Source organism: Mustela nivalis (genome assembly GCF_964662115.1).
Source record: "Mustela nivalis genome assembly, chromosome: 12".
Lineage (NCBI taxonomy): Eukaryota > Metazoa > Chordata > Mammalia > Carnivora > Mustelidae > Mustela > Mustela nivalis.
This window is the reverse complement of record NC_139031.1, coordinates 380,743-1,518,697: the sequence shown is the minus strand read 5'-3', so window position 1 is coordinate 1,518,697 and position 1,137,955 is coordinate 380,743. Positions and strand designations below refer to the sequence as shown.

At 55.7% G+C, this 1,137,955-nt stretch overlaps 5 protein-coding genes, 2 long non-coding RNA genes and 1 pseudogene across 22 annotated transcripts; 5 read left to right on the top strand and 3 right to left on the bottom strand.

Annotated features, from left to right (window-relative positions):
• The first annotated feature begins 8,238 nt into the window (after positions 1-8,238).
• On the top strand, positions 8,239-120,720 carry UBE3C (ubiquitin protein ligase E3C). 2 transcript variants are annotated; one of them, XM_082692926.1, is made up of 23 exons: positions 8,239-8,376; positions 31,695-31,748; positions 34,849-34,923; positions 35,455-35,601; positions 36,057-36,172; positions 36,277-36,434; positions 40,444-40,597; positions 41,008-41,228; positions 41,803-41,957; positions 45,063-45,250; positions 51,481-51,567; positions 56,571-56,728; positions 56,889-57,121; positions 66,157-66,261; positions 66,914-67,001; positions 68,045-68,142; positions 69,089-69,221; positions 75,836-76,083; positions 95,308-95,520; positions 103,221-103,409; positions 103,509-103,575; positions 111,273-111,403; positions 118,954-120,720. In XM_082692926.1, exons 1-23 carry the CDS (start codon positions 8,311-8,313, stop codon positions 119,122-119,124), a joined length of 3,255 nt encoding a protein of 1,084 aa, XP_082549052.1. In that variant the 5' UTR covers positions 8,239-8,310; the 3' UTR covers positions 119,125-120,720. The 2 variants fall into 2 exon arrangements, with proteins under 2 accessions (XP_082549052.1, XP_082549053.1); XM_082692927.1 differs by lacking the exon at positions 118,954-120,720 and adding an exon at positions 111,811-112,188.
• On the top strand, positions 70,586-71,139 carry LOC309845058 (bolA-like protein 3 pseudogene; annotated as a pseudogene). Its single transcript has one exon. The product of its transcript is annotated as a bolA-like protein 3 pseudogene (transcript).
• Positions 120,721-169,489: 48,769 nt separating the features above from the next.
• Positions 169,490-244,986, top strand: DNAJB6 (DnaJ heat shock protein family (Hsp40) member B6). Of its 7 annotated transcripts, none has more exons than XM_082692954.1 (10): positions 169,495-169,640; positions 193,317-193,408; positions 194,994-195,103; positions 197,712-197,768; positions 198,319-198,429; positions 207,147-207,278; positions 208,934-209,075; positions 209,561-209,631; positions 223,277-223,492; positions 244,952-244,986. In XM_082692954.1, exons 2-10 carry the CDS (start codon positions 193,344-193,346, stop codon positions 244,969-244,971), a joined length of 924 nt encoding a protein of 307 aa, XP_082549080.1. In that variant the 5' UTR covers positions 169,495-169,640; positions 193,317-193,343; the 3' UTR covers positions 244,972-244,986. The 7 variants fall into 7 exon arrangements, with proteins under 7 accessions (XP_082549082.1, XP_082549080.1, XP_082549079.1 ...); XM_082692953.1 differs by lacking the exon at positions 244,952-244,986 and adding an exon at positions 229,321-230,647 and having other exon boundaries at positions 207,150-207,278; XM_082692952.1 differs by lacking the exon at positions 244,952-244,986 and adding an exon at positions 229,321-230,647.
• A 36,016-nt stretch (positions 244,987-281,002) lies between these two features.
• Positions 281,003-965,969, bottom strand: PTPRN2 (protein tyrosine phosphatase receptor type N2). Of its 3 annotated transcripts, none has more exons than XM_082692928.1 (23): positions 965,741-965,969; positions 893,447-893,497; positions 786,508-786,621; positions 729,206-729,308; positions 714,463-714,625; positions 698,021-698,381; positions 679,890-680,096; positions 678,308-678,348; positions 675,100-675,479; positions 657,203-657,289; positions 641,474-641,553; positions 513,040-513,104; positions 378,598-378,810; positions 357,346-357,540; positions 334,718-334,865; positions 322,815-322,888; positions 316,972-317,049; positions 307,120-307,239; positions 306,034-306,200; positions 300,765-300,818; positions 298,912-298,976; positions 288,271-288,344; positions 281,003-282,489 (listed from the first exon to the last, which is right to left on the bottom strand). In XM_082692928.1, the coding sequence occupies exons 1-23, from the start codon at positions 965,832-965,834 to the stop codon at positions 282,418-282,420; spliced, it is 3,006 nt and encodes a 1,001-aa protein (XP_082549054.1). In that variant the 5' UTR covers positions 965,835-965,969; the 3' UTR covers positions 281,003-282,417. The 3 variants fall into 3 exon arrangements, with proteins under 3 accessions (XP_082549054.1, XP_082549055.1, XP_082549056.1); XM_082692929.1 differs by having other exon boundaries at positions 678,308-678,324; XM_082692930.1 differs by lacking the exon at positions 657,203-657,289.
• On the top strand, positions 288,306-292,926 carry LOC309845247. Its single transcript, XR_014301159.1, has 3 exons — positions 288,306-288,362; positions 289,096-292,340; positions 292,587-292,926. It is a non-coding gene; the product is annotated as an uncharacterized lncRNA (long non-coding RNA).
• A 14,244-nt stretch (positions 965,970-980,213) lies between the features above and the next one.
• NCAPG2 (non-SMC condensin II complex subunit G2) lies at positions 980,214-1,038,155 on the bottom strand. Of its 3 annotated transcripts, none has more exons than XM_082692905.1 (29): positions 1,038,037-1,038,155; positions 1,036,805-1,036,965; positions 1,036,510-1,036,629; positions 1,032,876-1,033,064; positions 1,032,405-1,032,519; positions 1,030,754-1,030,908; positions 1,028,428-1,028,562; positions 1,025,768-1,025,862; positions 1,024,462-1,024,531; positions 1,021,603-1,021,689; positions 1,020,982-1,021,077; positions 1,019,849-1,019,974; positions 1,013,288-1,013,467; positions 1,011,714-1,011,866; positions 1,007,343-1,007,565; positions 1,007,019-1,007,116; positions 1,002,312-1,002,485; positions 1,000,082-1,000,152; positions 998,918-999,071; positions 998,418-998,591; positions 996,709-996,825; positions 996,483-996,623; positions 995,951-996,050; positions 993,346-993,533; positions 991,717-991,857; positions 988,577-988,680; positions 987,646-987,746; positions 986,462-986,561; positions 980,214-980,598 (listed from the first exon to the last, which is right to left on the bottom strand). In XM_082692905.1, the coding sequence occupies exons 3-29, from the start codon at positions 1,036,585-1,036,587 to the stop codon at positions 980,547-980,549; spliced, it is 3,417 nt and encodes a 1,138-aa protein (XP_082549031.1). In that variant the 5' UTR covers positions 1,036,588-1,036,629; positions 1,036,805-1,036,965; positions 1,038,037-1,038,155; the 3' UTR covers positions 980,214-980,546. The 3 variants fall into 3 exon arrangements, with proteins under 3 accessions (XP_082549031.1, XP_082549033.1, XP_082549032.1); XM_082692907.1 differs by having other exon boundaries at positions 1,036,796-1,036,965; positions 1,038,037-1,038,142; XM_082692906.1 differs by having other exon boundaries at positions 1,036,888-1,036,965; positions 1,038,037-1,038,118.
• A 15,481-nt stretch (positions 1,038,156-1,053,636) lies between these two features.
• On the bottom strand, positions 1,053,637-1,131,687 carry ESYT2 (extended synaptotagmin 2). 4 transcript variants are annotated; one of them, XR_014301122.1, is made up of 23 exons: positions 1,131,249-1,131,660; positions 1,105,025-1,105,066; positions 1,104,033-1,104,167; positions 1,100,990-1,101,066; positions 1,097,069-1,097,141; positions 1,096,736-1,096,825; positions 1,088,613-1,088,668; positions 1,084,540-1,084,660; positions 1,081,436-1,081,612; positions 1,080,406-1,080,488; positions 1,078,934-1,078,982; positions 1,077,826-1,077,915; positions 1,077,270-1,077,365; positions 1,071,724-1,071,786; positions 1,068,479-1,068,553; positions 1,067,575-1,067,661; positions 1,063,172-1,063,321; positions 1,061,345-1,061,730; positions 1,060,151-1,060,249; positions 1,058,761-1,058,830; positions 1,057,075-1,057,180; positions 1,056,363-1,056,412; positions 1,053,637-1,056,267 (listed from the first exon to the last, which is right to left on the bottom strand). XR_014301122.1 is itself a non-coding variant. In XM_082692893.1 (23 exons), the coding sequence occupies exons 1-23, from the start codon at positions 1,131,558-1,131,560 to the stop codon at positions 1,056,222-1,056,224; spliced, it is 2,595 nt and encodes an 864-aa protein (XP_082549019.1). In that variant the 5' UTR covers positions 1,131,561-1,131,668; the 3' UTR covers positions 1,053,637-1,056,221. The 4 variants fall into 4 exon arrangements, 2 of the variants coding, with proteins under 2 accessions (XP_082549019.1, XP_082549020.1); XM_082692893.1 differs by having other exon boundaries at positions 1,058,761-1,058,892; positions 1,131,249-1,131,668; XR_014301121.1 differs by lacking the exon at positions 1,071,724-1,071,786 and having other exon boundaries at positions 1,131,249-1,131,668.
• An 847-nt stretch (positions 1,131,688-1,132,534) lies between these two features.
• LOC309845188 lies at positions 1,132,535-1,133,087 on the top strand. Its single transcript, XR_014301095.1, has 3 exons — positions 1,132,535-1,132,639; positions 1,132,688-1,132,779; positions 1,133,046-1,133,087. It is a non-coding gene; the product is annotated as an uncharacterized lncRNA (long non-coding RNA).
• Positions 1,133,088-1,137,955: the final 4,868 nt, after the last annotated feature.

Genomic DNA, 1,137,955 nt, shown 5'->3' with positions numbered 1-1,137,955 from the left:
CAGGAACGGCAGGGCCGGGATCCAGTCTGACTGCTTCTCCTGGTGGCAGACCCACAGTCCTGGCCAATGAACTCTCACAGATCCAGATTTGTATCAGAGCTGTATTGCTGCCTAACGGATTACCCCAATAGCCAATGGCTTAAAACAATAAACACCTCGTGTCTCAGTTTCCGTGGGTCAGAAATTTGGGAATGGCTTTGCCTGGGGGGGTCTGCCTCAAGGTCTCTTGGGAGCTTGCAGATAAGATGGCCCTGGGGCTACGGCCTCATCCGAAGGCTCAGCTGGAGCTGGAGGGGTTGCTTCCGAGGCATCGGCCTCTCCTGGGTGTGGGCTGGAGGCCTCCCTTCTCTGCCTTCACCATACCTTTTCTCTTCTGTGTCCTGGTGCTTTATGTCTGGGGCCTCCCTGACCCTAGGAGCCCTGCCCACCCAGGGTTCGCCCCTCCTTAGAGACAGTCAACACTGTCTACCTAGGAAAGCATCTTACAAATGCAAAGTAAGCCCTGTGGAGTCCGTGAGCCTGTCATCTGCTCTAGCAGGCCCTCACACTCTGGGCCACTGTCCGTGGGCCCTAACCACCCCAGAGCAAGGCCCGGACAGTTGGGAGCAGCTCCTCTGCCCCAGAGCCCACCTAAGTCACTCAAACCAACCAATCCTAAGCCTACTTACCCTACCTCACCCACTCCTTCTTGCAGAAACCAAAGTAAAAGCTCTTGTCCATCTCGCCACCACACCTCTTGACTTGCCTTCTCTCTTCCCATGGAGCCTGCATGGTGTGACCAGCCCCTTCTCTTGGGATCTAGCATATGGCCTTTCGCTGGGCAATTTTCTTGCCGTCTGTTGGCCTCACCACGCCTGACTGATAAAGCCTATAGACCAGACGCCCAGCTTGGTTCTCCCCATCCCTTGCAAATGCTCCCTGCGTGCTGTTACAGACACTGTGGAAGTCATAGCTGGAGGGTCACCCGCTTAGGTCTTGTTCGAATGACAACTGACTGCTGTGTGGCTGGCCTGGAGAGCTCTAGGCAAGACCTGGATTTTTCTGGATCTTCCTTTAGGCTCACTGCTGCTTAGAGCCTTGGCTCTTAAACGAACACCTTGTATCAGAAGAGATTTACTACTCTAACTATATCTGTATCTCAATTTAATGAAAATGTTAAGGATACTTTGATGGTCTTGCGCCAGTGTAATTTTAAATAAAATGTCTTCATTCTTTGGCAGCGTACGCTGCCCTGACGTTTAACTATTGGAAAGTGCTTAAGTGAAGTGCTCTTTACAATATTGTCTTTATAACATCGGCTTGTTTTACAGCATTTTTCCCCCAGAGTAAACATAAAATGTTTAGGGAAATATTTGAGGCAAACTTCGTCTATGTCACTAGACATTAAACGCTGGCTGACTGTAGATTATAAAGCAATGTATTTTGGGGGTAAAACACGGGGCTTTGGAGTGACACAGTAACTCTGGACGTGAACCCCAGCCACGCGCAAACCAGGTCTCAGACTTGTCATTAGAGAATCCAAGCCACGGTTTCTGCGTTTGTGAGACGTGGGTAATGGTATTTACCTGGTAAGGTTGCGGTGAGAAGCAGATACGTAAAAGAATCCATACGGCATATACTGTAATTCCTGTCAGAAAATGAATGCCCGAAACATAGTAGCTTTCATTTCTCCCTGCTGTGCTGATATGCTGTAGCGTTTAGTTATCTGCAGGTGACTTTGAACAGAAGCGTAAGTGTTTCTCGTTTGGAAGGTGACTACTTTGGCCAGGCCAGGGAGGAGGGGCTCTGCTGGCTGTCCCAGCGGCTCACGGCGGCCAAGGCCAAGTGGAGCCCTTGCCGTTTGGCCTCCTGCTTGTTGACACTCTTAATGGTCTAACCTTTTTAAGTAATTAAAATGACGGTGATGATAATGCATAAAAAGGGGATCAGTAAGACGTTCACAGTGTTTTACTGATGCTTGGTCTTTTGCTTTCGCTTATTGTTAAACTCAAAGTACTCCTGGCCAAGTGCCCTTGGAATGTCCATGTTCAGTACTAACAATGGTCCGCAGAGATGAAGTTTGTTCAGTATGTCCCTGTCAGCAAGACCTCCATCTCAGGAGCCGTCTGCGCCAAGGCCTGCACCTCAGCCAGGGTTGGTGGGGGAGACTTTTGCCCACTTGGCGGGTAAAGTTGAGGAAGTTATCTGACTCATCCAAAGTCACACAGCCAGGAGGGCATGGCTAGGACCCCCGAGTGCGCATGGCTAGACCCCTATGTGGGCGGGGCTTGGACCCAAGGCTGCTTCTGAACAATGCTTTGCCTCAAGAAAACATGTTATCCTAGAACCCAGCAATTGCATTACTAGACATTCACCCCAAAGATACACATGCAGTGATCTGAGGGGGCACCTGCACCCCAATATTTATAGCATTAATGTCCACAATAGCCAAACTATGGAAAGAGCCCAGATGTCCATCAGCAGACGAATGGATAAAGAAGATGTGGTTCATATGTACAATGGAATACTATGCAGCCATCAAAAAGGAAAAAGAAATATTGCCATCGGCAGCAACAAGGTTGGAAGGCGAGGGTATTATGCTGAGTGAAATAAGTCAATCTGAGATAGACAATTATTACATGATTTCACTCATGTGTGGAATTTAAGAAACAAAGGATAAGAGGGGAAGAGAGGAAAAAATGAAACAAGGAAAAAATCAAAGAGGAATACAAACCACAAGAGACTCTTAATCATAGGAAAACAGGGTTACTGGAGGGGAGGGGGCTGGGGCTATGGGGTGTCTGGGGGATGGGCATTAAGGAGGGCATGGGACAGAATGACCACTGTGTGTTATGTGCAACTGATGAGTCACTGACCTCTGCCTCCGCAACTAATAATACACTGTGTGTTAGTTAAGTGAATTTAAATTAAAAAAATAAAATTAAAATGTGCCCTCCATAGCAAAAAAAATAAAAGCTAAGCGATTTTCCTTTGAAAGTGGAAAGCGTGCATAGATAATTGCACACCTCGTTTAACCTGTCAGTGATAACAGGAAGAAGGTTTTGCTGAAGAATAGCGCGGCCGTCTATACAAGGCGCCTTGAAAGGATGAGGTCTGAAGCCATTCTGTACTGGACCCAGTTCCGTTTTTAGCAAAAATAAATAAATAATTCATAGTCCGTAATCTTAAAGAGCTTTCTGATAAAAAGAAAAAAAGGCAAATGCTGATCAGTGTGAAGCCTAGTTATGAGATCGGGAGCTTTCCTTCATGCCCCTCTGGACAGTTATGGGACCTCGCGTCCCACATCCCGGCTTCCTGTACACTGACGTCCTGGTCCCTGCGTTGAAGATCAGAGTCCTGTCCGATGACCAGGACCATGAGCTAGGCCGCTGGGGGAGCAACGTGATGCCCAAAGCACATGGCCCTGGCCCGCAGGCCTCGGAGCCCAGTGCTGACCCCAGGACCCTGAAGCATGGCACCCCCGAGGGCGGGCGCAGCTGAAGGCGTGCGAGAAAGCAGCTCCCACAGCTCTGCGCCCCCCTCGAGTGAGGCAGCAGAGCTAAAGGATGTTCATCTGGGGCCACACAAAGTTTTGACCTTATTGGGTGACTGCAGGTGCCCTGTGGGCTCCGACTGTCCCTGTCACGCAGCAGGTGAGAACATCAGGGAAGGTGTGGACTGTGGGTCTCAGCCAAGGCGAAACCTGGAGGGCTGGAGTAGGGGGCGGGGGGCCAGCTGCCAGAGCCAGGCCTCCACCCCAGCACAGGCACGGAACATGCCTGTAGGGGAGAGACTGTGCTTGTAGGCGTGCAGGGAAGGGTCCTGGGGATCCCACGGCGACCCGCATGGCACCTGCAGCTCCGAATCAGCTGGGTCCAATGGGGTAAGAGTGAGCTTCCCTAATCAACGGGCCACAGGCCTAAGCAATTCTGCTGCAAAGCACAGGGTGGGGGGCCGCAGGGGTGTAAACTCACCATGGCTCCCAAGCCGCTGTGACAGAGCTCACCCTCGGAGGGCATCAGAGCCATGGACACAGCTCGGAGGGAAGAGAAAGGCGCTTCAGAAATGCTGGTGAGGAGAGAAAGGTGACTCAAGTCAGGCCTGCTGCCGGGGCCTGCCCCGCCGAGAATTGTAATGTGTGCAAGACGCCGGGCCCTGGTGTCTCAAGGACCAGTTTCTGAAGCGGGAGAGCCGGCTCGGGTGAGACCCCAGATTCCCCTGCACGGGGCAGACACAGCGCACAGTCAATCCCTCAGCAGGAACCAAGAACACTTGGCATGATTTCCAGGCACCCAGCCCAGAGGAGTCCCGTGTTCGTGAACCTAGACTCTCATCTACCTGGGTCTGGAATGCCCTTGACCCCACTGTGGTCTTGGCATGCTCCCTGGACTTCCGTTCACCTCAACAGGCTTTCTGCTTCCACCTTCGATCTCTTCCCTGAGCCACGGGCCATTTAGAATGTGTTGTTCAAGCTCTGCCTTTGTTATCTCCCTAAATTTTCCGTCAAGGATTGGTCAAGGACTTCTAATTTCATTCCGCTGCAGGCAGAGAACATATTTGGAATGATTTCCACGGAGGGTTGTCGATGGTGAGCGTGAGCCCACTCTGGAGAATGTCCCACGCGGTCTGCTCTGGGTGGCGGGCACTCCTGGTCAGTTGTGGCCCTTGGATTCCATCATACAAAGTCCCTTAATTTTCGTTCTTTATGTCCCCTGGAATGTAATGGAAGAGCAGCGTGTGTCCAAGTTTAAGGCGTCTTATTGCCGCCATTTCATTAATGTATGGACTGTCCCCACCCCCCAGATCCGCACGTTGCTATGCCCACCCCCTGTGTGACGTGGTCAAGAGGAGGGGCCTTCCGGATGTGATCACATCACAAGAGCGGAGCCTTCAGGAGTAGGATTAGTGCCCTGATCCTGGGGCCCCTGCGCCTCTGCTGTGTGAGGACAGAGGGGGCGCCATCGGTGAACCAGGGAGCCCTTCTCACCAGACATCACATTTGCTGGTCTTGATCTTGGACTTCCAGCCCCAGAACCATGAGGAACCTTTCTGTCATTTGTAAGCTACATAGTCTGGGGTGTTCTGTTACAGCAGCCCAAACTCAGATCATGAAGTGTTTCTAAAAGAAACTTACCCTTGGGCGCCTGGGTGGCTCAGTGGGTTAAGCCGCTGCCTTCGGCTCAGGTCATGATCTCAGGGTCCTGGGATCGAGTCCCGCATCGGGCTCTCTGCTCAGCAGGGAGCCTGCTTCCCTCTCTCTCTCTCTGCCTGCCTCTCCATCTACTTGTGATTTCTCTCTGTCAAATAAATAAATAAAATCTTAAAAAAAAAAAAAAAAAGAAACTTACCCTTAAAATTATAGTACACACAGAAAGTATGTGTGATATATCTCCATTTAAAAGAATAAGCCAGGGACGCCTGGGTGGCTCAGTTGGTTGAGCGGCTGCCTTCGGCTCGGGTCATGATCCCAGCATCCTGGGATCGAGTCCCACATCGGGCTCCTTGCTCGGCAGGGAGCCTGCTTCTCCCTCTGCCTCTGCCTGCCACTCTGTCTGCCTGCTCGCTCTCTCTCTCTGACAAGTAAATAAATGAAATCTTAAAAAATAAAATAAAATAATTAAAAGAATAAACCAGGGGTTCTTGGGTGGCTGGGTTGATGAAGCGTCTGCCTTTGGCTCAGGTCGTGGTCTCGGGGTCCTGGGATCGAGCCCCACATTGGGCTCCCTGCTCAGCGGGGAGTCTGCTTCTCCCTCCCTCTCCCACTCCCCCTGCTTGTGCTCTCTCTGTCAAATAAATAAAACCTTCAAAAAAAAAAAAGAATTCTATTTTGAGATATAGATTCACAGGAAGTTGTGAAAACGGTGCAGAGATGTCCTGTATGCCCTTTATGTAATTCCCTTCATGTCGTATCTTATGTGATTCTAGTACAACACCCAAACCAAGTTGCGGACATGACGGGGGGCGGGGGGTGTTCATGGTTCTGTCTCATTTTATCACACGGAAGCACCACTGACCAAGCCCCAGAACCCTTCCACCACCACGAAGACCTCCCTCTTATGGCTCCCAGATGGTCCTACCTGCCCCACCTTCCCCTCCTTAGTCCCTCACAATGACTAACCCAGTCTCTCTATCTAGGCTTTTGTCATTTTGCCATAGAAATGGCATTATCCAGTCTGTCTGTGACCTGTTGGGAGTGACTTTTGCAGTTGGCAGCATCCTGAGGGTACGCGGGGCACTGCTGATTCCCACTTGTGGGGAGGATACACCACAGTGGGGTTGACCACTGACCTTCAAAGGACATTTTGGTTGTTTCCAGATTTGGCCGATAGAAAAAAACTGACATGAACAGTTGTGTGTTAATGTTATGTGCACATACATTTTTATTTGCCTGGCGTAATGTCCAGGAATGCAAGTTCTGGGCCATTGGTAAGTGTTCGGTCTCCTGTAGAAAAAGGAATGCCCAAACTCCTTTCCAGAATGGCTGTAACATTGCACATAGGGAAGGCTGAGTTTCTCCACCTCCTGGTTAGCATTTGGTGCGGTCACTATGTTGCATGTTAGTGGTTCTAATGGCTTTTATGTGATTTTAACCTACCTTTTCCCACTGCCTTTTAGAAATCATCGATTTCACGTGCAAATATTTGCGGGCCCACTGTACAGTACAGCAGGCCCCCAGGCGACCTGCAGCCTGGAGGAGGAAGCGGGACAGGACCCAGACGCGATCACACTCCACCCGCATTCGGCCCTGGGATCGGCGGCGCCCACGCTGGCGAATCTTTTGTCCCCGACTTATCCTTGCAATCCACTGCTGGGTTTTGCAGGGCGACAATGAAAACATCGTGTCTTCCGAAACAAAGAGGTACAGACTGACATTCGGAGATGATGTCTAGGGTTCGCTTCCCAATCCCGCGAGCGTGGTTAAGGGCCGGGCGTGAATGGCACAGGAGCGGGCGCGAGCGGTCACCTCCGAGGCTGGTCACGGGCGGCGGGAGCCCGTTATACCGCCTCATACCCGGTATTACCGGGCCTCAGCAGTACCTGGAAAGCATCTTTGAAAATCCTTCAGAAGCACCCGGTTTGGGTTTTCTCCCCTAGCCTGGGACAGAGCGCGAAGTCGTCGGTGCCGCGCCGCGGGCCCCTAACCCGGCACAGCGCGGGCGCGGGTGGAAGCTGAGGCCAGAGAACGCGGCGGCCACGCGGGGACGAGTCGAGAACAGAGCCGTGCACCCCGCGCGGTCCCGGCCCGCGGACGCACCCAGCGGACGCAGGCGGCGCAGCCCAGCCCCGAGGAGACCCGGGCCCGGCGCCGCCCGCCCGACGGGCCCCGAGACGCACGACGCCCCGATTCCGGACGACCCCCGCGGACCGCCGGCCGCAGAGCGGAGCGCAGGGCCCGGCGCGGGGGTCTCCGGCGCACGCGCGGCCGGCCGGGGGCGCAGTGCCGGGCCGGGGCGCTCCGCGGACCTGGGGCGCGGCCGGTCGGTCAGGGCAGAGTCCGCGCGCTGCGGCGAGCGCGGCCCGCGGGGTCTGGGCTCGGCCGCGAGTGCGGGACACCGTCCGAGTGCGGGGGGCGCGCTCGGGGTCCCACGACGTCCGCGCGGGTCGCGCACGGGGGCCCGGGACCCGACACAGCCGGCCGCCCCCCCGCACCGACCGCGGCCAGCCCGCGCCCCGGGACTACGCACGCGCGGGTCCAGCTCCGGCGCGCAGGTGCCGGCGCCCCCGCCCCGCCCTGCCGCAGAGCCGGGTCACCGCGGGGCCTTCCCACGCTCCGGCGCGTCGGCGACGGGCGCGCGCACGCTGGAGGGCTCCGGGGAGCGCCGCGGCGTCGGCGACGGGCGCGCGCACGCTGGAGGGCTCGGGGAGCGCCGCGGCGTCGATGGCGGGCGCGCGCACGCCGGCCGGGCTCCGGGGAGCGCCGCGGCGTCGATGGCGGGCGCGCGCAGGCTGCGGCCCGCGGGCGGCAGGGCCGGGGCGTCGGCGTCGGCGTCGGGCGCGCGCGCGCAGGCGGGGCCGCGCACGCCAGTCCCGGCCGGCGGCCATCTTTCCTCCCGGCGGCTGCTCCCGGTGCAAGTGCGGGGTCCGCGGCCCTGCCGGCGCCCTCGGCCTCGGCCGGAGCAGTGGGGAGGCGTGGATGAGGGGGGAGGTGCGGAGGAGCCGCCCCCGCTGTGTACCGCCTCCCCCCCCTCCCACTCAGGGCGGGCTGGGGCTCGGGGTCGCCCCCCGGCGCGGCCCGTCCCGCCCGCGGAGACCCCTCCCCCGGGAGCCCGCCCCGCCCGCCCCGCTGCTGTCAGGGTCGGGGGCTCCTCCCAGATGGGATAGGCCGTCAAGATGTTCAGCTTCGAAGGGGACTTCAAGACAAGGCCCAAGGTGTCCCTCGGAGGCGCCAGCAGGAAGGTGAGGGCGGCCTGTGCGCGGGCCCGCGGCTCCGGGGGCGGCCGGGCGGGGGCTGCCCTGCGGGCGGGGCTGCGGGCGGAGGGGCCCGCGGGCCGGGCCGCTGCCCTTCCTGCGGCCGCGGGGGTGCGCGCCGCGCCGGGGGCCGGGGCCGCGGTGGTCCCCGCAAGCGTTTGCGGACGGCGGGGCCGCGGTCGCTCCCCGGGCCGGGGCCGCGCGGCGGGCGATGTCCGCGGCCGCGCCGCGGGGCCGGACGCGCGTGGGAACCCGGCGCCTCCAGGCCACGCGCCCGGCGCTCCGGACACCGCGGGGTCCCCGGCCGCCTTCCTCCGGGGCTCGATGCTCCGTCCCTCGCGCCGCCGCGGTGCCCCGTGCGCTCGCCCCGACGGCGGCCTGGCTCGCGGCTGCTTCTCCGTCCGCCTGGGATTCGAGGCCAAAAGTAGAGGCGCCCCGCGGGTTCCGAAACGTGCGGCGGGCCTGGTCCGTGGGCGCTTACGGGTCTCTCCGGCGCGGGGCGCTCCTCTTCGCTCGCTGACCCGCGCGGGTCGTGGGGTGCACGACCGGGTGGGCGCGGAGTCCTCGGCCGATGCTCGGTCCCCGGAGCGGCGTCCTGTTGGCTTCGTGCTGGGCGCTGCGGTGCGCTCCTCGGTCCCGGCGGCGACCCCGGCACGGAGCGAGCAGATCCCTCCCCCCCCACGCCCCGGTCGTCGTCGGGCCTTGGGGTGCGCGCGAGCGGTTGGCTGCAGGCGGCCGGCCGGAGAGTGCGGCGGAGGTCGGTCGGGCCGCCCGAACCCTGCAGGTGCCCTCGGCGCTCGCCGCAGGTGCAGCGGACAGGTGAGGGCTCACGAGGGCTGCCCATGCGCGCTGCGGGCTGCTGGCCGGTCGCCGCCGCAGAGTCCTTGCCGCTCCTCGCCGCTTCGCCCCGAAACCCGAGCGCTCCGCATGCGCGGCTCGCGTGCTGTCGCCCCGACGGGCGACACCGCTCCGCGCAGCAGCTCTTACCTGTTGATCAGCACCGGGGGAGATGGCGCGGCTTGGCGTTCAGCCGTGCACAACAGTTTTCCTTTCCTTTTCTTTTTTGTGGTTGAAGTTTAGACTAAACAGCTGTATGTGTCTTAGGTCATGTCTCTAGAACAGCTTGAGGAGGTGACCTTGGTGCATATGACATTGGCGGGGGGGAAGGGGGCAGGGAAAAAGGGGTCTTCTTGCTTGGAGTCTAGCTGCGGCTCAGTCCCACCAAGAACCCGGGACCATGGCTGGCATCACAGAACCGTCCCTTCTTGAGCTAAGGGGGCTAGAATTTTGTAACACACCCCCCCTCCCGTATCAGTTGGTCTATGGCTGCAGGCCACCCCTGGGGTGACAGTGGGACTCTGGCACTGCTGGCCCTTGGCTGAGGGCAGTTATCCTGGGAAGGTAGCACTCAGGAGCCAACAGTACTTAACACACAGTGGCTAAGGATGGGTGCACTGGCCTGGAATTGGGGTGAGGAATCAACTGCGGGTTCAGCCGGGAGGATTTTTAGGAATGACTGCACCGTCGTGACCACCGCCCTCCCCCCCCCAATCAAGTAACACTCCCAGCATTCCATAGGCTCCCTCCTGCTCCCTTCTATTCAATATTCTTTCTCCCCGAGATAGTTGCTGTGTGATCTCTGTTACCGTAACTTAGTTCTGCCTGTTGAACTTCATGTGATGGTCACATACAGTTTGTTTCTGCGTTGGGGGTCCGCATTCTGTCCCAGAGGTGGAGTCCATTCTCCTCATTATGTCGCATTGTGTGATCTGTTTTTGTGGTGTCTTCTTGAGGGTACACACCCGCCCCTGTGCTGGGTCATACACACACTTCGCTCTAGTGTACGCACCTGCGGTGTCTGAGGGTATCGGTGGCCGCACTTCCTTTCAACATTTCTTTTCTTTTTTTTTTTTTTTTAAAGATTATATTTATTTATTTGACAGAGAGAAATCACAAGTAGGCAGAGAGGCAGGCAGAGAGAGAGAGAGGAGGAAGCAGGCTCCCTGCTGAGCAGAGAGCCCGATGCGGGACTCGATCCCAGGACCCTGAGATCATGACCTGAGCCGAAGGCAGCGGCTTAACCACTGAGCCACCCAGGCGCCCCTTTCAACATTTCTTATTGTTGGTCCTTAATTTAGGCAATTCTGGTGGGGATGTAGTTTCATCGTGTTACAGGTTTAATTTTGTTTCTGGGCAGAAGTGTTGGGCACCTACAAATGCATATTTTTAAAATTTTCTTAAGCTACAATGTGATTCTTTCTCCTTATTTAAAAGGTAAAAGGTTATAACGGTTTTCTTTCATGTATTGAATTGTTTGTAATATTCCCTTCTTTCTTGAGCTTGGTGGAACACTGAATAGTGCCACCTTTTGAATACATCTTTTCTTTTTCCAAATTAAATGACTCTTTTTCGTGTCTATTTGTAAAGGTTCTGTGTAGCATCTGAAACATAATAAGGAAAATTCCATGCCCTCATTATGGTCTTGTTGGACAGTTAAGATTTAAACAATTAGAAGTCAAATAACAGTAGAGAGTAGTTACTATGTTCTGGATTTCTTCTGGGGCTGGTCCAGGAAAGGGTAGAGTTGGTTGGGGCTTAGTCTTAAAAGATGCAGAGTTAGGGTTGGTGGGAAACAAGAAGGCATTCTAGGTGGTGGGAGGGTGTACCTGGAGTCCAGTACATACCGGGTTCCGCTGATTCCAAGTCACACAGTTTCCTTCTGTTAGTATTTCTGTTACCAGGGTACATCTTGGCGGCATGGCATAGTTCGTGGACGGTATTTTCATTTCCTTTCTTGTAGTGCAGAGAAGAATATCTTAGCCGCCATTCGATTGCAAGCATAGAAATCCACTGGAAATTGCTTAGTAGGGGAAGGTGTATGGGAAGAATTTGATGGTGTCTCAAAGAATGTGTGGACAGAAACACACCCAGATACCAAGTCGTCAGCACCAAGGTGGTTACTCTTGGTTTTTCTCCTTGGGCTACACTGCCTCCTTCATTCTTGGCTTTCTCCCTTGACCTTACACATGACCTCGGCAGTGTATGATTTCCTAGTTGAGGTGTCCAGCCGAGATTGTCGGATCACAATTCCCTTTCTCAGGAGAGGAAATCCGATCGGTCTGGGTCAGCTTCCCACCTGATGAGCTGAGTCTGAGATGGGGGTTGGAACCTTTGGTACTAAATGAACAGTCTAGTTGTGTGATTAGTAGGGAGTGGATTCTCCAAGAGGGGCAAGTGGTTGTTGAATGGAATGTTTAGGTTTCTGTGGACATGGGCAGAGATGTGTATGTAGCAGGCTGTTGATTGTACGTGTGTGAACTGAGGGACATCTGAGCTAGGTGTGCAGATGTGGTAGCTACTGTCAGATATGTGATTCAGGATAGAAGTCCGAGGGGAAGGCCTGGAGCCTGGGATGGGGTATGGCTTGTGGGGCATTATAACATCTAATAAGTGAGAAGAATACTTAGGAAAGAATCATATATGGTGTGGGGCTGGGGTGGGGAGGGGGAGGAGACCACAGTGCCAGGTGCTGCAGGAGTGCAGTGAGGAAACACTAACAAGTATGAAGCCCACATGACTTTAGGGGGATAATAGTCCAGGGTCATAGGACTTGTAAGTCAGTTTGCAGTACATCAGGGAGTGAATGGGAAGTCAGAAAGTGGGTAGATCTTTTTTGAAAAGGACTTGAAGAAGGTTACATTCAGGGGCTAATGAAGGTTTTCATTTTGAGGGGAGGGATGGGATAAAGTTGAGCAAGTTACAGGCTGGGGCAGGAGCAGGTAGAGGAGGGAGGAGTTGTGGAGCTCAGAGTGCTGGGGAAGGCCAATGGGAAGAATTAGGTGTGAGCAGAAGACAGAAAGTTTTTGAGATTTACAGGGAAGAAATGCATGTGCTTATAAAAAGTTAATCTTTTTTAGGATTTTATTAATTTATTTGGCAGAGAGAGAGCACGCGAGTGCATGGACACAAGCAGGGGGAGCAGCAGCCAGAGGGAGAAGCAGACACCGCACTGAGCAGAGAGCCCAATGGGGACCTCCACCCCAGGACCCTGGGATCATGACCTGAGCTGAAGGAAGATGCTTAACTGAGAGCCACCCAGGCGTCCCTGGAAAAGCTCATAGATAGGAGAAAGAAAATTAAAATTTCTTGCCCAACTTTGCGTAGACAGTAGAGGAAGAGTGGCAGTAGAAATAATATTTCTTTAATTTTTGTCCACTGCTTAAAAAAAAATAGGACTTTATTTTTTAGAGCTTTATAGAAGAAAGTCAGGCAGACGGTACAGAGTTCCCTTCGTGCCCTCTCCTCCACCTCGCGTTTCCCCAGTTATGAGCATCTTGGTTTAGTGTGGGCCATTTGTCATAATTGATAAACCAGTATTGATACATTAACGTTTACTCTTTGTGGTTGTATTTTCTGTGGTTTTTGGCAAATGTATAATGACATATTATCCACCCTCAGAGTATCATACAGAATAGCTAATTGCCCTAAAAATCCACCCTCCTTTACTTACTTATGCTCCCCCACACTCCCTGCATCCTGTGGTAGGAGTGTTTGGTTGTATAAGGAGATTAGAACTAGGGCGCCTGGTGGCTTGGTTGGTTCCGTGTCCAGCTCTTGGTTTCTGCTCAGGTCGAGATCTCAGCATCCTGTCGGGGAGCCTTCGCTCAGTGCGGAGTCTGCTTCTCTCCAGACCTCTCTCTCTGCCCCTCTGCCCATGTATGTGCCCTCTCTCTCCCAAATAAATAAATCTTTAAAAACAAAACAAAACCGCAGAACTGCCTTCCAGAGTGGCTGTCCTGTTTTCACCGCCGCCAGCAACGAATGAGAGTTCCTGTTGCTCCACAGCCCCTCCAGCATTTGGTGTCGTCAGTGCTCTGGATTTTGGTCCTTCGAATAGGTGTGTAGGAGTAGCTCGTTTTAATTTGCATTTCCTTGATGACACATGATGTAGAGTGTCTTTTCATAGGCTTATTTGTCATCTGTATGTGTCACCTTTTGCCCATTTTTAACTGGGTTATTTGGGGGTTTTTTAATTATTTTATAATTTTTTAAAATTAATTTTTTAAAAAATTATTTATTCATTCATTTGACAGAGAGCGATCACAAGCAGGCAGAGAAGCAGGCAGAGAGAGGGAAGCAGAGAGCCGGATGTGGGGCTTGATCCCAGGACCCTGAGATCATGACCCGAGCCAAAGGCAGAGGCTTAACCCACTGAGCCACCCAGGCGCCCCTTAAATTAGTTTTTTTAAAGTGGCCTCCATGCCCAGTGTGGAACCCAATGCAGGGCTTGAACTCACAACCCTGAGATCAAGACCTGAGCTCAGATCAAGTTGGATATTTAACCAACTGAGCCATAAGGCAGCTTTCCTTGTTTTTTGTTTTTAAGTTGGCACTTGGTATATGTGTTGTCATGCTACTCTGTGTATATTGCAGTGGAAAATAAAACTCTTGTGGCTCTGTCATTAAGTAAAGTAAACATTTTTCTGAGATCAGATTTATGTTAATTTATTGTCAGGACTGGTATTATTACATCACTGTTTCATTGAGCAGTACCACTTCCGTTCTCTTGAACATAACTGTTGGTAGCCTTCATATATGGGGCCAAAAAACTGTAGTTCCCCATAGCAGGTAAGGTTAGGAATTCTTGATCTGGTTCTTAGGGAGATCAGGCGGAAGAGAAGGGCTGAGACTTTTGTCTAGTTCCCCTTGTGCTTGTAATCAGGGCCTGGGGTGAAGCAGGCGAGGCAGCTAGGGCCCAGAATTTCTAGGAGGGACTCGCTCAGGTTGGACAACCGCAGGGCTCCGGGCGGCCTCACTTTCGAGGCTGGCCCCGCGGCAGCACTGCAGGCAGCTGCTTACATCTCCTCCCCCCAGGTACCTGGCTTGCCTCACCAGTCCCTGCCTGGCTGGGCAGACTTCAGCTGCTTTTAAAGCCTAGGGACCTCCTTGCCCACTGAGTCTCTTAGCTAAGGGAGCACATAGGAGGTGTCACAAGAGCACACGGGAGCCGCAGAAGAATTTCTTGCAGAAGCAGGAGTGAGTTCTCTCTGGGGACTTTACTTTTATTCTTGTAACTTAGCGAATGCAGACGGAGTTTGGAAGTTGGACATCTTATTCTTTGGCAGTGACCTTTTTTTATGCTACCGTAAGAGTAGCTGCTTCTACTCGTTCCTGCTCTCCTGCCTCAGCCTCTTCACGCTTTACTTACACTGTCAACAGGAAGGCAGGAGTGGGAGCTTATTCTGTTGGCTTGTCTCCGTATAGCCCCTTGCGTTCCGTGGTAAGCAGGTTAAAGACAGGCCTTATGGGGTAGATCTGCACAACCTACTTGGTGGGGGGTGGGTGGTACCGTTTAGCTTCAGAAATCTCAACAAGGTACATCCCCTCTAATCCAGTAATTCTAATGAATTTAGAAATTCATCCTAAGGATCTAATTTGACAGGTGCATAGGAAAGATGTTGGGAAAAAATGATGACTGTGGTGATATTCACCATATTAAAAACTTAAAACAATGTAAATATCTAACAATAGGAAATTCGTTAAGCAAATGGTCACGTAACAGCGTAATGGAACACTGTACAACCATTAACATGGTCGTGATGTTTGCTTATTAATATCTGTACTTTAATGTCCTATTTATTAAAATGATTCATTGTTTATGGAAATAGCAGATTACAAAACAGTGCTGCAGTGGGCATTTAAATGACAGTAACCTAAACAGTCGTGACATTGGGGTGTCTGGCTGGCTCGCTGAGGAGAGCATGTGACTTTGTGTTTGTTTGTTTAATGATTTCTGTTCTTCTGAGAGAGCGTGAGTGGGGTAGAGGCAGACTCCCCACTGAGCAAGGAGCCCGACGTGGGGCTCGATCCCAGGACCCCAGGATCATGACCTGAGCTGAAGGCAGACGCTTCACAGACTGAGCCCCCCAGGCGCCCAGTCACCACGTTGGGTGTAGAGATTACTAAAAATCTTTAAAAACAAAACAAGACGGTCATGACATCTACTTACCACTTTCTGAGTCTCCAGGAAACGAAGGATGTGTTCTCTATTCCAGGATGACAGTGTCTTGAACATTCCCTTCTCGTCACTCAGCTTTGTGGGGCAGGTGTCCGAGAGCAGCCGGGCGGTGCTGGTGGCTCAGGATCTCGCAGAGGCTCAGGAGCCTAAAGCTGCGGGACTCACAGCGGGCTCCCTTGTCCACGTACCTGGAAGTCAGTGCTGGGGCGTGGGGGGGCGGTCAGCTTCCCGCCGCCTGCACTCTCCTGAGGGCTGCTCGTGTCCTCATGACATGGCTTGTGAGGTGAGAGGGCGCAGAGAAGGCGGCGCGCCTGTACGGGGCAGTCCTGAAGGTCACGTTCACGTTGGTCCTGTTCTCTTTGCCCATCCAGTCCACACTCAAGGCGAGTGTGGGTCAAGCTGCACATCTTAACGGGAAGCAGCATCAAAGAATTTATGGGAATATTCTTTTTTTAAAAATGTATTTTATTTATTGTGAGAGAGAGAGAGTGCGTGCGTGTGCACAGCAGGGGGAGGCGCAGAGGGGGAGGGAGAATCCCAAGCAGACTCCCATTGAGTGCAGAGGCTGACACAGGACTGGATCTCACAACCCTGTGGTCATGACCTCAGCTGAAATCAAGAGTTGGAGCCTCAACTGCCTGAGCCCCCCACGTGCTCCCAAATGTGTGAAAATATTCTAAAGCCACCACAGGAGGGGTATCAGTTTTAGCTACGTTGTAAATGCTAATCCTAACATGACTTTTGTATGTTATTCTTCTGTCTTAACCTATTAAGATTTCAATGTTATGGCTGTCCTTTTGTCCTACTGCATCGAGTCAGTAGTTCTTAGCTGCGTAACTGTTACGGAAATAATGAAACAGTTGCAGAGCAAAAGGTGCCGACCAAATAACTTCTCAGTAGACATTTTGATGAAACTTAGTTGACTTGGAGACAACTTTGTAGCTCTGTGCCTTGGAAACTTACACAGATGTCATTTATTTGCAGCCATTTGAATTTACTTAGGTCAATCCGACCACCCTTGGGGAGAAGACGGGATATAGCAGGGCCGGGGGAGTGGATAATTTGGGGATGAGTGTCTTTGGGTTGGCACCGTGACAGCTGTAGGGCAGGCGGCAGACGTGTGGATGTGGAGGAGAGGTGCGTGAAGAAGGAGACTATCATGGTGCGTTTTTGGTCAGGGGGAGCATTTGGACTGTCCACTACGGGCATGAGAGGAGGACGCTTGTTTTCCTTTTCTTCTAGTCCTGTCTGTGTCCTGTTTCCAGAACCCCAGGCAAGTGGTATAAGGCTAGTGCCATAGGCTTCTGTGTGCCGGGCTGGCTTTCTTGCTACTGTTGATGTGTGAGTATCGTTGCCGTTGGTGAGACGGACCTGCGCGGAGAGGGGAGTCCAGCCGTGGGGGGCTGGCATCCCCTGAGCCCCGTTCTGCGCGGCTGGATCAGGGTAGGAGAAGAGAAGGCTGGGAGAGACCTTCGGGGGCAGGTCATAAAGGGTTCCGGGGGCCACACTCAGCACGTCCAGGCACCTTGGGGAGCCAGTGAAGGACTCTAAGCAGGGAAGTGAGGTTTTGGGAGACGTGAGTGTGGGGCAGCGCAGGTGGTTGGAAACCAAGGGAGAGGCAGCCAGAGTTTGCAGCAGAGTAGTGAGGGCCCAGAGCAAAGCGGTGGGCTCTGGGTGGAGGGGAGTTCAAGGGCCGTTGAGGAGGCAGAATTGAGGAGCTGTGCCGTGGGAGGGTCACCTTGGGTGTTTCTCTGGGATTACCAGAGTGGGTGGTGACTCCAGGAACCAAGACGATGTTCTTTTCCGGGGGCCTGTGCACCGTGAGGCTGTGCACGCACTGGTCGGGACCTCTGGGTAGAGCCCGGGGACCATCCGTACGTGACTGAAGCCGTGAGACGCACCGGGATCCTCGGGCTGGTGTCCCTCTGAGGAGACTTGTAGTCTCGGAACAGAACTCTGAGAGGGATGCCGGCATTTACAGAAAGAGCAGAAAAGGGGCATGCAGTCAGAAAGCCTGCATGGGGAGCACCTGGGTGGCTCAGTGGGTTAAGCCGCTGCCTTCAGCTCAGGTCATGATCTCAGGGTCCTGGGATCGAGCCCCACATCGGGCTCTCTGCTCAGCGGGGAGCCTGCTTCCCCCTCTCTCTCTCTTTGTCTGCCTCTCTGCCTACTTGTGATCTCTGTCTGTCAAATAAATTAAAAAAAAAAAAAAGAAAGAAAGAAAGAAAGCCTACACGGATGTCCCGGTGTGGGTGGCCACGCGTCGGACGGCACTCATCCCCGAGGGAATGAGCAGAGGCGGTGTGTGAGTTGGGCTCATGGGAGGACCCCATGCCTTTGTATGGGGCTTGATTCTGAGGCGTGTTTTTGTTTTTGTTTTTGTTTTTTTTGCTCTAGCCATTCCTCTCTATCTTGTATCTGACTCTGTGTTATCCCAAAGCTGAGTCAAGTCATTCAGTCTGTTTTCTAATATTAAAATTCTGGGGGCACCTGGGTGGCTCAGATGATTAAAGCCTCTGCCTTCGGTTCAGGTCATGGTCCCAGGGTCCTGGGATTGAGCCCTGCGCACGGCTCTCTGCTCTGCGGGGAGTCTGCTTCCCTTCCTCTCTCTCTGTCAGTCTCTCTGCCTACTTGTGATCTCTGTCTGTCAAATAAATAAATAAATAATATTTTTAAAAAATTAAAAAAATAAAATTAAAATTCTGTTCAGTTTTTAAAAATTACTATACATGCTCATTGCATGAACTTTGTATAAAGTATATGTTTATGCTTTTTTTGGATTTTATTTTAGGGTTTCTTTATTGTGAGTAACATTTTTAGAATCAACAATTGATCATTATTTTTTAGGACAAATTGAAGAAGTTGCATTGCTTGGTCACAGTATGCACTTTGTAAAGGTTTTAGATGCACTTTGTTTTCTAGAAGAAATTGTACTGATGTCTCTTCCGGGGCGGGGTGGTAAGTGCTGCCTGCACATCCTCGCCTTGCCGTCAGGCCCTGAGGACGGGTTTGTCTCCAGGGAGTCCCTTTTCTCCCTTTCCTGGCCGCAGTGACCTCGGCAGCGTCCTCTGTCTTTGTCCTCCCGCGGGGCGTTTGGCTTGTCCTGCCCTCTCATTTCTTCGTGGCTCCTGGAGGCATGGGCACTTCCTGCCACATCTTTCTGAGGGAGAGATTAGAGCCCAGCGGCCCTGGTCTGTCTTCTGCGTTGCTCGGCGGTGTCCTGTGGCCTCCGTGTCTTGCGTCTGCCTCCCGCTTTGCTCACAACCTCCTTCAACTGCAGGGGAAGTTGCGGAACGCGGCCTGCAGTCCCTGAGAAGGGGAGCCCTGAGAAAATCCTACTTCTTTTTGAACTAATTTTCCTTAGGATGAAGCTTTAATGCTCTAATGTTTTGAAGGAACTTGAGTAAACTCCAGTGCGTTGGCAAGCAGCACGATTCATATCACATCTGCACTACAAAATGTGAAATTGCTGAAAGTGCAGAGGAAACCGGAAGAAAGGTTTGTCTCCATAACCAGCTGCAATAGAGTTGCTCATCCTCTCTGGGCTCCTCTGTTTCACATCTTGTAATATGAAAGTCGTAATTCTTGGTAATGAGAAAGTCAGACTGAATTATTACTCCTCTTCCTCACTTTAATAATGTTTCCATTTCCAGACTCCAGGCTGGGGCCTTTGAAACAATATTCAGTTTTTTTTTAAAAAGTGTGAAAAGTGAAATCCATCTAAAGGGCTTACAATGACACCTTCCTCTCACAGAGATTCCGGATTTCCCCACGAGGACCAGTGTCTTCAGTGTCTGCTCAAAACTAGTCTAAACAAATAAACATGCCCCCTCACTTCTTCAGTAAAAGTGAGCGACATGCTGTTCTTCTCCTTGGCGTTGTGTCTTAGTGATGACTCTTTTGGTCTTTGTAGTCCTGTTTCCACAGGTGCACAACATTCCCCTACGCGGTCTGTGTCGTGGAACCTCTTTCCTGTTTCTCTGTGTGTCTGTCTACGTGTCTGCATGTGTATGTGTAGTTTATTTCCAGGGTTTTGCTATTAAAATGGTGCCATATTTATCATCCAGCTCTTATGTAAGAAAAGAACATCTTTCAGAATTTATTGTAATGGGATTAAGCAATTTCATTTTGCGTTGGATACTTTATTTTAAAGTGAGTTCTTTTCTGATTATAATGCTTATTGTAGAACATTTAAAATATACTGAAATGAAGAAAAACTACCTCTTTGGAACCCACCCTCCGTTTAAAAATAAAACACTGCTACTACATGGGTAAATTTTTTTCTAGTCTTTTTCTATATATGTTTCGAATTAGGAATCGTATTGCGCATTCGGTTTCATGGACATGATAGTCATCAGTTACTGTGGTTGATGCACCTTTAAATATTCGTTGCATGAAGTGCTCTTATATTTTCATGGAGGTTCTTAGGAAAAACCCACATCATAGATGGTGTATTATTCACAAATAATACTTTTGGTAACATTTAACATTTTAATTAACTCAAAAGGAAGTGTCTTACTTGATGAGTCTTTGTATTGTTTCAGACTGCTCCTGTTTTGTCAGTGCACCAGTGGGAAAATACTGACTCAACACAGGTGTGAAGCTGATTATTCTGTTTACACTGTTAAATGGAGTAAATTGCTAAAGGGAGATAACCCAATAACAAAACGAAGGAAACTGTTGTTTTTAGAAGTCAAGATATTAATAAGCATGCTAATGTTCGTTTTATAAATGTTAGCTTATTTGAGCATTTGGAGTATGGAAGTCATATCTTATAAACGCACTCTGACTTCAGTGGCTGTAATTTTTTTTTATTCTGATAATTAATGAAATCTGATTTAAACTATTTATGACTTACACTTTTAAAAGCTTCATTTTGTTACTACAAAATGTGTCTGCATTTGAGAAAAGCATTTTTTCCCATTTAAAAACATCTTTGTTAACGGTATTTTTGAAGTTTGGCCATATTTAATTTTCAGAGAAGATAAGATAAAGTGCCTCAAGCTCAAAGGCCAGATAGGAGCCTGGTGTCATTTGCTCCTGTTTACATATCGATGAGAAGATGCGGCTGTGGAGGTGAGATTAGCCCTGAAAGTAACGCCTACGTCTGCGTCTGCGGAGAACAGGCTTGGTTATTCTAAAAGCATCTGATGAGAGTGTTTATGAAACTGGCACATAACTGCCCTCAGAATTCCTAACATATCCAGGCCTGTGGAGTGTAGAACGTGAAATGTTTTCCATTGTACGTGTGATAAACTGGAACCAAAAACTTGTTAAGAATCAAAATCCGAATGTTCTTTGGTGGGTACTTCGTTGTTCTTTCCCCCCAGCACCTCATCTAGAACTTACTCTTGGCCACGTTTAGCGCCTTTAAAAACCTTCTCCCATAGCTTCATTTGCTTGTTATTCCAGAAGAGCGAAGCATTCCGCGGGCAGGGGCTGTAACTGGGGCGATCGAAAGTAACGATGCAAAATGATCGCGTCTCCCCCCCCCTTTCACCCCAGCCCTCCCTCTCTGTCCCTGATCCACACAGCCACACTGTGTCCCAGGTTCTGCCCTGTCCTCTCGGCTAGTCTGTGCCCGCGGAGTCGTCAGGGGCCCCTTCTGTCGCACGAGCACCCGGGGGAGCCCATTAGACAGACTGCGGCACTTACCCCCGAGAACGCGTCTGGAGACGGTTGCGGTTCGGTGCAGGTGGAGGCACCGCATTCTTTGAAAACGCTGGTGGTTGTCGGCATGATGAACATTTTGTAACCTAGCAGTCGTGTATTTTAATGGCCATTTGCTGTCTGTGTTTTGCAGTACAAATCCTTGCATATGTGCCTTTAATATGTATAGGTTAAATTTCTAGAAGTGCTAGGTCAAAGGCTATGCACATTTTGAATTGTAATAGATTCTAGATTGCTAAGGCAGCTTTCTCAGCGAATGGGAGTAGCTACTGTCCTCTGTAACTGGCAGCATGCTGAGTTTGCCAAACAGGGGTTAAAAAGCCTATTTCATTACACAAGCTGCATGCTTTCCTCAGATGAGTAAAAATGAAGTTCTTATGTTTAAAAGATTTTTATTTTCCTCTGCACTGGGTATAGCTTCTGCTAATTTTTCTATTTGATTGTAGATCTCTTTAAATTATTTTGGAGAGCTTTTACAAACAGCTGGTGTTGCAGTGTTACAAACAGCTGGTGTTGCAGTGTTACAAACAGCTGGTGTTGCAGTGTTACAAACAGTTGGTGTTGCAGTGTTACAAACAGCTGGTGTTGCAGTGTTACAAATATTTATTCCCATTTTGTCATCTTATTAGCCTGTGTTATATTGTTCTGTGTAGAAAATTCTAACTTTGATGTACTCAAATTTATTTTTATTTTTATTTTTTTAAGATTTTATTTATTTATTTGACAGAGATCACAAGTAGGCAGAGAGGCGGGGGGGTGGGGTGGGGGAAGCAGGCTCCCCGCCAAGCAGAGAGCCCGATGCAGGGCTTGATCCCAGGACCCTGAGACCATGACCTGAGCCAGAGGCAGAGGCTTTAACCCACTGAGCCACCCAGGTGCCCCTCAAATTTATTTTTAAATAACTGATGGCAAATAGTAACAAGACTTAAAGAGTGATATTTCTTTCTTAGGGAAAGTCGTAGTCCACGTGGGAGTGTTTAATTCTCCTATTGTCTTCACATATTTTTATGGTGCTTTGTACACACGTGCACGCACACACAGATCTTATGTCAGTCAGGGATCTCTTGGTGTGAAGACTAGAGCTACATTGTCATTTACTTAGGTCACACAGCTTTTCCTCTCATATTTGTTGAAGAGTACACTTCCTATTTACATTTGAAATGCCTCCTTTATCACACGCTGCATCTGTGTCCGTGTGAGTCTTCCCCGAGGCCATCAGGCGTTGACTTGTCTGTTCATGCTTCAGCCCGTTAGTATGGGCCACTGTTCGTCCTAAAGTGTGTGACGATTTAGGTGGCATGTGAAGGAGCATTTTAGAACTTAGCGGTGTTTGTTTCAGTGTCCAATAGAAACAGATGACTGGGGAGCCGAGCCTGTGATTTCTCTGAAATGCCAGCTCATGGCAAGGTTGGAGTTCGGAAGCTTCGTGGTAAACCCGGCTTGCCGGTGACACGTCCGCGTTCGGTGGCTGCAGTTTGGGAACGCGCGTCCGCGGCGGGGCTGTGTGTGCCGTCGGTGTTGTCAGCGCGCGTTTCTGTGTGCGGACTCTCCTTGAGCTCTGTTGCAGTTTGTTTCTTTTTCTAGCAGCATAATGAAATTTCACTTTTGGAAGTTGATGATTATGGACGACTAGTGTGAGCTACATGTAGGTACGGGTGTAGCAAATCAGGATCACGCCTGTGCCTTATCTTTTCCCGCCTGACTGCTGTGCCTGACGTGCATGCGTTAGAATGTCTTACAACAACTGAAGACGAGTCATTTTTAAAGCCTGAAGGTAAAGATTGTCTTAGAAATTAAGGCACTAAAGATAGTTATGATCTTCATCATGTCTTCATTTATAATAAGGGCCACATTAATAACCCGCTGGAACTAGCTATTTAGTCTTATAAACTTACAGCCTGCATAAGAAACACAAACAAATACGATAAAGATTTTTGAGGGACGCCCAGGTTGCTCATTCAGTTAAGTGTCTGCCTTCGGCTCAGGTCCTGGGATCGAGCCCCATGTTGGGCTCCCTGTTCAGTGGGAGCCTGCTTCCCCTTCCACTGCCCCTGCTTGTGCTCACGCGGGCTTTCTGTCAAATAAGTAAGATCTTAAGAAAGATTTTTGAACCATGGTTTTTCAGGAACTGGCTGAGAGAGACCCTATGCCCCATTATGAGCCAGACCTCGCCTGGAACCACCGTGCTCGGGCTTCATTGTGAAACCATAAGGCACCACCCCCAACCCGTTCAACTTTCGGGAATAAACAGGAACAATTTCTAAATAGCCCAGAAGTCAGTACAGAATGTGATGCTGAGTTAAAATGAAAAGTTAAGAACACTTCGTCTGGGATACTGTGCTTCATTGCAAAGGCTAGAGCTGCTAATTGACAAAATACACAAAAAGTTATGAGTCAGAGTGGTGATCAGTAACAAAACAAAGAACATAGTTGACGAGATTCCTTTGTCCAGTGAGTTAGCTGCGTGTCGGCTCGGGAGCGAGCCGGGCGGGTTGCTGGCCTGCCAGGGAGGACCGGGCAGATGTCGCCAGCCACTCTGCCGGACGCTCACTGACGTTCTGAAACCAGCACGGCCTTCGCGGTTTGCCAGCCACAAGTGAATAAACACGTCCACGAAGACTTTCTTGTCTAACTCCCAGACGAGAGGAAACCTTTTAAATTCTGTTGATGACTTCATGACACACTAACGCAGACTTCGGGTGTGATGTTGTGAGAAGAGCGGAGTTGGTACGGAACGCCACGTTGGTTGAGTAGGAGGTTTGATCCAGCGTGTTCCAGCCCTGGAAACTGGACCCTTTCCTATCCAGACGGCAGTCTTGTTCGGCTCTGGTGCTGAAGAGCAGTCCCCAGTCCCCAGTAGAATGGCGGTCCATTGGCCTGTGCCGTGTGACTCCTCTGCTTTGGGACAATCTGAGCAGTGACTCTAAGCACCTGCTTCCTCCCGAATTGAGAGCAGAAAGGTCTCAAGTCCCTGTCATCACGTCAAGAGGAACTCGGGTCTTTGTGGCATAAACCTTTTTTTTTACTGGAAGCCATGGGAAGTACACTTTGACTGTGGCGGAAAGAATTGAGAAGAACTCGAAAAAGTCTTCTGTGGGGCACCTGGGTGGCTCAGTCTTCAGCTCAGGTCATGATCCTGGGGTCCTGGGATCGAGCCCCGCATCAGGCTCTCTGCTCAGCGGGGAGCCTGCTTCTCTCTCTCTCTGCCTGCCTCTCTGCCTACTTGTGATCTCTGTCTGTCAAATAAGTAAATAAAATTTAAAGAAAAAAGAAAAAGTCTTCTGAATGCCATATGTACAAAGTTCAGAGTGATGGCCTCCAGGAGCCTGGCAAGTGGGTAGATGCGAGCCAGACCCCCTTTTAAAGAACCATCAGGAGAATAATACTAAATAAAAGCACATGTTCAGAAGATTGGGCCCTGGAGGCTTTCTCGAAAGTAAAGTCTGTTGAACCAGAGTCACACTGGGTGTTCTGGTTAGGAATTCATTTCTAGAACCCAGTTCTGTCAAATAGCCTTTGCCTGATGAATAATAAACATGTTAGTATTCTCTATGTCGTCCAATGTCAAAATTAAAAAATAAAATTATAGACTTAGCCTCCTCTGGTCTCCTCTGTCGTGATGACAAACCGTTCTTTTGCTTTGAGGGGCCTCGTTTCCGATAGGGCTTTTCATAAATAAATTTGTTAGGTTTTTCTTGTAACTCAGTGTTTATTTTTTAATTTAATTTAAAATGTAACAATGCAGTTTTGTTTTCATTGTGTTTCTTTTCAGGAGTACCTTGTACTTAGGAGAATAACGCTGTAGGGGTGTGTAACGTCCTTGTGCCTGATTGCTGGTCCCCGGCCTGGTGTGTGCAGGGCTCCCCACTGCCCCCACTGTCTTTCCCTGAGTAGCTGGTAAAGCTCTTGAGGTGGCACGTGGAGGTCGGGTGAATCCTGTTTGTTCTCGAGCTCTGCCCACTGGTCTCAGCGCGCGGCCGCGCCGTGGCCGCCGCGAGGTGTTCGGCGATTGCTCCCCTCTTTCTGTCCGCACTTACTAACAATTCTGGGAGGAGCGATTTTTCTCCTCTCTCGGGTATACATTTGGTCATTCGTGTAAGTATGGAGACCCAAGTGCACACTTTACCACATCCATTAACGTCCACTACTGTCGTGGCGTAACCTCACTCCGGTCGTAGGAGAATATCGGAAGAGCCCACATCAAGGAGCAGAGTCCAGGACACAGAGGACGAAGGTGGAGGAACTGTTACAGATCGGTGCGGAGTAGGAAGCACTAGTAACGAAATGCGGTGTGGGGTCCTGGAGGGGATCCTAGAGCCGGCGAAGGTTGTTCGTATAGAACTTGGCGCACTTCCGTACAGTCTGTCGCTCGTCGGGACGCCTCGTCCTTGTTGATCTCTTGCTCTTGCCGGTTGTGTTCTGGCTGTGGAGGGGGCAGTGGGGTCCGAGAGAGAGGCGATGAGGAAACTCACTGTATCCTTTCTCCAACTTTGTCTGAAATTCATTCAAAGTAAAAAGTTTTAAAACTCAGTTTAAAGAGCAATATTAAGCGAAGAACAGCCCAGGGGGTGTGGCTGTGGTGAACCCTGTGAAGGTGGCAGGGCTGCCTCTGAGACGTGGGTGTTGGCCGGGCAGGGGAGGGAGGACCCCAAGCCTGGGAGTCACCCTGCTTGCTCCTCCCTCTGTCCAGGTGCATCAAGATAGTGGTCCTCCGTCGTTCCCACCTTGACCTGCGGTCCTCAGTGCCTTGTTACTGCAGGACACGGACAGGGTGGGGTTGCTTTCCCTGCTTTGCAGTCACATTCAAAGATGTTCTAAGTGCTTTACAAATCTCATCGTGACCCTTCAATATGTTGCTGAGCCCAATTCCCAGTTCCTCCCGGGAAGAGTGGCTGCTGAGATGGACAGGCCAGCTCCCGCAACCGCCAGGCTGCTCTTCTTGACACGCTAAACCCAGCCCTGGAAAGAAGTCTGAGAAAGATCCTCGAGGCAAAATTCTGCCTGAGCCCGCAGAATAATCCGGAACGTAAGCCGAGCAGACACCAGTGGGGAACTGGCCTGTCCATCGCAGCAGTCACTCTTCGCGGGAGAATTGGGAATTGGGCTCAGCAACATATATAAGGGTCACGATGAGATTTGTAAGAGCACTTAGAACATTTTTGAATTATTTGTCGACTTCCTGAGGGAGTTTAGAACATTGGAATTATTGATTGGATTTAGATTTGTCTGGCCGGTATTCTGATTTTGGTGGCACTAACTGTCCGTGGGAAGATGTAGGTCTTTCTAATGTCTGCCTCAGTAGATAAGTGATTTTACATTCTTGCCTCTTACCATGACTTTTTTTTTCAACTTTAAAATCTTTCAAGCTTCAGATTTCCTGGTTGTACCTTTATCCTTTCTAAATTATATCCTTCAATCATACCATGATGCACAATGCTAAGTGTCAGGATTATAAAGACAGACATAGGCCGTGATTCTGAAGGAATTTATAGTTCATTAAAGGAGAAAAAACACAGTTCACTTACCTTTACTCTTCTTTCCTCTCTGCCGGTGCACTGAGGTCAAACATGTTTTTCTCTTTCAGCAGACACTGGGTTCTGTCTGTAAGCGATGGAGTCCTAGATGCAGTCCTAGATGGAGCCTTCGTTAGCACCTAAATGCAGACCTGCCGCGTTGACACTTGTGCGGTTTGAACTTGGCTTGTGGGGGGAGCAGGGGGAGCAGGGGGAGGGGGGCACAGGGTGACTTCCTGTGGGGGGTGCGCCCTGCAGGACTGCTCCTGCCGCCCAGCGCCTCCTCCCTGCAAGGAGGCCTCTCCCGCGCACCCCGTCACTCGCCGCGTTAACGCTTAGAGCTCCAGTTTTGTGTCGGTATTCTCGGGGCTGAGGCGGCATCGGGACACGGTGCGGGACAGGCCGTGGGGAGCAGACGGCCGTGTTCTGCAGGCTGTCTTTGACCTTGCTCCCTCAGAGCGCGTTGGTGGTTCTCCTGTCCGTCAGGCTGCCGTGGAACAGAAAACAGGGCAGTGTGATGGGTTTTGTATTAACGGGGCTGCCGGAAAGAACTGAGCGCTGAGAAGAGACGGTTCTTGGGGCGGATGCTCAGTGCTCTGCAGGAGCCCGTCCCGCGCCTGTCTGTCCCAAAGGCGGCCCTCCGGGAGAGGGCGTGCAGGGAGGCGCCCCCACCCCGTTCTTTTTATTACCTGTTAACTCCTTGGCCCCTTGGACGCTCAGCGGCCCCCACTTGTGAGGTGATCACCATCTCCCTTGGGCTCGGGGCTCCCCCTCTTCCCACCTGACCCCTGCGCGCTTCGTCTTGCGCCCTGCTCGCGCGCTCGCTCCCTCCCTCTGCTGGGAGATTCTCTCCCTCTGCTGGGAGATTCTCTCCCTCTGCTGGGAGATTCCCCACCTTGTCCTCCCGCGGAACTGGTCCTTCCAAGTTGCCTTTCACATGCCTTTTCTTCTGGGCCTTCTCCTGGCCGCTGAGGCAGAGTCTGTCTGCTCTCCCCACGCTTGCGCCCGGCGCGGCCTCTGTGCACAGGGCAGAGACCGCGTCTGTCTCCACGCTAGCGGCCAGGGCTGTGTCTGCTGCAAGGTGTGTCCCCAGCAAACAGGCTGCTGCTTTCTCCCACCAGACTGTGAACTCCCTGGGGGGAAATGCCTCACTTACTTTCAAAGTCTCTGGTGCCGGGGCCCCTGGGGGGCTCAGTTGTTCAGCGTCTGCCCTCGGCTCAGGTCATGATCCCAGGGTCTTGGGGTCAAGCTCCCCGTTGGGCTCCCTGCTCAGTGGGGAGCCTGCTGCTTTCTCCCACTCCTCCCTCTCTCTCTCTCTGTCAAAGAAATAAATAAAATCTTACAAAATAAAATCTCTAGTGCCTGGCATGTTACGTGATTCACTAGACACCTGTTGACTGGGTACGTGCCCTGGGTCTCATTTGAATGTCTTTTGAATGGATCGTTCTAGATGGTGAACACACGAGGAGGCTCTGGTTCTGCCCCGGGGTTCGGTTGCATGTTTAGGGGCTGCGTACTGACCGTTGCCATGGTGTGTGGACGGCGATCATGTGCTCTGCCACGCTTGTCTTTCTGTGCGGGGCTGGCTTTTCCTGGCGGCCTTGTGTCCTGATCTCTCTGATTGCTTAGTTTGCTTTCTGGTTCTCAACACCACCTGCTCCTCATGCTTTCTTGTCAGATTTTGAAGATCAACATTTTTTTCTATGGCCTCCCTCTCCCCTCCTTTCTGGTAATCTTCCAAATTACTCGTGTATAATGAAGGCAAGGACTTTTTTAACTTCTCAAAATGTGAAATAATGTTCTTTCTCAAAGTAGCTAGCATACTGCTTAGTGGGCTAAGCTCTAGGCCCTCTGAGTTCAGATCCTGGATCTGCTACCACTTTCAGACCTCACTTTCCGCATCTGTAAACGGGGAAGATCATCGTGCTTAACCTCATAGGTTCATTTCGAGGAATACGAGAATTACCCAAAGCCAAGGGCGTGGAATATTGCTTAGTGTGTGGACAGAAGCCTTCAGTCCCTGTTAGTGTTCTGCGTGTGGCACACACTCCTCTCCTGTCCTCCTGTGCAAGGGCACAGCGGACAGCTCAGTGTCGCTGCTACCTGGTGCTGCTGCTCCTAGAGTCGCCTGTGCGGTGTGCCTGAATTCACGTGGGAGATTGCTTGACCTCTCCCTGACCATCGTCTTTTGTCGGCAGACTATTAAAGGGGCAGGGGTACTCTTTGAAAGCTCTTATTAGCATTTTCAAAAATACAGTTTTATTACTGAAATCACGTATCGGGTTTGTGTGTGCACGTCCGCTGTTTTGGATCGGCTTGCTCTGCTTGAGTTTTTTGAAATGAGTTTGTCTTTGAAGTAGGAAGTGTTAGAGTACTTGAGCACAGGTCAGAGAAGTGACCTTTGCCTTCGTATGATGTCCTGTCCGGGGATTCCGACCTGCAGGTGATCAGAAGTTAATAGTCACCCCCACACCCAGCAGTGCCTCTTGTGCTGTCGTGGCTTCTCCCACACCGTGAGCTTCAAACGTAAGAGAGAATTTCTGAGCAGTTCCAGTGTTTGACTACAGTCCCATCCTGCTCTTCGATAGGGAGTACGTGTTTGGATTTTAAAAGGCCGCAGCACGGGTGCTATGCTGCAGGCGCCGAGCGGTGCTTCTCAGCTCTTAGGGCTCCTCCTCCCCTAGACGCTTACGACCGCAGCGTCCGACTTCAGGGAGGCGTTCGGTCGTTCCAGACGCGTGTCGACACCTGCGCGTGCCCGATGGGGAAGCGGGTGAAAGCAGCAGTGTGGTCGGGGAAGAGTGGGGCCCTTGAGCCTGTGCGGCCTGTCGTCCAGCGAGGACTAGGAGCTTCTCCGTGTGGGGAGGTCAGCGGAGGGGCTTTTGCCAGCATGGGCCATGTTTTTAAGGTAAAATGTTGGTTTGTTGAATTTTAGACTTTTCCCTTTAAATTCACTTAGCCAACATCTCGAGCATCATTCGTTCAGACGTAGAGGTCATGACTCATCGGTCACCCGTGCCCCTCACAGCGCGTGCCCTCCCTCACGCCGTCACCCCTTACCCATCCCCTCGCTCTGATTTCAGGCTTGCCCGTGTTTTTCCGTAGTTGTGACAGTGCACACTATTTTAAGGAATCTTAGCCTTTTAGCTAGAACCAAATAATGAACATATATCATGTCCGGACAAATGGAGATAGAAGGAAAACCATAGACACAAACGTATCAGTTCTATTCATAAGTCAGGATACTGGATAGAAATTTTTATCTAGAAGCTTTCTCTTATTCTATCATAACTTCGCACTTTTTACTTTAAATTTTCCATTTGCCCTCCTCCTTTTAATTAAAATTTAAAACAAAATATTTTTCTGAATTTGGTCATAGTAGATAAAATCTTTTTATTTGAAATTCAGAAAGTGGTGGAATTTTCTATAGTGGAAAATACCTGGAGGATTTTTCTTCCTTTCTCTTCTCTTCTCCCTTTTCTTTTCTTTTCTTTCTTTTTTGAAGTAAGCTCTGTGCCCAATGTGGGACTCAAACTCATGACCCCAAGATCAAGAGTCACATGCTGCATTGACTGAGCCAACTGGGTGCCCCGGATTTACTTCTTTGGCTTTAAATTTTGTCAGTGAGAAACTTTTCATTCTGCGCACTGTTGATTCACATATCAATGTATAATTTTGAATTGGCTTGATTACTTGCCTTCTGACACTATTTTGATACTTTTATTTGTTTTTGTTATGAGATCTGTTTATTCATTTTTCTAAAAAGATTTTATTTATTTATTTGACAGACAGAGATGGCAAGTAGGCAGAGAGGCAGGCAGAGAGAGAGGAGGAAGCAGGCTCCCTGCTGAGCAGAGAGCCCGATGCGGGGCTCGATCCCAGGACGCTGAGATCATGACCCGGGCTGAAGGCAGAGTCTTTAACCCACTGAGCCACCCAGGTGCCCCTGTTTATTCATTTTTATAATGATTCATATATAATGTCTTGGAGTTTTAATTTTATTTTGGATTACAGTTATAAAAATAAAATGCCCAGGGGAACCTGAGGGGCTCAGTTGTTAAGCGTCTGCCTTCAGCTCAGATCATGATCCCAGGGTCCTGGGGTCGAGCCCCTGCATCAGGCTCCTTGCTTATCAAGAAGCTACTTCTCCCTCTCCCACTTCCCCTGCTGGTGTTCCTCTCTCACTGTGTCTTTCTCTGTCAAATAAATAAAATCTTAAAAAAATATAAAATAAAATGCCCATACACTATAGACTGTAGCAGTTCTGGGGGAAGGAGGGTTATCTTTAAGTATTTTTATTTTATTTGAAATGTGTGTAAGTTTCCTGTTTATTACTTCGGTTCCTTCTAGGTACCAAGTAATTTTGTTCAAAATATAGTTTTATGATGAAAACAATTTTTTTTTAATAACTAGGTTTAGCTTTTGTTTATTTTTTAAAAGATTTTATTTATTTATATGACAGAGAACACAAGCAGGCAGAGTAGTGAGCAGAGGCAGAGGGAGAAGCAGGCTCCCCACTGAGCAAGGAGCCTGTATGCAGAACTCGACCCCAGGACCCTGGGATCATGACCTGAGTCGAAGGCAGTCGCTTAACCCACTGAGCCACCCAGGCTCCCTGAAAAGAGAATTTTTTAAAATTCAGTAACAATACTGAATTTTTTCATCAGATATTTTGTTAAGATAATGGTAGGTCATGTGCAGCTGTTAGAAATAATACAGAATGATCCTGTGTTCACAGTGCCTGATTTCACCCCCTGGGGGGGTTCTGTTTTATAAAACTGTACTATGATAATCACAACCAGGATATTGGCATGGATATAATACACTGATATTATTCAGATATTCCCAGTTTTACTCGAACTTGTCTGTGTAAAGAAATCAGATTTTGTTCTTAGAAGACTACTGAAATACTAACTTTAATTAGGTCTGTGATCTAATCGGGGGATGGCATTTAACTTCCTGTGCCTCAGACTTCTCATTGGGTCAGAAGGTTCGTGTGCTCTTTAGGGTCCTTTTTCAGTGAAGACATTCTTTAATCTTTGTTTGAGAGTATATTAGAATTTGAAACTAAAGCCTTTTTTTATCTTTTCTCTTTTTGTGTGTAGGAAGAAAAGGCTTCTCTTTTACATCGTACTCAGGAAGAAAGAAGAAAGAGAGAGGTAAAAACAGTTTTGTAATAGTCTCTTTAAATAAGCATTTTCCATAGCATTTAAATAAATCTGTCATAATGGGTATAGATAGATGTATGTTATATGTGACATGACATGCATATTTTTGTGTATATTAAACTTTGGAAGCATTTCTGGATTGTTTGGATTTATGATAAGTAATTTATTCTGGAACCAGTGTGGAAAGGACAGACTAAGTGGGCAGTTTCCAGAATAGAGGGAAAAGCAGGCTGTTATAAAGTTCTCTTGCTTATCATAGTGGTTTCTAGAAGATCTAAAAAGACTTAGTATATCATGTTCATGTTTTGCCAGGTAAAAGAAGAAAACTCACTGTTAAGGCCAATATCTTAATTATTTGTATAGAAGATAAATGGAGCTAGTGACATTTGTTGTTTTTTGTTTGTTTATTACATTCTTTATTTTACATTTCATCTCTCTGGTGACAGTTTCTTAACATTGCTTGTTTTGTTCATTTTAATCGGCAGTTATGGTATATTTTATGGCCTGCTTTTCCAGATTTCTGTTTTGTTTTCTGATCATTCATTTGTTCCTTTAGCAAATATTAATTGAGAGCTTATACATTCCAGGTGCTGTTCTGCTTGCTGGCTGTATGGATAGTGAATGAGATGGATAATGGTCTTGCTGGGTTCTGGAGCACGGATGCAAGTGCTGTGAGGGCAGTGGGACATGGTGATGGTGACCGGGAAGGGTGTTCAGGGAAGGAGACTCTGAGCTGGTTAGAGTTGAGCTGATAACTGAAGGATGAAAAAGAAGCTGGAGGAAGAGCATTCTTGGTTAAGGGAACAGCAAATACGAAGAGTTTTAGATGGGCTCTCTTAGCCTCGGCACTGCCTACTTTTTGGAACAGATTATTCTTTGCTGTGGGGGCTTACCCTGTACATTGAAGGGTGTTCAGCAGCATCTGTGGCCTCTGGTCCAGCCACTGGAGGCCACGGCGCTCCTGCTGTTCTCTCCAGTTGAGATAACCAAAATTACCTTCAGATGTTCCTTGGGTGGTGTAACTGCTGTCAGTTGAAAGTGACTGCTCAACAAGAAATGTTGGCTGATGTCTTTCATCTTTTCTAGGAAATTCTCAGCTGTCATCTCTTGAGTAGTGCTTCTGTTCCATTCTTCCTCTCCTCTTCTTCTTGGACTCAAATTATGTACATATTTGACCTTTGCATTGTTTCATATATCTCTCCTATGCTCTTCCATATATTTATTGTTTTGATTATTTCTCCTTCAGTTTGGATATTTCCTTCTGACCTAACTTCTAATTTACACATTATCTCTTTACCAGTGTCTAATTGTTACATATATTCTTTGAATTCTGAACTTCAGATTTTTTTTTTTTTTAGTTCTAGAATTGTCTTTGTTTTATTTCCCAGTTCTCTTGTCTTTTGATTCCATGAACATAATTATAGATTATTAAGATAATGTTTAAACTCCAGTTTTGGATCACCTCTGGGCTTGTTTCTGTTGTTTGTCCTTCTGGTTTTCAGTTCTTGTCTTTTGCCTGGTTATTTTGGTTGAATACTGTGAGTTTATATGGCAAAACAAAAAGCAAAAGCTCTCTTTTTGGAGAGTGTTACATTTTCTTTTGGCAGGCAACAGGAAGAAGGACAAATCACCTTTAATTAATACAGGGTTTAGCTGGTTTGCAGCCCTTCTTCAGTCCTTGTCAGGGTCAGTCTGTTTCCAGTACATTTACAATGGAGCCTTTAGGTCCCTGTTCCAACCAGAAGGCTGGGATGCTACCAAGACTTTCTCCTCAGTGAACAACTGAATGAATAAAAATAAATGTTTTGAAAACTCATGGGACCATATAGGTTTTTAATGAAATGCTCTTAGAATCATCGTAATGCAAAGGTTTCCAAACTAGGTTTAGGCTCAGGGGTTCGTTTGCTGTGATCACTTGAAGCTCAGAAAGTACACTTGTGAGCCCTGATCGGTGTTCTGCCATCCTAGGATTGTGTGTGTGCACGTGTGCATTTCAAGCCTGGCAGGTGACACTCCTGGAAGACAGGAAATGGTGTCGTGGGGCAGGATGAGTGCTGGCCTTAGTGTTGTACTTGGCTTTGAGTTCTGACTCTTGTACGTGTTCCAGCATCACTTTATTTTTGTGGAGATTTCAGCTTCTGCATTGTAAACCTGGCAGGAGCCGTCATCAAGGATGATTGTGCGGTGTCTCTCTTAGGGCCTGCACACAGTAGGCTTTCAAACCGTGGGAGCTGCTCTGGTTACAACAATGTGAAGAATAAATTATTTCTGCTAGGTCACTGAACATTTTAAGAGAGTTTTAACCAAAAGTGGAGTTTTCTGCTTTTAGATAAGAAAAGTGGCTTTTAAAATTGATGTTTGGGTTGTCGGTATTCTTTTTCTATTTCAAACTATAGCTGTCATTATAAGGCTTAGTGTGCTGGTGGGATTGTGAAATGGTGTAGCCACTTGGAAAACAGTCTGGCTGTTCCTCCCGTGTTATTCTGCTCCTGCACATATGCCCAAGAGAAATGAAAACTTGTGTCCACACAAAACTTTTACGTGAATGCCCACAACAGCATTGTTCGTAGTAGCCCAGAGTGGAAACAGCCCAAATGTCATCAGGTGGCAAATGGATAAACGAAATGTGAGCCACCCTTATGGTGAAATATCAATTGGCCGTGAAAAGTCGTGCAGTATTGATAAGTGATACAACATGTGTGAACCTTGAAAATACTGTGCCAGGTGAAAAAAGTCAGACACAAAAGGCCACATATTACAGGATTCCATTATGTCCAGAATAGGTATGTCCATAAAGACAGAAATTTGATTGATGGTTGCCCGGGGTCAGGGAGCTAGGTCAGGGGTTGAGGACTGAGTGCTAATCGGTCCAGGGTTTTGAGTGTGTGCTGAAAAGTATTCTAGAATCAGATTGTGGTGACACTTGAATTTTGAATATTTTAAAAATCGGTGAATGGTACGCTTGAAAGACTGAATTTTGTGGTCTGTAAATTCTATAGCTGTTTGGTTGGTTTTTTGTTTTTTTAAGTCTTTGCTAGCTAAATACCATTTCACTAAGACCCCATTATTCCTTCCTCCCTCTGTTACGCAGGAGGAAAGGCGAAGACTGAAGAACGCGGTGATCATACAGTCATTTATACGAGGCTGCAGAGACCGGAGGCAGCAAGTAAGTTTGCTTTTAAGCTGAGGAAGAGTTAGGCACACCAGAGCTCATTTTAGATAAGGCCTTGAGCTTTGGAAATGGACTCCACTTTGTGGGTATTTTAGTACACGTGTGTAATGAAAGTCAATGTGGATAATAGTGTTTTCCCCAATAATTAATTTTAGTAGTTTATATTTACGTAAAGATTTATAGAGTGGGGAGTTCTGAGGTGATTTTTTTTAAGTAACAATATAGAAACAGGGTGCGGCTAAAGATGGGAGTGTTGAAGGGCCTCTGGGGGCTGAAAGGTCCTCATTCCAGTCCCAGTTTTCTGGGTTTCAGGTCACCTTTTTGCAAGAACTGCACGACAATACACCCAGACGAGACCCCCCCGCCCATCCCTCCCCTGTCCCTCTCCACCCCTTCCCCCACCCCTCTCCACAGCCCTCTCTGCCCTGCAGCCCCCACCCCCGGGCACACTTGGGCCGCTACCCTAACCCTAACCGCTGCGGCTGCACACCTGGCCCACGAGCCCATGCTTTGCCTTGCCCCCAGCACGCCCTTCGGAGAAGCGCCTTCGATCGCTGCGCCAATGCCTCACAGCCGGGGGGCACTTTCTCCGTCGCCAGCGGGCCCAACCTTACCCTCCTGGTGAGGCAGCTGCTGTTTTTCTACAAGCAGAGCGAAGACTCAAAACGTCTGGTGAGTGCTGGCTCCACGTCACACAGCCTCGGTCGCGGGCTTCCCAGCATTCTGTTTCTAATGGGGTCGGACGGCCTCCAGTTTGTGTTTGCGAGGCTAGATCACCAGAGATAACCTTGTGCACCTTATGATTAATTATTGTATTTCTAGCGTATTTTTACTACGAATTGCTGATTTTTGCAAACGAGCTGTTTTATTTCAGATTTAGATGAGTTTTAAGTGTACTTTGTTTTAGTAATACATTTAGTGACTTAGCTTTATACTGATGTGCTGTGTTAACGCAGAAAATCTGGGTCGTGTGGTCTACACTACAAAATAAATCCTGATCGAGAAGATTCACGTTTTATCATGTCTCGATTCAGTGTCTGTTCAGCACTTGCAGAAGTTTGGAGTGTTCCTGTGCTGTAACGATGGGCTTCGCGCGGACTGAGGTGACTGTGTGTGTTGTGTTTCAGATATGGATGTATCAGAACTTGATCAAACACAGCTCTCTGTTTGTCCAGCAGTTGGACGGGTCCGAGAGACTCACGTGTCTGTTTCAGATAAAGAGGCTGATGAGCCTCGGCTGCAGGTAAACCCCGTCAAGGCATGCGGTGAGGGAGAGTTGCCCGTGGGGCTTTAGGACGACCTCTGCCATCCGGTGCGTGAACATCTCTGTTCTGTTCTGTTTCACAGGTTACTGCAAAGCTGTAGCGATGACAGTTTGAATGTCGCACTTCCGATGAGGATGCTTGAGGTGTTTTCGTCTGAGAATACGTACTTGCCTGTTTTGCAAGACGCTAGCTATGTGGCATCCGTCATTGAACAGATCTTGCACTACATGATTCAGAATGGTAGGTGGCGGCAGGGCCAGGGCAGGGCCAGCGGGGTGCCCTGTAGAGCTCGCGTGCCTGCTCCGAGCACCGGGAGTGACGGCGACAGGGCCCCACTGCCGAGGGGAGCGCCGACACTCGTCCTCCACCCTAACCTCTGGACGCGCGCTCCGCTCTCTAACACCTCCTGTGACGGAAAGTGAAGCCAGTGGATGCTGGCGTCCAGAAGCCTGTGGGGCCGCGCTGACGTGCGCCTGCGGCAGCCGATCCCCTGCAGCGGGGCCGGCATCTGCGTCCCCAGCTGGCAGGGGCAGTGGTGCCGCAGAACCGAGGGACAGGTCAGTGGCTTCGCCGGTCTCAGGAGGAAATTCCGGTCTTCACCTCAGTCCGGCAGAGGAGATGAAGACACCGGGTCTGAGATCTCTTTCTGACTGGGTCACGCTGTGACGCGTTGACGCTCTCCCGGTCATGGCTGCGTTGTGTTAAGCCATAATAACCGAGATCCGAAATTCCTCCGAGGACACGGTGGTGACTGAAAGAGAGAGGACTTCTGACACTTTCATGATGAATTAAGCAGTGTGAGACCAACTTAAAAATCTGACTCCCAGTGGTCTCACAGCTAGGAAGACAAACACTTCAGGGCTTGGACTTGAGAAGGACTAGCATTAAAAAATAGGTACGTTATCGGTCAGAAGACATGCTATAGGTGGTTCTGGAAGGTAGGAGTTACTGGTAAAACCGTAAATCAATGTCTTTTTGTTCCCCAGAGCTGATGGACTAATCTAGGCTAAACCTAGCTAATTCAGTCCTCAGTACTGAAACTGTAAAAATCAGATTCGCATACATCTCAATCTTGGCGTTCGGCTTCGGTTTAAAAAAAAAAAAAAAAAAGATCAAGTGGTGCCTGGGTGGCTCAGTTGTTAAGCATCTGCCTTCGGCTCAGGTCATGATGCCAGGGTCCTGGGTTCAAGTCCTGCATCGGGCTCCCTGCTCAATGGGGAGTCTGCTTCTCTGCCCTTCTGGCTGACATGTACATGTGTGTGCGTGTGCTCTCTTTCTCTCTCTCTCCCTCAAATAAATAAAATCTTAAAAGAAAAAGAAAGAAACCTCCTTAGTTTGTTAAAAAATTAGGGAGCCAACTGAAAGTAAATTGAAATTTGTGGGCTTTGATCTTTTAAAAAAAGTGATAGGGGATGCCTGGGTGGCTCAGTTGGTTAAGCAGCTGCCTTCGGCTCAGGTCATGATCCCAGCGTCCTGGGATCGAGTCCCACATCGGGCTCCTTGCTTGGCGGGGAGCCTGCTTCTCCCTCTGCCTCTGCCTGCCACTCTGTCTACCTGTGCTTGCTCTCGCTTCTCGCTCTATGACAAATAAATAAATAAAATCTTTTAGAAAAATAAAAAATAAAAATTTAAAAAGTGATGGTGATTGAAATCATCCCTTGTGTTGGCTGATGCCTGACTGCGTGTATTGATTCAGGCTGAGCAGTCCATGAGAGTTTTTACTTTTATTGTTTTTTAAAAGTTTAAAGAATATAACTAAGAAATGCATTATTTTGCAATGCATCTAGAAGTAGAAAGTGTGTCACAATCTTGCGGTGAAACTGCCGCTTCTGGCACCTTCCGTGGGGACATGTGATGCCATTGGGTGATCCCATAGCTCTGTGCAGTACTCAGGGCCCCTCGTGGCAAGTGTGGCCACTGTCCGTCGCATGCTCTGTTACTGTCGACGGTGCTCCCTGTGCTGTGCTTTCCGTCCCTGTGACTTAGTGACGTCACTGGGAGTTTGTTGCTCTGAATTCTGCTCACCGGTTTCTCCCGGCAGTAGGAGTCTGTGACATTTGGCACTGTTTCCTATTCACAGTGTGTGTTGTCCTACGGATGTGCATGCCTTAGCGAGTGCGGCTGGCCTTCAGACTCTAGTCATCCTGTCAAGGGATCTGTTTAGTACATAGATTGGTGTTGGCGTGTTAATGGTATAATATTTTTAAAAATCCTCGATGCACTCCCTATGCTGTCCTTTTTTTGTTTGTTTTGTTTTCTTGTTTTAATCTCCACGACTTAACTTATTTTGCGGCTGGAAGTTTGTGCCTCTTGATCCCGCTCGTCTGTCCCGCCCTCTTCCGTCTTCTCGGGCTCCCGGCCAAAGAGCTTTCAAGCTTCCCTGCTGGGTTTCGCTGGAGATGAGAATGCACGAGGTCAGGGTTGGAGTTACAGAGCGGGTCTGAGGACAGAGCACTGAGGAGTCAGTGTTTCGTGGTCAGGACTCCAGGGGAGATCGTGGTGTCTGTCTGCTTGGCTGGGGCCCCCAGCTGTGGGGCAGCCATCAGGTGGATTGGGGTAGAAGCCGGCCTTGTGGTGGTGGCAGGGTTCACCTGAAGCAGGACAAAGGGGACGGAAGTGTATTGCGTCCACTGCAGGGAACAGAGGCTGGGCTTTCTGCCTCCAGGCTGTGCGTGGGGCAGTGTGTAAAGGAGCAAAGTGAGGCGGTCTGGGACATACAGAATTTTCTCCCTTCTTGGTAACTGGGCCTGACTGTAAGCAGCCCACTGGTCCATTAAGGCCTGCAGATACCTCGAGGTGGGTCTCCTGATGGGCCTGACCATGTTCAGCCAGGGCTTTGTGCCCTGATCAACTTCCCCTTGCTCAAGCCTGTTGCCTAAAAGTGGCCTCTGCATAAATTTCTGTAGGACTGTTTTCACAAAGTGAAGCAAGTGAATTGTGTATTTCATGTGCGCTACCAGATGTGACGGTAGTGAGATATGTACCAACGACACCTGGAGATTCCTCTTACCCTTTGTAAAAGGAGGCGGATGTATTTAAAAGACTGTAGGATTTGGGTCACTGGTGAGGCCAGAGTTGATGCTTACTGCACACCTTGCAAGCCCATCAGACGCTTAGTGAGGTCAGAAAGGGTGTTGCTTCAGCTTGAATTCCCGGTGCCCATACTGTGGTCTCCAAAGCCATCATCTCCTCTAAAAGGAACTGAGGAACTCACCAGAGCAGGGCTGGCGAGTGGTGGGTCCTGGCTTCTGGTCCGCAGATGAGGACAGGCGTTCTGGCGGTGCTCTCCATGAGTGGGAGAGCTTGGGGCTGCCAAGCCCGCCCTGTTGCCCAAAGACAGGATGGTGTGAGAGTCCGTGAGGATTACCGCTATGGCGGATGCTTCCGTGTGCCCATATCCAGGAGCTCAGCGTGCTCAGGAAAACCACAGAGCCGGTTAAATTCTTCCATCACAATACCTGGGCCTTACTGGGATCCTGATTCAAGCAAACCAGTTAAATGAAATTTATTGCAAGCAGAGTTGGAGACTTAAACACTGACTAGATGCAAGGAATTATTAATTTATTTTAGCTGTCATATGGCATTTTTAAGAAAAATAAAGTCCTTTGATGACACACTGAAATAATTTTATTTTAGATTTGCTTCCCAGTGAATGGAGGAGTGGGTGATGGGCAGATGGAGTTTATATACCTTTTCAGACTACATACGTATTTAACTTTTTCTTAATAAAAATGTTGAAGGGAGAGGTGCTTGGGTGGCTCCGTGGGATAAGCCTCTGTCTTCGGCTCAGGTCATGATCTCAGGGTCCTGGGATCGAGCCCCATGTACACATTGGGCTCTCTGCTCAGCGGGAAGCCTGCTTCCTCCTCTGTCTCTCTCTCTGCCTGCCTCTCTGCCTGCTTGTGATCTGTCTGTCAAATAAATAAATAAAATCATAAAAAAACAACAACAAAAACAAGTGGAAGGGAGTCCCGGCTGGCCCAGTGGGTGGAGCGTACAACTCTCCACCTCGGCGTCATGAGTCCGAGTCCCGCACCGAGTGCAGAGATCACTTTAAAAAATTAATAAACTTTAAAAATAGGGGCCATTGTCTGTTTAACTAGTAACATTTAATGAAAAAGGAAAGTTGAAGAAGAATTAAATTTGGACCCATGCAGATTTATAAAAAGCATTTTAAAATTGACCCATTTTTTTTTCTCATTATGATTAAGGTGCCAAATTTTAAGTATGTGTTTTTCCTTTCTTTTAGGGTATTATAGATCTCTCTATTTGTTAATTAACAACAAGCTTCCATCAAGTATTGAATATTCTGATTTATCTCGAGTTCCTATAGCAAACATTTTGCTAGAGAATGTTCTGAAACCATTGCACTTTACTTACAACTCCTGTCCAGAAGGTGCAAGGTAAGAATGGAGTAATTGATTTTGTAAGTTCACAGGTTCTGTATCTAACAGTAACTTTTACACGGATGCTATTTTACATAAAGACTTCAAAGTCAGATTTTTACTGTATTAGTGTGACTCGGTTTAAAGAAAAAGTTGACTATTTCTGTTTGGCCTGTACGCTAATATAAATTTATGATTCTGATCATCTGGTTATTTTCTTGTCTTCTAGTAGCTGTTGAAAGATAGGAAAACATGGCAAAACTTTCCTCAATAGTAAAGGCACAAAATCAGTTAATTTCAAAGCAATTTAGTTGATATCGTATGCTTAGCTTCCATTAATTTTGAAAAGAGTATTTTTTGCATGTTAATTGTAATCAGTGATTTTGTAAACAATATGCTTCGATAAAAGCTTCCACTCTTCTTTTCAGACAGCAAGTGTTCAGCGCCTTCACTGAGGAGCTTTTGGCAGCACCTTTCACAGATCAGATTTTCCATTTCATCATTCCAGCCTTAGCGGACACACGCGCTGCTTTCCCGTACGAGCCCTTCCTGAATGCACTGTTGTTACTGGAGAGCAGGTGCTCCGAGACAAGCAGTGGGGCACCGTGGCTCTTCTTCTTTGTCTTAACGGTTGGCGAGCATTACCTGGGTATGAGATACAAGATGTGTTTTGCCTGAACACGCACGTGTGGTACTAGCAGGTGCAAGTCCGGAGACGGGACGCCAGGGGCCAGTGTGCTGTGTCAGGGTGGCCTCTGCAGGGGGAGCGTATTTGCTGAAGGTCTGTGTTCTAGCCGGTGTCCCTGGGGAAAGTTTCTAGGCACATAGTCCCAATTCAGGGGTGCCTGGCTGGCTCCTATCAGTGGAGCATGTGATTCTTGATCTCAGGTTGTGAGTTTGAGCCCCACCTTGGGTAGACATTACTTTAAGTAAGAAAAAAGGGGGCCTGATTCAGATATGTTACAAGGCCACACAGATTAGAAAATTTTTAAAGTTGAATGGGCGAACTGTGAGTGCAGGGTTGTTGTCCCCATTTATGCCAAACTTCCGATGTGTACGCATTCTAGAATTACAGCATCTTTCTCTGATGTGTTGACACATACATGTGTGCGTGGATTACAGTAATTTTGATAAGAAGTTGTGGTCAGAAATGTCTCTCTGAATATAAGAAAAGTGATACCCAAGTTTTCTAATCCGATATTACGACCGACTGTCTTACAAAGGGACCCTCTCCGAGGAAGGACTGCTGGTGTATTTGAGGGTGCTTCAGACCTTTCTGTCTCAGCTCCCAGTTTCACCTGCCAGCGCGAGCTGTCCGGACTCAGCCAGCGACTCGGAAGATGAGGTTGAAGAGGCAGACAAGCAGCCAAGCGCCCCGGTGAGCTCCTGAGGGCCGGGGCCAGCGAACGGATTACACTGCACCCCACTCCTCATCTGGGGGTCGGACTTTGTGTCCGTCCTTAGTTTCAACTATACAAGTAGCGCCTCAAAGGGTTCTTGTTATAAAGCATTCAGACCTCAGACGAGGTTGCTCCGTGGCCGCTCTGCTCTTCCCGCACGTGCCCCTCTTCGCAGCTGGGGGTTGGGCCTCTCTTCCACACCTTCTCCTACCCAAGTGTATGTGGGTCACGTGGTTATGTGGGTTTTCATGCACGGCAGGCCATGCTGTATAGTAATTTAACTGTTACTTGGGAAATTTTCCTCCAAGTGAAATTGTTGGGTTTAAAGGCTAATAACAAGTTCCTAGTTCTCAGGAAGGGCACTTACTGTGTAACAAGCATTGTTCTATTTTTAAGAATTTTTTTTATAGCAGCTTTATGGCAATACACTTTACCATAAAATTCGCCCTTTTAAAGTGGTGTCCAGCTGAGTGATCTCTCAGCATACTTGCCTCCCTGCAGCCTCCCCCATGCGGGGAGAGCGTTGTCTGCACAGAGACCCTTGGCAGTCAGCAGCCACACACACCCTCCCCTTCTCCCGGCCTCAAAGGGAGAAAAAGCTAAGTTCTTCCTTACCCGATCTTGTGGACACCAAGTAATGTCTCCTGTTACTTTTCAGCAGTTTTGTAGATGACAGGTGTTATGATGTATTTGAAAACGAATTTTGAGTTTATTGTCGTGTATAATCTCTGCACCCGTTGTCCCATTTCTCACCTAGCATGGTTTGCTATTTTCAAGGGATAAAAAGCTTTGCATTATACACACATAATTTCCGTGATATTATCTGCTGCTTTTTCTCTTAATTACACAATTGAAATGTCTTGAGGTTCAGATATCATGGGTTTAAAAATTTTTTTGTTAGGAAATTTCCCATTGATTAATACTAAGTCTAGTCCCAGGAGGACTATACTCTAGAGGGCTCAGGTTTTCCAGGGGAAGTAAATCTTTAGGATCTTGCAAAGTGAAAGGATGTGTTAGTACTACGCCCTGCAGTACAAATAGCTTTATTAGCAGAGATGGAAAAGGAACAATAAGAAAAACCAGATGAGGCCTTGCCCCTTACAGCCAAAGGGAGGGCTGATCACAAAAGGGCAAAACTGAGTGTTTTTGGTGGAAGCTGGAAGTCTTGCATCTTTCAGAGTTCAGAACTGCTCCCAAAATGGGAAAAAACACAACAAAGTGGGATTCTGTAGATGGAATGTAGATTAAAGTGTTTTTAGAAGACACTTCTGAAATACGGAATAGCTTTCTGGAGAAGCTGTGACATGAAAATGGTTGTACACAGTATGGTTGGTGTCCACGTGGAGATGAGGCGGCCCCCACTGGAGAGATGTTCGGGAGTCCCAGACAGGAGCCGAGTAGGAGACTCGGGAACAGAGGGAACACTCGCGGGCTTGTGGCTACACTTCTCTAACATAGGGAAGGGACACCTTATCTCTGTTTATCTTATCTTCTTCTTTCCCTTCCCCCGTGTTCACCTGTTTTGTTTCTTAAATCCCACATGGGAGTGAAGTCACATGCCATAAGACACTCAACTCTAGGAAACGAAACTGAGGGTTGCCGGAGGGGCGGGGGCGGGGGGGGGCGCTGGGGTGACGGGGGAGGAGCATGGAGGGGCCCGGGATAGCATGAGCGCTGGCTGTGCTGTAGGACTGAGGAGTCACAGACCTGTGCCCCTGAAACCAGTAACACCCTGTGTGTTAACTAAATTCAATTTAAATTAAAAATTTTTCTAAAGCCCATAAGACTATAGATGCATATGACATAAAACTTCTCTTTCGAAGTTTCTAAGTGTAAGGCTTTGGTGTGTGAGCCGTCTCCTGGGCTGGGCATCCCACAAAGCCGTTGAAGTTTTTTTGACAAACTGCAAAAAAAAAGAAGTGCAACTTAATTTTGTTACTTATAGTTGTAGGAAATTTTACTCCACTTTATTTTTCTCCCTTAATATACAAGGGATTTAAGGTCTGTGTTACTACAGGTATGTGACTTGATGCCTTTGCTTCTCTTTTTTTCTCTTCATTATTTCCCCACAATGTTTGTTACGTCTCCTTTCCTGTCCACATTTGGGTTCAGAACCAGTGACCCAGCTGTAGGCCAGGTACTCAACAGATTTGACTTGAAATCTTTATTTTTTGGTCAGATCTTTTTGTCCATTGCTTATATATTGCCTTTTCTTTCCTGTGATCATTATGTAGAATCTAATTTGATTGAATGAGATTTTTCCAGAGTCAGATTTCACTGTTTTTAAACACTTAGGTCTCTGTATAATTTAAGTATGACACTACAAAAGTAGTACCCGTGCATGTTACTTACGGATTCAAGTTTGGCAGGTAGAATTTATTACTTTCATCTAAAGCAGTGTTTTATTTTGTACATGATTGTCGATGACATAACTTCTATCCATGCAAGTTTCCAGACAGGGTCGTCAGTAGCACCCAGTGTTGTGCGTGTATTTTCATACTCACGAACACTTGAGTATGCGTGCACATATATGAGAAAAGCATGTGTCTTTGGTGAATTCCCCATATAGATGAATACACAGCAGCTTAGTTCAGGTTTTGCTCAGTGAATCAGATCCTTAGAGAAAGTAAGATATAAAATGTATCTTATTTGATTTTTTAAAAAATATTTAATATTCTATTTTTGCTTAACTGTCGTCTCCCAGATAGCTTCCAATGGAAATTCTGCTCGACGGTAATATATTCCCACACATGTATGCTTAGTACAGTGGTATCTAAAATATGAAATTAATTTTTCCTGAAATGTCAGTACTGAAATATTGTCCTCTCAGGAGGCAAAAACTGAGTATGTACAGTTCCTGTGTTGTTACGCTGGGTGAAATTGGTGCCTAGTACAGACGACTGTGGGTGGAACTTAGAAAGTTTCCTAGTACCTTAATGGCTGTGCCCGCTGTGATGTGGGCTACTTTTAGATCAGGCCTGTTTTGTGTTCTCGGGGGAGTGGAGTCAGATCCCCTGCGCAGCGTAGCGGGTCCTTGCCGCCCAACCGTTGTGAACTCAGAGCAGCTTGCCCGCTGTGTTTAGGAGGACGGCCGGCTGTCGGTGCCCTACATCACCGAGGAGTGTCTCAAGAAGCTGGACACGAAGCAGCAGACCAGCACCCTGTTGGCCCTGGTGTGGAGGGACTCCGCCAGCGAGGAGGCCTTCACCTTGATGGCGTCCATTGGCCACACGCTCATGGTGCAGCACAGGATGGCGGTGCCCAGAGTCAGGCAAGTGGTGCGGGGCCGCAAGAGCAGCGGTGTGCGCCCCGGCGGCGGCCTGGGCCTGGGCCTGGGCCGCTGCTTCCCCCCGGCGCGTGATGGAGGAGCTTCCCGCGGTGCCGCCGTGCGTGGAGAACGACCGCTGGTGTTTCTTTCCTAAACCAGCCGGTCCTGTTCGCCTCCACTGCCCTGGCCTGTCGTGTAGTAAATGAAACGAGCGCGTTTCCCTAGCGGGCCGAGAGCGGGCTGCGGTTGAGGCCTGGCCCCTCTCCGAGTGCGGGACCCAGCCTGCCTCCCGGAGCCCGCGTGTCCCCGGATGTGGCGCTCCCGCGGCGCGCCTGGCGTCGGGCCGCCCTGGGCAGCTGTGCAGCGGGCCCGTGAGGGGACAGGCCCAGGTCAGGATGAGGCCCGTGTGCTGACGTAAGTAAGTGGGATCGCAGCGTTGACCGGTTTTTCTGTCATTGGAGCGCTGGCTCCGTGGTGTCCAGAGAACGTGGCAGGTACCTCACAGCGCACGCTGCAGGGGTTATGGGGTTTGAGGGATAGCGCAGGGACGGACGGTTGCAGACGATCTGCTGAAAGCCTCCGTCTCCCCACACTGGGGCCCGCTCTGCATCCGACCGTTGAGGTCACCCCAAGAGCTCTCTGCTGTTTCTATAAAGTGCCTTCCTGTGGCGTGGAAAGAGCTGGTGTCTTGATTAGGAAAGCAGCCTGCCTGGACGGGCCACACGCGGAGGACACACCACCGGCCGAGCCTGCCTTGGACGCCACACGCAGCCCGCCGGCCAGCGCTGTCCCAGCACCCTGGTGTTTGCTGCCCCTGGAGGAAGTGAGGCGGCAGGGGACGCGCTCCCTCCGCGGGGACCTGGCTCTCTGTGGGCTGATTGCGGCAGGGCGGGACGTTAGATCTCGGGAGCAGAGCAGCTCGGCCAGGACCAGGCTTTGATGGCAGTGCGGAGTCCGCGCCGCAGGCTGTAACCCCTGCAGCTCAGCGCGTCGCTGCCTGGCCTGGGCTTCACCAGTGAGCGGCTTCCGAAGGGTGTTTAGTGGGGAAAGGAGCTTTATGTGGAGCCTTGGTTTTACGACTACTGCACCTGTTTCCTCTAAGAAACTACTCCAGGAATTTCATTTATGGTTTAAATACATCAGCTTTTAAGTACCTGAATGTTTCCCAGAGCTCGTGAAAGCAGGTAGACTTCCTTAACTACGCTCGATTTTCACTGCTTTCAGGTTTTTGGTGTTTTTTTTAAGGTGTTTAAAAGATGATTAATAAATTCAGGGCCGATGATGCCTTGTCAGCACCTCTGAGCCCATGCGAGTCCCTCTTTCGTGGTTGGGATCTGCAGTTTTGATTTCTTCTTTCTCTTCTGCTTCTGCTGCTGCTGCTTCTGCGGTGTCTTCAGATTTATGCATTTGCTCTAGCGGTGGGAGGGGCAGAGGGAGAGAATCTTACATGGGCTTTACACCGAGCACAGGGACCAACTCGACTGGGGACTCAGTCGCAGGACCCTGGGACCATGACCTGAGCCAAAATCTAGAGTCAGACGCTCAACGGACTGAGCCCCCCAGGTGCCCTGCAGTTTTCATTCCTGTCTAACATTCATTGTCAGGATGTATAAAGGAACAGGAAGACCCTTTGTACACTGATGTGGGAAGATTTCCAAGGTACATGTTTAACTGTAAAAAGGAAACTACGGTACAAAGTGGATAATAACTTACTTTTGTGTCAGAATGGTGAGAAAAGTGGGAATGTATGTTTGTATTTGCATAAAACATATTGGACACATACGCGGGAAAGTCCTAGAGCTGGTTATTTACATGTCTGTGCTGGGCAAGTCAAGAGTGGAGGAGAATGTGGACTTCTCACTGTACTTTTTTTAACGATTTTTATTTATTTATTAGAGCGAGAGCACACGTGCGCACATGAGTGAGGGTGCGGGCAGAGGGAGAATTTCACTCCCCGCGGAGCGGGGAGCCTGATGTGGGGCTCAGTCCTAGGACCCCAGGATCATGACCTGAGCTGAAGGCAGACGCTCAACTGACTGAGCCACCCAGGCGCCCTTTAGTGTGTGGTCTTTGATAGGTTTTGAGTTTCAGATTATGGGAATTACTTAAATTTCAGAAAAGTAATAAATGAATTGCCAGCTCCTTTTATGGGAGAAAATTCATAAATCTTGCCATTGACTTGGGACTCTGAATAAATATTTGGATATAAAATTTATTTTTTCCTTAAGAAAATATATTCACTATCTTTACTATGAATACTGTGGTTGCATTGTGAGAGGGAACACAAGAAGGCAGTATTCCAGTGTCCAGAGAACTAAACCCAGAGAGGTGGGCACTTATGTGGACACGCGAGGGCAGCCCGCGTGCGGTGCTGAGCATTGACCCTGGCTGACTTGGACTCTGCGCTGGCAGGCGAGGCGTCAGTGTGTCATCAGGCGGCTTTGTGCCGCTGGGAAGTGTGCCGCGGAGAGCTGAGGACTGTGCCCTTCTGTGTGCCCTCCCTTTGGCCACGCCTCATCCTGCCCTGGGTGGGGGGTGCGGCACCCCACAGGGCACCCCACAAGCCCAGCCCTCTGTGGCCTTCTGCACAGCTGCCCGTCCTCAAACCTCCCTCCCCTGCTACCTTTGCAGACACTGTTCTCACGGCTTTCCCTTTGCTGTTGCTTCTGTTCTCTGTGTGTCAGTGCTTCCTCAGCTCTGACTTCCTTTCCCTTTAGTTTCTTCATTTTTTTCCTACTCAGCGGGTTTTCTGGACGACAGGCTCCAGCCACTTTCTGGAGCTCCAGACCCCTGTGAGCAGTTTAATGGGCTGTACCGAGACCCCTACCCGCTCCGTGAGATTGAGTTCAGCACATTCCGACAAAACCTGGGGTTACACTAGGGGAGCCACTAGCAAAACGTGGCTACTTCACTTAAAATTAATTAAAGTGAAAATGTAAACCCAGTTCCTTGGCCACGTAGCTCGGCACTTTTCAAGTGCGTGGTGGCCACGAATGGCTGGCCAGTGCCCTGTTAGCTAGCACAGCACAGACCACTCCCAGCGCCACAGAAAGTCTGCTGGACGGACTGGCTGGGGAGCGCGGGCTTGCGATCGCTCCTTCCGTGGTGATGGTGCAGACACAGTCCGTCGCGGGGACGCGTGCGTGTACGTGCTCGCGCTCTGCTTTCCGGGCTGAACGGTCAGAAACGTGACCCGGCTGCTGTCCTCCTCACATACCTGCGAGTGCGTCCCCTTAGCTTTCAGGAGAAGACTCGGGTTCCTCAGTCACTGCCAGGCTGTGTCCCCCTCACTGATCAAGTGTCCGGTCACCTCTGCCCCCGCCACGCTCGCGCTGGCTCTCTGCCTCCCCTGTGCTCCAGGCCGGGCCCCGTGGCCTCTGCTAGACTCTGTCCAAAATGCTTCTTTCCTCCTTGAATTCTCTTTCCTGGCTCAGTCGTCTGTGAGATTCACACTGAGGTTATCCTGTCAGAGGCCTTCCTGAGTCACACACTGAGATGTCGCCTGTAATTCCAACTTCCCGTGACGTTTTCATTTTATGGCAGGCGCTTCCTGGGAGGGCTGGCTCAGGAGTGGGGCTCACAGCCCCTGGGCCGCTCGGACTTGTTCCTGGTCCTCAGCTCCTCTGTTGCACGCACTTCTAGAACCTCTGAAATGGAATTTTTTTTTTTTTTAAAGATTTTATTTATTTGACAGAGAGAAATCACAAGTAGGCAGAGAGGCAGGCAGAGAGAGGAGGAAGCAGGCTCCCTGCTGAGCGGAGAGCCTAATGCGGGACTCGATCCCAGGACCCTGAGATTATGACCTGAACAGAAGGCAGAGGCTTAACCACTGAGCCACCCAGGCGCCCCTGAAATGGAATTTTTGAAAGTAATGTTTTGGGCATCAGAAAGGTTGCTATTATCTTCCTGTGGTTTTCTTGAAAGTACATCCACTCACAGGGCCTCACAGGTCAGCTTTATTGCAACATGTGCTGCATTTCTCTACCAAAAACCGATAGAATGAGCCAGCTTAATTGTTTTATGTTATGAATCACGATTTAGACAGCTGTTTGTCTGGAAGCGCATGGCTGTTGTCCTGTGTTCTGAGCGCGGCCGCGTGCTTTCGTCAGCCCTGGTTCACGGTCCTGTCCGGGATAGCCTGAGGTAGCGTGAGTGTGCCCGTGACATTAGTGGGGAAGCACAGATCTGTGTCTTGTTGTATATTGCAGATTATACCACTCCTGTTTTTGTAAACAAGTTTTTATAGTTTCTTCTGAAAGTATTGAAGCTGGATCCCTACAGAGAGAAATTTACTTTTTGCCTATGATTTTATGCTAGCTTTTTTCATCAGTGATACTTTCAGTCCAATCAATACATTTAATTTGCTTTTGACTCATGTTAGAATTTTCTATAATAGAGACTAAATAAGATCTGTGAGCTTTTAAACATTTCAGTACATCATGATTTTATTATTAAATCTATTTTGAAGTCATATATAGATTCTAAACTAATTGATAATCATTATTGTTAGACACATCAAATTAGTAAGTGGTCTTGATTTGGTCAGACTTTGCAGTAGGTGAGTTTTGAAACTTCTGAGAATTTTGTAAACGTTTAGGAGTGACAGCGATGCGCAGGAGGCGCACGTAGACTTGGAAGCAGCACACGTGCGCCTGTACTCACCTGCGTCGGTGTCCTTTTTAACAGTAGCCGTCGGGACTGGCGAGGAAAGCGCCCACATGATGAACGCTGCTTTCCCCGTTCCAGGGACACTGTAGTACGAGGGAAAGTTCAGTTTTCAAGTCTGTTCATTTTTAATTTTATTTTTTTTAAAGATTTAATTTATTGGCGAGAGAGCGCGCATGAGAGGGGAGAGGTCAGAGGGAGGAGCAGGCTCCGCGCTGCGCAGGGAGCCCGACGCCGGACTCCGTCCCAGGACCCCGGGATCATGACCGGAGCTGCAGGCAGACGCTGAACCCACTGAGCCCCCTGGTGCCCCGACTCTGCTCGTGTTTAGATCAAAGATGTCAAGACAAAGAGCACTGTCTCTGGAACCTGGTTGTGGCTTTGACACCAGAACGCTGAGTGGACAGAGCTGTTTCTGGAGCTTCTCTGGGTTCTCAGTGGGTCTGTGAAGAGATATTGTTTGGCAAGTTGCCGCAAACTGAACTATGTCTTAAATTTTTTTTAATAATAAAGGATATTTATATCACAACCCAAGCCAAAAGTTGGGAGCTCAGCCGACTGTGCCACCCAGGCACCCCTAAACATCTACCCTTCATCCACAGAGATTTTTTTGTCTTTTTAATCGAATTCATACTATACAGGAGGGTTTTTAAAAACCTTTAGAATCTACTTTTAGGGCGCCTGGGTGGCTCAGTGGGTTAAGCCACTGCCTTCGGCTCAGGTCATGATCCCAGGGTCCTGGGATCGAGCCCCGCATCGGGCTCTTTGCTCAGCGGGGAGCCTGCTTCCTTCTCTCTCTCTGCCTGCCTCTCAGTGTACTTGTAATTTCTCTCTGTCAAATAAATAAATAAAATCTTTAAAAAAAAAAAAAGAATCTACTTTTAGATCTGAATTCTGTTTGAAATACTAGTTAAGCCTTAAAAAACATGTCTTTCGGACACATGGGTGGCTCAGTGGGTTAAGCTTCTGTCTTCTGCTCAGGTCATGATCCCAGGGTCCTGGGATCGAGCCCCGCATCGGGCTCTCTGCTTGGCGGGGAGCCTGCTTCCCCCTCTCCCACTCGCCCTGCTTGTGTTCCCTCTCTCACTGTGTTTCTGTCAAATAAATAAATCTTTAAACACACACACACACACGTTCTTATGTGTTTGTTTCAAGAATGGTTACTTAAAATTCCTATTTAAAAAGTTTTAAATGTAGGAAAATAATACTATTAGTACCCTAAAATGTTGCAACACATTAGTGTAATTACCCAGAGGATGAGCACACTCAGCCTGCGCTTTTCTGCAGCCCATCTCTTCCTCGTGGGGTGGAGCTCACGGCCACGGCTCAGGGCTGCCGAGCTCCGGAACAGCGCCTGCGGCCTGCGGCCTGCTCGTCTCGTGGGGCCAGAACGTTTCCCACGTGCCCCAGTGGGTAGCGTGGAGCCGGAAGTATGCTCTTTGTGGGCTTAATACAGACATTTTCTGAATCATACACGCTCTTCGGTTTATAGCTTGCTTGAATTTGGAAGAAATATGTTGAATGAATATCTACTTATTCTCACTTATTTTTCTCCATTCCCTTTCCAGGCTTCTCTACAGTTTAGCCTTTAATGCCAGGTTTCTGAGACACCTGTGGTTTCTCATCTCTTCCATGACAACACGGATGATCACAGGGTACGTGTCACGCGGACTTACAAACTGAGCTTATGTACATGGAAAGTGGCAACCTAAGTAAAAATATTTTAAGATGGTGTTTTAAAGTACTACTTATTGTATGTAAGAAAAATTCTAGATGGTCTCAATTTCATAAAAAGAAATTAAAGCCCATTTTTATACATGTTTATCCATATACATTAAAAATATGGCTTTATGTGACAGTAAATTTGTTTTTGTTTTTTTTAAAGATTTTATTTATTTATTTGACAGACAGAGATCACAGTAGACAGAGAGGCAGGCAGAGAGAGAGAGAGAGAGGGGGAAGCAGGCTTCCTGCGGAGCATGGAGCCTGATGCGGGGCTCAATCCCAGGACCCTGAGATCATGACCCGAGCCGAAGGCAGCGGCCCAAACCACTGAGCCACCCAGGCGCCCCGACAGTAAATTTGTTTTTAATGCTGTATTCTTTTTAAAACCATGTGACTTTCAAATGTTTTGATAGTGAAAACACAGAGTTGAAGCAAATTTAACCCATTACAGACATTAAAACATATTAAATGTTTTAGAATTTGGTTTTTAAAACTTTTTATTTATGTAATTTGACTTTTTTTTTTTAAAGATTTTATTTATTTGACAGAGAGATCACAAGCAGGCAAAGAGGCAGGCAGAGGGGGGGGGGGAAGCAGGCTCCCCGCTGAGCAGAGAGCCTGATGCGGGACTCGATCCCAGGACCCTGAGATCATGACCTGAGCCGAAGGCAGAGGCTTAACCCACTGAGCCCCCCAGGTGCCCTTGTAATTTGACTTTTCTTATATGAATCATTATGTAACTTGAAGTCTGGAATCTTTAATATACATATTTTAATTGAATGTGTACTAAACAGAGAATTTAATATTCAGACTTGCTTTGTGGTGAGCTGACCTAGCCTAGTGCCTCGCTGACTCTGTCCTCTGTCAGGGTCCAAGGGAACTCCTCTCTGCTGTAACAGGAAAAGACGAGCGTGATGCTCAGGTCACCAGAGACGGAACTGGCAAAGTGCCGCTGGCTGTGCCAGTAACTGCGGTGGCCTGCTGCCTGTCCCTGAAGGAAGGCACCTGGCACTGTTGGGGCAAGAGTTGGGAAGGGAGTGTCCTTCAGTCTCTCTCTGTCGCCCCCTCCCCTCTGCCTCTCCCCACTCCGTCCCTTCCTCCCTGTCTTTCCTGACAGGCAGTGGAAGACTTTCTGGGGTATGAGGGTGGGGTGTCCCACCTGTGAGCTCAGCTGGCTGGGTCTGCGGCATGTGGTGTCAGACGGGGGCGTCAGAAAGGACGCCTGCACCGGACGCTTTGTCTCAGGCTCGCTGCTGTGCAGTGGGAGCCGGGCTTCAGGTCACTGACCTACACAGGCTCGTAATAAAAGGGAATGTCGGTTTATGAATAGCATCGCTTTGAGACACGTGCCTGGTTTTCTTCATTTAATGTCCTTGCCTCCAAAGTGAGTGATGACGCCACAGCAGCTGCGGGCGCTTGTGAAGGGGAAACAAGAGGGAGAGGCAGCAGGGATTAGAAAGAGACCTGCAACGCCTTCATGTCCGGAACATTCTTTTACACCCTTTCGTTCTCAAATTAAAATGTAAAGGTTTTGTGTATGTTTTGTTAGTTTTTCTGGTGGTTTTCCGGCACTTATGACCATGCCAGTCTTGGCCTGTGACAGGTTTGTTTAGTGGAAAAGATCAGGGATCACTGGATAGGAAATGATCGCTGGCCTCGGAGTGTTTCCACTCCGCGGCTCGCCTGCTGACGGCCTGTTTGTGGATGGCGTTTGTCTCTTGGTGAGGAGCTGGAGTCGCAGTGGGTGAAGGACAAATGAGGTGTTATTGTTACAGTAAACCATCAGAATCACTTTATAAGTTTGTAAAGTCATGCAGAATTTTTAAAACTCATCATATCTTAAAAACCAATTTGAGAATTTGGGTTTCAGCTTACTTGTTTGATTAAAGTCCCTCAAGAAACTTACAATGGGATATATATTAGGATTGTATTACTACCATGGGAGTTTCTTGAGTTTACTCTTGGAATATGATTTAAAAATTGAAATGGGGGCGCCTGGGTGGCTCAGTTGGTTAAGCTGCTGCCTTCAGCGGGTCATGATTCCAGGGTCCTGAGATCGAGCCCCGCATCAGGCTCCCTGCTCAGCAGATAGCCTGCTTCTCTCTCTCCCCCTCTCCCTGATGCTCTGCTTACTTGTGCTCGCTCTCTAGCTCTAATAAACAAAAAAATATATTAAAAAAAAAGAAACAAGGACGCCTGGGTGGCTCAGTTGGTTAAGCAGCTGCCTTCGGCTCAGGTCATGATCCCAGCGTCCTGGGATCGAGTCCCACATCGGGCTCCTTGCTCCGCGGGGAGCCTGCTTCTCCCTCTGCCTCTGCCTGCCATTCTGTCTGCCTGTGCTCGCTCTCTCTCCTCTCTCTCTGATAAATAAATAAAATCTTTAAAAAAAAAAAAACAAAGAAAGAAACAAAAATTGAAATGCCTGATTTTTCTGAAATTGGCGTTGCGCTAATTTGGAGATCGTTTCCTAGCAAGAGTCCCCGTGGGACGTGTAAGTTCCAGCGAGCATAGTGGTCATCACAGGAGCGGGAGAGGATGGGGTTCCCTTGCTAACCTGGCGACGTGCTGGTGGCCTGAGCTGGAAGCCCGGCATCCTGACCTCCCAGACTCCGGGGCGACTGAGGCACAGCTGAGGGGCAGGAGCGTGTGGGCTCCTGGCTCGTCTTTGCCATTGGACCTCCCGCCACCAAAGCCCCGCCCGAGCCGGCTTGGGGCCTGCTTGGCTTGGGCTCTGTGCAGACTGTTCTGACTGTGAATTGCCCGTTTCTTGCCCCACCAACACGAGCAGTAAGTTGTGGTTACGGTGGTCACAGTAGACAGACTTCATTCTCGGCAAGAGCATGAGGCAGCGACTCGTGTAGAAGAGACTCCCGTGGGAAGGGCCGCGGTGGCCTTCGGGCGGGGGCGCTGTGTCTGGAGGCCGGGGGTTACCTGCGGTCTCAGGGCTGCTCCCTGCCAGCCGACTCCCCAGGCTCTCAATCCGTGGCTTTTCCATTATGGTAAATTATGGACTTTTTATTTGCTCAGAAGTCTTGGAGATTGACCTGTGTTCAGAGGAGTATTTGGGTCAGTGTTTACGGCGGAAAGTGTGGCCTGCAGGGAATCAAGAAACGTGTGCTTCCCTCGTGTCCCTGCTGGAGGAGACCACAGGCGCGCGTCCGCCCCTCCTTGCCGGTCACGTGTTCTGTCGTCTAAGAGAAAACGATTCCTTCCTTTTGTTTAGCTCATGGGACAAGCTCATGCTGAATGATCGTCCTCGTCGTAGGGACCCGAGTGCGAGAGCGCTGCACACGCCGACGCGTCTGGGCCCAGCTGCTGGGTGTGCTCGAGTGCCGGGGTGACCACTGGGGGCTGGCGTGTCACTCTTCTGTAACTTGACCTGCACCGTGTCCCCCCGAATAGCATTCGCTTGTCACGGTCCTCTGTTGTCTGTGTGGTTCTGTGAGGGAACCGAGAGGTGCCAACCATTTCTACTAGTATCAGGGGAACGTGACACTAAACTGGTTTTCCTCTGTCCGTCGGCAGTTCATCGTGTGAGGGCCCAGTTCAAGTTGGTGGGGAGTCACTCAGGAGGAGCAGGAGGGCTCCTGCCCGCTCCGGTCTGGTTGGTTCGATGGGAGCCCCCACACCTCTTTTATCCTAACATAAAGACCCTCTTTCTGTCAGCCTGGCTCTGGCCGTGAGGTAGGACAGTTGTGCCTTGTCCCTTTCTATGTGTCTTCCCTGCGTTTTTCTTTTGGACAGATTGCTTCCGTCAGCCAGTGCCCAGGGCCGGGCTGCACGTTGAGGGTCAGGACGCACAGGAAGTCGGTCAGACGACGGTTCTTCTCTGTGACAGCAGAGTTCAGGCTGCATGTCAGCCCCTGTCCTCATGGACCTGTTGGTGGCAGTGCTCTTCTTTGAAGGGCCCCGTGGAGCCCTAAAGCTCCGGGTGGCTCAGGCTAGTGCACCAAAGCCCCACAAGAGTGAAAGGACATTTGCCGGGCCTCACTTCTGCCTTGCTCTCTCGCGTAACTCTTGGCAGTCGTGGGCAACCACTTGGTAATTTGTGGATCCTTACTCCGTCGTATCGCATCTAATACAGGTCCGTGGTTGTGTAGAACTAGATCTCCGCAGTATGAAGATCAAACAGCGATCTTGCCCACGTTTGCTAGCGCGGGACTGATAGGACCTGCTGTAGGGGACCCTGGGGCTTTATAGATTGGAAAGAGCCGGTGAACCTCTGTCACTGAGTGTTCAACAGGACAAGGAACCACATTTCCCCAAGGGGGAGGGGGAACAAGTTCTGGGTGGAGAAGTAAGTTTAATAGCTCAGAGCTCCTGGCACCTGAGAGAGACGACAGGGCTCTCTGAAGATCGCCTTACTTTCGAGCTGCCCTAGGATGTGCCAGGACTCCTGGGAAAAGCAGGAGCGGTAACGAGCTGGTAGGTAAGTGGAGCTAACAGGAACAAAGCCCAGTACGCCGAGGGGATCTCTGTTCCTGAAGCATTTATCAGGGGTCCACACTCAGCAGTTTTTAACGGTTCTAAATGTTAGCCACTGGGTAGGTGTTTCGTGAGAGCAGCACGAGAGCAGATACTTTGTTGAATACGTGAAGCAGGGAGGAGGAGGGGTAGTTTGAACCCAGAAAGTAGTGGCGTTACTTGCTGTAACCGTCTGTCTGGGGGCCACTGGCACTCTCAGTAATTGCTTTTGTCTGGTGATCACAGTAGTGGGGGCAGGAGTTGAGAGTGGTGGCTTGGGGTCCTGCTCTCTAGTCTGAGCAGTTTATGAACCGACATTGTTAGAAGGACTTTACCTTCCCTTTAAGGAGTTCAGTTGCTAATAGGAATGTTATTTTCCCTGCTGATTTTTGCCTGGTGTCATGTCTTAATTCATTCGCAAATTGGAACTAACCTTAAAATCTTTTTTTGTTCTTGCTGCCTTCTCAAGGTCTATGGTGCCGCTGCTGCAGGTGATCTCCAGGGGCGCCCCCATGTCTTTGGACGACTCCAGTCGGATCATACCTCTCTTCTACCTGTTTAGCTCTCTGTTCAGTCACTCGCTAATTTCCATACATGACAACGAATTCTTTGGAGATCCCATAGAAGGTGAGAGTTCAGAAGAATCCGTTTTTTGCTGGCTTCATGGCCTGTCCGTTTTCATAGGTGATAGAAAAGTTTTAAGTCTCTTAAGTCTTTCATTGTATTAAGAAATGAGAAAGAAAGAAAAAAAGCCAAGTATGATAGAACATTGGATTATGTTTTCCAGTTGTAGGTCAAAGACAATCATCAATGATGCCTTTTACTCTGGAAGAGCTGATAATGTTGTCTCGCTGCCTTCGAGATGCCTGCCTAGGGATCATCAAGTTGGCTTATCCAGAAACAAAGCCGGAAGTTCGAGAAGAATATATTACTGCCTTTCAGAGTATCGGAGCTACAACCAGTTCTGAAATGCAGCAGTGCATACAGATGGAGCAGAAGCGATGGGTTCAGTTATTTAAGGTAAGCTGTCCGTGGGGTTTGTGTTTGTGTGTGTGCTTACCGAGGTCAAGTAATGTACAAATGTGTTCTGACGACTCATTTCATAAGAAGTACAGGTTTGTTTTCGGCATAATTTTTAATTTGCAAAACTTTTTAAAATGAAAAGTCATTTTCATTTTAGTTTTGCCTTCTTTGAAACCCTTGTTTTTACATTATCACGTGAGTCTTTTTAAAGTTGCTTTAAGTATGAGTAACAATGAATTATAAATAAAATTTTTTTTTAAGATTTTGTTTTTTTAAATTTATTTGACAGAGAGAGACACAGTGAGAGAGGGAACACAAGCTGGGGGAGTGGGAGAGGGAGAAGCAGGCCTCCTACGGAGTAGGGAGCCCAACGCGGAGTTCCATCCCAGGACCCAGGGATCGTGACCTGAGCTGAAGGCAGACGCTTAACGACTGAGCCACCCAGGCGCTCCATAAATAAAATTTTTAAATATTTTCATTTTTCACTAAACGATCTCTTACAGATTGTATTTCTTTAATCTTTTCAGAAATTGATTAACAAAGGTAGGGGATAAGGTCATTAATGTAATGCAAGTGGCATATAAATTATTTAAAAATATCTTCATTTTTAACCATGCAGAAAGAGGAGTTATGAGTGGCTGTGGCTGGTGCACTGGCGGGAAGTCACCACCGCTGAGAATGTAACGGTGGGGTAGAAAAAAAGAAAAGAAAAAGGGTGCTTGACTGGCCATGAAATTTCTGCAGCAAACACATCTAGTCAGCTAAAATCGCTCATTAAAGGAGTGGGAGCAGAAGAAGTGCATTTTCCAAATTGAATGCTGGATTTACAGTCCGTTTAATACCCGCGACCCCAGCACACTAATGTGCAGCTCGAGTCATCAGCTGTCCCCTCAGGTCCTTTATCACTGCTTTTGTCAAGCTATCTATTTAATTGAAAGAAGTTAATTGAATGAAAATGATCAACTAAGCTTGTATTAATATTGCTAATGGAACTTTCTTCTTGGCCATGTTTGGAGAAAGATGTCAAGCTAGACTTTAGGAAAGGCCCATTAATGCTTGCACTTAACCTGATGGGCTAATTAAGGACTGCTTATTCATCCGACGAGTGCACGGTAGTCTCTGTCCAGCCCGTTCTGCCTGATTTTACAACACATTTCACTTAGGAGCGTGAGCATTAGTAGCAGCGAGAGTAACTGATAATGTTTTGATTGCACTGAACACAGTCCTAATGCATCATTGAATTTATAATTTGTGCGGATTGATGTAATATATGTTTGCACAATTTATTTTAATTACCTAGCCCTATATTCCCAAGAAAACTTTAAAGGGCATGTGTTGAACCCTTAATATATCCATTCTTAAAGGTTGACAACTTTGCGACTTTTCTAAGTTAAAAATAAGCTACCTAACCTATTTCCAACTTAGAATTCTTAGGTACACTTGGCTGGATATGTGTATTATGGTAGCATATGTGTTTTTCTTCAAGTATTAAACTCTGGGATCTTTGTTAATAAGGCTTTCCATTGTGCAGGACATCAGGTTCTGGGCACAGGGTCAGATAGTCTAGTCGTCGTAGAGCGCCTATCGAGAATTTCATGACTTTCATATGACGGGCGTCTCTTTAGGACCGAGAAACCTCAGGATTGAATAATGCAGAATGGGGGCACCCGGGGGGCTCCGTGGGGTAGGCCTCTGCCTTCGGCTCGGGTCATGATCTCAGGGTCCTGGGATCGAGCCCCGCGTCGGGCTCTCTGCTCAGCGGGGAGCCTGCTTCCTCCTCTCTCTCTGCCTGCCTCTCTGATTCCTTGTGATCTCTGTCTGTCAAATAAATAAAAAAAAATAAAAATAATACTATAGAAGATACTTTCCCTGGGCCCTGCTTTGTTTTGCTTCAACATTAAAGCAAAAATTTTATAGTGAATTTTTTCTTATGCCTCAAAATGACTCATTACCACTTGATTAAGGATTAAAGGTTTTAGGAATTAAGGAGAAGTTCTACTTTTTTGGTAAGGAATTGATTTAGGTTTGAAATTGAGTTGTTACAAAGACTTTCTGAGTTCAGGACAGAGTTGTTTGAAGACAATTTTTTGAACAGAATTTCTGTTCTTTGAGGGGTAAAAAAAAAAGTTACACTACCTGCTGGTAAGCTGAGCCCTAAAAATAATGAAAACTCAAGGCATACTCTTTGCGTTGCAGAGAAGGGCTTAGCTGCTACTGGTTTTTCTTTTGAGAAAAAGTTATCTTTAATGGGAGATGAAAAGAATCCCCTCCGTGGCTCCTGTGTCCCCAGACACTATCGTAAGAGCGTTACGTAGACTGAGTCAGTGAACACAGTCACTCCAGGGCTGGGGCAGTTAAGGCCTTCCCTTGAACTCCGCTGCTCTGCACCCCGTTCCGAAAAGTACTAGAATAGAATGTTAGATTTTTTTGTGTGTTTTCGTGCCAAATTTGAATTGAAGAATTCAAGGTAGAATCAACCAGAGAAGGTAACAGCATTTTGCCAACGGTTTCCTGCCTTTTGCTGGTTTTGACAGAATTGCAGATAATGAGGCCTGACTCCTTCGACCACCAACATTTTCATTTCTTAGTCTTACGTTGGTCCTTTCAGACTAATTTCTGTGAGAGGCTCTGTTGGCTGGTCACAGAACACAGAATTTTAAGTGGTTAGAGTCATCTTTCTTTGTCGTTGTGAGAATTGAGGTCAGCTGCTGAGCCCTGCAGTGACACTGCTAAAACAGTTTACGCGTTTATCAAATTTATAAACTCCTCTTGACGTGCAGTTTATAGCTGTGGTTCCTTTAGCCCTGTGCGGAGGTAGGAAGTCCTGGTTGCCATGCCTTTGTGTGCAGCTCTGCACCAGCGGGTCACCCGCGAGGAGGAAGGTGTGTCGGGCATCAGGGACAAGGTGCCTCACGCCTTCCTCATCCACGCGCTTCTGTACGGAGGGAGAGAAGTGTGTGTTGTGATTGGTGTTCGCTTTCTCAGAGGCTGATTTCATGTTTCAGTTCCAGAAAGAATTTTTTTTTAAGTGAGAATTAAAACGACAGCCACGCCGTCACATAACCCTCGCATGCCTCCGATAGTTTTCCCTGTTTGGTGAAACCAGGCTCCTGTGTTCTCAGAGCGCCCTTTCCCACCTTTGGGGGTTTTGTTTTGTTTCTGACTACCAAATAGGATGGGTACTTTAAGAAATAATTTTGTAGTGCTTTAAACATCCTGGAGAATCCTGTTGTCTTTACAAATACAGCAGTGTTCAGGAGTAGTAACGGAGGCCTTCACAGAACTTGGTTCGCCTTCGCCCTGGGTCATCTGAAGGGAGGCGTCATGGCCTCTGTGGAAGGGACGCCGCTCTCACCAGTTCCTCGAACTCGCAGGCTTTACCCGAGAACGCGGACTCCGCCCCCCCCGGGGAATCGGGAGTGGCGGTTGGCCTGGCGCTTGCTCTCTCAGCATTTCTACGTGGTGAAAAAACCAAATGTTCAGCTAATCACGTTGAGATAAACGAGATCAGTACCGTGAGAGAACGGAGGACGGAGAAACGGCGCTGGGGTCACTCTAAGCTTTTACTCTAGGAGAACAGCCGTTCTGGCCTGCGAGACGGTGCTCCCGGAACTGGTCCTCACTGCTCTTTCTTGTACTTTGTCTCTACATAGTCTGTTATGAACTCAGGCTAGTGGAAAATTCTTACAAGACACACGTTTACCGCATTGTACTTCACCACACTCAAGTACCCACAGATCGTGTGCTGTCTGTATCCTGCACTTTGTATTGAACTTCTTGAAGAATTACCCAAAGGGCACTTGGGTGGCTCAGGTCTCTATCTCAGGGTCCTGGGATCGAGCCCCACATCGGACTCTCTGATCAGCAGGGAGCCTGCTTCCCCCCTCTCTGCCTGCCTCTCTACTTGTGATCTCTCTCTCTCTGTCCAATAAGTAAATAAATCCTAAAAAAAAAAAAATTACCCAAGATGTTTGATTTTACTTACCAGATTTTACATAGAAGATTTCAGATAAAAAGAGATTGTTCTTTTATATTAAATATAATTTAGTCTTGCAGTTGGCTTTCGCAATTTGGACTATATGTACTTTTTTTTGGGTTACAGTAATTTAACTGAATGTCAAGAATCTCCATTCAGAAATGTCAGACTTTACCCTCCGTGGCCTTCAGCCAGCTAATGTACATACAGTGCTCAGTATGTGTGTGGTGTAGCGTGGAGTCACCAGGATTTCGTGTGACAGTCGCAGCTGGTGCACCCTGAAACATACGTGGTCCTGTGAGACAGGGCCTGTTAATCTGCTGTCTTGCCCTGGGACAGCGGTCGAGGGTGACTTTTAGGAGCATCTCTGTGTTTCTAAGCAGTTACCGACTCGATCTTTTTAACATTGGGTTCAGGGAACCTGTTCACGTGTATCACCTATTCTTAATTCAAGTGTAGACAATAGAGTGTGTATAGCAATTTTGTGTGTTTCTGAATGTTTACTTAAATAATTTTTTGAGTTACTGAGCATGTGTATAATCCTTAAGGTTTGATCTGGCACGGGAGAACATGATGTGGGGGACAAGAGTTAAACCCCAAACAAATGGAACGTGCCCTCCTTACAGCTGTTGGGGTCTGCCGAAACTCGATTGAGCCGCACACCGAGTTAGCCCAGCGTTTGCTTATTGATGGCTCTATCTTGCCTCACGTCTGAACCCGCTGGTTCTCGAGTCCGACTGCTCACGTAGCGGGGGCTCCAGGGAGCAGTTCCGAACGGTGGACTGGCTTCCCCCAAGATGAACTGAACTGGCTCTTGGGGCCTTTGCTCGGGCCTTCACCAGCAGGAGAGCTCAGTGTGTGGCGCTAAAGAACCACGGACCTCAGGGCGCCAGGGGTCAGTTTGGGCCGATATGTATAATCTTGGGCCTCAGTTTGCGAAGTTGGGCTTACCCAGGACTTAGGTCCTGTTTAAATCTAAAATTTCTTCAGTTTTGGGCGCCTGGGTGGCTCAGTGGGTTAAGCCGCTGCCTTTCGGCTCAGGTCATGATCTCAGGGTCCTGGGATGGAGCCCTGCATTGGGCTCTCTGCTCCGCAGGGAGCCTGCTTCCTCCTCTCTCTCTCTGCCTGCCTCTCTGCCTACTTGTGATCTCTGTCTGTCAAATAAATAAACAAAATCTTAAAAAAAAAAAATTCTTCAGTTTTGGGACAGTCTTCTGTCGTGGGCATATCTGTGCCAGAAAATTGAATAAAATTGACTGGAGACAGATGCGTCAGATCTCAGCACTGGCTGTCTGTTGTCCCAGTTCAAATTCGTGACCCCAGTCTTCCTGACCTTCTACACTCGCCAGTCTGTTTCCATCATTTTAGTGCTTACCTCCGTACACTTTCCCCCTCGGTACTAAGTGTTTGGGTGGCAGTTGACTGTGTGATCCTGAAAGTGGGTGCGGGGAAAGGGGACATGGTCAAAGGTGTTTTGGCATCACAAATAGAGTCAAATTTTCATGGTTTCTTAAAATTTGTATTTTTCTTATGACTTAGAAGATAATTGGTTTATTTTTTTAGTTTTTAAAGATTTTATTTATTCAACAGAGAGAGCGCGCGCATGCGAGTGTACAAGCAGGGGGAGCAGCAGGCAGAGAGAGGGAGAAGCAGCCTCCCGCGGAGCAGGGACCCGGGGCGGGGCTCGATCCCAGGACCCTGCGATCTCGACCTGAGTGAGCCGAAGGCGGTCACTCAATGACTGAGCCCCCTGGGTGCCCGGAAGAGAACTAGTCTAAATGAAGGAGGAAAGTGCTTCTAGTTGAGTTTAAGACGTGGGATTCGACATTTCTGAAAAAGTTTGTTGGGAATTGATCCAGGGTTAGCAAGTAACAATGTGTCCTTCACTTAAATTTTAATTTCATATAAATAGCAAAGACTTTTTTTGTTAAAAATATGTCCTATGCGGTGTTTTGGATCTATTTACATTTTTTGAAAAAGCGGTATTTGGAGTATGTATATACTAAAAAATTATTTTGTATTTATTGAAAGTTAAAATTTAGTGAGGTACCCTTTATTTCCTCGGGTGACCCTGTCTGGGACTCATTTTCAAGGTTGGTTTGCTGTCAGGTGTAACTTGAGACTTGCTTTGTCGCAGTGACTCTGTGGACGCGGCGTCCTCGACACACTTCCTGAGGCCCATCACTCTGTGCCTCACACTTCTCCCTGTCCCTCTCTCTCTCTCCTTTTTAAAGAGGGTCACTGATACCAAGGCATTAGTAAGTAATACATGATCCTTCCTTTTTTATGCTTAGAATGTGAGAGTAAGAAAGGAGGTGCCCTATATTGAAACTTTTTAGTGTTAAATTTCACAGTAACCGGGCTCTCTGCTCAGCCGGGAGCCTGCTTCCTTCTCTCTCTCTCTCTGCTTGCCTCTCTGCCTGCTTGTGATCTCTCTCTGTCAAATAAATAAATTAAAAAAAATCTAATTTGTAAATTTCACAGTAACTTAAAAGCAGAAAGTAAGTTACAGCATTCATTCCTTCATCGGTAGTTTAATATTTGTGACCTGTGGAGAGTAAATGACCTCAGAACCAGAGGTTGAGAGATGACACCAAGAGACAGATGAAAGGTTTTATTCTGGAGTTAGGCAGCCCTGGCTCTGCCCCTTGGCAAGCCTTGGAGCAAGTCTCTTACCTTCGGCAAACCTGAGTGTCCTCTGCTGTGTGGTGGGGAAGGTCGTCCATGAGGGTGTCAACATCCAGGGGACAGTGTGCACAAGCTGTAAGTGAACAGGGGCTGCCAAGTCAATTCGCTTGTGTATTGGTCAGAAAACATGTCTTTTGCTAACAGTTGTGTATTATGTGTAAATTTCAGCCCAGTATCTGTTCAGTCTGAACATCTTTAAAGATGTTAATATAGGTGGTTACGAAAATGGAAAGATGGCTGAGATGTTCTTCACACAAGATGGTGGTGCTTCCGTCTCTGCTGTTGGAAGAGCGTGTGCTTACACGGTGTGCTCCGTGGGCTCCGACCTGGCCCCGTCCCAGACAGGACCGCATGTGCAGCGGAACTCACTGACACCCGCTCTGTTCTTTAGGGGAGCGAAACCGAGAGACTTTGGAGATTGAAGTGCATTAGGTCAGTGAGCACACTCTGTCATGACTGTGACGTTGACCAGACAGAGCCCCGTGCTCGGCTGGTACTCTGCCGCAGCTGCAGTTGGAGGCAGTCGTCGTGAGCCCGGAAGCCCCTGGCGAGCACAGCAGTCCGGAGTCTCGGGTGACCACCTGCAGTTCACTAACCTGAGCTCGCTTCTGCCGATTCAGAAAGGATATTACTGTAGTATCGGGACAGGCTAACCGGTGCCACAGGGTAGATGTCACCACTAACTTGGTGAGAAACAGCCCTCCATCCAGAAGCGGTACCCAGACCTTGAGACGTTCATACTGATGTCGTTCCATCTGCATTGGGCGTTACTGTTTCCTCTGTCCCCAGGCCTCTCGTCCAAGTGCGGGGTCCACATTCTAGTGGTCTGAGGTGTCAGCCAAGGGCCCTTTCTCACCCATTGTGTTGGACACGGAATTTTTGGTGTCCTGAATACCAGAGTTCGCGTGTCGTAAAAGAAGCATCTGTGTTTCTATCGTATAGGGATGCCGAATTGTGGAATTTTAATAGGAAATCTCTATTAACAATTGAAATTATGCAATCTTGTTTGTCTTGGAAATTTATCGTGTTATCCTTGTTTTAGTCCTTACCCAAGTTCTATTTTATCCTAATTCCGCACCTGGGTTATATTTCACTTGGCTAGAGGCGGTGTGCATAGAGGCCTGGCTGACTTTTTCAGAAAATATACTCATGGTCTTACTTCAGCTACATAGTAGTAGTTGTGTGATCAAATCCTGTTTGTAAAGGTTTAAGGCTTTGGATTTACAGTTTTACATGGTTTATCTTGGTTTATTACAACGAACATTTGTATTTAATATGAAATATCAGGTCTTTTTTTATTGTTTGTTTTTAAAGATTTTAATTATTGGGGCACCTGGGTGGCTCAGTGGGTTAAAGCCTGTGCCTTCCGCTCGGGCCATGATCCGGGGGTCCTGGGATCGAGTCCCACATCAGGCTCTCTGCTCCGCAGGAAGCCTGCTTCCCCCTCTCTCTGCTGCCTCTCTGCCTACTTGTGATCTCTGCCTGTTAAATAAATAAATAAATAAATAAATAAATAAATAAATAAATAAATAAAATCTTTAGATTAAAAAAAAAAAGATTTTAATTATTTTAAGAGACCAAGCAGGCAAGGAGAGAGGGAATTTCCAGCAGAGCCCACTGCGGGCTCGATCCCAGGACCCTGAGACTGTGACCTGAGCTGGAATCCAGAGTTGGAGACCCCATCATTGGGTCTTTTTTAAATACGCAGGGCCGTCAGTTCATCACCATTTCTAAATTGGCAATTGGTTTTTGATGCCAGGTCAATGCTCGAATGCCTCCTGGCCCTCCAGGAAGGTATCTGGGACTGTTTCCCTCCGGGGCCTCCTGCGGACCTGGGGAGGGGCCGGTGCTCCCTGCAGGGGCACAACGAGCGCCTGAGCCGTGGGGGTACGGGGGCGCTCCATGACAGGGTAGACTGGGTCTGTGTGCAAGTACCCTGGCCCCAGAGACTGACATGAGGGAGGTCCTGGAATTGTTTTCCGTGTTTTGACAGGTGTCAGAGATCCTTCCAGGACACTGCTTCCCCTCAGTGTTCTTGTAGTGTCCTTTCAGGAAAATGCGAAATGATCTTGCTGTAGGGCAGACTTCCACGAAATTGCTGCATACTTGGAGATTTCTTGCCTATTTATAGCTCAAACGAGCTAATACAAGTCCAAATTTGTGTTTGAAAACTCCATTACGACCTCCTTTGTAGTCTGCCTTTGACATATTCCCGGTAATTTTCCTCCCTTCATTAGCACTCACTCCCTGCTTTGTATCCAAAATTCATTCCTGCAGTCGCCAGACAGGGTACATCTCTGCGGCCTGACTGTCCTGCGCTGTCGGCCTGAGCTTGTTCATGTGACTTTGCCGTCTGCTTCCTCTGCAGGTGATCACCAATCTAGTGAAAATGCTGAAGTCCAGAGACACGAGGAGAAATTTCTGCCCTCCAAATCACTGGCTGTCGGAACAAGAAGACATTAAAGCAGATAAGGTTTACTGAAAGATCCTTCTAATATTTTTCTGAAAAAGCTTTTGTCTTTCTGGGGACAAGGATAAATTCTTTTAAATTGTTTCATTTATTACTTACTATGTAACTAAATAGTAACAGTAAACTTTTTTATTATTAATTCTTAGGTCATAGAATCTGTAGCAGTGTCATTGACTTAAAGATTTGTCCTGAGTTCACTGTTAGACCTAATTTTCTCCTTTAACCACAAATTATATTGGAGCCTAGTGGTTCTTTGTTGGGATTGCAAGGGGTTTTGCTTTTATTGGTGTTTTAATTGTCAGTGTGTATTTAATAGCCTTTAGAGGAGAAGGGGCATGTCCTTGACTTTCTAAAGGAACAGAAACAAATTTGAATATTACTTAGATCTAGACCTAAAGTAGATTCAGTAGTATAAATATTTTTAGAAATTTAACAAAGGTCATGAACTATTTGAATTTTCATTCTTACTTGTCAGAAAAGGGCATGATTTTATTCATTTCAGGGTCTTGGGGATGAGGGCAGAGAGTAGAGGGTCTAGAAGAAAGAAGACCGTGAAAACATTTAAGGAAAGAAAGCAGTGGTTTTACACCAGTTTCATACTGGGTGTGCACAAGTCTTTAGCGATGTGGCTAAAGCCAGGTTGCGGACCCCACAGGTCACCCAGCTCTACGTCCCGGCTTCCCGACACGTGTGGAGGTTCCGGCGGATGGGGAGAATCGGCCCCCTGCAGTCGAGCCTGGACGGTGAGTTCTCTGTGGTCTGGCAGGTTTCTCCTTAGCCCAGGGTCGTGGGCTCTCCTTTACATACTGGGAGATCCTCTCCTTTTGGTGTACTGTTCTGAGATTTCTTTTGAACTGTTTTTAGTGGGGGGAGGGACAGAGGGGGAGAGAGAGAATCTTAAGCAGGCTCCATGCGGAGCACAGAGCCCGACACGGGGCTCCCACAATCCTGTGTCATGACCTGAACCGAAACCAAGAGTCGGAGATGCCCCTGGTGTTCTATGATTTGGGGTAAATGTCTCCTTGATCCACCATCTGGAAAAGCCTGACTGCTCCGGAAATTATCTCCTGCACCTTTGGAGGTGACCCCTTTGCCCAACCAGAGCGTCTGGCAACCACTGACTTGCTTTTGTCCTGATAGCTTTGCCTTCTCCAGCATGGCTTTAAATGGAACCGTCTGGTGGGTAGCCTTGTGAGTCTGGAAAGGAAAAGTCCAGGCGTTCCTCTGAGACAGGCCGGCTTGACTCCAGACCACTGCAATAAAGTGAACGAATCAGACCAAGTTTTTGGTTTTCTAGAGCATGTAAAAAGTCAAGTATGCAGGGGCGCCTTGGTGGCTCAGTCCGTTAAGCCTCTGACTCTTGAGCTCAGCTTGGGTCTTGATCTCAGGTCATGGGTTCAGGCCCTACGTTGGGCTCTGTGCCGGGTGTGGAGCCTACTTTAAAAAAGAATGTTAAGTATGTAATAGCACTACGTCTAAGAAAACACCGTACATACCTTCATTCAGAACACTTTCAGCCAGGAGATGGTGGCTGTCATCTGAGTAGTCAGTGACCGGTAATTACTGATCACAGATCCCATAACAAATAGAAGTATGAAAAAGTGTGAAATACCGCGAGAGTTACTTGAGTGGGACACAGAGACCCGAAGTAAGCAAGTGCTCTCGGCACGCACCGGACACGGAGTCAGCGCGGGCCTTCCGTCCGTACAACTCCGTGTCGGCAGAGTGCGGCGAAGTGAGGTCACGTGTGTGCAGAGCTTGACAGAGGTGTCCCTGTGTGTTGCAGTGGGTTTGGAGTCCCTGCCTCTCTCTGTGTCGGAGGAGCGACAGCTGGCCATCCTGACTGAGCTGCCCTTCGTGGTTCCGTTCGAGGAGCGGGTCAAGGTGAGCACCGCGGTTCCTCCGTCGCTTCAGTGCGAACCAACACCAGCGAGGAAGGCTCGGTGTGGCCTAGTGGCTCGCTGGTCATGTCATCGCTGTTTTTCTCACGAGATTGCAGTCGCTGATGGTGACGTATAAGAGCGTGGTCTGACCAAATGCCTCTGCGTAGACTTGACAGCTGTAACTAGTTTAAAGGCCTGTCACACCGTTGTCTTCTTATAATGGGGGGAGAAGGTCCTTTTGTCTAGTAAATTTTGCATTGTTTTTGAAAATGCACTTTTTTTGATAAGATATGCTGTGTACTGTCTGCTGGGTCGCTTTTCACCAGCACAGCCTCACAGAAGAGAGGGGGCAGGAGTCGGGCGATTTCTGACCAGTGCACCTGTTTTGAGATTTAACATGTTTTGTTTGTTGTATTCATCAACTCTGCAAATTTCTAAAAACTAGTAGAGTACTCTTAAGTATTGGCTTCGGGAGGGTGATTTTAGTCCCGCCCGCTCCGTTTGTAGGATGAGCAGGAGTTTCTTTGAAGGCTGCTGGAGCGGCCGGTGGCAGCCCGGCACTGCGTGGCTCCTGCGCCCCCTCTGCTGGCGGTTAGGGACACGGCCGGACCCACAGTAGTCCACAGCTACACGGAGCTTGTCTCTCCTCTCCGCCCTGGGTTTTTCTGAAGGGTTTGCAGAAGAGAATAGTGAGTATATACTACAGCAGGGGAGTCTTAAATTTTGTTCTAAAAGGGAGGAAAAGAGCCATGTACAAATACGTAAATACTGCACCTTTCCTGAGAAGGCATAAAGTCTGTATTTGACATCTTGGCTTTTAAAATTTGCTTCAGAATTTATAGAGATAGAAAAGTTAAGATTTATTTAACAGGTTTTCCTCTTGTTGCTTATGTTTATAACAAAAAGTCTGTTGCTTACATAACCTGACAGCTTCCCCTGTTTCTCAGATCTTTCAAAGGTTGATTTATGCAGATAAGCAAGAAGTTCAAGGCGATGGTCCATTTCTGGATGGAATTAATGTCACAATAAGAAGAAATTATATTTATGAAGATGCTTATGACAAACTTTCCCCAGAAAATGGTACATATAATTCTGTCTGTGTATCTGTGTGTGGCAGGGGGAGGCGAGGGATCATTTTAGAAAAAGGGAATCCTTAGGGGCGCCTGGTAGCTCAGTCATTAAGCATTTGCCTTGGGCTCAGGTCATGACCCCAGGGTCCTGGGATCGAGCCCATATCGCGCTCCCTGCTCAGCGGGGAACCTGCTGCTCCGCTGGCTTGTTCTCTCTCTCTTGCTCTCTCCCTCTCTCTCTCTCTCTCCCTCTGGCAAATAAATGAGTAAAATCTTTTTTAGAAAGAAGAAAAGTCGGATGCCTGGGTGGCTCAGTTGGTTGGACGACTGCCTTCGGCTCAGGTCGTGATCCCGGAGTCCCGGGATCGAGTCCCACATCGGGCTCCCAGCTGCATGGGGAGTCTGCTTCTCCCTCTGACCTTCTCCTCGCTCATGCTCGCTCTCACTGTCTCTCTCTCTCAAGTAAATAAATAAAATCTTTTAAAAAAAAAAAGAAAGAAGAAAAGAGAAAGGTAATCATTAAAGCATTAGTGTCTGTCATCTTGTTCTGTAATGACTTTTTCAGTGAAGCGTGCTATGTCGGATTCCGTAAGTGTGTGTTATCAGATAACACTGGCAGTTATCACAACAGGAGCCTTTCAAATACTGATTTTTTTTTTTTAAAGCAAGAAACTTCACCCATGAATGTCTGTGTCTAAAATTCAGTTGACAACTTACATCTAAAACTGGTGATGGGCAGCCGTCGACATTCCGTACTCCATAGGGTAGCCTACTTCTGTGTTGTTTTTTTTGTTTTTTTGTTTTTTTTTTTAAAGATTTTATTTATTTATTTGTAAGAGAGAGAGAGAGAGTGAGCGAGCACAGGCAGACAGAGTGGAAGGCAGAGTCAGAGGAAGAAGCAGGCTCCCTGCGGAGCAAGTAGCCCGATGTGGGACTCGACCCCAGGACGCTGGGATCATGACCTGAGCCGAAGGCAGCTGCCCAACCAACTGAGCCACCCAGGCGTCCCCTACTTCTGTGTTGTAATCTCTGAGCCACACTTAACGGAGCAGAAGAAACCGCGCCGCAGGCAGACCCCTCTGCGACGGGCGCGTGCGTCGGTGGCAGGAGGCCGTCGCTCAGAGAGGGTGATGCGGGTCGCGTTTAGAGCTCAGCAACATGTTTGACCTCACATGAATATTGGACACCCAGTGTGAAACTTGTAGCATTATCATTTATATATGGATGCTTTTAGCTTCAGAATATGGTGTCCTTGATACTGGGTGAAGTTGGGGCTCCGTCAGTGCAGGGAAGGAACGGTAGATGCGTAGCGGCGTCTGGCGCAGCTGTAGGAGATGATGGGACAGTGTCAGAAGTGAAGGGACAGAGGGGACGTGGCGACCTCGGGCGCCGGACCGCGTCGGCCGGGCATGGCGGTGTGGAGCCCGGCCGTGGTGGCGCCGCTGCTCCGCGGGATACGCGGGCTTCCTCTTCACTGTGCCCGGCGGATGTTTGCCTCGCAAACTGAGGGGGAGCTCAGAGTGACCCAAATACTCCAAGAAAAGTTTCCTGGAGCTACAGCTATCAAAGTCACTGACATTTCAGGAGGCTATGGGGCGATGTATGAAATCCGGATCGAGTCAGAAGAATTGAAGGAGAAGAGAACTGTCCAGCAGCACCAGATGGTAAATCAGGCGCCGACAGAAGAGATCAAAGGGCCGCGCGGATTGCGGGTGTTTGCCTCGTCCCCAAACACTGACCGCGCCCGGGCCGCGCAGATGCTGCTGCTCAGTGCCTTGGATGAACTTGGCTGACCCCATCCTTTCCTAGGCATTTGCCAAAAAGTTATCTATTTTGTTCATAGACATTTCTGTTTTATAATCATAGAAGAATATGTTCTCTATTTAGAGTTTAATTAAAGGCAACAGACAACCGAGAAAAAAAAAAAAGAAGAAGTGAAGGGACAGTTGCTTGTTCTAGGGGAGCAGAACCTCATGTCCTTTTTTCCTTCAAGAGCAAATTGGGTTATGCTACGGGAATAACAGGGCGAGCCGCAGTCGCTGGCCCCGTCTGTTCCGGGCTAGTGTGCGAGGACTTGACGCTCATGTGCTGCGGGTATGTCGTGCAACCTGTGTGGCAGCCCCAAAGCTGGACCCCATCAGCCCAGTCCTGACCCCGGGCTGCAGGGCCCCCACTGCACCAGCGCGCTCTTGCCCAGCAGAGTACGTTTCTGAGTTTTCTGCGTAAACGAGGGGGGAATCTGGTGCTCTGACTTCAAGCCCAGCACACTTTTGAAAACAGACGGGGCCTCCGTCTGTGGGGATCCAGTTCCCTCAAATCAGCTATTGTCGCTGTGCATTGTGTCTTCCGCTGGCCAGGCTCTGCACGCTGCGGGACCGCGTCCTCGTCCCTTTTCCTCTCAGCCAGCTGCTGCGCAGTCGAGTGGGGGGACTCCGTCGACAGACAAGACGGTAAACGTGCCATTGGCTCCAGACTGTTGAGGGTGGAACAGGCGTGGTTGATGCCGGAGGGGTTCATAAAGCCGTGGGGCTTCCGAGAGGGGAGGCGGCCCTGCAGGCGAGGGGCAGTGCTGGCTGCACTGTTACCACACGCCGATCCTGCGCACGCTCGGAGCAGGCCACCCCCCAACGCACTGGAGCTGGGGTGAGCCCCCCAGCCAACAGGGGCAGGTGTGTGTTTCAGCGGCTTTAAATTAACTTGAACCCCATTTCACGTAGATGATGTTTAAAGACATTACTGTCTGATTATCTATAATAAGCCCCACATTTCCCAATGAATCCTGAAGCGTAAAGTGATTCAGAATTTGGTCACCCCCTAACTGCCCAGGTGCGCGCTCATAGCTGCACCGAGTTTAAGGCATTTGGAGAAATCTCCTAATCGTACGTTATGATGCTTTCCGTCTCAGCCCGTGTTCTCTAAGTCAGGCCTTAGGAACGTGACTTATTTAAATTATGTGTTAAAATTGGCATTTTGCTAGCTCTGGAGAGTAGTAAAGGTGAACATCGTCTCGGAATTACTTCTGGGAAACCGGGGTGAGGTGCCGAGCCCTGATCGTTTGCACAGAGGCAGTCGCTGCGACAGCCCTGCCTACCGTCTTGCCCTCGCAGCACGTCCAGCCTTTATGGGCTCTGACCGTCTCGTGTGTGTGTCTTCTCGGCACGGTCTTCTTCTGCTCTCTCTCTTGAGATTTTATTTTTGTAGTCTCCACACCCAGGGTAGGGCTTGAACTCGCTCCCCCAAGACCGAGCCAGCGGCTGCCCCTCAGGCCTGTTTTCTGCAGTGTGGGTGTCGGCCCCAAGCGCGATGGAGCCGGCTGCGGGTGCGGGAGCTCAGAGACGCGGAGCCGTTTCTCTTCTTAGTGGCACCTAGCAGGTGCCGGTGTGCAGCTCCCGGCCCCAGACTGCCGCGCTCCCGTCGCCCCCAGTGCCAGCCACGGAGAATGGTCATGGCGGCCCTCCGGACTACCTAGCTCTTGGAATCGTCGCCCATGAGCTTGGACGAGACTCTGCCAGAGCCGGCCCTGAGCCGTTCTCTGGTCACTTCCCGACAGCCTTGCCTGTCTGGGCTCTTGAGTGGGAGCTGGTTTCACTTTGTTACATCGTTTTCCTGAAGAAGAAACTATGATGGTGTCAAACCAAATAACATTTTACGTAGGGGGTTTTCCCTCCCCTTGAAACCTTCATGTATAAGTAGATACTAAATTGTGTTCGGAAACAAGTAGTGGCAAGATAATCTTGGGCGAGGTTTGCTTCTGAAAATATCACTGAGCCGTTACATGGCGCTCTTCTCAGAAGTGCGCTCCAGGGGACACAGAACCTCAGTTCCCGCCAAGTCACGGGGGGGCTTCTGTGACTGGCCGCTGCGTCTGCAAAGACGACACACTCCCAGCCCCTTACTGGTGCCACAGGGGGATGAGTGTGGAGAGCCTGGGCCGTGACTGCGTGTCACCCTGACAACATTTGTACACTGAGAGTTTTGACAGGATCGGCCGCTGCCTGCTGGCGGCTTGAGAAACATGACGAAGGACAACAAAGGCTTCGGTTCCTCCGGGAAACTGGGCGCTAAGAAGAACACGCGCAGCTGAGACGTCCCCGACTGCTTTTTCGAGTCGCACCTCCAGTCATCCACTTAGCTTTCTTTGGGCATCTTCCTGGGCCATGAGCTTGAACGTATGTTGTCGTCCTCCTCATCGGAATTCGTGCGGATAACGTGCTCAGGGCGTCTGGCCGGTCAAAAGCATGTTCTTCATGTAGCCATAGTTCAGTTTTAAACATAGAGGAGAATATGGTCTAGCATAAAAGCCTGTGCTTTGTAGGCAGTAAACCTGTCTTTAAATTATAGCCCTGTACAGCGTTAGCTGTGTCTTTACATACATAACTCGACCTTCCTTGTACTTGGTTTTCTCACTGCAGAATGAGGATAATTCTTTTTTTTTTTTCCCCTCAAGTTATTGTTTAAATTCTCATTTGTTAGCGAACAGTGCAGTGCTGGTGTCTGCAGTGGGCTTCAGGGCTTCGTCGCTTCTGGGCGACACCCAGTGCTCCTCCCAACAGAAGCCCTCCTTAATGCCTGCACCCTTTTAGCCCATCCGGGATGGGGATAATTCTTAACCCAGCAGGTTGTTGAAGGACTTGAAGTAATGTGTGTGAAATTCTAACGTCAGTTCTAGCTCGGGGTGAGTAGTGGGTGGTCGTTATTCCTTACAAAGGACAAAAGCAGGCCGTCGGCAGATGGCTCCGGTCGGCCTGCCTCCCCTACTCCCGAGCGAGGTGCCGGCGTGAGCGCCGAACTCGCCGGGCACGGCTTCTGCCAGCTCCTTAGAGCATGAAGTCTGTGCTGCCAGGCATGGTGGGGAGATACCCGTCCGGTAAATCGGCGTGGCCCGGTCTGAGCCACGTTCTAGAATAGTCACAGCTGGCTTCCGGGACTTCAGGAGTACTAACACTCGCCCACTGCCGTGTTCAGGCAGACCCGGGGCCAGCTGCTCTGCACCCCTGCCCCTCTGGCCCGCGGCCCCCGCCTCTGCCCCTCCCCGCCTACTGAGACGCAGAGCGCCCACGGGCCGGGAGGTGGGGGGACAGGGATGAGGACGCGAGGGTTACTTTCTGAAACCTGCAGCTTGACTAAGCCTGCTCAGTGCAGACCACCTGCTTTGGACTCTGGCAGAACACCTTCCCTTCCGTCGGCTTGTGTTTGGGGTCTGCGTCCTGAGGCTCTTGTGGCGCATTGTAGGCGAGTCCAGCAGTCCTGTCCTCTGGAGGGCCTGGCTGGACGTTCTCTTAGACACCAGCCGTGATTAAGCAGCTTCACAAATTTGTTTTGTTTTTCTTTGTGACACACTGTAACTGAACAGACTTACACGCTTCTCAGCCCAATGACACTATTCGGTGAAAATGTGGACTCAGGGCTCTGACTCCTGCTCCGTGCACCTCTTTCAGAGACTCTGTACTGTTAGCCTTTATTCGTTTGTCTTTTGACTTCCTCGGTAATAATTTCTGTTCCCCTAGTATTTTTCTTTTTCTTTTATTAACATAGGATGTATTATTTGTTTTAGGGGTACAGGTCTATGGTTCATCAGCCTTACACAACAGCCAGCACTCCCCACAACACACACCCTCCCCGGTGTCCATCACCCAGCCCCCCACCTCCCACCCCCTTCACTCCAGCAATGCTCAGTTTGTTTCCTGAGACTAAGAGTCTCCTCTGGTTTGTCTCCCTCTCTGGTTTCGTCTTGTTTCATTTTTCCCTCCCTTCCTATGATCCTCTGTCTTTTTTCTCAAATTCCTCTTATCAGAGAGATCATATAATTGTTTTTCTCTGATTGACTTACTTCGCTTAGCATGATAACCTCCAGTTCCATCCACATCATCGCAAATGGCAAGGTTTCGGGGTGGGGGGGTTGATGACTGCGTAGTATTCCATTGTGTATATATACCGCGTTGTCTTTATGTGTTCGTCTGTCGATGGGCATCTCGGCCCTTCCCGCAGTTTGGCCATAGTGGATGTTGCTGCTGTGAACACGGGGGTGCACGTGCCCCTCCGGATCCCTGCATCTGTGTCTCTGTCCCTCGTACTCTTATGTGCTTAATCCCCTCTGCCCTCCGCATATTGTAGACTATTTTAGATCGCGTCATAGCCTTTAGACTGTGAGGGATAACTTAATCCCGTCCTGGGCACTCGGTTTCTCCTCATCTGCATGCGTAATCCATGAACGTCTTCTCTCTCTCCCATTGTCGGCTTTGGGGACATACAGGTCCAGCGGGCCCATCATCTGTGTGTGTGTGTTTTAAGATTTTATTTATTTATTTGACAGACAGAGATCACTAGCAGGCAGAGAGGCAGGCAGAGAGTGGGGGGTAAGCAGGCTTCCTGTTGAACAGAGAGCCTGATGTGGGACTTGATCCCAGGGCCCTGAGAACATGACCTGAGCTGAAGGCAGAGGCTTAACCCACTGAGCCCCCCAGGTGCCCCATCATCTGTTTTATTTTGTGTTTGGAGTCCTGCACTAATACATCTTTAACATTGTTGCTCCTTTTCCCAAAACCCCCCACAGTACCAGCTTATTTTATTGCCTTCTTTTAAAATCCTTTCTCTCCCCACCCCGTTATCCGCTCGTTTTTACAGAACCTGATTTGAAAAAGCGGATCCGTGTGCACTTACTGAACGCCCATGGCCTGGACGAAGCCGGCATTGACGGTGGCGGTATTTTCAGAGAGTTTCTGAATGAACTGCTCAAGTCAGGCTTTAACCCCAACCAGGGCTTCTTCAAGACCACTAATGAAGGGCTCCTGTACCCCAGCCCGGCCGCTCGGATGCTCGTGGGAGACTCGTTTGCGAGACACTACTACTTCCTGGGCCGGATGCTTGGAAAGGTAAGGGAGCTTTGTGTGCAAACGGACCTTGGACCGCCGGATGCAGAAGCTTTTCCTTTCTGTGTGGTTGCTGTCTGCTTCGTTGAAGGTTTTTGCTCAGGATTGCCGACCTTATCCTGGTGAACCCTGAGCAGTGTTCTTTCACATAATAACTCAACGTTTCCTCGTTACACGTTGCACACACAGGAGTCACACGCATAAATCACTTGTATGGCACAGAAAACCTGGGGAACGTGTAACATAAAATCCTGTCTGTCGAAGTCTCTGGATATCTGTCTCTTGCCATCAGTGTGCCCCCTGGAAGTACTGTGAGTCTCCCCATCGCTCTTGTGGATAGCGTTCAAGGGGTCCTCTGAAGGCTCTGTGAGCTTGCGGAGTGCTGCACGCGAGGTAGAAGCGCCCCGGTGCCGCGCGCGGGCCGAGCGTTGTGTGTGCTGTTCGCAGACTCCGGGAGAATGGCCATTAAGGATGAGGTGACAGAAGTGCCCTGATAACCAGAATGCTGCACCCCTGCCGACCCACACACACAGTTCTCCCTCTCCTGTAAATGAGGGGAAACGATTTGTGAGCGGTGTAGCCTCGTGGAAGCGAGCCGTTTCCGGGTGAGACAGTGATAAACCCGGGCAGCCTGCTACAGGCCTTCGGGGGGACATACCACCACCACAGACCGGGCAGCTTAGGGGACACAGACATCTGCTTCTCCATGGTCAGGGTGCCCTGCGTCCCGTTTGCTGGGGCCCTTGTCCTGGTTCATCCCCAGGACAGCCTTCTCTCCGGGGTCGCTTTGATGAGGACACCAGCCTCGTTCCCGAGGGCTGCACCCTCCTGACCTAACCACCTCCCAAAGGTCCCACCTCCTAATGCTGCCCTGAGGTTAGGACAGTAGCTTGTGAACGTTGTGGGACGCAAACACCCCCCCCCCCCCGTAGCATTGCCTGTGGGTGCCTGGTAGGAGCTGCAGGCCTGGGTACCCCATCTAAATCAGGCCCAGCCGACTGCTTCGCTGGGCGTCACATGCAATCCAAAGACGGAATTTGTTTTTTTTATTTTCTTTTTCATTGATTACTGACCTTTCTAAGTGGGGTAGTGTTTATATGCAAGGTTGTATTTCCGGGATACTTTGTTTCATTTTGTTGCAGTCTTTGTACTTACATAGATGCCAGGTGGACCGCTGCTGACCCCAGCAGCACGCGGCTGACAGACATCCCGGTAAAATCAGTAATTGAGACTTGGGTCTGGACTGCTCTAAATGAGGTAGGCTATTTTCCTGGGATATGGAAAGTCGGTTCTCGATTTTTTTTTGAACGAATGATTCATGGCACTCACCGTAACTCTGGTGACAGGGAAAATGTGATATGTCTGGGGCAGCGGGCAAGGACCTCCGGGGTCAGACACTTGCGCATGAGCAGCCACTCTGGTGGCAGTGACACAGGTTTGCCCCAAACCCACTGTCTGACCCAGAAGCCCACTGTATATCCCGAGAACTGAGGCAAAGGCTGGGGAGAGCGCAGTGCTTGGGCCCCAAGGGCCCGCTGCTGGCCCACCTCACTGGAAGGACGCAGCCCCTTTCTGTCCTCCCCACCAGCCATGCTGGCTCCTTACGGGGCTTCGGCCAGCCGCCAGCTTGAGTTCAGAAGATGTCTTCCTTGTTTGTTTGCATTATGGGGGTCTGTCTCACAGCGTAGGATAAAGATGGAACCTATCTGGTCTGTAAAGGGTCACAACATATAATAAGATCATTATTACATAAAATGTACATTACCCAAGAATCATTGGTGTGTTGTTACAGATAGATAAATGTTTTCCATGGTATTTGGGGGAAGTTCGTTAGCATCTTTGGATAGTCTGGGAATGCATTTTGCTTCCCCTCTTGAAGAGTGGGATAGTGCCGCACACTCAGTATTTACTGTCCGCAGTGTCCGCGTTTTGAGGGACAGATTGGATTATGACACTAGAATTGACATCAGTGGGCTTCTGCAGATTGACAGGTATGACTAGAGGTGACGCGCTGGGACGGAGGGCGGCCAGCTGCAGCCTCTGGCCAACTCCACCCACCTCGTTTTCGTAGCTAGAAGGAGATCATTAGAATCCCAGTAGGCGTCATTTACAGCGCGCGCTTGCTCTCCTGCCATGGCAGCTGAACAAGCCCAAAGAAAGCATGTGCTCTTGGGCCGTTTCCAGGACGGTTTGCTGACCCTGCTGGAGGGCCAAGCCGACAGACAAATGACAAAGAGCCATGGTGGGATCTTTGGTCTCCATCCGGGGGGGTCATGGAAAATCATTGTTTGAGCAAATGACTGAGACTTACTACATGTGTAAGGGGACAGCATGGGGCAGATGGGTTTCAGAGGGGGAGACTCAGAATTAAGGGTCTGGGACTGTGCCTGGGTCCTCAGCAGTGCTGGCCTTGCTCATAGCAACGTGACGCTTTGAGGTCAGGGAGGGCTGAAAAGTGACCACGGGACCGGTCCGCAGGGCTTTATGTCCCTGGTGCTTTTTCTTAGCACCACTGTATTGAAATATGATCCACACTCCTGCAGTTGGCCTGCCGGGAGCGCGGGGTTCAGCGGCTGGCTCGGTCCATGGAGCGTGCAGCCCTTGATCTTGGGGCTGTGAGTTCGAGCCCACCGTGGGCGTAGCGATCACTTGAGTGGATGGCAAATGAATGATTTTCAGGTGTGCGATTCAGGAGTCTCCATGTGTTCAGAGTGGTGCAGCCATCACCGCTGTCAGACTCGGAGCATTCCTCTCCTGTGTCTGCTAACACTCGTCCTTTCCCTCCCCAGTCCGTAGGCCAACGATAACTACCCTTAGTCTCCGCCGTGTCCCGTTCTGGGCGTTACGTGAAATGGCACCTCACATACGTGGCCCATAGGGACTGGCTTCCTTCACCTGGAGTCGTGTTTCTAAGGATCGTTAGAGGCGTAGCCTGTGCGAACGCTTCGCTCCTGGTAGTGCCAAGTCTCGGTCCCTCCTGTGACAGCCACGTCCGATGTCCGCTCGTCAGCTCATGGGCAGGGGTTGTCCTTGGCGATGTTCGTGGCCACATGGTTTGATGAAATGAGCTTGCTGTGCGGTGAGGAAGAGGGAAGGTAGAAGAATAGTAAAGGGCGTCAGTGGCCTTTTCCGAAGGCTTCACTTTGGAGGGAAGGGGAGCCAGCACAGTGAGAACACGGTCCAGGAACGTGTGGGTGGGTTGGTTTTCAAAGCTGGGGCGGCTCGGTGCAGGTGAGCTGTCGGGGGGAGGAGAGGGGCGAGGAGCGGCCTAGCGGCCAGCCGGACACTGCGCGGGGCCGCGCTCCAGGAGAGCTGTCCACGGGGCACGGTGGGACCGGCCGGCGCTGGCTCGGGGAAACCCGTTCACTGCGCAGTTCTCCTCGGTTTGGACTGGAGCGGCCGCCTGGGGCTTGAGCAGCTCTGGAGCCGGGAGGGAGGGGTTGGCATCAGCGGTCCCGAGCAGGGAAGGTGGGCCCGGGGGCGGCGGTGTGTGTGGACCGCATGAGGAGGGAAGGTCAGAAGGTGAGCTCTAGCTGGCCCTGGAGCCCGGCTGAGGTCGTGGCCCTCGGCGCTTTGGCACCCACGGGACCGCGGGGAGTGGCCGTGTGGGTAGGAAGGTCAGAGAAGATGGTGTGTTGGAAGGGAAGAGCGTGTATCAAGGACAAGAGGTGAACAGTGACCACCTGCTAGGAGGTCGGGAGGGCGGGGCCGGAAGGACACAGTGGTGCCCCCTGCAGGGACATCCCGCCAGGGGGTAAATGGAGGACGTGCCGTGTGTGCCGACTCAGTGCCGACTCAGTACGTATGGATTGCGGTTAAGGAGTCTCTTGTTCTTCAGGAAATAAGAAATCAACGTTGCTACATTGTTTCCTATGAGAATTAATCAGAACTGTCCTCATTTGCAGCTGTAGAGTAAGTTCCTCGCAGATATGCAGCTGCGTTCCGTTCCCTGACCCTGGGAAACGGAACTGCCACTCTGCACCCTGGAGTCAGCCCATGTGAGAAGTGACTTAAAAACCAGTGCCTGGGGGCGCCTGGGTGGCTCAGTGGGTTAAAGCCTCTGCCTTCAGCTCGGGTCATAATCCCAGGGTCCTGGGATCGAGCCCCACATCGGGCTCTCTGCTCAGCGGGGAGCCTGCTTCCTCCTCTCTCTCTGCCTGCCTCTCTGCCTACTTGTGATCTCTGTCTGTCAAATAAATAAATAAAATCTTAAAAAAAAAAAAAAACATTGCCTGCAAAGCAGATTATGCTCTTGTGACTTTTTTAAAAAAATAAATGAATATACTGATAGATGCATCACAGCTTTTTTGAAATGATTCACATTCCATAAAATTCAGCCCTTCTTTTATTTTTTTAAAGATTTATTATTCATTTATTTGTCAGAGAGAGAGCGAGCACAGGCAGACAGAGAGGCAGGCAGAGGCAGAGGGAGAAGCAGGGTCCCCAACGATCAAGGAGCCCGACATGGGACTCGATCCCAGGATGCCAGGATCATGACCCTTAACCGACTGAGCCACCCAGGCATCCATCAGCCCTTTTTAAAATGTTATGTTCGTCAGCAGACGGTACATCATTAGATTTCGATGTAGAACTTGAGCCTTTTAGAGTGGGCCATTCCATGGTTTCTGACAGGTTCAGGGAGGTGTGCTGCCGTCGCCGCCGTGTACTTGGAGAACAGTGGCTGTGTTGTGAACAGGTGAGCTCTCGTGCACAAGCAGCCCCCCGCCAGGCTGCCCCCACCGGCCCTGGGCTCCCACTCATGTGCTGTCTATGCATCTGTCTGCTCTGGATGTTTCACAGAAGTGGGCTCCTGCAACACACGGCCGCTGGTGACTGGTTTCTTCACAGAATGTTTCCAAGGTTCCCGATGCCGTAGCCTGTGTCAGGACTTCTTCCTTCGAGCTGGCTGGTGCTCCGCTGTGTGGGTGGAAGACGTGTGGTTTACGCGCCCATCCGACAGGGGACATGCGGGTGCTCCCGCTTCGGCTGTTGGGAATCGTGCTGCTGTGAGCATTTGTGTCCCGGTCCTCCCTGACTTAGGACGGGGTGACATCCCGATAAAAACCCATCGTAAATTGAGGATATCAGATGTTGAGAATGCATGTCCCACACCTCCCCTCGCCAAGGTCACCGCAGAGCGTGGCCCACCTGAAGTGCGCCCAGAGCGCTCCCGCGAGCCCGCAGGTACGCAGTCAGGAAACACGAAGCCTGTGTGACAGTAGGGTGTCGAGTCGCTCCTGGACTGCACGGAACGCTGTCCTGAAAGGGACGGACGGGCGGGCGGTGGGGGCGCACCCAGTTCCCACCCTGCCGACCGTTGACCCTCGTGATCGCACGGCTGCTGGGAGCTGCGGCCACCGGCCGGCATCATCAGGGAGGGTCCGACTCGAAGCGCTAGCCCAGCAAGAGGTCCACGTCCTGAACTCACAGTGTCGCTTTCACATCATTTAAGGTTGAAAAGTCCCGAGAGAAACCATCATGAGCCGGGACCGTCTATGGAGTGTTTGTGTGCACAGATGTGTGCGTCTCTCTCAGGCGAGAGAACTCTGCGCCACGGACTGGGAGTGCTGAATCGGTGGTTCTGCCTGTCCGCAGCCCACTCTGGGCGTCAGCAGTGTGAGCGGGCTCCGGCTCCTCCACGCCATGGCGACACTTAACACTGTCTGCTTAATCTCTTTATTTTACTTACTTGACTTGTTTATTTTTGTGTTTTTATCAGAACCATCCTCGTGGGTGTGAAATCATATCTCATTGTGCTTTTGAGCTCCTGGAGGACTCGCGGTGCCGGGCATCTTTCTGTGGAGAAAGGTCCCCTTGAGTCGGTCCTCCGTGTCTTCAGCGGTGTGTCTTCTATTAAGTCCTTTATATGTCCACGTTTCGAGTCCCTTCTCATCCTCATGATGATTTGCAAGTATTTTCTCCCATTCTGTGGGGTGTCTCTTGCTTTCTTGACAGCGGCCTTTGAGCTCCAGAGTGTTTAATTTTAAGGACGTCTTAATGCATGTATTTTTCTTCTGTTGCCTGAGCTTCTGCAGACTTATCTAAGAAACCCTGGTTGCACGGTTCAACCCAGGGTCCTAAAATTACACCTGTGTGTATCATTCTGAGCCTGGTACTTTTATTTCTTATATTTAGGTCTTTAATCCATTTTGACTTAATTTTTTTATGGTATGATTTAGGATTTTATTTTTCAGTTTTAGGGCCCAGATAAGCTTCTCTCTTTCCAGTTACGTATCATTTTTCGTTAATTTTTGTAGATGGTGTGAGGTAGGGGTCCCACTTGGTGCTGCGTGTGTGGCTGTCCAGTCGTCCCAGCACCATTGGTTGGGGAAGACCAACCCAGTTCCCTTGTCAGGAGTCCGTTGACAATGAGTGTAAGGGTTTTTTCTGAACTTTCAGTTCTGTTTCAGTGATCTGTCCAGCCATGTGCCGGCATGGCACTGTGGTAATTACTGTACCTATGTCGTCAGTGCTGTGCCTGTGTTCATTAATGACAGATGGTAATGGAGCTCGGGATGGTGGAGGGGACCCAGGAGGTCCTCAGTGGAAAAGTCATACCCTTTCTTTTTATCTCCGAGGCCAGCGGTTAGCAGCCCAGTCACTGTTCATTTGTTCCGATTCCGAATGTTGCTACTTTAATAATACAGGTTCTCGGTGTTGTCAAGTTTAGAAATGGGCTCTGACTTAACCTCACCATTATGTACATATGTTTCTTTAGTCTCTCTTTATCATCAGAGACAAATTTCAGACATTGACCTGCTGTTAAATTCTTTAACATAACTGTCAAACAGACTATTTTCTACTTTAATTCATTCGAAGGTATAACCTGCCTCTCCCACCTGAAGCCGTGTGCTGGCTTTGGTATCCGTCTCTGTGAGATACCGTCTCTCTCTGGCAGTGGTCCCCGGGACCCAGCTTCAGCTCTCCCCGGACGATAATATTTTATAACCCATTTCATGAAAATCTTTGAAATGATATACTAGTTCTTTCTATTAAGGTGAGCCTGAGAATCTCCTAAATTAATAGTAATGAAATTAAATTTTAAAATAATAATGGTGAGCCTTTATTTTGCTAGACTAAACTGAGATACTCCCTAAATCTTTTAAGTATTTATTATTTATTTATTTAATTAATCTCTTACCCCCCCCCCCATGGGGCTGGAACTCTTGACCCCGAGATGAGTAGTGGCATGCTGCACTGACTGAGCTGGCCGGCTGCCCCCCAAGTACCCCCTGAATTTAGTGGTTCTCACAGTGTGGTTACGGACAATAGGGGAAGTGATTTTATTTGCATGAGTTAAATCTTACTAAAATTTGCTATTATTTTTTTTTTCCAAATGTACAAATTGTCCAATCTTGATTAACACAGAGACGAGATAATTAGATGGTCCTGGTTTGCTGAAGTTTTCTGCCCATTAGTTCTGTAAGTCTGGCGAGGATAAACTTTTTTTCCTGTTTATGGGCACGATGTTCCCAGGTGCAGACGCTGTGAGGAAGCGGTGTCCTTGCGGGGCCTGGAGCTCCAGAGCCGACAGCAGAGCACTCTTACTCCTCTCCTCTGCGTTATGCACCAGGCTCTAGGGAGAATTAGGGACCTACACCTTCCTCCCAGAAGTGAAGTTAGTGTAAATTGTATCTCAGTGATGCTCTTTAAAATAGTGAAGGTTAGGGGCGCCTGGGTGGCTCAGTGGGTTAGGCATCTGCCTTCAGCTTGGGTCATCTTCTCCGGGTCTTGGGATCGAGTCCGGCATCGGGCTCTCTGCTCAGCAGAGAGCCTGCTTCCACCTCTCTCTCTGCCTGCCTCTCTGCCTGCTTGTGATCTCTGTCAGTCAAATAAATAAATAAAATATTTTTTAAATAAATAATTAATTGATTAATAAAATGGTGACGGTTAGATAGAACCAGTAACGAAACTCTAGTTCTATGAGGATGGTAGACCATTTAGTTTTACGTATTTAAGATTTTACTTAGATAGTTTACTGTAAATTCCTAAGGGAATACTAGTTCCTAAAACATCTGATTATTATTTGATTACAAATGGTTAAACTTTGTACCAGCATGTTAAAAATTGTCCCTATCTAAGTGAGCCTAACGGTCTTTCCCTAATAGTGTGGTGTCTGCACGTTAAATCCTAGGGGAAGAAAATTGTGTATTGATTGATTATGATATTTATTGGGTCATAATGTATTTAAATTTTCTTTAATGCATATGTTAGTGATTGTTTACTGTGATGAAGTGCACAGAGGTCTGGAAGAGCAATCCTACATGGAAAGAATTACCTCATGTCACTGGTCACTTCTCAATTAGAAGTTCCATTAGCAGATGATTCCTGCTTCTGGTGTGGGTCGTGATTGCGTTTTATCGCCTGTAAATCAGGATTCAGACAGGGAATAAATAAACAGCTCAAGGATGTGGTAATGTCATCTTGAACTTTTTTTTTTACAGATAGAAGCACCTAGGTCCATTTAAGCCAATTAAGTTCAGGAATTTATTGAAGGAGCTCTTTTATCATATTTGAATTCTATTTGAAAATGGCTTTCCCCCCCTTGCTTCAGAATATTGATTTAATTGGAGCAGGATGCCTATAAATCAGATTATTTGATAATATCTTGGTCATGTATTTCCAATTTTTAATTAGAAGACCCTGAAACTTCCGTGTGGTTTATAATTTCGTGTTTCAGTAGCATACAGTGCACACGTAAAGTAGCAGAGAGTGTAACAGTGAACAGTTTATCCTGGCATTTTTGAGACCTGGGAAAATTTATTCTTGAATATCATTGGAGTCCTTTTGTAAAACGCTCATTGAATTTGCTGAGCCTTTAAAAGTGTAGATTGAAGTGAGTACTGGTGATTTAAGTTCCGCTGGTCTTAAATGGCAAAGCTTCTCTTTTATAATATCTTGTTTTGAACTCTCCGACTCATTAAGGGTCAGTGTAATTGAGCTTCTTCCTCTGATTGTCATCGGACTAAGTGCTCTTGTCTCTAAAGTTAATATATCTTTTCCCCTAGATTTTTTTAAACATAATATTCAGCAAATAGTTGATCATTCTGTGCTTAGCCCAAGCCTTCCAATCAATGTTGAGACTTTTTTTACTTTGATGTCAGCAAATTTCACAAACGAGTCTGGAGCTTTCCCTGCGTCTCCCCGTTCCCCACAGTGGATGGTTCATTATGAGTTTGCTCTCCTTGACCTTCAGCTTGTTTTGGAAGCAGAAAAATCAAAGACCATCATATCTTAAAAGTGGTCCCTTTGTTGGACTCCTGCCCCTTCTGAGGACCGGGCTGGCCCTCACGGCTGCTGACACCCACGGTCTCCAGTCTGCCCCTTCAGCAGCGAAGGGCTCCCCTCTCTGCACTCTCCCTCCCGTCCGCCAGGGCCGTGGCGTTCTGTCTACGTTCATTTTATTTCTTCAAAACTGAATGGGAAATAAAAACAAGTAAGTTAGATGTGTGGTAAAAATCACACATATGTTCCAGAATTCAGTTGATTCCACAACCTAAAATTATTGCTGTAGCTTTAGCCCCTCTGAGATACTTAGCAAAATTCTTTCTTCTCCTGAGTCAAGTATAGAGCCTGCTCACTGTTAAGCTGTCCCTTCTCATAAATTTGTTGCTGATTAAGTGCAGATCAGTATCATTATATTGAGGCCATTTTCCTTTCTCTAAGCCATGCTGAGTCGTCACCGTGAAAATTAGAAACACAGGGCCGCCTGAGGGGCTCAGTTGTTGGGCGTCTGCCTTCGGCTCGGGTCATGATCTCAGGGTCCTGGGATCAAGCCCCGCATGGGGCTCTCTGCTCGGCAGGGAGCCTGCTTCCTCCTCTCTCTCCGCCTGCCTCTCTGCCTGCTTGTGATCTCTGTCAAATAAATAAATAAATCTTAAAAAACAAACAAACAAACAAACAAAATTAGAAACCCGGGCTTGCTGGTCCTGCTTTAAAGTCTGCTGCTCATCTCTGGTCTTCATTTGTGCAGCAGGAACAGTAAAAAAACAAAAATAACGTAAAGCCCACGTCAGTCCGGCAGCGGCATCATTGTGGGGGGCACTGACGCAGGAGTGGCGGTAGGTTGAACCCGGGGTGGGCGGTGTTTGCCGGTGAGCTGGGTACAGGGGAGTCGAGGGCACAAGATGTGATCATGGCCGTGAACCTTTAAATCTGGGCTGTGGAGAGGAGGCTGGTCATGAGGACCTGAGGGCAGAAACAAGAAGGCGGCAAGACGAGGTGTGGTGTTGTGGTTAGCGGTGGGGGCCGCGTACACTGGGCAGGAAGGAGTCCGGGTGTGGGGTGTTTGAAACCAGATCGGGGAGGGACACTCAGGACAGGCCTGAAGACTGGGTGCCTGGGTGGGACGGAGGACAGCAGGGCAGAGAGACAGAAAGTCACAGGAGAGCGGATGGGAGGCGGCCACTGGGTCAAAGTCAGGGTCGGAGTGTGCAGGAGGCGGCCCTGAGTCAGGATCAAGGGCAGGGGCTGGCAGCCATGGGAGGGACGCAGGAGCCCAGCCGCTGAGAGTCAAAGCCAGGGACAGGGCGGCGGGCGTTGAGTCTACTTTTCTCCCTCGGCCTCTCCCCTGCGCACCTGCTCTCCCTCTCTCTGGTAAGTAAACAGATTTTTATTTATTTTTTAAGATTTTATTTATTTATTTGACAGAGAGAGAGTATAGGTGGGGGGAGTAGCAGCAGAGGGAGGAGAAGCAGGCTTCCCGCTGCTTCAATGTGGGGTTCAAGTCAGTCCCAGGACCCTGGGATCATGACCTGAGCCAAAGGCAGATGCCTAAACTACAAAGCCACCCAGGTGCCCAACAAGTCTTTTATTTTATTTTTTTATTTTTTTTTTTTTTTTAATTTTATTTATTTATTTGACAGAGAGAGAAATCACAAGTAGGCGGAGAGTCAGGCAGAGAGAGAGAGAGAAGCAGGCTCCCGCTGAGCAAAGAGCCCGATGCGGGGCTCGATGCCAGGACACTGAGATCATGACCTGAGCCGAAGGCAGCGGCTTAATCCACTGAGCCACCCAGGTGCCCCCCAACAAGTCTTTTAAAAAAAAAAAAAAAGAAGCCTAGCACAGCCCACCCTGCAAACAGTGCTAACTATTGCAGTATTATCGGGAATAATCCTTTTTCTTAGAAACGAAACCAGAAACACAAAAAGAAAAAAATAGGTTGGACTTCATCAGAAACTTTTTGCTCTAAAGAACACCATCCAGAAACTGAAAGTCTTCGCATCCGTGTCTGATACGAGACTTGGACTGGGGTAGAGAAGGGACTCCAGGATCCAGACAGTCTAAGTTTAGAGTTGGCCAAGGACCCGGATGGACATTTCTCCAGGGAAGGTAAGCGAGTGAGCAGCAAACACGTGAAAACGTGCTCACCATCATTAGTCATCAGGAAAACGCACACCTAAACCGCAGCGCAAGACCACCTCGTGCCCACGAGGTCGGAAGGAGGCACCCGGTGCTGGCCAGGACGCGGGGAAGCCGCGCGCTCGTCAGTGCGGCCCCTCGGGACACGGGCGGTCGGGCCAGGTCACACCGACCTGCCTTCCGGGCCAGGCCAGCCTGTGTTCAGGCGCAACGTACTCATGGCGGCTTTCTCTGTGAAAGCCACGCGGAGAAATGGGTCAAATGTCCGTCATCTGCCCGAACGGACTCGGTGCGTCCACACCACTGGCGACAGCGTGGCCGCGGGAAGGAGGGAGTCCTGACGGCCGCGGGGACACCGGTGCAGAACGGGCTCCGGGACGAGCGCGAATCACAGAGACCGCCGCCGGGGTCCGTCCGTCTGGAATGTCCAGAGAGGGAATCTGTGCGGTGAGAAAGTCGATCGTGATCGTCGCAGGCTGGGAAGGTGCGACAAAGGAGGCCCACGGCGACGGAAGTGTTTCTTCTGCGGGCGAGGGAAGTGTGCGGAAGTTGATTGTGCTGATGGTTGTGTAAGAGTGAGAGCCGTTGGGTTTTCACTCTAAAGGAGTGGGTTGTCCGGCGTGTGAGTCCTGTCTCAGGAGAGCTGAGTGCGATGCCGCGATTTTGCCCGAGCCGGAACGTGTCGGAGGGGTAGCGTGGGCTGGGCGTCTGCGGGTGGTTTCGGCCGGAGGAGCTGTAGCCGCGCTGTGTGTCCCCAGCCTGTAGAGGTTCTCAGCACCCGGCCACAGCGACGTTACTTATCCTGGAGGGACGTCCGTATCCTCGAATTTCAAGAGAGGGAGGGTGGCGGGTTTCCGTCTGTATTTTACTATCCTGTGCGGTAAAAAAATCTTCGAACCTGAGAAAAGTTTCCTTTTCGCTAGTGAAGATGTTCTGCCACGTGGGGTCCTTTAACGGAGCCTCCGTGGTTTCCTCAACTCCTGTTAACTCTTTCAGAGGCAGGGACGTAACGACTGTCCTACATCTCCCAGGTAGTCCCCTCTCGTGGTGGGTTACGTTGGCGAACCTTTTGGCTCCTGGTCTTCCAGAAATGCCTCTGTGGGCAGAGCGGGCGGAGCCAGGAAAGCGGTGAGACACACGCGGCAGGGAAGCCTCGGCGCTCGGCTCCGCCCGCGCACCCCGCGACGGGGCTCCGTCTCGGGCTGTCCGGCGAGGAAGACAGGATCTGAGAACTGGACCTTCACGCCCCACCCGCCAGGGTCCCCTGTGGGTTTCTGAAAGAGGACGGTTTCATAAACTAAAGCTGCCGAAGCATCAAGTGCACACCAGCGGTTGGCCTGAGCAAGAGAAGACCTGTCCTCGGGGAAGGCTTTTCTTCCGGCCTGAGTGGCTGGTGTGGCCCGAGGAGCCCCCGCTCAGCGCCCTGTGCTGCTGGTGTGACGGGAGGCACCGGAGGGCCGCTCTCAGAGAAGGGCTCTCGGGCCATGGGCAGGGCCCAGGCGCTCCGCTCAAGGCCACTTGGGAGCCTCTGCAGGGAAGCGGAGGGCCGTGCCAGCACCCTGCCTTGAACCTCAGGGTTTCCGTGATGCCTTTTCTCTGAACACCAGAGCCACTGGCCCCTGCTCCAACATTTGCTGAATCGTGAATGGGCAGAGTCACTGTTTCGGGGTTTTTGGTTCTGGGTTGGTTTTGTTTTGTTTTGTTTCTGTTTCTTTCTTTTTTTTTTTTTTTTTGTAAGATTTTATTTATTTACTTGACAGAGACCACAGGTAGGCAGAGAGGCAGGCAGAGAGAGAGGAAGGAACAGGTTCCCTCTGGAACAGATGAGCCCAATGCAGGGCTCGATCCCAGGATCCTGGGACCATGACCTGAGCTAAAGGTAGAGGCTTAACCCACTGAACCACCCAGGCGCCCCATGTTTTGTTTCTGTTTTTTAAGATTTCATTTATTTATCTATCTGTCTATTAGGGAGAGAGAGGGCAAGACAAGCCCAGGGAGGGGCTCCTGGGTGGCTCACTAGGTTAAGCCTCTGCCTTCGGCTCAAGTCATGATCTCAAGGTCCTGGATCGAGCCCCGAGTTGGGCTCTCTGCTTGGTGGGGAGTCTGCTTCTCCCCTCTCTCTGCCTGCTGCTCTACTTGTGATCTTTCTCTCTGAGTGAAATAAATAAATAAAATCTTTAAAAAAAAAGCAAGCCCGGGGAGCAGCAGGCGGAGGGAGAAGCAGCTCCCCCCTGAGCAAGGAGCCGATACAGCGCTCGTCGCAGGACCCTGGGATCGTGACCTGAGCCGAAAGCAGATGAATGCTTCCATGACCCACCCAGGTGTCCCAGAGTCCCTATTTCTAGAACTACTGTAGGATGTCCAAGAGTGTAAGGGAGTGTGGAGCTGGAGGGGCTGCCTCGCTGTCTTAGGTGGTGACAGCGTGCAGGAGAGACATGGGGATAACCGGCCCCGGCCCCATAGCGCAGAACTGAGCATTGGGCAGCACCGCCACTGTGCTGACGAGAGCTGTGAGCAGTGTGGGAAGACCTCTGGGGTAGGGTTGTGAAGACCCAGGGGTTTGAATGGAGCGTGACACACATCGTTCTGCACAACCTGAAGTGTCTCGGAAGAGAAGAAATGGGTTTCTGTAAACAAATTCACGGTTGTGGAATCCAAAGGTGGAAAGTAGTCCCTAGCCCATAGTTGTCACTTAATAGATGTCTCTCGAGTGACTGGGTTGCCGCATGTTGTATGTAGACTCGGGCCTTAGGGATGAGGGGTGTTTTCTGCCCTGTGGGGGTTTATGGTCCTGAAAACCACAGCAGTCCCACACGGAGACCGCGTTTCCTGCTCGGTGGTTCTTGTGGAAGAACAGCTGTTACGTAGCGCATCACTACCAGCCCACGACCTTCTGTACATTTCTTCTTTTATTTGTTTAAACTCCAAGGTTAGCATGATCTGAAATAATTAAAATTACCATCTTTTGCTCAGTTAGGGTGACTTTAACACAAGACAACTCATATAGTTTTTAGATTAAGTTATAAATGTTCGCTTTAGAACTACCTGAAGATTGATAGAGACGCATTTGAAAAGCATTATTTTTTTATTGATTCTTAATGTAGTAAATTACTGAAGTTCTTTGGCAGCAAACAGAAGTGGCCTCCCGCGCGGCTCCCACTCACTCTCCAGGCAGTGCCACGGCTTGCATTAACCGCATTGCGACTGCACTCACTTATATTAAAAGGCTTCTACTGTAATTAATCCTTTTTATTTCAAATCATTTTGGCACAATTTCTAGCTATAAACACTCATAAAAGACAGACAGTTGAAAAATACGTTACAGGTTTTTTCCATATACCTATTGCGATTCTTTCCGTGACAAGTCGTGATTGATGAGCTTCTGGAACAGCTGTGGTTCAGCCGGCTGAGAACCAAGGCCAGGGTGAAAAATGCTAAGTGGATTATTTTGCATAAAAAATAGGCAGTTTTGAAATTGTATAATTAACCTGTGTTTAGAAAATACCTTGATTTATGCTTACATTTGTATCTAAGTTGCATACATTATGGAAATTTAATTTATAATCCATTTAGCTGATGCAATCAGAGTTCTTAGTGCTATCATTTATTAGTGCTTGTATATTAAATGCTCTAAAGGTCTAAACCTGCCTTATGTAAAAAATTGCACCTAGGCATTTACATTTTATGAGTCACAGTGGGATTTCTGTTTAAAATTCAGGTAGCTCGGATCTATTTAACGGATTTCCCTGGTTTATTGTTACTGATGCGCAAGTGGCAAACAATGACCTCACGTATCGAGCGTCCCGTGATTTACGCTCCCGGTTTACTTTAACGTCCGCTGCCCGGATGACGCTTCTCTTCAACACCTGGAATCAATCATGACGGCTGGGACAGAACCTTCTTCTTGGCTTTGAGGCCATCGCTCATTTGGAAATAACGGGATTCCTAAGTGCTGCCGGCTATAGCGGTGGCTGTTCTTAACTCGAGCAAACTGCGGTTTCTCAAAACAACTCCTTCTTGGCGTTACCAGTGGACAAGTTAAGTGCTGGCCGCCGCCGTGTTGCCCATTCTCTCACTCACAAGTCCTGTTCTGCCGCATTTTCAGAACTAACTGGGTGCCCATCCGTCTTCAGATCAGAAATAGAAGCCCAGGGACGTAACAGTTCGGTTTCCCTGGCAGACAGAGAACATCTGAGTCCGAAGGGCCGGGGGGCACCATGAAGTACGTAGTTAACAGAGAGTGAACCCGGCATCCTTGGGGCGTTCACCTCGGGGAGAAGGGCTCATCCACACTGGGTGCCAGCAGCGTTCCGTGGCGAGAGCCAGTGCAAGACCATGTTTAAGGGCTCTTTTCTGGTTCCCTCCCGTCCTGAGAGTGGGAGGGACTTGAAAGTGTGGGTCTCACTCAAGGTGAACCTGAGCATTCCCGGGGGCATAGGAGGGTCCGGGAAGCCCCTGCGTGAGGGTCCATTTCTCGGCGTGTTAAGGCTCGGGGGTGTACAGCCTGGTGCCCCCACCGCCGGTTGCCCGTGCGGAAAGGGCACACAGGGACGTGACCTAGCTGAGTCCCCATCACCAGGGCAAGGCTCCCAGGCCCAACTCCAAGGGTGGCGCAGGGCTGGTGGCTCGGAGGGCTGGAGCCCCTGCCCCCAGGAGCTGCGTCTCCAGAGCCTCATGGCTCAGCTCTCGTGTGTGCGGACAGGGTCAGGCGAACCGCTGAATGACCACCCCAGGGATGACAGTTTGGCTTTGTGGCAGCGTGCTGGGGGCCGCGTTCCTGGCCTGGTGATACTTGGGTCTTTCAGCGGTGACTTAGAGAAGATCTTCGCATACGTCTGCGGCACAGCTCCCTGAGTACTTCCTGCAGCGGGGCCCCCGCTGTTCCCCAGATGAGAATGTGTGCCTCAGGCTCTGCCCCCAGCACCCCAGCTACCGCGCGGGGGCGGCGAGTCCGCGCACCCTGCCATTCTCCCATCTGCAGACCACACTTATTCCAGCAGAAAGGGCCGTGGGCTTGGAAATCCAGATTTCCCCTCGACTTCTGTAGAAGAGGGACTCTTGCTTTCTGCTTAGGAGACCTTCCAGATAGGCCAGATGGAGGGGAGACAGCTGGTGTGTGCTGAGCGCGGCCCCTGGCCTGGAGCTGGCTTCGGCACGTGGTAGCTTGGGTACATCAGAACATATTTGACGTGGGCGCCTGGGTGGCTCAGTGGGTTAAGCCGCTGCCTTCGGCTCGGGTCATGATCTCGGAGTCCTGGGATCGAGTCCCGCATCGGGCTCTCTGCTCAGTGGAGAGCCTGCTTCCCCCTCTCTCTCTCTCTGCCTGCCTCTCCATCTACTTGTGATCTCTCTCTGTCAAATAAATAAATAAAAATCTTTAAAAAAAAAACAAAAAAAAAAAGAACATATTTGACGAGACTCGTCAGGGCTTCCAAGTCCATCCTATGTAGAAGAAAATGATCAGAATGTTTCTGAAAACTTTACAACCCACTTCTGATCCCTTGCTGCATTTTTACAGCTTTAGGCCATAGGCGTATTTACCACGCAAGATGAATCTGCCATCATGTTGGAAGACCTGCATCCCTTGACCCCCAGCCCGTGGACAGAGAATCTGGAGATGAATGTAGTAATAATCACTGAATTTATCTAGCACCACCGGTCATCCGGGAAATGCAGATTGAAACCATAGTGAGACACCCCCTCATACAAACCAGGATAACTCAACGATTTTTTTTTTTTAAGATTTTTTCTTTATTGATCTGACAGAGATCACAAGCAGGCAGAGAGGCAGGCAGAGAGAGAGGAGGAAGCAGGCTCCCCGCAGAGCAGAGAGCCCGACATGGGGCTCGATCCCAGGACCCTGGGATCATGACCTGAGCCGAAGGCAGAGGCTTAACCCACTGAGCCACCCAGGTGCCCCGATATTTTTTTTTTTATTAAAGATTTTATTTGACACAGATAGAGATCACAAGTAGGTAGAGAGGCAGGCAGAGAGAGAGGAGGAGGCAGGCTCCCTGCTGAGCAGAGAACCCGATGCGGGGCTCCATGCCGGGACCCTGAGATCATGACCCGAGCCGAAGGCAGAGGCTTAACCCACTGAGCCCCCCAGGCGCCCCATAACTCAACTTTAAAAAGGCTGACAACACTGATCATCAGCAAGGGTCTGGACCAGCTGGAAGCTTCCTGCATTGCTGGTCATGGTGGGACATGGTTGTGCTTGGAAAACAGCGTGTCCTTTCCAGATGCAGCTGAACACACCACATGCCTGGCACTCCCCTGGGGTTAGCAGGTCTTCAGTCTCTCCTGAGAGAAGCAGAGCGCAGACCCACAGGAAGCCTCGCACTGATGGTCCAGCAGCTTTCTTTACCCTAGCCCCAGAGGGGACGCAACCCCCACGTCCATCAGCAGGCCCAGGGCTGGAGATGCCGCATGGCCTCATGTGGAAGAGTGAACAGCCTTACGTAGTGAGGAGGCAGACAGGGCTGTCTGATGCCCTTGGAGGGGGTTTTGGGGGTGGGGGGGGCCACAGAAGGGGGTTGACGTGAGGGACAGGAGGGAGCTCTCATGGGGAGTTGGGGGAGGGGAGGTGCTCTGTATCTTCACCCAAGTGGCCGCTGCACGGGCACAACCAGGTAGTTCGTCAGGCTGTACTCTTAGAGGTTGTACATTTTATTTAGTCTATGGTATGTGTGTGTGTATGCTTTAACATACACAAGTAAAAAGACAGTTATGCACGTGGCCCTTCAGCAGAACGGTGGGCAGTAACTCCGAGTGGAGAAGTCCTCCGTCAGGGCGTCTGGGTTTTTCCGCCACACGCTCACCCACCGTGGCCGCACAAGGGCCCCGGGAGCCCTGTGAGCCCAGGGCCGGGTCCCTTCGTCTCCAGGCGGGGCGGGGCGGGGCCAACTGCCGCCGTGGGCCGCGTCCGGCCTGCCCGGTTGTGTGGTCAGGGTGCTGAGAATGATTTTCCTCCTGGGGGCTGAAAAAGTCTGAAGAATAGTATTTCTTGACATTGAGAATTAGGCGCGGTCCAGCCCTGGCACAGCTGCCCTCACTCGTGCCCACACTGTCTTCCTTCGTTGCTACAAAGGCTGAGTGGAGGAGCAGCCACCGAGCCGGTCCAGCCTGTGGTCGTGGGTTGAATTGTGACGCCCAAAAAGATGGGGTTCCATCCTAATCCCCCATACCTGTGACCCTGATGTTATTTGCCAGTGAACCTTTCCTGTGAGTCACACCGGGTTAAGAGGGGCTCCCCAGAGCCAGCGACTGGTCTCTGTGAGAGAAGTGGGGAGATGCAGACGCGCACCCAGGGAAGACACAGCCTCTCGGAAAGGCCGAGTTTCGAGTGACTCAGCTAAAAGCCAGGGGCCATGGGGTACCGTCAGCAGCATCAGACAAGGAGGCCTGCCAAGGGGATGTGCCTGCTGCCACCCGGAGTTAGACTTCCAGCCCGCGGAGCTCCAAGGTGCTGAGCTGTCGTTCCCAGCCCCCGGCAAGGGGCTTCGCTGAGCAGCCCTCAGAGCCCCCGATGCCTGCGAAGCGTCTGCAGGAACACATGCCCCTCTGTGGCCGCATGGGCGATGTGGCTCTGGAGTGTCCACGGGCGTGCACGCTCTGCGAGGCACCCCGAAGTGCGCTCGGCGTCCACGTTAGCACGTGCGATGCCCTCACATACGCACCAGGTGGCCAGCCCAGCCTCGCGTGCAGAGGGTCTCCGCCAGTGTCCACGCCCGCCATCGCGGGCATGGTGAGGAGCGTGTCTGCGGTCCATCCGGGTTCCGCGCAATCTCGGGGTGGGTGGCTTCTCGGGCAGGCTGAGAGAGGAGCTCCTCCGACGCTGACCACGCTCCACGCTCTCGTTTGCAGGCGCTGTATGAAAACATGCTGGTGGAACTGCCCTTTGCCGGCTTCTTCCTGTCCAAACTGCTTGGCACCAGCGCAGATGTGGACATCCATCATCTGGCCTCGCTCGACCCCGAAGTGTACAAGAATCTGCTTTTCCTCAAGAGCTACGAAGGCGACGTAGAGGAGCTGGGGCTGAACTTCACCGTGGTCAACAACGACCTGGGGGAGGCGCAGGTGAGGGGCCTGTTGTGATGCCGCTGCTGTTCCCGCCGGGCGGCGGGTGTCCTCCCGTGTGGAAGTGCTCTGGAGCTGTCCAGTGCCCGGAGGGCTCAACATGGGGCGTGGGGGGCTGGAGGCGCCCGGGCCACGGCCCCAGTGCTCTGGGGTTCCCTTCCCGGGGCTGCTGCTCGTCGGGCTCTTGGCCCTGGGGATGGGGGTAGCCCCTTCTCGACAGGAGCCGCAAGGGTCCCTGTGCACCTCTGTTCCTGGCCCATTCTCAGTGGACCTCGGGTGCTCTGACGCCGACTGCTGGCCTGCGTGATCAATCTGGTTGGTCTTACTGTCTTTATCTTTTTTTTTTTTTTTTTTTAAAGATTTTGTCTACCTGTTTGACAGGGAGAGCCACAGCGAGAGAAGGAACACAAGCAGGGGGAGCGGGAGAGGGAGAAGCAGGCTCCCTGCTGAGCAGGGAGCCCAATGCGGGGCTCAGTCCCAGGACCCTGGAATCACGACCTGAGCCGAAGGCAGACACCCAACAACTGAGCCACCCATGTGCCCCCTTTTTAAAAAATACTTTATTTATTCATTTGAGAGGAAGAAACAACATGAGCACAGGGAGCAGCGGAGGGAGAGGGAGAAGCAGACTCCCGGCCGAGCAGGGAGCCCGACATGGGGCTCGATCCCAGAGCCCTGAGATCGTGACCAGAGCCCAAGGCAGACACTTAACTATTGGAGCCACTGAGGTGCCCATGTCTTTATTCTTCTTAAAAAAACAAAAAACAAACAAAAAAACCCCTACATGTTAGAGATTGAAACTGATTTTTCTAGATGACAGCACTGTCGGGGCCGGATTTGCATTCCACCAAATCACGCTTCTGAGGACGGCGGGTCGGCCCGCTCTGGGTGCGCCGCCCTCCTGAGCTCTGCAGCCAGGATGGTCTCTCCGCAGAGAAGCCGGTGCGCGGGAGCAGGCCCGTCCCACCCCGCGGCGGTGAGCACGACCTGCCGGCTCTGCGCACGCTCGGCTACCCCAGGTGCGGTGCGGACAGGAACCCTGCGGCAGGGCCCTTGGTGGCTGCTGTGTCCCCAGGAGCCCGTGCTCGCCCCTCTGGCAGCTGAGCGGCGCCCCGTCGCGTGGGGATCCGGTCTCTCCGTGGACGGACATTGGGGTCATTTCCACGTTTTAGCTGTTAGGCAGAGTGCGCTAGGGACGTTCTCATGCCACGTGCTCAGCGTGGAGGGATCACTGACACCCGGGGTCTCCTCACAGCGTGGGGAGATCGGGGCCGGGGGGGGAGGTAGAGATGGGCTAGACTGGCCACCAGGTGGGACTTGCTAAAATGAGCGGTCGGCGGGGGGGCATTCGGCGTACTTTTTGTGTACATTAGCGTACGTTCAGATGTTCCCATAATTTGCAAAACCTTTTTTTAAATTTTTTTATTTTCAGCATAACAGTATTCATTATTTTTTCACCACACGCAATGCTCCATGCAATCTGTGCCCTCTCTAATACCCACCACCTGGTTCCCCGACCACCACCCCCCCCCACGCCACTTCAGACCTCTCAGATTGTTTCTCAGAGTCCATAGTCTCTCATGGTTCACCTCCCCTTCCAATTTACCCCAACCCCCTTCTCTCTAACTCCCCCTGTCCTCCATGCTATTTGTTATGCTCCACAAATAAGTGAAACCATATGATAATTGACTCTCTCTGCTTGACTTATTTCACTCAGCATAATCTCTTCCAGTCCCGTCCATTTTGCTACAAAAGTTGTTTCTGATGGAGGCATCATACTCCACAGTGTATATGGACCACATCTTCCTTATCCATTCATCCGTTGAAGGGCATCTTGATTCTTTCCACGGTTTGGCGACCGTGGCCATTGCTGCTATGAACATTGGGGTACAGATGGCCCTTCTTTTCACTACATCTGTATCTTTGGGGTAAATACCCAGGAGTGCAATTGCAGGGTCATAGGGAAGCTCTATTTTTAATTTCTTGAGGAATCTCCACACTGTTCTCCAAAGTGGCTGCACCAACCTGCGTTCCCACCAACAGTGTAAGAGGGTTCCCCTTTCTCCACATCCTCTCCAACACATGTTGTTTCCTGTCTTGCTAATTTGGGCCATTCTAACTGGTGTAAGGTGGTATCTCAATGTGGTTTTAATTTGAATCTCCCTGATGGCTCATGATGATGAACATTTTTTCATGTGTCTGATAGCCGTTTGTATGTCTTCATTGGAGAAGTGTCTGTTCATATCTTCTGCACATTGTTTGATATGATTGTCTGTTTTGTGTGTGCTGAATCTGAGGAGTTCATTATAGATCCTGGATATCAACCTTTTGTCTGTACTGTCATTTGCAAATATCTTCTCCCAAAACCTTTTTTTTTTTTATTTAAGATTTTTATTTACTTATTTGACAGACAGAGATCACAAGTAGGCAGAGAGGCAGGCAGGGAAAGAAGGGGAAGCAGGCTCCCTGCTGAGCAGAGAGCCCGATTCTGGGCTCGATCCCAGGACCCTGAGATCATGACCTGAGCCGAAGGCAGTGGCTTAACCCACTGAGCCACCCAGGAGCCCTCCCAAAACCTTTTTTTTTTTTTTTTTTTTTTTTTAAAGATTTTATTTATTTATTTGACAGAGAGAAATCACAAGTAGGCAGAGAGGCAGGCAGAGAGAGAGAGGAGGAAGCAGGCTCCCTGCTGAGCAGAGAGCCCGATGTGGGACTCGATCCCAGGACCCTGAGATCATGACCTGAGCCGAAGGCAGCGGCTTAACCACTGAGCCACCCAGGCGCCCCCCAAAACCTTTTTTAACGTGTGCAACAAACCGGATTGTTGGAGGACCTTTGAAGTCATACTTGTTATGTCTCGTTTTACCAGATTTTAAAGTGGCCAATGTGCTTCTCTAATTTTTGGTTTTTAGACAAATAGATCTGTTTTGTAGGGAGAAGCAGCTTTTCTGCCATTCTTCTGTAGATGAGTAATCTCTGAATCAAGTAGTTCTGTTTTAACTACAGAACGCTTGTTACCATTGATCTTTGTAAATTTCTTTTGCTGGTTTTTAATTCAGGCTTTCAAAGGTCATCAGCTTTGCAACCTTAAAAGTAACTTCATATCAAAACTGTACTCAAGGGGCGCCTGGGTGGCTCAGTGGGTTAAAGCCTATGCCTTTAGCTTAGGTCGTGATCTCAGGGTCCTGGGATCGAGCCCTGCATCGGGCTCTGTGCTCGGTGGGGAGCCTGCTTCCTCCTCTCTCTCTGCCTGCCTCTCTGCCTGCTTGTGTTCTCTGTCTGTCAAATAAATAAAATCTTCTTAAAAAAAAAAAAGGAAAAAGAAGAAGCAGCTAAGCTTAGGGGCATGCAAGAGAAGGTGGACGGACGCCAGCAAGTCGCGTTCTCCTGCCGTCGTGGAGAACAGTGGTTAGAGGCCTTGGGCTTTAGAAAGAGCAGGGACAGACACGGAAGGAGAACCAGTGTTTGATTCCAAATCCTGGTTTGCAGGATTTCAGTTCCTCGGGGTACAGCAGTCTAAACACTGCATTTCAGAGCCGGCGGGACATGAGGAACCAGGAAACACCCGAGGGCCGCCCCCCTGGATGGGGCAGAGGAATGTGTGACTCTTGATCTGGGGGTGTGGGCTCGAGCCCCATGTTGGATCTAGAGATCACTTAAAAAAAATAGAATCCTTTAAAAAGAAAAGAAAAAAGACAACCCCTGAGCCTCCCTTCCCAGGAAGCTGAGATTCGATCCTGGGACTGCCAAACCGTCGCTTGGCCCCGCAGCAGGGACGTCTTCGGGAGCTGGGACGAGAAGCATAGTCAGGTTTACGCGTCCTTGTTCTAAACTCTGGGTGTTCTGGGTGTTCTGCCTGCCTTCGTGGCACTTGAGTTTTAGTCTGTTTCTTGGCCTTTAAACAGCTACTTATTTAGTGGGGTCCGGGGAGGCTCGGTCGGTGAAGCGTCCTACTGATTTCGGCTCAGGTCATGATCTCGGGGTCGTGAGATCGAGCCCCACGTCAGGGGCTCTGTGCTCGGCAGGGGGTCTGCTTGGGGCTCTCCCTCTTCTCCCTCTGCCCTCCCCCTCCCCCGCACCGTGCATGAGCTCACGCTGTCTCTCAAATAAGTAAAACCTTCAAAAACAACAACAAAAAGCCACCTATTTAAGAAATAGGTGTGGATTAGATCCTACGTGGAAATAAGGGAAATGACACCACCTTGGCGGCCTGCTCCCGTCTTACCGGACACCTGTGGGCATCCTGGAGCGCGGACCTTGGCGCCGGGAGAGGAGATGAGAACGGGGAGGACAGAGCCCCGTCCTGGTTACGGCTCACTGAGCTGCGTCTGTTCCCACGCCTGCCATCCGAGACAGCTGAAGTTCCGCTCTGCGCAATCAGACTTGTGTGTCGCGGCGTGAGGACACCATGACCACGCCGGGAGGGAGGCCGCCGGTCCCCGTCTCGGTCCGCCCGCTGGCGTGGTTCACCAATGAAGTAAAAGCGCCAGACGGTTCTATAGTGCCATGTCCACGGCCTCGGCTGGCGGGAGTGTTTCCCATTTTCCTTTGAGGATAGACGGTGACAGTGAGACGTCGCCCACCTAAGCGTCCATTAGAGCAGCTCGGGTAGCACTGGAACCGGTTAGAAGCAGAAGTGCGAAGTGACGATGTTTCAGTCGTTCGCAGAAGCTCCCGCTGAATAAAGAGATTGTGGGTGGCCGCGCACGGGGTTAATTGCACTGAAGGGTCCAGCAGGGAAACTGAGAAAGTCTCTGGAAAGCAGCTGATCTATGGGGGACACCTTCTGTATTTCTGCAACGGCAGATACAGAAACAGTCCTCTGTACGGGTTTAAGTGCATGAAATACCGTGACTTAGAGAGTTCTAACATGCAAATACCCCGTTATGTTGGTAGGTCACGTTAATTTTCCTTTCAGAAATACTAGGGTTTCTCCCCAACTTGCTTTCTTTGGGGAAATCAGTACAGCTGTTAGCCTGCCTAAAAACGCATGTGAAATTTTAGACCACGAGTTTGTGCACGTGTCTCTGCTAAGGAAAGGGCTCAGGGTTTAAGGTGGTCCCTCAGTGTCGCTGCGCCCAGAGCATGAACTTGAGGCACGAGACCTCGTTCAGGGCCTGGTTCTGCCGCCGTGCCGCGTGAGCCTGGGCTGGTCGCAGCAGCTCGTCTGCCCTTCCAGAGGGCGTGGACGGGGCCCCGAGGATGAAGCGGGCGCACTTGGGTGGGGAGCCTGTGGGGCGCCCGTGTGCCCCCCAGTGCTACCCAGCCGCACTCAGGAGGGGCGGGGAGCGCAGCGCAGGAGAGGAGCTGCTGGTTCATACTGAGAGATGTAAGTACACCTTCACCCTGGAACCCCAGGACCGGTCCAACACAGTGTGAGACTTGAGTCGCTGTTCCAGCGTCGCCGAGACAGGAGCGGAGATGCCGACACGCTGTCCCCTTGCCATCCCTGGAAACAGCCTTGCCATCTGATAAGGCAGGGGGTCTGGGGCTTTGGGGGTCCTTTACCTGACAGTTGTCTTTGAATCACTCACTATCCGCTCATTTGGTACGCGTTGTTGGTGCGCTTGGAGTAAGGGCTGGTAGTTGCAGGAAAGCAGCACTGCAGGCTCGGGGGGCCCAGGTAGTGCACGGACAGCAAGCATGGGATGCATCACGGTCTCCCCGGAGTGGGGAAGTGAGAGGAGGTGTGGATTCAGAGCCTTTACTGGGCCTCTGGCTCCAGCCCAGACCAGAAGCACCAGCGAGCAGGGGGAGCACCGGGGGAAGAAGCCCACGCGTCGAAGCCTTGTCGTGTCCGTGGCGCGAGGTAGCCAGGCAGCCGTGGGCGAAGATGATTTCAGGAAAGCTCCTCTGCGACGGGGCCTCCATGGGAAGTGGTGCGGAAACTGGCCAAGAGGCCGTTGCCCGGGGCAGGCCGTTGCCCGGGGCAGGCCGTTGCCCGGAGCCGGAGGTGCTGTCCTCGTTCAGGCGGAACCGCGAGGAGGACGTGCTGGCGGCTTCCGTGACCCACAGTCTGGGCGGCCCTCTGTGCTCACCCCGAGCTTCGCCGCCCACCGGAACGCCGTCTTCACTTGCTGTCTCTGTTCAGCACAGGCGGCCTCCTCCACGTGCGTCTGAGAAGCAGCAAACGGGAAAATGGTGCATTCTTGGGAGTTAGGCTGACACCTCTGCGATGGCTTTTCCGTCCCCTTTGGTTCACACGAGCTCACAAACCACAGACCCCGGGTAGACCAAGCAGAAATACCACCGTTTTATTAATGATGAAAGCCATTCCCGGGACGGGTGGGGGTTGCAGGTGTCCCTGTCACAGCGGCGGGGACAGCCAGCGTCCGGGTCCGGCCCTGGCTTCTGCGTGGGCTTCCTGCTGACACCCCGGCAGTGCCACCTCGGCACCCAGATCTGTGCCCCCGACACACTGCGTGAGCAAGGCCCAGTGAGGACGGACGGCCGTCCCGGGGGTGGGCCATCTGAGTGACAGCCCGTCATCGCTAATGGACTGCTGTCCTCTTGAGTCCTGTCTGCTGTACCTGAGGGGCCCTGGCCCCTCAGTCAGTGGAGCCTGCGACACTTCATCTTGGGTTGTCAGGTCGAGTCCCACGTTGGTGTAGAGATAAGTTAAACATAAAATCTTTAAAAATAGTAAAAATAATGAGGGGCCCAAGGGTGGCTCAGTCGTCAAGTGTCTGCCTTTGGCTCAGGTCATGATCTTGGGGTGCTGGGATCGAGCCCCGTATCAGGCTCCCTGCTTGGTGGGGAGTCTGCTTCTCCCTCCGCCTGCCTGTATCTGTCTCTTTCTCTGTAAATAAATAAATAAGAATCTTTTATAAAAAGAATGAAAGAATGAAGTACTTCATAGTGATAACTGTATGACAGAGACACAAAGAGAAGAATGTTCTGTTTGTACCACTATGACTTACGATTCCCCTACAACCTTCATTCCTTAGGTTGTATTTTCTCCAGAATGAATCCCTTTTGACATGAGTTCATTTTTCGGTTCGTATCTTGGCCCTTTGTGATTCATAATTTAACTTTTTTTTTTTTTTAAGATTTTACTTATTTATTTGACGGAGACACAGCGAGAGAGGGAACACAAGCAGGGGGAGCGGGAGAGGGGGAAGCAGGCTCCCTGCAGAGCAGAGAGCCTGATGCGGGGCTCGATCCCAGGACCTGGGACCTTGACCTGAGCTGAAGGCAGAGGCTTGACGATGGGGTCAGCCAGGCGCCCTATTTTAATTTTCAGTTATTCGTTTTAGAGAAGGAGAACGTGCACCTGTATGTTGGGGGTGGGGGCAGAGGGAGAGGGAGAGTCTCAGGCAGACCCCCCCCCGCTGAGCACAGAGCCTGATGTGGGGCTCAGGCTCACGACTCTGAGATCATGACCTGAGCCGAAATCAGGAGTTGGACACCCAACTGACTGAGCCACCCAGGCACCCGATTACCACAGAGTTGCCATCATCACCTGTTGCATTGGTGGCTGACGCTCCGAAAGGCAGACTAAGACGCCCGGCTGTGGAGGGTCCCATCAGCGGGGCGTCCTTGCGCCGACGCAGGCTGGCCTGTCACCAGCCGCACGGCCTTTTACTCCGCTGCCCGTGTGCAAAGCCGTGCTAGCGGGTTTCTCTGAAGGAAGTGTTTCTTGGTTTCGTTTTGCTCGAGTCCTACTTAGAATTTCCAGACCCTTGTTTTACTCTTTCTAGGTGGTTGAACTGAAATTTGGTGGCAAAGACATCCCTGTGACGAGTGCCAACAGGATTGCGTACATCCACCTCGTGGCCGACTACAGGCTGAACAGGCAGATCCGCCAGCACTGCCTGGCCTTCAGACAGGGTCTGGCCAACGTGGTGAACCTGGAGTGGCTGCGGATGTTCGACCAGCAGGAGATCCAGGTAGGCCGGCCGTGCCCCCCCGGACCTCCGCTGCCACGAAACTCGGAGGAGCCGCCTGGCAGGCTGCCTCACATTTTACGAATCGAACTTGTCTTTCAGGTACTGATTTCTGGTGCACAGGTCCCCATAAGTCTGGACGACCTCAAATCGTTTACAAACTATTCAGGTAAGTTGCCACTGCTGCTGGCTTATTCCTGAAAACGTCACAGATGGTATTTCCAAATGGACTCTCCATTTGCTTTCTGTTCGGTGATTCAGTCACACAGTCTGGAGCCCAGCACGAGGGCCCCGTGAACCCCCAGCCGGCCTGTTCTGCCTCCGCCTGCCCCCCAGCAAGTAGCTGCTCTTTGGTTCTGTATATCTTTACACACAACTGCAGGATCGCTTCTTCCTGTCCTCATTGTTGCGTATGATTCTGCATCTTGCGGTTTCTCTTCCCACCATGTTTTCTTAAGTCTCCACGAAGGCGTTGGATCGCTTCTAGTCTTCCGCTTTTTTTTTTTTTAAAGATTTTATTTATTTATTTGATAGAGATCACAGCTAGGCGCAGAGGCAGGCAGAGAGAGAGAGGGAAGCAGGCTCCCTGCTGAGCAGAGAGCCCGATGCGGGACTCGATCCCAGGACCCTGAGATCATGACCTGAGCCGAAGGCAGAGGCTTTAACCCACTGAGCCCTCCAGGCACCCCACCCCTGAAACATTTTAAGTAGCAGCACTCCTGGCTGGTTCCGTTGGAAGAACATGTGACTCCTGATCTTGGGTATGGGTTCAAGTCTTCCGCTTTTAAAACAGTGCTTGCTAACGCCCTGCCCAAAACCCAAAACAGAACAAAAAACACTAACAATTAAAAAGAATAAACAAAAAAATTGGACCTCCTTTTTATTAAGTTAAACTTAAAAGTTTCTGTCCTTCAGGAAAATGAAATTCAGAAAGAAGATACGTAAACGGCCAGTTAACGCATAGCAACATGCTTAGTGACATGAGTCGTCAGAGAGAGATTGTTCAGAGCCGGACCTGGCGTATCTTTTGGGCATTTGTAAGTTTTTTAAATTAACCACATATACACTTAGGAACATGAAGAGAGAAAAAAAAGTCCTTAAAACAATCACTGTAACTTTAGTGGAATTTCAGTCTATTCTAGTTTGTGGCAATACATAATTTATAGTATACATTGTCTTTGTAGCATCAAAAATAAAAATAAGCTCTTTCCAGCAGACAGCCTCTCCTCTGCTGTCCTGTCCGCCCTTAAGGGGTGTGGGGTGTTCAGTAAACTTCTGTCTCCTTAAAAATAAATAAATAAAAATATGTGTACATATATACACACACACACATATATGTATCTCTAAGCTGTTACTCTTCTTACAACTAGTTATTGAGATTAAATAGGTATATATGATTTATTTAACCTTCCACTGTAATAAATAGTTTTTTGTTTATTTATACGTGTACTTTTTTTTTCCTTTTTTTTAAATGAGAGAAGCCCAGAAGTTAAATTGCTTATAAAGGATGTGAAGACTTCAGGGGTAGGATCAGGACGGGTAGGGCTCGCGGAGAGTGCGGCAAGCAGGGTGAGCACCGAGGGGATGGCGAGCCTTCTGGAGCTTGGCCGAGGGTACCTTCAGCCCTTCATTCTTTTTTCTCATCTGTAGGAAACTCCAGATCTTAAACACATATGAAAATCTGTAGTTGTGAGCCGTGGATTCTTTTTTTCTTAATTCAACTTTAATTGTAAGTTCCAAGATCCGTTGTTCATGCCCACAGCCAGTGCTCCGTGCAGTACATGCCCTCCTTGGTACCTCGCACCCCGTGAGCCACTGATTCTTCATGTTATTGTGCACACAGACATTTTAAAGTCTTTTATTTTTTTATTATTTTCTCCCGAAGATTTTATTTATTTATTTGTTTGTTTGTTTGTTTATTTACCTGCAAGAGAGTGTGAGAGCACAAGTATGGAAGGAGCAGACAGAGGGGCCAAGCAGACTCTATGCTGAGTACAGAGCCGGATGTGGGGCTTGACGCAGGGCTCGATCCTAGGCCTCCGTGATCATGACCCAGGCTGAAACCAAGAGTCCGTCACTGAACTGACTGAGCCACCAGGCACCCCTGAAGCATTTTATCTTTTTTTTTTTTTAAGATTTTATTTATTTATTTGACAGAGATCACAAGTAGGCAGGCAGAGCAGAGAGAGGAGGAAGCCGGCTCCCTGCCAAGCAGAGAGCCCAACGTGGGGCTCAATCCTCGGACCCTTGGGATCATGACCCGAGCGGAAGGCAGAGGCTTTAACCCACTGAGCCCCCCAGGCGCCCCACCCCTGAAGCATTTTATGTAGCAGCACTCCTGGCTGGTTCCGTTGGAGGAACATGTGACTCCTGATCTCGGGTATGGGTTCAAGCCCCACCTTGGGAATAGAGATTACTTTTAAAAGACAAAGTATAGGGGCGCCTGGGTGGCTCAGTGGGTTAAGCCTCTGCCTTCGGCTCAGGTCATGATCCCAGGGTCCTGGGATCGAGCCCTGCATCGGGCTCTCTGCTCTGTGGGGAGCCTGCTTCCTCTCTCTCTGCCTGCCTCTCTGCCTACTTGTGATCTCTGTCTGTCAAATAAAATGAGTAAAATCTTTAATAAATAAATAAATAAATAAATAACAAAATATAATATTAAAAATGTTTTAGATATCTTAGAAAATGTAGACATATTCTTAAGTAAACGTGACGATACAGTGAGTGCGTGTGAAACCACGTCTCCGTGGCTGGGGTCTGGTAGGACCAAGCAGGAGTTGCACGGTCGCAGGTGTGAGGCCCTTCGCTGCTACGCAGTGTCCACTCCCTGTGCTTACCATCTGGGACACGCTGCATAATTCAATTTTCAAGGCCAGGAGAACTACAGTCATTCCAGTGCTGGGGCACCTGGTGGTGTCCCTCAGCGGAGCATGATGCTCCTGATTTCTCAGGGTCATGAGTTGAGCACCACACTGGGCGTGGAGCCTGCTTTAAAACAACTAATAATGAAGGGGCGCCTGGGTGGCTCAGAGGGGTAAGCCACTGCCTTCCGCTCAGGTCATGGTCTCAGAGTCCTAGGATTGAGCCCCACATCGGGCTCTCTGCTCGGCGGGGAGCCTGCTTCCCCCTCTCTCTGCCTGCCTCTCTGCCTACTTGCGATCTGTCAAATAAATAAATAAAATCTTTTTTAAAAAATTAAAAATCAGAAAAAAATATTAAAGTCACTTCATTTTCATAAAATCGTAATAATCATTTATAATTAACAAAATTACAAGTGACTTTTCTTCATTGTTCTTCTTTGTTTTCTAAATATTATGAAATGAGTATTTTTCCCAGAATAGTATTTAAGCCTTAAAAACATACCCTGTGTAGGAGTTCCAGCTGCAGCTGAGTGAGGAGAAGATTTCTCTCCTCAAAGGTCACTATTAGCCTGATACAAAAATAACACAAGAAACTCATAAATTAATATCCCTCAGGAACAAAGATCAAAAATCCTCAGTATATTAGCAGCCTGGATCCGGCAGCTAGGCAGCACCTACCCCACGAGTGCACAGTTCATGTCACATCTGAGAATGTGCGCACGGCGCGCGGCGCTGACCGTGGAGAGAACAGGCCCGCACGTCGTCTCCTCGAGGCGGAGGAGAAAGGAAAAAGCGAGTGCAGCTCTGGCGCATCTAAGCGTCTCCTACCCATTTGGGGTGAAAACCCTCTGGAAACTAGAACAGGAGGGAACTTTCTCGCCCTGAGAGCAGACACGCACAGCACGTCAGAGCTGCCGGCCCCCTGGGGAAGGTTAAATGCTGCCTGCCTATGTCAGAGGCACGTGACCGTGGTTTCTAGCTAGTGCAGTGAGGCAGGAGGCAGGAAAGGAAAGAAAAACGTCCAGGTTGGAAAAGAAAAGTGAAAGAAGGAAAACTGTGGGTGCCGGGGAGGCTCAGTTGGCCAGGTATCTCCGACTCCTGGTTCCGGCTCAGGTCATGGCCTCAGGGTCGTAAGTGCAAGCCCCACGGTGGGCTCCATGCCGGGTGTAGAGCCCACTTAGATTCTCTCTCCCGGGGCGCCTGGGTGGCTCAGTGGGTTAAAGCCTCTGCCTTCGGCTCGGGTCATGGTCCCTGGGTCCTGGGATCAAGCCCCGCATCGGGCTCTCTGCTCCGCCGGGAGCCTGCTTCCCCCTCTTCTCTGCCTGCCTCTCTGCCTACTTGTGATCTCTGTCTGTCAAATAAATAAAATTTAAAAAAAAAAAAAAAAAGACTCTCTCTCCCCCTCCTCTCCCCGTGCCCCTCCACCCCCAAAAAGGAAGTAAAACCGGCTTTCTTCATAGATAGCTTGACAGAAAAACAAAATGAGAACTAAAAAACCATTTCAGCACAAATCAGTACCACAAACCAATGTTGGTCTCACACACAATCTGAGAACAGAATTAAGCAGTTTCATTCAGGGTAACAGCAAAAAGAGTACAGTGTAGACACAGCAAAGTGAGTGTATGTGTGGGACCTGTTCGCTGTGGCGCACACGCCACCACGGAGAGGAAGAGGGGACAGCCCGGCGTCACGGGTCGGACATTCCGTATCGCCCGATGTTCATCGACAGATTCCGTGCAGCCCTACCAAAACCCCAGCAGGCCTGTCGGTGGAAACACACGGGCTGATTTTTAAGTTCATTTTGAAGCAGAAAGGACCCAAAATAGCTGAGACAGTTTTGTAGAAGAGCAAGTTCCGGGAGTTACGCTGGATTTAAAACTTCCTTTGGCCGCAGTGGTCAGGACATTGTGGACTTGGCACCAGGACTGGCACAGTGATCGATGCGCCATGATCGGCTTCAGAAGCGAATCCGCATGTTCACAGTCCGCTGACCATTCCCTTGACAGTACGGCAGTCCTGGGACAACAATAACATGGAAAACCGAGAGCTTCAGTTACCTCACACCACGTGCAGAAATGAGCTCAGCGGGCTGGGAGCCCCATAGGTAACAGCCAAAACTATAAAACCTCTAAAAGAAAATAAAGGAGAAAATCTGCATGGCCTTTGGATTGGACGGAGTTTTTAGTTGTACACCAAAAGCAAGAGCCAGAAAAAAGAAATTGAAAGAAAGTTGGACTTCCTCAAAATTAAAGCTTTTGTGCTTCAAAACATACTGTTAAGAAAATGAAAAGGCAAGCCACAGATTGGAAGAAACCATGTTCAGGTGATATGTATAATATATATAAAGAGCATTTACAACTTCGTAGGACAAGCAGTTGAATTTAAAACATGGCCCAAAAAAAGTTCCACCTAAGAACATACGTGTAAATGGCCAGTAAGCAAATTAGCACAGCAACAGCTGTTCAGCACGAAGTCAGATCGTGATGAGAGAATACTGTGTACCCACTGGAAAGACTGGAATCAGAAAGGTAGGCGAGCTCCAGGTGTTAGTACGTAGAGAAAGTGGAACCCTCCTGACTGCGTGTAAGATGATGACAGCTCTTTGCAAAAGTTGACCATGAGTTAAAAAGTGGCTGTACTCCTACCTCACACCATATACAAAAGTGAACTCCAGATGGGTAGGGCCTAAAAGCATAAAGCTCTTAGGAGAAAAGGGGTAAGTCTTTATGATCTTGGATTTGACTTTGGATTCCTAGGTATGATGCAAAAGCATAAGCAAAAAAAGAAATGGAACGTCATCAAAATTACAAACTTTGTACATCAAAAGACATGATCAAGAAAGTAAAAAGGCCGGGACACCTGGGTGGCTCAGTGGATTAAAGCCTCTGCCTTTGGCTCAGGTCATGATCCCAGGGTCCTGGGATCGAGCCCCACATCGGGCTCTCTGCTCAGCAAAGAGTCTGCTTCCCTTCTCTCTCTGCCTGCCTCTCTGCCTACTTGTGATCTCTGTCTGTCAAATAAATAAATAAATAAATCTTTAAAAAAAAAAAAGAAAGTAAAAAGGCCAACCTATAAAAGGGGGAGAATATTTGGAAATCATATATATGTGTTCAGGATATATTAAGAACTCTTACAACTCAACAAGAAGACAAGCCAAGTCATAAATGGGACAAGGAGGTGAATAGACATTTCTCCAAAGAAGATACCCAAATGTGACCAGTCGTGAGGGAGACGCACATGAGACAGCAGTGGAACAGGTCACCCGTCCATGAAGACGACTCACACAGGCACCACGTAGAGAGTAACAAGTGTGGTCAAGGATGTGGAGAAACTGAAACCCTTGCTGGCTGCTGGCCTGTAAAGTAGCCACTCTGGAAAGTGGGCTGGTGGCTACCCAGGAAACCAAACACAGACTTACCATCGGGCCCAGCAATTCTGCTCTCACGTGTGTACCCGAGGGCATTGGAAGCAGGGACTGAACACGTACTTGCACGCGGGTGTTCACACAGCATCATTCATAGGGGCCCAGAGGGGGACCTCCCGAACGGCCTCCTGCCGATGGACAGAGGAGCGGGTGTGGTCTGTGCGCGGCAGTGGGTGTCACTGAGTCTTCGAAAGAGCGAACTTCTGATATGTCTGGAAACGTCATGCCCAGAGACGTAAGCCAGGCACAAAACAGGACCTATGTGGTGTGACTCAACTTACATGAAAACCTCCCGCTCTTCACTCTTCCTCTGTCTCAAATAAAACCTTTTAAAAAAGAAACTTTAAATGGTGAAATGTATGATTTGAAGAAAGAACCCCATGCAGACTTCTCAGTCCTGTTTTCCCAGCTTTCCCGCAAGGTCACTCTGGCGGGGTCTGGACCTGGTGCCGGTGAAGGCGCCCCATCGCGGCCTGTTCCCCAACGTGCACCAGCCTCCCTGAGAGTGCATGTGCAGAGGCCCGCAGGCCTCGGTGGTCTGTCGGGAACATGGGATTCGTTTGAGAAAGGGGGGGTGTTCCAAGGGGGGTGCGGCTGTGGTTGCCGACGTCTGAGTCTGCTGACGCTGACATAAATAGACAAATATGCGTGCATTTATTGGTACATAAGCGTGTGCACGTATGTCCCCTTCTGTCATTACTTTTTACTGCTGTAAGTTTGAACTCGAATGTTTATGTAAAGGCAGAGAATACCTAAGGTCACTCTGTCCCCACTCTCAAGTCATCAGTTTACAGAAAGGGAATCAGTCCAGCCTTTCCTTTGCCAAGAAGCTGTCTTGGGCTGTTTGCACCACCCGCCCGCACTGGAAGCTCAGACCTTTAATGATCTCCGCTTTTCCAGTAAATAGGCTTTAAAATATTATCATATTCATTTTGGTGCCAATTAATGCACTTAAGATATTTTATCGATGTTATTTCTGTAGCCTATTAACAATGGGGGAACAATATATAGCAATTATTTCAGTTTTAGGAAGCACTTAACCAGATGAAGAGTAGTAAGCGGCCGCCACGCCGAGAGCAGGTGCCCTGCGCGCGGGCTCGCTGCTGGCCGGGCGGGGGGCGGTCAAGTGCGGCGAGACGCTTAGATCACGCGGGCAGAGTAACCGGGTGTGTCAGAAACAAGTTTTCGGACCGGTGGCTCTCGCGAACGTCCCTGGTTAGAGTCTGCCCCTCAGAGACTGGTTGTTAACACTCGGACCCCTGTGCAGCGTCGCCTGTGCCCGGGCTCACCGTCGCTCTGGCCTTAGGTTTGGGTCCTCAGAGCCGCGCCGTCCCTCCCCTGCTCGTGCATCGTCTCCCCGGAGCAGGAGGAGCAGAGCGGCCAGGCCACCCGGCTGGCCCGGTCACGCGGCCGGCGGGGGGGCGTGTTCAAACCTGCTTAGAAGCAAGCTGGCTGCGGAGTGGGTGTCGCCTCCGGCCCCGGCAGGTGGGGTGACGTCGCGCCGCAGGTGGCCGCTCTGCGTTTCCGGGGGAGCCCCACGCGATGGCCATGTTCGCGCTGACGCGTCTCTTCTCGTCCCCACAGGAGGCTACTCAGCCGACCACCCAGTCATCAGAGTCTTCTGGAGGGTTGTGGAAGGCTTCACGGACGAGGAGAAGCGCAAGCTGCTCAAGTTCGTCACGAGCTGCTCCCGCCCGCCTCTCCTGGGCTTCAAGGTAAGAGGCCCCCGCACCGCTCGGAGCAGGAAGGGCCGCGCGGGTGACCTGACGCGTCCGCCGCCTCGTCTTGGCGGCCCGCGGCGTGCGGCCCGGGCGGCGCCAGGTCTTTCTGTCCCTGGTGGTGCTAAGTGTCCGCGGGATCCTGATGCGCAGGTCACCACGCCTATTCCTGGCGCGGGTCCCGGGCTGTGGTCACGATGGCCTGGGACTGGGCTGGGGCCCCGGGGCCGGGCTCGCGGGACGTAAAGGACCGTCTCCTCTGTGTGCCTCCTCGCTGAGGAGAGCACAAGCTAAGAGCAGGGAGGTGGGGTGTTCGGGGAGAGGAGAGCGGAGCGGAAGAGCTGCGGAACCTCTGCACCCCCACCGCGCACAGAAGACCCACAGGTGCCTCTTGACGCTTCCAGAACTTAACTGCGAACAGCTCTTGACGGGGCAGCCGGTGAGCCTGTGCCTCGCCGCGGTATCCCCAGAGGAAGGCAGCCAGACGACAGGGAGCGGCCCTCGGAGCGGGAAGGTGCCCTTGTGGTACAGATGTGCGCTTATCGAAACATCTGTGTGCTCGTGGGCTCGTGGGGTTCAGACCGCCGTTGTGCAAGGGTCAGGGGTGTATTTTTCCCTGGTTGTTCCCTGTTACTTATTTTGTGTTACTTATCAGTTCCGATAATTGATGATTACCTCATTGGTTCAACTTCATATCTTTAGCAATTAAATTTAGTCAGGGGACAGTTAGTGGTTCCCTTATTCATTGTCAATTAAAATAAAGCAACGTTAATAGTTTAAAATACACAGCGGTGCGTATATATATGATAGGGAAGAGTATCCGTGCAGATAAGCATGGAGTTCTGCTCTGCTGGTTTAACTAACCGAGAGGCATGTACTCCGGAACCTTCGATCAATGAGTTATATGGTAGGAGTTATTCTTTAAATTGTTACTTTGAGGGGCGCCTGGATGGCTCAGTGGGTTAAGCCTCTGCCTTTGGTTCAAGTCATGATCCTCAAGTCCTGGGATCGAGCCCCGCATCGGGCTCTCTGCTCAGTGAGGAGTCAGCTTCTCCCTCTCTCTCTGCCTGCCTCTCTGCCTACATGTGCTCTCTGTCAAATGAATGAATAAAATCTTTAAAAAAAAAAATTTTTTTAGAAGTCTTAAAAAGAAGTTGACTGTCAGTCGCTCCGTGCGGCACCCAGTGGGACCGCCCGAGCCGGAGCCATGGAGGGAGAAACGGGAGGGGCATGCGTTCGGGCAGGGCCTGTGCGACTGACACTGCTGTCGTTTGGAAGCGGTGAGTCATTTTCAGCAAAACCAGAACTAAAGATCACTCCTCTGCCTTGCAAAGTACCAAGGTAGGAAGTAAGCGTGCCCAGCAAAGCTCACGGAAGCCACTTCGTCAGTCAGACACAGGAAGCGCTAAGAATCCTGCAGTAGATAGGGACATTAATGAGAGAGCCGGACCGTTGCAAGGGACGAGAATAAACTCACCTGTTAAGGGGAGAACTTCCAGACTGGGTTAAAAACCCTGCTGCAGGGGCGCCTGGGTGGCTCAGTGGGTTAAAGCCTCTGCTTTCGGCTCGGGTCATGATCCCAGGGTTCTGGGATCGAGCCCCGCATCGGGCTCTCTGCTCAGCAGGGAGCCTGCTTCCTCCTCTCTCTCTGCCTGCCTCTCTGCCTACTTGTGATCTCTGTCTGTCAAATAAATAAATCAATCTTTAAAAAAAAATAAAAACCCTGCTGCATACCAGCGGTACACGTCAGCAGGGACTCAGAACGTGAGCGGTGTTTCAGGCTCGCTGTGGAACCAGCCCTGGCTGGGCCAGCTGCGTGGTGCTGAGCACTGGCCCACGGGCCCACACTGGAAAACGGGCCTCTGTGACTCTGAGGAAAAGCAGGCAGCAGCCTGGAATAAACACGGCTCTACCGTTCGGTTCCTCATGACGTGTCATGCGGTCTGGGGATGTGGCCCTGGTGGGGTCTTGAGAGCAGGAAGAGCAGGGGCGGCGCGCCGACCCGTACCAAGGAAAGGGCCTTCTGGGGGCCAGATTTTATCATCTAGTCCTGTAAACAGTCATGAGACAGGCTAAGATTGCAGTAACGGTCGGGTAGTTTTATCAGCAACCTTTTATTATGAGCAACCAGGCTTCTAGAATCTTCCTGCTTCAAAAGGACACCAAACCTAGACCTAAGGAAAGTAAGGACCTCGTTCTGTGAAAGGGGTTTGGAAGGCTCACTTCCATCAGCACTGAGAGGAGGACCCAGAGATTTCTGCCCGCTCCTGAATGATTTCGTCAAGGGCTGGTAAGAATTAGGGGTGTTGCTGGAAGGGGAAGGTTCCAGAGATTTGGGAACTGGAGGAGAATGTGTTAAAAGGCCTGAGAGAGTGTTGCAAGTTTAAAGGAAAGGAGAAGTGAGGGGCTTTACATTCGGTTTTTAAATCCCACGTAGAGAGGCAGCTGGGGGGCTCAGTCATTCAGTGTCTGCCTTCGACTCAGGTCATGGTCCCAGGATCCTGGGATCGAGTCCCGCATCGGGCTCCTTGCTCTGCAGGGAGCCTGCTTCTCCCTCTGCCTCTGCCTGCCGCTTCCCCTGCTTGCACGCTCTCTCTCTCTCTCTGACAAAGAAATAAATAAAACTTTATAAAAAGAGAAGTCCTGGGGCGCCTGGGTGGCTCAGTGGGTTGGGCTGCTGCCTTCGGCTCAGGTCATGATCTCAGGGTCCTGGGATCGAGTCCCGCATCGGGCTCTCTGCTCAGCAGGGAGCCTGCTTCCTCCTCTCTCTCTGCCTGCCTCTCTGCCTACTTGTGATCTCTCTCTGTCAAATAAATAAATAAAATCTTTTAAAAAAAAAAAAAAAAGAGAAGTCCTGCGTGGAGTCCTAGTGAGCTCTGGTCCCTCTTAGTGACCCCACACGGTCACGACTGAGCTGTCATCGGACCATGAAAAATTCTTTGCGGAGCTATGAGACCGTCTTCCTAGTTTAGATTTTTCCCAAGGATCTAAAATATATTAAATGTAAAATTTAGTTTAGAGTTTTCAGATATCTTTGCATGTGTCCTAAGTCAGACTCCGGAGTGGAAGAAATCACCTTAATATTTGTGCTTTCCAGTTGGCTAGGCAGGCCGGGCACGAGTGTCCTTCAGTCCAAGTGCCGTAAGGAGCAAAGGCAAACCTGCATAATTTAAAGTTACAAAACTCAGTGCTGCATTACTGGAGAAGAATAGCGTCTGCTAAAGCTAATTAAAGTTTAATATGTTCAGTGAATGTGATTGTTACAGACAAAAAAATCATTAAAGTGCTGTAGAAAATTGTTAAGTTGCCATCGGGCCACGTAACAAATTGACGATTTTTCTCACTCTGAATTAATGCAAATTCCCGTTGTGCTCTGTTCAGTTCTGCGCAACACAGTGCCCTTGACTCAGATTTCAATGAAGAACTTCATTTTTTTTTACTTTTAAGACTCCAAGGAGGAAATTCAATTAGCATTATGAAAGAAACGCTGAAATGGGGCATTTAATTCAAAATGTGTCTCGGGCTCCCCCATGTAGCCGGTCACTCCCCTTCCCTTGCCCGCTGACTCTGCCTTCAGAGGTCCTTTTGCATTTCAAAACTGTGATGTTTTCATCTTAGATTATTCAAGCATGTGAGAAAATTAACTGCACTCCATGTAGTCAGAATGTGAAATAATAAATGTAATTAATGTGCTTTCTGTTTCTCTTTGGTTCCCGTTCTGACACTTTTATGAGACACTTAAAGTGGCATATAGACTATAATTTTTTAAAAGACAGTGGTTTTAACACATACTATGTGCCACATACACTGTTTAAATGAAGCTTTCGGTTTAGCTGAAACGTACCCGGGCTGGTGAGCCGCGTGTAAGTCTGCAGTCAGCGTCGTGTGGGCCGCGCAGTGAGGTCCGTGCTAAATTCAGCCTGCGAACCAGGCAAAACCCGCTGGAAGCCGCCTGGGCTGGCTGGGGCCGGGGTGCAGGTGCCTCCCAGGGCCCGCATCTGAGCAGGCGCCTCGCTCCGACTTCGTCCTCTCATTTCCATGATGGTGGCTCATAGGGAATTATTTTCTCTGCTCTTTGATCATAATTCTTGAATATAATTTAAGCCTATAATGTAGGCTTTTTTTCACTCAGTGTCACATCAGGATCATTTTTCTTCATATTAAAACATCTTTGAAATTTTTTTAAGATTTTATTTATTTGACACAGAGAGAGGTCCCAAGTAGGCAGAGAGGCAGGCAGAGAGAGGGGGAAGCAGATACTTGAAATATTTTTAATAAACTTCGTAATGTCCTCTCCTGCAAAGTTACCACAGTGGACTTCCTGTTTCTTATTAGTTGATTACAACTCTTCTTCCGTACGAGGCTAGGAACCTCGTTGTGCGTGAGTCATGATCTGTGTCTCGGATCTCTGCTGAGGACGCCGTCCTGGGAGGGAGGTCAGGGCTGTGCGTCCAGGCTTCCCGTGCCCGCGCCAGTCTGGCCTGGCGGGGAGTCAAGAGGGTGGCGGATTGCATGAGAAGGTGCCCGCCGCCGTCTGAGTGAGCTTTCGCTCTGGTGTTGGAAGCACGGGTGTCTGGTCACAGCTCTGAGGAGGAAGCCTGTGACAGGTGCACAGGGCACTGACCCCAAGGAGAAACCATCTATTCCAGGTACCAGCCAGGCGCCTATGGGGGGCCGTTTTGCTTTCCTGGGCGCCGTTTCCTGGTGCAGTGAGGTGTGCAGGCTCCGGCAGCGTGTCTGAAATCCCTCAGCACCGGGGCTAAAAGCACACTTGCTCGAGCGTTGGCAGAGTCAGGCTTTCGGGACGAAGGCCGTCGCCACGTCATTGGGCTCCTGTTGCAGGCGAGCCGGCAGACTGCACCGAGGCCGGGTGCAGCTAGTGTGCGCGGGAGAGGGTGCGGTTACTGTGGCCGCCGCAGAGCTCCGCGCACGGCCTGCCCAGTCGAGTTACCCACGGGCACGCGCGCCTGCACCGGGGTGAGGGGACGTAGCCTGTCCCCTCACCCCTTTTAATTTGTAAAATTAGGAAGTAACCTGACCGTCCGTGGGCCAGCGGGGCCGCGTCACATCCAGTAGGACGCCGCACAGCCGCAGAAAAGCAGGAGGGAAGAGCGCGTGGACAGCGACCGAGGTCTGCGACAGTGTCCGGAGCGCGCTGACGTCCTCCGACTTAGAGTGGGGCGGGGGGAGCCGTTCTCTCCCGGTGCACAGATCTCCGTGGGCCTGTGCGGAAGACCCCAGCGCAGCGCTCAGGGGCCGGTGGCCAGGCTGCGGAGACTTTGTCCGCCAGCGCCCCAGGACAAGTGAGCCACCTGTCTGCCGCCCCCTTCTCTTGCCCCTGGTCCCTGAGTTCACGGAGGGGCTGGGTCGCTCCTCTGTCTGTCCTGTGAACCTGGTCGCTAGAGGGTCTGCAGCCTCCAGACCTGAATTTCTCTCCTGGCGGTAACATCGCGCGGGTAACATTGTCTGCGCTGCAGCGTCGCTGCGGCGGGGGCCGGGCCGGGGCAGGAGTGGGGTGGGCCCGCAGGTGGCAGACGCCACTTGCCACCGCCCCCACATCCCTTCTGTCCTGCACCGGTAAAGCAGCCGTTTGCCGACTGCAGCGTCTCCTCACGTCCCAGCTGGCGTCGCCTGTGAAGAAAAGTTTATTTTTTTCTCACCAGTTCGTGGGTCACACCGAGGGCTCCGTGCAGAGATGGTCGAATAAGCCGTGATCTTTGTTCACTCGCCGGTTCCCAGGACCGGGGGTGAGCCAGCGCCCAGGGCAGCCCTCCGCTCGGCTCCTGGCCGCCAGCGTGCACCCGTGGCTTCAGCATGTCGCGTGCCTCGGCCACTGCAGGCGCCCCCTTCCCTCGGAGCGCCCACGTTCGGGGACTGCGGGGTGGCTTTGTGGGCTGGCACGTGGCCACGCTCGTCAGGTGGTTCTCCTGGCTCCGTGGGGAGCCCCGGGTCCTTCCCGTGAGAAGTGGGTCCACAGAAGCCGAAACCCGCGCATCCGGCTGTTTGTCGTCGCGCGTGGTCGTGATTTCCGGGCTTGGACGCCGCGGACAGCGCTCGCAAACGGGTGGGTTTTTCCCCCAAGAGAACATCACATCACAAGTTCAGACTGACATTTCCAATTCAGATTTAGACTTCCAAGGTTTTTATTTTTTATTTTACTTTTGGATTTTGTCTTACCGGTGGTAGTTGTGGTCTTCATCTGCTCCTTTGCTTCATCTCCTAGTGAGTTCTCAGGTCCCGTGGTCCGGGGCATCTGCGTAGATGGGCACCAGTTCTACGGAACACCACGTGGCTTCAGAACACCACCACGGGGGTGGGCGGGGGCGCCTGCTCACACTCGAGCCTTCTCACAAATAAATCAATAAAATCTTTTTTATATAACTTTATTTTTTTTTTTTTTAGATTTTATTGATTTATTTGACAGAGAGAGACCACAAGTAGGCAGAGAGTTGGGGGGAAGCAGGCTCCCCGCCGAGCAGAGAGCCCATCACCGGGCTCAATCCCAGGACCCTGAGATCATGACCTGAGCCAAAGGCAGAGGCTTCAACGCACTGAGCCGCCCAGGCGCCCCAATAACATCTTTTTTTTTTTTTTTTTTTTAATATTTTATTTATTTATTTGACAGACAGAGATCACAAGCAGGCAGACAGGTAGGCAGAGAGAGGGAGAGAAGAAGCAGGCTCCCTGCAGAGCAGAGAGCCCGATGTGGGACTCGATCCCAGGACCCTGAGATCATGACCTGAGCCGAAGGCAGCGGCTTAACCCACTGAGCCACCCAGGCGCCCCCCAATAACATCTTTTTTTAAAGATGTTTTTATTTATTTGATAGAGAGAGGGAGCACAGAGGGAGAAGCAGAGGGAGAAGCAGGCTCCCCACTGAGCAGGGAGCCCTCCGCGGGGCTCGACGCCAGGACTCTGGGATCATGACCTGAGCTGAAGGCAGACACTGAACTGACTGAGCCACCCAGGTGCCCATAAATAAAATCTATAAAAAAAAAAAAAAAAAGAAACAGAAAACCACTCAGAACAATACCTCGCTGTGAGATTAAGCCACCAGCGCGTAGCTTCCTGGGTTTCATGTTGCTTCAGTGCTTTCCTCCCCATTTGAATGAATTTGTTTTTTTGGTTTGGTTTTTGGTTTTTGTTTTTTCTGTTGGGACATCCATGTGGCTCAGAGTTTGGAGAAGACGTGCTCTGCCACGGCCCCTCCCCGCTGCTCCTTCCCCCGGCGGCTTCTGTCTGCTCTGACACAGGCCAGCAGCCGCCGGCGTTCAGGCCTTCTGGAGCGACCGCGGAGGCCCTGCTCGGTGGAGAGGTTCTGTTTCCCACGAGTGCCCTTTTGGCTCTTTCTCCTGCGCGAAGCGCGGTGCCCAGGGCCTGCCAGCCGCAGAGCACAGTCTTGAGCACCGCCAGAAACCAGATGTCTCTCGCGAAAATGCAACCACAGTGTTTTCCTGTTGGGAGCAGGCGGGTTTTGTGTGCTTTTAAAAAGTCCATCCAGGGGCCGCCCATTAAGGCCGCGTCCTGCACGCCTGCTGTCTTTTCAGGAGCTGTACCCCGCGTTCTGCATTCACAACGGAGGCTCCGACCTGGAGCGGCTGCCCACGGCCAGCACCTGCATGAACCTGCTCAAGCTGCCGGAGTTCCACGACGAGTCGCTGCTGCGCAGTAAGCTGCTGTACGCCATCGAGTGCGCTGCTGGCTTCGAGCTGAGCTGAGCGGGCGTGGTGCCACCCCCTGAGGAGCGACCAGGGCCCGCACCGCGGGCAGCACCCCCGGCCGCGAGGGCGCTGGGGCCGGACTCCTGCAGCTCTCCTGCCCCCCCCGTCCCTCCCTCCCCTCCCCCTCGTTCCAGATGGTCCGTGAAGTCATGGTCACTCACTCAGATGGACACTGCTTTTCCGACAACGTAGACTCACAAGCGTTACGTGCCATGTGGCTACTGCGGTGGCTGTGCCGAAAGGGGCGCCGTGTTAAGACTAGTGGCAACTCAGTGAAATTAACCAAAGAAGAAGCTTTGGCTTTGCTAGTGGACTTGAGCCCTTCCTGAGCTGGGGGCCCGGGGGGCGGCAGCGCGGGTGCTCGTCGGCAGAGATGCCCGGTCTGAGAGCTGGAGGCGCATCCTCTCGGGGCTCCTGCTTCTCGTGTGGCGGAATTGTTTACAGTCCTGATTGTTCAAACTGAAGGCATTTTCTCTCCTGCTGCCTTTTCCCAAAGTGGTTAGGTTTGGAAAATACACAGCAATGATAATATTTTATTTGTGCTTTTTAAGCCATTCCCCTGAACAGGACGAGCATGCTTGTTTCGGTTCACGCTGACCGCATCGTGCCGGTCCGGCGGTTCCTGTGTGGGGGTGTGTGCGGGCGCACGTCGTGCTCCCGCGTCCAGCTCCAAGCGCGGCTGCGGGCTTCCGGGAGAGGGGCGGGGCTCGCCTGTCCCGCAGCGCGTGTGGCCCGGGATCGGCGGCGGCTGGGGGAGAGCAGACACTGGCATCGATCTGAGTCACTTGAACCAAAGTGGCGGGCTGCGGCTTTGCACTGGGCACGGCCTGCTGTGGCGGGACCTCGAGGCCGCCCGCCCTCCGCACCCCGGGGCCGCGCCCGCCCCTCTCCCCGGTCCCTGGGCAGCGCGCCAGGCTTTTGCACCCTCTGCTTCTCGACGGTGCTGCTCCGGAGGAAGACCGGACAGCCCCCGTCGCGTGTCCGGGGGGAGGCGTGCTGGTGACTCTCTTCAAAAGGCACTTTATCAGGACCTACCTTGTTGCTGGGTGATGTCGGCCTCTGAGAGCGGGGAGCGTGTCTGAGCACCCACTGGGAGAGCCAGACTGACCCTCGCTGACGCCGGGGGCTTGAGGGCTCTCGCTCTGACCTCCCTCTGCCTCACCTAGCGTTTCCTGTCACTGGGGCTGTGGGCTGTCCTATGGAATTGACCAGAATTAGCAATATGCTTTTAAATGCGGGGAAACTGAATGACACTTTTAAGACAATGACCATATCAAAACAAAATGTATAATTTCATAATTTGAATAATAAATTAAGTGTTTAAATGCTATTTGTAGTCTTGATATACAGAAATAAAATAATTAGGGTTTGTCCTTGGTTTTATCTTTATTTTAGGTTGGTTTACGTTGGACGTTCTGGACCTTCTCTGCATAGTGGTTTGTGCATTTTGTTATCCGTATTCTGGAAGCGGACTATCTGGGACCGAAGGGAGCGGCGGTTACACTTACTTGGGTTTTCTCAGCTCTCCTGAGCCTATTTATTTATTTGTATGTTTCAGTGGTTGAATATTTGCATTAAATGTTTTTTCCCCAAGATTGTGTTGGAGTCCCCCGAGATCATTGTGGTTCGCTACTGGAACGATTGATTCCCCCGGGCGTGTATGTGACGTCAGGTAACGAGGTGGAAAGACACCCCGTGGCTATGCTGAGACCCCGCCAGGCTGGACAGGAAGCCCGCCACCCCTGCACAGACACGCTGCCCCCCGCCGCCCTGGGCTGCCCTTCTCGGGGCCGCTGCCGGCTGGAGCCCCCGCCCGGGAGGGACGCCGCCTCCCCACGTGCAGGAAGACTCCTCTGTGCTTTGTTTGCCTCGCCATGTAGCGTCCTACTCTGTGCTTGCTGCTGGCGGTTTCGTGTGCAAACCAGGGTGCTGAGGTAAAGCGGGGGTTAGTCCTGGTGCTTCTCACACCCGCCTGCAGGTAGATCCTGGCTGGCCGTCCTCGGTGCCGGTGACCGTTCCATCGGCGACTTGCGGGAACACCTCCGCACAGCCTGGCCGAGCTCCACGGAGCCCGCGGCAGCCACGCGTGCGGTCGCAGGCACTCGGTCGGCAGCGATGGGGAACGGAGCCAGGGCCTCGCGGACCCGCCGACGCTCACGGGATTTGGAGCACAGGAAGGGCTCTGGAAGCTTCCCCAACAGGAGTGGGGAGCTTGACAATTTCGTACTGAAGCTGCCTCACACTTTAAAGAGAGAGAAGCGGCCAAAGGCATACGGTGATGCAAGTAAAACAGAAGGAACCTAAAGAAGCCGACCGAAGCTGCTCCTTCGCTGATCTCTTGCAGCCGAGACAGAAACTCAGAAACTGAGAACAGTCTGCGCTTCGAAATTCGTCTGTCCTGGCCCAGGAGGCATTCCGAGTGAGTAGCGACCGGTCGGAACTGACAGCCATGTGTCACCTCGCGGGACGCGGCTTCCCGACACCACTGTGCCCAGGCGTCCCCGGGCGAAGGTCTGCGCCGGCGAGGTCTCTCTTCGCCGTCCGGAGGCGCCTCCTGGCGCTGTGCTGGCCACCGCAGTCGGCAGCCTCAGGGCGTCCTGCGGGAGGCTTTGGAGAGCTGAGAGGACCTGTGGGCTGCAGGGCTGTGGGCCATGCAAAGCTCCCTGCTTCCAGAAGATTCTGAGGGGAGTTCGTAGAGCCTGAGTGCTTGGTGCACCTGCTGGTGTGTGAGATGGGGACGGTTAGGTACTTGGGCTTCCCAGCCGCGTTGCGCAGGGACGTGCAGTAGAATCTCACCTTAGCCTGGTCTCACGTGGTTTGATGCCATGTCTACCAACTGCAGGCGTGGACGACGGCGTCCGAGCCAGGCCTTAGGAAGCGGGACGCTGCCCTGTCAGGCGCCGTCGCGGTGTCCTCTGCAGAGGCGGGCCGAGGACAGTCACCCATCGGTCTTCCCTCCCCTCCGCTCATGCTGTGGGGGGACGGCTCCCCGTTTGCCTCTGAGTGCCTCTCGGAAAGGAGCACCCCTCGCTTGTGTTTGGGACGACTCAGCGCGCTGCGTGAGTCAGGGTGTGGCTCCTCCGCGGTCAGCACCTAGTGAGCCGAAGCTCCGTTCACCTTACCTGGGAGCTCCCACCACTGGCCGCCTCGCTGGGCTCTGGGGTCAGCACAGGGGAGCAGACGCACCTGCAGAGGCTCGGGGCCACGTGTGTTTTCTCTCCCTCCAGAGTCAAAGCAGAGGGCAGCCTTCTGGTGACCTTGAGCTTGCCATGGAGGTGGGACCATGTGTGTGGTCGAGTGGGGACACGGGGTCTGAGCACCTCTTGGGGCTCTGGCGGGCCAACCGCTAGAGCTGTGGGCAAGAGCACACATTCTGATTCTGGGTGAGCCTGCGGCCTGCTGAGCTTTCCAGAAGCTTCTGCTTGGACACGGCGCTCTCTGGAGCAGCTGGGGTGAGGCGGTAGGTGGCTGCTGGACAGACCAGACCCGAGAGCGGAGAGCCAGCCGGAGGGTCCCGCCGCAGGGATTGCCCCGTGTTCGCCACGAACATTCATCTCCTGTCTGATGAGCTTCCTCCGGCTGCTATCACAGGCCTCCGTCGGGTGGCGGGAACGGCAGCCTCTGTCCTCTGTGCGGGAGGCCCAGAGACGTTGGATGCCAACCCGGCTCTCACTGGGGAGGATCCTGTTCTCTGCCTCTTCCCCTCCTGGTGGCTGCTGGCACGTCCGTGCCGTGGCCGTTCTCCTGCCCACGTCAAACCTCTGCCTGCACTGCTCAGGTGCCCGACGAGGAGCCGGAGTGACCCACCTCCAGATGCGTGATCCCACCTGCAAAGTCCTCTTTCCCACGGAAGGCTGCTTCCCAGGCTCTAGGGGTGAGGACGCGGACCTCTGCTGGGGGCCCACCGTGCGGCCCAGCACCTCTGTACTTCCCCTCCCAGCAGCAGAGCAGCGCGCTCGACGAGCCCTGTGACGGGGCAGTCGGGAACCGCGGAGCGCCGAGCAGGCCCGTCCTTCACGGTCAGGGAAATGCAGGCTCACCCCAGATCAGGGTCCCCGGCTTGAACGGGGTGGGCCGGGGGGGGCTGACCAGTCTGCATTTTTTCTTTTTTTTTTTTTTTTAAGATTTTATTTATTTATTTGACAGACAGAGATCACAAGTAAGTAGACAGAGAGGCAGGCAGAGAGAGAGAAAGGGAAGCAGGCTCCCCGCTGAGCAGAGAGCCCGATGCGGGACTCGATCCCAGGACCCTGAGATCATGACCTGAGCCGAAGGCAGCGGCTTAACCCACTGAGCCACCCAGGCGCCCCCAGTCTGCATTTTTTCAAGTGTCCCAGACAGTCCTTGGGTAGCTGTCAGGAAACAATGACGTCACTTCGGAGAGTCTTGAGTTGATAAGCGCTTCAGGGCAGGGCTGCAGAGTGTCCCCACGCCTCCGAGCTGTGTGGGATCCGTTTCCTCCGTTCTGGGCAGTACTGGGCCCTCTGCTGCGGAGCAAGGCTGGTTCCCTCCAGCGCAAGTGCCCCACACAGGGTTGCTGGGAGACGGGCCGGGCCGGGCTGGGAGACGGCCCTTGTGGCCCCTTGTGGCTCCCTCCCCCAACACACACGAGCAGGTATATCTGGGGGTCCCAGTCCAGACGCAGACAACAGTTCACACACTGTGTCCAGAGGACTCCCCTGTGCCTCCACTCCCCCCTCGACCCAGACTCCGTGAGCCCAAGACACCTGCCGAACCCCGCCTGGGCCCCAGGTCACCTGCCAGCCCTGCTCCTGCCACGGCCGGGCCGACCACTCCTCACCACGTTCTGCCGCCTCCCGTCCTGAGTCCTAGTCTTGGGTTTGCCTGGCTCTGCAGGTGCCTCTCCGAGGTTCCCCCGCTCCTGTCCTCGGTCACCTCCAGTCTGTTTTTACCTCAGTAGCCCAAGGAGACCAGGGGGCCTAAGCCGGTCCTCCTCCATCAGAGTCCGAGGCGAAGCCCTGGTGACCGTACCTGGAGCTAGTGACCTGTCTCTTGCTCTCTGGGCTCCACTGGCTGCTTTGGCTTCTGCCGCCGGCCTCAGGGCCTTTGCACTCGCTCCCTGTACCACAGACACTCAGGTGCCCTCACTTTCTTCAGGCACGTCTTTGCTCAGTGTCGTCTTTCCTAACCTCTTACTAAAAACTGCCGCCGCTCCCTGTGCCCCTCGTGGCCCGTCCTCACTTCCTTACAGCGTCCTCGGCCGCGCTAGTTCCGTCTGATGTGGGATGGCCTCCACGCCGCCGTCCTCCGTCCCTCCCCACTAGCGTAAGTGTCACGGGGGTAGGAGTTTGTGTCGACGGCACTGTTCCGACTCCCGGAATAACGCCTAGCGCACAGCCGGTGGCTCTAATCCTTGTGGAATGAAGTCGCTTTGTGAATCAAGAAAAGCTTTGCCAACCCAAGCAGGTTTCAAGTGAACGCGCCTCCGTGAACGTGCAGATGTGGACCCTCGGGCCCCAATGGGAGACCCTTTGCCAACAGCAGTGAGGGGTCGGTTCTCTTTATAGGCTGCCCTGCCCTTTTGGCCCCAGGACAGACCCTTCTGGGGTGCTGTGCCTTCCGTGGGGACTCCCCTGCCGAGTGCCCAGCGGGGGGCTTTCTTGCCCTCCTGGGCGCTGACGCCGTCGCCGCGGTGGGTCCGCAGGCCGCACGCGCACCCTCTGCTGGTGGCGGGTGCGGCTGTGCGCCCGGGGCCCCTCGGAGTCTGTCCGGGTTTCTCTCCGAGACAGCACCCGCCCGGCCACCGTCAGGAGCTAGTGACCTGTCAAGAAGCTTGAACCTCGTCGCAGAACCAGTGGGGCTGTCCTGCTGTGTCTTCTTCACGTGCTGGACCTAGAACGACAGGACGGAAAGCAAGGCTTTTGCGGAACGTCTTAGATCAAGTTTAAAGTCCCTTCACCTCCGCTGCTCAGAGCGCCACCCAGTTAGCAGAGGAGCCGCAGTCCCGGGCCTGGGTTTATGCCAAGATGGGGGCACAGTTGAGGAGCCTGGTGTGTGGGTGTTGAGAGGTGGAGAAAGCCTAAGTGTCCACCCGCTGATGGGTGAGAAAATCAGCTGGTTTTGACACGACCCCAAAAGCACAGGCGACAGAAGCTCATCGGTGCATCTTTGTTTCCTTTTGAGTAGACTTTTAGGGCAGTTTAGGTTCTCAGCCAAACTGCCCAGCGCACAGGAAGCATTAACGGTGTTAAGGGAAGCCGGTCCGGCCGCGACTGACTCCACGTGGGCTCTCGCCCCGACTCCCCCGCCTCCGTGTCTCCGCCCTCGCCAAGCTGCCCGTCCGCCTTGCCTCCGCCTGTCCTGCAGGAGACCAAGCGGCTCCGCGCACTGCCCTGTCCCACCGCGCTCAGGACTGGCACATGCGGCGGGGCCTGGGGGAGGCAACTGCGCAGCCAGGACGGAGTCCTCCCGGCGGGCGGAGGGTCCCGCGGCCGGCACCGGGGCTGGAGAACCCGCTCCACTCAGGCGCGCTGAACTGACCGCCGCCAGGGCCACGCTCGCCACACTGACCCTCCCTGTCCCCGCACGGGAATGGCCACTGCCCCGCAGGCCGTGCCCGCTGGGTCTCTCACGGAGCCGAGATCCTCCCCGGCCGGGTCTGCCCCTCGCCTGCGCACCCGCGCGCGGCTTTCTTGCGTGGCTTGTTAACTTCTTATCCTCGTCCTGTGTCTGTCCTGTCGCTCTGTCGTGTGTGACAGATGAGAAACCCAGTGAACTCTCAGGAAATGTCATTGAGTTTTGCTTTTTTTTTTTTTAAAGATTTTATTTATTTATTTGACAGAGATCACAAGTCGGCAGAGAGGCAGGCAGAGAGAGAGGAGGAAGCAGACTCCCTGCTGAGCAGAGAGCCCGATGCGGGACTCGATCCCAGGACCCTGGTGAAGGCAGCGGCTTCACCCACTGAGCCACCCAGGCGTCCTTATTTATGTATTTGACAGACAGAAACACAGTGAGAGAGGGAACATGGCAGGGGGAGTCGGAGAGGGTGAGGCAGGCTTCCTGCCAAGCAGAGAGCCTGATGAGGGAGGGGGCTTGATCTCAGGACCCTGGGATCAGGACCTGAGCTGAAGGCAGCCACTTGACGACTGAGCCCCCGCCCAGCGCCCCTGTCTTTGAGTTGAGTCGTGAAGCTGCTGTGATGTCGCTGTCCTGCTGAATGAAGCTGGTTGTGGAGACGCGACTCCCGTGTGCTCGTGGCAGGCCCCAGACAGGCTGAACCACGTCAGAGGAGGACGCCAGAGCCGCCCCGCGCCCCGCCTGGTGACCACCCCGCGACGGGACGCCAGCGGTCAGAGGCTCACCCGACACCCAGTCCACCGTGCCCTCAGTCCTGGGCTTCCGGGGCCAGAGCTGTGAGAAGTTACCGTGCGCGGTGTCCCCACGAGCCCGCGGTGTCTGCCGGGGCACGCAGCACACTGGCGCCCGCAGGCTCATCCGGTCTCCGCCGCCTTCCCTGCCTGCAGGAAGCCTCTTGCTGGCACCCTGACCTCTGACCTCTGGCTACCAACTGGACTGCCCCTGCCCTTACTCTGGTGCCCGGGACACCCTGGCTCAGGCAGGTCATGGAGCCCTCTGTCCTCCAGCTGTGTCCCCTGGCCACATGGCTGGGCTCCCCTGGAGGGCCGGCCCTAGCCCGCCTCTGTTCTGTGCCGGCGGCCACCACGTCCTGTCCACAGCCCGGTGTCTCACACGTGGGTCTTCGGTCCGGACCTCCCTTTGCGCCCCACCTTCTCTTGTGCATACTTGGTGGCCCACTTGGCTATTTCAGGGCTCTTCAAAGTCTGTCTTCCCCAACCCAAATGCAGACACCCCACCACACTCTCCCTGCCCTCCCTGGGCCCCCCCATGCCAGGCCCCTGCCCCACAGTGAGCACAGCTGGAACCCCACGTGCATGTCTGAGAAGGAAGGAAAACAGATGGGGTAGGATGGACACAAGAAAAAACTGGAGTAAACAGGATGAGGGGGCGCCTGGGGGCTCAGCGGGTTAAAGCCTCTGCCTTCGGCTCAGGTCATGATCCCAGGGTCCTGGGATCGAGCCCCACATCGGGCTCTCTGCTCCGCGGGGAGCCTGCTTCCTCCTCTCTCTCTGCCTGCCTCTCTGCCTACTTGTGATCTCTGTCTGTCAAATAAATACATAAAATCTTAAAAAAAAAAAAAAAAACAGGATGAGAAATTCATCTTTTACATTTTTGTGGATCAAAGACCTAAGCATCCTGTTTCATAACAAGAGGTCACCCCGGAGACGAGGCCTCAGGCCTTCGGGTCACTAATCTGTTACTTCCTGGAACACACTGTCTCCCAACCTGTGAGCATCTCAGCTTCCAGGATGCCGCGTTCAGGCTGGGCCCTCCTGGGCTCCTCCCTCGCCTTGGAGTCATGGCCACAACCTCTCCCACCTGGCCAGGGTCCCTGAGACGCCCCCAGGCTCCGGGAGTCACAGGGTGGACTCACAGCTCCCGGAGCCAGGCTGGCTACACCGGGAGGGCGCAGGTTAGACCAGTGGAGGGAAGGCATATGGGTTGGACCTGGGCAGAGAAGCACCAGCCTCCAGGTGCCCCTGGGCTGAACCCCTGTGGCGGGGACGCTCACCGGAGTCCGGGTGTCCAGGGTTTTTACAGGCTCGGTCACGAAGGCACATGGCACCCCCCTCGCTGAGCTCACGTGCTCACTCCGCAGCCCCCTGGGGACTGGTCCAGCGCAGCCCCGAGCCCCAGGCACAAGAGACGGGCACCACTGTACCCAACCGTATTAGCACACGTCATCCGGCCCGACCCAAGGTCCAGGCACGGCCGGCAGCTGCCAGATTCCTCCAGTCCCCAAGACCTTTGGAACATGTAGGCTGGGACCAGATGGGCCTCACGGGCACCCGTGGGCACCCGTACCGTCTATGTGGAGTGCGAGCCCTTTAGCTGCGTGGCCGGGACCCGGAGCCTCAGCCAGGGCAGTTGGGGCCTGGGCCGTGGTCTCCACAGCGTCTGCCCGTGTCCGTGCTGGCGTGGGCACTACCGGCCTGACCACGTCCAGGAGGCCCCCGTGACCTGCAGCACCTGACGCCCGTGAAGGAGACGCTCCGCAGCCTGGGCCTGTGGCCACTGTGCTCCCCCCCATCTTCCCACAGCCAGAACCGGCAGGGCCGCGGCAACTATTTGCCACCGACTGCACGCACAGTGACGGCGGCTAAGGGGGGCTCTGTGTGCGCGGGGGGTGTGGAAGGGCAGGGGCTGTGCCGGCCGGAGGACACCTGAGTCTCAACGAGCGGGGGTGGGAGGCACGCACCAGGCGGGCGGGAGCCACGGGCAGGTGGCGCGGAGGCACAGACCAGGCGCCCCGGGGAAGGACAGGGGGGCAGCTGGGCAGGAACAGCGACTCCACAGGAAGTTGGGGAGATGGCTCCTGTGTCCCTTGGAGCGGATCCTGAACGTCGGGGCCAGCAGCTTGCGACGCGCGAGGCAGTCATGAGTCATGCAGGCGTGTGAGGCCGGCCTGCAGGCTGCTCTCCAGACGTGAGCTCGTCCCCAGCGACGAGGGACCCGCCGTTGGTTAACTCTCTGCAGCAGAGCAGGGACTTGGGCTCACCCCCATCCGACCGTTGGGGACATGTGGGGGGGTGTTTGAGTGGGGACGGGGCACGTCCGAAGGCCCGTGTCGGGAGCCAGGAGAGACCGACGCGCTCCATGTCCTTGGTCTGGGGCTGCTCAGGGAGGACCTGGGCCAGGGTCAGGCGACACTGTGGCCGCAGAGTCGGGTCACGTCCACGGGTACCCCTGAGCCCACAGCACAGGGTCATGCCGTGGCCAGAGAGGCCGACAGCCACAGCCACCTGCGAAAGGGAAGGGGGCCGGGCCCTGCCAGGGACGGAGACACTCAGGGGCCGGGCAGAGCGCGGGCGGGTGGAGGGCCCACCCCGGGTGCTGGGGCCCGGCCCGCACCCACTGCGGACCAGAGGGGAGACGCCAGGTGACTTCACGCTCAGAAGGGGCAGAAGCCATCCCCGAGCCCAAGGAGGCATCTGTGTGAAGCCTGTGCTCCTGGGGCCCCGCAAGGGGACTCGGTTCTCGGCCCCCCAGGGACGTCTGGCCGTTCCCAGAGGGTGGCGGTTCTGTGCCGGAGCTGGGCTGGGAGGGAACCACGCCTGGGGCTCAGGGCCAGAGGGACGCGGGGCGTGCGGGGGAAGGAGACCGCGAAGGTGCGTCCGTGGTCCTGAAGGCGGGTCTAGCTGGCCCCGGACACGCAGCAGCGTTGTTCACGCAGGAGCTGGTGGGGAAGGGGCCTCAGGCCGCGTCCTATTCGGGGCCTCCCGACCCACCCAGCCGGAGACCCCGGCTTGGGCGGTTGTGCGTCGTTCCAGATGTGGCCGGCAGGGGGCGCTGGGGCCACACGCAAACACGCACACGGGCCGTGGACACACGCATTCACATACACGTGTGCGTCTGCACACGGCGCACACACGCGCATCAGAACTCCACCTGGTCCTGGCCAGAACCAGCACGGGCTCAAAGAGAGGGGAGGACCCTCCCCCAGGAGGTAGCGCCGGACGTCGGGTCAGAACTTCCAGGGCCAGGCTTTCCCCGAGACAGCACAGCCTGGGCCCAGCAGAGCCGACCCCCGTGGAGCACACGGGTTTTGCTTCCTTTGAAATCGTCTTCAGGGAGATGGGCTGGGTGTCCTCCCTGTCCCCCCGCATCCTGAGTGTGGCCTCACTGCCCTCCACCTGCCCTCCTGCTCTTGGGCCCAGGTGTCCCAGGGGGCCCCGCAGAGGCTGGGGGGCCGATGCCCGTCCTGGTGTGTCCAGCTCAGTCCGTGTGTGAGCGCAGGACACATGGGAGAGGGGGTCCTTGGCCCCTGGGCTGGACGATTCCTCTTCTGGTCCAGCCAGGAACTTTGACTTGTGACCCCGGCTGAGTGCAGCCTACGGGACAGGGTGGGGCTGGGCGACAAACTCACGGCAGGACCCCGCTCCAGTGGGGGTGCCAAGTGAACGACGCGACAACGGGCCCAGGAGTCCCCTTGCCCTTGTCCCCGACGCTCCTTCCCAGGCCTCTCTGGGGTCCTGGGCTTGGGGGGCGGCAGCCAGGGTGAGGCCGTCCATCCGCCACACCTTAGGCCCCACCTGGAGGCAGCCCTGCCCTCTCAGAGGAGGGGGACACGCCTCATGAACAGGGACCCGCATTCAGAAGAGAAATACCCCAGTTCATCGTGAGGGTTTGGTGACATGGCCCCATGAAACAGATCCCGTAGAAGGAAGGCTGTTCCCCTGACGGGCCCAGGAGATCAGTCCCCACAGGGACCTCCAGCCCCTCCCCAGCACAGCGGGGGACACCACGGGTTGAGGGAGTGGCGGCCGACCAGGCAGGGGCCCCTCCCACTGGGGACCCCCAGAGCCAGGAGAGGTTACAGACCGTCCCCTCTGTCAGCCCCAGGGAGGGCCATCTGCGCCGGGCTCTGCAGGAGACAGAAAGTGAGAAACTGTCCCGTGCGTGCAGGGTCTCAGCAGAGACTCTCATGTCTCCGGTTTTCTCTCCTATTCGTGGTCATTCGTGGAGACTGTCGTCACGCTGGTCAGAGCCGCTGTCTCCGCCTCCACGGGCCCACACCTGCTTTCTCTGGGGAGGGCACTGTGACAGCATCGGGCCTGCCGGGTGGTCCAGGATGACATCCCCGTCCCAACACCCTAACCGCACCGCCTCTGCAGACCTGGCTCTGACGCCGTGGGGGCTGCTGTCCCGCTCCACACCCCAGCGCAATCCCTACAGCGTCCCGATGGTGGTTTTGATTTTTTACTATTTTTTCAGGCTGTCACATGCTCTGGGCCTCAGTTTCCCTGATTATAAAATGACCACATACACCAACTTGCAGGGCCAGGGCCCCTCCCGAGGCAACAGGTGAGGGACTGGTGGTCTAGGCTCGGGAGCCACCCCGGCAGGGCCCGCACCCCCCAGCCCCCTGAGCCCCCTCGCTGTTTGGTTCGGCTGCTGTTTTGTGAAATCAGAGCCGCGGTGCGTCCTGTATAGAAGGACAAAGGCCGCCCGCGCCCCAATCCCAGCGCCGTCCGCGCGCAGCCGTCCGCGCTCCCGAGGCCGTGCAGACCCCCAGTTAGAAGGTCTTCGGGCTGGCACGTGGGGGCTGCGTGTGCCAGGCTCTTCCGCTGAACGCGGTGGTGCCTTCTCTGGGCTCCCGCCCGCCCGGCGTCCTGGTGCGACTTGGAAGCCTCGCTTCAAGCCATCTGTTGTCCAGGTGAAGCCCCGGGGACAGTGAACCCCTCAGCTCGTGATGTCCTCTCGGACTGTCAGGGACGCAGCAGAAGCTGGGTCCCGTGTCCAGGAGGGCAGGGTGGCCGTGGGAACCCGAGTGCTGTGTTCCCCAGGGGTGGGGATCTTTCAGGGCCAAAGACCACGGCCACGAGGACACAGAGCCACGTGCCCTATGTGTCCCCTGTGACCCGCGCGTGCACCCGGAGGGCGGCTCCCGATGCTCTGCCCCGGCCCAGCCCTGAGCTTCCTCCAGGAGCCGCCAGACGCTGCCTGCGGATCTGGGTGGCGAGCGGAGAAAGGGCGGGCCGGTCCCCGTCCAGGGTCAGGGAGCTTTCCAAAGCGAAGGGCGAGCTGATATCTGAAACCTGAGGCGCCCGCTGTGCCCAGGGGCTGGCGTGCCGGAGGCTGGAAGGGCAAGGAAGGGGCTGCCCCAACACGGGGCCCAGGACTTGGCCCTGAGAGCACTGGGGAGCCTCCAGAGGATTCCGAGGGCGGGCGGGGGTGGGGACCGGGTCTGCACTGCCGGCCCTGGGTCTGCTCAGCGCCGTGGGGGCGGGGGGTGGGGAGCCCCAAGACCCATGGACCGCGAGGGGCATGGCCGGGGGGTGCGGCTCAGCCCCGTGGGGGCCGTGTGGATGCGGGGCTCTGGGCCCTGTGGGGGGTGGCGGGTCCGCAGCTCTTGGCCACACTGGGAAACAGGCGGCACGCGCCAGCTGACGGAGGAGCAAGGCCCGGGTCACCCTGGAACTGGGTAGTGACCACACTCGGCAGAGCCACCAAGGTCAGCACAGGGGACAGATCCGCTCCAGCCCGCGGGCAGCTGGCCTAGTCCCCCCCATGCCGGCCAGGACGGCCACCAGGTGGTGCCTCCCCGCGCGGGTCAGGAAACTGGGAACCAAAACAGCTATTTGCGGCTTGCTGTGCCTGGGCTGGGGGCTGGAGGCAGGCGTCCCAGGCTCACCCCTGGCCAAGAACAGTGTGGCCCAGCCGGTTCTGGGGGGCGGTCTACTTCAGGCACAGACCCGACAGGCCTTCCAGAACCCACAGGTCCCACAGAGCCTCCCCTGCACCAGGCACTGGGCCTACGGTGCTATGACCTGCTGCATGCCGCCGCTTCTCTCACTGCCCGGAGGGTCACACGGGGTCCGACCATGTCCCTGGGCACTGCCGGGGGCCCTTCTGAGTGCCACAGCCGGGGAGGGCAAGTGCTCCTGGCGTCCAAGGGATGAAAACCAGGGGTGCTGAAGGCTGACCATGAAGCTGGGATCCCCACCACAGAAGAGCCAGCCCCCAGTGCCCTGGGCAGGAGGACACATGAATGGACGGAGGGGGTCTCACAGCAGCCCAGCTCTCCGCCTCCCTGCCCGACCGCAGCCCGGCCGGAGCTGGTCAGCCCGCCAGCCGGCAGGCTTCAGGTGTCGGCACCCAGCAGTGCGGTGAGCCCTCTGGGGAACGAAGATTAACCGTCGGGCACAGTAAGCCATCTGCTGTCTGTGCCGACTGTTGTGGGACGTGGAGAGGGGCAGGGAGGGCCCTTCGCGGTGCAGGTCGAGTGGGGAAGTGCACCCCCACTTTCCGGAAGTCTCTGTTGGGGAGTCAGGGCCTGGGGACCAGCCCCAGTGGGAGCTCGCGTCTCCCCCCACCCTGAGGAGCGGGACGCCCAGTTAGGTGGGACCTTCAGGCCGACGGCGAACTATGGCCATTACCCCAGGCACGCCCAGGCTGTCCACCCGAGTGTCCATGCACAGGCAGCCGAAGCAGGGGGATGCAGCAGAGACAGGGCCTCTGTCCATAGCAGATAAACAGGGCGGGCAGGGCCAGCAGGCAGGACAGCCGACCCCTCCTGGCCCCACAGGGTCACGTGGTGGCCTCCAGCTTGTCCCGGGGTCGTGCGGGAGGCCGGGAGACTGGCCCCGTGAGCAGCACCCGCTTCCGTCCGGCCCGGCCAGGCAGCGGGTGGCAGACATCAGGTGAGTCTTGCGAAGACAGCCTGGGGGTCAGAGGTGGAAGGCTGGCACAGGGTCAGCTCTGTCTGCCCCAGGTGGCCCGGGGCCGATCGTCTGGCGGGGCCCCGGGGGTAAGCCTGGAGCCTTCGCAGGCTCGAGATAAGAAGAAGGTGAGCAGGGGCGCCTGGGTGGCTCAGTGGGTTAAGCCGCTGCCTTCGGCTCAGGTCATGATCTCAGGGTCCTGGGATCGAGTCCCGCATCGGGCTCTCTGCTCAGCAGGGAGCCTGCTTCCCTCTCTCTCCCTCTCTGCCTGCCTCTCCATCTACTTGTGATTTCTTTCTGTAAAATAAATAAATAAAATCTAAAAAAAAAAAAAAAAAAGAAGAAGGTGAGCAGAGCACAGGCCTGAGTCACCCACAAACAATACTGGGGGCGCCTGCTGGGCAGGGTGGTGTCTCTTCCCCTGCGTGCACAGCCCCTGAGGAGGGAGGGGTCATCGTGAGGCCAGGCCCCAGCACAAACTCCACTGCCCCTGGGGTCCTCTCAAGCCCAGCACAGCCCCCAGGGCCTCCCCACCTGGGCGGGGCCCCCCTTCAGCAGGTGTAAGCGGGGCGCGGGGGGGGGTGGCTCGGGCCCCCATACCCAGGTTAGTGTGCGCGCCTTCCTGCCCGCGCTGTGTGCCTGGTACGTCCCGTGGTCAGGAGCACACCATCCGCAGGCCCTTCCAGCCTCCCCTGGTGACCCATCCCCCCCGCCCTGGGGGCTCAGTGTTGAGCCTCTGCCTTCCGCTCAGGTCACGATCCCAGGGTCCTGGGATGGAGCCCCGCATCGGGCTCTCTGCTCGGCGGGGAGCCTGCTTCCCCCTCCCACTCCCTCTGCTGTGTTTCCTCTCTCGCTGTGTCTTTCTCTGTCAAATAAATAAATAAAATCTCAAAAAAAGGCAAGAAACGAGAGAGACCTCTCCTCCCCTGGCCGTCTTTCAACTCACCACGCGGGGTTTGATGTCTTTCAAGCCACTTTTTTTTTCTTTTAAGATTTTTCTTTTTTTTTTTTTTAAGATTTTATTTATTCATCAGAGACAGAGACGGAGGGAGAGAGAGAGAGAGGCAGAGGGAGAAGCAGGCTTCCGGCAGAGCAGAGAGCCCGATGCGGGGCTCAATCCCCGGACTCTGAGATCATGACCTGAGCTGAAGGCAGAGGCTTCACCCCCTGACCATCCAGGCGCCCTAAGATTTTATCTCTAAGTCATCTCTAGTCCACATGGGGCTCGGAGACCGAGAGCCGTGCGCCGTACTGATGGGGCCAGTGACCCCTCCAGCTGCCTTTCTTCGAAGGCTCCATCTCCCCAGGCCCCTCCTTAGTGGAAGAACGGGCTCCTGGGACCCGCAGATCCCCAGGCGAGCGGGCAGAGGCTGCTGGAGGCAGTGGGAAGGGGTCTCCGGGGCGGGCCTTTCATCAGGGTGCACAGCCCAAGGGCACAGAGGGGGGCTGCGAGGGGGGGCTCGCTGTTGTGTGTCAGGGAGAGCCCGCCAGGCCTGGAACCGCCGACTGAGAGCCCAGTCCAGTACCACCCCGGGGGGGGGGGGGCGTGCTGAGCCACTTCGCTCCCAGGCCCAGAGCCCGAGCCCAGGGCGCCCACGCTTCCCTGCAGGCCTGGGCCCCCAGGTGCGGGAAGGCAGGGAGTCGAGTGGAGCGGGGGGTTCCCCGGGCTCAGCTCCGTGAGGCCGGCCCTCCTGGGGCTCCGGCTGCCGAACCAGCCCCCTGACACGTGGAAGCACACAGCCCCCTGTGTGTCGCACACAGTCACAGTCACTGACTGGGAGCTGGGCGGGCACAGTGGCCACAAACACCGCGCGTCCACGCGGACCTCGGGCAGCTGGGTGAGAGTCCCCCTTGGCCGGCCACCTCCGAGGGACGGCGCGGACATGAAGTCGGGGCCTTCACAGACAGGCCGGGCGCAGGCCGCAGGGCTGACCCCGGGCATGCGGCCGCCTGCCGGTGCTCCCAGCCCCTCTGCTGAGCCTCTGGGGGCCGGCCTTGCCGGCATGGGGGGCAACACGGGGGGCAGGGGCCGCCCGTGAGGGGACAGCCGGGGGAGCCCCGGGGAAGTGGCCCGGCAAGAGAAGGGTCCACACCGGTTTACTGTGGTTCCCGCTCAGACCCCCTGAGCGGCCCAGCACGATGTGAAGGAGCGCGTGCTCTGCGGGAGGGCGGGCTCGACCGCCGAGACCACAGAGGCCAGGACAGAAAAGCCCCCCTGAGGGTTACCTTCTAGAACGTCTGTGCCTGGACTGCCATCAGAGGCCCCTGTCCAGGGTGCAGCCCTCATTCTGGGGGACCTACGCTAGCGGGAAGGGACTGGCCATCCGGGGCTGGGCCGCAGCCTGAGGGTGGGGGTAGGGAGGGGCGGTGGGAGGGGCAGCTTGGGGCGCGAGATTCAAGCTCGTCAGCTCTGGTTCCCGGCGGTTTACACAGGTCCCTGTGCCTGTTTCCCGTTGGTCAATCTGTAAAAGGGCCTCGAGCGGCAGGCCTGTGTGAGAACTCACTGAGGGGACCCTGCGCACCGGCGCACGGCTGCGGCTCCCAGGCCGTGGCCCCGTTACGGGGATGGACCCAAGGTCCCCTGGCTCCCTGACCCTGCGGGGCTGGTGCTAGGTGGCCTGCGCAGTGGTCCAGAATTCATGTCCCCCCGGGCCCTGGTAGACTGCCGCCTCCTCAGCGGGCCACCTGCCCACCCCACTGTACCTGCTGCCCCCACCGCCCCCCCGTGCCCCCCCACGTGTCCTCCTGCAGGGCAAGGCCACGTCCACCCAAGCAACGTGCCAGCGCCTCACGCACGCCAGGCACAGCTGGGGTCCAGAGCAGCGAAGCAGGCAGAGGGGGCAGGAGCACCAGGCCCGGAGGACGCCGGTGGGCCCGCAAGCCCCCGACACGGCCTGGCTTCAGGATCTGGGAAGGAGAAGCCAGAATTCCAGCCGCTGCTCGGGGTCCTGAAATCACACGAGTCTGCCCTTTTCCGTCCCACCGTATTTCTCGTCTTCAGCTGACACTGATGGCCCGTGATGATGAGAGCGAGTCGTTTTTCTGTGACTCGGTCACATGGAAACACCTGGGGCTGTTCTGTATTGAAAAGACACCACAGGAAAGGCAAGGTTCATGGGGTTTCGGTCGGCTCCGACCGCGGTGGGGGGGGGGGGTGTTCTTTATCTTTCTTAAGATCCCGCCGCCGTGTCTCAGACGCGTGATTCATGATCTTGGAAATCCATCAAGTTCCGTTTCATGACGCCGCTGCGTTGCCGCGCCCAGGGGCAGGCGCTCCAGCCCGGCAGGCAGCTTTCAGACCACGGGCTGCTCCGTCCACACCCCGCACAGATCCCCCCGCGGGGCCGGGGGGTGTGTTGTCCGGGGAGGGGGGACGGGAGGGGGCCTCCAGGGTCTGAGTGGTGTCCTCCCCGGGGTGGGGGAAGCGGCGCGGGCGTCCCGGGCAGGCATCACTCACGGGGCAGCCGACGGCCCTGGGACACATTCCCCTCGTGAGGGCCGCTCCCAGGGCGGCTGCCCCATGCCTCTGTCTGTCCAGTTCCCAGAACCGTCCACACCACCCTGTACCGTCCACTTGACAGCAGGACTTCCCAGCCCGCCGTGACCGTGGTGACCAAGTTCTGATTCTTGCAAGAGAATTGTAGTCCTTCTTCCTGTTCTGCCAGTTTCTCCAGCGACTTTTCTCGGGATTCAGAGAAACATCTGTATTTCCCGAAAAACGCTGGGCGGGACCTGCAGGCTCCACCCCCCGCTGGCCGGGCCCACACTCGGCACTGCAGGCCTGGAGAATGGCCGCGTCTGTGTCAGGTGCCGCCCAGACGGACACCAGACGAGCGGTCGCCCGGGGCCCTCCTTCCCAGGACCTTAAATGTCCTGTCCTTGGGACTGACCTTTCTGGGCTTTTTGTTGCCACCTTAGCTCTTAGTTTGGGGATAGGGCTTTGGCTTCGGTTTTGAATCGCTAGCAGGGAACGCTCGCGGTGGTGTAGACGTCACACACACATCGTGGGGTGTCTGCAAGCACTTTAATCCACCGGGGCATCCGGTCCAGGCGGCTGGGGGGCCGCTGGCCTCGCCAGGAGCGGCCACGGTGCACCTGGGGTCCAGGAGGTACGGGCCGTCCCCAGCACAAGCAGCCAGCAACGGAAGTGCCACTCGGAGGGGACTCGGGTCTGAAGAAGCTGCCAGTTCACCAGGGGACGCCCCCGCCCGCCCTAGGGTCTCAGCTGTCTGGAGGCTGGTTCTGGTCAGGACAGGCAGGGCATCCCTGGCTGGGGGCCACACTGGGCCTGGCCAAGGCAGCAGGCGTGGGCAGGGCTGGCGGGGACAAGAAAGCTGTTCTCCGGAGACCTGGCTTCCCACAGACAGTGGGTGTTGCTCTCACCGAGACACGCTCAGACGCTCTGCTCGGTGAACTGCTTTAGGAACCGCCGGCCTCTGCACAGGCCAGGCCCACCACAGGCAGCCTGTCCTCTGTTCTCCTCCCTCTGGAGCCCTCGGGGCCCACGTGGTCTTTCTGGGTTCTGTTGAGGGCCAGTGGTCTGGGTCCACCAGCCATGGCAAAGTGTGAAGCACAGATTTGCCTGCTCTGTACCCTGGAGTCTACATCTTGTTCTAGAGCTTTGTGTGAAGCACAGATTTGCCTGCTCTGTACCCTGGAGTCTACATCTTGTTCTAGAGCTTTGTGTGAAGCACAGATTTGCCTGCTCTGTACCCTGGAGTCTACATCTTGTTCTAGAGCTTTCTTTAGGCGAGCCCCCACGCCCGTGCTCCTGCTCGCACCGCCGTCTCAGGAGAGGAATGTTGCCACCCCTCCCTGCACATATCTGCACCCCGGGGATGCAGAAGGACAAGGCTTCACCCGCAGGGACAAGCCCGCCGTGGGCTCACCAGGTAGTGTCCTGGTTCCTGACGCCAGCGAAGACGGGCTCAGAGGCGGACCCCACTTCCTCCAGCAGCGGCGGGGGCACGGCGCCCGGAGCGGTCTGCAGCCTCAGCCCCGCCTCCCCCAAGGACAGCACCTGCTCGGCGGGCCACAGCCCCGCAGCAGGACTCCGAGGCTGAGGGCCCAGAGCCATCACGGCTGGCGGTCGCTGCAGTGAGTGAGCCTCGGTCCCCAAGAAGAGGCCGTCGGGAACAAAGGCAGCGTCTCTGCTCGCAGGACCTGCAGCGGTTTCGGAGCCGGACAGGACCGCTGCCGACAGGAGGCCCCGGGGCCGTGGATTCCTGCTAGGCAGACGGCTGCAGGGGGCATTCCGGAGCAAGGTCTGGGGGTCGTTGGTGCTGGTCCGAGTCAGGACAGACCCCTCCCCTGGCGGGCACGGCCCCAAACAGAAGCAGAGGATGCTGTCCGCGGTCACGGGCCAGAAGGGGATGGACACAGGTCGCGAGGCTCGTGGTGCACCGGCCCCTGGGAAGAGCAGTCCCCAGGCCGGAGACCACAGGACAGAGCAGAGGCCTGTCCATCCCCCTCCTCCCCACCCCACCCAAGGCCTCATCACCTCCAGGTGTTTCTTGGGGAAATCTGGGACCGACGTGCCAGGCCCCAACCAGACCTGCTCCCTGGGAAGTACCAGCTCCTCCCCTGCCGCGGGCAAGCCCCTCTCTGAATGGGTCCCTGGCACAGCCTGCTTATTCATGCTAACCTGTGAATGACTAACAGCCCAGCAGCGGGCAGGGCAGAGGGAGGCCCTCCCGGGATGAGCGTTTTCTTCAGGGGCACTGGGCTGAGACTTCTCAGGAGATGGTACTGGGGGGGGGGGCAGCTTCCCCTCTGTCCTGGCCAGGACTGGAGTTGCAGAGGTGCTGCCTGTGAGGAGGGGGCTGGGAGCGCTTCCTCTGTGGGGGTGGGGAGGCCGGAGACTGGACTGAGTGAGTCAGGGCAGGAGGGCAAACAGGTTTGCCGGGCCGGCAGCAGGTAGGCGCGGGCGGGGCGGGCGAGCTGCACAGCAGAGCCGCCTCCCGGAAGGGCTTCTGCCCCCAGCTGCCGCCCTGCTGCGGGCTCCGTGCCTGACCCGGCGCCGTCTGCCATCTGCCGTGCTTGCCAAGGCTCCAGAGGGCCCTAGTGGACGGGCACATGTGCTCTGGGAAGGGCCCCGCTGGGCTGGGCTCAGCTGGTTCCCCTGGAAAGCCGGCAGCCTGGACGCTGGGTATGGGGGAGGGGTCAGGCATTGGGGGGGCAGGTCCGGTGTGGCAGCTGGGGGGTGACCCTCTGCCTGGGTGGGGCTCAGGCAAAGGTGCAGGTGGCAGGTTAGAGCCTCTCCCTTGGATCACCTGGGGGAGGGGCCGTGCTCTGACCTTGAGGAGCCTGAGGTTTCAGGGGGACAAAGGTGCAGGGGGAGCCGCGTCTCTGCCTGCGAGCACCCTGCCCCCGCCAGCAGCAGAGCAATGGACAGAGTCACTGGCTGTCCTATGATTACTCTGAGCCGTGTGCCTACGAGCCCAGGGGCATGTGGGAGGAAGGGCTCTGAGCCCGTGCTGAGGGGGCGGGGGGCGCTGAAGGAGCAGAGCTGTCCCGGCGGCGCGTGTCCTCCAGGCCGAGCAGAGAGAAGGACAAGGAGGAGTGAGAGCAGGTGCGCAGGACAAGGACGGGACTGTGACGCCCGCTCCAGGACGGACGGGTGAACCTGGAGGACTCGTCGCTGAGGGACGCCAGCCAGTCCCAAGGGGACAAATGTTGTGTGATCTCCACGAGGGCCCTGGAGTGGTCAGACTCACGGAGTAGAGGGGTCAGGACTAGTGTTTATGGGGACAGAGTTTCCGTTTGGAACAGGGAAATGTTCTGTGGACAGTGGTACGATACTCGTCCCCCCGAAATGTCACAGAGGTAGATTTCACATGTTGGGGTTTTTTTTAAGATTTTATTTATTTATTTGACAGACAGAGATCACAAGTAGGCAAAGAAGCAGGCAGAGAGAGGGGAGGAAGCAGACTCCCCGCTGAGCAGAGAGCCCGATGTGGGGCTCCATCCCAGGACTCTGGGATCATGACCTGAGCCGAAGGCAGAGGCTTAACCCACTGAGCCACCCAGGCGCCCCTAAATTTCACATGTTTACTACAATCCAAACGAACAGAAAAAGAAAAAAATTCCAGAATAAAGCTACAAGCGTCAGTGGGAGGAAGGCCCGTGTCCCAGATCGGGGTTTTTGGAGAGCTCCCTGGAAGTTGGCGCCCGGCTCCACTGTCCACTCTCCGCCACTCCAGGCCTTTTGTCCCGCACGCATGCCCGGGCGTCTGCTCCCGGAGGACAGTGGGCCTCGCTGTGCAGCAGGAGGCCCTCCCACGGGGGCAGGAGAGCCGGCCACCCCTGCCAGGAGGACTTCCAGGAGGCGGTGTGGCCCTCCCGGGCGGCAGCAGTGACTACACACTTGGCACGCCCCCCCGTGTGGCAGGAAAAATCACAGGGCCGTTCGCACTCTTGTGTCATGTGGGAGACGTTTCCGAACAGACAGCGACTGCCTTCAGGGTCCAGGACCCTCATCATGTTTGGGTGTTGACATGGGGCTGGTGTGACGGTCAGGACTGGCAGCGTCGTTTGTACAAGGTGCGAAAGGCAGTCGTAGCGCGCGTTGAAGTTAACGTGTCTGTGCGGTCACCGTGCGGACCCGCTGGGACAGCTGGACCAGCATTCACTCTGCGAGCTGAGTGCGCCTGTAGCGTGCGTGTGTGTACGTGTAGGCATGTGCGCACGTGTTTGAATGTCATGATCATGTGCGTAAACAGGTGTGTATGCACGTGTGCGGGCGCTGTCAGTGTGTGCGTGGTGTTCCGTGTATCTGTGTGCTTATGTGGGCATGTGTGTCTGTGTGCTTGTGTGAGCGTGCGTGTGTGTGTGGGGGGGGGTGTGTGCCGCTGTGTGCATGCGTGAGTGTTGTACGGTGCTGCTCATGTTCATTATTTGTGAATGTGTGTTTACGTATGTGCACCAGTGTGTGCATGTGTGTGCCAGTGTCTGTGTGAGCAAGTGTGCGTGTGTGCATGTATATGTGTGTCCGTGTGTGTGCTTGTGTGAGTGTGCGTGCTTGTGCATGCATGTAAGCCTGTTGCTGTTGGTACGTGTGCATGTAACCAGTCCCCAGACACGCTGGCCCGGAGGACAGCAGCCCACGGGAGTCACACTGGGGGTGGGACAGAGGCTCAGGGACTTGGAAGCCGTTTCCCTGAGCACTGGGGCCCAGTGCCCTGACTTCCCGCTGTCCCTGCAGAGGGGACGGACCACAGCCCCCAGGCGCTGAGCCCGCAGCAGGGCTGGGTGGGCTGCCTGGGTCCAGGAGACAGAGCCCCGACCTCAGAACCCAGCAGTGAGCCTGCCTGCTCAGCCCCTGGATCGGGAAGACGGCTGTGGCGGTCCACGGGCCGTTCCAGACCAAGTCCCAGGAAGCCCTGAGCTTATATGGGACTCTGGTCCCAGGGTGCCGGCGCCAGGAAGGTGAGTCCGTCCTCCGGGGAGCCCCGTGCTTTCCAGCAGCGGGGAGGGAAGGAAGGAGACCTGGCCCGGGGACTCGGCCTGCGGCCCGCCTGCCGCTGTGCTGGCCTCAGGGGCGCCCAGGCCACTGTGGGTGCCCGTCCCCCGCTGGAACCCATGGTTCTGAGTCAGCACCAGCTTGAGCCTTGGTGGGCGCGCTCTCACCGGGGCTGTGAGGGAGGGTGCGCTTCTGCAGCGGGACGGGCGCTGGACGGGTGCCTGCCCCGGCAGGGGTGGTCCTGAGGGTGTGAGTCCCGCTCCAGGAAGTATTTGGGGGCCTTCTGTTAGGGCTCACGTCTATGGAGCTCCAGGTGCAGACACGGAGAGGGCGCGGAGAGGAGTCTCAGACGGCAGCGGTAGGGTCCTTCCGGCCGGCAGCCTGGGCCAGACTCTCCCCCGATTGTGGCTGGTCCGCCCGCTCTCCCTCATCGTCCGCGCACCGCGTGCCCTTCGGCTGCAGTTGGCGGGGTGTCCGCGGTGCCGCTGTGCCAAGCACCCCGCAGACAGCACGCCAGGACAGACAGACGCCGAGCACACAGTTCCACAGGCGGTGCTTACTGGCGGTGTGGCAGGTGCCTGGCACATGGTGGGTGGTGTGTGCCGGGTGTGGCCCAGCCGCGGAGCTGATGGGAATTTGGACTGAACTCTGGGCGGTGGGAAGAGCGTGGAAGGGAGTGGAGGGTTGGGGGGGCGGGACACGGGGAGGGCCAAGCGCGTGCAGGGCTGGAAGACGGACCTGCGGAGGACAGCACATGCGTCCCCGGGGCCTGGGGTGGGGGGCTGCCCTGGTGGGCGAGCAGGGACACCTGCGGTCCTTGGGAACCTCCCTGCCAACAGGCAGCCGGGGCATCAGGAGCTGAGGAGCAGATGCCGAGCTGGGGGAGCCCCGCTTCTCCGAGCCAGCCGCCTCGGCACCATCGGGGTGACACCGGGAGCGGACGCCCGGCGTCAGCCCCACGGAGCCTTCGGAGGACAGCTGAGCCGCTCACGCCGCGGAAGAGGCAGCAGAAGCACGAGCCGCGAGCGGCTGATAGCCTGAGCACGCGGAAGGACCCTCACTCCCCTGATCCTCGAAGGCTCCCTCTGCTCCCCGTGGCGTCCCCCGCACCCCACACGGCCCGGCCCGCACAGGGCCCCCAATGGCAGCAGCTGCCCGCCGGGAGTGGTCTTCTCCCTACAGAAGGGGCCCCGGTGAAGCGGGCGGGGACGACTGGACCCCGGGTCGTGACCCACTCTGCGCCAACCCACGCTGTCCCTTGGGCCCTCGCCTGGCGTCTCCTTCCTGGCCCAGAGCGTCTGCGGTTCGCTCATGTCACCCACTGAGGTCGTGGCTGACTCCCGGGGAGCCACGGCTAACCTGGCTGAGGGCAGGGTGTCCCCGTCTTCCGTTGGCCAGCTCAGAGCTCCGCACGGATACCAGGCGCTAGGGAAGCCGGGACGCGACGCCCTGTGCTAGCCCGAGTCCCCACGGGCTGCGACCGGCGAGTCCCCGCCCAGAGAAGGGGCACCTCTCCCTGCCGGGGCGTCCCATTAGGTAAGAGGCTCACTGATGGTGTCCTCTGTGGGTCGCCCTGATCTTTTGCTGTGACCCTTGGCGGGGAAAGGGGGCTACCGGTCGGGAGTTCCCCACTGCGAGTGGCGTGGGTCGTCGGTTGCAGTCGCGCCCTCTGGCCCTGTCCCCGAACGCCCATCTCTGGCAGCCGGGCCGGGACGTAATTACCTGCAAGTCGGGGTGCAGTGAGCGGGCCCCCGTACTCTGACCATGACGGGTGGTGGCAAACCAGGGCTGACACGCACGGAGAACACGGGAGAGCCCGGAGGCCTCGGGTCCTGTCCGGCCCCAGCCTAAGGGACTGAGTTAGCCTGCGGGCAGGCAGCACAGGCAGTATCAGGGACGCAGAATGTGCGAGAGCGACCGCGGATGAAGTCGGCAGCGGGGGACGGTCGGGAGCGGCTGGGGAACGGGCTGGGGGCCTGGTGGCCCGTGGGGAGCTAAGGAGGCCGGAGGGTGACCGTGAGGAACGCTGACCAGGAAGGTCAGACCCCGGCTCCTTTTGCGACCACCGAACTGTGACCATGACAGGGTAGAGCCCGGGGGTCGTGTGAGTTCAGTAGGTTCCGCGGGGAATGTGAGAGGCTGTCACCTGTGTTTGCTGATAGGGCGCGTCTCAGCTCTCCGGGGCCACCCAGACAAAGCCCCTGCTGGGCACTGACAGGGGACAGCTGTCCTCACGGTCCAGAACCCCAGGGCCCCCGCTCAAGGTGTCCCTCCGGAGGCTGGTGGGGAGACCTGGTCTGAGCCTGTCACCGGTCTGTGGATGCCGCGTCCAGCCGGGGGCCTCCCATCACCTCCCTCAGCCCGTGTCTCCCCATCCAGATGCCCCCATTTACAAGGAAGCCCGGCATGTGGGATGAGACCCAGCCTGACCAGATGACCCTGGTGACTCCCCATCACTTGACCCCCTCTGTGGTCCCTGCCCAGACGCCCAAGGCCAAGACCACAACAGGGGACACAGTTCAGTCCCTACCGCAGGGTCTCAGTGGAAAAACTGGAGCTTTTGTCCTAGAAGAAATGTGGGGTGACCGTCAAGTCCTGGGAAGGGGAAGGAAGTGAGCTTCCCAGCCCCGACCCGACCTCCTCTGGGGAAGGGGTGGGGTCCGGTCCGTCTGGGGGGGTCTCCCTCAGGGGCCCCTCCACGCCCAGAGAAGAGAGCCGCTTGGCTCTGGAAACCAAACAGACTCCGCGGCAACCGTCCACAAACCCTCGCACGCATGTTTGTCGGGGCTGGGCTCACCCGGCCACGGCGGTCGCCAGACGCACGCAGGGCTGCTCTGACCGCAGGACGGCGCCCGGGCCAGACGGCGGCCCCGCGACCGCTGGAGTCTGACACGTTGTTGGGCTCAGGATTTCCTGGAGGCCTTACGCACCTTGTCCTCGTGCGTTCTAGAACAGATTCATGGTCCTTGAGCCATTCTGTACAAGGATGAAAGGTTTCCTGTCTTGGTTTGGTTTTTCCTTTATTTTAAAGAGGGAGTTGGGGAGGGGAGAGGGAGAGAAAGAGAGAACCTTTTTTTTTTTTTTTTTAAAGATCTTATTTATCTGAGAGAGAGAAAGAGATCACAAAATAGAGCACAAGGTGAGGGGCAGGGAGAGGGAGAAGCAGGCTCTTCGATGAGCAGGGGACCAGACACGGACCCGATCCCAGGACCCCGGGATCCTGACCTGAGCCGAAGGCAGAGGCTTTAACCCATTGAGTCACCCAGGCGCCTCAGGATACACTTTTTAAAAAGAGTCTCAGAGGGCGCCTGGGTGGCTCAGTGGTTAAGCCGCTGCCTTTAGCTCAGGTCATGATCTCAGGGTCCTGGGATCAAGTCCCGCATCGGGCTCTCTGCTCAGCAGGGAGCCTGATTCCCTCTCTCTCTCTCTGCCTGCCTCTCTGTCTACTGTTATCTCTCTCTGTCAAATAAATAAATAAAATCTTAAAAAAAAAAAAAAGAGTCTCAGAAGTGCCAGAATTCTGGGGCGCCTGGGTGGCTCAGTGGGTTAAGCCGCTGCCTTCGGCTCAGGTCATGATCTCAGGGTCCTGGGATCGAGTCCCACATCGGGCTCTCTGCTCAGCAGGAAGCCTGCTTCCCGCTCTCTCTGCCTGCCTCTCTGCCTACCTGTGATCTCTGACTGTCAGATAAATAAATAAATAAAATCATAAAAAAAAAAAGATGTGCACAGAATTCTGACATTTTCTTGGTAATGTTTTATAAAAATGCAAACCCCTTCAATTATGAAGCTTCTAGAAAATATTTGTTGGTCATATGGAATTTGGAGTGGCAAGCAAAGAATTTGGGAGGCAGAGGGTTTGGTGAGTAGGGAACTGATGCCAGTAAGGAGTGGTGTCTCTGTTCTCCCCTTGGTCCCTGAGAATTTGCTGGAAGAGTCCCTGGTAACTACCCAGATGGGGTGGGTGAGGGCCTGGCCGGGGGCAAGGCTGCCTTCACGCACACTAGTGGGAACGGCCGGCGGAGCACAGCTCTTCTTTTATTTGGTCGTCAGTTCCGGACGAGAAGGAATTCAGCTGCCCGGGGCCCCACCTCTCTGCGCCCAGGCCCTGCAGGGAGGCAAGAGCCCTCAGTTCCCTGGCTCTGCCCCTTCTCGTCTTTGAGGCTTCTGCCTGCCTTCTTCCAAATCCACTGGGGAGGGGACCGAAGACTGGGGGGCTGCTGCCTGGCGGGCAGGTGGCCCCTTGGTGGCCCTGACGTCAGAGGGCGGCTAGGTAGAGCCTTTAGAAGACCAGGGCAAGAACTCAGCCCCCAGGATCCCATACCTCTGGTCCCGGACTGACAGGCGTGCCAGCTGCAGCAAGACCAATGCCACTTCAGAGAGATCCGCGCGTGTGTCCCCAGGTTCTGCAGAATCTGGAAGCGCCTGGACCTCCTAGTATGACCATCAGTTCAAGGTTCTAAAGAGGCTGAGAATATGGACACTGGGAGGGAACCCCCTCACAGCCGTGGCTGGTCTGGGTCTCATTACCAACTCTCTCTGAAGATGTCGCCAGTCGCTGCCCTGAGCCACTCTCCATCAGGAACCGCGTGGTTCCTTAACTAAGTTGCTGGATGTAAGTTCCGTTAGGGAAGGAATCGTGATTTTAGAGGCTAGCACCTTCCTCCGTCTTTTCGGGATATGGTTTCAGGCTGGTATTCGTGCCTCTCAAAATCTGACCCTGGCCCATGAGTTCAAGTTGATCTGGCAGGGGAGGAAGGAGACTTTCCCTCCACCCTCTTAGGTTCAGTCCTGGGGGTGGGGACTGCAAATTATTATTATTTTTTTTAAAGATTTTTATTTATTTATTTGACAGAGAGAGGTCACAAGCAGGCAGAGAGGCAGGCAGAGAGAGAGGAGGAAGCAGGCTCCCCGCTGAGCAGAGAGCCCGATGCGGGACTCGATCCCAGGACCCTGAGATCATGACCTGAGCCCAAGGCAGCGGCTTAACCCACTGAGCCACCCAGGCGCCCAAGGGGGACTGCAAATTAAACTGACAAAAGAGATTCACAGGTAGGAAGAAAACGATTTTATTTCCGTGTGCGAAGAACACACAAGCCCAGCGGAGAGTGGGGAGTCACGGCGTGACGGCGAGCACGTGCGGCTTGTGTGCCACGTCACTGGGCGAAGCGAAAGGGACGAGGGCGCCCAGGGAGAACGGCTGCCTGGTTTTCAGGAGGGTCAACACGAGACAGCGGTTGTGGTCATGTTTGTCTGGTGGGTACGAGTCAACGCTTCCCTCTCCCTGCAGGGCCATAAAGCTCTGCTGGCAAAGGGTTTGGGATCGGTTTCATTCTCTACTCAGGGAGATCTGCCCGGAGGAGGAACTTCTTGTGACCTTATTTCTGAGAGGTCACCGCTTGGAGTCAGATAAGGAAAGCTCCAAGGAGGCCCTTTTCTACGTCGGTTGAATCTCAAATGTCTTCAGCTTCATCTCTGTTTCTACTAAAGCGGCAGATCGGATCGCTTCAACCTCCATCCCGGTAGCAAACAAACTCCTGGCCTGCGCTGCCTCCTGACTCACTTCCTGAGGGGCTGCCTTGGACCCCAGTCACCCACCCTCCCCCTTCAGAACGCTGAGAGCTCTGGTTCTCAAAGTGAGGTTCCCTGGACCAGCCTCCTTTGGGAAACCTGCCAGAAGTGTACCCTCAGGCTCCACCCGGACCCACTCTCTGGGAAACTCTGGGCGTTGGGGAGCTGGAAAGGCCTGTTTTTAGGACTCTCCAAGTGATTCTAATCCCCACTGAAGTTTGAGAACCACCAACAAAGTGGGACGCATGCCTGGCACTGGGCAGCGAAGAAAATACTCTCCATTTTCAGAAAGTCCCATCATCCCAAGGAGACAGACAGACAGAAGCTTCACCTGCCAGAAAGCAGCGGGAGGGCGTGGGAGGGAGCGGGCCGGCCCAGCACTGTCTGGTGGGAGTGCGAAGTGCGGGGAGGCAAAATGTGTCTGGTTTTCCCCCAACAACTCTATTTTATTTTATTTATTATTTTTTTAAAGATTTTATTTATTTATTTGACAGACAGAGATCAGAAGTAGGCAGAGAGGCAGGCAGAGAGAGAGGGGGAAGCAGACTCCCCGCTGAGCAGAGAGCCCAGACGCCCCAACAATTCTATTTGAGAAGTGCGCCCTTAGGAGACAGTAAAACATAATTTTTAAGAGGATATAATCATAAATAAGATACAACGTGAATATGTGTCAAGATTTTCCTTCACTCGGGGCGCCTGAGTGGCTCAGTGGGTTAAGCCTCTGCCTTTGGCTCAGGTCACGATCTCAGGGTCCTGGGATCGAGCCCCACATCGGGCTCTCTGCTCAGCGGGGAGTCTGCTTTTCCCTCTCTCTCTCTGCCTGCCTCTCTGCCTACTTGTGACCTCTGTCTGTCAAATAAATAAATAAATAATCTTAAAAAAAAAAAAAGATTTTCCTTCACTCGCTAGTTAAGCTGCTGCGGCTGCTTCAGAAGCGTCTGGCCTGGCGCACGCAGGAAGAAGGAATTCTGGAGTGACTCTGCTGGTGAAGGTTTAGCCACAGGACGACAGGCAGCAGAGTACCACTGGCCACGACTAATCTGCATTTCTGTGGACCGTCCACTGCCTCATCCGCTTTCCACAATTCCAGAGTCCCCGAGGGGCTCCAAGACAGCAGGAGGCCTGACGCCTACGATCCGGTGCTCAGCTCAGGACCTTCCTCGGTTCCAGCTGGGAGCTGTGACGTCACTGACCTCAAAAGACAGGTGCGGGGCGCCGGGGGCTCCGGCATCAAGCCTCTGCCTTCAGCACAGGTCAGGAGGCCTGGGTCCTGGGATTGAGCCCGGCATCCGGCTCCCTGCTCAGTGGGGCGCCTGCTTCCCCCTCTCTCTCTCTGCCTGCTTCTCTTCCAGCTTGTGATCGCTCTCTCTCTGTCAAATAAATAAATAAATCTTAAAAAAAAAAAAGATTTTATTTACATATTTACCTGACCGCGAGCGAGTGGGAGTAGTCAGACAGCAGGCAGTGGGGACAGGCCCGGGGGCTCTGAGGGTGACCGATTACACACTGCGGAGTTGGTGAGGTAAGGACACGGGGAGGTTTTCAAGATCTTTCCTCTGCTGGAGACGACCTCCAAGATGCCTGAGGCCTGGCTGTGGTCCGGCGGAGGTGCTTTCTGCTTAAGCACCGCCTCAGCCTGAAGAGAGTTGGAAGTTTCCTTCCGGAAGTCGGGTTATTGATAAGAACGCGTTTTTTCAGGCGTCGGGGCGGCTCAGTGGGTTAAGCCTCTGCCTTCAGCCCAAGTGATCCCAGCGTCCTGGGATGGAGCCCCACATCGGGCTCCCTGCTCATCGGGGAGCCTGCTACTCCCTCTCCCACTCCCCCTGCTTGTGCTCCCTCTCTCATACTCTGTCAGTTAAATAAATAAAGTCTTTAAAAAAAGAAAAAAAAAAAAGAATGCTGTTCTTGTAAGTCTCTTAGTCATTTGTGAATGGAAGACGACTCCTGTCGCGATCTCTGTGAGTTTACCCCTTGCTTTTCCCTCCCTTGGGTTTCGGGCAGCAAGGGGGCTCCGAGGAATGGCACACGGATCCCACATGGGGCGGGAGGGGGGTGCGGGGTGAGGGGGGTGCGGGTGTCCGCTCCTGCTTTGGCCTCAGCCTGCCTTCTGCCCCGTCATCAACGTCACAACAGCACCGTGTCCGGGGCTCAGGTCAGCCTCAGGGCCACGGCAGCCGTGGCTGGCTCAGCTGTCGTTGCTACTTCGGACTGAGAAACCCCCTTCCACAGGAACTATCAGGAACCGGTGAAAATCACGGATTTCTACTTACACAGCCTGCAAAGGACACAGCCCACCAGGGCCCACACAGCCGTCTCGCAGGTAGAGGGGAGACAGCGCGGGCTGGGGGTTCTGCTCACTCGGACTGGTTGGTGAGAATATTGGGGTTCAGAGGTGGATGATCAAGAAAGAATTCTTGAACTGTCTTCTGTGCTAACAGGGTGGTGTGAAGGGAAGGAGAGGAGCCTCCCAGGTGCTGGGAAGCAAGGTTTCGAGGACCTTAGGAGAGGGTCCCTTACCGCCCAGTAAAACCCCAGTTGGGAGCCCCTTCAGATGTGGCCAGTGGCCACGTGCCTGAGGATGGTTGCTGGTGTGTATCTTGGGAGCTAGAGAGAAAGTTTCCAAAGAGATATTACACGTTAAAGTGGACTTACAGGGCCCTAGGGCTTGGGCTGAGATTGTCTCCTGCCCTTGGGAAAGCGTCGAAATCCACGCCCCTGGGTTTCTCTGCAGGTCACTCCACCGGTCCGGGGACTTGCCCAAGGGCCGCCTGCAGGAAGGAAATCCAAATTTTCCCTTTTGCTTTTGATGAACTTTTGGAATGTTGGTGAGGTCCACAGCGGGAGGCCGAGAAAGACGTCTCTAGATGTCTTTGGTCCAAAAAGGTCGTTTTATCAAAGTCTGGGAAGGGGCCTCGGGGGCAGAAAGAGCTGCGCTGGGGGTGTGAGGAGGGGCCGGTCCTGTACTCAGGGTTTGAGGGCGGTGAGGACACAGGGAGGTGTCCCGAAAGGACTTTCATCTGCTAAAGAAGACCCTCAGGGTGCTGCGGTGCCTTTGTCCGACTGCGGTGGTCGCTCCCAGCCCCCGAGCGCTCCGGGTCCGACAGCCAGGCGCTCCCGGGGGATCTTATGCCCCAAGTGCTCGTCAATGGGCTGCAGGTCAAATGCACATTTGATTCGATCTGCATTTCCTTCTGCCTTTGTCCCGGGGCAGCCCGGGAGAGCGTGAGGAATGTCACACCGATCCCACCTGCGGGGGCGGGGCGGGGGTGGGCGGGGGCGGGTGTCGGCCGAGCCTGGTGCCTCTGGCCTCGGCTCCCTCGTCCCTTTCGTCCCCACCTCGTGGGTGAGGTTAAAACAAAACTCTGCAGGGGCAACCTGGCTCTTTCTCTAGTTGTGGGGCCGGAAAAAATCCAGACGCCTCAGGAACCAGAGCTTGACTCAGGCACCCGCCGCGCAAAAAGAAGAGCCGGGCAGGCGGGCGGGCTCTGGCGGTAGAGCGGGCGACCTTCGGACCCAGACTGGTGAGGTCACCTTGGGCAAGGGGCCGACTTAAAAAGAAAGGAAGAAAAACAAAGCCCCCAGGCGGGGCTTCCCCTCAAAGGCTACCTCGGCTCCTTGGCCTTCTCCTCTGGCCCTCAGCATCCTTGCGAACTCGGGTCGTGGTCCCGTGGTCCTGGGATCCAGCCCGCCGTCCGGCACCCTTCTCGGTGGGAAGCCTGCTTCACCGTCTCCCCCTCCCCCTCGTGTCCCATCTGTCGCTGTCTCTCTTCTCTGTCAAATGAATACATAAAATCTTAAAAAAAAAAAAAGCGTGACACCTGGGTGGCTCTTGGGTTAAGCCTCTACCTTCAGCTCAGGTCATGATCTCAGGGTCCTCTCTGCTCGGCGGGGAGCCTGCTTCTCCCTCTCCCTCTGCCTGCCGCTGTGCTCACTTGTGCTCTATCTGTCAGATAAATAAAATCTTTTTAAAAATACTTAAATATTAGTGTAAGGACCTATTTTAGAAACTGTCCCTGCTCCCCTTCCCCTAGGGGATTTACAGGTAACAAAGCCCAGATACAAAGGTGGGTCGGGCCAGGTGGAGACTTCGGTCGGTCGGGGGATGCGTACTGTCTCCCTGGTTACCAAGGAGTATGGGCCCCGCCCTTTGGGAGCCTTTTTGGCGCCAATCCCAATCAAGGTGTAACAGGCTGTCTACTAGGGTAAATTGTAACTCAACTGGTCACCTAGCATCACTGGAGTTTCCTGTGTGTGTTATAATCTCATTGGCCACCTATGCGTGGCCAGGCCCGACCGCATGGCCTTTGCCCTTAAAAGCTAGTCTGTGAAACAGAGAAGGGTCGCCCTCTCTTGTAGGAGGTGTGGCCCCGAGCGTTCGGTTAGATTTTTGATGCTTGGCGCGAAATAAAGCTTTGCTTGACCTTCGCTTTGTATCAGTCTCGCTCCTTTATTCACGGACCCATTATTGGGGCATAACAATTAGTGTATGAGGTTGAATCCAGTGAAATTTGATGGGTTTTGATGTGTAAAATGGCAAATATATTTGACCAATTCTTACCAACGTTTGACAGTTTTCACCTAATAAAATCACAATTTCGTCCAGTTTATTTTATTTTTTTTAAAGATTTTATTTATTTGTTAGAGATTCTGCCGAGAGAGGGAACACAAGCAGGGGGTGTGGTAGAGGGGAAGCAGGCTTCCCACTGAGCAGGGAGCCCAAGCTGGGGATGGATCCTAGAGATGAGGGAGCAGGAGACAAAGCAAGACGAAGCAAAAGCTGGCACCTTGCACCCCCTCTTTATCCGCTCCCCTCGGTAATATGTGTAGCATTCCTCAGGCACCTCCGACCCCATAAGAAACAAATAGTTAACTTGCTGAGATCACAATCCTGCAAGACCGGAATCTCCCAACTATCGTGATGTTAATGGCTTGCTAAAAGACAGCGTGGGTCTCCCGGCACCTCCTAGGCCCTCTTTAGCATACGAAAGCTCCGTTGAAGCCTCCCTTCCCCACACCTTCCCCCAACCGCAGGGTACATAACCCGCCATCCCTCACAGCCCTGGGCAGCCGCTCTTCCTGCCCACGGGTCCTGTCCCCGTGCTTTAATAAACCACCATTGTGCACCAAAGATGTCTCAAGAATTCTTTCTTGGTCATCGGCTCCGGACCTCAGCCCACCGAACCTCACCTAGGTTCTAGAACTTCATCACTAGGACCCTAGGATCATGACCTGAGCAGAAGGCAGATGCTTGACCACTGAGCCCCCCAGTCGTCCCAATTTTGTTCAGTTTATAAGTCCCTCCTGCGTGAGCATCTGAAATGCCAATTGAATATTACCCCCACCTTAAAAGACCACTGTGTCCCTGGAAATTGGGCTATTGATAAGGTAACTTCTTTGTTTGTAAATCTCAAGGACATTTGCAAACCAAGGGAGACTCCTACCTTGCAGGACTGTGATCTCTGCAAGTTAACTATTTATCGTTTTATGGCAGTCAGGGGTGCCTGAGCAATGCTACACATATGGAGGGGAGCGGGTGAAGGGGGGGGTGCAAGGCGCCAGCTTTTGCTTTGTCCTCAGCCAGCCTCCTGCTCCTTCACATCTTTCCCTGTATCAGACGGTGGGGCTGTGCTCTGTGGCCCTTCACGTCCTGGAGGAGGTCAGTCTGCAGGCCGTCAGGGAGGGAACAACAAACAGATTGCAGAGGAAAAACCAAGTTGTTTTTGTTGGGTTTTTTTTTTTTTTTTAAGATTTTATTTATTATTTGACAGGGAAAGACACAGCGAGAGGGAACACAGCAGGGGGAGTGGGAGAGGGGGAAGCAGGCTTCTGCTGAGCAGGAGCCCGATGCGGGACTCTGGCTGGGATCATGACCGGAGCTGAGGGCAGAGGCTTAACCACTGAGCCCCCCAGGCGCCCCAAAAACCAAATTTTTGGGTGAGTTGCTTCTGCCTCTGCCAGTGATACCCACAGGAAACTCAACCCGCGAGGGCCAGCGCGCCGCCTGTGGGGACTGCGTGGGAGGCTCCGGGCCCACGGTACATCAGTCCTCCCTGAAAAGACTGCAAGCGTCCGGACGAGGTCCCAGGGCTGCCGCCGCAGAACCCACTCCCCGGGCGGCTGGAGCGTCAGGAACAGGACCTCCCGGGCTTCTGGGGCTGGGAGTGCGGGTCCCGGCGACTGCAGGACTGTCCTCCCTCCGAGCCTCTGAGCAGAATCCTCCCTGCGCTCTCCGGACTCCGGTGCGGGCCGGCGATCCCGGGCCTTCCAGGACTGGGGGCTGCGTGCTCCTGCCTCTGCCAACTGTCACCTGGCCGTCACCGGGCCGTCTTCCTGAGTCTCTCTTCTTCAAGGGCCCCTGCCGTGGGCCTGCGTCACCGACTCCGGCCCGATGGCATCGTCATCGTAACCCGCTGCGTCTGCAGGGGCTTGTTCTCAAGGTGCTGAGCCGCTGAGGTTCCCTCGACTGCCCCCCGGGACCGTGCAGGAGCTCTTGGTGGCTGTGTCCCTGCTGCCGTCACCTCCCCTGAATCTGTACCAGGAAGCTGCTCTCCTGCTCCATGCGGCGCGGGTCACAGGCTACATGGACAACCTCGGCCAGGCGAGGCTGGCTCTCCCTGTGACCATGAACGTCACTGATGGTCCTGGGAACCACAGACAGCCCTGCTGTCCCTTTCTCCAACTGCCCCCTTCCTGTCCCCCGTCTCCCCTGCCCCACTGCGTCCCCCATGCCCCCATCCACGGCTGCCCCTGGCCCCAGGGCACCTCCGTGCCACCTAACCACAAGACAGTCTCCTGACCATGCACAGACTTGGCTGAGCTGAATCGGACAGAACAATTCCGAGTCGAACCCAACGCGTCTCTGGGGGCATCTGCTGATGCATACATGGCCCTTCAGACCTGACCTTCCATAAAGTGGAAAGATTTATTTTAAAGATTTTTAAAATTTATTTGACAGAGAGATCACAAGCAGGCAGAGAGGCAGGCAGAGAGAGAGGGAAAAGCAGGCTCCCTGCCGAGCAGAGAGCCCGATGTGGGGCTCGATCCCAGGACCCTGGGATCATGACCCGAGCCGAAGGCAGAGGCTTTAACCCACTGAGCCACCCAGGTGCCCTTAAAGATTTTTTTTTTAAGATTTTATTTATTTATTTGAGAGAGAGAGAATGAGAGAAAGAGCACCTGAGCAGGGGGAGGGGCAGAGGGAGCCCGATGCAGGACTCAATCCCGGGACTCCAACAAAACAACAACAAAAAAACCCCAAATTCATTTTATTTGTCTATTTCAAGGTGATCTCTAGGCCCAACGGGGAGCTCAAACACAGCCGCGAGTCGCAGGCCACGGACTGAGCGGCCGGGCTCCCTCTCCTTTCAACCATCCGCTTCCGCGGGTTCAGCTCCGCAGACGGGGAAGGACTAAGCTGCGGCGCCCCTGAGCCCAGTCGCGGTCGCTGAAGAGAACTGGCGTGCAGGGCGACGCCCCGTCAGAGACAGTCGGACGTCGACAGTGAGACCTGCAGGGTCTCCACTCACTGGGCCACATGCGAATGGAAGGCGGGTTTGTGACCTTGGCGCCCTTGTGGAGTTCCGGGTGAGGACAGACTGTGGTGCCGTGGTCCTGCCCTCTCTGGGCCGCGTGCCTGTCCTGGGCACCCGGCGAGGGCTCCTTTGCAGTCGTCTTGAGACCCCTCCCCACTCCGGGCTCCCTCCAGCCTGGGAGCTACTGCCGCCCCGGGCCTCTCTGCGCTCCTGGCCTTGCCTGCCCAGGTGCTGCCTTGTAAAGACAGTCCTGACCCTCGTCCTCTTGGCCGGAGCGTGGCGTCGTGGCCGCTGGGCTGCAGGCTTCATTATCCCTGGAACCTAGAACTGGAGGGTTTCATTCTATGACCCAAAGGGGGCGTGGTCGCTGGGGGACATGGGCAGTCCCAAACCCATCCACTCTGGAAACAGTTTTGACCCCATCCCTGGGGGCTGAGGTCTCCAGCCCAGTGCCCTGGGCTTCCTAGTGGCCCGAGAGACCCCCGGTCAGGACGCAGGAGCGGCCCACCTGCCGTGGGGTGCACGGGAGGAGGCGGTCGGGGTTCTGCCGGCTGTCGCTGTCCGGAGAGGCCAGCCCCAGCTTCTCACAAAGGCCGCGGCCCACGGCCTTCACGGCCTTGACTGCAGCCCAACTGCTGAATTATTTACATGTCATCCGACTGGCTTTTCTCCTCTAACTTTGCTGTCCTCACCCTGGAGCCCTGCTAACACCACGGAGGAGCACGGGGCAGCTGTCGGAGGCGGCCAGAGCCTCGGGCAAACGCGGCGGAGGAGAAGCAAGGCAAGGGACATGGGGTGTGTCTGGCGGTCGCCATGGGTGGCTGGGCCCAGTGAGCGCCCCCACGTGGGACCGCGTCCGTCCCCTGCCTGGTCGGGCCACTCCGCGCAGCCGCCCCTGACCTGTGCGGAGCGGCCGCTGCTCAGCCCCTCGGCAAAGCGACAATGAGAATATTAAGATTTCACATCTCACGAGGGAGCAGCTTAGTTGCCATGACTTCCTGGCGTTGAAACCATCTTTCCTCGGAAGGAAAATACCAGATGAAGAAAAACGAGTTTTCCCTGCGAGCGCGGGTGTCCTGAATCGCAGGTCCTGATTGTTCAACGCTGTCGGCGTTCCCCACGTCGCCACGTCTGGTGAACCATCCGTGACCTTCGCAGACAAAGCCTGTTTGGAGTCCGATGACGTTGTAGGTGACGGGGCAGACGGACGTGGGCCTTCCCTAGCTCCTTGCCATTTCCAGAAACAGCAGAGCCCATGCCGATGGCTCACGCTGGTGACTTTCGGCGGGTGACCGTGGAGTGCTGGAAGCCTGCAGTCCGGGACGCCAGCATCGCGTGGCGTGTGCTCACGTTGGCCTTCTCTCCGGCAGGCTCTCGGGGCCCGGTGGGCGAAGCCCGGGCAGAGGAGGCCCATCTCTACACATCCTTAAACAACAGAGAGTGACTCGTCTACCTGCTCCTTCCCCGGCCGCACTGGGTCTTGAGTCTGAAAAAATCTTCCAAGAGGGAGAGGAGCCCCGCGAGGTGGGGGGGGCAGGGCCACTTGCTGGGACACACTCCCTTGCTTCCAAGAGCAGGACATCGGAGGATGGAGACGCCATCTGGCCTGGGAGGACGCTATTGGGTCCTGCATGCCCCCGGGGGCTGCGCTGAGGGCCAGTATGGCTGGGGACCCTGCTGGCCCGGGGCCTGGCCCTACCCATCACCATGTTGCACAGGCCCATCCCCTTGGGGGCCCTGTAGGCCCCGTGCTGGCTGTCAGTGTCTCTCAGACTGTAAGGAGCCCCCTGCCCCTCTGGCACTCTCGGACCAAACGTGCTCTCACCACTCAGCGTGGCCTGCGTTCAAGACCGTCCAGGACGGTGTTCATCCACCTCTCTACCCGCTGAGTCTATAGACGTGCACACACCCTGTGTCAGGCTGTGGCCGCCCCGGGGCTCCCAGGGGCCTGAGTGGACTGAAGGAGCAGGAGGCTGGCTGAGGACAAAGCAAAAGCTGGCGCCTTGCACCCCCCCCCCTTCACCCGCTCCCCTCCATATGTGTAGCATTGCTCAGGCACCCCTGACTGCCATAAAACGATAAATAGTTAACTTGCAGAGATCACAGTCCTGCAAGGTAGGAGTCCCCCTTGGTTTGCAAATGTCCTTGAGATTTACAACAAAGAAGTTACCTTATTAATAGCCCAATTTCCAAAGACACAGAACTCAGTTCCTCAAGCCCTAACGTCACCCTCCCCTCCATAAAAAACCAAAGGAGATGGAGGTAGAAGGAAAAGTAAATAAAGTTAAATGTCTTCTAAACCTAAATCTCATTAACAAGGATGCTTGATAGCAGGAATGTAACATTCCACCAGGAGACTCTCTGTTGTCTTTACTTGATAGTAACCAGGCCTCCAATATCCTGATAGTGCTTTTTTCCGCATGCGTGGGCTAACCGGCCAGTTCTGCTTCTGTAAGATTGCTTTCGCGCGCGGGTCCCCTGACCCAATCCACTGACGCCAAGTACGCCTGTTCAAACTGTCAATCAATCAGCTCAGCCCCACCCGAAACTCGTTTGTATCTGTCTATAAAAATCCTGCACCGACCCAGCTCTGGACCTCTCGGTGTTATCGGCAACGAGCCGCGCAGAGGTCCAGGTTCGAACCTGCAATAAACGACCCTTGCTGCTTGGCTTTGACTCACATCTCTGGTGGTCTTTTAAGGTGGAGGTAATATTCACTTGGCATTTCAGGACGTGGGGTGTCTCCAGCCAGAGGAGCAGCAAGCCCTGAGCAAGGTTTGGGCGGGCGACGCGGAAGGAGGGTGAAATTCCATCAGTGTCCCATGAGGAAAGGCTCCATCCGCTGAGGAGGAGCCCAGGAGGGTTTATCTACCAGGGGCCGGAGGGGCAAGGCAGCTCCGGGAGCAGGCACAGGACCCACCGCCATAGGTCTAGCCTGAAGGGACAGCCTGGAGTGAACACCCTCCAGCGCGCCCCCGCCCTCCGCAGCAGGACCCAGGGGTTTCTCGGCCTCCTCCTTCTCTCCTTGAAACTTTGGAAACGTCTCCCTCAGAATTCTGAAAGCAAGACGTGTCCATTGCGGAAGATGTAGGAAACACCAAACAGAGCGGACAAGAAGGTAAAAGTCCCACGCCCTGCCCACAGAAGCAGGGGTGGTTAATAGCGTTGCAAATCCTTGACCCCTCCCTAAGCCCCTCTGTTTGAATATGCAGATTGTAGATGCAAAATTGGGTGGGCTGCCTTTTTTCCTCAATAGTCCTGCTAATGTGGACTTGAAATGCCCCTGCTGTCCCCTGTCCGTTCCTTTCCTTTTCTTTCCTTTTCTCTGAAGGTCATCTCCACACCCAGTGCGGGGCTTGAACCCATGACCCTGAGACTGAGAGTTGCGGCTCTGTGAACGGAGGCGGCCAGGCACCCCACGTGCTGTGCTGTCATTTCAGCAGGCCCCCTCACAGATGACGGGTCACGTGCAAGGACACACTTGTACCTTTGCAATCCGGAGTGTCTGCGGGTCACCACCTTCCCACCAAGGGGTCAGACTGGGCCCTCGGCGGCAGAAGTGCCTGATGGCGCCCAGTAGGCCCACCGCACGTCTACAAGCTGCCCTTCTAAACAATATCACCTGAATCTCACGGCGAGGGAGTACTCAGTCCAGTGCCCTGAGTGCGGGACATCCTACAAGCTTAAAGCAGTCCACACGGCAAGACGGCACATGTGGGGACGGCCGTGCTGCTCCCCTGGCCGACGTGTCTGCTGCTCACAGGGAACCGGTGTCTGTTTTCTCACGGTGATGGTGGTGAGGGGGCTTCCCTTCCTCTTGGGGGCCACGCGCAGAAGAATTCAGGGTCGAGCGTCATAGTAGCCACAACCTACTCTCAGACGGTCCCACCAACAACAAACGGGAAGCGAGGGGGAGCATTGGGAAAATGGGGGGCGGGAAGGACTTCTGGGGGTTCATTGGACTCGTTTTTCAACTTTCCTGCAAGTTTGACCAGTGAAGTGAGGAGTCGGGGTGGCGGGGAGCTTCCGTGTTGAAGGTTCGGTCTTCGAGGGCGGGGCCGCTGCCTCGGTTTGGTTGTTCGAACCTGGGCTGAAGCGGGAGCCCCGGGCGCCCGGTCTGCGGCTCTGTCCAGCGGGTCGGTGCCCGCCCAGGGCCGCGCGCACGGGAAACCTGTCCCGGGGCTCCAGGCTTCCCGCCGACCCAGGAGAGCCATTTAGCCGCTTCCTCTGGACTTCAGAACAGTCGGGGAAGGAAGGGAACGAACGGTTCACTGAAAACTGGAGGAGGCTCGCTCTGGTGGGGGCTCGCGCGGGAGGTCAAGTGTTGAGGCTTCGGAGAGGAACAAAGGCTCCAGGTCACATTCGTTCCAGAATCAGATGCTCTGTTATCCCGCTGTCCTTCTCAGGGTCAGAGGCCACGGAGACCGCTGCCCCCCGCCCCCCACCCGTGTAAGGGCTGCCACAGCCCTTGGGGGAGCAGAAGCAGCGCGAAGCGGCCGTCCCGCAGGCGAGAGTGATCTGACGGGGGAGTGCTCCCCTCCGGGGACGACTCCTCCGGGTCCTGATGCTGAGAATCCAGGAACTGCCTGCGGCTCCGCAGTGTCCCCCAAGCCGAGCGTCCTTGCTTGGATCTGGATCTGCCTGGTCGATGGCCCCATCGGGCTGCCAGTCCGGTGGACTCTGCCCCGGTGGGGCGGTCTGAGCGCAGAGCTGGCTCTTCAGTGTCCGCGGGACGGAGAGGAAGGAGCTGACGGGGGCTTTGGGGGCGGTCAGCTCCTCTACCAGAATCCGAAGCGAGCGTGCGTTGGTTGGCTACGGTTTCCTTCAGGAGGTGTCTCCACAGCAGGACAACAGAGGCCACGGCACGGGGCGAGATCAGGATTGCGTCCTACTTGGTAGTGGGTGCTGAGCGGGTGCTCCGTGCCACTAGCCCCCAGAATGAGTTTTCCCACCAACCCCAGAGACGGCTTTCGGAAAGCCCGGACCTGAGCAGCCCCCTCTCGTGTTCGCCGAGCCGAGCGCACGTCCCCTGCCGGAGGAGACGCCCGCGCCGCCCACCCCTGTCCTGCCTGGTTCTGGGGCTCACAGGTCCTGCCCGGCGCGGCGCGCACGGGGAAGAGGAAATGTGGGTTCCAGAAGGGAATGCAGGAGGGGCGGGAGTCTGCCGGCTGCGCCTGGGCCGTGGGACCGCCCACGTGGCCACGGTGACTTCTCCTCCAGAGCAGTCCTCAGCGCTTGAATCGGCTCTCGAGTATCCTGACAAATGTCGGTTCAGTCCTTGAATGCTTCCGTCGATGGGGGTCTCATTCCTCCATAGGCAGTCTTCCTCATATTTTGGGATTGGCTTTCCTCCTCTCCCAGTCCTGCCTGCCTCAGCACCCCCGCTGACCTGCTGGGGCCAGGCGGGGTCTCGCTGGCGGTTCACGGTGCCCGCTGCAGACTGGACACCGAAATCTATGGAGGGACAAAGGCTTGGGACTGACCATGGGCAAGCCTGAAAGATCACACAGCAGATTTTTTTTCTCAAAACATTTTTTCAAGATTTTATTTATTTATTTGACAGAGAGAGAGAAGCGAGAGCAAGCACAGGCAGACAGAATGGCAGCAGAGGCAGAGGGAGAAGCAGGCTCCCCGCCGAGCAAGGAGCCCGACATGGGCCTCGATCCCAGGACGCCGGGATCATGACCCGAGCCGAAGGCAGCCGCCCAACTGACTGAGCCACCCAGGCGTCCCGATTCTCTTCATTTTTGAGGCTGCGTCCTCGTCTGTCGCATGCGGGATCGCATTCGCTTGTCTGCCGTCTGCCCGCGGACGCTTGGGTTGCCTGCGGCCTCGGCTCCTGTGAATGGTGCTGTGTGAACACGGGTGCCCAGAGCTCCTTGGGCGCCTGCTTTCCCTTCTCTGGGTCTACACCCACAAGTGGAATTGCTGGGTCATCTGGTAATTCTATTTTTAATTTTTTGAGGAGTGAGAACACTTTTCCAGCAGCTACTCTCATTCCCCTTCCTACCCACAGGGCACGGGGTCCAATGGCCCCAGTTTTGCCAACACTCCCTTTCTGGCTTGGTTTTTGCTTTTTTGCTTTTAAGATTTTATTTATTTGACAGAGAGAGAGAGAGAGAGAGCGTACGCGCAGGAGCAGGCTTCCCGCCGAGCAGGGAGCCCGACGCAAGGCTCGATCTCAGGATCCTGAGATCATGACCTGAGCCGAAGGCAGAGGCCTAACGACTGAGCCACCCAGGTGCTCCTATAACAGTTGTTTGAACAAAATTTTTTAATTTTAATGAAGTCCAAAATACCGATGTTGTCTTTTATGACAAATGCTTTTAGTGTCCCGCACAATCTCTGCCGATGCAAGGCTCATGGGTTTTCATTGTATCTTCTAGTAGTTTTATGGTTTTGAATTCTCATTTGGGTCTCCGAGGTACTCGAGGCTCAGGAGCCCCAGGACGTGTCCATGGCCGTATTCGAGGCTGCTACCTGCTGAGCATGTCCCTGTGGTCACACGCCGTGCGCAGGTCAGCCGCTTGGCAAGGTGAGCCAAAGAGTCATTTTATGGATATTTCCGCCACTTAAATTCCTTGAACACACGGTTTGAGGATGTGACGGCCATGGCACTCGTCAGCCACACAGAGATCAGAGAAAAGCAGTCGGAATTCACAAGAACCTGCAGGGAAGGTCAGCCCTGTGCTCTTCTTTTGTTTCTGCTGGGTCGGTGCCTGCTTTCTTTCTCCATCCGTTTTTTGTTTTTGTTTTTTTTTTTTAATTTTTTTTTTTAAAGATTTAATTTATTCATTTGACAGACAGAGATCACAAGCAGGCAGAGAGGCAGGCAGAGAGAGAGGAGGAAGCAGGCTCCCCGCTGAGCAGAGAGCCCGATGTGGGGCTCGATCCCAGGACCCTGGGATCATGACCTGAGCCGAAGGCAGAGGCTTTAACCCACTGAGCCACCCAGGCGTCCCTCTCCGTCCGTTTTATGGAAATGTCGAATATACGGGACTGGTTCGTGACGCCATCGCTATGACCCATAGTTCGTGTTACCCTGTGTCTCATGACGAGCAGGTGTCTGAGCGGAGCAGAACGCCCAGAGGGGCCCCGCGTGGTCCGGAGCTCCGACAGTCCCAGGCGCAGGGGCGCCGCGGCTGGCCGCCGAGTTTGACCGTGGAGCCGCTCGCTGGGTTTGCCGGAGCTCGTCCTCTGCGCGTGTCACCTACAGCTTTTCGGTTCATTTGATGGGAAGAGTGTGACAGCCTCCGTGACGTGTCGTGAGCAAGTCAGAAGCTTCATAGCGCCCATCAGCTGAAGCCTGGCTGACCCCTTTCCCAGGGCAGACAGACGCGGCTCACTTCTTACCTGAATCAGGAAATGCCCACGAGCGTTGCGGGGGGGGGGGGGGTGTTGTCACAGGGGTTTAGAGGGCAGCCCTTTCCCTGGGCCTGTTGATTCTACATGTGGATACGTCCTCAGGGCAAGGGGTTCAAGCAGGAAGCACCGGGGGCCCCGTTCCCAGCTTCCCCCACATCTACTCTGCCGCCCAGGCTCGAGGCTCCCACCCTGTTCTGCCCCTGTGTACCCTCCCATGACCCGTGACTCTTTTGAAAAATACTAGAGCTATGCAATAGTGAACAACTCATATTTTGCACTTGGGTGCATCGATTATTAACACTTTGCCCCATTTTCTCTCTTTACGTATTCATACATGTGCCTCCCGTCCGAGGCTTCCAGTGAGTGGGCACACATGTGTTTTTGTAGGACGTGCATGGTCTGTGCTCTTTAAAGCAGACACTTTACAGAAGTCCCAGCACTTCCCCTCCAACACGTGGCACCCAAAGTCAAGGACGCTACCCTTCATTTCTCCAGAACTGTAGCCGGCACATCACCAGTCATGTCTAAGGAACGGCGGAGAAATGCACAGTAAAGGTACTGGGTTCTCCTTTTTAACCCTTTCAACAAAAAGACACATGGAGAACTGCAACAGGGCCCAAGTATGACCCCCCGTGGGCCCCGCCCCGGCCGCCCCACAGACTTTCCGAGCTCACTGGGGTCACACGGCACATTCTGTTCTGAGCTCGGCACTGTGTGCTGGAGCTCCAGTGGTCACATACAGATCTGTCGCGTTAATGTTTTATTTTTAAAATGGTTTTGGAAAAGTTTCAGTAGCTGATATATTCACTAGTTTAACCGTCTAGAATACCGCTCCGGAACAAGTCTCATTTTCATCCTGGGCCCTGTCCTTTCAGTGCCTCCCACCCCCCGCACCAGCATTTGGGGTTTGACCTCAGAGCCCCCTAAGCCACTGCAGTTGTGTTTCTTTTCGCATGGAAGGCAGCAGGGCACACGCCCTGGCCACACTTGGGCATTCAGCAGTTGGCAATAGGTCTTGGTGTTACAATAACGTGGTTTCTAGGAACGTATGTGTGGGAGGGTCTCAGGGACCCCCGGAGTGTGTGGCCGACTCTGTTTCAGGTGTCTGAGCGAGGATTAAGCTGCTATTTCTTTCTGGTTTTTTTGTTTGTTTGTTTGTTTTAAGACATTATTTATTTATTTGACAGACAGAGATCACAAGTAGGCAGAGAGGCAGGCAGAGAGAGAGGAGGAAGCAGGTTCCCCGCTGAGCAGAGAGCCCGATGCGGGGCTTGATCCCAGGACCCTGAGATCATGACCTGAGCCGAAGGCAGAGGCTTAACCCACTGAGCCACCCAGGCGCCCCCTTCTTTCTGTTTCTTATTTTTTTTTCAAAGATTTTATTTTATTTGAGAGAGAGACAGAGGGAGGAAGAGAGAGAGAGGACAAGCAGGGGAACAGGCAGAGAGAAGCAGACTCCTCACTGAGCAGGGAGCCCGAAGCAGGGCTCGATCCCAGGACCCTGAGATCACAACCTGAGCTGAAGGCAGACGCTTCACCACTGAGTCCCCCAGGTGCCTTCAAGCAGCTGTTTCCGACACAAACTGTGGACAACATGTTTTGAAGGCAGGAAATCTAAAACGTTAATCACTTGTATATGTCAGCTTCTTTGTGGGTGATGAAGTCTTGGGTGGCCTTTGAGTTTTTTTCTTTTTTTTAATATTGTATTTATTTGATGGAGAGAGAGAGACAGCGAGAGAGAGAACCCAAGCAGGGGACTGAGAGAGGGAGAAGCAGGCTCCCGCAGAGCAGGGAAACCCATGCGGGGCTCGATCCCAGGGCCCTGGGCCGACGGCAGACACTTCACCACCGAGCCTCGCCGGGCCGGGCCTCTGAGGTTTTTGACTGACGTGTGTCTCCTTGAGGCTTCCGAGGGGGTGTTTTTGTTAAATATGTGTGTGAAATAGCCCATTCTCATAGAATACCTCATGTTTTCGTGATTCCTTTTATCTGGGGATCTCCAAGAACTACTCCGACATCCCTGGAGAGGTGTGGGAGCGGCCCCTAGGTGCTGTACAGACGGACACCGAGGCTCGTGGCCTGGTTAAAGTCACGGCGTCAGTGATGCTGGCGCTTCACTGCGCATTCAGGGGATGCTGGGTACAAGGTTGAATTCCAGTGTGGCCAGTACTTAAAAGCAGCTGGTTTTCTGGCCTCTGGGTTAGTCCTCCGCTCTTTCCCTGTTCCCCTAAAAAACCCAGCTGTCCCAGAGATGGCAGCGCGGGAGCTTCAAGATTGAACGAGTTGCTCGCAAGCCATTTGTGTTTCCTTTCAGAAGATCGGGGAACTCTCCGGTGCTCAGCGCTCACACCCCTGCACCGTGTCTTGCGACCCTCCCCAGGCCCCCCCAACCCTGCGTCCTCTCCGATCACCCTGGTCTGCCTCCCATGGCCCGCCCGCTGGCTCCTTCACTGAGTCCCACCTGTCTCCACCTCTTCTTCCCGCGTTTTGAAGGAACAGCTGTAAATCCCTCCTTCCCAAGGGGAGATCCGTTCCTTCACGCCTGTCCCGAACCTCCCGACCTCCTCCGAGGAGGAACTCCTCTCCCGATTGCTTTTCTCTGCTGTTCTGCTGTCCCAGCAGCTTTGATTGGAAAGGTGCTGGAGGGCCTTTGCGGCAATGGCCCAGACATAAGCAACAAAACACAACCGAGAAATCCCAACCTTCATCTTCCAGCTACCGGCTTTCTTCCTCAGTCCGTTCCGGGACCAGTGCTGCCGCCCCCGCCTAGGTCCCAGCAAAGCGGCCCTTTGCCAACCTGGGCGAGGACCAGATTCTGCGGGTACCTCGGTCCTTGGCTGCCCGCTGTCATCGGGGAAGCTCGTGAGCTTCTGCACGGAGACCCGTCTCAGAGAAGCCTCTCGCCCGGAGCCGGGTCGCAGGGGTGCGTGAGCACCTGGTTCCGGGGATCCCAAACACACCGGGTTAGCCACGCGCCGTTGACAAAGTCCAAAGGTACAGAGACGTGTGGCCGTGAAAGAAGAAAGGAAGTTACTTCAGTGAGGCCAGCACTGGAGGACAGCGGGCTTGGATCTCAAGGACGCCGCAGAATGCTGGACCGACTTCTGGGTTTATTTTGTATTTTATTTTATTTTTTTAAAAAAGATTTTATTTATTTATCTGACAGACAGAGAACACAAGTAGGCAGAGAGGCAGGCAGAGTGGGGGGGCGGGAAGCAGGCTCCCGCTGAGCATCCCAGGACCCTGAGATCATGGCCTAGGCCGAAGGCAGAGCCTTTAACCCACTGAGCCACCCAGGCGCCCCTGACTTCTGGGTTTATATAGGGAAAACGTGGGGCGAAGGAGGGTGGGTCCATGAAGGCCAGCACTGAAGGTCAAATGGGTCACTGTCTTGGAGTCAGTCCCGCAGGGGAGGGTGGTCCTTACCCTCCAGGACAGAGTTTCTGCTTCCACCGCGGGATGCTTTGTCTTGGGGTCTTCTGCCTGCGCCAAGGGACCACCTGAAAAGAAAAACCCACTGTAAAGTTGGAGGTCAAAATGGAGGCAGCTGAGACCACTTTGACCTACACACACACACACACACACACACACGAATATAATTTTATAAAGATGGTTTCACATTATGTGCACCCTCTTAATGTGTCTTGGATGTGTTTGGTGTCGAGAAATAGAGCAGCCCTGGGGTGCCTGGGTGGCTGAGTCAGTTAAGCATCTGCCTTCGGCTCAGGTCATGATCCCAGGGTCCTGGGATTGAGCCCCACATCAGGCAGAATCCCTGCTCAATGGGGAGCCTGCTTCTCACACTTCCTCATTCTTTCTTTAAAACAAATAATCTTAAAAAGGAAAAAAGAATGTCATTATCATCTTTATGGCTGGCCTGGTATTTCCTGATAAGGAGGAGCAGGTGGTCCGCAAATCTTGTACCTTTTTACTCCTTGTTTCCTGTGTTTATTGCCTTTGGGAAATTGCTACAAATGTTCTTGAATCAAACATAAATTTCACAGTGTGATAAAAATTGCCACTGTCATTCTGGACCTTCAGCAGGTGCTCCTGGACTCCGGGATGCACTCGGCAGGGTGCGCGTGCAGGGCGTGCTGATGTCTGCCCACACCTTCCTGTCATGGGCAAATGTTTCTGGGAAGTTTGTACCTTTCCTCGGTTTCTCAAAGAGGCCGTGACCCAGAGGAGCCGCTGTTGGCTGTTACTCGCCGCCAGGCTGGGAGGAGCGCAGGGGACCAGCCCTTCCCACAAGCCCATTATCTCCACTTTACAGATGCGGCCACCAAGTCACAGAAGCTCCCACTTTCCCACCCATCCTGGAACCCCCAGGTGTGTCTGTGCCGGGCCTCCCTTTCCCACCAGATAAGGAGTGAAGTCCTTGCTGTCCACACAAGTAATTATTTCCCGTCCTCGGGGCTGGAAGTCTCTGTACCCGGCAAGCTGACAGGCACACAGTTCCCGAAGCCACCTTCCTTCTCCGCTGGCCCTCTGCCTCCTCATTCTGCCTGAAATGGGCTTCACTCACCCCAGTTTAAATCCTTGCTGCTCTGTTTTGAGTTGATTGTACTCTGGAGTTTCAAGGAGCATCACCATCTGGGCTAAAATTAATTTTGGGATAAATCCTCAATCTTATTTATTTATTTATTTTTAAATATTTCATTTATTTGACAGACAGAGATCACAAGTAGGCAGAGAGGCAGGCAGATAGAGAGTGAGAGAAGGAAGCAGGCTCCCTGCCAAGCAGAGAGCCCGATGTGGGACTTGATCCCAGGACCCTGAGATCATTACCCGAGCCGAAGGCAGCGGTTTAACCCATTGAGCCACCCAGGCACCCCTCAATCTTATTTTTTAAAAAATATTTATTTGACGGAGATCACAAGTAGGCAGAGAGGCAGGCAGAGAGAGAGAGGAGAAAGCAGGCTCCCCATGGAGCAGAGAGCCCGATGTGGGGCTCGATCCCAGGACCCTGCAATCATGATCTGAGCCAAAGGCAAAGGTTTTAACCCACTGAGCCACCCAGGCGCCCCTCAATCTTATTTTGAAAGATCCTTCCTGTTGTTTACTTAAAAGAGTTTCTTTTCTTTTTGTTTTAAGAGTCAATTAAATATTGCCATGTCATTTAATGTCACTTAATGTTTATCCCAGTCCACCCAGCATACCACGTGAATTCCAGTGGGTAGGGGTGGGGGTGTGGGGGATGGGGAGAGCCTTGTTTTGTCCTACTTGGTTTTTCTTTTCTTTTCCTACTTGGTTTTCTGATAATACAGTCTGCTGCACTGACAGGGATTTAATTTTTTTTTTTGGGGGGGGGGAGGTTGAACAAGTTATTTGTGGGTAGCCTGCCACTTACTATTTAAAATTCATGTTTCTGTCCTGTCTGCATTTCAAGATTAGCTCACACTTGCTGTAGGGACTTATTTCAATGTGAAATGTCACATGATAGGACTGTCAACACTGGAAGGGACCTGAAATTCCATCAGCTGGCTGGTATATACCGTTACAAATGACAGTGGCAAACTGTGGATATACCTGAATGAAATTCTAGTCTCTGCTGAGATTATCTTGGGTTTTATCATGAGGTATCCATACCAAAAGCAAATACTGTCTTATTCCTTCCTTTTGAGCATTTATATGATCTACTAAAAGAAAGAAGAGGGAACTGACTCAGATAAAGACATGTTTTTTGTTTTCTTTTGCTAATAGGTCACTTACTAAAAACTATGATGTTAATACAGTGAACGTTTAAAAAACACAAGAAAAGAATATACACAATAAAAACCTATCTTTTGTTTTTTTAAGTAGTGCCAGGGAGCATGAATTCCTCTTCCAGTTCCTTCTACCTGGGTTAAAGTTCAAATTAACATGAGGTAGATTAGCAGGAAAAAATCAAATTTAATAGTTTACACATAGGGCATCCACAGAGGCAGGAAATTCCAGAGACAGACAAAATAAGATTTGTATACCTCATCCTGAATTAAGAAAAAGGTAAGGGTCTGGGGCTTTGAAGGGAAGGAATGTAATTCACAGGGCAGTAAGAAAAAGAGCAAATGTTCGCTAATTAGATGTTTATCCTGCCATAGGATGGGTCACTCACATAAAATTTATCTCCGATAGTAACCAATGTTCTTGGGAAGACTCCCAATTTAGATTCTTCCATGTAATTAAGGGAGGGGCAAAAAATTCTGTTGAGCCCACAAGGTCTCCTTTGCCATCAGCTCAAAATAATCTTCATGCCAGAGTGGCCCACCTTGGGGCAGTCTGTCCCCCAGAATAGGACAAACTAGAGGCAGGGTTACTTAAGCCTTCCCAGGGCCTAGAGAGAAGCTTATTAATCAGATGTTATAAATAAAAAGCGTTGAAAGTTATCTTCTACTAAAGGCTCTCAAGGGCTTAGATCAGTTGGGGGGGTGGGGGGAAGTTGCCCCTCTACTAATTAAACTGACCTAAATCCAAGTAAGAGGAGGCGAGCAAACAGAAGCCTAACCATGTGTGCACCTCGTGCATACCTAGGGGACATCCGGGAAAACCGAGGAGCCCCCGAAATGGTCTAAGACCCCGCCTTGAACACCGTCCTGGAGCGGAAGCCAGAGGAGGCTGGGGTGGGGAGTCAGCTCCAGGAGGGGAGCTGGGGTGGGGGTGGGGGTGGGGGGTCGGTTCCAGGAAGGGAGGACAAGAGGACAGCAGGCAGGGGTGGGGTGGGGTGGGGGGTCAGTTCCGGGGCGGGTGCGGGAGAGGCACAGCCGGCAGCGGGTCTCGCTCCCCGGAGACGCGGCCAGTCTCTCCCTGCCCCTGCGGGAGACACGCTCGCGCCCGACGACCCCTCTGCACGGACGCGCCCGCGTACAAAGGGGCCGCTGCGGCTCAGGCCGACACTGGGCCTGCAGGTCCTTAAACGTGACCGCCCACGCTAGTCCGCGTCAGAGAGGCCTGTCCCGGGCGGCCGCGGCGGGCCGGACACCAGGGGAGGCCGACGGCCGCGGGCCCGGCCTCCTCCGCCCGCCCTCGCCGCGCGCATCCGCGGACGCCGAGCAACACTCGCGCGAGCTCCTCCCCTGCGGCCCCACCCCCACCCCCAGTCCGGCCTCCGCGAAGCTTCGGGAAGGCGGGCGGGGCGGGGCGCATGCGCGGCGTCAGAGCCGGGCGGAAGTGCTCGTCGCCGCGCCGCCGCCGCGTGACGCACTTCCTGTTTGTTGTCGGAGAAAGGAGAGAAAGGAAAGCGCGAGGAGCCGCCGCCGCCACCGCCGCCCGCGCTGTCGTGCCGGAGCCGAGGGGACCCGGGCCGCCGCCCCGCCGCGCCTCCTGCTCGCCGCCGGCTCCCTGTCCTCGGTGAGGGTCGCCCGCGGGCGGGGGTCGGGCGCCGGGCCGGTGTGGGGCCGGGGAGGAGGGTTGGGCCGGGGGTCGGGACCTGCGGCCTGCTGTGGGGTCGGGGTTCGGGGCTGGGCCGTCTGGCGGGGGGGTCCGTGGGGGGCCGGAGCCGCGGGGCGGGGCCGGGGTCCCGGGGTCGGGCCGGGGTCCCGGGGTCGGGCCGGGGAGGGCGTCGGGCGGGGGGGCGCGGGCTGCGGCCGCGGGCGGACGCCGGGGGTCGGGGGTGGACGGGCTGGGGTCCCGGGTGCCGGGAGTCGGGGGCGGCCTTCGCCCTTGGCCGGCCCCGCGCCGGCGGTTGGGCCCGGGCTCGGCGGCGGCGGGGCCGTGCGGCGCGAGCCCCTGTTTGTGCCCGCGAGTCCCGCGTGGACGGGCCCGGAGCCCGGAGCCGGCGGGGAAGCGGCCCCGGAGCCGCGGAGCCGCGGAGCCGCGTGCCCGGAACTTCGGGGCTCCTCGGAAGTTCGCTGTGGCCGGAGAGCGCCGCGGCGCGCTGGGCTCCCGCAGCTGCTGCCCGAGTAAGGGAAGGGGCGGCGCGGGCCGATGCGGCGCGGGCCGCGTGTGGGCCCCGAAGGTCCCCGAGCGCGTCGTGGCTGTCGCCTGCTCGCGCGAGCCCGGGGGCCTGGCCGCGCGGCAAGGTCACCCCGCGAGGGCCCGGCGCTGCGCTCCTCCGCGCCCTGCCCCGGCCGGCGCCCTGGAAGACGGGGCTCGGGGCGGGTCCGACGACGGGCGGGACCGCGGCACCGGGCCTCTGGCCGTCGGCTTTCGGGCTCTGCAAACGCCGCCGGGACCTGCCGCCCCGGGCTCGGCGCGCTCTCCGGGCAGCCGCGGACCGTCCCGATCCTGCCGGTCCGGTGCGGGAGCGAGTTGGCCTGGGGGCGGGTCGGGACGCTGAGCTCGAGAGCGGCCGGACCGGACTCGGCCTGTTGCTGTAGGAGGTGGTCCGATGGGGCGTCGGAGCGTCCCTGAGACGAGGTCGTCAGTGTTTTGGATTTTACTTTCTTGGTTCGACACTGGTGGTTTGAGCGTGTTCCCGGCGGCGGGACAGACGGCTCTGGAGCGCCGGTGGGGACTCGCGCCGAGCGCGCTGCAGGCCGGGTCACGGGCGGGGGCCACGCTGCTCGCAGCTCCGTGCGGGCGACAGTGTTTCTGTTTCGTGCTCTCGTCGGTGGAAGAATTCAAGTGGCCCCGGGTTCCCTGGTGTGAGCGCTGCTCGGGCGGTCGTAAACGCGGTTGTTTCCGGTCCCGTACCGCGCGACCGGCTCTCCAGAACCAGCTTCGCGGTGGGACGGGGTCTGCATACTTTTCAGTTCTAAAGCTCAGGGAGGTCCTCGGTTCAAGGTTTTCCCGACCGAGAGCGCGAGCGCGCGCGCCGGAGAGGAGCAGAAGCAGAGCCCTGCGCAGACCTGGCACTCCGTCCCAGGACCCCGGGTTCACGACCTGAGCACAAGGCAGATGCTTAACCGACTGAGCCCCCCGGTGCCCTCACCCTCAGGGAGTTATTTTAAGTTCAGCTTTTCAGGGTTGCTGTGTAATGCTGACTGTGTCACCTCGGTGGTGCGCCCTGTACCTTCCACTGGTGGGTCCGCCCATTGAAGGTCAGCCGCTCGTTCACGGGTAAGGCTGATGACACGCCTTTTTCTGAGGTCTCTTGGTAAGGATCAAGTGAATGGAGGCGGCCTCTCTTGGTAAGGTGATCTTTTAACGGAATATATAAAAACTTTTTTTTGTTGAAATCCTGGAAACGAGTCTGATTTAGGGTAGGGGGTGGTCTGTGTTGGAAATCTGGGTTGCTTTTTTTTTTTGCCCAGGACACCACCCAGTGGTGAAATGGGCGTAATTGCAGGTTTATTGGGGAATTAGGATGGGGACAGTGGCAAAGAATTAACAAATGCTGCCCTTTCTCTTTGATAGGATTTGTGAGAACTTGAAATTCAGGAGGCAGGGAGGCTGCTTCCCCCTCTCTCTCTGCCTGCCTCTCTGCCTACTTGTGATCTCTGTCGGTCACATAAACAAACACATAAAGTCTTCAAAAAAGTAAATTCACGGTGGCGCCTGGGTGGCTCAGTGGGTTAAGCCTCTGCCTTCCACTCTGGTCGTGATCTCAGCCCCGCATCCAGCGAGGAGCCTGCTTCCCCCTCTCTCTGCCTGCCTCTCTGCCTCCTTGTGATCTCTCTCTCTGTTCAATAAATAAATAAAATCTTAAAAAAATAAATTGAAGAGGTGGATGAGAAGAACAGCAAGGTTGAAGATGAGCATAGTGACAGGAGTAACAGAAGTGGAAGGGCACGTGACTGTAATCTCTACCCCCAGCGTGGGGCTTGAACTCCCAGCGCCAAGATCACATATTGTACCAACTGAGTCAGCCAGGTGCCCTGGAAAGACTGTCTAAAACCTAATTAAAGGAAATGAGTTAATGGGTAACTCGGCTTGGAGAACTTTGATGCTTTTATTATATATCAATTACAAGTTTTTTTTCCAAATTTTGACCTTTAATGGTAGCATGCAGAATCACTGTTCACCCTTTTTGTTTTAATATCCTGCATAAGAAAGTAAGTTTAGAAGATACTTACTATTCTTTGTACTGTTTATTTATTTATTTTATTTTTTTTTTAAAGATTTTATTTATTTATTTGACAGACAGAGATCACAAGTAGGCAGAGAGGCAGGCAGAGAGAGAGAGAGGGAAGCAGGCTTCCTGCGGAGCAGAGAGCCCGATGCGGGGCTCAATCCCAGGACCCTGAGATCATGACCTGAGCCGAAGGCAGCAGCCCAAACTACTGAGCCACCCAGGCGCCCCTGTACTGTTTATTTAAATACTTCACTTTTAAGGTGGGGAAAATTAATTTCTGGAAAAAAAAATACAAAGGTAGGGGCTCCTGGCTGGCTCTGTTTGCGGCGCGCGACTCTTGGTTTCCGGGTGTAAGTGGAAGCTCTGTGGTGGACGTAGAGAGGACTGAAAATCTTGAAATAATTATAAAGGCAGTTAAGTTCCTCAGGGTTGCATTATATGTCAAAGTGGGGAGGAGTGTATTTTATTTACACCTCTAATTCTTTATTTCAAAAGCTATTCCTTATTTGGGCATAGCTGGGTTTTCTCTGAAAACTTTGATCCTTTCTTAACATTTGTGGGGAGTTTCGACCATCCTAAGAAACATAGCTGCCGGGAGTGCTCTGAGGCAGTAGAACTGCGTGGGTTGTGAGTTGGTTGTGAGTTGGTGGGGTTTCTTTTTTTGTGTGTATCTGTTTATAAAAATACTCCAGTTATTTTAGGATTCTTAAGTTCACACGCAAGGATCAGTTGTATTTGGAAGGGTGATTTCTTCGGGTGGTGTGGGATTTGTGCCCTGGAAAAATCTCGTTCTCCTTTTCACCAACGCAGGATTCCAGGACCTACCTGTGTGTTCTCTGGGAGGGCCTGGAATCCTCACTGCAGTGCTCCCTGTGTGCCTGAGGCGTCGCCCCGGACGCACCGTGCTGAGAAAACCTTGTTTGGATTGGATCCTTCCTGGTTGGTTTTGGTCCTCATGACCCTTCTGTGATTAATAATGGAATCCAGACCTTCGGAATACCCACTTTGAATTCACAAACCAGGACTGGGTACTTGCCGTATTATCTATTTTATTTTAATGAAAGGAAATTAGTCGTGCCTGTAAGTGTCTAATAGTCGATAATTACTGGTTTGGCAATCATTGGTCTCAGATCTTGAGTTCCGGGAAGTAGCTTCCTTGTTTGTTTCAGGAATCCTTGAGGTACTGGAGCCATACTGGTTTGTGGGAAGGAGTGACTGTTCCTTCTGGGTGTCTGTCCCCAGCCCCCCCCCCCCCCCATGAGAATTCTCAGGTAATGAAATGATACATAGGTAACTTCTCCAGATTTACTTTAGTTTCTTCTTTCTCTCTCTTCCTCCTTCCCTCCCTTTTTAAAGATTTAAAGAAAATACAAGCTGGGGAAGCAGCAGAGGGCGAGGGAGATGCAGACTCTGAGCAGGGAGCCCAATGTCGGGCTCCATTTCAGGACCCCGAAGGCAGATGCTTAACTGACTGAGCCACCCAGATGCCCCCAGATGTACTGATTTCTCGTTAAATGTACTGGGTGCTTTCATTTCCATTAAGCAAACGGCATTCCACTAAATTAGCTGATGCTACAGAAGAATTAAACATTAAAAAAAATGGTTTCTTGGGGCACCTGGGTGGCTTAGTTGGTGGCATGTGAATTATTGTTATTATTTTTTTGGACTGTGTGACTCTTGATCTTGGGTTGGTGTAAGTTCAAACTCCATGTTGGATGTAGAGATGAGTTAAAAATAAAATCTTAAAAATAAAGTTTTCTTTACAGTTATCCCTTTTCTGAGTTAATAGAAGTAACGGGTATATTGATTTGCTGGGTTTTTAAGCTAAAGATTGGGAATGTGTTCAATGGTTATATGACCTTTCGCTGGAATTCTGTTAAGGTGACGTACACGGAGTGGCAGTCCGTACACGGAGTGGCAGTCCGGGTGGGGAGAAGAGAAGGCATTGTGCGAGGAGGAGGCTTTTCTCCTCCCTTTCCCGACGACGTTCAGTCTTCACAGATTGGGCAGAACAAAGGAGGTTTTTGTGTTTTTTTTTCTTTTGCAAGCAGAGTGAGGTTTGTTAGATGTTAGGTAGAGAGGTCTTTGAGAAAGGTCTTGTGGAAAGAGGGTCATTTCTGTCCACTAAGGTTTTGCTGGGTGGGTGGCCAACCTTTGGGCTGTAGAGTAACACCTCAGAGCGTGGAGGTGTCTAAGTCCTATACCGCACTGGACCTCGACTCCGGGATGGTCTGTAGATGTCTAAGGATGATGTACTTGCAGCCGTCTCGCCGGGCCCATGTCGATTCCTAGGCTTCCTTCGCCTTCAGAAACCGTAAAAGCAAGGCTGCGTAGCCGAAGGGGGCCAACTCAGCTGTGCAGAGAACGTGGCTTTGGAGAGCTAACTCGTCCTGCAGCACCTCACGTAGCTCATCAAGTCACACTGATGTATTTATAGTCAGAGCTGATAGAGAAGTTCCAAGGGTGAGAGCACTCAGAAGGCAAGCTGGGCCTCCTGAATCCCATAAGGTGCTCTCGGTGAAGGGACTGTTAGGAGCGGGTCCGGTCCCATGTGTTCCCTGAGACCAGCCTTCTCACCGCGCCCTCATCTTTGCCTCTCCCCGTAGAGATCATTTCTGTCCGCGGCCTGTTTCTGGGGCAGGGGCCGGGGCAGGTATCTGGTGGAGGGGTAGTAAATCTGTACTAGTTCAGCGGGGCGGATACTTTGTTACATGTGACTTGGATCTTTATTGCCGGGCAGGAGCGACCGTTCCCTTTGTGGCTGGGGCTTTTCTTTTCCCGCAGACTGCTGCTGGCGGCTGGAGAGGAGTATGGATTCAGGGGTCTGTATTAGAGATTATCCCTGTATTTAGAGAAAAATGAGGTGGTTAGGTTGGTCAGAGGAAGTTTTTAAAGTGAATAAGGTGAGTTTTTGAAGGTAACCAAGAGGTTTGGGAGCCCCTAGAGTGCCTTTCTGGTACTTTTTCAGTGTTACACAGGAATAGAAATTAGTAAAGGTAGTTTGGGTGGTAAGTCTGTGCACTTATTTCTCTCTCTCTCTCTCTTTTTTTTTTTAAGATTTTATTTGTTTTATTTGACAGAGAGAGATCACAAGTAGGCAGAGAGAGAGAGAGGAGGAAGCAGGCTCCCCACCGAACAAAGAGCCCGATGCGGAGCTCGATCCCAGGACCCTGGGATCATGATCCGAGCCGAAGGCAGAGGCCTTAACCCACTGAGCCACCCAGGCGCCCCACACTTATTTCTCTTGATTGCAAAGGGAATGTCTCAGATACTTAGAAAAAAAGACCAGAGTTACTTCACCCAGAATTCTACCAACAAAAATTCTCTATTAATAAAATTTATAAATGTAAATCATAATGGCCTAATTTGCTTGTAGAGTAATTGTAGGAGATGGTAGCTGACTTTGCTTTGGGAATCCGAGCTTGGTGTTTTGGTATCCAGGTCATGGTACATGGGTTAAAGTAGCAAGCAGCGGTAGGGAAATGATGCTTGAATTACCAGCCTTCACTCTGAGGGAGTATCTTCGGTATTGTGTTTATACGCCAGGTTATTTTTTATAATTGTAACATCTATTTGGAGAAATCGAGAACCTTAAAAAAAATTTTTTTTTAAATTTTTAAAGATTTTATATATTTATTTGACAGAGAGATCACAAGTAGGCAGAGAGAGAGAGGGAAGCAGGCTCCCCACCGAGCAGAGAGCCTGATGCAGGGCTCAATCCCAGGAACCTGAGATCATGACCAAAGGCAGAGGCTTGAAACCCCTGAGCCCCCAAGGTGTCCCGAGAAATGGAGAATCTTAATGGACAGGGTTAATCCCGTAGGAGTTAGACAGAAGAGACCCTTAATCCAAGGGTTGTCGGGGAAGGAGAAGGCATTCACACTGGGTGGGCGGCGAAGGAGAAGGCATTCACACTGGGTGGGCGGCGGGTGTGTTGTAAGGACTAATCGCTTCACTCCAGCAGCCACCTCCTTGCATGAGCCAAAGCTTTAGACCACGGGATTCATCTCTGCGTTGACAGGACTGTTGAAACGCAGTCTGAATGAAGTAGGAGTTCATCTTCGCAGGGAGAAGCTAGCCATGGTGTTTTGGGCACAGTGTAGTGGGTGCAGGCAACTCCTTGAGAAGATGAGATGAGGGTGCAGGACAGTGGCCTATCCTGGGTGTACAGGAGCGTTTTCATATTTCCCTAGTTGGGTTAGAATTCATTCTGATAAGTAGACTGGTAGCCTTGGGTTTGTATTCTAGAAGAGTGTGTGTTGGTCACCTGATGTGCTCGTTCACAACACAGATTCACAGGCTGACCCCATATTAGGTGAGGTGGCAACCTTTTGCTCGGGCCTAGGAGTGCTCAGTTAGAGAAGCTTTACTCCTTCCCTGAGTGCGCTGGGTGACTCTCCGCAGCCCACTGGCTTTGTGGGTTTCTCTTTGCCCGGGCTCCGCGCACTGGAGGCCCCGTGCTGCCGGTTCAAGGCCTGCCCTGTGCTTCCCCGGACCCCTGCGGTCTGAGTGGGGCTGGGTCTTCCGTGGGTAGGAGCACTCTGGATCCATCGGCCGCTTGTGCCCAGCCCTAGCAGTGGGCGGTGCCAGCTGACGAATAGTTAAAGCTCGGCTTCTAGTGCCCTTTGCGTGATTTGGTTAAAAAAAAAGTCACAAAGTCCCGCACTTAGGTGGGCAACGGACAAGGGACGCAGACCAGTGGTTCGTGGGAGCACGTCGGGCGCTCCTTCTCTTGGTGGGTGCAGAGTCCAGCGGGGACGGTGTTCATTCAGGCCAGCGCTGCTTCGGAGGCTGGGAGAACGCAGGCTTCTGAGCCCGGCTGGATATACAGTGGTGCCGCCTCGGTGGAAGGCAGACGGGCAGCATCTTCCACGTTTTTGTTGCAGAAAGTCCTGCACGCACCTTGTGAGATCGTATGCGACACTGGGGGCGCGGAGGGAGGCCCATGCGAGGAGGGCCTGGGTCTGATTTGGGCTCCCGGGGCACCAGCACTGTGGTGTGCCCTGCTGCACCCTGGACAGGGACCAGTTCAGGACCTCAGGTTTCAGTCCTGCCCTTCTGGTGTCTGTGCTAGTGCTTGCCACAGGGCGGACTCCTGTGTCGGCTGTGCCTGGGTGGTCACTTGTCCTAGTGCCTGCCGCCCCAGGGGACCGTGTTCCAGGAACCAGGGAAACTGCCCTGCCCGCATCTGAGCCGCCGAGCGCTTGCCAGCATGGGCTGAGTGTGCTAGCCTACCGGCTGCCTGCCGCGGACGGCGGACTCTGCTCTCTGACCTCTGTTTCGCATGGGTTTGTTCTCGTGTTCGTGTGTTTTCTGATTCTGGTGATTGAATCCTGAAATACTTTTACTTTTTTGAGATAAAATTGGCATATAACGCTGTGTGTTTGCGGTGTGCATGTTGGTTTTAGACATTTGTGTGTTGCAGTTTTATACGAGGTTCTTGTCAGTTGCATTAAGGTCTGCTGTGCAGCTGACCCTTCATCAAGTCACATTGTCTTCGTGCGTTTTCATGCTTCCCATGTATTTTTTTTTTTTTTAAAGATTTTATTTATTTGACAGAGATCACAAGTAGGCAGAGAGGCAGGCAGAGAGAGGAAGCAGGCTCCCCACAGAGCAGAGAGCCCAATGCGGGGCTCGATCCCAGGACTCTGAGATCGTGACCTGAGCCGAAGGCAGAGGCTTAACCCACTGATCCACCCAGGCGCCCCATTCCCATGTATTTTTTACTTGCTGAATTAAACTTTGGCTGCTAGTATGAAAAGTTTAATTAGATGCTAATCTAAATGACTTTCACTGCCTGGGTTTAGCCTTGTAGGCAGCAGGTGCACTCAGGTCACCTGCAGTGTTGTGTGGTTGATTGGGGAAAAATAGTTTAGTGTGTTTCTGATGTTGGCAGGAGAATTGACCCTCGGACAGGTAGGTAGTGAGGCCTCCAGAGAGTCTGAAAAAGGTTCTTGTCAGTTGCATTAATATCTGACAAATTGTTAATGTTAGTGATTTTTTTTTCTGCCTTTCTTCATGATTTTTTTTTTTTTTTTTTAAAGATTTTATTTATTTATTTGACAGAGAGAAATCACAAGTAGATGGAGAGGCAGGCAGAGAGAGAGAGGGAAGCAGGCTCCCTGCTGAGCAGAGAGCCCGATGCGGGACTCGATCCCAGGACCCTGAGATCATGACCTGAGCCGAAGGCAGCGGCTTAACCCACTGAGCCACCCAGGCGCCCCTCTTCATGATTTTTTGCTGCTTTTGTCTTCCACATGTTTTCTGCTTTTTGTAGGTTTTTTAAATATTTTATTTATTTATTTGACAGAGAGAAATCACAAGTAGGCAGAGGCAGGCAGAGAGAGAGGGAAGCAGGCTCCTTGCTGAGCAGAGAGCCCGATGCGGGGCTCGATCCCAGGACCCTGAGATTATGACCTGAGCCGAAGGCAGCGGCTTAACCCACTGAGAGCCACCCAGGTGCCCCGTAGTTTTTTTTTTTTTTTTTAAGTATTTTATTTTTATTTATTTCTCAGAGAGGAAGAGCGCGCGCTCGAGAGCAGGCAGAGGCAGAGGGAGAAGCAGGCTCCCCACCGAGGAAGGAGCCTGATGTGGGACTCGATCCCAGGACGCTGGGATCATGACCTGAGCCAGAGGCAGCCGCTTAACTGACTGAGCCACACAGGCGTCCCTGCTTTTTGTAGTTTAATTGAATTTTTTATGTGATTCCATTTTCTTTCCTTTTTACCTTCTTTACTGGTTGCCCTCCAGTCCACAGGGAGTAGTCAGGTGACACATGCTGCATGGGAGTGCAGGTGCCCGAGGACAGCCCCTCCTCATTCTTCCTCCTGCCCAGTGGAGTCCTGTTCATGTCCCCTTCGCCTGAACTCAGGTCTGCACAGAAGTACATTGTTGCTGGTAGTTGGAACAGTTCTCTTTTGGATGACTTAAGAATATTTTCTATCCATTTAACCTTTCTCTGATGCTCCTTATCGTGATCTAGTTTTTGTCCTATTCTTCTGGTCTTTGAAGGACTTTTAGTATTTCTTGCAAGGCATATCTACTGGCAACAAATTCCCTCAATTCTTTTTTTTTTTTTTTTTAAAGATTTTATTTATTTATTTGACAGACAGAGATCACAAGTAGGCAGAGAGGCAGGCAGAGAGGAGGAAGCAGGCTCCCTGCTGAGCAGAAAGCCCGATGTGGGGCTTGATCCCAGGACCCTGGGATCATGACCTGAGCCAAAGGCAGAGGCATCAACCCACTGAGCCACCCAGGCGCCCCAAATTCCCTCAATTCTTAATTGGCCAGAGAAAGTCTTTAATTCACTTTTGAAGGATAATTTTGAAGGCTGCAGGTTGGAAGTTGGTTGGTACCCTCCCCTTCCCTGTAAAAATATTTCATTTCTTTCTTTCTTGCATGGTTGCGATTCTTACTTAAGTTTCCTTAAAGGTAAGGTGTTTTTTCCCCCTGGATCCTTTTTTTTTGTTTTTAAAGATTTTATCTATTTATTGGACAGAGATCGCAAGCAGGCAGAGAGAGGCAGGCAGAGAAGTGGGGAGGGGGGTGGAAAGCAGGCTTCCCGTCGAGCAGAGAGCCTGATGCAGGGCTCAGTCCCAGGACCCTGATACCATGACCCGAGTCTAAGGCAGAGGCTTAACTCACCGAGCCACCCAGGCGCCCCGAAGATTTTTTTTGTCTTTGATTTTCTGAAGTTGGAGCATGATAATGCTGAGGCGTAGGTTTTTCAGTGTTTATCCCACAGGGTGTTCCCTGAACCTCTTGATGTGCGGTTTCGTGCCTGATACGCGATTCTCAGTTATTTATTTTTTTTTTAAAGATTTTATTTATTTATTTGACAGACAGAGATCACAAGTAGGCAGAGAGGCAGGCAGAGAGAGAGGAGGAAGCAGGCTCCCCGCTGAGCAGAGAGCCCGATGTGGGACTCGATCCCAAGACCCTGAGATCATGACCTGAGCCGAAGGCAGCGGCTTAACCCACTGAGCCACCCAGGCGCCCCCGATTCTCAGTTATTTATGGCTTCAGAGCTGACTGATGCTTTTGAGCACTCTTTCCACTCCTAACTCCTGCCTGGTCCCTGCCTCCTGTCCTGCAGCTTGTTGGCGTGCTGTCCGCAGTCTGCTTTCCCCTTGTCCTGTTGGGGGCTTTCATGGTTCTTTGGGATTCGTCTGCCACGCCCAGTTCATGAATAAGCTCATCAAATGCCTTCTGCGTTTCTGCTGGGGCTTTTGGTCCCAGGCGTTTCTTTCTGACTCCTAGAATTTTCACCTCCGCTTGCATTACTCACCTGTTCTAGCACGGTGTCTACGTTTTGCAGTTAAGCTCTTGGCATATTAATTCTACTTTTACTAAGTTCTTGGTTTGGTGAGTGCAGCATTTCCGCTGTTTCTGCCTTGTCCCGATGCTTGCCGAGGCTTGTCAGACTCTGTCTTGCCTTCTAGTGTGCCTTGTAATGTTTTTTTTTTTCAAGGTGGATGTGATGGACCAACCAAAAGCAGCTACTGCCCACAGGCCTTCAGTGATGTGGAGGCCAGGTGGGGAGAGAGGAAGGTCTCCGCCCTGTGGCCCGCGCCACCGGTGTGTCCCCGTTCTCCTCCCTCTGTCCCCGTTCTCCTCCCTCGGGTGGGCTGGTTGGGGCCGGAGGGGACTGGGGTTGGCTTTTCCCTGCCCCCAGGAAGATTGGGCTCTTGTAAAACAGTTTCCCCTGAGTGCAGACCTTGAGAAGAACCGAATGCTTTGGTATTTTTCTTATTTATTTAAAGACTTATTTGCTTATTTGAGAGAGAGCACGAAGAGTGCCAGCGCCGGCACGCACACACAGGGGCGCCTGGGGGGCTCAGTGGGTGAAGTGTCAGTCTTCAGCTCAGACCATGATCCCAGGGTCCTGGAGTCTAGACCCCTGTTAGGATTCACACTCTGGGGGTGTCTGCTGCTCCCCCTGGTGCACATACTGTCAGGTAAGTAAAAGCTTAAAAGAGCACAGAGGGCGAGAGATGGTACTCACTTGTGCTTGTGTTCAGGGACGATGACTTATGTGATATGCTTTCTGAAAGTCCTGACGTGGGTTACTGAGTTTATTGGAGGAGGTGTAGTTCTTTTAGTTAATGGGGATTCGGTTAGTGGGTTTATCAGACAGATGGAGTTGATTTTTTTCCCTTGGCCAAGCACATTTTGTTAGAAATTTCATGGATTAATAAACTGGTTGCCCTAAGAAGCATTTGTTTGTGTCTTTTTTTTTTTTAAGTGTTTATTCATTTAAGTAGTCTCTACCCAACAAGGGGCTCGAACTCAGAACCCCGAGGTAAGTGTCACATGCTCTTTTGACTGAGCCAGGCAGATGCCCCAACAGCATTTGTTCTTAACTGAAAGAAGAGAAAGTGTTGGTTTTCTGTTGCTTCCTTAAAATACAGTTTTAGGTCCTGTTAGTGGGAAGTGAGAGAAGTTGTAGAATATCTGCTAGAAAAGATGATGTAGTGAGAGAGCTTCTCGTCCCTTTAACCTTGAACTGATGGCTCTTGGGGTGTTTTAGACTCTCCCCATGCCTTGCAAGCTCTGTTCTCTGCTTTCCAGAGAGGAGGTGAGTAGCCTTTTGTGGCTGTGGGGCCAGGGGACTGAGCTTTTCCATCCTCCTTCACTGTAATGACTTCAGGGTTCATGGCCGCCTGTTGGGACCCGTTCTCGCAGTGAGGCAGTGTGGGTTCACATGTGTGCCAGGCGCGGTTTCCACCTGTCCGAGGCCTGTGGGCACCTGTGCTTTTAGTTTACGTGGTTTATGTGGTCGGCTCTCTGACAGAATTCCTGCTTCCTTTTTGGCACTTGGGTGCAGGGCGAGAAGCCCTGGTCTCCTGGCAGTGTCTGCGCAGAGGGGAAGGTGCCCTTGGGACACCTGAGAAGAGACAGCACGTGGGGGGATGTCTCAGCTCCCCTGAGTGCTCCTATTTTTCTGGTATTGGCTGCCCCCTGTAACGGCAGTTGGCCCTGGGAGACCGGATGGGGAATGTAGGACTCTGGCTTGTGTGTTGCTCTTCCTAGGTGATCACAGCCCCTCTCAGATTCCCTTGCAGGTGTCGCTGAGGAGTGAGGATGGGTGGCTGATCCTAGGAGGTAATAAGTATTGTCCCCCCACGTGGTGTGTTTTTCTTGAGAATAAATGGATGTATTTGATGCTTTAGGAAAATTGGATTAAAGATTCTAATTAGTTTATCTGTGGCTAAGGAAAGAGTCTATATAAAACAGGCATTTTATCTGCACATCTGGTTGAGCAGCAGTTTACTTAAAGTTGTTCTGGAATTGGGTAGTATTCTTTTTTCTTTTTTTAAAATTTTTATCTATTTGACAGAGATCACAAGTAGACAGGCTGGCAGAGAGAGAGAGAGAGGGGAAAGCAGGCTCCCCACTGAGCAGAGAGCCCAACGCGGAGCTCGATCTGAACCTGAACCGGAGGCAGAGGCTCCAACCCACTGAGCCATCCAGGCACCCCGAATTGGTAGTTTTTCTTTTCTTCTTCTTCTTTTTTTTTTTTTTTTTAGATTTCATTTATTTATTTGACAGACTGATAGAACACAAGTAGGCAGGGGAGGGTGAGGGAGAAACAGGATTTCCTCCGAGCAGGGGAGCCTGATGCAGGGCTAGATCGCAGGACTCCGAGACCACGACCTGAGCCGAGGGCAGATGCTTAATGACTGAGCCACCGAGGTGCCCCAGTTTCTACTGAAAACAGGATTAAAATAAACTTTTTCATCCACATGATACCATGTTTGTACTAGTGGTTTAACGTTCAGTTTAGTCATGGCCTGTTCCAGAGAAGGCGCGTCCCTGTCTCCTAGCGGCCGTGCGAGTTCAGATCCAGTCGCAGCCACAGCCTCCGGCGCTCCCGTGGGTTCGCATCCCGAGTCCGAGCGCGGAGCCGCCGAGGGACCTTCCCGCGCCTCCAGCACCGCCTTTCTCGTTTGACAGCTGCGGAAAGCGGGCGTCTGGGGGCGCCGTCGGTGCAGCGTCCGCCTGCAGCCCAGCTCGCGGTCCCCGAGTCCTGCGGTGGAGCCCCGCCTCGGGCTCCCTGCTCGCCGGAGGCTGCCTCGCCCTCTCGCGCTGCGCTGCCCTGCCGCGGTCTCGGGCCCAGGTGGTTGTCCTCCGTGCAGCCCTGGTCCAGCTCGCGGCGGGACGGGTCTAGAACGGCTCTTGGCTTGTGCGTCCCGCAGCCTCCCAGACAGGTTCGGTGCCGCCGTCCTGCCCCGCGAGTAGGTTCTTTCTGTCCCTCTCTCCGCTTTGAAGATTCCATGGGGCACGAGCGGGCACGAGCGGGCAGCCGCGGACGGAGAAGAGGCTCCCCGCCGAGCAGGGAGCGGGACCCCGGGACCCCGGGACCCTGGGGCCATGAGCCCAGCCGGAGCGCACGCGGGGCTGACGGAGCCCCCAGGCGCCCCGCTCCTTGCTTCTCGCGGCCCCCGGGCGCTGGCGGTGCGGTCCGTGCGCGTGTCCGTCCCGTCGGCGCGGGCCTGCGGGTGCGCATGGGCCTGCGGGTGCGTGTGCGCGCGGGGGTGCCCGCTTCCCGGGCTGCAGCAGGTGGCGGTGCTTCCTGCCTCGGCCGTGCGCCCCACGCTCCTGGGGTACTCGTTCGCGGCCCGTGACTGTCTGCTGGGCCCGGAGCCCGTTCCCGAGCCCGGCGTGCGGCGCGCGGGGTCCCTCGGGGTCGCGTTCGCTCGGGGTCGCGTGGCGGCGTCCGCGGCGGCTGACGGCACCGTGGGGGTCGCGGCGCTCGGGCTGGCGCGGCCGGGCTGCGGGGCGCGTGCGTGGGGCGGCGAGGGAGGCGGCAGCGGCCCTGGAGCCGCGCGGCGCGGAGCTCGGCGTCCGTCGGTGACTCGAGGCGGGAGCGGGTCCCAGCGGCGGTCCGGAGAGCGGTCGCTGCGTCGCGTCGCGGGCTGCTCCGGGCGGGGACCCCGCGGTGCTCTGGGGACGCGCTGCCTGGGAACGGCCGCCGCGGCCGCCTGAAGAGCTGCTGGGGATGAAGCCCCGGGACGCCGGGGGACGCCGGAGGATACCCGTGCGTCCGACCCCGGGCCGAGTGAGGACCCGCCAGCGGCCGCCCCGCCCCGTCCCGTGCCGCCCCCCACGGCCGCCCCCTGGAGGAAGGGCGGGCGGAGCGGAGGTTCCAGCAGCGGGACCTCGGCGAGGCGGAGCGACACGGTTACTGGGAAGGTCGTTTTCCTTCGCGGGCACCTGCTGCCGCCGCGGCCCGGTCCGTGCGAGCCGCGCCCGGTTCTTCTCGGAGCGGCTGTCGGCTTCCGGCCTCTCTCCGCGTCCGCCGTGGCTCTGCGGGGTCGTCGGGGTCGGGGTCGGGGCCGTCGGGCCGGTGCTGCGCTGCGTGTCGGAGCTCGCGGCCGCCCCGGCCACCGCACTTGCTCTTCCGGCTTTTTCTGAACTTCAGACTGAGTGGACTTCTGTCCCCGGCCCAGTGCGGGCCTCTGCGGCCGCCTCGCCCCGCTTCCCGCAGTCGTCCGTGGGGCCGCCGCGGGTCCCGCAGACCGGGGTCAGCCGCGCTGCCGCGGTGCGGACCGCGAACGGGCCTGCGTCCGGCCACACTTCCCCGTCCCGAGCGCCGCGGGTGGCGCTCAGCTGCTGTTTGTTCTGGGTCACCCCGAGCCGTTCTGGTTCTGCTCTGCTGGGTTTTGGGCCAGGCCTGTAATTTTCCCGGAGTGCTAGGGGGCATGTCCTGAGCCCATCTCGACTGTTCCTGCCCAGTGCTGGCCTTGGTCTCACACCATGGGATCCCCAGCGGAGCTGACCGTGTCCTTTGTTGCCCGTGGGTCCGCTGTGCGCTCCGGGTCGTGTCTGCTAGGACCGCCTTTGTAGCTGCCCTGGCTGTGAGGGAGGAGGGTGTGATGCGCTGGGAGGGGTGAGGGTTGTGGGGTTTGAGATCCCTGGCAGACACAGCCGCGGGAACTGTGGGTTCCCGTGTGTGTTGGGGGTCGGTAGCAGTGTCGGTGAGGGTGGAAGTTTCCAGGGAGAAGCCTGGAAGCAGAAGCAGAATTTGCTAGAGAAAGATGGTGAGTGCGGTAGGGAGCGGCTGGTGAAATTTGGTCCTGTTCTCTTCGGGAGGGCTGTCACACGGCCAGGCAGCTGTGGCAAGCGGTCATCTGTCTGGTCACATCTGAAGTGCCCAAGAGAGACCTAGAACTGGAGCTTAAATTTGGGAGTCACTGCGGAACAGGTGGTACGGCTTGCGTAATGGGAGTGGATGAGCGCACACGAGTGTGGCTTGAGAAGAGGGTTCTGAGCCCTGGCTTCCCGACCCTGTGCTCACAGGTCTCGTTGGGAGAGCAGACCGGGGCGGGGGCCAGGGACGGGAAAGGCCCCGTGTGCTGAGGGCTTTGGGGAGTCAAACTGCACAGGGTTTTCCTCTTGACCTTTGTGAGCTTCAGGTGGTGGTACTGGTGCTGGGGGGAGTTAGACAGGGTTGGGTGCAGGAGCCCGGGAAGGCCTGTGGGAATGGAGAGCCTCGGCCTTGTGCTGACTTGTGCTGGTGGGGTGGGAGGTAATCCCAGATGACTGGGCTTTTCCAGTTCATTTGCATTTTCTTCACGTGGCAGCCTTCTAGAAAGACTGACCAGTAGCCATCATTCAGGTGGTGTTTGCTCCCCAGGCTCTGTTAATTGATGGTGCTTGTCCTCCCCCCACGCCCTCCGGGCTGTTGCAGATGGTCAGGTAACTAGACATTTACCACCTGGCGTCAAAGCCAGTTTCCACCCACTTCTGCACAACGGCCTCGAGGGTCTTGCCACAGTACCATCCTCATCTGCACAAAGGTAGGCACAGCCTCGCAAATAAAGAGAAAGCGCTTGGGCTGGAATGCCAGCTTGGGAAGTGGTACCAAGGACATCTTCGTGGCCTGGGATGCACATTGCTCAGGGGATGGTTCGGCTGCTTCAAAGTGAGAGCCTAGTCCTGAGAGTTCCCCTTTGTTCCACACTGGTGATCATGGCCTGATGTGTCCGGTCACCGCTGGGCACCCCCGAGACACCCCACAGATGCGTGCCGCAGCGGCTGGCACTCACGAGGGCCATCATCTGGCGTAGTTAATTATCAGCCCTTTGAAGTAGCGTGCCAGGATGCTGACATTTCTGCTGTTTCTGGCTGCCCTTGCTGTGTTGTGGGTAGTGCTGAGGTTTTCCTGTTGATAAAGCTTGCTAGGCTTCTGTGTCACGAGAATTGGTGACCTCTTCGGTGGCTAGTAATTTTGAGACTGAACTTGGCTGCTGTCACTGGCTGACCAGCGAGGAAGCTTTTTAAGATTGGGTGCTCACTTCTCTATTGTTAACTGATTGCATTGCAAGCAAATACTGTGGTATTGTGTGTTGTACGTACGCAAACAGAACTGCCAAACTGTATCGTGAACAACCATTTTCTCGTGGGTGCGTCATCCTTTCCATACTATGGGAGCTCTTGGCTGCCCCAGGACGGGCCACTTCTGCATAAAGATTATAGCAGATTAGAAGCAACCAAAACCCAGCACATGGGGGAAGGGTCCTCTGTGTCCCCCTCAGCTGCCTCCGCTTAGGCTGGGAAGGAGAGCCTGCTCCAGGAAGAGCGCCGTCCGGGGCAGCCTTGTGTTTCCGCGACTCCCCTGTCCTCGCTGATGGTCTTCTTCCACTTCCTGTCCTCAGACCCTCCCCTCTCCTGAGCTCCTCGAAGCTTCCCGCTGCCTTTCTGTTGTCAGGATTTTCTGTTCATGCCTATTACAGTGTGTTTTCTCCTGTCGATGTGGACGTGGCTCTGAGTCCCCTGGAAGGACCGCGGGGCAGGGCATGTCCTCCTCCCACCAGCATTCCCTTTCTTACCTGTCTGTCACCACCAATTGGATTTGGTGTTAAGTCTCAGGAATTCCAAGAAAATAGTCACCATATAGTTTTCTCTTCCTAATTTGTAATTTAAAAAAATTCCGGGGGGTCTGGGGGGCCCAGTTGGTTAAAGGACTGCCTTTGGCTCAGGTCGTGATCCTGGAGTCCCGGGATTGAGAACCTGCATCAGGTTCTCTGCTCAGCAGGGAGTCTGCTTTCCCCTCATGACTCTCAAATAAATAAAAAATTCTGGGAATCTCTTTGAGAAGAGTACATATTTTGATTTTTTTTGTTTAAGATTTTATTTATTTGTTTATTTAACAGAAATGGAGAGCACAAGTAGGTAGAGCAGCAGGGGGAGGGAGAAGCAGGCTCTCTGCTGAGCAGGGAGCCTGATGGGGGCTCCATCCTAGGACCCTGGCATCTCGACCTGAGCTGAGGGCAGACGCCGACTGAGCTGCCCAGAAGCCCCTATTTCTATGTTATTAAGTGGCAGGTCTTTTTTTTTTTTAAAGATTTTATTTATTTATTTGATAGACACACAGCGTAAGAGGGGACATAAGCAGGCAGAGTGGGAGAGGGACAAGCAGGCTTCCGGGGGAGCAGGGAGCCTGATGCAGGGCTTGATCCCAGGGTTCTGGGATCATGACCTGAGCCAAGGCAGATGCTTAACGTCTGAGCCACCCACGTGCCCCTTAGATGGCAAGTCTTACTGAGGTCTGTTCTGAGTTCTTAACTTTCCAGCGTCTAGAACTTACATTGCTGTATTTGAGGTTATACTTTCTTTTTTAAATTTCTCCATCAGGTGATCAAATGGATGCATTTCACCTAAATATAACTTGATTTCCTTCAGGAGATCTTCGATCCGAGGGCTTTCTGAAAACAAGGTTTGTTTCTTGTCATTCGGTTCTGATTTTGTGATACTGTTTTCTGTTTCTATTCCGTTGTTTTTGTAAGCATTCCAGAGCTTCGACGTTTGCAAGTTTTGCTTGGCCAAATGGGCACGTTTGGTAAGAACAGGAGTTTTCTCTCTTTCCCTCTTCCCTTCCCTTCCCTTTCCTCCCTCTTCTCCTTTGTAAGGATTTTATTTTGAAGTCCCAGTGTGGGACTCAGACTCCCAACCCTGACAAGAGTCCCCTGCTCTGCTGACTGAGCCAGCCAGGGGCCCCAGGAGCTGGGATTTTCTGATTGTTAGCTGCAGGGCCCTAGTTTATGTCCGTGACAGGAGGTTCATTTAAATGACATGACTGTGGATGTATCTTCTATTTTCTTGATGTAAAAAAAAAGATTTTATTTATTTGATATTCTGTGAGAGAGGGAACACAAGCTGGGGGGGGGGAAGGGAGAAGTGGGCCCCCCGCGGAGCAGGGAGCCTGATGGGGACTCAGTGTGGGGCTCGATCCCAGGACCCCGGGATCATGACCTGAACTGAAGGCAGATGCTTTCACTGACTGAGCCCCCCCAGGCACCTCTTTAGTTGCAAGTCTTTTTTTTTTTTAAGTTTTCATATCTTTTTTTCTTTTTTTTTAAAGATTTTATTTATTTGTCAGAGAGAGAGCGAGCACAGGCAGGCAGAGAGGCAGGCAGAGACAGAGGCAGAAGCAGGCTCCCCGCTGAGCAAGGAGCCCGATGTGGGACTCGATCCCAGGACGTTGGGATCATGACCCGAGCCGAAGGCAGCTGCTTAACCCACTGAGCGACCCAGGCGTCCCTATTTGTAAGTCTTAATAATTATGTTTTGCGTGATCTGAAGTGCGTCTTGAGAAGCATTTTTCTCTGTGCGGTTCTGCAGCGTCCGTGGCGACAGCTGTCTCCCCTCCTGCCCCGGAACTCGGTACCCGGTTCCCGCTGGTTCCTGCCCCGCAGCTCCTGGCATCCTGAAGGTGGTGTTTGGCTTGTGATGCTGTTCTCAGTGGGAGGTTCTGAGGCCGCGTCCGTGCCCTTTTCTTCTCTGAAGGAAGGCCTGGTTCCTGATCGCGGTTCTGTTCTTGCTTGAGAGTCACGTTGCTCGGGAAACTTCCCTGGTGTTTGCCTTGAGCCTCTTTCATGTCCTTGGAGTGTTTATTCTATCGCTTGGAAACAGTGGCGCTTTTAAAAGAATGGAGTGGAATTACGACGCACAGTGTGTTCCTTAAACTCATATAGCGCTAGGTTTGGTTGTATGTCAGACTGGAAAGACAAAACTGACTTTTAGCATATCTTTAGTCTTCATTTAGTTACAGTTCTTGTGTTTACTGAGGTGTTTGAGTTAAATGTGCTCTTGTCTGGGGAACCCTGAGGATTGCGCCTGTTGAGACGGGGTTGACTGGAAACGTTTCTGGGTGGCACTGTCCTCGCCGGGTGCCCCGCCTTCCCTTGGCCACATTGTCGTTCCTGTGGGGAGAACATGCTGTAGGTCGGCTTTTCTAGCGGCCGAAGCCTTCACCACCGTGCTGACGGCATGACCCTCCAGGACAGGAGCGGCGCAGCACGGCTGTGCCTCTGGGCAGCGCAGCCCCAGTTCTCCCGGCACCTGGTCCCGTTGCTGTGAGCTCGGGTCTTAACGTTGCAGCTACGACCCACCTTCTCTGGTGTGTGTCCCTCTCTGTGTGCCTTCCATACCCCTGCAGGTGGCCTGTCGGCGTCCCCTCCGTGCCGGCGGGACAGCTCGCGACTCTGCGCGCCCCATACATAACCACAGGACTCTGGGGAACCACATATGAGTTGGCCTTTAGAAGGAAGGAAACCGTGGTGGTGGTGACAGCGTAGATGAACCTGGAGGAGTGACACCAGGAAATAAGGCAGACATAAATCCTGCGGGACCTCGTGTGTGGGATCCAAGGGAGTCGAACTCCGTAGACACGGCGCGCGCGTGGAGGGCTGGCGGCGGGGCTGGGGAGGGAAGTGGGAGGGCGTCTGTTGCAGGTGCAGACGTCCGGCTCCGAGTGAGGTCTGGGGACCTGCGGTGCAGCACACTGACCGCCGCTTACACATGTGCCCGATACGTGGAATTTGCTGAGAGAGAGCATGTTCTCGCCTTCGAAAGAAACAGGACGTGTCTCCGGTGATGGAGCTTCCCCTTCGCGGTGGTCGGTTCACAGTGTGGACACGATCACAGCCTCCTCTTGTACACCCTCAGCGGCTTTGTCGTGCTGCGGTCCAGCCGGGGACAGGAGGAGCTGACCGGGCCGTGGTTCTGTCTGTTCTGGAGCTGAGCCACGTGGCTCTGGGCCCCCATCTCCCCGCTGGTCCCGGCCTCTCCTCGGATTGGGATTGGGCCTCCTGACCCCCTGCGGCGCCTGCATGTTCCTGGACCGCTTCCTGGGTCTCACTTGAGCAGCAGCAGCAGCTCCCTCCAGCTCCGTTTCACCGGTCTTAACTGGCCAGGCTGATGACTGAACCGTGTCCGGAATGGGTGGTTCCCACCGCCGGTGTGCTCTCCGTTGGCTGCCGTGGTTATTTTACGAATGCTGACTTAATTAACTGATTTCAACACATTTATTTGAAAGGGAGAGAGAGTTGAGAGAGAGCATACGAGGGCAGAGGGTCAGAGGAAGAAGCAGACCCCCCCCCCCCCCCCGCCCCACCGAGTGGGGAGCCCCAGGGGACCCGATGCCAGCCTCTGGATCATGACCTGAGCAGGAGGCAGACCCTTCACGGACTGAGCCACCCAAGCGCCCCTGAATGCCTTTTTTATTTTATTTTATTTGTTTATTTTAAAAGATTTTATTTATTTATTTGACAGAGATCACAAGCAGGCAGAGAGAGAGGGAAGCAGGCTCCCCGCTGAGCAGAGAGCCTGATGCGGGGCTTGATCCCAGGACCCTGAGATCATGACTGGAGCCAAAGGCCGCGGCTTAACCCACTGAGCCACCCAGGCACCCTGAATGCCTTTTTAAAATGCAAAGTATGATCCCTTTCAAGGTTTTTGTTTCCGATTCTCGGTGGTGGTCTCACTCCCGAGGCTCCTCTTCATGGAGGTTGCCAGTTCCTCTAGAGCGGGGACTGTGTTCCCCGCAGGAACCATGTGACCTGGCTTGGAGGGCCACTCGGGGCTCAGGGACACCTGCATTTGCCTCCCGGCCCCGGCTGGCTTTGGTCGCTGTGGAGTGGGGAGCAGTGCGGGACGATGCAGGAGAGGAGACTCCAGTGCAGCGGGGGCTCGTCCTTCTCCCCGCAGCGGGCCGGGGAGCGTCTCTCTCCTCCCCTTCCCGTAATTACAGCCCTTCGGGAGCCACAGTGGTGGGGGGCGTCATGTGGGTCTTCAGTGCTGCCAAAAGCAGCTCCAGTCCTGATGACACAGGACCCCTTTCACAGCACAGCAGGGCCACCTCTGGGTCCCCTCCCTGCTGGCTCCTGGCACGGGAGCCTCTCTCTGACAGCTCCGCTTCTTCAGACGCGTGGGTTGCACTTGATGTTTCTAGGTATCTCAGGGTGGTGGGTCTGTCATAGACCATCCCCTGGTGGTTTTGGACTACTTCTTGTGTTGAGCTTGTGGACTAGTAGCAAGTGGGTTTCTTTTCTTTTCTTTTTCTCTTTCTCTTTCTTAGGGCGCCTGGGTGGCTCAGTGGGTTGAGCCACTGCCTTCGGCTCGGGTCGTGGTCTCAGGGTCCTGGGATCGAGCCCCGCATCGGGCTCTCTGCTCGGCAGGGAGCCTGCTTCCTCCTCTCTCTCTGCCTGCCTCTCTGTCTGCTTGTGATCTCTCTCTCTATGTCAAATATATAAATAATAAAAAAAATCTTAAAAAAAAAAGATTTTACTGATTTCTTTGAGAGTAAGAGAATGAGAGAGAGCGTGAGAGGGGAGGCTCAGAAGGAGGAGCAGAGAGCCTGAAGCGGGACTCAGCCCCGGGACTCCATCCTGGGCCTCTGGGACCATCGCCTGAGCAGAAGAATGCTCACCTGACTGTGCCCCCCAGGTGCCCCGAATTCATGTGCTTCTTCTGACCCTTTATTACTACTTTTTAGATTATTTGGGAGAGCATGGATGGGGGAGAGGGGCAGAGGGAGGAGGGCCAAGCGGATTCCTGGCTGAGCAGGAAGTCGGTGTGGGGCTCAGTCCTATGGCCCTGAGATCCTGACCTGAGCCAAGACCAAAGCCTGCTGCCCATCTGATCGAGCCGTTGAGGCGCCCCCTTCTAAATACAGGGTTTCTGTATATAAATGCTCGGCTGTGGTACGTGTAGATGCTGAGTCATGACGTCCTACTGGATTTTGTCCCCTGTGGGTTGGTCTCCAAACGTTGGCAACAGCTGTGTTTGCGTCTTGTTTGGAGCAGTGGGAAATTGGTAATCGTGGCATTATTAACCTTAGACCTCACTGAGCCTTGGCATGGTGGCCTCGGGAAGACTGTCTCTTGGGTCTGATAGTTGAGTTTCTGGGGACTCGGCGGAAAGCCCAGCTTCAGGTGTGGGCAGATCAGGCTGCCTCGGGCCCTGCTCCCCTGCTGCAGTCCGCGTGCAACGTTGCAGGCTAGGCCTGCTCCTAGGGAGTCTCCGTCAGTGGTTGGATGAGGGGAATGTGTTAGATTCTCACAGAGGGAAATGTATCCCTGGTGTGTGGGACCGAAGGCCCTCCTGTTAGAGGTGGCCGAAGCGAACAGAGTCTGACCGTCTTGCCCGTGAAGTGACACGGACCTGGGTGAGGCAGGTCGCCAGCGTGGGCTCTCGGGGCGCTCTGCAGTTGGTGTCAACGGCAGGGCCGTGATTGTTTCGTGGCTGGATGGGACTTCAAGCCAGAGGGTGAAGGTGCTCTCATAGGTGTCTAATCAGACCTTTCCTGCTGCTTCCCCAGGGACTTGGGGGGGTGCGCGTCACCTCCTCACTGTTCTTTGTGTGGTTCGCACGTTGCAGGGACGGTGTGTTCATCCTGGTGGCTGTGCAGTCTTGCCCAGTGCCTGGCCCAGGAACGCACTGAGAGGAGGAGGTGGCCAGAGCTCCTTTAGCACTGCCTGTGTTGGAAAACCGGATTGGCGCGCCAGCCCGTCAGCGGGTGGTCGGGTGTCCACCTCGGTCCCCCAGTGTCGTCCCCCTCCCCCGCCTTACTTAGCTCAGGCTGCTTTTCAGAGCTCGTCCTCCCACACAGAGCGGAGTCTTAGGGCACAAGTCTTGGAATCTGTTCCAGACAAGGGCCCAGCCTGACCGGCTGGGGATTAGTGCTCTGGAGAGGTGACCCCTTCCCCACCCCCGCCGCTGTGTTCTTTCTCACAGAGAACCAGACCTTGGCCGTCCTGTCACTGACCATGGATTTCTCATTGCAGGACTTAACTCCAGCAGCCTGTTAAAACATGGTGGATTACTATGAGGTTCTAGGCGTGCAGAGACATGCCTCAGCCGAGGACATTAAAAAGGCGTAAGTAACTGTATTTATTTAATAATAAATCTTGGCTTCGTGCTGGTCCTTGGATATTGTCACTTTTTAATCTATTGAACATGGAACAGAACACCTTTTTTTTTTTTTGGGGGGGAAGATCTTACTTACTTATTCATGAGAGACAGAGGGGGAGCAGGGTGTCTGACGCGGGGCTCAGTCCCAGGACCCTGGGATCGTGACCTGAGCCAAAGGCAGATGCTTAACGACTGAGCCACTCAGGTGCCCTATTTCATTTTATTTTTTAAGATGTTGTTTATTTGACAACGAGCGTGAGTCCAAGCAGGGAAGCAGACTCCCTGCTGAACAGGGAGCCTGACGTGGGACTCGATTCCAGGACCATCCCGGCCGAGGGCAGACGCTTAACAGAACGAGCCACCCAGCCGTCCTAGCTTTTTATTTTTAATGAGCAAAGCTGTGTGGTGGTGCATGTTCCCGGTCCATTTTGTGGACTCTAGGCTTTGCGTGCGCAGCGATCAGGAAAACCTGAGTTGGAGGAGTGACTGTGTGGTGCTCTCCCTCCCGTGTCTTCTGAGAAACCTCCAGTCCGGTCTGGTCTGAGTCACAGCCGTGTGCTTCTTCCCCCACTCCGAGTGATGTGGCCTGCCGGTCGTGGTGCTCATTCTGGTGTGAGTCCGGCTGCGGCCTCCAGGCCCACGGGGAGGGGGGGTGCTTTACGGTCCATGCCGCGTGCCTTGAGCCTGGAAGAGCTGAGCGGTCTCTCACAAAACCTGGACAGACAGCACGCACCTGCATCCTCCTGTGGAACCTTGTTGCACAGCAGCAGCTAGTGCAAACGGACACTCTGTCTTGTCCGTGCACTCTCCGTTCCTACTGTGAAGATTCGTGATGCTTTAGGGCTTGTGGTCTGCTTACGGCTTATTGGGGTCCATAGTGGTAGAAAAATAAAGTCTCTTGGTGTTGTAGAGAGTCCAGCGTTAACCAGATTTTAAGAAGACCAGCCGGAGGTTGTTGATGAAAATGCTGTGGTTAATTCGAGCCACAGCAGCTTTGTGTCCCCTTGTCAGATGTCAGGAGGCCTGCCTTGTTCCGCGGTCTCATCTGGATTCTGAGGGGCGCGCCCCTTCCCTGTTCGTCCAGTCCCCACCCCAGAGGTGGCGTTGATGTTGAGCTTAGTAGAAGGGAGCAGTGTGTATGTGTGTGTGTGTGCGTGCCTGTCACCGGGACTGTTCTGGAGTCTCCAGTGAGACCTGGATGCGGAGCGGGGCTCTCTGTGGATGGCGCCCGGGGCATGAGCGGGGTGGCAGGCAGGCCTGCTCCGAGCTCCTGGCCTCTCTTTTGTGCTCCCGCTGCTGCGTGGTCCATGCACCCCGCTCGCATTGGCCCTCGCGTGTGTCCACGGGCCTGTGTGTCGAGCAATTGCTTTGCGCTGTGAGGTGGATGGGAGAGCTGGTTTCTTTTGCAGTGGGCGAGGGAGGTTCCACTGCGGAAATCGGTATGCATCTCGCGAGTTTGCGCTCCGCATCCATTCCCCAGCCCCGTGAAGTTCCACGGCCGTTGGGTTTCTGCACGTGGATGTGACCACTGTCCTTTGACTCTCTTCAAGGTACCGGAAACTGGCACTGAAGTGGCATCCAGATAAAAACCCGGAGAATAAAGAAGAGGCAGAGAGAAAATTCAAACAAGTAGCTGAGGCGTACGAGGTGTTATCAGATGGTGAGTTAACCTGCCCAGAGCTCGGACTCTCCCCAGGGCCGGGGGATGTGGCTGGCTGAGGTTTCGGGCCCTGAGAAAAGACATTCCTTCTTTTCCTTGTGAAGCTTTGAGTCCTGTTCCTGGCAGATACTTGACACCGTTACCCGTGAGTGCTGTGAGCACCCTGGCTTCTCGCACGTTCTTTTGTGATGGCTGTTTTAAACAGGATGGCAGCCTGTTCTGAGGACGGACGGGACAGATCAGGGCATAGGAATCCATCTGGGTCACCACGTGGTGGCGGCGGTCACGATCTGACGGTGGTGCGGTGCTCTCTGCCCCACTCCCCTCACGTGGCGGGCCTGTTGATGGTTTTCACTGTGCGCAAGGACTTCCTTTGTTTCTGGGAATGTCTGGCTGAGCTGTAGACTTCCAAAATTTGAGGTGTCTGTTCCCTGCCCCAGCTCCAGAGCGTCGGTGTTGGAAAGCACAGGCTTTTGAGAGTCTCCATCTGTTAGCCTGGTCTCCTTAGTCAGGCGGAAGGTGAGCTTGATGCAGTCTGCAGGTTCGTGGTGGAGAAGAGTGTGAGAGGGTCCTGGGCTTGGGAGAGCGGCGTGGAGCTTTGTTAGAAACCGGGAATCTGCTGACGCCGCCTCGCCAGGAAGCTGCACGGAATGAGCTGGTGTGAGTCAGCTCCCAGGTACCCAGGATGGAGGAGTCCTCACTGGCTGCCGGGCCTGGCCCCGCCCCAAGTGTGTCCTCATGTGCTCAGGGTTACTAGAGAAAGGCTTTTTTTTTTTTTTTTTTTTAAATGTGCTTGAGAGAAAGATAGTGACAGAAATAGAGAATAGACATGGGGAGGAGAGGGAGAATCAGCTGTCCCGCTGAGCATGGAACCGGACGTGGGCCTCGACCCCAGAACCTTGGGATCGAGACTGAGCCGAGGGCAGCACTTAAGTGACTGAGCCACCCAGGCGTCCCGTGAAAGGCATTTTTGATTTTGGAGAGAACTCCATGCAACCACGCTCCTCCTTACTACTAACAACACGTGAGCATCCCTGTTTTGTCTGTTAATACATCTTTTTTACTTTAAAAGAAGTCCCAGATGTTTTATTTCAGTAGTAACTGTTAGTAGAAAACACGTAAACATTGATAATTGTAATTTTTAAAATACATAGCATTAAGGTCTTAAACTGAGAAACTTTAGTTTTTTTTTTTTCCCCTAAGTTTTATTTGAGAGAAAGCTCAAGAGCAGGGGTGGGGTGAGGGAGAAGCAGGTCCCCCGCCGAGCAGGGCGCCTGCGGTAGGACTCGAGCCCTGGACCCCGAGACTGCAGCCTGAGCTGCTAACCGCTGAGCCCCCGGCGCCCGTGCCAGCGGCTTCCTGGACCGACAGGCGGCCTGCGGCCCTCCGCGCCGTCTCTTGCTGTCCGGTCCCTGTTTGTGTCGAACTAGCACTTGCGGGACGTGGGAGAAATCGGGGACTGATCCCAAATTATTTCTCATTTTAGTCACGTGGTTTTGCAAAAACAAAAAATGGGATTGATCTTTGTCAGGAAGGGAACCTTGACCTTCTCATCAAGATGACAGCGTTGCTCTTCTCTGCCCCTTCTCGGAGGGAGAGCGATGCTCTTGTGGTCTTCTGCAGCCGGCGGCCCGGGGCTTCCCTTCCCGGCGGTGGGTCCCGTTCTTACTAGAGCTCTGGCTGCCAGAAGCTGGCTTTCGGTGGTTTGCTTGTGCGCACGGTTTCCCCGTAACTCCTGTTGTTTTGCCTCACAATTTGGTAGAACCTGATGTTTTGGGGTAAACACATGGCATTAAAAGAAGGCGCCTGTCCATCCAGGGCTGCAGTGCTGCTGTTCGTTCTAGAAGGTAAATAGGACAGCAGACCCTCACCAAGGCTTGCTTGGACTGTTGCTCTTCCAAGGGGATGAAGCTTGTGGGGTTAGAGTTGGCTTCTTGTCTGGCTTTTAGTACATCGATTTCTTGCCCCATCGAGGCCCCATCCTGTTTCCACGCCCCAGATCTTATCCCCCCAATTGGACCTGGTAATAAGAAGGCACATGTCTGGAATTGGAGTAGTTTTTATGACGTGCCGTGTTATTTTAATGTATGTGTGAGCTGCACGCTCTGTGTACAGGAGGCTGAAAGAAATACTTCAGTATGTATAACCACATTTTAAATTTTTTTACAACTTTTTTTTAGATTTGTCAGAGAGAGCGGGAGAGCGAGCACGCTCACGTGTACAGGCAGGCGGGGTGGCGCAGAGCAAGAAAGAGAGAAGCAGGCTCCCGGCTGAGCAAGGAGCCCGATGTGGGGCCCGATCCCAGGACTCCGGGATCATGACCCGAGCCGAAGGCCGCGGCTTAATGACTGAGGCTCTCCCCCCCCCCGCCCCCCCCGCCAGGCATCCCTATAATCACATTTTAAGCTCTCTAACTACTAAAAAAAATTTTGTTTTTAAGGAGATGTACTTGGATTTTCCCTCTTCCCCTTTTTGAAGTAAGAGAGGTCTGACTCTTTAACTGAAACCTTGAAAGCTGCATTGGTTCTTTGGTTTACAATCTGGAAATGCTTTGGTGAATCGAGGGGAAAGGAACTTGGTCTTTATTGACTCTCCTTTTTAATTATAGCCAAAAAACGGGACATCTACGACAGATACGGCAAAGAAGGGTTAAATGGAGGTGGAGGTACGTAAATGTTGATTTTTCTCTTGGTTTTGTACTGAGCAAAGCACTTTGTAGATGCGGAGTCTGGGGGGGCCCTGCTCTGCCACACTGAGTTCGTGCTCCCAGATCAGTACGTGATACTGGGTCGGGATACCCACAGGGCTTAGAGAACAGATGGTATGCACACCCCTGACGGCCTGTGGCGGTGGCCTCACACGGGTGCTTGTGTTTGATGAGACGACCCGTGACGGCGGGCGTTGACTGAAGGCCGCAGCCTGAGCACAGACCGGGTTGACTAGCACGAGTGAATGTTTCCGCCCTTGTGCAGGATGCTTCCCCACAGAAGAGAAACTGCCTCCTGGGTGTGGATGGCAGGTGCAGAGATGGTGAGACAGGCTGGTGGCCACGCTGTGCCCTTCCAGAGCGCGAAGCCCACGCTCGCGTGTTCCCACCAGCCGCAGGCCATGAGGCACCCATGGTGTATGAGCCCGATTTACAGGATGTTCTGTGGATAAGGAAGTAGCCGCAAAACCAAGGATTCACAGACTGAAAGCTCTGTTTCATCTTGCAGGAGGGATTCATTTCGACAATCCGTTTGAGTTCGGCTTCACATTCCGTAACCCAGATGACGTCTTCAGGGAATTTTTTGGTGGAAGGGACCCATTTTCATTTGACTTCTTTGGTAAGTTCATTGTTCTGTGGGCATGTCCGTGATTCCTTTTCTGTTCATCACCATGGCGCCCTGTGGTTCAGCTTTGTTTACGCAGTGTAGGGGTTCTAAAACCCGTTTGTCTACTCTGGCAGAGGTTTCTGAATGAATGCCTCGTATGTGAAAACAATAAAGGTGTGAGTGTATTTGTTTTCTTACATGTCCGGCTCTAATTAACCTCCCTTTTTTCTCTCAATTAGACAGTGGTGAGGATGCAGGTGCTGGGGGAGTGGAGGTGCTGCTGGCTGTTGAGAGCGGAGTTCTACGTGCATTTGCCCCGAGTTGTTCTGGGTAGACACTGGGTCTTTTTTTTTTTTTTTTTTTTTTAAAGATTTTTATTTATTTATTTGACAGGCAGATCACAAGTAGGCAGAGAGAGAGGAGGAAGCAGGCTCCCTGCCGAGCAGAGAGCCCGATGCGGGCCTCGATCCCAGGACCCTGAGATCATGACCTGAGCCGAAGGCAGAGGCTTTAACCCACTGAGCCACCCAGGCGCCCGACACTGGGTCTTGTAAGCAGACTTGTTCAGAGGATATTGGCTCTGTAAACCCGGTCTGTTTTTCTAACTGTGGCGCACTGTGACTGTTGAGGTCACAGTCGGTGAAAAGAAAGGATATTTTTGGAGCAAGGCAGTGCCAGTCTCGTGGCGGAGAGTAGTCTTTGCTCGTTCAACTGCCGTGTCTTCCAGAACGGATTTTCCCGCCAACCTCACTTCCTAGCAGTGATGCCTGATGCCAGGTTCCCGTGTGTGTCTGTGACGTGAGTTGTGGGGGGGCACCGGTGCGCGCCGCCTGTTGAGAGCTCCCTGTCCGCGGCTGCCAGAGCGGCCCCGGGGTGCCGGGAAGCTCGGAGGCCGGAGCGCGCCAGGTCCAGCCACAGCCATTTCTGTGTTGGCTCACTGGGGGTCCCCAGCCTGTGCTTCCATCCTTTGTGGCCTGGAGCCTGGCTGGAGAGCCTGAGCACCACCTGCGTCCTGCGTCCCTCCACGAGGGAAGCCAGAAGAGAGGTTCTGCTACACATAACGGGGGAGAAACCAGTGGACCCTTGCCCATCCTGGGCGTGAAGAAGAGTAATTCGCCGCCATGTCCGGTAGGTATTGGGGCCTGTGAGATGCTGTGGCCCTGGAGTTTACTTCAGATGAGGGTTCAGAGATACACATATTTTTTTAACTGTGGTGTGGCCTGACTTGGGGAGAGTTGCTGACGGAGGGAGGGGGGTACTTGTGGAACAGCCGTGTAGTGGACAAGTGTGGATTAGCGTTCTCACCCACAGGCGTCACAGTGAGGCTCAGTTAGGGGTGAAGAGGAGCGTGGTCTTTGAAGCTTTATCCTGCTGCCGCAGAGCATGGACTGGGAAGGCCCCTGTTAACATGGGAGGTGCATCTGTTTGTTCTTGGTTAATTGGCTTTCATGTACCTAACAGATCTTAACGTAAGAAAAGAAAGAATTCATGGTCTTTTCCTGTGCTAAAACTACTTCTGTGTCTCATTACAACCTTTCGCAAACTGCGCATGTGTTGTGTTGGGGGAGCAGCGCAGTGTTGGGGACTCTCCTGGTGGCCAGGCGAGGGTCCTCTGCCCCCAAGGGTTTGGGTTCCTGGCGCACATGGGGTGGGGGAGCAGTGAGCAGGCTCATCCCTGAGCCTCAGGCCAAGCTGACTTTTATTGCTTCATGGTTTGTTTTGGGAAGGAGTCCTTAGTGGTTGAATTATAGCCAGATTTTGTTTTCCTTGGGAAAAGTGTCGGTGGGAATGGTTTTCATTGAGCGCTTACTCTAGAGAGAAAGGAGGTGTAGCGATTGTAATTGGGTGTAGGAGAGGATGTGAAGAGTGTTGTACCCGCTACAAGCTGCTTGAATCTCTGGGCTTGACATGTTCTAGGTTGAGAGAGGTGTGTGTGTACAGAAATCTTGATGTGCACGTACATGTAGCTCACGGGCATGGTGGACATGTGGACATGTACACACTTGGGCAGAAATTTCTTCTTTTGGACTCGGAGTCCTGTTCAGTCGATAACTAATCCTGCTGTCATTGTAGACTCTAATGTCTTTAGAGGCTGAGCTGCTCAGATTTTAAGACTGGGCGTTTCCTCTGTGTTCCCCATGCCAGGTGCGAGAGTGACACTTCTTCAATCCATTCTTGTAGGTGTTCTAGGGGACTTCCATTTTCAGGCTCTAAGGATTTGCACACAGGAAAAGAAGCTGCTGCACGGCTACTACATGTACGAAGTAACGGTTCAGCCTGCTGGGGGTACGTGTAGTCGGGTCTTCACGCGGGGCTGGGGCTGGCCGCCCCGGCCGTGGTTTCGCGGTGGGCAAGCAGCGTCGGCGCTGTTTTCCCTCAGCCCTGCTGTGAGGTCCGTTCGTAGCGGTGCAGAACTGCAGTCCTCGCTTTCACCCTGCTTCCCTCCCTCTGCTCTTCTCCTCTGAGATAAGTAGGTCAAAACGGGAGACGCTCTGAACTGTACTTCGTGAGTATCAGAATATAAAATCCCATGTCTGACTCCAAATGAAGATGGACAGAACTTGGAAGAACTCACGAGCGAGCCAGTGGCAAGGATGGAGATGTGAGGGGCTCTGGGCGACTGTACATAGGGCCGGGCCTCAGAACGCACCAGGGAGAACTGTTGGGGAGGTAGAGCCCTTGGGCCCGGGGCCTGGCTGATGCCGGTACCCCGATGACCACAGCCGCCCGGAGAGGCAGTTGACCTGGGTTCCCAAACCCGCACAGAGCCCTGGCCTGCAGATTGAGGGTGCGGGTCCTACCTTTGCGGGCAGCTGATCTTGTTGGAATCCGTTCCCACATACCAGGCACACCAGAATGAGCTCTCGTCCAAGCGTGCAGTGGAAGGGATTGTGTTCATTTGAGTCCGGGTCACTGTTTGCTTTTACCGGACCCAGTGACTCCCGAGTTAGGAGAAGGTCAGAGAACACTAATGTCTTACAGTCATTAGAAGCCCCAGCAGGACTGTCGTTTGTAAGAATGTCTCGGTATACTGAGTATTTTTATTTACTTCTGTTCTCAACGTTAGTAAGAGCCAAGCTTCAACACCTAAAGCTGTTTCCTGAGGGCCCATTCTGTTCAGCCCATTTTCCCTTCATACACGGTCTCAGTCCTGGAAGCCCTGTCTGTGCACCGGCCGTAGCCGCTAAGGGACACGCCTGTCGCGGGGCCAGCGGGCTTTTGGAGGGAAGTGGTGTTCCCACGAGGAGGGTCGTAGCAGACTGTTCTGACCCAGATGTCCGTTTGACGTAGTGAGCCCGTCATTTTGCTCTCCCAGGCTTCGAGGAGGTGGCGAGTGAGGACTTGGAGCCCGGGTCGGAGGACTCGGCCGAAGACGCGGCGAGTGAGGAGGACAGCGAGGTTTTGGATGTGATCTCCAGCGAGGAGCTGGATGTCTGTAGCGAAGATGAGCCCAGCGAAGGCTGTAGCCGGGGCCGGGGCGAGCTGCTCAGTGAGGAGCTGGAGTTTGTGTCCAGCGAGGAGGAGGCGAGTGCGGGGGACGTGGAGGAGCTCAGCGAGGAGTGTGCGGAGCTGCTGAGCGAGGACAGCGGGCCGGAGCCGGAGGGGCTGCCCACGGGCCCGTGAGCGGAATAAAACGTTTGTGCGTTACGAACCAGTGCCTGAGACCGTCCTTGCTCAGACAGTGGAGCGGTCCTGGAGGGAGCGGGCGAGTGGAGAAGGGGTGGGGCCCCGGGAGGAGAGGCGGGGGCTCCTGCAGCCCCACGCGCACCTTGAGCGAGAAGCCTTGCGCTTCCAGGCCCGCTGGGTGGCCTCGGGCAGCCTCAGTCCCCCAGGCTTGGGGGCCGACAAGAGGAAATGGTGCCTCCTGGTCTTTGGAGGCCAGGAGTGTGGAACCAGGTCCTGGGAGGGAGCAGCTCTTCCAGCCCCCTCAGATGGTCCGTGCATGTCTGCACACTGGCCCCCTTTGCAAGAGTGTCCCTGTCCAGATGTCCCCCTCCTAGGGACGCGGCACTCCTGGATTCAGACCCACCCTACTGAGCTCGTCTTAACCTCATCATCAGCAAAGACCCTGTTTCCTTCTGGAAAAGGTCACACTCAAGGGCTTGCGGCTTTGGGATTCCACACCATTTTGGAGGGCCACAGTCCATCCTGTAAAGTAGCTTTCCCCAGAGAGTTGTCTGTACACTCTAGAAGCAGCCCCTTTTGGAAGGGGAGAGAGGGGCAGGCCTTCGGAGCGAGATGTGCTGGAAGAAGGTAGAGAAGGCAGAGGTGAGAGGCGCGGGTGCCTCCCCACTCCTCAGGGATGAAGTGCCACACTCGTGTGTCCACGCACATGTCCTGGGAAAGAAGGCGAAGCGTAAGACTTGACAGTCCACGTGGACACGTAACGTGTCGTGCTGCCTCTGGCTGCCCCTCTGGCTTCCCCGCTGCTCCTCTTGGGAGGGACTGGCTCTTTGGGTCACATTTTCCTGAAGAACGTGGCCGCACGTCCCTGTGCTGCCTTGGGAGCGCTTGCCCTTGGTGTGGAGCTGGCGTGTGGAAGCAGCTCCTTTTCGTTTGAAGTTAATGCTGGCGAGTGCGGGCGCCTCGGCTCTTCATCCCTGAGCCCGTGCTTGGGAGCGATTCCGAGATGTGCCTGTGGTGCCCTCCAGTCCCCGCCGCGCATGGTCCCCACCGCACGCCCGCGGGGAGAGGAGAGGCTGGCTGCCCCACTGGGTGGTTCTGAGGACTCTCTTCCCGGCCGGGAGAACAGCGGAGCCGACCCACGCGGGTGTGCAAGCCCGCGGGCGGGGTCTGGCTGCCAGGCCCTCCGTGCGGTCTCACTTTCGGTCTCACTTTCCAGGGCGGCAGCGCCTGGACGCCTGTCGCTGCTGCGGTGTTCGTGTAGTTTGTAGCCTCGCTTGGGTCCGTTTCCGGACTCTCTTGTAGGGTTGGCTCCCTGTGTCTTCCACGTGGAATTTTGGTCCGTGTAGTTGAAGGAAACACTTCCTGGGAACTTGGAGGACAGGTTCTGTGGCCGCAGCTGTGGGAGAGCGTGGGGCAGTTGAATGGGGGCTGCCGACCCTCTTTCTTCGAAATGCCCCTGCTGCGTTGGAGGTTCTGTCCTGTCCCCGCCCCCACGTTTTTCTTGTGGCCCAGGCGGGAGTTGATACTGTGAGGCCTGCCGGGGGGAGCCGCTGGCACCGCGCACTGTCAGAGTCTCCTGCCCGGTGCCTGGGGTTTGCGCCTCCTGATTCACGGGAGGGCTTCTGGGCAGTGGGCTGGGAGCCGTGTCAGCCGGGGGGACGGAGTTTGGTTCCTGTGCTTGTTTGGTGTGCGTTAAGGGAGGTGATCGACCTGTTTCTCCAAACTTGTTCTGTGTTTATCTGCCAGATACTGAATCTTGGTAAACCTTAAGAACGCGTATGGCTTTGAACACTCTCAAAATGTAAACTTTTTTCCATAAGGCTGTTGGCACGTGTGCGTGCACGTGTGTATCTGTAGTGTGCACTTGTGCTAAATTATTCCACAGCGTTCAGTTAAATGTACTTTTTGTCCTAAGTGTGACCTTGTTACGTGGCTGTTGGTGAGGATCTTGCTGAAAAGACTGACGCCCTTCAGGGATTTCCTGTTTCGGGGAGACTAGCGGATCTCTGAGGTACAGAAGGTGTGCGTGGTACACAGCCGGGGCTCCTGTGACCATGTTGGCTCACGGCCCAGACCTGTGCCTGTTTCGGGTCGCCTTGGTATCTCCCCGCTTAAATGTCCTTGTAAAATCAGTGATCGAGCATTCAGGTCTCACTTTCTGAAGTCTGTTCCGTTTCTCCATAGAGGAGCAACAGGGCCTGTGTTTCTGTTTCTGTTTCTGACCGTATATCCCTCTCTGAGGAAGTTTCGCTGTAAGGAGTCGGCTCACTCGCTGTGGAGACGGACCGGTTCGAGTCGGAGAGCTGCGCTCTGGGGTGGAGTCCAGAGGCCCTCAGGCTGGAGGAGCCAGGGTCCAGCGGAAAACCCATCAGGCCGGAGAATTCTTTCACTGGGGGGAGGGTGGCCTTTTGTTCTCTTCAGCCCTTCTGTGGATTGGACGAGGCACACCGGTCCCGGGGAGCCCAACAGGTGCCGTTCCGTCTGCCGGCGGCAGCGCTGCTCTCACGCAGAGACGCACCCAGGAGACCAGCGGGCGCCCCTTCCAGTTTCCCCGTGAAACTCGCTCCACAGGCCGCCCCCGTCCGCTCCGGACCTGCACTCCTGTCCTCCGGTGACGACTTCATTTCACCATTTTCCTAACAGGACAATGGCTGTGCTGTGCGTGCCCGGAAACGCTCACCTTCCTCCCTTGTGAGGTCCTGAAACACCGTGGAAGCGGCGTGTGTCTGCGGCGCCGCGGTGCGGGGTGGGCAGCCGCTTGCTGGTGCGGCCCAGCGTGCGCTCGGGGCTCCCCGACCCAGCGGGAAGGGCCCTCGCTGAGGGCCTCGTGCAGTCACATGTGGTCGCGGCCGATGACCGTGAGTTCGGGGGCGTCGCTAACACGGGTTTGATGCGGGCTCCGTTTCTGACGGTGGCATCGTGGATGTATCTTCCCACGGTTCCCCATGTTCCGTTTTCTCTCGCGCACGTCGCCGAGAGAACGTGCAGTACGGGACACGCGGATCCCCCGGGCGCGCGGGGAGCTTGTCGGCAGCCGGCCACGCGCAGCTCAGCTTCTGATGAACCCGGGCTCTGCTGGGGGTGGGGGGTGGCCCCTCGCCCCGCGTCGCTCAGGGTCTGTCCCTCCTGCGCCGGCTCCCGCTTTCCTTAGCCCCGAGACGGGTCTCCGGCGGCTGCGGTTCGTGTGCGCGCTGGGCTGGGTGGAGCACTTGGTAGCGTGGTGGGTCGCGTTGTGTTGTCTTGTTACAGCTTTATTTCTAAAACCAAACATATTTACCCTTCTTAAAGTGGATGCATGCTCAAGACTTGGGAAGTACAAATGGGGTAAGGGGGAGATACCAGCATTTGTCTTGCTACCAGAGAAGAGTCCACGGTTCACAGTTGTCCCGTGCTGTGGTTGTGTGTGTTACCTAAGTGTTCTCTTCTGTCTTCGTCTAAAGCCTGAACCTAACGGCCATTTAAATATGAACGTTGAAAAAGCTGTTTACCACTTCCACTTTTGGAAAGTCTGGTTATTTTCAGTTTTCAATAATCAATGGTTCGAATTCTCTTAGTGCAGTGAAATAGTTTCATCTTTGAGATGAATGATTTCCTTGAAATAGAACTGCTGGGTTGAAAAGTTTTTAAAAATTGATCGTTTGTAGTTTGGGGCTGAAGATTTTGCAAGGTCACGGGACATACTCCTTTACTGCCTTCTGGAAGGGCACAGACTAGTAACGGCCCATGATAAGCTCCTCGTAAAGGTGTGTCGAGTCTCACAGTGGCGGCTTTTAACAACATAGGCATGAAATTAAAAAAGAACGTGTTTCTTCATATCACCATGGCTGTTGTAACAAAGACTTTTCATTTTCCGGCTTAAATCACATCGTTCATGTCTGCCAATTAACATTTATTCAGATTGGACTTGACTAATCTTTTATAAATTTTTTTTTGAGATGTCAAGTTTACAGAAAAGTAGATGAAATTCTTAAACCCCATGGCCCAGAATCAGCAGCTACTAAATTTTGTCTCACTTGCTATGTTCTGTCATGTAAATTAATATTAAAATAATCCATTTTTTGGGGCGCCTGGATGGCTTGGTGGGTTGGTGGCTCTGCCTTCGGCTCGGGTCATGATCCCAGGGTCCTGGGATTGAGCCCCGCATCGGGCTCTCTGTTCAGCAAGCGGGGAGCTTGCTTCCTCCTCTCTCTCTGCCTGCCTCTCTGCCTACTTGCGATTTCTGTCGAATAAATAAAATCTTTAAAAAAAAAAAGTAACATTAAAAAATAAAATAATCCATTTTTGTTATTTTTTAATTACGTTGGGGAAGGTAACCCAGGTCCCATGGAAAAACAGTTCCCCGAGTGCGAAGTTAGTCTTTGCAGTGGTGGCAGCAGGGACAGTGCCGAGTCGGACTCACAGGCCACACTGAAACAGCTCCTGAGAGCCCCTGGGCAGCTGGGGTCAGTTACGTGACTGCCATGGGCTTCCATCGTGATGCTGGGCTCCTTGCTCAGCAACGAGTGTGCTGCTGCCCCTCCCTCTGCCCCTTGCACCACAAATGCTCGCAGGCACACTCACTCTCAAGTAAAATCTTAAAAGGAAAAAAAAAACTCCCCTAAGAAACTCTCAACTCTGGGTCACAAACAAGTTCGGGGGGATGTTCCGACTGGGAGATGGACATTAAGGAGGACGCGTGATGGGTTGAGCGCTGGGCGTCCTGTGCAGGTGATGAGTTCTCTGAGCCTTAACGGTACATGTGTATGTGCTAACTTGAATTTAAGTAAAATCTTGATGTGAGAAAAAGGAGGAAACCCCGGCTCCTTTTGTGAATTTGGAGTGCACATGGGTGATCCCGGTTTTCACGTTGGTTCCGTGGAGTGATTATATCAACAGTCTGCTTATTTTTTCCTTAGTACATTCTAGCTGTGGTTGAATTAAACGAGCAAGTAAAGCTGCTGGTTATTCGATGGACTTGGTGGTTCTGCGGACCAGCTTTGGTCCAGCGTCCTGACGAGTCTCTTCTGATGGAGTCATGTGCTGTGGGGTGTGGCCTGTTTCCCTCCATTGCAGCTCTGCCATGCAAAATAAGCTGAACTAAAACTACCTTTGTTTGTTTCTAGAAGACCCATTCGAGGAGTTTTTTGGCAGTCGTAGAGGCCCCCGTGGAAGCAGGAACCGGAGCACAGGGTCATTTTTCTCTGCCTTCAGTGGATTTCCGTCTTTCGGAGGAGGGTTTCCGGCTTTTGATTCAGGTATGGAACCCTTCGATCTGATGTCCGGTCTGTGGCCAGCGTGTGCGCTGTTCAGTTTTGGAAGGAGCGTCTGTCCTGGTTCGCGTAGCCGTGTACGTTTGCGGTGGTTTCCTGTGTACCACGTCTGTACCGAGTAACCTGCGTTTTCCTCTCTCCGCTTCCCGAGAGTGTTTTACTTGAAAATCCACTTCTCCTCTTACTACCAAAGGTCAACATTTCATGAAATTCCTGGTTAAAAGAAGTCCCTTGATTTGGGGTAAATAATTGTGAAAAATCCTACATGTAGACAATCTCCCTGAAACCTTTTTTGTCCGAGCTCCTCGGTTGCTGTAAGAACAAGAGTCTTCTGGGAGGGTCCAGGCTGAGGAGACGAGAAGGGGGCTCTGACCCTGTGCAAGCGTCCTTGGCCACGCAGAGTGCAGCCCGAGGGGGTAACTGCGGCCTTGCCCTACAGAAGCCGGCAGCTCGGTGGCACGCCTGTGACTCTTGAGTGTGAGCCCCATGCTCCATGTAGAGATCCTCGAAAATAATAAAATCTTTTATAAAAAAAGGGCAGCTCATCAACCGGAGTACTGTGCATGTGGCCTGATGTAGTTACGTATTTTACCTGAAAAATTAGGATCTTTTCTTTGAAGTTCGTATAGCTCCCCTTAACAGAGGAGCTCTTGTATCTCCGGGTGCTCGGACTTCTGTGTGAATTGCTGCGTGGTAGGCGTTGGCCATGCTTGTTGGGGGCGCCGCCCTGCAGCCTGCCACTGGGCCTCCTTCCTGTCCCACATGCTGCCAGCACCGCGCAGGCGAACGTGGGTTCAATGGCATGTGGACGTTTAGGGCTGCCGCACACCCTTGCCTGCGGGACCACGCAGTGCACTGCCGGTGAGTTTGCTGAGACTCGAGGGAGAGTCCGAGAAAACCCGTTGAATACGTCAACCAAACGGTGCTTCACTGAAGAAATGTGTGTTTCTGCCCCGTGTGGATGCAGACCCTGTAGCAGCCCTGCAGAGTCTCCTGTGCAGGGGGCTGGGGGTTTGCCCTGGCGCGACCGTCTTCAAGACGGACAAGTGGAAGTAAGCTCCGGGAACACGGCGGTCTGCTTCAGAGATCGGTTTGCCCTTGTGGGACTTGAGGAGGCTTTCTGGCCTCTGCTGTGATTGCCGTGATTGAGAACGTTGTGCCCAAGTGAATTCTGTGGGTCCGTACTTTCCCAGTAAGTGTTCGCAGCTAAAATGTGCTCTTTAAACTCAGAGGTTCACCCCTTCGCGGTCACTCTGCGAGGAGAAGGTAAGCAGGTTGGCTGTGGCGTCCTGCGCTGGCGAAGCCGCTCTGCTCCTGCGGCCTCCCCAGGCCCCCTGGCCTCCTGCTCCAGCGTGGTCGTGGTGGTGGCCGGCCGGCTGTCGCCAGGGTGAGCCGCCAAAGCGCGCAGCAGAGTGCTGGTGGGGAGAGGGGAGAGGAGACCGCGTGGGAGAAGGGGGGCGCCTGTTGGGCCCCCGGCCTCCAGAGGCGCACATGCCTGCCCTCCTGGTCCTCGTGGTTCTGGGAACGCTCTGTGCAGGCAGTGCTCCTTGGTTTGATCCGTTCTCCTGGTTTTCCTGTTACTCACACTTGGCTTGCACCGGAGCTGGACAGGCCGGTCCTGATCTTCCGTTTTCCCGCAGGGTTTACTTCCTTCGCGTCCCCGGGTCACGGGGGCCTCACTTCATTCTCGTCTGCGGCATTTGGCGGTAGTGGGATGGGCAACTTCAAGTCCATATCGACTTCTACAAAAATGGTCAACGGCAGGAAAATCACTACAAAGAGGTAAGGTGCTTATATGTGCTTCTAAAGTGGCACCGCGTGTTTTCGGCGGGCGCTTGGAGCGTGCAGTGCAGTTAACGCTGACACCAGGGGCCTCCTCTGTCTGAGTCCGAGCTTTCCCTCTGCACGGCTGCTTAGTGTTTCTCCAGTGGAGGTGGCCTCTGTGTGGAGCCACATTCAGAGCGTGTGACAGCGTAGTGACCGCACAGCTGGAGAGCGCAGTTGGAGGGCGAAAGCCGCAGGCCGTCCGTACTTGCAGAGGGCACGGGCACCTGGGCCATGGGCGGCCGGGCCGTGCTGGGGACGCAGCTCTGTCGGGCGGAGTGCAATTTAGGGAAGAACCGTCGTCAGTAGGTTGCTCTCCCTGGGTTCTTAGCCTGCAGCAGGAGCGGTTTCCTGTGTGCCGGTGGGAATGCCACCGTTTTAAAATAGGTAACGTTCCTTGTATGGAGTCTAAAAAGAGGTCTGCGGTGCATTTTATCTTTCAGAATTGTGGAGAACGGTGAAGAGAGAGTAGAAGTTGAAGAGAACGGCCAGTTAAAGTCCTTAACGATAAATGGTAAGGAGCAGCTGCTGCGCTTGGATAACAAGTAACCGGGCCCGCGTGCGGCCGGAGCGCGAGCGGTACCGGCGCCGCCGAGGACCGGCACGAGCGCTTTTTTGGGAAGATTTCAAACGAACTCCACTTTCAGTATAATGTACCTAGTCTAAAGTATTTATACACAGCTCGCCGGAGCCCTGTTTGTCCTAGATCTTTGAGTTTCTTGTTGGGACCACATAATAGGACCATTGTTTGGGGGTTTCTGTTTTTGGTGGTTTTTTTGTTTTTTTTTGTTCTGTTTTGTTTTGTTTTTGGTTCTGTTTCGTTTTGTTTTTATTTTGTTTTCTTGTCTTTAAAATTGTTGTAAATCTCTGTATGCACTTTGCTTTTTTATTAAACGTAATCCAAGGCGGCCGTGACTCTTTCGTACACTAACACCAGCACGGACCTGCTTCCCATTGTGTTTGAAACGTGAGCCGCTAGAGTCAGCCTGCTGTGAAGTTAACATTGCCAGGATGAATCTTCCACAAAAATAATTTCAGTTCTTCTCAGTATTTAGTAGTGAGAGATATTAATGCATTAATGGTGATACATTTCTCGTTTAACAATAAATTGAGGATGTTTTTCTAGTTGTGCATGAATGCTGGCAGCCTAGTAAGATTTGACAATTGTTTAAACATGTAACGTTAAGCTTAGGTTAAAGTAAAGCTGGTAAACTGGGTCTTTGTCATTTGCTTAAAAAAAAAAAAAAATAAATGCAAATGTGTTTGGTGCATTCTTTCCTGAGTGGGGCCTGTAGCCTTCTTGTGTCCGTGTATGATTTTCGTGCCTGGGCCTCCGGTGTCCCTTCATCCTCCGCAGTTCTGTTCCTCGCGGCGGACGCAGGTGCGCACGACCTGCGCTCGTCTTCTCCGTGTTGTTGGGGGTGGGGATTGTCCTCTGTGTCTCCTGTAAGGACGAGCCGTTCCCTGAAGCCTCTCCTGTGGTGACGTTTTTATGGGGAAGGAAGGAACAGCACTGCACCTTTCTCATTCTTTCCAAGTAGGTTTTAGTTCTCTAGTGTACGCTTCATGCCGACCCCGTAAAGACGTGACGTGCCTGGCAAGGTCATGGGGTGACGGAGACATGAACGTGGACAAAACCGAAGGTCGTCTTTGTTCTTGGACGTGTCAGAGCTGCCCCAGTCAGCAGTGACGACTGGGATTCCAGCCGCAGGGATGTTCCACTGGACATGCTTACGTTTGAACGCCCCCCACTCAGCTTCGTTGGGGTAAGCATAGGGTTTTGCCGGAAAGACAGGAGGACCACGGGGGTAGTTCCTTCATGACACACAAGGTTCGGTCTGTGCAGGCCCAGTTGGAAGGCATCTGGGAATCGCCCAAATATTCTAGAGTCTTTACAGAATCAAACCTGTGTTTGTTGAAAACAGTATTGTAGAAAATCCCACAGAAAATATAAAAAAAGGGCAAAATTGTAAATTCTTACTTTATTTTTTTTAAAGATTTTTGTTTGACAGAGATGAGTACCAGCAAGGGGAAGCAGCAGGCAGAGGGAGGGGGGAAGCAGGGTCCCCCCCCACTAAACAGGAAGCCCGGCGTAGGACTCGATCCCAGGACCCTGGGAGCATGACCTGAGCTGATGGCGGCTGCTTAATTGACTGAGGCACCCAGGCGCCCCTTAGTGTCAGTTCTTACAGACAGCTGAACTGAGGGAAGCCATGGAAAGTGCTGAAACGTCTGGAGAAGAGAGGCACGGAGGTGTGTCACACCGAGAGGACGCTTGTGAGTTCACAGACTGAAATTGTGACACCAGAGAGCCCATTTTGGTTTAGGCTGTTAGGGTGGATGGTTTCTCTGTTCGGAGAAACTGCAGCCAGTACCTGGAACGGAACAGACGTGGCACTGACAGTTGTCGTTAGAGGTGGGTGGGGTGAGGGGCTCGTGGGGACATCGGGCTCCTGACGAGACGTCCTGGCTAATCTGTTAGAGCTTCCTGGGGAGGCGTATCGCACTCCAGCCGTGGCTTCTGCGGACCTTTGAGGGTGGCCGAGACTGTTGGGTGCACCTCCTGCAGTCAGCTCTTCCCCACCATGCATGGCACAGGCAGGAGGTCTCGGACTTGCAGGGCCTTCCTGCTGAGCTGGGCAGTGCTGTTCATCGGCAGTGGGGAGCGCAGCGTTTGTTCTGCACTGGTGGCGCGGAGAGCGAGGTTCATTTTGTGAATCCGGGAGTGGGGTGGGCAACTTCGTGTCACTGAGGACGTGAAGTCGTCTCTTCGAGCCTGGGAAGACGCCCCGTGGCCCTGCGCATGCGGCAGTGGTGCTCACGCGAGGACGTGCCAGAAGACGTGCCCGCCAAGCTTGTAGTGCGGGCTCCGTCTGCTGGTCGGTCCCCACGCGCTTCGGTGTTTCTGTAGCTTCGGGGGCCTTTGGGAACAGGCCATGGGGCACCTGCACTGACGTACCTGTGCCCGGAGTGCACCGTGTGCACCGCTGGTCCTGCTCGCTTGGTGCTGCGTAGCTCTGTTTCGGGCGGAAGTCTTTACAGTCACGGGCGACGGGACGGCGTGGTCCTGATGCGTGTCGTGCTGCTCTTCTCCCGGTACCTGTGGCGCTCCCTCCGTCCGTCCGATCGAGCTCCGATGGACTTGGCTTCCCCTCACTGTCCTTCGCCACTCAGAGGATCCAGAGGCGAGTTTGCAAACTCAGTAATGATGACGAGGACGATGACGAGGCTCGTGGCTGCGCGAATGGTCATTTGTCTTTTTCCCCCTTTTGACTTTCCTTGAAGGGCAAATTGTAGAAGTCCGTACAGTTAGCTTTAGGTTTATTGAAGTTACTAGAATCTGTGTACCTAGTCTGCTGAAGTCTACCCACCCTCCCCTTAAAAATAAAGTTCTATCCATGTATTGGAAAGAAAGCACACAGGCAGGAGAGAAGCACACAGAGGGAGAAGTAGGCTCTCCACGGAGCAGGAGCCCAACACAGGGCTCAGTCCCGGGCAGGTGCTGGACTGAGCCACCCGGGCACCCCGGAAGTCTGATCCTTACAGAGTGGCCAAGCTCCAGGGGAGATGAGACAGCATCTTTCCAGTCATTTGTCATTTCTGTTAAGGGTCTCCTAAAGGTTTAAACTTTCTCCTTGGTTACGTGGCTCCTCGCTGTCCTGCCCGCTTCGGGGACTGCTGGCCTCCGTTTCCTTCGAAGCAGTATGTAGTTACTGAAAGTATTTGTATTTTCGGAGAACCCAGCAGCCTTCAGCATGTTCGGTATGGCCTGGAGGTACTGGCTACCTTCTCTGGTGGTTTTCAGGCAAGAATTTCTTAGTAAATTGAACACTTGATGCTGTGTGGTCAGGAGGGGTTGACCTATATGACCCAGTGGCTTACATTTTAATTAAAAAAAAAAAAACAAATGAGGTTCTGATAACCAGCTCGTGTGTGTCTCTGGTCAGTAACTTGTGTGTCGGCAGGTCAGCGATGCGAGGCCTTCGGGAAACGTAGACCTTCCTTTTTCTTCACCCCCATCTCCTGTCTGTATGGGCTGTGCAGTGCTTCTGCTTTGATTTTATTTTATTTGTTTATTTGACAGACATCACAAGTAGGCAGAGAGGCAGGCAGAGAGGAGGAAGCAGGCGCCCTGCCTAGCAGAGACCCCCATGCCAGGCTGATCCCAGGACCCTGGGATCATGACCTGAGCCGAAGGCAGAGGCTTAACCCACTGAGCCCCCCGGGCGCCCCTCTGTTTTGATTTTAGATACATTTCCCAGTCTGGTCATACGGGGACCTTTCTGTTGTTGCTTGGACAGCTGTGAGGATGCCGTGGTTCCTTGAGCTGTAGCGGGTTGCGCTAATTAGACGTAGACCTCGGTTGTAAGTATGGTTCACAGTTGGGATGGTGAGAGGCCAGATGCTTTTCCTTTTGGCTAAATTAGTTCCTACATCTTGACATCGAGAGGGTCAAGGAGGGAAGGTAGAACAGTTCTTAACCGTATCAGAAACGTTGGTCATAGTGGGCCCTGATGTGCAGAGACCAGGACTAACTGGGACTTCAGAGTCTCACTCGCTGGGGCAGAGGTGGACGTAGGCACCAAGAGGCCCATGAGCTCGCGGTTTGCCCTTGGGTGGCACATACTTTTTCTTGTCTCTGTGGTCAGGCAATCTCAGACTCCCTGGGTGGATGAATCGTTCATGGGGGAGCCCCCAGGGGACGATTAGTCTTTGCCCTCGTGTCTGAGCATTTAGAAAACGGAGGACTCTCTTCCGAGTGCACGCGTCCAGGACTAGAGGCCCTTTGTGTGGCACCGCTGCTGGCACTGGTGCTTGAGGAAGCAGCCTGGCATGGCGGGGGCTGTCCCTCTCTGGCCGTCCTTGTTCGTCTGGGACAGCACCGTTCTGCGCTCCTTCATGCCAAGTAATCTCGAGGTGTGGTGTGGCAGGCTTGGGGCTCCGTCTCTGCTGTGTGGACCCCTGAGCCGTAAAGGGTCAGTTTCAGAGTCTAGGAAACGGCAGTGTATTCTGTACGGGATTGAGGCGTGTGAGGGAGGAGTGACCTGCCGTCATGCCCCTGCCCCCCCGCCCCCCTTGCTGACCACCGGGGACAACATCCCGATGCTGAAAGTGTTCCACACGTGGATAGGAAGACCCCGGACATAGGCCTTTGTGCGCGAGTGGCAGGGAGCCTCGCCGAGGGAGCTCGGAGCTGAGATGCCGCCAAGGTTGGGACGGCTCCTTTGTTCTGCTGCTTGGGGAAGACCATGTTACGGCGGGTGACCCTGTGCCCCACGCGGGCCCTCGCCCCAGAGCTGGTGCGGCGGGGGCAGTGGATCGTAGCGCGTTGGGTGGACACGGTCTTTGCCAGAGGCAGCCCGACGTGCTGCTGGGAAGGGCGGCCCGCGCAGGAGCGTGGCTCCCGGCACCATCGCTCTGCCCTCCTAGGAGCAGGCACGCGGCGACACTGCGGTTGTGTCGTCTGGTGCCTGTGGGGGGCTTGTTTCTCAGGCGTTTCCCCCGTTTTGTTGAACAGTGGACGAATTCTCGCGTTGTCCCTGGCGGGGTCCGCGCTAAAGCTCTGTCTGCGCTGCTGGCGCCGGCGCCCTGAACACTTCTCTCCGTCACTTCCCAGCCTGTCCCCTAAGAGGACATTAAGGACCAGTGTTTCCCGGCACTGATGGTGTGGGTGCCGTCGTGTTGGGAACACCCGATACCCTGTGCACCACACACTCACGCGCACGTGAGCAGAGGTCCTCGCAGAGTCGGGCCGGCAGAACACGGGTGTTCCGTTGCCTTCTCCCTCAGCTGCCGCCTCGGCGAGCTCTCGCCCCCTGTGGCCCCGAGCTGGCGTGGGGGGTGTGCCGAGGGCCTCACGAAGCCAGGCTGCGGGCCGCTCCGCCTGTCCCCGATGGTGGGAATGTGCTGCTGACCAGCCCGCGGCCAGAGCGGATGACCTCCTGCCTGAGCCTGCGGGGTGCCTGGTAGGGCGCCAGGTAGGGCGCCAGGACGCACACCTGCGACCCGGAGCTGGAGGAGGGAACCTGGGCTCCATGTGTCTCGCCCGTCTGCCCTCGTCTTCCCCTGAGCCACGGCCTGCGGACTGTCGGAGGGTCCACCCCAGGCGTCCTGGGTGCGTGTCTTCATACCTTGTCCCGAAAGGCGGCTCGGGTTCGACCTTCGGTTTGATAGCCTACATCTTCCTCAGACGAGTTTTCTCTCATTTTCTTCCTCTTTCACACCGCTGTTGAGGTCTTTGTGGCTCTCTAACTTTCGCGGGGCGCTTCTGCGGACGCCGCTTTCTCCCAGAGGCCTCTCCAGTTCCGCGTGTGCGTGCCCGGTAGACGCACAGCTCTTCTGGGACGCCTCTTCTTTTGGCCTTACTTTATGCCGGGTCACCTTGTGTGGGCTGCAGTGGTTGCTGGAAAGGGCACCTTGTTCCCAACCCTGTCTGGGTGCTCCTGAGGGCTTGGAAATGAAAGGCACAGTCTGCTCAAGTGCCCACCCCTGTCCGATTTCCTTCATTAATTTTCCTTTATTGTCTCACCCGAGTGAGAAAGTAAGTTTTATATTGCCGTCTTGTCCAGTGGCTTCAGTGTATTCTTGGTTCACTCTGTTTCTGTATTTTTTAGATGCAGTGGGGAGGGCAGAAGGAGGGAGAGAAGTTTTTTTTTTTTAAGATTTTTATTAGTGAGAGAGCAGGAGCATGGAGGAGGGGCAGGGGGAGACCAGACTCCCCACCGAGCAGGGAGCCCAGTGTGGGGCTCAATCCCAGGACCCTGAGATCACGACCAGAGCCGAAGGCAGACACTTGACCTTGCCTGAACCACCTAGGCGCCCCTTGGCTTACTCTTTTGTAAATAGTATCAATCTTTTATTTTTTTCAAAGATTTTGTTTTATCCCTCCTGAGCCGGGAGCCCAACGTGGGGCTCGATCCTAGGACCCTGGGATCATGACCTGAGCCGAAGGCTGATGCTTAACGGACTGAGCCACCCAGGCACCCAAGGACAGACTTTTAAAGAAAGAGTTCCTTGGCCCTTACCTCGCTAGAGCACTCCGTCGACCAGCTGGTGCCTTCCCACTGGCCACACTGGGGTTGGACGTGGAGTCGAAGCGCTCCGCTTCCTGAGCAGCTGGTCTGGGACTGACTCAGGCAGGGCAGAAGCACCTTCACGTGCTGTGCGCGCTGACAGAGGCTCTAATGTCCATTGTGGTTCTCTGTGTCAGCGCGTTTTAACATGAAGATGTCCCCTGGTTTTGTTTATTTAAATTTCCTTTTAAAGAGAGGGTCAGGGCAGTGTTGCTGACGGGTCGTGTTCACCGCTGGCATTGAGCAGACGCAGGCCTGGGCCTTGTCGGGCTCCCCGGCGCAGCCATGGCGCACGGGAGGCACCTCCTGGCGCTGTGTGCCCTTTCCTCGGGCGGGGGTACAGTCCCCAGGTCACCCCCGGTGTGTCTTGCTGAGTAAAACAGCTGTAGCAGTTCCTGGGCACATATCTCCATCTAAAACAGATTTCTGAAAGATTTAACGGATACCAGGATTTCACAGAGGGTGGAGTAACTGAGAAGAGACTGGAGAAATCACATTATGTGAGTATGTGAACCTGCAGAAATAGAATGTTTATTCTGCTTTATGATGAGCCTGGTCAAGGTTTGTTTCAGTCAGTGCCAGTTATATCACCTGTCCCGTCTCCGGGAGGTCCTGCTTCAGAGCGGTGCTTACTGAGGACTGTAGGGCCAGCAAGCAGGCCCAGCAGCACGCTTGGGGCCCAAGGGCTCCTTTCCCAGTTCAGGGGACACCCCCGCCTGCCATGCCCACGCTGGTCCTGTCCTCCCGTGGCTCTGCTGCAGCAGGAATAGGGCTGTATGACCCCGAGACCTCCGGCAGGATCGCTGCAGGGTCCTCGGGGGTGGAGGGCGGCACGCAGGTGGCCGCCTCCTTCCTGCACCGTTCTCTTCCTGACAGGGTCCTCCGTCTTCTACCATTGGGTTGGACGCAGGGGTCGGCAGCGTCCTACGGTAAGGGCTTCAAACGTGACCCCCTGTCCCAGGACGGGCCCAGCTCTGTGGAGGGAGGCCCAGTGATTCTGGATGGATCCAGGAAGGCCAGCCACAGACGAGCGTGTGAAGCCGTAGCTCGCGATCCTCTGCCGTCTTCGGCTTCCGGTCAGGTTCGTCCTCCAGCCAGCCGGTGGCTGCCACAGGTGCGGTGACAGGATAATCCCAGCGGAGGGCTCGGTGGTCCCGGTCCTGCTGGCTTCAGTGCTGCTGTGACACATTCTGCCGGGGCTGTGGGGGAAGTGGGATCCAGCCCCGTCCCACCCCCTGCCCCTGCCCCCAGCCGCTCCGCAGGGTTTGTCCCAGAAGCTGTCCGTGTGGGGTCTCCCTGGGAGCCCCTTGTGCTTTCGGGAAGCATCTGTGGCCGCCCCGCATTTTTCAGGCGTCTGCCCGCTGTGCGGCCTCGAACACCACATGGTCGACGCCACACGGGAGCTTTGAGGTCTTAACAGAGGCCTGTGGAGGACCCACGCCTGCCCGCTAGCCACGGGAGAGGCGCCGTGGGCCAGGCCCGGCTGTGGGGCAGGTGGTCGTGTGGGGCGGCCACACTGAGGAGGTGCGGTGCGGTGCCTTCTGGAGCCTTCTGGCCTTGGCTTCAGCCGAAGTACTGGGGGGAGCCCGCAGCGCCGGGCCTCGGGGTGCAGCTTCCTTGCAGACTGCTCCGTCCTGGCCCCTCGTGTGGGTCACGTGCCCCGCGGCCCAGGTGGCAAACTCTGTGCTCTCCCTGGCCTTCACCCCAGATCTGGGTTCCATGTTCTGCTCCCAGCCCTACAGCCCCTCCCTGCCGGGGCCTGGGCCCTCCTGTGACTTGGTTTCCCTTCAGGTGATTGGCCATGGTGTGCTTTCCTGGTGTCTGATTACTCGGAGAACTAGTCCTTGCCCCCCTAGGGAGCAGGCGCGCCGGTCTGCCTGCCCGGTCCCGCTTGTGTGTCCCGGTGTCACGTGTCCACCATTTGCTGGCCGGGACTGAGTCCTTGTTGAGACCCGTGTTTGGACCCCCTCGGTTGAGGAGACATCTGAGGCTCTGTGACGCGTCTGTTTCCCTGTTCCTGTCCCAGGCCGGCCCGTGGCCAGTGTGTCCTCCGTCCCAGGCCTGCCCCGGTCTGTGCCGCTCCCTGTGCTGCTCTCACATCCCTTCTTGCTCCACTTGCTGTTGGTCCTCGGTGCCTTGCCCTGGCCGAGCCTGACGTGGGTGGCACTGACCTCGTGGTGGTGCCGTGTCCGGTCCGCGTGCGTCCCACACTGGTCTCCTGCAGCAGCACAGGCCAGGCCCTTAGGTTTGACTGAATCTTCCGACGGGCCGGGGTGCGTTTTTGGATGATGTTTGTGCCCACTTCCTCTGGGTGGGAGTGCTCCTCGTCTCAGGGAGTGTGACCCTGCCTTGCCTGTGCCCCTGCCGTGGAAAAGCAGTCACGACCGAGGCCTTTTGGATTGTACTTATTTGGGGAACAGTGATCCTGTTATTTCTGGAGGATTGTTTTCATTTGCATGTCATCAAGCCGGACTGTGTCTGGGCTCCGTCTGGGGAGAACAGCGAGGTGCCAGAGGGGGCCAGGGCCGGGGCCGGGCCTCCGCGGAGCATTCCTGTCATAGCTTCCTGGTGACTTCAGTGCGCTTTGGCTCGGGAGCCTGGCAGAGCATGTCTGTTTTTAAATCTTGTAACTTGGTGCTGGGGGCAGGACCAGTTCAGGCGTCTTTAGTTTTTCAAATGAAAACGGTGCTCGGACTCTCGTCAGCAGCAGGAAGCTTATTCATGCGCACGAGAAGAGTCCGCAGAAATCACAGCGACATAGTCCATTGCGCGTGGGTCACGGAGCTCGGTGCGGCTCACTGTTCTCCAGGTACTTGGTGTGCGCGTCGTCCGGTACAAACCAGTCCACGGAACTTGGCTGCCGCATGCTGCGCGCCACGGGAGGACAGAACATCTGGAGAAACCCATTGAAGCAAAGAAATAAAACGTGGCTTTCCGCAAGTGTGGTGTTGGGTCTGGGGATGGCGTACGGAGGATGTTGTCGGGCTGGCTTTTGTTCAGAAAGTCGTCCATGCCACCGGGGCCCCCGTGCATTCGCAAGTTGCCCGCGGGTGGGCTTGCCCAGGCGCGTGCTGCCCGCCGCCCCCGAGCGCCCAGCAGGGAATCAGGCCTGCTCTCCTGTGTCCCTGGGCTTCCGTCGGAACCGAGGCCGGAACAGACGCTCTGAAGGGGGGGTGGGGGGCGGGCGTGCTCTGGCCCAGGCGTGGTGGCCCGTGTTGCCGTCGGTGCTTGGGATGGTGAACGGGACTGCTTCGAAGCTCAGCGGAGGTGAAGCCGGGTCTGTCGCTGCAGCACGGACCCTCCGAAGCTCCCTATGCGTTGCTACAACGCATAGGGAGCAGTGGGGGCCTGACCTGCCCCTTCGTAACCAGTCCATTCTGGTACGGGGCACGGGATGTCCTTCTAGACGCTCCTCCCTCTCCTTCCCCCATCCCCGTGCCTCCGGGTCTGCCACGGCGAGGGGCACTCAGCCTGGGGGACCTCCCGCCCCTCTGCAGGGACCAGAGCCCCTGCCGGTGCTGTGGGCTCTGCGGCGGGAGGGAGGCACCGTGCGGGGCTCCGAAGGGTCCGGTCCGGGGAGCACCGTCGTTCTTCAGACCAGCACTTGTGTCCCCTTCCTCAGTCTCGAGGTGTACATGCCCCCGACAGGGAGATGGTGGCCTCCTGGTTTCACAGACCTGTCGGGCCTGTGAGCTTGGTGCGCTCGGAGTGGGCCCAGTGAGTGCTTGATCGGGTCCGTGGACTGAGCCCTTGCAGATGGTTTCCAGTGAGGAGTTGGGGTAAGACCATGATTTAATCTTTGCTTCTCATTCCCTTCCTTTATCTCTTTTCTCTAAATCATTTTTTCTGGTGTTTGAGACACTGTCCAGTTTTGTGGGAATTTTGTGGGGTCAGTGACATGATGGTCCTTGCTCCAGACTCGAAGACCTCAGGAGCTCTTGGTGAAGTGATGGGCCTGGGGGAGCATAAAGGTCACGTGTCCTCTGTAAGGGTTGACGGGCGGCCAGGAAGACACTGACGTGTGGGACAGGAGGTGCTAAGCTGCACGTCTGAGCACTGTTCGTGACAGGGTCGCTGTGGACCCGACAGCCGAGCTCTCGGCCCTGGCCGCCCACCCCGATCACGCGCTGATGGCCGCTGCAGGGCCCGCGCAGTGGGGCTCGAGGGAAGGAGCCTCGTGGGCGTGAGGCCTGAGCGCAGCGGCACTAGGATTTGCTGGGAGCAAATAGACGCCGACCTCTGTCCGGGGCTGGTGGCTGGGCTTGGGCACTTGGGACAGGAACCTCATGCCCGGGTCGCCCCGCAGGACCCCAGCTTCCCGTGCCCTCCTGCAGTCAGTGACGTGCTTGCCTCCTGTGCTCTGTGCATGTCCGGATCCAAGAGGCGTGGGAGACGTGGCTCCTTCCCCCACGTTTGTGGAGGGCCTGGAAGCCTGCAGCGTGCACGTGTTGTCTGTCTCTCCGTATTCCGAGCGTCCCAGACTCGTCCTCGAGCTTAACGTCTAACCACACAGCAAACCCAGAACGTGACGCGTGTCTGTCTGGGCCTGGGGAGCGCGGTGGGTTTAGCGCAGAGAGGCCTGTGTGCAGGCGGGACGGCCCAGGCCTGGCGCTGCTTCCTCGGACGGTGGCTTGTGTGGCCCTGTGGCGGCCTTCCACGTCGGACGACGAAAGCAAGGCCGGCGGTCTGTGCCCTGATCCGCCACCGCCGCCTCCGTGGGGGGGTCCTGGGCGGCCGTGGCTGTAGGTGCTTGTGGAGGCGACAGGGAGGCCACCTCTTCTCTGACAGGCGCTGGAGTGGCGGGCAGGAAGCGCCTCGGATCCGAGGACCCCTAGGTGCGGTAAGTAAGCGGGGGTGGGCGTGACGCCTCCCATGTGCCCCGGTCCTGGTGCCCTTGCCACGTCCGGGCCGGCCGCCTACGAGGCCAGGCACTTATGGGGAGGTCTGGACCATGTTCTGAACTTGGGCTGACGTGTTCTTCAGTCCCACGGTTGATCACAAGGTGTGACACTGGGGGACTGGGAGGGGCGGCCCGTTTTCCTTCTGGGGCCCAGCTTCCTTCCCAGGTGGAGAGCAGGCTGAGCAGGGCCCTTGGAACGCTCAGGGCGCAGAGCTGGTCCTGGTGTCTGGGCCACCCCGCTGGCCAGTGCTCTGGTGCCCCGGCCACAGGCCCCTCCCTGTGTGTGGCTGGCAGTGGGGCGCCCGTGGCCGCTGAGGTCCTGGCTCCTCGCCCTCACCCCCCGCCACTGCAAATTCAGGCTTTGAAGTCACGTCCCCGGCCAGCAGGGACCCCTGTCACCCACTCCCTGGGGCCTTTGCCATGTATCTGGGAGCCATACTTCTGTTGTACTTGCCCCAAACAACACGATGCCTCGTAGCAGACCACAGACCCCTGAAGCGGTGGGCTCCCCGAGTGCTCCCCCAGCCTCGGTCTTGGCTCCGTTCTAGGGTCCCTGCTGACTGCCTTCCTGCTGCAGACGCAGGGTGGCCCTGGCTGAGGCGCCCACCCCAGAGTGACGTCACTGCCAGGTCCGGGCGTCCCTGTCCTCTTAGTCCTCTGACTCAGTCACCAGCTCAGGTTTGAGTCTGAGACTCCGTGGTCAGAGGCCCTCCCCAGAGGCGTCTGCCCAGGCCCCTCGTGGGCTGCTGGGCGTTCCCTCCCTCCGGGAAGGTCCGCTGCGTAAACGGCCCCAGAGCTGACACAGGATCTCGGCTGGCAGGTGGGGCGTGTGGGCGGATGCGGGCAGAACTGGATGGGGGCTCGTGGCCAGGCCTCACTGCGGGGCCGGGGGTCCGAAGGCCAGAACACGGGGAGCGCCCGTATTGCGTCCAGAGCTGGGGGGATTTTCAGACTCACGCTGGGAAACCCGCCATGCCAGCTGCGTGTTGCGGGCTGCCCCAAGACTTCTTGTTTCTCTAATAATTTCTCTTCCTGGTGTGGGTTCGCCGCCTCCAGCGCGGCCACGACTGCAGTGGCCAGTGCTCCCATGTGAGGGCAAAGGTCATACCAGGGCTCGGGGGTCGGAGCTGGAGGCTCCGAAGCTGATCCGGGAGAAGGGCTTCTGCGGGCTCTGGAGGAACGGAGGCGGGCGCGCTCTTCCCAGTGCCGAGCTGGGGCCCTGCTGTGAATGAGCGTGTGCCCGCACCTGGCACGGGAAACGTGCGGACGGCCCGACGCACTGTGTCTTGGGAAGTGGAGCCAGTGCTGCTCTGACGGGCCTAGCGTGCCGAGACCTGTGCGCTTGGAGGTCGCACCAGGAAGACGGTGGCCTTTCCGTGGGGCTCTGGTTCTACGCGTGGGCTGTCTGGCCATCCGGTGATGCTTGCTTCCCTCGTGGTAGATGCCCCCCTCCCTGTACGGGGCAGAGCAACTGCAAGGCTCAGGGAGCGGCCTGGCCTCCCCGGGCTTGTTCCCGGGGACGGGGGCGAGTGACGGCGTCATCTGCATACTCAAAGGGCACCTTCCTCTAAGCTGCGCGTCTGGCCATCGAGAGCCTTCAGAGAACGAAATCCGAGATCTTTCAGTGGTCATTATAGCTTGTTTTCTGATTTTACTTATCCTGTCTAACGTGCAAAACTGCTTTCTGTTTCTACAACAAGTAGACACACACCTTTCCAAGCAGTGAGGACGGTCCCACCTCGGACGTGTCTCTGGGGTGACAGACGATCTGTGCAGTCCCGGCCTCGGCTCTCTGCGGTCAGGGAAACAGGCCGTGAGGTCCCACCTCCCGGCCAGCGGACCTCTCCTCCCCTTAGAGGGACAGGTTCTAGAATCCAGGCTGCCCGGCAACGGGACGGGAGGCTGCATCTGGAGCCTTTTCCTAGCAGGGTGCTAACCATTGGGTTGATCTTCGTGGAAAGTCTGGCCCCCGCTGGCTTTCAGTAGGCCGTGTGCTCTCCTGACAACGTGTGAAGTTGCTGGTGTGCCCTGAGCCTGCTCATCCCCCCCCCCCCCCCCAGGTTAAGGTCAGGCCCGGATAGCCTAGGTGGTGGACTCAGCATCTCTCTTCTGCAGAAGCGTGGGGGCCCCAGGACGGGTGCAGAGAGGAGCCGTGAGCTGATGCCCGCCCCGTCCTGTGCTTGCAGGTGTGGCCGATGAGAACGCGCTCCTGGAGGAGTGCCGGCGCAGAGGCCAGAGCGCGCTGCCCGCCCAGCCCGCCAGCACCAGCGGCCCGTCGTCGAGGTCTCACAGGCCGGCCTCCCTGCCCAAACCCGAGTCTGAGCACGTGCGCGAAGAGGAGGACGAGCCAGGCAGTCAGCGGGCCGCCGGCAGCCCCTGGGACCCCTCCGTGCTCTCTGCAGGTGTGCAAAGGGAAACCAAAGTGGAGCTTCCCCGCGGGGACGCTGCCCCTCCCTCCCGAGACCAGAGAGGACCGAAATCGCTCCTGTGCTGTTGTGTCCTGACCTGAGCGTGGTGAGGCTGGGCGGGGGCGCGCCAGCGGCTGCTCAGAGCACAGTGGTGGGAGGAGGCCCCTTGCGCTCAGCTCCCCTCCTGTGAGATCCCCCAATTAAAACGGGGTGCCCGTCTTCCACGATGCTATGGAGTGTGTTGTCTTGGGCAGAGGATGACAGGTGCTGCTTTTACCTTAAATGTCCCTTTTTGTCACTCTGCGCTTAGGCTTGAGCTCGAGCTGTTCGCGCGTCCTGCGGGCACCCTTCGGCAAATGGCTGGCATTTGCTTCCTCACCCTGTCCTCCCCCTGCGCTTGGTTACAGAGACAGCAGAGCCCCTGGCTGGCCCTCCTGTCACCCCGCCTCCCCGGGGGAAGCTGGAGCGTCTCGGTCCCGCCCTGGGCGCGCTGGGCCTTCACGACCTGAGCCCGGCTCTGCCTTCCTCTGGCTTCTCGGCTTGTAATTTCTCATAGAGCCCTAGTGGGGCTTTGAAGTGAGCTCCCATAGAAGGTCCCGGGTTATTTCTGAGAGGACGGCTGTACTGTGGCTTTGACCTGTGTTTTGAAGTCCTGGGTCAGGGGGTCTGAATTCTTGGTCAGTGTGACGCATTTGTGCCCATCTTTGTTGCCGCCACGGGGGCAGCACGGTGGCCGTCGTGTGCTGTGTGGTAGGGAAGACCTGCGTCCTCGGTCCCCTGTGTTAGGGTGACGTGACGGTACGTGCGAGGCTCAGTGCGGGCCTCAGCAGAACACACCGTCGCAGCTGTCCCCTTCCTGCCCCAGAACTTTGTCGGACAGGTGGCGCCTCGCAGCCCCTCCTGGTCCTCCTCAGGGTTTTGTGGAGGACGGAAGGAAGGTGCCACCCGCTTGACCGTGGGTGTCCTGGGGCTTCGAACCGCAGCGGGAGTGTACACGGGACACATGTGGCTCCCAGCTCCGCCTGGGGCGGGGCCGACACAAACCGATGGCCCCTAATGGGAGACATTAGCCTTTCCCTGTGTAATTGAATGACAACTGGAGGGAGTCGGAAGGGCTGTATGAATTCAGAAAGAGCTCATTCTGCCTTGAACGGGCGTGTGGACATTTTCCCGGGATCGATTGTCAGCTCCTGGGACCGGTAGTCTTTGGGCAGGGGGCAGGCTTGTCGATTCTGTTTGCCTGAACGAGTCACTGTTAAGACGGTGATTTAGGGAGCCCTGTCTGTCTGGTTGGAAGGACGCCATAAGCCTAGCCCCGTTCCCAAGAATAAGGTGTGCAGAGATGGGCCCCCTGATAGTCTTCCTCGCCACATAGCCAGGCTCCCGCGGCAGGACGGGGGCTGTGCTGTCCCCAGCAGAGCCGGCCCAAGGGGCACCTCCTGAGTTCAGAACGAGGCCCATGCTTCCCGGCGACACTGCTTGTTTGCTCTAGAACCGAGACTCCATCTGCCGAGTGCAGAAGGAATGAGCTTCTTGGAGAGTCCTGGGATCGTAGGGTTTTTGATTCTTCTCCCTGAAATCTAATGGTTTTGTCAATTTGTACCATCAGGCCCCCTCTAAGCACTGATTTAGCCCTGGCACAAGTCTTAGATCCACGAGGCCAGGGATGGACTCCTGTCGTGTCGAGTCCCTTCTCCTGGGCTGTGGAGAGACCTGGTGGCTTGCCTTGTATTCCCAGAGTGTAACCCCTCCCTGGTGGGGTGGCGGTGGCCAGAGCACCTTCCGGGGGCGGGGTGGTTTCTGATGCTGTTGAATCACCATGAGTAATGGGGTCTTGAAAAGATTGTTGGGTTAAGTCACAAGAAATTACAGCCTTGAGCCCCATACAGATTGTACGGTGCGCTCATGCCAGATGCTTAGATTGTCTTTTAAGCTGTCCCAAAAGAAGGGTCCACAGACTGAGAAAAGGATGTGACACAAAATTGCAGTCAGGCACAGAGCTGGCGAAGGCTGTGCGGAGTAGTCCGACCGTCCCCTCCGCCGGGCTCCTTGCTGCCGGCAGGAGGCTTTGCTTCCCTGCGCAGACCTGCAGCTCGGGGTCCCATGTTGCAGATGCGGGTGTCGGCCAGCAGTGAAGGGGTGCTGGGGCCCCTCCTGGGGGCAGACGCCCCGGGCTCGGGACACCTGGACGCCAGCCCCAGGTGGTACAGCCTGTGTGCTCTGGTGTGGCCTAGCGCGTCCCATGGCGGCTTTGTGCCACGTTCCCAAGCCTTGGGTGATTTCTTCTTCAGGGTGAGCACCCAGTCAGGAACTTGTTCCCGGAGCGCCTCGGTGCAGGAACAGCTCCCCGACAGAGGGGCCCTAGGAGCCCGCCGGAGGCCGTGGGGCGTGGGGGGCCTGGCAGCTCTGGGAGGGGTGCTGCAGGGCTGGAGGCGCACTCTCGCCTGCCTCTGCTGGGGACGCTGCATCCGTTGCTTCTGGGAGCGGTTCCCACGGGGCGGCAGGCCGAGGGCTGCCGCGCAGCGAGCTGCCATGTCCGCGCAGGGCAGGCGGGGTGGCGACCACGGTGCAGCGGGGTGGTGGCTGGTGGCGCAGTCTTGCCCAGCTGTCGTGGCCGTCCCTGGGCTGCTGCTCTGCACCCCAGCCTCCTGTCCGGTCCTCCAGCTTCCCCAGGGACAGAGGCTTGTCAGCGTTGCACGCTGCGTGTCACCTGGACATGGTCCGAGTCCCGTGTTGAGGAAGGAGTCATGCTTTTCCTGTGTGGACCCCGCTTGGAATGCAGGAGCCAGGGACACGGAATTGTTCAGAAGGAAAATTAAAGTTACTCAACATGAAGAAAATTCACGAACAGAAGTCTAGAATTGAGTCCTGAACTTTGTTTTGTTTTCCTGCATGGGGGTTGGAGGGAAGCGCATGAGCCAGGCCGCCAGGGACGGGGCCTTGCCTGGGGCTTGGCTGCCCGGGCCTCCCTCCCCGAGGCCCCGAGGCTGCGTCGGCTGGGCTCTGAGGTCTGAGGTCGGCGTCTGCAGTGACACTGGTGCATCAGACACGTGGCGGTCTTTTGACATGGTTCCCCGGGTGGGACCCTGGGTGCCGGGTGGCACTTATGCAGGGCATCCGAGTGGCCATTCTGTGGACGGACCAACTGCGCCGGGTGGCGGGAGGGCCTTTTCTCTCGGACTCATTGTCCCCAAACACAGATGCTAGAAGGAACTACCCCAGTGATTCTGCTTTACCGCGGAGCTCGGCGGTACCTGCCTCACCTGTCTGGCCTTGCCGTCGACCTCGAAGTCCCAGGGCCCTGGTGTCCAGGCTCTGCGCTGCGGTCCCGTTGTCCTGCAGTTTCAGATCCTTAACATCCGAAGGGTGTCTCTGCCCTATGATCACGCTGCCGCTTTGTCCTGGGGACGGGGCTGGTGAAAGCTGCTTTGTGGCTGCCCTGCAGGGTTCAGAGCAGACGGTTTGGGCTTGGCTCGGATGCCGCTTGAGGTTGGGCCACAGGTGCGGGCTTGGAGTGGGGTCGGGGGTCGGGGGTGGGGACCGGGGTGTGGGAGGGACCGTAGCTAGTCCCTGTGGAGCCTCTGCCTCAGGCCCTCTCCGAGCCCCAGGCCCTTGGCTCCCAGCACCTGCTGCAGACAGAGACGGCTCCGGGTGCGCTGGACTGCTTGTTCTCGTCCGCTCTGCGCACTTACATCTAGTGACTGGGGAGCCCTGGGCTCCTTGAGGCTCTGCTGGCCACCGTCTTTGAAGGAGTGGTTGCAGGCGGTGCCTGAGCAGGGTCTTATGCCCGCGAGGCCCTGGGCCTGTGCGTAGCCTCGGGCTGGCCAGTGTCCCTCATGGGTCCCAGACGCACGGGACAGGCACCTCCCGGGTGGGACAGGTCCGTGGGGTCACAGGCCCAGAATCTTGTCATCTGTGCTGAAATTCCTTTAGTTGGTTCCCCGTTATTCTTCTGATAGCGCCCTACAATTAAAAATGCCTTGTGAGGGGCATGTTAATAGGGACTTGGAGCAAGGTGTCGCTGTCCCACGTGGGCCTGTCTGTGCAGCGGTAGCCAGTGCCCCTGGGGGCTGCGACACGGCAGCACCGAGCCCAGCCCTGCCCGGCGTGTGCCCCGGGGCTTCAGCGTCCCTTCTGGGTCAGGTGTTAGGACTTTATGACTGGTGTGGGGGTCGGGGGCCCCAGCTGCCGGCTCCACGGCCCCACCATGTTCCTCCGGGGCCGCCTCCCTCGTCCTGGGTTGTGGAAGCGACAGCCCGGTAGAGCACGCCCAGGCGGCACGGGGCGCGCGGATGGGGACGGACTCCTCGCCTCCCTCCGACGGGCGTCCTGAGCTTCCGGCCTGCGGGGACAGCGCAGCCGGCGTTTCTTCTTCTTGGGTTACTGTCCATGTGGTCGAGTCTGCTGGGGGAGAGGAGGCCGTCCTCCCCTCTGCGAAGTGATGCCTGCAGGGAGTCCGAAGCCAGGGGCCCCGTCCCCCACTTGGTCGAGCCTCCAGTCACTCGTGAGGCCGCCGAACCCCACTCCCTGTGTGTGCCTTCGGGGCCACGGCCATTGGGTGCACCACTCACGGCGGGCCTGCGCGCCCCCGGGGAACGATTCTGTCGGAGGTTTCTCCACGGGAGACCCGCCTGGGACTGGACGGGCCACCCTGGTGTGCCCTGTTGCTCCTCCTTTGTGTAATCTCGTCCGCTAACGGACCCACAGACGTGTCCCCGGACTGGCTCTGCCTCCCTGTGTGGCGCCTCACGGTGGCTCCCCGTTTTCTCGCCCCGATCGTGGCGGTTTGGTCCGCTCCCCGGACCCCCCTCTCCCGTGCCCTGCCGCTCTGTCTTCTCCCTCCTGTGGAAAACCCCAAGGCCACGCTCGGCGTGCAGGAGGCAGGTGTCCGGGGGGGGCTCTTCATGCGTTGGCTGTCGGACCCCGTCTCACGGACAGAGGCCCCACGTGCCAGGGGTTGCGGTTCTGCGGAAGGACGAGTGTTGTGCCCCGTGGTGTCTGCTGACAGGCCGCGTCTGAGTCCCAGACGGGAGAGGGGGCCCCACAGTGTGGCCATGTCCTTGAAAATCCCGAGAGTGGCTTCAGGGGGTCTTCTGGCAGGTTCAGGGGCCGAGGGCGTTGAGGCCCAGGCCCACGGTGCCGGCCCATTGAAATCTAGCGTTGTTCCCCGAAACCAGCATCAGCCTGTGGGCTGGCTCGTCTGTGCTGTTCTGCCACCGTGTTGTTCAGCCCCATCCGCTCGAGGTCTTGAGTCACTTCTGCAGAACCAGAGCTGGGGCTCTCCAGGGGGTGAGGAGACATGAGGGCTCGCCTGTCTCTCCTCCGCCTCCACGTACGTGGAGCCATGGCCTGCGGGAGACCGAAGGTTCTCGTCCTCAGAGGAAGCGAGGGAATGGGTGGCCCAGAGCCGGGGAAAGGAGCCTCGCCCACGGCCGGGCTGCCCCGTGGATGGGACTCCGGCCTGGCCGGGGCTACAGGGAGCCCGTCCCCCGGGCCGTGTCTGCCCGAATTGGTTGGGGCGCAGGGTCTTGCGCGGGTGCGGGGTGGGGTTGGAGGGTAGCAGAGGGGAGCGTGGGCTGCACGCCCGCCCCCTGCGTGGCTGGGACGCTCTTGGAACCGCGTCATAGGGCTCGCTGTGGGGTGGAGCAAGGCAGCCGGGGCTTCTGCTGAGGTCCAGGTGTGGCCTGGACAGAAGCAAGAGACTGGCTTTACTGTGTCGGTTTTTTTCCCTAAACGCGGGGGAGTGTTTGCAAACATGTCGGCCTCTTAGTGGGGAGGCAGCCGTTGTTCTGCACAGTGTTTCACGAGCCGTGTTTCCTTAGGATCTAAAGAAGGTGGCAAGAGGAAGAAGCAGAAGCAGAGAGAGGAGTCCAAGAAGAAGAAGTCGACCAAAGGCCACCACTAGACGGACTCGCGGCCACTCTCGCTGCCCGAGCTGGTGCCCCGGCCGGCTCTGTGTGGTCGCGGCACGCGCTAGCGCCACCTGCTTTGCCTCTGTCCCAAGACCACACCTCCTCAGCACGGGGACGCGGAGGAGCCGGCAGTGACGGTCGTGGGTGGCGGTGGCCCAAGTGTGGAGCCTGCCCGGACTGCCCTCGCTTCTCCCAGCACTAAATCCGATCGCGTCTTCCCGGAGTGGCTCGGGACCCAGCTCCTTCTTTTCAGCCTTTCAGCCACCAGCTGCCGGGCTACTTAGAGCTCTCGAGGTGTGACAGGCAGAGAACGGAGTGTGTGTTCGTGCAATGGCTTCCTTCCTTCCTGGCCGCAGATTCCTGGGAGCTAGCGCGAGGGAAGGGCAGGGTGGCGGAGCCATCTGGTGCATCGGGTGACCGCCACACGGTGCTCTGTCTTTCAGACGGGGGCGGGGGGTGCTAGACCTTCCAGCAGCTCAGCAGCCGGCCTGGCCTGGCCCATGGGGGCCTTGGGGTGACTCACTTTAGATATAAAGTCATTCCTTCCGTTTACTGTAGTTTTAGTCTCTAGCCTGAACTTAACTTCAGAGACAGTTTAATTTTTGCTAAAACCCTTCTTTTTTTTTTTCTTGGACCCTTAATTCTTAGCATATGCACAGGATCCTACAGAATTTTGTTGGGTAAATGTCATCTCTGGGTCTTAGTTTAAGTGATGCTGGGGAAGGACGGACGAGGTGTTGACACACACACACTCTCTCTCTCTCTCTCTCTCTCTCTCACGTGCCGGTACGGACAGGGAGGCTGAACAGAGTGTGTCCGCCTGTAAACATTGATTCCTTTGCAAACATTTTTCCTGGCAAGATTCTGTGCGGTTTCCTGAGCTTCTGTCTTTGCATGATCAGCTGCTGCTTAACCCTCTGCTCCCGACCAGACCCTGCCCAGCCCTCACCTTCCCTGCAATGGCCCGGGCCGCCCCTCCTCAGCCCGAGGGCGTGTTCACCTCGTGCTTGCGTGGGAGCGAGGGGGGCCGGGCACTCGCGTCTGTGGCCGCGTCATGGGTGCGAGGGCCGCCAGCGGGTGCAGCCTTTGAATTTAAGACGACTGCTACAGGCAGGTTGGCTTGCTTTGGCTTTGTGGGGCGGAGGTGTGGACTGGCGGTCACTGCTTATGGGGAAACCTGCCCATGGAGGTGTCCTGTGTTTTCAGTGCTACCTACAGAAATAAAACGTAAACGCACCGCGCTGCTGCTCCGTGACGTCCTTCCTGGTGCCTGCACGGCGCCCCGTTACCAGCCGTTAATGGTGAAGACCGTTCTGGTCTCTCAAGCCTGCAGTCGGGAGCGATCCAGTGCGGGTTGGGGCGAGTGGCCGGGTCCGGGACGACTGTAGGGGAGGGCTTGTGTGAGGACTGCACTCCCGCTGAGCTGACCTCGGGTGAGCCCGAGGCTGGCTGGCAGGGAGGGGGCAGCAGAGGACTTGGGGGACGTGTGCTTTTTTGCCCGTCTGGGCCACGGGTGCGGCGTGACGAGGGCTACGCTGTGAACCACACGATTCTGGGATAAAGAGGCCTACAAAGGACCTAGAGCCTCTCACAAGGGGACGTGTGGCCTGTGGCTGTTCGTAAGGTGCTCGCCCATGGGGATCTGCCGTTGGCACCTGGGGAGGGTGTGAGGCAAGGTCTATAGCCTTGGTCCGTCACCGTGCTCTGAGGCCAGTCATGTCGGGACATGACATCTGTGGGACGGTGTCTTCGACCACACCTGGAACTGACTTCCGTCCAGCTCGGGGGCCCCTGGGCCTCACAGGCCCCGCAGGCGGGCAGCCCTCAGGCCTGGTGCTGGGCAGATGGCTCACTGAGGTCCCGTGGCTTGTACGGAAGAGCACGTGAGCTCACACCCCTGCTCCAGGTGGGCTACTGTGCAGAGGCCTGCGGTCCTGGGGCCAGTTCTCAGCGGGCAGCTCTCGTAGGGCTCTGATGCCTGGTGGCCTCTTGGAGGGGTTTCCCAGGCGCTCAGCAGACTTCGAGGGTGGCAGAGGGCAGGACACCCCCCGCCTCCACCCGCAGTGTCCTCACGCTGAGGGGCCTGCTTTTTGGGAACAGCTTGTGGGACTGGTTTGGGGGGTGGTGTGCCACGAGGAACTTCCCCTTACACACCTAGGGCCAAGTGCCACCACACCAGCTCGACCCAGCGTTAGGAGGAGAGGGCGCAGAGCTTGCGCTGAACAGATGCTTCCACACATGGTTCTGAGACCCTTGTGCATTTGCAGGATATTTTATGAGGGCGCCCGGGGGTCCTGCATGGTGACACCCGGTCCCCAGAGCAGTAGGGCAGTGACGGAGCCAGGAGTGTGACACGGTACCATCTGGGGGGGGCACGATGTAAATAATCACATGCCCAGGACTCCTGACGTGGCCTCTTCCCGCTGAGCACGACGGAGGCTCAGGGCAGAACCTTCTGTCTGCTCGCTGCTCCGAGGGTCCCCTGGCCCCCCGCACCCACTGGGCACCTGCTTCCTGTGCCCGGTTCCCGTCTTGCTGGGTGAGAGTGGGGCTGGGCTCAGACGGTCGGTCATGCAAGGAGCTGCTGATGCTGGGTGCTCCTGTAGGCACCACGATGGGCCGTCTGGGCCCTGCAGCAGTGCCAGGCTCGTGGCCCCGTCCCAGGTTCCCATGGTTTGGGTCTGTTTCCTGTGTGTCCCTCCAGCTCCTACCGACCCTGCCCCCTGGGTTCCCCCCAAGTGCCCTCTTTTTGCCTGCATTTGGGGCGCCAGCTGGGCCCCACCTTCTCTGCTCGTCCTTCCCCGCGTGTGCCCCACGCGATTCTCAGCTGCATGTTAGGGGGCGGCAGCCAGGAGCCGCCTCCCAGCGCTGTGCCTGCCGAAGACGCCCTGCGGGGGCGGCGTGCGGGCTGACCTTGGCGCGGCTGGATGCTAAGGCAGCTGCCCTGCTCTCCTTGTCACGGGTCCGGGTTTCACCGCAGCTCAACTCGGCACCCTTCGCAGAGGGTCATCCGCTTGACCGTGCCCCGATCACGGCTTCTCCGAGAGAGCCTCGCACCGTCGCTGTCCACCCCACAGTCGGCTCCAGCCTCGTGTCACAAGTCAGGGCATCCTGTCCCAGACACGTTCTGTCCCAGACCCACCGGGGACCGTTCTTCCGGGGGCCCCGAGGCAGCAGCGGGTCCTCTCCCAGACGCCACCCGGACAGCGGCTGTCAGGAGGGACAGGCGGTTTTTCTGGCTCCGGCCCCGCCGCCTGGCCCTCACGTCACCTGCTGCGCCCTCACCCGGCTGTGGACAGGCTAATCGCGGCCTGTCAGCCTTAATTCTTTGCCTTTGTCTCTGGGGTTTTTATAGGTTTCGCTTGATCAACAGCATTCGCTCTTAGTGAACAAATGGAGTTCAGTTTTTATGGCATGAAAACTATTGTTTCTTTGACCGACTAGCCATTACATGGTGACCCGGGGTGGCCCCAGTTGACACGGGACAATGAATCTTGCCCGTTGCTGAGAGTGAGTGTGATCGATGGGGTAGCGGTCAGCCGTCTGGGTCTGGAAGGATGGGGCTGGGCTTACAGAGAGCTGGGACTTCTTCCTGTCCACGGCCTGGTTTGGGGACATTTCTCCTCAGCCTGATGGAGCCCAGGTTGGGGTGGGGGGTGTCCCTCCGGTCCCCACCTGCCCCTGGGGGTGCCACCTCCCGTGTTCCCGTTCTTGCCCCTGATCGCAGAGCAGCAGCCTGGGCGGCCTGGAGAGGGTGGCGCTTCTCCTCCTGGGAAGCTGTGTGGTTTCTCAGGGAGGCTTATGGTTAGGGAGCCCCGAGGCTGCCCGGCTTTATCCTGTCCCTTTACAAAGGAGAGCCCAGATCCCAGGAGGCCATGTGCATTTCTCAGCATCCACAGAGCTGGGCCACGTGGGATCTGGCTGTCCTCTCACCGAGTAGACCCCACACATTGTAGGCTGCATTTCCGTTGTGCTCTCTGTCTGCTTTCTGGGCTGGGGTGCTGGAAAGACGATTTTTTCCCGGGTCTGCTCTGTGTCTGCAAAGTGAACTTTGAACACAAAAGCCTGAGGAATGCAGGGGCTCCTCCAATAGCCACTTTGCGCGCTCGCTCCCTCCGAGGACAGCACAGTGGTCAAATGCGATCTCTTTCCAGTCCCCTAATGAGCTTAGAGATTCTAAGATCTTTCTTGTGTTCCAGCCATTGGAGCCCCATCCCAGGACACTGAAACGCACAACTTTTTTTTTTTTTTTTTTAAGATTTTATTTATTTGACAGACACAGTGAGCGAGGAACACAAGCAGGGGGAGTGGGAGGAGAAGCAGGCTCCCGCTGCGCAGCGTGCGTGGTGCGGGGCTCCGTCCCAGCATCCTACTACAATCATGACCTGAGCCGAAGGCAGACACTTCACAGTCTGAGCCCTCCAGGCGCCCCTGAATCTCAGCCTTATCTGTCCGGAGGAATGACACAACGCTGGTGATTATGAGAAATGTGTGTATTTAATGGGCTATTCCAGGACTCAGTAATTCTGGGTGCTGGTCTGGGCCTGGTGTGCCTGTATGACAGAGGCTCAGCAGAAAGCTCTGGTCTGGGCATGCCCCATTGCACAGGAGGGCACGGTGGGCCCACCTGTGACAACAGAATGTGCCAGGGGAGGGAGGTCAGCTTGGTTTCAGGGATCAGATACATTAAAATCCTTTGGGAAAAACTCAGGAGCTATACAGAGGTAGTCAAAAGGCAGCACAATTCCCATATTCTCCTTTCCCAGGGTGACGCAGGCCCAAAGAATTGCAGGCCTAATTTCTGGATGACCAACAAAGGCTGGAAAACCGGGACACCCTTCTCTCTTCCTGGGCCAGCTGTTGCCACCAGATCTTTCCCCCACTGCCGATGATCTCATGGAGGGGGGCCACCAACAGTGGATCAGTCCACCCGTCTGTCCACCTGTGCATCCGTCCGCTCACCCACCCACCCACCCACCTATCCACCCATCCAATTGTCTGTCCATCCATCCGTCCATCCGTCTGTCCATCCTTCTCTGCATCCACCCACCCACCAATGCATCCATTCATCCGTCCACCCACCCACTTGTCCGTCCACCCGTCCATCCATCTGTCCATCCATCCACCTATCCGTCCGTCCATCCATCTACCTACCTGTCTGTCCATCCGCCCATCCGTCTACCCATCCGTCCATCCATCTCCATCCATCCACCTATCCGTCCATCCATCCGTCCGTCCACCCATCCATGCATCCACCCACCCATTTCTCAGCTCACCTGTCCGTCCATCCATCCATCCATCCACCAATCCAACTGCCCATCCATACACCCACCCATTGTCCATCCATCTAATGCACACTGTGTCCAACATGTGTCCAGCACAGCAGAGACATAGTTATATGAGCTGCAGCCCCACCCAGCAGAGGGGACAAGAGGTGAGGTCCACAGGCAGGATAAATCCCCCGCAGCCCTGCTCTTGTTATGCCCCCTGCCCTGGGCTCAGACATACGGAGGAATTCAGAGGGGCACATGCTGGTGGGTAGGAGGTTAACAGTTAGGCCTTGGAAGGCAAGAGGGTAGCCAGGCAGGTGTCCAGGCAAGGAGAATGGGCTAAGCCAAGGCATGGGATGCAGGCCGGAGGGAGGGAGGTGAGCCCAGCGAAGGGGAGGATTTGGGGTGGAGCAGGAGGAGGTGAGGCTGGCAGGGGCTGGGCCAGAGGGACGCAGCCTGCAGCGACAGCTGGACCTTGGACTTGGTGCTGAACGCAGAGCACACGGCATCACCCGAGCCCAGCGTCACCAGCCTGGCCTGGACACAGACGGTTCCAAGGAGGGTACGGGGGCTGCGACCCCCCTGCCTGGCCCCTGGGCCCCGCTGAATGAGCAGTGGGGGCTGGGCCAGCTGAGCAGTGGTCGTCTGTCACTCAGCACATGTCCTCTTACCCGATGACTCTCACCGTGGCTCTGGGAGTCCGGAGTCCTTTCTTCTGTCCGTCATCCCCCGTGCCTTAGGGAACAGCCAATGAGGGGCCAGGCCGGAGCCATCAGCCTGTGGCGTGGATCCCCTTGCTGATCACCTGGCGGAGGGCAGTCTGCTCTCGCTGCTTTAGGCAAGCCCCGTACTGTCCACCTGGGGTCCCCCCTGAGCAGGCCTGGAATCTTGACGGAGGCAGCCTGAAGGAGGGTCTGCTCTGCAGAGGAGCGCCCCGAGGGCAGAGCGGTGTGAGGGACATTGATCGCTCCCTGGGCAGAGGACCTCGAGGAGCCGAGTACTGTCCCCCCCCCCCCCCCGTTTGCTGCAGCGACTGAGGCCTCTGTGTCATCTGCAGGAGTTGACGGGGGCCTCAGAAACGTACATTGGCATCCTAACCCAGGACCTGTGACCGTCCCCTGGTGCGGAGACCGGGACTTCACAGGCAGGATCCAGCCAAGGATCCCGAGAGCCTCAGGATTAAGGTGGTCCCGAAGCCATGGACGGGTGTCCTAAGAAGAAGGAGAGGGAAACTTGAGACACAGACACAGGTGGGAGGAGGCCACGCGGAGGCTGAGGCTGAGAGAGGGTGACCAGATGCCCGGGGCTCGAGGCTCCAGAAGCGTCAGGAAAGGGGGTCTCCGCGGGGATTGTGGATCTCAGTCCTCTGGGCTCTGGACCTGCTTCGGGCATGGCAGGGCGAGCTTCGGCGCTGGGAGTGCTCGGTGCGTGGCGATCCGGGGGGGCCACCCCTGACGCTGACCCGTCGACCCCTCTGGCCTGCGGAAGCTGCTCTCAGAAATTCGCCTTGGAATGTGGATTCCGTGGCTTCATACTTGAGCATCCCGACTTTCAGACCCCAAGTCGGATATTTTCTGAGACATTTCCGTATTTTGACGTAGGTTAGTGGGAATTTTTCTTTACCGAACGTCCTCCCGTCGCAGCAGCGGCCGTGTAGACGGCCTGTCAGTGTCGGGAAGTGTTTATAAGGTGCAGGATCTCCCGTGGCCACACGAGGGCGCCGCCACAACGGAAACCGGGACCGGGCAGCAGAGCCTCCACCCCGAGCCACACGCCTGCACGTGCACGTACACACGCTCACGCTCACGCGTGCACGCCCACACGGGCCCACAGGCACACACGCTCACACACCTGTGCACGCCCACATACACGCTCACGCACATGCACACGGAGACACGTGCACACACGTGCACGCGTACACGCTCATACATGCACAGACACGCTCACACGCGCGCACACATGCTCACACGCACGCACATACAGGTGAACACGCAGCAGAGTACATCATTCTTGGACTTGAATGGTCAAATGAATCAAGACTAAAATGGGTTGGAGGGGAGGGACCTCCCTGGAGAGGTTCCTGTGGACAGTGGGGGTTTTTCTCGGCGCACATTCACCATCTAGTCTCATAACCTTCTCAGTAACGCGTCAAAGGACTCACAAGAACACGATCTGAGGAGATGAAATTAGGTTGTACCAAAAGTTTGGGATTTTTTTGTTCTACACCCACATGCCAAGAATATTTCCACATTTTTCACTCCAGTGACATCTGACAAGTGGTAATTCATGGTTTCCTGGGCTCATAGAGAAAATCTATCATCAATGTTTCTGGCGCCCACGGAACTCCGCCCCCGCCCCCACTAAGTGGCGGTAGGAGGAGATGTCGAATCTAGCGGGTGTGACCTGGGGCCCGCACTCGCCGGGAGCGGACGGACGAGGCCTCTCCTCTCTGTGCTTGACGAGCCCCGTCCTGGAATTGTTTGGCGGCCGTTGTGTTAAGTGTAGCTGGTCCGTTAGCCCAGACGTCCACCATCAGCGGTTCCCGGGTAGGAGCGGGGGTGTCCCCTCGCTGGGCGCGCAGTGTGCTCCTGTCCTGAGCTTTGTAGCGTCGGACAGGTGACTTCCCGCGTGCCCCGTCCTTCATTTCCTGCCAGATCGTTACTGCAACCAAAGCCCAAACCGCAGCTCATGGAGGAAAGAAAGAGGGACAGACAGGTCCAGAGCCAAGCGGCCCCAGTCCCAGGCCCAGTCCCAGTCACGGGAAAGCCTCCCCACCCCCATTTACTGCAGAGGACGCGGTGAGCGCGCTTTGAGGCTGCTGCCGCCTCTTTCACTCGAACAGAAGGTCCTGCCTTAGCTACGATGGTGACTGACCCCCGAGGAAACCCCCCGTTGTCACTGAACCCTCCAGAGGAACACATTCTTCCCATTAGGACTGGTTTCAGCTTTGTTAACTTAAGTGTTTGACCTAAAAACTGTTGGAAGAGCAGGTTGGAATGCGTGAGGCCTGGCGGGGCGCGGACATGCTGGCCGATGTGCTGGGCGGTGAGCTGGGCGCGGGCAGACTGGCTGGTGTGCACGTGCCCGGCCTGGCCCGACGCTCCGGACGCACAGGCCGCAGTGGTCGCCCTGCACCGGGTCGTCCAGAACTGGGCACCGGAAAATCAGAGCCCAGGCTAGAAAGAAATCCACTTGCCACCCCGTCTCGTCTATGGGCTCTTGCATCTGCTTTCCTTTCCTGGTTAGCCGCGTTGACGAGAGCCGTGGGGACCAGGTGTCCCGGGGGGATGTCCGCGCCAGTGACATCGGTCGGCTAAACGCACCCGGTGCGAGCATGAGGGCCAGCCGGGGGGCCCGTCGCTAGTCAGGAGGGGAGCAGGAGCCCCCGTGCGCAGCAGCAGGCTGACAGGAATCTCCTGGAATCCAGGCTGGTCAGCGCGACTGTGGCCTGAGGGCGGCTGGCGGTGGTCCCGGCCAGGGCAGAGAGAGTTGGACTAGCTTGGGAGCGCCTCACAGTCCACTCCTTGAGGATGCCACGGATGGTGGACGTGGGCCTTCGCAGGCCAGCGTTTCCTGGATAAGATCCTTGGTTATTACCACCGAGGTGGCAGTTCTGAAATACATACATTTGTTGCTGCTTCTGGGGACGAGATGAACTGAACGTTTGACATTCGGCGTGGACAGTGGTGGACTCCAGCCGCCGCGAGGACCCGCGGGGCAGAGGCCTGGGGCAGGACCACGGACCGGCGGAGCCGCCCACTGAAGCCCAGGCCCGGGGACGGTGAGCACCGGGTCAGTGCCTGTCACTTGCACTTTGAATTTTCAAAGCGGTTCACTGCGAGCTCAGCATGATCGCGCGGAAGGGTCTGAAGCGGCAGGAATCCCGTGTGGAGTGAGGAGCCGCGTGGTGTGGCCTGGCCTGGGCCGCCGGCGCAGCGACCCCCGTGGCGGCCGTCTGTGGACACTCGGGGGAGGACGGTCCGCATGTTCCAGAAACTGCCCCAAACTGGGACTCTGGCCTCCTGTTCTGCCTTGGAGGCGGCGGCGCAGAACCGGTGTCGTCTCAACGCACTGGTGTGTGCAGCGATGGGCTGCAGTGGCGGAGTGGGGAGCATGTGTGGTCGCCCCCATGTTCGTTCTTGTTTTTGTGCAAAATCTTCTCTTTTCAGTGTGGAAGGTGGGGCGGGCAGCCTGCGTCTCGAAGGTGACCTGCTAGTTGGGACGCCTCGGGCCGCCAGCATAAGCAGGTCTGCGCAGGGCGCCACCGGGCCGGTGGTCAGTCAGACGCGGTCGCGTGTGTCGTCTGTGGGTGACCGGGGCCTCGTCGCGGGTGCACCGACGACACGGACATCCAGAAACCGCCCTCCCAATGGGAGAGGAGCGTGTCTGCGCCCGCCTGCCGTGTCGTTGGTCCCGTGGACTCCGTGTCGTGGATGCACGCAGGCCGCACAGCGTCTTCTCGCGCTCGGGTGTCGGCCCGGAGCCCTGCAGGCCGTCGGCACAAGGCGGGCTGTTAGGACACGTGGGGCGGACCCCGGCTGTCACGGCACGGAACTCCCACAGCCCGCGGCCGCCGGACATTGCTCCCTCGTGCAGAGGGTGACGTCGTGTCCTCCCAGGACCTCCTGTCCCCGCAGGGGCGAGCGAAGGGGGCGTCATGGGGCAGTGCGAGTCCTGGCACACTCGTCCATGTGCTCTCCAAGTGCTGCACACACGCACACACACACACACACACACACGCCTCGAGGCGAAGGGCACGTGCTTACCCGGGGATGAGCCGAGCGCGGGTGTCGGGAGGGCCGCTCTGTGTCCCTTGTGAGAGGGCCCGCAGTGTCGCGGCTGCCAGAGGCTGCCTGGGGACCCGTCTGGCAAGCAGAGCGATAGTGGCCGTGGCCGGCCCTCGGGAAGCGTGAGGACAGAAGAGTCTGCGTCTGCACAGTTGGCGGTGGTGAGGGTCTAACAGACCCTCTCCCGGGCCCCAGTCGGGGGGCGCTGACCCTCTGGGGCCTCTGCCGTCAGGAGTGGGATTGTTGGGGGCTGTGTCGCGTCCTCCGGAAAGATCGGGTGAAGTCCTAGATCCCGGAGTCTGTGAACACGAGCTGTAACAAAGCGGGGGTGAGGAAGCCGGGCGGGGGGTCCCTGGAGCCGGGCAGCCCCAAATCCCGCGGCTGGTGCGCTTATAAAAAGGCTGCACAACCGTGGAAGCAGAGGCCGGAATGACATGGCCTCAAGGTGGGCATTGGCGGCTCCGCCGGGAGGCGGGAAGGGCCTCTGCTGCAGCCTCTGAGCGTCGTAGACTGCCGGCCTCCGGGCTGAGGGGGACACTCCTGCCGCTGTTTCCAGGCCCAGTCTGTGGTGCTGGGCTGCGGCGGCCCACGTGGTCTGGCGTGGGGCTGCGACATGGACTCGTGGCCTCTCTCCCTGGAGTCCTGGAGCGACAAGAAAGTGGGGTGATCCCGTGGCAGGTATGGGGCTGGTCTCAGGACGGAAGGTTCAGGGCCCGGAATGAAGGGCTCAGGGCTCAGGGCGCAGGGCCGGCCTCCAGAGGCGCCGTCTCAGCTGGTGCGTCCGTGGGCAGCGTGTCCCTCCCTTTCTTGGCTCTGCTCACTGAGCGGCTTGGGCGGTTTTGTCACAGCTTTTCCTGCGCCGCTCACACCCTTGTGAGCGTTTTTCTCTCCTGCTCAGCCCACACCATGGAGAACGTGCTAGATGGAGGGCAGAGGCAGACGGGAGTGGGGTTGTGCATTCAGACTTGAGGCCATAGCCGACAGGACCAGGGCTGGTCTGGGGCCCGGCCAGGCAGGTGATGGGCTGCCCACGGGGCCTGCGCAGTCCTCACTGGCTCCAGGGCCCCGGTGTCGTCTCGGGGGTGCGTGGCTGGGCGTGGGATGGAACACCGGCCTTCAGAGCTACTCGGACGACTCAGACTTAATTTCGGCCTGAGACGGATTTTCAGAACGACCAGGTGCAGCCGTCAAGAAATGCGAGAACGCGCTTTCTGTGCGTCGTTGAAATGGACTGTCACAGCGTTTGAGTCGAGGTGAAAAGTTGAACTGGATGATTTTCTTCTTTGGTTCTAACTTATATATTTTTAAAGATTATCTATTTATTTATATAGAGAGAGTGCAGCTGGGGTAAGGGGCAGAGGGGAGGAAAGAGAGAAGCGGACGCCCCCCTGAGCACAGAGCCTAACCCGGGGCTCAATCCCACGCCCTTGAGATCATGACCTCGATCTGGCCGCCAACCGACTGAGCCACGCAGGCGTCCCTTAACATGTTCTTATAGGAAAAGTCATGGAACAATGGACCTTAGGTCACTAGGCAGCTACACAGTGGAAGCGAGGTGGGGAGGTTGGGGGGGGCCTTCGTGGGATGGAGCCCTTGGTCCCAGAGAGGAGGTGGCAGGAACCAGGCAAACAGTGGAAGAGCTGGGGCAGGTCAGGGGCGCCCCCTCCCCCCCGCGCCTGGGGTCCTTTCTTCTTGCTGAGACTCAGCAAGACCTCACTGCTGGCGTCCCTGGGGAGGGCTCGGGTCGGGGGCCACCGCTGGTCGGCTCCGTGACTGGGGCCGGCCTATCGTAAGGCACCGTTGTCCCATTTGGGAATAACTTGAGCTTCAGAGGTTGCGTTCAGTAGGGAATTCGCCCGTTGAACAGTTCACTCATTCTTCCCCTTTTCTTCGGCTCTCTCTCTGTCTCATGGGGACACTGGGGACTCTGCACGTCCCTGGTGTCTGCTACTGTAGTCTTGGCAAAGGGGGCAACACTGGGCTGAGTCCCCGGGAGTGGCCGCTCCAGTGGCCGTGGCCTCCAGGAGCCATCAAGTCGGGAGAACCATGCGAGGGGCGCCACGGGCCCTGGGTGGCGGTGATCGGCAGGTGGCTGTGCGCGCCAGGGCCCGAGGCAGCGGGCCTCAGAGAGGGCCCTGGCTAGAGCCTTCTAAAAACCCCCTGTGGACGTATAACACCCAGCCCAGAAAGTCCCCACAGGGAAGCGTGCAGCCAGCACCCAGGCCCGGAGCAGACGTGCAGCCCGGCGCAGGCACCACTTTGGCGACAGGTGTGTCCGCATCCCTTCATCGTCTCCGTGGGGCATGCCCGGTGTGATGGCCGTGCTTCACCGGCTGTGAGATCTGCCCCTGCTGCTGGGCCCTGCCGAGCATCTCTGGGCACTAAGCTTTCTCCGGCTTCCTGCCTCAGGGGTGCCCCGCCTCACAGGTTCTGCAGGTCCCAGGGCCGGGGGCAGAGTTCTGATCCTCTCGGGCCTGACTGGCTGGGCCGGGGGTGGGGTGAGGGCCTGGATCTGATTCTGTGCTTTCTCAGTGGCTTGGACGCCCCGACTTCTCCTTTGGCTGCATCTCTGCCCCGTAGCCAGGAACCTCCTGTCCAGGCTTTCAAGGCTCCGGGATGTTACCCGATGGGATCAGATTCTCCCAGACAGTGCGGGAGCGCTTCCCCATCTTGTGGGCTGGCCCCTGCTCCCAGTGGTGACCCCACCTTTGCCCGGGGTCTAAGCAGGGCCCAGGCAGGGCGAGGGCATCTCCGGGTTGCTCTTTGCCCTCCACGGCGCTTTCCCAGGGCCGGGCTGTGGCAGACGTGTCCCCCCCCAACCCCAGCCCCGAGGTTCCAGGAGGCGGTGCTCAGTGCGGCCTCGAACCCCTACTTCTCCCGAAGCCCGACGTCCATCTGGGGGCGGCTGAGCCGGTGGGACGTGGGTGCTGCTGCTTGCAGACGGTGCCAACGTCCCCCACCGCGGCTGCAGCCGCCCGTCCTCCAGCCCTGGTTCCCCAGGACGCGTGGAACCGCCTTGCCCCCAGCGGGGTTTGGGGTGGGATCCGTGCCAACCGATGCTGGGGGGCTGGGAGCGGAGTGCACGAATGGGGCAGCGAGTGCCTGGGGCCCTTCCGTGGGCGTCCTTCCTGGCGCGAATCTCTACTTCGTTTTCCCTCCATGGTTCCTGGCGCTGGTCCGTCTGGCGGCTCCGGGTGCGAAGGCTTGTCCACCCGGGGTCTGGCTGTCCAACGCACCCTCCCTCCCAGCCCCAGTGGCCTTGCTCGTGGTGACACAGCCCCGCTGGGGCCACCCCCTGTGCTGGGGCCACGAGAGGAGATGGGACGTGTGAACGCGGCCAGACCCCGCTACGGGCCAAGTGGACTCAAGCCGGCCGCACCCCTCACCTGGACCGGCGCAAGTTCATGCTCGGGACTTTGGCGGGCACCTTCTCTTCCCGGGGTGATTGGGGTGACTTGGGGTCACAGCCTCAGACCCAGAGGTCAGTCGGTCTGGGAAGATAAGTAGTGTGCCGTGTGTGTGTGTGTGTGTGTGTGTGTGTGCGTGTGCATGTGCGTGTGCGTGTGTGTGTGTGTTAGCAAGAGCCTCGGTCCTGCCATCTGTGGCCTCCGTGGCAGCGTGGGCGAGCCTGGCTCGGGCCCAGAAGGACGTGGCTTTGATCCCTCAGTAAACGGGTGAGGTCCCATGGGCACGTAGAGCATGTCCGTCCCTGTCCCCGTGCCCCCAGGAGCTGGGGTCTCTAAGGGAGCCCCACTGGTCCCCGCCCCGCTGGGCAAAGCGGGCGAGCTGCAGTCAGAAGCTGTTGGAGGCGCCAGAGGTGAGGGCTGGGGGCTTGGGGTTTGGGGAGCTGGCATGAGGGTCCGATTCCTGTGCGGAGAGCCTTCGGGGGAACAGGTGTCCGAGGGGACGGGTGCTGCCAGCACTGGGGGGGCGGGTGTAGAGGGACAGGAGAGGCCTGAGAAGTCGGAGCTTCGTTGTCCAGATGACGGGAGGTCATGGGTCGTTCTAGGGCCTGGCGCAGTCACTGCCACCCCTTAGAACGCCCTGGAAGCCTCACATCTTTCCTCGCCCCTGCGTGTGGCTGCTCCAAGGAGGCCGCAGGCAGGAGGGACGTCACCGCGCTCTGCAGGCAGCCAGCGTCCAAGTCCGGCTGCAGCGGGCTGTGGGCACGTAGCTCGTCCCACACAGAGAAATCTGGGGGTGTCGTGTTCCTCGTGGCGAAGAGCATGAACAGCGTTCACAGCCCGCGTTCCTCCTTCTGGGGGCACCCTGGGGCCATTCAGAATCTCAGGGGAAGGTGATTGGGGGCTTATTGAGGCCGTCAGAGCCGCAGAGGGAAAGCGTAGGTGAAGCCGACCTCATGCCCCGGAGAGGGGGTGCCGGACAGAGCTGTGTCCCCCAACTCCTGTGCTGACGGTGTGGGAGGTAGGCCTCTGGGGGTCACTGAGGTGACTGGGGTCACAGCGTGGGCCTCCCTTCACCCCGGGGTCAGCCTCCTCCTGACCGTGCACAGAGGGCAGGCCACCCTCTTGGAGGCAGGGCCGTGGCCTAGGGGGGGCCCCTGCCATACTGGTTCCAGCTTCCAGCCCCCAGACCCAGGCTAGGGCCCTCCGTGGGGCAGTGGGTCACGTGAGCCCCGGGTGTGCGGCTTGAGGCCGAGAGGCGTGTCTGAGCCGGTGGGGCCACGGCCCAGGCTAGGCGGTGGGCGCTGATGGGGGGCTCCCTCCGCCCCGTCTCCACCTGAGCCGTGTAAGCGCCGACCCAGGGGAGGGAGGGAGAGCCTGCGGCGTTTTCAGTCATTTAAAATGTTCTTCTCACGAGCTGAGGCTGTTCAGTAATTAACCTTCTCTGGGTGTTTCCTCCGTGGGACGTGGGGGGGAATGCAAGGGCGAACCGAAGGCAGAACCCCTCCCACCGCAGCCCTGCGCAGACCCTTCCCACCGCAGCCCTGCGCAGACCCCTCCCACCGCAGCCCTGCGCAGACTTCTCCGGGAGCCTGGGGGCCCGTCACCGGGAGACTCGCTCTCCAGGGTGGGCTTCTGCCCTCACACCAAGGTCCTGGCCCGGGGGGGGCTGCCCTCACGGAGAAGCAGGCGTTCACGGCCCTGCTGAGTCCTCGGTGGCCCCATGGGCCCAGCTGCTGCCCGACACGGCAGGGCCTGACGGTGGGGGCGCGCCTGTGCCCAGCCTGCGCTGTCCCCCGTCTGGTGAAGGGAGCACAGTCTGCCGGCGGGCAGGAGGCCGTGTGTACCCGCCCTGCTGGAGGCCTGGGCCACCAGTGCTGGCTTTGGGACGCAGCTGGGTGGTGTCTAAGCTCCGGCACGTGCCAAGGGGGCTTGGCTGGTGTCCGGTCTGACAGATGAGGAAGCCCAGATCCTGCCTCTCAGAGGGCCTCTCCCTGGAGGTGAAACTCTCCCTCCCTCGCCCTACTGTATCCAGGCATTTGGTGTAATGAATATATACATTTTGTTTTTTTCTGGAAAGGTCTGAACCTTCCAGTTTAATCGGACCTCCTGCTGTGGGGTCAGTCCAGTCCTCAAGTCCCACTGAAGTCACCGAGGCTGGGGGATCGGGCCGGAACTCTGCCACGTGACCTGCTGTGTCTCAGCCCAGCGCAGGGCTTGTGAGGGACGTGGTTGGGGTAAGCACCAACCCACGGAGGACCCAGTGAAGTGGGGCGGCTGGGGAGGGAGTGGGGCTCCCGCGGGGCCTTGGGAGCTTCTCCCGGTGCGTGTCCGGGCGGGTGGCTTTTCTCACCTGTGTCCAGGCATGGCAGGGGCCGACCCTGCTCCTGGCACGCCCACCCGGGACACCAGTCTTCTCCACTGCCCGGCCTCCTGATGGTGGTCCGTGGGGTCAGAGGTTCCCCTCAGCCCCCAGCTGGGACTCCTTCAGCGGCTCTCATGGGCCACGGGTGACACTGAAACCCACGGCTCCCAGAGGAGGCGGCCTCGTAGGGAGGCGCCCCCCCCGTGGTCGAGGTCCCCTGCGGGTCCGCGCCCTTCCACCGCAGACGTGCCCCCCCGCGCCGCCTGCCCTTGCAGCCGTGAGCTGTGGTCCTTGTGCTGCGAGTGTTGTCCCACCGGGTGCGCGTGGACAGCCTTTCCCCTCTGTCTGGCCGCCGGTGCTGCCCTTGCTGGGGATGTGGCGCCGTGGGTAGAGTTTGCTCCTTGGGGCCAGGCCCTCTCTGCCCTGCGTGTTTCGGTGTCAGCACAGGGCAGGAGTCCCCGCGGCCTGCGGGCGCACAGGCCTGTGCTGGGTTTTGTGCTGTCCCTAAAGGTGGAAGCAGTCCTGAAGGTGGCCCGGACCAGCTTCTGTGTGTCCTCCTGTGGCCCCCCTACCGTGGGCCTCCGCCTGCCCCGGGCCCACCGCTCTCCCGAAGCTGCCGGCCCTGTTCGTCCGAGTCTGTGCAGGCCGTGTCCTGTGTGTCCCGACGGATGCCCACACGTTGACTGCACGGTGGCTCGCCCCGTCCGTGGTCGCGCTCACGGCACAAGCTGCGGCGCGGCTCACGAGGCCCGGACCCGCCCCGCGGGCAGCTGTCCCTCCTGCAGCCCGAGCCCACCGGAACCGTGGGGTCCAGGCAGCTTTGTGTTTGCTTCCAGGGAGGGGGATGGCGGCGGCCGCTGCCCCCGGCTTTTCTTGTCACCTGTCACCCTCCCTTGCTCCGGCGCCTCGAGCTGCCCCCGGAGGAATCGCGGCGCCGGAGAGTGCCCGAGAGCTACTCCAGCGGAGCGTCGGCCATTTGTTCTTTAATCAGAACCTGCCCGATCTCTGGCTCAGAGTCTTGATTACATCCCTCCGGCGGGCGCCCCTGACCCGTGCCTCATCCTGATTTGTCTGACTTAATTTCTCCACTTCCCTTCCTGATTTCTGGGTCTCAAGTCGCTCCCCGGGGGCTGGGCCCAGTTGTCCGCTGCGCGCTTCCCTGGGGCCCAGGGGGCTGCGAGCAAAGGGACTGAAATCCCTCTTGATGGGGCTCCCGAGGCCATTCTTCTTGACCCCTCCTGACCCCCGGGCCCCTGCCGAGCCAGGGGTAAGGGTCATTTTCTCAGCTGTCCCTCCTCCAGCTCTGCCCCCCTCCTCAGACAGACAGACAGCGGCATGTGGGCGGTGGGCCCCGCTGTCTGAAGCCACTTCCGGAGTCCTCGGGTCTGGCTTCGGGGGCCCGGGGCTCCTGCAGGGCCTGATGGCCGCCAGGCTCCGGCGGGGGAGGGAGGGGTGCGGGGAAGAGTGAGAGTGGGAGGAGGGAGAGCCGGGCCGCTCTGGGACAGCACGTTGCGCCCTGGGCCTCGGGAGGAAGCCACGTTGGCTTCTGAATCAGTGGCCCCATGGTCGCACGCGGGAACGGAGACAGTTAGTGTCGATGGTGTGTGGGGGCCCCATGGCAGGCGGCCCTCCCGCGAGGACGAGGCGCTGTGGTCAGACCCCTCCTCCCTCCGGCTCTGGGAGGACGTCCGACCGGCGCCCTGTGCCCAGCCGTTCTCCAGCGGGCTTCTCCGTAGAACGCACACCCCGAGACGGCAGAGCAAGGCCTGTGGATTTGCAGGCCCGCGAGCCACCTGCCCCCGGGACCAGGCACTCTTCTGCCGCACGCCTTGTACATCGTGTGTGAGGTTCCCAGTTCCTCTGCAAACTTCCATCAGCCTCTGCCTTAGTGCTCATTCTAGAACTTTCTGAAGGAAAGCGAGCATCTTACCCTTGATCATGCAGACGCTCATTTAAGAACAACGGGGAAACACAGGGAAGTCGAAAGAAGCTGTGGGCGCCGCCGGTAACCCCGCCGGCCAGCGAGCGTCGTGGCGAATGAGCCAGAACGTTCTTCCCGCCCTCCGAGCAGCGGGCGCGTCGTGTGCGTACAAGCTCAGCACGCACAAACGTGGAGCCCTGCACGGACTGGAGGCGGCCTCCCACTTGGGAGCGCACACAGCAGACATCTCCCGTCCTCGGCCTCCGTGAGATCCTGCTCCTTGGAGTTCTCCCTGTGGGCTGTGAGCTGCGGGATATGTGGCCTGCGTGTCCCCCCGCAAGCCTGGAGGAAGGACACTCTCTGTGCACGGCAAAGCCAGACGACAGGGGACGGACCCCATGTGTGCGTGTGTGCGCGTGTGTAGGAGATCGCACACGGACGTGCGGTGGAGACACGGAAGTCCTTGCCGGGCTGCCCTGGCTGGCTGGATTCCGTGCTTGGTGGGGGTCCCAGAACTGCTGACCGGCGCGGAGTCACAGTCACAGGAAGCCCATGGAAGTGGCTCCTTGGGGACCGGGCTCCGTTCGGAATTGAGGTCCCCCGTGGGCTGGGCAGCAGGTGTGTCTACACCACACCTGCTGTGGTGGGTTCTGAGGCGGGTTCTGGCTGCTCTCTCTCCCGGGTGGAAAGGGCCAGGGTACTTCGGCAGAGAAGGTTCCTGGGCCCGTGGATCACCTTTCCCGGAGGGTCACAGCCTTCCCCTGTCAGCGTGCCCGTCCACACACTTGATCGTGGACTCAGTTTGTCTAAACTCTCTTCACCAGGTGGTGTGCACGGTCGCTGCGTGGAATTGTGTTCCTGCCTGTGTTTCGGGGGTTTTGGTCTTCTTTTAAGGGAACACATATTGTGATAACAAGAAATGCACAGTTACTTAAGAAAGCAGATATCCTGGGGGGGCGCGTGGGTGGCTCAGTGGGTTAAAGCCTCTGCCTTTGGCTCAGGTCAGGATCCCGGGGTTCTGGGGTTGAGCCCCGCGTCAGGCTCCCTGCTCAGCGGGAGCCTCCTTCTCCCTCTGCCTCTGCCTGCTGCTCCCCTGCCTGTGCTTTCTCTCTCCCTCACTCACTTGCTTTCTCAATATTTAAAATATTTAAATATTTTATTTAAAATATTTTTGAAAAGGCGGGTATCTTTGGGTTCCCACTATAACTTTTTATCAATATGAGTGGAAAAGAAACGCATGAAATGTTGTGACTGTTGTGACCCTGGAGACCAGGGGTGCGTTTGTGGCTGTGTCAAGCGGGAGCCAGAGCCGGCGAGGCCCTGACCACACCCTCCCCACCAAGGCCATGTGCTGCTTTGGCCCCACAGACCGGAGGGGACCTTGGTGGGACCCCCACCAAGCACGGAATCCAGCCAGCCAGGGCAGCCCAGCCAGAGAAGCCTTTTATCACAAAGTCAGATCTGCTTTGCGAAACTGTCCCCTTGTGGTGCATGGCGGGGCCCAAAGCCCCATCCTGGCCGACGGACCCCCCGGAGCTTGTCCCAGGCCCATGGCTGGCCGGCCTGCGGGCTGTGCTGGTGTCTGTGCGTCTCTTCTCCAAGGCCTGGTGAGCTTTGTGGGGTCCGTTTGGACTCCGGAAATCCAGGCGTGGTTTTAGATCTAATCATCACGCAGGTGACATTTTCATGTGACTCAAGGGGAAGGCACCTACTTCAATCCAGGAAGAAAACCCCGCTTTCCCGAGATGAGATGATTTTTCCAGTAGGATTAGAAGACCCAGCAGTCTGAGTCTGCGTGAGGGGATCATCTCTCATGAAATCTGCTTTCCGGGAGGTTCCGAAGCGGAGCCCCACCACCTCTGGGAGGGTTTGGGGTGGGAGGCGGACCCGTAGGATATTGCATTTTCCTTCTAGCTCTTGGCAGCTTGCCCAGGCTCTTGCTGATTCAAATTCAGTACAGTTCAAAATAGGGCAGTGGGTCCCAAAATACAGCTTGGTGTGTCCATGAGGCATGTGGTTATCTTGGCTCTCACGGACCGGGAGTGAACGGGACATGGAGGGCTTCAGGTGGAGGCCGCTGCCTGCCGCTCATGGGCCCGGAGGCCCGGGGGCCCGGGGCAGCCTCGTGAGCTCCTCATGCCTCCAGGAGACGGAGGTGGCCGTTGGCGAGCCTGTCCCGGCACCCCAGTGCACGTCGGGGAAGCGCGAGCGTGAGTTGCCCCGTGTGTGGCGAGGAAATCTTCAGCCCCGCTAAGGGCCCTGGCCACAGCAGACGGGAGGTCATCCCAGTGCTTTTGAGGGAACGCAGAAAAGGGTGCTGCCCGCGTGTTCCCCGAGTGTGATGTGAGGTGCGGGCCGGACAGCCGGACGCGGCCGTGGGCAGGGCTGCGGCGCCCGGCGGCTGGGCCTGTTGGTGGCCGTGCGCTGGCTGGAAGGCCTCCGGCTCCCTGCGGGCCGTGTGGCTTCCGGGAGCAAGTTGAGCTGCTGTGACACCACGATGAAGCTGGAGTCTTGACGCTTGCCGTGAAGGCGTCCGTCTACACGACCATGAACCCGGATGTCGAGAGCACGACTCCCTCCCTCTCGTCCGTGGGCCGCCCGTGGTTCCTGGGGGCACACGGGACTCCCGCCTGTGCGTCCTCTGCGGTGGCAGAGCTGGGGGGAAGAAGGGCACGCTTCCCCTGTGTTGCTTCGCACCCCCGATGGAGCGTCCCAAGAGACGGTTCCCGGGGCGTGGGGGGCGGGCATGGGGATGGGGCGCATCTGGGAGGCTCTGGGCAGAGCCTTACAAGCGACCCGAGGCGTGCAGAGCAAGGTGCTGGCTTCACTGGCAGTCCCTGGAGGCCAGGAGCTTTGGCTGCGGGGGCCTCCCGGCTGGGAAATCCGACATACTTCTGCCTCCCGACCTGGGGGAACCCGCCCCGGACTGCGGCTCCTGCCCCACAGACACGGACAACCCCCTCGGCCCGAGCCTGTGGCTCCTGCCTCCCGTCCTGGTGCCCAGCCAGGGAACCGTTCATAACGAGCCCCCGTGCAGATGTGTGGGAGCCCCCCCAGCCGGCGGAGCGGGAGGCAGATGTGTGGGTGCACCCCCCTCCGACCGCCGGTGGAGCGGGAGGGGCCGGCCCGGATTGGCTGCGCCCGCGTTGCCAGGACTCTGTTGCTAGGATCTGGGCTCTCTGCAGCCCCTGCGGGAACACGTCATGAATTATGGATGGCTGATTTTCTCCAAGAGGCCTGATCTGTAATGCAGATGAGCTCCAAGTTCCCCCTTTTCTTCTGCCTTCTTAAGAAGAAAAAAATCAGAGTTTTAAATCAGAAGCCGGCATTTACGGAGCCCGGGTTGCCGCTACCCGGCTGGGCCCGCTGATGTTAATTCTCATGCAAAGAGGGGCCAGAGGTCAGTGTCTGTTATTTGTTCTGGAAAAGCTTGTAGGATTTTCACTGAACTCAGTGACCCTTTGGGGGCATTCTTGTTTGTGTGGGATCAGAGACAAACCCGGAGAGGAACACTGAGCAGGCATTTTCTGAACCCTGGGCACATTTCCTCCGGCTTGTGGTGCCAGGCTTGGGGGGTGCTCCGTAGGACCCTCTCTCTGCCTCCCCGGCCCCTCCCTACCCCACCTGCTCCCCCAGGGGCAAAGAACGGCCTGGCCTGAGAACACCGGGGCCTCTGGTCTGCACAGTCCTCCCCGCCAGTGCCCCGCAGCCGGAGGGGACTTCATGCTCCCTGTCTTGGGGTAACCCTGTCACTGGGCCCTCGGGGGCTGAGTCACCTGCTGGCCTGACCCACAGGTGGTGGCCGGGAGGGGTCTGTGCTGCCTCCCCCTTGGCACAGAGGCAGCCCGAGCTCTCCCTCTCTGGCCCTCTCCCCGCAGGAGGGTACCGGCGTGTCCGAGGGGCCGTCCCACAGCCTCAGCGGAGGACCTGGGCCTGGGAAGCGGGAGAACGCCGGCCCCCCAGCCCCCATCTTCCTCAGAGCCCAGAGCAGCGCAGTGACGCTGCCTTCCCGGAGGGCCGAGGCAGAATGCGGCAGTTGGGGATCCTGAAGGCCACTGAGCCGAGCACCGAGCCCGCGTTGTGGAGAAGCCCGAGCCCGGCTTCCCGTTGCTTCCCGCCTCGGCCACACGGCCACCAGAGGCCTGCGGGCACGGAGAGGGCGGGGAGGAAGAACTTTAACTTCCAGGAGGCGATGTGTTTATTCCGGATGATGAAAGAGCAGTTGAGGTGACAATTATATTTGTTGCCCCAATATGAATGTTTATTGAGCCGTGGCTGGTCGGACCCAGGAATCCCGAAGACTCAGAGAATCGATCAATGGGCTGATCTCCCAGAGTCCTTCCGGGCCGCGCATGGGTGCGGCGCCCTCCGTCCTTTCTTCCTCCTGCGGGAACGCATGGATGTGCTGGTTCCGGACTCTTGGGCACTAATTTGTTTATGTGTTTATTTATTTTAAAGATTTCATTCACTCATGTGAGAGAGACCTTGCACACAAGCAGGGGAGGGAGCAGCAGGCTCCCCACTGCTCGACACGGGGGAGCCCGACACGGGGCTCCATGCGGGCTCTTGTTTTAGTGAGAATGAAAGTGCCCACCTGTTCTGTTCAGGGCCCTGCCCAGAGGCGGTAATTGGTAAGAGCGACTGTCGTGGAATTTAAAGGCAGCCAGAGAGAAAAGCCCAGAGGACTGGGCTTCCCTGTGTCTGTCCCTTGTGGGTGGTGTAAAACGGGGGTTCGCTGGGGGAGGCAGGCAAACCCCAGGGAGGGGGGATGGTGGGGGCGACTCTGTTTCCTACGGCACCTGTCTGCCTCCCCTGCCCTGCAGACCAGGCTCCCAGCAGGCCACCACTCTGGGGCAGGGGCACTGCAGGGCTGGGGGGGATTTGGGGGCAGTCCTGGGGTTCCCGGGCGACTGCTCTGGCTCATGGGCTCACGTGTTGGATGTGTGGGGTCGTGTGGGTTCGGAGCATCTAACACAGACGGCCCGTGGGAAAATGATGTTGGAAGAAATCAGCTTCGTGCCTGTAGTTTCTGTTGGTGAGCACGAGGACACAAACGAAGGTCAGGGACAGTTCACCTGGCCTCTGAGTGCGGCTCTTCTGCACCCGGAGGGGTGACCCTCCAGCTCAGCTGAGAACCCTGGACGCAGGCCCGTGCCCCTCTTCTTGCTGAAACAGGCAGGCGGCCCCTCGGGGAGGCTGATTCTGTCACCCAGTGGCCTGTCCGTCGACCAGGTCCTCGTGGTTTTCTGAGCGTCACGATCCCGCGTGAGCTTCTGGTGTGTCGGACCCGCAAAGCCGTGGAGGCGTGCCGGGCGGAGGAGGAGGCAGGCGCACCAGGCCGCACAGGGCCATCTTCAGAGGGAGCGGGAGCCACGCGGGATGCGGGGACAGGCGGCCGCGGGATGCGGGGACAGGCGGCTGCGGCCAAAGCGGAGCTCAGCAGACCAAGATCGCACCGGAGGTTCCAGGGAGACTGCTGGGCCACCTCAGGGGCCGGTTTTGGTTGAATTTATGAAACTGAACCTCAGGGGCCAGTTTTGGTTGAATTTATGAAACTGAACCTCCAAACAAAGACAGATGTTTCCCCAACCATCCAGACGCTGTTCCAGGGGGCGGTTTGAGCACCTGGAGACCGAGGTGTCTGGAGAGGGGGGCACCGGGGCAGCAGCGCTGCGGGGGCTGGGAGGGAGCCTGGGACGCTCTGCCTGGCCCCGTCCCCTGGTCCCGTCACGAGGGAGCCTGCGTGCTCTCTGGAGGGACAGGACGGTGCACGGGGTCAGATTTGCAGCTTGGCTTTCTCGCCACCCTGGGGTGGACCCCACTTGCTGTAACTGAATGAGGGAACCCAGCTGACCGGGGAGACCCAGCCCTGCGCTCACACACACCACCGGCTCACCCCGCACAGTGTGTCTGCGCAGGCGGCACTGAGGGGACCCGCATGTCCACCGCCGTGAGGGTGTGTCTCCCGCCTCGGCCCAGCGGCCAGCGGAGAGCCGGCACGCGCGCTGTCTGGCCTTCTGCCAAGACGGGGGCATTTGGTGGGGGCCCAGGGCTTGGAGCGGCTCCGGGTTTTCCATAATGGGACCCCACTTTCCAGCGGGCACAACCAGGGGAAAGCCGAGGACAGGCTGTCCTGGGGGACATGGCCTGGCGGTCAGCAGTGGAGACTGTGGCCAGGAGGCTCAGGATCTGGGACGTCCCAGCACCTGCCTGCACAGTCCCCGTCTTCCCCTTGCTCGCTTGCTCACGCGTGGACGAGCTCGGGGTCTCCGGGGTTGAGCCAAGCCTTGGGGACCTGCCTGCACTGAAGAGCGGCGCCCTGTGGCCCAGAGAGGCCGTCCGCATCCGCAGCTGGGGGCCCGGGGGCGGAGGACGCGCACACCCACACCCTTGGCACTTTGACCTCTCCCTGAGTCAAATCGAATTCTTTTTTTAAGTATATAGGCGTATTGTTTTTTGTTTTTTTAAGATTTTATTTATTTATCTGACAGTCAGAGATCACAGGTAGGCAGAGAGGCAGGCAGAGAGAGAGAGGGAAAGCAGGCTCCCCGCTGAGCAGAGAGCCTGATGTGGGGCTCGATCCCAGGACCCTGAGATCATGACCTGAGCCAAAGGCAGAGGTTTAACTCACTGAGCCACCCAGGCGCCCTGAAATCGAATGTTAATTGAAATCAGATTAACATACTCTTGCCCATGGAAACAATCACTAGATTAGCAAAAATTCACAAGACTCGGATCAAAGTCTCAATCAGAACCCCGTCAGCTGTGGAAACCTGGTGTCCACCGACTGTATTGACAGGCCAGGGGCTGAAGGTCCCCAGAGGGGCCGCCCAGAGATCTGTGTGCCCCGTGCGTCCCTGACTGTCGGCAGCCAGGACAGCACTGGGACTGAGTGGGGGCTTGGAAACCACTGTGCAGTCCGGCATGGCTGGAACCTTCAAGGGCGCTATCATTTAAAAATAATTCCTTTTATTGTATTTTGCAGAAGTATTGGAAACACAGTAATGAGGAGTTAGAGATCTCGGGTCTGATCTGCCCTTTTGTCTCCGGGGGTGTGTGTCAGGCAGAGGAGAGCCACGCGGCTTTAGCTCGGGGGTCAGTTCGCATCCCAATCCCGGTGGTTTCTGTGTGGGCTTGAGCAGATGCCCAGGCCACCTGAACCCCGTCTGCAGACCCCTCGCACCTCTCCTGCTGGGCAGCTTCCTGCAGCGGGAGTCCGCGCCCTTGCTCCCCTGGTCGTGTCCCCTGTGGGAGCAGAATTCCGTTTGGGATCGGGGCCAGGCATGCGAGGTGCGTTGTTGGGAGGGGGTGTGCGCCGGACAGCTTTCTCCTCAGTCGCCCCGGGCCGACCCACGCCGGGGTCCCGTCCGCATCTCCTAAGCGAGGAGGCAGTTCCCACCTGAGACTATCAGGACGCTGTCTTCAACCCGACAGGAACCAAAGCCACGCTGAAAGAGAAGAAGGTATTCACATGTTTACTGACCTCCCGCAGGAATTATTTTGAATAATTTAACATTTTTTATGTTTTATTCTTTAAAGGTTTTTTAAATATCCTAAACTGTTGAAATGTTTAAAACCAAAGATCCACTGAACGGCCGTACTGCCGTCTCCTCCGGTTCCTTCCTTCCGAAGAGCCCCCAGACGGTTTTCCTGCCTGTGGGGTGGGGACGTTTTGGGACGTCCAGGTAGGGGTTTGGCCTCACAGCCGGGCCCCGCGTCTCCTGTGGCCACACCGGGCGCTCCCCCACCGCGGCCCGGCCGGGCCCACTCCCGGGACCAGCTGGAAGCACCCAGGCCGTGCCCAGCCTGTGCCCACCGAGGTGCCATCTCTAGCTATGGCTGCAGCGTGCCACCCGCTTCCCAGCGGCGCCTCCCAGAGCCGGTGCCTGCCAGAGCCAAGGGAGCCGGCGGCCCTGGCTGTCGCAGAGCCCGAGCAAACACGCGGCTCCCCGAGCCCAGCCCCTGGGGGATCGGCCTCCGTCCCTGCCCCGTGAGGGTGGTGGGGCCGGCGTGTGGGCTGCGGGCAACATGGCAGAGACTTTTCTCTGTGTCGTCTGCTTTGCTCGCCCCGTCCGTCCGTCCGTCCGTCCATGCATCCATCCATCCATCCATTCAATCATTGTTCCCCGAGCGCTGGCACCTCTGGGCGAATTCAGACAAAGCCCTCCCTCCCGGTCAGTGGCTGGGAGCACGTGTGTGAGTGAGCCCTGGGCACGATCACGGCCCTCAGCTCGACCGGCAGGAGCTGTGGCTTCTCAGCTGCTGGGCCCAGGGCTGACCACACCTGGATGGCCATGGAGCCCTGGTGTCTGCTGAGGCCCCTCTCCCTGGTGTGTTCCCGTGGGTTCCTGCGTGGCGGTCCCTCTGTGTGTGTCCCTCGGCCCTTTACGCATCTACTGAGTGCTTGCTGTGTACAGGCCGCTGGCTGGTGGCGGGTTCTTGGGGTTCTAGCTTGTGACGCGGGATAGGATTGGGAAGCAGCCGGGCAGAGGGGAGGTGGGAGAGCCCCTCTGTGTGCAGACCTCTGTGTGGGTCTGGGGGGCTTTCTGTCACCGCCTCCGACCTCAGGGCCGCGCTGTGTGTGGGCTCGGTTTCCCGACCACCGCTGTCCCCGTGCACACCGGCCATGCCCTTCACGGGGTCACATCAGTTCTGCGGGTGACAGGACACCAGGTAAAGGTGCTCTGGGGACCCATCTGGAGGCTCTGAGTCGTGTCCGTTACTTTAATTTCTTAAGGTATTTAAATTTTTTTTATTAAATTAGGCAAAATTAACCTCTGCAGATGTTACCTCTTCTTGATTTGGTGAGCAAGCGTTTCTCAGAGAAAGGTGGAGGCCAGCCGGTCCCATGCAGGCCGATATGACCGTGACCCCCCAGGGCTGGCGTGCGTGCGAGTCAGCGCAGCTTTCCCTACCGTGAGCTGCGGGACGGGGGGACGCGGTGCCAGGGTGGCCGGGCTCTGCCCCTGTGCCCAGCTCAGACGATGTCGGCCTCTGCCGTCCTGGTGGCCAGGTGGGGCGTCCCTAGAAGGAATGTACTAACTGGGCCGTGGACACGTGGCCTCATCCAGATGTGGCGCCCGTGCGACCCGGCGGAGCCACGCCGTGTGGTCACAGCCCGAGAGCCCGTGTCTGTCTTTCTAAGGCTCCGTGTCTGTGTGTCTCTCCCTACCTGGACACACGGTGCTTGATTTTAACAAAGCTCATTCAGCTCGTGGGCATCAACGTCTACTTGCAAAGTGCCCCAGCGACCTTGGCTCCAAGTGCTTCTAGTTCTTGGGAGAAGCAGGAAGATTCCGTCTGCTTCTCTCTTGCTCTTGGGGGGGGGCACTGCCACTCGGGGGATGGGGGACAGTGGGGGGCTGTTGGGGAGGAGACCCGGGGCTCCCGCATCCTCCAGCACATTTAGGGCTGCCGGCCGCCCCCTGGCTCACGCTGGGCCATGCTGGCCGGCGTCCACGGGCCCCGGCCTGCTCAAGGGCAGCTGGGACATGGGCCAGCGCTGGGCCCGGGTTGAACGTCAGAGGGTCCCCTGAAGACTCCATCTCGTGGCATTTACCCGCGTGTGTCTGTCCCGTCCTCGCTCACAGCCGTTGTGAACGCTGCGTTGTGTCTCGTGGGACAGCCCGCCCCCCACTGCCCCGTGTGGCCGACCTGCCGTGTCCCTCTCCCTCCGCCCCTCCTCCTCCTCCCGGATGCAGGGCTCCCTGTGCCGGGACGCGTGAGGTGGCTTTGGGGGCGGGGGTTTCCTGACACACGGAGGGAAGGTTGACGGCCTCACCAGGGGTGTCCCCGAGTCTCCCCGAGGTCTGACGCAGGAGCGGTCAGCATCAGGGAGCCATTTCTGTAGCAGGGCGCGGGGACCACCGGTGGCCACAGAAGCAGCTCTGGAGGGAAGAGAACAGGAGCCTGCGGCGGAGGCTTGACCGGCGGCCGCGGAGGCTCGCGGGGGAGGCCAGGTCCTGCTGCGCACCTGGGCCTTCAGCTGGAGAGCTGGGGGGCTCCCAGGGAGATGCGCAGCCCACGGCCCAGCCACGCCCCGGGCTTGTCCAGAGCCGAGACGGTCCGCGAGCGTCAGCGTGCGCCGGCCCTCCCCTCCGTCCCGGCGCCGGCAGAGTCCTCGCTCGCGGGATCGGACGATCGCGTGGAGAGCCAGGCTGCCCGTCCCTGGGAGTCTGTGGGGATGAGTCCAAACTCGTATCCTGCACGCCTGGCGCCCTGTTGACGGACCGGAGCCCTCCGGCCCGGGGAGGGTTAGAGGCAAATATCATCGATACCTTCTTACGTATTTACTCCACAAAGTTCTGTTTTCTTCCCTTTATTTCAGCAAAATAGCTAATTACCATTTTAGATTTTTTAAAAAATTTATTTATTTGACAGGCAGAGATCACAAGCAGGCAGAGAACCAGACAGAGAGAGAGGAGGAAGCAGGCTCCCCGCTGAGCAGAGAGCCCGATGCGGGGCTTGATCTGAGGACCCTGAGATCATGACCTGGGCCGAAGGCAGAGGCTTGACCCACTGAGCCCCCCAGGTGCCCCGCTAATTACCATTTTATAACAAAAATTTTCACACACCTTACTCTGTTGACAGTATTGACCAAAAGGATTAAAATATAAAACGTGATTAGAGCTCAGTGTATCAAATGTGAATTAAAAATGTACATTAAAGTACATGTAAAAATTAAAATACGAGGGTATTTATGTCTTCGAAAAGTTTTTCCTTCTAGATTATTAAAATTATCTGTTAAAATTAAAAGGCTCAATGCACACTAGATGAATAAATACAAGAATTTAAATGAAAATTATCGAAGTACATTTAATGTTTTATTCAGTTTTGAACACTGCATAATTAGCTGTCCTTAGGTAAAGCTGCGAAGACCCTTCCAGTGCCGCCGGCCGCTGGCTCCACGGGGGCGGGGGGCGCCGTCTCCCCGCGGGCTGCACCTGCTCACGGCCACGCTTGACAGGGAGACGGGCCGGTGTTGCCCTGGTCTCGGGGCCGCGCGCGGCTGCCACGGACCCCGCGCTGAGCCGCCGGTGCCTGCCGCCGCGGTCTTCTGGGAGAAGCGCTGCCCTCGCCGCTGCGTTCCCTGCACTCCCAGGGCCCGTCCTGCCGGCAGGTCGAGCTGCAGCCCCGTGAGTTCGTGGGCCAGGCCGTGCGGGACTTCCCCTGGGGCCTGGGGGTGCCGGTCTCGCGAGCATGGGTTTTGGGGTCGCTGTGCCGGGCCGCCGCTGACAATGTGTGTGTGTGAGACTCAGGCCATCCGCGTGGGGCTCGGGCAGGGCTCGGGTCGGGAGGGGCACACGGAGCGTCCGAGGCCAGCAGTCCCCTTCTCCAAAACGCAGCCCGGGGACACGTGTGTGCCCGGTGTGTGCGGCTGCTCCCGGCCCCCCGGAGCCAGACCCCACACGCCAGCCCCCCTCCTTCCCGAGAGAAAGGAAGGCCAGCGTGTCTGGAGCAGCGTGAGCGACAGCAGCCGCAGACTGCCTGTGACCTCGTGCCCGCGAGGGCGGATGGCAGGAGTCCTGCAGGCCAAATCCAGCCTCGCCTCCCCCTCCCGGGGCGCAGCCACGACGGTCCCTCCCCAACACTGCTGCCGCCGCAGACGGGAGACCCCGGGAGCCCTGGGACCCGGTCCTCGGCCGCTGGCCCAGTCAGCGAAGATCCCATCAGTGAATAGCTTCTGGTTTCCGTCTCCTGAAGTCCCCGAAGTCCCACGTCTGGGGCAGAGACACAGCAGTGATGTCATCCCGACGTTCCACGCCTCCCTTTGGGACTCGATGGCGGGGTGACCCCATTCAGGTGCTCACTGGGTCACCCGGCTCCTCGCAGGGAGGGCACATGGCGGCGGCGGCCCCAGCAGCTCCCGTGCCCAGACGATGGATGACCTCAGCCCGCCCCACGCCTGCTCGCGGGAGGGCGCCCCCCCCACCCCTGCAGCCCGAGAATCTCTCCAGGTGTTGCGTGACCCGTACCACTCACTCTTGAATCGACATGACGCAGAGACCCGGTTTACGACGGGAACTCCGTGGAGGAGGCGGCGGCGCGTCTGTCTCCGGTGTATGTCGCATCTGTAAGCAACAAGCGGACGTTGCTGGTTTTCCCGTGTGAGACCTTCTCTCCTGGTCGGCTTCCACCGTGACGCCTCTCTCTCTCCTCCTCTTCATTTCTTGCATTAAATTTTGTTTTTTCACGGAATCACTGACTGCTCTCTCTTTTAAAAGAAACAACTTTGTTCTTTCTTTCTTTATTTTTAAGATTTCATTTATTTATTTGACAGGCAGAGAGGCAGGCGGGGGCGGGGGAAGCAGGCTCCCCGCTGAGCAGAGAGCCCGATGTGGGGCTCCATCCCAGGACCCTGGGACCATGACCTGAGCCCAAAGCAGAGGCTTTAACCCACTGAGCCACCCAGGCGCCCCAGCTTTGTTCTTTTAATGTGTCTGGCTTTGTCCGGACGGCAGCTCCGCAGGACACACTCTCCCGATCCGTCCTGACCCGTGCTGGGCGATCGGAGTCCCCGCCGACCCCTGCGGCCTCCCCTGACCGCACACCCGCCCCTCCCGCTGATGGAGCAACATCTGACGTTTCCGAGAGAGGCTGTGTGGGAGATGAGTATTTTGAGAACCTGCTTGTCTAAAAATACCTGCGTTCTCTTGTCTTTCTTGACGGGTTTTCGCCCGCGAACATGTTTCAGTTGGATGAGACTTTCCCTTGGAGTGCAAGAGGCCGTCCCTGCGCGCTCCGAGCTTCCTGGATGGCACGGGGGGGGGGGTCCGGGTCCGCCTGGGTCCCTGCCCTCGTCCCGAGAGCTGCTGCAGTCTTTGCTTGTGGCGGTGCTCCCGGGTGCCGCCCACTCGCTCTCGCTCTCCCCGGGACGTGGTGCGGGACAGCCCTGCCCTCTGTTCTGGAGCGCCCGCTTGCTGCTGCGAGACACCCCAGGCCGAATCCACTTTTCTTACCGTTTTGTCTGCTGGTGTTCTTCGTCCCCCCGGGGAGATTGCTCAGCTTTTCCTTCCATGCTATTAAAACTTCTGCTTTTCTTGCCGTGGGAATTCCTTCTTGTTCTTCGAATACTTCCTTGTTCTTTCTGTTCTGAATCGCATCCTCTGTCCCGCGGCTGCGGTGCTGCTCTTGTCTCTCTGAACACCCTTGTTATACTTACTGTGACGCTTTCTGTACGTAAAGAGCTAAACAACTCCTTCCAGAGCTTGGGCATCTTTGGACGTACTTGGATTTTAGGGGTCAGGCTCTCCAAAGCTGGCCCAGGGCGGGGCTGGGGGGATGCCCGGTGCCGTCCGTCCCACTGCGGGGTCTCCGTGTCTGCAGCTCTTCTCCCTGGGTGTGTCGAGGAGCCCGCCGGTCTTGTCTGTGTGTGAGCTGAAGGTCCAGGGGTTCGTAAGGCGGTGTGCAGGCTTCTGAGGACGGTCCCCTTTTAGCAAAGCTGTCCCCTGCCCTCGGCTGTTCCTGGCATCCCTGAGCCCAGAGACCCTGGATCCCTCCCAAGGGCGAGCCTGTCTCCAGCTGGGCAGGAGGGTGGCGTCGTGGCCCTGTGGCCTGGGGGTCTATGGTGGTCCCCGTCTCAGGCTTGTCAGGACCGTCTCAGCGGGGAGAGCCGCCTCGGGGCCACAGCCTCGCTCCTGGGGCCGCCTGTCCTCTTGTCCCAACTGGGTCAGCTCTCCAGGTGCTTCTGGGCCTCACACCTGTCTGCTAGGCTGGCGGGGGCTCTGGGGACCGCACCGCAGCCAGCCCCTCGCCCTTCTAGAGTTTCTGATCCCGTGGTCCCCCTGTCCTGTCTGGCCACCTCATCTCCACCTCAGAGTCGGCTCCGCGGGACCCAGCCAGGGGTCCACCCTTGTGTCAGAGTCCCAGACGGCCAGTGACGACATCCCGCACTCGTGGCACCGTTATACTACTGTACGCACCACAGCCCACTACACCCCACGGACCCCGTTACACGTCTGTGCACCCTCCTGTACCCCAGCACACCCATCACCCCCCACCGCAGCACGGCACCCCGCACGCGCCACTGTAACCTCCTCTGTCTGTGCTGGAACCCGCAGGACAGTCCTCGTGGAGCTCAGTGGGGTTTGGGGTGGAACCGAACACCTGTGCCCGATTCGCCCTGTTTCCCCAGGGTCCACCCCAGGGGGTCTTGAGTGCCGTGGGTTTGGAGGCTGTGGGTCCAGGCGCTGAGGGACAGGGGACCTCGGTGGCTCGCAGACCAACGCTCAGGGGAGCTGGACGGTGGCTTCATCTTGGAGACAATGCGCTAGACCAGACTTGTGTGTGAGGGCAACACGGGGGGCATCACGGTGAGGGTGGCACGGTAGGAATGTCGCAATGGGGGTGCAGGTGTCACACGAGGGGTGTCACAGTGGGGGCGTCACCACGGGGCGAGCGTCGCAGGGAGGACGTCACCGTGCAAGCTGGCATTTCTGCATGCGCCGCGTCCCCATAAGCAAGAAGTGACACTTCCCGGGACTTGGCACCAGGTCCAGGCTCCAGAGAGCAGGCTGGAGCCGGAGAGCGGCCACAGGTGAGCCCTGCGGTGACCCACGCCTGCGGACGTGCCCTCGTGCACTGATCAGACCCAGTGCTTGAGACGCTGGTGTGTGTCGGGGGACCCCGTCTTTCTGTCACATGTGTTCCTGGCACCAACAGCCCAGTTCCCCCGAACTTCATCTGGTTCCGTAAGGTTAAATGCAACATCTTTTCCGTCCGGGGGCAGACTCTGAAGGCAGGTGCTCCCTCCCCTTCTCCCCGCAGAGCTCTGGCTCAGGCGACTCTGGTGACAACTCCGGCGCACACTGTGGAAATGCAGGGGACGAGCCAGATTTGCCCCGTTTAACCCAGGGTCACTTGAAGCCTTCGCAGGCAGGCCCTTGGCCGGACCGTCTCCAGCACAGGTGGGAGCAGGTGGTCCTGGGCAGACTCCGGCATCGCCGCCGTCAGGGGCCGCTTGCTGGGTGGGGGCTCCTCTCCGAGGACCCTCGGCCCTCACCTCCATCCACGGGCAGTGACAGTGGCCAGCGCTCCACACAGGCTTGCGGTGGCCTCAGTGAGTTGGGGCTCCAGCATGGACGCCCAGCCTGGGGCCCCCGAGGCAGCACAGAGGAGCCTCCGACCGCGGGGTTGGGGAGGGCCGCCCGGCTCCAGGGGCTGCGACAGGCGGACACAGCTGTGCAAAACCACAGGAACTTTTTTTTTTTTTTTTTAAGATTATTTATTTATTTATTTGACAGAGAGAAATCACAAGTAGTCGGAGAGGCAGGCAGAGAGAGAGGGGGAAGCAGGCTCCCTGCTGAGTCCCCCAGGCGCCCCCCACAGGAACTTTTTAAAGCAGACAGTCAATGGGAAAGGGTGTTTGGGATTATGTAGATGTATATAGGTTTGTGGGGTTTTTTCTTTAAAGAGAGAGAAAGCGCACAAGCAGGGAGAAGGGAAGAGGGGAAGCAGGCTCCCGCTGAGCAGGGAGTCCGAAGTGGGGCTCGATCCCAGGACCCGGGCTCATGGCCTGAGCCGAAGGCAGCTGCCCAACCGGCTGATGTCCCCATTTGTCCCCGGACTCGTGTTTTAACCATGAGTGGAGACAGTTTTCCTAAAGCCCTGGGACCACTGTGCTTTGTAGAGCAGCAGGAGCCATAGCAGTCCCAGCGGTGGGAGCAGCTGTAGTGCCGGGGCTGGGGGGCTGCGGGGGTGCGGGGCTGGGGGCTGGGAGCTGGGGGGCTGCAGGGGTGCGGGGCTGGGGGCTGGGAGCCGGGGGGCTGCAGGGCTGCGGGGCTGAGGGGCCGCGGTCACCCTCAGAACCTCTGGTGGCAGCCCCAGACCCTCTGTGTGTGTGCGCGTGTGCGCGTGTTTGCATGCCCATGGCCGCGGTGTTGGGGAGGGGGTACCCAGTGGCACAGGGACGGTCTGATTTTCGTGGCCCCTCCCACGGATGCACTATCTGGGATAGAACAGGAGGGACGCATCTCAGTAATGAACCAAATTGCTGTGATGTCCCTAAACCATCGTAACCAGACATAACATCACGGTTCTGCCTGGAGCAGAGCCTTGTCGTGTGTCCTGAGACCAGCTGTCCTTGGCCGAGCCCGCACACACTCTGCTCTCCTTTCTTCTTGGGTGTGATGCGTCTGCGCCCCAAGTCACCCCGAGCACCCCGGGCGGTCTTCCTTGCAGGGCAAGGCTGGTCGTGACATTTGTTTATGGGGGGCACGTCCCTGTGCGATTCTTTGAGACAAGCTGCTGTTTGTATTTGCAGTAATGGCCTCATTCATTTTCATACCCGCCCGGCTGTGCGTCTAAGGCAGCTGGAGGCGGTCTCTCAGGAGGGGGCACAGACAGGAGTGGGAGGAGCCTCTGGTGGGGGCTGGGAGCTGTGCGCTGACCCCCAGACCCGGGGGGAGCGGGCTCGCGGCTGATTGCTTCAGGAACCTCCAGACAGGCTCCCAGCCCATTGAAATTCCAGGCATCTCCTCGTACAGTTCCCACCTGTGTCATTGTCAACTGGACCTTATCATCATTTATTATGCAAAATTGAATTTTTTTGAAGCGTGAAGAATGAAGTAATTTCGTATGCAAACAGTTAAAACCCTCCTGTGTATTCTGATTACGTGCATGTTGATAAATTCACTTATGATGAGTGACAGTGTGAGATGTTGGGGTCGGGCGGTCGGTCCGCGGAAGACACCGATGCAAATGATAAACCCAACGCCAGAAGTGTCCCCGGCGTGCCGTGGAGGAAACGTGCGAGATGTCAGTGTCTAGCGGCGTCTGCTAATGACTGAAAATGATTGTGCGCAATGAGCAGAGGTCTTCCTGGTGATTGAAGTGTGATCGCTCTCCGCGCTCACAGATGCCGGGGCTTGGAGGTTCCCGGTGCTCTGTGCCGACAGACGCTGATGACCCTCCACCTTCTAAGGGGTGTGGGCCCCGCAGTCCTTCACCGCGCTGAGGGGGGCAGACGCTGGAACCCCTGGGTCCCTTCCCCGCCTGCCCACCGTGTCCCTGGGTGGGAGGCAGAGGCCCAGGCTGGGGGACAAGGTTTGGGTTCGGCCTTCTGGGAGCTCACGGTTCCCAGCCGCTTGCAGGGCCGGACCCCATGGCCCGGCCGCCGTGCCCCCTCACACGGTTGGTGGGGGGTGCGTTCTGGATCCGCTCAGGGAGCCCGTGGGTCCGAGAGCAGGTGTCGGGGCCAGCTTGGATCGTTTTCAATCCAGGGCAGCCCAAGGCCCGGCACAGGCCACTCGGACACAGGGAGGGCTGGGGGCTGAGGCTGGGTTCCGGATGAGCGCGGAGTGGGGGTCCACACATCTGGGGTGGAGGAGCCCCCTGTGAGCCGTTTGTTGGGGCATCTAGGCGGTTACTCCCGGCAGGAAATGTGAGAATGAATGGGGCAGCTTCCCTTCCTCAAGGGGAGCAGACGGGCAAGCAAATTAAGGCGATGAAACCGGTGTCCGGGGTGGGGGCTGCTCTGCGCAAAGACCCCTGGGGTAGAGGAGCTCCGAGACAGTGCAGCGTTTGGGGTAGGCTGGCCCGGGGGTCCCCCACTCATTCTGACTGTGCAGGTGCAAGTGGGCCTGGGAAGTGATGTCCACGGCCCAGCCCCGGGTGTGGGAACCCGGTCTTCCCTCCACGATGGGGAGGGACTTGCCGTTTCAATCATCCTGCCCGGGACAAGTTCCCGGTGGAAGCCGTGATGACAAAGAAAGGACATGTCCCTTTTAGTGGCTCGAATGCTGCACGTTCATAGACTGAAAGTCTAATGCAAAAAACCCCAAACCCTAAAACACTAAACACGAAGTAAATCAATGAAAACAAAGCCAGGAGTACCGGAAACACGCAGGGACAGAAGCCAGTGGGTCAGCGGGACCCTGGGAGGAGACACAAGCCACCAGTTCCCACCCCTGCTTCCCCAGCCGGAGAAGGTGAATTGCATGAAATGCGTCCTAAAGGCGAATTCTTGCAGCCTGTGGGGGTTGAACTTAACCTCCGTATGTGTGGATTAAATTTATTTGGGAACAGGACCTTTGCAGGTGTCCTCGGTCCTACTAGAGGAGGTCCGACCGAGGTCCTGCAACTCACGTCTTTGGAAGAGGAAGGTTATAGACCCACAGGGGACATTAGGTCACAATGGAGGCATAGGCTGGGGTGACATGCTTACGAGCCGAGGGACACCAGAGGCTGGGGGGTAAGGTGCGACCCTGCACTAAAGCCTAGGGGGCTCAGCCCTGCTGACGCCCGATCTCGGACTTGGGGCTCTGGACAGTGGAGGCGTATTCCGGCACCTGGCCGTGGTACCTGTCACGGCAGCCCTGGGGAACGGGTGCATTGGCCCAGTGGGCCGGTTTGGGTGCCTTCCAACCAGTGAGAAGTTCGCCTCTAACGTTAAAAAATAGCTCTGCGAGGCTCTAACACAGACACGTGGTTCCCGCATGTCACGTGCACAGCTCGGTGGTGGCTGCGAGAGCTCGGTGCACCCTTGTCTCCTGGACGAGAAACTCGAAGCCTGCAGCCTTCAGCCCCCGCCTCCTCCCGCTGCTTCGTTCCCCCACAGCCCCGCCACGGCCTGGCCCCGTGAAGGACTGTGGTCTCCTGGTGCTCGGATGTGCTAGGGCAGGCATCTGCTCCCTGATTGTGGCGCCGCCCCTCCGTCCGGACCGCGTCTCGCCCCAGCGATGCTGCCTTTCTGCGCGCGGCCTCCTGCGGGGGTCCTGTGCACCCTGGCGGGGGGCTCACTGGGCTGGGTCCCAAGCCCATCGCTTTGGGCGGTTTTCTTTAAGATGAGAAGCTTGGAAATGTGCTTGCCTTCCACGAGTGGCTTTCCTCTGTCCTCTCGTGCGCACCAGAGCGCCAGGACCCCAGCATTCCAGCGCTGGGGCGCTCCTCGGGGGCGTCCAGTTCCACCTCCTCTTTACGTGACAGGTGCGGCTCCTGGAGAAGCTGACCGCCTCTCCCGGGGTCCCAGGGCAGGGTGGCAGCCAGGGCCTCCTGGCGGGCCAGCGACAGGTTTGCGACTACCTGAGCTCCTGGCGGGCCAAGGTATAGGTTTGCGACCACCCCCCGAATGGCTCCTTTGAAGAGAGTCCTCGGGGTTAGAGGTGGGGCGGTGGGGGGACATGCATTCTCAGAGGAAGATAGTGGCCACCCCCGCCTTCCTCCTGGGACCACGGGCAAGTGCCTTTGCTCACAACCCAGCCCCGAGGTCGGCGGGCAGAGCCGGGGTCCCGAGGAGTCTTGGGTGAAGCGGGACGTGGAAGCTCGTGGCTTGTGTGGACTGAACCTGGTCCCGGCAGTCAGAGCTGAATAAATATTTGCTGATTGATTGAACGAGTGAATGGATAATTTTAAGCCTCTGGCTCTCCGCTAATCCAGGACTCCTGGGAAATCAGTCTTTGTGAAGTTGCGATCAAAGTTGCCTCAGATCCTTCTGGAACAGGCACGACAGAAACAATAGTTTTTAAGACGGTGGATGCCAGTGCCAGGCAGGAGGGACGTGGCTTCCCACCCTTGGACACTGGCTGGCCGCCTGCTACGGGCAAGGCTGGGGTATCACCACCAAGACGGGCATCCCTCCACAGACAGTCACGGTGCAGCAGGGGTGGGGAGACATGTGGCTCTGGGCTGGGGGGTTTGAGGAGACGGTGCCCTGGGCGGTGCTGGCCGTCTGAACGATGGGTACCTTTGGGTGACACTCTCCGTTTGCACTGGGCTTCCCGTTGTTCCCTCCTGGCTGTGTCACCTGTGGTTGGGGTACCGCACACCCGTCACCCCGTGCCCCGCGCTGGTGGCTCGCCTGCCGGACCCTCTGCTCTTCCGAGCCACAGCTGAGCTCCGTGGGCTTCCGTGCCAGAGCCGGAGAGCGAGTCCCACCCAGGGCCTGCCGTCTTCCGGAGGCCTCCACTGTCGCAGACTTTCTGTGCCCCCTTCACAAACCAAGGGTCTGTAGTTCCCGGGAATTTTAACTTCTGGGGGAACGGAGGGCTCCCCTTCCCTGCAGCCCTAGCTTACCGGTCCTCTCCCCGCCGCCACTGGGAGGCCGTGCTTGTCAGGGAAATGAAATAACTCAGGCCCCGTCTGTAACCACCTTAAAGCAGAGGAAGAGAGAATCTGTGCAGTCACGTGGCTTGGGGGACGCAGGGCGGGCAGGGCAGGTGCAGGGCTTTGGGGGCACAGAGGCCCGTAGCAGGGCCCCAGGCAGGGAGAGCCCAGGGGGCCTGGGCCAGCGGCTCCCACGAGGCTCCCAGGATGAACACACCAGCACCCCTTGGCCTCTCCTTTGCCAGGACCCCCCCCTCCCCAGTCAGGCCGCTTTATTGTGGCAGCGGTGACCCTTTCACGGAGCCCCCCTCCCCGCGGCCCCCAGGAAAACCCCCCAAGGCTCTGGCCTGACTCCCAAGCCTCCTTCCCTAGCAAGGTCCAGGCTTCCCTTCCGCCGCCTGCGCTGCTGGAGCCCGCGGGGCCACCAACGGTTGGATTCCCCGGGGACGCCGCACCGGGGAGCCGGCCTCAGGGGCGCAAACTGTGCGCACGCAGCTCGGGGTCGCCCGGAGAAGCGGCAGGAGAGGCGGACAGACGCAGGCATTTCGGCCTTGCTGAGGGGCCGGGCGCCGTCCACCCTCTTCTTCGACGGCGCGTGTGTGACACTTGGGGGCCCGGGGTGGGCGCGGAGGGGAAGACCCGCCCCCGGCCGCGCGCGATCCCGCGGGGACACCCTGGGGCCCCCAGCGCGCAGGCGCAAGGCCCAGCCCGGCTGCGGGGGTGGGGGGCGCGGTGTGCCCCCCCCCCCCGGCCCGGCTCCGTGAAGGGGGCGGCCAGCTGGGCCCGCGGCACCTGTGCCCCGGAGCGCCTCACCGCGGGGACCAGTGGGCGCCTCGTCCCGCCCGGCGGCCGCCCCGCCCCTGCCCGCGGGGCCACGTGCGCCCGCCCCGCTGTCCGGCCGCAGGACGGAGTTAGGTGGGCGGCCACGGGGACCCCGGCCCTGATGCGGCCCCGCGCCCCCCGCCCGCGGGGCAGACCATGAGCGAGTTGGCGACGGCCCGGGTGTGGCCTCGGCTGCAGGTGACCCGCAGAGTCCAGGGCCGCGCCGGGGTCGCAGCGTCCGCCCGGAGGGACCTGATGCGGGAGGGCGGGGCGGGGTCTGTGGTCCGGGGTCTGTGGTCCGGGGTCCGGTCCGGGTCCGGTCCGGTCCCTCCGCGCTTCTCACGGAAGAGGAAGGTTCAGCCGCGGGCAGGGGTCCATTTCCTGGGGCCGCAGAAGCGTCAGGCCCCCGAGGCGCTGCAGGAAGAGAAGATGCGGCCGAGAGGACGAGGACGAGCTTCCCTCCGGAGCACAACACCGCGGGCCGCGCGGAGCCCACGGGGAGGGCACCGGTTCTGAAGGGCGGGGCGCCCGGACTGTGGGGCGGGAGGAGCCGTGAGCCACCCGCTCTCGGCTTGTGGGCTGGGGCAGACGCGCTGGGGGAGCCACTCAGCAGCCACCAGAGACTGGCCGGGGGGCCCTGGCCGTGGGGGCCAGGCTTCCACGGGGACACAGCGGAGTCCAGTGGTGGCCCCAGGGGCCGAACCTCACTGTTCCGTTCTGCACAGTGGGGGTGGACTGGAAATGTCGCCAGATGCTGACCACTCCGTCCTAGATGGACCTCCTTGTGTGTCCGGTGGATGCCACGTGCCTGCTGAGCCCAGGGGCTGTTTCTGGGCTGTTTCTGGGCTGCGAGCTGGGCGGACGGGCGTGGGGAGGCAGGGACAGCTCGGAAGGGTCCTTTGCACCCGCTGGCTGATGCGGGCAGTTTCCCCCTGAGGCATGGGGCGGAGCTCCCTTCTGCTGGAGCTAGTCCTTGGCTGAGCAGTGGTCCACCCCTCGAGCTGCTGTTTCAGGAGCGGGGTCCAGCCCCGTGACAAGCCATTACACGATCCATACCGTGTGTGCGTCGCTCTGGTCCTCGGGCGTCCCGTGATTTCTAGCTGAGACTTTTTTGCCCTTCCCGGATCTCACTAGGGAAGTCGTGTAGCCCCTCTGGGCCCTGATGTTTCCATCTGTGCACACATGTGTGTGTGCACCACGTGTACATGGGTGGACAGTCGTGTGCACGTGCACACGCGTGTGGATGTACGTCTGTGTATATGCGCACCTGGTGCCCGAGGGAGGGCTGGGCATAGATGGCCTCGGAAAGATCTCCCAGACCTAAAATTTTCTGATTTCATCAGTCTTTTTCAATGAACAAACAGTGCCTGCGCCTTCTGCTCCCAGCTCTAGGAGGGTCTCCACCCTCTGAGCCCTGCTCAGCCCACCAGGCTTCCGCCGTATCTCACCCCCGCTGCTGGCTCATCCCCGCTTCCTCCCCCCAACTCACATCTGCCCAGGTGCCCTGCCCCGCGTCCCTCCATCCAGAGCTCTGCCACGGCTGCCCAGGTGTGTCCCCCAGCCGACCGTCACGGGAGGGGATGAGAAGCCAGCGCGGCAGAGCCCACGCCCAGCCCCCCGTGCATTTGCTCTGGGTCCGGGAAACCGGGGAAGGGAGGGACGGACAAACGTTCCCACTCGGGGGCGCCGGAGTCCTGCAGCGGGAAGGAGTGCTGTGAGCCGCTTCTGCCCTCTCTTGGATCCTGTCTTCCACGCTGCGGTGTTCAGAGATCTGTCTCTGGTGAAGCCGGTGGAAACCGTTCGGTAAAGGCAGCCAGAGGCGATGGGAGGACCCGGGGCAAGCCTACCCCTCGTGCTTCTTGTCAAGATGCTGCCACAGCCTTCGCCCTGCTCTGGAGGATGGCCGTGCAGCCTGTGCCCGTCCAGGCCGACCTGGGGTAACATCGCGCACTTGTCCTTGTTACGAGCGTCCTCCCGTGGCAACAGTGCCCTACAGCTCCTCACCGCTCCGGGGGCACCAGTCCCTGTTTCGCCAGTGTGCTTCGGGCCCGGCCGGGACTCGGGAGGGGCAGGTGCGCCGGGGGGTTGCCCGTGTGCTCCGAACCGCCGCCCGGCCCCGGTCCCCGGACGCACACTTCTCCGGAGCCTTGAAGGGACGGAGCCTTTTGCAACAGTCACGTCCCCTGAGTGACGTGGTCAGGAAACTTGTTGCTTTAGTTAAATGTACATTTTGGGTCATTGCAACTTCTTACATTTATGCTTCGTGGAGTACAAGTTTCCAAAGAACTAAAATGCAGACGGCGCTTACAAGCCAATATCCTTATGAACATGGAGAAAAATCTTCAACAAAATATTCGCAGACCAGGCCCAGCAGCACAGTAACGTGGTCGTTCACTGCCATCAAGCGGGCTTCACTCCAGGGATGCCGGGACGGCTCAACAGCCACACGCCATCCAGCGCGGCGCCGCCTTAACCAGGTGAAGGGGGAGTCCTGCCGCCGTCTCTGCCGAAGCGGAAGAAAATCTGGTAAGACGCGACGTCCCTTTATGAAGAAAGTCTCAACGAAGCAGGCACAGAGCGAACACACCACCACTAGCACAGGCCGCATACGACACCCCCACAGGCAGCGCCACCTTCGAGAGGACGGGGCGGAGACCAGGATGCCCAGACTGACCACCAGGGCCCCTGCCTCGCCTGGGGGTTGGCGGGACGCACAATGGCCCCTGGCTTCTAGAGAGAGACAGAGCCCTGCCGGCTGCCCCTGGCCTGGCCCTCCGAGCGAGCGTCCCAGCTCCCTCGCTCTCCCTGCCCGGTGGCCCCGGCGGCCGTGCCGGCGTGCTTCTCGCCTCTGCAAAATGGGCCACTTTCTCTAGAGGCTGGTCAGAGCTTTCTGGCAGTTTGGACTGAGCCGAAGCGTGGTTTCCGTCGTGTGTTTCCTGCTCAGGCTGTGCGGAGCTTCCTCAGACTATAAAATTCTGTCTTTCACTGAATGCGGGACTTGGGTGATTATTGTTTCTTCAGTTATTTTTGCCTTGTTCCTTCTCTCCTCTTTTTTCTGGGACTCCAGACCCACGAGGCTTCGACCGCGCACTCTGGTCCCGCTGGGTCCCGAGGTTCTCTGTTGGTTTCCTGTTGCCGCAGGAGGAATCACCCCAGATGGACCAGACTAGAAAGTAGGAGCCCAAACACCGTCTCTGCAGGGGTCTGTCGGGGGGTGTTTGCACAGGGCCCGGGAGGGGCACGTTGAAGTAGACCCCAGAGCCCTCGCTGTCTGTTCCCTGCAGGTGCCTCCTCCTGCTGGGCTCGGAGGGCAGAGGTGGGTCCTCGTGTCCGCGCAGCTGGCCCCCGGCCCCGGGCCCCCAGGCTTTGGGGCTGTGTCCACAATCAGGCTCTGCTGGCCCCCACGCACAGGAGAGCCAACGACACACCGCGGGAAGTCTAATTTAATCCATGCACAAATATGACAAGAATTTTATTTTTTTTGCTAATAAAACAGATTACTTATCATATGGCATGGGTTGAAAATTACTCAGTCTAAAAATGTCTGATGAACAAAGGCTTAATTTTAGCAAACGATTCTAAATCAAGCACTTATGAAAGGCAACTTTTGTTCCCAAACCAAAAGGACACCCTCCCTCTTTTGGATAAAAAGAGAACTTGCTCCAGGAGTGATGACGTCGGCGCGGACCACCTCCTCACTGGAAAGTCAACGCTCCTCCCCTTGTCCCCGCCGGACAGCCCCTCAGCAAGGCCCGGGCGTCCCGCACCTGCCGGGCTGTAAGGACGAAACTAGGGTTGTGTGTGAGACGGAGACAGACACAGCAAGAGACAGAGACCGAGACCGAGACAGAGAGAGGGAAGCATCAAAGTCTGTAGCTCGACGGGCCAGGAGACGGCTGCTGGGGACGGGCACGTGAGCTTTGCCGCCGCCCCCGGAGGCCTGTGCTGGCTCCGGGAGCCTCCAGGTGTCACGGGTGCCCCTGACTTGGGCCTCCACCACCAGGTCTGCGGAGATCACCGCGCTCGAAGTCTCAGACCTGGGACTCCCCATAGGACCCAATGGGCAGGGGCGGCCGTGCCTCGCATCCCAGGAGCCCCCACGGCAGGGGCAGGGACAGAGGCTGCGCACGGTGGGCTCAGAGCGCCGTGGAGAGGCAGCGGGGGCAGAGCTCCATTCAGGTGCGGGTTGGAGTGGGGTCGTCACTGTCCTGCCTCGTGAGAAGAGGCCTCCCGGGAGGACTTGGGGTTGGGGCTGAGTGGGGACATCGGGGAGGAGCGGAAGGCCCCGGAGGGCAGCCTGGGAAGGCAGAGCCACCTGGCCTGCGCAGGGGGGAGACAGTCCCCCGGCCGATCCCGCGCCGACGATCTGCCAGGGTTGGGGCCAGTCTGGGGGAAGCAGATGTTCCGTCCCCTCCCAACCCAGGGAGCCACGGGGTGAGCCTGGTCTCTCGTGGTGGGGTTGGGGTCGCCGTGGGTCCAACCAGCCCAGGAGCTCCGGGGGGGATTCCAGTAGGATCTGGCTCCGGGGGTCTCCGTGTGACACCCCCTGCCGCTTGTCTGCTTCCCTCCCCCGGACTCTTCCGCCCGGGGTGTGCAGGGCACTCGAAGGAACAGGGCTGCTGTGAGCTGGCCTTCCTTGCTGAGACAGGTGCGTCGGTTTACGCCGACAGCCCCCTGTGGGCCTGCCCGTGCCCATGAGCCTCCCTGGCGAAGCCGGGGCTGGCTGGGCAGTGGGGAGGAGCCTGTGGCCCCTCACCCAGGAGGCACAGGCCTGGAGACATGGGGCTCGCGTCCGGGCCGCTGGAACTGGGAAGTGCCCTCTGCTCTGGCCAGTAGGCCGTGGCGGGAGGGACACTCAGGTCTCTGAGCCTGTGGCTTTTCTTCTTTCCTTCAGGAATTCCCTCTTTTGGGGCCAGATGTGTGGGGCACAGACCCTCGAGCTAGTGGCTGGGGGACAGTGAGAGACACAGCAGGGCGGGCCAGCCGCCCCTGCCCAGCCCTGGACAGGCGCGCGAGCCCATCTTGGACCTTCCCGCGCTGCCCCGTGGGACCCCAGGGATCCCCAGAGTTGGGTCCGGTCAGGCCGGCGTCAGGAGAACCACCCACGGGGGGCGTGGACAGCGGGCGCTGCTGGGGGCGGGGGCGGGGCGGGGAGGCTCCAGCTCGGTCCTCCCGCTCTTCCCCTTGGGGCGGCCGGGCTGCCTGGGGCTAGTGGACGTGCCTCTGCGCACAGCTTCTCTGGGGCAGCGGCCGCGGTGCACAAGCCTTCTGCGTGTCCCAGGAACTTGCGTGCGCATACGAGGAAACAAAAATCCCATGTTAGTGCAATTTATTATGAACAAACTTGTAAAAATTTATATCATCTTATTAGTTTTATTTAGGAGCAGATTTTTTCTTTTTCTGTCTGGAATGAGGACTGGTGCCGGTTTGAGAGAAATGCACAAGGGACGCCCGGCTGGCTCAGTTGGTGGAGCAGGCGGCTCTGGATCCGGGGTCGTGAGTTCGAGCCCCACGGTGGGGGTGGAGATGACTTACAAACAAAATCTTAAGAAAAAAAGCTATGTGAAATCCTGCGCGACCGGTGTCCGCTTGCTCAGAGGGAGACAGGCCGTCCTTGGGTCTCAGTCCCCTTGTGCCCCACGTCAGAGCCCGGGGGCTGCGGGGATGGGGGTGGCCGGGCCCCAGTCAGGCCTGGGACCTTGCTCCTTAGTACTTCCGACCCTTGGGGAATGCGTGGGACTCGCAGGTTCACTCAGGCCCTGATACCCTTTGTTGGGCTTCCCCTCGCCTGTGGTCTCTGTCCCCACCTCCCTGGGCTCCCCACCCCGCCTTCCCCCTCTGGAAGGAAAGGGCAGGGAAGAGGTGACAGTTTTATAGGACCACCCTGGCTGCCGCGTGGGGCGCAGACCCTCGGGGGCCAAGGCAGGAGCAGAGAGAGAAGTCCTCACAGTTGCCCAGGGATGTGGTGGCTTGAATTTGCGCAGGAGCTGTGGGGGGCTGGGGGCTTGGGCTTCAGGGGGGTGGCCACACTAGAGCCAGCAGCATTTTAGTTTGGGACAGAGAGGAAGACCCCACGAGGCTGTGGTGGCATCTGCAGAAGGGTAGAGGGAGGCTCCCTGGAGGCTGGTGGTGGCCTCGGGGAGTCCGAGGCCCTGGGGAGACAGCTGGCTTCTGGGGGGCAGTTTGCTGTCCGGAGACCTAGCGGAGCCAGGGGAGGGGCCAGGGGAGGGGCCGGCTGGCACGGGCTATGGTGGCTCCAGGCCACACCTGTCACCTGTGGGACATCTCCCATCCGTTCCTCTGGTTTGGAGACTGAGAGGCGGAGCCCGGACCAGGATGTCACATTTGCACAATCGAGAGGCCCCTGGGGGTCCGATGGTCTCTGAGCCCACATTCTTCCTGGCCCGGGCTGGTGCTTCAAAGCGTTATTTCTGTCTTTAATCTTGTTGCAAGACAAGCGCTTTGAAACACTTGACAAAAATGAACAAAATGCAGGGAATCGGGGAAGAAGAATAAGCGGACAGAGTGAAGGGCGCGTGCCGGATCGGCCCCTCCTGCTTGCGCTCTCAGAACCTGTCGTGTGTTTGCCCCGAACTGCTGACCCTCGTTAAAAGCCCAGATTCCCCACTCCAGGATGGAAACCCTGACTCAGTAGGCCTTGAACCCACCTCCGCTGTAACCTTACAGCTGGACAGGGCCCTGGTGGTCCCAGGCCTGGGCAGGTGCTGAGCGTTGTGCGATCGTCTTCCAGGCACATTCTTGTGCCCATCCAGAGCTGCTTGACTTCATCTTCAGGCCAGGGACCCTCAGTTCCTTCCACCTGAATCCAGTTGTACATGTTGTGCACTGCACAAGGACCCCTTGCTGAGGGGATGAACTGGGACTGAAATGCAGCTCTGGCCTTGTGGGCCACACGCAGGAGGCTGCTGGGTTCTCAGCTGCTGGTAGCAGAGAGATCCTGGTGTTCTTTTTTTTTTTTAAGATTTTATTTATTTGACAGACAGAGATCACAAGCAGGCAGAGAGGCAGGCAGAGGGGGAAGCAGGCCCCTTGCTGAGCAGAGAGCCCGATGCGGGGCTCGATCCCAGGACCCTGGGATCATGACCTGAGGTGAAGGCAGAGCCTTGACCCACTGAGCCACTCAGGCGCCCCAGCCCTGGTGTTTGTAGCTGCAGACCTCAGAGGACTCCTCCTGGAGCAGCTGAGGACTTTGAGCACCATGGGCGAGTCAGCCTCAAGCACAGTTAGCGGCGATGTTCTGATTGTCCCAGGCCAGTCAGAGGGAGGGTCCTCCCCCTCCCCCCTCCCTGCCTGCTGGCCCCAGGGCCTTGTTCTGGGACGGTTCTGCCCCTGTTCTCCTGCTGCCCTGCTGTGTCCACCTCCCTCCTGCTTCTGCGCTGTCCTCTCCAAGCTCCCCCATCCCCCGTGACCTCAGCCTCTGCCCTGGAGTCTCTCCACTCTTCCGGCGGCCCTGCGGGATGGGCACGCAGCATTGCAGGCACCATATAGCCCTCAGCCCCGGGCATCTCAGACCGGGTTGCTGAACCCCAGGAGCCACAGAGGCTTAGGCTCCCCTTGCCTTCGACTGTGTCGTATTTGATATGAGAATCTGGGAATCATCATAAATCTTGATCTTGGAATCTGGGAGTTTATCAAAACAGCCTTGTTTCTCACTCAGTAATCCTGAAATTTTGTTTCTCAGTGATACAGGTTTTTTTTTTTTTTTTTAAGAGATTTTTTAAAAATTTACTTATTTGACAGAGATCACAAGTAGGCGGAGAGGCAGGGGGTGGGGGACGCAGGCTCCCTGCTGAGCAGAGAGCCCAATGCTGGGCTCCATCCCAGGACCCTGAGATCATGACCTCAGCCCATGGCAGAGGCTTTAACCCCCTGCGCCCCCCAGGCGCCCCAGCGATACTGTTTTCTGACAATAACCCACATTTGAACCCAGGAGACACACTGTCAAGCAAGGTGTCTGCTGCGGTGCTGAGGGCCCGCGAGGGTGAGTGGGGCACCCGGGCCCCAGATGCCCAGGCCGTGGGAGACCAGAGTGGGGCGGCCCGAAGCTGCTGGGCACGGGCCGGTGGGGACCAGCCTGGGGGTGATGAGGGCGCGGGCACCGCGTGCAGGGGAGGCCCTGTCCCCCAGCCAGAGCCGTCCCCCGCGCAGCCAGGACGTCCCACCCGAGGCCTCGCACTGTGTCCTGCAGCCTGAGCGACGGACCTGGAGGTTCGCCGCCTGCAGCGCAGACGCCTCCGCTGGGAGAAGAGCCGTTGGCTCAGGTGCCTCCTTAACACGACCCCCGGGTCTGGGGACACGGTCCGGCCCCGCAGAGGTCGCAGCCCCGGCGGCCTCTCCCCCCACAGGCCCCAGCCTCAGCGCGTCCTCCTCTGGGCGGTCGCTGCGGGTGCCCGGCAGGGGTCCCCCGGCCTGTCCCCGCCCTGTCCCCACCCATCGGGCGTCGCAGCGGGCGCCCCAGCAGGCCCCGCCCCCCGCCCTGTCCCCCCCGCCCCCCGCCAGCCGGGAGGGCGCTGCAGCGCAGGGCGGTAACTGCGGCGCCTGCTGGGCGGTTGCCCAGGGACTGACTCTGCCGGTTCAAGGGGGACCAGGGACAGCAGCCGGGGGCGCGGGAGGCGCAGCCGAGGCAGGAGGCGCGCACGCTCCGTGCAGCCCACGAGCACGCGCGTCCTCGAGAGGGAGAGACCCCGCGCCCAGGAGGACAAGGAGGGCGCGGCGGGCAGGTGGGGTGGGCGGGGCCTGGGGCGCGATGGGCGGGGCTGGTGCGGGCAGGTGCGCGGGTGCGGAGGCGCGAGAGAGCGAGGGCAGCCCCGCAGGGCTCCGAGGTCGCGTTCCCACGCCCCGCGCCGTGGCCAGAGCGCGGGCTCCTTCCGCCGTGTCCTCCACCCCCAGATCCCGCCCTCCGGCTCGTGCGGGGTGGACTCCGGGAGCGTCCACGGGGCCGGGGTGTCCACAGATCCGGGGAGCGGCTGCGGGCGTGTCCAGCCGGCTGGGCGGCTGTTCTCCAAACCCGCAGCGGCCCCGGGCGGGGTCGCCTGGAGGGGCCGGGCCTGAGTGTGGCTGCACTTTCCAGCGTGTCCGGCCCGGGGCAGCGGGGCCCACGCCCCTCGGTCACCCCCGGCCCCGGGAGGAGTGCTGGGAGCAGGGGGCGCTGCCCGGGTCCAGGAGGACAGCTACCCCCGCCGGCGCCCGCGACCCTCCCCGGCCGCGCCGTGTCCACCGAGCAGCTACGGCCGGTTCCCCCACGCCCTGAACAGAAGCCAACCGGCCGCTGTGTAGGGACAAAGGTGTAATCAGATTCTAACTTTCTACCCAGTAAACACCTTAGAATGAATGCCTGTCCCACTAATGGTGAAGGCTTCCTTAGTGTTCTCCTTGGACTCCTGAAGCACTCAGCACGTCTCCCGAAACTCCCGAAACGTTACTGTCCTTCCCCCGAGGGCAGGGAGAGCACCCGGACAGAGACAGCTGACAGCACGCCGTCGGCTCTTCCCAAGTCTGAAGGTGATTTTCCAAGACACGCGCAGCCTCGGGCACCCAGGGGGCCCCAGCTGGGGGAGACCCTGGGCCCGCCCCTGGTGCAAGGTGGGCCCGGCTCGGGGAGGGGTACCGTGACCTGCCGCCCTCCTCGGACACACTGGAGAAGTGGATGATGGTCCTGCCGCCATGGAGACAGCGGTGAGGACATGGTGCGGACACCGGGTGCGAGGACGCCCACCCCCGGCGGCAGGGCGTGGCGATAAGTGGACTCCGTGTCAGCGGACAGGGCTGTGCCAGCCCCCATGACCACGGGCTTTCAGCAGAGGTTGGAAAACTGCAAGGTCCTGACCAGCCCGGGTCTCCGGTGAGAAGGTGCGGAGCGGGTCTGGCCGGGAAGGATGGGTTGCGGCTGCCGGCGGGAGGCAGGGGTGAGGGCCGTGGTGGAGCCGAGCTGCCGTGCCACAAGTGGGCCAGGCAGTGACCCCAGCCCCCTCGCGCTCCCAGGACTTGAGCGACCAGCAGGTGCGCGTATGAGCACACGCAGGCGTTTTTCCAAGGATCTGTGGCGACCCCAGTTGCAAAACCTGAACACGGACTTAGGGGCTCACTGTGAAGAGAGGCATTGTGTGATTCTCGAGTTCCTGGGGTTACGGAAGTGCAGGCCACAGCTCTTCCGTTTTCTTCCTGTAAGAGCACATCTAACAGTTTTTGTTAAAAAAAAAACAGTCTCAAGCAACAATTTCCCGCATCCCGGAATCGCTTCCTGGTGAAGCCCGCGTTGTTGGAAGGGGACAGTTAGAGCCACGGCAGACTCGGTCTCTGGGGGCGACTGGGGGAGGGGCGGGCGTCCGGCGTCGCTGCGCGTGTCCGATTAATTCAGAGCCTCCTGTAAGGTGGGTGACTGACCCCTCTCCGCGTCGGGCTCGCGGCCCCCTGGTGAGGGTCTAGAGGAGCGCACGTATTGTCCCCCTGAGCCCCCCAACTGCCCCCGTGTTCCATGCGATCTTGAAGCCCCTCCGGACCGGCAGGGACAGCCCCTCTGTCGGAGTAAACACTTGGTGCATACTGCATGCTGGGTATTGTCGGGGAAGAAAGCCCTCCTGTGGCTGGGAGACGCGCATCCCAGGTCAGTCCAGAAGGAAGTGCCATCCCAGTACCCAGGACCTCCAGCAGGTGTCTGCGGCCGCTGGAGTGGGGGCACCTGGGGTCGGAGCGGGTCTGCAGGGCCCCGGGGTGGGGAGTGCCCTGAGCTGTGGGGCGAAGGCTCTGCAGGGGGCCTGGCCCCGGTCCTGCCTCCTCCCGAACGCCGGCTCCGCGCTGTCTCAGAATGCCTGGCGCTCGCCTGGCGGTCCTCAGCCCTGCGGACGGGTCGCGGCGGGTGCCTCAGCGGCTCCCGGCCTGAGGCTGGACCCGAGACCTTAAGCACAGCTTGTCCCGCGAGCGCATGTCGTCCCGGGTCTAGATAACCGTTCCCTTTGGATTTCCCTCCCCCAAGCTGTGTCGGGGGGCTTGGGGGGCTCAGTCGGTTCCATGTTCCACTCTTGGTTTCTGCTCGGGTCCTGACGTCGGCGCGGCGTCGGGGGAGTCCGTGAGGCTTCTCTTTCTTGCCCTCTGCTCCTCCCCCACCCCCAATTAAAAATAAAAATAAATCTTGAAGAAAAAGAAAAGAAGTTGCGTTGGGTTCTTTTTCGAATCGGCTTCCTCCCCACCCTGTTCCGACGGGACGCTTGGTGTGCTCCAACTCCTTGCCTTCTGCATCGTGTCACGTGCGACTCAGAGGTCCCTGCCCTGCCACGGTCCCTCCCCCCGAGCTTTGCGGTTGTTTATGGGGAGCTAGTCCAGTCCTTTGGGGTGCGTTCCTCTGTGGACGCTGCTGGCCCGCCCGAGTGGTTTTGCCTTCACTGAGGCTCCGCGCCCCCGGGGGTCCGCCAGGCTCACGTCACCTTTGAACCTGCTTGTTTGGTTTGGGTTTCCTGTGCCACGTGGGCAGGGTGGGCCGGCCCCCACCTGACGCCTTTCTTCTCCAGCGGGACCGTGGGGCCGGCTGGCCGGTCTCCAGACTCCAGACTCCGGCCGTGGTGGCCCGGTTCCGGGCGGGGATGTGTCGCGGACGGCGTGGGACGGCGTGGATTTCGTGAGCTGGTTGTCAGATACGGTCACTAATAGAACGTGCCCTGTACGAACCGAAACGTCTTGTTAACACACAGGCGGCCACTTGCTAGTTCCTTTGAGTCCCTGTTCCCACCCAGCAGCTGCGTTCCTCCCGGTCCCGTCCTGGTCCCTCACCACCCGACCCTCCTTGAAGTCACTCCTCGTGGGGGTATTTGCATCCGGGGAATCAGCAGGGGACTGGAGGGCATTACTGATGCCGGCGAACGCGGAAGACAGGCGCGGGGAGCCCTTGGCTCCGTGGCCCGGATGACGAGGAGGATGGGCTGCGTCACGACCGTGGACTGGCCGAGTGGGCATCCTGGGATGGGCTCAGCGCGTCTGCGTGTGCACGGTCACGGAGAGCCGGCTCTGGCCACCCTCCAGCACAGCGCCTCCCGGGGCCCCCCGTGCGGGGTCAGAGCCGGGGCTCAGAGCCGTCCCCCAGCCTCGTGCGGCTGGGCGTCCACACTCGCCCACGCGGATGGTGGCTTCCTTCTTGTCCTTTCTCAGAGCTGCCATGTGCCACGTGTTTCCAGCACATCTTGTCCGGCGTTCCTGTATTCACGGCGGGAGAGCACCTTTCCTTGGGGATAACCGTGGCCCTGGGGCCGGCCGGGGCGATTCGGACGTGGGCTTATCATGAGGGGCCTCCCTTGTGATGAGCGCAGCGTGTGCGGGACCAGCGACCGCAGTGTCAGTGACTCACGGCAGCGCCGCCGAAGCCCGGGCTGGGTTGGACCAGGAGGCCGACTCGGGAGGGGGCTCTGAGAGACAGATGTGACTGGTGTCCGCCCCGCGAGGCCGGGCGGGCTGATCTCCCGAGAAGTGCACACCTATGCGTGGGGGACACTGAGGCCCTCAAGCCGACGGGACCTGATTCCGTGACCGCTGACGCCACACACCGCCCGTGCCGCTGCGGTCCCCGAGGCGGTGCGGGACCAGCCACAGCGCCCCACCCTGTGCTGCCTGTCCTTGTCGGGTGAGACTCCGGAGTGAGCGCGTCCTCTCCGGGCGGCCACTTGGATGTGCGGGGAGGGGCCGTTGGCCAGGAGGGGCGGGACCCTGAGGTCCAGGAAGGAAGGCTCACCGGCCACTGCCCCTGAGCTCACAGCCTGCAGGGGGGCATGGGAAGGGGGTGTGGGACACTGCACGGAGCACGGCCCTGGCTGGTCGCGGAGATCCTGCGACCTATCCCTGGGATGCTCTAGCCTTGGCCCGCGGCTGACCCTGCTCAGGCAGACCTCTCGGACAGGCTCCACCTGCTCCCCGACCTCTAGGGGCAAAGGCCGGGCGGGGAAAGGTGTTCTGTCCTCCCCAGATAAAGACCGCTCGAATGTGAAATCAAAAGTTTAATCTGACACAACTAAATATATTCGTATATCTCACACTGGAGGATTGTTTGAAACATCAGAAGTTAGAAATCACAAGTAGGTATATGCTTCCTATATTCAGATAAATTTGTTTCTATTCATTATTTCGATTCCAGACAGGGAGAGACAACTCTGGCAAACAGTCATGGGTCTATGAGAGCAGATGGCATGAGTGTCGCTTCAAGACGCAGACGGTGTTCTGGCCTCTTCCTCCCCAGCACAGGCCGCGGACGCTGCTGGGCCCCGGGAGGCAGACTCTGCTCAGGGCGGGAAGAATGTGTGGGGTCGGCAGGCGAGGAAGGCTACGGAGGGTGTCCCCGCGCCGAGTCCTATCACGAAAACTGCAGCCTGTCTGTCTGCCTTCTTAGAAGCCGGCATTCCGGGGGGGCGGGGTGGCAAATTCAAATCGCCTCAAGACACTCAGGTCACACCCGTGTCTGACCCAGCTGACCCTGGCGAGGCCCAGAAAATGCCGCGGTTTCCACTCTTCTCCGTGCTGCGGGGACCTCACACCCAGCAAAGCCAGAAACGCCCGTCCCCCTGCATGTCCTTCTGCGAGCGGGGAGCCCAGGGGCTGCTCTCGACGCCGGCAGGGCCCAGGACATCCCCCGAGAGGGGAGCACAGGTGCCTGCGGGGGCCAGGGGGCTCCCCGGGGACCCCGGAGCTCGCGACCTGCCTGGCCGGCTCCCCCAGTTCCCGTCATCCCCAAGGAAAGAGTGGATTAGCAGGAGCTGCTTTGGCAACGTGCAGATCTGGATTTAAAGTTAAAAATGCGGCTCTAGACGGGTGGGCGATGTGAGGCCTCCCCCGGGGCGGCTGGCCTGGGGCTTGTGTGCCCAGAGATCCTGCCCTTTGGGGGGCGGGGGGCGGAGATGGGCTGTCAACAGCGCGGGGGCGGTGTCGCCTGCACCGGAGCAGAGGGGAGAGGCCGGACCGTGTTGTCCTCGCTTCCCCGAAGCGGCAGCCCTCCCGGCCATCCGCCCCCTCCAGACAAACGCCAAGTGTCTCTCCTGCGCGCGGCGGTCTTCACGCACTCCGCGTGCCGCCGGCTTTCTCTGCGACCTGTCCCCGCCCAGCTGGCCCATCCCTCCAAGCTGCAGCCACGAGCCAGCTCTGTGCGGGGAGACGTGGGTCACTGCTGCGACACTGCTGCGACACTGCGGGGAAGAGTGTGGGGCGGAAGTGAGAGCAGATACGGTGACTGTCCCTGGGACCGGATGACCCCACACGTCTCCCCTTAGCATGATCTGGGTGAACACGAATGCACGTTGGAGCCGGGGACCGTGTGGACGAGGGAGGGGCACTGGAGACGCACAGCGGAGCGGCATCGCCATTCGCAGCAACGGTCACGGGTGCGGGCCGCTCCCAGCCTCGGGGGTCACTGCGGGAGGGCTCTGAGGATGGCGTTCACCTCCTCCGCCACGGCCGTCAGCGCAAACTCAAACTGCTCCTGGAGGGACGAGAAAGGGAGGCGGAGTGAGGGGCCGTGTTCCCTCGACGGCGGCCTTCCGCTCGCTGTTCTGCAGAAAGAAACGGTTCACGGAAGGAAAGATAGGCCACCTACGTCCCTAGAAAGGAGAGGACGGACGGTTTGTACGACGAGACCCCGTGTTCATGGTGACTAGAGTTTCTCGCTCATCTTTGGTCACGGAGGGGCCCCCGCCTGGTCCCTTCTGATTGCTCAGGGACGGCAGAGTGCCCAGCCCCTGAGGCCCAGGGCAGACGCAGACCCTGGCAGCTCCGAGCTCCAGACCCCACGCCGGCTGTCGCGGGGCCGGCCACACGGCCTCCCCTGGGAAAGGCAGAGGTCGTGCCCTCGCCGTCATGGCCATCGACCTAGCGTCCGGCCGGCCCCGCCTGCTGCACCCGCCGGGAAGCCCCACCTCACCGCGGCTCGTCCAGCTGCAGACGTGGGTGAGCACACGCCTGCTCCCGGTCACAGGCACACGCTGGGGGGGCACGCCGTCTCACACGCAGACCTGCCAAGACCAGGAGGCGGCAGCGAGGGCGGTGTCAGGCTGTTCCCTGGGGGGGGCCCGGCAGCCGGAAGCAAGCACCCTTCCCCGCGGCTCACAGGCCACCCCCCCGCCCGCGTCACACGACGCGCCCGCCGCCGCATGGGAGACTCGCGGTCATCCCGGAGGTCACAGGGGTAGTAAGTGGCACAGGCGAGGCCTCCGGAGAGCTTCTCAAGGGGGAGGCGGCCGCAGATCCAGAAATCACGGCTAACACTGACCGAATGCCGTAAGTGGCCGAACGGCAGAACAGTGGGGTGCTCCAGCGCTCACTCTGCGACCAGAGACTGTCGCCGGGTGTTCTCTCGCACCGGCGCTGAAGGACTGACCCGCGTGGACCCGCACGGTGACCTTGCCGGTGGGCACGCAGCCTCCGGACACACACTTGGACGCTGCCGTCGTAGGGGTGCCCTGTCGAGTTTGCTGCGGAGTTTGCACAAACAGACACCAGACCATTTCTTCCCCAATTGTCGGCTTGAAACGTGCAAAGACGAACGGAGACTCTGGAACACTCACGTCCGGGATCATGTGCCTGCAACGGCTTCGGACACCCTGAAAACCCGTCCCGGGACACAGCGTTGATGGGGAAGGCGGCAAGTTCACACTGGGAAGCCTCCGCGGCCGTCAGGAGGACCCGGTCAGGGTAACACGTGCTACAGGGTCCGTGACAAAAGCAGACAGCATATGTGACCCCGTGCCTCGACTGCCCTCATCAGACAGTCCACGTTTGCAGCACGTATGACACGTCTACAGTCAGATCCTTACTGGGTGGTTCGGGCGGCCCCGGGAGCGGGAGGGCCTGCGGGACATGGTGGGGGTGGCACAGCCCTGGGTCCCACCACAGGAGTCGCTCTGGGCACACTGGGAGCAGGAGGGGGGCTTCCTGGGACCAGGACCCTTGGCAGAGGCTATGCGCTGCGTCCGGGGCCAGTCGGCGAGGACACGGGGCTCGTCAGCCACCCTGCACCTTCCTGGAGAAGCGGCCGCGAGTGGCTGTGCCGCCGTGTGCTCTGGTCTCCGGCCACCGGTGTGCACGGAGGGCACACCCGCATCTCAGCGGCGTCACCTCTGCTGAGAGGCCTGCGTCGGCCCCTCTGGAGCCCGGGAGCCGACAAGCTGGGCAGACCCAGCCTGTGACGCCCTTGTGCTGTGGAGACTGCAAGGGTCGGCGGAGGCGTTCGGGGTGGCTGCATGTGCGCGTGCTCATCTGTGGGTGCGCGTTCATCGTCACACTCGGATTCGTGCCTGCCGTCCCTGTGGCTCACACGAGGGCTTGGAGGACACACACCATGGCCCCAGGACCGTCATCGTTACTGATTCTGAAGGGGGTCACGGCGGATGCCTCCCAGGGCTGCCCCCTGCATGCAGCGCCCACGGCCCCCCCCCCCCCCGCGGGGCAGCGCTTTCCTGCGTCTCCCCCAAGGTGGGGGCGGGGCGGGACGCGCTCTGTGCCCTCGGCTCAGCCGGTCCTCACAGCCCAGCCCTGGCTGCATCCTTGCCGTCTGATGTCAGAGCAGACAAGGGACCGGGTGCGTGCGTGTCCGTGTGCGTGTGTGTGTGTCTGTGTGCGCAGGTGCGCGTGTGCGTGTACACACGAGAGTGTATGTGCTCCTGTGTGTGCCTGTTTACACACGGGTACGAACGTGTGCTCCCTGTACACTGAGTGCACGCAGGTGTGCGTCACTACTGTGCACACGTGTGTATGTGCGCACACTTGCAGGCATGCAATGCTTGAGTGTACATGTGCGTGTCCATATGGTGCACACACAGGTATGCACAGGCGCACGCATGTGCACAGCCACGTGTGCGCAGATAGCATGCGTCCACAGGCATGCCGAAGCATGCACACGTGGGCGTCTGCGCACGGTCATGCGCGTGCAAGGCGGTTCACACGCACCAGTGCACACATGCGTGCTCACAGGGGTGCACACGTGTGCGTACGTGCACGTCCACAGTCATACGTGCTCACACACAGGTTCGCACATGCATGTGTGAGGGGGACAGAGACACCGCACCTGAGGGGAACCATCTCCAGGTTCGCGCAGAGCAGGACGTGGGTGGGGAGGCAGGGGCTGTGGCCTGGATCACACCTAATCAGTCCTTGTCACTCCCGGCCCTGAGCAAGGTCGGGGACGGGCTTGTGGAGCAGATCACGGACTGGGCGAAACCCGAACGCAGGGGCAGGCGGAGGTGTGGGCAGCCCACGCGTCAGTCCTTCCTGGGGACGCCGGGTCAGTCTGCTTTTCTTTTTGAAACTGAACGTCGGAGAGACAGTGTCATCAGAGAGCATTCAGGCCTCAGTGAAGGAGGCGCCACCTTCAGAGATGAAGGCACGGGAGAGGCTCTGTCCACAGCAGGCGTAGACGGGACATCGCCCGCCCCGGGGCTGTGTTGTTTCCACTGCGTCCGCGACTGCATCTCCCTTCCTAGGAATGTGGGTCCTAGCGCACTCCTGACAAACGTGCGGTGAGGGGCTCGGGTCTCACGGGCTGTGACCCCGCTGCACAGGACGTGCCCACGGCCGACGCCAGCTCCGTGGCCAGTTCCTGTCCTGGGCTGACGCGCGGCCTGCGTCTGGGCCCTGCTGGACTGAGGCTTTGTTTCCGGGTAGAGAAGCGGCTGTCCGGTTTTTTGAACGTGAAGATAGAGTTGTGCAGTCAGGCTGTGCACTGGGGCCGGGTGTCCGGTCACCATCACCGCTGGGGGACACCGGGTGTCCAGTCCTGGTGGCGAGGCGCCCGCCAGCCCCTGTTCCGTGTCTTCGGCTCCCTTGGCACAGTCCGACCACACGCGATTGCGTGAACCGCCCACAGGCAACCTTCTCTTGGCTTCGACAGAAGAGTATTCACATTACACGACACTATTTTTTCCCACAGAAATTTCCCTTTTGTTAAATTGAACTTGAGGGGAATCTCCGTCTCACGGAGTAGGGCTGGGCAAAGCCGTCATGAGTTAAGGCAGACGGAGGTCTGGATGCGCCTATTGCTCTTCACCTGAGGTTCCAGGAATTGCACTCACGGCACACTTCGAGACAACTCTTGAACGCCGACCCGAAAGAAGAGGGTCGAGTCCTGACGGGAAGTTACGTGAGGCCGATTCTCTGCTGCCTGTTTCATCGCCCTTTCCCGCAAGGCCTGGGGGCCACCTCCTGGGCCTCAGGACCTGGTGCCACGAGGTCCATTCTGGCAAACAGGGCACAGACAGGAGGGCCGATGGGTTTTGGGGTGTATTAGGCACCGTCCCCACGGTTTTGCCCAGATCCACTCTGGAGTGTTTTGGGCGTCCTTGATCCGTCTGGGGTGGAGGAAGCCTGCCCGGGAGGTACCCAGGTGCAGAGAGCAGAGGGGGCCTCGAACTGATGATTTCCTGCAGGTCATCCGTGCGGCATCGAGATTCAGGCGAGAGAGAATCCATTTCTCGTTCCCGGTTATGAAGTGTCCTTGCTCACCAGGCCCCGGTTCTCAGCACCCCCTGCCACCCCCCACCCAGCCTCCTCCATGGCTGCTGGTGGCCTGGTGGGGCCAGACCTTCCAGGGACAGTGCGCCGACCCTCCCGAGCTGGCACTATGAGGCCACCGCCAAGTGGCAAGGGCTCGTGGGACGGACCTTTCCCGGGCATAAACCTGCAGGCACTTGTCACTGCTGACGTGACAGAGCACGGCAACAGAGACCCATGAACCACGCCAAGGCTCTCCCCCAGGACACTGCGCATTACCAAGGAGAGTAGCCTGGTGGACACCCTGAGTCGAGTGGCCAAAGCTCACCTCCTTCTGAGATGGTCCTGCCTGAGGGGCCCAGCTGGAACCCGTCACAGGGCAGACAGACGGAGTCACACCTGCCAGTTCCCTTTGGAGGACCTCTCCGGGCCACCGAGCTGTCCCACTAGGGGAGATGTGGGAGGTGGGGTGATGGAGTGCAGTGAGGGGTCCTGCTCCAGGGGGAGGTCGCCGGGGACACGGAGGAGCTGGACCAGGTCTGCACCCGAGTAAAGGGCTCAGACCGGCGCTGGTTCCTGGACATGGGGTTGCATAAGGTGCTAGCAGTGGGACCCTAGTGAGGGCACAGGAGAAGGATCTGGATTGTTTCTGCAGGGGTTTTGCAGGTCTGGAATAATTTCAAAATTTCAAATTAAAGAAAAGCTCCAGGAAAACAAAGTGTGTCATGACGGATGAAATCCTTTCACTCGAATCAACTGTGACGGTCAGGTCAGGCCGCGCATGGCCCCCAGTGGGACACGGTGCAGGGCAGGGTGCTCGGGGCAGACCCACTCCACACGAGTGCTTTTTACGACTGCGGTCCTCCTGGGCGTCAGGAAGTCCTTCCGCAGGGCGTCCTTCGGTGCCCGTGGCCTCCGTGCAGGTGCTGGCGGCATCGGGGTTGGGACCACCTCGAGAAGGGCAACACTCTGCATTTCATGACCTCGGGACCACGACGGGACTGACGTGTGGGAGCGTCCGTGCCCCTCGGACCCAGATACCTCCGAATGCTAAAGGAACATCACATCGAGCCCACTTCTAGCTCCGCTTAAGCCTACGCCAACCAGGCAGCTTGCGCTCACTCCCGTTGCGAGTGTGGCCGTTTCAGTCGGCAAATCAGGTATGGTGAGGTGCCGGGCGCCTGCGTCCAGCCCGGGGCCGCTCGATGGCCACGCAGCAGAGCTGTGGTTCTGAGGGCCGGAAACGGGGGGGTCTGGCAGGATGTTTGGGGAATCTAGAACATTCCCCTGCAAGGGTGCTGGGGTTATCACTGACCTTTTTAAGATTTATTTTAGGGAACGAGAGAGAGCAGACCGCGGGGACGGGCGGAGGGAGAGGGAGAACCCGGAGCAGAGCCCCACTGAGCGTGGAGCCCGGCGGAGCGCGATCCCAGGACCCTGACGTCATGACCTGAGTGGAAACTAGGGGTCAGATGCTCAACTGCCTGGGCCCCCCAGGCGTCCACATCACGGAGCTCTTAGTATAAAAATGTGGTGCTCTCCCCGTCCCCGAATCTGGTGGGGGAGAGCTCCAAAGCCTGGAGATCCCACCGTGTCTTTGCGCTGAAACGCGGTGGCCTCCGGAACCGCGGGCCGGCCTCCGGGGAGGGGCCTCTGAGCCCCACCTGGGACCTGTGTGGGCCACGCTCGGTCCCCTTCTCCTCTCTCCTTGCTCGGAAACACCTGCAGGAAGACCCCCCCCCCCCCCCCGTCCCCGTCCCCGAGGACTGGCCGACAGTACCTTCGTCTGGACCATGCCTGGTCTCTGGTCCCTCAGGTGCTCTAGGGTCGCGGCGATGTCGATCTCCTTGGCGCCTGCAACGACACACACAGGTGAGCTCAGACCTGGCGCCCGCGCCCGCTGTCCTCACCCGCACAGGCTCCCTTCCGGCCGGGGCCCCGTGACACTCGCCGCTCACGGGCCAGGCGGGCAGCCGCCACGGCCACATTCGTCTGGAAAGACGCGGCGCGCTGGTTTCTGCGGGTTCACGCGGGGGCGCGGGCTGGGGCTCGGCTGCCGGACGCCTGCTTGGTCCTCACCAGAGTCATCGCTGTCAGAGACGGCCTGACGCCCCGTGTGTGTGTGCGCGGCCTTAACAGAATGTTTCAGAAATAGAAGCAAATAAGTTTTAATTTCAGTTGTGTAGGTTTTTAAAAAATGTCACGGAATGAGAAATTAGACTAATAAACCCTTTCCGTCTTACATCGAAAGGTAGAGCTCCTGGTGAGGGTCTCAGACAGTAAGATAAGGTGGAGATGCCCTGTGTGCGTCCGCGGCAGTTTTCCTGAGAGACCCCTCCCCACAGGCAGCGTCAGGCTCAGGGCAGGGGACCCCGGCTTACAGAAATACCATTTGGGTTTGCAACTTTGACCTTGTCCTTAATTCCACGTGAGTTCTTGTTTCCGTGTGTTAGTAGACAAGGAACGGCGCGGGGTCCAAGCCCACAAGCGTCTCACAGTTAAGGTGCTGGGGCGCGTCGGCCACCGTGCAGATGCAAACTGTGGGACCTGGGAGGGCGCGGTCGCCTCCGAGGCAGAAGGACCCAGACAAGGTGTCATGTTCCAGGCGCCACCTCCGCTCGGCACCAGAGCACAGGGCGTGGGAGCCGCCACCCCACCCCGCGCGGGAGACCGGGGCTCGTCCCGGTGAAACAGCCTGTCCCTGGTCACGCGGCCCGTGGCCGTAGTCGTCGTCAGCCCGCACCGGGCAGGGCGCACCAGGTCCTGACGGGCCCCTCTCGGTCTGCACAACCTCCATGAGCACGTCGCTCCTCTCAGCACAGAACCAGAGCCGCCAACTTGGACGTTTCAAAGGTAGTTTTTCAAGTTCTGGGGCTTATTTGGCCGGAACCCAAGCAGCCTGTGATGTTTCCCAAGCACAGCGGGTTGAGCCGGGCAGAGCGGGGGCGAGGTGGGCGCTGTGGCCGCCGCCCCCGCACCCTCCCTCTCCCCGCCGGTCCTGGAGCAGACAGGATGGGGGCACTCAGCACGCCGGGGCCTGCAGCGGAAGGGCTGGCCTTACGGGAACGAGGCTGGCAGTCCTTCCAGACACGGGGCACTGTCCTAGCAGGAACGGGGACACCCTGAGTTTCCCCAAGCGTTACATCAGGGCCTTCATAGCAAGGAGAAGAAATCCCCCATTGGAACAGCCACACGGTCCCCCAGGGTGCTCGGCAGCTGGGGTCGCTGAGAAACTCATCCAAGGAAAGGACAGGGGTCGAGTTCTGGACGTGCGTCTCCTCGGGTGTGACGAGGCCACGATAAATTTGTTTTAAGGGAACCCACGACCCTCTGTCCTGTCCTGTGGACCTGTGTGTCGATTTTTGTGCCGGTACCAGGCTGGCTTGGCGATCCCAGCTTTGTAACAAGAGCTCGAAGTCCGGATTGTGATGCCGCTGGCTTTGGTTTTCTTTTTCTTTTCTTCTTTTTTGAAAAATATTTTATTTATTTATTTGACAGAGAGAGAGAGAGAGAGAGCGCACAAGCAGGGGGAGGGGCAGAGGGAGACGCAGGCTTCCCGTTGAGAAGGGAGCTCGACACGGGCTCGATCCCAGGACCTGAGCCCAAGGCAGACGCTTAACTGACTGAGCCCCCAGGCGCCCCTGGTTTTCTTTTTCAAGGTTGCTTTGGGTGTTTGGAGTCTGTTGTGGTTCTGTACACATTTAAGGATTTGTCTAGTTCTGTGAATGATGCTGGTGGTGTTTTGCTAGGGATTACATGAAACGTGTAGACGCTTTGGGTAGTGTAGACATTTTAACGATGTTTGTAAAAAACAGATGAACGCAGGGGCAGGGGGAGGAGAGGGAGGGAGGGAGCGGGACCGCAGGAGACTCCTGAAGACAGAGACCACAGCGGGGCTGCGGCTGGGCAGCGCGGGTGCGGGCAGGAAGGGGGCACTTGGGGCGGGGGGTGAGCACTGGGCGTGTGAGTGACGAACCTCTGAATTCTACTCCAGAAACCAACACTGTGTGTTCACCAATCTTCAAGTACGAAAAATAAAGCTCAATGGATCAGAAACAGTGAGTAGAAGTAAAGGGAACCGCCGAGTCTGAGAATCTGAAACAAACAGGAGTTTGCCTGCTGCTAAACGGGGAGTCGGACGAGAGGAGCCCAGCGGTCGGAGCGGGAGGCCACGGCGTGGGGTGCCCCCCGCGGCGGCCACGGCCTGAGGATCTGCTGCCTCGTCTTCCCAGGGTAGGCCGGGCCCTCGGGGCCCCCGTGCGAGTTACGGGGATAAGCGCCCAGAAACGCTTTAAGACACCGGCCTTAGGGGGTCAAAGGCTCCTCGCACAGGGAGCGAGGGGCAGAGGGATTCGTTCCACACGCGCGGCGCTGCTCTCCAGTGGGTGAGGGCGGCCGCAAAGGTGCCTGCGGGACTGTGCTCCCGCGCCTGCCGCCCCGTGCCAGGAGCTCATGGCGCTGCCCTGCCCCAGTCTGAGGCTCATGCTCGGGTGTGGTCTCAGCGGGCACGGAGCGCCAAGGGTCTGACACGGGGCGACATGATGTGGCCACGATTCACATCCCTGACAGCGCACTAGGCGCTCGCAGCTTCCAGAGAATTCACCTGCTCGGTTCTGGCCATGCTGGCGGCCAGCCGGGCCACGGCGACTTCCTCCCACGACCGCGAGGCCCAGATTCGGGAGCATCAGGTGTGGGGCAGAGCCTGGTGCAACGGAGAGGAGCCCCAGACCTTCCGGAAGCAAAGCCACGGCTTCACGTGGGGTCTGGACTTAGGGAGACCCTTTCTTTCTGAGGCCGTTCGGGACACACACTTCGAGTCCTTGAAGCTGCTTAACACCTCTTCCAGCAGCTCTTTATTCCGAGGGGCTGCTCTGTATGCTGGGACCGTACGGAGGCCGTCCCTGCTGGAGGCCACGGCCCGGGCTGGGGACACATGTGGCACTCCCTCGTGGGCGGCGGTCCGCAGGTCGAGGGACGATGGCCGCTGTCCCAAGTCGGCAGGATCCTTGGATAAAACCCTACAAGGAACCTCTCTTGTTTTATCACTTGCTGATGCCCCTCTGGACCACTGTCTGGGGAGCAGGAGGGCAGGAGGGGAGGGTGATCAGGTGGCCCCTAAACAAGGCGTTTAAGGCACCAGCAGAGCCGGCAAGAACCCCGCTTTTCCTGCAGCCAGTCGGGCGCGTGAGGAGGTCAAACCGACACTGAGAAACCTCCGGACCAAAATGCGGGGAACTGATGGGTTGACGAAGTGAAGTCTGCTGTGGGGTGCGGGTGGCTAATGTCCCCTTGCTTGTCAGGACTGCGGCAGTAAGTTATTTGCAGGGACACCTGGGTGGCTCAGTCAGTTAATTGTCTTCGGCTCGGGGAGCGATCCTGGGGTCCTGGGATGGAGTCCCACGTGGGGCTCCTTGCTCCGTGGGGCGCCTGCTTCTCTCTCTGCACCTCCCCCGCCCATGCTCGCTCTCTCTCTCTCTCAAATAAAAACCTTAGAAAGGAGAAGTTACTTGCAGTGAGTGCGGAGAGAGACGTTCACGGAACTCAGTCTGTGGTCTGTCGTGTGCGCTGGGGTCACCTGGGAAGGGCGGTGGAAGAAGGCGCTGCCCGGCGCTCGGCGCCCCCGAGTGCAGGGGGCCTCACGGAGCAGGACACAGAACCTGCATTTGTAAAGCAGACGTGTGTAGAGCGGGGCGGGGGTGCGTCCCTCCTTGTTCTATGAAGGGATTTATTTAAACCCCCCGATTCCAGGAAGCTCCCTCCAGTGGAATCCCCTCTTTAAAAATCCCGTTTTGTGACGACACGTGAAACTGGAGGTGGACGGACCCGGTGCGGTGCTCAGTGGGAGCACCGGTAAGTCGTCAAAGAAGCAGAACGTGCGGGAAGATGCCCGTGGGAAGACCCGACGGGCGTGAGAGGCGGGGGAGCTGCCCGGCGTCCCCGCCTGAGAAGCGTCGCCATCCCGACAGCAGAGCGCTCGGGGACTCGGCGGCCCCGCCCAGCCCGAGGTCTTCCCCGTGGCCCCCACGTTGGCTCGCGCACACGGGGGCCCACCCAGGGCGGTGCTGCCAACACTCTCCGTCTCTCCTTAAATTTCAGGAACGTTGGCTTCCAAGTTTACGTACCCGCTACATACATTTTTAAGCCTGGAGAGGTTTTTAACCCCTAGATAAAAAGTATTAATCATGAAACAATGAACACCTCAAGAACAGTAGTATGATTAAAGTATTAAAACTTTTTTTGGAGCCGGGACGTCTGGTTGTTTCAGTCGGTCAAGTGTCTGCTTTCGGCTCAGGCCATGACCCAGGGTCCTGGGACGGAGCCCTGCATCAGGCTTCTTACGCAGTGGGGAGTCTGCGTCTCCTGCTCCCGCGCCCCCTGCTTGTGTCCCCTCTCTCGCTGTCTCTGTCACATAAATAAAATCTTAAAAGAAAAAAAAGTTCCTTTTACATTGAAAAGATGTTCTTGAAATTTAAGAAAACCAGGGTCTTGATGGGGTGGGCTTCGAGCTTTCCTGGCGTTGGTTCCGGCTGCTGGCTCGTGCGGACAGTCCGCCCACCGTGGCCAGCAGGCCTCCTGGCAGGTGCGCACCCTCGCACGGTCTCCGTGGTGACGCCCGACACACAAACCCGTTTCGTCGGCTTCTCCCCACAAGGTGTGCACAAGCAGGGCTCCCATGCACTCTCTTCTTCAAGGTAGAAAGACAAGGTGTGTCAAGTGTGCAAGAGGGAAAGCCTTCGGTTTGCACGAGCCGGTGGTCTGGCTTCTGCCGTCAGGAGGCGCCGCGTGGGGGCTGTGCTCTGGCCGGGGAGAGCCACGCCCGCCGCACACGGCCCCAGCTCCGCCTCGGACAAGACCCGGTGGGCTTGGGCACTGTCCCGCAGGTGTGCGCACTGCACACGCGCACACACACACGCACATGCCTGGCCCAGGCTCATGCCCGCGCCCCAATGTCCAGAGCCTTCCGGGCCGCACCTGCAGCAGCCGGGGGTTTCTGTTGGCCTCGGAGCTGAGCTGTAATCTTTTGTCTCTGGATCGAAGGGGACAAATTTGCATCCTCTTCCCTTGAAAATCAAGTATACCAGGACCTAAACCCAAAATACTTTCCATTTTTTTTAATAAAAAACAAGTTCTGAATCACTTTTCAGGAGAAGCTGCGATGCTTCCCAGTCTGTAGGTAAAGCCGCAAAGTCAGGCAGGAGCCGGCCTGCAGGTGGTGCTCACGGCGGACTGCAGCGTGCGGGGCTGCTGGGCGCCGGCCGCTGGCCACCGGTCCTCCAGCCGGGGCGTCTGCACACCGCGGGGCACCCACGGACGTGAGCATTTGGGCCCAGCACCCAGGTGAGTGAGCTCGCTGGCCGCTGGGTGTGCAAAGGGACGGATGAGGGAGACGCCGGGCCCTCGGGGAACACGCCGCAATGCACGGTGCGGCTGCCTCTCCCACCCCCCGCGCAGCAGGTGCGGTGCGCTCAGGGCAGGAAGGAGATGCAGAGGCTGTGGGGTTGCGGAAGCCGCAGTGTGGTCAGGCCTCCTGCCCACGAGGGTCCACGGAGCCCAGGGAAGGGCCCGACTCATGAACTCGCTCAGGTGTGTCCCGGAGCGCATCCTGGCTGCGGGAAAGGGGCCTGCAGGACGGCTGCCAAGCGCCCGGGGACGCCAGGGGCTCCTGGTCGGGGAGTCTGTGGCTCGAAGCAGCTTTGCCCAAATGCCCGGGGACGCAGAAGCCAGCCGGGCTGGGCTGCACGGGCCGCTCCTGGTCAGAGAAACAAGGCCTTCAGCGCGACCGGCCCTCCATCCTCCGGTCACCAAAGTGGCACCACGGGCTCCGCTGGCCCCTCCTCCCTCAGTCCTCCGCTCTGCTTCTGACGCGGAAGTCGGAGTCGAGGCCTGGCGGGGCACCGTGCGGAGCACCACTGTGACTCCAGGCTCTGTTGGTGCCGCCCGTGAAGCACTGGGCCCTCCTCCGTGGATGCCTCCCGGCCTCATGGAAAGGAGGAGCAGATGCCCGGGGAGGCATCGGGAGGAAGCCCAGAGGCTGGGGGCACAGCACGGACCGTTAACATGTAGCTCCGCGGGTTCTGTCCTGCGGAAGCCCAAGCGACTCCAGGGCCCTCACGAACGAGCCACTAATTCAGGGGGCAGAGACACATCCCTATACCACTGCCCCGGCCAGATGGCACCTTTCTCACTAAAACCTCAGACTCCTACTTGACACAGCCTGTGAACTGTCACTGCAAAGTGACCAAGATGGCTGCGCGTCACCAGGAATGGACCGGGGGGGGGGGCGGTCTCCGCAGGAGCCGGGACACGCCCTCGCTGTGCGGGGAGGAAATGGGCACGAGGTGGGAACTACGGCGGATCAGGGCCCGGGCAGGCCTCTGGGGTCCCCAGGGAGAGGGTCACGGTGGCAGACGGAGTGGCCTTGGCGGCCCGGCAGTGGGCCGAGCTCTCCTGGGGAGCGCCGCAGCAAAGCCACTGGGCGTGTCGGGCAGGGCCCAGCCATCGGGCCTGCCTGGGGAGCAGGACAGATGGTGACGCTGCTCACGGGGAAGGGGACAAGTGGATGGACAGGCTGGTGGCCCAGGAACCAGCAGAAGGAGGCCAACTCACAGGAGGGACAGCCCAAACACCAGCCAAGTCAGGCGGGTTGACCCAGGTTTCTTGGTGTCTCGGGCTGCGTGTCTGTGGGTCGCCACGGACTCGTCAGACAGGGAGGAGCGCCAGGAGGCCGTGTGAGCAGATCCGACCTGGGAGGTGTGGGAGGGAGAGCTGTTGCTCTGCGGCGGCCTCACGGGGACCCGCGTCCCCCCACTGGCTGGTCTGAGCACCCAGAGCCGTCGCCCGCCCGTGCTGCTCATCGCGGTGGCCTGCTCCACGGGGCAGGGACCGTTTAGGAGGTGAACCTGGGATCGCGGTTCACAAAATTACCCAAACACGTGGTGCTCGTGCTGCGTCCATGGGGTAAGTGGCCCATCGTGTCCTTGTCTCCGGTAAGCAGCGCCCGCGGTGTGGCCCAGCCGGGGTCCCGGCCCACGGATACGGCTCCGGGACCCTCCCCCGAGTCCAGGCCACAGCCGGCTGTGGGCGCACACGGCTCCCAGTGCTCCCAGCACTGCTGCCCCGTCTGACCCCGTGCGCCCGGCCCTGCTGCGAACCACCGGGCAGCTCGTCGTGGGAATGTGGATCCCATTGGGCGGGGGAAGGCGTCCACACACCCTGCCTGCTGCGCCCGAGAGGCCCCCAGTGTCCTGACACGTCACCTGGACTGCACGGAGCTGGGGAGGAGGCGTCCGGCTTGGAGGCCGTGCTGACGCCGACTCCCTGTGGAACCGCTGCGGGTGAGCCCGGGGGATGCCAAGTGAGTAAATCCCGTCACAGGAGGACACATGCCGTGTGGTCCCAGGCAAGACGCTCCCGGCTCCGTGAGATTTTGGGACAGCGAGCAGGATGGAGGACATGTTCCTTCCTACAGGTGGCCGTCGCCTGAGGGGCACCGTGTGACAGAAAACAGGAAGCAGGCCAGGCCGCTGACACAGAAGGAAGGGCCGGACCCCGTGGGCACAGAGACCTGCGCACGTCCCTGCGGCGTGGTCACTTCTGCGGCCCGCCTGCGCCCCCACAGGCCTGCGGGGCACGTGATGTGCGCGTGCAGTGCGGTCCCCGGAACCTCCCTCGGCAGACAACAAAACCCCAGGGGGCCGCGCAGTGAGGCAACCTGGGCCTCCCTGCCCTTTGAAGGGGCTTTCTGGACACGAGTCGCCGTCTGGAGGCCGTGCTGCGCCCCCGGACAGCCCAGTGGGGGACGGCGGGCCGGTGTCCACAGTGGCCCCCCGCAAGTGACGTGGCCAGCCAGCAGCCGCCGCCTCGGGGTGACCCTCCACCGGTCCGCCTTGCCGGAGAGACGGCACGGGCACACGCACAAGGCACAACTTAGGGAAACATGTCGGTGGCAAGTGCGTCCCAGCCCCCTGAGCCCGCACCCCGAGGAGCCCCGCGCTCCGGAAAGGCGCCCCAACCAGGCTAGGGACGATGACGAGTGACCAGCATGGTCGGGGCCGCAGAGGGACGTGCGGGGGAACGTGCAGAGGCTTCAACCGCGGTGCAGAGAGCTTTGCTTTCTGGCTGCCCGGTCGTCGGCCTGCTACTGAGCCGGCGGTGGAGAAAGAGCCCCAAGGATGCCTCGTGTGTTCTCCGAAGCCCCAAATAGGACACGGGCCCTAATCCGTGGGAGCCCGAGTCCGTGGGCGCGGGTGTGGGTGCCCCACGTGGGCCTGGGGCGCTGGAGGTCGTGGGGGTGCGTCGCGAGGGCTTTTTTTGGTCCTCATGCGATTCATTCCTTCTAAGAAAAGGAAACGGAAAGGTTTCGTGTCCAGCCTCGGGGCCTTTGATCTTCCGCTGACCGCAAGGTCTGCGGCTCCACCTGCAGCTTCCCAGGCCAGACAAAGGCAGCCCAGGGCGCACCGGGGAGCCTAGAACAAAACCCCAGGGGGCCTCCCTGCCCTTTGATCTCTCCTGAGACCCAGTCCTGGGCCCCAGGTCAGAGGATTTCACTCCGCACACACGCACCTCACACCCCAGCAGAAGGAGCAGGTGAAGAACAGAAGGGCCCGAAGGCGGCCCTCCTAGGCTGGCCCGTTCTGGGCCGCTGGGCTGCACTGTTGAAGGCTGGAGGGGATGCCGCGGGCCACGCCGCGGTGGGGGCCCCGGGGCGGGTCCATGCCCTGCGGAGACCCTCAGACAGGCCGAGCTCGGACAATGAAGTCCGCCCCGCCCCGGCCGGCTCCCGGGGCTGCGACCTTCCTCAGCCGCTGGTGAAGCCGGCCTGCGCCTCTGAAAATCTAAGCCACCTCCCTGACCCACGGCCAAGAGAGCAGGGACGTCCGTCCACACTCTGTGGGTGAGCCGGGCTCCCGTCGGATGCAAACGGGTCCCGTGTTTCCCTTGTCGCCTTGATTCACCCACAGCGTCACGTCAAACAGCAACAACCGTGTGCGGCCTTTGGAGGGAACCTGGTTCAGGCGCAGGGAAGTAGCACTTTTGCGACAGGCAGAGAAGACGGGCGGGCGGGCAGGCGTAAGGGGGAAAGATCAATTCTCTGGAGAAGCTCTGGGCTCCCAGTACTTGCGGATTTGCACATGAAAAGATGTCCTCGGAAGCCAGAGTGCCATGGAGGGTCAGGCAACTTTTAACTAAAGAAGTTAGGGCTGTGTTAGGACCCAAACAGGAAATACGTCATTAAAACCGGCACCAGACTGTCTGTCTGTCTGCTCTGGCTCCTGTCTTCGCACTCGCCGACACTTCCCTCATTTGGGTGCTTAAAATAAGATTTGATGGTGCAAAGCCCGTTTCCTGCTCTCCGCGGTGGCTGGGCCGGGGCTGCCGACACGGAGGGCTGGGGCGCCCAGCCCGGATCTGCGCGTCCGTCACTCAGGTGTGCTGGTCCTTACGTGAAGAGCAGGGCTCACGACCACATTCTTGGCCTGGCGTCCGCTTTTCTCCTCCCTTTTCACCAGAAGAAAGTGGGGTAAGGAAAGTGCTTAGCTTGGGCTCGCCGGCATCTGCGGGAACGCGCCCGAAACGATCTCTGTAATCAGCACCTGCTCCTGCTTCTGGACAAACATGGAGGACAGTGTCCTGGAAGGCTGGGGCCTGTCGCTGAGAACACGCAGGCGTGTGCACGCGTGTGTACAGACCAAGGGAATGCTCTGTTCTCAGGTGAGGGATGGCGGGGTCCCCCCGCGGCGGGCTTCCTTCCAGGTCCCGTGGGACGCGGACGGGCATGCCGGGAAGAGCAGCGTTGCCCGAGCCGCCGTGGGAGCTCGCCAGGACTCTCCAAGAGCTGGGGCCCATGAGTGTCCGTCCCCAGCAGAGGCTGTGGGGTGTGCTCGCTGGGCTCTGAAGAGACGCCCCCGGCTTCGGTCTGGAGAGCACGTCCCAGCGACCAGAGCAGCTCAGCGTCCACACATCTGGGGGGCCCAGCGGGCAGGGGACCAAGCTCTGCCCTTGCCGAGCCGCTCGCGGCCGGGTGGGCCGCCTGTGCCGGACCCGCGTCTCCTCCTCCCGGGGTCGGGTGCTGCAGCGGTGAAGTGCGCGGACCAGAGTGCAAGGGGCCGCGGCGGGAAAGGCCACAGCTGTGGCAACAGGGGGGCTGGCACAGAGGATGTGGCCGACACTGGCTGGCTCGGCCTCTGCGGGGAGGCTTCCCGGGCCCCAGGCGGCGGCTGCTGCTTACCCACACCCCGTGCCGGGCCGAGCGCCGCCCTGGCCACAGGCACTGGCCCCGAGAAACACCCTGCTCGCGCGCGCGGACGGGCCTCACGTGACTCAGGGAGGGGACCGAGGCCGGGGAGAGGGGCCCCCCAGGTTGCCATGGCAACGCGGTCCCGGCTCAGCCGCCACAAAGCAGCCGCGCTGCCCGCCTCACCTTTGGCCATCTTGTTGAGAACCATGTCGATCAGGACGTAGGTGCCGCTCCTGCCCGCGCCGTCGCTGCCAACGGAAGGGGAGACGTGAGAACAGCCCCGGCCACGGGACCCCCACGCCCACCGAAGCCAGGGCCAGCGTTTCCCTCCGCGTCGGAGTGAGGCTCACGAGGGGAGAGGGAGGCTTGACTTGGAGAGAAAGAGGAAGAAAGTCGGGTGAGGAAGAGTGACGGGATGGGGGGAGGGGGAAGGGGAGGGGGCAGAGAGGGGGAGGGGGAGGGGGTTAGGGAGGGGGAGGGGCGAAGGCCAGCGGGAGCTCAGCGTCCGAGGCACAGATCTGCTCCTGTCTCCCCTTCTCCCTCTCTGGCCAAAGACGTGGTGGGTTTCGTCGGAATAAACAACACACGAGTCTGGCCGTGTCCGTGCCAAGGGCGTCTGCACTGGCGGTGAGCAAGGTCACCCCAGCCGTGACTGCAGCGTCCCTGGGAGAGGGCAGCAGCCCTCGAGGGCAGGGAGGCCTTTTCTGGGGAAGGCGGCTGCTTTGTGAGGCCCGAGTGAGCGCGCCTCTCCCCTGTCCCAGAGGCCGGGAGTCCCCACCCCCGAAGCAGCTGCTAGATGGGGACTGTCCCATGCGTCCTCTGAGCAGAGGCAGTCGTGCCCACTTCAGGATCAGGAATTACGTGACCACGTTCCCGGGAGAGCTGGCGGGGCCTCGGGGGGCCTTTGTGGGAAGGGCTCACGGGCTCTGGCTTTACCAGACCCTCAGACCCGTGCTGGAAAAGCCGTGGGGACCCACAGGGTCTGTGCGTATGGGGAGTTCGCTCATCACCCTGTCCCCGCTGCTCCCCAGGTGACACCTAGCTGTCCTGGTTTGGACGGGCCTCCCTCCCTCCCACGGCGGCTCGGACACCCGCACACACCGGCCACTGCGGCCGCCGCGGGGCACTTCTGCCTCCAGCACACGGACACACGCGGGGACACACCACATGCGCTGGCACAGACACACGCAGACACACACACATGGAGGCACGCACCTGACACACACTCCCTCCACACACACACACTTACAGGCACACACCCGACAGACACACGCAGACACACACACACGGAGGCACGCACCTGACACACACTCCCTCCACACACACACACAAACACACACTCACAGGCACACACCCGACAGACACACACACCTGACAGGCATGCTTAGGCACATACACGTACACTTCTTGACCGCACGGACAGACTGGGTGTCTGATCCTTGGAGAGCTGCTTTCTCTCCCCGCAGAAGGGAACGTGCTGTAAGACACTTCCACAAATCGGAGCACGGTTCTCTGACCCAACGAGGTGGGTGTGAAGCCCGGACGAGAGGGCCCCGTGACACGGAGCTTCTGGTGGGACCTCTGCTTGTCTGTGCGGGTGCAACGGGCTTCAGGAGCCCCTGGATTTTACTCCGTGGCCAGACTCGCATCCTAAGCTGGGTGAGGCCAACCCTGGGCTAACTCCTGACTCTGCCCCTGCTCCTGATGGGCCCCGAGCGTGTCCCAGCCTCTCGGTTCCAAACCTCAGCTGAGTGAGCTGGCCGCTGAGACAAGGCCACGGATGAAAAACACCATCGCGCGGTGTTTGTGTGCGGGCAGCGTGTGGGCCTGAGAACAAACGGGTGGCGGCCCGGGCAGGACCAGCCCAGCAGGGCACCCGCGGCCGCGCAGCCTGGACCTTCCGTCCGCAGCCTGGTCTCCTGCAGCAGGGCCATTAGCGGCGCGTGTGAGGCGGCGAGAACGCTCGCGTGGGAAGGTAACTGTGGCTCCTTCTCAGGTAGCGAGCCGGGGTAGCGCGCGGGAGCAGTGGTACTTGCCTGCAGTGAACAATTATTGGACAAGAACGGCCCCTGTAGCTCTTGTTTACTTTTCTGAAATAAAAAGAGACAGAAATCATGGTTATGCACTACGACTCCTGTCTTCGGTTTTGCAGACGAACGCCTAAGCCCCAACCAACAGACCGTGTCTGTGACATCGTTTTGCGACTGTAGCCTCTTTTGACAAAGAGAATCAAAATTACACACATATTTTCAAAGATTTATTTTTCTGTTCAATACCAAGGGATTAAACAGAGCTTTAAAACCAGTTCTGACATCGTCAGACTTACTTCCCTTTCCCAGCAGGCGCCGCAGCCTGTCACCAGCCTGTCCCACGGCCCCGTCGAAGGCCCCAGTCACCTGGGCTGCCTGGTGGTGACGGGAGAACCCAGATTCCTTGCTAAAATGTTTGAGTTCTGCCATTTATGCCCCAAGTTTCTTACACCCTAGACATCGTACTGGAACGTCACACGACTACTGTCTCCAGTGTTCACAGGGCCTCTTGGCTCTGTCCGTCGGCGGGAGCGCTACATCGCCGAGAAACTGCAGTGGAGACAAGTCCTTCCTTTGTATGAATATGTGTGTGTTTACAAGCAACTCTGCTGTGCAGATTTTACACCACAGTTTACAAGAATCAACAAGCATAGGTTTTTTGGTCACCCAGCCCTAAATCAAAACGAAGCACCGATTTCAAATGCACTGTATAGCTCCAAGTTTGTCGGAAGTCAGTGAAACATGAGACAACTCAGCGAGTTTACAAAGTGCTTCGGAATGCTCAATAAAATATCTCTGCACAGAGAAAGTCAGTGGGAAACGTGTGTGGGGCTGTTCTAGAATGCTCCCGATGAGTTTCTACAGCGTATGACATGAAGCAAAATTGAAAACGGATGACAGTGCAGAAAACAAAAATCTTTTTCCTTGCACCAGACGTGGGAAAGCGTCACCGTTCTTTGCAAAGGCTTGCCTGCCCAGCACAGGGTCCGCTGGAAGCTCGTGGTCTGTCAGTCGGTGGCCTCGTCCCAAACACCCAGAGCTGAGGGGTTGGGAGGTGGGGGGTGTGTGCAGAAGGAGCTGGCAGCCCGCCCAGGCACCCAGCAGGTGTTTCCAAGTCTGCCCCCAGAGCAGAGCTGGCTGCTCCTAGTTCCTGTACAGGCTGAACAGAGTGAGGTCCACACGGCCCCCGAACAACAAGGGAGGAGCCTGGGTACAACGTGCCCCAAAGACGGGCCACGCCCAAGGCCACTGGGGTAGCCCTTGATCAAGGGCTGCCTCCCGTACCGTGTGGAACGTGCAGACCACCCAAAACCATCCTAAAAATGAGAAGACCCAGAAACGTGGAGGAACAAGTACTCAGGGTCCCTGTGGCCACGTCGCTACTTCTGCTGGAGCTTTTTCTCACTTTCGAGGTCATCACAGTGTGAGGGTTTAGTGGGAAGGCGAGAAGGTATGAGTGAGCTCATTAAAATCAGCGGCGGGCCCGGATGCCCAGAAGGTTCTTGGACCTTTGAGAATCAAATGGATTGGAAAATAAATCTCTTAATTTCTCCTCCTAAAGCCTCCCACTCTTTGAGTCCCCTGGCCAGCTCGGTTGGTGGAGTGTGCGACTCTCGGGGCCAGGAGTTCAAGTCCCAGGTGGGGTGTACAGATTACTTAAAAATTAAGGAAAAAAATCTTTAAACTCCCATTCTTAACTCAGGTTGTAAAGGCAACATGAGCTTTAGGTCTGACGAAATGGACGCCAGGCCCTCAGGACGAACCTCAGACGTGAACTACGAGAGGCCGGCTGGCCCCACCCAGGCTGCGCACACGCCCGCGGGCCCGGCGTGGGCCTGCGTGTGCGCGCACGGTGCGTATGCGTGCCAATCAAGCAAGCCTGGCTCAGACTCGATTTGGGGAAGGTTCGTTCCTACAGGCCTTTTAGTCTCAAACACAAGGTTTTCCTAGCAATCTCTTGGTCGCTGGAGAACAGTCTGGCCGTTTCCTACGTGGCGGTCCAGGCTGGGTTGGCAAGGCTCTCCCCGTTCGCCTGCTCGCACACGGCTCAGGCTCCAGGTTTGGGGCATTTTTTCTCATGGGGCCGAGCACTGAAGTAGTACGTTAAAAAAAAGAAAAAGAAAAAGACAAAGAAACCACCCCCAGATCCCCTTATTCAGACTGTACCGGTTTCAGAAAACCGTCACCGTAAGGGGCCAGGAGAGCAGCAGCTGGTCAGCCCCGTTTCTGGCAGAGCGCACTGAGGGTAACTGCTCTTAGAGAGGACAGAGCGCTCCGGTAAGTGCCCTGCGGTCCCTGCTCTTACGTGACAGAACAGAGCAGCTTCCTCCGGCGGCGGCGACCAGCCGCCTCGACTGGGGCCAGGGAGGGCTCACTGCGGTCTAACCGTCCACGCTGGCCCTGCCCCGACTGAACCTGTTTACAAACAGCCAGAAGCCCAGCGTGCATACGGCGGCGTGCTGCCCGGTGGAGAGTTTTATTTACAAAGAATCAGAAGTTTGTATTGTTACAAGGAAAAACATCACAAATAGAAAAGTAACAGCATCACATAGTCAACAGAAGCGTTCACCTGGTCGACCCCAGACAGAGGCGCAGGGCGTTCGTGCAGATAAGCCATACACAGCTGTCTTGTTTGACTCGATTAGAACAAATCAGCAGTCGGCGAAAGGTTGCAAACGTTCAGAAAAATGGATATTATATGTATTTCAGCAGGAGGACTTCACTGAGAAAGAACGATTAGTAATACAAACCGACCCGTGGGTCCCTGAGTGAGGAGGAACTGTCACGCAACCAACAGCAAGCCAAGGTCAGAGGTCGCTAGAGGCTCAGAAAAGGGGCTTCCCACACTGCCTTGCAGCAGAGTCACAGCCTCCAATGATCACTTTTGTGACTATGCAACTGGGCTCATATTACTAGCTGCAACATCACAAAAATGACACTGGCCACCGCTCACGAGCTGGCAAAGTAAGGGTCTGTCCATTTCTACAGGGTCACGATGTGAGTGCCGTTGCGTACAGCAGGACGGAGGGCTCAGAGACACAGACGCAGAGAGAGAATTTTTAAAAGCAAAGCCCTCACATGTGATGCTGATTATCTCCTGGCTTGAGCAGCTCCTCTTTAAAGTGGAAATGGGCTCCCTCTGGGCTCCCGAAGTAATCACACGTCTCAGCGCCTGACGCACCCTGGCCGGAGCGGGGGAAGGCGGGGCGCGTGGTCGGGGACAGGGGTTGGCGGGGGGACCTGTGCATGAGGTGACCAGTGTCTCCGGAAGCCGATGCCCCTTTCCGATTGCTGACTTTTGGGAGGTTCTTCTACCCAGAAAACCCCAAGGCTTTTGATTCTAATAGACCGGCACATGTCACCGGAACAAAAACCTCCTGGAGCCTCAACTCCCGAGCCTCCGGGGAGAGGGAACTTGGGGCATCCGTGTTTCTTGGGGCAGGTTGTGGCACCGAGGGCGGGTCATGTATTGTTCCGTTCCACAGAGGGATATGGATTCCCACATCCGCCCATAGCATATATGTGCAAACACACTGGGTGAGCATAAAACAAAGCTGGTCTCTCTTTGTAGCCACGTCCTTTGGCCAGTAACGAATGACTGCTTCCCAAGACGCTATCTCAGGAAATGCGCTCGCTCTAGGTCAGATTCTCAGGCAGCCTGCCTTTAGAAAGAAATGTGCTTTAAGGAGCGTTATCTGCTAGCCAGATCGCAGGGATGGACTGAGGGAACCGTGCAGTCAGTGCTTTGGGGTGCGTTCAGGCCTTTCTGTACCGTGCACGCTCGGTATCTCTGGGCGGGGTCACCAAACGTGTGCCACGGCTGGGACACCACGAGCCCATCTCTCCGGGAGCTCTTTCCCACGCTATTTGATCCAAAGAACTATTCAAATAAAGATTTTGTTTTGCTTTTCAAAGTAGACTAAAAGGCAAAAGAAAGAGTATCACGATAAACTTAAGAATGTCTAACACACCAATTCAAGAAACGCAGCGGTCAGCCTGAAACCCCACCGTCTCGCGTGACGTGGCCACGGACTCAAGGATGGGAACCGCTCGGACCCGCATCCCCCCGGGGGGGAACCACGCCGGACCGAGGTGCATTTTATTTCCTAGTCCGTTGTTCTGGATGTCTGCCTGCTTTTGCGAGGAGGGGCGTTTCCCACTGGTTAGGCGTGAGAGGGCTCCGCAGAGCTGGAGCTCGGGCTCCGCGCCGCTCAGCACCTGCCTCGCCGGGCGACTGCCCGTTCTTGACCGCCACAGGCAACAGCTAGTGCCACCCAGTCCAAGGGACAAGCCCAGCTTCCGTCCTGAAGTCCCCCCTGTTTTGCCTTGCCCATCGCTGCCTGGACGACGGAGTCCAGCATTGATCTCAGCGGCTCGGTAAACACCCTCTCGGCCAGACAGCCCCTGGGCAGCCAGCTGGTGGGGCGTGAGCAAAGACTGGATGTTTCCAGACTGCACTAGAACACACAGTTGTGCGCTGATTCCATCCACGCTCTCCCCCAAGGTCTAAGGTCCCCCAAGCCAGATCCGGGCCCACGTCTGTTATGTCTCATTATCTTGTCCGACCAGAGAGTATCCAGACTAAAAACCTGCTTTTCCTCATCAATATCCTGTGAAGCAGGGACTTCGGGACTCCACCACTTGGAGAATCTTATCCGAAACAATGACCACATTTCCATAATTCTAACGTGGCTATGTCCCCCCGTTTTAACTCCTGTAAAACCAGAAAACACCTTGCAGGTTCCGTGCGCCGTCATGGAACCCCTCCCCCACCCTCTGCCTTGTATCGTACAGAAGATGCCACCGACCCTGGAACAGCGTGGCTCTGAGCTGTGCCGGTCCGCTCACACCCGAATTTTTTTTTTTCAATAAATACAGGAAGACACTGAAAATGTATTTTCTCTTCCTTGTGTTTTCTTTTCTCCAGCGTGCTGTACTGTAGGACCTCAGGGTCCAATACACCTAGCACACCAGGATGTGCGGACTGACTTCTTGTGTCACCGGTAAGGCTTCCAGTCAACAGAGGCTTATTAAGTTTCTGTTAAGTTTCGGGGGAGCCAAAAGTCAAACGTGTCTTTTCCACCGTGTCGGGGGCTGGTGCCCCAAGCCCGTGCTGTTCAAGGGTCGACTGCACGTTTATGATCTGTAACTACAGACAGAGCGCGTCGTACAGCCAACGACCCCTTAGACGCGGGAACCCGGGTCGGACCGCGCTCCCTCCTCTCACGCCCGCACTCCAGCCGCGCTACCCTGCTTGCAGGGCTGTTTGTCCTACCTGCGGAAATCCAGGAGCGACCTCGCGGAGGAAGGCACTCCCTGGTCATACCAGCTCAGGAAGTGGAACTGGGTCACGGTGCGCGTCTCGTTGGTTTGCAGGTTCTTCAGGTAGAAGCTCCTGACGAGGAAATCCTCGCACCAGATGTGCTCGGAGACAAGGTTCACCTGGACGGGAGGAAGGGGCACATCGGGAACGTGACGCGTTGTCTGAGCACCGTGGCTACTCGGAGCAGTGAAGGGCCAGCACTGTGGGGACGGCCCACAGGTCGGCAGAGGCTGGACGGCCCCTCCTACCGTCTCCATTTTAACCGGGTTTATGCAAACGCTAACTGTGGGTTTTTAATATTGCCCAGGTGCATTAGCCAAATAGTTATAAAATTATGTTACAATCCAAAGTGATTCTAGCTTTCATCCTTTGTATTTCTAAGCCATCCAAACCTGCAAAAAATCTATGCTTTGGAACAGAAACACCAGCGGGTTCCACTGCACCTTGAATCTCACAGCAGGTGGCTGCTCCCCGAGGCGGAGAGGAGACCGAGGTTCCTGCAGCAGTGGGACTGGGTGCCTCTCGGGGTCAAGGCCATGCTCAGTGGCCTAAAAGCCAGGACTCTGAGCTAGGGCTGGTCCTCACACCCCCACCCCACGGGACCCTGCCTTCTGACTGATGTTTAATGCTGAACGGGCTCATGCGGGTTCGTGCTGAGCTGCCCAAGTTGGCACCATTTATCATTGATGTGGGCAGAGGGTCCGGCAAGGGAAGGAGCCTCGAATCTGTGCTCCACAGCCTTGGCTGCCGCAGGAGGCCACGGTGCAGGCAGACTCTTGCTACAACAGCCCAGGAGGGTCTGTTGCTCGGGGCCTGGCTCCAGGGGCCTCCTCGGGGCATAAATATTTTTTGGTTCCTTCTGTCTGAATTTGGAGCCCGAAAGCTTTACAATTTATGCCAGAGCCTGGGGTGCCATCGCACGGCAGTTTGGAAGGTCTGGGGGTCCATGGACTGCGGGGGCCTGGGGACGCCTGCCTGCCCGCCTTCCCGAGGAGGGGCCCTGCTCCAGCGGGGCGGCTCCGGGCCTCTGGGGTGTACCTCGTAGACGTGGTAGAGGTTGGATCCTTCATCCGGCCAGTAGTGGTAGCACTGCCGGACGCCGTTCTCCGAGAGGGGCGTCAGCATGACGATGACCACACAGCCGCTCTCCCACACCATCTGCAGACAGAGACAGGCCACGGCCACCACATGACTGCCGGGTCCCGCGGGACGCGTGCCATCCCTGCGCTCCGTGACGCGGGCCACGGGGGCTCGCGCACGAGCACTGCCCTCTCCTTGGCCACGCCTCCTCCGTGGCTGGCTTCCCGCCGCTGAGTATGCCCTATAGCTTCCACGCTCCACAAAACATGAACCACCCCCAGTGGCTCATTCCACACCGTTTAGAACCTCTTGAGACCCATGCTCAGCCATCTGGCCTCTCGGCTTTGGATCTGTGGAGGGAACCTACCACACGGTACCATCAGGCAGGGTGGCCTCTGACGCTGTCCCCGCGATGCCACGGGGGGCACGTCTGCTCCCGCAGGCGCTGCGGATGGAACCTGTTTTCCGGTCATTGTCATTGTTCTGCATGACTAGAAAAGCGTTTTGCTTTGTGAAGCTGCCGTCCTATGGGAAGCAGACTCTGCTTACAGAGAGCCGTGGCTGGGGTTTCTTTCACCTCCAGGGAATATGGCCACGCTAGGCCACGAACACAATTCACAGTAGCCACGTTACAAGCCACAGCGGACAGACGGACACACACCCAAATGTGGAGGACAGACACCCGGGCCCTCCGCGGGTCTTCGTCTGCAGCTCCTAGCCCAGTGGCAGTGACCCTGCGTGTGAACACTGCAGCGTCATCACCGAGACCGCGGGTTCCGTGGGCCACGCAGAGGCGGCGCTGCGGAGTGCGTCGGCCTGCTGAATTACAGAGCCCAGACGAGTCTGCTTTGCCCGCGGTGGGTTACGGGGACTTCACCGAAATATTTACAAGCAACTGCATTTAGACGTAAATTCAGTATCAAGAGAGCGTGTATTTCTTTTAAATACAGATAGAATGATCCCACGAGAATCCCCTCATTAAATAAAAAATCCACATGGCTCAGATAGAAAACGCTTTTCCTCCCTAGTTCACGTCACTAACCCCTTTAAGTTATATTTTATGAAGGGATGAGTCCACGGTGTTTCCCTTTTTGAGTACTGATTTATATTTCCACGTGATGGGAACGGTCGACGCCTTTCCCGCACGGCCCAGCGCCTCATTAACCCTGGAATTTCATGGAAGCTGCCGGTGTTTATGAAAAAGCCCAGAAATAAATATGAATTTCGCCCAGAGCTACATGCCTTCCTTCTCGGCGCACGGCCCGCGGCGGGGGAGAATTCTGGGCGTGCGTCTCCCTCCCGGCTCTCAGGCGCCCCACTAAATTGGTCCCTCCCGCACAGAACCGTTTAATGTGTCTTTAGAAGGCGGAGAAGCTCATTGAAGCCATTATGAAAATGAGGAGAAACACAGATTTTATGAGTGTCATAAAAATACAATGATCTAGACCGTAAACCAGTCATCGAACATCCGGCTCCTGCCACCCAAGTGTGACGTTAGGAAGCCCCTCGTTTGAGGACGGGTCCTCCCGGCCGGGCAGCCCTGCTCCCTGGCCCGCACCGGCGTCTCCGCTCAGGAGCCCGTCGGCTCTCCGAAGACCTGGCTGGGATGAAATCCAAATGAAACAATTTGAACAAACAATCCCGGAGGCACTCTCGGGGATCACATTGCTTTCTAGGTCGCCGAGCCTGTGGGCAGAAAGAGGACTGAGTAGATCACGCCATCAGGCGGCTCCGTGTGTCCACCGGCTGGCGCGGGAGTCCGCGCGTGGGCCGCCGGCCCTGTTCTCCCGTCGCACCAGCCGCTGACCTGCACGGCTATTATGGGCTCCGGTGGGACCCAGGACGCCGGAGGGACCAGAAACAGGGACTGGTGTCTCTGCTTCCGCTTCTGCGGCTTCCCCGGGCCCCGGGCGGTACCCGGCTGTGGGGCCCTCTCTGGGGCACCCTCCTCATTCTCTTCCGGGAAGCAGTGGTCTACCCCGAGGATCTCCGTGTGCCGAGTGAGTGAGCTAGATGTGCGGATGCCAGAAATGGTGACTTCTAGCACTTTCCGGTCCAGTATCAGCGCAACACGCCCAGTCACTGCCTGGTCTACCGGGCACCTTCACCAGACACCCAGCAGGTCAGAAGGCTGCGAGGTACCTGAAGTCCCCACCGAGAGCCGGGTGAGCACAGCGCCCTGCGGTGCGCCCCAGGGCTCTGCTGTCCTGCCCGCAGCTCCCTCCGTCTGGTGACTTTTCCCAAATGGGAAGCAGCTGCTTCCGTCCTCGGATCCAGATGAGGCCACCAACGTGGATGGAACATGAGCCTTCAGGGCTGAACCCGGAGTATAAACGGGGCTGTGCTCGGAGGAACCGGGTCCCACTTGCTGGAGAGCCTCTGCTCGGATGCTCCGGGGCCGCCGCTCAGACCCGGGACGCCTCCATGGCACGGCTTCACGCCCCGAGGCAGTGGCATTGGCGACCTCTGGTGTATCTGGTCCCCGCCGGCCTCTTCTTCGGCAATGGTGCGCTGCAGGGCTGGGAGCGGTCCCGATGTCCTGTGCCACCACTGGCCGCCAGTCCCTAGGAGCCCGCCCCGGGCTGCGTCTCCGGGATGACGCAGCAGATGAGCGTGCCCGCAGCTCCAGGGGCAAAGACAAGCCTAATTAAAGCAGATGGAAAGAAACCGCAGTGTCTCTTCGTCCAAAGTTTGTCTTGAAAACTAACTATTCAGCAAACCAAACTCTTTGAAAGCCCCACGGAGACCTGATTAAAGGAAAGCTGACCCGTCCGAAATCGCAGGACGCCCAGGTCACGTTCTCCGCCAGGCGCCCGCTCCCTCAAGGCATAGAACTGCTCTCTGTACTTAGATCTCTTGTGATGTGTCTGTCTCTACCTTTGTCATCCTCGTTCTGTGCTCGTGTCTTTCTCCCACCGGCCCAGCGTCTCTGAGAAGCCCCGAGGCTGGTCTGGGCGCCATTTCCACGCTCCCCAGCAGCCGGGACCGTGCCTAGCTCTAGCGGATGCTCGGCTGAAAAGAACTCATATGTTTAGGAGAGACCCCTTGAATATTTCTGTAAAAGGAGACAGATAAAATCCTGTCTAAGGCAGGCCTGGAAGGAGTTCTCCCGGGACCTGCTCAACGCCAGAAAGGCTTTTTTTTTTCATTTTCTTAGCACGGGAACCATGTGCACGGGAGTTGGAGCCGTGGGCACGTGAGGCGGACAGCTCTTCTCGTGGGCGCTGTAGCCTCCACGGGCCTGACCGTGCAGCTCATTTCTGTGCTGGCCTTACTTTTACAGGTTGAGCAGAGATATCTGAAGTCTGGCCAAGAGAAAGTGGACTCACATTTTAGGAGTCAGTTAACAAGGTTTAGTAATGCTTGCGTTTTCCTCCTCACGGGCTCACTGGCGTCCGTTGGCTCTACCATGGTCTGAAACACATCCACAAGGGAAAAACAAGTGTCTGGGACACTTTCTGCAGTTGAGACCCCCAACCCGCCCTTGGCCTCCCCGAACGCCACGTCCCTGCACTGCGCCAGGCTTCCTGCGGTCACGGGCTCTGCATCAAGGCACTCTGGGGACAGGCGGGGAGACCTCTGTCGTGTCTTCTGCGCACAGCTCAGAACGCACCCACCCAACCCGCTGTTTGGCGCATGAGACGTCCGCGTGGGCCTCCCTCGGCGATGACGACGCCGTCCACGCTGGCGGCGTGATGTCGGGTGCCGACACCCTGCGCCCAAGCTGGTCACGTGGCCACTGTCCCACAGGCCGTCCACGGCAGTCTCGACCTCTGAAACCCCTCCCACCAGGCGTAAAGAAGGCATCTCAGTCAGAAATCCCTGCCGTGTCCCTGGAACGGGGTACACGTTCTCTAGGGAGGACGGCGCGGCTCACTTAGCTGGAGGCTGCTGGGTGCGAACCCTGGTCACGCAGGGGTTCCCAGAGCCAGGGCACACGCTTCCTGGCACGCCCGCTTCATCCAGTCCCGTGCAGTCCCTACGGGCTCTCGTCAGTGTTCGGACGTCTGGGACGCTCCCTGGACCCGAGGGCACGTCGCCACTTGGGAGTCATCCGCTGTCCTTTGGCCTTGCTCACCTCCGTGAGCGACGTCTGTCGTCCGCTTAGATGCGCGTGCCGGCTCAGGCTGCTGCTGTCTTCCTCCCGGAGAAGGAGGGAGAGAAGTGGGTGGAGGTGGGTGAGGAGGGCACGGAGGGAGGGACAGGGAACCAGGAACGCACTTAAAAACGGAACAGCCGGGATGTTTGCAGCTGTGATCTGGAATACCAGCCGAAAAAGGAACTCAGGCGGCCCTGGGGGCGCCTGGGGGGCTCCATCGGCGAAGCGTCTGCCTTCGGCTCAGGTCGTGAGCTCAGGGTCCTGGGATGGAGCCCCGTGTCCGTAGGGCTCTCTGCTCCGCGGGGAGCCGGCTTCTCACTCTCCCTCTGCGTCTTGCTCATGCTATCTTGTTCTCTCTCAAATAAATGAATCTTTTTTTAAAAAGGGGAGAAAGCGCTCAGGGTATCTGTCTCTCGCCGAGGTCCGAAGGCTGCGGAGGGGACGCAGGGCTCTCCGCTGTGCGTTCTGCACGCAGAGTCACGAGCGCTCGGCAGATCAGGGGTTTCCAGCCCCACGTGGAGGGGACGTGGCGAGCTTGTGTGCAGGGAGTCCGGCGGGACGATCTATCAGCGGTAAAACGTCCTGGCGCGTCCCGGGCGCGGGACTGAAGGGGTTTTCCCAAGAAATTAACTCTCCTCAGTTCCTGTATTTCCTTTAATTTAGCCCAACAATGTGCTTGAAAACCAGCCAGTCCCTAAGCTAATGGGGCTCTGGAGCCAATGTCCGCTTCTACAACTCCGCGCTGCCCCAGAAGCAGGAGACTCAAGGGTGTCGGGGGGAAGACCGTGACAGCACTTCACGAGCGTCACATGGCGACGGGGCTTTGGGGACAAGCTCAGGCTCTCGGGTGGGGCCTCTCAGGACGGCCAGGAGCCCGACGTCTCACCTGAGCCCTGGTGTGGTGTGGTCCCTTGAGGAAGAGGGACGAGGAGGCTGTGGCGGCCCTGGAGCTGGGGGAGGCTGGGGCTGGCCCTGGGGACCAGGCTGGGGCTTCTCTGGACACTGGCTTGGCTCCTGCGGGCTTGGACGGTGATGCCTCCGACAGGGCTGTGTGTGGCCAGAGTGGACTGTCCAGGCGCCAGCCACCTCCCTCCCTCTGCTCTCCACCAGGCGCGGGCCCGGGGCCGCGAGGGCAGGGCAGACGCACAGACTCGGTCCCGGGCCATGTCCGGGCTCTGGGACCTGCCGTGTGCATGCAGGCTGCTCACCCGGGCTTTGTGTGACTCTTCCTCCCCGGTCCCCTTCTCGCCTCCCCCGCCCGACCTCCCGTGGAGAGTGTTCGGGACAGGGAACGTCTGCCGTCTTGGGCTCCCACGGGACCACGGCAAGAACTGCGATCAGTGACGGCCTCTATTGAAACCCAGCCCATCCCTCTTGGGCAAGAGAGCGAGCCCCCGTGAACGCTTCGTAGCGGAGCACCTTCGGAACGTGGGGACAGGACTCGACGGGAGGGCTTTCTTCTCGGAGACACGTAGCTCACAGTGTCCGTGTCTGCGCCCGCTGCGCACCAGCGGGACCCCCGTCCACGGGGCGGGCCCTCTGCCCTGGGCTGCGGACTCTGCGCCCCATCCCTGCTTGTTGGCCGCCGGTGCCTCCTGAAAGAGCTCCTCTGTCCGGCGGGCCGGGCCGGTGTCCCCTGGGCTGCGCCGCCCTGTGGTGAATGCGGGGGACAGCCGTCCGCATCGGTGGAGAATGTCGCAGGTCCCGGGGCCGGGGGCTGCCGCTGCCCCGCTCGACCGCTCCCACCTGCAAGTCGTCCCCTCGTATCCGAGCTCGGTGAACGGGGTGGCCTGACCTTCTGTGGCGACGCATCAGCGCGGCCACCGTGGAAAGCACTCGGTTCGGGCAGCTTCCCCTGTAATACGAGAGGAGGGAGGCAGTCGCCTGCTCCTGAGATCAGGCTTCCCTCGGGACTGGGTGGGGAGAGACAGAGTGTGTGCAGGTCCGCGGGAGCTCCACTGTGGCCATGGGAAGAGGGGGGCCCGTGGCAAGAATAGCCCCCGGCCAAGTCCCCAGGACGGCCCCTCCTCCCGCTGCCCAGGCTGCCCGCATCCCCGTCCCACAGCGATGTCTCCTCTGGGCGAAAGCTGTCCTCACGCTCCTCCGGAGACGGCGGGCGCGGAGCCCCGCCCACGGGACCCAGGACGCCTCGGGGGGCCGGAGCTCACTGCGGGCAGCTCTGACCTGCTCTGGGCCTCGAGAGCCAGCGACGCGGCGCCTTTGTCGACAGCATGTTAACTGTGCGAACGCCCACCGTCTCCGCGGGGAGGCTGCCTGCCGGCGTTTCTGCGAGGGGGCGGGCCCGGGAGCAGCGCCTCCCCCAGCGCGGCGCCGTCTTCCCGGTGAAGTGCGGGCAGCAAGAAGCCCGAGTTCTGGAGACCCGGGTCGGAGTCGTGCCCTGCCTCTAGCTGGCTGTGTGGACTCGGGGAAGTCGTTAGCCCCCGGCACCAGCCTTCTGGTAGAACAGGGACCACGATCTTCTCCCACCGCAGTCGAATAAACCTAGGACGTACTTCTCCGCCATTCCCACAAGCGACTTACGCAGCATCAAGAACTCCCGTGGCCACCATCCGTCCCAGAACGTCTGTCTTCCTGAACCCCAACTGTCCCCGTTAAACACCAGCTCCGTCCCGCTCCCCTGGCGCCCCCTCTGCTTCCTGTCTCCCTGGATCGGACTCCCCGCCCTCGTACGGGGCCCCCCGGGTCTCAGCTTCCCCCTCGGTCGTCAGGGGCGCTGGCGAAGGTGGCTGCCCGCCCAGGGTCGGGCACGCGGTGAGTCTGCGGCGGTTTCCCTCTTCCTGCTCCTTCCTTCCTCTCCCTTGGACTCCGGAGGCCCCTGTGCACACGTCTTTCTCTTCAAGGAGCCACGCGGGCCGCACCTCACGGCGGCGGACCCCCTCCCAGCTCCGGACGTGTGTTCCCGCCTCAGCGCCCGAGCCCACGGCCGGCCGGCCTCTCCTCCTTCCCCTCTGCCCGCCCGTCCCCACGTTCCCTTCCCCCCACAGCTCGTCGGCGCCCGAGCTTCCCGGGGCCTGTGGGCTGTGCCAGGCTGCGGGACTGTCCGCTCGCCCCTGCAAGGTAACTGAGCAGTCCTGGGGACTTGCGCGTTCTGGACATCCTGGGCCTGGCTTGGGCGCCCTCACTGACGACCGCTGCCCCGCTGCCCGGCAGCCTCTCTCTGGATTCCCGCGGTGGCCACGCGTCTGTCTTAGCAGCAAAGTGTTCGGTCTCAGTCAGTGCTCTTCTCTCAGTAATGCGCGGAATAGTGTCCCCCAAAGGTCACGCACACCTGGAACCTGCGGACATGACCTTCTTTGGAAATAAGGCCTCTGCAGGTGCGTTCAAGGCGAGGCACACTGGCCAGAATGGACCCTTAGTCTAATGACCAGCGACCTTGGAAGAGGCGCAGAATTTGAGCCAGAAACACAGATACCCTGTGGGGGCTCACCCCGTGGATGGAGGCAGGGGAGCGATGTGTCCACGGGCCAGGGCACGCCCCGCCATGCTGGCCACGAGCAGAAGCTGGAGACAGAGACATGAGGGGGTCCCCCCGCAGAGGCTCCGGGTGGAACCGGTCCTGCCCGCGCCTGGTGTCAGGGCTTCTCTGGGCTACTTTGTTCAGTCACGGCAGCCTCGGAGCCGCTGTGCCCCCGCCTTCCCCGCGACGTGGTGTCTAGCCCCAGGGCGTCTGGAGTCGAACAGTTTCTTTACGACAGACTTCTCAGCGGCTCCTGCGTGCCGTCGTGTACAATAACCCTGGAGTGTGCGCCGGTCACCCACAGAGCCTTCTTGTCCTGGGACACCTGCTACGTTTGGCGTGTTCTGAGCAGCCTGACTAGGGCTGTGATCCCGCCCGTGGTCCGGCTTCTCCCGTTGCTGCATCTAAGACGGCTCCTTCTGTTCCTGAATGTCAGCCCTCCAGGCACTCTGGAGAGGGGCCCACGCCCTGCAGACCCGGTGACATGACCAGGGTCGCCCCGACAACCACGTCCGTCTGGAACAAGGGGCAAGAGACACACCGCGGTGCTCGCGTCCACAAGCCACACGACCTGGGCAAAGTGGAGGCCTCGTCGTTTTATGACGGCAAAGATGGTTTCCACACACGCTACCCTCGGGGCGGGACCTGGTCCACGGTAAGTGGCTGTGGATGTGCCGGCTGTTACCGCTGGCAAGTGTCCTTGTGCCTTCCAGAAGCCTCGCACGTGGGAAGCAACGGCCGGCCCCTCAGGTTGTTAGAAGCGGATGGCGGGTCTAGGTTGAGGACTCTCCTCCAGCACACGACTTGGAATGTTCTCGGCCCCTCCTGAGCGTGGAAGCCGGGGAGGCGGCTGGAGCTGGACAGCAGTGGCGCCTCGGGGATGTTCTCCGAGCAGAGCGATGGCCGTGCGCTCCCGTGAGCCTCAGCTGAGCCTCTGCCGAACGTCCCCCGGAGCAGGTGGCCCATGGGTGCCGAGCTCCCCGAGCAGGGCGGCACCCCACGCCGGCCGCATGGCCTCTCTGGGTGTGACGTGGGTGAACGTCGGCGTCTCGTGGCTCGGGTCCCGCTGGTCCTCCCACGGCCCTAACGCGAGTTGAGCGGCTCCTCGCCGTGGTTACAGGTTTGGACAACAGAACCCTGAGGCTCCGTTGGTTCACTTTCTTCAGCAGTGTGACGGCTGCGAGGCATAGCCCGGGCTGCACGGACACGCTCTGATCTTGGTTCTGCGTGGCGGCCACAGTGAGCTAGGGTCCCCGGGATCAACAGGCTGAGAAGGCAGGGGGCGCGTCCCGGACCCTCCTTCAAGTTCTCCAGAGCCCCCCGCCCCGGGTCCGTGCCCTGTTGTAGGTGCGGAGGCTGCAGGGGACCGACGGCCTGTTGGGGAGCAGAACGAGAGACTCTGGGGAACAGAAGCGTGGAGCCCGTCAGCCCGGAAGGCCTTTGCTCTTAGAACTGCCACGCTGGACGCCGGCGTCACCAGCGGGGGTCCGAGGTAACCCCGTCTGAGCGCGCGGCCAGGCTGCCAGGGGTGGGGCTTGCCGCCCACCCAGCGCTCCGTCTGCTCACCCCTCACCTCTGTCCTGCACGGGCTCGGCCGGGCAGTTGGATGTCCCTGCGAGGGCTGGGGACAGCAGTGTGCCTGACGCACAGGGGAGTTGGCGTGACCAGGCCTCCGTGCAGAGCCCCTTCCCCCTTAGCTCTGTGGCCCGGCAGAGGCCGGAGCAGGACGCAGGGGGGAAGGAGGGGAGGCCCCCTGGCCTCTGGGGCCGGCGCTCATGCTGACTCAGCGGCTGAGCCTCCGTCTGGGCGCCCAGGACTCTGCTGGACGGAACAGACTAGCCGGGCCCTTAAAATGCAGGACACAGAGTCTATGGGGACGAGGAGCTGTAATCTGACACCGCTGTTTACCTCTGGAGGGAGAGAACCATGGACAAGGGACATATTCGGACAGAATGCAGTGATTTAAACACTTATTAATTCCATTTCCTTCTATTTCATGAAACAAAATTTTAAAGTGCTTAGAAAAGTTAGGCTCTTTAAAGCATCCACTCTCTCGAGTCTTGAAAAACAGGAAGATCGAGAACAAACCATCGAAGGACCCACATACATCAGTAGCATTGGGCGAATGCCTCTAGAAACACGCTGACATTTACCGAATCGGGTCCAAGCCATCCCTCGCGGCCCGTCTGTCAAGGTCTCATCGTCAGAGAAGTTCTGACTCCCGCAGACTCACCTGCCAGAAGTCGGCCACGGTGGCAGGCAGTGGTCCCTGGGTGGCGATGTAGGCAGGATTCCTGGGGTCGTGATCCATCTGCAGAGACGAGATTAGGGGAACAAAGATGAGCCGAAAGCCTAGGAAACAACCAGGAAAGAGAACACGGCTCAGGAGGTCAAGGCGGCATGTCCCGGGCCGGATGCCGGCCCAGGGGTCGCAGAGTGAGAAGAGCAGGCCGGGCTTCCTTGCTGTCCCTCCTGATTGCGACAGTGCTTAGACCTCGGCGGAGCCCCGTGGCCCTGGGCGAAGACAGGTGGGGCGCTCACACGGCGCCGTGTGCCGGGATGTTCTAGACCACCCAGCCACGGGCCAGCATGCGTGGCCTCCACCCTGGCCAGGAGCCTTGGCCCCGGCCACCTGCCGTGTGGGCTGCCCGCACGGGTACCCCAGGCCACATGCAGGGGTGTGGCCAAAAAATGCCTGTGGGAGCCGCAGGTGTGGGGCTGGGAGAGGTGAAGCCGGGGGCCAGACCCATGGGACCCCCTTCAGGGTCCCGGAAGAATGAATGGACGCGTGCATCCTGCCTCCCACGAAAAGTTAGCTCCTCTCACACGGACGCTGGTTCCCATTACCCGGAAAGGGGTGCCGGCACCTGGGTCAGACTGGGGGCCTGCGAGAGTGGGGTGCGAGCCCTCCGCCACCGATGAGCCCAGCCTTCCGGCCGCGCATTTCCCATTCCAGTCCTACAGGGCCAGGCACGGGGCTGAAGACAAACAAACAGCAGAATACGCCGTGGTGGGCATTCTGGCTGGGTGGTCTGTCCAAGCACAGCCTGCTGGTTGCGACAGAGGGCGTCTGGCTTCAAGTACCTTCCTTAGGACATTTAATTCAAAGACGTCTAAGCAGGAGAGCGCAGGGAGAAAGGGACCCAAGGAACAAAGCCTGGAGAAGGAAACTGGGGGGAGCTGCCTTCTGAGGGTCGAACGGACAGCCCCTTCCCTCCCGGGACTTCCTGGCCCCCTGTGCACCCCGGACGGACGGCACATGGGGAGCGGACTGGGCCTCGCGCTGGAGCCTCACCTCGGCGCCAGGCGTCCACTCCAGGTCCGCCCCTGATTCTGTCCCCTCTGGAGCTAAACTCTCCAGATACCAGGGTTTCAGGAGAGATTCACAGTCCTCTGTGCTTAAAGACCGTAAGAAGACATTTCCCAGTACAATGAAGACAGGAGGCGTTTTCAACCACATGTGGTTGTGTGGCAGCCCATGGGGGTGTCGGCTGTCCACCCCACAGCCGCGGAAAGGCCCGACCCCGCCCTGGGGTTGACACTGCCGCGGAGGCGCCGGCTCGGCATTGGGGCGTCCTCGCAGAGACAACGGCCGTCAGCACACGCGGCACGGGGCCCACCTCGGATTGCGCGGCCCCTGGAAGAGCGGAGGCGGGTCAGACCCACGGAACAGCCGTGGGACGCCGGCGGGGGCTGGGCGGGAAAATGCTTTTTCTGCCTCCGGTCTGTGAGTCCCGATTAAGACCGGACCTCGTTTTCAGAACGCGTGTTTGTGGGGGCGACAGCCATGTACAAACCCCCCGTCTCTTTCCAGCAAACGATTCTGCGTGAGAAGTCAAACCCCGCCTCCTTTTCAAATGTGGGTTTTTGCCCAAAGCAATTTCGAGAGCACCACGTTTAAAAATGGTCAGTGTGTTCAACCTGCACCCGTAGCTGCTTTCAAACTGGGAAATCTGTGATCAACAGTAACAACCCGAGCAGGGCTTCAGGAGGGTCAACAGGCGACCCACTGTGGCTGGCGTCCGTGGTCCGCCGTGGCAGGGTGGCGTGGACAAGGCCCATGGTCTCCCAGTGCCCCGGGCCACGGCCACGCGGCTGCCACTTGGGGGACAGCGGACAGGGTAACGATCACAGAGTGGGAATGTGTCACCCACCGTTTAGCAGTAACTCACAGACGATTAGGATTATTTCACGCTGCGCACATTCTGTTGAAGAGAAAATAACTCTGGGCAGAAGTGCTTTGTGTGTGCAGCAAGTATCAGGCAACAGAAGGCCTTCTCACAGTTCTGTGCAATCTTTAACCCAAAAAGAGTAAAGCAGATACTTGACTAAGTGAACAGGAGCGTATATTTAAGATTTCCAAGGTAGGAGGTGCTCCCCTGTTCTTGGCAGGGAGCACGTCACTCATGTGCACGTCTGTTCACACATATCTGGAAGTCAGCAGCTCTGTCTGGGCCCCGCGGTCAGGGCCGTGAGGCGGGGCAGGGTGGAGGGGAGGCTGCACACAGGAGCCCACGGCCCGTCGGCTCTGGGAAGCCACGTGCCTCCCTTGTGCGGACTCCCTTGTGCGTGCTGTGGGCGGGTGTTGCCGGTAACCTTGAGGCTACTGGTCAAAGCCTGTGCGCTTCGCACCACGCCCTCAGGTGGCCTTCTCCCCCGTGGATTGTGGGAGACAGAACAGCCCCCCAAATCAGACACGACTTACGCCCAGTGACTGCATAGCAGGCGAGGGCCATGGGGTGCCGGGTCCCAAGTACGACTCACACCACCATGTTGCTCTCACGGACTGTGTTGAATCCACTGCCCGTGTGGCTGGCAGCACACAGAGACGTGTGTTCCCTCGAATTTCTAAATGCACAGGCCCCGCAAAGCCATCCTAGCCAACCGCTCCAGGCTGTGCAATGCCAGTTAGTAAAGGGGTGCGAGTGGCTTTCAGAAGCTCTAACCTGCGTTACAGACTCCGCAGCAGTGTCCCCCGTCGTACGAACAAAACAGACTTTTAACCTCAAGCACTGAGTGTGCCAAGACCAGGGACCCACGTCCTGAAGCCTGGAGAGCTCGGGGGAGAAGCTGGCGGGCTGCCTGCTGCTGCGTCCTGCGGGGACAGCCAGCTCCGTCCGGCACAACGCTTGTCTTGACCGCAACCCGGGGAGTGGGGCCCGGCCTCTCACCCCGAGCTCTCAGAGCGCAAACGCGCACATATTCCTTCTCTGTTCCTATCCGGCTGCCCCTGCATCTGTTTTCTCTAAACTTTAGAGCAGACTTCACAGGCCATTTTCTTCAAAACAAGTGAGTGTGAAGCCAGAGTTTTCAAGTCCATTTTCTAGATACCCAGTCTTTGTAGGGAAATTCGCGGAGAAACGGTCGTTCCCGTGGTTGATGTGAGAGAGGCTGATTTAGGCACTGAAGCTGTTTTCATAGTTTTTTCTTCTGAGTTGGGATTCAAGTAAATTATAAAGTAAAACACACACACAGAGCTGCTTGTGTGTAAGTGTTTTCCGAGAACCAGAGAGTCGGCTCCCGTATTTGGCCCGTTTCTATGATACTCATGACACCGCACCGGTCACCCTTTCCGGAGGGGTCCAGGTGCGCCCCTCACGTTAGTTAAATGTGCTCTGAATTAAAACATTCAACAACTTTATCTCCCTCCGTACACAGCGGAAGGAAGAGGAAGTTTATTTTCAAGCGGGGGCAGTTTCAGACCCGTCCCTGGTCACAGCGTGTGGTGTTTCGAGCTCATGGCGCGGCGGGTGTGTTAACGACCCACCTCAGTGCGCATCCTTGGGAAGAGCCGGGCGCCCCCCGCGCCCCCCGCGCCCCCCACGCTGGGCGGGAGCACGTAAATCCCGTTTACTTCCAGAACCTGCTCTCAAAGCCACGCCCCCCGTGGCTGGCGCGTGGATGACTTCCCCGGAGCTCAGTGAGGACGACGGACAAACACGACGGATGTCGTGGCACAGCCAGGGTCGTCCCCGTCCAAGCGCAGCTGGGAAGCTGGTCATCGCCGCCCCCCGGTCATTTCAGAAAGGTGCCCCGGTTCATTCTTACGACCCAAATGCGGAGAAGGAGAATTGTGGCGTGAAACGAAGTAGAAACATGAAAGATGGCCCAAGTCCCCTCTCTCCTGGCCTCGCCTCCCGCCCCGAGCCCCGCCCCGTGGGGTCAGGGTTGGGGGTGTCATCCCGTGTTTCCCACAACGGACGTGCGGGGTGTGGGAGCAGCTCGGGCCCCATGGGAGTGCCAGGCGTGTCCGAGGAGGACACAGCTTCCGCACGGACACTTCTCTTCAGCCGGAGATCACTGGCGGTGGGACAGTGGGACGTTGGAACCCGTCAAATAGGTGGGGCAGTGGGGGGAGGCTGGACGCGCCCCAACTCCGAACGCTCACCTTTTAGCTTGAAAATAACAGCTTGGCTCTCTTCCCGGCCCAGTCACATGCCTCACGGCCGGGACGAGGAGCCCAGCGGGGGGACACGGTGCTCCAGGCAGATCTGCGCTGCCGGCACTGTGGCCCGCCGCGGGGGACCACGTCCAGGCCCTCACCGCGGCCTCCCAGAAACCCCGCTCTACCCGCAGGAGAGGCTGCACACCCGTGAGGCTTTGACTTGGTTCTGAATCAGCACTGACAGAAGCTACTGAGCCCAGTGGGGCATTTTTTGAGAGACTGGCTCAGGATGGGAACCTGGAAGACACGAGTGCGGCCAGTCCTTGCGGTCTCCCTGCACCGGTGGGGACAGCCACTCCTTACCAGCAACCGCGGGAGCCGAGGTCTGGGCTCAGAGGGAGGAGACCGAGCAGCGGACCAGCCCTTAACCCGCTTTCTCGCGGTGAGGACGCTACGCTGTGCTCCCGCTGTGCACCGACAGGGCCAGGGGACGGTCTCTGACCCACGGCACCCTGGGCTCCTAGGAGTATGCTTACACGCCGGGCGGGCCGGAGACACACGGAACCAGCAGCTACTAGAAGGTTCTGGAATCACAGGGTGAACGTCCTCAGGGAAAGCCTGCTACTGCCAGAACGCAAGGTTTTGTCAGGATGCCGCAGGGTGTGTCCCCAACCCAGACGCGTCACCGCCTCCCTCGGACCCCCCAGGTCACCGGCAAGCCCCCCGAGCTGGGACGCTCCTCGCAGTGCTCCCCTGAAGGCAATCTGAGGCTTTCCTGAGACTTCCCGATGCCTCCCTGGTGACCAACGTCGATGCCACCGTTTATGGGGGGAGGGGCAGGGAGGGACACACCCAATGTCCCCCCGAAATCCCCGCTCGCTCCCAGTCCCTGCCATCAGCCACGCTGCCCAACACTCAGCCGTGGAGGCGCGTGTCACCGGCCTCCCACTTGGATCACTCGGACTTCACCTTGAGAAGCCAGCTGCGCACCGTGTAGGCCTCTGACCCGTCCCCTCTGGCTGCTCCGACCCCCCCTCCCACCGCTCTCCCGGGGGCTCACGCTGGCGTGGGCTGCGCGGGATCCTCTGGGTGCTGTGGGTCATGGGGGTCCCCGGGGTTCTGTTTGCAGGACGCCTGGCCTGGGAGGCACCACCCCGCGCACGGCTCGCTGCTTGTCCTGGGGGCTGCACCCGGAAACAGCCGCAGGGACCAGCCCGTGCGTCTGCCTTGGTGCCGCCAGCCTTTCCACGAGGGCGGGGCTGGGGACTGATTGTCTCCGCTGCCCCGGAACACACAGGGAACAAGTGGGTCTGGAAGGGAGAAACGCCCCAGATTTTCCTGAAAGCCGTGGGTTCCCGTCAGAAAACCAGCGGCCGCTCTTGCTGGGCCCCCAAGCGAGGGCGCCCAGGACTGCTCTTGCCTGGGGAGGCCCCGGCCCAGGCCGGCTGGTTGAGAGGACTCACCTGGTTAGGATTAACGGCCAGGTGGAGCCTAGTTGGCTGGCAAATACTAATGACCTGGTTCACCAGTCATTGGTTGAGCCCGGTGCCTGGCTGAGACTACCTGGCTCCCTAGTCACCGGCTGAGGCAGGTCACCCGGTCAAGACAAACCACTAGCTGACTAGTCACCCGGCTGACACCATGGAGGCTCGCGACTGAAGACGGGTGGGGCCCCCGGGGCAGGTACTCACGATGGGGCTGGCGTTGATGTAGTCCGAGTTGCTGTGGCTGTTCTCGGATTTCAGCAGGATCCTGGAGTGATCGTCTGCAAGCAAAGACAGGAAGTTAGAGGAGCGCACAGGCCGGTGTCCCCAGGGGCCAACTAAGGGGACAGCAGACACCGAATGCCCTTCGAGGGCTGCCAGCTGCCATGCTGCTGTCCCTCCCTGGGGCTCTGCGGAGGCCACTATGGGTCACACCCCCCGCCCCGTCCTCCATTCACGCTCCTTCAGCCTCGGGGTGGAGCAGCAGGGGGTGTGGCGAGGACGCTGCGGTTCCGGCAGAACGCGGTCTTCTGGGCTTTTCTTAGAGTCCGACACCGCGGTTAGGGGTTCCGCTGCAGGATTTTCTCTGGGGTCTCCCTTCAGCCAGCAGACGCATGCGGCCGCACACAGCAGACACGTTTCCACGTGAATACCCAGGAATCAGGCAACTGTCCTCTGTATACAATTTTGTGGTCTGGAAACTGTTCCGCTCTGGAGATGACAGTTTTCTTTTCTTTTCTTTAAAGATTTTATTTATTTCACAGACAGAGACCACAAGTAGACTGAGAGGCAGGTGGAGAGAGAGGAGGAAGCAGGCTCCCCGCTGAGCAGAGAGCCCGATGCGGGACTCGATCCCAGGACCCTGAGATCACGACCTGAGCCGAAGGCAGAGGCTTCACCCACTGAGCCACCCAGGCGCCCCACAGTTTTCTTTTAAAGAAAGAACAGAAGAAATAGAAAATGTGGCTGAAGACGGAAGAGGGGTTGTGCAGGGAAGTCCTCAAGCGCGCGGGCACCTGACGGACGTGGCAACCAGACGCCTCCCGGGACAGCGCCGCGGGATCGCCACCGCTTAGTGCGTTGGGCCCATGAATTAGTCTTCATCCTGATTCCGGAATAACCACCCGCCTGCGCACAGTGACATCCCTCTTTGCCTATTTCCGGGAACTTCCCGAGCTGCACCCTCAGCGGCACGCGGAGGAGGGATGGCGGGAAGCAGGGTGGTGCCTGCTGGGACTGTAACCGGCTCAGGGGAGGGACACCCACGACACTCCCTCCTCCTCCCGCCTTCCCCGGATTGCGGCCTCCTTCTCCGTCCTCCGCGAGGCGCAGCTGAGAACTGAAGGCCCCAGACCTGGCGGCTCAAGCCTGTTCTCTGGGCTCCAGTCAGTGCCTCCGGGCGCCACACACAGCCCCACCTTCTTCTTCTGAGACACGAAAGACAAGCTGGCTGGTGCCTTGGAAGCCAGGGACTGTGAGTGTCTGACCTCAGCCCCGCACCCCGCAGAGTGTCCGTTCCGGGCCCCCAACCCAGAGAGCCGCTCGGGCAGTCGGCAGGGAAGCCTGCAGACCGTGCCGCGGTTTAGACGTCTTTCATTTCTCTAGAAGGTTTTACTTAAAAAATTTTTTTTGTCAACAACTCTGGGGCTTGGAAACTTGGCGAGTCCGCTGGACGGGACGTCATCCCGTCGGTTCTCCTGAGATCCTGACGTTAGCTGTTTTCCAGTAAAGATGAGATAGATGAGGAACGTCGAGAGATGAGGACGGGCCACGCGCTGTGTGACAGGCTGACGTCCGCGTAAGGTCTCTACCCAGAGGTGCTTGGAAGGCGTTTATGACGGCAGCTGCGGGGCGGCCCCTACGGCGTGAGTAATGATACAAAAATCCCAGGTGCTCAACGCCTCGGGTTCCTGCACACACTTACTCTTGAGACAGTGAAAATTGGCCGTGGCAGGAAATTGAAATAAAATTGACCAGAAAATTCGGTCAACTCTGACACCTAAATACGCCGCAAACCCTCCTGTGCAGGGTAAACGCAGGGCGCCGGCCCCGTGTTGCTCCCGCCTCTCCCGCAGCTGTGACCCGCAGCTCGGAAGCTTCCGCTCAGCCCTGCACGCTCGCGCAGTCACTGAAGGAATCTGGCTGACGGCTGAGACTCAGGCAAACCGCCCCAAAACCCACTCGCCCCCAAGGACATACGAAGTGTGTGTGGATCGCTGTGTCCAAGGGTTACAGGACACTCACGGCCGGTGCCTCGCCGCACAGATCCAGCCACCGGGACAGAGAAGCTTCAGCGTCCCCCCCGCCCCGACCCCTTCTGGCCCTGGGATGCCGGCAGCCGTCAGTCACCTTCGAACTCCAGCCCCCTCCCCTTCCTCTTCTGTCTCCTTATTTTATTTCGACTCAATTAGCCAACATGTAGAACATCGTTATTTCAGGCGTAGCATTCAGTGGTTCACTAGTGACGCGTAACTCCCACTGCCCGTCACAACACATGCTGTCCTTCGTGCCCGTCCCCCGCGGGCCCCTCCCCTACCCTCCTCCCCCCTGAAACCCTGTTTCCCAGAGTCAAGGGTCTCTCATGGCTTGTCTCCCTCTCTGACTTCTTCCCACCTGTTGTCTCTCCGTCCCCCATGATCCTCCGCACTAGTCTTTACGTTCCACGTATGAGCGAAACCATGTGATCACTGACTCTCTCTGCTTGACTTACTTCACTCAGCACCATCTCCTCCAGTCCCGTCCATGTCGGTGCGAAAGTTGGGTGTTCATCCTTTCTGGTGGCTGAGTAATACTCCATTGTGTGTACGGACCACATCTTCGTGATCCATTCGTCCGTTGAAGGGCCTCTTGGTTCTTTCCACAGTTTGGCGACTGTGGCCATTGCTGCTATGAACATTGGGGTACAGATGGCCCTTCTTTTCACGACGTCTGTATCTTTGGGGTAAATACCCAGGAGTGCACCTGCTGGGTCATAGGGAAGCTCTATTTTTAACTTTTTGAGGAACCTCCACACGGTTTTCCAGAGTGGCCACACTGGTTGGCATCCCCTTGTCCCAACATGAAAGAAGCCTGCGTTTGTGCAAGGCCATTTGGTTCTTTAGGATGACAGGCTGCCATCTTGGTCTGCTGGGTTTCTGGATGAAGTCGCTTTCCTTCCCTCACCACCCTGTCTCTCGGCTTACTGGCCTGTTGCGCGGCCAGCAGACTGAGCCCGGCCCCGGTTACACTACGCCCATGAGGTTCCGCAAGCCCCGGGGACGCAGGGCAGTGCTTCATGCACACGTCAGGCTAGAGACCGTGCTGTGCTGCTCAGACACGGGCGCAGTTTCTGCAGGACACTCTGGGTCTCCCGCTGCAGCCTACACAGGATTCTGGATTTTTTAAAAAGCGGCACTTTTGGCTGCTTCTAAAGGGTTCCAGAGAGCCTTCTGGGGGCCCTGCCGCGTTGGAAACAGGTTTGCCACAGCCAACCTCTGGCGCCGTTGATCGCAGCAGTGGGATCCCTCCCGATGGCCCGAGAACCTTTTACAAAGAGCAGAGTCACGGGTGAAGGGACGGGCGGGGTCTAGGGAGGAAGAACCGCAGCGCCCGATTTCTGGCCTCAGGGGGCACGCTGCGAAGGCCCCAGACATTACCCAGCCGGACAGGTGCAGGCCTGGGGTTCGCTGGGCGCCCTTCACGTCGGGCTGCACCCTCCATGCGGACAGCTGAGGAGACAGGCCGTTTGGCGTGCCCGAGCCCGGCGGAGAGGACGGGCTGCGCTCCGAGCGGCCCCGGGAAGCGCGGTTTCAGCCGTGCTTGCTTCCTCTGGGCCGCGCTTTCCGAGCCGCCTTTGAGTCTGGGACAAAGACTGCGAACGCCTCAGAGTTCCGCTGCCTCCACCACACACCTGACTTTGGCAGCAACACGCTCATTTCAAGGATAACGGTGATCTGGTTTTGTTTTTAATGCGGGGGCGTCAGGTGGCTCATAGGTCGAGCGTCTGCCTTCGGCCCAGGTCATGAGCCCGGGGTCCCGGGATCGAGTCCCATGTCGGGCTCCCGGCTCCTCCCTCCCCTCATTCTCTTTTTCCCTCACTGACTCTCTCTCCGATATCTTTAAAAATAAGATCAGGCCATCCGAACCTCCTTCTGAAGCAGCCGGAGCTGCCCCGGAAGGGTTGGAGCCCAGCAGAGGGACGCTGCCGTTGCCGGGGGGCTTCGATGGGTTGGGCAAATCTCAACTATCTTGTGGATTGCTTTTTCCTCTTCGTCTTTTTAAAACGGCTGACGTGGGGGTCAGTGAGCGCTAGGACGTCAAGCTGCCAGCGGAGTCTGGCTGCCTCCAGTCTGCGTGGCCCGGCAGGATCGCAGGGTCCCTTGAGGCCACTTGAGCACGCCGGAGGCGCGGGACAGGGCTTGTGAGCAAATGGTCCTCGCCCTTGCCTGTACTCCCCTGACTGAGCACGGCCCGTGGGAACACGCACCCTTGCCCCGGGAGTAGACATGGGGGCCCCAACTGCGGAGCGAGGTCGCATAGCCGTTATCCAGGGAAGCTCAGCGGCGTCCACGGCCCCCAGTTTCTCCTCAGATTTCGCGGGTCCGTGGACCGTCTGGCGCACTGGGAACACTGCCCACAGCGCTCTGCTGCCGCCACCTCCCAGCCGCTGAAGCTGGTCTAGCGATCCCGGCCAGTTCTGCATGGCAATGTCCTTGCTGATTTGGACTTGGCATTGTTGAGCAAAGCTATAGACGTCTGCAGACTGGTTTCGAGACTGAGTAGCTACAAGCTACAAGCTACAGCGTGCTTCTTTGCAGACCCGGGAAGTGGAAGACCACAGTGAGGTCAGGAAACAGGGCTGCTCTCAAGCGTAAGTCCTCCAGAAAGGTGGTTCAAGCATCTTCCTGTGGCCTTCCCTTCCTCAGTAAGTAAGCGGGCGCTCTGCTCTCGGTAAGCGTGCTGGAAACCCTTAGCTCAAACTCTAAAGGTCTCCAAACCTCCAGAAGAAAGCAACAGGGTTCCGCTCAGCGCCCCTCGGGTCCGCACACGATGCTGCGTCTGGGTGGTCTCCGTGGTGAGACCCCAGTCAGGGCGCCCTCCCGCATCCAGAGCGTTCGCGGCCCATCCTTCCCCCCTGCCCGTCACCCAGCACAGAGCCTCGTGTCGGCCTCCAGCTCCGGATGCAGGCAGGGGAGGTCTCGGAGCCCCAGGACGGCCTGGTCGGCCTTGTGGCAGCCACATTGCCACTGGTCTCTCAGAAACCAGTCCCCATATCGGACGGGCAGCTTGCTCTCCAGGGGAATGACAGCACAGAGGACGAGGGCCGGTCCATGGCAGGACAGCCGCGCACGGGCCTCGCACGCCACCGCACAGCCCGGGGACAAGGCACCTGTGTGCACGGCGTGTGTGCAGAGCACGGCACAAGCAGGAACTGACCCAGGGGTTCCTGGTGTCTGGGGCCTTGCACTGACCACCCGGCCCCTGTGGGATCAAGTGTTGACCCGACTAACCCTTGTCTGCTGGCGTCCCCACCCCAGGGCGCTCGGGTCCCACGTGGAGTGTCTGGTGTCCTTACACGGAGAGGCGGTCGCAGAAGGAAGACAATGTGGGAGACGCAGAGCCAAGCCTGGAGCAGGGGCTGAGAGCCTCCGACGTCGGCCCCGGGGCCGAGAACTGCCGCCTGCTGTCGCTGCTGTGGCCTGTGGTCTGGGCGCCCCGGGCCGCACACGGGGAGCTGCGTCTCCGTCCCGCTACAGCTTCCGCACAACTGACTGGCCTTCCCCTTGCCAGGCTTGTCGCGTGTTCTCTGACGCACTTTCCCCGTCTCTCGCAGCAAGACCATCAGGAAGGGGTGCTGGCAGCGGGAGAGAATCCGGATTCTCCGAGAGCGCTCGGCAGAAGGACGTGGGGTCGCACCTGGAGCCCGGGCCGAGTGGGGGAGCGGGCGCTGGCCCTGCCGGGACGCGCGGGTGGCCCGCCGCGGCGAGTGGCAGGAGCGCTCTTCCCACGCTGGTGTCGGGGCCCCGGCTGCCGAGCACACTCGCAGGGCGCCACGTCCGATGCGGAGGGCAGAGCCGAGGGAGGCAGTGCGGCCGGCATCTCGTGGGAACGGGGCCGCACGCACACCCGTGACGAGAGCGGACGCCACGCGAGCACAGCCACGCCATCCGCACGATTCTGCTGAGTCTTGCAGCCGGCGCCCACGGATGCCCCTCTGCTCGTGTGCGGAACCACGGCACACACGTGGCCGGGACGAGGGGATGCACGGCCGCAGGTGGCGGAGGGCGCGGCTCCCGCAGCCCCGGGGCTGGCAGACACACACATTCGAACAACAGAGCTGGGTTTGTGGGGAGCACAGCTGCCCCCAGAGCACAGTCCCACCTGCACCCATGCTGACCGGGGGGACCAGAGCCCCTCGGGGGTGGGCGGTGGGCCCAAGCCATCGTCTTTGAGGATGGTCCTGACATCTGAAGGGGACCCAGGTGGACAGAGTGTCCCCCGACCATTGGCGACGCCGAGACAACATTATTACCCCCAGCCCTTGCACACTCGGATGCTTCTGGAAAAGTAACAGAAGAGAGCACGGCAGGAAACTTGCTGATTAACGTATCAGAGCTGGGGAGCAGCTCCCAGACACCCCACAGAACTAGCCCTTTCCACGGGGGGAAGGGGTGTGGCCCTGGGGACGGTGGACCACGAACGGACGTGGGAGCAGCTTCTGGCTTCCTCCGACCCTGCGACTGGGCCCGAGCGGCCAGCACCTGGGGGGTCAGAGGGCGCCACGCAGGCGAGGTCAGCATTCCTGCTGAGGGAAGGCCGTCCGTCAGCGTCTCCTGGGCCTTCCCCCGCGCGACGATGTGAGCGCTCTCCATGGAAACGGGGCTGAAGTGGACGAGGAGAGGGTGGGAAGCAGCGGGGGTGGGGACGGGAAGTGCCGCTTCGAATCCTGATTTCCCGAGGTCCCGGGAGCCCACGGCGGAGCGTTGCTACTCACCCGCACTGACTTCTAATGAGGAAAGCATCGCCGAACTCACGGCAACCTTGCGGGGACCGTGGCCAGTTCATCCTAGAGTGTCAGGGCGCCAGAAAGAAAACGCCGGCTGGGGGACAGAACTCGGTTCCAGACACCTCGAAGGGAGCCCAGCCCCCGAGACGGGGTCGCTCGGCGTCCGGGCCCCGAGGGCATGGCTGCAAATATCCCGGGTAACGAAGGGACAGGCGCCCAGAGCGCAGGACGTGCGGGATTTCGAAGGCCACGTGCGGTCGTCCATCCAAGGAAGGGGTCACGCGAGGGCGCAGACCTCATAGGAGGAGCGCAGGGAAGGCTGACGCCCTCCGTGGGCTGATGGTGGAAAACAGAGGACGAGGACCGACCGCCGTTTCAGCTGCGTTCGCTTAGACTTAAAGAGCTCACCAGGTACAAAGCCTCTGGTGCAGAGGAAGCCATGTTAACAGGCGATTTGGAGAAAAGGTATCCATTACGGCTCTGCCTGGACCATCTCTTTCCAATCCCGGAAGGGCAGAGACGGGGTTGAGGGATGGTCGGCGGAACTGCTCACTGCAGTCCGGTGATCGGGCTCAGGCGTTCACGAGTCTTCCGGAGGCCACAGAAGCACGCTCGCAGCTCATGCTCACGGCGGCCACTGGAGCTGTGGAGACTGGCGCGGCCGCTCTCAGGCCCACGGCGCACTGGGCCCTGGGGCTTGGCTGCGAGACCCGAACGGGATGGGGCCAGCGTGGGGGGGGCAGCAGGTGAGCGCCCCGCGGACCCGTCGGGTCGGTCAGACTCCCGGCCGGGCCGTTAGCAACGCCGGAATGGGAATGTGGTCAGTGGCTTCATTAGGGACGAGTCACGTCAGAAAACAAAAGGGGCTGTTTTCACACGACGCACAGGAGGGAAGCTCCACCTGATTACGTCGTGGTCCCGCACCGCCATCCGCAGGTGCCCGCGGTGCTGGCGATGGACCAGAACGAGAGACTCAGCTTCTAGCTGTAGCGACAGGGTTGTAGGAACGTAGGAGAATGGAACATCCTTATTTTTAGGAGGCACAGGCTGAAGTATTTACGTGAATGTCACGATGCCTAAAGCTCACTTTGCAAGAGTTCAGCCAAAAAATGGGTAAAGCACGAACATGACGAGGAAAATCGGCATCAGACTTGCCGGGAGCTGGGTGGTGGGTTTGCAGGCCACCGCCCAGTGGTCATTTCTACTTGACTGTTTTAAAGCTTCTCCAATAAAACTTGTGGAGGAAAGCCGTGCCGCCGGTGACGTTTCTTTGCCAGGGCTCCTGGGCATGGGAATCCCTCCTGGCCGGGTCTCGCTGCTGGCAGCCTGGGGTCACTTGCTTCCCCTTCTTAACCTCTGGCTCTTCTACGGACAATGGGGGACAGAGGACCGGAGCCTCCCGGGTCCACGTCTGCGGCTTCCAGCCCCGTGTCTACATGCAAGTACTGGGTGAGCATCTTGACGTCCCCAGGAAGGCCTAGCAGGGCTGGACGTGAAGCCCTTGCTCTCCACGGGCCACCGAATGTCCCGGCCCAGACCTGGGTCCGCGTGGGGGGCCTGGGTAAGGCAGAGCCCGTACTGACCCCGTCGGATGTATTGTTATAGATGGAGACACATAAATCACGTCTGTCCAATGTGCAAATGGCAGAAAGCTGACGGGAGACGGGGGAGTGTGGAACCAGAAATTGAGCTCTTGGTGGTGGTGAGCAAGGATCCGCGGACGGAGCGGAGAGCAAAGTGTCTCAGTGGCACCTCGCTGAGGACGGCTGTGGACGGGCAGGGATGGGGTCGGGGGCACGGGGTGGGGACGGGCAGGGACGGGCACATCCGGGTAACAGAGGAGACGAGCCGGCCTCATGGCTCGTGGTGTGCGTATGGCAAGGTGGCTGTGGACGGGGCAGGGAGGAGCACACCCTGTCTGGGCAAGGGAGCCGGGGCCTGTCCGGAGAGGGTGGCCTGGGCTGCTGGCAGGCAGCGTCGCGGCCCCAGACCTCACACCCCCAAGGTCAGTCTGTTCACAGCAGCGGCGGGGAGCGCAGGGAGCAGAGGCAGCCGGGCCCCACACAGCCCCTGAGCCTGCGACCCGGCTCGGAGCAAAGGAGGAAAGGGAATATAAAATCCGAGCTGCGAGTGGTCGAGCCGAGCCGACAGTCACTGCAGCTCCTGACCTGACAGCCCAGGTCCCGGAGGCACAGGGGGCCAAGGACAGCACTCCTAGGGCCGCCTCAGGACATGGCCTTGTTTCCTGAAACGTTGTTTTTGCCTCTACCCGGCTTCCCTTCGAAACAAAATCCAGCCCTCTGCCCTAGGCGGCACGGCTGCCCAGGACGGCGTCTGCCTGACGCGGCCGGAACGTCTGCCGGGGCGTTTTCCTCAGCTCCGGGAGGCGGAAGAGGTGCCTCAGATGGGCCCGGACGCAGAAGGAGCGAAGGCAGGTGGATGGCTCAGGGGCTGTGCAGGCTGTCCGGGCTCCGGGGAGCCACGGGGTCCAGCTGTGGGAGTCCACAGACGCCGGCCGGCCCGTGCTGTGGCAGTCAGGCCGTCCGCTCCGGCCTCCTGGGTGGAGGAACCGCTAAAGGGCTTCCTTGCGTGGACAGGTGCGGAGGCAGGAGGACAGGAGGCCCCGACTGCGGGGGTCCTGCCTGGGGTATCCAAGGATCCGTCAAACCCAGCAACCAGGGAGCTCGGGGGAAGGGGCAGGGCGGGTCATGGCACAGGAAGTGGGTGCTGGGAAAGCCGGCCCCGGCTCCCTCCCGCCGTGTGGGTGCTGGGAGGGGTGGGTTCTGTGCTGACGGCCCCAGCCCCTGCCCATGGGCCCCGCACTGGCTGGCAGAGGCCGGAGGCACGGGGAGCCGATTCTGTGCCGTGGGGAGTGTGCGTGCCGGGCCACAGGAAGCAGGGTTTCCGAAAGAGGAGGCAGTTATCTCCGGTACAGTCTGGCAAGACCAAGACGGTCCACGCCCCCCCCCCCCCCGCTCAGGAAGGGGCGCAGGCTGAGATCCGACGGGAGGACTCCCCGACGAGCGAAGACGGCCAGAGGCATGCGGACAGGGCGGTCACTGCAAACGCATCTGCGCCAACAGCGGGCGGTCCCTGCCCCGACTTCCCAGACCAGCACAGCTGCGCCTTCAGGACCCGGACAGCGAGGAGCCCGGCCAGGCTGCAGGACACCAGCCGCGTCCCCCGGTGCCACGGGAAGAAGCAAGAGGCGCCTGTCACAGGGCGGTGTCAGGGCCCCACGGCCTTGGGACAGGACACTCCACTGTCACTAAGGTCCTGTGGGCACAAGGGCCCGTGGGCAGCTGCCGTGGTCTGGGTTTCCACTGTGGGAGGGGCGCTGGAGGAAGAAGAGGCTTGGAGTTGTAGTATTCACCGTTCGGGACCCGTTAGTCCCAGTAAACAAGCAGACCCCAGGGCTGCTCTGGGTAAGCCTGCTGGGCGTCCGTGTGCCCCAACCGCTGTGCGCCCGAGGCTCGGGTGGCAGCCTCCCCCCGTCCCTGGCCAGGTCCTCTTTGAGCCCAGCGGCCTAGCTAGGGCCTCACACCTCCCAGCCTATCTGCGGCCCCTGCACACAGTAGGTGCCTAATAAATATTTTAGTCAGTTGGGGTTCTTTGTTGCTTACCTTCTAAATATAGAAGCTCCTATTTTTATGTTGCTTTTAAAAATTTTTAAAAAGATTTTATTTACTCATTTACTTGAGAGAGAGAGCAAGAGATGAGGAGGGGCAGAGGGAGAGAGACAGGGAGAGAGGGAACACAAGCAGAGGCAGAGAGGAGGAAGCAGCTTCCCACGGAGCCGGGAGCCCGATGCGGGGCTCGATCCTGGGACCCTGAGATCTTGACCTGAGCCGAAGGCAGACGCTTCCCTGGCCGAGCCTCCCAGGGGTGTGTAAAACCCCCTCTTTTTAAAGCCCATCACGGAAAACCCTCAGACCTCATGGAAATGGAGGGCCTGGTCTGAGCCTCCAGGGAACTGTAGAAAAAATCACTCCCGGAAGGGCCTTCGGATGTCAAGGGTCTGTGGTGCCCCGGTCAGTGTTGAAGGCAGTGCAAGGGGTCAGCTTTTAATACCCTGACCTGTGAGCCCGGTGGGACTTTTGCCATTTACCATCAGCACACGTCCCTCGGCCAGTGCCAGGCCAGGTGAGGGGGACCATCCGGAGCGTGTCGGGGGGGGCCCGTGCAGGCGGCAGTGCTGGCTTCCGGAGCGCTGGGACACAGTGTGTGGGACGCAGAGTGTGGCTTCGCTGTGTCCTCCACAACGTCAGCTGACCAAGAACATTTTCCTATGTTTGAAGTGTGCTCGACGGTTCTCGCCTGCGGGTCCTGGGACGGGTCCTGGGTCACTTGCGCACACGTCGGCCGCACACGCGGGCAGCCTTCCCAGAGCCTCTGTTTCTGGCAGCCACTTGGGTCCCAAGCGCACCTTGCACGTCTGTCCTCTCTGCAGAGGGTCCCTACCTTCATCAGGCTGCGAGCCTGGCCTGAAACCTGCCGGAACACGGGCTTGCTGCGTTTCTTGGCCAAGTGGCTAAGAAAGGGTCCTGGCAGCCAGGCAGGGGCAGACCAGGCCGGTCTGTTTCCGGCCTCTGCGTGGGCCTGTCTGTCCGTCCGAGTCACACCACGTACAACACGTGATCTAAGACCGTCTCCTACTGGATGCAAGTTGATTAAAGCGCTGGTCTCTCTCTGCGTCCGCTTCTTGGTGCCGATCTGCGCAGAGAGTGGGCTCTCCGTGACGCGGTCTCGGCACGCGGGAGGCTGGTGGGCATCTGCGGACCCTCCCCCACCCCGGGCCCACAGCACCGACTGTCCTCAGGGCCCAGAGCTTTCCAGGATGACAGGAGGATTGCAGTCAGACGAAGGGGAGGCTCCACGAGGCTAAGAAACGAGTCTCCAACCGCACAGCAGCAGGGCAGATGGCGAGTGTTCACTGGGGCCCAGACGCCCTCAAACCAGGACCGTGCCCCAGGACCACAAAAGAATCCACCGACTCTGTCTCCCGGCTGGGGACGGCTGCCCAGCCACGAGCACCCGCAGAAACCCAGGCAAGCAGGGGACGGCGCGGCGGGCCCCGCCCGGCCCAAGTTCCCCTCCCCTGCCCAGAGCAGGGCCCGGTACGTACAGGTCAGCACCGCCGGAGAGCGGTTCTTGGGCACGTTCTCCTCCCTCTGGGCCACGAGCGAGCTGTTGGGCTCGGCCTGGTAGACACAGAGCGCCTCCCACTCCTTCTCCAGCCGGTTCTTGTTCTTCAGGTGGTCCTCCATGTAGGCCTGCAACGGAAAACAGAGACTCAGGGGCGGCCGCGGACGGTGGGTCCTTGGCATGACGTAGGACACAGGGCGCAGCCCACACGTCCCTGCGCGCATGCGTGAGGAAGCGGTTCCCCCAGACCCGGGAAACGCACAGGCCCGCCGGACGCCCAGGGCACGGCGGGCCCTTTACCTGTTTCGCTGGTTGGTTCCCGGGTGTTCGCGGCGTGTGTGTTGCAGGGCAGAGCCCGGCATCAGGAACAGCCGGGCATGGCGTGGCCCCGTCAGCTATTACCAACTGACGGGCAAAGAGAAGGATGCGCCACAGACCCGATCTGATCAACCGACCCGAAGCCGGTGTAGACAGCGTGTCCACACGGTGCCGTTTCCCTTACAGCTGACCTACTTTTCTGAATCAAGTGGGTGTGAGGCACTGAAGACAAGGGCTGCTCTGACGTGTGCCCGGCGTTAACCAGCGTGGGGTGGCCACAAAAGACAAAACAAAACCAAAACCCAGAACAACGGCACCGATGTCCTGACCCTCGGCTGCTCAGATCTTAGTCTTTCCAGGCACTTGTCTCTCGGTGGCGATGGCCGGAAGTGGATGAGGAAATGCTTCCGGAACATTCCCTCCCACAAAGACAGCCCTGTCCGAGCATTCTCACCAATGTGTGTAGCTGAGAAACGACCGTGGCTTTAAGGAAAATCATTTCAAAGGACCAAACCCCAGCGGCTTTATTGTGCCCAATAAAGCCCACCCTGGGACGCCGTGTTTGTGGGTCTTTGGTGTCATGTGTGGACACAGGTCTTCGGCCCTGTCCACATACAAGATGAGACACGTGCACACGAGTCCGGGTCCCTGGTGTAGGCACCCCATGCCCAGGGAGGGTTGGCCCCGACCCCCTGCCAGCCCCTGCCGTCCTCTAACCGTGGGGAAGCACGCGTGTCCCGCTCCCGCCCCCGCGCAGGCCAGGACAGGACTGCCCCACGCCTGCCCCACGCCTGCCCCCCAGCCAGCCGCACTGGGCTCGGGGGCACCACCTGTTGGACTAGAGCTGACTCGGATTGGTTTGTGTTATTCACTCAACAAACAGCAGCTTATCCACAGCGGTCCACAAACCACGGAAAGTGCCGTAGGAGACAAGGCACCGCCCTCAGGGCTGCCTGGCCCAGCGGGAGGGCCAGCAGTGGCTGTGACCAGCATCTGGGTTGTCACTGTCACGCGGGGAATGGACCGACGGCCTTTTGTGCAGATGACACGGAGCCACACGAGCCACGCGGTGACATCCCCGCGACCCTCCGAGGCACGGCCTCCCCAGGACCGGAGCCCAGGGTGCCGCGCCTGCCCACCCCTCCCTGCCAGGGCCCTGCACCGTGACCTCCGCCCAGACAGTCCCTCCGGTTCTTGGCAAGGGCAGGCGGTGGATTTAAATACAGTCAAGTGGCCCAATCCGGAAGATGTCAACTGCCTGGTTCTTTCCTTTGGGGACATCTTCCTGGAATCCTGAAGACGGGGTGACCCTGGTAAGGACAGTTTTGCATGGGATGACATTGACATTCCGTGAGATGTTTACCGGCTGCTATACAGGGTGAGGGAGCTGGGAAGGGACAGTTCTGGCTGAAGCGGGAGCTCTGTGTTTCTGGGGTCACTGCCCTCAAGACGCCGTCTGCGAAAGGGGTGCCGGACGCCCTCTGGATTCCTGCAAACACGGGTGTGTGCAGGTTCACCTCGACGGAAGCGAAACCACGCCACGGGCTCGCTGGGATTTCTCAATTTACAGCAAGAAACACCAGCCGGGACTGTAGGACGCACGGCCGGAGGGAGGAGGGCGGGAAAGGGCAGATGCGGCTGTTTCCCATGGAGGACAAATTGCGTGAAGATGCACTTGATTAGATCAAAACTGAGGGCACTTTATCATTCTCTTGGCGTGTGCGGCTCCGGTAGCCTGTGTCTGTCACGCTCTGGTCCATTTGATCTGTTCTGTAATGTTTTCACAAGACATCATTTATGATACAAAACGGATGTAATTTCCCCATTCATGGTTTTGGAGAATTTCCTCTTTCATGTTTGTAGATAAGATTCTTGCTTTTCTTTTCTTTCTTTTTTGAAGATTTTATTTATTTGTCAGAGAGAGAGAGAGAGACAGAACTTAAGCAGGGGGGAGGCAGGCAGAGAGGGGGAAGCAGGCTCCCCGCTGAGCAGGGAGCCCGATGCGGGGCTCGATCCCAGGACCCTGAGACCATGACCCGAGTCAAAGGCAGAGGCTTAATCGACCAAGCCAGGTGTCCCAAGATTCTTGCTTTTCATCTGTGACACGAGAGTATATTTTCATGTTGTCTGTGGGGAAGCAAGGCCTTCGTCATAAAATAATGTGTTTTAACCAAAACCAAAACCAAACTGGCAGAATAACTTAATTCTGGGAGGTCCTGTCTCAAGGGTGTGAGGCGTGCGGATCAGAACAGGTAGTCACCCTCCTGAGACGCGGTCGCCTCTGGAACAATGGGGCGCGTCAGCACGTGGAGGAGCTCCGCTCGGGCTCTTCCCCCAGAGCGAGCTCAGCGTGTGCGTGTGCGTGCGTGCGGCAGCGAGTGTGACGGCGGTGGCAATGGCGGGAGGCTGCCGGATTTAAACCGCACACGTCTATGACACAGTAGCACGCATAATAAAGAACAAAAAATGAAGGTAAGTGGAACAAAAGCGAAAGCCCCTCATGACTCCGCCGCGCAGAGCTGACCGTCGGGCTCTCCCTGGCACGTGCACGGCCGCTCACGGCTCCCGCGTTACAGGACTTCCTTGTCCAAGATGGAAAGAAGCTGAGATGAAACGTTCATCTTATTTTCGGAGAAGCCAAGGCCTAGACTCCTTAAACCCTTACCCCAAACTCCCCGCAGCCACCAGCAGCACTGGAGCTTGGGTCTGCCACCTGGGACACGGCTGCTGTGTCTTGGCTCCGGGCTGCAACCTCCTCCCGCACCCCTCCCTTCACGCCCACTTCCCAGTCCACGCACAGAGCGACAGGATCGCCACTCCTGGCCCCGGATACCACCAGTTTCAGAAACCACCAACGCAGCCGAGGCCAGCACTAGCCTTTGTCCAAACTTCGTTTGACCAGTCTGCTCCTTTCTGTCTCCCCAAGACTACTCCCCCGTGTTTCGACCACCCCCACCCCACAGCAACATCATTCTTTACACTTTGTTCGTGCGATTCTTCGGTAGCGGATCTGTCCCAACCCTGAGGTTGGTGCAAACACGATCGTGTCCTTTGGGAGTCTGGGGTGTGTCGGGTTCTCATTTCCTACAAACCCACACTCTTCGTTGGACACTTACTATTTTAAAAGCTCTGTCTTCTGACAATCACCGCTCTCTGCGCCGTGCTCTGGCTTCGGGGCGCCAGGACATTCTGTCCCTCATGAGATCAAGATTGTTGAGAATGGGGCCAACGTCTCATTCACTTGGCACATGCTTTGGGCACACGGTCAATATTTGTTGGATGAGTGCTCACAACATGGAAGTTTCTAGAAGTAATCTGTACTGCGGATAAACAGTTTATATCAACGATGGCATCCAAAAAAACTGCCTTAGGATCTTCTGAAGTTGGAAGAAATGCCCTGACAAGTAGCGCACAGACTTTGGAATGTTTCATCATCTATTTCCTCACCTCCTTCCTCCTTTGTGGGTTATGCAGCCCCTCCAACATCCACGCCGAGCGGGTCCTGCCACTTTCTAATGGTCCCGTGGCCACCTGGATGGCTCCCTTAGGAACTTGGAGGCACCACAGCAGTTCAGAGAGCTCTTCCCCCAACCCTCCTCCGTGGCCCTCTGAGTCCAGCGGTTGTTTCACCGAGTTCTCTGTCATTGGGTGAACCCATGTCCTTGGCCAGTGCCTCCCATTCAGGACGTGATACGTGTTGCCATGGATACCATGAGGGATGTGTCTAGAACCTGTCGTCGCGGAGCTGTGAGCACCTGCTGGTTAGGTACCCGCCTCAGCCGCATCACTTTACACAGCCCCTGTGATGGCTCTGGAGTACCTCTGAATTGAAACTCCAAGAGACAGGCCCTGGGGTACACAAAGTACTAGTTAATAGTACTAGTTAATAGTACTAGAAGCAAAGCAGCCTGAGCTGGTGGGACCCCGCTGTGACGTGCACTCTGGAAATGTAAGAGAGGTGAGGAGTTGGGGCTGAGCCGTAGTTGGTTCCATCTGAGGGGCATCGGCAAGTCAATCTTGACAGCTACTGCTGGTCCTTGAAGAGTGGGAAGCAGGACCCCGAGCTTTGAGAGGGGCTCACTGTGCCCTTAATACTTGGGGTGACAGGGGTTTTGGATGAGTGCTGAGCGGGGAGCTGTCTAAATCGTCTTGAATTCTGATAGGTTTCCTGGGACTAAACTTAATGGGCTTGCAGAAAAGATAATCCCCAGATAAAGGGTTTGTGGGGAAAAGCCCGCGGTTTCCAGAGCGTGGGTTTTCCGAGTCAGTAACCAGGACACACCGGCTGACACCGGTCTCGGGCTCTGTGGCATCCGTAATTAGGGCAGGTGGAAGATGAGCCAGCACTTCGGAGTCCTCTGCCCAGCGAGAACGACACCAGCCATTGTGAGCTGCACATTATGAGATATTAACCCAATCAGAGCTTCTCCCATTTAATCTTCCTCGTACGAGTTCCAGATCCCCACCTTGTGTCTCCTTTTCTGGCTCAGACTATTAGAACACTGGTAGGAAGACTAAAGACCCTTTCTGGGTCACAAGGACTATGGGCCACCAGATGACACAGCGTCCGTGTGTCAAACAAACTGACGGGCCTCCACGTTGAATGGGATCATTTTACACAGAATCCCAACCTTTGGGATGAAAAGGTTATTGCTTGGAGACACGTCCACCATTTGTCAAGATAGCTCAAATGTTTTCTGCAGTGAGCTTTCTCATGGAATTGTCAACACCGTGACCTCAAGAGTGATTTCTAGAAACATGGAGCATTTGGGAAGCTCTGGCACATGATGGGGTTTTACTAATGATCGCCAGAGCACTGTGTGTCTTTGGGAGCTGATCACAGCTTCTGTCCCCAGGCCTTCAGGAACGCCCCGGGAGCCCCCACTCAGCTGGGACACAGTGGACTGGGGCAGGCGCCGGATGGGGCTTCTGAACAGTGTAGGACACAGCAAGGGCTGGTCCCCACATAGACTCTCTGGTTATCCTCTGCTCTCACTGGCCCTTAGTTCACCGCTATGTAAAATGGGGATCAGAACACGGATTTCTCAAGGCGGTTCTGAGGGATGACTGGTCACTCTGTGAAGTCGCTTCGGGAATATGAAATGTGCCCCGCGGAGATGACGGTGATCATGGCGGGTCTCCGCTTTTCTTTGGAAACAGAGGGACTCTCTTGAGTTGGTATCTGCATTCTGTGACTTTACGGCACGTCCTGGGGACGTTGTCCCTGAGATAATGACATACGACACGAGTCTCCAGAAACAGCAGCCACTGGTGCAGCCTGAACACAGAATCCCAGGGCTGCTGCGGGGACACTGCCACGGGGCACGGGCTGTCGCCGCGGGTGCAGCCGCCCCGTCGCCCTGAGTGCAGCGACACCACCGTAACAACCGCTGGAGAGGAAAGAAGCGGCGCCAGCAAGCACGCAGTCCTGGCTTCCGAGTCCTGGCCTGGTCCCCAGGGACAGCGGCCTCCTCACTCAGCCTCCACCTCCTGCGGATGGAGCCAACTCGGGCTCGGACCGCCGCGCCGGGTTCACAGCCGGCGACCGTGCCATCGGGGACGGTTCCGGAACTCATCCCTTCCTCTCGCTCCCGTCCGTGGCTCGCTGCCCCGGGAGGGAGGGATTGGTGGCCAGGCTCGAGTCACTGGAAAACGCCAGTAGGAGAGAAGGTGTGAACTCAGCTGCTAATGAGACGTTTTCCAGTGTGGAGAGCAGGTGCTGATGCCCCGTGGCTGTTCGCACTCAGTGCCCCCGGCCCGCGTCCTGCTGGGGACTGTTTCCCGGGCGTCGTCTTATGTGTAGTGTCAACGTCGGGACCGGTCCCCGGGGTCACGAAGGAAATAACGCCACTTAGTAGAATTACTCTGTTTCCCCACACGCGACAGGCGCACGTCCACGCTTCGATGCCAGGTGGCAGGGCTCCGCCCACCTCTGAACGTCGGGTGCCGGGGCGCAGTGTTGTCGGGGGTCGTCTGGGCCCAGCGCAGGGCAGCACGGAGGGACAGCAAAGGTTCTGTGAAACGTGGGGCAGGTTCTGTGTCTCTCCAGCATCTCCCACCACCGGCGATGAAGGGGTGCGATGCCGGCCAGTGGGCTCGCCGTCACCCTGGAGAACAGTGGGAGCAGCTCCCTCTCACGGAACGCCGGCGCTCACGGGGAAGGAGGCCCACGGACGAAGAAGTGAAACACCACCACTCGGCCTCACGTGCCCTCAGCCAGCGTACGCAGAAACCATGGACGTCCGCGCCCGACTGCCCTCGCAGAGTCCGGACACCTGCGCCGTGGGTCCTCACACAGGAAACACGCAGAGAACCACCCAGTGGCGCATCATTCGACAGCAGCGCTGCCGGACACCAGCGCCTGCCCGCCGTGGCCAAGGTGTGCTGAAGCAAGCTGGGCTTCGGGAGACCCGGTTTTTATGTGGGATGCTTTGTTTCTATTCCTTTCTTTCCTTGGTGCCTATGAGCGCGTTACTTTACTCTGCGACAATCACACCTCTCGTCCGAGTGAAGAACGCAGCTCATTTACATTCCCTTCCTCGTGAGAAGACCTTGTCTTGTGCTCTGAGGTCGGGAGCAGTAGACGAACGTCTGTAAAGGCAGGAGTAAGCTGCTTCTGCTGCCGTTTGGGCAAAGGGAGGACCCTTTTCCTCTTTAAAAATTAACGTTGCCACCTATCTTCGCTAATACGTGAAAGGCAAATGCTGATGTTAAATGTTTGATTTCCTGCAGCGAGAGGTCTGGGTTCCAAGCAGAAAGTATGAAAAGATGAACGGAGAAGTTCGGGGGGTTCGTTGTCCTGACTCGGGGGGCTCACGGCGCCGGCTGCTGGCTCGGCAAGGGGAGAGGCTCTGCCACCCGCACGGAACCACTCCAGGCCCACGGCCACGTCGCTCCGGAGCACCCTGAGCAGGCACACGAAGACCCCTGAGACTCAGATGAGATCTGACGCAGTGCAATCAAGTCCCCAGAAGCACAGGTCTGGTAGAACGATCAGAGCGAAATAACGAGGCTTCGTTATTTCTCAGCTTAGGAAAGACTTGCTGGAAACAGGAAACGTGCGCCCTGATGGTGTTCAGATCGCCGCCCGACTCTACCACAAGGGAGCCGCGGAGTGGGGCCCTGCACGGAGGCCGTCGCCTGCCGGCCCAGCGGGTCCCGACCACGCACCCAAGCCCCGCTCCTCCTCCTACCTGCCGCGGGACTGCTGGTCTCCCTGGGTGGCTCAAACACGCGTTCCTCTGGCGGATAGACACACATTACCCTTAAAAACGGCAAAAAAGCCACAGACCCGGGAAAGGCCAACTCAAACCATGTTCCTGTGTTGTCAAAACGGACTTTACCTGGGAAAAGCAAACACAGTTTGGCCTTCAGCCTCTGGGTCGTGTGTACAAAAAGCCTAAAGATGTATGTGTGAGCAACAGGGGGAAGACGGGGGGATCTAATCCTTCTGATCATGTTTTAAAAATCGCTGCCATGGAAATTCGTTCTGGGAAGGGAACGTTTCCACACCTCTTTGCAGTGAGCCTGGTTCATCCTGGTGAGGCTGACCAGCAGGAACGACCAGCAGGTCACCGGCAAGTGGGACCCCTCGTCACTTCCCCCAAACCCTCCCTCCGGGAGCTCTGGAGGCCCGGCGGAATCCCTGCGGAGGGGTGTCAGGGCTGTCTCCGCGTGACTTAGAAACGCACGCTCTCGCGTTATGTCATCGCCAAGCCGATGGCAGTGACAGAAGTGTGAAAGGGTTAAAACGGCGGGGAAGAGTTCAAAGGCTGCCAAGTGGAGAGCCTTTAAGAGAGAGTCCCCAGCTCGCAGGCAGGCGAGGCACGGAGCGGGTGAACACGGCGACACGGCCAAGTACAGAGGAACACGCTGGGATTGAGCCTGTGAACACTGAGTTCTCTGTTTTATTTAAAATCCCTTTTGTAACTGAAAAATAAAACATATGCAAGAACTAGGAAAATAAACAAAACCTCTAAAGAAAACATCATGTTTTTCAAAGAATGTCTGGGAGGCCCCCTGGGCAGGAGTCTCCGAGGCAGGCGCAGAGACGGCGTCCGCGTCCCCCGCGCTTCCGGAGGCTCGGGGAGAACACAGGGGCCTCCTCGCAAAGCGACCACAGAGGGGACTTGAAAGTCATTACATCTTGTTATGAAGAACCAAACTAATTGGGAACGTTATTATAATTTTGGGTCTTGGTACCCTGCGTCTAGAACAAGGTCCAGAATGGCTAGAGATCGTATTGACAAAAGAGAGGCCTTGAACAGCGGCGGACGAGCCTGTGGGTCATTTCCTGGAATCCGTCAATAACTACCCTGGCCACGGGGTGGTCTTCAGGGGGTGCCGCAAGCGCGCAGCAGGCCACTCTGCCGGACTGAGCACACACTCATCGAGAACGTGCGTGACTGCCATTAACCCCACAGACTGGCAGAGGAAGAAAACCACAGCTCGATGAAAACTCCCAATTAAAACCTCGACGGGAATAGGTAACAATGAACATCTTCTGTCCCCAAAAGGTTCTACTTAATAAACTTCAAGAAAGCAGCAGATCTGTCCTTACCACCTACTCTTACTAAACAGGAGGAAGGGGGAAGGTCCGTCCTGCAACATGACGGGGGTTCTGTGTGCGCGTGGGGCAGCGGGAGCGACTCGGGCTCTGCAGGGAGACGGCGGGGGGGCCCGCGTGCTGGTGGCGGTCACGCTGCCCCGTGTTTCAGGCCATCACTCCTCGAGGAGCTGGGTGGGCTTAAATAAACAATTTTATGTCTTATCATCTTATACAGCATCTCAGAAATTAAGGTTCTACGAACAAGTTAAAATACAAAGATGAAAGTTAGGAGCGAAGGAAAATAATTAAGAGAATTACTCCGTACCTCCCGTCCACGCACAGGTGCTAATGTTTGAATGTCAGGCAAAGCGCTTCCTTGACGGTATGAGTGCGCGCGGAACGTCTCCTGTAATGGGGGAGCGAGCCCCGAGCTGCATTCCTGGTCTAGACTCCTGCCCGGGACGGCTGGCTTAGTGACTTATTTATTCATTATTCACGTTGTTGTGAGCACGTCGGACGAGACGGGGGTGTGTGTGTGTGCACGTGTGTGTGTATGTGGTCCGGGGACCCGCAGAGACTCGTCCGTGTGCGGCTGGTTTCTTCAGGCAGGGGACAGGCCGCAGATGGATACACGAACACGGTTACAATGGCGACTTCACAGAGCGGTAAGAACGCGCGGCAGAGATTAGGCGAGGGGTGGGTGCGGGAGGCAGGGGCTCGGACCCCAGGAGGGGAGGCCCCTCTGATGAGCAGATTTCTGAGGGTCTCCTGCCGGGCGGGAAGGTCTCCTTATCTCCGAAATGAGGGATATCATAGGGAGACAGAGCAGCCAGAGTGAGAGCCCGGGGTGGGGAGGGTCTGGCATAGTCCAGCCACAGAGAGAAGGCCAGCGCGGCGGGAGAGGAGGGAGCGCGGCGGGGCGGCGGTCTGTGCCCCGACCCCAGGGGAGCCCGCCGGCCGCGGGGGAGCCTGTGCCCCGACCCCAGGGGAGCGCCGGCCACGGGGAAGCCTGAAGTCTGCAGTGAGAGCGCGGAACCCGCTGGGGTGTTTTAAGCAAAGGAGGCACATAATGGGAAAGATGCTTTTAAAAGGTCATGCTCACCGCAGGCGGAGGCCCAGCGCACAAGAGGGACTGTCCACACACAAGGCGCGGGAGCTGACATCTGGGGACAACGGCGGCGGCGGCGGAGGGCACGGAGGAAGGGGCGGAGGCGTCCTGTATTCCGAGAGCCAAGTGCCGGGATTCACTCACGGGCAAGCAGGGGACCCGAGTCCGACAGAGACCGCGCGTCTGCTTCCCCCGCTGCTCCGTCCGCCGCTCCTCGGCTTCCGGGACCTGCACCTTGTACGATGTCCTGCAGCCAGGCCATGTCTTCGCCGGATGCCCAGCCGCGGCAGGGCAAGGTCCCGCCAAGCTGGTCGGAGAAACAGGGTCACAGCCTTCATCTACCCCAAGTCAAACGTCGGGGTAAAGTCCGACACGCTCCGTCCGCATTCCTGGCATGTCCAGCACCCTGCATGCTTCCCCAGCGTGGACGAATGTGCGGATGGCCGCTGCCCTACACGGTTGTCAACGTCACCACGTGTGTCCGAAGAGCCGCAGAGAATCAACAGCTCGGCTCCTGGTTCAAACGTACAATCCTACAGCCACACAGCCCCAAGCGCCTGATGCACACAGACGCGCGGACGGCGGTTCCCCAGGTGGACACAGGTGTGCGAGTGCGGCCGGGCCCGGGGCCGGGGAGGGCAGGGGCCGCGCGCTGGGCAGGGGAGACGCGGTGCTGGCTCCTGCCGACCCGCGTCCCCCGCCGGGACGCCCCCGCCGCCGTCCCCAGAGCTGCTTCCACATGACACCGAACGATTCCACGAGAGGTCCGTGGATAGGAGCAGAATGAGGGATCCGTGCATTAAAGTGTATTTTTTTTTTAATCTTTTAAAGACTGAAACCAAGAAGGGAGAACATGAGACTTCTGAGGGCATGGAAAGAGAACCCCTCTGCTCCCCGGAACACCCCCTGCCTGTGCTCTTTGGGCACCACGCGGGGGGCAGCCCAGAGTTCCCGAGGAACTGCCACAGAGCCCCATGTCCCACGAGTCCGCCGTCCGTGCGTGGCTCTAGCGTGGCCTGAAGCCCAGAACACACGTGGAGTTGCCACGGGCCCTAAAAGGGAACCTGCCCTCCCACGCCACACTTCCTGGGCTTCTAGAAACCCAAACACAGCCTTCCCCTGTTGGTGGCAACACCGGGCACTCACCCGAAGGTGCTATAAATTTAGTATTTTAGTCCACGTCCTCAACTCAGTGGGGAAAAGCAGGACAAAAAAATAAATGTGAGCCACATTTTAGGTGCTCCCAACAGGCCAATTATTTTACCCCTTTCAGTCTCTCCACTACCAGCAGGAAGGCTGGCACAGCCTCGGCCGTCAACAAATATTTGCTGTAGGACTCCCCTCCCGAGACTGCGGGACGTGTCCGTGTCGCCAACCCGGAGCGCCGGTGGTTGGAAGCAGGGCCCGTGTGGGGGACACCTGCGTCCACGGTAAGAGTCTCGGCAGTGTCACCGATGAAATCTTCCTGGACAGATGGATCCCAGTGCTCCGTTTAACGGTTTTCTTTGAACAATATTTACCATTTATGATCTCAACTCATAGGAGCATTCAGAAGTGGGAAAAGGCAGATTTCTAGACTATTAAGCAGATTTCCATTGCTTTTAACATATTCTCATATGTTTTAAGTTTTTCAGCTCTGGCTCCTTCCTCTGGCTGGCTGACGGACCCTCTCACCTTCGCTGGGATATTTGGGAATATTGCATAATCTGTTCCCTGAATGCACGAGCAGCTCTGGGCCCTATAAAATATTCATTCACTTTTAAAAATATTTGCACCCCGCCGTCAATGGGGACAAATGCACCCGGGGTCGCAGAAAGCAGCTGTTTTAACGGCACGTGCTTTCTTCAAACCTTTCTTTCCACTAAAACATTTTCTTCGAAATTATTTTCATAAGAAAGATTAACAGTTTCAACATTAGCGGCTAATCCTCTTTCATTTAAAACTCTGCTGATAAAATTCTTTGCTTGTCATTCAAATAGTAAGTAATAATTATAGATTTGAGGCTTCCATCTCTGGCTGCATTAACGGTAAATTGCATGCAAGTTTGAAGCGTAAGTCCGCTTTGATACATCTCAAAATGCAATTTCCACAGCCTCCCTGGGCTATGCACAATTAATTATACAGTTAATAAGGGAACTATGTTAATGAAAGGAACATTATTCATCCAGACCACCTGCCTTTACCAAATATCTTTTGTGCGCTTCTCTTCTTTTCGTGACGTGGCTGTGCAGACAATAACGACAGCCAGCACCGGGCCCCGCAAGCCCTCCACTGACGGCGTCGCGATTTTAAACACCCATCTGCCGTTGGCAGCTCCCTCAGTCCTCACAAGTCTAAAGAAAAAGTAGTTCGGCTTTATGATATTTCTGCTGATTTCTGCTTTTTAAGAGTTTAAAACGTCTCCACGGCATGTTGAACTCTTGAGACAACTCTTTCTTAAGCAAGAGCACTCTTGCGACGGCGTCCGGCTTCTACCGATGACGGGCCGGGAGTCAGAGGGACTCCGCAGAGACGCCGGGACCCGACGGTCCCCGTTCTCTCCTCCCCCATGCCAAGTCTCTGTGTGTCACATTAAGTAAATCATTCCATCTGGAAGATCAAAGTTTGACTACGGTTTTGCGCAGACACTGATGTTAACTTTTACAAAGGAAGTTCACGTTTCTCGGACTCTGATGTAGAACAGAAATCAGAACACTTTAACTGGAGAAGAAAGCCGCCCGACAAAGCCACATTTCTACTTATTTCTAAGATTACTTCAGCGATGTGAAAGAATGTGTTTGCAAAGAGTTTTACAACAAGTCCCTGTTGATATAAATTAATATGCTCTTTATTAAATGAGAACATGAGAATTTGATTTCAGCTGTAACCATGTCCCTTCGACATACAAAAAATACCTAAAGACGCAAGTTATGTAGAGACTCCATTCATGTACAAAATCCAGCAGGAAACCAACGCTGGGTTCCAAAGAGTTGACAGGAAACACAAAGACAGGGACACAAGAGGAAACATGTCACGAAAATGCAGTCCTAGGACAACCAAACCCTGAAAAGGCCTCTGTTAACAAATTCTCGTAGAAAAATAGGGTCTCCAAAACCAGGGGAACCCACTGCCATCTCTGGACCTGGGGGTACCTGATGGCCACTGCTGCGTCTACGCGGCAGTGCGGGCACCTGGTGGCCGCTGCTACATCTACCCAGTGGCTGCTACTCAGCGAGAGGAGGTGAGATACAGGAATCGGATCACCCATCCGCTCTGTCTACCCTGGCGTCCGTGACTCAGGCGGCACTGGTTCCCAGAGCTCTTCAGAAGCAGGTTTTAAAGAGCTGTGTCTCCATGCGGTGGGCCAGCAGACTCACGCACTGAACGGCTGTCCACCTACCGTCCCCAAGTGGAGGGTCAGCTACAAAATTCACACGGCCTCAGTGGTGTGACACGAGCACGGCAACAGCGGTCTGAGGACAGAGCCCTGGAGTGAGGGGGAGGGGCTGGTTGCCCCGCCACCCCCAGGTGGCAGGTCCTCCCTGGGCAGCACTGGGCACCCCACACTGATGACGACGTCCTTGCTGTGACCTCCTGAGGGAGCGCTCAGGGAGAACAGAAAGTCGCAGTGAGGCAGTGAGGTGACGTCGGCTTGCCACACAGACACAGAACTTCCCTCCCAGGCGTGGACGGGCAATGCTGGCTCCTGCCGCAGCACGTTGTCGAGACACGCTTGCAGGAATTCTGAGAGCGCTCCTTGGGTCCAGAGCGTTTTCTGGAGCTTTGCTGTCCTAGAACCAACAGGCTACGTGCTGCGGGCAATAAACAGGAATGGGGACCAGCCCACGGCGCAGATGCCAGCAGCTCACAGAAGACCCCGCATTTGTTTTCCCCTGGAAGAAGCCCGAGTGTCCCTGACTTTCCCACAGCGTCCTGGCGGCAGCAGGACAGCTGACACACAGTGTGGAGCTCGGAACAGCAGCAATCAGTCAGCCACCACAGCTGGGAGCTGATGGGCTTCAGTCCTCCGTCGATGTCTTTGAAACAAGGAGCTCAAAGTAGCAAAGAGAAGTGAGTTGATCTATCAGAAAATATCTTCACTTTTAGGCTGAGAAGTTAGAGGTAAGACTATCAAATATATTTTTAATCTTCCAGCTCAGCTGCCGATCCGACAGTGGACAGCCCGCATCCCACGCCCATGAGTTCTTGGGTTTGATGCGTGAAGTGAGAGTGCGCTGTCAGACATCGCACCACCCGCTCTCCTGGCCCCGTGAGTGCAGCCATGGAGCCTGGAGCCACCCCTGCCCACAGCTGTCTTTATTGTCACCGCAACAAGGTACCATCTGGAACACCTCCAGGGCCACCATCCGTCGGCACCAAGGGTTCAAGACTCTGGGCAGTGCACACCCACGGACGGCTTAGTTTGGATGCACGGGTGTGGGAACACTTCTGGAAGCATGTAACCCTTTTGCCTGCAGATGGTGGGGGAAGCGTGGGAACCAGTCCGAATGAGGCCACCGTCAGGCTTTCTTTGACAAGAGCTTGCCATCATGTCTTCCTCATAATGCAGAACATGAAGTTGGCTCTCAGATGCTGTCAAGGCGGTGTGAAATCAAACGGGGCTGTGCGTTTTCCCTGTGTTCCCTACATTTAACCTGCTTTAAGTCTCATGTTCCCAGAGGCATGAGGAGTGAGGTGTCCCGAGGAGCCTTCCCCGTGAGCACGTAGAAGTGCTGCATAAACGGCACAGTCAGCTCCCCATAAGATGAAGGGACGTCCTCGGAGATCCAGAATGAGGTGGTGAATGGACTGGTTAGCTCATGACCTGCAGGCCCTCAAGCCCTTGAGAGACGGTGGGGCGTGTAGTTTCCAGCCCCTCAGACCCAGGGTGTCTTGCTCTTGCTGTCCAAGAGGGGTCTTGGGGAAACCCTGCCAGGTGGAAGGTGAGGAGGTGGATGTGGGAGCCCCTCGTCCCAGGACCCTGGGAGGAACTCATTCCCAGGGAAAGGGCTTGCTCACGCCACAAGAAAGCATGTCTCTTTGCACATGGATCCAGAATGGGAAGGCTTTGGACCACAGGCCTCAATGAGACGGAGGCTCACATTAGACAGTACGTGGGCGGCCTGAAAATCTCCGGGTGAGGAACTGATACAAAGATGGTCCTGGTTTAATGGGAACCTAGACTGTGTGGCAAAGTGACCCAGGACCTCTCTCGAGTTAAACACCCTCCAAGTTCTGAAAGTTGGACGTGATGGAACACAGCAGACAGCAAACTCGCCCCCTAAACAACTCAGCAAACACATCAAGAGCAGGATCAGCTTCAGAAGAACCTGGATGACAGAAGCATTAGACAGAAACCATCAAATCCTGGATTTACAATGACTGAAGATACTGCAGTGGGGACTGAAGAGGGAACAGTATAGCAGGCAGATTCAAGAACGAATAAAGACATCAACCACAAATGAAGAAGACGCCCCTTGGAGTTACCCGTGCGATGGGTGGTCACATATCGATTAGACGCTGCGGAAGAGAAACAGGCAAACTGGACAGCAGACCCGAGGGAGTGCCCTGGAACGGGGGTGGAGGGGTGACAAGAGACCTGTGCAGACACGTGGAAGAGACGTGAGGGCCCTGGGAGCACCACGACGGATGCTTCCCCAAAAGCAGAGAGCACAGACCGTCCCACGTCAGTTGTGAGTGACTGTCCTTCCTGGGGACCCATGCACAACAGGGATTCTCCGAGGGAGGAGTACAGTAAAGCTGGGGCCAAAGGAAAAAAAGTAGGTCTGCACCCAGAGCGGGCGCAGGAAGAATCTGGGACGACAGAGGTGTAGGATTCAGGAAGAACGTGGGGAGGCCCAAAAGGCAGCCACGGGGCTGGTCACAATCAATCTTCTCAACAGTTACGGCATCAAAGACAGCAGGACTTTTGAAGGAACGAAGGAATGTCAGCGAGACTTTGCCCGTTGGCAGATCTGTGATGCCAGCGTGAGGAGTGATAAAGAACATTCCTGGCCCGTTTGTCATGGTCGCTCTCACCTCCTAGCCAATGAACACAAGTGGAGTGAACCAGTGAATGTCACTTCTGTTTTCAGGAAACCACAGCAGTCATGTCAGGACCAAGCCCAGGCCCGCACGCGGGGGCTCCCTCTGGCTGGGATGTGGTCCAGGTTTACACGCGGACTCCCTGTTTCGTCCGCCACAGACTCCAGCCCCGGGGCCGGACTCGGGGCTCCGAGGAGCCGTGCCGGTGCCCACTCCGTCCGCCGCCCACCCCAAACAGCGGCTCCTCCCTGGCTAACACTGCGCCTGGTACCCCTCAGGGCCGACTCCCCTCCTCAGTCTCCCCGCCACCCGCATTTCTACGACGGACGGCTTCCAGCAACAGAGCACGGTCTGGCAGTTGGCCGCATTCAGTGCTTCCTAGACGTTCGCCCCTCTTCACTGCAGAGATTGTAAACACCAGTCATGTGCTTCACGTGGGCTCAGACAATCTCCGTCCGACCCCTGTGATGTCCACGAGCCGCACGTAACGCTAAGGACACGAGATGAGTGAACTTAACGGATGCTTGTCTGCGCGCGGGTTATTCGTGGAACCCCAGGCTTGGGGCCATGCCCCAAACTCCTTCTTAGAGAGCGTTCATCTTCCACGGTAACTTGGGCATGCACAGTCCGTCGCTCCACCGGGCGTGGACTGACGCTCTGCCGGCCCCTCCTCGCACTGCCTGCCGACCTCAGAGGTCTGGGGGCGCTGAACAGGCCAGAGGGACACGCAGCCCTTCTTGGCTCACCCTGTCAGGTGGGTGTGAGGCCGCTGGGCCCGCAGGAAGTGCTTCCCGTTCACGTGGATGCGAGGGAACGCACTCCGGGCCCGGTTTGGGGCATCGGTTTCGATTTCTTCCCCTCATAAATGTTAACGTGTAGACCTACTAACTGCCGAGCTTAGTGTTTGATACTTGATTTAGTTCGACAGATACACCTGGGCCCCTGACTTGACTCACTCTGCTTTCCCCAGTTTACTCACTACGAGAAGATCTAACAGGCGGGGGACACGTGCTAGTATCACCCTAGCATTCCGAACAGTAAAGCAGATTTTTAAAAATAGCACAGCAAATCACACCTCCCCATCAAAAATATAGTAAATCCGTGCCCCCCCCAAAGACTGAACAACAGCAGCGACACTCTTTGCCTTGTGTCAAAACCAAGCTAATGAGCGTCGCCAACTTCCCAGCCGTGTAAGGAGCCTCGGGCGGCCTGCAGAGCTGCCTTCTCCCGGAGGGGCAGCGGCGGGCCGGAGGCTCGGCTCAGAAAGGGAAACCGGAGCCGTGCCTGGAAGGAGGAGCCGCGAGTGGTTTGGCAGCCTCTCCTTCTGGTCCTGGCACAGCTCTCGGGAGGCAGAGCCCGGCACGAGCACGTTCTTGATGGTTGAGCCCCTGCAGAGCACGGGGGACACGACGGTGACGGGAAAGACCGGGGCCTGTCACCTGCTTCAAGCTGCAGGAGACACAGGGCAGTTCAAGCAGCAGCAGGTGTCTGGGCTCGTTGTGGCGCACGCCTCCTCCTAGCACAGAAGCCCGTCCCCCAGGCCTTAGGGCGTGGCCGTTCTTGCAGAAGGTGCCTCAAGGCGGTAGTGAAGGTGAAGTGAGGTGCCCCCAGGATGGCCCAGGCCTGATGTGACGGGTGTCCTGGTAAGGGGGGGACATCAGGACACGGACACACAGAGAGGGACGAGCGTGCGTGGACACGGGGAGAAGACGGCCGTCCACACGCCGCGACAGCGGCTCTCGGCAGAGCCGGCCCTGCCCACACCTGGATCCTAGATCTGCAGCCTCCAGGAGGTGAGGAACTACATCTCTGCCCTGTCCGCCCCCAGAACGGGTCCTCCGAGGCCCAAAGACCCCACAGCAGCCAGCCACCCGTGCCTTTCAGGGGCACTCTTCTCACTGATGTCACCGGACAAGTTATTTTTGGAAACTGAAATGGCGCACCTTGCCCGGCTGACAGCACTGGGCCCGTTCCCGTGCACAGGAGACGCGCGTCCTAAGGCGCGGAGCCTGCCTGCCTTCTGACTTGCTGGTGCCGACCTCGGTCCCACGGTGACCTTGCAGAGGGCTCTTCGCTGTTGCTCTTACTGAAACTCTGACCAAGTCAGTTGCCAGCAGAGTCTCTCTCACGGGGGGTCACATTGGCCACACAGAGGAGAGACAAGAGTAACCTGGTTTCCCTATGGGGTCGAGGGCAGTACACTCCCGTGGGCATCCACGGCTCGTGCTATGCAAACCTGCAGACCGCGTCCTCAGTGGGCTTCAGAAGCCGGCAGCCCTACAGGCCTTGAGGGACACTTCTGAGGCCATTCTTGCAAGGACCAATAAGTAGTTCCCAAATGCAGGAAACGTTCCTCAATCTCATGCACAATGAGAGAAATGCAGATTAAAACTGCCTTATAATAGCAGCCTTTTCCACATCCCAGAGCAAAAACGAAGGGTGGCCAGTACCCAGGGCGGCAGGGTAGGGGACACAGGCACCCTTCTCTACAGAGCTGGTGGGACTGTCTGCGAGTCACGTGTTTTGACAGGAAGTTTGCTGATGCGTCTCCAAATAAACAAGAGGCCTCTTCCATGACCTACGGTCTTCTAGGAATGCAGCCCGCAGTGCTTCTCACTGTGCTGTTTGTTTGAAGTGCAAAATTTGAAAACTGCCTAAATCACCCTCAGCAGTATAAAATAAGTAAGTTATTGTACGTGGGATAACAGGAGATCATGGGTCCGCGAAGACGAGCAGAGTCGGCCGCGAGTGCCCCGTGGAGCCGTCTCTCAGACGCCGGGACACGTGCAGGACGGTGTTCGGTGCTGAGTGGCTGTTACTTATTTGTCACAAAAGGTCTCCAGCTGGCTTTGGGGAAGGGGCCCGTCCCTCACCATGAGGATGGCTTCCAGGGTGCTGTGGGCACTCGCTCTGGCCTAGAGAGCAGGGCCAGGGAAGGGGCACCGCAGAAGCATGTCCTTTTAGAAAGACCACAACGTACTGGTTTTAAGGATGAAGGCGCCCAAGGCCGGCCAGCATCCCCGTGGGCCCCGCCCGCCACCCAGTCCGGCACCCGAGCAACTCCAGCCGGCCTTCCTAGGTGAGCAGGGACTTGCGCCATCCACAACACGAAGGAGCATAAAGCCGCGGAGGCTGGTCAGACAGGAATGGCCAGAGGAGCTACCACTCAAGGTGCAAATGTTGGCCATCAAGGCTCCGGAACAAATGTGGGGCACGCAGGACGGGGTTGCTGGGGGCAAGGTGGGCGCGGAGGAGCTCTGCCAGCCCCTGGGCCATCCCCACGGTGGACACGATGTTCTGGGCCCCTCGTAGGCTTTCTGCAGCCCTCGGTCGCCAAACCTCCTGCTGCAGCTGGTTCCCCCGTTCTTGATGACGCGAGGCCTTTCGTCCTTCCCGATGTTGGGAGATTCACTTCCACGTAGCAGCACTCGGTCCTGTGGTCTCCATCTGTGACACGGGCACGCATCACTTGCCCTTGCATGGCTTCTGGGCAGCGGCCGTTACGCAAGCGGCCTCTTGTCTCCGGGTAACGGGGGTGCAAGCCTCACAGTCCTTGCCTTTGATGGGCTCAGCGCTGTTTCCTCAGCCAGCTTCCCTCTCCTTACTCCACAACGCAGAAAGCACGAAGCCGGCTGTGCCCCGGCACCCCGGCTTCTCGTCAGGGGAGAAGCGAGGGACCGTGCTGCGGACGCGGCGGACGCGGCGGACGCGCCCTCGCGGCTGTTCACGGCTCGTCCGTGCGCCGCGCTTGCACACCGGTCTCGGGGCAGGCTCCTGGCCCTCGATGACTCTCAGGGCGGGGACCGGCTCTCGGCATCTACAGAACAGCCAGGCTCCACTTCTGAGGACAGATGGGCTATGGGACAGACCTCTTAAAAACGACATGCAAAGGGGATTCTTGATCTTCTCCCCCTCACGTACTCAAGATGGGATGTTTGTAAAGGCTTCGTAAGGTCGGCTTCACGGGGCCGTGTTCTCCGGCGCTCTGCTCTCAGCCCCCGACTCAGTGCTCCAAGCTCCCTTGCAGACAGTTCTTCAGAGACCTGCCAGGGGCCTCCTGCCTCACGGCCCCATTCCCAGCTGTCCCTGCCTCCTGCAAACGCACGGCGTCCCCCTCCACTGGACCCTGCGCCCCCCATGGCCCCAAGACTACGTCCAAACCAGATCCACTGCCGCCCCCTCCACTCGCCGAAGGCTGGGGTCCATGAACCTGGCCTGCCGGGACCCCATTCTCGAGCGACCTCTGGTGCCCCAGCAGGGCGGCTCCAAGGCCCTGGGCCTGCACAGGAAACCAGCTCCCGAGAGGGACCAGAGAATTCCTTCGCCATTCCCTGCTCCAGCCCCTCCTCTCCCGTCTCAACCCTGTGGTGTCTCCAGGCCTCGGTCAACACATGCTCCCTGACTCACTTCTCGGCGGGTCACCCACCCACCCCGGACCCCTTGGCCAGGGGTGTTAGTCCTTCCCGTCGGGCACATGGGGCTCAGCTTCTACACCATGACAGCTGCCCAGGGATGAGCAGGTAGTGCCCTCAGTGCTGTCATCACGGAGTAGTGGCTGTGACCCGTCTCCCGACCCGTCAGCCCTTGACCTCCGTGCTTCCATGCAGAGCCCGCGGCCAGCAGTCTCCTCTCTGAGGGTCCTTTTGCTCGCTGGATGGAGTGTTAAACCCCAGAATTCTATTCCTGCGGCGTCCAGGCAGGAGATCACTGCACCTTGCCCAGGCAGCCTGGATTCTACAGCAGGAAGTGACCAGACCCGAGACGCTGGGGTGTGAGGGCCCCTTCCCTAAGGGAGCCTGGCCCTAGGTCAACCCGCTTCCCCGGGAGCCCCGTCCCCAGGTCCGCTCCTCTCAGGGTCAGCCCCACCGCTGGGTCGGCGGCTGCTGACAGGGCTCTGGCCCGAGGGGTCCACATTTGGCCCTTTAACTTCCCAGGCCACTGTTTGCTTCAAACACGCTCTCCGTCCTCGGCCAGAGACGGCGTTCCCATCTCGCACGCCGGCCCCGGGGTTTAGCGACGAGTATGGTTCCCGGGAAAGTCGGCCAACTCCCTCCCGACTCCGTGGGGTGCCGCCTGCTCCCACCCTGTCGTCCAGAGGTGAACAGCCGTGGGTTCCATCACACCGTGAGTTACAAGGTCACATCTGCGGGACACCCGTGGAGCAGCTGGTGCCGGGGATCGGTCGGGCCCCGGCGGAATTCACCTGACGGTCTCCGAGTCTGTGGCGTGTAGTTCCGGGAGATCACAACGTAGCTGTCGGACAAACACGAACGTTTCCTCGGGGAGGGTCGGGCGAGTGGTCACCCGGCAGTCATCTTCCCTGCCGGTCATCTTCCCTTGGCCACGCCACGCGGGCCGGCCGTGCGCGGACCGTGTCCCCCCACAGGCTCGGGCTGCTAGAGCAGAGGTGGGGGCAGGGCGGCGCGGGAACACGGGACGGGGCCGGCGGACGTGGCGAGATGGTACGAGCTCGGAACAGGGAAGGGGCCTCAGCAGACAGCCACGCCGCGGCTCCTCGACTTCCAGGGCCGGGGAAGCCCGAGTCTGCTGTGAAGCCCCAGTTCGCAGTGGCCGCTTTCTAACTGGACCAGGCCGCTGGGGCTGTGGTCCAAGGTCGCCAGCATATGTTGTTGGTACAGAAACATATAAGGAAACTTACCACAAAAAATACATGTTTAAAGACCACAAACATGATGTTCAGGGCCCGTCTGGATGCTTGGGACGCACTGGACCGCGAAGACGGTCTGCCTGGTCCGGAGTGTTGCCACCGCATCACGGGCCATGAGCCGGCTGTGCCAGCTGTCCCTGAATGTTTGGTCTCTGGGAGGAGTGTTACGGCCTGCTGCGGCAGCTCTGCAGGCACGAGATGGGGGCACGAGATGGCCTGAGGGTCCGGGAGCGTGGTGTTCTGCCTCAGGAGACAGTCGGTAAAGCCAGCAGAATTGTGAATGTCTCTCTAGGTGACGGTCAGACATCAAGCCCCCTTCGCGGGCAGCATCTGTCTCTCCATGCGTGGCCCTCTGAGGGTTTGGGGAGGGACAGGACCGGGAGCCAGACGGGCAGGAGGAATATGGACAGCATGGCCCCCACACAAGGGCTCTGTGCCTCCCACTGCGCCCGGCCACTGTTAAGTAGCAGCAGCAAGTGAGGGACAGTTGTCTCCCCAAACCCCGCCTGGCGAGCCGCAAGGAGGGGAGGACTCCACGATCGTCTCCTGGTCGGAGGCTCAGCGACAGCAGTGCATACAGTAGGCGCTCACGGATGTGCATTCCTCCACTGAGAACAGCGCCCAGGGCCGAATCCCACGCATGATCTGGCCTGTGTGTGTGTGCTCACACTCACTGCACTTAAAGCGGGGGACGGAGTCAGGGGTGCCCTGACACCCTGGGCTTTTAACCAACCTCCCGGCCGCCTGCCCGGCTCACCGCGGTGGCCAGCGCACTGTTGCTGGCACTTCTGATGTAGGCTCGGTGTATGGCAGGAAGCAGGGGACGTGTATGCGGCAGGAGCGGCACCGTGAGCTCCCCATCCCTGCCCTGCGCCTTCTCCCCCTGCCCCAGACCACATGGCCTGAACGGCGATTCCAGACGGCGACGGCCGCGAGCCTTACCAGGACCATGTGGCCGGTAGAGATGTCCATGTTGGACTGCACGGGCTCCTCAGACCAGGACGACGTGCTGCTCCGTGCCGACGGGCTGGGCATCGGCCCGTCGCTGAACTGCGAGGAGACGCTGTTGACGCGGGACGCATGCGGGGCCTCTGGGCGCTCTGACGTGCGCACGGCCATGCGCTGCCGACACAGCTCCTAGGAGACAGCGACGGTGGGTTAGGGGTGCCCTCATGGCCCGCGGTCTCACCCCCAGCCCTGCCCGACCCGAGAGCCCACGGGCAGACGGGGGTCTGCGCTGTGGCCATGCATGTGCGCACAGATGCACACACATATAGATATCCCACACATAGAAGGACACACGACACACAGATACACACGCAGATATCACACAGGTGCACGGATGTACACCCGGGCACACACAGAGATGCACACGTGTGTATACACACATACGCAATACACACAGATCTCCCACACCGATACGGATCTCGAACACACACAGACACACACAGATACCCATGTACACAGACACAGAGTGCAGACACACACACGTACAGGCAGACAAGAGGACACTGGGCCTGCTGTGGTGATGGGTTATGTTGGAATGACAGAGGAAGGCGGGGATGGACATCGGGGAGGCTGAGTGCTGTGAAGTGTGTAAACCTGATGATTCACAGACCTGTGCCCCTGGGGCTAATAATACATTATATGTTAATAAAAATAATTTTAAAAAAATACATGTAAAAAGGAAAGTTTGTGGTTTAATGGAAGAGGTTTGCTTCTCTGCCCAGACCTGCAAAGACCAAGTCTCCAAATTAAAAGGAGAACCTGGGTATGACGGCTGAAGAGAGCTGCTGTCAGGTCCCCACGGGGTCCCAGGTGACCCCAGGCAGGGCGGGGTCTGAACACACGGCTGGGGACGGCTCTCAGAAGCAGGGGACTCTGGGGGGGGGCGCACACTAGCTCCTGGCTGTCACCAGGGAGCGGGCCAGGACCCCCCCTGACCTCTCACTAGCAAAATACCTGCATCTTGTCAGATGAATCCCAGCCTTTTGCCCCCGAAACGACCACGGTAACCTGAGCCACCGAACTAAAATGATATCAAGAGAAACTCTGTAAGAGAATCTGAGCCGAGAGAGGAATTAAAAATGCACTCACGGGGCACGGTGCTGGACAGCCGCACGGCTCCGGGGTGCTTCTCCCTTCCCCGTGGTGGCGCCCGGTGGGGGGTCGCACCCTGCTGCCCCCACGAGCTCAATGTGCCCCAGGGCCTGGCTAAAGCCCCCAGAACCCCTACACTTGTTCCTTATCCCTCACGTGGGCTTCATGCCCTTGCCGTTCAAGACCTTCCCGTGGCCACAGCCACCACAGCGAAGAGAGCCCCCCGCCTGCCCAGCGCAGCAACCCTGGGAGGCACGGCTTGGGCGCCCGGAGCCACATGGTGCGTGCCACCTGGCACAGGTACGCGGAGGGACCCCTCCGCCCGCCAGAGCAGTGGGTCTTACGGAGCAGGGCTGTGGGCACCCCGAAGGGACGGGTGACCTTCACACCAAGGGCCGCCGTGCCCCAGAACGGAAGAGCAAGGAAGGTAAGCGCACTTCCCCTGGGCCCCCTCCGCCCTCAGGGTTTGCCAGCTCATGCCTGGTGTTCACACAATGAGTTTGTTTAAAAAAAACCAAGCCAGGTTCCCTCAGAACCTTAAAAACAAACAACACACACACAAACCAAGCAACCCAGACACAGTGGGCCACTCCAACAGGAAGGTGGTACCAGGACCACATCTTCGCCCCGGATGCTCGCGGGATGTTACTTGATTTTGCAGAAATCATACCAATGGCGTTTCTTCGGTAAATGCTATGGTTTCACCTGTCCAGCTGCAAGATTCACCAGCTCCACCCGAAGCACAAACACGACCCAGGGTCGGCCCAGGGGTTCAGATGTGCCCTTCCGGAAGGAGTGCCCTTGGTGAGGAAGGTTCGGGAGGGCTGAGATTTGGTCACTGAGAAGCCAACGTCACACCAGGTACGGTCACACCAGCTAGGTGACCACCCTGCAACCATGCGGGGAGACGGAGGAGCCCGAGCCCCCGATTCCTGTTCCTCCCTCACGCGAGGTCTTGGAGCCCCAGTGTTTCCACTTGAAAAATGGAGGTGCCGGCCTCGTTGCCAGAGGACGCCGTGTGGTGCCCGCTGCAGAGAAAGTCTTCGGACATCCATCAGCAGATGTTAGCCCAAAAAATCAAAACAATTCTCTAAGCTGAAACAAACGCTCAGGGCTCGGCAAGTTCCAAGGTATTTCTGAAGAAAGTGCAGAATTTTGGAGCTCAAGAGGCAGCAGGTCGTCCCCACAGACCTGCCGGTCTGACAGGTGACTTTGAGCACTGGGCGTCCCACACGGTCCCATGGGGCTGCGACCGCGGGCCGAGCACTCCGCAGTATTACTCAGGGCTGGCGCTCTTTGTAGGTCTTTAAAGAACAAAATTCTTAAAAGCAGAAGGAGGCTTCCGAGCAGAAACGGTCTCCAGCCTGCTTGCAATGGCAGTGCAGCCCTCCTGCCCCCACTGGACACCCTGTTTGGAGAGCGGCCCCCTAAAGTGTGGCAGTCGCCCTGGTGTGGCCCAGAGGGCAGAGCTGGAGCATTCCCGCACCGAGGAGGCCTCTTCCGTCATGTCCTTACGTGCAGGTAAAGCGGGGGTCACCTGCTCGGGCCGTCTTGCCGTCGGACGGACTGCTGTCCTGTTCCTGCATAATGAACGCAGGAGCCGCTGAGACAGGGAGTGTCTGGAGGTAATGACGGGCTCCTGACCAGAGGGCTGGGGTGGAAGTGGGTTCTTGGGTTTGAGGTCGCTGTGCCCTGGAGGCCTGTGAGCCCCCCAACCCCATGTGGGTGGCCGCCGGCAGCTGTGCTCCCTGGCCTTCCCAGCCGGCATGCTGTGCTGGGCTTTCCAAGGGCCGGGAGGGGCCGGACGCCAGGGAGACGTGCACAGCTCTGCTGTCCCAACAGAGACTCCACCTAGAACCCGGGGCTCAGGAGACCGATGCCGGAACAGCTTTGCCTTTGACCCTTCTCCCTGGCTTCCAGGTAGTCACTCCCCTGTTTGGGGCACCTGAGTGACAATGCCTAACTCCGATTCCGGTCCTGGCTTCAGCACCTACTGGCTGTGTGACCTCGGGCAAACCCCCAGCCTGTCTGAGTCCCGGGTTCCTCCTCCGTGCAAGCAAGCCCGTGGTTCTGGAGGACTAAGTACAATCACGTGCTCACCTTCAGCAAGGCCTGGCCTGTGATCAGCGACTATTAACTTACTCAGCTCTCGCTGTGCGCGCATACCATTCCCAGGTGCCAGCCAGGTCCGCGGAGTAGGACCAGCAGGGCCCTGAGCTCCCCGCCCTTGTGGCCCAGCCCAGAGCGCCCATGAGGTCTGTCAGGTGCTTTAGGGAAGGGGGCTGGTGGGCGGGGGCTTCCGGGATGAGGCCCTACCCGTCCGCCAGGGTCGTCTTGCAGGTGGACGGCGTTAGCGGCAGGAGCGATGGAGAAGATCGGCCCTTGTCGGCGCACGTTTCAAACTGTGCGGCGCCTGGTACCATCACTCTCCGGCTGCTGTCGGCTCTCCAGGGAGCACGCGGAGAAGAGCGAGCGGGTCTGTCTGTCTGTTCGGCCGTGCGGCCAGTGGTGGGGCTTTCTGCACAGCCGAGGCCCCGAGGGAAGTTGAGGTGCACAGCCCGCCTGGTCCCACAGGCTTCCCACGTGTCTGAAGAGAATTCCACCCGCTGTTTGGGTCTCCTGGCAGCCCGGCCCTTGCCGAGGCGCGAGCTCCGGCGACGGAGCTTCCTACAGGACCAGCCGCCATCTCCGCTCCTGTGAGGCTGGGGTCTGAGCTCTGCCCGGCGAAGGAGGAGCAGCCCTCCTCTGACCGTGGCGCACCGTGGGCCTTCTGCCGCCTTGTCCTCCGAATCCGAGGCGAGGCGAGGAGCAGCGGCCCGTCCCTGCGTTCCAGGGCTGCGGCAGGGCCTCATTACCACCACCTGCGCGCGGTGAGAGAGTGCGCTGCGAGTGCCTGCCCCGCTCCGCGGACTGTTGGGGGCAAGCCCCGGCCTCTGGGGTGTCCCTCCGGGCTGACACAACAAGGCCATGCCCGTCCATCTGGGACAAAGCCAGAGGCTCCTCGCGGAAACGTCCACCAGGAGGGGACACATGCCAGGCCTGCTGCCTCTGGGGGACCCTGGTGGTGGAGACCGCACCCACCTCTCTGCCCCGCTGCCCTCTCTGAGGGAGTCACCAGAGGCCCCTTAGTTACTGCTTTTGGTTGATTATAGTTTGTAAAGGAACAATAGAAATTCTGTATTCTGACCAGTCTCTGTACTATTACATTAAAAAATTAAAGTTTCCTAAAGATAATCGAATTTCTTTTTAAAAGACAAAATGCAGACTGGAGCCTGACTCAGTTGAGTCAGGTCAGGGTCAAGGTCAGGGTCAGAGTCAGGCACAGGCTCAGGGTCAAGAGCAGGGTCAGGTGCAGACTCAGGAGCAGGGTCAAGGTGAGGGTCAGGGTCAGGCACAGGGCCAGGTCAAGGTCAGGCTCAGGATTAGGTGTAAGGTTGGGTCTGGTGCAGGGTCAGGCTCAGGTCAGGGTCAGGCTCAGGTGCAGACTCAGGGTCAGGGTCAGGGTCAGAGCCAGGCACAGGTGCAGGGTCAAGGGCAGGGCCAGGCTCTCGGTCAGGCTCAGGCACAGGGTCTGGTTCAGGCTCAGGATCAGGTGCTGGGTCAGGTGTAAGTCAGGGTCTGGTGCAGGGTCAGGGTCAGGCCAGGGTCAGGCACAGGCTCAGGTGCAGGGTTGAGTCTGGTGCAGGGTCAGGGTCAGGTCGGGGTCAGGCATAGGGTCCTGCACTGTGCAAATGCGATTCTCTCAGCAGAGCTGCCTGGGGAGAGGGAGAGGTTCTGCCCTCCCTTCAGACCAGAAAGTTCCACCGGCCTGTAGGCAACGCCACACTCTTCCCGTCAAAGTCTCATCGGCACCTGGAGAGGAAGCTGCAGGTCACACAGAGACACGTGGAGGGGTGACCTCTCGGACCCACAGGCTGTGATGTGGCAGCGATGGGTTGGGCATAAACATTATTTAAAATGTAATTTGAAGTTTGCAGCATTAGTTTCCGTTACCCAGAAATGCTATCGGGCCCCAGCGCTCCCCACTCTCCCTGCCCCGCATTTACCGTCAGGCTTGCGGGGGGGCCCGTGTAGGACAGAGCAGAGACTCCGTCGGCCAGGACAAGCACCGCGTCACCAAGCGACAGTCTGACATACAGGGCCATGGCCATCCACAGGGCGCGTTTCACTTGAGCAAGAGAGGACGGGCACCGCTCAACAGAGAACGCAGACAAGCTCCGGAAGAAACCTGGAGGCTGGCCCAGGGCCACCCGAGCGCCTCTGATTTGTAATCCCGGCAGCAAGCACAACGGGGACCCCCAACACCCGTGAGGCAGGTCCCTGCGGTCGGGCTGTGGATGCCGTGAAAGGAGAGGCAGGCCCATCGTGGGTGTTCGCCCCCAGGGCGGGAACCGGGACGATCGCGACAGCCCTCGCCCTCCAGGCCAGCGCTCCGCGGGGACCCCGGCACGGCCTGTGCGGGGCACACCGTGTGCTGAGCACCGCAGACTTTTCCCAAATGTACTTCCCTTGGCTGGAAAAGGAAGTGCCGAGCCTCCCAGCCCCTCGTGAAACACCAACAATCTTCCCACGTTTAAAACCCAGACTAAATCCACTTCAGTTTTTAAATCATGGTCAGGGTAGCACCACGTTAATGAAAATGGCATTCGGCTTGACCGCTTCGAGTTTATAAGACAATTACCATCTTCGTGCCGTGACTCATGGGATTCAACCACCGAGAAGCAGTTAATTATGAAGGAGGAGAAAGACAGGTCTCGTCCAACGGCTCCGAGTCACAGACCCACGCGTGGGGCCAGCCAGCAAGTCACGCGACCCGCTTCAGACGGCTCCCAGTCGGCCGCCCTGGGCCCAGTCATGCTGCCGCAAGGTGCCGAGCACCCGAGAGCCACACCTACTCGGGACCGTGTCCCACGCGCACCTGCTGCGGGACAGAGAGCTCACGACGGGCTCACGACTCACCTCCCTTGGGAGCTTCACCAAATCGCTTTTCTTTGCTCATCGAATGTGGAAGAAAACGCCAGTGCGGGCGTGAATGAGAGAATGGTTTTCCAGAGAGCGAAAGGGTCAGTCACTTATTTTGGGAATGTGCTGCTCCATAGTTCCAGGCCATCCAGCTCTGGAGATGGGTTCCAGGTCTTTCTGGGGGGTCCACCCGTCTGCGCATCTCCGCTCTGTCCCCTCTTGCTGTGCCCCCACCTGCCACGGTGCACAAAAAGTTCTTGAGAAAACAGATGCAGGCGCGCCTGGGGGCTCAGCGGGTTAAAGCCTCTGGTCATGATCTCAGGGTCCTGGGATCGAGCCCCGCATCGGGCTCTCTGCTCAGCAAGGGGCCTGCTTCCCCCTCTCTGCCTGCCTCTCTGCCTCCTTGTGATCTCTGTCTGTCAAATAAATAAAATCTTAAAAACAAGAAAAGAAAATATTGTCCCTGCCATGTAATAAGTGGTAAGTCACTCTTATTTAAAAAGAAGAAGAAAACAGATGCCGACCATTTCACGTTCCCGAGGAGACAGTGTGTGCACAATGAGAAGGTGACGCAGTTTCATGGGAGACCTTCCCACGGCAGCCATCCACGGTCAGTGAGCACGCGTCTAGATCACTAGCGTTTTAGGGAAAATCCCGCAGCGGAAAGAGAAATCCAGTGGAGGTGGAGAACACAGGCAGGAGACAGCCCCCAGGCTGTGTCGAGACCCACGTGCAGACGTGACCAGGACGGGGGCAGGCGACAGCAAGGGCTGCGGGCCCGGCCCGGGGAGTCGGGATCCCGCTCAGCTCCTTGCCAGCTGCATGATAGGGGATGAGAGGCTCGACCCATCCCGGGTCTCCATTTCCTGACCGCGCAGAGCTGGCGAGGCAGGTTCTAGAAGCGGCTGCTGCTGAGGCCCCCAGCGCCACCCTGGCCTGTCCCTGTTGCCGGGCTTCCGGGCTCCCTCAGGCCCGGGCACGGGGGGCGGGCAGGGCGGTTCCACGGCCGGCGGACGGAGTCAGGACACCAGGCCAGGCCCCAGCGCTGGGATGCTGGCCCTGCCGGACCACAGCAGCACCGGCCACGTGGAAGCCAGGGTGGCGCTGGACGCTGTCCTCAGAAGGGGCCTCTCCCCACCCTTCCCGCAGCAACCAGAGAACGGGATTTCTACAAAGGAAAACAACAGTGTTTTCAGGCCCCAACATTTAAGGGTCTGATCACAAAGTAGACGCAAAGTAGACCCGTGAAGCGTGGGTCACACGATCTGAGATGCCCGAGGGGGCCTTTGTTTGTCAGGAAAGGCGGAAGCACGAGTGCCTGCACCCAGGTGTCCTCGGCTCTCCAAGGAAACAAAGCCTCAGCCCCTGCGCGGCGCGGGGCTGTCTCCAGTGCCCCCCGCATGCGGGCCCCCCTGGCCCCCTTCCCCAGCCCCCGGGCGGGACCCTTCTGAGCAGGGTCAGCCCAGAGAGCCCCACGTTCTCAGGATGCAGGCCCGCTGCCGCCTCCCGACCCCACAGCCCCCACCGCCCGAGAGGCCGCCGGCCCTCTGCTACTGGAAGCCAAGGCCCCGGGGTGTCTCCGCAGAGCCCCGGAGGGTCCCATACTTCTTTGTAACACAATTTGCAGAAAATAAGCTGAATAGGATTCTGGGGGCAGAAATCCCTCCACACACATAATAATGCAAATGTCTCACTTCTCCAATCTTTATCTGATGGGGGAAAATTGCAGAGAGTGGGAATCGCTCTGATAGAAAAGACCTGTCATTCCCAAATTCTGCCAAAAGAAAGACCAAGACGACAAAGGCTTAAGAAAAACCGCTTTGTACCTTTCAAGGAACAATCGGAACAAAGCAGCTCGCTGCCCAAGTGTGTCCACAAAGGGCGGCTGGAGTTTTAGGGCTGTTTGGAGAGCGTGATTTGCGGTAACAGGGCAGAACTGAAGAGGAGGGCACAAAGCCGCCGGGGCGGGAGGGACGGCTCGTTAGGGTGGGCTGCGAGGGAGGAGAGCCAATTACTTTCCAGGCCGCAGAAAGCACTGAGCGAGCTGAAAAGGAGCCGGCCCTCTCCGGGGAGGGACCCCGCTCGGCTCACGGGGCACCGCGCGATCGCACAGATAGAGCGAACAATGGAGCACAAAGCCCCCGGAGGGCGGCCCCCGGGACGGCTGGCGGGCGGCGCGCCTGGCGCCCGGGCCGCCCGGAGCTCTCGGTGCAGGGAGGTCCTTCTCGCAGGGCCCCCGACGCAGAAGCAAGCACAGGGGGACCCGGAAGGGCACCCGGAGATCCTAACGGAGACCCTCTGCCCGCGGCCGGGAAGACAGGAGGTTTATTTACTTTTTTATTTTGCTCATTTTTTTTTCTTCTAAATCAAGCCTGTGTGACTTTTGTGATAAGGAACACCAAAATGAGGGGTGTTCAGGATGGATGAAGTCTCTCACTCGGTAGGATTAAGACTAAGTGAAGTGTTAGAACACGTGTGGGGACAAGGACAGGGAACACATCCCAGGCTGTCAGCCTGGCTCCACTGTCCCATTAAAAGAAAAGGCGCATCAAGAAAGGATGGTGTGTCTGCTCCCCATTCCCGTCCACAGTGGGGTTCCCAGGCAGGCTCCCCGTGGACCTGAGCGGGCCCGCGAGGGGCTGCTGCACGTGGCGGGCCGGGGAGGCGGGGGCGCGGAGACAGGTTTACGGGGACGCAGCTTGCGTAAACAGCCCATCTGAGGACGACCACTGTGGGAAGAAAACGAGCTCTGAGCTCGGTGAGTGCTAGAAGGACTCTCCCCAACATCACAGGACACGGGGGATGCCGGGGAGCACTCGAGGACCCCAGGGGGACACGGGGGGACACTGGGATCACGGGGGACACTGAGGGCGACACTGAGGGATATGCTCAGGGGCACCAAGGGGACACGGGGGAGCCACTGAGGCACCACTAGGGGACCTTGGGGGGACACTGTGGTGACACTGGGGGACATGGGGAGACACGGGGGATATGGGGACACCAGGGAGCACTGGGAGACACTGGGGGACATGGGGCACTGGCAGGCAGAAGAGGGACCCTGTGGAGTACTGGGGTGACAGTGGGGGGCAGAGGGGGACACTGGGGGGACACGGGGAGGACACGAGCAAGACACCAGAGGATCCGCTGGGAGGCACCAGAGAACACCAGGGAAGACACAGGCAGACAGAGGGGGACACTGGGCGGCACTGGAGGACACCAAGGGACACTTGGGGGACAATAGGAGGACACCAGAGGGCACTGGGTGACACTGCAGGGCATGGGCGGACACTAGGGGGACACAGGGGACATGGGGACATGTGGGAGACACTGTGGGGACACAGGGCCGTGGCCAGTCTGGGAGACAGACAGGATCCTCCCTGCTCCTCCCACGGGGGTCAGAGCCATAGCAGGCACCCTGGGCGGCTCATCCCTCGTCTGGGTCAGAGCCACACCTGCTCCCTGGATGGAGGGCCCAGGTCACAGCTATGCTACGTGACGTGTGGCCACCGCTGCCCATCTCGGGACACCCCCTCCCCACCTCCACCAGACTTCTCGGTGATTTGGACCGTGGGACAACACAGCACACCATGCCACACGGAAGGGACGTTTCTCCGGGGCAAATCCCAACCCAAGCTCCAGAACCCGGGCAGGACGGCTGCTTGCTTGGCCCATTCCCTGGGCGCTGGCGGCGTCCCCCACCATCGCCACCCTCATAACCGCTGGGGCGGCACACCGTGTCCTCTGGTCCAGGGTGCAGCTGTGTTACGTAAGTGCTGGGTTCCACAACAGTCGTCACCTGACCAAAACAGCTCCATGATAAACACTGTTTGCCAAGAAATATTGAGTAATTTTACCCCATTTTGCACGATGTTTTCTCAAAATAAAATTCAAAAACACATTTTAACTTATAGAAGTGAAAATACTTTTCCGGAGTCTTTGAATCTAGAAGGGTCTTCGAGTCGCCCCAGGTCAGAAAGAAATGAACTGCTGTCCCCTCTCCCTGCCCCGCACGCTGGCGCGACCCCACAGCGGGCGCTACGGCACGGCCATCCGGTGCTGTCCTCCCGTCATCAGGACAAGAACTACGTCTCGCCTCCCGAACTCGAGGACAGAGGTCATCCTTCTGCCTGGGGACTGTCTAGCCTCAGGAGGCAGCTCGAGACCGTTGTCGAGTCCGGAGGCTTCCTACCGTCTCGGGACCCCTGCAGGTGGCACACTCCCCCCAGGGGCGGCTCTGAAGGCCATGAGTGAGTACGCGCGACTCTGTCCACACGCGTGTGACGTGCCTGAAACCCACTCTTCTTTGAGGCTGCCTCTCTAAGACCAAAGCTGCCCTCGCCTTCTGCTCCGTTCCCGACACAAATCTAACTCGTCAGAGGAGGGAAAGCACATCGTGTCAGTAAGCGTCCTTCTCCGACAGCCCGCACTCGGCGTGGGCTTCCGGAACCACGGCCCACACGGGAACCCGGAGCGGGCTGTGCTGTGGACGAGGCCCCTCGGATGGACACGCAGCCGTTGGGGCCCCAAGCAGCCGGGCCGGGCCGCATCTGCACGACAGACACCAACCCCAGGCGTGCGGGGTCCTGCAGCCGTCACCCTCCTGCCGTGGTCGCAAGCGATCCTGAGAAGTCCCCGATGCCTTCCGAGTTCGCGGCTCCGGCCCCGTGGACTCCGCCTCTGTGAGCGCAGCCGGCCTAGGGCGGCCCCCTACACACGGTTCAAACTCGGACGAGTCAAAGTCACCGAGTCCGTCAAAAATAAACTTTAGAGCAACCCGGGCCTGACACGGGCTGAGCGGGAGGGCGGTGTTCTGTAAGAAACTTCTGTCCTGGTCCTTCTTGTTCAAAAGGTAATGCCTTCTGATTGTTTGTCATCATGGCGCCATCACGTCGGGGCAGCACGCGAGCTGGCCGGCGGCGGGGACGGTCTGGGGCGCGGTCTACACCCTCCCCTCACCAGCGCCGCTCGCGCCCGTGTCTTAGTGTCGTGCACCCATCGAGCACCAGAAGGTCCCCTGCCCCAGGGCCGCGCGGTTATCAAGCAGATCGGGTGTTTCGGGGACCCAGGGTGGGCCTCACGTTCACGGAAGGACACGGCAGGGAAGGGACCAGGCCTGTCTCAGTGCGCCGCGGCGGGGAAGGAAGCCCAGCGAGATGGCGAGTGATGGAGACCACGGACGCGCAGGGCCGCGTCAGGGCAAACAGAGCGTCCAGATGAAAGGGTGCTGGTGTGGACGGCAGCTCAGGCCCCCCCGGGCTGGGCGGGAAGGCTCGGCGAGGCTGTGGGGTCCGCGCAGGCTGACAGATGGGAATGATCTGCAAGGATAAAGCCGAGTGGGGGCGAGCGGTCTGCACAAAGGTTCAGCGGCAGACTAGCACAGGGGACATCCCCAGCGCTGCGAGGGGCCGGCGGGGGCACAGATGCATTCAGGTCCTTCCACTCTGCGGCAGCACCTAATTAAGCCAGAGGGCAGGGCCTGGGGGTGGGGACAGGCCAGGCCTCCTCGCAGCTGCCTCTCTGCGTGGGGGCTGCACGTGGTCCACCCGATTATTCCCTCTGAAGCTGCCCCGCAAGGCGACCCAGCGGCCCGAGGTCACAAGAGTGCTCCGAGGAGCCCCGGCGCAGTGGCTTTCCTCTGCCGGGAAAGGGTGAAGGGCTCTGGCCTCGAGGCCCCGTCAGAGTATCTGAGAGTCTGTCGTGTCCAGGAAGGGCACGGTGTTGACCTTCGGAGGAAGTCTGAGCTTCCAATGGCCTCAGTCCAGCCCGGGTGCCGTCCTGTGACTCCGGCCAGCGCCGTGGGAAGTGAGACGTTGGGAGGGTTCGAGGCGCGGGGGCCTGGGGTGCTGCCAGGCTCGCTGGGTTTCCCGGCCTGGAGTCGATCTGAGCCCTGCAGACTCAAGGCGTGCCCAGGAAGCCCCACCCACGAAGGGGCAGGGAGGCCGCCGTGCGGGGTCAGGAGACCGACAGCTCAATGCAGCCAAGGACAGTCGGAGGTTTGGTCCCGGTCTCTCCTCGTGTTTCAGTTTCAGAGTGTGGGGCCACCAGACTCAGGATTTTCATTCTCCGTGAATGTGGCAGAGGACGGGCACGCCAGGGCGGAGGACCCAGTCTGCAAACACGGAACTGCACGGGACGTCCCTTCTGACCGAGCACTGGGTTTTACGAACAAGCCCGTGCTGCGCGTCCCCCACTCCCGGTCTCCGCACGGGGTCACGAGAGGTGCGCTTCCAGGAACACGTGTTGCCTCCCTGGTTACTCTTCTGCTCTGTTGTCTTCACAAGAAACGAAAGTGATAAAACGCTCCTTCATGGAACAAATCCAGACTTTTTTGAAGTTTCATTAGAGAATTGAAGCCTAGCTGCACGTGGGTGCTGATTTCCTTGCCATTAGCAATCCTAATGCTTATCACCCAAACTCCTCAGCTGACCTACGCCCCAGCTTAGAGCTGTACGTCGCGATCACGTTCTCCAAACACCCTGTGGGATGTGGGATTAGCATCTTAAGGCATTGGGCCTTACTTGCTCACGGAAGCACCTCTGAATCCTCCCTTTCCCGTTTTCCAAATAACCATACGCAGAGACACACACAAACGTAGACCCAGACACGTAATTCTGCTGCTTGCTTTATTTTTAAACTTCGGGTTTAAGAATCCTTAAACTTTCGTTAAGGAAGGCAGACGGCCCAGCAGCGCCTCGTCTGGGCATGTCTGGAGTCCTGGGCCTGACTGCCTGGCATCCTCGCGCATGTGATGTGTGGAGCTGGTCTGGCGGCCCCTGAGCGCGGGCACGCGTGTGCCTGGGGCCCGGGCCCTCTTCTGTGGGAATGGGGGGTCCTGTTCGACCAGCGCAGCTTTGGCGGGGGACACATGTGGCACGGAAAGGGAGGAAGCAGACGCCTGCCTCGGCAGCCCCATGTGCCGGGTCGACCCTGGTGATCACCAGGGTGGCCGGTGTCGCGGCCCAAGTACCCTCACATCCTGGCTATTTATTTGAACATCCGGAGTGAATCTTTTTCACAAGTCACCTTCCTAACTGGAGACTGTGAACATCTTGTACTTGCTAATAGAGAAATGACCTACCAGGTTTCCATCCTTAATTATCAGCAATCCTCCCAAAGCAGAGAACCCCACTGGAGATGGAAATATTTTGAGGAACAGGGTTTAGGGATGACTAATTAGATGGAGAAGAGAAACCCAATCAGGTCGCTTCTCTAACCTAAGAGGAAAAGTCCTTTCTGTTCCCTGCCTAAGACGCGACTGCGACACTGAACAGACCACATCATGTCCTGAGTGCGTCTTCTTGCTCACCTACTCCAGGAAGCCCTCCTGGGTCACCCTAAGCTCTCTGTGGACCACCACGGCCCTGTTTGTCTCAAGCACCATCTCCACACTGGTGTACACTGGTCCTACGGGGAAGCTGCGAGTGAACGAATGGTCTTTGCCATCCTTATTGTTACAGAAAACGTGATTCTTTCATTAGAAGAAATCAGCTTTCTGGAAAGCTGCCCACTGGCCACTTCTGAGCTGCAGGGCGACTCTCCATGGACACGGGATCCGCACGCGGCACCAGGGTGGAGGAGGGAGTGGGGACCTCGGGCCTTGGACAGGAGTGACGCTGACATGCAGTCTGTCCCCGGACAGGACAGACGGCCGAACCAGTGGGACTCGTGCCTCCGGGGCAGGGGGCCTCCTGGCCAAGTGGCTCTTCCTCTCATGACCTTGAATGCTCCCTCTTCGACACTTGGGCCCTGTCACCCCCGAGTCCCTGGGGCCCGAGCGTGCACTTGCTCCTTGCGAAGCCCTCCCGGCTCGCAAACACACATCCTCTGCGGCTCTGAGGTTCAGGCTACTGCTCCCCGCCCTGACCCCTTGTGTCCTGCCTATCTTCCTCTGTGCCTTTCAGCTCAGGCCGTGCTCCCTAAGGCCCCCCGAGGGCTCGAGTCGGACTGGAGGGTCCCCCTGGGCTCCGGCACCCCGGGCGCACCTGCCAGGCCCTGCTCAGCGCGGACATGCACGAGGCCGACCCCGAGGCAGACCCCGGGCCTTGCTGAGTGTGTCATCCCCACGTGTGGCGAGCCTGACCTCACAGGGTCCCCCCGGCCTCTCCCCCGGCACGTGCAGGCTGTGTTCCCCGACGGGGAGCGGGGGAAGCCGGTGCAGAAGCCTGTCCGAGCCGGAAGCCTGAGCTCTGGGCCTGCCGGTACATCGTGGTGCAATGACCCTGCACCCGGTCCCGGCCCCCGCGCCTGAGGGGACCCCCCGAGGGCCTTTCCTCCTCCTGCCATTTTGGTCTAACGCCCGCCAAGTCCATTCTGCATGTTTCCCTTCACGCCATAAGCCTCTCCCACCAGCACCCCTCATTCAGAGTAGCTCGACAGCCCCTCTGAGACTCGGGGGGCAGCCTGTCTCTGGGCACACAGCCGTGGGATGACTCCCCTCCGCTAAGTCCCCAAGGCCGGTGTGTGGGGCACGAGGTGGGCCCGTTTCAGCCGCGTCCCCCTCCCTCCGGGGACGACGTGAGGGCGGCTCTGTTGCTCTCTAGCAGCACCCACAGAAGCCCGGCGCTCCCTCCACACCTGCGCCCACCCTAGGGGTCCTCCCGAGGAGGTGCTGAACTTTCCAGAAGTCTGGATGTCCCTGGACTTCCGTGCTTCCTGTACAGGTGGTCCGTCTCGAGTTCTGGTTTACAAGACGTGCCCCTCTCTGAATCGGGGCCTGTGGGGGGGAGCAGCCGTGCCAGCGACACACCGGACTGCGGCGGGCAGGGGGGCATCAAGAACCAAGCAGTTCTGACGACTCGAGGCCCACCAGCCCCCACGATCGCCACAAATGACGGTCGCACATGGGATTTAGAACTGAGATGCATTTACACTTCCGTGACCTTTTCTGACCTTCAGCAGCCCCGTGAAGGGCACACAGTTCTTTCCATCCCGTTGTGTGGCGGGCACAGGGAGGCACGAGGCCCAGACGGGAGGGAGGTATCACAGTCTCCTTGTCCCCCGAGTGTCAGTGTTGGGAAAGAAATGTTGAAACTGAGAAGCGCACCCTGAGTGGGAAGAGCCGGAGGACAGGCGTGCCCGCGGCCCCCCCGCCGCTGCCCTGCACAGGGGAGCTGCCGGGGGAGGACTGACCTAGTGCCCAGCAGGAGCTCTTGGCTCGGGGGCCCTGTCAGTGCCCGCGAGTCGGCCCCTGCCTCCAGTGTGCACACGGAGGATGTCCCCGCCTGTCCTCTCCTGCTCCGCGGGCCTGTGCTCGTGGGGGCTCTCACCCCCGTGAGAGGACCCCCGGGCCTGTCCGTCGTGAGCCCGTTGAGGCGCTCTCCCTCAGCGGCCTCACGTGTGGTCCTGTGTTGCTTACTGAGGCTTCCTGTGGTTTCATGCAAACTCCTTGTGTTCAAGAAGTCAGAAACGGAGCAGAGAAGTGAATCTGACCAACCCTGACGCCGCCACGGCACCTTGCAGCGCAAAGAGAAAGGCAGAGGGGCTCCACCAGGTCTGGGGCTCCAAGGAGGTCCCCCTGTCCTGTGTGTGGGGGCTCCTGGGCCCTCTGGCTTCCTCCGTGCGTCGGGAAGAGCGCACTGGAGGGGCCTAAATGCCGTGAAGTCGCCCAAACTCAGCTCTGCGCCCGCCCTGGGACTGGGACAAGTCAGGCTGAGCTGATGCTCACTTTCCCCACGTGGCCGCATGGGGTAAGCTGGGGTCCAGTGTGGCTTGCAGAGTGCCCCTGGGGCCCTGGCGGGCACCGGAGGGGGGCTGGCCTGGGAGCGGAAGACAGGACCCAGAGAGCCTCCTGCGTGGGCAGGGCCCTCCCTTGGCCTCTGCCACCCGAACACACCTGGACTGAAACAGAATCTCCCACTTGCGCGAACCACCCCCGAGGCGGGCCCTTCCGCGGCAGCCCCGCGAGGACATGCACCGGCCCCTCGGGGGTGCCTCCTCTCCTGTTGGCCCCCATGGACGGCGGGACCCCCTCGGCGGCAAGCGGCCTGACACAGGAGAGGTGAAGCTGGCACCCTCTCCCTCCCGTCTTTCCTTAACAAACACTTATTCCAGTGAACTCCAGACCCACCGAATGTCCGACAGAAACCCAGCAACACGGACACACAGACAAGACCCAGCCTCCTGGCGCCGGGACCCCTCGCACCAGCCCCTCCAAGCTTTTGTCTTCCCCGTAGCTCAGTGAGCGCTCAGCTATTTCTAATTAAGCCTAATCTGATTATTATCGTTTGATCAGGGGAGATGGCTTGCTATATTGGGACAACGACATGTCTCAGTTTTGTGTTTAGATATGTTTTTGGCAATCTTTCCAGCCTTCCGCCTCCTCTCCATTTATTTCCAAATCTTAGGAGCTATTTTGGAGGAGCTGTGTTGCACAGAAACTGGAGAGTGGGCACACAGCCGCGGCAGCGGGAACCTGCAGGCTGGAAAATGTAAGATTTATGAGAGAAACACACTACAGATTCACACTTCACAGGACGGCACTCAGACCCAGGGTGGAAAGGAATCCGGAAGATTCAGTGGAGCTCGCGGCCCTAACATCGATCCCTGGAACCTGCAGGCACACGCCCCCACACACAGGTTCTCCGGACGCTGGGGCGGACGCGCTCCTCGCGGCAGGACGAGGTCTGCAAGCTCGCCTTCGGGTCTCAGGCAGCTGCGCGGAGAAGCATTGACTTAATTCACAGCGAGGCCTGGGCCTTCTTCTGGGGTCGTGGAGCTCAGGACCCCAGAACAAGGCCGCCCCTCGACCGGATGAGACATCAGCTCAGTGTCCGGAAGGCTTCAGGTGCCAGCTGCGACTTCCTGAAAGGCAAAATTAGCAAAATCCCCATTCTCAGGCTTGACTGGGTTGGGAGAAAAACCCAAGTTCTTCAGGAATGCTCGAGGGAGGTTTTCCTTCTATGAAGCAGGGTAGATTTCACTTGCTGGGGCGTCACACCAAAGTTACTTTGACCTGAAACTTTAGGTGTAAAGCAAAGAAAGCCCGTTGTCTCTGACTGATACCTAGCTGTCGGAAACAGGCTATTCTAGGAGCTCGAGGTGGGGTCAGGGAAACCTCAGGAGACCCCCTGTTTTCCACCTAGAACGGAAAACGCTTCTCTAACGAGTGTACCAGTTACAAAAGATCAAACTGCCTTCGAGAAAGAGGGTCCCTGAACTTGAGGCCCCGGAGAACAAGCTCGCGACAGACGCCCTCCTCTGCGAGGGGCGGGGTCCCCCGTGGCCCCGTGGGAGAAGCTGGGCCATAGCTGCCGGCCGGAGTGGAGGGAGCCCCACGGAGAGCAGCCACCTGGCATCTAACGTGGGGTCCCTCGCTGATCCTGGCTGTGGGTGGGATGCCCACCGCGCCCAGGGGCGTGCTCCCCTCGGGGTCTGGTTCCGTCAGGATCAGGGAGTGTGCGGGCGTGGGGAAATAACCCATCGCAAGGGGCTTCTGGAAATTCTGCGGAGTCTGTGCCCTCGTGTAGGGACGGGGGAGTGGGACAGCGAGCACCGGACTCCTGCTCCACGGTGACCAATGCCGCAGGGAAAGGAGGCGACACACGCAGAGACTCGCAGAGAGAGGTCGGGATTGTTCCCACCACCTAATCACGGCCCTCTGCAGAGCCCCCTGCAGGGCTCCAGAGCCAGGAGACGCCTGTCCTGCGCTGGGCCCAGCAGCTCCCTCCTTGCACACCAACCGCACACGCCAGTGGCAAGCAGACCGACGTGGGCACACGCACACACGTGACATAGATGCTGTGCGCTGACGTGCCAATTTCGGGGGAGAAAAGAGAGTAAAAGTAAAGAAACTATCTTTTTAGGTGACGAAGGACCAATTTAACCCAAATACGTTATGTTTTATAGATTTAGAAGAAAAAAAATAACGTTCAGTAACACCGGCGACAAGTTTGGAGGCCATTAAAAAAAATGGCCTTTCCAGATGGATTTCAATTATTCTTCTAGTTAACATCCCCTGTTCTTCCAAGTTTGAAGAAATTAACCTTGATAGATTATCTCGTAAGACTGATCTCTTGGTTAAGTGCGAACGTGTAAGAGTCTATCGGGAAATATTTGATTTTCCAACAGGTAAAGCAAACCAAAATATCTCACACACACACACACAAACTAAGCTTTAAGACGCCGACTCTGTCTACGAAATAGTTCTGTCCTGAGGAAGAAGAGAAAAGGTTTCAACGTGTTTGTGTTGGGACCGAATACTGCAGACTACTCACTGTTTTGAAACAATTCTAAGACAAGCCCACAGATGATTCTAGAACACTCCACAAACGCACTGTAGCTTCCCCAAAGCTGCAGACCGTGAATTATGAGCACACGGGGGCTCTGCACTGGCCGCCAGGGCCTGGGAGGGCAGATACTGGAAGGGGTGTGTTGTCGGGGCCGACGCGGGCCAGGGCTCACACAGGGCTGCTGCTGCGGGGTCTGCCCTGCGCAATGAGGCCACTGCCCTGCAGTTTACCTGCACACAGACGGACCCGTCTTTTTTGGCTCTCTGGGAAGAAGAGCTCCCACTCCAGAGGCCCCCGTCTCTCCTGTGCAGCACCAGCCCTGAGCTCCCCGTCCTCCCTGCGGACCCAAAGCCTCCGTCTGAGAACAGTTAGCTCCTCCATAAAGGGCAAGTTCACATTCTGACGTCAGTAAAACTTAATACCTTGCCGCCCACCACTCCTCATCCCAGGCAGCTACTTCTAACCTCCGCGCACAACAACCTTCGTCTCTTTTGAAGAGTTTATACAAATGATGGCGTATGAACTGAGGGACGGTGTAAAATCGCTCTGTTTTCCTCATCACCCGGTGCTGGGAATTGGAGCAGGTTCAGCCAAACGTCACTTGTATCAGAGGATCAGCGAATTGCAGAAGTTCAACGGTTTAAAAAAAGTATAGCATCCAGGCAACTTTTCCTGAAACAGTTTTTATGTTTTTGCAAAACTTGGAACAACTTCTCAGACAGACTTGAAGCTGGAAGGGGGGTCTCAGGTGTCGCTCCGGAAAAGCCAAGTTCAGTGTGGTTGCGGCTGGAAATTCACACCTGCTTCGTTTACAAACGTAAACATCCGCTATCTGTAGCGCAGGGACAAGAGCCCTTCATGCATGACTCAGCGGAACCCAGAGGTGACAGTGCCAAAATCCCAACCCCGCTGGCTGGCATCTTCCGGCCAGGAGACTGCCCGCTGTGGGTCAGATGTCTGCATTTAATCAGAGCAGTTCCCTGAAAGGTATGTCATGGTGATTTCAGAACTAAGCCCATCAGAAATAATAATTTCATTTCATTTCCAAGTTTTCCTAGATCATATTTTCTAAAGAGAAGTTTTTTCCTGTGCCTTTCCTCCCCTTTTTATTAATCTGGATTGAAGGAAAGCACACATTTCATTTATTGTCTGGATTACAGATTCTTATTAAACAAACCAGAGCTCATTATAAAATCAATATCAACTTAACCACCATGCCCCCAGGAGGAACAGCAAAAAGGTCACTCCAAGAAATTCAAACAATTTTCCTGCTGGAAGGGCATGATTTTAATTACAGATACTATTAATTAGAGCTGTCACTGGGAAGGTTTTTTTCTGTTAATTATCACAAACTCAGTTCTAAGTGTGCAATTTCCACCTGCATTTTTGCCAAACTGAGTCATTTGTGCAAGTCCAACCTTCCCATTCTATCAATATTTTATATTTGAATTTCAAAGTGTATCAAAGGACGCCATGCTTTCTAAAAACCCAGCCCTGTGTGATCTCCGTCTCCGGCACACAGAACAGAACTGGTGTGATAATTTATTTATGTCCTGGCACACATGTGGCCCAGCAGCCCACACCGATGGTCTCCCTCAATAGAATTTCTGGATAAATTCTTACTAGTTTATGTGACATTTTTTTTCAGGGCTTCTTCTTCAAACGTGATTTTTCTCTTGCTTTGAAGCACAGCCGTGCGCTGGGGCTGAAGCACCACCTCCCACGCGTTTGAAGGTGCCATTTCTTTATAAGAGAAGATCACACTGACCAGCCTGTGGCCTCCTCCAGAAAACCAGCGCTTTTCTCTCTTGGGCGACAATACCAAGAATTTTCTAATTGCGGGAGAAAGCGATCTCTTGGTCCCTCTTAAACACGGTGATTTTATAAATTCATCCCAGCTCCTCCTGTGGGCCAGTGTCAGGGTGGCCCACAGAGCAAACGCAGCGAGCTCCGCGTGCTCCTGGGAGGCACCTTGCAGGGCAGTGTGGAGGGAGGGGCAGTTCCAGAAAAAGCTCAAGACCTCCTCCCCATGTAACTGTGATGGCGGACTCTTCAACTTACACATTATTGTAAAATACGATGCATTGTTTACAAGACAGACCTATCACCATCATCATCATGTGAGTAGAGGAAGCGAGGAATCTCCTCCAAGGGGAGAAAATGTTTCAGAAATACATAGTGATTGGATTTCTAAAACGATGATGAAGTATTCTACCTTCCCAAAGGGGAGGACACTGAGAGTTGTGCCCTGACCTGCCTCCGCGGTGGGCTGGCGTTGCTGTCAGACCCGGGGCTCAGTGTCACCCCAGGACGTCACTAAGGCAGAAGCAGGTGCTGCAGAGAGTCCAGAAACCTTTTCCTGTCCTGCCTTCCTCCCACTCTCAGTGGCTGCGGACTGCGTCCAGGTGTGCTCCGGCACCCGGCAGCCACCGCCGCTCTCACCGAGACGCCCTGGGCTCACTTCGCACTTATCAGCGTTAGATTACACTTTATCCAGAGACTGGCAGGGGGTAGCGATAGATCGGGGCAAAGGATCTTTTCATAGGAGACCCGGAGGAAGTCGATGATTTAAGAGACATCTTCAAACGTCTATGCAACCCATTTATCTTGCAACTTTGGCATTTTTCATGAACAGTGGCCAAACTAAGAAAGATAACAGATAATACATAATTCATGTTTCATACTTTTTCCACATTTCTAATGAGCAACCTGCTATCACTCTAACAGACCAGCTGAGAACAGGGTAAGATTAATACACGGCAACAAAACTGTGGTTCCGAGGCATTTCTGTGAATTCTGATGGACAGTTTCAAACCGTTTTCCCCAAAGAACCGGAACCATGACTACACAGAGCGCTGGGACCGCAGGCCGTGCCCTGATGAACGGAACCCATCTGAACCCCTACCTGGTAGGCGGCGGTGGCATCCGGGCCGGGGTGCTCCCCGAGCCCCGAGAGCTTCTCCTGCAGCCGGGAGTGGGAGGCGTGGCGCAGGCAGTAGATGACCGCAGAGGCCAGGAGGACTCCAACCATGGCGACGACAGAGACCAGGGTCAGCACGATGAACGGGGTCGAGTCCTCTTGCTCAGCTCCGTGCGGAAGAACCTTGAGTTTGCTTTTCTGCAGAACAGGAGAGAAGGAGCCCTGTGAGCCGAACAGACTATGACCTCCTAGAAACTACCCTTCTGCCCTGCAAACTCAGGCTCAGCCCAGAGCTGTGCTGGCATTAACGCAGCCACAGGAGGGCCATCCAAACAGCAGCCCTCAAACGATGGAGAAGGCATCTCTAACTAGCGTGCCACAGACGGCAACATTTTCCAAAGGAAACTTGGAGGCCTTACTTGGTTTCCTGAAGGCCACCATCTTTCCAACCACAAAGACATAGTCTTGGCAGCTGATTTGCTGCTTTAAGTAAAAGTGCACGTCCCTTCTTCTGAACAGGCGTGAGAAAAATACCCCAGTGTGTCCCGAGCTTGCCCCACAAATGTTTTGGGGCACAGGGAGGTCAGAGAACTCTACAGCACACAGCCGGAGCCGGGGCAGGTCCGCAGACTGGGAGACTGCAGGAGGGTGGCCTGCGCAGAAACCTTTCCCCGTGCGGGCACCCGCCCGACCCCTCCGCCCGCGCGTCCGCGGGACACAGCCCAGCGCCCGCGCACCTCCGCGCGTTTCCCTGGAAGGATCTGCAGGTCCACGAGGGCCCCCCTCCGCGGTGCGGAGTGTCAGGGAGACACACCGTTAGATTCTCATTGTTCTGGGGGCGGGTGAGGGGATCCTTTGGGTGCACTTCGCTGGTCTCCGCGGGCAAAAGGCGCGCGGTGCTCGCCCTCAGCTTCGGCCGCAGGCCCCAGCGCCCGGGAAGACGGGCCGGTGCGCGGCTCCGGCCGCGACGCCCCCCGCCCCTGCTGGGGAATGAACGCAGACGCGCGCCCCCGCCTCGCCCCGGTTGCTACAAGAGGAGAACAATTAGCAAACTCCTTTCCACCACCTAATTTCGCGTGGTAACAAAATGGATTTTTTCCCCATGAATGCCTGGCCGGCCTATTCATTATGTCGCTCCTATTAGCAATTTTCTGCTCCGTACCCAGACTCCCACCTCCTCGTCCCCCGTCTCCGAGTGTACACAGGGCCTCATGTCAGGCCGGGCCATTTTTATCTTGTAATCATAAAGGCCACCAAAGCAATTATCGCCGGTCTTGACTGGAAAAGCTGGTCATTAATTAGCCTCCTTTTGCCTTCGGTGCCGCGGATTAGCTGGTGCCGGGGCTGAGTTGATGGAAGCGCGGGTTAAATGAGAAAAGACGCTGGATTTTCTTGCCCGGATGCGCGGCTCCGAGGACGACGACGAGGCCGGCCAACGGCGGGAGGCCCGCGGAGGGCGGGGGGAAGGGCCGGGGCGGGGGCCGGGGCGGGTGGGACCGCGCGGGGAGGGATCCGGCAGCGCGGAGGGCGGAGAGGCAGGGCCCCGGGTGGGGGCGGCGGCGGGGGCGCGGGAGGGGCGCGCGGGGCTGCCCAAGGCCTGTGTGGCCGGTCCCGCGGCCGCCCCCGGCGCCGACCCCTCCCCTGCCCCGTCCGGCTCGGCCCCCTCCGCGCCCGCACGGCCGCCGCGGGAAGGTGAAAGCTGGCGGAGCCGCGGACCACCCCGCCGCGCCGCCCGCGTTCCCCCCGCACCCCTGCCGGAGCGGCGAGAATAAGCCGCCGGGACCCCACCCGGCGCAGCGAGGCCCGGCAGGGCGGGAGGGAGCGCGGCCGCCCCGGCTCCCCGGCTCCCCGGCCCCGCGCGCCGCGCTGCTTCTCGCCCCTCCGGCCGCGGCGAGCCCCAGGGCGCCCGCGAGGCTCGGGGCCCGGGGTCTCCGCCGCCGCCAGGGGTCTGCGTCCCGCGGCCGAATCGACACCTGGGTGGGGGGCGTTTCCAGGAGGACGGTTCGCCCTGCCCGCGCCCCCCGCGGGACAGCCTCGCCTGGGCAAACCTTGCCGGGACAACAAAGGAGGCGGCGCGGCCGAGGGAGGGCGTCGGCTGTCCCCCTGCCCGGGCCGGGTCCTCCTGGCCGTCACTACGCGTCCCCCCACCCCGCCCCGGGACAGGCCATGGGAGGTGCCCGCGTCCCCGCTTAGGCCAAGCGCCAGCGCCGGGGATGCCGCCCAGGCGTCGGGAGGACCCCTCGCGCCCACGTGGTAGACGGCGCCCGGGAACAGGGACTTCCCGAACCTTCCCGCCTGGCGACGTGAGCGCACACGCGTGCGGTGGCCGGCCTGGCTCGCAGAGGACGCACAGCGCGCCCCCGACAGTCGGCCGCACGCGCGCCAGGGACCAAGGCCGGGGCTGAGGGTGCCGGGCGGTCGGGCACAAGGGGTCCCGCTGAGCAGGGTGGCCGCCGGCTCACCGTGTAAGGGACACAGAGGTGGCCCGGTTGTCACCTGATTCCAGGCGGGAGGCCAGGAGACAGGTGGCAATGACCACACTCAACCTGGCCCAGGTCTGGGGCGAAGGAGAGACTCCAGGCTGAACACTCAGGAGGGAGGCCGCACCGAAGCTCTTCCCAGGCCGTGTCGCGGCCAGCCGGGACACCGACGGTCACCGGGACCCACGATGCGGTGGGCAAGCGCGGGTAGAGAAACAGGGCTTAACCGCTGCCCCCTTCGCGGAGCTAACTCACAGGTCAAAGAAAAATGTCAAGGAGAGTGACTGCCCCCAGACCTTGGGTCCCTCCTCTCCGATTCCGCTCTCCCTCCTCCCAGCTGCCCAGCGCCCCCTCCCCCACCGTCGGAGGAGCGGCTGGAGGAGGGAAGGACCCCATGCCCGCTGAGTCCCATCTTCCACGGTGTCCTCTAGTCCCAGGCCAGGAAGAAGGCCCCCAGGTTAGCCTCCGGCAGCATCCCCGAAAGGAGGCCCTTCGTGCAGCCAGGGGAAGGGTCCGTGGCTGAGGACGGCGGGTGGGAGAGCCGGGACAGCGGGGGCTCGCAGGTCGCAGGCGGGAACGTGGGCGCGAGGGTTTGTAGGGGGGAGGGCGCCGCACCGGCGGGGAATCAGGGGTCTGAGCCAGAAGGCGTTTGTGGGGCAGACAGACCCGCCTGGCTTGTGACGTTGGCCCCCCAGGATTCTGGGCCGGCCCCAGGGCTGCTGGGCTGAGACCGGAAAGGTTACTCTTCCTGGCCCACTCCCGCTGCTCCCCCGTGTCCGACCCTGCGCTGAAAGGAGGGGTCCAGCGCGAGGAAAAACTGTTGCTGGTTGCTAGTCAGGTGTTAGAATCCCGGAAGAAACGAAAATTCACAGAAAATACTAAAAAAAAAAAAAAAAGTAAAGAAAGTGAACTCCCCTCGTTGGCATAGCGATCGATTTAAAATAACATTATGCTTCTTTCCTTTCCTTTTTGTGGAATGAAGAAAACAAAACTTCTAAGCCCTGTTAACCACCAGCTTTAAGAGAAAAGAATGAGCCGATTGATATCTGCTGGAGAGGGTCTGCGCTGCCACATGCTCCAGGTGCGACCTGGGTGGGGGGGGCCTCAACCCCCTCCACTTCTGGTCCCTGCACCCCAAGGCTGAGCAACTGGAACTACATGTGCTTTCCCCAAATTTCGTCCTGGGGCTGGGCCCTGCAGAGAGCCCTCGACTAATTAGAGGCATCCTGTCAGTCTTGACTTGGAATTGAAAGAAAATAATGCTGAAATATTTATGACTTTGACATTTAGAGTCGGGCGTCTTGTAAAAGCGGAACTGTACGGTGGCAGAGAGGTCACCCAGGCACGCTGGTAGCTGTGCACCCCAGGAGGTAGGAGACACACACACACACAAGCACTTAATGCCAAGTTCCAGACGCAGGAAAAGTACAGTTTTCAAAAATAATCAGGAATCATTAAGTCAACTTTATATCAGGTTAGATGATCCTGACAGTACCCTGCGGCACAACATTGCATGCTACTTCCACTCAACCACTGCCACCTGCAACTCCTTGAATTTAGGATGTAAAATACTGCGGAAGCTGTGACTTAAGATAAATGTGACCACAGAGACAATTTGCGGAGTTGCTCTTAGGAATTAGAAACTACAGACGTTGTCCTGACCTATTTAAAGTATTTTGATCTGTGCTCATAAGTGACGGTGCATGGGGCTTTCTTTACATTGTCTTCTGAGCCATTTATGGCAAAATATCTTCAAAACTTTTTTTCTTTAGCTGTCCATGTGGTAAGCTTAAAAGAAAAGAGAGAGAGAGAAAAGAGAACATTTTATGCCCGGACTTGGTTTTGAGAACTAAGGCGGCCACACAAACACAAAACTTAATGGTAACAAATATTTGGGGACCAGTAGCAACAGTGTGCGTTTTCCAAGCCTGTGAACCGTTAACAGCAGCACCCCAGGCCCAAGCCACTGACTTCAATTTGAAAACACACTTGCCTCCAAAACTTATGGTCCCAGGCATTTCATTTCATTACTGGGAAACTTCTCATCTGTGCATGTGTTCCTCTGTTTCCTTCCAAGGACTTGGTTTTGCAAACCGAGCTTCACCCTGTGCCCCTTGACCTGGGACTGCCCCCATCCCTTTGCCTGTAAAATTTAGAATTCGATTTTAGAAGCTATTAATGAGTTGCTTTAATGAATCTGTCTTTGCTTTCCCAGATGAAAAATTTTAGAATTATTTGGAAATTTTGTGCTCGATTTACTAAAATGGACTTACTAAAATGTGGTAACTATGTAAAGCCGCTCAAAATTGTTCATAGTTTTCAGGCTATGGGAATGACCAAACTTAAAAATATGGGGGGGGGCAGTGTCTTAAAATATTTTAAAAGTATTTTTTTAAAGCTGTTAACTGAACTATTTTTAATTTGGAATTTGCCACAGAATTCTCATAAATGAGAGAAGTCAGGCGGAAATAATCATGTATTAATTCTCTGCATTACAAAATCTTTTCAGAAGCTATTATCAGAGCAAGAGGCATTTCGGTCTGAATCCAGGGTGGAAGAAATCCTTTGTGCAAGTGAAAGCCATTGTTCGTAGCACAGATGAAATTGTACTTGCAAATCTGCCATTCAAGTAGCCAAAAAAAAAAAAAAAAAAAAAAGAAAAAAGAAAAAAGAAAAAAAAAGCCTATATAGGCTAGAGAAAAGAATGTCCAAGAAATAATTATTCTTAAATGAAAATAAGTGGGGATACCCTGTTTGAAAATAAGCCACTTGTTTATTTTTTTCTGGCATAGACACAGAAATAAATATGCGAAAGATAATAAATTATCTATTTACCAGCTTTAAGTGCTCCTAGAACATCCGTTTTGGGGAACTCCTCTGTTTTAAGATGTCGTGGAAGATTTATGGCATTTACGTTTAAAGGGAGAAGGCTACCCCGTGTGAACTGATTTTTGGAAGAGCTGGGTCCATTGCAAACTGTCTCGGGGAGAACAGAGGCCAGGCAGCTGAGAGCAGACCGGGCAGGACCGGCCCCCCAGAGAAATCCTGCCACAGCCTCCGTTCAGAGTCTCCACCTGCGTCCTCACTGCAGACGGACTCACACTCGGCCAACACACTTGATGCGCCCGCTCCCGACCGTGTTTTCTGCGTGCAAATCGGTCCCCGAGGCCTGCTCTGACACGCGCACTCGCGCGCCTCCTGGTCAGGTCAGGTGTTTTCCCGGACGCCGCGGTCTGGAAGAAGGAGCTCTCCCCGCCAGAGCCAAACCCTCTCCAGGACCGGAGCCCCCCACCCTCCTCCTCCTCCGCCGAGGCGGAGAGGCTCCATCCTGCGCTCGCCCGGCTCGCGGTCAGGACCCCGCCGTGGCGCTCGCTCCTTGGGGCGCAGGTCTGTTTCGGGGCTCCCGCCTGGCTGGACCGGCCGCGGGCTTTCTCACCTCCCTGGCCGGGTCCCCGGCTCCCTCGCTTGCAGGAGCCCGCGGGTGTCCGAGAGGTCGGGCCGGAGCGCGGGACAGGCCGCAGCGCCCGGGGCAAGGGCTCCTGGGGCCCCCAGTACTCACAGCACTGAGCGGTTTCCAAGAGGTCCCGGCCCCCTTCCCTGAGGGGACAATGCCATGGCCCAGCCTCCCCGCAGCAAAGCGCGTGGGCCGCGGGCACCGGCTGAGGTCCCCAACGACGCCCGCCTCCATCCACCCGGGACCGCAAGGCTGCCCGCACACGTCTCTGCGGTGCTCCCCCCGCCACGGCCACCCCCTTCTCGGGAGCCAAATGGGTGTGCTTGGCTGGGTGGGGGGCGTTTCCTCTCGGGTTGATAAAAAGGAGCGAGCTTCCCTCCCCCTCACGCACACAAACCCTAACCTCCCCGCACTTTTCCTCGCCTCTAAATTCGGGGAGCGCTGACTGGGCAGAGACCACGTGGACACGCTGCGCCCGAGACCCCAGGCGGAGAGGCTCCGGCGGCCGATCAGGGACCGCGGTCTGCGGATTCGGCTGGGGACCGGGAACGCAGAGCGGGAGCGCGCGCAGGGGCAGGGGGCCGGCGGCAAGGCCGGAGCTGCGGGGCCAGCCCGCGGGGACCTGCGCGGGGACGGTGCTCGCTGCCCTCGAGGAGGCTGAGACGCCGCGCTGCGTTTCGAGGCCTTGGCGACTGTGACGGAGAAGCCCCCAACCGTCCAGCGTGCAGCGCGGCCAGGCCAGCGCACTGGGGACACAAAAGGGCGGGAGACTCTTTCCGGCCCCCAAGCCAACTCTGCGGTGGTCTCAACCCCTCCTTTTGGGGTCCGCCTGACCGCCTCGAGTGGGACTTCTCTAGAGCCTGGAAGGAGGCCACGGTTCGGAGCCGCACAGGTAGCGAAGGCAGGCAGGAAACCAAGTCCCTCCTTCCGAAGTTTCTCTCCGCGAGCGCGCGGCCGCCTCGCCTCGGGGGGGCAGAGAAAGCGCAGGTTCCGTCTGGGGGAGGGGAGACGGCCGCTCCGAGGCGCTTCTCCAACGGGCCGGGGCGGGGGGTGCTCGAAAGATCCTGCGATCTCACCCGCGGCCCCACCTGCTCCTCGCTGGCTCCTCCCCGCGCATCCATCCCCAGCCCCTTTCCCGAAACACCCCGAAGGCGAAGGCGCGCTCCCGGACCGAGAGAAGGCAGTCAAGAGCGCCCCAAAATGGGCTGGAGGAAAACATCCCCTCCATTCTGGCTGCTCATCCGCAGCTTCCGCTCCTTTCCCCACACCCCTGCCCATCAGCGTGCGCCCCACCCCCCCACTCCCCACGCCCCTCTCTCTCCACGGTCTGAACTGCCCGGGTGCCTGCGGAAAGTCCAAGAGCGAAGGCCCCAGCCCAGCCCTGCTGGTGTCCAGGGGGCCCCGGGGGGTGGTGGGACATCTGCCACCCCTCTCAATCACCACCAGCCGGGTCACCCTGGGATGTCCAACCCAAACCCACTGGGGGGGGTGACCTCAGACCTCTCCCGCCAGCCAGAGGCTTTGACAGGTGTCCTGCTTCGAGTCTGAGTCGGCCCCTGCACTGGGCTTTCCGACGTCCAGGTTGCCCCTCCAAGCCCCCACGCGCACCCTCCCCCCTCCCCAAGCTCTGGTTCCGCGCCCTGCCACCTACCCGCCCGGCGGTGCCCTCGGTGGATCCCTCCTGCTTCCTCCCTCCCCCACCCCAGTCCCTCTCCTTTCTCCTGCAACCGTACTGGTGCCCGCGCCCCGGCCCCGAGCTCCCGGTTACCTGCGGAGGGGCCGGTGCCCAGCGCCCAAGCCGGAGAGGGGGGCGGCGTGCGCCGGGCCGAACAGCTTCGGGGCGCGGCGGCCGCGGGCAGCCGCGGCGCCATCACCACCGCTCGTCGTTTGCCTGCGCCTGAACCACAGACGAGCGGGTCCATCCCGCTTCTGACCACAAACTTCTCGGGAGGCCGGCGTAGACAAAGGTGCCGTGCGCTGTGGCTCCAGCGGCGGCTGCGGCACCGGGTCGGAGCCCGCGGGCGCCGGCAGCTCTGCGCGGTCGCTCCGCCGGGCTGGCAGCGCGCCGCTCAGGCCCGGCCCCCGAGGCGAGGCGCTCGGGGCCGGGGCGCGGCGAGGACGGGCGCGGGGCCGACGCGGGACAGTCCCCGCAGGGCCACCGGCCGCGCGCGCAGCTCCATCCAGCGCGGCCGCCGCGCCCCGCCTTATATCCGGCCCGGCGCGCACCCGGCCGGCGGCGGCGCGGCTCGCGGCCCAGCCACCGGTTGCTATAGCGATGTCCCCCCCCCACATGTTGCTGACAGCAATTGGCTAAGGGGCCGCGGCTCTCCGAACACCCTCTCCCGCCCGAGACTATGAATGGACATCGGCTTTGTCAGTCATTGGTCCAGCGCCCGGGCCCTCGCAGCTCTTTCTCCACAGCCGCCTCCCTTCCACCGCCGAGTGCACTTCCAACCCGGCAAGTTCAGGGGAGCGCCCAGCGGAGAGGGGCCGCGGCAGGGACGGCCAACCCGCGTGGCCTTACTGCGACCTCTGCTATGGGAAGGGTGGGGGTGTCAAAACTCTGCAAGAGGAAAATTTATGGCAAATTGTTCTTCTGAGTTAGTTTTCCCACTTTTGCGATGGGGGGGGGGCTTTTGCTTTTGCTCCCCATCGGAGCAGACCAGTTACGCTGGCACAACAAGCCAGTAAATGCCTCGCTGACCCTCCCCCTTTTATTCTCGAGCGTTTGGTCTCCAGCTCGCGTACAAAGCGCATTGCCCGGCGCGGGAAGGACTGAGAACCCAGGCACCACTTCACCCAGGCGAGCTGCAGGTCTCCAGACCTGAAGCTGGCCTGAGGCGGCAGTGACACCGTGGAGTCCATCTGCCTTCTTGCCTCCCCGGGTCAAAGGCTCGGCCCGGACCACCGCCTCGGAGGCAAATGGAGCGTAGGGGGTAGGGGCGTCGCAGGGCTGCACTCCAGTCGCCGGCTCTCCCCGAGCTCCCTGACCCTGCTGGAGTCTGGGGCGCGACCAGGCCTGCTGGGCCCTGTGATTGGCCTCCCGCAGCCTCTCGGCCCTTCTCCTCATCCCGCACGTTTTTCTCTGGGAGCCCTGCCCCCCCCCCCTCAGCTACAGGTTGGGGCACCCGGTGCACTCCGCCCCAGGCGAGCAGCAGAGAACCGGGAGCTGAAACCCAACATCTGTGTGTACAATGCGATCTCCGAGGCCCACAGCTGCAGGGACAAGAGGAAGAAAGAAAGGAGCGGGGAGACCTTGTCACATGCAGATGACGGTCTGCGCGCGGCTCTTTAGTTTCTCCTTTTCTGGAAACCCCGGCGCCCTCCTCCCAGACCCCTCTCCCACTGCCTCACCATTGTTCCTGCGCTCGGGACAGCTGGAGACGGCGGCGCAAGCGGAGCAGGGCGGCCCCTTCTAACCCGAGGCCCCTCCCACCCCACAGCCGGAGCCCCCACTCCGGCCCCTCCAGGGCAAACCGCACCCCCCACCCCCAGTCCCCGCCGGCCTGCCCGGGAGGAGCTTGCACCGCGGCCCCTCTCCACGCCTCCCCTCAGGCGCTGCCCCCAAGACCTGCCCGGCCCTCACTCTTCTCTCGGGGAGCCGCCTGGGCCGGGGCTCAGGGGAAGGGGTCGTCCACAGACGTGAGTCGAGCGCCTGCTTGCCTCTAAAAGTGTTCTAAGGACTCGCTTCCAATGACCAAGGCCTACCCCGAATTCTGCTTTGACTTGGTATTTGCAGTAGCCAGGAGCCCCAGAGCAAAGAGGTGACGCCTCCATCAACCGCTCCCGCAGGCCCAGGTGGCGGAGCTCCGCGCGGGCCAGGGCGTGGGACCTTCAAGAAGCGCCGGGGGGACAAGGAGGTCCGGCGGAGGCCCAAGGGGGAGACTTGGGCTTCTCTCCAGTTACCCACCCCGCCGTGTACCCCGAGCCTCCATTCACCCAATAGGTCGGGAGGCGGTAAATCACCCGGTAGGGCCTGCCAACTGCTCCCCGCCCAGCCAACTCGAGGGGGCTCGGCGGTTGGCCCTTCCCTCCGCCTGCCCCGCTGGGCATGGGGTAGTCCAGGCCTAGAGCCCTGAGCCCCGCGCCGCGCCTTGGTTCACTCTCTGCGGGTCTTCCTCGGGCAAAGACCTGAGCGGTGGGGGTCCTGTCCCTCCTCGCTGTCCTCCTCGGGGCGTGGGCCCACCCGGGAGCCCCGGCCTCCGCCTCCTGCTCCAGCCTCTGGGGCGACCCCTGGCCCGGCGGGGGGAGGGAAAGAGGAGCGGAGGGGTTGCAGGCTGGGGCCGAGGCGGCGGCGGGAGGGGCCCGGAAGCTCCGGCGGGGCGAGAGGGGAGGTCGGCGGAGAGGGAGCGCCGGCAGGGAAGGGAGGCCTGGAGGAGGGGACCTGTCGCCCTCAGCCTCTCTGGTAACCGGCCTCTCCATGGCAACGGCTTGCGCGCGCACGCCTGTGTGTGTGTGTGTGTGTGTGTGTGCGCGCGCGCGTGTGCAGAGTTCCTGCGCCTCCCCAGTCCTGGGTGGGGGTCTCAGAAGGGGGGGCGGACGGCAGGGAAGGCCCCTCCGGGACAGACGCCGGCCTCCAAGGTGCCGGGGTCGCCGCGCGGGGCACCGGGCGGGGCGCGGGGTGGCGGGGAAGCTCTCAGGCCCGGCGCTTGGCGGAGCGGCTCCAGGGCGCTCGGCCTTCGTCGCCGGGGCCGGCCCGCGGCGGGCTCCGGGCCCCGGGACCTCGGCAGAGTGACGCGGACGACGCGCCTACCGGAGCCTCAGAGCGCGGCGGGGAGGACTCGCGCCGGGAGACCGTGGCGGCTGCGCCCGCGTCCTAGGCCCGCAGGAGCCCGGGCAGCCGCCGGGACCCGCGCGCAGGCTGGGGGAGCGCCCGGCCGGGCTCGCTGGGGCGGGAGGGGAACCCGCGCCGGCTCCCGGTCGGCCGCCAGGCGCTCGGAGGCTCCGGGAACCCGCCGCTGGCCCGGCCACGCGCGCCGCAGGCCGGGCGGGCCCCGAGGACGCGGCCGCCGCCACCCCCCGCGCCGCCGCCCCGGGCGGACACGCCCCCTCGCCTTCCTCCCCGCCAGCGCCGGAGCCACGAGCCCGAGTGGGGGTCCCGGGGCGTCCGGTCCCTCGGTCGCCGGCGCCCCAGGCGGCCACCCCGGCTCTGCTGTGGCGAGGGCAGGTGCCCGGCTGCGTCCCGCAGGGGCCCTAGGGGGGCCGGAGTGTGGGCGACCCCAGGGCAAGCTGGAGCCGGGCCGGGGCGCAGCTCCAAGCCAGCCAGGCTGTCGCTTACACACATGACATGACATGGTCAGTAAGTACAGATGCATTTATTTTCCGTGGCTACTTGCTCCCTTGTCCCCGAGGCTGCACTTCCAACATCGAAGCACCACAGTCCCGATTTAATCTGAATGTAATGACCCACCTGTCTCTCGAGCTTTCGGAAGCACGAGGGGCCGCGGGTACGACCCCAGCCCCTCCGGCCACTCGGTAGCTGGTTAGATGGGCCTGGAGCCCCGGACCCGGGGGCCGAGCGGGGCGGCGGGTTTCCTCCCGGACGCCTGGCCGCGCGCACACGGGGCAGGGCGCTCCTTCGGGGTCCGGCTCCGCCGCCCCTCCCCCCGCCGCCCCTCCCCCAGGGTTGCCGACTTCAAGCCCGGCTGTTTAACCCGCCGGCGGAGCTGACGGCCCAGGAAGGAGCTCGGGACCAGAGAGAGAGAGAGAGAGAGTGAGTGTGTGTGAGTGTGAGTGTGTGAGTGTGTGTGTGAGTGTGAGGAGCTGATCCTTTTAGTCTAGTGTTTCAGAAACTGATCAATTAACCCACCGGATTTTCATTCCCTTTTCCTTATTTTAAAATCCTTTCTTATTTCCAGGACAGGCAGGAAAAATGTATCTTTTAATTCCTGAAAATGCTTTGGGAAAGTGTCTTTTGAGTAATGTGAGACTAGAGTCAGCGAGTATGATGTTAGGTGTTTTTGTTTTTGTTTTTGTTTTTGTTTTTTTTGGTCATGAGAGCTTAGATCTCATTTAGTAATAAATTTCAATTTTCGGATTCAGGGACATTTACAGAGAAAACTTAAACGTGATGAAGGATGTTTTTGAGAGTCACATTCATGGCAGTCATTTATACATGAAAAATGAGCACCTTATTCAGACAGAAGTTAGGGTTGTTTGGCTGATGAAAAAATATGGGATATGTAAAATTCTCCAAGATCGACCAAATATCTACACAATATAAATACTTTGAAATGATTTGTGATTCTGCAAAGACTTCTTTAAAAGATCAGTTCACATTTGTTATGTGTAAAACGTAATGTTCTGTGATAAAAAAAAAAAACACCTCATTTTCAATTTAGGAAACACCAAGCTATTGAACTATTGCATATCACATATTGAAGTGATTAGGATAAATTTCCAATGTATGAAATTATCAAAGAAAATGTATTTTTAAACAAAATAGAGAAAGACTGTCATGGGAAACAGGATTATTATAAAGTAAAACAAGACCTAGTTCAGGAATTTAAAAAACTATGGATAGAAAATGATAAAAAAAACACACCTTCTGGGATACCTGTTTAATTTCAGAGAATCTAAACCAATTTTGTTTTGAAAATAAAACAATAATTTGTAATAATGGTATTTGTAATAATGGTATACAAACTATATTTAAAATACTTCTGATTTGTAAATCCATTTATAAAAGTGACTTTAAATTATAAAAATGGTACTAGGTCTCTTTGAATATTATCATTATGTGCATATGGTATTTTCATACATAGTAGAATGTTGACATAAATTTCAAAAATATCAATGAGTGAATTTTGAAAAGCAAGATGTTTTGATTGGTCAACTGCCTTGTGAAACATAGTGATTGGCCTTGCGGTAATTTAAAAAAGAAGATACTTGCATAGGTAAGATTCCACATTGAAATTAATTGTCAGTAAACAGCTATTTTCAAGGACCATATCTGTAAAGCTTTAGACACTACTGATAAGTCCTTATTTGTCATGAAAGAAGACACATGCTCTGTGGAGAGAAGCCCTGGTGCGACCGTGTGACCCCTCCCCCCCATGCTAGAGGCCAGGACAATCGAATTCGGCAACTGGGAGAGTCTTTTAGAGAAGGTTTTGTGGCATTCCTTACGTTACCAGCTTGAAGAAATTCCTATAAAGTTGTTGCCCTCACTTTAAAATTGAGAGGCACTGAGAAATAGTAAAATTATTGGTTCAAATATTTTACCTTCTTTCAAGAAAAAAATGTGAATTCTGTACTCTAAACAGAAAAATACAGTCTTTTGGGGGGGGGTTGAAAAATAATTACCAAATTACTCAGCTTTTGTTATCAGTTCTCATGCTGGCTCACATTGACTTAGAAGCTTCAAAATCCAAAAATAGGAATACTTTTACGAAATAGAGTTGGTACCCTCTCCAGTGGCCTGATAGGAAACTATTTTACGAAGAACAAAAAAATGTATTTTAGTCAAAGAAATTTGTTCCTGAAGGGCTGGTTAACAAATACGTAGGGAGTTTCAGACTTGCTCTTCCCAACTTTGAGATGACAGCCCCATAAGAAGAAGAACCCCCCCCCCCCAGACTTAAGGAGGTTCTCCTGGAGGGATCTGGTAGCCCGGCTGCTCCCAGGGACAGGTATTTGCAGACAGACAGCCTCCCTGCAGGGTAATCTGGTGTTTATCCTCCAGGTTCTAGAATCTAGAAAGTGTATCACTTTCAGTCTACTTCCTTGGAAAGATCGAACCTCGGTTCTTTGGACAACACCACCATAAAACACAGGTTTACCGGTCGGCGCTCGCGGACTTGGTCTATGCGTAGGATGTTCGTGATGAGAGTTTATTCTTCACAAAATTCAGCTAAAATTCCTTAGAGTGCATGTTTGTAGGAAAGACTCATTTTGTGAACAAGAACCTAACCTGTTTGCCATCATCTCTGATGACAGAAACAAAATGCTGTTGTGGAGAATACCCAGCTTTATTCTGTTTTTCAGCCAAAAACTGTTCCATAAATTCTGTCAGTTGCATGCTACTGGTCCATATAATTGGAAACCATTTTTCCTTGAATTACTTTGGAATTAAAAGTAGAACAACAGTTCAAGCAATGTTTACTGCACATTTATATCATCCAGCTTTGCGCCGTTTGCATATACTTTGAAGAAAAACTCCGAGGTCTGTTTTTCTGTGTGGAGTTGGGCTCGGGTTAAATGACGGAGCAGCCCAGCCTGACAGCACTTGCCTTGGTGTCTGGAGTCTCTAGAAGAGGGTCACTGTAGAGGGTCGGTGTTTCCTGATTTCGTATTACAACTATGTGTGCATGCGTTTAGCTCTCACGGGGACACGAGGGCTAGAAGCAGCTGGTTGCTTTTCCTTCTTGACATAACGTGGACCAATCCCTGAAGGTTCAAGGTTGGCCCATCAGGCTCCAAAAAACTCGGTAAGGGAACTTCGGAATTCCATATGAATTCAGCCCCGGCTACAAAATAGCCAACTGAATGAAAACTAGTCCTGTCCTCTCTATAGATGCATGGCACTGCAGCTAGTGTGGTCCGGAATTAGCAGGTAATCTTCAGTCTGACTTTAAATTTCTTATAAACCTATCTGATCCGTGTATCCTGCTATCTTTCAATTCAAACACTTTAGAAGCTTACTCTATGTTCACTCCAGCCTTCTTCCATCGTATCTAAAATTCCCAGTTAGACGTATCTGGAATCCGCCCAAACGACACTGGAAATCTAGTCTTACATTTCTAATGATGTTTTACTTCTCGCCCCTCCAAACTCTGTTACTTAACCTGATCACTCCATTTCATCATTCTTATCTCCGATGGCTCTTGAGTATTTTATTTTTATTTCTTCTCAGAGAGCGAGCGAGCGGCACGCACGCCGGCGGGGGACGGGGAGAGGAGGAGCGAGGGGGGTCTCCGGCAGACCCCCCGCTGACACAGAGCCCGACGCGGGGCTCGATGGCCCGACCCCGAGATCAGGACCTGGGCAGAAATTGAGAGTCGGACACTCAACAGCCTGAGACACCCAGGCGCCCCTCTTGAGAATTAAAAAAATAAAATAAAATAAGGCTTTAAAGAAAGATCACTTCCTACCAGTAAGAATATTTCCTGAGAGGCCATTTCGCAGGAGTGATGGCCCACATGCGACAAGCCACGACGGCCTGGCGGGAAGAAGGGGGCAGCCTCTCCAGGAGGCTGGCGGGCGCGACACTTCCTGTGGTCTCGCCGTGAGTAGACGATCCCCGGTACCCTTCGTCTCGGGCCTTCTCAGACCTGAATGTCCCCCTCCTTTGTGGCCGCGCTGGAACCTTCCCTGCCCTTTGCCTCCACTGGTCAGTTCCTGTTGCTCTGGGGCCACGACCGGTCTGCCCGTACTCGTGGTCCCCCCCGTCCATGCTGGCTTGCCTGGGGGCCATCCTGGTCTCCTCGGAGTCCCCATCCTGATCCACTGGACCGAGCGCCTTGCTCTCACTACCAACCCCACCAAGCCTTCCTCAGGTCACCCGGAGGCGGGCTCCCCTTTCTCCCGCCAGCGCCGCACCCGAGCCCGCTTCTAGAGCACCCCTGCTCCTCGGCGTCCTACCCTGGGAGCCCCGGCCGGCCGGCCGCTGTGGGTCCGCCCTCGGCTCTCATGCAGGGGAAGCCGAGCCCTTGGGCTTCCTGGCTCAGAGTCTTTCCCTCACCCGAAACCGAACACCTCATCCCTTGCCTTCAGAGTATTTGAATGTTCCAGGCTTGTCCTCCTCTCCCACATGTGCACACGCACCTTGACCCCGGTGCACGCACCACCTGCACACAAGTGAGCCATTCCCTCTCTCATACACACACCCTACATGCACAGACCCCACCGTGGCATTCTCCCCCAACGCACGTGTACCGTGTCCTGTGGCTCCTGCGTCGTCCCACGGCACCTGCCATCTACCTGCATGTGAGCACGACCTCGCACACGAGCCACGTCACGCTCAGGCACACACGCCGTCTCACACGTGAGCACACACCATCACGCACACACACACTGTCAACACAGAATGTCCACACACAGCACACACAGCACATACCTTTGTGCCCATCACCTCACACACACCTCTCACGCACATGGGACACACATGTGCGAACTTTTGCACGTGTGGAGACGAGAACGAGTTTCCTGACTGTGGCTGCTGTGCCGTGGGCCCCATTTGCCACGTTTCTGTGCCCGGTCCAGAGAAACTCGCACGGACACCTCACGGCTCGTGCACACTCATTCCCGGCTTTGCAGACGACAGAACCAGGCTGAGCCCCAGGCCAGTGGGTGCCGGGACCTTGCCAGCCACACACACATAGTCTGGGGGAGAATCGGTTTCTGCCTCGGCCTTGCGGGAGCACCAGGGAAGCCGTGAGCAGCTCCGGGACAGGCTGTGCCCTTGCGTCCCGTTGAGACCCTCCAAGCGTCCCCCCAAAATAGCAGCAGCTCTTCTTACTCGGGTAACAACTTAGTAATAATAATTGTGTTGGCAAAAAGACACCTGGCTTTTATTCTCTGTATCAGTTCTACACGTATGTGGTTTTAAGAACCGATCTCTGTCAAATGAATGCAACTGTAGGTGCCACCCAGGAAACACACTTGTGCTGTCCACTCCACGTCACCAACGCCTCGTGCCCCTGCCCTGCCGAGCCAGCCTGCGGAGTGGCCCCTGCTGGAGCCCCATCTCTGGGAGGGGGTGCTGGTCCACGAGATGAGGACGGGGTGTCGAGAGGAAATCCGAGGAGCCCTTACACCTCGAGCTGCTATTCTGTTTTTATTTTTATTTTTTTAAAGGTTTTATTACTTGTCAGAGAGAGACAGCACAAGCGGGGGGGCACCAGGCAGAGGGAGACGCAGGCTCCCCGCTGAGCACGGAGCCCGACGCGGGACTCGCTCCCAGGACCCAAGATCATGACCTGAGCCGGAGGCAGACGCTTCTCCGACGGAGCCCCCAGGCACCTCTCGAGCTGTTATTTTGTAATAAGATGGTCCTGAGGGACGGCTGGTGATGGAACTCTTTGTGCTTTAAACGAAAATTAAGGAAAAGAATATAACAGCTTTTACATTCCGAATCTATCACAGAAAGTCTGGAAAATGGGGGAACCCCAAATAGTCCTAAGTTCGGCTTGTGGCAGAGCGACTGGGCTCATCTGGAGGTGCGGGTTGCAGCGGATGGGGCGGTAGGTGGGCCTGAGCGGGCAGGACCGGGCGGTGGGTCCCGCGGACGGAAGACGCCCGGGACAGAGGTCCCTCCCAGGATTCCGTCCCAGAGCTCTCCCTGCGGGAAGCCGGCCTCGTGCTGTCTGTTACCGACTCTCCTTGCCTTGTGTGCTCCGGCGTTCTTCCCACGGAAGCGCACGGGAATTCTGTTTCCAGACAAACCCTGACGCTGTCCTTTAACACACACAGTTCCGTAATCCACATACGAGGGAAAAGGTTTTCCCCGTTCCAGGGAGCACGCATGCACACATTCCTGCTGAGGATCCGAGTCCGCCGGTCTCGAGGAGGGTCCGACCCCTGCTCGGCGGGGGCTGGGGGGGCCCTGCGGGGGGCTCTCTTCACCTGCGGGTCCAGCACCTCCTCGGGGGACGGGGCGCCTGCCCAGCGAGAAGGACCAGCCACACGCAGACCTCCTGGGAGAGCGCAGGACCCTGCGGGACCTGGCGTCTGGCGCGCTGGGGACACTTGGAGATTTCTGCGGCTACCGGGCCCACTCTGTCTCTGTTGCGCTTCCCAGAGCAGAGTCGTGTTGGTTTGGAATTGAGACACGCGACTCCTGGAGTACAGCCCCCACGCCCCACCCCTGCGCCAGCGGTGGAGGAACAGCGCTCCCGCCGGGGAAGCCCCTGCAGCCACCGCGGTGAGTCGGGAGTCTCTCCCCGTGTGTGCAGCGGGGACGCAGCGCCAGCACGCGGTGAGGGCTCACACCGCCGGCCTCCCCATCGGGCGTGTGTCCGACCAGGCGCGGGGGAACCAGACAGCTCTCGTGCCTCCTCACGTCCAGATGTGGAGCCTCCGCGTCTTCAGCCTGGTGCCCCGAGCTGCCCGGCGTTCCCAGGGACCCTGCCTCGCCTCCGCTGACACAGGGCTGATCGGCCTTATGGACTCACGGGGGGCCGTGCTCACCCGACGGCGATGGGCTGCGGCGATTAGAAACAGCCGTGCCCAACCGCCGTGTTCGTTCTCGCGCACAGCACCCCCAGCCACGCACGACGCCTCCTCGAACAGCATCAGAGGGAGACCCTCTGCCTCTCGAAACGAGCGTCGAGAGATCTGACACCTTTGATTTTTATCCTCAAATGAAAACCCTGTGGTTACCCAGTTTCAGCAAATGTCACCCAAAAGGTGGTGGGACCACCTACACTCCCTAAGAAACCACGAGGGAAGTGGCGGGTCACCAACAGCCGGGCTCCTGGGGAGAAGGCCACGGGAGAGGGGCTCCCCCTGAGAACCGGTCCTCCCCGCACGCTCCCACCGCGGATGTGGTTCCTTGTGGGGAAAGGCGTGTCTCCCCGTCACCTGACGCTCCTCTTCCTTGCTCTTCGGAGCGGGCTAGGGAGGGGCCCGGCCTTCCTCCACCCACCACGGAGACCAGCCCAGAGCTCCCATGGTGCAGGCAGCGGTCACCAACCACAAGGACAGAGCTGCGGCCCTGGCAGATGGTGGGCAGATGACAGAGCCCTCCCGGGCCGGCTTTCGGCCGAGCTGGGGGCTGGGAGTCCCTGAGACGGGGAGGCTCATCACCTTCAGTTCCCCCCTTCAGTGGCCACAGCCCGGGCGGGCCCCACATGCGCTCGGGGTGGTGTGAAACCGCACACGTGCCCCAAGGGAGCGCTCTGCCTGCACACGTCTTACAGCCATTCGGTCTCTGCGTTTAACGGAACCAGGAAGGTGGCTCGTGACTGTAATTCTCTCTGTGGGACTTCCCAGCGCATAAACCGAAGAATGCAATATAATCACCCACAGACACCCTTTCTTTATCCTGCGTATCAGGCAGAAGACGGGCCACGGTCGACACTTAGGAACACACCGGGTAGGGCTCGATGCAAGTACCCCAGGAGCTCGAAACATTCTCGCACTCAGTTTGCTCTGCGTCCGGCGCTCCCGCCTCGTCTGACGGAGACTGTCCCCTGCCGGCGACACCCTTCCCGGGCAGGGGGAGTCCACCTGGGCCCAGAGGCCGCCGTCCTGTCCCTCCCCAGCAGGTGCGAGACTGTCAGAGCAACTGTGGCCCCCACACCCCTGGTGGGCGGCGCCGCGTGCCCCAGGGACACGCAGTCTGGCGCTGCTCCGGCTGCTTCCAGCCACACATGACCGTCCCGCGGCCTTGGCTTGCAGGAGGCGGCGAGCTCGGCCTTACGGTGAGTGGGACACCGCCGCGTACACCTTCCGTGCAGAATACGGGAGCGCTGTCCGCAAGGAGCCGCTTACTTCTGTTTCCCAGAAAACCGCAAACAAGGCTTCGGCCTCTGACCCTCATTCCGCACCCCCCGCCCCCGCCCAAAGTAAGGAAAGCCTGGGCCCCGCGAGGAAGCGTGCAGACTGGGAAGGGGCCCGCAGTGGACGCCGTGGCTAGATCCGTCAGCCGTCCCGGAGCTGAGGGACACAGAGCTTCAAGCGGGTTCCTCCCTGCAGGCAGCCACGTGCGCCGGGAGCCCAGGGTTTAACACACCTGCTCCGAGAGCCCGGGGCCCCCATGCTGCTCGGATTCACCCTGATGTGCAGGGACTTTGTGCGTCCCCCAGGGCAGGACACTGCTGCCTCTCAGTGGCCTGGGATGTTCTGAAAAGCTAGACTTCAGGGACGGACCTGGAAGCCCAGTGCGGCAGGTCACCGCAAACGGGCCCCCCGACGTCCCACTGGGCGCCCCAGCTTCAGCACCGCCACCCGCGTGTGGGAGGGAGCGGCGTTCCCAGGCCGTGAGCCTGTGTCCGAGCGGTCCCTTACTCGCCCTCCGCTGGGAGCCGGCTCTGGGGGCCGGGACGAGGAGGCCGTGGCCTGCCAAAGACCTCTGCCTCCCCAAAGGCTCCGCTGGCGGCCAGGGCTGGCCTGCACCACTGCCGGGTCCCAGACCTTGGCACAGACATACGGCACTCTCCCGAGGCCACAGGGTGGGGGCCTGAGTCCTGGCGGAGACCTCGGGGAGGAGTCCAGTCAGGCTGCTGGAGGAACCCGCAAGCCCATGCCCAAGCCCACCGGGAAGCGAAGATCCTGGAGGAAAGATGCCCTTCGGCCCGTCTCCGGGGACGCGGCCAGTGTTCTGTGGGCGAACTGCCAAACGGGGGTGAGAAACACTTCCAGCCTCACTCCCGGATTGACCGGATTAAACTCCCTCTTACCAGCACTTCTCTGAGACTAGTCAGCGCTGGTAACCACATCCCCCGAAACAGGAAGCCAAGAGTACTTTTATTCTATTTGACTCGATAGTCAGCCGTTTGTTGACATTTTGTCCAAAATTTCTCGTGGGTAAGAGAAATGTCCAGTTGTCTGCAACAATGTAACGCTGTTTACAGCAACAGAGTTCACACTTCCCACCCCTCCTCCTGCTTCCACTTTGCACGTGAATTACAGGTATGTGGGGGCGGGTGGGGGGCTAGGTGTGCTGTACAGAGACCTAGAGGGGTTGGGACCCAAACCCGGGCCATCTGACGAGGCCACCTATCCAGAGCTGGGGCTCCACGCAGGTGGGAGTGTCGGGTCCTCCCTCTGCTACGTGGGGGCAACGCAGGGGTTCCTGTGCACGTGGGCGCGTGTGAGCATGTGAGCGTGTGTGGCAGTCAGCCTGTGCCCCCTCCCTGGGGCATTTGCGGCTGGAGGGGAGGTGCTGCTGGTGTCCGGGGGGGAGGGTGCTGCTTACACCCCACAGGGCCCAGGGTGTCCCCACGGACACCCGCTCAGCCCCCGGAGCGCTGCCGTCAAGGCAGAGTGCGGGGGATCAGGAAACTGGGACCTGGGGGCCGTGTGCGGCCAGGGCTGCGGGGCCGTCCTGCCCACAGAGCTTCAGGTCTCCAAGCCTCTGTTCCCTCCCACGGCCTCATGGGCTGCTGGATCTCACCTTTTCGGCAGCGCACCATCATCTGTCTACACCCCCGTCTCTGCACTCTCCGCGGCACCCCAGTCCCTTGGCAGACCCCGTCCAGCGAGGCAGTTGGGTTATTCCTGGAAAGCCCCAAACACTAGAGAGCAGGTATTCACGGCCCTGAAACAAGGCTTTTTTAGTTGGGCTCCTTGCGATCCTTCTGCCCGCTGGAGCCCGCAGGAGGCCATTCCCTTTGCCAGGACGGGGCCGCGCGATGCCGTGAGACCACTCCTCCCGCCCCCACCTCCTCTGTCTCCCCTCGGGCCCACACTGCCCTGGGCAGGCCCTCGCCCTCTCGTCTGTTGCTCCGGCTTTGGGCTTCCATGTGATGGCAGAGCCTAGAGCTGCGGCGATCCCACAGGGCCAGGTCGCCCGAGTCCCCGGCCGCCACCTCCGGCGGCTGCGCGCCACAGGCCTGGCAGATGGCATGCTCGGGACGCCCCAGGGCACAGTTCTCTCCTACTTTTACCATTTTATCCTCACTTTGGTTCACCTAACTCTTTGAAGAGAGGCCTTAAATCCTTCCTGGCCAGAGCAGGGTGGAGATCAGGTCCGCGAGCGCCCAGCTCCCGAGGCCCAGCCGGCCCCAGAGGTGCGGCCGCAGAACGAGGCAGGGCGCGCGGGGGCCTGCCCGCCGGGTGCCCCCGCTGCTCCCCACGTACGCCAGGAGGGGAGGTGGCCTGTGGGCGCTCAGAACTTCCTGTTTTGTTTCAAGTAAAAGTCAGGCCTCTGGGTTATTTACGTAAAATTTCTCAACTTTGGAAACACCGAGCTGCTCTGAGCAGGGATCAGAGTGCGCACGCTGGGGTGGGTCCCCAGAACCGCCCTGACCCTTTGCGACCGCGTGCCTGGGCCTGCTCTCCTGGTGACCCCGAGGTGCGGGCACCGGCCAGACTCAGACGTGGTCTCACCGGCCTGCGGCACCACGGCCCCCCTGGCCTTCCGGGGGTGACTGCCCTTCACGAAGGAGGCAGTAGCGGCCTCCTACGTTTTAGAGGAAAGAACTGAGAAGATCAAACTCCACATTTTGAGGTGTGTAAGTCCAAGAAGGCATCAAAGCATTCCTCTGACCTTGCTCCTGGCGCCCGGACGGTGGCCGTCCCCAGGGGAGCCAGCAACCTCCTGTCTTTATTTCTGAGTCATATTATAAAGGCTATTACAAGGCTATGAAATGTAAACGTGGAGAGTGATATGTTTAGAAACCTGTGTTCATGATGGATTTTGACTGAGATGCTCTGGACTCGGGGTGGCCACCTTCACGAGCAGGAAGTGCTGTCCGTCATGCACACTCGAGTCGCATTCCCTCCTGGCCCCAGGCTGGCCCGGGGATAGGCCCGCCAGCCGCGGCCCCCCGTCCCACAGGGCTGGGCTGTGACCACAGGCGGCTCTGGGAGCTGAGCCGGCAGTCCTGAGAGACACGTGTCCCCTTGCCTGGGGACTAGGAGAAGGACAGCCGGCGAGGCTTAGAAAGAGAAAGACTCATGAATTTAGAAATTGTGGTACATAATTGCTATTGAGTACAACTTCAAACTATTTTCTTCCTTGGAAAATCAATATCCTACAACCTCGAGAAAACCAGCGTCAGCCCCGAGAGGAGCGCCCACAGACAAACGGCGAGCGCGCCCTGGGAGCCAGTTTCCCATGGAAACACATCACCAAGCCCGGCGCGTTTCTCCTCAAAACATTCTGTCCCGCTTTCCAGGGATACTCTCTGGTGTCTTCTGTGTCACCTTCATCCCGAATGAATGAAGTTTCGTTTTGCTTACGATGCTCTTTCTCAAGAAGAGCCTCACGCGCAGGGAGCTGGGGGGAGACGCGCGTGGGAAAAGCCAGGGTGGCGGCCGGTGACACGGGCTACGCGGGACGCGTAAGCCCTGCGGGGTACCACAGAAGGGTCCTGGTGGGGGGGGGGTCCCCTGGAAACCCCAGGTAGCACAGCCAAGGGAGGCATGAGGCCCTGGGGAGGGGGAGGGAGGTGGGGCGGGCGGGGCTGGGGGGAACCAGGGGTGAGGCTGCCGCAGGCCCCCTCCCCACCCCCCTGCAGGGCCCTGTGTACTCTCAGCTCTGCGGGCCATGGGTTTGACCCTAACTCGTGACCTTTCTGCGGACATCCCAGGGCACGAGTCTGGAAAGGATCTGCTGGCCTGACCACCCTGAACCTCGGCCGCTCTGGGACCAGGCCGCCCGCGCTCAGCAGAGGGCTGCTGGGCGACCCCTGCAGATGCGCCAGAGCCAGGGCTGCCGGGGAGAAGGGGCCTCTGCAGACCGGGGGCCCGAGCGCTTGGGAACGTTTCTCCTTGACGGTGCCAAGGGGGCCGGACGCAGGTCTCCCGTCTCAGCTGCGGCGTGGTCACGCCCTGGCGGGAAGCGAGCGGGGACACTCCAGGAAGGCCAGGGGCCCCGTGCGCTGAAGTCAGGAGTGGAAACTCAGCGGCGCCCGGAGAGCGGTCTTCATGCGCTCGGGGGTTAAACAATCAGATTTTCTTTTCTTTTCTTATCTTGTTTTTTTCTTTCTTTCCAACCTAAACCAATCTGAGATACAAACGTCCCCCAAACCTGGGAATGAAAAACAAAACCCCAGGAGCCTGCGTGGACTAAACAGACAGCCCTGTGGCCTCCGGCCTTGGCAAAGGCTGCTCTGGGTGGGGGCGGGGGTGTGTGTGTGGCAGCTGGGGGGAGAGAGGTCTCCTGCTGGGGACACACGGACCCACGACCCCTGCACAGAAACACCCGGAAATCAGAGCTGTGGTCCAGAGCGCCATCAGCACGGAGACATGTAGACAGATGAACACACCTGTGTCTGTGTTTGTAAACACTCGGGTCGTTTGACGCCTGCCGCATGCTGGCACCACCGGAGGGCTCGGGGAGCAGGAAGAGAGCCTGCTCCTGGCTCTGAGCCGGTGTGCGGGCAGTCTCCGTGGCCGTGGGGGTTGGCTGTCCCGGGCTTGGCCTGAATGTGGGCATGGAGACCCCCAGCAGCCCGGGCCACAGTCGACCATCACAGGCTCCCAGGGGCGCGTGGGCTCAGAGGACCCACTGGCTGGCTCCAGGCCCAGGTGACGCGGGACCGTGGGGTCAAGCTCAGACCCGCGTGTGGGGCCAGCGCCTTCCCTGGATGGTGGGAAGGCCCCTGGCCACGGCTGCTCGAGGCCTGGGGTCTCTTTCCTGAGAAGGGCCGGGCAAGCATCCCTGAGCTTGAACGTGTCCACGTGCTTCCCGCTGCACCCCGCACCCCCTCACCCCTGCCACGACCCTTCTGGAGCGCAGAGCAGGTATTCATCACCACTGTGGCGGCCAGACTTTTCACTACAGAAGACGATCAATCGCTCACTGCCACTGCGTGACTTAAGGGTGTTAATATGAAGCCGTTTGTCACTGTTCCTCCAAGAGACTGTGGGGCGCATGCCGTCACTTCATTTCTGTCCACGCCGGCGGCCACAGGCTGTTCCCACTGCCCGGCAGGGCCGCGCTGCCCAGACTTCTCTGTGGGCGACCTCACCTTTGTCACTGCTTACCAAGTTCCTGTGTAATCTCTCCCAGGCCCTACGCAGAGCGAGGGGGAGCAGCAAAGAACAAATCTGCCGTGAATGTGGGATTTGGGGAGGGCGATAGAATCCGACGAATCTGAATGAACCTGGCAAATAAATGTAGAGTTTTTCAACGATCAGCTAATTCTACTGATAATCACTTATAGAGACCATTTTAGAAACAACTCATTTTCTCTGCTTTCACGTACGCTCCGTAAAACAAGAGGTTAACAAAAGCATTCTTTGCACGCTCACTTTCTCAGAACGCACGGACCAGCGACAAGCTAAAAGGTTGTTCAAGGTGGCCCCACAGGCGCGTGCGGAACACACGGGGCGGTTTCTCCCACAGCTCCCGGAGTCGGCCTCGACGGCCCCCGGATTCTTCTCAACTACCGTCTGGTGACAGCGGCAAGCTGTCTGGCTGCTTTGAGTCTGGCCAGTGGTCTCTGACGGGCCTGTCCGACGCACGGCTCCCACGTCCTCCAGTGGGAAGGCCTGTGTCCAGTCGTCTGCCTTCCTGTCCCGGCATCCGCCCCGTGGGGTGCGGCTCTGGGCCTCGTGGCCCTGTAGCTCCTCCCCGCAGCTCCACAGAGGGGACCGCCCAGTCACACCCATCTGGGTGCCTCACTCTTGCCTGACGGCTCACGTCCCCTGAAGGCCCGTCGGGTACACGTTTCCCCAGGAAACTGTCCTCAGTGTCTTGCCTTCTGGAAGTCGCCACCTGCTTTCCTCATTCCTCAGTCTGACCGGATGGCGCCGGCGCCCCCCAGAAAGGAGCCCATCAACTCATGCATCTTACCGATTCCTTATTGATGAGGCGTGAGGCGCTGTGCCAGCCCTGTGGGGCCCGGAAAGACGCGACACGGGTGTCCACCCAGGGAGGCGGGCGTGGGGCTGTCACGGTCAGCGACCCCGACGGACGGGAAGTTATAGGAGATGCTATGAGCAACCACATTCCTTAGGAACTTTGAGCAAAGAGTTACCCCTCGTCTCGGAGGACAGACAGTCCTTCATACAGCAATCTCTTTCCAGCCTCGTGGTGCTGCCGGGGCCACTCCCGGACAGTCCCGGGGGCGAGCAGGCCAGGCTCCCGTGTGCGTCCTCGGTCCAGTGCTGGGCGCTCCCTCCCTGTCCATTCAGAGATCGAGCGGAGATGCAGAACACACTTGTGAACGTCTCTCCGCCGACAAAAGCAGACACACCCCGAGTTGCTGTTACAGGGCGAGACGCACCTCCTCCAAGCGAAGATGCAGGTTGAAGGTCCAAGTCCTGTGTGATGCCCTGAGTTCGTGTCCCCCCAAGGTTCATGGATGGACACCCTCACCCCCAGGGTGGCGGTGCGGGGAGGTGGGTCCTTCGGGGGCTGACGAGGTCAGGAGGTGGAGCTCGTGCAGGGAACCAGTGTCCTTCTAAGAGAGACACGTGCCACCGGCTGGGAACACAGCCGGAAGTGTGAACTCCGAACCAGAAAGTGGGCTCTCACCAGACGCCACATCTCTTGGTGCCTTGGGCTTGGACTTCCAGCCTCCGGAACTGTGAGAAGTACATGTTTGTCGTTGAAGCCCCCAGCCTGTGCCCAAACAGACTGAGACTCCCCAGCCCCTTACGATGTGACCTCATCTGGAGTAAGGTTGCTGCCGATGTAACCAGTGAAGATCGGGTCACAGGACAGGCTCCTGATCCGGAGGACGTGACGCATGTCCTCACAAGAGCACAGCCCTGTGAAGACGGAGGGGGCTGGGGGGCCCCGCGAGGACCGGGCCGGGAGCGCAGGGCTGCAGCTACCAGCCAAGGAGCGCCAGGGACGGCCGCCCACCCACAGCCGGGAGGGTCCTTCCCCACAGACACAGGAAAGGAGTGGGTCTGTCTTCCCCAAGGAGACACGAAAAGGGGCTTGACGTCACCCATTGTCTCAGGGAAACGCCAACCGGAACCACACGGAGATGCCGCCTCACTCCCGTCAGAATGGCTGTCCTCAAAAGCACAGGAGACAGCAGGCGTTGGCGAGGATGTGCCAAAAGGGGAGCCCTCGGGCACTGCCGGTGGGAGGGCGACCTGGAGCCGCCACTCTGGAGAGCCGTGCGGAGACCCTCCGAACGGCCAAGCTCGAGCTGCCGCGCTACCAGGCCATCCCGCCCCTGGGCGGTTGCCCACAGGAGCGGAAACGGGAATCGGGAAGACAGAGCTGCACCCCGTCCATCGCTGCCTACTCTCAACAGCGAGGACGCGGAGACAACCAGTGTCCACCGACGGCGAGTGGACAGGAGGGCGGGCTGTGTGCCAGTCCAGAGGGCTATCACTCAGCCATCAAGAGGAAGGAAACCTTGCCATCTGCAGTGACACGGACGGACCTCGAGAGCGTTACGCTCAGTGAAGTAAGTCGGAGAGAAAGACCAACACTGTGGGATCTCTCTTGAATGTGGAATCTAAAAGAAGTCGTACTCAGAGAAGCGGTAGAATGGCGGTTGCCGGGGGCTGGCGGGAGAGGGTGGGACTGGGGAGATGTCGGTCAGAGGGCATGAAAGTCCTTGTTGAGCAAGTCCCGGAGTCACGTACACCGGTGACGGCCGTTCACAGTACGCCATTAGAGACTCCGAAGTCGCTAAGAGGGCAAATCTTAGATGATCTTGACGCAAAAGCAAAAAACCGCAAAGGATCATCTAGAACTTGAAGGAGAGCACGGCCTTGCTGAGCCCCTGACTTCAGACTTCCAGCGTGCGGACCGTGAGAGACTGTGTGCACACATGTGTGTGTATGGACATGTTTGTGTTTGTGCATGTGTGAACATATGTTTGCACACGTACATTTGTGCGTGCACACATGCGTGTGTGAACACGTCTCTGTGTGTGCCACACGCATGCGCGTGCGTGTGTGTGCGTGTCTGTCTTTACCCGCCGGGTCGGCAGTGGGGGCCGCGGCAGCCCCAGGAGCCTGGAGCAGGCACAGGGCAGCTCAGGACGCGCCCACCCGTGAAGTGATTTCGCGACGTGCGCGCTCGCCGTCGGCAGAGAATCCGGAGGAAGAGTCAGCGGGAATTCACGCACGGCTCGGTGCCGGGAGTCCTAACTGAAAATGAGAGGCTGAGGGAAGCGTGCCCCCTGCCAAGAAATTTCTCTGGTTTGAAAAGCTCACGGGAGAAAAGTGAAGAAAGAATCCTCAAAAAAAAAAAAAAAAGGAGGAAATATTCTGTTTTTTAGAACACTGACTCAGTTTTGGCCAAGAAAAGTGAACTAGAGCCACGATTCTGCCGGCAGAGCTCCGTGTGGGTTGCAGCGGGCTTTGAAAATGGTGAGCACGCTGGGTGGGGGGACGCCTGCAGCCTGGCTGCCTGCGGCTCCGCCCCGCGCGGGCCAGCCCCTCCCGGCCCTCCCGTGGCCCGGCCGGAGACGCGCGTCTGCAAGGAAGCGGGGGCTCTGGCTTGAACGCTCTCCGCCACGGCTGGGCACGCTCCTGTGGCTGCGCCGCGTCGGCTTCTCATGCCTTAGCTGGGCCCGCGGACGCGGGGGTTCCACTCAGGGCCCCCCACCCCTGGGCTGCCACCCTGACAGGCTCCGGGCCTGAAGCAGGAGCTTTGGAGGCAGGTCTTCAGAGACCCCCGCGGCTGGCACTGCAGGCCACCCCCACGCTCTCCGCACCCAGAGCGAGGAGCTACCATGGGACGCTGGCGTGAGCTCTGTTGCCCCCAGAGAAGCTGCCCGCTGTCTTGACCACGTTCTGCCCACGTCCCAGGCTCACGTGGCAGCTGCTTCCCCAGGGCCAAGTTCGGCAAGGTAGCCTCTGTGTTTCCCTGCGCCAGGGACCCTTCCCCGAAGCCTCGCGGCCTGATACTGTCACGTGGAGACAGAGCTGTCCTACTACATCCCGGGGCAGCGGCTGTCCCGGCCCTGGACGGAAACGTGGATCCCGGGGCACGGGAGAGCCGTGGCCAGGACTGTGCTCCGGATTCCGAAGCCGTGTGGCCCTCCCCCACCAGCAGCCTGTCCGGACACGGTCCCGCGTGGCCCCTGCTGCGTGGCCTTGCCGCCCGCCAGCCGCCTGGCCTACGGCACCGTGCACCCAAGTCCTCGCGGCCCGGAACCCCACATGCCCGTGAGCATGCACTGCGGCCCCACGGGACCGGCCACCGGCTCCTGGAGCAGGTCCCATGCCCTTCAGGTCCCTTTGTGGGGACAAAACTAAGGACACCAGAAAATGGTGGGAGTTCTCTCCTTTTGTAGTAGAAATTATCACAGATGACGGAGAAGCGGGAAAGCCAACCCTGTCACCCACCGTCCCCGCAGAGCCGAGACATGGACTTCGGGTCTCCCTGGGGACATGCCCGCACCTGGCCGGTGTGCGGCCCGTGGCTGGGAGGCATTTCTCACGCGTCTCAGGTAGAGGCCCCGAGAGAGAGCCCTGTCTGCTCCAGGAGGGAGCCCCGGCGGGGGTGTGGGGAGCAGGGTGCACACGTGACCAAGACTGTGACCGTGAGGCTGCTGCTCTACCCGGGCTCATGCTCAGGGGCTGGCCGGGGAGTAGCTAGGAAACCTTCTGCCACCACAGTCCCCTCACCCCAGGCCTGCCGCCTGGCGCCCCAGGCCGCCCCTTCCTGTTCCCGCAGCACACACGCCCACCTGCTTCTGGAAGCGCAGACGGGGCTGAGGGGCAGAGCACAGCCATCCACGGAGGCCGCAGGCTCGGGGAAGCAGGGATCCACCCGCCCTTCCTCACCTGACCTTTGTGGCTTCCCTCTGGACCCCTCCTTCCCATCTTGGGCAGGAACGCAGCCCTCTGAGGGCAGGGCGGTGTCCCCACGAGGAGGCCCACCTGGAGCTGTGACTTGGAGAATGGTACGGACGCTGTGGCACCAAGAAGGGGAAGGGGACAGGCCGGGGGAGGAACACTGCTGCGGTGCAGGTCTCTGAGCGTCGAGAGCCAGCGTGAGCAGGAGGAGGACCGGCCAGGCCCCACGGGACAAGACGGGGTCTCTGGGGTGGGTGGGTGCGGGCGCTAAGCCATGAGGCAGGACGGCAGGTCGGGAAACGTGTGTGTCCGCGTCAGCCGCACGTGCCTGCGTGCCCAAGGGAGGGGAGCGTGGGGTCGCCCGTGTCCGGCAGGGAGCGGCCCTGGCTGTGCAAGGCGGCCGGCGCCGGGGAAGACGTGGAGGAGCCGGAGTCTGAGCCGCGCGGACGGGACAGCGAGGCTTGTGCTCACGGGACAGGGGTGCGGCGGGAGCCGTGACGGGCCGCGGGGGGGGAGCGCCCCTCTGGGACCCGCCCGGGGGGGGGCAGACGCCCTTTTCGGGCTTGACAGGCCCTGGCCGGCTGCTGGGTAGACAGCCCCGAGTCACGGCTCTGCTCCACACGCGAACCTTTCCTGCGCCTACAACACGCTTCCCAGACACGCTTCCACCCGGTTGCACACGGTGCGCCTCGAGGGTCTCCGGAAACCGAGCTTTCTCTGATTCAGACGGCCACCCCGCTCCGGTTAACGAGGGGAGATTTGCTGGAAGTTCAAAGTTGGACCGAGGGTTGTGCGGAAACGCTCTGTAGAGAAGGGCTCCCTCAGTCAAGCCGGGAAGCGGGCTTCGGGGACGCGAGGCTGTGCCAGGACACGGGGGTCCCAGCGAGCAGACAGCGGCTCCCCGCTCCGTCCCGGTCCTCGGGCTCCCTATGTCTCGCGGGAAACACGCCTCCCCCGGTGCCCCCCCAGAGCTCGTGGCGCTGTTGCCCTGACCCAGCCACTCCCCAACCAGCCACGGGGCGGCGCCGCTCCCCAACCAGCCCTAGGAGGCCCTGACCTTTGCCCTCCTTCCGACGTCCAGCGGTCACACAGCCGGCAGCTTTCTGTCCCCAGACAGCTTTTCCGGCCTCCATTCCTGCTGCCATGAGCTCGGGCCTCCGTGTCTCCTGGCTTGAGCGCCGGGCTGCCTGCTCCCCGGTCCCCCAGGCCTGGATGGTTCATGTCGGTGCTAAGGTTATGCACGACGGGCTCTCGACTTCCAGCTCCTACGCTCAGGGTTACGGGGCGACATCCGCTCCCGTAAGCAGCACGGACCCCATGCAGGGCACGGGAAAACGGCAGCACCCGGAGAGCTGGGCGACCGCTAGCGGAAACCAGCGCCCACAACTGAGGAGGCGAGGGTGAGGGAATCCCACGGCTTCTAATTCACGCAGGACTTAGATTACCTGTGACCAAAATGTGTGTATTTGCAGAGGCTTGCTTCAAGGAGCCGCTAAAACTTCTCATTTTATCTTATAATGCATAGTTAAAACACAATTACAAAAATAAACAATTACCTATTTGAAAAAGTATTTTCAGGCCTCAGGTTACCAAAGTATCTTTTGTCTATTATTGGAGCCGTAACGCCCGACTTTCAGTTTACATTGTAGTGCGCGTGCAGCCCCCAAACAGGACACATTATTGAGTTTCCTTTTCATGAATTATGCTTTCCCCATATTCCTCATTTGAAACAAATTAGAAAGGACTCATCAATGGGGCAAAATCAATATGTGGTTTTATAGAGTATCAATATTTTACAGATCTTAGAAAACGAATTTACAGCTTTAAAAAATACACAGTCTGAAGTAAAACTCTTTTACTTAAAAATTACTTGTTTTTTCCCTATACTACACACAAAAAAACTGACTCTGAAAGAAACCGTTGAGGGGGAGAACGGTCTTCTCTACAGACGGTGCTGGGAGAGCCGGAGGTCCGCCTGAGTCAGAGCGAAGCTGGACCCTATCTCACACCAGAGACAAAACTCAACTCAAAAAAAATCAAATACCTAAACGTGGAGGAAAACCTATAAAAATCTTTGACGAAAACACAGGCAGGGAAAATCTTTATAACATTAGATCTGGTCATGATTTCTTGAATATGGCACCAAAACTATAGGAAGTGAAAGAAAAAAATAGACAGATTGGATGTCATCGAACGTAGAAGCTTCTCTGCATCGAAGGACGCCGTGGTGAGCGGCAGAGCCGGTGACAGTGGTTATGAGTCACACCCTGCGCTGGGGTTAGCATCGAGAACACGGGAGGAACTCCTACCCCAGACAACCCCGCTCGGGAACAGGCAGAGGACGAAACAGACGCTTCTCAAGGAAGACGGCAGGAGGCGCAGAAGATGCCCCAGCGGGGACGGTCGTTAGGGAGTGCAGGTCACCAAGAGACACCGCTCACCCGAGGGGCACGGCTTCTCTGAATGAAAACAGAAAACAACACGCTTTGGGGTGGTGCGCGGAGGGACTGGGCATCTCCGGGGCAGAAGCGAGAGGAGCCACCCCTGCGGGGATCCTTCCGAAAATTCAACGGGGAACGACCGTGTCCAGCATGTCCGCCTCTCAGTGCACACTGAAAATGTCTGAGAACAGGTAAGTGGACAGGGACTAGGACGCCCGCGCTCACAGCCGCGGCGCTCAGAGCGGCCGGATGCAGAAGCGACGTGTGGCCAAGACGTACGACAGTGTCCTTAGGCCTCGCAAAGGAGGGCAGTCCTGCCCCGACCGCGGCCTGGCTGAACCCCGAGGACACCGTGCTCCGTGGAAGCAGCCCGTCACGGAAGGACAAATGCCGCGTGAGTCCAGCTTCGGGGGTCCCCGGAGCCGTCAGATCCACAGGGACAGCGAGCAGACGGTGTGCCCGGGATTCGAGGAGAGGGACTCAGCGGGGAAGGACGAGGGAGCTCTGGAGACGGAGGCGGTGACGGCCACGCGAGGACGCGGATGTGCGTCGTGCCCTGAACCTGACACTGAGAAACGGCCGCAGTGGGAGAATTTAGGTCGTGCACAACTTTACCGCAATAAAGGTAAAAAAGAAAAGATAGAATACTGAGAAAACACCCAGTACGGGGCTTCCCGGGGTTAGGCACCTCCGAGAGGGCGTTTGAGGTGGGAAAGCAGACGGCGAGGGCCGACGGCGCCGGCACGGCTCAGGGAGGCCCCGCTGAGCCAGCCCGCGCCCCACCCTCCCGCCAGCACCCGGGTGGGATCCGCAAGGCCCGTGGGACGCAGCCTGTGTCCCTGCTGTGTCCGGCTCCCAGCACGCCATCCCTCCTCCTCCCGCGGCCGGCACTGCCCCGGGGATCCCGCGGGCCCTCGCCCCACCCGGCTGGCCCCATGGACGGGATGGAGCCTCAGGCAGGCCCTTCAGGGAGGGGGGCTGTGTCCGGTGAGTGGGCCCTCTGCCCTGCACCCCTGCACCGAGGCCCGTGTGGGATCAGCTCAGGTGTCCCCCAAGAGTCTCCCTCACAAGGCCAAGGTCGTCCAGAGGTGCCTGACCAAGCGGCAGCTGATGAGCTGTAGACCCTCCCGTCTGTGGGGAGAGACGCTCAGAGAACCTTGGGGAAAAGAGACAAGCTTTGCCACCTTCTGCAGCTGTGACATGGGCCTCAGGAGGCTTCTGCTGGCCTGTGCGGGTCGGGGGTTGGGAGGAGGAAGGTGGCGCTCCCTACTATGGCGTCACATGGTATCTTTGGTCAGGAGACAGAACAGCTTTAAAGTTCAAGGCTAATTCAAATTGGATTTTAGAAACACAAAGTCTTAAAACATTTGTACCCAAACTAGGGATAAACTCTTATCTTATCCTCAGAAAAGCTTCTGAAGTAGGGAAGAAAAGGGAGCTCACATTTTACACTGGGCCCTCAAAACTTGCCGTCTGCGGGCTCCCCCGGCTGGCCGCCTATTATCCAAAGGTAAAAGTCTTAGACTATTGAAAAGAGGATTTGCATAAATTGCTTTCACCTGCTTCTTACAGGAGGTTAATGAAATCAGGACAAACAGGAATGAATCCCCAGCCCAGTGCAGACCTCAAGGCCCCAGAACAAACTTTGGGGAGCCCCCAGCCCCGCTCGGAGAGGGCCTTCAGACACGGTCCAGGGAGCCGGCGGTTCTACACGACTCTCCCCGCAGGCTCGGCCTGGCCCGACGCCATGCACAGCTGCGACCCCGTCAGTCCCCAGAGAGGCGGCCCCAGAGCGCAGAGCATGGGTTCGGGGTGTCTACGCGGCCCTTTGAACCCAGGTAAAAACCTACAAGGCAGGAACAGACGGAGCAGCACGGGAACGGTGAGAAGGCCGGCCTCACCCTGACACACGCATCTTCTTGAGCCAGAAACTTCACTAAATACAACACACCTGTGAATTTCCACCTGTTTAAAGGAGGAAGAAATTTCAGGCACTGATCTAGGTTGAGTGTGTTCAGGAGGGAGACAGGAGCCCCACACACTCATTTCTGGAGTGAGGGCACCAGCCCAAGGTGGGGGGGACCGGCCCCCACCTTTAACCTGCGTGCCTTGAAGTCCTGGAAAGCTTCGCTTTGAGGCAAGGTTCCTGCCGCTAGAACTGTGCGACCCCTGCCAGAGCTGGAAGGGTTGATTCAGAAAACCCAAGTGTGGAAGAGACTCGCCCCTCCGTGACCTAGGTCAGTCCCCCGAGGGAAGGGCCCTCTGCGGTCACGGGAGCCCCCGGGCCAGGAAGACCTCGTCTCTCCCTCCCTCCCGGTCTCTGTTTTGGGAGAAAACAAACCACGTGTGTTAACTGTCGGGTACACTTGTGTCTTGCAAAGACATCGAGGCCACCAGGGGACGCGTCGACCTTCCCGAGGGCCGAGATTTGAAGAAATTACTTTTTCGTCCCAGGCACACAGGTCATCACCGGCAGGGCAAGTCTGGCTGCTGTGGGTTCTAGGTTGACGACGTCTGTGCGGACCCCGTGGTGACCTGTGTGCCCACCCATGGAGTGCGCAGACCCCACGGTGTGGGGTGTGCCGAGCCCGTGGGCTCCGTGCTCTGCAGGGGAGTCCCTGTGACCTGTGACAAGCGCCTGGGAAGCCTCCCGTCCGGAGACTGGGGATGGGGAGCCGGACGTGGTCGAGCTCATGAGTGTGGGTCCAGGGCACAGCGTGCCCCCGAGCCCCTTCCTGGGGTCTGAGGGCCCAGAGCACCCCTAGAACCGCAGGCCGCTCTCCTGCCTTCGGTAGTGACGCTCTTCCCAAGGACTAGGAAACCCTCACCCTCTGGGACGTGCTGCAGGCTGCCTCTCCCAGTGGACCACGGGGTTGCCCAAAGCGGAGTGAGGTCCGGGAGGACCCACAGGGGTGCTTGGAAACAGGGCTCTCGCCTGCCTGGGGGCCGGGGTTGGCCGTCTGAGTCCTGCTTCGAGGCCGAGCCCTGGGCATGGCTGCACTGCTAGGGGGGCTGATCTCCGCACTTGCTGTCCGCCAGCCGGAACTCCTCCTGGAGCCTGTCTCCCCCAGGGCTTCCCCGAGACCCCCACCTACCCGGAGCCCCTCCTTCCTCACAGCGACCTCGTCCCGGCTCCCCAACCCCACTGCGCTTCCGGCCAAGACGGTGGGCTCCATCCTGCACTCCCGTGGGCAGCCCCCTCCCCACATGTCTGGATTTCCAGACCCTCTGCCCCGGCCTTCGACTCACCACATACAAAGGTGTTGGCTTACCACAAAATGAAGTGAGCACGTCCAAGCCCCGCGACCCATCGGTCTCGCCCCGGCAAGTCCTGGAAGCCATCCAGCGGCAGAAGACCCGAGCTCAGAAGCCCAGCTGTCCTCTAGGAGCACCGCGCGAGGTGCCCGCGCACTGGGAGCCGTTCCCAAGACCAGCTCCCTTGGGGAAGGATCAGGGTCCTGTCCACGGGGCTCCCGGCTGCACGCGACAACCAGGAGGCCCGGCTGGTCAGCCGCGTTGTTTGTTCGGCCCACGCTGTCCTCCTGTTTGGCCCCTCACGTTGGATGCAGAGCTGGGGCTCTCAGCGGGCACGGCGTGCCTCTCCCGCACCCACCCCTCCCCTTCCCGCTGCGCCAAGCTCTCCCCCGCGGGGCCGAAGGTCGCTGTCGAAGCTCGCTGTCGGGGTGAGACGGGCTCGCCGTCGCGCTCCCCCCGCTGCGTCTTCCTCCGGCGGCCGCGCTGCTCCAGGCCGGTTAGCGCCGCAGCCCACTGGCCTCCCCGAGTCAGTCTCCTTCATCTTGAGCTCGTTCCCAAGATGTTCCCCAAGATGCGAGTCTGTGTTACTTTTGAGCAGAACCCCCCTGGGGGACACGTCTGAACTCCCCGATGTGGCTGCGACGTCCACGACCCCGCCTGAGTGTCCTTTGGCCGGGTCCCTGGCTAGCTTGTCTCAGTCGGGCCGCCTCCAAATTCACGCTCCCCTCAAAGCGGGCTCCGGCGGGGCCCGTCCCCTGCGTGCGCTGATGGTGGACGGCTCTGTGCTGGGGTCGTCCTGGGGCAGCGCGTGCCTACAGAGCTCCGGCCAGCGACTCGTCCGCCGCTCTGAACCCTGGACCCCCACCCGCAGGGCGGCTCCTCCTCGAAGTCTGCCCGGGGCCGGTCCCCCACGGCCGCTCCCTGCCGTTTCCAGACCTCGGGAGAGCGCTCGTCCCGCAGGCCTGCCCCAACGGGCGGCGGCGAGTCGGCAGCGTGAGCTCGGCAGCCGCCGGCACCGGGTCCGCACACAACGTGTGCTCAGTGAGACTTGGCTGAAGGAACGAGGAAGTTAATTAACGGGGTCTCCTCGGGGACAGGGACTCTAGGTCACTCTTCTCTGTATCTCTGGCGTTTAGCACAGTCGTGGACAGAGAATGCTCTGTAAGTGTTTGTTTGTTTGTTCCAGGAAGAGACAACTTAATCTTTAAAATCAGTTTCTAACCTGCTTTAGCAACTTGCCTACTTTACGAAGACCAGTGTCGCTTCCGAGTAACGGCAGCTGTTGGGTCTGTGGCGGAGACGAAGGTGCCATTTCGACATCTTCTCGTCCCAGACACGCACAAATACTTTAACAACATCCCAGTGACTAAACGGTGACTCAGCCAACACTCCCCGGATGCACACTTTTCTATTCTTAACTCTGCTCCTGTCTTACTAACATGTCACAGGCTGTAGTTACACTGGAAACAGCCATTTTCACTTGGCGTTAAAACCAGACCATGACGCTGTTGTGACCTAGAACTGTGTGGGCCGCCGGCGACCACGGGGGAAGGCAGAGCACAGGGCCAGGAGGTCAGCCGGCCACAGGCAAACCCGGGGGAGGACGCGGTTTGACTCTGAGCTGCGTCCCTCCCTGACCAGCGGCTCCCGCACTGATGTTGGCGTGGGAACCAGCCACGTGGCCATCTAGGAGACACACACATTTCGGGCCACCAAACAAGCCATGCATGGGCCCATGAAAGAGTCATCTCTCCAAGGAAGCTTCCGTCCTGGTACCGACAGTGCCCTGGACGGATGTGCTGACTTAGTGCCTTGGGGGTGTCTACCTTGGCACACTGTGGGGACTGGGCCATGCCTGACACCACGGCCTCCACTGATGCTGACCCCACCTCCAACACCACATGTATGTGTCACTTTAAGACAGCTTTGGTGGACACAGGCCTGCCTCTTACCCACATCAAACCACCTCCTGCTGGCCACTGCTCCCGTGGCCCCAGCACTGCTCTCGTGGTCCCAGCACTGCCAGTCCGTGAACACTCATAGCCAAATCAGCTGTGGGAGCCAGAGGACAAGTTGAGCCACCACGGCCGCATTTGGCTAGAAATGCATCAAACTTGCCATGGGCCTAGCGAGTCAACTGGGTCAACACAGTTCCTGGCCGTGGCCACCTCCGTGGGCTGCCCCGTCACTAGCTCAGAGTCACTGGCCCAGCGTGAAGATGCCGTCCTGGCAATCCGCGTGCCGTCTGGGTGCTCTGGTCGTGGCCGCAGCCCAAGGCAAGCACAGGCGAACCAGCTGGGTTTGCAAAGGTTTTGCATCTGCCCCTCAGAAATGATTAGGGTTCAAGACAAAGTGAGCTTCTTAACAGGAGCCGACGGCGTGGAAATAAAGAAGAGCCTATTTTAGAAAATATTTTTGAAAAGCATGATGAGATCAAACGGCATCGAAACGCTTGAGATGATGGAACGGGATTCGGCTCCTGGGCCGGTTCTCACGGCTCCGGGTGAGCGGCGTGGGCTGCGTGCGTGGCTCTGAACGTCTTCCCACGGGTCCTCTGTTCACGTGTGGTCTGGAGGCCTCTGCCCCTGAGCCCCCGACAGACACGGGGGCCACACGGACTCTGGGGAGACGTCTGCACCCGGGACCGTGTCAATAATGACCCAATAAGCATCAGCAAGTCTCGTGACAAGACGGTTTTGAGCTCATCCAGGCTTCAGAGCAGGATGTGGGCCGATGGCCCCAAGGACGGTGAGAGCTGCTGGTCCCCACAGTCCCCGTCTGGAATCCTGCAGCCGGTGCGGCACGTCCGGGAGGCCAGGCTACGTCCCGTGGTCCCAGCACGACTGTCGAGAGCCTCGCTGCCCTGTCACCAGGATCTCTGGCTGGGGGGTGAGTCCCAGGACCCTGGCGGGCAGGCGCCGCCCTTCCCTGTCCTAGCCCGGCCCCCGTGGCTGCCGCTCGCCAGGGGAAGGCTTCCTCCCGTGCTCGCCCGGCCTTGCGGTTTTTGAAGAGGTGATGCAGACTGACCTGTGTCCCCCAAATCCTTTCACGGAAGCTCTAAGCCTTAAGGTGACAGTATTTAACAATGACCCTTTAAGGAGAGAATTAAGGGTCAGTGAGGTCACTGGGTGGGCCCTCAGTGTGACAGGGGCATGTGCTTGTAAGAGGAGGGGCTGCCGGGGACGCTGGCACAGGGGAACGATCACAGGAGGACACGGGGAGAGGGTGGCCGTCCGCAGGAAGGACCACCCCAGCCGCACCCTTGTCTGGACTCTGAGGAAATAGGGGTCTGTGGCTGCCCCAGGGGACTGCGAGCCAGGGTGTCGGTCTTGTGCATTTGGGGACCTGTGTGCAGCATCAAGGGGCGCACAGCGATTTGTCCTTGGGGCTGTCAGAGGCTCGGTTCCCGAAGCCGCCCGCCCCCGTTCCTCGTGCAGCTGTGCCGGTCGTCTGCGCTTGCAAAGGTCTCTGCGATTCCGGACGCAAGAGCACGAGAGAATACGATTTCGCCGGTGGCATCCTGGACACACACGGGCTCCGGAGCCGAGGGGTAGCGGCTTCCCTCCACGAACGAGAGCTCCTCTCTGCCCCGGGGAAGCAGGGCTGGCATTTCTAAAGGGGGGAGCGTGCTGGCGGCAGCGGCTGCTGGCCTTGTGGAGGCCACAGACATGCTCCCGGGCAGCCGGCCCCTTGGCGAGCTGCCACGCCAGGCACCCGCGACCAACACGGCAGCCTCTGCTTCCCACGGCAGGGGTCCCACACGACTGCTGTAGTTGTTAATCTGACCGTCTTTCATGCGGCCTCAGGACCCACGTTGAGTCCGGCCTGAAGCTATCTTGGTGCACTTTCCCCTTCGCTTGCTGGCCCGACGAAACTCGCGATCCTGCCCCGTGGAAGTGCGAGCCAGGCGAGTCCCCGCGTCCTCACCAGGCGTGGGGGGGCTGGGCCTGCACGGGGGAGGGCGCTGTGGGCATCAGCTGCATCTCAGGGCTGTGCCTAACATCAGGCCTGGCGGGGCTCCGGGGCCGGGAGGCCAGCGGCGCTTCGCTCCTCGGAAGCAAAGATACCACCGGCAGACGCCTCCGTGCTGATTCCGCGGCCCCACTGAAGGCAGGCCGGAGAGGAGCCCGTTCTGTCCCGTAGCACGGCTTGGGCGGGGCAGAAACAGGGCATTCCCATTCGTCTCTTGGTGCATTTCGAGTTTCCCGTGTCCTGGCTGGAGGACGGGCCGCGGCGTCCAGGGCAGAGATGCATTCTGAGTCCCACTCGGGCTCCTCGGGGTGCCTGGGGCAGCAAACTGCTGGGCACCAAGGACACCATGTACTGACGGACAAATAACACCCCGGCTCCGGGCAGAGCCGTCTGAGGCCGGTGACAGGGGCTCTGAGAGGCTGGGACACCTGTGGCTCAGGGCCCAGCGAGGCCAGCCGCCTCAGGGGACGTAGCTCACGTGATGACGGAGGAGGCTTCTCAGCCCGGGGCTTGGGCCTCCGTGGGGACCCTGCGCACATGTGCTGTCTGGGGGAGCCGGCTGCTGGAGGCCTGGGCCCGGCCTGCGCGTCTGACGCCCCTAAGGGCCTCCCTGTTCTTCGGGTTGCACCATAAAAGCTTTCACTTTTCAACAACCCAAGCCCTCCTAGTACTGCATCACATTAAAAAAATCTATTTATTGATTGTTTATTGCATCAGGTAGCACGAGGCTGTCACAGCCAGCAAACCGGGAACCCGCGGGAACAGCACACACTCTGCATGGACCGCTCGCGACCCGGCACGGGTCCTCATCGCGTCGGGCTTCTGGAGTTTCTAGCGTCAGAAACGAGCCACGGGCACCGGTGAGCAGGGCGTGGCAGGTGCGGCAGGAAGCTGGCCGGCAGAGCCACGGACGGGCCACAGGCCGGTGGGGGCTGCGGAGCACTGTGGGATTTTGTGGATGTCACAGGCAGTTGGCCGCTGGGGCAGCGGACGCCGCACCCCACAGGAGCCCAGCTCAAGCTCAGGGACCCACGCTTTGCTGTTTTAAACGAAATAATGTGGCGTTCGGTGTTTTAGGCATCAACGTCAGCCCTGGGGGTCGTCGTCTGGACTTGTGTTCTGTGGTTTTGTGCATGTCGTTGTCAGTTCCAGGAAGGGGCGTGGGACCAGATCCTCCAGAGGTTCACAAGTCAAAACACGAGGGTTCGGCGGCCGCCCGGCCCCGCTGGAAGGCCGCGGCGAGGAGGTGGCGGGAGGCGTCAGGAGCAGGAGGGGGCCGAGGGAAGGGAAGGCTCCGCCCCAGCTGGAACGCGTGGCTCCACTTCGCACTGGCTCGTGCTTCGTAGGTCTGTCCTAATCAGATCGTCTGTCCGTCCAACCAGGTCTCTGTGCCCCGGGACGTGTTCTACCGTAAAGCGCTTCAGGGGTGAGGACGAGAGCCTGGCCCAGGCCACACGGGACCCATGGCTCTCGGGGCTCGCGGCGGTCTCGGGTCCCGTGTCTCTACCTTGCCTGGGTAACAGCAGCTCCAGGCGGACGCCTGACACAGCTGGGGGCCCGGCCCGGGCGGCCCAGGGACGTTTACAGGATGTGCACTGTTTGCGCCAGCGGCACAGCCTGTGCCAGGGCTCCTCACCTCTGACACTGGCTTCCAGAGCCCCACACGCCCCCGGAGAGGGCTGGGTTGTGAGCCCTGTGTACCTAGGACGGCAGGCCGCCCTGCTACCTCCTGCGTTCCACCCTGTTCTCTCCTGAGGGGTGGAGACAGGGTCTCTGGTGGCAGAGCTGAAACACCAGCAGGGAACCGAGGGTGGCCTTTGGGGGTGTGGGACAGTAACCCTCCCCAAGTTCTGGAAATGCAGTGGACACAGGAACCCCTCAGCCCAGACGAGCCCAGGGGCTGACTTGACGCCCTGAGCCCTGGGGCGCTGATCTCTTTCTTCCCAAGTGCTGACCCCACAAGGTTACTGGATCAAACACTGAGGACTGAAGACGCTCGTTTCAGTCTCTGTGCAAACACACCCCCAGTGCCGCCATATTGGTGTTTGTGGGAAAACCAAAAATGATTGCACTTTGGGTATCGAGAGCAGAGAACTGGAGGACGCCTCACAGAGTGACGATCCCAAGGTCTGAGCCCTCGCGCACGTGCACACCCAGTCTCTACCTACCCATCGGATGTGGCCCCCAGCAGCAGGGTGGGTACCCACTGGTGGAGCCCCCACCAGAGAAAACCCTTCTCCCACGGACGGCGGCCTCGTTCAGGAAGGAGGAGCCGGCAGGCTTCCGGGCTGAGCTGCGGCGGCTCCCGGATCTGCCCTGGTGCTTCCGATGCTGCACCCCCGGGGACCCGGCTCACGCTCAGGCCCCCACGCCTTGTTCTTTTCAATGAGAATCTGGTATGTGGTGTCTGAAGCCCCAGAGTCGCCATCATGAGTCGTGCAGGAAGGTCAGATCTCTGGGCTTCCACGTCGGTGGATACGCCGGCTGCCACACTTCGCACATTTGAAAGTTTTTGTAACTGATTTTTTATATTTACACTTGCTTAAATACGTATTTTCCGTCTGCCTTTTTTACTGATTAGGCGGACCGGCCTCCCTGAACCCGCATGACTCCGATCACTTCAGCGGAGCCACACTGCACACACACGCGCTTTTAAAAAATTGTGACCGACTTTAACTCCTTTCCTTGCAAGTAGACAGTCATGACTTACACATATTTCATTTAACGTTTTCTGAGACAAGAGGTTCTTACGGTGAGCAAGACACAAACCTGCCGGTCGCCATTCGTGATGTAGCGACAGACCGGCCGCTGGACCATCCTTCCTCTGGGACTCCGGAAGGTTCCCTCCTTGTCCACTGCTGGGGAGCTCCTTGGCCCCACAGAGCCAGTGCTGGGGGCCCGAAGGTCCCAGGCAAATGCGGATGGCCTGGGGTGCTGTGTGCTGGGCAAGGGGCTGTGTCTGGGGAACGGACCTCCCACCATCCCGGGACATTGGCAAGGGGTCTCTATTCTATTTTCGGGATCTGCCTTTTTTCTGCTTAAAGGAGGTACATACGTTCTGGTTGATGAATTAGGTTCTTGGCGAGGATCTAGCAAGGACGCTGGAGGGACGCCAATGGGTCTCCCTGCACCTACCGAAGTGGAGATGATGTGGCCTTGCCACGTTGTGTGTCTCTCCAGAGACACTGAGGCAGCTCAGGGACAAGCGAGGCACCTGTCCCACCTGCCTGTCCCATGAAAGACCCTGACGGCCCTTGGGAGAGCCAATATTTGATACTGTCTGGTAATTTCTATGTTTTCTGTTTTTGTGCAAAGTTCTGAATTTCACACATCTTCACTGAGCAGCTACTATGTGTTGAGCGGGCCTGTGCCAGCAAGTCCGAAGGGGGAGACAGAGCCCAGGCCACTGAGCCCGAGGCAGCCCACTGGGGAGGACACACGGAAGGTGCCGGGCAGAGGACAGGGCAGCACCCGGCCGACGGAGGGCGCAGAAGCATTCCGAGACACTGAGCTAAGTCAAAGGGTTGACACTCCAGTAATGGAAGATACTGGAACTCCCACCTAAACGTAGGGGGCTTGAGGCCCAAACCACAGACCCCCAGCCCTACCTGCCTACCATGTACTCCATTCTGGGGGAGCCAGAGACTCCATTCTAGAAATAATGAATGGCTCCTCTGTCAACATGCCCAGAATCCTATTTTCATATTAAAAAAATGGAAGTTAATTTCTTATTTAAGACACAAGTAGACTTTTAATATTGTAGCTGCCCATAGTCTCCATTTAAGACATGAGATTGGGTCTGTTTCTCCATTCTGAGAAGTCACACAAGTCTGCTTCTTCCGCATTTACACGCGCACCTCGCGGAGGACGGGGGCACAGACCCGCGGCAGGAAGCGCGTCTGCCGGGTTCATGCCGCGTCAGGCCGAGGGCAGGACAAGCTCTTCCCGTGTCCTCGTCACTCGGCTAAGTGCCGGCAAGACAAACGGAACAGAGAAATGGAACAGCTCACAGGCTGACAGGCGGCCGGGGACCCTGCCTGGGCCGAGTGTGTCGCCCACCCCGCTCCGGCCCCCCGAGCTTTCAGAGACGTCCTTTGGGTGTGAGCGTGGTGTGAGCCCACTGGGGCCTTCCTCGTGGGGCCTCCAGGTCCATCCCTGAGCATGACCATCCTGGGGGGCTCTGAGAGCCAGACAGGACAGCACCCTAGGGACACAGCCGCAGCACCTCACAGAGGGAGACGTGGGGGCACAGGGGTGTGCAGGCTCCCAGGGGTGGAGCAGATCCCGTGCAGAGCCAGAATGCGAGGCTTCCAGCCCCCGACCCTCCTGCTTATGTCCCTTCACACCGCAGGTTGTCTCAGTCCACGCACCTGCTTCGTGGGGCATCCCCCCCCCGTGACTCCAGCAGCCCTGGGCCCTGGCTGCCCACTCTGCACACGTGTGTGGGGTGGACAGCCCTCGTGGAGCGACGGGCAGCAGGAAGGAGGGCCGGCAGCCAGGCAGAGGCCCTCAGATCTGCTGTACCTACCGCACGCCTTCTCGTCTGACCTGACCTCGCCCAGTACCGGGGCCGTGGGACAGGGAGGATGTGTGTGGTAGTGGCCGGGGGCCCCGACAGCACCCACGGGCTTCATGGGGCGCCCTTCATCCTGAGTTCCCAGGGTCAGTGTCGTGCTCGGGGGAGGCCCCTGAGGGAGGGACACGCATCCTCTGCTCCTTTCCGCAGTCACCCCCAGCTCTGCGCACGGCTGCACACGTCCGCCTTCCCCAACGCGCGGTGGGCCTCGGCCAGGAGACGCCGCGGGACCGCACAGGGAGCCGGCAGCCACTGGACCCCACGCAGAACCAGCCGGCCCCCGACCTCCTCAGCACCAGGTTAGCAGACCAGGCTAGCAGCCCGCAGGGACCCTCTCTCTGCCTGCCCTGTATACGGCCTTCCCGGACGGCCCCGCCCGGGCTCCTCTGTCGCGGCTCGTGTCGTCTCGGCCCAAGCAGCCACCCGGGGCGTTTCTGAGGTGCCTGGGACCCTGGCGTCCCACGGTGGGTGGCCCCAGCGTTTTCAGTCAGACGCCAAGTGCCCCGGGTCCTGCCAAGCACAGAGCTTCAGGACAAGGAGAAGGGCTTCTGACGCCAAAGCCACAGGTTTCTCCCAACTTGTAGATGGGGCCTCTAGGGTCACGAGGAGGGAAGTGGGTGACCCTGCTTCGGGAGGCCAGCTCCCAAGTCTGAACGAATGACCCCTGCACATGGAGGAGGTCCCTTGGCTCCCTCACGGCTGGTCCCCACCAGGCACAGCAAGGGGGCAGGGCAGAGGGGCGGCTGCTGGGGGCCCTGGACCCTTACCTCCCCCGTCCGCTGGAGAACTCTCCATTTAATCTGACGTAATGATTTTATTTGTCAGAGAGACAGAGCACACAAGCAGAGGGGAGGAGCAGGGGGGAAGCAGGCTCCCAGCTGAGCAGAGCACCCAACGCGGGCTCCATCCCAGGACCGCGGGATCATCACCTGAGCTGGAGGCAGAGGCTTAACCCCCTGAGCCACCCAGGCGCCCCTGTTTCCATTTCTTTTGAAAACAGATTTTGGCAGCAAAAATTGTTCCAAGTGTCCAGCTCCTTCTGGTCTGCCCCTCCCCTCAGCCCTGAGGCCCGGTATCCAGCAGGCTGCCCAGAGGCCGCCTGATGCGCACCAGGGTGGCCATGTCCTCAGTTGAGAATCAGCCGGACCCTGGGCTCTGCAGGTCTCAGACGACGGGACCAGCCGGGATCTGACTCACAGGATGCCACGCGCTGGGAACACAGAAAGTGGCCGCTGCCCGGGCCTGCGGAGCCTGGGGGCTGGGCACAAGGCCACCTCTTGTCCTGCTGCACAGGACGGGGCCCACCGTCGGCAGCGGAATGTTCGGGGCCACGTCTTACGTCTGGATGGAACGGGTTACTTGACCCGAGGCTCCCTGAAGCCATCACTCCCCGGCAAGCTCCCACCCCCGGCAGCGCGCCCCCGCCTGTGTCTGGGCCGCTGGCTTTGCTGATTATGCTGTGTGGAGAGGAGCCGGAGTTCCAGACGCCCATTACTGGGCTTGGGGGCTTCCGTGCAGCCGCGGTCCTGGGGAATTGATTTCTCTCTTGGCTACAAATTGCAGATGGAGACATCGTGACATGCAGAGGGAAGCCCGAGGACCGGGGCGCAGGGGTGACGTCCAGCGTGAAGAGACGGCGAAGTCCCCGTCTGCGTGTGCTAGTCGAGGAGAGGTGGGCTGCCCCCGGGAGAGTGCGCGGAGGGGAAAATCCACACAGGGAGCCCCCCGAGGTCACCGCAGCGGAGGCTCTGAGGAAGGCGCCGTGCATTTAAATTAAACGTCAGATACAATTTAGCACGGAGGCCTCACGGGGCCGTCCTCCGCAGTGGCTCCCCGCTGCACCCCTGCACGCCCGCCACCCGGCCCGGCTCGGCAGGAGAGCTCTGCATCCACCGCCCAGGAGGGCGTCTGCGGAGGTGAGAACCCGGTGCCGTGCCGAGCCCCTGTAGCAGCGGCCGGCCAGGAAGCCCGCCCTCGCTCGGAGCGGGTGCAGCACGGCAGCCTCCGGCCCTTTGTCTCCAACATCCGTGAACGGAGGGGGACGCTCTGTGGGACGCTCTTCCCGCGTGCTTCTGGGAGGAGAGGGGCTGCGGGCGCAGGCGCACGGGTCCGAGGCGGCGGTGCGGGGATGCGTGCGGCTCAGAGTCCTGCTGGGACACCTAGCCTCGCGGGTTTCCCTTCCCGTTGTGAAGCCTTCTGACAACTCCAGCTCCCAGGCTCCGGGAGGCTTGGCCACAGACTCACACCTTCCATCCGCGCCCCCACCGCTGCCCAGACCTCGACCAGGGACCTTCCGCAGCCACGGCCTGCTTCCAGGGCAGACACACCCCAGCACGGGGCTGGTGTCACGGCGCGGGGGGCACGGTGGAGGCTCCCCTGAACCCAGCTCTGGGGCCTACTTGGGGAGCACAGGGCAGCGTGGTCCTTCGAGGCCCAGAGGACCCCTCGGGGCCCCCGGGCTTCCCTGTCTGCTTTCCCGCCCGCCCCCCACGTTCAGTTCCCAGCGGTTCAGACCGGCCCCCCCACAAGACAGCCCCCCTCAGCCGTGCTCCTGCCTTCTGTTCTAATCTGCCCTCTGACCTGCCCGACTTCCGGCTCCAGTTCTGCGATGCTTTAGGATGAAAGTTCATGAAGGCCGCGAGCTGCCAGCCCGGGAACCGTGGTCCCCAGAGGCCGTTCTGTCTGCAGGACTGAGGGTAGCCAGACGGGGCCGGGTCATCACCCAGACGCCCCAGGAGCTCGACTGGGCTCCCGCGTCCTCAGCTCCTGGCACGGGCGCACAGCGGAGGGGTGACAACGCACTCAGTCCCCTGGTGGCTTCCCCGGGCCGGCCGCAGCGGGGACAGATAGCAGGGGTGGACTCTGTGGCCCTCTGGGGCAGGGCCGGCTGCCACCTCAGGGACGCCCCTTCCAGGCCTGCACAGACATGCGTTGCCCGCAGAGCTCGGGCCTGTCACGTGGAGGGCATGGCTGACCCTCCAGAGAGGAAGGAGTGGGCGCTTAGTGGCCCCGCACAGACAGAAAATGCCTCGAGAAGGCCGGGACAGTGACGCACAAATACAAGCCGCTCACCGCAGAGCAGTTTATTTTTCTGGCAGGAGGTTCCCCTGGTGCCGGCGGTATATGGCTCTAGACAAAAGCCCGGTGCAGACGGGACCGAGCAACTGCCCCTTCGCCGGCACCAGGGGAGGACCCTCGTTCCAGGCCTCAGTGCCCCGAGCCTGCTGCTCCCCTGCGAAGCCTCGTCTCCGCCCTCGGACGACAGCCCCGCACGCGGGCCTCCTCGGCCTTCTGGCTCGCTGCTCCCGCCCCCCTCATTCCCTGTCCTCCAGGGCATCTGCGGCCTCGTGTGGTCCCCCCGCTCTCTGCTCAGCCACTGCTGACATCTGTGACGCGCTGTTGCCGGTCACTACTCCCGTCAGGAAACCAGCACATCTCTGTCGAGAACACTGTGCCTCTCGTCCACGCTGGCCACGCTCGCGGCCCCGCTGCCCGCCCGCCCTCCGGCCAACGCCTCGACCGCGTCCTTGGAAAGCCTTGGCCGCTCCAGCCCCACGTCTGCTGCGCCCCTCAATGGCAGAGTGACGGGAGGGGTCAGGAGAATTGGGCCACACAGCAAGGATCCCCTGTGCGTGAGGACAGGGTCGGCGACAGTCCTGCTCCCCAGATGGGAGTTCAAGGAACACCGGTCCCAGGAGGTTGGCCAGTCCCGGACATGAGGCTTCCTGGCCTCCTCCGGGACCCAAAACCGCTTCATGAGGTGCACACGGCGTGACACACTGAGCCAAGATGAAAGCCGGGTTAGCCGCGGGAGTCGCAGACAGCCAGGGTCTGCAAAGGACCCCGCGTGGACCCACAGCCTAGAACCACTGAGTCTCACCGTGAAGTGATTCTTCTCGGAAAACACAAACACTGAAATGGGAGGGGACACGTGCTGGCAAGACAGTGACCGGGAGCCGGGACGTCCCTGCTGAGGAGGAAACTAGAGAAGCCGGATCGGGAAGCGCTGACCTCGGTCGGTTCTGTTATTCTCCGGCTGCGGGGTGCTGGGCCGGCGGAGTGCGTCCTGGAGACCCTCTGGGAGGCCTGTGGAACCTCGGGGCACACGCCCCGCGGCCACTTCCTGGGTGGGCCCTGAAAATGCTGAAGCCTGCCCACCCGACCGGCAGGAGAGCGGGTGCGTCCTCGACTCGTGGGCAGCCCCCCCTGGCCCGCGGCGGAGCCCACGGGTCTGCCGTCTGCGGACAGGACTTGTGCCACCACACAAGACGAGTGCGAAGCAAAGATCCACACGTACAAAACGGGCCGCGAGGGAGTGGGAAGGAAGATACGTCTGCGGACGGAACAGTTCTGTGCGTGTTTCTAGAGCGAAATTCTCCGGAACAGTGGTATTGCCACAAGGCGCTTCCACAGTGAGACTCTGGAAGCCATCGGTAAATCGGGGCCAGGGTCCCTGCGCTGTCCTGTTCCGAGCGGGAAGCGGTCACTGTGATCTCCTACTATCGCCACCGCAAGGTGGGCACACAGCAGCGGGGGGTCAGTGGGCAGACGGACAGACGTCAGGGCGGCGTCCACACACCGACCCACAGGCCTGACCTTTGCAGGAGGCACGGCGAGGCTTGGCCGGTGCAGGGAAGCAAAACATGCAAGAAGATCACCCTCTCGCTGATGGACGAGACGCCGTGAGTGAGACTCGCTTCCCCCCGTTGTTTCTAGAGCCAACGCCGGGGAACTGAGGGGGCAGGTCAACAACCCAGCGGGAGGAGGGGGTCTCCGCGTGGACACAGCTGGGCTTTGTGGACGGGTCAATGGGAGAAATCCATCGCGGTTCAGAGGTCAGGCACGTGGGGCAAGGGTCCAGCAGACAGGAGGGCCAAGACTCCTGGCAGGAAATGGGGGACGCCCAGCAGAGGAGACGGAGACCCAGAGGGCACCGCGGGTGTGAGCAGACTCACAAGGCCTCCGGGAGGGACCTCAGCTAAAGCACCCTCCAGCTAAATCACCCACGGCTAAAGCAGCCTCCCGATGGGACAGCGCCTCCCCCCCCAGGGGCCTCAGGGCACAGCAGGGCAGGTGCGGAGGGAGGGATCCCACAGCCGATGCAAAGGCTGTCGGTGTCCCCAGGTGACCCACGGCACCAGGAAGGGCCAGGCCGGTGCGGGCAGGGCTGAGCTCTGGACCAGTCCTGGGCTACCCTGCAAACGGGGGACGGACAGGCAGGAGTCAGGCGCACAGCACGTAGGGCAGCTGGCGGTTAGGAGACATGGTGGCCTCGGGGCACGCGTCTCCGCGTCCGTGAGCCAGGAAGAAGCCACGGAGGTGGACGGTCTCACTCCCATGCGTCAGACTGTTTTCTAAATAAAGGTTTTTCTAAGAACCGCGCCCACCACTACTATAATAAACACATCTCGGCCTACAAAACAGGGTTCCCCCAGCGAGCTGGGCACTGCCTGACCCCCAGGACCCAGGAGGTGCGAGCCCAGCAGGCTCCTGTCCGGGGAGCACCAGGTAGGGCTGAGGCATGGCCTCCCCTCGGGCCCTGGAACTCGGCAGGGGCCCCGGGGGCAGGACGCCCTCGAGGGAGGAGAGCGACTGCTCTGAGACGGGGCTGATGGGGCCGGAACACAGTCCCTGAGCGGGTCCGCAGGCCGCACACAGCTCCAGGCCAAGACCTGCTGAACGTTAACAGGAGCGGAGCAGGAACCCAGAGAGTAACACAGCCAGCGGTTTGCGTCTGTCTGCTACTTTCTGTCCGTCTGTCTACATGGGCTCTGCGTTCACGCAGCCTGAGCAGAGTCCCCCAGACCGCCCCCACCCCACAGGTCAGGCGCAGGGAGGGCGAGAGGGTCTGCCCAGGGCCACACACTGGTCCACCAAGCTGAGCACGGCCCACGGGGCCCAGAACCACTCTCCCTCTGTGCTCCTGGGTCTGGGGGGCCACCTGGGACAGTGTACACATCTGAGGGGGCAGCGGAGGCAGCCTGGCCGGCAGCCCTCATCTGGGAGGGCCAGAGTGCCCAGGTGTCCCCGCCGGTGGGCCCAGCTCTCTGGGTCCCCCAGCACGGCCCCTACCCCCGAGTCCTGGGCAGATGTCTGGGGCTCTGCCTCTGTGCACCCCACGTCATCGGGTCCGGCAGAGGAAGACACGGGCCAGGTCCGTTCCAGCTTCGTGTCCAGCGTTCTGTCCTCTGTCTTCTGGCCGCCGGCGCTGCTGACCTGCAGCGACGTGGGACCCACCATCGGACGCACAGACAACAGCTTCTCGGCTCCCCGCAGCCCAGAGGACCTTTCAAGTCCCAGGACCGCAAATCCCCATGGAAACCATGGTGTCCTCTTGCGCCCAGCGGTCTGGCTCCCGAGGGGACCCCCACTGCTACCGGGACTCAGCCCCGAATGTGGCCCTGGGCCCCTGCCAGCAGCATGTCACTCGGACATCGGGTCCCTGTAGGGTTCAGGGAATGACGTCCTTCTTCTGTCTTCATACTCGGAACTTCCTTTACATGAGTCACATCGGCTCATTTGACACCTCGGGGAAAAGGCAAGCATCTGTGTTCCTCTTTCTCCTTCGGTCTGAAAAACCAGGTGGCACCAAGCCCCCAGACCAACTTGGGGCTCCCTCATGCCCCCTCCTGCGGCCGGGGTGCAGCCTTGTGGGTGCGGTTTGACCTAAACCGTGTGCTCTCTGCTCGGTCCTGACAGCCCCTGTGCGAGGAGCCGTGGCCTCGCTGCCCCGTGGCCTCGCTGTCCCCTGCGGCCCTGTGGGTCCCTGTGTCCGTGGCGGTACGTTGTTGTTCTACATTGATTTCCTAGAGAAAACTGTCAAAAGATTGAATTTAGCACGAGTACGAGGACATATATTTCTTTAATTAAAGGGAGCGAGTCAGTCCTCAACCTGGCCCTGTCTCAGCCTGCCTTCGAGCAGCCATGCAGCATCCAGAACCCCTGCCTGGCCGTGTGCAGACGGGCCCGTGGGAGGAGCTGCCGTCCTTGGGGTCTCAGGTCACCCGGACGCCGGTTCCTTCGCCCCGGCTCACAGCGATGGCTGAAACCATGCGTGGCGAGTGTCTGCTGTCTGAATGGAAACTCGGAAGTCTGGGCAAAACCTGAACTTGGCTCTCGGGGAGGCCAAATCTGGATCTTCCGATGGCTGGTCTTCATGTGCGTATTTGACATCAAACGGCCAACAGGAAGGTCTGCTTGCTCTTCACTTCTCCTGCACGTAAAGATGCACGACTACATATGATTTGGCCAGATTATTTATAAATATTTGTAAGTTAAAAGCTGTTTCAGCAAAGCCCAAAGCCACTAAGAGCAGCCACATGGCATCCCCACACCACACTGGTCATCCGGTGCAGAGGGGCTCCCGTCCCAAGGTCCTGGGGCCTCAGCCCCTCAGGAGCCAGTGCCCTAACCACGGAGGCCGAGGGGTTCACTCCGTGGGGCCTGAGGAGCTTTCTTCAACTGACTCGTTCTCGTCTTGCAGTTTGACTTCTCTCTTAGTTCTTGGCCGAGTCCCACATGCTGGGGGCCTGGCTCCCACCCTGGGGCCCCTGGCTCCTGCCCCAGATGGGACTGACCCTCCCCGGGGGGCCTGCTCTTCGCAGATGGTTTCCTGGTCTCCTGCCGCGTCCGCAGCTCCCGCAGGAGGAGGACAGGTCACTTCCGACTGCTGTCCCGAGAGCCAGACCTCCAAACGGTGAGCAGCTCCCCATCGCCTCCTTCAGAGAGCAGCAGAGATGCAGCTCCCGTGGGGGTGGGGCTGGAGGTGGGGACGGCGCAGCTCCCCATGGGGGTGGGGTCGGGCCGGCTCTTCCATCTCAACGCCGCGCTTCATCGGCCCGTGATGTCCACGCTCAGATCCGCACATGCTCGAGACTCAGAGGCTTAAAAAAATGGTCTAACGTGTGTGTCGAGATGGGCACCTGGGCAGCCACTTTGGGCAGCCAAAGGTGATGGTCATGGTGTCCTGTAGAATGTCCTTTGATCCGAGGGAGCCTCCGTCCTGATCCGGCCCCCACACCCCTCAGGGCCTGTGCACAGCGGCCAGGCAGCCCCGTGTGAGTGACGTGCGTCGAGGTCCCAAAAGCTTCACTCTCTAGGAGACCAGAGGGCAGTCCCTGCCCAGACAGTCTCCACCGGCCTCGTTGGGCAGGCATTAGGGGCTGTGCACTGGTGGACTGGGGAAGCACGAGTCCGGCATCCAGAAACCATGGTGGCCATGGGGACACCTGCCACCTTCTGTTCTAGGAGCCCCTATACTGTCCACCCGACTCCCATGCCCGCCCCGCAGATAGTGGTCAGCCCCACTTGCCCGGCATTGTCTACTGATGCGGGGCAGAGGGGGTCTTTCTGGGCCTGTCCCCCACGTGGAGCGCGGCCGTGAGGACGTTACTCACGCTTTTAGAGAGAGACAACTCTGGCGTGCCTTCTGCGTCCCCGGGGGCCGTACGTTCCACTCAACACGTGTGACCCTGAACGGCCCGAGTACTCACAGCGTGAGCGACACCACGAGTCTGCCCTCGAGCCGACCAGCGTCTGGCCAGGGGTGGACTCGGATGAAGCTGTGAAGGAGAAAAACAACTATGGCTCCTCCTGCCCTGTGCTCTCCGGGCCCCTCAGCGCTCTCCTGGCCTCACCCTGCTGCCCTTTCAGTCAGCGGTCAGTCCCCCTGGGCCGCCTGGGCTACAGGCCATTTAGGAAGGCATCTGGAACTTGGGGAAACTGTTCAGAGCCAACGAGGTGGCCTGCAAAGGAGGGTCCGCCCCGGAGCGGGCGTGTGAAGCATCTGTGTGGAAGCGGCCCCTCGCCCGCCCGGGGTGTGACGCTGCGGAGCCCACGGCCTCACTCTGTTCTGTGTGGCGCTCTGTGGCCCGAGGGGGCGCGCCTTTGCCATTCCCACCGCCCTCCTGTTTTCCGACCAGAGAGCGCGTGCTGTGTGCTGAGCTAGGCGGGCGGCAGCTGAACGGGCCCAGCACCGGAGGGGAGACAGTCTGCTGGGCCCCGCGACTGTGGCCGTGGTCGGGTCCTAGTGCGCGCCACGGGTCGCCCCAGAGCACAGGTCCTCAGCAGGCTGGGAGGGGGCTCATGCCCTCAGTTGCCAAGGCTCCTCCTGAAATTTCAGCTCCGCCCCGGGCTGGGACAGTGGCCCCCATCACCCACCCAGGAGGTCAGTGCGGCGACTGCCCAAGACGGCTCTCTGCCCGCAGATTAAAACGGGCTTGAAGTCCTTGCGGGCTTCCTTGGTGGCTTCTCCTTCACTGGGCACTAACACTGCACGTGGGCGGTGGGGGCTGGGGCACGTTCTCTTTCCTCCCACCCGGAGCCAGACACAGGAGTGGGCCGAGGGCAGGAGGGCAGCGGCCTTTCCTGAGGGCGCGGCCACGGAGCCACGCAGCCCCGACCCTGCCGGCCTCCCTGGGCAGGAAAGGGGCCGCCTGCGAGGCTGCGGGCGTGGGGGCACCTGCTGCGGGACCTGGAAGGCCACGGTGGGCGTGGCCCCGACATTCTCGGGCCCCCTCGGGCCCCCGGCCGTGCTTACGGAGGGAGGGCTACCCGTGGCACAGCCCCGCGGCTCAGAAAAACCACGACACTCACTTAAGCCAACCCGTGACCTTGCCCCCCGCTCCCTCACGCTCTGCTGACCTTCGTGTCCCCAGGCACAGCGTGACTTTAGCTGCGACCATGAGACACGAAGGAGCAGACACCCGCCAGGAAGACTGTAACTGAGAAACGAAAACCGGAAACAGCTGTTGGCGAGGATGTGGGGAAACCAGACCCCTGAGCAGCCGGCGGCAGAGCAAGCCGGGGCAGCCCGTCGGCACGACAGCCCGGAGGAGCCTCGGAAACGCAGCCGAGAGTCACTCTGTGACCCAGGAGTTCCGCGTCGGGGGTTCGACCCCAAGGAGCGGAAGGCAGGGACTCAGGCAGCCGTGTGCGCACCCGTGCCCGCAGCAGCCTCGCGCACGACAGCCGGGGGGAGAAACAAGGCAGACGCCCGCTGATCGGCGTGTGGACGCCCGGAATACGGCCCGGGCCCAGCAGAGTGCCACCGAGTCCCCCGCACGGAGCCCTGATGCCTGCGACAGGTGGCAGGTGGCTGAGCCTCGAGGTTATGGAAGTGAGAGGAGCCGGCGACGGGGCGGCAGGTGCCGTGTGTGTCCACGTCGACGAGGGCCTGGGGCCGGCAGAGTGGAGGGTGGGGAGGCTGAGCTGGGGGAGGGGGAGTCAGCGTCTTCAGCTGGGAGCGATGGAACGTTCTGGAGACAACAGCAGTGGCAGCACAACCATGTGGACACACCCGATGCGGCTGAGCTGTGGCCTCAGAAACGGTTGACATCACTGTGGTTTACCCAGCACCATGGTTAGAATTTACCACGATAAAGAAGGAACGGGAGACGCCGTTGGCCAACGAGGCAGAGGGGCTGGGAGCTCGGGTGTCGGTGCCCCAGGGGAGGGCTCTCCCCAGGTTTAGAGCCCCCGGAGGCTGCCCCAGGACATCCGGTCAGACCCGCTGGGAGGGGCTGACATCAGCAGTCCACACGCTCGCCGCAGAGCCCAGGTGCAGAAGCCTTCGTAGCAAAGCAAGGCGGCTGCCACTCAGCAACTTTTCCTCACTGTGATCCACAAACGGGGGGCTGTGTCGACCCCTCCCTGCGAGGGGTTTGCAGAATCCAGCTGTGTGAGCTCCGTGTCTTCCCTGACCTGACCCCTCCCCGCACCCCAGCCAGGCCCCAGCCACGGGAATGGGAGGCCACGGCCCCTCGGGGAAATACGGCTCTCACGTCCCCACATCTCGGGGCCGCAAGAGTGTGGAGGGGAGGGTCCCCGGCTCCGCGTCCCGGCTCAGACATCTCGCGCCCTGGAGGTCGCCAGCGGGGGGTCTGGCCTCGACACCGTAGGAACGCGGGCCCCCAGGAGCATCTGTCCTCCGCTCCTCAAGGGGCCACAGGGCTGGAGCGACTCTCAGGAAGGGCTCAGGTGGCCCGATCTCACGGAGGGGTGAGGCAGGTCCTGGGAGGCTCCCCGGCTGCTGGTGAGCCGCTGGGTGAGGGTGAGGTGTTCTGGACCCGGGACGGGCAGTGGCGGATGGAGGGCGTCCCAGCACCCTCGCAAAGCCCCCACTGGGGCCAAGAAGGAGAGAGGCCACTCATCATGGGTCATGGGCTCCAGACAGGGGTGGCCACTTGTAACCCATACATTAGCCACCAGCGGTCTGCGGGCACGTGCACAGCACAGACGCAGGGGGACAAACCCCCAGGTCTTCCAGGAACTTCCACTGCAGGAAGACCTGCCGTCTCCTACAGAGCATCTGCCTGTTCCCCAAATGCCTGCTGCGAAGTGGGACGGAGCACGGGCACAGCGCCCCCCCCCCGCCCCCCGCCCCACGAGATCCCTCGGATTCGGCTGAGACGCGGTTCTGGGAGGTCAGGAAGCCGAGCCCACAGAAGCTCCGTGACTCGTGACATTCTGCCTCTGACCCTCCCCATCCCCCAGTGCCCCCCCAGCTTTCGCAGGCGTGCCACTGGGGAGCCCCGGCGGCCGACGTGACACATGGAGCAGGCCCTTGCTCATGGGCTCGCGGGGGCCCTGTACCGGGAGCCGTTTCTGCGTTTCCCCACGCTGGAAGGAGCCCCGTGCGCGGGGCGGCCCTGTCTGCCCCCTGGCGGGGAGCACCTGTCTCCCCGGAACCCAGCAATACTGGAAGGGGACACCGGGCGCTGGCTCTCCGGCTTTCCCCTGGGTAAGTGGCCAGGGCTCGGCGCAGCGCGCTTGAATCCTTGCCCCTCCCCAGCAGAAGAGGGGCCCCACTCAGCAACAAGGCCTCGCTCACATGCAGAGAGAGGGGCGCACGGCTCTGCCCCACGCGGCTCCGGCACCACCACGGCAACTCCGTGCGCCGGGGACAGTGCCACAGTCACACAGGACGGGAGCGCCGACGTGAGCAGGACGGGCTTCCGCTGTCTCCACCGCCTTCTTTGTGAGCCCGAGGCTGGCCGTCCACACGGCTTCCTTGCTGCGGCGCACACGCTTCACGCCGCTGCTGGAGCACTTCTGCCCGTCACGACGGAGACGTCAACAGCAGCATCTCACGGGAGGCGCGTGACAAATCGTGGTCGGTGCCGTCTCCCTGCCTAGGAAGACCGGGGCCCCCGCATGGGTGACTGAGCCGGGCGCTGCCAGCTCCTCAGAGTCAGGACAAGCGTCCCTTCCACGATCCCACGTCAGCGCTCTGCTCGGCTCTGCGTGGTGCAAACCAGGTCTGGGCCGGCGAGGCCACCGAGCAGCTCATCACCCTGGCACACTCCCTTTCCATTCAGGAGGACGGTGGGGCAGGGGCGGTGGTGACACGGCCCTGCCGGGAGCGGGGGTGACCCCACGCCCAAGCAGCAGCTTCCCGCGAGGTGTCCGTTGCTGGTGGACGTTCTGTAGGTGGGAGTGGACTTCCCGAGGGAGCTCGGCGTTCAGGCCTGGAAGAGGGGGGAGTGATGTGCCCGCCGTCCCTGCTGGGAGCCACGCATGTCCCTACGGCGGCCGTCCTGCCCTCGTGAAACAGGAGCACGACGGGAAAAGCCGACAGGGCCTCAAAGTGCGGCGATGCACGTGCCTTCATTTAACAAGACCAGTGACCGAAGATGTCACCCTTTGGGTACCGTGTACACTTAAAACAAATTTTATTTAAATTCCCTTCGTCCACAGACGCTGCGTGAGGAGCCGGCCCGGTGCTCGACACTAGTCCCCCGCTTCGTCCCATGTGGTCCCCGGCAGCGCTCTCCGTAGCTGGGGACTCTCTCTCTCTGTCTCGTGTCCCCCTTGCCCATTGTTTTGTTCCTTAAACTCCATGTGAGGAGCTCACGCGTGTCCTTCTCCGACGTACTCCGCTGAGCGTAATCCCCCCCCAACCGCGCTGTTGCGAACGGCGAGGCCTCGTCTCCGCGCGGCCGGGCACTCTTCCTCGGGCGTCCACGCCGCTGTCCCCTCTCACGCGCCTGGGCTGCGTCTGTGTCTCAGCGGCCGCGAGGCGTCGAGGTAAACGGGGAGCGCCTGCGTGTCCGCGGGCTACTGCCCACATCGGTGACTCCAACGACCTCTCGGAGTCGCTGGCACTTCCTGCTGGCCCCGGGGACGTGAAGAGGAGAGCCTGGCACGCTCCTCCCACAGTAAATCAATCCTCATCTGCTCCTCCGAGCAGCTCGTGTGCGTCGACTTGTGTCTCTCGGTGCGTCCACTCGAGCCCGGCCCCGTGGGCAGACCGCACACGCCTCGTCTTCATCAGGAGCCCCCAAGTGGCCCCAGCACAGCGACAGCACCGTTCTGGCCTGGACCCCCGCTGTTCCCGGCCCTGTGGCGTGCGCGCCTGGCGGCGTCGCCGTGCTCATGTTCCCGGGTGTGGCGACGCACACCAACGGTGCTCCCTCAGGCTCAGGGGTCCCGAGGTAGCCAACGTCACGGAGGACAGCCCCCCATCCCGGCCCCCGCTGCGTCTCTGTTTCTGTCAAGGGAAAAGCCACTAAAACACCTGAAACCACCACCCCACAAGAAAAGTCACCTGGAATGTTAAGTACCGATTTCCGTAGCCTTTTAAAAACCGTTCCATCCGTCCGTTCGTGCGCATGCTCCTGCGGGGTCCGTCTGCCTCCGCAGCGGTCCCTTCTCTGGGAAACGACCGAAGTGGCTGGAGACGCTTCTAGCACCCACAGTCTGAAGCCACCTACCGAGGGGTCACGGAGGGGACCCCTCAGCTGCGGGACGCGCACGGCCCCGAGTCAGGCGTCTCCCGGCGTCTCTGCCCCATCCATCAACCAACAATTACTGTCAGCTCCGCGTGGGCCGCGGGGCGGGAGGTCACGTGTGCCAGGCAGCACACCAGAAACGGCCGTAATGTTGGCATAATTTTTCACGACCGTCTTCATTAACCACAGCTTGCGGGAGGGTTTGCCTGTGCCCCGTCATCGTCATGACAACGCCTCGAAAGCTCGCCTGCCCCGTGTCCACCGAGAGGAGAGGCTGAATGTCCTCATTATTCTGCCTCCCGCCTGCCCTGCCTGTGCCAAGAGGGAGACGCCGTGCACGGGCCGGTGATCTATCCCCCGCGATTCCCCTTGACAGCCGCTCCGGCGTCTGGGCGAAGGCACTGGTCTGATTTCACAGTTTAATTACTGCTAATCTGGAGGGGGGGCTGTGCTAATGAGCCGTCAGCAATAGAGAACCAGCCGCGCCGCTTGCCCGCCGGGTCCCCAGAGACCTGCTGCTGGCACGGCCCCACCCCCCACAGCTCCGTCCTGGCTCCAGGAGGAGCTTCGTGTTGACCCCTGGGGTGACGGACGACGAAGCAGCGGCGGAGACGGGAAGGCTGCAGAGTCACGATGTCAAGAGTGAACGCGGAGTGCAGGCTCCCGTGACCCCACGAGGGGCCACGAAGGACACAGCCAGCAGATGCGGGACAGAAGCACGGCTAACACACGCACTCAGCCCCCTGGGGTCTGCATAGACACACCCACGGCCGGACTCTGCCCGGCTGGGTCCTGGGCGCCGAGGCCACCCTGGCTCATCAAGCTGCCTCTCTCTCTGGCCGCACGGACACCCCCAGCGGGGCTCCCTCCGTCTGCCCTTCTCGCCCGGGACAATTTGTTCTTCCCGGGACCAGCTGGGGGGCTTGTCGGCACATTCCGGGTTGTGTCGGTCCACTGCTATTGTAGGATGAAGACCCCCAACTCCCAACACGGCCCAGGAAGACCACACTTGGGCCTACAAAGACTCCCGGGGCCCAGCACTCGCCGTGTTCCATGATTTCCGGGCAGAGCTTCGAGGGCCTCCACCATCGCCTCGGCCTTCTCTTCTGGAACGCAGCCTCGCAGCCTCACACCAGCTCCCTGTCACGTGGTCTCAGCGTCCTCTTGTCCAGCCTCAGTCCGGGACGCTCAGTCCCGTACCGAAGACCATCCTTCCCGGCAGACGCTGCACCCGGACCAGGCCGGTCATCCCTAGGGCCTGGCGTGGCGGCGCCTGTAGTTGTTTCTGGAGTGAGTAAACACCAGGCAGGCTCCTCTCACGGCCTTCCTGAAATGTCCTTGTCAGAAAACACGGAGGGTGCGGCGTGGGCCTGATGTCCCCAGCTCCTCCTACAACAGACGCCAGCAGTCAGGATGCTGACCTACTTGTCCGTTTATCTGTGAACCGAGATTTCTTTATATCTCTTCTCATGCTAAAACACCACCTTCAAGAATACAAATAATAAAAGGGAAAAGCAGATAAATAAAAAATCAGGTCTGGGGGAAAGATTGATAAAAATACGAAAGAAAAAGTCCAGGGGGCCGTGTGGGCAGCAAGCCCGTCCCCTCGAGCTGCCGAAACCGAGCCGAGTGTCGTCTGAGCTTCCGGAGAAAGCGGGAAGCCGTCCCGTGCGAGTCACGGGCTCTGTGAGATGGACAGCGTCAGGCAGCTGCAATCCGACCGTGCATGTCCCCAGCGAGCCCCGCGACAAGGGCAGAGGCAGGCTCCGTGGGGCTGGAGTCGGGGAACCTGCGGTGGCCGTGGGAGCGGGTCTGACCGGGGGTGGGGGCGGGGCGCGGCGGCCTGACCCACGCGGACACTCCCCGCACCAGGGGACCCACGAGGGGCACCCGGCGAACGTGGCAGAGCTCGTCGTTATTTCGGGGAAAGGGTCTTTCAGCCCCACACAATATGGGATTTGCCTGCGGAACCCCAACACCCTTGATTCTCCGTCCGATCCGGCGAGCGGAATTCCAGAAACGTGCCGGAGCCGTGCTTGGCTTCCGAGTAGGAGAGAGCGGGAGGCTTCCGGGGCCTCAACGTATCCGTCCCAGGATGCGTAATGTCAGCACAACGCACCACTGCGGCTTCGTGATGATGCTAATTACGTATTCCTCACAGCAACACGGAGAGAAACCAGATTTTCAATTAAGCGTGTTCCGTGCTGAAGGTCTTAGCGGCTTTCCTCTCGCTCTCCTGAGGGCGCCGAGCTGCTCCGCCGCGGCCGGGCTCCGCTTCCGAGGAACGGGGGAGCCGCCGACGCGTGAAAGCTGATTTCTTCTCATTTTCTTTCTGGTACCGCGAACCCGAAGGTGGGACTCTGCTCTGGGAGACGCCTTCGTCACAGAGTTGCAAAGCCCTGGGTCAGGGGTGCTTCGGGTAGCGGGGCAGAGGGAGAGGGGCCTCTTGGGAACCCGTCCTCCTGGCCTTCCAGCACGTCGGCCCAGAGCCACCCCGCCGATCGGACGTGCGTGAGGAGAGCCCCGGGCCCAGCTGCGACGCGTCGCCTGGGGAAGGCAGAGGCGTCTCATCCCGACGTGCCTGCTTGAGCCGGGCCTCTGTCCTCCCTGAGCGGCCTCCGGTCACCCCGGCACTGTGCCAGCAAGTTCTGGGCCTCAAGAGGCCCTGGGGTGGACCTTGGACACCTGCTGCAGGACACTCCCACTGCCCCAGGAGAGAGCCCAGCCGTGTAGATGGGCCATCCTGCCGGTGAGCCCCCGGCCCCGGCTCCACGGTCCCTGTGAAAATGTCCCATCTGTGAGCAACACAGCGACGACATCAGCTCCGAGCTCCGGGACGACCTGCGACGCGCCTTATGGGACGCTGGCCTCTAGCTCCCCGGCTCCTCCTCCACTAACAGCCACCGTCCCGCGGCAGGGCCAGCCCTCCCGGGGCATCCCAGCTCCGCGCAGCAGCACCTACGAGTCCCACGTCCAAGCGCGGGATGGGGGGCCTTGCAGATGAGCAAGACGCGGGCCTCGAAGAGCTCACAGCTGAGTGGGGAAGACACAGCATAAGGTCCCGTAGTGCTAATATAAGACAGGGCAGAGACAGAGAGACAGAGAGAGAGACAGAGATACAGGGAGAGACAGAGACAGGGAGACAGAAAAAGAGACAAAGAGAAAGACAGAGACAGACAGAGAAAGAGGGGCGCCTGGGTGGCTCAGTGGGTTGAGCCTCTGCCTTCGGCGCAGGTCATGATCTCGCGTCCCGGGATCGAGCCCCGCATCGGGCTCTCTGCTCAGCAGGGAGCCTGCTTCCTCCTCTCTCTCTGTCTGCTTCTCTGCCTACTTGTGATCTCTGTCAAATAAATAAATAAAATCTTTAAAAAAAATAAAGAGAAAGAGGTAGAGAGACAGAGATATAGAGACAGAGACAGAGAGAGACAGAGAAAGAGATAGAGGCAGAGAGACACAGACACTTAGAGAGAGAGACAGAGATAGACAGAGACAGAGGGAGACAGAGACAGAGAAACAGAGACAGAGAGACAGAGGGAGACAGAGATAAAGAGACCGAGAGAGAGAGAGAGACAGAGACCGAGAGAGACAGTGAGAACAGAAGTCCCTCTGGGGAGACTCGGGAAAACATACTGACTCGGAGAAGAGTTGGGTCTCGAGAACAGTGAGGAAGGGGCTGCCCCTGCCCCTCCCCAGGGGGAACCACCGAGGAACCTACCCGAGGCCCAGGGTTGCAGAGGCCACAGTCCGGCCGCCCCTGTCCCCGGGAGGGCTCTCGACGGGCCCCGGGCTCTTGGCACCTGCACCGTCAGACATGCTGAGCAAAGGTGCCTTCAATGCGAGTGACTGCTTCTCCTTCAGAAAGTTAGAGCCACTCGGCGAAGAAACCCCGCCAAGCAGCAGCAGGCAGGACAACACGCGTGACTTGTAAACGGCGCGGGCGGCTCCCTGCTAGGTCCCTCCGCGCACACCCGCGCCGCGCTCCGGCTCCCAGGGCGCTTCCCTGAGCACAAGGAAGGTGCCGCCGCTGCGTGACCTCGGTGTGAGGCTCCTCAGTGTGCATGTCCGGCTCCGGCCGGCCGCCTCCTGCTGGGGGAGGGAAGCGATGGCGGGGTGTGGGCCCACGGCCCCGGACACGCTCAGGTAGCGCCTCAGACGGGCGAGGACAGCGGTGTGGGGCCACCTGCGGTCTCCTTCCGGGGTTCCGGGGAGCTGTTCCAGCGAGAATGTCACACGGCGTCCCCTGTGCGGAGCTCCTGCTCCACGGCTCCGCCCCCGCGTCGCAGGGGCACCCTGGCCCCGGACCCGATGCGGTTGGGGTCCTGCTGGAAGGCTCAGGTCCCGAGACGACGCAGGGAGGAGCCCACGACGGAAGCTCGTCCGGGACGAAGCAGGAGGCCTTGCCGTCCCGCCTCGTCTCCGGGGAGGAATCCGGGCCCGACAGGCCAGCCGCGGGCAGCCAGCAGCGCCGGCCTTCCCGACACGGACCGTGGAGGCGGGACGGGTCCCCGCGCTCGCTCTACCGCAGCCGCTCCCTCTGCTTCCCCTTCCTCCTCTCTTTTCTAGCGTTTTCTCCTCAATGTTTTCCGCTCTTGCCAGATGCGGTCCAAGCCACAGGTGGGGCGGGCACCCCCGGAAGAGGGAGTCACGCCCCCAAACTGGCGAGTCCAGCGCCGCAGCGGGAGGCCAGCAGACCCCGCCAGGCCCGTCGCACAAGCAGCGCACCGCGTCGGAGCTGCAGGCGGCATCCGCACCCCGCGCTGGGCTCTCTCTCAGGGTCCCCCGTCGTCCCGTGTGGATGCAGCTCCGCTCACCAATGGGCAACGGTCTTTGATAACTGACGCAGGTGCGACGCCGACCACCAGGTCTCGGAGCACAAACGAACGCTCATTGGCCGCTGTTCCCTCGACCTCGCTAATTGCGCGGCGCGTCGTAGAGACGCAGCAGATGTGCGGAATCAACGGTCCACCGGGAAGTCAGCTCCTCCGACCGTGGCCAGGGAAAAGGTTTCACTCGATAATATTGATACAGTTGGCTTTTACGGCATTAAGTTACCTTTAGCAGAATCTTTACGGCGCAGGACAAAATGCCTCAATTCAGATCAAACGAATAAAATAAGCTCAGACAAGAGCCACCGCAGGAAGGAAGAGCCACAGAACGGAAGCTCCAGGGCAGCAGGGCAGCGAGTCCCAGGTGACGGGGACCGGCGGACCCGGGCCTCCGCCCGTCTGTGTGGCGCAGATGACGAGCTAACACTCCCGCTCGGCACGAGGGCGTCGCGGTCCCTGCTGAAAGGAGCGACTCCACGTTTCTGCCCCCGCGGCCAGCGCGGCTCGTCTGTGGACCGACATCTACAAACACAACATGAGGGCCGCGACCCAGTCTCCCCGCAGGTGCCCCAACTCCTGCTTCCTGGTGGGAATGGACTTGGGCAGCGTGCCGTCTGCCTGTCAGCCGTCCCAGGCCGTCCCTCCCTGGGGTCTCGGGTCCTCCGGCTGAAACCACTTAGAAGCAAACCTTCCTTTTCTTGGTGGCCAGGAGGCAGGCCTCAAATGTGAAACTGTGGACCCAGCCCGGCCAGGACGTGCGTCGAGTGTGAGAGCCAGCGCCGCACGGGGAGTAGAGCTGATGTTCGTAAGGGACAGGCGAGCCCTCAAGCCTGGCTTCCGTCGGGTGCGGCCGCACACACGTGCTCACAGAGGCGTGTTTCTCGTCGGCCCAGACGGAGAAGGACCGGCTTTGCGGGGGGCCTGCTCTTCGCCCCACTCACTGGGCCCACGTGTGCGTCCCGCTGGGGCAGAGGGACCCACGCGAAGCGGCCCCTCCCAGCCGGGTCTGCTTTGTTCCCGTCAGGCCTAGGAGGCGGCGGCAACAGACTGTCGCGTGAGCTTGCTTTCTCCCACAACCCACGCTTTGCTTCTTAGCTCTACTCCAGGAGTCCCAGAAGCTGAGAGACAAACCCCAGCCTCGGCGGGGAGGACGTGGGCCCGGGGCGCGGTGGGGTGGGGCGCGGGACGGAATCAGATGCCGGTTCCGGAACTTTCCTCCGACAGATGCCCCAGGAGAACAGCGGTGATGCTGGGTTTCGGGTGAGGGGCAGGTCTGTTGAAATTCATATTAGTTAAAATGATCGCGTTGTGTCTAGAAGTGGCCTTCCAGGACCGGTCCGTGCTCGGTGGATGGGGTCACTGTCCCATGCGGAGGGGCTGACCGGCGGACGGCCACGAGCCTCTCCGGGTGCTGCGGCCGCGGACTTCTGACCGCTCCACAGCGCGCATGGAGAGGCGGTGGGAGAGCCTGCAGGTTCTGTCCGGCTCCCTTACTTCTCGTGCGTGGGGCCCCTGCCCCCTGGGGACCTTCCTCGGGCAGACCTTGTCTTCCTCACACCCACCAGTCCCCCCACCAGCACTTAGAGCAGCACGAGGAGCACGAGTCCCCCCCAAGATGAACTTCCCGGGAAGGGCAGTCGTCCCCCGGCCCCACCCGCGAGGCGCTGAGGCAGTTTGTGGACAGATGTGGCTCCAGATGGGCCCCTGAGGGGTCCAGTCAGAGGGACAACCGGGGGCAGGCTGTCCCAGTGGGGGCCCGGGGTGCGGCAGCTGCGAGCGCAGACACCATGCCCGTACCCCAAGGCCCAAGGCTGCGAGATGTGCCGAGCCCCCCGTGCCCCACGCCTCATCATGCCGTGGACTCCCGCAGGCCGTGACAGCCACAGTGACGGTGTCTCGGGTCAGGACGCGCCACAGAAACCCACAGGGATGGGGCCGAGCACGGACTGAGCTGTGACCGTGCTGAATCTTACCTGAGCCTGAAGCCCCAGAAAGTCCGCCCTGTGTCCTGAGAAGCCGCCCCTGGTGACGTGGGGACCCTGGGACGTCAGAGACGCGGCCGGCCTGCGGCCTCCAAACTCCCACCACGACCCCACCCGCCATCACGACTGAGAAGTACGCCTCTGCTTATTGCAGTGTCCGTCTCGGGCCTCTCTGAACAGCAGGAGAAGCCCTGCCTCGCCCCATGGACGGTGCACTTACCGAACGGAGCCCCCTGACCACGTGGGAGCGGCCTCCGTGTGCTGACGCAGACCCACAGGGTCCCCAGTGTCTGGGGCCACACGCCGGGTCCCAGCGCAGGGAGGAAGTGCATGGGCTGGGCAGGCCCCGTGCAGAGGACGGCTCGGGGTGTCCGAGCAAGCCTGCCGGGCCTGTCTCGGCTGCAGAGAGAGAACGCGGCCAGCGGATGTCGACAAACCTCCCGGCTGTGGGCTCGGGTTGCAAAGTGGCCCGACCAGTAATGGGGTCGGGATAGTTTTGAGAGTCCATCAAATCGAGAGGCAACTGTTTTGTCAGAGGACACGCTCATCTCTGACTCCAAACCAGCCAGCTGGGCTGGTGCAGAGACGTCGGCGGACGGCGGGGCTCAGGGAGGGGTGCCTGGAAGGGGCAGACCGCGTAAATGCCATCTGACCTGGGGGGCGGGCTGGGGAATGGGAGACGGCCTTGACCTTGGCTGGTCGGGACGAGGATAGCACTGAAGGGCCCTCCTGTGTGTGTGTGAGTGTGCGTGTGTGTTCATAGGCAGAGGGTAGGGTCACCACACGTGTGTACGCACCCACGTTGCCCAGGGAACACACCCTTCATGTGTGGCTCCAGAGCCTGCCGGCCCCTCCAGCGTCCAGCGCACTCTCCGGGGCAGGTGGTCCCAGTCGGGTGTGCACACATTTCGGTGGGGGGGGGGGCTTGGGGAGCTCTGTCCCCACAGACAGGCTTGCTGGGGTGCCGGGGGTCGTGGGGCAGCTGAGGGAACACACTGTGGGGTCGACAGCTGAGCCCATGCTGTGGCACCTGTTTGTGCCCCTGACGGCACCCCGTGCCCCCGGCTGCGAGCGCGCACCAGGGCTTGGCATGGACAGACGTGCCCGCATCTGCCGGAACGGACGGCACGGTCTTGGCCACCTGATCTCTTCATGTTTCCACCTCCCTGTTACAACCAAGCTGCCGTAATAGCTCTCCTAGAACGTGCTCGCTGCATGGAATAAACCCGTATGTGTGTAGAAGCTTGACACGGCGCCAGCAAGTGTTGCACAAACATCAGAGAAGTGGTGGGAACAGTGGCAGGAACGAGAGGTCTGTTGTGCGAAGTTAACAGCTGCTCCGCATGCTGCCTCGTTTGGAGTTCTGTGTCCGCAGAAGCGCCCCTGAAGCCCCGACCTGCTGGGTGCCCATTCGCACCTGTGAGCTGCCCCTCGCAGTTCCCTGCACCTCACACCGTCCCTGGGCTCCCTTGCACATCCAAGCCCCTTGCACACAGCTGGCGGCGGGCAGAAGGTGGCGTGGAAGCTTCCCGGGACCAGAGCAGCCCTTGCACACCTGCATGCTGCACGACATACTGAGGGGCGGTCTGAACCCCACCGACCGAGGAGCCACTCTGGAACACGGGGACGCACGGGCAAGGGCCAGCCTGGCAGCGGGAAGGTTCAGAGACCCCAGTCCCGGAGGTGCTGGCCACGGGGAGGTCACTGAGTCTGACCCAGGGTGGGGGGTGGGGACAGGCATCTAGTGCCACTGACTCGTCAGGCCTGGCTCCTGTCCCTTGGCTGTGAGTCCAGGCCTCGGGGCTGGTGAGGTGACAAAACACAGCCTCCAGGCCTGGCAGACACCCCAGCCATGGAGGGGGCACTGCCTGTCCCCCACGGCCTCGGGCTTTCACCCTGCACCCCACTCTGCTCCCCCTGGACACGGGTTTCCAAACAACACGCCTGTCAAGCAGCCTTTCCGAGCACGTCAGAGTCCAACATTATCTACTGAAGTCCTGTAGCGGCATGGTCTCCGCTTCCAGAGGTCCCATTTCCAGCTCTGGCGCAGCCCGTCCTGCTGCCGTTGGGGTAGTGCTGTTGCTGGATGTCTGCTGTGTCCCAGCCTGTGTGAACACAGCTGCTCCTTCCTCCCCCGCCTTCCAGTTTTCACAGAGTCCGCAATCATGGCCTCGACCTTGGGATTTGATTTGGATTCTGCTGGCTCTGTCCAGGGGCCCCTTGGGGCAGGGAGCCAGCGGGAGGGGTTCTGTGAGCCCCAGCGGCTCTGCACTCTCCATCTCCGCCTCTTCTGTCTCCCGTGGGCCTGCGGAGGGCTCGGGATGCGTCCGGCGGACACCTCGTTCCCCGCTCGTGGGCACAGCAGGCCTGGGGGAGCGCGTTATCATCCGCAGGGTGAACGCCTCCCGCCTCCCACCACTCGGGTCCCAGCTGCTGCACTTCCTGGACCTGTTTGCTGACTCCTCCCCTGTGTCGGCCCAGGTAGGTCTTACTGAAGTCAACATGCGTTTGAAAAGCTGCCAAATGCCTAACTTGGTATAAAGTTTGAGGACGGTGAAGTTTAACAGTGAGAATTACTTATGGTGCCTCTGGGCTCAGTCCCCGGGCCGACGAGGGCCGTGTGTCCCCGGTCAGGCACGGGGTGGTTGTCATGTCAGGAGCAGAGATGGGGACTGTCCTGGCCCCCCAGGAATGGGCACGTCCATGAAAGAGGCCTTCTGCGAGGGCCACGGCCCACTGTTTCCAGCACAAAATTGGCCCCCACACTTCAAGATATTTGGAAATATGCACTCAGGCAGCAGAAGCACCTTTAGAAGAGAAATGACTGCGCCCCAAATCCCCAAGGTCCTGGGACCTAAGCCCGACCGCTTGTCCTCACGCTGCACACACAGGAGCTGCTGAGCAGCACCGAATGTGAGTCCCACACCGTCTCTGCTCACCGGGATCCGCTCGACCCGGGCCGGCACAGGCGGCCGATGGGCTTCTCTACTGACCAAGCACGCGGAGCCCGCCACAGGGACATCCCGCCACGGGGTTGCTTGCTGGGTTAAGAGCCAAGTGCTGAGCCTGAATCAGCAGGGGTTGGGGCCACTGCTCGGAATCGGCTCCTCTGTGCGGCGGGTGTGGGAACGCACCTTGGCCCTATTTACAACCCCTGTGCCGGTGGCGCCCCCAGGGCTGGGCCTCGCTCAGGAACGACAGGGCATGCACACAGGGAGCGAAGGCGGCACATCCTGTCCGTGGTTCTTGCCTTGAAAGGAGTCACAGAGGGCGTCAGCGTGGGACGCCAGACGATCTGGTGCCGAAGGGGATGGAATCGGGGGCGCGTCCAACGTGCCCTTCTCCGCACTGATTTCCTGGTTAGTCTAGCCTCCTTGGCCAACGGCGGGCTATTCCTCAGCATCGCAGCTGAGAGGGACCCCAGCACGCACTCAGAGTGGGCAGGTGCAGGGGGACCCCACAGAGGAAGCCAGCAGACCGCAGCCAGAATCCGGAGGAGGAGACAGAAACAAGGCTCCCCCCCTGGCCATCTTCCCCGCACGAGGAGCCCCCACCCCGCCAGCTCCTGGGTCCAGGGCCCCACACCAGCCTCCTCTTGGGGAAACGATTTACTCACACTCCTGTGGCTGCAGTTGTCACAGGGCAGGGGAGAGGAGGGTCAGGGTTCACGCTCAGGCCTGGGGTAGGAGCTCTGCCTCTCCCAGCCCCAGGGCCACGCCCCCCACTCCTCCAGGGCTCAGCGAGTGCAGGTGGCAGCTCCTCGTTCGCTGGAGGGTCCCTGAGTTAGGGGAGGCTGGGGACACAGTTGTGGAGTTCCCTGGGCTCCCGGCAGGGACCTGGAGGACGGCACCCGGACGCCTTCTTCGCTGTCATGCCTCGGTCTCAAATCCAAGCCTCTCTTGGGAAGAAAGCTACAGTAACCCTTTCAGCATCAGGCCTGGACCCAGGCCTCCAGCTCTGGGGGCACCGTGCAGTGGTGCTCACTCGCAAGCATCCGAACGACTTGGGGGTGCTTGCCGTGGGTCCCCAAGGAACTGCTCATGGAGACGGTGCCCGCTGCAGAGTCTCCCCCTCAGAGGGCTGCTCAGTGGATACACACTCCCGTGCAGATGCACACTTGGATACACGCTGCTGGCGTACATACAACACAGGTACACACGCCCGTGCACACACAGAGGTACACATGCTGTACCTGTACACACACAGGTGCACACAGGTACAGCAGTGCACACGCGCACACACTCCCCTCCCACACCCCCACATCTGCGCATGTGCGTGCACACACACACACACACACACACACACACACACGAACTGGGGCCCTTCTCCCATGTGTGACTTGTGAAAACTGTGGATCCACGTACTGGGGGGAACCTGGCGGCTTAGCAGAAACCAGGAGATCGGCGACTTCTAGGTAATGCCTGCATCGGACGGGGAGCAAGTTCACCGTCCTCTGTCATCCCCCTCGGTGACACCATGAAGCCAGGAGGTCCCGGGACTGACCTCCTGTCAGTTATTTAAAAATAGTGGAACGGAACTGGCCCGGCCAGGTCTTGCAGACATCTCTGGAAGCTGAGCTGTGGAGGACGGGCTTCCCCGGAGCAGGCCCGGGGCCGCCAGGACCCTCGGCTCCGCTGGCGGGGGTAGAGGGGTCACCGGAAGCCGACAAGATAAGTTAAGTCAGGAACCAAGGTTCGAGGAGGTTAGCTGCCCGCACTGATGGTGGGTGCAGCCTGGCTTCATGGACTGAGGCTCAGTGGCCCTGGCTGTCCCAGTGGACAGCAAGGAGACGCACCACCCCGCCTCACGCTGGACGGCAAGGACCACGCAAACCCTCCCCCATCAGGCCCCACATGGAGCACAGGTGCAGCGGGCCCTCCTCCGTCTGCCCGCACCCGTGCTCGATGCCGCACACCAGTCACAATGACCCAACTGCCCCCTTCGGTCTTCCCACGGCCACTGGAAGGAGACTTCCTGAGCAGGCGCATGACTATACCACGTCTACCTTCCACCGACAGTTTTAGGAGCTTGAGCAAAAGTCCAAATTCCCGAGTGGACTTGGATGGCCCCTCCTCTCCTCCTGCTCCCTGCTCCACTTCCAACCCAAGGAGGCTCCCGACCCCTGCCTCTGCCGTCCCGTGTCCACCTGCCAGCTCAGGCACAGCTCCCTCGAAGGCCTGCCCTGACCACCCCTGCTCCAGGCCCCCTGTTTAGACCATGCTACACCAGATCCTGTCTCTACAGCAAGCTGTGAGCTCTGGAGGGGGGTGCAGCAGCAGTCGGAGCCTGTGCCATTCGGAGCCCTGGGTGCAGGCGATGGAGGTGTGCACTGTGTGTAAGTGTGCGCTGCTGCCCGCCCCGGGGCCATCCTCCCACTGTGCAGCTGGAAACTGCAGGGGGTAAGGAAGGCCGACCCCAGCTGCTCCACCACATCCTGGAGAGAAACTACGGTGGGCCTGGATCTTGCAAATGGCTTTCTTCAGGGAACACTGTAGCCCCACACTCTGGTGGCTGCACGAACCCCAGGGGTACGTGCTGTCTAACCTCTGGTGCTAGGTCAGCGCTAGGGGGGGTTCTTCCATCTGTGCCCCATGGCCTGTTCTTCTGGCTGGATTGTTAGAGACGGGATAGGTGTGGCAGCCCTTCCCCAGGAGGGGCCAAGAGCCTGGGGGCAGGATGGTGTCGAGCAGACAGGCTCCCGGGCCCATCTCGCTGCAGCTGGGAGCCAGACACCCCTGGCAGTAAGGCCACCGGGACTGACACCCTTCTGCTCAAGAGCTCACTGATGCTGCAGCATCGTTCCTGGGCAGCAGCACTGTGTCCCCAGCAAGGAAGGTGACTGACGCTGAAAGGCTGCACATTTTATGTGCAGACATGGCTAATACCCAGACACATGGTAAGCCCCAGCTGATATATTGCCACGAATGTATTTCTGAGATGAGATTAACCCCGAGATCAGAGAACCTAGGGTAGAGTAGGCTGCCTTCCACACTGTGGGTTCGCCTCATCGGATCAAGTGAAGGCCTGAAGGAAGAACAGACTGACTCGTCCGAAGAAGAGGGGGCTCTGTCTCCAGGCAGCCTTTGGACCCAAGCTGCAGTGCACGCTCTTTCGGGGGCTGTCCAGTCTGCTGGCCCGCTCCCCAGACTTCAGACTTGCCGCTCCCGCAGCTGCAGGAGCCAGTGCTTTACAGTGAACCCCCTTCCCAGGATAGGTGACTGTGTCCACAGGCTTTGCCAAAACACAGAAGAAGTCATTTGTAAATGGGAAAATTAATCACACTTCTGGGTCAAAAGACTTCCAGTTGTGAAAAGCCAGCCCATTATACAGGAACTTTTAAAAAAATGTATTTTATTGATTCATTTGACACACACACACAGAGAGAGAGAGAGAGAGAGAGAGAGAGAGAGAGCAAATACAGCAGGGGGAGCAGCAGGCAGAGGGAGAAGCAGACTCCCCACCGGGCAGATAGCCCGATGCAGGACTCCATCCCAGGACCCCAGGATCATGACCTGAGCTGAAGGCAGACGCTTGACGACCGAGCGCTCCCAGGTGCCCCTAAAATACATTTCTAGCAAGAATCCTAGGGAGTGAATGTGTGACCTGATAATTTATTTCTGAATATCATTTGGGTCCAGGTCCTGGAAAGAATGAGCATTTATGATTGGCCAAGAAATTGGAGGAAAACAGAAGGAGGAATCCTCTGCAGAGACTAAAATATATGGTGAGGTATGAAGCTGGCATCATCGGGACGTGAGAATACACACGCAGATCTGTGGAGTAGAACAGACGGTCCAGAAACAGGCCTGAGTGCACAAAGGGCTTTAGGGACAAAGGTGGCATTTTGCACCGATGAGTAAAGAGTAAACTACCTGATAAATAAAGCTGGGAAAGTGAAAATAGTGTGATCCCTAGCACAGATCACATAAGACAAGCAGATCAAAACCTAAATGCAAAAAATAGTGAGCTATGGAATGATTAGAAGAAAATACAAAACACTTGCTTATCTTGGGGCTAGATTATCACAACACCTAAGCAGTTTTTTAAAAATCCAGGAGTCTTGAAACATTAATATATCTGATGTATGAAGGACTCCTACACATCAGTGGGGAAAAATAAAGGAAAAATGAGCACAGACTATGGTTCGATAAGTCACAGGAGAAGACAGGAGAACAGAAGTGAGTATATAAAGAGATGTGTAACTTTGTAATAATTAAAAAATAAAAATGAAGCAATATTTTGCCCGTCACCTTGGCAAAGTAAAGAAGCCCAAGGACCTCTTTTTCTCACAAAGCGCTATCACGCGTATAAATCGGTACTGTTGGAGGGTGACCTGGCAATAAGAATGCACAGTCTGAGCAAAAGCCCCACTCCTTTTCCTCTAATTCACGAAGTTTACGGTGGGAGCGCACACCTGCGCAGGGATAGCAGCAGCCGGCCTGCAACCGCCAACAGATCAGCCGGGAGCCCCGAGCCCCCTGAGAATGCCCAAAGGTCTGGTGTCCCGGGCAGGGAGCGCTGTCCAAGGTTCTGATCAGAGACGCCGCACCTATTCAGGGAGAGCTGTCCAAGGTTCTGATCGGAGGGACGGGGGACACACCCCCACCCATTCAGGGAGAGCTGTCCAAGGTTCTGATCAGAGGAGACGCCCCTAGTCTATTGCTTCTTATGAACTGTCTGAAGCAAATCATGGAACAGCCCACTGCCGATTTCCGTTTGAAACCAAAATAACATCCAACAAGAAATAACATTCCAATCCCACGCATGTCACACATGAGCCTTTTATGCTTGGAATTGGTGTGGGGAGCCCAGACTCCCAGGGCGGGTGTGGGGCTGGGGCGGCGTCAGTAGGGAGGACCCTCAGCACTGTCTTGTCTGAGTGTGGCCGTGCTGAGTGCTATGCTGTCTTCTCTTCCTGTTTGTGCTTTTCTAGAGTTTTTGAGTGAAAAGCACACTTGCTTGCCTAGTCTGGGGAAGGGAGATGCTGACCCCCAAGGAGTGGTGTGGGTGTGGGTCCTGAGGGACGGGGAGGCCAGTGCCTGGCCGTGGCACCCAGTGTGTGAGCTTGCCTCGTGCTGCTCTATGAGGCATGCTTGGCTTTGTCCACCGAAGCCGGTCTCCGTGGGGACCCAGGGTTCCCACAGCTCAGGACTACTCTCCAAACACCTACCCCTAGCTCACATGGGCAAAATAAAGTCAGCCACTCAGGCTTTATTTATTTTGCTAGAATTGTCCTTTTAACCAAGAGCTTCCTCTTGGCCTTTATATTAATTTGGTAACAGAAAGAGTTTTAGGTATAACCTTGCTCAGAACTTGAACAATTCTTGCTTTTGTCACGCAGAAGACACAAGGACTATTCCAGGCATTTTCTATGGTTGGGCATCCTTCTCTGGAATCTGCTTTTTTAAAGGAGGCCTGGCATCCAAGGGTCCCTCCACCAGAGGTCCCTCCCTCTGGCCTTGAGGCCTCTTCCTCCCTCCCCCCTCCCCTGCAATGGAGTGGCTCTTGGAGAAGGCTCCTCACCTGTTTTCTGGAGGGCCTGGAGCATGGCACTGAGACCCCAGAGGGCCACCAGCTGAGAAGGGACTCAGAGGTACCCTGCATGGGACCAGATCTAGGGTATGGCCCCCCGTGACCTTTACCTACCCAGGGATCAGTGATGTCTCCCTTCCTCTGGACTGTATGGAGGTGGAGATGCACTGGGGTGAGGGGCCAGGATGCTGCTGCCTCTGGACCAGGAGCAGACCACCCTCTCTGGGGGTCCAGCCCCACCTTCACTGCTAGCACAGGCAGGACCTTGGGGACCCTAAGTTCCTACCAAGTGGTGTTTCAATGGGTGGATAAGCATGCTGTCCTGGCAGCCACGCTGCAGGGAGACCTCTTTGTCCCACATTGGGGGTGCAGTGTCCCCCGAGGCCTCATGGCCCCCTTGGCAGAGTGCTCTCTACCAGCACAGAGGGTACAACTGCCCACCAAGGAGAGCCACAGGGTCCTGCGGACAGAGGAACTAGTGCTTTGCAGAGACAGCACATGCTTGGCACTTCTTATGCATGGACTTTCCATTTTCAAGCAGGGCTGGTGATCTACAAAAGAAATCAATGAATGCTCAGTTCTAACTCCAAGCTCCCATGGGGCAGGACAGTTTCTTGGTTGCACTCACACAGCCATGGATGCACTTTCAAAACCCATCTCTTTCCCAAAGCTGAGGCTAGGAACCTCAGTTTAGGATTAATCAACAGTGATGAGATAAATATTCTATATACCTTGTAGGGTTTCCCTCCAAGTCAGTGGACCCTTTCTGTGGTGTGCTGGCTGGGGTGAAGTGCTGTGTGTGTCCGGCTCTCTGCAGGGCAGGGCGCTGGGTCAGCAACTAGTTCTAAGTCTTTGGGATTTGGAAACAGCAAACACACTGTTTTCACTGAAAGTGAATGTCGCCAGTGAATAACAACTTCCAGGTTTTCTAGAAAGTTCAGTCAATACTTTAGGTGAGATTGTGGACACTTACTTCATGTCAAGGATGAAGGTGGTGCTGTTATTTTGGGGGGGGGGGGCTCAGCGGGCAACCCAGCAAACACCTGTGTTTCTAGAGGGGGGATTCACTCGAGATCATTCAAATGTGTGGGAATCAGAGTCACAGACATTTGGGGCCGGATAGGGTCTGAAAGTCAGCCCAGCCACTGCTGCACTGCAGGCCACTCTCTCGGGAGCACCCCTCCCAGCAGATCAGATGACAGACCCCAGTCTCTTTTGGAGGCAGAAGGATGGCTTCTGTGGGGTCTTCAGGATCCTCAGTGCAGCCCTGAGCCCCACAGAGACACCAGCACTGGGGGTCTGTGTCCTGGTGCTGGCCCGTGTGGGACAGCACTCTTCTTCCCACACCAAGGCAATGGTGCCTGCTCCCCTTTGGTGACATGTGTGTGCACACAGAGCCTGAACCTGCCAGTGGTGCAGCTTCTGAGAAAGCACCTGCCCTGTGAGTAGTGGCCTCCCCGTATTGGGGAACGACCTGTCATTTGTTCCAGAGCCATGTGCTGGGGCCAGAGGTACAAATGAGGCACAGTAACTTCTCATTTGTGCCCTGCACTGAGCTCTGGAGGCCAGTGTTCCACGGACAACTCAGTCCCCCAGGCCCCCCGAGGATCACAGGCCAGGTGGGGGCCGGATGCGGGGGGTGAACCATGTTGGCTCAGGCCCTGGTGCCATCACTCTGGGCTGCTCCAGCTGCAGCGACTCCCTCAGTCTCTCTGGGCCTCGGTTTCCCTCTGAAAATGGGGTTGGCAACACCCACTGGAGGACAACTGCACCACTGGTGAAGGCTCCGACCCTCTTCCCTTTGTGGGGGGTCAGGAGCAGAGCCCCCACATCGGAGCCTCAGGCCTCCTGACACACAGGATGCAGGCAGGGCGATGGAGCCGCAAGCCTGTGGCACTGTTGGGGGGACAGGGGCGAGTCTGCTGGGGTCTAGAACATTCCTAATCACAGGAGCTCAGCCCTCCCTGCTCATGAGTCCCTCCTCCTCTGCCCACTCCTGCCCCAGCTGCTCCTACACGGGGTCCAGGCCGCTCTGCCCAGCAGCCTCCTGGGTGGCCCTGTGGACAAAGTACAGCCATGTGGCTGTGGGCTCTCTCCGCCCGAGAAGTCTGCTGGGCCCTGTCCCGTTCTCTGAGGAGTCACTTCTTCAGCGACGTGTGAAACTGGGTTCTCCCTCTCTGCACGAAAGGCGGCCATCGCGGGCCAGGGCCAGGGCCCCAGCTGTCTCTCTGCTCTGCGCAGTTCGGGCCTCATGTCTTTGTGACTTATAGGAACACACAGTAAAAGCATAAAAGGGAAAGCCAATGCCTGATGTGTTTTGTTCTTTACCATGTCATGTACTCTGAAGCAGCCTGAGAAGCCTGCAGACACTCGGCCTGGAAACGCAGGGGCTCGGTTGTGGCACCTGCGTCTGCCTCCCCAGCAAGGGTCACGTTACCTTTCTTTCTCTGTGACCTTTTCCAGGGGGAAACCTCCCTGAAATACTGTCACAAACACTCCCCCCTCCCCCACCACTGCATCTTCCTGCAGAAGAGGTCCTGGCTAACTTGTCTGTCCATGCCGGCATGTCTGTCCACACCAGTGTGTCTGTCCATGCCGGCATGTCTGTCCACACCAGTGTGTCTGTCCATGCCGGCATGTCTGTCCACACCAGTGTGTCTGTCCATGCCGGCATGTCTGTCCACACCAGTGTGTCTGTCCATGCCGGCATGTCTGTCCACACCAGTGTGTCTGTCCATGCCGGCATGTCTGTCTGGTCCGAGCTGTGGGGCCCGAGGCCTGCGTCTGGGCTCACGCAGCCAGCCTAGCACCCGGGCCAGAGCTGCCACCTCTGGGGCCAGGCTGGCCCGTCCCTACCCTCTCCAGGTGGGTCTCACCGCAGCCCAGGGACAGCTGCTGCTCTGAACTCTTCATCTCTCCCGGAGCTCCTGTCGCTGCCCTCGGCCCCAATCCAGGTTCCCACGAACGAGTTCCTCTGGCCAGTCACAAAAGGTGACCTCACATTTATTCAGGGGACCTGGTTCCACGTGATTTTCAAGATACTAGGAATGAGAAAGCAACACCTCCTTCTAGAATCTGGATTTCCACCGCGGGCCTTTCAGGGGAAATGCCACTGGGGACCTTCCACGGGAGCTCCTAGGCCGGGCAAGGAGGAGCGATGGGAAGGAGGCTGTGACCTCTCCAGCCCTGGCCCGTGGACGCAGCACCCAGCTCGCCCATCCGTGGCCTCTCCAGCCCTGGCCCGTGGACGCAGCACCCAGCTCGCCCATCCATGGGAACCTGTGTCCCTCACACCTCGTAGGGAGGAGCCAATGCACATACAAGCCTCATCCAGGCTGGTTCCCGGGGCAGGGAGGCCGACCTTCCTATCCCGCCACCTTCCCAGTCTCCCAAGACCCATGAGCCAGAGTGGGACTTACACGTGCCCCTCCCCTACAATGCCTGACACAGAGATTTCAAGGGCTGTCTGCTAGGTGAGAGGGGCACATGAGGGCACTCCGGGCCACAGAGAAAGAGGAAAAGGGAAAGGGGTCCCGTCTGGATCCCAGGAGAGTGCCGGCGATGGAGCGCCCGAGGCCCCGCAGGACTGCCGGGAGTTCCTCCCTTCTCACTGCTGGCCTCCCGCGTGGCTGGAAGAGGGGTCAGCTCCGCTGCCCTGAGGGGTTTCCTTACATGCAGGCTCTACACGGGGACGCCTGGCCAGTCTGCCTCTGCTCACGTCCACCCCAGCTGCTGCCCGGAGGCTGGCTGCCTGTGCCACATGGTGCAGGGCTCTGCTCGGGGCCCCCAGGCCTGCCTCTGTGTCTCCACCACCTGGAAGCCAGTGGGTAAACCAGAGTGGCCGCGTCACTGTGTGTTGAGTAGGAATCAGGGACAAAACTGAATCCACGTCACACTCTGGGACAGACGGACCTCATCCAGGGACTGGGAGGCTGTGACGGACACCCAAACGACGTAGGGAGGTTTCTGCAACATCTGATACTGCATACCGAATCCTGTTCGTGCATTTTCCTATAAGAGACTACAGCCTTCGTCTACGCAAGGGCTCTATGGCCTCTTCTCCCAAATTAAGGCTCAGAACCATTCGATTCTGAACTCAGTGTCTGCTGCCCCAAGCCCCAGGGCTCTGCTTCTGGAGGCACAAGTTGCTAGAGACCAATCACAGTTTTTCCTTAGGTGGAAGCAGCCATCCTAGATCTCCTCCAGGGCCTCCTGCCACGGCTGGGAGCTGGTCCCCAGTCTTGACTTGCTCCCTCCTTCTGATCAGCATGCACATGGGCAGACAGCCAGTATCAGGCTCCCCGATCCCTAAGGAATCGGCGAGGCTTCTGGATGGGGGGATCTGGTGATCTGCTGGGGAAAATGGCTCAGATAGGCCTGTCCTGCCTCAGGTGGTGACCAGGTTGAGGGGCTAGAGCTATCACCACCTCCCAGTCACAGGTAAGAGGCCCGTGGAGTTGTTGCTGTGATCTCAGTGAGACCTGACTCCAGTGAGACTCAGGGTGACTCACCTGCCCAGGGCAAAGGGCAAAGGGCCTGTGGCTCTCAGTGGAGTCCCTGATGATTTCATAAAGCCAAGAGGCAGAGCTGCGGGTGAAGGCCAGCCTCTTGGTGAAGGTCTCTTGCCTCTTTGCCTTCTGGAAACCTCCGGCGTTGTGTAGAGGAGTCCCCGGCAGCATGATGGCTTTGAAGGGAACAGAGCAGCTGCACCCTGGAGGGGCTGCCACGGGGAGTCAACCTGGGGACAGGGCCGAGGGCAGACTGCCGTGGGGGGGACAGACCCAGGAGGAGCCGCACCACCATGTGCCCCTACCTGGCCCAGTGGCAGAAAAGTGCATGACCCAGTGAGAAAGCAGATAAATGCAGACATTCCAGGCCTGGGAATAAAGTTTTCGGCAAAACCCAAGGGGACTGGCAAATACCATCAATTTTCTATCTAAACGACATCAACATCCCTGTCAGATTCAGGACGGAGCCCGGGTCACGAGGCTATCTTCTGTACGCAAGTGCGATGGCTCTCCCCTTCCCCATGGACTTTGCTATCAATGCGCTCTCTGAGCACGCTCCTCCCTTCCTCGCTGGCGGCTCACGCACCGCACCCACGCAAACATCACTCGTAGAGCAACAGCCGGGACACACGTATGCCTGTGACCCCCAGCAGGGAGCACGGGGTCCCACGGGGAGTCAGCTGTGTGGTTCATCACACACCAGAGGGGAAGTCACCGCCCTTGGCCCTGGGAAAGCACAGAAGACTCAGAGATACCTTGCTCTCAAAAGTATATGCGCGAGCACACATTTCTCCAGAGAAGACGCCCAGATGGTCAACGGACACGTGGAAACGGGCTCGACATACTCGGCATCAGGGAAATACAAATCAAAACCACAGTGAGATCCCACCTCACACTGGTCAGAATGGCTAAAATTAACAAGTCAGGAAATGACAGATGCTGGCGAGGATGTGGAGAAAGGGGAACCCTCCTACACTGTGGTGGGAATGCAAGCTGGTGCAGCCACTCTGGAAAACAGCCTGGAGGTTCCTCAAAATGTTGAAAATAGAACTGCCCTATGACCCAGCAATTGCAGTACTGGCTATTTACCCAAAGAAAATGAAAATACTGGGCGCCTGGGTGGCTCAGTGGGTTAAGCCTCTGCCTTCGGCTCAGGTCATGATCTCAGGGTCCTGGGATCGAGTCCTGCATCGGGCTCTCTGCTCAGCGGGGAGCCTGCTCCCCCCCCCCTCTGCCTGCCTCTCTGCCTACTTGTGATCTCTGTCTGTCAAATAAATAAATAAAATCTTAAAAAAAAAAGAAAATGAAAATACTAATTAAAAAAAAAATACACGCTCTCCTATGTCTAAAGCAGCGTTATCAACAGTAGCCACAGTATGGAAGCAGCTCCAGTGTCTGTCAACAGATGAGTGGAGAAAGAAGATATGGGAGACACGCACACACGCACACACGCGTGCGCACATCATGGAACACTACGCAGCCATCAAGAATGAAATCTTGCCATTGGCAACCTGGATGGATCTAGAGAGTAATATGCTAAACGAAATAAGCCAGAGAAGAACAGACGCCACGTGCTCTCCCTCGTATGTGGACTTTGAGACAAAACAAATGAATAAAAAAGGGGGAAACAAAAGAGGCAAAACCAGACTCTGATCTCGAGCAGATACGCAGGTGGTCGCCTAAGGGGCGGGCGTGAGAGAAGGGGACACGGGACGGGGATGAAGGGCCCTTGCTGTGACGGCACAAGCCGGCTGCAGAAGGGCTGATCGCAGGTCACACCCCGAAACCAGCGAACCCCGTGTGCAGGGGGAAGCAACGAGACTGAAACGATCCGGCGGAGCAGGAAGTGATCGGGGTATGCTCTGACTACGGCCCCGATAAGTAACAGGTCAGCGACAGGACGCAGCCTGCGAGGGGGCCCGTACGGGGCTGCTGCCTGGTCGGCGGCTCGGGCTGTAAGCAGCACCACATCCTACCTTCAGCCCTGCCCATGGCTGGACCATTGCGGATTCATAACAACAAAACAAGAAAAAGCCCACAAAGAATGTCCCACTCTCCGGTTTCTGTGTGATATGCAGGATCAGGGAACCCTCTGATGAAATTAAACGCGTGACACCGAGGGAGCCAATGCGCAGAACCTAAAATCAGCCCCAGAACACATCTCCCTGCAGACGCGGTCACGAAGCAGAAGCAGAAGCACCTCAGTCTCGGGGCCGGCGTGGTAGCCGCGCGGGACCAGTGCGGGCCTTCAGATGACGGAGTGCGGCTGGGCAAACAGTTCTGGTAAGTTATCAGTGGGTCATCTCGGTCCCGAGAACCCTGCGCCTGCCGGACCGGGGCCCTGGGCTTGTCCGCAGGTGCGGTGTCCCGCCTGCTCGCCGCGCTCTGGCCTCTGGGACCCGTGATCCTGGGCGAGGACTGGAGCTGAGTCGTGCCATTCCCCTGAGCGAGGGTCGCGTCCGCAGGCCGTTCTTGGCTCTGCAGAGCGCCTGCGTGGCTGTGCAGAAGCCTCTCCGCTGGCCGCACATCACTGCTCGCCCGCGGTGTCGTCTAGCTTGGGCTGTCACGTGTCACATCCCAGCAATCCTCTTCCCCGTTTGCTTCTAGGAGTTTTAGTTTCAGGTCTTATTTCTAGATTCTGACCGACTTCGGGTTGGTTTTCATGCAGGGTGTAAGACAAGGTCCAGTTTCGTTCCTCTGCACGGGGCTGTCCAGTTTCCCACTGTTCGCGGAGGACACTGCCCTTCCCCACCGAGCCCTCCCGGCTCCCTTAGAGAAGAGAAGCTGACCGTCCACGCGTGCATTCTTTCCCGGCTCCCTGGTGGGTCCCATCGGTCCGTGCGCCTGCAGTTACCCAAGCGCCATGTTGTTTCACTTGCTGTAGCTTTGCTCGATGTTCTGAAACCAGGAGGTGTTGTGTGAGGAACTGGGATTCTGGCCAGGTTGCTCGGGACAGAAAAACATGTCAACTTTTCCTTTTGGTGTCATTTCTTTCTTGCCAACTCACATTTTCCTTAGACAGTAAAATAACATTTCCTAAAGCCCCTTGAGAGAAACTGCTGAAATCGTTGGTGTAAGCGCGGGCAGAGTGCGTAGCGAGGGCGTCCTGACACAAGGTCGCACTGACGGAGACGGGGGACGGCGCAGACTGGGATCTGCTGGGACACAGGCATGAGCCTTCTCCATGCGGACACTGGCCCGGACGGATGGTGCTTCCATCTCACAGCTTGGCAGTGTGCCCAAGAACACCGAACATCCCAATTCACAAAACCATTTCACAAAGCTGGACGTGGCCCCCGGAGAGAATCCCGAGTTCCTAGCTAAGGAGCCCTCTATGCGGCCATGCTGTAGTGGGTGAGTGCTCAGGGGCCCACATGCCTGTGCACGTGCACGCACACACACACACACACACACACACACACACACACACACCTGCCCTCACGCTCCTCTTACCCCGTCAGGGGCCCGAGGGCGACGTTAGAGACCAACAGCCCACCAGTCGGTCAGAACGTGGAGACTTTCTGACTCCTTACAGTGGTGTGCTTTGCAGACAGGTCTGATGTTGCATTTCTCCTGCCCCTGCCCACAGTCTCACCCCCAACACCCAGGTCTGTGCCTGCCCGAAGGTGAGGACTCATTATTCTCCCCAAAGGTGAGGCCTGGCTGATTCCCCGAGAGATGTTACTGTGAGTCACACTCCCCGAGGTCACGTTGGCTTCCACCATCCTGGGCTCTCACAGAGACCAGAGGCTCCTTCAGGCCAAAGTGTCCCAGCAAGGAGCGGGTTTGAAGTGCCAGCCACCTAGACCCCTTGCTCCAGCTCTTGGAAACAGCCACAAAAGCCACACGGAACAGCCCACAGCCAAACCAATGCTCTCAGATACGGTTTCCACTAAAACCAAAAAATTGCAAATTCCAGTAAGAAAAAAACATCTTTCTTTCTCTAGTGACAGAATGGTGAATCCCTCCCCTACAGTGATTTCCATAGTATGCCTCTGGAAGGTCTTTTGTAGACCTTGTTGTTTCTTTAAGAAGAAAAGGAAAAAAAATAACAAGAACTCAAGGTGGAAGAAAAGGAAACGGATGTGAGCTCGTCAGGAATGAAAGGTAGCTGACCCTGCAGAAGCTTAGTTCAAAGCACATTTTTCTCACAAATTGGGCCAGAGTAAAATTCAGGAAAATGGGAAAGGTAGAAATAAGGTTTTAAAACACACGAAGACAGGAATGCCCCCGCCCAGCCCTGCAAAAAAAAAAAAAAAAAAAACAAAAAAAAAACCAAAACACACACGAAGAATTTAAATTCAATGAGGAGGAATCGGACGCACAGGACGCGCAGCACATGACCCCTGGCATGTCGGTGCACTACACGTCGCCCGGTGCCAGTGGACGGTCTCCTGGCCTTGTTCAGTCTCCAGGTGCATGGGAGCAGGATTTGGTTAGCACGCCAGCAAGACACAGCCCTGGATCAGCCCCACAGTGTGACCACAGGGAGAGGACCGCATTTGGCAGAGCAGGCAGAAGAACTCAACGGGGAAAGGCAGAGCCAAGTGAGAGACCCAGGGCTGTCCCACTCCGGGTGACGGCACACAGAGGATCTGGGGGGCCTGGCTTTGTTCAAGAGGTGGGGAGGGCCCGGTGCACCTGGTGTGCTCCGCCCAGATCGGCCATTCTGTGAGGACACAGGGGCTCCCTGGGGTTTTGAGGGCTCAGCTGTCACGGAGTGTGTCCCCACACAGACCGGCTCTGGAGCCCGGCCCAGGCAGACAGTGAGGCCCGTGTGCCTTGCGTCCATTCCTGATGCCGACTCAGTGCCCAGGAAGACCTGCTCAAGTCCCCACCTGAGGAGCAGCAGAAAACCGTATGTACGTCGGCAAGCAGAATATGGGATGCTATCGTCCGTGCACGTGTGCGCTCACACCAGCTGTGCCTCCGCATGTGCACAGACGTGTGTGTAACCACACTCGTGTGTGTGTGCAAGGAAAGTTGTCGGCATGTCCATGCATGCGCATGTGTGCATGTGCATGCGTACAGATGTGTGCACGTGTGTGTAAGTGTACACACATGTGCGTGCATGTAAAAATACCCACTTTTGACACTGAAAGTCTTCTGTCCAGGGAGCCTGCTCGGCCCCAGTCCGGCCATGATGCCCGGTGCCTGCGAGCCCCAGTTGGAGGACCTCGAGTGGTCCCAGCAGACGCGCCAGCAGCCGGACGCCTGCCCTCTGACGGACGCAGGGCCCTGACTGCTGGGGCTCTCTCTGCGGAGACTGCCCAGCCCCGTCCCTCCTGTGGCCTCCCTGCCCCAGCGGCTGCCCCGGGGGCCTGCCTGCTGGTAGCTGTGTCTCCGAAGCCTCTCGGACTCTGTTTTCATACATCTCAAGGTGCCTTAGTACTGAAATAATTTGCCCCAAGTTTCCATGTCAAATCGAGGTTTCTATCCTCTGTGGTTCTTCAGCAGATCAGCCCCGGGCTGGGCCCCGAGTCCCCAGGGCTGCAGAGTGGCCGCCCAGGCATCGTGTGGGGAGGCATTCGGTGAGAAATGCTCATTCCCGCCGACTTCACGGAGCCCCGCTGCAAACCAGCACTTCACGGGCTCAGAAACGGCCTCGACCACAGAGAAAAACAATGGGTGATCCTGGCTTCCGGCCAGCAGTCTGTCAGGACAGTGTCCGAGGGCAGGTCGTGGCACAGAACCCTATCACGGGGCCTGGGTGCCCCTTCCGATCCCCATTTCTCCCCTCGTGGGAGGTCAAGTCTGGATTCAGTCCCCACGTAAGGCACCGACCACCCCGCCGGGGCCTGGGGCTGCTGGGTGCACAGTCGCCGGCTTCTCTCTGGCCAATGGAGCGCTCACCGCCGCCCGAAGTGCCCGGGGCCCACGGGCCCTGTCGGTGGGTGGGAGGCCCTGAGGCCCGTCCACGTCAGCGGCCTGTACCGGGGAAGCCCGCCTCCCCATCTCCTCCTTTCCCAGACAAGCTCAAGTGTGCGGCGCTGGGCTTGGGGGGATGGGCTTGGGGAGCACTGAGGGCGGCGGAAGCTGAGGGGACGGGGCGTCTCTCAGGCGCCCTGCTCGTCCCTAATGGGCCACTGCGGTCAGTCCTGCTAAATCACAACCACGACTCTCATTTTCTAAAATACTGACAAAATACAGCCCCTCTGTTAGGGAAGGTTAACAGATGTGCCCTGAGTCACGCAGCTTCGAAGCGGGGACTTACACTTGCACCGACTCAAACGGGGCTCGCGAGCCCGGGCTCACTGCAGGCTTCGAACGCGTGGTCCTTGCCCTTGCGGCCTCGCTGCTGCAGCGGAGGGAACCCCGGGTGGCCTCAGGGGCTGCTGGCCGAGGGGACAGTGTGAACACACGCTGAAACACCCACCCCAGGGAGTGAGTCAGGTTTCTGGGGGAGCTACGGGCAGAACTCTGTCCCCCAAATTCCTCTGTCAAAGCCCTGAGTCCCGGCACCTCAGGGTGTGACCTTGTTTGGAGACGGGGCCTTAACAGAGGTGATCAGGGTAAAGCGAGGTCAGCAGGTCGCCATGATCTCACACGGAGAACAGGTCAGAGCACACACGTGCGCGGCCGGACGGGAGAGGGGGGTTCACACGCCAGGGACAGAGGCCTCTTTATGACCCTGTGTCCCAGACACCATCTGGGGACAGTCGCGGTCCCTGCCCCACCCAGCATTCTCGGCGGTTCAGAAACGCTCCAAACGTCCTGGTTTCCACTGCTGGGCTAACTGGCCGTGCCGTCTGCGGGCTCGCAGGCCCACCCAGGAGGACAAACACCTCAGTGCTCTCCATCCACAGAGGGGGTCCAGCCGGCAGGGTTTGGAGGAGCCTGAAAGGCAGGGAGCCCAGAAAGTGCTGTGCCAGCCCCGGGGAGCTGGCGTGACTGACGGCCGGGCTCTGGGCCTACCGCGGTAGCAGGAAGATCAGACCCGCTGCCCCAGCGTTCAGGACCCCGTGAGCACAGACTGGCGCTCGCAGGTTCTCTGCTCACCAGCAAACCACAGACCACGTTCCTGGCCCATCAGGAGCCCGGAGACTCACTCCTGACCCAAGGTGGTGAGTCATCAGCAAAGGCGTTAGCGTGCCCTCCCTGCCTGGCATCACAGTCCAGCAGCAAACCCCAGGACTCCAGGTCTCAGACCCCCTCCTGCGCCCCCCGGACAATGGGCCTCCTCCCGTTGGTCTGCTACCCTGGCCCCTAGCGAGCTGCTCCCAGTGCACCGGCGGGACCATCCCTCGGCCCCATGTCCTCTCGGGTGTTGACCCACACCCCGAGCTAACGCGTCCAAGCCTTAGCTCCTGCCCAACGGTCCCCCATCTCCCTTAACTTTCTTGGAAGGTCCCCTGAGGTCCCCCTGTCCTCCGCAGCTCTAACAGTGGTCTGTCCTCAGCCTCTGCACAGCTTTTGCTGGACACTACCGGATCAAGCAGAAAGCAGGGCTCCTGGAGGCCCAGCAGGAACACGTAGCCAGCCTCTCGTCCTGAGCGGCAGAGGCCGTGTCCCCCAGGGCCTGCTTTTCTACCTCCCCAAGCGTGCGGATATTTTCAACACTGGCCTGAGGGCTACAGTGTCCCTCAGAACCCACAGGGGCCGAGGGAGCCCTTGGGTGGGCAGCACCTGGCCAGGCCGGACCCACGCGGAGTTCAGGTGCTCCAGAAAGGATTCTGGGGGCGTCCCGAGTCGGGGGCAGACGCCTCCATCCAGCCAGCCCGCCCTGGGTGCCCAGGCCCACAGGATGCGGACTCGTGCCGTGGTTTTAGGCCCACAGCGTGTTCCCTCGCTGCTCGGCCCACGGCGTGAATTCCCTCCCCTCGCTTCTCGGCTCCTCGCTGAACCTTCCCGCTAATTCCACCGCAGACAGACGGGGCCTCCATTAGCTTGAGCGTCAGCCCCCAAGCCAGGCATCTCACGGAGTGGAGAAAGGCCCCTGGGACCCTCCCCTCGGCTCCTGGGAGAGGGCAGCACTGCACTCCGCACTGGGTCCTGTCACCCGGCGAGGACAGCCCCGCCAAGGGCAGGATGGCCAGCGAGACCAGAGTCTGAGTTCCAGAGACTCGGCGAGCCTCCGTGAGGAAGAAGGATGCCCTCTACGCGCCCCGCGCACGGCGCTCATGCGAGGCTGACGGACGCTCTTTGGAGCTTTCCTTATTGTGAGGACAGAGCGCTTGCCCGAGCCGGCGGGGGCCGACGCCTTGGCTGGGAGGCCCGAGCAGAGGGCGGACGAAGGCCCGTGGCCGCTCCGCTTCTCTCTCTGCTCGAGCGTCTCCACACGGGAACCAGCGGGGAGACCCGTCCCAGGGAGCTCAGGGCAAGGAGGCTTAATTTAATCCGTCTGCCCTTCGCCGGGAAGGAAGCAGGGGTCCGTGGAAACAGACGGAGCTTGTGGAAAGGAAGCCAGGTTTTCACTGTCGCGCCGTCTGTGGTTGAAGTTTCCCCGTGGAACCAACGCTGCGGAGACCCGGTCCTCCCCCGGATCTAGCCGGCCTCATCATGCTCGGAAGTTCCCGCCCCCCTCCCCCTCCCGCGGGCAGTGCCAGGGGGGCCCCCGCCTCTGAACGGACTGTCACCCTAAAGGGGGCCAGGCCGGTGGCGGAGGGCCCTGACGGGAAGGGGCAGCAGCGTCCACGGGGCACAGCCACGTGCCTGTGGTTATGTGTCCATCTGAAGCCGGGACGCACGCGCCCCTCGGGCACCGCTGTAGCGTGAGTCATCTCGGAGCAGGCGGTGACCGTGCGGGCTGCTGAGAAGGGGACCTCGGGGCCTGTCTGCACACTGGCCTCAGTGCCAGGAGGGGGCAGGGCATGAGACGGAGGAGGGAGACGGCGCGGTCCCTCTGAGGACGGACGCAGACTGCTCAGGCCCATGTAACAGCGTGCTGGGCAGTCGTGAATAGAAAGCCCTTCGGCAGCCGGGAAAATTTGAGCAATGTATCAGATCTTAATGCTCAGTGTACAAAATCTGGTGATCCCACTTTTATAGATGAGAAAAATTCAATTGCGTAGCAAAACGATGAAGGGAAAATGCCCCGGGACACAAGGCCACCCCATGCCACTCAGGGACAAGGTTCCGGGCGGCCTAAATGACCTTCCCAGGGCTCTGTAGGGATCCAGAAGTCCTAGGAGGGGCTCATGCTCCTTTCTCTTCGGACGGCACTGACGCCAGCGGCCACAGCAAGAGCAGAGCAGACCTCTCCTGGGCGTAGGCCGGCGCCTTCTCGGCTGGCTGTGGGCTTCTCCGCCGCGGCCCTGGTGACCGGGCCTCCTGGAAGGGGACAGTCGAGTGCGTCTGGCACAGCATTTCTGAGGCACAGATCCCTTCATTTCTCAAAGGAAAATCTCAGCCAGCATCAAAACAACCGTCTCAGGACAATCTTCCACAGGAGGCCAGAGGCTGAGCCGGAGGTGCTGAAACCGGGCTGGGAAGTCAGAAGACGGGGTTGAAACCCAGCACACACCTCACGGCCTTGTCTGGGGCACCGCGTGCCCCACCTTCTCTGAGCCGGTGGGAGCACGTGGAGGTTGTGCTGGTGCCGCGCGTGCCCAGCGCCTGGCCTTCCGTGAAAGCCCCTGCCCGCTGTGGGGGCGATCTGACATCTGGAGGTGCTTTCTGCAGACCCGCGGCCGGAGCTGCTCCACAGGGAGGCCGGAGCAGGGGAAGCCTGGGAGCAAGGAGAGCCCCTCCCCACCTCCTGCACCGCTAAGACCCCACAGTGGGGGCGACTCCCAGCGGCCGTCCTTCTGCCTGCTTTGCGCCCCTGAGGCGGAAACGTAAGCGAGCCTCATGCCCACGGCGCACAGAGCTCGAGGCTCTTCAAGCCAAGCAAACACCTTCCCATCACACAGCTCAGGCCGCTCAGCTCCCGGCTCGTTCCCCACCGTCCCCGAGGCCATGGAGCGGTCTGCACACGGGATTTCCCACCGCCACTCGCCCGTCGGGTGAAGGTCCTCTTGCCGCTGAGACTTAGAGAAAGTGACCGACGCCCGCGTCTACACAGATGTCTGATCCCCGCCGCCTGCAAACACCGGCAGGTGGGGGCCGGAGACCCTCAGAGCCAGGGCGGGAGGCCAGAGAGCCAGAGTGCGTCCCGCGGGCCCGGGCTGACCGCCACCGCGGCTGTCCGTCAGAACGCCTTCTGCTCTGAGGGGTACAGCTCCTGAAACGCAAGTTTGCTTGACGAATACAACGGGCTTACGCTGTCCCAGAGCAGGATTAGCTCCTTCTAGAACAGTCTAAATCGTAGGCAAATTTGCACATTTTTGCTGTAAAAGCTCCGAAGCTGTGACCTCAGGGCTCTGTCTGTCCGTCTGTGACAGGAAATGCTACCGGGTTCAGAGATGCTGGGTTGGAGCTCCTGCGTCCAGTCCACAGGCACTAGGTGCGCTGCTCTAAGTCCCCCACACGTACCCATGTGTGCTCTGCCCACACCCGCTGTTCCCGCCGCGCTCGGATGCCCCCGGGACAGACCGCCGCCTGGAGCCGGCTGCGTGCAGGAAGCTGGGGCGGGTGGAAGGCCTGTGCTGGGCACGCGCTTGTGAGAGAGGCCGAGACGTGGCCGGCAGCGGAGGGGGCCACTGGGGTCCCACGTGCAGAGAGGTGCCATGGGTGGGTTCAGGATGTCGATGTCCCGGCTGTCCACCTGCCCCTTCCCCGGCACAGGTGTGTCTGCCTCTCTGACCTCATGTCTGTGTGTCTGGATGCTTTATTTAGGCAAAACCCGTAATTCCCTCTTTGTGGGGGAAGGGATGCCCAGGCAAGTGCCGTCGATCAAGGGCTGAACCCGCTGGGAATCAAGGAAGGCTCGCCAGACCCGCTGGGACCCGGGCCTCCACGGCCAGGCCAGACACAGAGACCTGCACAGCGTAGCTGCTCCCAAGATGCGCCTCTACCGTGGGCCGCACCCCTGCCGCGGATACAGGGCAGACCCAGGGCCGTGGAGTGCCACACCCCAGGGACCAGGGTTAGGGAGGAGCAGCCCTCCCGCCTCGCCCTTGTCTTCAGCGGGTCCACGAGCCCCGAACACGCATGTCCCCGCCACGGTCTTGGCGGACGTGCCACGGACTCGGGCCTGCGGGCGGCGCCAGCGAGTCCTGCCTGTCCCGCGTCTCAGCCAGGGGCGACGCTCCCGCCTTCCTTCCCCCCAAGAAAGGAAAACAAATCTCCAGTTGTTGAAGCCACTATTACTTTGGATTTTCTGTCACACTCAGTCACACTAATCCTGACTGAATCACGTCTGTCTGCCAGGAAACGGATTATCCTCTCGAATACGTCGAAATGCCAAGTCCGCTTCCAAACCGCCCCTGTGAGCGGAAGGCTGCCCTGTCCAGAGTGGGAGGCGACAGCCCGGCCCCTCGCCGCCCGGGGCTCAGTTCGCCGCGGGGGCAGACGCTGGCAGGCAGCTCGGGGCTCTCCGCGACGGGGGCCAAGCCGCGGCCCCTCTGGGCTTTGTAGGGGGCTTCGTGGGCAAGGAGCCGGGCTGGCCGCCCCTTCCTGCTCACCCTCTCCGCCGCCCTGTCTCGCTCCAGGCGCCGTCTTGGGGAGTCAGCGTTCCCCGACCCCCGCGCCTCCACCCTGCTCATGCTCCCTCGCTCTCAAGTAAACCCGTAAAATCCTTCCGGAGCCGACAGGATCGCTGCCGTCGGGTAGGGCCGGAGCGTCCCGCGGTTGTCTGGGCTCGCCGTCTCCTCACGGTCCTCCCACAGCCCCTCGCACGCTCTTCGGCGGACTCCCAGGGGGACGCCACGGTGGCCAAGCTGGGCCGGTGCCTCTCGGCGCCAAGAACGGGCCCAGATCTGGGCCGTGGCAGGGATTTGCGCCCCTCTCCGCCGAGAGCCACAGCCCCGGGAATCAGCCTGTCCTGCGGATGCTCCCGGATCACAGGTGGCAACGGGGGCGTCATGGGAGGAGGACGGCCGGGGCTCCTTTCCCAGGGGCCCACCCCTGGCGTTCCGGAAAGTGCGACCTGGGGGCACGCGGGCCCTGCCCTCCCCGGCCCGCCCCCCGCACCCCTGTTTGGGGCTGCAGATTTCTCACTGGTTTCTCAGGGTGGGCGGCCTCTCTGGACAGGTGTTTTTGTTCTCTTTTCTGAAAAAGCTTAAAGAAATGCCTCATGGGTGGGCAGGCAGACCCCAACCCCAGCTGCCAGCGAGGTTCCTCTGGGGTCCACTGCTGGCTTGAGACCCGTGTAGACCGTGTGAAAGGAAGGGCCTCATCCAGGACTCGCAGGCGGGGCCGACAGCCCCAGAGCAGCCGATCACGCTCACAGCAAAGCCACTGGCTGGAGGGAGCCGCTTTGGACGGGGGGTGAGGTGTCCCCATGCCTCAGTTTACCCCACTGTGGAACGTGGCTCCACCGAACGCACAGAGATCCCTGGAGAGGCTGAGACTGGGCACCTGGGGTGTCGGCCTGCAAGCTCCGTCCCATGCGTGGCCTGGACACATCCTGCCCTGTAGACAAGCGCAGCTCCAGGGCCAGGAATGCTGCGTCCCAGAACCCCGGCGCCACGGGGAACCTCGCCCTCATTCGGCAAGAGGGGCAGAGGAATGAGGAGGGAGCTTTTCCAGAACACCCTACGGGGGCAGGAAGACGCCAGGGAAGAACCCGCAGGCCGGGGAGCGCGGACTCGGCTCCCAGCAGCTCCGCACAGGCAGAGGGACGCCTGCTGCCGAGCTCCTGCGAGCGGGGCTCAGAGCTCCCGGCGCTGGAATCCCGCTGCCGCCGTGCCCCCGCCGTGCCCGCCCCCGGCATTCACCATCCCTCCCTGCACGCAGCTCTGCTGTCTCTGAAACGCGGAGCAGGAGTGGCCTGGGGTGGGGGGCGAGTGTGCAGTGAGTCGGCCCACAGGACACGCAGCAGTGCACACACAGCTCGGAGCTCCACGGGACTGACACCGTTGTTTGCCATCCTGGTGCCGGGGCCTGGCTGCACCCCACGGGGCCCGCGCGGAAATACGCAGTCTGTGACCCGGCTGCCGGAGTCAATGGCCCGAGCCTGAGTGTGGGGGAAGGGTCTACGCCGCGGAAAGTGGCTCACAACAGAGCGGCCCACTGGCCCTGCACACACCCGCCCTTGCTGGAGAGGTGTGGCCAGTTGCACAGCAGGTCTGGTCCCCTCGGCCTCCCTTTGGAGGCCCCCGTCCTGGGCGGGGCTGTCCAGGCCACACTGTCGGGGCTCTGAGGACTGGGGTCTCACTGGGTCTCTCCTGGTCCAAGCTGAGAAGTTCTGTTCTGGGACTTTGTCCAGTGCTGCAGGGCCGCAGCCACACGTGTGTGCGGACGAGCGTCCTGGAATCTACCCGAGCTGCCCACCTGCTCTCTGGACGTCCTAATCCCGTTCACAACCATGAAGGGACCTGTCCTCCCCCTCCTTGTGGGGCAAAGGTGCCTCGCGGGGAGAGTCCCCGCCCCGGCCACAGTGTCTCCTCCTGCGACAGCACCTGGCCTGTCTGAAATCCAGGTGTGTTTTCACTGGGCTTTACATACAAAAGCTCTTTAAAACTAATAATCAAGGACTTTATACAGGGTCTTACTAGGCACAAGTCCTTTATTTTCCTTAAACCAAACCCGAAAACACAGTCAAGCCTGATCATTGCACATGGACTTTTCTGGAAAGGCAACGAACAGAAGGCCCGAGGGAAGGACAGTGAAGGTGTGGGCAGGAGCACGGAGGCCCGGGAGGTCCCAGCGGAGGCCCTCGGGCTGGGAGTCCCTCCAGCAGGCTAGGAGGGCCCAGCACGCTGGCTCTGTGCCTGTCAGCCCCGTGCCTTCCACTGCCTCACCGCCTCATACTACTCCCGAGTCTGTGGGAGCCCCAGGGCCCTGCAGGCCGGTGCACGGGTCATTCCCACAGCAGAAGGAGAAGACCCACCGGGAAATGAAAGTGTAAACACAGCACGCTGCTCACCCTCTGCGTTACACAAGCCCCGCGTCCTTGGGTCATCTTTCCCATGTTCCGATACGGGGTAGGACCTGAAGTTCTGCTCGGAAAGAAGACTCGGCACCTGCTCTCCCAGCGTCTTGCACGAGGAGCAGGGCTCTGGGTGCTCCTGTGTGTGCGGCGGGCACCGCACGGGCCCTGAGACGTGGGCTCAGGGCTGACGGGACAGGAGGACGCCAGCTCCAGCAAGGTTCTCGCCAAAGGAACGCAGATCTCTGCTTCTGTGGCACGAGAACCGCCCAGGGTGAAGATCCGTGATGGCCACGGACGCACCCCGCCCCTGGGTGCCCCGGGGCACATGCACAGCCTCCAAGAAGGGGGCATGACGTCACAGCCTCGTTGGGAGGCCTCCAGTGGGACAGTGCGCGTGGAGTCCTGGGGTGAGAGCCCCCAGGGGGCGAGGGGGCACTGCCGCAGGTGCATAGGGTGCCACCGAGGCTGGTGGAGCACAGCTCGAAACCAGGACCCCCACGAGCGTCCCCCACGGAATCTTCATTGCAGAGATGCAGAGGCCAAGGTCAGGGCCAGCTGCCTGCCCCACAGGATCTCAGCCGGTTTCTGGAGCTGCAAAGTGGACCCGTGGCCGGGACTAGGGGGAAGCAGTCGACAGGCGGAGCGCGCTCCACGGGCACAGGGGGCCTGCCGGTCTCTCCTGGCAACTGGGCTGCACAGCGCATACCCCACAGCCCATCTGTACCTGCCTCCCTCCAGCTGGCCCTCCTGCCCTTCTCACAGGAACCCTCACTCCGGGTGGGTCACTCATGCAGGCCACGTGGGGACAGAGCGCAGTCCAGGCCGGAGGAGCCCAGGCTCGTGGGGGCTCAGGCCAGCCGTGGTGAGGGCGGCACCCCACGGCCGGGCGCCTGGTGAGCACGGACGCACGCTCTGCGCAAGTTTCCTGACCCACAGTCGCCTCGGGTGGACTGAGGCTTCCTAGAACCGTTCCCGGATAGCGTTCCGCTTCTAGCGCGTCTGCACCCCAGACGTGTCTCTGCCAGGTGGGGTGCGGATGGGGGCGCGGGTGGACACTTCCTGCCGGCCACGAGCTCCCGGCCTGCCCGCCACTGCAGGCGTCCGTGTGGTTGGCACCGGGGTGGCACAGAGCCAGCGTGTCGGAGGAGCTCCCGGAGACTGACGGAGGTCCCGCTTGTTGCCGACACGAGGAACTCAACCGAAGATCCACTTACGAGAAGGTAAAGGCCAGGCAGACATCAACCAAAGGCCGGCTTCCGATCTCCTGCGGACAGGCGTCAAGTTACAGGGGCCTGTCCAGGTCACAGCTACGACCTCCCCGCGTGGGCTGGAACGCGGCCTCGGAAGGAAGGGAAGTGGACTGGCAGGTCCCGGTCCCGTCGGTGGGCCCCGTTACGAGGGATGGTCCCTGGAGTATGTTGCTTGAAGTCACGAATTCAGTAAAAAGATGATGTCACTATGTCTTCAAGCGACGTCTCTTGATGCGTTCCAGTTTTTATTACTTTCTAAGGGAAACTGATTACATCCTCGTCTTGAAACTAAACACGATTTTAATTTCAAATGTGTTCCGAGTGCTTCCTGCGTGCTGCGTGTGCCGGCGCCGGCATTAGACGCGACCAGGCACGGCACGCTCATGAGCCCAAGTTTAATTTAAAACATGTAATACATTTTTAACGAGGACGACTAAATTTGTTTCCCTAGAAAAGTATTTTAAAGCGTCTGTAATAAAGTGCGTTCTCCAAGGAGCCACTTAGCATCGCAGTCCCCGCCCCAGCACCCGTCCGGGCCGCGGCTCCCGGCCACCAGACTGCTGGTTCACCAAGCTGCTTGGGGAGCGGATGTCTTTGACATGCATAGGCTTCCCCCATCAAACAGGTCATGATCTGGGGAAAAGGCCACTCGCATGACCGGAGGAGTTCACAGATCTGGGCTCAGTGTTGTCACGGGGCAGGTTAAGAGACGCTCCAGGGGAGCTCTGTTTCCAGAGGTTCCAACAAGAGGAACCAGGAAGGTGGGAAGCTTTTCGTACGGAGGACCCACAGAAACTAAATGCAGGAAGTGGCCCGAATCGGTCAGCGACAGCGTCCGACGGCACAGCGAAGGCTGTAGCCCACACTTCCCTGCAGCTCCCTCTGCCAGGCACAGGCTCTGCGCTGACCCCAGCCTTGCGCAGGCTCAGAGCCATCTGGGGGTTAGAGGGCTGCGCCAGATGGGGCCCCCAGGCCGCGGAGCCACCACCTCTCCCCGCCACTCTCCCGGGCACCCTGATCCCCCAGTTTCTCCAGAGACACGGCGTCTCGATGCCCCCAGCAGCACCCTCCCCGGGAGCAATGCCCTCCTGGTTTTCAGTGCCCTGGATGCCACGGAAGCTGGCTTCTCAGTACCCGCACCTCAGGGGCCTGTGCAGGTGGGAACCAGGGGCTCCCCACCCGACTTCCCTCCTAGGCTGCCCTCCCCACCCTCCCCTCCCCAGCTGCTGGAGCAGGTGCATGGGGAACGGGAACGGGTCCGCAGGATGGTCTCACGGTCTCAAAGCCCCACAGACCATTCATTAACGACCCAGGAAAGAAGCTGTCTTTGTAGAGGAGTAAGGCAGTGCCCACGACCTTCACCAACGATACTTAGCCTCGTCCAAACTGGGAAGAACGACACTGCCTCCCTCCTGACATGACAGTGGGAAGCCTGCGACAGACCCCACCTGTCGGCCAAAATCTTTCCTCTGAAACCAATCACCCAGGGAACAGACAAACCCGGATGAAGCGCCAGCACTGCAGGACAGCTGGCCTCGTGTTGCCGCACGCTGCGGAATGAGGGGGCCGAAAATAAAGCCAAATGAAAAGATAGGACGAGGACTCGAGGAGAAAGAGAAGCAGGAGACAGGACACCAAATGCTTGACTGGAACCTGGACAGAAGTGAAAAGCCAGCCCCAAGCAGCATTATGAGAATGTGGGTGCCCGGCCCGAACTGTCGGTCACACGGTGCACTGCACAAGTGCTGTACTTGGGGGGGTGACGTGGACCCTAGAAGACACACTTGTGAGTAAGCCCATGGCAGAGTTTTAGAAGGTCGGGAACAGACTTCAAACATTCCATCCAGACAGACAGATAGGTGACGCGCTTGAGGACGTGGAGTAGAAAGCAAACAGTTGGTGAATCCAGATGAAGAATATGGATGTTTATTCTACTGACTTTCATCTGGTTCCAAAGTGTGGAATTTGCACACCCCTCTGTGACGGCTCTACGTCTGGGCTTTCTACAAGGTTAGAACCCTTTCTCTCTGGGCTTGGCTGGGATTTCTTCCCTGCATCTAGCTGGTGGGGGATGACGTGCCCAGGGAAGAGCCAGAGAACTTGGGAGGGGTGGGCAGCTCGGGTGCCCCCCTCCATCCTCCCCCGGTGGCACTGGGTGGGGCGGAGAAGGAACAGTAGCGGTGGCCAGGGGGCCAGGCAGGGCCCACGCTGTCTCTGACAGTCTGCACCCGGCCAGAGCGGAAGCCATCCACCCTGTCCTCGAGCCGCCGGCACCGGCTTCCCCGGCAGGCCCCCCGCCCTGCGGAGAGCAGTGACCAGGGAAAGCACCCGGCAGCCCCTGGGGGATGGCAGACGTCCGTGGAGCCCCGGGCCTGTGATGGACCCTACCGTGGTGGAACCGAAGCCCGTCCCACCACACGCAGGGAAGCGTCTGCGGAGCTGAAATCAAATGGGAAGTCCAGTAGGACAGGAAGGTTGGACCCGGCGGAGTCCTCCGACAGTGGGCCGGGGGGTGTCCCGACCCCACGGGGCTGGGCTTGTCGACAGGACGGATCCTGTCTGCAAGTGCATGAGTCGGGGACGGCTGTGGCCCGGGGCCCGGCAGGACTGTTGGTGGGGCTGTGTGCGCCCACGGTGTCTGTGGCCTCTAACCCCCACGGACAGGTACTGCTCCCACGACCACGGGGTTCGATCTTCTCCGGTTGACCCAGACAGCTCCAAGGGGCGGGGAGGGAAGAGCGAGCCTGCCACGAAGCCTGGCTGGCCGTGGGCTTGGCAGCCGCACCACGGCGTGCCCGCGTTAGCGCTGTAAATTGGCGTCAGGCCCGGCGCTGTGACTCCTGTTCTGTCTCATGAGCAGGAGGATTACTTCAGACCGATCAGAGGCGACCGCATTTTGCAAATTACCTCGGGCTGCGACTGTTTCGCACTTTGCCGAGTGGGCTCTGCCGATGCAGGAACGCTAATCCATGTGGGTCTGTTAAGGACGGCTGCCTTTTTGTAAATGGGAGACAGAATACTTTGTTTTTATTTTAAATATAAATTTGAGGAGCAGGCGGACGGCAAGAAAGTTCACTGGTTCAGCTGAGCGAACAGATACACCCACAACGGCGATTTTATCCTGACTGATGAACGCATCCAAGCTTCCCTAAACCCAGATGTCCTGAGATCCCATAAAAATCGCCGTGAAAAAAAGAATAATGGGGGGAGGAGGGAGAAATGTGATCTGCCCCAGTTTTCAGAAGCCTGTGTCTCCTGCCTACACTGGCCTGGAGACTGAGCAGGGAACAGTTCTGCAACTCTCTTCCCTCCGGCACCAGGGCCCGGCTGGGTTGGGGGCCCAGGCCGATGGTGGAGGGAGAAAAGTAACCAGCCCTGCTCCAGCGGGAATCATGGACAACTAGTCAGGAAAGCCTTCTTTGTGCCCAAGTTCTTCTAAGGGACGAGAAGTGACACGTACCCAAGGAGGGCAGGGACGCCGTCCTTGGGTCGCAGGCATTAATGGGCCATGAGCCCGGGGAACAGCGCTGTGGCCTCTTGCATTTTGGGTCCAGTGTCTCCTAAGTGTTCTCGTGTCCCCGTCTTTAACAATTTTTAACGAATATTTAACAAATATTTAACGAATGTTAAACGAATACTCTTGGGATTTCCTCCAGATATAAGTTTATATTTTGGTTTTCTTCTTACGTGGAAGTTTTAAGACCAACAAGTCAGTAGCCTCCTGGAAACTGTGTGAGCCTCTGACCAGTGCAGAGAGGGGGCAGACCAGCAGCGCAGCCCCGTGCTGATTGTGTCTGTGGAGCGCCTTGTACTTCCCAACTGTCTGGAGGTGTCTGTGGGACACAGAGCTGACACCGCCCCTGCACCTGCTCCTCGGCCGGTTCCACCGAGGTCCTTCGAACCTTTTCTGCGACCCCGGCTCCCCCCGTCCATCTGCCCATCCCCCGGCAGAGACAAGGGAGCGCCGCGCAGCCGCCTCCCACCAGAAGTCAGTGTAGCAGCAGACGGAAAGGCACGTGAGTGACCTGTCTCAGCGGAGGGGAGGGACGGGGTTGGCCGCAGACAAGACTGGAACAGGGCTCATAGGCTGGCAGGGCCCGCACCAACCTTGAAGACCACCTCAGGAGGAAGGAGCCACGCAGAACACAAGCCAGGCCTGTCCCTGACCCAAGCGTTCTGTAAATCAGGTGCCCCCATGTCCCCCAATGCTGCCGAAGGAGCACCAGGTGCACAGAGGTGTGTGCCTGCCGGGTCCATGCAGCTCTCGTGGCTGCCCGCCGGCTGGTGCACAGACAGCCTGCTGCGGAGCCCGGGGCCACACGCCCTGGCAGAGGGTGTCCTGTTCCCAGTGCGGAGGAAGGTCTCCTCCTCACCGCGTTCTCATCCAGGCTCCGAGTGCCCCATGGGAGGCGGCAGGAGCTTTCAATCCACTCTTCCCGCATCTGTGCATGCACTACAACCCCCAAGGCACTGGGTGGAGGGCTGAGGGTGAAGGGCAGCCCACCTGTGCCCCGGCTGTGGCCACGCAGCTGTGCTGGGCCCCAGGGTCTCCCACGCCGAGCGCTTCAGAGCGGCGGACAGCCCCGAGCGGGCCGGAGGCTTCGCAGGTGTCGAGCGGAACCACAGGGCATAACGAGTGACAACGCGGGGCCCGCCACAGACCACAACCCTGCACGGCCAGAAAGGGGAGGGGAGGGTTGGGGGACGGTGGTGGTTTGGATCCTGACCGGCACACACTTGTCGGGACTCTTCATTTGGTGGATTTTATCATGAGTAAATGACACCTCAGCAAAATGGATTAAAACCCACTTGGGAATGCGGGCATTTTCCTGGGAGCTACGAAGAGTAAGCTGCTCGCCCCAGGCTCCCTCCAGGCGCCCCCAGGCCCCAAGCACAGCCTATCTGGGGAAAGAACGCAGCCAGCAAGCAAGCAGACTGCGGGGGCACATACCTCTTCCTTCTGTCAGAAGAGACTAGTCTTTGTTTGAGAATGAGCCCAAGCACAGAGAGGACCCGGCAACCTGGGAACCCAGAGAGAATGTTCTAGAACAGGAAGGGGCCCCATGCCCAGAGCCTCTGTGAGAGTGCCTTCCAAATAGGACGGGGCCAGAAGGCAGGGCGACACGAGAACAGGCATCACATGGGGACAGCCGTGGGGACGTAGGCACAGAGCGGTCACAGAGACTGCGGACAGGCCGACAGGGGCAAAATGAAAACGACAGGCGTGGAGTTCACATTCACATCAGGGACAGCCGGCTGCGGCATGGCCCGGCATGCGCTTGCGAAGCTTCCAGAGCAACGAGAGCACGCACAAGGAGTGAAGGCCGGCAGCAGAGGCGTCCATGGATGCAGGGACACGCTTCCTAAGAGAGGCGTCCATGGATGCAGGGACACGGACACGCTTCCTAAGAGAGGTGTCCATGGATGCAGGGACACGCTTCCTAAGAGAGACGGGCGTCTGGGGAGAGAACCAACGGCGGCGGCAACTCTAGCAAACGCCTACTTGAAGACGTTCCACAGCTGAGAAAACCTGGGCATGAACATCCAAAGGTTCTACACAACCAATTGGCATGCTCTCTGCACCGTGAGCTTGTCTAGGAGAAATCCGCGATGGGCCAGGGCAGCACGGCGGACCGGCGGGAGCTGGGTCCCTTGACAAACGACTCACGCTGACCCCTCACTTCACCATGGGTGATGGTGACAACGGAAATGACACTGGTGAGTGAAAAGAGTAAGGGGAACTATTAAAAACAGAAAATGAGAAAAGGAACTATTTCTCTGCTCAAGGATGAGCGAGGACCCTCCAGACACGGGAGCCATTGGTGAAGTCCAGGAGGAGACGGCAGACACGCGGCCAGCCCAGCTCACCCTCTGCAGCTCCCCAGGGCATAAGAGCGAGCCGGAAAGCAACCAGCATGAGGAAGACGGACAGCAGAGGCGCAGGAGCAGAGCACTCCCGGGAGCAGGACAAGACGTGACCCAGCACAACTGATATGTCTAAGTTTACGCAAAATCAAAACCACAGATTCAAGCAACGACAAGATGCCATGATTTGCCTTGAAGATGGCAGAAACCTTGGCAAAGCTCTGGCCCCCCGTGCTGCTGAGGGCGTGCTGGCAGGCGTGCAAGGTACGGGCAGGGGCACCCGTGGTCAGGGAAAATGCGCAGGCAACTGGACCCTCAGAACCCAGAGACTTAGAGGGGCCAGCGCGCTCCGGCACGGTGCTGGTGCTTGCGTTTCTAGAAGCGGCTCTTTCATAACAAGCCTCACGGATCACATCTAGGTACATGGGTTTCAACGGCGGCAAGATTTGTAACAGTGTGAGTTGTAACAAATTTGTAACAAATCACAACAGTGATTTGTAACAGGAGACCCCCGACCGTGATCATTGCACAGAGGACTCTACGCTCCCTGCTCCCCCAACAGGACCTTAAACTCCTGGACACGCCAAACGTGCTAGGTGAAGAGCCGGACGGAACTCTCTGTGGGGTGTGCGTTTTGATATATATTTTATAAATACATTAGTATTTCTATACATAGACATTATTCTGTAAGAAATACCAGGTACCAAGTAAATCCGGGTGGCAGAATTATAGGTGTTTTACTTTTTAAAATTTTATTATTCTGCATTTTCTAACTTTCCTACGCAAGTATCCAATATAGCAAAAGAAGTGTTTTAACAAAAACACGCACTTCAGACTCCAGAAACGCAGACGGCTGCCTGTGGTCGGTGCGATGACCTGTGCTGGCTGGACACGACCGTTCTGTTTCCAGAGACTTTCCAGTCATGCCTCCAAATCTGCGTCTGCATGGTCAACCCTCATCTCTCGCCCTCCCAGTCCCCTGCCTGCGCCCCCAGGTCCTCATCCCCCCTCCCTCTCCTCTCAGATGTACTATGGACTAGGCTGACGGATGGCTAAGCAGTCACTGGTGCCCCTCGGGAGAGCTGGGCCTGAGCGATGCAGTGGGGGCCTTGGAGCCCAGGGCCAGGGAGCCAGTTGGACGAGGACCGTCAGCTTCGCCTCCACACAAAGCCCACGCCAGGTGCCTCGGTCACCCCCACGGCCCCCGGATGAGGCTGCATCCTTGTCTCTCTGCCTGTGCCTGAGCTGGCCCCAGAGCTTGTGCCACCACCAGCACAGACAGCCGGGGAGCAGGCTGCACCCTCCCCTTGGAGAGCAACCTTCCGCAGCAGCACAGGTATGTGTCCGTGTCCCCGGCTGCCTCGGGCTCTGAGCGGGGGCTGGTCCTGCACGCTGTATACTCCCTCCCCTGCCTAACACAGAACACGTGTGTGTCGGCCACATCTCTTCCCTGAAATGTGCCTCCTCCACCATGACGTCTGCTCACGCCCTCTCCTCCGTGCAGCAGCCACTGAAACTATAACGTCTTCGTGAAGTTGCCTCTGCTGACTACACCCTCTCGGGAAGCCAGTGACGGGAGGATCAGCACCTAGTTGTTCTCTATTTAATTTGAGCGTGGCCGTGGGAGCGCGTGGACAAGCGTCCACATGTTGATCAGCGTCGGGCCGACTCTGGCCATAGATGGTGCAGTGTCTTTGCCATGAACTCACTTCAGTCCAGACAATAGTGGGCATGTGTCTGTCCAACCAGGTAGCAGGGAGGGACTGCCCTCAGGTCGTCAGAGGACAGGTCTGAGCGTGAGGGCTGTTCCAGCCGAAGCAGCAACACTGTTCCAGGCAGACACGAGGTGCAAGCCTCACCAGCAGTTCTAGGCCAGCAAAAGAGCAGTGGCCCCTGGCAAGTCCATGAGATGGGGTTGTGGGTTGTGGGTTCAGACCATTCCAATTAGAATCGGTCCCTTTCCTGATGGGTGAGGGCTCCAGGTCGGCCTGCTCTGTCCCTCGGGGAAGGTGACAGCAGGGCCGGATGTTGGCAGAGCAGTGGGCAGCCAGACCCAGCCTGGTTCCCCCGGGGAGCTGCCGCCACGCCCACATCCGCAACGGGTGCCACCTCCAACCCCCAGGGCCCCTTTGCTCTGTCTTTCTGCCCAGCCGAGCGAGCAGGCCGCCCGCATCCCTGTGTGCGCCGAGCAGTGCGGGGAGCCGTCTGGCCGCGGGCTGCTTCGGGTCCAGCACCGTCCTCCCGCAGGAGCGCTCTGTGCATCACCAGCGCCCAGAGAGCAGGCCGGGACTTTGATGTCCACTGAGATAAGACAGGAGGAGGGTCTGGAACAGGAGACAAGAACAGGTCCTTCGCGCTCGGCAACCGCCTGGGACGCGAGCCGCAGAAACCGCCATGTGCAGGCCGACCCCCCACACCGATGGACCCCACGGTCGCGCGACAGGGCTGCCCTCTTTCCTGCGGGTGGTGGTTGTTTTTTCTCTAAACTTAAAATTTTGTACTTGGGCTTCGGCCGAAACTCAGGTAAGGGCTCCACCCCCTAGTGACAAAGCTCTCCTAAAATTCTCCTCAGTTTGCAGCCTTTACCAGTGCACGCATATCTGTGGCCCAGGAGCTGCTCTAGGAATGGTAACGACTGCGGGGCCGCAGGTGTGGGGGCTCCCCGGAGGCCCTGGACCGGGCCCCTAGCTTGGGGACCTTTGTGTCCCCGGGGCTGAGAGCGCCCCTGCTCGTCTGTTATTCAGCAGCCTGTGGACGAGGAACGAAGCGGGTTTTCACAGGAGAAAGGAAGTGGGGTTCGACACGGAAGCGGGAGCAAACGAAGCTCCAGAAACCGATTTCCCCACAGTCGGTGAGAAAACTGGCAGCTGTGCGGGTGCCGGGCTGCTCCCCTGCCGGTTAGGGGCACACCTTCAGCAGCGCCCGGGACGCGCCGGGCGCCGGGTAGACACTTCCCGCCCCCACCCTCCTCACAAGGCAGTGCTTTAAGAATCAACCTCAGAACTGGAACTTTCTCTCTCTCCAGCCGCATCCAATTAAGTGTCTCAGACCTCCCAGCGCTTAGCCCTTCGGGGCGGCCTGGCTGTCGGAGAGCTGGGAACACACATACATGTTAAATCAACGTGAAGGTCTCCAGCCCACCCCCGATGTTACAAACGGCATTATTCACCGGCCCCTTTGTGCACAGAGCCGAGGCTCGATGCTGTGACGATGCTGCACCTTCTCCCGCCCGGCCCGTTTACAGAGTCATTTCAGTGCGAAGCAAGCAGGTGTCTTGTCCACCTGGCCGTCTGCTCGGTACAGACCCATTTGCTCTTATTTTTCCTGGGGGAAGAGAAGGGAGTTTGGAGTGTGAAGGTACAGCCGGGGGCAGCCATCATTCCGTGAGCCATGGCGGGAGGCTGGCCATTTTACTTCCTGCCCCGGCCCGCGGGGATGCAGGGATAGGGCCCCACGGGATGTCGGCCCCGCTGTCCGTGGTGCGCAGAGCCTCCCTCTGCCCGCAGGTGTGGCGGGCACTGATGGCATGGGGAGAGGGACACCTGCGGGCTCACGCTCCTGCCTGGGAAGAGGCCAGGTGTGAGGAGATGACAGGCAGAGGGGGTGCCTTCGTCTTCCTCAGGGAAGGCGATGTGACATCTGCACCCAAGCCCACAGATGTGGGATCACTGCATCAGGTCAGCACCCTTCCCTAAACTCACGCTCTGAGAACGTCGTCAAGACGGTGAAAAAGATTTTTCCCTGTAAAATTAAATGTCACTCTTGATAGCATAATATCTGAAACATCACCTTCCTGGGTCCACACCAACCCTTTACACAGAAAATTAAACTCTCTGTTTATTGAGTGGATAATGTAGCCTTCCGATGTGTGAGGACCCCTGCTAGGTGAGAAATTAAAAAGCTGCACTATAAACCCTAATGGTATGTATGAAATACAAAAAGAAGGTAACTTAATTGGTAATCAGAAGAAATCATAAAACTAATCATGCAATTAATGTCTTCAAAAGCAAGCGTCTGAGGTGTGTATAATTACAAGAGAACAGTGCGGTGGTGCCGGGGCATCATGACTTCCCCGTCCCGCGGGGGCTGGTGCGGGTCTGCAGGCTGCTCTCCGACTCCCGCACCCGCCTCCTTGCTTTGCGTCCTCACCTTCCTCCCCCCGGGAGTCCGACGGGCTGGGCTGCCCCGGAACACGGAGGGCTCCCCCTGGCCTCGGGGAGGGCAAGGCCGGGAGCGGCCGTGGGGCGCAGGTGTTGGGGAGAAGCAGTGAGTGCGCACAGACATGACGCCTTCGGGGGTTTTCCCCCAAATGCAGCACAACAAGCCAATAAACAAGTGCTTTGTTTTGTGGGCATAGTCTGAGAAATGGAGCCTGTACTTGGACATGACCGACCGTGGCGGGGGGCTAATGGGAGGCTCATTTGTTGATGAAGAGGGCGATGGGACGGTCGCCGCCTTCTTTCCAGAGAGCCGCTGTAACAGGTCCCCGCGTCAGGGGTTCTGATCCGACGCCGTCCCCATGGCTTCCCAGCTGGCCATGTGGTGAGCGGTCCACAGAGAGGGTCGTGGGGCGGAGACCCTGGGCCTCCCGTGTGCAGGAGAGGCTGGAGTACGGTCTGCTGGCCGGGGAGCGGAGGCCACGCAGAGGGACCCTCCACAGGAGCCTGGGGCGCCCGAGGGCAGCCTGCGACCACACGGGGGGTGGGGGGCTCCCTCGCGGGGCTCGGCACCCCAGCAGGAGGTGCAGCAGAGACCCCAGAGTGGACCGTGGGTTTGAGGCTGAGGCCCGGAGGCCGGGGTGCTGGGAGGGCAGGGACAGGCCAGCATGAACCCAGCCAGCAGGGGCCTGGGATCCCAAAGCAGTTCTTACGAGAGGGAATACCTTCCCCAGCGTGAGCACCGGCGGGTGAGGGAGGCAGGCCTGGTCGCAGGAGGCTCCGCACCCTGGAGGTCGGCCCTGCTCCTCTTCCCAGCTCTGCGCCCACCATTGTGTGGGGGTGAGCAGTGGTGCTGGCCGGGCCCACGCATCCTCGGGGAGCTCCGGTTACCCCCAGATCCTGGCAGTGAAGATGGCGCATGTATCCACGAGGCTTTAGCTACTCTGTTCCTGCAGTTTGTTCTTCCTCTGTGGGTTCTCACTGTGGTCTGACTGGTGTTCCCACAGGCAGCCTGGACACTTGACTTTCTGGTCCACCCAACGGTCCGTGGCCTGCCCCAAACAGACAGACAAGCAGGGACAAGGGACGCAAGGGCATGCTGTCCTGACCCTGCAGGGCCTTGTGAGGAGAGGCGAGGAGCCCCAAGAGACGGAACAGAACCCCCAGACAGAGCCTCCATGTTCATGGAAACTTGCGGGGGGGTGGGACCTTGGGACCAGTGGGAGAGGAAGGACCACTCAACTCGGGGTCCACATGCAACCGAAGAAAATCAGATTAGAATGTGGCTTCTCAAAATACTTGAAAATTAATACTTGAAAATTTACAGAGTAAAGCCCAGATGTGAGAGCAAAGTCGCGAATGTGTCCGAGGAAACAGAGCGACTCGGCCAAGTGTCCCTCGGAACCGAGGCACAGAAACCAGAGTGCAGGCGGGTACAGCGTATCCGGGTTAAAGGTGCCTCTTCGGTGTCTCAGAAACACTTCGAAATCGGCGTGGGGGGTGTCACAGACCAGGGACGTTCTGGCCGCCTCTGTGACCTGTGTCCGCTGTCCCCTTGTCCTTGGGTGACGACGGGAGGACACTCAGAGGGGAGCTGCCGCGGGTGCGGAAGACAGAGAGGAGGCAGGGGCCGTGGGCCGTGGGAGGGCTGGGCCTTCGGTCTGTGTCCTGGAAAGGCAGGGAGCGGAGTGAGACCATCTTCACTCGCCTGCCCCACCACAGCCCGGCTCTGCCTCGGAGGGGCACTGGGCCACTGGCTGGGGACGGGGCTCAATGCGGGCAGCCTCCGCCGACACGTGCTCTGAGGACGCCGACTGTCCCATCAGCAAGCGGGAGACGCCCCTCGCAGGGACACGAGAGCAAGGTGAGCTCCTCCCATGTGGCGGCAAGAACAGGCATCCCAGCTGGCCGGTCAGTGAGCCGCGCGGACAGCGGCCTCGGTCCCCCGCCGCCGTGATCCACACTGTGTCATGCATGTGCTCACAGGGTGCTCCCTTCACGGCACTGGATGCATGTCAGGTCCTTGTGCATGGGACCCATGGCCGCCCGTCACAGGGAGAAAGTCGGGCCCAAGAGCCAGGAGAGCCCCAGAGCGGGTCGCAGCCCTCAGGCCCCCGTGCAGAGAGCAGTGAACTTTCTCTCTGGAGTGTCACCTTGCTGCGCCCTGGGGGCACCCCCTGCGCCCTGCCTCTACCTGCGTCCACAGCACAGAGGCCAGAGGCCGGCATGATGCCCCTGGGGCTTGGTGCCCCAGGGCAGACCCTAACCGGGCTGTGGTTCTTTGAGGAGAGGTCAGCGGATGGGCCGAGCGCCAGCGTGGCTGGTTTACAGAACTCTGTGTGGCGAAGCCCAACTTTGTGTCCTTGGATGGACAGTGGTCTTGGGGTGATGGGTGACTCTCTGGGTTCTTTCACGGGGCAAAGCCTCGTTTCCAGCAGGCTGACTGAAGCAGGGCGTGGGTGAGGTTGGGAGAGCACAGGAGGCTGCTCGCCCCGTGCCAGACCCAGAGCCACTCGGAGCTCCTGCTCAAGGTCACAGAGCTAAGTGGTCCAGAAGGCCAGACCTGCACCCCGAGCCCAGTGGCTGCCGGATGGCTCCACGGCTGTGGGAGTCCGTCACCCGTCTCTGGGGGAGCCTGGGGTCTGGCGCCGGCAGGAAGCACAGTCCAGGTGGCCTCCGCAGCTCTGAGAACGCCGGCTCCCGGCTTCTCTCACTGAAAACAGACCTGGAGGGGCGCCTCGTTCTTCTTCTGCCCGCCACGCTTCACTCCTATTTTCCAGCCTTCGGCCACGGACGTCTCCAACGGCCTGCAGAGTCCTAGCCACCGGCCCACCTTCCAGACACCGGCCGCAGGTGCCGCTCAGCGGGCGCACCCGCACTGCCCCGCCGGCACGGCGGCACTCCTTTCCTCCGGGTGTGCGCCCTGGGCCGGGAGGAAGATCAGGTTCTGTCACCAGGGAGCAAGGGACACGGCAGAGACAGGACAGCGTGGGGGCTGGTGGGGCTTCCCGGTGAGGCCCCTGGGCGGCCAGGCTTCCCCGCACTGTCCTGCAGATCAAGACTGAATTTCCTGCTTCAGCTCACAGGACCTTCTGTTCAGATGCTCGTGGCTTCAATAAGTTGCTGGATCGAATGTGCTTTCAAGTGTGGGAAGGGGGAGGGAATATTCCTAAAGACGGTGCGTTCTCTCTGCAAGCTGTATCTGGGAGTTCGGGGAGACGCGGAGGGGCCCCAGGCCACGTTCCACACGGGCCTCGTCCAGCGAAGGGTCTTGTCCTGCACGGAGGCGTGATGGGCGAGCAGCATGAGGGTGTCCTCTCCTGTGCTCTGCAGGGATGCGGTCATCGTGCCGCATCTGGAACGTGCCCTGCCCAAGCCACTGGATGGATTTCCTTCCATTGCTTCCACGGGACTCCACGGCGGGGGCCGTGAGGACACCCTGGCCCGCAGTTTCTGGAGGGACAACACAGTCTGGATGCCATGGGATGGCAGGGGGGTGGGGATCCGGGGGGGCAGGTCAAGCCCAGGGCTCAGGGGGCCTTCCCCCTGCAGCAGGTGGCCGCCCCCATGGGCTGACGGGGATCCAAGTGTGCCCACCTGGCGTACGGGACCCCATGCACAAAGCAGCCCCCTCTGGAGTGTGTCTTCTGGGTCAGGGTTTTCTTCGCTTTCCTTGGTTTGCCCCAGCAAGGGGGTTCCGGTAGGGCCAGGGGCGGGCCTGCAAAGCAGGGGACAGCGATGCTGGCCCCCAGCAGGCTCCTCCCCTTGCCCGGCCCAGCGTCCTGCAGGCCCCACACGGCAGCAGGCCTCTCCCTTCCCTTTCGCCTAATGAATGTCGGTGGTAATCACCAGCCCCTGAAAAGGGCTCCAAAGGGAGGCTTTTCATCATTCTCTTAATGAGGCCATTTTGGGGCCCCCTCCACGGGGTGATAGCTAATCTTCAGAAGCACATGCATTATTTAAATAATACAAAGAACATCAGCTGAGAGTCTAAATTATCCCTAACTTCTCAAAATCATCATAGCACGTATCCGAAAATTCACACAAACGCCGCTCATGAATAAAACCTGTGCGGAGAGAAAGCCCCGGAAACCTCACCTATGGGCACCCCCCCCGCCCCCCGGATTCAGCGACGGAGGGCAGTCCTCCTGTCCCGGCCGCGGATTTGCTGGAGCCAAGTGGCCCTCACTGTCCGTGGGGGAAGGCGAATCCCGGCCGGGTCACAAGCCATGACCCGGTCCTGCTGGCAGGGGCGGCCGGCTGCGGCGTGGCGCCGTCTGGTGCTGGGGGTGCAGGCGGCCGGTCGGTTCGTGGGGCGCCTCCGGCAGGTGCCTTCACACCAGCTTTCCTCCACGTGGCTGCAACCAGACACACCCGGCAAGCGGCCAGGCCGTGTGGTGCAGAGACCGTCCCCGGAGGGGCCGTGTTCTCTCCCGTAGCCTCGGCGGCGCCCGGCTCCCACGGGCACAAGCAGTAGGACACCTGCGGCTCAGAGCTTCTCGCCTTCGGCACAGAGCCCCAGCGCCCCGTGCTCGGAACGGAGCCAGATGCTTCCTCCTTGTGCAGCCGGTGTGCACACCCGCCTCCCTCTGGACCCCCCGAAAGACCCGCAGGAACTTGTGACCAGAGCTACACGTCGGATGTGATGCACAATGGCTTGTAAACAAACAGAGCAGTCTGTGTTGAATTTTTGGTCTGAAAACCATACCTTAATGTTTCCAGATTTTAGACACACCTTTGCTTAGAGTGCTGCCTATCATTGTGTCTAAATTTTTGAAATATGCTAAAAATATCTCATAGCAAACAGACCTACTTACTTACATAGAAGTTATTTTAAGACAATCCTCAAGCGTCAGCAAGTTCTTTATCCGATTACTTAGGGTTTCAGCCCAAAGCATCAACTTATTTTCAGAAAGCGACTCTATGTCTCTGGAAAACAATGTGACTCTACGTCTCTGCGACCCTACGTCGCAGGGCGACGCGGCCCTCACTTCAGAACAGGATGACGCCCCCTGCGGTGAGGGGCTCCGGGCACGAGCCTCGGACAACAGGGCCCCAGAGGGAGGTCTGGAAATTTTAATCTTTATTTTCTAGGGTGCCTGGGGGGCTCAGTGGGTTGAACCTCTGCCTTCAGCTCAGGTTGTGGTCTTGGGGTCCTGGGATCAAGTCCCGCATCGGGCTCTCTGCTCAGTAGGAGGCTTGCTTCCTCCTCTCTCTGCTGCCTCTCTGCCTACTTGTGGTCTCCCTGTCACATAAATAAATAAAATCTTAAAAGAAATTTCTGAACTCAGCCTTCTTTCCCACCAATTACTCTTAAATTAAATGTTTAAATAACTTTATCTTAAAAAACATTTCTATCCAGGTGGGGCTCGGGGGTTCAAAAAGGATGGTTCCAATTTCTTCTCCTATTACCGTGAAAACCGCTAGTGACACAGGTGACAGCTGATGCCTGAAGACCCACCACTGATGGCGTGAGGCTCGGGCGGTGGACGCTGATCGCCCGGTTTGCAAGGGGGACGCTCCCCTGGCGTCTTTTCCTCTCGCTACTTGGACTGAAGCTGTTTCTCGTCACTGCGAGGGGAGGGCCGGGCTCCCAGCCCACGGCAGGCAACGGCAGAGAATGGGGCGCGGGCCCCCGCCACTGCAGACGGCTGCCCTGCTGACCCGTGAGCACGGACACTGGAAGCCGCCAGCAGCTCCCGGCCGGTCTGAGGGCGGGTGCGCGTGCAGAGGACAAGGGAGGCGAGACGCGGCTCCTGCCCACCCAGTGCCGAGGCGGCACCAGAGGAAGACGGCTTACTTCTTCAGGACGCTCCCGCCCCAGAGGGGAACGGGCGGCCTCCCCGCCCGACGGCCGGCGCCCTGCAGAGAGGCCGCCTGCTGACAAGGAGCCCTCTCCGGACAGAAGCCGGTCACTGCGCGGCCAAGGGGCTGGGCTGGGACCCTGGAAAGGAGAATTTGCTGTTTGGCCTCCTCTCCATCCCCAAACATCTCAGGACACAGTCGTCTGTGCGTGTGACCTTTGTTTAAACGCTGGGGTGGGGGACCCTCCGAGGCCACACCCCAGTCCCTTCCTGACCGGGTAGGGGTGGCGTCTGTCACAGCCGAGTTGGCCCCGGGGCGAGTCTCTACAGTAACAGGCCTGGACGGTCCGACGGAAGGAAGAGTGCCGGCCGAGCTCGCACGGGAGCTCCTGCTGTGCCAGCTGGGGCCCTCGGCCACAGGAACGCCTGCCTCGTTTGTTAGGGGCTGAGCCACGTCCCCCAACACCTGGGCTGGAGCCCCAACCCCAAGGACAAGCAGTGACCTTGTGTGGAGAGGTAAGCAGGCGACAGTGAGTTCACCAAGGTGACCCTCATGTCACGAGTCTCGTGTCCTTGTAAGAGGAGGAGGCCAGGACACCGGCACGCACGGGGAATGACCACACGGGGACACGGGGAGAAGATGCCGCCCACAGCCCAGGGAGCGAGGCCTCGGGAGGAACTAACCCTGTGACACCTCGCTCTGGGACGCCCCGCCCCCAGACTTTAGTACAAGCAGCAAAGTCAGGGTCTTTAAGACCCGCTGCCACCGCCGAGACTGGACGCACATTGGGCAGCGCGCCGGCCTCCGAAGGAAGAAGCCAGGTGGCCGACGCGGGCATCTGGGCTAGACTTGGTGGGAAGGGGGCCCGAGAGCCGCACGCTGCAGGCCTGCCCACGGGCTCGGGCAAAGCTGCTGGAGTGTTGGCCGGCCTGCAGTGGGCACCATGGGCTGTGCGCCTCGGAGGCAGCTGTGCCAGAGCTACGTGTCTCACGGATGGCCGTGGCAATGCCGCCCACTCCCGCAGGGTGCAAAGGGGCGTCACTGTGCCGTCGCCCGCAAATGCTGAGCTGAGGGGACCCCATGGCGCTGGGACCACGGGCGTGCCCAGGGAGGGGCTAGAGGGACGGAAAGTGGAGGTCTGTCGCTGCCTCCTCCGGCTGTCCAGTGGGACATTTGAGACAAAAAAGGACCGTAGTTCTCGAGAAGCAGCAGTGATATAAAGAGGAACAAGAAGAAAATCCCAGCCCTCAGATCAGGAGGAATCCTCTCCCTGGTCTGCTCTGAAACGCTTTCTACCTGTCCCTTTTGAGCACGGATTTATTGATAATGCATCTGCCTGCCACCGCACACATTGTTCGGGTTGTAGAACATCCAGGAAATAAGCCTTCCAGGAGGAGAACAAGACGGAAGGAGCAGCGTTTCAACACGTAATGACGTGATGGTGCGGAAGACGGCCGCTCCGCGCGCACGTCAACTGTCGCCATTTTCACGAGAGTCGTAGGGTCGCCTGCTCCGTGCTTCTTGCTGGGACTGGTCTGCTAGTTTGTCCTCGAGGCGCGCGGCGGTCTGCGTCCCCGGAAGCCGGCTGCGGCGGCCGTGGGGGCTGCGGAGCATCTCGGAAGCCCGTGAGGCTCACCCGTTCGTGCGTCCTGAGCTGTGGTGTCTGTCTGTCCCCTCTTGGCCGGCCGAGCGAAAGGGTCTCCCCTCGCCCCATGCCCAGTGAGTGTTTCTCGAAAGGACTGGAACTTCTGACATTTTCACTGTAATCTGTACTAATCACATTGAACATGTCATCTGCGAAGGTGCTGAGCCTGAAAACCCCAGGTCATTTAGAAACGTAACTATGAACAATTCAGTAGGGGGCACAACCCTCCCCTGAAACCACATCACACAGCCAGGCCAGCAGCTCCGAACGGCCCTGACTCGGGACGTGCATTTTGCTTGGTCGGGTCTCCAGAGAACAGCCCTTCCTCAAAGGTCCACAGCCCGGGACGTGGTCTCCGTGGCCCATTAACTCGAAAATGCTCCGGATAACCCGCCAACCTCTGTGTGACACACGCGTGTCTGCTTTCCTCTGATTTTAGTAAACTATTATAAAGCTTATTTAACATTGAAAATTCTTGTTTATAAGTCATAAAAATTAAAATACATGAAGTGTACAGACTTAAAATCACGTAGAGAAGGGGTTTCACGCGGGACGCGCCCCCTGTGCCTCACCCCAGAGCCCTCCCAGCCTCTCTTCTGTGACACACGTCACTTCCCCCCGATGCTTCTGCCTTTACAATACGGACTCTGTGCACAGGGTGCTGCTGTTACTGGAGTCATTCACTCCTTTTTAAAGCATTTATTCATTCATGACATGAAAGTACGTGGAGGGACGTGCACCGGGTAGAAACGAGCGCAGGCGACCTCGGTCGTGCCCTTCCCGTGGTTGCTGAGCAGAACCACGCACGGCGTCCTGGGTGACGGCCCCCGCCGGAGGCTCGCACGTCACGTCCTGTGATCCCCACGAACGCTGTGATTGATTATCATTAGTCCGTTTCGCGGGTGCACCTACGACCGAGCCCGATTTAACCCTGGTCCGGACTATTCCAGCAAACCCTGCCAACTCCAGACCCCATCCCGCTCCACCCTCCATCATGCTGGGAAGGCGACTCTTGAACTCCCCAGCGGCTTTCTAGAACCTTCCAACAAAGTCCAAGTCCTCGCACAGTGAGCAGGGGTCTGCGTTCCCCGATTCTACCCCACCCAGTCCGAGTCCTCGCGCGACCAGCAGGGCCCCGGACCCCCGCCCACTCTGCGACCGCACCCCTCACCCCACTTGCTCCTTCCTGCCCCGCTGCAGCCTCGCTGAGCCGCCTCTCCGGGCTCCCATCCGTGGAGACATCACGGGGCTTTACATTGTTCCTCCGAGGAAATGTTAAGTGAACCGCAACACCGAAACAGTTTATAAGCAGAGGAAGGTCTGAAACACCTGTGCATCCACACGGTCATTCAGCAAACCTCCCCAACTGCTGGTCTGAGACTCGCTCCTTCACGTTGTGCGCAGTATCTCCCACACACTTTCTGAGTATCTGCGGACAGGCGGGTGGTCTGTTTTCAAGCTGCACGTCCTTCCGCTTGCTCCACGCCAGCGAGGAAGGAGGTCTGAACATCTCGCCGAGCAGCCGCCTTTGAAGAAGGCACGGCGTGCTCGTCCATCCCTGGTGGGGCGAGAGTGGGACGCGGCAGGAGGCTGTACGCAGTCGGGCCGTACACGGCGAGGCTGTACGCAGTCGGGCCGTACACGGCTGGGCTGCACCCAGGCGGGTCGCACAGAGTCGGGTTGTACCGCTGGGCTCGAGGGGCCCAGGGCCGTGGACCACGGCTGCCCCTCGGGACGACACCGACGCGGCCCCAGAGCGGAAGTCCCAGCCCTCGGCCTTCCTTCTCTGTCGGAGGTCAGGGCTATTTTGTAAAAGGATCCCAGGTCACGTACCATCTAAGTCTCAAGTCTTGGAGAGCCACAACACTGCATTTTTTTAAGAAATGGAAGAGTTTCTATCTTTGGACATAGTAATGAGTTTTTATCTTTGTTTTCCTATAGAGACATTTCAAGGCTGGGTTCTCGGTATCTAATTGTGTGCTGTGTGATGCCTTTCTGGCTTGGAATTAGATATCGCTCTATGCAAATCTCATTTCGGTGCCGTAATGATGCTTTTTAATATCTAATCTTCTGCTTTAATATCTCGCTCACTAACCGCGTTGAGGTAATTAGGTGGCGGAAGGAGGCAAGCAGTTACATAAACACACGCCGTGAACGAGGCGCAGGCCGGCTGCACCCACGCGGTCATCTGGCCGCGCCAGCGGGTCCTCTCCGTCAGCAACGGGCGGGCTGGGCTCGCTTTCATTTTTACTTTTTCAGGGAACTGACCAGGCGGTACAGCCACAGTTGTCGAAAAGAAGTTAACGAGAAGCTGGAGACGGATCCACGACCACGGCTCATTTGAGGGAGCCACGGGCAGAGAAGTGGGAGCGACGGCTCAGGGTCCCGCAGGTTCTGACGCGGGAGGAGCTCGGAGCTCAGGGACCTCAGGGCCGGTCTCCCCACGCCGAGGAGAGGCTAGCGCCCGCACGGTGCGGCCCCGAGGCGTCCTGCCGAGTCCTCACGCCTTCCTAACAAGTGAGCCTGGTAACGGCACAGAACGCTCGGGCGGAAGAGCTCTGCGGAACGGGGGCTCTGGAGAGCACGGTGGGCGCGGCCGGCTCGGCTCCGGACAGTCTTGTCCCGCGTCGTCTGCGCAGGTCGCGATTCCCGCCGGTCCGACCCGTGTCTGACGTCCCAGCCGACAGGTGAGGCCGAGCTCAGCTGGACCCGGTTGGAGCCCCACAGAACTTTATACTAAGAAGTAGTTCTTCAAAAGGAAAACAAATAGTTTAAAACTCTGATAGTTTAAACACGGTTCTTGCCGACCTGTGGCCTCACCTCCCCCCCAGGCCTCCTTCCTCCGCAGCTGGCAAGACAGGGCTCTTGAGGCCCCCGGCACTGAGGCACACTTCGGCTTCTACGAAGAAACGTATTTTGGGTCCAGCACAGTCTGGGGGAACCGGCCCCACCGCCCAGAGGCTTGTCAGGTGAAGACTGAGTGAGGCTTCACTGTAACGCGCAGGCGCGTCAGAATGGCCCAGTGAACCCTGGAGGGGACCTGTCGCTCCTTCCAACCTCCCTGCTCTTCTGGTGGGTAAGACGGATGTCGGCCACACCAGCTCCCACGTGGGCTCAGAGCCCGCTGGACCGCCCCATGGAGCCTCACCCCTGTCCCCGAGCCCATGATCGCCAGCCTGGCCTGCCGGATCCGGCAGTGACGTGGGAGACGGGACAGGACAGGAGCTCAGAGCGCAGGGTGTCCTCCCCCGCCGCACGGGCTGTGCGCCTCTGGGCTGCCTCCCGCTGGGCCGCGCGCCAGCCGGACAACAGGACCGCAGACCTCGTGCCTCTACCTTCCCGTTCCCTGCACCGACGCCCCAGAGCAGGTGCTAACTGCCTGCTGCTCTGTTTCTCTTCCTCTTGTCTGAGCACGGCTCCAGGGTCGGCAGCGTCACGACCGGAGGGCACTCGCCAGCTGCAGGCGCGCTTCTGAGCCAAGACCCCCCTCCCTCTCTGAGCCAAGACCCCCCTCCCTCTCTGAGCCAAGACCCCCCTCCCTCTCTGAGCCAAGACCCCCCTCCCTCTCTGAGCCAAGACCCCCCTCCCTCTCTGAGCCAAGACCCCCCTCCCTCTCTGAGCCAAGACCCCCCTCCCTCTCTGAGCCAAGACCCCCCTCCCTCCCTCACCTGCTGCCGCTGTGCCCGAGCTGTCAGACCGCAGGTCAGAGAACAGCCGCTACACTCTGCACACACATGCGCTCCCTGCCTGCCTCGCCATGTACACAGGACACACGTGCAGACCCGGTGCACAGCTGATAAGCACACACCACACACACACACACACACACACAAGCACACACTGCACCCCCACGTAGTCACACACATGCACACAACACACCTATGCGTCTACACAAACATACCAGCACACAGAGCATGCTTGCACAGACACACAGACGTACACACGTGACCTGCTCTCCTCGCGTACCTTCCCCGTCTCGAGCAGCCGCACGTTCATAAAGGTTCCTCTCGCCCTGTGGCCACACCACGAGATGAGCGAGTCAGGATCCACACCGAGTCGGGATCAGCTCCTCACATCCCTGTGCCCGGGGACACGCTTTCAGGCCCGCTCAGAACACATGGGCACAACCGGAGGGTCCTCGTGGGCAAAAATACAGAAGAGCCATGACTTGCATTCACATCGAGACGTGATCCTGGGGTAAGAAGAAAGCACCTGACTCACGTAAGTCAACATGAATGATCTCAAGAGCATGAAGCAGACGGAAAGGCGGAGCCCGTGCGCTAGCTCCCGGGCAGGCCGGCTCTCCCAGTCTCGTCCCGGCAGCCTCTCTCTTTACGCTCAGGCGCTGGTCTGGTGCGGGAGGGCCGCTGGAGGCCCCGAGGGGGCAGCAGATGCATGGCTGGGGGCCAGGTCCTACGGGCACACACTACAAAGTCTGCAGAAGCAGGCCGAGGGACGCAGGGGTCACTAATGGGAATAACAGCCCTTTCCGAGTTAACTAGGGTCTCTGGGGTGACCATCAGAGGTTCAGGAATGGTGGGGCACATGCCCAGTACCCTGAGCCTCGGAAGGCAACAGACGCTCCACGCCTTGTCAATCGCCGCCCAAAATGGCCAAACCAGGCAAGGTTTGCTTACTGAGGTACGTAGTGATCCAGACCCCAGTGATCTGAGTGCATCCTAGCAGAAACAGCTCCTCTCCAGATGCCATCACATGAGGGCTCTGGGACCGGATCTCTGACCCATTCATGGCCAAGTGATGGGGGATTGTGGGACAAGCCAGTTCCTCTGACCTGTGACTTCTCCAGGACATCTTGGGTGATGGGTGTGCTGAGAGAGAAGTTCCTTTTCAGGGTTACAGACCACCTGTTTGTTTCCATGATGTGATATTTCCCTGATGGAATCCTATCTTTGCAGGACAAAGCATCAAGGCTCCAGACTCCATGGGGTCCTCAGCTCTAGGGAAGCCCCTTCCCTCAGAGTAGAGCCACACTGAAAGGAATCAGTCCCATGAATTTCAGACCTGCACTCATCCAGTATCTATATTCTCTCTGCTGTAATTTAAGAACTGGCTGAATTCTTTTAAGAAGAAGAAAAATATGGCACATAGAAAAAGATTTCATTTCAAGACCAAGGTCAGCTCCGGATAAAGAACTCTGAGTCACCCAGATGAACAGCTTCTTCATTCAACTCGTCCACCCAACCACGCATCATCCGTCCGTCTAGCCGTCCACTCACGGTCCACCCACGTCATCCTTCCCTCCGACAGCCCATCCACTATCCAGCGTCCACTCATCCATCATCCGTCACCATCCGTCCATCCAGCCATCACCCACCAACCCATCCGTCCGTCCATCCATCCACCTGTCCGTCCGTCCATCCATCCATCTATCCGTCCATCATCTATCAGACATCACCCATCCATGCATCCAACAAAAACTGGTGGAGATTGTTGTGGAGCACACATTGTGGGTTGGTGGACATGCAAAGACATATGAGACAAGTAGAGTTTCTTATTCACAGAGCATGAATTCTGGTGAATATTCTACCCAGAGGTGTTCAGGATTATCTGCCCAATTTTTACACCTCAGACATGAAGAAGCAGACTAGCAGGAGTCAACAACCAGCTCAAAGTGACTAGGGAGTTACTGGTGAAGCCAGGTCTTCCAAAACTTGTCCACATTCTTGCCACCACAGCAGCCATTTTTAGACCAGACTCCATGTAGGAGTCATAGAAGCCTCCAAAATAGAGCTTACGGGCTTTCCCACGTCCCCTAAGCACCCTATCATATATAATTCAAAATGTCAGTATTCAGTTTTAAAATTAGTGTAAAGGGGCTCCTGGGTGGCTCGGTGGGCTAAGCCTCTGCCTTCAGCTCAGCTCATGATCCCAGGGTCCTGGGATCGAGTCCCGCATCGGGCTCACTGCTCAGCAGGGAGCCTGCTTCCTCCTCTCTCTCTGCCTGCCTCTCTGCCTGCTTGTGATCTCTCTCTCTCTCTGTCAAAGAAATAAATAAAATCTTAAAAAAATTTTTTAAAAATTAGTATAAAAAAGTCAAATGTCTGGTTTTCCTCTTGATGCCAAGATGGTTTTGTATTGAAATAGTTGTTCTACACATGTTTCCCGCAGCTTCACGTTGCTGGGGCCCCAAGTGTGTGCCTAGTTCCTGCTGTGCCTCCTTGACGCACAGGAGATCTGAGAAGGGCCTCGGAGCCTCTGCTGGAGCAGGTCCCCCGTCTCTTCCTTTGTCTCTTCTACATATAGGGTCTTGAGAACTAGTTTATCTGGTAGAATTCCGGGGCCATACTTCCATAACGGTCATGCGTAACAAAGAAAATACGAACTTTACATTCTCCCTCAGGAGACAAACACATCGTAAACCTAGACAACAGCTTCAAGTGTTGGATAAACTCAGAAGAATGCCAGTGGAGAAGATGGGGTGAGTCGGCCAAGGCCCCAGGCTGAGGCCCCCCGGGAGGCTGTGCAGACCACCTGCACTCACCCGCACGCCCTCCTCCCTCCCCCGAGTGGTGCTCCGTGCCCTCAGGAGAGCCCGGGGCGGCGGACGGCAGCCCCGGAGTCCGTCGCCTCCTCTTGGAACGCTTTGCCAACCTGGGAGGCCCTGCAGGTGGGTGGGCCATTGTGCTCAGCTGAGCCTGCCCACTGGGGACAGGTCATCATGGGCCCTGAGAATGTCCCGTACCTGAGGGCTCCTTCAGAGCACATGGGGGGCTGATCTCTCAATGCCACACGGTACCCCTGCCTCCACACAGACGTCCCTGGCCACAAGCGCTCTTCGGAGGAAGCCCAGCTTCCCAGCCCCCAAAGTCACCTCTGAATGAGGCACCCGTTCCCCCTGTCTCACCAGTCAAGACCCAGATGTTTCAAGCAGGGGTTCTCAAGTGGGGCCCCAAGGCACAGCCATGGGGAACTTCTGGAAGAGCACATGCTTAGCCTTTTCCTCAGTCGTCCCAAATCAGAGCCCCCGTGGAACAAAGAGTAAGAGGTCTTCCTCCGGTAGACAGATCACCCAGGAGGGGACAGGGCAGCCACACTCACCAAATGTCCATCAGGATCCAGGATCCTGCCTGATCCACTTGTGGGGTCAGGAGGGTCCATGTGCCCATGCCCAGCCTCCTGGCCCAGGCTCTCCTCTGTGTGCGCCCAGGCCCTCGGCTCCCTGGGGGAAGCATCACCGTCTTCCCATCTGATGACTCACCTCCAGCACAGAGTCCCCCGTCTGCCTCCCCTGACGGGGCTGGCGCTGCTTCAGGGTAGCTGCCTGCCTGTCATGTCCCCGCGGCCCAATTCCAGCGATGGTTCTGGAGGCTGAACCACATGGCAATGCCAAGGCTTCGCCATTTCTGACCTAAAAACCTAAGTTCCTTGTATTTCTACCTAATGGCAAGTGTCGAACAAGTGCTTGTTGAATGAACTCATATGTACCACGGAGGAAACACAGACCCCCACCCTGATGCATTAGGGGCTTACTCTGCGCAGGGAAATAGCCTCCTATTTTGCTCATTTCACCTTAAAATCCCAAGGCTTGATCCAGTGGAGACAAGGGAGCACCACCTCGGGCTTTTGCAGGCTCTACCTCCAGTAAGGGGGCCTGGAGAAAACAGGCTCCTTTGCAGAGCTCCCTCGGGCGTGGCATCTTCTGGACGTATGAAGACCCTGGTTCGGGACGTCAGGGGAGAGCTCAGCTCTCTGCATGACGTCAGTGGAGAGATCCATCAGGTGCCTGTGCGAGAGGAGCACCGAGCGGACAGGGATGGGGCTGTCGGAAGTGCTGAGCCGGGGGCGGCTGGAAGGGTGACAAGTCCATCACAGGTTTCTTGTTCCTCTCGGTCTTGGCTACCCTGGGCACCCCCCCACTCCATAAAATGGATCCTCAGCAGCCTGAGTCCCTTTCTAGAGGCTCCGGAGGAGGGGCAATGGGGGACTACGGCATTCGCTCCTTGAAACCATCCCTCGCCTTCACACCACGTCCCCATCTGACAGCTGGCAGGTGGGTGAGGGCCGCGTCCGCAGGTTCAGGCCGCACTGGCCCCTTGGAAGGCACTGGAGCGGCCCCCAGCGGTCTCCTGGCTACCTCGCTCCCCCCTGGTCTTCAGCAAGACTCATGACTCCCACTGCCACGAACACGCTACCTGCCTTCACCCTGGATGCAAAGTCCCAAGTACCTTTCCACCACATGTGGGCTTTAGGTCAGCAGACAACGTCCTGCACTTGACTTTCTCCTCAGTCTGACCACCACCTTCTGCTTTCTGGGCACCGCCGTGTTCTCTACCCCTGCCACGCACACTCCCAGCACCCACTCCTCTCTCCGCTTCTGCGCGCCTGGCCCTCAACCCAGCGTCCTTCCTGCAGCGACAGTCACGGTTCTTCTTCCAGGAGACCCCGTCTTCGCCTGGAAGCTTCCTGACTCACCACAGACGCATCTGGGGTCTGGGAGGCAGCGAGAAGGTGGAGCAGGCGGAGGTGTCAGAGCTGGCCAGCAGCCGCTGGGTACACTTGCAGAAGTTAATACACTCTCATGAAATGCACACACGCACACACTCTCACATGCTCGAGGCTCGTGCACACACGCTCACACACTCACATGCACACACGCTCACATGGGCTCACAGGCACACGTGCACATGCTCATATACTAACGCTCGTGCACACTCATTCACACACACGTGCTCACAGGCTCATGCACATATACTCACAGTCAGGTACACACTCATGCACATGTACTCAAGGCTCACATAACACACTCCAGCACACGTGCCCACATGTTTTCACACACACGCACACAGGCTTGTGCGCACACACCCACACACTCATACTCAGGCATGCATGCCCACATGCTTTCACACACATGCACACAGACTTGTGCACACACACTCACACATGCACACTGGATCACATGCACGAACACGCTACCTGCCTTCACCCTGAATGCAAAGTCCCAAGTACACAGATGAGTAGAAGAAACACACAGATGAGTAGAAGAAACCTGCAGGAAACCCTCCTGCCAAGAGCGGGGTCCCTGCAAAGTGAGGGTCTGGGAGAGAGGGAGCTTGCTGATTGCTTGTTCCTTGGGGGGCCGGTGACGGGCTGTCCCAGGAGCCCCTGGGGAATCTCTAGTTCCTCAAATGAGAGAAAAACAGAGAATTTGTAGGCTTCCATGGGCCAGAGAGAGCTGCTGCTCCTTCCTTTCGGTTTCGAGCATTTGGAGCAGAACATGGGAAGATCTGTGTCAGCAGTTTCGGACAACCTTGTTCGAGGCTGGACACCATCCTTCCGGTGGGGTGATGGGAACCTGAAGTCGAGAGCGGCAGCCAGGACTTCTGGAACATGGGTCCTCCCCAACAGGCTTTCCCAGAGATGGTTTGCCTGCTCCTTCTGTCTCTGCACGTCCTTCCCATGGTGCCCTCTTCAGTCCTGCCAACGTGCGGACGTCCAGCCGGCTAATGCGGGACCCCCAATGTGGGGCAGGAGGATATACGTGTGGCCCTCACGGTCACGATGCCCCAGCCACCTCAGCCATCCCAGGGTGGTCAAGGGAGGCGCGTCTTGTCTGGACCCACCAAGAAGGGATGGTGCCACTCCCAGAGCTTTCTGGAAGGGTCTGGTGGCTGTGTGGCCGGGTCCAAGCCATGGCAAACGGAAGTCAGTTCTTCTGGCTCTCTCTCTGGGGAAGCACCGATGACGTTCCACCTAACAGACCGAGTCCTGACCACTAACACCCACAGTGCAGCAGAGGACTGGCCTTCACGCCCACCTGTGCTCCATGTTCCTTAGAGGGACAAAGGCATGGGGCGGCCCCAGACTCAACTCCGTGCAGCAGTGCTACAGGCACTCCTGCCTTCTCCTTCCTTTGGAGAGAATCACTACCGTCCACGCCCAGCCGCGCTCGCCCTGCCTCCGGGTCCTGCTGCTTCCGTAGCCTCACGCGGACGGACCAGGCTGCGTGGACCAGTGCCCACGTGAGTGCTGGAGACGGTCCCGTGGGAAACCCCTCATGCGAGCCCTGTCCGCCGTGGCTTCCAAGCGTGCTGGGTGGGGCCCACGGTGAGCGCAGCACTGGCACTGGAAACCAGCTCTCAGCACCGAGGACACGGAATTCACATGCGGCATCGTGACTGTGTCTAAAACCCAACAGCTTTTTCCTGTGGCTGATCATCCCCTTCCTTGAAGAAGCAGACTTGGTATTAGTACACGGCAGAAAGTCCCCGTTCTTTAATGTAACTATTTATTTATTTAAATCCCATCCAATGGACCACGGTCTCTGGAGAGTCCACTCTGGTCGCTGCTACGAGGCCCCACCCGTCCCGCTCCCTCCCGCTGCTTCCCAGGCCTGGGCCTCAGCCTCCTGCTCGGGACAAGCTGTGCCCGCAGCCCAGTGCGGCCGGGAGCAGGGCTGCGGGTGGCGCATTAAGTGCCGCAGAGACACGGACCCTGGGGTGTTTACGGCCCTCATGAGCAGGTGTTTGCTGCTGGGGGAGGTGGATAAGGATGTCACAGGATCTGCAGGTGGCCAGCACCCTCACCCTGACCTCACGGGGACGTTCCCTCACACTCATACGGTGCCGGAACCCTAACCGACAAGGACGGCCTGACTCACGACAGGACACTGAAAACCGCCGCTCCCCGTCTGTGAAGACAGAGACTCTCCAGCGACAGGCTGTGGAAAAAGCAGCTTTAAGGAGGTGGCGACGGTCAACGCAATGGGGCCGAGGGTGTGGGTAGCTGGTGAGATGTCCCTTTTGGGGCTAGACTGTCCCTACAGGAGCGGTTGAACGAACCAGGAATCTGAGCGGAGCAGAGCAGAGAAAGAGGAGGCGGAATTTGCTCTCTGCCGGCCCTGGGATGTGCATCTTCTCCAGCCGGTCACCCGCTCCTGGGTGCGACTTCGCGCCCCCAGGCCTGCAGTGTGCAGACGGCGGCTGCTGGGACTTGCTGGAATCCAGAACCGGCGGGCCAGCTCGCCACACACCTCCCCATCCCCTCGGTCTCTGCCCATGCACACATGCCCGTCCTGCTTCTCTGAGGATGAACGAATCCTTCTGTGACTGACACGGGACGGCACATACCAGCGCAGGATCCGGCGGCTGGAGACAAGGGTGAGGGTGCGGTGAGGGCGCAGCTGGCACCGGGCGGGTCAGCGTGAGGAGAGGCTGTGGGTGAGCACACGGGGGGTCCCTAAGGAGCAGGCTCTCCTGCTGCCCACATTCTGGGTCCCAGGGCGCAGGAGCGTCTTGGCAAGAGAGTCTGGCCCAGTACCCGAGGCGCAGCATCTACACAGGTAAGTGTGGAGCCTACTCTAGGGACCCTGGAGGACGACAGCAGCCAGCAGAGAACACGCCGAACCGGACTCCTAGGAGGAATGATTGTTCCTGACAAAGCCTCGTGAATTCCCTATGCACGTAGGAAGCGATACGGACAGGCCCAGGAGACCTGAGCGTGCGCCCTCTCCCCAGCCCAGCACTCACGGAGGAGCGAAAGGTCTCCAGACCCCACAGCAAACCTGAGGTCTTGGCGGGGCAGGAGAAGGTAGGGCAGGAGGGAACCGAGACACAGCTCTTGTGAGGGCTAGGCCTCGATGGGAGGCGCACACACCGATCAACACGCGTGGAAGGAAAGTCTCCTGAGTCCTTCCTGGCCTTCCTGCCCCGGCACGGAAGGAGCCGTGCAGATCTCTACCCAGAAAGCGCTATCCTGAGAAGCCACGTTTCCTATGTGCTCTCCAAGATCAACAGACCGTCTCAATCAGGTCCACTTGAGCGAGAGGGTAGGAGTGAATGGGAAAGACATGCCAGCGCCATCGCTGTCAAACACACGTATATACGATGTATGTAACATATACATTGATGCAAGCATTCTGCTCTCTAGCGTAACTACAGCCATCTAAGAAGATCCTGTCTGTGGAAGGAGGACACATTGTGATACACAGTGAAGACACGTCGTGACGATCGCTCGCTCGGGCATGCTGAATGGCTAGATTCGGCCCTTTGCTAGGGAGGAAACAGCGCATCTTGTTCTTGCTCTCTAGGAATTTCCGTGGGGCTAAAAAAGGTTCTGCTCCACATGGGCGCAGGGCCTGGGGCCTAAGGGAGCCCCCTGAGTGCTAGGGCTTTCCTAGTGGCCCGAAACACAGACGTGGTCAAGACAGGGCGCTGTGATGAGGCCAGAAACAACATCTCTTGACGGGATCCACGCACACCATGTTTCCTAATGAATTTCTGTTTAATTCAATGTTTTCAAATGCTTGTTGATGTGTAGGGAAAGTGGAGCCTTGAGGAACGTATCAGCAACGCGCAGGCACACACCCCAACATCCTGCAGCTACTATTTTTTCTTTTTAAAATCATACATTTTTCATTAAGCTTCACGCAGAGTGTCTTCTGATTTATGGTAATTGTCAACAAAAGCAAAAACACAGATGATTTTAACCCTGTTGTAGCTAGGAGTTAACTGGCATGAAATTACGTTATGTTTTTCTTAAAAAAGAGAGGGAGGGTCCAAAACACTCCATCTCGTTAAACACCCAGGACCCTGAGTGAAGCGAGACACTGGCCTCCAGCGCCGGTGGTGGTGGTGGCCCGCATTGGCCAGTCAGAGCAGCACCCGACCCCGTGGGCACCCGACCCCGTGGGCACCCCGCCCCGTGATCCCGCGTGCTCACGGCCTGGGCGACTCTAGCGAGACTCATTTCCATATCAAACCCAATTTAGATGAAACGTCTTGGTTGAAAAAAAAAAAAGCCAGCGCATCAATAGCCCCTTGATTAGATTTTCATCTCCTGAGCAGACAAATATGAATATTTATTACCATGAATGCAGACTTTCCTCTTTCCGTGGCTCTGATCTTGAATATTATCCACTGCTAATTTTTATGAAAATTTGGGGAACATAATGTTTTCACGTAAACTGACAGTTCTTGAGATAATCCCGTTATTGTCTGGTTGAAAACGACAGCTTCCGCTTATTCATGTGTTAACGAGGGATTAAATATTGTTTTTCATCCTCATAATCTAAGATGGACTGGAAATTAAAAATTGAACATTGTATATTAGCAGGGCTTTGAGGACCAGAATTTGTTTGCATTCACTTAGAGAAGATCTGTAAATTAGCAGTTTCACAATCAGTCCCTTTTATGTTGCTGCCGAAGGGAGCGTCATAAAACATCACTGACATTTCTAGAATAAATTCATTACTCTACCTGCTGCACACCGAAAGGACAAGGCTTCCGACGGTAAATAAGCCACAAAGAAACAGATGGCCTTTTGCCAAAGAAATAAAATTATAACACGGTTTACATTGTTTCGATGTCAAGGGACCCCCACACTAGGAGGGCGCGTCTTCCCCTCACAGGGGTCGAGGGCACTGCCACAAGGTGTCCTGGCTGGTCAGTCACACGCGGCCAAGCCTCCCCCACTGACTGGGACAGCGGGGTCTTCCCACCGTCACTGTGCAGACTTAATTTGCTTGGAACACGCGGTCATCTCTAGCTGCTGTGGCCGGGATGGCAGATCAAACCCGAACTCTCTCCTCAGCTTCCTAAGGATGCTCGCCCTTCTCTCCGTGTCCGCCTTGGCTTGGGACAATGTTTCACCTTTAAGCCTGGTACAATGTTTCACCTTTAATGGCTCAGTGGTCTCCTCTCTGAGCACTTTTGTTTCTTAGATGTTAGCTTGTCTAAACATGGTCTTCCGGGGCTAACATGCCAAGGAGCCCACAGTTGAAGCAGACACCAACAAGACACATTAGACCATGGGTCCGTGTTAGGGGCAGATGAAGACGTTTATATTTTTAGGGCAGCCTTAGGTCCAAGTGCTTGTCAAAGGAGGAAAGTTACTTCCTAAGAAACATGTTTCTGCTTCACGCTCTCGTTAAGAAAAACAGAGCTATAATTCCATATAAGGGTTTGTGCGTGCAGAAGCCTCATCAGCCTGGGAGCCAGGTCTCTCGTTGCAGAGAAATGAGAGGTGAAGTCGGGGCGTGCGGACGGACGAAGGCGGGCCGGGGTCCTGCTGCCCAGGGCCCTCTACGTCCCCCTCCTCCTGAGCAGCTTGGTGCTCTAGGCGGGGAGGGCCGTGTGAGCACCGGGTCTCCTGAGGGCTCCCCAGCACGTGATGAGAACGCGTGTCATCCTCCCTCGGGCCGGGGCCGGGGCCTGTGTCCACATGTCCAGCGTCCAGGGCGCTGCGGGGTCCTATGGGAGCAGCTCCGGCCCCCATTACTCGCCCACGGTTCGTGCACGGCAGGCCCTGCACGGTGCCCCCACAGAGGGGTTCCAGGCTGGGGTGGAAGAAGGTCCGGCTGGCAACACAGACATACCCGGAGGAACCCGAAGCCCGGTTCTACCTGCCAACCCTCGTCCGCACTTCCGGGGTCTACCCAGTGGCTTGCCCCGGTCCCTAGGAGGGGCAGCATGCTCAGAATTGGAAAATCGGGGGCTTGCACTTGTAGCTCGTGGACTTTGCAGGTGAAACGTTTATACACGCACTCAACCGACCTTCCAGGCAAAAAGCGTTTCACGGCATAAAGTATGGCGAGCGTTCTTGTGCCTTGGGGTGAAACGAAGGGGACTTTAACTTTTAAGAACCTTAGATGAGCAGCCCAGGGAACGGGACCTGTTAGCTCCCCAGCCAGCCCCGGCCATGTGGCCCACCGGCAGTCACCGTCCTTGGATGCGGGTTCCTGCTCTTACTCTAGACACAGGCCCTGTTTTCAGGGAAACAGCAGCAGGACAGACGCCTCTTCACTACAGGACAGACAGGCACACGTGTTGATACACAGGAAACTTCAGGACACGTCTACCTCTGCCGGACTTGACAACCATTGTGTCGACCGCCTGCTTTCACAGAAGTAATTTAAATTTAGCATTGGACTCTATTTTGTGTTATATTGATTACTAATTATTTCATGCGATGAAAAGAGCCTTTAAGAAAAACACCAAGGCCTGGATGAAGCCCAGAGGAGGTGTTCCAGTCAGTTGTCATGGAGATGAAGCCAGGCCGAGCGGGACAGAAGCTGCCGTGTAGACAGTCCTCTGCGATCTCAGGGACATCGGACACCGTGCGCGCAACACGATTACGGACTCCGTCCTTCCCACAGGGCTTTCAGCGCCGCGGGAGAGGCGTCTGGTGGCCTGTGGAGAAGGGGGCGGCTGGGGCGTCTACCCTCAGCCAGGCTTCACGATTCAATTCGTTTCAACGCATGTTTATTGAGTTTCTGCCGTAGGCCAGGCCTCGTGCAGGGTTCTGGAGACTCCGGGGACAACGGAGACACAGGTGGAGCTCCTGCCGAGTGCACGGTTATGGGCACAAACACGAAGTCAGGTCGCTCCAGTCCGCTCTGCCGGATGCCACGCGGAGAGACAGGCAGGAGGGGGCGGTGTGCCTCTCGCCCAGGCCGCCTCGGGGACGGGGAGTCTGCCGCCTGCGCCGCTCCTCCACCCACCGGCCTCGGGACCCCCGACGGGGAAACAGCTTGCTAAAACCCAAGCTCTCGAATGCAGTGGGGAGGGGAGGTGACCAGCTGCCTCCCCCAAATGGCACGCTGGCGTCCCAACCCCCAGCACGTGAGAGAGGGACCTATGGGGACACGGAGTCGTTACAGAGGTCCTCGTCCAATATGAGGGGTGTCCCCGGGAAGGGGACGTCGGGATGTGAACGCGGACGTGCAGGGGGTGCAGCAGGTACAGGTGGGGCCGGTGGTCCACGGGCCGCGGACGGAGCCTGGACAGGACCCGCTCTCACCCCCGCGGAGACAGCCAAAGCCGCAGCGGCACTTCAGGTCCCAGAGCCGCGAGCCTGGCTTCCTGCGTCCAGGCCCCCCGTTCGCGGCACAGCCTCCCCAGCCCCGAACGCACGGCTCTCCTTCCACGTCCGACCGAGACCCGGGCAGAAGCAGGGGCTGGCGCCCCGCCACGGTGGGGCCTCGGCCTGGTCTGTCTGTGGGGACCCGAAGCCGTGAAACCCTCCTGCGGGGGAGGCGGGGACACGGGCACGCAGGGAGGCGGGACACGTGGCAGGAACCACGAGGTCTCTTTCACCAGAAGGCAGAACCCAGCACCCGCTGGTTTCGGGCTGGTGTGGGGCCACGTGGGAGACGGGCTGCCTGGCTGGGACCTGACACCGCCCTGGCCTGCGACCTCTCTCCGTTCGGTCGTCTGTGAGCCACGGGGCCGGCGGCCAGGGCGGCTGTGCTGCGAGGAGCTGGTCGGGGTCTGGACTGGTGGACTCCCTCCGGACTTCCTCACGCTCAGCAATTCCCGCTCTCACCCGCTGAGCCTGAGCAGGGGTTTCTGAACTAGGACCTTCTGAGAGCTCTCAGGACTATGTCTAGAGTTTCATTTTTAAATGAAAATTAACTTCCGAGGCTATAATAATGGGTTCCTTAGAGGATGGTACAGGACAATCTTACGCTTTGTTGAGACGGACCCCCGTGTCTTACGGGGATGCTGTCCAGTCCCGGCCCAGACGGCAGCCCGCAAGGAGACCCAGGCCAAGCCGGCTTCCTCGGAGACGGAGACGCGGCTGAAGGTAGCCGAGAAGGTGGGGGAGGGGAAGGGCTGGTGGGGGAGGGGCTGTGGGGGGTGTGGAAGGGGAGGCGTGGGGGCGAGCGGAGAGGGGGTGCGGGAAGGGAGGGCAGGGCCTGGCAGAGGTGTGGGCCGCAGCCACAGGCAGACGCTACTTATTTCATTTTACGTGACTGTTTACTCTGATATTGAATAAAAATTGAATCTGTCACTATAGCAACTGCCACTTCGCTCGGCACCGCTCTTGCCGCTAAATCACAGAAAGTATTGAAAAGACATTCATGGCGACGCGACGTGATACTTTATATAGCGTTCCAGAAGGGAAGGATGTTGTTCTATAATAAACTCCTATTTTTCGATATGTCAAGTGCCATGAGTTATATCGAACGCACTTCTGTGTGATTTTCTTCACTTTCGAGGAAGACGAGCACCGCGTGAGCAGTGGCAGCGAGGGCTCCGCGTGGGGCCACGGAAGCTGCCGTGGCCCATCCACTGAGCCTCAGATCTGCTGCTCGCGGGGGGCCCTCGGCCGAGGACAGAGCAGATTTGGGCAGGTCCTGCCCGTGTTCTCGCGCGACTTCACGCAGAGCTTCCAGCTCAAACACAAACTTGGAACGTTCACGAGCAAACAGGCTTTCCTAGGACCAATGCACTTTTTGCCTCTAGGAGGAAAAAGTTCCATTTCCTCTGTGCAGAAATGCAGATTGGAATGAGCCCGGTGGCCTGTGCACCCAAGGACAGCTGTGGGGGGCCCAGGTCTGTCCAGCGCCCCCCCAAGCCCCAGTGGATGCTCAGCCATGGCTCTGGTCATCGGATGGGCACTGCACAGGTGCACAGGGACGCCTCGCTTCCCCTGGGACCACGCTAGCGCGTGTTGGGGGCCTGTGCGTGCTTCTGGAGAGAGGCTGCAAAGTTGGCCCTGGGCTCCCAGGAGGCCCGTGACGGTCGGTGTCCCTGTGGCAGCCCAAGGGTGGGCACAGAGGAGCCTGGGGGAGCCACGGGAGGCCACGCCAGCTGAGGAATATCGTAGACCCTTGAAAACACAAGACCAGCATCTCCGTCTCCACCCGAGACACCCCATCTACCCTGAGAGCCCGTCTCCTGCCACGCGGCCCGCTGCCCTCCGCAGCTCCTGCTCCGACGGCACCCGCCCCAGCGACCCCCGCCGCACCCACACCCCTGCTCTGCCCCGGGGTTTCCAAGGACGTGCCTTGATCCCAACACCAGACATACTTTAAATGACTCCCGACACCCTTCCTGTGGGCGCCACAGAAAATGTCCACAGACACGCGGCGACTTGAGCCGTTCTTGGCATTCTCTATAGCTGACGGCTGGGGCCCCGGGGCGTCCACACACAGCTGCGTTTCCTCCTGTGCCCTCACAGGTGTGTAGGTGTGAACACGGCTTCCCTGTTCTGTCCTTCTGAGCCCCTGCAGATCCACAACGATTTCAAAGTAAACAAACACCTACTGAGGAAACTTCTGGAAAAGGAGAGAACTCGCTTGGAATCCTGCCAGCCCCGCCCACCAACGGACCCGTGTACACGTGCGCAGGGTCCCCTCGCGTGAGGAGAATTTAAGGAAATCATCAAATTCCATTCGATTATTCCAATGTAATTAGTTTCCTTCCTACGGTTTCATACGTCATTCGGTTTTGACCTTTTGCAGAGGTCCTTGGAAGGAGAGCCCCGGGTCTGTGACTGCCCAGCAGGGAGTCTGCCGTTCCAGCCGCAGGCGCCTGCTGTGTAGACGTCACGATGCCTTCTATGGGTGAGTGTGAGTCTTAGCGCGTTGGTCCTCTGTCCCCACAGCTGACGGCACCCCCAGACCAGTCAGAGCGCCGCCTGTGACTCGCCCCTCCCCGCGCCGCACGGGGCTGATGGTGGCTGAGGGGCCCTCTGTGGAGCCCGAGTTCACGGGGTTCCCAGCCACCTGCCAGCCGAGGCACGGCCACACCCCTGTGAGCCAAAGTCCCGGCCAGCATCCTGTGAGCCGTCAGCAGGCGCGGCGAAGGCAGGTCCCTGTGCCACGAGGCCGTGACAGCTCCCCTCACCCTCACCCCGCGGAGCTTCTCCCCCACCTCTGACGTGGGGATGTTCAGCCACGTGGTCTCTCCACTCTGTGGGTGAAGGTCCCGCCCTGTCAAGTGACCTCCTGGGGCCAGCCAGACCCTAAACAGGGCCTCTGAGCACGTGCCTCCCAGAGGTCCCCGGAACGACTGGACGCGGCGTCTGTCCACAGACAGGCAACAGCGCAGCGAGACCTCAAGCATCTGTCCTGCCACATGGTACCGACTGCCACGCAGAGAATGTCCACGAAATCTAGGGTAGGGGTCCAACTGCCCATTCACAGACATTTTAGGAACCTTTGGGACCAACCTGGCCTTGGCCACAGAACTCTTTCTTTGCACGAAATTGCGCCCAGGAGCCTGAGAAGCGACCTAAACACCGGAGGCACAGAGAGTGGGGTCACCTCGCCGCCCTCACTCAAGCAAGATGCTTACACCCCAGGTCCCTCGGAAGCCGCACATGAAAACAGCACCTGCGGGGCTGAGCTGGTTCAGTATCTGACTCTTGATTTCAGCTCAGGCTGTGTTCTCGGGGTCCTGAGATGGAGCCCCGCATCAGGCTCTGCGCTCCGACCGGCGTCTGCTCGAGAGCTCTCTCCCTCTGCTCCTCCCCACCCCACTCCGCTCCTTCTCTCTCTCTCAAAATAAAATGAAATAAAATAATTTAAAAGAGGAAAAGCATGTCTAACATCACACCGTGCTGAGGATGGGGCTCAAGGCACCCCCCCCATATGGTGTCGGGACACAAGTGTTTCCCGCTGAAGGAGGCAGAGACAGCGCAGGAAGTTCTCTCTGACGACCCGACCCCGCCCTCCCTGAGGCAGGTCACAAGACCCTCACGAGACAGGCCCCCTGGACGCAGGGAAGGGAGAGCCCGTAGCTCCTAGACGGAGTAAAGCGGAGCAGAGCCCGCAGTCTCCCCACGGGCTGCCCCTACCGCGCGCTCCTGAAGCACCCGTGCTCCCCGTGACGGTGCAGTGCGCTTCGAATCCGGCATAAAATACTGGGGTCTAACGGTTTCTTTGGGTTTTCATTTCCTTACGCTCCACGTCAGGTGCAACCTGTACATCTGTGTGCTGTTCTCCTGCTCGTCTGTCTTTGTCAGTGTAACCGTCGGACCCAGCCGCGGACCGTTGGGGAAAACGTCCCCTCCCTGCACTAGATGGAAAGATTTCTTTTTTTGGTATCTGGACAAACGGCCACCCCTCTTCTCTAGGTGACAGGGGCTTGTGACCCCCCCAGGGCGGCCCCTCTGTGGCAGACCCTGGGCACTCAGTCCAAAGCAAGACCACGTTGCGGTGAAGTGTGGGCCTCCCACGTGCCCTCGCCTGGTTCCTGAGCCTCAGGAATGAGGCCGAGCCTCGCAGGCCACCTCTGCCCCCACTGAGATGCTGGGCGGGTTAACCCCCAGCTGCACGTCCGTCGCACATCGAGAGGTCACACAGTCCTTGTCGCAGATGCACTTTGGGGAGCCGGACTCACGAGTCTGCCATCCTGGTGACCATCACCCGCATTGCCTACCTTCTAAATACCTGAGTTTGTCTTGTTATAATTTTTTGGAAAAAATACGACTTTATTAATTTGAAGAAAGTGCGAACAATTTCAAAATGTCACAAATCAGATCCTGAAATAGGTCAAAACGCCCCAAGTCTCTTAGGAACGTGTGCGCCTACTTTAAGCTGTTCATTTCCTTTACGTCTTGTTTTGAGATGTTTCCATGCGGCTTAAAGGGTTTTAGCTCCGCCGTCTGTCGCCCATGCACGTGTCCCCAGTGCCTGGGAGAGAGATGGCCGAGCTTCTAGCAATCAGCCTCCGCCACATACCAGGGTCGGGAAGCCGCGATGGGGCTCACAGTGAACGCTGTGAGACGGGAAGCATCAGATCAGGCCGAACCCCGCACAAGGGGTGAACGTCAGAGAAACAGACGCCGTCAGCTTTTAGAAAGTACCTGCACTTACCCCTTTGTTCCCATTTTCACTTCCCGAGACCAGCCCCCGATCGACTAGCACCGCGCCTCCATCAGGAGATGGACGCAGATGGGTTTGGGAGAAGTCTGGGGGGACATGGGGGTCCCGGGCTAGAGAACCCACCGGATGGACCTCAGCCAACTTCAACGTGAGGGAGCACCACCGTGTGGGTCTCTAGGCCCCCGGAGCACCAAGGAAACCCCAGGACTGCTGACAAGACAGAGGGGCGCCCGGGGTGCAGTGGGTGGGCCCCCATGGCCAGGTTCCCATTGGGGACCCAAGGGCAACACCTCAGGTGGGCAGAGAAAAGGAGGCAGCGCTGTGGCGGAGGGCTCGCAGGCCCACCCCCCCGAGCCCGTGACCCCCCTCCCCACCCCCTGGGTCACCAGAGCTCCCGCGCCGGGGCAGATCCCCTCTCATGAGTGAGAAGGACAGACATCCAGAACAATCGGAGGGCGACCCCTTCACAAACGGCCCAAGTGCGAGTCAGATTCCTGTGTGTTGGCCCAATCCGGCATGTGGATGGCGTGACGCCGAAAGGGACAGGGTTTCTGTCAGTAAGACGGGGAGCCTGGGGCAGCGACGGCCCGGCAGGGAAGTCAGGCGTCCTGCTCACTTTGCACAGACCTCCCAGTGCACAAACGTGGGGCGAGCAGGGTAGTGAACGCATCGGTCTGGAGATCTAAATTCGGGGTCACCATCCTATGAAGAAGGACAAAGCCAGGGTCTGGATGATCCCTCGCGAGGCAGTACAGGGTGAATGAGAAGACTGTGCCCAGTGGGGGCAGCTGGAGACCCGGGGTCACAGGAGGGCCCTCCGTGCCACCAGGATTCCACAAACCAGGCTGGGCCGGCCAGAGGACAAGGAGCCTCAGTGCAGAAAGGGGCTGTGGCTGCGGCAGCCACGGGTCAGATGGCATGGGCGCAGAACCTCTGCGTCCTGATGGGGTTGACGGGAGCGCGGTGAGGTGCCAGGGCGGGAAACGCGCATGGAGGTTGGTGGGTTTGGCGGCAAAGGGCTCTGGGGTCGGAGGTCCTATCTGGTGTCGGCAACACGGGAAACACGCAGTGTGTTTGCTGACAGTAACGAGCCAGAGGGCAAGTAATGAGCCAGGACGCAGCGAGGGCTGGACGGGCGCCCTCCACGCCGGGAAGTCCCACCCGCTCACTCCGGCTGCGGTTCTGGCGCAGGAGGGCGCAGGGCTCTGCCCCGGGCTGTGCGCGTCAGGACCACAGACTGAGGGCGGTGGGTGGAAGGAGAAAGGATAATTTGGAAGGATGTGTCCTGGGCAGGTCCAGGCACGCGAGCGTCCTTGGACGTGACCGTCTGGAGGTGCCGTGTGCTCGTCTGTGGTCTGCGGTGGTGAGTTTGCGGTCCGTCAGCAAGCAGGGGCAGGAAAGCCCGGGAGACACGCCTGCGACCCAGAACCGGGGCGGGCGGGGGGGGGGGCGCGGAAGCAGACAGACATTTGCACTAAAGCATGAGGTTCCTGACAACACGCGCGTGCCCCCGTGTGTAGACGGACAGGACGGCGGAATGAACGGAAGAGGCGGTGGTTCTGCTAGAGGCTCACAGAGGTGGGGGTGAGCACACGGTAGCTCAAGAGAGATGCGGACTTCAAGGTGGGCGAGCTCAAAAGCCCCAGAGCAGGGAGGGCAGGGGGCTGGGACAGAGAGGGGACGAGGGGACGGTGGCGTGAGGCGCTCCAGACCCAGGAGAGAAGTCGTCACGCGGGACGGAGCTGGTTTGCTCCCCTCAGACAAAGCCCAGCGGAGGTGACGGCAGGCTTTGTCTTCAGAGGGGACGGTGAGCCTCGCCTCTCAGGGGACCCCGGCTTCCAAGGAAAGCGGAGTTCCACGGGCAGGTTTGCCTGTCCCGGGCCCAGCTGTGAGCGGTCCTTACACAGAGCCTGGTGCACAGGAGGGGACAGTGCGGACGTGCAGGATGACGCGTGGTGCGGTGAACGGAGCGGGGCGGGAGCCGCTCGCTGTAGCACATGGACCCCGGACACGGCACAGCACCACAGCACCACACAACACCACACCACACAGCGCCACACCACACAGCACCACACCACACAGCACCACACCACACAGCGCCAAGACCAAAGGGAAGGACGGGTCATCTCCAGATTCCAAAACCAACAGAGACATGAGGACGTGACGTGAGGGAGCTGCTGCGGCTGCTCTCAGAGTCCGCGTCCTCACACAGCCCGGGTGTGGGGCGGGCGCGGCGTGGCTCCTGTGTCCACACGAGGACCACGTGCACCGCTGGTGGGGGGCGCAGAACTCGGGATAGCGGCTCGTCGGGGAGCGGACATCCGACGGCGCCCCAGACGGCTGTGAGGGCCACCAGTGGGCCCATGTCCCTCCACCTTCCAGGCGACCAGCGAGGTGGAGACTGTGGGCACCTGGTCTGGCAACAGAGGGGAGACCTCGGAAGGAGACCTACAGGGAGGGGAGGACATCTCCTGCCGGGGCTGAAGCAGCCCCACGAGGACGGACAGGAGGACACACGGAAGACCAGGCCCTCGGTGCCCTCACAGACAGGCAGTCACGGAGGCGGAGCCACCAGACGGGCGGGCAGCCCAGGGGAGGTGGTGACCAACAACCGACGGAGTGGGGTTTGGCCAAGAGCCTGGGGGAGGGGGAGGGGGTGAGGACCCCCGGAGCCAGAGCAGCCCCTCCTCCACGGGCTACAGCGCTGGCTTCACTGACGACCGTGTTTGCTTTCACGCTGTCCGGCAGCCCGCCGGTAGGCTCAGTCCGTGCCTGTCCCCTCTCTCCAGAAACTGCTGGAGGCCGTGCTTCCCTCAGGAAGAGGCGCTCTGGGATCTCCGTACCCCACAGCAGAGCCTCCCTGGCCCACACGGCCATCCCCCCTCCCCCGGGCAGCACAACCAGCCTCCACGAAGCCCACGGACCCTCGTGGGGAGAGGACTCATGGCCCCGGAGCTTTCTCGGCTGGCCACAGTGCAGACGCTCTCCCCGGTCACCTCCTGGGGAAGGCTGTGGTGGGAAAGGAATGGGGGCTTCACGCCTTCACTGTCCCTGAGACAGGCAGCACATCCAGAACCTTCTGTCATGATCCCAACCCTCTATCCCTTCCTGCCACCGGCCACTGTTCCCTCCCCAGGCTTCGGCAGCCTCTGGCCACCCCCGCTCGCTCCCTGCCGAGACCACTGCCGTCCGCGGCAGGGCCGAGAGGGGGACGTCCTCACCGGACGCACGGTCTGTGCTCCTGGCCATGGCCTGCAGGCAGGGAGAGGGTCTCGGTCCCGGCGAGCCTTTGCGGACATGTTTCGTCCAGTGTCCCCTGCCCTCTGCCTACCAGTCCCTGGAACACGAGAGCACGACGTGGGCCGCTTTCCCCTCGAGGCTGCTCCTGCCCGCCGGCCGCTCGAGCAGCGAAGGAGCCCGTCTGCGGGAACCGGCAGTTAGACACACTCTTCCTTCATGACCCAGGCCTCCCGGCTGCCGGGGGTGTCCCCGAGAGAGCGGCTTGGCCCTGAGGGGCTCTGCAGAGGGCGTCCCTCTGGGAGTGAGAAGGACTCACGAGAAAGCTGTCCCGCACCAGCTAATCATCCAGAACGGCGAGGGCCGTGACACTGAAACTCGACCACAGCGCGGGGTGTCGGGGTCTGCGTGGCCTCAAGTGGCCACGTACCCCCGCCACACGGAGTCACGTGCACTGCTCTGCCTGCGGTTCGCAAAACTGCCCCAAGACGGGCCACGCAGGCACCGGGGGCGACCACCAGCTTTAGTGGCACATGGAGGACCTGGTCACATGCCTCTCTCGACACCGACACGCCACGGGCGGGCACCACTACTGCCGCCTCACGAGGTCGCGGCACAGAGCGTCCCCACATGCTTGGCGCGCCAACCCAAATGGCATCCTGGGACGCCCCAAGGACAGAGCGCTCCGGGGGGGCTCGTGTCACACGCTCAGCAGTTACGTCACCTCTAGGGAGGGAAGCTCATGTCCCGAACCAGGACGGCCGTTCTCAGCGACACGCCGGACTCCGACTGCAGAGGCAGTGCACACCGGCATCGCGTCCCGTGGCCCGTCCGCGGGCCTGCCCTGCCCCCGCCAGCCACGCACGCCTCAGAGGCAGCCGCCCGGGTACTCACCGACCCGCTCCCGGCCCGCACGATCTTCAGTCCAGATGCTTGTTCCAGCTCGTCCTTGCCGTCAGCTGTGGGGAAGAGAAGCACAGGGTCAGCGCGCCCTTCTCCAGACTCCCTTGGCCTCCTCCACCGAGAGACGCCCCGTCGAGTCGAGTCAGCGCGCGGCCGGCCTCGTTCCACCAGGGGCAGCCTGGTTCAGCGCCTGGTTCAGCGCCTGGTTCAGCCCGAGTGCCAGCCCGCGCTGTCCACCAGGGGCGGCCTGGTTCAGCGCCTGGTTCAGCGCCTGGTTCAGCCCCGAGTGCCAGCCCGCGCTGTCCACCAGGGGCGGCCTGGTTCAGCGCCTGGTTCAGCGCCTGGTTCAGCCCCGAGTGCCAGCCTGTGCTGTCCACCAGGGGCGCCGCACGGGCCCGGCCTTCCCGCGGCCTTCGGCTTCCTCTACTAGGACAGTCACGCCAGGAGCCCAACACAACTGTCACGAAAATCACACGAGACGTCTCTGCAGACGTCTCCGCAGACGTAGGGTCATTTTCAAGTGCTCTGCTGGTCACCTGGTGCTCCTCGCTGGGAAACACGTTCCACTAACTGGCATCCTGAGCTCACGAGGGGGACCGTGGAGGGCGCGACTGGCCGTGTGCACAGCCCCCAGCTGGGCTGGCGGCTGTCCCCGTCCTGCCCTCCCTGTTCCTGACCTACGATGACACAGACGGGCGGAGGACAAGCCGCCCCGCCAGACAAGGAGACACGAGCTCTGGAAACAATCAGCGGATGGAAGTGAACACTCAGGAGTTTCGACGCCGGCACCGCAAGCCCCGGCCCCAACTTTTTCAGGAAGACCTTGCGTCACAAAGCAACTGGTCTGGGCTTACAAATCTATAGAAATGGTCTTTTGCTCAGAGCCCATGTCATTTTGGAAATGAAAAACCGGGAGAAACAGACTTGACCGCAGAGCCGGAGCGTGGAGAGTGCCCGGCCACCGCGGCTAACGCCAACGAGAACAAGAGATCGATCACTTCCCCTTGTCGCGTCCACCCCGTTAACCTGGTGACGGGGCTCTCTCGGGTGCGGGGGTGGGGTGAGATGCTGTTACGCCCGCCTGCCCCTCCTGGGGGCCGTCCGTCGTCCCGTCGGAAGTTTCCCCTAGGACAAACGCACGTTCCTTTTACAGGCAGGTGGTTATCCCCGCACTGGGGCGGAGGCCCGCAGAGCCCCATCTGGTTCTGAGTCTGACGGGGCCGTGCGGGAGCAGGGGGAGGGCAGTGCGAGGCGGTGGCCCAAACAGAAACACCGACTGGAGGAGGACAGTCTTCGAGGGACAGAATACAACGTGATCGATTCCAATGTCCTTCTGCAAACAGAGGAAACATCTTCCCGAATGGCGAGCTACTTTTGGGGGCGTAATAGCGAACTCTCGGATGGGCTGAGGGACAGGAAGCACACGAAGGCAGAATTTAGAAGGTTCTCCGCTTACCGCCCCCGAGCGAGGACAGACACTCCAGACAGCCCGGCCACGCGGCGCAGGCAGCGCAGTCCCAGAGTCTGCAAACCTCCCGTGGGGGCGGGGGGTGGGCAGCCCGGGCTCTCCTGCCGCCCAGCAGTGAGGAGGTTGCTGGGACCCTCCTTAAGGAAACCGTCCCGGTTTGTGCCAACAGAGCGTCCTGCACGAGGCAGATGGCCAGGGATGGACCCGCGGGCCCGTGTCTCCCGCACGAGCCGGAGGCCGAATGCTGGTGTTCTCTGCCCAAACGCCTGCTCACTCCCCGGTGTGCAGGGGAAGGCTGGACCCTCCCACAGAGCAGACAAGCTCTCCCTTGTGTCTCCGGGGGACACAAGCAGCTGAGCTGACCCGTCCTACAGGCCCAGGTGCCTCGGAGCCCCAGGCCCTCGGGCAGGCCCTTTCCCCGCGCCGGAAACACCCTGCTGACCCAGCTCGCGGAAAGCAGTGTTGGCGTCGAGGCACGGAGCCCTTCCCGGGGCCGCCGGCGTCCTGCTCGTCTTCCGGCAGCGCTGTGTGGGCTCACCACCCGCCCAGGAACCATCACGCTGTGTGGACTGACACGGCTTCCGCTGGTTTCGGGGCGAACACGAGCGAGGTGTTGGTGACCAGGTCAGGGTCTGGCTCCCGCGTCGGTGCCACCGTGTCCACAAACCCCCGGACTGAGCCTCATTTGCTCTGCGAGCCACGCGACGCCCGTCCTCTCCCCACGACGTCCGCCCTCTGCCGCTTCCCTCGGGTCCTCCGCGCTGCCCACGGTGCCTCCCAGTGTGACTCGACGTCCCTCAGCAGCAGGGAAAACCGCTGCTTCCTGGTCTCTCGACCTTCAAATCAGAAAACGCACAGGTGGACCCGGAAGTCCGCATTTCCTAAGAACCTGCTCCCGTCCCCCTCCCCAGCTCGTTCTCAGGATCAGCCAGATTAAAGGTCGTCGAGGAGAGGGTTCGCGTCTGTCTGTCCGTCCTCCCCGGCTCTCCACGTGCGGCGGGGCGGCATGCCAGGTACGCGATGGCCGGCCAGCGGGGCAGCCCTGGTGAGCGGACACACTGTTGGGGACCTCCCACGAGGCAGGATGCGGCCCCGCGTGCCCCAGGTCCACCGAGAGGGGCTCTGGATGTGCCCGCGATGCTCCTGGTGTGGCCCAGCGGGATCGCGGCGACAGGGGGACCCTGGGAACGTCTGGGAGGTCCCTGAGCGTGCCGCAGCGGCCGTGTACTCGTGACGGACCAGAGAGGCAAGTGTCCCGCCGCTGTCCCCTCAGGACGTCATGTCTGTCCGGTGTTAATTCACTCGCGACGTCCGGCCGTCCCTCCGCTCCCCGGCTCCTTCAGGCTGTCAGCCGCCCCGGACGCAGGCCTCCGACCGTCTTCCTCGCGCATGGCTGTGCACACACACAGCGAGGACGAACGGAGGCACAGCCCCGTGGCTGGACCCATGCTGCAGAGCGGTATCGACCCTCGCGACCTGCACCCGCCGCCCTCGTTCAAGAAGACGGGCTCCGCCCCCACATTTCCTCGTTTTCCGAGAGCGGCCGGGGTCTTGCTGACGCCGCCCTAGCTCCAGGGCCCCCCTCAATGCCACCGTGGGCCACGGTGCTTCAGAGCGAGCCCGGGGCCGTGTGTCCTGCCCGTGAGACCTCACCGGAGACCTGCGGCCGTGCTGCGTCCCAGAAACCCTACCTGCGGCTCTTCGAGGAGCCTCATGGGGGGCTTCCTGCCCCGTCCGCAGCCCCTGTGGCAGCTGAGGGCCGTGGCGCCTGTGGCCTGTGCTCTTCTGTCCTTTCTCAGGCTTGGGGTCACATCCTCTCTGTTTTGTTGTCGTTACTGGTGGAGACGATGGAGAACCCGAGCCCCGCGTCGCCCACGCGAGTCCGCCGACGGCCCTTCCGTGCTTTGTTTTGCTCACGCGGGCCCGGCGTGAGGGCAGAGCCAGTCTTCGGGACCCGGGCCCCTCCTCCACGCCATCCTGGGGCGCGCGTGCTCCCAGGATCTGCTCCGGGCCGGACACTTCCCTTCTGAATCCCCTCCTCGGGGCGAACGGCACCAGGAAGGTCCCCGGCCTCGCCCGGCCCCCCATGGCTGCCCCCAGGCCCGCGGGCCGTCTGTCCGGCCGCCACACCGTTCACGCCACACCGCTGGCTGCGTGGAGGCCACCTCCTGGGAATGCCGCGCTGACGCTGCCATGCTTTCCAGGCTTTGGGTAAAAGACATTTTAAAGAAAAAGAAAAGCTTTTCTCCTGCCGGGCTCTCCGTTGAATGTCGGCTGTGGGCTATTTCGACGGCCCAGTGCGGACGTGGAGCTGGCAGGGCCGGGAGGCAGAGACCCTGGGAGAAGCCGCTTTAATAACACCGAGAACGGTGTATAAAGCCCATTTTTATCTTCATTGGAGACAAAAAGGGTTTCCAAACACAAAAAAGAAGTCCTTTAAAATTAAATTCACTAGATGCAGATATGCAAATGACCTGGAGAAGCAGAACCCTACGATGTTCTCAAAATTCTACAATAGCCTATTTAATTAGTGTTTTCATTTATCAGAATAATTCCTGGCACTGGACAATTTATGCAGGATTCCCTGTGATTAAGCACGAGGCTTCCGTGGGGGGAACCTGCCTCTCCCTCTGGCCCTGTCACTTTAACTGGAAGGGTGTGCACAATCCCTTCTGTGATCTCAGTGGGGGCCGGACAGCGAGTGGCCGAGCTCCAGCAGGAACACAGGGAGGGAACGCGGAGGGGGCAGGTGACGCGGGTGGGGACACCGCCCCCGTCTGGGAAGCCCCGCGCCCTGTGAAAGGAGCCCGGCTGCTGGCAGAGCTGGAACCACCAGTCCTGAGGCTCAGATCTGCACCGTACCCACACTCTGCTGCACGGTTACACCCAGGGGGGCGTCCGTGAGAGGGAGAGAAGCCTCCAGGTCATTCGGGGACCTCAGAGTGGGCCTGCTGGGCCCCTTCACCTGGGGTCAGCCCCCCAAAGCAGCACAGCTACGCAGTCGCTGTGCACTTTGCTTTGGGGTGACTCTCTACTTGGAACCTGCTCGGCTGGAGCCCATGCCAGGGAGAGAGGGGAGCGGGTCTGTCCCGTGCAACAGGTGCCACGGCCCCTGGCCCTGCTGCCCTGTCCACGCCCTCCTTTCCTTGGTGGGGGCAGAGAAGTGTTACGGGGTCAGGAGCCCCTGAGCCCCCCAATCCCACCCTAGAAATAACACTGCGCCCAGACTGCTGAGGGCAGGGCTTCCTCTCTGGCAGGAATTAGAAAGAAATGGGAACTGTCCCTGCTTGTTCACACTTTCCTCACACAGGCCTTTTCTAAGAAGCAGCCAGAGGCCGGGGTGCCCATTTCCATAAGCCACTCTCCACACGGTAACAGGTATTTGGGGAGAAAGGAGGCCTCTGCTCACGGGTTTGGGAAACACAGAGCTAAACACAGCCAAACACACATACACACACCTGCTGGCCTTCTCAGAGCCTTTAACATGCTGTGTGCCTGGTGGCGTCTGGCACTGGGGGTGTCGCCGACAGACTGGAAACAGCGCAGACCATGGGGAGGGGCTGGTTGGTGAGGATATCCCTGCAGGGGCACTCACGTGTCCCCCTTACCCCTAGGAGCACAAGACTCTCAGAGCGACGGAGCTGCAGCCTCCCATGACGGGCCGGGAGCCCCGGCCAGAGGCTGACAGGTGGTCCGAGGAACCCCGTCAATATGGGGAGGAGGGCCATGGCCCCCATAGGTAGCCACGTGCAAGCCGGTCACCGTCACCGTGGTAGGGGGAAGGGGCCTGAGCGTACGGCCGGGGGCCATGGAGCCGGGGGAGGCCGTGGAGGGAGGAACAGGCACAGGCCCTGCAGGGCTCCGTGGGTGGACGCCGGGCCCTGGTCTTACAGCTGCAAACCTTCTCGTGGGCGTGAGGGGACCTTCCTCCAGAGCCCTTCCTGCTCACCAGGCTCTGCAAACAGGCCGTGTCCTGACACTGGGCCTTGAAGGGAGTCTTCGGGCTAATCACGTGTCCATGGCTCACTGGGCGTCCTGCGTCGCTCCGGCGGAGCAGCAGCGGGAGGCCGGGCCTCGGCCCCGCAAGAACGTCCTCGCGCGCTCAGATCCGCTCCACACAGCAAGCCCCATCCTCGAGAAGGGGTCCTTCTCCTGCACAAACGAGACGCCCTGGCTGGGGCGCCGGGCTCGCTGCCGTGCGCCGCACGGCGTCTCCCGAAGCCAGAGGGAGTTAATCCTCACGACGACCACGACGACTGGATTACGTTTTCAAAACACAGAATTACAAACTCCTCCTTCCGAATAGTTCTGATTTGAAGCTTCGGTATCTATGACTACATTCGTCATCTACCTTTGATTGTCCATTTTGGGTGCTGCTAAAGAAAATTGTCCTTTTTGAAGATACGTACATAATTTTAATGTTTGGTTTCTTATGTGCTTTGTATTTTTCATAAAAACACACTCTCATTTTATACTCTGTGTCCTTACACTTGGATCATTTCCATCTAAACGCACAGACTTTATGAAATCTTATTAAACAATATAATTAGCAATTTTCTAAAAAAAGGGAAGCAAAGACATTTGTAAATAAATGTGCGATAATCAAGAATCACATGTTGTTATCACTCCCCAAACTCTGCCAGTGCAACAAGAGACCCCAAACATGCGTGACGGAATTCTGTGCAGCCGACTTGTACTACCTGGCTGGCTTTCAGAAGTAAAAGTATAGCTCTATGCATATTTAAACAAACTTTTTTCATTATGAATATATGTATTCAAAGTACGAAGATCAGATTTTTTAATGGCTCGTTAACTTGAGGCAGATATTTAAATACTAGAACCCTGGCGTAGGGCCTCCGTGTGGCGGTTTGGGGCCCTCCAGCAACCGTCCCTCGACGGCCAGCACAGAAAACTCGCGGTGCCCAGAGCGGGAGGCAGGCCATTCTGTCTCTCCTCTCTGCAAAGCCGTACCTCGGGGTCCCAACAACACAGGGTTCATGTGGCAGGTGCAAAGCTTTCCCAACCTGACCCCAGGCAACTGTGGCTCCTTCTGTCCTTGAACACCCTGGGGTACAAGCCTGCTTTAGGCCTTTGAAGAGCTGCTTGCTCCGGGGGCCCAGGCCCCGCAGGACTCACCATCCTCATGGGTGGGTTTGGCCTGTCCAGTGAGAGCAGCGGCCTCCCCTGGACGGCCCACTTAGCCCTTCTTCCTGCCTTGCCCACTAGGATGTGAGCCATGGCAGGATAGCCCCAGTGCCCAGGACAGCAGCGGGCACACAGGAGGACACCGGGGATGACTTGCCAACGGTCACGTGACTGCTGACCTGAGTCAGCGAGGGCCGTCCCTGGTGGTGGTGGTGCTCCGTGACCGTGACCGAACGTCACCGCTGTATTGCTGGCACTGGCCTCGCTCGTTTTGGAACCAAAGCGTCAATCCAAGAAGGGCCGGGATGCCCTCCTGGAGATCTGACGGGCGGGACCTGCCGTCCCGTGCCGGCTCAAGCCCGAGTCCAGAGGTGGACGTCCCTGTGCGTCACTCGACCGCCACCCTCCCGTCTTCCTCGCGGCCACACAGAACTGGGCTGTTGGCGTCAGAGCAAATGAGCGCGTAACCGTCCAGCGCTCCTGGACGCTGGTGGGCGTGGACACTCGCTTTGACCCTCCCGACGGCCCGGCAGGTAGCACAGGAGTCTGGAATGGCCATAATTGAAACACGGGAAGATGCTTGGATGCTACCTGTTTCGAATCAAGTCGTCTGAACGTAATGTGTTGCCACAATATTTGAATATTTATTTTTGCTAACCGTCAGGCAGAGCTAAAATGACCGTGGAACAGAACTACTGTCCTGGCAATTACCTACGACAGAGAAACCACTTAAGGCTTAATTCTAAGGGGAAAAACAGAAGGGGGGTGTGCACTGCCTGTCCTGTCCTTGGCTGGAAACGGCCCTATCTCGGCCTCCCTGGTGTCCAGAGGCGCTGGACAAAGGGAGCTGGGAGTCGCCTGTTCCAGGAAGAGGAAAGGGGCAGCCAGGGTCTGTGTCACTGTGCCCAAGGCTGATGCCCGACCCCCGACAGCCCAAGGCCGATACCCGACCCCCAGACAGCCCAAGGCTGATACCCGACCCCTGACAGCCCAAGCTGATGCCCGACCCCCGACAGCCCTGCCCTGAGCCAACTCTTCCACTACGCCCCCTTCAGTGTGAACACGGCCCACCACAGACAGTGGGAGCGACGCAGCAATGCTCGTTTCCACACAAACAGCCCGAGCCTCGCTCAGACGTGTTTCCACAGAGAAAGGAGACACACATTCGCTTGCACACGTGCAGCAGACATCGCGTCGCTGAACACGCCACCGGACCGGGCCATGGGTGTCGCGGCCGCCCCTGAGGACCTCCTGATAGCTGGAAATGTGACTTGTTGATTTGTAATTCAAAAATACCAATGTTTTCTATTTATGTTTCATTAAATATTAGAGACCAATGAATGTTTGTAAAACACACGTTGGTTCGGAGGCACAAGGACAGCCGAGGCCGTGACACCGACACCCTGGGGGAGAGCCCGAGCCTGGGAACCCGGCGCAGCCTTCGCGCCCCGACCAGGGGCCCGTCAGACCTCCCTCCCTGGAATTCTGGGTTTGGAGCTTCCTTTTCTAGAGACTTTTCCACACGTGTCTGTTGCTCACTTTTGCTGGGTTTGAATGCCACCGGGGGGGTAACAACACGTAGGTTCTCCCCGACCGGTGTCGGTTGCTAACCCGGTCCCGGGTCCCGGGAGGTTTCGCATGGCAGTGTGGCCTGTGTGATCTCCCTGCGACGGGGCCGCACTGCGAGCGTCTGGAACATCTTCTATGTCCCCTGAAGCACCTGATCCAACGGACAACCCTGTGGTTCCTTCCTCATTTCACACCAGCTCCCACCTGGGGCCACCGGGAGCATTCTCGCCCACGTGTCCAGCACACGACAGACTTTTCTCGGTGGAGTGGCTGGAACGCAGACGTCCCACGGTGACGTCATCCATTCCCACTCCTTTGCTCAGGCTGTAACGGTCTGCGTGGCTCCAGACACCCTCCGTGTGCCGGACTTATGCCAGCAGCCTGGGGGTCAGCGCCTGCCTCCCGGTGCTTTCCTTTGACCTCTGGTCAGTGTCTTCCCGGGTGTCACGCACCATTCATGCTTCCTCCCACGTAAAATTCGTGTTTGTGCTTTTTGCCCATTTTTCTGTTGGATTATTTGACTTTTCCTTATTGCTTTGCAGGATTTCTTGAAATATCCCACGCTAATACTTTGTCAATTGCGTGGGTTCTCACCAGTTTATCTCGGTTTGTGGTTTGGCTTTATAAATTTCCCAGTAGTTTCTTTGAAGGTTTTATTTATTTATTTGAGAGAGAGAGGGAGCATGAGCTGGGGAAGGGACAGAGGCAGAGGGAGAAGCAGGCTCCCCCCTAAGCAGGGAGCCCCATGTGGGGCTCAACCCTAGGACCCTGGGATCCCAACTGGAGCCGAGGGCAGACGCCCAACGGACTGAGCCACCCGGGCACCCCATAAATATCCTAGTTCTGATACACTCTGATTTATCACTTTCTTTAAGGTGTGCACTTTGGGTACCTTATTCAAAAACTCCTCTGTCCCGAGATCGTAAAGTTGTCATTCTCTAGGTTCTTCTAAAAGATCAACGTTTTGCTTTCCCACGTCCGTCCAGGAACGGATTTTGTGCAAGAGGAAAGGTTTTTCCCTGATTGAACACCCAGTCTTCCCAGGATAATTTGCTGAAAAGGTCACCATTCCCTCTGATTTGCAAGGCCAACCCCATCAGATCCTCAGGAAGGTGGATACCCCCCGGGTCCTGCGTCCCTGTCCCCAGGCGCCCACTGCCCGCTGTCCCCCGGCCTCTGCAACCTCCCAGGGAGGCCGACCCTCACTCCTTCCGCGGGTGCCTGGCCGCTCTCGCTCTGCACACCTCCTAGCAAGGACATTAGAATCAGCTCATCAAGTTGCCAAATCAATATAAAATTTTTTTTTAAAATACCCAAATCTGCTGGGATTTTTGTGAAAATTTTGTTGAATCTGTGGGTTTGGGAGAGTCATCATCCTTCTCAGCCGGGAACCATGACCACAGCTGTCCACCTGCCCACATGTCCCACGTCCCCGAGGGGCCCAGCTGAGGAGCGGCAACCACACGTTTGTCTACACGTCCCACGTCCCCGAGCTGACCCGACCCAGGAGCCGTGACCATCTATCTGTCCACCTGCTGGGGGCCACCACAGCAAGGACGTTTCTGTCTCCATCTCTTTGCCATTCCAAAGTTGGGGTTTTCTTTTCCTTTTAATGCTCCATATAGACTGAAGGCACTGAACCCTTTCCAGCCCCAAATGTCCCCACCAGAGCAGAGGGTCTGGAATACATTTTCTCCTTGGAAACTGGAAGGTCGATTTGTCCAACCCCACGCCTCGGGTCCCCAAGAAAACTCCCTTAGCCCTTGTGTTCCAGCCGTAGCAGAATAAATAAGTGAGACTTTCCTCTGTCGGTCTCTTGCAAAGTCTCCTGGGAGCAAGCAGGGCTTCTGTGAAAATGCAGCTTAGCCACATGGTAATAATAATGACAAGCTGGTAAAAGCTAATGTCAGCTTCAATTTCCAAGTCATTTTTCACATTATTTTAATTAGATATTGTTTCAATCTCACTTACATTAATTTAATATCTGATATCAACATTTCAGTTTTCAATTTGTTCAAATGATTTTTTCCAGTCTGCCTGTTGCCGTCAGTAATTTAAAATACAATGTTTATCTTCAGCAATGTTCAGTGCGTGGGTCCTGGCGAACTTCTATGTTCAATAAAAATGACGGGGATGGGAAGGACCATGGGAAGGACCATGGTGTTTGCAAACATGGACGTTTTTCTCCTTCTCCTTTATCTCCAGACATTAAAGTAAGCAGGTGGAGCTGAGGCTAGGTGCTCATCGTCAGAAGATTTTCCACCAATTTCACTGTGTAATTGGCTTTCCCAATGCAAATCTCAGTGAAATCTGATGAAGGTTTTATTATTATTATTATTATTATTATTATTATTATTATTAAAAGGTAGCGGGATAAATAGCCACATCCCCTCATTAACATGTTTTCTGACACTCTTCAGGCACAAGGTCTGGAACCTGCCCCCCAAAGAGGCTTGTTTGCAAATGCACTGTGGTAGTGTCAGGTTCTGAGTTTCATTAGACCTCTCCCCAGACCTGTGAGCACAGTCTCTGGTAAAGACACCCTTTGATCATGGCACACACAAGGCTGACCTCGACCTCCACATTACAGAGTGTGGAGGAGGCAGATACCCTCAGGTGCCATCTAAGATGAGAGAATTCCTTTCCTCCTGAAGTTCGCAATTAGAACACATGGATCCAAACTACACTTGCAACGTCTGTAGGGCTTACCAGAGAAAGTACACGTTCCATGATCTACACGGCTGAAGACAGACACCACAAGAAACAGAAAGGACACACAGAATGTGCAAAGCAGGAAACAAGATGATGAATTAAAAACATGCGTAGTTATGACAATAAATGTAAACAGGTTAAATTTTACTCCCAGGACAAAGTCTCTCACTTAAGTCAAAAGTATTATCTATAAGAAACACATCTAAAACAAATCAGGTCAGAGATATTACAGATTTAAGGAGTAGGGAAAATATGATAAACATAAGCAGAAATAAAAGAAGTGCCATGATGTTAACATTAAGACAATATAGAATTATAAAGTTATTTTTAAGTGAAATAAGTAAGGTAATTGGAAAATTAATGTTTAAAATAATCCAGAAGTAAGATACAGTGTGTGTGCCAAGAAATAAAACAAAATGCTGAAATTAATAAAGAAGAACCAACGTGCCTCCCATGGTCTGAGAGACAGAAAACCCCATGGCAGTCAATGCGCAAGGCTGCCCTCATTCTGAGGACGGTGACCAGCACGTTCACTGCCTTACATGAAGTGCCCCAGAAGACATGTGCACGAGTGAGGAAGATTGAGCTTACTTCAGGGCAGAAGTACCTTCCCTGAAGTCACACAACTAATAAGTGGCAGACGGACTTGACCCTGGTCTCCCCAGCCCATGTGGGAGACACACGAACACAGCTCAGTTACAACTGGTCAGACTCCATGGTGAAGAAACTAGAATGCAACAATCAGGTGTTGGGCCTCAGAGGAGACCTTCGCAAGTTCCAAACAGTCAAACTTATATAAGTGATCTAATAAAATTAAAAATTAGTAACTGCAGAAGATAAACATCCAATCAGTTGGGTACTGAAAAATACATTCTTCAATGACTCTTAGGTTAAAGAAAAAAAAATCAAAACTATGATTTCAAAGTACTCGCAGATGATAATATGAAAGCTTCAATCTGAACTGTGGGAGGAAACCGAAGCTCGCAGCATGGTAGGTGTGGGTAGCAAAGCTCACGGTTACTGAAGAAACGAGGGGACAAAACGCGGAGTTCAAATTAAGGTGTCAGGACTCGAGGGAAGGAACAGAAATAAGTAAAAATATCATTAATAAACTATAAAATACTAGGATTGGTGAATAAATCCAAGAACAGTATTTTAGACAAAAAACACATGAACTCTTACTAGAAGTCAAATACAGAGAAAAATATGACACCTCCAACCTTAAAGTGACCAAAAATTAATAATGAAAAAGAAAACACAACCAAAGGATGGTGAAAGCTTTAGAGTTACAAGCTAATAATATTACTTATGTATAAATGTCCAGAACTCTTGAGGAATTCGACTATAAGCAAAGAAAACACAAATCACCAATCAGCGAAGACTGAAGAAAGAGTCTGAGTAGATAACTATGAAGAAAAAGGAAAAACAGTCAAGTCTCCTTCAGGAAAAGCAAGAGTCTGACCGTGACGGTGCAGAGTTCATCCAGAACTCGGAGGGGTCTGTGACCGCGTGGGCACATGCAGGCCCCTGGACGAGGGAACAAGCTACAGGGTGTGAAAGGTCCATGCCAGGAGCGCTCGTGACCATGGTGGACTGAGGGCGGTTCGAGATCCTGCCTGTTTCCTCTGTCCTTTCAATATTCAGGAGCCAAAAGGTTTGGAACTTCCAAAGCCTCTCGAGCAAAATACCCATTTCATTGCGCCATCTTGTTTGAGTCAGAAGTTGAGTCAGTCACACGAATAGCTTGGACAGAGAGGCCGAGACGAGTCCTGGCGGGAGGACAATCTTCCAGAGGACGGTCCTGCAGCAACTAGACGTCCTCACACAGAGAACAAAGCGGGACACGGACTGCACAGTTTCCACAAGAACACATCCATGGGTGAACCCACAAGTAGCATGCGATGCTCTGAGACTGGGGGGGGGGGGTGTTTGAAAGTGGGATCCGTAAAAGAAAATCTTGACAAGTGGGACTTTGCAGCAGTGAAGAACCGCTCTGTGCAGAAGACATGGTCAAGCAAACTAACAGCGGGGGCGGGAGGATGTTTGCAGAGGACACAGCAAGACAAAGGACTTGCATGTACACAAAACACAAATCATACAAAATGTGCAAGTAAAAATGGGCTCCTGATCTGAACAGATGCGTCACCAACGAAGGCACACAGTGGGCCCGCTCGGCGGCACGCATCATCAGCAAAACGCAAATGTAAGGAGACAGCACTACTGGCATGAGAAGAGCGGCAGTGGCTCTGAGCTGCCGTCCGTGCATCTTACTGTGGCAGCCTGCCCGCAGCCAGGGTCAGGGCGCTTCGGTAAGACCGAGTTCCTGCTCTGCTTTGCCTGGACCTTTTCCAAATAAGCACTCGGAGCTGAGCCCACAGAGGAGTGACCCCCGCAGCCACCTTGCGGATGGGAAGTGCTCGCCAGCCTGCGCGCGGTCTCCTGGCACTGGCGAGCGGGGTGGTAGGCCGCCCGCCCTCCCACACCGCACCCCCGTCCTGGATCTGTGCATAGTAAGAGCTCTGCTGACTGAGCTCCCTTAGGGTGGGGGTACTGACATGGCATCTTCAATCAAAATGACCCCATGGGTTCATGTCCCAAAGTTGAGGCTCAGATGCTGAAGGAACCAGCTGCCTCCCCCATGCTGGCGGCCGGTGCCCTCCCGCAGCAGCTCAGAACCTGCCCATTCTTGGGTCAGTACGCCGGCTGCGGCCCCCCGGCACAAGCGCACGCCTGTCGGAATGGCCCAAACCCAGCGCAATTGCTGCTGAGGACATGGAGAAGCAGGGACGGTCTCACGTCGCTGCTGGGGACGGAACCAGACTGGAGCTCCTGACAGACCCAGACACGCTTGTGTGGCCGTCCCAGCAGCCGCCTCCTTGGTGTTTGCTCACAGGAGCTGAGAACAGACACGCTCACAGGTGCTTGCACGGGGGTGCCCCGAGCAGCTGCGTTACCATTACCGCGTTACATTCGTCACCGTCCGTCATCACTGTTTGACGGCGCGTTCCGAGATTCGCTGTTTGCGTATAACACCCAGAGCTCCGTGCAGTCCGCGCCCTCGTGAGTACCCACCACCGGGCCGACCCATCCCCCACCCCTCCCCTCTGAAACGCCCCGTTTGTTCCCCGGATCCACAGTCTCTCTTGGTTCATCCCTCCCTCTTCAAATTTCCTCCACCTCACGTTTCTGCTCCTTCTAACGTCGTCCGTGCTGTTCCTTACGATCCGCGAGTAGGTAAAACCACGTGATAACCGACTCTCTCCACTTGACTACGTCACTCAGCATCGTCCCCTCCAGTCCCATCCGTGTCCATGCAAACGGTGGGTGTCCGTCCTTGGTGACGGCCGCGCGCTGCTCCGTTGTGCATATGGTTTATTCGCGATTGTCAGAACTTGGAAGCAGCCGAGACTCCTTCAGGAGACGGAGGAGCAAACTGTGCTTCATCCAGACGATTGGATGTTATTCGGGGTGAAAAGAGGGCGAGTGCCGGAGCTGTGCAGAGATGGAGGAACCTTCCGGCACCTTCCTAAGTGAAGACGCCATGCTGTGGGATTCCAGCTCATACCCTGGAAAGGGCTGGAGGAACCTTCCGGCACCTTCCTAAGTGAAGACGCCATGCTGTGGGATTCCAGCTCATACCCTGAAAAGGGCTGGACTATGGAGACCAGAACAATAAGGGTCCCCCGAGGTCGAGGGAGGGCGGGGTGGACAGGAGAGCTTTGAGGACCTGCAGGGCAGACCACTGTAATGGTGGACGCAGGTCTCGAAGCAGCTCTTACAACCCACAGAACAACATGGAGACCAACCCTCACACTGACCACGGACGTTTTTCAGTAATTACGTGTCACCATTGGCTCACAAGTGCAACAAATGTCCCACAGCCACGAAACAACAACCCCTGGGGGCTGTGGGCCGGCGTGAGGACTCCCTACTTTCTACTTGATGTTTCTGCAAACCCAAAGCTACTCTAAAAATAAAGCCTACTTAAATAATAGGCAAACCTGTTCCTATTTAAAAAACAAAAATCAAGGGTTAAGATTCAGTTGTTCCTGTCTGAGGTTCAGAGGCCTCTGGGCAGATGCCCGGAGGCCCGGCGAGCTTCAGGGAAAGGGGACCCTACGGCACAAAGATTACTACTACGGAGGAACGGTCAGTGGGAATTAGAAGAGCGATGATTGTTTCCCCACTCAGCCGACTGGTGTTCTGGGTTTTGGCTTTTAAAAACCAGGAGACCAGGCAGAGGAGGAGTGAGCCACCGAAGGGCACGGCTCGGCTACCCCCTCTGCTGCCCACGGGGCCCACACCTCAACCCCGAGGTGCAGCGAGGCGGAAAGCAGAGGTCTGCCCGCAGGCGTGCGCTCTGAGAGCCCAGTGGGGGCTCGGACCCTGACCCCGCGGCATGGGGCTACCCAGGAAGTACAGACGGGAACCCCACACGGAGGCCTGGGTCCCTGCCAAGCAGCGGTCTAGGCAAGACTGCCGAGGACAAAGCCGCAAGCGCAAGTTTGCTCTGACCACTGTCCAGCGTGCGCTTTCTCTGCCGGGGGAGCGGGAGCCGCGTTTGTGCCGAGATTACATTCTTCCCCTTCCATGCGAGGCGAGGCTCTCCGCGGCCCGTCAGGAGGGGCCGTGTCACGTCCTTGGCAGTGCGCTGAAGTCACACGAGTTGTGAAAATGTCTTCAGGGCGTCAGGACTGCTTCACTGAGTCACAGACTACACGGCTAAGCCTCGTGGTGGTCCGCTTACAAAACTATTCACTGCTCCAGAGCAAAACGAACGTGTGCTTCCGAACGAAGGCAGCATCCCATGCTTGCTCTGGGAGCAGCTGTCCCCGTGGCTGCCTCCCCCGGCATTTAACAAGCCCCCCCCTTCCAATAAAGACCCCAGCGGCCGTTTACTTAGGTGAACGCATTTATTAGTGACCAGGGTCTAATGTGAAATTTAGCCTAAACTGTGTGTGTGTGTTTCCATGCAGGTCTACAAATATACCATTCTGGGCTTTTCGTGTGACCCTAATGCTGTCAAGGGCCCAGGGGTAGAGCAGCTCCCCCGGGGACGGCGTCTCACGCAGAGGAGCCCCACCAGGTGAGTCCTGGGAATCCACTTGCAAGCCGGCGCAGGTGCAGCAGGAGGCGCGGGCCACTAGTTCCGCTGCTGCCCAGACCGGGTGTGTCTGGGCAGGACAAGGCTGCATTTCAGGGACCCTCCGAACCTGGGGCTGGACCTCCCCGGGCCACAGGACATCCACGCAGAGCCAAGCTCCTTCGCGACAGGTGGAGTGTGGGACACTTGAGCACACTTGATGGGAAAAAAGGCAGAGAACATTAGCCACACCCTCCTGCCTGCGCTAGCCGGTCCCAGACGGGCCAGAAACTGCCCTCTGAAGGTCCTGCACATTTTGGAGGCAAAGTCAACGGGCATCCGACTTCCAAGGCCTCACAGCCCATCCCTCACCCAGCAGATACGCAGCCAGGAACACGGAGCAAGCGGGCCCGACGGACAGATCTGCTGGTCCACACCAACCAGCGAGAGGGGATCCCAAAGGCTACTGGGAGCCTCCTGGGACCCGCACGTCCCAGGATATCCGCAGAGGCCCCAGGCTTGGGCCAGCAGCAGAGCTGGACCCCAGGCAGCTGCCTGCTTGCGGCATGGAGGCTCCCAGTCCGGAGCTCACAGAGAAGATGACGCCTGGGCCTCTTCCGGGGACGCCAGGCAGGGGGCCGTCTGCCCCAGCGGGCTCGAGGCCTGTGCTGCCGAGGAGGCCGTCTGTCCCAGCGGGCTCGAGGCCTGTGCTGCCGAGCAGGAGCTCGCCACTCCCCGGCTCACTGTCCAGCTCGCCCACTCTGCGTGATTAACATGTATCATTCCATTTTTAGGCGGCAAAGCCTTGCAGCCAGAGTCCCAAAAGGCAGATGCGAGAGTTAATGTAGAGCGAAGGCAGCTGTGGTGAGCCCCTCGCCGCGGTAGCTTAAATCTCCTCCGGAATCCAGAATCCTGCAGAGCCCGCATGCCCACATGTGCTGTGCCTGCACTGTCGGAGCAGCCCACGACGGGTCCCGGCCAGCCGGGCTCCACGCTCTCCCGCGGCCGATCTGACCCAGGTCCCTGTCGCTGGAGGCAAGCCCTACCTGGCTGGGGGAGGTGAGCAGAAACCAGGAGGTGCCTTGTGGTTGGGAGAGGGGTGTCTCTCCAACTGCCAAGGACACAGGAATGGCCTGGGACCTTGTGAAAACGCAGATTCTGACCCCGGGGGCTGGGGCGCTGAGGTCCTGTGTTTCTGGCCCCTTCCCTGGGAGAAGCCAGCGCGGCTGGCCAGCACCAGGGAGCTGTCGGAGAGAAGCCGGCCGCTGCTGGCACGGCCTGGAACAGCTGGGAAAACGGGACGATACTGAGGAAAGGGAACGGGGAGGAGCAGGCAGGCGCTGGCAGCGTTCTGCACCAGGGATGTCCACAGAGCTCTTTCTCGGCTTGGTTCCTCAGCCTCTTCTCCCAGAGCGAGAGCCCCACTTTCCTGCAAACTGTTGTGGGGTTTTGTCCTGATCTCCAGGACGCGCACTGGCCCTGGGCGCCCTGGTACGGACGGCTTCGAGCTCGCGAGGATGTGCTGGCACTGACGAACGGGTCTGATTTACGTCATCTGTGCGTCTGTGTACTTACAGGGACTTACGGTCCCTCTGTCCACTGACTCCCTGCTACCGCAGCCCCAGCTGAGGAGGAGAAACCCACCTTGATCGATCACGTGTGCCAGGGACCTCGGAAGAGCATGAAAACACGGAAACCATGGGAGACAGTGACGCCTCGATACAAACACTGAGAGCAGGAAGGGGTTTGAGAAATCGCCCGATTTGATCCCCCTTCCCCTATTACGGGCCTGGCTCCGGTCACGGGGTCTCTTGAGGAGCTGCCTTGGGGCAGGTCTGCTGGGGTCATGTGCCCTCAACACCACTGAACACCCGCACCTGACTTCAAGGGCTCTTCTCCCGCTTCTCACCCCTGGAAAGGATGTTCTCTGCGGCGGCCCTGGAGCTCGTGCGTCCTGTCTGCCGGTGGGTGAGGGACAGCCGTCTCCACTTGTGTCTGGAACTCTGGTTCTGGGAGTCCCACCACCACAGTGCTTCTCAAGCGGAGCCCCAGAGGCAGAACACAAGCGGCACGGACCGTCTGAGAGCAGAGGCCTGGCTGCACGGCCTGGGCGAGCGTGGTGGGCGGGAAGCGGCAGCCTGACTCGGATGGTCTCAGACGGCTCTCTTGGTGGTCGTCTGTCTCGGGGTTCGCGGGGCTTCCTCTTCCCCGCCGGGGGCGGGCTGCCTATAGGTTCTTCTCTCTCTGGTCCCCGAGATCCTGTGACGTGCACGTGAGTCCATTCAACTCTCCTTGGCTCACTTAGGCTCTATTTCCTGATAATTTTCTTGGATCCTCAGGCTGGACAGTGTCAGTCTGACGTCCAGTTTGCTAATCCTTTCCTTGGCCGTCAAGTCCAAGCCATGAACTTTCCACCTGACACGTGTGTTTCTCTCCTGAGCCCTCCCCGTGGTCTTCTGTGTGTCTGGTTTTCTGCTCAGGTCCCCGTGTGCCCAATCACATGGTCACATGTTCCTCCGACGTTCTCAGGCGTACTCACAGCAGTCGTGTTAAAGTCCAGGGTCTGTGTCTAACGACCACTTCCTTTTCTTTCTCTTTTTTTTCAATCTGGATCACATTTTCCCGCTTCTTCACACATTTCGGGTTTTTCTGTTCATTTGTTTTTTGCAGGGTGGACACTTTGATTGGAACATCATAGGAATGTAGTTACGTCTTACTAATTACTTTCTAAATCAGGATCAACTGGGAGCTATTAGGGTCTATATCCATTAGTACCGGGACGCACCGTTAGAGTTGCTCAGTTACCCTTACAATGTGCGCCGACACGGCCGTAACGTGGGTTTGTAACCCACAAGGAGCCTGTTTCTAAATAAGTGCCAATGAACAAGACCAAGTGAATGTGGAGGTAATCTCCAGCGCCAAAGCCCCTACATCTCCCACAGAGAAGCTTCTCGTCACCGAGGGGCTTTACCACAGCCCCGACAACCCTCCTGCGTGCGGGTCCACGGGCAGAGGAAAGCTCTTCCGCCTCAGGTCACTTAAAAACATGCTGAGAGTCCCTGGGCTTAGCTCCGTCTTGTTGAGGACCCAGCACGCAAGACTATGGGCTCTGTGGGCATCACCGCCGTCCACGCGACTGCCCGAACTGGAACCTGTTGGCCACATGCTGTCCCAGCTCCGCACACCCCGTCATCGGCAGAGACTCCTGAGGGTCCCTCCAGCAGCTCCCTGGTCACCCATCCTGGCCTCTCCTCCCACGCGGACGCCGGAGGCCGGGCGGGGGGCAGCATCTACAACGCAAAGCCGGGCACGTGAAGCCCTGTGTACAAGTCCCCAGAGACCCTGCACATACCCCCCGACACACTGCGCCCCACCCTGCAAGGGCGCCCGCCCTGCCCTGCCGCGCGGCTTTCCTCACATGGCCGTGCTCCGGTTCCCTCGGGTCTCTCCACCACCTCCGCCTCCTGCGGGCTGCCACCTCCCTCACCCGCGTCAGCCTCGCTTGCTGCGTGGCCACTCTTCGGTGTCACTCTTCAGATCTCACCCAGGCACCTTGCAGGAGGACATCCTGGGACTTCTGCGACCTCAGGGCAGAGCCTGCTTCTGGGAAGGCCACTGTGCAGGCCCCTTAACAGAAGTGAGATCGTGAACTTGGGCGAGTCACGAGCCAGTGAGTGGAGCCCAAGAAGACTGTGGAGGGTGACGCGGGGTCTCCTGTCTCCCGGGCACTGGGGGATCCGAGGGTGTCGGTGAAGAAAGGGAAAGGTGAGAGAAGACACTGGTCTTTGATTTCTGGAGCGGATCGCCTGTGCTCTCCCTCTGTCTGCATTGCCTACTCCAGAGCCTGACGAACAGCATTTGATGAGACAATAAGGCCACCGGCCGCCGGGCGCTACCGCCTCCGCGTGCGGTGCTCCAGGACGCCTCCAGGAACCGAGGCCTCCGTCGGTCACCCTTGGCAGAAAATGCTTAAAAAGCCAGAGAGGAGCTGGACTCGTCAGTCCAAAGGGTTCATTCCTGGAAGAGAGTGAGACACGGCCCTTGGGGTTTTGGGGTAGGGCCCAGCTTGAAAAAGACCGGCCACCCGTTAGCTCTCGGGGCCGGAGATGAGGGGCTGTGGTCTCGGGGGGCAAGTCTCACGCGTCGGCCACTCTTCTTTGCCCTGTTCTACGACCTGACGGCGGGAGCCCCGTGGCACTGTTTACCGCCGCCGGGACTCGGAGCTTCCCACCTCTCTGACGCGCACTGTCTCTCCGACTGGCTTTACTTTCCTTGGCACCGTCGAGCTAGAATTTGGAGACGGCGTGACATACGGAATCTTCCAGATCTGAATCAAAATGCAAAGTGGGGCTGTCTGATGTGTTTTCATTCATGACACGACCCCAGCTGCTCCGAGACAAGAGCCACCGCCTGGAGGAAGAGCGCCGTGGACGGAGGCGGCGGCCGTGGGGCGTGGGCGGGCCCACACGGGAGGACGCGGAGCGCGTGGCCCACGGCGCCCCGTGAGAGGCTCCTTTGCTTTGAAGAGCTGGCGGTCTCGGGAAAGCCGGAGCACCCCCCACCCGACCGAAGCCGCCACGTTAACTAGAGTGAACACGCGGGGAAACGCCGGGGCCGAACTGGGAGCCAGGCTGAGGTGAAGGACGTGTGTGCGCTGCCGCGCGGACGGCGTCGGGCCATTCCCAGGGATGCTCCGTCCTGCCCGGAGACGGTGGCCCCGTCTTGACACGACTGCTCAGCCACGTCCACACAGGAGGGGCCGGGGGCGGAGGTAGACACAGACCGCCGTCGGAGTGGACCACCAGGCAGACCACCCCGGGGCAGACCACTTCTCCCGCCCACCTACACCACGTGCTGGGCAGGGAGCTCCCCGGCTACTCCCTCCCTTTCGGATGGCGCATGAAGCCCTGGGGAGCACTTCTGTCTTCTCAGTGCCACACGACCACACGCAAAGGCAGGATCTGAACCCGGGCCCGTCTCGCACCAAATACCACCGTTTTCCCTGTTAGACCTAGCCTATCAGTACACCGAAGACGAAATGTGCAAATTGTGTCTGATGGAAACTCGGGTAACTCTCCTTCCAGAAGTTCTGTTCACTATCAAAGAGACTTATCTCTCAGACATGCCAAACAGGATCATTTTTCCATGAAAAGAACAACCTTTGGGGGGCTCAGCACTTAAGTAGAATGATTTCATTTCCAGTCATGAAAGAGAGAGTTTTTACCTCTGTGGCTGTCGCCCACGGAGAGGAACTGCCCCGTCAGGGTGGTTGCGGGCACCACGGCAGCCTGAGCCCAGCACGAGCCTTCCAGAGCTGCACTGGTCACTACCGCGGCCTCGCGAGCTCATGTTAAACAAACTACAGTCAAATAACGTAAACAATGTAGCTCTTCAGTCCCATCACCAGCATCACAAGCGGCCAGCGGTTGTCATATTCGACAGCAAACATCTACAACATTCCCGTTATCATGGAAAGTTCTAGGCCAGAGCTGCCTCAGGCACTTGGCACTGGTCTAAGTGTTGTGTGTCCGTTGGGTGGAGCTCACCAAGGATTAGAATCTCCGTGGGCAGAGCCGCATCTACAGGGAAGGGAGGGTCATGCACCCAGTGTACCGAAACCCATAATCACAGAATGGAGGAAGCAAGGCCCAGAGATCCTGCGTGGAATGTCCGGTGTCCACTATGGCTCACCGGTGGGAAGTGACCTCTTGCTCCTTAATCTGGCATTCTCCCAGGGATAGCATGCAATTTATTTTTATATATTTTTTTTGTACCAAAAAAAAAAAAGTCTGTACACCTCAAGCTCTAATCATGGCAATTACCCAAAAAGGAAGACAAGTGTGGGCAAAGATGTGGAAACACTGAAACCCTCGTGCACCGCTGGTCGGGACGTAAACGATGAGAAACACAGTCAGAAGCTCCTTAACAAATTAAAAATGGAATCATGCTAGGACGGCAATCCCACTTCTGGGTATTTATCCAGAAGAACTGAAATCAGGGTCTGGGAGGAACGTCCACTCCCACGTTCACTGCAGAGCCAAGAGGTGGAGACAACAGTGTGTCTGCAGCGCGCCTGTCAATGAATGCATGGGGAAAACACCACGTGTGCCCACACGCGAGTCCTACACACGCACCCACACACGTCCTACATCCATGTCCTACACGTGCACCTAAACACACGCACCTACACACATCCCACACACGCACCTACCCACGTCTTACATCCATGTCCTACACATGCACCTAAACACGTGCACCTACACATGTCCCACATATGCGCCTACAATGTCCTACATGTGTGCTTACACACGTGCCCCACACATGCACCCACACATGCCATACACACGTGCCAACACACATGTCCTAAATGTGTGCCAACATGCATGTCCTACACACGTCCTACAGACATGCTCACACACGTATACCATGTGCTACATGTGTATCCTAAATGTGTTACATGCATGTCCTGTACGTGTGCCCACACACGTGTCCTACATGTACCTACATGCATGTCATACACATGTGCCTGCCCACAGGTTTACATGCGTGGCCTACAGCCATGTCCTACACATGCCCTGTACTCACACCTATGCCCATGTCCCACATGCAGCGAGATAGGAAGGAAATGCTGCCCGAGGCACGACACTGATCAAGCCTGAGGACACTGCGGAAGGGAAGCCAGTTGGGCCCCGGATGCCGACTGCTCCGTGAGTCCGCAGGAGTGAGGCACCTGCAGTCGTCAGACTCCTAGAAGCAGGCAGTGGGGTGGTGGGTCACTAACCAGCAGACACAAATTCTCAGTCACGCATGACGGGAAGTCGCAGACACTGCCGAGTGCCCCGGGGGCTGCTGTGCTCAGCGACGTCCTGTCACTCACACGCCTGTTAAGAGGGTTGTGTTCTTGCACAATGAAGCAGACCGCGACCGGCCGACCCTGCGTTCGACGGGGGGTGTCTGGCAGGTGTGCCTCACCCGGGCGGGGCAGCTGGCCATGTGCCATCGATTGATGACATGTGGCTTTGGTCCAGTGGCCAGTGGCACCCGGACGCTGAGTGAGTCTTTGCTGCATGAGCGCAAGAAGCAGGCGCAGGAGGTCTCACTGCATGGACAACAGAGCCACGAGCCCCGCAGGTTCCAGGCGCCGACCCCCTGGGCCGCGTCCCCTGCATATTTTCTGTGGGCACTGCTCGCGGACCTTCTGTCCGGCTTGCTCGTCCCCTGTAGTGACGCCCAGAGTTTGCGAACTCCGCCGCAGCCTCCTCTTCAAAGCCCAGCGGCAGATTTTTTTTCCTTCCCTTCTTCGTTTTACATTAAATTTAGAAGGTCTGTGTCTGTTATTTTCAGAGAAAACCCTCGTGCTGTTGAGAAGCCGGGTCACGTTCCGCAGATTATCCAACATTAAAATACCTGGTCTTAACGACTAAGGAAGGCCAGAGACTCAGTGTCATTGTGACATTGGGAGCATCGGTCACTGGACTCAGCCCCTAGTGGGGCTGCTGAGTGTCTGCGGGCCTCCAGAGAGCAGGCCGGCCGTGACCGCTGCGCCCAAGGCACCCAGAGGGGGCTAGAAGGAATTCTGCTAGAAGGAATTCCATGGTGGGCTTCTGACCTGAGGTGTGAGTGCACGTCGGGCATGTGTACAGATGTGTGTGCATGTATGTGCGTACATGCGTGTAGAAATGTGTGTACAGAGATGTGTGCATTGTGCATGCATCTAAACACGTATGTGTGCCCATGTTTCTGCACGTACGTCCACACACATGTATCTACACAGGCACATGGGCATGCACGTGCGTGTGTATACGTACAGCTGTGTCGGCATACATGTATGCGTGTGCACGCACAAGTTTCCATGCATGTGTACATGTGTGTGTGTGCGTGTGTGTGTGCGTGCGTGCATGTGTGTGTGCACAGATTTCGGCATCAGGGTCAGGGCCAGCCCTGTCTGGGCTTACCCACTGGAGGCGAACCACCCAAACCAGTCTGTCTTCCAGGAAGTGGCTAGTAGCCCCTGGCTGGGGGTTGGTGAGTTCTCTGCCTTCCTGACGACCTTGCTCGAATTCCCTGCAAATAAGGTCATTTTCCTGTGCCTGGTGGAGGCTTCTGGGGGGGTGAGAACATTGATAGCAGTTGGCTTAAAAAAATGGGCCAGGTGGGAACTGAATTTTTGAAATACAAAATGGCTTAAAATCCTTAAAACCTCCCCTCTTATAGCAAACCCCACTGTGAGCTGTTGTCTCCTTTCCAAGGACAGTGGCCAGGCTTACCAGTCCCGGCCTGTCCCTGTTCCCCACCAGAGCTGGCGAGGGCCTGGAACATTTCTAGTCACCATTCTGAGGCCTCGGCAGGATGGGCTCGGTCTGCTGCTCCCACCGTCCAAACCCAAAGCCACATCTGTGGACACTCATCACAGCTGGGGGGCCCCAGAGACAGGCGAGAGCTGCGAAGGGACTGGACACCGCTAGGTCTAGGGGTGGGGGCTCCCTGACGTCGGGCCGGCCACCAGCCACCGTGGGCCGTTCCCTCTAGGCACCCACCCTGGCCATCCGTGGGGTCTTTCAGCCCCGGTGCAGTGTCCTTGAGGGCACAGGTACGCCTGATCTCACCCAAGGTGGCGTCCCCAGCTCTCAGACGGACACAGCCTGTGACAGTTGCTGCCGTGCCCCGCAGACAGGAGCGAAAGGCCTAGCTGCCGAGCGAGGGCCACTGCGCCCCTCCTCTAGTCAAACCTTGGTTCTGACCCAGCTGTCAGGAACCGGCGCAGACAGGACGCTGGGCTCGTACTGTGCGCCCCCCGGCGTCAGGCCAGCGTCCTGTTTCCAGAAGTGCGGATGCTGCAGTTTCACCACACTTCGGAGGAACCCTGCCCCGTTCTCACGGATGGGACAGGAGCTCCCTCAGTGTAGGGTTAAGGGCCACATGAGACCATTTCAAACAGGCATTCAGGTCATAGGGTCCGATGGTCTTCACCACATTTGGGTGAGATCCAAGTGCATGCTGGCTTCTGGGTCACCCGCCAGTGGCTGAGGAACACAGTGTCCTCAGAAATGGTGTGGAACTACAGGCAAGCCCATAGCTTTGGCCGGAGCGCCGGCTCCAGGGCCCGGGGGCTCAGAACCCCACGGCGCGTGCTCCGGCAGAGTAAGGCTCCGCTGTCCCCCATCATGTGGTGACTCGGGAACGCCCCTGCTGTCGACCGTGCGATCGCTAGGAAGCGTGCAGCCGTTGTGACGCTGACGGGGACCCCACTCTCTCAGGGGTCCTCACAGGCCCAGTGGACACAGAATCACCGCGAGAGAAGGCCCCGGCTTCGCCCATGGCTGGCCGCAGGCTGGCTGGTCAGCCGGGCGGCGTGTATCCTGAGGCACGGGCCCTCAGGGCAGCATCTCCGGGGAACTGCCCATCTGGGCTGGGTCGGGACAGGGGACCGGGGACCGCAAATCCAGCAGCGCCCACGAATGGAGACACTGAGCGACATGGCACCATGTCCACGAGGATCCTGCATTCCCACGAGAGGCTGCTGTGGTTTCCCAGCCCCTGACCCCAGCAGCTACAAGGTCACCAGAGTGTACCCCCCTGTCCCCCACCCGAGACGCTCAGCTCAGCGTCTCAACCCCAAACTCACTGCTCCTCCCCAAGCAGTGTTGCCTGTTCTGACAGGGGACCCGTCCCCCAGCCTCAGAAAGAAGCGGGAGAGAATAAGCCACTGTCTCCCGCCTCCAGTGGCCGGGTGTCCCCTGGGCTTCCTCTCGGACACCCAGGACCCTGCACTCCCTTTCTCTTTGCACTGGAGTCACGGGGTAACTGCAACCCTAACGTGGCCCTCAGTGACCATCCCGCACCCCCAAAGTCAGAGCCACCTACGGAGGCCACCAGCATCTCCGTGCCCCCTGTGCATGTGGCCCACAAGGTTTGCCACGCACCAGGCCAGTGACGGGCAGTGGGACCCCCGGGGTGGGGCATGCTCGTGTTCTGCGACCTCACAACCCCCCACACTCTTGAAAGAGTTGTGAAGCCAAAGAACTTTTGTTTCTAGAAAACATTTGTGTCACTAAGTTGAAGAGAAACAGAAACATCTGAGTCTCCCAAGGCGGCTGGTGTCGCGGCTCCTCATCAGGTCATCGGAGAACTAGACGCTCCAGGCTTCCTTCCCCAGCACGTCACCCCCCAAGAGGCCCCTCGGCGCAGCCTCGTCTGCTCTCCCACCCATGATTCGGGGGGGTGACCATGGGGGCGTCTCCCAGATGTCCCCCGGACCCTGTGGTCCCTGAGACCAGCAGTAGCACCCGGAGACCGGGGCCCTGAGCCCCCAGGTGCCGTTGGCTGAGCGACCAAGCTCACGGGTGGCAGCAGGTGGCGGTGTCTCGCTGTCCGTCAGCATCGGGAGGTCGCCCACTGGCACGGAGGGGTCCCCGTTAGTGGACCCGGGGCCTGGGGGGCTGTGCGGACGACCCTGCTGGCAGCACAGCTTCCTGGCTGTTACACCCACTTTGCACACTCAGGTGAGAACCATAGGCCGCAGCCAGAGGGGCTGTGCGGGGGCTCTGGAGGAGGCGGCCCCATTGGGCAGGCGCAGCAGGGAAGGGGGAAGCTCTGCCGGGATTTCATGCTAAGATCAAACCAGCAGAGCACGTCACAGGGAACAGTAATGAGAAAGGACAAAAAGACTCCTTTGCTCCCTGAGGGTCCAGCCGGTTCTGCCTGTGCGTCCAGGGAGCACCGAGGTCCAGGGAGCTCCCCTTGCTGCATCTCTGGGCCCCAGAGCCTCTGTGAGCCGTGGCAGCGCCAGGCCCACCCTCGGGACCCTAGATGGGTGGTGGGTGTGACAGTGGGAGGCGGCCGCAGAGGCCAGCAGCACCCACGGAGCAGCACAGGACACACAGGCAGAGCCTTGCTACATTCCAGAAGGTTCTGCGTCCCTGTTTCAGGTATGCATCCCAGCCTGACTGCCAGCCGGGGCCCGCCCGGCGGATCTGCCTGGAGTGAGGCTCCCAGTCGGCTTCCGCTGGTTGCCACAGACCTCGGAGCTCCCCACGCCCCACCCTGGCCTCTGGCCTCGGGCGGGCCAAGAGCTGGGGTGCTGGTCTCCGTGGGGACAGAAACACCTGCAGGTGCCCCTGGCTTCCCCCGTCACTCATGTTCTAGGATCCTCGCTGCCCGAACATCTGGGCTCCGCTGGAGCTCTCCTGGCTCCACAACCGTCCTTCTGCTCTCGGAGGCTCCTGTCAAGAAGAAGAATCACTGAGACGCCGACTCCTGTCAAATCAGCGGAGCCACAGGCCGCCGGGAGCCACCGGGAGAGCAACCAGCCGGAACTGGCTTCCGGGAGCCTCCGCGGCAGCTCCCACCACGGGGGCCAGGGCGGGGGCTGCTGAAGAGCAGTGTCTGTCCGCAGGAGCGAAAAGCAGGCGGGGAGAGGGGGCCGCAGACTCCCCGCTGCGGAGCGTCCGCTCTGGGCAGCCCCGCGCCCAGGTCCTGGGCCGCGCTGTCCGTGGGCACCGGTGACCCGGGTGAAGCACGCGGTCTGCTTGCAGGTGCCTGCCGTGCCCCTTCCCGCCCACCGCGCCAGCTCTACGCTCTGCTTCCTGCTCCCGGGTCGACGAGCCAGGGACCCCGAGCAGGCCATGGAGCCCCCAGGGCAGAGGGAAAACCCTCCCTCCCAGTGAGAGGACAGAAGATAGCAGGAAAGGCGGAAGTCAGCCGCTTCTCGGTCACACGGTGAAGGGGCAGCTACTCCCAACCTCCAGAACTCACTCGGGGGATGTGGAAAAATCAACTTTTCTGTTCTCGTAAAGTAACCAAAGCAGTCGGCTGAAGTCTCTCCAGCTGGCTTGGGCCTCATGGGACATTTTACAGCTTGTTCTCCCAGGAAGACACTCAGAAAAAAAAAAAAAAAAAGTAAGATCCAGGGAGACCTTAGGGAAAAAGCGTTCTTCTATCAGCAGGGAAAATACTGCTTATGTGCGGCGTGAAGCCACAAAGACTAAGAGCACTTCAAGTTATGTTTCCACACCATTTCACACGTGCCTATTTTTGTCCCCAGGCAAGGATTCTGACATATCTGTGTACAAATGAGACCCTTCTAATTATTAACACATAAGCCAGATGCCAAAGCCCACAGACAGCAACCAAGGGTTTGCAACCTTGAGAATCAGGCACAAGGCCCCAGATGCAACTGCCCCAGGCCATTTGCACGGGGGCCTCCTGGCCTGAGGGCTGCTGGGGAAAGATGACCTCGTAAGCCACGGGCGTGGGGATGTCACCAAAAGAGGATTCAACACAGAGGAACGGAGGCAGACGCTGCTTTAGTTGGAGCCCCACACGAAATGAGGATATGGCCACAAGGGTTTGCTCCCAGGAACACCCTGGCTGGGGCTGGGGGCCGTGAGGCCAGGAAGCGATGCTGATGAGGGTGCCTGAGTGAGCACCCGGCAGGCAATGAGGCCATCCTGATGCACACCCACGGGGCTGCAGAACCTGCCTCAGGCTGTTCTGCATTCTTGAGGGCTGCTGTGAGGAAGCTAACGTCTGAGTAGCCCTGGCCACCCTTGTGCACAGGCCAGATGTCCTCGCTGGGCCAGAGAGAAGCCAGGACCTGCCCAGGAGAGCTGCAGATGGGCCAGGCGGGCTGGGGGTGGGGGCAGGGCTGAGGGGTCTGTTAGGGAGCTCTTCCCAGATGGGCTGAAAGGCTCCATCAACTCAACAGCACCTCGGACATGGTGGAATGGGTGGCTCCAAGGACCTGTCCCCCCAGTGAAGTCACAATTTAGGTGACAACAGTGGACAGAATCAACTCTTCAGAATACTGGGGTCTCGTGGAAAGAGCATACAGTGACCAAGGGAATGGTCCAAGAAGGAAGCGAGTGTCACATTTCAGTAGAAAGTGTTGCCACATTTTGCTTTCCACCCATCATCCCCCTCCCCCTCCACAGATCAGCAGTGGCCCTGAGGACAGTTGTGTGCACTCGCTGGTGCTGGGGGTGACACTCACAGGCTCTCAAGGAAAGTGGTTGTGTGTTTGCGTCGGGTGCTTTTGCGAGGGGCTAGTGCAGACAGTGAGCTTTGTTTTGCATCCTTTGGGTGGGACTGGCTTTCCGGGAGGCGTCTGTTGAAAGCACTGCTGTACCTGGAGCCGGAGACAGTGGAAGACCCAGCATCAGAGAGGCCCAGAGGCTGGGGAAGGAGGAGGCTGAGAGGAGGATTTGGGGAAGATAAAGGTTCTGAAGGGCTGCTTCACACCCCAGGGACTTTGGAGTGTGACACACATGGCCAGGTCCCATATGCCCTCAGTGAAGAGCTGGGAGGACCCTAGGCTTGTACCTCAGGCCAACCTTTGAGCTCCGAACAACAGGAAGTGAAGGTGAGGGCTGGTGTTGAAGGAGTGAGGAGCCCAGAGCCAGTCAGCAGAGGCTGCGAGAGTTCTTGCCCCCTCCTGGATCCAAGCACTTAAGGAAACCTCTTTTGGGTTACTGGCTGACCACAGAGAGGATGGCCAATAAAGCCTCAGATCTGATGACAGACATACACACGCATATCCAAAGAGTTCAACTACGTCACATAGGATAAATTCAAAGAGATCCACGCTGAATCATTATAACCAAACTGTCAGAAGCCAAAGACTAAAGACTCCTGGAGGCATCAGGAGACAAGTGGCTTGACACCTACAGGCCCAACCAGATCAACGGCCACTTCCTCACCAGAAGCTGCGTGGCCAGAAGTGGTGGGAGGGCATACTTCGTGTGCTGGAACAAAGAACCTCACCCAAGAATTCTGTGTTTGGCAAAACCAGCCTCCAAAAATGAGGGTAAAGTTAAGACACTCCAGGATAAACAAAAATGGAAAGGACTTGTCGCTAGCAGACTTGCTCTACAGGACAAACTCCAGGGAGTCATGCCAGCTGAAGCAAAATCATGGAGTCTACAGCTCGGCCGAGGACAGAAGCACAGAGCTCCAGGGAGCATGATGGCCAAGGGGTAGGGAGAGCGGTGGAGTGTGTGTTTGGTTCAGGCTCCACGGTCTGAAAGACAAATGCAGGACACAACAACTATGAACCCAAGTTAAGGTGGGCAACTGGGGTGTCTGGGTGGCTGGGTCAGATGTCTGACTCTCAGTGTGGGCTCAAGCTGTGATCTCAGAGTCATGGGATCAAGGCCCACATTGGGCTCCCTGCTCAGTGCAGAGCGTGCTGGAGATTCTTGCTCTCCCTCCTCCTCACCCTGCACTCTTCCACGCTCTCTCTCAAATAAATAAGTTTTGGGTTTTTTTTTTTTTTTTTAAAGGGCACACAGCTTAGAAAGAGGTGATGCATGACAACAACAACATAAAGTTGGGGACAGAGCTGTGTAGGATCACAAGTTCTACAGGCTCTGAAGCTACACTGGTATTAATTCCAACTATGTCGTTACAATCATGGGTTGCTAATTCGAAATCCTGTGATATCCACTATGAAGATAACTTTAGCAAGTACAGAGAGGGGAATGATGAGCAGACAGAGGACAAGTGTGACGCAGACAGACTCCAGTGGCATGGAGGAAGTGGCCTCCTCGCCTGAAATTTGGAAAGGATTCAGCTCACCAATTGGCAGAAGACGTTTTAAGTACAATCTAACTGCACGTTGCTGCTAAGGCCCACTTTTTAAATTTTTAACTTAATTTTTAGTGAACATACAGTACAATATTGGTGTCAGGAGTAGAATTCAGTGATTCCTCACTTACATAGGACACCCAGTGCTCATCCTAACAGGTGCCCTCCTGGACCCCCACCCCCATGTAGCCCATTTCCACCCCTCCCCCCAGCAACCCTCAGTGTGTTCTTTGATGTTAAGAGTCTCTTATGGCATGTTTCCCTCTCTCTTTTTCCCCTTCCTGCTTCCTCTATGTTCATCTGTTTCATTTCTTAAAGTCCACATATGAGTGAGATCATATGGTATTTGTCTTTCTCTGACTGACTTCTTTCACTTAATTTAGCACCCTCTCGCTCCAACCATGTTGTTGCAAATGGCAAGATTTCATTTTTGACGACTAAGTAATATTCCACTGTATGTATACACCGCATCTTTCTCTGTTCATCAGTCGATGGACATTTGGGCTCTCTCCAGAGATTGGCTATTGTTCACAATGATGCTATAACCAACAGGGAGCATGTATCCCTTTGAATCTATATTTTTATATCCTTTGGATAAATACCCAGTAGTGTGATTGCTGGGTCACAGGGCAGCTCTATTTTCAACTTTCTGAGGAACCTCCATGTTGTTTCCCAGAGTGGCTGCACCAGCAGCCAACAGTGTATGAGGGTTGCCCTTTCTCTGCATCCTTGCCAACACCTGTCATTTCCTGACTTGTTAATTGTAGCCATTCTGACTGGTGTGAGGTGATATCTCATTGTGGTTTCGAGTTGTATTTCCCTGATACCGAGTGATGTGGGGGCACTTTCTCATGTCTGCTGGCCATCTGGGTGTGTCTTTGGAAGTCTATTCATGTATTCTGTCATTCCTTAACCGTATTATTTGGTTTTGGGGTGTTGAGTTTGATAAGTTCTTTACATATTTTGGATACTAGCCCTTTATCAGATGTCATTTGAAAATATCTTCTTCCATTCCATAGATTGCCTTTAGTTTTGTTGACTGCTTCCTTGACTGTGCAGAAGCTTTTTACCTTGTTGAAGTCCTAGTAGTTCATTTTTGCTTTGTTTCCATTGCCTCTGGCAACATATCTAGGAAGAAGGAGCTATGACTGAAGTCAAAGAGGTGGTTGCCTGTGTTTTCCTCTAGGATTTTGATGGATTCTTGTCTCTCATTTAGGTCTTTCATCTATTTTGAGTTTATTTCTGTGTATGGTATAAGAAAGTGGTCCAATCTCCTTCTGCAAGCAGCTATCCAATTTTCCCAACACCATTTGTTGGAGAGACTATCTTTTTTTTTATTGGATATTCTTTCTTTCTTTGTTGAAGATTAGTTGGCCATAGAATTGAAGGTCCATTTCTGGGTCCTCTATTCTGTTCTATTGATCTATGTCTGCTCTTGTACCAGTACCATACTTTTTGATAACTAAAGCTTTGTAATATAGCTAGAAATCCAGAATGATGATGCCTCCAGTTTTTTCTTTTTCAGAATTGCTTTGGCTATTTGGGGTATCTTGTGGTTCCACACAAATTTTAGGACTGTTTATTCTTGCTCTGTGAAAAATGCTGGTGGTATTTTGATAGCGGTTGCTTTGGGTCATATAGACATTTTAACAATATTTGTTCTTCCAAACCATGAGCATGGAATGCTTTTCTTTGTGGCCTCTTCAATTTCTTTCATAAGCATTCTATAATTTTCAGGGTACAGATCTTTTACCTCTTTGGTTAGGTTTATTCCCAGGTGTCTTATCGTTTTTTGGTGGAATTGCAAATGGGCTCAATTCTTAGATTTCTTTTTCTGCTGCTTTTTTGTCAGTGTATAAGACTGCAATAGATTTATGTACACTGATTTTATATCCTGTGAATTTGCAGAATTCATGTGTCAGTTCCAGCAATTTTTTGGTGGAGACTTTCAGATTTTCTTTTCTTTTTTTAAAATTTAATTTTATTTTTCCAGTGTTCCAAGATTCATTAATTATGTACCACACCCAGTGCTCCAAGCAATACATACCCTCCTTAATACCCACCACTGGGCTCACCCATCCCCCGACCAAAACCTTCAGTTTGTTTCTCAGAGTCCACAGTCTCTCATGGTTGTCTCTCCCTCTGATTTCCCTTCACTTTGCCTTTTCTTCTCCTAATGTTCTCTGTGTTATTCCTTAAGCTCCACAAGTAAGTGAAACCATATGATACTTGACTCTCTCTGCTTGACCTATTTCACTGAGCATAATCTCCTCCAGTCCCATCCATGTTGATACAAAAGTTGGGTACTCATCCTTTCTGATGGAGGCATAATACTCTGTAGTGTATATGGACCACATCTTCTTTACCCATTCATCTGTTGAAAGACATCTCCACAATTTGGTGACTGTGGCCATAGCTGCTATGAACATTGGGGTACATACGACCCTTCTGTTCACTGCATCTGTATCTCTGGGGTAAAAACCCAGTAGTGCAATTGCAATAGCAATCATACAATAAAGGAAATAAAAGGTATCAAACTGGCAAAGAAGAGCTCAAACTTTCTCTCTTTGCAGATGACATGGTACTTTATACGGAAAACCCAAGAGATTCCACCCCAAACTACTAGAAGTCACACAGCAATTCAGTAATGTGGCAGGATACAAAATCGATGTACAGAAACCAGTTGCTTTCTTACACACTAACAATGCAAATACAGAAAGGGAAACCAGAGGATCAATTCCATTTACTGTAGCACCAAGAACCATAATACACCTTGGAATAACCCTAACCGAAGAGGTAAAGGATTTGTACTCGAGGAACTACCGAACACTCATGAAAGAAACTGAAGAAGACACAAAAAGATAGAAAAGCATTCCATGCTCACGAATCAGGCTTTCTACATAGAGGACATAGTACATCATCTTGTCTGAAAACAGTGGAAGTTCAACTTTTTCCTTGCCAATATAGATGCCTTTTATTTCTTGTTTTTGTGTTCTGATTGCTGAGGCGAGGACTTCCAGTATCATGTTCAATAGTAATGATGAGAGTGGACGTCCCTGTCTTGCTCCTGATCTCCGAGGGGAAAGGCTCTCAGCTTTTTCCCATTGAGGATGATATTAACTGTGGGTCTTTTGTATATGGCCTTTATGATGTTGAGGTATGTTCCCTCTGTCTACTTTGTGAAGGATTTTCATTAGGAAGGCTGCTGTGTCTTACCAAATGCGTTTTCTGCATCTACCGACAGGATCATATGGTTCTACGCTTTCCTTTATTAATGTGGTGGGTCACACTGAATGACTTGTAGATGTTGAACACCCCCCCTGCAGCCGAGGTATAAATCCCACTTGATTGTGGTGAGTAATTCTTTTCATGTACTGTTGAATTTGATTTGTGAGTATTTTATTGAGAATTTTTGCATCCATCTTCATTAGGGATATTGGCCTATAATTCTTTTTAGTGGAGGCTTTGATTTTGGAGCCAAGGTCATGCTAGATTTGCAGAAGGAGTTTAGAAGTTTTCCTTCCATTTCTATTTTTTTGGAACAGTTTGAGAATAGGTATTAATTCTTCTTTCAGTGTCTGTTAGAATTCCCCTGGGAAGTCATCTGGCTCTGGACTTCTGTATGTTGGGAGATTTTTGATTACCGATTCAATCTCATTGCTGATTATGGGTCTGTTCAAATTTTCTATTTCTTCCTGTTTCAGTTTTGGTAGTTTGTATGTTTCTAGGAATTTGTCCATTTCTTCCAGGCTCCCCAGTTTGTTGGCATATATTTTTCATAGCATGAGGATTATAATTGTTTATATTTCTGGGCTGTTGGTTGTGATCTCTCCTTTCTCTTTAACGATTTTATTTATTTGGGTCCTTTCTCTTTACCTTTTGACGTGTCTGCTGAGGGTTTTTATCAATTTTATTAATTCTGCTGAAGACCAGTTCTTAGTTTTAATAATCCACTCTATTCTGTTTGTTTCTAGAGTGTTTATTTCTACTCCAATCTTTATTATTTCCCTTCTTCTACTGGCTTTAGGCTTTATTTGCTGTTCCTTTTCTAGCTCCTTTAGGTGTGAGGTTAGATTGTGTGTTTGAGACTTTTCTTGCTTCTTGAGGTAGGCCTGTATTGCAATATACCTCCCATCCCCGCTCCGCCTGTTTCCCTGTACCAGCTCACCCACGAGGTGTGGTTCTGCCAGTCACAGCATGGAGAGAGAGGCACAATCATGAGAACTTCTGGAATGCCCATTTTCATGCTCTATCTAACGAGCTTGTGAGCCCTGCTGGCTTCGGTTGACTGTGCCATGCTCAGAGGGCCAAGCACAGGGCTAAGCCTCTCAAGCTCTCAGCAATGAGTGAAGGAACAGACGGAGCTGGGCAGCCCACCCTCACTCCATTCTCTCCGTGACGTGGGATATTCTGAATTTCTCCTGCTGTGCTGACCGATCTTTGGTAGTAAACAGGACTGTAAAAGATCAAGTATTTGGAAAACACCCGGAAGACAGGCAGGCCTTCCTTCTCATAAACACTCCCACGCATGTTCACGCAAGAAGGCACATGGAAGGGAAGGGCTAGTGTGCTTTTCTGGAAACTAGAAAAATCGTGCACTTTTCCTACAAATTATGTTCATTCAATAAGACTGCCTTCACTCATAGTCAGTACAGCAGCTTTACTGGAAGCCACAGAGAGGTTGGGAAGGAGATGATATTCAGAACACTCAGGTTTTCTTCCAAAAATATTGCCTTACAAATACCCAAGATTCATTCACAGACTTTTAAGTCTTAATATTATAATAAAATATAAGAAAATGATTGGCCTGGTCACTGTAGAAACAAAGCACCCAAAGAAAATAGAATATTTGACATATTTGATAGGTTTTCCGAACAAGATTTGCTGACCATCTTATTTTCCGGATTTACTGACCACTGTCCATGTGCCGGGGACGGTTTGAGGCTCTGGGGTTTCAGTAGTGAACAAAATAGACAAAATATTTTCTCACGGAGATGACATTTTAGCAAGGAAGGAAGACTTACTAAGTAAAAATTGGTGATGAACATAAAGGAGACTATCAGAGTGGGAAATGGAGTAGGGGAGAGCTGCTGCCCTCCTCGGCAGGGTGGCCAGGGGCGCCCTTGCTGAGACGATGAGGCATGAGCCACCTGGACATCAGGGGAGGACCCTACCAGGTGCATATAAGGATGACATCTGGGCTATGTTTCCAGATCGAGGGGACCTGTGTGGCCGGACAGGCTGTGGGGGATCTGAGAAGTGTGGCCACATCACTGGGCTTTGATCATGGTAAGGAACGTGGCTTGGACTCTGTCCTGGGAAACTTTGGCTGATGGTGAAGCCACATCTCCAGGCTGCCCATCGGCTGTGATGGTCACTGTGTGTCATAGTGACCGACAAATCATTCTGGACTTCTTCAGGCCACAGACGAGGATGTGGACAGGTCCATCCTGGACGGTGTCTAATCCAGCTCTGGCTGAGGACATGGTTTTGCAGGGTCTCCTGGAGCGGGCCTGCATTCCCATCGGTGCTCTGTGGTGTGTCTGAGAGCAGACACGGGGCGCTCGGTCATGGGGCCAGAGGGACCGACCCCAGCTCCACCACTCAAGGGTCAGCAGCTGGTTGAGCTCCAGGGCACACAGGATGGAGAGACAGGAGAGAGGGACACTGACCCAAGGCGCAAAGAGACAGGTGGGGAGAGACAGACTGAGTCAGGGAGGGGAGGCTGAGGCACAGACATAGTCGTGTCCTGAGCAGAGGGCTGAGTCACGTCACCTCACAAGTCAGATGGAGGCCCCCGGGGCGCGGCGGGGGACCTGACGCTCCTCATCTGTCTGCTGCCACGGCCTGGGAGAGCAGCCCGGCCTGCCCGCCTGGCATTAAGCACAGCCGTGTGAAGAAAGCCGTGTACGAAACACCTCAAGGCCCGGACTCCCTGGCAGCAGTGAAGTCGCACCCTGGCTGGGCTGAGAAGTCCTGCAACCACCGGGGAAGCCCCCTTTTCTGGGAGGACGTGACACCAAGAGCTCAAGGAAAAAGTGCGCATCATATCGGATGTGCTGTGTGTGCTTTTCAGAGGATCTTGGACTCAAAACTCAAGATCATGGTGCGATTAGAGGACCACGGGAGCCTACATGAGGAGCTCTGGTCCCAGGGGCGCCCTCACTTAGGTACAAACACAGGGGGGAGAGCTAGCTTTAGGGGCCGGGGGTCTGGGGTCCATCTGGCAGCCTGTCGGTGTGTCTGTGTCCACCGTCGGGACTCCTGGGGCACAGGGACACACACGCCTCCTGCCAAGTCTCAGTCCCTCTTCCCCAGAGACGGGGGCATCGGGGTCCTGCCGAGGGCCACACGGAGGGGCTGTCTAGGTCTGATAGGAACCACGCGCATATCTACACACCGGCACACAGGGCGGAGAAAGGCCTTCAGTGTGGAAACCGCCAGGCCGAGGAAAGGAAGCTGTAGCCCTTCTCCTCCGGGGCCTCGCCCTGCTTTAGAGAGGAAGCCCCGGGGGCTGGAGAGGCTCAAGGTTTTGGTGTCGCTGCAGCGCGCCATGGGTGGGATGGACGGGTGGGGAGGAAGGGTCTGGAAAGACGGCTCCCCGTCTGAGCAGCACCGGCCTGGGGCGGGCTTTCAGCGGGCGTTCTGAGGGCACTGGGGGGCCCCGTGTCCTGGGAGGGGGCGGGAGAGAGGCAGAGGGGGCCCGAGGACACACTGCACTGAAGTGAATTTCCAGGGCTTCTGGAAAATCAGAGTTTTCTTAAAACACCATCAACGGAGGGCTGACTTCCACGCACCACGGACAGAACGCAGCAGGAAGGGAACACAGAGACGACTATGCCACAGCATAGTCCGTGCTGCGGACTGGAAGCAGCGTGAACCCAGCGGAAGAAATCCCGGTCACCGGCCGCCTGAACAGGACCCTTCCCTGAGGTCACCAACACACATAGTCACGGTCACGGTCACGGTGAGTGGAGGCTGGCCAACCACGTGAATGAACCCACACGTCCTGAAACTCAGCTGCCTGATCCGGGGGTCAGCCTCCCACAGGGTGGGGGACAACGTCCTATAACAAGGTGGGCTCAGGCCCACCTGTGCTTGCTGGGGGTGCCCGAGCAGGCACGCCAGCCAGGAAGGCTGCCCCACTCTCCTCGGCCTCGACCAGACAGTGCACTCCTGAGCCGTGACACCTGCCGGCGGCCCTCAGCTGTGTGCATCAGGAAAGGCGGTAGCCAGGCCCGGGGGGACCTCCCCGGAGTAGCAGAGTGCGGGCTCATGCGGGGCCCAGCCCCAAGCCCCCGTGTCCCCACCCTCCCGTGCTCTCCGCCGGCAGCGTCCCGGCCCCTCCCATCCAAGGACGACTCTGGGGACCACGGCTGTCAGTCGTGGCAAGGCTTCCAGGAGGCATTGGTGTTCTAAGCCTTTCATCTGCTGCCGAGGAGCACACGGTTTTGTTCTCTGCTCAAAGGATTTCTGGGGGTTCCAAGAAAACAAGGAGACATTTTGATTCGTGGTTTGGGGGACCTTCCAGTCTCTCTTGAAGTCACCAAGTCCTGTGGGTCCTGCACTAGGACAGGAGGAGGTCGGGGTCCTCTGCACGTGGAGTGTGGACGGGGATCTCCTTCCGGCGCTGGGCTGGAGTGTGCCGCCGAGAGGCTCCCGCAGTCCCCGTGCCTGCCCCCATCCCCGAGCCTTCGCGACCCCCGACCCCTGTCCCGTCACCGTCCCCGCCTCTGCCCATCAGCGAGACTGCCGATCCTTGTTTATTGTTTCGTTTGAAGACGCTGCTGTCCACCCCTTCCGCCGAGATGCCGACCTGGTCTTTCTGGTATAGAACCTGGCACCTGGCCGTGCCAAACCCTGTGGGAGGCCCGCGGCCCGCGGCTCCCCAGCCCCGGCTGTGTGCGTTGCGGCTTCGGGGAAACACAGCTCGCCAGACTGTTCCCCAGCAGTCAGTCCCGGGCAACCCCGGGGGCTGCGGTGGCCTGGCTGTGAGACACAGTGCTGGGATACATACATCTGACCGGCCAGGGCCAGGGCCAGCTCTCTGGGCCCTCTGCAGCCCTGCAGGGGCGATGTGGGCCACCCTCCTCGGAGCCCATGGTCCCTCCGAGCCCTTCAACACAAAGCAGCGTTGTTCACGTCTGCCGCCCGCTGGCCCGGACGCTCCCAGCCCTCAGCCCCCTGAAGTCCGTGACCCTGGGACCAAGGACGCTCCCAGATGCCTCCCCACCACAGCTGGCTTTCCAGGCTCCAGGAGCCTGGGGTCACCAAGATGGCCTGGGGAGTCAGACCCCTGCAAAACCCCATCTGCCTTCAGCTTCCTCACCGAATTTAAATTGGAAAGAAAGTTTTAAACAATCAAGCTAGAACCAGTCCTTGTTCTGTAGTGTCTGGATTACAAAGCTTTTACATTTTAGTGAAAAGAGTAAGTATTTAGTGCTAGGCCCTGCGCATGTCCTACCACGTCACCGGCGTTGGCTTGTGGCCTTCCCCCGCAAGGTGAGGCCCGGTGGGGAAGGGGTCCCACCGTCCCCGCCCACGACCTCCAGGTCCAGGGTCTCCGGCCCCGCGCATTCCTGCGGGAGCGCGCCTGCGTGCCGGGCCGGCCCGGGCCCCACGGCGGGCCGTCTCTCTGCGCTCCCGCTCACGCCCGGTCACGGAGGCAGGGTGGAGCCGCCCTCTGCGACTTCCCACTTCTCTGAGATTCCTGTCTGCTTGGGTCATTCATTTAAAATATTTTTTTAAGGTTTTATTATTTTGACGGGGACAGTGAGTGTGAGCGAGAGCGGGGGGTGGGGGCAGAGGCGGAGGGAGAAGCGGCTCCCCGTGGAGCAGGGAGCCCGATGCGGGGCTCGATCCCAGGACCCGGGGGTCAGGACCTGATCTGAAGGCAGACGCTTAACAGCTGAGCCCCCCAGATGCCTCATGTTCCTGTTGTTGGTGATTTTGTTTCTGGTCAGACGACTGCCGCTGGTGCGCAGCCTTCCCGTCGGTGGAGCTGCCGTTCCCCTAGAACCGCTTTACAGAAGGCAAACCGGGCCTGCTTCCGCTCAGAACTCTGTTTTCCAGACTGGGGTCCAGAAAGGACGGAGACGATGTGACGACCGTGCAGCCTGGGAATCTGGAGGGAGACAGGTCAGAGCACCCACAACACGTCCGGGGCAGCAACTGTCCACCAATGTCTCCGAGGCAGCCCCTCTGTGCCCGTTGCCATTTCCTGCTGATGGGGGGGGCTCCTCATTTATTACCAATAAAATAAAATATAAAAAGAAAACCACGTTCTCCGTCTCTGCACTTCTCTGCCCATTCTCCATGAGGAGGTTACCCGGAGGCCAGAGCTGCACTGACCCCCTTGCCCAGCCTCGTGCCGTGGCCGCCATCTGAGCCCGGGGGAGGGTGCGTGTGGGTCACAGAAGGGCCGGACAACAGAGGACCTTCCTGTGGTCCATTCCCCAGGCCAGCCAGCCCCATGTTCCAACTCTAACCCAGGGACGAAACTCACAGTTCGGGGAGGGTAGTCTGTTGCCTGAAACCACTCCCGCAAACCCTTTTCACGAAAACGTTCAGGAAGCAGGAACTTCACTCCTTGCAAAGAATCACTCTGGTACGAAGAGGAAACGGCACCATTAAGTGCGACCGAGGTTCTGCGAAATCAGTGCCCAGAAGTCCCGGTTCCAGCCCAGGGTCAGCGTGCCTTCCCCCCGCGCTGAGCCAGGGAGCCTTCACCGCGGGGCCGACTGTCCCGACGAGGCCCCATGCGGCGCCCCCGGAACGCGGACTCTGGTATGGTTTGATGAGGGTCTCGCGACCTACTGCTCTTGCCAGACAGCAGGGACACACTTCAACACCATCTCTCCCGGGATTAAGGCAGAACCCCCTATCGTTTGATGACTCTTGCTCAGTCGAAGAGCGAACTCCCAGGGCCCCGAGTCTGCACATGGGACACTTGAGGCGCCATCGTGACCCGTGGCTGAGCTCGGTCCATCCCACGTGAGGGGGGCCAGACTCCAGGTTCGCCGGCTGCACTCTCCTGTCTGGCCGTGTCTCCCGTCTCTGCTCTCGCCCGACTCTCTCGGCCTCACAGGCTCGTCCTCCTGTCCCAGCTGGACCCACAGTTCTTTGCGAGGCGCCGGACGGACCCCGGCCACATCCTCACAACCAGTTCGCTGACGAGTCCCGGCTGGCTCGTGTCCCCGACGCTGCGGTCACCCCGAGGATCTGCGGGGCTCATGATGCTGCTCCAGATGCCCCGTGTGACATTCTCCAGAGTGGGTCCCGCCGTGTGATTTGCCGCCATGTTTCTTCAAAGCTCGAGAGCCGGAGGGCACTTGCCTGTGGGCCTCCTTCTCCGACAGCCTTGGCTCGCCTGGCACGGAGGCTGGGGGCACGCCGTGATACAAAACCCGAAGCCCGGGCAGGGTATCAGGGCCGGCTGCACGTGGCGCCCACAAAAGCCCGTCCATGAAGCCTCCTCAGGGAAGTCTGCCACCCAGTCCCTACTCCGCACCCACAGCAGATCCGGCGCAGGCACTCGGGGGTTGACGGCCTGGCACGCACACGTGGAGAGACTGACCATGCGCCGGATGCAGGAGGGACCTGGAGGGTGTGTGCCAGAGACGAGCGGAGACGGAGAGATTGAGCGAGCGGGGGAGGGGGAGGTGCCGAGACCAGCCCTGAAACCAACCGCGGGCAAGAAGCTGCGATTTCCCGCTCGTGATCAAGGATCCCAAAGCCCGGTCCCCGCCTGCTCTGCAAACACTCATTTTCTTTCTGGGTTGAGTCGCTGTGTCCTCTGGGCCAGCGGTGCAGTCAGACCCGACGTGAAGCGTGTGAGCGGGCTCTGCAGCCTGCGTGGTGGCGGGTGTGACCTGCCCCTGCTGGTGCCCCGTCCCGCACGTGATGGCGAGGAGGACGGGGCAGTGCGACGGGGTCCCCTCGACTGCTCTGACCACAGGGAATCTGAGAGGGCGTGTGCTGGCAGGAGCGCGGGCCGTGCACATCCACAAAACCCCACGCGGGAGCCTCGCTGATGGCCTGGTCGCCCACGGATGGCCTGCCCGGCTCTGTGCGTCTGGGCTCCGCTGTGGGTCTTTCTACCTGCCAGGTTTATGACCCGGGGTCCCCATCTGACTCTGGCGGTCACCTCTGCTCTGTAAACTCTTTAAGACGCCCCTTGTCTCCACGTGCAGCACAGACCCAAGGTGGAAGCAGAACAAAGAATCACGTCCTACCCACCTGACCTAGCCTTTCTCCTGCGACACCGCTCTGTTTGAAGGCCCCTGGGGGCCCCTGGTCTTTTGGGGGCAATGGACCTTTCTGTCTGCACAGCTCTGGCCAGGACTGCCCCTCACCACCCGAGACGGTCCTTGTGGGTCTCTCTACCTCTGGGACTGCTCTGCCTGTCAGCTCAGTTCTGTTTTCTGGGCCACATGCAGGCTTCAGAAGGGAGCCCCCAGCCTCCAGCCTCCTGGGCCCACCAGCACGGGTGTGCCGTCAGGAACACACAGCGCAGCCGGGGACCCGGGGTAGCTGGAGGCAGCTGTGTTCCGAAGTGGGGTCAGCCCGGCAGGAGGTGCTGTGAGGGGGAAGGTGGGAGAGAGGCTTGCAAGGGGCCGTGACATCTCCGAGGGCAGCAGAGGAAGGCACTACGGGAGAGGTCCGGAGCAGAGATCACAGGGTAGGGGTCTTTCTGCACTGCGGACAGGTCCGGAGCAGAGATCACAGGGTAGGGGTCTTTCTGCACTGCGGACAGGTCCGGAGCAGAGATCACAGGGTAGGGGTCCTTCTGCTTCTGACCCCCGGACGCATGCACCCTTTGAAGACACAGCGTGTGTGACTGTTTCATCTAGAAAATGCTCTTAAAAGACAGTTCGAAGAGTTACTATTTTTTCAGTGCCATATTAGTGGAAGTTCCAGCAACGGCGGACAGGTAGATAGATCTTAAATTGTTATTTTATTCTTAGTTGCCTAAAGGACCTGTAGATGGGGATGGAGACTGACGTCAACAGGAAGCAACAAAGAGTCCCGAGGACAGGGAGTGGCCCTCAGTCCTGCCCGGGACCCCATCCCAGCAGGTGTGTGACCGTCCGGGGGGATGCAGTGGAGCAAAGGCCGTGGGGAGCGTGTGTGCGTGTGGGGGGTTCAGGGAGCGTGTGTATGCGCGTGCGTGCGTGTGCGCGTGTGTGTGCGTGCGTGTGGGGGTGGTTCAGGGAGTGTGTGTGTGCGTGTGTGTGCGTGTGTATGCGCGTGCGTGCGTGTGTGTGTGCGTGTGGGGGTGGTTCAGGGAGTGTGTGTGTGCGTGCGTGTGTGCGTGTGTGTGCACATGTGTGCGTGTGCGTGTGTGTGCGTGTGGGGGTGGTTCAGGGAGTGTGTGCGCGTGTGTGTGCGCGTGCGTGTGTGTGCGTGTGTGGGGGTGTGCATGTGTGCGTGTGGGGGGGTTCAGGGAAATACTGAAGTCCTTGCTGGCATCTTTGGAACCGAGTCGGATGATGTGTTTAAAGATCCGTCTGTTTTCAGTCATTATCTTGATTTATTTCTGCAAAACTACCGTTTAAAATAAAATAAAAGAATAATACATCCCAGTATCAGATTTAAATATAAGAACTGGAATGTCCACCAGGAAGGACGGGTACCCAGCATTACTTGGGCATGGACGGAGCTGGAGGGTCATGCGAGAGAAGGCAGCCGCAGAGAGGGAGAGAACGGTCACGCGGCCTCACTCCCTCGTGGGACGGAGGGCATCGTGCAGAGGACGGCAGGGAGGGGAAGCCGAATGGGAAGAAATCATTGATGGAGACGATCGTGAGGCTCTTGACTCCAGGAAACAAACCGAGGGCGGCTGGAGGGAGCCGGGTGGGGGCTGGGGTCGCGGGGGGACAGCACGGAGGGGCCCGTGCCGTGGTGGGCGCTGGGCGTCGTGCAGAGCTGACGCAATCTCGGAACGCTACGTCTGGAACTAAGGATAGACTACATGTTGGCTAATTGAATTTAAATTAAAGAATAATTGAACACAGTAAAATGAAATATAAAAGTTGGGGCATTTCGGGCCTTCTCCTTGGCCTTACCAAGCCCTGCTTCTCGGTTCGCCTTCATGCTCCGCTGCGGGAGGAGATGGCACGCAGCAGGGTCACTGGAAATACGTCTTTTTTCTCAGCGAAAAGACCCTGCCCCGCCGTGGTCGATTCCAGAAATACTGACTTACCGCTGCCTCCCTCACACTGAAGAGCCGCAGACATGTGAACCCACCCTTTCGTGCGGCTCGGGAGGAGCTGGTGTGACTTGGTAAACTCCAGAATTTTCTCTCCAGGAACATTGCTTCACTGCTGACAGAACAACCTCTTTTTGTCAAAAATGTCCTAAATCTACGCCAGATCATATACGGTTTGGTAACAGAAAGCAGCTCTAAGGACAAGAGCTGGAGACGGAGTGCTTTGTTTTTCCGGAGTGTTCCTGCAGCCGGGCACCCGGCACGAGGCGCAAGGCAGGCTGCGTCTTTCCGGCGGGAGCTCATCCACCTCCAGCCAGCGGACGCCGAGGCCCTACCAACACATTTATGCCAATTCGGCCTCTAAAGGCAAAGCTTGGGAAAGCACCACGGGCCCACCTCGGGTCCCTGGAGAAAAGCAACGCTCTGTCCCGCGCCCACCTCTGCTTCCGCACCACACACAGCAGGGCTGTGCTTGCCTCCGAAGACTCGGCCTCGAGATCCCAGCGCTGCTTCGGAGAGCCCCAGTCACTTCTGTGTGACGTGGAAAGCAAGTCAAGGGACAGGAAGATCAGTGCCTCAGCTCCAGGTGGGGGCCGGCTGGAGGCTCGCACATGCGGAATCCCAAACAGTACCTCTGCACCAGGGTAAACACCGGCACGAGTTTTAGCCTCAGGGTCAAGGAAAACCCAGGAGACCATAAAAGAAACACGCAAGTTTTGACAAACGTGTTCTCTGATCGTGACGTTGGCCGTTCAGTCATCCTGGGCCACTTGTGAGCCTCTGACACCAGTTCATGCCTTCTGGGTTCCTACGACCCGTTTCCCTTCCTACGGGCCGACAGGACGCTCTCCAGACCGCTGTGCGATGGGGGAAATGGAGGGCGGCGGGGTGTGGGGCTCGGAGCCCTTCGGAGGTTCTGGGCTCAGGGCACTGGCGTCAGGAGGAGTCGGATCAGAAGGCGCAGACCCGTGTTCACCGACGCGTGGGTCTAGGAGGAGACGGACGACATGTCATAGATGGGCTGGACCAGCTCCTGTCCGCACCTGCGTTCATGGGGCAAGTCAGTACGGAGTCTCCCGAGAGGCTTCTACCTCAGCTGGTGTTGTCGGGCTCTGGGGCCGTGAGGGGCTGGGCTCCGGCTGGAGACACACGGGCTCTCCTCGGACACCGAAGCACAAGGAACAAGGGTGTAAGCGGGTTTTCCAGCAGCTCCTCGGGAGCCCAGCCGTGTGCTGTCCACCTGCTTCTGGTCACTCACCCCCATGTGCGTGTAACACACCCAAGCAGTGAGAGGGGCCGAGCTCTGGGCCGAGTGCTGGGAAGGCAGCTGGGTGCAGATGCGGTGCCCCTCCTCCCCCGGTGCCCGTCCGGTGGGCAGCCACGGGGATTAAAGGGTGACTGCCCAGGGTCAGGGGTCACTGTTGCAGTGTTTAAGAAAAATCTTACTTTCCGAGAACGTACATTTTTACATACAGAGCCTGATTTATTTTGGCTCCTGAGCCTGTGAGTTGGAATTAATTTGGGTGACTAATTCATGTCAGGAATTCACAAAATGAATGTCTCAGTTGCCACAAAGCAAAGGGATAATTTAAAACGCACGCGGCTGGAACGCCTGATTGACCCCACTGTGAAGACCTGCATTCGAGCTTGTTCCGTTTCCACATAGCGGTCTCCTGAAGGAGACGGGCTGAAGAGCAGCAGGGAATGTCCTGCCCGATGCAAGCGCCACAGAAGCAAACAGCCCCTCCGAGAATACAAGTGTGTTTGGAACCGTCATCGTGGAGAGTGAGAAGCTGGGTAGTTACTAAGTCGCGAGGGGGGCTCGCGCTTTTGAGCCCATTGAACACTCGTGCAGGAGACCAGAGCGATGCAAGGGAAATTTAGATGCCACCAACTCCTTTGATGTGCGCTGCCCAGCATCTGCTGTGTCCCCAAACCAATTCCCACACACCCTCCACGGCGTAACCATGCATCTTATCCACGTGCTCACGAAATGCTTACATTTGACCTCTGGGACTTGAACATTAATTCACATGGATGAATCCCATAAACTAAAGACTGACAGTGAGTAGATAAAAGGTTTAAAGGGAAGTAGAGTTATGGATGAAAAACAAATCAGACTACAGTGAAACCATCTCTAGACGAAAATATTTATAATGTACACAGATAAACAATGAAAAATAATCAGATTGATGAGGTAATACTTGAAAATAGTTATATTTGAGCCTCAGAGGCGTGGAGAGAAGTACTCCGTGTTATGGGAGAACACTGTGAACCAGCGCGGGCCGACGAGCTGCAGAGCCGAGATGAAATGCACAAACTCCTGCAAACACAAGCCTACCCAGGTCCAATCACGAAGAGACAGGAAATCTGGACCGACTGAGCACTGGCAAGGAGATAGAACCAGTCATCAAAAACTTATAAACAAACAAACAAAAGCCCTGAATCAGATGGCTGCATAGGTGAATTCTACAAGTATTTAAAGCAGAATTAATATCAATCCTTCCCAAACTCTTCCAGAAAATGGAAGAGGAACACTTTCTAACTCATTGCATGAGGCCAACAGTCTTGATGCCAAAGCCAGATAAAGATACTACAAGATCCGTAATCTTTATGAATACTGATGTGAAATCCCTCAACGAAATACCAGCAAACAGGATTCAGCAGTTTATTAAAAGAACTATACATTATGGCCAAGAGCGATTTCTTCTTGGCATTCAAGGATGGCCAACATATTAAAATTGACCAACGGACTACATCACTTTGACAAAATGAAAAGAGCAAAAAAACTCAATATAATCATTTCAATTAATGCAGAAAATGCATTCAACAAATTCAACACCTTTTATGACTTAAAAAACTCAACAAGCTAGGAAGAGAGGGAGACTACCACATCGTAAAGGTCACCGATGATAAAGGTCACATAGAAAAACCCACAGCAGACATTATACTTCACAGGGGAACACTGAGAACTTCTCCTCCAAGGTCAGGAAAAAGATAAGAATGCCTGTGTGTGCCACTTCTATCCGACATTATATCACAAGTACTTACCAGAGCAAATAAGTAAGAAAAATAGGAAAAGTCATCTAAGTTGGAAAGGAAGAAGTAAAATTATCTGTTTGTGGATGACATGATCTTCTATCTAAAAAACCCCATAAACTCCACAAAAAGACTATTAAAACCAGTGAATGAATTCAGCCAGTTTGTAGTATACAAAATTAACACACAAAATGAATTATTTCTGTACACGAACAACGAACAATTTGAAAAGGAAATTAAGAGAACTTCACTTACAATAGCATCCAAAGAATAAAATATTTAAGCAAATAAACATAGACAAAGAAGTGAACTCCTCGTACACTGAAAACTACAACCTTGCTGAAAGAATTAAAGAAGTCCAAAATCAACAGAACGACGTCCCCTTTCATGGGTTGGGACACTCAACAGTGTTAAGATGTCGATGCCGCCCAAGCGGCCTACAGATTCGGCGCACTCGCTAGCAAACCCCCGATGACGTCTGCGGTTCCCTCACTTTTCGCAGTGCCCCACTGAGGGAAAATCCATCCTAAAATTCACATAAAATCTCAAAGGATCCTGAAAAGCCAAAACAATCTTGGAAAACACAAAATCAAAATCATACTTACTGATTTCAAAACGTACTACAAAGTAATATCCATCAAAGCAGAGCGGTTTTGGCATAAAGACAGACAAACAGAACAATGACTACAACAGGGCTCGGAAATAAACCCTCACATAGCTGTTGACTGACTTTTGACGAGGTCACCAAGACCACTCAGTGGGGAAAGGACATCTTCTGAGCAGCTGGTGCTGGGATCACTGGACGTCCGCAAATGGAAGAACAGATGTGGGCCTGTATCTTACACCACATGAAAAATAAGACCCCTGCCTCCGGGGAGGAAGGCCCAGGCCAACCCCGGTGCGGCCAAGACAGCGGGGTTTACAGCTGACGGCAGGGGCAGGAGGAAATGTGCGGCAAATCGGGGAGAAGCGACACGGGGGCCAGGGGTTCTGGCTAAGCCGGCCGGGTGGGGGAATCTCGGGCATGGAGGGTTCCACACAGAGCGGTCGCTAGCCTGCACCCCACACACTCTCCTCTGCCGGGTTTACGGACGGCGGCCCACAGCGAGGCCCGGTCGGCCCACGCGCAAACAGACCTGGGGAATCCGGGCCCCGAGGAATGACCGAATCCACAGGAGCCCCTTGTGACGCACCCTCTTGCCTTACTCCTGACAAACAGGCCCCCAGTGTCCTGTGGGCATGGACACTCTGTGCCGGTGTTCCAGACCCTTCAGCCTGCCCCAGGGGACACCCGACACGCAGCAGGGTTTTGTTAAATGTTTAAAGAAAGGAAGGAGAAAGGAGCCGATCATTTGCTTTAAAAAAAAATCACAACGGTACTTCAGGGAGAAACAACACGCTTTAAAATTCGTTTGTGGATCAGCATGAACCACCAAAAATATCGGTGGGTTTCCCAGTTGTGACTGAGCATCGTGGTGTATGTGGGACGAGATCTGAATTTAGATCTACGCATTTGGTAAGTCAGTCAGAGAACGTCAGTGGGACGCGACGATCTCACTCAGACGTGGAATGTGAGAAGGAAACAAACAAACCAAGAGAAAAGGAGACGCAAACCAGAAAACAGACTCTTCCGTGAGGACACACGGCGGGTCCCCAGAGGGGAGGGGCCGGAGGCGGGGAGACCCGGTGGTGTGGGGACCGGCGCATCACTGTGCGCTGACGCTAACGCCCCGCGGTACTGAGTATTGATTGTTCTAATTAGGCACGCGCAGGGAAGCCGTTCCCTCCAGTTCCCAGCTCCGAGGCGTTGACCTCCACGCAGCAAAGCTCGGGTGCAGCGTCGTGGCTGAATTTCTAAGCTCCGTCAGCAGCCGGTTTATTTTCAACACCCAGTTCTGTCCTCTGAGGTCAGAGGGCAGACTGACGAAATCCTGAGGCCCAGGTGGGTTGACTGGCCGGTGAGGGCCCCGTTGGGTACGTGCGTGATTCCATGGGTGTCGAGACTAAGCTCCCTGGACGGATGTCCGTGTGTCTGGGGTCCGGCGCCGCCGGCCCGCACGGGGCTCAGGAAGCGTGTGTCGGTGGAGTGAAGCGAGAGTCCCCCGGGAAGGGTCTTGGCACCGACCTCTGGGGCAGGGAAGGCTCCTGACGCCTGCTCTCGGACGCACGTCGTGGGGAAAGTTCAGAGTGAAGCAGCAGGACCGACGGCCGCCACAGCCCAGCAGCACGGACAGGGTGAACCCTGCAGGCCTCGCGTTGGGCGAACTCGCCTGGATCCAGGCTGGGCCCCGCACGCTGTGTGGACTGTGGACTCACACGGACCGAGTCCCACCCTCGGCCCCGTGTCCCACGGTCGGAACAATCTTGGGCAAATGGGTGTTGGGCCCCTGAACGGTGGGAGCAGAGCTGTTAGCTCAGTGACTCCGACCCGTGCATGTTGTCCCTTCTACGGTTTCCCGCCATCGGGCGTGGTGGGACGGCCCCAGGACCAAGGAAGTGAGGACCAACCGCATGGCACTGTGCGGAGCTCAGGGCGCGCCAAGAACTCCCCGCCTCGCCGTCTGCGGCCTCGCGCCGCTGTCCCCGCGGCGGGGTCCAGGGGCCGCGCACAGGACAGGCGCGGACGGTTCTGTCATCTGGGAACGTGAGCTGCAGAGTGTGAGGACCGACGGCAGACACAGGCGCTGCAGCGATCTGCGGATCTCCTCAGCGAGAGCGAAGTGACGAACCGATTCAGTTTTATTATTTCTCCTTCTGCAGAGAACGTGCTGTGGTTAAGGCTCAGCTCTCAGAGAGGGTTCCACGGGACCGGCGCTGCAGACATCGGCCCGGGTGTGAAGAGCCCGTTAGCTTGGATTTCATTACTTGTGTTCTCTGCGCCCCACAGGAAGGAAGGACACCGCCATCCCCCTCTGCCGACACCCATGCAGTCTTGGCTGAAAACAGCGCCAGCGTGGGGCAGAAATCCCGTGACCGTGCCCTCACTCCCAGGACCCCCCCACAGCTCACGGCCGCTCAGAACTACCTTCACGTACACCAGCACACGGTCCCCATCTCCGATGCCAGGTCAGTATTACTTCTAGTCACTAAGAGGCTCCGGTTACCTTCCCAGTGTGACAGCAGGAACAGCTGCACTGATGCGGCGTAATGTCTACATTAAGTCCTACCTGCGTGTCACGTGCCCTGGTTAAGTTCAAATAATGTATTTTCTCAGATAAAGAGGATTCCTGGTAGGTCTTATTCCTGACCTGTAAAGGCTGTTGAGTCCCACTGTCTCCCGTGGGACTCAACCGTGTCCACCCCGCACACTGTGGGGGACTCCGGGGGCTCCCGGTACCCGCGCTCCACCTCCCAGGCCCTCTGCACCCTCCTAGCGGGAAAAACAGACCTGACAGGTCTTCCTGTGTGTGCACAGAGCTGGGCCTCCTGCTTGGAGTCTGAGTCAGTCGGGGGTGAGGCCTGGACCTTGGCTTTACGAAGTCCCCCCAGATAGTCCCTAAGTGCAGCGAGAGACAGCACTTCTGGGTTGGGGGTTATTAAGACACGAAGATGGTTTCGGCCCCAGCACTCGGTGGCTCTGCCATCAGAGCAAACACAAGGGTGGCTTGAATTAGTCAAGACAGAAAAATTGAGGACAATTTGAGCTTGAGAGGAATTAATCAATTTGCATCTAAACGGATTGAACTCGAAGCTTTCCACTCTAATGGCCAGTTAAGTGAGTGGACGGGTCCATTCTGGAGCCCTACGCAAACTGTGGGCACCAGCAGCCGTGGAGGATGTCCCACAGCGCCAGCGTCCAGGGCCGACTGCCTCCTGCACACGTGGTAGCTGTCAGCCCCAGCCCAAGGCTGACCTGCAGCCACACAGGTCCCCAGCCTCCGCCTCGTCCTCGAGGAGCTCCTGGGGCAAGTCCCCGCTAGCAGTTGTGGCCGGCACAGGTGCCCGGCCCCTTCTTGCCGGAAGCCCAGCCGCACTGGGGCCGTGAGCCTTGCTCTGCTCATCTTCTCCTCTGCCGGCAGCTCACGTGCAGCGCGGCTTCCAAAGAGGAGAGCTTGGAGAGTGGACACAAGCATCAGCCAGCGCCGTCCTGGGCAACCCGTCTGTGGGGGGCACGTCTGCACTTACTGGGAAATGTCACCTGCAGAGAACCACCCACGGAAGGGATCTTAGCAAGGGTGAGAGCATGGATTTGTGCAGGGGAGGCGGGAAAGTGCTGGTCCTCTGCGAGTCCCTGCTCCATGCTAAACACTCACTTTTCCTCACATGGGAGACGGGGGTCCCCACCTTTCATCAACTCCAAGGCACATGGCTTTTCAGGTCTTAGCGTCTCCGGAACAACAATGCAAGGCTGCGTACGGCGATTGCAGCAAAATGCCTTTCTTGATGGTAAACGGAGCAGCGGTCAGTCTCGGCGCTGATCGTGGTGTGGCCAGGCAGACTGGCCCCTGACAAGCACTTCACAGCGGCGGCCGTTAGGAACTCAGCGTGCGGCAGTGTCTGTGGCTTCCTCGCGCTCACAGTGACGCGCCCAAAGTGGTGGTGCTGGGACTCGCGCCAGCGCTGACAGAAGGCCCTGGGGACTTCCGCACACGCTCAGCTCCCCAGCCCCGGCTACCCGGCGGCCAGGCACAGTCAGAAGTCCCGGCCTCTCCATCGGCTCCTTCCCAGATTCCCGACATCTCTGCTCACACCCACGCAGCATCCCAGTGCCCAAAGACTACGCTGCCTTTTCTGACTTTCTGAAGATCCTGTTGCCTTAAAAACCGAACCCCCCGCCCCTGCCCCTTCCCAGGACACCTGGCGGCTCCATCGGTGAAGCATCGGACTCCGGTTTCCACTCAGGTCAGGATCTCAGGGTCCTGGATCGAGCCCCACGTCGGGCTCCGCCGGGTGTGGAGCCTCCTTACGGTTCTCCCCTGCGCCTCCACACCCCGTTCACGCTCTCTTTCTCTCTCAAAGCACACAACAGCAGCAACAAGAGCCCCCAGTCTCCAAAACATTAAAAAGTGTGTTTCCCAAACCATCCGCTAACCGTGAATGCTCCCAGAACCACGGACGCCTCCCGTGTGCCCAGCGCTTTGGTGGACCCTGGCAGCCAGGCTGCACCGAGCCACGAGGGAGGACATCAGCCCCGCAGCTTCGCACACGCGGGGGCCAGAGACGGGGCTCTGTTCACACATGGGTCGCGGGAAGGCGGCCGAGCGCACGCCAGCCGACCGTCGACCTGCCGCGCTCCGCAGTCTCGCCTCGCGGTCCGAGACCCCCTCAGGAATTACTCTGGGGGGGGCTCCTCCTGCCACAGCCCTATCCGGGGCTCACTGCAGCCCGGGAGGAGAAGCTCCTCCCTGTCCCCGTCCCCCCATCTTCCTCCTCAGCATCACTGTTTAAAAGGACGGAGTTCTAAAAGGACGGGTTCGAATGGCTGCTGGCCTGCCACGGCCACCGCCACAGATCACCGCAGACCCGCTGGTCCAGCAGCCGCAGCCCCAGCTCCCCTCCGTGGCCCCGCCCCCGGAGACCCCGCCCCCGGCTCCCCGTGGCCCCGCCCCCGCAGACCCCGCCCCCCGGCTCCCCTCCGTGGGCCCCGCCCCCACAGACCCCGCCCCCCGCAGGCGGAGGCTGGGCCAGTCCCTTCCGGCCCCCGAAAGCCCGCTCTCGGCCTCTGCATCTCCGAGGGGGTCAGCAAAGCCGAGGGGCCAGCCAGCCTGCACGCCCTCCGACCCCATGCCGCAGGCTAGAGGGTGTTCTGAGTTTTTGCAGGGGACTTCCTGATGCCACTTTACCGCCACACGCAGAGAAGGTGGAGAAGGAAAAGCAGAGGGAGAGGAAAACCTCAGTGGGCCCTCATGACCTGGCCACGTGGGAACCGATTTCCTAACCCGGGAGCTCGGATGAGCAGGAGGGGCGTCTCCACGCTCCGAACTCTGCGGGGTCACCCTGAGGAGATGGGCTCTCTCCGGGGCCCACGGAAGCAGCTGGAGAAAAAGCAAGAGAGCTCTCTGCGCACGAGTCACAACAGATTGCCTTTTCAGTCGGTGTGTGCTAAGCTTCCGGTCCAGGCCCCGTTGCGAGGCCGCAGTGCCCGGGAAGCTCCCCGTAAAAACACCCTTCCGCCACCATGTCAGAATCCCCGCCTTTCCCTCTGGGTCCGTCCACTGCAATGAGCTGCAGTCGGAAAGGTCTGGACGGCCGGCGGGAGAGCTGACCGGCCAGCATGGGGCTCTCTGCGCTCACCAGGCCCTCGGAGGAGGCCCCCAGGGACCAGGCGGTAACCATGGCAACGTGGAAGCAGGACCAGCCCGGAGAGCGGGTGAGCGCACGGGTGAATCGCGGGTGTGGAGGGAAGGGAGGGCTGACCTGGGGCTCTGGTCGTCGATGGAAATGGGCACCTGGGGTGCAGGCCAGCTCGGCCACATCTGGCAGGGAGGTAACCCAACAGACAGGTCCGGACCGGTCCGGAGCTCGCGGCTGGGGGCGGTCGGGAGGGACGGACCTGGAGAGTCTTCACGGATGCGAGGAGAGCCCTGAGCTCCCTGGGGAGACAGGACAAGGCTCTGGGGGCTGCCCTTGGGGCTGGAAGGAAGCGGACCGGAGGAGGAACCCACGGCAGGGCCACAAGGCCGGCAGGAGCCCCCACCCCATCCCCGGAGGTGCAGGCGCCAGGAGGTGAACTGCAGGACGGGGCAGGCCGGACCAGGACGGCACAGGAATGACGCGAATCAACTTTCCACGCACCGAAGGCCTGCCCAGCTCAGTTCCTTAGAGAACATGGGGGCCAGGCTGTGGAAATCACAGTTTGAGGGCAGTTTCAAGGTACCACGCCCCCTCCCACAGCAAAGTCCACACACGGGGGAAGACGGGGCCAGGAGACCCGAAGGGCTCAACTCCCACCCAAGAAAGGCGTGAGGCCGCCCCGACGTCTGCGCAGCCCCGAGTCAGGGCCACGGAGGCTGACGGTCTCCTGCGCCGTCACCTGGCCCTCGGGGCCAGAAACCCACCGGGAGGGAACGTCTGCAGGCCCACCGTGCCCGCGGCGAGCTTGCTCTCCACCGACGGGTTTCCAGAGTCTGTTCAGGAAGGTGTCACCAGGCCAGCAGTGCGACAGCACGAGGCGCTGCTTCCTCGGGGACCGTGGTAGATGGCGCGGTATCGGCGGGGCCGGCTGCGAAGGGGCCACGTGTGGCTTAAGCACCCCTGCACCCGCACTGGCGCTTCGGCCACAAGCAAAGGAGGGGCGCAGCACCCAGCTGCCCCCACAGCCCTTGAGCACCCACAGCCCCAGGACTCCCTGGTGGGCTCTTCCTGGTCACACCCATCCCCACGCTGTAGACACACGCCAAGTCAACCTGCCCCAGTGCGTCCATGTGCACACGGCCCATGGCTCTCAACCACCCGGCCAGCTCCTCACTCGCGGTAGGAGCTGAAGTTCATGGCCCCCTGAAGCCCCGTGACACGGTCCTACCCCAGCTCTGGGCCCGCCCGAGCCCCTGGGCACATCCAGTCCAGCGTTAAGGAGCCCCGATGCTCATCCAGCTTCCCGGCCGGTGCTTCCTTGCCTGGCTCTTCAAGGGAAGGGACCATCTCAGTTCATCTGGGCATCTCACCCCCAAATACACGATTCAAGGCTTCGCACAAGATACAGACTCATATTTGGACTATTTTGGGGAAGGAATAAGTGAAGTCTTGAAGCATTAATCCCTCAAAAAAAAGATTGAAAAAAATTTTTTAACCCATCACGGACCCAATTATTTGAAAACCTCTGGACGAAAAGCGGGTGGGAAAGGGAACGTCCGTCGGCGAGTCTCGGGGCCGCCGCACTCCAGGCGGCCACAACCGGCACGCACAGACACCAACGTCTGCGCTGTCTTCAAGCTCTTGTAATGAGCGAAGATCTTGGAGTCTTCAGCGTCACTTGGAAGTAATGGCCTAATCATTATTAATTCCTTTGGTATTTCCTACGATAACATTAATCACAGCAAACTCATTTGATGTAAATGGAAATCACGCGTTCTGCAACTTTCCGCATTAATTAGCTGGAGTGCCACGTCAGAGCGTCACTGTGTCTGACGATTAAGTACATTTCTTGCACACTTTGATTAAGACACAAATCCCAAGCCAATAAAGAAAAAAGGTGGGAAAGGAAAAAACAACACTTTATTGGAATGCAGTAATGAAAGCCTCGGGGAAGAGGCGGCCCTCGCTGCCGGGGGCTCTGCGAGCTGCCGCTTGAACTGCAGAGGAAAGACGCTCCCCGGGGAGGATGTAAACTGAAAATACCTCCTTCTGTACTTTAACTTATTAGCTGCGTGTGTACAAAAGCAATTTTAAAATGTGTTTTAAACACTGCCACGAATGAAGGACTAATCCGCAGAGACACCGCTCAGTCTACACGAATTAGAAACACAAAGGCAGAGATTTCCATGCAAACTTCTATCAAGGAAGAGAAAACACCTTTTTTACCACTTAAGGTAAATGCTCCATTTCTAGAGGGTAAATTGCCTGCTGCCTCACTCCGTGGCGTAATTCCCTCCCGATGACTGACATTTGGGTATCGAGGGGGGAGAAAGGGGAGCCAACGCGAGACGGTTCCGCTCGCCGTGCGAAAGGCGTTCGTTAGAACCGGTCCTCCAGCAAGCGGCACGCCGGAGTTGTGACAAAAGTCCTGTCAAAAGTCACGTCAATCACGCTATTTTTTCCTCTGCGGGTTCAAATGCGCATCTTTCCAGGGATGACGGACACGTGCGGAGACACCTGGGATGCAGCAGGTAACGCTCCCATCTCAGAGGCCGAGGCCGGTGCGCAGGGGCGACGCGTTCCGTGGCTGACTGACAAGTGCCCGGACAAGAGGACGCTGACTCCGCCCCAACAACGGAAGATGGCTGTGGTCCCTCTGGGGAGAAACACCGGATCTCACAGCTGCGAGCAGAGCAGCTGCGTCAGGGCAGAATGTCACGGCGCACGGGGCCCCCACGACCCCAGAGCCCCAGACCCCCGGGCCCCCAGAGCCCCAGACCCCCAGACCCGCAGACCCCAGGCCTCCAGGCCCAGTGCCGCGGGACCTGGGGGAGGGCGCCCACACCCAACGGGGCATAGACGGGGAGCAGGTCCGGAGAGGACAGCCCTGTTTTAAAGGATAAATGTAGAGAACCACGAAACCTTCCGCGTGTGAAGTAACAGTATTTGAGGAAGGAAGAGTGTGGGAGTCACAGTGTCATGTTGGGAGTCACAGTGTCATGTTGGGAGTCACAGTGTCATGGGGACACAATGTGAAACCCGGACGCGTCTCCAGACTCGCTCCGTCATTTTCCTAATCAGAGGGGAGTCGATTTTCAACATTTATGCACCCAATCCTCTAGAACGACTCCACAAAACAATCAGAGAAGACGTGCACGGGGCCACGCGAGCTGGTCCACGTCGGAGACTCCGCAGCGGCGGGGTGTGGTGTGTCCTGGGAGGGGTGGCGGTGAGCAGCAGCGACGAGGGGCCGTGACTCGGGGTGCTCACCTCGGACGCCAAAAGCCCAGCTCTCGGGCTCCGGGCATGGTGCACATTGGTAAGAGGACATTGAGTGTCGTTGCCAGATTTAAGGAATCTGTATGGAGCTTGTTTTCTTGATGCCGTTGTAAAATAACAAAGGAGAAAACCAAAGATAAAGTAATCCCTTTTAGGAAGACAGTGGAGTTGGGCTGTTGCGATCCTGCTAGAGGCAGCTTTTGGAGGGTCCATGTGGGCGTCCGTGGGACGACCGCGGATGGACAGTGCGGTGAGACGTCCCTGACCAGCACGCTTCGCCCTGGCAGGTGGCTTCGCGGGCTGACACGGAGCCCAGACCAGGGTTCTGATCAAGAAGGCAGACCCATGAGGCCTCCTCGACTCCCAGAGAACAGCCCCGCGTTCAGACGGCAGGTCTCGGATCTGCTTGCAATTCGCTAAGACAGTCTGGAGAAGTAAGCACTCCAACGGCCCGTCCAGCCGACCGTGGGTCTGAAGCATCTGTTCCGAGAGGACAGAGGGCAGCGGGGACAGTGGAGCCCTAATGAGCAGAGAGAAGGGCAGGGGCTCGCGGTCAGCAAGCGGCTTTACACTGCCCTGCGAGAGGGACGTCCCTGCACTCGGCCCTCAGAGCCTAGGCTTATTTGAGGGAGATCTCGGAGCTGGGTGGGGCACGGCCCGGGGTGGGGGGTGAGATCGGGCCGCTGGGGGCCAGGCTGGGAGCAGCGGTGCCGGCAGGTGGACGATGGAGGTCCGGGCGGGCCGGGCCTCGGCCGCTGGAGGACGGGAGGGCGCCGGCAAGAGCCGAGACTAGGAGTGTCCAGGAGGCCGGGGCGCTGGCCCCAGCCCAGCCCAGCCGTGCAGTCGCCACTTGTCCCTTTGTTCCCCTGTGGGCGTTCAACCCCGCGGAGCGGTAGGCCCCTGGGAGGGCTCCTCGCTGAGGCAGGACAGACTGACGGACCCGCGGAAAAGGCCCAGGTGCACAGAACCGCGGTCTGAAAGCTTCCTGAGGCCGCACCCTCCCGGCGGGGCTGGAGGTGAGCCGGAGCAGAGCTGCTCCCACGGAGAACCAGCGCGCTCGGGCGTCGCCCCGCCCAGCCTTCTCCCACTCGACCTGCCGGGGCCCTTCGGTCCGGCCCCACTCCCGTCCTCCGCACTCACCCCCCGCCCTCGGTCCCTGACCCTGGCATCTGCCCCCGAGGTCTGCCCGGCCTCCCTTTCTTCCTACAGCGCTGTCCACACACAGTTCGCAGGCATCGGCCCCTCCGCCGACTCCCTTCCAGGCTCAGATGAGGCACGGCGGCCGATGGGCGGGGAGGGAGGAGGAAACCCTGGCCGAGCCGGGCGCTGGTCCAGATCCTCACGGCCCCCCCGGGCATGGGGTCCTTACAGATCGGAGCTTCCTCGCCCGTGGCCTCGCTGGCCTGAGGCAGAGCCCCAGCAGGGCGCCCAGGGGACGGCGGTCACACCGACCCTCCGTCGGGGACCGGCTCTGCTTCAGCCGCTGGAGCGGTGCACAGACTGAGCTCGGAGCCCAATGCCTCCCTGACTGAGGGGCCCCTGCCTGCCCACCACGGCTGTCCATCCACGAGCTGCCTGGCCTGCCCCAGGCCTCTCCTGTGAGCCCTGCCTCCCCGCACGTGGGCTATTTCTTGTCCCCACAGAGGCCGTGCTGCTATCTCTGTCCTTCCGTCCTTCCTGCTGGAGCGTCCGTCCTCAGCATCAGCTGACCGACTGCAGCCCCGTGGCCTCCCCAGTGGCCACATTTCCTGCAGGGCCCAGCACACAGTCTCTGTCCGTCCATCCAGGTCTGCCTCCTGCGCCGTCCAGGGCGCACTGACCTCGCCCCTCCCAGACCGCGGGGGCCCCAGGCCACCGGGCTTCTCCGAGGCTCTCATGCACTTAGCAGGTCTGTGCTGAGCCGTGTCTCCTTAGAGCAGACAGTTGAGGATAAAATGTTCAAGATCTAGTTGATATTAAAACTAAGTACTATTTTGCTTTTAATTACATCTAAGCCTATTTTGTCTTGTTTAGATTAAACTGTGAGCAGGGGGGTGCATCTTACAGCCATTAGAGCAGGGAAAGATCTTTGTTAAATCCCCAGAATTATCAAAGCCAGGTTCAGGAGAAGCTCCTGGAAGCAAATCAGAGGTCTTTAACGAAGGTAACATACGTTGTGAATTGTTACAGATTTCACCAGGTTTCAAAGGCGTGTGCCGTTATGCACAGAGCAACAACACAGTAGTGTCCATCAAAACCCATTGGTAGATACGGAAGACAGAGTCGATGTGGCGACATGACCCACATGAAGAGCCCGTGCCCCTCACAAGTCCACGGGCTGATTCCCAAACTGCTCAGCGTTTAAGCCCGTCCGCAGACCTGGGAGAGCCGGTGGTCTTCAGGCCCTGGCCCCGGGGGCCCCAGGGATGTCCTCACAGAGCTTGCCAGAGCGCCTCGTCTGTAGCAATACTGACCCCAAGCAAGCAGTCCGGTAAGTTGAACAGGATAATTTCACATCGTGACGGGGCTCTGAATTGTGTACATGGTAGGGGTGTAGGGCTGGAGGTTGTGTGGGGTCTGGAAGCTAGGAAAGGCCTGCTGAGGGGGGGCTGTGCAGGGTCTAAGCCCAGGGTGGGCATGAGCTGAGGGCCTGGTCCCCGAGCAGATGCAGGGGTGAGGTCAAGGGAAGTGCAGGATTCATCGTGGTGCAGGGTTGGGGCTATACCTCAGGGCGGGAAGTGGTAAAGATTTAGCAGGGACATCCGCAAGCCCTGATTATGATCTGGGGCTCCCTGTGGCACCAAGGCCTGGTGTGAACAACCTACAACGTTAAATTCCAAACAAGTTTTACAAAAGTAAAGGTCAGTGGTGGGTCGGGTGGACCCACGACTACCACAGACCAGGCCGAGAAGGGCCACCGGGACGTGCTTGGGTGGAGCGGGCGGCTCCGGGGAGGGCTGCCGGTGGCGCTGGGCTTGATGGCTTCCCTCCCCACAGCTCCTACAGCTCCTGGAGTTCTCCGGAATCAAACCGATACAAAAACTTGTACTCATCACATTCTTTCTTGACTTTCCTCGTCAAGAACCAAATCTCTCTTCACAGACAACAAATAGAGAAATATTTTGACTTCGCCGACTTCCCAAGCAAAGAAGCACCATGGACCACTAAGCAAACTGCTCGCGGGAACTTGAGTCTCCTCATCTTGGGACGTTTTGAGCACCACCTTGTGCTGTTTCGGGCAAGATGGACCACTCGCTCCTGCCTGAAGATGCCACGTTTGTGAAAATAATAGAAAGGGCCTCAGTTTGGCATCTTTAACAAACCCCTCTGAGCCACACAACCGGGGAACTGTAGAAGCCAGAGCTAAGCTTCTGCAGGATGAAAGCGATCACCCCTTACACATCTTCAGGGATTGATGCTTTATCGAACAGGAGAGAGTCCTTCAGCCTCCCCAGGGAGCCTCAGGGACCACGGGCTTTTTGTTTCTTTCTTCACAACAGGCCCTTCTGTCCTTTCCTCCCATTTCTCCCTCAGGGCATGAGGCAAGTCCGTCCTGACTTCTTGAAGCCTAGTTCAGGAGCTGCCCTGAAGGACCAATGGCTGCCTCACCTCCTGTAGCACGGCCGTCAGACAGAACACCAGGCATACCCGCTCTGCGCGGTGACACACTCTGGTCTCCACGGCCGCTCCGTAAGGCCGGACACCTTGCCCCTGTCACATAGAGTGGGGTCCGACAGTCAGAGCAGCACTCTGGCTGGCCTACGCTCGTGCACCCAGCTACTCGTACGGTCGGAACACAGACCAAGCTCGCTTCAGGCCACTCCCTCCTGAGTCCCGCAGGACACCTACCTGCAGGGTCAGTACGTGTTTCTCCCAGTAGTGGGAATTCCTACTGGGAACTTCCTAGTAGACACACAAGTTAACTATAAGGCACAGTTTAGAAAATATTCCCTTCACTTCCATGGTTTTGCAGCAGCAAAAACAACAGATTAGCAACGACGTGATGATGATGATGATGATGATGATGGTGATGGTGGAGGTGATGGTGGAGGTGATGGTGATAATGGTGATGATGATGATGATTTTGATGATGACAGTGATAATGATAGTGGTGTTGATGGTGATAATGGTGTTGGTGGAGGTGGTGATGGTGGTGATGGTGATGGTGGTGATTTTGATGATGACAGTGATAATGATGACAATATTAGCAGCAACACTGTTATGCTGAATGTTCGCCATGTACTAGTCATTACTCCAAGTTCTTACATCACACTTAACTCATCAAAAATCCTACGAAAGGGGAACTCTCAAACCTGCATTTCACAGCTGAGGAATCTGATGTGACTTGTCCGGAGTTACTATGTTACTGTGTAAAAAAGCCGGCATCTTAACCCAGACTGCTGACCACAGAGTAATCATACCTTTTTAGTTCCCTTTTCATTGGTGTGTGGGGTGGTATCATGATGTCGACAAAATGCTTACAACTGCTCCCATCAAGAGGTGAAGTCAAATTCTCCTCCTGGAGTGTGGGCTGGACTTAAGGACTCATGTCCAATGAATAGAATAAAATGGAAAAGACAAGGTCATAAAAGGTCTTAGGGCTTCCTACCAACCTCCTTCTCTCTTAGATCACTTGTTGGGGGGGGCGGCCAGCTGTCCTGTCATGGAGCCCCCTTTGGAGAGGCTTCCATGGTGAAGAACTGAGCCTTTGGCCAGCAGATGTGTGAGGCACCCCCTTGGAAGTGGCTCCTTCTTCCCAGACTTCAGATGGGATGTCAGCCTCTGCTTGCAGCTTGACTCTAAGCTGAGGAGCTGCTCTGAGCTAGGACCATCCAGCTGAGCAGCTCCTGATTTCTGGCCCACAGAAGCTGTGGGACAACAAATGCACCAGTTTCAAGCTGACAAGTTTGGGGTAACTTGTATAGTATTAGATAACTCGTGTGGGATGTTTTCTTAATGGAGGAAAACAGCTTTCAGGGAGCTCTGTGAAGATCACCACTGGGTACTTCTTAGTCTGTGTGATATAATCTCAATTTCATTTAAGTTCAGTGACCACCGCATTTTGATAACCTGGTAAAAATTCAGCAGTGGTGGAAATGGTGAGAGCATCCTCACGTCACTGAGATTTTTCTGCAAAGGCGAAACACTGTGGGATTCATTTATGCAAGTTGTGACTCTTAAACCAATGGGTTCGGCTGGACATTGACAGTTATCCAGTATCTCTGCCTCTGGGTAGGAAAGTTCTTCAACAATCTGTTCTCTTTATGCTAACTTCTAGGGAGGAATGGTCTTCAGATATGTTAGAAATGCTGTCAAGTTTTCTTAAAGTCCAAACGAGATAACCCTGGATCTTTGTGGAGGGGAGAGAGACCTGTAGGATGCAGCAGCTCCTTCACACCACAAAAGGATACTGGCACCGTGTCTCCAGTGACCTGGGACGGGTGACAGTCCCCCTGTGCCGACGGGGATGCCAGTGTGCCGTCAGCCAACGTCCACATTTCCACAGAGCCCTTCTGCATCCTCTGCACCAGGCCCTCCCTTGTTTGATTAAAATTGGAGGGATGACATTTTCTTTCACAAGGGGACCGGAATTGCATAAAGTGTCGGTTCTAAGTTTATACAAATAATGCAGGAACCCCCACCCCCACCACCGCAACGCGGCTAGTCTAAGAGGCAGAACGAGGTGCTGGGGTCAAAGTATCAAAGTATCAGGCTGGGGCAGCTCTGGCTCCAAGCACCCACACCCCAGCGAGGCACAGAGGCCCCACCATGCCTTCCTGTAGTGTTGTGTTCGGACACTGAGAGTTCGGATCGGCATTCCCTACACCAAAGCTTAGAGGATAAATAGGGTCTTCCTCCAAGAGTGATCTCAAAGCTTAAAAGAACGTGCGTGTCTCTGATCTTCATACAGAAGAGGAAAAGGCAGGACAGTGGCATCAAGGGAGACCCCCTGAGAGGAATGTCTGGAGGGTGGGGAAACCTCCGGACGGTGCCAAGAGCTCCATTCCAGCTCATGGGAATATAACCAAGTAATAAAATTTATTTATTTACTTATTTTTTAAGTAAACTCCAAGCAAAGTGCAGAGCCCAAGGTGTGGTTCCAATTCATGACTTTGAGATCAAGACCTCAGATGCTCAACAGACTGAGCGACCCAGGTGCCCTCTTAAAATTTTTAAAAGTATTCATCTATTTATTTCTTTATTTTTAAACAGGCTCCCTGCCCAGTGCAGAGCCCAGCTCCAGGCTTGAACTCACAACCCTGAGATCTTGACCTGAGCCGAAATCAAGAGTCGGATGTTGAACCAACTGAGCTGCCCAGACACCCAAAGACCATACATTTTAAAAACTTACCAAAAATGTGACTCCAGCCATAGATGAAATAAGAGATTTTTTTAAAACCAGTGATTTCTTTCCTGTTTTAAATGTAGTTTTCCCTTTACTTTACTTAACCAAAGAGCTGTTCCATTTCCTTGTGTGTTTTTTTTTTTTTTTTTAATAATGCAGTTTCCCAACTTAGAAGCAAAGTCAGTGAAGAAATGACGTCACGATTCGCCGCAACGGAACCCTGTCAGCTCCTCCCTTGTCAGACCTGCAGCCACCACAAAGCGAGACTTGCTCTACAGCCGTCTTTGGGGTCGCGAGGGATCCGCCTCCGTGTTAGCTCACCCACGCTCAGGATGGCTCGAGCTGCGGTTTGAAGGCCTCGAGTTCACGTAACCGCAGCTCCTCACCAAATGAAGCAGTTTGGGATCTTGGAAAACAGTGGTTCTCCACGGGGTGCCCCTAGACCAGGTGTCACCCGGGAGCCGTCGGAAATACAAACTATGGGGCCCCCACCAGGACCCACGGTGCACTAACAGAAAGGGAGTACAGTCCCAATTTTAACAAATCCTCCAGAGGTTTCTGACGCAGCTCAAGCTCGGAACCACTCTGCTAAAGGACGTGCTCGCTCTCCCGTTCCGTTACCTTCAAACAGCAACGGGCCTCCGGCCGCTCCTGTCCATACAGCCCCTGGCGTGAGCCTCTGTCCCAGGACTGCAGGCTTGGGACAGCCAGCCTGGACACATAGGGAAGGTGTTCATGTGTGTGTGTGTGTGTGTGAGTTCACGCACGTACCCACCCACTTGTGTGCCTTGAGACAGACCGCGAGCGGGTCACTGTACCGACTACTGTTCCGGTGATTACCGGCTGGTGCCTGACCGTCCGCGTGGTCCAGACGGCAGCTGGCCAGGACAATGTCCATGAGCCCAGCACGTGCAGGCTCGGCCTCGTGTGCAAACCGCGCAGATGTGTGCCGCACAGACGGGTTTCTGGTGTTGTCTCTGTTCACAGCACAAGGTGCCCCTCCCAGCTTGACGTGGGGGCGCTAGTGACCTGCCAAGTTCTTGCTCCTGCCTCATGCGCGGCCCCAGGAGATTAGAAATCAGCTGCGTCTATGCACGTGTGGGCCCAAGTACAAGAAAACGAAGGCACCGTGAGGTCATCCGTGCAGAGGACCACGGGCACCGTGTCTTTACCGCACACCGTCCCTCCTCGCCACTCACAAGACCGTGTCTACCCGGCAATGAGCTTGTCAGCAGAGCAGCCCAGCCCCAGAGTCCTCCTTCCACAAGGCCACCCTCCACCCCATCAGCTCCACCCAGACCCGGGCCCTGGACTCCCCGTCACCTCCGAGGGACTGGCGCTGTGATGACGGGCTTTTCAGGAGCACGTCGTTGCGGGTTCTGACCCCCCAGCCGGCTCCCGCGCATCTGACGTCCGCCTCAGCAGTGGTCCCGGGGCCCCTGGAAGTGCCCCACCAGCTCAGTGTTCCTGCGGGCGCATCTCCAGCCACAGTCCCGTGTTCTCCCTCATGATCTCCTAACGGTGCAGGGAGGCGGGTGCGAGGTGCGCCAGGCGCACACGTGGGGCTCGGGCACGGCACCTCAGCCGGCCCCCAGTCCCCTGCTTGGCGGCCTGGACCTCTCTCTGCTGAGACACAGTCTCACACCCCTTGTGCCCAGCACCTCTGACCCCCTTCCGGGCTGCAGCCCCTCCTGAGCCCAGCTCCTTGCGGGACGTCCACACGCCTCTTCCCTTTGCCAAGTCCTGCCCACCCGCCCAGGCCCCCACAAGGCCCCTTAGCTCCAGGAGCCGCCACCGAAAACCTTTCCTGCAGGAATCCTCTCTACAATGACGAGGCTCAGCTTGTGCCCCAGAAACTCGTACGAAGTTGGTATGTTTGGGGCCCCACTGCCTTCCATAGCACACACTTCCACACGTTCTGCATAAGAAGCACCTGAAGGAAACAACATCACTTAATCACAACCAGTCGCTTTCCGGGCGGTGGAGCAGAAGCTGCCCCAGCAGAGGCCGGTCGGGGTCTAACCGGAGAGGCCAGCGCACGCCACCGGCATCTTGCAAGTCCTAACGAGGCCGCCCACGGGCACCCACGCTCCCGGGGAGGACGTGATTCTGAGCTCGTGGGATGCTTCCGCAGTTCATTTCTATGGAAAACAGCAGGCAGACAGTAATACGGCCCAAGGTGACCTCATCACCAGCATTTGTTCTAGTTGTCATTAGACGTGTCACACCGTGTCACTCAGGATGGGCAGGAAATCAGAGCTCCTGACGCGTAGCAGCCGCGGTCAGACGAGGAGCGCCGTCCTGATAGCGGAGCCCTGGGTCGGGCAGCAACACGCATCCGGACGCCTCCGGCCCATCACTGTGGCCTCTGAGGCCCCTTCCTGCCCGGCTCTGTAACGTCTCCTTCTCCGTGCCATGCAGCAAGTGGGGGTCCCACACGTGACCCCCGAGACGCGCGCGAAGGCCGCGGAGTCCCGAGCGCAAGGAAACGCGGCCCCAGCCAGCCCCCCACGGCCTCGCGCCGACCCCGCCAGGAAGCCCCAGTCTCGCGGCTCGCGGCTCGCAGCCCGGCGCCAGGGAGAATTCAAACCGGCCGCCCCTCGCGGAGGGGACGCAGGCACGGCCGGTCCCAGGGCTCGGGTCCCGTGTGCAGGCCGCTCCGCAGGGAGGGCCGGGAAGGGGGCCGCGGGGGCAGCCCGCACGCTCTACCGTTCAGTCTGTCAGAAGTGCCACGACGGGGCTGGCGAGCTGCGGCCACTCGCGAGTGCTGGGGCCGGGAGCCACGAGGCCCAGGCTGTGGGCACGTGGGGACTGAGGCCCACGTGGCGGTCCCAGAGCAGGAATGACAGACAGGCCTGGAACCCTGGAGAGGCCCTTCCATGTTCCCTCCCCGGCCAGCACGCAGCTCCTTCTGCCCCGGACCATCCTACCCCGGAGCTGCCGCCACCCAGACCTTGTTCTTGCCGGTCACAGCCCCGGCTGCGCTGGGCACACGGGGACAGGATGCTGACCTCGGGGCCGCCATGGGCCTCCCTGCCCTGCTTCCTACGAGCGCTCCTGCCGGCCTCCAGCTTGCCCCCATCCCGGCTCAAAGTGCGCATTCGACAGTCCTTGGAGGGTTCAGTGTCTCTCTCCAGAGAGGCTCCCGGCTCCCGAGGGCAGGAAGGGCCCTACTCGCTCGCCAGCGATGCCGTCTTGCACAGCGGCCGGCGGTTTGGACCATACACGTGGGCACACACAGCCTCTAACTCGGGTCAGGCAGTCAGATAAAGGCCACAGACGCCCCAGCCATCCGTGGAGACTCTGTAATGACCCACGGGAACGTGGTGTCCAGGGCGCCGCGTCTCACTCAGACGCCCGTGTGCTCGGCGCCCCGCCTGCCCACTGTGGCGGTGGGCGTGTGGGGAACCTGACCGCGGTGTTCACCCCGCGACACAGAACGTCTGGAGACGTCTCCCTCTACCGTCTCCGCAGCCGCAGAGACCCTGCCAAGCACACCGAGACCAAGCGCGTCCCCCCCGGGAAGGTACAGGCCCCTGCCCCCACCCGGCAGCCGGGCCCGGGTGAGCTACCCCCCGGGGCAGACGACAGCGGACCTCCGACTGTGGCTGTGAGCATGTCCCCCCGGACGACGGGGACGGGCTGTGTGTTGCTCCTGGACGAACGCCAGACAGGTGCCCCGAGGCAGACACCGGGAAAGCACTAACTCGGGCACCTCTTGCGGCCATGATCGGTGACAACAGCATGTTGGACGGCGGCAAAAGGTACTGAGGACACAGTCCGCGGCCCCCAGGGCACCAGAGGGTGTGCGTCAGGAGGGTAACGTGGGGACAAGGTAGACAAGAAACCGACTTGATTTGGGCCCGAGACCGTCACCGTCCAAAACTCCTGAGTTGTACACATGCTAAGTTTTCCCCAAAAAAGTTATTTACAAAAAGTGGTTTGACTTCCTGGGCCCCAAAACGGGCACAGGAAGACAGCACCCTGCCCGCGTCTCCTCTGTGTGCCCACGCCGCGTGCAGCAGTCCTTCGGGCCACGTCTGGTTCCTGGACTTGTGTCTGAAGCCACGGAGGGAAGCCAGGGCCTCCCTCCCCACAGCCTACAAATATTTCCTTCGCTACCCGTCAACACACACACGCCCCAAACTGGAATTCTGGCCAGAGTGATGGCGGTGCTTCCTGCTAACACACGGAACCCCCCAAAGCTGGATGCGGCCGTCAGCAGGACAAATATAGCTCACTTTTTGGAAGTGGTTTTAATAAGGGTGGCTTGGCGAGCCAGAGGCACAGGCCGTCAGAGGGGCTGTGATCCACGGCAGGAGCCTGGTCCCAGACTCTGTCCCCGTAAGGGTCTTCGGCCGCTGTCCCCCAGCAAACCCCGCCGGCCCGAGGGGAGCGGGACACCGTGACCAGGGGCTCAGCTTGGCCGCTGCGCTGCGTGGGTGCGCTGTCTGGGGGGCGGGTCGCAGAGGGAGCTGGAGAGGGGTCGGTGGGGGGCACCCCCTGGGGCTGGCAGGGAGCAGGTCACCCAGCCATTCCCGCCCTTCCTCGGTTCCTAGATTTGGGGAAGTCGAGGCTGGTAAGTCCGGGAGGGCAGTGGGTGGGGAAGGGGCCGAGGGGATCTCAGCTCACCCCTGCGGTGCTGCGGCACCCGAGCTCCTGCTGGCAGAGCTGGTCCGGAATCCCCCCCGCCCCGCCTCATTCCTCCCAAGCTCAGAGAGACAACTTTCCCGGCTGTCAAATGCAGACCTACTTTGTGTCCCTTCTTTGACAGTGAAAACCACTTTCTTAGAGAAAATGAGAGCTAATCTCTATCTCTCAGTGAACCGCGTCCTCCTGCCCTCGGTGAAGAGAGGTTCTCCGTGACGAGCAGGCTGTTAGCCGTCGCATTAACAGGCACCAGAGAGAAAGCGGGCGACGCGCGGACAGATAACGGCACGCCGCCGCCGCGGGAGGAGGGAGCCCTCCCGTAAGCCACGGTGGCGCGGGCCCACGGCCACGGGCGTCACGGTTCCCTCCTCCCAGCCGTGGGGAAACGGAGCAGCTGCCGAACGGAGCCTCGTCTGTTCTCTGGTATCTCCCCGGAGGGTCCGAGCCACCCGCAGGGCACCGTGGACTTGGGCAGCAGGACTCTGCAGAGCCACCCGCCCTGGAGGGCGCGTACACCCAGCCCAGCCCCATCTGAATGTTTCCTCAGGAACATTCCCCGCCAAACTGCTGTCTTCCAAGGAGGGAACTTGTGACTAGCTGTGCTGTCTCAACGCGTGATTAAGGACCCAGCGTTCTGCGCCCCCACGTACCGCCCCCAGGACGGGGCGGCCGCGGGGTCTCACCGGGGCAAAGCACGAGAGTGTGTTTCCACCGTCCAGCCGAGTGTCCCACCCAGACTGTCCTGAAGCCGAGGGACGAGGAAGGAAGAAAACAAGGGAGTCCCCAAGCCTGGGGCCCTGGGGCAAGGGCGTCCGCCTCTGGGAGGTTCCCGGTCTCTTCAGGTAGCTCAGGAGTCTGGGGTTCATTTCCACGAACACCTCAACTTAGGAACGAACACGAAATAAAAAGATCCTTCCCCTTCCTCGTTTCGGAAGCATCCTCTGTGCCAGCTACGTGGCCCCCTTCCCAGGGGAGGGACCGCACAGGAGGGCTCCTTGGGGGGAGGTAGGCAGGTGCACCCGTGCGACCGCCTCCCTGCTCCAGGCGCCTGGGGCCCGGGCCACCCTCCCGCTCATCCTGCATTCTCGGCCCTCGGGACGCTCACGATGGGCGGCGGCTTTGCTGGGCCAGGCTCAGCCGCTTCCGTCTCCCGAGAGCTCAGACCGCTTTCCGTCTGCACGAGGGGCTGCTCACGAGACTTTCCATCACACAGAACAGATCCAGTTTTCTGTGAAGAGCGGGTCTCCGCATCGGTGTACCCGTCCACATGCAGATGAAGCTCGAGGGTGCAGAGGAAATAGTTCTTTCTTCCAGGAGGGAGGACTTGATGAAATCAGAAAGGTCGTGTCTCAGCAGCTACCAGCGTCCCCAGAGAGGAGTCTGGCCAGCCCAGCCGTGCGCGGGTCGGAGCCGACAGGCCGTGGTGGGCGTCCCTGGCCGTCCCTGTCGCAGAAGTAATTTCCATGCCGTGCCAGGGCAGGACGAGGGAGCTTTGGAAGAGAAGCCCGGTAGGAAACCTGGGGAGGCTCCCTGCAGGCAAGACCCCACTGAACCACCTGCCAGACCCGGGAACCCCAAGGCCCCCAGCCGCGGGGAAGGCTGCAGGGGCTCCTGCGGCCGAGGGGAGACAGCAGGACTGCACTGCGCGGCTGTGAACAGGAAGGGTTTCCGCCGAGGAGAGACCCCCAGCGCCCACGGCCAGCAAGCCAGGCCCCCATCCTGGCCACCTTGCCGGGACTCCACGGGGAGCACACGCCACAAGCTCCAGGGGCACTGACGCGGTCTCACCGCCCCCAGGTCACGCACGTGCTACCGGGTACGCAGGACACGCGGCCTGAATAATTCATCGCCGGGCTCGCGATATTACTGAACAGTGTGCTGGGTGTTTCTTTGAGACCAGCAGAACAGACCTAATATATCAATGTTGTTTTCAGCCTCTTTAAATATTTCTGACACAGCAATACTCTGCTACGGGCCACCAGTGATCTTTCCTTCTGGAGGGAAAAATAATTACACAGCTTAAGGGCAGACGCCCGCCCTGCGCTGGCTGAGCTCCCTTATTGGTGCGATTACAACCAACCGTGGTTTCCTTTCCAATTTATTCCAATGAGCAGCACAGTGAAGCTTCCTAATGTTTTCAGCCTTAAAATTGACAAAACAGCAACACGCTGACGGAGAGCCAGCATGGCTTCCCTGGAGGGCAGCGTCAGCCGTCAGAGCCTCGGGGACGTCCCGAGAGGGCACGTGGGCCTGCCCTGCCTCCGAGACGCGTCTGGACCAACGGCTCCACTCCGCCCGACGCCCGTCCGACCCCTCAAGGCCCGCCCGTCACCCAGGCAGCGGTCTCAGTAGTCTGGCCACATCTGGGAGGTAAAAAGTGCCCATCTCGATGCCATGAGCACTTCTAAACACACCCCGACAGTTGGAGCCCTGGTCCCAAATCCCCCAGGGCCGCATCTCCGGAGTTTCCGGATCAGCTCCCACGGGCTTCCCGACCCCCAGAAAGCCTGTGCCCACGGCTCACAGGGGCTTCTCAGCCTGTGAAGGCCACAGCGGCCCCCGGGCTCCAGGCTCGGGGCTCCCCGCTGGGCCCACGGTGACACTGTCTGACACAAGGACAGACTGGACACGCTCATACCCGACAAGCCAGATAATCCACCCAACAAAACCCCCTTTCTCTGGTGTGTAGTGACATTCAGGCAAAACTACCTCCACAAAGTACCGACGATCCTTTGCAAGTACGGCCAGGAGTAACGTACGGTGGGACCCGAGTGCTGTGACCCCTCACGGTAACGCCGACTTCTGTCCACGGAGACGTGGTTTTCTCCTTCGCCGGTGCTCCTTCTCTCCCAGGGCCACGCTGCGAGAAGCCACACAGCCCAGCCAGCCAGCAGCCCCCACCAGCCGGGCCCCACGCTGGGCCCGTGCCCAAGCTCCCAAGCGCCCTGTGGGGAGGCCAGGATGACGCGACTGGCTCACACAGCACAGGGACGACCTCCTTTCCGGGCCTGGCCCTGTGCTCCTGGCCCAGGATCAGCCCCTTGCTCCTCTGCCTCTGGGAGCCGGGCAGCGCGGGCCCAGGTGTGTCCCGGGGCCCATCCGGGCTCCTGTGGGCCCAGCCTCCCTCTGGAAAGGACCCTACTCGCTGCTTCGTGCTGGTCCTGGGAAAACCATGGCGGGAGACCGTCGAGGTCCGGTCACGCCTCTGCTCTTCCCTCCCAGAGCACCGAGACCCCCACTCCTTGCCGCCCCTCATCCCCACACGTGCCTCTGCCACAGCAAGGTGAGGCCAAGTCAGTTCGGACGGTGTGGGAAAGGCCCTCTGCGAAGCGTCCGGCTAGAGACAGAGGTCCCCTCTCCCAGCGGGACACGTGCACTCCCTGTGTGCAAACCCGAGGGGTGATGGGCTTTGTTTTCATTATGAGGATTCGTGGGGCACCCTGGAGGTCATCTGCTCCTGAGCCCCCCATCCATCCGTCTGTCCTTCTGAGAGCCTGTGCTGTCTATCCTATGCCGGCAGACAGTGAACCCCAAGAAATGAACCTGGGCAGACAGAAACACCTACTCAGACGGCCAACCGGAGGGTCCCAGTCAGGGTCCGCAGGAGGAAGCCAAACTGCCGCCTTGTGGGGGGTCATGAGGGCTTGTGGGGGCTCCAGGTTGGGCTGGGCTGGGAAGGGGGAGGACGTGAGGTCCTCTGACAAGAACCCGACGAGACGAGGCCTGCTGGGATTTCACTGCCCGGGAGGCTTCTCGGGCCTTCACGGCGAGCGTTCCTTCCGCGCTGACGGTACACCCCGTCTTTTCTGCCCGCTTCCTGTCTCCCAGCCCTGACAATGCTGAACCGCACGTGCATCACTGCCTGACTTCCTCCACAGCAGGGCTTTGTGTCTGGGACGCGGCCACACGCCCAACCGCTGTGTCGCTGAGAGCTGTCCATGGGGCCTCCTGGGGTGACACGACGTCTCCCCATCAGCGCTGGCCCGGCCCGCGTGGCCGTCTCTCCACATGTGGCCACGAAGCGCTGGGAACGTGGCCCGTCTGGTGGAAGGCCCACATGTTTACTTCGGGTGGCCCCCGTCTGGTCGGTCAGGTTCAGTTCGAAGCGATGACATGTTTAAAGAGAAGATGGAAGAGGATCGGGAAAGCGTTCGAGCGTCAGTGTCCCGGTGGCCCCGTGACGTCTGGCTGTGTCCACTAAACCACTCGTGTTCCTGTGAAGACCCTGTCGGGGCTCTGAGGGCCACAGTCCACCCTGGCCTCCAAGCTCCTCCTGGTGAGGGCGGGCACTGGCCGGAGGGCTGCTGCCCCCGACGGGACTGCTCATCACACGGCCGCCGACGGCCAGACCGTCACCTGAGGCCACGCGGACCCCATGCCCCGCGGGAACAGCCTCGGAGTCCCCCCACAGGTGCAGCCTCCAGAGCTGCAGTGTCTTTGGCGAGTAGCCATGGGGTGAACAGGACCACCGGCACATCGGGACACTGGACCGGGACCTCAGAGAACCATCCTTCCACCTTGAGCGAAACCATCCAAACACAGGGACTTGGGTGTTGAGGGAGAAGACGAAGGCTTGGAGAGTCGTTCTGAGACACAACATTACTGCCATTCCCCGCGTCCAGACAGTGAGCCGCAGGGCTGGGCGGCGGCAGCGCCCACGGCCAGCGCTGGCTCAGCCGGCTCGTTAGCACAGGGCGGGCCGCGTCTCCTCGCTGACTTCCTGTCACGGGGACCCTGGTCTACAGGCCGGGCGGCGCCCATCAGCCTGGGGCGCGAGTCCTGGGACAAGGCCCGCTCGGCCAGCACCCCTGGACTGACGTCCCATCACAGAGGCAGCACTGACCTTGTCCCCGGGTCACTCACTGGAGCAGCGGCTGCCGTGAATGGCGACCTGGGGAAGGACAGGAGATGCAGGCAGTGCCTGGGGGAAGCGTGAGGAGTCGCGTGACTGGTCCTCGCCTTGAAGAGCTTGCCTCGTGGTGGTGGCGAGGGGACACGGTGGGCACGAACCCGCCCAGGGCAATCACTTGGTCACCCTGTGTCCTGAGCTCCTAGTGCAGGGGCTGGTGCCCACGGAGCCCAGTGACCCGGGGCTGGCGGCAAACGTGCGAACAGGTGAATCACCACGTGAGTCACCCAAATCCGGAGGAGGCAGTAGCCCCAGAGGCTCCTCGCCCAGTCCGCCTCCTCGGAGCTTAGGGCCAAGCTAGTGAGTGAAGACTGAGTCGCAAAGGACAAGACCACGGGGGCAGGTGAGAGCCCGGTGCTTGCTCGGGGAGGGGTCTCTGGGACACAACGGCTGGGCTGGGGCCGCGCGGAGGACGCCCGGGGCACAGGAGGACGAAGACTGGGAAGCCGGACAGGCAGCCGAGAAGCCCGAGAGGGACAGGGCCCCTCACAGGCCTCAGCCAGTCCACGGAGCCCCAGAGTCAGAAGGGTCCTTGCAGACAGTCCCAAACCAGGCCGAGGACCCAGGCCTTTGCCACCCTCCCTGAGGAGGTGCTCAGCTGTGAGCCCTTGGTCCGCCCCCAGCCCGGTCCTGGGGCACCCGGGGAAGGGTGCGGGTCCCGCCGTGGCCAGGGCGTCGGGTGGCCCATGGCTGCACTCCCTTCGGGGGGCTTTACCAGCCCACGCAGGCCCTCTCAGGGGGCAGAACGCAGCCGAGGAGGAGCCACACAGGGAAGGGCGGCCGGGGGGGTGTAGGCCGTGCTGTGGGCTGGACTGTGTCCTCTCTCAAGTCTAGGTTGAAGCCCTCAGTTCCAGGGGGCAGTGCTTGGAGGTAGGGTCTCGGGAGAGGTCATGAGGTGCAGTGAGGTCACGAGGATGGGCCCTGATCCAGGGTGACTGGTGTCCTGAGAAGAAGAGGAGGGACAGGCAGAGGCACGACCTCGTGAGGACATGGGGAGAGCAGCCCTGGGGGGACCTGGCCCTGCCCACGCCTGGATCCGGGCCTCCTGGCCTCCAGGATGTGAGGAGCAGACGTCTGTGGTTAAGCAGCCCCGTCCATGGGACCCTGTCAGCAGCCCCGGAGACAAAGCCAGGGAGGAAAGAGGCTCCACGCGGCCTGAGCCACACTTGAGGGCAGGTGGGGGAGCCGCGAGTCCTCTGTGCTCATCAGCCTCCCCTGCCCCCGCAGGACTTCTAAGGTCATCAATAAAGGGAATAAAACTTCTCCACGCTCGCTTTTTTGGTAAGAGTAGCTTGCTTGTCTGATTGCTTCGAGAGCATCTACTAATTTCATCACTCTTGCCGACTTAATCAGCTACCGCCATTTGCAATTCTATAAACTGCAAAATCGTTCGCTGCTGTCACATCCTCACGGAGACTCGTCAGCGCCTCGTGGGACGGGCTGATGCCCCGTCTCCCTCAGCTCCGGGAGACCTACGTGCAGCGGAGCCAGCTGGGCCTGCAGGGAAAGGCTCTTCAGCGCCTCGCCGGAAGTGCCTTGTGCCTTGGATCCGTGGGAAGAAGAAATTGTTTTGTTAATGCTTCCGGTGTCCAATTTGGGGGTGAAGAATGGATTTTATCACTGAAAAAGGATCCTGTTACTAATGGCTCTGCCAGAGAAGCCTGCAGGGGTTGGGTGAGCTTGCAGGCCTGCTCCGGGTGTCTCCGGGGGAGGTGGGTGGAAAGGTCCATCCGCCCCGACCAGCCGCGGGACAGAGTCCTCACGTCACGAGGGCCACACGGAGGATAGCACATAATGGAACCCAGGTTTCTGTCCTTCTGTGAGCTGCCCTCGCCTCCGCGGCCGGTGGCTGTTTCTCTTAGCGGCAGGTGCAAAGTTAGTCAACATCTGTATGTCTGTAGAGACCTGCATGCATTTCCTTGCTCGGAACAGCACCCCATTAACACAGGGAAAGGTAATTAAAAACATCGACCACGTTTTCACCGAGTTTGCTGCCCCTTTATGTTATATTTCTCGTAGACAACAGAAACGGGCAAATCTTATCACTTTGCTGACAGTTTAATTTCCAAAATCACACGATACTACAAGCTCATGGGCGAGATGCGTATCCCCTTGCATTCTGCTCTCCCCAAATTTGTTTTCATCATCAGAAAACTCGTGACGATGTCTGATTCCCAGAGACTTCATAAACCATGTCCTTCAAGCCAGTGAGTGTAAATTTCCCCGTGACTCCGAGTTCATGTGCAGAGACGGTCTGAGAAGTGCTCGCCTCCACTCCCCCAAACTTCCCCCTGAGACGCTTCCTCCCTTTCTTCCTGCAGCACAGGGGAGGCACGTGACGGCTGGGCCGGAGCCCCTGGGAGCGGAGGACGCGCTCTGGACGCGCGGACCGCCTCCAGTTACACAAAGAGCCAGAGCAGACACAAGAGCGTGTGCGATTTCCCTTCCTCCCCACGAGCCACCGAATTTCCGACGGGAGGAAACGCGTCTGGTGTCCAGGCCGCCATGAGGTGCGGGAGCCGGAGGCTGCCGGACTGGTTCTTAAGGTCAGTGCAGCTTATGGAAATGAACATAGAAAGGTTACTATTGTTGTCTTTTGTTGGTTTCTTCTGAAAAACGCAGAGAAGAGAAAGGTCACTAAGCAGTGTGCCTAAGCTAGTTTGGAATTCACTAATCCAACACTGACTAAAATAAAAAAGACGGGGGCTCATAAAACCCACGTTAGACGCAGAAAATGAGATTAGAAGTGGTGTTCTGCTTTTCAAGCTGCCTTTGGAGAGCTCAAAGATATGGGGGCGGGGAGCAAGGAAGAAACGGAAGCTCCCGGAGCATGGCCACTGGGCCAACCTGGAAACACTGACCGACGGGAAGGAGCCGCAGCGGCGACCAGGCTGTCCTCACGCGCGGGATGCGTGCGCTGAGCCGCGTAAGGTCAGTGTTTGGCGCACGTGGTCCAGCACGCTGTGGGTACAGGCGTGTGTCGTGAGAACCCGCCCAGCGCCAAGCTGGCCCTACAGCTGGGCCCTCGTCTCCGTCTACAAAGACATGAATGAACCCCTTCGGGACTGAGACCATCTCCTGTGGGACTCGAATCTGAACTTCCTTGAAACACTCGACGGAAGGCAGGGTCGTGATGGTGGCGCAGGGGCAGCAGCCCAGGCAGACGTTCTCGGGCATCCTGCTCCTGGTCCTCTCCGAGGGCGGACGGTAGTTGCTCACCGCTCGGAGCTCCCACAGCCCCTCTCTGTGCCTCGGCTGAGACGCCGTCCTGTGGCACCGCGCCCACCTTCCGCCGGCACCTCCGAGCCCCGCCACCAGCTGGGCGCGCCTCACCGTCTGCGGGACGCCCGGAAGAAAACGAACCAACGTTATGGTTTATGTGAGGCGACCATTTCCAGAAACCCCATCCTGCAGGTCACTTAGGCAGGATGAATGGAAATCACAAGGAATGTGTCATTTTTCACAAACTGCTCCAAGAAAAGCACAAATCTCTGTCTCCCGTGCTTGGTGTGGCCTGAGCACTGACCCCGTGGCCGTCAGACTGGCCGGCTCCCTCCAGCACCCAGAACGCAGCCCTGACCTCCAGACACCGCTTCCTCCGGCTGTCATGGCCTCGCGGCCTCCCCAACACCCGCCGTCGGACGCACCTGCTTCCCTCCCCGCTCCCTCTCTAGACGCTCCTTCCCGGTCGTGTGTCCGCGGACTCTCTCTCCGGGAAGTCACGGCTCTGGAGCAGAGTGGAGGGTGGCGGGAGCTGGTCCCCACCGTCCGGTCTCCTCGGCAAGAGGAGGAAGGCTGGACGCGTGTCCTCGGGCCCAGGGAGGCTCTGGGGCAGAAATGTCGCCTGACTGTGTTTCGCCCTGGGGTTACTGCCCACCCAAGAGGAAACACTGAAGTCCTAAGTCCCAAAGACACGTGCCTGGGAGCACTCGAACCATCACGCGATTCTGAGATTTTACGCTCAGGTGAACGTCCAAGGAAAACCTGTGGCATGCAGACGGTTCCCTGCCTGGCCCGCTCCCGTGCCGACATCTGGGACGCGCACGAGCAGCTCGGGCCCCAGGAGAAGAGGCCCGCGGACTGGGGTGCTTACACGGCACACTCCTCTCCGTTCCGGGCCGTTTCTCCTGAGGCCGGCCTCCTGGGCGTGGAGATGGAGGACCTCTCGCTGCATCTTCACTTGGTCCCTGGTGTCTCTATGACCAAATTTCCTCTTCTTAGGAGGAGGACACGAGTCAGCCTGGTTTGGGGCCACCCACGTGACCTCACTTTAACCTGGTCCCCCCTTCAAAGGTTCCATCTCTGCATATATCCACTCCTGAGCTCCCGGGAGTTAGAACTTGGACACAGGAATTCAGAGACACACAATTCAGCCGGTCACAGGATGAATCCACTGGGAGTCGAATGACCTGTGCTGACCCTGGAGGCTGGGGTGGGGCAGGTCCTGGGGAAGGCGAGGCTGGGGAATGGGGCCAGAGAAGGACGAAGGGCACAGCAGGGCAGGAGATGTCCTGTGCTGAGGTCTCCTCTCCAGCTGCCCCTGTGCCCACGCCTGCCCCCGGAGGCCACACCGAGGCCAGAGGACGCGGGGAGGACAGCCTCACAGCCGGGAATGAGCAGCATGACAGGCGGCTTGGACACCCGTGTGGTGCTTCCGGAAGTCCGAGAACACACACGATGACTGGGATCTGCTCCTATCCCCGATCAAGGAAGGCCTCCCACATCTGGTGAAGGAACAGATCCCAGCCTCAGACACAGCGAGGACTGGGAGGGGCGCTGGGGACAAGAGCTGCTCCGTGTGTAGTCGTGTGCGGGTGAGTGGGCGGAACCTCACACACGCGTGAGGCTCGGGTGTATCTAGGAAGTGAACACAGCAGCGAGTCTAGGTGACGCCGACCATAACTTCTGCCGACCGCACTCTGGGACGCTCTGACGGCTCCGGTTTCTCTCTGAAGGCAGCGCGGGAAGCCCGACCTCGGAGGCCTCGTCCCGTTGGGTGCATGTGCCGTCGCCCCCGAAGACACACCCGGCTCCCAGGGCTCCGCGTGTCCGGGTCACCCCGGTGTGTGGAGTTCGTTTTGTCTTCCACGAATTTTTATGTATTTTACAAGATGCACATAACAACAAAGGAAATCATTTTAAAAGAAGGAAAACAACCCGCCTCTTTCCACACAGCAGCGATCTGTGTCCCCCTGGGCCGCGAGAGCTTCAGAGCCAGAGCCCCTCTCTCAATTGTCTTCGCACACAGCCCGGCACATGGCCGGCAGCTCACAAAGTCTGGAATCCAGACGACGCTCCTGCGGACTTTCTCCGTGTTCTCTTCCCCGCCCTGCGGCCCTCCCTGTATGCTGACTTTTCGGGTTAGCACATACGCTAGTGAATAAATGTGAGCAGTACACGTTTGTGATGTTCCTGGAGGATCACACAGGCTGACACTTCCAACCTTCTTCCAAAGCTGGGCACGTGGACTGTCTCCCTGGGGTCTGCAGACCTGCCCGTGCCGTCCACGGGGCTCTTGTGCCAGCCCGCCCCAGGCAGCCCGCGGAGGCAGGGGGCCCACGGCCTTCTCTCCCAGCGCCCAGTGAACCTACCAGAGGGACTCACATACCGTGTGGCCCTGGAGACACTAGAACCATTCCCTCCAGGATGGACCGTAAAACACCTTCATTAATTACTGATTTTGCGTCAACCTAACCTAGAGGAGAGCATCTCAGGGGTGCAGGGCACATGGTCTGCCCTCTGAACGGCCACCACACACCCGAGTCAGGGCCCGGTCAGGCCCCATCCTTCGGGACAACGACATGCTGTTACCCACGGGAAGGCCACGATTTATTTCAAATGCAGACACGGTCAGTTCAGCATGATATGCGATGCTGGCACGTGGACTTGAAGTCACGGCACATTAAAAATATTGAAAATAAAAAAGTGTCCAAGGGTGAGGCCATGATCACGAATGGTCAGCAATGCGCACCCCCCACCCCCCGGCCTTAGATGAGCCGTCCTCCCACATCGCACTGAAAGCCAGGAGACTATTAACTTCTGGCAGGAAGCCCTTTTGCTCAGGACCCCAGCGCTCCCCGAGGCACAGCCTCCAGCGCTCCCCGAGGCACAGCCCCCATGCTCCCCGGAGTCCTATCTGTCCCCATCCAGCGTCTGCCCAGGGACGGCCCTCACTATGCTGACCAAGAGGCCCAGAGAGCTCCCATCAAACCGCACATGAAGACCACGGGGGGCGGCGCCCGACGTTGGTTCTGGTTTCTGGGTCGGAGGAAGAAGCTCGGCACCCTCCGATGCGTCCGCGACTCTCACGTTCTTTACTTACGGGCTCCACTTCCAGAACGTGCCAGGCCCTGGTCTGTCCTCACCTTCTGCCCCAGCTGGTCCTGCCGAGGGGACACCCTCTCCCTTCCGGGCCACCCCACGAACTCCTGCCTGTCCTCTAAGATGTTCAATGCCCGTGGGCTCCAGGCCCTCCCCTGCCCCTCCACGTCCCACAACCTATTCCTCTATGAGGCACCTCCTGTTTGCCCCTTCGTCTCTGAGCCCAGTGGCCGCTGGGAGGTCCCGGTGTGTACCTCATGCCTTGTGCCTCGTGCACGTGGTATCCCCGGCAGGCCACACGGTGAAGATTCCTCAGGGCGTGAGAAGGAAGCCCGCCTTCCCTGCAAGACCAGGGGATGGTGTCACGGCCCCACCCGGCAGCTCAGCCCCAACCCTGTGTTCAGGGGAGCCCCGCCCGGGTCCGCAAACACAACAACACTCTGCAGTCTAATTAACGGCACCGCGTGTTTCCCCGTCAGCTGCACGCATAACACCTTTTCTGTCCTCAAACAAGTAGGAGTCCCAAGGCCAGCAGTTCGCAGGGCCGAGCCTGCACGGACGAGCCCTCGAGTCCACGACGCTACGTCCCGCCGGTCCAGGAGCTGATTGATCCCATGTCACAGCGTCTGTCATGCATCACTTAAACTGTGAGCATCACAGACAGTGAAAATCCAAGCTTTAGGGACATTGTGCCTCTTTTATTTAGCATCAGTTAGGTAAAATCAACGTATTTCTAGGATATCGTAACCCACCTACGCAGGTGCCCATCTGCGAGGTTTATACACTTTAAACTGAAGTCTGTTTTCAAAAAGTATCGCTTAATCGCTTATTTCTCTGCTGCCTTAAGTGTGGTAGAAAGAACATGAGGATATTCCTCATTTCAGATATTGGTGAGGTGCTCTTTGGTCCACGTTGAAGGCCTAAGATGCTGCTCAGAAAGGGCTGTCACCCCGTTCCCGTGGCCCCAGCTGGCTGTGGAAGGGAAAGGGTGTCCCCACTTTAAAAACACTTCGCTGCTTTGAGTAAAAATCACTTCTAGACACAGAAAATTGAAGTGGTGCACCAATTTACGAACACCGACAAGTTCATGGCGTGTGACGGTCATGGCCTTCTGGAAAATGGCCAAACAGTGATCGCTATGGTGTCCCTGTGGTGTCTTCCCCAAACAAAATCCCAGTGCGTGTCATCACTCAGAAACAATGTGCCTCTGATGTAAACAATTTTCCACGTGGGCCTCTGCTTCTCCATGATGCACAGGAAGGCGGGTTCGTCAAAGAATCTGGCTACAGTCTCTAGGAGACGTCTCTTCTGCACCATCTCTGCTCTGCAACCCTTTATTGCGGATAGTTCTTAAAATACCAGTGTCCTAAGTCAAAGATGTTCCCTCCTCAGCGCCACTCGTCTGGAGCACCCAACCAACCAGAAGAGGGAGCACGTGTTTAAAAGAAACGCCGAACCATCCTATTGTTATCGAAGCCAGAGGAACCGCGCTCAGCAACGGAAAAGTGCACAAATTCGGTAAGAGCAGAACGGTGCTTGGGTTCGTGAGGAGACGTAGCAAAGGCAGCAATGAAAGGACGCGGCACCGCAGCAAAATGGAGGCAGGAGCCACCCTTCACAGTCTGTCTGCTTTGTCGCTTATAGGCCTCACCTTCAGAGAGAGGACAGTGCCACTGGCCAGTCTGGGGCCAGCAGCGGGCACGGACCACTGTCCTCCATCACCTACCCGGGAATTTCTCACAGAGAAGTTCCACGGAGCCTTCAGAGAAAATGAAGGGAGGTGCAGGAATCACGGTGTTTCCCCAGGTTTACTGTGATGAGGACGTGGAGGAAAAGGAACCTTGCACGCTGTTGGTGGAAATGTAGATTGATACACCAGGATGGGAAATGGGACGGAGGCAATCCCACTTCCGGGTATGTACCCGAAGGAAACCAAATCGGTCGCTCAAGGGGGTGTCTGGTCCTCATGTTCCCTGCAACACTGGTCATGGCAGGCGACGTGGGAAACGGGCTAAGTGCCTGTCTGTGAACCGACAGATAAAGAAAATGTGCCCTTTGTACACACAGAGTATTACTTAACCATAAAAAAGGAAATCCTGGGGCACCTGGGTGGCTCAGTGGGTTAAGCCTCTGCCTTCAGCTCAGGCCATGATCTCAGGGTCCTGGGATCGAGCCCCACATCGGGCTCTCTGCTCAGTAAGGAGCCTGCCTCCCCCTCTCTCTCTGCCTGCCTCTCTGCCTACTTGTGATCTCTGTCTGTCAAATAAATAAATGAAATATTAAGAAAAAAAAAAAGGGAATCCTGCCATTAACTCGGTGACTATAATGTTGTTAAGTGAAATGACTTACCAAGGACTTCAGACGAAATCTGGGACAAAGAATAAAAGCTTTTTATGGCTTGTGGATGAATTCAAGATTATAATGAAAGTCAGTCCTATGTCCGTCTCACATAAGGTCGCCTATTGCATAATTACTGGACAACTGTTGTAGAACCTTCCGCGGTAGATGGTAGGTACACGGGAGCAGGGCCCACGGCTCACTGACTCACGTACTGTTCACAGAGCTTCACGCGCACTTTCCGCCGAGCAGATGTTGGATGATTCTGCTAAGCGGGTGACGAACAACTGAGAGGACCCACGAGTCAGGAAACACGGTCACAGGACACACGGCGAGGCGGCAGGAAGAGATTTCCCTCCACACGCAGACCAACCACGTGAGGCTGATTTTGCAGCCATGCGACAGGTGGCCGACTCCAGCAAGCTTGCCGGATGGAGGCAACACTGTTTCCAGTTCTGAAAAGCTACAGTGTTTCCCAGTCCATAGTAGAAGATTTTAAAGAGACGGGTAACAATCTTACGGGGATGAATTACCAAGATTCACAAAAGTAGAGGAAGTTTTCTCAAGTGTCTCGAGTATAGTGACCTTGGAGTGGGGCCAGCAGGCTCCTATCCCCACGCGCGGTGCGGGCCCAGCTAGCTCCCTCCCTGGCCGCCAGCCACAGCAGAGGCCAAAGTCTCGACAGGGTGCACAGCAGATTCATCCCGCTCCTGTGAACGTGGGAAGCCGGGTCTTCGTAAAGGCCCCCTTCCTGGTGGGCAGACGGCCATCTTCTCATCGCTCCCTCACGTGGGGGACAGTGAAGGGCCTTGCGTCTCCTCCTGTTTCATTGGGACACTAATCCAGACTCCTAAGGGCCCCGTCTCCTAGTACCATCACATCGGGAGTTAGGATTTCAATACTGGGGATTCAGCAGCAAGCACTGGATCCAAGCAGCCCGAGATCTAGAACAGTCTGTGTGCCCAGCTTCCCTCCCAGAGACCGTGCCGGGCGTACCGACGTCTGTCCTCGCACACAGGATGCAGAAGGGGCCACATGCCTGCAGGAAATGGAAGCCCCCTCTGGGGTGCTCACGGCTCAGTCCCCGATCAAGGGCACGATGCTCGGGAAGGAGCGCGGGGTCTGCCGTCCCCCCGGAGAAGCTCCCTACCAGACAGCAGTGAGCCTGTGGCGAACACTGAGCCGTGAAGCGGAACAATGAGTACTAGCCCTCATACCTAGGGCCCGCTTTCTGCAGCTCATCGAGGCTCTCACCCGCTCAACAGCTCCTTGAAGGAAGACCCTGGTTCCCCGACTGCTCCTTCCGAGTCCCAGCCCCACGCCCTCCCTCCGCAGCCCCTCACCCCTCACCCCGTTGGCACAGGAGGCGAGTCGCCGCCATCCTCCGTCCCTCCAGCGGCGGCCGCAGGCCACCCTGCATCAACCACCACAGCCTCTGCTTCCAGCTTCTCCTTGGTGCCCGAACCAGGATTGGAGGTGTCAAAAGACTCCTTTAATTCAAGACTGACTTCCACGCCCTAGTTTACAGGACACAAACTCGGAGCCCCCTCCCCCCCCGTCACTTGTTTCTGTTTTCGCTTCCCTCTGATCTGGCAAATCCCACAGAGAAAAGTAGGTTTTCACCAAGGGAGGTTTGCCCAGAGCAGGGGGAACCGGGCCCACAGGCCCAAGGAGCCCGAGCAGGAAGCGGGGTTTCTCCGGGCGCCGCAGTCCCGTCCGGGGCGGGGCTAACTGCTTCGCCGTCTGCGTGCCTGTCGCGTGCTTTGTTCATCTTGTTTGTGTCCTAAACTCCGAAATGGACACGTTTCCAGCCTGTTGATAAGATGAGCCCAAGGTACCTTCAGATGGTTTGTGGCACAGGGCGGGCTCCTGATGGGAGCAGGGGCCCGGGAGCACGAGGGCTGGAGGAGGGGCAGGGCACGCCCTTGAGCAGCCGGGCCCAGAAGCACCTGTTCACTCTCGAGTCGGGCGTCTGTCCGCTCCATATTGAGATCGAGTAGGATCAGGCTCCATGTCACACTCTGTTTTGCACTTACCTGCTGAGGGCAGGCACAGACACACACCTGCTTCCTGGCCCTACCTCCTCCCTCACTCCCCTTGGACACATCTGGACTCTGACTTCAGAGACCGCATGGCCATCTTCTCTGGACTTACCAGTGGTTCATTCTCTTAATTTTTAACTAAAAAGATCTGGGTTTTTTTGCCAATAGCAGACAACTTGTGAGGTGTTTTGTGTGTGTGTGTGGCACTTAAGCAAACGTCTATTTATAGGAGCTCAAAACAAACCACAAAGATGTCTGTCTATTACATGTGTCTGACAGTCCCCGTCACAGTAAACACGAAGGTAGAAATATCTGTTCAGCAGAAACTGGGAATTAAGACAAAAACGTGCTGAGCCCAGGATTGAGGAGGAGGAAAGGGTGTGGAGGGAGAGATTGCAGGCCGAGGCGGAGCAGAAAGAGAAAAACCGTCTTTGCCTAATGAAACCTCCCTGGCCCCACAGGACAAGCTCCATCTCCGTGCTCCCAGGCTCCGGACGGCTGCTGGACGGAGCGGCGCGGACTCAGCCTTTCTGGACGCTGAGCCTCCCCGGGCTCCGTGCACAGAGTGCAGCCAGTCCCCTTCACTCTAGGAATCACAACCACTTCCAAGACTTTTTCATTCAAGCCAACAACCAGCAGGTCCAAGATCAGTGATTTTTCTCAAAGAGAGGAAAGAGGCTTCTCTGTAAGGCCCTGACGGGGCTCTGAGTGTTTGCGGGAGGGGAGGATGGAGAGGAGGAGGCTGGGCGGGAAGGCATGGAGTGGGGGAGGGGCGATGATGTTTCCGCACGGAGAACGGGCAGACCCCCCCCACGTCCCCAGCACAGATTTGTGTGTGACCTCACGGCACTGCTCCCCTGGGGTCCCGTCCATACGCCCGGCGGCGGCAGGGGGCAGAGAAGCAAAACCGGGGGCTGGGGACCCCAAAGGGAGCTCCGGGGGGGCTGTCACTCGGCCTCCACCCAGGGCAGAAGGATGCCTGCTGCCCATTTCCTCTCTGAAGGTCATCAGGGACAAATCCCAGTGAACACACACACACCCTCATCAGATTAGCAGACAAAATGGTTTCCGTGGCAACGCCTGGACAGAGTGTCGCCTGCATTCGGCATTAATTTAAGATATTTTCCTCGGCCGACTTGGAGTCGGTCCTGTGAAACACAAGTGCTCCGAGGCTTCCCCATCCACGGCGGCGTCCTTTGAAATTCTACCCCGTGTGTGTCAGAGCTGAGCCAATTAACAGGGAGAGAATTGGGTGGATTGCAGAGAAGCTGGCAAGACTGTGTTTACCAATTAGTTTTTTTATGATGCAAATGCTGCGCAGCAGGCACCGGGATAAAAGCTGGCTACGCTGACTATGAAACTGTTAATTGCATTTTGGGAGACGCAGCTACAAGGTGAGACTAATCATACAGACGATGACCGGGTGTCACCACCCACGGCGCTCTGCCCGGCACTTCCACGACTCCGTATTCAACAGCCCCACACGTCTTTGCGGGAAAGGAAAACAGCATTTGGCAAAACCTTCCGTTTTCAAGGGAAATAAGTATGTCTATATGGGAAGCAACATAAAGGACAATTTTCTCTTGAATCAGATCAGTAAGTAATGTTAACAAACACTATGTTAAAGGGCAGGACGGTGCTTCTTGAAATGCATTCGTAGCTTTAAAATCAATGAGGAATGCATTCGCGAATGAACACAGGCACGTTCTGACAAGCGTAGCTCGTTGGAGAAGGAAAGGGTCGAGCTGGTCGCGGACGGCTGATCTTCCCAAGGAGGAATGTCAAACAAAGAGGCCCTTCTCTAGTCAGGGGAGGCAAGACATGTTCTCCGGGTCCAGCCGACTCAGCGCCCCGGTGACTACGTTGGGGATGGTAGAGGGCTCTGTGGAGTGGGGGGGACTGGCTCCGGGCACCCAGGGACTCGTCTCATCACTGCGCTGGGAGAGAGACCCGGGCGGCCCGCGAACGCCGTCGTGAAGGCGGCCGGGTCTGAGCCAGCAGAAGGAGTTCTGGGAGGGGTGTGGTCACATCGGGGCTTAGGTCTGCTTTTAAAAATGCCCCGTAACAGTTTGCGGGTTTTTTTTTCTCATTTCTGTATTAGCTGCTCCAGTTCTGTGTAAGCTCATGTTAAACCACATGAACACTAATCACGAGACCAGCCCGCAGGGGCATGAAGGGCTGGCCCCAGGCAGTGGCCTGTCCCTCAGCCAGGCAGGTGTCCTCGAGGGATCCCTGACTGGGGGTTCTGAGGTGATGGGTGTGCAGTAGACTAGGTTCTGGGGGTCTCCTCACAGCTGCGCACGTCACGGGACTGCGCACAGGACAGCGTCACACGTGCATCTGCCCATCAGGTCTCAGTAAGTCTGTCTTCCGCCTCGCACTCCAGGATCGCCGGCTGCTTGAGACACCTGTCGTTTGGTTAAGAGAGACCACTGGGGCCACGTCTGTGGGGCAGAGCCCGGTGTGCGTGGCTCTCTGGTGGCTTCTGTGCATGAGGGTCACTGCGCTGCCTGACCCTCCCAACAGTTGAGCCAAGGCACCGGGCGGGACATGTGTCCCTCACACCCGCCCCAGCCATTCCCATGCCCCTTCTTCTTCTTCTAGAATTAGTGGGTCTGGTTGGGGGACGTGCCCGCCGCCGGGGTCTGCTTTGGGCACACAGTCCGCCATCAGGGGGATGGTGTGGACCCCATGACCTCTCATGGCATCGTGACTTCTCAGGTTCCTGACAAGGTTCCCAAACCCTGCCCGGCCAGTGTCCTTGGGATTATGGCAGAGAGAGATTCTGGACGGGGACCAGGGATGGAGACAGGTGTGGGTGACGGTACTCTCTCCCAGTCTAGGGCGGCCTCCAAAGAGCTCCAGTCAGTCACCGCAGGCCCTGAGGACTGCTGGAGCGTAGACCTACTCTCCGCGGGACAGTCGCCCGCCTTCTTGCTCCCAACCCCGCTCCCCACTGCACCTTGCGGCGGAGGCAGGAGCGGGTCTTGCCTCCTCCTTTCCCTCCGCGGGACCCAGCTTCCCTCGGAAGGCTTCCTCCACTGACATCTGGGGACTCCGCTCCTCTCTCTCATGGTAATTAAATTCACTCTGCAACCCTAAAGTAATTCTCTGTCCTTGGGATTGCCACACTTAGAATTCTTGGCGGTGGCTGTCCCCACCAGAGTCACCCCTTTGCCAAGGCGGATGCGCTCAGCTCATTTACACTTTTCTGGCAAATACGTCCTCCAGCTTCTCACTATTCCTTGGCTTCTCTGAATTTCCTCCAATTTCTGGACACCCTCTGGCTTCTCAGGTTTTGAATGCCTGTATTTACCTTGTCAGGACGCAGCAGGTGTCGGACGGGCCTGGCCAGAATCCACAGCACCGTCATCGTCACAGAAAACAAGCCTGAACAGATGCCTTCGGGGGAAACAGCATGTGATGGGGAGAGAAACCGCCATCGCTGCCAGTGGACAGAACGCTTCCTAACCCGGGACTGGACAGTGAGAAACTCAGCTAATGAAGGTGCTCAACACCAAGGACAGACATTAGAAGATGGACACACGCACAAGGACAGGGGGACATATACTCCACACGGAGAGAGTGAGATTCCCCACCCCCACGCCAAAGCCTACAGTGCTGGGCCTCCGGATGCTTTAAGTTAATGCACACTCGATTCTGAACATCTGATGTGTAATGGTAGGTTCTGTACTGAGCTAGATCCCTGGTCCCTGGAAGTCAGCAGAAGTCCCATATTTGTGCTTGCCAGGGTGCTAATTTTTCATGTGGATTTCAGAGGGATTGGGGTTAGCCTCTGCTACTCGGTGTGGCCACTACAGCACGAAAACAGGCAGAGGCAAAAGATGCATGAGGGATGGACTATGTTCCAATCGAGGCTGTAAGACAGAGCAGCATTTCCAGATAAATCACAATTTCATATGAGTAACAAATAATTTTTTAAGGTAAGTAATTCTATGCATAACTAGCTGTTTATCTGAACTGAAATTCAGTTTAATTGGTGTCCTGTGTTTTTATTTGCTAAGTCTGGTGTTTCGGGCTGAATTGTGTCCCCACCCAACCCAAAATTCCTATGCTGAAGCCCTAAGTCCCAGCGCACCAGGCCTCGACTATACTTGGGCACGGGTCTCCAGGGCGAGGAAGGGGAGGGCGGGGGAGGGCGGCCCCCACCCAGTCCAGCTGCCGTGCTCAGCAGAAGACGAGGTATGGACACACGCGAAGACACAAGGTCTTTGGCCACAGACGGAAGACCCCGCGAGAGCACAGAGAAGTGCATACCAGGGGAGGAACCCTCACGAGAGGCCCAGCCTGCCAACACCTTGACTTTGGACCTGCGGCCCCCGGACTAGAGAAGAATGGATTCCTCCCGTGGAGGTGCCCGGTCTGGCATCTGTTACGGCAGCGCTGGAAACCAATCCGTCTTGTAACCCTATTTCCAGTAAAGCTTCATTTGCGGAAACAGGTGGCTACTTCGTGGGACAGCATCTGCCAACCTCTGTTTTGGAGACAGTTGTGAGACTCAAGTGAGGGGGTCTCGCGTGGCCCCTAGGGAGGCAGACTGAAGCACGGAGGAGGCCAGCAGCCTCTGCCCCCGCCCCGGGCTGTGGGCCTAGAACGCACACCCGCTTCGCTCCAGTCGCTCAGGGCAGACTGAGGGACTCCCAGGGGGCCAGTCTTGGTTTTCACTGGTCCGGGGGCTGCAGACGCGTGGCACAGCGGTGTAGCTCGTCACCAGCCCACACGGTGTGACAGCGCAGGCCTTCCTTCACCTCAGGCTCACCCTGTGCTGGGACGACACGCTCCCCGGGGCTCTGAACCCTTGAAGCCCCACGGCACGCCCCCTGCACAGAAGGCTGAGGCCAGCCTCCGCGGGCCTGGTGTGAACCCGACAGCCTCGGCCCTCAGCTCTGTCGTCCCCGAGGGGCTAGGGTGAGCGGAGACCCGTCAAGCCCATCAGCGCGTGTCTCCAAGGATTGGCGCCTGCGCGTCTGGTCCCAGGCGGCACCTGGCTCTGGCAGCACGGGGACAGTGACGACTGTGACAGACTTACTGGGCACTGCGACGGGCACTGCTCAGGATACGATCCCAAACAGGAAGAAAGAGATGACTCGTGGCCTTCGCCCTGAGGGGTGGGCTGAAGGTTGGCCCCCAAAGCATGCTGCTGTCCTAACCCTCAAGGCTGAGGTCAGGAGGCAAGGCCTTGTGGTGACTTGATTGTGCGAGGCGGCTGTCATCAGGGGGCCGGTGCCTTATGACAGACCCGGGGCGCTCCCAGCTGCCAAACCGCTGTGTCCGTGACCCCCGCCGGACCCGGCTGCACCGTGATCTCCACTGCCAGCCTCCAGAACACGAGGAGCAAAGGCCCACCGTGCACAAGCCACCGTCTGGTCTGGTCCCAGTGGCTGGGCAGCGGGAGAGAGAGCCTCCACGCCGGAGAGCCGCGTTCCCAGCCCAGCCTGGGCAGTGCCAGGCAGCGCAGAGAGCTGATCACAGGAGCCACAGCCAGAGCCCTGAGCACCCGACTCCATGAACCCTGAGCGTCCCCCGCTAACCGGGACCCACCCTCTTCACTGTTCTCCACTATGCTCACCCCTAATAAGGGATGGGAAAGCTTAGAGCCGCTGTGGCGAGTGGAGGCCCTGCTGCCGAAGCCACAGCTGTCCTCTCGCGACTCATGACTGATGGACAGATTGTCAGGACACTCGTCCCTATGGAAAACCGAGCCCTGGTTCCTTCCACGGCCACACTCTTGGCCCAGCGCGCGCGCGGGTTCCTGGGGACACCTCTCACCCTTCTCCTGGGGACGTGTGTGTTTTTTGGAATTTTGTTTTTATTTTTGTGGTGATTAACATTTCTTTACAATTTTTTAAAAACTTCTGTACTTTGACCTAACTCATGTAAAACCTTTCCAACGCACAGACTCTGTCTACCCCTCAGCCCCCCACGCTGGGGAGAGCAGAGCCACTCTTCCGTAAGGTCCAGCCCACTGGCCTGGGGTTTGCCCCAGTGGACGGAGCGTTTCCAAGGCTAAAGGAGTGAGCGCTGAGTTTCTCTCCCTGTGATCAGAGGGTATGCGCGTCCTTAACATGAGCCTGTCTTGGAGTCAGTAAGAAGCTTGGCTTCCCGATTTCACGACGCACGTGCGCACACACGCACACTCACGCACAGCAAGGTGCTGGGGTTTTGTATCTGGCAGGAGCAACCCCCAGCTCGAAAGAGAAGGGCTGATTGCTCAGCCCCAGCGGGTTTGCCTGCTCCTTGCAGTCAAAGGGCTGTTTTCATCCTCTGCCAAATGCCCAAGTGACCCCCCGCCAAACCGGGTGGTGATGGACTCGAGACCTCCTGCTGCCATGCGGCGTTCACACACTCCTGCCACGGAGCCTAGATGGGGAGCTCTGACATCGCCGACCGGTCTGGCAAACCACAAGTCAGCTCATCCAGAAGCAGATCAGTGGGAAGGACAGCCGGCGGCTCTGACAGTCCCCGCAGCGGAAGCACCTACTCGCCGCCCCGCGGTTTGAGGACTTCCAGTGAGACGCGCGCATGTTCTTCTTAGCTGCCAAGAGAGGGCCAGCGGCACTCGAAGAGTGTGTCTTGACCTGACCTGGACGGAGCCTTTGAGCGGCACAGACAGCGGCACAGACAGCCCACGTGGCTGGCAGCCTTCCTCTCTCTGCCGTGCACCGGCACCTCCATGCGGCCAGGACAGACGCGCCATCCCGGGCCCTGGCGTGGCAGGAGAACCGGGACATGGCTCCTGGCCTCAGGGAGCCCCACAGAGGCTAAGGCAAATGTGACAGATGGCTAATGGGAGACCGTGCTGGGGAGGGGCCCCTTGCTGGCGCCCCAGGCTGAGAAGGTCCCGAGGGACTGAAGGGTCAGCGCCCTGACGGTCCTCTGAGTGTCTAGCGGCTTTCCACCATGTCCTTCAACAAACGTTACACACGGTAGGTTCTCAATAACCAACAGGGTCTCCCAAAAGACAGAGCAGGAGCAGAGCAAGAAACAAGGCGTGGGTGGGGTCTGGGCACCACGGGCTGCTGCTCGCGTAGCCGGCGGCGGCTGAGTGGCTTGGTAGCTACGTGTCCGCCTCCCACAGTTAGGGGAACAGGGTCTGCCGTGACCGTGCCCCACAGGTGCAGGCGGGCGTCTGCCGTGCGGCAGACGGAAAGACATGTCCAGCCCGGCACAGCTCGGCGTCCCACAGGCCGGCGCTGCCGCAGCCCAGAAGCGGACGCATCACCCCGGAGAGGCAGAGCTGCGGCCAGCACACCCTGAGGGATGACAGCCAGTGGGCCGAGGCGCAGAACAGCCCCGCACGGGGACACAGCAGTGTCCTTTCAGGAAGAACTACAGAACCCATGTCCTTGCTCTTGATGTATCCCCAAATACTAACTTGTGAGTAAGATGTCAGGCATCGTGGAGCTCCCGTGTCACCAGCTTTGAGGGGAAGCGGCCGGTCTGATGAGCGCGCTCTGAAGACGGGTCTGTGACCCATGAAGACAGGAAGCACGCTGAGAAGGGGCAGTTACAGGAAGGGGTGCGGCGGGACGGTGTCACGCACGGCCCCCGACTAAAGGTGAAGCCTCGCCCGCATCTCAGCACTGACCTGAATTCCTTCCGTCGCTCTCTTGCTGCACGCTCACAAACACAGGCGACCTGACGTCCACAGTGCTTACATGCGAGTGAGCGAGAACAAAGCGACCAGGAAAGAGTCAACCAAGAAGCTCTTCGTGGTAGCAGGCGTGCGGATGGCAGACATGAGCACGGCCAGGGAGTGACCACAGGAAGTCGCGCAGAGGGCCGCCGCCTCTGCTGATAAACCTGCCTCCCTCGGGCTCTGCCCCGACGCTCGCAGCCCTGGAACGCACGGCCGACTCGGACGCGCACTGCGCTGGGGGGGACATACCTCCGGTCCCCCTGCGTGGATGCAGTCCTGGGTCGACAGCAGGGGTGTTTTCCACCCAGACGGGCTGGTCCTCTGTGGGGCCCGTGTGAGGGGCAGGGCACGTGGTAGGCAGTTCTGGGCCCCCACCCAGCCCCTGCGTCCAGGAGCATGGGCCAAGTTGCGCTGTGTGACAAACAACACCCGCACGGAACTCGGTCCTTACCCAGTCCCAGCGGGCCTGGAAGCCGGCCACTTTCACCCACAAATGCTCCCCCATCCAACTGTCCACAGCTCCGGAGCAGGGCGGGCCCAGGCTCACAGCTACGCCCCCTGGGGTCACTGGAGTCCCGCTGGGGCTCCCCCAACAGCTCTCCTCCTCCAACTCCGTGCTTTCCCGTCACCCCGAAGACAGGGTTTTGGAAACAGAATGCTCATGGAGTTCCCTGCAAAGAACTTACTGGTCACTCCAGTCGCTCACAGGGTCAGGCCCCACCTTCCAGGACCTGGGGCAGGAACCCGGCACGGCCGGACTCGCCGGCACACGTGGGCTCCCTGCTGGCATCCCAGCCCCCAGTGCCTGGAGAAGCCTGGGCTCCCACCGGTCCAGCACCCGCTCAGCTGTGAGCCCCTCCTGAGTTCCCTCTGTAGCTCCTTCTAGAAAGGCAGTCCCCCTGCCCCCCAGGACCTCTGCTGCCGCTGTGTCAGCGAGTCCGCGTGTCTTCCTTCTCTGCAACCTACCGCGTTTCTCTGCCTGGTTCCCAACCTGTGACAGAGGTCACCCTGTGGCCTGCCGCAGTCATCGGGCCTTGAGCACTGAGCTTGCAGGGTCCACACATGGGTGCTGGTGCTTTCAGGAGGGGCGACGTGGGTGACAGCAGACCACCGTGCCTGGGTGCGCCCCCGCACCCAGTTCTTACATGCGAGTAAGAACCTCCCTCCGCCACCCCTCCCTCAGCCAGACGTACCCAGGTCCAAGGTCCTGGAACAGCCCCACCAAGGTGAAGGAGCCAGGCCACAGGTGACCACGGAGCTGGTGGGAGGGGCAGCCAGTTACTGGGGGCCAGCCACTGCCCGGTGGCTCCCCCGGGACCACAAGACGCTCCCAGAACTGCTCCCAGGCCAGTCCAGAGACCAACACCCTCAGGGGCAGGAGAGGAGGCTTGCAGAAGTAGAAGGACCCGTAGGTGCCGGCTCATCGGCTGGTCCCACTGAAAACGACGGGCAGGAGCTCGGTAATGACCTCCCGGGGCACTGTTTCAACAAATAAAACAGGGAAGGCCAGGTGTGCATTACACCGTGAGAGGAGCAGGAAGGAGCAGATGCAGAACGTCTGGCTGCCTGGCTCTGTCCCACTTCGGCCCCAGGGCAATGACATCGGGGGTTCCCAGGACTCGGCGGGAGCTGCCACTCCTGGTCAGACTCTGGGTGTCAGAGATGAGGAAACGGGGTCAGAAACGTGAGCGAGAAAGTTGTGATCCGAACACATAGAACCCCTCACCGCCACTTGAACCGCGGCATGGCCTATGATCGTGCATGTGGCCTCCGCTTCAGTTAACCCCACGTTTTCACAGTGGTCCTGGTGCTTCCCTAAAACTTCTTAGATGTGTTAGCCAACCACACCTTTAAAAAAATACCATTTTGAAGCCAAGGCTGTGGGGTGCATTTCTTCAATAAAACAAATAATGTTGTTCCTGTGAACAATAGGAACATCATAAGTGATCACAGCCCACAGTCCAAGAGCCCGAATTTCATTCTCACAGAGAAAATAAATCCCATACCAAGATAACCACCTCGGGTGTCCTAATTACCCTGAATCCTAACCGCCTGGGATGTCCTAACCACCAGGGATGTCCTAACCATTCAGAGTGTCCTAACCACCAGGTTATATCTCAACAAGCTAGGACATCCGAATCAACCAAGGATAACTTAACCACACAAGGATGTCCTAACCACTAAAGATGAACTAACCGCTAGGGTTGTCCTAACAGCCTAGGGATGTCCTAACTCCTAGGGATGTCTGGCACATATGTAACTTGTCAAAACAGTCCGACATGACAGCACGCGTGAAGCCAAGAGGAGGTGGGTGTGGCCGTGATCAGGACGAAAACCTCTCATGTTGTGTTTTCACTCAGGCACAAGAGATCTGCAGCATTTCTGAGTGGTTATATTCAAAGCAGCATTAAAAAGCTCTAACTGTCCTACAGTCATAAGATTCTGGGCTTCACTTCTATTTGGAAAGTGTAAACAAGGAGCATATCCAATTTGAGCTTCTAGCAGAGAACACTTTGAGAAATAACTAGTGTGTCACAAAAATACGGCTGAATGAAGGAGTCCATGTGAACTAGAGATCCCTCCTTGCGCCCCGGGTTCGAGATCCATCCCACCAGCCCACGGGACCAAGTGCTCACCCCTCCCTGTGTTAGAGTCCCCAGGGTACCGGCTGCTCTCCCCACCCAGCTGTCTTCGCTCCTGGTCAGATTAAAACTCTCTCAATGCTTCTCTGGCTAAAAAGCCCATGAAAACATGTGTCATTACTTGATTTTCCCTGAAATCGGTGGGATCAGGCTGTGTTGCACACTATTGTGAAGGAGAAGATCTTGAAAAACCCACGTGAATAGAATCAGGTGGAAAACTTGTTCGAGAGAGAAAGAAGGAGGAAAAAGGAAGAAGACTTCAGAAGCTGAAAGGTTAGAAGTGAAGGAGAGAGACCTTCAAGGAGAAGCAGCTCCAGGACCCCCCGAGCCCTTCCTGTCCCAGATGCTGGGAGAAGCCGGTCAGACGAGAGAAGGGAAAACAGGCGAGGACACGGGGGACATGGGAAACCGCACAGCCCAACAGCAAAAAGAGACCGTGAGGGATAGGGTGAAAGTTAAAAACAAGAAAAAGAGGAGTGAGTTAGAGTGACTGATGTTTATTAGGGGAAGAAAAGACTGGCGTTTTGGAAGGAAAAAATAGCTTCAAACATTTGCTGATTTAGGAAGAAAGCCCCAAACCTGTGACACACTGACCGATGGCCTGTCCCTCCCCCAGAACTGGGTGTCCTGCCCAAGGAACATCGTCTGTGGTGGCGGGGGGCCAACCCTGCACAGAGCGAGGGGCAGTGGGCAGCCACAGACCCCAGCTTAGAGTGACCACCTCAAGGGAGGATCCCAGCCCAAGAAGGCGCATGAACACGGAGCAGAGGAAGAAGGCCACGCCCTCCCATTTGGTGACTGAGGCCTCCGAAAGGCCCGAGGGCCGCAGGCCGGCCGACATGGCAAAGCTCATCTGTGGAAAACCAGTCCACCTGGAGAACACAGCTACCTTGACATCCAGGCCGGAACACTGGGCCGTTAAGTCTAGTCGTTGGCCTGTCCTCAGCCCTTAAAAGAACATCAGGAGCGCTCCGGCAGGGGGTGGAGAAGCCGGACTGCACGTGCCCCGCCTCCCCTCCCAGCCCCACACCACTTCTCAGCAGGGAAACCTCTGCTGCCTACTGTCCTTCTCTGCGCCAGTCATGGGGTTCGCCTCCTGAAGACGGTTCCTATGGGACCCCGAAGCAAGCATGCATGTTCTCAACACCAGCACTCCAAGCTCTGAAGGCCACGTGGCGTCACAGGAAGATACCGGATCTTTGTCCCTCTTACCAGACACGGAGCTCCCGAAACCCTCAGATTCCCTGAGTGTAGGGGTGACCTTGGGGACCCCTGCATGGCTTTAGGATACAGCTGGTCACCAGGAAGACCAAACCCTGATCAGAAGCCTTGAACGTCCAGTCGCAACCCCCACAGCTCCAGGGCTGGGGTGGGACTGGGGAGAGAAAGAGACGGAATCAGTTACCAACAGCCCATGAGGCACTGAATCGCGCCAGCAGAACAGACCCTCCATAAAGACCCCAGAGGGGGCCTTTGGGTGGCTGAGTCAGTCGAGTCTCCGGCTCTTGGTTTCAGCTCAGGCCATGATCTCAGGGTCGTGAGATCAAATCCTGCAGCAGGCCCAGTGCTCAGTGTGGAGTCTGGGGCCTCCCAGAGGCTTGCTTCTCTCTCTAACCCCAGAACGGCAGTTCAGAGAGCTGCCAGGTCGGCGGGGGGGTGCCGGGAGGCTGGTGACCTGGAGAGAGCACAGGAGCCCTGAGGGCACCCCCTTCCCTGGCTCTGTGCGTCTCCTCCAGCCGGGGTTCCTGAGGTGCAGCCTCTGTAGTGAACAGGTCATCTTGTAAGGAAACCGTGTCCCGGAGCCTGGAGCTGCTCCGGCACGTCGCTGGCCCTGAGAAGAGGGTCCCGAGAATGCCGAATCACAGCCAGCTGGGCAGAAGGGGGGAGCACAGACTCGTGGCTGGCGTCTGAGGTGGGGGACGGTCCTGTGGGATGGAGCCCCCCACCCACGGGGTCTGCGTGAACCCCAGGTAGTGAGGGTCAGAAGTAAACCGGGGTCCCTTGGACGTGGACAAAATGCTGCCAGGCCGGTCTGGTCTGAAGAGGGGACTGCACGTGGGCTGCCGTCTGGGAAGGCCTGGAGCAGGTGCCCTTCCCTGCAGCCGCCCTCGCGAGCAGATGAGGCCCGGAGAGCGAGCAGAGATCCCAGGGGCTGGAGCCCTGGTGCCCTGCGTCCGTCCAGCCGTTAGAAATGCCCGGGCCAGGCAGTCCTCCGCCCACTCCCCACAAAGGTGAAAGTATCTGAGCAAAATCGGGGGAATGTATGTATGTCAACCCGCATTAACATACCGATTTCAAGTATTATCAGACCCGTAGAGCTACGAACAAGGATAAAACAGCGTCTCAGATGGGAAGAAACATTTTCCCGAACAGAAGCAATGGCCAGCTGGGGTTCCCGTTGGAAGAAAGATCACGAAAAGCCCATGACGGTTAGCTCAGAGACGGAACTTCCACGGTGAAATTTTACCTTCCGATGGAGGCCAGCAACTTTTTAAAGGCAGAGCAATATGGAAACGAATCCCCCCAGAGAGGTAGGTCACAGAAATGGGACAGACCAGCCCTCCTGAGCCTTCCGTAACCGCTGAGCTGAAGCCGTCCACTCGGGGTCTAACGGTGTCCCTCCAAGAAGGCACGCGGCTCTTGCCGGTGTGACCATTTGGATACAGGATCCTTGCAGGGCGGATCCAGGAGAAACGAGGTCATTGGGGTGGGTCTAATCTGATGTGAGTGGTGTCCATGTAAAGGCGGAGAACAGGGGCCCACGGGGGAGATGGCCGAGGGGACGTGGCTCCCGAGAACCCAAGTGGTGGCAGCACCGAGAGGTGCAGGAGGCCTCCTCGCCCGGGCGCCACTGACACCCTCACCCAGCACCCATGGGCTCTGCAAGCACGACATGAGGCCCCCGTGCTCTGGGGCCCCTGAGCCGCCCAGCCCAGATCGAAGCCATCAGGAGCCGCAGCGCTAGGGGCCCGCAACGAGCCCCCCGGGGCGTCCCCACGACCTCCCGCGTCCTCCCGCTGGAAGCCTTTCTCCCCCCGTGCTCATGAGCTGGGAGGTGGACGAGGCGGAGGCATGTTCACGCTCACGTTCAGGGGCACGCGGCCCGAGCCGAGCCCCGTGGACCACGCTGATTCAACGGGCCGCATGGGGGCCGTGGAGTCACCGCCGCTCGGGCACGGGGACGCGGCTGTCTTTCACAAATGGAAGTTTCCATTTCCCAAAATGGAAAGACACTCACAGAACCGAGTGTCTATTCTAGAAGACTCTACCCGGTGACAGACCCCCTTGGTCCTGTAGAGGTCGGTGCGCGGGGAGTAAACGTGGTGCCGGCATCCCGGCACCTCCTTGTCCCCACATGGGACCCGCGGGGTCTCCTTCATTCTCGAGCGAGGGCAGCTCTCGCCAAGCGGCCGAGCCCAAGCAGGGAAGCCGCGGCAAAGGCCTTGATAAGACGGTTGATTGTGTCACCGCCACCGCCCAGGGACAGAGCCCCGTCCGGGCACCAGGGAGCCCCGTGGCTGCTGCTTATCCTTGAACTGGACAAACAGAAGCGTGACGCATCCAGAACTGGGAAATTCACGCTTTTTCGGACTTGAGAAAAAGTAAATAAATGAAGGGCAAGCAAGGACATTTTCTGTGAACTGCATCTCACGTAACGTCCCAAAGGGAATTCTAATCTTCAGTGCACGTTACTATGCTACTATTCATTTGTTTAAAAAAAAAAAAAGGAAAGGCAAAGGTCAGGCGCCACTAAATAAAGTGACAAATAAAGCCGGAAGCGGCTGAAGTCACTCAGGAGGGACATGGACAGAAGTCAGGGGTCACACAGACGGAGGGGACGGAAGTCGGGGGTCGCGCAGGAGGGAAGGGGACAGCAATCAGCAGGTGAGGCGCTCCTGCTGTGGTATTTAGGATGTAGTGATCACCGCCGCAGTCAAACTACACGAGAGAGAGCTTTGCGGCCGGACGCTCCGAAGGCCCAGGAACCTCCAAGTCTGTCCGCGTCCTTCGTTTCTCGCTCCTGACTCAGGACGGCGCCCCGAGCTTCTGGGCATCACTCTCAAGGGACCTTTGGCTGTTTCAGCGGGAGGACGCACAGGAAGATCTCCTGTTTCTGGAGAAACAGGCCGTGCGGAGCCTTCCCGCCCCCCCCTCCCCGATCCAGACCGCATGCAGAAGGGCTTCCTGCTCCCGCTCGGCTCTGGAACAGCTCCCCGTGGCAGCTCCGGCCGAGCGAGGGGCACTGGTGCCCCGTCAGTCTCCCGTCTCCACTGGGGAGCATGAGCACGACTCTGTCTGGAAGAAGAGGAGGGGCTCTCTCTGAAGAAAGCCACGCGTCCCTCCAGGACCACTTCAGTGATGGCCTCATCGCCCATCCTTCCCGGAGGATGTGTCCCCCGTCCTTCCCAGAGGAGGCATCCCCTATCCTTCCTGGAGAAGGTGCTGCTCTCAGCTGTGCTCTTGTAGCTCAGAGCAGAACAGTGGGGGGGGGTGACCCCCCAGGAAGCACAGCCTCCTTTGGCTCAGGGGGCCTAGAGGGACCCCAGGACACAGCATGGCGGATGTCACCCACAGCTCCTGGTGCTGCTCCTTCTGTGCGGTCACAGCACACAACTACACCCCGTTCATGGGAAAGTGGCTCTCACTGGACATGGCCCAGGCTCAGGCAGGAAATCCCATGTCGCCCCATGTCGCGCACACACGGAGTGATGAGACCACGTAACGGGCAGGTTGTCTGTGCTCCCGAGGAGGAAACACTGGGCAAGTGAGCAAACTTCTGTAATCGACTCATTCACACACTTACTCATTTACACACTCATTCGCATTCATAATCAAATGCAGCTCTATGACCAAAAGTATACGATGCTGTGTCTTTTGAACATGGCCCCGTACGTGCCAAGGGCTAAAAGTCTTCACCAAAACATTTCTTCTGAGACTGTCATGTGGACGTTGGGCCAGCTTCCCGGACCACGGAGCAGCAGGGCCGGCCACGCCCCTCAGGCAGGGTAAGTTCATGGCTCTGCATTTCCCTCAACAGCCTTGGGTCTCCAGGGCCGGGGGTCACCCCAAATTTAATTTGAGGAGCCATAGCTATTTCCATAAAAAAAAGCAGTGACAGAGTTGCCGGTTCCATTATCGGGGGGACGTGGCAGCATCGAGCAAATCGGGGCAGCAAACCAGCGCGGGCGTGCACGGTCCGTCTACGCCATCAGCCGCCCCAAACGTCCCTGCCTGTGCAGGTGCGCGTCTCCACGGAAACAGAGTCCGGGGCGGGTGCGCGTCTCCCACAAAAACAGAGTCTGGGGGAGGCAAAGCCGTGTCAGGTGAACGGTGCAGAGTCTACAGTGAGCAGTTCCTCAGCTGAAAACAGGACTCACTGGCTTCGGGCACTGCCTTCAGGCAGCCCACAGCCCCTGGCAGCCCACACAGGGGCCTGGAGACCTGCGTTTCCCTCTGGGGACGGAGGAAGAAGCGAGACAGGAAAGGCCGGAAAATGCCAGCCAGGGGGACAGCTGGAACAACAAGCAGTCGGGTTCTCTTGTGCGGTTTGCAACCTGTCCTGTTCTGTCCCAGCCGCGGGGAGGGGGCCTCTCAAACCCCAGATATGCATGCCTGTGTGCGAGCAGAGTCTGTGCTACTCCTGGTGGGCCCCTGGCCTCAGGCCCTAAGCCTCACGGTCACTGTTCCTGACGTGGCTCAGGGTGGGAACTGCCACACCAGAGGGACAACCAGGGGATGGAGGCCACGTGGCGGCCCAACCTCTGGGGAGGGGCTGGACGCTGCTTTCACCCCCTGGCCGTGGGTTCCTCAATCACAGGAACATACTGGAACCCCAGGAAAGCCTCCGGACGTCAGGTTCAGGGGAGCCTCCTTGGTGGGCAGGACCCCGCAAACCCACTCGGGTCAACACGCTGGGAAAACGGTACGTCTGGGCTCCACAGGGAGAGAACAAAGGAGTGTCAGGCCAAGACCCAGCCAGGGCCCTCCTGTGTGTCTTCTTTCAGCTGGTCCTGGTTTGTGCCCTTTTGTGTGGCAACAGAACGGTGATCCTAGACCGTGCTTTCCTGAGTTCTGAGTCAGTCCAGCGAATTATCAGACCTGAAGGGGGACACGGGAGCCCCACATTTCTATAGTCTGTCAGGGAGTTTGGATGGCCCAGGGAACCCCATGCTTGCAGCTGATGTCTGGTGAGGGTGGTCTTGGGGGCTGGTGCCCTCACCTGTGTCTCACCCCAGGCAGCTAGGGCCAGACTGCCCACCCCCAGCGTGTGGTGTCTGGGGCACAGAGTAACTGAGAGGACCCCCAGGTCAAGAGGCAGGGCCCAGGGACTAGGGGGTAGGGTAGCTGCTTGGATTCCTCACCCCAGTCCTCCACGCCCCCAAACGGTGACAAGCTGAACAGAGTCTGGGGTCACAGCAGAGGCCTGGGCACTCGAGGCTGGCTTGGCCACACGAGACTGGTCAGTACTCAGCCGCATGGATGCTCATCTCTCTGGAAACTGGTTTACATAGTGACACGTGGTCCAAATCCTACACGAAACGCTTCTCTGTGGTCTGTGTTAAATAAAATGCCACAATGGAAAGCTGCAGTCAATTTGGTGACTCTTCTTAAAACTAATCACCGTTTCTTTTGGACTGACTCAGAGCACGCGGCCTAACACGTCTGAGCTCAGGAGAACCAAAAGCTGGAGATCAGACTGGAAAATCTGACACGTGTTGCTGTTTTTGTAAGCATCCACGTGGCAAAGGCACACACTCTGAAATACTCTGGTGCTGTAACAAACAGGCCTCTGAACTATACAACTATAGCATCAGGAGGGACTCCAAATTGGAGCAAACACAGAAAACAACACGGATGTCAAATGCATAAACACACCAAATATAATGCCACAGAGATGCCGACACACAACTAAACTGGAAAGGAAGGGAGGGAAGTCCCCCCACGCCCAAAGCAGAGGAACGCAAGGCTAGGGGGACAGGTGTGCGCAGAGACAGGCCGGGGAGCAGGCGGTGTCTGCCCCAGGCCGAGCGCCTCTGTGCCCAGAGCTGACGTCTGCTCAGAGGCAGACTCCCAACCATGGCCTCAAGAGGAAAGTGGGTCAGGTCAGAAGAATCTGTCCCTCCCTACCATCTCTGCTTCAGGCTCTGAGTTGAATCAAAAGTGTCTCCCATGAGAAAGAGAAAGCTAGAGTCTGCAACGGCCAGGAGTGTCACACCCTAACGTGATAATACATACTTAACACTCCAGCTGGACTCACTCTGAAACCACAGTAAAGAACAGTCCTGATAAGGAGGTTTCTTGGGACTTCTACCTGATTCCCATAAGAAAAAGATAAAATTTTTTTTCAGTTAAAAATTATAAACAACATAAGAAACAACCCAAAATGAAGTTTTAGTGAAATTCAAAAGATAAACAAACAAGAATTAACACCATAAGAAATCGAGATGATGTAGTATCCTGAAAAAGACTGTAACACCAAAAAGTAATGAAATCAGAAATGATAAAGAACATGGACGAACACACACATAAAAGCTAGTTATTTGGAAAGATGAGTAAAACAGGGAAACAGCTACCGAGATGCTCATGCATGGAAACAGGTAGAAATAAGAAACATCAGGAACCAAGAAGGGACATAACAGCAAATACGGTAAGGATCGATAGACTGAGAATGCGAGGAGCAACACAACGGTAACTGGGAACAGAAATGAAATGCGTTATTTTTAGGAGGAAAACACCAAAAATGCCAAAATTGCATTGAAAGGAAGAAAATTGACTATACTCATAGCTGTGAAACAGGATGCCATTATTCATAGCCTGGTGCCAAGGAGGACCCCAGGGCCAGTGGGCACAGTGTCAGACAGCCTCAGAGCAACGTCCCCTCCCTGCCTCGGGCAGGTGTCTCCCAAAGGGAAAAAAACTTCATGACCAAAAAGGGTCTGTCCCAAAAAGGCAAAAATCTGCATCAGAAAGTCTGTATGTTATTCACTTTATTAAGAGTTTAAAGGAAGTGGGGGGGCACCCGGGTGGCTCAGTTGGTTACACATTTGCCTTCAGCTCAGGTCAGGGTCCCAAGGTCCTAGGATTGAGCCCCACGTCAGACTCCTTGCTCAGCGGGGAGCCTGCTTCTCCCTCTCCCTCTGCTGTTCCCCCTGCTTGTGCTACTCTCTCTTTCTCTGTCAAATAAATAAAACCTTTTCTTTTTTTTAGAAACAGAGAGATTAAAGGGAGGAAAACCCAAATTACATTTCAGAGATTCAAGAATAAGCATTTCATCCATTCAAAAAAAATTTTTTTTAATTTTAAGAAACAGGGAATATAATTTCCTTAATCCAGTAACGGTTATCTACCCAAGTCTTTCAGCAAAGATCATCCTTTTTCAGGATGGATTACTGGAAAATCTTCTCTTCAAGTCTGACACAAACACTGACACCTGCTCTCACTCCTTCTACTTAACAGGATATAGAGAATCCTAGGTAACTTTAAAAAAAAATGATACACAGGATTTGAAGGGAAGAAAACAATTTGAAGCTGGGGATACATTTTCCTACATAGAGAATCTACCATCAAGCAAGTAAAAGTAACAAGAAGTTTCCTCAAAGATGCAAGACACAAGGTCAGAGCAGAAAACCAAGTGTCTCTACATCAGCAACCAATCATAAATTAATAATTGTACCTTTTTCTTTTTTAAAATATTAAGCTGTTAAACTGTGTGTTGCCTTTCTACCTTTATGGAGATATGACTGGAATGTAACACTTTGTAAACTTAAGACACACGTAGTGAGGACTGGATACAATGTACACTTGAGATGCGGCCACACTAAGATGGTGAACAAATCCACCCCCTCTCCTGGTCAGTGTTCTGTGCTGGAAGAACATGTCATATCTACTCCCTTTGCAACTTCCAAGCACACAACACAGCATTATTAACTATTAACATAGTCTCCACGCTGGATATTAGATCCCCAGAACTTACTCATTTTGTAATTGCAAGTTTGTATCCTTTGACCTACATCTCTCCATTCCCAACCTCCCCCTACCCACCCCTGGCAACCACAATTTTCCTGTTTTATGAGGTTGGTTTTTTCGATTCTGCATATTAGTGAGATCATATAGCATTTGTCTTTCTCTGCCTGGTTTATTTAACTTAGCATAATGCCTTCAAACTTCATGTATGTTGTGGCCAATGGCAGAGTTCCCTTTTTATGGCCGAGTAATATTCCATTGCACATGCGCACGTGTGTGTGTGTGCGCGCACGCCAAATTTTCTTTATCCATTCATCCATCAACAGTCTGTTTCCACATATTGGCTATTGTAAATAACACTTCACTGAACGCAGTGGACCTCTCTCTTCAACATAGTGATTTTATTTTTCTTTTGAGTTTTTTAAAAAATAAATACCCAGAAGTGAAATTGCTGGATCCCAAGGTAGCTCTATTTTTAAAATCTTGAAGAGCATTCATATTGCTTTCTATAATTGCTATACCATAATAATATTAAACATTTGTAAATGACTAGAAATTAATTTAAAAATAATCCACTCACGTTACAGAACTTCAAAAAACTTTACAAAATATTTTAAGAACTTAATAGGAAAACTAATACGAGAAAGGAATAACTCAATAAATTATAATAATAAAAACCTAAATCCACCATGTTACATGGATATGAAGACCCAAGATTGGATATGTGCCAATTCTGTCCAAACTAAGCTATGTGGTAAACAGAACTCTGATTGAAAAATCTGATCAGTCTTTCTCGGGCACTTGATAAGCACGATCTTGGAAAGATGGACGAATACAACCAACAGCACACCTCAGAAGCCAGGAAGATAGTATCCGCACGCAGGACTGGGGTATGCAACATATATGATGTCACAGAACAGATGTGATGTCATCGGTCAGAGGAAGAGAGGATATTTAAACCACCTAGTAAAAGGTACTAGGACGGTTGACTAAGGGGACAGAGATAAAATTCTATCTAGCAGGATGTGGAGAAAGGGGAACCCTCCTCCACTGTTGGTGGGAATGCAAGCTGGTGCAGCCACTCTGGAAAACAGCATGGAGGTTCCCCAAAAAGTTGAAAATAGAGCTGCCCTATGACCCAGCATTTGCACTACTGGGTATTTACCCTAAAGATGCACATGTAGTGATCCGAAGGGGCACGTGCACCCGACTGTTTATAGCAGCAACGTCCACAATAGCCAAACTATGGAAAGAACCTAGATGTGCATCAACAGATGAATGGATCAAGAAGATGTGGTATATATACACAATGGAATACTATGCAGCCATCAAAAGAAATGAAATCTTGCCATGTGCGATGACGTGGATGGAACTAGAGCGTATCATGCTTAGTGAAATAAGTCAATCGGAGAAAGACAACTATCATATGATCTCCCTGATACGAGGAAGTAGAGAGCCAGCATGCGGGGTTTGGGGGGTAGGAAAAGAATAAATGAAACAAGATGGGATCGGGAGGGAGACAAACCATAAGAAACTCTTAAATCTCACAAAACAATCTGAGGGTTGCTGGGGGGAGGGGGGTTGGGAGAGGGGGGTGGGGTTATGGACATTGGGGAGGGTATGTGCTGTGATGAGTGCTGTGAAATGTGTAAACCTGGTGATTCACAGACCTGTACCCCTGGGGCTAATAATACATTATATGTTAATAAAAAATTAAAAATTAAAAAAATTCTATCAACAACAGCAAAACATTCCAGATGGATTAAAGTCTAAAATTCTGGAAGAGGATACCAGCAATTATTTTTGTGACATCACTATAAAGAAAGACACCATAACAGAGATCCAAAAAGCCCAAACTATAAAGCAAGTATCGATCAATTTGATAAGCCTGACTTCTAGAAGATTCTGTGCAAAAGATACCATATAGAAAGATAAAAGATAAGCAGTATCTTTATGTTTGTAGCACATAGAATTTACTGACAAAGGATTAGTACTCAATATAATACTACATATTAAGTAATAAAATCTTACAACATATGTAATACAAAGTGTTTACCTATAATATATAGTGTATATTAATATATAGCATTTGTAACACCTCAAAGATACAAATATCATGTTTTATCATTCATAACCTTATAAATGCTAGGACGGTTGACTAAGGGCCCATTCTAGCCCCTCCCTCCCACCCGTATCTCTCAGGGAGAAAGAGGGCTGCGAGGTGCGTGTGAAGGTCACAGCCTCAGGCACTGGCCACTCAGGCTATGAGACGCGATCATAGGACTAGAACTTCCCGTCTCTCCACCCCTCACCCCGACAGTCTCTGTCTGAGGAATTAGAGCTACGAGAACTGCACAGCTCAGACCTAGGGAAACCTAAAGAAAACGGAGGGAACAAAACAAGATCCCTAGAGGAAATTCTGGCCTCTGCCACCCACAGCCACGGCACACAGTCAACAGAGCCCATTCATGGCCAGATAAACATAAACCCCACACCAGAGGCCCATTTGCTTATTCCTTTTGTCTGGCAGGTCATGGCTGGCTTTAAACAAAAACTACAAGGCAAGATAAAAGGCAAAACCACAAAGACAGTGTGAAGAGACAAAGCCAGCATCAGAATCAGACTCTGACACCGTAGAGAGTTTGGAATCATCAGACCAAAAATTTAAATATCCATGATTAATGGGCTAAGAGCTCCATCAGAAAAAGTGGGCAACGTGTAGTAACAGTGAGTCATGCAAGCAGAGAAATGGGGAATCTGAGAAAATGCTAGAAATCAAAAACATGTAATAGAAACAGTGAATACCTTTGATGCGCTCACGGGTAAACCTACGCGGGGCCAATGGAAGAGCCAGCGAGCTTGAAGATATGTCAACAGAAACCCCTAAAACGGCCTCACAAAGAGAAGAAAAATGCCAAGATGGGACAGAATATCCAGGGACTGTGGGACACATTACAAGAGGTTCACTGCTTGTGTAACGGACAGCCCGAAGAACAAGAAAGAAAGGAACAGAAGAAAGATTTCAAATAATAATGGCTTAGAAACTTCAAAACTAATGACAGATCGTAAACCGCAGATTCAGGAAGCTCAGAGAGCACCGATCATTACTAATCGACCCCATCCACGCTTTGGCATATTATATTCAAACTGCAGAGAATCAAAGACAAAGAGAAAATCTTGAATAAGCCAAAGACAAAACCCCTAACCTGCCAAGAAGCAAAGGTGACTTACACTGGCTTTGTTCAGAAACCACGCAAGCAAGAATAGAATGAAATTAAATACCTAAGATGTTACAAAACACACACTGACCCAGCAGTCCTGTATCTAGTGAAATTATTCTTCGAAAGGAAAAAAGAAATTCTTTTACAGATAACAAAAATTGAGGGATTCTATCAACAGTTGGTCTGCCTTGAAAGAAATGTTAACAGAAACCTTTCAGTGAGAAGGAAAATAATGTAGGTGAGAATCAGGTGTATGTACAGAGCTATGCAAATATCTAAGGCTTTGGGAAGAGCAGTGCAAAGGCCCTGGGGCAGGGGAGAAAGTCTGCTGGGACTGTTGCAGGAACAGGAGGAAAGCTGAAGCACTTGAAAAAGACACAGTCACTATTAGAGGAAGTTAAAAGTAAGAATAAGAATACATTGTATAAAAACTTAATTTTCCCCAAGTAGTTCTTAAGACCACTGACATAAAGAAATAATTGAGAACTACAAATACTCAATATTTTTCCTCTTGGGAAACCTACAGCCAAAGAAACACGTGAACACTTACTTAGGTCCAGAAAAAAGGAACTAAGTCTATGTGGGTTTGGTTCTTGTAAGTCCGTGTCAGTCTCTGCTAACGGCGACCCGTCACGCGGCTCTTTCCTGTACTTCTTTGCCTCTTGCGAAGTCTATGTTTGAAAAGACAGACTCCCTTCATGCCATGTCTAGCTCCTTTATTAATGCTTGTACTTGGCAAAGCACGTACTAATCTCGTGGTTCTGAGTTCTCTGGGTACAGGTGTTACCTGTATTAGGCCTTCAAGCAGCTCAATGTCAACAGAGAGACGTCCTGTATTAAGAGAGGTTGTAATTAAAGATGCCAAGAGATTCTGGAGGACACGCGCTTTCACCTGTGAGCCGTGCTGGGACATTTCTCCATCCGGTAGCAGAACACACCAGGGAGTACACGCCCCAAAGCACCTAAATCCCGTGTAGACCTCGCATCCGGACGAATGAATGAGTGAATTTCCAAACTTACAGCACAGAGAAGCCAGGGGCCAGAAACGTCGAGGCTGGGGAACAGACCAGATGCCTCGTGGTTAGCTCGGGGAGCGCAGCACACGGGCGATGCAGGGCGGTTCCGGTTAAGGACGCGGTCGGCCAGAAGTCCCACCGGAGCAGAGCAGCAGGCCCCTAAGAGCCGTGCGAGCGCGGGGAAAGCAGAGGCGTGACTCTGCCCGCACTCTCCGAGCAGCCTCGGAGCTCAGGCCCTTCCACTCGCAGGAAGGACAAATCAGAAAAGAAATGAAAGACCCACGTGCCGTGACTAACACTGAACGTGGCGGACACAGTATCTCCGTTTGCACCCATTACTCTCAGCGTCTTCATCACGTCCCTTCACGGTCGCACGTGCGCGGCTCACTTGTCCTTGTTGGGGTTCCTCGCTCCTCAGTGAAAACCGTGGAGAACAAGGACGCTGCCGGTCCGAGCACACGGCCGCGCGCGACAGCACGCAGCTGGTCGGGAACCCCGGTCAGGGCCTCGCTGACGCCTCAGGTTGTGGCAGGGATGCCCGTGCTCCGCGCACCGGGAAGAAAGCGCGGGCGTGCGCCTCTGGGGCCCACGCAGGCTGGAAGACAGACGCTAAGGAAGCGCCTGGGAGCATCCGATGTTACGCCCGTGGCCCTGCTGGAGGGAAAGCTTGCGGCGCCCTCATGTGCGAACCCCAAACACACACACACTCGGGACATTTCTGGAAGGTGTGGGAATCGTCTGGCCATTCTGCAGCCGTGGAGGAAAGCGGACGACAGCAGGGACAGCAGGGACATTCCCTTCAAGGCCCGGCAGGGGAGGGCTGGCGAGAGCACACGCGGCGCGAGGGAAAGCGCTCCTCAGATCGACGGGAAGAAACGCAAGGACTCCACACCCCATGCGGACAGGACTGTCGCCTCTACTCTCCGTGCTGATTCCGTGTCCAGCCCTGTGGGACCCGCTGGGCTGGCGACGGACACCAGCAGGACTTCACTCCTGTTGCCTGACGTGAAAGGGACGCTGAGTTTTTCAACAAAAACGCTCACAGGCAAAACCGTGTCCCCACACAGACGCCCCACGCGAGCAGTCAGGTGTCGGCAGCGGAAGGCGCCCAGGGGAGAGGGTCTGCCCCTCCTCGAAGGTCAGCCGCGAGGAAACCCATTTCTGAGCAGGGCAGGGTGGCCAGGACACGAAACGTGACGTTTACAGACCCGCTCACGAAGCTCCGTCCTGAATCCCGGGCACCAGAGCAAGCCCGCCCTCCTGCAGCTGCGGGCGAGTCCGAACGGCCCCGGGGCGGACTCAGCAGGAGCAAGAACACGGTCGCAGTGCCACGGGCAGTGACGCACCGGTCAGCGAAGCCTGAGCTCACGTCTTATAGTTCATCATGGCACCACATCCTCAAAAAGGAGCTCACCGCCCAAGTGACCCCGTCGGCCCCAGCATCAGGAAGCTGAGGCCGACCCGACCCGACCGCACGGTTTCCTGAGTCTGCCCTGCGCCCAGCAGCCTGCGGCCGACTGGAAGGGGACGGACGGGCAGCGAATGCGGGACGCAGGGGGACGGCGGCTGAGAACGGGACAGCGGGAGGGACAGGGGGCGGGAGGCTTGGACAGAGCGGGGCATTCTTCTCAGCTACTCTGTCCCCGTCTGACTCCTGCTCCTTCTCTCCCTTCAGACTCCCCGCCTCCGCAGATGTTAAAAACAAAAGGCAGCATTCCGACGCACACGTCCTTCGTGCCTACTAAACACGGACTACTCTGGAGCCCATCCTCAATTACTCGCACCCCCAAAGAAAGAGCCCCTGCGAGAGATCAGACAGGGCAGCTGCGGCAGGAGGAGCAAAGACATGGCTCAGAGCTGTGGGCAGAGCCGGGGCTCCGGACCCCAAGTCCCAGTGACTCTGCCGGCACACCAAATCCAGCCGCGAGCCCGTGTGCCGGGGACAGCAGCAGGGAAGGAGGTCGTGACACCGGGACGGCAGCCACCACTGAGACGACCATACGAGTCCCCCAGCAGGGGCGTCGGGGCGGCTTGGATGAGACGTGCTCTCTGGCACACGAGCCCCAAGACGTTCAGCCTAACCACGAGGCAGCACCGAGGGGTGTACCTCAGGGACGACAGCTCCCCAGAAGGGCGCCTAGAAGCCACTCTGAGACGCTTCAGAGCCAGAATGACCATGAGCAGCGAACCGTGGCCACGAGCGCGTGGAGCGGGACACAGGCAATTGCCTGGACAGAGCTGGGATTCAGACTGCTCGCCGCTCTTATGTTTCTGTAAATAACTTCCTATAGTTTTAAGTACAAAACTAGGTTCTCCCCATCAAATGGGCGCTGAGCTCACCCCCCTGTGTGTGTGTGTGTGTGTGTGTGTGTCCCACACTGACCGGGGGCTTACGCCTCAAATCCCAAGGGCCACGCACAGAGGAGACCTGGGGCTGCTTCGGCCGGAAGAGGCCAGGCTTCGGGGAAACGTTCGCCACGTGCAGTGTCGCTACGATTGTTTCTGGCAGAGACAGTTATGAGAAAGGAAAGCTTAGCTCGTCCCTATGCCAGGAGGCTCCAAAAGGCCAGAGAATGAAATGCTTTTTATCATAAAAATGAGAACTGGAAAGATGTTTACACTCGTGAGGTTTGCAGCCCTTCACTCCCCGTGTGAAGCCCGTGGCTCCCAGGGCAAGGCTGTTGGCAGCATCCCAGCTCCGCGGGCAGCTGGCCAGCGCTGCGTTCCTGGGATCGCAGCGGTGAGAAGACACACGGAGCAGGGCACACGACCGAAGGGAAGCTGGGGGAGGCGCAGGCGGCTTGCGGGCCCGGCCGGTGCACCCCAGGCTCCGCTGAGGGGAAGACACTTCAGAGATGACGCGGTGAAATCTTCCGTCGCATCGTTGGGAGCCCGAGCACTCAGGAGAGCAAAGGGCTCACGAGCAGCTGCCGGCTGGCCAGTGACCCCCCCCCCCCCCGGAGGAAGTGCTGGGTCCTGGAGCCCTGGCACTGCCTGTCCCAGCGCGCTGCCTTGGAGACCTCGTGCCGGTCCGGGACGTCCTCCTGCGGCACATTCTCCCAGCAGAGTGTTGCGGCCGACACTCCAGGGTGAAGGGCATCCAGGGGCTGCCGGAGCAACCTCGCTGGCACGGAGGGAAGATGTGTGGAGACGCGCCTGGTCTCCTACAGCACGTTTCCTGGATCCCCATCTCGGGACGGGGGATCGCCCTTCTCAGCCGCCATCCCTCAGCGGCCTCCTCCTCCCTCCCGGGCTGTGCCCCAGCTCCGTGCCAGCCCCACACGCTTGCCAAGAGGTCCGTCTAAATCCATCACGTGCTTCTTTTTAATTTAACCTTAATCCTTCCAGATCAGAGCGGAGGGGCGGGAGGCAGACCAGTGACAAGGAACGGAGCTGCCGACGCCCAGGGGAGGCCGGCTCTCGCCCTGCTGCCTGGAGCCTCCGGGTGCGCTACCGTCCCACGAGAAGGCACCTGCTCCCCAGTGTCAGCTGGGTGCCCGCCCCACACAGAGTGTACCTCACACACGTGGGCACCCTCTCCAGGGGACACAGAGGGACGCCATCCCTGAGACACGGCTTCGCTGCGGCACAGTTCCGGCCGCGGGAGTCAGACCCGAGCAGGCAAGCACACGCTGCAGCTACTGACAAGATGAGCCAAGGCCGGTGGTTCGTCTCCTTTCCCTCCCACAGGTGGGCTTTGATCAAGGAAGAAAAGGGGAAGGGCTGGCAGGGCCCCATCTACGGGCACAGTGGTGTGGGCACCGTGACAGAACTACAGACCCAACAGCGTGTAGCTGGTGCCGAGGACTGGACAGACAGACCGATGGCCAAGGCGCAGCAGTGGGGTGACCTGGAGTTTACTGACCCAAGTGGCACTTCGGAAAGTCAGGCTGCGGCGGTGCACAGAGACCTGGCGTTGGGCACATGTGGAGCAGACACTCGTCGGGTATGAAGCGGGGTGGCAGGACGGGGCTTTAACAGGGACCAAAAGGACGGGCAGACGTGGACGGCAGCCAGAGTAGCACACAGACCTCTCTCACGAGGACGCTTTCCTCCTAAAAACGCACGTGTAAAAACTAATAATCCCATACGCGTGCGGGTCCCTGTATGTGGGCATGTACACACACATACACACCTGCACGCACAGACACACACACACGCACACACACGCGCACACGGTTAGACTCCGTTCTTTGATTTCTCTGTTTGGACGCGTAGCGGAATGCTGGGGACGCCATGCCTGTCCGACCCGTAACGTGTGAGCGCTGCGGCTGTGGACCCTTGCGGGGTCTTCTGTTGCGGCCGCACAGACCTGCAGGAGAACAGCCCCTCCCTCTGCACGTCCCCAGGTCTCTCCTGCCTGTCCTGGTTTCCTCAGACCCACGTTCTCGTAGTGGCGGGGCAGCGTGCCAGGGCTCTGCAGCCTCGAACGTTCATTCGTAGGCACAGGAGTCACAGGGGAGTGACGAGACCAGCACCCTTGCCTCCGCCCTCTGAGGCTGGGTCCCTGGATGGAAACCTCTGTGCTTCGCTCTGCACGGGACTGGGCAGTCGCTCCTCCGTTTCTGGGGAACCGCATGAATGAGGTCTTTGCTTGTGCAGATAGGGCAGCCAACGTGTCCAAGCTGGTGTCGCATGGCAGGCGCCGTGCCTGGAGGCCACCGTTCCTACCATTCCCGGGGGAGGAAGGGTGCGCCGAGAGGAGTAGATGGTCACCGGCTCAGGTCTCGGAAGGCAAAGCCCCACGGACCCCGTCGGCCGTCCAGACCTGCTGCTGCATCGCACCGTCACCTCCAGCAGCCTTTTGTCCCACTGCCTCCCGGCGACATCACTCCGCGCCTCCAGAGAACGGAGCTGCTCTGCCCGCCCTGGTAGACGCCGGCTACTCAGTAATCATGGCTTGGCTACCGTTGTGCCGGCAGGGCTTAAAGAGGGGGTGCCGGGCTCACGTCCTCCATCGTTAACCATCCCCTCTGGTCAGCCCCAAAATAAAGAAAGAGCCGAGCGGTCGGCACCCGACTTCTAAAACGAGCGCGTTTCGCAAAGATGTGCCCAAGCCAAAGCACTCCTTCTGCGGCCTCAGACAGGTTCCACATAAAACTCTGTTGACAGAATCACGTTGAAAAGAGTACAACCGTTCGATAGATGCAGACTTTCGTGGGCTGCTTTAACAGCAACGAGTGTTTGATTTCTCCATTCTCAGGACCAAAAACACCGTAATTCACAGGATACGCCATTTACTAAGTCAGGGTCGTGAGCACTTGGGGACACTGTTTCCGTTACCGACTCCTGAGCTCAGCATCCTGCAGCCTAACCAGCAGCAGCAAGTTGATGGCGACTGTGACCTCAGGGCTCAACCCGGCCGCCTCCAGGAAGTCCTCCAGTAATTCACAGAGAACCCAGAGGTGCCAGCAACAATCCTGACTCCTCCCTCCTGAGGGCTCTGAGAGCCACGTGCCGCAGGCTCTCTGTGCGGTCCCCAGCCTTCTGCAGGTACAGGTGGCACTGCCATGCCAGGGGGCTGTCCTAGGACGGGACCCTCCCCCTGAGGGCTGAGCTGGGGCGGATCCACCACCCTCCCCCACCCCTGCCTTGAAGATCCTTTTCCCCGGCTCCCCACAGGCCTGTGTCCTGAGGAGGAAAATCCATCCATCCCTGCCCCGTCACGTTCACACAGGAGGACACCGGAGACACGGAGCCTGCGGCCAGCCCTGTCCCCATGCAGCTGCACCGGACCGGCCACTCACGCCCACGGCCTCACGCGGAGTGGCCGCTGGACTTCCAAAGTCCGTCCCTAGCCACAAGAGCACAAGCAGACTCTGCCCGTGCCACGCACAGAGCACGAATGAGCAAACACGTGATGAGAAGGGCTGAAGGCCCCCAAGACGCTGGTGGGGCCGCGGGGGCCACAGACCCAGACGAGCTCGCGCTTTGCCTCCCTTTGCTGGTTTCTGACCCCAGGCCATGAAGGTGAGGTGGGCCAACCAGAGAACCAGGGCAGCCGCCATGTGCATTGAGGGTGTGGGGGAGGGCAGGGAGTCCCCAGACTCCGGCCCTGCACCCGCCTACCCGGAGGCTGAGCCCGGTGGAGACCCTGGAGGCCGGCATCTGTGCCCGCGGGAGAGCACACAGCGGGCGCCGGACTGCCCGGTCTGAGTTCTGCCCCCACGGAGGCCCTAGGCTGCGGCTGACTCGGGGCCGGCCGGAAGGAAGCCCCTCCTCGCGCCGCACACACACACACTCACACCCGCGAGCACTCACATAGCAGCTCGCACAGGTCCCTGGGGCTCACTCACTCCCACACTCTGCAGGCTCACACACGCTTGCACACTCACACACGCCTCCACACTTGCATACGCCTCTACTCACCTCCACACGTCCACGCTGTGTTCACACGCACACGCCTGCACTCACACTGCACAGCTACACAGTCGCGCACACACCAGGCTCACATGCGGACGCACATGCTTGTACACTCAGGTGTGTTCACACACGTGCCTCTGCACACACACGCGTCCACACCCTCACACACGTCCACGCTCACACTCACGTGTGCTCACACGTGCACACTCACACACTCATCATGGATCTACCGCTTTCTCTGGTGTGTGGAGTCCCGAGGGCTCTCGAGGGTCGGCCCAGAGAGGAGGACAGGCCCGTGGCAGCAGCCACGCACGTGCGGCGCGCAGCTAGAAGAGCTCTGTGGCGCGCGGGCGTCGCGTCTGCCCCACCGCGTACCTGGCCCCTTTGTCCTCTGGCATTTCGGTGGTGCGCCACGCTGGTCACACAGTGCCTCAGCTGGTAGTAAGTGCACTTCATTTCTCTCCAAATGTGCTTTTTATTCAGTTCACAGATGAATCCAATTAGCATATCATTGTGACTGATTAAATATGCCTCATGTAAATTTACATGTCAAAACACGCCGAACTTAAACAGACCGACCGGGCTGCCAGGCGTCCGCACGCAGCTTCGCAGGCCAGGCCGGCTCGGAACGGAAGCGCTCGCGTCGGAAACTGCGAGGATCACCAGGCAGACACGGAGGCCGGGAAGGAGCTGGTGTACCTCCTGCGTCGGGGGGTGGGGGGCACAGACGTTCGCCTCTTTGTCTCCGACGAAGCTCCTGACGGGAGTCTCCCCGTCCACGCCGGGGCTGTCCCATCCGATGAGCTCATCAGGGGACGGAAATCCGGCCTCTGGTCCGGGAAGGGTCCCTGGGCACTAAAGCCGAGACTGTTTCAAAGAGATCTTAGCAGGATTGAGTTGACACGGGAATGACTTCCACTGGAGGAAATTTCTTTGTTAAACACGTGCTAATGTTTATTATGCATAACATTTTCTTATCGTAAGTGATCTCGTTTGATGTCGTTCATTTGTTCCTTGGCTTCTGGCATTCTTTTCAGGACGGAGCAAAACCCCGAGGATGAAAATGAGATCGTGAGCGTTGATGGAAAGCCTTCCCTGAAGTCCTCTAAAAGCAACGACCCCGGGTTTTGTGGTTGATTTGGGGGGCAGTTTTCTAAATAACAAATTTGGTGACGTTTGGTTCAGAAATTCACGGCCAGAAATGCTTCCTGGGGGCAGCCTTGGGTCTTTGTCATCCCAGGGGTGGGCACTGTCCCTTCTCAGCCACACGTGGGGGCCTTCTGGGAGAGCCTGTCGCAGCAGCACAGTTGGCCAGCCACGCTGCCCTCTCGAGCCACCATGTCCCCGTGGGGCCATGTGTACCCAGGCTGCTGCCAGCAAGGACACAGGGTGTGGGCCGAGAGGGCCTGAGATGCACCTGTGTCCACCTGACTCACACCCCTGCCCCCTTGTGCCATCTGGCCCCACTCACGCCTGCCTCTGAGCACCCCCGGGGCGCCTCACCCATCACACACAGCTCTGTCTTTTTGCCATCGCCGACTTGAAAGCAGGTGACTCTTTCAACCATGAACAAGGCCAGTGGAAGTGATTTCCATAAACTGACTCAGAAAGGGGTTTGTAGCTGGGGAGGGGTGTGGTGGCTTGTGGGGCATCTCAGAGAGCACGAGGTACGAGACGGGGACGGGCTTCACACCAGTGACGGTTTGGAAAAGCTCGTGGCGGGGGCAGATGCCCCATGAGGAACTGACTGAAAGGTGCCCCGGGGCTCAGAGCGGCTGCCGCGGCTCCATCTGGGGCTCCGCTGGACGAGTTCGGGAGACGGGGAGGCCCTGCCTCTCCTCGCGGTGCGGCGTCGGTGCAGAAGCTTGGCTGTGGGATGTGTGCGGAGAGTGCGGGACGGGGCGGGCTCGGGGCCGCCGCACACGGGAGCTCTGTGCGGGACGAGCAGGAGGACGTGGCAGGAAACAAACTCTCTTAGTGTGTCTTGTCGTAAGTCGCTCAAGACACTCGGATTATGTGGTAAGAGAAAAGCGCTTAAACGTAACAGCGTGTTCCAGAAAGCTGAGTGTAAGCTTCCGGTCGCGTGAGTAGTGTTTCGGCTGAGGAAGATCTGGGGACACCCCAGAGCCGGCGTGGAAGCCGGTGCGCCTCCCTTCGGAATCCGGCTGCTGGGGACACGTGACGTGGAGGTGGCCACGAGGGACGACGTGGCGCTGCCCTCAGGCACCCCCTGGACCTTTCCTGGGCACGTGACAGGGTGGGCCTGGCTCCTACAAAGGAAGCCAGCATGGACCCGTACCCCGAGGGTCGGACTCGGTATGCCAAGAGGGACTGGGGTCACCTCTGCGGGGGTCGGGGACGTCGTGAGGGAGGAGGAACCCCCCCCGGACCTGCATTCGCGGGGGGGGGGCCGGTCCAGGGCAAACACACGTCTCTCCCACGATGCAGCATTCGTCCGGCAAATGCTTCAGATGCCTTCCGCGGCCTCCGAGCAGGCCCGGCCCTGGGCTGGCCCCACACCTCCTGGACGGTCGGGTGTGTCCGCGGGCGGCACGGGGCTCCACACCCTCTGCCCCGACCAGGCTCTGCGGCGGACACCACGGCCCCGCCCCGTCCCACCCATGGGTCCGTCGCTGCTTCCTTGTCTCCATGCGGACGGAGCCAGGGGTCCGCAGCCGCCCCTCCCCAACTTTGCCCTCACCGTGCTCCCCCAACCCCATCACTGTCCCTCCTGCCTGCGCCCAGGCTCCGAGCCCCACAGCCCAGCGCTCATTCTCCCTGGTTTCTCCACCCCGTCCGCCCTCTGGCTGCCCACGGAGGATGGGCACCGCCAGCCCAGCTTTCCAACACCCCCCAGTGCCGCACTCTGGCCTGCCTGCCTCGGCGGCAACGCCCTCCCACACCGCATGGCTTTGCTCCCTCCACCTGCTCATCACCGCCCCGAAGGCAGTCACGGCCCCAGACCCCGGGAGGTCTCCTTAACAGACGCTCTGCAAGACACGGCACACCCCACCTGAGCCCGGGCCATCCCAGTGACCAGACAAGGCTCCTGAAAGAAAGCTGAGAAGCTGAGGCCACGGGCCGGGGGCAGTGGTGGGACCACAGGCAATGGGCTCCGTCCTCCTTCTGCCCCGGACTCACGGGGACAAGCAGTGGGTGCTCCCGACCAAGCTCCCCCATGCAACCTGCACCCAATGGGCCGGTGTGGGCCCAGCACCCGCCAGTGGTCCGGGTCCTCATCCCTCCCAGGTCCCCTCCCCAACCGCAGGGCAAGAGGCCCAGCAGACCTGGAAGGACAGGAGTGGGGGCTTCCGCCTTAACGTGGGCTTGTGTGTGCCTGTCCGGGCCTAGTGCTCCAGGAGAGGGAGGAGACAGCACCTTCCGGAGGACCAGGGGGCAGGAAGGCACCAACCCATGGTGACTGGTACTGCCAGGACTGTCCCAGGATGAACGCCCACCATGCTTCTCTCTGTAAAGCATCTGAGAGAGAGCCGCCCACACAGACAGCACCGTCTACACAGAGAGACGCTGCATTTGAGGGCGCCAATGGCTCCATCTTTCTAGGAACAACCCTTGCTCTTTTTCAGGGTCCTGTCTTCTTCTCCACAACCTGGAATTCTTGATTTGAGCCACCAGCCTCTGGAAGTTCATCTGTGAGGGCCATTGGGACATTTGCTGCTGGTAGAGTTGGAAGAGAAAGGCCCGCGCTCCGATGACCAGCCAGACCACCGGCTCAATCACACTGTCCCCAGCCGGTGCCGGAAGGGAACTTCTGTCTACTCTCTGTACACGTCACATGAATGTGTCACAGACCCACCCGGTTATCTGGCGTCCCTGGGAACACGGGGTCACAGAGTGGAGACGGGGGCACAGAGCAGCTCACGCAGGAACTCACACGTGACACAGAGACTTCGCTTCACGCAGAGCAGGGGCTAGAGAAGAAAGCACGGGAAGGGAAGGGGAGCTGGGGCAGGATACAACATGGTGTGACGGATGACAGGGTCCACGCAACAGGCATAGGACAGGGTGCGACAGAGGACATGGTACCACCGGAGACATCCCCCTGGGGGAGAGATGCTCCTGAGGGGCCCACAGTGCAGAGACGAGCCTCCTGGCAGCCTGGGTGAAAAGGAACGCACGGCAGGTAGGCCATTCCTACCCTCTAGTGGCTGAGTCCATGGTTCCACAGGGCACCAGCCTCTATCCTGCTTCCAGCCCCAAGAGCCAGGATGGGGCCTTCCGGATGGAAGACCAGGAGAACCGCCCTCGTCAGCCGCAGGCATGTTTTCCCACAAGCATTTATTTCTCCATCACAGAACCAAGGATGGAAGGTCACGGTGGAGCCCCAGAACGGTCTACAGAGGGCCCGCCTGCAGGAATGACGACGCAAACCAGCCCTGGGGTCGCAGGCCTCCAGCGCCCACAGCTCTTGGGTGCAAGGTACGTGTCCGCTCAGCACAGCAGGGGCCTGGATGCTGCGGGCCGTGGGGCCAGTGAGGTCAGAGAGACAGGCAGGGCTGTGCCAGGCTGGAGGGAGCGCGGTGGCAGCCACACAGCCCGACAGCCGGGTCATGGGTGTACGGGAGTTCGTGTTTCCAAGGCGGGGAGATGTAAGTGGCACCATTCACCCAACGGAAGCTGGAAATTCTTTTACTCATTCAGTTTTTAGAATAAAGTCAAACATCCATGAGGGCCTTCAAAAAAAATTACACATTCTAGATTCAATTACAGATAAAAGAAATGCGACTTCTATTAAAAAATGATAAGTGGCATATTTAGAATGGAAACCACCCTGGAGCACGAGAATGTTCCTGTCCCTCTCGGCACTCTTTCAGAATAAGAAAATCCCATGGGCCTTTGGTTCTTGAACAGGTTCCTTAAAAGAGAGAAGAGGGGGCACGCGCAGCCGGGCTGGTAGGGTAACCCATCTGGGACGGAGCCCGCTCACTCTCTAACCCCAGGCAGGCCCCGATTTCCCCCACAGGGCTGCAACGTTCTGCGTTCAAAGCCCCTTCTGACATCAACTCGTGCTTCCATTTATCTTCTCCAAGGACCGCCGGGCAGAGCCATCCGTCTGTCCGCAAGCAGGCGGCGGTCGGGAGGGTCCGCTGCAGACGGACTCCACGGCAGAGGGCCGCGCTCCGGGACCGCGGGCTGTGGGTCTACCCCGCATGCGGCCGAGTCTCTGGCTCCGGGGTGCAGAGACGTCCCCAACGCAGGGCCGGCGTCCCGCTGGGGCTCACCGAGCACCTGCACACGGTGCTTCTGCCCCCGCAGGCACCTCTGAACAGCTCCCGACCCTTCAGTGAGCAGCAGGCCAGTGGTCGGTGGGCATCGTGGGACGTCCACAAAACGCGGTGACAACACCAAGAATGATTTTCCCTCACAAAGATGTCAAAGTTAGGATTACTCCTGGGAACAGTTCCCTTGAGCTGTCCCAGCCTCACATGACCGGCCCTCCTGGAGGTCCTGCCCCGTCCGGGCGTAGCTCCAGGACCCAGTAGACCCCTGGGGCAGCCCGGCAACCACAGGCCCACCGCCCTGAAATGGAGAGTTTTTGGGCCCCGAGGCTGGCGGGCAAGCAGCAGAGACGGAGCTGACTTCCAGCCCGTTCTCGATCTCCGCGCCCTCGAGCGTTACAGGGTGATTCTGGTCATCGTGCCAGACCAGAATCGCAAATTTGAGGGCGTCAGGCCACCTTCCCTCTGTCCTGGAGCTCCTCTCCCCACAGCCCACAGAGAAGCGGGTGGCTGCCGGTGCGGTGGCAGGGTCAGAAGTCTGGGCGGTGTTCCGGGGGCAGGAAGGGTCAGGATGAGCTTTTATCTCCACAGATGAAAATGCCACCACTTGCTCTTCAGTGAAGACCTCCATTCGGGGAGTCACGAAACCGGGGAAACGCAGTGCAAATGCACGTTTTTCTTCTCTCGACGTCACTGCTCCCATCAACCCCAAATACGGATGGTGTTCCGTGCCGTGGGCAGAGCCAGGCTGGGCGGCAAGTCTGACGACGTGTGAGACGTGGGTCTGTCTCCGGGGGTGTCTGTGCACGGCGGTGGGGATGGCAGACGTTAACCCCGCCCGGCGGGAGGGCCTGAGCTCTGCTGGGCCCCGCTCCAGAGCATGCAGAACTGGTCGGTAACGAGCTGGGACCCTACGAACCCCTGTCCTAGAACTGGAGTCTGCGAATGTTCTCTGGGAAAAGCCACAGCCGAGAGCTGAGGCAACCACAGAGCAGATGACGTGGCTGAGGGCCAGGAGGCTGGGGGGCCAAGGGCCGCAGCTGGCCACCCCTGAAAAGGGGTGAGGCAGGGCATGGCTCACGGGGCAGGGACAGGCCAGCACTGGGCAAGGGCTGGAGCCCCGAAGAGCCACGAGCATCAGCGCCGTAAGCTGTCCCCAGACGAGGGAGGATTGTCAGGGCTTAGGTGTGAGGGCAGGACGGGGCAGGCAGCCGGTGTGCAGGGGTGTGGGCAGGGGTGATGCCGGCAGGGCTTTGCTGGACAGAAGGCCTCTGCACAGCAAGTGGCCCTGGGGTCTGGCTCCCCTGCCTTCCCCTGCAATGCTGGGGTCCAAGAGAGCAGGAAGGCGGCGGTCCTGGTGGGGCGGGGGCACACGGGCTGCTCCGGTGCTGTCCATGTGGGCCCGCCCCTCGGCCCAGGTCCCCGCAGCCATCAGAAGCCCAGCACAGGGCGTCTCTGCTGCCCCTCTCTGGCCCAGAGAAGGGAAACCCCACCCCCGCAGGGAAGCGTCTGCTGGTGGCGACGGCTGGGCCCAGGAGGAAAAGGTCCAAAAGTCAAGAAACTCGGGATGTGGGGACTCTTGACGGTGAAGGCTCAGCTCCGGTCACTACCGCCAGACCGGGTCGAACCCAGCTGCATCCTAGACGGTCTCCTCCAGCATGCGTCGGCTGGGCGGGACGCGGGTTCCCTGGTGACGTCAGCGTGGCTGTGAGGTCGGGGGGGCGTCCCGACCCGCCGCTCCGGGCCCAGGAGGGGTCGTAGCAACGCACCTGCTTAGGACGGGCTCCTGTGCTTTCCTGCTTCTCTCCTGGGCTTCGGACGACAGCGCCGACCCAGCGCAAACCGCGTTACATGCAGCCGGCATCACCGTACAGACGCGTCCGCGCAGGAGGAGGCGCCGGCGCCGAGGTGGGCCTCCCTCCCACGCTGCCCTTCTGCCATGTGAACGCCGCGAGCCGCTGCTGACCGTCGGCTGCCCAGGCTTCCTTCCTTCTCCCTGCCCTCACGTAGACGTCCAGGGAGCCACGGTGGCCCACGCGTCCCCCACCCGTGGCGGGAAGAGCTGCGGTTGCATGTTCTGGCGCACCACCGGGGCGTCTGACCCGGTCAGCACGCTGCCGCCTTCTTTACACCGTATGCCGTGGACGTCCCACGCCACGAGACACCTCTGTCAGCGCCTGGCCAAAAGGACAACGCCCGTGGATGACGCTGTGTCACCACCTGCGGGCACAACGTCTCGGCCTCTATGCGTCCAGCCACACAAAGACAACAGCAACTAACAAACCCTTCAGCTTGAATCGCGTCTCCCACCGAATCTGTCCGAACTCGTTTGCTGCTGCCGCCACCTCGCCGTGTAATTGCTGGCCCCGTATCTGACCAAGAAGGAGCCCAGGGCTTGCCAAGACCCAACGACCGCCCAAAGTCTCGGAGCAGGAGAGCCTAACAGGGACAGGGACCCAGGCTCAGGACCCACGTCCCCATCCCTCATGGTCCTCCCTCCCAGCTGCCACGTCACAGGAGAGCGGCCGGGCCCCGGAACGGGCTCTCCCCGGCTCACACCTGACGGTCCCCTACAGCCAAACACCCACGCGGACGCACCAGGCTGAGGTAAGGAAGCCGCACCGCCCTCGGCTCCACCGGAGACCTCCACCGTGGAGGGGTCCCACGTCCCCCAGCTGAGCCCTTTCTGTCCCCATGGCTGACCTGCTGATGGCCCACAACCTCCGTGCCCGTCACAGCAGGTGGGCAAGGTGCCCTGCCGCACGTCACCATGTCTTCCTGGGGGGAGGTGTCCCAGGGCCCGTGTGGGTGCCAGCCTTGCTGCATCAACTCCCGGGTTCATTTTCAAGCAAGAGCCCTCAGAGGCGAGCGTCCCAGGCAGGAAGATGAGGTGTCTGATGAACGGGAACACGCCCCACGGGCACGGAGCCAGCCTCTGCGGGGGTGCTGGCCGGCACCATCGGTCGGGGACACATCTCGGGCAGAAGGACTTCTCGCCCAAGTGCCAAATAGACTCAGGCTGGTCCCAAATGTCAGGGCCTGTTCCCCCCCACCCCAGGCAGCTCTGGGCTCTCACACCTTCTGGACCCTCTGCACTTCCAGCAAGAGGTCCTCTCCCGAGTCTGAGTCCTGGCATCTGTAGGAGCTGCCGGGGGCCGGCTGGTGACAGTTTGCCAGCCCGAGCACCCTGCATGGCAGGCACGTGCTGATGGGCTCTGCAGCTGGAGGGGCCCGTGTGCCACACGCCCGCCGTGCAGGAAACACACCTACCACTGAGCCTCCTGAAGCAAACACAGGGGCAATCCATGGGCTGAGTGCACCTGTGTGCTGGTGGGGACGGCCAGCTGCACCAAGAGGCCCTCCTGTGGTGGGCCCCACCGGGAGTCGCTGAGGGACAGGCACTAGGGCTGCGCAGGGAGAGACTGGACCCGGAGGGGACCACGAGGAGGCCGTACACCCAGCTGCTGCGAAGCCTCGATGCGGGCACGCCGGGGACTCATGGGGAATCGGGCGCAGGCGTGCTGGGGCCAGGCGTGGACGGGCAGCCCACCCTGAACTAGAGCCACCTCTGCTCCGCTGTCCCCTGTTGCCATGGGGACTGCGGTTTGGGAGCTTCTGCCGCGCGGGAGACGGCCTGCTGGAGGCCCAGGCCTGCGCAGGGGCTGATGGAGCTGAGCCGGGACGCTTGTGCCTGGACGGCAGGTCCCACGAGCCGCTCCCTGCACGCAGGCAGGGGAACACCCAGACCCCTCCCCGTCTCCTCACCTGGGAGCTGTCTTGAACAACGTCCTTACAAGCCTCCTGTAGCCCCATGGCCACATTTTCCAAACAAGACACCTCCTGTGTAGGCACGAGCTAACAGTCTCACGCGAAGACGTGAGAAACCCACGCGGCCAGAAGAGAGACACCACCCGAGCTGTCACGCCGCCCTGTCTGCAACCTGAGCTTCCAGCCGGGGCATGCCTGAACAGACAGCGACCAGCCCCCAGCAGCCCCGAGCTGCACGTCACATTCCAGGGGCACCTTGACCCACACAAATCACCTCCCCAACCCCTGAAGCAGCTTCCAGGTGCTCGGGCCGCCCCCTTTCCTGTTTCCCTCGCCCTGCACCCTGTCTCCTGCCGGTGGAGCCTATTAAAGCTGTGGGCTGAGGGCGGACCCAGGCACCTGTGCCCCCTCACACCACTCAGACCCGCACGGCCGTCTTCGAGGCGGCGACCTCCCTTCCCCCAGCCGGTCCGGCTGGCTCCGTGGCCGACACACGGTGCGGTGTGTCCGGTCATGCCATGCTGGTCGCTTCTCCACTCACTCGAAGTAAAGGCCCACCGACACAGTCTCCCCCAGATGCTGATCTGGATGAGGATTTTCTTTGGGGAAACACAAAGAGCTGTGGGCAGTGAGGGGACACCGTGGGACATCGGCCGTCAAGAGAGGGCTGTGCTCGGAGAGCTGACCGGCCGCACACAGCTCACATGAGGCAGACTCGCAATCAACTGCTCGTGTGCGGGCAGTCGCGACCATCCGCGATGACACACCTCCGTCACGTCCCGGGAGCGGCTGCTGGGCTCCAACACCCACGGTGGGAAAACAGTGTCTGCAGCCGAGGGCCGTGCCGGGAGCCGTCAGCAGTCAGAGCCGCTGAAGCCGGTGCCACCCCCGTCTCACGGACACGGACCTGGAAGGTAAAGCTCTCCAAGTCCCCACATCCTGGTGGCGACCGAGCACGCCTGGGACAGGGCACCGTGCCTCAGGACCCCACTCCTGGCGACAGGCAGCTTCTCTGGCCCCGTGTCCAGCCCACCTGGAGGGGTCTGTGTCCCGTCGTAGAGATGGGAGAAAGCACTAATTCCACCACAGCGTTCCTCACGAGACGCCGGTGCGCACGTACAGCCCGCGTGCTGATGAAACTAGACGACTTCCACCTGCCCTGCAAAGGCCAAGGCCGGACTGGGCACCGTGGTCAGCAGCTCGGTCAGCAGCAGAGCGAGACGGACAGCTTGGGACCCGTGGCCTGCATGGCACAGCCGACCCTCCAGCCTCAGAAAGGCCCCACCAGATACGTCTTGCCCGCGGCAGGAGCAGACGGGAGGACCACCTGGCAGGCTGGTGGTCGAGGCCCTTCCAGTGGGTGCAGAAGGTGTGGGGCTCTGGGTCCCTCCGGCCCCTGACAGGAGCTGCCGAGCCCCTGGAAGCCTGAGGAACAGTGGCTCGCGGGACCCCTGGGTCCCGGGGAGCACAGAGTGACTGACGCTGTCATCGGCAGGAGGGAGGCTGCACGCCCCGCTCAGCGCGGACGGCAGGACGACGGGCAGAAGCGAAGGTCACCACCGCCACAGTGCGGAGAGGAGTGTTTGCCCAAACCTCACGGCACGAAGTTCCTGACGTCTCCAAAATGCAGAATGTCCCCCAAAGGCAGTGTGTGCCGGCCGGCAGCAGACTTGTTTACTTCAGTTGCTGGAACCGTGTCTTTGTACCCCCCGTGCATCCCGCCGCTGGGCTGCTGGGGCAGCTCCGGACGACACCTCCCAACCCACCCTGGCTTTCCGCCCGGCAGGAGTGAGGACAGCGGCCCTGACCGGACAGAGCTCCTCTTGTCCCCAGAGTGAGAAACGCGCGTTACCGCCAAGCGTGTCAGAGCTGATTCTGCCTCTGCTAACCACACTGACGCCTCGAAGGGGATTACCCGTGGTCTCTGGTCTGCACAGGACGGAGGTTTCTCAGGACGTTCAAAGGGTCCGAGGCCTCTTTCTACCCTTTGCTTTTGAAGTGTCATCTCAGTCCCGTCAGACAAGCTCAGCTCTCCCGTCGCAAGCCATCACGGGCGCGGGACACCGAGTGGTGGGACTGGAGGACAAGCCGCAGCGACCGTCCTGAGCTCCACTTCACGCTGAACCCACTGTCTCCGGCCTCCGACCTCCGACCGGCCACCCTGGCCCGCGCGGGACACCCGTATCCTCCGTTCTTGCTTCCATGCCTTTGTCTCCTGCCCGGGGCAGCTTCCCCGCGGGCCTTGTTCTGGTGTTCCACAGGCCTGGTGGATGCTGAGGCAGCCACCTCGCCCTCCCGTGCCATCCACTGCCCGCACGCTCCCTACTGACCTCTTGGGCAGGCCCTTGCCCATCCACTGGGGCCCTACAGGCTGGCCACGCCTGGTGACCCCTCCACCTGGCACTGTCCAAAGCCACTGGGGCAACAGCAGAACCAGCACCCGGGCCGCACACCGGACCCTCAGCAAGACTGGTGTGCGGGCGGCGGCCAGCTCGGCCGGAAATGACCACCGAGCCCGTGCCCGCCTTCCTGCCGTGGGTGGGTCAGTGAGCCCCCGCCCCGCCGGGAGCACCCAGCTCTGCCCCCTCACCGCACAGCCCACTGGCTGCTCTGGCCGGAGCTTCCCCATCTGGGTGGTGAGAGCTCCAAGAGCGACACCGGCCTGCGTCTGACGCTCTGACTCTACATTTCAGGAAGCATGCGGGACATCGTGACTCTGCAAATCTATTCATTTCTCACAGGTGCCTCGTTCCCCCACACACGAACACAAACTTCCTACCAAGTGGGCCCTTTCTAACATATCCAGGGCACCCTGCTTATTTTTCCCCGAAAAAGGACAACTTCTTTCCACACGAGGTCCACCGGGCTGTCTCACCCTGAGTCAGAAAGCAGTGTCCACAGGCAGGTTCTGGGCCACGTGTGGCCGTGACACACACACACACACACAGCCCCCTGGACGCTTGCTGGCTCCAGAGGCGTGTCCCCCAGCGGGTGGCCCCAGGTGGACGGACACGGTGGGAGTGTGCCACACGTGCCGCAGCGGGGTCTCCCCTCCCCCTGCCCAGACCGGGAGGCCTCCAGGGTTCAGATTCCTGTCGTAGGCGTGGCTGTGGGGACCCCAGGAAGGCAAGCGGATTCCCTCAGCCAGAGGAAGGCCAAGCCTGAGAGCTCCGTGCAGACACCGAAGACACAATCCCACACGAAAAGCCTGATTTGGGACTGATTTTGGATTCCAGCACCCAGCCCGTGCCCACCCTCTGTCCCCGGGACCCTCTGTCCCCGGGGACTCTGTGCCTCGGCCTTTCTGCTTGCCGGCCCTCCTGTGACCAACCTCCCCTCCCCTTCCAGCCCACCTAAGACCCACCCAAGGCCAGCCACTCTGTACGGCCTTATCTGGAGAGGGACCCGCAGGGTCATGTCTCTGAAAGACCGGCTAGGCTCCGCAGGCAGGCGGCTGTCCCCCGGTGCCAACGTCAGCCCACGGCCTGCGCAGTGCCGAGCCCGGCAGAGAACCTGAGGAAGCCGGAAGCACTGATGTTCACGCGAGAGCGGCAGCTCGGACGGCTGGACCGCGTGTGTGTCCCGGACGGGCTCGTCTCACAGAGCCCGGCTGGACTCAGTTATGCTTCCCGAAATGAACACGGCTGCCCGCTTGACGCAGACTCCAGGAGGCCGGGCAGCACGCCCTGTCGCGGGGGCTCTGGGGTCAAACGTCATGTGTACGGAGCACAGCTGTGCCGACCTCTCTCTCTGCAGTCTGCGTTCCAACCCCCGAAACCCGCCCTCGAGGCCTCGGGGTCCAGGGATGAGCCCGCGTGGGCATCCACACGGCGTCCAGAAGGGACAGCCTCGCTCTCCTGCGCGCAGACCCTGCGTAAACCACAAGCAGGAAGCAACACAGCAGAGAGGAGACGCGCCAACTCCTACAGACGCTGGACAGGTAAAGGAGTACTGAGCCAGGCCGCAGCCACAGGACTCGGGGAAAGTCAGCACGTCCTTGAATAAGGAGATGTTTGAAATGGCACGAGCTGCCTCCCCAGCAAGATGACAGGAAGAAAGGTGCCCAAAGGGCAAGCCTTAGAGGCTCTGTTTGGTCAAGAGTGAGCGGGCTGACCCGAAGGCCAGAGGGAGACCGCCGCCAATACAGCCAGCCAGCAGCGACACGGTCAGCGAGCGAGTCGAGCCGCCACCCGGCAGAAGCCCGGCCCCGAAAACCCAGCGCTCGGGCACCAGGAGAGGGTGGTCCACGCGGGAACAGGTGATCTCGGGGGCAGGGCCACATACAAGGGCGCACCCCGCAGTGAGTTGCGGGAGTCCAGGGTTTGGGGTTTGGGGTGGGGGCAGCTGCACAGGGACGGCAAGCGTGCTTTCTAAGATGACGCTGCTGTATGCTCTCCGAGAGGAGAAATGCAACAATGGACTAGAAACATGCTACTCAAGAGTATACCAAGGAATACCAAGGAAGTGAAGTAGGAAGAATTTCTCTGTCCTGCCCGATTCGATCAGAGACCGCGGCCAGCAGGACGGACAGGAACCAGACGCCCGGCCGTGGCACCCTGCCGCGTGTGCAGGTAGGACTGTGAGCCCGGGCAGGGAGCGCTCACCTGTAACACATCCCGCCAGCGGCTTCTCCACACCCGGGGACACAAAAGCTCCTACTTGTCATGCCCGCTCACTTCCCACATTCACTGGTGCCTTGTGTCCACGCGAGTCGTGCATTCAGAAGGATGTCAAGGAAAGAATCACGGGACATGAGGAAGTGGCTCCAAAAGAGGAGAAGGGGCAGCGCGCAGCCATCTCGACGGGCACACCGAACGTCTGGTTAGAACCAACGCGGTGTTCACGGCAAGCCTGGTCGTGAGGTTTTGTACCATGTGCGTGAGGTCAGCGAGCAAAGCCCTTTGAAGCCCATCAGTGGGCTGTGTCCCCTTCACTAGTCAGGAACCCACGAGGGCCTCGAACGTGCCAGCAGTCCCCGAGGGAGCGCACCACAGTGACGGGGTCTGCGGGAAGTGACCCCAGCAGGTGCCCGGCACCCACGGCACCCCCACCCTTGAGCAGGGCCTCCCGGATCGGACCACTCGGTAGCTTGCCACAAGGCCTCCATGTCGCCGGGAAACAGGAAACCACAAAGAGTTCCTTTCCCTGAACACGCTCGGTGACTTCATGTCCCTCCTGGCCCCAGCGCCCTCGCAGCCCCGTACGCGGAGCGGGGCAGCGTGCGACCACTGAACCCTCATAGTCACGAAGTTATTTTTCGTCCTCTTTTTCCTGCACAGCCTCAAGTGCAACCAGAATAGCCTGAAACGACTCACAACATAGAAGAACTAATTTTCTGGAACTGTGCCCGTGTGTCGCCGTTGGCACCCTCGGCTCATACCGCTCTGAGCTCGCAAGGCTGTTGTGCCACAAAGCCAGGTCTTCAGAAGGTGGGGGCCGGGACACCCAAACGTCCACCTGTCGGCGGTCCCCCCTTGGCATACGGAACTTTGGTAACAACGCGAACGCGTTAAAATGCCCAAGAAGCCGGATTTGGGGTGATGGACCTCGTTTTCCCGAGGGAGCAAGGAAAGAAGCGAAGGTCTCTCTGTTTCACTGACTCACGGTCGGTGAGTGTGCGGTGCGGACTGTCCCCGAGACGCGGCTGCCCTCCGTCTCAGCAGGCCCCACCTGGAAAATGTTCCTTCCCAGCCCTGGGATGAATGGCCACTTGAAGAACAGCTGGGACGGCTCCGCCTGGAAAACGCTGTACCTGACTGGGGCTGGGATACGGCCGATTGCCCCTTGTGCAGAGCAGCTGGATGGGAGAGTGGGCGCGGGGGGGAGGAGGGCGGTCCGGGCCACCGACACCGTCCTGTCCTGTTTCCAGAGGAGAGCGCTGTGACCGAGTCTGTAGGCCCTGCTGGGGCCTCCGGGCTGGGGGACACACGGCCCAGCTTTGCCCAGTTACACCAGGCACTCTGGCCTCACTGTGACACAAGGCACTGGCATGAAGCCTGGGGCTCTCCTCAGAGCAGGAACCGGTTGGCTTGCTGGAGGTATGACGTTGCAAGGGATTCACCCGCAGCCGAAATTACTGGCTCTGGAGGCCTCACTTCCAGGAAGAGTTACTATCGGCACCAAGATACCCCACGGGTAACACTTAGCAACAACGAAAATGGCAGACCAGAGGCTCATCCCACGGGCTGAGCACGGGAGCCACGGCCCAGCCCGGGCAAGCAGCGCTGGCGGGGAGAGGCTCCAGGTCTCCAGCCAGGCCAGCATGAGTCCCCGGGGCTCTAGAAGCAGAGCTGTGACCAAGTCCCTGTTTCTGTTCAACGCTCCCTCTGGCACCATCTTGGCCTCTGAGAGACAGAAGCACACACTGCCCAGGACGCCGGGGACGCCAGGAGCGACAGGTGGTCATTCTGTCCACTCAGGGGCTGGGGGCTGCCGCAGGCCCGAGACCCTTGCTCGCCAGGCACGAGCCCCTGTCTCCGCGGGAGCCGTGTGGTCCCCGTCCTCCGCCGGCGGCGGGCGGAGGCCGCAGCCGTGCCTGCCGCCCCGGCCGCCCGTCTGCCCGTCAGATGGCGGGGTGCCGGGAGACGGTGCGCTTCCTCCACCCGGTGTGCATGTCCACGCGGGGCTGTGTCGACACGGCCTTACCTGTAGCCTGCACCACGTCTGCCGCCGTCAGGTTCCGGACACTGGCGCTCACTCTGAAGGTCACGGCTGGTCCCAGAACACTGGAAGAGACGAGAGAGAGCTCAGAACCGCCCCAGCGTCCCGCGTGGCTTCTCTGTGGCCACACGGAAAACACCCACACGCTCAGAACGCGCGCGAGGCCGCTACCACGGTAGGGGTGACCTCTGGCCCACGGCAGACTCTGCCCCTCATTCAGTCATCCCACCGCCCTGCTGTGCTCTCGGAGCCGAGCCGCAGTGCGTGTGACACGTCCAACCGACCCCAACCCACCAACAAGGACGAGCAGAGGTTCTCGCGAAGGGAACTGTCACGGTGACGGAGTTTAGCACTGGGCTCCGAGGGGAGCACCAGGAATCAAAGGCAGAAAGAGCAGAGACGGTATTTCAAAACCTCTTGACAAGACCCGCTTAAAAACTTACCAAAGTCACTAAGAACGATTTAGTATAAAAATAACTAGCGGGGAATTGCCAGACAGGAATGATTAAAATCTTCAAAGCTTTTTAAATACTATGTTAAGTATAAGTTTGAAAAAATACGTCCCGTCTGAAATCGCTTCATTCATCTGAAGAAAGAGGGGAGGAGAGGAGCAGGCGAGGACGGGGCTGGTCCTCCAGCTGCCGGGGCTCCGGCTCCAGCTGCCGGGACTCCGGCTCCAGCTGCCGGGACTCCCCGAGGGACGCGCGACCCTCCATCGGCTTCTCCCTCTCGCGAAGAAGGTGCACAGCCCGGAGCTGGCACCCAGAGGGCACAGAAGGCCATGCAGCTCGCAGGGAGGGCTGTGTCCTCGCCCCCCCCGCAGACGCCGCTGTGCCTCTCGGGTCCCAGAGGTACTGGGTGCCGCTGGCCGGACAGATGCCCTTCCCGGCGGTCACTGGGGGCTCCCGCCGCTGTCTGCAGCAGGCACTGCGTCCCACAGTCCTTCGGCCCAGGACCCTTTCACTATGCATGGATTCAACGCCCGGAGCAGAACCACCGTGCGTCCCCTGCTGGACTCCTGTGTGGCGGGGACGCCGCCTAGCCTGTGCACCTGCTACATTCCAGCGCCAAGGAAACTTGGGACACCAGGGCCGTCCACAGTCTTCCCAGGGACGGCCACCCACCCGGTCTCTATCAAGCTGCCTACCTGCCCTGCAGGATGCCAGGTACCCGCGGTCCTGACCCGGCCCCAACCCAAGCGCCAGTCTCCCACCCGGTCTCCCACCGTCTCAGCACTCGCCGGAGCCGTTTGTAAAGACGCCGAGAATGAGAAAGGTGCCGGGAGTGGTACGTAAGCCCGGGGGCTAGCAAAGAGCCAGGCCATGGTCAGCAGGAGCCACGTGGAGACGGAGGGGACCCCCGACACCTGGTAGAACCCAGCCGGGGCGAACTGCCCTGCCTCTCCCCACATCCCCGCTCCTGCTCCCGCCTTCCCCCCGTCGTCCACGCAGAGCCAAGCTGAGGCTCCCGGATGCCCTGTGATCTCCGCCGGGCCTGCTCTGGGCCTTGTGACCTCTCGGGCGCTCAGACAGGACCCGGGGTCCCCACTCTGGTTGGGGGCTCCGGGAGCGCTGGCTCACCTCCCCGTGGGCTGGCTGTTGCACGAGGCCCTGCTGGGTTGGATCCTTGGCCGCTGCGGGGCCCCACCATCGTTGTTGGATGTTTCCTGCGGAGGCCTCAGCACCACCTCGGGCCCAAGGACACCTCCTCCAGGCAGTCCCTGGCCCTGCGCCCACAGCTCTGTGCAGCAGCCACACATGGCCCAGGGGCTTCCTGTTCCATTTCTTTGTACAAAAATGTCCACACGGCCCTAAAGTCCTGCTGAAACTCCCTGAAAATGCCACCACGTTCATCCTCTGTCTGGGTTCCCACTGCCTGTGGCCGGAGCCACGTCCTGGCCTGACATGTCCCCAGGGGTGCCCTCCAGGCTAAGGGACCCAGGTGGCTCTGCAGGCCTGTGTGTGACGCCGCCGGCCCGCCGGCCCCCCTTCCGCTCCTGCTGGAGGCTCTGTCCCCAGAACGATGGCTGTCCCCACCTCACACAGGTTGGTTTTCCTGCTGCCCGTCCCCCCGGCTCTACTGCCTCCCAGGGTCCCTCTTGGGCTGACCCCACCACTTGCGCTCTGACCACAGTGGACCCTCCCCCAAGCGGACCGTGGGCAGGGCCAGGAGCGCACGGCACTCAGCACGCTGATGTTCCCGCAGGACGTCCGCGGCTTCCCGAGGGCAGCTGGCTCGGGGAGGGCGTGGAGGCTGTTGGCCAGCGCCGCACACACGCGGCAGGCGGCAGAGTCACGGCTGGGACAGAGTCGTGACACAGCGTGTCGCTGTCCTCTACACCGAGAGGAGGTCCTCGTTAACACAACAGGCTTCACCTGCCGTCGGAGGGGCACTAGGACTTTGGGTCTCTGTGTGGTTTTGTAACGTTTCTCACTGAATCTAAACATCCAAGAACTCACAGGCAGATGGCACTGCCCTCAGGTGCCCAGCGTTTTCTCTAAAGACGCTGCAGGCCTTCCTGGTTTTTGCTCACTGGGTCATGGAGAAGACCATAGCTCATCTGCCGCCGTGCCCCGTGGAGACAGTGAGAGATGCTGTGTGACCCGGCCCGGCCAGCAGGGGACACATCGGACCTGGGAACGCGCTGGTGACCCAGCCCGGCCAGCAGGGGACATGCCGGACCTGGGACCACACCCGTGACCTGGCCCGGCCAGCAGGGACACATCGGACCTGAGGCCACGCCTGGGACACAGGAAGCACTCCTGAGTGCCAGCTTCGCCATCACGGAGACTGTACAAGGCATGGAGGGCAGGTGCTGCCCCGTCCTGGCCCAGGCACCCAGCCCGTCACCGCTTGGGCTCACAAGAGTCTCGTGAAGGAAGGAAAACCAACCCACAGAGCAGAGTCAGAGAGGATCAGCCCCCTGAGCCAGTGCCACGGCAGGGACTCGGACCTGCTCTTCCCCGACGCCTGTCCTAATGTGCGACACGGACATCCGCACACAGGCCTCGCAGGGGCGACCCTATGTGTCGTCCCCTCGGCTAACCCTTCAGCCTCGCCGGACTCCGTTCACGGCTGACGGTAAGGAGACCTGTGCTGGCCGAGGCTCTGACTTCCGTCCCCGTCGCAGCTGTGGTGTGAAGCCAATGCCCAGGGGCTCTGGGCAGCGTCCTGGGACACGAGGAAGGGAAGGTCGGGCAGGCGGGCAGGGGCGCCAGGGGCTCTGGGCAGCGTCCCGGGACACGAGGAAGGGAAGGGCGGGCAGGCGGGCAGGGGCGCAGGGTGTCCTGCTGGCCCTGGGCGCCTGGCTACACACCGGGACCACACAGAAGCTCCCTGAGCTCCCACCAGGGGCGTCTAAAACCAGAAGCTCCTCCACCGAGCACAGCTGGGTCCCGGGGGCTGCGGTGTGCCCTGGGCCTCCACTCGGAATACGCCAGGCCCCCAGCCGCACCAGGATTTCTTGGACAAACGTTTGCGCAGGCAGCAGGTCGCCCGGAGCCAAAGTACCACCCAAAGGAACCCGCAGGAACCCCTCCAAGTGCTGGTCCCTCGGGGATGCCAGAACCCGTCTCCCCTTCCTGCTTGGTCACCCTCAGAACTCACGCCAGCCTCTCGTGGTTACTTGCACTAACAGTAGTGCTTCCGGCCCGGGGCTGTTTGCCAGTCGTGGGTGGACACGAATGACTTCATCTAGGCCCTGGGGGCTCTGGCCATCGGAGGCTTCCTCCCTTCCAGGGACGCGTGGGCTGGTGGCCAGGGGAGCCAGAGGCTGAGGAGGCTGATGGGCTGCTGTGTCGGGAAGTGTTAGCAGCGCTAGATACGAGGGTACATTGAGCGCCGCACTGGGACGTGCCCGGGCTGCTCCCCTCACTCTGCGGGGCCTCCTCCAGCACGGGGGAGGCCGTCCGGGCAGAATGTGCCCTCTCGGTCCTTAGCCGGCAGACCACTAGGAGTTTGCAGACGAAGCTCCCTGCTGGGCACTGCGGCTACCGCTGTCCATGCGCATCGCTTGGCTCTCAGCCCCACACAGCAACAGAGCAGACGGTCCCGTCTCTCCGGCTGTGGACAGGGATCAGCTCCTTCGCAGATCTGTGCAGGAATGACTTGCTGGCCAGTGGCTGAAGGAAGGCCTTGCCACCCTGCCCTTCGAACAAACCCATCACTGCGGTGGGCAGACAGACCAACAGACTCCCTTCCAGACGCATGTTTCGTGCAGAGCGACAAGGTGAGGTCAATAGTTCTGGCTGTACCCGCTTCACCGCTGCGGGCAGGCACGAGGGTGTGGAGGTGTCTGGACCCACGTCTCCCGCTGGGAGGCCCTTGGCACGCTCCTCTCTGGGCTTTCAGGCTTCCCGTACCCCGCGGGCGGGCAGCTGCGGGGCAGGTGCCGCCTCCCTGACACGCCGGGGGAGGGATTCTGGGAGCAGCGGCCGCCTGAAGCCGGCCTAGTGTCTGGCCCCGGGCCACCCCGTGGCACAGGCCCGCACACAGCAGACGCTCAAGTAACAATCCAAGCCTGAGGCCCACGACGGCAGAGCAAGGAGACCGGCCGGAGCCCAGAATGGACGCGGCCTTGCGGCGGGTCGGGGAGGGGCTTCGGGGAACAGGGACCGAATGCCGCCGCTGCCACCTCAAGGACTGAGTCCGGTTCCCTGGGGAAGGAGTTCTGTGGCGTTTTCAGTGCGAGCTCCTAGAGCGTGCTGGGGAGGATGAACTCTGCGGGCACCTGGGTGGCTCTGTCAGTTGGGCGTCTGCTTCCCGCTCGGACCGTGATCCCCAGGGTCGTGGAATCGGGTCCCGCATTGGGCTCTCTGCTCTGTGGGGCGCCTGCTTCTCCCTCTAGCACCCCCTTGCCAGCGGTCTCTCTCTTTCTGATAAATAAAATCTTAAAAAAGAAACAGAAAAAGGATGAACTCCGAAGCAAACGGCCGCCTCCCAGAACCTTGCCGTCAGCAGCAGCAGCCACTTGGCGACGGCGTGGGCCGCGGGCCCCTCCCAGCAGGACAGACCCAGTGGGTGCGGTGTCCAGCGGAGAGCCTGGGTCCAGCCTGCACCCACCTGCGAGCACCCGAGCACACGCCGCTCCCAGATGGCCTCGGAACGACGTGCAGGTCCACGCCATGATGAGCTGCTGTGGCTCCCGTGCTCCCGGCCTGGCTCAGCCCAGCTTCCTTGCGGGTCCCCTAAGGGAACGCCCCAGACCTTCGCTCCCTGCTGGCTTCTGTCCGTGACACGTCAGTGCCTCTTCTGTGCTGGGGCTCCCTGCAGGGCTGTGGACCATCGTGCTGTCCCGCGTCCTCTGTTGGGAAGGGGCGCTCTAGACCCTTCCCTGGGGTCTGTCGGGGCTCCGTCGGGACTGCGTTCCCGTGTGGACAGCGGGACGGGGAGGAGGCCCGATGACCCTCCTGAGACCGTCTCATCTCATTTACCAGCGTCTCAGTCTTACCTCGGGGCGACGTCTTCCCCCCAGGCCCTGGGCATATAGGGGAGCCCTGCGGGCCCACAGCCATCACAGAAAGCCTGTGTGCAAGGCTGGCCCTGGGGCCAGCTGGGACTTCGGCCATGGGCAGGGGGATGCCCGCCGTCCACCCCCAGCCAGCGGCGCTCCCTGCGCCTTAACAGCTCAGGCCACGCAGGATGCAAACGGGTGACGGGGGGGTGTGCCTGGAGCCGCTACTGTCTTCCTCCTGGACCATGTGGCCTGGGCTGTCCTGACCGTCCCGTTCGCTCTGCGTCTTCCAATGCGTGGGGAGAACCGTCCTAGGCATCAGGCTGGCACAGAAAAGGGGTTTCTGTGTTCATCAGAAACTAAAAACGAGGACAGATGCCTGCAGCCCTGCAAAGTCTGAGACGCAGACGCAACATCTACCATCCGGGGCGGCGGGAGAAGCCTTTCTCTGTCCTGTGCAAGTCACTCATGAATAAATAACGGGACTTTCTGGTGCGGAGCCCAACATTCCAACTTCATCGATACAAAGATTAGTGTTTAGATTAGGAAGAAATCACTGGAACCAACACAGAGGAGCCTCGCGTTACAAGGGAACACCCGTGTTTCACCACAAGACAGAAAAATTCTGTTCTTTGGCTTTCAGGTTCTCATCCAGATTCCACCAGTAATCGTGGAAACACGCTACGGTACATTTTTGCTATTTGCCGACTGACGTAAGGTCAATGCACCTGTGGATTCGGGGGCGCTGGACGCTGGCTCCCGGGGGAGCGCAGGGCTGGGCTCTGCCAGCCTCCGCTCACATCTTCACTTCTTGCACGTGGGAACTCCAGACTCTACGTGTGCGTGGGGGCCGTTTCCAACAGCGAAAGCCCAAAGACGTGGAGAATGTAGCCAGAAACAGTGACAAGCACGTGCTGATGTGTGGGCCGAGAGAAGAACGCAGCCGGAGTGTTGCTCAGGCTCAGCTGGGAACACGAGCGTGAGACACACTGTTCTTCTCCCCCTGCATCGGTCTTCAAGCGATCGCAGAGGTGCCCGACTCATTTCGGGCTTGCAAATGAACTTGCAAATACAGTGAGAGTCTACTGTGTTTCCTAGAGTCTGTGGGACGCATGTTCACACACATCGATGACCTTACTGTTTTTGTCACGTTCTCGAACCTAAAACCGTCAGGAGAGCCTGGCCCGGAGTGGAAGGGGCTTGTGCTGCGCGCGCCCGTCCTTCCCAGCTGTGTGCTTTCAGCACACGACGCTCCTGCGCCTGTGAAGTGGGGATGATGATGGCGATCAGGGAAGGGGTGGGTGTCCTCTACACGGACCCCATCGGCTTCTGCCCCATCCATCCAGAGCGTCCTGATGCCCCTCCGGTCTCTGCCGTGAGGTCCACACTCCCAGGACTCCGTGGGCACCCACGGCTTCTGCATGCCACACTGCCTCGTTGAGGCGCTGTCCTCGGTCTGCAACAACGTGGTGGATACAAGGGGCAAGACCGGCGGCTTCTGTCCTGCCTGCACGGCTCTAGGATGGCGAGCTCACGATCGCCTACGCAGGGGTCGTCCCGGGAAGACCCGGCCAGAGCCCCACAGCCTGCCTGCTGCGAGACGCTCTGCTCCGAGAGGCCCGATGTCACGTGACTCAATGTTCCTGGAGGACCACAGCGTTCCTGGCAGCCCAGTCCACCTGCGGTGGAAGAAAGGCCACTAGGTGGAACCCACCGGCCCAGAGGCAAACCCTTCCTATTCCAGCAGAGACTGTCCCCAGGGTCTCAGCCGGGGAAAGCCCCGTGGGCACACCCGTCCCACGAGAAATGCTCCAGGGGCCCCTCCTGGACACCGTCTTAGGAGAATGAAACCACACACCATCACTGGGGCTCGATTCCCTATTGGGCCAGAAATAATACAAAAAGAGACTTCCCTGAGACCTTGCAGCATTCACAGATTTTAAATGTCCTTGAACCATTTTCAGCAAACCGTATGTGTGCCCACAGATCAACGGGGTGTCTCAGCACCACTATTCCAGCCGGGGTCGTCTCCGTTTTAAAGACAAGTCCAAGCGGTCCTGAGCCCCGTAAAATGTTTCTACTTGGCAATTACTATTAATTCCATCTGATTCTAGGTGATGTCGGTGTATTTATAAAGTAACAAGCGCGTATGTGCTTATGACATATGTGATAATCACTCACTCTACTGACGATTCCTCTTTCCTTTTCAGTCCCAGGACAGGCTAACAGAGAACAAAGGGAACTTCTCGCCTTTATGTCGACATCTTGCTGGTTTGCTGGATTCTCCCCACCCATCACCTGCAGCCGGTGGAACACAGCCCCACGGTCCCTAACCTGCTGGGGACGAGATGTCTGCCCACGTCCCTCGAGAAATTCGTTCCGCCTCCGTGACATCGGGGAGTGACAGACGAGGCGGTGACACTGTCACGTGACTCAAGGCGACCTTCTGCTTGGTAACTGCCCTCGCCTGGCTCTCTAATTCCACCCGTTACAAGACAGGGAACTCCGCCCGCTCAGCCCGGCCCCGCGGGGAGGATGAGGAAGGAAGAGACTCCCTCATTAGATCCTGTCTCTCTTATTATCTAGCACCGGGCCCAAAACACAGAACAGGAAAAGTCCAGCCAACGGAGCATGCCGCTTGGCCAACATGATCTGGGTGGCGTCTCTCCTGCTTCCTAAGAGATCACACAAGACACAGGAGTGCGTCTATGGGGCCAGCCCGGACAGCCTGCAGAGAAAACAGCAGACACGACTGTGATTCTCTGTATAAACCCCGGCCAAGCAGCCCGTTGTCCTTAAACAGACACAAGCCTCAGGGACTAGATCTCTCAACTCTGGGGGATAATAAGATCACAAAGTGGGGACCTGGGTGGCTCAGTCGTTGGGTGTCTGCCTTCGGCTCAGGCCAGGATCCCAGAGTCCTGGATCGAGTCCCGTGTCGGGCTCCCTGCTCTCTGGGGAGCCTGCCCCCCTCGCCCTCGGCCCCTGCCCCGGCTTGTGCTCTCCTGCGCTCTCTGTCGCTGTCTCTCTCTCTAATAAAATGTTTTTTTTTTTAAAAAGCAAGCATATTTGGCAGCAACAGACAGCTGTAAAGTTAGTGTTGGGGCTTTTACAACTAACACAGACGTGAACACTGCACTTTCAAATGACTCACGCTCCCGAGACTTGTTTAGAAAGTTAAAATAAAATACTTCCGATAGAATATTTCATCAAATGTTTTCTACTAGCACGGGCTTGTCTGGGCTTCACGCGGTGACCTGCGCTCTGTCTCTTTGATCCTGGACCGGGGTAAAACCCGCACCACGGAAGGGCAGAGTGGAGGATGGGGGACGCAGAGACGATGCGTCACAGACAACGGACGACATACAGGTGATGGGGGTCGCCCAGAAAGAGCCTGTGTCAATGCAAACACTAAGACTTTTTCTCAAAATCCTAACTACGGGGGCGCCTGGGGGGCTCAGTGGGTGAAGCCTCTGCCTTCGGCTCAGGTCATGATCCCAGGGTCCCGGGATCGAGCCCCGCATCGGGCTCTCTGCTCTGCAGGTAGCCTGCTTCCTCCTCTCTCTCTCTGCCTGCCTCTCTGCCTACTTGTGATCTCTGTCAGATAAATAAAGAAAAAATCTTTTTTTAAAAAAAAAAAAAGAAAATCCTAACTACGGCTTAAGCATCTTTCTACATTAACTTTTCTCACCTATGGGCTATGCATTTGGTGAACTGCTTGTTCTGTACTTTACTCATTATTAATTTTAAAAAAACTAAAATGCTAATAATGGGCCCAAAGTTGCCCAACAAAATCCGCCGTTCTGGAGACTTGCTGTGTCTGAACACGCTGAGGCCAGGTGAGAGCAAGACTTCTTTCTTCGCTTTTGAAGCTGACCGCCCAGCTGGCCCCCGGCTGAGGCACTGGACAGACACCCGCGTGTCCCGGCCGGCCCCAGGAGCGCAGATGCAGACGGCGAGCTAGCGCAGAGCTGAACGCCACAGCTGCTCCTCGGGCAGTGCCTGCCTTCCACAGATGGATAGGAGAGACCCGCGGAGTTTTAAGGACCAGCCCCAGAAGTCCAGCTTTGATAAGGAGGCCGCGACTGGAAAAGGGACCCCGGGGCGTTCCAGGACAGCATGCAGAGCGCCACCGACAAGCAGGCCACCCACAGGCTGCTTCCACCGGCGTCCCCACCCGGCCACAGGGCCCGGACCACATGTGCACGCCGTCTTTCCCGAGAATGGCGACCCCCGCCCCCCATTTCTGAGGACCCCGGCTCCCTGCTGGCCGTCTTCCTAAGCTGCCCCTCACCCTGGGACACGTGCAGTTCGGTAATGGACTCAGCCAAGCCACCACGAGAACGCCGCAGGGAAGCGAGTCGAGTCCGGGCGCTACAGAAGCACCGCTGCGTGCCCCTTCCCGTCTGTGTCAAATCACCAAATCCTAGAACTCCGTGAAACAGCAAAATCACACACACACGCCTTCCTAAGGCTTACTTTCCATGACTACGTTTTCTGCAAACGTATATTCCTGCCTCCCAAGCGTCAGGCCGCAACGTTCCACAACACCTGATCGGAGGAGGCCGAGGAGAAGGACCGAGAGGAGGCGTCGCTTCACTTCTGGGTGAGAACACAGAGGCTTGCCGAGCTCGTGAGGTAGCAGAAGCCTTCACCGAGACACAACATAGACGATGCGCCTCTTTTTTTTTTTTTTTAAAGATTTTATTTATTTATCTGACAGAGAGACACAGCGAGAGAGGGAACACAAGTGGAGCAGAGAGAGAGAGAGACAGAGATGCAGGCTCCCCGTGGAGCAGAGAACCCGATGAGGGGCTCGATCCCAGGACCCTGAGATCATGACCTGAGCCAAAGGCAGAGGATTAACCCGCTGAGCCCCCCAGGCGCCCCGATGCTCTCTCTTCGTAAAGGGCTGGGCAACTGCTCTACTGTACGGATCGTCTCTTTCTTGCGGTTGCCACGTGGCCATGTGCCGTTCGGGAATTCTTCTCCCGTTAGGGGACGCCTTCCTCCTCTTCCATGGAGCATTTGGAAGCAAACCGGTGATTCCGTATTTATGTCTTGACTTTGCACGTTTAAAGCATCTGCTCAGTGAAGAGCTCCCGTGACAACTTACTGTTTTCCATTTGGAACCAAGAGACGATGTGTTTGGTCACAGGAGGCCTGTGCCCCACCAGCAGGGGTGCCCGGGGTGCAGACGGGGCCATGGGGACCACCGTAGGGACCAGAGCTGCCCGGAGGGACCACCGGAGGCGCATCCGCCGTTGCAGCCGGCCTCCCACAGGGCTGAAGGACTCCGGAATGCAAGGAACAGTGGAATGACTGAGTTGCTGGTGACAAACAGAGAAACAAAGCAGCCCCTGGAATTCTGGACGAAGGCTCCGTTCTGAAGCCTCAGAGAACCAGGCCGACGGCTTTTCAGGGCCTGGAGTGCTGACAGGAGCCTCCCGGCCGAGTTTCCCGCCGGTTGCGCTCCAGCCTGGCCCTTAGTCTCCTGACGCAGAGGCTCACTCCGTTTGGTTTCTCTGGACATCACAGCACCACGTGTCATAGCCCACAACGAGCCACCACGACACATGGGGGCTGGTTTCCACGGCACCCTCTGTTGTGGCCACGTTATTCGTCCCCTGCCCTTCCTTACGGGTTGTAGTGCCCACGTGCGAGGGGGGGCGTCCTCCCTCCGGGGCTCCCAGCTTTCTCGTAGGGACGGCTCCTGGGTGAGGTGTCCCGGCTTGTGTACACCACAGTCCCGCGGACGTGAGTGCGCAGCCTCTGACGCAGAGAGTGTCTGGAGAGTGAAATGAGCCTTGCTCGGCTCTCCCGGGAGGATGAGGATGGCGCCGAGCAGAGACCAGCGGTCTTCACGGGCGAGAAATACAACGTGTACTCCCCACCCGTGCAGTTTTGGTTCAGTGTAAGTGTGACTTCATTCACGTGTTTCGGTATTTCTTACTTTACATAACATTTTAGTCTTTTCATAGCATATCACGTAGGGACCCCACGGAGGGCTGAGTAGTTGCACACGTAGCACTGGGCGCCTGCAAGGTCTCTGGCACTGGTACCGGACACCCACCGGAGCATGCACAGGTGAGGCGAGGCGAGCTTCAGCAGTCTGCCCGACGTTGAGGGTCTCGAAAAGGCACCCCAAACCCAAGTCATGTGGATCGATTCGCTCACTCCCTCACCCACCCCGCCAGTGAGCACACACCAGGCTCTGGCCACGTGCCTGACACCATCCGAGGCACTAAGACACATCTCGGGGAAAGAAGCCTGAGCTCTGCCCAAGGAGGGCGTCGTCTCCTGGGAGAGAGGAAGGCGCTGCCCTTCCCGGTCGAAGAATCATTACAGGAACCAGACTCTCCAACGAAGCCCTAAATACAGAGGCGTCCAGTCCAACACGCAGTCCTACCGTCTCCCCAACGCCCGGCACTCACAGGGTCCATGCCACCCTGGGCAGAGGAGCCGAGTGCATCACTCTTGACTGTGAACCGACCTGTGGTTCGGTGCTAGAGCAGATTAGCGACATCAGAAGTAACGGCCTCGCGGTACAGGCTGGCCAGGCTGGATGCGGACACGGTGCACAGGCAACGGAGCTTCACGGAGAGCCCCTCAGCCTTGGGGCCAGTTACGCAATGTGTGGGGCCTCCTCAGAGCAGGATCCCGCGGCACAGCCCACAGCACTCCCGACCGCCCACATTTTACAGGTGGGGAGACTGAAGCCGAGAAAGGCTGTATTTTCACTCTGCCCGTAAGCTCTGACGCCATTTCTCAGTAGGGAGGGGCCCAGCCGGTATTTGAAGGATGAATCTCATTCACCCACCGCCCGAATGAGAAAGGGCCGTCTGCCACCCACGCAGAAATGCCCCTCGCTAGCTCACCCCTAGCATGCCCCCTGCGGGCTCCTCATCCGTCTGAATGCAGGGCTGGGGCCGTCGTCACATGGAGATGTCTCCTTGAAGGCACCGTTCGCTGTCTCCAGCCACCCCGGGGGAGCCGGCAACCTGGCACGTACCCAGGCCACGGCCAGTGCTCCCGCCCCGGGAGAGCCGGCAACCTGGCAGCTGTACCCAGGCCACGGCCAGTGCTCCTGCCCCGGAAGGACGGGGCCCCTTTCTGTTCCGTCCTTTCAGGGAGGCATCCTGGGCCCAGGTGCAGCAACGGGACGGCATCCACCTGTGAACCCCAGAGCTCATGGGCCGAGGACACCCAGGCTGGGGTACAGTCACCATCTCCCGGGCCCTCACAGGCTCCGGGTCTCACTGTGGAAGGCTCCTGGCTGAGTCATGCCGTATGTCCCCAGCACAGTGTCTGTCACCACTGATCTGCAACCTCCTGGCACGTTCCCCAGATCATCCACAGCTTGTCATGACCAGGTTCCGACCCTGTGTCCCTCTTCAACCTCCTCTTTCCTGTCCTCGTGAATCAGAGAGACAGGACAGGAGCCAAATAACCACAGTTCCGCCCTAGGAAACAGAAACTCCCATGGATTCTTCCACTGTGAAGGGAGGGGCAGGGGTGGGCGGGGGTGGGAGGCGTGGGAAGGGGGCCGACATGGGCGTCCCGTCCCTGGGACTCACGCACTGTCCGGGCCGGGCACCACCACCCCGGGCCCCGGCACGGAAACCCTAAAGGGATGTGCCTGGGCTGTGAGTTCCCACCACCGCACCTTCAGCAGCCGCTTCGAAAATCAAGAACGCTGTGTTTTCATCAATTCCGTAAATCACACAGATGGGAAACTAAACTGCCTCTTGCATCAGGAGAAGGCGGCGAGATTGATCACAGAACGAGGCTGTCTTCCCACGGCGTCCTCCGCTAAGCCCAGCGTTCTCGGGGCTGAGCGAAAGCCTCCGCCGCAGCCCTCGGGAGCAGCGTGGACACCGGCCCCCACCGGACCATGGTCCCCGCAGCACCGCGCCCCTGATGGCCCCGGAGGGAGCTGCCTGCACCTCCATCAGTGCTGCTGTGAACAGCCGTGATTAGATTACAAAGCCCTCACCAGGCTGCGGTGTGTCTGCTGCCGTAATTCATCAGCATGCTAATGCTGTTTTAATGGTCTCTAATGATGTAATAAGAAATAATGGAATTTACTCGACAGCTACATAACCATTAACAAAACATATTAAGTACAAAATTTCTGGCAGCTCCGGCCTGTGCGGCCGCCTCCCTCCTCTCTTCCAACAGTGCGCAACCCTGAGAACGTGCTCCTAGGTGCCATGAGCCGCTCCCCAGCCGCCCCCTGCTGCGGCCTCCACTGCCCATGTCTGTCAGTCCGGCGCGTGCCTGAGCTCAGCATCATGCTGGGCCCTGGGAGCGACAGCGAGTACACCCGTGTACACCACGGCACACGCAGCACACGCTCCGGCACACGTGCAGTAACCAAGCCGGCTTCAAGACACGGTGGCGGTGTCACATTTGGCTCCACGGGACATCGGAAGCCCCCAGTTTTCTGACCAGGGAAGAAACTGTGGCAAAAGACATTCACAAAAGCTTTGGTATGGCCACAGCTCAGCCAGAAAGTGCTCCCTGGAAACCCCTGTGCCCCCGTTATCCTCAGATACTACAGGCTCCCCTCCCGCTGGACACCTCCCGCCAGATGTCCCCCACTGGACACCCCCTTCACTGGACACCCCTCCCCCACCAGATGCCTCCCCACTGGACACCCCGTTCACTGGATACCCCTCCCCCACCAGATGTCCCCCAACTGGACACCCCGTTCACTGGATACCCCTCCCCCACCAGATGTCCCCCAACTGGACACCCCTCCCCAGAAGAGGACCCTCCCCAGACCAAAAGCCCCTGCAGTCCTGAGATCCCCACCCCCAGCCCGCACCAGAAGCCCCTCAGTCCCAAAGCTTGCCACGTCTCACGCTGACCTCTGGCCCTCCTGCCGGGGCCCCGAGACTCTGTTAGGGGCCTGTGAGCCTGGTTGAGGCTGTGGAGAAAGGGAGGTGGCAGGAGGGCAGCACAGGAAGGGCAGAGGACCAGCCAGACATGCGTGTGGACCTTGGACACTCAGCTCACGTTCTCTCTGGGCAACACCTTCCTTCGGCAGGAAGGACACACACTCGCTGCTAGAAAAGCTGTGGCCAGGTGCTCGGCGGTCGCCTGCCCTGTGGACGGCTCAGTCCCACTGCGTTCGGCAGGCTGGTCTGTGGGGCCTGCCCCGGGGGGCTTCCGGCCTGGCCCAAGCACGGCTCCCCTCCTCGGTGGTGGGCTCCGGGTCACAGCCATGTGAGCCACCTCCGGCCGGAGGGCGCCACGGCTGCTGCTGACGCTCCCAGCCCCCGAGCTCCCACCTGTCCTGAGGACGGCCCTCTTCCCAGACCACGCGCTCTCGGCAGCCGGGGCCCAGCCCGTGAGGCGCACACACCTCCACTCCCGACCAGCAAGCACGGGCGGGGGCCCCAGTCTCCCCCCGGGCGGGGACCTCTGCCCTCTGCCTGGTGCACACTCACCAGAGCTCAAAGGGAAATCATGAACACGCAATAAACGTAGGCCGCAGTGGGGCCAGGCCCAGTTTCACCTCGAAGCCGGTCCGTGGGGTTTCTCTGTTGTCTGATGCTCTCGATAAGGGGCCTGAGCTATGGTGACGTTCTCCAAAGACTCAGTCCACCCCGGCCACACCTGGAGCACCTCCCGGAAATGCAAAGTCTTGTTATTACTTCCAGTCACTCCGGGATGCTCTCGCCTCTAGCGAAGGAAGGGGGACTCGTTCAGCCACTGTCCCCGCAGCGATGTCTCCGCGGCACGAGCCGCTGAGTCTCAGGGGTCAGGGGCCAGATCCAGCGTCTCCTGCTTGTGGGCGGAGGGGTGTGGACCGCCTCGCCGTGGCTTGGGGGGGGGGTCACGTCGGTGCAGGCCCTGGGCTGGGTGCCTGACATGAGCGTGGCAGGGGCCTTGGGGTCACCGGTGAGGGAAGTGCTGACTTCTCACGGACCCGCGCCGTCCCTGGGCTCGCGCTCGTCTGCGGCAGGTGGGGCCCCGGCACCAGAATGTTCTGGAGTGCGCAGGGCTGAGCGCCGTGGCCGCAGCGGGCCCCGTCCTTCCAGGAGATCAGAATTCTTACAATTCCACCCCGTTTCATCCGCACGTCCACACCGCCCCAAGCCCACCCGGAATTCTTCCGTTCCCTCCTGAACGGTTTCTCTGATCTAATTAACGAGAACCCCAGGCACACAGTTCTCTTCCTCGCAGACCAATTTATGACATGGAGCCTGATGTGAGCAGAGACGCCAACCCCGAGACCCCGCACCGGCACTCACGCGATCTCCGCGAAGACACTCATCGGCACCTCCAGGAGACGCGCGACGCCCTCCATCAGCTCCTTCCCCTTCTCTGGACTCAGGGGGCTGTTGAGGAGAGTGGGGGTGGGGGCGGCGTTACCAAATGGAACTCATCAACACTTGAGAAGCCGCGCGTCCCCCCGCGCCCCCCCACGGTGCCTGTGGCATTCCTGTCACATAGTGACCAGGCTCCCGGGGCAGCGGGGATCAGGTGCTTCTTCGGGCATGATGAATCACCTGAATTTCCCAGCAATGAGACAAACAATACGGTGCAAATGGAATTGTTAGAAGCGTAATGGGCCCGTGATGCAGCGACGGCTCGGCTCAGCCTTCAATAAAAAACAGAATAAGGAGGTGGGTGGGGGGGGCCGCCGGGGAGGGGGAAAGATGGGGGACGGAGGGGCAGCAGATGCTGACAATCGAGCTTCAGGATGGGCGTCGGATGCACAAAGGGAAAGGGTTTTTAAATGGGTTTGTTTCTAAAATGAGTGCCGTGCGGGTGAGCGCGGTGAGCGGGACACGTCAGAAGGTCAGCGCGGAGCCCAGATCTGCAGCAACCCCCTGGGAGGGCCGCGGTGCTCAGGAGCGACGAGCCCGAGGCCCGCGGGGGGGACGGCCCCACAGTCTCTGTGCAGACCCGAGTTCCAGGGACAAGTCCCAAGTCGCAGCACACGGCTGTGTACACCATACCTCCCCTTTCGGGGAACATTCCGGTTTGTCGTCATAGACAACCTGGCGCGGCCGCCACCGTCCTCCCAGCGGGCCTCCCGCTCTCTCGGCCGGCATGCAAGGGGACGAGCTCGGTGCAGCCACAAACCGGGCCTCCCTGGGCCTGCGCGCCAGCCGTACCCAGGCAGCAAAGCCACGTGTGGCTGTGGATTTAACCGGGTCGCCCAAGCACCACGTGTTTAAGACTCAGAATGTGAGCTCATGGGCAGAGAGGCCTCTGTGGACCATCATGCTACGATGAGATCATGAGGGAGATGAGATCCTAATCCAGTGTCGCGGAGTCCTCAGAGGAGGACACGCACGGCGTGAGTTGGGAAGGGTCCACGGTCACTGCGGCTCCAAGAAGCACTGGGGTACAGGGTGCGAGGAGCCGACCAGGCCCCAGCAACCCGGGCCCTGGGAAGGAGGGGGCAGGAGGGGCCTGTGGGCTTGGGAGAAGTGACGGGTGTGTGATGGCCCCGGGAGGTGCTCCGGGAGCCTACAAGACAGAGACGCCACGGGAAGGAAAAGTCCGGACTTCTCCTGTGGACTCACCCTAACGGACGGAGCCCGCCAGAGCACCTGAGCCGGGAGGAGCTGGGGGCGGCCGCAGGGGACGGCCGCAGGGGACGGCCGCAGTAGGAGTCCCTGGGACAGAGCCCTCAAGGAGGAGCCGAGAGCCCTTGGGGGCTCCAGGAAGAGATGGAGACATGGGCTGGGGTCGGGAGCTGCTGGCCTGCCCTGCCACCCTCCCGGGTGGGGAGGGACACTCCCCACAGTGGGACGGACACTCCTGTCCTCCAAGGAGAGGCTGGTAATGAGCCCTGGCACCAAGCCACCCCCACCGCCTTCTCTCAATGAAGACAGGACCGGACTTCTGCCTGGGGACGCTAGTTTCTGCAGGAAGCTATTTACCTGCAGCCCGACCTGCTCCCCACACCCCATGGGCTTGTTCTAGATCTCCTGCCACCCCGCGGGGTGCTGTTCTGCCCTAAGTGAGAAAGGAGAGACCCGATGCAGGTCTGTGATCAGAGCCTCTGCCCCTCCATCCGCTTCCCAGGAAAGAGCAGGATCCCCAGGGTCGGGACCCTTCCAAGGACAGACAAGTCCTCCAAGCCTCCTAACACAGGGGCTTTCCACATCACATTGGAACATTAGAGGATATTTTCAGGTGAGCGTGGGCACGTGGTGTGGAAGTATACCCTTTGACCATGTCTTCTGACCCAACTTAGAAACCCTCTGGCCAGCATGGAGAGTTCAGACTCATGGGCCCAGGAGGTCAGACACCGACAGGGGAAGGGGTCCACCCGGAACATTTGTGTCTTCATCATTTCTCCCTGCCTGTCCACTCAGAACTGCAGGCTGCAGCCCGCCCTTCCTCGGCTGGCCCAGAGCCCCAAGGAGGCCTCCATGCAAACAAAGTCTGTGGGGACCTTGAGCCACACTGGGGAGAGGCCACGGTGGGGTGTGCAGACTCAGGAACAGGAGGGCAGCGATGCCAGAGAGGTGTGTTCCTGACACGTCAGATCTGGAGAGAGAACCAGAGCCGCAGCAAGCCCTGGTCTGTGACGTGGGCCCCAGCCTCACGGCAGTGCTTACAGGCTGCTGGCAAGGCCCTCGTGGCACAGCTCTGGTGCCCCTGCTCACCGTGACTCCCAGAGGGCCAATGCTCCAGGAGCCAGGCTCCCCCAGACCTAGTGCAGGGCGGGTGGACCACCAGCGTCTGCAGAAGCGAATGATGAGCTGTGATGAGGCCTACAGCGTACCAGGGCCACCCTGACGTACGGAGCCCACATAGCCTGGGCCAGACCCCAGCCTCCTCGGGCCAGCGGAGCCCGTTGCCTGTGCCCACTGACCGCCACGGCACCCACTCGGTGCCTCCCTACCGACCTCCCAGGCCAGGCCGATGAATGCGGCCCCATGAGGCCCCGACGTGGGAGCCCGGCCGCCCCCGCCAGCGCCAACAGCATCCAGGCGGCAGGCTCCCGGTGCGTGGGGTCTGGGCTGCATTCCCGGCACGACACCTCCCTGCGCTTGGACACGAGCCAGTGTGATGCAGGGTTGGTGGCACAAATGTGCGAAGACACAGGAAAATTTCAAAACGTCGAGCGCTGGAAATCACTGGAATGTACATTACCGAAGGAGCCCCACCTGGCTGACAAGAGACGCCGTGTAAATCAAGGGAGTGGGTACAAAAGCCTCGAAACCTAACCAGCTCTCCAGCCCCCATTCTGTGTGACCACCAGCCTGAGTCCCGCCGTCGGCAGCACCTCTCCGGCCCGGGGCTGCCGGGGGCACCTGCTCTGGGCTCCTCCCCAAGCCCTCAAGAACATGCCCCTCTTCACCCCTCTCTCAAGGGAGGGGCCGGCTGTGTGCCTTTCACTGGCTTCTCAAGGTCGTCTTCCGTGTGAGTTCATAATCAAGAAACACTCACTTGCCCTTGAACCAGGAGGACCTGCTGCCTTTCTTTCCCGCCCATTCCCACCGCCTATTCCCCAAGAAGGGGCCTATTTCGCACCCAGGCTGCAGCCTGCCGTGGGCGCCGGGGAGGGCAGGGGCCCGAGAGGCGGCGTCGAGGGAAGGCCCACAGGTGCTGCCTTGGTGAGCGCCCGAGAGCAAACAGGGCCTGAGGTGCTGCATTTGGGGTGCCACCCCCCAGTCACCAACAGAGATGCGTGAGGTCGTGCTCGGGTCACTCACGGGAGCCGGGGGGACACCACAGAGAGAGCCCAGAGCCGGAGTGGCTCAGCCCACGCAGACGACGAGCGGGTGCACCCGGTCTCTCCAAGGTGGGACCAAGGAAGCCACCTCCTCCCCGTCGGAGGACTCGTGGGGTGAATATGACTCACAGAGCCACAGACGCAGACCAGCAGAACCCCAGGGAGCGGGACAGAGCGCACGTCTAACCCACCAGACGGTAGCCCCCCCCGGAGGGGAAGCCAAGAGCCACTGGGCTGCTTTCCCGTGAGCAGAGGAGCCGGCAGCGTCCACCCGGGACTGAGCAAGCAAACACGCCTGATGGAGCAGCTCAAGGGGCTGCCCGGAGAGACCCTGTCCTTGCATGGGGGAGGCAGGGCACTGGGCAGACACTCTGGAAATGCACTTGGGTCCTGACCCCAGCAACAGGTGGGGGTTCCCACCTGTTCCCACCCCGGCCTTGAACGTCTCCGTGTGACCCCAGAGCGTCCCTGCAAATCCTCGGGACGGAAGTGAAGCAAGACCCCTTTCCACATCTGAGCACGGTCAGACCACCAGGCCTCAACCCTGCACCCCGCTCCCTCCGAAACTGGATCGGGTGATAGGAGTGCACGCGTGTGGCCGGGAGAGGGGCTTCATTTCAAGGGCGGCTGCAGCCCCGCAGCCCAGAGTGCAGTGACGGTTGAATCCAGGAAAATGGGCCACCAGGTGACAGCACTTGGAGAGGAGGAGACAGGAAGCTCGGTCTGAAGCACCTGCCGTGACGGTGGCGCCCGTGGCCCCGCCAGCTCGCCGTCCTGCTCCCTCGTGACATGCCGCCCACGTGAGGGTCGGCAGGCCAGGCTGGATGGTCGGAGCCTGTCGTCACTCAGGACCTGCTTGGCCTGCAAATGTGTCTGTGTCCTGCGAGGACGCTGCCGGTGGGAGACGCGCAGGGACCTCCCGCGACCGTGGGGCCACGACACTGACGGCCTGCTTCCCAAGCCTGTGCTCCGGAACAGACTCGGGAGCCGGAGTCCTGGAGGTGCCCGCACGTGGCCCGGGAGAGGAGGCTCCGGGGACACCGAGGGCTGCCCGGGTCTGCACACACACCACCCACTCCGGCGTGCACACACCCGCGTGTGCTCGGGGGAAGAGAGCAGTCACTCATTCCTGCGCGGACAAGCACTGAGAGGAGCACAGGCCCGGGAACCCGTGACGGCTGTGGCGGTGACTTGAGCTCCTGGACCGACACTATGGGGGCCTGCCTGCGCCGTGACGCCCCCTCCTCCCAGGGACCCTCGGCTCCAGCCGGCCCAGCCACCCCCGTTCTACACCCCACAACCATGATGCCAGGAAGCACTTCCTCCCGTCGTGCGGACCACAGGCCGGGCCTCACCCATTCTCACCAGCTGGCCTGTGAGGCTCCCTCCTTTTCCTAAAACTCCCTGTGCTTTGAGGCAGAAGCCCTCAGGCCACCCCCTGTTACGGAAGGTCTCTTAACTACTTCATAGGTTTTAACCCGATTCCAGGCTCCACAGCAGACTCAGCGACAGCGCAAACACGTCTTCCCCTTGGTACCTGCAGAGCCCACTGCCCTGCGCTGAACATAAACCAGCTTCCCAACCATGTCTGCTACCAGATTCCAAGATCCTGTGCTTGAGCCTGTTTTAGACCAAAGGGTGACCTCGGGGCTTTCTCGTTAGTCCCAGCTCCACCTGAGCCTCTGGAGTGTCTACTGACCCTGCATTCGTTCAGCCTGTAACACGCACCATTAACACTTGTATCCGTAATGACATTATTTATAACGGCCTTAAGATAACGATGGAATCCCCAGAATATGTGTGTGACCCCGCCTGCCCTCGCAAGGAGAGCCCTGACCACACCAGCCGCCTGGCGAGCCCCCCAGCCCGTCCCGCGGCCACCACAGCTGGCTGTCCGGGCGGCAGCGTGGAGCGGAGGTGCCTCCCGACAGCGGCAGGTCCGGTCAGCAGTCGGACTGGTAAGACGGTACTGATCGTGCTCAAAATGAGCGCAGCCATTTCTATCTCATCTCTACAACACATGGCCGTCATCTGTCATTTCATGGTCTGAACTTCCTTAGAGAGCCGTTGGAGTTAATCTCAAAAATCAATGGACGGATATGGCACATGCAATTGCATCTGTGGGGCTGTGACAGCTGTCCCCTTGATTGCCTGGACGCCTGGCGCTGCCGTGGCGGGAGGGACACAAGTGTGCCTGTGGCTCGGTACCACTGCCTGCCTCGACACCTAGTGGCCAAGAGGCTTCGCCAAAGCTCTGGGCCACCTGCTCTCACGCGTTTTCACGCTGAGGCTCGGCAAAATGTGACTCCGTCTGTGGAACCGCTGTGAAGTCAGGGGCCCCTCGGGACCCACTGGAGAAAGTCCAAAGCACTCACACACTCGCTCGGCGGGAAGCTCACAGGACAAGCGACCGTACCCGCTGTCCACAATGTGCAGCTTTCCAAGGCTGCACACAGCCATGCGGGCTTTCACGGTGCTGTGAAGTCCTCATGGGAATGCCAGAGATGAAAAGGTAGAAAACCGGTTGTTAGCCGGCGACGGAGCTGTGGAGAGCCACCCCGACCAGGGAGGACTGGCAATAAGCCACGCGTGAGAAATGCTAGGGGCCGTGGAAGCCCTTGAAGTTCCCCCTTGCTCCCTCAGCTCACCAGGAGCTGAGCCCACACACGGTGGCCTCACGGAATGCTCACCACGAACCTGGGAGCAAGGTACTGTCGCGAACCTCATTTTAAAGGACTGGAAACTGAGATTAGAGAAAATATTCAAGCCCCAGGACAAGCCTTCAGTAAATCCCAAAACCTAAACATTCCTCGTCTATGAGAGTGTAACACAGGCTTCCAGGCTGTGGGGCAGGCCTGGGTCGCGGCTGTGTCCTGCCCTGGGTTTTACCCTAACTAAGCGGAGGCGTGTCTGGGCCCACCACTCCTCCAGGCCCAGTTTTGGCAACAGGGCTCCTGTCGCTTCCTCAGGGGCCTACGTGGTCCTGCCGACCAGACACCCACGGCTAGGACACCAGGTTCAAGATCTGACCGTTTGTGATTCTTCGGTTTCATTTTCTGATTTTGGATATTTTGTTATTCATTCAGAAATTCACCAAAGGTCGGGCACTCAGTGATTTACGGATTGCAGAACAGTATCCGTCAAATCTAATACATACTTTTTTGATGAGATATTTCAAACCAATGAATAAAATGAGGTTCTCACGGGATTCCTCAATCATGCTAGCTGTCCCCATATACTGTTTTTTAACAAATAATGACATTTATTCTATTTAAATAATCTTATGAACGAGTCATACTTTCGTCAACCCCAGGGACTCTCCCCGATGCAGAGAAAAGACATTTCTGATGAGGGGAAGGACAGAGGAGCTGCCACGATTCAAATCCCAACTTTGATTCAGAGTCACCTTTCTCTCCTGCACGGAAATACAACCCAGTTTTCTGCAGAACGGAGGAGTGAGCTCATGGTACTTTGTGCAACCAAACTGATTCTTCTGCCTGCCGAGGCCACAGGCTTCTGGAGCCCATGCAAACTCATCTGGAGTTCCCAGCAACCCTGAATTACACTGGCCACTAAAGCTGTTGACAGCCACCAACTTTTCACAGGTAAGAAATCAATGGGTGAAAAACTGCTATATGCCAACAGCCCCAAGGTGAGACTATACTTCACACTGGAAGTGTATTTATTTCTCTAAATTTTGGAAAAAATATTTGCCAACAGCTTAACACAAATCTAAGTACACAATGTCTTAGCGTTAGTTTTATGGAAAGTGTATTGACATCAAAAAGATAAAATAAGGAAGACAATACAAAAATGTAAAGCATTCGTACACATTCAAAGTTATCAGCTTGAAACAGGCTGTTCCAAACATATGGTAACATATGGGACCCCACGTAAGCCTAACGGTAACCACCAAGCAAAAACCTATAATGCATACACAAAAGTGAAAGAGAAAGGAAGGTAGGCACACCACCATGGAAAATCATCAAATCACAGAGGAGGAAAGAAAGGGAAAGGAGCAAAGGAATTGCCAAACGGCCAGAAAATGATTTACTAAATGGGAAAATGAAGCCCATACTTACCAGTAACTACTTTAAATATAAATGGACTAAAATCTCCAATCACAAGGCACAGGTGGCTGAATGGATAGGACAAAACCCCAACAAAGCCCAGCTCCATGAAGCCTACCAGAGACTCACTTCAGCACTGAGGACACCAACAGACTTAAAATGAAGTGATGGAGAGAGTCCATCAAAGGGAAACAGGAGGAGAGCAGAGGTAGAAACCTTACGTCAGACGAAGTAGACTTTAAGCCAAAGATTGTTAATGAGAGAAAAAAAATTATTATACAATAATGAAGAAGTCAGTTCATCAAGAAGATACATTTGTAGCTGTTTATGCATCCGTCGCAGCCCCTGAATACATAAACAAGTGTCTGAGGGGGGACGAGAGGCAGTACGGTAATAGCAGGGACCAGGAGGACCCAACAGGGACGTGAAGGACTTCCCACCCAGCAGCAGCAGGACATAGGTTTTTCTCCAGTGCACGTGGAACATTCTCCAGGATGGACCACATGACAGGCCACATGCAAGTCTTAACCAATTTAAGAAGTTTGAGGTCATATCATGCATCTTTTCTGATCACAATGGTATGAAACCAGAAATCAATTATGAGAAGAAAACTGGAACATTCACAGATATATGGAGATTAAATGATATACTCCTGAACAACCAGTGGGTCAAAGAAGAATAAAAAATACCCGAGACAAATGAAACTGGCAGCGTAACACACCAAAGTGTGTGGGATGCAGAGCAGAGCTCTAAGAGGAAGACTCCCGGTGATGGCTGCCCACAGCGAGGAAAAGGAAAGACCTTGAATGACCAGTCTGACTTTACAGCTCAAGAAACTAGAAAAAGAGGCATAAATGAAGGCCAAAGTCAGCAGAAGGAAGGAAATAATAAAGATCAGAACAGAAATAGATGAAACAGAGACTGAAATAGAAGACAATAGAAAAGATAAATGAAGCTAAGAACTGGTGTTTTTTGGTTTGTTTTTTTGAAAACATGAATAAAATAAATAAACCTTTGGCTAGGCTTACCAAGGAAAAGAAGAACTCAAATAAATAAAATCGGAAATGAAGTATTTCTGATGCCGCAGAACTACAACAGGTCATAAAAACAGCCACGAACAATTCCACGCTGTCAAACCAACTACCGAGAAGGAAGAGAAAGTTCCTGGAAACACCCACCCACCGAGCTTGAACTGTGAAGAACGGCAAAGTCGGAAGACGCGGACAAGCAGAGAGCGGGACCAGCGAACAGACGCCTCCCAGGAAAGAAAGCCCAGGAGCAGAGGCTCCGCAGATGAGTTCTACCAACCACCCTAAGAAGAATCAGTACCAACCCTTCTCAAACTCTTCCAAGACACGGAAGTGGAGGGAACACTTCCCAGTTCCTTACAAGGCCGGCGTCGTCCTGACGCCAGTCAGATGGGGATGCCGTAAGACAAGAAAGCTACAGGACAATTTCCCTGATGAAACACAGACGCAAAATCCATAAATAAAATACGAGCCAAACAAATTCAATGCGACATTAAGAGGATCACACACCACAATCAAGTGGGATTTATCCCAACGCTGCAAGGCCGGTTCCGCATCCGTGGATCGATCCGTGCGCCGCGCCGCATTCACACGGCGCAGGATAAGAACCTTGATCACCCCAGCAGAGGCAGGAAAAGCACATGATGAAGCTCAACATCCACTCATGATAAAAAGTCCACAGAGTACGCAGAGTGGGAACGGCAGGGCAGCCCACTGGAACTTGTCGGAAGGCCCATGGGTAGAACAGTCCGGAACTGTAGTGACTGTCCAGGCCAGTTCATAGCCCAGATGACATTCTGCAGGTCAGCCTCACAGGGCAGAGACAGCAAGGGGATAAGAGAGCTGAGGAAATGCCTCAGTGACCGGCACACCTGCTGACCGGTGTCCGTCCCGTCACTGTACACACCTTCCATCAGCCGTCCTCCACTCAGCAGCAGAGAGATCTCAGAGAGTGGGACCCCGGCCACACCACTTGTGCCGGCTTATCCCCTAATGGTGTCCCATGTCTGCTAGGGACAAGGACCCCGATGCTTTCTGGGCCCTGAGGCCTCACCAGCCTCTCCCACACTGACTGCCCCCAGCCTCCCGAGGCCTTATTTCAGCTCCTCAAATGTCCGTGCTCCTCCTGAGCAAGGCCCTGCGCAAACGCGGTTCTCTTTGGAACGTGATTTCCTTTCCACCCACCAGACCACTACAGAGCTCGAAGTAACGGCCGCAAAGTTGATCTGAAGCTTACAAGGGACGTCCGCATCACCAGAATCCAGGAGGCTGTGCTGGAATTCAGTAGCCTATGGCCAGCTCTTCTAGTAAGACCTTCTTTTTTTCCATGTCATCGTCCCCAGTATTCCACAGCTGCGCTTTTCCCCATTCTTCCCTTTCCTTCTGCCTTCACTCGTCATCCACAGTTGACTTCTGTGTTGACAGTCTAGCAAGGCTCTTCTTCTCACACGTTTCTCCTTTGTTCTTCCTCCCTCCCTGGCATGTAGCAGTGATATTTAAACGGCTTAACTCAGACAGATTTAATTGGAGATCGACTTACAAAGCAGATGACACTCTTCAAAAATCAGTTGCCATGGGCAGGCTCTGGAGGTCCCTGGAGAGCTCTGCTCTGGACTTTTCTCCCGAAGAAGAAAAGCAAAGCTTCCCAACAACGACAGAAGTCCGACACCAAGCCGGGCCGGCAGTCGCGACGACGGAGATGTACGAACGCGAGGGACACAGAAGGTGAGGAAGCAGACACGCGGGCACAGACGGAGACGGAGAGCGCAGGGCAGAAACCAACAGACAGGCGTGAAGGCTGAGCGCGGATCGGGGCAGACACAGGTGCGGATGTGGAGACACATGTGCGTGTGTCGTGTAGACAGACGCGCGGAGTGAGCGAGCACACGTTCGTAGTGGGTGAGGGGCACATGCGGGTGCTCCGGTGCCGACCCAGCGGTGACACGGCACAGACACGTGAACACTGCTACGACTGACGCAGGCGGACACAGACCCCGGCAGACGAGCAAATGCACCGCAGAGGCACAGGCAGACACGTCGAGGCCGGTGTAGACGCACGGATGCTGATGGAGACAGAGCCAGCACAGATGTGGTAGACCGTGTACATGGAGAGGCACGTGTGCATGGGGAGATGCAGGCGTAGAGACGGGCACGGATGGTGACCCCTGGCTGCCCTCAGAGGTCGCTGTGGCCTGCCGAGTCCCACCACTGTCAGAACCTTCTGGGACCCTCGTGCATCAAGGGCGTCCAGGCTGAGCCGCAGAAGCGACCTGCACGGCAAGCGCGCATGGGGCAGGCGGTGTTAGAAGCCCAGGCGCTGGCCTCAGTCCGATGCCCGGGGCTGTTCAACATCCCCTTTTCCTCCCTGCCTGGCCCCCACCAATTTCACCCTCGTCACAACAGAGAGCATCAGATGCAGGCAAGGGGCTCACCACCGTCCAGGACCACAGAAGAGCCCCTCCCTGGCATCATCTCTCCCAGCATCTGCCGACCGGCTGGACGTGGCCACGCCTGCTCGTCAAGGAAGCCCCGGAAGGGTCTTTGAGGCCCCCACCCCCGCTCTACCACGGTGTCTTCCACGCTGTCCACCACCAGAGTCAGAGATCAGACAAGATGAATCCCAGCCAGTAACAGACATCACAATCCAACCCCTCACTCGAAACCCAACCGATGAGACAGAAGGGGGCCTGCGGAGTCAGGTATTGAAGGCCGGCAGCCAGCGCTGGGTGTGCCTAGTGTGGGTCCCGAGACGACATCTGTGACGCAGCCCTGGTGTGCGATGGCGGAGCTGATGCAGGCTCGGCTCCTGGTGCCGCTCGGGTGCTGTGAGAAAGGAGGACCCTTGCATTTCACAACACGGTCCCAAGACAGCGCGGCTTCCGAAAGCAGCAGGAGAGGTGGGAGCAGGTGGGGGGGGGGCAAGGCCGGGCCTGGCCACTACCTTGTACCTGCTGCAAACCAGCCGCTGCCTCGCGGAGAAGGTGAGACAGAACAACCAGGGAAGCCCGTTGGACCAGGAACCTGGGGATAAGCCGGCTGTGAGCCCAAGGCCTCGGGGACATGGGGGGCAGGTCCCAGGACAGGGGCCTGGGAGCCAGAAGGACTTCATACCGGTGCTTCCTTCTGGGGGCGACGGTGCCCCCGACACCGATGCGGGAGGAGCCGTGTTGTCAGAACTTCTGAAAACTGCCTGGGAACAACGTTCACTTCAAGCATATCCAGTTTCTTAGAATTTACCAAAAGCCGCTTCGTGGCGCTCCTTCAACTCGCTGATGTCGTGACGGTCCCAGAACCCGCCTCCCTTGCTCTCAGGTCCTGGACGCCCTCCGGCAGCCCTGGAAGTGGGGGGCCAAGGGCCCGAGCAGGCCTCCTGTGAGGAGCGTCCATCTGCGTGCGGGAGGGGGTGTGACCCTGCGACCTCAGTGGTTTCCCGGTGGCCAGAGAGAAGGCTTAGGAAGGAGGGGCAGGGCTGCACTTTCGAGGGGCCCTGACGCAGCCTGGGGCAGCGGGGGCTCCCCACAGACGGGGAGGAGGAGGAGTTTCCAGTGCGTGCGGGGCAACACTCCTGAGTGGGATGAACACTCCCGAGGCCGTGACAGCCCTGCGCGTGTGGCAGGAGCCGGAAGGAGCAGGCGGGGCAGGGCACCAGCCTGCGAAGGCAGGGAGAGGGCGAGTCTGCAGAACCCACAGCTGGGGCCTCCACCCCAAGGGCAATGAAACCGCCAGGTCTGCAGAGAAGAGTGAGGTGGCGGAGGAGTCTGCTGGGGTTCCGCATGCGTAACAGACCAGGGAAGAGCGGAGGGGTGCAGGGCCTCCGGCGAGAGAGGTCCCAGCAGCTACCCGCACCGTCGACGGCCACGAGCAGGACGGGGGCAGGCGTCAGGACTGGCCAGGTCGGGAGGGTCCCCAGCTGGAGGAGGTGGGGAAGGTGGTCTGGTCTGGTACGCCCCCGGAGGGGGGCGTGGAGCCCTGGAGGAGGAAGCGGGGTCCTGGGGCCCCCGGAGACGGCAAAGCCGCCGGCAGAGCTCCAGGCCTCCTTCCCATACCCAAGGGGATGGGCGGCGGGGAGGCGGCCCCAGAGGGCAGACAGGGCGGCGTCGTGGAGGACCAGACGCCTGGGAGTGCCCTGGGAGAATGGAGTGGCCTTAGGCCACCGCTGCAGCCGCTGGACGGGGAAGGTTGCTGGCTTCAAGCAGCGCTGGGCAGAGCTCCGGGAGGGAGGGCGGGGGGCCAGGAGCTGCCGAGTCTGGGAGGATGGAATTTTGTGGCTCCCAGGAGGAGGCAGTGAGCGCGGAGTCAGGAGGGGACGTTTACAGGAAAAGCCTCGTTCGGGTCATGATGCTCTGAGAGTCTGAGCTCACGGGCTCGGAGACCCACTCGGTTAACGCTGTTTGCGCTCCCTCCGGCCGGAGCAGGGCCTTGCGGCTCCGGGAGTCTGGCCGCGCGCCGAGCCGCGTGTCCCTCGTCTGCAAACAATGCGCACGTGAAACTGATGGTGCGCGACTTCCACAGGGGACCACGCGGGGCGGGTCTGGGATCTTCCTTCTTCAGGGGCCACAGGGCAGGGCCTAGCGAGTATGAGCCGAGGTCCCAGGCAGGGGCGCCCGCAGACCGGCCGGAGCTTGGCGGCAGCTGGGGCCACGGTTCACCATTCCCGTCACGGACAAGCCCCACAGCTCCCAGCTCTGTGGGCAGGACTTCAGATTTGGAAATACGTGGTTTTCCTTTGTCTTTTGGGCCACATGAGCAGTTGTGACTCTTTCCTCTCTGGCTGTGGCCCCACACCTGACTCTCAGACGACAAAGAACCCACACACCGCACGGTGTCTCTTGACCCAAACGGAGGAGATGAGTGGTGACGTCGCAGCGACTTGTCGCATTCAGGAAGACCCCCAGAAGACCACAGCTGCGCTTTCTGACAGAAAGTTCGACCACGTCATCCCAGACATGGTCTGAGAGTCGGACAGAGTAAACCTGCAGACGCCACGACCACAGACCGCGAGCCCACTGCGATTCCTTTGCTCCCACAAGGAAGGGAAAACCGGCAATGACTCGGGCCCAGCTCCGGCCCCGCTCCGGCCCCGCTCCGGCCCAGCTCCGGCCCCGCTCCGACCCCGCTCCGACCCCGCTCCGGCCCCGCTCCGGCCCCGCTCCGGCCCCTCTCCCGTCCGTCTTCCTGGCGACCAGCATGGGCCCCACAGCCCCGGCGCAGCTCTGAGGGGCTCCACGGGCAGCCAGGGGTCTGTGTGCAGGTGGGGGAGGACGAGGGGACTGTCCCTGTAGCTCAGCAGTGACGCTTCCCTCCCAGCACGCTGACCTCCGGGGAACAGCACGTCACTCCTGAGCACGTGGGTTTGTACGTTTTCAAGTTCGTGATGGGAAAAGCAGTCTCCTCGCCCCGGCGGCTCTGAAAGCACCTGGTTCTCGCTTCGGAGACTGACTGGGAGAGACGAGTGTGACAGAAGGGACGACCGTCTGTCCAGACGTGAGGCTTCCCTTTGCTCACGCGCGACCCCCGGGAGCCGGAGCAGCTTCAGAAGACGGACAGCAGAAACTTCTTCCAGACTTGGATTCCCTAAACCCTAACGGCTCGCCAGTGAGGAGACGGCAGGACCACGCCTGCCGTGCAGGACCCTCCCCTTGCCAGCCGTCGGGCTGAGTCCGCATGAGGGCCGTGCCTGGGAGCGGCAGCCACGCTGAGCTGGCCGTGACTCAGGCCGTGACAGAGGAGACACATCGGTCAGCAGAGACCCGTCTGTGACATCACTGGTGGGCATGTCCCAGGCAAGAGCTTTACAAGAAAAAAACACTGGAGAAAACTCAGGGCCAACCTGTCCGTCTGAGAACACAGAGGCCGTGGGAGGCCCACTCTCTTTGCCGCATGTCCCCCCGACCCCGGCGAGGTCTCGGTGCCCCAGCCCTGGAAGCTTCTCCCTTGACTCCCATTCCCGGTTTCCACGGCTCCGTTCACAGCTCCCGGGCCGTCACCCCCACCTGCTCTGTCGCAGGGCCACTCTTCCGCTGCCCGTGGGGGAGCCGCCTGAGAGGGCAGTGAGCCGCCCAACTGCCGCTGGTGTGCAGCACCCGCCCCCGACAGCCCGGGCCGCGGCCACGTTTGCCCCTCTAGGGCTGAGAGCACAGGGCACCAAAGCTTTGGCACAGAAGCTGGCCTTCCAGGGACTCCGTGTGGGATGGTGGGGCTCTCAACGGCCTACGCACAAGCTGCCCACGGCCCGTGGGGACAGTGGCCTCCCCGTCTCCCACGTCGGCCTGGTAGCCGCTCTTCTGCCCCTTCTCATCATGCACACGTCCTTCCCCAGGAAGACACCCCAAACGCAACGGCGTCTGTCGGAGGCACCTGGAGAGCCCCGGCTCTTCCACATTCTTCGTCAGACGTAAGATGCAGTTTCTCCTTTGCCAAAATGCAAACGGCTCCCTTGGATTCAAATTCCCCTTCCTGGGCTGTCTCTCCTGAACCCAAAACACTTCTAAAATCACCCTTGGGGGACAGGGACGGCCGTCCTAACCTGCTGCCGGCCTCGGAGGGTCCATACGGGGTTGAAAGCGGGAGAGCGTAGACGGAGCCCGAGGCAGCGCCCCGTCCGTCAGCCCGAGACAGATGCGTGCGAAGCTGAGCCCCACGGGGAGGATGTGTGTCAGCGAGCAGACCACACAGGGCACAGGTCCCACTGCTTCCCCTTCTTAGGGGACAAGCAGGGACCCAGATGGTTTTTTTAAAGAATAGCACCAAATTCTTGCCAATAGCTGATCTGCTAAGGCTGCAGCTGAGATCTGGTGAAGACTTGCCCTAGAGAATCCCAAGCTCCCGCGGAATCTGACACGGCTCTCTAAGAGGAAGGAGGCCTCGTCTCGTGGCGACAAAGATAAGGATTCCCGACACGAAGCCCTATCGTCTGTATCGTGTAAAACTCATCCAGTTCAGGCAGCAGAAGGAAGGGGAATGAGCCACAGTCAGGATTCTTTTCCTCCGACCCGTGCTTGTCGCAGATATTCGAGTCCCAAAGCTCTGGCCCCGGAGAACACTACAGGAAAATAAACTCTGAAGGCGAAGAGAAGTCTGACCCCAACAGGAGCCTCACTTTCTCCCGGGAAGTCAGCGGAAGTGCCCGATAGGACAGGCCTCGCCCACAACCTTGTCATTCCTCTCCAAGTCACCCCAATGCGGAGGATGTCCCATGGATGGTCCTGCTCTAAAGGCGCCATGCCCTATTGTTCATGGTGATGCAAAGCTGCTACTTGGAAGAGCCTTTCAAACAATGGGAACCCCTTTCCCGGCCCTGTTGTGGGGCACCCACCCCCTGCCTCATGCTGCTGCCGAGACCCCGGACCCCAGAAGGAAAAGCGACAGTGGACCCTCCCCGCACTCTGGGGACGAGCCCTGCTGTGTCGGGGCTGTGCACCGTTGACATCCTGGTGGCAAGAAAGAAGGCTCCCAGAGCAGCTGTGCAGCAACACACATGTGCAAACATGCATGTACATGTGTGCACACGCACACATGGGCACACACGAACATGTGTGTGCATACACATGCACGTGCGCACACACGTGTGCAGACATGTGCACACATGCAAACAGAGAGCACGCTTACACGATTCACACAGACACATGAACACATGTGTGCACACGCATACATAGGTGCACACAAGCACCACACAGATGCATGCAGTGTGCATACACGGATACACAGTGCACACACGTGTACATGCATGTATACACAAGTGCCACACACAGATGCATGCACACAACACAAACGGACACGGGCGCACACAGAGGCACACGTGTGCATGCATGACGCAGCCGTATTTCCTAAGGCAGTGAGAATCCACACATAGGCTTTCGACAACTCGGAGGAGGAGCGCTGTGGGAACAGCCGCGTCCGCAGCAGCGGAGTCCGCGTCCCGCCTTCGCCCCGAGGGTGCAGAACTGTGCCCTCCGCACCTGTGTTGTCACACCCCCGTTTGCACTGCTCTGTAGGGCACGACTCTGAAGACACTCACCCGGGGGGTCCCCAACCTCAGAACCAGAGCCTGATGGCACCGGTGGGTCTGGGAGCTCCGCACCCGGGCAAAGGCCCGACATGGGAGGATGCGGCTCAGTGAGAAGCACCTGAGCAGACGGAGTCGGTGTTTCCGTGCGAGCTTGAAGCATCAGCACTGACACTTCTCTAAAGGCACGAGGGAAAACACCACCAACAGTGCGAGACTCTTACGCTCAAGCAGGCTCCAATGGCGGTCAGTTCGTGGGCTCAGAACACGACGCCGCCTGTCCCACCGTGGTGCCGGCTGCTGCCGGCTGCGGTGACGTGCCGTCTGCACCAGCGACAACGGCCCGCTGGCTGAGCATGCGCCCGGGGGCTGCGCAGGAAGAAGGCGAGCGCGCCCGGCGTGAGAAACAGCACAGCCCCTCCCACACGGCGTGTCGTCAGCAAAGCCAGGCAGCTTCTGACCTACCTGAGGGACCGCCCAGACGGGGAGCACGAGCATGCCGGCGACGGCGGAACCTGGTGTGGGCCTGTCCACACAGCTGCACACACTCACACACACGCTCGCACCTCTGCACACGCACACGCCGGCGCACACGCAGTCCGCACACATGCACTCACACATGCACATCTGCACACACCTATGGCCGCACACATGCCCGTGCACACACGTATCCACACCTGTGCGTGCATATGCACATCCGCACATGCACGTGCACTTGCACACCTGCACACGTGCACACACACATGCGGCTGGCTGGCTGTGCTCTCCCCGCTGAAACCCTGCTTACAGACCGTGAGGAAAGAACATATCTACAGCCTCGTGTCCAAAGCCAGAGTCACTAGGCTGAGCACCCGAGCTGGGAGCCGACCCCATCACCAGCTGGGCACACACTGTGGGAACAAGGCCCCGTGACTCGTGCAGATCAGAGAGAGAAGAGCATCCTGTTACCATGAACATGTCTCCCTCTGAATGATGACTCGGGTCCCAATACCTTAAACGGCTGGAGTCTCAGCCAGCAGGGAGGCAACCCCGGGCAGACCCCAGCCCCCCATGCCCCGGGGCTGCTGTGTCCATGGGCCCCACGGGCTGCACCGCAGGTATGAGGCTGGAACCAAGAGCCAGGAGGGGCTCTGTTCTGTGGAGAATCCCCCTGAAGCTCGGGCTCCTTGGTCACAGGTCACAGCACCGTGTGATGGACGAGGAGGCTCCCAGCTGCCCTCCTGCCCCCGTGACACCAGGAAGCCCACCTCCTCCTGTGCCTCCGAGTAAAGATGGGCAAGAATGAACGTGCTCCCCTCCACCCATGCGCTGGGCGCCAGGAGGAAAAACCAGAGCCTCTACTCACTCATTCCCGGTCACAATGTAGCCTTCTTCCTCCTGCGAAGGCCGGGCCGCCAGCCACAGGCTCTCACTGGGGCGTCCCCGGGCTCTGGCTTCAAGGCCGGCATCTTCCTGCGAGGGCCCCGGCACCCAGGCCTGGAGCTCGCCAAAGCCACGCCCCTGGGGCTGTGCGGGACGCGGCCTGTCCAGCCGGTCCTTGGAGTAGGTCTGACTCCTGACGTCCTCCACCCCCGCACTCTCCTCCTCCCACGTCAGGGGCACCTTGGGGGTCTCCGATTTCTTCATCTCCGTTTTGAAGGGCCCCATGAGAACGGGGGCGGCAGGAAAGAGTTGGGGCCCAGGACGCTGGAGGTGGTCCCCAAGTCTGAGGCCCAGATGACTGACCTGGTGGAAAGAAGGCTCCGTGAGATGACGTTCAGGAGAACCAGCAGGTAGGACCAGGCGGGGACGGAGTGGCGCCCTCCTGGCCATGTTCAGGATCCCGTCTAGATGGGACACGTTCAGACCGGGGAGGACAAGGGCCTCACCCACCAGCCTCACGCAGCCACACACCTGTCCGTCAGTCTCTCTCACATACAGACACCGTCCTAAAGAGCCCGATTTTACAACATCAGTGTGCATGTTTGGGGTCTTTTTAAAAAGAGCCAACATCGGGGGCACTGGGGGCGCTCCGTCTGCTGGGAGCCTGACTCTTGATTTCAGCTCAGGTCACGGTCTCCGGGTGGTGAGACGAGCGTCGTGTCGGGTTCTGTGCTCGGGGGAGTCAGCGGGAGACGCTCTCTCAGTCCCTCTGCCACTCGCGTGTGCGCACTCTCTCCGATAAATAAATAACATCTTTAAAACGAACAAAACAAAAACAAAAGCTCCACGACCGCGCGTGGGGTTCTGAGCCCCCCCTGCTCTGGAGCAGTCGGCGCCTGGCGATGGCCGTGCTGCTGCATTGACTGATCCCTGTCCCGGACCCTGACCCACGTGGACTCCCAGGTCCTCGTGATGCCAGTGCAGGGGTGTCGCGTGCCCCACTTTCACAGGGAAGAGGAGACGTCAGGCGCAAGCCTCATCGGGACATGCCCCGCAGCCTCAAAACTCCTGGGGGACCCTCGGTCCTCAGAGCCGAGGCGTGCCCATCCTGACCCCATTTCCTGGGCAAGAGCCACTTAAGTGCCGTCCCGACAGACAGATGTCATCTGACACGCTCAGCCCTGAGTATGCGCCAGGCGCTGTGCTCAGTCTCGGTGCACGCTGTCCCTCATCACCACCTCAACCCGGGAGCGCGGCCCTAGTTTCATCTCCGGTCGGCGGACTCTGGGGTTTACAGAGGTTAATCACGTGCCCGACGCCCGCAAGGCGGGGATTGGCTGGTCCAGAATTTGTGTCGCTCCCGCTGGCGTCGGAGATGCCGCCACTGGGCCACACGGCCTTCTGGGACCCCAGTCCGGCTTCCCACAGAAGCCGGTGGTCCCTCCTGGCGCTTCTGCTGGTGCCCAAGAAGGGAGGGCCCAGCCCAGGGCACCTCCCGGTGGGCAAGGGGTTTCCTGCTTCCTGTGAAATCACCGTGAAAGCTCCAGCGTTGTACCAGCCAGAAGGATGAAAAGTGGGTTTCCTTCACGTGTATGAAACTCAAGCTTTTTAGGAAACTAAGGAAGAATTATAAAGGAAAATACTTATTCCATTGTTGACTAGAAATTGTACAGAAGTTTTCCTTTGTGTTTTGAAATAGCTACAGAAAATAGTATTTTGTTAAAAAAACATCTGCTCAAGTTTGGATCCTGAATGGTGACAGTACACAGCATTTCAGTGACCATGGAGGGCTTGGAGCCCTGTCCCCCAGCTTTCGAAAGAAAAAGAATGGTGTTCTCAGCTGGACTATGCTCCGTGAGAGGAGGAAACAGAAGGTGCTCCGAGTCAGAGCTCAGAGAACACAACACTCAGATGCCTGTTGGGAAAAAAACTGCTTGAGGGGCGCTGGGGGGGCTCAGGCCTTGGGCGTCTGCCTTCCGCTCAGATCATGATCCTGTGGTCCTAAGGTCAAGTCCTGCGCTTCCCCCCTCCATCTGTGCACTCTCTCTCTCTCTCTCTCTCAAATAAATCTTAAAAAAGAAAATAAAAAATTGCTTGAAGATGTACCCCCAGTAACAGAGAAATGAATCAAAATTCGACTTGTTCAGGAAGGAAAGGTAGGAGCCTGCGAACACTGGGGTCTTGAGAGGACCCACGGGGGCTGAGGTGTGCACGGTCCGGACCCCGCAGCCCGGCTCTGGCTGCACTCGTCCCCCTGTCCACGCCCCTCCACTGACAAGATGCATTCTTAGAGCCACGACTCCCCGCACCCCGCTAACTGCGTTTCTGACGGACATTTAAGAGAACTGCGGATGTTTTCTTTTGCTACTTGCTAACAGGCATTGAACCAAAAGCCACGAAAATAAAATGGAAACAGAAGTACTAACCAAAATGATTTTTTCCACTCTACAGAAAAGGGTTCCGTAGAACCACCTAAAGCCATTGTCATGGTTTCCACACTGATTTTCTGCATCCGTAAGACTTGCAATAATGAGCGAATGTTCTTCAGCCGGAAAGGCCGGCAAACCACCGTGAGGGCCATCACCCGTGACTGAGCCCTTCTCAGACGGCCCTTCCCACCCGTGCGGTCGAGAGACCCTCCAGCCACGACCCGCACATTCTCCGAACCACCCGGCCCACGGTTCACAACGGAACACGGGCGCTGGGGCCAGCGCAACTGAGGGACAGCATTTTGATCTGCTTCGGCTTTACAAGCTTCAATGTAAAGGACACCGGGCCAGCGGCTCCCGTATCGGGCGGGCAGGGCTGATGGCCCAGGGCCTCTGGAGGTCCGCGCTGAATGAAGCCCGGGAACCACACGTGGGATGACCCCAAGGATCCAGTCCGTAGCCCCAGGTAGGAAAATTCTAAGGAATATTCATTCCTTAGTTTGTATTAACCGTATTTTCCAGATTTCTACGATGGGAAAATGTTACTGTATGATCTGAAAGTAGACATTAGTATGTACCAAAATATCCACAATTTTTTATGCCCTCTTTATACTTTCTCCCAATTTTGGGATTAGCAGACTTTTAACAAACAGAACAACAAAACTTTGTGCTTTGTCTGTGTTCTCAAACCATGACCAGAAAGACGCCCAGCACAGCTCTAGAGCTAAGGTGAGCCGAACAGGTAGAGACGCCTCACCGTACCTCCTCGTCAGCTCCACCTCCGCCGTCCGGCCCGCGGTCATCTGTGGAAGACACAAGCATCATCAGAACCCTCGTCCGGACCCGGTCAGACACGGAGCGTCCGTCACAGGGGGTCAGGCAGGATGACACCAGCCTGGTTTCGCCTAGAAGGTGACCCTCTCCTGTTCGGAGGATGGTATCGGTGTTCCGTAAGCTCCGTGGAACGTGGAAGGGTTAGCTAAGAGACGGGCGTGAATTCGGTCATGAACTGTGTCCCCAGCCCGAGGGATCTGTGTGTCATCCTCAGAGTCTAGCACAGCAAGAAAATCCCACAGTGCTAGAAGCAGTTACCAGCGACAGAAAAGCAGAGGAAGGCGTCTACGCCAACCACCTCACGGTAAGCTGTCCCCAGAGCTCATGACTTTCCTAAACATCCTACCAGCAATGCCCAAAGCCCCAAACTCGTGAACTCACGAAGCCTGGTGCCCAGGCCTCTTCCGGACCCCCGTCCCCTCACCGAGAGGCACCCACTGCTTATTCAAAACTGCCTAACACAGAACCCTGTCCTGCGGAGCACCGGTTCCCTCAGCTCTGGGCGCCCTGATGCCAGCTTCTGAGCCAGCCTGGGTCCCAGCCCACAGAAGACGAGACACCATCTCCTTATGCGTGTTTCTGGCACATGTGTTTTGTGTGTCGGCTGTGTCCAAGGCATGGAATCAGATGCTTCCGTGTGGTTCCAGTGACCCTGAGAAGCACACACGGGTACGTCCAGTCACCAGGGGAGCTGCTGTGTGTGTGTCTCTGTGTGTGTGTGTCCGTGTGTGTCTGTATGTCTGTGTGTGTCTGTCCGTGTGTATGTGTGTCTGTCTGTATGTGTCTGTGTGTGTGTGTCTGTGTCTGTCTGTGTGTCTGCATGTGTGTGTGTGTCTGTGTGTGTGTGTCCGTGTGTGTCTGTATGTCTGTGTGTGTGTCTCTATGTGTCTGTTTCTGTGTGTGTCCATGTGTGTCTGTATGTGTGTGTGTCTGTCCGTGTGTATGTGTGTCTGTCTGTATGTGTCTGTGTGTGTGTGTCTGTGTCTGTCTGTGTGTCTGCATGTGTGTGTCTGTCTGTGTGTATCCGTGTGTGTGTCTGTCTGTATGTGTCTGTGTGTGTGTGTCTGTGTCCGTGTGTGTGTCTGTATGTGTGTCTGTGTGCATGCACACACACACACTGGAGAGTCGGGGGGAGCTCTTGGCTCTCCCTGGAGCAGCCTGGGAGGGCGGATGTGAGCCTCAAGCAGGATGAAGCCTTTTCACTGTGTTATTCAAATATTTGACTCTGTTCACGGGCAGAATCCAGACAAAAACACTTTCTATCTCTCCTGGTTTTTTCTAACTCCGAGCCTCAGCACTGAGAGCAATTTGCCTTTCCACACAATTGCTTGGCTAGGCTGAGGCTGCTCAGAAAGCTTTCAGAGGCAAAGTTCAAACAGATAAAACCCGTTCCTCCAAGTCGGCGTCTCCGCCGCAGAGGCAGACTGACCAGCCTGGCGAGCCGGGCCTCTGCAGCCTCGTCGCACCGCGAACCCGCAGGCATCCATGGCCCCGGGGCTGGGAGGCTCACCTGCCCCGCTGTCCCCGGCCTGCTCGCGGACGCCGGCCTCTCTCGGCTTTCCTGCGGCTCCTTTCTCGGCTCCTCGCAGCTCCCCGTCGGCACCTGCTCCCTGCACGGCGGCAGCAACCATGTGGGCCATCTCGCCGAGCTCCAGGGGGCTCAGGGCCTCCGCCGGCTGCCTTCCCAGGTCCTTCAAGAGGCTCCGGATGAGTGTTTCTGGGGGACACACACAAAGGCAAGCACAGATGACGCAGGGAGAGGCAGTCACCACCAGAACGAGGTGGCAGTGACCCAACGGGGCAGCGCGGGCCCCTGCAAGCTCAGCAGAGACCTGGGATTGAACAGGAGCAGCGGAAGTTCGGTGCGTGGGGAGCACAGCACTCACGATTTACAAAGTCACAGGTCGAGCCGCAGATTGGGCAACGGAGAGCAACGGGTTAGTGAATTTCCAGATACGTAACAGAAACTATTATCCTCTCAATGACAGGTAAAAGGGGGCGCCTGGTGTCCCGACTGGTGAGGCGTCTGCCTTCGGCTCAGGTCATGATCTCAGGGTCCTGGGACCGAGCCCCGCGTCAGGCTCCCTGCTCGGCAGGGTCTGCTCCCTCTGCTGCTCCTCTGCTCGTACCTTCTTGCTCTCTCTGTCTCTCAAATAAACAAATGAAATTTTTATTTTAAAATTAAAAAAAGAATTGAGAAAGACTGAGTGGAAACGGGGCAACCTGCAGCACCACCTCAGGCACAAGAGACTCCAAGTGGAAGCGAGAAGGAGAGGGACCAAAACACTAACCGGGAAAAACCTCCAGCAATTCCCCCAGACTGCATTAACTTCGAAAGCCAAGACACCAAACAGACCCCAAGAAGAGTGGACACAGAGCCACACAGTGGCATCTCTTGAGAAGAGAAGGTGAGGCCCCTCGCCACAGCCACGGGCAAGGACACGCGTGAGGCATGACGTGGCGGGATGCAGCCGTGGCGGACCTCAGGCAGAAGAGGGCCTGAGTGACACCACGTGCCTGGTGACAATGAGGTTTTTGACTCAGCTGGTAATTGTAGATTTGATCACACACATCCAATGACGTATCTGAAGAGTTAAAAGAAAAACCTTTCATTCAGACGTCTATGTCCAGTGGAAAGACCCTCCAGGCCAGAGGGTGAGGGAGAGACGTGTCGGGTCACCCGAGGAGCTAAGCCCACCGGCCGCCAACAGATTGCAGACACGTACCCCCGAGTGACGGCGGCGGGAAACGCAGGCCTGTGGGAGCGCCGAAAAGCTCCCGAGGGGCAACTCTGTGGGTGTCCTGGGACGAAGGAACTTGTCCTCCTCTTAACACCACTACGGGGCCATGACCGCTGACGGGGTAAGTAAGCGCGTTAACGGACGTCGGGGTCAACCGCGCGGCACCCCAGGGTCACCGGAACAGGTTGCTGCTATGGTTTACGTGCATTTTCCTGGAGCTGTGCTGACCCCTGTGAGCACACTTGCTGCCGTGTCCCTGCCCAGGGTGAGGGGCGCTGCTGGCGTGGTTGTCACGGGTGCCACACGTCCGCTCTCGCTCGTCTGGGCGCTCGGCATCCAGTGCCGGATGGCAAGGCCTCCCTCAGCAACAGCACCGTCCGATGGAGTCCTGCCTCTGACCCGGGGAGCCCTGACTGCTGCTTCTTGAGTACCCAGTGGTGACGCATCCAGTTTCCAAGTGCAGGTTTAGGCATGACGGTCATTGTCGTGGCTCTGCTCCCCGAGGTCGCAGGCACAGGGAGAGTTCACTCTCTCCGTGGCCTCATGGAGGCCGTGCTCTGAACTGAGTGGGCTGTGGGCTCTTTTCTGCTTCTTGTAAATTAAGAAATTGAGGCTTTTCAGGTTTTTTAATGCATCCACCTTTGGGAGCTCCTGCCCGCCAACAGACACGAGAAGTTCTCAGCACCCACGGCTCAGCAGGCCCAGCCGGCAGGTGCTTCGCGCTGACGCCTGTCCAGAGAGAGCGGGTCACGGCTGCTCCGTGCGATGAGCAAGGAGCCAGCAGGAGAAGGCAGACCACCCCAGCCCGGCTGCACAGCAGCCCCGCCAAACCCGCCGCTCGCCTGAGGTGCTGACATCCAGGCCACCTAGCCATGGCTGTGAAGTCTGAGCTGCGTGCAGAAGCTCCCAGAACGCTGTGCCAGCCCCCGCCGCCCCCTGGGTTCCACCTCGGAGTCGTGCCCATGGAGGAGACTGCCTCGCCCGGTCCCAGCCAGCTTGTCCATGACAAAGGCATGATAGGAGGGTCTCGAGCCCCAGACTCACCGGCTTTCCCAGATGAGCAGGTCGAGCCTACCAGGGGACTTTTCCAGGGGACTCCTGCCCCATGGCCCTAAGGAAGCGACTGTTTCCGAAGGTCCCGTGCGCCGCCCCACGTTCCCCCCCAGTCTCCTTCTTGCCAGGCAAGCGTCACCGCCATCATTTTGGTTTTGCTTTTCAAAGACATTTTCTGTCCATGTCCACTCCAGACTTCCCTGGGCACCTCGGATGCCTTCTGGGTCGACGGGGCTACGGTCTCCACGGTCATTGTTTCTGAGATGGGGCTGCAGGCGCGGTTGGCCCCGCAGTCAGAAAGGGGGCCTGAAATTGGGAGAGCACTAAGCGCGTCGTGCACGCTGTCCACCCTGGCAGTCGGCGACCAGACTAACTGCTCCCACAGCAGGGGCGGGGCCCTGTGAGGCCCACACAGAAGCAGGGCGGCACGAACACAGGCCAGGACATCTCTGCACCTCCCCGGCCTCAGCTCCGGCATCAGCCACAGGTTCCTCATGCTCTGATGCCTGTGGCCTCATTGACCCGACTAACAGAGGCCGCTCGCGGTCAAAGGGAAGGCGGACAGAAGGCGTCCTGCTCCCCCGCGCCCCAGAGCCTCGCACAGTCCCAGATGGTCAGCGGCTGAATGCTTGATGCAGAAGTAACTTCCTGCACTGATTTCACTTCCCCATAAACAAAACATACCTAAGAATGCAGAAAGGCTTGCCGGACGCAGAAGGGCCAGCAGGCTGGAGATCGGCGCGATCCCACACAAACAGCCTCAGACGCCGGCGTAAGGCGCGCGCTGTTCCACGGGGCAGAGCGAGCTGCGCCCGGGATGGAAGGTGCACGCGCGGCCCGGCCCTCGCGGCTGTCCTGAACAAACGTCCCGTCGCCGCAGCTTTCAGAATGGGCAGGGGCTCTCCCCAGCCGCAGCTGGTCAGCAGGCAGCACGTGAGCACGACGTTCCGGGCTGGATTCCTGCCGCTGCCTCCCCTCCAGGCACCTCTTCTCTTCGGCCCGAATCTCAGCAAGTCTCATGTCACCACCCCTTCCCACGGCCCGCCCGCCGGCCACAGAGCTCTCACTTGGCGCTGGAAACAGACCCCATGGGCGCGGGGGCGTTGGGTTCAGAGCGGCCGCTGTACCCAGAAGATGCGCAGGAAACGTCCAGGGGCAGCATACCTGGCGATAAAGCAGGGTTCACCTGCCCTCGCAGCAGCATACGCGGAGCGAGTGCTCCGAACTTTCTCAAAGGAGAAGGTCTGCAGGGACCCACACTCACCAAACCCGCCCCAGCAACCTTCCCTCACCACAGTGACCATGAGGACCAATCCCAACAGAAATGGTGTCACTCACACCCACTCACTCACTGCACACAGACCTGACCCTTCGGGGGACACAGGGACAGAAGGACACGGGGAACACGTGGAAGGGTTCTGTGGGACCGAGGGGCACAGCGGCTGGCCCAGAAGGGAGGAGACAGCGAGCAGAGACTTCGCCGGCTGAGGCAGATGGAGGACGGGGCCCGGCCGTGTCTGCTCTCTGTGCGGACCCGTTAGCCCAGGAGCTGCCTGGAGTCAGCCACGAACCCCACGGCTGTGGGCAGTGGCTTCTCATCCACTTTCTCAGGCCACATAATTCTAGAATCCAGAGAGGTTTCTCCTTTACTGGCTATAACTGTGGCTGAGACTTTGGTTTCCAAAGACACATTTAAAATTCTCATCAGTGACTATGTCACTTGAGCTGTGAGGCCAAACTCCCATGAAGGAATATGGACTTCTCCCCAGTGGGGCGTGCGCTGCTGTCACGAAGGAGAAAGTGCACTACGGCGCCTCCCAGATGCGCTTCAGGAAGCTGAGAGCCGACGGGGCTGCAGGCCCACAGCTGGGCCACAGGGGTATGGACGTGTCTCCCTGCTAGTACTCCCTGCGTGTGGCCTTGGGCAAGTCATTTAATCTCCCCGGTGCTCAATCCCTCCTGTGTTATGGGGACAAGGGAGACAGGCATGTGCATCACTTATCCAGTGGCGGGCGCACATGAAGGGCTTAACAACTGTACCTATTGTCACGAGGGTGAGGTGATGGTCACGAATCATTTACCCTCCATTGTTTTTTATCCCTTGCAATCCACCGTAGATACACGGGCTTACATTTCCATGGTGAGCTCTGGCTACGGTTCCGCATAATCTGTAAGTGAAGAACACGCCCCCTGCCCATCAGCACGCTTGGTGGTTCAAGGTGACTACTGCCTCCCAGTTTGCTCAACATTTGCTTTCTGAGATGGTTCCTTGACAAAGTATTAAGGCTCATTTAAAAAAACGTTAACCTCAGTCACTAAAGGCTGACCTCGGACGCCACCCACCCACCTACCCACCCACTATCCATCCACCCACCCCTCCCCCCACTACCCGTCAATCATCCAAGCTTCCACCCACCCATCCATCCGTCCACTCTCCCATTCACCCGTCCATCCGGTCGCTGTTCGCTTCACTAGCTGCTACAAGGATACAGAATTGACGGCATGGGGGCTGCAGAGCTACAACAGGATTGATACAAACATATCAACATGTTTTAGAAGCCAGAGACCACTGGATAGTATATTAAGCAAACTCAGCATCTGGGACAGACCAACCATAGAGACCCTGCAAGAACATCAAATGACAGCATGACTCAAGAAGCCACTGCATTTTCTTCCAGAACAGGCAAGTATTTGAGCTGACATGCTTTTCAAACTGTCACTTATTACCCTATCTTAGGCAAATGTTTTCCTGCAATTCAACCAGCCTCCAAAATTTGAATCTACTTGTAAATAAATGATACTCATACCATTAAAAAAAATCTACTTGTAAATTATTCCCTACATTTTACCCTCAGAAATCAACAATTACATTGACAAACTTAGATCTGACAAATGTCACTTATAAAACTTTTAAAATATAAAAATATAAAGCTTAACTTTTGCTAAAGATGATCTAAAAATTCTCCTTGTTTATAATTTCTAATGAAGGCGACCCAATTAATTTACGGCCTTACTGATTTTTTTAGAAAGATAAACCCAAATTATGTCTTTCAAAAAATCTTACCATGTAATTCCGGGTTCTGAATTACCCTGAGCAAAAATTTTTCGTTAAAAATTTCAAGAATATATTTCAAATAGAAAAATCAATAAAATACATCTCATGTCTTTCATGTCTAGCAGTATAAACACACCCACTTCAGTGTCCTGCATCACTCCAACGATGGCACAGAACGTGGAAAAAGGCACCTAAAAGTCGAAGTCCTGCTGCAGCTGGCCAAGGCCCGTCACAGCACGGTGCTGCACCCTAAATGCATGGTCCTTTTGGGGGGTCACGATGCCCCCAGACATTCACCAAGGCAGAGAGTGTATTGAGACATTTACGAGAAACGTTTAATGAGTGTTGAATCAAAAATGTATTTCCGGTGAACGCAAACTTCACCAGAAAAATCTCTGGGCGGAAACGCTGCATTCCGAAGCACCTGGGCTCACCAGGGCTTTGCACCCAGGCCCGTCTTGCAGAGCGGAGGCGTCCATCCTAACGGGGCTTCACAAGCTGGAATCCCTGCCCCACACCACTCAGTGGGCAGAGGATGTCACTTACTCCCCTGTGACATTCATCGTAAGTTAAGCCCTTGAGTCAAGGCTGACTGCCTACCCCACCAGAAAGTTTCCTCTTGGAGCCCCAGGCTCCAGCCTCCCACTGTCTCCAGATATAGGACTGCAACCCGATGGGATTATTTTGCTGGAACAGCCATGCGAAGGGGCCACAAGAACTATCACGGTGGTTATTCAGGTCCTGGTTCGCAGCAAATTGGCCTCGGATGAAGCTATGGGGCAGGCTAGATTCTCAGGTATGGCAATGTTTGTATCCCTCACTCCCTTGGACTGTCCTCTGTGTAGGAGTCCAGGGTTTAGTCCTGTCCCCATATGTCCAAATGCCCCCTCCCTTTGGCCCCCACATCACCCCTGCCCCCCAGGTTGCTCTTCAGGCAGCCTCTCTGTGCTCTTCACAGTATGGGAGACTCATTCCAGGTCTCATTAAGGTGACTGACGATCAGTGAGTGATTCATGCCTCCCAGAGGCCCTTGAACTTGAACAGAAGTGTTCAGGAGACGCCCCCTTTCCTCCCGCCCACCTCCCGCCATTCTTTCCTTGCTTCCCTGCACACTTTCTATGCATAGTTACTTTCTAGGTGCAGCAATAATGCCGTTAACAAAGCCCTGGCTTTCAGGAAGCATTCATCCGTATCGGAAGAGAAAGAAAATAAGCGACTGAAAACACATAGAATGTCTGGTGCTGATAGGGCGACAGATAAACAATCCAGGGTATGGAAGATGGGGGAGGTGGGAACCCAATAATTCCCACTTGAAGGGTTTACTATGATAACAAAATAGTGTGCAGATGTTCGACCATATTTCTAATAATCAATACAGTGAGAGAAAAATTGTGCCCCTCTTCCAATAATCTGTTCCAATATTTAAGAACTCAGATAAATTCTTATTGTTACCATATATCTTTTTTCTTCAGCTTCCTTCAGTCTGTTCTCATTATCTGGAGAAGAATAGGAACAGATCACCACATGATAAAACTCAAGTTCTTTAAGAAAAAGATCAGAGCACAGGAGAGACTTTCCTTGGGTCTCTTAAAATGCCTCTAATAAGAAATACCTACCTTCAAAACAGAATAATAAAATATAATTCCTAGAATTATCTCCTTTCATCCAAAAAAGAAACTTTTCAGGTTTCATTAGTAAAAAAATAACTAAAAAAAAAAAAATTATTATTCTCACCACCACCACAACAAACCTTCAGCACGCAATGGCAGATTCAAAGTGACTGCCCCGCTAACAATGAGAACAATTAACACATGTCAGAAATCATCTTCCATGCCACCACCGTAAACCACACCGAGTTATCTCAAAGGCACCCACTGTCAATCATGTGAAGATGAACATGAATCAAGAGATCCTTTTTAAAAAGCCCAGCTAGCCCTGGTGGGTTGAAGAGGGACCACAGCTCAGAGCACAATCAAATACCACGTGCATCAAAGTGGAACATTCTTTTGTTCCATCAACAGCACCATATAATTCTGAGACCCGGGCAGCTTATAATGACATTTTAAGCAGCTTTCAGTGCTCTAAGTGGACTCTAGCAGAGCAATTACACAAATGTCAGGACGTCAAATATGTAAGGCCTGGAGTAGGAGATCAACTCGCAAGCATGACTGCTGCAAATGACCGACCAAAATTATATGTCTTACTAGGGTCCCCCAGACAAAACGTTCTAAGCTTTAGAGGACAAGCAGTGTTGTACAGATAACCTCACTATGAAACTGCTTTAACAAGGAAGATGTGGTTCACGTGTAACAGCTCTTGTTCTTAAATGTCTTTATCACCATGAGTGTATGAAAGTACACAATTTAGTCATGTCGAAATACACATCATCACCATTATCACCATCATCATCACCTCAACACCATCATCATGACCACAACCATCATCACCATCACCAGCATCACCATCACACATCACATCACCAGCACCATCGTCATAATCATCATCATCACCATCACCAGCATCACCATCACCATCGTCACAATCACCATCACCACCATCACCACCACCACCATCATCATCATCACCACCACCACTATCATCACAATCACCATCATCATTGTCATCACATCACCATCACCCAGTCTCTCTAGTACATGTAACACTGAGACAAAGAACAACAACAAAAAAGTCAAGTTAGGTTTGGCATTAATTCTGTCACTTCAGTTGGTGGCAGGGTTGACAAACTGCTTTCTAAAGGATGTTTCATTGAAATTCCCATTAATATGAATCCTCACACTCATAATGTTAACTGACCAACTTGTGACAAGGGGAGGTGGACTGGGCATGTGCTGGAGGGTAAATACCAGCCTAGAACATAAAACTTTCCAGGAATGGCCAAGAATATTAACTGAATTTTTTTCTACATCAGCCAAATAGGCTAAACCAGTGGAGCATTTGGATCCCAGTCATAGAAATCCTCTCTGAATGGCAAGAGCTTTTGAACTTCCTCTTAGCAGCCAAGTTCTATCTGGTGGAGGACCAGGTGTGCATGGTTAATACTTAGCTGCAGCTTATGCTCACGTGCTCACGTGCAAACCAATCACTGCCCACAGAGCCCTGGGGACTCAAGATCCCAGCTCCATGGTGTGGGGGCCACTGACATCCTCACATCTCACAGGGAAAGAAGCCTCTGACCCTTCAGTTCTTTCCCAAGACCCCACTCTATGCCTTTGGAAGACACAAATTACCAGATTCAGTGGTCTCCAATAACCCAGAGTTTTGGGGTTGGAAATGTGGCAGGCAGGAAGATGACATTGTATGTGAGGGTGGCAGGCGGCAGAGTGCACTTGTTCCGTGTTCCTCCAGGAGGCCTTCCTGGTGGAAACTGACAGGAATGATGGTCGCAGTAAGTTATCTTTAGGTGCCCTACCCACCCGTCCATCTAAAAGAGACAGATTTCAACTCATTACTACTCTCTATATAAAGAACTTTCTAGAAAACACATGAAGCTTCTTGTGGAATGGACTTCCCAGGGAAGCAATGAGGTCACAGGTACTTAAGGGAAGGCTGAAAGTTCATCTGCCCAAGATGCCGATAAACATACTTGTCATGTGGGGGCAGAGTGGAAGACTCTGCAGGTTCCTTTGAAATCTGAACAGTGACTTTTTGCTGGTGCAGAAGCCAAGGACAGCCATCTCTAAGGCAAGGAGGAAGGCATGGGACTGGGGCAATGCAGAGTCAGGATCCTGGTCACATATAGCTGCTCTCTCCGCACAGCTGAGCAACCCACTCAGGTGTGTCCACTTCAAGGATGCTGGACAGATGGGGTGGGATCAGAAGGCAAGACAAGAGGAGCCATCTTCCTGCTGTGTTAAGTCACAGACTGATACCCAGAGATTCCCCTGCCCGGCTCCTGCCTCTCCTCCACCTTGGGAAAGAGTAGACTACTTGCTGACCCCACAGCATGTGATGAGCTACAATAAAAGGTTTTAGGCATTTTACATCAAATGTGAGACTAAATTTCACTGAAAGAAGAGGTACTTTGATAACATGGCTGCCTTCTTCCTTGTGTTCTAGAAGGTGCTCATAAAACCCAGGGAAGGGCATAAAGTCAGGATGAAGAATTTATCGACAGCTCCTCATGGGGCCAGCTCTGAGAGGGAGCCTTTTTTTTTTTTTTTTTTTTTAAGATTTTTTATTTATTTATTTGTCAGAGAGAGAGCGAGCGAGAGCGAGCACAGGCAGACAGAGTGGAAGGCAGAGTCAGAGGGAGAAGCAGGCTCCCTGCGGAGCAAGGAGCCCGATGTGGGACTTGATCCCAGGTCGCTGGGATCATGACCTGAGCCGAAGGCAGCTGCTTAACCAACTGAGCCACCCAGGCGTCCCGAGAGGGAGCCTCTTTACTCCAGTGACTACGTGGTCAATTTGGTCCTGTTTGTTTGTTTAACCGAAGGGTTTAGAGCAACACTGGCCTTCACTCAAATGTGAATGGATTATTTTCAAAAACAAAAAAAGCAGTAAGTGCTTCCTTTCAAGTGAATATGACCCCCAAATGTGGGCATATATTCTCCAGGATGACAGATGCATCTGAATCTGGTTTTTCAATATTAAAATCTACCACTGTGACAATGAAAAGTCCTGGTTTGGTGCCCTCCTGAGATTGGGGTTGCAGGGTATACTCTTGGCTCCATATGAATTTCCAGGCTGGGACTCCCACCACAATATAAATAGGAAAGTAAACAACACAGTTGGCAAAGGCAGGACTTCATAATCACGGGAAGTTCAAACAGGAAGAGGCCCCAAACACACTTATCACGACACTCTTATCTTGATTGAGGAAAGAGAGTAAGAAAGCCTCTCGACAAGCTGGTGCTCAGCAGGTGTTCTATAAATGAGTGAATTCATGAGTAAACTTGCTAAGAGTCACACAGAAAATGGCTCAGCTAGTAAAGAAAGTGCCTCAGACTCCCACCCCAGGAAACATTCCGTATCAGTACAACAGAATCCATTTTCGTCCAGGGTGGGGGGAGGGGTGTGTGGAGAACGCTCATCACCTCGGCCATTCAACCTATAAAATAGCAAGATATCTGAATAGGAAAAACAACAAGTTGTGTTGGGGAAGCTGGCATATGGAATATCTAGGCCGAAAGTTAGCAGAACAATAATATGAATTAAGTTCTCCTACTTCCTAGTCCAGACTCCACAAGGTATGAAATCAAAATGATAAAAAAGGAGTTCCAACACACTGGTTAGAGGTTTTGTTTCCTGTCTGGTTTGGTCTTGAGTGTTATCAGTGAGCAAGAATTAGACTGGAAGCTTCTACCGGTGGACACACTGCAGGTTATTTGCCATTAGTTCTGGGTAACCGTTTAGAAAACTGTGCATGAGGGACCATCCCCTCAGGTGCTTCCATATGATTTACTTGTCATCACTGAGACTTGATTTTAAAGAATGACTTTAGCCAAAATATTTACAATATCTATATGAAGAAAAGTATAAAACTCTAACAATAGAAATCAAAGAACTAAATAAATGGAAAGATAGTCCATGTTCATGGATAGGAAAACTCAGTATTGTTAAGACATCAGTCCTTCCCAACTTGAGATCTATAACTGAACACAATCCCAATCAAAATCCCAGCAAGTTATTCTGTGGATATCGACAAGCTGATTCTAAAGTTTATATGGAGAAGAAAAAGACCCAGAAGAGCCAACCCAGTATTGAAGAAGAGAAAGTTTGGAGGACAGACACTACTCAATTTCAAGAATTACTATAAAGCTACAGAAATCAAGACAGTATGGTACCGGTAAACGGACAGACATATAGATTTGGACCCACCATAAGAATAGTCGACTGACCTTTTGCAAAGGTGGAAAAGCAATAGAACAGAGCAAAGACAGTCTTTTCAGCAAATGTTGGAACAACAGGACATCCACATGCAAAAAAGTAAATCTAGACACAGACCTTCATGCTTCACAAAAATTAACTCAAAATGTATCACAAACCTGACTGTATAACACAAACATCAAACTCCTAATTGCAGCAACCACACTCTTCTGCATTTACCCAAAGGAGCTGAAGACATATGTCCACACAAACCCTTGAATGTGGATGTTTATATTCTAGCAGCTTAATTCATAACTGCCAAAACTCAGAGGCAACCAAGATGTCCTTCAGCAGGTGAATGGATAGATTAAACTCTTGTACATGCCGGTGTGGAACATTATTCAGTGCAAAAAAGAAATGAGCTGTCAAGCCATGAAAAGACATGGAAGCACCTTAAATGCATACGGCTAAGTGAAAGAGACCAGTATGAAAATACACACTGTGCGATTCCAACTCTTAAGACATTCTGGAAAAGGCAAAACCATGGAGATCGGTGGTTGGAGGGTCGGGGGGTAGGGATGAACGGGGGAGCATGAAGGACTTTCAGAGCAGTGAAGTTATTTTGTGCAATCCTATCATGATAGACACACAGTCCGTGTATGTCTGTGTAAACCCACAGAACGTAAAACACCAAGAATGAACCCCAACTAAACCCTGAATTGTGGTGATAATGATGTGCCAAGGCCGGCTCTTCAGCCGGAACGAGCGTGACACATCGGTGGGGATGCTGTTTACGAGAGAGGCATTGCACGCGTGAGGGCAGAAAGTATCTGGGAAATCTCTACACATCTTAATTTTCCTATGAGTTTAAAACCATTCTAAAAGTTAGTTTATTTAAAAAAAAAAAAAGGAGAAAGAGTGACTTTAGGTGTGGTTAAAGCTCTATGGCCACTGAGCCTGGGGAAAACTACGGTCAAGGTTCTACGGTCTGGAAAGATTCATGCATGAGGATGTCAGTCACGGTCGTCTGGGAAGAGCAACACTGAGCGAGCAGTGGAGACTGAACCGGCGCGTGGACGACCCGCGACCCGCACAGCTGGGGACAGGGCAGACCGCCGCCCGAGGGCTGTTTCTAGCACAGGTGCTGTGCATATGTCTTCTCTCACTTACGGTGTTCTTTAACCACATTTCCTTATCCTGCTGCAAAATGGAAAAACTTTATTGTAAAGATAAGTATGCGATGCACAGGGCATACAGAGTACGTGAGCTGTTTATGCCGGCAGTAAGGCTTCTGGGCGACAGAAAGCTCTTAGCAGCAGTGAAGCTTTGGGGAGTCAAAAGTTATGTAAGGATTTTCAGCCCCTCGGAGGGCTGGCACCCAAGTGTCCACACTGATCTACTGCACAGGCAGAGAACTGACTCGAGTGTATAATGGTCCGCACAGATACAGACTATCACGCCCCCACAAAAATGTAACGGAAATGCATTGAATGACACGGCAAAGGGCTAACAACATGCACAACGAGACAAGCTCCAGGCTCATTAACTGGACGATGGGGCAGTGGGGAGAAGGACACTGGGTCTTCCAGCAAGGACGCAGGTGCAGAGGCACGGACACAGAGGGACCCCCAGACTCCCCGAAGCTCAACGGGAAAGCGCCAGCATCTTTGCACCCCGGGTCCATCTGTGAGAACAGGATGTCTGGGTGTGTGGATCACTGGTTGTGGCTGGGAGATCTGAAGGACACACGGACGCGAGGCCACTCACATCCACACGCGCAGCCGTCACCGATGGAGTAGTGCTGGCCTTTCCCTTGGCACACGCTGACTATTCAGATCTTTCTGAAACATGCATTTCATAGTTGGATAATGCAAAAGTTAGCTTAGACATTTAAATATATCATAGCAGCAGCATCCACACTAGCTGAAACGTCTGTCCTCAGACGGAAAAACTGTGGTGTTATCTGTGCGAAAGCGTTTCACTCAGCCCTGAAAACAGAGGCAAGGCTCACGCCCGCTACAGCACCGAGGAACCTGGCGACATGACGCCGAGCGAGAAACGGTGGTCACAAAGAACACATGCTGTGTGGTTCCACTCCTGAGAGGTCCCCGGAGCCGTCCACGCCACAGAAACAGAAAAGAGAGGCTGCAGGCCGCGGCGGGGGAGGGACACAGGGACTCGTGTGTCATGGGGACAGAGTCGCAGTCCGGGGTGAGGAAAACGTCCTGGGGTCAGAGGGTGGTGACAGTGTACAACAATGTCAATTAAAGCTGCTGAACCATGCTCTTCAAGTGCTGAAGGTGGTCAGTTTTGGGTCATGCGTATCTTACCACAACTTCTAAAAATTTAAATGTAAAAAGCAGACATGGAACTCTATTACGCAGAACGCCAGCGCTCCCAGGACTTGCCCGCGGTCGGGCCTCCGGCGAGAGGATGCACGAGGCCTGGCGAGTGCGCAGAAGGACAAGCAGCGCTACAGCGTCAGAGGCCTGGTGGGACGCGGCCTCCAGGGCCGAGAGGACGCGCACGTGCGTCGCTCAGGACGGAAGCCCGACCTGACTTAGGTCTTCTTTCTCCACACCTAGCGTTCGAGCTTTGCACAGTGACCACTGCTTTTGCCATAACTGATAAAAAGCTAACAATCGTCCACGGACCGATTCCCACAGCACACAGACCAAGCCGGAAAGTACAGAGCGACCGCGGCCAGAGGGGTCCTGCGTGGGCAGCCACGGTCCCTGAGCCGGAGAGCTGGTCGGCAACGCTTGAACTTCCCTCCAACGGGCTGCCGAGCGCAGGCCTCCCTGCGAGCCGCCCTCACACACGGCCTCAGAGCGCGCTGCAGGGAGTCGCTGTCGATCAGTGAGAAAGGAAGAAGAGGGGCCCTTTGCGATGACCAGTTTTCGCCAAATGCACGCCTGCCGGACCTGTCAGGTCGACTTCCTCACCAGTCTCGGTTGTGCGTGAAACCGGAACACGGCGTCCACTTCGCACTTGCCCGTGCTGCACAAGGGCAGCCCCCGCGCTGAGTCACACAGGAGGCCCGGGTGCTCTGCAGGACCCCAGGGTCCCCCTTCCCGGCAGCAGTGCACCGGGCCCACGAGATCCCTGGGGTCCAGGCTGCACCACCCTGAAACCTCCAGGCGCCTCCCCTGGGCTTGCGTCCTGTGGCCTCCACGATGAGCCTGGTTTATGCGGACCACGGCCCAGAGACTCCGTGCTCACGGCGCGCTGCACCTGCCTCACAGGCCGGCGGGGCGAGGCCAACGCCACGGGCAGCTCTCGGGCAGGGCTGGAAATGGCCCACCTGGTGTTGGCGGTTAACGAGCTCTAATTGAACCCCAGGAGTGCAGAGTCTAAAAGTTATTTTCAGGAAGACCCGGCCTGCTAATTTAGAGAAAAGTTGGTCTTCTCTCATTCTTTTATTTTTTTTTAAAGATTGTATTTATTTATTTGACAGAGAGAGACCACAAGCAGGCAGAGAGGCAGGCAGAGAGAGAGGTGGAAGCAGGCTCTCTGCTGAGCAGAGAGCCCGATGCGGGGCTCGATCCCAGAACCCTGAGACCATGACCTGAGCTGAAGGCAGCGGCTTTAACCCACGGAGCCACCCAGGCGCCCCTCTCATTCTTTTTTATTAAAATGTAAGAAGAGAAATCTTTACCCGTTCTACTCTGCCTGACACCCCTGCCCCCCAGTGACCTTGGCTGCTCTGTGCCCTTGAGACTGGGCACGCACTTCTGCACACAATGAAGAGAGAAAGCGACACTTTGCAGCTGAGAGACTGTCAAGTCTTCCGAGTCCAGGAGCCACCAGAGGAACGAAGTAAGTTCCCTCCCATCTACACGTCACACATGTGCCTCCAGGAGCTCCCACTCTGTCTTCAGCCCTGACGCTACGGTGACCCAAAAACTGTCTCAGTGACCCGACTCTGTCCTTGGTGACCTGACTGTGGGGTGACCCGACTCTGTCTCGCTGACCTGACTGTGGGGTGACCAGTCTCTGTCTTACTGACCTGTGGGGTGACCCGACTCTGTTCTCAGTGACCTGACCTGTGGGGTGACCTGACTCTGTCTCGCTGACCTGACTGTGGGGTGACCCGACTCTGTCTTGGTGACTGGACTGTGGGGTGACCCGACTCTGTCACTGACCTGACCTGTGGGGTGACCTGACTCTGTCTCGCTGACCTGACTGTGGGGTGACCTGACTCTGTCTCAGTGACCCGACTGTGGGGTGACCAGTCTCTGTCTTACTGACCTGTGGGGTGACCCGACTCTGTTCTCAGTGACCTGACCTGTGGGGTGACCTGACTCTGTCTCGCTGACCTGACTGTGGGGTGACCCAACTCTGTCTTGGTGACCAGACTGTGGGGTAACCCAACTCTGTCACTGACCTGACCTGACTCTGTCTCGCTGACCTGACTGTGGGGTGACCTGACTCTGTCCTCACTGACCTGACTGTGGGGTGACCCGACTCTGTTCTCAGTGACCTGACCTGTGGGGTGACCCGGCTCTGTCTCGCTGACCTGACCTGTGGGGTGACCCGACTCTGTCTTGGTGACCGGACTGTGGGGTGACCCGACTCTGTCTCACTGACCTGACTGTGGGGTGACCCGACTGTCTCGGTGACGGAACCCTCCTTTCTGAGCATGAGCCGCACAGTCCAGTCTTAATCCAGGTCCTATAGCTCCAGGTTTACAGAAAGTACGAAGCAAAGGAACAAGTTACGTGTTATCTTCGGGACACAATCAGCAAAAACCGTGACAAGTAAATTCATTTTCTAAAATGTTCTGAGAAAGGGAAGAAGAAGGGGGAAAGCGCTTGTGCGAGTTTACACAGAGCCGCCCCTTTAAGGGCTCTTCTTTGGATCCTGCTGAAAGGAAAAGCAACCGTAAGGAAAGTCTGCTCTGCGACCACTAGGAGAGGTGCACGCTGATCCGACCGCGGTATCGAGACATCCCATTAATCCTCCCACGGGTGAGCCCGTTGAGGGCCGGTCCTACGGCGATGCCGCTCTGAGACTAGACGGACAGCGTCTCGAGGACGGAGGAGCAGGGGCAGGAAGCAGCGGGAGACCCGGAGCCGCCTTCCGCCAAAGCCCCGACGCAGCCCACAAAGACCCCCTACGGCACTTGGCTGTTGTGTGGCTGACGTCTCACGGGCTTCTTTTTAAGCGTTCCGTGCAGCTGGGAAGCCGGCGTGTGTGAGAACCACCGACATGGCAGTTAGCCCAGGAGAAAACGCCAGACAGAGTGCACGGCTGATAAGGGTCGTTGGGGACGGAAGAGCTTCTTCCAAGAAAACGTTCCCAGGGATCTGCACCTTGGGGTGTCGGGACGAAGGGCCGGTGCCCGGGGAGAGGGAGGCAGGAAGCCCTTCCGAGCGGGAACGGACCCCCGAGTGCGTCAGGTTCTGCGAACAACGCTGGCTCTCGGATGGCTGTCAAGGCCCTCCGGTACGGGCTTCCTATGACCAGGGACTAGGGCAGAAGCCGTTGACAGATGTTGGCCGGCGGGATTTTTGAAGTTGGGGGAGATGAGAACAGTGGCAGGGCAGCCATGTTACAGAGCGGGGACACCGGCCATGGCGTGACCGGAGCACACTCTGTGGGCGCTCAGGGCCACGGAGAGGGGCCGGCGGAGGGAGCAGAGGCCCTGCCCCGGGGCTGGATGGCGGGCGCGGCCGTCCGCGGTGCGTTTCCTGCCCAGGTGTGGGGGACACGGAGCCACAGGAGACGGGGAGCGGAAGGACGATGGGAAAGTCCCACCCGCAGACAAAGGCCTCCGACGGAGTCTGCAATTACGGGCCAGCAAGAGGGTTTCTGAGAGCGCCGCGCGGTCCGAAGGGGGAGAGGCAGCCCCCAGAGGAGGGCGCGGCGCTGCTGCCCCGGTAGCGCCCGTGGGGAAGGCCGCCGCACAGTGCTGTATTTACAGGCAAACAGTCCGTGGGCAAGTACACAGTCTGCTCTCTCCCAGCCCTGCCTCCGCACCAGGACGGAGAAGGGGGCCTCCCGCTAATTACGACGTCTCTTCCTTCCATGTAGAAGGAGCCGTGATGGCTTCGTGGGCCGAGAGAGGGAGAACAGAGACCTACTTAGCTGAAAAGCAGCAGCACCGGGGAAAGAAGAATGTCAGAGCAAATCCAATTAAGGCGTCATTCACAGAAAGACGGTGATGTTAATGTGATTCCTGCTCCGTTTTTGTAGAAACCCGCTGTCTGCTCAATTTTATTATTTGTATATCTTCAAAGAAGAAGTCACATTTTATCAGTCTCCCTTGATATTCGATGTCTTAGAAGACAGACACCCCAGAGCCCCCTGCACCCAGCAGAGGAGGGGCCGTCCGTACCCCGTCTCCCTGGGGTGGCCTCAGCAGGGCCGCGACCCGCAGGAGACCCCGGAGGAGCAGTGTGAGAGCCAGTCACTTTGAGGCACACAGGCACCTCTCGGCACTGTGTGGCGTTAGTGTCACTGGGATTTGGGGGAGAGGCCAACCACCGTGACTCCACGAGGTGGCCCCGGGTTTGGAGTGCTGAGGGGTGACATACACTGAAAGCAAAAGACTTCATGTTCCATTTTCCAAATGTGCTGTGGCCAGCACGGTTTGGGGCCAGATCTGCTACGGTCCCCAGCCTGGTTCAGCACCTTCATCAGTGACATAACATGACAGACGCTGTGGACAGGGCCCACACACCCCCTTAGAAGACAGACACCCCAGAGCCTCACCCCAGAGCTCTCACCACCCCCAGAAGGGCCCTTTGCTGCGGGGCGGACGATGACCTGCTTCTCCCCCACAGCGGCGGGGCCAGGACGGTGTGGGAGGCCGTTCCTCACGCTGCACTGTGCAGCCTTGACCTGGGGCAGCGCTACCGGCCACCAATCACTCAGGATGGGCAGAGTACAAGGGGTTGGCCCTGGGCAGGAGCCAGAAAGAAGCAACAAGACCCCGGGGGGCTGTCAGGGGTGCTGACTTACCATCGCCCAAGGCTGGGGGGTCCTCGGGGTCTCCTGGAGGCAGAGACCATTTCCGGAGGGCTGCTGGGGCCGCGAGGACCCGCGCTGTTTTCCAAGGTCCGCGCAGCCGGTGTCGAGGCCCTGGGTCGTCCTCCCTGTGGGGTGCAGGGGGCTTCCGAGCCACAGCAGTGACCAGCGCGGCGACCGGGCTCTGCCTTTCGGCACCGCCATCCACCTTGGGGCTGAGCTCGTCAGGCTGCAGCCGGCCGCGGGTCCCCAAAGGGCGGCTCCCGGGGTGCTCGGCCCAGGGCCCAGGAGCGTAGGTCAGAGCGGCCGTCTGCGCAGTGAAGGTCAGCACGCCATCGGCGCGGGGGTCCTCACCCTGCAGGGGCCGGGAGCAAACACAGCAGGTGAGCGTCCACGTCAGCCCCTCAGAAGAGCACGGGCTCCCAGCGCTCAAGGACCGCAGCACCCGCCATCTCCCACAGGCGCCCAGATTTCCCAGCACTGACAGACCACACTTGGTCCGTGGGCGCCCCGCGCTCAAGCTGCCGCTTCCCGGATGGGAGTCGCACAGCCCGAACACCCAGCCCACGGTTCCCGCACGTCCAGAGCCACGTGAACGTCCCCACGGTCCTTCCTTCCAGCACGCCGGGTCCCCCCCACAACAATGCTCGCACTCAGCCCACCCCCCGCCCTCGCCGCCGCAGGTCCACTCCCCTCTCTGCGGAGTTGCGCGTCTGGGACGGGTCCCATCGGGGACTCGTTGAGCACACGGCCTCGTGCCTCCTGCCCAGAGCGCCCTGTGCTCGAGGAGCGCGGCCGTGGACCCCCGGGGCTGCCTCCCTCCCGCCGCCAAACACCTCGCCCTGACGAACGCCCACACTGGGTTCGTCGGTCGGTGGACCTCGTGAGGCCGTTACGCCGTGCGGAACAGTCGTGGGCAAGTTTCTTGGGGCCGCGTTTCCAGTTCCCTCGGGCGCCGTCCAGGACGGGACTTGCTCTCCGACGCGGCTGCACTGCTCACGCGCCCCCCGCTGCAGAGAGGACCCCGATTCTCTTCCTCCTCTTCGCCGGCTGTTTCCCTCCAGCCACTGGGCCTGCGGCCGCTCACTGAGGCCACAACGTGCGCTTCCCTGCAGGTCAACGACGCGGAGAACCGTCTCTCCACTCCGTCACCCGCACTGGAGCTTATGGGCACGCGAGAACGCTCTGCGGCCGCCCCACTCCGGCCAGCAGAAGCCCCTCCCGCCCCGTCTCACGGTCGTCTCACTGCGGCTCCTCTACCGACCGCGGAGACCCCCTTCTCTCCTACTCTAACGGCAACATTCTGCCACAGCAGAACTGCCGGGGTCACTCTTCTAACCCTTCTAGGTCGCACCAGGTCCCTGAGCCCCCTCCCGCGGGTCCTCTGCACTCTCTCGGTCCACGTTCCCAGGAGCGTGTGCTCTCACCAGACCGTTCTGCCTCTGGTCAAGTCAAGGCCCAGCTGTCCTCCACTCGGAACAGTTACAAAAAGGCTGAGAAGTTCAATGTTCTACTCCTGACTGTGGAACCATCCAACTTCCACGGAAATTTCCAACATGGAGGTTCCCAGAAAACTTCAGCTGTCCTGGAGGCTCGTTCAGAGCTGCCTTCATGGTATGGAACGGGCGCGTGGACCGTAGATTCTTCAAATCTTGCCCATCATGTTTTCTAAATGCATCTCGCTTGGGGCACGGGGTCAGTGTTGACTCAGTGGGGAGCAGACCTTGGGATCTAGGTAAGATGTGAGCGTCCCTGAATGGAAGATGACTGGCTCAGACTCCCAAGCTTGGAGGGTGCAGCCTTCCAGGATAGACTTTGGTGTGGCGAGTTAGACGTGAGAAAACTGGGGTTAGTATGGGTTCTAGTTATTGTTCTCACACATGAACTTGGGCAAATCTGTTGATGTTTTGAGACTCAATTTTCTGTCAAAGGAGAACACGGGACATTGTCTCTACGATTGCCTTTATTTCTAAAATGGTGTCATTTTAGCTGTCATCACGCTTGCGTCATGCTGTCCCAGTACTAGCTGAAATCAACGGCTTCTCCTTTAGAAAAAAGTAAGATTCATTAGACAAAGGGGCAGAAAAATACAATGCTACCGGCAAAGAGCCCCCAGTGGTTTCCCACAAACTGAGCCAAAGGGTCAAGGTTAAGCTCGGCCTGAACTCCGGCTCGGAAAGACCGTCCCCGAAGACCCGGTCAGGCCCCAGTGCAGAGGCGGCAGCGAGCGTCCCCGTGCCTCAGCCACGTGCCCGGCAGCATCTCTCCTCTCGTGGCAACGAATTCAGCCTAACAGAGCTTCTCCTCAACGGGCTTTAGTAGCGGCTGAACTGGAGAGCTCCGGGACAAACCCAGCTGAACACGCGCGCAGGACACCCCCGCTGAATGTCACCTGCATGAGGACGGCGATCAACGGTCTCTTTGGGGTCTGTTTCTCCTGTGAACCAAATCAAGGTGAAGAGGGAAAAATAGCATTTCAGCAGGCAAATGGAGAAATAATAGAAAACATCGTTTTTGACAAGTCACACCAGGTCCTCTGTAAATGACGGCCAGCACGATGGGGCCTCTGCGGAGCTCACTGGGGAAAAGGGCCAGCCAACGACTCAGAGCCAGGCCGCTGGAGACCAGTGACACGCGGATCTAGCGGCGGCTTCCTGTTCGTGGTGCCACGACAAGGCTGGATTCTGGGGCAAGGCTGCCTTGGTCTGAATCCCAACTCCGACCTCACAGTCCCCATGAGCGTCGCACTGAGGAGGTGTGTAGCCTCTAAGCCGTCCACTGGGAACGGTGAGCAGGCTGGCACGGGCGCTCCCGGCTGGGGCTCCTGCCGCTCCCACGGCGGTCACTCACTCGGCCTTCTTGGACACTCCCTGTCCTCGATGCGGTGGGACGTCCCCAGACGAACTGCGCAGAAGCCACTCCCCACTCTGAAGGTTTTAAGCCTGAATTCAACAAACCAATGACGTCAGGTTCCCTAAAATAACGCTGAACGACTGCTGGGACTGACCTGGGCAACCATGGTTAACACCTGAGAGTACCCAAACCGGCCAATTCCCCGCACATGGCATGGCCGCGCCTGGCACGCTCATTCTCTGCACCGTTCGTCAGAGGACCCTGGCTGGCGCATCCTTGACACGGTAGTTTGTACAGCACGTCTGGGAACAGCCCCCAAAGGTTGCTGAACTTGACGCTGAGGTCCTTTCCCACAAGGCGGCCACATGCGAAGGAGTGGACCCCACCAGCCCCCACCGTCCACGCTGTTGAACAAAGCAGCGGAAGACGGCTCTGTGGGAGGCGGGCCTGATCCCGCCAGCGCAGCTCCGGGGCACCTGGAGGACGTCGAGCTTCCCGCTTCATGGCCTTCAAAATTAGGAAAATGCCTCCTTTTTCCTTAACAAGTGTAAGGCCAGGAGAGAATGAAAAAGTTGGTTCCAAGACACAGCACACAGCTCAGAGGAGGTGTTGGATAAACGGGGGGCATGATCGCCTCCTCTGTGACCATGACCCGCGCTGACCGCCCCCCAGCAGCAGCACCAGCCACCACCAGCAGCTGCCTCACCACCGCGAGCGCCGCAGCACCATCACGCGTGCTGGAGGCGGGCGTGCCGCACTCTGGCCGACGTTCTGTGGGAAGACGCTCTCCGACACGAGGCTGCGGCACAGCGCCGGTGAAACCAGGAGTTAGCTCATGGCCCCCGGGACTCTTCATGAAAGTGTGTTTTACACGGACAGTGTTCAGTGACTGATGTGGAGGGAAGGGACCGTCAGCTCACTGCCGGCAGCCGGCTGACACCCTCCTAGAGCCGCAGCCTGTCCGCCCGACCGCGAGTCCGGCGAGGACTCCCCCCTTCCCGCCGGCCGCACCCCGACCCGGGGCCCGGAGCTGAAGTCAGGTTTCCTTCCTCTCGTGAGAATCCGCCCACTCCAGTCCCAGATGCGGTTAGGACATCAGGCTGCCGGGAGGGCCCGCGAGCACGGAGTGGTGACACCTAGGTCTACACATGGGCCACCAAAGCTCTTCAGGTGTCCTGTGATGCCGGGGACCCAAAACAAATTAGGAGACTCACACTAGGCCATTTTTTGAACACAGAACATCTCCTGTTCGCCTCACGGCCTGAAGGCAACCTGGACAAGCACGTCGCTCCAGACACGCGGGCTGTCGGAGACGCTGCACAGCAGTCACACGGTCCACGGGCCTCCTGACGAGTGGCCCCGTGGTGCCGCTGGATGTGGCAAGACTGGGCTCCCCGTACGGGGTCTCGGGAAGCCTCCACCTGCAAGTCACTAATGTGCAGCAGGGGTGTCTCTGCTGTGCCTTTCTGAGTTCAGGACACAGAGGAGGACTCCGGCGCGTTGTGAACTCTCCCCCCCCTTGCTGCGCTCCCTCCCATGCAGAGAGAAGGCCACCCTGCCAACGGTGGCCAGGCCCGGCGCAGCCAGCCCTCCCGTGCGCAGGGAACACACCGGAAGGGTTGGAAGGGTCGTTCCTACGACAGCACTGCTGCCAGGACAAAAGACACATCCGCCTTTAGGGGAGCCTCACACTGGGCTGCCTTTCTCTGCAGCGGAGGCAGCTTTCGGTTAGAAAAATGAGTCTCCAAACACTTTTTACAGAGTTCACAAAATCTACATGGTTGAAGAAATGTTAAGTTCGAAACTCGGCATCAACGAATTTTTCAGAAAGCTGACCATAATGCGCGCTGTGGATTTTACACGACGGATGTCCACACGATGCTGCCACACGGTCGCTGGGAATGGATCCTGGGAGGGCCGGTGATGTGAAGCCAGCAGCCCCGGCTCCTCTCTACACACCCACATGACCCGCCCTCCTGCCACTTCTGCTTCATCGGCTGTCCTGCGCCGCAGCTCGTCCTTCCCGGCACCGGCACCCACAGCCTCAGACTCAGCAGGGAACCGGTTCAACGGAACCACCGCCGCAGAGTCTGCCTTCCGCCCACCTGGGATCAGCACGAAGCTCGGAGTTGCAGGCCAGCGACCACGACACCCACCTCCGATGGGAACTGCTTTCTGAGTGCTGGTGACAGGCTCTTCTTTGGGTTTCTGTGTTTGATTCTTTCTGACCCTTTCAACAACCCCACGGTGTAGACACAACTGCGGTGTCCACCAGCAAGTGAGGACCAGGCCCTGCGCGTCTGGCCTCAGGCTGCGTTGCAGAAGGAAGCAGGCTCGCCCTGTGGTCTGTCTGGAGGAGAGTGGCAGAGTTCGGAGGCAGAAACTTGCTGACCTCGTTTTTGGCTTAAAAAATAAACATGAAGACACTGGACAAGAACTCAGGGTTCTGACTCAGCTGGTGGCGGAGTCCCCGGTCGGAAAGCGGACACCTCACTCCACCTACTCAGCCTCTGTCCCTTTCCGTAGACCACTGACGGTCTCGGGGAACTTCTCGTCCTTGTAGAGCATGAAGCCACAGAAAGGACAAGGCTGTGGCTTTCTCTCTCCCGGTCCGATCAGCTTGGAGGAGTCCAAAAGGGAGAAGTGTCCAACTGTCGAGGAATCCCCACGGAGCTGCTCACACGTGAGACGTTAGATCAGAAACAGAGGCTGTCGTCTGCCCACACAGATCCAACACGAGACGCGATGTGATGAGCTCTGGGTGTTACACTGAACATCACATTAAAAACCAACGATGTGTGATCCCTTGGCTAATTGAATTTAAATTAAAAAACAAAAAACAAGAAATAAAGACTTCTCACAAAGCTTCTCTGTGGCTTCCTGTGTGTTTGTTCCACACTCTCTCCCCCCAGCAAGTCATCTGTCGGAGAGCAGGGCCGGCCGCCTTGCTCTGCAGCCGCAGGATCGGGGCGCAGCGGCAGGAAGGCGGAAACATGAGCCAGGAGGAGAAGGGGCAGGGCTTGGGAGAGATGCTGCATGTGAGACCCCACCGCGTGAGGGCACACACTGCCCCCAGCCCCCACGACTGTCACACCTCAGACCCTCCACCTGCGGGGAAAGCAGATGAACACGTAAATGTTTGCCCACAGGGCTCTGTTCCGAGCTGACTGGAACCTTGGGCTTTCTGGAAGGGGGTGGCCTGCCTCTGCAGGGAGGACTTGACCGACCAGGGAATGGGGGACGGTACTTGGAGTAACTACGACTAATCCCTTCTTACATATTAGACACAACCTGAGAACAGATCTACCGCGAGATCCCAGCTTCCCCTGCAGGTCAGTAGAAGTAACAGCCTGAAAAAGCAGATCTAAGTCAAATGACCGTCATGGCTGTGGCTCAGACACCACATCGTGGCCCTGGTCTCACAGACGCACCTGGGCACACCCTCCTCCCAGCGGCGCCGCTAAGTAGGGGCCAGAAAGAACCCTGAGCCCCCAGACTGGATTCCCTAAGGCAGCCCCTTTTCAGAAGTGGAGGACGCCCGGCTGGTTTCCAGCCTGCGGCTGTGAGGAGACGGCCGCCACGGCCACCCAGTGAGGTCTTCTTGTGGACGCTCGGTGCCGTCTCGAGCGTGTCAGCAGACAGATGAAGGGTCGACTGCAAGGAACCACCAGCCCCACGGCTGTACGTTTAGGTCCCACCAAGTCCTTGGCGCCCTCCCCAGCGAGTTGGCGCCACAGCCACCTCATTTCTGTTCTGGCCGATCTGGTGGACAGGCAGTACTGGTCCCTTGCAGCGCTACGCCGCATCTCCCCAGTGAATCATGATGTTCGGCACCTCTAAGGCCCCAACTGGTTGTTTATAGCTCTTTTCCTTATAAAGCGCCTGTTCAAACCGCTCACACGTTTTATGTCGGCTCCCTCAGCTGTCTTTCCTGTTCGTCGTTATTAAGGTGTACTTGACACACAACAAAGAGCACACCCTTGTTCTGACACAACCGCGCACCTATGAGCCGCATCGCTGGAGTTAAAGCAGCGGATGGAACGCTCACCCCGAAAGTGTGCTTGTCTGTCCTCCTCAACGCTCCCGTGCCACAGCTTCCCACTCCCACACCCTCAGGCAAGCATGCATTTCCCTCCGCCACTCATGCACAGCTTTGCACTGTCTCATACTTCGTGTAAGTAAAACCCTATCGGCACGCACTGTCCATCCGTCCGTCAGCATGATGACTTGGAAAGGCATCAAGATACGGCGCGCGTCAAGAAGCCATTGCTCTGTCGCCGAGCAGCAGCCCCTTGTCTCGTCAATTGTTGACAGGCGTGGAGTTTTTCTGGTTTGGTGGGAATGACGACAGCTGCCAGGAACATTCGTGGACAGTCCTCGAGCGGACTGAGGTCTGCAGGGTCGCAGACAGGAGCGTGCCGGCTGGATCACCGGTGGGCGTGTTCCCACCCGCAGCGGGGACAGCTCGTTCCCCACCGCTTTGCCAACACGCGGGCAGTCTCTGAAGTTTCAGCCGCGCTCGTGGGCGCAAGACGGCAGCCCCTGCCTATGCGTTTTATTTCCCCGACGAGCCACACAGACCATCGCACCTGACTATTTGCTATCATTTGCTTTCTTCGGTGAAGTGTCTTCAGACCCTGTGCTCCATTCTTGACTCACTCATCTTTTTCTGTTTTAATGAGTTTTGAGAGCTCTTTATACAACATAGAGAAAGGTACTTTCTCAGGTGTATTATTTGCAAATTTTGTTTCCCAGCCTGTGACTTGTCTTTTCATTCTCTTATCAGGACCTTTCACAGAACTAGCCTACGAGTTCTCCTCTCCTGGACTTCACTGGCTGTCACATTTGTACGTCAGTCTGGGGAACCTCAACACCTAAGACATGTGACCCGTGATCGTATCTCCACTAATCTGCACTTTCTCTAGTTACTCTCATGGTTTTTCTTTTAATTCTCAGTGTAGAAGGCATTACACATTCTGTTATCTTTTTCTTGTTTCATAGCCTTGATGCTACTGTAAATGACTTCTTCTGTTTGCAGTTAGTGTATAGAAATATAACTGATTTCTGCACATTTACTTGGCATTCTGTGGCAGTTCCATGCTCACGTATTAGTTTTAGTAGTTTTTTTTTTATAGATTCCACCGAATTTTCCACAAAGCTGGTCATGTAATCTGGATGTCATTTATTTCTCCTCTTGCTTTACTGCACTGACTAAACGCTCCAGCGTAGCAGAGGCACAAGCAACCCTCCTACTCTAATTCCAGATTTCAAGCAGAAAACATTCAGTCTTCATTCAGTTCTATGCTAGTTGTGGATTTCTATCCTGAATTGCTGATGACTTTTGTCAAATACTTTTTCTTACATCTTTTACGACTATAGTATAGTTTTTCATTTTCTTGTTAATGTGGTGAATTATACTCAATTATTTTAAAATATAGACAATTTCTCTGTATCATCACATATTATCCTTTTTTACATAATTGTATTTGATCTGCTAAAATTTATTTACAATTTTTGCTTCTATATTCTGAGGGATAATGATCTGAAGTTTTCTTTTCCTATATTATTTTAATCATCTGATACTTATTGGCTTATTTTATGGCCCAGGGCATGATCTATATTGGGAGATACTCTGTGTACACTTAAAAATAATGTGCATTCAGCAGTTTTTATGGATATTACCATTCTATTAATATCCATTAGATTAAGATTCTGATGGTATTATTCAAATCTTCTATATCCTTAATGATATTTTATCTATTTGTGTAAGAAGTTCTTGAGAAAGGAGAGTTAAAATATCTAAAAATGACTGTGGACTTGTTTCTCTTAGTATTCTCATAGTTTTTCTTTATGTATTTGAAGTGCTGACATTAGGTTCATAAAACAGATTCACGTCCTGTAACGAAGTGATCATTGGGTGGTTCTTACACGCAAGTGTCTCGCAGCGCCGTGGCCTGACGTGCCCCTCAGCAACAACAGAGCCGCAGCGGCTCTATCCACAGTTTCCTTTGTGCATATTTTCCACACTTCCACTTTCAACTGACATAGGTCTTTCTAATTTCATGTGATTTGGCTTTAGTAGAATATAGTTAATTGTTCTCTGCTTTTATTAAACTTGAACATCCCTGCTTTTCAGGTGGAGGTTCAGCCCATTTGTATGACACAGTCACCCACACAGGAGGACTGACATCTGCTTTCTTGATATCTGTTTTACACTCAGCCCACGAGGTCTTTATTCCTCCCTTACCTCCTCCTTTCTTTCCTTCATATGGATAAATAATGCATTTTCAGCATTTCATTTCATCCCTGAATTGACTTTTAGTTATACCTATTTTTGCTTACTTATTAAGATGGATGCTGTGTAAGTTTAAATGTTTATATCTAATTTATTTTAGTGCACTTTCATGTAATATTACAAAACATCAAAATCACTCGTGCTCCTGTTGCCAGTTACTCTTCTTCCACATAAGCTATAACCCCCACAATACCCTGTTTAAAAAAAGGTTTTATTCACACATTTGAGAGAGTGTGTGTGCGCCAGAGCACACACAAGCAGCCAGGAGCAGCAGAGGGAGAGGGACAAGCACACTCCCCGCCGGCAGGGAGCCCGACGCCGGACTCCAGCCCAGGACCCCGGGGTCACAACCTGCGTGTGCCAAAGGCAGATGCTTAAACGATTGAGCCACCCACACGCCCCAAACCCCGAAATATTTTTTTTATTTTTTTATTTTAAATATGCAATAGTCTTGGGACGCCTGGGTAGCTCAGTTGGTTAAGCAGCTGCCTTCGGCTCAGGTCATGATCCCAGCGTCCTGGGATCGAGTCCACATCGGGCTCCTTGCTCGGCAGGGAGTCTGCTTCTCCCTCTGCCTCTGCCTGCCACTCTGTCTGCCTGTGTTCACGCTCTCTCTCTCTCTGATAAATAAATAAAAAAAAATCTTTAAAAAAAATATGCAATAGTATTCATCAAAATCTTAGACCTCTTAAGTGTATGCATCTTTTATATTTACTTGCAAATTTACCACTCCCAGTCATTTTCATTCTGGTTTTTAGATATGGGTTTCTCTATGGCGTCATTTTTCTTTAAGCCAAAGCACTTCGTTTATGATTTCTGTAGCGGGGGGTCTTCCAGACACGGATTTTTCCCTGTTTCTTCTACAGTTTTGAACAACACAGAATTCTAAATTGATGGGCTTTTTTTATTTTCTCTCAGTACTCTATGTCCTGCAGTCTTCTAGTCTCCTAATGAGAAGTAAGACTCCTTCTCACAATTATTCCCCAAGACACGATGTCTTTCTTCTCCTCAGTACACCTCTAAGATTTTCTCTTTGTCTTGGGTTTTCCTTGGTTTGATTACGACATGCCTAGATGTTGTTTTCTATTTATCCTCCTTGTGGTTCATTAAGCTTCTTGCATCTATGTGTTGATGTCTTTTATCAATTCTGGGCAAACCCCAGGCATTGTTTCTTCAAATGCGTCTTGTACCCCATCTCTTTCTCACATTCCCTTCTGGGATGACATTTACACATATGTTGGACCATCTAATAGTGCCTCATGTATCCCGGATGTTTTGTTCATTTTTTGTACTTTTTTTATGTTCTTTAGGCTTCATTTTTTTTATCATTCCTATTGACCTGACTTGAAACTCAGACTCTTTCCTCTGCTGTGTCTGGTCTGTTACTAAACTCATCAAATGATGCTTTATTTCTGATCTTACCGCTTTCAATTCTAGTATTTCCATTTGGTGTTCCTTTATTGTCTCCATCTCTTGGCTGCAGTTTTCTATTTGCTCATGTGTGTGTCTCACCTTTCCCACCCAATCCTTTAATAGATTTCCTCCTTAACGTGTCCCTTCCTCATCACGACACCACCTGAGTCACAGCTGGGCATCCTTATTCTTCTACTACCTCTTTCCTCTCGACCATGAGTCACCTCTTCTTGTGCGTCACGTGTCTCCCGGTTCTTGATGGTAAACTAGGTTTTGCATGAAGAACAGTAGAGATGGAAGTAATATTTATGCCTGGGTCACGGCAAGTCCTTCTCTGTCAGTCTGCTATTGTGAGCTCTGCGGGAAATGGGCTTTGGTTTTGTTGCAGACTCAGAGTCAGTAACTCCCGCTACAGGGACGTTGAGGGTGGGATCAAGTCTTTTCTTCAGCAGTGCTAGGATCGAAGCCCTGGTGTGACTATGAGGATGGCTTCATGCTCTGCAGACAGCTGCCACTCCTCGGAGCCCGGGAGCTGTCTCTGATTTACAGCCAGGACCAGTGTGTGGCCCCACCTCTTTGCTCCCCACAGGGTAGAACTTCTCCCACCGCTCTGCCTTGTCCCAAGCCTCCGGAGGGCTGCTGAGGAGTGCTCAGAGGGTCGGGCGCCCCCGCCTCCCCCCATGGCATACTGCCTTCTCACACACTCGGTGCTCTGTGCCGCTGCGGCCGGGGCCCCTGTCCTCCACAGCAGCCCCCATGCACTGTCCACGGTTCCTTAAGGTTGGGGCCGCGCTCTTCCCTTCCTCCTACAGCTGGCTCCTCTCCTGCTGCCGCAGCCCATGTGAAAGGAGTGGGGCCTCTTCTCCCCTAGAATGACCTCATTCGTTTTTGGAATTCTATCCATTTCAGTTTCTTTGTATCATCAGCAATCCAAGGGCTTTCTAAAAGCTAGGACTGGTAGCTCACCTGGCCTGTCCATACTGTTCAGGTGGGACTGGGGTGGTCTCCCAACATTCTGCACTTGAGTCCACCTGCTGACCTCCTGCTGCTCCCAGCACCCACCCCGCGGAGCCCTCACGGGCCCACTCGCCATCTGGTTCACAGGCCTCCTTTATTTGGAGCCTTCCCCACAGAGCCGCTCTATCCCTGACTGTGTGCGCACGTCTTCCCCCCGGGGAGTACTTGTGAGGTCCCAGCGCAGGACTAGGGTTTCCCTGTCTCACCCGGCACATAGCGCAGCCCGTAAAACATGAGAATGCTCGTGCCGAGACAACGTTTCCAAAATAAATCAGTTAGTCCTCAGCATTTCTGAGTGATGAATTTGGGTTTTAAAGTTCCCAACAGTATACTGTAAATTGAAAATGACTGTGTCCTCCGTAGGGACGACAAGGACACTCAGCCAGTGCTCCCGAGGTAAGCACAAACAGCAGCTGCCTCCAGCCCCGACAATGCACGGCGTGTGAGGACAGCGGTGCCCTCTGACCCCCTCGGGCTTTGGTTAGGACATAATTCGTATTAAAGCCTTGGAAGGTAATAACTTCACAATGTTTCTCTGACTCTATGCTAGAGTTAGATTTTTGAAGATACATAGAAAAAGATTATTTATAAAATAATTCACTGGAAATTGGACGTATAAAGCTTAAATTTCCAATGTAGACTTTCATCACTCGAGGGGCCGGAGATGAGAAAACCCTGCTCCCAGCCCTGCGCTGCTGTACTTCTGTGGCAAAGAAGTATGCTGGGCGGCTTTGATAACGTCTGGTCATGGACTTCTGCTCTGTCCAGTCTTTGTTCATCAGAGAGATGACACTGGGCAGAGAAAATAAGTTCTAGGTTTTCATGCATTTTTAAACACTGAAAAGCATCCGTCTCAACACAGAAGAAAACGCCTAAGCCAGAAGCGCCACCACGTGCTCACTTGCTCTCCTCCGTGTGCTCATCTTCTGAATAACCCTCGTGACGTGGCGCTAAAACGGCCATGTGGCAGGATGACTGCAGAGTCCATGACTGCACGGGGACATCTGTGAGGAAAAGTGCCCTGACAGACTGCGGTGGATGGCCCTCCCGCCGGATGTTTAAGGACTACAGAAGCCAACCCTGGCCGTGTCGATGGACGGCTTGCGCGGTGAGACCAGCACCGGCCCCGCTCTCTCTCTGCTGACACGGAGTGCAGGCAGGGACGGATGCCCCCTCTCCCTGTGCCTCCAGTGGCCGCAGCGTGGAGTCAGAGGCAGCGGCCCCACCTCTCAGACACAGGCTCTCGAAGGAATTGGGGCCCATGAAAGACACCAGTCCCACCTTCTTCTGGAACGAGAAGGCTACCCTGAGAGCAATCCAGGAGGGTTTCCGGACGGTCAGTGGCAGAATTGCGGTGCACAGGAGCCAGGGCTGCAAAAACACGGCAGCAAATCCTACTGGCTGGTGTGAGGAAGCTACACAGTCACGCACCCCAGCACCACCGCAGGCCTCACCGGACCCATGGAGGCTGGTCCGGCAGGGTCATTCACCACTCGGGGGGTCAGACCCGGGGACCAACCCAAGAGCCCCCAGGAGCTGTCCCATGGTGTGGCCACCGTCCCTCCCAGCACTCCCGTCCCTGGAGTCCCCGGGCTCCCCCTTCACGAGGCCCCACCGTCGTTCGCGGCTGATTTCTGACCCCAATACTGTGCTGTCGGATTCCTCGGAGCAGGGCGCAGACAACACGGCCATACAGCGGAAAACGCGGGGACCTTCCCTGCATCCTCCGCGTCCAGGGCGCAGACTCTCCCGTTTTAGTGCGAGGCTAAGTGCGTGATGACCACGCTGAAGGGGAAACACGTGCGGCTTCAGAACGAAGGCTGGGGCTCCCCGCCCAGCGGGGATAGTTGAGGAGGCTTCGCCAGCAGCCTGTGGGACGGAGGCGAGCTGCGGCCCTGGAGCCCGCCACCTCCCTTCAGTTTGTGCAGCCCACGGAGAAGACCCCAGACTTAGGGGTGAGCCACTCCACCGAGAAACCTCAGCTGGTCCCTTCCCTCGGGCATCTTCTGGGTCTTCCAAGTCTGCAGACCTTTTAGCGACTCTCTTGCCCCTCCCCCTCCACCACCATCGCTGGGTCCATCACGCAGCGTCACGAGGCAGTCTCCCTTACAGACGCCCCAAAACCCACAGCCAAAGCCAAAGCTGCGCATGAAGCGTTGTGTGATAAGGACACACGAGCGGACGAAGGAGGCAGACGACACGACGCGGTTAGGCTGCGTGCGGTCAGTCGCCCGTCTTCAGGACTGCGAGAGGTGCTGGCGTGCCGGTGTGCTGGGCGGCAGGCACAGCCGCGGGACCGGGCCCGGGGGGCGGGGCGGTGCTGGGGCGCGGACGGAACCCACGTCGTCCAGCACAGCCGCGTCCTCGGCCCTGCTCAGGAGACGGGGACACCAGCGAGGACCAGCAGCTGGTTTCCAGAATCCCGACCTTCTCTCGCTGCGTTTCTGAAGACTGTTCGTGACGAGGAGTAATGACGACTGTTAAGTGAGGCCTTCCCCGAAAGCTGGACGTGCACCGCCTTCCCGCAGCCTCACAATGGCCATAGGGCCATTATGCGCACCTTCCTGGCCAGCGCCCGGGCCGAAGAAGCTGAGCATCTGCCCCAGGCCACACAGCACTGAGGGGATGGGTTCTGAACCCGCTCCACGGTGTCCACACGGCACTGAGGGGTTGGGTTCTGAACCCGCTCCACGGTGTCCACACGGCACTGAGGGGTTGGGTTCTGAACCCGCTCCACGGTGTCCACACGGCACTGAGGGGTTGGGTTCTGAACCCGCTCCACGGTGTCCACACGGCACTGAGGGGTTGGGTTCTGAACCCGCTCCACGGTGTCCACACGGCACTGAGGGGTTGGGTTCTGAACCCGCTCCACGGTGTCCACACGGCACTTAGGGGTTGGGTTCTGAACCCGCTCCACGGTGTCCACACGGCACTGAGGGGTTGGGTTCTGAACCCGCTCCACGGTGTCCACACGGCACTGAGGGGTTGGGTTCTGAACCCGCTCCACGGTGTCCACACGGCACTGAGGGGTTGGGTTCTGAACCCGCTCCACGGTGTCCACACGGCACTGAGGGGTTGGGTTCTGAACCCGCTCCACGGTGTCCACACGGCACTGAGGGGTTGGGTTCTGAACCCGCTCCACGGTGTCCACACGGCACTGAGGGGTTGGGTTCTGAACCCGCTCCACGGTGTCCACACAGCACTGAGGGGTTGGGTTCTGAACCCGCTCCACGGTGTCCAGCATCGCGCCCGCCACCTCTGCCCCCTGCCAGCTCCCCCAGCAGCCTCCGCGCCAATCCGTCTCCGGCCGCGGGGCCCGCCGAGCGTCGGGCTCGCAGGAAGTGCTCAGTCAGAATCAGCGAGTGAGGAAAACATCTTCACACGGAGAAACTAGTGTGAAGCGGACCCAGCTCCACCCGGGCAGGGTCCGCACTGAGAAGCTGGCCAAGGGTCCAGGCCAGAGCGGGCTTGGGCGGAGCGCAGCGTGTGGTGTGGGACCTCGTGGCGTGCCCAGACTCCCTCCCGCCAGGCTGTCCTGTGAGGCCAGAAGAAGAGCTGCGCCGTCCGGTGGACACCACGAGCCAGGCAGACACATTCCATGACCCAGGGCGGACACGTGCTTGTGGGGAGCTCGCCGGCCCCGCTAACCTCACCACCCCTCCCGCACAGGGTCGCAGCACCCGGGAACATGCCTGGCTCTGCACCTCCTCAGAGGTCAGGCCTGGGTGAAGGCCACTCTGAGAACCCCCAGCAGCGAACCCTCCAAAGGAGCGTGGGGGACGCAACCAGACCCCCAGCCCAGAGCAGGCTTCAAGGTTCTCAGCAGCTTCTCGACAGGAAAATAATCCAAAAAGGTACCTGCTGTTGCTTCCCCTACATCTTCCGGAGCCACGGCCATCCTCCGACAAAGCCCCAGCAGGGCTCCAGGGAAGAGAACCTCTGTCAGCCATGCCTCTGTCGTGGAGGGAAACCTACGGCCAATCCCAGGGGACACGACTAAAAAAGACGCGTGTCCCCCGCCGCCAAGTAGCCAACACGCCCATGGTCACCCTGGACTTCAACGCTTCATCCAAATGCCGTTCTTGGGACGGTGAGGGCCGCGGCTCTGACGGTCACTAGGCCTGCTCCTGTCAGGGGAGTCGAAACCTGGCAACTCCCGTTTAACAAGCAGCCGTTCTCTTTGTCTCAGAGGTTAATGGAGATTTGTAGTTGTTTCTCTACAACGTTCTCTTGAACAACCTGTGATCGCTGGACGGCCCTGGTGGCGCTGGTGTAAATGACCTCCTCCCCAGACACGGCGCATGTGGGATGCCTGCCTGGGCAGGTGCACCCGGCACAGACAGGCTTCCTGACAGGCGAGACTAGCAGCAGGACCCCAGCACGTCCCAGCCCACCGGGATGGCCGGCCACCCTGTGTCCACCGAATTCCAGCCAAATTCGGGGTCCCCTCGTGCTCCTTCCCAGCGTGTGCCCACCGCTGTCCTGGGTCCCGGGGGTGAGGGTGGGCCCTTCCACACGCTCTCTGCTGCCTCCAGATGTCACATCTGTGCTTGATGCTGAGCTTTCTAGGGCTCCCGTCCAGGGAAGACGCCCCAAAGACCCTCACCCCTAAGCGACCCCGACCACTGAGTGGCTCAGCGCAGACGGTGGGTGGGCCGCCACTGCTGGACTCGTGAGCACGCGTGTGCGACTGTAAGAGGGTCCAGGGCCATTCTCTGCATGTGCCCCGACCCGCACGGTACAGGAGAGAAACCAGTGAACACCCAGGACTTGAGGTCGGGCCTGATGTGCACACAGAGAAAACAGCCCGTGGCAGGTAGGAGACGTGCCCGGCCACAGGGCGAGGGATGGCGGTCACCTGAGCTGCTGGTCTGTCCAGCCTGGTCGCGGGATGAGCGTTTGGAGCTGCGGCCTGTGACAGGGCCTCTAGGTATGGCAAGTAGCGCTGGACAGCCCTGGCCAGGGCACCGGCCTCCTGCAGACTGGACCTCCGCTCCTTCTCTGCACTCCGCTCCAAGCTCCTGAAAAGCCAAGAGAACCATGAGCCAGTCACACGTTTGTCCACATGGCTTAGCCGTCCAGGCATCTGCTTCACACGAGACGAACGCACACGGGACAGCCTCGGTGCCAAGCAAGGACATGGGCCTCGTGGCCAGACGGTGAGGTCCTGCCCCCAGCACACGTCAGCCACGGGCTTGAGTCTCGCATGCACCCCCCGGAGCCTGGTGCTCTGACGCACCCTGGAGCCAAGGTGGGGACTTGACAAGTGACCCGGAGAGGGTCAGGCTTGGAGTGTGCTCGCAGCCCGGCCGCTCTGAGCCCGGGGACGGGAGACCGGTGACAGACACACCTCCTGCAAGTCCGCCAGCACCTGAGAAGCAGAAAGCGACCTACGGGGGCCGGGGGTCTACGCAGAAGGGGGTCTGAGGTCTAGGGACGCGGACTGGCTGGGGCAGGGGTCGAGGACAGCAGAGTAGACAAAAGCGAAACAAAGAGCTGAGAGCAGGTGTGAGGTCTGAGCGAGAGCAGGCCCGCCCTGAACCTCGCGGCCGGGGCGCAGATGGAGGCCGCAGAACTGGGCCGGGCAGGGGCACGTCCCCCGGTCACAGAGGCCCAGTGCCCGGGAGGCGGAAGAAAACCAGGCCCTCCCGCATCCCTCCACCTCCCAAAACCTCTAGACATTGCACACGCACAGCTGCCCAGACGCAGCAGAGCAAGGAAGCAGAAAGAGTCCCGCGGGAGGTTTACAGGGACCCTGAGATACCACTCCCGACCCTCACAGTTTGTGAATGTGCTGGGTTCCTGGGCACGGGGGCCGCAGGGGCAGGAGGTCCACACTCAGCCGAACCGAAGGCAGGGAGATGACCCCACGTCCCCCCGGGGCCCAGCGTGATCACAGGTCCTTAAAAGAGGGCAAGGAGGTGGAAGGTGGTGTCAGAGCGATGTCGCGGAGGAAGACAACAGCCCGAGGGCGGCTGGGCCACCAGACAGAGAACGCAGAAGGGGGACACACACCCAGCCAGCCCGAGAGAAGGGCCCCGCCGTGCCCAGGCTTCAGCTCACTGGGACCCCGGCAGAGCATCTGACCCACAGAGCCGCGGACGCTGCTGAGTCTGTGCGGGGTCACAGCGGGAGGCGAAGGCGGGGCTGGATGTTTCTGGTTGTGGAACTGTCACCACCAAAAAGCCACGTGTGCGCACGGGCCATGCTGGGCAGATGGGCAGAGGCTGGGTGACACGCGGGATGCCTGCTGTTTGCTTTTCAAATGGTGGCGAGACGGACGTGACTCTAAAGCCACATGTTTGGCCCTAACTAGGGACACAGACGGGGCAGCTGGTGGCCTGCCACCTGCAGACGGGCAGGGCCCCGGTCCGACCAGGCGCCAGGACACGGACATGGGAACTCACACTGCCCCTCAGCGGCCTCCTGTCCGATCGGCTCCCCTCCCCCATGGCCCTGACTGGGAAGAGCTGACCTCTGGGGCCACCCCTCTCGCAGCCCAGACGCAGTGGCCAGAGCATCCCTGTCCACGGACACTTCTGCTGTGTGCATGTCACCTGTCCCCAAGGGCCAAAATGCATCCTAAATGGGGCAGGAAACCACACAGGTAGATGCTCTGTGCAGAGAGCCTCTGTCACACACTCTGACCTCGAGTCCCCAAGCAGGGCAGCCTGACAGCGAATTCCTGGTCCTGACACCCGTGCAATCCGGAGCGGCCGGCAGCTCCCCAGACCATCTCCTCCCAAGTTCTTCTCCCCGTCTCGTTTCTCTCCTTCGCTGTGCTGCCCACGGCTGGCCCTGCTATACCCACTGACCAGCCATCTCGGCAGGTGACAACGCCGCTCTGGCTGCAGACCACAGGCTTTGCCGCTGTCCCGTCTTTTCTCTCTTAGCCGCGCGTCCATGCGCTCCCTCAGGCCGACCCAGAACTACGCCCCCACCCATCCACGTCTCCCCCGCACCACGGCTTGTCTGGGGCGCATGCGGTCAGGCCCGAGCAGCCGCGGTGGCAGGAGCCTGAGCCTCTGCCTGTCGCCTCTGCTGCTCAGAACCACGGGGGCCTCTGGGGAAAGGACCCCAGGCCCCATCACTCTCGGGCAACAGCTCCAGTCACGTCCCACTTCCCTGACCGTTCGGTCACCTCGTGCTCAGGGACGCTTCCCCAGCATCCGGCCGGGGGTAGGCTCTCGTCACCGCTCACTAGAGCGCCCCGGAACGCGGGCCCCCAGCGCTCGCTCCGACCCGAAACCGCCTTCTTGACCACGCGCACCTGTTGCCGGCTCTCCTCTCGGGGCACGTAAGCCGCCCCAGGGAAGGGCTCACGCTCCTCTCCGTTCCGCTGCCCTGCGCCAGCCCCAGGACGCCCAGCCGCCGCTGAAGGCAGACGTGTGGGCTGAGAGAGTGAACTCGCGCACCCACGACATCCCGAGTTAATGCGGGTTCTAAGTGTCACTTCACATGTGATGTGAAACGCTAGTGTTTGAGGCTGTTACCCATGAAAGGGAGTTCAGGGTCCGAAACTGATCATTGTGGTGTGGTGGGGGATCAAATTATGGCCTAATTTGAAAGAAAAATGTCTTATTTCCTTTTTTTTTTTTTTTTTTAAGGAAAATGAGTTTTTAAGTTATATAAAACATGATTCTCCCCGTCTCTGTCTGGCCTCTGTGACAGCCACAAACACTGCTTGTGCAGAGAGAACGGGACGTGTGTTCCTACAGCAACTCTGTCTAACCTCGGACGGTGCTCTCCGGATCATCACTGCGGCAGCTGATTTCTGAATAATAAATAATTGTAGCGATTATAGCTCTGACATTTACATAGCAATACATGTAAGTGGTTTTTTTCGCATACTAAATGCATTTAACCTTCATGTAAGTAAATACTCAGTTTCAAAATTTGTATTTTTTTTAATTATCTGCCAGAAGTGCCCTTGACGTTGAACAAAAATACCCCAGACTGTTAGAAACATGGCACGGCTCACCCAATGTCAGAATGCGGTCTAGGAAAACGGCGCACACAGGGGTCAGGGGCGCGCCTGCTGTTTTCATCTCTTCCCGTCCTTTCTGACCTGACCTTTGCGTTTGGGGGGATTTTATTTTTAAGCAATCATTCGATTTTCACTTTTACTTATAAGTATACCAACTATGATAAAGTCTCATGAGAATTCTAGAAGTAGGGTGTTCTGATGTGCTGACAGGAGGGCTCTCAGTACCCCAAGCAGAGTGGGAAGCCTTAAAAAAGCCATAAATGCAGGAAGAGTGGGGACACGGAGTTTCCCCACGCACAGTCCCATGTGTGTGTCTGCATGAGTGTCTGCTTGTCTGTGTGTGCGTGTCCATATGTGTATGCGTGTTTCTGGGTATGTCTGTGCGTGTGTGTCTGCATTTGTGTTTGGTCTGTGTACATGTCTTATACTCTGAGTTAGGTTGTGGTACTGCAAATAAAATGCCCAATTTGCTAATAACCATTTCCACTTTTAGGGCCCAGGAAACAGTACATCCAGTTCTTCCTACAAGCACGGTAGTTTGTGGCTTACACGGGGGTCTCTAGCGTGGTTCTGACCCCTTCAGGACATTCCTGAGGGTTAGGTGGGTCTGTAACTCATCACAGATTTCCCAATTACAGTAATGGGACCAGGATCCCAACTAGCTTCCGCACGTAGGAAGTCTGATTTCAGGAACGGATCACTACTGTTAGGTGTGGTGTTTGATCATGTTTCATAAAAGCTGGGACTTACAGAAAATCTTCTTCTTGTGTTTGTTCATCTCATGGATAAAGCTGCCCGGCTTTTCAGGCTGTACAGAATCGGACCCCACACGTGAGCCAATGACGAGGGCTTCATGGTTCCTTGATCTCAAACCGCGGCTAGAGTTTCCGGGACCATCACTGAATGGATGGAACCCCGTGCTGTGTGGGGTTGGGGTGTACCTTCACTGAGGTCGGTTTAGGACTCTGGTAGTCTGTCTTTTCTCAGGACTAATTGCTAAGCTCATAAAAGTGCCTCTGAACTGTCGTTCCTTTCCCGGCGGGTGTATGAAGGGTCTGTTGGCGACGCTGTAAGGTGTCGGGGGACGGGCGCGGCTCTCACTTCACGGGGCGGTCCTGGACCAGGTGACTTGCAAATAGGCTTTCACCTGTAGTTCTGCTTAAACTAGGTCAAAACCTGGTAAGTACGTATTTTCCACCTCAAGAACACTAAAACTGGTTGACGTGTCAGACGTCACTGCTCCCTCTTCCAGTTGCGCAACTGATCTTCTGGCTCCACACAACACGAGAGGCCTCAGTTTGCAAAAGAAAACAAGCAGACGAGGAAGACCATCTTTAGAGAGCGCACAGTGAACCGGGTCTCACTCCTCTCCCAGGAACAGGAACCACCCTGGACAACAGTTGACTCTCCACACACACCCTTCAAAGACACCTGATGCGATGCTCCCGGGCACAGTCCCCTGTGAACTGGCGGGAGCCCCCGACACACTGCTGGCCTCCTGCTCTCAGAGCCTCGGCAAACGGCAGGCTTCGGCTCTCAGCGACCCCTTCCGCTTCCCTCTGTTCCTCACATTTGGGATCTGTGATCAGTGCTGGGCCACCCTGCTGCTTTCACACACGGTGCTCACTCTGGTCAGGAGAAGAGTGGGGCCGGGCATCCCGCACAATCCTAACCTCATCCGGGCCAGTAATTTCTGTACAGGTCAACTGTCCTGCATGAAGCACGCCAAGTGTATCTCTGGCCAGGTATGGGATAGCATGAGTCCATCAAGAACAGAATGCTCTAGAGACCAGTATGCAGAATGCATTCCGTGTGGACTGACGGAGCCAAGGAACGGTGCTCGGCTGGTGTGGCTGCCCATGTAATAATTCAAAGCAACAGCAGGTCATTCATTCTGTCCTTCCTTCACTGACTCCACAATGTCAACCTCGTGAAAGGCATGTGCTAGGTGCTGGCGTTCTCCGGGCCAGAAGCAGCACTTGGACCAGCACCGGGGGACAGAAGGCAGAAGCGTCAGAACGTCAGACAGTCACATTCCAGGGGCCAGAGACACCCGGGCCTCACTGAGTGACCTGGGCCTGCTCAGGAAAGCTGTGTAGACATGACTCAGGAAAGCTGTGTAGACATGGCTCAGGAAAGCTGTGTAGACATGGCTCAGGAAAGCGGCACAGAAAATAGAGAGAGTCCAAGAAGTAAATTGTAAAGAATGACCAGATTCATTAGGCAAAAAATGAAGAGAGAAAATGGGAATGGCAGTACTAATTTTAGAAAAATGGAATCCAAGACAAAAAGCATTAAGGCAACCAAGGCACCCTCCGGAGCTGACCATGGATATAGCCGAAACCAAGGATGATGTGGCCCAGCAAAACTTACATGCTCCATGTCTGAGCCTTCAAGGTTTAAGGCAAAATATATTTACAACAAAAGGAAAATTTACAGAAACAGTTTCTGTCTGAGAAGTTTCAGTAAGTCAAAATGTACTATTATAAAAAATGAATAAATAAAAAGGTGAACAAAATGTTCAAGCTTTATCTAAAAAACAACAGGTCCAAGGTGCTGGGTGGCTCAGTCCGTGAAGTGTCTGCCTTCAGCTCAGGTCATGATCTCAGGGACCTGGGACCGAGTCCTGCATCGGGCTCCCTGCTCAGCGGGGCGCCTGAATCTGCCTCTGCCCCTCCCCCCTCCTCCTGCACGCTCTGTGTTTCTCTCTCAAATAAATACGTGACATCTTTAAAGAAACAATTGGTCTAAAAAAACTAAAAAACAACAGGTATAAGGATAGTAGAAGTAAGAAGTCCAAAGATAATTAATTTAAAAAATCATGGTAAAAGTAGGGGACACAAACTGACGGTCGCTGGAGGGAAGCGGGGTGGGGGATGGGGAAACTGGGTGAAGGGCATGAGCGAGGGCACGTGAGGAATGAGCCCTGGGGGTTGTGTGCAACTCATGAATCACTAAATTCCACTTAAAGCTTAAAAATAAAAGTGAGTAGTGCCTCACTTAAAAATAAATACAGACATTGGAAATGACAAAGGTGGAGAGAGGCAAGATAACAGAGGAGTAGCGGACTGAGATGACATCAGGTCTCAGGAGGTCAGCGAGTTATCAAACCGCTCAAAACACCTACAAACTCAGGAGGGGATCGGGGAGAAGAGCAGCAACTCTGGGAACCGAAAATCAACCACTTTCTGAAACAGCTCTATGGAGAGCGGAGAGCGTTCAGGGAACAAAAACCCCCCAGAGCTAACCCGAGCAGATTGCTTACTTAGCCCGACCCCGATGGAGTTCCACCTCTGACAAAGACATTTGAAAATCACCGCAGGAGGCTCCTCCCCCAGAAGATCATCAAGAACATCCAGCCAAGACCAAGTCACCGATCAAAGAGAACTGCAGAACTCCAGAGCCAAGGGAAAACAATGCGTGGAATTCATGGCTTTCTCCCTATGATCCTTTAATTTTGCAAAGTTAAATTACATTTTTAAATTTTATTTTCTTTTATTCTAATTTTTTTAACTTGTCCTCTATCCTCTTTTAACGTTTAACTAGTTTATCTTAACAATGCCTTTCTAAAAAAAATCTTTTTAAACCATCATTATTATAGTCATATTCTTTTTTTTTTTTTAAGATTTTATTTATTTATTTGACAGAGAGAAATCACAAGTAGATGGAGAGGCAGGCAGAGAGACAGAGAGAGAGGGAAGCAGGCTTTCTGCCGAGCAGAGAGCCCGATGCGGGACTCGATCCCAGGACACTGAGATCATGACCTGAGCCGAAGGCAGCGGCTTAACCCACTGAGCCACCCAGGCGCCCCTATAGTCATATTCTATCCTTCATTGTATTTAACCTTTTTTTTTTTATTCATATAGGGGTTTTTTTTTTTTCTAAAATTTTTTGGGATAGAATTTCTTCTAATAGATCAAAATATACCCTAAATCTAGCACAGAGCTTTGATCTGGTATCCAGCCTGAGCACATTCTCTCCTCTTTTTTTTTTTTTATTCTTTCTTTTTCCAACCAACTTATCAATTTCTTCTTTAGAATTTTTCTTAATTTTCATTTTTGCAGTCATATTCCATCCCTTCCTTGTGTTTACCCTTATTTTTCTAGATATATATATTTTTTTCTTTAAAATTTTGAGAGGTAGTTTCTTCTAAGAAACCAAAATACACCCAAAGAGTCTTTGCACCATTTTAGTATTTTATTGTTGTTCATATGTTCTTATCTGGATAAGATGGCAAGGCGGCAAAACTCACCACACACACACACACACACAAAAAGAACAAGAGGCAGTACCAATGGCCAGGGACCTAATCAATACAGACTTTGGTAATATGTCAGATCTAGAGTTTAGAACGATGATTCTCAAGGTGCTAGCTGGGCTTGAAAAAGGCATGGAAGATATTGAAGAAACATTGTCTGGAGAAATAAAATTCCTTCCTGGAGAAATAAAAGAACTAAAATCTAACCAAGCTGAAATCAAAAAAGGTATAAATGAGGTGCAATCAAGAATGGAGGCTCTTACTGCTAGGATAAATGAGACAGAAGAGAGAATCAGTGATATAGAAGTCCAAATGATGGAGAATAAAGAAGCTGAGCAAAAGACAAACAACTACTGGGCCATGAGGGGAGAATTGAGAGATAAGTGAAACCATAAGACTAAACAATACTGAAATAATTTGGATTCCTGAAGAAGAAGAAAGAGAGAAGGGGGCAGAAGGTATATTGAAGCAAATTATAATAGAGAATTTCCTTAGTATGGCAAAGGGAACAAGTGTCAAAATCCAGGAGGCACAGAGAACCCCCCCTTAAAATCAATAAAAATAGGTCCACACCCTGTCATCTAATAGTAAAACTTACCAGTCTTAGTGACAGACAAAATCCTGAAAGCAGTTCAGGGCAGTTAGTCTGTAACATACAATGGTAGAAATATTAGACTGGCAGCAGACCTATCCACAGAGACCTGGCAGGCCAGAAAGAACTGGCATGACATATTCAGAGCACTAAATGAAAAAAATATGCAGCCAAGAATACTATATCCAGATACGCTATCACTGAAAATTCAAGGAGAGATGAAAAGCTTCCAGGACAAACAAAAATTAATAGAATTTGCAAACACCAAACCAGCTCTACAGAAAATATTGAAAGGGGTCCTCTAAGCAAAGAGAGAGCCTGAAAGTACTAGACAAGAAAGGAACAGAGACAATATACAGTAATAGTCACCTTACAGGCAATACAATGGCACTAAATTCATATCTTTCAATAGTTACCCTGAATGTAAATGGGCTAAATGCCCCAATCAAAAGGCACAGGGTATCAGAATGGATAAAAAAAAAAAAAAACCTATCCATATGCTGTCTACAAGAAGCTCATTTTAGACCTAAAGACACCTCCAGATTTAAAATGACTGGGTGGAAAACAATTTACCACACTAATGGACATCAGAAGAAAGCAGGGGTGGCAATCCTTATATCAGACAAATTAGATTTTAAGCCAAAGACTATAATAAGAGATGAGGAAGGACTCAAGGGTCAAGACTCAAAGGGTCTGTCCAACAAGATCTAACAATTTTAAGTATCTATGCCCCTAACATGTGAGCAGCCAACTATATAAACCAATTAATAACAAAATCAAGAAACACATCGACAATAATATAATAATAGTAGGGGACTTTAACCCTTCCCTCACTGAAATGGACAGATCATCCAAGCAAAAATCAACAAGAAAATAAAGGCCTTAAATGACACACTGGACTAGATGGACATCACAGATACATTTAGAACATTCCATCCCAAAGCAGCAGAATACACATTCTTCTCTAGTGCCCATGGAACATTCTCCAGAATAGATCACATCCTGGGTCACAAAGCAGGTCTCAACCAGTACCAAAAGATTGGGATCATTCCCTGAATATTTTCAGACCACAATGCTCTGAAGCTAAAACTCAATCACAAGAGGAAAGTTGGAAAGAACTCAAATACATGGAGGCTAAATAGCATCCTACTAAAGAATGAATGGGTCAACCAGGAAATTAAAGAAAAATTGAAAAAATTCATGGAAACAAATTAAAAGGAAAAAACAATGGTTCAAAATCTGAGGAACGCAGCAAAGTTGGTCCTGGGAGGAAAGTATATAGCCATACAAACCTTTCTCAAGAAACAAGAAAGGTCTCAAGTACACAACCTAACCCTACACCTAAAGGAGCTGGAGAAAGAACAGCAATAAAGCCTAAACCCAGCAGGAGAAGAGAAGTCATAAAGATCAGAGCAGAAATCAATGAAATAGAAACCAAAAGAACAGTAGAACAAATCAACAAAACCAGGAGCAGGTTCTTTGAAAGAAGTAATAAGATTGATAAACCCCTGGCCAGACTTATCAAAAAGAAAAGAGAAAGGACCCAAATAAATAAAATAATGAACAAAAGAGGAGAGATCATGACCAACACCAAAGAAATACAAACACTTATAAGAACATATTATGAGCAACTATACGCCAGCCAATTTGACAATCTGGAAGAAATGGATGCATTCCTAGAGACACATAAACTACCAAAACTGAACCAGGAAGAAATAGAAAACATGAACAGACCCATAACCAATATGGAGATTGAAGCAGTCCTCAGAAATCTCCCAAAAAACAAGAGCTCAGGACCAGACGGCTTCCCAGGGGAATTCTACTAAACATTTAAAGAATTAACCCCTATTTTCCTGAAACTGTTCCAAAAAATAGAAATGGAAAGAAAACTTCCAAACTCATTTTATGAAGCCACCATTACCTTGATCCCAAAACCTGGGCTGCAAGGTTGGTTCAACATCTGCAAATCAATCAATATGACACATTAATAAAAGAAAGAATAAGAACCATATGATACTCTCAATAGATGCTGAAAAAGCATTTGACAAAGTACAGCATCCTTTCTTAATCAAAACTCTTCAAATTGCAGGGATAGTGGGTACACACCTCAATATCATCAAAGCCATCTATGAAAAACCCACCACAAATATCATTCTCAATGGAGAAAAACTAGAGCTTTTCCGCTGGGATCAGGAAGACAGCAGGGCTGTCCACCATCAGCACTGCTATTCAACATAGTACTAGAAGTCCTAGCCTCAGCAATCAGAAAACAAAAGTAAATTAAAGGCATCCAAATTTGCAAAGAAGTCAAACTCTCACTCTTCGCAGATGATATGATACTTTATGTGGAAAACCCGAAGACTCCACTCCAAATCTGCTAGAACTTGTACAGGAATTCAGTAAAGTGTCAGGATATAAAATCAATGCACAGAAATCAGTAACATTTCTATACACCAACAACAAGACAGAAGAAAGAGAAATTAAGGAGTCAATCCCATTTATAATTGCACCTACAACCATAAGATACCCAGGAATAAACCTAACCAAAGAGGCAAAGAATCTATACTCAGAAAACTAAAAAGTACTCATGAAAGAAATTGAGGAAGACACAAAGAAATGGAAAATTGTCCCATGCTCTTGGATTGGAAGAACAAATATCATGAAAATGTCTATGCTACCTAAAGCAATCTATACATTTAATGCAATTCCTATCAAAATACCATGAATTTTTTCAAAGAAATGGAACAAATAATCCTAAAATTTATATGGAAGCAGAAATTGCCAGGGGGAGGTTGAAAAACAAAAGCCAAAGTTAGTGCCATCACAATTCCAGACTTCAACCTCTACTACAAAGCTGTAATCATCAAGACAGTATGATACTGGCAGAAAAACAGACACACAGATCAATGGAACAGAATAGAGAGCCCAGAAATAGACCCTCAACTCCACGGTCAACTGATCTTCAACAAAGCAGGAAAGAATGTTCAATGGAAAAAAGACAGTCTCTTCAACAAATGGTGTTGGGAACATGGGACAGCCACATGCAGAAGAACAAAACTGGAACATTTCCTTATACCACACACAAGAATAGACTCAAAATGGGTGAAAGACCTCTGTGTGAGACAGGAATCCATCAGAATCCTTGAGGAGAACACAGGCAGCAACCTCTTTGACCTCGGCCGCAGCAACTTCTTCCTATAAGCATCACCAAAGGCAAGGGAAGCAAGGGCAAAAATGAACTATTGGGACTTCATGGACATCAAAAGCTTTTGAAAAGCAAAGGAAACAGTCAACAAAACCAAATAACAACCAACAGAATGGGAGAAGATATTCGCAAATGACATATAAGATGAAGGGCTAGTATCCAAAATCTATAAAGAACTTAGTAAACTCAACATCCAAACAACAAATAATCCAATCAAGAAATGGGCAGAAGACATGGACAGACATTTCTCAAAGAAGACATCCAGATGGCCAACAGACACATGAAAAGGTGCTCCATGTCACTCGGCATCAGGGAAATACAAATCAAAACCACAATGAGATATCACCTCACACCAGTCAGAATGGCTAAAATTAACAAGTCAGGAAATGACAGATGCTGGTGAGGATGTGGAGAAAGGGGAACCCTCCTACACTGTTGGTGGGAATGCAAGCTGGTGCAGCACTCTGGAAAACAGCATGGAATTTCCTCAAAAAGCTGAAAATAGAGCTACCCTATGACTCAGCAATCACACTACTGGGTATTTACCCTAAAGATACAAACGTAGTGATCCAAAGGGGCATGTGCACCCGAATGTTTATAGCAGCAATGTCCACAATAGCCAAACTATGGAAAGAACCTAGATGTCCATCAACAGATGAATGGATACAGAAGATGTGGTATATATACACAATGGAATACTACGCAGCCATCAAAAGAAATGAAATCTTGCCATTTGCGACGATGTGGATGGAACTAGAGGGTATCGTGCTTAGCGAAATAAGTCAATCAGAGAAAGACAATTATCATATGATCTCCCTGATATGAGGAAGTTGAGAGGCAAAGTAGGGGTCCTGGGGGGCAGGAAAGAAATAAATCAAACAAGATGGGATCAGGAGGGAAACAAAACATAAGAGACTCCTAATCTCACAAAACAAACTGAGGGTTGCTGGGGGGAGGGGTGTAGTGAGAGGGTGTTGGGTTATGGACATTGGGGAGGGTGTGTGCTATGGTGAGTGCTGTGAAATGTGTAAACCTGGCGATTCACAGACCTGTACCCCTGGGGCTAATAATACATTATATGTTAATAAAAATAAATTTTTTTAAAAAGCAAAAAAAATTAATAAAAAAGAATAATAAAAAAGACAAAGGTGATAAACATATGTACATTGAATGGTTTTTTAAATTATAATACAATTCTAAATGTCATACCAAGATAATAAAGTTGGAGATCCCTATGAAAAGGATGATCGTCCTCTGCAAAAATAAATGCCTCAATTTCACGCAGTAAAAACGTTTTGCCAACAGCCTTGGAAGACAATGAGAGTGTTAGGAGACATGTTTCAAAGGAGGAGTATAGAAGATACGTACACCAGGAAACAGATAATTTCAGTGCTAAAGGTTTTGCAGAAATTTTGTGAAAAGAGGGAAAACAACTACCTGTACCATGATGACAGTGTAACCGTGACCAGAGCTGCAGGGAGGGACAAAGCCAGGAAGACAGCAAGGCCAAGTGCCCCTGTCCTGGCTGCCGAGATGGTCCATCAGGCAGAGTGCCAACAGGAAACACCCGAAATCTGGAGGTCTGAGTATGGGACAGGACACCATTGACAGAGGCACACAGGACTGAGAGGAGCGACAGGGGTAACCGTGGAGAGCCACCAGAGCAACAGGACGGAGCAGAGAGGGGGTTGTGGGATCAGACCCTCTGCCCAGGTCCCACTGCCAACATAACCCCTCCGCCCTGCCCTTTAAGGTGGGGTGAATCCCACTGGACAACGCCAGCCTCAGCCTGCAGCTGAGCTACCCTACGACCTACTCACGAGTAGGGACCTACTCATGCAGCTGAGGAACACCCGTCCCTCAGGGGCAGAGCCAGGAGCAGGATGGACAGGAATCTGGGGATACCCCAGCAAGTCTTCCCCAAACGGGCTCTGCTTTCAGAGCTCGGATGGCTGGTTTACTTAGGCTCAACCCTGTCAAAGACATGAATTAAAATTCCAGCCTAGAGACGGCTATGAGAACTGTCTCCGTCAGCAACTGTCTTCCATGCTACAGACCTGGAAAACCTCTCTACAAGATGGGATAAATGAAAATTTACTTGCCTTAAATATAAAGGCTCTAAACTGAAATAAAACAGAAAAATACAAAAAAAACTTTTCACGTGAACAAAGATCATGCATAAAAAATTCATATCTAAAATAGGAAGAAAATTCCAATCTAAAATAGAAATATTTTTAAACTTTTAATCTCACTTGTTAAAAAAACAGCAAAGATATCATTTTTCATAATAAAACTGGCAACTTTTAGAAATGACAGTATTGATGCTGGTGAGAAGGTAGTGGTCTGGGGGTCTGTTCAACGGCCTGCCCTCGCCTGCAAAGGCTGGTCCTGGGGGCCACCACGCTCCGGTGTCCCCGCCGGGCCGCACGAGGAGCCGTTCTGTGGTCACCCCGGCTCACGGGCAGTGACGATACATCTTCCTCAGTCGGAGGGAGCCACGGGCAGCCCGGAAACGCCCGGGGGGAAAGACCAGTACCAGGAGCGCGCCATCGTGCGAGCCACCGGCCGGACTCTGGTCTGGGGCGTCGCTCCTCACAGTCTCGCGCGCGCGCGGCTAGCACGGACGTCCTCGGCCGCAGGAGGCCCGGGACCGAGACAGGCCGGGCGTGTGGAGCGGCAGCGCGTCTCGGGCCCCCAGAAAACTCAGTGCAGCTGCTGGGGAGGCTGACGCAGCCGCTGGGGAGGCTGATGCGGCGAATGTGCTCTCAGTGTGTCCCCGTCCCTTGGGTGGGGTCACTTGCTGGCCCTACACTTGGCAATGAGCCTCTCGGTGGCTTAGCTGCTTCCCTCGTGGAGGAACACCAGCTTCAGGCAGATACTCGCGTTTTCGTGTTACTGAGGTTTTTCTAGCCCAAGTTTCAGAACAGTCTCTCTCGGGGAGAAACCAGACCTTCCGAACTTCTCGAAGCCTTTGCCGAAGGCCCTTTCCACAGTCTGCGACCTCGAAGAATCTAGCACCATGGCTGAGGTGCCACACGACCCTGGGGCTCCCCGTGGTCTGTCTTCGGACTACGTTTTTACCTTCCTGCATCTCCATTCCCTTCCCTCCAAGGCCAGGACAGGCAGCAGGGACCCCTCAGAGGGCGCAGTGGGGATGAAATGAGGTGTCGCAGCTCAGTACAGGTTGCTATGTATTGGCAACAAAAAAACCGTCATAACTAAACTCTGATTTTTGCACTAAAGTGAACATAAATTCTTACTGGCAAATGAGAAGTCTTGACTTTTCTGCTTCCGGCCAAGGCTCTGAAGAGGCAGGGCTTCCCAGTGCTCTTGGGAAAGGGAGGGGAAGGCGGCGGGGATGTCCGTCCTGAGGACCGCACCCGGCTCGAGGGTCCCGCCAGTGTGTCTTGTGCACCTGGGCCAGGCCCGGGGAGTGGGCAGCACCGCCCGCCCCTCCTGCACTGTCCCACCCCCCGGACCATCTACACCACAAGGACAACAGGTCCAGACAGACACCGCTCGATGGGTCCGGGCTGCGGCCAGAGAGCCGTCTGCTTACCTGGCTGTGTCGGAGGCATCCAGATGTCGCGGGTAGGCGTGGGGCAGGTCCGAGAGCTCCTGGGCCATCACACGCTGGGTGTAGTCGTCTTGCCACGTGAAGCCTGGGGGAGGTCGAGAGCTGCATTATCAACCCAGAAACTGAGCTAAAGCCCGTGTTTCCGTCTCAGGATACACTGCGGCCATTTCAAAGTCTGCCCTCAGCGCCGTCAGCCACCCACGTCTCCACCACGGCAGTGTTACTAAGGTTTCTCTTTACACAAGTCGCCGTCTTCCGAGAAAACAAGACCAAAACTAGGAGGGGCATTTTGCCAGATGAGAAGCACGAGGCGCGGGGTGCCGTGGCCGGACGCTAGGAGCTGTCGCCCGGGGCACGTTTCACTCGGAAGAGGGAGGTGTCCCCGTGAGGGATGCAGACGTTCTCGCGGAAAGGCTCTGGTCACCTGACCCACGCGTGTGCTCATTCCCCCACCGCTGGGCCCCAGCCTGCCTGCGCCCCACCACGTCTCGGGAATCCACGCTAGCCCCAGCCTGCCGGAGAGCCACACAGTTGTAATGAAATAAGGGTATTGTTACTGTGAAGGCAATTATCACGAGGCTTAATGTGCTGTATCTGGGAGCCAATTACATTATATTTATCCTCAAATGTTATGACAAAGAGCTTTATAACAAGAGCGAAGTAGTTATGAAGGCAAAATCCATGCGATTATGCATTAATTACATGCACTGCAGATCACATGATAATTATGCTCAGAATTACCAAATAACTCCCAAGAATAATTATTATGCAATTTGTACATTTTAGATCTTATGGTAACACTTTAGCACTTAGAACTACCCCATGCAATTATCCATAATTATCTAATCACTAAATATCATGTAATTACAGAGATATATTTTTATGCCCTGTTCAAAAACACATTACCAAAATCTTCAAATCAGGACGGCTCCGTGCCTGTTTGTGTGCGTGTGTGCGTGTGGGAGAGGGGTCCAGAACTTGCTGCGGGAACCACATGTTCTGGGGAATTTAAAGCAGAGCTCAGCTGATATAAGCTGTCTTCGTGAACACATGTGAATTCTTTCTTCAAATGCAAATCTAACTTTTTTTTTCACACTTACAAACGGCAAAATTCAAACAGTTGGAACATTTCTAAAACTCGAAAGGCACTACCCCAAAGGGAAGCTGACGGGAAAACTCACCAAACAGGCTGGCCTCCTGCGGCAATTTGTTCTAGCTGCTCTGCTTGAATATAACATCTAGAGAATGGGTCGCGGCAGGGAGACACGCCCCACAGTCACTGTTACCCTCACTTAGGATCAACTGTACTCGTAATCAGCACAAATCTTCCATTTGCCAAAAGCAACTAAAAAAACCACCCATATGAAGTGTGTGCTCGTGTGACTGTCAACCTCTGGTTGAAGACCCAGGAGTCTTTTCAGCCAAAAGCACAGTCGCAGTGTTAGCCTAATACCTAGCTCTGCGGATTTTGGAAATAAGCACAGTTTAAACACGCCATTCCAGAAGGCGGGGGGGGGGGGGGGGGGCGTCTTAATACCTATAAGGAAACAGAAAAATCAAGAGCACAAAAGGAAGTTCCTAGTAAAAAGAGCTTTCATCTATAAAATTTAAAATAATAAGACATCAATGGTATTTTTTCCCTAAAGAGCAGAAAAGTCTGAGCTTTGTCGATTCTGGGGTCTGTGAAGACACAGTCACAACAGTTGGCCAACTGACAAAGGTGCCATATACAGGCCATCTGGGAGGGGCCCTGAGCCCTTAGACCGGCTTCGAAGGTTTCCTGGGAATAGGAAGAAACTGGGCTCTTGGATATAGAAACCAAAGCAACGCATACACTTGGGGTCAGATGTCCTCTCTGAATGCCTCTCGGAGGCCTCCCGGAGAAACTAAGCCCCGGGAAGAGAAGACCTGCTTCCAGGAAGATGGAGAAGAGCACTTTCCCTGCCCTTCCCACCAGGCACAAGGAAAGCCTGGAGATGATGTGCACGGGAGGCTGTGAAGGGAGGACAGGGCACAGGCTGTTGTACTCCCAGGGAATCAGAGGAGTCACACATGCGGGGTTCCCGGGGCTGTCCTCTGGCCTGTGCACCTCACACTGGAACTGAGGCAGGGACCTGGGAGCACCAAGGGCAGGTGAAACCCTGAGGTCACCTGTCCCCAGCCAGAGGGCCTGGAAAGGACTGACTCAGCACATTTCAGGCAGTAACAGCTTTCCTCCCGTCAAATGCCACCAAAAACAGCAGAGCCACCCATGCCCATGCTAACAAAGACCAAGGGGGACCCTGCATCCTCTCTTATGAAGCCAGAATGAGGCCCCTGACCTCCCCTGACCCTGCGAGGGTCAGCGGAGCAGTCAAGTAGGGAGTGGGTGGCACACCCACCCCCCATGTCAGACCCCACATGGAGAACACATGGGGAGTTCAAACTCCCCCAACCACTCTACCCAGCATTTGGCCAAGACCCCTTCCCTCAGATGTCAGCAGAAATCTAGTGGGGAACCTGGATTTCCACCTCCATGTTAGTAAGAGAGACGCCCCCATACACACATTTCCCCACCACTCGGCCGCCAGCCTACCTGTTCACCACCACATCTCGAGAATTTGTTCTAACTCCAGTCCGCCGGAGTGGCTGGTATAGTGTCCGAAAAAGCTGTGAACCACAAGGCTTAAATGAGATCCAGAGTCACAGAATAGAAAGCTAAAATGTTCAGGTTTCAACAGAAAATCAGTTGTCACACCAGAACTGGGACGATCTCGGTCCACAGCCATGAACACCAAGACTGGAAGATGCCAGCCTTGCCTGCCAAGGGTTGTACGGCTGCCTGAATAAAAATGTTTCAGTGAACGGCTAGGAGTATACTTGGAAGAAATGAAAAACTAGAAGGCTTAGCAAAGGAGTAGGAAGTCTCAGCAGATAAATAGAGAAAGAGCGAAATGTAAATACTACAAATGAAAAAGACCGTAACCAAAATAAGCAGCTCAAGTAGCCACACTAAATGGGAGGATGAGGGATGGAAAAACTCATAAACCAGGAAAAAAACAGAAATCCCCCAATTCCAACATCAGAGAGAAAACAGTCTGGGGGGTGGGGGAAAGCATGGACAGAGCCTCAGGGAGTGTGGGACTATGATAAAAGATCTAACACCCATATCATCAGAAGGGGAGACGAGGAAGGCAGGGCTGAAAGGGCATCTGGAAACATGATGGCTGAAAACTCAACTTTGGCAAGAGATAGAAACCTAAAGATTCACAAAGCTGAGCACCTGCACAGGGTAAACCCAATCTCCTCCAAGACTCACACTTAAACTTCTTAAAACTAAATGCAAAGAAAAAATCTTGACAGCAGCCAGAGAAAAATGACACCTTACCTATGAGGGAATCACAACCCAATGACAAAGGATTTTCCAACAGAAACCAAGGAAATCACAGAACATTTTTCAAGTGCTGGAAGAAAGGAACCATCCTGAATCAGCCCTGAATCCTGAATATCTACCAATCCAGATACTCATCAAAAATAACCTTCAAGGGGACTCCTAGGGGGCTCAGTCAGTTAAGCATCTGCCTTTGGCTCAGGTCATGATCCCAGGGTCCTGGGATCGAGTCCCACATCGGGTTCTTTGCTCAGCGAGAAGCCTGTTTCTCCCTCTACCTGCCACTCCCCTTGCTTGTGCATTCCCCCTGACAAATACAGAAATAAAAATCTTTAATAAAAATAATCCTTCAAGAATGACAGGGAAATTAGGACATTTTCAAAAACAGAAAAATGAGACTACTGCTTACAGCAAACGTGCCCTAAAACAATTGCTAAACAAATTTATTTAAACAGAAGGCAAAGACGGAAGAAGGAACTTTGAAAGATCAGGAAGGAGAAAAGAATGTGGAAAGTAAAGGTGACTAGTTTTCCTTCTCTGGACTCTTGTCAATTATGTTTGACTGTTGAGGCAGACATGACAACACTGTCTGTTGTACTTCTAAATGTGTGTAGAGGAAACATTCAAGATAATTACAATAAAGAGAGGGGAAGAGCCATAAAGGGAGGTAAGTTGTCTACATCCTACTCTAACTGGTAAAATAACGACCACATTAATTTTATGTAGCCAATTAATTTTATGTAGCTAAGATTAACCTAATGTAATGTGATATCTTGACCAACCACTAAAAAAGACTATAAAGAGATACACTCAAAACCCTATAAGACAAATTAATAGGGATTTCTAAAAAATTGTTTACATAACCCTAAATGAATGCAGAAAAAAGAAAAGAGAGGGGGAAAAAAAGATCAGAAAATAAATAGTAAAATGGTAAAATTAATATATCAATAATTACATTAAATGTAAAAGGGCCAAATATCTCAGTGAAAAGACACTGACTAAGTGGATTAAAAGAGCATGATCCAACTATACGTTGCTTATACGAGACTCAGTTCAAATATAATGCTACAGAAAGAGATTATCATGCAAGCATCAAAGGAAGGAGCGGTGGTTACAGCAATAACAGATAAATTACTCATTAAAACAAACAAAATTACCAGGGACAGAGAGATACTATATAATGACAAAAGAGCAAATCCCCAAGAAGACCTAGGAATCCTAAATATATATGCACCAAACAACAGAGCTGCAAATACGTGAAGCACAAACTGGCAGAACTGAAAGGAGACACAAACAAACCCACCATTATAGTCGGAGATTTCAACATCACTTTTTTAGCAACTGAACAAATAAAGAGAAAATCAGCAAAGCTGGGGAAGAAAACAGTCATCCATCAGCAGTTCTAATCAGCATTTATAGAACACTCCTCCCAAGAAGAGCAGAGCACACACTCTTCTCAAGCACCCACAAACATGGACTGAGATGACAGCCTGGACAAAGAAACAAATCACACTAAAATTAAAAGAATCAGAATCATCTGAAGTGAATTCTTCAGTCACAATGGAGTCAAACTAGAAACTAATAATGCATCTATAGTAAGAAAACCTCCAAACACTTAGAAATTAAACAAGCTTCTCAATAATCCATGGGTCAAAGAAAATCCAAGGGAAAAATACTGAATGAAAAGGAAAATGCAACAAGAAAATTTTGTGAGACACAGTTAAAGCTGTGCTAAGAGTGAAAGTTTTTGCACTAAATGTTCACATTTTTTTATTAAGTCTCAAATCAATCATGTAAATGTACATATCAAGAATCTAGAAAAAGGAGAGCAAAATACACTCAAAAGAAAGTGGAAGGAAAGCAATAATAAAGACTGGAAATCGGTATCACTGAAATCAGAAAAAGAAAAACAGAAGTCAGTGAAAACAAAAGCTAGTTCCCCAAAAAGATCAGCAAAATTGACGAACTTCTAGGACTGACACAGGAAAAAAGAAAGCAGTCACGAATTACCAGTATCGGCAGCAAAACAGATGATATCAGTACAGACCCTGCAAGACCTCATAAGAGAAAAAACAGGTCTACATGCATAAACGTGGCAACTTCCATGAACTGGACCAAGTCCCCAAAAAACACAAACTACCACATCTCACCCAATATAAAATAGATCATTCCACGGCCCTATCACTATTAAGGAAACTGAATTCATAATTTAATACCTTCCCAAAAAGAAATGCACAGATCCAGATGATGTCACTGGAGAATTTTACCAAATATTTAAGGAAGAATTAGCATGAATTGTAGGCAATCCCTTCCAGAATATGGAAGAGGAAATATTCCCAATTAATTTTATGCAGCTAAGATTAACCTAATACCAAAAACAAAGACCAAAGAGAGAGAAACCTATAGGACAATATCCCTCATGAATATAGACATAAAAATTCTTAAGAAAAGATATCAGTACATAATAGCCAGCCATACGTAAAAACAATCATGGGTTTATTCCAGATAAGCAAAGCTGGTTCAAAATTCCAAAATAAATCAATGTAATCCAACACAGTAATAAGCTAGAAAAAAAATCACATGATCTTATCAATACAGAAAATGTATTTGAAAACGTTCAGCACCCATTCATGATGAAAACATCTGAAAAGAATGGGACTTGAGGGGAAATTCATCAGCTTGATAGCGAACATCCATGAAAGCCTACACTTGACATCGCAGCTAATGGTGAGAAACTGGCTTTCCATTTACCATCTGGAAAAGGCAAGGATGCTGCCCCTTCGCCACTCTTGTACAGCCGAGCTCGGAGCTCTATCCGGTGCAATAGGACAAGATGAAGGGGAAAAGGCAAGCAGATCAGAAAGGAAGAAACAAAATTCTCTATTTCCAGGTGAGGTGATCTCTACGTGGAAAACCCTGATGAATCTTCAACATACTTCTAGAATTAATAAGTTGTTTTTCTATAAGCCAGCTATGAACACACTGATAGTCTTAAAATGAAAGACTATCTACAGCCCCTCAAGACATAAGATGCTCAGGTGCAAATGTGACATGCGCCAGGCCTGCGTGCTGAAAACCACACAGTGTGGATGAGAGAAATCAAAGTCCGAAAGAACGACGGTCGTGCCACGTTCTCGTGTCAGGGGTCTGAACGCCACAGTGAAGATGGGTGTACGGGTCCCACACAATCCTGTCCAAATCCCGGCAAGATGCTGTGCAGATACAGACAAGCGTTCACACGGTAGAGTCGCAGGAGCTGGAACGACTGGGGAAAGAGGAAGAAAGCGGGAGACACCAGGCTACGAATTCCGAGTCTGAGGACGTGAGCACCGTAATCAAGACCGCGTAGTATCCGCAGAGCAAACAGGTCAATAAAACAGAAGAGACCCCAGAAATAGACCCATACAAATGTGCCCGGTGGGTTCTGACAAAGGTGCAGAAGCAGCTTAATGCCTGAAAACCTGCCTTTCACCAAACGTGCAGGAGGTACTGGACAGCCAGAAGCACAACCAGAGCCTTCACCGTCCGTCTCGTGATCTACACGCAGAAACAACCAAGTAGATCGTGGATCTAAATGTAAAATGCAAAACAACAAACATTTTGGAAACAAAAACAAAAGACAATCTATGGGACCTAGGGCTACACAAAACATCTTGGACTCAGCACCAAACACCCCGCAGAGGGATGGCCGCCTGGACCTCGCCGACACTCTCAGGGAAGACCAGGAAAGGCCACGCAGCCAAGAAGGGCCCAGTGCCTGGAAGTGGAACTCTCAAACGTAAAGATTAAAAACGTCCAGTTAGAGAAAGGCTCAAAGACAGAGGGACATTCCCTCAAACAGGGTATACAGATGACAAACAAGCTCATGGAAGGTTGTCCAGCGTGGTCAGCCGTCAGGGAAACGCAAGTCGAAACCCGCAGGGAGACGCCGCACCACCCCTCAGGAGCGCTAAGCGAGAAACGCCACAACCCCGAGTTCCGGCAAGCGTGTGAGCAGCTGGCTCACTTCTGCATTTGCAGGCGACTGAAACGACACAGCCATTCTGGAAGACCGGGGGCAGTTTCCTAAAAACTAAACAAACACGCTTCATACAGACCAACACCTGACCGTTCACCATTTATCCCAGAGAAATGTTCACAGAAACACTTGCACACAAATGTTAGAAGCAAAGCCAGAGGTCCTTCCGGGGGCACCTGTCCAACAGACTATGGCCCAGCCCCCTGTGCAGGGGTCCTCGGCAGCAAGACCGAGGGCTGAGCTACCGATGCCGCCACAACCCGGGTGGGTCCCCAGAACACTGCGCTGAGTGAGAAGAGCCAGTCCAAAGAGGTCCCATGCCGCGCGACTTCCCTCATACATCACCTACTCTGCTGTTCTCAGTCAGGCACGGGACACCTGAGAACGGACACGACCCGTGACCGTTACCAGTCACAGGCTGGTGCTGACCCGGATGGGCACATAGTCAGCTAAGATCCAAGTCAGGGTGTGATGAGTACATTATAAAGTTATAAGCAAACGGTTACAGGAATAGAGAAGGTAAGAGGTTCATTTGGGGTGGAGAACTAGGAAAAGCTTCGAAGGGAAAAGTCTCTGAACCAGGGCAGGAAGGACAGCTAGGAGTCTGACAGAGGGCAGGAGAGAGTGAGAAAGACCTGAAGGTGGTGCAGTCACGTGCTGCCCCCCAAGGCCAGTGCACGGCCCGGGAAGGCTTGTGAGTCATGAAGGGGCAGGAGAGGAGACAGGGGACAGCGCGCGGTCCCAGGACCCGCTGGATCCCAGCTCAGAAGGGCTGGTGTTTTGCATTCACTGTGGAGCCATAAAAGCTTTCAACCTAAACATCCAACTGTGTCTTGCAAATATGACAAAAATAACAAGATGAACATAACAAAAATTATAAAATTAACAATATCTACCTACCGAGCCTTAACCATGGGCCAGACCAGGCCCTGTTCTCAGTGCTTCCTGTTTCAATCCTCCTGCTCTGTGAACACGAACTGAGAGCAGCCGACTGAAGGCGACAGGTGTACACACAGCCCACCCGGGGGAATCGAGGCCACAGTGCAGACGCTGGTAATGGGACGGCTCACGAGTTTTCAGAAGCGGGGCCGGAAGCAGGATTATCAGGAATTCCCGGGGGGTCGTGGTGCAGGGGTCATGGTCAAGGTTGGCAGCCAGGTATACTGGCCGGCCCGCTGGAAACAGGCGATCGCAAAGGAGGGGGACGCAGGGAGCACACCAGCCTGGGGGGCAGGGCCCACGTTTGCTTTCCCACAGGATGAATCTGGGGAAGGAGGCAACGGACACAGAGAAGGCGGCAGGTGCACAGACGGGGCTGGGCGCGGAGCCAGAAAACACAGCAGGTGGAGGAGGAGACGGTCGAAGGCGCCGCAGACCCTACTTCCAAGCAATGAGGCAGGCAACAACAAACCAAGTCCAAAACAAGGAAGTTCAAGATACAAGGAGAAAACAAGACAGCCGCCTGCGGTCCCTGGGCCCCGCTGTGCCCAGAGAAGGCACGCAGCTGGCGGGGAGACAAAATAGCACTCACCCCCGCCGTATGCTCGCACTCCACAGGCGGCCTGTCCCACCTTTTCCTCTCCCTCTGTGCCACTCCACTTCTGATGACTTCCCGTGACACCCTCGGACTCTCGTGGCCAAACATACTCCCGCCAGTGGCCGGCCTGTTTGGAGGGACCGTGCCAGGCCGAGGAGCAGAGGAGCAGAGCGGGCGGACGCCGCCTCTGGAAGGGTTTCTGTAGCTCTGCTCCGTTCTGCTAAGAACTTCCAGGAGGCGTCCCCTGCCCTGAGCAAGTGCCAGAAAGCCGGCCCCAGCGGCAGCCGCCCCAAGTATCCCTCCCACTGCGCGTGGCATGTAGAGAAACGGGAGTCTGGGAGAGCAGCCCGCAGGGAACGGGATGGAGAGGGGAGAATCCGTCCAAGGAAAGAGGCATGGACGCTCCTCTGTCGGTTTGGGGAGAAGGATCCCGAGGGCTCTGCCAGGGGAGGAAAGCCGTGCAGGGTGGAGACAGCCAGGAGGAGACTGTCCCCAGGCATGAGGGAGAGGAGTTGTTTCAAACTGGGTAACATCCAGAGAGAAATCAGAGTGCCCGGAATCAGAGATGAAATCAGCTGGCGTTTTATTTCATGCGGACACAGCCGTGGGGTCCGTCCGCAGAGCGTGAGCGGCCAGGTTGAAGGACGAGATGGGGCAGATGCAGGCCTGACCTGTTTGCAGGGTCCAGGGAAGACATGACTTAAAATCACAGAGCGACACCGGTAAGCCAGTGCCTTCTCTCACCTCCGGCAAAGAGGGACCCGGTGAGCAGCACCAAGGAGGACCCCAGGTAGAAAGAGAACGTCTTCGCAACAGGACGGTGTGAGGTGGGGACCGGGGCGGTCAGCAGGCTGCCCCTCCCGAGCAGGAAGGCGGCCGTGCGGTCCAGCCCGTGAGCCTGGCGTGAGACCAGGGAGCGCCAGTGCCAGGCTGGGTCAGAGACGGGTCTACTCGGGTGTTCACAGCCTGAGGCACCTAACTAGGAGATAGGAAGTCTGTCTGAAAGTCACACAGGAACCTCTACATCCAAGACTTTCAACGACGGTGTCACTGTCCAGGACGGTTCTCTCTGTCTCTCCGGGAAACCTTCTCAGAGACGGTTTGCAAACCGGGCAAGCAATCAGTCCAGTTTGTACATTTCCCCAGGGATTTTCCGACTGAAAGCAGTGTGACCGTCAACTTAATTTGCTGACTTGGTCGTGACCAACTTTGGTCCCACTTGGCACCGAGTAACTTTACGCCCCCACAGACCTGCCGGCCAAGGACCCCGGCACCGGCAGCGCTCGGACGCCCGCTCGCGGGGAGAAGAGCCCGAGGAAGGACTGTGAGTGCTCTCCGCAGGAAGAGGCCTCTTTCCGGGGCAAATTCTTCGGAAAGTGAAGTATTTTACATGGATACATTTCACATGCTGGTGTGTTTGTTTAAAGTGTCCGGGGAGGGGCCGCCTGCGGGCTAAGCACGTTGGGCGCCTGCCTTCAGCTCAGGTCACGCTTCCTGGGATCGAGCCTCACTCAGGTCCCTGCTCGGCAGGGGGTCTGCGTGTCCCTCTCGCTCTGCCCTCCCCCCACTTGTGATAGCTCACTAATAAATAAAATCTTTTTAAAAATTAATTAATCGATGGATTCCATGTCCAGTGTGCGCACGCTGCTCTAAGGTGCACTTGGCAGAAAGCAAGACCACAACAGCTGCGGCCACACCCGGAGTGCGCCGACTCGGCCACAGACGGGAGGACACCACCGACCCGCCCAACGCACGACTTGCCGATTACAGACGCTTCACCCTGCGCCAGCCTGACCGTTAATGGAGCGCAAAGGGAGCCCGTTCGTCACTGCAGAGGGGACGCCACTGGAACACTTCCGCCGGCCGCCGCTTCGCTTAAGATGCAGAGAGAACACCAACAACGCAGAACGTGGTGCTGCCTTCCGGCCGCGGAGCAGATACCGACCGCGTTCCCAGGCAGTGCTGGTGCAGAAGCTTCACTAACAAGGAAAACTGGGCCAGAGCACAGAGCCTCTGACCCCATCTCCGTCTTGTGCACGAGTGTCCTGCACGCACATGTGCGAGGGAGACTCTACGCTTCCCACGCACCACGTTCTCCTGCGAGGGATGTGGCCACCCCAGGGGTGTACAAACACAGAACTCTGTATGATCGGGATTTGCTGAATATTTGGGGAAAAAGCGATAAAGTGGGAGTCGGGAACACGCCTGCTGTTCCGCGACCCGACCTGTGAAGACGTGAGAGAGGGAAGATGCGTTCCTGCTCCCGCTAAGGGCACAGGACGCCCTGCTTCCCGCAGATGGGGCCACAGTAAGTACGAATTCACAATTAAGTAAGCAAACACTGGTCTGCGGTACGTGCTGTGAGGAAAGCAAACCTGTGATGGCGAAGAGAGACGGGCAGCAGCAGACGGGAGTGCGGCGGACTGGGGAGCGCGGCGGACAGGACTCATGAAGAAGAGCAGGAAAGGCTGGACGTGTGCAGGGGAGAGAGCAGCCCGGGCAGGGCTTCAAGGCGGAAGGGAGCCGGGCCAGGCACTCAAGCAGAGGGGGGCCGGGGGCAGGCCTAGTGCATGGGAAGGGGTTGACCTTTCAGGCTGGAAATGTGGGTCCTGTGGCAACACTCCGGGACCCATGGAGGGGAGGGAGGTCAGCAGGGGTGGCCGGAGGAGACAGTGAGAGACGTGGCTGCTACCAGGGGTGGGCTGGGAGAAGCTGGACCCCGCAGTCAGGGGACCAGTGGTGAGCGTGAGGAGGGAGACCCGGCGGCAGCCAGAGCCCGGGCAGCTGCCAGGGTTGGGGCTGAGCAGCAGAGGGTCTGGTGATCCCAGGCCCAGGAGCGGAGAGACGGGCAGGGGCCTCGGGCATCTTCTAGGCGAGGCAGCATGCGGCCGCAGTAAGAAGGTCGCGGCCCCTGGAGCCCGCACGCCCCGACCACCCACCTGGCATGCTTCCTGTCTGCCCCAGGCCCTGTCCCTCTTGGCCTGACCCACTCAGTTTCTGCGCCCTAGGAAGGCCTGCTGGCCGGAACCTGTTTTATTTTATACCCCAGGTCTTCGTCACCACCCCAAGACCTCTTCTTTCAGCTCCTAAATGAGAACCTGCCCAGGACTCCACTGCGAGGTGGGAGCAAGGGAGGCTGAGCCCACGGTCTAGTGACAGGCGTGGGCTCAGCTGGCCTGGCGTGTCCAGAAAGAGGACATGCAGGTCTTAGTAAGGAAGGTCGTCTGAGGAGCGACAGAATCCAGGAGCCAGGGCCACGGCTGCAGGACAAAGTCAGTGGCCAGATGGGACACCAGAAGCAGCACCTTCTGCTGACGGGTCTCTCCGGAAGGAGAGGTGGCAGGAGGTGCGCATGAGCTCAGAGACCCTGGGGGGCTTCAAGGGAGCAGGGACGGGGTGCCAGGCTGACGTCCCAGGCTGGGCTAGCCCTCGAGGCCTCGGTCGGCCTGGGTGGGCTCCGCTTACGCACGCCGAGCCACCGTCCGCGCTGACACAGTGTCACAGGACTCAGGACTTTCTCCAGGCTCTGTCACAAAGCGAGGGTCCTCCTGCGTTGTGGCCGGATGGAAAAACGCACAGCCCAGGCCCCCTGGACTTGCCAGATGCCAGACCAGAGAAGCGCGGGTGAGTCTGCTGTCCTGGAAGGACACGGGCGACCTGTTCTCCCAACTCTCGGGAGCTGGGGGACTCTTCCCTCCTCTCAGTGCCGGGGGCTCTGCTTCAGGCCAGAAGCCGGGAGCCCCTCACAGAGCAGCACCCCGGCCCCTCACACCTGCGCCACACATCGCTGACGCCTCCCTTCACCGTCAGGACGGGTCGGAGGGCGTGCGGTGGGCCTTCTGCCCCGAGCTCAGCCCCGGGTCCACACCGGCACATGACCGTCTTTCAGGGGCTGCTGCCGTCGCCTGCCGCACACTCGTTCCGTCTCCCAGCGCCATCTCCGAAGCTCGAGGCACGTCGACGGTGTCTGCATCATTTCACGCGCTTCTGCTAGTGACGGCGCAGCCCTGCCTGAGCTGTCCCGTGCAGTCAGAGTCACGTATCTAGATGCTGCCGCCCCCACCTCTGCACACGGCTGGGGAGGAAAAGCCTGCAAGGCCCCAGAGCGAGGAAAACAGGCCCTAGTTCTCCGCCAGCCGCCCCGTGCTGCGGCCACGGGGGCTGCGGGCCTTGGAGGCGGCGGGGACAGGCCCTGAGCGGTGTGGGCAGAGTCGGGGGCCCCGGGGCCGCTGAGGCCGCCACAGTCCCCAGCGCCCCGAGAAGGAAGCACGGCGATCGCTCCTGGTTCAAGGCGAGAGAGAAACCACCTGCCGCAAACAGGGCCCGACAGGAGCCACAGACCTCTGGCGGCCAGAACAGCGTCATCCTGTTGTAAGAAGGCCGTGTCCGTCTCCAGTGGAGGCCGGCCTCTCCTAGCCGCAGGCCACGGTCAGATGCTGCAGAACATAAGAGACGGGGGAAAGCACACAAAACCAGTGGATCGGTCCTTTAACAAGGATAAGGAGAGAGAGAAAGCGGGAAAAGGAAAGGGGTTCAATGTGACTAAACAGACTCCAAGCAGAGGCAGAGGGCCACCACGTGGGAACAGCGGCCGCCACCGAGGGCAGGCACCCGTCTCCTCCGACTCTGCACCCTGGGTCCTTGCTCTGCCAGCGCCCACCCAGCCAGGGGCACAGCCGTCCGACGGCAAAGGAGAAAGAGCCCATAATTCCGGACATTTCTCCTTACCCTCCGACGCTCGTCATCGGGAGAGCGGAGGGCAGGCTGAGGCGTGCGTCCCGGCAGAGGCCTGGCCAGACCCCAGGAAGCACGTTGGGACCCAAGCACACCACGCTGCTGGCAGGGCACAGCCTCAGAGCAGGCGCCCTTCGTGCCCAGAGACCCCAGGGGACCCAGGCCTCCAGGCTGAGCACCGGCAAGCGCCCCAGGACAGCATTCAAAGCTTCCCCAACTGTGACCTTGTCTAAATGCTTCCAATGCCGGGTCTACCCCCCAGAACCAGCTTTAGTCATAATTCCCCGTAATGGATTTGTTGATACACTTTACCTTTGTTTGTTTTTTTTTAAGTTTTTTTTTTTCATTCATTTGACAGAGACCACAAGCAGGCAGAGAGGCAGGCAGAGAGAGAGGAGGAAGCAGTCTCCCTGCTGAGCAGTGAGCCCGATGCGGGACTTGATCCCAGGACCCTGAGATCATGACCTGAGCCGAAGGCAGAGGCTTTAACCCACTAAGCCCCCCAGGCGCCCCAAACTTTACCTTTAAATTAAAATGTTCCACTTCCCCTGATACAGACTTCAGAGTATAAATCATCCCGCCCGCACTCAGCCGTAGCAAACTCGCCTCCTGACGTGCGGACTCCCTCTGGCTTTGGTCCGCCTCCGTCTCTCACATCCTACCCCAATCTTGCAACTGACTTTGAATTAACCTCCCACAGCCTGTGGCTCTCCTGATGACACGTCACCCTGCCGAGCTCCTCCCCTAAAGCTTACTGAGTCAGGAAATAACGGGGGACATTTTTTTAAAGTCAAGGGAATAATGCATATGGCTTCAGGGTTCCTAAAAGCGCACATTGAGCTGAGAAAGGGGAGGCCGCGGAGCTCTAGCAATGCTGAAACCTCACGTGTCTCAGCCCAGGTTTGGCACCAGAGGCCTCCACACGGCATCCACATTCTCGCGAAGAGGGCTGCTTTTGCTGCTGTTTGTTTGCAAATCTTCATTGAATCTGATTTGACCAAGATCGCATCCTCATGGCTCCTGACCAGCCTAGGGGATCCCCCGGCCTGTAACCATGCAGCCGGTGAAGGGCAGGGCTGCCCACAGAGCCTCTGCCCAGATGCCCTGCCTACCTCTCCTGGCCTCGCTCCGTATCTGTTTCACACACAGATTTCCAGCTGCTGCGCAGAGCCCGGCCTCTGACCACCAGTGCACAGACTGACCCCCCTCAGCCCAGGGTCCCTCCGGCTCGATCACAGACCCAGACATCGGGAATGGAGAGTCGGCAGGTGACAGTCTCATTGACACGCTCAGCGCAATGGCCAGGAGCAAGGGAGAAATGCAGAGTTCAACTCCCTCTAGGAAACGAAACACGCTGGCCCAGGAGGCCGGTGACGGACGTTCTGGACGTTCTGGTTGCAAACCACGGACAGCTCTAACCGGACCCGGCCTCTAATTAGAACTGAGCACATCAGCCAAGCTCTGGGCTTTCAGATCTGATTCGAAGCAGCAAAGATAGTCTTCTCCTTCTCGAAATTACAGCATGAAGGGCAAATGTTCTCACTGCTCACCTGAGCCCATCTCAACGTGCTTTCTGGCTCATCTCTGTAAAAAGGGTCCCCTTACGGGTCCAAAACCTGCACAGTCTGGTTTAAAGCCACAGTAGTGAGAGAACTAAGAATTATAGGCATTTCTCTGGCTTCGAGAGAAGAAAAGGTCAGTACAGAGATCGTTTCCCGTGTTTCAGGGTCATTCTGCAGGCCCAGGACACCACCCCGGCCATACCCCGCTGTGGAGGCCTCGGGGTCTCTGCTGAGGAGCCCCAGGAGGGCCGTGTGGAGAGTACAAACACCCCACAGGCCGGTCCCCTCACTTGGTTCTCCACGAGAAGCACTTCTGAGTACTGAGCACCCCCATGCAGCCTGTCGTACTAAGCAGTACTGAGTCAGAAGTACCTCCCAGGACACTGTCCTGCCTTAGCACAGAGCACTGGTGAGTACTGAGTACTCACTCCCAAGCTTGGTTAAATGGGACTGAACCGCACTCTTCTGACCAGGAACCCGGGTTCTGCTGGGTCTTCCCGACTGGACACCAGAGGCCGCTTCCTCACGCTGTCCGAGGGCACGTGAGTCACAGCAGAGACATCGGGGTCTCCTGACCTAGAACATAACCTCCTCAGAAAGACGGGGCCTAACCCACCTGCTCAGCCAACGGGGCTGTCAGACTCCTGACCGGCCAATCTGGGCGGACCTGAATGGAACTCTGCCCGCCCGGACTCAGACCACGAGAGCCGTCCCACACACGCTCTGCCGCGTGCTGGCTGCTGAGGACCGACAAGACGGAACAGGAGCCCAGGGGTGTGGCGTCACGCACAGTGGGTCCCCGGCGCTCTGTCCTTCTCGTCCCCCACTGGGCAGCACGACAGCCCTCCGCATGGCACCCGCCCAGATCCCCACCGTCTCAGACCGTGAGAAGCCTCGGCTCTGCGTTACAGATCCCCCATTTCGCCAGGCGTCACTCGGGGCATGACTGGCAGCAGTCAGATTCTCCGACAGGCCCTGTCCACCTGCAGCAGTGACCACTGCACAACGTCACCCTCCAGGAAAGACACAAAATGGCGCGGCACCAAAACTCATTAAAAATGGGCACTCCGGGCTAGCCTGCCTTTGCCGGTTGACTGACTGATTTATTAGACTTATTTAAAATACACATTTCTCTAAGCTCCTGGTGATGTGCACCAAAATACACACACTTCACATACGTTAAAGTCAGCCCTTAAAGGAAGGGGATGAGGCACTGTCGTCGTGAGAATGCCACTGTGAAGCTGGGGGGGGGGCCCTGGTGCCCCAGACACACGGCAGGGGGCATGCTGTGTCCCCAGACCCACAGGCCAAATGCCAGCTAGGGGGAGGGTCGGGAGGTGGGGCCTTGCAGAGTGACGACGTACAGCTGAGGCCATGAGGACCGAGCCCTGCAGTGGCAGAGGTGCCCTTACAAGAAAAGCTGGGGACAGAGCCCGCTCTCTCTCCTGAGCACACAGCTGTGTCACGGGGGCCCTGACCAGACACCAAAGCTGCGGACCGTTACGCACACACACAGCCTCCCCCGTGTGAGAAGTAAATCGGTGGTATTTTGTCACACACCCCAAGAGGACTGAGATAGAGAGCTTCAGGATTTGGAGCCGCGATGCTGCCGTTACCACGCGGTGTGACCCTGGCCAAGTCCTTTCCCCTTCAGGGTCCAGGACTCCACCTACAAATGTGGAAGACAGCTAAGGCTGTTTCCAACTCGGACCCTCAAAGAAAACGGCATCTCCTTTGGGAGGGGCCAGTAGGGGTCACTGGGTTTCAGAGGCTGAATTTGAACGCGTGACCACGTCCCAGGTCACCTTGGGTCACCGTGTTCACCAGACTTTTCAAAGTAGGACAACCCACATTCTAAAGCATTTGCTTTTTTCCTTTGATCTTTTGAAGGACTTACATGGAAAGTGGCAACCGAAATTACATGTGTTGTTAGTAATTCAGCCCCACAGAGCTAACAGGCATGGCAAGCCCGTGGGCGGGTGGGTCCTAATAAAATGGCAGGAAACCACAGATCTAACACGGCTGTTCCAAAAGGCATATGCTTCCAGGGACTGTGGGGGTCACCTCCGAGAAGGAACAGGGGGACTGAGTGTCAGGGCCATGCCCGAGCCAGGAAGGCCCGCGGCACGGCTTAAGGAAGGTCGGGCAACGGTGTCTGGTGTGCGAGGACAGGGCGAGGGCATCTCCCTGCAGTCACCAGTGCGGACACCACACGGCGCCCCTGCCTCAGTGTGCAGGGGGCACGTGACCGACGAAGAGAAACACCCGCAGTGCAACACCGGAACACGCAGGCGGCTCCGAGGCAAATGCTGGCCTTTGGGGCTGAGTCGGGAAGAAGCCCAAGTGGGCTGGTCCGGAGGGAGGTGTCCCCGCATGTCTGGGGAGGGCTCTGGGGCAGGAGGAGGCGGTAGAGAACGGCGCTCTGGACCCCTGGAAGCCTCTCTAGGGAAATGCAAGGGAAGCCCAAAGGCGAAAGGCAGAAGACTGGCCCACGGCCCAGGACACGCGCGTCCCAATGGCCCAGGACACGCGCGTCCCAATGGCCCAGGACACGCGCGTCCCAACCGCACACGATGCCCGGCACCGACAGCTCACACACATCTGAACACCTCACTCCCCTTGGGCATCGCTCTCAGCAGTTCACGTGGGTGGACACGGGCTGCGCAGACGGGAAAAACAAGGCGTTTGTGTTCTTAACGACACTTGCTTGAGACGCCCAGCCCAGCCCCAGAGGTCAGGGTAAAGGCGAGAGAAAGAGTTCTACCACCACAATTACTAGTATCAGGGAAATAATAACATTTTACTTAATAAACTGACAACACATTATTCCAAAGGGTAAGGAATTAGAGATTCCATTGCAAGGGGAGAAAAGGGACGATGCCTTAACATGCTTTTAAGATAAAATCCTGAACCAAGAGCCCAATTCCAGTGCCTGCGAAGCCAACAGGCACAGAGGAGTGCAGGGCAGGACGCTCACTTCCACCCGGACAGAGGCACTCGGTTTGCACGTAAAAGTGGGCTTGACTACACGTCCCCCAACACGTGCACCCACCTTCTGTGGTCTCGGGACTCGAGCCATCTTGCTAAGGAAGAACAAAGGTTGAAGACACAGTTCACTTTCCTAGCTCTCCTTTGAGAAAAGAGCAGGGCCACGGGCTCCCTGACAGCTGGGAGCCGACACGCACGTGCCTCAGAGACGGAAGTCACCGAGCAGCGGTGAGGACGGGCCGGACTGGGGACGCCACCCGCCTGTGGAGGAGCACAGGCTCTGGAAGCTTCCCCAGAACAGCTCTCCACTAGCACACTGCTTTTCAAGTGTTGGCAATGAATCCAAAATCTTACAACACTATGTGAGATAAAATGAACAAAATAAGACAAAACACATGCATGCACACACGCACACACGCTCACACACACGTGCACACCACCGCCTGTGACTTGGGGCGGCTGGCCAGCCTCCAGTTTGTGACTTCTCCACACCCCAAAATGGGAAGAGGGCTTTCTTTGGCCGGTTTGGCTGTGGTTTAGGACCAGAGCTGTCCCTCCTCGGGGTTGGAAGGGGCCACAGCACAGCCAGTCACGGGCCCTCTGGGATGCCCTGACCAAGCAGCGGGTCAGCGGCTAATCGACGTGCGATCGTCAGCAGTGACTCGTCACCGAGCTGTGAGCAGCTTTACCGTAAGTTGACAAGATGGGCCAAGACCGACCCACCCAGGTGTGTGTGTGTGTGTGTGTGTGTGTGTGTGACACACGCATATGCGTGCACACACACATTCCTTACACTTACTCCTGACGTGTGCACTGAATATGATTTATAAAAGTAAATTTTTTCTCGGACAATGCACCATTACGCAAATTACCAGATGTCCGTTCCAACGGCCTCGCAGCCATTAAGGGAGTCATGAAACACTGTAATCACAAGGAAAATGCTCGCACTGTCCAAGGGGACGTAGAGCCACAGCTGGCCACGCAGGTGGCCGCACCCCTGCATCAAGGCACAGGCAGGGCCAGGCACCCCAGTCTCTATGGCTGGGAGAGGTGAAAGTGGGCGTGCTCGGATTTCCATTTCTCCGTATTTTCTAATGAACATTTATTATTTGTCCTTATTTCCCGGAGTTGAAATCACGATGCACGCGTCCAAACCAAAACAATGCAGGACTCTGAGCGAGCAGAAAGAGGGGACCAGCCTTCCCCCGCCCCTCGCAGTGTGCTCTCAGCCTAGAGTCAAGGTTCCGTTTTCCCTGTACACGCACGCAGCTCCCACATGCACACACACACACACACACACACAGCTCCCACAGGCAAACACACAGCTCACACATGCACTCATACAGCTCACATACGCACACACACACACAGCTCACACACATGCAGCTCACACACGCACACACACAGCTCACACATGCACACACACAGCTCACACGCACACACAGAGCTCACACACGCACACACACAGCTCACACACACACACATGCAGCTCCCACATGCACACACACAGCTCACATACACACACATGCACACACACACAGCTCACACACGCACACACATGCAGCTCACACACATAGTTCACACGCACACACACAGCTCACACGCGCACATACAGCTCACATACACACACATGCACACACACAGCTCACACACATGCAGCTCACTCACGCACACACACACAGCTCACACATGCACACACAGACGCAGCTTACACACGCACACACAGCTCACACACGCACACACACATGCAGCTCACACACATAGTTCACACGCACACACACAGCTCACACGCGCACATACAGCTCACATACACACACATGCACACACACAGCTCACACACATGCAGCTCACTCACGCACACACACACAGCTCACACATGCACACACAGACGCAGCTTACACACGCACACACAGCTCACACACGCACACACATGCAGCTCCCACATGCACACACACGGCTCCCACATGCACACATGCAGCTCACACACGCACACACAGCTCGCACACACGCAGCTCACACATACACACAACAGCTCACACATGCACACAACAGCTCACACATGCACACATACGCAGCTCACACACACACACACAGAGTTCACACATGCACACACACACACAACACATATGCATCTGCACAGAATGAGAAAACCAAAGAAAGAATCTTATGGAAAAAATAATCTTTAACAGGGAAGTTCAGAAGCTCCTGGGTGGTTCAGAGGGTTAAGTCTGCCTTCGGCTCAGGTCATGATCTCAGGGTCCTGGGATCGAGTCCTGCATCGGGCTCTCTGCTCAGCAGGGAGCCTGCTTCCTCCTCTCTCTCTCTGCCTGCCTCTCTGCCTACTCGTGATCCCTCTGTCTCTGTCAAATAAATAAATAAAATGTTAAAAAAAAATTCTGAAAAAGGAGATCCTCAGGGTGCGTCAGGTGAGCGACAGACTCTGGGTGTCGGTGCAGGTCATGGTCTCGGGGTCTTGAGGTCGAACCCCAGTCGGGCTCCCTGCCCAGTGCAGAGTCCGCAGGAGATGCTCTGTCTCCCTCTCTCTCAGCCCCTCACCTCGTTCACTCTAAAATGAAAGGGAAAAAAAAAAGAAAAAAAGAAAACCTCCAGAAAAGAGGAGACACTGAGAAAAAGGATTCAAAGAAGGTGGAGTAACTTGGAAAGTCCCGCTGCGGACACCCGCAGACCTAGTGGACGGAGAGCAATGCCGTGCCCCACACGGTCACCCACACCCGCGCAGTCCCCACGCATCCCTCGGCGGCCACGAGGAGCCTCGCCTCACGACAGCATCACTGCCGATGACCCCACACTTGGGAAGGAGAGGTGTGACCTTTACCCTGCCCCCGGGACAGGGAGGGACTGCCGTCCTCGGGCTGCTCCCGGAGAGCCAGCTTTCCCATCGCAGCGACACACTTCCGGGACACGTGGGCTCCAGACAGCAGAGAGGCCTAAGGACAGGTGTTGTGGATGACCAAGTTCCAGGGGGACGACAGGTGGGACAGGGCCTGCCGTGACACGCGCGGACAGACAGGAGCTCTGTCCACTGACCCTGCTCAACGCGAGGTTCCGCCGACGGAAGGACAGCAACAGTGGGTCTCACTCGAGCAGATTCGGGGGGATGGGGGCGCAGGTCTGACTTCCCACGCCTGTCTGTGCGAGCCCCGGCCAGCCTCGCTCAAGGCCCAGCTCGTGAAGAAGGGGTCACCCGGGGCTGGGCGGGCAGCCTCAAGAGCAGACCCCGCTGGGACCTCGGAGAAGGGACACCTTCTCCCTCACAGGGACACGTGGATCACTTCCCGTGAGTTTTCCCCATCAAAAAGCCACAGCAGAGCTGACTTATTGGCAACGAAGATGAACTTGTCTCGCGCCACAGCAGCGGGGGTCCGAGCCAGAGCTGGGCTGCGGGCAGCAGAGGGAATGCGCGTGGAGCCGGGTGTCGGGCTCTCCGTCTGGAAAGCCCAGCTCGTGTCTGTGCCCCTGTGTCGTGGCTCCGCTCACCAGGGGCAGACCCTACGGTCAGGACGCCCTTTCCTTCCTGTCTCTTCACCACCTTCCCTGCCGACCTCCTCACCATCTCTGGCAAGGGTGGCCTCCCACCAGCAGGCGACTCTCGGACCTACCAGCCTCACGACTCAGTCGTCAGGTTAAGACGCACGTCAGACCCACGCCCACTCCCTTCGCAGGCGTCATCGGGGGCTGCCGTCGTGAGCCCGCGTGGGTCAGCGGTGTTTCTTCTCAGACCAAAGTGTTTCTAGGTCGGACGCCAGTGCTCAGGATCTCCACGGAAAGGCGACACGGCAGGGCAGGTCCATGCGGATGCCTCCACCGTCCTCATGGGTCACCCAAGGCGACCGAACTCGCCCCTCGACAAACGACCTGCCCTCCTGGGACAGAGTCTAACACACACTGACCGAGGGAAGGACTGGCAGCCTTCACTCAGTAGCTTCACCAGCAGACAGGACAGGATGGCACCCGCGCTCCCCATCACTCTCATAACATGCCCCGAGTGAGGCCACTGGTCATTCACAGATCGTCGTCCATGCCTGATGTCACAGAGCAATCCAGAAAACCACAGCAAGAGAGCTCACGGGAGCCACACGTGGGCAGCACGGTGTGTCCAGTGGCTCAGGGGCTCACAGAACAGGAACTTGAAAACCCTCCCCAGGGTCTAGCTTCGCTTTCCAGGGGGAGGCGCTAGGAGGCAGGAAATCGAGGCATCTTGTTGGCGGCGCCGGGGACAACACCCCAGCAGCAAGAGCCGGGGTGCGGATCCCTGTGTGTGTGTCGTGGGCCAGCAGCAAGCGCCATTTCAGATCCAAAGAGGGTCACTTGGACTCTGTGACCAGCACCCGTGACCCCACGAAGCCGGCTCTTGCTGCCGGGAGCCACCGCCGAGAAGACCCGCAGCAGCGGCAGCAACTCGCACCCAGGAGGCTGTACTTCCCGGGGGGCACTGGGCTCCTTGATCCCGAGAATCAGGGGTTCACTCTGCTCCCACGATCTCGGGTCCAAACTGATGCCAGAGGGTTGTCCCACGGCCGCCTGCCAGCTCGACCTGGGGACACGATGGAGACACAAGCAAAAGAGCCGGCACAGCCAGGCCCGGAGACAGGCGTCCTCACGCCCCGGCCACAGGAACGCCCACAACACGGGGATTCTACGTGGTTACTGACTCCAGCCACGAGAACAGCCCCGGAAATCTCATCCCACAGGGCTCAGCTCTGTCGCCAGGACCCAGGGGACAAATGCGTCCTGTGTGGTGCAGGGCGGGCCACACGCGTCAGACCGCAGCAGAACCCAGGAGATACTGCCAAAACCCTACCTGGGAGGTACCCAGGTACTTCCCGGCACACAGGTGAGCTGGGCTGCTAACCAGCCCCCACAGATCAGCCTCAGTCCCCTCGTGGGGACTCGCCCCGCTCACCAGAGAAGCCTGCCTCAGGCCGGGGAGTCAGTGTTCAGAGCAGCCAGTGCCCTCCCCTGCCTGCTGGCACCGTCCTCACCTTCGGCAGCATCACAGCAGTCCCCGGGCTGCTGGTAACCCGGGACACAGCCCTCCCTGAGGTCACCTCTAGTGAAAGCCCCTTCCACTGGCAGCTGCCTCTGACTTCTCGTTGAGGACAGCCACAGTCTCGACAGCCCGTCCAAGACTACAGCCACAGACGCTGCTGTCCCCGGAGGCCCTGACACGTGTGTCTGAAGCCTGTTCCCCACCCCCCTGGGGACTGTGCACACAGACACCATGGGCCGCGCGGAAAGCCCGGTTTACAAGCGGGTAAAACGGGGCGGGGGATCCCGAAGGCATCTGCTTTCTGGACAGGACTGTAAGTCACCTGCTCCGCCTTCCGTGATGCCCTCCCTCGGTGCATGAGGACAGGCAGTGGCCTCTCTTCCCGGGAGGCACCATCTTACCAACCCAAACGTCTAGGTCCTGAGAAGCAGACACATATGCCGGCCCTGCTTCTAGGAAGGAACGCTCCTGATCGATGCAGGACCTGGAACTAAAACAATTTTCCTGGAATATAGTTTCCAAATGCCAAAGAACAGCTTGAAGCAGCTTCTGGGCACAGGCTGTTTCACAGTGAGCACTGCTGGGGCCCCGAGTAGGGACCAGCGCCCCAAGAAGGGTTCCACCAAGGTCACCGGGTGATGCCAACTACCCCGTAACACCGGCCCTTTAAACGTTCCCCAAAACACGGATTCTCTCTCAGGGAGAGGTCTTGGGTTTCATTATATAAACCATCAGCCTTAGGAAGAGCCCACCTGGCCTGGGATTCCACACCAGAGAGGAGCCCGTGTCTGCCAGAGAGAGGGCGCGGCCCTGCTTCCAACAATGCCTCGCGGACCTCATGCCCGGTGACCGACCCCCGCCTTGAGGGCTAACACACCACAGTTCACTCTTCGTCACTGTTGGGTGAGCCAGCAGCTAGGTGGTTCTGTCCGTCCCTTGGGTCTCCCCTCATGTGGCCTCGGCCAGCAGATGGCTCACCGGAGCTGAAGGGTCCATGGTGACCTCCTTCCCAAGTTCAGAGGCTCATGCTGCCTTTCAGCGGGGGAGCTTGTGAAACCACGTAAAAGCATAAAGTTGGCCATTTCCATGTCTTCTTGGAAGTGTCTGTTCATGACTTCTGCCCCTTTCTTGATTGGATTATTTGGTTTTCAGGTGTTGAGTTTGATAAATTCTTTATAGATTTTGGATACTAGCTCTTTATCTTATATGTCATTTGCAAATATCTTCTCCCATTCTGTCGGTTGTTTTTTGGTTTTGTTGACTGTTTCCTTTGCTGTGCAGAAGCTTTTGATCTTGATGAAGTCCCAATAGTTCATTTTCGCCCTTGCTGCCCTTGCCTTTGGCGATGTTCCCAGGAAGAAGTTGCTACGGCTGAGGTCGAAGAGGTTGCTGCCTGTGTTCTCCTCAAGGATTCTGATGGATTCTGATGGATTCCTGTCTCACGTTGAGGTCCTTCCATCCATTTTGAGTCTATTTTCGTGTGTGGTGTGAGGAAATGGTCGTTTCATTCTTCTGCATGTGGCTGTCCCATGTTCCCAGCACCATTTGTTGAAGGGACTGTCTTTTTTCCATTGGACATTCTTTCCTGCTTTGTCGAAGATTCACTGACCATGGAGTTAAGGGTCCATATCTGGGCTCTCTATTCTGTTCCACTGATCTCTGTGTCCATTTTTGTGCCAGTGCCATGCTGTCTTGATGACTATGGCTTTATAATATAGCTTGAAGTTAGGCACTGTGATGTCCTCAGCCCTGGTAATTCGGGGTCTTTTCTGGTTCCATACAAATTTTAGGATTCTTAGTTCTTATTCCATGAAAAATGTCCGTGGTGTTTCGATTGGGATGTCACTGAAAGCGCAGCATAGCCATTATGACGATATTTATTTTTCCGATCCACGAGCAAGGAGTGTTTTTCCATTTCTTTGTGTTTTCCTCAATTTCTTTCATGAGTGTTCTGTAGTTCCTCGAGTACAGATCCTTTACCCCTCTGGTTAGGCTTATTGCTAGGTATTTTAAGGTTTTTGGAGCTATTGTAAATGGAACTGATTCCCTAATTTCTCTCTCCATAGTAACACGGTTAGTGCATAGGAAAGCTACTGATTTCTGGGCATTGATTTTGTATCCTGCCGCGTCGCTGAAGTGCTGTGTGAGCTCTAAAAACCTGGCAGCGACGTCCACGATCGCCCAGCTGTGGGGGGAGCCGAGATGCCCCTCAACAGACGAAGAGATCACGAAGATGTGGTCCTACATACAGTGCAGTAGCGCGGCCGTCAGGAAGGACGGACACCCACCTTCGGCATCGACACGGACGGGCCTGGAGAGGGTTATGCTGAGTGACGTCAGTCGGACAGAGAAGGACGCCATCGTGCAGTCTCGCTCCCACGAGGACCGTAAGGAGCAGCACGAAGGATCACAGGGACAAGGCGGGGAATCAGGGGGGACAAACCATGAGAGACTCTGGACTCTGGGAACCAAACAGGGTTTCGGGGGGGGGGGCGGGGTAACAGGGCGACGGGCACGAGGGTGATGAGCACAGCCACGAATCACTGAACACTACGTCAAAAACTAATGGTGTACCGTACGCTGGCCCCCCGAACGTAAGCAGTCAGTCAGTAAGTAAGAGGATAAAATAAAATAAGTTAAATAAAAGGCTTCCCAAAAAAAAGGCATAAAGTTGAAGAAAAATCAAAATGGCCGCACGAGTGCTTCAGCAAATCTCTATTTTCAAGTCGCTTCTCCGCGTCCCGCGCAGCTCCCTCCTCCCTCAGCCTTTCGCAGGAGCGCGGCCCCGCCCAGAAGACGTGCCGGGGAGGCTGGCGGCAAGGACAGGACTCTTGTCCAAGACAGCCAGATCCCGTTCCTCACCCTAACCCAGCCCCTGCACACGGGCTCGCACTTTGCTGTGGGTGAGCGCCCGCGGCACCTCCTTTGCCCGGTGAAGCAATGGGGCTTTTCCCTCCTCGTCCCAGAATCGGTGTCTGCGCTGTCTGGGCTCTGCAGCATGCACGTGTGTTTCTGAAACACCCTGGCTGCTCCCACGGAGCTCTTGCCCTGCACCGGCTCCACAGGCTCCTCCAGGGGCATGAGGCAAAGGAGGCCGGACCAGAGCCCAGACAACGTCACTTCTGCCCGTTCCACGCGCCGAAGTCAGCCGCGGCCCAGCTCGGGTTCACGGGGGACGGGGACTCTGTCTGTGGGACGCAGGACAGAACCACGCTGCAAAGGAAGACCGGCGGTGCGGAGACAAGTAAACACGGCCCTCCCTGCCGCCCAACAGCCAGAAGACTGGATGCAAACTACCTCTCAGTTCCCGTAATGCTCCACGGTTTTGCAGGAGACTCTTTAGAAGTAATGTAAGCAAAGGTTTAATGAAGAATCACGCCCTAGAACTGGCCTTCCTGCTGCTTTGGGGAACCTGGAGACGGTCATGCAAGTGCCTCAGTGAGTCCGCAAGATGGGGACAGTGGCCCCACTGCCCTCCTCGACTGTGGGCTAAGCCAGCTCACACGGCCACTGGCCAAGTCCCAGAGCAGAAAGATCACCCACCGACCCACGGAACCGTGGGTTCGATGCACAGCCAGTGCTCAGAGCCATGGGTGTGAGGTCTGCTGTGTGACGGCAGCACGCTCCACGGCAAGGCCCTCCCTCTGATGACGGCCGATGGTTCGCTACCCCAGTGCCGCGCTCGGTCCGGCTTCCCGAGGTCGCTGAGCATCCCCGTCCCTGCCTCCTCCCACGCGGCACAGTTAAGACCGCACACGGCAGCCCTACAGGGTCACGGCAGGAGCGCAGGGCACTTGGCCCGGTCTGCAGAAGCCTGCGCTCAGTCCCCTGCTCGGGGCGAGGACAGCCTCCCATCACCAGAGCGTGGCTGGGCTCTGGTCTGGGAGCTCGCCTCACCTCAGTGCACTTGGCCTCGGCGTCCTCCTGTCTTAGGAGATGCCCTAGGACTCTCTCAATAAGACTGAAATAACTGGCCCACAACCCAGGGGTCTTGCCTCCGTCGCAACCTTGGCTTTGCTGGCCACGTGGGAGAAAGGAAATGCCCAACAGAAAGGAGCACCGGCTTCTGGAAGCCCGCGGCACAGCACCTGCTGCCACAAATGAGTGTCTCCACCACACGGTACCCTCGAGGACAGCCTTGCTGAGCTCCGGGGATCCGCATGGCCTGTCCTGGGATGTGCGGGGCGCATCCACCCCAGCCCTAACCCTACCCTGTCACACTGCCATGACAGCTCCTGCTCTGCCGCACCCGGCGGCCTAGGGTCTCCGACAAATCTGTTCTCCGTGACATCAGAGGCTACACATCACTCCCTGCACACGGCCGTCGGCAGCCAAAGGACCCGTTCTCGCAACATGGCTGCCTACGACCCGCGTGTGCTGGTGCTTCTCCCACACCCACACGGCAGGCAAGGAGGCAGGAAGGACCCGCCGGGCTTTTGTTTCTGAAACAGGTGGGGAAGCGCTTCTTGCTGGTGTCACTGCCCCAAGATGCCCCCCGTGGACCTGGGGACCGCGGGGCACCAAGCCATCACCAGGCGTCACCCGGAGCCTCTGGGAGGCCGCAGCCTCCCCCGCGAGCACCCGTCTCTGCAGACAGCCTGCCGCCTCGACCCACAGGCCTCCTGGTGCGTGTGGCCCTCAGAGGTGGCGGAACAGAAAGCGGGGTGACCAACCTCGTGAAGCTCTAGGACCCCAGACGGAGGACGGCCATCTGCCGCTCCTAGGACCCCCATAACCTCCACAAGGAGAATGCCATTTTCCTGCAACCCAAAGGAGAACCTGAAGGGAGACGCCAGCCTTCCAGCCACATTTCAACGGAAGGACTGGTAACCACGACCCCCCGGGTCACAGCCAGCAACCAGCAATCTCCTGTCTGCCTGCATGTCGGCATGTGGGCCGATCCTCCTCTTCCCGTCGGCCCGGAAACGCTCGGGTCACAGCCTGACGCCAACGTCCCGCGTGTCCCCGCCTCCCTCGCGTCCTGCGCGCCCTTTGCCGTCACAGCCGCCTCCAGCCTCAGGGTCCCGCTCCGCACAGCCATCCCCAACCCGTGCTCTCCCCGGGACCGTGGTCCCTGCCACAGAAACAGGCGCACCAGAACCGCACCCCCCGCCGCCCCGTGCTGCCCTCCTGCTCCGGCCCAGGAAGCGCTGCCTGCGGAGACCGTGGCACGTGAGCCGCGCCCTCTCCACCCATGCCGGGACATCTCTCCCACCTCCCTCCTTCTCAGTGGGAAAACTGTCCCCAAGTGGACAGCTCACCGCCACTCGTCCCGTGTCACGGGGTCCAATCGTCCTTCCTTACTTGGGTCAAAACCCCAAGCAGCCATAGGAACAGGCTGCTCTCCCTTTCTGGCATACAAACCCATGTGTATCCACGCACATATGCACACACGTGCACACACATACACGTGAACACGCGTGCTCATCCCTCCGTCTTTCGGGCTCTCCTGGGAAGCTGCGTGTGCTCCGGGTCAGGGTCTGAGCCTCGTCTCCTGATCCGACAGCGCTGAACCCCTTGGCCGTGCTCCATCCCCACTGTGTCCCACTGGAGGTCGAACACCTCGGCCCAGTGGGGAGACACGTCGGCAGAGACAGTATGAAGCACCACGGCCACAGCTCTTGGCGAGAGACAGGAGCAGGACGTGATTTGAGCTCAGCGGCATCCAGGACACCGCGTGCACGCAGTGTGGGCAGGGGAGAGGCGCACTCCTGCTGGTCGTGTGCAGACAGGGAGCTGGGAGACGGGTGCAGACAGGTGCCACAAGAGAGGAAGCAGGGGTCACACCTCCAGGGAGCTCCTATGCCTTCTGCTGTCCACTGTGCCATGGCCCCTGACAACTGGCCACCAGACAGCCGCCATCCAGGGTACTTTCTGCAGGGACACCGATGGGCCCATGGCGACCACCCGCTTGGGCACGGAAGGCGGGGAAGGAGACGGCGCGGAGCGGGTCAACGTGGGGTGAACCACTGCGACGTGGTGAGCAGGACACGGCGGGGTCGGGAGGCCCCCCGAAGACCCCCACGCGGCAGCGCCACTCACACGTCACTCTGAAAGGCCCTCCCACATGCCTCTTGCCTCCAACGGAGGACACTTGCCACAGTCACAAACTCGGCCGGGCAGGTGCAGCCTCCCAGAGCCGCGTGCGGAGCCCAGGATTGCCCGAGGCGAACGGGGAGGGCAAGGGCACCCGTGGACACGCCACGGAGGCAGGTGGGGCTGATGCGGGGAGAAGGGCCATCTGCTCAGACGTGGCCTGGGACCTCGTGCCCTGGCTCGGCTCCCGCAGCCCCCACCTCCCCACTCCCACCCCTGCCACAGGACCGGTGTGAAGGTCGTGAGGCCCCACCGGAGGCCAGAGGGAGAACCAAAGCCACAGCTAACATCTGTCTCAGGCTGACCTCACCAAGGGCGAGACAGGAGCCCTTATGTCTACGACCTTGAAAACCGCGCCTCGGGGCACACCTTGCACTTGGAAAAGGCCCTGATGGGGTCTGTAAGAGGAGGAGCAACCCCTTCCTGTGGCCCCCACGTCCCCCCGGCTGGGACGAGGGTGACGAACACCCTCCACATCCACAGGGAGGAGACGCAACCGAGCGTGTGAGCGCATCTGTACACGTGTGTGCACACCTGTTTTATGCGTGTATGTGCGTGCGCACATGTGTGTGTCCATGCCATATGCCTGTGGTCCTGCGCGAGCCTCTGTGTGCATCTGTGCACGTTGTCTGCATGTGTGTGTGCACGACTGTGTGTGAGTGCAGGTGAGCATTCGCGTGTCACACACGTGTGTGTTCACACTGCATGAGCGTGGGCATGTGTGTGTCTTTGTGTGTGCGTGTGTGCGAGTGTGTGTTTGTGGGTGTGCGAGTGTGTGCATGCCTGTGTCTTGTGTCTTCGTGTTTGCGTGTGTACAAGTGTGCACGGGCACACGTGTGTAGGAGACTGTACCCCGCACACGAGACTGAGAACGTCTACGTGTCTAACCGACAAAGGCCCTCTCTTCTGCCCACGGGACTTCTGGAGGCACCAACCACCTCCGTCACCAGGCGTTCAAGCACGGCAACGCCGAGCGAATCCCCAGCAGGGAGGGCTCGTGGCGAGGCGCTGCGGTGAGCTGCCTTCCGCGGTGGCTGCCGGCTTGGCGCGAGTTCCTACCAGTTCCTGCAAGACGGCCTTCTCGGTACACGGCTCAAATTCTATTGAATAATTCCATGGGGAAATGAGCTCTTACACGCGACACTCTGCTTTATCACTGATCTGTCTGGCCGCGGAGCCGTGTGAGCTGTCTGGCCGCGGAGCCGTGTGAGCGTTCATAAGCACGGTCGGCGGGAGCCATGCATCCGGCAGGCCGACTTTTCCTGAAAACCTGGAGAAACAGTGTGTTGGAGTAAAGCCCAGGACTATGAAACTGAAGAGCGTTCGCCCACAGTCTCCAAAAACAACGGGCGCAGCGTTCTCTCTCACAGACATTCAAGCACATACAATAAGGTTAAAGTCCTTGCACACCTAACACACACTCACGAACAAATACATATTGGCTGGGCCACGGGAGCTTTGTGGGTTCGATCACAGAGAGATCTGTGACCCCACCTGCCTGGGGACCGCGTCCGCGGGAAAGCCCGGTGCGGCCACTCAGCCCCTCCCAGAACGGGGCACTGGCCCACAGGGCTTATCATCCTGAGCACGGTAAAAAGACGAGTCTGGAAAGCCTACAACACTAAGCCAGTCCCAAAAGCCAATCAGCAGCGCTGGCAGGCCACCGGAAGGCCAGGGACACCCACTACTGCCGCCACGCGAGACCAAGAGACAGCAGAGCCGGAGGGCGGCAGAGGGAACACGACAGGAAGACCGCAGCCCAGGGTCAGCTCCGCGCCCCAGAGCCCCTGTTGTGGGAGCACCAGGACCATCCGTGGCTCTGAGAAGCTGCCATTCTAAAGGGAACCTGGCTGCCCAACCTGAGTGGACAGCAGCCCGACTTGGACTGCTGACATCTGTTAGGTGCTGACCCCAACGGCCCAGAGGACACAGCGGCAGCGAGAAGGCTATGCCCAAGGCACACCACAGGCCAGCAGAGTGGCGGGGGGGCGAGTGGGAGAGGCAGGGTTAGTGAGCGAGCAGAGAGTGGGTCCACAGGCAGAGGAGGCCTCCCAGGAGGGCACCGAGGACAGGGACATCATGAAATTGAGACAAGATTGCCTGGAAGAGAATCCCAGTGTGTGAGATTGTGGGGGTTCCTCCTTCCTCGAAGCATCCTGTGTGGTTGCTGGCGGGAAGCCTGCCCAAATTCTAGCAGCACTGAGCTGAGACTGATGAGGGTGCAGAGAAGGTTTGGGATGAGGGTCCCCGAGACACAGGGTCACCGAGACACGAGAGCACCGAGGCACAGGGGCACCGAGGCACGGGGGCACCGAGACATGAGATCACCAAGGCACAGGGGCACCGAGGCACAGGATCACTGAGACACGAGATCACCGAGGCACAGGGGCACCGAGGCACAGGGGCACCGAGGCACGGGGGCACCGAGGCACAGGGTCACCAAGACACGGGGTCACCAAGGCATGGGGTCACCGAGGTCTGGGAGGCATGCACACACACAAACCACAGATGCACACGCGTGACACACTCATGCACCCATGCAAATGTACTGTTACACACACGGACACGCGGATCCACGAGTCTATTCACACAGAAACGCACATGTGCACAGCGCAGCCCTCTGCCCGCCCTCCTGCTCCCCTGTGGCTGAGGGAAGGGCTGTCTGGCGGCCGCCGGTGCGTCCTCTGGGTGGGGAGGCGGGCCGTCCAGCGAGAAGGTGTGGGTCTCCTGCACCTCTGAGCGGAACGACCGTGGCCCTGGGCTCTCAGAGCTGTGGTCATGAAGGACCCTGCTCTCCAGCAGAACAGCTTCTGAGCAAACCATGCGGCCCAGGCTTGCGGGTCCCGCTCCCTCTGCGGCTGTCCGTGCCTCCCCCAGCCTCCAGCGGAGAGCAGGGCCCTGGGCCACGGCCAGGCTCTGCTCCCAAGGGCTCCAGTCCCCCTGCAGCTAGGAGGCAAAGACTCGTGGCCCGTGGGGTCCCGACTCGGGTCTGTGGGTGGCCCTGGGTCCCCGTCCCCGTCCTAGGCCCAGACTTCAGGAAGCCGAGCAGGGCTTCACTGAGTGTTTGTCGCTGAGGTGCCCTGGGGTCCCAAAGAGCATGAGGCGAGAACAGCCTCTCCTGCCCAGGTTCAAAGACGTGTGGAAACTGACCGGAAAGCCAAAGCACGGCCGGTCCGGACGCCTGTGAGTCACCAGCCTCTCTGCCTTCACACGCTCTGCTGACCAGGGCTGGACCCCCCCAGTAACTACCGTCCCTCCAAGGCAGTCAGGCCTCCGCCTGACCCCTCTTACATGTGGACACCTCATTTCACCCTCTGGCAAGGGCCATTCAGAAGGAGGCCCCGGGGTTCAGGTGTAAGTCTCCTGCTTCTGGAGCTCGTAGGCATCACAGCCCCAGAATCAGCAGCTGAGCCCCGGATAACAAGCTGTTGAGAGTGGGCAGGACCTCCGAAGCGGGTCGCGCTGCAGTGAAGCCCGCTGATTCGGGAGAGGAGACGGGACACCAGAGCTAAAGACGTCTCTGTGGCCGCTCACGTCCACGTCTCACGGGGAGGGGTGGCACAGGGCGCCACCAGGCACACCCCACACACAGTGTGTCGCGAGGATTTCCCAATGTGGCTCTGAGACGTTCCTCCAAGCCCGGCGCCCCCATAACCCCATGAGCTCCTCAGGCCATGGGGGCCGGCGCCGCCGGTCCCACGGAGTCCTGTCTGTGCCGGCAGAGCTGGGCCCCCTCCCCTCTGCTCCCTCTGCCAGACCTTCCGCACGGGATCTGGTTTGGGCCAGGGCATCCTCTCGCCGGGGTGGCCTTCTTCCCCCGTGGTGGGTGGAGGGGACCCCAGAACTCTCGTCACCCCCTCACACGTGCTCCTGAAGCAGGCGGCCTGGCAGTCGGAGGTCACGCGGAGGCACACGTTTCCCATGAAAGCCAAACCCGGCGCCGTGTGGTCCACAGACACCGCGGGAAAGGAAGGAAGGAAGGGACCGGCGGGAAGAGGGCCGCGCACACATCTCGGAAAGTCTCCGGCAGGGGCGACCCACTCCTTCAGGGACAGAAGCCCACGCCACAGAACCAGAACTGGAGTCCACCCTATGGGGCCTGTTCCCCTGGTTTCGCTCCCCAGGGGAGGATTCAGGGGACAGAGTGATGGGCGGGGACCGCGCCCACGGGCCGAACACACAGCACGCAGCCTGCCCGCCCTTCGAGAACGCGTCCCCACCCCCCCCCCGAGCCCAGGCCAGGCCCTCGAGTGCGTTCCTTCAGTGCTTGCGGCCGGTTCGGTGGGGACCCAACGATATCGCACATCTGCCCCACTCTCGCGCTTTCTGAAGCACTTCAGCCCACCCTTCCTGGGACCTCAAGCTGCTTCTCCAGGACCCACCCAAGACCCCACAGTAGACAGCAGCAGGCAGGCGTGTTTCCCTGCTCCTTGCTCCTCGGTGGGCTCTGAGGACGGGGAGCGGGCCCTCTTACTGTTAAACTTGCTGTGAGTGCACACGGTGCTCAAATTCAGAGCCCTGGCAGGGCCTGGGGAGGATGCGGGGACACGGGCCAGGGTACCCTCCGAGCACTGGTGTCCCTCAGGCTGCCAGCCAGAGCCAGGCTCAGAGCCAAGCGCTGCTGGCTTCAACCCTAACAGGCGTCTGATGGCACCACCTTCCACGGTGGCAGAAGCCCAGAAGGCTTGGCCGTCTCCTTAGGCTTCTCCAAATGACCCGAGCCTCTTTGCCATGAAAGCTCCAACCACCAGCGAGAAAGGACAGACGCCTCCTGAGAGCCCCGGTGTGTCGGGGAGGAGGAAAATCAAGGGCTCAGTGAGTCGCTGGAGGGCGAAGCTTCTCCCGATGCTGCGTGTGCTTTCCGAGCCTGAGTGAGACGGGTTCCCTTGCTGCCAGTCGCCTCTCTTTGCAGGGACCCGGGAAATGGTCCTGGTGGGAAGACGGCGGAAAGCTCGCCCTCCTGCCTGCTGCCTCCCCTGCTGCAGGGTGCGGACGGCGAGACGCGTCCCGGGGCCAGGCAGCAGTGTCCTGCGCAGGTGCGAGGTGGGCCCGGCCAAGCCTGTGGCCCCAGCCAGCTCGGTGCTCCCACGGGAGACGCACGGCGGTGCTGGCCTCTGGGAGCAGGCAGGCGGCTCGCCACCCTGGGGCTCCCGACCCCTGCAGAGAGGCCGAGTCAGAGGGCCGGGCAGAGTGTGCGGTTCGGACAGCCGGGCCAGGCGGCACAGTGCCCTCAGCACAGGACGTCTCCATGTCCTACTGCACAGACCCAGGGTCCTGAGTGGAACAAGGGTGTGAGACGCCCTCAGGGGGACTGAGCCGTCCATGCCCCTTCCTGTTAGCTCTGCCGGACATGGGGGGTGCTGATGCCGACTGCCCAGATGAAGGCCCTGGCCTGGCAGACACGGCCTGTCCGCTCCTCCCCGGCCCCGCGGACACGGCCCGCCCGCTCCTCCCCGGCCCCGCGGACACGCCCGCCCGCTCCTCCCCGGCCCCGCGGACACGGCCCATCCACTCTTCTCTACAGTGGCTCCGAGAGCCGGGTCCTCTGGGGGAGCCCCGGCAGCCCTTAGCCTCACCCTTCCCTTCAGATGCCAAAATGAGTTAAAAAATAAAGAAAGAAAATAAGCAGCTAGATGAAACTCTTCCTTTAAACGGGGCCTTTCTTGGTATCCAGGAACACCCCACACTGAATTCGTCTTTGGCTTTACAGGACGCTCTGGAAGTCAGAGACCACATGGCGAAACGGGCTTCCCACGCGGCAGCCCTTTCCACGCGGCAAGGAGTTGCCATGAGGACATGGAGGCCCTGGGCCCTCGGGTCCGCGGAGCAGCCACGGCGCCGCGCGCCCTCGGGTCCGCGGAGCAGCCACGGCGCCGCGCGCCCTCGGGCCCGCGGAGCAGCCACGGCTCCATGTGCGGGAGTCACAGGGCACGACCAAGAGGCCAGGGCGGCTCCCCGGGGTCACCAGGGCAAGTCGGCTCTCCCGGGGCCTGGACACCGTGGCACCAGACCCAGGGGCCTGTGCAGCAGGCCCGCTGCATCTCCAGCACGCCCCACACCTCTGAGGGGAGCGGCACAGGCCAGACCCGGGGGCGGGAGCAGGAGGTGAGCTGGGGGAAGAGCCAGAACGTTCCGTCGGACCAACGGCCAGCCTGGAGGAGGCAGGGCCCAGGGCTGGCCCGTCCCGAGGACTCTGGAGAGTCGCCCTCGCAAGGTGGCATCTGGCCGCGCCTAACCCGACCCCGGGAAGGAGAGGTTTGGAAGGAGGGGCCCAGCCGGCGGGGCCTCGGTGCGGGGGCGGCCCCACAGGTCAGTTTCCCTCGGACGGCGGGGAGGCTCCGGCACTCGAGGACTGAGTTCAGTCGCTTTAAGGACCGACCGCTTCCAGATGGAACTCAAATACGCCAAACGGGAAAAAAGGCCGACAGGCCGGCCGGTGGGAGGAGCGGCGACGCTACCACAGTGTCTGTTAACGCGGGAGCTGACAAGGCACAAGGCACACGCAGGGCGGCCGCGGAATCCCCGCTGAGCACCAAGGCCTCTGCCCGGACGCCGGCTCCCCTGCATCCCGGACACACCGCTGCTCCCCCTTCTCTTTGCTGCCCAAGGCAGAGGGGGCAGCACGGAGCCACATGCCGGGCTCCTGCTGGGGTCCCCACCCCGGAGCTGTGGGGCTTCTGGGCGGAGCATGCGTGGGAGCCGCACCCCTGGGGCCCCTCCTGCGGAGGGCGGCGGAGCCGGTGAGCCATGGGCCGTGGCCGTGGGACTGCACCTCCGGGCTCGACTGGAGGTCCCTGACGACCGTCTCTGGACGAGGTCTGAGCCCTGGGCTCCACATCTCTCCTGCTTTTGGAACGGGAGGAGATCCATCTTAGAACCCTCTTCTCAAGAGCTTGGGGCACACCCGCCCCCCCCCCCCCCCCGGGCTCAGGTCCAGGGACAGACCACGGGCCACAGACAAAACCCAGCCTCCATAGCTGTCCTCCTTGGGCCACCTTACTGCAAGGACCTGGAGCATTTCTTTACACGATGGGCTGTGCCTACGATGCTAGAAACAGTGCCTCCTGCCCCCACACCAGCCCCCGCCCCAGCTCTGCCCCGGGAACCTTGAGGAAGCCGGCCAGCGGCCCCCACTGGCCAGTCCTGTGCACATCGCCAGGCGCTCTGTGACACAGGTCTTATGCTCGCCCACTGGCGGCCTCTGGGGACGCACAGGCCACGGTCCATGTCACCTTCACTGTGCCGCACTCTCCACTCGGGAGCAGGTAGGGGTCGGCAGCAGGGGTCTGGGAGCAGGCCGTGGGTCAGCAGCCACGGCCCTGGTGGGACAGCTGCGTAGGGAGGCTTCGGGGCTCAGCGATGCAAGCCGGCCCGAGTGCGTGGGGCCGCCCCTGCAGACACATGGGGCTGAGCAGAGTCCCGGCGACCCCACTTCGGACGGCGTTGCCAGGCCTGAAACGCGCCGCTCTTCCCAAGTGCATTCTGTGCCTCTCCAGGATGTCCTCAAGGAAGGTCACGGCGGCGGCCTCCCAGCATTCAGCCGTGGAATCGGGGAGCGCTCAGGGCATCGTCACCATCCCCGGCCACCCGCGCCCCCACACCCACTGTGCTTCTCTGGGCACAATGCCCTGAAGGCCCGTTCCCGGGGACGCAGGCGACGAGGGGAGCCACCAAGAGCAGCGGGCAGGCTGGCCGGTCCTCAGGCCCCACACCCGCAGGGGCAGGAAGGGCCCCGCAGGCCGGACATGGTGAATCTTCGCCCCGATCCTCCTTGCAGCCAGGAAAGAGCGGGAGGCTGCCGTCCTCCACGTGGACCTTAACGGTGGCGCCCGCCCCCGCTGTTTTCCGTGAGAAAAACTCACGGTGACAGTGTGAGTGGCGGGAGGGGGCCGGGGGAGCACAGACACAGCCCCCTCTGGGCGCTCACGGGGCGCCGGGCAGCATCACGTGCGGACCTGACTCGTGCTTCTCTGTAACTAACCGGACGCTTCCTCACGCCCATCGGCCAGACGCACGTCCCCTCCGAATGCCTGTCCTCTGTCCGTCCCTGTTAGGCGTCCGCCTCTTCCTCCTGAGCTGGGAACACCCATGTCCTTTATGGGACGTGTGCAGGGCCACATGTCCCCCAGCCTGTGACTTGTCTCTCTCTCTCTCTCAGCGGCATCTTTGGACGAACACGAGCTGTGGCTTTAACGTAACCCAAGTGTCAGCACACTCCTCTACGATGGCCCTGCTAGCACGGCGTCCAGCACGACGGTGCTCTGTGAGGAGAACGCTGTGGAACGGAATGGGAGCAGCGGGTGCCGGAAGGAGAGAACATTCTGTGGGAGAATGCCACGCAGCGGCGGCATGTCGGAGCAGCCGTGCCGGCGAGAAACCCGCGCCCGCTTTCTCGGGACTTCAGAATAGAAGGAAGTCAGTCTGGACACCGGCCCCCTGGGCGGTGCGTTCGAGGCTCTCAGCTTGGAAGAGATGAAGCACTATTTGGAGAGACACACAGTGAACGTGAAGATCTCAAGCAGGAAAGCTCAGAGAACAGGAGGTTTGGAGAGCGGACCTGGGCCTCCCAGAGACGAGGCTGTGGCCCTTCCTCTGCTCTAACGTGAGACAGAAGCCCGGAGCAGCAGTGCCAAGGCCTGCGGGCCTGCGTGTGCTCTGATGGGCCCGTCAGCCTGGCTGGTCCGGCCCCAGACAGAGACCGGTGGTCTCAGAGCAGCCCACTCCGGGAGAATGAGTGCAGGGTAAGGCGCTGAACTCCCAGGACACAGAGAGGGCGAGCCGGAGCCAACGCAGAAGACGCCGGCCAGCGCGTGGGAGGGGGTCTTGCAAGGACCTGTGATGGGAAGCCGCCGGCAGCCGGCCCTGTGTGCTGCAGGGGCAGACCCCGCAGGCTGGAGGCAGAGGGCCCAGAGCCAGAGGCGGAGGAGAGCCCCACCCCCGGACTCCCCGGAGCCGGCGGTCACAGCTGCACCCTGTGGGGACATGGGCGCTCCTGACCGAGGCGCACCCCCACTCGGCGGGCTGAACGCTGGAGGAAACCGAGTCAGGTGAGGGCAGTGACGCCGGAAGTTCGGGCCATAATTGGCTGAAGAAGGGCTAATGTGTCCAGGCCACCCAGCGTCCTGGAGAGCTCCCGGGGGACGGACGTCGTGGAGAGAGAGAAGTTCAGCTTCACAGACGACAGCCGGCAGGTGGTCCTCTGTGCTGTGAGCGGAGCAGAGTCTGCTCTGAGCCAGCAGTGCCCAGGCCTGGGAACAAGCACTGGGAGCTGCAGACCACGCTTCTGGCCTCAGCCTGGTCCTCCGCATCCAGCACGGCTGGCCCCCAGCAACCGGCAGCCGCGGTCGGCACCGACAGAGTCAGGCAGTGACGAGAACAGACGCAGCCTGAAAAGCCTGGAAGGATGTGGCCCCACACCTGAGCGGCCACGGTTCCTCCAGGTCCCTTGGCGGCCATCTCGGCGGGCGGTCGGGGGGGGGGGGCAGGGGACCCTGTGGCACGGCCAAGCTGGAGGCCTGGCCCCTCTGCAGACACACAAGCTTCCCTAGACTGTGGGAACTCACCAACAGACCAACAAGTCCATTCTGATGACGCGCCCCACGAGGCATCGGAAGTTCTCCACGGGTCACGACCCTGACATCCACCGAGTGGACTGTCACAGCCCAAGCGCAGAATGTTCTTTCCAAACGCTCTCGCGGGTTCCCGTCCGACGGGCTCTGCTCAGCCCCACCTGCGGCTTCCAGACGCAGGCCAGGCGGGGAAAGAGAACCTCTGACACAGCCTCGGCCCCAGAAGCCCCTCACTGTCCCCAGACAGACTGCGGTGGAAGGTCTGACCCAATACCGACCCCTGCCGCGGCTACCCCTCCTCACCCTTCAGAGGTGTCCCTGATGCCGACTCGAGCTCTGGGGATGGGTCTCTCCACGTCCGCCTTCTCTCGTGCCTGAAGCACGACACTGCGACCTCCGGCAGCTGTGCTGCGGTTCCCACGTGACACCCGGCGTGGTCTACCCGGTTTTCTACAGCCGGTCCTTAGGAATGGACTATCCGACCGACTCCACCATTTGCTGGGTCCTGGCGGAGCATAAAGGAACCCGAGGTAAGCGGGGTGGGGCTGGAGGAGCTTGGAGAGAGGTGGCGCCAGGGCTGAGGTGCCACTCCGGCCGGGCGGGCACGTCGTCAGGACAGCCAGAGCCCTGAGGACGTCACTGCCACGGGAATGAGCCTGCCCGGGTCTCTGGGGCCGCTTCTCTGGCCCCGGCCATCTTCACACAAGGGCAAACTCCACGTTTTGCAAACCCTGTGGCATCAAGGTTGGGAAGAACGGCCGGTCCATGCTCAGTGGCCTGGGTCACTGTGCAATTCTTCACTGACTGATTTCGTAAGTGACTTTGGTTACAAGTAGAGAAATGCCTCGAGTCAGAATCATGGATTTTCGGCTTTGCTTACCAAAGACACTGAACAGAGTTGCTCAGAAAAGCCGTGATTTGTGCCTTCTAAGGTCCCGATGTGGTTCCCCACTCCCACTGGGTTCCTTCTCACTCTCCAGCAGCGTGTGGTCCCACCGCCGGGACGCCACAGGCCCACGTGCAGCGGACACGGTAACACCACCAGCGCAACCCGAGTCTAGACTTGAGCCAACATGACAAACTGTAAAAATCTCCGAGTGCAGGATGGAGGGGTCCGTGGGTCCGAGAGCCCCGACAGAGAATCCCACTTTCGTGGGGTTTTCTTCATGGAATGAAAATGGGACTTCGGCCCACGGTGCCTGGGGAGGGACACATGGATGAGGAGTGGGAGGGACGGGGCCAGCCAGAGGGACAGCAGGAGGGCCGCGGGGCGGACGGCAGGGGCAGGAACCGTGAGGGACCCCGCAGCCCACGCCCCACCAGCATCACGTACCGATCCCCCGGCCCCACCCCGTCGGGAAGCACCCCCAGGAGAAGCCCCGCAGGTTCAGACGGGGAAGCAACTGGAGAGGATGCCTCTTCCTGACCCACCTCTGCTGCCTGCTCCTCACCCCCTGCCTGCTGCCCTGCCTCCTGGGGCTGCGGGCGGAGCCAGGCACAGCGCAGGTCGCAGGTCGCCCCTTCTCCGCCCCTCACACGGGGAGCAAGCTGGACAGCCCCTTCACCGGCTCAGCGCAGCCGACCACTCCCTCCGCTCCACTGATGATGTGGCCCGAGCCCTGCGGTCTGTCTTAGCGGTGAGTGTGTTTCAGTGTCTTTATGAACGTCCGTCATCCTGTTCGTTCGGGATCGACAAATCATCCCAAACGCTCCTTAACTCCTTAAGTCATATTATAACCATTTTAAGGAACAGATTCCATGCTGTTTTAGAATTAATTCATAAATTTTGGCATTCACAAAAGTTGTACCTCCCCAAGAATGCCAGGCTTCTGTTCCAGTCATCCTGCCACAGCCACACGTCTGGTTCAGCATCGGCCTCCCCAAGACTGTGGAGGCTGTGGGGGCCCTACAGCGACCAAGTCACCCCAGCACTTCCGCGGTCTAACACAGCAGAGCTTTACGTCTCCGCCATGCCCGTCCGTCTGCATCAGGGGACTCCCACGACGCCTCCGTCCCCGCGGTGCCGGCTCAGCTCCGCCAGCTTCCTGCGGACCTCCCACAGCCAGCCAAGGCGAGGGCTTCCCGTGCTCCGGCCCAGGCCACAGGTCAGACCAACAGACGCCCTGTGATCAGGAGGTCCCGTTCCCTCAGCCGCTGTCAGCGCTGGCCTGTTGCAAGAAGCTGGGGACAGGAGTCGGGCACACTGTGGCAGTGAGTAAACGTGACCTAGGAAAATGAGAGATCCGACGGCCCGCGTGGCCTTCGTGGAGCTGGTCACGGAATTGTGAGCTCTTCCAAGGTTCACTCACCTCTTCTTTCTTCTTTTTCACGTTTGGAGCACAGAGGGGTCCGCGACCTTCAAGCTTTACCTCTGCGTTCTCTGGTTAAATCTGAAGAAGGGGACCCACTGCCCTTGGCTTCCGTCCCGTCCTCTTAACGATTCTGCCCGAAGAGCTGCTGGCAGGTACAACTGCTGTATCCGCTCAGAAAGACCAGATCAACATACGCTGAAAAGGTCAGAGCTCACCAGAGCCCCCGGGCTGCCATGCAGAACTGCCCTTAACACACGACCCGGGAAAGGGCGCCGGCACCTCGGCTTCTCCGTGAGGGGAGCACCCGCTCGCTGGTGTCACCGCCCACACGGAGCTGCTCTGTAAACCCAGGCCCAGCTTCCCTGTGCCCTCGTGGCCTCACCAGCACTGCCTGGAGCCGGAGAAGTCAACCAAGCAAGGGCTCCTGGCATCAGACTAGTGAGCAGAAGGAAGCATAAAGCGTCACGCTGTCCTGTCTCTGGTCGTCGCAAGGGCCCAGAAAGACACAAACAGACCCAAAGAAGCGTGCACTCCAGAGCCCCAGGCCTTGTTTGGAGGCTCAGGGCAGAAGGGCAACCTCCGGAAGGCAGTCCCCCCTTCTTCCGATCATCTACTGAGCACACATCACCACTCGGAAATGGTGCCGGGCCCCGCGGCTTGTGGAGGAACTGTCCCGACTTCGGTTTCATGGTTCCCTGAGATCCGACTCCAGGCAGCCCCTCTGGCCCTCGGCTGAGCCTGGACAGGGCATGGACATGCCACAAATGCTGGTTTATCCGTTTTCCTCCGTCTGTCTGTATATCACAGCGCTACATTCATTTGTTTAAAATTCTCACGTGTTGGGGATTACGTTCTTAGTGTCGTAGGAGGAAGCATGACCAAATGTTTGCCTGGAACAGGATCCGAGGTCGGAGAAGGTAGAGGCTCCCCGCAGGAGCCCAGGCGACAGGGTCAGCGACACCAAAGCAGCTGTGGGCCTGAGCCTCGGAGAGCCCAGGCCGAGGGGCAAGGCGGGACCCTCGGATCAGGCAACAGAAGGACGATGGAGCAAGATGCCCTGAGATCCACGGGACACCCACCGCCAGGGGCCCAGACTCCGCCCACACTGGCCTGCACCACTGGGAGGGCAGGGCTCAGACCCCGTCCACAAAGACAAGGGGGCTGCCGAATCGGCCCCCCAAGAAAGCCAGAAACATGTGTAACCACGGCCAGCCCTTCGTCTCTGCGTCACAGACACCTCTGGGTCTGCTGGGATCCGCGGTTGCCACAGAAAACACCCACGGAAAGGCAGGGACCACTCAAGTTCTGCGACTACCCAGGCTCCAGGAGGAAGTCATGCATAGGCAAAATGACTAATTTGCAAGGGGAATAAAGCACATTCCCAGATAAACAAGTCATTTCATTTCGGAAGAATTTAGTCCGAATATTTATTTGCTACTTGACAAAAGAGATGACAGATTTCATCAGGGGTGAGATCCCTCCTCCGTAGACAAAGACCGGCTCCAGGCTGCTTTTCACATGCAAATCCGCCGTGATTAGGTTAACTCCTCAGAGCCTCCAGAGCCCCCCCCCCCCTTCCCGTCCTGCCACCCGCACACCTCCCCCCGGGAGGGGCTTCGGAAAGCTCAGGAAGGAAGTCACCAAGGAGAACCAGATCTCCCCCCAGAGCACCGCTGTCTAGCCGCTGTCCGCCCCCTCCCACGGCCGCTTCAGTCCCGGCCGCCAGCGGGGGCCACCTGCCACGTCGGCCAGCCTACTGCGACCCAGCGACCCAGCGCAGGGGCACGGCCGGACGCCCTTCCTGGACGGCGGCCTCGTCACAAGACCAGCTCCTGCATGTGACTCCGAGTGAGCCCAGGGGTCTCTGCGGGGAAGGCCAGCGCCGCCCACCCCTCGGCTGAATCCCAGCTCTGTGGGGTCAGCCTGGATCAGCTCCTCTTTCTCCCTGCATTCTCTTTTGCTCCCCCGATACCCCACCCCGCAAATTTTACTGAACAAAGTGCCCGGGAAAAGCACCGAGAGTCGATCAGAGGCACCCCTTGAATAAGGGCGTCACCCAGAAAATGCACTAAATTAGGGTTTAATTGCTAGAAATTACTTTCAATTACTAAAAATTACGACAAATTACTTGTTGAATAGACACATTCTTTCACCACCATTAATAATTTAAAATTGCTAATTGCATGTAATTGTGAGTAATTTTGGTTCTTTGGTGAGAGGCAAGGTGCTGCTTTGCCAGGGCTGGTCTCAGGCCTCAGCCATGCCCTGTGCACAGCCTCCAGGCTAGACCACCCAGGAGAGGAGACAGCCCTGGGCTCGGCAGGTGGGGGACAGCCTCACGCTGCCCTGAGAGACAGGACCTTCCATGCAGAAGAGGGCACAGGGCGCAGGTCCATCTGCTGCTAGAGAGGAGTAAATCTGGGTTTTCAGTGAAATCCCGAAGACCCTACCCTGCCGCCAGCGTCCCTCCCTTTAACCCTAGCACCGCCTTCGGGCCTCGTCTTCCTCCCACTGTACCTGCTGCCACCTCGGCCAAGTCCAGTGGGTGCCGATGGCCTGTCCCCCAGGCACCTCCCCTCTTCCCTCTCCATCCAGGGCTTTCTGCCTTCCCTCGGCTTCCTCCGAGGCACAGCTCCCTCGAATGCCTCCCTGACTGACGGGCCCCAGGAGACCCTGCCCGAGGCCCGGGTCCCTTCCATGCTGGCCGCAACTGCACAGCCATTCCAGGACCTGTCCTCCGTAGTGCCGTGGCCCCTCTGGCCACAGGGAAGCTTCCAGAGTGCCCCACAAGGCCACACCCAGAGCTGCAGGGACCTGCTGCATGGAATGTTTTGGTCTGGGAGTTGAGATGCCCTTGGCCACAGAGTCTTTCCGCAATACCAGGGACCGCGTGGAGCACTGGCACTGGGGGCCTCCCCCTGCCTGCTGCCCAGCTCGACCCTTCAGGGTCCCCACAAGTGAGTATCAAAGCCCGGCTCCATGCAGACCCGTCTGCTGGCCCCTTCCAACTCGTGGACGCACACATGACCCAGGAAGACACTCTCCGATCCCAAACCGAAACCCCCTACAGGCACTGGGGGACGGGGAAGGTGCATCTCTGCACGCGGTGATCTGATCTGGTCACTTTAAAGATAGTGTCAAGGAGGAAAAGTGCCCCACTCCCCACCTCGGGGCCCCACTGGGCTCCTGGAACCTCAGCTGTGCAGGGAGAGCCCGGAGCGGTGAGAAGCCAGAGCTCTCACACCTCACAGTGACCATGTCCTGGGTCGAGAGACACAGCTGGGCTGGACTTGCATTCTGTCCTCCAGGAGCACCCGGAATCTGCAGGCCGTGCACCCGCTATCTGAGGGGTCCGGGATCCGCAGGCCGTGCACCCGCTCTCTGAGGGGTCCGGGATCCGCAGGCCGTGCACCCGCTCTCTGAGGGGGTCCGGGATCTGCAGGCCGTGCACCCGCTCTCTGAGGGGGTCCGGGATCTGCAGGCCGTGCACCCGCTATCTGAGGGGTCCGGGATCTGCAGGCCGTGCACCCGCTCTCTGAGGGGGTCCGGGATCTGCAGGCCGTGCACCCGCTATCTGAGGGGTCCGGGATCTGCAGGCCGTGCACCTGCTATCTGAGGGGGTCCGGGATCTGCAGGCCATGCACCCGCTATCTGAGGGGGTCGTTCTGGCAAATATCACCCAGGACACCAGCAAGAGGAGTGCAGGGGAGGGCGTGACAGGGATGTGATATGGGCTGTCCCGAGTCCCACCTCAACAGAGCAGGCCCATGGACGGGTCAAACCACTGCCCTGTGGTCACCTGTCATGATGGCGATGGCCAGCACCGAAGCCAGAGGCACCCTGGCAAACAGCCCTGTCCCCATGCAGTATTCCAACTGTCCCAATGTCCTGTCTCTGAAGCCGAATTGGAAAAAAAGAAAAAAATGTTCCCTCCTCCATCCTCTTCTCAAAGTCTTGACCTTCCTGGCACCCATACGTCCTCTCCTCACTGGCCTGTGGGGAAAGGACCGTCCACGGCTACCACGCATCCCGTTCAGGCCCTAACAAGGGGCACGCACGTCCCAGGAGCACCGTGACTGTGCCCTGCGGAGCGGGCTGGAAAGAAGTGCTGTCACCTCCCCTCCCCTCCAGTCTCTGACCTGCAGCACAGAGCAGGCCCGGGACAGGTTCCCACGGAGGGAGAATCCCCCGCGTGAGGGGAAACAGGTTTCGCTCTCGTGCTTTCCGTAAAGGCTCAGCACACTGAAAGGTCAGCGTCTTACCCTGGCTGTTCCCGGGAGAGAGACGTGCGCCGGACTCAGAAGCCTCTCCCCAGTGGTGCTGCCTTGGGAGGGAACTGCCCTCTGACCTCCCCAGCTGACAATTCCAGCAGGACACGGGAGTGTCCTTCCAGAACGCCATTTCTCACAAATAAACCTGGAAACTGAATGCAGGAACCACTTGCCTCCTACAGGGTGATCTCTCTTGAAGAGAGGCTGTGAAGGTCAAGTCACAGCCCCGAAAAATAACCAATGTGACCAATAACCCCTGTCACCCACTTCCCGAGCCACACGGCCAGGCTAACAGGACCTCGCCGAGCACACCCGTTGTGCAAACCTGCGTGTAACCTGGCTGCTCCCCGGCCGTTCCTGACAGCCAGACGTGTGCAAGGCTCTGCTGTCCGGTCCCTTCTCTGCTGAACATGCACGTGCCGTTCCACAGCCGGACACCACAGACCCTTAACCCTAACCGCACGGATTCGTTTCCAGCGCAGGGACCCAGCCCGAGGCCGAGCGCCCCGCAGGCAGACGCCCAAGCTCAGGGAGGCCGTGCGACCCCACGGTTTGCCGAGGGACAGCTGAAGAGCACCGCTGTCCCTGCCCCACGTGGAGTAGGGACCCCACGGGCCCTCCCCGTGCTGACAAGCGGTTGGGCACGAGACAGGAAGGAGAGGGCAAGAGGGAGCAGCAGGCCCCAGCTTCCGCCCTCCACCTGGAAATTCAAGATAATCTCGTCGCCCCGAACACCCAGTCTTGGCACACAAACCATCTCCACGTGTGTAACTGGCCCTCCCTGGGGGATGTTTTTGGAAACTCGGTCTCTGAAGGCCTTTCACGACGGTATCGAGATAAAGGGAGAAAGAGCAGGTTTTCGGCGAGAACAAAGAGCACGGGAAGAGAAGCAGGAGATGAGGGGCGCGGGCGGCGGCGGAGGGGAGCCGGAAGGACGCCCCAGACGGGCCGTGGCTTTCTGCACCCGCTCGACTCCCCGAGCCGGGTCGTTCCCTGCACAAGAGAAGAATCACAAACCTCTTCCTTCCCGAGGACCATCTCATCAAACCTCAGACGTCCCCAGACGCTGAGCAACGGAAGACGTGTTCTTTGCAGAGAAGGTTTAACTCCCGAGTTCAAAGCAGAGAACTCGAATTCTCCCGGGGGCGAGAGGGGAAGCGGGCAGACCGCAAACCGGGATTAGCCGCCGTCCCGGCCGCCCCACGGGGAGTCCCTGCCCGACCCCCGAGGGCTGCCCTGCGCCTGGCACATGCAAGTGGAAGGACACGTGCTCCTCCGGTCTTGCGTGGACATGTGTCTGCTTCGGAAGCACGCGGACCGCTAGCGGTTCACGCGCCTGAGCACGGGCGTCTGGGTGGAAGACTGGAGAACACGCCTGAGGCTCTTCCCCTGGGAACGGAGCCACCGGGGTCCTGGCGGTGGGGCAGAGCCACATGCACCAGAAACAGCGCCCCAACTCCCACAGCCCTCCCAGCCACCACGAAAGCTTGATTTTCAGTTCTCCGGATTGGACAGAGGAAGGAGCAGATCCAGACTGGGGAGAGGGCCCGGGGAGTGAAGGGCCTCACGGAGCCCTGACACGGCAGGGCTGGCCCTTCATTCCACCACATGCCCCTGAAGAACACGGACACCAAAATGACCTGCATCCGGCAGCGTGTCCGTCGGGGGCCATGTCCCCAGATGAGGCCCCGAGAACGGTGGTTCTCCATAAAGGCTTTGAATCAGTGACATATAAAACCAGATAAACCCTAGTTCTCTTGGGACTCTAAAGGTCTCAGGCGGCCCTGATCCCTGTTAGAAGGAGAACGGGACACGGGCGCTCCCAGGTCAAAACCCAGCCCCCGTCACCCAGATTCTGTGGCCTCGTGCAAACACCCCTCTTGTAAGAAACCTGTCTAGGGTGACGGTTTCCTCTGTGGATGAGGCTAAGGGGGGGCTGCGTTCTAAGAAGTAGCTCTATCCTTCGATTAGGGAGGCGTCAGGATTCTTCCCTGAGAAGCTGTGAGTAAGGTCTGGTGGAGCCTGTGACTAGGGTCCTCGCCATTAACAAACCAACCGCCCTCAGGACAGGCCCCATTATTGTTCAGAGCGTGAAACAGAAGAAATCAGACATCCCCCCAAGAAAGCTTTAGGATCCATTTTCTGATATTTCTAAACAAATCCGCACCCACCATCCTAAGCACATAATCCTAAAACCAGAGGAACCTGTCTTTTTCTAATGTCTTGGGAAAAGTGACTTGCTTGCCTAAAGTAAGAGGAAAAAGGTACATTTTGTGTTTGAAATCCGGGGTGAAGCAGAATCTTTGAGTTTGCAACACGGGGCTTTTGAGAGAGCACAAAAGAGTTATTATGGAGCCATGGGGCAGAGAACAAATCTCAGGGAATAGAGACAAAAGCTTTGGGCAGTGTAGGATGACGACGTCCCAAGGCCCGCTGGCCATGTGGGTAAAGCTGAGATAAAGGCTTACGTGGGAAGATATTCTGGTGTCGAGATGACACAAGTGGCCAGCTCAGGAACCAGAACAGAGGACTGGCAGCTTCCTGGACACAACACTGAGCAGGAGGCATGGGCAGGGGGACAGCAGGAGGGCCCTTGCGCGTGGCCAGGAGCAATGTTCCAGAAGTCCTGGAAAATCCCAGAAAATAGGAGCTCTTCACCCCGAAGACGTGAATTTCCTAGCTACTGTGCCCCTCAGAGGCGACGGCGAGCTCCAGCCGCAGGGAGACGGGTTCTCTCCGAACCGAGCTCTTCGAGCGACAGGCACGAACTCAGCAGTTTCTGGTACCACAGCCCTGAAGGGCTGAGGAAAAATTAAGCTTTAAGAATCGATCGTATGTTCTCCGCTCACCGCAGGACTGTTGTGTCTTCCTCGAAGACTGACCAACAGTCAGCAGCAGCCGCTCACGCTTCGTCTTTCCCCATGTGTCCTGCTGTCGACCGTCTGGAAACCAGCTCCGAACCGTGCCGGGAACCGCGTGTTCAAAGGGAGCCCGAAGGACGCCTCAGGGGGCAGCGTGGCCCCTGCAGGTGAGGACGGCGCCAGGCCAGCGGCTAGACACGGCAGCGCCCTTGGCTGGGCAGCCTGCAGCCCGCAGCCCCGCGGACGCTCTTCCTACCCCTTCTGAGGAAATGCTGGTCGCGGGAGAGGTTTTCACTTAATCCGGGACTCGTTTCGTGTCGACGCCAGAACCGTCCAGGGAGGCGGGGGCTCGAGCGCCAGGCGGTGTTGCAGGCAAACACGGACTTGCAAGAAAGTGTGGTTCCGGAAGGTTCTTACCAAAGAGGAGACGATGGTCAACGCAGAGCCGCACGGGCGTTGCAGAGTCGGGCGGCCGTGTAAACGCAGCAGCCACGCCAGCGCAGGAGGCAACCGGCGCCCTGGGACCCTGCGTTTGCAGGGCTGAGGAGGGCGGTGACTCACCCGCTCGGGGGCTGCTTCCTTGTCCAGGGCAGCGTCTCCGGGGCCAGTGTGTGGACAGCGGGGACTCCCCGCTGGGACGTCACACCTGCCCCCGCATGCACAAAGCCAATCTCTGGAGACGCAGGCACATGACTCGTTACGCGAGGAGGCTCATCCGCGTGGCCCGCACCGTCCAGAGTCCCCTGTGTGCGCCACACGCCCCACGGTCACCCTTCCGCGCTCCTCCCAGCGCAGCGGCCCACGTGCTCACCTGCCCGCGGGCCTCCTTCCCCGCCACACGGCCACACCTCGGGCCGTGGTCAGCAGCAGGCCTGCGCGACGGGCCTCCCCGGGACCGGCCTCCTGCTCCGTCACGGTCTTCGTTCGTCTCTACCCGCGTGTCCGCCCCTCGCTCCTCCGTGAGTCCCGCTGGGCCGTCAGCCCTCGCGTCATTCCCAGGCCTGGTCGTGCTCCGCACACGGGAACGACCCCGCCCCATCCACACCGCGCTCGGCCACGCTCTGTGGAGACGCAAACGGTGGCCTCGGGGACGCTCCTGCCGCGTCTCTCCCCGCCTCGGCCCAGAGGACAGTGTCCTCACGCCGCGCCCCGCGCCCCCCACGCGGACTGTGCGGGCTCCCCCGCGGCCGCCGGTGCTGCTGTCCCGTCGCCCCCTCCCGGCCTCAGAGCCCACGCGCGCGCCGGGACCTCGCCGTGTTTGCTCGACACGCGCAAGAGGCAGACGCGCTGGCCCGCGCCGCCCGTCAGCTGGCCCTGGTGACGCAAACGCGGCCTGCGTCCTGCCCGACACACGCGGACGTCATTCCCGCTGGTTTCCAAGGCCGCAGAGGCGGCGACGGCGGCTACCGACGGAGCTCGGACGCCCGGAGCCCAGAGAAGCCGGTGGACGGACCTGGAGGTCAGAGCTGCGACGTTCGACGCTCACTTAATTACTTTTGTCGCCAAAACAGCTCCAAAAATGGCTGCATCCGCTGTGTCTGAGAATGTCCAGCTCGCCCTAGGTTCTAGCCAGTACGTGCGATTGTCAGAGTCTTTCGGTTTTGCCATCTTATCATTAACGAAGTAATCTCTTACGGTATTAACTTCCACTTTCCTGACTTGATTTCTGCTGATCTACGAGTTCTCTCTCCGTTCCAAGCCTCGTGCCCCCGCAGCCACCTGGTCCCACGGGCCCCTCACAGCCTCTCCACACCCCCAACATTGCTCACTCTCAGAGCCCGCTCCACTGGCTCCCACCACATGCGAGTGTCCGACGAACCGTCATGAAATCCCTGCAAAGGCGAGTCTCCACTCTGAGTCTACGCGCTCTGCGCGCCCACGCCCGCGTCCCCCCACCCCCAGCGTGCGTCTGCCTGCACCTCGGGGCTGGGCCGCGGCGGGGCCTCAGAAAGAAGGAATGACTACAGCTTCCCAGCACAGTGCAGGATCGCGGACAAGAGAGGGCAGCTTAGTGGGCGGAGGCTGAAAGCGAGCAGAGAGACCGAAGCGGCAGGAAAAGGAAGAAGGCCGAAGCTCAGCCCAACCTGCTATACCAAGCGACTCCGTGTAGAATGTGCCAGAACGTGCTAGAATGTACTAGAATGTGCCCAGAGTGTGTCAGAATGTGCCCAGAACGCTCAGCCAGCAGCTGGCCCCTCTCCTGGCCATTGTGCCCGGACACTACCCTGGCGGTCCCCGTATTCCAGACTATTAGATGATTTCTTTTCCTTCTCTTTTAAGGAATTATAAAACTGTGTTAGATTTTTTCTTTAATTTTCCTTTTTCCCTTTTGGTTTTGACATATAGCTCAATACAACAGGAGATTCTTGCCAGGAAATAAATCCATAGTTGTTTTCATGACAGCAAATTACGTGCCAACGAGTGACATTTAAATGCTGAATTTTAATGGCTTGTCAGAAGAAGTGAAATGTATTTTTAAAACATTTAATCCATGAGCGAACAATGAGAAGACTTCTTCTTGTAGGACACAAGAGTGGTGAACAGAACGGAACATATTTTTCTCCTTGATGTATATATTTACATCAGAAGAGAAAATTGCACAATTAAACCCCATTTTCCTTTCCTTCTTCATGAGGAAGGCTCCCCAACGGCCGTGAAGCAGCCGACAGTGAGACCCGCAGCCGCACAGCCAGACGGCAGTGTTCACGGATACGCACACGACCCACTCCACTCCCAGTGTGCCTACCGAGCTGGGATGATTTTAAGGAATTCGGAACAAGCTCCCTTCCCAAAATCCATCTCCTATCAGGACAACCAAGTCCAGGGAAACAGCAGGGTTAGGGGCTGCTTCCTTAGGGTAAGACACAAACTCCCCAACCTTCCAGGCTGTTCTTCAGTACCGAGCTTTTCGTGACCAGAGGGAAAAACCTAACACACCCAAACAAAACTCGAGAAATAAGACAGATAGCACCGATTGGACAAAAATCAGAGGAAGAGTTGCGGATTACACGGTGCTGTTGGAGACAAGCGCTAGATGAGGGACTCCCAAGGGATGCAGGCCCATGCGTGAGTGCGTGTGTTGTGCATGTGTGCACACGTATGTGGCCAAGTGTGCACATGCTGGTGTTCTGTGTGGTATGTGTGCACACAGATGTGTGGGTCTGTGTGTGCCCATGTGTGTGTACACGGAGGTGTGCATGGGGGGTGTGCATGTGTTGATGGAGTGGACGTGAGTGGCAGTCACACGCATCCACCCTAAGGCTTGCTGCAGGACAAACACGGGGCGAGGCGGTCCAGAATCAAAATCACCCACCTTCAGATTTCTACCCAGACTCTCCCCACGCACGGGCGCGGGCCAGCCGCGGGAGCCCTCGGACACACTTACGGGGAGGAGGGCAGGGACACCGCAGAGGGCCAAAGGGGACCAGCCCCTCTAGGCCTGGGTTGTCTCCCACGCTTACTGAAGACACAGACGCCAGGCCCTGCTCCACAGCCCTTGTCAGAGCCACGGGGGTGGCCATGGGTCTGCATTTCCCAAGCTGCAGGCGGGGTTCTCCCAGTCTGAGGAAACCTGTGGCCCCAGGAAGGAGAGGTAACGCGTCAGGAGGCAGATGGCAGTGGGAATGCAGGCCAAGGGCAGAGTCCAGCTAGAAGGCTGAGCTGTGCAGCCACGGCACGTGTGTCCCATCGTCTGGGGTGCACAGAGCCCTTCAGCCAAAGCCGGCAGGTGCCTGGGGACTCAGCAAGGGGCAGCTCTGCACACCATTTGGCTACGGGGACTTCCCAGCTCCAAGAGCACCAGAAACGCAGGAGCGGCAAAAGCAAATCTCAAGGTTTAGAAGCCAGTGGGAAGATCCGGTGGTCTGCGAGGTGCACCTCAGTCCAGAGAACGGGCCATCTCTGCCTCTCGGGGCTGCTGCCCTTGTCCTTCCAGAGTCCGGCCACAGCCGGGAGGGGGCCCAGATGGAGCCAGGAACGCCGGGGCACACGGCCCAGAAGGGGACTCAGCACGGGGCAACATCAAAGTCAAAAACAGTCATTGTTTGGCCACCTGGAAACTCCTCTGTTTCTCTCTCCTCCAGATCCCCTGAAAGAAGGACCAGGACTCGGTGTAAGGGGTGGGGTGGGGGTGGCAGGCCCCTGCGAGAGTCCGTCTGCAGGGCTGAGGGCAAGCACGGCCACAGTCCCTGCCCTGTCCCGCTCCGCGCAGGCCCCGCCCCTCGCGAGGAGCCAGGCGGATGCCCACACGTCACGTTCCGGAGCCCGAAGATCACTTCCCAGAGAGGAGCACGCGACTGTGTAATGCCCGCAGGCCCGGCCCCAAGAACTGGACCCTTGCACGGACCGTGGGATGTCTGGAGGCGAGTCCACCCCTAAGCCCGGTGGCCCATGCATCCCCAGCACACTGACGGGTGGAGGCAGGAAGCAGAGACACCCCAGCCTCGGCTGCCTGGAGGCCGAGCAGCGGGGAACTGGCCGGCACGAGCCATCGAGAGGGCCTGAGGGAAAGTCCAAAAACCATTTGCAGAAACCTTCAGAACAGTGTTGTTCAGAAAAGCACAATTCTCCCCAGGAAGTTTCTTGTCAAACTAGACAATAAAACCCACTTCCTACCACCTCCAGTCTTCCTGGGGCGTGACTTCCGAGCCACTAACAGAAAGAAAGAAATGCAATTTGCCGTCACAAGTGCTAATTCATCACTGTGACGTGCCATCGGTGACGAAGCAGCAAACAGCCAACAGCAGCAGAAGCAACCCCCATCTCCGAGACAGAACCCCACACGCGCCAGACATCTCCCACCTTCTGTGGGACGTGCCGAGGGGCTCCCAAGAGACCCGTGCGGTCTGCATCAGGACCAGAGAGAGGGAGTCAACTTAGAACTGGGGAAAGGGCGGGCTGAAGTTCTAGGGCAAGTCAGATGTCACTGGCGGGGCCGGGGGACCAAGTCTGTCCACATCCACTGAAGGAAGAAATAGAGTCTCAAAGAGGGTAGTGACCCCTTCCCCCTCCACACCCATCTCCGGAAGACGGTTTCGAGGTCTCTTACGAAAGTAAAGCTGCTCTTATCGTCTGAACCACAAGTGTGCTCTTCGTGTTCACCCACAGGAGCTAAAAGCAGGAGCAGTCACTGAGATGTTGGCCGCAGCTTTGCTCGTAACTGCCAGATCTCGGGAGCAAGCCAGACGCCGTCCAGCCGGCGAACGTGGACGCGGAGGGTGGCCCCAGACCTGGAAGAGTGTTCGGTCCTAAAAAGAAATGCGCTGTGAAGCCACGGACAGGGCGGTACACGGAGGGTCTTGACGGCCTCAGGGAGAGCAGCCGCCGTCCGCTGCCGGACCCCGTTACGACGCTCGGGGAGAGCAGGACCACGGACGGTGAGAAGACCGGGCCGGAGGCCTGCGGGAGGGGTGAGGGGAGGCTCCGGGGCCTGTCAGGGCAGTGGAACTCCTCCGTGTGACCCTTTCGTGAGGGACCCGTGTCCATGTGGGTCTGTGCAGACACGCCGGGTTAGAAACAAAAGCGGACGTTGACGTAAGCGACAGACCCCACTCAAGGGTACGGCGGCAGCACCAACTCACTGACGGAACCACCGTGTCAGCGGGAGGATCAGCGACAGGGCCATCTCTGCAGAGACGGGGACTGACGGAGTAGACTCTGACGCCACACAGCCGCTCGGCCTTTCTGCGAATCTGAAACTGCTCTAAGAAACAAAACCTATTAATCAAAAACCTTATTGGCCTTACGTAGGACCCCCTCCACCAAGTGCCATCTGTGTGTCCCACACCCAGTGAGCACACCAGAGCCACCATCTAGCCCGCGTGTGACTGAGCTGCGCCGCCCACCGGGTCCCAAGCTCCGTGGGGTCCTTCATGCGTTGCCTAAAAGGGAGGAGACACCGAACCCCTACACTTCACAACCTTCCTTGCTGAAGAGACTAACCCTGTCTGAAAAGCATGTACGGCCACCAGGTGGTTGCCCTCCGTGGCCCCGCGGACCCCCTACGACCACCCCCGCTTTGCCACCTCTCACTGCATCTCGAGCTGCTTCTGGACTCAAGTCCCAGCAGGCCCCAAGGTGGGGAGACACAGAAAGAGAGGGTGCAACGCCCTCGAGGAGCAGCAGGACCCGGCCAGAAACTCGGGGAACACGCACAGGAACCCTTCTTAAGGAGACGAGGTCAAGCCGGAATGAAAGGAAATGACCAAGGCTGGACACAGATGCGGCCACGGAGCACCGATGCTCCCAGCCACGCCTTACATCGAAGGGCTGGGAAGAGCATGGACGGTGCCACCAGCGGTTGACATAACCCGGTTCCCGAAGAGGGCGTCTCCACGAAATGAGGTGGACACGCCAGAACTTCTCGCTCTGTCACAGAGACAAGCGTCCAAAGGTTTAGGCGACAGGGACACAGGAACGGGTCAAAATGTGAGACCTGCTAATGACCTCAGGGGGGTCCAGACGACACGTGTTTCCCCTCGACTATGAGACGTGAGCTCACCAGAGTTCCCCAGGATTCCAAAGGAGCTCGGCGGGGAAGCCCCCGGCAGGTCCGAAACCACAGAGGGAGCACAGCCGCCAGTCTGCTCGCCAAGTGCAGCGGAGAGGCCGGCGTCTGGGGCAGCAGCGGCCAAGACGTGGCACTTCAGAGCCAAAAAAGGTAGGTGTGGTTACCAGGAAGCAGAAACCAGAAGCTTCTGGCCACGGAGAACTTGGTTAGTGATTAGATGCCCAGAGCGCCCCTCCCACAGGGCTGCACGAAAAGCCTCCCAGAGTCTCAGGGACCCGCATAAGCAGGGAAGTTCGAGATCTACCGAATTGAGGACTGGCTTGAATCACCAAAACAGAGTTACAGCTCGGCAAACCATCCCCAGACTCGGCCGTTCCTGCCTCACGCAGCAGAGCCCCAGGAACAAAAGCAGAGGGTGGCAGCAGGTCCCCTGCAGGCCACAGAAGCCAGAAATTTACGCAGTTACTCTCTCTTCTGGCCGTCCACACGCAGACCTGCGGCCTCTGCTAGGCCGACTGTGTGCCAGGGAACAAGGAATGAGGACTCCTCCAGGGCTTATCAAACACGGACTATGACGGACCCCAGTACCGGGGCACCCGGAGCCTCACTGTGCCCCGCCCGCCAGAAGGGGACCCGCTGTGCTCATCCTGTTGGACCCAAAGAGCAGGACGTCGTGCCCAGCCACATGTATGAGTAGGACGTTTGCACACCAAGGGCTGTAAGTGGCGGCCACGGATGCCGGCTGCAGACTCCCAAAGGCCCCAATGGGCAAGCAGACCCTCGGGATCTTGGAGCAAAGAAGTGACATCCTCTGCAGGTAATGACTCTCCTTTTAAGAAACTGCTCTGGGCCATGAATCCTTAGTGAAAAACGCAGCCCCCGACCCTGGTCCTGCGAGGTACCCGTGGCGTGGCTGCTGTGAGCCAGATGCCGGAGGGCCACGGGCATGTGGCAGAGCACACGTCGCTGCCCCTCTGCCCACTCACTGCCTCTGCGGCAGCTGCCCTGCTCCCTGGGGCCCTGCCCAGCCTCCCCAGCCTCTGGGGACTGTGCGTTCAGCTCCCTGGTGAAGGGCCACCTTCTGCAGGACACCTCATCACCAAGGTCAAGGCCACAGGAACAGTCACGGACTCCTGTCCAACCCTGTCCTTGACCTCTTACCTCACAGCCACAGTCCCTCCCCATGGCCCACGTGCAGACCCAGGCCCCAGACTGAGAGCAGCAGCCTGGCCGAGACGCTCTGTCATCTCCGACAGCTGTGCGCGGCCGAGCCCCTGCAACGGACCATGTACGTGGTCCCCCCGCTTCCCTGACTGAACCCTGGCACGGCTGGAGTCCCAGGGAGAAAGGGTGCCACCGCAAGTGACTGCAGGTGAATGAGTGAATTAATTCTGTCTTTAAAAACATTTTATTTGAGAGAGACAGAGATGGAACACAAGCGGGGGGTGGGTGCAGAGGAGAAGCAGGCTTCCCACTGAGCAGGAAGCCCGATGCGGGGCTCGACCCCAGGACCCCAGGACCACGACCTGAGCTGAAGCCAACTGAGCCCCCAGATGCCCCTGAATTAGCCCAACCCCTTCCTGTAGAGCTTCCCGGTGTCCCGCGCAGCAGTGCACACTATGAGCGTTCCGAAGGAGGAACAGGCGAGAAGGAAGGAACAGGCGCTCCTTACGGAACCACGGAGAAGCCCTGTAGGGTCTGATGGAGAAAGAATGTCGGGGCTCTCCTGGCCCCTCCCTCCCGGGCTGGGCCCCCAGCGGGGCCACTCAGGTGTTGACCCCGAGACCTGCAGGGTCACTCCAGGAACATCACCCCGACCCTCCCCCAACACCCGGGCACCGTGTGTGCGGATCGGCCTCGGTCCAGGCTCCGAGCACAGGAAGCAGCGCTCCCACCCCGGCAGGACGAACCAGATGAACACTCGGGAAGCTTCCCCTCCATTTAAAAAGTATACACACACGATGAATCCCATATATGAGGATGTCTAAATTATGGTAATTTTTAGTTATCATCTCAGCAACCGTGTGAAGTAAACAGGTTACAGCCGACTCCTGTGGCCAAACCATGGGACAGGAACTTGCACAATGACAGTATCTGGAGGCCAGCTGATGGCCTGGAGGCTGACCGGCCACTGGGCTACATGTGCTCAGGCCCCACAGCCGCCTGGGGCCCGCCGGCCACGCCGCACCCTGCCGGACTCCCTGAAGCCCGGATGTGGCTGTGCTCCTGCAGCAATCCACGGCCACGTCCAACGCAGGAAGGAGACTCCCGCCAGGACCTTCCAGAAGCCATCCCGCCTGCGCCCAGCCGGCTCCTCTCTCTGGCAACCCTGGCAAACGCTGTCCTGTGCTACGTCCTCACGACCTGCGAGGCCCCAGCACTCCGTGCCTCACGGCCCCCACAAGTGTGCCCAGGCCCAGGACACGGTGGGGCCCGCGCCCGCCTACCTGTCTGCGACAGCTTCTGCAAGGTGGCCGTCAGGTGCTGCAGAGCTCCTGGTGACACCTCGTAGCGGTGTGTGTCCATCGCTGGAAGCTTCTGGCACCTTCCAAACACTCCGTCTGCAGAAGAGGGGACAGGGAAGAGAGAGAATGGGACGTTCATTTTCAGGGAGAAGGTATTAGACCCACCCTCGAGAGACACTCTAATTACGCCACACGCGGAGGCTCTGGAATGCGGCTGTAGAAAGTCATCACAACGCTCTCAGAATTCAGAGCAGTTGGAAAGTAACGGTTTATTTAAACTAAAGAGCATCACGGAAAACACAGCTGCAAAGGTCTGGAGAAGCGGACGTGAAGGCAGAGTCGTTCGCACTTTCTACTCTGCTCCGCGCTCCTTCCTCCCCCTCCCCGGCTCTCACTTCTCAGGATTCCTGCTGCAGGCCTTCACCTCTCTGACGCGAAGCTTTGCTTCTGACAGTCCCGTGACCAAAAAACCAATATCGTTTAGGGCCAGTTTTCCAGATGAGAAACAGAACACCCGGGAAATAGAAATACTGATGTGCAGAAGCCACGAGGACAGTGGCCGCGTCTGCCGCAGGGGTGCCGTGTGGGGGGACCGGGCAGCCCCGGGGACGGCGACGCGGCCAGTTTCGAGGGGAGCTTTCTGCAGCGTGGCCGAGGAGAGGGGTTCCCGGAGCGGGGGACGGTGGCGGGCGCCCGTCGCCCAGCTCCGTTGCCCGTCCGTCTAAAATGACGGGCTCCGCTCATGTTTTCAACCACACCTTCTAATTAATTTAGGCCCCGATTCGTCTTTATCTGGCAAACTGTTCACTTTGAAATAAGCTTCCTGTAGGGGGTTCAAACACCCAAATCACTGTCTTTTGTGCACACGAAAGACCAATTCAAGGGCCAGTGCATCCTCCCCTGGGCGGCCATCCGCAGTTTCAGGCCCGGGTCGCGGGAGACGCTTCTTTGTCCACGGCGGTCTCACCGCACGAAGGGTCGCTGAAGAAAGCCGTTCAAATGCAACAAGTTTACTTAGCAGAAACACATGTGCCCGATGCCAGGCTAACTCAGTAATTACTGGTCTGATACTACATATGGGCTGAAGACGGACGGTGCTGTGTGATTAGCAGAAAATCATCTTAAGTGTCGAAAGCACACCGTGAATTTGTATGGGCCTCTGCAAAGCTCCCAGAACCCGGGTAGACGACCTGCGCAGCTGCTCAGTGCTGCAGACCATGGCCATGGGGAGAAGTCAAGCCCTCTGCAGGCCACCTCCACCACACTGGTCCAGAGGGATTCCCGGCGGCAGTGCTCCTGGAGGGAGGGGCCCGTGCCCCTGCCGCCGCCCAGGGAGACAGGCAATCTGCTCCACAAACACGGACAGTAAGCGTCCCTGGTCTTTTTATTTTGTGCAAAGAACTCCGTGCCTGTGCACAGGGTGTTTTGTGGCAGGGGCGGGGGAAGGGGCCAAGAGAAAAACCGAGAACTCTTTAGAGTGTCCTAGAACGTCCACTCTCCTCACAAATGGCGTATCTCGAAAGCAAACTCTCGCCACGCAGGGACTAGAAGGAGCATTAAGTCGGTCCGACCCCACATTTTACGGACGAGCTTCGAGACCAAGGCCCCAGGAGGAGGAGAAGCCAGGTTCCCGACTCCCGCTGGAGCCCTACCAGAGAACAGCCGACATACTTTGGAACACCCCGAGTGAGCTCTTCCCTCAGACTACCGCCTTGCCGATGAGGTGCCACATACTTTCCCCAGCTCTTTTAACCTTTATTTTTAAATACACTTTTTAATTAATCTATTAGAGAGAAAGAGTGCGTGCATGAGTGAGCACAGGGAGGGCAGAGGGACAGGGAGCCTGACGTGGACCTCGAACTCATGACCCTGAGATCACAACCTGAGCCGGTAGCAGGAGTCGGACGCTCCACCGATGGTGCCCCCCGGTGCCCAAATCAACTTTTTTCTTTTTTAAAGCAGTTTTAGATTCACAGCAAAACTGAAGGGAGGGTGCGGAGCTTACCCTCCCACATGCAGACCCGCCCCACGGCCCACCCCACGGCCCGCAGACCCGCAGGGGGCACCTTTGCCACAAGTGTCAAGCCCACGCCAGTACATCGTGTCGCCCGAAGTCCGCAGCCACTCGGGGCCGGGCCTGTGTCCACCCGCGGGGTGACGTGCAGAGCGGCTTCCCTGCCCTGAAAACCCTCTGTGCTCCCCCATCCATCCGAGTAGCCCACCCTGAGACCACCGGCCCCTCTCCGTTCTCCACAGCTGTGTCTTCTCCAGTAAGTCCTGGAACTCTCTGGGTCCACTTTTACACACAGATTCTTTACAGGAGAGGACTGTGCAGACGCACGTGTGTAGGCGCGCCTGTGTGCACCGTTTTCACAAATGCATGTGTTTGTGTCCATGTGTCTGGTGTGTGCACACGTGTCTCTACATAAGTGCAGCATGTTTGTGCTGTGCACAGGTGACGTGCATGTCTGCATGTGTGTGGACACGCACTGACAGCCCCGACCACTGCTTAACCACCAAACTCATGCGAGAACCCAAGGGTACCACTCTTCCCACGTGGAGCGTCCGTCCCGGAAACACGCGGCACCAGCACCGCAGAAGCCCGACTTCCGGACTCCGCTGCATGGCAGCTGCTCGAGCTTTCTCTGTGTGTCTCTGGAGGGCGGTGTGCGCGCTCACAGCTCACTGCTCACTACCTCCCGTCCCACACCCGCTGTGTGTCTGACTCCATCCCTGCCCCCAGGGCTCTGCCTTGCACCCCAACCTCAGGAACGGCACGGCCCTGCCCTTAGGTCCCGCCGGCTGGACAGATGGAGCCACAGGACACACATCTGGGCCACAGGAGGACACGTCACTGACCACGCAGCACTGTGATGCGGGCCGCAGAGGGACATCCCACGGGCGGCGGGAAGGAGGAGCACCGGCCTCGGCCCACAAATGCATCAGGAAAGTGGCACCCGCTTGGGCTCCGACACGTACGAACGGGGCTGCCTACACGGGGCTAGAAGCACATCCAGGCAGGGGAGCGGGCTCTGCGGAGGGCAGGAAGCACCCCATCCCCAGAGCTCGGGGGCCTAGGGACTGAGTGCCAGGACGTGAAGCATGCCAGGCAAAACCCAAGGGTGTAGGGGGGGTCAGCCTTCTTCCCAGGGGCCGCCGGGCCCTTACCAGCTGTTCTGCATCCGGCCGGAGCCACGAGCTGAAAGGGCTCCGTGTCCAGGGGAGGATGGTCCGGAAGGACGGCCACCCTGGAAACGAGAGCAGAACGGGTCTGCGGCCTTTCCAGAGGGGAACCCCTGGACGCCCCCGCTGCCCAGTGCCAGGAGCCCCTCAGAAGTCCCCTGGCACACAGAGGTTCTGGGGTTGAAGGGCATATTCAGAGAGATGGCCCAGAGAACGTGTGCTTTCCGAGGCAGTGACGCAGCCGCCTTGCCGCCGGCTGGGAGGTGAGGTAAGGATGACCCAAGGGCCCCGGGGGGGACCGCGCCCTCCTCGGGGAGGTCGCCTCGCAGGCGTCCACGGGCAGCGACCCCAGCGACCCCAGCATCACGGCACAGACCGTACGTTCCCAAGTGTGCGGACCTCGGTGGAATTCTTAGGCTGTCCCCAAATCCCGAATTTCTGGATCGGTACTGCAGAAGCAGAGCAGAAGACCGGGCCCCCATGGCTCCTGGAAACCAGGGAGCACACGGCTTTAAACACAGAAAACGGAGGATGTTTGTGGTCCTGAGAAAGACGATCTCCACCGGAGCCTCGCCGGGCAGTCACCACTAGCCGGCAGCTGGTTTCTTCCATTAGAAAGAGAAGCCTGGATAATTTTTTTGCTGGATTTCCAGAAGAACGTGAGAAAGAGCCTGTTTATTGTCTGTGTGTTGGCTGTAACCAGCGATCCCTGAAGCGTCACTCCCGCGGGCAGAAGTCATTTTGACTCATAAACGTCACATGACTGCTGGAGGCCTCCTGGACCCCTTCTCCCTGGCTCCGTGGGGCCGTGCGTGGCCCCAGGCTGCGCGGCATGCACGTGAGCGCACACGCAGACGCACGCGCACACGCCTCTCCACGTGCCTCTGGCGCAGACATCGTCCTCTCAGCTCAGGGCCCCGCGGGCTCCTGGACGGCAGGTGTCAGCTCCGCCTCTTAGACCCCCACGTCGACCCCCACTCGGCACCCACCGTGGCGCAGTAAATACTTGTGACTCACCGGCGTTTTTCCGTTTGCCTGAAGAAAAGCTGTGATGCCCACAGAAACTTCGAACACCGTTAGCTAGCATCACACGGTTTGGAAGTCTTCAACTCCCAGCAAACGACCTCGCTGAAGGCCCAGGGATCGCCGAGACCAAACCCACGGGGCTCGTGGCAGGGCCGGCGAAGGAGGGGCATGCACCCCTGCACTCTCTGAGCACACACCGTGCCACCTCTTCCTTCCTCGGGGCTCGGGCACTGGCCCTCCCCTGCAGAGCCGCTCTCAGCCTCACACGTGCAGGAAGAGGCCCGAGTGGACCCCTGTTCTGGGAAAGGGACTCTGTGCTCGGAGATACCAGCCTTCCCTCGTGGGATGCTGTTGTTTCGGGGACTGCCGAGTGCCAGGCCTCCCGGGGGATGGCCCGAACCAGCGGGTCAGACCACCAGGCAGCCATGGGCCTTAAGAGGTTGGTTTAAGTCTCTCCAGGAGAAACCATTTCTGTTCAGTCTACCTCATACAACTTGCCTCAGACCTGCATTAAAGGACATCTTTTGGGGGGTGGGGATGGCCTGGGTGGCCCAGTTGTTTCCAAAAAAAAGAAAGGAAAAGCCTATGGAGGCAAACTGTTCACCTACTGAGCAACACCCTGCAGTGTCATCAGCATCTCTCCCAAAAAGACCACCCAGGGGAGGAACCCCCAGACCCCGGGGCCAGGACCGACCACCTTCTACCTTCCAGCGCCCTCTCTGCTGGGTCACGGGGCAGCCGTCATCACACGACGCATCTTTGTTGTGCGGCTCTGGTGATATTTTTTTCAAGGAATTAACCACGTTCTTTGCACCCATTTTACTTCTCTCTCCTTCTTTTTCTAATGTCTTTGCTTTTTTTTTTTTTTAAGATTTTATTTATGTATTTGACAGACAACAAGAGAGCACAAGCAGGGGCACAGCAGAGGGAGGGAGAAGCCCCTCCCACCGAGCAGGGAGCCCAAAGCTGGGCTCGACCCAGGGACCCTGGGATCACAACCCAAGCCAAAGGCAGACGCTTAACTCACTGAGCCTGTTGGTTTCTATTTCTCATACATTTTTCATTGTTTCTTCAGGAAGAAATAATGAGACCAGGTAATTCACAAACACAATGTAATCACACTATTTAGATGTTCGGGGCGGGATGATTAGTTTAGGGCACATTTAGAAATGACTGCAGCGTAGGTACCTGTTCTATAACGTGTAGAAGTAGTTTATCTGTGTAAATAACAAGCACGTGTAAACGTATTAACTTGCTCTCTGGAAACCTTTAGAACGATGACTGGATTTTGGAATAAGAAGGGACAGGCAGAAAAGGTGTCACTATCATAAAGCCTTTGCAAATGAGGGTGAACCAGGGATGGTTTTCAAGTAATTACGGGGCAAGGGCGCCGGGGTGGCTTCCAGCTCCTGGTCTCTGCTCGGGTCTTATCTCAGGATCCTGCGGTCAAGCCCCCTGTTGGGCTCCACGCTGGGTGTGCAGCTGCCGGAAAGAACTGTGACTGGGAGGAGAGAAACGGAACCCCCGTCTCCCGTCCGCAGAATTCCTTGCAGAAGTAAAGACAAGACCTCTCGTGAGGCCTAATGCAGGGACTGGCCTTGCTTCACAGAAACAAAGGCCTGCGTCGAGCATGAAGGTTCTCAAAATCCTGCATCCCGTAGACACCAGATGCAGTCATTCCCCTGGGGAAGCGGCCAGCCACCCCGTGGGACAAAAGGAACAGCGTCCGTCGGAAACAGCTCTGGGAGCGCACGGGGCAGCCCGGGAAGTAAGAAGGGGTCTGCCCACGGGGCCTCTGGGGACATCCCAGGAATCTAACTCCGAGCTCAGAAACAGCACACGGGCTGAGAGAAAGGAATCTGGGGGCCCAGGCCCCACACTTGACCCCGTGGCTGCACCTGTGGTCTGAGCTCGAGTCAGCCGCCCTCCAGGAAGCACTCGCGGCCCCACCCCGTCCACATTCAGCTTGGAACCTCGGCCGCGGCGAGGCTGGAGGGCAACAGCGACCCCTCGTGGCCGCCTCCCGGCATCACTGGATCCTCCTCGGGGACAGACGGCTAGGGCTCCCGGGAAGCCGGGCGGGCCAGACACAGCACCGACCAGCCGGGTGGCCCCAGGCGCTGGCTGGACCCTAGCTGAGAGACGCTGGTGGTTCTCCCTGTGAGGCAGGCAGAGTACAGGACACGCACACGTGCATGGGTGCACACAAGCTCATACGTGTGTACACATAAGACCTCATAAGCGGGGATTCCAGGGGAGAGGGAGTGGGAGAGGAGGGTGAAGCAGACTCCCTGCTGAGCAGAGAGCCCGATGCGGGACTCCATCCCAGGACCCTGGGATCATGACCTAAGCTGAAGGCAGACACTTAACCAAATGAGCTACCAAGGTACCCTATTTTTTAAAGATTTATTTATTTGATGGGGGAGGGTCAGAACGGGGGGGAGAGAGAGGAGTCTCAAGCAGACACCCCACTGAGCACCAAGCCTATTGTGCACACACCCACACAGGCTCACGTGCTTGCACACTCACAAGGTGCACACACTCCTATTCCCATCTATGTACATGCATGCAGGGTTCGCCACCAGGCCGAGGGACCCCCTCATCTGCAGACAGACACCCAAGCCCAACCTGCAGGCCAGCTTCACACCAGCTGGAAGACCCGTCACCAGTGTCCTGCTGTTCCCCCGGTCCCTCTCCCCTCTCCGGGGGGAAGCTGCCTTCCCCACTGTGCTGCCCAGGGCACCCACAAGGCCTCGCACACTATGGCCACCTAGGAAAGACCCACTTCGGGAGACCCCGGGGCACCTCTGTGAAGAGCGTGGCCAGGGGCCGGCACAGATGCAAGCTGTCCAGAAGCGGCAAGTTCGCTTCGGTCCTCGGGCTCAGGAGTCAATGATGTCCTGCCGCCCCTTGTGTGATCCTAAGGATCGACGCCTCCCATCCCCCAAGGGGCACGAGGAGGTCTGGGAAGGTAAATGTGGCTCCTAAGCCTCAGGCCAGGCGTCAGGCTGGAGAGTGGGAGTCAGGTGCTGCCGTGCAGGGCAAAGGTGCAGGCGGCAGGAAGTCCGTCCTTGCTCACGGAGGACTCACACTCTGGCCACTTCTCTAAGTCTCCTCCACACACTGACTATAAGCCATGTCCCACTCCCACGAAGCTGTTAGCAGGGAGAGCCCCTTCCCGTTTACACCACCCAGAAACCGAGGCACAGAGAGGGTCAGGGGCTCGCCCAAGGTCTCCAACCCACCACCGTGCGTGGAGATGCCCGGGACCCCTGCCCAGGACCTTCCGGAACCGTCCACTTCAGCCCTGGCCACGATCACCCTGAGCGTCAGCCTTCCTTCCCGAACACGTGTCCCCACGTTTGACACAGAAAAGGTCAAGCCACAGCAAGGGGATGTCTTGTTCCGAAACCAGTTACACAATCCCCTTGGCCTCGTGTCTGTCCACTCCCAGAACAAGAGCCGACGTGTTTACATATAGCTACCCCGCGCCCGCACCATTCCGACACTGTGGGCTCAGTCGAGCCTGGCACAATTCTCGGGGGTCCGAACGGTCACGGTCTCCTCTCCCCATTGGGAACACTAGGGCCCAGAGAGGCTGAGGGACTGGCTAAGGGCACACATAGGAGGCAGGCGGGCGCACACTCATTATTGCTAACACGACGTCTCTCTGGTGCCGCTGCGACAGCCGGCTCCTGGCCAGGGTGGGAAGCAAGACCGGATACCTCGTCTTCTTGATCGCCGAAGCCCACATCAGGAAAAGATAAACCACGGACGACGTGAGGAGGAGAAGGACTAGCACGTGGCTGTCTTGAGCCAACTGATACCAGCAACAGTTTTGAGTGGACTTCTGCACGCGACAAGTCACCCGTGACCAGGCGGCCCAGGGCCCTTCCCAAGATCATCCCACCCCTGCAGTGGGCCCGAGGTTGGCGCCCACATGCCCCCCAGAGCTCCTCCTGGCACCTGGAGCCCACACGCACGACGGGGCTGGGTGTGAGCAGGAGACCCCGAGCTGCTATGGCAGCTGTGAGCCCCCTGATGAAACGGTGACCCACAGCCCACACGGGGGCCGGCCCTGCAGAAGTCAGGCCGGGCCTGCTTGCTCAGACAGCTGGGCCAACCCATGCACGGCCTGGACACGCCCAGCTGCGCTCCAGGCTGAGAACAGACGAGGGATGGGCACTCTGCGTGCTCCGCTGCCTTCAGCTTTCCCAGTGAGATCCCCTCCGGACGGCGGCCACGCGTCACAAACCTAACCCTAACCCCTCAGTGAGAACCAAGAGCTGTGAGGGACCCCAGAGTTTAAGAAACGAACCATCTAGGCCAAACACCCAGATAGACGTGACTTTCCTTTAAAAAGCAAACACGGGGCGCCTGGGTGGCCCCATCGGCTGACCATCCGACTCCTGGTTTCGGGTCGGGTCATGATCTCGTGGGTCACGGGCTCCTGCTCAGCGGAGAGTCAGTGGGACCCTCTCCCTCTGCCCCTCCCCCAACTCGCACACGTGTGTGTTTTCCCTCCAAAATACATGAATGAATCTTAAAAAAATAAAAGTAAAAACAACATTAAAGAACCGGCGTCTCTTGTGCACTGTCGTGGGAAAGGACAGCAGCTCCTAACAGAAGACACCCAGAACGACCGCGCGAACTGGCGGCTCCGCCACCGAGTCCACGCTCAGAAGTAAGAGCAGGGACTGAGTTCCTCCCGCCACAGCACGATCCAGAGCCGCCAAGAGCTGGAGACAACCCAAATGTCCCACCAACAGACGAAAGAAAAACCAAACGTGGTCCGTCCACAAAAGGGGGTGTTGTTCCTCGGGCTGCGAGAGGAGGAAATCCTGGCACCTGCTCCCCGTGAGCGTGGGGAGCGTCGCGCGGGGTGAGACAGGCCGGCCCAAGAGGAGGGGCGCTGTGTGAGCGCGGCCACGAGGGGCCTGAGGAGTGAGACTCACAGATGGAGAGTGGAGAGACCTGGGGAGGGGGAGGGGTTCGTGTTCAATGAGGACCGAGTGTCAGCTTTGTGGGGGGAAGGGGGTCTGCCAAGGAAGGGGGGTGACGGCTACACGACGGTGGGAATGACCTTAGCGACGCAGAATCGTACCTTTAAAAAGGGGTAACGTCGTAAATTTAAATTACAAATATTTCCGCACAATTTAAAAATTTAACAAAAAGCCAATCAGAATAAGAGAGTAGAACAAAGCAGCCCCCTCTTGGAGAGGACAGAGCATGTGCTTAATAGACGTCACTGTGTCCGCCACCAGGGCCACCCCCGCTGGGAGCGGGCGAGGAGACGTGTGCAGTCCAGGACCAGCCACGGCGGCTGTGGGCCCAGCCACAAGCGGGGCCGGCCGACAGGTTTTCACGGACACACGTGCACTTCCAGTCGCCGGGATGAGCTCACACTTTGATCAGCTCAGACCGGCGAGCACACATTTGGCGCCTACCTTGTCCAGAAGCGAGGTCCAGCCTTTTGAGTTCAGAAACACCAGCCCCTCACATCTGATGAGACACGTGTGAGCCTCGAGATGACACCAGGACCTGCGTGCCTGGAAGCCAAGGTCCAGAGCCGGGCCTGGTTTGCTGGGGAAAGTCAGGGCCGATCAGGGACGGCTTTCTGGAAGAGGCGAGGCCAGAGGGCTGGAGGACTGCCGCCCCCCGGGGGTGGTGGACAGGCCTTGATCTCCCGACTGCCCCTCCGCACGGCGTGGGAGACGCCTCCCGCCGGGACGGGGCTGGCATCTGGCAGCCACAAGACCGTCCGAACGCCTCAAGTCCCCGAGAGCCTGGGGGTGCCGCTTGGCTACAGGGACTGGGAACTCAGCAGGGGAGCCATGGCCCCAGTCACGGTGAGGGAAGGCCGCTTTCTGTGCACCCCGTGGCAAGGCCCTCCCTCGTCAAAATGGTCACCCGTCACGTTGTCAAAGAGCCGACGCTTTGCATCTGTGGTCTGAGCACGAATTACACACGTGCAACCCGAGGCGAGAAGCTCCTCAGAGAGCTGGTAGCAAGGTCACGCGGGGACCAGAAGCGCATCCACACGTGGGAAACCGGACCGGCGTGGCTCCAGGACAAGCCGAGGTAAAGACCGGAGAGGCCCCGGGGGGACCGGCCCAGAGCGGGGCGGAGGCTGCGGCGTCTCCCTCCTCCCGCAGCTTCAGGGCCGCGACGCGCACGGAGCAGACGCCGACGGCATCGGGAAGGCCGGGGAGTGTGAAACGCCAGCGACCCGGCCTCCTCTGACGAGACGTCCCAGGCCCGCTCCGTGCCAGGGTCTCGCCGGGCTCGTCCCCCGCGCGCCCTCTCCGTTCGCGGTCTCTGGGCAGCCGGACGCCGGCCGCGAGGCGCCCACGGGACACGCCGTCTCCCAGCCGGGGGGCTCAGCTCTCAGGCCTCGGGCGGGCTGTGCCTCACCCGCTCCCGTCCGCTGCCGAAGGTCACGGGAAAGCCCCGGACCCTGTCCACCAAGGAGCCGGTGTCCTGGGCCTCCCTGCCGGTGCCCGAACGGTGCGGCTACCTGCGGCCTCTTCCCGGCCACGAGGCCGCCGGCACCTGTCGCCGGTGCAAACGGCGGGACATGGTCCCGCAAACCGCTCCGAGAACCACCAGGTCACCGGGGAACCAGCTTCCAGAGCGACGTGGATCTCGGGGAGGGGCGCGCACGACCCGACCACGTCCGTTTCCAGCGCTTCACCGTCAGGCCCGGGAGGCCCGCGGACGGCCCGGGCGGAAGGCCCCGTGCGGGGAAGAGCAGGTGCGCGGCTTCCCCCCGGGGCTGCTCCCCCGCACCCGTGTGGCAGAGCGCGTCTCCCCGGACCCCACAGCCGGCGTCGCGGTGCTGACTTCCGGAGCCGCCTGGGCAGCCCCAGAACCTTCTGCTCCCGCAGGTGATTACGGAAAACCGGGGCGGGATGAGGTCTACGCCACGCCGCCACCCGCACCGCGGCCTGTTCCCGTCTCGCTGACCTCTGACCCCGGAAGAGGAGGTCTGGCCCTGCAGGGCCGGAAGGTCTGGAATAGAAAGTTCTGGGCCTCAGAACGCTCCAGGGAGGGGTGGCGGAGGGATGGGGCTGGTAACGCCAAGCACAACGTGGATCCGCAGAAAGGAGTCCCATGTGGCCTTGTGAGGCTCGGCCCTCCTGCAAAGAAAACCCACCCCGGAACGTCATCGGCAGGAAGGAGCGCGCAGGCACACGTCCCGGAATAGCCGCCGACCTGCGCGACCAGCGCGGCTCTGCCGTGGCCTGCTCTGCTCCTAAACAGACCGACCCTCCCAGCACTCATCCCACAGCCCCCGAGAGCAGGTCAACGTCTTGCTGCGCAATTTTAGAAAAAAGCAGGGGGTTTGCTGAGAGCTGACGAGAACGGAGGTGTGTATTTAAGTCAGGCCCTTGTGCCTTAGGGACAAGAAAACGGAGGACCTGAGGGACGGGGGCTGCCAGGGGTCACCCCGGTCCCTCCACTCCCCCAAGACTCCGCCAGCAGCCCCCTCCTCGCCCTGGCCCCGCTCAGACACTCGAGCAGCCACAGTCTTCCTTCGGCAGGAAAACTCAAATAAAGGAAACGTAAGATAACACATACGCCGGGCCATGCAAACGGTCTTGAAGACACGGGTGACGTCCTGCCCGTGTGGAGTACGAGCTGAACCACAGGTTCTACCTAGAGGACATGCTTGCCGCACCTACTAGCCCCGCTGTCCCCGGAGGCCCTCTGAGCACCGTGAGTAACAGCAGGGACACTGAGGCGGGCCAGCCTTGTCACCCGTCTGCTGGGCCACCTCCAGCGAACTGCTCTTCTCCCTGGCCGCGGGTCCCTGCACGGCAGCCGTCGAATGAGATCTTTTCTAAGATCCTTTCTTCTAACTCAAATGCTCTCTCTGTAGAAAACACGCCGGGCACAAGCAGGACTGGCCAGATCCAAGCAACGGCCAGTGTTCACCTCATGCCAGGCAAGGCCCCGCTGCCTACACGGTGCCTGTCCGTCCCCTCGTGCCCACGCAGAGCCAAGCAGAGGCAGCTGCTGTGCTCCCCAGGGCCGGCGGTCAGCACCGTGCTGCAGCCGCAGCGCAGACCGTCTGGGCCCGTCGCTCCGGAGCTCACTCCCACAGCCCCGAGTGCCTTCCGGAGCCTGGACCGAGCCTCTCTGATCTTCGGGGGTTGGCGTTGTTTTTGTTTGCTTATGTCTGAAAAGAACAGACGGGAATGATCTGAACACCTTGTCCAGCTGGTAGGGAGACGCACTCCCCAAGCTGCGGGGCCGTGAGGAGTTTCATCGACACGAATGGGTGTTTACTGAGAGCCAGACTTGGGGAAAGACGGACAAAGCAAACCCCAAACCACCGAGGTGAACCCCGTTTGCAGGCCTTTGCTGCCAGCGGGCAGTGTTCCCACTTGGGTGACTCTGCCGTGGCAACAAGAGCCCGTTCTGGTTTCCTGCCCGGGATCCAAGCTGGATGGACACAGTAGCTCGGCTCCCGCGACATCAGCCGTGTTCTTCTCCTGGAGGCGACAGGGGGGCGGGGGGACCCGGCCACCGTGAATGAGCTGAGTGAGCTCCTTGCTCCGTTCAGGGGAGGGATGGCCGGCCCTGACCTCCAGGTGCTAGCCACACCCGAGCGTCCCCAGGAGGTCCAGACTCACTCGGGCAGGGCCCTGGCTGGGGCGGGAGACCCCCCACCCCCACCCCACCGAGGCTGGCCCAAGGGTGCTCGGCGGTCCTCACTGTCGAGAGCTCAGGTCCCACCCAAATCTCCGGGGCTGTCGTGTTCGGGCGGCCTGCTGTGGGTCCAAAGATAAGCCGCAGGGAAGGGAAAAGGCGGTTTATCTGTGGCAGCTAATCTCCCCATCAGCAGCCTCTGCTCCAGCCCGTTGCCGAGTAACCGAGGCCGCTCCTCTTATCAGCCCGGAACGTTCCACGGACTATTCAGACAAGAACAGAAAGGCCTGGCAGTGAGAGCCGTAAGCAGCTCCGAACGAAAATGGCACATTATGTGGGATGAGGAAAAAGGGAATCTGTTAGCCCTCGTCTTATCTGGGTGGTGACAGTTACTCAAACAGCCGTCCATCACGCGCCTCTGCACCCATTCTTACTCCGGCAACTGGAGAGCTGCTGCCCACGTCCCGCCGCGGGGGGCGGGGTGGGGGGGACGAGAGGCGGGCGGGAGAGAGAGAGCCGGGCGCCTGCCGGTGCGGGCCCCGTCCTCCCCCTTCTTCTCTGCCCCTGCCCCTGCCCCAGCCCCTCCACCCCCACAAGCTTGAGGGGCTCCTCGGAATGAAGGCCCCACCTTCTGAATTATCCAAACCTGCGACCCCAGCCCAGGGCGGACACGGCGGAGTCCCCAGCAGGCTGGGCACACCCAGAGCCGGGAGGCTCCGTGACCTGCAGGGCCTGCTCCCAGCATGAGCCTCTGAAGAATGTCCCCAACCGCTCGTCAACAAACCCAAGAGCCTCCCGCCCCTCATGCCCAGCTCTGTTCTCAAGATGGCAGGAAGAGAAGCCCCAGGGCCGGAGAGGGCTGGTGAAATGCAAGAAGCAGCTCAGGTCCTGGGGGAAAGTAGAGGTGCCTCTTCCTTCAACACGGCCGAGGCGGCCACCAGCCTGCCCACCGGAGCAGCCCCTGGCCTGAGCCCCGCATCAGAGACCTGCCGTCGGGCCCACAGAGAGCCTGGTCTTCTGCCAGTGCTGGTCAGAGGGCGGGGAGGCACACGCGGGCCACCCCCGTCGCCCCAAACCCATCGTGGCCTGAAAGCCACGTGCTCTCAGGGGTCAGCAGCCGCCACACATGCTTGGAACGGCCTCTGTGACCCAGAGACCCCTGTGTGCCTGCCAGCAGCAAGGAAACACAGCCCACTGAGTCCAGGAGACGCGGGAGCACTCCCCTGACCACTAACATGCGGGGCCTGGAGCTCCCCCGTCTCCTCGGCGCCGCGTGAACCCCCGGGGGCAGAGAGGGCAGCGGGTGTGTGGAAGACCCCACCACACCCCTGAACCTCCTCCACGTCCCCACCAGCTCCATGGCCAGCACTTCTGAGGGCCTGTCCTTCCCCGGGATACCATCTAGGCAGCCCTGCTCTCCTTCCCCTGTCGCAAGGTTATTGGTTGGGAAAACGGAAAGCGCAGAGAGATCGTCCAGGATGGGAAGTTAGAAGCTTCAGTATTCAAAACAGTAACTTATTTAATAGGAAAGTCCATTCTGTACAAAGTACATTTCTGCATTTAAAATAAATTTTAACTACGAGGGAAAGATACCGCTCTCTGGCACCTACGTGGTTTTCAGCTGCCCCTGGGATGACCACCACACCCGGGGCCCCGAGCCATCCCTCTCAGTCTGTGCCGGCCGGGAACGCGGTGGGCTCTGCACGTCCCTCTCACAAGACTCACTCTCCGGTCACCGGACCTCAGCATCAGCTGCTCTCCCTGCGCCCGGTGAGCCCTGCGTCCTGGAATCACCCAGCTGTCCTCCCGCGTAGGGAAGGGTGGGTCCCACGCACCACAACGACTGGCCAGTGGAAATGACTGAACAGGAACTCACCAAATCAAAAGCAGGAGTGGGAAGAAATGCTTACAACCCATGCTCACCACCGCGGCGTTCACAGCGGCCCGGAAACAAGCAAGCGGCCGTCAGCGGCCAGATGCAGAAGCGACGTGTGGCCAAGACGTACGACAGTGTCCTTTGGCCTCGCAAAGGAGGGCAGTCCTGCCCCGGCCACGGCCTGGCTGAACCCCGAGGACACCGTGCTCCGTGGAAGCAGCCCGTCACGGAAGGACAAATGCCGCGTGAGTCCAGCTTCGGGGGTCCCCGGAGCCGTCAGATCCACAGGGACAGCGAGCAGACGGTGTGCCCGGGATTCGGGGAGAGGGACTCAGCAGGGAAGGACGAGGGAGCTCTGGAGATGGAGGCGGTGACGGCCACACGAGGACGCGGATGTGCGTCGTGCCCTGAACCATGTGCTCAGAAGTGGTTAGGGGATAAACTGCACTATGTACACTTGATCGGAATTCATTAAAATGACAAAGAAATTAGTAAATGAATGGGAAACTGAAAGGAAGAGACTTGTTCCCCACTTCAGGGGGCTTGAGGGGAAGGTTCTCTCTGCGCTGCAGAACCCCAACAAGCCAAAGGGGCCCAAGCACAGGTTGAAATACGTTATCGATTCCCAAAAACGTCATTAGAAACAAGCATGTCTGTTCGAAGAGCTCTTCACTTCACTTTGAAAGCATCTTGGCTTCCAATCCGGACAGATCAGCGCTTGGGGGGATATGAGTGAATAACGGGCCACGAGAACAACCCAATTTGGTTTCCTGCTGGCAAAGAAATCTTCGGCCTAACAAGCCGGACGCAGGGGACGCCTTCCGCCCCTGTCAGACGCCCAGATGAACTCTGACAAAGGGGCCGGCTGGGCCACGGAAACCTTCTCCAGCTCACAGTCAAGGACAGTCCTAGTCCTCACACGGCCTTCAAGGGTGTCCATCGAAAGGTCCAATTCAGCAACCCTCTCAGGTTGTTTTCTCAAAGACTACGAAAAATAATAATTCCTGTAAATCAACACGGATCGCCCTTAATTACCACTCCGCCGTCACGGCTGTGTGAAAACCAGCCACGGCCAAGTGCTGACAAACATTAACGAGCAATGACGCACACACAGCATCGTAAATGGAAGGATAATGAAAGCAATTTATTTGAAAATTAAAATATGATTAAGAATGACGGCCCGTGGAGGAGCCCAGATGTCTAAGGAAAGTGCCTGATGTGCCACCAGCTCTCATTAACCAAGGAGCCTGGAGAAATTGCTTTCCTTTCTCTGACAGTCTTTAATATGAAGTAACTTCGCTGACGGATGGGTACATCCTCTCAGAAGCAGGGCCTCCGAGGGCAGCCCGGTGCACGGGGAGGCTCGCCAACACAGCCCTCCCCAAGCGCCCCTGCCCCGGGGGCCATGAACTACAGCTGGCAATGTGGGTGCCAAGTGTCCGCTCATCGCCAGGATGCCAGGGAGGCCTCCAGTAGGATTCTCCCAGGTCTGGGGTCTAATTTCAGACTCTGCGACCAAAGCAGCCACACGGAGGAGCAGCTTCTCGCGAGATGGGTCCAATCTGGAGCTCGCCTTTTGTTCATGCAGACACAGCACCCCCCACCTCGACCCCTCTCAAGGACGGTCGGAGCAGGCTGCCCTCCGGGCGGGTCCAGAGGCAGATGTGGAGGGCATGGCACCAAGAACCTGGACCCGGTGTCCCCACAAGCCCAAAAGATGACCCACAAGGGCCTTCAGGAGGTGGGGCTCCCTCAGATGGGGGGGGTCGCTCTGTGTTTGCTGCCGGAGTCCAGTCGTCCTCATCCTCAGTCATCCCTGAGCCATGGGACAGGCTCAGGCCCTCCTGGGCCTCTCTAGCCGGCACTGTCCCGTGCTCACCGTGTAACAACACAGAACACGTCCCTGCGCCTGTGCCGAGCCCACCCCGACCTCCTCCCAGTGATCCCAGCTCTGTCCGCACGTCACGGCTGGATGCTCGAGTTCGGTTCCCCTCCCTCCTCGCTGTGTAGGGGCCCCCTTCGTCTGCAACACCACCAAGCTCCGGATCAAAGCATGGTCCAGCTGCAGACAGGAGAGGGCTGAACGCCACAGCCCAGCACGAGCAGCCTCTCCGGGCCCCACTGTGGCCTGGAGCTCTAGGGACCTGCCAGTGACACCCAGATGCCCAGGCCGCTGAGAGCCACCCAGCCCGTCCTAAACGCCAGTGTGTTCCACGGAACTGGAAAACAGAGGGGGCAAGGACCCCGGCCGCAGACGCTCCTGGTGTGACGCTGCTCCGTACGCACGCGGAGAAAAGGCCTCGGCGTCTGCACACGGGGAGCGACGCTCTTACTCTGTCTGTCGCTACAGAGCTGCCAACCAGAGCAACGCGGCATTCTGCACCTCAGACGACGATCTGGGCAGCTGCTGTGTAGTGAGCACGACAGGCTCGTCCACTTTAAAACCGAACAGTTACTGTGGGAAGGTGTGCCGATGAGACACACCCTTCTGAAAGCCACGTCCACATCATTGCCAGAAAGTTTTACAACATTCAAACCTTTCTTGAAGGCGCTTCAAGTTCGCAGAGCGTCCTACCTGGTTGAACTTAGGGCATTTACGTGCTCAAAGTCTGGGGAGCCAGTGACTCACGTATCGGGGCAGTGTGAGGCGGCAACGGCAGGGTTCAGTGGTTAACCGTCCCCGAAGGACGCATACAGCCGAGGGGAAAGCCCCCTGTCCTCCTGCGGTCATCACATCGAGCTACAATAACAGGCTGAGGTTTGTGGTTTGAACAAATTATTCTAAACTTCTTAAATAATGTTTCAAAGTACATTGCTATCACATCCAAATAATAACATAAAGACAGATATTTAGTGTCTGGGTTTGTAGAAAGTATCCAGTTGTTTAAGAAAAATCACTTTTAAATCTGCAGGAAAATCATGCCCACTTGCAAGTGTGAGGCGATGTTTTCGCTCGGTGCTCCGGGTTGCAGGCGCGCCGCAGCGCGGACGGGGCCGGGGAGCGCGCCGTTCGGAAGGCTGCCGGAGAGGAGACGCGGGTCTCGTCACACTCGGGGGCCGCCCGGCTTGATGCTGCATTACAAGAGCTGTGGACTGTCCCTTCTCTCCGCTACCACAGTGCTGTGAGAACACGTCCTAAGCACAGCGAGGGCTTAAGAGAGCCCCAAGAGCTGGTACCCCTTGAGCACAAGCTCTCAGGCGCGTGTCCTGCTGGAGGACGGCTGCGGCACCACCAGCACATTCAGAAAGCCCCCGAGCACGGCTGGGGTGCTGCCTGGGAGGGAGCACCTGCTCCGCCCAGGAGTAGCCGGACATACTCCCCTTCCCACGTCCCTGCCGCCGTCCTGTGGTCAGATGTCCTCCTTCTTCCGAACGGATGTGTGTGAGCTGATAACTCGTTCTAATTTGCACTGGCTACGGATTTGCGATGGCTACTAATGAAGGTGAGCATCTCTTTATGTAGTGGTTACTCATTTCAGTTTTACTGTCATGATATAAGATTTGAGACTTAAGGTTAATTATTCCAACCTGTGAGAGCAGAGTATCGTCCCGTTATTTCTGTCTTCTTTCTTCAGCGTCCCGCAGTTCTCAGAACGCGGGGCTTTCACTTCCTCACTGACGCTCATTCCTGGGTGTTTTGTTATTCTTGGTACAATCATAAATGGGACTGTTTTCTTAATTCCTCTTTCTGATAGCTCACTATCATGTGTAGAAACACAACCAATTTCTCTGCCTTAATTTCGTATCCTGCAACTTTACTGAATTCACATACTCATTCTAATAGTTGTTTTTCCTTTCTCTGGTGGGGCGTATACAGAATCACACCGTCTGCAAAGACTGATGGTTTTACTTCTCCTTTTCCAATGTGGAAGCCTTGGATTTCTTCTTCTTTCCTAATTGCTGTGGCTGGGCCTTCCCACACCGTGTCGAGTAACAGTGGCAAGAGTGGGCATCCCTGTCTTGTCTCCGATCTTCCAGGGAAGCCACGGGCTTTCCATCGAGCTTGATGTTAGCTGTGGATGGTCATATGTGGACTCTGTTATATTTAAATATGCTCCTTTAAACCCTCTTTGTTAAGAGTTTTTAATCATTAGTGGATGTTGAATTTTGTCCATGCTTTTTCTGTGTCTGTTGAGATGATCAAAGGATTTTTACCCTTCATTTTACCAGCGTGGCACATCATCTTGATGGGCGTTGAGCCATGCCTGCATTCTTGCAATAAATCCCACTGATTGTGTAAGAGATTTATTGTTGAGTTCAGTTTGGTGATATTTTGTTCAGGATTTTTACCTCTGATGTTCATCGGAGATATTGGCCTGTGCTTCTCAACCTTCGTGTTACCTTTGTCTACTTTCATAATTAGAGCAATGCTGGCCTCAAACAATGAGTTTGGAAGTCTTCCTTCCCCTTCAGCTTTTCAGAAAAATTTGAGACGAGAAGGTAATAACATTTCTTTAAACGTTTGATAGAATTCACTCTGGTCCTGGACTTTTATTTTGCGGAGTTTTTAAATCAATGCTTCAACGTCATTACTTACAATCAGTCCATTCAGATTTTCTATTTCTTCACAGTTCACTCTTAGAAGGTTGCGTGTTTCTAGAAATTTATCCATTCTTCCGGGTTGTGGTAAATCAATTTTTAAATATTGCCCAAGATCTGAGAATAGAAGTGAAGCGGCAGAGATTCACATGTGAGTCCGATGATGAAGCTCATATTAAAGCCGGTAGAGGTTCCACTAAGCATCAAACTTCACACCGAAAGCCGGTGCGTCAGGCTCACCGTGCAGAATTCCCTGCTCCGGCATCCAGTCACGCAAGCTTTGCTGTGTGACATACGCGGGCCGCCTCCAACACCCGCTGTCTGTGTTTTCCACACACACAGGCCACACGACGTGGGTAGATGTAGTGGCACACACCGTGGCCACGAGCTCCTGTCTGAAGATTCACGGGTCTGACATCGATGAAGGAGAGGAAAGGAGTCCCAGCTGAGGTTCGGGACAGGAATCGCGGAGCCCTGCTTCTCTGCACGAATCAGACAGCAACAGGAGCCCCTTCCTCCCTCCTGTGACACTGCAGGTCTGAGGTCAGGTAGCAGCAAAGAGAAGGCACTGGAGAGCATGTCCGTGCAGAACAGCAACTGGTGGCACCGTGAGACACGTGGCCAGAAGGAGAAGTGTCCCGCTGCCGGGACCATCACTGGGAATGTGTCAGGGCGCCACGAGGCCAACCAGCTACAAGCAGACAGAGTCAGCACGCCTGAAACGTGAGACGTCTTAAGCTCCTTCTAACCGAAAGAGCCCGACTTCCCGTTTCTCTCCTCCCCTCCTTCCCTGTCTCTGACGTCAGGCACCGCGGTTCCTCTACTCCCTGGCATCCGGGGCTCCGATCGGGGTTCGCAGGTGGGAGCGCATGTGGCCTTGCCCAGTGCACATCACATGCGCCCTCACTGCCGGGGGAGGCGGCAAGACTCACGCGAGACATGGCCACGTGGCAGCAACGAGGAGACCCACGGTGACCCTGCAGCGAGTGCTCGCTCGTCTCTCCGCACACGGCGCCAGGGCAGCATCTCCACTGCCCGCCACACACAGTGTGATGGACGGGAGGCCACGCCACCCCAGAGGGGTTCTTCTGCCACGTTTGGGGGGACTGCTCTCAAGGACACTTTCCCTTTAGAATCAGTCATCGTTTGCAGCCACGGCTCATGCAGCTACACCTCTCAGCCGCTGGTCGCCCTTCTGCAGACCCCGTTCCCAGGGGCTTTGCAAGAGGGAGTAAACCTGCACAGTGACCGGAAGTGTCACAGGAGAGCGAAGAGTGGAAGCGGCCCAAGTGATGTCTGGTGGGGGTCTCTCCAGCCGGGAGCACAGCGCTGCTGGGACGTTGTCTTCCTCCACTCTGGGCAGGAAAGGGCAGCTCCGAAAGCTTCAGGGAAAAGGGACTGTCCTGGTGGGCCACCACGAGAGGCCAGCTCGCTGGGCGTCAGGGAGACAAGCTCTTGCCAGGAGCAGGGAACCGAGATCCAACTTCTCTCATGGAAGGCAAGGCGGCCCTGGCGCTCCGGAGCTGACACCGCAGGCAAATCCCCGCCTGCACATGCCGGCAGCTGAGCTGGGCACACACAGGGGGCGAGGACGCAAGAAGCGGGTCAGGGCTCCGGTCCAGGCCCAGGCGTGGCTGCGCAGGCGGCCTCCGGCGAGCCCCAGACACTCAGAAAACGATGGCTGCACTGATGACGCTCCCCGCGCATCTGCAGGGCTGGGCCTGGACAGGGGCTCCAAGGCCAGAAGCAGAGGCCGCCGGGGCCTTCAGGGGCACCCAGCAGCAACACTGTCGACAACGAGAGGCTGACAGGTTAGGACCTCAAACTTGCAGTCTGCACGCTTGCCAGCTCGTTCTGCGGAGGCCTCGGCAGTCAGCCCCAGCGCCCACCATGGCATCACAGCTGCCCCGCGTGAGGACGGGGGAACGCGGTTTGCGTGACCACAGCACCACAGAGTCGGAGGGGAGTCTACAAAGGATTCGTCCAGAGAGTGGAAAACAGCCTCATCGGCACGTTCACGGGGATCGGAACAGGCTCCCTTCCACACAGGAGCCCTCTGGATACTCGGGTACCCACCGGAAATGCAGCTTCCCACAGCTGGAATCCATCGGGAAAAGGCTCAGTTCCATGAACAACTTCTCCAGAACGATTAAAATTTCAACCACGGCATTAGCACAAGCCAAACGGCCACCTGGCTGAACCTTGACTCAGGACCGTCTTCTCGTCGTCCAAAGCTGAAGGCCTCAGTCGGACTTTCCCTCCTACGGGTGCCCCGGGGGACGGACACAAAGACCACGCACCGAGGGGCAAACAGGACTGCCAGATGTCGGCGGGCGCAGGCGTGGGAAAACCCAGGGTCAGGATTGCTCCTTGTCTGGGGAACACAATGTATCCGTCATCGTAACGGGACACGCTTCCAGTGGGGATGTTGATTCAAGAGGCCGGGTCGTCACTGACCTCCCTGATACCCGGTCTCTGAGACCGTCTCAGTCTCTGGCGGAGACAGACCGTGGGCCCTCAACTGCCACGGCAGCTTCCCCAGGCGGCACCCACTGACGAGCGGACTTTAAATGAGCAGATCTTGATTTTTACTAGAAACATCACAGCTCTTGTTTTGTCTCAAACCCTCTTGAGAAAAACGTGTTATTCCTGCCAGTATTATGCCTTGGGCTGATAAATTATCATGTAATTATTGTCACGTTGGCAAAATTCTGTCCAAGGCAGAGGTCAGGCGGTAGGCACCACCTGGAAAGGCTCCTGACGCCCCCTTCCTCGCTCAGGACCCGAGAGGGATGGCGACCCTGGGAGCCGGGAAGCCTGTCCCGCGAGCTAAGCCCAGAGAAGCAGCGAGGCACAGCTTCCCCAGGAGGAGGAAGACAGGGTTCATCCTCCCCCAGAGGCCGCACGACCCAAACTGAGTGGCTGGGGTTGTTCCCGGTGCTTGGTCCCTCAGTCCTCTCTGTTGTTCCTGGAGAAACAATGATCTCAGGACAAGAACTCTGTGTACAAAGGATGAAGAGACAGGAACCAATCTGGGAGACTTGCCGACTATTTAGATGCAGGAACAGCTGAATTATGACCCAACGTGTCCAAAAATAACCCCTTCAAGTGCTCAGTCAATGGTCAGGTGGTGGGAGCTGCCCCAAGTCCCTGAGCATGATGGTGTCTGAGTACCTTTCTGTTGGCTCAGGACACCCATGGCCAGTACAGGCAGCCCCGCTGAAATCAAAGCAAGAGCTGGACCAAGACCACAGACAGGCGGGCAGTCAGGGCCCAGCATTCAACAAAGGCAGAGCCTCCAAGAGTCAGACCCAGTGGCATCTTAAAGCAAGTATTTTCATGCAGGAGAAACTTCTGCTGATGTGAACCAAAGGCGGCTTTGTCTGTAAGAGACTATTAACACAGCCATTTATAAAGCTAATGTGGAAGCAAATGTGGCTTCCATCGTGAGGCATGTGCACTGCAGAACTGCATTATGGAAACAGAATCCCGAAATTGATGACTTGACCTCGGGGCCCAGCCTATTCTAGATGAAGATGACTTCTGAAATGAAATTTTTGCTATAATTTGCTCTTGCTTTTGCTAAAAGGTTGAAGGCATTTCTATTCCAACTGAGTATGAATAACATTAATTTCACAGCATTACCCGCCATATTCTTAAATACATTTATCTTCAGCAAGTAAAGTTATATTGATTTAAAGAAAAATATATTTCTTTTTAGTAAACTAGTTGACCCAAAGGCTGCGAGACTGTTTCTGCAACAACCACATATTCACTGAGAGTTCCTTAATCTCTTCAGAGTAAAAAATACACCAGCCACCCCCTCATCGAACAAAGTCTCTCTCTTATGGCCCAGATACTTGGTTGTTTTTTGGTTTGGAGATTGTTGTTTCCTCCTGAATTAATGTGATTCCTCCATCTTGGAAACAGAGAAGCAGACTGTGTGTAGCCAACTTCCAGCAAAGGAGAGCAGCAGAAGAAACAGGATTCGGACACAGTCACGTCCCAGACCAGACACTCGAGGAGCAGAGACTCGGCTGGCCCTGCCTACTAGGTACAGGCCAGGTCCCGCAGAATCCAGAGCATGGGGAGGAACATACCCACCGTTCTGGGGCTCACCGCTCAAGCAAGCTGACCTTCTATCTTGCCCCGGGTGGCATGCAGTCATCAGGAGCAAATGAGGAAGAACAAGAACGTGGTGCAGAGCTGGACAATGAGCAAACCAGCAGTACACAGCTGGCTACACCCCAGGAGAAAGGGAGGACAACACCCACATTCATGCACACGGCCACTCCCACCGCTCGTCCTTCCATCTCGGAGCTGGCCCCATCCCTGTCCCTGCCTCACAGAGGGGAAAATGGAGGCTGAACCTGAGCTATTCACTCAAGGCCCCAGGTGTCTGGGTTTCAAAGGCTGATCTACCTGATTCCCAAGCTTCTTGGCTGACAAAAGGGGCCACACCTGCAACAGACCATTGGGAATGGAAATGACTACCACAGCGTGATCCCACTGCTACCAGCCAGAGTGGCGAAAACTACGAAGACAGACGAGCTTGCCAGTGGGGAGGAGCAGCTGACCTACACGCATTCCTGACAAAAGCAGAGAGCTCCCGCCCCGGGGAATGGTCTGCCATTCCTAACACAGACATATACACCTGCTCAGTGACCCAGCAATTCCGCTCCTAGATATCTACCCGGGAGAAATGAAACGTGTCCACAAAGAGAACGGTGTGAGAACCTTCAGAGGAACTTTACCCACAAGAGCCAAACGGAAAAAAAGAAAATGTCCAACAGGAAAATGGGTTCCTAAATCACAATGCAGTGCCACTCAGCTGTGAACAGGCCAGGGCGGCACACGGCGGCACAGCTCCCTGGGCTGGAAATGTGCACACAGAAGAAGCGACCTGCACGATGTGGTAGCAGTGGTAGCAGTGGCACAACTAAGTGTGCGGCAGAACAGATCAGAGGAGCCGTTGCCTGGTTGTGGTGCTGACAGGAAAGAGGGACAAGGAATCTTCCAGATGATGTAAGTGTTCTGTGGCTTCATAGTTGAGGGGACAATGTGGTGTGTGTATTTGCAAAAATTCACAGGACTATCCGCCTGAAGGTGGTAGGATTCTACTATGTGAAAATTTTAACTGGAAAAATGTAAACAACAAATAATAAACTACAGGGTAGGGAGAAGAGTCCGCCCTTCCAGCTTAAAAACGAGGGTGCCAACAGCCAGTGCCTGGCAGCACCCAGATGCACAAGAACGGCAGGACAGGAAACCTCAGTGGTGTGGACGGACCAGGCTCCCAGCAGAGCCCCGCTGCTGCATAAGAACTCGCCCTCCAGGCTGAAGCGGGTGAGTACGGTGAGATCCCTCCGGCAGTGAGGCTATGCGACAGTCAAGGCACACAGGTCAGAAAAGCAGCAGACACCCAGAGAGGCACCAGGGGTTGCGACATGGGACTCCCTTGTCCTCCTGACCCACGAGACCCACACCAGATTCCACGATGCCCCTGCGGTGGCACCTCAGGACCCCCTTGCTCCTGGCAGGCGCCCTTGGGGGCCAGCATTCCAGCGGGGGGCTTGCTCCTGGGACGGACTCTGCTGGTTTGTCCCTTCACTCAACTCGTACGGAGCATCTGGGAAGCAGGCAAGTGAGTGTGGGCCCCGTCTCCACACTCACGGCAGACATTCTAGCAGAAGGTGGGCAGCAGCCAGGCACAAACCGGCGGAAAGTCAGACCCAACAGTATCAGGGATCAGACACAATCTCTTGTGTTCCTAAATCCCACAGACATCAAATCCACTAAAAACTACAATTTTCCCTGAGAAAAGTATCATGAATCCGACAACAATTAGGGTCATCCGTGTTAAAAACAGGCATGTGTTCTCAAATGCAACATAGGGAAATAGAATGTTGAAAATAGAACTGCCCTATGACCCAGCAATTGCACTATTGGGTATTTACCCTAAAGATACAAATGTAGTGATCCTAAGGGGCACATGCACCCGAATGTTTATAGCAGCAATGTCCACAATGGCCAAATTATGGAAAGAACCTAGATGTCCATCAACAGATGAATGGATCAAGAAGAAGTGGTATATATACACAATGGAATACTATGCAGCCATCAAAAGAAATGAAATCTTGCCATTTGCGACAACATGGATGGAACTAGAGCGTATCATGCTTAGCGAAATAAGTCAAGCAGAGAAAGACAACTATCATATGATCTCCCTGATATGAGGAAGTGGTGATGCAACATGGGGGCTTAAGTGGGTAGGAGAAGAATCAATGAAACAAGATGGGATTGGGAGGGAGACAAACCATAAGTGACTCTTAATCTCACAAAACAAACTGAGGGTTGCTGGGGGGAGGGGGTTTGGGAGAAGGGGGTGGGATTATGGACATTGGGGAGGGTATGTGCTTTGGTGAGTGCTGTGAAGTGTGTAAACCTGGTGATTCACAGACCTGTACCCCTGGGGATAAAAATATATGTTTATAAAAAATAAAAGTTAAAAAAAAAATATTCAATGCAATTTACTTTTTCTACTATTTATGTTACTGTGATTTTTTTCAAAAATTAGGTTGGAACTTTTGAGTTTAATAAAGTCCAGCATATCATTTGATGGAAAAAAAAAATAATAAAATGCCTTGGCCTTCATCAAAGAAGGGATGGGGAAGACTGATAAGCCCCAGAGAGGACGGTCAGTGCCATTACTCGCAAGAAAGCCAGCACCGCCACGGGACACTGCTAGGACCGCCGGCGTGGCGCAGAAAGCTCAGTACGGTGTGCGGGGTTACGACAGTCGGTATTCTCCCCCGGACTGCTGGGGACACCGAATGGCAGAGCTGCGCTGGGACACGCCGCAGCCGGCTCTCTCTCCACGTGACAGCAACAGCACCCTGAGCGGTTTACCCAGGAGAAACGGCAGCTTTGTGTACTACAGCCTCTGAGAGAAGCTAATGTTTCGAAAGGGAAAGCCCGTCTAGACTCAAATCCACTGTGACAATGGGGACGGAGTCATGAGAAATGGCACAGAGAGAAAAATGGCTTCCAACACAGGTTTCAGTAACAAAATTAACATATTCACAGCAGGGTCACCAGGGAACATGGATCGCGTGGGGACAGATGCTGACTTTGAGGGACGCCAACTCTGCCCCTCACAAGATGCCCTACGGAGCCCCCAGAGGAGGAACAGTGGGCTGAGCCCAATCTCTAGCCCCTGGGAGGGAACGTCTGTAGACAGTGGGACACAGCCTCACGCCTCCAGAGTCCCCACTAAGAGCAGGCGTGAGGGGCACACAGAGGAGGGCAAGGGCTCGGGACTGTCCCCCAGGGTTGATAGCGCCCCGCTATGATCACAGACACCCGTGGGTGAAAACCAGCTCCCCTGCTCCCAGGAGTCAGAGCCCTGGGCAAGCCTCCTCACCGGACCCAATGTTAATAGCAAGTTGATGGGACCCCATAGAACCACAGAGTCTCTGCAAATGCTGGTCTTCTGCACCCAGTCCACTCCCTTCCTGTCTCCCCAGGAGATCACGACGGAAGAGAAGAAATGCCTACACCTTCTTTTCTACCTAGAGAACGACTTTTTTCTCTCTCGTTCTGTTCTCTTACAGTACGGTGACCAATGGCGCACGCTCCGGTGAATGTCCTCACGTGTATCGGTGTTCACCAAGACGCGCTAGGTGGAGCCGTGACATGCCTGTGACCAGATCAGGCCACTCTGGAAGACACACGCACTGACCCAACATCCAGCTGAAAGACAGACCTAATGTCAAATTCTTACTAAACAGCTCTGAAGAACTACCGTGGTAACTCATTCAAAAGAAGAGATCACAGGCAAAGGGCCAGAAGGATTAAGGTATTTCTTTTCTGTTAGTGGATCTTTTTTTTTTTTTTAAAGATTTTATTTATTCATTTGACAGAGAGAAATCACAAGTAGATGGAGAGGCAGGCAGAGAGAGGGAGAAGCAGGCTCCCTGCGGAGCAGAGAGCCCGATGCGGGACTCGATCCCAGGACCCTGAGATCATGACCTGAGCCAAAGGCAGCGGCTTAACCCACTGAGCCACCCAGGCGCCCCTCTGTTAGTGGATCTTTTTGATTTGATCTGCGGAGCCAGAATCTGCTTCAGGACATGGCAATCACGTAAACAGTATCGCTGCCATCGGCCCAGAAAGCACCATGTACTTGAAATTCTGAAGACGGGCCCCTGGGGTGGCCCGTTTGAGGCACAGCTCTTGGCAGCACACCCTCGTTTCTTATTAATTACACGGCATCGAAAGCTAAACATCCTTGGGGAATCCCGGAAATGATTTTTGAAAGCGAAGCAGCCAGTGTCAAAAATTCAGTTTGAAGTTCAAGAGTCAAGGCAACGCTCTACATGGTGTCGTCAATACAGAAGGGACAGGAAGGACTGTAGACGGTGAAGGAAGAAAGCCATCGCTGATCCACGCCAGGAGCACAAGAATTTACGAAGTCACCAACATGGACCGGGAAGGCGGTAGCAGCATGGCGCTCTCTCGAGGAAAACCTTCTTTCCTGTCCCGTGGGAGCCCCTACGAGACGCCCACACACCAACACGCAGTGGTCAGGAGTATTTCTCAGTCCTGACGTGCAGGACTTCCTGTCATCCAGAAGTCTGAGTGCACCGAGGGCGTCCTCTCCGCCCAAACCCTTGGTCTGAAATGCCCCCAGTATGCATCATCACTTCTGTTGAGAACTCTGGCCCCGAACATTTTCTGAGTAAGGAACACTTTAAATTAAGAACATAAGCGGTTTTACAGATAAGAGATCACAGCAAACGCTAAATTCTGCTGGAACCACTCCAAGGACCCCCTTCTCTATCGCCGACGGTGCACACCACCTATACCAGGCTAGGCGCACCTAGCGCTAGCCGGCGCTGCTTGATGTGTGTGTCTGCGGACATCACCCACAGAGCCGCATTTGAAAGTCACCGTGGAGGACAAAGTTCTGGCCAAGAGTCTGCACTGTCCCAAACGCTCGGAGCGGAGGAAGATGCAGCTACGAGGGACCACTAGAGACCAGCCCTCACAGGTCTCTCCGCGCCATGAGACAAACAGCAGTGGGAGCAAGAACCCAAGTCGCTGGGACCACGGGCCGTAACTTCCATTAGTTCAGGACCACAGAAGTGATGATCCCCAGGCCAAGGGGTTTTCCTACCAAGAGGAGTCAAAGCTGGCGTGTTCCCTACAGTGAAGGGAGAGGGTCTCCTGACCAGGATGTCCACAACACAAAGCAAAGCACAGAACAAAAGCCGCACGGAAAGCACAGCTTGAGTGGACGCGGAGCACTGGGAGCAAAGCCCACTTCGGAGGAAAGAGCCAGCCGGAGGCCTATTTGTGGGACACAATGAGCCTTCCTTTTACCAAAAATCACAAGCTCTATACTCACAAGGAAGGCCCGTCTGTATGTTTGAAGAACTTTAACCTACCACCAACGATTGTATTTAAGTCTTGAATCTGCCTTCATTGTAAAAGCAACCAAAGTGCGGACCCTGGTGGACGAATGCCCAGAAGGCACATTCAGGAGTCCGAGCCCGGCCCAGCACGGCGGATGGTCGCAACCTCAGCACCGGTGGGTCTGGCTTCTCGAACGTATCACCTCCACGTCTTTAACATCGTGGGGTTCACTGGAGCGGCCCCACTCCGGACTCATGTTCTTGAATGGGGATTTCTCAATTCGGGGTTTTCTGTTCCTGCTCCCGTAATGCCTCCAAAATGCTGAATGGTGATGAGTAGACCATATGTTCTCTTCTGACGTCACAAGAGGAACCTGAACTTTCTGCACGTAGGCCAACGCTGTCCGAGTCCCACAATAACAAAAAGTCGCTTTAATATAAAGTCCTGGGGGCAGCTCCAGGGACCAGGCTTTGCCCCATTGGCTAAAGCAAAGCATCACAGAGAAGTTGTTTTAATTGCACCCATGAAAATTTACTCTGATGAAATTTCAGCTTTCCAGAGATTTGTAAAAACACTAAAATAAACACAAAACCATCAAAACAGAGTCAACTTCTATTTTTATTTCCATGGCAACACCTCTTTGTGCGGCAACCACAGACCACGGCTGGCGGGTAATCCAAGGGAAAATCCTACTCTGCCTAGCCAAGCACAGAACACCCTCGCCAGCAAAACACCGGAGTCGCTCCTGTCAAGATAACAGTAACAGTCGGTGATGAGAAGGCCAAATCATTCCTTCTTTAATTTCTAGTTTCAGAAAATGTCCTTTTCCAGCTAACAGTGGCCCAAAGTGACGAACCCTACCATACTGGTTAGTGGTGGGGTCTAGAGGCACCCCCACTCCTGAGGCCCCAGAGACCTCGGACCATCGGACCCGAGAGAACTCGTCCCCCACTTCATCGGCACACACGTAGGATGGGGCGGACCAGAATGAAAGCACCACCTGAAGGGAATAGAAACTTGAGGCCATTCTCCTAAAAACTGAGATCTCCCATTTCTTACCAAAGTCTTCTCCCCAAATTAAGTGTGCTTCCAAGTATCCATAAAACGGATTTCCTCCTCCAAATGTGATGGACAAATCTCCATCTCTCCCTTTGGTGTGCACCTGCTGGGCTGAGAATGGGGGCAGAGGGGTGGCTGGTCCTCCTCCCCAGACCCCCCAGTTTTGTAGGGGCGGCCCTGCATTCCTCTCATCCTTCTCCTCTGAGAGACCCACGGCCGACCGATGCTCCAGAAGGCATTGGCTCCCGAGAACCTGCTCAGGGAGGTCTTAGGAGAAGCAGTCCCACACTGGCCCTTGATTTAAACAACCCCTCAAGCCCCCAGCTGACCTCGAAGAGAAACAACCGCACCCCCAAATGCAAACTCACAACCTGAAGATGGTCACGGGGAGGGGAGAGACGAGCGCCAGCCCTGCTCTGGTCCTGCCTCTCCGTGCCGACCGCCACGTCCACAGCCACAGCTCCTGTCTGGGACAAAGACTGTCCCACGAGCAACTGCTCACCGTTGTGTTTCCTTGTTCCTCCTGTTTCTAGAGGGGGAGTTCTACAGGGTAATTAGATGAGACTTGGGGGACCCGCAGCACCCCTCGCACGCGACTCGGAGCCCTCTCAGCTGACCCTACTTCCACAGTCGGTGCTTCGTTACGGTCGTACGAGTGTTTCCCACCTCTTACTGACTTCTCACCAACGCCCGGCGGAAGGGTTCTCCGGGACCGCCGGCCGCCCCCGCCCTGCCCTTCTTGCCGGCAGCTGGCGCAGCCCCCGGCAGACCGGCTGTGAGCCGGGACGTGCGTTCCCGCTTGTCCGGAGTGCTCCCCAAACCGAGGGAAGGGGATGAGAAGTGCTCCTACGAGTAAAGAACGTGCCCTTGAGAGCGGCCAGCCGTACCCAGACTCCGTGTGCGTCGCGAGGACACGGCAGCCTTCTCCTCTGCCCTCACCCCTCCGCCTCCGGCCGCCGCCGCAGCTGGGGGCTCTCCCCGCCGCACACGCTGCCAGCAGCCGCGAGCCCCAGTCCAGAAGGACCGAGACCTCACAGGCGTCATGAGGGCGCATCCCGCAGGGGTCGACCAGGAGGTCCAGAGCCCACCCGCCTTCCGGGGGCCGTTACTGGACTTAATAAATCCTTTCTCTGCCGAAGCCTCTCTGCCGTCCGCGTTCCCTCCAGGGAACGCAGTGTCTCGGCGCTGCTCCTCAGGTCTCGTGAGCAAAGCCCCTTCTCCAGGGCTCAGGGGAAACGTCGCTAAAGCACCTTCACCCGGCCAAACCTCCTTCGGCTGTGCGCCCGTGAGTCCGGAAGACTCGGCGGGTGTGGGCCACCCCGTGCTCTCCCGCCAGCCGCCCCCTCCCTCTCCTCCAAAGCAGCGCCAGGGCTCCGGGGGAACAGGGCGCTCCGTTCTGAGGCCGTTCCCTGGACTGCCTCCTCGACCTTACCCAGCCCGAAAACTACTGTCACTCGTACACTCGGATATTCCAATCAGAGGCTTTAACGTGGGGCGCCCGGGAAGGCCTTGGGGTCAGAGTTCACAGGCTCAGTCCCGCAAGCCCACCCCCAACTTCAGACACCGGTCCCAAGGCCCACGGCCCCCACACGTCTGACAACCAGCTCTGGCTCAGGGGTTCCCACCACATCTTCCGGTTCCGCGACGTGCCGGAGCAGCTCCCGGGACCCCGGGACATGGTTTCCTTACAAGATGACCTGTTTACTACAGAGGCTGCACCTCAGGAACCGCAGAGGGAGTTGACGCACAGAGCCAGGGAAGGGGGTGCCCTCAGAGCTCCTGTGCTCTCTCCAGGTCACCAGCCTCCCGGCACCCCGTGAGCTCGCACCTGAAAGCTCTCTGAACCCCCCGTTCAGGGGTTCCTGAAGGGTTTTCAGAGGCTCTACTGACAACTGCCTAAATGAGTCAGTCATGAGCTACTGGTAATTGGTTCAACCTCCGGTCCCCCACCTTCCTGCAGGCCAAGGTGGTGCTCGGAGCCCCTGTCCTCTAACCATCCCTGGTCGCTCTGGGGACAGCCCCATCCTGAAGCCATCTGACCCCCCCAGGCCATCGCACTGGCATGCAAGAGACACCGAACCCTCAGAGATCCCCAGGATCCCAGGAGCTGGAACAAAGACCGAAGGCACAAGCCCTGGGACGACATCCAGATCACTGCTTGTTCGTTCTGGGGTTTTCAACAAATGCCTCGTGACCTGAGTCCACACGGGTGAGCGTTGTGGGAGGCGCACTGAGAACCGGGCACCGTCTGTTTGGTTTTGCTGTGAACCTAAACCTGCTCGAAACACTGAAGTCTGTTCCTCAAAAAGAAAGACCAAATCTCTTTCTTCTGATGGCGCTGCACATGGGTCCCGTTAACCGTGTCTCACCCTGCGCCCTTGGCACTGAGCCCACCGTGATGGATCTGAAGGAACCCGCACGGGTGACTGTCGCCGGCAAGGAGTGGACTTGAACCCAACATGGGGAAGAAACAGTGATGAGGTCAGCTTCCCCTCCGTGGGCCGGCAGCCCGAGGGACACGACGCTTTCAGAGAGGAGACGCGGGGACCCGGGGTGACTGAAGGGCAGGCGGGGACAGGGACCTCCCGCCGACAGCCAAGGCTTTCCCGCCCGAGTAGGCCCTGAACAAGTCACAGGCAGCACACCCGTGTTTTGTAGCGTCATGCTCAGAGTTGACACACGTGCTGGAGAACACAGAGCCGAGGGCTCCGTATTTGTTGACCCGGTGAAGTAAAGCACACCCGGCCCCGAGCAGGCCCCGAGCCGGCCCCGAGCCGGCCCCGAGTGCGCCCGTCTGCGACCGAGGCCTGAAGCGGCTCAGCAGAGGCGAGACGGTCCGTGGCTCCTGTTCGTGGCGGCGTCCCAGCTGCTGCTCTGGTCTTTGAACCACGGCAAACGCCAACCCACAGGTCCCCTCCAAGGTACGGGGCCCACGTGAACCACCCCAGATCACTCTGAGTCATGAGAACACCCAGCCCTTTTCTACAGCACATTAAAAATAACCATCTCTGGGAGAGCGACAAATAAACACACGCGATAGGGAGAAGGCGGTCACTCGTCCGCTCTGGCTCTGGCTCCCAGGGCTGGGCATCTGCGTCTCCGCCGCGGCGGAGGACACGTCCATGACTTGCATGCGGCCCGTGGTCTGGATGCACCAGGCCTCAGAGTTCCCAGATGGAGAGAGGCTGGGCTCGGGGAGAACCAGGCCTTCCCACGTTCCCTCCCGCCACCTCTTCTTAATTCTCACGGGGGGGAGGGCACTGAGGGAAAGCATCTAGGAACCAGCGATCTTCGGCGAACTGGGATTCCTGCAGTTACATCCGCAACGGGAGGAGGGACTGGGTGTGTTTGGGATGCCCACAAGGGGCCCCTCCTGAGGGCCCGGCGTTTCTCCCGCAGAGGCAGGCCTCCTGCCTCTCCCACTGGAAGGCCTCTGGGAAAGGCGTGCCCGAACCCTGTGTGAGGGGCCGGAAGCCCGAGGGACCGAGACTTGGCAAGGCCACTCGGCTTTCAGCCACTTTCCTTCAGCCCTGCTGCTCCTGGTCCCAGCCGGACCTCCCTCCCACCGACCGGCCGGCGGCCAAGGCCTGTGAACGTGCTCTGCCCCCCCCCCCGGCGGCCCCGCTCGGGCAGAGCCTGCAGGTCAGCTCTGTGGCCCCCAAGCGTCCGCAGCCCGGAGCCGCAGGAAACGTCTCCGAGAAGGTGTTCCCAGGTGGTGAGCCGGGGAGGAGCCGGGTCCCACCGACTTACCTGGTGGAAGCAGATGAGCTTTCCAAGTCGACACGAAGGAAACTGACCTCTCAGGGGTGGGGGGAGCCACGTGGAGGGGACAGTGGGATGGGAGCAGCCCCTCACCACAGCCTTGTGATTTGACTTAAATCACCCGAAACTGGGAGCTGGGGCTCCGCGGCACTCCAGGCCCCACAGCAGCCCTCGTCCAAGAGGAGTGGCCCCTGCAGGTCCCAGAGGACACCCCCAGGTCTCGGCGCATCGCTGCTTCCACAGGCCAGGTGACCCGCCCTTCTCCCCAGGGACAGCCCACACACACGAGAGCGGACGGGCCCCCGGCCTCGCCTATCCGCCTCACCCCCGCCCCTGCCCGACACCTGCCCTGTTACAGACGTTCTCCCCAGATGTGACACCAGGACCACATGCGAGGCGCGTGTGGTCACGTCCCAGCCAAAGGAGGGGGAGAAAGGAGAGGAGGAAAGGCAGCTGGAAAACTGCCGGGCGCGATGCACGGTCCCCCTCACCCGTCTGTGCCATCGGCCTGCCCCTCCCTCGAGGAACACCCAGCGGGTGCGTGCGAACCTCTTCTCACTACGGACGAGCTGTTCCCTCCTCTTGTGAGTTTCCACGCAGCTGTCGCACTCCCGAACTCAGACGGGAAAGTGCCAACTAGAAGGCAAAAGACGCAGAAACAATACTTATTCCAAGTGTCCCAATCCGTCGCCTGCTACCCTAACTTCTGGCCGCGGAGCACAGCTCCTGGCAGGACCCTCTCCACCCCGTCCCTCCCGCGGCCGCACTTCCGGTTTCTGGAGAAACGCTCGCTCTTCTGGCTGATCCTCAAACTCGTGCTGCAGCCAGGCCTGAAAGCCGGGTCTGGAAAGCCCTCCTGGCTCTGATCTCTGGGCCGGCGTCGCTCTCCTGGGCCCCTGACTGTGGGGGCCCCGCGGGAAGGTGGTCTGGCTCTGGGAAGGGACCCCCACGGGACACCCCCCTCCAGCTCTTCCTCGAGCTTAAAATCACTGTAATGGGGATACACAGCCGATCCCGCCAAAGGACAAGGGACCTTCTGACACTTCCCACTGGGACACACACTGCTGAGGCCAATGCCGCTCCGAGCCGGGCCCCAGGAATGGGCTGGGGGCAGGAGCGGACTCAGGCGCCCGGCCCAGGGCAGGGTTCCCGCCCTTCACAGCCCCGCGGGACGGGCAGGGGAGAAAGACGCCCGCCGCTGAGGCATCGCGGAGGCTAACGGGGACCACCAGGGCCGGGGCAGGGCTGGGGAGGCCTCCCAGGAGCAATGCCACACCGGGCTGGCAGGCGACCAGGGACCACACCCTAGAAGGGGAGGCTGTGCGGACCAGGCTGACCTTTGACTAAGGGGCTGGGGTACCCCACGGGGAGGGAAGGGGTCACGGGGGGGCCATCTGGGGGCCACAAGCTCCTCAGGGCCCATCCCAGCACCACGGAGGGCTGGGGGCCGGGGAAGCGGAAGGAGAACCTACGCTCCACAAAACAAGGCCAGCCTCACCCTGGAATCCGCGGCTGAAGAAAACGGCAAAGCCAACTCGCCGGGCGGCATGTCAGCCCGCGGGACGGGAGGGAAGCGCGGCGCCGCCACGCGTCGGGCACCACGCGGGGAGGGTCAGCTGCACCGACAGCACTCCTGCTGCTGCTGCCAGGTCAGGGACACACACCCGGTAGAGTCCCAGGAAGCACCCGTGTGGGGACGAGAACGGCCCAGCACCCACCCGGCAGCCGAGGTGCACCCGTCCTGCGGCCGATGGGACTCCGGACCCCATCACGGACCCCACCACGGGAGACGCTACGGAAGCACAGACTGATGCACTCTGGAAACTACCACGAAGGGAGCTGAGCCCGAGAACCCGCCGGTGCTTCCCTTACCAGCCTCCGTCCCACGGCTTCCCGAGTCCCTCCTCCAGCCCAGGGACCCTGCGAAAGGGACCTCTGCCCCGCCTCCTCTCCACGCTCCCAAGCCGCCTCAGACGCCCCGGGACCCGTCTCTCTCTCCACCCTGCCCCACCAGCCAGTGCGACCCCCTGCGTGGAATTTAGAGAGTGGCTTTTTTCCATTAAGGCAGAAAGAGGGATTGGGATCTGGGCACAGATCTGGACACTCTTTCTGTGACTTCCCAGGTGTGTGGCCTCGGGCTAAACACTCGACCTGTCTCTACCTTCCGTCCTCCCTCTGGAATGGCACAGAAACCCTGCCCCGCCAGGCACCAGGCGGGAGAAAGTCACCTGGAGCCACCGGACCATGCTACTTCTGTCTGCCCACCCCCACCGGGCCCCTGGGAAGGACGGGAGATGGTGTCCCTAAGAGGAGCCCCGGTTATGCCCCCTGGTTTGGACGGAGGAGCAGAGACCGCTCAGAAACCCCCCACAGCTCTCAGTGCCTCCCTCACCCCGAGGCTCCTTCCGCCCCCAATCCGGAGTCTGAAACTCCCGCAGACATCCCAGAGCCCAGAGGCTGTGGCCATCAGCTGAGGAAGGCCCAGGGCGCCCGCCGTCCTCTCCCCCACGCACTCCCAGAAAGCTTGGCCCGGCATCTCCAGCAGAACCGCCCAGGGGAGCCCAGGGGAGCCACCCTCCTCCACAGTGAGGCAGAAGTGGGTCCCAGCAGAACAGGGGACACGGGTCACAAAATCCGGGGCACTGAGGTACGTCCCTGAGGCCCCGACACCCCAGCTCCTGGGATGGGTGCCTGCAAAGAGTTAGACGCAGGCTGTGCTTTTCTGACTCTGGTGGATCAGGACCTTGGAACTAAAATTCAAGTGTAATTTTCATCAGATACAGTCTCTTGTGTCTCGAAGCAACATCATGGCTTGCTGGGTGATTCCTCCAAACCCTATGACTGCCACAACGGTGTTCACAATACCCAGTCACTCGGAGCTTGTGAAGCCGGAATCGTGGCCTGACAGCCGTGCGGAGACGGGACGCTGTGGCCCCTCGTGGCAGGACGCTTCCTAAGTCACGTCCTTCTTCCAAGGCAGGATCTGGTGCTGCCCTAACCCGTCCCCCCCGGCCGCTGCTCCGGGTTTGCCAGCCGCCCCTTTGCCGCCATGAAGCATCCCGCCTGCCCGCCTCAGCCAGCACAGGAGCTCCTGCCCCTTCTATTTCTACCCCGCGGTCCCACAGCTCAGGGAGAATTAGTTCTCCCCACCACTCTGGGAGGCACGACTGGCCGGAGGTCGCAATACCAGAGAGTCGCCACAAGATGGCACCATGGAGAGGCCTTTGCCCCAAACCCCAGGTAGAGCCTGGCACCTGCCAAGGGAGGTGCGGCTGCAGCCCCACTCCCACGGGTCCCCTCTCCCTGGGAGCGGGGAGGGACAGAGGGTGTGGGACCACAGGGCCCAGCCACAGGGCTAGGGGCCGAAAAGAACGCAGCTCCTCTCTTGCCCTCCACGGGGGGCGGGGTGGGAGTGATGAGCAGGAGGGAAGGTGCCCATCCCTGGTGCTCCCAGACCCGCAGAGACCCTCTGCTGAAGGCCCTGGGAGGGGACAGTCTCAAGCTACCCAGGTGGTTCCTGCCAGTCCAAGGTGAGCCCCATGGCAGGCAACTCCCTCCCAGACCCCCGTCATGCTCAGGCTGGCTGTGACCTCCACACACAGGACCAAAGGGCCCCCAAGTTCTCAGTCAGAATAGGAGGCTGAGTGATGAGCCTAGACAGCCTGGGGACAGCCCGGGAGCCCCGCTCCAGGGACAGCCCTGTCCTGCTTCAGGACTTGTGGCAAGTCACCAGGGCCCACAGGGCTGAGGGCCCGTCCTGCGGGAAAGACTCTGGTCCCCACCACGCTGGTTCTCCCACCGTCAGTGGCGAAGGCACTTTGAGCATTTTCAGAAAAGCAGCTGAACAAAGAACAAAAGTGTGTTGAGATAAGGTTACAGTATATATTTTCTTTCAAAACTGCAAAATGGTCGGCGCGCCTGGGGGACTCAGTGGGTGAAGCCTCTGCCCTCGGCTCAGGTCATGATCTCAGGGTCCTGGGATTGAGCCCCACATTGGGTTTTCTGCTCGGCGGGGAGCCTGCTTCGCCCCCCCATCTCTGCCTGCCTCCCTGCCTGCTTGTGATCTCTGTCAAATAAATGAATAAAATCTTTTAATCTCTGTGTACCGAATCTCATTGGCCACCTGTGTAGAGCCCCACTAAACTACCTGAGGCCGGGAAGGGTCGCCTCTTTGCAAGAGACGGCCCTGACCAGTCAGTCTGATTCTCGCTTGGCACGAAATAAAGCTGTGGTTCCATTCTTCTGCATGTGGGGAGTTGTCAGATTTCATTTGTTGAAAAGTCTGTCCTTTCCCCCATTGAATGTTCTCGGCACCATTGTCCAAAATTATTTCACCATACATGTGAAGGTGTACTTTGGGGCTCCCTACTCTGTTCCATTGGTTCTGTGATACGTCTATCTTTATGCCAATATTACAACTGTCTCGATTAATGCAAACGTTTGAAATCAGCAAGCAGGAGTCCTCAAGTCTCAGTCCTCTTCTTTAGGACTGTTTAGTTACTCAGAGTACCTTGAGATTTCATATGAATTTTAGGCTAAATTTTTCCATATCTGCAAAAAATATCATTGGGATTGATAGGAATTAGACTGAATCTGTAGATCACTTTGGGTAACTGACATTTTAATAATACTGTCTCCAATTCATGAATGTGAGGTACATATTCATTTATTTAAGTCTCCTTTAATTTCTTTCAGCAATGTTTTATAGTTTTCATTGCACAAGTCTTCACCTCCTTGATTAAGCTAATTCTTAAGTATTTTATTCTTTACGATGCTACTGTAAATGGAATTGCTTTTTAAACTTCCTTTTCAGATTGTTCATTGCTTATGTATAGAAATGAAACTAAATTTTGTATGTTTTTTATATCCAACTACTTTGTTGAACTCATTTATTAGATCTAACAGCCTTTTATTGTGTGAGAGAGGGGTCTGCTACATATAAGATCATATCCTCTGCAAACCAGGTAATTTAACTTCTTTTTCAATTTGGACGCATTTTATTTCCCTTTTTGCTTAACTGCTCTAGTGCAATAGCAGACAGAAGTGATAGAAATGGGCATCCCTGCCTTGCTCCTGATCTTAAAGGAAAATCTTTCAGCTTTTCACCATTGAGTACCATGTTTGCTGTGGACTTTTCCACTTACATTATTGTGTAGAGGCAGATGACTCTTGAAAAACATGGGGGCTGGGGCACCAACCCCACAGCTGAAAATCTAAGAACTACTGACTCAGCCAAAAACTTCACTAATGGCCTATTGTTGACCCAAAACCTTACTAATAACATCAACAGTCAATCAACACACAGTTTGTATATTTCACCCTGTATTTTTAAAATGAAGTAAGCTAGAGAAAAGAAAGTGTTATTAAGAAAATCACAAGGAAGAGAACTACATTAACAGTATTATACTGTATTTGTCCAAATACCTGCATATATGTGGACCCAGGCAGCTCAAACCTGTGTTGTTCAAGAGTCAGCTGTATTCTGTTGAGTGTTTTTATCATGAAATGGTGTTGAATTTTGTCAAATGCTTTTTCTGCATCAATTGAGATGGCCTTGTGATTTTTTCCCCATCATTCTGTTGATGAGCTACGACACACTGCTCCAGTTTCCTATGTTGAACCATTCTTGCCTTCCAGGAGTAGAACCCAGTACATGCTGTAGAACTCAGTTTGCCAGCATTGTGTCGAGCATTTTTGCATCAGGGTTCATAGGGGTACTGGTTTATAGCGTTCTTTCCCTGTAGTAGGTTTGGCTCTGGTATTAGGATTATGACGGCCTCACAGAATAAGTTAGGAAGTATTCCCTCCTCTTCAATTTTTTGGGGGAAAGTTTGAGAAGGACTAGCATTAGTGTTTTTTTAAATTCTTGGCAGACTTACCACTGAAGTTGTCAGGTTGAGGGCTTTTCTTTAGTGGGGGATTTTTACTGATTCAAACTCCTTAGTACTTAAAAGTCTATTCAGATTTTCTATTTCTTTGAAATTTAACCATGGTATGTTTTGTGTTTATAGGAATTTGTCCATTTCATCTAGGTTACCCAGTATCTTGGCATGTAGTTCTTCATATTATTGTCTTGATTTTTTTCACTTCTGAAGAATCAGAAACTCATCTTCATTTCTGACTCTGGTAATTTGAGTCTTCTCTCTTTCCTTCGTCTATCTGGCAAGAGGTCTGTCCATTTTGATGATCTTTTTAAACAACAAACTTTTGGTTTCACTGATCTTCTCTATTGTTTTTCTATTCTGTTTCACTTACCTCTGCTCTAATCTTTGCAATTTCCTTTTTTTTCTGCTAGCTTTAAGTTTAGTTTGCTGTCTTTTATCTAGTTCCCTAAGTTATAAAGTTAGCTTGTTGATTTGAGATTTTTCCCTTTTTTTAATATTGCAATTTATAGCTACAAATTTCCCCTTTACACTACTTTCACTGTGTCCCATAAGTTTTAGTAAGTTGAGGTTTTGTTTTCATTCATCTCTAAGTATTTTCTGATTTCCCTTGTGATTTGTTCTTTGGTCTATTGGTTGTTTAAAATGTATTGTTTAATTCCCACAATATTGAGAATTTTCCTGATTTTGCTATTGATTGGCTTCATTGGAAAAGCTACTCTGTCTAATCCCTACCTTTTAAAATCTATTGAGACTTAACTCGTGGTCAAACATATGGCCTATCCTGGAAAACGTCCCAGGTACACTTAAGAAGAATGTGTGTGCTGCTGTTAAGTGTTCAGTGAATGTCTGTTAAAGCTAGTTGGTTTACAGTGTGTTTAAGTCCCCTGTTTCCTTACTTAACCTTCTGTGTGGTTGTTCTAGCCATTATTTTGAGTGCAGTATTCAAGTCTCCAACAATTATTGTTGAATCGTTTCTCCCTTCAATTCTGTCAGGCTTTGCTTCATGTATTTTGATGGTCTGTCATGAGGTGCATGTTTATAATTGCTGCATCTTCTTGTTTTATTGAACCTTTTATGAGTATACAATGTTCTTTCTTGTCTCTTGTAAATTTTTTATTTAGAGGCTATTTTTCTGAAACTAACATAGGCACCTTTACTCTCTTTCGTTTACTACATGCATGGAATATCACTTTGCACCTTTTCTCTTTCAACCTGTTTGTATCTTGCAAACAGGGAGTCTCTTGCAAACATCATATAGTCGGAGCATGTGTTTTATCCATTCTGCTATTCTCTGCCTTTCGATTGGAGAGTTTAATACGTTTACTTTTAAAGCAATTGCCGATAAGGAGGAACATCCTTCTGTCATTATGCTATTTGTCTCCTATATGACCTATAGCTTTTTTTTCATTTCTCACATTCCTGTCTTCTTTTCAATTTAGTTGATTTTTTATAGTGAAAAACTTAAATTTCTCCATTTCCTTTTGTGCATATTGTATAGCTTTTTTGTGGTACCATGGAGATTACTTTTAACATCCTAAAATTACAGCATTCTAATTAAATTTATAGTAGCTTAGTATCAGCAGCATATAAAAACTCCACTCCTTTATAGCTCTGTTCCTACCCTTTTCAGTTGCTGATGTCACAAAATTAAATCTTTATACATTACATGCTCCAAAAAATAAATTAATATTTTTAAATGCATTAGTTGCCTAAATTAAGTAGAAAAGAAGATTTGGAGTTACAAACCAAAGTTATAGTAATACCAATGACTGCTTTTTATTAATACTAGCTTTTACACTAGTAACTGGGGTTTTTGCTTTAAAGGTATTAGTCTCCTATATAAAGTAGAAAACAAAAAGTATGGTTATAAACCATTGTTACAAGAATACTAGCTTTTACATTGCCCATGTGTTACCTTTTCTGAGATCTTTACTTCTCCATACAGCTTTGGGTTACTGTCTAGTGTCTTCTGTCTACTCTCATTTTACCTTGTAGGGTTCCCTTTAGCACAGCTACAGGTTATGAACCCCTCAGCCTTTGTTTATCTGGGAATGTCCTGATCTCTCCCTCACTTTTGAAGAACAATTTTGCAGATGGAATTCTTGGTTGACAGTTGTTTTCATTCAGTACTTTGAATACAGGGACCCAGGATCTTCTGGCCCCTAAAGTTTCTGATGAGAAATCTGCCAATGTTCTTACTGGGGATCCCTTGCATGCAACAATTCGCGTCTTTCTTGCTGCTTTCAAGATTCACTCTTTGGGTTTGGCTTATGAAAGATTATAGTGTTTCTTGACGTGTATTCTTTAGGTTCATCTTACTTAGGACTTTATTGGCCTTCTTTTATATTTATTTTTGTGTCTTTCATCAAATTTAGGGAGTGTTAAGCCATTATTTATTTCTTCAGATATTTTCTTTGCCCCTTTCTGTCTTCTACTGAGATTCCCACAATGCGTATTTTGGTCTGCTTACTGGTATCCTACACATCCCTTGGCCTCTGTTCACTCTTTCTCAAGTGCTTTCCCTTCTGTTCCTCAGATTCAATAATTTTCATTGTCCTATCTTCAGGCTCACTGATTTGTTCTTTTGACTGCTCAGATCTGCCTTTGAATCCCTATAGTAAAAATATTTGTTGCAGTTATTGTACTTTTCAGCTCCAGAATTTCTTTTTAAGTTTTCTCTTTATTGAAAGTTTCACTTTGTTCACACATCATTTTCCTGACTTTTTTCCTCATCTTCCTTTAATTCTTTAAGCATTTTAAAGAAAGTTGCTTTAAATTCTTTAGCTAATAGATCTACCATTGGGTCTTTTTCAAGGATGCTTTCTGTTGACTTATCTTTTTATTTTCCTTTGAATGGCCCATACTCTCCTGTTTCTTTGTATGTCTTGTGATTTTTGTTGTTGTTGTACACTGGACATATGAATTTAATAATGTGGTAATTCTAAAAATCATATTCTCCTTTCCCCTAATTTCCTGGGTCTTGTAATTTTTTTTGGTTATAGTTTTTGGTTTTTTTAACTGTGGTAGACTGTCTCTGCACCAAGGATCACCCTGAGGTATAATATATTTTCCTCATATAACTAGTTGTTTTTGAATTTTCTAGTCTTTAATACCTGTCTCCCAAAAGGTGAAAGGTGACAAATGAAGGGAGTAAAGGTAGGGTACTGACCCTTTAAATCCCATGTAAGTCACTTAAGCCAGAGGGGGAGGTGCAACATCAATGGCCACCCACCCATTTGTCTGTACGATTGTAATCAGAAAAAGCAATCAGGCATTAGAACTCATAGCCCCAGGATTTGAAAGACAGGGCCGTTTTTATCCACGCTGGCCTGCACAAGCCAAATGCAAATATTTCCAGAACATAGTCTGGAAAGTCCCTGGATGTCCCTGCCTGCCAGGGACTGAAGGCAGGAGACAGGTAGCTGCTCCAGGGCTAAATTGAAATTTAGCTGAAACTGACCAAGATTAATCCCAATTTACTCTCCAAGCCTTCCCCTGGAAGTTTTAGCCTTCAACAGACTCCAGAGCTCTGAAATAGTCACTCAGACGGATTATGACCAGTGTAACTACTGTCGAGGTGGGAGAGTTTCCTCATGCTTCCTGCTCTGTCATCTTCCTCCTGTTTTTGTTTTTTTTTTTTAATAAAACTTATCCCCTCAACTGAAACTTAGACTCCTCCAAGGATTCTCAGACTTGAGTTACTACTCAATAGCACTAGACAATTTTTGCATGTAATTAGATGGTACGTTATTTACTCTTTTGTGGACAGACATAAGTGATCCCTAGTCACTCTTGCAAATAACTATAATCTCCCTTGATTTGGCCTGAACTACCACTCCCTCTGCAGGGCTACAGGGGCCAACAGAGAATACCAACAGGCCTGAACTTCCCAGGTACTGCCATCTCTGCAACAACACTTTGCAAGTAGGACTGTTGGAAAATTAGTTGGTATTTTCACATCTTGTAGTTACAGTTACAGTACAGGGTCTTCCCTGAAATAGTAATTATCCTTCACAACAGAACTGAAATAGGGCCCTCAGGTGCCTGTCTGCCATTAGTGCCATTTCCTAGGACACATCTTCCTACCCCATGGCCGAATTCAGGTTGGCTGAAAACTGTGCAAAACAAAAGATACAATTCCTTTCTAAGGCTCCATGCACAGTGGATTGATGGCCCGACTCCAGCCCGACGGTCAGCTCGCAGTGTGGCTGCTTGTGCCCCAGACTTTGCACGGGGCAGACATGTTAGAGTCTCCATCCTCCCTCTTGTGCATTCCAGGTTATGATCGAGAGAGTGATTCAGAGTGCAGGCCGTTTATCCACCTCCAAACTCCCTTCCCGTCTGACATCTCTACAGCCAGGGCGGACAGGCAGAAAACCAGACGCTCCTCCTGCAACCCAGTTACCTTGCTCTGGTCTCCGTCCCATTGGGCTCCCCGGGAGGCTACCACAGCAGGTGCCTTTTTCATTTCAATCCACCTTGACCCTCCAAGTGCATTCGGCATGTGCAGCACAAGCGCCAAGGTGCCATCTGAAGCAGAATGGTAACTGCAGGGGAAAGGGGGACTCACCCTTTCCGCCCCACATCTCTGCCAACAAGCAGACGTGCACACATGTGGACGTTACCCAGAGGTTACACGCATCACGCATGGGCCGCTGGAGAGATGAAATACAGGACATGTCCACATTCCATTTGTAAAAGTGTGTGCAAGGGGAAAGGTTCCTTTCCATCCAGTAACCGTGTGTCACTAGTACCTTCTCTTGATGGCTGCAGAGTCTAGGTGAATTTCAGGGTTTGCAGTAATTGAAGAGAAGACAGAACCGGGAGTCCCGTACCAAATAAAAAACGAACTTGAGAGTTTTCTCGAGACCCAGCATGTAAGTGGATTATCCATGGTTCTCCCCTCTGGGTCCCAGAACAGGGGCTTCAGTTCGTCACCAGCCAGATGTGAGGTTGTGTTAAGATCAAGTGGTTGCTGCCTCTTTCTGGTGACAGAACAGAGCTTGTGACTTGAAAGAAAAGGCAGACTTCCCCATTCCTACCTTTCCAAGGCCCGCATGGACTCCTATTCAGTGTCAAAGGGTGCCAGGGAGACTCCAGGCCTGGCCCAGCCGGCTCATCTGCAACTTCTCTTTCCTTCCAGAGCACAGGACTCCGCGTGTGTCTGCTTTAAAATGCTCTCAGAGATCAGCTCCCACTACAACAGGGTGGCTGCGGCAACCTGGTCAGGACAGTATTCTGCTCCCCAGAGAACTTCACTGGTTTTTCCTGTTCCTGTCACTTAAGGGTAAGGGCAGAGCCTTCCAGAAACACTTTTCCCCACTCAAATGGAAAGCTGAGCTTTTCTGGGGCAGGGCAGGAAGGCAAAGAGCGAGCGCCTGAGGAAAGGTGTGAGTCGGAGGTCAGAGATCCAAAGGCAGCTGGGGGAGAAGCCAGAAGGTACACGGACTTCCCAGAAGAGACCAGGAGCTGGATCTTAGCTCAGGAGATGGGGCCTGTGTTCGTCTGCTGGGTGCCACAGCAAGTGCCAGGTGCGAGGGCTGAGGACCCCACACATCCACTTCTCAAGGGGTCGGCAGGGCTGCTTTCTGGTGAGGCCCCGCTCCTTGTACAGTCACCTGTCTCCACCAGTATCCTCGCGTCACTACCCACCGTGTCTGCCTGGCTCCAAACTTCCCCTTCCAGAAGGGTGTCAGTCAGATTTGGGTTAGGGTCCACCTACTGACCTCATTGCAACCGACGACATTTGCACCGACCCTATTTCCAGATAAGGTCATGTTCTGAGGTACCGGGGATTAAGATTTTAATATGTAAACTTTGGGGGAGACACAACTTAGCCCACAATAGCGCATGACTCAGAAAAGGTGAAGAGCAAAGTTCCTTACTACACATTTGTTTCATCCACACCACTCCCAATATCACGCATCTCCGTCAAATATGCGGGGCCCTCAAGATTTCCTGCTACCCTGTCCCCCCACAGGTTTGCCATGTCCCAGAACGCTCTACGTGAGCCCTTCCCAAGGCAGCCAGCATGGGCCTTCTGCCTGTTTCTGTTCAGAAACCTCTTCCTGCTCAGCACCTTTCCCATTAAAGCCTGTGACGCCTTCCTGATGTGCATGTGGGAGGCAAAGCAGGGCCAAATGCACATCCAGGCGCGTAACAGGGACAGACCTGCCCCAGCAAAGCTTCACGCGTCAGAACCTTGGACAGGGCCTCCCAAGCAAAGCAAATGACGCAGCCTTCATTGCTAAAGACACAAATTACACCAAAACGCCTGTGGGGGAATTTCCTTTTGTGTACAAATTTTAAGAACAGTAGTTTTAGGATATGACCAAGAACAGTACCACTCCTTCCTGGACAGCCACGTGCAGAGTGATTTCATTCTCTCGGGCAGCAGTTTTGAGTACCTGTGGCCAGAGGACGCCCCTGTTAAACTCAGACTCCTGAGAGTGAGAATTTTTTCACCACGGAGAGATGCACTTAGAAGGGTGAACTGGGGCGAGAGCAGTGGCGATGTGAGTGGCTCGGGAGTCACACCCAGGGAAGCCGCAGGACCGACAGGGCTTTCACGTTCCCCAGAGCTCCGTGGGTCTGACTCCCGGACAAGGCACTTTGGGAAAAACCGACGACAACTGAACGGGAGCACGGGCACATCCGCCTCGCCTCTTACATCAAATAAAAATTCAACCAATCAGTGTAATACAGTTTGAAAGGCAGGTGAGAAGTCACAAGTTCTCTGGGACTTCACGTGTGGGAATGCTCGTGCATCCACCCAAAAAGAGAAAAGCTGACGAGACACACGTGAAAACGGGAATGCAACACTCGGGTGGAGCGCCCACCGTGACTAACCCTTGCAGATGCTGTGAGTCCTCTAAATCCTCCACAACAGACAGACACCGCCGTGACGGTAAGAAAAATTAGTTTTACGAAAGCCACTTAATTAGAGTATACTTCCCCCAAAGATTTTGAATGTGGATTCTCTCGCTACAGCGTGATGTCCCGATGCCAGGGCAAGAAGAGCAGCAGACATGTGACAACACGAGAGAGAAAACAGGAGTCGGCACGAGGCGGCGCCAGACAAATCAGCGAAGCAGGTTCCCGACGAGGAGTGCGGTGACCAGAGGCACCGGCAGGAGTCGCCATGCAGAGGAAACTCAGCCCATTACCGTGACGACCGTCCAACAGCAGGCCTGAGGACAGGTCACAACCCATCACCTTGTTTCACGAGGAAGAGGGCCCCCTCCTGCCCCTGCAGGGATGCCGCGCGCCTTGGCCAGTTGTCTCTGGAACGGGACATGGGCCTGAGGTGTGGACGCAGACATCTCCAAGCCCACGCAAGGACAGGCCCTCCCAGGGGACCCCAGCAAGGACACCTGCTTGGCTGCGTTCCCTGACTCGCGCTTCCGTGTGGGCCTTCGACAGCCCGCTGCTGCGCAGACACATCCACAGAGGCCGGTCTCAAGCAAGCCGTCGGCACCGCACTCCCACCCCCAGGAAGCTGTGCTGGGCCTTTCTCTGCCCAGAAGAGGGCGCGGTGGACCCTCTCAGCTGGGGGCACATGCATCCCACATCCCCTTCCCCGCGAGGCAGATGTGGGAGCTCAGGCTAGACGTGGCCTCAGAGCCCGCTCCAAATCCTTCCCTTACACTGCGAGCTGGGCTTGGCCTGGAGGACGAGGTCTCCTTATTAAGGACACCTGAAAAGCTCTACAGAACCGGCCTCTGAAGGACACGGCTTCTCCCACATTCTGACTCCCTGATACCCAAATGGAGCTGTGAGCCTACCCCTAACTGACAGGAGAAACAACAGGTTTTCAAGAATTTTTCCAACAAACGGTGTTTTATCGACACAACCCTCCCTGTGGCAAAACAGGGTTTATCTGGTTTACAGTAGCCGCTAGCTTCTGAAAGTACTCAGAATGTATTTTTCTGACCTCAACCAAATTCGTGTTCTTCACGATCTTCAAAAAAAAGCCAGACCCACCTGACTGCAGAGGCTCTGCTCAGGAAACCCGGAACCTTCCCAACTGCGAGGCAGAAACGCTGTGCAAGGCGCAGAAATGACGGGACACCACCCACCCCGTCACATGGGACCCGAGGCCCGTTTTTCACGTGAAGGAAGGCCTGCACATAGCTGGGGCACCCCTGAGCGACCACTACCTCCAGCGGCGACCCCAACGGCAGCTCCGTGACGCCCCGGCTGTGTGACCGCTCTGGTGACCTTGTGGACACAAGTTCCCTCTCCCAGGGCTGCGCTGTCCACACACCTTTAAAAGGTCGCTGCTGAACCAACAGCATCTGCTTGCTAAGCTCAGGGTCCCGCACACGCGCCTCCTGCTCTCAAACCTCGTTCCTCCCGTCGCGGTTTGCTTTTCCGGCCGGCGGTCTTCACCCGGTACCGAACAGCCTGGACAACAAAGCTTCAGAAGCACACAGACAAGTGACTTTACGCAAACCGTGTGGCTTCCTCAGCTGTCCAGTGAAGAAAATGCCACAGGCACAGAATGGACAGCACGGGTCCTGGCCCGCTGTTAGTACTCAGCTACCGGCTGCATAGCTGGTACTTTCCCCAGCAGGTACCCTCCCGCCGCAGAGTAAGGGGCCCCGGAAGGAGGAGTGGCAGGAAACCTCCCTGGCCGCCCATCCCGGAACTCAGACATTAGGCAAGCTCAGCCCTGGGGTCCTGGGCCCACCGTAAGGCCAAAGAACCCTGAGAGCCCCGGCACAGTGCCACCATGACCCTGACCTGGAAGCCTGTGCTCATGGTTCCAAAACCTTGATCCTGAAACGTCATGTTGCTGAGTAGGATGGAGAATGAATTCGCAACACATTTATTTGCAAACAAACCTTCAAGAGCGTGAAAACAAGATGCCTCCCACAAGGGTTACCACCAGCGGCCTGGAAGGACAAGTGTGCAGGCCCCGTTAGGCTCTTCCCTGTTTCCAAAGTCCAACAGGAAAGGGACATGCGCAGACAGAATGACAAAGGCACCAACATGGTGCAATTTTATTCATTAAGTCACACTGACATCTGGTGGTCTTTGTGTCAGAGAGGAAATGCCTCCTGGTTCTGTAATCAGAACATGTCTTCACAGTTTCTTTGGGATTGAAACCAAACACCACCAGAGGGAGCAGAAAATATTAATAAAATAATAAAAAAATTAATAAGAATACATTTAAGGATATTTTTAATTTTAGTAAACCAAAAGAATAAAGCATGATTCTCTTCTTCCTAGGCCAAAGCTTGTTAAAGCAGCTTATGTGGCAGTGGGCATTCCACAGCAGAACGTTTCAAATGGAATTTTAGGAAGAAGAAGATCTGTCCCCAAGGGCACGAGCCCACGGGCCTCTCTCCTGGGAAAACTGTTTGCTCGAATCCCACAGGAAGCTCTCATACTCTTTCGTAGTGAAACCGGAGAGAGTAGGTATTCGTTACTTATTTCTGCAAATGATGTTTATTACTAAGTACGTCACGTGAAAACCGCTGCTGCCACCAGCCAGAGTCAGGCAGGTTCTTCCGCAGCCGCTGCTGCTGCCATCTCCACGCTGACGGAAGTGCCCAGAGAGAACAGAGGTGCAAGCTGCTAAGACTGGGCTGCACATGGGAATTTAGGAGGCACCACAAAGTAACCCTCTCAAGGTCAAGAACGCCCCTGGAGGTCTGGAGAGCAGCGAACATCTAGCTGGCTTTTTCCCTCACCTGCCCAAGGACGGGGGTGTGGCCAGAGGCCGGCCCAGGGCTCCTGCAAACCCAGAGCTCTGGACGAAGAGGGGCCCTGGCAGATGTGCAGACCCTCCCAACATTTCCCACAGGATCTGAGAAATATTTTAAGAAATGAAGTGAGGAGCTGAGAAAAATGTGTTGACGTCGCCTGTCAAATAATCCAGTTTTAAGAAGAAAGAAAGCTGTTGCCTCTCTGAGTGGATGCCATGCACTTGCTCTCCAACGTTTCCTGAAAACCGCAGAGGATAGGGAGCCTGCCCACGTGGCGTCACCCACTCCAGACGCTCATCTGAGCAGTGCTCTGACTCGGTCCAGGGTCTGAATTTCGCCCAGGACTTCCTCCAGTGGCCGCAAACATGAACCTGAGTGCGTTGGCTGATGACCACCAGGGTCTTTGAACACCTTCCCTCTCTGGCACCATTTAAGAAAAACACGGTTACTTCTGAGCACCTCTGCCGACAGCCGCTCGCCCTCAGGCACGTGCTGGGCAGGCTCTCCCACCAAGTCCACCATCCTCTTCCAACGTCCTCTCCCCACCATCAGAGCATCAACCTCCCCAGATAATGAGAACGTGTATGCTGTCCCCTGGGGTGGGAGGGGCAGGAGGAGGAGACCCAGAGGCCAGGACACCAGACGCCATCAGCTTCCTGCCAGGGAACTGTACACAGACAAGTCTCTCTACTGCCACAGAATGAGAGTGGTAGAGAAGATGTGGACCCCAGTACTGGCTACGGATCCCCCAGGCTACAGACCCCTCCAGCTACAGCTCTAGGACCCCTCTGGCTACGGCTCTAGGGCTCTGGGGAGCACGGTGGCCAACACATGGCAGAGCCTCCCAGAGCGCCCCAAACAGGCCAAAGGCTTTGAGCAAGACCAACCTCTCCAAGCATCGTTTCCTCACACCTGAAGTGAGAACAAGGCCAGTGGCTCTGTAGTCCTTTGGGAATAGGGTTCTGCAATGAGTTGAACAGTGTCCCCACAAGATTTATGTCCAATCAGAACCTCAGAATGTGACCTTACATGTAAACAGGGTGTTTGCAGGGGTTATTAGTCAAGCATCCTGAGACAAAACCATCCTGGGTTTAGGGCAGGTCCAAAATGCAAGGACTGGTGTCCTTCTAAGAAGAGACACACAGAGCGCAGAAGAGAAGGCGTATGACCACCCAAGGCCATTAGGTCCCCATGTGACGGTGTGGGACAAACGTCCCATGACGATACGGAACTCACCCTGTAAGAGGCCACTTTCATGGCATTCTGCCTCAGCGACTTGACAGCCTGGGCTGTCCTAAAACAAACGGGACCCCCTTCTCTTTGGGCAATTTCCTCCGCACCGCTGCAGGCTCCCCCAGGACCCCATTGTTCTCCGTTATCTCCCCAGCATCCAGCATGATCTTCTTGTAGAGCAAACAGTAATTTGCGGATTTGGGGGTAAGCCAGCAAACGAACTCAGCGCGTACACCACGATAACAACTCGACTCTATTCTCGTGTCCCACATTTCTTTGAGCTTTTTCTGTTGGTGGTGGGGGGTGTTTTTTCCTATACCTGCATGAGGATGTATGAAGGCCCAAGGTTTTTACCCTGAAATTCCAGGGTAAGCCTGAAATCAGAGCCCTGCTTCTCTTGGCTACGGGTCTCTCGTGGCTCCTTCCTCCACATGAGCTCTTCCCAGCGAGGTTTCCATGTCTTTCTAGGCCCCGCTTGTCATCACTCTCCCCAGCAGCACGGAAGGAAGAAGAAGGCACACCTGCCCCAATCGGCTCAGGGGATCAGGGCCACCCTCGAGCAGCCTGCCAGGCCTGGGGTCAGACCTCACCAGTGAGGCACCAGTCCTGGGCTCCTGCAGAAACCACTTCGAACTGGCCAAGTCATTGCTCAAAGGCTGGGTTTACAGGTCCCCCTTCTTCCTGTCTCATCCAGAGCTGGGTGGAGGCAGTTCAGGAACTTGCTCCCCAGACCCCTCACCATCCACGCCCAGCTCCAGGTGTCTCTGGGACCAGGCTGAGGGCCTGGAACCACAAGGCCAGTGGCAGGACAGCTTCCTGCTGGATCTGTGCCCGTGAGATGTCTCGGAAGCTCACCTGAGCTGTGAGGAAGGACCAACAGCCACGGCGGTTTGCAGCCACTGGGTCTGCAAATGCAGCTACAAATACGAGGGCTCACAATTGTCATCTCAGGGACCTACACGATGTCCTGCCTTAGCAGCTGCTAGGAACCTCACGTTTGTAATCAACTCTAATTAGCATCTGAAAACAGCTATTTTCAGGCCAAGAGACCAGCACTCATTAGTGTATTGTCTGTTAATAAAATGTCCTATCCAGTACCAGGAAGCTCGTTATTTTTAAAAATACAGAGTCTGCTTATTGCGCAAGGCTGGCGGATGCTGGGTGTTCTCCTCTAGAGGGCCATAGCACCGTAAGATCACAGAGAAGATGTGGCGGTCACTCCACACCTTAGAGACGTGCTCTGCCCGCCGCAGGCAGATCTCCGACTGCCGAGAGCGTGGGGACCAGGAAAGCTCCCAGATGTCCCCAGCGGCGTGGCAGCTTCAACCCAATGCACTCACTGTTCTCACCGGGGCAGCAAGGCCGCCTGCAGACCCACCACCACCCTCAATTCTACTCCAGGCAAAGGGCCAGCTGTGCCTGAGGAAAGCCCCTTCTGATTCCCAACAGGCGATCACCTGCCCACCAACCCCCACGTGCCAGGAACAAGGGCTGCTGTCAGAGATCAACACGGATGTACTCTCCCTGCTGAAAGCACTCTGTACTTTACATTGGGAAACTCAGCCAACCGTCAATCCTCTACAGTCAAGGGGATCGGAAAAACCACCTCCCAGGCCTATGCTGCCCACCTCAGGAGCCCAAGGCAAGAAGCTACCCCAGAGGTCAGGAGCGCTCTGGAGCCAGGGTTCCCTTGCAAGTTGGGTTCTCTTCTAAAGGTCAGGGCCACCCCAAAGTTCCAGCCTCATGCACAGAAGTCAGGACCCCCTTGGAGTTCCAGCTGCCCCCCCCAGGTCAGGGCCTACCCAATCCCCATCCCACAGAGGACAGATTCCCCTGCAGCCCTGGAGGTCAGCGCAGAGACCCTGGGCGGCACCCAGCCAGGTAAGCACCCTGTTCTGTCTGGGTATAGAGTCTGTGTAACCCAAGTAAGGCAGTCTGCGGCCCCCACGCCCCAACGGTGCTGTGCACATGACACGGGCTCCCGTGTGTCTGGACCTGGGGGAGCCCCAGTCAGCAACCCCGCCCAGGCCTTTCCCTCAAAGGCTAGTCCTTCTCCACTGTCCATAGAGCACACCCTTGTTTCCTTATTCCGGCCTAACAGAGCAAGAGCTGCTTAAAGACCTAGTAGGTAAGCTACAGCAAGAGACCAAGTCTGGACTCAGGTTTGGCTCGGGATTGAAACGGTCCTCGTACCTTGTCTGTAATAAGCTGCAGGGGTGTGAGACAAAGGAAGAGGAGCCAAGGGCTAGGAGCCGGTGAGTCTCTGCACAGCTCACCTCGCGTCTGAACGAAGTCCACACCCACACGGAGCAAAACACCTTCCAGCAAACACTGAGCAGGTGCGCCCTGTTCGCTGCCTCCTCTTCCCGCGGCCCGATGCGGACCGGAAGCTAACAGAGGGGTAACACCCCACCCCGCGCGTTTTCCAACCTGCCCGCCTAGAGCCCAGCCAAGGCAAGAGCCACGGCTGGACGGCTCCCTGCTCACCTCAGCAACAAGCTGCCGGGTTTTCTCCCGGAGAAGCACTGCCGGGGGACCTCCGTGGGTCAGAGAGGAGCTCCTAGCCCGCTAATGGTCCCTGAGCCCCACGTGACGGGGTGGCCTGAGCACCTGGAGTTCACCTGCGCGGCGCGGCCCGTGCACTAGGCCCGTGAGGCCCTGCTGCTCCTGACTCAGCCTCCCCTTCCCTGCCGGGCTGCTCCCCGCGGTACAGTCAGGGTCCCCCGACCACCACCACCACCCAGGTGCGAGCAGGGGTGCGAGCCGCGGTTCCCGCACACCTGACAGGGCGTGGAGGGCCACGGTGCTCTCACGCGACGGGGGAAGCGGGGCCACGTCCTCCACAGACCCAAGCGAGGCCGAACGGAACAACTGCCCGCCAGCCCGCGGGCAGGGGCGGATCTGCCGCGGCAGAAGCCCCGAGCGGGACACCAGGCAGCTGACCCGGAGGGCTCTGCGGGGGGACGTTCGGGAGTGGACAGGATGACAGGTCGAGCCCACGACGCTCCGGGACGGAGCAGGGCGTGAACAACGGCTCCTCAGGCCTTCACCACAGAGAGAAGAAAGAGCCTTAAAACAGAATCTCATCACGTCCTCCTGCACCGAATTTCACTACGGTAACTGCGTCCGTGAGCGAGGCAACGGCAAAGAAGTGAGGCGTCCTCGGGCTCAGCGGGAAGCAACCCATCGGGACGGCCGCCTGCTCCCTCGGACCCGCAACGCCATCACCCGAGGCCCCAGTACCAGCACGCTCGTCCACACTGCACTGCTCTCACGCCGTCCACAGCAGCGCCGCTCGGCCTTCAGGGCTCCCGCTAACACCCGAAGGGCCGTGGAAAGCAGGATGCGCGGAGAAGGAGGGGCGTCCCCCGAAGCAGCGCTCCAGGGCGCTCTCCACCCTTCCACAGCCGTCCCACTGCGGGGGACCCCCAGTGTCGGAGCAGCCCGTTCGCAGCCCCCAGCGTTTGAGGTACAAGAAAGCGACCGTCTCAGCCAGCCTGGAGACGGGCACTGAAACGAGCAGGACCGCTCCGGGCACAATTCTGTTTACTGGAGCCGAGCAGTTCGGTTCGCTTTCCGGATAGACCATGTGGCCTAAACTGCGCCTCCCCAAATCCACTTTTCTCTCTAATGACCACTCGCGCCGCTCGCAGCTGCTTGGTAAGTAGCTGGGAACCCAATGAACGAGGCCTCCAGCAGATCACCCCAAGAAACCCGCCCGCTGTGGCCGGGCTAAGGCCAGAGGCTTTGCCCCAGGGTCTGGGGATCACCCTGGCCCCGCCCTCTGGCCCCTCAGGCCGGGCTGCGCTCGGAAGTCCCAGAGACCCTGAAGACGCCGACGCCCGGGGCCCAGCCCTCCACAGCTGCTCGTGGGACTGGTCTGGGGCCGCCTCGGCGTCGGCTTTGTAAGAATCTCCCCGAGCGACTCTACAAGTGGTAAAGACAGAGGACACCACAGCCGTTCTGCCAACACAAAACTGCACACCAGTTCCCACCGACCTCCTCCCCAGCCCTCCGGTGACTCACCAGCACCCCTCACAGGAGGAGACCCGGCATCAGAGACCCTCAACCAGGCTCCTTCCCTGATCAATGAGAAAGGTCTAAAGGGAAATTAAACTAATTCGGGTGATTCAGCCTAGACTTAGCAAGTCACCAAGACTTCAGAGCAGTTTATGAAATGGCGTCTACAAGGAGCTTCAACGAGAGAACATGACCCACAGGGGCTAGGCGGTCACCGCCAAGATGCTGCAGCCTTATGTGCAGGAGCTCCCTGCACCTGCTGAACTCTGGGTCCCGGCACCGGCATGAGCGTCCCTGTCATCTCCGTCTCTGACGCCCCTGGTGGCGACCACGGAGTCCCAGCTTTCTTCTCTCCCATGTTGACTTCGCCAGGGGTTTCTGGAACAGTAAGTCCTACACGTGAACGTCTCCCCAACCTGACCACTGACCTCCGAGATGGTCTACACACGTACCACAGCTTGGCGGCACTCAGCCAGACTTGGGACCACGTCTGGGATGGGAGAGCAGGAGGCTTCACTCGGCCGCTTGTCGTGCCGGGCCCCAGCACCCAACAGTGGGGTCCGCACTTCAGTCTTCACGGTACAGCGGCCACAGAGACCGCCTACAGGACAGAGTTCACTGCCAGGTCCTCTGTGAACACATCACCGCGCCTGCAGCAGCCGTGTGACACACCTGCCACTGCAGGTCTTCCAAAGGTCGTCGGGGACAGGCCACGGTGTGGGTATCCTGCTGCTCACACACAGATAGCAAGCCACCTCAGGGGCCGGCTCCTCGTCTTTGGGGGATAGACCACAGGAATGGACACTCGGAAAGAGGGAACTGACCAAGGAAGGGGAACGTGAAGAAAAGGAGTGAGAGCCGGCGGTGCAGGACGTGGGATTTGAATCCGATGCCGACGGGACTGCAGAGGAAGCAGCTGCTGCTGGATGTGGACACAGCCTTGTCTGGGAGCCTCCAGATGTGCCGCCGCAGGAACGAAGGACGGCAGCTCGTCGGCACGGATGGGGGTGTGGCTTTGGGGAAAGGAGGCAGGGACAGAGGCAGAGCCAGCCGGGGCCCCTCGGACATAGCGCAGAGCCCTGAGTATGCTGGGGTAATCTCTGGAGGCTGATCCAAACTTAGAAAGGTGCGTGGCGGTTTATCACCTCCCAGGAAGGTCGTTGTCTTCAGATCTTTAAGTTAGAATGCAAGAAAGCGAGTGCAGTTCAAACCGGATTCGGGACACGTTCACTCTCCGTGTTTTTGAGGCTGCAAGTTACACGGTCCTAGCCCAATGTTAGTGTGTTTCACTGCCCTATACGTGGATAGCCAGCAGTGAGAGAGTCTATGTTTTTACAGAAAAATGCAAATGTCACAGAGTCACTTTAATTTCCCCCACAGGCCGGCAGCGGCCACTGTGCCCAGTGTCAGCGTACTGGTCCTTGTTAAGGTCCCACATCTCCGTGCAGAGTGGGGAGGGCCGGAACTGGTCTTGGGAGTGCCTCTGCTCCTCTGGCCATCCCGTGCAGCATTCTGTGTGAACATGCATCTAGGCACACCCACAGCATGGCTGCGCTTTGAGGGAAAGACGGTCCGAAGTAAAAACATGTGGCTTGGGCAGTGTGGTTCCTGTGACCGACCGACAGTATCTATGTGAGCCTCCGCTGCTCGGACAGACTACTGGGAGGTCAGCGCAAGCCGGGGGAGCCTTCTCCACGTGAAGCCCATTTCAGGAAATGGCTGTTTTGCAAACATTACGCACACTGTAACAAGCCCACATCCCTTCTCTGCCTTAATTACGCATCACAGATGCAGGAAGTCTGTATCAAGGGCACTGGGGAGCCCTTAGGGCTCAGAAAAAATGCACAGTTTCACAGAAACATTGTTAAAGTGGAAAGTCAAATGAGCGTCAGCTCTTTCTTTCCCTCGTTACTCCTGAAGAATTGATACTGATTCGCACAGACCTTCGTCTTCCGCTTCGTGCCAGGAGGACAGTCAGCATCGTGGCCAACCAGAATTAGAATGATGTATGTGCCTCGAGCGCTCCAAGTAAACAGCACAATTAACAAGCCTACTATCACTTTACTTTGCCAGTGTTCACCAACAAGAGATTTCTAAGACTGCAAATAATGTTTTGAAGTCTTTGGAAGCTTAGCATTTCATTATTTTACCATCTACAATCTAGAAGCAAGGGGTGCCTCTGTTTCAAAGCCTACTCCCAAAAGAGAAAACCTTTACAAGCAGTGCAGACAGACAGAAAATCGACCTCAGGTACAGACTTTTCCTACCTGTTTATTTACTCACAGACGTTCACTGGAAGCCAAGTGCGCTGTTAATTGTTATGCTCTCAAGCACATGATTTCATCCAAAAGCTCTCCACAAAGAAGGGCACTAGACCACAATGAAGGGGACAATCCAACAAGAAGATACAACAATTATAAATATTTATGCAGCCAACAGGGAGCCCTCCAACGTATAAACAGCTAATAACAGATACAAAGGGAGCAATCCGTAGTAATACAAGAGCAGAGAAGTCTAATGCCTCACTTAGATAAATGGAACGATCATCCAAACAGAAAATCGACAAGGAGACAGTACCTTTGAATGGCACACTGGACCAGATGGACTTAACACAGACGTTCAGAACATTCCATCCTAAAACACAGAACACACATTCTTTCCAAGTGCACATGGACCCCAGAACAAACCGCATATTAGGCCACAAAACAAGTGTCAACAAATCCAAAAAGACCAAAGTCCTACCATGCATCTTTTCTGACCAGACCACCATGAAAGTGAGATCAACCACAAGACAAAATCTGGAAAGACCACAAGTCCGTGGAGGTTAAATAATACCTACTAAGCGGTGAATGGGCCAACCAAGAAATCAAGTAGAAAACGAAGATATATATGGAGACAAATGAAAACACAACGGTCCCAAATCTCCGCGATGCAGCCCAGGCCGTTCTAAGCAGAAAGTGCAGAGCAGCGCAGGCCCACCTCAAGAAGCAAGAAAAATTTCAAGTAAACAACCTAACTTTACACCTGAACGAGCTAGAAAAAAAACAAAAAAGCCCAAAACAAAAACAAAAAACAAAACCCAACAGAAGGAAGAAAATAATAAGGCGCAGAGCAGAATAAACGGACCCAAAACCAGTAGGACGCATCAATGAACGCAGGAGCTGGTTCTCTGAACGATCGGGAAATCGATGAAGCTCCAGCCAGACTCAAAACAACAACAACAAACCAAATGAAAGCAATGGCGAGAAGAGAGAGATGAAGGACTCAAATAAACAAACTCACAGATGGAAAAGGAGAAATCATGACCAGCACAACCACAGAAATGCAAATAACTAACAAGTATGAAAAATTAGACGCCAACAAATCGCACAACCTAGAAAAAATAGATAAATTCCCAGAAACACAACCTACCAACCCTGAAGCAGGAAGAAACAAAAAATTTGACAAGACTGATAACCAACAGTGAAACCGAATCAGTAATGGAAACACTCCCCACGAACAAACGTCCCAGACCAGATGGCTTCACGGGCAGATTCTACCAAACACTTAAAGGAAAGGTAATACCTATTCTTCTCAAACTAGTCCAAAAATCACAAGAGGAAGGAAAACTTCCAAATTCATTCTATGAGACCAGCATGATCCTGACACTGAAACCAGATTAAGACACCAAAAAAATGAAAACCACAGGCCACGATCTCTGACAAACATAGGTGCAAAGATATTCAACAAACCAAATCCAACTATGAACTTTTTAAAATCTTTCACCATGATCAAGTGGGCTTTATTTCCAGCATACAAGGTGGTGCAATCAAATTAGTCCGCGTGACACGTCATAATAAGAGAAAGGATGAGAACCATATGATCGTTTAAATAAATGCAGAAAAAACATTTGACAAGGCACAAAAACCATTCATGATAAAAGCTTTCAACAAAATAGGTCTAGAGGGAACATACCTCAACATAATAAAGGTCATCTATGAAAAACCCACAGTGAACATTCATACTTAGTGGGGAAAACTGAGAGCTTTTCCCCTAAAGTCAGGAACAAGAAAGGGACGTCCACATTCATCACTCTTACTCAACATAGGACTGAAAGTCCTGGCCACAGCAATCAGACAACAGAAAGAATTAAGAGGCACCCAGATTGATAATGAAGAAGTAAAACTCTCACTATTTGCAGATGACATGATACGATACCTAGAAAACCCTAAAGATTCCACCAAAAGTCCACTACAACTGATAAATGAATTCAGTAAGGTTGAAAGATACAAAATCAACGTACAGAAATCTCTTACATTTCTATACACTAATAATGTAACAGAAAGAGAAATTAAGAAAACAATCCCATCTACAATTGCATCAAATATAATAAAAATATCCAGAAATAAACTTGAACAAGGAGGCAAAAGACCTGCACCCTGAAAACCAGAGACCACGGACGAGAGAAACTGAAGATGACACGGATGGAAAGACATCCCATGTTCATGGGTTGGAAGAACAAATGTTAATGTGTCTCAACCACCCAGAACAGTCTACAGATGTCATGCAACCACCATCAAACCCTGACATCATTCTCACAGAACTGGAACAATCCTAAGATATGTGGGGACCACAAGACACCGTGCATAGCTAAAGCAATCTTGAAAAAATAAAACAAACCTGGAGGTATTACGGGTACGGACACTGCAGAGCCATGGTCACCAAGACAGCATGGTTCTGGCACAAACAGACACGCAGATCAGTGGAACAGAGCAGAGAGCCCAGGAACAAACCCACAATCACACGGTCAATTAGTCTTTGACAAAGGAGGCAAGAAATAAATGGGAAAAAGACCGTCTCTTCAAAAACGGTGCTGGGAAAACTGGACAGCTACGTGCAGGAGAATGACGCTGGCCCACCTCCTCTCGCCCTGCACGAGAATAAACTCAAAATGGATTCCAGACCTGAACGTGAGGCCTGAAACCATGAACATCTTAGAAGAGAGACCAGCACTGACTTCTCTGACATCGGCTGGAGCAACGTTTTCCTAGATAGTTCTCCTGCGGCGAGGGAGACAAAAGCAAAAATAAACTTCTGGGACGTCATCAAGGAAAAAAGCTTCTGCACAGTGTAGATAATAGTCCACAGAACTAAAAAGCGACCTACAGAATTAGAGAAAATATTTGTAAATGATGTGTCTGATAAAGGGTTAATATCCAAAATATATAAAATCTGATACAGCTTGGGGTACCCGGGTGGCTCAGTGAGTTAGGCAACTGCCTTCGGCTTGGGTCGTGATCCCAGGGTCCTGGATCAAGCCCTGCTTTTGGCCCTCTGCCCAGCAGGGAGCCTGCTTCTCCCTCTCCTTCTGCCACTCCCCGTTTGTGTTCTCTCTCTCTGTCAAAATAGATAACTAAAATCTTTTTTAAAAAATCCGATACAACTGGGGCGCCTGGGTGGCTCAGTGGCCTAAAGCCTCTGCCTTCGGCTCAGGTCACGATCCCAGAGTCCTGGGATCGAGTCCCGCATCGGGCTCTCTGCTCAGCGGGGAGCCTGCTTCCTCCTCTCTCTGCCTGCCTCTCTGCCTACTTGTGATCTCTCTCTGTCAAATAAATAAATAAAATCTTTAAAAAAAAATAAGTAAATAAAATCTTTAAAAAAAAAAAATCCAATACAACTCAACACCCAAAAAACAAAAAATCCAATTTTAAAATGGGGAGAAGGGAGTTGGGGGAAATTGGAAGGGGGGGTGAACCATGAGAGACTATGGAGTCTAAAAAACAATCTGAGGGGTATGAATTGGTGGGTGGGTGGGAGGTTGGGGAGCCAGGTGGTGGGTATTATGGAGGGCACGGATTGCATGGAGCACTGGGTGTGGTGCTAAAACAATGAATTCTGTTACACTGAAAAGAAATAAAAAATTTTGTTTTAAATAAAAATAAATAAATAAATAAAAATGTGCAGAAGACATGAACAGACATTTCTCTAAAGAATAAGACATCCGATGGCCAAGAGACACATGAAAAGACCTTCAGCATCGCATCATCCGCCAAACGCGGATCAAAACCACAACCAGGCACCACCTCACACCCGTGGGAACGGCTAAAATGGACCCACGAGAACAGCAGGTGTTGGGACGACGAGGGAGAAAGGCTCCCTCGAGCGCTGTTGGCGGGACGAGCTGGCGGACGCCGTGGACAACAGCGTGGGGGGTCTCGAGCTGCTCTAAGAGCCAGTGTCTCGCCACGGCCTGCTGCCCCGGAACGCGGCGGAAGCGGGATCCGAAGGACGCCCCCCCCCGCCCCCGTGCTCAGATGATGGCAGCGGCTCAAGTGCCCGTCGGGAGAGGACGGATAGAGACCATGGGGTCGCACGCACCGTGGGACGTTACTCAGCCATGAAAAGGATGAAGGTGCGTTTGCAGCCACAGGGATGGAGCTGGGAGTGCTGCGCTGAGCGAGGCCAGTCGGAGAGACACAGCCGGGTGAGCTCACTCGTCTGCGGCATTTAAGAAACGAAACAAAGGCACAAAGGGAAAAGAGAGGGACAAACCAGAAACGGACCTTATCTACGGAGCACAGGGACAGTGACCGGAGGGTGGGGCGGGGGACGGGGGACGGGACCAACGCGGACCCTTCCGCGGAGGAGCACAGAGTCATGCTGAGTCACCACATCCCACCGCAGAAGCTCGGACGACACTGTGTTAACTGTACTGGAATCAACATTTAAAAACTTATTAGGAAAAAGTCTCCAAAGGGAAGTAGGGATGCGCCGTATCATAATCGGTTTCTGTCCAATGCGCGTACAAGCACTTCCGTAAGTGAGCAAGGAACGGAGAACAGTCTCTCTCCCCAACAGCCACTGTTTGTTTTTCTTCCCAAAGCACCCCAAAAGTACCTGGCCCGGGGCACGGTGGGGGGGGGGGTCAGTAAAGAGAAGCTCGGGACGGACCACGGGCAGGGAGATCACCCTCCTGTCATGGGTCCCACCCGCCACACGTGCCCTTTGACCTGCACAGCTTGGTCTCCTGGGGGCTCTTTTCAGAAACAAATCTCAGTTTGTCTTTTGAGGATGGGGCGTCTGGGGCTGCTTTACGCAGAGGGTGGGCATGTGCTCCTCCCTCTTCACCAAATGCAAACGAGATCAGCCTATCTGCAGAGCTGTCTCATGCTTTCAACTCAAGAGATGTTTCCGAGAAGGGAAGGCTTCTCGAATATTACGGCTAATTAGTTTACACACGGAGGCATGATTTCTGAGTTCTTTTCCCTTCCCAGAGACGGGGCTAACGTGAATCACGAAAACAGTACCATAATTCTCAGCCACATGGGCTTCCAGAAGAATCCCCCCAGCTGCCCCCTCCCGTCTCCCTTCACCTGCAGTCCGTGTGTGAAACGTGTCCCACAGGGTGTCTGCGGACGGTGCAAGGCAGTCTCAGCCCAACTCTTTGTAGAGAGATGTGTCCACGGTCCCAGCACGGCCGCGTCACAGATGCGTCATGCCCCAAGGGGCCACAGTCCTCAGGAATAAAGCACCCGAGGTTCCAAGAGAAAATTTCTCAGCGGAGAAATGCCACCGGTTATCCTCTTGACCTTTCCAAAGCCTGTGCAGCTTTCAGAAAGCAACCACATGCCCCATTCTGCCAAGGTCCCTCTCTGACAAAATTCAGCAAATCCCAGTTCATTTCTGGAGTGACAACTGTCCTACAGCCTCAACCCTGTGGGGCTCACATTCTGATCCAGGCTCGGGATAAAAATAAGCCTGTTATACACATTTATCAGGTGCACTGCAATTAGTAATACAGTAGTGTATACCCCGCGTACTGTAATTTAGTCTCGGTCTTCAGATAAATCCTCCAACTGAACCACAATTAAAAGGAAGAATTTTACCTGGGACCCAGTACTGAGACCACCCCCATGAAGAAATATTAATAGAAGATTCATTTTGCTTCTTGGAGTCTTCTAATTTGTTTTAGGTTGGGGTAAGGGCAGAGTTACTGAATCCAAAGTGGAATATAACTTTTAATTCTTTATGCAGAATGCACCGACAAAATGTTATCCAATGTTTCTGACATATTTTCCTTTTTGTAGTTTCTCCAAGTGAGATATGTCAAGAAGCAGCCTTCCTGTGACGTGCCCAAACAGAAATGGAAAGAAAGAAATGAACAGATGGCTGGGATTAAGTCTGAACAGAGATAAGTAATGGCTTTGAGGACAGCTGGGTAATGTACTCTTTGCTCAGAAACATGTTTGATCTGAAACACAAAAACAATCTTATGGTTTCCATGAAAGTGGGAAAAAAAAAAAAAGATGAAGCTGAATAGTGCAGCCAATTGCTGGGTTTTTCTCTCCAGTACGTTCTGTGCTGCCCTGAGAGCCGTATGTCCTGTTGGATGCAAGCAGGGTGGAACCGAAATCTAAAGGCTCCCGCAGAAGCAGGGATCAAACAGCCCCTGCCACGTGCTCGTCAGTAGCGGTGCAGAAAACAGGCATCTCTACCCTCCGTGAGGTCTGGAGCACAGCCGGGAAGCCGTCTTCACCATTGCGGTGAGGTCTTCCTTCACCACCAGGGCGAGAAGGGCCTGCGGCACAGGTGCTGAGACTGGAGACCGGTGAGCACCGAGAGGCCAGTCGGGGGGCCCCCTGGAAACCAAGACTCAGCACCGGAACACTCCAGCAAAATCCACCATTCTAAGGGGACCTACCAAAAACGTGCCATTAAAACATGCCATCCTGCTGGAATTCATTAATTTCACCAGCCTGCGGAACCCCGCCTCAGAGATCGCCAGCGCTGTGGTCACCGGCCCGCAAGGAAACTCCGCTGCACCCGAGAGCGACCCCCAGCACCGCAGACTCGAGGTGGGCTTCCCATCTGCAAAGCCGACACCCACACGGCGGGGAGGGAGACACGGGCTGCTCTGGATTGGGAGAAGTGGAACATGCCCACGGGGGGCATCAGCAAAGCCCCTCGAGGGCGGCTCCGGAACACTGTCCGATGTGTCAAATTACCAATCCAGGCATGACGGGAGCTGGAAGATTCTGAAACCTGCCAGATCCTCCTTTCAGAGGCAAACCCAGACTCCCGCGTGTCTCACAGAGAGTCAAATAAAAGGAGGAAATGAGAAACAAGACAAGGAAGAGACCTGCTCCTCCACCTGAAGCAGCAAACGCCGCTTGAAACCCCGTGGCCTGCTGCACCGAGCGCGGCCTGAGGGGAGAAGCACAGGCTTCCTGGTGACCGCCTGGCAGACCCCGTCCCGGTGACTCGGCCGAGCCCGGCCAGCCTGACCACGCTCGGGGTGGTGTATCTGGAGGTCACCTGCACGGGAGGGGCCAGAAGACCCGACTAACAGGCCCTGTGCGCCCCCGGCTGCTCTCCGTAGACAACGTGACAAGGGGGGATGGTGCCGGCGGGGCACAGGCCAGCTTCCTGGACGGGAACTCCAGTCCCACACAACGGGGCCTCGTTCTCTGCGAGGTCGCCCAAAGCAAGAACAGCTGAGGAGAGCGGCTGCGTGGAAGCTTACCTCAACACCATCACTGCTCTTTCCTTTTTCTGTCTCAGGGTTAGAATTGAATGATTCCATTCAATGACTGCATACAGCACCCAGTGCTCGCAGGGGCACCCAGGGGGGCTCAGTCGGTCAGGCATCTGCCTTCAGCTCAGGTCATGATCCCAGGGTTCTGGGATCGAGTCCCCTGTGGGGCTCCCTGCTCAGCCAAGAAGCCCGCTTCTCCCTCTGCCTCTGCTGTTTCCCTGCTTGTGTTCCCTCTCTCACTCTTTCTGTCAAATAAATAAAATCTTAAAAAAAATAAAGCCCCCAGTGCTCAGCACATCACGTGCCCCCTTCATGCCCATCACCCAGTTACCCTACCCACCCCCATCCCTCCGGCAGCCCTCAGATTGGGCCCTGCAGGTAGGAGTCTCACGCGTCTGCCTCTCTGATTTTCTTCTGTTGGGCCCATTACCAAAGGAACGAGGCTGAGACAAAGTGCAAGTTATGCAAAGCCTTATTCTATGCCAAGCATTAGAAGTCAGACTGACCGGCCAGGGCCGCCTCCGAAGAGAGCGACCATCCCTTGGTCCTACAGGCTAGTTTTAGAGGGCACAACCGCAGACCTCTACATACGTGGCTTGGCTGACTGGATGTTTCCACCTGTCTGGCCTTGTTTTAGGTGTGTGTTTTAGTAACGGTTACCTGGAACCGATATTAATAACTGTTGAGGCGTTTATTAAACAAAATGGCCTTCTTTTAGGTGTGTGTTTTAGCAACAGTTACCTGGAATTGATATCAGTAACTGCTAAGGCATTTATTCAACAACAAAATGTCTACCTAGGCAACATGGAGTCACTATGGCTAAGTAGGCTCAGGTAGGCCCTAAGGGTTCAACAGGTTTTAATGTGGAATTGGCCCCAACACTTCTTTTTTTTTTTTTTTTAAGATTTTATTTATTTATTTGAGAGACAGAGCACAAGTTGGGGGAAGGGGCAGGGGGAGAGGGAGAAGTGGCTCCCCGCTGAGCAGAGAGCCCGATGCGGGCTCCATCCCAGGACCCTGAGATCATGACCTGAGCTGAAGGCAGAGGCTCAACTAACTGAGCCACCCAGGCGCCCCTTCCTCTCGAATCTTCTCTTGATTTTTATTCTCTCCCTTCCCCTGTGATCCTCTGTCTTGTTTCTGGACTTCCACAGGTGAGGAAAGTCACAGGGTAATGTCTTTCTCTGCTTACTTCACTTTTTAAGATAACAAAGGAGTGGCCTGTGCAGGGAGTCAGCCGGGAGGAGCAACAGGAGACCCGCTGGGGAGGAGGGAGAACGCGCGAAACCACATCTCCCCGGCGCCAGCTGTGCGCGCGGGGCCTCGGCAGCACCTGGAGCAGGCGACACTGGGGGCCACACCTGCCCGAGGGCTGCAGGGGTGTGTGAGCCGAGAGTCCTCTGGAACGCAAGCGGCGGGGGGTGAAGTCCGTGAGACTCTCCCTGGATCCTCCCGGAGGCGACCTCCGCTGTGCGACAGCGAGTCCCAGACGGTCTCTTCCCAAGCGCTCAGCTCGGCCCGGACACTCCTCCGGGAGGCGATGCTGGCGGTGAGTCTGGCCCCTCCGGCGCCAGGAGGCGATCCGGGAGCAGGGACGTGGCAGCCCTGCTAGGCCCGGAGAACCGAGACGGCACCAGAACTCCGTCACACGCGCAGCTAGGACGGGCTGCGTGTCTGTGCTCCATAGTTTTATTTGACTCAATCTTCACACTCCCCTCTGAAGCAGTAGCTCCTTATTTGCACTTTACAGATGAAGAAAACGAAACTGGAGGGCATAGAGAGCACGCGAAAAGTCTGGGAGCTTCGACATGGCATGCCCGCCCGGGAGGCACCTGCCAGGCCCACTCCAGTCTGACCGTGTCGGCCCCGGGTCTCCCACCCCAAAGCCGCCGAGTGGTTTTCACAGGAGGACGCAGGGCCCAGGAGCACCTCATGCAGCGTGTCCCCATGTGGAAAGAGGCCCGGGCAGCGGGCTGAGTGGTCTCGCTGGTCTGGTCACTGGTCAGTCCATTCTCCGCTTGACCTCATTAAGCTGCCACCTGAGCGGAAGCAGCACACAGATAAAACAAGAAGCCACACTGATTCCTGCTGAGCTATCATAGAATTCACTCAAGGAGCAAAGAAGGACCTGATTTTCAGAAACTCTGCCCAGCAACACTTTCCCACTGCGAAAGTCTGTAATAAGAGCACACGGGCTTTGACTGCCCAAGGGCACCTTGCTCCGTGCAATGGCAGAGAGATGGGCCCTAACTGCTGGACACAAAGACGGGAACTACAGACCTGACCCTCCCGGGTTCTCCTCAGAGAGTCTGAGGCACATACAGCTGGAGGGGTCCCCAGCTGGTCCTGCTTGGTCAGTCACATAAGCGGGCTTGGCGAAGCGGTCACACCTGGCTATTTAGATGAACACTGACATAGGCATGTAGCTGTGACGCTGTCTTGTAAGTGTGACTGCCAGCCACCTCCACCGACTTGAAGGGCGTGACCTCCATCATGTGGGACGCCATCCCACGAGTGGAAGGTCTGGAAAGCAGAGGCTGGGTGTCTGGAAGAAGTCGGCGCCATGACCACAGCACAGACTCCTGCCTGAGTTCGCAGACGCAGACGTGCCCTGCAGACTTTAGACTCATGCCCCTACAGTCACATGAGCCAATTCCTTAAAATAAACTTCTCCACAGACACACAGAAGCGCCTGGACTCTGACTGTTTCTCTGGAAACCCTGACCGACACGGTGGTAGAGAGACAGGTGCAGAGATCCGTTGTTACGACAGAGTGCCACAGGAGACCCACGCTGACCTAGAGGGCCATCAAGCACACCGGGGGGCACAGAGGGGGCACCGAGCTCCATCGGCACGGATCTGGGACGGCGGATCCGACAGCCCCACTCGGGCGCACTGGCTGGCCGAACCAGGTGGCCAAGCAGATGTGTCGGGACGGTGCGGACCCACACGGAGGCAGCAGCGGGGCCTGAGCTGGACCCTGTTAGAAGGAAGCTAGCTGGGCTGGACAAGACAAGAGCTGCCCGTCCTGCATGGGCTGCTGGGGAAGCGCGTACTGCGGACAAAGGAGAGACCGGGGAGGGTCTATGGGCTGCAGCTGAGACCAGAATTACACACTGAGAAAGTCCTGTCTGATTTGCCAGCAGAAAAGGGGCTAAAATCCGACTCCTCAGCTGACGGCTGAGCTGATGCCTCAGTATCTAAACTGCCTACTTCAGATACATTCTGCTCGGTTTCCAAGTTTCAGGGGCTCTTCCAATCAGGGGTTCCTCCAATCACGGCATAAACAGGGGGTTGAGGACCCCAAACCCCACGGGGACCTGTGAGCAGGAGCCCCGTGGGAACCTGGCTCCCACAGGACAGACATGCAAACTTAACATTTTACTTCAGGCAAAAATTTAAAGTAATTTTTCAAGTAGGGAAGCATGAGGCACTGAACATATCCCGGGACGGTGTGATTCAGAGCCTGGAAGAGCGCGTCTGCTCTCCACACGCAGGAAGAGCGCGATGGGGAGACCCTCCGAGAGGCCCTTCCCGAGAGTCCCGAAGGCTGTTCCCCGAGGGCGTCTGGACCGGCGGCCAACGGAGAAGGAAGCGACGCTCCCAACCGCCAACCGGAGGAACTGCCTTGACATTCAGGCTGCTTGACTTTCCCTTTCCTGCTTGGGATCCTGTTACTCACGTAACTTAGCTCCCTTTCTCGCTTAACGTCATTTCCTGAGAGTCCACTTCGGTCCTTAGGAAACTACAGAGACGGCTTCATAAACCCAGACCGAACACTGCACCGGATGTTCCGCAGCTGGAACTTAAACAGAACTTTTAAAACGACCCAAAAGTCCTTATAATGGTGCACAGCATCCATCCCTGTTCGCAGCGTGCCAGGGTGGGAACCCAGGTGGAGGTGGCAGGTCTGGAGAGCCTGGCAGCCCGAACCCACAGGGAAGGGAGCCATGGCTCCGTGACAACTTCCATTCCTGATTTCGTGGGGGATTCAGTCGGTCTGTGTCAGCATTTCACTCACTTCTCTCGGCGTCTTTTCGGATAAAAACAACCGTCTTCCGTAGCAGTGGGAGTTCACAGCCATCAAAGGACCACAGTGAAACAGGAACGTTACGCGCTCGCGGCCCAAACCCTTGCTCTGCCGCCTAGAGCCAGCACGTGTGCCGCAGGAAAGAGGCGAGGGGGCGGAGAACCCCAGCCCCATCCGGGGAACCATTCTGGGTGACAGGACTGTGTGGCCGCAAAGCCTGGACTTCCCCAAGGCTCCAACCCCAGGCTCTGGCTCCTTCTGTTATTAACGCACTGTCCTGTCATACACTTGGGGCCACTGAAGAATCTGCTTTCTGATGCTCTTCAGGGGGTAACATGGGTCATGAGAAGGACAAGTCAGTGACCGGCCATCCCCGTGCCCTGGGCAGTGACTACCCTGAGGACAGGCTTTCCAATGGCAAGACACCCTGGAACACGGTTTCGTCTCTCAACAGGACAGGCTGCTCAGTGTCTCCAGAAAGAACGGATTTCTATGAGACCCAGAGGCTCATTCTAGCAGATCCACGAAGACGGCCGGGCACCAGAAGCCTCAGGGGAGGCCAGTGAGCACAGTCCTGCGTTAGGGCTGTTCCTGCCACAGTCCGGGTGCTGCTCAGGGGTCAAGGGCTGACGCGAGCCAGCACTCACCTGCTCTCCTGGCTTCGGGCCTCAGGCTCCCCCTCGCTATTGAGCTCCACAATGAGCTTCACCTCCTGTCGCTGTCCATCAGCTCCGGCCCTCGGTCCTGACCCTCCACTTCCACAGACTTCGGAGGCACCTCGGCTCCCACTGGTCTCACCCCATTCCCGCCTGCAGTCCTGTCCTGGCTACCTCTTCCCAGGCTGTCCAGGGCTCAGCTGCGCTCAAGCTGCCGTTCCAAACGGCAGAGTCCTGTCTTAGTGGAAAATGCTTCAGTCAGAACTGAAAGCCTGCAAATGAACAGAATGATGGAAGTAGGCTGGTTTTCTGATTTTTCACTAAATGCACAGGCTTTCCACTTAGATGCAGTTTGAATTTAAACAGATGCAGGAGCAGATTCCCGTAATACGGCATGGACGTGAACAAATGGGGTCTGAAATGTCAAGCCCAGATCGCCGAAGAAAAGCAATCATTAGAGGGAAGCGAGCCGGGGGTGGAATAGGAAGGATCTGCAGAGGCCAAAAGCGTAAGGACGCTCCCCAGACCGAGACAACTCCTTAAGACAACACGAGGTAACAAAGCTTTCTTGCACAACGTGGGATCTGCTTAAACTAAAATGCTTTGTAAGGAGTCCGGCAGACAAGAGAATCACACTGAGTGGGAACCGCAGAAGGAACACAGCAAAGGCTGCCCCCTGGCCCTTGCTACCGCGCGGAGGGATCTGTACCACGCGGAGCCACGATGGTGTGAGTCTGTTTAACGTGTGCGTAAGTGAGAACGAGAACCACCTCACAAGAACACTCGTGACGTGTCCGTCCCTGCAGGGCTCCACACGGGCTCGGCTGCCTGAGGACGGCTCCGCACCCGCTGTGTCTGGGAAGTCACCTGCTGGCCCCCTCCCACGGGTCACCTGCCTTCCCGCCCACCGGAGGAGGAAAGGGGGTCTTTGCCCAGAAGTCTCTAAGTCCTACGAATCACTCTGAGCGGATTGGCATGGGTCACATGACCTCTCCTGACCCAGCTGTTGAGGTCAGGGCCTTTGAGTGCTCTCCCTGACTTGACCGAGATGCGTTCTCCAGATCCCCCAGACCGCGTGTGACATTCACGCGACGGGAAGAAGAGTCCGCTCCAGGTAGATGGTCAGTGTGCATCCTGTAGTCTAAAAGCCGTGACGTGTAGACGTGCCTGCACGGGGCCCAACCCATGATGCGGGACAGGGCGCAGAAAGCGTACTTGGGTTCGGCCAACGAGCATCTACACGGATCCAGCTACGCAAGCCACTGCAGACGGGAGCAGGGGTGCACGGCACATGCTGAGTTGGCCCTGGGTGCCGGATCCGGCTCAGGCCCCGTCCCTGACCGGAGGGAGAAGACCCCTTCAAGCTCACGGTCTCCCTCGGCAAAGGTTCTCCGGGAGACTGGTGATGGAAATGTTTGTTATGGCCGCTGCCAGCTGCTTAAAGCATTACGAAAGCTACCACAGCTAGAGAAACATTTTCGCGGACATTTTAGTAAAATACGACATGCCTTCTGCACACGTGAGAGGGATCCAGCCTGAAGAATTCTCAGAGTGCACACACCCACCGAAACACAGACCCCAACCCAGAAGCACACCCGCCCCGCGCGGCCCCCCGCACCCCCAGGGACCGCAGCGGCGCTGCTCCCCGATTCCCACAACTTCACAGAAACACAGTCGCACTCTGTGTGCACTTTCCCACCTGCCTCCTTTCTCAGTGTCGTGTTTGCGAAATTCACCAGCACTGGTCTGCGTGACACTGCTGGTGTTTTGTCATTTCTCCGTAGGACTGCGTCGTATGAACACGTTCACGTGCACGTGCCTCTGTACACACGCGACAGACACGGTAGACAGCGCTGCAGTCTGGGGCCGGCAGGGGTGAAGCTGCCGGGAGCATTCGTGCACACACCCGTTGTACACCTCAGCATGCCTTTCTGTTCGGAACACACACCTAGGAGCGAAACTGCTGAATCGCACAGTAAGAACCGTATGTATTCCTAAGTTTGCCAGCACATCTGAGTTTACGGCAGAATCGTTCACGATATTGCTTTATTGTCTTGTTAACATCTACAGGGTCTATAGTGATGTCCACGCTTCATCCGTGGTATTAGTAAGGGGTCCTTCTCTTTTTTATTAATCAATCTTGTCATTAATTTATATTTTAAAAAATCTTGTTAAGGAGCCAGTGATGGGCTTTGTTCATTCTCTGCTGTACATTTGTTTTCTGCTACATTATTCTTTGTTCTTTATTATTTTCTTCAAGTTCCATTTCCTATCTTTTTCTAAATTCTTGCAGTGGATATGCAAATTATTTTCAATTTCTCTTCTTCTCTGACAAAGCACTAAAAATCATTATTTTCTTCCAACCGTAGCTTTAGCTGCATCTCACAAAGTTTATGGTATTGTATTTTGTGAGAGGGATCCAGCCTGAAGAATTCTCAGAGTGCACACACCCACCGAAACACAGACCCCAATCCAGAAGCACGCCCCACCACACAGGGCTCGATCTCACAACCCCGAGATCAGGACCTGAGCCAAGATCAAGGTGCTCAGCCTACACAGGCATGCAGGCGTCCCCCACCAACTTCTTTTCAACACCGTCGCTGGTGTTTTGGGGTTTCCAACTACCATCTTATCATTTCTCTCCCTTAGCCTTCTTCCTTACTATTTTTATTACCTCCTTGTTGCTTCTCCCTTGCTAGCTGTTCTCTCTGCGGCTGTCCTAGAACTCCTAACAGGGTCCCTGACTCATCACAGCATTAGCCTGGTCACTGCACCCAGCGTGGTGCTGGAACTGAAGGACGCATGTGCCCCCCGCACACAGTACTCGGGTGAGTTCACCACCTGCTTGCCCCTCTCACTGCTCTCCATGGCCTCCTGCGTCTCCTGCTCCTAGGACGAGCTCTTTCCTTTGTCAGAAGGACTCCCCTTGGTATTTCAGTGAGGGTCTCCTATTGCTGGACTCTCTCGAGTTTTGTCTCGGCATGTCTTTATTTCATCTTTACATTTGAAAAGTAATTCAGTGAGCCTTGTATTTCTGGGCTGACGGGTATTTTCTCTGGTTCCTTTCCTGGTTTTCTCTTCAACTTCACTTTTTACTGATTTTACTATGATACTCAGACGCATGGGTTGATTTGAATTCATTCTATAATGTTGAACCGTATGAAACTGCCAATATGCAGCTACAAAATGGCTACTTAGCAGATCTTTTAATATCCACGGTTTGGTAAACTTTCTTCAGTTTTAAAAAGAAATCTCAGTTGTTAACTCCTCAAATACTGCCTCTGTACTGTCTTCTCTCCTGTTCCAGGACTCACCGACGGGACGGCATGTCCCACATTCATATACTATTTTCAAGAGTTTTTAATCAGCTTTGTGCTGTTATTCTTTTTTTAAGTTTTTATTTATTCATTTAAATAATCTCTCCACCAATGTGGGGCTCAGACTCAAGCCTGAGATCATGAGCCATGTGCTCCTCTGACGGAGACAGCCAGGCTTCCTGCTCTGCTGTTCTGCCTGCTCATTTCCTATTGACCTACTTCCACTTCACTCATCTGCTCTTCTGCCGAGTCTACTCTTCCAAAGTCACTAAGTCTTTAAATTCGGCGCTAGTATTTTCATCTGATTATTTTATTCATAGAATCCATTTCCCTGGGGACACCTGGATGACTCAGTGGGTTAAGTGACTGTTGATTTCAGCTCAGGTCATGACCTCAGGGTTGTGAGATCAAGCCCCACCTTGGGCTCTGCACTGGGCATGGAACCTGCTTAAGATTCCCTCTCACCCTCTCCCACCCCCCCCCAAACACGTGCTCAATCGCTTGCTCTCTCTCTAAAAATTTTTAAAATAAGAATACATTTCCCTCATAAAATAATCTAGTCATCTATTTGCTTTGACATAGCAATCACAGTTATCTTAAAATTTAAGTATGGTAAGTACAATAATTATAAGCATTTTTCATTATCTGTCTTTGTGTCTTGGTCTTGGCCACTCAGCCTCAACAACTGAATGCCAGACATCAGCTAGGAAACTGCAGAGGCCCTGGGTGCCTGATCGTCTTACCTTCCTCACAGCTCGGCAGCGAGTAGGGCCAGGTCACTTAATCCAATCAAGGCCTAACCCTCACCATTGTTGTAAGGACAATTCTACCTCTGGTTTATCCACACACCTTGGAGAGTAACTCGTCAGGTCTCTCAGCGAACACCTGGGCTCTGACCCTTTTTTCTGAGAAAGTCTGGAATTCCAGTTCTGTCTCTTTCGCATCATGAAACCAAAAATTCTTCTTTCCTTTCCGTATCCTTCAGATTAGCCTTTAGCTGTGCAACCCAAGAATCGGGCAAATGCCTCAGGGGAGAACCACAGGCGTGGGACCCTCCTCCTGTGCCTACGTCTCTTCAGGATCTGGAGGACTGTACATTTGTGCGGGATGACAAAGAGCACTGCTGCTTTCTCTGTCTTTTCCTTGCCTTTCTCCGGCAACTCCTCCCCAGTTTCTCGGCCTCTTATTCCAAGAACTGCAAATGCCCAGAGAGAAAGAGCAGCTTGCAGATGCCAGCTCTCCACTGCCCCATCTCTGTTGGATCTGGGCCACTCCCGGTTGCGTTAGCAGCTGCCCAATGCCTTCAAATATACGTCTCGTGTCTTCTATCCAGGTTTTCTAGTTGTTCTTTGCAGGAAATCTGCTCTGCTGCAAACTAGGCCATCATAGCCAAGAGAGAGGAAGTCTGTAGTTCAATCCTTATGACCATAAATGTTCTTCGAAATTGCCAAATATGAATCACACTGTGTGAAAACACCCTTTAAAAGCTGGTTAGGCTGGATGTTCAGCTGCAACACAGAGGGCTCAGCAGAATTTCTACTGCCAGCAACTCTGTAGGAGGAACTCTGACCACAGGTCAGCAAACTACAGCCCTCAGACCCACACCTGCCCTCGGTCTCTTCTTACAGGGCCTTTTCAAAGGGTTGAAGAAGGGGGAAAGAGGAGGAAAAAGAGACAATGACCTCATGTGGCCTTCAAAGTAAAAAATATTCATCACCTGCCCCTTTACAGGAAAATTCGCCAACCCTCATTCTAGGCCATCTCTCATTCTTTTAAATATCAATTCTTGGTGTGTATTGATACAGATACTAAATATTAAATATCTGTTAAATAAATATAGAGAGTATAGAATATAGAAATAATTTTCTACTAATCGCAAGATGTGTTTTGAAAGACTAACCACAGAAATATCCAATATGCAAAGCCCTCTGGGCTTATCTGAAGTGGTATATCTTACAACCCTCCCAGGGAGGCTAGATCTTTTGGAGCCCATTTTGCAAAGTGGAAATACTGAGTCTTGGGAGGGACAAGGATTGATCATGGGAAAGGCAGTCTCAGATTCTGTGGTTCCTACACATAATGCACTAAATCACTTAGGAAAGAACTTTATTTCCATGAACTCACACGGATCCTACTGGGTCCTGCAGCTTCCTGCCCTCACTCAAACACATCTCAATTCTGTGCTGACCTTTTCCCCAGACTCCGTTGTAAGAACAAAGAACGTGTATTAAACCCACCAAGACAGCTTGGGTGGCCACAGCCCACAAAGTTGGAGAACCGTACCAGAAAACTGTCTTCTTGTAGGTGAAGACACCACCTCAAACACAAGTTCCAAGGGCTTGACAGTCAGGCACCAAGCACCTCCAGGTCCTGCTCCCAAGAGCGAGATGCTTTCCACAAAGGCCCCAAATTGGAGACCTTGGTGTCTGTGAAGGGTCACAGACTTGACACAAGTACATGAGGGTCGAGCCCAGCACCAGCACGTACTCAGCACTGACCGTGATGGTCAGAAGACCATTCTCTGACCATCTGACATAGTTAAAAACCTGAAAGTGATGGTTTCCCCAAGCATAAGTGAAGACCCTCGTCATATGCCACTTAAAGGGGCGGAAACAGAACACTGAAGCCCACAGCGTTCTCCACGCTTCCTTTCCACACACGAATACACAGGACTTAGAAAAGACTGTCATTAAGGGCTAGGATCTGTATAATGGAAAAACCCTGAAACCTTGGTTTTCATCATTAGGGGACTGGCTCAGTACAGAACTGTATTTCCTTATGATGCGCCCTGTCAGTGCCCACCCGTGGAACACTACTCAGCAAAACATGGCAAAGGGGTCTGCACTTTTACAAGTGATGAGAAGAATCTGGAGAGTTATAGGATTCCATTTTTGTTCCCAGATAAGCATCTGGAAGGGTATTCACTCAAATGTCCTTCAAAACGATTATTTTGGGGTTTTAGGAGAAAGTGGGTGATTTTGATCTTATTCTTTATACACTTCTGTACTGCCCAGATAGTTCCATTCAGCATGTTCCTTTCTTTATTGGGTACAATGCTTTACTTACAAGAGACCTGCACATGGAAAAGGCATGGAAGGAAACGAATCAGTGTTTCCTTTTTTATCTGAAAGTAAAATAATACATTCCCGTTGTTGAAAAAATTAAAACAGATTTCATCTACTTCCATTGTTCTCACCTTAGGGGAGACAAGAAGAGGACCGTGTCTGAAGAAAGACTTCCCACACTGGTCGGTTAAAAGAAATTTCTAAAAATACAAAGTGTCCCCAGGCACCTGGGGGCTCAGTCAGTCAATCATCTAACTCTTGATCTCAGCTCTGGTCTTGATCTCAGAGTCATGAGTTCAAGCCCCATACTGGGCTCCACACTGGGCATGGAGCCTGCTTTAAAAAAAAAAAGAAGAAAGAAAAAACACAAAGTATCAAAGGGATTGGCCCAGAAATCTATAACGTAAGTACTAAAGCAGGACAGAGCCCTTTGAGGATGGCGAGAGAGTTGTTCCGTTCAACCCTCCTCAACAAGCGTCTAACAAACCACTGTCTCCCACTGGACGACGCAGATCACTGGGTGAGCGGGTCCCTGCCAGCACGGACATGGAGGCATGGGTGCCGCACGAGTGCCCCGTCTCCAGCACCACATCTGCACTGATGGCAGCAAAGCGAAATCACCACACGGGGCGCACATGGCTTCGCCGTCACCTTGTCTTGCCTGCGTTACTCATAAGTCCAGGGACGGGTTTGTAGCAAACGGACCAACTGCGTTTCTTGGGAAAGGAGCAAATGAACTGAGGGAGAATTAAAGAGATTTTCCCCACAAATCTTTAGGATCTGCGGACTTGCCCCTGCCCACGGGTCAGCCCCCCTGTGGGAGCCTGTAAAAATTCATCATGTACCTGAGCTGCCAGGAGGTCCCTGGAGGAAAGCAGGTGTCAGGTGTGGAAGGGCCGTGCTCCGGCAAGTCCTCCGTCCCTGGGCAGCAGCAGCCACTGGCCCGCACCTGGGCAAGCTGTCCTCCCCCCGCAGCCCCGCTGCCAGGTGCCTTCCTAACAGTAAGACTCAGCAGGAAGGACGCCACTCGTCCCAAATCACTCTGGGACTGCAGCACAACATCCTGCGGGTGTGAGGCCCCACGGGTCACCACCCACCACGGGTCACCGCCCAGGTGACAGGGCAGAGGGCAGCCTGGGCGGCCGACGGGGAAGTGGAGGCCACAATCGCCCCTGGGTGGGGGACGTCCCAGAGCACCTCACCACATTACTCTTAGAGTGCCCCACTCTGCACACAGACCCCGCTCCCACCCAGCATGGTCACCGCCAGCCAAGAGTGGGGTCTGCTGGGAACGGCAGTGCCACCACCCTTCTCCCACGGGCTCCGGACCCTGGGATGGGGATGGACCCAGCGGCAGCCTCTGTCCACTCTGCCCTGGCCTTGCAGGACAAGCCAGCTGCCGGTGGGGGTAGAAGCACATGGACACTTGGTCACTGACCTCCCTGCCCCCAGCCCAGACGGTACTTCAACGACTAGACCAGGCCCTTCCTGCAGGGGACAGGCACCCACCCGATGCCTACATCTGCCTTTCCTCTGAAACCTGACCCGACACCCATCGGCAAGCCCAGCGCCCTTGAACCCGGTCGTCTTCTGAGTGCTGGTGGCCGCCCTCCTGCCCCAGGGAGGGTACAAGCCTCTGAGGCAGGTGTGATTTCCAGGCCAAGACCCTGCCTGGTAAGAACTGCTTAGGTTAGAATACCAGTGTCTGTCCGGATCCAGGCAAAACCTAAAATGGAAAGACGAACAACCTCACATGACAATCAGGGTGCCTGCCAACGGAACGTCTCAGAAGGTCCCTGCTTCTGGGTCTTTTCTGCGGGACCAAACAAAGGGACGAAGGTATGATCTGACCTGCCTCCCAGCTCCTCACCTACAGCCCTCTCCTCGGAGCGACCCCCCTGCGTGACCCTCCCGTCCCCCCCAGGTGACCCATCCCCCTCAGGTGACCCTCCACCCCACAGGACCCACCCCTCCCCCCGGTGATCATTCCCCCCTGGTGACCCTTTCTCTCTTCAGTCCCCTTCCCTGGTCTGGTGCCCAGAAGCAGGTCTGAGCTCATGCTAACCCGAGCTTCCCAGGTGCTGCGGAGCATCGAGGGAGATGCCCCGAGAGAAGGTAACCACTGGCCTCTGCGCTCCGGCAGAAGATCTCAGTCTCACAGCAGCCCACACCGTCCAGTCCGGGCTGGTTTCCCTCAGTGTTCCACCATCTGCCTGCATGTCAAGGTGCCATGAACTAGAGGAAAAACAAAACCAATTTCTGTGCCTTTTCTTCCCCCGACTAACCACCGCAGGGCAACAAAGGCGTGCACGCGTTTTCGCCAGGTCACTGGGGTGGGGCGTGTTTCCAGTAAGAGACCACCCAGCCCCGCTGTGCGGTGCATGTGCTAAGCTCACACACTCACTTCCCAGGAATCTTCCAGATGAGTGGTGAGCAGCCGGCTGGGCTCAGTGTGCACGACAGGACTAGATGCCAACTCGTGATACACTCAATTAGCTCACAACGAACGTGTGATGCCAAAATCGAGTTGGGTGGAAAAGGCGCCCCTGTGAAGTTGCTGGAGTGGCCAGAAGGGAACAGCACGGCCATCTGACTCCGCCCTCCCCGTCGCCCACCCCGGGAACAGCACCGTGGCGTGACCTCCCGCCCTCGCCCGCACCAGAACAGAGGCGTGAGGAGCTGCGGCACTCTGACGGCAGCCGCAGAACAGCCCCGCATCCTGGGTCTGGGTTCCTGAAAGAACAGAGCTCCGGAGAAAATGGCACACAGCACGTCCCAGCACCCAGGGTACAGGAAACAAACCGCCTTCATACTCTGCCCCGTCCCTGGGCTTACACACGTCCCTGCAGGAACAGAGGGCCACGAGACACAGGGCTGGTCCCCATGAGCAGAGAGACACACGCGCGGGCTCGGCCTGAGTCCACGCAGCGAGAGGAACCTGAACCAGCTCGCTCTCCGCCACAGGATCAGGGCATCCACACTCCCGCTTGCTCGGCCGGCTCGAACTCAGCCCTGTGCGTGCTGCGGGGCCGCGGACCAGTGACGACGGAGACCCCCCGCAGGCTGGCAGGCTGAGCGATTCGGAACCTGCAGCGCCTCCAGGACACTATTAGCGAGACCCGCTCTCTCCAGTGGTCCTGTGAGTCTGTGATCAGGGGACACGTGGGTGGCTCCGTCAGGTAAGCATCTGTTGATCTCAGCTCAGTCGTGATCTTAGGGCCATGAGTTCAAGCCCTGCATTAGGCTCCGTGCCTCAGTAAATAAACAAACTACTCATTTTGTGATTTTTCCCAGCAAAGAGAAATACTAAAACCTCCTTTGGTTCCCAAATTACTAGGTTTTCAAGGTTGTATTACAGTTGGTATTAAAGTGAAGACGGCCGAGCTCTGCCAGCCTGAAACCCTGTGTCGGTGGAGACAGACGGAGGTGACGGCAGCGCAGGGAAAGTACTCGCTGTGACTGCCACACGCGTCCTCCCGCGTACGCTCCAGACATGCGACCAGCAAGGCCCGGCTTCTAGTAGCCTTCCGGCGCGGGCAGCCGTATCCGCCGTCCTCTCTCTCCTCACCCGCACCCACCGACCATCCTCACTCGGCTCGCTTTGAAAGGCTGCAAGTCGGACCTGGTGAAGGCCCTGGTCCCGCAGCAGGGAGGACTCTGCGTGAGAAAGAGCGCGCCCTGCAGGCCGGTCCGCGTCATGTCCCGGCCACGGCTTAGCCCTCTATCACCCAGGGGACCCACAGGTCTTACTGCAGCAGTGACCAAAACGTCGTGACCAAATGATGGGTCCTCCCATTCCCTGGTCTCCAGCTTTAGAATTCTCTACAACGAAAACTCAGGTGCGTGTGACTCAGAGGACGGCTGGAGGTGAGAGAGGCGACCGCAGGAGTGAAACGTGTTGAAAAGTCAGCTGGGGACAGCTGCTCCCGGTGGTGTGCACAGCGGTCACTCTGGCTGTGAGGACCTCCCTGGCCGCCGGCCCGTGCCTGGGTCACTGCCCGGACTCCAGAGCATGCAGCTGGCCTCCGGCCACGGCCCAAGCACTGCAGACGGTGGGGGAGGAGGCAGGAGACAGACGGGTGCCGTGCTTCTTCTCTGCTCCTTTCCAGGGCTGCGGTGACAGAGAGAGGCCAGCCCACAGCTCACGTTAAAATTCGAGCGCCTACGAAACGCCGGGGCCACAGGAGCGCAGCAGCCACGTGCCACGTCAGCGAACCGGCGGCGGTCCTCTCGCGTCCCCGAAGGCTGCGGAGAGGCGGGAAGGAAGCGAGAGGCTGGTTCCGGAGAAACCCCATGTTCTCAGTCGTGCCGCGTCCGACCCGGCAGAAGAAAATACGGCTCCCGTGTGAACGCACGACGAAATCACAAGCTTATCTTTGAATTTTATTGTTCCCCCTTAAAAGGGAAACAAGTAGAAACTATTTCCTAGTTGTAAAAATATTCATTATGGTCTGCTGAACATGCAGGAAATAATTCGCTCATTCAATGAATCGTTTCATTTGCTTAAGGTAAGGAGAAGCGACCCCTGGAGGTCACTGCAGAGCTCCGGGAGCAGACGGAGGCGCTCAGCAGCGCCAAACACCGAGAGGAACCCGGAAAGCAGACGCCTGACGGGAGCTTCCTCCCTCCCAGGACGCAGGGGCTGCGGTGCGGAGCAGGAACGTGCAGGCACCCCGAGCACGCACTCCGGTCTGCGTCTGTCTTGTCACACTCGTGGAGCACTGCCTGGGAAAGGACACTTGCTAAGAGAAACACCACGAGCAAGCGCGGCTGGGGGTCCAGAACGCTTCCTGTCCGTGCTCAGCCGTAGCAGCGCGCCTAAGGGTGCTGCGGAACTGTCCCGCCAAGCAGACCCTGCCTCGCCGTGGAGAAACGCCCCTCCACTCCCTCACCCCCGTACAGGAAGGCAAAACACAACACCGTACCCATGCGATACGTGCTGGGAAGGCTGCACGTCATTTAAACATTCGAAATTACATGGTCTTAACATGGATTGTAGATGTCTAAAATCTACATCTAAAATCATCTGAAAGATGACTCCTTTTCCCACTGAAAAAACGGCAAAAAAAAGAATTTATGATGAAATACAAATTTTTCTCCTATTCCACTCACCCGATCTATAGACCGCCGCCCGCTGGTGCTTGGCGTCCTGCAGAAGATCGACAAGGCCACAAGCGCTGGTCACACACGGGGGGCCTCACCTTGCTGCTTTGTACTCCTTGTTCATTCCACCACCGACCAGATTTCTCACGCTCCCGATTCGCAGCAACATCCAAACTTTGTAAACTCTTGAGTTTTTGCCAGTTGAGTAGCTAATCTACCATATTTCATGTGGCTTTAATTTCATTTCTCCGATTTAATAATTAGGGAGAACCCGGTCTTGTATATTTCTCAATCATCAGGATTTTCTCCTTAAACTATCCTGTGAAACCATTATGCCAAGTTTTCTGGTTTGTCTCTGTCTTTTCTACTGGTTTGTTCGGATTCTTTATATATTTTGAGTATGAGCGTTCTGTTGGTAATAAGTGTTAAAAATGTCTTCTCCTGGGGCATCAGGGTGGCTCAGTGGGTTAAGGTCCAACTCTTGATTTCAGCTCAGGTCATGATCTCAGGGTCGTGAGATCGAGCCCCAGTAGGGCACCATGCTGAGGGAGGCACCTGCTTCAGATTCTCTCTCTCCCTCCCCCTCTGCCCCACCCCCGCTCTGTCTCTCTCTCTCTCTAAAACAATTAGTTGATTAATTTTTAAAATGTCTTCTCACATTCTGTTCCTTGTTGTCGAACTCTCTTTTTAGTGTCTCTTTAATTAAGAGATGTTCTTGATTTTAACGTACTTGAAATTATCCATCCTTTCCTTTCTGGTCAGTGCTTTTTTAATGTCCTATTTCAAAATCTTTATCTGCTGAGGTCACAAAATCATTGCATTTGCATCCAAAAATCTTGATTGTTTTGCCTTTTGCACTTAAGAGTATAGGACTTGACTTTTCTAGAAGAAATCGGGTCCAATTTCCTATTTTTCTGACATGAATCCCAGCTGTTCTGCATCTCCATTTTTCATTCCAAATATCTTGAGGTCTTTCTGAATCAGCACATACACAGTTCCACCTTTGGGTTGAACCATCATCTGAAGGATATTTAAGATTCTAATAGGAGAACCATATTAGAATGTTCCAGAGGACCATTTTACGTTGGATTCTTCCCACACACACACGCACATTCATCATTAATTTCACAGGAGTGGGCTGGCGAATTAAAAGTATGTGTATTTTAAATTTTCATGGATCATGGGTTTTCTGCCTTGCTTAAAAGATTTATTCCTTCTCAAAATTATTAAAAATCCCCCCGGGTTCTCTTCTAGTACTTATAAAATCCCATTATACTTTAAATCATGGAACCATCTGGATTTTATTTTGGGGTAAGAAGTTTGGGAGGGACTCAGCTCTGTATTTTCCAAATGTCTGGCCAGTTGTCCCCAAATCATTACTGAGTAATACATCATTTCCCTCACTGATTTAAAATGTCATCATTATCATATACTAAATACCCATATGCATTCAGGTCTATTTCTAGACTTTCTATTCTCTTCCTTCAATCTGTCTGCGTATCTGCAACCACAACCACTCAGGTCTGAATACCCCAGCATCACAAAGCCCAGCACCGTGGGACGGACAGTCCACACCCAACAAACAACTTCGCTGTTTCATCACTTCCTGTTCAGCCTCATATGTACCTCTCCACATGAACTTTAAAACTAGTTTGCTTAATTCCAACAGAATTTTTTAATGTTTTATTATAATTGCTTAAACATAAAGATAATTCAGAGAGAACTGACATGATACAATATTAACCCTTCTGACCCAGAAACACCGTCTTGCCGATTATCCAGCTGTCCCTGTGCTTCTCAGAGGAGATTCTGGAATTGTTCATGAGTCTACCTCCTCCATGTGGCTCTTCACCCCTTCTCCAGGGACGCAGACTTTCTACCACTTACTTCACCTTCTTTTTAAAGATAGTTTCTCTGGGTATAGTATTTTATGTTGACAGTTACTTTCTTTCAGTTCCTGAAAGACATCATTCCATTATCTTCTGGCTGCCCCTACCCGTCGAAGTCAGGACTCAACTGCAGGAAGAATCACCCCCAAACCCCATGATGTCCAGCGGCCACGCCATGAACCAAAGAGGTCCCTGCTGTCAGGCCAGCAGCTCTGTTATTCCCTCCTCACCAGATGGGCGCAGGCGAGCCAGCTGGTGAGCCCAGAACAAGAGAGTGAGCAAGGAATGGCATTGTCGCACAAGGCTACTTGACAATAGGCGTGCGTACAGGTGGCGAGGAAGGTGTGGGAAGTAATGCAATCTCCCACACAGTCTTCTCAACTAGGCAGTTATGTGCCGCTTCTGATTTCAGGTCTTATTTTTAAATTTTCATTTTCCACAATTTTTCTGTAACATTCCCGTGTGTGTGTGTGTGTGTGTGTGTGTGTGTTCTTCTTAGGGTCCATAATGCTTGAATTTTTGCTTTATGTTTCTCACACATCTTAGAAATCAATTAGCCTTCACCCCTTCAAACTTGCTTCTCCCCAGTCTCTGTCTCCTCCCCTATGAACCTCAATCCACAGTAGGTTACGATGTCCATTTGTCCTCCTCCTTACAATGTCTGTATGTCTCTCTCTGTATTTTTCCATCCTTTCCTCTCACAGGATGTGGTCTTCTGGCCTACTTCACATTCCCTCCCCTCTGTCCGATCTGCTACTAAACCCACGGGCTGCACTCCTAGATCCAGGTGGTACCTTTCTCAGGACTAGAATTTCCATGTGGTTCTTTTCTATGTATTATGCTCCTTTGAAATCCCCCACTTACCAGCTGTTGTTCTGAACATATTAATCACCATTATTTCAGAGTCAAAGCCTGATGACTTCAATACCTGAATCACTGCACATCTGTCTCCGTCCACCTGTGCCTTCTTGGTCCTGTCACTTAACAGACACGGCAATTTTGACCACATGCTGATACTGCGTGTGAAAAATGGAAGAGGCTCAAGCTGAGACCTCACCCCATAAAGAGTTTTTCTTCAACTTCTGGCAGTCAGCAGTGCAGGGCAGATTACCTGAGCCCGCTGTGGCCAGGCTGGACATGGGGTTATTCTTACCCATCCTTTCTCCTGCTATAGCTAGTCCCAGCCTTCCAGAGGCCCTGACTAAAAGCCTAGGCTGTCCCCCAGAGTTTTCACTTCTTGAAAGGCCCTGAATGACCACTCTGAAACCCCAACAGCTACTTTCTCTCCCCCCTTCCCCCTGCCGGCAGTGATGACTGATCGGCAAGTGAAACGATGCTGGGTCCCCTGAACTGGTTCCCCTTTCTGCAGCCTTGGCTCTCTGTCCCTCTGGTATATCCCACAGGTAACTTTCTGCTGTTTACCCAGTTTTTCTATAAGCTTTCGGGTAAAACTGGTCTGTTGCAAGCTGGTCACCACACTCAGAAGCAGAGAGCCCTCGGCAGAGTTAGAGAGGGTTCCCATACAGGACCTTCACTTTCTTCAGATTACTTCCGGAGGATTGAAGCATCCCCCATTGCATGTTCTGTGGTTGCTGGTACACAGGAAAGCTCTTCATCTCTACAGTAAATGTGTAACCAGTCACCCCACCAAATACTGTTAAATACGGCCATCCTCTGGCCTGCAGACCAGGGCAGCCCACTCCAGAGGCCACCCTGTGGCACCCCGCCACCCTCGCTTACCCCAGCAACGCACAGCAGGCACGGTACTTATTTCTTACTTCTTATTTACACCTGGACGACTGTTCACTCAGAAAGTCCTCGGTGAGTAGCAAATGAGCAGGGGAAATGAATGAATTGAACATCAGAGATGACAATTCTCTTTATCTTTAGCCACAGGAGAAGAACGGCGATGTCCGATCATCCTCACGAATGCATGAACAGACCCCATACGGTCGATGCATTAAAAACCAAAAAGCAGGGGTGCCTGGGTGGCTCAGTGGGTTAAGCCGCTGCCTTCGGCTCAGGTTATGATCTCGGGGTCCTGGGATCGAGTCCCGCATCGGGCTCTCTGCTCGGCAGGGAGCCTGCTTCCCTCTCTCTCTCTGCCTGTCTCTCCATCTACTTGTGATTTCTCTCTGTCAAATAAATAAATAAAATCTTTAAAAAAAAAAAAAAGCATAGCTGCTCTGTGCATGGATAGATTACATGAGGCCGTCCCACACGGTGACTCACCCTTCCACTATTTCATCGTGTCACCCTAACCTAGCCCTGTCTGCAGAGGGCAAGGAGTCCCACTCCCTGTAGGAGCTGCTGTGTGCAGAGCCCACTTTGGGAAAACACAGAAGACGCCTTGTTAACCTCCATGCCCTTCTAGGTCCCCCTCCCTGCCACCCCCAGCAGCTGCTTGGAAAGATCCACAACATTCTGGAAAAACAAAACACACTCCACTATGGCTAGGCCAACCAGCACCGTGGCGTGCACAGCAAATTTAAGTTTTTACTGTGGAAATTCTCCTACACCCGCAAGTAGAGGGGACTATTCCCGCGTCCCTGACCAAGTGCACTAACCCTCCTCCTGCCCCTACCCTGCTTCCGGGTGGGGTCAGACTACATTAAAGAGAAGCTTACACACCGTATTGTACGTAACCCCAACAGATGAGGGCTCTTTTTAAGATTTTATTTATTTGACAGAGACAGACAGCGAGAGAGAGAATACAAGCGGGGGAGAGGAAGAGGGAGAGGGAGAAGCAGATCTCCTTGCAGAGCAGGGGCCCTGATGTGGGGCTCGAAATCCAGGACGCTGGGATCATGACCTGAGCCAAACGCAGACACTTGACTGACTGAGCCACCCAGGCGCTCCAGATGAGGACTTTTAAAGGATAAAATCTCAAACCTACTATCACATCCAGCAAAATAAACAATTCCTTACACGTAAATTTCTATTACCCAATGACTGTTAAATTTTCCCAAACTTGGGGCGCCTGGGTGGCTCAGATGGTCAATCATCTGCCTTCAGCTTGGATCACGATCTCAGGTCCTGGGATCGAGCCTCGTGTCCAGCTCCCTGCACAGCAGGGAGTCTGCTTCTCCCTCGCCCTCTGCCTCTCCCCCTGTTTGTGCTCACTGTCTCTCTCTCTCAAATGAGTAAATAAAATCTTTTTTTAAAAATTTCCCCAACTGACTTTTTAAAATGTCATCTTGGGGCAGCTGGTTGACTTAGCGAGTAAAGGGTCCAACTCTTGATTTCGGCTCCGGTTGCGATCTCAAGGCCGTGCGACGGTAGCCCAGCCTCAGGTTCTGCACCCGGCAGCGAGTCTGCTTGGGTTCTCTCACCCTCTGCCCCTCCCTGCTTCACCTGCACGAGCACACTCTCTCTATGTATATATAAATAAATAAAATCTTTTTAAAAGTTAAAAAAACTATGAAAGATTAAAAGAATAAAAGGTCATCTTGTGGTTGAACTATCCGACTCAAGAACCAAACATGGGCGGTACATTCTGTATTCTGGAGGACTCGGTAACAGTCATCGTATCCGTGTGAGCCAGAGGAAGCGTAGCCGGTTGGTGAGGAGTTTTCGGAGTCCTTCCTCAGAATCTTTACCTCGTAAAGCCCTCCTTTCCTGACCGCAGAAAGTCTAGGCTCTGTCATTCTTCCTAATTCTGCTTCCCACTTCTGTCTGGCACAGCAGCTCTGCAATCACCAGCGAGAGGAAGCCCTGTCATGTAGCCCTGCCGCGTGATCCTGCCGGACCCCTCCTCCGGGAGAGCCCCCCCACGTCAGCCCAGACAAATGTCGCTGGCCCTAAAAACAAAGATGGCCCACACGCAGTAGGGCAGCTGGCATGTCCGGACAGACAGCCACTCCGGCGCTTCCCGGAAAGCATGAGGAAGACAGGATCACAGTTTAAATCCTGGGGAGGATATTACTCACATCCCGACTTCTCTCAGCAAGGTCAAAGCTGCCCATCTATGGCTAAATGTCTTCCCTTCGGAAATATTCCAATTCTCCTCCAGGTCTGTGTGGACGGATTTTACATCTTGCCTTTAGTTGTAGAAATCGGGAGTTTGAAGAAGTGGCTGGCAAGGGGTGAACGGGCTCTGAGGAAAGGTTGACCCTCTCCCAGGCACTTGCATTTAGCTCTAAACACGGAAGGAAGCAAACCTTCCAGCAAAGCCTCCGGAGGTCTGTCCATCTGCGCACTCCCAGCCCCGGGGCCACAGAGCAAGGCCATCACCCGGCGACAGCAGGGCCTCTGCCTGGCTGCCCAGGGCAGGGCACCCTGCACATGTGAGGTGACGAGGGCCCGGGAGACCACACTTTCCAACATCTCCAACTTCCAGGGCGAACACTGGACAAGGGGCGATGGCTGCCTGGGTGCCCCTGGGCACACAGCACACAGGAGGGAACCGGAGCCCCGCAGCCCTGGGAGCCCGGTTCTGAGCTGGCCCCACCCGCCTGGTCCACACGATCCCACGAAGACCACGGACGGCTCTTTCTCTTGCTCCCACTGTCCACACACATGGGACCCACAGAAACCCTATGGCTGGGGACCCCACGGCCCCTGCGGTAAATGGAGACCAGCTGCCCGGCGGCTGTCCCTGCTGTGGTCCTGGGTCTCCCACCACTTCTCCTTCATGGAAAACCCAGAGGCAACTGAACTCCAGGGGCCTGGGGCCTCCCCTAACAAAGCAGGTCAGACTCATCCCAGGTCACCAATCCAAGCCCTTCCCTCACAGAAGAGCAACAGAAGATGTCCTCACACGCACCCGTGTACACACGAGAGCTCGCAGGACGGACAGGAGCCGTGCGGTCCGAGGGCGCTGGCCCTGGAAGCTCCCTGGAACGTCAAGGCACCACTCCGGCTCCCTCCCGAGTGGTGCTGCTTCGGGACCCCCCGCTCCGGTCCCGAAGGCTGGTCATGGATACAGAGCTCAGCAGCGCCTGCGGCACTCCTGAGGGCAGAGGACCTCAGAGCCCGTCAGAGAGAGGGCAGGCTCCCCGGGGAGGCCAGCAGAGAGGGGGAGAGCAAGCCCACCGCCCCCCACAGTGCCGGTCAGGAGGACACTCCCTGCGGAAGCCACACACGGACTTCCCCGCAGCCAGACACACTGCCGAGCAACAGCAGTATTTCGCACAAGAAGTGTACCCCGGGTCGTGCAGCGTCACTTGCGGTCAGAAGATCACCTTGTAAAAATGCATAGAGGAAACCACAAATTTCCAAATTCCCAGTTTTTGGTAACTTTTTTTCTGGTAATATGAACGATAAAATCTTATGGCATAAAATTGGAATGCACTGAGAAGCATGAACAAAAAATCATTATAGACGCATTTTCTTTTGATGTTTTTCTCTGCATAATTACTTAATTCCAGACAGAGCTGAGCTCACGCTGTAGCCCCAGTCCCCTCCCCCCGGCCTTTCCTAGCAGACATTGGCATTGCACTGGGAACTCCTCCTGGGCCGCTAAAAGTTCCTCAGGACCATCCTTGGAGGCTGCTGGCACCACGCGGGTGTGACCAATCTCTTTTCCTCCTGGTCACGTAAGTGGTTTCAGGTTTTCCACATTCTGAGGAAAGCTGTTACACGTCTTCACACACTAGCACCCGTCTCCACATTTGAATGGATTACTCCAATCTGAGTCACTGAGTCTAAAAAGTAGTAGCATATCTAGGACTTTCAAGAAAACCACCAACTCTCTCCGCAGCGGCATGAGCGGTCTGGCTACTACGATACCGTGCATCGGAGTGAAAGTCTTTCAGACCTGGTAGAGCGGCTCCGGCGTCCCGGGTGCGTTTCCGCTCAGGGACATCATTCAACTGTGCTTCCCGGCTTGCCTCGCTCACACCCCTTGCTCCTCCCCTTTCCACAGAGCAGGCCCTGACCAGGACCACCTTCCCCCAGGCCTAAATCACACACCCCCCCTGCCCGTATTCCTCCACACACGAAGCAAACTGTTAGGCTGTTTTTGAAGGTGCTTGGATGAGCTTCTTTTTCGCCTCTCACAAGTGATGCAGACCTGCACGCAGGGCAGCCAGTGCTCTTGACCGGAACCTGTCCCGAGACCTCGCAACAGGCACTGCCAGACCATGCCCCTCACTCCACACACAGACAGCTAGAAGTCCAAGAGGCCACGTGCCATCACCATCTTCGTCATCACCGTCATCAGCATCATCACCGTCATCACGGCCATCATCGTCATCACCATCACTGTCACCATCATGGCCATCATTCATCTTCACTGTCGTCATTGTCACCGTCATCACCACTGTCACCATCATCCACTACCATCATCACCATCACCAACACCATCCTTATCATCATCAACAACAACCCTGTCACCGTCGTGGCCATCACCATTGTCACCACTGTCACCAGCAGCAGCAGAGTTACTATGCCATTGATTAAATATCACCTGCATGCTAGGTTCTTTGTTCGACTGCTAACGTTCATCAACCCTTAACCTTCAGATAAAGAGTATCATTCCCCATTTTCAATCTAAGGAAGCTGAAGTTCCGAGAGGCCAAATAATTTGCGTAGAACAACACAGCCCCTCAGAAAGGCTGTAGAACAGCCCAGATTACAGACAGATACAGACCCTGACTCCAGCACCAATCAGTACTGTGATTACGGGCCTCCTCCCCTGTCGTGGGGTGACACTAAGAGCCCACCTTAAAAACCTTTTATGAGGAGAAATGGTGGCCTCTCTACAGCCCTCACAATGTCCTCCTCTTCCCCGAGCCTGTCTTGATTCTCACGGATGCCATTTCCGGCCGCCCCGTCCTTACTCTCTGTATCGCTTCTTGTCCTTCGCTCATGTAGCTTCCCTCCCTCCAGCTCACGTACGAGTCCTTCGTGCGCTGCTTCTCCCTCTGTCAGAGGGACCCCCACTGTAGGCCTCTTGTCACAACAGTCTGACCTTCCCTCCACTGAGTGTCCAGGGTCGGGCACATTGTCCGCAGAACCCCACTTTGCTTTTAGACGAAGAAGACACGACTACGCTCTGCAGACAAGCAAACACAGACTCGGTGCTTGGGAGCCCCAGCAGGCTCCGTTCTCAGGGTTGTTTCACTCGCTCCCACGGCACACGCTCATCACCACGTCCCTGACAAGTCTCTGCCCCAGACACCCTGAACACACGTGTCCAACGGCCTCCAGAACATGCTCAGGAGCTGGCTACATGCCAGGCAGGTGCTGATCTCCGACACCGGAGTGTCCAGCACAGCGAGCCCCGGGTCACGTGTGCTCGGCAGCTCAGCCTGGAAATGCGCAGTCGGACCCTCTCCCTTGCAGCGCAGCGGTCTTCCCGTCCACGGTGCATCCAGACAGGGATGGAAAAGACGCCCATGCGGCAAGCCCAGAGCTCATCTCCTCGTGTCACTGGCATATGTTTAAGTCACCGGCCTCCAGAACGTAGGGAATTCTGCCGGCAAGAACCCTGTCAGCCCCAGATCGGGCCTTCCAGTTGTGCTGTATGAGATCATGTTGTGACCAAGTGTTCGCATCCTTGCTTTCCCCACGACCCTCCTCTCCTTCTAGCTGACCAAGCAGCAGGCATCGAGCAGCCGGTCCAAGATGCAACTGGAATTTTATGGCAAATCGGCGCAGACGAGACCTCCAGTGAGTCGTCAAACACCAAGCAGGCATCAGCAGCAATCACGAGCTTTCTCAGTCTTCCTGGGTCTCGGGCTAATATCCTTCATGACTAAAATCAGAATACGATCACTCAAATGGACCAGGCTATTCGTTTACCTGAGACAGTTCCGCACTGTCATCGGCAGGTTGTTGAACGGTGAGGTAGTCATCGGCACTGATTTGTGTGCCCACCGAGAGCTACTGTTTAAGCTAATGACACTCCTGCTAACAACCCACAGAAATAATGAGGAGACTGAACTCCCCCTCCATATCTTTGGCTTCATTGCACAAAGCACAGCTGGCATTTCAGTGCAGAGATCACGGAAATTTTAGGGCCGGAAGGGTTCTTAAAGATCACGTGGCCCAGTGCCTCTCAAGTCCAACTGCGTAACAGAGTCACTTCAGGGAGCTTACAAAAATCAGGAAGGAGGAAAACAAAGCAAGATGACGCCAGGGCCCCACTCCCCAGAGAGCCTGGGTCAAGGCCGCCAGGCAATGTCCGAGCACCAGCACCGTCTGAGAGCTCCCAGGTGTTTCTAATGGCCGACCGAGCTCGACAGCCACCCACACAGCCAAACCACTCACCTCGCAGGCGAGAGACTGGCACCTTCAGTGGAGAAGCGGCTTGAACAGAGAAGGCCGAGCAAAAGGGCTGGCGTCCCAGGCTGGCCCCAGCTTCCTGACTCCCGGTCCAATACGTCTATACCAGAGATCCTGAGCACAGTGTACACACAAAGGTACACATACACACATGCGCGTTCACACGCACACAGGCACGCACGCGACTACAATGAATCGCTGGCATCAGGTTTTCGGATTAAGAAAATTAAAACACTACCCCACAATATACCCACTCAAAAGTGTATCAAGTCTGGGTCTCCTGTTTTGTGTTTCTTTTCGGAGAATAAAGAGATAAAATACACACTGCTAATACATGTTTGTTTGTGATAAGGAGGAGCCCAGCAGTGCTCTGACACGGGCGGGGGCGACCCCTGAGCCCCCAGTGCGGACTCTCCTGGACCAGAAGGAAACACGTGACTCAGTGGGGTGAGTCCGAAGACTGGCCTGAGCCCATCGGACGACGTCGATGACTCGGGCGCTGCACATGCGAGAAGGCAAGAGGCCCGCCCCCACCCATCACTCGCGGTGGTCCCAGGGGTCTTAGTAAGGCCGGAGGGAATTTCTCTTCCCTGAAACAAATAAGAAAAACAGAATCCTAGCTGGGTCGTCAGAGTAGCCAAAGTACATTTGTTCGTGCCACACAGCAAGTGAGAGAGAAACCTAGCCAAAGGAAAACACAGGGAATGGTGATTTTTCCAACAGCGTAATGGGATCTGACTTACTGGAAAATAATCAAGTAGAGCTGGAACAGTTCTAATTTGGACATAGGTTATAGTCAAATACGGTTACAGTATTTAACTCAACCACTGGGAAAACAAAGCGAATGCATTCTGTTTCGTCCGAATACGAAGTCCGACCAAGGGGACCAGACCACTTAGAAAGACGACTACGTGTTTCTCTCGTGGCTTACGGGATAATCTACTTCTTACGTATGTACTTTTATTTCTTGCATTTCTGCGTCCTTCCAGACTCCCAGGTACTGAAGGAAACTTTCCAGATGGGTACCCGAGACAAACCCCACTGTCCACTGCATGAGGGAGTCAGCAAGGTCCCCCAAACGCCCACATGGGGCACTCCTAGCAGCCTTCCTTACAACAGCCACACCCCGGGGGCACCCTAAACCCAGCCCGTTCCTGCACCGAGTCCACAGGAGGAGACAAAGCAGCACAAGCAGCGGGAGACAAAGGCAAGAGAAGCCCGCGGTAAAGGGTGACGCCAGTCACGGAGACAGAGAGCCGACTCCATCCCTGCCCTGGCCGCACCCCAGCCCTGCCGCGCACACGGAGACACACGTCCGTGAGTGTGCGTCCTGGGGAATACAAGGAAGGAGGTGAGATGCGTCTCGGTGGGACAGCAGAGAAGGCGTGAGTCACAGGAGGCGAGGGACCATCCGCTCCTTCCCCAGGTAAGTACCGCCCCAGCCCCGGGGACTTCAGGGTGGAACACCACTGGCCGCAGGACCGACCCGCACCGGAGCATCCCCATCTCCCATCCTTGCTCGTCTCGGCTGGAATGAACCCCGAAGGACTTGAAGCCCCACTTGTCTTCAGTTCGGAGAAGACCAGTGCTCGTCGGGACCATGGCTTTCGGGGGTCCCTCTCTGAACGCCTCCGTTCGCCTCGTGCTAGCTCTAATCTCCTCAGCACGCCCCACTGCTCCAGCACTGAACGCGCGGCCCTGAGCTGGCCCGCCCTCAGCACGACCAGACTGCCCGCCGCCAGGTGCGCAGCGGTCTGTCCCGACGAGCTGCTCGCGCTGCGAGCCCCTCGGACCACAGCGCTTCCCACCTCGCTCTCTCCTCTTCTTTCCGGAGATCAGCTTTATTCTAAGCAAAAATCTGAGAGTTTGTCTGTTTCCCAAAACAAAGGCAAGAACAGGAAAGCAAACTGTCCCGTCACATCTCACAGGGCAACTTAGAGAGGAGCCCAGAACAGCTCTTCCCCACGTCGACAGACACTGCTGAAGGCCTGACGGTGGGGCGGGCCTTGTCCTCGCCGGTGCAGGAGGCCTGCGCCGCCCCGAGCCCCCGTCGCTCCCCAGCCCCCGCCACAAAGCCCCCGGTTCTGCCAGCCATGCGGATGCAACAGGGTCTCCCACTCTCCAGTCTCCGAGATTCCTTCCCATCCTGAGAACAAAACCCCACTAACAACACAGATTCCAGATCAAATGAAGGAAGCGGGCAGGAGACCCTCAAGTGTTTTCCTTTCTTTATTTCTTAACGTAAAAGGAACCAAGAAGCTCCCTAAACTGGCGGGTACCTTGGCCACGGGACTTCTCCCAGGTGTAGGGATGCCCGAGACGCCTGCCTCATTTCCAGGCAAACTCACTCGCTACAAGCGAGCCTGCAGAGGCTACGGGGTGACACGGTCCCGCAGAGGCGTCTGGAATGTGGTGAAGACTTCACAAGAGCCTCAAGGCGAACCTAGAACGTGCGCGGAGGAGTTAGGTGACCGTGAGCCACCGTGACCCCAGGCAGCTTTGAGACACAAAGGGTGAGTCCGTCAGAGAAGAAGTGGGCCGGGTCCCCCGTGGGCCCTAGGGGTACTCTGTCCCCGCGTTCTGGATTTAACATCGAAGAGCCCGAGTTTACCATCTGTTCAGTGAGAACAAAAGTACCTCAGAGAGGAAACGAATGGCTCAGGGACGTTGCAGAAATCTAAGGAGAGGACATACGTGAGACCCGCCGCGACAGAGAAGCCGCGCGGACGCGCTCTGACCGCTCACCACCCGGCCCGGCGCAGGAGGGGCCCTGGGGTGCGCGCGGCACAACAGCTCCCCCGCCGGAGCCCGCAACGAGCACCGCGGCTTCCGAAACCACCCGAACCGTGCCAGTGAGCCCCGCAGTGGTGAGAACCTCCTGTGCGAGCGTCACTGAGGCCGCGGGCCACCCGCCCTTCCAGATGCTGCCACGGACCCCCGCAGGGTAAGCCGCACCTCCCGAGGGCCGCACGCAGCCTCCCGGCGCCCTCTGAGCACCTGCTGCGGGCTCCGCCGCTGCAATGAGGCCTCACAGTCTCCCTCTCGGCAAAACGTAAGGTTTGTTTGTTTATGTTTTTTAATTTAATTTTATTTACTTATTTGACAGAGAGAGAGATCACAAGTAGGTAGAGAGGCAGAGAGAGAGGAGGAAGCAGTCTCCCTGCAGAGCAGAGAGCCCGATGCAGGCCTCAATCCCAGGATCCTGAGATCAAGACCTGAGCCGAAGGCAGAAGCTTTAAACCACTGAGCCACCCAGGCCCCCCTGTTTAAGATTTTATTTATTCATTTATTTATTTATTTGTCAGAGAGAGAGAGAGCATGTGCGAGCAGGGGGGAGGCAGGCAGAGTCTGAGAGAGAAGCAGGCTTCCTGCTGAGCAGAGAGCCCGATGCAGGCCTCAATCCCAGGACCCTGAGATATGACCTGAGCCGAAGGCAGACACTCAACCCACTGAGCCACCCAGGAGCCCCAAAGTTTTTTTTAAGTGTGATCTTTAGGACCGAAGTTCATATAAAATTTTGCTTTAATGATAGTCTTTGTGCTATTCAAAGCAGCAAAGCCCCTGACAGACACTGTCCCTCCAGCCTCTTGGCTTGAGCTAAAAATATCAACAGCTTTTTTTTTTTTTAAGATGTATTTATTTGAGAGAGAGAAAAAGACAGAAGCAGGAGCGGGAGGGGAGAGAGAGAGAATCTCAAGCAGACTCCCCTGAACACGGAGCTCAACCCCACGACCCCGAGACCCTGACCTGAGCCAAAACCAAGAGTCGGACACTCACTGGCTGAGCCCCAGGCACCCCAGCAGCTTCCGACCCCCAGTGCCTGCTTCTGTCTCCTCCAGTGCTTCCCAGAAAACTTAACCAGGATTTAACAGATTCTCCTACTGCAGCGGCAGTTCTATACTCGGAGTCCTAGAAAGGGAGAAAGAACAGCTATGAAAATATGCCAAAACAAACTACTCCTGCCACCAACCAAGTCCACTCTCCGAATAAACTGTCCCCGGAACAAGCGGCTTCGTGTGCAAGTGTCCCCACAGCCGGCATGGCAGCCTGGACCTGGGCCGGCTCACAGGAGAGCCCACGGGGGCCCGCAGTCCCACGCAGAGGCACGCGCCCCTGTCACCTCTGCTCCCTGGCGGGCCGCTGCCGACTGGGACAAGGCTGGACTCGTCACCATGGCAGCCGGACTCTGGGGAAAGAGGAAAAGGAAGCTCGGAAACCGCACGGTGCCTTCCCCAGACACGGGCTCCCGTGCAGAGCACAGCCGTCCACCCAGGAAGCCTGGGGCAGCTTGAAAGGTGCTGATGAAACTGCCATCTCGGCGTTGAGCGCCCCTCTAACAGCTGACGGCGACCGTGTGGGAAAGAATCAGCTGTCCCTTCAAACGCCAATTTTACAAATCAGGTTGGCCTGCCAGTGTCGTAAAAACAGTCTGAAGCATTTGGAAGAAAAAGGAAAAATTTGCAATGCAAAAATTACTGCACCCTAATCCTAGCCACTGACAATTCTTGTCTCTGACATGCTCAAGTCAGCTCGGTTGTCTCACCGGAACACTGGACGGTCCCGTACGACGGCGCAGCTCCCTCCTTCCGGGCTGGTGGTGTTCATAGACACTGAGATCAGACCATGAAACGCCAAAGTGACGTCAGCACATACTAATCAGCCACGACTTGGGCCAGAAGGGCCAGCCAGAAGTGTGGGAAGTGTGGGTGCGGGCAGTGGGCCCCACTCCACAGTCCCCGTCCACATAGCACCGACGGAGCCACCGGCTGACAGCGGAACACTCGTCAGGCAAACCCTGGGCCAGCTGGAAGGGTCCGTGCATGGAACCTGCTCATTCACTGGAAAGCAGATCAAACCGTCAGAGCAGCGCTGGGAAGGCCGTGGCCCCGTCACCGCAGCGCTGGGTTCGCGTCCCCTCGAGAAGCGCTCCCAGTGGCTCTGGGTTGGGACATGCTGCAGAAAAGATGTTTACAGATGAGTCTCTTCTACTGGACGACTGTCCCAACCCAACTTCGAACCTGGACACTTGGGAGTTAATTCGACGAGTGAGAACATCACTCGAGAAACTGGAGACAAAAGGAAAAACCAGTATTTCAAGAATGTCTTAACAAATGCACATGTCCACTGTCCTCCAAGTCAGCCACGCAGCTGGGAATTGGGGTGATTCCACTTCCTCTGCTGGGGGCAGGGGGCTGGGCCTTCACAAGGCAGGGGCCAAAGGCAAACCCCCCGGGCAGGATGACCCCTGAGGATGGCTGTGACCTCTGAGGACGGCCGGGAAAGCAGGCTGCCCGGGCTCCGGGGAAACAAGCCACTTGGCTGAAGGAAGTGTCCTGTCCGAGCACAGTCCTGGAGAGAGGCTGGGGGAGGCCAAGGCCCCCGGGGGACGCTCCAACTGCACCCTGTGGACAGCAGCGTCCTCAGGGATCCCAGCCCGGCAGTGACAAGGGCCCCACAGAACCACAGCGGGCCACTTCTGCACCCTGAGAAACGGGGCCAAGGAGCCTGTCCACGGGTCAGGTCACATTCCACGGGTCAGGTCACATTCCAAGTGTGCCCTGCGGGGCCTGCTGAGTGGCTCCAGCAGCATGAACCATGATACGGTCTAGGTGAGGGTCGGGAGGCATCTGATGGGGAAGCGGTCTGGGGATCAGAGTCCTTGGAACCGTCCCGTGCAGAAATGCAGTCCCCCAGCACTCGTCTCCTTAACTTGAGGGACAGTTCCAGGCGGCGCACCGGGGCTCCGGAGCTCACCATACACCGGGGTCTGCGTTACTCTGTGGATCGGGAATGACAGATACTCCCTTTACGTCCCCATCGATGATTATCTTAGCTACAAAGACAGCCCCATGCGACCCCCGTAAGTCAGAACTGCATCGGGGGTGCGGTAAGTGGGTGTGCGTGCCGTGTTCGTGCAGGCCCACGAGTGTGCACATGGGCACACACGGAGCGCAATCGATTTTAATTCAAGTCACAAATGCAAAGGCTCAAAACGGCATCTTTCCTGTTAATAAGCCAAATTAAACTTTGCTTCATGCTGTTTCACTCGGTAATTAACTTCCATTCCTTTTAAGTTTGATTAATTGGAATTTGGGAGGGCAACAAGCCTGCTAGCCCTGCCAGGTGGTACAGTCCCACATCCCTGGGCTCTGGGCCTGCGTGCAAGATGCCCGCCACCCCTCTGTGGGGTCGAGGGGCGTGATCCTGCCCACAGGGCAGCCCAGACAATACCCACTGCTGAGTCAAAGGGCACGAGACCAGTGAGTGCGCTGGTTGCTGGTCTTTTTCAGGAGGAATCGCCTGGCACAGTGTAGGGCACTGGGCACGGACACAGGTCTGGCAGCCACGCAGCCACCACTTCCTGGGGGGGGGGCGGTGGGAGGGACACGGAGGAAGTTCTTTGCCTTCGACACTGCACGTCGCCCGCGTTCAGTTTTCGTAAGACGAGGCCCGTCCACTACTGCACAGTCTATTTTCGAAGCAACGCGTGGCAAACCCAGAAGAGAAGAGCAAGGGACGCCCCCGGGACCGGCACGTCTTTTACTAAGATGCTGCCGCCGCCCTCTATCATCCAGAGACTTCCCAGGCGGCTCGAGGAACGGACAGGGTCTGCCTCTCGCACCCGGTGCTGCCCTCAGGGGCGCGCGGGCTGCGCTCACACGCGCTATCCGAGCGCGACCAATGCTGCGCACACACGTGACAGCGAGAAAGACGATGCGCTCGAGTGGAAGCATCAGCATGAGCTACAGGGTTACGTGCGGGGTAATACCTTGTGTCACTTACTCTTTATTTCCAGATTTTCTACGCTATATAAAGGCAAATAAAACTTTTTATTTTAGAAATCCATTTAACAGATGTGACTACACGCAGTGAGAACTCATACACTATCGCTTAGAGCCAAATTACACCTTCTTGTTCCTTTCTCGATCTCTAACAATCTCCTTCATTCTGTCAGCCTCTGTTGGTGGTTTCTGCACATCAGGTGACAGTCCAGCCCCCAGAATACAAAGATAGTCCCCAAACTCAGGAGCCCGTGAGGGGTGGGCAAGCACCCGGGAGCACAGGCTGCCTTCTGAGAAGAGAGGAGATTCTAACCCAACCAGGAGGACTTCTGACGGAGGAGACTTGGGTGCCACCAGTGTAACGTTCATGGAATGGTATGTGTCACCACAAAATGACAGAGGACACATCATTATTTCTAGTAAGTTTTGTTTTTAAATGAACTTCACAACACGACCTCCTTCTCAAGCCCTCACGAGTGCGTTATTCAACCCGGCAGGCATGTCTCTGGAGAACTGGAGCGCTAGAAAGTTCTGGAAACCTCTCACCACTATGAGAGAGAATTCTGCTCTACACTTGACGGACAATACGGGTGTGGTGGCTCCTAAAACGTTTGGTCCTAATTTTCTACTCTCCAAACAGCCTTTCAGCTTCAAACCAACACACAGAAGTATCTGAGTTGTTGTTTTTTTAAAATGTGCCAAATTCTCTATTAAAGCAAATAAAACAAAAACAAATAAAAATAAAACAAAAGTCTTTGCAATCTCAGTAATGTGTCCTTTCTATACATTTCTCAAAATCTAGACAGATCCAACAGCTCTGGCTCTGTGAGCTGCGGAGAAGGGTCCAAATGTCCCCACAAACAAGCCCGGAAAGTACATGCGGAGGAGAGGGCAGAGTCGGTGTCACCGCCCGTCGGACCCCGCACAGAGCCCAGCCCTGCAGCACCTTGACCCCAGAAACCAGGGCTCCATGGGACCACAGTGGCTGTCCAGAAACTGCTTTGCACAAAGACTGGCCTTTGGGTCACACACCAGATGAAAACCCTCCAGGAAAAACCCATGAGCTTGCCCAGCAGCCCCGCCCTCCCTCCTTCGCCTCCACTCCCTACGGCTCGCCGGACGCGCAGAGCAGACTCCCGCTCCGGAGCAGGCCGTGGGAAGGCTGCCAGGAGCCACCGGCTGACCCCGCAAGGTTACAAGTCCTCTCTGTCTCTTCACAGGCTGCTCCCACGCCCCGCACGTGACCACACCGTCGGGACACTTCTCGGGCGTCCCCTCCCTGATCCCCCCCACTGCAACCGTCAGAAGCCGCGCTCTCGCCAGTCTGGCAGTCCGGGCTCAAGATGTCGGGAGGGTCCCCCCGCTGGTTACAGAAATGCTCTTCTGAGAAAAGCAGTCAATTCCAAGTCCTGCCAGGTCACCCCCGGCCCCGACCCACAGGCGGGGAGTGCGCGTGAGGGTTCACAACGCAGCCGTGTGCCAGTCCTTGGCAGAAGACAGAGTGAGAGAGGCCAGGCGGCCAGGGGACGAGGCAGGTGACCGGCAGGAGACACACGAGGGTAGGAAGCGAATGTAGGAGGCAGGGCGGAGGGGGATGGGCGGAGGGGGATGGGCGGAGGGGGATGGGTGGAGGGGGGAGGGGCGGAGGGCGGAGGGGGATGGGCGGAGGGGGGAGGGGTGGAGGGGGGATGGGCGGAGGGGGTTGCGCACCGATTCCACCAACGGTCCCGGTCCCGCTTCCACCAGCGACGCTCTCACACGTTCAGGGCACTTTCCTGAAGAGAATGCGCGGCCCTGACAGAGGGAAAGGCCCAGGGAACCGCAGGGAGGATCTCCTGGTCAGTTGTCACCTCCGTCTCACGAGGCGCAGTCAGTTGTCACCTCCAGGTCAGGACGCAGACTGTCGGGGAATCAGGAAGTGCTTCCCACGCGCACATTACTACGAGCAGAAGGAAGGCAGACTTCAGGATTGCTCGAAAATCTTCGATCCGGAAGGGAAGTTACAACGTGAGCGCTGAGGAGAACTGAGAGCCCGTGCGTGTTCTTGGTGGAGCAGGCAAGGCCGGGGCCCAAGTGGAGGGGATGTGGGCAGAACTGACGGCAACGGAACAGTGTGGAGACCACAGAGAGATTGACCAAAGGGAGGTCACCTTAACGTACTCCTGAGGTTGGAACCACCTGTACGTGACCTCAAATGCTCACGCTGGCCTCGGGAGTCTAACCCCATGGGAACAGGGACAGCCGAAGGCCTCGGACCAGGAGAGGCAGCGCTGCACGGCAAAAGGGGCCGAGAGGACAGTGCGGCAGCAGCCCACCTGGAGGGGAGCACGACGCACGGACGGAAGCCAGAGGAACAGAAGACCCTGTAGAGAAGGGCCAGCAGGAACTGGGGTTACTGTGCACGAGAGACCCCAAGACTGGAGAGAAACAAGGACAACTTACAGAAGCAAACCCAAGTAGTTCCGGCCATCAGAGACAAAACTCTTAGAGCTCCCGAAGCACCATCTTAGGAGAAAGATGATCACAACCGTCCAGACCAGGTCACGGAGAAGCTTCCGTGCCGTCGTACAAGTAACCGAACTACTAGGAAAACAGGTTTCCAAATTCCTTTTTCAGTGGATTTGAGCCCATGGCCCATAACCCTACATGGGAAACAACCAAAAACAGATGCTATGTCCTAAAAACAGATCCCAAAGGCATAGTCACCACCTGCTGCATCCAGAAATAAAGGGAAGCAAAACGGCAAAGATTTCTTTAAAGGTCATGCTTGGGCTGGGAAGTGAGATGTTCGTTTTCACGTAAGCCGTGGGACACAAATTAAGCCCAAACTGTAGAAATCGGTTTGCCAGCATGTTCTGTGCCTCAAAACCCCCACAATCCACTAATCTGATTTCTAAGATCATCTGACAATAAAATGACCAAAATACCAAAAGAAAACTTCAAGCACAAAGCTCTTTTCTGCTATGATATTTACATTAATTTAAACATTAGTGAATACACCTTCACTATTTAAAGAATTGAAAGTGCTTTTTAAGGTTATGCTCTACTACCGCACTTCAAGTACGAGGCAGAAATCAAAGAGAAGTTTGCAGACAGTCGTTGCCAGCACCGCGGATGCCGGTGGGAGACGCGGCATCGGGGAGCTGCTGGGAGACAGCCAACTAAAACTCGGGAGCCAGCGCGGCAGTGTAACAGGAAGACGGGGCACAAAGAAGGGACGGCAAAGGCCACACCGCTAACCTGTTAACAGAGACTCTCGGGGGTAGCACCTTTGATTTCCCTGCTGTTTTCCACGTCTCCAAGCTTCTACTATGAACACATCACTGTAAAGATGAGACGTCGGAGGAGGTACCGAAGCCAGAAAGGAGGAGGAGGAGGACCCAAGTCCAAGAGAGGCACACAAGTGTGTGGTGAGCCTCAGGAGAGCCACTGGAGACCGAGCCTATCCAAACCGGAGCCCAGCAGCCAGCGTGAGCCCACGGGGGCTGAGAAGCGCAAGTTCACATCCTCTGTGTGGAGAAGGGACGCAGATATCAAGAGACGGTGAGACGGTGCAGAGCCGCTCTGCCCATCTGCTCTCCTGACAGCTGGCTCAAGGCTAAGCCACGCCGTGAGGAAAGCACAGTGACTGGCCGACACGGGACTTTTCTGCAGGTCTGCAGGTCCACTGCAAGGGACCGGAACCTTCCCCTGGGACTTGGTGAGAGGAAGCGCTTGGGACAGCACAGCTCGTGGCAAAAGCAACAGCTAGCCGGGGAGGGGCCGCACTACTGGTCACTCCCCAGAGAAGGCCACGGAGCGAGGCTCCCCCCGCCCCGGGGCCGAGACACCCCATCTTCCCTCTATCTCTTCTCCACGGAAGGGGCAGATCATCATTCAGACATGAGGACAGAAATAAGGAACCATGATTCCTTAAAGAAATTACTGCTCTGACCCTAGGCACATGGACTCCCAGGACACTTAAAAAGAACCAGCACAGGTTACAAATGCCCCACCATCTGGATATACACTAAATCCACACCACTTTCCTCCCAAGACTCAGGAATTGGTCAAGGAAACAACTGCTTCCCAGCGGTCCAGTGCAACATAGATCACTGAAAACGTGCGAGCTGCCCCAAAAGTGAAGGACTGTAGAGTAGTCAAATCCTAAATCTCTTACTAATTTCTTGAAGCCTCAAGATTAGTCTCAATTGCATTCCCCTACCAAAGCATGCCCACAGCGGGCCTTCCACGGACAAGTACTGGCTGAGAGACCGGATAAAGAAAAAGCGAATGGCCACTCGTCATCATCTCCACAGTGTCCAGAGGTCTTCGCAGGAGACACTGCCATAGCCTTGAACGGAAGGGCTGGCATGCAATTTCACGCTAGCTCCCAAAAGCATGCTTCAGGAACTGCCCAAGGGAACGATGTCATTGGTGAAGATCAAACCCACAGATTCGGCCTCTACAACTTGCTGATGAAATGATGTTGCCTCAGGGTGCCTGGGTGGCTGACTCGTTAAGCGTCTGCCTTCGGCTCAGGTCATGATCCCAGGGTCCGGTGACAGATTCCCACATCGGGCTCCCTGCTCAGTGGGAAGCCTGCTTCTCCCTCTACCACTCCCTCTGCTTGTGTTCTCTCTCTCGCTGTGTCTCTATCAAATAAATAAATAAAATCTTTTTTAAAAAGATAAAACAAAATGAAGATGTTGCCTCAACATCTTTATCCAGAATTTATGACACCATGAACTTGTGGTTTACCAAGACAAAACTACTATGAACTCTGCGTCCCTGGCGTCCAGAAATCAGGACAGAACCAGACCATCACCGATCCCACAACTGCTTCACTCCCTGAACAGCACAGTCCAAACAGCAGCACCTTCCAAACAAGAACTGAAAATGGTCACCATAAAGCTGATTTGTAAAGTCTGTTCTGTGGGAACCCACTGCTAAGCTCCCTGAAATGGCCCTTAGCTGGTCCCGAACACCAAGCCTGGCTTCCTGGAGAAGCAGAGCCCACCTCCCGGGGGCCAGAGGGGCCCGGGCCTGTCCAGACCCTGCAGAGGCCAGAGAGGCCCGGGCCTGTCCAGACCCCGCAGGCTTCCTCAGGCTCTCCAGGTGGCCACAACTCATACGGCTGAGGTTTCACTGCTACTCCTTGATCTCTTTCCAGACCAACTCTACTTTTTCATGGTCCCCCAGGCGTCAAATTACAGCTGCGTATCAGTCTATTTTTTCAGAGCGATCCAACAGAGGAGCTCTGTCTATCAAATTTCCCGCAGCGCGCAGGGTACCCCAGCAGATCGCAACCTGCCGTTGACAAGACCTGCCGTGATCACTGAACACGAAAATGAAAGTAAAAAACTGCTCAGAGCACGTCCAACAAAAACATTGATTTGGCCGGCTCCCACCTCGAGAAGGCTTCGGAAGGACCAGAAGGAAGAAAGGGGGAGAGGCGGGACGTGCCTTCGTGTCTGGGCGCTCAGAGCCTGTGCCAGCCGAGGGCCAGCAGCTCCCCAGAAAGGGCCAACGCAAGAATGAGGCAGCAGGACGTGGCTTCAGACCTGACCCCAGCTGGCCCTCGGTCCAGGTGCAGCCCTGGCCGCACCCCCCACCCCACAGCTGAGCCCCCCAGGGCTCATCCTCATGGACCAATGCTGTTTCCTGGAGGGCAAGGCCGTCCAGGAGGGACAGGGTTTTGCCCCTCCCCCAGCTCAGCCTCTAGTCCCTGCCTTCACGGCCCCCTCAAGCGTCCATCCCTGGACTTCTGGGGCCACACTGTGCACAGGTTCTTGTACAGCTCCCCGCTCAACACTACCCCACCCGGCAGACCACCTTCTAGGCACCAGCTATCTGCCTGACCACCCCCGTGAGACACTGAAGACATTTCCACCACAAAGCTTCCATCGGAAACCAGAACAGGGGTCTCCTGGCTCCTCAGAGCCACCCCTGGGGGTGCTGAGAGCATGGCTGGAGTCCTGGCTGGTACGGCGCAGCTCCTGGGTCAGCAGGCGTAAACGCGGCTGGTCTGCCTTTCCAAGTTCAGCAGACTCCGAAATGTCTTTACTAGGTAAGTGTTACTACCAGAGTAACACAGGACTCCTTTAATAAACAGATCTTTGATCACACATTACCCCCCATCTATTCCCTCTCCACACTGCCCAGTTCCCCCCAAAACACAAGCGGTGCTTGTCACATTCTCCCTCCTGGTCACCCGCTGGCCATGGGAGTGGGGTCATATACACAGGCTTTCCCAGAAACTAGGATCAGATGAGAACCACTGCTCTGCAACTTACTTTTCCTACTTACCATACAAGGGACATTTTCCTGGTCAGGAAACATGTGAGTCATTGTCCGTCCCTGCGTAACCGCCATACCACGGCTACGCCGTCATTTCTGGAGCCGTTCCCCTGTCCGCGGATTTACAGGTGTTACAGGTTTTGCCAATAAAAATACTGCTGCAGACCTTTGTTTTTATATATGTGAGTCCCCAAAACCAATCAAATCACCAGTGTACTGGTCCTTTAACAGACAATGTCAGATTACGTTCCCAAAGACTGACCAGCTCACACGCTTGCCCGCAGAGCAGGCCTATGCCCGCCTCCCTGAGCTCCCGCCAGCACCGGATGTGTTGTTACTCTTCTTTTCAATTTTTGGCAATCTTCTGAGCATGGTTTATGTTTAAATTTCCCTGGGTCGCAGTAAGGACAAACACGTTTTCATATAACACGTGGACCATTTATTTACGTCTTTGCCCCGTGTCCTAGTCAGTGCCGTTCTGACCTGGCACAGCAGCTCTCCGCACTGCAGAAGCAGCTCTGGCCCACCATGCTGCTACGGGTCCTCCCAGTCGGGGTGTCGTCTCTCTTTTCAACTGTGACATTAAATCAGACAGCGTTCCTGACGTGCATGTGGGGTCTGAGGCATCCCCAGGTGCACCGTTCGTCGGCACTGAGCACACGCACCCCCAGCGCCGTCATCCCCAGAACCTTCTATCTTCCCAAGCTGAAACTCTGTCCCTGGTAGACATGAACTCCATCCCCCACCCCAGCCCCCGTGCCCACCGGTCTCTACGAATCTGATGGCTCCTGGGACTTCAGAGGTCAAATCCCAGAGCATACGCCCCGCCCCCTTTCCTTTACGATTTCTCTTTATTGGAGAGAGAGGCAGAGAGAGCAAGCATGGGAGGCAGGAAGACGGCGCAGGCTCCCCGCCGGGCACAGAGCCTCACACCGGGCTGGATCTCCCGATCGAGATCACGGCCCGAGTCGAATCCAGGAGTCGGACGCTGAATGGCACCTCTGAGCACCTGCCGTTTCGTGACGGTTTAACCTCCCTGAGCACGATGCCCTCCAGGTTCACGCATGGCGCGGCGGGTGTTGGAAATCCCTCCCTGCCGAGGCTGGCGGTACCCCACGGTCCATGTGTGCGCCTTCCTGCGACTCACCTGTCAGTGCAGGTTCGTGTCGTGTCTCCCTCCTGGCTGTCGTGCACGACGCTGCTGTGGACACAGGTGCCGAGAGCCGCCTGGGTCCCAGCTTCCCAGGCCTCGGGCGCTGTTTCGAGGATGCGGATGACGTGCTAATTCGGGGTTTGGCGGACCCGCCCCCTCCTTTCCTAGGCGGCTGTGCGGCCTTACGCTCCCGCCAACTCGGGGCGAGGGGTCAGATCCCGCCACATCCTCACCAGCACTTCCTATTTTCGGTTTTCGTTTTTTACAGTAGCCGTCCTGACAGATGTGAGCTGGCAAATATGTTTATCTTTTGGCTTTCTTTATGAAGTATCTTGTTTCACGGAAACATTTTAACTATGATTTAAAAGCTCTGTTGGGCAGTTTGAGAACAGGGAGAAGGTTAAGAGGCTTGCACATTTCTGTCTGTACCCCAAGCAAAGGAAGGGGAGTGGGAGGGAAAGAAAAGGAACCTGTGTGTGACCACAGAATGTGCTGGACTCCACATGGCGGCTCGCCCTGTGCGTCCCTGCGAAGCTGCTGAGCCACACCTCCCTGCCCAGCCAGCTGTCAGGCTGAAAGACATCACGGTGAGCCAGACCCACAAGGGACACTGTCCTGGTCACTCTCTGTCTGCTACTCACAGGACAGGATTTTGTGAGACTGGATGGTGCCGCTTTGTTGCTTCCTAGACCTTAATTAACTGTATGGAAAATACGAAATATTGTCTGTCTCCAGACGTCAAAGCCTGCACACGTATATTCACATTTAAATGACTTTCATGGGGGCACCTGGGTGGCTCAGTGGGTTAAAGCCGCTGCCTTCGGCTCAGGTCATGATCCCAGGGTCCTGGGATCGAGTCCCACATCGGGCTCTCTGCTCGGCAGGGAGCCTGCTTCCCCCTCTCTCTGCCTGCCTCTCTGCCTGCTTGTGATCTCTGTCTGTGAAATAAATAAATAAAATCTTTTAAAATAAATAAATAAATAAATAAATAGCTTTCTTGTTCCAAAGAACTATTCTGTCGTACAGAACGCTGATGCGACTGCGTGTGCCGGAGAGGCAAGCTGAGGCCGGGGAAGGAAGCCTCCAGAGTGGCCCGGACTTCAGGCCTGGTTTCATCAAGGACAAAGAAGAGGGAAGGACGCTGGTTGTTACTGTGCTGATTAAACACACACGTTTCCTCTCTAACCCTACTTCACTGCGGGCAGGGGGCATGATTTTAAAACAGGATTATTTTGTAAAAGCCACCTCCCCATAGAAGCTACATAAGGTACAGTCGCAAGTGGCCTGGGCGGGGAGGCCGAGGGTCAGGCCTGCGTGTGTGGAGGAGCCAGCAGACACCCCGGCTGGGAGGGCGGCCTGAGCTCCACATCCTCCCCGCAAGGGCGTCCTAACAGACTGTCCCTCCGGCCCCAGTCAGGGTTTCCTTAGGCTGCACACAACGCTTCCCCCAAACCCCTGCCACGGCCAAAATAAGACAGACGAGCACCCACAAAACCGAGCGACCCAGAGCTGTGGCAGTTTGTCTCCAGGGCACGTGAGCCACCAGGGACACAGGCACCGCTGTTCCCAGCCCCGAAGCCCCCGGTCCGGGACACGGGGCCGCTGTCTCGGCAGGACACGCCAAGCACCTGGGTTCTGACTGTCCGAGCCCCGTGGTGGCCGCGCTGCCCCCACAAGGGCCAGCAGAGCCGCAGCAACCTCGGGCAGAAGGCGCCTCTCCCCCCCCAACAGCCTCTGCAGAAGGAGCCCCTCCACACACATCCCTGCTGGCGCCGGGCACTGGGGGAGCGACATGCCCGTGTCAGCATCGCCCCTAACTCTGCCCGCGGACCTGGGGACACAGGCGGGTCCCTGCCCCGCAGTCCGGTCTTCCGGAGCGACCCGCGCCCCCCGCAGACCCAGTGCCCCATGTGGGGCCTTTCCTTCAGAAGCCACGCCGGGCGAGCCCCCCACGCTGGCACTGAGCCCTCCTTCTGCCCTCCTCACCGGAGGGCCACTACTGGGGCCACAGCTGTCCCCGACTGGCTGCCCTCAAACAGGATGCCGGGTCTCTGCTGAGATGCATCCCTCAGAAGCCGGGCAGCTGCGCCCGCCCCGTCCGGCCCTGCCCGGTGGGGCTTCTCCCTGCACCCTCGGCGCTGGCGGCCCCCACTGGACACTCCTTGGCCCCACGAGAGAAGACCTGGCAGGCCGAAGGACAAACGGTCGCCCGCCGAAGGAGCAAAAGCTCGCGGAGGGGGGTGGAAGGTCCCACCGGGGTCAGGGCCGCGTGTCCAGCCCCGGGGTCAGAGAGCTGCCGTGAGTGCCTGCCTGTCCATCCCGGGGTACGACGAGACAAAAACACGGACCAAAGCCGTGCATATGAACGACGTGTCCCGCCTGTGCCCAGTGTCCACTAAGTTCTCACTCCCGCCCTGGGGGGTTTCCTCCCCTCCACCCTCTGCAGGGTGCTGGAGAGAGTGAGGCGCACCCAGCACATGGCGTCGGCGCCGGCAAGCCCAGCCCCGCTGCGGGGTCGACCGCGCCGCACACTTACCGTTGACACAGGTCTCAGACGGTCTGCAGAGGCCATCCTCGAACAGGCAGCCTGCGGAGGAAGACAAGAGAGAAAAAAGGACTCAGTGCTACGAAGCACGGGGCAGCTCTCCACGGCCGCAGCACCTGCGGACTCCTGGGCGTCCCAGAAACGAGGCAGCCGCCCCCCCCAACAGGCTCATGCGACGCGGCATCTTCGAGAGCAGCTGAACCTGCGAGCCTGGCTCGAGTCAGTGAGAGGACAGACGTGCGTGTGGACTGGCTCCCCAACGGGAGGACCCTCGAGTACGCCCCGTCGCTTCCGGCAGCAGGGCAGGGCTGCCTGCCCAAGGACACCCTCCAGAGCAGCGGAGGGAGCGTGGGGGTGAGCCATCCCCGTGGGCACCTCCCTAGCCCCACGGGGCTCTGTCAGCACCACCACTAACCCAGGACCTCTGGGTCCTTCCGTCACACATCGTGCCTAACACCCACGCCGCGAGCCCCAGAGTGGACAGACGGCCCGCACGTGCGGCCAGGAGCACGGGAAGAAGGCGCAGGGAAGCAGATCCCGTCCTCCAGAAGAGACACAGACCGGATGTGAAGTGGTGTGACCCCAGACGCAGTTACCCTCCACAGAGGAGCAGCGGGAGGTCAGAGAAGGTGGACAAAGGACATGGAGAGAGACGTCCACCTCCCACAGGGTGAGCCAGTCAGCGGACGGCACTGCGAGGGAGGGGGGGATGGAGACCCAGGTGACGTCTCCCCGCCAGGCTCCCTGATGCTACGGGCAGCCCGCCCCCCACAGAGGAAGGCCACCGGCCACCAAAGCCTGATGTACTAACACAGGAGCCCGCCGGCCACACGGAGCGCATGTTCCTGTCCTGTTCCCAACGGACAAACTCCTGTCCATCCACCAAGACCCCACTGGGCTCGTCTCTGCCGGGGCAGGGAGAACACATGGCCCTGTGAACTGATGGCTACCTCACCCCTGCCCCTGCCAGCTACAGGAGCAGAAGGAAGTTCTAAATGAGGCACTAGACCCATGTTACAGAGGCCTGTAAGCCCCAGGTGACCTGAGCTGGCATGTGACCGAGGGAACCAGACTATCAGCTGGGGCTGGGCAAAGTCCAAGAAAGCTGTCACCCGGACACGTGCACCCGGGCTGTCTCCTGCCATCTCCACCAAGCGCGCATCCACCTTGAGGCCCGCTGGCCAGTGACGGCCCACACTTGCAGTGACCAGCTAATCACTGGGGCCAGCAGCAAGCGAGGCACCAGGAGTAACGTCCGTCCCCAGACTCCCCACCCACACCCCAGCGGGCAGAGCCACAACCAGAGTCACGTGAGCGCGAAGCGGGTCAGGAAGGACACTCCAGTCCTCACAGCTGCCTCTGCAGGGGCTTCCTGCCCCAATGCCACCCTGCTGCGAGGGACCTACACGGGCTGCGTAGATCAGAGAACATATGGCAGCCGGCTGGCTGGCTCGGGCAGCGGGGCACACGACTCGGTCTCACACACTCGGGCCCCGCATTAGGCTTGGGGTTCACTTAGAAAATACGCACACACACAGCAAAGTTAGATAATAGGAGCCTTCCTTCCCCGCCGTGCCCTGCTGACTTCCACGGGAGCCTTCCCGGGACAACCTAGACACCCCTGCCCACATCCCGGCCGGCGGCACATGCTCTGCTGTCCGTGGTACTGACTGGCTCTGTCCCCGCTTGTCCGCGCCTTAGACAGAGCCCCTGTGCCTCAGCCCACAGGCCCAGGTCCAGCTCCCGCATCAGATCCCGAGAGCCAATGGCGAGTTTTTATCAACATAGCTCCAATGCCAGAGTTTACCAAACAGTGACGGCCAGCAAAGCCGCTGACCAGGCTCCCCTAGTGTACAGCACGAAGGGCTATAAAAACCTGAGGTTTGGGAATTACATTAAATTATTTCCTTCCAGGCACTGCATTAGCAAAGAAACAGAAGGTGTGAGCTTTGAAGAGATATTTTTTTAAAAGTCACCTTCATTTTCTCTTGCTACAACAAAAGAACTTTATTTAAAAAAAATTTTTTTACAGACACGGGTGCTAGAAAAGGCTCTTTAGTTAACTGTACAGAAATGAAAAGAATGAATAAACAGCACCCGCATCAAAGACCTCCGAACAGTGACACACTGACAAAACAAGGCCCTCCAAACTGAAGCCGAATCGGAAAGCCCTGCTCTTCCCTGTCCGAGGATCCCCCTCCCGCTGCCTGGCTCTTCCCGGACGAGGATGGCGGACCAGTGCTGCGTCTTAGCGTCCATCCAGAGTGCGGACGTGGCGGCCTGGCTCCGCCTCCTGGAGGGTGCACAGCCTTGCCCAAGCCCCGCTTTGGCTCGGTCCTCTCCTCCGCGAGTGGGGTCAGCTCCCCACACTCAGCAGTTGTGGGGATGAACTGCCCGGCGGGGCCTGGCACGCCGTCTCACCATCGCAGCTCTCAGCAACACCGTGCCGCAGGCACAGACCCACACAACCACGAATTCCCGCCCCCCACTGCAGTGCTCCCCAACATTTCTATCAGACCAAAAGCAAAAATGCGCTTCCTCAGACAGGGTATCCAAGCAGGGACAGAAAGCCGTTTCCACCTCAAGAACTGCTTCTTTCAGAATAAGACCTCAACGGCTGGCGAGCGTTTAAAAAGCCTCAGCCCAGGGGCTGGGGTGCTGCCAGCCTGCCCTTCCAGGAGTAGGGACGAGCCCCCAAACCAGTGCTCAGACACCGAACGAGCCCCCAAACCAGTGCTCAGACACCCCTCATCTCAGCAGCGGGTACCGCAGGGTACGACATCCTATTTCCTTCCCCCAAGATCCCGGGTTAAAGCTGTGATCCTGATTTCCCAGACAAAAGGGCAAAAGAGAGGAGGAAGAGAAGAAGGGAGGGCGGAGAGAGGGCACCAGAAGGGCACGGGAAGCATCTGGAGGTTTGTGCTTTCCCAGCAGGAGGGCTTCTACCCGTCATGTTCATCCAGTGGGACAGAAACCCCACCCGCAGCAGTGACCCCTGCTCTCGCAGGGCAGAAACCGCAATGCAGGACCCCAGTCATCTGCGAGAGGAAGAAGCAGCCCTGGGAGCACAGGGGTGTCTGAGCCCCGGCTGTCAAGACTGGTGTGCGCTACTCAGGGCACGAGGGCCGTATGGCAGCCGCCCAGGAGCGACCAAGAGCCGAGCACGCAGCAAACGCTCCTCAGTCTGTTGGCTCCAGGCTCCGCCGTGGCTGGGTCTCCTTAATTTCTCCTTCTGCTGTTCAATTATCAGCGTCTAGAAAAGCTACCAACCGATTTCGTTTCTGAAGACTTACTGAATTCACTTATGAGTTCTAGTGGTTTCTCAGAGGAATCTTTGGTTTTCTATTCGTAGTATATCACGTCATCTGCAAATGCTGGAAGTTTTACTCCTTCCTCACCGATCCAGGTGCCTTTTGTGTCTTCCTGATGTCTGATGGCTGAGGCCAGGGGCTCCAGTCCTGTGTTGAATAAAAGTGGGGAGAGTGGACCTCCTCGTCTTGTTCCTGACCGTAGGGGGAACGTTCTCCGTTTTCCCCACCGAGGCTGACGTTGGCTCTGGGTTCATCATGGATGGCCTGTGTGAAGCTGAGGTGTGTTCCCTCTGGACCTGCTCCATTAAGGGATTTTACCAGGAATAGATGTTGTACTTTGTCCAGTGCTTTTTTTATACTGATTTTACATTTACATTTACATTTTAGATGATCATATGATTTTGATCCTTTTTCCTACTGACGGGAAGTATCATGTTGACTGTTTGGCAAGCATTAGAACCTCCCCTGCAACCCAGAACCAGACCCCACCGGGTCGTGGTGAATGATGCTATTACTGTACTGCTAGATAGGGTTTGCTAATATTTTACTGAGAATTTTTGCATTTATGTTTGTCAGACATACTGGCCTATAGTTTGCTTTTTTGTGGTGTCTTCATCTGGTTTTGGTATTAGGGTAATGCTGGCTTCATAAAATGATTCTGGAAGTTTTCCTTCCTCTTGTAGTTTTGGAATCATTTAGGAAGAACAGGTATTACCTCTTCTTTAATTGTTCAACAGAATTCGCCTGTGAGGCCATCTGGTCTTGGACTTTTATTTTGGGGGAGTTTTTAATTACTGATTCAATTTCATTGCTGGTCATTGGTCTGTCCAAATTTTTTATGTCTCCTGCTTCAGTTTTGGTAGATTATATGATTCTGGGGATCTACCCATTTCTTCTGGGTTGTGCAGTTTGTTGGTGTGTCGTTCTTCCAATATTCTCCTACAAGCCTCTGTGCCTCTGCAATATCTGTCGCTACTCCTCTCTCATTTCTGATTCTGAGTCCTCGCTCATTTATTTACTTACCTGAGTCTGGCTAGAGATTTATCAATTTTCAGAGAACCAGCTCCTGGTTTCATTGATCTGTTCTATTGGTTTTGGTTTCTATTCCATTTATTTCTCCTCTACCCTTTGTTCTTTCCCTCCCTCTGCTGGTCTTGGGCTTGGGCTGGGTCAGACCTGGCATTTGCCAGAGATGCAGTAGCACCGAACTGTGGCACTTCCCCGTGTGGTCCCTGAGAAGAGTCAGACCAGCTGCCTGCCCCAGCCCAGCCCTGAGGCCGCAGTCAGACCCATGCGTGTGGTCGTCCGAGGGGGGCAGGACTCACTCCCGAGCAGTGCTGGCCCCCAGTGGGGCTGCCCACATGCTACCAGGCTTCTGACCACTGTGGATGAGAGTGTCCTGCAGGGGCAGGCCCGCGGGAGAGAGCAGGGGCAGGCCATGGGGTACAGTGAGGTCTGCACCTGTCCGCTGTGGGGAGGACGTCTGCCGCCACCTGAGAAAACCCCGGCCCCGGCCAGGACGGAGGGGGCACTCTGAGAGCAGCACGTGGGAGTGGGGCTCACCGGCAGCCCGCTGAGTGGAGAGCGTTGGTGCTGTACTGGTTCCAGCTGGTGTCCGTGTCATCCGGGCTGGGGGCTGGGGAAGGGAACCAGCCCTTTGGTTCTTGGAGAAGTCTCCCAAAGACCCCCACCCCTCCACACATGCTCTGAGACTGGAGAGTCCATCTCCCTCCCGCAGGCCCGGGGGTCGCGCAAACTGTCGCTTCTGTGTCGCATCTCAGTGTGGGGGTCTTAGGGACGGGAACTCTGCTTCCTCTAGCCCTGCTCCCCCAGCGTGGAGCCTGCTCGCTTTCAAAGTTCCAGGTGTGGACTGTCCAGCCTGATTTTCAAAGCCAAATGTTGCGGGACTTGTCCTTCTCGTGTGGGCGCCCATGCCTGGAGGGCCTGGTGCCGAGCGCCTGCTCTCCCTCTCGGCGCCCACAGGGTTTCTCCCTTCCACACACAGCCCAGGGTCCATGTGGCTCCCACCTCAGCGCCGTCCTTCCTACCCTCTTCAGTGGGGCCTCTTCTCTGAGGAAAGCGGAAGTCCGTTCTGCCAGTCATTTTCTGGGTTGGTTACACTGCGTGGGTGTTATTTAGTCATATGCGGGGACAAGGTGAGGTGAGCCTAGGGCCCTCCAACTCCATCACCTTCCCTGGAAGTCCCGCATAAGAATTTTGTCAGAGAATAAGACTGGTGTTAGGAAAAATCTGAGGTGATTCAAACATACCCTTTTTTGTAGTCTTTAACTTGTTACCTTTCAGTGCCACGTGCTCCTGCATCACCTGTGGATGACGATTAAATGACAGAACCAAGGAAAGGGATTTAAAATTGTGTCATAGTAAAAGTCACCTCAGCAATTAGAGACCCAACTGGCAATAATATCCCGTAGGACACACGCCCTAGTGCGTTGACAAGTATGGTCCAGAAACGGGGGACATCAGACACGTTTGGAAAAAATGTGAGTTGAAATTTAACAGGATTTTCCTCTGCAGGACTTCTCAGAACTTCAATGCTGCAAAAGGTCGTTCTCTCTTCTAAGAAAGGGGAACCCTCCTGCACTGTTGGTGGGAATGCAAGCTGGTGCAGCCCCTCTGCAAAACAGCATGGAGGTTCCTCAAAAAGCTGAAACTAGAGCTGCCCTATGACCCAGAAATCGCACTACTGGGTGTTTATCCTAAAGATACAAACGTAGTGATCCAAAGGGGCACGTGCACCCGAATGTTCATAGCAGCAACGTCCACAGTAGCCAAACTATGGAAAGAACCTAGATGTCCATCAACAGATGAATGGATAAAGAAGATGCGGTTCATATGTACACAATGGAATACTATGCAGCCATCAAAAGAAATGAAATCTTGCCATTTGCGACAACATGGGTGGAACTAGAGGGTATCATGTTGAGCAAAATAAGTCATTCAGAGAAAGACAATTGTCATATGATCTCCCCGATATGAGGAAGGTGAGAAGACAGAAGAGCATAGAGGAAGGGAGGGAAAAATGAAACCAGATGAGCCCAGCGAGGGAGACAAACCACAGGAGACTCTTAGTCTCAGGAAACAAACTGAGGGTTCCTGGGGGGGACGGTGGGGGGGTAGGGATGGGGTGGCTGGGGAATGGACACTGGGGAGGGCATGTGCTGTGGCCAGTGCTGTGAAATGTGTAAGACTGATGAATCACAGACCCGTACCCTTGAAACAAATAATACATTTTACGTTAATTAAAAATAATAAATAAATAAAAGAAGGTCCTACGGGTGATGTCTGCCAAAGTACTTGAAAAGCAACCCTTCACCACCCGGTACCCAGTGGGACAGAGGAAACTAGACCACAGAATGACAATAAAGATGTAGAAATCATCCTGCCTCAGGGATTCTCGGACTCGAGCACCAGAGGACTTGTTAAACGCGGCTGCTGGGCCCACTCCTGGTTTATGACTTAGTAGACGCAGGGTAGGGCCTGACACTCTTCAATGCTAACAAGTTTCTGGGAATGCTGAACCCCATTCCCAGCACTGCTAGTTAGAAGTAAAACGTTGGTATCCCTGCTGCTAACCCCAAACAACCCAAGGTCAAGGTTTTGTTCTTTCAAGTCTCCCACATCCCAGGTCTAGGAGGCAGGAGTCCTGGAAGAGATCAGATTTGCTTCAAACTGTGGGGTTCCCCTCTACCTCCAGCAGGAGCACACCAGCCCCTCTTGGTTTGTGGGACACGGCACAGCTGCGAGCTCTGGACAGATGCCCAAGGAGAAGGCTCCATGGCTGAAGAAGCTACACCTGCCTCCCAAAGGGACCCCATCTGTGGTCAGCCACCCACCAGTGGACGCACCGGCACAGCCAGAAACATCACTCACGACCAAGGAGGCAACTCGTGTTGGGGCAGCTCTGAATATTTTGAGGTTTTAGTCCACTGAGCAGAAGTTTGTCTCCTAGAAGCTCCTGTCACAGACCCTTACGGTACTTGGCATTTCACAGAGCAAAGCTTCTCCCTCTTGAAGTGAGGCAACAAACTGCCCCACAAAGCGATGAGCCCACGTGATCGCTCGGTGAACGCCTGCTCCTGCGCCGTCCCCGCCTCCCGCAGGACAGACTCTCGAACGTTCAGACTTGCTCTTTGCCTCAGCGCCGCAGCTCTTTCCCACGATACGGTTTCAGACCACTCTGCCCGTCTGAGCTCCCTGCTCTCAACACCACCAGGCTCTTGCGGATCCGCACTTAGATGGGAGGCACATGGCAGAATTAAACGGGGATGGGGGTCACGGCCACCTGCGCGACAGACATTCTTCTCCCTTGTCTGGACTCTCCCTCCCACCACCGGAGCCGGAGTCCATCGGGCTGCCCGGAGGTCAGCGAGAGGACTCAAGTCCAGCCGATTCTGGCGCGCAAACCATGGCCTTACGTCCTTGTAAATGAAGAGTTCCTGGAACACAGCCCACCCACCTGCGTACATCTCATGTACGGCGGCTTCTGTCCTGCCACCGCAGAGCTCCGGAGTTGGGGCAGAGTGGAAGAGCCTGAAGAACGCGGTCTATTTATAGAAAAACGCAGCTGCCCGGCTTGATAGGAGGAGAGCAGTTGCTCACAGGCACAAGAGGGGGTTAGAAACTGGGCTTGGAGAAATGGGCAGGATCTAAAATAAGATCCCACCAGAAAAGGGCCACCACCACCACAGCCCCAGGACACAGCTGCCTTCGGTGGCTCGGCAGCCGCCAGGTCCACCACCATCCACCACCATGCTCCTGAGTCCGTCCTCGCGGCTCTGGCTCAGAGTGTCAGTGGAGCGTGAGACCCGCCTCGCCCACAGCACGGGGCTCCAGGGGCAGCCATGCACCCCAAACCTGCTCTTCACCCCTGAAGAGTGCTGAGCCTCTCCAGGGCCCCATCACACCACGGGCTCTGACTTCACAGGAGAACACAAGCTGTTTCTTCTCAGATCACAGCGGAGCCTCCTCCCACAGCCCGGACCGTCCTGGACCACGGCATCGCCAGCCGCCCGACCCCAAGATCTGGACTCTGCCTCGTTCTCTTGCAGGCACACATTCCTACTTGACCCACTTCTAGCCTACATGTTTCTGGAGTCCCAGCTGTGCCGCCCGTGCAGATTCAACAACCAGATCTTCCCGTCTGCATCTGAGTCGCGGCTACCTCCCTGCAGGGTGCTGGAGAGCCGCAAGGCTGGCTGAGAGCGGCGTGAAAAGAGGGAGAAAAGGAAGTCTGGAGAGGAAGGGGGGGCTGCAGGACAGAGCTTGCTGCCCCCCACCACGTCGGCCTTGTCCTAAACGGAAGCGTCCCTTCCCTGCATTCCTCTGAAGAGGAGCGAGCAGGTCACTGGGGTGATAAGAAAACAGACATGATGGCACCGAACACCAAAACCCACCACGAAGCACTGGCAGAGCTCTCACTCAGAAACAGAAGGTGCACGAGGCCAGTCACATGCCCGTGGACAAAGCACGCATTCTCTCTGCACCGGTTTACTTGGAGTAAGACTATGGTTGGGAATTTCTCACATCATAAATGCCTAGAAAATTAAGAAAATGCAGAAAATCACAAGAAGAAAATAATACTCGTTACCTCCTCATCCAAAGCTAACTTCCCTATTTTTTTTACCTTTTTTTAAATTTTTTATTTTTTATAAACATATATTTTTATCCCCAGGGGTACAGGTCTGTGAGTACTTCACAGCACTCACCAAAGCACATACCCTCCCCGATGTCCATAAGCCAACCACCCTCTCCCTACCCCCTACCCCCAGCAACCCTCAGTTTGTTTTGTGAGATTAAGAGTCTCTTATGGTGGGCGCCTGGGTGGCTCAGTGGGTTAAGCCGCTGCCTTCGGCTCGGGTCATGATCTCAGGGTCCTGGGATCGAGTTCCGCATCGGGCTCTCTGCTCGGCGGGGAGCCTGCTTCCCTCTCTCTCTCTCTTCCTGCCTCTCCATCTACTTGTGATTTCTCTCTGTCAAATAAATAAATAAAATCTTTAAAAAAAAAATACTCAATAGAATTTAAAAAAAAAAAAAAGAGTCTCTTATGGTTTGTCTCCCTCCCAATCCCATCTTGTTTCATTGATTCTCCTACCCACTTAAGCCCCCATGTCGCATCACTACTTCCTCATATCAGGGAGATCATATGATAGTTGTCTTTCTCCGCTTGACTTATTTCACTAAGCATGATACGCTCTAGTTCCATCCATGTTGTCACAAATGGCAAGATTTCATTTCTTTTGATGGCTGCATAGGATTCCATTGTGTATATATACCACATCTTTGATCCATTCATCTGTTGATGGACATCTAGGTTCTTTCCATAGTTTGGCTATTGTGGACATTGCTGCTATAAACAGTCGGGTGCACGTGCCCCTTTGGATCACTACATTTGTATCTTTAGGGTAAATACCCAGTAGTGCAATTGCTGGGTCATAGGGTAGTTCTATTTTCAACATTTTGAGGAACCTCCATGCTGTTTTCCAGAGTGGCTGCACCAGCTTGCATTCCCACCAACAGTGTAGGAGGGTTCCCCTTTCTCCGCATCCTCGCCAGCATCTGTCATTTCCTGACTTGTTTATTTTAGCCATTCTGACAGGTGTGATGTGGTATCTCATTGTGGTTTTGATTTGTATTTCCCTGATGCTGAGTGATATGGAGCACTTTTTCATGTGTCTGTTGGCCATCTGGATGTCTTCTTTGCAGAAATGTCTGTTCCTGTCCTCTTCCCATTTCTTGATTGGATTATTTGTTCTTTGGGTGTTGAGTTTGCTAAGCTCTTTATAGATTTTGGACACTAGTCCTTTATCTGATATGTCGTTTGCAAATATCTTCTCCCATTCTGTCAGTTGTCTTTTGATTTTGTTAACTGTTTCCTTTGCTGTGCAAAAGCTTTTGATCTTGATGAAATCCCAATAGTTCATTTTTGCCCTTGCTTCCCTTGCCTTTGGCGATGTTCCTAGGAAGATGTTGCTGCGGCTGAGGTCGAAGAGGTTGCTGCCTGTGTTCTCCTCAAGGATTTTGATGGATTCCTTTCGCACATTGAGGTCCTTCATCCATTTTGAGTCTATTTTTGTGTGTGGTGTAAGGAAATGGTCCACTTTCATTTTTCTGCACGTGGCTGTCCAATTTTCCCAACACCATTTGTTGAAGAGACTGTCTTTTTTCCATTGGACATTCTTTCCTGCTTTGTCGAAGATTAGTTGACCATAGAGTTGAGGGTCTATTTCTGGGCTCTCTATTCTGTTCCATTGATCTGTGTGTCTGTTTTTGTGCCAGTACCATGTCTTGATGATGACAGCTTTGTAATAGAGCTTGAAGTCCGGAATTGTGATGCCACCAACGTTGGCTTTCTTTTTCAATATCCCTTTGGCTATTCGAGGTCTTTTCTGGTTCCATATAAATTTTAGAATTATTTGTTCCATTTCTTTGAAAAAGATGGATGGTACTTTGATAGGAATTGCATTAAATGTGTAGATTGCTTTAGGTAGCATAGACATTTTCACAATATTTATTCTTCCAATCCAGGAGCATGGAACATTTTTCCATTTCTTTGTGTCTTCCTCAATTTCTTTCATGAGTACTTTATAGTTTTCTGAGTATAGATTCTGTGCCTCTTTGGTTAGGTTTATTCCTAGGTATCTTATGGTTTGGGGTACAATTGTAAATGGGATTGACTCCTTAATTTCTCTTTCTTCTGTCTTGTTGGTGTAGAGAAATGCAACTGATTTCTGTGCATTGATTTTATATCCTGACTCTTTACTGAATTCCTGTACAAGTTCTAGCAGTTTGGGAGTGTAGTCTTTTGGGTTTTCCACAAATAGTATCATATCATCTGCGAAGAGTGATAATTTGACTTCTTCTTTGCCGATTTGGATGCCTTTGATTTCCTTTTGTTGTCTGATCGCTGAGGCTTGACTTCTAGTACTATGTTGAATAGCAGTGGTGATAATGGACATCCCTGCCGTGTTCCTGACCTTAGCGGAAAAGCTTTTAGTTTTTCTCCATTGAGAATGATATTTGCGGTGGGTTTTTCATAGATGGCTTTGATGATATTGAGGTATGTGGCCTCTATCCCTACACTTTGAAGAGTTTTGATCAGGAAGGGATGCTGTACTTTGTCAAATGCTTTTTCAGCATCTATTGAGAGTATCATATGGTTCTTGTTCTTTCTTTTATTGATGTGTTGTATCACATTGACTGATTTGCAGATGTTGAACCAACCTTGCAGCCCTGGAATAAATCCCACTTGGTCGTGGTGAATAATCCTTTTAATGTACTGTTGAATCCTATTGGCTAGTATTTTGGTGAGAATTTTCGCATCTGTGTTCATCAAGGATATTGGTCTATAGCTCTCTTTTTTGATGGGATCCTTGTCTGGTTTTGGGATCAAGGTGATGCTGGCCTCATAAAATGAGTTTGGAAGTTTTCCTTCCATTTCTATTTTTTGGGACAGTTTCAGGAGAATAGGAATTAGTTCTTCTTTAAATGTTTGGTAGAATTCCCCCGGGAAGCCATCTGGCCCTGGGCTTTTGTTTGTTTGGAGATTTTTAATGACTGTTTCAATCTCCTTACTGGTTATGGGTCTATTGAGGCTTTCTATTTCTTCCTGGTTCAGTTGTGGTAGTTTATATGTTTCTAGGAATGCATCCATTTCTTCCAGATTGTCAAATTTGTTGGCGTAGAGTTGCTCATAGTATGTTCTTATAATAGTTTGTATTTCTTTGGTGTTAGTTGTGATCTCTCCTCTTTCATTCATGATTTTATTTATTTGGGTCCTTTCTCTTTTCTTTTAGATAAGTCTGGCCAGGGGCTTATCAATTTTATTAATTCTTTCAAAGAACCAGCTCCTAGTTTCGTTGATTTGCTCTATTGTTTTTTTGGTTTCTATTTCATTGATTTCTGCTCTGATCTTTATGATTTCTCTTCTCCTGCTGGGCTTAGGGTTTCTTTCTTGTTCTTTCTCCAGCTCTTTTAGGTGTAGGGTTAGGTTGTGTACCTGAGACCTTTCTTGTTTCTTGAGAAAGGCTGTACCGCTATATATTTTCCTCTCAGGACTGCCTCTCAGTCACTTCCCTGTATTGTAAACAATTCCAGACTTGTCATTTCTCACCATCGTAAATTTCAATCACTACAAAATAATTAATTTTACAAACATCCATCGATATTTAACCGATTCCCTCTTGAAGTAACCTTACATGGTTTCCCATCTTTCCCCTTTAGAAATCATGCTACAATCAGCGATCCTGGGTGTCGGGCCTCAGAGAGATCTCCGGTTCTGTCCCAGGATAAATCCTTACAAAGTGAGCTCCAGGGGCACCAGGCCGGCTCCATGGGTAGAACACGTGACTCTTGACCTCAGGGTTGTGGGTTCGAGCCGCACACTGGGTGTAGAGGTTACTTAAAAATAAAATCTAAAAAAAAAAAGACTCCAGATTTTTTCAGGTGTTCTGTGTTAAGATTTTAGGAAAGTGTTTACAAATTGCCTCTCACCAACATGCATGTGCCTTGGAACCTCAGCTTCTGGGTCTGTGAAAGGGTTAAATATCGCCCATCCTTATGTCATAGGGACGCTGGGAGAACCCAGAGACATAGCAGGGGTTGAAACATCTTACAAAAGGAGGCATGCAGGAGGACTGTTAGTCCCACGTCCCTCTGGGACACTGCCCTCCTGTCTGTCCCTCCTCCATCATGGGGGCATGAATCTGAAACATCAGCAGTCAAAAAATGTAAATAATAGAAAATAAGCTCAAAAGGCAGTCCGGGCAGAATGAAAGCACGTTCTAGGGTCTTAACCCAACTTAACGCACATCCTGAACTGCTGAGACAGGTTGAAGGCTTGGCCCTGTGCACTCTGCAGAATTCTCTCTGCTGACTGGTTCCTAACGTTCTCTGGCTAACGTTGATGCCTGTCGAACTGCAGGGACACTGCGGGGATGTCCCAGTCATCCTGCTTGCTACAGAGGCGGTGCTGGTCTCATGAGGCCACAACAACCATCAGGAGGTAAAGCCCAGAAGAGCAGACGTGCACTCTCCACCTGAGAGCACGTCTTCCTGAACCTGCCTCTGCTTGGACCATGTCGCTGCCAAGCTGGGCAGTGAGATGAGGAAGAGCCAGAGAACAGACTGGAAAGGGAGGGAGAAGCAGGGACAGCAGGGGGTGCCCCCGGCGACCCCGAAACCCTCCCCAGCCTCCGGGCATCAGTGATTTCACCTGTAAATGTGGACAAACTAGAGCAGGGTCCAGGGGCATCGGGGACATAACGGTGGAGCCGAAAGACACTGGCACACGCCGGCACCCAAGAAGCAGCAGCTCCAACTGTCCCATGTGTCCTACGCTGCCTCGGGTGCAACAGGTGCGTCCCCACACGTGGGGACGAGGGGCCAGGCAGGGCCTGCAGACAGCCAGCAGGGTTAGAGATGGACTGTTAGGAGATGTCCCTCAAAAGACACATGGATAGAGACGATGTGGTTCATGTACACAACAGGATGACACGCAGCCATCAGAAAGGGTGAACACCCACCGTTTACACCGACACGGACGGGGCTGGAAGGGTTTATGCCGAGTGAAAGAAGTCGGGCAGAGCAAGACAGTTACACGGTTTCACTCATGTGCGGAGCGTCAGAAACGGAGCAGATGATCCTAGGGGAAGGGAACACTAAAAGGGAAGAAATCTGAGCAGGAGTCGAACCACGAGAGACTCTGGACTCTGGGAAACTAACAGGGTTGCGGGGGGCTGGGGTCACTGGGGACGGCCATGGAGGAGGACACCTGCTGTGATGGGCGCTGGGCGCTACGCAGAGCGGATACGTGACTGAGCACTACATCTGGAACTAATGATACTGTATAAGCTGGAGAATTTAAGTTTAAAAAAAAAGAAATAAAGGAACTATGAGGTCAACACCGACCAGAAGAAAGTCACGGCCATTGGGTCCCTGACCCAGCTCCGTGCCCTTTCGCCGCGGTTACTGGGTCCGACGGCAGCACTCCGTCCCGCGTGCTGCCCCCCCCCCCACTCTGGAACTCTGTGGAAGCCGGACACCCTGCAAGAGCTCACCCTGTACGTGACAGGCGGGACAGGACGTCCCGAGGATAGCAGCAGGCGCTGAGAAGGACCTGCTTCGTGACCAGCTTCCAGGCACACCTCCTGACACCCCTCGCACAGCCCGCAGGCCCCACTAGCTGACCTGCTTTGGCACCACAACGGGGTGGACTGGGGTAATGCCAAGTCTGGGTCCAGGCCACAGAAGGCCTGCGCACTCTCAGAAGGCCCTCTTCCCACCATCACCACGGGAAGGACGCCTGCTCCGGCCTGCGGGTGCCGGGACGGAGAGGGGAGACACGTGGGCAGACCCCCGAGGCAGACACGAAACAGCTGAGACCCCGAAGAAATAATGAAGGGCTACTGCGTCAAGTCTCGGGGGCTCCGTACGGCTCACTGACCGACGCGGGGACTCCCACTCTCACGGGCGGGCAGAGCAGAAAACGCTAGTGTATCTGGCTGAGGGACGCCACAAAGTGACCTGGAAGGAGGAGGCATGGGAAGGCAGCGAGAAGGTGGGGACCAGCCCTGGAGAGGGACGGGCGCTCCAGCGAGACCCCACGCGGCAGACGGCACTCTGTGGGAAGCGGTTGGGCATGTGGGGGCTCAGGACCCTCCTGGCGACACCCACAATGGGCAGAAGCAGGAAGCTGGGCCGCAGCACCTTTCCCAAGCTCTGGAGGGAGGGAAAGCGCCTCCTCGCCGTCCGGGAAGACTCGGCTGGTGCGCGGCGGGGACGCGGGGCCGTGGGAAGGAGGTGCAGAGGAGAGGCCGGTCTGGGCCCCGAGGAAGGAGGAAGACGTTGGGGGTCAAGGTGACGGTGGGGTTCTGACTCAGCAACAGGACGACGCAGGAGGAGGAGGAGGAGGCGGTGAGGGCCTGGCTCCGTTCGCTGGGGGGTGAAGGACCAGGTCACTGAGGAGGCGATGCCAAGGACACGGGGAAAACGGGAAAACGTGAGCCCCAGGAGAGGTGGGACGAGGGAACCGTAGAGGCCAGAACGGGGGGCTGGGGTGGGCGTGGGTGAAGGGGGAGGGGGCGCAGGGAGCCAGGGGCCGGGAGAGCGAGTGCCGGTCAGCCAGGCGGTCCCAAGCACCTCCCACCGCAGAAGCCGCAAGCAAAGGGCCCTAAATGGCCTTTCCTCCCGGGAGCTGGCCCAGGGCTGGTTACCGGGATCCGGGGGGAAAGCCTGCAGCCGTCACGACCTTCCTGTCCGAGTGGCTCGATCCTGGGATGCGGGCGCACGGACTCCTCCTCCAGGCGCAGAAACAGGACTGAGCCACGTGTGCGTCCCGACTCTCCCATGGGAGCTTGCATACCCCCCGGAGGCACAACCACAAGGCCGGGAGTCGGTTCTGCGAGTCACCTCAGGCTGGGGTGGAACGTCACATCCAAGCCCGTTTCCCCTTTCTATTGACCAGAGTTCAAACCCCGAGGCAGGGCCAGCGTCCGGTGCAGCCGCAGGGGGCAGGAACACACCCGCACGCCCGCGGGAATGTCCACACTCCGACACACTTACCTCCCCCTTTCCAGCCTCCACAGGTCCATTCACGTCTGTATCATGGGTCGTGCGGGCAACACCCTCCGGGAAGAGGGGACACTCCAGCCTGTACCCAGCAGGCGGCAAAGACACTGTGATGAGCCCCTTCCTCGGTCTGGGGGTGGCAGGCTGGCCTGAGGCCCCAGGGCCCCAGCCAGCAGAGACCCGAAGGTGGCACGCCAGCTGAGGCGTCCACAGGCTTGCCCGGGAGAAACCCAGGTGACGTGCCACGCTCTTGGCTCCACGCCTGGGGGTGCTCCGGGCAATTATATGCACCTTAAATTGGACTTCCACTCGCAAGCATTTACTCACGGTCCTTTACAGACAAACACGATGAAACACGGTATGTCATTTCCCAGAAGTCCCCACGGAGAGAATACTTAGATTAGCAACAACCTACTGGCAATATCTTGGTTTCCCAAATTTCAAGAACATGCTGGTAAACTTGCCTTGTTTTGTGCGCGCTAGGGGACACATCTCTGGGCCTGGTTCTCTGAGGGAACACCTGACGTATTTTCAGTTTCCGAACTCTGCCTTTTTCGCTTTCCCTCGAGGGTTTCCTGCAGCTCGATGACAAAGAAGGACGCCCAGGGTGCTCTGAGGGAATTTTGTTTCACTTCCTCAGCCCACAGCAGGCGCTCCGCAGAGTGTGCGCGTGTGTAAGCTGATACGTTCTCAAACTCTCACCCCGTAAAAGCCTTATTCACCCAAAGCTCCTTCCCTCCTCTCTCTTTCTCTCCGATTCTCACAAATTCGGGAAAAGGCTGTATTATCTTTTGCAAAATTCCATTAAAAATGGTTCTTCCCGCCCTTGCCGTCCATTCGAACTCACACTGGCCCACCAGTTTTCTTCTTGTTCTTCTTGTTTTGTTCTGAGATGGTCAAATATCTCGCAGGCACCAGAAATTCTACCACTTAATGACACATACCAGAACCCCGGAATGAATGAGAAAGAAACCCGGTCTCTAAAACAGGAAGGAGAAGGGGCAGAAGGAGCAGATCAGATGTGGGAAGGAAGCACAGTCAGGACACGAGCACACACTGACGGAACGGGCCAGGGTTCTTTCCAGAGACCATTCCCCCGTGAGCGAGGAGACACGGGATGCGCCTGTGAGCAGATCCGTGGAGGCAACGAGAAGAACCAAGACACAGCGACGGCCTCACAGCACCCCCCACCACGAGCCTTCCCATCCCGTGCGTGAGGCCGCACGGGGTCTGCAAAGACTCTCCCCTGAGTGGCACGACTGCAGTCAGGTTAGCAGTACGTCACCTTGATGTGATGTGATGAGAAGGGTAGTTACTTTTGCGGTCTTCCCCCCTAAAGCCCAAAACCCGGTCTAGTCATGAGAAAAGAATCAGACAAATGCAAATTGTGGGACGTTCTGCAAAGTTCCTGACCAGCGCTCTTCAAACTATAAGGTTACGAAAAACAAGGAAAATCTGAGAAGTGTCAGGATGAAGACGACCCTAAGGAACATGACGGAACACAGCGTCCTACTCGGGCTCCCAGGGCAGGAACAGACACTATGTCAGAACCAAGGAAATGTGGATGAAACACAGAATTTAACTCATGGTATGTATCAATATTGCTTCGTTAATTATAACAAATAAATGGTGCCAACATAAGATCTTAATAAGAAGGGAAACGGGGTGTGGGGTATTCAGGAATCCCACACAGTCTTCACTGTTCTTTTTTGTAAATCTTGAACTGTTCTTAGGTCTCATGGGTCTCGCGGTGGCACGCCTGGGGGGCTCAGTGGGTTAAAACCTCTGCCTTTGGCTCAGGTCATGATCCTGGGGTCTGGGATCGAGTCCCGCATCGGGCTCTCTGCTCAGCGGGGAGCCTGCTTCCTCCTCTCCCTCTCTGCCTCTCTGCCTGCTTGTGGTCTCTCTCTGTCAAATAAATAAATAAAATCTTTAGAAAAAAAACAAAAAGAAGAAAGAAAGGTGTGATGGAGGGAGGTGTGGGGATGGGCCGGACGGGTGGTGGTGTTCAGGAGGGCACTGTTGAAGGGACGAGGACTGGCATCCTACGAAAGTGCTGAATCAACAAATCCCACTCCTGAAACTAATGCCACATTGTATGTGAACTACCTAGAATTTAGATAAATTTGAAACAAACAAACAAAAAAGCTGCTAAAGAAATAAACGATTGTGTATATAGTGTGGACACGGCAGAATTTGTGAAACTCTCCCTAGTGCGTGTTCTAGAAGCTCTCTACAAACACGGGGTCAAAGCCAGCATCTGCCGGCGGCCGTCTAGGGCCCTGGGGCTACAGGGGCGCGTGACTCTCGTCGCTTGTCTGTGGTCGGACTTTCCCCCAACAAGTTCCCGGACCTGAAACACCGAGAGCTCCAGGTCCCCGCTCCTGGGTTTGCGCCGGTCCCGACAAGGAGCTTCCGGAGCCCCCGCGACCCCAAGCCCGGAGTTCGGGGCGGCCCCGGGCTCTGCCGCGGGCCCAGGACGCCGCCAAGGTCGGCTAGTCCCTGCCCCGCCCCGCCCCGCGCGGCTCCGCCCCCGCCCCGCCCCGCAGAGCCGCCCCGCCCCGCGCGGTCACGCCCCCGCCCCGCCCCCGCCCCGCCGCCCCCGCCCCGCAGAGCCGCCCCAGCCGAGCGGACCGGCCGTGGCTCCGCGCACTCGCGCGCCCCTCGCGGCCGACGGCGGAAACGACCTGGAACCGCGGGACAAAAGCCCGGACCTGCCCCCGCGGTTCCCCTGAACCGAAATACAAGTTTCCGGACACTCTCGAGCTGGCAAAGACTCGCCGCCCTAAAAACTGACCTTCGAAACGCACCTGTTAAACGATTTTATCTTTGTCGTGTACCGGACAGATCCCAAGTGGGGGCGGCTCCCCGCGGCGCAGAGAGCCCGACGCGGGGCTCGATCCCGCGCCCTGAGGCCAGACCGGAGCCGAAGGCAGAGGCTTCCCCCCCCCCGAGGCCCCAGGCGGCCCCAAAACTTACTCTTCCCTGAGAATGAGGAGAAAGGAAGGAGGAGCAGAGATGACCGCTCCGGTCGGCCGCTCCGCAGAAGCCGCCCCTCCCCCACCTGCGCTGCTCCCGCGCCTGTGGTCTGGGGACCCCGACCTGCTCAGAGGGCCCGGCGCGCCGGACCGCGCTGGATCGCGCCGGATCGTACTGGAGCATAGTGTATCGCACTGGACCTCGCCGGACCGCATCGGATCGTACTGGATCGCACCGGACAGCACCGGACCGCACTGGATCGCACCGGACCGTGCCGGACCGCATCGGATCATACTGGACCGCGCCGGACCGCACCGGACCGCACTGGATCGCGCCGGACCGCGCCGGACCCCAGCATCTGCCGCAGCGGCTCGCGCCCGCACGAGGGCACAGGAGCGCAGAGCTGCCCAGGAACCGTGGAAACCGCAGAGCGTCCCGGAGGCGTGAGTGGGCGCGGGCAGAAGGCGACTCCGACTTCGCAGGGAAGCATTGGCCCCGCCGGGGAATCGGGGCTCCCCCGGGACCGCCCGACGCCGGAAGAACCACTTCGCACGCGACTCCGCGGCTGTGGGCGCCCCCACCGCCCGCACGCCCGGCCCGGCTGTCGTCCATCCTCCGCTGGCCTGACCACTCGGCGCCACCTCTGACGCCCCCGCTCGCCCCCACTCAGTCCTCAACCCCTTTCCTCCCGCCTTTGTTCATGCGCACGCGCCGGCACCGACCCGACTGTCCTGCGGATTCTCTCCCGCTCGCCCGTCCTCTCTCTCCCCCCACCGCCCTCATCTCTGATGACCCCCACACGCATTTCCCGCTGGATCAAGAGTCCGGCCGGTCGGAGCGAGTGCGTCCCCAGCGGTCCACGCCCGCCCACGGCCACAGCTCTGCCCCCATCCGCGGCTCCTCGGAAAGCCTGTCTTCGGCCTCACGTCCACCCCTAGGCTCACCGGCTCATGCCTGCACGGCCTCCTAACCAGTCCTGCGCTGTAACCTGTCCCCTTCCCTGCCAGCTGTTCTCTCTGGGGCCACAGAAACGTTCTCCAACACGAAATGAACAGCCTCCCGTGCAGAGAGCCCTCAGGAGCCCTACCAGGCCCTTCTGGAAACGCCACAGGGCCCTTCCATTTGACGCCGATGCCACCACCCACTCCCACCTTCTTCCCTAGCCTGCCCTGCTCTCCAGCGGGCACAGCTGCCTACCCCCAGCTTGGGCTCACAGAATTCCCAGGCTCGGCAGCACTCTCCGCCCCACTGGACCCCAGTCCTGGGCGCAAAATGTCCCCAACCCTCTCCTAGCTCCCAAATGCAGCCACTCCCATGTCTATACCACTGACTCTCCCACCTGCTTCTGCCCACGCAGGCATCACACCGCACTGGGATGATGGGGTGAGGCGGCTCCCCCGTTGGTTCAGAAGACTCCCAAGGACCAGGAGGCCCCCAGCACGGGGCATGGCACACAGCAAGGGCCAGGAGAAAGTATGTGGTGTGGGAACAGACGTGTGAGCGAGAGGGTGATGGGTGGAGGCCACACACATGCCCTCTAGAAGGGCCTGGCCAACAGCCCTCGGGCCTGTGTTTAAGATTTCCAGTGAAAGGGACTCTTCCTCTTGGTGGTAGCTGGTTTGAAGTTTAAAGGCTCTCATTCCTGGGACGCTTGCCCTCCTTGATCTCGGGGCGTCTGGTAGTTCTGTTGTCAGAAACAACAGCTCTTCTCTCTAAGCCCCAGTGGTCTCTGAGCTTGTGAATGCGCCTCTCTCTCCACCGTCTGGCCCCCCTCCCGGGACCCGCACCCACTATTCCCTGCCAGGTTCTCCCAGAGGAACGGCTTCCGTACTTCCCAGCACCTCACTGTCCTCGGTGACCCCCATAAAAGCAGGTCCCTGAACTGGCCATCTCCCCCGAAGGTGGCCTGCACATCACCAACAAGGACAAGCCCACCAGCAGCGTGACCTGCACAAGACGGCCCGTAGACATCGCCCAACAGGACCTGACTAACCCGGCCGGCACCTCCCGTTTGAGCCGATACACACACACTCACCCAGCTTTTCGGGTAACATCGATTAATTCTACCTGCCTATCTCCTAGATTTGTGCTGCGCAGTCTCCACCGTCAGAGAAAACAGAGCAGGCGGCAACACCTGCTTCGCAGAACACAGCCGCACACAGCAGAGTCCAGACGACTCTCCACTTAACTGCCTCCAACCACCAAGTCCCAGCTCCTCCTTTTTCTGCGTATCTCTTCAACGCTCCTTGCTCTCTGCCTCTCCACCACCGTCTCCCGTCTCCTCGTAGCTCTGACTCCCGACTCCACTCACTGCCCACTCAGCGGCCGGGATCATCTTTATAAAATGCAGAAGTCGGGGTGCCCGGGGGGCTCAGTTAATTAAGCCTCTGCCTTCAGCTCAGGTCCTGATCTCAGAGTCCTGGAATCGAAAATCGAGTCCCACGTTAGGCTCTCTGCTCAGCGGGGAGCCTGCTTCTCCCTCTCTCTCTGCACCTCCCCCGCCCCCGTTCATGCGTCAATAAATAATCCTTAAATAAGTAAATAAAATGTAAACAGGATTGTCTCTTCTCAAGCTGGATATCGTCAGTGGATTCTGGTCGCCCCGAGGAGAGAGTCAGGAGCTGGCCTCACGGACGGTGACTCCAGACCCAGTTGGACAAGCCCGGGGCCGGCCCCCAGCGTGGCTTTCGCTCAGCACTGCACTGTGCTCCGCACGGTCTTTGTGTTATGAGGGTGACTTTGAGGGTCTTAGATGGACCAGTCCCTCAACTGGTCTGCATGATTCTGAAACTTAGTTCTAAAAGCATTCAAGAATCCAGTGACCACACAGTGTCCCCAAAGGAGAAGAGGGGGCTCCTTCCCCAAGGCTACTGATGTGTTTCCCCGTAAACGTGAGGACCTCCTCCTGGTCCCAGCTGCCACGTGTGAAAGTCACTTGCCTGAGAAGACACCTTCAGGCCTCCTCTTGCCAGTTCTGTGCAAGGCCAGTGTAGTAGTGACCCTCAGACTAAACCACCTGCCGTTGCCCTGTCTTCCAACTCTGCTTCCCATTAGACTGCATCCAGCTCTGCGCCAGCTTCCTGGCCCCTCCGCTGGCATCCCGGCCCCTCAGCAGGACGCATAAGCCCCAGGCAGGATGTGTGCTTGGGAAGGCACTGGAATGGGACGAACCTCCCCGAGGCCGCGTGGAACAGACTGGGCTGCCCCCAGCCCCACAGGGACACTTCTTCTTACAAAACAACGCAGCCAAGAAGGGAACACATTTCCAGCTGTGTAGCTGACCTTTCCCCTGTCCCGCCACGGGGACACGATGTACAGAGGTCAAAGGGCTCCAGCTCCTTAAGGAAAGTGCAGTCTGGGCATTAGACAAGACCCAGCCAGCCCTTCACGGAACGGGGTGAGATAGAGGGCAGCCAGGGAGAAGTGTGGGTCAAATCATCATGAAATATCTTTAAAGAACCTAACAATCTACTCCTTCACAAAACATATTGTTTGTGTCAGATCAGGTGCACTTTTTCTCCATCTGTGTTACTGGTGCAGTTTGAAATAGTTGGTGCTCATGCTCCCGGCGGGCGACTGCGAAGCCATCTCTCCCCGACACCTGCAGCAGCTCCTGACCTTCAGCCAGAGGCTCCCGCAGGCAGAAGTCGCTGGCACCGGCCGAAGGGACAGGGCCCTGCCCGGAGCAGCAGTTCCAGCCCTAACTTCCCACCGCCCCAAACCGAGAACAGCCCCTGTCGATCTGGGTGACGGACACAACACTGAGAGCGGCATTGATGGTTTGTTTTTTGTGGTTTGTTTTGTTTTGTTTTTCTTTCTGAAAAGCTATAGCTCCTTATTTTAAAAAATGGGTAACTGGGGCGCCTGGGTGGCTCAGTGGGTTAAGTGACTGCCTTCGGCTCAGGTCCTGGGATCGAGCCCCGCATCGGGGGTCACTGCTCGGCGGTGAGCCTGCTTCTCCTGCTGACCCCTCCCCTCTCATGCTCTCTCTTGTTCTCTCTCTCAAATAAATAAATAAAATCATTTAAAAAACTAAAAATGTGTGACCCACAGAAACAAAAAGACAAAGAAGCAGAGCATGGCCCACTGTCAGAGAGTCCCGGTCCCTTCCTCAGCCACCGACCAGCCAGGCCCTGGCGGGCTCTCCTGTCTCCCTGCCGGGGGAGGCGGTGTGACAAGGCTGCGGAGCAACAGACGAGACTCTCCCTGGACAAGTGGAGCCAGAAGCTGCCACACGGTCCACGGTGACATCAAAGACTGCACCGAGCTTGACAGAGAGGGAGCACCCGACCACACTGCTCTCGTCCCTCCCGGAACGGACGTCCGGTGCCCCATCCGGGACCCGATCCCACGGTCTCGCTCTGTGGGCACCACTGGGAGGCACAGATGGGGGGTGGGGGGTGGCCGGTGCCCCCGGACTCTCGGCTCTGACCCCGGCGGTTCCTTACAACTACATGAACCAAATGAGTCACTGCCCACCTGCAAACGGTACAGAACTCCTGACGGCACAGCCAGTTACAAAACTCCACAGGTTTCTGACTCGACCCCAGACGAAACCTGCCCTGAACCGACGTGTGCCCTCCACAGCCCAGCATGTGGGAGTCTCCATGTGAGCGAAGTATCAGCATCAGGTGAAGATTCTCTGGGGCAGAGCATGACCCCCCCACCGGCTCCACACCTTCCAACCGGAGGCCGCCGGTTCTGTCCTCCTGCGGACGGCCAGAGATGCCGGGGCTGCCCACACGAGCTGGGCCTCAAGTCCAGGTGCAGGCTCCACCGACACGCGAGCCGCGCACGGAGTTCTTGCCACGCGCGCCACGGGCGCCCCTCTGCGAGGGCAACCACAGGCTTCTCTCTCTCGGTGGTGCTGAGTCCTGTTGGACTCCACCACGCTGACCTCAGGAGAAACGGATCAACATTTTCCCCTGTTTCCTTCAAAGAGGGAATACAAAAATCTGCCTCATTTGTTCCTACAGCAGGTTTCTGCTGCGCATCTGCCCCGACCCAAACACTGTACTAGGGTACTGGGGAAGAAGGCAGGCAAGGCCCTCACCCTGGAAAGCACAGATTCTTGGGAATTAACTAAATCCACTGTGGTTGTGACCAAAACAAAAACATGCCTGATGCCACCAAAACAAAAACATGCCTGATGCCATGACCACTATACTAACAATAAATAATGTCCAACTGTCTTGCCCAAAAGGTCCTGAGAACACACCTGGACCAATTCTGTGGTTGGGTGACTTGCCCAAGACCCCACAGTTGGGGGCTAAGGCAGATATAGAATCAGGCCTCCTGCTTCTAGCCAGCCAACTCACTTCTACTAAACAGTTTTCCTCTCCACTTCTGAATCTAACACTGAAACCTATTCGTACCCAGCAAAATACCGAAGCAATAACATCCCCAAATCAATCTGCAGACAATTGTCAAGAAGACTGTGATGGGCAACAGCTTAGAAAAGATGGTCCGCAGCAGAGTCCCCTGCTGTCTGGGAGGGCGTGCACGCCCCGCTGCATCTGGATGGAGCTTTCTCCGCTAGTCCCCGTCACCAAGAGCACGTTGACGAGCTGGGCCGAGCCAGGGGTAATACAGTCGTGGACGTGAGTTGTGTGGACTGAGCGGTGCCTGGGAGGGACAGGCCCTGGCAAATTGGCCTGGGGCTCGGGTCCAACAGAGCCCCCAGCAGGTTAGCTCTGTCTGCAGAATCCAGGGTCCCTCCCGGTTTACCATGCGCATGTGCACGTTCCTCGTCTGTGACACGCACGTCACTCACGACCTTCCTCGCAAAGACAGCAGTGGGTAGGGAGAGTAAGAGAGCGGAGATGCTGCTGAGTGGGAGTGAATGACAGGCTCCCCTCGAATGTGCTGGGTTTGAGATGGTCATGAAAACCACCAGTATCCAAGGACTTCGATGAGAGGACAGGACGACACTCAGATTTGGGACTTTCCAGCATCTGAGAAGCTGAAGGATGAGGCCTCAGGAGAGCGAGACAAGAATGAAGGGTCAACGTGTGCATCGAGGGAGCCAGGAGGCGGCACTGCAGGTGAGATCAAACGAGAAAAGACCAGGCAACTCCAAGAGCTGCCGAGTGGGGTGTCCAGAGTTAGAAGCAGGAGGTGGGAGCAGGGGGTGGCAGCAGAGGGCCAGGGACACGGCCGCAGGGAGACTAAGAGGCTGGCCACAGAGACGTAGCCACAGTCTTTCAATGCGAATGTCCATGGAGAGGCGAGAACTCAAACCACATCCCTGCAGAGTAAGAGGAAAGTTGGGGTGTCACAGGCTGAACTGTGTTTTCTAAAATTCACAGGTTGATGTCCCAACCCCCTATGGCTCAGAGCATGACCTGATTTGGAAACTGGGTCACTCCAGGGGTAATCTGTTAGGGTGAATGGGGTCACTAGGGGTCACCACCCCAGTGAGACTGTGTTCTTACACAAGGGAAATTTGGACACACACGGAGAATGCCACGTGGAAAGGAAGGCGGAGACTTGGTGTGACATGTCTACGAGCCAAGGACGGGCGAGATCAGCGCGAGCACCAGAAGGTAGGTGAGAGCCTGGAGAGACCCTTCCGAGGCTCCGAGCTGGCCAACACCGTGACCCCAGACCTCCAGCCTCCAGGCTAGGAGACGACACAGTTCAAACCACTCAGTCTGAGGGGCTCTGTTGCTCCAGCCTTGGAAACCGACACAAGGTCACAGGGAGAGAGCTTTCCAGCAAGTTCCACCACCAAGAAGGAGAGCAACGGCCAAGGGGACTGAGGACTGGCCCCCAGCTGGGAAGAGAGAGGCAGGGTGCGAGCCACGAGGGAGGAGCCAGAGAAGGTGAGAGGCTGAGCAAGCTGGAAACAGACATTTGCAGGACTGAGGCAAGGACGCAGCTGCCTTGCAAAGGAAGCCCGATGCCGGCCACCTGGGTCTCCTAAAGGACAGCCCTCTCTGGACCGTGGCTCGCAATGAGCAAGGACTTTAAAGTAAAATGTCAGAATGTCCAGCACAGCCCAAAATCGCAAACCCAAGAGTCCCCGCCAAGGAGGAGGCCAGCCCAGGGACACAGTGGCAGCAGGAATCAGCACCAGGGACAAGAGACTCAGTCCTGCAGGATGCATTCAAGGAGCCCAGTGCCGGGCCGACTCCCAGCCTGCTGGCCCTGCCGGCCCCTCTCAGACACAGAGACTCAACTCCCTCGAGGCCAAGCTCACCTTCCTCTTGCCCCACCGCCGTCTGCAGGTCTCTGCAGAGACGGGAACGGTGTCCTCCTGCCGCTCCTCCGCAGCGTCCTCACACGGCTGTCTGCGGCCAGGAAGCAACACGTTCTAGTCTCCTTCCCCCCGAGAGGAGCCTTAGCTGTAAGTTCTTGGGGATGTGAACATTAATAGATGCTATGCTTAATTACTATTTAGTATAATTAAATGTATTCTGGGGAATTAAAGATCTCCTTACGCACAGTGAGTACTGATTAGCCCAGAGCACCCCACTCGGGAGGCAGACTGGCCTTCCTCTCCTTCCGAGTCCCACACAGACACCTCTGCTGGTCACTCCCTCCCAAACCCAGAGCTCCAGCCTCCAGCCATCCCCACTGTCCAACAGCCAGGGGCCAGGCTCACAGAAGGCCTCCTGGAGACGGCGTGGGCTACATCACCCAAACCCACCATCCCAGTGCCCAGAGTATGAAGCTGTAGGACCCACATCTCTGCGGCTTGAAGGCCGAGGCTCCTCAGGGCCCGGCCAACAAACTCCCCTGCTTGCACGGCTGCCCGTGGACCCCAGGCTCCGCTCACGCCTCCCGCTCGCATCAGGCTTCCCCAAAGGCCCCTTGTGGAAATAACCGTCCCTGAGCTCCGGAGGAGACCACAGCTTCTTGGAACGTGTGAGTTCCCGACAGAGAGACACGCCGTGACTTCCGTAGCCGAAGTCTGCAGGGGGCTGCTGTCTGGCACGCCTGGGCCGGCCCCAGGAGGAAGCAGACCAGCGAGTGAACAAGGTATGTGACGACCGCCGGACTGAGAAGGAGAGCACCGCGGCTGGCATCAGCACCCAGAGCTGCTAGCACAGGGACAGGAGGACACGTGCTCCTGACACAGACTCGACCACCCAGATCCCCATCGTTCTCCTCCTCAGGGGAAAAGGAGAAAGATCCAGAGTCCTGTGGCTCCTTTGAATGGCAACGTTCATTCTTAACAGCTCAGGTCTGATGGCGGCTGTGCGGTGACCAAGCGGCCAAGTCCCCTTAGAACGTACGTGTCCGAGCACACGTGGGAGAGCGTTCGCTGGGGGGCAGGAAAAGCACGGAGAACAGCCAGCTTGTGTGCACGCGGCTATTCACAGCAAGCAGCGCGACCTCCTCCACCAACGCAACTGGACCCGCAAGTCAAAGAAGCTGTAGCTGCTTGACGGCTCCAATGCTCCAAGATTTTAAAGGATGAAACAATAAGAAACTTTTTAGTTGCAAATGGAACTCATTTCTCTCTTCTTTGCCCAAAGAATGGCAGTGAACAGTCAGCCCTCCCTGTCACAGCGGCTCTCACACCGATAAGCGTGTGAGCGGATCAACGGGCAAAACACTGATTTTAGCTTGTGCCAAAAGCCTACCGACCAACCAACAAACACCAAAAACAAGACTGTTTGAAACGAAAAACCCTAAGCAGTTCTGTGGCCAGTGAAGCTCAGGTCTGCACGTCCCCAACCACAGCCGGCCCAGTGGCTCTCCAGAAGCTTGCGGGTGGCAGAGAACCACACGCTGCCCTCACACGGGGAGCTCGGGGGAGTAGCCACGGGGCCACACACCGTGACATCGCTCTGTCCCGCGGCCGTCTCGGTACACCCTGGGGAGTGCTCCTCCGGACGTCGGTCCTACCGAGTCACCCACGACTCTCACCAGTGTCACCACGCCCGCTGGCGGCAGCTGCCCCTGGAGCAGTAATGGGGACAGGAGAGAGCCCTCACGCCCCTGACCCGAGTCTGGGAGCCACGTTCAAAGCCGGGAGCCAGGCCCGGCCCTCACACTCACAGAGGGATGGAGTACGAGGTCGGTAAACCCTGCCAAGGCAGTGGGCTGCTGCGGGTGAGCGGAAACCTACGTGTCACCAACTCCCTCCCGGAGAGCAGTGGGGAAAACCGGTCCTGGCGTGAGGCGCACCGCCCTCGGAGAATTCAAGAAAATGCAAAGCCAATGAGCCGTTAACATATCATCTTAGGAAAAGTAGCTAAAGAAATTTGTATCACATGAAACCAACCATCAACACCAGCCTCCACCCCACCACAGAGCCGCCCCACCGGCCTCAGACCGGAAAAGGTGACGCTTCCGCAGGAGCACGTCTTAGCTCGTTTGCATACGATCACGCACCGACTCACACATGTGTTGGCAACTAATGCCGGAGGCAAACGGCGTCATCCGCCCCTCCTCTTCCAGAATCATCTAGAAGCTCGAACTCACCCTCACAAACCCATGGGCCTGAGAAGCCCACGTGCCAGGCCGTTGTTCTCTTACAGGAGCAGGAAAGACAAGCCAAGGAGCCCGGGTGCCTCCGCAGATCCCAGAAACACGCTCACTCCGGTCTTAGAACCCATTTACACGGCATTAAAAGCTACAACGTAGTTCCTCCCACACTAGAACCCCACGTTTGGGAGAGCTCCTAGAAGACGTGCAGGGCCCGAGGGATGCCTCCTGAGGTGCCCCCGGCCCGGCCCCCTGAGCGGCCGCGCGGACAGCACGGGGCCCGCAGGGACGTGCGCGACGAGGAGGACAGCAGCCAGCTGACCCGGGAGCCCCGCTGCTCCCCCACAAGACACGCTCCAGGCTCCATGAGGCACCCTGATGAGAATCTCTGCAGAGATTCTCAGGATATGGACACTGAGGACCCCCGCCAGAAACACAAGCAACAGGGGAACGCTAGCCCTCCGCCTACATCCTAGCTCTAAGGAGCCCCGGCATTGTGGAACCTGGGTGAACTCTCCGGTCCAGCTGACAGCCTGGCGGACGGACAGGCCGCCCAGGGATGCCTCAAGAGGTCCTGCCCATCCCTCAGGTGTCCAGTGCCTGGCGTGGGGTCACACTGCCCGCCAACTGGGCGCCGGAACTCACCACTGGGCTTTTGAAGGGCAGCCTTGCCCAGCCTTGCTCAGCCTTGCCCAGCCTTGCCCAGCCTTGCCCAGCCTTGCTCAGCCTTGCCCAGACTTGCCCAGCCTTGCTCCCTCACATTCCTGAGAGCTGACCCAGCTGACCTGCAGGACAGGGGCCACTCGGGCCCCCACAAGCCCTTCTCAGGACATGCCTCTCTGCCAAGTTGACCCTCCCCACCCCGGCCAAAGCTGGGTCACTGCTTAACACCCCGGGTTGCCTTCCCAACGTCACGGTCGCTGTCCAACGTGCCCCAAGCTCTCTGAAGACAAGACGTTCTTCACACGCTGCACAACCGCAGACTCGTACCAACAAAGATGCGCTGCGGGGCCGAGAGCAATACCACCTCCGTCTCCGACTCCACGGTCAGGGAGGGACAGCACACACTGCAGGTCTCGCGCGCGGGGGCCGGCGCATGAGCATGGTTAGCGAGCGGGAACACAGCCCCGCGGAGAGACCGGCCAGGCCCCGACGTCCCTGTGGGATCACCCAAACGATGTCACTACACGGCAGGGTCAGGTTCCTACGAGTGACTTCCCCGTGGCTCTTACTCATGGAACCTAAGGACGCGTTGCAGCTCCAAGTTACCCCGCGGCCGACGCGTCGCACCCTCCTTCCACGGCACGTCCGAGAAAACAGCAGCACCGGTCTCTGATCCTCTCGGCAAAGGCGCGGTGAGAAACCATGGCTGTGCAGCCAGCCGGCCCGGGACCCTGCGCCACCCCTTCCAGCTGCACGACCCTGGGCAAGTGACGCCCTCGGTCTTGAGCCTGTTTCACTTTCTGCAAAACAGATCGGGAGGGTTGTTGGGAGGGCCCGCGGCGCCGAGTAACGCGGGAGCCCGGAGCCGGCACCGCTTCCCCACAGGCTCGCTACCTTCTCCCGGCGCTCGGCTGCCTCGGAAGCCTCCTGCGGCTGGACCGCTCGCCAAGCGCCGTGAAGAGCGAGAGAGCCAGAGGAGGGACGCGGACGTCTGGGGGGGTCGGGTCGTGGCAGGGACAGCTCTTTCCGTGGCACAGGGCTTAGTTACTCAAGACGGATGAAGACAGTCATTAGGCAAACACCAGCACTGAGGCGATGAAGTTTTCCACCACTTGATAAACTGCTCACAGAATGCAAAGGGGAAAAGCAGGACACAAATTGTACGTAGAGTGTGTCCTCAACTGTGCCATATTTTTTAACCATGCATTAAAAAAAGGACAGGAAACAAATATAGTCAACCTTGATACAGCAGCGATACTTGGTATTGGTTTTCTCTTCTCCATCCTTTGGAGAATGTCTACATTTTCTACCATGAGCCTCTGTTATTTTATTCTTTTTTTTTTTTTTAACGATTTTTTTTAAAATTTATTTATTTGTCAGAGAGACAGAGAGCGAGAGCGAGCATAGGCAGACAGAGAGGCAGGCAGAGTCAGAGGGAGAAGCAGGCTCTCTGCGGAGCAAGGAGCCCGATGTGGGACTCGATCCCAGGACGCTGGGATCATGACCTGAGCCGAAGGCAGCTGCTTAACCCACTGAGCCACCCAGGCGTCCCAGCCTCTGTTATTTTAAATCAGGAAAAATACTTCACGCGTGAATAATGTCAAAGGGCAGCTCCACACCAGGTAAGAGGAACAAGTAAAATTAGATTTAGCTCACACCCAAAAGGTCAGGACCTTCTTTTCTTGAAGATTGACTTATTTGAGAGTGAAAGAGAGGGCCCGAGAGGGAGAAGGACTCCCCACCGAGCAGGGAGCCTGACGGGGACTCGATCCTGAGACGCAGGACCATGACCCGAGCCAAGGCAGACGTCCCGATGAGGATGTTCTGAAACATCTGCACACCCAGCCCCCAGACGAGTTTGGTGGTGGTGGTTGTTGATGTAAGATCCCAAATTAAACTGACCTCGTCGATTACAACTATAATCTTAAAATCAGCCGTCATCATCATCATCATCTTGACAACATGAAAATGTAAATCCAAATGTCTGAATGAAATACAGGAGCTCGGACTGGAGACGTTGACTGGAATCACGTCAGTGTCGTTTTCAAGAAAATGAGCAAAGAAGAGAAAAAGTGAATGAGTGAGTCTGCGTGGCCGCGTCTGTGCTGCCCCAGGGGCACGGGAGACCACGAGGCAGTCGCCTTGTGACGGACCTCCAGGTCCACGGTCAGTCTCTCTGGAACTAGAGAGAGACAAGCGCGCACTGAGGCCATCAGGAACGCAGGCGGGGACAGACGGTGCGTGGACAGCATGTCATGTCCTCCCAAAAGTCCTCTGCTGACCCGGCACCCACGTTCCAGGTCACGGTCCCAGAAGGTGGGGCACCCGGGAGGGGGCTGGACCAAGAGGGGGAAGCCCACGATGGAATCAGTGCCCTTGTAAAAGCACGAGACCAGAGCCCAGCCCCCTCTCTGCCCAGTGAGCACACCGGGCCCTGCGGCAGCTTCTACAAGTCGGGAAGACACTCACCAGACACCCAGTCCGTGGCCACCTTGATCCTGGACCTCACAGTGCCCAGAATGGTGAGAAATGAATGTTTGCTGTTTAAGCCTCCAAGTTGCGGTATTTTTGCTACAAAGACCAAACGTACTAAGACAGAGGCTCCGTGAAGTTAAGACCATTTAGAAGGTGTTGAGTAGAGGGACCACTTACAAGGCGGTGTGGAGGGTGTTAGGAACCACACAGACCACAGGGGCTTCCAGGCTGGTGGTAAACGGGCTTTTCTGGGGCCCTCGAAGATGGAGGAATGAGCACAGCACGAGACCCCACGGGGGCACCGAGCTGGAGCCGGAGGACAGCGTCCGCCCGGGATGTCGCCACTGGGAGGGAGCCAGAGGAAGAAGCCTCCGACCCCCTTCCTCCCCTCGTGCCTGCTGGGCTCCCACGGCCAGCAGACCCGGCCACAGACCACAAGCCAGCGGCCACAGGACACAGAGAAGTGCTGCAAGCGTGAGCAGAGCAAGGCAGGACGGACGGTGCCCCTGGGGGACAGATGGAGGCCGCGAGGCCACGTCCCACCTACCAACGAAGCAGCGACTCTGGGCTCTTCTGCCAGACTGTTTGTCGCATAGAAACCTGAATTATTGGACTGTATGACTGTCTCACTGGTCTCCCTGCCCGAACTGTCAGCTTGTTTCTTATTTAGCTGATGCGTGACTGTCTCTTCGATCTTACTTACAAATGCTCCTTTCCTTGTAGCACCTGTGAGTCTCACCTTGACCACGCACACTCCGTGGCTTCAAGTTCTAGCAGCAGAATAACTTTCTCACAATGCTGAAAAGTCGTTTTAGAGCTAGCAAGAGAAAATAGTGGCTTTGCTCCAGGTTTATTTCTCCCAGCTTTGGAAGCAAATCTGGCTTCCCAGGCTGAAGGAGTGAAACCCCTGGCGACTCCACAGCTCCTGCCGCAGGGAGCAAGCGGACTTGGACCGAGGCTGCGCACGACAGCCCGGGCCACGCCAGAACCACTAGCAGGTTTCCAGGGAGCTCGTGGGAGCTGCTTCCTTTCCACGCCTCACAAAGCACACACCTGGGGCTGGGAAGAGCATCTCGTTCTGAAACTTTTCAAGACTCTTCTTTTGTTTACCAAGGAAGTGATGAGCACAGTCACAAACATTTATTTTCCTCAGCTTCCCTCGCAGCCGCTGCTGTGCGCAAGCCGCTCTGCGGAAACCCATTCATGGCCCAGCTCAGACCCGTGCCTGATTGTCTCCTGCGCTCGCGTCGCTAACCCGAGTGCAACCGCGAGGTTCCGGAGAAGAACAATGCTCCGTGTTTCATGATTCCGATACTCTCCCGGTGTCCAGCGTAACCCACCGTATCTGCTGCGGCTAGCAGACGGATCGACCCACGTGCGGCGGCATCATGGGCTCCGCGGTGCAGACATGCCTCACCGCTCCCCAAGCAGGGAGGACAGAGGCCGGCGTCCTACCTCCGCAACAGGCCGCACCTAGCCGGCTGCTGTCCTGCACCCTTCCCGACACGCCTGTGTCCGCTGCATGGTCCAGAAAGGAGGCTGCAGAGAGAAAAGGTACCAGCTGGGCCTGCTGACGTTTGCTGAACGCCGACCTTGTGCTGAGCCCCGCGCTCGGCGCTCAATAGCTTCGCTCATAAACAAAACAACGATCACGTGAACTCGGCATCTTACTCCCATTTTACAGATGAGCAAACAGATTTGAAGCCACTCAGCCAACTCACACCACTGGTCGGCCCGGCGGCCCGACCCCTGATGTCTTACTCCCAAGCCAGGGTCTGGCCACCTGCTGGAGGGGAAGGAACCTCGGGCCTGCAGATCAGTGTCCTCAGACTCAGCTTGGGGATAATCACTGCTTCTCTCTCAAAGTTCTCGACGCAACTAAACTACAGATTCAAAAATGTTCCAAGGAGAACGAGGCTCTACGCGTCCGATGTGATCTCCCACAGTTAGAGACGGCGAGAACCACACTGGTCGTGAACAATGGGTGCACTTCCCACAAACCATTTCTCCAAATTTCACCTAAAAATATGACTATGGATTCAAATGAGCCAGAGAATCTTTTAAGATTTACATTCAAATGCACAAGGTGTGGATTTACTATTTATCTTATGCACATTTTAAGTACCTTTCACTGCAAGTAATAATAGTATCTGTTATGTGCATTTAACTAACATAGATTCACCCTGCAGATCGCCAGGGCTGGTGCCTTTTAAACAACCTTGGGGTTGACCCTTCAAAAGGAAGCACTTCATTCCCACAGATAAGGAACGGGGAGCAGCTGGAGCACGGAGCCCGGCCAGGCACCCGATCCGGTCACCCCACGGTCTCCCCACGGCCTCCACCCCACCTTGAGCCCTACAGCCTGTGCCCCGACCACGGTCCACCTTCAAGTAGAGGCAAGAAGGCATCTCCGGGTGCACCCTCCGCGGAGGGTGAGGGCGGCGGACGGACAGCTCGCGGGGAGCACAGCGCTGTCTCTGCGCGGGAGAATCCCCACGTGTCTGCTCAGAGCCCACCTCTGTCTGCCTCCTCGGCCCCAGACACCTGGGACTCTCACTGCTGAGCCCTCGTCAGCTTGGAGAGCATCCAGACCTCAGTCTGCGGCTGGGACCACGCCCAGGCACAGCCGTGGCTCCGCGGCCGCTGGCCCCCCTCTCAGCCTGGCGACCCTCAGGGGCCAGGGCTGCACCTTCTCCTCCAGCCCCTGCCCGGTGCCCGCCCCCGCCTCTCCTCCTCCGGAACCACCTCCCCTGCCCAGGGCTGCCCCCTGCCTCTCTGTGCCCTCCCCCTGCGGAGGGCCTCCTGCCCCCCAACCACTGGCCTCCCCTTTCAACAGAAGACAGGCTGGGCAGGGCTTAGGCTCACGGCTGCTTCCAGGCAAGCTCGGCTCCCCAGCTGCTGGGCCAGCTGCTGGGTCGCCGCGCAGGTTACAAGCTGGGCCTCGGGGGCAGCACTGAACCGCCCCCCCCAGCACCCTCCGTCATCCACGGGGAGCAGTGAGGCAGGACTTCTGAGAAGAGCGTTCCTCCTCCCCACGCCCCGCCATGCACACCCTCGGCGGGGGGGCCGGCAAGCAGGGCGCTGGCGGCGCTGGGGGCCGTGACCACCCCTCACCAGGACCGAAGCAGCCCACCAACCCTGGGACTTCAGGGTGGACTTCAGGGCGGGGACACGGCCACTCCTGCCTCCTGGTGGACACAGGGGGCACTCACACACCCACCACCGGTGACACCTTGTCCCCCCTCAACACCCCAGGAGCTTTCCCTGCAGTCGGGAAGAACTGAACACGTGTTCTGTGCCTCCCTCTAGGGTCACGGCCTCAGTTCTGGGCACCTGACATCTGGTGACAATACACACCCTGACCCTGTATTATCGTCCCAGTCCCGAAGTACTTCCCACGAATGACCTTATTTAACCCTCACGACCCCCTGCAAGACAGAAACCTCGCTGTGTGGTGAGGCTGCCAAGGCTATGGGCGGGTCTGCGTGCGGCTGCACAGCCGGCAGCGGGCTGGGGTCCCCGCGCAGGTCTAAGAGCGGACCTGCGGCCACAGAACACCTCAGGGAAGAAACCCGCACAGCGCGTGGCACTCGGGGTCCTTCACAAATCAGCTTCCCGGCCTCTCCTTCCGAAGACAAAGAGTAACTTTCGGGTCAAGCACGCCCCAGGGGCACTATTTGGCTTCTTCTCGCCCCGTGCTCTCCGGCGGGCGTGGGGCCTGTGCGGCCTCTGCTCCTCGGAGAACTCCAGGTCGCGGCGGGACCCGCTGGGGCCAACCTGCCCAGAAGCCCCGCAGACACGCCTCGTCGTCTGGTACCAAATCCCAAACGGCAGCGAACTGAGTCACTGCCGGACAGCGGCCAGTCCGGCGACAGCACAGCAGCCCCGGGGCCAGCGTGGCCTCTCTCCGGGACCGCTCAGGCCGGGGCGCTGGGCGCTTCCAGGGACGGGCGCTGGGCCCCCAGGCGAGGCGAACGGGAAACCTGCTTCGGCTCCCAGGAGTGAGTCTCCGACTCCGGGGCCGTCCGGCGGCCACTCATCAGCTCCCGACGATTCTGGCTGTAATCCTACCACGTCGCCAACGGTAGTTGATTCTTTCAAGGCTTAGCTAAGTGAGCTGAAGAGAATCAAAATACTCGCCGGAGCTTGCCGCCACTGAGAAGCCAAGGAGGCCGCAGTGCACATCCCAGGAGAGCACTCGAGGGCGGCCAGGCCTCCAGCTTCAGGGAAACTCCCCGACCGCCAAGCCGCACTCCTGTGCCGGACGCCACACGCGGGGCCCGACACCGCCCAGGGCCGCCGACTGCCACGAAGCAAACAGTCCGGCCCACCCCGGCTCACGGACACGCTCCGGTCCCAGAGTCCGCCTGGAGGCCACTGCCCCACGTGCTGAAGACTGACATCCACACGTACTGCAGATAAAGCTCCGAGAAAGGAGACCAAAACACAAAAAGATGTCGCTCTGGCTTTACTTACATTCTTCGAAATTAAACAATACATTTCTAGATTTTTCCTCATTTCCCAAAGCAGCGCCCGTTGTGTTTCTTATCAATGTCTCGCTTTGATCCGGGGACGTCACAGAGCTCCACACACACCAGCGGGGCACGTGGTCGTACGGCTCTGCCGTGTGTCACCGAGGCTGAGGGCGAACCGAAGCCCAGGCAGGGACATGCCGGCGGCTGCTCTCCTCTGGCTGACCAGGAAGGCCGCTCACCCCGCTGCGCCCTGGTGCCGTGCTCAGCCCGACGACCTCTGGCCGGGGGATAGCCTGCTACCTTGTTTCTCTTCTTCTAATAATTTTGTTTTCGAATGGTCAAGTGTGAACAATGAAAAACTTCAAAATTGAGTTTTATATAATTTAATACATGCTGATATCAAATCTGTGCTTTTCGGTTCTATTCATGAGAAGGGCTCCTGTTCCATTTATCAAGGTTTTGTTGTGGGATTCTTGAAGTCTCTCAGAAAGAAGAGCCAGACCATTGTTGAAAGTTAAAACTTAGGGACGCCTGGGTGGCTCAGTGGGTTAAGTGACTGCCTGCGGCTCGGGTCATGGTCCCAGGGTCCTGGGATCGAGCCCCACTTTGGGGTCCCTGCTCAGGGGGGGTCTCTTCTCCCTCTGCCGCTGCTCCCCCCGCTTGTGCTCCTTCTCTCTGTGTCAAGCAGATAAATAAAATCTTAAAAAATAATATTAACAGGGAGGGAGGGAGGGAGACGTGGGGAGGAAGAGAAGGGAGGAGAGGAAGAAAGAGAAAGAAAAAGGAAATCAAAGCTTCTCGATCCCTGAGGTCTGCAGGGCACTGCCCAGGGGAGACCCGCAGTGGGTAGGGGGGTCCTCCCCTCCGTGCCCCTCCCCCCGACAAGGAGCCCTGTGCGCTGGAGGAGACACCATAAAGCCACATTTTCAAACTGCTCATTTGGAGGAAGAAGCTGCTCTTCTGCTTCCTGTGGAACTGAAGAAACAGAACAAAGGACCAGAGGGGAGGAAGGGAAAGATCAAACAAGGCGAAATCAGAGAAGGAGACAAGCCGAGAGACTCTCAACCACAGGAAACAAGCTGAGAGTTCCTGGAAGGGAGGGAGCTGGGGGCTGGGGTCACGGGGGGGGCTGGGGTCACGGGGGGGCTGGGGTCACGGGGGGACGGGCATGGAGGAGGCACGTGACTGATGAGCCCTGGGTGTTGCGTACATCGGATGAGTCACTGACCTCTACCTCGGAAAGCAATAATACATCACATGCTAATTAACTGAATTTAAAATGTTTTTAAAAAGCGGTCTGTTCAATCCATGCACTTTTCAAACAAGGAAAGGGAGAGACCCAGAGTCTAGCTCTAGTCTACCTTCTAGCTGAGGCCCCCGACCGACGCTTCCTCGGGAACCGTGCTCACCAGGCACAAGCCTCCCACCCCACGTCCGTGAGGCCGCTGGGGAAAGCGGGTGAAGGAATCGGACGGCCAGAGCGAGGGGAAGGCTGTCCTCAGCTCAGCACCCCCACCCCGCCGCCGCTCAAACGCACATCACCAGTGGGATAACAAAACACCCTCCAGAAGGTCCGGCACGCGACAAACGGTACAATTTTTTTGTTTGCTTTTTCCCTGTTTATGGTCTTTGAAAACACCCTGAGATGTAATGAGAAAATGAGACACGCGGGTGTAAACACGAGCTTACATCAAGGGCTGCGCTGTCCGAACCACATTTTATCTGTGCACGAGGCCCGAGAGCACAGGCCATGAGCGCCAGGAAGTATTTAATACAAATACTCGGAGCCCTGCTCACAGGCCGCACCAAGCCCCACGCAGGGTGCCCAGTGCACGTTAGAGGGAGGGACAAAGCCTTCGTGTGTTGGCTCTGTAGGTGACCTCGGCGAGCTCATCAGAGGAAAGCACTGAGATACCCCCCAGAGGAAGACTTTGACGTCCTTCACCCAATCCTTAACTTGAAGAGCCAGCTTTACTGCCTACCTAATAACTTACCCATCCTTCGCCAAAAGCACAATCAAGTGTGCGACTGTCCCGGGCAGGGCTGACTTACCTGGACCCTCGCCGACAGCCTCCGAATGTCCCTAAGAGAGAAGCGCAGTCCTCCACGCACACACGGTGTCCATCGCTGCACACCAGAACCCATGAGTACCCAACTCGGTGCGCGCCTTTCCCAGAGGAACTCCGAGTTCCCAGACTCCGCGGAAGGGCCTGGGGCTCAGGCGCACGGTCTTCCTCAGGCGGAAATGCAGGCAAGGGTGGACCGGAGGGTCTGCCGTGAACCCGGAGTGTACGGAGCGAGCTGCACAGATTTCACCGCGGAGCCCCCCACCCCCCACTCCCCCCGAACCCCCAGAACCTGCCCAGAATAGGAAGCCCGGAGGAGGGCCGCCCGACTGCCGCCGCCGCAGCCCATCCGGACGCGCAGAGTCCCCCTTGCCTCCCGTGAAGCCTGCTTTGCCCCTGGTCAGAAAGCCCACCTCCACAAACGCTGGGCCGTTCGTTCTCCGGTCAGCTCTGCTGGGCAGTGATGGGTCCCCACTTCAAGCTTTTACTTAATCTTTTTAAATTTGTCTTACCACCATCCTTTTAAAGAATTAAACAGGGGACAACGGGGTGGCTCTGTGGGTTAAGCATCTGCCTTCGGCTCAGGTCAGGATCTCAGGGTCCTAGGATCGAGCCCCGCACCGAGCTCCCTGCTCAGCGAGGGGCCTGCTTCTCCCTCTCCCTCTGCCCCTCCCCGTACTTGTGTGTGCAACCTCTCTCTGTCAAATAAATAAACATATTTTTTTAAAAATAAAGAATTAAACAGGGATAGTTTAACCTCCCAAATCTCAGTACTTAACTCCCTGTCCAGCTGAGTAACACCACAGGACAGTTAGACAAGTAAAAACGTAAAAAAACATGAAGTCGGCTGGCTTTCTGGGGAACCGCTGTTTTGCTTCCATCTGGTTTCCATCACATCACACGCACACCACCAAGAGGACCCTTCCAGGGGCATGACAAGCAGGTGACACGTGTGGTTCCACCATCCAAGCTCACGCCCCCACCACTGAGTCAACACTCAGCTGGAGCCGGTGCTGGTCCAAGGAGGAGGCACAGCCACTGGCTAATTCTAGGTCCACTTTTGACCCAACACTTCATCTACTCCCCAATAATTTGTCGGAACACGTGTAAACTCCAGTAGGATTTCTCATCCCCTACAAAACCGTTCGTTCAAGTAAAACATCACAGGGTCATTTCTTTCTCTTCTCTACACCCTTCCCAGGACGGACAGGGTGACTCTTCCATCCCAGACCGGCACCTGTGGGGTCGTCCAAAATACCGTCCGTGGACCTGCTTACTGACCCTCCGTGCCAGGGAACGCAGAGCTGCGGCTCCGGGAGGCCCTGAGTGGGGGAGGAGAGGCCCACGAGGGAGGAGCCACCAGCGAACCCTCTGCTGCTCGGGAGCCACTGGGGCACTGGCATCTGGTTACGCTCCTTTTTCCTTTCAGACCGTCCGATGTCACAGGATGTAACTGAGCGGGAACTTCCTGCAGGGGCTCCAGACCAGACTTGGTGAGAAGCCCACAGACGCCCAAGCCAGGTGAGCTGGGACCCGCCGGGCAAAGGAGCAGGACTTGAGGCCTTGCCGTCCACGCCCGCACTGTGGGGAACATTCACCCTTCTTTGTGCAGCTGGACGCTCTTGTGCCGTGTAGGGCTCAGTTCTGACCTGAGGCCGAGTCAGCGAATTCTTCCTACCATCTCAAAGGTTATTCCCGTGTCCAGGGGCGGGGACTTTGCCCAAACAGCGGTGCCTGTCCAGTGCCTTCGCAACGCTTCCTCAGATCAGCCCGCACAAACCACGCAGTCTGCTGAGGTGGGGCTTTTGTTTTTTGCTTCGGCTGCCAGGGAGATCAGACATCAAGACGCACCGTGTCACCACCGTCAGGAGAGCGTTTCCGCTGTCACTGAAGCGTCCACACTCCAGGCCTTGGCCAGAACGTGCAACCGTGAGCCGCCGGCAGCCGAGCTCCGGACGACCGGCCTGCTGACAGCGGTCCTTCGGGTCACGGACTAGGTCGCGTCTGCAACCTGCTCTCCGTTACTTCTCTACTCTTCCCTGCCTTACAGGCCCCGCAGTCCCTCTCCTTCCAAGGAAACGGAGACTCGTAAAGTTACCTTAAAAGGGGGCATGTGAACCACAGCCTCCAGGAGGGACTCCAGGTCCTACCCTAACACCCCGCAGACCTCAAGGGCGCGACACCCAGAGCCGCTCACCGCCAGCCTGGGAGAATCCCTCTAACCGTGGACGGCAACAGGGCTGGAGACCGACACCCGACCGGCCTCGTGCTCTTCGGCTTTCAGCTGGCAAAGAAGCACACGGACAAGGAAGGACCTGGACACTGGCTGTGTCCCTCCGGGAGAAAGAAAGAAGGGGTCACGGTCATCTAATTCACCCTCTGGGGTGAAAGGTATGGAGGACTGGCTTCAGTTCGGCGCAGAGTGAGACTTCTGGCTTTCTGAGATTTCCACCTGCCCAGAGATGGGAGGTCCCTGTAGCATGAACTCAGTCTCTGACCCTGTAATAAACCATGGCCAGCAACACATAAATGCCCGGCAGGTGACTCCAGCTGCCTCCCACGTGCCACTCTCTGCAAGCAGCGATCACTGGACAGACCCAGCCTCCGCCCCCTGAGTAATAATAAATGCATTATCACCAAGGGACTTAGAAGGCCAACAAGAGAGGAAAGCAACTGCCTGGATACTGACCCTGGATAGAAACCCCAGCCATTGGCCCTACCCGGAGGCCCAGCTGCCCTCTATGCCAGCCACCAGCAGGCAGGAGGGCTCACATCTGTCTTCTAAGGTTGGGGTCACCATCATGACACAAGGACACAACCAGACCCAGGGCGGTGTCTGCAGTGGGTTACTGGCTGGGCAGGAAGGTAGACCAGGTGTCTCCAGTGCCCTCCCCTCACAGGTGACAGAATCCAGAGCAAGCGTAGGAGGGCACGCAGCTAAGCAGCCCCCAGAAATTCCTGTTGCTACCCTCGTGCTCGCCTTTCCCATCTGCAGACCCCACAGTCGCCGTCCCCAAAGGTTTCTTCCTTTTATACACCACACACTGGCATGGGAGTCAATCCCATGATACTTAGTTCTGTGCAGAGAAGTCAACTTCCTTTCTATTGCTTGATTAATTATTGTTTACTCTTCTCGGAGATCAGCACCCCTTAGAATCACTCCTGCAATCTTCTAGTAGGCCAGGCAGACAGCTGGTTCGTGTTGGGGATACAAAGACCCTTTAATGACGTGTACTCCCAGGAAAGGTGAGTTCACGGCTGTGCGCCAACACTCACCGTGTGGCTTTTGAAGCCGCCTCCGTGCATCACCCGGCTTCACCCGCAGCATTCTGTAGACATTTTGTAAGGACTATACAAGACTCAGCAAAATCCCCTGGAAAAGCCAAGACTCCTAGACGTGACCTTGCCCACCCAAAACATACCCCCACCCACCGACAGCACCGGGTACCCAGGAGAGGGAGACAGGCCCAGCAAGGAGGTGGCAGGAACCCAGATGCCCCCAGGCGGAGGCCTCTCTAACTCCCAGACCAAGAAGAGGTGGTCGCTGCCCTGGCCACCATCTAGGAGGCAACAGGAGTGAAGGGGCGGAACCAGGACGAGAAGCGGAGAGACTGTACAGGGCACGACAAAACTCCGCCAACACCAGCACCTGAGGTCTAGACTAAGAGCATCTTCCAGGACCCTCTGTCCTGATCCTCCTCAAGACAGCAAAGCCTCCTTCCCTCAGAGAAGGACCAGCCCCCTCTGCCATCGAGCCACCTCTGATGCAGGTGCCCCAGGAAGCTGGTGCCCAGGACAGAGGCCTGGGACGGAGTCTGAGGCTGACCTGTACGTTCTCTTCGTCCCTCGCAAGGACAGGCAGGCGCGAGCAGGGCCTGGGATACCGCGGGAGAGAAGGGAACACTGGGTAAATACTGTTCGCATGAATGATTCAGGCTTTTTTTAATGAAAGACAGAATCTTATTTCTGGAACCGAAGCTGACATGAACCTCCCACAGTGAGTCACAGCGGGGAGATCTCTCCCACCACAGTTTGGCAGCAAGTGAACTCCCTGACGTCAACTGGAGACCTGTCTCATTCAGCCCGAGAGGGCAGCCCGATCCGGTGCCCAGCTGGCACAGAGCAAAGGAGGGTGCTGTGCCAACCCGTGTCTGCTTTAGTGTCACCTCCGTGTCCTCAGCATCCAGCAACAGCAGCCGGCACCGATCCCGGACGCCCTGCCCGGCCCCGCCCTGCTGAGGGGCCTATGGAGTGGGTGTTCTCGTCCCTGCATAAAAATTTATTTCTGGGGGCGCCTGGGGGGCTCAGTGGGTTAAGCCTCTGCCTTCGGCTCAGGTCATGATCTCAGGGTCCTGGGATCGAGCCCCCAGGGAGCCTGCTTCTCCCTCCACCTCCACTCCCCCAGCTCGTGTGCACTCTCCCTCGTGCACACTCTCTGTCAAACACACAAAACCTTTAGAAAAGTCTATTCTTGAGTCACGTGTGCACTAGGAAGGCAGAAACACAAACGGAACGCTTGCCCCTCCTCCTGCAGGAGATTTCTCTCTGTGGATCCAGTTCCTCTGTAAATAATGCAAGGGCAGTAGATTCACGAAAGGCCAACAGATCTGCAAGACTCCGAGGGAAGGAAACTCGGGCACAAAACATGGGCCTGGTCTCAGGGAACAACAGCACCGAACCAAATCTGAGACCGACAAGGACCAGGCCACTGGGAATGGGGCCTCGACAGCCACTTCCAGCTCTGGTCCCCACCGTCAAGCCCCCGACCCAGGGCGCCAGCTGTGCAGGCCAGAAGTTCGGCTACTACGCCTCCAAACCGCCTCGGAGCTCCCCGTCCATCACAGCGTCTGATGAGAGCACGCGCATAGGGCTGTGAGGAGAAGTGAGCAGGACGGGGTGCTGGGGAGACAGCCCGTTGAGCTTCTCACTCCTGGTTCTGGCTCAGGCTGTGATCTCAGGGCCCTGATCGCAGGGTTGTGAGATTGAGCCCCATGTCGGGCCCCGTGCTCAGCCGAATCTGCTCGAGATTCCCGGCTGCTTGTGCGCGCGCGCCCACGCTCTCTCTAATAAGTTTTGAAAATAAATCCATAAATACAGCTCCTGCTCGTGCCCCTCAGCCCCAGGAGGCTGAGTCATCACACTCCTTCCTCCTGCCACTCCGCACCACAGACCCCCAGAGGCCCCCCGGACCCCCAGCCCCGCTGCTGAGGCTGCACGGGCGGCGGGAGGTGCGAGTGGGATCGGCGCGGACGTCGGCCCTGGCAGACCCGGACTGAGTCCCCGCTGTGCTGGTGTGTTCCCGCATCTGTGAAAATGAGTTTATTGGAAAAATAAAAAAGAAAATGCCTGTGGAGTTTTTAAGATTGCAATGAGTCACCATCATTGTGTGGATTTTAAAGTATTTCTACAACTTGCCCTTAACTAAGTAGCTGTGTTGGTTGGACTCTGTGCTTGTTTTAAGAGATTTAACCCTTTGGGGGGCCCTGGATGGCACAGCCAGGTAAGCACCTGACGCTTGGTCCAACTCAGGTCCCGGCGAGCTCAGGGTCATGAGATCGAGTCCTGCGTCAGCACAGGACAGATTCTCAGGCTCATGAGATCGAGTCCTGCGTCAGCACAGGACAGATTCTCAGGGTCATGAGATCGAGTCCTGCGTCAGCACAGGACAGATTCTCAGGGTCATGAGATCGAGTCCTGCGTCAGCACAGGACAGATCTCAGGGTCATGAGATCGAGTCCTGCGAGGCACAGGACAGATTCTCAGGGTCATGAGATCGAGTCCTGTGTCAGCACAGGACAGATTCTCAGGGTCATGAGATCGAGTCCTGCGTCAGCACAGGACAGATTCTCAGGGTCATGAGATCGAGTCCTGCGTCAGCACAGGACAGATCTCAGGGTCATGAGATCGAGTCCTGCGTCAGCACAGGACAGATCTCAGGGTCATGAGATCGAGTCCTGCGTCAGCACAGGACAGATCTCAGAGTCTCTCCCTCTCCTACTCGTGCATACACACTCTCTCTGTCAAGTAAATAAATAGATCTTTGAGAGAGAGAGAGATTTAATCCTTTCTCTTAATTCTAACCTGATGTCACGGGGGCTGATTCAAGCCAGAACTGAGCACCTAACACTCTACGGTCCTTCCCTCTCGGGTCCGGAGGGAAGGCCTCCCTGCCCAACGGAGAAGGCTGCGACTTCCCTCCACTGCCTGCCCTCACTCCGGGAGCTCTGGCACGCCCGCTCCACGGAGAAGGCTGAGAGCCAGCGGGTTCTAGGATCACCTCCCACTCCCAGGCCTTCCTCTGGGCCCCCCGTGTCCCCAAGGCCCTCGGCGCTGCAGCCAGCCAGACCCCGGCGTGCCGAGGACTCCAAGTGGGCGCCGCTCCTGCTGGGAGCTCCTGATGGACACCAGACACGGCATCTCTGAATATGGGCTGTTTCTGAGCCTGAAGGGAAGCCTGCCCCTTACTTTAGCAAACAGCCCCTCTACCAGGGAAATAAAATCCCAGGTAATCCACGATCATGCTGCAGAGTAAGAAAAGTCAGACTCAGCCAGAGAGCCCTGCCCGCCCCCACACTGAGCCCTCAGGACACAGAAATCAGAATCCGCCTCAATAAAAGTTGAATAAAGTAAAAGAGAACTTGGGGGGGGGGGGGCGCTTGATAGAAGTCAATGGAATAACTCTTCACTCCAGAGCACTGAAACCAGAGACAACAGGAAAGCCTGGTGAACAGAGGCCACCCCCCGAATCTGGGAGGGGTGACTTTAGGACAGACGAGACGCAGAACAATAAAATCCAGCAGGGGCAGGGAAACCAGGCTTCTTGAGGGTAGGGGCTGCCTCTGCTGCTGTTGCTGTCCAAACGCCCAGCAAGCCCGGAGCGCAGGAGTGGGTCCACAGACATGAGTCTTTCAAAGATAATTCCAGTTTTCCTTTCCTTGTTTTTATTCTCTCCCAAAGAACTTAGGATGGGGTGAAACCGTGTCCTTCCCTGGAAAGCAGAACCCTTTGGCCCTACTTCTCCCTCCGCACGTTCTCTTCTGGCTCTGTGGGAAGCGACTCGGTCCGAGAGCCCCAGAGACCACCGCACCCTGTGGACCGGTGCAAGCGTTCTGGGATCCCGCAAGCTGTCCCATCAGGCAAATCACGTCAAAGAAGACAACAGGGCTGGGCAGCTTTTCCCACGTGTTCCATGGATGAGAACCTCATCCGTTTGTTCTCTTGCTGAGGGACTAATCGCCCACCTCACCCCCACCCCACCGCCACCCCAGCCTCACAACCGTCACCTGGCCAACCCCTCTGAACTAACCCCCACGGGACGGCCACCCTCAGCCGGCGCTGACGCCGCATTTCTGACTCCGGGCTGGCATGTGTGACCCCTGCACCGAGACGCGCCGCCCAGCCTGGCACCTCACCTGCAGACGCTGAAGCCCAAGGGCACAGCCTTCCAGCCGCAGCCTTTGCTCGGGGGACTTCCCTAGAGCGCGTCTGAGCAGCAAACCGCCATCCACGGGGTCCCTGATGTTTCAGGCACCAAAAATAAGTCGGTGGGTCTGACCAAGGGTCTGACCAAGCAGAGCTGCCCAAAAAAGCCCTGGCGGCTGGGGGAGCCCTGTCCACATCCCGCAGACAGGAGCAGGCCCCTCTCCTCCCCCGGGCGGGTCCAGAGCGGTTCTCCACCCTCTGACACATCGGGACCAGACGAGAAAAAAGCAATTCTGGAAACCTACGACGGGGTCTCAGAGAAGCAAAGACACCAGGCCCAGGAGAAGGATGAGGACGCCCCCTCCCGCACGGCTCGCCCGCCTTCTGACGAGCCGGCGTCTCCCGCCGGTCGTCACCCTGTCTTCGCGGGGGGAAGCTCGTGCTGAGGTCAGCCAACAGACGGGAGCAGCCCAGGGTAGCTCCCCCCGGGCCCCGACGCCACCCCGCAGGGCGGAGGTCCCTGAGGGCCGAGGGTCCGGCTCCCCTCGAAGCAGTCGCGAGAGCAGCTCTAGTTCTGAGAGAAGATCTTTCTCTCACGGTGTCTTTGTCCTCCACTGACCCATTTACGAAGAAATGTTATACATTCTACATTAAAAACTAGTGTTTAGAGGCACCTGGGTGGCATAGTCGGCTAAGCATCTGCTTAGGTCCTGACCCCGGGGGCCTGGGATCGAGCCCCACGTCGGGCTTCCTGTGCGGCGGGGAGCCTGCTTCCCCTCTGCCTGCCGCTCTGCCTCGTGCGCGTGCACTCTCTCTAATACACAGATATTAAACTCTTTTTGAAAGACTAATTTTTATTGTTCTCATTACACAGTATTTTCTTAAAATAATGAGTGGGAGCCCCTGGCTGGCCCCGTTGGTAAAGCACTGCAGCTCTTAATTTCAGGGTCACGAGTTCGAACCCTACGCTGGGGGTAGAGTTTACTTAAAATAAATAAAGAATTTGAATAAATAACAAAAGTAAGAAATAAAAAGAAAAAAAACACACCCCCAAGTCCCGCTCTGTACAGATACATCTAACACCATGACTGTATATAATTTTTTTAGTCCAGAATTGGGTCAGAAGTATTTTTCTGAGGCCTGATATGTTCCCTCTCCAGAATTACATAATCCCACCACTCAGGCCGTGACACGGCCACAGAGGACCCCACGATGTAGGTATTTCCACTTATGTACCGACTCTTCCTGAACATTCGTTTCCAGTGAAAAGGAGGACTGTTCTAGCATACGAAGGAAAGCAAACCACTGTACAGCGCATAGCACGGAAAGGAAAAGTCTTGTGGGCTTCGCGCCTACTGGAAATCATCTTAGGAATATGGCCCAGCAGGGAACTAGGGGAACGCTGGCCCCTCGCGACACGCCCCGTCAGACCCGCGCCACCAAGACCTCCCTCAGCACCCGCAGCAGGGTCTGGTCAGCCACACCCCTGTGCCCTCCTTCCGCTTGGGAACGCCAACAGAGAGTCTGGACGGGCTGGCTAACCCCCAGCTAGGAGGCTGGGTCCCCAGAGCCCCACAGGCCTGGAGGTAAAGATGGAGATACGTCAGAAAACTAAATTCTCCTGCTTTCTTTCCACTTACATGTTTTGATTTTTTATTGTGTTAAAGAGCAAAAAACGTAAAACTTTCCATCTTAACCATTTTTAAGTGTAGAGCTCGTTCGGCCGTGACCACGACACGCACGTTGCTGTGTGACACACCTCCCGCAGTTTTCATCCTGCAGACAGGAAACTCGGCCCCATTAAACACCAACGCCCCATCCCCCGTGCTTACCTCCCGGTGCCTCCATGAATCCGACAATTCCGGCGACCTCATAATAAGTAGAATCATCTCCTATTTATCCTTCTGGAGCTGGTTGACCTCACTTAGTACAATGTCCTCCGCCTGCTTCCCCCCCTCTCTGCCTCTCTGCCTACTTGGGATCTCTCTCTCTCTCTCTGTCAAATAAATAAATAAAATATTAAAAAAAAAAAAAGAATGTCCTCAGGAGTCATCGACGTCACAGCAGACGCGAGAACCCCCTTCCCTTTTACAGCGGGCGATACTCCGCGCGTGCAGGGAACTATCAGCCCCTGCACCGCGGATGTGCGGCTGCATCGCGCCTCAGCCGTGTGAACGAGGCTGCCGTGAGTACGGGCACTGGACACTCTGCCTTCAGCTCCTCAGGGCACAGACCCAGGAGTGAGTACACATGGACTTTTCCACGGTGCGGTGTCCGATGATGTGTGAGACACTCAGAGTAACAAGTAAATGTTGTGACCTAGCCGGGGACACAGTAAAGGTGGATTTTCCCCTGATTAATTGTTGGATGAAAGTGGAACTGAACCACCAGACAGTGGAGCTCAGCTCAACAGACGAGCGTGGCCGGCCCTGCTCGCAGCGTGCTAGGGAAGGGGCATTTCATCCGAGCCTCCGAGAGTCCTCTGATGCAGGCATCGCCGGCCCCCGGCCCGGCTTTCATGCGAGGACACCGACCCCGTGCAGCAGAGAGGACAGAGCTCTTCCTGGGAACCCACCAGTCACCCTGTGAGAACGGAATGGACAGGCACGAACCGCGTCAACCCTGAAGGCAGAGCTAAAACTATCCGGCTCGCCAAAGCATGACCGAACGCAGCACCGACGTCCCTACGAGAAGTCGGCTGCCCTAACATTTGCCTTCCAAGAGGCAAACAACCACCACAGTAAGTCGGCTTGCGTTACAGGAGGAATCTTGCCGCCTGTGCTCTCTCAGCTGTGACCAGGCTTTGATTGATTAACTCCTGTTTGGTTCCTCCACGTCAAGAAGGCTCACCGACGGGGCACACAGTAGGCATTCCAGAAAGAGAAGCTCTGTTTGCCGCTGGGTCTGGAAGTCTGGAGGCCTGGGTTCTAATTTTAAATTCCCCCACCCTTGCAAACTTGGTAAGCCAATAAATCTCAAAATCCAGAAAGATTGGAGGATCCGGCGTGTAATAATTCCTGTAGTTCCTTGAAGTTGGAGTATCTGAACAGTTCTCAAAGTTACAAACCCGGCCATTCTGATTAACATTTCAGGGTATCTTCCAAATACAAACCCACAGCACCTTTTGCCATAGAAAAGCAAAGGCCTCACGTCTAAGACAGAAAGACCCGCCTGGGAATCTGGTCCCCGGCAGCCGGGGAGCCTTCTTCTGTAACACAGGAAACATGTTTCTGCAGGACTGTGGACAGCCTCCAAAATCCATACGATCAACTTTTTAAAGAAAAGCCCCAGAGGTCTTACACACACACCAGCAGGTTTTAGTGTTATTTCATTTTTCCTCTTAAAGCTGAAACTTCTTCCTGATTCCCAAATAGCAACGGTTTAATTGCTTTGTTTCTCAGTTCTGACCCGGACTCAGACCTCACTTTCTAAGTGTGTCCCCAGAAACGCCAGCCTTGAGGGTCCAAACAAAAATCAGAAGCTGCATTTTAACATGCTGCCCCCAACTCAATCCCTCTCCGCTTGAGAATCGCTGCGCAAGACAAAGCACTCTCAGAGGCGGACAGACGCACCTGAAATCAGGGGTGTCCCTCCCGCCGCGGCTCAGCTGAACCGCATGCGCGGGGGAGCATGGCCGCATGAGAGGAGCCTGAAGGGTGCTCACAGACCAAACACCGCTTGGATACGTCCCCACAGGGGCAAGGCCTGGACCTCAGCTCTCCCTCTCCCTGGTGCCAGGTGGATAACCAAACAGGTCGAAGGACATATGTCCTCAGAGACTCCGTAACGCCAGTACGAACGCGTCTTCCGAGCTGGGGAGATGGGCGCAGAGCCCTAAATCCACCGTCCCTTTGCTTGAGAAGCGACCGTGAAACCAGCAGTGACCACAGCAGCAGACGAGACGCAAGTGGTTGCGGCGACACCAGGGCCAGTCCGCACTTCGACCCCCTCTGTGCCCCACGAATAAAGTCAGCGACACGTTAGAGCTCCTGATTAATAGTCCATTCAGCCCTTCGAAGCCGCACCGCGGACCCTCAGGCAGACGCCTGGCACACTTGCTCTGGAGGCAGAAGATGTGTCGAGTCATAGACCACGAGACCATGCCATGGGCCTTGATAGCTCACGACGTGCGTCTTCTGTCATACCGGCGACCCCGCGGGGCCCGCGGAGCTGGAAGGCTCGCAGCAGCCACTCGGGATCAGGGACGGGTGAGCACTGCCTGGAGTCCGGGCCGAGACTGAATGGCTCCGGTTTAAAACCCCAAATGTGGATGGAAGTGGATTAACGCATCATCAAGTGAGAGACGTCAGCAGCCTTCTTCGCACTGAGTACGGGTCCTCCACAAAGACACTCCCTGATCCTTCCCGGCACCCGCCGCCGGCAGAGGCTGGAAGCTCCGTCTTGCCCACATCAAGAGCAGGGAAAAGAGGGGTCCTCCTGGCTGCAGAGCCACGGCCCACCCCGGCCAGACCCGCGAGCACAGAGAGCCCATGTGGCCCTGCGTGGGCAGGAAGGCGCCCCCCGGCTGGAAGGGACCCGGCCTCCAGGGCAAGGCCTGTCACCAGAGCGGGCCTGCGAACTCGCGCGAAAGCCCCGGAGGGGAGGGAGGACCCTGCCTCGAAAGGCTTTGCGGCCAAAGCAGAAATCTCTGTGACGGACCATCGAGCGCTGACGAACCCACCAACGGCCTTTCCTGACGCCAGACAGAGAAAGGCCAAAACGGAACGGACACGAGTGGGGTCGGGAAGAGCCGAAACACAACGCGACGTCCGACCGCACGGCCGTTCACAAACCGACCGGGCTGCTCCACGACCTGAGGTCCGGGTGAGGCCGTGCCGACCCCGGCCGGCGTGAGCCGAGAGAACACGAGGGCCGCAGAGCCCCGGGAACACAGCCCGACTCCAGCAAGCGCTTGCCCAGGCAGAGCTAACGACACAGCATCCGGCAGCTCGCGGCAGCTCGACTGAGAACACCAGGGACGCTCCTGATCCCGACATCTGGGCATCCCTGTGGGCTCAGGCCACTCCTCCGCGAGGCCCGAGGTCTGGGACAGGTGAGCGCTGTGGTGCCGGAGGCGACAGGGCTCCAGCGGCCCAATCCCCCCCACCTTCGTCTGACCCCCTCACTAACTGAAGAGGGAGAGCTCGGGCCGCGAGGCCAGCGCCTGAGCGTGTCTGAGATGCGCGCCACAGGGGCTCCTCCGTCACAGGCCCCGTGAGGGCTCAAGGGGGCAAAGCGAGCAAAGGGCCCACGCGAGTTCCGGGCACAGAGCGGGCTCTGGACGGGGCCCCGTCGCCGCAAGTGTGACCGAGCACATCTCTGCGAGTTCTGCAGGAGGAGCACGACCCGCCTCCCCAGCCTCGTTCGGAACGACACGGCTCCTGGCTGACGACCGCAGCGGCAGCGCTGGCGTCCCGGCACCGGCACAGGCACGCAGGCCGCGGGACAGACCCCGGGAAGTGGACCTGCCGGTCGGACGGCGGAGCGCGAGGCGACGAGAGCCATCAGTCACCCGTTGGGGGCTGAGGGGACTCCACGGCCACCAGGAGGACACGAGCGTGAGGCCGCCCCACGCCCTCGCCCTCCACCCCTGTGCTCTGTGAGGCCGGGGGGCCTCCCACGAACACCCAGGGAGCCGGGGGGCGCCGCCCGTCTCCCACCCCCGCCGGTCCCAGCGGTCCCCGAGTGCCCCCGGGAGCACCTGCTCGACTCCGTCTCTCACCGAGCCCGCAGCCGTCTGGGCCGTGCTGCAGCTCCAGCCGCGTCTGCTCACAGGGCAGGCGGGCGACGGACAGGAAGGCCTGGAGGGGAGCCCGGCTCCAGCACAAGGAGTTTCAGGCCCAGGAAAGGCTCCGGCAGGAACCAGTCAGTCGCGTGGAGGCGGGGGAAGGCCTTGCTAGGGCGAAGAGAGGCGTGTGCCCACCAAGGACGAGGCCGTGGCGCGCACACACCGCAGGTGGCCGTTTGTGGACGGGCTTGTCCTGAGCGGGGCCCGCCGTGAGCCACCACGGGGACCGCCGGCCGCCCGCCTGCCGCAGCCGCCCGCCTGTAGGTCACGCACAGCTCCGAGAATGCCAGGGTGGCTTGGAACACCGAGTTGTGGGGAGAGGGGCTCAGACAGCATGAACGAGCGAGAGGTTTCTCCTTTATAAAACCGTGAGGTCCCCACGACCGGAGAGAGCCCGGTGCGTCTGCGTCTGAGCACCGATCCAGCTGCATTTGTGGCAGAGCCGCGGGACACGCCGCAGGACACAGGACAACCGCTGCGGCTCCGGCCGCCGCCTGTCAGGACGGAGCTCCGCAAGCAGCCTTCAATAAGCCCCACGAGGCGGGAGTGTTGCCGACGGCCAAGACCCATCCCGAGGGGCCGCCCCGCCCCGACAGCACAGGCCCCCGGGCCCCACCTGTTCCCATACTCGGCGGCCACGATGGTGCAAGTGCGGCTTCCCTTGGAATCCCAGGGTGGTGAGGACGCCCCAGTGGACACCAAACTGGCCTGCGGGAAATGCTGCCTCCGAAGACATGGGAGCCCACTGGGAGCGGACATGCGGGTACTGAGGACCTGGACACCCCCGTCACGTCACTCCTCACATAATGAACCAAACGCTCTGACTCCAGCCCCATGACAGCGGTCCCCCTCACACGGGAGGAGGCTGTGGCAGGAAGCTCCTGAGGGGCTTCCCACGTCACCAGACTCTGGACGCTCGCTGACCACAGCTCCGTCCTCTCCAGCCAGCCTCTTCGTCTCAGCCACTGCCCCCCACACCCTTAGAAAACCTCTCCCTGGATCCTGACGGGTTTGGATGACCGCGGGGATCAGCGACTTGCTCCGTCCACGAGCATCAGAAGCCCCTTTCAGCTCCGGAGCACGGAGAGCTGCGGCCAGAGGGTCACTGCGGACCCCTTTCCAGGCCAGCAGCACGACTCCCAGCCCTGCCCTCCCTGCACGCGAGCGAGCACGGACAGTGACCCCAAGGGACCTGATGGCCCCTGTCCTGGGTGAGGCAGCCCGGACTGCGGACAGGCGCCCCGAGTGAGGCAGCCCGGACTGCCGACAGCAGGCTCCTGTCTGAGCTGCCTCACTCCCTTCCTTTCAGCGTCTCCAACAAAGAAGATTTTCATCGTCTTCATCATTTCATCCGGGGGAAGGGGCCGGAACAGCCCCACAGGGGGTGTCACACCTCCTCCATTCCGCTGCCCCGGATTGCACAGGTTGCCTGACAGTCCTGTCACCACGGCAGGTCCAATGGCAAATGGTAAAACCACGGAAATGATAAAAAATTGAAGCTAAATGGCTCTCATCCAACTGAGCGCAGGAAATGTATCTTGCAGAGAGCGTCCCCGGGTATTTATGGTGTTTATTCCAGTCTTTTCTAGGCCAGAAATTTCCCGAGCTCACGACAGGCCGTCCTGTCACCATGACAAACGGGCTGTGCCTGCGACCGCAGTCTGCACCCTCCACACAGAATACATTAGACGTTACGCAGGCAGCATTATTCTCGGAAGGCTTTTCATTATGGCGCTGGAAAATGTCAAGGCTGAGACTCAGCGGGCTCTCCCCAGACCCGCAGGCTCCCTCATTACCTGACAAACGCACACATTTCCTGCCGTGTGACGAGTGAGCTGGCCCCCCCTCGAAGGAGCAACCCAACATCTAAGTTCATCAACCCATGGAAAATGCCAGAGGTAGGAGGCCTCAGACACGGACATCGCCCTACGGGACAGGGCAAGAGGTGGGGTGCTGTGACCAGGACACGGGCAAGAGGCAGGACATCATGCCGAAAGCAGTGAAATGGGGGGAACAGGGCAGTGTCAGGTGCTCTCGGGGGAGACAGACTCTGGACAGTGTCCTGGCCCAGGGCTCAGGCACCGTGCCCTACCCCAGAGATGCAGGACAGAGGGGCAGCTCATCCTGGAAGAAGAAATGACCAGCCCGCCGCTAGCAACGTCCATTCCCGCTACTAAGGCATGCACGGAAAAAGGAGACGCTCATTTATTAACAGTATTTATAACCCGTACACTTACTAGTATATTTCGTTCCGCCTCCTTATTTCATAGGTGGGGGAGAGGAGGTGCACAGACAGCAGATGACCTGGTCATTCACAATATGATGACCCTCCTTTTATTTACTCCCAGGGAAGGCGGAAACATTGAATGATTCCATCTGGGGGTGCTGATTTGGGAGAAAAACCAACTTTTAACTGCATTTTCTTCTTCCAGCACACCGAGGAGACACGCAGGGAAACAAGTTCTTCAAACACTGGTGTCGGTCACACACCTGGTTTATATTGCACAAAACTGTGGTATTTACCACAAATACACTAGACATGTTCCTGGAGGGGGGGTCAGCACCCGTCACACGTCACAGAAACACGAGGACTACACTTAAAACTGACGTGTAACGTGTGGGTTTTGGAGAGAGAGCTCGCGCCAGCATGTACACAGGGCACAAGGGGTGGGAGAGGGAGAAAAAGATCTTTTGTTTAAGATTTTTTTTAAGATTTTATTTACTTATTTGACAGAGATCACAAGTAGGCAGAGAGGCAGGCGGAGAGAGAGGGGGAAGCAGGCTCCCTGCTGAGCAGAGAGCCCGATGCGGGGCTCGATCCCAGGACCCTGGGATCATGACCTGAGCTGAAGGCAGAGGCTTTAACCCACTGAGCCACCCAGGCGCCACCTCCACCTTTTTTTTTTTTTTAAGATTTTACTTATTTATGAGAAAAGAGAGAGAGAGAGACCATGAACCAAGGGAGCGGCAGAGAGAGAAGCACACTCCCCACTGAGGGAGCCCACTGTAGGACTTGATCTCGGGACCCTGGGATTATGACATGAGCCAAACGCAGATGCTGAACTGACTGAGCTACCCAGGCCTCCCCTGCATGATATAGTGAAAAGCTGCTAAGACAGTAAATCCTAAAAGTTCTCAACAAGAGGAAATCCATTCATTTTTCTTCTTCCTTTTTTTGTATCTGACGAGATTCCCAATGTTAACTAAACATCACTTACAATGTTTGCTAAGTCGTTACGCTCTACAAGAGCTTTGCTTATCCAGTACTATATGTTAACTGCATCTCAATAAAACCGAGAGAAAAAAAAATATTCCATGAAGTAATGGTTTCTATTTTTTTTTAATTTCATAGACAAGTAACCATGTTTGTTCGATTGTTTTTAATCTCAGGGGAACCTCCAGAAAGTTGCCAAATCTCTAGGTTTCCAACTTAAAATACTTAAAAAAAACCACCACTACCACCTGCTATCAGCAGTCACTGATGGGGGCTCCTGGCCGGCTCAGTCGCTAGAGCGCACAACTCCTGACCTCGGGGCTGTGTTCAAGCCCCCCACTGGGTATAGAAATTACTGAAAATTAAAGTCTTTAAAAAAGAAAAACAAAACAATCACAAACTAATAAATAAGTAAAATCCCAGAATTTTAGGAAGTATGTGAAAGTGGGTAAATCAGAACTTCCGGGAAGGTGGCCGCCCCGCAGCATCAGGGCCGCCACGCCTGCCCCCGTCTCCCCGGACGACCAAGTTTGGGCCTCCAGGCAGCTCCGTGCCAACAGCCCACACGGCCGCACAGGCCAAAGGGGCTACACTGACCTCCGGGGCCCAAATCCGGCTTTGCAAGGGAGTGTGCCTTGAACAGCCAGAGCACCGCTGAGTGTCCCACAGGAAATCAAGCCTCCACGACACACAGGGCGACTGCAGACACACTGTGCTCTGCTCCCTGCGCTCGAGGACCTGATGCGACGTTCCTCACAGGCGAGCTGGGTCAGAGCCAGACACAGCCTGGGGGCTCGGACTGTGCGCGCCCACCGAATCCGCTTCCCACAAAGACGCCGCCTGGCTGCTCACGGCAGAAAGGAGAAATGCGGTCGGTCACCGTGTCCCAGAGACAGAGGAGCAGTCAAGGCTCAGGCAGTGCAAAGCCATCTGTCACCCTCCCTGCGGGATGCGCACACTCAGCACAGACAGCGGACAGGGCTCCTCACCTTTTCCAAAGCCTCTCAGGGCACCACTGTCCTCGCTCACCAACAGCAGAGCTACCCTATGCCGCTGTCGGAACCACCACCGTGGACCCTGCGTTCCTCCCTCGTTCTGCTGAGCATCCAGAGACGCGAGCAGCAGGACACAGGGTCAGTCCAACGTCCAACCCCTATCCTGCCGCTTCATGCCTCGGCCTTGTGAGAAAATGCTGAGCAAGGAAGGTTCTGGAAGTCAGGGAAGGTTCGGGAAGGCAGAGAATGTTCCGGAGGGCGGGGAGATGCTAGAAGACTGAAACTTCTCTGGAGGCACAGAAGGTGCCGGAGGGAGGAAACACGGCAGGGAAGGTTCTGGAAGGCGGCAACTGCGTCTTGTTCATGTTTGCATATCCAGTGTGCGGGACAGTGCCCGGTGCATAGGAGGGACTCCATCCACGCTACTGCCCAGAGGTTTCCCTGCCTGCCTGATGCTGTAGGTCAGTGGGAAACCAGCACTCATTATTCACAGTGAAAATGAAGAACTGGCAAAGGATAAGTGTCTGAATTTCCCTCCCAATGTCATTTTTGTTTGGTCCTGACTTCAATGGGGGGGGGGGGGGCTGTGAAGCTTCCTCAAACTCGAATGATGCTACCTTCTTCCAGAGAAGACCGAATCCTGCTTCTGCCTGGTGGCTTAAGATCCAAAGACCCTGACAGCCTTGTCTAAGCAGATACTGAGATGATTCATGGCTGGGTCTCTATTCCCACGGGAGAGCTGTCCTGTCTCTGCTGAAGCACTTCTCCCAGCGTGCGGCCCCCTGGGTCCCCACTCGCTGGAAAGCACACCAGGGTCCCTGGCAGCCCCTCCCCAGAACCGGCGGACACTCTTGGGTCTCAAACCCCCACCTCTTCACTCTGGTCCTTCTTGTACTTCCTGCTTTTGTCCAGGCTCTCTTGTGTTCTCAGGGGGTTAATCCAACGACTCGGTCCCCCACTCCTGGACACAAACATTTATCCGGGATCTTTGGCACGGATATGGCTTTAGAACTTGTCCTTCAGCAAAGCTGAAGCTGATACCGAAATGGCAGTTTCTAAGTGAAAGTGAGAGCATGGTGTGTGTTCTTCCGCTCCCTGGCCGTGGCTGCTTCAGGAAGCTCTCAAATATGAATTTTTGTATTTTCTGAATGATGTACATTTTATTCCAACCTAGTAAGTAAATCTCACCCCGACACTGTCTGGGCTGAAGAACTCTCATTAGCTCATTTGCAAACATTCTCAGATGGGGAATCTGAACTTTAAAGGTTGTTCTAGAGGTTAGACTGTCACTCCATGAACAGTGGCAGGAAAACCTGAGGATTATGGCGCAGAAATGCACTTCCTGCCGTCACCTTACTGCTATAAAACCACACAGTAGGAACGAACACTGTCCCTGGTACAGATACCCCCACTGCTCCCCAATATTCCTTTGTGCTTTATTAACGTTTTACGCTGACAACCAGAGAAATGGGTTAGGGGGTGAGACAGGGAATCTGTGCTCTAGAAATAGAGAAAACATCTTTCAGGAGCCTGAGTGGCTCAGTGGGTGAAGCACCTGACTTCAGCTTAGGTCCTGATCTCTGGGCCCCAGGATCGAGCCCATGTCAGGGCTCCATGCTCAGCAGGGAGCCAGCCTGTCCCTCTCTCTCCTCCTCCCACTCATGCACTCACTCTCAAATAAATAAGTAACATCTTTTTTAAAAAAGAAAGAAAATAAATCAGATTTTACTTCTCATGAAGGCAGATCCAGTTAAGACATTTTCAGGATGAGACTCTGTTACTTGTGATTACAGTCAATTTTCAGATTCACTTTCGAAAACAGTCTAGCCCTAAAGCAAACAGAAGGGACTGGAGGAATAAGCGGCCGTCCCCGACTCTAGGAAGGGCTCGCCACACTCTCATGTCCATTCCTCCCTTGAAGACTTTCGGACCGAGACACTGCCCACCCCACAGCCCTCCTCAGGTTCCCTGTCGGGGGCCTTCTGGGAGGCCGTGCAACCTCGACGTCGTAGACCTGAACCTCCTCACCTAATATTTATACACTGCTGCAACCAGACCAGACCAGGGAAACTCTTCCAGCTCTGTAAGTCTGTAACTCTTCTATTTATTCAGCAAAAATCACTGAGTGTGTATGCTGGAACACGCCCCCATGTCCATTCACGATGAAGCCTATCTGACACACGGGCTGATTCTGCAGCCTCAGGAGGCCCTGGCCAACCGCCCACTGGGTTCTGGGGGAGGAAGCATGGATGACCCTCCCACGGTTCTCTCGACGCCCTGCAGCTCACCGGGAAAGCACTGCGCCTGGTGATGTGACTTGTGGTCCAGAAGACCCGCTCTAACCAACACAGCACGAGCCAGAGACTTGAAGGGATTCTTGCAAAGGAATCATGTTTGTTAACAACCACAAAAACACAGAAAATGGGGGTGAGTACTTACACTTCTCTTAGTAGGAACTGTCCTTTGGACACATTCTGAGGTCAAAGGCACAGAAATTTAACCAGACCCAACAAGAAAGTGGCTAAAAAGACCATAACTCATCCTTTAGACTCATCCAAATATGGGTTTACATATATTATCATCAAAAGTAGACATTGTTCTAACTGCGTCTTGTGACCTGAGATAGTAGACAACCAGCTTAAAGACATTAAAATCAAAGATACTGAAAAATTAAACATCTGAGGGGGCGCCTGGGTGGCTCAGTGGTTTAATCAGCTGCCTTCGGCTCAGGTCATGATCTCAGGGTCCTGGGATCGAGCCCCACATCGGGCTCTCTGCTCAGCGGGGAGCCTGCTTCCCTCTCTCTCTCTCTCTCCTGCCTCTCCATCTACTTGTGATTTCTCTCTGTCAAATAAATAAATTTTTTTTTAAAATCTTAAAAAAAAAAATAAGCATCTGAAACATTATCAATAGTAATTTTGGTGAGTATGGGGAAGTTTTTAAAATTTTGTCATACTCTCTTTTTAAGATATTCTTAAATATTTTATTTATTTATTTGACAGAGAGAGATCACAAGTAGGCAGAGCAGGCAGAGAGAGAGGAGGAAGCAGGCTCCCCGCTGAGCAGAGAGCCCGATGCAGGACTCGATCCCAGGACCCTGAGATCATGACCTGAGACAAAGGCAGAGGCTTAACCCACTGAGCCCCCCAGGCCCCCAAGATGTATTCATTTGAGAGAGAGAGAGAGAGAGAGGGTGCGCACGAGCAGGGAGAGAGAGAGAGGGCGCACGAGCAGGGGGAGAGAGAGAGGGTGCGCACGAGCAGGGGGAGAGAGAGAGGGTGTGCACGAGCAGGGGGAGAGAGAGAGAGGGCGCACGAGCAGGGGGAGAGAGAGAGGGCGTGCACGAGCAGGGGGAGAGAGAGAGAGGGCGCGCACGAGCAGGGGGAGAGAGAGAGGGCGCGCACGAGCAGGGGGAGAGAGAGAGGGCGCGCACGAGCAGGGGAGAGAGAGAGAGGGTGCGCACGAGCAGGGGGAGAGAGAGAGGGTGCGCACGAGCAGGGGGAGAGAGAGAGGGTGCGCACGAGCAGGGGGAGAGAGAGAGAGGGCGCACGAGCAGGGGGAGAGAGAGAGGGTGCGCACGAGCAGGGGGAGAGAGAGAGGGTGCGCACGAGCAGGGGGAGAGAGAGAGGGTGCGCACGAGCAGGGGGAGAGAGAGAGGGTGCGCACGAGCAGGGGGAGAGAGAGAGAGGGCGCACGAGCAGGGGGAGAGAGAGAGAGGGCGCACGAGCAGGGGGAGAGAGAGAGAGGGCGCACGAGCAGGGGGAGAGAGAGAGAGGGCGCGCACGAGCAGGGGGAGAGAGAGAGGGTGTGCACGAGCAGGGGGAGAGAGAGAGGGTGCGCACGAGCAGGGGGAGAGAGAGGGTGTGCACGAGCAGGGGGAGAGAGAGAGGGTGTGCACGAGCAGGGGGAGAGAGAGAGGGTGTGCACGACCAGGGGGAGAGAGAGAGGGCGCGGACGAGCAGGGGGAGAGAGAGAGGGCGCGCACGAGCAGGGGGAGAGAGAGAGGGCGCGGACGAGCAGGGGGAGAGAGAGAGGGCGCGCACGAGCAGGGGGAGAGAGAGAGGGTGCGCACGAGCAGGGGGAGAGAGAGAGGGTGCGCACGAGCAGGGGGAGAGAGAGAGGTGCGCACGAGCAGGGGGAGAGAGAGAGGGTGCGCACGAGCAGGGGGAGAGAGAGAGGGCGCGCACGAGCAGGGGGAGAGAGAGAGGGCGCGCACGAGCAGGGGGAGAGAGAGAGGGCGCGCACGAGCAGGGGGAGAGAGAGAGGGTGTGGACGAGCAGGGGAGAGAGAGAGGGTGTGCACGAGCAGGGGGAGAGAGAGAGAGGGCGCACGAGCAGGGGGAGAGAGAGAGGGTGCGCACGAGCAGGGGGAGAGAGAGAGGGCGCACGAGCAGGGGGAGAGAGAGAGGGTGCGCACGAGCAGGGGGAGAGAGAGAGGGTGCGCACGAGCAGGGGGAGAGAGAGAGAGGGTGCGCACGAGCAGGGGAGGGCAGAGGGAGAGGACCCTCATGTGGATTCCACGCGGAGCAGGAAAGAGATGCTTAACGGACTAAGCCGCCCAGACACCCCTACGGAGGAGTTTCATACCTGAAACTGTGTCTTAATGACGAATCAATAATTACTTCAATGATTATTAATCCCTCCTTGTTTTAAATTTGTTTTTTAACTTGACTTATAACAAGCATTAGCTCAACACAGCACATGCATGACTTGTAAATAAGTGTGTGTGGGGACACAGACGGGTTGGAGGGCAACCCTGCAGCCCCCCGGGGGAGAGGCGGCGGACAGGTGTGAAGTGGGGGGCGTGGGCCTCCTCCGGGGCGTCTGGGGAGGTTTCCGGCAGGAGAACGACAGGGTCAGATTTTCATGGTGGTCACTGCCTGAACTGGAGAAGGGCTTGGAGGAGGCAAGACGTGTTCTACAGTTCGTCCTGCCACATTTTAGCCAAGCTCTCGCTGGGCCACACAGGAGCGCGGGGCCAGCAGCCGCGGCCCATCTGCCTTCACATCCGGCCTTCGGGCGTGGCGTGGCCGCCGGCAGCTCTGTGGGCTGGGGGCGTCTCAGCAGCCTCCCTGCGTCCGCGCTGGAGGGCCCAGAGCACACCTCCCACCCCTGCTGGGTGAACCAGAAGACCGTGGAGACCACAGCAGGAGCCACTGGGTTCCAGGAAGGGCCCGACCCCCCGCTTCTCCAGGCCGCAGGTTCCAACAACTGTCTGTCTGTCCGCGAGACTGCTTTCTTCCTTCCGCTGCTCGTGTATCCCACACCGCAAAGCGGCCTCTTTCGATATTCCGGAGGAAACACTACATGAGGAACACGGTAGAATCTTTCAAAACAAGAGTTAGTACCCATTTAATTACAATCTTCGTGAGACGGGTTATTTCATGTAAGACCACCTCTAACAGTCTGGAACACTCTTTTTTCCCTAGTGCTTGACTTTGAATCTACCCTGGATATCCGGTGTTTTCCAGAGTACCTATGAAAACATGTAATCCTTAAACAAATGCTATATATTCTTTAACAGCATTTAGACCAAAAATATCAACTTTTTAGCATCACTAATAGACTTTATCATTAATGAACTGATATGATCCTAAAGTGGGTTTAACATCTATATTTCAATCCCTCGAAACCTTTGAAAAATAAGAACAGGCATATCTATATAAATATCCAAATTTTCAGCTTGATTGCACATTTTTATCTTCTCAGAATAGCACTAAATCAGCTGCTCTTTCAGAACTACATCTTACTTCCCCAAGAGACAAAATACACACGACCAAGCAAAACCTCGTTTTGTCGCTAACATTTGGTCTTTCTGTCCCTCAGGAACTGCTCATGATTTCCTTTTTGTTCTTTTTTTTTTTTTTTTAAGATTTATTTATTTATTTATCTGACAGACAGAGATCACAAGTAGGCAGAGAGCCAGGCAGAGAGAGGAGGAAGCAGGCTCCCGGCTGAGCAGAGAGCCCGATGTGGGGCTCGATCCCAGGACCCGGAGACCATGACCTGAGCCAAAGGCAGAGGTATAACCTGCTGAGCCCCCCAGGTGCCCCAATGCTTTTCTCTAGTCATTCCTCATCCCCAGACTGTTCTGACGTTGCCTTGGCCGGACACTGGCCTTCCTTGTGTGAGTTTCACAAGATGGTTTCAGCGACCAGCGCCGCAGTTTCCACCTGTCAGGCTGCCTGACCCGCATGGACGCGCCCATCCTCTGGGACAGCAGTAAATTAAAACCAAGGCTCACTGTATGTGAGGAAGAAGCGATTATCAGAAATTGTCATGGGGGGGGTGCCTGGATGGCTCCAAGGGTTAAGCCTCTAACTTTTGCTCGGGTCATGGTCTCCGGGTCCTGGGATCCAGCCCCGCATCGGGCTCTCTGCTCAGCGGGGAGCCTGCTTCCCTCTCTCTCTCTGCCTGCTTGTGATCTCTGTCAAATAAATAAAATCTTTAAAAAAATTTTTTTTAAATAAATGAATAAAATGATTTCTTGGTGTGCCTGGGTGGCACAGTCGGGGGAGGCCTGACTCGGTCAGGGCCAAGGTCGTGATCTCGGGCTCGTGGGAGCGAGTCAGGCCCTCCACTCGGGCAGATCAGCTGAGGCTCTTGTTCTGCCTCTGCTCCTCCCGCTCATGCGCCTGCAATCTCTCTCTTTCTCTCTCTCTAAAATACATAAATCTTTAAAAAAAAATGAAAAGGTTTCTTTATTCAACCGTCAAAATGCTTAGGCTCCCAGCAATTAAAAATTTATGCGCATTTTCTCTGGGTCTGGAACGCCCACACCTAACGCAGCCTCTCGAAGCACCTGCCTCTCGTCGCAGATGAAACGGAAGCGAACCCCACGGCCTGGTGCGGCCGCTCCCAAGGAGACCGGCTCGGCGACCGTGTGGAGCAACCGGCGGGCGGGGCACCGCCTGGGCACAGCACCATGGCGCCCGAGCATGCGGCCTGGCTCCGGCCGGAAGAGGCCCTTCGCCCAGACCTGGCTCGGCAAGAAATGACCGTCGGCCCAGTCTCACGTCTGACGTCGGAGTCTCTGTCCCAGCTGGACGCGGCCACAGGGCCTTAGTGCAGGCGCATTCCAGGCCGCAGGAACAGGAAGAGATACTGACGGCCACGGGGGCTCAGAATGGGGGCCTCCTTGCCGGGCAAGCCCCACGCGTGCCCCCCACGGCACAAGGGCTTCAAGTGGGGACACCTCGCCCCCATGCGCCACGCCACACGGCACCCACCAGCACCTCTGCCCACCTCACCCCACGGGCATCTCCGTGAGGTTTTCTCGGGGGAGTCAGGTGCTATGGACGCGGCCGCACACGACGGTAGTTCACCACCAGGGACCAAACACAAGGGCACCATCCCTGACGCACAGGCATAGAAGCCGACTGTCACGACAGACACAGGGTCAGGCCAAGGTGGAAGGCGCAAGGGGCTCAGCTCCTACCCCTCCCGCCACCCCACAAACAGTCTGGGCACCTGCAGAACCCAGGGAGCCCCACGGCCTCCGGAAGAGCAAAGGGAGAACCTGTCCTGTCTTCTCTGAGGGACAGCTGCTGGGGAGAGAGAGGACACCGCGAGGCTGACAACGCGACGGGGCCCAGGCCCGGAGCCACTGCCCCTCCGTAAGGAACCTGACCCAGCCCCCTGCAGGGCACACGACCTGACACACCCGAACCGCCAGGCTGCCCATCTCTCCCTGCCAGGCCCACAGGCCAGATGGACGCCGGGACCGCAAGAAGCCCCTGTCCAGCTGCAATTCAGACGCATGCCACAGAGCGCGAGACCAGGCTTTGGCAGAGCGCACGAGTGGCCCACACACAAGTCGAAAGGGACAAACTGTGGTGACTGCTGGACACCACCAAGGCAGGGTCTAGAGCTTAGGGCCCCCCCTCCAGAGGGGGACTTGGTCTGTCAGGCCCACACACCCTGAGCCCCAGATCAGAAAGTCTCAGCTCAGTGTCCTCCGAGAGAGATGCTCACAGAGCCAGGCCTCCTGACCACCCCCCACCCCGACGCTCCTGGTGGCCACTACAGTCTTTGCTGAAAGAGCACGGTGGCACCACACATGCATGTCCTCACACCCCAAGTCCTCGGGGAAGCGGCACACAACGTGGAGGACTCAGGGGTTGGAGACTCGCTCAGCCCTCACTCTGCTCAAATAGAGGCCTCAGGGTACAGGGAGGCTGCCTGTGTCACGCCCTCACTGTGGTGTGCTGTCCCCGCATGAGGCTGTGGAAGGCAGGCGGCAGGGCTCCGTGGGACTCTCGGTGCAGCCCTCACTCTGTGGGACCCTCGCTGCTCTTACAAGAGTCTGTGTGTGCTCCGGGCTCCAGCACTGGACAGCTGTCATGTCTCTGTGACAAGAGAGGACGGCAGACACCTAAGAACAACGCAGCCAAGACTTGTCAAATGTACTAAAAAGGGTTCTGATTTTTGCATTCATCAAACATTATATAATATTTTAAAAGAAAATGTTTAGTGTACCTGAAAAGAGTATGTATTTTTCTTATACTTTCCACTCAAACATGTAAGAAATGTATATAACTATTACTTAAGCCCAATTTCTCTTATTCAAGGGCTTTAAACTCTTTGAAGGGCTGATGTGAAATAAACTCAGACGATGCTCAACACCACTAGTCATTCTCGCTAAGACATAATTCGGTTTCCATCCTAACTGTGTGTAACTATATTTTTAAATACGTTTATCAAAAAACCTAAGTGACGTTACTATTTAAAATGCAACAGTGGGACACCGAGGGCTCAGTCGGTTAAGCGTCCCACTCTCGACGTCTGCGCGGGCGGTGTGAGATCGAGCCCGCGTCCAGGGCCGGGGGGGGGGGGGCGCTCCAGATTTTCTCCCTGTCCCTCCGCCTCTCCCCGCCCCTCGCCCCATGCGCAAGCACACACAGGCTCTCTCTCTAAAATAAATAAATAAATCTTTTTTGAAAGATAAAACGCACTGGTGATGCTTTCACACCCTCAGTAGTCAGTCAGCTGAGACCCGGACTCACCAAGGACCTGGTATTTTCGACAATAACAAGCCCTGTCTGGCCACCAAACTCCAACATTAACTGGAATAAAATGGAGTTTCCAGGAACAGTGACATCTCGGACGGCCGGTACCAAGGACTCTCCGCCACCTCATATAATCCTCTCAAAAACAAGAAGAATTTGGTACTTCGCTCGAGGTAGGAGTTCAGAGAAATGACAAGTGAAGTCCTGTCGCTTCCTCTGACTTTCCCCCCTGACTTCTAATGTAAGTGCGACTGCGAAGATCACCAGATGGGGACGGCCGGCCATGTCTCTGCGTGTCAACGTGCGACACCAAACGCTGCATTTGTCATTTGACTTGTGCTCTGGACCCACACCCTGCCATTCCCCACCACGCTGTCAGAAATCACTTGGAGTATTCGTGTCTTTTCGTGTATTATCTCGTGGAATCAAGGACCAGAGCACGCTGGTGAAGCAGGCTGAGAACCTGGGGAGACGGTCACGGGGACGGACCCCCACCCCTTGGGACGGAAGCCGCCATTCCCCACGCGGGCTTACCATCACAGTGGTGCTGCTTGCACAACACTGACATGGGACGGAAGACGAGGGACCAGAACCGAGACCTTATTTCGGGCAAAAGCAGAGAAAGAGATTCAAGAAGTCCTGAGTGATATTTTGGTAAAAGCAGATGTGCCTTTGCAGGACAGAACATGCCTTGAGGTGAGAAGGCGGGCAGACAGGTGGTGGCCCAAGCTGCTTCCTCACTCCGTTTCCCGTGCCCAGCCCCACGGAGAAGGGAGCTCTCGCTAGTTTGCCTCGCCTGCTGCCATTAAAACACCAGCAATTTCAGAGGACGTGCAAATCACCTGATTGGCTTCGAGCCCTACCACAGGTTAATTACTGCTTTAACCTGGATTAAAGCCACGGGCCCAAATGGAAAAAGCATCCGCCTCCCATGGCCCGTGTGATTGGCTGCTCTGTCCGTTTACAAAACGGACTGGAATCACTGCTGGAATCAGAACTTGCACCATTAATATAAAGTCCTTTTCCTGGGATGCCTGGGGCCTCAGTCGGTTAAGGGTCTGCCTTAGGGTCAAGTCATGATCTTAGGGTCCAGGATCAAGCCCAAGGTCAGGCTCCCTGCTCAGCAGGACATCTGATTCTCCCTCTCCCTCTGTCCCTCTGCTTGTTCATGCTCTACCTCTCTCTCTCAAATAAATAAATAAAACCTTTAAATTAATTAACTCATTAATTAAAGTCCTTTTCCCTTTGGAAGCCAGGTCAGCTTTTCTCCTGAAAATTCCTTCCACCAAACAAACCATTCCCAAATATCTTTTGTACTGTATGTAGGACATTGCATCAGAGCCCAAAATGGACCTTCAGAACACACAGCGACACAGAACGGCCCTGTCATGGGAGGGAACGTTTCATTCTCTCCCCTACCAGATGCCTCGGAAAACAATGGGAGAGTAAAAGAGCCATCCCTTTGCTCGCTCGCCGTTCTAAACATCAACTCTACATGGGATCTCCTCTGAAGACCTTCTTAGGAGAATAGCCCTCCTTCGTCCTCCCTCGCTCTGGAGCAGTGTTCCCGGCACGGCCGCCGCGAGAGCTAGTCCTCGAGGTCTGCAGCACCGCATTCAAAGAGGCTGCGGTAAGCACCGGGCATTCTGGACCGTGGTCAGGGGCACAGTAAGCCGTGAGCCTACAGTGTCACTGGCATTCCTGGCATGAGGGAAGGCTCAAGGTGCCCAGAAACGCGTCGTCCATTTCCATACATGAAGATTCACCCAGGGAGACTGACCAGATCATTGACTCGGACACGCAGAACAAAACCCGGGGCAGAAAACCAACACTCCCCGTACCCCCAGACCAAAGGGCATTTTCCAATTCTGTCCCAAACAGGCCCTTCAAGCCTAGTGGTTCGGAAGCTCCTTAGGAAAGACAATCAGACAAGTGAAAATCCCCTCTGTCCCCGTCAAAATAAGAGGCAGACACCCCTGTTCTGGGTGTCTGCCCAGCAGATCCCTTCTGCTGGGACCTACATCCTAAGGAGCCACCCCCGGGGCCTCATCCTGGGGTCGCCCGCTGGAAAGAAAATGAAACCTGAAGGTCAGAGAACTAGGACCCAATCCCAGCACCAAGCATCTTACCGTACTCTTCCTAACCCCTCTAAGCCTCAGTCTTTCCATCTGTGAGATGGGAGGTGCAAAGGCTTGCCTACCAAGGAGTCGGCGAGTTTCCAGGGAGTACTTGTAACTGCACGTAGAGGGTTCCAGAGGTTGCCAGGGGCTCAAAGTAGGCTGTCGGCACAAAGGGGGAGCACAGGGCAGTGTTGGGGGGAAGGAACTGTTCTACGAGCTGTCATCAGAACCCAAACCTAGACTGATACATCAAAACAAAAACTCCATTTCACTGTATAATCGTTTTTCATTAAATTAGAAAAGAGAAAGCACCCGATCTGTTTTATAAACATTCCCCTCCTGCCCGTTCAACTGCCCACGTGGAAACCAATACTAGTCCCATGTAGAGAGGGAGTATCCTTGCATTTTCTGAACCATAATCATAGGACCGAGCGAACAGATGAAAATGAAAGAAATAAAACGCCCAGTTAACAGGCGCCCCCGCACTGGACAGCCAGCAGCAAGTGAACGTCACGAGACCCTGACCAGCTTCCTTATTTCTTCACACCACACACACACAGACCACTCGAAAGACAGACTGACCCTGACGTTTCACACACCTGCGCCTCGTCCACAGCTCAGGGCCTCACACCTACAGGGGAGTCACCTGCTTACCAGCTGCAGAAGCCAAGAACAAACAAAAAAGTCATTTAACATGTGAACAGGAGTGTTTCCATGAGAACTGCACCCCTTTTCACTTCCTGCCCTAAATATTTAAATAGTGCTTGTGGCAGACGTGTTGGAGAGAGCGAGAATTAAAAGAAAAAACTCCCTTCTTCCTTCGACAAACTGTTTCCAGCCGGCAGAAAAGTGCACGGATTGTTTCTGCTTCTTCATGTTCTGTCCTCCTACCAACCAAGATCAAAACGAAGTCCAGCCGGACCCACATTCGTGAAGGTCAGTTTCGAGTAATGTAGAAACAGCTGCCGGGTGCTTTTCTGCGGAGCCGAGAGTTATCTGCCGCGAATTCAGCTGTTTGCTTTCTCAGGAAATGGAACATCTTGTCAGTAGAGATAAGACAGGCTCTTGGTTAACTGAGCCTCCCTGGGCCTGCGTCTACGGATTCAAATTTTTTCCGCCCATTTCTTAAGGTTTTTTGTTTTGTTTTGTTTTCTGCCTCTTCACACATAAAGACTCTTAGAGCAGCAGTAGTCACACATAGCCAGGCATATCTCAAATACATGCCACCCAAAGCCAAAGGCTTATTTTTTTTTTTTTAAAGATTTTATTTATTCATTTGACAGAGAGAGATCACAAGTAGGCAGAGAGACAGGCAGAGAGAGAGAGAGAGGAGGAAGCAGGCTCCCTGCCGATCAGAGAGCCCGATGCGGGACTCAATCCCAGGACCCTGGAATCATGACCTGTGCTGAAGGCAGAGCCTTCAGAGGCCCACTGAGCCCCCCAGGCACCCGGCCAAAGGCTTATTTTTCATGTGAGTCACATTGAGTTACGTTTAGCTATAAACACCATTTCATAGGGAATTTTTAAGTTCTAAGGTAAGTCTCCAAGAGATGGTGGTGACAGAACCCTTCTGACGGCAGCATGTATGAGGACGGCTCACTAACGCCAGGCCTCTGTCAAGCTACTCCTCTTCGCCCATGTTCCCAACTTTCAAAAATAAAAAGGGTGAGTAACTGCATTCACAAACTGGGTAACATCGCCTGCCTGGGGCGGGGGGCCAGGAACAACACCAGCTCAGAGCGCAGCCGTTATCATCACGTAAAAGGGAAAATAACTGCTCTAGAGCTCTCCAGTACGTCACCCCGGGTGAGCCCCTGGCCCCACGTCCCCACCTAACTGCGGATGTCCCACTCTGCTCTCACCTTCTGCGTGGAAAGCCAGGGACTCTGCACGTCTGTGCACTTCGGGGCCCACAGAAATGCCTGCACGCGGGCCACGATGGGACCCAGCATGCCACGGAGCAAAGCAGAAAGCCGAGTCCGGAAAACGGAGCACACCTCCCACACCGACGAGTGGGCGCTACCGAGGACGATCTTGGTCACCAGATACAAACCCAGATTGGTTTTTAAAAAGGAGAGCTGCGAGACGCAGAGACGCACGGCGGAGCTTAGCCCCGAGAGGAAGCCGTCTCAAAACCTTTTACTCCGCACACGTTCCTTCCGAGTCTGACACACATCTCCTGTGTCCACAGACAGCGGCATCACAGTTGCACCCAACGCATCCGGCTCCGTGGCTGAGCCCGCCGCCCGTCCCCGCCCTTGCACAGAAGCCCACGGCCTTCCACGCGCCCCGTCCTTCTGCACGGGGCCATCGGCACCGGACGCTGGGGGAGCCGGGGCGGAAGGAGGAGACTGGCAAAGCCTCAGCCAGAAGAAAGGACGGAGCAGGCTTTGTGCAGTCGGGGAGAGGCAGGCTGCTCACCACCGCACGCCCCACAGAACCAAGAGCTGTGGACAGAAGAGCGAAGAAGGATGTGTGCTTTTGTGGCGGAAAGGATGCTTTGATTAAAAAATAAACAATCAGGCTATTGAGGTGACAAAGCAGCCGGCTCCTGCCCCAGCTGCTCTCTCCTCAGCTCCGAGCGGGCTCCCTGGTGAATGAAGGGTATGCGCAGGCGAAGCAGAAGACGGGACAAGGGTGAAGGAGAGACACTCACCCATCTCAAAACTAGAGGCAGAGGCTAGCTTTGACTCTGGATTCTCCAAGGAACATTTTCATGAGAGGCTGACCGTGTGCTTTGGAAAATGAGATTTTCATTTCTTTAGCAAGAGAAGGTCCTTTTATAGGAATGGTCTTAAATGTGGGGGCTGTTCGAGCAGGTTCCCAAGCTGGCTTCCCTATAACTAAAAAATGGCATAAGACAAACATCTTTCACTCACACCAGACCTTGGTGGCACCCCCTGAACAAAAGGAGGTCCTGAAATCACAGAGAAAGGCAGAGGGAGGAACCCAAAGATGGAACCATATGGAACAGAACCAAACCGCTCAGCTACCTGGGACAAGGCTGCCTGATGCACTAACGGCACTTTGACTAGAAGCAACGCTGAATCGTCTCATGGATGGGGGTGCCATAATTCCCACTGTGTTCAGCTCTGATAACAGTGTCAAGGATAATGAAAAACTATGTGCCATAAAACAGCTTTTTGCACCAAAAAGACACGGACACGAAGGTGGAGCGGGGCATGAAGCTCAAGTGACCGATGGGGAGGGTGCGGGTGAAGAAAGGGAAAGGTGAGACACCCACTGCCACGGGGATCCCGCCCATTGCTGCTGTGGAAATATGGCAGCATCACAGAATGTGGCTCGGAACAAGGAGCATACGTGCAGATCCCAGTACCTTTGTTGACCCTGGTTTTCATTAACAAATCCTTCACTGTCTCAATCTGAAGAGAACTGTGACTCAGGCCAAGGCAACCTGTACAGAAAGACCTGGTCTTGGGTCTTAACTGGGAAAAGGAGACTCCTCATTCTACCCAACAATTTTATGATGCTAGCAAGGAGCAAAACCTCAGATTTCCTTGAGCTGTGTGTGACCTTTAGGTGCCAACCTGAACTATACAAATAAAAAGAGAACAAGTGGCAAGGCTGGGCCACAAGTAAGGTCTCCAGGGGATCTTCGCTGTGCGTTGCATCGTTATTTGGAACAAGGTACTTGGTGTGACCATGACCAAGCAAGATCCGGACAGCGGAGAAAGAGAAACAGGGTAGCATACACCTTTCAGAGGTGACTGTGGTTCTCCCCGAGCTTTCTGAAGACCGGGGGTATGAATTTTGAGAACCTGGCAGCAGCATTCTTGGTGAGGACGCTGGGGACAGAAGGCTGAGTAGACAAGATGGAGGGACCTCACAGGTAGACAAAGCCACACTTACTCCAAAATGAGAAGACCACACTTACATTGCGTTGTCTGTATACACTGCCACGCAATTTCCAATCACGTGGGGAACCGCGCAGCTTAACCCTCCCAACCGAGTGCTTGAGACAGTGTGAATGATGTCTGGACCCCCAGTGTCCCGCATAAGATGGTACCCAGGAGACTCCACGGAGGCACAGAGGAAGCAGAGGAGAAATATGCACCTTAACCCTAACCCTAGCCGAAATACCACTGCTCCGTCGGGCAGCGATTCCTCCTCGTCCCACCTCCCCAGTTCCGCGCCTTCCTCCGCTCCCGCCCTTCTGCCCGCTCCGGATTACAGCGGGCGCTGCAACTGGGAATTCTAGCGGGAAGGAGTAGCCAAGGACCACCGTCCCACCTCATCGGAAGAACTGCCCTCCCTAGAACCCCGCCAGCGGCGCCGGGTCTCCCTGACCTGGGGGGTCGCCTCGGGCCGACGAGCGAGCGGCTCTCACGGAGGCGTCGAGGCCAGACGCACAGTCGCTCTCGGCGGTCCGGGGGAGGCCCCAGAGACCCCACAGGGACCCCGGCCCAGCCCGCGCCGAGCAGGCTCCCCTGACCAGGACGACCTATGCGTGGCCCTCAGCCCCGGAGTGGGGGGGGCGCGCCCCTCCCCCAGCGGGCCTCTCACCAGCGGTCCCCCAACCCGGCCGCGCTGCCCACCAGGCCGCGGGCACATGCGAGCAAGGAATTCGGGGCGACGGGTCCGCACGACGCCGCTCGCCTCGCGGTCTCTTTGTTTGGGGCCACGGAGCCCAGGGGCAGCCGGGCCGGGAGGAGGCCGGGGGCCACGCGCCGCCCCTCTCCTCGACCCGGGCCGCCCGCGGCCCTCACTTTCCACCGCGGTCAGCACCGTTCTTCTCACGCGTCTGCTCCGCAATCCCGGCCTCCGAGCGACGCGCCGCAGAACGCCCGCGACCCGCCGGGCCGCTCGGGGGCGGGTTCGGGCTCGGCCCCGCGTCCCTCCGCCTCAGTCGCCGAAGGAAAATGTCCGTCTGCGGGCGAGGCCGGGGGAGGCGGAGGCCACGGGCGGGCCACGCAGGCAGGAGTCCGCGGCGCGGAGCGGGGGGGCCACGGCCGCCGCTTCCCCCGTCGCCGCCGACCGGGTCCAGCGCCCCCGGGACCCTGCCCCGCGGCCACACGCACGCGCGGGGCGCGCCCTCCCCAGGCCGCCGGGGCCGACGCGGGCGGAAGTCCTCGCGGGGAGGGGCGCCCGGGAGGAAACTGAGGCAGGGCGCGGCGGCGAGGTCCCGGCGGCGCCCCGGGCAGGGCAGAGACCCCGCGAAGCCCCCCGCGGCCCCAGCGAGCGCCTCCCACCGCGCCCCGACCCCCGCCCCCTCGCGCACCCTGGCGCCCCACCCCCCCCCCGCGCGCCCAGGAACCTCCTCCCCGCCCCCGCCCCTCCTCTTCCTCCTCCCCCAATGAGAAGCCCCCTCCCCCAGCCGAGGGAGCCCCCCGTTCCCTCCCCCTCTAAGAAGCCCCCACCCCGCCCCCTCACTCACTAGAAAGCCTCCTCCCCCACCCCTTCCTTCGCCGAGCAGCCCCCTCCCCCCGCCCCTTGCTGGCCGAGCAGCCCCCCTCCCCCGCCTCCTCAACCGCCAGGCCCCCTCCCCAGACACCCCCACTCGCCGACAGGACCCTTTCCCCGGAACCCCCCGCGAGAAGCCCCTCCCGCGACCCCCCGCCGACAAGCCCCCTCCCCCCGCCCCGTGCCTCGCCGAGCAGCCCCCACCCTCGCCCCCACCTCAGGCGCCTCCTCCCCCACTCCCAGACCCCCTCCCTCGCCGAGACGCCCCTTCCCCGCCTTCGCAGCTCACCCCCGACGCCCGCGCCCCCTCCCCCACCCCCACTCACCGAGAAGCCCCGGAAGCGGCCGGGCGCGGGGCGCGGGCGCGGCGCGCGGCGGCAGCAGCAGCAGCAGCAGCAGGAGCGCGGGCAGCGGCCCCATGTCGGCGGGCGGGCGGGCGGCGCTCAGGGCCTGGCGGGCGGCGGGGGCGGCGGGACCGACTCGCGAGCACCGCTCCTCCCCGCGCAGCCCGCGCCGCCGCCGCTTCAGCACCGGACAGCGCCGCCGGCCCCGCCCCCGCCAGGCCCCGCCCCGCCCGGGCCCCGCCCCGCCGCCGAGCGCCCGCCGGCCCCGCCCACGGCTCGGCCCGCCCCGCCCGCGGCCGCGCAGGCTCCCCCCACCGCCCCCCGCGCGCCCTGCTCCCTCCACCCCTGCGGGACGCGCAGAGTTAAGCCGCGCGCGCGGCGAAGATGGGAAGGCCCAGCCCTTCTCGGCTCGGCCCGTGGGCAGGTGCGCGCCCGCGCGGTCCCCCGGCGCGTCGCGAGCACTCGGGGCCTGGACGTGGGGCTGCGCCGCGGGGCCAGACGCCGCTTCTCGGGCGACCGGAGGGCTGTCGCGCGCCGCGGTCCGTGCGCGGGCCCACGGAAAAGCGGCCCGGAGCGGGGTCCGGGGGTGTGGGGTCCCCAACCTCAGGAGGAGGCGGTGGGCCTCGGGCCGGGGGATCCGTCCCTCCGAGCTCGGGGCTCCGCTCGGCGAGATCAGGGTCCACGGCAGGGCCGCGGTCCCGGGGGTCCCTCCCTGGTATGGGGTCCCTCCCTGGCAGGTCCCGGGGTCCTTGAGGGGCGCTGGCGACTTTGCGGACCTCCCGGGGAGACCCCTGCTTCCCAGAGACCCGGCAGGGCTTCAGGGGTCCTGGGAGGGGCGCGCGGGAGGCCTCAGAGGGGCCGTGTGTGCGAAGAGAGAACGTGAGTGCTCCGTGCTGAGTGCGGAGAGGTGGGGGGTCAGCTGTGAGCTGTGAGTGACCTGGGGGTGAGTGTGGCTGTCCTGTGCCCGCGCCTTGGCGGCCCGATCGCCTCCCTCATCACCGTCCTCCCGTGTGCCCCTGCCGGGGTGCCCCAGTCCCCACCTGCTTCCTTCAGCACTGGGCAGTGGCCTGGACCCCCATCCCCGCCCATATGGGTCCAGTGGCCTAGGTCAGCTCTCCTTCCTGCGGCATCACCTTGGAGATCTCTCTCTGCTGCTCTCATCAGCCAGCCTTCCCATGTCCTCGCCCTCCTTGCCAGTCACCATCCCCATAAGGCTGGCCTGTGCAGACTTCGGGTGCACAGGTGAGGGGGTTACGGCTCAACCCAGCCCATCTACAGTTGAGACTAAATATTGGCCCTGAGGCCTCAGCGTCCACCTCCTTGCTGACGCCTGTCCTCCCCGCCGGTCCACATGAAGTGGAAAACTGCCCTGAGAAAAGGGAAACGGAAATCCCCGTACCAGAAATACTGAGGGGTACCTGGGTGGCTTAGTTTAGTGTCTGACTTCTGATCTGGGCTCAGCTCATGACCTCGGGGCCACAAGATCCAGCCCCAAGGGGGGCTCCACGCTCAGCGGAGAGACCCTCCAGTCTCTCTCCCCATCCCTCCAGCCCTCCCCCAAGGCACACACTCAAGCTCTCCTTATAAAACACATAAATTTTTTTTAAAAAATTTTAAAAAGAAGAAATACTGGGAAGAAGTACAAACCCCACAAAGATGCGGACAGTATCACCACACGACTCTGCTGCACCGCGAGATCTCGGCTCTGCTGCGATGGCGGGAGCCGCTAGAGGCAGAGAAGACGGACACACGGGACGGACGGAGGAAGAGCAGGGCCGGGGTCCAGGGCTCAGTGTGAGGTAACCCAGCTTTCTGATGTCTAAGAAGGCTGTGCATGGCTCTTTCTGGAGGTCGGGCCAGGCAGAGAGGAATCCCCAGGGCATGACCCAGACGCACAAGGAGACATGCACGTGTGTGTCCTTGTGTTTGGGTGTATTGCCTGTGTGTGGACACGTGCACTTGTGTATGCTGTGTGTGCATGAGCCTGTGTGTGGGGCGAGGGTAGGTCTGGAGGCTGTACACGGCACCTGTATGCACCCGTCTGCCACGGGTACAGCATCTAACATTCCAACGTGTGCTTCTCCGAGTCCGTTAGACGGTGGGTGTCCCTCTGTGGCTTTGCTATGAAATCACGTAAGTTGTTGTCACCCTTCTCAATGGCATGCGTCCCTCACGTGCTAAGGTGGGCTCTGTACACGAAGCAGTCTTACAGTTCATGTAAGAACATGTTTGCCTTCATAGGTCAAGCTCATCCAAGGAGACTTTCAAGGTCAGACGCAGCTCTCCATCCTCGTCTTTCTCCAAGAACTTCCCATGAGTCTGAGGTGAGTGGGGTGGAAGTCCCAGGGAGGACACAGGGCTCGGTTCCGACACAGCGCGTGTCAGCTGCATGGCCTTGAATGTCACCGAGCAGTGACAGATCAAACTATCGACCAACCTGATAGTTCCGACGCACTGGCCCGTGCTCTGGGAAATATCAGAGTTGACGTGGCAGAAGAGCTGTGATGCCTGTTGGGACCGGGAAGTACCCCGGTGAGGTGGCCTGCTGTGGGGGAGTAGGGGATGGTGAGCACCAGAGGACGTGGCTCGGTCACCAGTCCGCAGGGCTCGCAGCTCCCTTGCCCGGTCTGGCCCCGTCCTTCAGGGGACACCAGGTGTTCTGTGGGCCAGGCCGGGCATGCCCACCGGTGCCCACGCGATGAGGGATCGCTTTCTCAGGGAGGAGAGATTTGCGGCGAGATTCAGGGTGAGCACAGACAGCTTTTGCACATTCTGTGTGAACAAAGGCACATGGATATGTGGTCACGAGCGTCCTCCAATTACTAGACAAACAGCGTGGCCCTCGCTGAGCGGCACCCTACTGTGGTGTGCTGTGATGGAATTACTGACTCAAACATCAGACCTGCCAGGTCGGCCACTTTCAACCGGCTCGCTGTCGCCATTTAAACACAGCTCGCTGCCCGGGGGTCTACTCAGGTGGGAGTCATCCGCTGGTCCGCTTGCCCCCGAGGGGGAGAGCAGCTGCCTGGCCCCCGAGAGGAGGCTCTGTGGGCCGGCAGTGAACCCTGGCTGCCCCCACTGCTGCCGATGAGGCACCCGCAGCCTTCAGTCACCGAGAGGCCACCTGCCCCTGCTGAGGTCTTGTTCCAAGGACACCTGCGTCCTCTCACGTCCGCAGCACAGCTCTCTGGCCCCAAACAGGGACAGTCCCAGCAGGGACTATATTGCTCCTAGATCCCCAAACTCTGAAGAATTAGGCTGAGCCTGTTGGACGCTGTGTTATTGGCCTTTTGCCAGTCAGCAGAGACCAAAGGGTCAGGAGGTACAGCTGACCCTGCATATGGGGGGAGCTGGTGGTGTCCGCAGGCTTCCCTGTGGCCGGCAGCCCTCCCGTCTGCCATCGTGACCTCCCAGCAAACACGTGTCCGTCAAGATGTGCACCAGCGTATCCTCGGCTTGTACAAGCCCAGGCAGATGCTCTGTCCTGGACTGTGAGTCGTCAGAGTGCCATAGGCCGGATGTGTTCAGAGCTGGCCTCTGGGGACTGCGTGTTGGTTCCTGAAGCCCTGGGTCACCCCTGGCCTGCATCTGTCTTCCTTGGCTCTGCAGGCTCCTGGCCTCCTGTGCATCCCTGGGCTTTGCCGGGTTTGCTGCATGGCTCTCCGGTGCTCTGCTCACAGGCTTGCAACTGTGGCCTCAGGTTCTTTATTACTCAGAAGCAGTCACGAGTGTTAGTAACGAGAGAAACGTTATAAAGCTCTGGCAACTTTATAAAGCTCTGGCAAGGACAGGGGCCGATGGGGTCACCCCCACTGTACAGGACCAAGCTGAGGTGATGCGAACCATCTTCCCAAGATCCTACAGCCAGGTCAAGCGGCACGATCAGAGTTAAAAGCCATGAATCTCGTGTAGTCCAACACCCCACCTCAGCCCTTCCTGGTTCACCATCTGACGGTTTGCTGAGAAAGCTCTGGAAGCCAGTCCTTGTGACAGCATCTGGGCTTCTCCAGAGCAGGGCTCAGCCTGATAGTTCTGACGCACTGGCCCGTGGCCCACAGGACACGGACTGGGTGCTGTGTGGGGTGGTGACGCCGGAGACATCACAAGGGGCCCCCATGTTTAAGTCAGTGTTGTTTCTTCCACTTCGAGTCAGAAGGAAAAACATGCCTTTAGCCAACTTGACCGAAAGTTAAGCTTTGTCGAAAGTCACATTCTCCCCACAGGCTGGCTCATCAGTCCATTTCTGGAAGACGTCCCTAGCCTATGGTGCTTTCCCAGAGTGTTCTAGATGGACAAGTGACACAAGGACCTGGCTGAAAAAAGTCTCCTAGTAAAGCAGCAGAAGATGAAGCCAGCCTTGGACACCGCCTCACCTTCTCCCACCACCAGCGTTCCCCAGGTTACCAGCCAGCATTCAGGCCCCGGGACCCACAGGGACCACTGTGGCAAAGAGAAAGTCTAACCTGCCCAGAACCAAGTCCTTCAGACCAGGGCCACAGACAGCCTGCGCGTCCTGTCCGTTCTCTGGCCAGCTCCGCTCCAGGCCGGGTTGGAAGCCAAGCGTCTGCAACCCGGTATGTCTTAAATGTGCCCACTTGAGTCCTCGGGCCACTTTCAATTAGAGTGACTCTGAGTGGTGCCATTTGGATTTCAGAACTCGGGTTCCCACAAAGCAAGATTCCACTGGTTCACTTGCAACGAGAGAGCCTCCTCATTTACACTGTGTTTCAGCCTGAAGACGACAGAAGACCCTACACGTCCCAACTAAGGAATCTGCAGTCTCTGACGGGGATGAGGTAAGACCGCATGGACTGATGGGTTAGTCCCAAATCAGAATTCAAATGAGGTTCACTGGCAGAGCCAAACCGACACAGCCTTCCATCAGATTCGGACTCTAGTTCCCAACAGGTAACATCTGAAGACCATGTAGCTGTGGGGAGGAGGTAGACAGGAAATCCCAGTGACCGCCATGCCCTCACGCAACACTTGAAGACGTTAACAACGCCCTTCCGGGCGCCACCGCAGTGGCCTCACCCTGTGTAAATCTCAGGGGGTTAGCCTCATTTCCAGCTACAGACTCTGCAGCGCACAGGAGGGTTGTCAAGAAACGTACTCTGAAAGAAGAAAGGGGACATATTTCCGAAGCGTTTCATGTCTGATACCTCACTGATGTGAGATGAGCGGCTTCGTCCAGATTATAGAGGTAAAGTGAGGCTCAGAGAGCTTCATAACTTGCCCAAACCTCACAAATAAGAGGGCCAAGAGATGGTCCTTTGAAAAGATGAAGAAAATTAATAAACCCCTAGCCAGACTCAAAACAGAAAGAGAATTTAAGTAAACTAAATCACAAACGGAAACGGAGAAATAACAACCAACACCGCAGAGAAACCAACCACGGTAAGATTATCGAGAAAATTACACACTGACATACTGAACAACCTAGGAGAAATGGATAAATCCCTAGAAACACAACCTAGCAAAATTGAAGCAGGAAGAAATAAAAATTGGGACAGACAGGATTACCAGCAATGAAATTCAATCAGCATAAAATTCCCAACAAGTACAGGCCCAAGACCTGATGGCTTCATGGGCAAATTCTATCAGACATTTGTTTTTATTTTTTCAGATTTTTTATTTATTCCTTGCCCGAGAGAGAGACAGAGCACAAGCAGAGGGAGGAGTAGAGGGAGAGGGATAAGCAGACTTGCCACGTAGTGGAATCCTAACATGGGGGTCAATTAAGGACCCCAAGGTCATGACCCAAGCAGAAGTCAGACGCCCAACTGACTGAGCCACCCAGGTGCCCCAGAATTCTACCCAACATTTAAAGAATTAATATCTGTTCTTCTCAGACTATTCCAAAAATTATAAGAGGAATGGAAACTTTAAAAATTCATTCTATGAGATGAGCATTATCCTGTAACAAAACCCGATAAAGACACCACAGAGAGAGAGAATTATAGGCCAGTATCTCTGATGAACATAGATGCAAAAATCTTTAACAAAATACTAGCCAACCAAATCCAGCAATGTTAAAAAAAAAAAAAAATCATTCACCAAAATCAACTGGAGTTTATTCTCCGGATACAAGGAAGATTCGATGCTCGTTAATCAATCTGTGGTAACACCACAGCAACAAGAGAAAGGACAAAAGTCACGTGATCATTTTTTAAAAAAGAGTGTATTTAGAGAGAAAGAGAAAGAGAGAAAGAGAAAGCACACGAGCAGGGGGTGGCAGGCAGAGGGAGACCCAAGCTCCCCGCTGAGCAGGGGGCCCGACACAGGACTCGATCCCTGGACCCCGGGATCATGACCTGAACCGAAGGCAGACACTCAATCGACTGAGCCCCCCAAGTGTCCCCATATGATCATTAAAATAGATGCAGAACAAACATTTGACAAAGTACAACACTATTCCTGGTAAAATCCCTTAATGGAGCAGGTCCAGAGGGAACACACCTCAGCGTCACACAGGCCATCCATGATGAACCCAGAGCCAACGTCAGCCTCGGTGGGGAAAACGGAGAATGATCCCCCTACGGTCAGGAACAAGACGAGGTCCACTCTCCCCACTTTTATTCAACACAGGACTGGAGCCCCTGGCCACAGCAATCACACAACAAAAAGAAATAAAAGGCATCCTAATTAGTAAGGAATAAGTAAAACTTTCACTATTTGCAGAGGACATGATACTATACTAGAAAATCCTAGATAGGGCGTCTGGGGGGCTCAGTCATGAAGCATCTGTCTCCAGCTCAGGTCATGATGCCGGGGTCCTGGGATCGAGTCCCTCACGCCCCGAGCAGGAAGCCTGCTTCTCCCCCTGCCTGCCACCCTCCCTGCTGGCGCACTCTCTCTCTCTCTCTGACAAATAAATAAATAAAATTTTTAAAGAAAAAAGAAAGAAAGAAAGAAAGAAAGAAATACCAAGAAAACCTACTAGGACTGATAAGTGAATTCTGAAAGTCACAAGATACAAAATCAACACACAGCAATCTGTTGCGTTTCCAACCACTAATAATACAACAGAAGAAAGATTGATTTAAAAGCAATCTCATGTACAGTTGCATCAAAAATAACAGAAATGTCCAGGAATACACTGGAACAAGGAGGCAAAAGACCTGCACCCTGAAAACCAGAGACCACGGACGAGAGAAACTGAAGATGACACGGATGGAAAGACATCCCATGTTCATGGGTTGGAGGAGTAAATGTTAATGTGTCTCAACCACCCAGAACAGTCTACAGATGTCATGCAACCACCATCAAACCCCAACATCATTCTCACAGAACTGGAACAATCCTAAGATGTGTGGGGACCACAAGACACCGTGCATAGCTAAAGCAATCTTGAAAAAGAAAAAACTGAAGGGAGGATCATAATTCTGACTTCAAGTTAAGTTACCAAGTGTAGGGAGGGGCACCTGGGGGACTCCGTGGGTTAAGCGTCTGCTTTGGCTCTGGTCATGATCCCAGGGTCCTGGGATCGAGCCCCGCATCGGGCTCTCCGCTTGGTGGGGAGCCTGCTTCCCCCTCTCTCTGCCTGCCTCTCTGCCTGCTTGTGATCTTCAGTCAAATAAACAAGTAGAATCTTCAAAAAAAAAAAATGCAAAGCTGTAGTGATAAAAACAATATGGTACTGGCACAAAAACAGACACACAGATCAAAGGAACAGAATTGAAAAGCCAGAAATACACCCCCAATTACACAATTAGTCTTCGACAAAGGAGGCAAGAAATAAATGGGAAAAAGACCGTCTCTTCAAAAACGGTGCTGGGAAAACTGGACAGCTACGTGCAGGAGAATGACGCTGGCCCACCTCCTCTCGCCCTGCACGAGAATAAACTCAAAATGGATTCCAGACCTGAACGTGAGGCCTGAAACCATGACCGTCCTAGAAGAGAGACCAGCACTGACTTCTGACATTGGTCCTAGCACCATTTTTCTAGAAATAGAAATATTTAGAAATCTAGAAATATTTCTAGAAATATCTCCTGAGGCGAGAGAAACAAAAGAAAAATGAACCACTGGGGCTTCATCGAGTGCTTCTGCAGAGTGCAGCCAGCAGTCCACAGAACTAAAGGGCAACCCTCAGAATTAGCGATATTTGCAAATATGTCCAGGGCCCCCAGGGGCTCAGCCGGCTACACGTCTGCCTTCGGCTCAGGTCACGATCCCAGGGCCCCAGGACCGAGCCCCACGTCGGGCTCCCCGCTCGGTGGGCGTCTGCTTGAAGACTCTCCCTCTGCCCCTCCCCCCCAATTTGTGCACATGCTCTCTAATAAATAAATAAATCTTTGTAAAAAATGGGCAGAACGTAGGAACAGACATATCTCCAAGAAAGACATCCGATGGCCAAGAGACACATGAAAAGACCTTCAGCATCGCATCATCCGCCAAACGCGGATCAAAACCACAACCAGGCACCACCTCACACCCGTGGGAACGGCTAAAATGGACCCACGAGAACAGCAGGTGTTGGGACGACGAGGGAGAAAGGCTCCCTCGAGCGCTGTTGGCGGGACGAGCTGGCGGACGCCGTGGACAACAGCGTGGGGGGTCTCGAGCTGCTCTAAGAGCCAGTGTCTCGCCACGGCCTGCTGCCCCGGAACGCGGAGGAAGCGGGATCCGAAGGACGCCCCCCCCCGCCCCCGTGCTCAGATGATGGCAGCGGCTCAAGTGCCCGTCGGGAGAGGACGGATAGAGACCATGGGGTCGCACGCACCGTGGGACGTTACTCAGCCATACATAGAACGGAGCACACGGATGGTGACTGAAGTGTGGGGCAGGGGGATGTGTGACACAGCGGCCGGGGACTAAAACGGACTCGGTCAAGGGCACAACTGTTGAGTCACTCACTGGGTCGCACCGGAAACCAGTGTACCGACAGGATGCCACCTACTCTGGAGTCAAAGTAAAAAACTTCAACCCATGGGGCAGGACATCATCCACATGGCAGAAGAGTTTTCCAGGGCCAAACCCTGGAGGAACCGGCCTTGACATCAGCCACCGGAGAGACAGCCTTTTTGGACGCCTGGGGTCTCCGGGAGACATCAGCGTGTCGTCGGAGCACGAGGTAAGAGCAAAACCAAGGACTGTTCTCAGCCGCGGTCAGATGCCCGGAGGAGAGAAGACGGTCTTGTGTCCCGCCTCCCCCAAGGCAGCACCTCTCAGGGCCAGAGAGTCCTACTGGGTCCCTCACTTCTCCTGCAGGGTCGGGGCAGAGAGCGCGTGAGCCTCCAGCGCCCGCAGGGGTGCGGGATGCCTTTCCCTCTCGCCGCCATAGAAGACTGCGGATAGCCGCACGGCCTGGGGCAGGTGGGGACCCCCCACAAGGCCCACAGGTGTCCCCACACACTCCCCAACCCCGCGACCAGCTCCCTGTGCGCGCCTCGCAGGAGGGAGTGAGCTTCTGGCCAGGACCGCGGGACCAGGAGGAACCGCACACACCGGAGGGTTCCGCGCTCTCCCAGAGAAAGCGAAAGGCACTTGGCCTCGCTCGGCCACACCGCGCTCCAGTGCCTTCTCCAGAGAGCGCCTGCGCGGCAGCCACATGCACAGAGACGGTCTGCGGAAGCCGGACATCCTCGCAGGCCTGGGGGTTCCCAGGTGATCCCTGGGAAGCTAGAGCCAAACTAGACAAACCAAACTGACCACATTCTGACTTGCTTTATTTAAGCAAAATACCTCTAAGTCTAGCAAAAAAAGGTGACTTGGAACTTCACCATGACGTCAAGGCCTCTCCCCCAGGCCCAGGGCATCAGCAGACTCTCCGAGCCTGGAGCTTTGGGCGCTCTGAACTCTCCCTCCTCCTTCGCACAGCCGTGGCTGTCACCGGTGCTGGGCCGGGGACCGCAGGGCAGTGGTGGTGGGCTGATGCACACCCTTGACAAGCCAGGATGTCACTCTGGCCTGCCCCCGCGGGCCCCCAACACACCCCTTGCCATTCCCCTGGGACTGAGCGTCCCCCCGTGGTGTTAGCCTCAGCGGCGGGAGCTACGGGGTATGAGGTGCCGACATGTGGGAGCGCAGAGCGGGTCTGAGCGCCCCCACGGGGTGTTCACACCAGCACCACGGACACGCCATGGGGCGCACTGGGAAGACGGACACCACCACCACCGGAGCATGAACCGCAGGGACACGCGGACACGGGAGGTGTCGGACGCAGACGAGCATCTCATGACGCTCGAGAGCCGGCCACACCCCCGGGGCGACGGCCATCGGAGCCGAGGCTGCTTCTCGGGGGTGAGGGCAGGAAGGAGCTTTCCGCGGTGCTGGGAATGTCCTCGTCTCAACTGGCGCACGGTTATGTGCTTGAACATACTTTTTACAACTCATCAAACTGTAAATTTACGACAGGTGAGGTTTACGTGTAAGTTTTCAGTTTTTTAAAAAGTAATGGCAATTTCTGAAGGCCAGAGATCTGTACTCGGGTCAAAGGTTTGAATGACGCCGGCTGGTGGCCCTCATCACACGACTTTCGCCCCAGCACGGCCTGCGTGGGAAGGCAGAAGCATCTTGGAATCTCGGAGAACGTCCTCGTGACCCCAGCAAAAACGCGAGAGGACGCCAGGCCTGGGCTTGAACTCAGCAACTCCCGCTGCATACGACAGCACGTGGCCAGCCAGGGAAGCCCGCAAGCGCGACCCCAACGTGGGAGGGCCCTGTGTGTGCGCGCCAAGCTCTGTGGGCACAGGGCAGCTAGCACAGCCCCACCACTAAGAAGAACCGTCCTCGAGAACTCTCCAGATGGATAGGTGCACATTCTTACCATTTCTGGATACACCTAAAAGCTGCCAATTCTGCAAAACCCCAATCGAAAGGTTTTCCAACAGCAGAGCAACTGCCTTGAGCCAAGCAGCAGGTTTCCGTGCAGACGGGCCCGTGTGCCGCCACAGAGAACGGCAGCGGAGCTCCTGGGTTCGTAGCACCACAGGCACTCGAGCCCCTACTTTCCTCTGCAGGAAGAGATCTCGGCTGGCTGCGGGCCCTCAGAAATGAGCACGCGGTCATCCCAGCAGGAGACCTCGCCAGACTTTCAGGAGAGTGTGGAATGGGCGGCAAGACGGGGTGTCACAGAGCCCCCGCCCCCGAGTGGTGGTCCCAGGCCTCTTCCCCTCACGCTCCTTTCCGGCCTCTGTCGTGTGCATTTTACCTTCCTCATTCTGTCACCTGCTACTGGACACAGGTTATGCTATTTAACGACATGCGTGCCCCTGGGCCTGCGGATCACCAACGGCATCTAGGCAGGCCTAGCGGAGGACCAGAAACTCCCTCCAGGAGGGTCTGCCCACTGGAAATGGCAGCTCGGGTGCAGGACAGCCTCCCGTGTTGGCCAGGAGACCCTCCTACCGAACAGAAACGGCAAGAACACGGAGCACCAGGATGGACATGGGATCCTTTGGGGATGAGTCGCCCAACATCTGAATTTCCTGCCCGTGTGGGAGCTTTGGTGGGAGATGGGGTCAGTGAGAGTTGCCTGTGGCTGCTTTGACAAAGTTCGACAAACTCTGGGGCCTGCAGCAACACTAATGCCTTCTCTCCCAGTCCCAGCGGCCGGCGGTGCACGGTCTCACGGGCCCGCATCCAGGTATTGTGGGGCCGCGCTGCCTCTGAGGCCCCGGTGGGAGGCTCCATGCGCCTTTGCCAGCTTCTGGGGCTGCCTGCCGCTCTTGGCTTGTGGCCACATCCCTCTAGTCGCCACCGCTGTAATCACTGTGCCGTCTGTGCATGGGACGAGTCGCCCAGGCTCCCCCACGAGGACCTCCAGGAGGTCAGGGCCCGCTGGGTAAACCAGGATAGCCTCCCCCAACTCAAGACCCTAAACTTCATCACATCTGCGAAGTCTACTTTGCCATGTAAGGTAACACTGACAGGTTGTGGACTGTAACAGATAATTTTGGGAGCCGTTACCCAGACCCCACCACAGGGCCACTCAGTGAGCGTGACCCCACGTGCTGTGTTTATCCCGGAAACGCACTTTACTTTCATAAGACGGTCTACCCTAGAAACTCACCAACAACGGTCTTCCCGCAAGACAGAAGAGATGTACCTGAATGGGAGCTATTACTCCTGACAACTCTTCTTCTGACAAGGAAAGCCAGACCTACCACCTCCTGCGTGTAAGCTCATACGGAGGTGGTCAGCGTGGGCTGTTGTGCCAGTAAGTGGGTTTGGTGCAAGACCATCAACCCACAGCCAGACGAGACCAGACACCGTCTGCCAGATTCAGGATGGGGCCAAACTGGGAACTAGAAGAAACTCCTCACGCTGTGGGTCCCGTCCAAGCAGGGGGAGGGCTGGCAGAGGGGAGAGGGGAGAGTTATGGAGGCTCTTTCTGGCGGCCGTCACACAGGGGGTCAGCATGCCCTGGTGGGGCGACCGTGGAGCTGGGGTACAGACTGTCTTAGCTGAGCATGGAGAGGTCACGGTGCCAGAGCCATTCTACTGTGCTGATCTATCAGCCTGACTCACGTCTGCCCTTGGTATACGCTTTCCCGTCTGTCTGTGTGCGAGCCAGAGCCCTTGTGAGACTGGTCACCGTGAGCATCCGGAACACTCGGGCTGCTGACTCACATTTGTTCTGTTCGCTGTCACCAGTGGGAGGAGCTGCTTATGCCATGAGTGCCGGAGGCTGAACAGATGTCCCCAAGGGGCACAGGACCCCCTGCTGGAGGCTGGTGCCAGGAATCTAGAGAAATGTGGATCAGGAAATTTCCCCTTCCTGGAAAAAAAACACCAAGAAATGGCTGCCATATAAGACATCTCTGCTGAAATTAACCCTCCAGAAATGTCCTTTATTTTAGAGAAAGTGGGGTTCAGTCACGAGTTAGCTATGAAAGAGCCAGCATGCCCATGAGAACGTGGGCCTGAGTGGGATGGCCGTGGAGCCATCAGCAAACGTGTGCTCCCGGACACTTTCTTGAACACATCCTCCATGTCCAGGACAGAGTCCAGCATAAGGCTTGAACTCGCAGCCCTGAGATCAAGATCTAAGCTGAGATCAAGGTTCGTACGCTCAACCGACCGAGCCTCCGAGCGCCGTGCCGTGGACACCTGTGCCAGCGAGCTCAGCCCAGCCCTCCCAGCGCTCTGCTCCGGAGCACAGGGAACGAGGCCTTTACCTGCTGACACCCAGCGCGACCCACTGTCCAGGTCTGGGCCACGCGCACGGTCACCAGCTCTTTTTCAAAGGACAGAGACCGAGAGTTAGACATCAGTGGTCCTAAGAGTGGCATCACTATATTTTACGTAGAATAATGTCAAAACCAGCGAGGCGCTATAGCTCCACCTTCCTAGTTTGCGCTCTCCTGTTCTGAGGGCACCTCGAGAAACCGCTCTCACCTTAGGGACGGCAGGCAGTGGAAACGTGGGGTCAGGGCGTTTTTAGAGGACAGTCACCTTTCCTCGTAGATCTGCAGTCAGCAAAGGCCTGACTACTCTGCCGAGAGCCAGTCCCACAACGAGGGACCATAATAAGGGCCACTGGGCGGTGCGGCACAGGCCTCACGGAGTGGGAGCGAGCCCCCGCCCCGAGGCTCGTTTTCATGCCACCAAGCTAGTCCTGGGTGTCTGACGGGTGAGGGGGCTCACCGACCGTCTGGTCAGGTCCGTTGTTTGCTGCCTCACTCCCGGAGGCTGCTTCGCTCCCGGGCTGTGGTGCGTAGCCCTCCCGTTGTGTGTAAATGGGCGGCACGGGGCTTTCTGTTGGTGGCTAAAACGTGGCACCGCCACTTCTGTTCCCTCTTGCTGCCTGGCCTCTGCTGCCAGACGCCCCTCCGTGCATTTAATACTAAAACTAACACCAGCAAGGACAAACAAAGAAAGGAAAAACTACATTTGCCAACACGGAATACATCTTAGCAAAGATGTCTAAAAGGTCCCGTTCAAAATGAGCTAAAATAACAACCCCCACCTCCCATTTCGAAGCTATCTCAGAAACACTTTACCCTAACTGCCCCTGTGGTAAGCAGTCCATTTCTGTACCTTCTTAGAGAAACAGTGAAATTGGTGTTTCTTTACCGCTTTGCTGGGTCAGAGGTCAGAATGAGCGTGTCCCATCGGTCACAAGCGGCCGCTCTGCCACGACGCAGGGCCTGAGGCTGACAGGGACACACGGACCTGCTCACCTACAGCAGACAGGCTGGGGTCTTGGGCGACACGGCGAGGAAGCCCGGGGCTGGCGCTCCACGGGCACCAGGTCAGCTCTCAGAAAGAAAAGATGAAATCGCAGAGACACCTTCCGGCTGAAGGACTCAGCTCTGCCACTCATACTAGAGCCACCAGACCCAACCTGACACCCAGTCAAGCAGCAGCAGGACCAGGAGAGGAGGCCACTACAGGACCCCGCACGCGGCTCCCTCCCTGCGCCTGGCACGGCCCCTCCCTGTGCTTTAGCACCTTCCACTGGGCAGAATTCAACCCTTCTCTCTCGAGGGGAAGACTCACACAATCATGTCGGCAGCGCTTTTATTACTCAGAATTTAAGCAACACTTTTATACATATACGTACATATATATAAATCCTTTTTAAAACAACCACGTTTGCTAGAAAAGTGTCTTTTTTTCCTTTGCACCACTGATACCCAGAGTCCTTTACAGTAAATATAGTATTTATGCAGGCACCAGGCAAAAGCTTAAGAACCTTTGAGTTTCCTACTTGTAACTCCCCAAACAAATCCCACCCCTGTGACACCAGTTATTAACATTAAAAACCCTAGGAAAACACACATTCATTTCACTTTCACTGAGTCCTTTTCCTGTTTTGTGACCGAAGATGCCGGCTTGGTCATGAATTCAGAAGTGCTCCCAGAGTCCTCGATGACGATTCATAGAGAAACCTGAAACGTGAAGAAAGATGATTAAAACAGAAATCAGTCACCAAACACCCAGATGCCCATTTTCACAAAATGACCGTAGGCCTGCTGTGTAGCTGAACACACACTCGGAATGCTGACGTCATCAGTAACCCCCCACCGCTGGGCGAGGGCGCTTGCACCGGCCAGTCGTCCCGCCCCCGTGGCCAGCAGCGCTTCGCGGAGGCCCCAGCGCGCTCCCCACAGAGGCAGAACGGCAGGCCAGGTCTCCTACGGGTGCGACCGTATTTGCTCTGAAGGACTCTCATTTGTCAGCGTCTGAACCAGGACTCGGACACAGGTCAGACTCACAAACATGACAAGTACGTTTCACAATCCTGGGCTTCATTTCTCTCCACAAAAACCCAAGATAAATGAAAACTATTTACCCCAAGACACACTGTTACAATGACACTTACTTCAGTGACTTGCGGACTCACCTCGCCTCCCTCCGTCCCCCTCAACGCACCTGTCCCAGGACAGCCTTGCTCCTCCCTGCCCCACGGAGCCAGGTTCGGGCTGAGCTGCTCCAGACGTGCCCCCAAAACCCGCGAGGAGCCGTCCCGGGGCCGTCCTCACACACGCATCTACAAGCGCGCTCGCTCCCTGTCCCCACCTGCGCCCCAGCACTGCCCCCGAGGGCTGCGGGCCCCAGACTCCAACACCAGTCTCCATCCCAGCAAGGGCCAGCGAGTGTCGGGCCGCGTCCCGCTCTTCGTGGAGACTCACGCCGCGCGGTCTCTAACAGCCCGTCTCGCATCAGGACAAACGGGCATGGAAGTAAACTCTCTACCACGTTTGCTAGAAAAGTGTCTTTTTTTCCTTTGCACCACTGATACCCATTAAAAGAGACGACAAGATGACAGGAACAAAGCGAAGTTCTTCCCAATACATTCTATTCTACTCGGCGTCCCCAAACCACGTCTGCCCATGGCCGGCCTCGAGGGAGCCCTGGCGTGCTCCGCAGGCTCTCTTCCGCACTTCCCTTCCACGCGCGCTCCCAGACCCGGCGCGCAGCTCGGCCGGACTCGCCACGTTTCAGGGGCTCAGTTTCCACATGTGACAAAGTGGCCACTGCAGGGCCAGGACAGAGCCAGGAAGATCTGGAGATTTTTTTCTTTACCCCTGGAATTCCATAATTTTATCCACAAACTTACTTAGGTGTGATTTCTTTGCAATTAATTCCATTCAGAATTTAGTGAAAGAAACAAAAGAAAGAATCTTTAGAATTCCGTATTTCTGGGGCGCCTGGGTGGCTCAGTGGGTTAAGCCGCTGCCTTCGGCTCAGGTCATGATCTCAGGGCCCTGGGATCGAGCCCCACATCGGGCTCTCTGCTCAGCAGGGAGCCTGCTTCCTCCTCTCTCTCCGCCTGCCTCTCTGCCTACTTGTGATCTCTCTCTGTCAAATAAATATAAAACCTTAAAAAAAAAAAAAAAAAAAAAAAGAATTGTGCATTTCTTCAGTTCTGAGAAGTTTTCTCCTCTTATGTGTCAGGCGACTGCTTCTCCTGGGCCCATTTCCCATCTGTCCATACCCGGCGAGCCCTCGTGAGATAGGCTCTGAGGTCCTCCCCCAACATGACCTCTCAGACCACCTGGAACCTGACTCTCAAGACTGACATCTCTTCAGTGCATCACGGACATTTTACTTTAGAGTTTCTCATTCTACATCACCTTTTTGGGGCATAACTGATTTTTCTTTGAAGAGACTTATTACTGATTATCTGACTGGCCCACCACTGTTACTCGAGCAACAGCTGTTCTGCTCTAACTGCCGGGCTCCCGACGTGTATGGCTCTTGTGTCTGTGCCCAACAGGCTCTTCAGACAGAGGTGGGACGGTGAGTGGCGGAAGGCACAGGCCTGTCGGGGCCACCATCACAGCAGCGAGCCGGAAGAGATGGTCCAGGCCGCAGCCCGATGACCTCCCTGGGCCAGGGTTCTTGAGTGTGGCTTGGTTTGAACCAAGTGAGGCGCTCACCCACCGGAGCTCTCAAAGCCTGTAAATCATGGTCAGAAGCTGAGTCTTCATCCCGTCCACCATCAGGGCCCAAGCCTCCAGCAGGCTGTGTCCACGTGCTGAAGACCGTGCGACGTGCCCACAGCCACGGGAGGGGCAGACAAAATCAATTTTCCGGGGAAAACATTAATAAGATAAACAATCCCTGTTTTTATTTACATCTAGTTTTAATTCATCTACACCAAGGTCCACTGGCATTGATGATGATAGAAGCAAGCTTCCAAATGAGCTATAAAAATCATCCAGTCCCAAAATCATTTTAAAAAGATGACTAAAATTTCATGCAGCAGAATAAAATGGTATTATTCGTCCATGCTTGATAACCAAAGAGAGGTGATTCTGTCAGGGAGAAGTCCTTTCCTTCAAGGTCTAAAAGCAAGGTTAGTGCTAGGGGCATCAAAGTTGTATACACGTAGGCATAATTAGTATCGGCAAGTACCCTGCTTATGATTAGAATCCACTTACTCAGTGGGAACAATTCATGATATAACCTCAACCATAAGAAATATTTATACTGCTAAAATTTCTCGTTATGAATTTATTGCTATTTTCATACTATTTATAAAAGTAACAAATATAACATACTTGGCATTTCAATGCACTAGGGTGCCGGCAAATGTATGCCGTTCCTCCTGGGAAAACAGCTTCGATCTACAGTACCAGGGAGACGAGGAGAAGAGCAGTGAGAAGCATTCTTATTTCGCACCCAACAGACCAGCTAGCAGAATACTAACACTGCTGGACAGAAAAGTAGTGTATTCGCTAAGAAAACATTCGCTTCTGAATTAATGCCCCACTGCCCAAATGTCAACTGGATTAAAAGGTTCCCAGAGGCTTAAAGATATTAACTTGCTTTAATGCCTCTACCCCAACGTCAAATCGGTATTATTTTCTAATTTAGTCTTAAATCTCATCTACTTTCCATTAGGCTGATTTTGTTTTAGACGCCGGTTTTCTACAATGTGTTTCTTGCACATTTAGGGAGCGTGAGTTTCATGATCCAGTCCTAGGTCCTAAGATGTTTCCTCCTTAAATGAAAGAACTCTGTGCCGTCCGTGTATCAGCTATTAATAGCACACGGAGCCCGAAACGGGGCTTGATCCCAAAACCCTGAGACTGTGACCTGAGCCAAAATCAAGAGTCGAACGCTTAACCTACGTCTCCACCCAGGGGCCCCTGGTTTTGAACTCCTAAGGCCTTTTTTTCCCTCTCAATATAACTAACACAATTCAAGTACTCACCTTAAAACTCTGTGCAAATGGGAATAAAAGAAATTTCTAAGAAGGAGCCAACGTCCCTGTTCCCTTACAACTTCACATTAGTACATGCGTGCCATTCTATGCCTCCAAAACTTATCCTTGCAAATGTTATCTCTGAGAACAAAGAAATCCCGTTAAAACGCTTGAACTTCTGGGGCACCTGGCTGGCTCCGTCCGACTCCTGACGGCAGCTCGGGTCATGGTCTCAGGGTCACGGGATCAAGCCCCACCTTGGGCTCCCGGCTGGGCATGGAGTCTGCTCAGGATTTTCCATCTGCCTCTGCCCCTCCCCCAGCTCACCCTCTCTAAGCAAACAAACAAATAAATAAACAAAATATTTTTTAAAATGCCTGGACCCGTGAGGTTGTCACATCTTGTGAAATGACATATTATTTGCACAGGCGGCCACTCTGATGTGCCTGGTGGAAGTGCGCACACCGCCGTGCGCCTTCTGAACTGCAAGCGCCATTTCCTCCGACTCAGACGGTCACCGCTCTCTCCCCCACAAGCACCTAGACGGGAACGAGCTCATACAGCGCAAGAGTCGGCCGGGTTGCTCCGTCACACGCACAGCTGCAAAACCAGCTTCATTAAAGTCGCCTGGTAAACGCTCCACCGTTCCTAGGCTGAAGTGTGTAACCGAGTGCACTCCCTTTGCTCACAGCCGCGGTCACACAAACCCCTACCTACTCCAGCACCCGAGTCGATGCCCTGGTCCGTGGGGGCTCTCCCCTCCCGGTTCTGACCACTGCAGAGACCTCAGACTTTGTGGGGCAGGTTCCCACCAGCCCAGCCTTCTCCGGGAGCCGCCGACAGTAAAAGCAGCGCCTCAGGCCACAGTCCCCACCCAGCCGGGGCGGCTGTCCGGCCGGCAGCTCCCTGACCAGAAGAGCACGCGGAAGCTCACAGGATTGGTGGGGGGGCTCCAGCAGCTCCCCCCGCACCTCCCCTGCCCCCCGCACACTGGATAGCCAGCAATGCTGTCGGAAGGCCTCAGGACTGCTCTGTCCCCAGAGCGGTCTCAGCCCTGGGGCGCGCATTCTCCCGAGGGGCAGGGCTGTTCCCCGCATCTGCCTGGAGGCTCTCCTGGAGTCCGCTGTAACCCTCACAGGCCGACACTCGTTACCCCAGTGCCCGGACGAGAGCTTTCTGACACTGTGATGTTCCTGTCCTGGTTCCTGCGTGGTTTCTGCCTCCTAACCGGAAGGCCACGCACACCCAGGAAACACCTGCTGAAGGAGGTCAGAACAGTTGTCTTAATATCGACACGTGGACTTACAAGAGACAAAGAGAGACCCTTTGTACAAATAAAAGGGTCAACTCACCCAGAAGATACAGGAACCCTAAATTCAGACGCACCTGATACCAAGGCCACAAAAGATGCAGCCAGACCCACTCATCAGAAGCGCGCGCACCCAGCGGGCAGAGGAACATTAAGAACACAGCTGGACCCAACAGCACCGTCCACGGGCTGCCCGCGATTGCTAACAGTGCACGAGATGTCTACCATGAGCGGCTGGGTTTCTTCCAGGTTTCTTCCTGGGTTTGACACTCAAAACCAGTGTAACCCATCACACCAACAGGCTGGACGAGAAACAGCGTATGATCACATCAGTAGATGAGGGAAAGTCTTCGACTGAATCCAACATCCATTCATGATAAAAAGTCTCGGCAAACGAGGAATAGAAGGGGACTCCTTCAACTTGCCCACGACCCTCCACAAGATACAGGCAGCTCACGTTAATGGTGAGAAACTAGAATTTTCCCACTAAGATCAGGAGTAAGGCAAGGATGTCAGCACAGCACTGCAAGTCCCAGCTAAAGCAGTGAGAAAAGGGAAAAAAAGGTAAACAGGACGAAAGAGAACAGTTTTTGTTCATAAATTAGCAACTTGGGGTTTTCAGGGCCTTTTTGCAAAGGAGAAAGTAGCTAAGGAAAGCAGCGACTTTCCCAGGCGCACACGAAACTGCCACTAGTTCCGAGCTCTGCAACACTCGGCCTTACGAAGTTCACAAAACAGCAAGAGAAACAGGTTTTGCTCTTGACCTGAGAATCAAACAGCGGACAGTCTGCAGGAAGCGGCACGGCGTGTGACACGCAAAACCTAACCACAAAGGCGCTCGGTTGGAGCCCAGCAAATGCCCTCCTCAGAGCAGTCCCAGTGGGGGCGACCGGCCGCCAGGAAGCCAGACACGACCGGTGTTTCTTCCGAGGTTTGGAGGAACCTCTCCCATCCTCCTTGTGGACGCCGGGGACCGGGCAAGTATGTCTTAGAAATTTGAAGCCTCTGATTTCAAAAACAGCAAACCACTCAGAACAACCTGCCTAGTCTTAAAACTATATAAATAAGTTTTTACGCCTTTACTTTTCTGGTGTAGAATTTACCAGATGACAATCTTGTTTTTGTTTCTGAAGACAAATTAGGGAGTAAATTAAACATATGCTCGAGGCGTTTTCCACCAGAGACGTCTCTGTGCTCACCACCAGGCCGCGTGTGGCGGCGGTGGGAACGGGCTCTAACGGGCACCTGCGGGGCAGCGAAGCCCAAGCAGAGCACGGCCAGCGCTTACCTCTCCGTGCTGTCCTCGTCCAGGGTGATCTCCATGAACGTCTTCAGTTTTCTGTGAACGCTGGCCGCGACTTCCTTTACTTTGGAGCTCCTGTGTTTGCCTGCGCGGAGTGAGTGAAGAAGAGGAAAGATTTCACCACGACTGCGGTGCTCAAGCAAGCATACCCTGCTCCCAGCACGGGTTCAGGTTCAGGAAGGCCGAGCCTCCTCACCCTGCCGGTCAACCTACCCACTGACCCGTGCCGCCGTAACCGGACCCTGACCAGGTGGGACAAGATCAAGCAGACGTTTTCGGAAGCACCTCATGAGCCCGAAGGGACGGCTCTGGACACGGTCCCAGCTGAGTCTGTGTCAGAGACCCGCTCCTCAGCTGTCCCTCCGTCACAAGTGACAACGGCCACGTCTCGGCGGCATCGCCACACGGCACAAGCTGAGGTCCCTGCTAAGTGCCAGGAGCTCATCAGCTCCCGACCTCTCACCCTGACCCCTCGTTCTCCACACCTCCGCTCAGGGACAATCCCTTAGACAAGTCTTTGCCGATGTCCGCCCTAACACCAGTCACAAAGTGTTACCCTAAACCTGCAGACACGCCACGCGTCAGGGCGTCCGGGCACACTCTTGGTCTATAATACATCACATCTTAGAAAACAATTTCAACACTTGTGAAACTGAGTTAAAAACATAGAAACTTAACAGTAATATGCAGGGACATGACTGCATTTTATACTGAGGTGAGCATTTTATAGATCTCTCCAACTATTTTTCCAGTACTATTTCAACTGGCTGGAATATTCAAAACACGCAAGTATAAGCTTAAGTAGAAAAGCAGATAATATTAAGTATTAAAACAAAAAACATACCACCATTAGCAAAAATAAATTCAGATTTTTAAGCACAAGTAACACATGACAAATCAATAGAAATTCAGTTCTGAAGCCCAGAGAGGGACACGTAACAGGTCCAGTGGGGGTAGGCGACAGGTGGACAGGACTGGTTTCCGGGCCAGCACAGGGTCCGCAGGGCAGAGGAAGCCCAGCAGATGGCGTGCGCTCAGAGAACGGGACAGCGGCTGTGAGAACTGGGGGAGCCACAGCGTGGAACGGGGTCCCCGAACATCCCGCGACAGTTCTGCATGAGATCACACCCAGCAATGTCCCAGACCGTAGAAGAGAAAGTTTAACCAACCTTTATTAATAACCAAAATAATATGCGTAACAGCTGTGAGACACACAATGCCTTCAATATCATCAGATGTAACACACGCCTTTAGTTCATCTAAAAATGACCTGCAAGAAACAGTAACCAACATCTGGCGTTATTCTACAGAGCATGTCCTGAGACTTTACAGAAAGACTAAGTAACCAAGATCACCCACCGCCGTGAATTCTAGCTTTTGGGTAACGGGAAGCAGATTAAATTCTCACTTTCACTGTAAGCACGTACTAACGTCATACTATCTAACTAATAATCACATACGAACGTCAGTGAGGTATTAGCACCAGACGCCGCTGCTAGAAGGACAGGGACATTCTGGTAATTGAGAACAGCTACTCTGCATACCCACAATGCACACAAAAAAGGTTTCATATCACTGAAAGATAACTCAGGCTGCCAAATATGATGGTTTTAACGCCTTCATCAACTGTGTCTGCTACCGAGGCTCCTCAGGTTATCAGACAACTGAGAAACCTCTCCCTCTCTCCTCTCTCAGTCCTCTTGTGCCACAACAAACCCTGGGCTTCAGCCAAGGACAAGGGACAGCAGCATGCCCCAAAAAACCACACTGGCATTGAACCCAGGCAGGTGTTGGGAGTAGACTTTGTGAAAAGTGTCCTACCACACAGTGACATTTTAAGTGTTTCCCTCTAGCTCGATTTTAGTTATAACCAGGGATGTATTTGACAGAAAGTCAGGATTTCTCTTTGTAGAAGTATAATGCAAAATTTTAAAATAATGCAACTATTTTTAATTGCTAATGAGAGCAAATTCTGTGAAACATTTTTCTCATGGAAAAAAAAAGCACTTTTGAGAAATTTTGAGAGCTGAACACAGCAGAATCTACTGTGAGCTTCCAGACACAAGGAGAAGGTCAGGAGAGTCAAGAGAACACAGTTACCTGGTCACATCTGGAGACTTCATTATTATTCCTACTAAACACCTTGAAAACGGTGGGAGGTCTGCAAGAACCTCGGGGGGAGTGAGCTCTTCTGTATTAGACACCTAAAAAGAAGTTCCAAATCAGTATTTTCTAAGTGGAGACTGAGATAGGGCTAATAACTTGTTTTATACTACTGCGGGTTTTCAACCACAAACTCAAAAGAATAGTTCCTATTAGCTGCTGAAATGTCTACGATTATGATTATTATTGAAGACAGAGGTAAAAAGATACACACACTCAACAAACCTTTGTCAGATCGCCTTTACCACGGTAGCACTTTCTGAAAACAGCGTGTTTTTATGCCCATCCAGCCAGTTGTTCCTGGTCATCTAGGACTGGGCTTTCTCGATCTCAGTAGGACCAACGTCCGGGACGGAGTAACTCCTTGCCGTGGGCCATCCTCGGCACTGCGGGGTGGCTAGCAGCACCCTTGGCCTCCACCCAGCGGATCCCAGGAGCGCCCCCTCCCCAGCACTGCCAGCGTCCTCTGGAGAGCCACCCACAGTGCAGTAACATCGGTCTGCACTCACGTAAGGGGCTCTGCCTGGATTTACGCCCTCATCACTGACCTTGCAGTGCTACAGTCAGCCATTCGAGGCAAGTAAGTCCACAGGCAAATGGCTCCTTGGAAAGTCTAAATCCAGAACCCTGCTCTGGAAGGGGCGGGGCCCGGGGGGCGGGGCAGGTTATCACTTTCTGTCCTGATCTCTGGCCCATCTCCTCCCCGCCCCATCCCACCTTCATACACCCCACACTGCCTCGCCTACTTCTCGGCCGCCAGGGGACTCGACTCAGGTGTAACCGCACAGTACTTCCAGATGGCCTTTCCACATGCCCTCTGGAGGATGCATAACACTGAGGTGGATGTTCAAGTCCAGTCATCATTACGTCTGAAATAGCGCTGTTTCTCATGAAAGTGCTTTACCTCTTGAATGTTGTGAATGCATTTCTGCTACAGACAAATGATTATGGACTGGTTAAAATAAAAATGTATCTTGGGGCACCTGGGCGGCTCAGTCAGTTAAGGGTCTGACTCTTGGCTCCGGCTCGGGTGCTGACCTCACGGTCGTCAATGCAGCCCCACGTCAGCTCTGAGCTCAGGAGGAGACGGCTTCAGATTCTCTCTCTCCCTCCCCCCTGCTTATTCTCTCTCTCTCAAATGAATAAAAAATCTTTTAAAAAATGCATCTTGAGATTTTCAGCATATGTAGCAATGAAGATACAGAGCAGCACGGAGTAGGGGAATGCGAATCAGAAGAGTGTTGTTTGAAGGCTCTTCGGATGCACAGGCACATGGTGATTTCTTAGGGAGACTGATGAGCTAAATACACACACTAAAGTCTCCAGAGAAACCCCTAAATGATCACACAGGGGACAATATGAAGTCAATGGAGAAGATAAAATGCAACAGTACAAACACCTTATTCGTCCAGAAATGGCAGGAGAAGAAAAATAGGGGGACTATTAGAAAACAAACATCAAAATGGTCAAATTAAACCCAAACATATCAATGATTTCATTAAAATCCAATAGGTTAAATACCCCGGGTAAAAGGCAGAGACTCTAAGACTAGACTCTCCCCCACCAAAAAAGGCCTGCCCACGTGGTGATTATAAAAAACACTATGAACACCTAGAAAAACATGTTGAAAGTAAAAGCCATCTCTTGGACGATCGAACAGCCAATGCTGCAGAAAGACACAGCAGTCCTGAGTGCACGACCTAACAACAGAAGTCGCACACATGCAAACCAACGGAGAAACACAAGCCCACCATGGCGCTCAGCTCTCATTAATGGAATAAGCAGACAAATCAGTAAGGAGACAGAAGAGAGGTCAGCAAACGTGTTGTATAAAGTAGTAAAATATATCAACTCTGTGGGCAAAACAGCCTCTGTGAGGTCGACTCAACTCTGCAGCCGCAGAGAGCATTTGAACGATCAGTGTGCCTATGCCCAACAGAAGTTCCTTCACAAAAACAGACCGTGAGTCTGGTTTGCCACACAGGCCGCTAACTGATCTAGTTATAGTTGTTAGCTACAAAGCTCACTGGAGTAAATTCTAGGTCTTATTCTATGTACAATCTAGTTGCTAGTTTCCTAACCCAAGCTTAACCTTTAAGGAGGGCCTTAAATTCTGTTAGTGTTTTAGGAGTTTAGTTGGCTGTGTCTGTACTGCTGGTCTTACAGTACCGAATCTATATGACACAATGCCACTGACTGTCAGACTCCACATTTTCGTCCCAAGAGAACCAATCAGCACCTTTCTATCCTCTGAGTCACAGCTCCTGACCGTATCCTCCCTCCGTGTCTCAAGGACCTCACTGCAGAAATAGCTTTCTGTTCAGACCTGAATCACCACCCTGGTTATGTCCATCCTTACCCAGGAAGGTGAACTGTAAAAACTGTGCACTGGGGCACCTGGGTGGCTCAGTGGGTTAAAGCCTCTGCCTTCAGTTCAGGTTATGATCTCAGGGTCCTGGGATCGAGCCCCGCATCAGGCTCTCTGCTCAGCGGGAAGACTGCTCCCCTGCCCACCTGCCTCTCTGCCTACTTGTGATCTCTGTCAAATAAATAAATTAAAACATTAAAAAAAAAATTATGCATGTCCTTTACAGAGTAGGAGTGAATACGCTGTTTAAACTGTATCCGAAGGTCAAATTCCTTATGCTTAGACCCACAAGAGAAACATGAGGCCTGCGGCTCCAGCAAGGCCGTCAGACGCCAATAGCCCCAGGTGCACAGCCTGCCGCACCTGCACCCTGTTTCCCACTGAGCACAGCTGCTTTCGCCTCATCAGAAGAGGAAAAATATCAACTCATGCAGATATCTACGATGCAAGAAGGAAAAAAAAGTTCACGATGGAAGGACTTGCTGGGCCTTAATCAAAACGACAACACCCGTAACGAAATCTGCCAGTGGTCAGGACTCAAGTCACAGCCACCTACAACTCTGAGGGGCAGTGGCTGGAGAAGCAGATACCTACTAAACTGAGTCCTTAAAAAAATACTTGGGAAAACATGACAACGAAATACTAGTGGAGAAGAGCGAGTTGGACAGTCAAAAGCAGACACAGTGGTTTTGGGAGGGCCATACTTCACCTTCCGTAGCTGGTGGCCAATCTCCACCACAGACGCAGCGATGACCGTGGAGAGCACGCCGCGGTGCACGGGCGTGTCCAGGTGCCAAGACTGAACCGTCATTAGCAGTTCGTGGAGAGAACTCTGGATGGAATACAGAAGCTACAAGAAAACACAGTCATTTTTTAGTGGATATAAAAAGTCACGTTACGGGAGAAGTATTCCTACTGTCCTCCCCAGGATATCAGGAATCCCAGTCTTATCTGCGCCCAATCCTTCCCTTCCCACTGCTGACTCCAGTCTCTCAGGCACCACAGCTACAAAAGGACAGACAGGACCGAAGTCCACTGGAACTACTTTCACGACAGTCTCGATACTATAAATATAGAAAAGACAAAGAAATACCACTGAGAGTAAAAGACCAAGAGGCTGTGAGTTTTGAAAGAATTCACACAGGGGCGCCTGGGTGGCTCAGTGGGTTAAAGTCTCTGCCTTCAGCTCAGGTCATGATCTCAGGGTCCTGGGATCCAGCCCCGAGTTTGGCTCTCTGCTCAGCAGGGAGCCTGCTTCCTCCCTCTCTCTCTGGCTGCTTCTCTGCCTACTTGTGATCTGTCTGTCAAATAAATAAATAAAATCTTTAAAAAAAAAAAAATGAAAGAAAGAAAGAAGTCACACAGCCAATGTTAAAAGACTTGGTGAGAAAATAGAAGATTCTGGCACAAACTGAATTATACAAACAGATCACACACTGGAACCAACTCATCAAAAGCAGAAACATTTCAGATGAACTCTGAGATGAACGAGTGAGCTAGGGAAAGCACAGCCAACAGCCTTCGATTGCCTTCTATCAACTAAGAACAGGGAAAAAACGAGTCTTCAGTGTTTCATAAACATCTCCCACTTTAGCATTTTTTAAAGCTTTATTTTAAAAAAACAGCTAACTTGCATTTTTTAAACTACTACCTAGAAAAAAAAAGAGCAGCCCCCCTCTGATGACAGTATGATTCTCGGAGCAAAGCCCGTGCGGCCCACGGGTTCTTCGCACACCAACTGGCTACTCCAAGTCCTACTTCACAAGAGCTTTTGCCAACGGGGGAACCACAGCCCCTCCAGCTCTGTGACTCTCACTCCCAGCCGGGAGGGGGAGGGGGGGGCGAGACGCTGACATGTGCCAAGAGGGTAGCCTTGGGTGGAAATTATTACTTCCCCTTATCATCTAGAAATAATCAGAACCCACACTCTCAGAAGTGTGCTCCCGGTGGAAAGTCCGACACAACAACTGGGCACCACCGTCAGATACGAGCTCCCGGTCCTGGCGGGCGGAAGGCTCCGCTGCAGCCGGCTGACCCGGGCTGCTTAGAACCCGCTCCAAGGCTAAGTGTGAAGGGTGGGCTCTCGGCCCCCCCGCCCCAGCTGCAGACAGCACCACCTCTCTGCCCGCCCATGCTCTGAGGGTCAGCGAGCAGGACGTGAAGGACGGCACCTAACTGTCCCCCACACGGAAGTACACCCCACCCAAGGGCACAAGCGAGCACAAGCGAGCACAAGCTGAGCCTGCTTGTGTGTGATGGGATGTGGCTGTGAGGTGATGCCGCCCCCAAGCGCCCCTGTCTGCGGCCCACACAGCCCGTCCCGGAAAGGTGCGAGTACCCGCAGGCCTTCTTCTGGCTGTTTCCTGAAGCTCCGGGCCATACATTCCAGCAGTTTCTGAAATACTTTCTGGACCATATCAAACAGCGTTGCAACCTCTTCGTCTGAGTCTGGTCTCTGCATCAAGGAACTCCCCGTTATCTCTTTCAGAATGCCCAAAAGTAATGACACGTAAAAGAAGCCCTTCACTAGAAAGAATATTAGAAAAAAGTTATCCAACCACAAAATTTAGCTGAAATTATTACATTTTTCACACAACACATGTATATTATGGTAACTGGAAAGAAATTGTTACTGGCAAGCCAATTCCAGGTTGATGAGATTAACCTAAATTTTAACACATGTAAGTTTTAAAATAAATAAGATTTAAAAACTTGCTCCTTTTAAATGTAACACAAGGAGCTTCAACAGTAACAGTGTATTTAACTTGGTCACTGAGAACTGGGCTCGCTACACACACCATGAATATGCCGATCAGAGAACATGTATCATTTTCTCATGTGATGGCAACATTAGCACCAGCTCTACTGTCACAAGTCCGAGAAGGATGGCCCCAAAGCTTTCGAAATGTGATTTACAAATGTCACAGGCCAACTCTGCTCAATTTCCAACATTTTATAGTTTGCCACCGTCTTTCTCTTCTGATTCACTCCCTTTACAGGGTTGCATCAATTTGGTGAAGTGCTGGGGCGCTTGAGGGGCTCGGATGGTTAAGCATCTGCCTTCAGCTCAGGTCATGATTTCCAGGTCCTGAGATCCAGCCTCACGTTGGGCTCCTGGCTCTGCAAGGAGTCTGCTTCTCCCTCTGCCTGCCTCTCCCCCTGCTCATGCTCTGTGTATCTTTCTGTCTCAAATGAATAAAATCTTTTAAAAAACAATAATAATAATTTGGTAAAGCATTTTCTACATGTGAGCAGCTTCCCGCTGAGCAGAGAGCCCGACGCAGGACTCGATCCCAGGACCCCAAGATCATGACCTGAGCCGAAGGCAGGGCTTAACCCACTGAGCCACCCAGGCGCCCTGATTGCGTTTATGATTAGAAAGCTTTATTAGCACTCTTTCAAGTAGAGCAGAAAGCCCTGTGAACAAAAGACTCTGGGTATATCTTGCTAACTTGCTAAGTACAATCCTATTTGTGACAGGATTACAAAATATGGCCACAGTTGATTCTCCCCTGTGAGCCTCTAATTGTTGGAATATATAAATGCAAAGATCATTTCAGTTTTGTTCAGGTAAAGTCAGCAGCTTAAGGCCTTATTTTTGGAGAACAGATACCTCCGTGTCATGAAACTAGGGACATCAGAGATCTAAAATTCCAGTTAACTCCTTGGAAAAGTAAATTTCATACTCACTGTAGAGTCGGTTCTTAGGAGAAAAAATTCCTAAATGATAAATGAAGTTTTAAAAATGCAAGTCATTTTTCCTTGTTTCAATCATTAAACTTAAGTTAAAAATGTTTTCACTCCAGAAAGTAAAAGTGATAAACGATTTAACAAAGAAAAACCAGATTCTGAAATAAATAGTATTTATTCGAGTCAACATTCAGTCGTTACTGTGGGTATTTAAAACAACTCCTACACAACCTAACGGATAGCACAGGTTACTTTCAAGAAGCACACACTGGAAAGGCAGAGCAGGGTGGCTGGCCCTGAGCCCTGAACTCTGACCCCGCGGGCAGACCCGAGTCAGCCTGCGCGACAATATTCAGTGCCACCAGGGACCCACGGCAAACTGAACTAGGGACTCCCTGACTCTATGTCCAAATCTTAACATTGAATCTACAAATGATAAAGTCATTTTCAATGTCTTCCGGCAGATATATAGGCTTAAAGAAATTTAAATACTGAATTTTCAAGTTTCTGATATAGTTCGGGGAAACAACCAGATGTAGCGTCAGGACACACAGCAGGAGCAGTTCAGAAACAGTTCTGCACCCAGTGGGTGGTGGGCAAGGGGGAGGGGTCCCGGGCCAGCAGCCCCTGCCAGGAGAGGCAGCAGGGAAAGCCTGGACCACTGCTCCACTCCTCACGCCGTCACGGCTGTGAGAACCCGGCCCTGGGCCCCGTGGTCAGGCCGCTCCAGGTAATCGCGCAGCCCGGCTCTCCCCCAGACTACCTGGAAGGAGGCTGACCTCGCGCTCACTCACTAAACACACTTAACACAGTACCCAGTACGCAGCACGCACAGGCCCCACGGTTTTAGTTACTGCGGGTTCCACTGTCACCCTGTCCTCGGGGTAAAAGCACCTTCCCAGCAGTCCTGAGGAGAGTTTAAACAACCCTCCTTACACTTCCCATGTGGTGAGCAGACAGGCCCGGGGCTGCCACGGCACGAGTCCACCACATGGCAAAGTCACCTGACAACCAGGCAAACCACTGGGAGAATCCGTGAAAGAAACTGTGGGCTCAGGCGCGTCGGACACCAGAACCACCTCTGAACTGCCCAGCTGCGTCAGCCCCTAAATCCCTCTTTCGGAGTGAGCCAGTTTGTGTTACGTATCTGCCACCTGAATGCAAGAGTCCCAATCAGCAACGTGAGAGAGGGTGAGAAGGACTGGTTTGACCATCCGTTGCTCTAAACGAGTCCTTTAATAGAGGCAGGGTACCTGTTTGCATGATTCGGAGACTCCACTGTAGAAGCTGTATCTGAAACTTATCATCGCCAAGGCCAACCATCACGACATCCTTACAGACTGTCAGGTAGGTCTGCAAGAGACACAGACACGCTGGTGTGACTTACCAAGAAACTGAGAGCCACAAAAGGGGAATAAATCCAGTCTGGTAAAGCTTCTAACATCTGGCTGGACTACTAGTTAGCTCCCACAGCAAGTATTTATAAAGCTGTTTTACAAGGGAATTATCATAAAGCTACATTGGTTCTCATTTTTATTTCCATAAGAAATATGGAAACCCATTTTATGTCACTCCACAAACATTAATGAAAACCTATTACATGCAAGCTGTAGAACTCCGTGAGAATTACGTGGTGTACGTGCTGGGAAAGGACAGACTCTGGATGTTGAACGGATACCACACCGCAGAAGAGCAACACCACGTCCAAAGTCACAGCTTTGAAACAGAGAATGTGGAAGCACACGCTTGGGGAAGAGAAGGGTTCCATGTTGTAGGGCTTCTGACCTGGATGATCTGCTGATAAACGACCCTGTGAAGCTTGAGATATTCTTCTTCTTGATCTTGGATAAAAGACAGAACTTTGTTTTCTAACCAAAACCCAGTGTCTTCCAAAACGGACAGGTAAACCTTCCCTTCTGAGCAGAACTGTCCAACAAGAAGACGACAAATCAGTAATGGGACCGGCTTTGCCAAGGGGCTCCGCGTCATCGCGCAGCAGGGCCAGACTCACCTGGTGCTGCAGGTGAATGCTGAGCCGGCAGTGCAGGCTGAAGGCCCGCAGGGCCACCGCTTCACTGAAGTTGGGATGTTTCCCACCTGGCAACTGTAAAATGGATTCCAGGTCCGCCTGCAAAGTACAAAAGTCTGTGGTCGTGTTCCAGCTTCTCAGTCACCACCCACGTATGGCCGCCGCACCGTGAGCACAAGCTGTAGCGGCTGCCGCACAGCGACCGCTGGAAGGTCACACTGGGACGGCGGAGGGGCTTTAGTGACACCACAAAACGTCCGAGAAACGTAGTTCTCCCCTGCTCTCCCCCAGAGATGCTCCGTTCTACGCTATTCGTGTAATTTACTATTTTTAGTTTTTAATTTAATTTTAATTTTAATTTTAATTCTAGTTAGCTAACATACAGCATAATATTTGTTCAGGAGCAGATCCTCCCTTCTAAGGGATAAGATAAAAACTCCCCACAGGGGCGCCTGGGGGGCTCAGTGGGTTAAAGCCTCTGCCTTCGGCTCAGGTCATGATCCCAGGGTCCTGGGATCGAGCCCCACATCGGGCTCTCTGCTCAGCGGGGAGCTGCTATCCCCTCTCTCTGCCTGTCTCTCTGCCTACGTGTGATCTCTGTCTCTCAAATAAATAAATAAAATCTTTCAAAAACAAAAACAAAAACGAAAAAACTCCCCACAGTTACTGCTCAAGGAACTATCAGGATTAAGAACGCAAGCATTTGCCCCTGGAGCAAACTGTGACCTGCTCCGAGCCAGGGGGCTAGGAGCACAGACAGTCCCAGGAAAGAGCAAGGCAGGCAGGTCCACCCAATAACAATGCTCTCACACCCAGGCAGGGCCAGAGCCCCAGCCTGCCCACAGCTCCCTAACCCCATACCCTAAAAGGAGTCCCTTTGTGCTGGGAAACGGCTGGGAGCCTGTGTCTGGCTGACACATGGAGAGGAGAAGGTCCCACCAGCATTCGTCGGTGGGGCTATCGTCTGCGCCCCTCCTCGGGAGGTCGGAAGGGGAATGCACCCGCCCATCTTTCCCAGAGCCCACAGGTAGCCCTACGTGGGACAGCAGCACAACCAGTGCCCCATGTTAGTCCAGGGGCAAAATCCCAGCACCTCCTATCCAGGCCTGGCCGCCAGGCGTGGCCCACTTCCTCCCCTGGATAGCCGGCGCCTCCTTCTCCTCCGTCAGACCTTCCCCTCCCCTTCCCGACCTGACCCAGCTGCGAAGCGCTGGCAGCTCTGGCCCTGGCTGACCCACCCCAGCGACGGTCAGAGAGGCGGTCTCTGAGGGCTGGCCCTGGAGATAGCCAGAGAGCCAGGAAAGAAAAAGGAAGTGCCGAATTCACAGGAAACACCCTCCAAAGATTCCTAAAAACGCCTGCCAAGGACTGTGAGGGGAAGCTAGTGTTCCCTTCTCCACGCGAGAGAAGCGTGGGGAGAAGTCATCCTACACACGGGTGGGTGCGCTCTGAGGAGGGCTCCCCACGGGCCCGGAAGCCGCAACCGGCGCCCCTCTCGCCCTGCCAGTGAGTCACCTGCGTGTCCTGTCCTGGTCTGCAAACAGGAAGTGAGTTAGTTGGCTCTAAACTCCTTTCCAGCGGGAAAAACTTTATACTCCAAGTATGAAAAACTTAAATCTTACTTTGTCTCTTGCACACGTTACTTACACAGACTCACTTGTGTGGTGTCCGTGTCTGCTCTACAAAGTTACCTTGCACAGTTCGAGCGCTCTCAGAAGGTGGTTGAGCTTCTTCTGGGGAGCAGAGAGCAGGCACTGTCGGTTCTTCGGGTGCGTCAGCAAATACTCTAGGTAAACCAGGGCCAGCTCCGGTTTTACCGGGCGTGTGTCATGGATTTGCACTTTCCGTTTAGATGCTGAGTTACTCTGAAAGAACAGAGCCATAAACTGACGATTGAAACACATGCTCTGGGCGCCCAGGTGGCTCAGTCATTGAGCGTCTGCCTTCGGCTCAGGTCGTGATCCCGGTGTCCCAGGATCGAGCCCTGCATCGGGGGTTGGGGGGGGGTCCCTGCTCAGTAAGGAGCCTGCTTCTCCCTCTGCCCTTCACCCCACTTACCCTCTCTCAGTCTTGCAAATGAATAAATAAAATCTTAAAAAAACAACAACAACATGTTCTCAGGAAAGCATACGATCTCTAACACACATATATCATCATTCAGCAATTTTAAAGAAACATGACAGAAATGCACCTTGCTCTGGGGCTGTTCCTCCGGCAGCCAGTCACAGATGAGTTCCAGAATGTGTCCCACGTGTCCCCAGGAGCAGAGACAGTCCAGCAAAGTACTATAGCGCTTGTCCGCTTCTCCTTCCTCTTGGTTTCTTAATGTGGAAATCACACCACAACTGAAAATGTCAAATACATAAAATGAGATCTATCATTTCAGTAACAGCTTCCCATTCCTCAAAAAGTTGAAAAAAAAATAAGGAAGCTAAACACTGAGGGTACATAAGGCCCTCTTATCGTAGGAACTCTTGGACACTCTCCACCACAGGAACACAGTTCCCTGCAATGACCGCACAGGGTAAGTTCCAACACAAAACAGTAAATCGGCCCGCGGCCTGAGAACACGGAAGTCACGGCAGCCTGACGCGAGTTACTAAGTTACCAAGGACACGCCAGGTCCGTAAACCCCCTGCTTTTCTGTTCTCTGTCATCTCCATTGGACTCTAAAGCAAAGATGCCTCACTTTTTGGAAATAATTTTTGCTTAACCTCAAAACATTAATTTTTTTCATAAATATGAATTAAAAACGAGTCTTTTTTACAGAGATAATAACCAACACTCACAACACCATGCAGTGAAAAATACAACATGAACACAAAAACAAGCTACTTAGGTCATTTAAAATTTTCTAGTAGTTACCTTTAAAAAAGGAAAGAAAAATAGGTACAATTAATTTCAATATTGTGTCTTATCCAACCCATTGTCCCCACAGCGTTGTCTGCAGGCAGAACAGCAGAAAACCACCAGCTCCTCACGCCTCTCCCTCCACACCGGGCTCGCACCTGCTCTGCACCCTCCGAGGGCGCCCTGCACCTCAGCACGTCTCAGCCCAGGAGGCCCCGTGCCAGGCACGCGCAGGCAGCGTGCTTCTGAAGGCCCGTCATGCTGGCCTTAACACCCCAGATTTTAAAGGGACAAATTTTAGCTCACGTGGGCTCTTCCTATATTCCTTAGTTCCTTAGCAACTCCGGCGCCCCCTGGGAACCGCATCCTGCTGCGTCCCCGCCACCACTGCGACCTTAAAGCAGAAGCGTGACAGTCTGCCGAATGTCACGTTAATAAGTGAGCACAACGACGGCAGGGTTCCCACTCACGACCCCTCCGCGAGAGAGAGAGAGAGAGGAGATACCTGAATGTGGGCACAGCAGAGGCTGGCATAAAGGACATGAGCATGAACAAAGGGACTTTGCAGCGGTCATCCTGAAAGCACAAAAAGAGGGGAAAAAAGAGTATTTAAACGCAATGACATTTTGAAAGGCTGTCCACACAACTTCCTAATAACCCATCTTCAGAGCTGCTCAGTGGGAACTAGAGCACTCCTTTCAGTGTTCAATGGGAACCTTGAACCTACTGCTAAGCCTCATGTTTGAGAAGCAGTTTCAAAGTTTTAAATGACATTTTACCACTTTGTGCGATGTATTAATTGATGCAAATATTTATTAAGCCCCTACTGTGTATGAATTGCACAGCTAGATCCTGGGGGTGCACCAGTATGCAGAGTGGACAAGAAATTCTTGGCTTTCAAGGCACTGACTTCTATTTTACAAACAATACTGAGGGGAGCCTGGGGGACTCAGTGGTCCCAGGGTCCTGGAATGGAGTCCCACATCGGGCTCCTTACTGAGCAGGGAGCCTGCTTCTCTCTCTCCCTCTGCCTGCCACTCCCCCTGCTTGTGTGCTCGCTCTCTCTGACAAATAAATAAATTAAATATTTTTTAAAAATTTTTAAAAATACTGATTAAAGGAGAAAAAAGTTAACTCTGTACACTTGGTATCCTAAATAAATGTCAAGAGAATGAAATAGAGAAAACCTTTTCCATAAAATAATAAGAAAATCTTTGGGAAGACAATACAGTTTATAGAAAATGTACAGGCTTAGAAGCCACCAAGCCAAATCTTGGTCCAACCAGACTCCAGTCTTACCAGCTGGGCCAGCAGAGAGCAAGGAGGCAGGACAGAGGTCCGTTTCCTCCTCTGCAAGAGGGGAGGGCACCGTTGGAAGGACCGCGTGAGGCACACGACAGCACCCCATCCACGGTGGCACTGAAGGAGCCAGAGCCACACCACAACACAAACGGTAGACCAGGCTCCACCAAAAACACTTAGTAGAAAATATCCTTGGTTGACTGGAAGAATAAGAGATGGTGTACCCTAAGAGAAAAAATTAACAATTTCCCCCAAACCATACAGGAGACAGAACCAGGGACAACACTGAAATCTGATCTGTACTTTCTCTGCATTCAGTCGGCGTGGGCCCATCCCTCCCCCAACTCCCAACACAAAAATTGTGCTCTTACTGTTTCAAAAGTAGACTGATAATGACCACGAATTCCGCCCTGTCTGGATTACAGACCGTTCATTCATTTACAGAGAAGACCACAATGTTCTCGGAGCCACTGAGTACAGAGCAGCTCCCTTGCCAGAATCGTTTGAAATTAACTGAATTAATTAACTGCCTTCCTTGGGTCCCCGGACACCTGCAGGCCGCGCTGCTCATCTCTCTTCTCACCCAGTATTCCGTGGGCTTCTGTGTTGCTGTCTGAGAATTTTGAGATAACGCTGGCTTCTCAGTCCAGTGCAACTATTTGAGCTTTGCACTGTACTAGCGACTCTGGCAAGTTAGATTATTTACCTCCCTGAACAGGTGCATTTCAGGAACACAGTGAAGCTCAGAGACTTACAGTCATGGAAATGTGGTTCAAACAGCTAAGGGATCAAGGTCATACAAGCGGTTTTGGAAGAGCCCAGAAGTAAAATTCATTGAGAAGGACGGTTCACGAAACCTATGACCAATCTGTACTCAAACCACACTTTCTCTGTAGTTGGGAGTACATTTTCATCTCTAGCTCAGTCTTATTTCTACTTGCTTTGGAAAAATGAACTTCCCTCCAAAGTAAAAAGTCAAGAAACAGGTTTCCGTCACCCAGTTAGAAGCTCCATGCATGGTTCTGCCCGCAGACATACCGCACACCCCTCAGAAACCCACGTGCGTGCGGTGCGCCATCAAATGCCTCAGAGCGTCCACAAAACCCAGCCGCTGTGGTATCGTGTTTGCCCACTCTTCCTTCTCAATTTCCAGCTGATCAAACTAAATTCTCAAATGGTGTCACAGACCACTGAAGACAGGAAAACCGAGCACTTACCCACACATTTCCCTGAGTGCTGGGGATATGAGGGGGGAAGATATGGTCTCCACCCTCTGGAAAGGCTGGAGGCTACCCCCCCTGCCAGGTGAGCACTGGCTTAGCATCCCCCCCTTCCAGAGGACCAAGCAGGTCCTGCTAGGTGAGCGTGTGGGGCACCTCGGCTAATTTTGCACAAAAGCAATCTTACGCGGCGTGCGATGGTGAGCGTCTCACCGTGAAGACTTTCAGGTACTCAGGGAGCACGGAAGCGAACTTGTTAATGGTGTAGACTCTAGCCTCCTTATTATTCTCCATACTTCTGTGAATACTCTTCCAGAGAATCACGACGATCTCTAACAAACCCGCCATGGATGCGACGTCACTCACAGACAGTGTTTTATCCAGAACCTAAGATATGAATAATCTGATTGTGAATCAAGTCATAACAAGTACTGTAACAACTCTAACTTTAAAAGTGCATTTCAGAATTCCAAACCTGCAGCAGAAACGTAAAGCGTATCAAGTCTATTTTCATTTCATGAAAATAATTTGATCTTCTATTTGAAAATCTCTAGTAGAGGTAAATGCCTTTAAAAGCCCACTCCAAAAATCAATGCTAAATGAACCCTATATCCTTTCAATCAACACTTTATATGAATTAAAAACCGTCTAAAAATCAAAATGTATAAACTATTGTCTTTAGGGACACAATACGCAAGTAAAGAGCATATTTCTACTATATCTTCTGAATTGTTGTAAGATGTCGCTTTTTTTAATTAATTATTTTTATTAACATATAATGTATTATTAGTCCCAGGGGCACTGGTCTGTGAATCATCAGGCTTACACACCTCCCAGCACTCACCATAGCACATACCCTCCCCAGTGTCCATAATCCAGCCACCCTGTCCCTCCCCCCACACCTCCCAGCAACTCTCAGTTTGTTTCATGAGATTAAGAGTTCCATGTTCGTCGCCCTGCCGATCCCATCTTGTTTCATTTTTTCCTTCCCTACCCCCACAACCCCGCACTCTGCCTCTCAAATTCCTCATGTCAGGGAGATCGTATGATAATTCTTTCACTGATAGACTTATTTTGCTCAGCGTAATACCCTCTAGCTCCATCCATATCATAGCAAATGGCAAGATTTTAGGGAGTTCTCTTTGATGGCTGTGTAGTATTTATATATATATATATATAAGGAGATGTGGTATGTGTATATATACACGTGTATATACATATACACACCACATCTTCTTTATCCATCCATCTGTTGATGGACATCCTGGTTCTTTCCATAGTTTGGCTACTGTGGACATCGCTGCTAGAAACATTCGGGTGCACATGCCCCTTCTGTTCACTACATGTGTATCTTTAGGGTAAATACCCAGTAGTGTGACTGCTGGGTCATAGGGCAGCTCTATTTTCCACTTTTTGAGGAACCTCCTGCTGTTTTCCAGAGTGGCTGCACCAGCTTGCATTCCCACCAACAGTGCAGGAGGCTCCCCTTTCTCCGCGTCCTCGCCAGGCAAGATGTCACTTCTTGCCATAAACTTTGATGTGAACACACTGGGGGTGAGGAGGGAGGGGTTTACCGAGCTGTGACTGCTACTGAACTCAGCACGAACTCGGCCCGTCACCGCCCCAGGCTGTCTTCCAGCCTCTCCACCCGCAGGCCGGGTGAGGGCTGAGGATGACCGACTCCCACTCAATCACTGGCTTCCTCAGTTTGCTCTACAATAACACATCGTTACATCTTCTGAGCTTCTGGCCGTGAGCAATATTCGCTGCTGCGTTCTGAGGGCTCCAGCGAAGCCACAGACGCGCGCAGGCAAGTCTTCTGCACAGAATACAACCAGCTCACACACATGCTGATAGGAGCCTGCTAGCCGACCCTACGACAGGACAGGACCAAAGACAGGCGGAGCCTGCAAAGAGCCACTACAGACAATTTGCTAAAAATCGACCACGTTAAAATGCAAAAGAAGATTCATTTCGGGCACCGGTACTGTTATGCTATCTACTCAAACACAATGGAAAAAGATAGTTTAAAAGAAAACAAACTTGGGGCTCCCAAATGGCTGTCAGTAAAGCATGTGAGTAGTGATCTCGGGGTTGTGAGTCCAAACCCCACATTGGCTGCAGAGTTTACCTAAATAAATACTTTAAAAAAAAAAAAATAGAAGAAATTTAATGAATACACAGAAAAAGCAAAGGTACTTTAATACATAAAGCTAGATTTTACTTTTCTTTTTAAGATTTTATTTATTTATTTGACAGAGAGAGATCACAAGCAGGCAGAGAGGCAGGCAGAGAGAGAGGGGGAAGCAGGCTCCCCGCTGAGCAGAGAGCCCAATGCAGGGTTCGATCCCAGGACCCTGAGATCATGACCTGAGCCGAAGGCAGAAGTAAGCCAAAGGCTTACCCCACTGAGCCACCCAGGCGCCCCAAAGCTAGATTTTTCATTATGCACTTAATATTCTGAACGAGCTATGGACAAATTTAAAAAGAATTAAAACTACTAAAGGCTTAGAAACTACTGAAAGAACAATATAAGTAACAGATTGATGAAATTCCATTCTGCAATTAATTTTACATTTTCCCATTCCAATGTTTAGCACAGTAGCCTTATCATGAAAGTCTCATGAAAAAGCCACCACTACTTCCTTACAAAAATGTGCTAAGTTTCTAAGCTGGAAGCCAACTTTTTATTTTAGCAGAGAACATCTTTCATGTTTAGTAGTTAGCAATTAGAAAAAGTAAAAGAACAACTTTAAAAATTTTGCTTTTAGCCACGTAAACATTCCTGGCACGAGAATGTCCACATGACAAAGTGTATTTCTTATCTAGCATAAACTATAACGGACCTACATATTTCTAAACTGTTTTGTTTTCAAATGGTACAGAAACTGACCCAAAGTGTTATACGATGCAAGCATTCCCAATAACACCTAAGTTTTTAATAATGGGGTGGAGGGTTCCTTCAAAATTTACAAAATGTAACAGCCTCTCAATGAGTACATCACAAACTACGTCTCTGCTCTTCTGCAAAACTGATCTCACCGTCACTCTGAGCTCACAGTGGTGACCCTGAGAGAAGCGGTGCTCGCTCCCGTGTTTCACTCCCACCGTCTCCCACACCGAGACTGGACACCCCAGAACCATGGAGTGAGGCCGCCATGCCAGCCTCCAGCGGAGGCTTCTGACGATATAGGGCAATGCAGTCACCGTCCTGAAAATCTCTGCCCGTACAATCTGCATACTGAGGGGAAAGCCCTGAAGAGACGAACTTAAATTCCACCCAAAATAAAAGGAGAACCAACTCCAAATGCCCTGGGTGGAAGGCTCTCCAAATCTAGGCTGAGGTCTGTGAGCGGTGGTAACTACTAGCCAAGGTCCACGGTCAGGATGAAACCCAGTTCCACTCTCTCTCTCTCTGTGCACTGTTCTCCTTGATTCCACACCTGTGTCGCTGACTGGGCTAGAGACGAGGACTTGTAACACAAGGTTGGTGGAGTGGTGGCCTTCCAGCTGTGAGCCCACGGGCACAAGTGTCCCTGGGATGTGTGCAGGAGTCATGAGGCCAGCGTGAGACATGTGAGCCAACCAGGTGGTCTCTCCTAGAAGAAGCCTGTGTCAGAGGCGGTGGACGCAGGCTGGGACTGAGGCAGGGTCAGGCTGATGAAAGGACCTCACCTTGGGGCCTACACGCAGGACTAGGTCTCAGCAAAAGGACAGACTGTCTCTTGCAACTTCTTTGAAAGGCTGGTTACCTAATCTATTGGTGTACTACAAAACTACTCCCAAGTTTTAGTTTAGATGTACATGAGAGTGAGAGCTTGTTTAAAAACTTAAGATACTGCTTATAACTAATGTGTCTGAATCTTCGATTTCTTGTAAGTGGTCACTCTGGATTCTGAAGAAATACCAGCTGACCAGTCCCTTTAACTCCTTTTTAAAAAAATTTTCAATTTTTTTTTAAAAGATTTATCTATTTGAGAGGGAGTGTATGTGCAAGCACACACAAGGGCAGAGAAAGGGGCAGTGGGAGAGGGAGAGAGAGAATCTCAAACAGACCTCCCAGCTGAGAGCAGAGCAGACTCACGTTCCGTCCCATGACCAAGGTCATCACCTGACCCAGAATCAGAAGTCGGAGGCTCAACCGCACTGAGCCACCAGGGGCCCCAATTTAATTGCCTTTTAAGAGACAATTCTAGGGGCATTTGGGTGGCTCAGTTGGGTAAGTGCCTTTCGCTCAGGTCACGATCCTGGGATCCTGGGATCCAGCCCCACATCGGGCTCCATACTCTTTAGGGAGTCTGCTTCTCTCTGCTTCTGCCTCTCCCTACACTCCCCCTGCCTCTCCTCCTGCTTGTGCTCTCTCTCTGACAGCAGGAGAGAAGGAAGGAAGAAGGAAGGACGGAGGCGGGAGGGAGAAAAGCTGATTCTCGATACCCTCATTCCCGGAAATTCACCCCCAGATGTTTCCAGTGGAATCTCACAGCACTGGCTATGAGTAAATCCTTAACACTAACACCCACCAGTTACAAAGTATGGTACCATCCAGAATCCAGGCCAGGTGTGCGCTCCACCCAGGCCGAACTGAAATATACAGAGAAGCCTAAGGCCGAGAAAATCTGGGACAGGGTGCTACCAGCAATAAATTTTCCTCTGTATTAAATCCTACCCAAACTCCACAATGAACTACAAAGAATATAGAGCAATTCTTTCAAAAACATTATTTATGATCCCCTACAATAATCCACTGAGTTATCTATCAGTACTGAAGAAATAAATGGGAAATCAAAATATTACCAATGTAACAGTCTACGGAAATGCCCGTGCGCTGCCCCTCTCTAGCCACGGGGCACGGGGCCTTTCTTCCTTGAGGTAACATGGCCGCAGGCGCGGCTCAGCCAGGCCAAGCCCGACCACACTCACGTTCTCCTTCTCCCGCTCCTCGTGGCCCTCGTGGCCCTCGCGCACAGCCCTCCGGATGCAGGCATTTAAGCAATGGCGAATCACATGAATCAGCTTTGCTAAAACGTTAAATCAAATCGGTAATTAATATACATGTTTCTTCAACAGAAATATTTAATAGTAAAATCAGAATCCCAAACAATTAGAAGTATTATTTTAAAGGACATCATTAAGAAATGCACTAAAAGCGTGAAGCTTATTAATACGAGCCACGTGGAGGCCACACGACATTAATTACGCGCTGGGGAGGCGACTGTGCTGTGCTGAGCCGCAGGCGTCCCGCACCTATGTTGGCGCACGCGGTGTGCTCGTGGGCGTGCTGGTAGAACTTCCTGGCGGCCGCGTGGTTCATCTGCAGCAGCGCGACACAGCGCTCACACCACACCTCCTCGGGCTGGTTCACGGGCAGGAAAGAGTTGAAGAGGAGGCTCACCAGGCGCCGAGACACAGGCCGGGAATCTGATTCCAGACGAACCAAAATGTGCTCCATGGGGCATATTTTCCAAAACTGTGTACGGCACACACACAGGAAATAGTCAACTGCCTCTATAATCTTGCAAATACTTTAAGCAAAATTTCCTGAGAAAAATCAAAAAGGAACTAATCTTTATACTCAAGAAAACTCATTTTAAATGACTGTACCAGAAACCGTGACTCTTCCGTAGAGAAGTTAGAATAAATCCATATTTTAAAAAGCACTGACATAAGGAAACAAAGTATAACACTACTGGGAGGGTTAATTACAACTAATTAGTATCATGCTTGGTGTAAACTCTCAAATGATAACTATGATTACCAGTCTCATAATTCAAAAACTTCCTAAAACACCATAACTTTTGGTGCATTAATGTGAAAAGTCAAGAGAAAAATTGACAACAGTTTTGACACAGAAAGCTAACGCGGATACGCCATTCCCTATGTCAGACACAGAGACATCACTGCTGAACCCTGGGGGCACCTGACCCGGCCCAAGGCCCAGAGCAGGCAGCCCCCTCAGACGCATCGCTGCCTCCCCTCCCCGGGGCCAGCTTGCCTGGACGACCACGCCGGCCTCCTCCTGCCCACCTTACAGCTGCTGTGCGACCACAGCTGTCCCAGAGCCCCTCTTCTCAAGAGCCTCAAAGTTGTCCACCACCTGCAGAAGAGCGGCTGCAGGCTTCCAAACAAGACGTTCCAGACCAGAGAAACGTGGTAGCAGAAAGAAAACCGATTCCAGTGGTGAAGTGTTCCAATCCTGTCCTCGGCCCTTCTCCGCTGGCGATCCTGCGCAAACACCGACCCGCGCAGTCCCCTCCTCTGCACAATGAGGGAAATACCGCCGACGTGCATTCTCCTCAAGGACCTGGCTCTAACAGTCTGTCCCCTTTCCAGTATTGTCTACGGCACGTTTGCCATCAGCACTTAAGTATTTTCGAGTCTCTCCAACTCCTAAAACAAAAGCCTCCCCCACAAAACTCTGCTTGAGTTTTCCGTCGTCTCCTCGAAGCTCACCTTCCCTCCTGCCCCGAGGCCTGTCTCTGCCCCCACCTCCACCTCCTCAGCCACCTACAGCCCCACCCACCGCAGCACGGCTTCCACTCCCAATGAAATTGCTCACGCCAAGGTCATAATGACCTTCTACTGAAAATCCCACCTCCCCTTGCAGGAAATCCTTGAGCATCTGACAGGGCGGGTCACTTCCCAGAAACCTCCGGGGACACTTCCACTTAGATACCTCTTAGTATTGCAGAAAAAGTTACCGGAGCAAAGACACCCAACACTTGTACTCCCAGTGGTACTGGGGAGGCAAAGGCACCCCCATGCTGCCGGCCGTGAGTCAGGCAGACAGGACGGAACGGAGGCTCGCTCTCAGCTCTTGCCCCACCAGAGGCGGGAGGCTTCAGAGGAGAGAGCCCGCGGCCAGCTAAGTACAAAACTAAGCAAGCTGGCAGGCAGGCGACCGGAGACTTCTACTCAAGGGCGAGAGGCGGCACTTGCAAGGTTCAGGAGAGGGCAGTGCTGAGAGTGATCCGCCGGCAGATCGAACGCCGTCCCTCGCCCCTCACCTCCCCTGCTCCCTTCCCGCCCGCGTGTCAGCTGATGGGCGACTGGTTGTGCGGCTGTTGATGTGAGTGCCCTAAGGTGTAATCCTGAACACCACACCTGTGGCTGACAACAAAGCCAGCAAAAAACACTTGCCAAAACACTCAAGCACACCTAGCTTTGCAGTGAGATTTCACAACCCCTGCAAAAGCAGATTCAACCCAAGACCAAAAGGGCCAACGAATGGGCTCGCCATTCACCTGCTGCGCGGGGCTGCCTGCAACATCACGGAAAGATGGGTGACAACGGTGTGCAGCCACACGCTGACACAGAACAGAAGCAGACGGCTCCAGAGTGCTGAGCCCCTCTGGCCGACAGCGCCCTCGACAGGAGCATCACACCGTCTCCACGCGAGGACTCGGGTCAGTTCTGCCGTTAGTAAATGCCAACTTCAGAACATGCACAGCCAAAGGAAACATCCCAGCGAAAAGGGAAAGCCTCCACTTGAGAACTCTGGGAAGCAAGTCTCTTCAAGACTCGAGACCTCAGAGCTCCAACCTGGCTGCAGGAGAGAACCAAGAAACATCCCAGGTCCCAGCACAACAGCCCCAGTCACAGAGCCAGCCTGAGAGGCTCTCCACGGTCTGTCCCCAGTCATAGTGAAATGGCCGACTCCTGAGCCTTCATGGAGACTACACCATCTCGAATGCGAACTAGCCATCGGCACTATTACCAAATGCCAAGGTTCCGGGTTGATTCTTACAACTAACATTTGGTGCACATCTTCCTTTCCAGAAACTCCCCGTATTAGCTTTTCTTTGATTCACTTTTCTTAAATAATGCAGAACAATTCTGATTGGCGCAGATTTCTGTTATTTGTTTCAATTACCCAAGGTTTTACTTTACCCAAACATATTACCCGCAGGTTGGTTTCTCCAACAGATAAGACCACAGCAAATTGGTAGCTGGTCTTTGGCTCCAATGTTGTGTGTGCGTCACTAACACAAACATGAGCGGCGTCTGACGCTGCAGGGGACCCAGTCATTCCGACACCGTGGACGATGAGCCACTCCCACTTCCAGTTAGCTGCCTCTAGACCCTTCCGAGATCTCACAGCTGAATCACTCTCGGCCTGGCTTTTGAACAGGTAAGACTGAAGATGAAAGAAGCACCCCAGTACAACATTATGCTTTCTTTCTTGCTACTCTCCTACAATCCAAACTTCCCGGTCAAAGAACTTCTGTCCTCGTCTTACCTGGTCTCCCCCAACTGTCTTGAGCAGACCCATAAGTAAAGAGAAAACGCTCCTCTCTGTTCCTTGTCAGTCATCACAACAGCCTTCTGCAAACAAACCTGCACTGCAAACAACAGACTAAGCCAAAAGTTCCATCTCAGATTCAGAACTACTCAGTTTTAATAAGCTGTTAATAGCAAATGGGAAAAAAATTGCAGTGGGCTTTTTTGTTAAAATGGACACGCTGATTCTAAAATACATGAGGAGACACAGAAGACCTAGGGCAGCCCAACAGCGCTGCTGGGGCACGCGTGCTCCGGGACCTCATGGGGGCCTGCAGCAGCGCAGCCCAGGGCCTGAGGACCCACAAACACGTGGAAGGGCCACAGCCAAACCCAGAGACAGACCGCACGCGGTCCAACAACTTCCAACAAAGTGACCACGGATGGGCACTTGGGTGTGACTTGGGGCATGTATGCTGTGGAGGTCATGTAAAATAGTTTTTAGCTTTTAATAAAAACTCACAGTTCAAAATTCATAAAAACCATAAAAAAACAAAAAATATATATCCTGCCCCCATTCTCCACCCCCTCACCTCAGGCAACTCTTACTAATTTCTCATTTCCTTCTAGGAATATTTTACACCATCTGAGCACATACATGCATGTAGTGGTGGCCCACTATACACACATCTACACCCGCTTTTACTCTTATCCCCCTGGAATTTCTGTGTGAGCTCATTCCTTTTCACGGCCACACAGCATTCTTCCATCGCATGAACAGACCACAGGTCTGTGTGGCCAACCCTACATTAATGGACATGTCAGGTAGCTCCCACATTCTATGCTGGAACAAACCAGCCTTTTAAAGTAAATTTCAGAAAAATACCGCATGGAAGAAGAAAACACAGAGTGTTATCAAGTGAAGTTAAAAACCTTCTAACTAACGTTTTTTGCCAAAAACTGATAGGATTCAAGCTAAAAGAGTAGACCCTCACTTCAAAAGTTCACACCATGTTAAAATGTCCACACAACACGATCATCTCCTTGCTTTCTTCTGTAAAAGGTGAAGGATGTTCTCCCAGCAATGTGTAAGTAGTTACGGAGCGCCGAGTATATTTGAATAAAATATAAAATATAAAATATAAAAGTATATTTGAATAAAAGCTTTCACGGACATGATAAAAATATAATTTAAGGTGGGGGCTGCTTACATTGTCTTTCAAAAAGAAAACACACATTGATGAGATTTCCAGAAACTTCAATGAAAATCACAAAGTAAAATTTTATGATATAATAAATTGGCAGAAGAGACCAGACAACGACTAGTTTAAGTGTGATTACTAAGACTCTTGAATTAAAATTACTTTGTCTTCAGGGATAAAGTCCTGCCTGTCCTACCTTAGCAGCCCGCACGGCCTTGACTTTCAGCAGCATGTCAACAAACGCCACTCTCACTTTCTCGGAGTTGTCGTGCAGACTGTATTTCAGCGCCGGCAGAAGCTGCTCTAATAACGGGTGGCTTAATTTGTTATCCAAAATTATCGGCAGACACTACCAAAAAGGAGAAATATAAACAATTCAAATTTAGAACATAAACAATAAAAAGTTAAAATAATTCCGTTTCATCCTTATTAGTGAAACAAATAAATATACCTACAGAAAGTAACACTTTTCTTTTTTTTTTTTTTTAAGATTTTATTTATTTTATTTGACAGAAAGAGATCACAAGTAGGCAGAGAAGCAGGCAGAGACAGGGGGGGAAGCAGGCTCCCTGCTGAGCAGAGAGCCTGATGCGGGGCTCGATCCCAGGACACCAAGACCATGACCCGAGCCGAAGGCAGCGGCTCAATCCACTGAGCCACCCAGGCACCCCAGAAAGTAACACTTTTCTAAAAGGTTCACATATTTTTAAAGAATTAGTAAAGTTTCAACACTGATAATCAGTTTACCCATTGTTCTGTCCAAACAAAATTAAAGCAGTTACAAAAATCACCCTGCAATGCTTTCGCTTAGCCACATGTTACGGGAGTTTCAGAGATGAAAGAACAACTACTGGTGGAGAGGGCTCCAAAGCCAATTTGTGTCGCATCCAAGGATCCTTTCACATTTTTTTGGTGGCCCATGAATTCTCTTATTTCTTGACTCCATCCTGCATGAAAGTCAGAGGGCACAGAGCCTCCCTTATCGTGGGGACACAGCCACATGCACCTCAGACAGGTGGTCGCGTGACCGGCCCGTGCTCAGACCAGTCACCAACTGGAAGATCTGATACACTCCACCTTTGCTTTCCACTTATTAGGAAAAAGGATTTTTTAAAGAGACCTCTTTTTTATAGGAATTACAGTGGACACACGATGTGACACTCATTTCAGATGCACAGCACGGTGGCTCGACAATTCTGCACGTCATGCTGTGTTCATGACGGTGTCGTCACCACCTACCACCACACAACATTACTATGATATTATCATTAAATAGGACAAGACCTTATATTTTAACCATCATACTGAATTATTTATAGACAAGCTGATACAGTTTCGAAGTAATCAATAGTGGGAGACAACAGACTGGCTAAAGACGAAGCCAGACCAGATGTGTCCCTGATAAGCGCTGACACCAGATGATGGGACAAAGGACAGTCCCGTAGGTTCTTGTTAAAAGTACATATGGTATACCAAAACAGTCAATTTTAGTGTATAACTTAAAAATTTTAAGTACTACACACAACAAAACACTGTGCACCACCCACCCAGGCCATACACCAAAAGCCGGTATTTTTCAAGTAGGCCTTTTTCGTAGCCCACACTTTCAGTTTGGTTTTTATAAAACTGTTACTTTGGATGTACAACAAAAATGTCCATAGTAGCATAACTATAGAGTAGAATCATGGGTAATTTAAAAATCGTTCTTTCTCTGTATTTTCTAATTATTCTATGATAAATAAATACTGCCTATGTAATTTTAAATACTACCTTAAAGACGGAACAGCGCACGTCAGCTGAGCTCGTGTCAAACGCCAGTTCCCCAGTTACTTTCTTGAGGAGGTCAATAAGAATGGTTGGAGGCATCATTTCCCAGTATTTGGAAGTTATTTTACACACACCAAGGATCCCTGTAGAACGGACCATTGGATAAGGATCTTCTAACAGGCTCTGTAAGTTGGAGGGAGAAAAGACTTAAAAATCTTAAATCAGCTCCTTTATATCAGTATTTGCTCTGCACATTAGTACTCTATGCATTTACAATGTAGCAGACATTTCAAGTCACAGAAACACGGGTCCTAATCAGACTCACATATCTCTTATTTACCATCTCTATAGCTGAGCACTTCAAGTGGAGAATCCAGACATGTGTGGAACCTTACCTGTCAATTCCATCTACAGGACTTTGCCAACAGCAGAGTCTCAAATACCATCCCCACATTCAGTGAGGTATGTAGACAACGATCCTACAGACACAGCCTATGTAAACCACTTTCTTGAATTTCTAAAAATGCTGTAATGCACTAAGCCCAGAATAAGGTAAATCCACTTAATGAATTAAACCAGGAAATGGTGACCAGTGGTTGTTAACAATACAAAAAGATGGGAGCTTTGGGGGTTCAGTGGGTTAGGGCTCTGCCTTCAGCTCGGGTCGTGATCTCAAGGTTCCAGGATCGAGCCCCACATCAGCTCTCTAGTCGGCGGGGAGCCCGCTTCCCTTCCTCTCTCAGCCTACCTCTCTGCCTACTTGTGATCTCTCCCTGTCTCTGTCAAATAAATAAATAAAATCTTTTTTAAATTATTTAAAAAAAAAAAGAAGGGGGGCACCTGGGTAGCTTGATCGATTAAGTGTCTGTTTCTTATTTCAGCTCAGGTCATGATCTCAGGGTTGTGAGATCGAGCCCCATGTCAGGCTCTACACTGGGTGCAGAGCCGGCTTAACATCCTCTCTCTGCCCACCCTCCCCTACGGGCCTCCACTCCTCCTCCCTTCCACCCTCTTTAAAAATACAAGAAACAAGATACTATAGATCTCGGGGCACCTGGGTGGCTCAGTGGGTTAAAGCCTCTGCCTTCGGCTCAGGTCGTGGTCCCGGGGTCCTGGGATCGAGCCCCGTGTCAAGCTCTCTGCTCAGCGGGGAGCCTGCCTCCCCCTCTCTCTCTACCTGCCTCTCTGCCTACTTGTGATCTCTGTCTGTCAAATAAATAAAATATTAAAAAAAAAAAAAAGAAAGCGTATATCTCAGATGGAAGTACACAACAGCTCCATGAAGAATCTGACACAACAAAATCCCCACAAAAATAACTGATCAACTCTAAGCTACTGACATTCAGGAAAGACAAAAGGCAGAAGAAAATCATAACACCACCACAGGGATATGTTCCAGAATGCGGGGCGACTGGGGGGGCTCAGTCAGGTGAGCCTCTGCCTTTGGCTCCGGTCATGATCCTGCAGTCCTGGGCTCGAGTCCCGCATCGGGCTCCCAGATCAGCGAGGAGCTGCTTCTCCCTCAGCCTCCCTGCCCCCTGCTCTCTCTCTCACATTCATGCTCTCTCTTAAGTAGATAAGTATTTTTTTTAAATGCAAGAAACAAAATAATAATTTGGCTTCTTGAACAACAAAAATAGTAAGGCAAAGAGAGAGAGACATTGAGGCTACTGGACTTATCGGTACTGGGTCTTATTAATATACTGGCTGATCACCTGCACGTTTCTTACTTAGACACAGACTCAAAACAGGGAGGTGTCATTGAAATATCACTCAAAAGCAATGACACAGGGATGCCTGGCTGGCTCAGTCAGGGGACCGTGTGACTCTTGATCTCAGGGCCATGAGTTCAAACCCCATGTGGTGTAGAATTTACTTAAAATAAGAATTAAAAAATTTTTTGTGTGTTTAAAAAAAATAAACATCCAATATTTGACAGCATTCAGGAATTATTTTTCATCTTTCTTTAGTTGTAATGATGGTACAATTATGCTTTTTTTTTTTAAAAGATTTTATTTATTTATTTGACAGAGATCACAAGTAGGCAGAGAAAGAGAGGGGGAAGCAGACTCCCCGCTGAGCAGAGAGCCCGATGCGGGGCTCGATCCCAGGACCCTGAGATCATGACCTGAGCCGAAGGCAGTGGCTCAACCCACTGAGCCACCCAGGTGCCCCCGATTGTGCTTTTTTAAAAAGCCCCATGTTTTAGCGACTCCTATGAAACATTTAAGACTTAAAATGATGACGCCTCAGATCTGCTTTGAAATCAGAAGAAATAGGTAAAGCTCGGGTCAGTAAACACGGACACTGAGACAGTCAGTACTGAAACTGCATGCGGGTACACAGGCATTCAGTACACTAGACTCTCTGTGATCATGTGCAGACTTTTCTATTACAAAAGTTTAAAAGCACAAATAATTTGTACTCTGTAATGAGGGGAAATAAAGTCTTCAAGTTAGGATAAGCACTTACTTCCTCTCCCCAAAATCTGACCAAAATGATAAGGTCGTAGAAATAGCAACACTGGAAATGAGGGATTGTTTTTTAGTATTTTATTCATTTATGGGGCACCTGGGTGGCTCAGTGGGTTAAAGCCTCTGCCTTCAGCTCAGGTCATGATCTCAGGCCCAGCATCGGGCTCTCTGCTCAGCGGGGAGCCTGCTTCCTCCTCTTTCTCTGCCTGCCTCTCTGCCTACTTGTGATCTCTGTCTGTTAAATAAATAAATAATATCATATATATCTATATATATATAGATATATATATATATTTTTTTTATTCATTTATTGAAGAGAGAGAGGGAGAGGGAGAGTGCGAGGCAGACTCCCCGCTGAGGAGAGAGCCTGACACGGGGCTCAATCCCAGGACCAAGATCATGCTCGCAACGAAGACAGAGGCTCAACCCACTGACCCACCCAGATGCCCCTACAATGAGGGATTTCTACAGGAAGGAAGATAAAAACAGATTTCATGGAAGGAAGAGCAGAAACGGTTGTGACCCAGACATTCCTACGCTCTTCCAGAGCTCAGACTTGCCCAAACCTGGTGTCATAAACACAGACAGTGCAAGGGCTCCTGAGAGCTCCCTGCATTGGCCCCCACCGTAAACCACCTGCCAGGGAAGAGCTCGCAAAAAAGGCCTGAGGGGAACAGAGGAGCTTAGAAAAGCCAGCAATAACTCAAACAGCTCCACAGAGGAAAGAAGAAAGGAGAGAAAGCCACCAGGAGGGGAGTCCCCTCCCTATCTGGTCACCTTGGGGTCACTGGCTTGCCTGTCCCTCAGCCACAGAACCCGAGGGGAACCCCATCTGCTGAGAAGCCCTGTCCCCCTATGCAGAACCACAACCCACTTACCAGTGCTAACATGGTCTATTCCTTAGACTCTAACAAAGACTCAGCATCTCTTTTAGGTGTTTTCTCTAAGAAGAATTTTCCACTCCTATGCACATTTTATTTTTCACAGTAAAACATTAATAGGTCCTGCCTCTTAAACTAATTAACATGTACATATTACACATTTGCTAAAATTACATCAGCCTTCGTAGCACAGAAACATTTTTACTCGTACAATACTTTTACCAAGTGATGTCCTGATAGGAAGATTTCCACCATTTACAATACCAGTGATTTTTAATGGAATAAAAAGAAATATAGTCACACTATTCATTAGCCAATATTCTAATATCCAAACTGCCAAGCATTTGACAGTATCTACATCTCGGAGAGACCAGCAGCTCCCTCCACACCTTTCGTCTGCCACATCAGTATCAGACTCCCCTCCAGAACTTCATTCTGGTTTCTAGTACAAGAGACACAGGATTCACCAAATGTTCCTAATATTCTGTTACATAATCGCATCACCTTACATATTTTTAATGTTCCTATGGACAGTAATAACCACTGTCATTTTTTGTACACAGTATTTTTTATTTTAATTCCAGTGTAGTTAACATAGTGTTGCATTTACTTCAGGTATACAATATAGTGATTCAACAATTCTACATATTACTCAGTAATTATATTTTTCTTTTTAAGATTTTATGTATTTGACAGAGAGAGACACAGTGAGAGAGGAACACAAGCAGGGGGAGCGGAAGAGGGACAAGCAGCCTCCCGTGGAACAGGAAGCCTGATGTTGGGCTTGATCCCAGGGTCCTGGGATCATGACCTGACCTGAGCCAAAGGTAGACACTCAACCCACTGAGCCACCCAGGTGCCCGATTAGTCAGTACTTACGAAGACAAGTGCACTCATAACCCCCTTTGCCTGTAACCACTGTCATCTTAATGTTAGGGACTGAGCTAAATGTTTTATATTTAACATTTATATTTAACATTTATATTTAACATTTTCATTGAGACCTTATCACAATCCAACAGAATATTATTTCCAGGTTTAAAGAAACTGAGGGCGCCTGGGTGGCTCAGTGGGTTAAGCCGCTGCCTTCAGCTCAGGTCATGATCTCAGGGTCCTGGGATCGAGTCCCGCATCGGGCTCTCTGCTCAGCAGGGAGCCTGCTTCCTCCTCTCTCTCTGCCTGCCTCTCTGCCTACTTGTGATCTCTCTCTCTGTCAAATAAATAAATAAAATCTTTAAAAAAAAAAAAAAAAAAAAAGTCAATTATTCCAGGGGCGCCTGGGTGGCTCAGTGGGTTAAGCCTCTGCCTTCGGCTCAGGTCATGATCTCAGGGTCCTGGGATCGAGCCCCGCATCGGGCTCTCTGCTCAGCGGGGAGCCTGCTTCTCCCTCTCTCTCTCTCTGCCCATCTGCCTACTTGTGAGCTCTGTCAAGTAAATAAATAAAATCTTTAAAAAATAAAAAAAATTTAAAAATGAAGAAATGGTGAGGAGCGGCTACAAAACAAGATGTGTGACCCCATGCTCTCTCAGTCACTCTGTGTGCTGCTGCCCAGCACAAGGGCTCAGGAGCCCACGGAGGACTGCTCATGTGCTCCACTCGGGCAGGAGGGCCTCCGCACACATCCTGGGAGTCTGAGAAATGGCAGGTGCAATGTAGGACCCACGTGCCGGCTGGACAGGCGGCACACACTCCATCACCACACCCCAGGCAGACACTTAGACCTTTGAAAATGTCAGTGTCTTGGATTTGGACACCTGGGTTAAAAAGCAAACGCTGGGGCACTTGGGTGGCTCAGTCGGTGAAGTGTCGGACTTTGGATCAGGTTGCAATCTAGGGGTCCTGGGATCAAACCCCAAGTCAGGCTCCCTGCTCAGGAAGGGGGTCTGCTTCTCCTTCTCCCTCTGCCCCTCCCCCAGCACAGGCTTTCTCTCTCTTTCTCTCTCTCAAATAAATAAATAAAATCTTCATTTAAAAAAAAGAGAGAAAAAGAAAAAAGAGGAAACATTTTTCATCGTTTTTTGGCTAAAAACTATCAAAATCTAGCCCCACAAAATTAATGATTCTCAAGGGGAATTCTAAGTAAATATGCATGTGACTAAGGCACTTACAGCAAAACACGAATGGCTGTCATTCTAGGTGCACGTGCATCTATAGGCAGGTGTGTGGGTATGTACGTGCACTGTGCGCACCTGTGTGCACAAATGTATGTACCTGCGAAGGGCTCAGTCTACACACACTAGTTACACTATTATTTCAACTTGCTGCGCGCGTGAGATTTTTCATTCAACAAACAAACAAACAGGGGCACCGGGGTGGCTCAGTCCGTAAAGTGTCTGACTTTGGCTTGGGTCGTGATCTCGGGGTCCTGGAGCCGAGCCCCACACTGGGCTCCGCACTCAGCAGGGAGTCGGCTTCCCTACGCTCTCTCTAAAAAAAAAAAAAAAAAAAAAAAATCCTGAAACTTAAAACAAACAAAAGGAAGTGCTGTTAGGAATGTCATGGATAACCAACTCTATCATGGCATTTTTGTTATCACTTCCTAAAATTTTATTCTACTAATTACAACAATAAATAGTACATTTTAGCTTGTGTTAGGAAGCCCCGAAAATGTAAGGGAACGTAGAAAAACAAGCAGAGGCTAGCACTTTCCAGCCGGGGGGGAAACCCCCACAGCACCCTTGGGAGCAACTGCGGCACCCAAACGTTCTCAAGTCTCATTGGACAAGTTACTGCGACAGGCGCTCGCAGGCTCGCCTGAAGACAACACCACAGTGTGTCTATCCGCACTGCTCCACGGGCAACACCTACATGATCGAAGTGCAGAGAGAGACCCAGAAAAGTGAGTGACTTGCCCAAAGTTACACAACTATCAAGAAGTGGAATCAAATCTGCATGGGACCTACTGTAAGCACAGGTCACACTGCCAACCTGTGCTGGGGAGATAAGAATACGCACAAACACTTAAAACCATATAGAGGAATAGATAACGAGATGTTCCACAGGTGACAAAGAGAAAGAGAATAAAACACTCTTGGGTCCACGCGGTCACCGGAGGCGCCGGCGGGGCGTGGATTTCTGTGAAGAATGTCACGATCTAGAAAGCCTGCCGTCCGACGGCAGCACACAGGGTAGTTACAGGGGAGGCCAGCACCCACCCCAGGCCCAGAGGGAGGGGACATCACAGGGACCAGCCACATGCAATACATACATAGAGCTCTTCAAACTGTTTCTGAATTTCACTGTCCATTTCGACGGCACTGAAACTTGGATCTCTAACAGGAAATGCTTCAATGAACAACAGGGCAGCATTCGCCCGGACTTCAGAGTTTCGGGCCTAGAATAAGGAAAGAGTGTTTCAGGGTCGAAGGAGCAAACATTCAGAAGCTTCCAGACAGATTTTCTAAATAATGCTTCTAAAGTATCTCAATACAGACTTACAAATTAAAGACAACCACAGTCTTTTAACTGACCAACGGAGACCTTCCATGAACTAAACCAAACTCTTGGCTCAGTAATGACAGATATTTCAAGACCCAGGGGCACCCGAGTGGCTCAACTGGTTAGCACGTGACCCTTGATCTCAGCTCAGGTCTGGATCTCGGGGTCTTTAGTTCAAGCCCCACACTGGGCTCCATACACGGAGCCTACTTAAAAACAAGAGAGAGAGTGAGTACAAACCATGTGTTATGGGGGCACCTGCAGGGCACAGTTGGTTAAGCTTCCAATTCTTGCTTTCCGCTGAGGTCATGATCTCATAGGTCACGAGAATGAGCCCACACTGGGCTCCCCAGTCAGTGGGGTGTCCACTTGAGATTCTCTCCCCTGACTTTTCCCCCATATATTCTCCTTCTAAAACAAATAAATCTTAAAAAAAAAAAAAAAAAAAAAGACCCAATTCCTCGCCTCAAAGTCCACCTTCTGTCACTAAGAAACGGTGACTCGCTCCCAACACTAGATTTACCATGGTGCAAGTCACTCATGTTCACTCCGGCACTCCCTGGAAGGTTGTCATCCTATGTGTCAGTCGTCAGCAGAAGGTCCCGAGGGCCAGGACGGCCCACCTCAACTACACAGACCCCCAGCGTTTCCACTGGCTTGCGTGGCATGACAGACCCCCTGCCCACTGTTTAGGCTGTGGAGTCAGCCGAAACCAATTCAGAGTCCCAGTCTAACAGGCCTAAAAATGTTTTTAATAAAAGAAAAAGACATTTATCCCCAAATTTCACAAAGCCCCCAGCTTCCAGTCTTATTTACACTGCCTTATCACAATCCCGAATTAGAGCACAAAAATCCAAAACCCAGTTAGCGTGCTCTCAACAGACGGATGTCGAATAGCTGTACCTTTAGTCCTCTCCAGAGGATGGGTTTGTACAACCTGTAAAGCATCTCTTCCACTCCCTGACGAACTTTCTTTTGATGATGAAAATAACTCAGCACCTAAGAGCAAAGAGAAGAAAAGAAAGGTAATGTTGTTTGGGGGCATCTGGGGGGCTCAGTGGGTTAAAAGCCTCTGCCTTCGGCTCAGGTCATGATCTCAGGGTCCTGGATCGAGCCCCGCATCGGGCTCTCTGCTCAGCAGGGAACCTGCTTCCTCCTCTCTCTCTGCCTGCCTCTGCCTACTTGTGATCTCTGTCAAATAAATAAATAAAATCTTAAAAAAATAAAAATAAAATAATCTCAATATTCTTTTTTGAAAAACTGGTAGTGGCAGTTAGTAATGATTCTGGACATTTTTATGTCAAAGAATTTAAAGATTATTTGAAGTTCTGACTTTCTTAACAACACACTTCTAGTTAAAACTGCCAGCCACCAAATACCAAGATTCTGAGAAAGCCCTTTCAAGCTGATGCCTGTGAGGGGCTAAATTAATTTTTTAAATTAACATACACAATAATCTAAAAACAGAGAAGATGAGACGTTATCTGAAAAACGCAAGACTGGTGGGACAAGGGCTGTGCTCACCTCGCGCACTCGGGAGTGCACCGGAGAGCGGCGCGGAAGGTGGACGCCGTGGTGCATGAAGTCCTGGATGCAGTCGTTCTCGATGGTCTGCAAGGGCAAGCACAGCGTGAGCTCCGACAGAGTACAGAACGGGACGGGCGGCGCCGCCACTGGAGTCGGCCCTGCCCATCCTCTGTTCCAGGAGGAAAGCACCAGAATCCGCTGCTCAGAGCTCTCCTGCTTTAAATCTACCCCTCTTAGAACCCCTTTACGTTTGATACTCCTTTAGCTTCCTCTATCTTTGATGAAACATCAAGTCTGTGCTAGAGAGCAGGCAAGCTTCCCCCTACCCCTTGAGGCTTGTTCAAGCCAGACGCTCAGGGACTCAGCGTGGCCTGAGGGCCTCTCCTGGAAGCCATGCTGACCTAGAAGACCTCAGAGACTGGATCTGTCCAAGAGCCTCCCCAGGGCTGATGCTGAACCACATTTAAGGTGGAGGCCAGGACTCCAAGTGACTGAAACAAGCTCTTTCAGGGCCACCCTGGGGAGGAGCAGGGCTGGGGGGTGGGTGTGGGTGGCTCTTCGGTTAGACCACAACACCTACATCCTTCCAGAGCCGGGCAAGGAGGCAGAGCCAACCGCTGGGAGCAGCCCAGTGGACCTTCCGGCCTGTTACCCTACACTCTGCCCCACTCCTGGGGTCCCATGGCTTTAGGGATGGACACAAGGAAAGCCTACTACTACGACCAGCCGCCTTCATCATCTCTGAAATACTCCCTTCACCCGAAGATAATAATAACCTTAGAATCACCACACACAGGGAACCACGCTGACTCGTGACAAAGCGGGGTGTGCGGCACGACCTCTTGAGTGTTTGTGCCACAGAAGTCGAACCTTTAGAGTTACCTCCCAGAATACGGACGTTCTACAGGACAACAGACCCAGTTACTTCAACATACCCATGAATGGCACAAGTTTTAAAAACAGAACACGAGGGGGGAGGAATGCTCTGAGAGAGTTAAATGACATAACAAGCAAACGCCATAGGAGACTTATGGGATCCTGATGCCAAAAAAAACCCCAAAAAACAAAAAAAGACACCTTTGAAACAAAGCAGAGAAATTTAAATATTTTCAAAAATACCCAGAAATTGTTAATTTTGTTAAGTATGTTAATGGCATTGTATAACCATACTCCTTAGAGACGCAGCCTGAAGTACACAGATATGCAATTTCATATTTGATACAGACTCCAACAGTTGTTTTTAATGACTAACACCCATTATTTTTAAAAATTGAGCTTTATTCATTTCTAGTGATTTCTACACCCTAAGTGGGGCTCAAACAGCAGACATCAAAAGTTGTACACACCACCGACAGAGCCAGCCAGGCACCCCTACAAATATCTATTTTTAAAACCACTATTGGAGGGCGCCTGGCTGGCTCAGTGGGTTAAAGTCTCTGCCTTTGGCTCAGGTCATGATCCCAGGGTCCTGGGATCGAGCCCCGCATCGGGCTCTCTGCTCAGCAAGGGGCCTGCTTCTTCCTCTCTCTCTGCCTGCCTCTCTGCCTACTTGTGAGCTCTCTCTGTCAAATAAATAAATAAAATCTTAAAATAAATAAATAAAACCTCTATTGGAGAAAAGGGGGACAAATGTTCCTCCCCATAAACAAGTATCGTGCAGCAATAAAACAATGAAGAAACGTACAGCAATGTCCTGGTTTTGCCCTTTCCTCGACAATATTTCACACTGCAAAATGATCGTAGATACTGTCAGTAGGGATACGAGCGATCAGTTTTATCTCTAGAAGTGGAAGTCAGTGATAAACCAAGCTGGAGCTGCACAGGAGCAGAGTGGACGGAAGGGAGCTCCAGACAGCAGGCAAGCCCTCTCCCACCTGCCAGGTCAGCACCTGCTCCCTGAAGAGCAAAGACTCTTTTTTGACTTAGAGTAAAAATTTTACTCTCGGAAAGAAAATATGTTTGAGAATTTAGTATGAGAAAAACATAAAGGATATTAGACAAAAAAAACTGTCTTCTGGTATTTTTCCGAAAAGGCCTGAGTCTTACTGTAACTGTGAATTACACAGCCACATCTTCCTAACGCAGACATTACAGGCCGTTCAACATGAGCCATATTCAAGAGGAATGTCTTTATAGTCTCAAAAACAATGTAACTAAAACGTAACGGATAATCTGAGGTCCCAGAGCAGGGCAGCTCAACAGAAACAGAATCCTAACCACAATCGCAATTTTAAGTTTTCTAGTAGCAACATTAAGAAAAATAAGAAATAGGTAAAATTACTTTAGTAATATATCGTGTTCAGTCCAATATAGCCAAAGCATTATCATTTCAACATGCAAGCAGTATTCTAAAAACACATTCATAGATATTTTACATTCTTCTCTCTCTACTGTATCTTCGTAACCCGGTGTGTTTCTCATACAGCACATCTCAGCGCACACTGGACACATTCCCAGGGCACGGCCGGACAGCACAGGTCTAATAAAGCTACCCAAATGACAAGGGACATCTCAAGGAGTATGACTGGGTCCGTGACTGAGCGTGAAAATACATGGGAATGACAGTGAAATCTCAGTCCCATGAAGTCTCATTATCTGGCTTTATTTTCAGAAAAAGCATCAACACAGATTTTTTAAATTTTTTTAAAGTTTTCTTTTTTCCTTTAAGTAATCCCTGTACCCACCGGGGGCCCAAACAAGCCTGAGATCAAGAGTCGCACACTCTTTCCACCGAGCCGGCCGGGCGCCCCTTCAACACAGATCTTACATGACTATCCATGATGACTTACTTAGTAACTAGAATACAACAAAAATAAATATTAACATTTAATAAAATGAAAAAAAAAAAAAAAATACCTCCAATATTTTCCCTGAGGCCTTTTTCCAAGCTCTGAAATAAACTTCTGCGATGTGTACCATCAAAGATCTATGGGGGGAGAAAAGTCAATGCAAGTTCAAACCATTAGACTTTTTTTTCAAGTTTATATATTTTTAGTAATCTCTGCACCCAAGATGGGACTCAGACTCATGATCCCAAGATCAGGAGGGCACACTCTTCCAACTGAGCCAGCTGGGGACCCCAAGTGATCACACTCTCAGTGTATGTCAGTCCAGGCTCCCTCCTTCCCCAAAGAAGGAGAAATGCCGCTACAGACTCGCTGTCTGCCAAGTACCCACAGAGACAGGTTATCTACCTGTAGCAGGAAGGAGAAAAAGGAAGGAATTTTGAGAAGGGAAACTGAAATATCAAACAATCTTCTCCCTTCTCAGTCAAGGTTTCCCCAGAACTTTACTATTTTCTGTGAAATTCTGAGAACATAATGAGAGCCAGATTCTTCAGTTAAAAAAAACATGTTTAATCTTATAAATACAATTTTGACTTGGGAGTCAATTTTTGACTTCCCAGATGATTGATTCCCTAAAATACCAGAGTTGATTTTTCAATCAGTTTAGAAATCAACTGTTTCAACCCAAATACTCTGCCCGTGAGGAAAGGGGAGGAAGCGCTCCAGCGAACAGGGCGGCTGTGCCGTGGGGACTAGGAACCGCGCTCTCAGGCTGCAGGGCTCTGCAGGGACGCACAGCCGAGCCGCCTCCGGACAGAGAAACTCCGCCACCAAGCGCACCTCCAGAGCAGAGGGCTCCGCTGCACCTGATAAGCAGCACTCACTGGGCGCGGGGGCTTCCCAAGGCCGGGAGCTCAGGCCGAGAGCGCATCCCTGGACTTCTGCCCTGTGGGACTCTTCCCACCACCCCACAGCGCTCCGTCCACAGGGAACTGGAAAGTGTACATTACAGTCACACAGTATCGGAAGTGCTGGTGACGTGGAATTTACAGCGACCGAGGCTAAGGTTTGACTGGTGAGTAATTTGACTATTTAAAGAATGATCGCAAATTAACAATCTCAATTTCAGTGTCATTACTGAGAAAGAATGATTTCTGAAAGCAGGGAAAAACACTCTCCAGCGACTAAACAGTACGTGATAAATACACAGTAAAAACAACAGCACACAATAAACAGTACATAACCAATAATATAATCTTAAGAGAGAATTTTTAAAGCTTCCAACAGATTAATATAATTTTGAAAAGTCAGGTCAAATAGAATATTTCATAATCAAGTTAAGACACCACAAAATATTAACTGCCTTTAATACTTACTTTTGTAATCCCTGTAACTGGTTTTTAATGGTCTCATGGATCATTTTAATAAAATTTATATTCCAATTGAAGAGAGAACTAAGAAATCTTCTTCCCTATAAATTTAAAAAAAAAAAAAAAGATATAATGTTGAAATTGCAACCAAATAAAAAGTTCCTGATAACTAAAAAACAAACAATTCTTTGGATGTTCAGTAACATGAAAGTCTGTTATTCCCAGTGAAGGAAGCATACATAATTGTAACTCGGGACGGCCTTCTGGGCCTTGGAGTGGCAGAGCAGGGCAGCAGGGCATCGGCCAGAAGACCCTCTCCGTGGAGGCCCAGCAGCAGACACCCCTGATCTCCTACCATGCTCAACCGCAGCGATACACAGACGTGTACCATGCCGCCCAGCAGCTCAATTAAACAGTCCACAAACATTTCATTCCAGCTCTATCTACATAACCTAAAATCAAAGAATGCTTAAAACAGCATTTTGGGGTGGAACGGAACCGAACATCCCTTGATTTCATCTTTCATAGATGAGAAAACAGGATTTGTGAAGAGACTCTGCGTCTGCCACACTAGAACGTTCAAGCAAACAAACTCCCCATGTCAGTCCTTGCGCGCCAGCAGCTGACACATGACCCTGAGAAGCAGCACCACCTGCCGACACTCGAAACAGCACATAGAACACCTCCACCACGTAGTCCCTCACCAGCGCCACCATCATCTCCTCCCTGCTCACCCGTCCAGCACTACTGTCTCTGCGATCCACAGGAATGCAACACACTCTGGTACAGACAGCAGGGCACCAGGCTGGCAAGAGGCAAGTTCAAAACGAGTATTTATTGCAAGTAACTTGCCGTTACAGCACAAGGTGTTTGTCCTTTGCCAGAGTAATAGGAAACCGCACTAAGGAAAGTAAGGGCTCATTAGGAAACTAAGTTTAAATACCATAAATTCAAAAGACACCAATCCAAAATACGGGGGGATGTTAACACAGACATACATTTACAACTCTACAACGACTAGCACTTACACGGTGATGTGCAGGTCACCGTGCCCTATGGACAAGTCACTATAAACACAGCTGACTTGTCTGAATTCCCTTTGGCTACTTTGCTCTCCTTACACTCAACCACAGTCCTGGAGACGCCGAGGGCACAGGCCTCAGGTGCGGCCTTCTTCCCCACAACGATGATGCAGTGAGAGCGTCCCACGTGCCCGGTCCCTGCCAGGCACTGTTGCCCAACATTCTACACACGTCACTTCGCGCGCGCCTCGGGAGTCCTAAGAAAGATGCACTGTGGTTCCTATCTTACAGAAGAAAACATGAGGTTCAACGTAGTCTGATCAAAGCTACCACCCAGTAAGTGAACAAACAGAGATCTAAAAACAGCCCTTCTGGCCTGGGAGCTGAAGGCTTTGGTCACCATGGTCAGGACCCATATGTGGCCCTTTACGCTAGCTGGTTGGAGCTGGTGCATGGGAGTGGGCAAAGCATGACCACGTCTTCGCCCCTGACCAGCCACAGAACCCTGAACAAACTTCATTTATGAGCCTCCAAACCAGTCCTCCTCCTCCTCCTCCTCTGAGAAGTCTTTCCCCATCTACTCGGGGAAGAGTGACGACTTCCTCCTCTGGCCTCATGTGGATCTGTGACGCCACGAGCAATCAGAAAGAAAGGCTCTTTCTGTAATACAAACAATGACTGCCTCTGCATCCCTAGCATGGGAATACCGTCCGTGTTCAGTAAAGGACTGCGTAAGAATCCCACGAGAACAATTCAGACGTGCCCAAGAGAACTATGCAAGCTACTCTGTATTTTGTTTTCTAAAAACCACATTAATAGAAGTAAAAAAGATTAAGTTAACTTTAATATATTTATGTAAAACAACATATCTAAAATATTATCATTGAAATATGTATTAAGTATATAAAAATTGTTAGTGAACATTCTACATGCTCTTTTCACAGTGAGTTTTGAATCCATGTATTTAGCTGAAGGCCACAACTCAACTGGCCGTAGTCCATGTGCTCCGTAGCTACATGTGGGAATGACCACCCAAATGGGACAGTGCAGCAGTACCCAGAAGCTTCTCTCTGGATTGACTAGATCGCAGGAAAAGAAGTCAAGAATACTGCGTGATGATGGTTCTGAGTAAATGCCACTTAGCCTCAAATTAGGGCAGAGGGTCAGGTCTGATCTACTAGGAAATGCTTTCTCAACCTTATTCTTAATTATTCTTTTTTTTCCTTTCATTGAAGAAATGAATTTTTTTTTTAATTTTGTTAGTGAACATACAGCGTAACGCTGGTTTCTGGAGCAGAGTGCCGTGATCCGTCACTTACCTGGACACCCCGTGCTCATTACATCACATGCCCTCCTTAATGTCACGCCCCAGGTAGCCCAGCCCCCACCCAATCATTCTCCAAGTGCAATCACAGGTGCCCCGGATTCACAGCCACCTCTTACCGTCTGATCTAATGATGAAATACGTTTGCAAATTCACTATTTGTAAAATGTGTGAATACCGCTACGTGGCAAAAATGTGCAATAAATGTAACAACTCTTGACAGCGGTGTGCGCACAGCACAAGAGTGACCATAGTAACTCAGAAAAAACGTCCATTAAAAAGCAGCAGACAAAAATACCAAAACAGAAAAACCTAGTTACCTCTTCTTTCTTGATGTATTTCACACTTATGAAACACTCAAGCAGCATATCTTTAATGTCTTTACTTTCCTCTAAGTCATAATCAAAGCAATACAAAGCCTGGTGAATACGCCAGAGCCGACATATGTCTGCGCCCTGGGAACGACACAAAAAGGAAAGATGTTAGTTTTTTTAATAAATAATTAAGGTCACACTTCAAATTTACGATCAGAATGCTTTATATAGTAAATAATTAAACTCTGGATCATTCCTCAAAAAGGAAGAAACCACGGCAAAGGCACATAGAAGCACCCACAGGCACCACGGTCTGGTTTCCACATGTGGAGCCCAAGCCTGCACCGCCCAGTGCGGCAGCCACCAGCCCGTCCGGCTACAGAGCACGGAAGCGTGACCCGTGCATGAGGAACCCCGCGCTCAGTAGTCTTTGCTAGAAGTGAAACTTAAATACCCCATGCTGCAAGGGGTGCCTGTACACCGACGGCACGGGTATAAAACACTAGAGACATTGAATAAAGTCTGGATTTAAAAACGAAACAAAAAGGCAGAGAAAATGGATTTGTTTTAAACAGAGTTTAAAAAGATAAACGAACAATGGCTTCAGGATAAACCCTGACAATCCCAGGGCGAGTGAGGAAGTAGCAGTCTCTTCCGTCATCAAACCACCGGTCCCTTGGCGGCCACAGTGAGGCAGACCCAGACGGTGGGCACGTGCTGAAGGCCAAGCCTGCTAGAAAGCTCTGGCAATGTGTATCAGGAGCTCCAAATGCGCACCAAGCTCAAACCCACTGGCCTAGGAAGTTCATTGCTAGGAATCCGTCATAAGGAAGTAAGGGTGTGAGGGGAGAAGACAGAGAAATTCCTAACCATCCCTAAATGGGGAATGATCTCCTTAGGACGTGGGATTACAGAGAGCTTCTATCTTCCTCATTTTCCCTTCTCTTCATTTGCCCAATTTTCTAAGATGAACCTAAGTATCTGTTGTTCTCTCTTTTTTTAAAGATTTTATTTATTTATTTGACAGAGAGAGATCACAAGTAGGCAGAGAGGCAGGCAGAGAGAGGAGGAAGCAGGCTCCCCGCTGAGCAGAGAGCCCGATGTGGGACTCGATCCCAGGACTCTGAGATCATGACCTGAGCCGAAGGCAGCGGCTTAACCCACTGAGCCACCCAGGCGCCCTCTGTTGTTCTCTTGATCAGAGGATAAAACTGTTCTTTTTTTTGGAATTCTTTTTTTCTTTTTAAAGATTTTATTTGTTTATTTGACAGAGAGAAGGAACACAAGCAGGGGGGTTCGGAGAGGGAAAGACGGCCTCCCGCTGAGCAGGGAGCCCGATGCGGGGCTCCATCCCAGGACACTGGGATCACGACCTGAGCCGAAGGCAGGCACTTAATGACTGAGGCCCCCAGGCGCCCCCTTTTTCTGAAATGCTTAACTAGACACCAAAGATGAAAGGCTGAGCCACGGACCAAGTTAAATCCAATCCTCAAATCTGCTCTCCAAAACTTCATCAGGCCTAGACCGCCGTCTGACACAACCGCACCTCCTACAGGGACAGCCCCCCCGCATGTGGGCCTGAGGCCTTCCCCCCACTCCGGCCCCTTTCACCCTGGACCGCGCATGTCCACTCCCGTGCAGCCCAGGTGGGGTCTGCCTCTCAGAGGACCACACTAACCCAGGCAGCGACTCCCTCTCACCCGCCCCGTGAGCCCATCCCTTCTTCACCACTAATACCCACTTTTGCTAACAGTGGCAATGTATCCCTTTAAAAACCGCGTTTGCAGCAAAAAGATGCAGCCATGCGACCCGGTTCTGGATGACAGATACACATGGAGAACGTCTGAGGCCTGGCACCTGCTGCCTGCCTGGAACTCCACGCAAGGGAAGGGGGAGCCGCTCCTTGTACCAGGAAATGACAAGACGGAGGACAAGGACCACACAGTCCAGAGGACAGAGGAGAAAACCCGCATCAACTGCAGTGTGGACAGGGTGCTGGGGGCTCAGTCGGTTACGTGTCTGCCTTCGGCTCAGGTCATGATCCCAGGGTCCTGGGATGTGGTCCCGCATCGGGCTCCCGGCTCGGCAGGGCGTCTGTTTCTCTGTCTGCCCTCCTGTATCCCTCTGACAAATAAATGAAATCTTAAAAAAAAAATTACAAAGACCGCAATGTGGAGCCAGCACCCGCTGTCCACCCCTCAACATCTTGGGTTCAAAAGACCCTAACTGGGGAAGCGGCTGCAGTTAGGCCACTTACGAGCGAACGTAATTCCTAACTGCGTGAACAGGCGCACTATCATAGGAAGGGTCGTATTTTAAAGAGGACACATACTGTTTTAGTCTCCAGACTCCTCCGTAAGAGCATGATGAAAGCAGTCTTCCCCATATCTTCCTTGGCAGGCAGGCCTTTCTCCCACCATAGGACACATAAATCCTGAATGGAGCTCTGCAGCTTTCTTTCAGATTCAGGTAATGCATATAAAATACCTAAAACAGAGCACAGTAATTGTCCCGCTAGTAAAGTAAACCAATATTAGTTGAGATTTAATGGTGTAAAGTACTACAACTCATACAGGTTTGCTAAGCAAAAACATCAGTTTATGTTTAACTTGCCAGAAATTTATATACATTATTTATAGAATATAAACAATGTACCTTAAAAAGAAAACCATTAACTATTATAAAAGCAGACCCAACAGAAGACAGAATTTTAGGACTGGAAGACTCAGAGGGCTCACACTGCCCCAACCCCTCACTCAGGAGAGGCCGGGATTCAGACTAGCCCGCTGTAAGTACACCCACGGTACCACTGACCCCCACCGGCCCGGTGCGGGCGGCACTAATGCCCTGCACCTGTCCTTCCCAGGCTGGCCTCACGTCCCGGCTCACCGGGACAAACAGTAAAAGCAGTAATTGCAATGAATACAAAAACTACAGTGCTTTTATTAACAGAAAAGCTCAAGAAATGAAATGAAAATACTGGTAATATGCTCATAACTGTTGCGCACAGACTTCCGTCGCCGTTACATGCCCGTGAAGTTCCCGAGCCGATGGCGAGTAAGGAACGACGAGGAGGCTGGCGCTGATCATCTTACAGAGCAGTGTCTGCAGATGGTGAGAACAAACTGCAGAGACGTTCACAAAGCACCGGAACTACTGACATACTTCTGCATAAAACATAACTTCTTAATAGGACTTTGTATTTCAATACAAGAATTCTGAATAAAACAGATACATAAATCGAAGTGGCACCAAGAATGAAAAGTCTGACGGAAGAGTTCGTCACACGGAGCTAATTAATTCATAGGGTGAAGGTGAGGACACTTAGATGATTTTTCTTAAAACTCATTAAAACTTCATTTGCATATTTTTTACCTATAAAATCGTTTTATGAAAACATTTTATAATCAGAGATGCTCACTAATTCATAGCGTTCCTCTTCAATTAATAACTACAGTTTCACAGTTTAGTTAAAACCTGAAAAGCACCGTGAGATCAATTTTAATAGTAAAGCTCCCCTAAGAGTCAATAATTATTCCTCAGGTCACGTTCATAACACATTGCAAGAAAAAAAATGCAATGTCACAAATGCTTGGTTGAGCTGAACCTTTCTGGCAGTAATCACCAGTTGAGGAGTTCATGGTCAGACCACGTTCCCTTAATAAGCTCTTACCACTTAAGAGCTACAGGGTCCTGCAGGTCAAATAAGACATTCTGGAAAATCTGAAAACAACGAGCAGTCCTTATTCAGAAATGCACAATTTTCAGCACCTGAAACAGTTCTACATGGCTTAAATTAAATGAGCTCATCAGGACTGTTCTTAAAAGACTACTTCTTTGCTCCTTTTCTAGGTGAAGTAAAAGAGCTTATATGCACAGTCATGCCTTACTACCTCCACTTCTATGTGAACGACCGTTTCCTTGGACAGAGAATCGCTAGATGCCCACTTCTGAACTCGTCACGCCATCAGAACTGAACTCACCATTCAACATAACCGCACATTCCAGTAAGTCTTCATAGTCCTCACTCTCATTTATTACAGGTACAGAAGCAAGAACCACAGCTGTAACTGCATGAATTATTTCTATGTGTTTTTTCTACAAATGAAAAAAAAAATCAAAGTTCAAGTGATTTAAGATCAACTTAAAATACAATTTTTAAAAGAAATCTGAATGTTACTAAATTTATAAAAATCAAGCCACACTTCTAGCTTATTCTAAAAAGTGAATTAAAATTTGAATACAGGTCATTTGTGCACAAAGAACAGCAACACTGAACAGAAAACTAATAATGGCAGGATTGGGAAAAGTAAAACTCAAATAAAGAGATTTCTAATATTCTTAACTTCCAACTTTAAGTTTCTTCTTAACTTGAAATTCAATTCTACACATTAACTAATTTTTAACAGAGAAAAGGTAACAAGAGGGTTTCATATCTGAAGGACGACTCCTACCATTTTGGAATCCTGCTCTGTTTCCATATCGTCTTCGCCCTGGACTTCCACCGTCTGCCACCCAGCCACCGGGCTTTCTAACAACACATCCGTTAACAAATTCTTGAGCCTCTGCCATAGCTCTTCTTTCTGTTTCCTTGATAATTCATCTAGTAATTCATTTAGGCTGAAAAGGTCAGAAGCATCTTTCTGCAAAGTAAATACCAATTGTTATATTTTAGATACAAACATTTATTCTATCCCTTTTTTAATGGCATCAAAAGTCTAAGTGCTAAGTTAATTATCATCTCAAGAGCCAAGCTGTAGTTTTGAAATACTTTTCCTACAGGGAAAAGTACAGGAATTACAAGACAGAAAGCAGATTCCAGGACGCCTGTGTGGCTGTATTGGTTACATGTCCGCCTTCGGCTCAGGTCATGATCCCGGGACCCTGAGCTCCAACCCACACTGGGCTCCCTACTCAGCGGGGAGTCTGTTTCTCCCTCGGACCCCTCTGCCAGCTTGTGTGCTCTCTCTCAAATAAATAAATTTTAAAAGTAAGATTAAGATAAAATAATAAAACAGAGTAGCAGTTCCCTCCTCTACCGAATCAGCAATAGTAACCTGGTCTTTGGAGTTTAAAATTTCACCTGCTTAAAAAGACCTTCTCTACAATCAGTCCGTCCAGACGTCTACCATCTCCAGGCCTGTCATGAGGGCACGAAAGTGTGCTGGAGCTACACAACCGGCACAGTCTAGCTCCAGCCCCCAACACAGCAAAGCCAACTGAGTATTTGCAGCTTCTGATCTCCTGCCCAAAGTGGGCCCCCAACACCCACCTCTCACTCGTCGTCCCTAGACATCATTCTCTCCCATTAGCCAACGAGACTACATCAGACCCACTCAACTATCCTACAACCCCTGACCCAAGCATTTCCTCTCACTCTGAGCAGGTGACCTCACTTACTCTGACACAGCAAACGGAAACCGTCATCGAAAGGGTAGAGGGTCCATTACAAAGGGAACACTGGCAGCTAATGTGAGCACAAAACAGTCTCATGACCCAACGAGTAAAGTAAGAACCAGCTAAACTATACTGACAGTAAGTAAAAAAATAACAGACAGCATCGCCATGCTACAGAACACCGACGAGTAAACACGGAAGGAACGTGTGGTTAGAAAATCACAATTTCAGAGCCATTATAGTAAGAATTGATTCGGGCAAGAATCATTAGTCGACCGGGCGCCTGGGTGGCTCAGTGGGTTAAGCCTCTGCCTTCGGCTCAGGTCATGATCCCACGGTTCTGGGATCGAGCCCCGCATCGGGCTCTCTGCTCAGAAGGGAGCCTGCTTCCTCCTCTCTCTCTGCCTGCCTCTCTGCCTGCTTGTGATCTCTGTCTCTGTCAAATAAATAAAATCTTTAAAAGAAAAAATGTCATGTTTACTACGGTATTTATGAACTCCTTAGTGAGTTACCTTGTATAAAACTACTTCTTATTAGGTCACCATCTTTTTTTAATGTGTCACTGGTGAGGTGTTGGAGTGTCATGCCCTTAAACTCTTGTCACATAATCCTGGTTTTCACTGCTGTTCTGCAGGGTATAGTGATTTTTGGCAATTTCCGGCATTGTGTATGCTGCCTTATAGCAGAACTGACTGTACGTAGGCAGGTCCACTTAGTAGGCCTTAAACTGACTCCATTATCTGGCTGACCATGTAAAACTGCCATTATTCGACTACCCAAACCTACAAAATGTCATTTCATATCTTTCAACTCAAAGAAAACAAGTGCTGCACAATTCTACATCTTCTCGTTTTCATGTTAATTGAGAGCTACACGGTGATTGAGATACTAAATTACGAAGTGTTAATAAGGCTTGGCACTCGTGAACTAAAACGAATGCCCAAGAATATGAGGACGAGCTCAGCATCCTCCCCAGACATCCGTTGCCGAGCAACCGTCGGAGGCTCTGGAGCACGTGACCCAGGAAGTCGGGGGCAAGCACCTCACAGGGCGCTCTGTCACCACAGCAGCAGTGACATCTTGCAAGGACTGTGCTAACCAAACACCGCTGCTTTGGCCTTCTGAATTTAAATTAATATCACCTCCGCTTCACCATCATCAGTTCAGCCTGTGGTACTGACGCCGCGACACCAGTGTGCAACGGCAAGCTTACAGACTGCAAACCACGTGTGTGTCGCACATCTAATACAATGCGAATCAGCGACACTCCTAAAACAGGCGTCAGGTAGCATCTAGACAGTCCGCTCCTACAGACGCTCCTGCGACGGGCTGATGTGTGTTCATGCCGGTCATTTTCAAGTTTACAGAGAACCACTTTACAATGCAAGATTGTACTAGAAGCTCATTTCCTCTTAAAAAGAAAGATGACTTCATAAATGTTTCTAGCAACAAATTTCCTATTAGGATACCCTCTACCTCTTAATTACTACTATTTAATTTCCAGTGCATGAGCAGAACAAGCGAGGTGTCCGACTCCTGCCCCAAAGTCGCAGTGCTTTCGAGCTGGCTCCTTAGAGTCAGGGCTCCTCAGAGTTCTGCCCTAGGCTTCGCTTCTCTTCCTGCACTATAGCCGATCCCAGGCGTTCCCATGACTGGAGCTTCCCAGTGCCCCTGAGGACACCCAAATCTGTCTCTCCCCAGGCCTCTTTCCCGGGCCTCAGATACAGCTATCCGCACACCCAGCGGACAATGTTGTTTGTGCACGTCTCCTGGCAGTAACCTAGAACACCCCACACTGAGCCTGCCTTGCCCCCATGTCCATCTCACTGAAAGGCACCACAACTCAGACCCTGGAACCTGCCTCCGCCCTGTGCCCGGCCTGCGTCCAGTCAACAGCACCACCACCTCACAACTGGGCAGCTCACAAAGGCACCCACATCTCCCAGGCCCAACCACTCATGCGGCCACCGTCACGCAGGGCACGGCCAGCTCACGCCTCTCTGGGTTCTCGAGTTGCCCTCTTCAGTGTGTGCACGTACAGCCTCCACGGCTCTCGGCAGTACGTCTCAGCTCACTCAAGTGGCAGGAAGGACTCACGTCATCTGAATCTCAGCCCCTGCCTCTTTCTGACCCGGCATTTCTACACCCTAACCCCACCGCATGTCCTCAAGTTCAAGCAGCATCTGCTTTCTCGGATCTTCAAAGCCATCCCCTCTACTCGGAGAGGTCCTTCCCTACACCCATGTCTGACTGTATCATAGGCTGCACACCCTTGCCATGGGGACGGGACACAGTCCACGGCTGGATTTGGGCCCCTCCCATACCCTAGCTTGGCCTTTTTACTCCGGTGGATTTTCACACCTGCACCTACCACAGCACTGGGAACGACCCGAGGACCAAGAGCGCACGTCCTCCTCACTAGGCGACGCACAAACAAGGGGTCGGGAACTCCCGAGGTAACTAGAAGCGCACAGTGTGACATCACTTCGCACTCTAACATTCCCGTAAAGGGAAGCAGGAAATACAATTTGTGAATCGTTGCCCATCAGCAGGTGTATTTGAGAACAGGTTTTTTGTTGTTGTTGTTTTTTTAATAAACGTTGGTCTCTGAAGATTCACGCAGATAAGTATATTCCATTTGCGGAATAATTAACGGTCAAACCGTAACAAAGCGCTGAATATAAAACTTACATCAAGTTGAACAAACTGCAAAAATTCTCCAATCAGCTCCTTGGACACAGCTTGTACGAAGGTCTCCCGTTTCTCCATGGCAGAGGAAAGTGGTTTTCATTCGGCATGTATTCTGGGACCCTAGCAGAAAACACAGTCTTCCTCAAACTTGAGTCTGCAAATATACCTTTTCCTACAAGATGTCATTCGGCACTAACACCCCGCACTGCAGCACGCAAACATCCAACCGCAGACACTGCTGCACTCCCCGAGTCACCCCGCGAGCACATCCGCAGAGAACGCCCACCGTCTTCACCAGGTCCGTCCCGACGTGCGCGACCTTAGGACCAGCTGTGCTGAGGTCAGCGGTGGACGAGAGGACGCCGACGGCCGGTGCACCTGCAGGCCGGTCCAAGTCCGCGCGGGGTCGTCCACGGAAGCCGGGTCCAGCGCGGCGCTCGGAGGACGCAGAAAGCGCTGAAAGAGAAAAGCCCACAGAGGCGGAGAGGCTGACCGCGGCGGTGCCTCCCGCAGGCCGCCCTTCCCCGCGGCCGCTCCGCTCTCCCCACGGTCCCGGGGGCCTCGCCTGCGCTCCAGCGCGCCGGGCCACCCGGGAGCTCGTTAGCGCGCGCAGGTGCGGGGCGCCGCCGCGGCTCCGACCCAGCCCCGCGGGAGCCGGAGCTCGGGGACCGCGCGCAACCCCCGCCCCGCCCGGGCCTCCCACTCGGCGCCCGGGGCCGGCGGGGCGGAGCCGTCCAGCCCCCGACGGAGGCACGGCCGGAGGGCGGAGCGCGGACCCGCGCGGACCCCCGCGCAGACCCCCGCGCCGTCCCCGTAGGGAGCGCAGCGGAACCTCCCCGGGCCGGCGGGAACACACGGCCCCAGGGCTCTGCGGAGCTGCGGGCGCACGACCCGCCGCCGGCCGCGCGCAGGGAGCGGACGCCGCGAGCGCGATGACTGATTCCGCCCGCGGTCCCCGCCCGGAGCCCTCGGCACCCCGCGCCCCCGACGCGCGTCCGGGAACTCGCCCCCGGCCGCCCGCGCCCCGGCCCCGCCCGAGCACGGCCTCCCCGCGCGCCGACCCGGGCCCCCGCCTCTCGGCCTCGCGCCCCGGCGTGGCCCCGCGGCCCGTCTGCGGACTCCGGGCGCCGGCCCTCGGCGTCCCGCCCGACGCGGGGCTCCGGCTGCGGCGTCGTGTCAGCTCGCGGGGGCCGGTCCGCGGGGCACACGGGGCCGCGAGCGCTGGCGGGGACGCCCGGCGCGGGGCCGCTCCTGGGGACGGGGCGGCCGCGCCCCCGGGGCCGCGTTCTCGGACGCCGACCGCCGCGAGGGGCAGCGCCGGGCCGCGGGTGGGGGCGGCGCGGGGCCGCGGACGGGGAGCGTCCCTCACGGTCGGGCGCGGGGCCCCGGACTCAGCTCAGGCCCCGGGGCGGCTCCGAGCCTCCGGCGTCGCTGCGGGACCGCGGGCGCCCCCCGCCCGGCCCCCGCCGCGCCCCGGCCGCCGCCCCCGCCCGGAGCCGCCCCGCCGCCCCGCACCGCGGCGCTCACCTCGCCCCGCAAGCCCGCCGCTTCCCGCGCTCGCAGCAGATTCAAACCCGCCCGCGCGCGCGACGCGCCGCGCTCCGCCGCCAGGGCGTCATCACGCGCCGCTCTCGCGAGAGCCGAGCGCGCTGGGCGGGGTCCGCCGGAGAAGGCGCTCCACGCCCCGCCCCGCGCCCCGCCCCGCGCCTCCGCCGCGCTCTGAGCCCCGGCCCCGCCCCGCGGGCCCCGCCCCGCCCCCCGACCCCGCCGGCCACGCCTCTCCCACGCCCCGCAGAGCCGCCGTGCGGTCGTGCGGGGCTTCCGGCGGCCGGCGCGGGGCGACGCGGGTGTGGCTGCCGAGACGGGCTCGCGGGGCGTCGTGGGCTCGTCGTGGGCGTCGTCGCCGCGGGCCCGTCGGGCGGGGGTGGACCTGCGCGGGGCTGCGGTCGCGCCTGCCCTCGGGGTCGGCGCTCGCGGGAGCGGAATGCAGACACGCGCCCTGCGGACCCCCGCGCCGACGGCCGGTCCCGCGGAAGGACGCGGCGGCCGCCTCCGGCGCGAAGGTCCCTGGGCAGGCGCGGGGGTCCCGGGGGGTCCACGCCCCTCCTTGCCCTGTAGCCGACGCGGGTCCGGTCCGCTGCCGGCCCGCAGCTGCTCCGGGGGTCGGCGCCGCGCGCAGTCGGCCGCCCTGTCCGCCCTCCTGTCCACCGCCCGCCGGACCCGAGACACTTCCCTCCCGCTGCCCCAGTGTCCACTCCCGCAGCCCGATCGGCCCTGGGCGCGGACCCGGAGCCCGCCGTCCGTTGGGTTCACGGAGTCTGTGTCCCCCGGCAACCGCGCTGACGTTCCTGCCGCCGCTGCCCAAAGCGCAAGTTGGAAACCCCCGAGTTTCACTGAGGTTTTGTATCGGTCACTTGGAATCATTCGCTGTCTCAGCCCCTCGGAAGCTCACCGAACCCTCTGTCCAGAGGCACCGATTACTATTAATTACTGTACATTGTTCACTCTTTCATTTTAGGCACTTTTGTCTATGCCATTTTTTAATAAAAATAAAAGTTTGGGGGAGCTCGATGGCTTGGTCAGTGAAGCGTTAGCCTCTGGCTCGGGTCACGATCTCCGAGTCCCGGGATGGAGCTACGGCCCGGCCGGGGGTGCCCGGCTCCCAGCTCAGCGAGGACCCTGCTCTCCCTCCCTCCCTTGCTTGTGCTCTTTCTCTCTCTCTCTCCAATAAATAAATATTTTTTTTAATGAAAAAATAGTAAAAGCGTTTATCTCTGGATTTGCATGCTTTTCCCACACCTTGGGGTGCTGCAGGTTCTACTCCGTGAATACATGGCAAGCGTCTTCCAGACGATCCAAACGGTAAGTCGGGCCTCGCGGCCAAACCAGTCGGCCGAGCCAGGATGAGTGGTCGGAGCGTCTGGAGGAGTGTGTAGTGCGCAGCTCTCCTGAGATCTGGGCCCGCCGCCCCTCAGAACAAAAGCCCTGTCCGTGCTCCTCCTTCCCCGCTGCGGGAGTCAGGCTCCGCAAAGGCTGTGGCAGAGGAGTCCTGCAGGAACCAGCGCACCAGGCTGTGGGCCCGTCTCACCACCGGCTGGCTTTCTTCATGCGGGGGTTGGGGAGCCCCAGAAACCCGCATCCCCGCCCGGGCAGTGCGCCTGGGCCCTGTTCATGCGGGCAGCATTCGCGGCTCATCTCTGTGCTCTAGACTCCACCAGGCTCTGCCACATCCCTCATTCTTCCCTTCTCCCAGGGCCCCTGCTCTCTGGAAACCCTCCCACTGTGCTCAGGTCGCGGCAGCCACCCCTGCTGTCCACACAACAGGACTCCCTGTGTGAGGACACGGCCCCTGCAGCCACAGCCCTTCGGGCGTGACGGTCCAGAGTGGACTCTGCTCTCCTGACGGCTCCCACGGCAGCTGGAAGTCGCTTAGAGGCAGAGCGTCGCTGCCATCCTGACCCAGTGCCGTTAGGCAGAACCCCCACGTGAGCCACACGGACCTCTAGTTTCCACGCTAGAAAGAATAAACATAGTGAAGCGAATTTTAATCATGTGCTTTTTTAAACCCAGTAAATCAAAAACATTATCATTGCAGCAAGCAATGTAAAATTATAGCCTGTGGGGCAGGGCACGGATGTGTTAGGAAGTAGTGGCTACAAGAGGCAGGCCGAGGGGGCTCCGTGACAGCTTGGGACAATTCCAAGGACCCACCTCCCTGGGGCCCCAACTCCTCTGTCACCTCTGTCACCCTGGGGCCCCAGCTCCTCTGCCCACTGCTGCCACTGTGTGACAGGACCCCATTTGGCTTCCATCGCTCTGGACTCCTTCCTGAGAGCTGTGACCCCATCCCGGGCCCTCTCCCAGCTCTGGGCACGGGCCGCGGCTACCCGCCCACACTTCCCGAGCTGAAACCCAGCTGCCTCTCCCGTCCTCCAAACACTTATCCTGTCCTCACTCTGTCCCCGTTACCATTCTGCGCCTTCTGACAAAACAGGGTGGGTTCTGGACCCGCACTGTCTGGGCATTGGGCTCTGCCACTTGCCAGCCATCTGTGTGACATGGGACAGGCCAGGCAGTGACTGCATCTCAGCTTCCTCATCCCGGCCCTGCGGGCAGAACTCTCCCAGCCAGTGAAGCCAGGCCCTCCAGGCGCGAACAAGGCTTCCCTCAAGAATGACCCCCAGGCCTCCTCGAAATCCTGTATAAGTGCAGTGTGTCTTCAACCCTGCCCTGTGACGCAGCCTCTGCGCACGTCCCTCCTCAGCCCTACCTGTGCCTCCGTGTCAACACTGTGCCCTACCCAGCCCCACAGCCTCCCTGTAAGTCTGGCACGCTTTTCTCGCTCCCTTCCTTATCCAAACCGTAAGCCCATGCCCAACCTGGGGATTGAACTCACCACCTCAAGACTAGGCGTCTCACGCTCTGCTGGCCCAGCCGGAACCCCCTCCCCCAGCAACATGTTAGATGCTTGAAGAAAATGTTTTCTGAAGAAATGAATGAATGAGGTTTGAGGTGATCTCTCTTCTTAGAACCTTACCATGGGGTAATGAGAAAAGGTTGACAGAATTAAAAGTGGACCCCATGGCAGGCAGTATTAACAAGGCAGAGGGGTTCGGGACAGCTAAAACAAGAGACGCTAAAATAGTGTCTTTGAAAAAGGACCAGCTGCAAGACTCGGGTTTTTTAAAAATGTATTTTGTGTTGGGCAAATAACACAAGTCACGTTGCTGAAATTCAAAGGAAAACACTGTTCCCAGTTTCCTGACTACCCTTCCAGAAATATTCTCTAACAAGAAAACACAAAATTGTCTTTTCATCATAATATTTAAACTGGGAAAATTAGTTTAAAAAGAGGAGCTCACCGGCTGGGAACTTTAACATGGTGCTGAGAGCTGGGAGCATTTTGCAGGACAGGGTGGGGCAGAGCGCAGGGCTGGGGGTCAGAGGGGACCAGGATGCCACCCAGTGCCTGAGTCACCAGTTCCGAGAAAGAGGGAGGGGCCATGACTAATCAAGAGGCTGCTGCAGACACTTTCCTTCCTTTTTGTGGTTTTTACTGTAGCATCTCTAAAAGTAAAAGTGGAACTTGGGGAATGTGGATGTGGATGTATTCGAACAATTAAAGGAAAAGCAGAAGTAATTGGAAGCTCAAGGCCCTCCCTTGCCCTCTACCCTCTGAGAACCGGGCCAACGGGCCACGCAGGACACCTGCCTCCCAGACTGAGTGAGGCCTTGGGAAGCCCTGGGAGGGGGGGAGCTGGTGCACTGTGCTTTGTCTACCCACACCTCAGCTGCTATGTGCACCTGCTGGAGTCTCCTGGGTACACAGAAGGGAAAAAAGTAGGAACCCCTACCTCACACCATTCAGAAAAATTAACTCAAAGTGGATCAGAGACCATCATTAAATCTAAAACCATAAAATGTCTATAAATTCCTCTCTTCCTTCTCCTTTTCAATGATGTCCCTGGAAGGGTTTGCTCCTCCGCAGAACCTGACCGTCACCAAACTTTGCTCAGCTTTTGGAGCTCTCCTTGCCTCAGGATGGCGCCCAGTCCCGTCCAGCCCCGTCCAGTCCGCAGGCTGGGCTGCGTCCCTTCTGACTCGTCCGAGGTCCCTCCCTTCGCTCCTCCTACCTGAACCCTTTCCTCCGGCCTCAGCACATACACCTCCCCCACCCTGCGGAGCTGCCGGAGAAGTCCCATCCAGGTGCTGGATCCCCAGACACAGAGCTCCTGCCCACCCCACCCCCACCCCCCACCAAGAGCACCCTGGATCCCATCAAGCACTTTAATTAGATTCCAGATGATTGATGAGCCCATGGCACTGTTTGATTGTTGGCAACTCCGCCCGGGCTGGCGCCCACACAAGAGTCCGCCACAGCGTGCAGTCACAGAAGGCACTCACTGAATGCATCAAGAATGAGGGTCCCCGGGGCGCCTGGGTGGCTCCGTGGGTTAAGCCGCTGCCTTCGGCTCAAGTCATGGTCTCAGGGTCCTGGGATCGAGCCCTGCATCGGGCTCTCTGCTCAGCAGGGAGCCTGCTTCCTCCCCTTTCTCTCCCTCTGCCTGCCTCTCTGCCTATTTGTGATCTCTGTCTGTCAAATAAATACATAAAATTAAAAAAAAAAAAAAGAATGAGTGTCCCCGGGGCTTAGCTATGACCCTAGTGAGTGTCCCTGTGGGGCTGAAGGAGGAAGCAGACGGGCAGGGTGTGCGGTTCACAGGGGGAAAGGTGCTGCCGCGAGCGTCCCGGGGTTGCCATGTACGCTTGTCTGATCTCCCAGCAACGGCTATTAAACATGCCGTGCCCTGGCCCCTCGGTCAGGAGTCACTGCCTTTCCAGACGTGCAGCGAGACTTGCCTTTCCTCACCTTTCCAAGAGCACGAATTTTCAGAGCACTTGTGTGAGGCTCAGAGATTAGTCTGGTTTTATCCAAATAAATGCTAGTTTGTTAAATCACTTGATGTCAGATATTCTGTCCCAGATTCTTTTGGAAAATTTCCTGTAAGTCCGTTTGTGAGCTAGAAAAGAAACTGTAGGGGCGCCTGGGTGGCTCAGTGGGTTAAAGCCTCTGCCTTCGGCTCAGGTCATGATCTCAGGGTCCTGGGATCGAGCCCCGCATCGGGCTCTCTGCTCAGCGGGGAGCCTGCTTCCCCCTCTCTCTCTGCTGACTTGTGCTCTCTGTCTGTCAAATAAATAAATAAAATCTTTAAAAAAAACCAAAACTGTTATCTTGTAATCTTACTGGCTGTTCCTGAATAATTAAATTCAAAGGATGGTCCAAAGAGTCCCGTGATCGTCGGACGGTTTAGTAAAACAGTAATAGAAGGAAAGGGTCGTCAGCACGTTTCGTCTTAATAAGAATGATTTATTTTATTTCTTTGAAAGATTTATTTGTCCATTATTTCATAGAAAGAGAGTGCGCTTGTGGGGGGAGGGGCAGACTCTGCCCCTCCCCCGCCCAAACGCAGAGGCTGACCCGGGCTTGATCCCAGGTCATGACCTGAGCTGAAGCCAAGCCTCAGACGTGCCCCTTCAGAAGAATGGTTTAAATGCAATTATTCTGCTGAACTTCGACATAGCCATGCGGGTAGAAACGTCCTGCGTGATTTCGTCATCCTGCGTCAGCATCTGTGAGCACGTGGGGACTTGCCTGTTCTCTTGCCACGTTGGCCTCATGGCCAGCCCTGAGACCTTGGGCACATCCCTGATTCGAGGGCTGGAGCTCTTCTCACGGGCCCGAGAAATAGAGCTAAGATGGCTAGCAGGTCCCACCGACCCCAAAATTTGTAGGACGCATGAAACGGTGTGACATCAAACCTTTAAAGCGTCCTTGAAGTGTGTGGCAGTGACCACAGTGCCGTCTGGTGGGCCGAGGCCCCGGAGGGGGCACAAGGCATCAGCCCACCTGCTGTCTCACATGCAGACACACACGGAAAGGCCACTTTACGTTATGGTGTGTAGGGAACGCATGGTTCCACTCACTTCCTCTGCTCCGAAAGGCTGTAAAAGGTGAGACTGAACGGAGAAAACAAAACACGTGGGCTGTGCCCCATAGAACAGGAGCACAGAGCGCAGATCCTGAGGTCAGTGGTTTGCTGGCAGCGGACGGGCAGGTGAGTGAGTCCTGAATGCAGAAGGGCTGCGCAGGCTCCATCCAGAACAGAAACCAGGTCCGCGCTCACTGCTGGCTGCCAAGGGTCAGAGGGACTGTGTGCCCAGGAAAACAAGCTGAAGACTCGTGAACCCAGTGCCCATGGCCCAGTTTGTAGGGAGCCACGGCCAAGACATAACCTTAGGACTGGCAAGTGCGTGAAGTCCTTTCTCACCTGGTTGTAGGAGCTATTGTCCCAAAAATCTCCAATATCACCGAGGAGAAGGGTCTCGTGTCCTTTAAGACCTGTTCTTGGCTCCTCGGTGGCTCAGTTGATTAACCGTCCAACTCTCTCTCTCTTTTTTTTTAAAGATTTTATTTATTTATTTGACACAGACAGAGATCACAAGTAGGCAGAGAGAGAGGAGGAAGCAGGCCCCCTGGTGAGCAGAGAGCCCGACATGGGGCTCGATCCCAGGACCCTGAAATCATGACCTGAGCCGAAGGCAGGGGCTTAACCCCGTGAGCCACCCAGGTGCCCCTAACCGTCCAACTCTTGTTGATCTCAGCTTGGGTCTTGATCTCAGGGTCTCGAGTTCAGGCTCCATGCCGGGCTCCACACTGGGCATGGAGCTTTAAGAAAAACCTGCTCTGGAGGATGGAGAAGCAGGTGCTCGGAGGACTGAGACTGGGGAGGAAGTAGGATGCGCTCAATTTCCCCCACAATATTCTGTAGACCATCTTCTCTGACCTCAGGGCATTTAAATCAGTGACCAACATAGAAAATGTAGGGCAAAACATTCTTTGACACTGAAAAATGTTCTGAGTAACCCATGGAGTAGAGTAAGGCCAGGGTGGATTTGGACATACTTAGATCTGAGCGGCAATGGAAGCACTTACCCAAACCTGCGAGGCAAAGCTACACAGAGTGTAGCATAAAATGTGTAGCCATAGGGACGCCTGGGTGGCTCAGTTGGCTAAGCAGCTGCCTTCGGCTCAGGTCATGATCCCAGCGTCCTGGGATCGAGTCCCACATCGGGCTCCTTGCTCCACAGGGAGCCTGCTTCTCCCTCTGACTCTGCTTTCCACTCTGTCTGCCTGTGCTCGCTTTCGCTCGCGCTCTCTCTCTGACAAATAAATAAATAAAATCTTTAAAAAAAAATGTGTAGCCATGAATAAGTTTAATTTCTTTTAAAGATTTTATTTACGTATTTGAGAGAGAGACCAAGAGAGGAGATACAGAGCGAGAGAGAGAGAGCGAGTGGGAGAGAGAGCTCAAGCCAGGGGAAGAGACGGAGGGAGAGGAAGCAGGCTCTCCACGGAGCAGGGAGCCCGGTGCGGGCTCCGTCCCAGGAACTTGGGGTTATGACTAAGCTGAAGGCAGACCCTTAACCACCCTAGTGCCCCAATCATTTTAGTTTTTAGGTTTTTTTTTTTAATTTTTTAAAAAAGATTTTATTTATTTATCAGAGAGAGAGAGAGAGAGAGAGTGACAGGCAGACAGAATGGCAGCAGAGGCAGAGGGAGAAGCAGGCTCCCTGCCGAGCAGAGAGCCCGATGTGGGACTCGATCCCAGGACGCTGGGATCATGACCTGAGCCGAAGGCAGCTGCTTAACCAACTGAGCCACCCAGGCGTCCCTCATTTTAGTTTTTTAAAAGAAATATTGGGGGCGTCTAGAGGGCTCAGTGGGTTAAGTCTCTGCCTTCAGTTCAGGTCATGATCACAGGATCCTGGGATCAAGCCCCCCAGGGCGGCGGGCTCTCTGCTCAGCAGGGAGCCTGCTTCCTCTCCTCTCTCTGCCTGCTTGTGATCTCTCTCTGTGTCAAATGAGTAAATAAAATCTGTAACAAAAAAAAGAAATATTGAAAACAAGTTTGATGCTAACTCTAGAAGCTAGAAGAAGAGCAACAGAGTAAAAGGAAACAAGCAGATATTAATAAAAAAATGAGAAACAATTGATAAAATTTTAATAAAAATTAAAAGTGCCCGGGTGATTCAGAGGGTCAAATGTCCAGCTCTTGATTTTAGCTCAGGTCATGATCTTGGGGACATGAGTCGAGGCCTGCATTGGGCTCCCTGCTCTGCACAGAGTCTGTCTGTCCCTCACCCTCTCCTCCTCCCCCACTCTCTCTCTCTCGCTCTGTCTCAAATAAATACAATCTTAAAAAATAGAGGTGCCGGGCGCCTGGGTAGCTCAGCGGGTTAAGCCTCTGCCTTCAGCTCAGGTCGTGATCTCGGGGTCCTGGGATCGAGCCCTGCATCAGGGTCTCTGCTCAGCGGGGAGCCTGCTTCCCCCTCTCTCTGCCTGTCTCTCTGCCTACTTGTGATCTCTGTCTGTCAAATAAATAAATAAAATCTTTAAAAAAAAATAGAGGTGTCTGCGTGGCTCAGTTGTTAAGGGTCTGCCTTTGGGTTAGATCATGATCCCAGGGTCCTGGGATTGAGTCCCACATCAGGACCCTGCTCTGCTTCTGTTGGAAGCTTGCTTCTCCCTCTCCCACTCCTTCTGCTTGTCTTCCCTCTCTTGCTGTATCTCTTTGTGTCAAGTAAATAAATAAAATCTTTTTAAAAATCTTAAAAAATAAAATAAAATAAAAAGTCAAAGTTTTTACAAAATCAATGAAATAAACTTCTAGGAGGATTCCATAATCAATAAAAAAAATACAGGATAAAAATAATATTAGGAATAATTAGGAATAATATTAGGAGTAATTAGGAATAATATTAGGAACTTCCAATATTAGGAAATTAAACAAAGATGCAACTATAAATGTAATAGGAATAGTAAATTCATAAGAAATATTTTTCCAGGGGCACCTGGGTGGCTCAGAGGGTTAAGCCTCTGCCTTCGGCTCAGGTCATGATCTCAGGGTCCTGGGATCGAGTCCCACATCGGACTCTCCACTCAGCAGGGAGCCTGCTTCCTCCTCTCTCTCTGCCTGACTCTCTGCCTACTTGTGATCTCTGTCTGTCAAATAAATAAACAAAATCTTAAAAAAAAAAAGAAATATTTTTTCAATAAATTTGAAAACATAAAATGGATAACCTTCAAAATTGATGAGAAATTGAAGACACATAAATACAAAATTTTAATAAAACAAATGGATAATTGAGATCTCCCTATTCAAAGATAATGGCTCAGAATACTTTATAGGCAAGTTCCACCAGATTTTCAAGAAACAGATGATCACCATCTTATACAAATTGTTTCAGAGAATGAAAGAAGAAAAACAATCCCCTCCCTAGGACTGTGTTCCCCAAATAAATCACATGCACGTAACCCTTGCCTCAGACTCTGCTCTCAGTGGAACCTGAGCTCAGACTCACCTGGAGAAGATGATCCTGGAAGATCTGAACATACGCACACACGCATACCCACACACATGTGCAAACACATGTACACACAGGCACACAGCAAGCACACACAAACATCCATGTCGGCACTGCACATGCGTGCACACACATTCACTCACAATCACACACATACAGGTAGAGCCACTCGTGTGCATAAGTGCCTACGCAACACACACACACTCATGCACCTGCACACGTGTGGATGCACTCACGCACACACATGTTGGCATACATGCGTGCACTCACATGTACAAGTACTATACACACTTGCACACACAACACACATGCCATGCGTTCACAACGCACAGCTGTGTCACACACTTTGCATATGCACACACACACTAGTGCACACACACACATGCACACACATACATACACACTTGGTCCCTGGAGACAGACGCTGCCCCCCCCACGCCCCTGCACCTAACTTGTACACAGCACGTGTGTGGTTTGAACATCACTGAATGCAGAGCACTCCCAGGCTTCGGCTCTCAGTTTGTATTTTGAAAAAGTCAACGAGATGCTTCATAGGTTTACATTTTCAAAGAAGAGGAATATGTGAGTGTGTAACAAACATTCCCCAAAGCCACGTCGTACACTTGACCAGAAAGAATGAACAGACTTCCCAGCTGTTCTGCCCTGAAAGCTGCTTTGCCAGGCCCAGCCCCTCATGCTCAGGGTGTAGAACCAAACTAAAATGGGGTCACTCACGTCAGGGACGAAACGGAGATGGTCAGCACACCCACAGAAAGGAAACTTCCCCTTATAGGACTTCACAGCTCTTCTCAGAAATCAGAAGGCACCAGCCGGTTCTCCCCATGTCTGGGCTTCCTCGCCCCCCGACTCAGCTTCCCCGATACAAGTAAGAACGAAGACCACGAGGCTACGGGTCTGCTGAAAACACCATCTCTTGGGTGCGTTCACCTGGCGAAGACCCCGACGTCTGAGCAGCGCTGAACCCGCCTCCTGCAGCCGCGGGGGCTCCGGCCGCAGCCCGAAAGCCTGGCAGGAACGCGTCTTCCTGCTTGTTCTCTCCCGGGTGTGGAGCTGGGTTGTGACACCAGCATTCACACGCAGGAGACGCGTGACGGAGGCTTTCACCTCTCTCTCTGGGCAAGGTGCTGTTAGAACTGTTGCATTAAAAAGAGACCCAAGAAACTTCTGGTGTTCTGTTTTGCGGATGTGGGAGCTGTGAGAGGAGGCGGCTTGCAAAACCACGGGCAAGTAACAGGGCCTCTTGGCCGAGACAGAGAGGTGATTTGATATTAAATATTAGTAAGAAAGGGAAAAGGGAATTCAACGAGAGAACCGAGTCTCTAGCACATGGAGGTGAGGTTACACAAGGAACGGGGAGCTGCAGCTTTAGAACCGTTTTAGTGAGAAAACTGCCGAACACAGCTCGCCTTTCATTACGGAGATGAATCCAACTTCGGCAGATCGGGGCCATGAAGCGATCCAAAACACGGGAGGCTTGACCTTCCCTGTTTTATCCAGTTGGCTGTGCATTCTAGGAAAGTGTGTGCTGTGTGTCGTGACCTCACAAGACTGGAAACCGAGGCCAGCCTGCTTTCTGCCCCCTGCAAGGCGTGGCCCTGCCGCCGACCCCGTCCGTCCTCGTGTTGGAGGAGAGCGTGGGCTGGGAGGGCCACCGCGTCCCCAGGCTGGTCCGCCCGTCTGTCTTCACACGGTCCTTTCCCGCGCAGCCGGGCGGGCTCTGGGGAGCAGCGCGCCGGCTCTCGGACGGAGGCCTCCTTGGTCCTAGAAGTGCCTCCCTCGGTGCTACGGGCCTGGACCCTCAGGACACCTGTGTGGCGGGCTGTGGCCTGGCTCCCCGCTGACCGCGGGTTGGCGCCCCGTGTGTGTGTGGGTCTCGGGTCCCCAAGGCTTCCCCGGCCCACCCCTCGCCAACAGAACCCCAAGTGGAAGAAGCGGGACACCAGCACGCACCGCGTGAGGACTCGGCTCAGCCCAGCTCAGGGTCGCCGAGGCCGGTCAGCGCGCTGGGCTTCGGGCTGGGAGCGGCCCCGTGCGAGGCCGGCTCGAGGGCTCACTCTTCGCGCCAGTGCTGGTCGCACACGGCGCTTGGGAACATCTGGGAACATTCTGGGCGGAACAGCTAGGGTCTGTACACGTTTGCATGTGGTTGATACCCCAGCGAACGCAGGGGGCGGCAGACCGAGCCCACCGTGGAGGAGAAAGGAGGCCGCACCTCCTCGCCGCGGCCAGGAGGAGCCCGCTGGAAGCCGCCCTCACGGGAAGGCCTGACAGACACGGGGCTGCGGAGGCCACGGCCAAGGCGTGCGGAAGGTGTGGGCTCCCGCTCTCGGACGCACGAGAGACGCCAGAATCAGCAGGCCGGGGTGGCGCCGGGCGGGGGCCAGCCGGGCCCTGGGAGGTGCGCGGTTGGTGTCCTGCGCGCAGGAGCCGCACGAGGCTGGGGCAGGCCTGACCTGGGGGTGACGCATGGAGGGGCCGCCCTGCCCTGGCTGGAAGGGGGGTAGGGCTCGGGGCGGCTTCTCAGGCGGCCTGCCCGGCGCTGGCCTGCGCGCTCGGCGCCTGCGGTCTCCTGTTCTCCTGTTCTCCTCCAGACCGCCCTGCACCCGAGTCCTAAGGAGCCGGTGCCGGAGGCTCAGAGACGGTCTGCGACTTGGCTCTCGGTCACACAGGCCCCGGCGTGGGGTCTGCACACGGCTGGCGGACTCTGAGCCGCGCTCTTAATCCCTGGCCACACTCCGTCCCAGACTGCAGCACCCCCGGACCGAGAGACACATGAAATTGCGGAGGAATCGTGAGGAAGCGAAAGCAAACACAGAGCAGTGACGTTAACTCCTTCAGTGTTTCTTGGAGGTAGGTGGGCTTGTGAGGTTTTGTCTCTTTTTTTAATCTGGGAATGGCTGTTTCTCCATCATTTTTGCTGGACACAGGACGTTTGGCTGACAGTCTTTCTTCCAGCGTCTGAATCGGTCACCCTCCGGCTTCGGGGGAGAGGCAGCGGCTGCCTTACCCAGGAGCCCCGGGGGAGACGGTCTGTCTTGCGGCTTTCGGACGGTCCTCGACTCTCACCAGCTCAAGCACGATGTGCCTGGGGCCGACTCCCCGTGTGGTTGGTCCCTCCCTGGCCTGCGCTGGGCTGTCCCCCGTCCTTCGGGCCCTGCGCCGCCTCCCTCCGGGGCGCTGTCACGTGAGCGTGGCCGTGTCTGGTCCTGACCTCGCCCTGACCCGCCTCCAGGGTGTTCTTTCTTCTGGCAGCCCAGGTCTGTCGCACGCCTTCGGGAGATCTTGTATTTCACTCGTCACGAACTCAACTGCTGGTGCGTCCTTTCCACCATTTCTCCTACGGACGCGCTCTATTCTTCTCACACTCGCCTCGACTCTTCACTTCTCTGAATGTGTGGCAACAGCCGACTCGAGGTCTTCGCGCACGTTGTGTCCAGCCTCTGGGTCTTCTCAGGGACACGTCCCGCGGCGAAGCCCCTTCACGGCTGCTCTGCACGTCTGACGGCTTTTTGTTGAGAACTGGACACTGACAATAACAGACGGCAACTGCGAGTCCTTGCCCCTTGATTGTGCTGTTTCTGGTTTAGCGACTTTCTCAGGCTCGTTCTCTGGGAGCTGCCTTCTTTGTCTCGTGCTCCCTCTGAAGCCTCTGCCCGGCTGGCGGTCCCAGCCAGCCAAGGGCTGGACGGGTTTCCTCGCACGCGGATGGCCAGTCATCAGCACCCAGCCTGCTCTGCCCTGGAAGCCAGCCTCAACGGGCACCTGGTTTCCCAGACTTCCCTTCAAGTCCTTTTGGTCAGCCTCATTGGCCCTGGCTGGTCTCACTGCCCAAGCAGCTGCCATGTTGCACAGGATTCTCCTGTTGCACGGTTCCCTGATGATGTGGCCTCTGGCGGAGCTCTACGACCATTCTGCACGCTCTCCTGCTCAGCTGCTGTCACTGCTGTCAGAGTCACAAGGCTACCGAGTGACTTCCCCGGTATATTTTCTCTTTCCTAATCTCCACGCCCATCGTGGGGCTCGAAATCACAACCCCCAGGTCAGGAGTCGCACACTCTACCAACTGAGCGAGGCAGGTGCCCCCCGTTATGTTTTCTAATAGCTAGTAACGGTATATGAGACACAGAGACTTGTACATTTTTATAACTGGCCCCTTGTTAAACACTTGTTAGTAAGTTTTCAGATTACTTTCTTAGTTTTTTTTTCTTTTAAGATTTGAGGAGCGAGCACACACACAAGCAGGGGGAGGGGCTGAGGGAGGGGGAAGCAGGCCTCCGCTGAGCAGAGCCCAATGCAGGACTTGATCCCAGGAGCCCAGGACCATGACCCAAGCCAACGGCGGACGTTTCACCGACGGAGCCCCCCAGGCGCCCCGCTCTCTTTAGGTTTTACAAGTAGACAATCTCACATCTTGAAACCGACGTCTCCCATACAAAACTTACCGTTTTTCTTTTCATATCATATTGCCCAGGGTTTCCAGAATAACACCAAAAAAGGGCCGACTTCCTGGCTCCTTTCCCACATCTGCGCTCCACGTTTCTTAATTACACGGTCGGCTTTTCGTTGCAATGGCCTTCGTTATGCTCATTAGTACCTTTCTCTTTTAGAGAACGGTGGATAGGTGCCTTTCCTCCGACAGAAACTTGAGACAAGTTAACGCTAGGGTCTGTCCAGCTGGAGACTAACTCAGCCAGCACCAACGCGCTCACCGCGTGCCCAGAGCAGTGCAGAGCCTGCGGAATGAGATCGGAACAGTTGTGTGGTCTCTACCCTCGGGAGCTTCCAGTGTAGCTGGGAGGCGATGGGGAGAGAACTGGTCCGGGGCGGCTGAGGAAGTGCACTGAGGAAGTGGAGAAGCGAGGGGCAGTGGGGGTAGCCAGTCCAGTGTCGGCCGAAGAGCAGGTTGGGGCACTGGGTTGGGCAGGAGGGGTGGGGAAGTTTCCGGAACGGAGGAGTGGCACCGTAGAAGGAAATTCGCTTGGAAGGGTCTCCCAGCTTAGTGTGCTCTCGGTTTCTCTTCTAGGAGCACGCACAGCAGGAGAGTTACAGGTGTTTTCCAAGACCCCTTTGGCTGTTTCAGAGAAGACAGGGGCAGGAGGCCAAGGCACCAACAGGGAGCTGACAGACAGGCAGCGGCTTGGCCTCGAGACAACAGCGCAATAGATGTATTCCAGGGTAGAACTAAGGGACCTGTGACTGCACGGGAGGGGGCAAGGCAGACGGAAGCAGAGGGACCGCCTAGGTCTCCATCTCAAGTTCCTCGGCAGACGGGCAGAAACACCGGGAGGCCTCCCGGTGTGGAGGGCTAACGAAGAGGCCCTGGATTACCGGGCCTTGGCCCAGCAGCAGTCTGCACTGCACATACAAACTGGGAAACTATGGTGAGTCACCGGTATCGAGCAGAAGGCAGGGTAAATATTAAGACAGGCACTGGCCCTAAAACCCGTGCCTGTCCACATTCTCAGTCTGTGGTAAAAGTGCCTGATGAGTGGCCGGCAGCACGGAAGGGCCGGGTGTCAGCGGCCACGGGCACCGGCAGGGCCCGGCCTAGTGCTTCCCCACCTGGTCCAGCCAGCCTCCGTGTCATCACTTCGCAAGGGCTCTGAGAAGACCCTCAAAGACTATTTTTCCTACTTGTGACTGTCCTTCGTAAGAGCTGTTTTTAAAACCCTAGTCTAAGGCAGGCAGAGGAGAGTCAAATTAAGATGGGAACAAAATGGGCGCCTGGGGGGCTCCGTGGGTTTAAAGCCTCTGCCTTCGGCTCAGGTCATGATCTCAGGGTCCTGGGATCAAGTCCCGTGTCGGGTTCTCTGTTCAGCAGGGAGCCTGTTTCCCCCCCACCTCTCTGCCTGCCTCTCTGCCTATTTGTGATCCCTCTGTCTCTGGCAAATAAATAAAATCTTAAAAAAAGAAAAAAGAAAACAAAAGATGGGAACAAGAGAGGGGTGCCTGGCCGGCCTGGCTGGTGGCGCCTCTGACTCTCGATCTCAGCGTTGTGGGGTTGAGCCCCACCTTGGTCATGAAGATGGAACAGGAGGCCTACTATCGGTGACCTCATGTTTTTTTGGAAATTAAAGAATTCAAACACAGAACGTATAAATAATGTACTGTACCTACTTTTTAAAATATTTGATCCCACACTGAAAACTTCACTTCAAAAGACAAAAGAAAAATCACAAGTTAGGTAACATAAAAGTTTATTGAATAAATACATGCATTGTCATGTAAAATTAGTTGATCAAAAAGGACATTCTATAATAATAATTAAAAAACCCCCTCTGTTTCCCACTCGCAGCGGGCAGCGACCAGAGTGTAAACACACACACGCTGGTCGCACGGTTCCTGAAGGGCTGACCTCCTGCTGAAGCGTGTCAGCGACACCAACTCTCCTAGGGCAGAATGTCCTTTGCGGTGCGTACAGCTGTGATCTGAAACCTGAAAACACCACTGCCACACTCCACTCCCATACTTTAAGGCACAGGATAAGCAACCCACATGTACAAACTAACAGAATTCAAATCCGTTTAATTTTCCTCCCATTGGCTTGGCTCAATATAGAAAAGTTAACGTTCCCTTTTCCTGGACGAACTGATTATTAAGAACCAGGGATGAACATTTCGAGGACTCCAGTGTTCTCCACTCCAGGACCCTGGAGTGCCGAGTCTGGCCTCAACGGTCATTCTCGCCCCTCCCCACAGGACAGAAGAGCTTCTCGGTAAATGCTCACGTTGCCACAGGACGGAATCACCTCGGGAAGCGTTTTATGTCTTTAGAATAGTCCCTTTCCTTTTTTCCTTTCCTTTCAAGCAGAACAGAACAAAGTTTGCTGCCAGAGGCCTCGGAACCTGCAGGCTCCCCGGCCCCTGGGTCACAAGGCCTGTGTCATGCTGCTAACTGGCTTTCCACCTTTCATTGTATTTACTTTGTCTCATTTGTTAAATAAAATAAATCCATAAGGTCAATATGTACCAAACAGGTGAGCACATGACTGTAAAACCCCAGTGTTTAGGGTGTTGGTAAAAAGCATTGGTATGAAGCATTTCAGTGAGCAGTTCTCTTTACAGATCATGCCAGAAGCCCTTCAACAGACTGAATGAAGAAAACAAATCTAATACCATGGGCAGGCAACCAGATTTAGTAAGTAGTTCCCTGCCTGCACCACGCTACTAAATCACCACAGCTAATTTGTGTGCTCCTAGTTTGTGTGTGCACTGAAACATTAATAAACTCCCTCCTGTACATGAACATTGGACACGGCTGACAGTGAGGTTTCACTAACTAGGAAACGGTGAGGTTATGCAGTCTTTATGATGACATGAAAAGTGTCGTGAACTACAGACTCCATTATGAACAAACCCATGGTTCCACGCGTCGGTTAAAACCAACGTGAAATCGCCGGGAGGCAGGAGTGTGCAGAAGTCACACCAGCACCCACCACAGGCACTTTGGTATTTTGGTCACACGAGCAGTCCGTGAGTCCACGAGCTCTCCAGGTCCGGTCACCAAGTACTCCCTCGGTCTCCGAGTACACGGCTCCGGAATGTTCTCATGGCGAAGAAGTCCTTTGCATCAGACGCTTCTCAGAGACGCGCTCAGCCAACGACACGACTGCAGAGCCTCGGGCATGTGAACATGCTATACTAGCCCAAAAGGAAACAAATAACCCAAACAAAAGCTGTATAACAATATCCCAGTACTGAGGTCAGTCATGGCATAAAGTGAGGAGACTCAGGAAATGGTTATTTACAATCACCAGCCGCGAAGCCGGAGTCCTCGGCCCAGCAGCCGGCGGCCTCACGCAGGGAATCCGATGGACGATGTGGCACCGATGGCCGGATGGATGAGCTGTCGGTTTTCAAACCGACTTCCTGCCTACTTAAGACCCACCCCACACACTTCATGGTGACCACGTGAGCCTGTCTTCACAGGCTGGGAAAACACTGAAAATTTGTGTTCTGTTTTAGGAAGTGGAACTGTGTATCTGTGTACTACTTCATGAATAACTTGTATCAAGTAATTAAAAATAAACTTAAGACATTTCATTTTACGTAAGAAATTTCAAACTAGCGCAACATGATTCATGGATCATGGCAATCTCTTCGTATTCTGCGTTGCTCAGCTACACTTTTCCTTATATGCACTCAACTCTCAATGATACATCTTTAAGAAACTGGTAGTATTTTGAATACTTTCATCATTCATGATGGGCAGTATACTAATATCTAAACTTTCAGCCTTTTTAATAAGAAACACCATAAAACTGGTCACTGAGAACTTTACCCTGCGAAGACAAAGTGATTATCTGTCATAAGAATTTAATACATTTTAGAAGAAAAAAAATATATTTCATTAATCCATCTTCTTCGGAATTCAAACCAGCATGTAGAGATTATAAAAAATAGTCTATTTACATGGCATAGTGTACCCCAGTGTGTACAAAACAAGGCAACAGTAAAGCACATACATACATCTGGTTCCTGGCAGAGAAAACGGACAAACCTCTTTATGTGACACAGTAACTAACTGCTACCCTATTACACACTACTGTAACGGGTGAAATACTAGAGAAAATTAAACATATAAAAGCTAATGATAATATTGGCCAAATATGCCTAAAATGTCAACATGGTTTATAAAACTATGAAGATTTATATAACTAAATACAGTGAAATTACAAAACCAGTATTGGTACAGGAGCGGGAGGGTGCGCTCTGAGCGCACAGCGTGGGTGGGGACACCGGGGCGGGCTCCTCGCGCCCGATGGACTACGTCACCACGTGTGGTCTCGTGCCATCTTCTGTGAGGTCGTACCTAGGGGTCACAGGGAGAGGAGGACAGACCTGAGGTCAGCTGGGGACAGTGCTCTGAAGGAAACACACAGGGCTCATCTGTGGTGGGACACTCACCACTGGGTCCAACCCCTGGCTAGTTCTTCGGACGCCAGACCGACCAACACCTGTGGGCGGAACGACACTGGTCACAGTGGGAGGAGCAGCCCCTGCGCACATGCCCCCAAATCCTCCCAGCCTCCCCCTGCCTCAGCACAGAACCCTCTCTCTGTTAGCTTGAGGTTTTCCTGGTCGGTGTTCTGGGCGCTAGGACCCCTGTGAATGATACGGCGGGTCCCATCCAAGAGCTCCACCCTGTACCCAGCAGTCTCAAAGTTCTGCTAAGACTCAGTGCTGATGAGTCACAGAAATCCGGCGCATGTGCCACTAACAGCAGCACGGCCGGTACAGATCACCATCACCGGGAGCTCTAACCGAAAACTCCCTCTTCCCTAACCTGACCTCTGTATTTAATATTAAAGAACATATAATCTTATGCAGGAGTTACATGTGAATTTAGACAAAGACTAGAATAAATTCAGAAAATAAAGCCACTAATCTGTTAGATGAGTAATATGCTAACTGTATGAGTATGTACAAATAACCTTCAGGGCGTACTCAGGTTTTAAACAGCACGGTCTTTCACGTCTACTATTTTATAAAGAAGCATAATTACAAAGGAAGTTTACCCTTCTCTACTTATTTAAGTAGGGTCTAAAAAAATGCATTCTGGGTAAGAGTTTAATGTTCCTGAAATACAGGACCTGACCAAGGCTATCCCCGTGCTTACTTTGCCAAGAAGCCCTTTGTCTTTGGACAGGAAACCGCCGCTGTTCTTTACCGCCACGTCCAGGGTCCTCCTCCGCACCTCTGGTAGCGAGACGCTGAAATCAAAGCTGACGTGGAGAAGAGAGGACCTTCCTTAAATTTCCCCAGTAACTTTACGGTATTTTATTGTAACTAAGACATGACATTTCTGCGATGAGACCGTCCCAAATGTCATGTTGGTTTTATTTACACAATTGAGCTCTTCAGTGTTTGGACCTGGCATTTCCTAAAAACTCAAAAACAAATTTTTCCCATTATTTTCCAAACATACGTGGGGACTGTTGCACCGTTAAGTAGGGGAAAGGCCCTAGTGCCTGTGGCCCCCTCATGGGAGGGAGGGATGCTGTGTTTGTAATAGTTGCAGCAACGTGGTGGGGAGGCGGGGCACACTGGGGATGTTTACAGGACACATCGGGGGTCCTCACAAGTTCATCCTCCAGGCCTAAAGACTACAGAGCACGAACTACCACCCCTGGGTGAGCGAACTAAGTGACACGCACATGGAAGGGAACAGATCTGCAGTGCACTTTTTAATGGCTAAAGTCAGGTGCCACGGACTAAAATGCTTCCAGGGCACCAAGTCTTCAAAGCTGGCTGGCGCCTGGCTGTTGTGAGGCAGGGTCTCTGGTAAAGCAGAAGACAGAGAGCCTGAGGCCCTGCAGGGCCGTGGTTGGAATGCAGCTGGCCTTTGCATGGGGCAGGAGCAGCCAGAAACCCAGGCTTGCAGGTAGAGAATCCTTGCATGCTTCGAGGTAAGTGAGAGCACCAGGATCCGGCGCACCTGCCCGTTTACGACCGTGCTTAAACAGAGTTGTTGGCGTGAAGCTACGACCAGTGCCTTTAAAGATAAATGTAAACAGAAGTAACAGATACTTTGACACCATCTGACTTTATTTCCCAAAACGCTGGTGGATTTTTGGCTACAGAGCTGTAACGTGTGACACCCAGTCTGCACAGACTGAGGTTTACGTAAAGGTGGCCTGAGGACCCTAGAGGCCCCCCTCCCCAGACCCTCTCTGGAGATGAGCACATCAGACTGACAGCAGAAGCAGTACGACATTTATTAAGACAAACCTTTAAAGAGATCTGCAAAAATGTTAAACAATAATGACATTTATTTATATACATTTTTTTTATTGCTTTGGAAACTAGTTGTTTTTCAGAAAACATTTTACGATGTTATAGGTTTACTATTGTTTTTTAAAATAAAATTTAAAATCAAGCATTGGGTCTTGTAGGTAAGTGATGAACTACTCAATTCTACTCCTGAAACTGTAATTACACTATATGTTCACTAACTAGAATTTAAATAAAAATGTGAAGGAAAAAGTTTTTAATTCTCAGTTTTTATTTATAACTAAAAAACCAAAAGATACAACCCCACAAAATGAAGTTCTTAAGGTCCTCAATCACAAGTCTCTCTTCCACAGTGTCCACAACGCGGACTTCCTAGGTATGGTGCTTCTAGATGAAGTTCAACATGTTTATTTATGCAGTAAGTCTGGCAAGTCTGTGGGCGCTAATGTGGAGTTCTTCACAGACACTTTGCAACACGGTGTTGGTCTGTCATTCAAAGGTATTGATCAAGCCTTCCGTATCTGAGGCATCAAGAGGCTGTGCCCCACCCCACCCCGAGGAAGCGTCATACCTCTGGTCAAACACGGGGTTCAGTGTTTTCTTTGACACGTGTGTTTTTCTCCTTCCTGATCTCCTCTTGTCTGGCAACAAATACATGCGGACATAGGGGTCAGAGCCATCTTCAGAGAAGGCAATGAGATTTCTTACGACACAAACCAGAGAACACTAGATATTAGAATCCGGGAAAGTGACAGTAAGCGTCATGCTCAAGTTCACAGTTCTGATTTCCCATTTACTCAAACACTGAGAAGCACGACGGAACAAAGTGCACTTCTGTCTTCACCCTGTGCTCACTCACTGGCGGAGGCGACTTCTGCCTCCATCTCCTGAGCCCAGTATTTGGGGGACATTCTGGTACCCTGCTCTACTTTAAAGTACTTTAACGTACTTACAACGTGTGTCTTCTCCCACGGAGGGAGAAGCCTTCCTTCCGGCTGGGGGCAGCAGCCCTTGGCAGACCCCAGCGAGGCCATCCCCTCCTCGGGGCCGGCTCAGCGGCTCACTCCTCTCCACCCTTCGCTCACCAGAACCTTTCACCTCCTCTGTGCGGCCCTCGCTGCTCTGCTCTTAGGACAAGTGGCCTGAGCCAGACACAGTCCAGCACTTCATTACATGCAACCACTTCAAATTATTTGCTTACTGATCAACTTGAAGATCTAGCCGGGGATTATTTGGGAGACGGTAATTCTCTCACCGCGAGAGTACATAAGGTGCTCAACAAACAGGCGCAAACGGAACCCTACACTTACAGTTTTTCTAAATGTCACTGATTTCAACTTCCTATGTTTCTAGAAGTCTTTCGCAAGATCCAAATATTTATGTCATACATTTATATTGTAAATGTATGACAAGTTACCTAAAAAGGAAATAATTAGTTGGCTGCACACTGTCATCACTAATCAAATTATACAAATTATAGCAACACTGGCATCTCATGTGACACTTCCTACATTAGTGTACTGTACGATACACTGTTTCTGATTGGGGGTCGGGGGGAAGGCACACCTGTACCCTCAGGTGCCCGTGTGAACTGGTATGCCACAGAAACAGTCCTGAGAGACGACTGGCAATGCCATCATGAGCCCATAAACTTTTCTGGATCTTTCGAATTGATATAAACTTACTCCTGGAAATTTAACCCCAAAGAGACATTTGAAAAAAATATATTTTTGTTACCATGTTACATGTAATACTAAATATCCAGGATGACAACTGAAGCGTCTATTACAAAGCAGCCCAAATGGCTTTGAATAGAAGATATTCACCTACGAAATAGCGACGAGACCAAAGCAAGGGCACAACATTGAATACTAGGGTTAGGGTACAATCTCGTGACCTTGGTGAGGCCAGAACTCAGTGCTCTGCTCCCCATGTAACGGCTGCCCGGGGGCCCAGCTCACCTGCAGGAGTGCACGACCACCACAAGTTTGTTCCTCTGGGAGCTGTGCCGGATGGTCAGCTGGATCTGCCCCAGAGGCGACTGGCCCAGGGTCGTCCCACTGGGGAAGCAAAGCAGAAGGTTAACGCTCTCCTCAGAACTGAAGGCCGTCCGACCCTGGCACGGGAAGGAACCACACTGCCCGTGGACGGAACAAAGTCTGAACTTTGGACTCTCAACCAACCAGCTGAACTCACAATTCAAGTAAGGGTTCCACGTAACTTAGCTTGTTCAGTTAGGATGCACGGTAAAAATGAGACTCCTAGGTTGTGTGACTCCCCAAACGACAGACGCTTGCTCAAGGCCCCACACGCGTTGCGTGCTCCGTCCGGCAGACTCTCGGACAGAAGAGGACCCCTTGGCTTTCTCACTCAGGGCTAAGGCACAGACTCCCGAGACTGCGGACGGCGGCTCTGGTGCGACGCACCCAAGACTGTGCCGGCTACTCCCCAGACTTGGTTCCTGAGAGAAGGTGCTTTCTTATTTAAAATTCTAGTGTTGCTTTTAAAGCAAGAGAGGAATGGACTGGTTTCTTTTTTCCACAACAGGGGAAGTGCGAAAGGACGAAGGAGAGAAGTGTGCTGTGGAGGTCACAGACCTGCGTCCCTCCTCTCCCCACAGGAGCACTCACTTCAGCTCTGCCTCCCTTCCTACTCCTCAACGCACCCCTGAGAACGACACACAGGAAGAACGGCTTCAAAGGGCAAGTTTATTCCTTCCGCTGAGAGGAAAAGGCTAAGGTCTGAAGCTTGTGATAACTGGAAGCTGTATGCCTCCTCTCAAGAACGCAGGGGCACATTTATGAATCCAAACACTAGACAACAACAGCCAGAGGTCAGAACGCTAAGCACACAGGACCTGTTGTTATAGCACAGACACAGTCGCCGTGCTTAGAGCTCACATCAGCTCTAGATCCCGTCTTCCTGGTCTGAGGACAGGCACACCACAACTTCAGACCTTTTCTATTCATGGAACCTGCTACCCACTGCTTCCCGATCCTTAAATGAGCCAAATATTAGGTCCAAGAAAACAGGAGGCTTATTTTCAAAGTCAAGGACTCAGTGAGCCAAAGGCCAAAGCCACCTCGAGTTCTTCTAACTAACTGAAGATGATGTTCCCTCCGCAGCAGGAAAGAACAAAGGAGGTGTCTAATTACTTCTCCAGCTGCCGAAGTCTCTGACGAAGCTCCTGGGTGGCGATGGGCAGTGATATGTCTGAGGCTATGCTTGGGGTGGGCTCCTTAACGGAGACATGGCTGGGGGAGTAGGTGGCACCGGTCTGGAGGCTGGAAGAGCTCCTGCCCAGGTCTCGCGGCCCCTGGGGGCTGGCCTCCACAGGCTGGGTTCTCTCTTCCATGCCAGGCTTACTGCTGCTTCCCATGACTGGAGTGCACGGGGCTGTGCTGCTGTCACCAGAGCCTGGTGATGCAGACTTCTGAGATCTCACAGATATCTTCCTCCCTTCTTTAGAAACAGAGGGTCGCTTTACTTGAGCTGAGTGTTGGTGGTCTGGAGACCTTTCTTGTTTTTCGAGGTGGAGTACCTAGAAGTGAAAATAAACATAAAATTAAAGTCAGTGACACTAGGGCCGCCTGGGTGGCTCAGACATTGAGTATCTGCCTTCGGCTCGGGTCACTGTATCAGGGTCCTGGGACAGAGCCCCGCATCAGGCTCCCTGCTCAGCGGGAAGCCTGCTTCTCTGTCTCCCACTCCCCCTGCTTGTGTCCCCTCTCTCGCTGTGTCTCTCTTTCTGTCAAGTAAATAAATAAAAAAATACAATCTTTAAAAAAAAAAAAAAAAAAGTCAGTGACACTAGAACAGCCTGATACCTGAATGACTTCAGATACAGTCATTTGCAAACGTTTCTTTAAAAGCTGGCACAAAACCTTCTGAGCAGTCTGGTCTATATGTTCACTCACTCTACTATTAGAGTAATGCCATGTGACAGCTTAGGAAAAGTGAAGTCTGACAAATCAGAGTATGACTTCTGTGCCGTCAGTGTCACTTCTGGGTGTTTCTCTTCAGCCTCTTCCATCTGCACACATTCCCACACAGGTGCGGGTGACGTCACTGCTGGGTGAGCACGGGCTGCGTACCCTAAGAAGGGATGGGCGGCAAGGAGACCCTGCCCAGCGGCCACTACACACAGCAGCGTCGATGCGGGGTAGGCCTCACGCTCCTCAGCTCGTGTGAGGACGTGGACCCTGTGCTTTGCTGGCGTTCGTCTGTAGTGGCCGGGTGTGCAGCACTCTGCTGAGCAGAGCCTGTGCTCACAGCCCTGCACCTGGGTCACTGGGATAACGCCGCCTTCCCCTGCCTCTGTTACAAAGCTGCGGCCGACATCTCTCTGTTCAAGGTCTCTCTGCATTCTGCCCTCTTGCTGAAAGTCAGATTTGCAGGGAAAGCGTTCTTGGTTCAAGGGGCTCTATCGTTCATGGCCGGGAGACACCGCAGGCCTTCCTGCAGAAACTATGCTGGTCCCCAGAGTCGGGACCAAGTGCAAAGAGCCCATGTATGCTGCATCCTCCACTAAGTTTGCTCTAATTTTTTTAAAAAGTGGGTTCTTTTTAATTTGCATTTTAAAAATTAGTGAGTTATAGCATTTTTTCATCTGTTTGCCAACTTCACTAATTTTGAACATTTCCTTAGGCACTCCTAAGGATCACTATCTATTTTAGACACAAACTTTTTTGTTTGTAATGTCTACCACCTTGTAGAATTTTATTAATTTTTCCCTCTTGAATGACTTTTGAAAATTTAACTTGGCCTGCTTCAAGCAATCAAAAACACCAACTTGGGCAGATGTCTGAGTCCAAGCCTCAATTCTCTCTCCCTGGGGCATCTGGAAACGGTCAGCAGTAGCCTCTGCTCCGCACATGAGTGCTCCAGGCCCTCTGCCCTACTCTGGAGCAGGGCCCATGAACGTGAGCAGTGCTGCTCGCCACCCCGTGCACTCTCCCACGTGCTGCCGAAGACTACAGTACCCTGAGGGCGATCTTCATCTTCAGAGTGCTGTTGGGCCCTGAATTACTGAGCTGGAAGCGCTGGTTCATGGTCATGTCGTCACTGGTGAGCAGCTGACTGAGAGGGATCTTCAGATGCCCCAGAGAACACTGATGCTGTTCATCTTTGACCTGAGGGACACATGACAGAACACACTCAGCTGGGAAGGTAAAGACCAGAAAGCATAGAAGTGTCCCAAATCCAGTCTTTAAAAATCACTTCTGCCATCTCTAAGGTAGGGCTCTCGTAAATGACTCACACAATGGATGCGCTCAGAATGCTGTGATGAGTGAGGTTACATTGTGCCCAAGCCCCATGTGCAGGTCACCTCCTCATCACAGTTACAACGAGCACAGATGGAGCACTGTGTTTCAAGAATCCGTAAGAACCGTGAGTTAAGAGGCAGCAGTCTAGGGGCGCCTGGGTGGCTCAGTGGGTTAAGCCACTGCCTTCGGCTCAGGTCATGATCTCAGGGTCCTGGGATCGAGCCCCGCATCGGGCTCTCTGCTCAGCGGGGAGCCTGCTTCTCTCTCTCTCTCTCTCTCTGCCTGCCTCTCCATCTACTTATGATTTCTCTCTGTCAAATAAATAAATAAAATTTTTAAAAAAACAAACAAACAAAAAAAAACATATATAAAAAAAAAGAGGCAGCAGTCTACACAAATCCGAAGATTAGGAAGAAATGTCTTAAATTCTGTGAAAACAGTGATAACACACATTCATGGTGATATGTCTTATCAAGTTTCTACTGGTGATACTTGTTTACAGAGAAAAACATTTCTAAGTGTCTTTTATTTTTTCCTAAAGATTTATTTATTTATTTATTTGACAGAGAGAGAGAGAGAGAGAGAGATCACGAGTAGGCAGAGAGGCAGGCAGAGAGAGAGGGAAGCAGGCTCCCTGCTGAGCAGAGAGTTCGATGCGGGGCTCGATCCCTGGACCCTGGGATCATGACCCGAGCCAAAGGCAAATACGTAACCGATGGAGCCACCCAGGTGCCCCTTCTAAGTGCCTTTTAAACACTTCCTATTTAAAATCCACCTGGTTGTTCTGAAAATTTGTAGTATACACTTTAAGGGCAATGCAATTTCTGTCTCCTGAGTAAGAGCCTTTGGCATTACTTCTGTAACCGGTGTTATTTCTGTTAGGAGTGTTGTAATACAAAATAGCTTTGTTTTTTAAATATATCCTTTTTTTAAAGTGGGCCCCATGCCCAAAGTGGGGCCTGAACTCATGATCCTGAGATCAAGATCTCCATGCTCTACCTACTGAACCATCCAGGTGTCCCAGTAATACAGAACAGTTTAACCAAACAGAGTAAGAACTCTGGAGATTTCATGGGCTATATGAAAGTAAGTAGTCAAAGATGCTAACTAAACGTGAACATTTAAAAGCCTGATTGCTTATTTCTTTTTAAATTGTAATCATAAAAGCATTTTTAAAAAGATTTTGTCTGAGAGAGAGTGGGTGTGCACATTCACAAGCAGGGGGAGGGACAGAGGAACAAGCAGACCCCCTAGCTGAGCAGGGAGCCTGCCATGGTGCTCCATCCTAGGACCCTGAGATCGTGACCTGAGCTGAAGGCAAAACACTTAACCAACTGAGCCACCCAGGTGTCCCTTAAATAAATAAAATAAAAAAAAAAATTAAAGATCCTTTAAGTACAGATTATTTGAAAAATAGTACAATTTATGAAGAAAAAATCAGCTAGACAAATACAAAATAAACAATTAGCTAAGCATACACATTTTGTATGAAACAGAAAGCAGAAATATAAAAGAGCAAACACAGAAAAGCAGACCAGGCTGGGCATGACTGACAGTGCAGGAGCTGGGCTAACCCACTGCAAGACGTCCCCTCTCAGACCTCACGACCTCCAGGGGCTGAGGAACAAAGTCAGAGTTCTACAAGCCAAACAGAAAATGGAGACCCTTAAACTTCTCAAAGACTGAATGTTGGGAAATAGGACCTAACCAAAAAAAGAGACGGAGCCAGGATTCTTAGGCTGGCATGTTTAGCACGTCAGCAATGGGAATGTGACACGAGCTGTGTGATCCACTTGGCACTTCCCTGGCGGCTAAGCTAGTATGAGCGAAGGACAGAACACGCGACCACCGAGAAGAACAGGTGTACGTTCAGGAGCTCGGACCCTCCCAAGTATCTACTTCTATACATTATGTATGTTCAAACACGTGGAGGACTTGTACTTCTGGCCATGACAGAGCAGCCAGACCTAAACTTAGCGTCCCATGTTAGCTTAAGAACCAGACAAAACGTGCGGGATGATGGGTTCTGGGCTGCACAACATGGAACACTGGACACAGCAGTGCCCGGAGAGCACGGACACTAAGTGATGTGAGCCTGACGACGACGCCCGGCCTAGACAGTGTCCAGGCCCTGACTCCGGCCCGAGGACGCCAGAGAGATGGGAGTCGTTGCCCGGAAGGAGGGAGGGTGAAGAAATCAGGGAGCAGGAGGTTCCAAGAGAGCTAGAGGCCTCTGAAGATCCCTCATCTTCAGCCAATCAGCACATGAGCGAGCAAACTACCCGAGGCCAGGAAAGATGCCCCAGGAGGCGCAGGGCAATTCCCAGAGCACAGAGGGCTGCAGGCAGTATCCACTCCTAACAGAGTGAGAAATCCCAACACCAGGGCATCCAACTAGCGAGGCCACATGATCCCAAGATTAAAAGGCTGTTGGGCCTGCCTAACAGAACTAAATCAAACCTTGACAGGCTCAGTGTCCAAGTTACTTACTTGCAAATGAGAACAAAGTTCCAAAATACTTAAAGGAACACAAAACCTCAGCACTCAAGAATGTAAAATTCACAACGAAAAATGACCAGGCAACCGAAGCAGCAGGAATATATGAGCCATAATGAAGGAAAATAACTCACAGAAGCAGACGCAGCAATTATACAGATGACAGAATGAGTAACAAGGCATCAAAAACTCTCACACTAAACATGAGAATGTACAAGAAAGACATGGAAGAAAAAAGATCCAAATGTTTTGTAAATGGAAAATCTAAGATGGAAAAAAACAGGATGGGACGGACAACAGCAGAGACGCCCGGGCAGGAAAAATGTGAAGATCTGGTCAAAAATGTTCTAGACTTTAACAGCAGCAGACTTTTCACATAGAAGCAGTGCAAGATGCTCCTTGAAGAAGATAAAACTGATAAACCTCTTGCCAAACTGATCCTGGAAAAGAGAGGGAACAAGAAAATTACCAGTATCAGGAGCAAGAAAGGGAACATCTTTCTAGGATACTAAAAGGACATTAAAGGGATATTCTGAAAAATGTTGTGCCAAGAAATTCAACAATTTAGATGAAACGGATGAATTCCTTGAAAGGCATAAATATAAAAAATCATCAAGAAAAAACAGATAACCTAGATAGATTTGTATCTATAATGGAAATTAGTTTGTATTCAAGCTCCTTCTTACAAAACTACAGGTCAATATGGACCCACTGGTGGAATTCTCCAAGCATGTAAGGAAAAAACCCAATTCTACATAAACTCTTCTAGAAAAATGCCAGGAAAGAACACTCCCCAACACATTCTATGAGGACAGCATTATCCTGATACAAACACTAGTGTCATAAGAACACAAACTTATAGATCAGTATTCTTCAGGACTAAGGTACAAAAATTCGTCACACAATTTTAGAAAGTTGAACTGAATACATAAAAAGGGTACTGCATCACGACCACGTGGCGTTTATCCCCAAATAAAGGTTTGCAAGGTTTAACATCTGAAAATCAACAATGTATTTTACCACATTTACAAACATAAAAGGAAAAACCATATGGCCATCTCAATAGCTGTAGAAAAGCCTCTGAGAAAATTCAATATCCATTCATGAAAAAACGCTGAGCAAACTAGTGAGCAGCTGGAGAAGGAAACTTCTGAAAAAGTATCAGACTTAACAGTGAAACCTCGAGACTCTCCCCCCACAAGATCGGGAAGGAGACAGAGATGTCTACTCAGTCCAGAAGTGGGAGGGCCACGGCAGGGTAACAAGGCAAGAAAAGGAAGGAAAAGGCACCCAGACTGTAAACACAGAAGTAGAAGTGACATCATTAACAGAAAATGTGACTGCCATATAGAAGGTGATCGTAAAAGAGCCGCAAACGGCGAAGAGTGACCAAGTACAATAATGTACCAACATACAGAAGTCAGTCGCATTTCTAGATACTAGAAACAAGAATCCAAAGTTGAAAATTGAAAAAAAATTACATATCAAAAAGTGTGACGTTTTAAGTTTGACAAAAATATACCGATTATGATGGGTCCATAAACTGTACTCTTCAAATCCGTGCAGTGATTTGTACGTTGGTTGCATTTCTATAATTCTACTAAAAAATGCAAATAAAATACCTCGACTTCGAGGTCCTGGCGCTTGGGATTGTGAATGAAGAAGGTGAAGTTTTCCTCCCACACAGGTTCGTTGGTTTTGTACCGAATCTGAAAGAAATCACCAAATATCAGCTCTGTGATACTTTCTGTGGAAAAGGGCTGCCGAGACTGTGGGTTCATTCATTTACTGTGTTTGGAAGCTCAGGATGACTTTAATTAAATTCCAAGGCACTTATTTGCTGAGCATGTGCTATTATGTATTAATTGTGAAAAGTGTTCAAAGACAGAGATCGTCCAAAGCTTTTAGAGTGGGTCGGGGAAGTTAACTGTTAGGGAATCCCAACTGTGTGCCCATCCCAAAGACAAGACCTCGTCTGCTCTGTTCTACCTCTTCTTCTATATAACGCTGGTAACTCAGGAAGCTTCTGAAACTGTGAACATTTTATTTTATTATTTAAGATTTTATTTGCTGTAAACATTTTAAAAGCGAACAATGGCCTATAGCTTTAAATAATTCCTGAAATGCTTTTCTTACATTAAGAAACTGTAGAAAGTGGAAGACATTATAGCAACAGCACTGCCCTTGATTCTTGAATAGAATTGTGTTTGTTGAATTTTAAGGACTGTTGGTTATCTTTCAAACAAAATATTTACAGAGCATTCAAAGAAAACTTAGAACTTTATCCCACGTCATTCATCCATGAAATCAAGCAAAGGCTACTATAATTTTTTAATGTCACTTTAGGAAATGAACAATATATTTGTTACCCAATAAAGAAGTATGGTTATCTATGAGTTGACTGATTTGAGAAAACAAGAGAAAGATATGGAAATCAACGATCTCATGCCTACACCATTAGCCAGCTGCCAGTTCTCATCTTAGAGCAGCAACAGTGACATCACAGGAAACTAGTCAGAATCTTACCTTGCTCTCCTGGGCCTTGTGTCCAACTGACATCTGGACAAGAGGGTTTGGATTGCTGTTTATTTTCTTCCCTGACTATCCAAAAACAAAAAACAGACAAAATAAGCAAGCATACGTCTTGAAATGGGGCTTACTAAAAATGAGATTATTGGCTCATATCAATCTACTTATTTCTGATACTTCAGTTACAAGGAATATCTGGGAAAAATTTAATCGGAAAATAATTGCTGAACATATCCCAAAGCAAAATTTTATCTACCATGAGATAAATTAAGAAAATTCCTGTTTGCTTATGATTTTTAAATGCTAAGGTCTTTTACTTTTAAAGCAAGTTACTTTGGAAAAATGGAATCTTCCAAAAATCTTTAACACTAATTCCAGCTCTTAAAACTTATCTTACTGGTATAAGAAGATGAGTAAGTGCAGCCAATGGAAACAAAAACACAAAGAAGGCAAAGGTAGGAGTGTACAATTCAGAAAACAGCCCCCTGGCTGAAATAATAAAAATACTACAAAGTATCAGAGTCTTCTCATTTTTAACTTAGTATCTTCTGTGAACACATGTAGCTATCAGATAACAAATCTTGCTTACCAGCTCCTAAGTAATTCTGACTGGAAGAACAAACATCAATCTAGAATTGCATTAAATTAAGCAGATATAAATATGAGAAAAATTCAGGAGTAATAAAAAAAATGGTAAGCATACTTTAGCAGACAGGTGATAAAACATAGTAAAACACAACATATATGGGACATGAGGTTTATTTATAACTTAGCCCCACAAGAAGATGCAGTTAAATATATGTTAGTGGGAATTAATTAGAACGTCACAAAAGTGTTTTTTAGTTGAACAATTTCAGAGTCAATCCTCAACACCGTAGCAATGACAGAAACAGGCATCAAATTTATGATTATCGGAATAAAATGTTACTAGCTCAAACATACTGTGATAATTTATTTTCTGGTTCATCTTTTTGATGAGAATAAATTCTGCAAAATGAAATAAATATTGTTAAAAAAAATATCCAAGGCTATAGACTACTGTGGCAGAGAATACTAACTTTTCCCCGAAATCCTTCCTTTCACTCTGGAAGCTGAGCGCAAGTCCTCTGTACGTACGTGAAAATTCTATTTCTGAACTTCCAATGCAGTTGGGTGTGGCTGGGTAATAGTCTGGCCTTCAAGGAAGGGCGTCCCCCCTTCACAGTGCCACGCAGTGCCACGGGCCAAGATTCCGTTACATTTCAGAGAAATAAAGTCATCTTCAGCTCTAGTGGCTGCTGATACAGCAACTGCGTTGATACAGAAACTGCTTCTGGGCTTACTGCATCTTGGAAAAATAGGCTTTCATTCCTAAAGTTACTGTATACCTTATCAGTTCTGAGACACACTTTTTTTTTTTTTTTTTAACTTTCTAACATCTCTTGGAAACAGAATGAAACTTACACTTGGTAACTTTATGTACCTGTTTGTAGGCAGGTCCCAATGGTAAGACAGTTGTTCTTTATTTAACTGATTTATTTTGCTTCCATTTTCCTTTTGTTGTGTGTGATATAATAAAAATCTGTATTTATCCTAAGCATAAAAATCCTTCCAATAAACACAAACACTATCAAGCCCTAATTGGAACTTTTTTCTTTCTTAGTACATAAAATAATGGTCTATATTTAAATCAATGATGTTTGAGATTTCATGAAATTAAGATAAAATCACTAAGTCTTCTACCATGATGCAATATTCAAAACGCAGGAGCATAAGTCAGATATACAGGTATAATGAAAATAATGAGTTAAAAAATTTTTTTTAACATTTAGTTTTTTATATTTTAAGTAGGCTGCATGCCCAACGTGGGGCTCGAACTCAGGACCCTGTGATTAAGTCACATGCTCTACTGACTAAGCCAGCCAGGCACCCCCAGAATAGGAGTTTTTAAGTTAGACTATCTTGAATTAAATTTCAGCTGTTTGCAACTGATTACTGAGACCTACAAATTTCATCTATTTGAACCTTGGTTTTCATGTCTAAAAAATGGACACGATACCAAAAAGCCTTGTTGTCAGGTTTAAGTTAAATGTCATAATAATTAATCGCTACACTGAGCTCTTTTACACACATGATCTTATTAAGTCGATACTCCAAAAAAGATCCTGTCACCTCCAGTCTGTAAGTAACAGAGGACTGAACATCTCACTCTAGGTCACACTGGGGAGTGGGCCAGGCTGGGCCAGGTTGCAGTTCAAACCCAGACAGTCTGGCTTACAGCCTTCACTCTAGCCATGATGTCTTGCTGGCCAGTGACCCTTAGATACCACAGAAACGGTGAGGAGAGACTGCTGATCTAGTTCCTTCCAGTGTTCTGGGAGTAGTTACTTCAACTTCTGTGCTAACTAGTACTGCAAGAGAGTAATTCCGTGCTAGGCCACACTTCATCTCAGGGGAGGTTAAGGGCTAAATTATTAGTCAGAAAGCAGACACGATTTGTCCTCCTCACTTGTAAAGTTGAACTTATTTTCCTACATGAAGCGGATTAAAACCACTCCTGATTCCTTCGGATAGAGTTTTCTTACAACAATTACATTTAATCCACCCCCCTCCCCCAAATATTTAAGCCTAAATGTTCAAAGAAATCAGAGGAAAAATAATAGAACACTGTAACTCATCGAAAAGTTCACAATTTAGCCAGAAAATACACATTCATGTTGTTTTAGGGAGTGGAGCTTAGTTTTCAATATACCTCATTTGATGAAATTTAAAGCTTCTCGAAAGACCTGTCACCCAAACCCAGCAGCACCAGAAGCCATGAGGTCACCGACTCAGAAACGGCCCTAACTCAGCATATTGGAAGAGGTGATTTCCAAACGGAGAGTCACAGTGCACAAGGGAAGAATATGTAGAAATCATGATCTCGAAACTGGATAAGTTTTTAAACAGATCTTCTATTTCACTGTGTTCACAAATTCAAGTCCAATTAAAATGCAGATGACTTAAAACCATCTTAGACACTGCTGCCAAAGGCCAACAGGACAGACGGCTTAATGTATCATGTTGGTACTTCATAAATTTTATCTTCAAAGTTAACATATTCTTCTAACTACTAATTCTTGGGTAACAAAAAAAGCTCTAACTAGACAACTAATTACTACATTAGTAGGGGGGCAATTTGTCAACAGACTCATGAGAGTTAAAAAGCATCATCTCTTTCAATATGTTTCAATTAACTTTTCAAAGGGAAGCTATTAGTTTACCTTTAAAGCTTTCTGAACTGCAGACTTCTTCAAGACATCAGGGTTAAATTCTAATGGGTTACTCTTTCAAGTCAGAAGAAAATGAATATACCAAGGGTTAATAAAACATGCAACGAGGAGTTTATGTAAGGTTAATGACCAAAAATTTATGAGAACAAAAAATCTTTAAATGAAAACCACCAACAAGAATGACACAAAAAACCAGTAAAACTCATTTTTAGCACATAGAATTCTTTATTTCCAAGATTCTACCTTAGAATAAGCCTTTATAAATACCCAAACACATTTCTTCTGTGATGACTACGATCCTGTACTGTTCTTGTTATACTCCCAGCCCTCTTGTCTTTGGGATTTGAAAGACCCAGGAGTGACACCTTAAGTATTCGCTATCTTTTACTTGAACGAACCCCCCCCCCCTCAAATATCAACCATAAATACACTACAGGTTGTATCTAAACTACAAAGGAATAGGCTGTACATGCCCAAATCGCTCTCCGATCAAGATCACACACCAGCCGAGCAGATGCTACTTTACTTTCTTCTGGAATTTACCTTCTGTGCAAAACCAGAGCACGGGGGCCTTTCCCACGTTACTCCTACTCTCTCAAGCAGCCCATGCAGAAGTGATCACATCATTTCAAGGGTCTGTCCTGGCTTTAAAGTTCTATTATTATGGGTTTTATGTCCTACTTTTATTGATTTTTTTGAAAAAATCATTACTTTCTTGCCTTCAAGAGGGCAAGACTGAGTTGTTTCACAGGCTCCTTCAAGGACTAACATTTAAGGGTAAAGATTTTATCATGCTAGTTGTAATTACCTTTATATGACAAACTGCTTTTTATTATGTGTTCATTAAACAGCAGATTTCCTAATGAACAAAGATGGGTAACTAGCTTCCCTGGCTCCTGTGGTCATGGCAGGGCGGGCCACATGAGAAGATGAAAATGTTTGGCCAAAAGGAATTAGTGTTACCTAAAGGTCAGATCATTGAGGCAGCCCGTGGAGCTTTACAAACACGGGACCCACCAGATCAGCCTCTAGTAGGAGCCTGGACAGCTGAGGCTGGGAACCACGGCCCTGAGGTGTGAGGCCTGATAATCTTCAAGGTGTCGTAAGAAGCCTTCCTGAAGCTCACTTTGGATAGATGTGATCTAGGCTAAGTGCACATATTACTCTGACATGCATCAGTGAAAGCAACATGGAGAGAGAGGCCGCGGGGAGGGTCAGCGTGCCAGACAAGCACCGTGGGACGTGGGAAGCCGCCCGGGCTTGCAGGAGACACAGGCCAGGTCATGCGGTGTACCAGGAGGAGACGCAGGCCAGGTCACGCGGTGCACCAGGAGGAGCCCACCGTGAGCCCTGGGTCTGTCCACCGTGACCGGAAGCAGTGACAGCTCCCTGTGCTTTTTTGAGACTTCTATTTCTCAGTAGTCTCCACACCCAGTGTGGGACTTTACCTCACAGTTCTGAGACCAACGCTCAAATGCACTCCCAACTAAGCGATGCCACCTGAACTTTTAAAAAGTGACATGGCACCAGCAGCATCAAACCCAATGGTCTTCACATTATATAGTTAGCATTTTTATCTATAAAGTAGATGACAGTGTGAACACTCAGCTCAGATAAACTTCACGGAGAGATCTATGAACTTATAAACTTGAAATGATAACGAATTCACTTTAAACTAAGATGGACTAGACAGCTGAGTTCAAATTCCAGCTCTGCTACCGACTAGCTGCGGTCTTGGGTCTCTAACCTCCGTCCTTCACAGTCTCGGTCTCCTTACCTGAAAAGTGGTCCTGACAGCCTGAGACCGAAATGAGGCACCCAGGTAGAGCCCTTGGAAGGTACTCAGCACATGGATGCTGTTGTGCAAGCCTTTCTAGTATGGGAGAGAGTCCTGCAATGCTAGGGTCTGCAGATGGCCTCACTGGTGGTCATGCACGCACAGGGTTGGAAATTCAGTGTTCTGAGTAGGCAGAAGCTAAGAGACTATGGTGACTTGCACTTATTAGAAATACCAGTGGTGTCAGACTTTGAGGAAAACTGAAAACACATTTAACTTCATACTGAAAACCAATGGGTTTAAAAAAGAAAACAGGCAATCAAATCTGTTCACATTTATTTTATAAAACATTTTGTTGATGCCTGTATTTGAATCATTAAGCAGTACTAGTATGTGATTTTGATAATGCGGAAAGAAAGCTGGTTTTGAAAACCCAGCAATGTCTTAGCTAAATATTACAAAGCAATTAAAAAATCCTGACATGAGGTCAGAAATATTTCCTTTAAAAAGCAGTCACAGAATGAGAAAAAGTAACTCAGGGAAGCTACTGTACACTAACAGGGTTTAAGCAGCAGAAGCACACTGCCGTCTACAGACAGCGGCTTACAGTACTGCCCACCACGACGAAATACTGCAAACAGAAGATCATTTTATGAAAAAGTGACAGAGAATGGTTGCTAATAGGCAACCGTTTTGACCTCATTTTGACTTTTAAAATGCCTTTAACAGGAACACCATGGTTACCCATAGAGACCACGGTTACCCTTTCCTAACTACGTGACTCTCAATAGCTCACCAAACCCTTCAGGGTCTTGATTTCCCTCAGCTATAAAATGGGACAAAATACGTATTTTTCAAGTTTTGCCCCACTCTTCTTTTTTAAATAAGAATAATCTGAAAATGTATGTGGAAATAGAAATGGAAACTCTTCAAAAATGCAAAGCACTACCGTTGGATTCAAAGGCCAAAGAACTTTAAGGATCTCACTAGTTACTGAATTAAATCAGTCTAGAAAGAGTAACTTTCTAGACTAATGAATAAGCCACTGGTGACCTTCTCTGACCTCAAAGCAGGTAAAAATCACCCGCTAAAAGCACCAAGAATCAAGGCCCCAGAGCAAGACCCTGGGACACAGACATAATGAGATCAGAATCAACTTCCCAAATAAGGGTTAGAAATGCTCAATTATCCATGCCTGGAAATTCTTGAAGTTCTTTAACAGAAGCTGAATCACAAAGTCCATCTGTTTTTTCCTCCCTTAGCAGCTCTGGTGAAAATGTGAGGAAGAAGTAAGATTGCAGGGTCACAGGCGGACTGTCCTCACTGACCGTCCCTACGGCACAGCCGGCACCGCCAGGAAAGCCAGGCTCTAACGCTTCTGTGTTTTGTCAGGAGGAAAAAGTAGATTCAAGGAAGTTTTTTGAAAGCTTGCAAGTAAGTATTTACATCTCACACTGAGATGAACTGCAAGAAAATCTGTTTTAATCATTATGGCTTCATCTTTTCCTCAGAAGAATTTTTGTCTTTATTTTTTTACGGGCTGGAAGCAGCTTAGGAACGTAAGGCTTCTTCATGACTCACCAGGTCTGTTCATCTCATCATCAGATGTAGTCACCAAAGGTGGTTACAGCAGTGTGACTTTTACAAAACAAGCACAAAAGAAACACACACACGGTAACTGAAATCATGCAAGAAAGTTAAACACGCATGCCACACCATGCCACCCAGTCGATGGCATTAGAAGTTCAGCCCACATTCTAGCAGTCTCCATTAAAACATAAGAAGAAAGAACACCGGAGAACTCACAAATAGTGCTCTATAGACTGAGGTAGTATTTTCACAAAACACTAGTCCCGACGCTCGCCTCTCTTTTAAGTATCCACACCCAAAGTTTCCCTCGTAGATACTCTTGGGAAAGTGGAAACAGGAGGAGAAAGCAGAGAAGGGCGGGTTGCAGTCAATGGGCAGCACGAGTACACAGGGCGCAGAGGCAGAGTCCCAGCGCCCCTCAGAGCCGCGGGGGCTGGCGGGCAAGCGCTCCCGTCTCCAATAAACCCCAACCAGCAGCGATTCTGCAAAGACCCTTTGCCTCTGACAGTCAGAGCACACTTCATGCACGAAGTGCCGTCTTAATAGAGTGAGAAATTCACTTCTGCTTTTGTTTGGCTTATGTTGTGTCATCTAAATTCAGTTTAACATGACAAAATATACAGTACGAAAGAGGCCCGGTTCCTTCTGGCCAATTCACTAATGCTATTCTTTGATCCTAAAATATACAACAAATTCACTTCCATCAGGGATGATATAAGGCTTGTTATATAACAAACATTACTGTGACTGAAAAAAAAAATTCTACTGTATGAGAAATTCTGTAGGAAGGTTAAATAACAGAACAACTTTCCCCAAGTTGAAATTTTATCAGAAAAAGCCACAGAGTTCTTATTGGAAGACTGGCCAAAAGGTTAAGGTAACACTTTAAGAAAAAATAAAAATTTACGAAGTTAAAGTCAGTCAAGAAACCTTCACTGAAAGAAAGAGTACAATTATATGTAATTTCTTTTCAATTATATGTAATTTAACATAGTGTTCAACTTTATCTTCCCAGCATTAAAAAAATGATCAATTCCCTTTTGTTAAAGGCTTTAAATGATAGAGATGCACAAAGTACCTTTATTTGCTTTTGCGCTAAGTGCAATAAAGCAGCATTACAAAACCCTGAAAGGCACTAGGCAAACTAGGGTGTGTACTTCATGGGATAAAGGGAACGGTCTCGCTGTGGTGAGGCGCGGCTAGGCACAGTCCAACGTGAGACACTCAGATGCCAACTGTGAAGGGCAGGGACACTTGGCTTCCTTGTGGGCCTCCAACAGGCAGATGCCAACAGGGGAGGACATAGGGAGACCACACGCAAATGCACTCGGATGGATGCGCATCTATTATAATTCTGGGAGGAAAACAGCCTGTATCTCTAGTCAGTCTTCCCCCAAATGAAATAAAGAATGGCCATCTCTTGGGTAAGTAAACTGGCACTAAAAAAAAAAGAAGAAAAAAAGAAAAAAAGAGATCAAAACAATCTGTGTGTCTCTAAGGATCACATTACAGTGGGTTTAAAGTATGGTGGTGGAAGGTCACAGCAGGCTTCATGTGAAAGGAAATAGCATGATTTCTCCTCCCCACAGTCAGAGTCGTTACCTATAAAAGCTGTCCTTCCATTTTTTTCCAAGAGCAAGCCCGTGGAGAAGCCCGTGCTCCGGGCTGTCGGAGCCGATGTGACTGATCACCCCGGGTGGGGTCACCGGAGGCTCCGCTCCGCGGCGCTCTCCTAGACTGTCCTTCTGTCCTGCCGTGCTACAGCCAGGAAGGACTGTGGGCTTGCCGGGAGAGCGGCTTCCTTTTATTCCACGCCAAACAGAGGTACTTCCCATCTTAGGTAACTCTGCTTCAATAATCAGTGATTTTCCACTGAGTATCCCCTTCCCCAACTACCAGCACATTCTTTTCCTATGTAATGGAGACTTCATAAAACAGGTCAGAGTAAAAGTGATTCTGAACACCCCGAATAAACCCGTAAGATGTATAAATACAAACTGTAGTCATGAAGCAAATCCACACTGGTCCCTCCCTCCCCTGTGCTGCTCTCCTGGTGCGAGTGAAGTGAAAACAGAGGAACGGTGACAGGTGACAGGTGACAGGTGGCTGAATGCGGCAAGATCTGTTGCCAGGAGAGGAGCCCCTAGGGAGCACCCACGGCGTTACCTACCGGAAGGTTCCTTGCTGAATCCAAATACAAGATCAGCAACGAGGAAGAAAGACCATCATTGGCTTCGTCTCGGTCAGCCCTGATGTCTGTTAGCACCTGTGAGGACAGGACAAAATGCCTCAGCAGGTGTATTTCCACAAGAGTTCAGACTATCTCTACCTGAGTAGGTCTGTGATGCTCACGACAAGGAAGGTGGGGAATTATCCATCCACACGTGCAACACAGAGAGAATGAAGACAGTACATGGATTTTAATGACAAGAATCGGTATGAATCAATTAAATAAAGCATAGGTGATCGGTGGCTCCCCAAAGCCCCGTACTGTATCGAACACAAAATATGAAGAGCTCATAAAACAGGCGGGAATGACCTGTAAATCTTTCTTCTAAAAAAATTCCATTATCTTTAATTCACCCCTGATGTGACTGCAGTGAGTTACAGCACAAGAATGAAAATTACTGCTGTCCTTTTTCTAAGCTAAGTAGCAACGCAACCTGAGGACACTAATCTTGCTTAGTTACGAGGGTGGCTGTCGTCCCGGGAAACACTCACAGCACCTTGTCGAGGTTTGAAGCATTTGGCATTAACGTGAGCCACTCCAGTTTCAAGTGCAGCTTTCCTCTGGGGACCTCGTCCAGGGTGAACCACTGAAGAGAGAATGTGAATGTTCACAAAAGTTCTCCTGAGCCAACCTTTCCAGTCAAACAGTTTCCCCAAATGTCACAAGTTGCCCACGGTGAGGCACCAACAGCTCCTGACTAATGCTGGAGGACCGAGTCCTGCCGTGTCTCGCTCTGCCCTTCCAAGGAGCCGACAGCCGCAGAGCACGACAGGGGCCGGCAGAGTGCTTCCCTCGTGTGGACCCCACCACGGTGGAGTCAATTCCATCCAGAACTGTCCAGTACTGTCAGGGTTCTGTGTATGGACTTTCACAGAACTTACGGGCCAGGAGATGATAGAACATTGATCTTAAATACTGAATTTCATTATCAAAAAAGTTAACAAGCTTGGCTTTATTCACCACTCCATACTACTTAAGAAAACAGAATAGGTGTTTCAGCTTGAAAACCACACAGCGGTTCATCGAAGATCATCCCCAAACAGTGTGAAGACACTGCCCTGAGGAGTGTGTGAGAAGGAAAATGTGTTACTTTGAAGGCAAGGGATCAGCAGTTCCTTGGTTACTTCTGCCCTACTTATCCCAATTACACCCATCTTTTAGAAGCCACCTCAAAATCTTTTCTCAATACTCTCCACTCCGATAGCAATACCCTGCTCGAAGCGGTGTCTGTCTGCTGTCAGCTCGCACTGCGCACACAGGCGGCTTCACGTGACAGCTTCCCAACAACCGCACTGTGCCGGCTCTGGTATCGACTTTGTCTTTAAAGAGTCCACCTTTCGGGAGCTTCTCACAGGCCTGTGCCTGGACTCCCGAAGGAGAGCGCGTGCCCCGCACACCGGCCCGAAATAATGGGTTTGTGTTCGTACTCTCAGGAATTTCTAGCATGCGGTGGGCACATAATACCTACTATCTGATCGGGCTGTTACACTTATTCCTGTTCACTTTGCTGTTACTGAAAGGCCTGAGTTTTCGGAACGTCATGTGGGGGGACCAGTAGGTGTGTCAGGGCTCAGGAAATAGAGTAATACTCAAAGAAAACTTACTTCATCTAAAAGGCGCTCCTTTTCAACTTCAATAAGATCAATCATAAGACTATAGAAATAACAACACAACAACTTTAGAACATAGAAACACACTTCTTACAACTGAAATAACCTTAAACGTTAGTCTACAAAAAAGTACTCTGGAAATGTATCAAAATGCTACAGTTTATTAAGAAACAGACTTCTTCCAGAACATTCCTCAGGCTTATCCCAAAACTATGAAAGGAAGTAAGGAAACAAGCAGGAGTGAGTCTCTGGGAGGTCAGGAGCTCTCTTTGGCAAAGCCAGGATCAAAGTTGTAAAAAATGTGGTTTTCCCCACAACGCAGCTATTTATAAAGTGCTGATAACATCTGAAAATACTCAGCCCTCTTGTCCAACACGCTCCCTCTCAGCGCGGCTGTCCCGTCACCACAGCTGTCATTGTTGTGCCCTTCCCGTGCTCACTCCACAGCTCTGGACCACCCCCACAGACGTTTCTGCTTTGGCTATCTGACAGCCCCTTCCATTTCCCCCTAAAAATCCTGCCCTACTGCAAAGCATGGAATTCCCTCCCGCAGACGCCAGGGACAGCGAGAATGGGTGGCCGCACTCTGTTCTCCCTCGCGGCTGCCTCCGCTCCAGGTGAGGCCCTCACAGCGCCTTCCTGGTCGATCACCACAGCCCCCAGTCTCAGTCTCCGCTACTCTGAGCCACACAGTGGTTTTACTGGAACGCAGATCGGATCATCACTGCCCTGCTTATATTCTTCGGTCACTCCTTGTTAAGAAACCATTCAGGATGGACTCTGAAGTCACAGCATTAATACACAAGTCGTTCTTGATGAGGCCAAATCTGTCCAACATAATTTATCCCTGTATCTTTTTTGCCACAAGAAATTCAATTAAATAATCAAGACTAGGGTTAGATGTATTTTTTAAAAGCTCATGTTTTTTGGCTGTAGTGGTTGTTCAACTTAAGTGAACAAGTCAATATTTGTTTTCCAATGTGTAGGCACAATGTAAATTACTATCCTCCCCTGCTCCCTAAATAACGCAACAAACCGAGAAAGCTTAAAAACTCCTTTTCCCAATCTAGAGCAAAGCCTGCCTGGTAGGAAAGCAGCCAGCGGCACCCGTTCTGGGGCCACACTCCGCATGGAGCTGACAAGCACTTACATGGGGGCAGGTACAACTATCAAAGTGAATTTAAAACTGTTTAGTTTTAATCGATTAATTAAAATAGCTACATGAGGCCAGTGGCTGCTGGGACAGACACAGATCTAGAAGTTTTCCTTCTTGTACTTCAATGTGAAACTTTATAGGAATAAAACCTACTTTTACTGAGTCTAGGGTGAAATAAACATTGTATCTAAGAGCCACTTAAAAATACACGTAACACATACACAGCCCATTTCTTGAAGCTACATTAGTTCTAAGTGTCACTACTCCAAAGATAGAGAGCACCCAGTGCTGTCCTTCCCCGGAGGTTTACCTTCCTAGGAAGTCATCCTTGTCTGGGTCTTCATCGAAGAGCTCAATCTCTAATTCCTGTCCAGGATGTTCATAGACTAGAGCCTGAAAAAACAACGAGTGGTTATCTCACACGGTCACCGAACGCGGCTGGAGCAAACAGCCCCCTGCTCTCCCGTGGCAAGGAGCCGGAACGCACGTACATCATGTCACTGTCAAACCACACGCTTCGCCACGGCAGACCATTCTGAAACATCTGCCCTCACGGTAACAGTCTACTGTGTTTCCAGTTATCTGAGAGCAGACTCGCTGGGTCAAGTCCCACTGCTCCCACAAACTAGGACAGGCTTGGGACATCTTTCCAGTCCTGAAGGGGCTCCAAGTGCTACCGCTGGGATACGGACAAGTGACCCATTCGCCAGCACCGAGAGAAGCCAGCGGGCAACAGGCCGGAATGGGAGGGTGGGGCGCCAGCGCAGCTTAACTGCACGACCGTTCTGCAGAAACCTATCATTCCTCCCAGCGGGATCTATGATGCGGCAATTCCACCCCGAGGAGCTTGTCTGGAGAAAACCTGGATCAAGGGAAGAAAGACACATTCACATCACAGTTAACAGCAGCGGTTCCAACGCCGAAACGAACAGCCAGTGTCTCTCTGGGTAAAGAAATGACGGCCTCTCAGCAGTGAACGGCAAGTACAAGTCAGGTCCACGGGGACGGACAGAGCGATGTCTAGACGCGTTAAACAAGAATTTATAAAACAGCACATAATTAATCTCATGTCTGTAAGTACTCACGTATGTTAACCACAGAAATCACTTTGTCAATTATTTACTGTGACGGTTTCACGTAATTCAAGTCTAACATTTATGTGTTCTTCATGTGTCGGCATGACAGGAAGTTGTGAGGTACGGACCGAAGGTACAATACTTTTAAAGAAGGAAAATTAAAGAAAAATGACTCACATGGCCCTCTAACCCAACGAGCACCTGTGTCACGGCAGTGGAAGAGAATCTGAGGAGAAGCCAACTGACGCCCTGGACACAGCTTACCTCGTACACCTCGTTCCACTTCGGACTCAGGCTCTCTTTGATGACCTTGCTTTGGAAGATCTGGTTGCCGACTCGAATAACTCCATATGGGTCAGATTTTCCCTTGACGAGTCCCTTAAGGTAAGTATCTTTCCCCTGAAGATCCTGAGCTTCAATAAAATGTATCCTTAGAACACCCTGGAAAGAAGGAGCACACACGGACTGTTCACTGGTTCCTCTGACACACGTGGAACCACGGCGGTGTGCTCACTGTCCTAAGAACAGGGCGGACACACAACAACCTCAAGAGGGAGGGGAGACCCTCTTCTTGTGCAGCAAGAAAGGACGTAAACATGGACTGTCGGCAGCAGAGCAGAGGGCAAACCAAAGCAGGGCAGGACGACCGTGTCCAAGCACCACAGTCCTCCTCAGGAGAGCACCCCCGGGGAGGAGGGTGAGGGGTGACGCCCAGAGTGACAGTGTGCTCCAGGACCCTAAGGAGGCTCGGTTCCGTATGGCAGGACGGGAGACCACCATTACAGAATGGTCCAGACGTGTCACCAACAAGCCCTTGACAGGCACTCATTACTCCAATTTCGAGAATAATCCTATGAAATACGAGTGACCTTGGAACAAAACAGGTTTGAACGGCATGGCTCCACTTACATACAGATTTTTTTCGATACAGAACAGTACTGTAAATGTATTTTCTCTTCCTTATAATGTTCTCAGTAACATTTTTTCCCCCTCTAACTTATAGAATACAAACTATAGTACATAACATCGAAAATATATGTTACTGGTTTACGTCACCGGTGTGGCATCTGGTCAACAGTATACTGTCAGTACTGAAGTTCTGGGGGAATCGAAAGCTAATACGCAGATTTCCTAACGTACAGGGGTCGGCAGCCCAATGTGTGTGGTCAACTGCGGTGTCATTAAATTTACTTTATGGACAGGAAACCGGAACTTCGCAATACGTTCTACTCAGAGACTTTAAACATAGTTTCCTTCTCCTAAAATGTTGTTTAACTGATAAAATGAAAAAGTTCACTCACACTTCTTCTAAGGTGAACAATGGTGCTCAAGTTAGCACTGGGCAGCAGCTCTACAAACCCTTTAAAAATCACTGGGCAATAGTCTTGACCCAACTGGCTAGGAAGATAGGCATTTTTACAGATATAAACACTTTAAAAACGTAGAGCATTTCCTGTTTACAGGAAATGTGTCTAAAGTTTAGGTAATCTGGCAACATTTAAGGAGCGCTGGCTTTTAAAGCCCACGAGGTTAAGAAGGTTGGATTTGGGCAGGCTCATGTGCTCCCCACGCTCAGAGAGTGAGAAGTGCACATGGCAAAGGTGCATGAGGTTTTCCACGTGGAAGAGAATTCTTGTGTTTTCAGAGATGAAAATCATTAAGTTCAGGAACAAAGACATGCCTTTCTCATGCGCACTGTCCCACTAAATCTGAACGCCAACTAGCCGGGGTGTTGGTACTTCTAAAAAAATTTAAGAAAGCGCAGACATCTTTGATTTGTGCACGGAGATCTAGCTCAACCACAGACGAGTAACAAGCCTCAGGGAAAGCGGTCTACTTCACTACAGCGAACCACCCGCACCACGCCCAGTGAAACCGGACCAACTCGACATCTTCCATTTGGTGAAGGCCGCTGTGCCCTGCACCCATTTGCAGATGCCGCACTGCGGGGTGGCTGCTCCACCCCCCGAGAGCACAGGTTCAGTGGGAGGAAGGACGGGGGAAAGCTCTGTGAAAGCGAGTACAAGCAGGCCTGCTCTGGAACGGAGTGGGGACGCGGGCTGGGGCAGCGCGCGGGCTCCGGCCCTCCACCGTCCACTGCAGACCCGGCGGGAAGAGAGGCATCTCCCGGTGGATGCTGTTTTACTCTCCCGGCAGGAGGAGGGACGGTTTCCTCCTGGCCTGGCACCAGCTCGGCCAACGAGAAGCCACTCCACTTCCCAGCTCCCAGGTCACACCGGCAGACTTTTCGCTCACAGCAGCCGCTCCGCCCAGCGCCCCCCTCCTCTGTGAAGGGGCCTCCTCTCCTTTGCTCCGCAGAATCCCCCACGGTTCTGCCACAGCTTAACTGTCCCAGAATGCAATTCTCTCCGTTCCCGAAGAAACCCATTACTGCTGGTAACGTGACTGGCAGCTTTATGTTTTTACTTTCCTAGGGAGGGAGTGAAGGAGTGGGGGGAAGAGGGACAGAGGGAGGTAGGTGGGGCCGAGGGGAGACTCTTAAGCAGGCTGCCCACCCAGTGAGGAGCCTGTACGTGGGCTTCAACCCCACGAGCCGGAGGATCATGACCTAAGGTGTAATTGAGAGTCGGACGCTTCATGTACTGAGCCACCCAGGGACTCCTGGGGGTTTTAAGGTTAAGAGCTCTCCCTAACCGTGAGGGCCCGTCCAGTCCAAGCACCTCTTCTCTGACCAGTGGAGGCAGTTCTACGTCCTTGACCAGCAGATTCTCAGTCTTTGGTTGACGGTATATGGTTTACTCAAGTGAAGGGGCCTCCAGTATCTGTGACCTAACTCTGTGTGCTAGGCATCATCCCCAACTTACAGATGAAGAAACTGAGGTCCACTAATGGCAAGAAATAGCCCCAAAGCAAAGCTGTTGTTGGACTCCGGGGCTGTGACGGAGGTCCAGGCCCTACCCTTCCCATCCTGTCTGCGGCAAGTTTAACACCAGTACTGCTTCTGCCGTGGTGCTTACGACACGACTCGAGAGGTAACCACACTCACTGCTGAGAGGAAGCCCGTGCCAGTCGGGACTCAAACTGCCCGCCACTTAGACTCAGCTGTTACATTCTGGGTGTGCGAGCAGCACATGCCTCCTGAGAGAACTCCCCGGCACGGTCGTCCTTCAGGGCGTGCAGTCCGATCTGCTGTAAGCACCTTGGACGCTCATGGCTGAGCTTTAAGAACGGCCCCGAAGCCTCTGTGATGCACACGGGCCAATGTCCTAGGGAGTGTGACAGGACAAACAACCACATCGAGATCCATGTGGCGAGGTCACCGTTCAGAGAACCGTGAGAAGTCACGACATCCAAGGACGTGAGACGCGTCTCTGCATCTGAGTGCCGACGTGCTCAGGCGCACTTACCTTTGGTATAGGAAACCGCAGCTGAGCTATCTGGACTTCACTGACGAGAGGAACGGTGATCCGATTGGGAAGCACCAGGTAGTTTGATATTATGTCCAGGATGATTGTATCCGACAGACCACTGTCAGGGGGGCAGGAAAAAGAACAAACCAACGATCAGGCCTATCAATGCTCGTTACCGCTTTAACAGCAAACTTACCCTAAACACGACACAGCACCCCACTTACAGGGCCGCAGGTGTCTGTCTTCTCGCAGACAGTATCTAGAACAGCAGTTCAGTGCCTGCGCGGCAACACGGCCGTGCTGACTATTACGCGGGATATACAGAGAGGGCTGCGGTGTGCAGCTGCAGACACAGGGTAACACTCGGGTCACATCTCACACTATTCTAACTAACGTTTCATTCGCTCCTGTGTGACTTCACCACTGACTTAGTATCAACCCAGACACGTTACATGTTCCTCTTTTAGCATACTTCAAACAGTCACAAAAGTGCAAAGAATACTATACAAACGCCCAGCACCCATTCTATGTTTCTTACATTAAATTTCTCTCATTTTTGCACAGCTTCCGGTCGAGTAGAAGATTTTAGTTCATTCTCTCTTCACATCGTATTTACGTACTCGATACTGTAATAATCCTGAAATTCTATGTAGCACTCACAGAGAACTCCGTAATATGAATAAAATTGTGGAGGATAAAGACACAAATGTACTTTTAATACATTTTTGCCTGTTCTGTGAGGTAAATGTGAGAACTAAGTAACATGTATGGGACATTTCTGAAGGCATAAATGAAATTTCACTGCTGTGGAAGAACAGTTTTAACTGGAACTGGGAAGTTTTAAGAGAATCTTACTTCTTGCCAGTTATTTCTCAGATGTTAAAACTGTGAACAGATATATGTAAAGTAATTTTATGTATAAAAATACCCACCAGGACAGAGTGAAAAGTCACCATCATTCAGTACAGCTGAACATTCACTCTAAGCTGGGTACCCAAACGTGACGACAAGAGAAGGGGTCTTACCTTAGGACTTTCTAGTCCAAGATGAAAAAAACACCCCAAACCCCACAACCCCACAACCAATAAAGCCCTATGTATGAGTATGTCAGTGACTTGGACACTAACACTCTAGAGACAGAGAGGGTTCCAGCTGCCAGACGCTGAAGAGAATGTTCATGAAGAGGGACGTGAGCTGGTGCTTCGGTTTTAAGAGCAAGCATATTCTCACTCTGCCATTCCCCGTCACCCACAAATACCGGTTTTGTTTATACTAAAAAAATCTGCTGGAACAGAAAGCACTTTGGTGACGATAATGCTTTCAAGAATTCCTTCCCTGCTGTGTTGGTAGGCCGACCACCTCACCACCCACCCAGCCAAGCAGACGGAGAGGCGCGACACGCAGGAAAGCAGCAGAAGGCCCACCCTGGTGCCTCATCGCTGCTCACCTTTCGAACCTACTGTGTACACGCCCAGCCTCCCCCCGAGTTACCGGAGCTGCAGTGCTGCCCCTAATCGTTCCCTGGGGCAACCCTGGCTGCTGCCAGGGTCTAAATGGCCCTTGGGTCTAGTCCTTTTTGTCCTTTGGCACTGCCTGCTTATCACCTTACTTGTGTTTCTACCGTAATTCCCTTCCCTTCTTGTACTTGCGCCACTCAGTTCACGGTTCTTCACTGAAACAGGACGTCAAGGGCAGTAATCTGGGTATTACTGTTACTTCGTCACACTTCCCCAGTGGGTACAGCACGTACAGGTTCACTTTGTAATGCCTGAGGCAAGACTTGCTAGGTTCACAGTTACTGAACACTCACTTTTATAAGGCAAGACCTGCCACAGCTGGGATCTGATAGGAAGTCTGTGAGTGGGAAAGCACAGCTGAAGTTTTACATTATATAGTTTATTACACGAAACTCACATTCATATAAAATGTTATATAAGTTCTACATAATTCTGTGTAAATTATATATATCCTATACAAACATATAATTTTATTTAAAAGGGATGTTTATATATATGCCTTTTACACCACAGCTTTGTTTCTGACGGGTGTGTATTTCTAATATACATGAGTATGTATTTTTAATGATACATTTAATTCTCTAGTAAATGTATCTTATATACTGCATGTACAGAAATCTATATATAAAATAGCTTAGAGCTATTACTATATAAAAGAACCCATCATCCTCATTAACCATTAGATAGAGTTTTACGGATCTCTGCGTGCACAGACGTGTACGTAAATACGTATACTCCCCTTTTACAATCTTTTGTATTTTTATTTTTTAATAGGCTCTATGCCCAACATGGGGCTTGAAACAAAAACCCTAGATCAAAAGTTGCGTGCTCTACTGGCTGAGCCACCCAGGCACCCTCCTTATGTCTCTTTTGAATGAATGATCTGCAACCAACTCCCCCAGCAGGAGGCTTGCCAAAGGCAGCAGATGCCCTTGGGCTCACCCTGTAAGGGAACTAATGCAATACTATTTACAGGGTAGCTGCTTGACAAGCCTGTGTTTATTTTAGTCCTCCCATTATATAAAAGGAGGAAAGTAGAACACATTAAAAAAAAAAAAAGATTCATTTATTTTAGAGATTGTGGTGGGGAGAGGGAGAGAGAGTCCTCCAGCAGGCTCCCCACTGAGCACGGAGCCTGATGTAGGGCTCAATCCCAGGACCCCAAGATCATGCCCCAAGCTGAAGTCAAGAGTCGGCCGCCTAACTGAGCCACCCGGGTGTCCCCCACACATTCTCTACCCCAAATGGCAACAGGAATCTGTTGTTCTGCTGGCTAACCAGCATCTGCTCCCGCAGACCGACGTACTGGTGGAAGTTCTTCCTTCGGTTCTCCCGCACCCCTGTCCTGGTCCCCCCGGTTCCTCCTCTGGGGTGGGCAGGAGATCCAAGCATGATCATGAGATCACTGGACTGTCCAAGGATGGGTGGACAAACAGAAGCCAGCCCTGCAACTTCGGCTGGAACTAGCAGAAGAAGGTTCTTTCAAAAAACAAGAAAAGAAGAAGAAGAAGAAGATTCTTTTCAGACAGAAGCTGCTACGCCAGGGCCAGGCCTGACAACAAATGCACACAGGGAAAAGTAGGATCTAGAGTGAGAGTGCGAGCCCTCAGGCCATCAACTGAACACCCAACACCTGCCTGGGCCTGACTGCACCCCAACAGTGCCCCAGAGGGCTCTGGGAACGAGCCACAGGAATGGGAGCTCGGCTCGCATCTACGCCATGGCACTAAGAACAGTGGTGGGCTGGCTCATAGCAGGCACTATACTGATTTGTTGGATAAATGAATAAATTGTCTTAAAGATAGTACTTACTTACTCATTTACTTTTTTTTTTTTTAAGATTTTATTTATTTGATAGAGATCACAAGTAGGCAGCGGGAGGGGGAAGCAGGCTCCCTGCTGAGCAGAGAGCCCGATGCGGGGCTCGATCCCAGGACCCTGGGACCATGACCTGAGCTGAAGGCAGAGGCTTAACCCACTGAGCCACCCAGGTAACCCCAAAAGGCTAGTTCTGAAATATATATTCATTTTTTAAAGTTCTATTTTTCTGAGAAAATAAGAAAAACCAAACTTAAAAATTAACTTGCAGAATATTGAAAGGCTGCTACTTTTCTAAAACACCAAAGCTTGAGGCAACTGACTGGCTCATTGGTAGAGCATGTGACTCTTGATTTCAGGGTCATGAGTTCAAGCACCACACTGGGCATGGAGCCTACTTAAAAAAAAGCCTATTAAAAAAAAATTAAAAAGTTAGAAAGAAAACACCAAAGCTGGAAAAATGCTTCATGATGAATGAAAAGTAAAATGAAGGGTAAGTGACCCGCCTGATACCCTCACCCACTCTACTTCTGCTCACTTGGTCCCAGGATCTCAGATGCAGTTAAGAAAACGGAGCTCAGCCAGGCTCCCCACCTGAGCCACAGGTGAGAGCCCGCTGAGGCAGGGATTCTACCCGGACACACTGGCCTTACCCATTCTGAGTTGTTCCCACGACACTAGAAATGCACTCTCCACCGTCAACAAGCTAACCACAGGACATGACAACATACTTACTTTAATCCAGGGATATCGAGAAGATTAGTCAGTCCTGTCCAGTTAATTTCTATAAGCTGTTTTAAAAAAAGGGCAAAAATATTAAGTTTCCAAACTATTTCCAATTATGAAATCAAATCATACATATTTCTTTATAAGCAAAATGCATTCGTTCATAATATTGTCTTGCTTTTCACTGTAAAATATCAAAGTCATTGTCCTTTGTTCATAAATGGGGAACTACCTCTTTTTTTGTGTGTTGTTTTTGATAGTATCCATTTCCTCTGGTAAAATAAAATAATTTATATACCTTTCCTATTGATGGACACTTAGGTTAACTGAATGCAAAACAGCATTCAAAAGTGAAAGTTTTGGTCAAAGATGTTTCTCCCCCCCACCCACAGATTCTTACTTTGGGGGCGCCTGGGTGGCTCAGTCAGGTGAGTGTCTTACTTTGGCTCAGGTCATGATCTCAGAGTCCTGGGACCAAACCCTGTGTTGGCTGGGGGCGGTGTCCCTGCTCAGTGGCTGGTCTGCTTGTCCCTCTCCCTCTGCCCCAGGTGCCTCTGCTTGTGCTTTTTATTTTGAAGTTTTTTAAATTTATTCATTTGTTTCAGAGAGATACAGAGAGACAGCATGAGCAGGGGGAGAGGCAGAGGGAGAAGCAGACTCCCCGCTGAATCAGGAGTCTGACATGGGGCTCGATCCCAGGACGCTGGGATCATGACCCGAGCCAAAGGTAGACACCTTACCATTTGAGCTACCCAGGTGCTCCTCTCTCTCTCAAATAAATAAAAACCTTTAAAAGTAAAAAATGTTCTTTATAATATTTTTCAAAGAGTTTATCTATTTGAGAGAGTGCATGCCTCTGTGTGTGAGGGGGAGAGGGAGAGAATGAATCTGAAGCAGACCCTGGGCTGAGCCCAGAGCCCAATGTGGGGCTCAATCCGATCCCACGACCCTGATATTATGACCTGAGCTGAAATCAAGAGTAAGATGTTAAACTGACTGAGCCACCCAGGTGCCCCTAAAGATTTTAATTTTTTTTAAGTAATCTCTACACCCGACATGGGGCTTGAACCCACAGCTATGAGATCAAGAGTCGCATGCTCCACTGAAGGAACCAGCCAGGCACCCCTTATATGTTTATTTTTTATGTTCACAGATGCTACCCAACTGCCCCCAAAATCATCTCCTGCACGGATTTATATACGGCCCCACCCTAAATACATGAAATGTCCTTTCTTAATCCTTCTCCCCACCAAAACAGAGTGAAAATCAGTCTGGTAGGTTAAAAATGGGACTTTATCCCTGTCTCAATTTATATTTTCCTGGCATCAGTGGAACATGTTCTATCTACTCAGTGAACATCTGTATTTTATTTGTTCAATTTTCTAGTGGGTATTTGGGTATTTACTTAGAATAATTCCTACATAGTTGGCTAATAAAAGATTCCATTTAGTGGATGCAGACAGGTTAAAAAAAAAGCTTGATTAGAAAAACTGCTTTCTTGTCAAAGTGCATACTATACATAATAAAATTATCTGTGCTTTATATTTGTAGAAGAAATGCCGCGTGAGACTGCATGATCTCAATCACCCACACAGTCGCAGGAATGAAACTGCTCAAATCCCCTGGGAAGTGTATAGTTATGAATAAACACAAACTGGAAAGTTAAGATTCTTTTGGATAGGCCAAAACTGAAAAAAAATTTTTTTAAGGAAGTCCTAAAAGACTAAGATTTTTCAGAAAAAGAGAAAGGAAATATAAGTTTATTGCAAATCTCAGTACAAACTCCTACTGGTGCCCTTGTAACCCCACCCCCCAGCCCCCCGGCCAACAGGTGTAGAAGCAACGGCAATCTGGGGCAACCAATGCCAGCCAGCATGCTGACCATGATCTCTGAACACATCTTCCAAGGGACTGCCAAGAAACAGATATTCCAGGACTGGGGCAAAAACTGTTAAGATAGCCTGGGGGATCTTACTGAGTCAGAAAGCTCGGGAAACACGGAGATGAATGAGAGGTCCTATCAAGGTGGGTCCCCTGGAAAGGACTTGAACTAGGGGTGATCAGCTTATTCTCATGACCCTGGTCAAAGTGAGGAGACACAGTTAAAGGCTACCCAAGTTCAGAGAAACCAAACACCAGGGAGGCAGGACCAGGGTTCAGCTGGGTTTGAGAAGCGATGTGAATGCAAAAAGGCAGCTCCCAGGGAAGGGACGTGTTGGAAGCCCTGAAGGAGCTGGCCTGTCCCTGAGCAAGGGGAGGCAGGAACAGAGAGTCCAGAGCCACGGAGGGGTGAGAACAGGGACAGAGACCCATGTGGGGACCAGTGTGTGTGAGGGCATGCGTGAGAAAGTGAGCACGTGTGAGAATGAGTGAACCAGGAAACGAGTGTGGAAGAGGAGGATGTGTGAGAATGAACGCGGGAAAATGACTGTGGAGTGTCAGCACACGTGAGAACGAGCGCCTGTGAGAGGCTTAGAAAGTGAGCACACAGAGGGGGAAGCCACAAGAGGGCTGGGAGCAAGGCAGTGCTTGAGAAAAGCAACTAAAATTAGTGTCCCGTCACCACCCCCACTATGCACTGGGACCACTGAGATCTCTGGGAAAAACTGAAGAGACAGACGTTTCCCAACCCCTCTCTGGGCTGCTGCAGCTCTCCTAGGAGAAATGGAACCAGCAGTGTGGTTCCACTTCCACTGGAACACCATGCATCTGTGTATTTCATGAAAACCGCGGACATGCCTTGCTCCTCTCTCTGCCGGTCCATGAACACACGGTCTGATGGGTGCAGTGAAATGTGTGCTCAGCTGTTTACTTCAGTGCTCACTCCATGCCAGGTGTTCTGGGTGCGCTGAACTGTACAGTACAGACCATGAGTCACCTGGGAGGTCTGCTAAAAATACAGACCAGTGGAGGGGCGCCTGGGTGGCTCAGTTGGGTAGGTGACTGCCTTTGGCTCAGGTCATGATCCCAGGGGCCTGGGATCAAGCCCCATGTTGGGCTCCTTGCATAGCAGGGAACCTGCTTCTCCCTCTCCTCCTGCTGGCTGCTCTGCCTGGTTCTGCTCTCTATCAAATAAATAAATAAAATTAAAACAAAACAAAACAAAAGAACAAACTAACCTAAAGTTAGTTTGGCTCCCACCCTTCTCCAGAGTTTTTCATTTAGTCAGTTTTCCCTGGTGGTAGCCGTCAAGAAACTCTTAGGATTTCCAACTTCCACCTGGGATGCAGAAAACTGGCAAGAGCATCACAAATGCAGAGGAAGAGCTGAGGTGACAGGGCTACCGGCCTGAAACGCTTACTCAGAGCAGCTCTCAGGGCAACTGACAGGTTCCAGCTAAATCCTAACTGCTAAAGGCCAGGAGCCGGTGAGACAGAGAAAGCCCTTTGAAATCCCGACACAGGCCACATCTGCAACCCACTACGTGGGCTCAAGAGTGTGGGTGTGCTATAGAGACAAGGGAAAACCCTTCTGCAGGGGTGAGGTGAGGGATGGAGCAGCTGCTGCTAGAAAGACCCAAACTCCACCTTCCACAGAAAGGAAGAAAAGCCACTATGAAAAGGGACATATAGGTAAGGCTCCTTGCGGATGGGGAGAGGAGAAGAAAATACCCTGTCTGGGGAGAGTAGGACACCATCCCAGCCCTGACTGTTAGAGATCCTGCAGTTACCGGAGGGAGGTGTGCAGACTAACTCCTGCATTAAGACCCACCAAAAACACAAGCACAAGGAGAAGGCAAGGTCACTAGAAAGGGTGCTAACCATGGGGACCCTGGGTAGCTCAGTTGTCAAGCGTCTGCCTTCGGCTCAGGTCATGATCCCACGGTCCTAGGACCGAGCCCCGAATCAGGCTTCCCTGCTCAGCTAGAAGCCTGCTTCTCCCACTCCCCCTGCTTGTCAAGTCCCCTCTCTCACTGTCTCTGTCAAATAGCTAAATAACATCTTTAAAAAAAAAAAAAAAAAAAAGGCACTAGCTCTGAAACCCAGCACGGGCCAGAGCAGTAGGGAGCTCCCCTGTTTCAACTACTGGGGGAAGGGCAAGACGATCCAGAAGAATGAAAGATACCAAACCACAGATCCAGGACACTCTGAGGGCACCTAGAAGGATAAATACCCTCCAAGCTCCCGGGTTGACCTGAGGTGTCGTTTAAGTCTGGGACCCTCTGCAGTCCGGTAGACTCTGGTGGACCCGTCTGCCCAGCCTAGCCTCTCCACCTCGTTCCTGCCATCTACACAGGGTTGTAGGAATTGGCTCCCAGGAGCCCGATCCAAACACTGCAACCTTCCTCCCTCCTGCTGGTCTAAGCGCCTGGATCTGACACCGCAGGAACAAGGAAGGGAAAGCAGGAAGGCGCACTGCCTCTGGAGTGCACTGGCAGCCCTGTTTCTGGCATGTGGACTAGAAGACCAGAGGAAGCTGGTCTCACAGGGAACACAGAACGGAGCAATCAGGCATGGGTGACAGTCACAAAGGCTTCAAGTTCTGCATTCCAGTGGTTTTATGAGAGAACAATACATGCTGTTTTCATTTAGCTGAAGCCTTTCCTTTTCCCTTCCTTTGATTAAGGTGTCTCAGTTGCTGGACTTGTAGCTAACAGGACTCAAGCTCTTCTCAGTCACTGTAAAAGGAAGATACTTGCCTTTCTCCATCTGTAAAAATGCAATCTGTGGTTCAAAGACTGCTAGCTGGGAGGACCCTCTTAGGATAAACAGACTGTGGGCACACCCAAGATCATCTCCGGAGTAAGTTCTGGAAGATGGATTTATTTGAGGCTAATCTGTGCTCTTGGAATCGTCCAACAAAGAACTGGGGATTCTCAAACACCTCTGAGTGCATGCCAGAGGCAGTTTCAGTAACAGTCACGTTAGCGTAAGTGAACGGCCAGTTCCCTGTGACATGGCCAAAGGGAGACACTGTCTTTTCTGGCTCCTACCAGAACCTTCACCCAAGTTTTTGTGTTTACCAAAACTTGACTTCTGGTATTAAGACCCACCAGAATGCTAAACCTAGGTACAGGAAAATACTTAATTTCTTTACAATCTGAGGACTTACCATGAACTAGGAATCTACCGTTTCATACCTATTGACATTTACTGTTGTGAGGCAGTAGTCCCCGTGTCACAGATGGGGAGACCTGGGCTTAGGAGGATTGAACAAGCTGTTCAAGGCATACGGTCAGAAGAGAAAAACCAGGAGTGGAAGACCAGGCTGGAAAACCCAAGTCTGTCACTTAACCGTTACACACACCGCTTTCACTGTACTCTGAAAGTCTGTCACTTTAGAAATTCTTAGTTGTTGTTGTTTTTTTAAACAAGTAGCACATTATCAAAAATAACTGAAACAAACGAACAAGAATAAAAATGTGCAAAGGTTTCAAAAGAGTCTCTGGCAGTATTCTCCTAAATCATCTGGATAGCCAAACCCCCCAAATCTTTGTAGCTGTATTTTTCCTTAGGGTGAGGAAGAATTACTTGGCAGCCAGAAGCGAGTTCTGTTCTCATATTTTCCAGTCAAAAAATAACTGGGGAAAAAAAAATTCCCTTCTCTCCAAAGTGTATGTTTGGCAACTTTTCTCACCATATAAGGAAATGAATGATGCTGAACTTTTCACAGCCTCATCCATTTCTGACACTAAGATTTTGTTTGGAAGTTATATTACAATTAAAAAAAAAAGATTTTATTTATTTATTTGACAGAGACACAAGAGAGGGAACACAAGTGGGGGGAGGGTGCGGGGAGAGGGAGAAGCAGGTTTCCCACTGGGCAGGGAGCGTGATGCGGGGGCTTGATCCCAGGACCCTGAGATCATGACCTGAGCTGAAGGGAGATGCCTACCAACTGAGTCACCCAGGCGCCCATTATTTTTAAAGTGAATATACCTGTGGAAGATCCAACCTAAGGAAGAGTTCTACTAAGTACTGACGGAGATTTAAAGATTTGGATTTCATTATTTTCTGAACTGAAAAAAGGTCTTTAGTTGTTAAAAATTCCTGTAAATCAAAAATACATAGTCATCTACTAAAGATTAGTTTTTTATACTCATTAATGAAGGAAGTTTCTTAACCATACGATGGCTTTTAAACAGTTGGTATGTGGAAAAAGAAACATGGATTTTATATCTTTTTTTTTTAAAGAGAAGATTTTTTTTTTAAAGATTTTATTTATTTGACAGACAGAGATCACAAGTAGGCGGAGAGGCAGGCAGAGAGAGAGGAGGGGAAGCAGGCTCTCCGCTGAGCAGGGAACCCGATGCGGGGCTCGATCCCAGGACCCCGGGATCATGTCCGGAGCTGAAGGCAGAGGCTTAACCCACTGAGCCACCCAGGCGCCCCTAAATTTTATATCTTTTTTTTTTTAAAGATTTTATTTATTTATTTGTCAGAGAGAGAGAAGCGAGAGCAAGCACAGGCAGACAGAGTGGCAGGCAGAGGCAGAGGGAGAAGCAGGCTCCCTGCGGAGCAAGGAGCCTGATGTGGGACTCGATCCCAGGACGCTGGGATCATGACCTGAGCCGAAGGCAGCTGCTTAACCAGCTGAGCCACCCAGGCGTCCCTGAATTTTATATCTTTTATGGAACTCTTCATTTCTCAAAATTTTAATGAATTAAATTTTAACACAGAGATTCCTTAATTCCTTTAATTTTAGTGTTTTATGTAGTCAAAACACATTCAAAATTAGCCTGTTATTTAAGCAATAAGAAGCAAATCAGTAGTACTTCTGGTGGTAAGGAAGTGGGGACACTTAAATTCTTGTGTTTTTACACAGAAAAAATGCCATTTGTACTTTGGTCTAAAATAAACACATATTTAAAAAAAAACCCAACAATAATAGTTTGCATTAAGTTCTTTACAAAACTATAAAAATTAATATTCCTGTTTGAACGATACATCCTGTTAATGACAACTCCAGAAAGGACTCACCGAAGTTATAAAAATGGTGAATCACAGAAAGGTAACCGAGAAACCGGTCAATTCCTCCGTCGGACACTCACCGAACTGTACGGAGACGGACATGGCTGTGGCTTTCAAGGAGCTCATGAGCAATGCGCCAGAGCGCACAGGACAGGAGGGCAGCAGGGGGACAAGCGCGAAAGCGGACGGCCTGGGTCTTTGGAAGGGATCACACAATGGGACGGAAACAGTGCTCTGGGAGTAGGGAGCGACAAAGGGAGGCGAGGCGAGACGATGGGGCCGGACCGTCCTTGGGTTATGCTTCCTCCCTGGGGCTGGAAAGGGGGACGCTCCGCAGGGGCAGTGCCAGGAACCGAGGCTGGAGAGAGACCCCACCTAGACCATGAGGACTGTCTGCCAGGGAGAGATGCTCCCGAGTGGGTCAGTTCACACCTTGGGAAGCTGACCCTAGTGGTCAAGTGCACTGATGACAGAGCCAAGGCAGCAAGCCGGTCGGAGGCTGCAGGAGTCCACATGAGGAGGATCCCTGTAGGGAAGGAGCCTCAGGAAGAGTCAAAGGGAGGGGAGGGGCTGAGGGGAGGGGTCACTTAGGCAGGAACGACATTTTTGCTGTCTTATTTTAAGCTAATAATGACTAGTAAGTACTGGCTACTTGTAATAAAATGTGGGATATACATGTATCTCTTCCACATGTGCGTGTGGGGTATACACGCCAACAACGTGAAGTGACGATTACTACGGTTTATCCAATGTCAGTAGGTGTGCCTGGGTGGAGCGGTCAGTCTTGAGTCCGAGCCCCATACCTGGTTCCGCATTTGGTGTAGTGTACTTGAAGAAAAACAAACAAACAAACAAACAAACACCCCTGAAAAAACCCATAGTTCAATCCAAACCAAACCAAACCAAAAACCTTAATGCCTTAAAAATCATCTACTGTGTAGTTCATTAAACATACCACGCCAGAAAGGCTCTGCTTGTCAACGCTGGCAACCTTTGCTGGCGGGGTTGTGAGATTTACGACAGCAACTTTGTCAGCATGGGCTCCCTGACTGACTGGTTCTGTGACTTGCACAGATCAGAGATAAAGCCCTCGGCTGAGAGCATAAAGAAGGGTAAAAACACTCCAAGGATTCATGTATCAGAAAAGGGAACTGTGAGAGGAAGACGCTTCTCTACCTATCTTTGTCAGTTAATGAGAACATGAAATTAATGTTGACTTACTGGTTTCCTAAGGAAGAAGATAGACAAGGCTCCCACTAGGGGCATGTCTCCAATCAGCGGTTCCAGGATCACCCGCATTGTACCATGAATCTAAATTCAAACGGGAAACCAAAACATGTCACAGAAGACAATTCCACAGGCCATTTACTGACGCAAGAAGGAGGGTACATGATCATCTTAGTGACTTCTCAGCATGACTTCATGTTTCTCTCAAGTATAACCTACAAACAGAAAACTTAACTTCAAAGAAATTCTGAGTTAATAAAAACTTGACTTTTTTTTTGAATGGAGCATAGAGAATTTTAGAAGACTATGAAACTTTTAAAACCTTACCTGTATACTTTGCACACCAGCTCTACAAAAATACCGCTTGATCTCCAAGTCAATCTCACAGTTCCCTACAAAACTAGCAGACAAAGTTCTGTATTACTGTCTCTTAATCACCACAGACCTGCAAGGCATATAATCTGAGTAAAATGACAGCAAAACAACGAAAACCAGCCTGCACTGTAACGTGAGACCCATGTCTGAGTGTTTACTGCCCAGATCACAGATGTCCCTGCTAGTAGAGCTGCCACGGCCACACCAATCACACAGGTCACTTCCCAACCTGCATCTTCTGCATCAGTCTCCTGCTGGACTACAGTTTTCATCTGTTTCTCAAACAACTGTGTTTGTTTAAAACATTTAAAAAAAAAAAGCTTAGATTATGTCTCGCCAGAAATAAATTTTGCACCCATGCTCCGCTCATGAGAAAACTAACAGCAGTTCTCCAGGGCTCTGTGACATCAAAGGTTAGAAGTGAAGCGTCTCTTCGGGGCACGAATTCTACTCAGTGACTAAGTCATTTCAATCATTAGTACGAAACGAACAAAGGAAATAAGAATTAGTACGACGCGGAACGTCAGGCTTGCATTGAAAGGTGAGCTTGAAGCATCATCTATGTTCTGTGCAGGATCTCTGCGATCCGACTCCCACCCTCGGAAGCAGCATGTCATGCTCCGCCCTGAGCACATCTGGGGCCGGTGTGACAGATGCTGGAAAGCACACAAGTACGACACTAATGAAAGGCATCTGGGATAGATTCTTCCAATATTTATGTCCTGGTGTTCAAGTCAGCACCTGTAGATTCTTCTCACTGTGCATAATGCTGGATCTAGCTGGTAAAATCACCTATTAAAAAACCATCTCAAGGGGCACCTGGGTGGCTCAGTGGGTTAAGCCACTGCCTTCGGCTTGGGTCACATCTCAGGGTCCTGGGATCGAGTCCCGCATCGGGCTCTCTGCTCGGCAGGAAGCCTGCTTCCTCCTCTCTGCCTACTTGTGATCTCTGTCTGTCAAATAAATAAATAAAATCTTAAAAAAAAAAAAAAAATCTCAAAACTTTCCTCTTCTTCACCCTAAGACCTGATGATTGTATTTCCTAATATCTGCCTTCCCCGTCTCTACCACCAAGAACCTAAAGTCCCAGTCTAGAGCACACAGAAAGGAGAATGCAGGTTTTCTTTAGAGACATAAATATCTGAGCAGCATAATCTGCGTATGTTGCTGAAAGCCAGACTGCGTCTTCACCATGGCATCCGTGAACGGATTCACTCACAGGTTTATTTAATGAATGTGTATGAACTCCTCCCTCGGTGCCGGAACAAGAGAACACAGTTTCTACCCTTAGAAGCTCGTTATCAGACCCGGGGACCGTCCCAGGGTACAGCTGAGGAAGACACAGTCGGGCTTCCTTCTATCCCACTGATGACAACAGTGCTCACAGTCGGGCCTGGTGTTTTAGAGACGCAGCTTTTCCCAGCAGATGCTCGGAGGCACTCAATGCTTCTTTCGAAAGTAAAGGTGATCAGCGCCAACCCTGCACAAGGACCACGTTCACACCCTTCAGAAACTCAAAGACAACACTCCAAAACACAACGATCCTTCGTCAAGGTAAGAAACAAAAGTACGGACTGGGTGTCAGTGGACGCACGTCAGCGGCTGCCCTTCCACAGCTGTGCGGCGAGGCCTCCCAGGGACGCAGGAAGCCGTGAGCAGGCTCACGAAGAATGAGGACAAGAATCAAACAGAACCACCTTTATCTGCCAGGTGTGCTACCGGCAGATCGTCAGCTCATCTTTTTCCCAATTATTTTTTCTTGTGGTAAAATACAAAGAACGAAAAGTGGACCATCTGGCTTATCTCTAAGTGAGTAGTTCGGTAGCCTCAAGCACATTCACCTTGTGTGACCAGCGCCACCGTCATCTGCAGGACTCGTCCATCTTACCAAGCTGAAACTCTGTCCCCAGGGAACCACTTCCCTTTCCCTCCCCCACGCCCTGGAGCCCAGCATCCCAGTTTCTTTCTCCAGGCGTCTGAGCACTCGAAGGACCTCGTGTAAGTGGGGTCACACAGTGTTTGTCGTGTTGTGACAGGCTCACCTCCCTCCGCATAACATCCTCATGGTTTATCCACGTTGTGTCATGGCTCAGAATTTCCTTTTTGTTTTTTTTTAAAGGTGACTAACATTCCACGGCATGTCCAGGACACATTTTCCTTACCCGTTCTCTGCCGCCGAACATCGGGGCTGCTTCCACATTTCAGCTACTGTGCAGGTGTACAGTAACTCTTTGAAACTTTATTTTCAGTTCTTTTGGTTATGGACCCAGAAGTGGAATTGCTGGGTCTTTATTAGTTGTTTAATTTTTTGAGGAACACCAGCAACCGCACCGTTGCACACTCTCATCAACAGCGCACGAGGGTCCAGTTTCTCCACGTCCATGCCAACACCTGCTGCCTTCTACTGTCTGGCAGCAGCCATCCTCCTGGGGCCAGGTGGTAGCTCAGTGTTGTGATCTGCGTCTCCCTGAGCATCCATGAGGGAGCAGCCTCTCGTGTGCTTGCTGTACATTTGCACATCTTCTTTGGAAAAATGTCTATTCAGGACCTTTTGTTGATTTCTGAACCGGGCTGTTCCTGTTGAGTTTTAGGGGTTTCTTACACTTTCAGATATTAAGTGCTAGCTGGACATGTGATTACACAGACTGCGCTGCTTCCACGGATTACCTTGATTGCTGACATGCAGTAACATGAAGTCTTCCAAGTGAAGAACACGGGACGCCCTCCACCTCCTGCATTTCTCTCAGCAGGGATTCATAGATTCTTTGTTCACGTCTTTCACCTTCTTGGCTAATTCCCAAGAGTTTTAATCTTTTTGATTCTATTGTAAATGAGATTTTCTTGATTTCATTTCTGGAATGTGCACAGTTAGCGCATAGAACATAACTGATCTTGTGTGTGCTGACTTTATATTCTGCGGCTTTGCCGAACTTGTTAGTTCTGTGAGGTTTTTCTGTGGAATCCCTAAGGTTTTATACATATAAAATCATACCACATGTAAACAGAGACAATTCTACCTCCTCCTTTCAACCTGGATGCCTTATCTTTTTATTCCTACCGAGTGGCTCGGGCTAGGACTTCCAATGCCATGTTAAATGGAAATGGTCAACGTGGACATGCCTGCTCCTAATCTTGGAACAAGAGCTTAGTCTCGCACCACTGAGTATGATGTCTACTGGGGGCTTCTCACATACACCTTTTAATTTTTTTCATTTATTTAAGTAATCACTACACCCAACGTGGGGCTTCAACTCATGACCCTGAGATCAAGAGTCGCACACTCCTCCGAGCCCGCCAGGCGCCCTCACATATGCCTTTTATTATGCTGAAGTAGTTTTCTTCTGTTCCCAGTTTGTTGATGGTTTTTAACATGCAAAAATAATTAATTCTGACAAATGCATTTTCTACATCAACTGAAATGATCATGTGTTTTTTTCCCCCTTCTGTTCTGTTAACGTGGTGAGGATTCATTTGTATATGTTGAAGGATCCTTGCATTCTAGGAGTAAATCGCACTTGGTCATGGTGTATAGTTCTTTTAATATGTTGCGGAATTCAGTTTGCTACTATTTTGATAAGGGGTTTGGCATTAGTGTTCATAATGGGTCTGGGTCTGCAGTTTTCTTGTAGGGTTTCGGTATTTTTAATTTAACATGCTTATGACTGGCAATTATCTAGGCTATCAGGAATTAAGACACAGAAAATCAATAAATGTAGGTCTTCAACAATTCAAATTCTACCACACATCAGGTAAGAAGTATGCTCCTTCTATCTTCCACTTTATGGGTACAGCTGAATGACATTATAGGCCATTAACTAGGACATAAATACAACACACACACACACACACACACACACACACACACAAACTTACCTAATCTGAAGGTCTAAAATTATTTGCCTTTTGTCCACATTTTCAGTGTATACCTTAACACCATTGATCCTGAGGGGCTGAAACAAGAGGCAGCTTATTTTAAAATGCTTATTTAAAAAATAAAACCCACCCTTACAATGCAGCACAGAGATGAGAACAAGTCTAGCACGAGGCTACAGGAACGAAACTTCTGCTTTCAGTGCAGTAGCTGTTTGCTTTGGGCAAGTCCGTAGGCCTCCACTCTCCAGTGTCCTATCTGTGAAGTGTGGATACTAAGAAGCATCCATCTAAGGAGGTTACTATGAAATCAAAGGACAGGAGGAGCATGTCTGATGCCCAGAGAGTGCTTCAAGGCCCAACCCCGTGGCCCTGTTTCTTCCAATTTACTTTGATCCTTCCCTCGTAACTTGTTATATGGTTTGAAACACAACTTCTTTTTCCTTCATGACTTCTAACTTTTCATTTCTTAAAATTTTCACAAAAATGGGGCTTTTCAGTGATTGAAAAATACTGGCTGTAGGTATAATTCTAATCTAATCTTAATTTAACCTGATACATGATAAAGACATGATTGTAAAAAGAACAGGCAGATCATAGTAACGGTCATGTCTCAAGGGCCCTGCTGTTAACTATTTCAAAACCTCCCATTTTATCACCTTGAGACTGCTTCTAGGGAAGTTCTCAACCTCCCCTCTGAGCATCACTTACTCAAGTGGAAGGGATTCCTGACCTTTGGAGTACTACAGCTTACTGTGACATCTTAGGTGCCCCAACATCTTACCCCTCAACTGGCTGTAGGATTAAACTCTAAGTCTTTGTGGCGGCGTGGGGCGTGCCTGGGTGGCTCAGTTGGTTAAGTGTCTGCTTTTAGGTCAGGTCATGATCCTGGGGTCTTGAAATCCAGCCCTACCTCGGCTCCTTGCTCAGCAGGGAGCCTGCTTCTCCCTCTGCCTACTGCTCCCCCTGTTTGTGCACTCTCTTACAAATAAATAAAATCTTAAAAACAAAACAAATCTCTAAGTCTTTGATCATCCCCATCTTCTACTATCTACTATCTCCTCTCCTAGGTTCCCGGCGCTTTCCCTGATGTTACTGGCTCAGACATGCCCAGACTATGAATCACAGAGAATACAGTTCAAATCACTATGTTGATGACTGAAAATGGGAGACAGGTAGCTTAGGACCTTTAGCTTAAATGTCTGCATTAGATAATATTCCCTTCTTCCACTGAACATGACCTCTGATGTTAGGAGAAGGAGCAAGGCCAAGCCCACTCCAGGTGACTAAGCCTTACCCAACACAGGACAAACACTTAAAGGCAAGAGAACTCAGCTGGCTGACTCAGCCAGCACATCAGGTGTGTACAAAGAACTGTGCTTGGGGCTCTGCACGTCCTTCTAGGCTGTTCCTTCCTCAGGTAGCCCGAGATCGCCCGTACTTGTAAGACAGCAGTGCAGTTGATGATGTCAAGCCACCTTTACCGAGTCAGCACTACTCTTAGTATTCTTCCTGTTCTCCAAGGATAATCTTAGTATCAAACTTAAAGAGCGTGTAATACCAAGTGAACATAATTCCCCCTAAAACAAATCCAGCTGGGGTTAGAATTCTAATCTCCACAAACACAAGCATATCTATCACCTTACATTCAGGGACCACAAACCATGGCCTGCAGGTTCAACTTGGCCTTTGGCTAAGAAAGGTTTTTACATTTTTAAATGATTATAAAAGAAATGGGGGTGGGGCAGAGAAGAATAAGCCTCAAAGACTTTATGGGCTGTCAAGGACTGAAATATGTAGCACCTGACTTTTTAACTTCTGCTTCATGCTCACACAGCGTTCTACCTAGTGATCGTGTTTTCCTATTTGTTATCATTTAGGTCAGAGAAGGTCAAGTACACCTGAAAGGAAAGTGGACACAGGCGTCCTGTGCAGGCCTGTATGTGCTTGAACAGCAGGATGATCAGACCCCAGGCTCCTAACGTATCTGGAAACCTCACAGCCAAGAGGAAAAATGACTAAGTACAACACATGTGCCTGCAGTGGAGACCCCGGGTTTTGAGGAACCGCAGGTAAGATGGCGCGCTCTGGGAGCACACGGTGGGAATGAGCCTGCGGGCGCAGACCCAACAGCGACTGAGTCAGACGCCCCGTGGCCGCATTATGAAAACCGAGTCAGACACCCCGTGGCCGCATTATGAAAACCCTGCTGGTCTGGGGCAAGGACATGTGAACTGCAGCAGCTGGTGAAGGTGTGCTGCGTCGCCCTACTGTGCGTGCGCACAAAATGTGTGTCAACTGTATAGGTGTATTTAAATTACTACTGAATTCTTAATTTTCATTAGGCAGACAAAACAATGTTACCCTGGAAATTAACACAGTGTTCTATGCCAATTATACCTCAATTAAAAACAATGTTACCCCGAACTGTTGGTAATCACTGTAAACAGGGACTTAGAAAAAGAAGCTAGCCATGATCGACTAATTTACATGCTGTCTTGAGGCTTTCACTAGAAGGAATATTAGGAATTAGATGTATTTGTGTATGATTCTAATAACAAAATCTATCTTTCCCTTCATTTACATAATTAATATAATTCTGTAAGCCCAGCACTGGAATCCTGAATTATTGCATTTACACATCTTAAGGGGTAAACGCCTTTAAGCTTGTTGTCAGTCATTAAACTTTCAGTATGAACTCACATATCAAACCCCCACTAGACAGACTGTGAAAAACTGTACAAAGGAAAATTCTGACAGAAGGATGCAGGGGTAGAAAGACAGGCTGGGAACTGAAAGAAACCAACCGGGAAACCGAATGGGCCGAAGACCCCAGGGGAAGAGTGAGTGTAACACACAAGGGGACAGACAAGGGGAGGGCGAGCCCCAGGAGGCAGAACTGGGACCAGCTGCAGAGACAGCCTGCTAGACCTTCCCCAGCAGCAATTTTTTCTCTAGAAAGTAACGTGAAGTCGTTTCATATATTTTTTAAAGTCTTCACTCCAATTTTACCATGTACACAAATGATGCTGAAGAAGAAACTGACCTGTTGACCCACGTCAACTTTAGTGAAACTGAAAGTGCTAAGGTGGGTGTTTGCTCCCCGCACAGCTGGCTCTATAGTTTCTCGAAACAACTTCTCTATAAACTGGCAAATGAAAGGCCACATATGTTTTACAGTCTGTAAAGAAGAAAGAACTCATGTCAAACAAAATGCTCTAATACACAGTAATGTACTATGTACCAACATGTCATAATGGAAAATTAGGTCATCATGGAAAATTACACCTCTATAGTTTACCAGAATTTTTGAAAATTAAAGGGGGGTATGTGTCTCATTTATTATGCAAAATGAACACGATCTGAATTTCAAGGATGTGCTACAACAATATACTACAGATTAACTAATATGTTGCAGAAATTATTCTGGTTAAGCATTCCATTTAAGCCTGTCCTCTCATTTAAAGTTGCTTAGGGAAAAAAAATCAGAAAACCCTGTGGTTTCAGTTTGTTTCTAAAAACCTAAAACTGTCTAGATCTTAATAAACATTAATGAGATTTCTTTAATGATGGACTAACTTCTGGTGCTGTAAGGCAATCATGAATCTATAAGGATATATAAAATATGGGGGAAACATCTACTTCAAAGTATATGATCTTAAAAAATAAATAACCTTAGAAAGGATTATTCACCTAGTACTAGGTTTCTTGGGAATTATCTCCCTTTTCCTAACATTTTCAAAAATCCTGCTTATAATTATAAAATAGACTTGCGCCCTAGCCAATGAGTGAAGTAGACACAGGCCCAAATACACAACTATGAAAATATCATTAATTTCTTCATATTAAAGACACAGTTTTCACTATCTAAAAAGTAACAGATCAGTTATGACTCTGTTTTTTTGATAGCAGGAGCCAGTCCACTAAGTCCAAATGAGTTCACACACGGTCAACATGCAAATTCCCCAAAATGGAGAGATGGCATCTCGCTCCCTCAGCCCCACTGATAATGTGGTATTTAGTATATTCTACTCTTACCTTATTTAGCCATTCTGCTCGTTCAGTGTCTGGAAAATGAACCTAAGAGAAAAACATACACATGACTGACGGACCCCCAGCAACTGTACACGAAATGTCACACAGGCTATTGAATACACTAGCGTACGCACACTGTTTCCCTAAACGCTTCCTGACAACACTGGCGCTGAAGCTTTGCACGAGGGCTTCGGAGGAGACTGAAACGTGCCCTCCGGCTCTTTCGGTCCCAACAACACTCTGAGGCAGGAAAGCCTAGTGACAACCAACAAGACAGTCCCTTCTCTGGCCCTCTCAGGTCCGGAGGGACGCTCGCTGGCATCGGGGATTTGGGGAAGAGTACTCCGCTGTGAGCTCCTCCTTTTTGAGAGAGGAAGGCTAAAGCTGTTTCGGGTGGGGAGTTCTCTGAGGAATGCTAGGTACTCCCTCAACGGCCGGCCACACTGATGTTCTGAAAAGCACGTTCTTGGTTTACATGTACAACAGGTCACAGGCAGCTTCTTAAGGGCGACTGAGATGGGGTCTGGGAACTGTTCTGATTTCCGGAACTGCCACCCCCACTTTCCTCAGTAACACAGGGACAGCAGCCAGTGAGAGACAAGCCCCTGGCCCCACCTTCTGGCTGAGAGGAGTTGGTCGGGGGATATCACGGTGGCGGGGGCGCAGGGGAGCTCCCGAGAAGATGGTTCACTAAGAACCAAGTCCACCTCTCAAGCTTGGCCCTGAGGAACACACGGGCAGCAGCCGTCGGTTCCCAGCCGGAGGCCCTGTCCCCGCAACCTGTCTCAGCCCCACCGCTCCAGGACAGGGGCCGCGGCGGGGCCCTCCTGCGCTCTGTGACCCGGCCGGCCCACCCTTCACATCACCGGGGTGATATGCCTGAACCCTGAGCGTGGGCTGGAGGGAACCGGAATGTTTTCTGAGTCAGCCGGCTCGGATGCATTCTTGGACAAAAGCAAGGGGACGGCAACCTTCCAGAATTAAGGAAAAGGCGTAAGAGCTGGGCAGGATGCTACTCCAGAAGGCAGACTTGGGGACGAGAACGGCTAGCAGACACCGCTGACGTTCAGAGGGCTTGCTGCTGTGGAGAGGCCTGCTGGGCCCGACTGGCACTGGACTTCCAGCCAAGAACTCGAGACATCTGGGGCCCGTGAGACTGGCCGGACGAGGTCGCGGAACGAAGCGCGCGCAGCGGCCCTGTGGCCCGGGTCCTGCTGGTCCTTCCCGCTGCAGTGAAGCAGCCAGTGCCCCACGTCCCTCCAGGAATGGGGCGGGGGCCGCCCCCGGGTACCAGGTCTTCGAAAGCAGGGGCTCGGCTGTGCTCCCGGCAGCAAGTGATCGTGAGGCTGTCTCCCGGCTGCCGGGCCCCTCTGTATCCGACCAGCCCCGGTGGCCAAGGAAGGACCACAAGCCCAAGACGAGCACCTATCCGGAGACAAGTCAGAGCGTCACCGTAGGTGTGTCTCTGCTGTCATTTCAGAGTCAGCAACGGGGTCGAGGACGCTCTCGCAGGCTTGCCTTTTCTGGTGATGCCATGACCGCAGACACTCCCTTGCCTGGGAGGCCTTGCCCGGCTTCCCAGCCACACAGCATCTAGCTCTAGAACGCGAGGACACAGGAGCCACACTCCGTTACCTCACTCAGGGCCATAAACTCCTATGCGGGTCTCAAACGGGAGATCAAAGACCTGCCTCAATCATATTTTCTCTGACTCACCACCCCCCAAACCTTGTCTTTACCACGGTCCTGTGGAATTCAACCAAACAATAATGGTTTCCTTTGCACAGAAATGCAGTCTTGACTTACTGGTTACCTTTTTCTTAACCTCCCCTCTCGGCCAGTTCTCCCTTACAGCCAGCTCACCTCCACCACAGACCACTGCCCGAACCTCCTGCCATGACGGTCCCTCCTCAGCCACACGGCTGTCACACTCAGGTTCTCTCCAGAAACCTGCATCTGTCACACACCACTCTGCTGAGGCTCCCCAGCGGCCCCCTCTCGCCCAGTGCACTACACACTTGTGCGGCGGAATGAACTGTCCCTAGAGACATGCTCTAAAGACACGCGACTCGGAGCAGACAGAACGCTCAACACCCAGCCTCGTAACGGGACGCCCGAGCCTTCGTGCGCTCTGCTTTCTCAGAGACACCTGGGTTTGTGACTACTTAGACTATTACTGCAATTACCGTGAACTGCTCAGGATCTACTCCAATGTAAGATGGCATGTGAAGTGTGAAACCTTAATACAGTATTGGACTTAGATGAAAATTCTGTATCATTCCACGCTGAATAAAAACAGCAACTACCCACATCAAGATGATCCTTAGGCTCACGCGGGGTTCCGGACGACAGCAAGAACACACAAATGACGCCAGATGTCAGCGAGAGGGGCCCCACCGGTGGCCCAGGGCTTGAGTTCTAGCGATCTTAAACCGCTGCTCTGCTTCAAAAAGAAATAACCTTATGCCAAGTGTCCTTTAATAAAATTACAGCAAGATGAGTTTAACTTGTTTTCAGATCTTTCCTTTGCTCCCAAATATTATGAAGTGACAGTGTATGTTCATTTAAACCTTATCCCCAGTAAACAACTGCAGTGCCATCTGAGGAATCAAGGACTTTACTGGCTGTGATGTTGGTCTGTGATACCACGAATCCTCACACGAGGCACACAGGCATCAGAACGCCCGCCCTCCTGAGAACATGGTAGGCTCTGGGGGGTCCGGCAGGCACCAGCACCTCTACAGACGGCTATCTCACGTTCCCCAGGGACCGACAGAAGGGCTGCATACTTCTCCAGGGAGCAGGGGGTAAGCGGTCTGTTCCCTTTCGATAACTGGTAGAGAGTCATCTATTAACACCAAATACTTCAGAGAAAGTGCTTCTCTGTAGTTTATGTGCAAAAGGTTTTCCTTCTACTACTGAGGGGTAAAATGTGTCGATAGCAGTTTTCACTTATTTTTTCCTCCAGATTCTTTAGTTCCTTTGAAGAGCTGAATTTTTGCTAAATTTTAAAAGCCATAACCAGGCAACCTAAGTATGGTGCCTCACAGAGAAAAAGCTTTGACTAATCTAGATTTTCTACCCACTTCAAATTTAAGGCCTTCTCAAAGATTAGGATACTTACTCCCTGGGAGTCCATACACACAAAGTTGTATGTATACAAACTCCGAGACAAATCATCAGATTTTTCACAAAGTCCACAAAACCAAGAAGGTTAAGATCACATAATGACATGATCGATAAGGCTGAGTCCCTTTCAAAGCCTTTCATACGAAAGAGTCAGAGGAGCAGAAGGTGAGGGAAGGCAGATGCTGAAGACCCCGTCCTTGGATGGCTGAGGAACAGGTAACAAATCTCCCTGCAGCTGGGTTCCTGAAAGATGAGTGAGTCTCCAAACCCATGGGTACCTCCGTCGACATAAAAAAGTAACTGGTAACTGCCGGGTTGGATTATGTCCTGCTTTCTGTGTGGCAGGTCCTGTGGTAAGCTATCAACATACATTATCTGAGCTCATTTCTTTCTTGGTGTGGATAAAAGACCTTGACTTTTAATAAGGGAGACAACAGTGTGCACACCCCAGGACAGCGACCCACGCCCTCTGTACCCAGGCATTTGGTGCAGAGGTGCACATATGTCAACACAACTTTGTAAATCATATTTTTTCCTCCTCCTCATCTTCATCTTCAAAGCAGAAAGGAATTATCTGTGAGGCCATGAAACTTTCCATCTCCCAAGTCACAAATATGGACCCTGCGTTCATTTTCTCTCCTGCACCACACCTGAACTATTTCAAACTACCCACCCATTCGAGCAAACCCGAAATCTCAGAGACACCAGGACCACGCCTCTCCTTCACTCCCCAACCCTAGTCAGCTCTTCCTTCTAAATCTCTATCTGAGCTAATTCTCAACAACAAATCTACAAACAGGAACCATTAATGTCCCGAATTTACAGGATAGCTACTAAGTGACAGAGTGGGGAGGAAAAATCAGGTTTGTCTGCCCCTGCTGTTGGCCACTCTGCTACTGAGGGACGAGAGAAGTGCTGTGGAGACAGTTGATCCACGGAACCCGTCAAGTTCTCAGTAGGACAGACTCCCATGAGAGAGTAAAGTTCACAACTTAGGTGATACGCCTCCGATTATATGAAGCTCTAAGTCAGAAGTGGAAAATTTTGCACTTAATGGTGATCTATTTATCTAGACTCGAGGTCAAATAAAGTACAAGTCCTGAAACAGTTCATAGCAAATTCAGCAAGCATGACAGCAACTCACAATAAAGCACAATTGCCAAACCCAGCATTTCACCCAAGACTAAGAAGAATGCAATTTGAAGACTGGTTTTACTTAACATATGCAGGAAAAGGCTATGATATTTAAGTAGTAATGATAAAATTCCACATATGTTCACCTGGTGACCCAGCAATCCCATTTCTAACTAACTGATTAAATATAATAAAGTGAATTCTGCAAAAAAAAAAATGTTCCAAAATGAAAACATGTGCCTTCTCTAACTTTATCTGGTTTCTCCAAGTTCCCTGGTATTTTCCAAATTAGGTCTGCCAGTATGCTAGCAAATTCCTACTCATCCTGTCATAAAGACAGAGTAACCCTATAAAGCTATTGTTTCTGTCCTACAAAAGACATACTAGTTCCACAAATCGCCTACAGAATTTACATTTATGTAATACTAAGGCTTCTCTATGCACCGTCATGCAGCAGAACAGAAACACAGTTTGAATGGTGTGAGTTCTGGTTTTGTGACTGTATTTCTGTCACCGCGCTACTCCTTAATCTACTGCACAGGTGGAGATTGTTCTTGTGGAAGAACAGACCGAAGCAGCCATTTTGTGAACAAGTGTCCCCGGACACTGGCTCTGTCCCCAGACACAGACTCAGACACGCGCCTTGGGAAGATCAGAGCTGGTGGAGTGGACTGTGCGAAAGGTGCGACCACGGTTCTATGAAGGAAGACCGGGGACCCTGGGGAGGATCTGATGTTGCCTGGAAGAGTCCGTAAGAAACTGGGGAAGAACACAGTGTGTGAGATGGGTTTGGAAAAATTAGTTGGGGTTTGCTATGCAAGGAAGAGACTATTCCAAGCAGAACTAACGGCACACGCAATCTATGCCGGCTGGATCTGGGGGAACAGTGAGTGCTGAAACGGAAAAATGAGGTCAAGACCAGCCTGAAGTGTCTTCTACGCCAGCAAAGGAGTGCTGACTTTATTCTACAGGCAACGGGTCCAATGCTGGGGTGTTCGGTTAAAAAACGACGGAAGATCAGCACTCCGGGAAAACCTTCCGCAGTACCCCCGACCTATTCTGAAACAACCAGAAACAGGAAGGCGGAAAAACCGCCTCTGCACCATAGACCGGCAACACCAGTGAACCGGCTGGTGCTGAAGGTCAAGCCTTGTCCTCGCAGCAGAACGCCACGGCACTCAGCAGTTCCAAGGGTTCTGATGTGTAAGGGGTTATTTCAAGGTGCCAGAGAAAAATGTATCAAAATCAAAGAAGGAAATCTGTTACCAAATTTTAATTCTGTTTACTAAGTCAAAAAATCTGCTTCTCACTAATACATATTCATAAACATTTGCTTATGTTCCACCAAACAGAATTTAAAGTAGCAAAAACATCGAACATAAAAACTGGGGTATACAGAGGAAATAGAAAACACACCCTAAACCACAGAAGAGTCCACGAACACGTATCATTTGGTTTCAAATCTTATCTTTGAACTTAAAAAAAAAAAAAAGCATAAAACCACTTAAATCTTCTTTATAAGTCCAATTAAAAAAACAAGTTTTCATATTTATTATATTTTCTCTACCAACTAAAAAGAACCATTGTATGATTACTTACATTTTCATTATATTTGAAAGTCGACACTACCCAAGAAATCTTTTTTTAATCTTATCTTTAAGAAAGAACAAAGGCATATTTCGGATTCTGATATGATGTTGATATTACTATTGAAGTTATTTTGTTTAAAAAAAATTAAACTAAATACACGAAGACAGAACATTAATTGTATGCCGGGAACACACAGTCTCTTGTTTAATCCTCAGAACACTTTGGACAACGAGTGGCCCCCTCTGACGGGTCATGAAGCAGACGCGCAGAGCAAGCTGGAGGGAGGCGGCCCAGACCCGAGGGCTCCGACGCCCCCCCACCCCCCGTACACCTGCTGACATGCAGGGGTTCTGCAAGTTGGAGCACAGCCAAACTTTTCTAATCATTTTCCCCATTTCTGAACATTAAAAGTAATATGGGCTAATGCTAAAACTGAAGTGAAATAAAAGAGCTGTGTTTCTCCTTCCAGCAGCACCCCCTGAAGGCAACGTGAACACTCGGCACTTGTGCGGGCCCCAGGGAGCACCCGCCACCCACAGGAGTGCACTGAGTGTGGGGAGCCCGTTTCCAGTCCACCGCAGCAGCAGCACTGGGCTGGGCCGTCCTTCCTTTATTTAAAAACAAACAAACCAACAGAAAATAACTAAAAACAAGGGGCGCCTGGGTGGCTCACTCAGCTCAGGTCATGAAGATCCCAGGGGCCTGCTCAGTGGCGAGTCTGCTCCTCCTCTTTCTGCCTGCCCCTCCCACTACGGGTCCCCTCGCTCACACTGTCAAATAAACAAGGAAGACGACACAGCATCTTTTTAAAAAAATCTAGAATACGGTAATCACTGCCTGGGAAAATACGAAGAAACATAATCTATGGCACCTGAAGCATGACTGATGTAATATTTTTAAGTAAAATTAAAAAGATAAATGAATAAAACGATCATTCTGGAAACCAAATGTCACTGAACTTCCAACAGGAAACTGGCCAATTAAGTTCATCAGGTTCACCTAATCACATTCTTTCTCAACCCAAGGGGGATCTGAGCTTTGCTCCCCTCTGCATCACGCTTTAGGCACTATCTCAAACACAAACAAAAACCAACAGCAAAAATACACCCACTACCAAAAAACTCACAAAATTTTTACTTGGAGCAAAGACTGGCTCCAGTGAAAGAATTCTTTCACTACTTTGGGGGAAAGAAAAAGGAATTCAATCCCTCCGGTACGGCTGTTCTGAGTGTGCCTTTGGAACACGGGAGAGGTCCCAACCAGCACAAGTCCAAGCAGGCCCTACCTCGGCAGCCGGCTGGCACCAGGGACTTTCCCACACTCTGGCAAGCCCAAAACATCAACCGTCCTACACTACGCAATGAGTTCTACCAAAGTCTACCAAGAAAAGACCGAAACAGGAGTTGTATTTCCATATCTATAATTAACACCTCTCAAAAATAAGAACAAACAAAGCAAGAATAGGACACAGGTTCTAAGAAAACATGAGATGCCTACACTTTACTCGTTGTCACAAAAGAAACTGTTTTCAGGAACCCTTTAAACGATCAACACATACCTTTGCCTGAAGTACACAGCAGGTTTATATAAACAGACCTGAGCTGCATTCAAACAGTTCACAAGCTGGGGAGATACTAACTAAAAATCTTCACATGTTTGGAGCACCTGGGGGGCTCAGTGGGTTAAGCCTGCCTTCAGCTCAGGTCATGATCTCAGGGTCCTGGGATCGAGTCCCGCATCGGGCTCTCTGCTCAGCCGGCAGCCTGCTTCCCTCCTCTCTCTGCCTGCCTCTCTGCCTACTTGTGATCTCCATCAAATAAATAATTAAAATCTTTAAAAATCAAATGTTTAATATTGTCTTGTCTGCATACTGATTAATTTTAAAATCAATGCAAATGGAAAAAAACTTGCAAGTTAAAATTACCCAGAAAAATTTTGGTTAATTCACAAATCAACCAAAGGGAGTCCAAGGTTCCAGTGTACAGAAGGACTGTGGAGAACCCAGGATTTGGAACCGCTACTGATGTGTAAGTGTGGGACACCAGTGCACGCGTGTCAGAAACTGTTCTCTCTCCCCTGATCTTGGATCAAGCGGACACCTAAAATTCTCCATGCCCGTGCTTTCCAATCCTGACAAAGATAACCACGTATATACGGCCTGCTGAGATCACGTGGAGGGGACCTGGGGGGAAAAAAAAATCACATTTCTTCATCCACATAATTAGGATGGGAAAAAGGCATTAGGGGAAGTATTAAATACTGACATTGGACAAACTTCCAAATGAAAGGATTTAGAAAAATTTTACCTAAGTCATCAGTATCTTGTAGTGTATGTTACCTCCTGGTAAACTACCAGTGAGGAGCTCTGGGCATTCTGACAGGTTGGCTGTTGAACATACCAGCGAGAAAATGATGTAGATGAAAATTGGTAGCAACATAAATTTCTGCCCTCCAATCTTTTTATATTTAAACTTTTTAATTTATTTCGCAGAAGGGTTACTGTAAACCACCTGTCTGTCTTCACAATGCCCAATTTCAGTCGGTCCTACTCCCACCCTCCCTAGAGGCCCAGTACGTATGCAAACTGGAAAAAATGGGAGTCAAGAAATCTTAATACAGTAATTTCTTCTAAGATACTGGAATGCTTTCTCCTAAAAGCTATTTTTACAAAGGAAGTATTCAAGGTTAAAAACATGAGAGAAGGCTGTTTCTCTCAGAACCCGCCAATCCTCTAATAACATGTTAAAGTGTGGGGAGGTTAGTCACTTGGAGGGTAAAAAGAAATCGCACAAAATAACTGGGTCTACCTATTTTTAGGCTACATAAAAGTAGGCAATCAACTAATTCATGCAGTAAATAAAGTAATTGACTTTCTTCAAAATCCACACAGCTGTACCATTCTACGGAGTTTGTGTCCGCTTCATGTGGACTTTGACTACTTATATCCGTGTGATGTGATAGACCAAAAAGAACACTACAGTACGAAGACATTAAAATACGATGACAGGGCGCCTGGGTGGCTCAGTTGGTTGGATGACTGCCTTCAGCTCAGGTCATGATCCTGGAGTCCCGGGATCGAGTCCCACATCGGGCTCCCAGCTCCATGGGGAGTCTGCTTCTCTCTCTGACCTCCTCGCTCATGTTCTCTCTCACTGTCTCTCTCTCAAATAAATAAATAAAATCTTTAAAAAAAAAAATAAAATAAAATACGATGACAATGCTGGACAACCCACCTGTTTAAAGGTCTTCTACTGGGAAACATTTTCAAAATTCTCTCGTAGGTGCTTTTTACATTAACAAGAAGTTTCACCGGGGAATTTGAGAAGCACTAATATTCCTCCAGTGTTTACCTTAGACCAAAGGTAGTGACCACGATCACTTCTTTATATGCTGACCACAGACCTAACAGGGTAGATTTGCTGCTTTCTTCTGTGGTCTCAGACTCTAACAGTTTGAAATAAGAACTGGCTGCTGACGGGAAAGCCACATGCATGGCAGACCCCAGCTCCATGGTCTTGAGACTCTGGCTCAAGCAGCAGCAGCAGGGGGAGGGTTTACAGACGCTGCTCACAGATGTTTAAAGCATGTCCACCTTCAATAACTCGTTGCTCCTGTTGTATGAGTGACCATTACCTATTTCTGCACACCAGGAAACAGTAAATAAAAACTAAAAAGCTAGGATTATGCCAGCACATCTTTTGTAACAAACCAAGTTGTCTGAATCATTTTACCATGAGACCTTCCGTAATGTCCCACAGTGTATCTGCCACGCTAGACCTGCCATTTGTTGATCTGGTTATTCTGGGAGGGGGAGGGAGGCTGAAGTCCCAGCGCCCGCATGGAATGATGGAGAATTTAAGCTGGGGCTGATCTCAGTGCCAGAGGCCGGGCAGGGTTACTTCCTACCTTCTACGCAGGAGAACAATGAGACAGCCCTTCATCAAAACCCTGATGTCAAGAGATTCATTTAATGTCTTACATATAAAAGCAAATCCATGGATATTTTTCAAAGACTTAAAGCATATTTAAAAAGAATTCTAAAGTCATTTAGACATTCCTTCTGCAACCGCTAAAGGGAAGTCATACATGTTATGTGACAAACCTTGATTTAGAGGTGAGGTTCTGGCTTAAATTACATCAATCTTGCAAATTAAAATGAGTCCAAGAATAGCAAACATGTCTTCTCATCTCTTTCGCTAAAACATTAAAGACATTCTGGTTGTTTCTGGTCTTAAATTCAAATCAAATGCTACTATTCTAACTTAAATGCTTATGTTTTGACTGAAATGGACCAGAAGACAGATATGTAATTGCAGCGCTGACTTATACACACGTGTTCTACACCCCATGTGGAACCCATCCAGCTTTGTTCTACTGCTGAAGGCAGCAGCAGCAACAACCATCGGAGTCAGGGTCAAAATGCCCCGCGGTACAGAACTGTGAGGAACAGCAAACATCTACATGGACTCAGAAGTCACTTCACGTTTGAAATTGTACTGTGAGTTTTTCATTTTCGAGAAATAAGTTCACATATTTCTAGGAGCTTAATTTTACTCTCTTTCACAGGCAGTATAGATTCGAAGCATTACGAGAATGAAGTCAAAGACATTTACAAAGCCGCACTCTACCTGTTTACTCTTTTTATTCCTTTAATGGTAGGCAACGAAGAACAGATAATCAGGCACTTGAAAACATTAGGACTTTTTCCTAAATATAATATTTTTACTGGATGTTTGAAACCAAGAGTCTGATAAATCCCCCACTTTGCCTGTTTGTCATCAACTGTGAACATGGAATCTAGAAATACCTAAAATAAAAAACCAAAAAATCCAAACCCTCAGTTCTGGTGTTCCAGTGATCTGGCTCCTCTATCATCCTTTCTTTTCCATACGAGACTTAAGGACAGGGAATCTCAGGGAAAAAAAAAAGTCACAAAAACTTGGATGTATCTCCTGGAGTGTCTGGATGGCTCAGTTGTTAAGTGTCTGCCTTTGGCTCTGGTTATGATCCCAGGGTCCTGGAGTCAAGCCCCGAACTGGGCTCCTTGCTCAGCGGAGAGCCTGCCTCTCCCTCTCCTTCCTGCTTGCACTCCCTCTCTCCTTCCCTCTCTCTCCAATAAGGAAATAAAATCTTAAGGGTTTTTGTACATCTCTTGATCAAATCCTCGACCCTCTCCAATTCTTCCCAGAAAACCCACTTGCTTATCTACTCTAAGTGCATCACTACATACAGAGATGACAATTAGATCACTAGTTTATTCACTATTTATGTATAACTAAATACAGAAACAATAACTAGATCCCAAGATCATCTTCAAGAATTTCTAATCTTGGGGCGCCTGGGTGGCTCAGTGGGTTAAAGCCTCTGCCTTCGGTTCGGGTCATGATCTCAGGGTCCTGGGATCGAGTCCCGCATCGGGCTCTCTGCTCCGCAGGGAGCCTGCTTCCTCCCCCACCCCCCCTCTCTCTCTGCCTGCCTTTCTGCCTACTTATGATCTGTCAAGTAAATAAAATCTTAAAAAAAAAAAGAATTAAAAAAAATTTAAAAAGAATTTCTAATCTTTTCTTTTGAAGTAATTACATGCATTGCAAAAAGCACTGGAAGTCCCTACGTGCACTTTGCCCGGTTTCCGCCATGGGTCTTATAACTACAATGCACGCTCAAACCTAGGAGGTGGCTATGGTGTCCACCCGTTATCAAGGACTTATCCCCTCTCATCATCTATCTATCATCTATCTACCTCTATATCACACAGGTAGTCGAAGCACAAAAAGCACACACTCTCTGGCTCTATTTACATGGGCTGTCCAGGACAGGTAAGTCTACAGAGACAGGAAAAGGATCAGTGGTTGCCTAGGGCTAGCGTGAGAAATGCGGAGAGAATAAAAAAATCTGATATAACACCCCAAAACCATATAATCCAATTAAAACATGGGCAGAAGACAGGAATAGATATTTTTCCAAAGAAGACATTCAGATGGCCAACAGACACATGAAAAGATGCTCAACATCACATCATCAGGGAAACACAAATCAAAACAACAACGAACTATCACCTCACACCTGTCAGAATAACTAAAATCAACAACACAGGAGAAAACAGATGTTGTCGAGGATGTGGAGAAAGGGGAACCCTCCTACACTGTTGGTGGGAATGCAAGCTGGTGCAGCCACTCTGGTGAATAGTATGGAGGTTCCTCAAAGTTAAGAATAGAGCTACCCAGCAATTGCACTACTGGGTATTTACCCAAAGTATACAAAAACAGTAATTCAAAGGGATACCTGCACCCGATGTTTACAGCGGCATTCTCAACAACAGCCCAGTTATGGAGAGAGTCCAAGTGTCCATCGACTGAATGGAGAAAGGTGCACATAAACTACTAATATTACGCAGCCATAAAAAGGACAAAACCCTGTCATTTGCAATGATGTGGATGGGGCTAGAGAGTATTATGCTGAGTGAAATAAATCAGTTAGAGAAAGACAAATGCTGTATGATCTCACTCATGTGGAATTTAAGAAACAAAACAAATGAACATGGCGGGGATGAAGAGAGGAAAACCAAGAAACAGCCTCTTAACTACAGCGAACAAACTGATAATAGCAGAGGGGACGTGGGTGGTGTCATGGGTTAAACAGGGGACAGGGATTCAAGAGGGCACTGGTGGTGATGGGCACCTGATGCTAGTATTACGCTGTATGTTACCTAACTGGGATTTAAACCCTGGAGGTGGAAGTACATAATGTAAAATACTTACTCAGGGAAACATTTTGAAATAAAATTACACAAATAAAACTTGACACCTAATCCCTTTCTCCTGAACCTATCTTCCCATCCCTTACCAAATCCAACAGTCAACAAAAAACGTTTTCTTCTGGGGCGCCTGGGTGGCTCCGTGGGTTAAGCCGCTGCCTTCAGCTCAGGTCATGATCTCAGAGTCCTGGGATCGAGTCCCACATCAGGCTCTCTGCTCAAGCAGGGAGCCTGCTTCCTCCTCTTTCTCTGCCTGCCTCTCTGCCTACTTGTGATCTCTCTCTCTGTCAAATAAATAAATAAATAATCTTAAAAAAAAAAACAAACACGTTTTCTTCTAACTTTCACAGGGCACTATACTAGGAGTTCACAAATCTATTTTTTCCCTAAAAATAACATTGGCTTCAAGCTATAAGCACAGGAGAACCTTGCAACAGACCGATTCTGCAGAGAACCAGAGAAGCCAGATGAAACACGCTCATTCACACGTGCTCACACTCTCACATGTGCATATACACACTTGAAGACACAGGAAATCTGCCAAGGAATGAAGGCTGGAGAGGCTGAACTACCAGGGAGAGGAGACTACAATGGTGAGGTGACATTCTGAGGCTGTCCTCCCAGGGATGTGTAGAAAAGGTTGAGAAAGTAGCTAGGAGGCAAAGAAGCCACAGAATTAATGGGAATCTCACAAGACCAGGGAGAAAAGCACTGGGAGTTGGGGTCAGCAGAGTAACAGGACTCCAGGGTCCAAGATCCCTGGGGGAAAGAAGTGAACCTACTCTTACACTGTTACCCTTGAGGTATCTGCCAAATTCTTAAGCTACTCAGGACCAGGAAGTAGCCTCTAACAAGAAAAAGAGCTTCTGACAGGCTCCTTGTACCAAGAAAGCATAACCCAGACCCTGAGGTTGACTGAAGGGGGATTTAGTCATCACCACATGTCTTCAGCTACATTTGGAGGGCTGTGCCTGAAAGTGGGTGAGACTAGACTACACAGAGCTTTTCCCTGCAACGTGCTCTAGTGCTAACTCAGAACCTCACTAGATTAAGGTGATCTTTTCTCATTCTGCCGTAGAGGACAGGGTGAACCCTCTGTGCAGGAGGGGAACGTCATTCGGAGCAGTGAGATGCTGGTACACATTTACAACCAGTTTTGAGACTGCCAACTCTGAGACACAAATATTCCCACCACAGCCAAATTGAAGCTACTAAAACTCAACTAAAAGCGGAGTTGGGAAGAAATACACATCTTCCTATGAAGGGGATATTAGTTACTATGTAAATGCAAATAAACCCACAGTGAGATGCCACTTCACATCCACCAGGATGGCTATAATCAAGAAGACAACAAATAACAAGTGTTCAGGGGGTCTGGCTGGCTTAGTCAGCAGAGCAAGCGACTCTTGATCTTGGGATCTTGATATTGAGCCCCATCTTGGGCACAGAGATTACTTAAAAAAAAAAAAAAAAAAAAAAAAAGCTTTGCTAGTGCCCACTGGTGATGGTTAAAAGTTAAATAAAGATTAAAAAGTGTTGGCAGGCATGTAGAGGATTTGGAACTTTTTCACATTGTTGGTGAGGATGTAAAAGTCCCATTATTGTGGAGAATAATACGGCAGTTCCTTACAAACTTATGCCCAGCAGTTCCACTTCTAGGTATATAAACCCCTCAAATTGAAAACGGGTATTCAAATAAAAATCTGTACACAAAATTCACAGGACTATTTACATTATCCAAAAGAAACAACCAAAATGTTCATCAATGGATGGAAAGATAAACGAACGGATAAACAGACTGTGGTATATCCATGTAATAGAATATTACTCACCATAAAAAGAAACGACGTCTATCCCAGGGTAAAATCTTGAAAATAACATGCAAAGTGAAACAAGCCAGACACAAAAGCTCACATGTTATACGATTCCATTTACAGGAAATATTCCAGCCGGGGGACAGTGAAGTGGGGAGGGACTGCTCAAGGGGCAGGGTTTCTTCTGGGGTGATGAGAATGTTTAGGAACCAGTTGGAGGTTATAGCGGCACAACACTGTGAAGCAACTAAATGACTTCTAAAAAGTTACTTTGTTATTTGAATTTTACTGCAATAAAAATCAAAGAAAGATATGAACTATCAAGCCAGGAAAAATGAGGAACTGTACATACATACTGCTACAGTTAAAGAAGCCAACATGAAAGGTCACATACTACATAATTCTAAGTATTTGACATTCTGAAGAAGGCAAAACTATGGCCAACAAAAAGCTCAGTAACAACCCAGAGGTTTGGGAGAGGGAGAGAAGAAGAGGATTTTTAGGGCAGTGATACTACCCCACAAAATAAGGAGAGACTCTTGGGGCGCCTGGGCGGCTGAGTAGGTTGAGTGAGCGACTCTTGGTTTCGGCTGGGGTTGGGATCTGAATCCTGGACTGAGCCTGGCATCTGACCCTGCACCCAGCAGGAGTCTGTTTGTCCCTCTCTCTCCTCCTTCCCACTCACACAGACACTCTCTCTCAAAATGAAAATAAATATATAAATAGCAAATCTTAAAAAAAAAAAAAAAAGAGAGAGAGAGAGAGACTCCTAATGTAAACTGGGGACTTTTTAGCTAAATGAATCAACACTGTTTCAATAACTGTGACACATGCGACGTACCAATCCAGTATGTTAATATAAGAAGTCGTATTAGGTTGGAATATAAGAATTCTGCATTATTTGCTCATTTTTTCTGTAAACAAACACAAACAGAAAATTCACTGCTGGCTGACTTGCACTGAAAGAAATATTAAAGTGAATCCTTCAGGCAGTAGGCAAATCCCATACAAACCTTGGAAATGTAAGTAGTAAACGACCAAGAAAGAACACTTCTATTACTTGTCCCAAATACTCCCAGAGATCACAAACATCTGAAATCTATGCCACTGTCCAGTTGTTCCCCCTAACATACTAAGACTCCTAGTGCTATATGAACTGAAGAGCTATCTGGCTGAGGGGATGGGCCACGAGTTTGTGTCAGTGTGTACCCCCTCCACGCCTGCAGGTGCCGTGGCCGACCCAGTTCTCCAGGCACTGAGAAGCAGTGCAAAGAACATGGCAGGCAGGGACACGGGACCTCAACCCAGCATCGCCTCCGGTATTTGTGTGACTGTGGGTAACTGCTGAAGCCCTAGGGCTTTACCTGCCTCCTCTGCAAAGTGGCAATTATCAAAATGACTAGACAGAACAATGTCTAATGCCCAGTTCCTTCTTCATGACTGTCAGGAGAAGGTGGAGAGCAGAGAAACAATGGCACAACAGCTAGACAACTTCCCTGTTCAAATTCTGCCCGGCACTTCCGATTCTGGGACAAAAGGCAAATGACAGAACATTTCAAGAGTTAGCATGGTTCATCTGTGAACAGAGGGTCACAGGTCTGTGGGGTCTAAACGAGTTCGATGTAGAGAGTGAGCGGCACACAGAAGCACGAGATGCACTCTCCATTTTCCTTCCTTTCCCAACCCAATGTCCTCCAGAAACACGAAGGGTCTGCGTAGGCCACCGGCTCTTGTGACGCCATCGACACACGCTTCCTCCCTTCCCATTCCAAGCGTGAGTTCAACCACCCATCGCCTCTGAACTGAACACACACCGATGTGTGTTACTGGCTGCTATTTGGATAATACAACCCCCATCCCTACGGCGGCTCCTGTATACCCTACTCGGTCTACGGCACCATCATTTCTGCACCCAGGAGCCCAGGCCAGTAACCCGGAGTCATCTTCTACCTTTTCATCTCCTCTCCTTCCTTCCTTCCTTCCCAGTGTGATTCCAGGAGACCGAGGCACTCCCTCCTTCTTCTGCTCAGACTGGCCACAGTCTTTGTCCCCTTGGTCTGTCTCGATATCACTCCCAAATTTATCTTGTTATACACGCCCTTTCAATTTTTGTTTTTTCCTATTTTTTAAAAGGTTTTAATTCTAATTAGTTAACATGCAGTGTTATAATTTCAGGAGTACAATACAGTAACTCAACACTTGCATACATCACCCACTATGACTTTTTAAACGTGAGACATACCACTCTAATTTTAAATGTTTCGATGCTTCCTTAATGCTTGACCTAACAGATCAAGCCCAAACTCCTACACTTACACAGGGCAAGGCCCTGCTTCATGTGCTCATCTCCTCACCTACAATGCAAAAACGCTGCCGACTGTAAGCTGCCCATCTTCCAAAGGCTTAGCTCCTCTCTCTCCCATTGGTTTCTGTGTATTTCATCTCTTCAACACCACCCATTAGGGTCAAAGAGGGAAAGAGGAGCAGCCACAAGATGAGATCGATTTAAAACAGACCATGACTTTCTGTGCCACCAGAAGAGCCTGCTAACTCGACCAGGACACGTGGCTGGGAGATGAGTCGAGTCCACAGATACAAAGGGGCGGGGTGGGGGGTGGGAGTGTCTTTCAGAACTGATGAAATATGGCTGAACCGTAGCTACCGCTGTTCAGCCATCCTGGCTCCCAAGAATTCTAAGACACAGGGCAGCACAGTAATGGCTCCCCAAAAGATGTTTATGTCCTAATCCCTAGATCTGGTGAATGTTACCTTACATTGCAAAAAAAGGACTTTCAGATCTGACAAATTAGGGATCTTGAGTTAGGGAGAGGACCCGGATACACCAGGTGGCCACAATGCGATCACAGCACCTCTATGGGAGGGGCTACACATATGAGAGATACAGGAGAAAGGAGCATGATGATGGAAACAGCTACTGGCTTTGAAGACGGAGAGGCACCAGGAGCTCCAGAATGGAACTCGAGAAGCTGGGAAGAGCCTCCGAAGGGAGCACAGACCTGATGGCCCCCTTGGTTTCAGCCCACAGGAACTGATTTTAGACTTCTGGCCTTCAGACTTATGAAAAGTACATCTGTGTTGTTTTAAACCACCGCGTCTGCAGTATTTTGTTACACTGATCCCAGGCAGGCAGCAAGCAAAGATCAGCTGTAACCTTTCCCTCCTGCTCATTCCTTTTAAACTACTTCATGAGCACAGCAACGTTCAAGCCTCTATTTCCACCAATGTGAACCACAAGTTGACTTGCTATTACATAAAATCAACACTTCGTATTAGGTACTGGGTAGATTTCAAGATCTTTATGCATGTGAAAAAGTAAGTAGAAATTATATTTCATTTATGGTTTGAATTACATTTGGACTTTTGCTTTCAGTAACCCAATACTCAGACATTAACTTAGAAAGTATTAAGAGATCTTGTGTATTCACTTGCTAGGCATTTAAGTATTTATAGCATGAATGAAATAAATTAGTGAAAGCAAGAGACAGTGCACCTCAAATATGTACAGTAATGGCAACACGGGCATTACACAGCAATTTACAAACTGGGTGTATGAAGTCCAAATAAAACAAGGGGCGTACATAGTTCACTGTTCCAAAAATTCACGAGGTCTACCGAGTAAACTATTTAGGTGCATTCTGCTAGCCGATAAAATGGATATTAAAAGTCCTTACTCCACTGATATGACTGGCCGGCCGACAGTGGGTCTCTTTTTGCCTCTGGCTGCTAGAAGCTTGGCCGCCATCATCAACGACATGGTAACTCTCCAGACCAGGAAATTCACGACCAACGGACTACTTCAGCACAAACAAATGGTTACTGATGTCCTTCACGCCAGAAAGGCAACAGTACCGAAGACAGAAATTTGGGGAAAAGTAGCCAAAATGTACAAGACTGTACCAGATGTCATATTTGTATTTGGGTTCAGAACCCATTTTGGTGGTGGCAGGATAACTGGCTTTGGCATGATTTAGGATTCCTTGGATTATGCAAAGAAATAGACTTGAAGACACGGTCTGTACGAGAAGAAACGACCTCGAGAAAACAGCGGAAAGAACGCAAGAGCACAATGAAGATGTCGGGGATGTCGGGGTGCAGAAGCCGACGCCGGCGCCGGCAGGAAGTGAGCTGGAGCCCGGAAGGCAGAAGGAGCAGAGACGCTCCAGTGGCTCTGTCTGTGGGGACTGTGCAGGTTTTTCAGGCGAGGATTAATAAACTAAGAATGTTAAAAAAAAAAGGTCTTGTTTCAAACTCCTAGTCCTACACACAAGTACAGGACAAAGCAGATTTGACTAAATGCTTGAACAAATATGCAAGCGAGTTCAGTAAGAAAACAGAAAATAAAAGTATTGCTCAGGGGCGCCTGGGTGGCTCAGTGGGTTAAGCCGCTGCCTTCGGCTCAGGTCATGATCTCAGGGTCCTGGGATCGAGTCCCACATCCGGCTCTCTGCTCAGCGAGGAGCCTGCTTCCCCCTCTCTCTCTGCCTGCCTCTCTGCCTACTTGTGATCTCTCTCTGTCAAAAAAAAAAAAAAAATGTATTGCTCAGATCAATAACTGTACCAATTTGAACAGGTACTCCAGTGCGGTATTTGCCGCATGAAGCAAGCTGGACAAGGTTCTCTTCCCACATCACTGGATTTATCTATAGTTCTACTTTTATTCTGGGGGAACCTAAAATGTATCACCCCTCGATGCAAACAGAAGGAAATGCCTCCACAGATAATACAGGTTAAACTATTACAATGGACCCCGAAATAGGAGCACATTTTCAAATGAAAATGAATGAAAAAATTTTACAACATGATATTGTTGGAGTGTAACTATGGTTATCTACTGCATGGGGCCAGCTGCTTCAAGCAGGACAGGGAAAATTAACCACGTCCCCAGGGTAGCGTTTAAGGGAGTAGCAGCGGCAAGGATGAAGGTTTATAACGCAGGTTCCTCGGCTATCAGTTTAGGGATATACAGAAAAAAGAGAGAGAAATCATTAGTAGTACTTTTGAGTGTGAACAATAACAAAGCATTAAGGCAGATAAACTCTTAGCAACAAAATAAACCACAGTGAAACAGAAACAGAGAGAAACCCCAGGTCTCATCTGCCCTCTTTTGGTCGAAGTGGGGGAGGAGAGGTAAGGGGGTAACAGAAATGACTCAGGCAGCAACACCAAGGAAACTGAAAGGGAGCATGAGCCACCTTGATCACGAACTCGAGGGTAGCACTAGCCGCTCCCTCCCAGGCCCAGCACGTCCCTGGTCTTTCCTCATTCCAGCCTCACGACCACACCATGTTCACTTCATGGCTCATTTTAATGCTTACCTCATGATGAGGAAACTGAGGGTCTAAAGGGTATGACTGATGTGCCCAAGTGCACAGAGTTAGGAAGGGACTGGACTCGAGCAGGAACGTACAGTTACCAGGTCTGGAGCCGGCTTCTTGAGTGTGCACCAAAGCAGCGATGCCATCACATGGGAGGCTGGGAGCAGGAGGGCAGGCCATTCATCCGCTCGGGCCACACACCATGCAGTGACTGACGGCTGCCAGAGGACAGAACTGGTCCCATGGCAGGAACACAAAGTCAGTGACCATCCAGCCAGTCTTCTCAGCCACTCTAAGGAAGCATTACGACACTGTCTACACGAAGCCACAACTTCAGACTGGAACATTCCTCCTGATAACAAACTTGAATATCCCAACCCAGCAGAGGAAGGAAAGCTACTTAAAAACTTTGACTCCTCGTGGGGGGAATGCTTTCCTTCTCAAGGTTACTTAAGAAAGAGGGATCTGGGTGACGGTGCATTTGAACATTAACACCACACAAAAAGAAACACTGCCCTCCAAAGTGAGACTTTTGCCTATAAAATTATCATGCTACTCTCGGAGGTTCAAAAATAGTTCATGTATCCTGGAACAGATCAGATAGATAGCTCAAACAAATCACCTTTATAACTTGAAAAGAGCAGAATATTAAATAAATCTCAAACTCTAGTTTTATCTTTCTTACCACATAATATCTAACAATCTTATTTTTGAAATCTATCAGACATCATTTAAATAAAACACAGCAGCCCCTTAAAAGATAATATTACAATAACCAAAGTCGTATTTCTGAATAATGATGTATGTTCACAATATAATGCTTAATGGAGGATACAACACACACACACACACACACACACACACACACACATACACACACACATAGCCATCTGCATTAAAGATTCAGAAAATCATCAAAAAATCATGGTCATAACTAGTCAGCAGAATGCAGGTGACTTTTTCCTCATTACTCTTCTCCAAAGCTTGAAATGACTCACAGCAAGGCTGCATTCTTCTCACACTAGAACGATTATCTGTTTTTGGGAAATAAAGAAGAACTTAACTGCGTGTCCCTTAAAAATAGGTTAAGAGGAACTTCACTAAGTGCGTAAACAAAAGAACTTCAAACTCAACTTCAATGACAATTCTGTAAATGGTAAGAAGGAAAGCATGGTGTGAACTGTCAGGTTTCTGGTGTGGCTGTCACCAACTCCTGCACGTGCTCCTCAGGAGAGCCCGACTCCTGACACAGGAGCGCACTCAAGACGAGGTTCTTCAGCGCTGGTACTTCCATCTGCACACCCTGCTGTCATCTGACAGGTGCTGAACTGGGCGTCCCCGAGATGTTCACCATGAGTAACCCTGAAACTGCCTTTCACAAAGCAGGCAAGGACAGAAGAGCATAAAACTGGACTTCTATGCATAGCTACATCAACAAGCCCTAGAATAAAGTTTTAATCCTCATCAATACAATTTTTGTTTCCAAACAGATCGATTTAAAGACTTTAGATGTTACCTTAGTACTTAAAAGTTGTGACTCCTCATGGGGGGAATGCTTTCCTTCTCAAGGTTATTTATGTAAGAGGGGATCTGGATGAACTGACAAGGTACAAATGTACGAAATGTTCTAAATGGCATATTTTTTTAAGAAAATGAACATATACCACTTCACCAACAGAAAGACCTAAGAAAGATCTGCCTTTCCTTTCTCCATACTTAGTTAAGCATCAAGAAAACTAAATTTTAAACCACATTTTCCTGAACAAATGATTTTTAGTATGGTTCATCACAAACAGAAAAATTCACAATGACAATCCCATTCACGGTTGTAATTTTCCACCAACTACGATCATGGGTGGTTTGTAACGATGAATGATGTCCCCCCTCCCCCCACCCCGAGACTTTATTTACTTGTTTGTCAGAGAGAGAGAGAGAGAACACAAGCAGGCAGAGGCAGAGAGAAGCAGGCTTCCCTCTGAGCAAGGAGCCTGATGTGGGACTCAATCCCAGGACCCTGGGATCTGGACCGGAGCTAAAGGCAGCGGCTTAACCGACTAAGCCACCCAGGCATCTCTATGAATGATGTTTTTAATGCATTTTTTTCCCTGGATTAAAAAAGTGAATCTTATTTTATTAAAAACAAAAACAAAAACAAAACAAAATGACTGCAAATGCATACTATGATTAAACTAAGATTTACACATAGATCTCTGTGCTCTTAGCAGCTGGTAAATTCTTGAGGTTTAAGGCCTTATCTTATCCACAGTCGTCTCTAGTACCTAGCAGGAGACCTGAGACATAGCAATGATAATAAATGTGGGAGTAAATAGATGAATCCATAAAAGCGCATTTCTAATCCCTACATGTAAGTTGAGCTACTTCCTTAAAAATGGGATCTACTCTAGGAAAAATTTAAAAAATAAATGATTTCCTTAAAAAATAGGACTTTCATAACAGGTAAGAAAAATAAATGAAGAAAAGCCAGTGATAAAGAGAAAGATCACAAGAAAACTCAAATAAAAGATGTTTAATGGAAAAATGACTGTACAAAAGAAACCACTGATATTGTTTATGTAAGAACTGTGCCCCACCCAACTCCAGAAGAACACTAGGTGACTCAGTACTTCACCACAATAAGGTTATTAAGGGTGAGGGAGATTGGTCTATTTGAGGGAAGGTGGGCGGGTACTTCAGCTACCTCCACAGTACAAAGAGTAACAATCCCCAAGAATCTTGGCTTGTTTTCTGACAGCCCAAGCAAGAAGAGAACTCTGCTCCATTGCACGGGCGCTTCCACTTTCTGATTTCAGAAGCTTAATTTCGAATACATCACTATCTCCCCTTCCTCCCTTGCCAAAAGAGTCTTTCTTTTTTTTTTAAATATTTAATTTATTTATTTGACAGAGATCACAAGTAGGCAGAGGCAGAGAGAGAGCAGGAGGCAGGCTCCCGGATGAGCAGAGAGCCCAATGCCGGACTCAATCCCAGAACCTTGAGATCATGACCCAAGTCCAAAGCAGAGGCTTAACCCGCCGAGCCACCCAGGCGCCCCAATACTGTGAGTCTTAAGAGTAGTATTTATATTTATGCTCAGCTCAGGTCCCTGTGCACTGGGAGAGCTGCCCGAGAACCTGGGCCCACGCTGCATGGAGCACATCTACTCCTCACTCCTGAGCCTCAGTTCACCCCGTTCCGTTCCACACAGCTTCCTCCTGCTGGGACAGTCCAGGTGCGCTTTGATGTTCCCACCAAGGACTCTGCCTGATTTCCCGCTCCCGCATGTTTATCCTACTGACCCCATAGAGTACAATGCCATGTCCTTCTATTCTGCAATGTCCATAAACGTGTCTATCTGCTTCCTCTTGCCACTAACCACCTCCCATCCTCTGTTCTGACCACCATGGCACCGGGGCCATCACATCTTGCCTTGTGTCTACCTGAAAGACAGCACACCCATGAGGGCATGGTGACCGCTTCTACTTCTGCATATAGTAGATCCTCAGATCTCTAAATGGAGAAAGAAAATTCATCGGAGACAGCATTGTGTCATGGAAACCAAAACTGATGACTTAGCAAATCCTAATGAAATCCAAAGACCATTAACAATCTGAAACTAATGATATTATATGTTAACTGAATTTAAGTAAGATTAAAAAACCATAAAGACCACAATACATTCAAAAATCATGCTATGATAAATGAGTCTAATATAAAACCAATCTATACCCTAAATTTCTTAACATACATAATTATGTGTTACTACTTTGAATCAAAAGAAAGAGTTTCTAATAACTCACAGAAAAACACACATGTAAGCTATTTGTATCTTTGAGGCATAATTTCTACCTCATTTATTAGAATTTGTTTGTTTAGCCATGATGGTGTCAATGTTTATAGTAACATTAAGATCAAGGTAAAAATATTTACCTTGTCAGTTTTCATTCATAAGCCCACACTTTTCATTAAATATTCTCTGAAATGTAAATGCCTTAGAATTTAAGTTGAAACAATAATTTTTAAAAGTTGTAGAAGTTTCACACTATCTTGTACACTTGATACTAGTACAACACTATATATTAACTATACTGGAATTAAAATAAAAAGCTTAATAAAATTTAAAAAACCAGAATTGTAAGAGTTTTAGCTGGAATTCCATAAGCAAGGACATACAGTTTTCTACATATTGTAACTAACCTTTTCATTTCTTTTTAAAAGAAATTCAATATATATACCTTTAAATAGCACCATTGAGATAGAATGCACATAGCAGTTTGCTCATTTAAAATGTACAAGTCAATGGTTTTCAGCATATTCACAGTATCTGTGATATTATTCTAAGTTAAACGTTGTGAACTGTTAGCAGCAGAGATTATGAAAACCTACAGAAAAGATTCACCAGGTCCAACAAAAGCAGCATTACTAGTCGGTTTTCCAGAATCGGTTCTTCCAGGATCGAAAGCTACACTATAGATTTTTTTTTAAGGTTTTATGTATTTATTGGACAGACAGAGATCACAAGCAGGCAGAGAGGCAGAGAGAGAGAGAGGAGGAAGCAGGCTCCCCGCAGAGCAGAGAGCCCGATGCGGGGCTCGATCCCAGGACCCTGAGATCATGACCGGAGCGGAAGGCAGAGGCTTGACCCGCGGAGCCCCCCAAGGCGCCCCTGCACTGTACGTTTACTGTAACCCTAACCTGACCTAATTCTAAGTCCTGCACTGCGGTTCCAGCTCAGTCCTTCCTCTCCAGTGTCCGGTCTGAACGCCAAGCCCAACGGACACTAAGCTACGACGGCCGTGCTCCTAGAACCCGGGGTACGCTGACCGACGCATACATCCCGACGCAGTCACCACTCAGGCTCAGAGACGCAGCCCTCACTGCCCCGGCTCCAGCGACCTGCCCTGGTGCCGACCGCCGAAGCCAGGGCCCTGCAGCGTCCACCGCTCTGCGGACAACCACAGGCAGCGCCCGCAGCCCCTTCGCGGCCCGACGGGTCCCTCCAGGGCCCACGCGCTAGCGCGGCGGACACGCGAGCCGGCGGTCCGACCCGCTACGGACACGCCGGGGACGAGCCCTGGGAGGCCGGCCGGACACTCGCTCTTCCTCCGCTCGCGACCCCGGCGCCGTCTGGGCTCTCACGCGCGGGGTTCTCTGCCCACGCGCCTGCGGTTCCCGCCTCCGGCGACGGCGCGGGACAGCGCTCCCCGGCCCGAGCGCGGACAGCCCCGCGGCAGCCGGCGGCCCCGGCCCGACCACCGGCCCCCCGAGCGCGGGGCCGACGCGACACCAGCGGCCCGGGAGCGAGTCTGCGGTGTCCCCGACGCGCAGCGCGGAATCCACGTGTCCTGGCGGCCACACGGGCAGGGCCAGCGCCGACGTCGCCGCGCCCGGTTCGGAGCTTCCCGCCGGCACCGACGGCGACGGCCGCCGCCCCGCTCTTCTCCGGGACCCTCGTCGAGCACGTCCCTCCGCCCGCGGCCTCCCTTCAGGCCGCCCGTCCACCCGCCGGCGTCTTCCCGGTGCACCGGACGGCGAGCCGGACGACGGCAGTGCGGGGTACGAGAAGCCGCAGGCCGAGTCCGCAGAACGCACGGGGCGCGCCGGGAACGGCCTTCCCCACCCGCCGGCCTGAGCGCGCGTCCCCCTCCGCCCCGAGCGGGGCCCGGGGCTTCACCGGGGGCTTCGCGCGGCCGCGTCCTGGGCAGGCCCGGTTCCGGCAGGCCGCGAGCGCGTCGGGCCGCCGCTCCCACCGCGCTGAGCCCGCCCGCGTCGGCGACGGCAGGCGCACACGCACCTCCTGCTCCGCACGGCCCACCCCGAGGTCGCACCCCCGCAGCAGCGCGTTCTCCAAGTCCCGCACCGCGGCCGCGGGGATGACGGCCCACCCGGGCCCCGCGCCCCGCCCTCTGCCCGCCGCCCCTGTGCCCCCCGCACGCGTCTCGGCACGGGAAGCCGCGACCGCTCTCGGGTCCTCCCTGCGGCCGTGTCCGCACGAGCCCGCAGCGAGCCCGCGGGACGGCGACTCGGCGTCGGAGCGCACGGAGGGGTGACGCGCGCGCGAGGCGGCGGCCCCGACGGCGCTCCCCGCCTCACTGCGACGCGACGCGACCCCGCAGAGACGGCTCCCGGTGCGGACCCCGCCGTCAGCGCACCCGCAGCCCGGCCCCCGGAACGCGCCCTGCAGCCCAGGCCTGCCCCCGAGCCCCGGCCGGCGCGAGGACAACCCGCGTCCCGACCCCGCGGAGCGGCGCCACAGCCGCCCGGACAGCGGCCCCCGCCCCGCGCCGTCCCCGCCGGTCTCCGGGACCCGCAGCCAGCGCGGCGGCTCCGGGCGGTGCCGCGAGCCCAGCCGCCGCCGCCCCGCGTTCCAGAGGCGCGAGTCAGCGCCGCCGCCGCCGCCCCGCGCCCTCCCCTGTGCGGCCCGGCGGCCCGGGGCGGCGGGGCGGATCCCGGGCCCGCGGAGCCGCACTCACCCAGGCCGGCAGGTCGCAGGCGCGCACGCCCAGGCGCACGGCGCGCTCCTCGTCCTCCAGCAGCGCCAGGGCGCGGCACAGGCGGGTGGCCTTGAGGCCGCGGCTGCGCCGGCACCACACGAGCAGCCCGAGCGCCAGCAGCACCCAGCTGAAGCTCAGGCCCAGGTAGCCGAGCGCGTACACCGGCAGCAGCAGCGCGAAGCTGCGCGCCAGCTGCGCCAGCAGCCCCGCCACGTCCACGCTCAGCGCCGCGCCCGCGGACTCGGCCTGGGCAGCGCCGGCCTCGGCGCCGCGGCTCCCCGCGCCGCTCATGGCGCAGCGTTCGCGTCCCCACCCGGACGCCGAGCCTCTGCCGCGCACCAGCGCCCCTCCGAGGGGACCGCGCCGGCGCCACCTCCCGCCCGCGCTTCCGCCCGCGGCCGGCGTGCGACGTCAGCACGCAGGGTGGGCGGGGCGGCGGCCGGGCGCGGCCCGGAGCCGCGGGGCCCGGGAGGGGTGGGCGGGGACGGCTGGGGGGCGCCGCGGTGCGCACGCCACCCGAGGCGGGGTAAGCGCGGGGTCGAGAGAACGTCAGCGCGCGGGGTGGGGCGCCCCGGAGGCGGCCCCGGACCCCCGCCACGTATTCACGACGGGTGGGCGAGGCCGCGCTGCTACCTCCCTGCGGGGGCGGGCGGGCGCCCGCGGAAACGGGAGTGGGTGGGGCCGTTCCGGCCGTCGGGCTGTGGTCACGTGGGGCAGGCGGGGCGGGGCCTCCGCGGCGGCCGGACGCGGCCGGGAGACCCGAGCACGTAGTGGACGTCCACACGCTTCCGCAGGGCGGGTGGCCGCCGTCGGGGGCGGGGGCGGGCGGGGCCGACGCGTGAGGTCGTCCGCGCGTGACGTCAGCGCGCGGGGCGGGGTCCGGTGCGGGGTCCGGTGCGGGGTCTCCGGCTGCTGCGGCCGGCGGGGGACCGGCGGGGGGCCGGCGGTGCGCGTTCCGGCGCGGGTGTCCGCTGGCCGGCCTCCGGGACGTTCCGGCCGGATCCGCGCACCCCCGCGTGGGTGCGATGGTGCGGCGGCTGCGGCGGGCCGCGGCGGGAGGACGCTCGGTGTCTGGGGGTCTCTCGGCGTTCGGGGGAGACCGGTCGGTCCGCGGAGCGCGCGGGGAGCGTGAGGAGCTCCGGTGTCTGGGGTCCCCGCCGGTGATCAGCTCACGGTCCGGACGCTCCGTCAGGGCCGGCCCCGGTGAAGCGCTGTGGAGCCCACGCTGCGTGCCGAGGGCGGGCGGCCGAGCGGGTCTCGTTCCCGGCGACCTGAGCACCGTCCTTCCGAAGGGCGGGGGCTGGGGGCGCGCGCGGTGGCGGCCGTTGACCGGCGCTGTCACCTCGTGTCCCCCGAGCTTGTCCCCCCGAGTGACACGTCACCGTGTACCTCGTGTCCCCCGAGTTTGTCCCCCCGAGTGACATCTCACCGTGTACCTCGTGTCCCCCGAGCTTGTCCCCCGAGTGACACGTCACCGTGTACCTCGTGTCCCCCGAGCTTGTCCCCCCGAGTGACACGTCACCGTGTACCTCGTGTCCCCCGAGTTTGTCCCCCGAGTGACACGTCACCGTGTACCTCGTGTCCCCCGAGTTTGTCCCCCGTGTGACATCTCACCGTGTACCTCGTGTCCCCCGAGCTTGTCCCCCCGAGTGACACGTCACCGTGTACCTCGTGTCCCCCGAGTTTGTCCCCCGAGTGACACGTCACCGTGTACCTCGTGTCCCCCGAGTTTGTCCCCCCGAGTGACACGTCACCGTGTACCTCGTGTCCCCTGAGTTTGTCCCCCGAGTGACATCTCACCGTGTACCTCATGTCCCCCAAGCTTGTCCCCCGGAGTGACATCTCACTGTGTGCCTCGTGTCCCCCGAGCTCCCTGCGCCCGCAATTGGGACCTCCTGGGGTACCTCCTGTTGCCACGAGCTCCTCCCCCACGGCGGGCTTCCTGGAGTGACAACCTGCTAACTAGGATGGCTCAGGGACAAAGCCCGGTGTCGTCAGGATGAAACCATGACGCTGCGCCGGCTGCTTGGCCGCGGAACAGGTGGAGGACGCGGCGCTCCAGGAGTTCTCCGGGCGCGGGAGGCGGGAGCAGGTGCTGACCGCATTGCCCACATCTCCTCAGTAGGTCCGCCGGCTCTGTCCGGTGAGCAGTGACCGTCCTTGTTTGTCGCCGCGTCCGGGCCCGAATGGATGGCCGAGGGCGCCCTGCTCCTCTTCGGGTCTGTCCCAGTTAGGTTTGCGTGTATGTGTGCGTGGCCCGGGGTTTCTCCACGTGTCTCAGAAGCGTTGCTCGAGGGGCCAGAACACAGTTTTGGGCAAGGACCCTCAGCCCCAAGCGAGGGCAGAGGTTTTCCTTTTCGGGCTCTTTCCCGTGGTACATTTAGTTGTGAATATGTAGCAGGGCCATCCCGACCTTTCCCTCAGCAACAGCTAACTGGGCTAATGCCAAGTCCTCGTCAAGACCACGCTACAGGTGCCAGACAAGGACTGACTTGTGAACGCAGGAGTGGGCACGAGCCTTTCGGTCCTGCGGTCTTTCCTCTGGTGAGCCCCAGAGTCAGATCCTGTAAGGGTCTATGAATGACCATGAGCCGCCTAAGACGCCTTGCACATCCGCAAGGGTGTAGAGCCTGAGCGGCCTACCGCGGAAAACACACCGAAGAGAAGTGTCCCTGCCGGACACCAGTCAACCTCCCGGCCTCCGCTGCCCTCACACTCCGGGCCACTTCCCTGTGCTTGATCACACCAGCAAGGCAGAGCACATCTCATCCGGAACAGTCTAGTAACAGGCCCAGCTCAGTTGGGCTTTTCCGGTATTTTCAGACTCCTCTGTCTCCTGGACGCCCTTCATGTTACCTCCTTGCTCATGTGCCGACACTTAATGAAAGCCGCTGCTTTCAGAGGGAAGAAGATCATTGTGAGTGATCTAGTAAATAGCTCTGAAGTTCCGGACCGTGCCTGTAGCATTCCAAGTCTCAGAGAGAAGAGCCGCCTTCTGTTTAAGGTGAATCCTTTCTGCTTTGTTTCACGACCCGTCTCACCCAAGTCTAGGCCTTTATCTTGTCCAGCTCTTCTCCCTCTTGTTCGAGCTTCTTCCTATCACCTCTACCATGGGAACACAGTCTGCCTCTCTTCCTTTCCTACGAATAACCAAGACTCTTTTTGCCCAAACTCACCAAGGCTCCTATCTTTTCTGAGATACTCCTTTGGTGACCCAACCACATTTTTACCTGAGCCACCTGAGAGGTTTCTGTGCTATGCAACCAAGAGACTCAGAAAAGGCTTGTTCCTTCCTTGCTTGCTCAGATCATTACAGAAATCTCGGACTTGACTGGTAACCCTTTAATCCTGCTCTTTCAAAGTTGCACAGAGACCATCCCTCCCCACCCTAGAGGAGGCAGTGGCAGGCCGGCCTGAGGTGGAAGGCTGACTTGCCAGCCTGGTTCTATTAGCAAATAAACGCACACTGAGGATAATGAAAGCCAGGTTTCTTGCTGTTGGGGAATATATTACAAACATGGAAAGGGAGAATCCAGAAAGAACCCTTGTGTTGGACTGGGCTTGGAGGAGGTATGAACTCATGTGTTTTGACATGTACAGAGACCCAAAATAGTTACGTCTGTATTAGTGTGTCTATGTGTCATTTTTACGTATTTTGTATTTCTGTCTGCTGAGAGTTTCCAGAAGCAATGGTACCCCCATCCAATAAGCACAAGTAACTCCCAGATTTTGGTGTCTAGATACCATTTTTCCAATAAATGGAACCAGAGATCTCTGGAGAAACAGTTGACTTCAGGAGCAGTGAAAGTACAAGATGAGCCTGGAATATTTTGTTGTGCCAGGAGGTAAGAAAATGCTTAGAGAATCATGTGCTGTCAAAGGACATGGGGGGGCATGTCCTTGACATGACTTGAAGGGGTCCTGCTGACTAAGTCTGGGACAATCTGAGCCCCAGAATCAAGGATGACATTGGCAGATTATAAACCAGGGAGTGAAACAGGAACCCATGAGTCCATTCTGATGTAGCTGAATGAGCGAGTGAGGAGTGAACTGAAAATAGACTGTTGGAATCACGCAGATGGAAAATTCACCATTTAGCAGTCCCTGTAGTGCAAGAGTGAGTTATCAAGGGAGGCTAAGGGCAGCAGGTGGAAGTTTGATGAGGAATAACACTGGAATACTAACTACAAGACACTTACCAATTACACAGAGAAAGAGGAGCACAGCAGCATTCCTGGGGCATTCTGCCAGAGAGCTTGAGAAAACTTGACTCGAGTGTGGCCTTGGGGCAATGCAATGTAGGGTCTCCCTCTGTTCTTACTTAGGAATTAAATATTCCAGGTCACAAGACTGAAGAGACACAACTATATCCAGCGTGTGTTCCTCTGTGGGATCTGGGCTGTGAAGAAAAAGAAGTGTTCTGAGGACAGTTGGTGGAAAAAGGGGGTCCGTGGTTTGGACAGCAGACCTGGAACCATGTTGACTTCCTGACTGGCAGGCTGTGGGGCAGAGGCTGTCCTTGTTTTGGGAAAACAAACACGAGTATTTTGGAGTGATGAGTAACCCTATCTGAAGTTCTTTGTCAAATGACTCAGAACAAGTCTAATAATAATGGGTAAGCATATGTGTAGACAGATGAACGCTAGATGACAGACAAGGGGAGCATGTGTGCTGGGAGGTGCATGGTGGGAATCTTGGCAATGGAGGCAGGGAATGCTTTGTACTTGCGTATTTTCCAAGTTTGAAGTTAATCCAAAAGTCATTTTTAAAAGTCATATTTCTATCAAATGGCCAATTCAAAATGCAGATCTGATTGAATCTCTTCCCTGCTTACATATTGTTTGCTTCTAATGTGAAGTTCCAGCTCCTCTGCGTGATACACAGAGCTTGTCCACATTTGATCCTACTTCTCACCTCACTTCCCAACCTACGGTCTGCACTGCTGCTCATCCCTCCCAAACCCTGCTGCTACCTGTCTGTGCCTTTGCACCTGCTGTTCTCTGTGTCTGGACTACCCTTCTCCCTGATCTTTATGCAAAACTCCTATTCTTCTTTCCAAAACAATTTGTATATCTCTGCTTCTGCGAACCCTTTTGTGAGATTTCCTTCCTTGAGTTAATGTTGTCTATACTTTATGCTTATCTCCATGACTACATTTATCTGCTGAATATAGCTCAGCTCTCAGGAGCCCCAAGGCAACTCTGCGCATGTGAGGGGGAGCCCTAATATTCTTGGTGGAAAGTCTGAATGAGATGGTACATCTTAGAGCACCCAACTGAAGCCATCTGTCAAGTTATAAGCCCCCATTCCAGTTTTTATTGTTATTGAATACAATATTTGTATGGGTTCATTAAGTCCTCTGCTCAGGTCTCATTAGGTGAAACCAAGTGTTGCCTTGTTGCCTGAGCTGTGGTCTCTCCTGGAGACCTTCATCTGAGACCCCTCCCAAGTTCAGTCAAGGTGTTGGCAGAATTCAGTTCACTGCAGCTGTAGGGCTTAAATCCCTAATTTCTGCAGGATGACATTCAGGGGTCACAGTCTGGTTCTTCCATGCGCCCCCTTCTTTGGCCTTTCCTGGCATGGCAGTTTGCTTCATCGTTTTCCAGGACAGGAGTGCCTCTCAGATGTATTGCCTTTGAAAGTCAGGCCCACTCAGGATTTAGTCCACTGCTTAGTAACCTGACCACGGGAGTAGATCCCATCACATTTACAGGTTTTGCTCACACTCAAGGAGAGAGTGTGAAACAAGAGTGGATGGCAGGGGCAGGACTCTTTGGGCCAGAGTTCTGCCGACCACAGTCTCTTCACTGATGGAAGTGCTCCAATTGCGGTTTCATACACTAGCAGAGAACTCATAAATTGATAAAGGGAGGCTCTAATTTTGTTTTTCCACCTATTTTAATCTGCCGTAGATGTTTATAACTTAGGTGCTAATCTATAATAACAATAATAAACTTGTTAATTCGCTATGTGTGTAGTTTGCGGTAGGCACTGTTCTGGGGACTTTACAGCTGCTGTACAGAATAGGTACCTTGTAATTTCCATTTTACTGAAGAGCTAACTGAGGCACAAGGGAGTAAAACAAAGTGCCTAGGTTCACACAGCCAGTGAGAGGCTGATCAAACGTCTCACTAGCATGTTAGTTCATTAGTTTAACCCACAGGCAGGTTTTCTACCATATCCGTGTACACAGACATCAGTGACACCAAAATTACCTGACCTTGAAAACAAAAGAGGCTGGGATAGGAAGGTTCTTGATTTTCGTGACAAATTTGCTTGTTACTGTGAAAAACATTTCTGTTTTTATCATAACCTGGAATTATAAGCTGGTTAACAGTCCAGTGAGGATAGTCCAGTGAGTCCAGAGATGGATAGATGTGTTTAAATTTTAGAAAAGAGGATGTAGGAGAACTTTAACAAAGCAATGGGACCAGATGTGAGCAGAGGAGGGTCTGTGCAGAGGTGCTGCAGCTAAGTCTCTGGTGGGGGAGAAAGGGCCGAGAAGCAGGCTGCACAATGGCAGCAAAGCCCCTGAAGCCCTCACTGCTAGCTCCCTCTTGTCTCGAACCCCTGTCCCTCAGCCTGCAAACACAGCATTCTTTTCTGGTTTTAATGACTTACAATTGCCCAACAACGCTTTAAAGCTTCACATCATGCCATTTTGAGGCCCTTCACCAACTGGCCGT

Bases quoted from the DNA above. Each gene is read 5' to 3' on its own strand.
- NCAPG2 (XM_082692905.1), bottom strand. From the start codon at position 1,036,587: ATGGAGAAACGGGAGACCTTCGTACAAGCTGTGTCCAAGGAGCTGATT. The intron at 1,021,078-1,021,602 runs GTGAGCACAGCC...CTTTGCTCTTAG, and splicing joins TGCACTCCCGAGTGCGCGAG to GTGCTGAGTTATTTTCATCA. The intron at 1,019,975-1,020,981 runs GTACAGCTATTC...TCCTTATTCTAG, and splicing joins TCCTCTGGAGAGGACTAAAG to GCCCGAAACTCTGAAGTCCG.
- UBE3C (XM_082692926.1), top strand. From the start codon at position 8,311: ATGTTCAGCTTCGAAGGGGACTTCAAGACAAGGCCCAAGGTGTCCCTC. The intron at 8,377-31,694 runs GTGAGGGCGGCC...TTTTGTGTGTAG, and splicing joins TCGGAGGCGCCAGCAGGAAG to GAAGAAAAGGCTTCTCTTTT. The intron at 57,122-66,156 runs GTAAGCTGTCCG...CTTCCTCTGCAG, and splicing joins GATGGGTTCAGTTATTTAAG to GTGATCACCAATCTAGTGAA.
- ESYT2 (XM_082692893.1), bottom strand. From the start codon at position 1,131,560: ATGAGCGGCGCGGGGAGCCGCGGCGCCGAGGCCGGCGCTGCCCAGGCC. The intron at 1,084,661-1,088,612 runs GTAAGTATGTTG...CCCCCCTGACAG, and splicing joins CTCGATATCCCTGGATTAAA to TGGTCTGTCGGATACAATCA. The intron at 1,058,893-1,060,150 runs GTGAGCTGGGCC...TTGTGTCGTAAG, and splicing joins GTGGTCGTGCACTCCTGCAG to AAATCTCATTGCCTTCTCTG.
- DNAJB6 (XM_082692951.1), top strand. From the start codon at position 193,344: ATGGTGGATTACTATGAGGTTCTAGGCGTGCAGAGACATGCCTCAGCC. The intron at 207,279-208,933 runs GTATGGAACCCT...GTTTTCCCGCAG, and splicing joins GTTTCCGGCTTTTGATTCAG to GGTTTACTTCCTTCGCGTCC. The intron at 209,076-209,560 runs GTAAGGTGCTTA...TTTATCTTTCAG, and splicing joins AGGAAAATCACTACAAAGAG to AATTGTGGAGAACGGTGAAG.
- PTPRN2 (XM_082692928.1), bottom strand. From the start codon at position 965,834: ATGGGGCCGCTGCCCGCGCTCCTGCTGCTGCTGCTGCTGCTGCCGCCG. The intron at 378,811-513,039 runs GTGAGTACCCGG...CCTGTTCTGCAG, and splicing joins TGCGGGCCGGGAGCGGGTCG to AAAAGCAAACTCAAGGTTCT. The intron at 357,541-378,597 runs GTAGGGGTTCAG...GCTGTCTCCTAG, and splicing joins ATGCCACCGCCGCCTACCAG to GAGCTGTGTCGGCAGCGCAT.